This window comes from Pongo pygmaeus, chromosome 7 (genome assembly GCF_028885625.2).
Source record: "Pongo pygmaeus isolate AG05252 chromosome 7, NHGRI_mPonPyg2-v2.0_pri, whole genome shotgun sequence".
Lineage (NCBI taxonomy): Eukaryota > Metazoa > Chordata > Mammalia > Primates > Hominidae > Pongo > Pongo pygmaeus.
Window position 1 is genome coordinate 96,412,632 of NC_072380.2, and position 1,136,781 is coordinate 97,549,412.

General features: G+C 35.7%; 3 protein-coding genes, 1 non-coding gene and 4 pseudogenes across 23 annotated transcripts; 4 read left to right on the plus strand and 4 right to left on the minus strand.

The window, feature by feature from the left end:
• Positions 1-125,128: 125,128 nt before the first annotated feature.
• LOC129042785 (tropomyosin alpha-3 chain-like) lies at positions 125,129-126,550 on the minus strand (annotated as a pseudogene).
• Positions 126,551-144,730: 18,180 nt separating this feature from the next.
• RALYL (RALY RNA binding protein like) lies at positions 144,731-867,687 on the plus strand. Of its 9 annotated transcripts, none has more exons than XM_054498886.2 (9): positions 144,731-144,902; positions 485,346-485,624; positions 717,849-717,924; positions 748,064-748,096; positions 794,991-795,038; positions 807,057-807,214; positions 818,132-818,245; positions 832,455-832,627; positions 865,654-867,687. In XM_054498886.2, the coding sequence occupies exons 2-9, from the start codon at positions 485,369-485,371 to the stop codon at positions 865,669-865,671; spliced, it is 876 nt and encodes a 291-aa protein (XP_054354861.2). In that variant the 5' UTR covers positions 144,731-144,902; positions 485,346-485,368; the 3' UTR covers positions 865,672-867,687. The 9 variants fall into 9 exon arrangements, with proteins under 9 accessions (XP_054354861.2, XP_054354862.2, XP_054354860.2 ...); XM_054498887.2 differs by having other exon boundaries at positions 144,887-144,965; XM_054498885.2 differs by lacking the exon at positions 144,731-144,902 and adding an exon at positions 145,132-145,533.
• LOC129043241 (U6 spliceosomal RNA) lies at positions 612,090-612,196 on the minus strand. Its single transcript, XR_008504347.1, has one exon. It is a non-coding gene; the product is annotated as a U6 spliceosomal RNA (small nuclear RNA).
• Positions 624,925-630,212, plus strand: LOC129042869 (26S proteasome regulatory subunit 7-like; annotated as a pseudogene).
• On the minus strand, positions 771,885-772,790 carry LOC129042654 (glucosamine 6-phosphate N-acetyltransferase-like; annotated as a pseudogene).
• Positions 864,579-864,674, minus strand: LOC129043340 (small nucleolar RNA U13; annotated as a pseudogene).
• A 51,854-nt stretch (positions 867,688-919,541) lies between the features above and the next one.
• On the plus strand, positions 919,542-959,349 carry LOC129042104 (immunoglobulin J chain). Its single transcript, XM_054497679.2, is given in 4 exon segments — positions 919,542-919,592; positions 958,856-958,924; positions 958,926-959,179; positions 959,181-959,349. Coding segments are annotated over 4 exon segments (543 nt in total).
• Positions 959,350-1,058,903: 99,554 nt separating this feature from the next.
• Positions 1,058,904-1,106,226, plus strand: LRRCC1 (leucine rich repeat and coiled-coil centrosomal protein 1). Of its 12 annotated transcripts, none has more exons than XM_054498127.2 (20): positions 1,060,354-1,060,545; positions 1,062,763-1,062,968; positions 1,063,279-1,063,344; positions 1,066,109-1,066,276; positions 1,067,498-1,067,539; positions 1,068,284-1,068,459; positions 1,068,558-1,068,767; positions 1,082,637-1,082,830; positions 1,084,007-1,084,154; positions 1,085,596-1,085,744; positions 1,089,108-1,089,312; positions 1,089,852-1,089,991; positions 1,091,652-1,091,893; positions 1,094,830-1,094,912; positions 1,095,668-1,095,842; positions 1,097,369-1,097,532; positions 1,097,940-1,098,148; positions 1,098,243-1,098,380; positions 1,101,290-1,101,425; positions 1,105,294-1,106,226. In XM_054498127.2, exons 1-20 carry the CDS (start codon positions 1,060,448-1,060,450, stop codon positions 1,105,414-1,105,416), a joined length of 3,072 nt encoding a protein of 1,023 aa, XP_054354102.2. In that variant the 5' UTR covers positions 1,060,354-1,060,447; the 3' UTR covers positions 1,105,417-1,106,226. The 12 variants fall into 12 exon arrangements, with proteins under 12 accessions (XP_054354103.2, XP_054354104.2, XP_054354100.2 ...); XM_054498124.2 differs by having other exon boundaries at positions 1,060,356-1,060,545; positions 1,091,652-1,091,853; positions 1,094,727-1,094,912; XM_054498126.2 differs by having other exon boundaries at positions 1,060,363-1,060,545; positions 1,062,744-1,062,968; positions 1,091,652-1,091,853; positions 1,094,727-1,094,912.
• The last annotated feature ends 30,555 nt before the right edge of the window (positions 1,106,227-1,136,781 follow it).

The window sequence follows — 1,136,781 nt, forward strand, 5'->3', positions numbered from 1 at the left end:
TTTTGTCCCCATAGGTTTTTTTTTTTTTTATAAATGTCATACAAGTGGAATCGTAATTTATGTATGCTTTAGTATCTGGTTTCTTTCAACAGCATAATAGTTTTGAGATTAATCCATGCTGATGCATGTATTAGTAGTTTGTTCCTTTAATTGCTAAATAGTATCCCATTGTATAGAGATCACAGCTTAGTTTTCCATTGACCAATCAATAGAAATTTGAGTTGTTTACAGTTTTGTAGATATTACGAATAGTGTCTAATCTCCCATGAACATTTATGTATGTATGAGTGCCTCTATATATACGTGATATCTTAATAATAATGTTCTGATATATTAAATATATATATTTATTTATCTTGGATAGTACATAGTTGTAGAATTGTGGTGTCATATATAGTAAGTTTATTTAACTTTAAAAGAAACTGCCAAATTATTTTCCAAAGTGGTTGTATTATTTTGCCTACTTACTAACCATGTATGAGTATTCCAGTTGCTTCATATCCTTACCAAATATTGGCATTGACAGTCTTTTAATATTATCCATTTCACCTATATGTAAACTGTCAACTTATTGTGATTTCAATTGCATTAATTAATTTGATAACTTATGAAACAGAGCATATTCTCATGGGATCAGTTGCTACCAAAATATTTTACTTGTTAAAGAATCTGCTGGATGTTTTCTTCCTGGGTTTTTGTGTGTGTGTGTGTGTGTTGTTTCTTATTAGCGTCTTTCAAAGGGCAGAAATTTTTAATTTTGTTGTAACCCAATGTTTTAATTTTTTGCGTATGTGATTGGTATCTTCTTCATCCTAAAGAATACTGTGCTTGCCTAACTCAAGATGCAAACATATTTTTTGTTTTGTTTTGTTTTTTTCTAGAAATTTAGCTTTTATACTAATTCTCTGACCTGTTTCAAATTAATTTTTTGTGATGATGTCAAGGTGATGGTTACGGTTCTTTTGTCTGTTTTTTGTTGTTGTTTTGTTTTGGTTTGGTTTTTACCCTTTTTTTAACCCAGCTTTATTAAGGTATAACTGCCAAATTCTTTGGCTTTATATTTCATTCCATGGTTAAGCCAATACCACACTGCCTTGGTTATTGTAGTTACGTAAGTATCTAAATCAGGTAGCATAGTGTGAATTCTCAACTTTTTATATTGAAAATTGCTTGGATTTTCTAGGTCTTTTGAAATTCCATATAGATTTGTCATCTTATCAATTTTTATAGAAAAAAGGCTTCTAAAATTTTACTGAAATTGCATTAAATTTGTAGATTAACTTGCAGAGAATTGGTATCTTAATAATACTTAGTGTTCTGAGATGTGAAAACAGATCACCATTTACTTTACTCTTTTTAAATATACCTCAGTAACAGAGTGTAAATTTTAGTTTACTTGTCCTGCACATATTTTGTAAAATTTTCCTAATTATTTCGTATTCATATAATATTCTAAATGACATTATTTTCATATTTTAACGTTTAGGCACTTCTTGCCACCCTACATAATTTATTTCTGTATATTGATCTTGTGTCTCGTGAAATTGATAAACTTGCTTGTAGCCCTAGTATTCTTTTTTTTATATGCCTTAGGGTTCCTCTGTATAGATGACCATGTCATGTATGAAACAACATAGTTTCAGTTATTTTGTCCCAAATTTATTTTTCTTGCCACATTGAAAAAAATAAAGCTATGTAAATGCTTATGACCTCCATCACAAAGTTGAATAGAAGTGGTAAGTTTGGACATCCTTGTCTTATTCCCATCCTCAGTAGCAAAGTATTCAGTGTTTCATTATTACATAAGAAGTTAGCTATAGATTTTTCTTAGTTGCCTTTATCAATTTGAGGAACTACCAATCTTACTAACTGCTTAGAGTTCTAAATGTAAATTGATGTTAAATTTTATCAAGTTACCAAGTTTTTCTCCATCTATTAAGATTATTATAAAGTTATCACTTTGTCATGTTTCAAGATTTTTTGTTTTGTTTTGTTTTGAGATGGAGCCTTGCTCTGTCGTCTAGGCTGGAGTGCAGTGGCGCGATCTCAGCTCACTGCAACCTCTGCCTCCGGGGTTCAAGCGATTCTACTGCCTCAGTCTCCCAACTAGCTGGGCTAACAGGTGTGCACCACCATAGCCAGCTAATTTTTGGATTTTTGATAGAGATGGAGTTTCATCATGTTGGCCTGGCTGGTCTTGAACTCCTGGCCTCAAGTGATCCATCTGTCTCGGCCTCTCAAAGTGTTGGGATTACAGCTGTGAGCCACCGCTCCCAGCCTGTAGTGTTTTGATATCATAAAATACTTGGAATAACTTTCAAACTTGAATCAAACTTGCATTCTTAGGATAAATTTTACCTGGTCAAGATGTTGTGAATCACTTTATTGGTTATTAGTTGTTTAGTTTAGAATTTTCATGTCAATGTTCATGAGGAAAAAGTAGTTGATAGCTTTCTTTTAAGGTCTGTATATTTGGTATCAGTAATGCTGACCTAATAAAATAATTTGAAACATTTCTTTATTCTTCCAGTTCTAAGATGAGTTCGTGTAGAATTGGTATTATTTCTTCCTTAAATATTTGGTAGATTTGTCCAGTGAAGCCACTTGGGCCTGATGTTTTATTTTTAGACATTTTTGGGGATTATGGTTTGTTAAAAAAAAATTGTTAGTTTGTGTCTTCCAAGGAATCTGGTAATTTTACCAAGTTGTTGAATTGGCTGGCACTAAATTGTTTTATGTTTCCTTATTATTAATGGCCTTAGAATCTATAGTGGCATTCCTTAATTTTGGTGACTTGCATAGTCTTTATTTTTTTCTTAATCCATCTGGCTAGAGTGTTCTTTCACTGTGAAATTTCTTCTTTGACTTATAGATTCCTGAGAAATGTATTGTTTAATTTCTAAGCATTGCAGATTTTTCAGGTATTATCTATAAATTTATTATTATTTATTAAATTTATAGCTTCATGCTCTTTTGCTTTGAGAACATACTTTGAATGGTTTCAACATTTTGAATATATTGAGATTTACTTCATGACCCAACATAAGGCCTATTTTGTGAATATCACAGTTACACTTTAAAATAATGTTTATTCTTCTCTTTTGACTTTAGCATACTAAATGTCAATAAAGATAACTTGATTAATTGTGTAGTTAAATATTCTGTAATGTATTATTTGTTTACTTGTTTATATTGTCTATCAGTTCTTGAATACCCTATTTTGTTGATGTTTTAAAAATATTTTTTTCTTTTTGCTTCACTTTGTAGAATTTTCATTGACCTTTCTTTCAGTTCATTGATTCTTTTCTCAACCCTGTCAAGTGTCATGATAATTACATCAAAGGTATTTTTCATTTCTGACATCATGTTTTTCATCTTTAACATTTTCTTTGCACTCTTTAATGAGGTTTCTATTTATCTGTTAAAATTCACCATCTGTACATGAAGGTATTTTACTTTGTAGCTTTTCATCTTGCATTATTTAACATATTAAAGATAAATAATTATATTAAATTAATGATATTAGAGTCCCAATCTATAATTTTCAAGCTTTTGGTTTTTCTCTGAGTCCAGATTTTTTGTTATCTGTTTGTTTTGTTTGTTCTGTTTTGCCCTCTTAGCAATGAATTCTACTCCTATGCTTTGTTTCCTTGCGCAGGTAGTCCTCAACTTAAAATGATATGACTTACAATTTTTTGACTTAACAGTGGTGTGAAAGCAATGATGACTATGTAAAAAACATAATTCAAATTTTGTATTTTGGTTCAAAATAATTTATAATAACTTTACTATAAAATAAGCTTTGTGTTAGACGACTTTGACCAATTATAGGCTAATGTAAGTGTTCTACATTTTAGGTAGGCTAGGCTAAACTATAATATTCAGTAGGTTAAGTATGTTAAATGCATTTTCTACTTATAATATTTCCAATTTATGATTGCTTTATCAGGGTGTAACCCTATTGTGTTAGGGAGCATCTGTATATCTCATATTTTTTATTGAATGCCAGATGTTATAATTAAAAGAATAGTAGATGCTGAGGTAAATAATATTTATGCTCAGAAATATGCACATCTGTTCTGTTTCTTGCTAGTAGTAGAATCACTGTTGAGTTAATCAGTCTCAAGTTGAACTGTGGTTGGATTTTTACTGTTACTACGGTTATTGCACTGACTTCCAGTTTCTTCAATTGTAAGCTGCTACTTTTCTGTGCAGAATGTGACGTCTGAAATAGTGGGAGGTTTTTCTGAGTATTCACGTTGTACCCCAAAAAGGCACTATATAACTTTGCTACAGAAGTCTCTCTCTTCTCTTACCTATTCCATAGAAACAGGCTGCTTTTTCTTCTTAGTCATTACAAAAATAGTGGTATGACCCTGAGTTTCTCAGTTCCCTTGGTTCTCTTAGGAAAATCCTCAGTAATTGAGCTCAGAGGTAGAGTTTTCTTAGAATTCTCACTCTTCACACAGTGATAGTAGAATTCTGCTCTATATGAGTACAGGATCCTGAACCTAAGCAGATTGTTCTCTTACACCGCTCCTCTCCGATGCAGTAGCAGAACTCCACTGCATATTGCATATCGATTAGGGAAGAGCATGGGGGAAGGTCATCAGCATGGGAGAAAACACGTGAAAGCAAGTTTCCTGTCCTTCCCCTAGTAGGTCATTCAAATTACATTGTCGTAATCATAAACCAAAACGTAACCTTTACTCATGACAAACTTGGTAAAATAATGATAGGTGGATGACATGTTTAAAACAATTTGAGATAAATTTCTAGTGCCTGAGCTCCTACATCACTTAAATTATCCTCAATTTTTTTTAATGGTGTGCTCATTACAGTACTTGTTTCCTCAAAAAGCTTATGGAGTGTAATTTTTATAAACAATTAGTGCAATGAGGAGGAACAAAATCAGCCAACAATGCAATGTTTTCAAACACCAGCCTAATGAAAAATCTCAAATAATTTCATTGACAAAAATTCTGAAGGTATTAGAGCTTGCCTCATAAACTGAAGTTAAATTTACAGTGCCAATGAATAAATGAAATTCCCAGTTGATAGCAATTATCATAAGGGGAAAAGCCACTGTAATAGGTGCCAGTTGGCAAGTGGTATGTTAGTTGGCAGTCTCTGTCAATGCCGCAGACTGAATCGACATCCTCACTGAACTATCATCTCACCCATAGAGGTGTTCTGTATACAACATGGTTGACACATTTTTATAAGAGTACTGAAAAGCTCTTTTGCTATGCCTATTCGGTGTCTATTCTGTAAAAACACAAAAAATAAAGAGGATTTTGTTTCATTAAAATATATTTTATGTCTAGAAACACTGGCATATTTACTTTTTCAAATTTTATTGACATGTACAATGTTTTTTAAATGTGCATGTGTTACTACAAAAATAGGTTTGCCATTTAAAAAATATTTCTACTTTACTTACCCAGAAACCTAGGCTAAATTCACGCCAAAATCTCAGGAGCAATTGCTTATTTTATTGAAGTTAAAAAAACATTGGGTTGCTAAACTACAGAGAGTAGTCACACTGTAACACAGCAACAGAAAGGCTACCAGCAGGAGGAAGAATTTAAGAAACAAGTTGTCTGACCCAAATGAATAGGCTCTAAACAGAACAGCTGAGCTGCACCTTCCTAATATTGCCAGGCAGTTTCTGGAGAAGTGGGGAATACCCTAGAAGGAAGGACTTGCTGCCTAGTGGGTAAACTGAACTCCAAACTCACTTGCTGAGCTCAGAAGAGACACTTTCACTGTGATTAATTGACATGTTTGATATAAAGCCCATAAACAGGAGAAACCTTTTTACTTTACCAAGGAAGCATAAACATGCCATTCACAGACCATTCCATTCCAAAATGCACTTAATGCTGACCATACTGCCTCTGAATCCAAACTTTACCTATGGCTAATCCTCAAATCTGTCTTTTGCACCTGGAGATAAATGTAATAAACATTGGGCAAGTTATTCATAGAAGGAGCTTGAAACTTAGTGTCATTATTTGTGGTTGCTTCCTGGATCTATGCATCCAAAATAATTATTAATATCAATTATAACTTTTATTTGACTAACATTTTTTCTTTTATATTATTTTAACTTTTATATAGATCTATTAATATAGATATTAATAATTCAAATATATATGTATACCAGATAAATTAGATTAAAATGGCTACAATGTGTATAAAACATAATAAATAATTTTTCTTAAAGTGGTTATTCAGTTTTCTTAATTTTTTCTATGTATACAAAATAATCTATACTATACAGTATTCTATACAACAAAAAATGGTTGTATAAATTTTGTATATTCTTTACAACAAAATATTCTATATTCTATACAAAGAAAGGTTGTATGTTGTTTCATAAATTTTTTCACTCAACAGTTTTTTAAAAACATCTATCATGAAAATATTACACTTCCACAACATCTTTTTGTTGTTTACACAGTATTCCATTTCACAAGTGTTTCACATTTTGTTAAATAACTCCACATAATGAATTTTTGGTCTACAATGGACCATATTCTAAGACAGTGATCCCGTAAGATTATAATGGAGCTGAAAAATTTCTATCACCTGGAGATGTTGTAGCTGTCATAATGCTGCAGTGCAATGCTTTACACAGGTGTTTGTGATGATGCTAGTGCAAACAAACCTACTCCACTGCCAGTCTTGTAAAAGAATAAAACATATAATCATGTACGTAATGCTTGATAATTATAATGAACGTCTAAGTTACTGGTTTATGTATTTAGTATACTATACTTTTAAGTGTTTTTTACAATATACTCATTCTACTCACGAAAATAAAGTTAACTGTAGAACAGCCTCAGGCAGGTCCTTTAAAAAATATTCCAGAGGAAGATAAGGTTGTTATGGGAGATGATAGCTCCACGTGTATTTCCCCTGCAGACCTTCCAGTGGGACAAGATATGGAGGTGGAAGACAATGATATTCATGATCCTGGCCCTGGGTAGGCATTGTATAATGTGTGTGCTCGTGTCTTGGTTTTTAACAAAAAGTTTAGAAATTAAAAAATAAATTTAACAAATTTAAAAATAGAACAAAGCTTATTGAATAAGAATATAAAAAATCAAAACCTTTTCGTGTAACTATGCAATATGTGTGTGTTTTAAGCAAAGTGTTATTACAAAGAAGTCAAAAAGTTTAAGAAATAAACCTGTACAGTTAAAAGTTTCAAGTAAGCTCAGTTTAATTTATTAAGGAAATTTTTAAAATAAATTTAGGATAGCCAAAGCATGCAGTGTTTATAATATCTACAGTAGTGAACAGCAATGACCTAAGTATTTGCATTCACTCACCACTCACTCACTCAACCAGAGCAATTTCCAGTTCTGCAAGCTCCATTTGTGGTAAATACACTATACAGGTGTACTATTTTTCACCTTTTATATGGTAGTTTCACTGTACTTTGTGTTTAAATACAAAAATACCTACTATTGTGTTACAATTGCCTACAGTATTCAGTACAGGAACATGCTATACAGGTTTGTAGCCTAGGAACAATGTACACTATCTAGGTCTGTGTAAATACACTCTATGATGGTCTCATAATGACAAAATTACCTGATGATGCATTTCTCAGTATTTCCATTGCTAAGTAACTCTGTGTGTGTATGTGTATGTGTGTATATGAACCTGTCTTTCACTAAAATTTTGTATATATATTTTCACCATTTTCTTGAGCTAAATTAATGAATTTTAAAAGGGATGAAAATATAACTTGAAACTTTGGGTCTACATTCAAAATTCAAAAGTTACTAAAATGTTCTATTTATATGTGGATAATTATTTCTGTCTTTTAACTTTTATCTTTTTAATTATTTGTATTAAAGTTATTGTATATTTTTTCCTTCAAATGTAAATGTCTTACAAGCATGGACCATGTAAATTTCTCCATTTATACTTAACTTGGTAGCTGGTAAAAAGTAATTTACACCAAACACTAAATGGTGGCATTTATTCATTTCAGCGTCATTGACAATATTTGTGAAATTAGTGTGATCATAAGAAACTTAATAAGTTATTGTTTAAAAAATCAGGCTTAGGCCGGGTGCGGTGGCTCACGCCTGTAATCCCAGCACTTTGGGAGGCCGAGGCGGGCAGATCACCTGAGGTCAGGAGTTCAAGACTAGCCTGGCCAACATGATGAAACCCCATCTCTTCTAAAAATACAAAAAATTAGCCGGGCATGGTGTCGGGCGCCTGTAGTCCCAGCTACTCGGGAGGCTGAGGCAGGCGAATGGTGTGAACCCGGGAGGCGGAGCTTGCAGTGAGCCGAGATCGCACCACTGCACTCCAGCCTGGGGGACAGAACGAGACTCCATCTCAAAAAAAAAAAAAAAAAAAGAAAAGAAAAAATCAGACTTAACTTTCCCATCTAGATTTGAATCAGTTAATGTCTTAAGACGTTTAAGATCTTAAAAAGTAAGCCAGGTAAGAAATGACCTTAGCTATTTAGCAGCTTGAAGAATAAGTTGTCTTGAACAGGGAGATATCCCAAATATACAAAAATCTTTATGATATGACATTTCTGGCAATTTCCTTTTTAAAATATATCACATTTATTTTTTTCTTGATAGCAAGCATAGTTATAAAGATACATGCAGACTAAATTGAAATGGTGCATATAGTTTATCTTTAAATTTATTGAAATATTTTAAACATCTATTGTATGTTTGATGTTAGATGTTTGGAAACGTTACAAGAATGAATAAGCTGTAGCTGTCAAAATTGTTGCGATTTAGGAGACAGGTAGGGAAAATCACAAAACTATTGATACAAAGTAGAAATTAATAAAGAAAGTAAAAACATTATCTTGATGAGTCACAAAAAGGGATTCGTTTTATTTGAAAGATTAGAATAAATTTAAAAGAGAAAATAACATTTATGAGAGCCTTGAAGAATGCATAGGATTCTGAGAAAAACAAACAAACAAAAAAAAAACGGAGATAAGGTGACCAGATCAAATGTTGGTCTCCCAGTTAAAGGTGCTACATTTCAGAGAAACAACAAATATTACTGATGCATAAATATGCCCCGTGCAATAAATGGGGCATACTTAGTGTGCTTTTAAATTTTTTATCTGAAATTAAAATTTTATTGGTGTTCTGTATTTTTATTAGCTAAATATGGTGACCCTTGAATGGAATAGTTACAGATACAGCAAACTTATAAAATGTAGGAAGTTGGTGAAAAATGGGGATTGTTTTGAAAACTTCATGCCATTCAATGTGACCAACAAAGAAAAGCAATGCTGATAAAAGGATGGCACTAGAAGATCTAGGTTCAAGTCCAGATTTCCACATTGGCCTGTACTTGCATGATGTTAGACAAGTTGTCAAACATCCCAGTTTTGTTCTCCATTGATGAGATTATTTTTCATTATCCTCCTGATTTCGTATAATTATGAATATTATGAGATGGGGATTCATGACCCTACTTGGAGGGTTATGAAAGTTATATATATATATATTATCCTCCAAATATGAATGCCCATGGTATAGGAATAGGGTAACATGTCCAAGGCCATGGTATAGGAACAGAGTAACAGGGACTTAATGTAGAGTAGAATTTGATCACTAAATTTAAAACAAGAGATATCAAATAAAGTTTATATTTGGCATAAGCAGAAGAGATAGTCAGAATATTTGCCAAAGACTGTGATACTGACCAATCAGAATAGATACAATAAAGAATCGAATTCTTGTCTTCATAGTCACATGAGCCTGTCTTGTCATATACCTGGATTTCTCTATAATGTGAAACTGCCAGAGCTTAAGTGCAAAATCAGGAGCAAGAAAAAAAAAAAAGCTTACAATTTACCATCATAACTAACAGTGTTCTGATTTTATCACGTCCCCAAAAGCTCTTCATTGGATATCTTTTAAACAATACTTATAGTTTCATTTTCTGATTGCAAAAATATTACATATTTGTAGTGGAAAATTCAGAAATACAGAGAAGAAAAATGATACATTTGATTGATTGGATAAATAAAAATGCTATTTTATAAAATTAACAATAGTTAAAAAAATTTGGGAGGAGACTTGACACCCTAACAGTGATGACAACAATAATATATTCACAGACATATACACATACTATGCTAAAATCTACAAGTAAATGGAAGATAACATTTTAGACAGTCAGTTTAATATACACAAAGGATAAGAACAGGAAATTCAAGGTAGAAATATAAATGATCAATAAATATATTCAAGGATGTTAAATCACAGTCAAAGATGTTAAACACAAATGAAAATTTTAAAAAAACAATAGTTTATCTTAATATTATGAGATGGGGATTCATGACCCTACTTGGAGGGTTATGAAAGTTATATATATATAAATATAAAATGAAATAATCTTTGTTGTTAAATATATGGGGATATTGGCAGTACCTTCTCTTGGAGATAGGGCAAATTCAAATATCATTTATGGAGGATCACTTGAAGTGTTCTACAAAAGATTTTTTAAGTGCAAATTCAAATAGTTGATAATACAAAACTCCATTTCACAGGAAAATAAAAATCGTGTGTAGACATATATGTAAGGATATTCTCTGTTACATTAGTTGTAATTTTGAAAACATTAGATACAGTCTAAATTTCTATAATAACAAAATCACAAAATCAATTATGGCACATCCATATAGTATCATAACATGAAGGTAACAGAGACTGATACATAGCTATACATGCATTTTGTTTAAAAGGTGATTATGAACTATTTTACATAAAAATAAATTTGTATCTTAATACATATATATCAAGACATATTGCATTATTATATGATATGTACTAATGCTCATTATATATTGCATGAATATATATTGCATTATTATTTTAAAAATAAGAAGTATATAATTGTGTGTGATTGTGTGAGAATGTGTCTGTTTGCATATGTAAAGTGAAATTTCTTCTGGGGCTAGAACATGAGGAAATGAGGCCCTAAAGTAGGGTAAAGTCATGAGGATAAAAAGAGAAAGAAGCAGCTTCTGGACACAATGAAAACAGAGTCTTATAAATGTGACATCTTTTTGGATGGAAGTACACACAGGGACAGAATGTGAGAAAGAAGACATTATCACAGATTTTTAAAGAAATGAAGCTATCTGACGTTGTAAAAAGACGCTCTTCCATTGTGAAAAATGGATAAGTTTATATTAATATGTATGTGGCTCTACAGAATGGTTGACGCCAGGGCTTTAAATTGGAGAGTTGTCTTCATAGAAATTACAGGCCTTGGAATTGATGGGTTTGTACCAGAGGAAAAAAAGTATTGAGAATAAAAGACTCACGAATTTATGAGTCATGGACTCATGATAGTCAAAAGTTTGATGAAAACTAATCTGATTTATCATTACACACTGCTGCTTTCTCCCTGCAGGTAAAATTCAGATCTCACTGATAGGCTTTCCTCCCTTTAGAATGCAGATCTCTGAGGCATGGGACAATATGTGATCCATAATGCTGAAGGCTGCCAACCAGCCAAGATGGATGACAAAACTTGGAAAGCACTCGTTTAGGCCTGGATCTCATAGTCCTCTTTATTTTATTACAATTGGTATATTCTCTCATAGTTTATATATATATTTACTGGCTACTTCATAATGATTCTTTCAATAATGAAAATATAATCCATATATAATTCTTAGGTAGTTTAGTCAAGGTTTGAAATGTCAATAATTAACGGGAAAAAAATGAAGAAAACACCTCTTGTGGCAACTTCTTCAGATTACCATCAGACTTTAAAGAGATACTCTAACTATTGAAATGGCACAGCTGAGTAATGACATTTCACCATATATTTCAGTACTGTATATTGCATTTAGCCAAACAAGGATAATAATCATCTGAACTAAGAAACTATTTGGCATACTGAAGAGGGTAAACTGCAGACCTTTAAGTATTAGTAATTGAGCATATTAAAAAAATTCATGGCGAATTCCAAGTCTCCATTTTGGGTGTTTATTAGGGTCACTAGTTAAAATAAGAAACATGAAAAATGGGTTAATTTCTGAAACATAGTCAGCTGATGTTGCTTTCTTGAAAGTCAACTAGAGATTACCAGTAAACTGTTTTTATCCTGAGCATACAGAGTTGGAGTGGGTGAAGGAGTTGGAAATGGAATTTCAAATTTCAGGGTCATCAACTTCAGTCATCAGAGGAGTCGGTGGGATCAGAGTAAGAATATGTAAAAAGAGGAGAAAATAAAAGATAAGGTACAAGATGTTGGCAGTAGAAAAGTATAATCTAGTATTATAGACTGAGATGGAATATTCAACTTAAACTACACAAATATCATATGGAATAGCTAATGTTGTATTTTTTACTTTGCCTTGTCTTTGAGATTAAAAAACTTTTATCTGTTATTTCACTTTATGATAGTCAGTAGTGTTCTGAATCAAACCCTATTAGTTTCTAAACCTGTTGCTTTACAATTGTCTTTTCATACGTAGTAACAGTAATTGTAATTTGCTAGGACTCCCAACAGAAATTATTATTTCATACATATGTGTAATATATTTCTTATTTTAAAAGCAAACATTAGCACTAAATTCCTATAATGTCAAGTATTTTCACTGTGTATACATTAAAAATAAAGAGCAAAATTTGATATAATTTAACATAAAGGATACCTGCTTGCTGCATCTTACTTTATGTGATAACAACAAATTCACCCAGCAAGTAAGCTGCTCTATCATGCTGATTCAAAAAACTTTGCTGTTCAACAAAGATATTATCTATAGAACTACCTTATTTTGTAAAAAAAAATATATATATATAATATATATATATATATACATAATATATATATATATCAGCCGCACTAGCCCATCAAAGTGTGCATAAGTGCCTATCATAGACCTCCTGAAAAGGGGGATTAATTTATATCTATATCTGTCACATTACTGTAATTTCACAAAATTCCAAATCACAGACTTTTGTAAACACTTCACAGATATGCAAGAAAAATCTACTTTTTTCATGGTGCTCCCAGCTCAGTAATGATAACTGGTGCCAGGATTGTTCTGTTACTGTTCCATATAACTTGAGTGTTCCATATGAGCAGTAAGTTTATGACTACAGAATATGATTTAGTGTTTTCTACCTTCCACACGACATGTTATTTTTAATCAATTTGAGTATATAAAAAGTCATATATATTGAAACATTATATTGAAAACAACCAAAATTATCTTAGCCAAAACTCCAGGTTCCAAAGAACTTCTTCCATAGAGAATTTAGTTTTAAACATAATTATTTCCCATAGGGCAGATCTTAAGACCCTTCTCTACTCATTTTGAACATTTTGATCAAAGGTATCAATTTTCTACTAGTATTTAATCAGGACTGATTTTTTTTGTTAGAATCTCTGTGACTAGCCGTTACACAGCTTACCTGGGGCTTCATAAATTAGCAAGTTGAATTTGTTAGTGTTGTATGGATTTCCTTAACTTCCAAAGTCTAATAATAATCATGCTAATAGTCAACCTGGCACTGAGCTGGGACCTGTGTACACTTTGCCTGTAGCTCTTACAGTATCCTGAGAGGTAGATCATATCAAGCTCATATTATTTATAAAGAACTGAGACTCAGAGATGATAAGTAAATTACACTAAATCATATAATTAGTGAATGATAGAGAATAGATAGGAAACCAAGATTTTCTCTTCTAAAGCCCAATTCCAGGGTCAAGATAGTACAGAGATGAGTGTTCGTTTGTTTTTTCTTTGTTTTGTGTGCTTCTTAGAAGTTGGGGTTATTGAATAAGTCGGCCCGAGGAGCTACTTTAGTAAAAAACTCAAAAGTATTTCAAAATTCTGAAGAATGACCACATAAATCTCCCCTTGATGGCATGTAAATTATTGCTTTGCAAGTCATTGTCATAGAGCAAAAGTAAAATATGGTAATTGTATATTCCCAACTGTGCAGTCTCTAAATTTTAACTTCTCTAGTCATATATCAGGAGTTTTGGGGAAAGTGCCTGTTTTATGCAAGTTTTCCTCTTAGCATGACTGTCACTGTACTTTGAATAAATTCAAGTAAAAGAGTGGGATACTCAAAGACTATAAAATAATTGTGGTTTTTTTTTCAGCAGCTGCTTGTGGCTGACTAGGAAAATTACAATTAGGAAGCAGACACTCTAGCGAGCACCACAAGAATACAAGATGATAAAAAAAAAATCAAGACTACAATGAACCAAACATCTGCATAATTTTAGCTACTATGAAAACAATAGGGCTGCAGTGTTTTTGTGCATACAGAAAAGACACAGACTCCTGCCAAAAATGAGAAGAGATGGTGAATTTATCAAAAGTGAGAGGCCTGCTTCAAGGATTTGTTACATTGTGCTAATAGCACTGCAAAAAGTTTAACTTCCTTTTAAATTGTGCTTGCCTCCACCTCTAATAAAACATGAACCCTATGCACTCTTTTCACTCATTTTTTCCCAAAATGTGAGATATTGCAAAAGGATAAAATGATGTGTAGTACTATCCAAATTGTAATTAAAATGCTTCAAAATGAGAACTTTATTAATATTTTACATCCCTCTTCTAGTAAAGATTCCTAACATACTGAAAAACCTTCAACCAAGAATAAACTCATTATTCCAAATCCATAATTATTATAAATTGTGAAATATAGCTTTTTGCTATAGCTTATAGCAGATGATAGCTGCGATTGTAGCATTTAGACTAAAATCATGTGTATAAATATATTTGCAAAATAATTGGTTTTTTTTTTCCAAGCACTGGAGATAAAGTAGGCTACTGCAGACTTTAAGAAGGGATGCAGAAGTAGGCATAAGAGAGACTATTTCTACTATAGTACAGTAGTCCCCCCTTACCCGAGGTCTTGCTTTCCACAGTTTTATTTACTTGTAGTCAACCACTGTCCAAAAACATGTGAGTGTAGTACAATAAGGTATCTTGAGACAGAAAGAAAGTAACCATATTCACATAACTTTTATCACAATATATTAGTATAACCATTCAGTTTTATTATTTTTGTTAGTCTTACTGTACCTATTTTATAAATCAAACATTATTATATGTGTGTCTGTATAAGAAAAACAGTATATATAGAGCTCAGTACTATCCACGGTTTCAGGCATTCACGTTGGGTTTTGGAAAGTATTCCCTCAGATAAGGGGGGACAACGGTAGATGGATTATATAAATAGCCCCAATTCTTTGCCTCTCACTGTAGTGACACTCACCCATGCAACGTTCAAGGTCTCTCACAATTATCTTACCCAACATTCCACCCCTACCAACACCACCTCAAATATGGATTAGTCTTGTGACTTGCTTTGCTTAATGGGATGTTATCAGATATGACGCTAGTAGACACAATGTAAAAAGAGACTTGGAAACGTATTTGTGCATTTTCCCTTGCCTTTGGCTCCTCTTTCAGAGAACATTCCTGGGCTACTGTTTTGGGGGATGAAAGACATGTGAAACACAGCCAGCTGAGGACATTCTTTATAAACCATTAGTTGTGTAAATAAAACCAGGCAAGGTGAGGAGAGCTGCCTAGTTGACTCACTACTGACCATAAAAGCATGAATGAAAGTAGCCAAGATCAGTGGAGCTCATTCCAAATAATCCAAATGCTGTAAACTTGTGAACCAAATAAATGCTTATTGCTTTATGCTACTGATATATCTTAGTTCTGTTATACAGCATTATTGTGGCAATAGATAAATGATACACCAATCTAATGCATTAAGTAGCAAAATATAACCTATCTGCAGTTATCTCCAATGAAATAATATTCCATTATTAGTGGAGTGGAGGCAGCACTCATAGTAAATAACCGTGAGCTAATGTTCTGACTGAATTAATTGTCCTCTTTGTCTCTTCCTACTAAATCCACTTTTCTTTGGAATTATGATTTTTTTTTCTTCTGGATGGATGAATTAGTCTGTTTTCACACTGCTATAAAGAACTATCCAAGACTGGGTAATGTATAAAAGAAAGAGGTTTAATTGACTCACAGTTCTGCATGGCTGGGGAGGCCTCAGGAAACTTACAATCATGGTAGAAGTTGAAGGCAAAGCAAGGCACATTTTACATGGCAGCAGGAGAAAGAGAGAGAGAGCACAGGGGAAACTGCCACTTTCAAACCATCAGATCTCGTGAGAACTCATTATCATGAGAACAGTGGTGGGGGAAACAAAGAAATGAAGAATAGTTTCATCCACACTTGTGACGGTTAATTTTGGGTGTTAACTTGACTGGGTTAAGAGAAACCAAATAGCTGGTAAAGCATTAGTTCTGGGTATGTTGTGAAGATGTTTCCAGAAGACATTTGCATTTAAATTACTGGACTAAGTGAGGAAGATCTGCCCTCATTCAACATGGGTGGGCACTATCCAGTCGGTTGAATCCCCAGATCAAACAAAAAGGCAAAGGAAAGGTAATTCTACTCCCTCTTCTATAGCTGGCACACTCATCTTCTCCTGCCTTTAGATATGACAATACCACATTCTCTGACCTTCAGACTCAAGAACTTGTACTAGTGGTCCTCCAAGATCTTAGGGTGAGAGTTACACCATATGATTCCCTGGTTCTCGTTCTTTGGACTTGACTGAGCTATACTGCAAGCTTCCCTGGATCTCCAGCTTAGAGACAAATTGTGGGACTTCACAGACACTATCACTGAGAGTCAATTCCCATAATAAATCCCCTCTTATACACCAATGTCTATCTGTCTTTCTTTCTATCTATCCATCCATCTATTTATTCTATTGATTCTATTTCTGTGGAGAACCCTAAGACAATACAAGTATTCCTATCACAAAATAATATATTGCTGCCATTATTTCTTCTAGTGTGAGTGTCTGTGTACATGTATGTAGTCTGCCACCAGAAACACTCACACTTATTTCAGGTAAAATGGATGCAGGGGAATGCCAAAGAAAAATTGCACCACACAAGTAAAACAGGCAAAGAAGACTTTTTTTCAAGACTATTTAAATAAGGGAGCAAGATTAAACTCAAATCTTATTAAACAAAATGCAGGATAATTTTTAACTGCTGGAATGAGCTAGCAAAAACAAAAAAAATACTGTAGAACATTAGGGGAGAGATAGAGCAATGTGATTAGGCCCCTGTGTTTGTTAATTGGCCTTGACGAATTTAGGCTCCTACCCTCACACAGACCCTGGGAGATGGAGGTTCTGTACTTTTTTTATGATTCCCTTTGAGAGGGATGACTCCCAGTTCTTGATAAAGACATTCCTGGGTTGTAAAACTGGCAAGATGCTGGGCAAAGTTTTACATAACAAAAAGACAGAGAAAGATAAGTTTGCAAGTTTTCTTTAAAAATGCTCTGAGGAAAACAAGCTTGTGGTCCTGTAATTACAAAAAAACCTGTCTGAAGTTCAGGCAAGCTGAGGTAAATGTTAGGGTTTTCTTGGTCAGGAATCACGTGGAAACAATGATAGAAAGAGAATTGAAAAATTATATCCAGCCATATTCTTTTTACTCCTTCAATTTGGGTATATTTTGTTTCTTGGTTCTTCTTGTCTTTGCTAATTGACTGCATTCTTCTTTGCACAGAACAATTTTCTCTGGTCTTTCAACAAATATACCAGTAACGTCAGAACATAATTTTTATGTATCAAAGAATTAACATTGGCCCTGATGCTATCTATGCCATTGATTCTCGTTATGTTTTATAAGATCACTGTGAACACTGAATTAGAGAATACTGAACCATTGCTCTGAGGAAAAATGTAGGTTCTAGGTTCCTGTGAGCCTCTGATCACATTTTTGTCAACCAATAAATATATCACCTTGTTTTATATGCATTTATATTTTAAAATGTTTTACTTATTAACTATATATTATTGATCCAATAACATTGATATTATGGCCAACAGTACCTTTTTGACTATTTTTTGTTGCAAAAAGAAGCACCTCAAAAAACACAAGGAAAAGAGAATTCTGATGTAAGTTGAAATAAAGCAAGTTAATGAAAGAAATACTTTTCAACAACCTACATATTTAAGTAGAAGACAAGTTCATTTCAGATTGATCTACAAAATAAAATGAATACGTAATATTTTCCCATAATAACTCAATTATATTCTTTTTTTTTTTTTTGAGGTGGGATCTCGCTCTGTCTCCCAGGCTGGAGTGCAGTGGCGCGATCTCGGCTCACTGCAAGCTCCTCCCCCCGGGTTCTCAATTACATTCTTTTAAGAATAAAAGACTGTCAGCTGTGACATTCAGTTAAAAGTTACTTTACTATATATCTGGCAATAGGTGTCAATATAGCATATACTTCAGGCTAAATATTTGGGAAGCAAAAATTCTGTGTATTTGTTGTGAACCATTCTAAATTGCCTCTACTCTGGCTTCACATTATGATCAAAATGACCTATGAAAAGAATGAAATATTTCAAAGTCTGGAAGAGACCTTATTCCTCATTGTTTGATTATGTATAGCTATTATCCTAACTTTAGTCATAGATTTTTGCCATTGTCAAAGTGACTGTTGACTGATATGGTTTGGCTGTGTCCCCACACAAATCTCATCTTGAATTGTAACTCCCATAACTCCCACAATGGGGAGTTATAATTTCCACATTGGGGAGTTACAAGTCATAGGAGGAACCTGATGGGAGGTAATTGAATGATGGGGGTGGGTCTTTCCCATGCTGTTCTCGTGATAGTGAATAAGTCTCCTGAGATCTGATGGGTATAAAAAGGGGATTTCCCCTGCACTAGCTCTCTTCCCTTGTCAGCGGCCATGTGAGACATGACTTTCATCTTCCACCATGATTGTGAGGCCTCCCCAGCCACGTGGAACTGTAAGTCCAATAAACCTCTTTCTTTTGTAAATGGTCCAGTCTTGGGTATGCCTTTATCAGCACCACGAAAATGGACTAATACACTGACCTAAAAATATATGGCAAATCAGGACATACATTAAATGAAGCACATTTATTCCTGTTCTAAAATACAATGGTTATATAAAATAACTGACAAAGTTTCTCTGTAACTATGATAGATTACTTTGAATATTATTTTTAAGATACATTGTATATATGCCATGTTGGAAGTGGAGGAATTACTATAACTCTCATGTAGTCTTATCCACCAAATCAAATCGTGTTTCTGATAGCTAAGAGGGGGTGATTTAAAAAAAAAAAAAACGATAAAAGTTGCTACTTTTTTGAAATCTAATACATGTATTTTAAATAAGTGAAAAAATTCAAAGCCAGAAACAAGCAATGAGTATTCAAAAATATATCACTTTAAACCAAGTGGCATTTGGTAAGGAAATAAGTTAGTTTGTTTGCAAGGGTAAAACAAATTATTTAAAAGCAATTTTCCTCTGAGCTATAGGTTTGCTTTTAAAAGTATGACTGAGGGAGCATTTTAAATTGATCAAGTATCTAACAGTGAGATGTTTTGGTATAGGCATGCAAAATGTAATAATGACATCACTGTAATATAAGCTACTCAGCCCCTCAAGCACTTATCCTTGGTGTTACAAACAATCCACTTACATCCTTTTAGTTATTTTTAAATGTACAATACATTACTATAAACTATGATCACTCCATTGTGCTTTCTTAGGTTTATTTATACTTTCTACTTTTTGTACACACTAATCATCCCAATCGCCTTCCCCAACCCTCCCACTACCCTTCCCAAACTCCAGTAATCATTTTTCTACTCTCTATCTCCATGAATTTAATTGTTTTGATTTTCAGATCCCACAAATAAATTAGAACATGAGATGATTGCTTTTCTGTGCCTGGCTTATTTCACTTAGCATAATGACCTCTAGTTCTATCCATGTTATTGCAAATGACAGAATCTCATTCTTTTTATGGATAAATAGTACTCCATTTTGTATGTGTACTACATTTTCTTTATCCATTCATCTGTTGATGAACACTTAATTTGCTTCCAAATCTTGGCTATTGTGAAGAGTGCTGCAACAAGCATAGGAGTGCAGCTATCTCTTTGATATACTGATTTTTTTTTTTTTCTGAGGGGCGGGTATATACCCAGCAGTGGGACTGCTGGATCATATGTTAGCTCTATTTTTAGTTTTTTGGGAAATCTCCAAATTTTTCTCCATAGTGGTTATTTTGGCCAGGCGCAGTGGCTCATGCCTGTAATCCCAGCACTTTGGGAGGCCAAGGTGTGTTGGTCACCTGAGGTCAGGAGTTTGAGACCAGCCTGGCCAACACAGTGAAACCCTATCTCTACTAAAAATACAATAATTAGCTGGGCGTGCTGGGGCACACTTGTAGTCCCAGCTGCTAGGGAGGTCGAGGCAGGAGAATCACTTGAACCCAGGAGGTGGAGATTACAGTGAGCAGAGATTGCACCATTCCACTCTGGCCTGGTTGGCAGAACAAGACTCTGTTTCCAAAAAAAAAAAAAAAAAAATCAACTTTTTGTTGCATTGATCTTTCATATTATTTTCTTCATTTCAATTTCATTTATTTATGCTCTAATCTTTAATATTTATTTTCATCTACTAATATTGGGTTTGGTTTTCTTTTGCTATTATAGTTATTTAAGATGCGTCATTATGTTATTTATTAAAACTTTTTCCTTTTTTGATGTAGGCACTTATAGCTGTAAACTTCCCCCTTAGTATTGCTTTTGCTGTATCCCATAGCTTTTGGTATGTTGTGTTTCCATTATCATTTGTTTCAAGAAATTTTTCAATGTCTTCTTAATTTCTTCATTGACCCACTGGTTATTCTGAAGCATAATATTTAATTTCTATGTATTGTTATAATTTCTAAAAATTATCGTATTAATTTCTATTTTTCTTCCATTGTGGTCAGAGAAGATGTTTGATATTATTTCAATTTTTTAATCTTTTAAGACTTGTTTTGTGACATAATATATGTTCTATCCTTCAGAATGATCAATGTGCTAAGAAAAAACATGTGTATTCTGCAGCCATTGGATGAACTGCTCTGTAGTATGTATTAGGTCCCTTTTTACTACAGTGCAGATTAAGGCTGATGTATGTATATTGACTTTCTGTCTAGAAGATCTGTCCAGTGCTGATGGTGGGGTGTTGAAGTATCCAGGTGTTATTGTGTTAAAGTTTATCTCTCTCTTTAGCTCTAATAATATTTGCTTTATATATCTGGGTGCTACAGTGTTGGATGCATATATATTTAAATTTGTTATATCCTCTTGCTGAATTGACCCTTTTATCATTATATAATGACCTTCTTTGTTTCTTACAGGTTTTGTCTTGAAATCTATATTGTCTGATATAAGTATAGCAACCCTTGCTGCATTTTGGTTTCCATTGGCATGGAATATCTTTTTCATCCCTTCATTCTCAATCTATTTGTGTCTTTACAGATGTAGTGTGTGTTTTGTAGGCAATTAATCATTGAATTCTTGAGTTCTTTTTTTTTTAAACCTTTTAAGCCACTGTTTGTCTTTTGATTGCAGAGTTTAGTCCATTTACAATCAACGTTAATAATGACAAGAAAAGACATATTCCTGCCATTTTGTTTTTTGTTTTCTGGTTGTTTTGTGGTCTTCTCTTACTTCTTTCTTTCCTTCATGTCTTCCTTTTAGTAAAGGTGATTTTTCTCTCATGATATGATTTAGTTTCTTGCTTTTTATTTTTATTTTTTGTATCTGTTGTATGGTTTATGGTTTTGTGGTGTGTGTGTGTATGTTTATTTTGAGACAAGGCCTCTGTCTGTCACCCAGGCTGGAATAGAGTGGCACGATCATGACTCACTGCAGCCTCAACCTCACAGGCTCAATCAGTCTTCCCTACTTAGCCTCCCTAGTAGCTGGAACTACAGATGTGCAATGTTTGTATTTTTAGTGGAGATGGGGTTTCAGAACATTGGCCAGGCTAGTTTCAAACTCCTGAACTCCAGCAATCCATTTACCTTGGCCTTCCAAAGTACTGGGATTACAGATGTGAACCACAACTGCCCAGCCAGATTTTTTATTTCAGGTTACTTCAGGCTTGTGAACACTATTTTATAACCCATTATTTTAAACTGATAACAACACTTTGCATAAACAAACAAGGAAAAAAAAAACTCATGAAGACTCTATGTGTTAACTCCACACCTCGACTTTTTAACTTTTTTTTCTATTTATATCTTATTGTACTATGTCTTGAAAAGTTGTTGTAGAGATTATTTTCGATTGGTTCATTATTTAGCCTTCTATTTAAGATAAGAGTAGGTCACATACCACAGTTGCAGTGTTATAGTATTCTGTGTTTTTCTGTGTATTTACTATTATAATACCAATGAGGTTTTTACCTTCGGACAATTTGTTATTACTCACTAACATCCTTTTCTCTCTGACTGAAGTACTCCCTTTGGCATTTCTTGTAGAACAGGTCTGGTGTCGATGAAATCCCTCGGCTTTTATTTGTCTGGGAAAGTCTTTATTTCTCCTTCATGCTTGAAGGACATTTTTGCCCTATATATTATTCCAGAGTAAAAGTTTTTTCTTCCTTCAGCACTTTAAATATATCATTCCATTCTCTTCTGGCCTGTAAGGTTTCCACTGAAAAGGCAGCTGCCAGATGTGTTGGAGCTCCATTATATGTTTGTTTGTTTGTTCATTTTCTCTTACAGCTTTTAGGATCTTTTCTTTATCCTTGATCTTTGAGAGTTTAATTATTAAATGACTTAAAGTAGTTTTCTTTGGGTTAACTCTGCTTGATGTTCTATTCCCTTTGGATATTGATATCTTTCTGTAGGTTTGGGAAGTTCTGTGTTATTACCCCTTTGAATAAACTTACCCCATCTCTTTCCCTACCTCCTCTTTAAGGCCAATAACTCTTAAATTTGTCCTTTTGAGGCTATTTTCTAGATCCTGTAGGCATGCATTGTTGTTTTTCATTCTCTTTTTGTCTCCTGACCATGTATTTTCAAATAGCCTCTCTTCAAGTTCAATAGTCCTTTCTTCTGCTTGATCAATTATGCTATTAAAACACTCTGACACATTCTTATTTATGCCAATTGCATTTTTCAGCTTGAGAATTTTTACTTGATTCTTTTTAATTATTGCAGTCTCTTTGTTAAATTTATCTGCTACAATTCTGAATTCCTTCTCTGTGTTGTTTTGAATTTCTTTGCAGTGATTTTGAATTCTCTGTCTAAAGGGTCACATACTCTGTTTCTCCAGGATTGGTCCTTTGTCCCTGGTCCCTGGTGCCTTATTTAGTTCACTGGGTGAGGTAATGTTTCCAAGATGGTGTTGATGCTTTCAGATGTTCTTTGGTGTCTCAGCATTGGAGAGTTAGGTATTTATTGTAGTTTTTGCAATCTGAGCTTGTTTGTTCCCATCCTTCTTGGAAAGGTTTTCCAGATACTCAAAAGGGCTTGGGTATTGTTACCTAAGATGTATGTGCTTTAGAAGGCACCCCTAGCCCAGTAACACTGTGGTTCTTACAGACTCAGAGGTACCACCTTGATTTTCTTGGACAAGATTCAGAAGAATTATCTGAATTTCCAGGCAGATAATCTGGATTTTCCCCGCATTCACCCAAATGGATGGAGTCTCCTGTTCTGAGCTACATGGATCTGGGGGTAATATGACATAAGCACCTCCATATCCATCACCACTGTAACTGCACTGCATCAGACCTGAAACCAGCACAACTCTAGTTTCACACAAGGCCTTCTGTAACCACTCCCTGGCTATAGCTTATGTTCTCTCAAAGTCCTGGGGCTCTACAATCAGCAAGTGGCAAAGCCAACCAGGCCTGTGTCTTTCACTTCAGGGTGGTGAGATTCCCCAGACCCTGGGCATGTCCAGATGTGCTGTCCAGGAGCCAGGGACTACAGTTGAAAACTTAGAAGTCTACCTGCTGTTCTATAGTACTGTGGCTGAGTTGGCACTCAAACCACAAAATGAAGTTTTCCCCACTCTTTCCTCCCCTTTCCACAGGCAGAGGAGCCTCACTCCCTGACCACCACCACTTCAGGCCCATGGGGAGTACTGCCAGATTTTAGCGAATGTTTCCTTAAGGCCCAAGGGCTCTTCAATTTGCTTGTGGTGAATGATGCCTGGCCTGGGACTCACTCTTCAGGAAAGTAATGTCCCCTCTGGCCCAAAGCAAGTCTAAAATGCCATACGAAAACCAAGTCCTAGAATTAGGGACCACACGAACCCACTTGGTGTTCTACCTCCTGTGGTTGAGCTAATACGTAATATGCAAGACAAAGCCCCTTTTGCTTTTTTCTCCACTTTTCTCAAGTGAAAAGAGTCTCACCCCATAGCCACCACAGCTGGGAATGTGCTGAGTGGAATCTGAAGCCAGCAAATCTGAGTGTCACCCAAGGCACTTAATGTAATACCTGGGTATCGCTGTTGGTTATTCAGAGCCCAAGAGCTCTTCAGTTAGCAGGTGATGAATCCTGCCAGGATTCGGTCCTTCCTTTCAAGGCATTAGGTTCCTTTCCAGCCCAGGAAAATGCCTGGGAGCTAGGGCCGGGAAAAGGGGCCTCAGGACTCTGACCGAAGCCTTATCCTGCTGTAGTTGAACTGGTATCCAAGATGCAAGACAAAGTCCCCCCGACTGTTCCATCTCCTCTCCTCTAGTGAAGGGAAGCAGTTTCTTTTGCAGCCATGAGCTGTGAGCTGGGATTAGGAGAGGTGGTGCCAGCACTCCCTTGGCCACCCCAGATGGTATCTCTCAATAGGTCATGTGCCCCAGCACCCACCCAGTCCACTGACTCTGGGCTCAGTTCAGCACTAGGGTTCACCTAAGTGTTGCAGTTCTTGTGGCCTAGAGTGTCTTTCAAGATTATTTAGGGCCCCAGAGAACTTGAGCCTGAGGTGGCAAGGCTTGCAGGAACTCAAATTCTGAGTGCTGGGAGAGAAGATTCTGACTAGGGCTAGTTTAAATACTACCTCCTTGGGCAGGCAACAGCTGAGTTCGGTCTGGTTTAGTTTTCCGTTATAATAGGGCAGCACTGAGTTTAATTCCTCTCAAATACTGTGAGCACCTGTTCCCCAGTACACAGAAACACTCTCCACGGCACACCGCTGCTGCCGGGGATGGAGGAGGGATGGTATCGGCGATTCAAGACTGTTTTTCCTTCCCCTTCAGTGCCTTTTTCAGCAATATGAAGTTAAAACCAAGTACTGTGAGTGCTCTCCTGATATTGGGTTCTTATGAAGCTTTTTTTTACACGTGTGTAGATAGTTGTTAAATTGGTGTCCTTATGTGGGGGATGATCAGCAGAGAATTCTGTTCCACCATCTTGCCCGGCCCCCTCCCTGTAGATCAATTTTTGAAATGGAATTTAGGCAATATCCCTTTATGTGTACTCATTGTTCTTTGTCATAATCATGATATTAATAGAAGCTGTTACATATGTTATACACCAGGGCTTATATAACATGTGAGCCAGATATAGAACCTACTTTAACACACTCAGAGACCTAAAAATTATGTTTATATTTTCAAAAATTAAAAGATATTTTGATGTTAAAATTATATAGACTTCAAATATAAATGTCCATAAATAAGATTTTATTGGAATGCATTCACACCCAATTATCTGTGTATCATCTATGAGTGCTTTTGCATTAAATTTATAGAAATGGCTGGTTAGGATGAAAATTGTATAGCCCACTAAGCAGAAAATATTTACTAGCTATCTCTTTACAGAAAAAGTTTGCCAACTCTTGTTATTCCCTATAATGTATGCAAATAATATAAAAAACAAACTTTTATTTACCTCAAGTGATTATAAACAAACATTTATCCACTCCCACCTTGAGTCTTTCAGAATTTCAAAAAATATCAAGAGAAGGGGAGCAAGCAGATGGATGGAAAGTGGGAAGAAGTCAGCATTCATTTAAATCTCTTTCCATCTTTCAAAAAACATGGAATAATTTATCTAAAAGAAAGAAAGAGAAAGAGAGAAAGCAGAAAAAGAAAATGTCACTTGAGAATAAAATGTTCGACTTTTACTATCTTCAAGCAATACAATTTAAGGTTCTTATGATTACGTCACTTGATTGCAGAACATTTAAATGAATGAATTCTGAAAATAAGTAGTGCCAGACTCCCAAAAATGTGTAATGTATTTTATAATAAGGCTGATAGGTCAATTAACTTGGTAAGAGATCAAATTTCATACACACAGCCTTAAAAATTTTATGTGTAGCTGTGTAGTTACTTCAAAGATAGGTTTCACCTTCTGTGAAACTCCTAGTGGCAGCATACCTATTTAGTAAGGACAAACCACCAGGCCTGGAAAAGGAAAATAATGTGAATAATCAATTTGTCAAGAACATGTAAATAAATAAAAGTGTTATTTTACTTATCTCATACACCCAGAGCTTATTTATTAATAAATTTTCTGAGCTCAAAAAGGAAAATGCTCAGCTAGACCTGAATATTTTTCTACCTTCACTATAAAATCTCAACTTTTATGTTCAGTGTTAATGAAAGAGATATAAGTATATAGAAAAGAGAACAGGCACTGAATTATTTATAAAGGTGAACAATAAAAAAGCGTAGGGAAACTGGGTACCTTGGAAGATGGTGATGAAATATGAATCATTGTCTTGATGACTTCTGATCACTGGTTTGATTAATAGACCTCCGTAATCATCAGATTAAATCAGTTCCCTTACCAGAATGCATATATAAATTTGTAGTAAGAAAAACTAATTTGTTTTACTCCATATAAATAGCTTTTGTTATGTTCAAAATTTACTTTGGAAACCAGCATACATGGCAAATTAAAACAGATATATAGTGTGTATCATAAGGCAGGAAGGAAAATATGCATTGCTAAAATTGTCAGTCCTTATATTACCTACAATCTTATGAATACTTAAACAATATCCTCAACTCATCCTTACTTAACAATGTGATGTGCCAGAAAAAAAAAAAATGCCACAGGTTAGGGATCCTCTGGCAACTGTAGATCAGTACATATGGTACATCATTACCAGGCTGATTTTAACGGGGTTTTAGAGCTTTAAATTTCACATCACAGTTGGCGCTGATATGCATTTTACTGTTATTGCCTTCTCTTTGCCAAATAAGGATAATTGATGATTTTAGTGGATTTTGAGATTTCAAAGCAATGTCTATATTTAGCTTTGATTTTGATTTCTACACTATCTCCAGTTGTTCCCAAGTTCAATTTTCATGGGTAATTGTTGTTTAAACTGAACACCAGGAATTCAGTTTTAAAATCATTTTAATGTTTAATACATTTATTGGCAGGTTGGAGTATCCAACCTAATACCATCTTTTTGATATTAGCATATAATATCTGATTCTCTATTTTTATCATGTAACCAAATACATTATGAAAATTCTAAAATTTTATTGCAATTTTTATTCTTGATTTTCTATTAGTTCATATCAAATAATTTAAGGAGAAAAATATTAAAGTTGCATATACTGACTTCCAAGTCTTCCAATTTGTGAAAATCATCATAATTTCTAAATTTTCTGAACTCTTAGGAGGTATATATTTAATATCAGTAAGCTTAATACAAAAGTATATTATAAATCTTTTCTAAATCATTTACATGTATATCCATAATGCTTCCATAGTAATACTGTGATTGACCTAAGGACCAGGAGTGTATTTCACACTACCTGTATATTTCTCAAAGCAAATGGCATATTACCTGGCATATAAGACTTTCCCAGAGAATTTCTACTAGAAATACTACAGATTGAAAAGGATCAAAGGAAGACATCAAGCGCCACCCTGACCTTTCCATTCTGAAATAGTGAAATTTCTGGAATACAAGTGGAGCACATTCCACCCGAACTAAGGTGATGGCTTCTCACTAAAAAATGAAGGGAGGAGACCTGAGCATTGTTTGGGTAAGGATGTAAAATAGAAAAGTACTTACTCCCTTGGGAAATGTTCTCCACTAAACTTTGATTTCCTGTAAACTATTATTTAATGTAACCTCGTTTTTAGCAACACATTTCATGTATTATTTCATGTAACCTCGTTTTTAGCAATACATTTAAGGCAATAATAATCAACTTGTAATAAGCGCTCTATAAATATTTTTATTTGTAAGGAATTGAACACAACTAAGTTATAAAATGAATGTAGTTTCAGAATAATACTACACTTCACAAAATGAATAATTGGACATTCTGAAGTTTATTAAAATGTATAATATTTAAAACATTCCAATTTCTGTAACATCAATATTACCAACACTTCATGAATTCTTATGCAGATCATAATTATAGGCAATGTGATCTCAAATGCACTCTAGGACATGGTATATCAGTTGATTACACTGTGGTCATTTCCCTTTCTTCTTTCTCTGTAGAAGCCTGTCTTGTAAAGGTATTCCCCACCCCTTCTTCCAATCTCAACTCTAATTTTTACCAAATGGAAAATGTCTGAACCAGCCTTGGGGAAAGCTAACATCACCTTTGGAACCAGGGGTTCAACAATGAACGTGAACAAATTCAGGACAATCAGATGCAAGAAGTATGTTGTGAGACTTTAGACAAAATTCCCACTGTCTAAAGAGGAAGACTTAGAAAACAATGATGTTTCTTTTTCCTTTGATTTTGCCGAGTTATGATATATGAATATGGCCCTTGCAATCACAGCAATGTTCTTACTATAGGCACATGAATGAAGCCATGTAGTGAATGTTGGTGAATGACGGGATTCTCATTGAGCCATTGTATTAACCAATTTAAACCACCTTTCATTTATCATATACACATACCTTTGGACTTCCTGCTATGCACAAAAATGCATGTTATTAACATTACATGAGCCAAGTCTGATGGAAGTTTTTCAGTTATTTGCAGATCAAACACATCCTAACTCATGTCCCATGAACTTCAGTAACTCTTGTGCATTTGTTGAGAAATACACATAAAATTATAATAATTGACATTGAGAGTTTACCATTTGCCTGGTGCGGGACTCATTACTTTTAAGTGTGTTACCTCAATAATCCTCCCACCAACACACAAAAGCTAAGATATATATGTGTGTGTATATATATATATATATGTGTGTATATATATGTGTGTATATATATATGTGTATATATGTGTATATATATATGTGTATATATGTGTATATATATATATAGATATATCTATCTTATCTATAAGATATCTATATCTGTATCTATATGTATATACCCATATTTTACGAACAGAGAAACTAGGACTTATACTCTAAGTCACAGAACCAGGATTTGAACTCAGACAGTTTGACTTAAGAGCTTAAGTTATACCTCTTCTCTAAAAGGTTATGTATTCTCACAAGAAACTCAAAGATTTAGTGAGTTCCATATACTATTTCAGATATGGAATTTGCAAGTCAGAAAATAGGAAACAAATTGAGTATAAGGTTGGTGCAAAAGTAATTGCTGTTTTGCTGCTGTTTTTAATGGCAAAATTAAAAACTCAAATTCTATCTACCAACCTGATAGAATTTGAGTAGGAAGCATGAAGAGAAGGTGTATTAGTCTCATCATAGTGCTATGACAAAATACCTAATAATAGGTAATTTATTGTTTAACATTTCTTTCATTTATTGTTTGCAGATGATTATTTAATTGTCCCAATGTCTTTTTTTTTCAACTTTATTTCAGGTTTGGGGGTACATGTGCAGATTTGTTACATGAGTAAATTGCATAACGCTGGGGCTTAATATCCAAATGATTACATCAACAAGGTAGTGAGCATAGTATCCAACAGTTAACTTTTCAACACTCACCCCCTTCTTACCCTCCCCTCCCAGTAGTCCCCATTGTCTATTGTTTTCATCTTTGTATCCTTGTGTACTCAATATTTAGCTCCCACTTATAAGTAAAACCATGTAGTATTTGGTTTTCTGTTACTGAGTTAATTCACCTATGATGATGGCCTCCAGCTCCATCCATATTGCTGCAAAGGTCATAATTTCATTCTTTTTATAGCTACCTAGTATTCCATAGTGTACATGTACCACTTTTTTTTTTTTTTTAATCCAGCCCAACGTTGCTGGGAAACTAGGTTGATTCCATGTGTTTGCTATTGTGAATAGTGCCATGATAAACATGAGCTCAGGAGAATTTCTGGTAGAATTATTTTTTTTTCTTTTGGATATATACCTAGTAATGGGATTGCTGGGCTGATTGATAGTTCCAAGTTATTTGAGAAATCCCCAAACTGATTTCCACAGTGGCTGAACTAATTTACATTCCCACCAACAATACAAATATTCTGTTTTCTCCACAACCTCACCAACATCTTTTATTTTTTACTTTTAGTAATAGCCATTCTGACTTGTATAAGATAGTATCTCATTGTGATTTTGATTTGCATATCTCTGATGATTAGTGGTGATGAGCATTTTTTCAGTTATTTGTTGGCCACATGTGTCTTCTTTTGAGAAGTATCTGTTCACGGCCTTTGACCATTTTTTAATGGGGTTATTTGTTTTTTGCTACCTAAATTGTTTAAGTTCCTTATAGATCCTGAACATTAGATCTTTGTCACATGGTAGTTTGTGAGTATTTTCTCCCATTCTATAGCTTGCCAGTTTTCTCTGTTGAAAGTTTCTTTTGCTGTGCAGAAGCCAGTTAGTTTAATTAGATTAGGTCCCACTTATCAAATTTTGTTTTCGTTGCCATTACTTTTTGGGACTTACTCATAAATTATTTGTCAAGTCTCATGTCCAGAATGGTATTTCCCAGATTTTCTTCTAGGATTTTTATAGTTTTAGGTCTTACATTTAAGTCTTTAATCCATTTTAATTTAATGTTTATATATGGAAATGTAGGGGTTCATTTTCAATCTTTTGCATATGGCTAGCCAGTTACCCCAGTACCATTTATTGAATAGGGAATCCTGATCCTGGATAATTTATAAACAATATGCATTTGTACCTCACAGTTCTGGAGGCTGGGAAGTCCAAGATCAAGATGCCATCAGTTTTGGTGTCTAGTGAGGACCTAGTCTCTGCTTTTAAGAAAGCATCTTGAATGCTGTGTTCTCACATGGTAGAAAGGATGGAGGGTAAAAAGAGACTTACCTATCTCTCTCCAGTCCTTTTATAAGAAACTAATCCCATCCATGATGGCAGATCCCTCATAGCCTGAATACCTCCTAAAGGCCCCATCTCTTAAACCTGTTGCACTGGGGATTAAGTTTCAACATGAAAGTTGGAGGAGACACAAATATTCAACCTATAGCAGAAGGACAGGTAAAAATAGCCAGGATACAGTAAAAAAAAAATTCAGACAAGGGGCAGGGTGTGAACAGAAACAAAGGTGGAAATGAGGTTGTTCTTTTCTTTTCTTTTCCTTTCTTTGCTTTTGAAGGGTGGTGATAGTGCCACGATTCATGAGAAGATTGACATAAAGAACACTTAGAGGACTGGTAGGTGATATAGCCGAGAAAATAATGCCCCTTCCCCCACAAAGATGTTCACACTGTAATTCCAGATACCTGTGAATATGTTATCTTAATTGCAAAATAAATTTTGCAGGTGTGATTAAAAGTTATAGACCCTGAAATGGAGGGATTACCCCAGAATATATGGGTAAGACCAATCTATTCACATGAGCTGTGATTCCAGTCATCAGAGAACTTTCTTCTGCTGGAAGAGAAGAGGAATGAGGCAGAAAAGAGAGCCAGGGAGATCTGAAGTATGAGAAAGTTTCAACATACCATTAGTCTCTTTGAGGATGGAAAAAGTGGCCACAAGCCAAGGAATGCACATGGCCTCAATAAACTAAGAATGATCCACTGGCTGACAGCCAGCAAGAAAACAGGGAACTGAATTTATAGAGCTAAATTCTGCCAACAGTCTGAGTGTCTGAAAAGAGATTCTTCCCCAGAGCCTCCAGAAAGATTCTCAGACCTGCCTACACCTTGATTTTTGCCTTGTGTAATCCAGTGTGGCTGAGGCACACTATGCCAGGAGTTCTAACAATTAGGAGATAGTAAAAGAGTGTTGTGTTGTTTTTAGCCACTAAATATGGGTAGTTTTTATAGGCAGTAATAGAAAACTATTAGAACTGCTAAACAGGTACAGAACATCAGACAAAGTGAACATAAAATCGTATAAGCTAATGTCTTTCATATGTTCTACAGAAAACTAATTTTTGAAGTAAAAATTACTGCATTAAACAGAATTAACAAAGTACTTAATCACTTCTTACATTTAATTTGACAATAAAATGCTAATGTGAATGTCTAAGAAAAGGAATATGTGGTACTTTGTAAACTTTAGGTTCACATTGTCCAGGATTTATTGTAAATGGCTGATCTATTCATCCCAGTTAAAAATATATTCAATTAAACAGTAATTTTAAAATTATCTGAAACTATATTTACCTATTAATTTACTTATATGACTTCAAAATTTTTTTTCAGATTATCTGATTATTTTCTGAGATCTGAGTTTTTATCTTTTTTCATTTTTCTTTTTTAAAATTTTCTTCATTATTCCATATACTTCATTAGCTATCAGCATTTTTTAGAGAAAGTTAAAAGTTACTTACCATTTACAAACATGTAAAGTACTCCCATCATCATAGGGAAACATTGTGGAATTTCTATGTAGTTATATGTTAAGTATTTCAGTCTAACAAAATTATATGTTAAAAACAACGCATTAGGGTATGAGATTTTCTAACCCATGAGAATAGAATGTTTTCCCATTTATCTATGTTGTCTCTAATTTCTTTCAGCACTGTTTTGTAGGTCTTCTTGTAGAGATCTTTCACCTCCTTGGTTAGCTGTATTCCTAGATATTTCATTTTCTTCCTGACTATTTTAAATGAGATTATATTCTTGATTTGATGCTCAAGCTTGGACATTAGTAGTGAATAGAAATGCTAATAACTTTTGTACGTTGATTTTGTATCCTGAAATTTTGCTGAAGGCATTTATCTGTTCTAGGAGCCTTTTAACAGTCTTTGGGGGTTTTCTGGGTATAGAACCATATTGTCAGCAAAGACAAATAGTTTGATTTCTTCTTTTCCAATTTGGATGCCTTATATTTCTGTCTCTTGCATGATTGCTCTGGCTAGCACTTCCAGTACTATGCAGAGTAGGAGTGGTGAGAGTGGGCATTCATGGTCTATTTCCAGTTCTAAAATAGACTAGTTCCAGCTTTTTCCTGGTCAGTGTGATGTTGGCTGTGGGTTTGTCATAGATAGCTCTTATTATTTTGAAGTATGTTCCTTTGATGCTTAGTCTGTTAAAGGTTTTTAATGTGAAGGAGTATTGGATTTTGTCAAAAGCATTCTCTGTATCTATTGAAATGATTTTTTTTGTTTTTAATTCTGTTTATTTGGTGAATCACATTTATTGATTTGCATATGTTAAACCAACCTTGCATCCCAGGAATAAAGCCTAATTGATCATGGTGTATTAACTTTTTAATGTGTTGCTGGATATGGTTTGCTAGTATTTTGTTGAGGATTTTTACTATGTTCATCAGGGATATTGGCCTAAAATTTTCCTTTTTCATTGTGTATCTGCCAGATTTTGGTATCAGGCTGAAGCTGGCTTCATAGAATGACTTAGAGAGGAGAACTTCCCCTTTGATTTTTTTTTGGAATAGTTTCAGGAGGATTGGTAACAGTTCTTTGTATGTCTGGTAGAATTAGGCTGTGAATCCATCTGGTCCAGGAGTTTATTTGGTTGGTAGGTTTTTTATTACTGATTCAGTTTCAGAACTCAATGTTGGTCTGTTCTAGGTTGCAATCTCTTCCTGATTCAATATTGGGAGATTGTGATTTTCCAGGAATTTGTCCATTTCCTCTAGATTTCCTAATTCGTGTACATAAAGTTGTTTATGGCAGTCTCTGAGGATCTTTTATATTTCTGTGGGATTACTTGTAATATCTTGTCATTTCTGATTGTATTATGTGGATCTCATTTTTCTTTGCCAATCTTATTTATTCTTTCAAAAACACAGCTCTTGGTTTTATTGATCTTATGTATAGATTGTTGTATCTCATTTTTGTTCAGTTCTTCTCTTTGCACAAAAAGAAGATTTATTTTATTTATTTTATTTATTTATTTTATTTTATGTAAGATTTATGTTGTATCTCATTTTTGTTCAGTTCTTCTTTTTGTACAAAAGGAAGATTTATTTTATTCTGCTAGCTTTGGGTAAGTTGGCTCTTTTTTTCTAGTTCCTTTAGGTGAAAAGTTAGATTGTTAATTTGAGATTTTACTAACTTCTGGATGAAGGCATTTAGCACTATAGACACATTTCTTAATAATGCTTTACCTGCATCCCAGAGGTTTTGGTAAGTCGTGTCCCTATTTTCATCAATTTAAAATAATTTTCTATTTCTGCTTCAATTTTCTTCTTCATCCAGGAGTTACACAGGAGCAAGTTGTTTAGTTTACATGTATTTTTTGCAGTTTGAGAGATCTTCTTGATATTGATTTCTATTTTTATTACACTGTGGTCCAAAAGTGTGCTTGATATAATTTCGATATTTTTTGAATTGAAACTTGCTTTATGACCTAGCATGTGGTAGATATTAGAATATGTTCTCTGTGCAGATGAAAAATAAATGTATATTCTGTGGTGGTTGGGGGAGCGTTCTGTAGATGTCTATTAGGTCTAATTTGGTCAAGCATCAAGGTTAAGTCCAGAGTTTCTTTGTTAGTTTTCTTCCTTGATAATCTGTCTAATACTGTCAGTGAGGTTTTGAAGCCACTCACTATTATTGTATAGCTGTCTAAATCTTTTTGTAGGTCAAGACGAACTTGTTTTATGAATCTGGGTGCACCGATGTTGGGTGCATACAACTGTAGGATATTTAAGTGTTCTTGTTTAATTTTACCCTTTATCATTACAAAATGTCCTTCTTTGACCTTCTTAATTGTCATTGATTTAAATAATATTTTGCCTGATATAAGAATAGCAACCCCTGCTATTATTGGTTTTCTGTTTGCATGATAGATCTTTCTCCATCCCTTTACTTTGAGCCTGTGGGTGTCACTACATGTGAGATGGGCCTCTTAAAGACAGGAGATGATTGGTTATCATTTTGTTATCCAGCCAACCACTCTAAGTCTTGTAAGTGAGACGTTTAGCCCATTTACATTCAGTGTTAGTATTTCTATGTGAGATCATGATCCTATTATTGTGCTGTTAGCAAGTTGTTTTGTAGACTTGATTGTGTAGTTGCTTTATAGTGTCTATGAGCTATGTGCTTAAGTGTGTTTTTGTTGTAGCAAGTATTATTTTGATTTATGTTTAGCACTTCCTTAAAGGCCTTTTATAAGACTGGTCTATTTGAACCAAATTCACTCAGTGTTTGCTTGTCTCAGGTGGATTATATTTCTCCTTCACTTGTAAATCTTAGTTTGGTGGGATTGGAAATCCTTGGGTGGAATTTCTTTTCTTTAAAGATGTTTAAAATAAGCCCCCAATCTCTTATGGCTTGTAAGTTTTCTGCTAAGAGGTCTTCCACTAGCCTGCTGGGATTCCCTCTGTATGTGACCTGACCCTTTTCTCTAGCTGTCTTTCAGAATTTTTTTTTTTTTTTGCATTGATCTTAGTGAATCTGATGACTATGTTCCTTGGGGATGGCCAACTTGTATAGTATGTAGCTGGGGTTCTCTGTGTTTCTTGAATTTCCATGTCAATCTCTCTATTAAGACTAGGAAAATTTTTGTGGACTATGTCCTCTAATATATTTTCCAAGTTGTTTATTCTCTCTCCTTTTCTCTCAGCAATGTGAATGAAACAGATCTGGTAATCTTACAAAATCCCATATTTGTCAGAGGTTATATTCATTTTTAAAAATTTTTTTAAATTTATTTGTGTCAGACTGAATTGACTTGAAGAACTGGTCTTTGAGCATTGAGATTCTTTTAATACCTTGGTCTATTCTGCTGTTAATACTTCTGATTATATTGTGAAATTCTTGTAGTGAATTGTTCACCTCTGAAAATTCAGCTTTGTTCTTTCTTAAAATGTCTATTTTTTTATTTCAGCTCTTAGATCATTTTGCTGGATACCTTGAATTCCTTGGATTGGGCTTCAACTTCCTCCTTAATCTTAGTGAGCTTCTTTGCCATCCAGATTCTGAATTCTATGTCTGTCCTTTCAGACATTTCAGACTTGTTAAGAATCATTGCTGGGGAGCCAGCAGACCCTTTTGAAGATAAGGGGACACTCTGGCTTTTTGAATTGTCAGAGTTATTGCACTGATTCTTTCTCATCTGAGAGGGTTGGTATTCCTTTAACTGTGGTATAAATTGAGTATAGTTAGTTTGCTTTGTTTTTGGGTGTTTTCAGAGGGCCGAGGCTCTGTTTAAGGTCTTTCTTTGTGGCTGAATTATTGCCCTTGGTTTTACAGGAAGGTATATTCACAGAATAATTTTGTTGTTATAGTTTGAGCTGCAATCCATTGGATGCCACTTAAGTTTAATGGCCAGTAGATAGGGTCTTACTCAGCCACACTGTTTCTTTGTTTTTCTTCATGTTTAGAGCCACACTTTGCAGTGTGGTGGAGAGAAAGGTGACCCCCTTCATCAAGTCCAGTCCTTGGCATTGGTCAAGGCCCTTCCAATCACTGACACCATGCTCTCATTTCTTCTGTTAGGTGTTCCAGGCTGCAGGTCTTCCTCGGGCAGAGGAAGATAGGCCACAGCCTTTCCAGAGCCACTCTGTGGAGGAAGGCATGATTTGCTCCTGCACCAGCCTACAAAACCACACTTCTCACCCCTCTCAGTGCTCTGAGAGTGTAGGCTCCTCCTTTCTTTGAGTTTCAGGCACAGATTTGAGCTCAACACTCTCAAGCTGCACACCACAGCTCTAAGGCACTGGGACTGGCTTATGTCTCCATCCTCTGGATTCTCAGTGTTGAGTTCTGGGTGCACTGGGAGGTCTAAAGTTCTTTCAGGTCACTGGGAACATACTCAGATAAAGCAAAGCACACAGGCTGGCAGTGGAGGCTGTACTGTGCACATGCTCCTGTGGGGTGCCCAGGCAGGGCCCCTGGGAGGGGCTGGCGGTCAAATGGTCCAGCATAACAAACATGCCCCAGTCCTTCACAGAAGCCACCCTGACTTTCACCTAGCCCAGCATTCATCTGGTAATAGACTTTCTCAGAGGGAGAAAAGAATCTCTTGGGGATGGGCACCTATTACCACCACATGCACAAAGGACCCTGGCACCATGCTGACTGAATCCCTGTCTGCCTTACTCTCCTGGTAGATCCCCCTGCCAGCTCAAACATCCATGGGGGAAGTAGGGTCCCTTGTAGCTAGGATCCCGGAGGTTCATGGAAAGAGTGGGCAATCCCACAGTTCCTTTACTCCTTCTCCAGGAGCTATTTGGGGCTGGAAACTAACCCTAGAATTTGGGTACCTCACACAGGCTTCCCAGCTTTCTCCCTATTTGGCCTCAGTGTCTACGTGGTATGTTCATCCACCCTTGGCATTTTCTATCTAAAGATCTTTTCAAATTATGTTGGTTTATTCAAAATTTTGGTCTCTCTCAGTGGGAGCAATGCATCCTGGCTACATCTAATTGGCCGCCTTATCCCTCTCTCTCAAGATTCAGTATGACTGCTCAAGAATTCCTAGTGAAAATAACTAGAGTCACAGCCACACTAAAATAAGAGGGAGTATTCTTTCTGGCTGAGATTTTAGAACATGCATACACACAGAAAACTTTAAATGAATTATTGAATAAGATTAAAGAAGAGTCTCAATAGAGAACCATCCAAGTAATAAATAAAATGATGTCATGCATGAATGGACATAGGAAGCAATAAAAATTTATTAGGGCAGCATAGCAGAAAGCAATAGCAATATAGTTTTCATCTGTCAAAGTGGAAATTAATGTGTAGTATTAAAAGATTTAATACATCAGGTTAATATTACCAATCAATTACCAGTTATACATTTTTATGCATATAGGCTGAACAATCCTGAATTAAATATTTTAAAATGTCTAAACAATAGGAAACAATGAACTTTTTACACAATATCTGTGAAATTTATATGCTAAACATGCAATTTGTTCAAAATCAAGTATTTCTGGGGTTTTTTTTTGCAATTTTTTTAATTATACTTTTAAGTTCTAGGGTATATGTGCACAACATGCAGGTTTGTTACATATGTATATATGTGCATGTTGGTGTGCTGCACCCATTAACTTGTCATTTACATTAGGTATATCTCCTATGTTATCCCTACCCCACCCCACAACAGGCCCTGGTGTGTGATGTTCCCCTTCCTGTGTCCAAGTGTTCTCATTGTTCAGTTCCAACCTATGAGTGAGAACATGCAGTGTTTGGGTTTTTGTCCTTGCGATAGTTTGCTGAGAATGATGGTTTCCAGCTTCATCCATGTCCCTACAAAGGACATGAACTCATCTCTTTTTATGGCTGCATAGTATTCCATGGTGTATATGTGCCACATTTTCTTAATCCAGTCTATCATTGATGGACATTTGGGTTGGTTCCAAGTCTTTGCTTTTGTGAATAGTGCCGCAATGAACATACGTGTGCATGTGTCTTTATAGCAGCATGATTTATAATCCTTTAGGTATATACCCAGTATTGGGATGGATGGGTCAAATGGTATTTCTAGTTCTAGATCCTTGAGGAATTGCCAAACTGACTTCCACAATGGTTGAATTAGTTTACAGTCCCGCCAACAGTGTAAAAGTGTTCCTATTTCTCCACATCCTCTCTAGCACCTGTTGTTTCCTGACTTTTTAATGATCGCCATTCTAACTGGTGTGAGATGGTATCTCATTGTGGTTTTGATTTGCGTTTCTCTGATGGCCAGTGATGATGAACATTTTTTCATGTGTCTGTTGGCTGCATAAACGTCTTCTTTTGAGAAGTGTCTGTTCATCTCCTTTGTCCAATTTGTGATGGAGTGTTTTTTTTTTTTTTTTGTAAGTTTGTGTGAGTTCTTTGTAGATTCTGGATATTAGCCCTTTGTCAGATGAGTATATTGCAAAATTTTCTCCCATTCTGTAGGTTGCCTGTGCACTTGGATGGTGGTTTCTTTGGTTGTGCAGAAGCTCTTTAGTTTCATTAGATCCCAATTGTCAATTTTGGCTTTTGTTGCCATTGCTTTTTGTGTTTTAGACATGAAGTCCTTGCCCATGCCTATGTCCTCAATGGTATTGCCTAGGTTTTCTTCTAGGGTTTTTATGGTTTTAGGGCTAACATTTAAGTCTAATCCATCCTGAATTAATTTTTGTATAAGGTGTAAGGAAGGGATCAAGTTTCAGTTTTCTACGTATGGCTAGCCGGTTTTCCCAGCACCATTTATTAAATAGAAAATCCTTTCCCCATTTCTTGTTTTTGTCAGATTTATCAAAGATCTGATGGTTGTAGATGTGTGGTATTATTTCTGAGGGCTCTGTTCTGTTCCATTGGTCTATACCTCTGTTTTGGTACCAGTACCATACTGTTTTGGTTACTGTAGCCTTGTAGTATAGTTTGAAGTCAGGTAGCATGATACCTCCAGCTTTGTTCTTTTGGCTTAGGATTGTCTTGGCAATGTGGGCTCTTTTTTGGTTCCATATGAACTTTAAAGTAAATTTTTCCAATTCTGTGAAGAAAGTCATTGGTAGCTTGATGGGGAGGACATTGAATCTATAAATTACCTTGGGCAGTTTGGCCATTTTCACGATATTAATTCTTCTTATCCATGAGCATGGAATGTTCTTCCATTTGTTTGTGTCCTCTTTTATTTCCTTGAGCAGTGGTTTGTAGTTCTCCTTGAAGAGGTCCTTCACATCCCTTGTAAGTTGGATTCCTCGGTATTCTATTCTCTTTGAAGCAATTGTGAATGGGAGTTCATTCATGATTTGGCTCTCTGTTTATCTGTTATTGGTGTATAAGAATGCTTGTGATTTTTGCACATTGATTTTGTATCCTGAGACTTTGCTGAAGTTGATTATCAGCTTAAGGAGATTTTGGGCTGAGATTATGGGGTTTTCTGAATGTACAATCATGTCATCTTCAAACAGGAACAATTTGACATCCTCTTTTCCTAATTGAGTACCCTTTATTTCTTTCTCTTGCCTGATTGCCCTGGCCAAAACTTGCAACACTATGTTGAATAGGAGTGGTGAGAGAGGGCATCCCTGTCTTGTGCCAATTTTCAAAGGGAATGCTTCCAGGTTTTGCCCATTCAGTATGATATTGGCTGTGGGTTTGTCTTAAATAGCTCTTATTATTTTGAGATACGTCCCATCAATACCTAATTTATTGAGAGTTTTTAGCATGAAGGGTTGTTGAATTTTGTCAAAGGCCTTTTCTGCATCTATTGAGAAAATCATGTGGTTTTTCTCTTTGGTTATGTTTATATGATGGATTATGTTTACTGACTTTTGTATGTTGAACCATCCTTGCATCCCAGGGATGAAGCCCACTTGATCATGGTGGATAAGCTTTTTGATGTGCTGCTGGATTAGGTTTGCCATTATTGTGTTGAGGATTTTTGCATCGATGTTCATCAGGGATATTGGTCTAACATTCTTTTTTTTTGTTGTGTCTCTGCCAGGCTTTGGTATCAGGATGATGCTGCCCTCATAGAATGAGTTAGGGAGGATTCCCTCTTTTTCTATTGATAGGAATAGTTTCAGAAGGAATGGTACCAGCTCCTCTTTGCATCTTTGGTAGAATTCGGCTCTGAATCCGTCTGGTCCTGGACATTTTGATTGGTAGGCTCTTAATTATTGCCTCAATTTCAGAGCCTGTTATTGGTCTATTCAGGGATTCGACTTCATCCTGGTTTAGTCTTGGGAGGGTGTATGTGTCCAGGAATTTATCCATTTCCTCTAGATTTTCTAGTTTATTTGCATAGAGGTGTTTATAGTATTCTCTGATGGTAGTTTGTATTTTTGTGGGATTGGTGGTGATATCCCCTTTAAAATTTTTTTATTGCATCTATTTGATTCTTCTGTCTTTTCTTCTTTATTAGTCTTGCTATCGGTCTATCAATTTGGTTGATCTTTTCAGAAAGCCAGCTCCTGGATTCATTGATGTTTTGAAGGGTTTTTTGTGTCTCTATCTCCTTCAGTTCTGCTCTGATCTTAGTTATTTCTTGCCTTCTGCTAGCTTTTGAATGTGTTTGCTCTTGCTTCTCTAGTTCTTTTAGTTGAGATGTTAGGGTGTCCATTTTAGATATTTCCTGCTTTCTCTTGTGGGCATTTAGTGCTATCAGTTTCCCTCTACACACTGCTTTAAATGTGTCCCAGAGATTCTGGTATGTTGTGTCTTTGTTCTTATTGGTTTGAAAGAACATCTTTATTTCTGCCTTCATTTCATTATGTATCCAGTAGTCATTTAGGAGCAGGTTGTACAGTTTCCACGTAGTTGAGAGGATTTGAGTGGGTTTCTTAATCCTGAATTTAATTCATTTAATGAATTTAATTAATTTAATTCAAATTAAATTAATCTAATTTGATTGCACTGTGGTCTGAGAGACAGTTTGTTATAATTTCTGTTCTTTTACATTTGCTGAGGAGTGTTTTACTTCCAACTATATGGTCAGTTTTGGAATAAGTGTGATGTGGTGCTGAGAAGAATGTATATTCTGTTGATTTGGGGTGGAGAGTCCTGTAGATGTCTATTAGGTCTGCTTGGTGCACAGCTGGGTTCAATTCCTTGATATACTTGTTAACTTTCTGTCGCGTGGATCTGTCTAATGTTGACAGTGGCGTGTTAAAGTCTCCCATTATTATTGTGTGGGGGTCTAAGTATTTTTGTTGGTTTCTAAGGACTTGCTTTATGAATCTGGCTGCTCTAGTATTGGGTGCATATATATTTAGGATAGTTAGCTCTTCTTGTTGAATTGATCCCTTTACCATTATGTAATGACCTTCTTTTTGTCTTTTGATCTTTGTTGGCTTAAAGTCTGTTTTATTAGAGACTAGGATTGCAACCTTTGCCTTTTTTTTTTTCCCATTTGCTTGGTAGATCTTCCTCCATCCCTTATTTTGAGCCTATGTGTGTCTCTGCATATGAGGTGGGTCTCCTGAATACAGCACACTGATGGGTCTTGACTCTTTATCCAATTTGCCAGTCTGTGTCTTTTAATTGGAGTATTTAGCCCATTTACATTTAAGATTAATATTGTTATGTGTGAATTTGATCCCGTCATTATGATGTTAACTGGTTATTTTGCTCGTTAGTTGATGCAGTTTCTTTGTAGCATCGATGTTCTTTACAATTTGGCATGTTTTTGCAGCAGCTGGTACTGGTTGTTCCTTTCCATGTTTAGTGCTTCCTTCAGGAGCTCTTGTAGGGCAGGCCTGGTGGTGACAAAATATCTCAACATTTGCTTGTCTGTAAAAGATTTTATTTCTTCTTCACTTATGAAGCTTAGTTTGGCTGGATATGAAATTCTGGGTTCAAAATTCTTTTCCTTAAGAATGTTGAATATTGGCCCCTACTCTCTTCTGATTGTAGAGTTTCTGTGGAGAGATCCGCTATTAGTCTGATGGGCTTCCCTTTGTGGGTAACCTGACCTTTCTGTCTGGCTTCCCTTAACATTTTTTCTTTCTTTTCAACTTTGGTGAATCTGACAATTATGAGTCTTGGAGTTGCTCTTCTCGAGGAGTATCTTTGTGGTGTTCTCTGTGTTTCCTGAATTTGAACGTTGGCCTGCCTTGCTATGTTGGGGAAGTTCTCCTGGATAATATCCTGCAGAGTGTTTTCCAACTTGGTTCCATTCTCCCCATCACTTTCAGGTACACCGATCAGAGATAGATTTGGTCTTTTCACATAGTCCCATGTTTCTTGGAGGCTTTGTTCAATTCTTTTTACTCTTTTTTTCTCTAAACTTCTCTTCTGGTTTCATTTCATTCATTTGATCGTCAATCACTGATACCCTTTCTTCCACTTGATCAAATCGGCAACTGAAGCTTGTGCATTCGTCGCGTAGTTCTCATGCCATGGTTTTCAGCTCCATCAGGTCATTTAACGACTTCTCTACACTGGTTATTCTAGTTAGCCATTCGTCTTATCCTTTTTCAAGGTTTTTAGCTTCTTTGTGATGGCTTCGAACTTCCTCCTTTAGCTCAGAGAAGTTTGATCATCTGAAGCCTTCTCTCAACTTGTCAAAGTCATTCTCCATCCAGCTTTGTTCCGTTGCTGGTGAGAAGCTGCGTTCCTTTGGAGGGGGAGAAGCACTCTGATTTTTAGGATTTTCAGCTTTTCTGCTCTGTTTTTTCCCCATCTTTGTTGTTTTATCTACCTTTTGTCTTTGATGATGGTGACGTACAGATGGGGTTTTGATGTGGATGTCCTTTCTGTTTGTTAGTTTTCCTTCTAACAGTCAGGACCCTCAGCTGCAGGTCTGTTGGAGTTTGCTGGAGGTCCACTCCAGACCCTGTTTGTCTGGGTGTCAGCAGCAGAGGCTGCAGAACAGCGAATATTGCTGAACAGCAAATGTTGCTGCCTGATCCTTCCTCTGGAAGCTTTGTCTCAGAGGGGTACCCAGCCGTGTGGGGTGTCAGTCTGCCCCTGCTGGGGGGTGCCTCCCAGTTAGGCTACTCGGGGTTCATGGATCCACTTGAGGAGGCAGTCTGTCCATTCTCAGATCTCAAACTCTGTGCTGGGAGAACACCTACTCTCTTCAAAGCTGTCAGATAGGTACATTTAAGTCTGCAGAGGTTTCTGCTGCCTTTTGTTTGGCTATGCCTTGCCCCCAGAGGTGGAGCCTACAGAGGCAGGCAGGCCTCCTTGAGCTGCGGTGGGCTCCACCCAGTTCGAACTTCTAGGCGGTTTTGTTTACCTACTCAAGCCTCAGCAATGGTGGGTGCCCCTCCCCCAGCCTTGCTGCTACCTTGCAGTTAGATTTCAGACTGCTGTGCTAGCAATGAGAGAGGCTCCGTGGGCATGAGACCCTCTGAGCCAGGCGTGGGATATAATCTCCTGGTGTACCATTTGCTAAGACCATTGGAAAAGTGTAGTATTAGGGTGGGAGTGACCCAATTTTCCAGGTGCTGTCTGTCACAGCTTCCCTTGGCTAGGAAAGGGAATTCCCTAACCCTTCGCGCTTCCCAGGTGAGGTGATGCCTCACCCTGCTATAGCTCATGCTTGGTGGGCTGCACCCTCTGTCCTGCACCGACTGTCCGACAAGCCCCAGTGAGATAAACCTGGTACCTCAGTTGGAAATGCAGAAATCACCTGTCTTCTTGCATCGCTCATCCTGGGAGCTGTAGACTGGAGCTGTTCCTATTCAGCCATCTTGGTACCACCCCTATTTCTTTTATTTTATGCCCTATATGTTTTTTCACATTGACAGTGTCAACTAATTCAAAAGTTAGAAATCAGGTGTCATGTTTCTTTGTTTTTCTTCTATTTTTGGCTTTTGGTTTATTTTTTCATAAGCTCATTGATGTATGCTTAATATGATTTTTGTTATTGATATAAATTGGAAATATTATGTGCTGAAATAAAGTATCAACTCTAAATATAATCCAGATAATAAAATACATGTAGTGAGGCTTAATTTTATTCTTACATTTTCAAAATGATTAACTCTAAGTATTTTAAATAATTTTGTAAATATTTATTCACTATATATTATACATATTAAATATATACTATGTATATATTTCTATTGACAAAACCTTTATAAATATGCTAACTTTTAAACACAAAACACCAGTCGCATATTTAACAAAGTAGATCAAATGCTTTTTTTAAAAAATCCCAGGTATAAAATTTATCTGAGATTAATGTTGAAAATTTTATATTGTAAACTAACATCAAATAAATTTTTTTTTACACAACTTTCCACTAAAAATAATTTGAAGATGGCAAACTCCTTAGTCCACCAAATATAAGAATTGATAGGTACTGATGTTTTTTGTGGTTACTACAGAGGGCTTAACAGCATTAATATTCAGAAGAACTTTTCTCACAAGAGTTTTTATTGATGCACATTTATTTAAAATGATTTGGTTATCATAAGTTACAGAAACATATGGTAAAATTTAAGTCATACATATTTACAAATAGACATGATTTTATACTTTTATTTTGTTAGTCCACATTTAATTTTTTCCAATAAGTAAATGTGATTTCCTCCACTTATTTTTTTCATAAAATGTAGCATCATTTATCATTGTATCTGTTCTCCTTCTGTCTCTTATCATTTCTTTCCTTTTCCCCACCCTGATTCTCCCTTATATATACAGACACGTCCTCCGCAAGGGACTATTGAAGTTGCCTGAGATGCAAGTCGCAAGCTGAGGCTCTACAACTTGCTTGTATACAATGTACTAGGTAGCATGGGATACTTACAATATCTTATAAATTTGATAATACAGAGGCTTGATGAGACTCTTTTAGCCTTAAATAAAACCAAAATAATTTCACTCACTATTTCTCTTTTGGTTATTCCAAGGTATAAAGAAGGAAAATATACAAGTGTTCATGTGATGAGAGGTACTGAATCACTGAAAATAAACTGGCCTAGAAGCAATACCAGGATCGAGAGAGGTAAGTGACTGAGCTCCATTTAGACAATAACCACTCTGGGATGATCCTCTAAGACCAAAACCAGCCTTAAAAGTGGAAAATAATTCAAAGAGTGAATTATTATATAAAAGTAAAATGAGAATAAGTAAAAAAGTAATCTCAAAGTTTCTGCTTAACTTTCTAATTATCATATTTATTTTATCATTACTAAGCATTATATTTATAATATTCATAAATTTAAGAAACAGTTTTTGGAGTCTGGAAGTGCAGGCACAGAAAGACAAAGATTGTGTGATCTCACTTGTATGTGGAATTTTAAAAAGTCAAACTCATAGGAACAGGTGGTTTTCAGGGGCTACTGGGGAGAGGAACAATGAGAGGTTGGTCCAAGGGTAAAAAAAGTCAGTTAGATAGGATGTATAAGTTCTAGAGACCTATTGTATGGTATGGTGACTATAGCTAATGCACTGTATAATTGGAAATTGCTCAAAGAGTAGATCCTCAATGTTATCTCAAAGAAATAAGTGTATGTAAGGTGATAGATATGTTAATTAGCTTGACAATAATTTTTCTATATATATACATATATATCAAAACATTGCATTGTGTGCCACAAGTTTATACAATTTTTATGTCAATTATACATTACTAAAGCTAGAAAAAATTAAATTAAAAACAATCCAAACAGAACTTTTCTATTAAAAAAAGCAAAATGGTCTTTATTAAATCATACAATTGGTTTTCTCTGCCATCTCTAAAATAAGTACAATTATAATGTTTTGCAGTTTTTTTTTGTTTTTGTTTTTGTTTTTTTTGACAGAATCTCTCTCTGTCACGAGGCTGGAGTGCAGTGTCGTGATCTCGGCTCACTATAACCTCCACCTCCCAGGTTCAAGCGATTCTCCTGCCTCAGCCTCCTAAGTAGCTGGGACTACAGACACGTGCCACCACACTGGGCTAATTTTTGTGTTTTTAGTAGAGATGGGGTTGCACCATGTTGGCCAGGATGGTCTTGATCTCTTGACCTCATGATCTGCCCACCTCGGCCTCCCAAAGTGCTGCGATTACAGGCCTGAGCCACCACACCCAGCCTGTTTTACAGTTTTGAACTTAAAATTTATGAGCTGTGGAGACAAACTTGAGCTGCAGTCAGAATCCAGGATGGAAGGAGCTACTGGGATGCTTTTCTCCATGTTCTCTATAGATCCATTGACTGCCCTTCTCTGCAGTGATCAGTGCCTTGGGTATTTATCTCCTTGGACTGCAATAAGTGAATTTCTTTTATCCACTTTTTCTGGTAAGTTTCACCCAATAAGAGGCATAGCCAGGAGGTTATAAAACAAAAAGGGAGCTCAGTATTTCTTCTTCACTTCCTTCCTCAAGTTTCTGACAGTAGCTGAAACTTTCTATGATGAAAGCTTCAACTGGGAAAGCCCCTCCCACACGACCTTAACAATCCCTAGGCTCCAGCAATACTCTTTCCTCCTCCTTGCTCCTTCAGGCTGAGGAGTGGTAATGGCTTGCCACTCAATGTATTAGTACCCGGGAGTCTAAATATTTGTTGTTGCATCCTCTAACTTCGCTTTTACCTCTCTAGTCTGTTTAAATTTCCATCAGAATGCGCCTTTTCTTTCTGTCTGGAACTATGACTGATACAGATGAGAACACTGCTGGCTTATAGAAATGTATCAAGTGAGAAAAAAAAGTCACAAAATATTGCAGCACAAAAGTCATTGTCAAAGACCTTATGACTCATGTGGAATTACGTCTGTATTTTTAAGGTCTACTATCTAAGACAGGTAGGAAATTGGCTTCAAAGGAACCCACTAAAGAAAGAAAAGAAAAGGAAAAAAAGGAAGATAGGAAAACTAGAATAGCCAAAACAATTTTGAATAAGAATAAAAATGAAAGATTCACTCCACCTAATGTCAAAACATGCTATAAAAATTACTATAACTTACATTAAAAACAATAATCAAGACTATATGGTATTGGTGAAAAGATAGATACATTAATCAATGAAACAGAAAGTCCAAAAATAGACCCACATATAAATGGTCAATTGATTTTCAACAAAATCCAAAGACAATTTTATGTAGAAACAATAGTGTTTTCAACAAATGTTGTTAAAACAATTAGGCATGAATATGTAGAATAAAAAACCTCAATCCATATCTTGCATTATATAAAAAATTAACACAAAATTAATTATAAACCTAAATATAAATCTTAAAACTATAAAACTTCTAGAAAGAAAAAATTGTAACTTGTGTGCAGGAAAGATTACATAGGTATGATATTAAGAATATAATTTGTAGAAAAACTGTATGAAATTGATTTAATAAAAGTTAATATAGACTTTTAAAAAAAATGATAAAACACATCCAACAGACTGGGAGAAAATACATGCAAGCTTAATCCAAAAAGGAAGTTGCATGCAGAATATAAGAATATTTAAAGAATTCTCAAAATTAAACAATAAAAAAATCTTCAATTTATAACTGGCCAAAAGATTTGAACAGACAAATCACAAAGATATACACATGGCAAATAAGCAATGAAAATAGGCTGAGTGTCATTAGTTGTTAGGGAATTGCTAACTAATTACAATCAGATCCTGTATACCCCTAGTAGAATGGTTAAAATCAAAGAAACTAACAATTCCAAGTGCTGACAAGGATATGGAACAAATGGAACTTTCATAAATTGCTAGTGGGAATCGAAAATGGTATACCTACAACAGTTTGCCAATTATTTGTAAAATTAAATGTACACTTATCATGTGACCCAGCCACTCTTTGGTGATTATCTGACAGAAAATAAAATCTATGTCCCCATAAAAACCTGTATGTGAATGTTTATGGTGTTTTAATCATAATAACCCCAAATTCAAAATCACCCTGATGTTCTTCAGTTGTAAATGATTAAACAAACTGTAGTGAATCCACACAATGGAGTACTACTCAGTAATAGAAATTAATTAATTACTGATACATGTTAAAAAGAAAATAAAAGATTGAATGAAATATTGATTGTGCTAAGTTAATGTAGGCAGACTTAACAAGCTACATACTTTATGATTCCATTCATATAGGATTGCTGGAAATACAAACTATAGGAACAGGAAAAGGATTGTTGATTTCTAAGGAGTGGAATTAGGGAATTGGGAATTTATGGCCAAAATAATTTCGAGGAAAATTTTTGTGCTTAATGAAACAGTTTCATATGTCGATTGTGGTGGTGGTGGCGATTACACAATCAGGTGCATTTACCAAAATTCATACAACTTTATACACACACATACAAACACAAGTTTGTTGTAATAAGTTCTACATCAATAAACTTTACTTTAAAAAATGAACACAGACATTTTATCAGACAGTAAGGAAATCTATTTGGCCAGAGAAAATTATTTTTATTCAAAAAGATATTGCTAATGTGGTCTGACAAAAGTATAATGAAACAAACATTAAATGTGTCATTGGGAGAAGATATGTTTATTAATGGATGATTATATTAGCTTTCTGGGCAACAAACCTAAATACATCTGCTGATATTGATCTTCTGTTCAACTCAAACTGGATAACATAATTTGTTCTTAATATAACTTACTTGTTTTTTAAAGCATTATTTCATGCCCTTATTTTATTTAAACTGAGATCTTCTTGGTTTCAGACCTTTATCTCAACCTACAGTTAAATATGTTTACAACTATAAATCTTCATTAAACACATTATCTAACTTCTTCCACTTAGCAATCTTCATATTTGACAACTATAGCTTAAGTATCATCATACTAATTATATTCAAATTTTCCCTATTGCCTTAAAGGTTTCTTTCGGCAGTTTGTTTAAATGAAGACCCAAAATTCACATATTTCCTTTTTTATGTGTAACATTCTAATTCCAAAACAACATTTAACCATTAGCACTTTTTATTTTTGGTCCATTCAGTTTTGGGAAAAGGTTACTTAGGCTATGAAATATTCTATATGATATTTGATTGATTGTTCTTTGTAATATTATTTAAATTATTTATTTATCACAGCTGGTAGCTCCTATAAACATCAAGTGAACTTTAGAGTCTTGATTGATTCAGGTCTATATTTTTAGACAAAAACTATTGCTGTGCATTTCTTAGCATCATCATGAGCCACATCTCATTGCCCCATTTTTAAATGATGCTAGGATTGATCACTACTTAAGTGATATTAGCCTCAAACATTCATTATGAAGTTGCTCATCACTCTTTCACCCAATGACTTTGGCTTTCAATGATGGCCATTGCCTAGATCCATTCTTTCAGTAAGAATTACTAAATGGTGATTTTTCTATTATTTCTTCTGCATTTATTCTCTAAAATTCTTCTATAAAAAACTCTCCCTTATCAACCACTTTGCTACTCTGAAATTCAGTTTATACAGAAAAGGCAAGATATAATAAACAGTTGATTCTTTACCTTTATTTGTAGATGTGTTTTAGAATAATGAATTGGAGCCCAGTCTCCAATGGTGATTAAGCCACTTTATATAAGTTTGTAAGCATGTGAGTTTAAATGGAATTATGTAAACTCATGAAATATTATATATACAATGTGATCCAACCCTTTGCAGTTATTTTATTGTTTTTCTCCTTCAAATGTTGCCATATTATTCCAGCGTGAATTCAATTGAGATGGCACCTGTTTCTTTTTCATATGACTTCGTTATGCCTTGAGAGATTCCTTGCTTTTTGGCACAAAATTTTGTCACAATTTTATATTTTGTATTTATTTCCAAAATGAATGTTCTTGGCACCTTTGTTAAACAAAGAATATATTTTTTGAAGTAGCCTAAGATTGTTTCACTCAGAAATGGTAGTATAATATCACAATTTTTGGTACTAGAAATTCACATTGATTGTCTTTGCTTCTAGACATTTTCAATGTCATGTTGGGAGATCATATTTATAAGACAAGAAAAGCTATGACTTGATGCTGATGTTGCCAAATTTGATTAAGGACTGTGTAAGACTTTTAAATACTATTAATTACTGAATGCAGTTTGGAAGGTCTTTGTGGTGTATTTTTAATTTTTTTTTATTTTTAATTATGGATATATAATAGTTACACATATTTATGGGGTACATGGGATATTTTGATGCAAGCATACAATGTGTAATTATTAAATTAGAGTAAATGGGGTATCTATCACCTTAAGGACTTATATCTTTGTATTAGGAGCATTTCAATTTTATTCTGTTATTTTGAAATATAAAATAAACTATTGTTAACTATAGTTGCCCTGTTGTTCTACCTAACACTATATCCTGTTCCTGTTATCTAACTGTATTGAACCCATTGCCATCCCCCTTTTTTCCTTCCATCCCCCTCTACTCTTCCCAGCCTCTGGTAACCATCATTCTACTCTCTAACTCCATGAGTTCAGTTTTTTTAGCTCCCACATATGAGAAAGAACATGCAATATTTAACTTTCTGTGACTGGCTTATTTCATTAAACATAAAGTCCTCCAGTTCCAACCATGTTATTGCAAATAACAGGATATCATTCTTTTTTACGGTTGAATAATATTTCATTGTGTATATGTATATTTTCTTCATTCAGACACTGATGGATATTTATATTTACTCAATATCTTGGCTATTGTGAATAGTGCTTCAATAAATGTAGAAGTGCAGATATCTCTTCAATATATTGTTTTCCTTACTTTTGATATATACCCAGCTGTGAGATTGCTGGATCACATGGTAGTTAAAATTTGTAGTTTTTTTTTTTTTTTTTTTTTTTTTTTTTTGAGGAATCTCCATACTATTCTCCATACTGGCTGTACTAATTTACATTTCCACCAACAGTACAGGAGTTCCCTTTCTTCACATCCTCGCCTGCATCTGTTACTGCCTGTTTTTGTTTGTTTTTTGTTTTTGTATAAAAGCCATTTTAACTTGAATGAGATGATATCTCACTGTAGCTTTAATTTGCTTTTCTCTGATGACTAGTGATGTTGAGCATTTTTGCATATATTTTTGGGCATTTGTATGTCCTCTTTTGAGAAATATCTATTCAGATCTTCTGCCCATATTTTTATTGGATTATTTGATCTTTTCCTATTGAGGTGAGTTTCTTATATATTCTGTTTATTAATCCCTTGTCAGATGGGTAGTTCGCAAATATTTTCTCCCATTCTGTGGGTTGTCTCTTCACTTTGTTTTTTCCTTTGGTGTGAAGATTTTTAGCTTGATGTGATCCCATTTGTCCACTTTTGCTTCAGTTACCTGTGCTTCTGAGGTTTTACTCAAAAAATTTTTGCCCAGACCAATGTCCTGGAGAGTTTTGCTAATATTTTTTTCTAGTAGTTACATAGTTTCTGGTCTTAGATTTTAAGTTTTTAATCCATTTTGATTCGATTTTTGTATATGGTGAGAGATACGGGTCTAGTTTCATTCTTCTAAATGTGGATATCTAGTTTTCCCAGCACCACTTATTGAAAAGACCATCCTTCCCCCCAATGTATGTTCTTGGCACCTTTGTTGAAAATGAGTTGACTGTAAATGCATGAATTTATTTCTGGTTTCTATATACTGTTCCATTGGTCTATGTGTCTGTTTTTATGCCAGTATCATGGTGTTTGGGTTTCTATAACTCTGTCATATAATTATAAGTCAGGTAATATGATGTCTCCAGCCTTGTTATTTTTACTCAGGATGGTTTTAGCTATTCTGGCTTTTTTGTAAGTTGATATTAATTTTAGAATCTTTTTTTCTATTTTAGTGAATAATGTCATTGGTATTTTGATAGGGATTGTATTGAATCTGCAGATTGCTTTGGTTCATATGAACATTTTAACAATATTGACTTTTCCAGTCTATGGACATTGAGTACCTTTCCATTTTTAGCATATCGTTATTTAATTTATTTTATCAATATTTTATATTTTTATTGTAGAGGTCTTTCACTTCTTTGGTTAAATTTATTCCTAGGTATTTTATTTGATTTGTAGTTATTGTAGATGGTATTACTTTCTTGGTTTCATTTTCAGAATTTTTGCTTTTGACTTAGAGAAATGCTACTGATTTTTATGTTGATTTTGTATCCTGCAATTTGACTAAATTTGTTATCAGTTCTATTAATTTTCTGATGAAATCTTCAGGTTTTTAAAAATATAAGATAATGTCATCAGCAGATAAGGGTAATTTGACTTCTTTCCAGTTTGAATGTCCTTTATTTCTTTCTCCTAATTGCTCTGGGTAGGACTTCTAGCACTAAATTGAGTAAAAGTGATGAAAGTGGGCATCCTTGTCTTGTTGTAGCTATTACAGGAAAAGCTTTCAGGTTTTAATCATTCAGTTTGATACTAGCTGTGGATTTGATATACATGGCTTTTATTTTATTGAGATATGTTTCTCTATATCCAGATTGCTGACAGTTTTTATTTTAAAGGAATGTTGAATTTTATCTAATGCATTTTTGGCATCAGTTGAAATGATTTTATAGTTTTGTCTTTCCTTCTGTTGATATGATGTACTATATTTACAGATTTGTATATGTTGAGCTATCCTTGCATCCATAGGGTGAATCCCACTTGACCATTTTGTATTACTTTTTATGTGCTAGTGTTTGGTTGAGGATTTTCTTAATCTATGTTCATCAGAGATATTGGCCTGTAGTTTTCTTTTTGTTGAGTTGTTGTGTCTTTGTCTAGTTTTCATATCAGTATGACACTTTCCTCCTAGAAGGAGTTTGTGAGTATTCCTTCCTACTCAGTTTCTTGGAATATTTTGTGTAGGATTGGAATAGTTTTTCTTTAAACGTTTGGTAAAATTCAATATGGAAGCCATCAGATACTAAGCTTTTCTTTGATGAAAGCCATTTTATTACTATTTTTATCTTGTTATTTGTTATTGGTCTATTTGAATTTTTTTCTTCATGATTCAATCTTGATAGCCTGTGTGGGTCTAGGAATTTGTCCACTTCTTCTAGATTTTCCCATTTATTGGCATTTACCAGCTCACAAGGTTCTCTAATGATCCTTGAATTTCTGGAGTGTCAGTTGTAATGTCTCCCTATCATCTCTGATTTGATTTATTTGGATTTTCATTCTTTTTTTCTAATTTAGTATGAATGATGGTTTGTCAATTTTGTTTATTTTTTTAAAGCAACGTTTTGTTTATCTTTTGTATTTTTTAGTCTCAATTTCATTAATTTCTTCTCTGATCTTATTATTTCTTTTCTTCTACTAATTTTTGATTTGGTTTGCTGTTGCTTTTCTAATTCTTTAAGATGCATCATTTGGTTGTTTATTTGAAGTTTATTTTTTACATTTTTTATTTATTGCTATAACCTCCCTGCTTTTGCTATATCCCGTAGGTTTTGGTATGTTGAGTTTCCACTTTTGTTTGTTTCTTGAAATTTTTAAATTCTTTTCTTAATGTTTTCATTGACCCAGTGATTGTTCAGGAGCATATTGTTAAATATCTGTGTGTTCATATAGCTTCCGAAGTTTCTCTTGTTATTGATTTCTAGTTTTATTCCATCGTGGTCAGATAAGATGGTTGATATGATTTAAATATCTTTTGAATTTTCAAAAGACATTTTGTGGCCTAATATATGGCTTACTCTTAATAATGTCCAGGTGCTAAGGAGAAGAATGTGTATTCTGTAGCTGTTAGATGAAATGTTTTATAAATGACTATAGAATCATTTGATCTATAGTGAAATTTCAGTCAAATGTTTCTTTGTTAATTTTCTGCTTGGATATTCTGTATGTGTTAGAGCATTTGCGTTCCTATAAAGAAATATGTGAGTCTGAGTAATTTCTAAAGAAAAAGTTTTATTTTGGCTCACAGTTCTGCAGGCTGTACACAAAGTAGTGTTAGCATTTGCTTCTGGTAGGGCCTCAGGAAGCTATCAATCATGGAGGAAGGTGAGCCAGCTTGTCACATGGTGAGCGGGGAAGCAAGAGAGAGAGGGGCAGGTGCCAGGCTCTTTTTAAATGACTAGTTCTCAAGCATGAACTCACAGAGGAAAAACACTCATCACCATGGAAATGACACCAAGTCATTCATAAGGAATTCACCTTCATGACCCAACAACCCCCACCAGACCTTGCCTCCAACATTGAAATTACATTTCAACATAAGATTTGGGGAGGACAAATATCCAAACCATATCACTATCCAATGCTAAAAGTGTGGTGTTGAAGTCCTCACCTATTATTGTCTAACAATCTATCTCTCTTTAGCTCTAATAAGAGTCGCTTTGTATATCTGGGTCCCTAATATTGAGTGCATATATATTTACAATTGTAATAGAGATAATTTTAATGGATATAATATTTGAAGTTGAAAGGTTTTTTTCTTAAACATTTAAAGTATGTCATTCTACTCTCTTCCAGCCTGAAAAGTTTCTATTTAGAAGTCTGCTGCCAAATGTAATAGAGTCCCTTCATATAGTATTTCCTTCTTTTTTGTGTTTTTAAGATCCTTTCTTTATCATTGACTTTTGAGAATTTGAGTAATATATGCTTTTAACTAGTCTTATTTGGGTCGAATCTTCTAGGTATTCTACAAACTTCTTTTACATGTATATTCATATCTTTAGGTTTGGAAATTTCTCTGTTATTATTTCTTTGAACAAATTTTCTACCCTGAACTCTCTCTACATCCTCTTTAAGATCAATAACTTAGATTTTTTTTTTCCTTTTGAGGCTATTTTCTACCTCTTGGAGGTATGGTTTGTATGTACTTTGTTGTTTTTGTTCTCTTTTCTTCTCTAGCTGTGTATTTTCATATAGCCTGTTTTGAAGCTCGTTAGTTCTTTATTCTGCTTGATCCAATTCAGCTCTGGAATTTCTGCTTGATTTTTAAAAAGAATCATTTGACTCTCTTTGTGAAATTTCTCTGATAGAATTCAAAATTCCTTCTCTGTGTTATTTTGAAATTCATTGAATTCCCTCAAGACAGCTATTTTGAGTTCTCTCTGGAAGATCATGTATTTCCACCACTCCAGGATTTGTTACTGGTAATTTATTTAGTTTGTTGGTGAGGTTGTGTTTTTCTGGTTGCTTGTGAATGGTCCTCAATGTCTGGGCATTGAAGAGTTAGGAATTTATTCCAGTCTTCACAGTCTGGTCTTTATAGCTGTCTTTCTTGAGAAGGCTTTCCACATATTCAAATCGAATTGAGTGTTGTGATCTAAGCCTGTGGTCAGTGCAACCATATCAGTACTAAAAAGTTCCCTAGGCCTAGGAATGCCACAACACTCTGCTGAGTTCTAGAGGTACCATTTATTGGTTGGGTTGGGTAAAAAGGGAGAATTCCCTGGGTCACCCAGCAAAGTCTCTGGCTCTCTTCCTTCTCTTTCCTCCAGTCAGAAGGAGCCTCTCTCCAAGCTGGGCTGCCTGGAGTTGGGGGAGAGGTGATATAGGCACATCCTTGGCTACCACAGCTGGTGTTACACTAAGTCACATGCACCACAAGTCCACTGCCTCTAAGCCCAGGGTAGCTCCAGTGTTTGCACAAGTAATGCAGTCCTTGTGGTCTGACTGCCACTAAAATTGAACCCAGAACCCAGACCACTTTAGTCAGCAGGAGGTGGAGCCAGGCTTAGGTTCCTCCTGATGGGACTGAGAATTCCCCTCTGGCCCAGGGCTGGTCTAAATGCTCTCTCTGTGGGAACTGGCAGAATTCTGTTGTGTTCTGCTGTGAGAGGGCAGCACTGAGTTCCAATGCAAAATTTCACATTCACTTTTCTTTCCCTCTCCCAAGAATACAGATTTCCTCTCCCGGTGGCACCGATGGATGATAGGGCAAGTGTGGGGTAGGAAATGCACAACTGTCTTTTCTACCCTTTTCAATGCCTCATTTCTTGATATTATATTAATATTAGGTACTGTTTTCACTCATCTGATTTTTTTGGTTCTTATGAAAGTATTTTCTTGTGTGGATAGTTGTTCAATTTGGTGTTTCAATGGGGGTACAATTCCTGGAGGGTTCTATCCAGCCATCTTGCTCCCTATAAAGATATTTTATAGCAGACATACTTGGAAGACAAAAATAAGATCTCCCTCCAAGCCAGAGGGCAGATTTGTTTGCTGACTAGAAGAATAAAGAAATGCCTTCCTCTGGGCAATGTTTGGGCAGACTTTCTAGCATCCTTTTAAAGATTTGGGGATTCCAAAGCTAAAGGTTTCTCATCTGTGACACAAATCTATTGTATGTGCTACATTCACCAGGGCCCCCTTGTGTCACCCAAGGAACTTGGGAAGCAAGAACAATTTACACAAAGATGATACTCATGCTTCCTATTATGTCATGAGTTATAAAGTCCTTTGATTCTGTTCTAGGAATATCCTGTCTTCCTCTAGCATTTGTGAAACTGGAGTTGTCTAACTTGAGTAAAATCTCAGATCCTTCACAGTTCTTCACATAGCTCAGTAAAAAATGAAAACAACTTTTTCCAATAAGAAGCTCAGTGAAGTTTTTAAGTGCTAGGTAAAAATCAGAATTTAACATGTTAAGAACGGTATACTGCACAAATAAAACAAGGGATCAATATACATGGAAATGTTAATAGTGGTTTTCTCAGATTTACAGGATTGTGAGTAATTTTTTATACACTTCACATTTTCACTTTTCTCATAGTAAGAGTGTATTACTCTTATAATAAAAAATTCAATGATGTCCCCAAATTTACCCTTTTTAAAATAATATAATTATGTATTTTTAATTATTTAAATACAATTAAAGTAGTTGAAGGAGTCATTGGCATATTATTTTTTAAATGAAGAAAAAGGATTTCTTCTTTCAATCAATGAAAGGGCTGATTTAGCTGTTAAAAGCTATATGAATAAATATGAAAAATTTAGCAAAAGCTTTTTTATAAAACATGTTGAATTCAAGATAAACTATAAAAAGTCATTTTATAATTAGCAAATTTTGAAAGGAAAAAGAAAGGGTGGCTCAATGAAGTTTGTAGGCTGCCTTTCTAAAATAATGTTTTTCACAACCTATTTAGTCATGAACCTTTAAAGGAATCATACCTGGAAAACTAAAATATAAAACAGATGAAAGGCAAGTTGCCATTGTTGAAATAGGGCTGAGGTGACACTTGCCAGCAGTCCCCTCTATGATAACCCTGGTCACAGTCTAAATGTCACTTTTCTGGAATATAGAAGAGAGCAATAAAATTAGAACTGAAAACATTAATAACAAGCAAGCCATGGTATTTACAAGCATTATTTAATTCTGTGGATAATAAAATATCCCAAATCCTTGAGATGAGTCTGTGAACAATAACAGAAAAGAAAGGAGAAAAAAAAATCAAAAGAAAGTATCTAAAGCCTAGAAACTTATTCTGGCTAAAGGGCACAGATTTATGTTGGCAGCAGCTAATGAAAAGAATAACAATGCTGTGTGGCAAGAAAGCAAAAAAAGAATAAATTTTCATAATCACTACCTTACAGTAAAAAAGTCTTCAGATTTTGAAAGCAAAATTGTATAATATGACTGTGATATGCATAAGATACAGGAAGAGCAAAATAAGTTTTATAAGTCCTTAAAGATCAGATTATTCATTGGAAATGGCATTATGTACATAATATACACTATAACCATATGTACAGGCAATTGTGCCATAAGAACAAACTTAAGCATGACATATCTATAGAATACTAAACTGAAGAGAAACAAGACTAATTCCAAATGATATAAACCAGCTAGAATGTGATGCACACAGACGCAGTTAGTATATTGAATGAGCAAGACTGGATTTAGAAAACTTAGTTGTTCTCTCTTTGTTCATTTAAACCCATTTAGTGGAAAGATTATTCCCCTTCCCCTAGATGAGATCTAACACAAGCCCAGTAACTTTTCCACTCATTCTCATATAATAAACAGGCCTCCAGGTTAAATAATAGGTATACACAGTCCTGTGTAACAAAAATAAATAAACTTGTTGAAGTCAACTTCAACTTTCATCTCCAGTTTAGGTTCAAGATCCTGAATCTCCAATTGTTTATTTTAAGAAAAGAAAGAAAGGGGGAAAAAAGCCGAAGAAATGAAAGTTGAAAGAAGAGAAGGAAAGAGAAAGGAATAGAAAGCAAGTCAAGCGAAAGGAAGAGAAATATCTAAACTTCACTTAAAGGTAGAGCTCCCCACCCCACTTGGACCTGCTTCAAATTGGTGGGTTGAGAGTAGATATCCTTAGCTCACCTCTCTTTCCTGGTGACCATCTCATCCCCAGGAGGCCTCTGGATTCTGCAAGTCTCAAGAGAAAGGGATAGCGGGGGATGGGAAGTAGAGGTAAGGTAAAGAAAATGTCATACTTGAAAGTGTCAATCTAATCTGACTTCCATTTCTGATGACTTCTGCAAATGTTTAAAGCAAACTGTTTCTTTTATTATTTCAAGTTCCAGTATACATATGCAGGATGTGCATGTTTGTTAAACAGGTAAACGTGCGCCATGGTGGTTTGTTGCACCTATCAAGCCATCACCTAGGTATTAAGCCCCGCATGCATTTGCTATTTATTCTGATGCTCTCTCTTCCCCCATTGCACCCCTGACAGGCTCTAGAGTGTGTCATTTCTCTCCCTGTGTCCATGTGTTCTCATTGTTCAGCTCCCACTTATAAGTGAGAACATGTGATGTTTGGTTTTCTGTCCTTGTGTTAGTTTGCTGAGGATAATGGCTTCCAGCTCCATCCATGTTCCTGCAAAGGACATGATCTTGTTCCTTTTTATGGCTGTGTAGTATTCCATGGTGTATATATACCACACTTTCTTTATCCAGTCTATCATTGATGAGCATTTGGGTTAATTCCATGTCTTTGCTATTGTGGATAGTGCTGCAATGAAAATACACATGCATGTATCTTTATAATATAATGATCTATATTCCTTTGGTTATATACCCAGTAGTAGGATTGTGTGTCAAATGGTATTTCTGGTTCTAGACATTTGAGGAATTGCCACACTGTTTCCACAATGGTTGGACTAATTTACATTCCCACCAACAGTGTAAAAGCATTCCTAATTCTCCACAACCTCGCCAGCACCTGTTGTTTCTTGACTTTTTGATAATTGTCATTCTGACTGTTGTGAGATGGTATTTCATTGTGGTTTTGAGTTTCACTCCTGTAATGATCAGTAATGTTGAGCTTATATATATATGTTGGCTGCATGAATGTCTTTTTTTGAGAAATGTCTGTTCTTGTCCTTTGCCCACTTTTTGATGGGGTTGTTTGTTTTTTTCTTGTAAATTTGTTTAAGTTCCTTGTTGACTCTGGATATTAGACCTTTGTCAGATGGATTTCATAGATTGCAAATTTTTTCTCCCCTTCTGTAGGTTGTCTGTTCACTAAGATGATAGTTTATTTTGCTATGCAGAAGCTGTTTAGTTTAATTAGATCACTTTTGTCAATCTTTGCTCCTGTTGCAATTGCTTTTGACATTTTCATCATGAAATCTTTGCTCATGCCTATGTCCTGAATAGTATTTCCTAGATTTTCTTCTAGGGTTTTCATAGTTTTGGGTTTTACATTTAAGTCTTTAATACATCTTGACTTAATTTTTGTATTAAGTGTAAGGAAGGGATCCAGGTTCAATTTTCTGCATATGGCTAGTCAGTTTTCCTAGCACAATTTATTAAATAGGGAATACTTTCCCCATTGCTTGTTTTTGTCAGGCTTGTTGAAGATCAGATGCTTGTAGATGTGAAGTCTTATTTCTGAGTTCTCTATTCTGTTCCATTTGTCTAGGTATCTGTTTTTGTACCAGTACCATGCTGTTTTGGTTACTGTAGCCTTGTAGTATAGTTTGAAGTTGGGTACCATGATGCTTCCAGCTTTATTTTTTTGGCTTAGGATTATCTTGGCTATCTGGGGTCTTTTTTGGTTCCATATAAATTTTAAGATAGTTTTTTTCTAATTCTGTGAAGAATGTCAATGCTTCTTGAATGGGAATAGCATTGAATTTCTAAATTAGGCAGTATGGTCATTTTCACAATGTTGATTCTTCCTATCCATGAGCATGGAATGTTCTCCATTTGTTTGTGTACTCTCTGATTCCCTTGAGCAGTGGTTTGTAGTTCTTGAAGAAGTCCTTCACTTCCCTTGTTAGCTGTATTCCTAGGTATTTTATTGCCTTTGTAGCAATTGTGAATGGGAGTTCATTCATGATTTGGCTCTCTGCTTGTCTATTGTTGGTGTATAGGAATACTTGTGATTTTTGCACATGGATTTAGTATCCTGAGACTTGCTGAAGTTGCTTATCAACTTAAGAAGCTTTTGGGCTGAGATGGTGGGGTATTCTAGATACAGGATCATGTCATCTGCAAACAGAGACAGTTTGACTTCCTCTCTTCCTATCTGAATACCTTTTATTTCTTTCTCTTGCCTGATTACCCTGGCCTGAAATTCAAATACTATGTTGAATAAAAGTGGTGAGAGAGGGCTTCCTTGTCTTGTGCTGGTTTTCAAGGGGAATGCTTCCAGCTTTTGTTCATTCTATATGATATTGGCTGTGCTTCTTAGTGGCTTTTCTCTCTGGGGTGTGTACTGACTGCAGCTGCCATAGAAGTGGCAATCTTGTCTTTGGTTTACTGCTTAAATTCTCCCTTAGGGAGTGCATTTGTCACCTCTCCTGATTAGGATGCTCTTCCACATCTGGCTGCCAGGAATCACACACCTCATACCAATCATCAGTATGAGCAATTTAATAACCCCTCAAAGCCTGCTCTCTGCTGCCTGGGCTCCTTCAGCCACTGTCACCTCTAGTTCAGTTTGTTTATAGATGTAAGTCAGGCATTTGTCTACTCTCTTTCAAACACCCAGAGACACAAGTTAATTATCATAGCAGTGTTCCCTTGGAGGCCCTGTTCCCAAGGCTTAGGGTGGTTGGTAAGTAAACTTCACTCTTCCCCACAGAGAAGCAAGGATATGGATCATGTCAGAACACTCGAACAACTTATCTAAAGGAATCCTCTCCCTAATCCCCAGGGCAATGAAACTTCAAACCTTTAATACCTCAAGTGGGTGAGTGTCTACAAAACCAGTCTTCAGATGTCCCTTTTCCAAGTCCTACCACTTCTTTTAGATTGTACAGGGACAACTTATAATTATATAATTTTATGGGGTACAAAGTGGTATTATAATTTACTAATACAAGGTGGAATAATTAAATCAACAAGTATATTTGGAATGTGGAAACACTTAACCACCTGCAGGTTTGTATGTGTCCTTTAGGCTTCAACCAAACTAAGAGAAAAATAGTACAGTTTTACATTTTGTAATATTAATTAATGAGGCAAAGATGATTTTTGTGCACATGAAATATTTCTCTTTCAGTGGTGACAGAAAACTATCTGAAATGGAAATGTGCTTATGAACATAGAGAAGACTGTAAGTGGGAAGAGTCCCTTCATGATATTAAGAAATAACTTAAAAACATCAGACAAAACTATTGGTGTATAGGAATGCTTGTCTGTTGTGACTCCAGGTGTTTGAAAGACAGTAGACAAATGCCTGACTTACATCTATAAACAAACTGAACTAGAGGTGACAGTGGCTAAAGGAGACCAGGCAGCAGAGAGCAGGCTTTGTGGGGTTATTAAATTGCTCACACTGATGATTGGTATGAGGTGTGTGATTCCTAGAAGGCAGATATTCATATATATATAGATATAGATATAGATATAGATATAGATATAATCTGTTATATAGATAATACATATACACACACACCCCTCTGGGAGGCAGATATTCATAGATATATATATATATATATATATATATATATATCTATGAATACACACACACACACATATATATAATACTGGTAAAATAATAAATCACCTCTTATTAATACACTTACCTTTAATAAGCAAGATATTACAATACAGATTGAAGGTCAAATTTTAAACTCAAGCAATTGTCTCCCTGAAGTTGAACTATAATATCTCCTGAAGTTCAACTATAATATCTGCAATACTCACACCACACATCTGACATACGCATACACGCTGTGCTGATCAAATTGATGGTTATTTCCTGTGATTTGGAAATGGTTCAGAACACAAAGATTCTAAGTGTTTCTAAAGGTTTGGATAATGACTCTGGAACTTGGGATACCACAGTAAAACAAAACCAAACACAAAATATGTGCAGTAACAAAAAGCAAAGTGGATAATTGAAACAATTATCTTGAGTATTCGTAACTAATTTGTTGAAATAATCCACAAAATATTCAGATAATAACAATTACAGACTATGAATGTGAAGTGTCTGGAGAAAGGCATCATCTCAAACCAGCACTGCACTGTTTGGCAATAAAGTACTCCTGTTTTGAGGGGGAAACAAGGCTCTCTTTAACAATTTTTTTGTTTAACATATGGTTACTGAAGGCAAGCCTCTTCCTGCAGAAAGAAACACTTAGGACCATATGCAAAAAGAACTGAAATATAGTAGAAGGATTGAAGACACAGGGCATTCTTAACACACTGATTTACCACTTGATAATGGGAGCAAAATATTTAGAATTTTCTGAAGTTTGTCCATCCGGGAATTGATTTCTCTATTAATTATTTCTTCCCCTTTTCTTTTCCTTCCCTCTTTCCTTTGTGTCCTACTGAGTTGATAGAAGTACTCAAGTATGTTGGAATATATTTTTAATAGATTTTTTAATTTTAGATTAGTTTTTGATTTGCAGAAAATTTGGAAAAATAGTTGCCTTATACCCCTCACCCGGTTTCCCCTATTGTAACATCTTACACTACCAACGTACATTTGCAACAACTAGGAAACTAACATTGGCATATTACTATTAATTACACTTAGATTTTATTGAATTTTCAAGTTTTTGATTTTTTTCATTCCAGGATCCCATCCAGGATTCTATCTAGGATAACACATTACAATTAGCCATCTTGTCTCTTTAGTCTCCTCGGATCTGTGACTGTTCATCAGGCATCTTTGTTTTTTTATAACCTTGACTTTTTTTTAGTACCAGTGAAATATTTGGTACAATATTTCTCAATTTCAGTTTGTCTGATGTTTTTTATCATGGCTCAGCCAGAGTTTTAGGTTTCTAGGAAGAAAAAGGTAAAAGTGAAGTTTTCTTGTAGAATAATAAGATAACATGTTATTGACTTATCACTGATAATATTAACCTTGAACACCTCCCTGGCCAAGGTAGTGTTTTCCAGATTTCTCTACCATAAATGTATTTAGTTTTTCCTCTTTCCATCCTCTACTCTTTGGAAATAAGCCACTGAACACAGCCAACAGTTAGGGTGGAGGGAGAAGAGTAAAACACATTTTAAAGCACATCACTGTCCTTAGTAATAATCTTGAATGTGATTCTTCCGCTGGATAGAAAATGTATAAGTTTGGCTGCGTTATATTTTGAGAGGAAAGAAAAGCTATTCCATGCAGATTTTCATATTGTTCAAATTCAGACAATTTTGCCTTCTTCTTTGTTGATGCTCAGTGTATATGACACATTAAGGTAAATATTTCAAAAATAAATTTTAATATTTAAAGGTAATAGAGTAAATTTGTAAATGCACAATATCTAATATCTGACAGTAATCTAATATCTGACAGTAAATGTCAATGGTCTTAAAAGCTGAATATACTTACAACTAATATATACCATATTCAAAATAATTATTTTTATTACATTATCACTTAATACATGTTCTTTGTAAATGCACAATATCTAATATCTGACAGTAATCTAATATCTGACAGTAAATGTCAATGGTCTTAAAAGCTGAATACACTTACAACTAATATATACCAATATTCAAAATAATTATTTTTGTTACATTATCACTTGTTAATACATGTTCTTTGTAGGACAATATAAAATAAAAGAAATACAAAGGAAATTTAAATTCTGTCTGATGTAAATGTACAGAATTATAATTACCTGGACATCAATTATATGTATTTATAAGTCTTTCTACTCAATGCTTTTTAGAAAGATTGTTCCAATTTACATTTTATCTTACCATACAGTAAGCACCCTTTTCTTCCATAAGTAGTGTAAAAATCAGTATACCCTACAAACCATAGGTCAACTTGTCACAAATAATTGGAAGTATATTTTTAGCTTACATTTGTAGAAACTATGCTGCGCATATTTGGCACAGAATTTCCTCTTGCCAAGATAAAGTTTCTCACTATCCACGTTCCATCTATCAAATGATGTGATTCCTTGTACATAAAGAATAATCAAAATACTGCATCAAGAGTGAAGGTAACATTGCTAGTTGAAAAATAAATTTAAAATGTGACATAATAGAACACCTTAAAGACACATATTAACTTTCAATACAGAATAAGATTTTCTACAATTTAATTGAAGATAATAACATTCACTTATACAATCAACAATTATTTATTGATTCCTTACTACAAGACAATAACTCTTCTAGTTAGTTTTGAGAAGAACTGCCTGCCTTTTCAACATCGTATCAGAGAATTGTTTAACAGGCACACCCTGGATTATTGAACTATCTACGTGAATGTGCCTTTGTTTGACTTGCTAGTTCCTGTTAACTAGTGCTCACATGTTATGACATTAGTTGGTACTTGTAGATTTTTGTCTAGTAGAGATTTGAATTATTTTTTTCTGATAAAAAATTTAGCCCCAAATTTATGATTGTATTGCCCTGAATGACATTAACCACTTTTATACCTGAGTTATCCATATTATTCCATCTTTAGTGCCTAATACACTCAGTTTCTCAAATGTTTTTTACCAGTTTTACCAGCTTGTCAGTCCATTTATTAAAAAGTCAAATAAAATTTTAATGCAGGTTTATTCAATATCGTTTTTTACTTTGGCAGAAGGATGCTTTAGTGAAGAAAGCAGTCAAAAAACCATGTGCTCTTTTAAGCTATACCGTAGTGCGATAGAAACAATACAAAAATAAGTAGGATGTATTGTATACTGAACTTGATCATTCTTTTTGTGAAATAAAAGTAAGGAATTGGGGAAAGGAATGCAGGATTGGAAACGGTAATGTAAAACAGGATGGTAAGACAAGGTAAATAGGATATTGTGACACTATTTGAAAAAAAGTGAGAGAACAAGTCACAGAGATTTTGGGGGGAAGATCATTCCAGGCAGGAAACAGTATGTTCAAAAGTCCTGTGGTGGGAGCATTTCTAGCCTGATGGAGACAAGCTAGCAGAAATACATGGAGGCAGAAGAAAAGGGTGTTATAGACTTTGGAGTTTACTGTGATTGATATGGGAATTATTGGAGGTTTCTGAGCATTGGCTGACATAAGCTGATTTCCTTTTTGATAAGATTATTCTAGATTGTTAAGAATAAATTGTGGGAGTCAAAGGGCAGAAAAAGAAAAACCAGTTGGAAGGCTATTGCAATAGCATAGGTGAGAGATGGTGGGGGCCTGGACCAGTGTAGTAGTGATGGAGAAAGTGAAAAGTATTCTTTTCTGGAATATACTTTGTCATATGTAACAAAATAATGTGCCATCTACAAAAGAGATTCATTAGTCTGTCCATAGGGGGAAAAAGGCAGAGCTAGGGTATGAAGGAATCAGCATTATGTCAATATAGTAGGAAGTAGTAGAAAAACTGAACAAGAAAGAGGAGAAAGCTCTTATAAGATTTCCTTTATGTAGGAAATGAATTTTATGCTACCTTAATTGAGGGATTTTCTTAGATTTTATTTTTTGATGATAAATACAACATATGACCAGATGTGGTGGCTCATGCCTGTAATCTCAGCACTTTGGGAGCACAGGCAGGAGGATTGCTTGAGCCCAGGAGTTTGAGACCAGCCTGGGCACATAGGGAGAACCTGACTGTACATAAATTAGCCAGGCATGGGGTGCATGGCTGTAGTTTCAGCTGCTTAGGTGTCTAAGGCAGGAAGATCACTTGAGCCCAAGAGGGGGAGGTCGAGTCTGTAGTGAGCCATGATTGCACCACTACACTCCAATTTGGGGCACAGAGTGAGACCCTGTCTCCAAATAAATAAATAAATAAATAAATAAATATAATATAATATATGCCTGTTAAAGAGCAATGGAAAATACAAAACCTGTGTGTACTGTCAATTTTCATGCTGCTATAAAGATACTATACAAGACGGGGTAATTATAAACAACAGGAGTTTAATTGACTCACAACTGGGGAGGCCTCAGGAAACTTACAATTATGGCAGAGGCCAGAGAAGAAGCCAGTATCTTCTTCACAAGGTGGCAGGAAAGAGAAGATAAGAATGAAGGAGGAACTTCCAAACACTTTTAAAATCATCAGATCTCTTGAGAACTCACTCACTATTATGAGAACAGCATGGGGGAAACCTCCCCCATGATCCAATCACCTCCTTCCCTCGACATATGGGAATTATTACAATTCAGGGTGAGATTTGGGTGGGAAACAGAGCCAAACCCTGTCTATGTACAAAGTGTAAAAATAAAAGTGATTAATATCTGAAAGAGTACAAGAGAAATTCATGCAGTAAAAGCCTTCAACTCAAATACTGGAACAGTGTATTTGGGGTTTTGGTTTTGTTTTAAATTTTAAGTCAATCCACTGAGCAAATAATATCTTAATAGGGAGAGAAATACATAAAACTGTCAAAGGCAAAGCTTCTTTACTTAAAGCTGGGATTTGGGAACAAGAACACAAATTGGTTAGAAATTTTTCCTCTGCACCAATCCTTGATGCATCACTGGGGCCATTCAGGGTTCAGGAGAGCATAACAGCTTCTCAAACCTATTGTCTCTCCACTAAACCCAGATAAATACATACTTTCATTAAAAAAAACATATTCAGTTCCATAGTTTTTCAATAGATTATGGATTAAGAAAATAAAATCTAAAGCAAAAGAAAAAAAAAGTTGGAGACACTCTTGAACTAATCTTTTTTCTATTTAGCATGGTGAATAAATTAAATTATTCTAAGGGTTTTAGAAGAAGCTGTCCAGTAAAAGCAAGCCTGGGCTACAAAATGGGACATTAGTTCAGTAAGCCAGTCCAAAATGTGCTACATATTTATTTCTCTGATTCTCAATAATGTTATCTGTCAAATTTAGTGGCAAGATTACAGTAGACTACTTTCAAAATACTACAATGATTTCTTCACAAAGGAGTTAAAATTTTGGATCAGATTTGAATTTTTTTTTTTTTTTGAGGCAGGGTCTTGCTATGTAGCCCAGGCTAGAGTGCAGTGGTGCAATCTCAGCTCACTGCCACCTCCACCTCCTGGGTTCAAGCGATTCCCCTTCCTCAGCCTCCCCAGTAGCTGGGATTACAGGCGTGCACCATCACACCCAGCTATTTTTTGTATTTTTAGTAGAGATGGGGCTTCACCATGTTGGCCATGCTGGTCTCGAACTCCTGACCTTAGATGATCTGCCAGCCTCGGCCTCCCAAAGTGCTGGGATTACAGGCGAAAGCCACCGCACCCAGCCCAGATTTTTAAAATAAAAATAAAATGTCAGAAAAGGAAAAAAGCATGATTTACATAGTATGTGCCATTGGGCCTCTATTCTGTTATCCATCTCTCAAGTGTGAAAAGTACTATAAAAATAAAAAGCATATTGAATTCATAAATTAAAAATTAGGAAAGGGGGAAACTGGACTTTTTGGAATGTCCATTAATCATCTACTATTAATCTTATCAGATTGTGGTCAATCAACATCACTATCTTTAGCTTTATTTTAAAGATAAAAACAATTAAAAGTTTTAGGAAGACGTTAGGACAGATAGAAAATAAAATGTCACCCAGGAATTGATTAACATTCACTGTCTGTCTATCTGTCTATCTATCTATCTATCTATCTATTTATCTATCATCTATCTATCTATCTATTATCTATCTATCTATCTATCTATCTATCTATCTATACCTATCTATGTAATGGATTGTTTTAAATAAAACTGGTTATCACATGACCAGGTTCAGCATTTTGCTACAATACAAGAAAGAAAAGTCCAGAAAAGTCAAAATTGAATAACCTTGCTCAGGACCATAGACCTTTCCTGAAGGCCTCTTTAGTTATCTTTTCTTATTAATAAAGCTTCATCTTGCTGACTTTCCTTCTGCCTTTCTCCTCAAGCCACAAAACTGCCCTCAGCCCTATTGCTCTCTTCTTATCTTAATATACGGGATCCCAACCTCTTCCCATCAAACACACACACACACACACACACACACACACACACACACTCAGAGTACATGCTTGTACTTTCTAAAATAATTTGATCTCCCCATTCCTTTAGCGTCTCTCATGTGAGTTCCTCTGCATGACCTGCAAAATTTTTAAAAATACTTTTTTTAAAAAGAACCTTTCTAAGGATTCACATTTAATAATGGTGAGGGTGGGTGTCATTTTTAGTACTTAAGATTTAATGTTTTGTCCCTGTCACCTACACTCAACAGAAATAAATCATGCAGCATATATTATAAAACATTTTTATAACTTCTCTCCTTTTGGCCAAGAACAGGTGTATTATAACATATGTCTTCAGTTATAATTATGTTATTTTCCTTATATTTTAAATATTTATAACAATTTCATTTAAATGACATTTGGCATTTATGGTGTCTCTAATTTTCTTTGATATTCAAAGGTCCAAATAGGTTCAAATATTTAATAACATCTGTAATCTCTTAGGAAAAATTCTTAGAAATCAAATTTGAAGATCAAAGTACATAAATATTCTTAGGGCTGCTAATATATATTACCAACAGTCCCTCTGGAAAGCTGATGGATTTTGATTGTGTTGCCTACCAAAATGTTTTCACCTCTTATTTCTCAGATCTTGTTTAGTCAAGTTATTAGTTTTATTGTGAGCTGATTTAGTCCATTTTATAGTTTTTAGCCAATTTTAGTTAGCTCTCAACTTAGACTATAGGTAACTATTGCTCATTTTTATGTTATAGGTCCTTAATATAAAAATTTCTAAGACAGATTCAGCAGCTTAAGTAGTTTCAGCAGTTATGGAAAACATCCAGGCTCTTTAGTATTTAATCACTGCCTTCTTTGTATATATATACATTTTTTTTTCCTGGAATGGCTTTCAATTACTATTCAAGAATGCATAGATTCAGAGATTTAGTATTTCTTCTTTCAACAATTAGACAATAACAATGAAGGTCTAGGTCATAAAATTATTGATAATCTTGAGAAAGCAGATATTTGAATGGGGCAATGTTAGTTTAGGTTGGGAATGAGTCATTTAGTTAATGTGTCTGCCTCTCTCTGCACGTTTGATTCACTGGCAGACTCTTCTCTGCTGTCTCTAGGGAGGGATTAATTCTTCTTTTTACTGTGAGAAAGTGAGAAATAGGACCTAGAAAAAAAATTCACCTGATAGAATTGGAGCAGAAACAATAGAGAAAATGAGTTCCAAAAGGTTATGAATATTGTTCAAAAAATGGAAGTCTTGGTTAAATCAAGTGGCAGAAATTCTAATTTGGTGTGGATCTTGTCTGAGGTATTTTTACATTTACTCCATGCTGAGTATAGAAATCAAGGCAATTCTTGCGCTTTTCAGCAAGGGCCTTGACAACATGGTTCATCAATATAAAGGTGAAACTGTGGAGAGTTTAAAACTGACTAACCTGGTTTTTGAGGATATTGACAGCACGCACCTCTCTTTTAAAGAAAATGTAGTTCAAGTGAAAACTCAGGAATCTGTACATAATCATAAACCTTCTGAACAACATATTACCATAAATAAAAGTTGATGTCAGAATTTCAAAAAGAAATTAACAAGAGAAGCAGCTTTAGCCAAATATGTGCCTGCCAAAGCATAGCATCCATAAAAGAGAAGGACCATAGGCCAGAAACAAATAGTCAATGAAGACAAACCTGTTTGTATTGGAAGAAAGTAACTTCCTGACCAGGAAAGCATTTAATTCATGCAGTGCTCAGCAGTAATAATCATTCATCACCACTGATTCACTTTGCTGACTCAGAGAAGTTCATAGTTAGGTTACTACAGTAATAATGTAATGTACTTTGGAGTTTATTTTAATGGCATAATTAATTTTAACAGCTTTATAAATTACTTTAGTTCTGTATTTATAGAAACATTAAGGTTATGAAAGGGTCAGTCATATTTTCAGTTATACTTTACTGCATTTATAAAGCAAATTATATGTTATGTTGGTATGGGTGAAATAACAGATTCCAATAGCTGTAAGAATATAGCACTGGAAAATCTACTCTCTTCTGAAACAACTTATGAGTTTTCACAACCCCAGCTGTAACTACTAGTTTATTTTTACACATAACTGACTATTCTCCCCAACATCTGCTTTCTCCTGGGAATCAACAAATTCTGAGAAATCTAACCACCTTTAAAAAGTAAAATGCTGATTAACTAAAGGTACAACCAGGCTTCTTTGTAAATGCCTTCCTTATTTTTCTTTTTCATCCATCATGTCCTCTTGGTTTAAGCACAGGCTATGACCAGCCACAGAAGATATGAATTAGAGAAGCAAAATGATAAAGAGAAAAACATACTAAATGGTTACTCCCTCCAACATATGAAGTGTAAGAGTTATACTCAAATGCACACAAAGTACACTTGCTTGTCAAAAAGGATATAGGAAAAGGCGTGCTCTATGGTAACAAGGTATTAAAATACTAGAGATTTTATGTGTTGCCACTTTAAGCTCATGTTTAAAATTAATTGAGATATTGTCTTAAGAATAAATATCTCTCTGACTAAGGATCCTAGAAAAATAAAAAGATACTGTCAAACATATTTCAGTAAGCAGCAAATGAACCTCGCTTGCAGCCATAAATCATTAATCTTTAATCACCAGGCAATTTTTCAATAAGCTTATTGGCATGGAAACTCTAAGATACTCAGAGGATAGTTCTCACAGAACTGGCATGCATGGTTGGCTTGTGTGTTTAATTACTGTTTATGCATCGGCAGAATCCAGGCTTTTGTATGTAATAAATAGAATGCTGTCATAGTGTCCAGATGGTTTTAGATTCAAGGCCCAGGGAGCATGTTTGGAGATTATAATACTGATTTACTCCCTGTTTGCACCAGTTGAATTGTAAAAAATCATGCTAATATAATAGCAGGCATATCAAGAATTCTGAATTGTGGAAATAAATGTATTGCTATAGTGGTAATTTTGAAAGTCATTTAAATTTAACTGTATCTTATCAGAAAAGGTAAAGAAACCTTGAATCTAAATTTATTCCTTTGTCTAATATGATGTTCCTTTATTCTTTAAGGAGATTTGGGGAGAATACTGCCTAGAGTCCAATAACTATTCCATAAAATTCAGATTTTAAAATAAATGAATATGCCGGGTGCAATGGCTCATGCCTGTAATCCCAGCACTTTGGGAGGCCGAGGTGGGAGGATCACCTGAGGTCAGGAGTTTGAGACCAGCCTGACCAATATGAACAACCCCTGTCTCTACTAAAACTACACAATTAGCCAAGCATGGTGGCGCATACCTATAATTCCAGCTACTTGGGAGGCTGGGGCAGGAGAATCGCTTGAACCTGGGAGGTGGAGGTTGTGGTGAGTCGAGATTGCACCATTGCACTCCAGCCTGGGCAACAAGAGTGAAACTCTATCTCAAAAAAAAGAAAAGTAAATAAATAAATAAATATAGGAGCATAGTTGTTTTCTAATAACACCTTAAAACAATCTTTTCATAAAGTAAAAAAATTCTCATTATGACAGAGTTCTTACTGATAAATTGTAGGAGTAAGGAAAGTATATCCACTGAATCACATTTCTCTCACTTTTTTTGGCTTATTTTAATATCACAACTTGGCTTATTTTAATAACACAACTTGTAGTAAAAACTTGTGTTTTTACTAACACAAGTATGAAATTAAAAGTGAATTAGATAAAATATTTACCCATTGATAAAATATCTAATATTGTATTAGATACAATATTTACCTATTTACCAATTGATATTTGCCTATTTTCTCATATAAATTATCACTTTTTTGAAAATTTATATCCAAACCTTAAAAGTCCACTTTTGCTAAAATAATAGAGATTTTTCAATATTTGAATAATTTAAGATGTTTTAATATTATTCTAACTGGTTTGAATCCTGAGTTCAGCAGCAACTCTTTTTTTAAGTGAATTTTTTTCTACTTTTACTTTAGGTTCAGAGGGTATGTGTGCAGGCTTATTACCCGGGTAAATTGCATGTCACTGAGGCTTGGTGTACAAATGATCCTGTTACCCAGGAAGTGAACATAGTACCTATTAGGTAGTCTTCTAACCCACACCACCCTCCCAATCTTCCCTGTCAAGTAGTCTGCAGCATTTATAGTTCCCATCTCTGTGCACACCTGTATTTAGTGTTTAGCTCCCACTTAAAGAGAACATGAGGTATTTGGTTTTCTGTTCCTGCATTGGTTTGCTTAGAATAATGGCCTCCCGCTGCATCTATGTTGCTGCAAAGGACATGATTTCATTCCCTTTTATGACTGCACAGATTCCATGGTGCGTATGTACCACATTTTTTTAAACCCAGTACACCATTGATGGGCATCTTCATTGATTCCATGTCTTTGGTATCATGAATAGTGCTGTGATGAACATACAAGTACATGTGTCTTTTAGGTAGAACAATTTATTTTCTTTTAGCTACATATCCACTAGTGGGACTGCTGTGTCAAATGGTAGTTGTTTTTAAGTTATTTGAGAAATCTCCAAACTGATTTCCACAGTGGGTGACTAATTTACATTCCCAAAGCATTCCCTTTTCTCTGCAACATCATTATCATCTGTTGTGTTTTGACTTTTTAGTAATAGCCATTCTGACTGGTGTGAGATGGTATCAGTTTTGATTTGTATCTCTCTAATAATTAGTGATGATGAGCTTTTTTTCATGTATTTGTTGTCTGCATATATATCTTCTTTTCAGAAGTTTCTGTTAATGTTCTTTGCTCATTTTTTTTCATGGAGCTATTTGGTTTTTGCTTGTTTATTAGGCCTTTGTTGGATATATATAGTTTGCAAATATTTTCTCCCATTCTCTAGGTTGTCTGTTCACTCTGTCAATAGTTTATTTTCCTGTGCCAAAGCTCTTTCTTTTAATTGGGTTCAACTTGTCAATTTCTGTTTTTATTGCAATTGCATTTGGGGAGTTAGTCATAAATCCTTTGTGAAGGACAACATCCAGAATGGTATTTCCTAGGTTTTCTTCGGGGTTTTTATTGTTTTAGGTCTTATATTTAATTATTTCACCTGTCTTAGAGTTAATGTTTCTGCATGGTGAAAGAAAGGGTTCCAGTTTCAATCTCCTGCATATGGCTAGCCAGTTATCCCAGCACCATTGATTGAATAGGGAGTCCTTTCTGCATTGCTTGTTATTGTCAACTTTGTTGAAGATCAGGTGGCTGCAGGTGTGTGGCTTTATTTCAGGGTTCTCTAGCCTTTTTGATTGTTCTATGTGTCTGTTTTTGTACTAGTACCATGCTGTTTTGGTCACTGTAGCCTTGTAGTATAATTTGAAATCAGGCAGTGTAATGTCTTCAGCTTTGTTCTTTTTGCTTAGGACTGCTTTGGTAATTCTACCTCATTTTTGGTTCCTTATGAATTAAAATTTTTTTTCTAATTCTGTGAAAAATGGCATTGGTAATTTGATAGGGGTGGCATTATATCTATAAATTGCTTTGGGTAGTATGGTCACCTTAACAAAATTGATTCTTCTTGTCTCTGAGCATAAAATAATTTTCTATTTATTTGTGTCATCTCAGAATTTTTTCAGCACTGTTTTGCAATTCTCATTGCAGAGATTTTTCACCTTTTTGGGAAGATGCATTCCTAGGTATTTTATTTTATTATTTTATTTTATTTTATTTTATTTTATTTTATTTTATTTTATTTTTGTAGCTACAGTGAATGGAACCGAATTCCTGATTTGGCTCTGAGCTTACACATTATTGATGTATACAAATGCTACTGATTTTTGTACATTGATTTTGTGTCCTAAAACTATACTGAAGTCATCTGTCAGTTCTAGGAGCCTTTGGCTGGAGTCCTTAGGGTCTTCTGAATAAAGAATCATATCATTGGCAAACAGAGATAATTTGACTTCCCTTTGAATTTCAATAATATTAGAATTTTTATGAGAAGGTTCTAACTGTTATTAGTCAAGAGGACACAAGGACCCAACAGAGAACTCCTTATCATGGTACATCCATATTGGAAAAAACTGTTTAGTAGTATGTACTAAAGCTGGTTATGTACTTACTTATGATTTAGCAATTCTATTCCAAGTTTATGTTCAAATAGATATTAGTTCATATGTTGACAAAAAGACATGCTAAAATATTTATAGTAACATAATTCATAATATTCCTAAGTGGAAACTACCCAAATGTCTATAAACAGTGTATTTACAGCAATGATTATAAAATATGACATGCAAAATATGATTAAGTCTCACAAAAAACATAATATTGAGGAAATAAAGCTAAGCATGAAATACATTTTGTAATGAGACCTTGTATTTAAAGTTCAAAGAGAGTTATAACTATGCAGTCAGAAATCAGTATTTTTTTCCTACTTTTACTTTAGGTTCAGATGGTACATGTGCAGGTAACCCTTTGGTAGGATCAATGGCTAAAAGAAGACACGATGGGGATTTCTCATGTGCTAATAATGTTCCATTTATTGGTCTGGGTCCAATAAGCATAACAGTATGTATGTAACACACATGTATGTATGCATGTTACATGCCAGTAAAAAGTTTTAAAATATTCTATTTTGTGACCTTATTATAAGCTGACAAATGTATTATGCCAGTTTTACATATTACATATTTAGGCCCAAATTTGGTATAAATAATATAATTTGAAGAGCAAAGTGGTAGATTATCTTAATATAAAATATATATTTATATATACTTTTATACATGTTTGTAAGGTTTTATAAAATAAACATGTATAGTCATTTATAGCATACAGCTGCTAATTCTTTATGAACAGCGATAAGAACAATTTATTTGTAAGTAGACTTCTTACCATATCATAATACTGAAGTTGGTTTACTTGTTTTGCTTATTGGGGTTTTTTTGCTTGTTTGTTTTTGTTTTATTGAGATGGAGTCTCTCTGTGTTGCCCAGGCTGGAGTGCAGTGGCACAATCTCAGCTCACTGCAACTCCACTTCCAAGGCTCAAGTGATTCTCCTGCCTCAGCCTCCCGAGTAGCTGTGATTACTGGCATGAGCCACCACGCCCGGCTAATTTTTGTATTTTTAATAGAAACAGGTTTTCACCATGTTGGCCAGGCTGGGCTCAAACTCCTGACCTCAGGTGATCTACCTGCCTCGGCCTCCCAAGGTACCGGGATTACATGCGCGAGTCAATGCACCCAGGCACCTGCTTTTTATACGATTAAAGATGTACACTCAAAAATTTAAAAGATGTATGATCATAAAAACAGAAATATGTTTTAATTATAGGTTCATCATTTATATCTACATTATTCAAAGTGAAATATGCACAACTGTTTTGTTCTGCAGAAAAAATGGCTCACTGAGAGATTGACATTGCCCAAAATCTTTGGAATTGAGTAGCTGGAACACCATGTGTGGGATGAAGGGACCCCCGAAGAATTTTAGGAGAAAAAAAATGATAAGACATTATTACTAGTAGTAAATCTCTGCATCCTTGATTATATTTTCTACAATTGACTAATCCCTGAATTTAAAAATCACTGCTGAATAAAATATTACAGAGTCAACAGTAAAATACATTTTGGGCAATTTAGCTGAGGAAACATACTTTGACCCTAGTGTTTAATATTTACACATAGGAATAATATAAATAACACTGTGAAGTAGGTATTATTATCCCCATTTTATAACTAAGGAAACAAAGATATAGAATGGTTAAATGCCATGTATAAGGTGAATAGGATGTAGTAGATTCTGAATTCCAAACAAAGAATATCTGATTTCAGAGCCTATGCTCTTAGCCATCGTGCTGTACTTCCTGCAATAGAATCAAAACATTCCACAGAAAAGTGTTACAGACACTTTGGAGCCTAAAAATATAATTTCCTATCAGTTCAAAATGGTGGCTAAAACTCAGCATAACAGAGGTAAATATTTTGTATATCTTAATATGGCAAAGGAAAAAATACACATTCTTTTAAAAGCTCAGAAAAGAGAAATTGACATTTGGCAACTGCTTTTGAAAGTCCACATACTTTCAAAAGCACTAGGAAAAGGAAACCCTAGTGCTAGGGTTGAATGACTTAAAGGCTTACCACAAACTTCAGATTTAAAAGAAGAGTAAATTGATAAAATGAAAACAAATACAAAACTACAGTTGAGTAAAGCCTACAAGATAAACTGATTCCCAGATACCATACACATTTTATTTTATATCTTTACTGCAATGTTTTTACTTTGGCTATAATGGCTTCAACTTATAGTGCAACCTATATTCTCTCTAGTTCTCTAAGCTGATTCTTCAGTTAGGATGCGTTAAACATTTGCAGTATAGCATAATCTAGAATAAAACTTGTGAATTAAAAAACACATGATATTGGCCGGGCACAGTGGCTCATGCCTGTAATCCCAGCACTTTGGGAGGCCGAGGCAGGCGGATCACAAGATCAGGAGATCGAGACCATCCTGACCAACATGGTGAAACCTCATCTCTACTAAAATACAAAAAGTTAGCCAGGCGTGGTGGCACGCGCCTGTAGTCCCAGCTACTCGGGAGGCTGAGGCAGGGGAATTGCTTGAACCTGGGAGGCAGAGGTTGCAGTGAGGTGGGATCACGCCACTGCACTCCAGCCTAGCGACAGAGCAAGACTCTGTTTAAAAAAACAAACAAACAAACAACAAAAAAAACATAATATAGATATTTTCTATCCTCAAGATACTCTCAATCTGTAAGACCAATTTCACTTGTAATAATGATTTTAATACAGTATAATTGCTTTTATTTCATACAGTAAAGGAAAGATGACATTCCCCACTTCCCTTCTCAGAAATCACTTAAAGTGGTTAGAAGAGCATGAATAAAAAACCCAAATATCTTCTATGAAATAGATAGATAACTATATCTCTGGACTAAGTAGCAATCAAGGTCAAAAAGAAGTATCACACGACATTGAGAGAGGACACTCATCACTGCTGACATTAGGTAATGCTAGTAGAAAATCATACTTTGAGAAATGTGGCACATACCTGAAGACAAAACAAAACAAAAAAACATAAAACAATAACAACAAAAAACCTTGTCTAGAACAATGAAAATCGTCACAATTACTTGCTTGAAAAACTTTCCTAAATGAAATAGACAAGTCAAATTTACAGAAAGAGGTTTATAGACGAAGCATGGTGAAAAATAACACACTGTAAGCTGACCCATGATTTCAAACCTCTGTGGCATGAAGAGGAGTGAAGCCTAAATGATCTCTCTTCTCTCTCTCTCTGACACACACATATAGACACACACACACACACACACACACACACACACACACACACCTGCATCACAGAGAATTCTTGCTAGTTAGAAACTAGGCTCTATCTTTTTCTCCTCAATATAAGTTTCTTGGTCCAAGACAATCTCTTAGACAGGTAAGTCATAATCATAAAGAAACCTACAGGAACATAAGATGTTTCATGGCAAAAGGAGAAAGGAAATAAGAAAGGCAAATGGCAAGTAAAAATCTTAGCCAGATAAATGTTTTCATACCATAAATCAAACTTATACCCATACATATGGTCATGAATATACAAAACAATACAGAAATCATAATTATAAAATAAGGAACTAAGGCACAGATAGAAGAATTCAGGGAAAATATGGCAAGACAAAAATAAATAAACCAGGAACTGGTAGAGCTCAGAAGAAATGCAATAAAAATTCAAACTAATAGGGTATGACAAATATTATAAATTATCTGACATTGGCTGGGATGAGAGGGAGTCTTCAAAGAAGAGAAAGTTTGATAAAGATATTAAAGTGTGAATGGATATGAGAACAATCAGAAGACAGAAAGAAGTCTGGCCGAAGGTAATATGAAGAAAGTCTTAAGTGTATTTTCAGGAAACTAAAGAGGATTACTTATATCTGAAGTGCAGGCTATGAGAGAGAAAGATGATGGATGGGACTGGAATTGCAGAAAATTACTGGATTTTGGAGAGTATTTTATACACTAATGAATATAACTTCGTGTTATTAATAAAGATGATCCACTGTTGGTTTAAATCAGAAGATTAACATGATGATTCTTATTTTAGAACAATCACCCTGCCAATAGGTAGGTGAAAACATTGATAAAAAATAGGGGGCAGATAAAGCTGTGAGAATAATGGAAGTTTCTCTCAGTAATCCAGATAAGAGATAATGTTCATAATTGTTGACAATGGCTGTAGGGATAGAAAATCATGGGAAAAATCAAGAAATATTTAATGAAAAACATCCACAAAGCTGTGTGATAGATTGAATATAGCATGTAAGGAAAAAAACTGAAGAATAACTCCAAGTTTCCAAATTCCTTGACTGATTTGTTGACATTGTAACAATCAATATAGAAACACTGCTGGATATACATGTTTGGTAAAGGGAAGCAGGAAGAAGAGATAATAAGTTACCCTTAAGTGAGCATATTATAACAAACCAAAGTAATACATACAATAAACTGAACCAAAAGCTAAACATCAAAAATACATTTGACAATTTTCGGTTATTAATTAAGAAAACAATCATGTTTTCACATCATATTTTATAAAGAATTTTTATCTAGCATGGTTTTAATGTCTTGGAATATTAAAATTATCGTGAACTCTGCCTCTCAGAAGCAGTAAGATCTCAGAGGAGAATTCCCGTAGAAATTACAAAATTTTGAAAAGTCAACCTTTTGGGAGATCAGCCTAAAATATTGAAATCATGTTATAAACTTGGCTAGAAAACATTAGTACTTTCCAAAAAAAAAAAATATTTTTCTTCTTTTCTTTCTAAAGTTAATATGTTCTCTGTTAATTTATTGTAACAAAAGTCCATGTCATAGCAAACACTTTCTACTTATTTCAAACTTTCATTTAATTTTTAGTTTAACATTGACTTACGTGGTAGATATAAACCAGATTTTCTGTTGTGCTCTAGAAATTTAAGGATGCCTGGGACGTGATTCAATAAAATGCCATGAAATGTTAGCACCAAGCAAGGTGGTCAGTGACATGGGAAATGCAGAGAAATAAATGGGTTTCTCTGTTCACAGGCTACCAGCTCTGTATTAAATAGCACCACATTTATTTACTTACCTTTAGTGTTTCTTACTATGATGTAATGAAAGAAATACCTTGTCTATTTCTTAGCGTGAGTCTTTCTTTAAATGCTTTCCTTGGCTTTGCTTTTGTGATTTACAGTTCATCTTTATTTTTATTTCTATTTTTAATTTTGATGATGCTTCTTCCTACATAATTATGAAAGACATAACTTTTGAACAGATGTATAGTAATATATTTCCAATATATACAGGTCACAGCACAAAAAGACTTAGAACAGAAAGAGATATGTGATAGCTCTAACAGATGTAATTAGAATTAGGGTGAAAATGGTAGGTATCCATAAGAAAATAATGTTCCTGATCATGCAGAGCTGTGCTGGTGGCTGTGAGATAAGCAAAGTTACACGAGAAAATCTCTGCCCTTATGAAGTGTATAATATTCTTGCCATGAAAAGTAGTTGCTATGGACTGAACTGTGTGTTCCCTATCCCCAATTCATAGGTTGAAGCCCCAACTCCCTGGTATGACTGACTATATTTTGGACTTGGGCTTTTATGGAAGTAATTAAAGTCATGAGGGGGAGTCCTGATCTAATAAGATTAGTGTTATAAGACAAGACATCAGAGAACTAGCTCTTTCTCATCTCCATCCTGTGAATAGAGTGAGAAGGCAGTGCTATACCAGCCAGGAAAAGGGTTATCCCCAGAATCTGGCCATGCTGGTTCCCTGATTTTGGACTTCCGGGTTCCAGATCTGTGAGAAAATAAGCTTCTGGTTTTTGAACCATGCAGTCCACAGTACTTTGTTATGACAGCCCAAGCTAAGACAGCAGACTTACAGCTAAGCACACCAGGTAGGCTACATGTGTGTCCTAGGGAGCACTGGGTGCCTATGGCACATATTAATTCTGTCTTGGGAACAGAACCTAGGAGAAAAAGAAGATGCCTTTATAGTGAATCATAAAAGATGAGCAGTTTTTCTATGAAAATAATGTTGCAACTGGATTAACTTGAACAAAGGCACAAAATATGAGCTATGTATGGAGAATTATGGGTCACTTGTGGTGACTGCAGTGTAAGGTATGAGCACGTGGGGAGAATAGAGTAGGAGCAGAAAGAGGAGAGGAGTCTATAACACAAGATGAGCTGGAAGTGGTAGGTGTTGGGCTTTTGTGGGAGTAAATACATAATAGCCCTCGTTGACTGGACAAATTAGAATCAATTTAAAAATAATATTAAAAAGTAAGGCAGATTTAAAAAATAGCATTTTTATTACTGACAAAGCTGATCATTTTGCTATTTATGAGACTCATGCTAGTTATGCTACTCATATCGTTATGTAAGGGAGTTTTTCAATACTGACATACACAGTCATGAGCAGCACTAGGTAATGGAAAGTCTCTCCATGCCAGAGCCCGTGACCATGTGAAACCTAAAACAGTCTGCTCTGTCTGTGGAGTAGCCATTCTTTATTCCTTTGCTTTCTCAGTAAATTCACTGTCACTTTAAAAAAATAAAATTAAAACTAAAACAGAAAAGTGGAACAGAATGTATACTTCCCACAGATAGCTGGTTCAAAAAATAGGAGAAGAGAAAAGAGTAAAGTAGGAATGTTCAATTTCTCTCCTGAACATATCGTCTAAAGAAGTCTCTTGTCTCCGGTCGCAGCGGATCACACCTGTAATCCGAGCACTTTGGGAGGCTGAGGCAGGCAGATCACCTGAGGTCGGGAGTTTGTGACCAGTCTAACATGGAGAAACCCTGTCTCTACTAAAAATACAAAATTAGCCAAGCGTAGTGGCCTATGCCTGTAATCCCAGCTACTCGGGAGGCTAAGGCAGGAGAATCACTTGAACCTGGGAGGTGGAGGTCGCGGTGAACTGAGATCATGCCATTACACTCCAGCCTGGGCAACAAGAGCGAAACTCAGTCTCAAAAAAAATAAAATAAAATAAAAATAACAAGAAGAAGTAGTCTCTTGTCTTTACCAGGAAAGAACAGAGCAAAGAAGCAAATAGAGGCCAGGAATGTAGGCTAGTGAAGCCACCCTAAGCTAAGCCTGGATCAGGGGCCTTTGAGACAGCTCTTTTATATAGTACTTTTGAAATTTGCAGCTAATGAAATCCAACGGTTAGGTCTTGTTTGAGGTACCTGTCATGTAATAAAAGCTTATTAGTTTGCATTTGCCCTTTCAGCCTGGGTTTACTGAACCCCCACACTGCATGAAAGGTGGTTACAAAGGAGAGAGGCTTAACTATCTTTTGTGAGCATTTTTATTCGTGTGCCACAGTAGTTTGAATGAGTTCCTCTGCCTATGGAACTTCTTAGCCCTGTGCAACACTAAAGGTGATTTATCTCCTTTCTTCCCATTTTTGTTTTTTCACTGGACGATCATCCTCAGCAAAGTCCTGATCTAACGTTTCTTTGTTTCATCAGAATCAAATACATTTAGAATCTTCAGGGATGGATACTTAGCTACGTACTTAAAACTTTGCTCTTCCTTAACTTTTGCACATGCTAATCTCTCAGCATCTTTTCTTTCTGCCACAGTTTTTTCTAAAGCTGTGGGCGTGGAGTAATCATTTTATTTCCTACCATTTTCTCCATTCCTTTCATGCAGTCTCAGTGTACCACAATTTTGCTGAGGCCTGTATACTCTTGCTCACAGTCAATTTAGCAAATATTGAAACAACCTCTAGCCTGTGGTTAAAGCTGCCATAAGTTGAAGTGTACATTGACGTAAAAAAATCACGTGACCAAAGGATTAAAAGTGTTTGTCCAGACCATATAAGTTTTTTAAAAAAAGTTAATTAGACTACTATAAAGACCAGCGGTAATGCACAATATAGGCTATTGTGAACTTCAGGGTCCTAACCCCATATACCCAGCCCAACAAAAGCTAGACATTTGAGTCTTTTTTTTTTTTTTTTTTTTTTTTTTTTTACAAATTTCACTCTTGTTTATTCCTCAAGATTTCAGCCCAAGGCAGGAGACGTTATGGTTTTGAGGGAGTCAATATATAACACTATTGTTTTCCTCATTTGGATTCTAAACCAAATAAAAAAGAAAAATAAGACATATTGAGATTGCTACTGGACATGTAACATATATTTAAGCAAGTAGGCTTCTTATTACTAATGCCCAGAATTAGAAAAATTTACTCACTCAGCTGTCAAGAGCTGGAATGAGCTGAAAAGAACTGAATTGTCAGATACAGTAATTGTGTTAGGCTCTTCCTACATTGTGATAAAGAAATACCTGGGACTGGCTGATTTATAAAGAAAAGAGGTTTAATTGGCTCATCTTTCTGCAGGTTTTACAGGAAGCATGGCGTTAGCATATGATCAGCTTCTCAGGAGGCCTGAGGGAGCTTATAATCATGGTGGAGGGAGAGGGGGAGCAGGCACATCATATGGTAAAAGCAGGAGCAAGAGTGAGAGAGAAGTAACGGAGGTGCCACACACTTTTAAATGACTAGATCTCACGAGAGTTTGCTCACGATCACAAGGACAGCCCCAAGGGGATGGTGCTAAACCATTCATGAGAAACTGCCCCCATCATCCAATCACCTCTCCACAGGACCCACCTCCAACATTGAGCATTACATTTCAACATGAGATTTGGGCAGGAGCAAATATCCAAACTATATTAGAGGCTTGGTGAAGGGCTTCAATAAAGAAGCCAACAAATGAAGGTGCCTAGGCTAGGAATGCAGATATGTCTAAGATCATGGTTGGTGTGAAGAGCAGAAGGAGGTATGGAAAGAGCTGCTGGGTCCTTGACTGCAATTTCCTTCAGAAACTGTAATGTACTGGTTGTGTACCAGGTTGGTGTGGGGAGGGCAGCTTTCCTGAGGAGTCTGCAGGTGGAGACATTGCAGTTGTTCAGCAAATCATTTTGAGATGAGCAGCAGCAATCGGTAGGGTGATCATATGTAGGATTTAGGCCAGGAGTTAGACACCTTACCAGTCACAACAGAACTGACAACTGAAGAGTACTCCATCTCCTTCACTTGAGGTCTTGTCCCTGTAAAACTCAAAGTATGAAGGTTTGAGCAGAATGTATGTTTCTCATAAGTAGAAGGGATAACGTAAAGGCACGGCACATGCACTCTATTTTTTTTCTCAAGCTTAGCAGCAAATATGTCATTTCTCTGACCCAGGGACATTGCAAGTAAGGGAGCGGAAAGACTCTGATAGTTGAACATTGATGAAGATCCCTAGATTTTTTTTAACTTTATTTTCTATATAAGATGGCAACTTTATTCAAATATTTTGGCCGATAGCATACTATGATTAAACAATATCAATTGATAAAAAAGATGCCCACAGGTATCCATAATTTGTCAACATTTGAAAAAAGCATCTTACTTTTTCCAGATTTTATTTTTATTCTCCTCAGATTTCTGGTATCGAGTAAAGTCAATTTAACTTGTAAAAGTGAGAGGGGAATTCTGGAAAGAAAGCAGACCAACCATACAGAGCAATTAGCAAAACAAAGACTGGACAATATCTACAGAAAAAAAATTGATAACGTATTCTCATAATTACCAAAATGCAAGTGGGTGGAGGCAGACCTCTGACAGTCTCTTTGCATGAGAACAGAAGAAAGCAAAGGGGCATATAATAAGTCTCAAATCACACACACAAAAAAAGAGTACTTAATTGAAAGCTCAGCAAATTATTTTGAGACTAGTAGCTGTTGGGAAGGTGTACATGCCAATAGTGGTTGAGAACAATTAATCTCTATGAAGTCTAAAGTGTGGGGTATCCTGCATCCTAAGAGCTCTTGGAACTAGTTTCATTTCTTTTCCATGATAATACTACCTGATGAGCAGAAGTTTCTCTAACTAGAATTCACATAAATTAGAAAAAAATAGAGGCAAAGGAAAAAGGAGTTTGGATAAAGTTGATAGGGAGAAACAGCCAGCAGTTCTTAGAAAATAAGTTGCTATTTTTTAACTCTTTACAAAAATAACAGAAGAGAGAGATTTAGATCTATGAAATTAGAAATTCTATCTTAAAGTTTAATACAATTAAATTGACAAAATAACTCCCAAATAAAATATAAACCAAAAATTCTAAGCCTCCCCAACCAACAGAATAGACCCCTTCTTTTAGTCAAGGAGACTCCAAGAATACCTGATAAACTCATTCAGGCCATAATGGGAAGGAGAGGTCAGATATGTCTCATTAAACTCTCTCCCTTTGGATTTTGCATGTAACTGACCAGCATTAACATTAAAATAGAGACTCTAAGACTGACACTGATACTCTTCATAGCAATAAGATACCAGCTTATAACATCACATCACAGAAAACGGGCCTTAAGGATTCCAGCTCTTTAGATAATAAGTTAACTTTTTCAACAAGTTGCCAATCAGGAAATATTTGAATCCACATGTGACCTGTCAGTCCCTGCTTCAAGTTGTCCTGCCTTTCTGGACCAAACTAATGCACATCTCACATGTATTGATTGGGGTCTTATGTTTTTTCAAAATATCTAAAACAAAGCTACATCCCAACCACCTTGGGCATATGTTCTCAAGATCTTCCGAGGCTGCATCATGGGTCAAGCTCCTCACATTTGGCTCAGAATATACCTCTTCTAATATGTTACAGAGTTTGGCTTTTTCATCAACAACAATTATTGTGAAAGAGAGAGGGACAGAGTCTAAGAAAGAATGAATGATGTCCATAGAGGCAATGAAAATAGGACAGAAGAAATGTCTATAAAACATCAATACATTAAAATAGCTTAAAAGATAAAGGAAAAGTCATTCAAAATTTAAGAACAACGTGATTCAGAAATGAGGGGATAGAAATCAGGAAAGAATCAGAAATAAAAGAAGGAATTGTTTCTAAAATAAAGACCAAAAAGAGCAAATACACTGGCAATATTTTCAGGGAAATAGAAAATTTTTAAAAGGAAAAAAGATTAAATTTTAAAAATGAAGAAAATGATAATTTTATATCTAGCCAAACTTATTTTCAAGCATAAAAGTTGCAGAAAATTTGTCATCAAGACCATGCAAGTTCTCAAGGAATGTTGTTTTAAAAAGTATTTTCTTAAAATCTACTAAAGAATGAGCTTCAGACAACCAAAATGCCTGGAGATATTTTGACATAAAGACTTCTGGTGAGCATTACGGACACTGCAATTTATCTATAAAATGAAAACTGACAAAGGATAAAAAGGAGAGGGTATAATTTGTATTGACTGTAGTGTTCTGATCATGGGTACAATAGGAGAGAATGGATACAGCATTTACAGAACATACTTTTAAAATGTAAATCAGTGGCAATGTTGGTGTTACTATTCTGAAGAAGCTTTGTGTGTAATCTAGATTACAATAAACAATTCTACTTTTTTTATTTTATTTTATTTTTATTTTTTGAGATGGATTCTCACTCTGTCACCCAGGCTGGAATGCAGTGGCATGATCTCAGCTCACTGCAACCTCCGCCTCCTGGGTTCCAGCGATTCTCCTGCCTCAGCCTCCTGAGTAACTGGGATTACAGGCGCACACCACCGTGCCTGGCTAATTTTTTTATTCTTAGTAGAGACAGAGTTTCACCATGTTAATCAGTCTGGTGTCGAACTCCTGACCTAGTGATCCGCCCACCTTGGCTTCCCAAAGTGCTGGGATTACAGGCGTGAGCCACCACACCTGGCCACAATTCTACTTTTATCATTTCTGGTATCCTTGCAGTTCTTTATCTTCTTTGTGGGGAAAAGGAGTTACGCACATAACATTGAAGAGGATAAGTTTTACTGAATATGAATAGAAATTTCAAGGAACATCAAATGACATTTTATTTTTAAAATACCTACATGTGTATTTCTTCTTCTACATATATGTCTATATTAATGTAGACGTATGATAGATGGATAGATAGAAAATTATAAAGGTTAGAAAACACACGTGCACACGCACATGCATGCGCACTCACACACACATACACATATACACAGGAGTTCTAATATTGTTCACCGTTAGAAATGACACTCCTTTGCCCAAACTGTGTTTTTAAAATACTGTCTCCCATGAAAAGGAAACAGAGATACTAGGATAATTGGCTAATTCCAGGTCTGAGGCATAAAATCTACAATATATGATTGTTCTACAATATTTCTGGAGAAAGTTGTTCTGATAACAAGGTATTTGAAGAGAGATATAACTGACAAGGGGGAGAATAACCTGAGTTTCTGGGAAATAACCTTCTAGATAAAGGGAACAGCAAATGCAAAGTCCGCATGTGGAACTGTGCTTGTTGTACTGAGAGTAAGTAGGGAGATTTTCTTGGCCATAACTCTGAAAGTGAGGTCAAGAGTAGTAGCCAATGGTGCAATGGACTGGAAGTGTGCCAGGACATGAATTACTCTGCAGGCCATTTTAAGTACTTTATTTTTTCCTTGAGAGAAATACCTCATGGAATATTTTGATCATATAAGTAACATGATTTGACTTCTGTTTTAAAAGGGTCATTTTAGCTGCTATGTTGCATTAGACTATTGAGAGAGGATAGTGGATGTGATGAACCTACTGCAGTAATGTAGGAAAGATTTCACAGATGCTTAAAGTAGTATGAGAGTAGTGGTGAGTGAGAAGTGGCAGAATTCCAATATCCCTTGAAGTTACAATGAACGAGGTTTTGTGATGGCAAGATGCAAGGTGTGAAAGAAAGCAAAATTAAAGGCAATCTCAAGATTGTGGACCTGAGCAAATATAAAAATGCAGCTGGTAATTCCTCAAATATGAAGAATCTGAGAGGTACAAATATTGACAGGAAAAACGAAGTGTTAGATTTTGCACTAATTTCTCACCATGATTATTATTATTAAAATTGTGTAAAATACATTCATTTTGAAATAGTGCTTTCTTCCCACTACTACATTTTATTTAAAATTGTAGTCAATCTTTAAAAATACATCTTTAATATCAGAGGCTTTGTCAAAATAAGGAAGAGTTTTCAAGCCATCTCACATATTTTTAAAAGATCATCATGTTCACTTTCTTCTGAGTTGTAAAAAATATCACCTTTTCAATTTAGGTGTGATATTGTCCCTGGAGATTTTATCCCATATAAAAAGTATTAAGACAATCTTTTGAAAAATTTGTCTTATAAGTGTGAATATGTGATCTCAAAATATAAACCACTTATTATACTATAACAAATTTTATAGAGTTCTATAAAGTAGTCTTTAAAGGACTGAATTAAAACACCATGAACATTTGCAATGTAGATACAGACACTTTAGGAAAATATTATTCAAACATGTAAAGTCCTTTTGAATTTTTTTCTAATTGAAACTGATGATCTCATTCAAAATGAACAGTGGTTTTGATTAAGGTTATTTTAGAAGAGTATGTCTTACCCAAACAGTATTAGCTTGTTCAAATTAAAGTAATTGTGAAAGTACCTTTTAATATGAAAAGCATTGCAAGTACAAGCATAAGAAGCTACTCTGTTTTCAAAGTAATAATTTTTGGTTGTGAGGGAATAAAAACAAAAGCAAACTGAAATACATTCAAAAATAAACAGTTATTCACTGACCCAAATTTTAAAAAATCTTTATATTTTTCAATCCATGTAAAATATATCAATCTAGTATTTAAACATTTGTATTAATCTCTGGAATTTCAGGGACATAACTATATTTACACATACCTTTATAACCCACAAAGGAAGAAATTTAAAACTACCAAACCCCTTCTAGTTAACATTTTATAGACAAGATAGCAGCATCAAAAAACATTCAATACTATAATATTTAATACAAGATTAATACAAGCTTAAATATCACTTATGTTCAGCAAGTTAAGAAGGATTAATAGTCTGGTAGGTTTCAATTACTGCTCACTTACATTTTAAAGTAATTGCTTCATAAAGCTTGTTCCCAAATTTCACATCTTCTCAGTATACAGAGGATAAAATTAATGCCATTATTTTTAAGAAACCAGTAGCATTGTTGGAGAGTAAAATTTGAGACTAACTCATCATAACCCAGAGTTATGTGACGCCTCCCTAGGAAACAGCACTCCTGATTTCAAGACATTCTGTGACAAAACTGAATGTATTCACATATTTAAAGAAAATATGTATCAGTTGGAAAGAGGTTGAAAATCTATGGAATACTAGAGAAAAAAGCAGCATTGGAAACACTGGTATATCCATATTCCCAGGGATGACAGCATTTTACCTAAGGGTCTCCCAGTATGTCCCACTGAAAAACATTCCTATTATAAAATAAATACAAAGGGTCTATGTTAATTTTTCTAACCCCATTCATCCTTATGACGTGTTTGTCAACAGAATTTCTAATTATGGATTCTTTGTGCGGAGAGAATCAGCTGATTCTATCAAAATATATTGAAATAATTCACAGCATTTTTTAAAGTTTGATCTCACATAGCCCTCCTTATTATTCTCTAATTCTTTGTTTCCTTCTACATTATTCTTCTTAATAGTTTTCTGTAGTCTCTTGATAATTCTTCTTGAGTTATTTTCTTTTGAACATATCCAAAGCAGAATTTTATCCTAGTCTGACCACTGAAACAGTTCTTGTTAAGGTGACCACTATAATGCCACGACCAACAGTCAATTTGTCCTCTTATTACTTGATATTAGCAGCTTTAAGATTATTAATAGTTTTCAACATATGCCAAATAAAAAATAATACAAGACCCCATATAACCCTTACATATTCCTTTATTATTAGGTATTACAATTTGCTAAAAACACTTCACATGAGATCTACTCTTTAAAATTTTTAAGTGCACAATACAATATTGTTGACTACAGGCACACTATTATATAGAGGTGTATTAGTCTGTTCTCATGCTGCTAATAAATACATACTTAAGACTGGGTAATTTATAAAGGAAAGAGGTTTAATTGACTCACAGCTCCACATGGCTAGGCCTCACAATCATGGCAGAAGACAAAGGAGGAGCAAAGTCAGGTCTTACGTGGCGACAGGCAAGAGAGCGTGTGTAGGGGAACTCCCTTTATAATATCATCAGATCTCAGGAGACTTATTCACTATCATGAGAACAGCACAGGAAAGACCTACCCCTATGATTCAATTATATCTATCTGGCCCTGCCCTTGGCACATGGGGATTATTACAATTTAAGGTGAGATTTGGGAAGGAACACAGCCAAACACTATCCAAGTGTCTCTGTTATTTATTCATCTGTGTAACTGAAACTTACTACCCGTTGAAAAGCAACCTCCTATTTCCTCCTCTCTCTAACCTTTGGCAACTACCATTCTACTATCTGTTTATTTGATTTTGACCATTTTAGATACATTATATAAGTGGAATCATGTAGTATTTGTCCTTCTGTGATTTGTACACTGTTAGTGGGAATGTAAAATAGTACAGCCATTATGAAAAACAGTAAGGAAGTTCCTCAGAAAATTAAAAATAAAACTATGATGTGATCCAGTAATCTCCATTTCTGGGTGTGTACATACAGATATCCCAAAGAGATATCTGTGCTCCTATGTGTATTGCAGCATTATTCACAGTAGGCAAGGTATAGAAATAATCTAAATGTCCATTATAACTAGGTAAATAAATTGTGAGATATATATAACATAAAATATTATTCATTCTCATAAAAGAAGGAAATCTTGCTTTGTGCATCATCATGGATAAACCTAGAAGGCATGATTCTAAGCCTACACATACTCAAACCATGCTCTTCACCTATTTCTCAGATTCAAGCATTATGAAGTTTTTTTACATTTGCATTTTTTCCTTTGTTGACGTATTTAAAGAACATGGGGCTGAAACATTTTAAAGCAAATCCTTCATGTTACAGCATTTCATCGCTATCTACTTCAATATGCATTTCTATAAAATAGAAACATTTTTCTGCTGTAGACATTATCACATCTAATAGAACAATGACAAAGTTAACAATAAAATTAATATTTATTTGGTAGTCATACTTTGCCTATTGTTTCAAAAGTATGTCTGCATAGTTGATTTATTCTAAAGAGAATCCAGACAAGATTCACACATATTTGGTTTTTAGGTGTTTTACAGCCTTTTTAAATAAGCAGCGCCTTCTGAATGTTTTATTGTTGAAGGGGAGGGGTGGCTAACTTGTTTTGTTTTATGTCATTGAAAATTAGTTGTTAAGTACTTTTTTCTTGCATATTTTTGGATTGGTTCCTAAATGTGACTGGGTCAAGAATAAATGCATTCATTATTTTTTAATTATTGCTCAGTTTTTCTCTGTAGAGTTTATATTATTGTTTATTCCCACCAACAATAGGAGGGCTTTATTTCCCCACAGCTTTCCTAGCAGGGAATATTGTCAAATTTTTGCATGGTTTTCAAACTAATAGATAATAAATGGTATTCCAATATAGTTAGAATTTATATTTCTTTTATTAGGCATAATTAGTTCATTTTCAGATGCTGAAAGGACATTTTTATTTCCTCTTCTGTTAAGTAGTTTTGTTGTCAGCAGCTTTTGAAACACTTGATCACTACTTCTTTGATAAAATACTTTTTTCCTTTCACTTCCAAGACAGCCCACTCACCTTGCCTCTCCTCTCCTTCACGACCCATTCTTCTCTCCTCTCTCCACCAGGTGATTCTTCTCTTACCAATCTCTAAATATCAGGTAGTCTCAAAACTCAGTATTTGAACATCTTTTGTCCATCTATATTCACTCATTGGGGAATTTCATCCTGTCTTGTGGCCTTAAAATACCATCTGCACACTGATGGCAATTCCCAGATATATACTTTTAGACCCTAACATTCCCCTAAATAATATAAAAATATGTAATTGACCGCTTGACGTTTTCTTCAATATTAAACCATACACTTCTTCACTCTCACACCTTAGGGTGAACCGCTCCTGTTATCTCTCCTCTTCCTGCCTCTTTTGCTGTAATTGCTCAAGCCAAACTGCTTAGAGTCATCAAGGACTCCTCTTTCTCTCTCAGACTCCATTTCTAATCCAGAAACACATTTAGTTAGCCCTACCAAAATCTGGCCATTTTATCACCATCTACATCATTACAATTCCAGCCTGAGATACCACCATCACTCTCTTTGAATTTGTCAATAGCCCTCCAGCTGGTCTTCCTGTTTTTATGTTATTTTAGCTTTCACCTTGTCTTCTTGCCATGCAGCATCCAGAATGATCCTTTTAAAATATGTCAAATTAAATCCAACAATTTCATCTCTGGATATATGCTCAAAAGAATTGAAGACAGGGTTGTGAAGACCTGTTCATAGCAGCCATAGCCAATACGTAGAAGCTTATTGTCAAATGTCCACTTACAGATGAATGGATAAACAAAATGTAATATATACATGCAATGGAATAGTATTTAGCCTTAAAAAGGAGGAAATTCTGATATATGCTACAGTATGCATGAACCTTGAGGATATTATGCTAAGTGAAATAAACCCCTCACAAAAAGACAAATACTGTATGATTCCACTTATGTGAGGTATCTACAGTAGCCAAACTACTCTAGACATGAGATATCTAGGGGTATCTAAAAATGGAAAGTAGAATGGTGGTTGCCAGGAGTTCGATGCAGTGGAAAATTGAGAGTAATTGTTTAATGAATATAAAGTTTCGATTTTGCAAGATGAAAAAGTTCTGGAAACTGGTTGCACAACACTGTGAATGTACTTAACACTACTGAACTGTAGACTCAAAAATAGGATGGTAAATTTTATGTTTATGCATTTTAACCATAATTTAAAAAAATAATAAATTAAAAAATATGTCAGATCATGAGGTAGATCTTCTTCAAATCCACCCTTAACTGTCCTTTTCACTCAGAATAAAGTCCAGAATTCATATCAGAACCTTCAAAATGTTATATGATCTGCACATCTCTGCCCACCACCCACCCCTGACCTCATCTTCTACTAGTCAGTCTTTGTCTCAATTTGCCATTGTTTTCCTGCTGATCCTTGAGCTAGTCAAAAGTGTTTCTCACTTGGGTCCTTCACACGTGATGTTTTCTGAGATATTTATATGATTCCATTTCCCCTCTTCAGAGAACCATTTCCTGTCTACCCTATTTAAAAAGAACCCTCTTCTCATCAGTTGTCAGCTCCTTACTTGGTTTATTTTTCTTCATATCCCTTAACAACACTTAATATATAGAATTTCATTTTTGTGCTATTTTCCTCTCCCTATGAGAATATAAACCAAAAAAGTATTTAATGTCCTATAGTCAATCAAAAAGTCTTATAAAAATTTATGATTGGCCAGGTGCAGTGGCTCACGCCTGTAATCCCAGCACTTTGGGAGGCCAAGGCGGGCAGATCACGAGGTCAGGAGATCGAGACCATCCTGGCTAATACGGTGAAACCTCGTCTCTGCTAAAAATACAAAAGATTAGCCGGCCGTGGTGGCAGGTGCCTGTAGTCCCAGCTACTCAGGAGGCTGAGGCAGGAGAATGGCGTGAATCCAGGAGGTGGAGCTAGCAGTGAGCCGAGATCACACCACTGCACTCTAGCCTGGGCAACAGAGCAAGACTCCATCTCAAAAAAAAAAAAAAAAATTATGATTAACTGGTGAGGGAAGAAGAGGAGAGTAGAGGCAAGGTGAGTGGGCTGTCTTGGAAGTTAAATGAAAAAAAGTATTTTATCAAAGAGGTAGTGATCAGTTTCTGCAAAACGAAAAAAAAAAAACAGATATTTTACTTTTTATACAGTACTATTACATTTCCAGCAGCAGAATAGTGTCTGATACATAACTGAAGCTTAACAAATAATTGTTAAATAAATGAATAAGTAGATGAATCAATTGTATAAACTAAGTGTTCCAATTCCTGGTACAATTATATTTTTCAAAATATATATTTTTCAAAATTATATTCTGATATGGGAGGCTTTGTTTAAAGCTACAAATAGACATATTGGTTTCAAGTGCTGATAAATCACATTTTTGGTCATCAAGACCAAGGTAGATGATAAATAATGATAGATGTCATTAAAATAATACATTCTATCTCCTTATGTCTTCAGAAACCACCTAGGGTTTCTACTCCATGGGTTGCTTTTCCTTTACCTGATAATGTCTGAGTATCCAACTGATGTTTCTACTCTTCTTCCCTCTCCAGTTGATCATAAGACTTTTTTATTGATTGACTATAACCAGTAATGGTGCCAATTTACTAGAGTCCCATTAAAAATAGGATCCTCTAATGTCCTAAGAGTAAGAAATATATTTAGTTGAATATTTTTGTTTTGAAAGAATTGTATTATATATACTGTACATACAAAGTATATATATAGTTTAAAAAGTGATAATATTCACACATGTTCACAAACCCAGCTTGGTAAATAGAGCATTACTATACCTTTGAATTTCATGTTCTCCTTCCAGATCATGATCCCCCTGCCCCTCTGCAAGTAACCACTATCCTCACAAAAATTGTTATCACATGTGTATAACTTTTAAAACAGTATTGAATTTTAAATGTGTTTTAATATTAGCATTTGAGGGAAAAAAAAAACAGTTAAAATGTTGTTAAAATAGGGCCAGGCGCTGTGGCTCATACCTGTAATCCTGGCACTTCGGGAGGCTGAGGCGGGTGGATCACCTGAGGTCAGGAGTTTGAGACCAGCCTGGCCAACATGGTGAAACCCCATCTCTATTAAAAATACAAAAAAAAAAAAATGGGCCAGGCATGGTGGCAGGCACCCGTAATCCCAGCTACTTGGGAGGCCAAGGTAGGAGAATTGCTTGAACCAGCAGGCAGAGGTTATAGTGAAACGAGATCACGCCACTGCACTCCAGCCTGCGTGACACAGCAAGACTCTGTCTCAAAAAAAAAAAAAAAAAGAAAAAGAAAAAGAAAAGAAAAGTTGTTCAAATAATATAAGTAAGAACACCTGCAGAAATGAAGATGAGAAAAAGCTCAGAGGACTTAAACTGGGAAGAGGGGCATTGGAGAGAATTAGTAGTATTTATTTGTTCCTACAAGTATATTTTTTACACATATGTTTTTCTAGAGGCTGCAGATACAAAGATGAACAGCTGCCCCCCTCACAACGATTTCACAAAACAAAAAATGACAATATCCCTGCTCTCATGAAGCTTATAGTTACTAATCAAAGATTGACACAAATTTACATAAAATTACAACTTTGATTAGTGTTTGTAAATAAAATGCATGGAGTTCAGAGAGAAGTAAATATACTAGTCACTTCGTAGATCTGAGAGGCTTCTCAGATAAAATAATAACCAAGTATTATTCTGAAAGGAGAGTAAGAATTGACTGGAGAGAGAAGCTGAGGTGGAAGGGTGGTGATGAAGGCTGCAGACCTCAGGTTTGAGGCAGGAAGTAACATGGGGCTTTCTAGAAACTGAAAGAAGGAAGGCCTGTGAGCCAGGAGAACACATTAGGTAATAGACTTTGTCAAGACTTAGAGCATTTAGAAATTTAGGTCTTTTTTTTTTTTTTTGAAAAGCAATGGAAGTCTATGGTATAATACTTTGTGCTTGGGGGTAGTGGTAAGAGAGGGGTGAACAGACGAGCTTTACAAAAGCATCAGTTTCACTGCAGATTGAAAAGGAACCATAGTGAGTCCAAAGAAACTGTTAGTATGCTATTACAGTAGTCCAGGAAAACGATTATGATAGTTTTAAGGACTAGAATTACGAACAAATTTGACACATACTTAGAAAATAAAATTAAACATGAACGTAGTCAGTGAGTTAGTATGAGGGTTATAATGCTAAGTGCTGCATAAAGTATTTCTTCAAAATATTTAATGGAGCAGCAAGAGTGGGAATAATTGACCAACTAATGTGGAAGGAGACTAGATTATGGTTAGAGAGAATACATGGCTTATGAAGGGAGCAGCGATACAAAGATTGAGAGAGTGAGGTGAAAAGCAAAAGGAGAAGGAAGGAATTTGAAACTGACGCAGGGTAAGACAGTGGGGGTCAACCACTGGACTGGTCATGCATATCAACACTGAAGTCACCCAAGGTAATGCATATCAACACTGAAGTCACCCAAGGTAATGCAGTTGGAGACTGAGAGCTAGATACAATGTCTCGGATAAGTAAAAGAAATGAGCTTTTGGGAGGCAATATTTAATGAACCGAGAGAGAAGCTTGCCAATGAGCCTGAGAAGCAGCACACAATTTTGTTTGTATGGGTGGAGGACAGTCTATGTATAATTTAATTTTTCTGTGAGGAATAAAATCAGTCTGGCAATAGAAACAGACTAAGTGTATAGAGCTGAATGACACAGGGTCAGTGTCATCTTTAAGAATGACTAGTTGCAGTATAATTGAAAACAGGGGATGACTAACATTTGTCCCAATTCTTCCATTTACATTTACTTCTTTATGTCACATCCATTTCAATATCTCCCACAAATGCTGAGGTTTCCTTTTCTTTACTTTTGGTTGTCTTTACTTTTGGTTCCACTTGGAACACTGGGATCATTGTCCATTTGCTGCAATTCTTTTTTTTTTTTTTTTGAGATGGAGTCTCACTGTGTCGCCCAGGCTGGAGTGCAGTGGCGCGATCTTGGCTCACTGCAACCTCCACCTCCTGGACTCAAGTGATTCTCCTGCCTCATCCTCCCAAGTAGCAGGGATTACAGGGGCCTGCCACCACACCTAGCTAATTTTTGCATTTTTAGTAGGAACAGGGTTTCAACAAGTTCATCAGGCTGGTCTCAAACTCCTGACCTCAGGTGATCCACCCATCTCTGCCTCCCAAAGTGCTGGGATTATAGGCGTGAGCCCCTGCCTGACCCATTTGCTGTAATTCCATTACTACCTTTCTAGTTGTGTTGCAGGAGGAAATTAGGTCTCCATACTTTAATTCTCATAATATCATTCTAGAAAGCTGTATATATGCAATAGACCTAACTGAAGGCTTAGGGCATGCCTGTGTACATGTGTGTGTGTGTGTGTGTGTGTGTGTGTCCAGCTCCAGCTATCTAGGGCCTCTTGTATTAAGGTTCACCCTTAACTTTCCTCCACAGGAGATTTTTTTGGACCACTCTTTCAGGTAGTCTCCGTAAACAAAGTCATGTGTAGTCAATTCAACATAATTTTAGTGACAGGCCATTATTCATCATTGTGCTTTTCTTGTATATTTAATATTAACATTTGAAATCTGAATAAAACAGAAATTTCTAAAAGATTGAGTTACAATTAATTACCCAATTGATCAATTAGTCAATCAACAATAATATTTAGTAGTATCTTATGCAATGTATAACAATAGAAAACACTGTTGGATGCAGAAAAGAATCAGAGTCATTCCCCCCTTCAAGAAACTTTTATGGCTAGGTGTGGTGGCTCACACCTGTAATTCTAGTACTTTGGGAGACCAAGGCTGCAAGATTGCTTGAGCGGGAGTTTGAGATCAACTTGGGCAAGAGGAGAGAGACTCTGCATCTGCGATTTATTTTTTAATTAGCCAAGTGTGGTGGCTTGTGCCTATAGTCATAGCTACTGGGGAGCTGAGGCAGGGTATCCCTTGAGCCCAGCAGTTCAATTTACAGTAAGCTCTGATGACACCATTACACTCTAGCCTGGGCAACAGAGAAAGAGCCTGTCGAAAAGAAGAAAAAGGAAAAGAAAAAAAGAAAAGAAAAGAAACGAAAAAAGAAAAGAAAGGAGGGAAGAGGAGGGAGCAGAAACAAAAGAAAAGAAAAAGAAGAAAGGGAGGAAAGAAGGAAGAAAGGAAGGCAGGCAGGCAGGCAGGAAGGTTTAATCTAATCAAATAAAACACATACATATGTCATGTATCCCTGTAAAAGAGAGTCCATTTATTTAGCTTCCATTTATGAATATCCACTATTGGCAAGGAACTGTGATAGATATTTCATATATGTCATTTCTAATCTATCAAGGTAGATATTTTTATCCTCATTTAACATTTGCAGAAACTAAAGCTCAGATTTTTGATGATAAAAAGTTAACTTTTGGTATTAGGAAATTAATTCATTCATTTTAATAACAGTAAATGGCATTTTGATTAAACAGTAATATAGTTAAGCGCAGAAAATTTCAAAATTGAAAACATACAGAACTTACTTTCTGACAACAATAAAATTAAGTCAGAAATGTTTAAAGTACTAAAAAGATATATAAAATAATTCTAAATAATCAGTAGTCTATTTAGAATCAGTGTAAGCATTTAGAAAATACTTAGCACTGGTGATAATAAAAGTTATTCAGTGCAAAATGTGTGGTATGCAGTGAAAGAAAAACATAAATATTTTCATCAGAAAAGGAGAAAGTCTATAAATAATGGCTTATGCATCTAATTAATGAAGCTACAAAAAGAAAAATGCAAAGAGAATTAAAAAAATAATAAAAAGCAGAATTTAAAGTTTTAAACTATGATGCAGTAAGGAGGATCTGGAAAGCTAAATTTCTTTTAAACAGCATCTTGCAAGACTGATAAAATTAAAGAATATACATTAGAATGTATTAGAGGTAAAGCCCAGACATGTAAATGCAGCAGAGATTTTTCAAATTATGAGTGAGTATTACGAGAAACTTGATGGAAATAATTTTTAAAACATGAAACAAATGATTTTTAAAAATATATAACTTACCAAAATTGAGCCAAAAAAATAGAATATCAACCGGAAACCTATTTCTTAACAAAAACTCTTGGGAACTTTTTTTTGTTTTGAAATTAAGAGTTTTTCAGATTTTAGAGCATGATATGCTGCATATATTTTATATTGTATAACACTGTTCATATGTAAACACATATTTCTGATTGTAGGACTCCAATTACAGAAATTAGAACTACACAATCATTAAAGAAATGGAAGCAATATTTTAAAATGTGTCTACAAAGTAAACACTGAGATCAGTTTATAGACTAGTTTTGAACACAGATTTCAGAAATGGAAAATTACTATCTTGTACATGCCTATAAAATAATAAAAAAAGGAAAGCCTTTTTCCAACCTTTCCTTTTTTTCATGGCATTAGTTTAACTTTGATGGCAAAAACAGAAAATAACCCTGTAAAAATGAAACATTACAAGCTGATCTCTCCTATGTACAAAACGAGATGGGAACATCTTTTTTAGATATTAGCAGATCCAATCTAATAAAATAATAACCCAGCCAAGTTAGATTTATTCTAGAAATGCAAAGTTAATTCAGCACTAGAAAATACATTAATGTAATTTATTGCATTTACAAGTTGAAGACAAAAGTATGATAATCCCCACAGATTCATAAAATAACTATTCATGAATTAAAACAAAACATGTTTAGTAACATAGAAATAAAAGAGAACTGCTCTAATGTGATAAAAATCTGGAAAAAAATAACATTTAATAGGTTAAAATAATTCATCTCCTAAATAATATGACAATGATATCCACTGTCCTGATTGCTATTCAATATCATTCTAAAAGGATTAGCCAGAATAAGAAAAAAGGAAAAAACATAAGATTTTTGAGAAGGAAACAAAGCTATCAGCATATACAGGTGTGTTATTTTTAACACGGAGGCCCCAAAAGAATCTTCATACAGAATTAATAAGAGAGATTGGGATGGTTGCTACAGATATAAGATGAATTATATGACATTTGTCCACATTAGAAAATAAAATAAACTCATATGAAAATATTTGTTATCTCTGAGCACAACAAAAAATATAAGGTAGTAAAAATAAATCTCACAAGATATGTAAAAGACATTTTTTGGAAAATCATAACCTTTATTGAAACATGTTAAAGACCTAAATAACTTGAATCATGTATAGAAACAACCAGGAATGTAAAAGTGTACCTTTTCCAAGAAAATTATGTAAAAATTCAATTCCATTTCAATTAAAATTTCTACCAATTGTTTTCATGAAGCTTGAAAAGCTGGTTCTTAGATACATATGAACAATTAAAGAGCAGAGACAGTGGTAGCAAACTGGAACTCTGCTGGCTACACGGGTGTCCTCTTAAGTCCATGGAGGGAGACTGCTTTCTCTAGAGGAGAACTATCTTAGAAAAGTTATTTCAGTAACTAATGCCCCAAATAAAGTCCAGAACTCTCTAATTTATAATTAATTCAGAGATATATTATGGCTCTAGTATATTTTATTACAAAAGAAGTCAATATTCTGACAAAGTCTCCAACACCTCAATCAAATGTATGTAATTGCAAAATAGGGCAAATTAGTTTATAATTTTTTAGATCACTAAATAGTAACAAGGTAATTTCATATTCTCTCGGGCTCTGTGAGAGAATAAAATTATTTCATTTGTATACCAGTTGGCTTGAAAACAAAGAACATATCCAGACATAGACGATGAAACAGAAAAATGCCTCTCCCCTAAAATACATCCCACATACAAGGTTGTTTTTTTTAATTCTTCCTAACAGCCTATCTAGTTGTGTAATCAAAGAAAATGCATTCCTAATCAGTATAAATACAGTAGTATGAGAAAAATAAACATAAAAGATAAGTAAAGAGCAAGATTAGGCAGGACAATTTTGAAGAGCAGGCTGTGATTTTCACCTAACAGATATCAAGACTGGCTAGGAATCTCTAGAAATGAAGGCGGTGTGATATTATCACAGGGGACAAGATGATAAAGATGAAAACCCAAACATATGTGGCAACCTAATACATGAGTGAAATCGGAAATGAGAAAATAGTTTTCAATAATGAAAGTTAGAAAAATTAGTTAACCAAATGAATAACCACAAAAGAAAATGAGAGAGAAGGAGAGAGAACAAGATTAAGAGAGGCCAGGGAAAAGAAAGAATAAAAGGAAGGAAAGGAAAATAAAGGAAAGGTAGAAAAGAAAGGAAGGGAGGTGTTGACATTTTACTTTTCACTAGTCATGAAAATAAAACCCAAATAAGTACATAAGAGTGAAAGGGAAACTTTAAATTATTAGAAAAAAATCTAAGAAAAAAATTGATTTGGAAATAAGGATTTCCTGATCAAGACGTAAACTCAAGTCGCTGAAGTGATATTTGAGGAATTATATTTAAGAACATATGTTCATGAAGATACCATTAAAAAAGGATCAGAAAGCCACAGATTTAATAAAAATATTGTAACACATATATATAGTAATTGAGATTCCCGTGATAATGCTGTGTAAAAAATAATTCTAGTAATAAACTACTGAAATTATTTCAGTGGTTTTCAATAATAAGCATTTATTTTCCACTCATATGTCTACAGGGGAGTGAGGAGATGTAGGAAGTCTGAGTTGGGCTGCACTTGGTCAGGAATGCTTTAGGTCAGCTCCACGTGTTTCCTCCATCTGAGAAAAGTAGCTGCTCAGCACATACAGAGACTTATGGTGGAAGATGAGATAGCAAGACAGCTGTCAGCTACTTAGTATTCCTTCTATCATGTTAGCTTAGAACAGAGACATTGTGATTTCCATTCACACTCCAAAATAAGACAAAGGGCCAAGCTCAACATGTCCTGTTCCAAAAGAGAGAGAAGCATATTTGTTAAACAATGATTCAATCTACCATAGACATAGCCAACAAGTCCCATTTCTAGAATAAACAATCATAGTGAACTGATATGGGGAAAAAGAGAGTAACTGGCAGAAAACATGAATAGGCAATTTACAGAGAGGAAACATAAAGGGCCCAATCTCATTGGTGATCAAGAAAATTCAAACTAAAGCTACAGAAGAATACCATTTGTTAATATCGTATTTATAAAAATTTAAAAGTTTGACAAAAGCATGTGTAAGTGGGAATGAGAAACATGTCTATTGTGAGTTTGAAATGGTAACTCTCTTTGGAAGTTAATTTGGCACAGCTGAAAAGCTAAAGGCGTTCTTTGCCTCATGACCTTTTAATATACCCTAGAAATTTCTGCACATCTACAGCTGGAGACATGTGCAAGAATGTTGATGGCTGCGTATTTTATAATAACAAAACCTGGATATAGTCCAAATATTTTTGATAGAACAGACTGTAAATGGAAGTATACTAAATTGTTGTCTATACAGAAATGATAGATCAATGAAATAAAATATGGATAACTCTAAAAAATACAATTTAAGGCAAAAATATGAAAGTTCCAGAAGAACGTATGATTTATTTACTATAAATATTAATAAAGGTCTTATCCATTTAGAATTAAATGCTGTGTTTTTTTGTTTGTTTGTTTGTTTGTTTGTTTTAGATGGAGTCTTATTCTGTTGCCCAGGCTGGAGCGCAATGGCACGATCTCGGCTCACTGCAACTTCCGCCTCCCAAGTTCAAGAGATTCTCCTGCCTCAGCTTCCCAAGTAGCTGAGATTACAGGCACCCACCACCATGCCCAGCCAATTTTTGTATTTTTAGTAGAGATGGGGTTTCACCATGTTGTCCAGGCTGGTCTCGAATTCCTGACCTCGTGATCTGCCCACTTTTGCCTCCTAAAGTGCTGGGATTACAGGCGTGAGCCACCATGCCAGGCCTAAATGCTGTTTTTTTAAGTTTATGCACATGTGGTCACATTTTATGTGAGAATAGTGGTTACTTGTAGGGTGTTAGGGGAAACATGACCTGGAGGAGTGCATGGGATTCAAAGGTATAGTAATGCCTGATTTGTCAAGCTGAGTTTTTGAACATGTGTGAATATTATCACTTTTTAAACTATACATGTGGTTTATATGCACAGTATAAAATACAATTCTTTCAAAACAACAAAAAAAGTCCAACTTAATAAATTCCTTTACTCCTTACATCTGAGAGTCCTGTTTGAATGGTACTCTAGGAAATTAACACCATCATTGGTTGGTTGATATGGCTCTTTGTGGCTTGAAACAAGCCCTCCAAAATCAGAATGCCAGAGCATTAATTTAAAATGAAAAATATAATTTTACTAGGAATTAGGTTATTTAGTTCACACAATTTATTTATCTACTTCTTCATTTATTTAACAAATGTTTGAAAAGTTTCAGTTCTGTATCAGGCACTAGTCTGCTGCTGGGAATGTGTCAGTGCTGCATGGAAAATAAAGTCTCTGATTTTTGCTGTTTATATTCTTATAGGGAGAGGAAAATAGTACAAAAACTAAATATTATATATGAAGTGGTGATAAGAGATATGAAGAACACTAAATCCAAGCAAGGAGTCAGTTTTGAGAAGAGGGTGCTCTATAGATAGGGTAGACAGGAAATGCTTCTCAGAGCAGTGAATTGAAGAGAGAAAATTTAGTCACGTAAATATCTTGGGAAACATCACTTGTGAAGGACCCAAGTGAGAACCATTTTTGACCAGCTCAAGAAACAGCAGGGAAAAAAAAAACAACAAAATAAGACAGATACTAAGTAGAAGAAGATGAGATCAGGAGTGGGTCGTGGGTCAGGAGATGTGCAGATCATATAACGTCTTGAAAATTCTGATAAGAATGTTGGTCTTTACTCTGAGTGAGAAGAAAATATGTGGTTACTGCCAGTAGGTCAGTGTATTTGAAGAGGACGGTTGTGGGGCAGGGGGTGAAATGAAGGGTGGTGAGAAGAGATTAGAGAGAAAGACAGGACTCAGATCCTCGTGTGTCTTTTTAGAGAACGTGGAATTTATATTGATGATCCATTGGTGAACTACTGCATGCCCCGTAACATGCCATGTGCCAGATAACATTTCACGCAACATCAGACGGCATATACAGTGGTCCCATAAGATTATAATACTGTATTCTTCATGTACCTTTTGTATGTTCAGATATGTTTAGATACACAAATACTTATTATTGTGTTACAATTGCCTACAGTATTCAGTACATTAATATGCTGAACAGGTTTGTAGCCTGGGAACCATTGATTATACCATGTGGCCTAGATGTGTTGTAGGCTGTGACATTGAGATTTGTGTTAGTGCACTCCATCATTTTCACACAATGACAAAATTGCCTAACAATGAATTTCTCAGAACATATCCCCAGTGACACATGACTGTATTTTAAAAAGGAAAATCATATTACTGATTTGTATTTCCAAAAGATCATTTGAGAAACTGATGGAGTACAGTTTGTGGGAAAATGACTTGGCAGTAAAGTAGCTGTCATTATAATATTTCAATATTTGCTAACTGAATAAATGAGAGGAAGAATAAATTCACATCCATGTTTACTTCTTTTCTTCTTTCAGTAAAATGAGCCCTTCATCTTGTCTAATACTCATCACTTCACCTATGTGCTAAATTCCATTCTTTCCAGTCATCTGACAATTTTGATTCACAAATATTGCCCCCTCTCTCCTTTACTTTGAACCTGTCTATGCAGCAGCACCATATTTTTAACATGTGAATATTCTCAAACTAGTATTTCCAATCAGAAGCAGCAACAGCAGGTACTTCATCCTATATCCTAATCTAGAATTTCTACTTTTTTCTTCTCTCCTGAACCTTCCTCTTTGCAATAAGAGTTGGTATTCTTATCTTGTCTTTGTCACCAACATTTTTCATTTTTTTCCTCAACTCTTAGGAACCCGGTCTCTCACTCATTCTTCAGTTTTTTGTTGCTGTTGTTTGTTTTTTTGTTTGTTTCTTTTTTTGTTTTTTTCTCATCAAGAGTACTCATCACGTTCTATTTGCTAAATCCGAAATATTTGTCAGTCCTTATCCTATTTTGCCTCTTTACTTGACCTTTCTACTGACTTGACTTCTTCATGTCTAACGCTTAACATACCTGAGTCAGAGGTAAAACCCAATTTTCCCTTCATTAGTTAAGCCAATCAATACAGAAAATATCTGAATGTGCTTGATTATTGCACTTTCATCTGTTTTTATTATCTATTTACTTAAATTAACATTGTCAATTAAACTGTTTGCAACTTGAGCAAAGATGTATGGATGTTTTTCTATTGATACTGATTATTCAGTATTAATAACCTCCCCTGACAAATATACAAAATTAGTATTTTAAAGTGTTTACAAAAAATCCATAAAATTAATTGATGCTATCAGAAATTTACCATCCAGTTTTAATATAATGTATTTCCTGATAATTTTTATGCTTCCTAAGTGATGATTTTTGTTTATTTAGCCACATCTATTTAACCAAACATAACGATAAGGGCTATATAATATGTATATCAAAGCAATTTATTAAGCATATTACAGTCATTATGATAGATCTAGAGGACACTGCAGCACAGAAAGTCAAAATATTTTTTACCTTGGCCATGCATTAGAAAAGAGTAAAACATCTCCAAACTTTTAAAGAAAAAAACAGTAACAAACAATTATTTAATCCCAGTTTGACTCATATCCTTCTATTAGTCAAATATAAGAGAGGTTGATAGAATAGTCCTCCAAAAAACTTTGAAATGCCCTTTGTGTACAGCTCTTGTTTCCCACTTAACTTTTCTCCATGTCAGCTGCTTTTGTGTGTGAGTTTGTTGGTTTTAATACTTCCACCACAGTAGTTCTACAGGCTAAAGTGTTACATGAAGTTGATTGTAGCTTAACTGCATTCCATTAAAACAAAAAAGCATTAGCGCTTTATTCAGTTCCTCCAATAATAAGACATACAGCCATGAAAAAATAATATGAAAATTGTAAAAAGTCATACAATCAAAAAAAGCCTAAAAATGTTAAGCTTTATCATCATATCCTGGAATTTATTAAATGAAGGTAGCATATATTTATTAAGTATCATATTCATGGCATTTTTTATAGAGCAGAGTAGAAGAGGAAGAAAGAGATGCTACCAAGAATAATTACAATTCTTTCCCTCAGCACACTGATAATTTTGTTGGGAAAAACCAAGGAGAAGGTTAAGCCCTTATTATGTGCAATGTGCTGTGCTGGACTTACTGAATGTATCATCCAACCTAATCTTGTAACCTCCTGAAAGGAAGCATTGTTATTTTATTTTATTTTTTTTTTACAAACAAGAAGAATGAAGCTAAAGAAAAGAGCAAATAACTTGGCCAACTCACAAATCTAGTAATCGACTTACTTGGGATTCAAGCCTAGATCTACGTGAATTTAAAACTTACCCTTTATCTATTAGGGTACACATCTTTTTAAAAATGCATCAGATTGTAAATGATCCTTATGTCCTCATGAAAATCAAATATATAGAAAATTGAAACTAGGCTTATAGTTTCACGGTTTATAGTTTCGTTCTCCTGAAATGAGATTAGTTGATTCAAATAATTGTATTTGTTATTCTGATTGCTTGGACAAAATAACGTTTTGGATATCAAAAGGCCATTAATAAAGTCATTTGTATTAGGCACAAATCAAAATTGTAATAGATAAAAAAAGAAATTATTTTAAAGACGTGATCATAACATTTTAAACTTGTACACATGCCCAGATAGTTATGTATTGAGAATATTTTATAAAGTATGAAAAAGCAGAGTAGGCATAATATCTAGCTTCCACTGAAATAAGCAGAGTTTTCAATGCCAGTTTTGATGTTTGGCAATTTCTCTAATTTGGTGACAGAAAATATATAAGCCATTCTTTTGATATCTAATGTGTCATCGTGCTTGTCCTTCATTATGATGTTAATAGCATTGTTGCTGATGGTGCTTGATAAGAAGCATCTGGTACATTGGGACTGAGGCTTTGGAATTTGAAGCAGATCTCAGGCACTGCTATGTGGGCCCACTTATTGAATGAATTAAGGAATGGTAATTTGCATGACTTTTGTACTTATATATACTTAATATTAGAATTTCTCTTACTAGGTTAAGCTTTCTAAATATCCTTGCATATTGTTAGGTATTCATGGGGTGGGAACTTGGAAAATTGAGCGACAAACTGCTGATCATAGGAATAGGGGATCATAGGTAGGGAAATTATGCATTTTATTATCTCATTCAGGGCCTATTTTGGAGTAAAAATACTAAAATTTATTTAGACATCAGCACAAAAGATCTAAACTGGGACTTTCCAAGGAAAAGCAATGTGTAATTCCAGACTAGCTCTAAGGGACATGAATCACTAAAGGGACCCATGCACCCTAAAAACACCTTTGCCTTTTCTGCTTCTAATCTACTCACGTGGTGGTTTGTCCATGCTGAGTTGAATTGGTTATCAGAACTCATGAAAATAAAAGAGAAAATTTGAGAATATCTCAGGAAAAATCAAGAGTTTAAAATATTTAAAACTATTATGAGACTAAGTTTCTTCAGGATAATTTTTGATTAATGTTTTTAATACTGCAATTCCTTTCTAAATAGCGAACAGAGAAAATTTTGGTTGTGTGATTATTACTTAGTTAAAACTATTTACTGAACACCTATTGTGGACTTAGCATTGCCATACTCTGTGATAAGAGAATAAGTTAGATATAATTTCTGCCTTCACAGACAAGGGCAAAAGAATGCAATTCATTCTATAATAAAAGAATTTAATATATTTTTAGACAAAGTAATTTTATAGGCACCTCATAAAACTGATTAATTCACAAAATGAGAAACAAATTTTTCAGCTTGCACATTAACATGAAAGACTGAAAAGAATTAATATTGAAAATAATTTCTAAAACTCTTTCAACTCCTTAATGTTATAAACTCTTCATAAACATTTCTGGGCTTACCACTAATTTATTTAGCTAAGACCTTGATTTTACAACAATGAAAATAAATGCACAAATGATGCAGAATGTGGTCTCAATAACTGAAACAGATGCAATTACTTATAATTCAATAAGAATGTAATAATTCATACAGTTCATCAAATGTAAGGATGATTTGGCAATGCCACAGAGAACATAAATTACTGGATAATACGCAGAGTATAGCTAATAGCAATGAAACGGTCTCAGACCAATAACAGTATTTCATTTAATGCATCTAATATCTAGGATCTAATATCTAGGATGTAAACAAGGAAATAAAATTAAGTCAAGTAAAAAGCACAGTGTTACATTTTTATATCCTACACCATTTATTTGTTTAAAAGAGATCATTTTATGGGTCATACTTTTCCTTTAGACATAAATACTTCTGAAAGTGAGATGGGGTATGGCACAAATTGATAACTGTCTTTCATACTATAATACAGTATGGAAGGAACAACACTCAATAAATTTTTGTATACATTGGAGCACCACAAAAGGAAGAGAACCTCCATTGACTCAAAATAAACTCGTTTTATTTAAGAAATGCAAAGAGTACCCTTCCTGTGGATTTTTAAATGTAATATAATTTAATGTTAATTTAAGTTTATGTTAATAGACATGGTAGATAAAAACTATAGAGTCCTTAAGTCATGTGGCCTCTGCATAATTCAAAATTATAACTCATCTGTAACATATAAATGTATAGGGTTTCTCAGGTTATGCCTTGGTATTTGGCAACACTGTTTTTTATTATTATATTTACATACGATCAGACATTTCGGGTTGATAGAAAGCGTAAAGGATGGAATCATAAGCATAATATAGCAAACTAGCTAAGACCAATGATAATATCTGTTTCGCTGATTAAATACCTAGTTATTTGTTACCTAAAATAAGTGGTAAACAATTAAGATAATCAAATGTGATCTCATGGAATGCTATGCAGCCATAAAAAAGAATGAGTTAATGTGCTTTTCAGGGACATGGATGAAGTTGGAAGCCATCGTTCTCAGCAAACTATGACAGGAACAGAAAACAAAACACTGCGTGTTTTCACTCACAAATGGGAGTTGAACAATGAGAACACCTGGACAGAGGGAGGGGGGAAGGGGAGGGAGAGCATTAGGACAAATACTTAATGCATGTGGGGCTTAAAACCTAGATGATGGGTTGATAGGTGCAGCAAACCACCATGGCACATGTATACCTATGTAACAAACCTGCACATTCTGTGCAAGTACCCCAGAACTTAAAGCAAATTTTTTTTAAAAAAGGAAAAAAAAATCAAGGGTGATCTAAGATAACTTTATGATTCTTCCCAAGTGGTTTATTTCCCACTGGTTTGTCTTATACAAACCATACCATAGTATAACTCAAGTCTCCCTCATCACAATGCCTTTCTATATATTCTGATCCTCCATATCTTTTATTCACATTTTAATAATTTCTTTTTTTTTGACTTGGACAATTTATACTGTCATATGCTTAAGTGTCTTTTTTATACTAGACTCATTTTGGAAGTGGGCTCACAAAATTGAGCAAAATAGACACAATCTCCTGCTCTCATGCTGTTTATATTCTAGTGGTGGAGACAAACAATAAACAATATAAATAAATTATAGCCTAATACTAAATGGTGATAAATGTTATGGAGAAAACCAAAGCCAAGAGGAGTAGGAAGTGTTGGAAGGTGGACTACAATTTTTAACAGAATGGTTAGAGATGGCACTAAAGAGAAAATGACATATGAGTTAAGACCTGAAGGAGGTGAGGAGCAAACTTTGCAGTGCATAGGTCAAAAGGTGTTCCGAGAGAGACAACATCAACTGCGTAGGCTTTGGAGCGGGAGTGTACCTCTCCTGTTCCACGAGTAGCAAGAAAGTCCTGAGCTCGTGTGGCCTGAACAGAGAAACCAAAGAGAGGGGAAAGAAATAAAGTAAATGAGCAAATAATGCAGCCCATGTAAGGATTCACACGTCAAGATGGGGAGGTATTTGTTTTTATCTGACTTAATTCAACAAGATAATTATGACTGCTGTATTGAAATAAATGAAAAGAAAAAGATGTTATCTTAGGGAATTTCAAATGAATTTTATTGAACCCACGATTTATTGAAGTTATAAATTAATACTTATAGTTTAATAATTTCATTATATACATTATCTTGCTAGTACAACTAAATTTTGAAATACATAAAAATATCAACCTATTATCCAGATTCAGAAACAGATTTAAAGAGGTTGAGTAAATTGTCCAAAAATCACAGTTACTAAGAGGCAGAGCTAGAATTTGAAACCAAACTACCCAAATCCTGTCATACTTACCCAACAGCCCTCTCACACCTTCATTTACCACTGACGAATGTGGCAAAAATTGACCTTGAGGTGAGTTGCAAAATGAGAAACTTTCAAGGTGTGTTATTGCCGGGGTATAATTATCATTATGATTAATTATTCAAATTTTTAACATTTTTACTAAGTCTGACTTCTTGATTTTACCATTTTTAAGCTCAACATTTTGCTTTTGCAGATTTTGGGTTTCCTAAGGGGAAGTCAAATTTTTTATCAGAGAATCTTGAAGTATTAACTATAAGAATATTGAAGCTGGAGAGGTACTCTGAAGCAATTAGTTGAGACCAAAAAAAAAAATAATGAAAACCATTAATGAAAACCTTAGGTCATTTCAAATCTATCTTGCCTCAAGAAAATAGTAACATATCTCTGGATAAATCACTTAGAGAAAGATGACAGGGTCAGATTCAAAAGGTTTTGAGTCTTCTATGTAGTTCATGCCAATTGTGTTCTAAAATTAAGCTGTAATAATAGGTTTCAGCCTCTTTGGGCCTTGAACTTCTAATACTCATTAATTGTTTCAAATCTTTAAAGTATGAACTTCTGTAAAAGCACCTAGCATAGTGCCTAGTGTTTAGGAGGCTTTCCTTAGATAGCTGTTGACTGAATTGATAAATTAATTAATGAACAAATGAATAATTAGGGTTAGAAAATCCCCAACTATGCTCGGTCTCTATGTCTGGAAGAGACTTGACATATAATCCTTGCAAACTTTTTAAAGATAAATAAATTGCAATATCAAACAACACAGAATATCTCAACCCTAAGATTCCACATTTATGTGTTAATAATGCCAGTAGAGCAGATTGCATAAAAGTTGTTTTTTTTTTTTTAATTAGTGGAGAAAATGGGTGAAAACTGGCCTGAAGTCTGAAGAAGGCAGTTTTAGAATGACAACAGCAACAACCACAAAACAGCAACAATGGCTAGTATTCACTGAGTGCTAAATATATGCTGAACATGGCACAAAGTGGATTATCTAATATACCTTTTCATCACTTCAGCGTACAAAGTGGGTGTAGTGTAGTAGTTGTTAAAAAGTAGAGCTGAGATCAAATTTCTAGTGCTGCTGCTAGCTAAGTGAGCTTAGAAAAATGACAAACTCTCTGTGTCTGTTTTTTTTCTGTAAAAACAAAAAGAATGACAATAATAGTATATACCTTGTAGATTAAATGTGTTACTAGATGTAAAGTGCTTAGAATCGTGCCTAAGCAATTGCTATATTCATATTAACCATTTAAAATTTCATTTTTAAGATCGATATTGATCAGGGAAATCATTTTTTTAATATGGTCCCAAAGCATAGGCAATAAAAGCAAAAATAATAAATGTGAGTATGTCAAACTGAAAAGCTTCCACACAGCAAAGAAAACAATTAGCAAGCTGAAGAGACAATCTACAGAATGAAAGAAAATATTTGCAAACTATGCATCTGATAAGGGGTTAATATCCAAACCATATAAAGGACTCAACTCAAAAGCAAGAAAACAAATAATCCAATTTAAAAATGGGCAAAGGACCTGAATAGACATTTTTCAAAAGAAGACATCCAAATGGCCAATAGGTATATTAAAAAATGCTCAACATCACTAATCATTAGGGAAATGCAAATTAAAATTGCAATGAGATATTACCTATTAGAATGGCTAGGTGTAAAAAGACAAACAATAACATGTGAAGATGTGAGGATATGAAGGAAAGGGAATGCCTGCACAGTGCTGGTAGGAATATCAATTAGTATGGCTATTATGAAAACCAATATAGGGGTTCCTTAAAAGTAGAATTACCATATGATCCAGCAATCCCACTTCTGGGTATATATCCAACATAAATGAAATCAATATGGTGAAGAAATATCTGCACTCCTATTTATTTATTGCATTGCTATTCACGATAGCCAAGATATGGAATCAACCTAAGTGTCCATCAATGAATGAATAAAGAAAAATTGTCATATATATACACAGTGGAATACTATTCAGCCATAAAAAGAAGAAAATCTTATTGTAACAACACAGATGAATCTGGAGTTTTTTAATGTTAATTGAAATAAGCCTGGTACAGAAACACAAATACCATGTGACCTCATTCACGTGGGGAATCTAAGAAAGTTAATCTCATAGAAATAGAAGGTAGAAAACTATTTACCAGAGGCTCTGGCAGTTGGAGAGGAGGGTTTGAGGAGATGCTGGTCAAAGAATGCAAAATTTTAGTTAGGTAGGAGGAATAAGGTCAAGACATCTGCTATACAACATGGTGACTGTAGTTAGTAACAATACACTGTAGTGCTGACAAATACTAACAGAGTGGATGTTGTTTTCTCACCACTAAAGTGAGAAATATGTGAGGTAATGCATGTATTAATTAGCTAGATTTTGTCATTCCACAATGTATACATACTTCAAAACATGTGCGTTGTAAAAACACACAATGTGTCTGAAAATTTAGAAAGTAAGAATAATATTGTAATATAATTTAAATAAATTGAAAAAAGATTGAAGAAACTGGGATCTCACATTAAATATATGCATTCTAAGTTTAAAAGTATGGTTCAGAGAAAGTAATCAAATTGACCCCAGATCAACAGCTTATTATTACTATCAAAGCTACCAAGCATTCTAATTAAATACCAGTAGATATTAAATAGGAAATAAGCAAAGAAATGAGGAAATTCCGATAGAGAAATGATAGCATTCATTATTTTCCAAACTTAAAGCCATCTGCAAGGTAATTCTGAAAGAACACAACATATGACCAGTGTAAAGACAAATAAAATTGTAACAACAAATACATGAAAAAGAAGAAGCTTAACACAGACACAAACACACAGAAAGGTAGCTATGTGAGATAATAAATAGATAATTAGCTTGATTGTGGTGATTGCTTCACAATACCTACTTATATCAAAACATCAGGTTGTACGCTCTAAATATATTCAATTTTTATTTGTTAATTATATCTCAATACAGTTGGAGAAAAAAAAAAAGACCTAAAACAGGCAAAACTGCCAGGGAGGCTAAGTGGGGATGGCGGAAGTGAGGGGATTGCACAGGGGTCTACTTGGATTGATAGGATAGTCCACATCTTCATTGTAATGATGGTTACCTGAATATATACACTGTCAAAATTCATCGAACTGTACAATTAAAGATGAGTGAACTTTATTTCATGCAAATTATACCTCAATAAACCTAATTATTATTCCAGAACCTAAAGTTCTTGGGATACATGTGCAGAACGTGCAAGTTTGTTACATAGGTATACATGTGCCATGATGGTTTGCTGCACCCGTCAACCCGTCGTCTACCTTAGGTATTTCCCCTAATGCTATCCCTCCCCTAGTCCCCTATCCCCTGACAGGCCCCGGTGTATGATGTTCCCCTCCCTGTGTCCGTGTGTTCTCATTGTTCAACTCCCACTTATGAGTGAGAACATGCGGTTTTTGGTTTTCTGTTCCTGTGTTAGTTTGCTGAGAATGATGGTTTCCAGCTTCATACATGTCCCTGCAAAAAACAACCTAATTATTTAAAAAATAAATAAATAAGAATCCGGGGGCGGTGGCTCACGTCTGTAATCCCAGCACTTTGGGAGGCCAAGGTGGGCGGATCACGAGGTCAGGAGATCGAGACCGTCCTGGCTAACACGGTGAAGCCCCCGTCTCTACCAAAAATACAAAAAATTAGCCAGGCGTAGTGGCGGGTGCCTGTAGTCCCAGCTACTTGGGAGGCAGAGGCTGAAGAATGGCATTAACCCAGGAGGCAGAGCTTGCAGTGAGCCGAGATTACGCCACTGAACTCCAGCCTGGGCGACAGAGCGAGACGCCGTCTCTAAAATATAAAATAAAATAAAATAAAATAAAATAAAATAAAATAAAATAAAATAAAATAAAATAAAAAATAAAGTTTCATCTCCCTGTTGAAAATGAGGAAAGATATTTCCCTCCCCTCCTTTTTCTTAGAGAACATACTTTAGAAAAGATGTAAGTACTTTCCACTCTATTTGAAATGTATATAAATCCTTTTGAAACTAGACAGGCTTTTTGTCAGCTTTATGACACAGGAATGTCTTTCTCAAGAACCTGGGAGCATTCTCTTTGAAATGTATATATCAAGGGAGATAGCATCCCTATCAGCCAAGTTTAACTTTGGTGGGCACCTTGCTCTTGCAAAGCTACCTTTTTCATAAAGATTTGAGAAGTTTGTTTTTCCTCTGGATAAAGCTCATTAGGTAACATAGATGATTATCTCAATTATCAGGTGAATCTAGGATGAACTGTGTGTGACAAAATGGTGCTGTCAAGTCTTCTTACTTGAGGGCTTGCTTATGTAAAACGGTTAGGTTTCTTTCTGTCTTTGCAACCTCTTAGCAGATTGCCTATGATGCATATCACATTTTGGTTTAATGCTTATTTAATCGTAAAACTGTGTTCTTTATCTGTTATTTTTGTGGAGAAATTTTTGAGTCAGGAAAACATGTTTCTCTAATACATTTCTCCCAACCCCAGTTAACTGAGAAAGTACATATCTGCTATCAGGATGGCATTAAATCAGGTAAATAAATCATTCGGAACCAATATTTGGTATAGCAGGAATACTGTCTCTAGTCATTAGCCAGAAATTATTTTCAATTTCTTGAATATAAATTTGGCCTTCATAATATGTGAAGAAATATACAAAGTGAGATAGGAATTGTATCAAAATAATTTCAAGTAATTAAAACAAAATGATAGAACAGTTTTATCATTTTAATTAGGCATCTACCTAAGCATCATGGATAATTAATATTTAAAGGTTGCATAGTACAAAGAAATCAATAAAGTGACTGCTATGAAGCCAGTTGCAAAATGTTTCATCCATCATTTAATCAATTCATTCATTGAACATTTTTCTTTGAGTGACTAATGGGTGATAATCATAATTCTATTCCCTATACTGAATGCATTATAATAAGATATAATGTTTTTAAAGCACCTGAGAATATTAACTGTAGACCATGATAAGCTGTCTCACAAGTTCACCAGTGTGGATAAAAATAGCCTTGACCTAAAGAGATCCATACTAAGGAGAGCATGTGTTTTATTTGACCAACTTCTAAGTGTAAACCCCTGTGCAGAGCTTATTCATTCTACTCCACTCCCCCCCAATACTAGAAGAAATACAACCTTTAATAAGAGCAAAGACATTCTTTTTTTTAAATTATAAATTAGATAATCAATACTGGTAGAAACAATGTTCTCATTGCTGGAAGTTAATTGTGTTTTCTCATTTATCAGCCTGGCTCTGGATCAGCTAGGGTTTTAGCCTTGCTCCCAGACTTACCCACCAATACCTTTGAAAAGTAAAATGATTCATTAATAAATGAAAGCCAGAATGCATGACCCAGAATCTGGATTCTCTGAAATAAAACTATTTCAATTTTTTTAAAAATCTATTCCTTTTCTAGCAAAATTTATATTAAATTGCATGACTTTTTAATTTTGCTTTATTTTATCAATTTTTAAGCACTTATTAAGAATAAGGAAATGCATAATACTTTAAATATTTTTATAAATAAAACATAGTAGAGATCTATATAAATCTATCTAATCTATAAACCATAGTAGAGATCTGTATTATCTATACAGATCTCTACCATGTGTTAGAATATTGACCTAAAATTATTCAGATAGTTATGTAACTTGACTGATTTATTTATTCATTCATTCTTTTATTTATTCAACACATATTTATCCAATCATATATGGGCAGGTCCTGGCTATGTTAAAATTAAGATAATTTTAGATAAATTAGATAAATAGAAAAGACAATAGATGGCTATACTGTCAAGCTGCCTAAAAGAAAGGTCAATAGATGTCTATGTAGTCAGAGTTGCCTGAGGACTCAGAAATCTAACATAAGAGAAATGTGTCCAGACCTGAATCCTCAATATTTGCACAGAGAAACTTAATTTTGTCATTGCAAGATGATGGCAGGACTCTAGAGAATATGTGCGCCCAATCAAACCTACAGCAACAAATGCTCATTGATTCACAAGACAACTGCTGAAAATATCTGACCTAACAATCCTAGTGATTTTATTCTCTATTAGTGAATAACATGTAAGCAATCAAATTAATGTGAGATTGTTTTGGTATCATAGTAAAGCAAAAGCTCATTTCACCAAAACTGGGCAGCCTGAATTACTCATCAGAAGAAGAATAAGGTATGTTCAGTGTGGTGGAGACAACGACTTTCAGAATCAGATAAATCTTGACACAAACCTTAGCTTCATTCTTTAGTGCTGAGCAATCTCTAGAAAATATTTTATTCCTCTGAACTTTCTCATTTGTAAATTTGGTGCTGTTTGTACAGGATATATCAATCTGACATACAGAAAAATGATTTAAATCATGAGTAAAATTTATTGAAGGGGCACCAAAAGGAAAGTCCTTTTATGATATGCAACAAAAACTTCCTAAAGTTCTTTATCTCTCTCAATATTCCAGAGGGCAGTGCATCCTGAAGGGTAGTCAGGGTCCTGGAGAAATACTTCTGGTGGGTCTCTGCCAATGTAAACATTTTAATTAAAATAAGTAACACAAAACTCATGGGCCTACATGAGGTACTACTATATATAAATAACAATGTAGACTAGCAGATGGAAAAGCAAGGATTACATAATTGTTTACTGTTCAGTTAGGGCATGCAAAGATCCTCCAGGCTTTTTTTTATGTCCAGAAACGATCTCTTCCTGTTCTTTATTTTCAAATGTATTTTTACTAGAGAATTTTATATTTACCCCTACAAGAAAAAGTTAATAACACCATTATTACTTACAATGTCATGGCTCTTTGGAACCTATTCATACTGAAATAATATGGACGTTTTTATCTCTACAATTCCCTGATACCATTTACTTAACACTGGTTACATCTTTACCCATGATTCTGGATCATCCATCATGGTGTCTTGGTATATTGGCTTCCAATAACTCTCTCAAAAGTTATTACTGTGCTTCCTGTCTCCACAGAATGCAATCTTAACCATGGAATGAAGAATAAATGAGAAAAATAATTCATTTTCTGATCATGTTAAACTTTACCATTGTAATTTTATTGACTAAACATAGAACACCTCTTCCAGCCATATTTTCTTTTGAAATCTTTAGGCAATAGTAACTGCATTCCTAGAAATTGTTCTCCTTTTTATCATCTTCCTAAGGATTTCTATAATAGCCAGGACCATGAGCATTTTTTTTTTTTATAGCACTGGACAATGAAACAAATGTTGAAGAGGAGGGCTTTTCTACTTGTTTGCAGACTCACAACAGAAAATGTGTCAATTTTATCAGCAACAAGCTTATTGCAATATGTTACATTGAGACAAATGCAGATATGAAACATGTAAGAGGCAAAGGTGAAATTCAAATCAGAAAAAAGAGCATTTCTTTTACATAGGATAAGTGATAAATCTATGAGTACTTAAGTAATAGTAGAGGAAATGTCAAGCAAGCACCAGGTGAATGTGTAACATTTTCCAAGACTTTTTAACATATGGCAATCCTGAGCTATTAGAATCTAGAACTACCCTGTCTTATCCAAAATAATTAGCTGAAATATTATACATATAGTCAATATTATTCTGCATATTTCATTTTACCTTAATAATATTTTGTGCCTCTGATAAATGAAGTTTTTTTAAGCATGAGGCCTCCTTAGGTGCAAAGGCTGGGGGCCGCACTTTGGTCTAGAAGCCCTAAAAGAAAAGAGTATAGCACCCTGGCCCTCCATCTCTAAACTGTCTCCCAAATTCTCAACTGCCAACTCCTCTCCATTTCCTGTTGGCTTCTCATCCCACAGTCCCACTCCTCCTTTTTGCTTTCTGAATTTATTCTTCTTTTTCTGGAGTCTTTTGTCAAATTAATCAATTTTACCTTAACCTTATTTATTGCCTTTTGTTTCCACTTTCAGTATTAACCAAATCTATGAAATAAAAGACCTGGAAGCTAGGAGGGATGCCACAGGGAGTACTGAGAGCACCAACACCCATGAATCCTCAAATATTAACATTCGTGTGCCTGTCACAGGATAGTAACGTTCAACAAATAGTCAGCATTAGCACTACTACATTACACAGGTTGCATATAAGGGTGTTAGCCAGAGTAGATTCTTCCTTAAATTAAGCTAAAATTTAAACGAGAATGACTCAGTTGAAATCTTGACTTTGAATCCTGGGAGAAGTGACTTGACTTCTCTGTGCCTCAGCTCTCTCATCTCCAAAGTGGGGATATTTAGCATTTACCCTTCAGTACTTGTTTTAGGGACAGTGCTTGGGCATAGCAAGCATTACGCCAGTGTTAACCATTATATTATATGGGAAATCTTAGCATTTAATAACTTTTTCTGGTTCTCATTACTTGTCAGAAACATTAATTTCCCAGATTATCACTTACCTTACCTGGCTTTTCATTCTCTGGCAGTTTGAAGAGATTTATGGAATCCGCAAGATAATTATCAACACATTTTAGAACATCTCTGGATGGAAACCTCCTGCAGATGGGTATTTTAAAGCATTTTATGTTTAACCATGTTAATTTTTTGATTAATATTGTTTAACTTTTTGTAATTCACTTCCCTAAATTTAAACAAATACATATTTGTCTAAGACATAATAGGGAAAAATATAATTTTAAAAAAGAGTTGCATGTTTGAAAAGTTCCCTTCAGAGTCTATAAAGTACTTAGGGCTTAAAACCCGCATGTGCTGTCTAGAAAAAGAAGCATAAGCCACATCCCTGCTTGGCAACTAATTCATCACTTAGATGAGGAGACAAGACATAAGGATAAATATTACAGACTAAATTCACATAAATGATACAGAAAATGTCATGTGCTGAAATAGTTTGTTGACAAAAGAGAGAAAACACTGATCGTGTGATAGGAAATAAATTGCTGACACGAATTTATTTTTAGCATTTGGACTGGGTTTTGAATATGCCTTGCATACTGAATTATATTTAGGACATGATGCTAAAATGTGTAAGTATTGTAAATTCCTGTGGATATAGGTATAGATTTTGAATCATCATTCCCCTATGCCCTGGCGTAACAATTTAGCATACAGAAGCGGAATTAAATCCAGAAAATGAATACCTTTCATTGATTCAACAAATAATATTCTTGAAGATATTCACAGGTAGGTGAAATCCCTAAGAGAAAAGCACTGAGTACTTTGTATAAATCCTCAATTAGAATTGATGTTTGTCAAAATACAAAATAGTTACAGTCTAAGACTTTCCATAATAAATCAGTCTAATTATCCTACCTAAGAAGAGAGGTCTCCTCTTATGTTTTGTGTTTTTCTTGAATTTTCTGCAAATACATTTTCTCGGTACTAGTATCATGCTTTCTAGACCATATCACCTAGCAATAATCTGTCACATTCCATGATCTTTGAATACCAAATCAAATTCTTCTCCAATTTAGAGACTATAACCAGGTTCCACATAGGATGAAATAATTATTTTTTAGCAGAAATGTATTGCATTGTGCAGGGAAGCCCTTGCTTATCAATCCTGACTTACTTATAGGCATCGTTCTCTTTGTGCTCAAAGGGACTTTGAGTCTTTGTATCTCCAGAAAATATCACCCATCACTAATTTGCCAAACAAATCCTAGGTCACTTGGCTTGATGGAATCATCTGGAGAAGGAAAGAAGCCAAATATTTAGTGAATGATAACTACATGCCTTGCATAAGGAGAAATTATTTTATTTAATTTCTAAAAAAAAAAAAATGGGATAGGCACTACAATAATTCCTTAAGCCAAAGGCTTTGGATCAGCTTTTCACCTTATAAAACAAAGTTTAGAAAAAAGTTCAGCATTTACACCTCTACACTTTGGCTGTGTGATCAGGTTTTCTCTATCGGGATGTAAGCATAAAGAATGTGTATGAGTTCTGCCTCACATGCTTAAAAGGAAATTGCTTGCCCAGGACGTCTTCTTTTCTCTTTCTCTTCCTCTGAGCTGGAATACAGAAGTGTCAGGGATAAAGCTTAGAGCCAGACTAGGACAATGCTGATGAATGGGTGGACTAAATAGAGAAAGAGAAATCTACTGGGTCTCACAATGATGTAAAGCAGACATGCCCACCAACCTAGACATGCGTAACTCTTATATGAAAGGAAAGTAAACTTTCATCTTATTTAAGCCACTGCATTTTTTTATGTGTCTTTTTGCTACAGCCACTTACCCTTTATCTTTCTAATTAACTCAAGTGCCTTTTATCCTGGATGAGCTAGTTACCTAGAATTGGCTTTGAACTTGTGGGTTCTAACGGCATATAGTGTATACTTTATGCTTAGTGCTTGTGCTCCATTGACTAAATTACCTGCAATTTCAGTATTATGTGCATAGCATACTGCTGCATTGGTTTTGTTGATTTAGAATTATAATATATGAAATATGAGCAAATGTTGCAAATGGGGATAATTATCCATTAAATAACTTGATATCCACAAGTTATTTAATAACCACAAAATTATTTAAATGATTAACATTATCTACAGCAAATGTTACCAATAATTTCAATATATATCTGTGTGATACTAACAATATTAAGATGAGAATTCCATTGCTTTTGGTTTTTAATAATTGTCTTAAAGTCATTCAATAACTCTATTTAGTGAGCAGGAAGTTTGTTCATACATACAAAAATACACATCTATGAATAAAATTTTTATGATAGACATCTCATGTATGTGATTCACATAGGCACCCCAGCAATCTTCCTAGAAGCCACTTGTTTGCTCTAATGTAGAGTTGAAAAATTTTAGCACATACATGAAATTATCACCCTTATTTAATGACTAATAACCCCAAATTCCTACCTTTAGAATTATCCTTTTTGGTTATGATGTTATTTGTAGAATTTTCTTGCTAAATCAAAGGATATGTTTCCTAGCAAGAAGCTAGTAACACCATAGCAAAATTAAAAAGTATGAAGGGGGCATTCTGGCTCACACCTGTAATCCCAGCAATTTGGGAGGACAAGGAGGCGGATCATTTGTGGTCAGGAGTTTGAGACCAGTCTGGCCAACATGGTGAGACCCCACATCTACTAAAAATGCAAAAAAAATTAGGTGGGCATGGTGGTGCATGCCTGCCATCCCAGCTACTTAGGAGGCTGAGGCAGGAGAATCACTTGAACCGAGGAGATAGTGGTTGCAGTGAACTGAGATTGTACCACAGTCTGGGCAACAGAGTGAGACTCCATCTCAAAGAAAAAATTATGTAGGAATGGTACCAAAGAAACATATTTTGCTGTTGACAGAGAAAGATGGTATAATATATGAGGCCAGCTGAGGAAATGTAGATCTGAGTGCTAAGGTTCCATGAAAGGTTTTGATTACTCGCATGGGCAGGCATAAAAAGAAACTGATCTATAAAAGCACTAAGAGGGAAAGTAAAGGAGGTAAAATAATGCTTACATCACATTTTGCCTGTTTCTCAGGGTTTCCATACCACATGATATCAAGACCCTTGTTCTAGTTAAATATCTTAGAAGATATATAGCTGACCTCAGCTCCCTGTATTTATTCTCATAAAATAATCACTTCTTAAAAGATAAGTGTGATCTCAAGGGAAAGATTATAGCTAAAAAGGTGTTGTCCAAGATATTCAGGAAGAATTACTGTATATAAGGTTAGAAGTTAATCTCTGCTACATACCAAGTCTCAAGGGTGGGACAATTCTGAGGCTGTAAGCATTCTCAATCACTTTGATTTATCTCTATGCCTTAGAAGTTATAAGAAATTGTTCTGCTAGAGACCATCTCAGATTTGTTATTGCAGATGAGATCACATTTTCCAGTTGACCTGAATTAATCTATAGTTGAAATATGAAAAGAATAGATAAGTATGTGTTGGGAGAAGAATATACATATTTGTAGTGGGATTTACGTTCCCCATCCTTAAGGGTAAGGTATCTACATAAAAAATTATTTAAATTAATTATTTGAGAGATTTGTTCATTCTCCTATTTATTTATTCAATCCTTTAGTTATATTAGTATGGACTTATGTATATTTATCTTATACTTTGGGTTATATTCCAACATAATTTTATTTTCTTGCTCAATTTTATTTCACCTTTAGCCACTGGGAGCCTTTCAATTGACTTTTGTGTCACATTGACTTGATATCTGCAATGCTCTGTGTGTGTGTGTGTGTGTGTGTGTGTGTGTTTGTGATTAGGAAGGAAGATTATTTCTACCATTTAAGTCATCTGCAGCTACATTAATGTAGTTACATAATCATTCTTCTTGTTAATTACCATCAAAGCATGCCAACGTTGGGTTTATAGCATTACATTTTTATAATCTCTCTGTCTTCAGAGCTTCCTAGAAATCCTGATACAATTTATGTGGAGTTAGAAACTACCTGGTCTAACTGGGCCAGCAGTTAATCTAAATGAAAACCAAGGGAGGGACTCTACTAGTTCTCAAACTTGGTTGCACATGGAAATCTACTGGTGAACTATAAAAAGTACTAATGACTCAACTCCAGTATGCAGATCACATTCAAATTCTAATTGTCCCAATAATACCTTTTATAGATCAGTCTATTCTGGTTCAAAATCTAGTCCAGTATCACATATTTATTTAGTTGTTATATCTTCTCTTTAGTCTTAAACAGTTCCAGATTTGTCTTTGCTCTCAGGATCTTGACTGTGTTGAAGAGTATAATCCAATTATTTTCTAGAATGTCCTTCAATTTTATTTTTTTTCCTGATGTTTTCTCATGCTTGAATTTATATTACATATTTTGGTCATGAATAGAAGTGATGTTGTGTCCTTCTCCGTATACCAGAAAGCATAGAAAAATTTAAGGCACAGAAATATTTGTCCTATTTTTGGTGATGTTAACTTCGCTCACTTGCTTAAGGTGGTGACTGCCAGGTTTTACCATTTTAAAGATACTTTTATTCCCCCTTACCATACCCTGCTCTTTGGAAGTAAATCACTAAGCATTGTCACAATCTCTATTTTACTCCCTGTATCCTTGACCTCCTGGTTGATTTGTATGAAATTTTCATATATAAAGGTTTACTGTTTGTGCTGTAAGTTCTGTGGGTTTTGGTAAATGCAGAGTCATATATTCATGACTCCAGTACCATATGGGTTAGTTCCACCACTGTAAAGAATATCCTATGTTTTCCCTAGGAAATCGTCCTTTCTTAATTCCTAAAAACCACTGATCTGATTTTTCATCCCTATATTTTTGCTTTCTCCAGAATATCTTATGAGTACTATATATTCAATATATAGCATTTCTACTCTCTGTTTTTCTCACTTAGCAAGATGCATTTTAGATTAACCCATGTTATTGTGTGGATGAATAGTGTTTTCCATTTCTCTGGCTGAAGACTTCTCCCATGATATGTAACATGGTGTGTTTATCCATTCACTTATTGAAGGACATCTTGGTTTCTTCCAATTTTTAGTAATTATGAATAAAGCTGCCATAAACCTTCACATACAGGTTTTCGGGTTGACATAAGTTTTCAAATAAGTTGAGTTAATATCTAGGAGCTAGTCTATGATTAATATTATTAAAAACTAGGACATTGTCTTCCTAAGGAGCTGTATCATTTTTGCATTCCTATCAGCAGTAGAAGACAGTACCCTTGTTCCAAATCCTTAACAGAATTTTGTCTTATCAGTTTGCTTTTTTCTTTTAAATATTCTAATATGTATGTAGTGTCATCTCATCATTTTGTACTTTGCCTTTTCCTTAATGACCAATGATGTTGAACATATTTTCATGCGTATTTGCCATTTTGTATATTCTTTGGTGAAGTATTCTATATGTATTTTCCCCATTTTTAAAATTGAGCTGTTTGTTTTCTTATTGTTGAGTTTTAAGACTTCTTCATATATTCCAGATATAAGTCCTTCATCACACATGTGATTTGCAAATATTTTCTCCCAGTCTGTGACTTGTCATTTATTTTTGCTTTTATTATTATTTTTAGTTGACATATAATAATTGTACATATTTATGAGGTGAGTGTGATATTTTGATACATGTATACAATGTGTAAAGATCAAATCAGGGTAATTAGCATATCCATCACCTCACCTCAAATATTGATCATTTCTTTATGTTGGAAACATTCAAAATCTACTCTTCCAGCTATTTGAAAACATATAATAACTTGTTGTTATAGTCACCGTATAGTACTCTAAAACAGTAAAACTTATTTCTCCTACCTAGCTGTACCGTTCCATCCATTAACCAACCTTTGGCTATTCTCCCTTTTCCCCTATCCTTCCCTGACTCTACTAACCACTGTTCTAATCTCTACTTCACCTTAACATAAGGGGCACATGACCCATTGTGTGAGCTGTTGGAAAGCGGGTAGAGATAGGACAAAAATTTGTCTCAGAGGTCTCACCATCTTAATTTGCTCACTTCTAATGAAGAAAGTAAAAAATATAAATAAAGTTATCCAAAGACAACTTAAAGCTGAAAACCTGAACAGCACATTTAATGTTGTTGTTGTTTGGGTAACTCCTCCTGGAATCACCTTTCTGGTTTTTCTGGTACTTTGTGCAGAACAGTGAGGTTTTCTGTGGTGGAGTCTTTCCCGGAGCTCTGGTTCTCAGTAAGGTAGGCCCATATAGTCTTCCCTCCTTTATGGTGAGGGTAATATGCATTAAGCTGAAAAGCCACCTTCCAAAAGTGAGGAAGAAATTAGATTACTGTTTCAAAGCTGTAGAATTATCTGGAATAGTTTACAAATGGTTGCTGCAAAACAACAAAAAAATTAATTACGAACTGTAGGGCTGGGTGACATGGCTCACACTTGTAATCACAGCAGTTTGAGAGGCAAGGGAGGCAGATGGCTTGAGCTCAGGAGTTTGAGATCAGCCTGGGCAACATGGCGAGACTCTGTCTCTACAAAAAATACAAAAATTAGCCAGGTATGGTGGAGCACGCCTGTAGTCTCAGCTACCTGGAAGGCTGAGGTGGGAGGATCACCTGACCCTGGGAAGTTTAGGCTGCAGTGAGCAGCGATTGCCACCCTGCACTGCAGTCCTGCAGTCTAGGCATTTCAGTGAGACCCTGTCTCAAAAAACAAACAAACAAACAAACAAACACACAAAACCACCACCAACAACAAAAAACAGAAACAAAAAAAGAAAAACCAAAGTGTTTACATCACAACACGCTATTAAAGACATCTTGCCCTGTGCTTGCATTCCCTTCAATGTTGTTCCTATAGGTGTTTAGCCTCTAACCCCTCTGGAATCTCTGGAATGAGGCAGAGACAGTTTGGTGAAAAAGACACAGATAGGTGGAGGGGTGGTGAAAGGAGAAAGCAGCCTTCCAGTTAAAGATCAGCCCTCCGTTTCAATGTCAGCTTGGGGAAGGCTGGCCTCCAAAGGAGTCAGCGGCAGAGGGAAGAGCAGCAGCAGGGTTGGACCGGCGTGCTCCACATCTCCTTCAGGCACAGTCTAGTCCAGCATCCTTTGTATACAGAGGTGCTTCTCTTTGGTGCATTTCAGTTTATCTTCCAAATCATCAATTGTCTTTCCCAGCTTGGCTACTCATTTCTCAGCAAAACCTGCATGAACTGCTGGCTCCTTGAGTTTATTAGTAAGAATCTTGATTTCTTCCTCTTATTTGGCTTTTTTTTGAGAGTACTTTTCTTCAGCAACACACAGACATTTCAGGTTCTGGTCCATCATTCTAATTGGCTCATCCACCTTTAGGCAACAGGACTCTGCCAGCTCAGCTCCTTTCTCTGTGGATTCCATGTCTCCTTCAATAATCACCAATATATAAACCACTTCTTCACACTTCCTATCTGCCTTTTCTTCAATATGCTTAGCTTCTTTGAGTTGGATTTTCCGGAGTTCCATCTTTCCTTCATCTTCTTTTCTTCCTCTTTGTGTTTTTCTTTCTTCCCCCTCTCTCTCTCTCTGTCTCTCTCGCTCTCTCTCTTTTTTTTTTTTTTTTTTTTTTGAGATAGGGTCTCATTCCAATGCCTAGGTTGGAGAGCAGCAGCATGATCTCAGCCTACTGCAGCCTTGACTTCCTCCACTCAGGTATCCCACCAACCTCAGCCTCCCAAGTAGCTTGGACTACAAGCATGTGCCACAAGGACAACTATTTTTTTTTTTTTTTGGTATTTTTTTAATAGAGATGGGGGTTTCCCGTGTTGCCTGGGCTGGCCTCGAACTCCTGGGCTCAAGTGATCTGCTGGCCTTGGCCTTCCAAACTGCTGTGATTACAGGCATGAGCCACCATGCCCTGCCTTTCCTTCATCTTTTAAGGCCCAGTTTTCAATAACCTTTATACCTTTCTTACTTTTTTTTTTTGAGATGGAGTTTCACTCTTATTGCCCAGGCTGGAGTACAATGGCATGATCTCGGCTCACCACAACCTCCGCCTCCCGGATTCAAGTGATTCTCCTGGCTCAGCCTCCCAAGTAGCTGGGATTAGAGGCATGTGCCACCATACCTGTCTAACTTTGTATATTTAGTAGAGACGGAGTTACTCCAGGTTGGTCAGGCTGGTCTCGAACTCCTGACCTCAGGTGATCCGCCCCGCCTCGGCCTCCCAAAGTGTTGGGCTTACAGGCATGAGCCACTGTGCCTGGCCTATACCTTTCTTAATCTTATCAGCAGCTTTTCCCACTTCTTCCAGCTTTTGCAGGGCAGTGGCCGCACACTCCTGAGTGTGATCCTGCTCATCTTCAACCAGTTGGACCCTAAGGTTCAAGGAGGCTTCTCAGCCTCAGCCTATTCCTGGGACTGCCTTTCTCCCTACACTTCTCATTGGAAGCACTTGACTCTCTCCTCAGCATCATCAGCCTGTTGCTGCAGAGCCGGGGTCTCCAACTTTATTGCTTTGATGGTGGTGGTCCCAGCCATGGTGACCATCCAGCTGCTGCTCACACTTCCATTCCTGCCTCTTCCTTATCAGTGGTGTTGTGCATTTATATATTCTTTTGAGATACGTTTATTAAGCTCATTTTCCCATTTTTAAATCAGACTATTTGTTTTTCTGTTTGTTTTTGTTTTTTTGAGCAGTGTCTTATTTTCAGGCACTACAAGGTGCTCCAGGATCATCTTGTGTATTTCCTGCCCCAGATTTCTACAAGGATCTCTGGTTCCTTTTATTAGAGAATAGTGTTAGAAATCAAGATCTGGGTGCTGTGTAGTTGACTCACTTTTCTTTTTCTTAAGAGTTGGAGGTCTTGCTATGTTGCCTGGGATGGTATCAAAATCCTGGGCTCAAGCAATCCTCCTGCTTCAGCCTCTCAAGTGGCTGGGACGCAAGTGCCACCATGCTCAGCTTAACTGATCCCCTTGTGAAAATCTTAGCTCTATTCATTTCTCAGGCACTGAGAATTTCTGATCCTATGTATTGTTTCAGGTTATGCTGTGCCCACCCCTCAAATGTTGATTTTCTAAAAATCCACAATCCCTGTGCTGTTCATTCTACATGCTATTTGAAGGAGTTTATCTATTTTCTTGTCTTACATTACCACCTGAAGCTGCTGGCTCCCAAATCTGTTCCTCGATCCTGACTCTTACCCTGAAGTAAAGACTCCAACTGCCTGATGAGCATAAATAATTGAATTCCACAGGTGCCTTAACCCAGACATTCCAAAATTGAATCCACCATCTTTCCCTCACTAAATCAGCTACTCCTGTTTTCCCAATCTCCATTAATACCACTACTGTCCACACAGCCAACTCACCAGTCATCAAAGTCATTCTAGTCTCTTCTACATCTCTCATTCTCCCTCCTACGCAATAATCAAGTCCTGTTCATTCTACTTCCTGAGATGTTCAAAGCAACTTCTTCCTATTATTTCTACAACTTTTTAACTCCAGTCTAGCTCCATTCTTTATCAGCTGTCACTTGAGCTATTCAAATTTTCACTGTCTACAACTTTGCCTCCTCAAAACCATCCTCAAACCTGAGGTCATAATGATTTGTTGTAAGTACTCTTCAGACTCTATCATTCCTCTACATAGTACATATAATCTATATCATCAGACAGTTTTTTTAAAAAAGTAAAAGCCAAAGAGTCAGTGTTCTTTTCATTATTTTTGTTCAAGTGCTTGGCAAAAGCCTGACACACAATAGAAGTGCATATAAATAAAACATCTTGACCACACCAATATTCTCAATTTTTATTAGCACTCTGGCACATTCTGGAGCAAGAAAAGGCTTCAGAAGAGATCTCTCAAGGCCTATCAACACTACCAAAAAATGAATTTTAAAGGAATCATTAATGTGGAAAGCATCATGGTTACCATGACAGAAGAGTGATTATAGAATCAATATAATAGCACTTTAAGGAAAACCTAATGATCAGAATGAAATATTGTTTATTTATGCAGCTGTTCTTAATTGCTGTGTAGTAAGGCTTTGATATAATACACTTTTCGAGGTTACAGACAATTTGCTACTACTTACAAAGACTTGAAATATATATGTGATTTACAAGTTTAATAAATTATTTTTTAACATATCCATAAAACAGTGTCTGTTTGACTCATTTGTGTGGCAATATGATTTCTTGATAGGAAGAATAAAGCTGCACTTACAACTAGCAACATGGTAACCCTGGGGAGAGCTGCATGCATTTGAACAGCCCTCTCCAATGGAAAATAAAAATAATGAGGATTGCTACTCTACGTGCCAACAAAATAGAGCTGCCACTGATGTCTTTATGACTCTGAATTGTTTTCACCAACATCAGGCCAACTCAATATGATGGATCCCATACATCTTTTTCTGAAGCATCATTTGCTTATCCCAAATTATTTGTTCAACAAGCATTTGTTGCTCAATTAAGGAATTGAGCAGAAATCCAGTGGCCATCCTGTCTAGAGATGGAATTTATGTGTGTAATCCAAGTTTTTTTAATTAATAAGTATGAATTATGCCTTACATAACTAAATTTAACTAAAATGTGCATGTGTGTATGTGCCAGAAGTTTAAAGAATACAGAAATAATAATGCCATGGATTAACTCCAGTATCCCATATTTGATTCCAGATCCCACTACTCAGCTTATTGTTGAGCAGTATACTATGTTTATTTTTTTCCTCTATCAACTGTTATTATTGTGTAGGGTGCAAGTTATACAGTGCTCATCTGCTCTCAGTGACTAGAATCTACTTAGAAAGATGAGTCTCTCTCTCTCTCTCTCTCTCTCTGTCCCCCTCTCACACACACATACACAGCAAGAAAGAGATAAACACAAACACAGATGCATATTTTCAAATATTCTTAAATAAATATGTTACATTATCAAGCATAATAATACAGTAGATCACCCAAATGTGTGGTACACTAAAAGTATGTGATTTCTTCTTTTGGCATCAAATGAATAATGTGAATTGGCTGGGTGCAGTGGCTCACGCTTGTAATCCAAGCACTTTGAGAGGCCAAGGTGGGCAAATCACTTGAGGTCAGGAGTTTCAAATCAGCCTGGCCAACAAGGTAAAACCCGTCTTTACTAAAAATACAGAAATTAGCTGGGCGTCGTGGCGTATGCCTGTAATCCTAGCTACTTGGGAGGCTGAGGTAGGAGAATCACTTGAACCTGGGACGTGGAGGTTGCAGTGAGCTGAGATTGCACCACTGCCCTTCAACCTGGGCAACAGAGTGAGACCCTGTTTCAAAAAAAAAAAAAAAGCATGAATTGATTTTTAATTTCAAGAGTAAGTTTGAACATAAATACAGGCCATGTGGCACTCATGGAATTCACTTTCCATGCCCACGTGACAACGTTAGGCGATCAAACTAATGCTAAGAGTAGCTGAAACCTTGATACCAGAGGCCTATGTGGATACTAACTGTAACAGACAACAGACCCGCCATAATGTCTAGACAACATCAACAGAGATAATGCTGTTTTCAAACATGAGGTTCAAATAAAAAGTCATGAGGCCAGGGGCTTGAGTTTATAAGAATCGATTTATAATTAAGCTGCATCTTCCATAGGGAACTCCATGAGATATGCTTCAAAGTAAAGAGCAATAGGGATTTATTCATATAACTATGGTTTATGAATTTCCAAAGCAATATTGTGAAAAAAAGCTAGATTGTAAGTGTAATAGATTCAGTGTGAGAAGAAATTGTTTCCTAATGGTCGGTCACAGGAAAGTTTTACAATGTGATTTTAATTGAATTTGGCTCTTTAAAAAACGACTACATTTTGGGTTTTAAACAATAAATAAAGCTTCTTAAGACAATGAAAGAGAAAAAGGAAAATAACCTGTGTTGAGTGCAGACTCCCAGGCCAGACCATTTTGTTAAAATACTACACTGCTGCATTTGTGATGTCTTAGCCCAGGCTTCAGTTAATTTTATCTCCCAAATTGCCAAATGTCCATCAGGCAGTTCCTTAGAGTTCCCTTCTCTAAGAATTCTGCCACTTAAAAAGCGGATACATTCCCCTACACAATATAACTTCTAAATATAAAATTCACTAAACTACATCACTGAAAGATCATGTCAACCAATCCTTTTTCAAAACCACAATGGAACCATCCCTACAACACTTACTTTTTTTTTTTAATGAAACAAGAAAAAAATTTAAAAAAAATTAATCTTCTTTCAGTAACTTTTCTTCCCCTCCTGCAGGGATTTTCTTTCTGTACTTTAAACTCCCTTGTAACCCCACAGAAAAGAACTCCTTCCTGCTACACTCACTTTCTGGGAAACTACTTGATTCGTTGTATTTTTTAGTTCATGTCAGTTAGAGGATTATCCTTTACATGTAAAGAGAGCAATTTACATTCTTGTGCCGAGATGTTCTTCCTTATATGTGTATAGGATTTCCTCACCCTGTGTGTGTGTGTGTGTGTGTGTGTGTGTATGTGTGTATAAAATTAGTTTCAGCTGCTGTGTATTATAAATTTCCAAAGGCCAAAATATAGGTATTACTTTATAATAACTCTCATTTAGAGGAACGTAAAAATGTTTCTTTGTAATTATTTGTTTTGTAATTTTTCATTTTGTGATGTCCCTAAGGGGTCCAATGGTTCAATGTGAGTATAAGATATTTTAAAAAATTGTGTTTGTATAATAATACTCTAGGTTTTACCAACATTTTTATTTTATTTTAATTCATTTTATTTTCAGAGGTTCACGTGTAGGTTTGTTACGTGGATATATTATGGGATACTGGGGTTTGGGGCTTCTGATGAGCTCGTCACCCAAATAGTAAACATAGTACCCAATGCTTAGTTTTTCAACCCTTTATTCCTACCTCCTTTTATAATACCCAGTGTTAATTATCCCCATCTTTGTGTCTGTATGTACCCATTGTTTAGCTCCCACTTATAAGTGAAAAAAAGCAGTATTTGGTTTTCTGTTTCTGCATTAATTCACTTAGGCCAATGGCCTCCAGCTGCATCCATGTTGTTGCAAAGGACATGATTTCACTGTTTTTTATGGCTGTGTGGTATTCCATGGTATGTATGCACCACATTTTCTTTATCCAGTCCACCACTAATGGGCACCTGGGTTGATTTGCTGTCTTTGCTATTGTGAATAGTGCTGCAATAAGCATATGAATGCAATGTCTTTTTGGTAGAATAATTTATTTTCCTTTGGGTATATACCCAGTAGTAATTCAATTACTGGGTTGAATGGTAATTCTATTTTTGGTACATTGAGAAATCTCCAAACTGATTTCCACAGGGGCTGAACTAATTTGCATTCCCACCAGTAGTGAATGTGGCATTTCCCTTGCCAACATCTGTTATTTTTTGGCTTTTTACTTATAGCCATCCTGACTGATGTGAGATGGTATCTCATTGTGGTTTTTCCAAGGCTCTTGTATTGGTTCGAACCCCAAGAGCATGCCAACAGACAACACGAGGTGGTGTGGAGCAACATGCTATTTTAATGAGTGCCTGGGCTGAGGCCTAAAATGGTGTCAGCCCCGAGTGAGGACAGGCAGGGGTTTTATAGTCCCCTGTAAACAGGAAGTGTCCCAGTCTGACGTAACTGCTACATAGTACCTGGATGGCCTCCCTCTCGGTCTTCAGGGCGTATGTGTCTTCTGGCCAGCTCTCTTCCTGCTTCTGCTATCTTGCTGACACACGCTGCTGAAGCAAGTGGCCTTGCACCTTGGCACTGGGCCTGAGGAGGGAGGAGTTATTCATTCCCTTAAGCTTTCAGGCCCGGGGGAGAATCTTTCAGTTTTGATTTGCGTCTCTCTGATAGTTAGTGATGATGAGCATTTTTTCATATGTTTATTGGCCACTTGTATGTCTTCTTTTGAGAAATGTCTGTACATGTCTTTTATGAGGTTGTTTTTTTCTTGTTGATTTGTTTAAGTTCCTGATAGATTCTGGATATTAACCGTTTGCCAGATGTGTAGTTTCCAAATATTTTCTCCCATTCTATGGGTTGTCTGTTTACTCTGTTGATAGTTTCTTTTGCTGTGCAGAAGCTCTTTCATTTAGTTCACACCCGTTCTTTTTTTTTTTTTGCATTTGTTTTCAAGGACTTAGTCATAAATTCTTTGCCTACACCAATGTCCAGAAGAGTATTTCCTAGGTTTTGTTCTAGGATTTTAATAGTTTGAGATCTATTGAGATTTAAGCATTTAATTCATCTCGAGTTAATTTTTGTATATGGTGAAAGTAAAGGGTTCAGTTTCATTCTCCTGCATATGGTTAGCCATTTTTCTAAGCACCATTAATTGAAGAGGAAATCCTTTCCTCATTGTTTATTTTTGCTGACTTGTCAAAAATCAGTTGATTTGAAGCCTACAACTTTATTACAGAGTTCTCTATTCTGTTTCATTGATCTGTGAGTCTATTTTTATACTAGTACCGTGCTGTTTTGGTTACTGTAGCCTTGTAGTATAGTGGCAAGTTGGGTAATGTGATGCCTCTGGCTTAATTCTTTTCTGCTTAGTATTGCCTTGGCTAATCAGACCCTTTCTTAGTTCCATATGAATTTTAGAGTAGTTTTTTTTCTAATTCTGTGAAAAATGGTTACCAACATTGTAACATTACTAATATGCAGCACCACAATGCAAAGACTATAACAAACATTCTAAATAATAAATATTAGCCTATTAAAATAAATATAGACATTTTGTTTGAATATACTACATGGACATTATAATGTATAACAGTTGAGTGACAAAACATGTTTTTTTGATGATTGGCTTGAAATTTTGATTTTAATAAAAAATTGGCTTTTGAGAAGCCAGTTTTATTATTTTTTCATAATGCAGAAAAGTTTGTAATTGTGCTTTTGGATCCATGTGTTTTACCTTAAATATGCCGACAATTAGTTTCTGCTGACAAGGGTTGAAAATATTTCTCTCTTTTGATAAGTGAGCATCACACTTAAAAACAGATATACCTGTTTCAAAAAATTATGTGAGCAGTTTTATTATAATTATGTTAGCATCCATAGTTTTACACTCTACTACACCTTCTTATTATGTCAGTATAATTACTATTTGCAAATATTCTAAGTTCATTCTTTCCATACATGTACATTCTTTTAAAAATCTCCATTTTAAGAAATGATTCCTAAAACCTACTGATTTTAAATTGATTTTATATTGCTTCCTGAAGGTTGCACTTAAACTGGCTATCGACATCATTATAAACTCAAAAAAAATGCTGCCTTTCTGAAGAGATGAGGAGACAGTAGAAAAGAAAGGATCACATGAATAGCAATGCAGTTTAACATAACTTACATCCATCTTTAGGATTCAATGAGAACAAAGAAATGAGCATTTTAAAAAGGTTAAAAAAAAAAGAAAAGGGGCTGGGCATGGTGGCTTATGGCTGTAATCTTAGCACTTTGGGAAGCTGAAGCAGGAGGATCACTTGAGTTGAGGAGTTCAGGTCCAGCCTTAACAATATAGTAAGACCCTGTCTCTATAATTTTTTTTTTTTTAATTAGCCAGGTGTAGTGGTGCATGCCTATACTCCCAGCTACTTGGGAGTAGGGAGCATCACTTGAGGCAAGGAGTTTGAGACCGCAGTGAGTGAGCCATGATCACACCACTGCAATTAAAAACAAACCAAAACAAAAAGATTAAAAAAAAAAAAAAAACTTGCTCCTATCTCATCATTATTTAAAATTTACAGTAAAAAACCCCAAAACATATGTTTTTAACAATCATAACAGAAATTTTCAGTCATCTTTCATTTTTATAAACAATATAGCATACCGCATTGCTTCCATTTACAATTAACTTCTGATTTTTTTTTTTTTTTTTTTTTTGAGACACAGTCTTGCTCTGTCACCTAGGCTGGAGTGCAATGGCACAATCTCAGCTTACTGGAACCTCTGCCTCCTGGGCTCAAGCAATTCTCCTGCCTCAGCCTCCCGAGTAGCTGGGATTACAGGTGCCCACAACCATGCCCGGCTAATTTTTTGTATTTTTAGTAGAGACAGGTTTTCACTATGTTGGTCAGGCTGGTCTTGAACTCCTGACCTCAAGCAATCCACCTGCCTCGGCCTCCCAAAGTGCTGGGATTACAGGCCTGAGCCACAGCGCCCTGTCTCCTGATTATTCTTAGAATGGGAAATATAACACAGAGAAAATAAATTGATAAAAGTTCAGATATCCTCTTTTATTGACCGTTTATTCAACTTTTAAATTTCATCTTAAAAAAAAATGTTAGCAGTTTTGCTGAATGTTTTGTATTCTTTTCCCCAAATTCTCTGCAATATTCAGATGATTTCTTTATTGAATAAATAAATATTAAGGGCTACTCTTGGAGTCCCTGTGCTATACATCATGGATCTAATTAAATATTCTAAAAGACATGGAATCCCTGTTCTATTACTTCTCTGAGTATCAGATAAGTAATTTATCTGATAAAAGTAATATATATATCTGTCAAACACTGCTAGTTGCATTAATAATACCTATTCTCCCCTTCTTTGCTAACAAAATCCTTATTTTACCAGGGGCTGGGAAGAGTAGTGGAGTGTTGGGAGGAGGTGAGGATGGTTAATGGGTACAAAAAATAATTACAAAGAATGAATAAGACCTACTATTTGATAGCACAATAGGGTGATTATAGTCAATAATAATTTAATGGTACATTTTAAAATAACTAAAAGTGTATAATAATTAGGCTGTTTGTAACATAAAGGATAAATGCTTAAGGGGATGAATACGCCTTTCTCTATGACATGATTATTATGCAATGCATGCCTGTATCAAAACATCTCATGTACCCCATAAATATATTCACCTACAATGTACCCACTAAAATTAAAAATTAAACATTTTTTTTTAAAATGGTCACTTTCCTGGCTTCCCTTACCTTCTGACTTTTACACCTTCCTGTTGACCGGAAGCAGCAGTTTTAGCAGCAGGATAATGAAAGCCACAGTCTAAGCATAAAAGATGCATAGAAGAGATTTGGTCTTTGATGAGTTCTTTAGATGACACCCTGGCCCTGGGAAATTGGGATGTTGGGTATTGGGGCAGAATAGTGTGAGAGGGAAATGGCAGCAAACAAATTTGTATATCATTCTTTGTTGCTATTAGCTGAATTCAGGAAAAATAATAATTTTCTTTTTGTTAGAATATTTAAGTTCTGTTAATACTTCTTTTAATTTGAAACAAATTTCAGTGAGACCCTTAAATCTTAATTTTAATTGCTGAATATATAAAAGCAAAGACATACTAAAAAAAATCTTTCAAGTTTGTTTCATGTTCAAACTGCAAAATACAAAGATTAGGAACATATCAGATTATGCCATCTGCAAACTTCAGCAAACTAAGTTAATTTTTCTGGCTAGAAATCCTTAGTTTGGGTACATTTTATAATTCCTTTCTTATTCTAATTGAATAATGTCAAACAGTTGAAATAAAATTTAATTTTTCTAAGATGCATTTGGACTTATTTTCACTGTCAGCCCCCACCACCTTCCAGGAAAGACAGTACATGCCTTGTTATTCATGCCAGCTTTGGTACTGTTTCAATTATCTCATGGTTCAGGGAGTTGTTGGGTTTTAAATGGATACTCCCGCTATGGGAAATGGCTGCTGTTTTTCACCATATTTTCTCTTATCATCCACAGATAATTAGTTCTGCCTGACAAAGCACATCACAAGGGACAACTCCATAGCTTTCATAAGCATCTCAGCAGTATCTTCCTTATGGCTAATTGTTCCTGAACCTGTTTAAAACTGCTTCATTATAATTATTATTCTTCATCACTTGTTCACATTATACATGTAGGCTATATTAACAGTACATGTAGCAGATATCTGCATGTCATCATTTTTAATGCTCCTAGATATTTTCAGAGCAGGAAATTGGGGCTTTAAAAAAATAAGCTTTCTCCTCTGGTCCTCAGTATCCATGCTTATGCACCACTATTGGAGCTCTGAACAGGTTACTAATGGATCTTAAATTCCTAAATATATTACCTCCTCCCACTCTACATAAACTGAGTTAACATGAAGGATAACAAATAATCTCTCCTTTACAGTAATAAAATATGTATAAATCATAAATGAAAGTCTATGAGTGCTTGTAATATATATTTTTAAATTCTAAGAAACCATCAGACAAAAGAAACATCTATTTAGTAAAACCTTATCAAGAATGGGAAAGAAATCTCCATATTAAATATCTATATCTGCTATAAAATATCCAAATAAAACTTGTTAAGTACAATTTTAATTCTTATAATCAAGGAAATATGGTAATAACACGCTTAGATTGTATCTGATAATCACATTTTGAAGAAAAAAATTAGTGAAATATATATGCTCTCTACTTAAACTCCCTAACATCTCTTTTTCCTTTTACTCCGTTGTCTCATTTTCCTCTTTGAATCTGGATTCTTGAAACTTTAGCCCCTGTGATCTCTCCAGGTATTACCTTTGCAGATCTCATCCATTCAAAGAGCCTCAACTCTCAAAATCTATGCGAATTACTCTCAAGACTCTGAAGAGACAACTGGGAAATTTAAGCTACAAGAAGCACTTTTTCTTATTAGCAACCAGGTAATTCTATCTGTATCTCTTCCTGTCACTTCCAACATGTCCCCAAACTAAATTAACAACTTTTTCCAAGACAAGTCCCAACACCAATTCATCCCCCAACTCCCCCGCCTCTTTTTTTTTAAGTAAACAAGGATACCTTCATTCTCTCAGGAAAAAGGTGACATCAAATTACATTCTTTTTTCTTCTTAATCTTCCAAAACATTTTCCGAAAGTCATTTCAGTTCTCACCTTTACACCTCTCTAGTGGCATTGCCATAACACTGGTGATGTTTTTCCCTTAAGGACGGATAGCAGTAACAACCTTCTCTGCGGTATGGGGTGTTCTGATTGTAAAGTTCTCACCAAAGAGATATTTTCAGAATCTTTCTAATGCTTTTCTTCTGTATCATCTATTTCTGCACAAAATCACCTCTTTCTCTTGAACTCTTAGCAACATTTGGCTCTCTTGACCACTCTTGCCATCTCAAAACTCTTCTAGTTTCCATTGCATTTTGACAGTTCCTTTGCAGTCTTAAACATTGGTGTTTCTTGGGAGCTTGTTAAGAGCTTCAAATCACACTGCAGATGGTGTGTAATTGCGGACAAATTACATCATCTCTCTGCATATCACTTTCCTCATCTGTAAATGAGGATAATAATAGTATCTATGCCATATGGTGTTACAATATTAACTGATTTTATCCATATTTATTAGCCCTAATCTGGATCACTCTCTTGAGCTCCGATAAGTATTTTCCAATTGTGCAATAGAGATTTTCATTTGAATCTTTCACAGATACTTCTTTCCTTTGTTGTCTGTTCTTCTCACAACTTCCCTCACCTCATTTCTCTATACTTTCTCCTCTCTTTCAAAACTCCAAATTATCCTACAAGTTCTAGCTTGGCTATAGCCATAATGTAGGAGATAAGATCATGTGTAAGGAGAAAAGAGAGTAATAGAAGTATAAAGGACTTGACTTGAATAAGGGAAGCAGCTTCTTTATGCGAAAAACGGCGGGGAGAAAGCGTAGGCAGGGCTTGTAAAAGACCACACAGCTGCAATTGAGGATGCTTTATCTCGAGGCATGCGCTGGACATAGCAACTTGCGTCCTCTATTTTTGTCTCTCCTGCATTAAGTGAGTAGTGTAGGGGGTGTTGCATGTCTGGAAAAAAGCTCACTTTAATGAGTGAACAAAACACATGAATGAGCAGAGAAATATATGAATAAGTAACTAAATGATGGTAGCCATGGACCGTGAAAATTTTTGTTCCCTGGCATTTCAGAAGGGGCACAAACTGGTAACGACTATAAAAGCCATTTAGCCTTGGGATAAAAGTTTCATATTATTGTTGAATTGCTATTTGGGGCAGAATTCTTACATTGTTGCAAGGATAATGATAAGTAATCTCAAAGATAAGCATGTGGATTTGTATACTTCTGGGAATGCGTTTAACCTTGACATCCTGTCAGATCCTTAAGGATACAGTTCTATTCAATATCAGAGCTATTTTTCCTGATTTGATCATTCCACAATGTTTACACGTATCAAAACATCACATTGCATCCAATAAATATGTGTAACTGTTCTTTGTCAATTAAAAACAAAATAAAACTTTTTTAAAAGCTGCCCTTTTGTTTGGGCTGCTTATTGAAATACTTGTCCTTAAAACTGTTTAGAACCTTAATTCTTCCTCTTGACAGGATTCTGCGTCTTCATAGAACACATAGCCAAATTACCCAGTGCTTTTTCCAAAGTCAAAAACATACCCAGTTACTGATATTTACCCTACATCACACCACTTTGAGGGAGTGGCCTGGCTCTCCACCTGATTGACACATACAAATCAGGCCCTAAATTTTCACAAGTAATATCATTTCTACTACCTGAATGCTTGGTATCTTAAGCATATGAATTTCTATTCAGCACTGTATCAGCACTTCAAGCATTTGTCAAATAATTCAACTGTGATTTGACTGTGATCCAGTACTGGGGAAAGGCTTGCTTGAAAATCTGATATTTATCAATATGTAGGGGACACATTAACTGTCTGTTACTCCAGGTTCTCAAAAACCAAACCCTGTGTAGTTACAGAATAGATAGAAAACAGAATCCTGCAGACATGCTTTTACTAAGTTGAGGTTTAATACTAGCTTCTCAATCTTTATATAAAGATAATATATAAATATTTCTTTGAAAGTCTTTCTTTATTGCAAAAGTATCATTACAAGCATCTAATATTAAACTCTTGAGATTTTCATACTAAAATTAAGTTAATATTGCCTAGTAAATTTGTGCGTTTCCTTCATTAGTCAATGAGAACAAAGGTTCTCAGGTGAAATAATATTTTTTTGAGGAAACTAATTCATGCCAGATGCTGGCTATATTGATTTCTCTGAAAACTTTAGGAAATTTAGTTTTATTATTATAAAAAAACTTTAAGATCATTTTTTAAAAAAACTTAAAGATCATTTTTTAAAAAAACTTAAGGATAATTAAGTAGAATCAATTATGGATCCGTTTACATTTTAATCTGAATTTAAAATATTGAGAATCTTTACAACTGATATGAATGATTTGCTGCTTTTCTGTGATGTGAGGCTTAACTGGAATGTTTGTGTATTTGTAAGTTTGTTGTTTGAAATATCCATATTTTGTCCAGTGGCTTACTAGTAGTTCATTATATTTTTATTTGGAAAGCCTGTGTTTGATCTTTGCTCTTGTTTTCTCTGGAGCTTGAAATGAATAAAACGACAAATAATTTACTGCCCTGAAGCCAAACAGCTGAGGGCTGTGATCTTCTCAGGTCTTAACAAGTTTGACCCCCACTACACTGAGGAGGGAGAAAATATCCACAGGGGAAAAAGAAGGAATTTGGGGAATACAGACATATACATATCACATACATAATCACTATTTCCAATAATTATCTTTACCAAATGCCTATTTACACATTTGTTAGTATAAAAGGTTTCTGTCCTATCTCACCCCGCGTACATACCCAGAATATGTATAGGAAGATATAAGAGATCTGAGTTCTGAGAGAGAGTAAAAAGAGAACAGAGGGTGTCGGAGGAAATTAAGAATATAAAACAGAAAAGTTATATAAAAACAACCTATTTATGGTTTCAATGAGACCAAAAAGAATACAGATCTGTACATACCACAACTGAATCAACTGTTTCTTGTAATATTTTTTTACCAAATATCTATTCACACATATGTTAGTACAAAGGATGCAAATGAGTAAATATTATTTAAATGTTCAGCTGTCTCATAAGAGGCTGCAGAGAATATTGTCACATGATTGTCATAATAAAATTATTTTAATATACTTACCCAGCCTTTGAAAATCTGTTAATTTCATTCCTACAAAAGGAAATTTTATCTTCCACTTTTAAGATTATTATTGATAAAAATAAATAATTTACTAAATTTCACAGAAATTACAAGTATTATTGACAGGAGACCGAGACTTGATAATAATCAACTGATATGATATATTCATATCTTGATTGCTATAATCTTTAAACAAAGAACAAATGAATAACCCCTAACTCAAAAAAATAATTCCAGAGTTAAATTAATACCGATACTTAAAATCCACATAATCTCTAAACCTAAGGTTTTTAAAATGAAAACAAGTAAACAAATGAAGAAAAAAAACAGAATAATAACTTCATCTGTCTGTACCTGTAGGTTCTGAATCCTCACTGATTTAATCAACCATGAATTAAAAATATTTTGGAAAAATAAAAACCAATAAAACAATAAAGACTACAAATTTAAAAGCAATATAGTATGACAACTATTCACATAGCATTTACATTGCACTAAGTATTATAAGTAATCTGGAGATGATTTAAAGTATGGGGAAGTGCATAAGTTATATGCAAATAATATATCATCTTAAAACTTGAGCATACAAGATTTTGGTACTTGAGGAAGCAGTCTGCCATATCTAGGGATGACTTTATATTGAGATATACAAAGGGGCAACTTCATACATTAAAATCTTGTGGGTGGACAGTAAAATGTCAGTTTTCTCTGTACATCTCCAAGATTCTTCTACTTAAAATTACTTTTGCAGTGAGATCAGTGTGGTCATTCAGATCAACAAATCTCTTGATTTTTAGACATAAATAAAGATACCTCTTTCTGTTTTTTTCTCTCTCTTTTTAAAAAAATGTTACTTCCTCTGATTTAGAGTTTTGTTAACCTCAGCAACACTGTTTCCTGGAGTTTTTAGGCAAAAACATACTGTAAAGTCTGCAATATTTTTCTAATGTGCTTTTGCCACATGCATTTTAAGACTCATCAGTATGACCCAAATCTGTCCAGTGTTTGCACTTGTCGTACATTTCTCAAGTATTATTTTGGAGATTTTCCAGGCCCGCAGTCCTCTTGGTCATACAATTTTCCTTTCTCTCTCCTTCTCTCTTTTGTATCCTTACTTCCTGTATGTATTTTTAAATTAACAATATTTTTAACCTGTAGAACTTTTACGGCTCCAGAATAGCAGTATTTATATCTTTAGCTCCTAAAATCTGAAGAAGCATCTTAGATGAATTCACAGATGCTAAATTTATAAAGTGACATATTAAACTCTGTTTAGAATGGATTATTGTCAGATCAGTAATCAATGAATAATAGCAAATGATGCAGAACCTTAAACACGTCTTGTTCTTTTTTCTCTCTGTGCCTCAAGTATATTCATCAGGAAACACCTCAGTGATTTCTTGTGCACACATCCTGTCACTATTGCAGGCTACTGTATCATAGAACTATACTCCATGTATTTAATTCAAAATAAACATATTAATACAATAATACTAGTAGACATTAATTTGTTCTACATCAACTTTCTAGAGAATTGACATTTTATTAATTTAATATGGAAATAAATATGAGTGTACCTAAATCATAATAAACCTTAATGTATTGTGTATTTTAGTCTACATATCAGAATTTTTTGAATTCCATTAATATACAATGTGAAGAGTGAAATAAAACACTTGGGCCTCTTCGAGGGTAGAGGGTAGGAAGAGTGAGAGGATGAGGAAAAATAACTAATGGGTACTAGGCTTGATACGTGGGTGATGAAATAATCTATACAACAAATCCTCATGACACAAGTTTACCTATGCAACAGGCCTACACTTGTACCCCTGAACTTAAAGTAAAAGTTAAAAATATATTTTAAAAAGTTGAAATATATTAAAAATTAAATTACACAGAAATTGTGGTAGTGCTTCTTGCTTTATTTTACTCATGACATATTATAATGTTAATATTTGTTTTCATATATTTTCTTTGGTTATTTGTACACATTATTTCACATGTCTTTGTCTTGGTATTTGTAGTTTCTCCAAACAAAAGTATTGGAAAAAATGCAATCAGACATTGAAAGAGAAGTATCAGTGAAGTATAGTCATAAGCAGAGATAGGACAAATAAGGAAAAAAATTAATTAAAAATAAAAATCATAAAGTTATGAAAAAATTAGCAAGCAAAATGAAAGAAAATGATCTGTGGGTACTTTTTATGTTTTATATATATATACAGTTATGGTTCATATATCTTCAATATTTTCTTATGGAAACAAACATTGAGATTACATAGCATAAATTTTAAAATAGATTTTTTTCCTCATTTACCATCATTTGTTTATCTTACATTTAGTGTACTTTTCAATTATACCATGGTTTAGCTTGGAATGGACATGAACAGTTTACATGAAAACTTTGTTTTAAAAAGTCTCTATAGTCAACTCCTGAAGACATAACCACAATAACATGACCACATCTTTTGTACAGATTTTTCGTTAAGAAAAATTTAACCCCCTCCCTTCTGCATTTCGTTTATTTTCTTCAGGTGTTTCATAGAATCAAAAAGGTGAATATAAATATGTGTACTACAGTTGTTATTTGTGACAATAATAGGACTAAATTAATTCTCACAAGTCTATTTTAGATCTACTGAATTTGAGCAAGTCATGCCTTTGTTAATTGGCTTTGATGACGTTACTGAAGAGTATTCAGTATCTTTGATGTATTTTTTGAATTTTTTTATTCTAGCTGTAAAACCAGATATAATTTTGGTTCAATCCTGTTTTTCCTATGTACTAACAATAGAATCATGTGCAAATTACTCAAAATCTCTGACTTTATTTTTCTAATGGTTAAAATGAGTATAATGTCAATGTCATGGAGCTGTTACAAAAATTAAATGAGTGGCTATACTTTCTAAATACCAGTTGCCTCAACCTGACTTTGTTTACTCTTGTTTATAATGCAGTGATACAACCCAAAAAGATGAAAATGGCACATTGGAAATAAACGATAGTGGAATATTTTGAGTACTCTATTGTAATTATATAAGTAAATGGGAAAAGTGCAGGGAGGATATTGATGTCTTGCTTTTCTTCAGCAGAGCTGCATTTAACATAAAGGGGAGTCATTTTATTGAATAATAAAAGACTGACAATCACGGTGATTGGCTGACAGCCATTACTGCAGTGTAATTCTAAATAGCTTGTTTTTCAAAGTTCTTCTTGAATAACTCTTTAAAATCCAGACAATGCCCAGCCTGGTTGAAAGTTTTAAAACTCATTTTTAAAGTGAAGTTTTTCACATTTGAATACCACTGTGATATGAATGATGGAAAAAGATATGCATTAAAATATTTTCTTCTTAAATGTTTAGAATCAGATATATTTTCAAATGGAAGAGAAAATGTGGAAAATTTAACAAACTAAGTTTTAAATCCTAGATAAAATTAATTCAGGAGTTGTGGAAGAAAAAGATCACGTGTAAAGAGATCTTACTTAAAAAAATAAAATAAAATAAGTCCAACATGTTTTACAGCGAGAGCACAATATTTGATCTGTATTAGCCAGCTTAAAATTCTGTGATTTCCGAGTAGAACTCAAGGCTTCCAAAGTTATCAAATCCACTTTGATGTATTCATCTCTCTCAGTCAGTATTCCTAATCAACAATCCTCCCTGGAAAGTATGTATAATAAGTGGGTGTACAGTTGGCAACTCACCAAAATAAATATTTAGTGATATTTTAATGGCTATTTTAAATCTCTTATTTAAATTGCGGATTAAAACTTTATTTGGCCAATGAATTCTGAGCACAATGTTTGAGGACCATATTTGCTACTGAAGCTCTGTGTGAAGGATGTGTATTTAATTTTCAGAACGTCGAGGTTAGATCATCTCTGATGGAGGCATTTTATCTGAAACGTCAGCACTGGAAACATTGAGATAAAGATCGGGAGCAGGAATCTGTGAACTGCGGAATTGTGTTAATTGCTCATTCTCAAACATAGAGACGCCAATTAATTCCACACAACCTAGATTCAAAGCAGCACAGGGAAATGGTCCTGAGGTGAGTATTGTACAAAAATGAAGAAAAATAGATGTGTTCCAGCGTCCACAAAGCTGATTCTTCAACAGGCAGTAATAGAAGCCCAATGCACCCAGCGATTGGCTGATGGCATCTTTGTTTAGGCGATCGATGAGCGCCCTAACCCAGACGCTGGGTGGAGAAATCCCTCTCCCACCCTCACCTTCAGAATCCACTGCTCAGCCACCTGGGCTCCCGCGGGGTGCGCCACCGCCTCACTGCTGGTACACGTCTCCCCCTCTCGACCGCCAAGTGCTTGCTGCCTCCAGGCGAGCACTCACACAATGGACTCACTTGTTTCCCTTGCCCCTCTCCTTTGACTTCCACCCTCAGCGAACAACTTGAGCAAGAGTCAAACATGGTCTATGCCATGGAGCATAGACCCTTGGAGCTTTCCAGACCAGCTCAGAAGCACGGGCGCACACACAGACAAAACAAACAATGCTTTGTCCACGAATGAATAAATTAAGGACACCCATGCCCCCACCCACTGCTCCGCAACCCTCAGAAAGAAACCCGGGACGGGGTTTCCTAAATAAGAGATTTTGTTGTGTCTTTCAAACTGCAAGCCTTCCCCTTGAAGACGGCGAAAGAGAGGCTGTGCGTTCAGGTGGCAATAAAGATTGACAGTGGCTTTGCCCGTGACAACGCCCCCAGCATCGCGCTGAGCCAGGTTCCCTGAGAACCAGGAGGGGGAAACGCAGATCTAGGGAGGAGGGAACAGCAGAGGCAAAGGCAGCTTGGGAGGGATGGGAAATGGAAAATCAGGAAAAAAAAAAAAAAAATGAATGAGTGAATCTGGGCTTGAATAGTAAAACTTCCAGAGAGAAGACGATGGGATCTCTCCCCAGGTAACTACCTCGAGATGAAAAATAGATGAAATACACAAGGAAGTGGCAAGCAACAACTTTGAGGTGAGCAGCAAGTTGTGCACCTCCTCTCAAGGCGCTGGATCAGCACCCCTGAGCTGCCCCCACAGCACACACTCCCAATGCGAGGCGGCGGCGGCAGCAACAGAGGCAGCAGCAATCGCGGCAGCAGCGGCAGAGGCGGCGGCAGCTGCGCGCCTCGGGCCCAACCCCGCTCGGCTCCCCCTCTCGCCGGCGCCCTGCCTGTCTTGCGTGTGCGTGTGCGTGTGCTCAGCCTCAGCGTGAGGGGCACCTGCTCGTCTGGGCTCACAGCGAAGGCAGCCTCGCCGCGAGCTGCCGCTGCCGCCACTGGTGCTACCGCTCGCAGGCGCCAGGCTCCCCGTCGCCACCGCCGCCGCCGCCGCCGCCTCGCCAGCCAGAGTTGGGCTCCGTGGGCTTCCCCCCTCGCAGCCTCGGTCCTTCCCCGGTGCCTGCAAGTCAGCCTGGCTCCGAGTCACGTGTCAGTGCCTGAGGCAGAGACTGCGAGAAAAAAACGCGCTTCATTCCTTCTTCCACCGCCATACTGTATTTTATACTAAATCTCATTTTTATTCCAACATTTTACTCCCGCTCGGTGAGTACCTTCTCAGTGGCATTCTTGTCCTATTCTTTTTTTTTTTTGTCCTTTTTTTTTGGTTTTTTGTTTTTTTTGTTTTTGTTTTTTTTTCTTTTTTTCCACTTCTTTGATTATTGTTTATATTTGGGAAAGCTGGAGGAGCATGGTTTTGAGCCTTTTCCTGAATCCAAGTTTTTCTAGCATGCGATCGTTCTGTAGACAAGGCGCTGTGTCTCGGAGTCCGCGGCGACCGTGCCCGCTGGGAGCGTCTCCCAAGTCCAGCAAAATGTGCAACTGGTTTTATGGAAAAAGCGATGTGAAGTATGGTGCCTATTTTTTTCCTTTGTAAAAATAAAAAGCATGTTTCTAACTCTTTTTTTGTATACTCTTTTTCTGATAACATTTTTGTATAGGTGGGATTTTACGGCAGTGTTTACAAGTTTGTGGTCTTGCAATACTGGTGCAAACCACTGAGCAAAGACATTAATTTTATATTTTTTGTACCCTTTTTGGAAGCCGGTGAGAACAAATTCGTTTTTTTTCCCTCCTGTTTTTGATACCCATTGATAACATGAAACTTTTCTTACAGCTGGTGACTGGGATCATTTTTAAGCAAAATACTTTTTTCCTCCTTTAAATTAACTATGACTTTTGCACATTTGACTTTTTTAAAAAACCGAGATAATTTTATGATAGATATCCTGATATCTATATCTATATTGTCCCTTATTTCTCCCCCTTCCCTCCCCGTAAATCAATTTTCAAATGATGGCAGTGGAAGGTTTTTCTGGAAAAAAAAAAAATGAAGTGCGGTTTGGTTTCCTTGTCAACGGAGGATGAAGTGAACAGCTGAGCAGCTCGCAGAGAGCAGGTACTTGGTCCCCTTGGAGGCGTTTCCCGGGTGTGCAGTGGCAACACTGGTCCTAGCAAAGAAATGTGTGAGTGTGAGTGTGTGTGTGTGTCTGTGTTTGCGCGCGCGCATCTCCGGGCAGTGTCCGAGCCCGAGGTGGGGAGAGCGGCGCAGGGAGCCAGGGAAAACCAAAGTCCGTTCCCTGCTTCAGGATCGTTTTCTAGATGTGCGCAAAATACAGTCCCCTCCCCCCACCCCTCCCACGGTGAGCTGCGCCCAGGTCGTCTCCCGGCAGGGCGGGTGGCGTCTGCGCTGCGGGCCGCGCCGGCCGGGCACTAGGCGGCCGGCGGGCCCTGTAAGTTCTCCGAGGGCCACTTGCACAGCAGGAGTGGCGAGGGCCGTGTACGTGGCGCTGGCCGTCGGGCGGGCTAGAGGGGACCCTCAGAGCACCCGGGAGATGGGGGTAGAAGCGGCAGAGACCGCATCTTCCGGAGGGGCTGGCTCCAGGCCACGCGAGCCGGAGCTCGAGACATTTCCAGAGCCTTGAGGATGGCACCGGCCCCCGCACGCTCAACTCCTGCTCCTCCTCTTCGCAATGAGTAAACGACGCAGTAGGTCCTTCCCAGCCTATTTTGCTTTACCAAAGGGCTTTGCTTTCTTAGGGATGCTGTCTTTGGATCTTTTTTTTCCCTGTTGTGTTGCGTTGGTTTTAAGTGCCTGCTGGTGTCGTCTTCCAGGGGATGGGGAAATAGTTTCTTATAAGATGATCACTTGGGTTTAATGTTGAGGACGACGCTGTTAGTTTGCAGTAATGACCCTATACCTCTAAGGTATTAAAAAAAAATGCCTTTTATTTAAATTTTATTAAAGGGGCAGTTTTCCCTCTTTTTAACCACCTGATACTGGCTCTAAAGGTTTTCCCCTGAGAACTGTGTACAGGGCAGGAGTGAGGGGTTGGTGATAAAGGTGATGATTTCGTGTGTTGGTAGCACTGAAATATTCAGTGTTGAGTGTATTCTATGATATTTTATGATTATCCTGTTATATGTTTTCAGTATAATTTAGCATTACTTTTCAGAGATGTACCAGTTCGCAATAGAAAGCCTTTTCTGTATTTAACACTGTGACAGAATCTGCTGGAAAGTTTTCTGTCCAAATAAATTTCGTGAAGGCATACATCTTAAAATCTGGAGAGTCACCATTATTTAAATACTTTGATTTTGAAGCTTTGATTTTCTTACCTTTTCCCCCCTTAAATGAAAAACTTAGCTTTAAATTATCATGTGTATATACTTTGGATTCTGTAAAATAAACATAAAGCAAACGAAACAACTTTTTACCTCTCAGATGAAGTTTTCTTCTAGGTAACTACAGAAATAAAAACTGACTGCAACATACAGAGGGGCCCATGACAAAAGGGTTTATAACATACACTGGCTTTTTCAAGCAAATATTTCACTGTCTGTAACCTCAGTTTGTGGAATGAAAAGTTTTATGCCTTATTTTTTACTCTTTGTGGTCAAAAAGTAAGGAGTGCAAAGGGCCATTTATCTGTAGAAGATTAAAAGTTAGTATAATATCTGGAAAGCTGTATATATTTTTTATTCACAACTCGTGCAAGTATCTCAAAAGTCTCTGGACATTTCATTGTATTTCCCAGCCGGGAAATACAATGTATGTGAGTTATTTTGTTCTCAGAGTAGCTTTTCCCTGTGAAGGAAATCCTGTTGCGCTTATATAAAGAAGATAGTTTATGTCACTGTCTGTGGACACCATATTTGATATCTTGAGGTGTATAGTTCTAAGATTTGAAGCCAATATGATGGCACTAAGCCTGAAATTAGGATTTTCTTATTTTGTATAGTGAGCTAATTACCAAAATACAGTCTTTCATATGGTTCAAACTGCTAACATAAAACATTAAAAAAGCCACTTGCAACATTCTGTGATTTAAAAAATCATTTTAATTATAACAATGTATGTACATAGAAATGCTCATTTATTAAAAAGCAAGACAATTTATGTGTATAATATATTTTTGTATGTTTTATGTATTGTAAGTCGTTTAGTTCTTTTGAGAGAGAGAGAGAGAGACAGAGCAAGGAAGCAAGAAATAACTTGAGTGATCGAACCTGCATTTTCATTAAGAGAATCAGTTGCTGCCCTAAGATTGAGGTAGTATGTGGCTTAAGATTGGGCAAAGCACTAGCTTTACTGTGTGATATTTCCCAATGAGATTGAAACCATTAATGGGACCAAAGACGATTTTAATGTGAGGACAGAGAGGTAGTTGTGCTTTAATTTCTGTAACTTAAGATCATTCTAAGAACCTTTAGTTATCTATGTTTTCATTTATTTAAGATTCATTTTTAATTATATTGTATACTTGTATTACATTTCCATCTATTACATTCAAATTTTTCAGATTTCTTCCTGTGTGAATCATACTGGGAATTCTACAACTCAAACTGGCCACCTGTTTAGTTTTTGATTTAAAATTGTTGAAGGTAGTATCCTAGATTTAGCACCGCCTACTGGCTTCTCATGGAAAAAATATATTTTTTCATTCGCCAAGCGACCCACAGGGATTTAGATCAATTTAATTGTGCAGATCTTTTCAACTGCTTACTAAGAGAGAAGGAGGGAAAAAAAGTTTCTATTTTGTAAGGAGAGAGGGTTTCCAAGGTAAAGGTGGGGACTGAGGGAAATAAGACCCACAAATTTAATTGGCATTGGATCACTATCTGACCTCAAACATCGTACTATCTAAACTGTGACAAAGAAATAATCACAAAATGAAAACCTGTTAAATTTTCAAGAACTTTCTATGGGATAATAAAATGTGGGTATTGTTTAAAATCTTGGATTACTAAATTAATTTTTCAATGTCTGTCTCAGTCTTGATATAAAGAAAGAAAGTTCTAGTTGGAATTCTGTCTTGAGTGTGTGTTCTGTTGAAGAATATTTAAATGAATAACTTTTCATCATTGAAGATTAACAGTTAATTATTTTTCATATTTATTTTTCATGGTCATAAACAATCAAGTAGCACCCTGATTTTTTTCTGAACATGCATCAAATAGCCACACCGTGGTGGTGTATATACAAGGGGGAAAAGTTCCAAACATACAATTATAAAGACACATCCTTAGCCATAATAGATGTGTTACCTTTCTTAAAAATGATAATTGGTTTATTTTCTCTAATTTATATGAAAGTCTAGTGGTTAAAAGAGCTACTATAATAATACAAACAAATGATGCCTTAAGAATATACAAATTGTTAATTAGAAAAATAATTTGATATGCTAAAAATTTTCTTCCTAATTACAAGAAATGTGAAATATTTGGATAGCTGTTTCTTAAATGCAATATTTACTTAAGAGCCAGTAATAAGTATATAGAAATTCCAATGAGAAGTATATGTCTGTTGCATTTTTGCAACTCTACCCCCGTAAAAGTGTGGTCATGTTTTGTTTACTGTTTACTGATAGTGTAAGCAACTAATTAAGCAGGGCATTCATTGATATAACTCTACATTTCAAGTCTTCAAAAAGCTCCATTATGGAAGTAGAAGAGAAGTGAAGTGGGTATGTAAGATTGTTTGAATAGTAAGAACGAATTTGAGAAAAATATTTCAATTACAATTGATTTTTCTCTCTGACTTTTGAAACTTTTATTTTTATTTTAGTTGTTTATTTTTATTTTTTCTTTCCAACTTTTAGTTTCAAGGGGTACATGTACAGTTTTGTTACATGACTAAATTGCATGTCACAGGGGTTTGCTGTACAGATAGTTTTATCGGCCATGAAATCTTTATTTTTAAATGATGATTAGCTGAGACTTTAAGAATAGTTATTTATTTACTTCTTTTATCAGACTGTCATTATGAAAACTCTGTGTTGTGCTATGAAAACCTGAAGTACTGATTAATTTTATTCTTCAAATTTGTATGGACTTCCAGAAAGTAAATAATAACATGTTTAAAAAGGTCCTTATTGATCTGCAGTTATTATTATTATTCTCTTATTACTGTTACTATCTACTACTTCCAGTGACTTGTACAAATGCTTGTAAAGATGCCATTTCCATAATTCAGTATGATTCTTTGATTTAATAAATTTCTCTTCGGTAATTGGCAGGCAACATAAACTTTCATTTTATTGGCAATAAAAACAGTTAGTTTTGCTACATCATGATTTTGAAAACAATATTCAATAACATGTAAGTAATACCTGATTTCTCAATGTATTAATAGCAAGTTACACTGTTAACAAGTTTACATAATTATACTTGTCATCACCCTTCCTTTTATTATTAAATTTTGATGTGCAGACTGCGTAGATATAACACAGCTGTTGTCAACTTTAGTAGTTTTGCTTATCCTCATTGCTTTTAGATTTTCAATAATACATTGGGAATTTTGTTTTCTTTTGTTAGACTTATGTTAAATATCAACTTACCTTGTGGAAAATTAACTTTGTGTTTTTCTAAATTCTTCCTTATGTTTAAAAATATTTTTGTTTGTTAGTTTTGAATTATCCTGCTATTTTTCTGGGACTGAGTCCTGGAAAATAAAGAGGCATTGGTTTAATGTCTTTTTCTATCCATTTGTAGCCACAGAGATGGCAGTTGGAGGACTTCAGTTAGTATTTAGGATTTATATTTTCTGGACTGTCCTTGCAGACTCCTCAGCTGGGGTCAAGACTCTAAGAGTTATTTACTTGACCACGTAAAAATCTAAATGGAGAGGAAAATTATGGAGTAGAACGTGAAAGTCTTGCACTGGTCTTCTGAAAGATACAATAGCATGCATCACTAAGTGCTCTTATATCACAAAATACTAGAGATTTTCTGTGCATAAATATGTTTGGTAAAATTCCATTTAACTCACTAATATGCTTTTTGCTTGAATTCTTTCCCAAACTTCAGCGTGGGAATTAATTGCATTCATACATAATCCATGTGTTTAGAGAAAATGTTTATACACATTTTGATAGCCATATGCTAAATAATAAGAGGAGCAACACATTTCTGAGTCATTTCAGAAATTATTAACAGGTGGGAGTAAGGAACGGCTATTTTTTCATTAAATCAAGATGAGAAGGAAAGAAATTGATGTGTCAAATGAATGCAATTCTATTTGTACTTCCCCTCCGTGATTAGATAATAATATTATTTTATATGTTGGAGGAAACTGAGACTTGGAGCTCAGAGCTCCATAGGTGGTAAAGGGAAATTTGACATACAGGAAGTCTTAACTGACAATTCATGTTTTTTTTTCTACACAGAGATGCTTCAATTGTGGAGATGATTTTTTTGTTTCTTTTGTTTTTCCTAATATAAAACAACTGTTATGTATTTATTCTTGATACATTACTTAAAATGTCTGTAGTTTGGCAAGTTTTCCACGGGGAGTGCTTTCCACTAGTGAGTGTTTTGAGCAGAAACAAAAGAATATTGCCCACACAGATACTCTTAACTGGTCCTGAAAGGACCTTCCTGTGACCATGTCATCACACATCTCTCTAAGACAGGTTTTCTGAAGAGAGCCAGTGCCTGGCATCACATTTGTTAGTTACCACTGTCGCTCTGTGGCTGGGTCAAAAGAGATGGTTCTCTGTCCTTAGTTGCTTTGCAGAGAGCCTGGGAAACACATTCAACATTCACTTACTGAGTATAAAATGTAATCTCTACTCTTGAAGCTTTTGCAGCGTGATGTGGAAAATTAGTCTTTTGTGCAAGGAAAGCTGAACAGCTAATTCTTTCCTAACACAGAGCTCTATAAATATAGGTGTCTTGTCTGTCTACCAACATTTCACCGTCAACATCATAACACCTCACAATTTTACTGTTACACGTATTTGGATGTGACATTTATCAAGCTCATTTTATGTTAGTAACATAAAACACGTATAAGTGTAACATATTATTTGAGGATTCTGTGTTTAATTGCCTCTTCAGATGTGCAAGAATGTCTTCCATCATTAGTTTCCTTGGAACTTGAAAAAGTGAGTATTTTCAATGCAGAATGGGAAACATAAACTATAGTGGAAGCAGTGTGAATGAACATGATGAGATGGATTTTTAAAGACGTGGTCATAAGTCCACAAGTTCATAAAAATCAGTGCATTTAGAGGTCAAAGTATAGGGAGGGTTAAATGCTGCCTTTGAATTTTGGAATCTGGGTATCCTGAAAGCAGGTGTTATAAAACAAAACAAGAGAAAGTAGTATCTGTAGGAGAGCCTTATTTGGTTGGAGGTGGGAAAATGATTCAGTTTTGAACATAGTAATTTGAAGTTCTGACATTAACTTCTGGATTAAATGACCAATGTGCAATGGAAATTCAGGTCTAGAGCTGGGAAGCACACTTAAGGCTAGAAGGAGATATGACAGTGTCATCTACATTAAAACTCTTTAAGTGGGAATAAGTCCCGCACAGGCAGAAATTTGGAAACATCTGCTTTTTTTTGAGTGGATGTAAAAGGGGCTGATAAAAGGCAGAAAAATAGAGTTAGGATGATAGCCACTGAAGCTCAGAAAAAGTATGTGGGGTGTGCGTGTGTGTATGTAAGTATTGTTCAACAGAGCTAATGCTGCATAGGCTCAAAAGAAGGTAAGACCTGAGATAAAAGCTTTGTAATCTGTCATTAAAATCCATGAATTTTTGGAATAAACCAAATGAATGTGATTGATGATCCTCAATATGATGTGACAGCATCATAAAGAGGGCTGTTGTTCCCAGGATTGTATGTGTCATGTGTATGTTTGTGTATGATGTGTGTGTGTGTGTGTGTGTGTGTGTGTGTATGGTGATAACATGATCTAAATAGGAAGACCAGTAGGAAGTTTTTCCTGGAACTAGCTAAATTGATTTGAAATTTATATTTATATGCAAAAATAGCAGAGAATATTCTGAAAAAGAAAAGAGAGGGCTAACCTGTTAGATAATAAAATATACTATAAAGCTTTAAAAATAAATATATTTACTAGCTATGTCTACTGAAAAATCTTCAAAGCAATGTCTTTCAGGAAGCAATGAGCCCTTCCAGTGCACAAAGCATGGCTTCTTAATATCATTCCCCATTCAAGAGGACAAGAGCACTTTAGTCTTCCTTAACCTAGAATTGGCTGATTCTAAGTCTGGGCGGAAAAAACACAAGATGAGCCTGGGAGAACTCATCGTGCAGAAAGTAAGGAAATGGTCAAAGACAAATAAGGCTGTATCATTGTAAACAAGTGCTAGCTTGAAGGGCCTTCCAGTTGTGCAATTTAAATCAGTTTGAATTTCAAGAGTGAATATAACAAATTGTAAATGTTGAGAAAAGTAAAATCCATGAGTGCGTAATGATACTCTAAATAAAAAATTTAAAAAAGAAAAATGACAATTAATAATTAAATAGAAATAATTAAATGATTAGCCTGCCTTTCTTAGTTGCTGAGGGACAGCTTTTCACAAAATAATGTGAGTTAAGTGTAAGAAATGTGAGAATTAGAAAATTACTATTTGTAACTCACAGTGAAGTAAGTGATTCAGTCAAAGATGATCAAAAAGTAATAAAATCATCAATTAAAATTATTTTGATGAGTAACATATTCTCATAGTGCTCAAGTATTAATTGCATCTGCAAGTCATCATTTTAAGTGACTGAATGATTTAACCCAACATCACTAATAGACAACCTGACACCATGAGCCTCCTGACGAGATGCCATATGAAGGCTACAGTGCCATTTGTGAAATATTGTTCCTAGAATGTCTAACCTGAATCTAATAAAACCTGGTTATATTTAACTTCCAGTTTATAGAAAAATTCAGAAAAAGGACCAGTTAAACTAAACCATGAGGAAATAATGAGACAAGTGCATAAGATGAGGTATTCTACATTGAAGATACATACCAGCCCTGTGGCCTAGACTTGTAAAAAGTCAGTGCCACTGTGGGAGGACTTTTCCAGATTAAAAAGGACCAAAGACAAACAAATACAGTGCTTGAAGTTTTATTTTATTTCACTTTTTTAAAATGTGGTCTATAAAAAGTCAAATTTTGGTAGAATTGGGAAATTTTTCATATGGGCTAGAAAATAAATGATATTAGCAGATGAGTGCTGAATTATTTGGGATAAATGCAGTGATATATGCAACTGAATTTTCTTTCTTTTTTTTCTTTCTTTTTTTGAGACAGAGTCTCGCTCTGTTGCCCAGGCTAGAGTGCAGTGGCACGACTTCGACTCACTGCAACCTCCGTTTACCATGTTCAAGCAATTCCCCTTCCTCAGCCTCATGAATAGCTAGGATTACAGACATGTGCCAACATGCCCAGCTATTTTTTGTATATTTAGTAGAGACAGGGTTTCACCATGTTGACCAGGCTGGTCTTGAGCTCCTGACCTTGTGATCTGCCCGCCTTGGCTCCCCAAAGTGCTGGAATTACAGGCATGAACCACAGTGCCCGGCCTGCAACTGAATTTCTTATGAGTCATCAAAGGAGTGAGGGAGGGAGTGTGTGTTTGTGTGTGTGTGTGTGTGTGTGGTTGTGTACGTGTATATGTAAAACAAATAATCATTTGTTAACCAACTTTAATCAGGGAGTGCTTTTGCTGGTTTTATTGTATTATTCTTTCGAGTATTCCATCTATTTGAATTTTTTTTTCATAAGTAAAGTTGAATAGTCTATTAGTTGCCATTGAGAAACAAATATGTTATTGAGGCTAAATAGAAGCAGAAGTCTAATTGCCCATGTTTAAGGTCATCTGGGATCTTGAAGATATGGAGACAAAAAAAATGAAGTTTAATGTTAAATTGTGGGAATGAAATATTACTCATCGAAGTAATATTATTGAAGGAAGGATATTTTTAAAGCCACAGTAAGGAAAATATGAATGCATATTTATGTTTTTCAGGATGGAATCCCCTTGCAGGAAGAGGTGGAGGTATAATAGAAAGGAAAATAATTTTTCAGGGTCAATTTCAGAATGTTCTAAGAAGGTTGGTGTGATTAGTAGTAGCGCAAGGAGATGCTGGTTACATCTCAGAAGAGGAAGAGAATTGAATCAGTTCATTAGTTAAACTAAGTAACTCATTATTTATTTAACAGATATTTCTTGAGCATTTTCTTTGTAAGTACTGTGCGGGAGGATGAGGATTTTGTGGTAAATAAAACTGATAACAATGCTGACTGCATAGAGTTTGCCATTTAATGGTGACTTCGGTATTCTCAGATAATTGTAAATGAGGTCCTAGGTTGAGATTAACTGGTATGGAGATAGGAGCTAGGGGAGTGTAGTAGGGAATAAGCATGAAGTATAGAAAGATTCTAGAGCCATAATGAGGAACTTGGCAAAATTAACATTTGTTGTCACTTTAGTCAACACGGTTACATCACTTCTCTAGCAACACTTAGCCTGTAATCTGAATGGGTTAAGGAAAACAGCTGAGGATTACTTGGTTAGAGACTAGCAAGGCATCCACTTTGTATAAAACAAAGTGATGGGCTTTCCAGAGGTAGTGAATATGAAGACATAAATAAATCTGGGCTGAGAAAGAGAGCAAGGGCAGCTCCACAAGATGAACAGAATAAGAACTGGTAAGATTTGAGAGCCTGAAGAGCAGGATGAAAATGAATAGCAGGCTCACTAATTTTAATAGAATGAGAGTAGTGCAAGGATGGATGGATTTGGTCAGAAAAAAATATTGTATTTCCAGCGTTTGACAGTGGAACATCGTCAAATGGTGAATAAATTTTAGAGTATGGTAAAGCACGTGGCTTAGAAAGGAAGACACTGCTGATGTTGAGAAGTTAAGATATTGTGAGGTGAAGCTGAGTATTAAAAGTGTAATTTTGAAAACGTGATTTTAAAAACCTGTAACAGGATGACAAGTGAGGAGGTGGAAAGGAAAACTATAAATGTATCAAAGGTATCAATGACATTTTTAGAGCTTTACAATCAACTAAGACCAAAACAGATTTTTTTTTCATTTGTGATTTCTAGGACTTTAGTCCTTTCTTTAGAACATTTTGAAGGAAGCTATAGATATATAATGTGTGTGTGTATCTTGCTTGCATTTGAAAAGAATTTTCAGTTACTACAGAAATAAATTCTGCAGTGGATACAGCAATGCAACCCTTTGTAAGGAAGTCTCTTATCAAAACCAAGGAAATGAATATAGGATCCTATAATTAAGTATAACAGTGAATGATTCAGATTGAAAAGAAAGCTACAGAGTATTTGTTAATACATTTTTATTAACATCAGAAGTCCAGATAGCAGGTATATAGCTATATTTACTGCTAGTTCTGTTGCTGCTGCTCTGCTGAGATCTCATTCTATTTATGAATCAACATTCTGGACCAGACTGACTGAGAAGTGCTTAGTCAGATAGAGCCTCATCTTTGCAACACTAGGAGAGTATATTACCATAGATAATAATATTTAGGAGAAAAGAGAGGATCAGACAGTTGACTTGTTAAATGTCTTAGTGCTGTTAAATGGCTGAGTAAAGATCTGAACCCAGGAGTTTTTGGCTTCACAACTTGAATGTAGACTACTGTATCTTGTTCAAAAGATGGAAAAAAGGAGATACCTTGATTGGCACATCAATAGGTCAGCAACATTTGTCCAATAAAATAGACATGCTCACATAATTAGTGCCCTCAAAATAGCTCCCTATGCACAGCATGTTAAAAACACACAATGCTTACATTTAGAACTGTAGTGCAATTGATTCTGATTCTAGCCTCTCTTTTCAGAGTCTTCCATAATGTCTCTTCTGTGGGCATAATGGGTGAGAATTTCAACAATTGTTTGTATATTTAGACAATATTTGTCGGGGATCTATTATATGGAAGTCACTGTGTTTGGGCCAACATGGTGAAACCCCATCTCTACTAAAAATACAAAAATTAGCTGGGTGTGGTGGCATGTGCCTGTAGTCCCAGCTACTCAGGAGGCTGAGGAAGGAGAATCGCTTGAACCTGGGAGGCAGAGGTTGTAGTGAGCCAAGATCGCACCACTGCACTCCAGCCCAGCGACAGAGCGAGACTCCATCTCAAAAAAATAAAAACATAAGTTTTTAAAAAGCAGAAAACATTGATCTTACCCTCATGAATAGACAGTTTTCAGGAAAAGGAAATGCTGCATGTGAAAAGTGACAATGCATAAAGTTATGAGTGTTAAGAAAAGTAAAGATGATTGCTTGTAGTTCTTTAGGTTATTAAGGCACTTGAACAAACCAGCATGCAATTTCTTTCTCCCCGTTCTAGTGACTTGGTGAGTCCTCAGGTTGGGAGATTATGTATTACTCTCGTTCCATTGTATTCCAAAGCCAGGAATGTATGACAGTGTAGAGAAGAGGTGTGCAGAAGAAAAAGTAAAGGGGGCCAAGTGAGAGGAACAACAGCAACAAAAAGATTTAGAGCAAATTGTCTGAAAAAAAAACCTGGAAGATGAAAGTAAATGGTGAAATTTTGAGGAAAATAGGAGAGAGTCAGGGTAGAGGTACAATTAACATGAGTTTGCACCTTTGTATTTATCCTTATTTTATGTTTTAATATGAGGTCTATTGTTCAGGAGAGTGAAGTTTATCCTGGAATATATTGAGATTACTCAAAACTTCAAATAAACTTATTAGAAACTGTTAAGTACTATAAAAAATATAAAATGAATTTAGAAAATATCTATGCTTTTAGATTTTTTACAATGGCTCTAATGATAGAGCTTATTGATAATTTAAAGATTAGTGAACCAATAGTATGAAAATATTTTGTTTTATTCTGAACCCATTTCATCATGTATGCAATCTTTTTATTTCAGAATTGCTAGATCTTTTTCCCTATTCTAGTCTTCCCACTGGACATTGGTACAACTTAAGTGGGGGAAAAGAAAAAGGGAAGTGTGGAAGAGGGGAGAAAGGAAATGAAAGAGAAGGAAGGAGGTCAACAATAGCCATAATCAAGCTTTCTCTAGATCACTGTTCAAAAGAAACAATGCAAGTCATGCAAGCCTGCCACATATGTAACTGTAAATTTTCTAAAAGACATATTAAAAAAGTTAAAAAGTGAAACAGCTGAAATTAATTTTCATAACGATTTTATGTAGCTCAGTGTATCAAAAATTATTTTAATATGTAACCAATATAAAATTACTTTTAAAATATTCTGTTTTTTGTGCTAAGTCTTTGATATCTAGTTTGTATTGTATACTTAACAGCACAGAACTAGCCAGATTTCAGGAGCTCACAGGCCAGTGGTTATCACATAGAACAGTGCAAATATAGAGTGTTCATAGAGGCTTCAGGGCTATGTCATGTTTTCAAACTCCTTTTGGCATTTGTTCCTTATCGGAGATTATCCAAGATAGGTTTTTTAAAATACTCTCTGATCATTTCAATTTCAGCTTTCACTTTTTATTAAATCCTAAATAGAAATCCATTGAAGTTCATTTTTGCTAAAAAGTTATCCCAAAATATGGTCCCATTGACTAAGAAATATTAAATTTATCTTGATACTTATTGTTCTTCAGGAGCAAGATGGCCACTTTTACTAAATTTGCTTTTTCAATCTACTCATTTGTTATTTGGCCCTGGAGGTAAGGAAATAATGCAATTGTCTGAAATTGATAACATCTTCATAGGATAGGCTTCTATATTAGTGATATTTGCCTAACACCTAATTTAATGAGAACTATCCATGGCCTTGCAGAGAATCACTCACTATTTTAAAAACAGAATGATATACTTAACATGTAAATTTGCTAACAGATTTAACACCAGTTGAATACCAACTTAGTTTCAGAAGTTATTTGAAAATGTAATAGAAAATCCTGTATGTAGTTATCTGTTTCCTGCATTTTCAAAGTCCATAAATGTGGAAAATCAAGAGGCTTATGTACTGTGAAACCCCACAATCTCCTCAGCCTCATTTTCTTCCCCACATTCTTTTCTTCTTATCAGACCAGTTTCTTCTGAGTCTCACACGTTTTCTAATATGGTGTTAAAGACATGTTTACCCATTTTTAGGTCCTGACTTTTATACAAAGAAGATAGTCCTACAACTTCTAACCTTCCATTTTTACATCCTATTTACATTTTTGAGATGAATGGTGATAATAAAGATATTAACAACCACCAAAATAACCAACATTTATTTAGTATTTAGCATGTATCAGGTGTTGTCCTCCAAACCATTGTTTTGTTTTTCTACTTCCCGTTGATCTCCATCCATTGAGCTCCAGAAGATGAGACTATCTAAGTATGAAACTTATTTTGGATTATTTATCAATACCTGAAATTTTATTTCACTCTTTTTTGTTTGTTTGTTTGTTTTCTTGTTTGATGCCTTCTTCTCCCACTAGGTGATAGCTTTATGACAATACAGTTTATCTTAATGACGATTTCCAGTACCTAGACAGTACCTGGCACACAGGAAGCACTCAATAAACCTTTTTGAATTAATTAATTAGTGAAGTAGTTCCTCACTGGTGTTTTACTGCTCTTGAACTCTTTTCTAGATATTTTCAATATCTATGTACACACTCTTTAATAGGATGTAGGTAGAAACTGAAAAGAAAAGATTTTTGAGGAACTTTCACTACAATTCATGACAGTTATCTCTAAAAATGTGAAAAGGAAAACATAATTTCTCCAGCATGAAGGAGAAAGGATGTAAGTGCTAAGAGCATATGTGCACTAAAATGATAATTTGTCTTAACAGTTATTCTACATTTGTAGAGGGCTTTATCACTCAAACATATTCATATACATTTTAATTTTATTCTCACTGCTTCATTTCTGAATGTTGAAATTAATTTGTATTTATTTATTAATTTTTAATTTTGTGGGTACATGATAGGTGTGTATATTTATGAAGTCCATGAGATGTTTTGATACAGGCCGGCAATGCGTAACAATCACATCATGGAAAATGCGATATCCATCCCCTCAAGCATTTACCCTTTGTGTTACAAACAATCCAATGTTACCCTTTAGCATTATTTAAACATGTGCAATTAAATTATTATTGATTATAGTCACCTTGTTGTGCTATCAAATACTAGGTCTTATTCAGTCATTCCATTTTTTGTACCTATTAATCATCCCCACCTCCCTGCCACCCTTCCCAGCCTTTAGTAATCATGTTTCCACTGTCTGTCTCCATGAGTTCAATTGTTTGGATGTTTAGATCCCCAAAATAAGTAAGAATATGCAGCATTGATCTTTCTGTGCCTATCTTACTTCGTTTAACATAATGGCCTCCATTTCCATCCATGTTGTTGCAAATGATAGGAACTCATTCTTTTCTATGTGAATAGTACTCCATTGTGAAGTAGATAGTACGTTTTCTTTATCCATTTATCTGTTGATGGACGCTTTGGTTGCTTCCAAATCTTGGCTGTTGTGAACAGTGCTGCAACATAGGAGTGCAGCTATCTCTTTGATATACTAATTTTCTTTCTTTTGGGTATATACTCTGGAGTGAGATTTCTGGATTATATGGTAGCTTTATTTTTAGTTTTTTTGAGGAACCTCCAAACCGTTTTCCATAGTGGTTGTACTAATTTACATTCTCACCAACAGTGTACAAGGGTTCCCTTTTCTCCATATCCTCGCCAGCATTTGTTATTGCCTGGCTTTTGGATGTAAGTCATTTTAACTGGGATGAGATGATATCTCATTGTCATTTCGATGTGCATTTCTCTGATGATCGGTGATACTAAGCACCTTTTCATATGCCTGTTTTCTTCTTTTGAGAAATGTCTATTCAAATATTTTGTCCATTTTAAAAATCAGATTATTAGATTCCTTCCTATGGAGTTGTTTGAGCTCCTTATAAATTCTGGTTATTAATCGTTTGTCACATGGGCAGTTTGGAATTTTCTTCTAATCTGTGAGTTGTCTCCTCACTTTGTTGATTGTTTCCTTTGCTATGCAGAAGCTTTTTAACTTGATGTGATCCCATTTGTCCATTTTTGCTTTAATTTCTTATGCTCATAGGATAGTACTCAATAATTTTTTGCCCAGACCAATGTCCTGGAGAGTTTCCCCAGTATTTTGTTGTAGTAGTTTCATAGTTTAAGGTCTTAGATTTAAGCCTGTAATCCATATTCATATGATTTTTGTATATGGCATGAGATGGTGGTCTAGTTTCATTCTTCTGCGTATGGGTATCCAGTTTTCCCAGCACCATTTATTAAAGAAACTGTCTTTGCCCCAATGTATGTTCTTGGCACCTTTGTTGAAAATGCGTTCACTCTAGGTGTGTGAATTTATTTCTGAGTTCTCTGTTCTGTTCCAAATGTTGAAATTTAATCTCAGAGGTGAAGTGACTCAGTCTGCTTACCTAGTAAATGTCATGGAAAGAACTTATCCCTGCCAATTGCGTTGGAAGGTAATAGTGTAGCCTGGGAGTTCTGTAGATCCTCTAATTTAATTTTAGTCAGCTATTTGGAATAGTTTGAAAATCCCAGTACTTATTATGTAATTTTGGGTGCTTCTTATTACATTTATGATAAGCAGTTCAAAATATTATATATTCTTATGATTCAACCTGAAACCAGAGTGTTCTGCTTTTACTCATTTGAGCTTCTGTAACAATATTAGTGTAGCATGAGATTCTAATGGTTATCATGAACAGTTAAACTGTTACCATTTACAAATGCTTAATTATATTGATAAGAATTTTCGAAATACAGTACACTAAAGAAAATAAATACATTGGATGCTGAGACTTATACAGGATAGCAGTGATGATCAGTGGACTCCAGATACAAAGCTTTGTGTTCATCAAAGCAAACGTCATTTCAGGTATTGATTAACTTTAAAATAGAGTTTCACAAATGTAAATTAAAAAGTAATTTTAAGACAGAAGTTACTACTTATATCTAATTTAGGATATTTTATATAGATTTTCATTAAAAGAAAGTGTCCTAAGACTAAATAAATTTTAAAATCATTTCCTTCATGCAGTTTTTGCTAAGAATTTTAACTATTTGCAAATAAGAGTATCTTAAAATAATTTTAACTGCTAACTAAACCACAACAGTTTTGACATTTGTTGCTTGAAAAGTGTAGATACTTTTCTATCTACAGTAATTAAAACTTGAACAAATAGGATTAATATTTATTTAAAAGATGATCTTGGTGATGTATTTTAACAGTTTCTTGGGCTAGTTTGCAAATAGTTTGTGAGTGTAAAATTAAAAGGCTTGAAAATGCATTCCTACTTTTAATGGGGGGATGGGATGACAATTGTATTTTTAAGGTTGAATAATCACTGGTTTATGGCATTTACTCATTTACCAGTTCACAAACTATGAGTATCTTGTTTACATTAATTTAAGAAATGCATTATGTTCACATTATTTCATGAATCTTTTAGTGTATTTATCCAACAAATATTTCATAAAAATCCATTTTTTTATCCTTCTGTGTGTCACAAAGCATTATATAATGTATAAGAATGGAGCTTACAGTGCAGAAGGGGCTGATGGTTATAAATTTCGCAAGTAAAAATTAAGTTCAGGGTTAAGATAGTATCTTATTTTCTATTAGATCAGAGGATTAACCTTCCCATGCATTTCCAGCTGCAAAATGTGACCCATCATGAGGTGAGTGAAGTCAAATCAGCTTTTCATGACTATATGTAAAATAACATGAATAGAAAGAAATACTTCAAATTTACAGAATATTTAATCTGTACAGTCTTTGAAGTTAAATTGATTTAGTATATTTGACTAAAACTTATGAATCACTGAGAATTTGATGGGGAAATATGAGCATATAATTTCAGTCCATCATCTGTCTTTATTTGATGGTTTAGAGCTAAGCATATGTCAGTATTCCCAGTATAGGTCTTTCAAGGTATGTCTCTCTATGTAAGGGGAATATACCCTTGTGAGTATGAGTATGAGTGTGAGTGTGTGTGGAGAAATCAATTGCTTATTAATAGCTTTGGGAAATAGTATTAGTTATTTAGTTGCCTAATTAGGGGAGTCGTTTTCATTCATTTTGCTTTTTTTTTTTTTTGTCAAGACAGAGTCTCACTGTCATCCAATCTGGAGTGCAGTGTGGCATGATCATGGCTCATTGTAACCTTGAACTCCTGAGCTTAAGGGATCCTCTTGCTTTAAAAGCCTCTCGAGTAGCTGGGGCTGCAGGTGTGTGCCACCATGACCAGCTGATTTTTTTATTTTATTTTTTTGTAGAGACAGGGTCTCACTATGTTGCTCAGGCTAGTCTCGAACTCCTGGCCTCAAGCGATTCTCCCACTTCAGCCTCCCAAAGCACTGGTATAAAAAGTGTGAGCCACTGTTTGCAGCTAGCATATTTATTTGATACTATGTCTCTTTGTCCCTAAAAGATACATGATATATATTACATTTAAGTAAATTGTATTATGTCATAGATTTCCTTTTTTTATATCCAACCCTCACAACAGGTGTTGGGATTTTAATGGTTATACAGCATTCCATTGTAATAATGTACTTTGTCATGCCCCATTGTGAATATTTTAGTTGGTTCTTTTTTCACTTTCTTTTCATTGCTATTTTGAATAATGTGTATTTCCATACATCTTTTTGTGCTTGTTTTATTGTAATATTGTAGTATTGTATGCACTTTTAATTTATATGAATTCATAGACTTAATTTATATGAAAAAAAAACAAGCCTAGCACTTCAGCTAGTGTTCATCTAAAGGACTTTATCTTCTTATCTAACATTGGTAGAAAAACTGGCTGGGTTAGGTTTACTTAAAGATGATATAAAACATGTAAAATCATGTATAAGTATTATATGTTCTATTGAAGGGATTTTTAGAAGTAATTTTTGTGTATCTTTCATGGTGACTTTAGACTCTAACCACTAGTAATTATGCTATGAAATTGCATTTTGTACAATATTTTCCTGGAGTAGGCATGACATTTTGAACATTTACTTTAAAAACTTGCTAAATGTATTTTTTTCATTAAATTTAAAATATTATAATGATTTCTTAATATTTTCAGCACATATATGTATATTAGCTTTTGAGTGCAAATAGTAACACATTTTTAGTAATTTATTATTCATAGGTGAAAATTGCTTGAAACCTGTAACATAAAAACAGAATTACACAGGAATGGAGTAGAGAGATCAGTCCCTCATACAGTTGTAAATTATTTCCAGCCACACAACAAAAGAATGTTAGTTATTCGCCAAGGAAAAAAATGGAAATGAGAACTGTGTTCATGACATTATCACTCAAGTGGTTTGGATTTCTTACTTACCATAAGGAGAGTGTCTGATACTGTGGAGCCTTTCTAGAGAAAAGGAGATGTAAAGTACATTCTCCTTTTGAGTCCTGCAGAGTTGCCAGGATGACTAGTTTGTTGAAAAGAACCATTTGGTGGCCTTCCTTATTCTTCTTTTTTTTTTCTTCTCACTTGAGTGAATCACTATAGAATTCTGGAAAGTACAGGAGGCAAATGATAAATTTTCCCAGCAGATTTTTCTAAACTAATCTTAATGGAACTTTTCAAGTACTTTTTATTTAATTTACCCATGTGTTAAGTGGGGTGTTCTACCATCATGTTGTTCATAGTGATAGTAAAAAGTGGTGCTGCTTAAAATACGTTCTGTAGCCTGTTGGTTTCTGTTCTGAAACAAGAATTGAGATTTCCATAACAATTTTACAGAATAATTTCATGTTTCATTATATGCCTTTGTGTTTTCTCCCTCACTTTTCTAGTAATATATTTTCATTGTATTCTGTAAAATACTGGTTTGTGGTTGATTGGAAATGGAAAATGAGCTTCTCAAGTGCAATATAGATAGCTTGAGAAGTTCAGGTACAGAACACACACTGCATTTACACAGTTTTAGTTTTTCCTAGATTATATGCTTCCTAAAAATAGGTGTTGTGAAATTCAGTCATTTATTTATTCTCATATTCTGGCATTCATTCAATAATGCTATTGACATAGTGTTAGTCACTGATGCCCTGGTTGAAAAAAACATCATCCCATTCTCAATGGACTCAAAATATCCAGAGAGTATCTCACTATGATACTCTCTTATAGTGCTTATAGATTAAGTAAACATTCCTGGAATTGAATTGTACTTCTTTAAATGTATATATATGTGTGTGTATGTGTAATGTATATCATATATACTCAGTGTGTAACTTTTTTTGTTTTTTAAGCCTGTGGTATTCTGTGTAAATTGCCTAAATTTCAAAATTAATCATCATATATAAATAATATTGAATTATTCCTATAGTTTAAGAATTCTGAATAAGAACACAGAAATATCATGTAGAGATTGATAGTCTCAGTAGTTTACCCAAAAGATCTGAATAAATATTGGAATGATCTTTTAACATGTTGACTCTAGCTCAGAAAAAAAAATGAGAGGAAGAGCACCACAAAAATACATCTTTTTATCATTGGATTAAAATATCTAGAAAAACACTGATAAATAAAATCTATAAATAATATTCTGCCATTGTCTTAAAATTTTAAAAAAGGGGAATAAGTTATTTTTTCTTCCTTACAAAGACTACACATATTTTGACCCAATCTGTTTCATGTTGAATGGAAACAAACTTGCATCATGACTGTGCTTGTCATTACTGCCTGCTGGTTCTACCAGTATGCTTTTGCATATTCTTGATGAACAACAATATTACCTAAATGAAGTCACCCTGCTTTATGTTCATCTGTTTGGTTTTTGTTGTTGTTGTTTCTACAAAAATGTTGTCTCACCATACTATGTTCCCCAAAGTACCGCTGTGATACTTTGCTCCTTTCTAATATTTGGTGAATTCCTAAATGTATCTACTTTGTGCATGCCATATGTTCAACTGCTGTCTCCAATTTCATTATAAAGCTTATGTGAGTATTTATATAATCATTCCAAAAATAATTCACTCTGAAGACATAATTTCAGTAAGCAGAGAGTGTTCAGCATTACTAAGTTAAATAATTTATAACACTTATTTGAATTCTTACTGTGGGCTAGGCATACAAAGTATGTGTATTTTTTCTCACAATAGTCCTCAGAGCCTTATTGTTTTTATTCCTATTTTATAGATGATAGACTGGAGGCTCACTGAGCCAATGCTGCTTGCCCAGGATGACAGGGCTAGTAAGTAGCAGAGCTAAAACTTAAGCCCAGGTCTGATTCTGAAATCTTCTAACTCTGACCTGCTAGATTATTCTCATCTCATTTTATATGCTAGCTTAACTAGGAATTGATTATTTACAATTACGGCCCTTTCATTTTATATACATTGTTATATTTTCTGCCTAATAAAACATATGTTGTTACTTCCAAATATCTTCAAAGCCCATGGCCACAGGTACTGTTCTCAATATGCAATTATTGAATATTTACAAATGTGGCCCAAGTTAGCTAAAGAGAAAAAAGTAATGATTTCCAGGGTCCACCCCTCTAATAGCTGATGTCTTTAGCTTTTCAAGGTCAAATAAATGAATCACGATGAGGAGGGCCATGTGTCTAGAAACCAACTGCATGAATCCCTTTTCTGTTCAGGATTTAAGCAGTGATCTATTTAAGTTTGAATTAGACAGGTTTCCAAAAAGTATTACAACCTGAAAATATTACACAGTCCCCCACTAACACATATACCACGTATGCAAAGGGAAAGCCACTGTAGCTATTTTACTCGGGAAGTTTTATCTTTTCAATATTCTTTGACTTCTAATGCAAGTATGTTACTTGAAGGAATAAATTTAGTGTATGTTTGGGTCTGAATATTAGCACTTGTTATTAATAAAGAGCACAAGTGGGAAATCCATGATGTTAAGTAATCTATCTTTGTAAATCTACCTTAACAACCTAGTCTGAGAAGGTGATAAAAGTAGCATCATAAATTCCCATCAATTTAGCAAATAAATGCTAAACATTGTGTTAGTTTACTAGGGCTTCCATAACAAAGTAGCAGAGAGTGGGTGGTTTAAACAACAGAACCTTAACTTTCTCGTAGTTCTGGAGGCTGGATGGCCAAGATCGAGGTGTTGCCAGGTTTGATTCTTCTGAGGCCTGTCTCCTTGGCTTGCAGATGGCCACATTTTTGTTGTGTCCTCACTTGGCCTTTCCTGTGGGTGCATGCCTCCCTGTTTTCTCAATCTCCTCTTTTTAACATATGTGTACACCAGTCTTATTGGATTAAGGCCCACCCGTAAGACCTCATTTTACTTTTATTACCTCTTTAAAGGCCCTTTATCCAAATACAGACATATTCTGGAGTACTGAGGGTTAGGACTTCAACACATGACCTTTGTAGGGATTACAATTCAGTCCATAACATGTCTGAATTATTCTTCTAAGCACTGTGGGAAATACTAAGAGTATAGATCACAGTTGTGGTTCTCAGGTAGTTTACCATTCTGTGTGGGACCAAGTAAAATAGCCACAGCTTGAGTGCATGGGTGATCTGGAGGTAACTTCAGCCTTCCTCACGGTACCTTAAGTCAGGTGACCTCATTTGAGTAGCTGGGAAAGTGTTCTTTGCTCAGTCACTCAGAAGCTACTTATTTTAAGAGGGCACTTTTCTTATTAGAAAATGTAATTATTTCATCAAGGCTATATACATGAGACACTGAAAAAACAGTTTAATGAGAGCATATGATTAAGGACTGAATTAGTGCTAAAAGTAAATTCAATTAGAGGACAATATGAATTCCGTTTTTCCAGTGAGAGGTGTGAGTTGTCTCTAGATACAGTAATTGATATGCACTTTGAGGAATAGTTAGGAATGAAGAGAAAGATTTTACAACTATCTGAGTGGAGGTGATATGTGATAGTTGAAATGAAAATGGATTTCTCTGGGAATAAGGAATTGTGGGCAGCAAAGAGATGGTGGTGTGACATTTAATCATGAGGCATGCTGAACATGAGTGAGTCAAAGGAAGGCAAACCAGTGAGGAAGTTGAAAGTTGTGTAGCTCTATGAAAGCTGAGGCAGAGATTATCATGCACCAAAGCCCCATCCTTGAATAGACATTTCTCAAAAAAAGAAATGCAAATGGCCAAAGGTATATGAAAAATGCTCAATGTTACATGATCATCAGGAAATGCAGATCAAAACCACAATGAGATATCACCTCACCTGTTAAGATAACTATAGCAAAAAGACCAAAAAGATAATAAGTGCTGGCCAGAGTGTGGAGAAAAGGGAACTCTTGTGCACTTTTAGTAAGAATGTGGGTTAGTACAGCCATTATAGAAAACAGTATGGAGATTACCCAAAAAATTGTTGGATCATATGATCCAACAATCCCACTTTGGGAATTCAAAGGAAATTAAACCAGTATCTCAAAGAGATATCTGTACTTCCACATTCATTGCAGCATTATTTACAATAGCTAAAATATGGAAACAACCTAAGTGTCCATCAATGGCTGAATAAAGAAATGTTATATATATATAACATTATATATATGAAGTATGTTATATTTTATGCTGTATGTAATATACACTATGTTATATATCAATGAAATATTGTTCAGCCTTAGAAAAAGAAGGAAATCTTGGCATGTAAGACACCATGGATGAACCTGGAGGGCATTATGCTATGTGAAAGTAACCAGGCACAGAGACAGAAATACTGCATTATATTACTTATATGTATAATCTAAAAGTCAAAGCTGGAAGCAGAGAGTAGAATCATGGTTGCTTGGGAATGGGGATGGATTAAACGGGGAGATGTTGGTCAAAGGTACAGTGTTTCAGTTATGATGGGTGAATACGTTTGGAAGATCTAATATACTCAGCACAGAGATTATAGTTAATAATACTGTATCATATACTTGAAATTTGCTAAGACAGCAGGTCTTAAATATATTCACCAACCGCTACCCCCCAGGAAACTGTGTAAGGTAATGGGTATTTTAATTACCTTGACTGTGATAATCATTTCATAATGTATGTGTGTGTGTGTGTGTGTGTGTGTGTATATATATGTGTATATATATATGGAAACATTGCATTGTACACTATACATGTTTACAATTTTTATGTGTCATACCTCGATTAGGGAAAAAAGTTTCATCAAAGGAAAATTAGGGAAAAAATGTTTCATCAAAGTAGAATTTGCAGTTTGCTCTTTGAAGAAGTTAGAAATGCATTTAACTTGTTAGGGAGTTATTAGGAGGGAAGATCTTTAGCTGCAGAGTTCTATTAGCAATAGTAAAGAACGGATCAAAGCCACCATTTTTCTGTCAAAAATTTGAATTTTCTTCATGGGCTGTTGGTACACATATCAGATTATGATACTCTATAAGTAACACAAGATTGATCGGCTATATGAAGCTCTTTTCTGTAGAGTATTACATTGTGAAATCAGGTCTGTGTGTTAAAAATCATTAGCACAGAAACAAAAATTTTAGTGTTTGAAATTTTTTAATTTCATTGACAAAATACCATTTTTCTCTTTAAATCCGATTTTTCTTTGTGTTTAAGTATATCAGATGTACTGGCAGATTAAAAACATTATCATGAGTAATCCTTCTCCCCTCAAAATATGATTGGTACCTTTTTTAGACCTACTCTCAGCTTCACTGTGTCTGGTAATTTTTTTTTTAACTAATCAGTAAATAGCCCTACTGTTATGTCTGTGATGGTTCTTAATGCCCTCAGCTTTCTGGGAGGGTTTTAAGCTTCTCAAGAATAGAGAACCTTGGAAGGGCCTGGGAGCTGGCCGGCAGGGGACCTGCCTATAATTCCTGCCTTGACTTTTGAGCTCATCCCACACTTTTCTTGCATGAGCCTCAGTTTCCTCATCTATAGATCATCTATAGAAATGATGCCAAATTTTTTACCCTAATTAATAAAATAATTGACAGAACCACTTAGGCTAGTGTTAATCAAATGCATTATTATAATTACTTCCTATTTAAAATGTTTAAGTTTAAAAATTTGGGAAGTTTTAAAGCAGGGGTCACAAACAGGGCTGAAACTTCCCCTTTATGATGTAAGAGGGTTCTTTAATTCAGGTACCTGGGAGTAGCAGCTCTGTCTAGGAAGCCAGGGTAAAATAGATGAATAAGGAAGGAGACATTTTAACTGGAAGACTGTATTGGCTGCATGAGGCTCTCATCCCTTTGGGAGTTAGATGAAGGCTGTACTTTAGTTTTAAATTGGAGAGGCTTTGTATGTGTACACATGCATATACACATTTAATAATAATAAATAAAAACATTTAAAAAGATGTAACAAATATTGCATAAACATCCCACTCCTCCACCAAAAAAAAAAAGAAAAGGAAAAGAAAAACTATGCATGCGAGATATTACAAGAAGCATATTTTTAGGAGGTATTGTCTTGCTGATATTCCCTGATGTCCAACAGATGCATGTTCAGTTTTCAAAACATTGCTGCTGATTGAACAAAACATAAGTGCTGGTTTTTTGTAACCTTCCTTTCTGTGGCCACTTTGTGACCCTGGTTATGAAAGCTTTTTAGTTTTACTTTGATGTGCCGTACAAAACACAAATTTTCAATCAGACCTATCTAGACTCAGATACTAGCTTTGCATCCTAAGCTCTAAAAGCTTCCTTTTGTTGGAAAGAAAATGGGGATGGGAACATCTAACTCTAAGTGTTATTGTGAGTGTCACCTTTTATAAACTGAGCCACTACAGGGCAATATTTTCAATAAATGATGTCTTCTTTTTTGTAACTCACTGGCCCTTAAGCCAAATTTAGAATTACCTGGGAGTTTTAAAAAATTTTAGTACTCTAATTGAAGACCCTAGACTCAGGTTCACCGGAGCCTAGGATGGAGCTGAAAATCTATGTATTAGAAGTCCCTCAGTTTGTTTTACAGTGCTTTCAGGTGGGAACCAGTGCTGCAATACCATCAGATAAATGAAAAACGTGACAAAGTAGATTTGGCATTCAAGTGTAGTGTTCTAACACCTCTTCATCCCCAACTACATGTGTATGTGTACATGTGTGGGTGTGTTCCAATACAGTGACTATTTCTGAATAGGTAGCTATCATTATTTGCTCAGGATACTGCTTCTATGTATTTTTCATTTCATATTTACTCCTCTTTGGCTGACAACCTATGTAGTGTGATTATGAATTAATGTAGCTACTTTTCTCATATGGAAAACTCACACAAAGGCAAAAGCAGTTATTAAAGAGGACTAGTGACAGCATCACTGGAATTAAATGTGTACCTCTGAAGCTGATTACTTTGGATTGACAGTACACAGCTCAGGGTAGATATTCTGATGTTTTTGAAATGCACCCTACTTCTTTATATGCTGTCTAGTCTTGTGGCTTCAGAATTACACAAGCTTAATAATAAATATGCATCTATATGTATGTGTGTATGTGTATATATATGTATCTTCTTAATTACTTTTCAAATTATTTAATTTTACCGAGCCTCTGTATTGACAGCTGATAAATCTTTAAATCCTGTATTTAACATTTTAACAAATAATGTTTAATACATTATAGATTTCTCAAAATGGATTTTTTTTTTCAAAGCAACTCCTTATATCACCACAGGACCTGTAGTGCTAGTACCAGCACGAGTTGCTTCTCACTTAATTAGTGGGTCATTCATAAAAACAATACTTCATTGGCTTAAAAAAAAGCTATTGTGATGTAATAAATATGCACAGGTGCTTGTTCAAGAGTCAAAATAGAAATAAAGTATAAATCGTCTGCTCTTCTGGATCATTCCCTCTACCAGTGCAGAAAATTCAGGAATGTTCATAATATACAGTGTTTTATTTTATTCATTGGCAGAATCCATGTTGTAAGGTCACGAGCCACAGAAAGCTTATTGTATAGTTTGCTGAACATTTTTTATTATATTTTATTTTCATTAACTTAATTTTTCAGCAAAGCTCTATGTCATTCATGCTTGTATGGGAGGCAGATACACATGGATTATTCATTTCACTCTGTTTCCATAAATTGCATCATTTAGCATCAGCGTCATAACTAGCTCTGTGTACCTAGTGTGTGCTCGGCATTGATGTATGAATGACTAGCATAATCTCCCTATTGCTTATATAATTGTAGTGAATAATAATGCAGCTTTCTATAATGTTTAAATATTGGCTTGTTTCTTAATACTTTTTTATTGTTTTATGATCACCAATAAAAAACATCACCAATTCCTGAATACCAACTGTGTGCAGATATTCTGTGGTCATTGTCTTTATATAATCCCTGAAAGATCAGTGTGATCCCCATTTTGCAGATGGAACTGAAAAATTAGGTCACTTGCTCATATCAGTCATCAAGTGGCAGAGCAGAGATTTGAAAATATGTATCTCTGACTTTACCTGACCTCTTTCTCGCGTACCTTTCTCGTACATCATCATAACTCCTACCACAGGATTTCTGTTACTTAAAGATCATAAGAATTAGAGTTCCTGAAGCCCCTTAGTTAATACTTTAACAACTGGTCTTCATTTGAAATGCATAACTACTAGCTTTCCACTCGCAGCTTGGACTGGGGCCTAGAATGGTCTATTGAATGTTTGGTTGTTTAAATGACTGCAGCAACTTGCCCATCTTCTCCATCAAGCTACTGAATAGTAATGTAATTAGATGCAGCACTTAGATTTTGCTTCCTCCCATAATATTTTTTATCATTTGGTGATTAGATTACAATGTCAATGATTAGCATGTAGTTTCCCCAATCTAAGCAATAAGAAGCTCTCTGTTCTATGTTTGAAAATGGCTGTAAGGTTAATCCACTAACTGCATGTACCTTGATCCAAAATTACATACTGATGAATGGTGATGAATTCCATGAAATTCAGGAAACTGCCTTGTTGGCTGACACCAAGATGTGTTATGATTTTATATAGCTGTGTATAAATGTTTGCAGTCAATCAGAATCATGGGAAAACAGATTTAGAATTACAGAAAATACATGAACCTGGAAAATTAACCCTAGGGAAAAATCTGTGGAGACATAATAATAATAGTAATAATAATAAAACATTATCAAAAATTTATTTGATACTCGTATACTGCCAAGCAATATTATAAGCACATTGCATGAACTGTATCGCCTTTAATAGTTACAATAACCAAGGAAGAAATTGAGGCATAAGGAAGGTAACTCCAAGGTCACAGAACAGAAAATTCACTATTGCAACCCAGGCAGTTTTAGTTCAAATTCTGTGTTCTTAACAATTGTGAATTCTACCTCTTAGAAAGCTCTTCTGAGTATAAAATGGATGAAAATGCAGTTGAGTATAAAATGCAGATTTAATTTACATGAAGTTTCATAGCAGAGGTTAATAATTCTGAATATACATTTTGTGTAAAACATATTTTCTATGAATTACATCACTGTAGTGTTTTTTCACAAATAAATGGAAATTCAATTTATTTTACATTGTATATTTTTTAACATAAAAGTGGTTTTCTAGCTTTCTCCCTTACCATAAATTATATTATCATTTATTTGCCTACATTTGTATTTTCAAAATCATGCTCAATCGTTGATACCGTCCTCATGACGCCTTCATTTTTTTTCTGGGGAGATATGATTTTCTCAGTGTTTAATTTAAAAAATTAGTCATAGAGACATGTAATAAGTAACACAAAATCACCAGCAAGTGTATCCCAGGCTTAAAATGAGAACACACATTGATCTCTGAAGACACAAAGCACAAATATTGTTGCTTCATTTAAATTTTGATGAAATAGTTTCAGAATTCAGGAAACAAGACTTGATAGGAATATCTGGAGCTGTAGGTGAAATACAGGCAGTATAAGTGAGGTAAAGCAAATGTGAGCAATGTATAAATAGAAATCTTTCCACTGAAAAACAAGACTGATAATTTCAATATTTCCCTAAAAATATGCTCTATGAGTTTATGAATATATACTTGAAATAGGTCAGTATTCTCTTAGGCATGCTTTTCTTCAATTACCTTTGCATGTCTGAAACAAGCTGTTTTATTGGCAGTTTTTATCTTAAAAAATTTTTAAGAAGATTTAGATACATAACAGAAATGACAGTTCAGTCGTAAATAAGTAATACAATAAAAAGTTCTCTGCTTACATAAATGTACCAAACAAATGAGATTTTTTGAATGATTAGAAATTATTCTTCATAACATGCCTAATGAATTATCATTGTTCTCTTTTTTTACATTCTGGAAAATTCTCAGAGTATATAGATACAATAGATAACTGTCTTACTTACTGTATGAAAATAGAAATTTTCAGCTGGGTGTGGTGGCTCACGCCTGTAATCCCAGCACTTTGGGAGGCCGAGGCGGGCGGGTCACCTGAGGTCAGGAGTTCGAGACCAGCCTGACCAACATGGTGAAACCCCGTCTATACTAAAAGTACAAAAATTAGCTAGGCATGGTGGCAAGTGCCTGTAGTCTCAGCTACTCAGGAGGCTGAGGCAGGAGAATTGCTTGAACCCGGGAGACAGAGGTTGCAGTGAGCCCAGATCCCTCAGGCCATTGCACTCCAGCCTAGGCAACAGAGCAAGACTCCATCTCAACAACAACAAATAAATAAATAAATTTTTAAAAAAGCAAAAAAGAAAATAACGAATAGAAATTTTCTGCAAATAGTAAAAGTTTGTTTTATGTTTAATTATTTTGAAAACATGCATCACATTTTATTTTAAAAATTCTTATCTTTTTAAAATATATCGTATTTGGAATAGATTAGCTTTTCTTCTCAAAAGGAAATTGTGTGTGTGTATATATGTGTCTCTTTTTGGTTCAAGATGAAAGAAATCACAACACTAACACAAAATACATGCTACAGAATATGTGTTATATAAATCCCACTTTGGAAACAAATCCCTGGAATGAATTTCATGTATTTCCATTAATTACAGAGAAGTATTACAATTACATATTTATATTTCAGTTCTGTCCTAAGAATATATGTTCGAATGCTCAATTGACATACATACATATTGGAAGTTATGTATGCAATAATGATCAATCTATGTATTGTGAATTTCCTCAATGTGCCTTATTACTAGAAGAGTGACATTTCAATGATACATTTTATTGAACTTTTTCATTGATATTATTGGAATTTGAATGAAGAAAATGTTAACAGAGTTTAAGGATTATTAAAGTTCCTCTAATTTTATTTCTAAAGTATTAGCACATCAGCTGGTTTTATCTTTAGCTAATTTTCTCTGCTATGGCTGTGGTTCATTATTGTTATCAATTGCCACAACCTGTATCTAATACTTTAGGCCAATTATTTATAGAATATGCTTAATTAGGTCAAATTACCTTAGGTTGTTAGGTTGTTACCTTGGGTGGGAAAGATAAGAGAAGGTAATTAGGCAGCTTGTAAATGAACTCTGAGTAATGAAAATTGATAAGTTGCATATAAGGAATCGGTATCATTTCATATACATACAATAAGAAATAGAATTGTGGATTTTCTTATGGTCAAACTATTTCTGATAATTAGATGGATTTATACAGCCTGGGATGGAATGAGTCTGTGATTTATCAAATGAGTCTTTATGCTTTATCAAATTTAAATAAACTAAGTAGAGAAAATATAATATTTGCATATATATTCATATTTGGCATAAATAAAATTACATATTTACTAAAAATCCTATTTACCTAAATACTTCTAAAATGTGCAATAATGACTTATTTTGCCTTTTTAGTTATATGTTAAATTTTTCAAATACTGTGAGAGGCAATTTAATATCATTTACTGTAATATCCTTGATAACATTAATATACCTAACTGGCAAGAATTATTTGAGACATTTTTACTGAACTGTATATTAACCCTCTTCAATGCTACTCGAAGTGTAGTTTATTCACTATATCACTGTCATGTTACCAGTGTCTGTTACAGGTTTGTTGGGAGACAGAAAGTAGGAATTAGCATTTAAGACCATTTATGCCAAACAACAGAGTAATTTTTACCTATTGTGTTTAATAAATATTTTGGCTTTTTTTGTGTGTCACATTTTGTATCATTTTTCTAGTAATTAACTTTTATTTTTTTATTTTTTATTTTTTTATTTGTATATATTTATTTATTTTTTGAGACGGAGTCCCACTCTGTCACCCAGGCTGGAGTGCAGTGGCATGATCTCCACTCACTGCAAGCTCCACCTCCCAGGTTCATGCCATTCTCCTGCCTCAGCCTCCCAAATACCTGGGACTACAGGTGCCCACCACCACGCCTGGCTAATTTTTTGTATTTTTAGTAGAGATGGGGTTTTGGAGGGAAAGGAGAAGCCTGGTCTTTCCTCAGAGTTTTACAAGAAAAAACACTGATTTATCTGATTCATGATTCAAAAAGTTCAGTACTACAACCAAAATATAGTACACATTTTAATATCATCACTGTAACAGGAAAAAACTGTCATATTTGAGTAAATGTCATAGCCATAATTATTTTTGACATATAAAATGCAAAAGTTGGCATTATGATTCGAATATGAAAACTTTTATTGAATTGGTCATCAGCACTAAAATGTGTTCTGTTTATAAAGAAAATATTTTATACCTTACCATTTATTGATTCTGGATAATGTAAAAGTTCTTATATTTAAAAGTTTATTCATTTAAAAGCAATGTATTATGCATTATATTTATATATGGATATAAATGCATATCCATGCATAAATATACATTTATTTATGCATAAGGGTTTTTTTTTTAAATCTCAGGCCATATTTTTTAAATTGACCTCTTCCGCAATTTACATCTTCATTTTTCTATCTGTAGCTTCTTCTCTTTTTCCTGCCAATTTACTTCCTTGTCATATTAACAGTAGCTTGTTAATCTTAAATTCATAAGCCAACCGATACTTTATTTTCTAATTCGGAGGTTTGGTTGGCTTTAGTGATTTCTGGGTCACACTGCCTATACTAATTGATCTGTCTCTAAAGTGCACAAAGAAGAACACAGAAAGAGAATCTTTAAAGAACATTAAATAAATGATGCTTTTGGATAAGTAATGCATACGCATGGCAAACAACAACAAATGCTACAAAAAGGGATAAAATAAAATGTATGTCTCCCTTCTCATCACTGTACATATTCCCTGGAAGAAACTATGGCCAGCTACTTGTACAAGAAAATATAATATTCTCAGAATTTATAGTCCCAATGTAACATTTGACAATAAATGATAACTTCAGTAAAGCAGTGCCACATTTTGCACTTATCATATATTAAGGCACATGACCTCTTTTCAGTATGCTGTGACCTAGGGCTGTAATTATCTCTGTTGTACAGATAAGAAAACAGCTTTATAGATTGAAGATTTTGCAGGGATTTCAGATCCTAATTTTGAGACTTGACATATACAGGTATTTCTGCTATGGTGTATACATTTCTAATGTTTTGCAAAATTATACACTAAAATTTTGAAGGTTAATGGAAAAAATGGACATTCAGTTATACCAGCATAAGCCTATGTAGCAAGATCATGAAGAAATATAATATTATTTTAACAAAAGTCTCAGCAGAGTTAAAAAGAAACGTAAAATTTTTAATAAAGAAGTAATAGGGAAGTTATAAGAGACAACCTTTAAAAATTTTTAAAAAATACATTTTATTGTGTATACTTAAGATATGCAACAAGATGTTATGGGCTATGTATAGTTAGTAAAATAGTTACTATAGTGAGCAAATTAACATATTCATCATCTCACATAGTTTCTCTGTTTTGTGTGCGTGTGGCAAGAATAGCTAAAACTCAGTCATTTAGCAGAGGTCCCTGATGCAGACTCTTCACTTCTTGGGAAATATTAAGTGTCCACCAATGCTATCCAACAGAATTTTCTTCACTGAGGGAAATGTTCTGTATCTGCTATTTAGTACGGTAGTCACATGTGGCTAATGATCACTTGAAATGTGACTACCGTGACTAAAAAATGGAATTTTAAATTTTATTTCATTTTAATCTATTTACATTTAAATAGCTACATATGGCCAGTGGCTACCAAATTGGAAATAGCAGGTATAAACCAGTTGATTTCCACATTGTGCTGACATCATTTCCCTGTTTGCTGATCCATATGAGCTAATTCACATGCTAGATAGAGGTGGTGCAGCAGACCAGAATGGTCTTATAACCAGTATGCTCTGTTCCTGTCCTGAGATAAAATTGGAACTAGCTTACATCTATATGCTGCTAGCATAGATCAACTTTGTAATGATAACACAAAGGGTTATAATGGGTTATAACCCATTTAAATAGAAGCCTGCTCATCCCTGAACACAGCTTAGCCTCTGAGCTTGTGCAAACTTTCTGTATCATTAATATGTAAATCTTACCCTCAGTAGGTAAGCTCTTTCAAAACTGTGATCCACTTAGTATGTCCTTGTTGCCCTGTGAATAATCTTACCAGACAAGCACATTTTGCATTTTAATTTGCTGTGTGAGTTTAGTTTCTAGGAACTACTAAGCCATTTAATGTCAATATTTTTTATTAGTCAAAAAGAATGATTATGATTTCCAAAATAAAAATTGTCTAGCAAATACATATTAAAATGAATTTTGTAAACATATATTAAAATATTTTAAATACACTCAATATTAAATATATTTGAACTATATTATTTTTCATTTTGTGTGTGCACCTAGACTATCTTAAATAAAATAACTGTCAGAAGAGGATGACAAGTTGTGCAATGTTAAAAAGCTGGAGTGTATTTAACACTACAAGGTTAGACACTATAGTGTTACACAGAAAGGAAAATAATTATGAATTAAAGTTGGAAACATAAGGTTTTTATACCACTAATATATATGATCTTTTTAAGGCTTGTGGGACATGGTCCATATGTAGTGGGAATTCTCAAATTCACTTGAAAAACAGAATGCGTGAAGATTTACAGTAGATCATCCTTGGAATTACTTTGTCTCATTACCTGTTTTCTCATTAAAATGGCTGCCTTTAATATGATCTGCATAGCTAGGCTGTAAAATGATGATTGAGGATAAAACTAGGAGCCTAATATAATTTCCCATAAACTAGTTCTCCTCATTGACCCAATAGTTTTAAGTATTGTTTTAAGATGTTTTCTTTTTTAAAAACATACATGTGGAATGGCTATATCAAGCTCATTAACATATCCTCTACTTCACATACTTACATTTTTGTGGTGAGAACATTTAAGATTTTTTTTTCTTAGCATTTTCAAGTGATTTGAAACTATTTTTACAATATGTTTTAACATATTTTCTGAAAAAATTCGAGTCTTAAGAAGAGATATTCTAGAACATTTTACTTCACCGTTTGTGGAAACTATGGATGAGTGGCAGCCATTGTTGGCAAGTAGAGAGACTAGTCATAGACAATTTATTTAAGCCAATTTCCAAGTTAATATAGGTGAAATTATGATAGGATTTAAGTCTTTGTAGAGAGTAAGTGGGAGAAGTAACCTTATATAATTGCAGAGAAACTACCAGGGCCAGTTACACTATCCCAGCAGAAATATTGCCCAAGTGATGTCTTGCAGAATGATGGCTTCCTATATATCATCAAGCTGAAGATGCCATTAACAATAAGATACACCATTATTTTCTTAAAAGGAAAAATGCTGTCAGTTCAACTATGACGTGCCTTCAATTGCAAAATATGGCCTGTGTTCAGGGCTGTTAAAATGTGATAAACATGTCCTTATAATTACATGAAATGGGGTAATTTTTTTCACAAAGATTACTCTGGTACAATATTTTTTGTAAATAATGCAGACTGATATCAGGAAAACCCTTCATTCTGTACAGGTCAGAACTCCAGTGAGATTTCATTCCCTCTGGAGAGTGTTTCTAACTCCAACACTGATTGGAATTAATTAGATGCCTGTCCTGTGATTTCCTACAACACCTGTACACAGCTCCACTGAAGCTTACCTCAACAGTCAGTTTATTGATTTTCTGTACCTACCACAGGATTTCCAAAGCCCTGAGGGCATATGATAACCTTTTAAAAAATTGTACCATGGTGCCCAGCATGTGGTTGGTGCTGAATGACTCTCATGAAGGAACAAATGGATGGATAATACACAGAAGGGGTGCTGATGCAGTGATGTAGTAGCCACAATGCCAAATTAAGTTTTTCCTTTTAAACTCTTCCAAAGACTAACTTCCCACATCTGAATCATATTTCAGAGACATTTTCAAGTTATCCTGAAAGCTATAAAATTTAGTGCCCTCTTGGATAATGTGATGCAGAACTAAAACCTGAAGGTAGTTACAGTGAACTAAAATAAAAAAATATGTACAAGAAAAGTTGTGATTGTGTACTGATATGGTTATGCTTTGTGTCCCCACCCAAATTTCATCTGGAATTATAATCCCCATAATCCCCACGTGTCAAGGAAGAGACCTGGTGGAGGTAAATGGATTATGAGGCGGTTTTCTCCAGGCTGTTCTTGTGATAGTGAGTTCTCACAAGAACTGATGGTTTTATAAATGTTCGGTAGTTCCTCTTGCCTTCATTCTCCTTCCTCCCGCCTTGTGAAGAAGGTGCCTTGCTTCCCCTTCTTCTTCTGCCATGATTGTAAGTTTCCTGAGGCCTCCCCAGCCATGCTGAACTGTGAGTCAATTAAATCTTTTTCCGTTATGAATTACCCAGTCTTGAGCAGTTCATTGTAACAGTATGAAAATTGACTAATATATGTATTAATAATTTATGCATTTTGTTTTTGTGTGTGTGTGAAATGATCCACTTGCCTTTTTCACTCGCACTTCATATTAAGTGTAACTTAAAAATAAATAAGACATGTTTGTGTGTCTGTGTGTGAGTGTGTCTTTAACAAAATGAAAAGGAAAGCATATTTCTTTCCAGAGAAATGGATGAGAATGCAGGGTGCAACACAGCATAACTGAGTAAAAGGAAATTAAAAAAGAAATTATAATATTAAAAATTATTGGGTAATAATAATTTTGACTGAGTCTAACAGGATAGTAGGACCTATAAGGTAAGGAAATGAGGATATTGGAAGCAGAAAATTACTGCTTTTCCCCTCTTAAAAGATAATCATAACAGAAGACATATAGATAGATAGATAGAAATGAATCAATAATAAAAGATTGGACAAACATTCTTCTTATGCCTTGTGATGTAAAACTGAAGAAAATTGAGTCCTTTATATTTTGTCTATCACAACACTAACAGTTTGATTTTTTAGATGCCTGATGTCCCTAACTTAGTCATGTCAATGAATGTTCTACTAGGGTACTCAGCAAAGTTTTGCCATCCTTAGTTGCATAATTTGGATATGGTCAACCAGTGCTTCATACCAAGATAGCTAATTGTGTGTGGTAATATAGTGTTCATTCCTCTCTTTAATATTTTGTATTACTAAGTTATGAGATTAATGCTGCTACAGTTGTAAACAATTATGGGATCTTAAGTTCTTTAAGACTACATAAAGGTATTTGTACTATTTTTATATATTCAATCACTTGCTTTGTCATATATGTAAGTATATATTTTTGAATAACTTTGCTTGACATAACATGCATGAGTTTGCTGTGAATTAAAGGCCAGTCCTTATATACATGGTGAAATATGGTATATTTCTGTCCCTGGTAAACCTACAACTGGAAAGCAGATAATATTCTTGACCAGTAACACTAACTTTTGGGAACCATAGTTTGTCCTAGAAATGATTGACATAGGGCTCATGGTTTTAAATACTTTTATTGAAGATTACGGTAAATGATAATAAAAAATCAAGAAAAAACATAACCAATTTCCAAATGTCTTCCTGATTTTTACATCAGAGCATAATTTTTACATACATATAATAACCATTTGAAACAACTTTCGAATTAGTCAATATTTTATTTCCTCCAGGTGATGAAAGTAGACACTTATATGAGTTTCTTTTGCAGTGAGTTTCATGCAATTAAGTCAAACAAGAACAATTTTTGTAAACCACAGACTGGAAAAATTAAATGGAAGTTGTACATAAATGATTAAGAGTGCATTATTACCATAAGTAAAATTGTTCATTTCCTTTACTTCATTAAAATTTTTATCATATATATTTACTTTATTAATATAAACTATACTATCTTAGTAAACCTCACCAAACTATAAATCATTAAAAATTTTTACCGACATATTTATATCATGTAGTATTAGAATGTGTCTTGCTGAACACTTTATAGGAACACTATTTTCAACACATTCAGGCGAGGTAAGATATATTTTTCTTGTATTTCCTCCTAATGATATGGTTGATTGTAAAAGAACAATAATCACTATTGTCTCAAAGTAAATAGGCTTTGAGACTCATTAACCACCTTAGTTTTGCTTCAGCTATTAATCTGAGAAGGCATTTATTACTTTGCATATTACAGTGCGATAGAGAATATCAGTTAATTAATTCCAGTGGGAGATTTTGGTATCATCATAAACAACATTTTAAAAAATAAGCTAATCTTATAGGAAAATGGAAAGCGGGTGTGTGTGTGTGTGTGTGTGTGTGTGTAAAGAGAAAGAACTGCAAGTAATACTGTTTTCACATTCATGGAAGAGACAAGTAGTTATAGCTCAGAAATTCACAGAACTGGAGGTGACAGGATACACTTTGATAGGAAGTCAGCATATCAGCATAGTATGACAGTTAACTGTGTAAGCTCTGGGGAAATCTTGGGTTCAGATACTTGCTTTACTGATTATTAGCTGTTAGACCTTATGCAAATTACTTTTCTAAATCTGGGGTTTGTCAACATAAATTGGAATAAAAATAGTACCCCAAAAAGAGTGTTTAAAAAATTAAGGTACTGTATGTCAAATATTCACAGTAATGCTAAATAAATCTTGGCTGTTATTATTAGATACTAGGAGTCCACGTGATATAAATGTCTTCTTCCCAATCATATCATGACACATAGGGAAATCTAAAATTAAAGTGAGAAAAACTTAATATCTCTTATATTTCAGTATCTCTATACTTGGATGTAGGTTCACTAGAATAAAAATGGAATGGAAATATCTATTCTGTATTCTTGGAATTCTGGTGTGGTCCGTCTTTCTAGAGTCTGCTAGTCTAATTTTTTAACACAAAGCAGACAGTTGCTGTGTTTTATGCATAATCTTAAGTATTTATTTTTGTGTAATTATAATTTATTTTAAATATCTATCTTTGTGTTTAGGCTTACTTAGTATGACTGTTGTAAATATTTTGAGGTAGATGGATACTGTGCCTATGATATTGGGCAAGCAAAATTAGCATTGCTTAATCACCTATATCATGGCTGCATTAATATCAGCTCCTTCATGAGCTGATATTAATTTCCAAAATAGTGCATTGTGAAAGATGAGTGGTATGCAGAGGTAAATTACTATTATGCTTACAGTAATTAAAGAAAATAAATTAAAAATTGATTGCAAGTGTAAGTTGAAATTTATCCATATAGACTAATAATTTATCCATATAAACCAATTTATTGAACCAATTATTTATTGAACACTTGTCACGTCCAATTTTCTATGTTACATCTATGCTGTGTTAACACACTAATTTTATTTATGTAGAAATAATACATATTTAGCAACTGGAGATACAGACACAAACCAGATATAGTTTTGAGCCTGAATTAGATTTCAAAATGGTGGATGCCATAACAGAAGTACAACAGTGAGTCATGGAAGCCCAGAAATGGATCTACCTGATCACAGACTTCTAGGAGGGTTTTCTTAAGGCTCTGATGATTAAATTAGAGTGGAGAATATGCAGAATACTTTATCCCACCTTGGGAGATGAAGAAAAGACGGCACATGACTGCCTATACCATTGAAATTTATAAGTAACACTATTCTAGGGGATTAGAAAAACCTCACTGAAAGGATGTATTAAGTCACTTTGGCCAATAGTAATCTGGTTCTTGCTGCATGCAAAGACCTTAAGGATTTGTGTACCATTGAGAACGAACCTCAGCTTCTTATGTAACAAGCAGAGGTGAAGGAGTGGGGGAAAAATGCTATAAGAAGATCAAGTCTTTGGTTATGAGATGAGAGTGGTATGATTGGTCTTGACAAATATACTCTGTTCAAATAAATTCTGAAAAGGTAGCCTTGTAGGAATCCAAGTGCTAGAGGAGCTGTTGTTGTAGTGCTACTGCCTGCCACATCCATCTTGGATAATTTCTCCATTTAGAGAATATCGTGTCTTCAGAATTTAAGTGGGAATTTGGGGGGCCAGGTAGAGGAAATGAGTCTTCTTATCTTGCTTCCCTTTCTCTCTCCCTTTGCCCTGCCTTTCCTTTCCTTTCCTTTCTTTCCTTCCTCCCTTCCCTTCCCTTCCCTTCCCTTCCTTCTTTCCTTCATGTCTCTTTTTAAATGTCTAGAATTTAATATTGAATGCTATTTGGGTGAATGGGTTATATTGGGAGGGTCTTAATAGGCTCTTTTGTCTCCAACTCATCTGACTAGTTCAGACTGATCACCTGGAATGATATGTAAGTCAAATAAAAACATTTGCCTTTTTGGTGGCACTTAGGGATGACAGGGAAGGATGGGCAAGGACCATGGTAGAAGTTTGGAATATTCACTATAAGAAAAGGGAGATGGAGCTGAGCAATGATATGCAGAAAGAATGCCAAATAACAGGGTGTTGCACCATGAACCCTGATTGACCCATGAGTTGGTTATTGCCTTAATCTACACAATGCAGCATTTTCTCTAGTAGCTCTCAGAAAGAGTATTTGGTTGGAAGGAAGTTTGAGATTCCAGGGTGTAATCATGGGATTCTGCGGTTCTAAAGTTGAATGATTTTAAGCTGCACAGATACTGCAACATCTTGTCCTGTACAACTTTTTAAGTTTTGTGGGAAGTGGCACATAGTAAGTGATCAGTAAATATTTCTGAATGAGTAAATGAATGTGTGAAGATCATTAAAGTCAACATGATCAAGAAAATGTGAGACCAGAGTGTTATGAATTAAATTATTCCAATATGTCAATAGAAATTGAGATGAAAAGGAATCACGTACCCAACACTCAGCCATTACTTAGATATCCCAAATCCTTATGGCCAGTAGCTTACTGGATATCTTCACTTGAGTATGTATAGGTATCTTAAGTTTACCCTAACTTAGTTAGAAATTCTGATTCTCATCTTTTCCAATCCTTCTGTTTCTCTAATACCACCCTTATACGTAGATAAAAATGGTCCCTACCCTTGGCACTGTGCTTACGGTGACTTCTTTCAGCTCTGGCTCACTTTTGGGGGCAAAATGGTCATGCTCACTGCAAGGCAGTATTTTCCTCCACTTCAGAACCAAGCTCTAAGTATCCTGAGTCTAAGAGTTACTTTCCCAAATGGCCCATTTTCCACTTTTGGCTCTGTACAGCTCTCAACTCCAGGTTCATTCTCAAAAAGGTGGATGGTGTCACTAGTGTGCATACCTTGAGGCTCACTAAGTGAATATTTGCACCGGTGGGAGACTGGACAGAACTGGATATTTAAATTGGAGTGTCCAAATGAATGTGAGTGAGGGTGCTGGCTGAGAAGGATATAGCAAGGTATGAAAAATAAAGGGTTTAGGCTGGGGGCCAAGGGCCAGCGTTCTCTGTTCACAGAGAACACAGAGAATTTTTCCTGCACAAAATTCCAAGGAATTTGAAAATTATATATTTAAGCTAAGTATAAAGTTTATTACCAGGTGTTGTTATGAATGTAGAATGATACAACATATTATTTAATGGATTATTAACTTCATTATTACTTTTTTTTTTTTTGAGACAAAGTCACACTCTGTTGCCAAGGCTGGAATGCAGTGGCATGATCTCGGCTCACCACAGCCTCCACCACCTGGGTTCAAGCAATTCTCCTGCCTCAGCCTCCTGAGTAGCTGGGACTACAGGCATGTGCCACCAACCCCAGCTGATTTTTGTATTTTCAGTAGAGACAGGGTTTCACCATGTTGGCCAGGCTGGTCTCGAACTTCTGACCTCGTCATCCGCCTGCCTTGGCCTCCCAAAGTGCTGGGATTACAGGCATGAGCCACTGCACCCGGCCACTTCATTAATACTTTTAAAACACTTAAGCACATGTTGAACTTCATTTGGAACCAATCCTTGGGACCCACAGATGTTATGGATGAGTCTACCTTCCTCTAAACTTCACTGTCTCAGTTGATGACATCACCATCCATCCAGTTGCTCAAGATAGATAGTTAGAAGTTATCCTTAATTCTTCTCTTTGCCTTGCTCTTATTTTCTGATACAGAAGCCTTAAGATTCTTGTATAAAATGTATGTTGAAATTTTATGTATTTTTCCTATATCCATTGCCACCACCCTAGGCCAAGTCATGTCATTTCTAGCTTAGATTTGTTGAAATCGTCTCCTTAGCTGGACTTCCATGTTTACAAGCTCTAATCCATTCTCTACATAGCAGTTAGAAGTCATCCTTCCAAAATGCAAATCAGATCATGTCACAGCTGGCTTAGTCCTTCAGCAGATTTTCATTACCCTTAGAACAATATCCAGATTCTTTGCAGTGGCTTACAAGGCCCTGGCTGACTTGGCTCCTGCTTATCTCTCCAACCTTGTCTTGTTTCCTCTTGATGATTATATTTCAGTCACACAGTCTTTCTTGGTTTTCAAAAAAAGCTTTATTTGTGCCCAGAATATTGGCTATTTCTCTCTCTGCATGAAATTTCTTTCCTTAGCTCTTTTCACTACTGGTTTTGTCACCTTTTTGATGTCTGAGATTTTATTCCATCTACTAACAGAAGCTTTATTTGGCCTCAAACTTGTGTGACTGCCCCCACTCCTGATTTCTACCCTCACGGTGTCCTCTTTATTTCCTGTGTTACACTTAGCACAGTCTGGAATGTGTGTACTTGTTTATATGACTGATCATCTAGAATGAGTACTGCATGAAGACAGAAACCATGTATCTCTTTATTTCTATTGTATTATTATCACTCAGACCCATGCCTGACACATTTGCAGAACCAATATGCTTTGTGATGAATGAATGACTGAGAACAAATGAGAAGTAGGTTTTTTAGTGAGTTTAATAGAAGGAGTGGAGCAGCTGATCATTATGGGTAGAGCAGGAGTTCCCAATCCCTGGCTGTGGACCAGTACTGGTCTGTGGCCTGTTAGGAACCAGGCCACACAGGAGGGGGTGAGCTGCCAGCTAGGGAACTTTACCGCCTTAGCTCCATCTCCTGTCATATCAGCAGTGGCATTAGACTCTCATAGGAGTGCGAACCCTATTGTCAACTGTGCATGCAACGGATCTAGGTTGCATGCTCCTTGTGAGAATCTAATGCCTGATGATCTGAGGTGGAACAGTTTCATCATGAAACCATCCCCATCTATACCCCACTAACCCCCTCCCTGCCATCCATGGAAAAACTGTCTTTCACAAAATTGGTCCCTGGTGCCAAAAAGGTTGGAGATCACTGGTGTAGAGTATATCAAAACTATGGGGGTTTGTTTGTTTGTTTTTTGTTTTGTTTTGTTTTGTTTTTTGAAATGGAGTTTTACTCTTGTTGCCCAGGCTGGAGGGCAGTGGTGCAATCTCAGCTCATCGCAACTTCCGCCTCCTGGGTTCGAGTGATTCTCCTGCCTCTGAGTGATTCTCCTGCCTCAGCCTCCTGAGTAGCTGGGATTACAGTGTATATTTATATGAAATAAATGGTGGCTGGGAAGCAATGTCGCTTAAAAGGAGAGAATTTACATCTACATCTACTACCCTTTCAATTGTACTTAGCTGAAGACTTCTTTAGAAAAGTTCAGATTTTTTTTGAAAAGCAGTAGTAGAATGTGTTTGAAAAATAGAGTTTATCATTGAAGTTAAGTTCTAATTTCTCTATACAGTGTTTAAGACCAATTTTAAAAATTAAAAATCCAGTTGGATTGTGAGCAAGATTTAGTGACCTCCTTCCAGGACAGGATTTTTGGAGTGTGGATCACATTGCAATGTGTTGCTATCAATATCTGTTAGTTGATCTCAGCTGATGTGTTATTAGTGAATTAATGGAGTGGAGTAGAGTACCTTGCACGATAGGTTAGGTATAGTTTCATGGAATTTGATTCAGCTGTGTGTATGTACATGTTTATATTTTTGTCTGTGGTAGGCTTCCAGAAAAAAATGTATTTCTTTTTTTTTTTTTTTCTTCTTTTTTTGAGGCAGAGTCTCACTCTGTGGCCTAGACTGGAGTGCAATGGCATAGTTTCGTCTCACTGCAACCTCCACCTCCCAGGTTCAAACGATTTTCCTGCCTCAGCCTCCTGAGTAGCTGGAACGACAGGTGCATGCCATCACACCTGGGTAATTTTTGTATTTTTAGTAGAGACGGGGTTTCACCATGTTGGCCATGCTGGTCTCGAACTCCTGACCTCATGATCCACCCGCCTTGGTCTCCCAAAGTGCTGGGATTACAGGCGTGGGCCACCGCGCCTGGCATGAAAAAAATGTATTTCTTTAAAAGGCTCTAATAAAAAACATTTGAAAGCCGCTGTTCTAGGTGATAATGATTGTAAAATCTTTGTGTATAGTTCTTGCAAGCTCAGTCTTATTAATAGTTTCATTGAGAGAGAATCCAACAGGTATTTGTTTGTAGGTACTAATAAAAAATTGTACATTCAATACTTATCAAACAAAAGTTACAAGATCTTATTCTTCCACTATTAAATTTTTATTTTATTTTTAAATTTTGATTTTTTGGCATTTCATCTGCAAGTCTTTTTGTCTTATTAGAGTCACACTATGTGATGGTATTTTTTCTTTATCCACAATTTCCCCTGACTCCCCTGTTACTATTATGGAATAATGTAAAGTTAAGAATTAATTATGATTACAGTAGTTATGGGTAATTAGGTACTATGAATCAAATCTTAGAAATCACTTTCATTATTATAATAGTGCCTCAGAAAACAATTTTTCCTCTGACTTTTTAAATTGTTATTACTATCATAAATGGCATTTATGTATTCATTTATCAAATATTAATCAAAAACTACTTTGTGTCTACCACCAGAATTTAAAAGACACCTTCCTAGACCATAGAGAAGGCTTACTGACATGGCACATACAGAATGGTAAACAGATAGTTACATTACACAATGGGATAAGTGCTTCAATAACAATATAGAGCTGTAAGGGAGTGAATTGAAGAGATACTCCCCTGTTCTTAAATGTTCAGTGAAATTCCTTTGTCCCAAAGTGCCAGTTAAGCGAAGACATAAAGAATGAAAATAGTTAAGCAAAAAAAAAAAAAAAATGTGATTGTGGTAGTTAATGTTCCAGTCAGAGAAAATAGCATAGTATGGGAGATGAGGGTGGAGGAGGGCTATGAAATAGAGTCGCAAGAATAAGCCAAGTTAAATAATTTAAGCTCCATCCTGGGTATATAGATTTTCAAGTGTGTGAGAGAGCACATACAAAATTACTACCGTAGAAGAATTTTGATGGCACTTTTAATTCAAGTACACTTGACCATAGGTAGCTGAGGTAGTACTAGATTCTTGAAAAGAGAACTAATCCAAGACATAAAGGGTATCAACTGATAAAAATCCTGCAACTTTTGTATTCAGTTGGAAATGGTAAGAATACCAGCCTTTAGAAGAGAATCTCCAAAATTGGCAGATAGAGGAAAACACTTCTATATGTCTTAGGATAGTAGGGAAGAGTGCATCATTTGCTATATAAATGGAAATGCTCATCTAAGCTGCATTTTGTACGCACACTCTGTATTAGTCTGGTCTCATAATGCTATGAAGAAATACCTGAGTCTGGGTAATTCATAAAGAAAAGAGGTTTAATTAACTCACAGATCTTCATGGCTTGGGAGGCCTCAGGACACCTACAGTCATGGCAGAAGGCACCTATTCACAGGGTGGCAGGAGAGAGAATGAGTGCTGAGTGAAGGGCGAAGCCCCTTGTAAAACCATCAGATCTCCGGAAAGCTCACTCACTATCATGAGAACAGTATGGTGGAAACTGTCCCATGATACAATTATCTCCACTTGGTCCCACACTTGACACATGGGTATTATTACAATTCAAGGTGAGATTTGGGTGGGGACACAGAACCAAACCATATCATATCCCCACATTCAAGATGCATGTGAGCACTTCTGCATCACTGCCATACTCAGGCTCCAGCTCTTTATGGAATTTCATCTCTGGCTATTCATTCATCCATTCATTCATACATGCATGCATACCTAAATGCATTTAGTCAGTTAATCAATCAGCCATTTTGGGGGCTGAAATTTATAAGGCAAGTAATACTTTTAGTTTCTTTGATAGATACCATGATCAGAAGCATAGTCTCTTTCTTAGAGGGAAAATAGGAAATCTTCTGAGTCATAACAGATGCATGCATAAATTTTTCTGAGTCTTCATAAGAAACACACACAAGATTTCAGAGGCAGTGGAATTTGAACTGAGTCTTGAGAAATAAGCAATATCTGCACATGTAGAATGCAAAATAAAGGATGAGCAAGTACTAATGCCCAGAGGGTAATACATATTAAATAACCAATAACCAATTGCTACTTGTGTGTCTTACACTAGGAGACAACTTGGAACTATTTATCCCAAATATTAATTTCCAGTTTGGGGTCCTGAGACTCAGTAACTTCAAAACAGTCGACATTAACTTCCAGTCCTTTTTTTTTCATTCCAGCCTATAATAATAATTTGTGTAGCTGCCCACATCTCTCACTAAGTGTTAAGATAACTCTGGTTTAAAATATAAATAATTGGAGAATAATTAGATATTTTGAGGTTAAGAAAGAGAATGGAACTTACAGAGGAAAGATAAATTATAGTTAGAAGTAACCTTGAGGTACTTCTTGCCCAATTTCTCATTTTACATATGAAAATATAAATTATGTGACATCCCAAGGTTGGGCACAATTGTAGTGGCAGAGCTGAGACTGGAACTCACGGTTTCTGACTTGCAGTGGTTTCCTCCCCATGATAAATCTGATTTTGAAATATAGGATAAGAAGATTGCTTGTAGAATTAAAACCTGAGAACTTGAGTGTAATATAAGTGAAATAGAAAATTACTAAAATAATATTTACACGTAATTTTACTTGGATGTCACTCCTAATTAATTTGAGAAGTAGGTAAGACATAAATAACAAATAAATGAAGTAATGTATACTTGAATAAACAAAGCTTAATCTAATATAGTCCTCATATATAGGGTTAATTGTCGAAAATCCACTAGTGCCAATAGACTACACATAAATATAGAAATAGCTTCAAATTCCTGATTTCTAAAAATATATGTGTAATATTTCACAAAAATTATTTTATGGTAGCTAATATAATTAAGGAAATGTGTATTTCATTCCATAAGTTAATTAAATATTTTATGAAATTTTCAAAACAATATATACATGGAGAGTTGCAACCAACCCTAAAAATAAATATTAATAAATATTGCAGGAGAATTTTTGTAGATGATACAAATTTATTCAGTTAATATGGATGACAAAAACAAACAAAATAACACGATTAAACAGAACTTTCTGGAAATTTAATATACTAATGAATGTTATAAATATCCTGTGAATAATGTGAACAAAAGCAAATTTTGGTATTTAAAAACCTATTTATTTACATTAGTTAAAATATGAATTAGTTGTATAATGACTTATTCTCTAGTTATTCTCCTTAGAATTCTTACAAATCCTGAAGAAATGGAGCTTTAAGTTTTTCGACTTTCATACCAGTATAGTTACTACTATGGACACTACTTGTTACTACTATTTGCTACTAATGGCTGTCATTTTTGAGCACATTTTTATGCCAAGCACTGTGCTAAGTCCTTTCTCTACATTTTCTCACTTAATTCTAATAATATTCGTGCAAGTTTGTTATTATTGCCCACATTTTACAGATGAGGAAACAGTCTCATGGGGAAAAAGGAAATGATTCAAGTCAAGCAACCATTAAATAGCGCAGTTGGTACTTAGGCCTAGGCCTCTCTGATTCCAAAGCCCATGCTCTTGACTTCCATGCTACACCACCTCTGTTCAGTTGCCACATATGTACCGAGCCTCTAGCTACTAACACTCTTTTAGATATTAGGGATGCCAAGAACAAAAGAACAGCTTCAGCCTTTCCAGACTTTCTCCAGAAGAGAAGGCATTTAACTAAACAATTGCAATGGAATCTTATAGTTGCTGTGGCAGTAAGGCGTAAGAACATAGTCAGCTCATCAAAGAAGTCATATCCTTTCTACTTAGAAATTCCAAGGAAAGGCTTTTTGTAAGAAGTGATGCTTGAGCTGAGACTAGAAGATAAAGAAATGTTGGATGGATGAGAGAATGAATAGTTGTCCAGATTTGAGAAAAGACTAAGAACCATGACACGGCATGGGGAAAAGTATAGTTTTCAAATTGACTGAAGTGAGAAATACAGCTAGAGAAAAAGGCACATGTATTGTATGAATATTGTATAACTTTTATTCACATTAATCACATATAAGAAAGGTTACAATATATTCCATAGTTATTGAGATACTGTTGATGACCTTATAGTACTGAAAAAATGGCCATATTTGTTCTCTGTGTTCACTCTGAACGTAAAGCGCAATGCCATGAAAGGGGCCACACTGGGAAGAAGAAAACCAGTAAAGAGAATGTAACCATGACTCCCGGTGAGGGCTGGAGGGCCTTTTTAAAGATTTTACTTTTCCTGTTTTTAAAACATATTTCTTGGGTTAGATGAACCTAAGAAAATATATAGAGTTCTGTTTATTTCTTACATACTTTAAGTTACATGTTTATATCTGCAAATATCTCTGTAGTTGTTGGGTTATCATTGTCCATCAAACTCTTTCAAAGTAGTCATTACATCCTTTTCAAGTACACATCTATTGAATAATTACCATATACCAGGCCCTGTCCATGAGAAGGTAGTTAAATATCTAGGACTCTGGGTAAGACTGCTCTTCCTGTTCAGAAAAGTTGAGTACAGATCAGGAAACTGAGAAACAAATATAGCAATGTGGGATTTGTCAAAGATATCTGGTATATAGGTATTTAATAAATAATAAAGGTGACATTTACGATCATCATGGAAAAGGCAGATTATTCCAAAAAAAAAGGCTTTAATAAAGCCAGCTAATCATTTGGGGGAAAAAAGGTCTGGTCAGTACTCCACTCTTTACACCAATATAAATTTCGGATGAATGGGAGATTTAATCATGAAAACTGAAAATAACCCAAAATTTGGGTGACTTACTGACCCAAAATTTGGCTGACTTAGAATGTAGAGGGATTTTCAGTAAAGGATACCAAAGACAGAAATCCATAAGGAAAAGTCAAATTTGACTATATAAAAACTTTCAACTTCTCTGCTATGAAATAACATATACATGGTGAAAGAAAAATAACTGTGAAAGTTGTGTTCAACACAAGTGAGAGATGAATGGTTACTATACACAATAAAATATTAAAATGTATTCAGACTTGCTAATAATCTAAAAAGTACAAATAAAATGATAATGAGACATCATTTTAGCCTATCCAATTCAAAACTATTTTTTAAAAGTAAAGTATACAAAATTTCAGTTAGGAGGAAGAAGCTAAAGAGACCTATTGTATAACATGGTGATTATAGTTTATAGCAATATATTATATTCTTAAAAAATGCAAAGAGAATGGGCATTAAGTGTTCTCACCACAAAAATGGTAACTACGTGAGGTAATGCCTATGACTCTAATCTGACTAATTAACTAGATTTAGTCATTCCACATGTAAATATACTTAAAAACAAAACTTTGTGTTGTTTTGAAGAGAGACGGTAGGCATATATGTGTTGTATAACAATTTTATCTGTCAATTAAAAAAGCTATATAATATGAATGCATGATTATATTATATTAATATCCTATAAAGTGATCATATAACTGTAGAATTATAATTATTTTATATTTTAATAATATAATAAAACAGCCATTAAAAGTGGTATAGTAATATTCCTGAATATGGAAGAAGCCTTTTGCATATTCTAGATAAAATTTCTTTCTTTTCTACATTTGCATTTTAAAATTTGTATTTTCTTTTTTTCTTTTTTTAAAGACACGGTCTTGCTCTGCCACCCAGACTAGAATGTGGTGGTGCAAAATCATAGTTCACTGTAACCTCAAACTCCTGGGCTCAAATGTTCCACCTGCCTTAGCCTCCCAAACAGCTAAGACTGCAGATGTGTACCACCACACCCAAATAATTTTTATTTTGTTTTTTTGTAGAGGTGAGGTCTCACTGCATTGCCCAGGTTGGTGTCAAGCTCCTGGCCTTGAGACATCTTCCCAACTTGGCCTCCCAAAGCTCTGAGATTACAGAGTTGCATTCAGCCTATATTTACATTTTATATATGATGCATTTTTATATTCAGAGAAAACAAAAACTTCCATTTTGTAGGAAAAAAAATCTGATGCATTTGGTGGAGACATTTTATTACTATGGCAGATCTGGGTTCTAGGTATACCCATAACATTGTGTCACTAATGTGAGGGAGCTAGACTAACTCCCACCCCAAAGCACCTCACTCATTCCAGCTTTGGTCTGCTTTAGGTCTGGTGCTGAGTAGAGTTGGAATTAATACTTGCCTTTTTAATTTGAGACAGCAGAAAGCAAGGACTAGTACTGCTTCTTAGTCACCACTCTGCCACCTCCATTCTTCCAACCATTCAAACTCAAAACCCTGGAGTTTTGGGTGAACTTTCCTTTTCTTTGTCTTAGCCAACATCAGTACTCACCAAGTCCTACTCATTCTTCCCTCCATTCTTTTTCCTTCACTTGGACAAACATTATCATATTCTGGGGTCTCATAGGTATTGATAATGCAATAACTTTCTAGTTGGTCTTGTTTCCCTCTGTCTTTTTCCCTTTAATTTATCCTAACACTGCTACTAAAATTCTTGAGAATATCATGTTTCATCTTAGTCATTTTCTATTGCCTTTTGGATGGTGATTTCCTTTCTTTCTGTGCTTCAGATGAAAACTGTGAAACTTGTAGATGGCCAAATATTGTTCTATGGATGTGCAGTGAGCTTTTCAGTCTCATTTGTCTGTAGTATCCTGATGCACCTTTGATTGTCTTGCCTTCCTTTCTTACTTGTTGGCATCTCTTTTACGTATTTATTTATCTTTTTGTATCTCTCTGTGAAATGAAGTATAAACATAAATATCATAAAGAAAAGCCAGATAACTCCAGTAATTTTCAGTGCATTAGGCATTTTTGGAAAAAAATCCAGAGTTAAATTGTTCACACACTTTCAAGTGTCTAGTCACTGCTAATTTCTCTTCTTTGCTCAGTCATTTCTTAGCTTTGGCAGATTGGCCCATTTGTTCATTTGTCTTTTGACTCAAATAAAAATGGTATCTTTTCTAAAAAGCTCTGTAAAGGATACCTTTATATGTGTATTTTCTTATTCTCTGTTATAAAATGACATGCTTCTTTTTCACATCTTCAACAGAAATAACATAATCTTGCAAGACTTCTTCAACCTGAATCCTTGAGCTTAAACTGATGACCAGGATACAATGTGATATAAGGATTAAGTACTTTATCTTTAATGTTAAGATAGGGATTTATTTTAAAAAGCATGTTTCATAACTGATTCAGCTGGGTGACTTGGGGAAAGTTACTTAACCATTTTAAGCTCAAGTTTCCTTCTCTGGAAAGTGCTACCATTTTTGAGCTATTTTCCTTCATTGGAATGTCCTTTCCTTTCTGTCCACCTGCCCACCTTTTAAACATTTTAAACATCTTAAAATCAATTTTCTGAGAGGGCATGCAACTTTACTTCATTAAAGTATTTACTAAATTGCAAAATTTTATTTATTTATTTATTTATTTATTGAGACGGAGTCTTGCTCTGTCGCCCAGGCTGGAGTGCAATGGCACAATCTCAGCTCACCACAACCTCCGCCTCCCAGGTTCAAGTGACTCTCCTGCCTCAGCCTCCGAAACAGCTGGGACTACAGGCAGGCGCGACCATGCCCAGCTAATTTTTGTATTTTTAGTAGAGACGGAGGTTCACTATGTTGGCCAGGCTGGTCTGGAACTTCTGACCTTGTGATCTGCCCGCCTCAGCTTCCCAAAGTGCTGGGATTACAGACGTGAGCCACTGCGCCTGGCCTAATTGCAAAATTTTAGAAATAGAAATGTTTTGCTTTGTTCTAAGTGGCATTTTCCATTTTGTTTATTATGAATATTTTATGACAATTTTTATTCAAAGTTTGCAGTCTTCAGAGTTTCTTTTTATTTGGTTATAATGTGAAACTTAGTTGACAAGTGCAATTTTATTTTCATTTTAAGAATTTGTAGCAAAATACACAAATACTCAGATGAAGTTGAAATACAGGCTAAGAAGTCAGTTAGACAAACTGATTTGGGGCAACTGAACCACTTTAGACATAGATATTCATTATCAGCTTCCCCTCTTCCATAATAAGATTTGAAATATGCCTCTTTTACTTCATGTACCAATTATATTTCAGATTGCCAACTATGGCTCCTTGAAATATAGTAAGAATTTGTATTAAACCTTTTCTCGTTGCTGTAATTTGAAGTCAATTTGACGTTGGCATGGCCAGAAGATAACCTCAGAATGTCCTGCAAGATTTTGATGTGTGAGTTATATAAATCACAGAAGAAGAAATCCAGAATTGGAATCTTGAATATTAACAGTTTACCTTATCAGAGATGCTAAAACCTCAACACAGCATTGGATAGTTAGTAATACTTTTAGTACATACTATAAACTACATTGATATCATTGATATGAGTTGTTAAATATTATCCAATGCATTTCTTTTTCTTTTCTTTTCTTTTTTTTGTTTTTTTTGAGACAGAGTCTCATGCTGTTGCCAGGCTGGAGTGCAGTGGTGCGATCTCAGCTCACTGCAGTCTCCAACTCCCTGGTTCAAGCGATTCTCCTGCCTCAGCCTCCCAAGTAGCTGGGATTATAGGCGTGTGCTACCACACCCAACTAATTTTTGTATTTTTAGTAGAGACAGGGTTTCACCATGTTGGCCAGGATGGTCTTGATCTCCTGACCTCATAATCCACCTACCTTGGCCTCCCAAAGTGCTGGGATTACAGATATCACCAACATGATTCCAGTTCATTAAAGGTGTTCTCCTGCCTGTGTTTCATTATTGTTAGGACATTAGATAGTTTAATTATACCACATCCAGTATAATCAACTTGAGTAAGATAGTTTGCAACGTATATATTACATTTTAAAAAATGGACTAAAGGCATATTTGGAAAGATGAGAACACCATATTTATCAACAAGTTTTTGCATCTGCCCAGTGATATAAAGTAACTCAGGATCACAAAGCAACAATATACATAAATTACAGTAATCAAAATTTATGTTAAGCACAGGCAGTGAATTGTGTAAGAATAAAGTATTTTTCATCAGCTGAACAGTTACCAAGAATTTAGATTCACAGCCTTGGCTAAATGACCCTTCCCCACAGGAAGGGTTCTGTGGGGTTCCTTTATTGCCATTCAGTGGTGCTTGCTTGAGTAGAGTTTGAATCTGCCCATATGATAGGCACCTTTTTTATTGTGTAATGATCTTGGCCAAGTCATGTGATTGGGTTGCCACCTTATGTCTCTAGTAAAGCAAGACACTAGGATTTGTGCTGAAAGGAAAAGAGATGCAGAAAGGGCACACTGGAACTTAAAGATTGCTCTGTGTGTGCTAGACACAGACAATGCAAGCACTGTGGTTTTCCCATCATTCACTATACTTTTCCAATCAATATCTTCATGAGGTGACTGCAGTGATATTATTTCACTGTGTCAAAAAATGAAGTGACACCTAATAAAAATGCAAAGGAAAAAGCTGGAAACCAAAAGAAAATGGTTTCATGCTTCAAACACAGGTAGAATATAATAAAATGATGGGAGATGATGTGTACTTCAATAAAAGTTTATTAAGCTGAAATAAATGATATGGTGTACTATAATTTAATTAGCACCTAATTAGTAAATAAATGTATTTGGTTCTTAGACGGTGAACCATCTAGGTTCCTGTAGGATAATGATGGCTGTCAAAATTTGATCTCTTCAAATATCCTACAGAAAAATCAACAAGGAGAGTAAGTAAAAGTCTTCTCAAGCAAGCTTACAGAATAACTAGCAGACCAAGAATACTCCACATTTCAAGCCACTTCTAAATGGGAAATAAGTTACAGGAAACCTACACAGCCAGTTCCAAAGCCCATGCTGGAACCAGTGTAGGCAGAGAGAGAAGTGAACAGGGGAGTGCAGCAGGATTCTCTTGGTGGCTGGGCATAAATAAGATCACTCCCAAGAGGGAGAAGTACTGAGAACAGGTCTGGCAGCTGGTGGATGAGACCACTGTGTACTAGAGAATCCTAAGGAAGAATCTTAAAGGTATGCAGAGCAGAAGTGACAGTCTTGGGTATGCACTGCCTCAGCGGGAGATTCTCTTAGAGGCTGAGAGGTGAAGGGAATAAAATAAGCAGTTGGTAGAAATTTGAGGTATTAAAGAAAGGAATGAGTATCTGAAAATCATATGACTTACCACTCCCTTTCTGGAAATAATTTTTTAAAATACATTTTATTACACCAAAAAAACAAAGTTCTATTGACATCAACAACAATAAAATTCAAATTCTTCTTTCCTAGACAGACCAATTTTCTTGTTATTGAAGAAAACCCTCAGGTAATTTAAAATAAATAGAGGAACATCAAGCTGTATTCAAACACCATTATTATAAGAAGAAAACAAAATAAGTCTTTTTTAATCTGATGATTATAATTCCCAAATACAACCCACAACTCAGAAGAAATATTTTTAAGCATTTGCATATGTGAAAGAACATTTCAAATTGAAAATTTAAAAACTCAGGATGTGAATTAAAAAAAAGCTGAAGGATGCGACATAAGAGTTGATAAAATCAGGAAATTGAAGAGAAAGATACACCAAAAGAGGCCAAAGATTTTTTAAAAAATGAAAGTAATTGGAAATCAGCTATTTAAGTATGAATCTAAAAAAAGAAGAAAAAAAGTACAAAAACAAAACAAAACAAAAAACAAAAGAAAAAACACTAAAAAATTTAAAAACAAAAAATGTGAATCCATAAGAAGAAATTAATAACCATAATGTTAAGCTGAATTGCTTGTAAATCATTTAATAAGCATAAAATATTTTGAAGAATGACCCACACTTTCTCCTTCATAAAAATATAATGGTCTGTTATCAGAGGTGAGGTACACATTTTTTTTCAGACAGTATGACATTCATTAATGAACTAAAAACTGGGAAATATTTGTAAAATATTTCTTTGATGATGTCCAGAAATTGATCCTATACATATTATGAGGGAAATTATTTTGTTGTAAATATTTTCATTGCATGATATCTGTCCATACATATATATGTATGTAGACTTTTTTTCTCCAAAGACTCAAATCTTCTTGAGGGAAGACTTTGTTCTTTATTTATATTTATATTTCCAGAACATTTCTTGATGCCACACGCATCCTAGGTGCACAGTTAACATTTGCTGCCTGAACTGTAGCATATATCAACCAGCTACTACTTACCTTATAACTGCGATATTCAAATTTTTAGTAGAGGGAAACTTGTTCTTTTATTATGTTTTGAAATTCATGGTGAACCTGGTAAGACCAGACAGGAGTGTTGACTGAGCTTGGCAGAGAAGCGAGGGGGAAGATAGGAAAAGTGATGAAAAGTCAAGCCCTTTGAAGGCTGTAGTGGTAGGGTATGAGAGAGGAGAGGGAAATTTTAGAGCTTCTTCCATCAAGCTTAGTAGGAGTCAGCATATCCATGTGGGCATAGAGTGACAGCAATTCAGAAAACAGGCATGGTGGTGGCTGCTCACACTCAGTTTGTGACTTCCAGATCTGTAATTAATATAATGAATTGGACATAGTCTAGTTTTATGACAATCTATAGCATGCATCTTGTTTCTTGTTACGAGTTTACAAGTTGTGGTTCAGAATTAGTGGTTCTACTGTGAACCATGGGGCTTTACCTGGGCTGACAAGGAGGTAAAGACATCTTAGACCATGTTAGGCACCATAATGACCTGAGACATGAAGCAGCTTTCTGTTATAGCTGCCGATGAACTATGCTTCAAAATGGCATGAGGCTACATAACCACATTGCTAGTTTTTCTCCTCTTGATGTATGGTTTGACAATTCCATGGTTAGTAGGTATACAGAAAATGCCTTAAACATTATGATGTTTTTATTATAGGGAATAGGAGAAACTCTCACCAACTGAACACTTACATAGCTTATAATTCATCCATGGACAATTCAAATAAAACATAACTTGATAAATATAATTGAGTCCCCTCATGCATTGAATAAATTTGGGTCATTTTCTAATTCTATCAGAACCAGGAAATGTAACAAAATCAAATTGTAATATGCTTAAGTAGAAAAATATACCTCAGTTAATAATTTAAAATAGCTACATGTGTTTATACAACGCCTAGCCATTACATGTCTCGGACCATTAAATCTCTATGGCATTATCACAGAGTAGTTACCTCATTTCCATTGTACAGATGAGGAAACTGAGACATAGGTTAATAGCTTATTCAAAATGACTCAGATAGTAGCTGCCAGGGTTTACATTAAGATAGCGTGGCTCGGTGGGGCATGGTGGCTCATGCCTGTAATCCTAGCACTTTGGGAGACTGAGGCGGGCGGATCACCTGAGGTCAGGAGTTCCAGACCACCCTGGCCAACATGGTGAAACGCTGTCTCTACTAAAAATACAAAAATTAGCTGGACGTGGTGGTGCGTGCCTGTAATCTCAGCTACCCAGGAGGCTGAAGCAGGAGAATCGCTGGAATCTGGGAGGCAGAGGCTACTGTGAAGCCGAGATAGCGCCACTGCACTCCAGCCTGGGCACAGAGTGAGACTCCATCTCAAATAAATAAATAAATAAAAATAAAAATAAAAGACAGTCTGGCTCTAGTGTGTGTGCCGAAGTACTGCATCACATTTGGTACTTTCTCCTTAAAATTGATTTACACAGTAAAAGTGACAGACCAACAATAGAAAGCCAATATTTTAATTCATTGTGGAAGAATCAGTGACAGCAATGACTAAATTTTTGAATATTATTTGTCACTGTTTGCCAATATTATTGTAGACACACTAAATTTATATATTTTCTAAACCAGAGTTGAGACAAATGAGTAATAAAAACTTCCCACAGTCTGTACATTTAGATAAAACAGGTAAAAAATTAAAAAGCAATTATACTTTTGATGTTATTGTTTTTTAAAAATTAAATAATGTTTTCTAGAAAATTGTTCTATTTAAAATTCTCTTTAGCTTTGATCCTTCCAAAATTCCAATTAATGTCAATTGAGGTATTGCTGATTTTGAACTCTTCACTTCTTGAGATCTAGAATATCGAAAGTCTGGCCTCTTTCTTGCAATCAGTTCTAATCAGCAGATATTTATTGAATGCCTATTACGTGCAACACTGTTACTAAGAAATAAATATCTTCAAATAACATGCATTCTTGTAGGGAACTTTCATTCTTCAAGATGATAGAAGAAATGTCACAAGGTGAAATATGTGAATTCATTTCCACATGAATAAAACAGACAGGATGTACTATGGCATTTCTGAAGGAGAGAGGTCTTTATCCTTCAGCATTATGGATAAAAAAAGTTCTCATGGAAAGACCAACTTGAATTAGGCATTTCTAAGAACTTTTTAACCAGTAACTTTAAAACACTTTCCAGCTAAGCTGTAGACTTTTGATTTTAACAGGCAGGAATAGAAAAGATATCATAAAAAGGTCAAATTTGAGAATGAACTATATCCCAGTAACAGCATTGAGTGTTTACAAAAAGATGTGTTCTTTTAAAAATCAAAGCAATAGATACACATAGCTTCAGAATAAAATAATGGCAATAGGTTTATAAACAGAGTCAGCAGACACCTACCTCATTCCCTACCTCCCTTGGTATTAAAAGGGAAAAATTCTATTAAATATTAATTTTAATATTTACCTATGTGTATTAAAATAATACAGATATACTGTCACTTCTAAATATATATACTTTTATATATATATTTATTTTGGACATGATCTGTTGATTTTTTGTTATAGTAGTTACTTTGCTCAGTTAAAAAACATACATACACACGTGTACATGGGTGCCTGTGCACACACACAAGTACCTCCCCTCCATATATTTCTCCAATGAATTCATTCTGATAAGTTTATGGTGAGGTGTATTGTCAGTATTATTGCTGTTATTTCCATGTGTCTTTTTTTCTTTCTCTTTATTCTGTGCTTCCTCCTGGTTTGATTATCCTGCTTGTTTCTATTGGACTTTCTTTTTCATGTTGGAATACCTGATAATTCCTGGTTACGTTCTCCGTTAAGAGTAAAGCACTGAAAAGCTCTGTGTGCTTGGTGCGGGGGCTGGAGAATGAAGAGAGAAAGTGATAGGCTTTCCAGCTGCTGAGTGTGTTCAGTGAATTGGACTAAAATCTGTATGGAGGGCCTGGCGTGGTGGCTCATGCCTGTAATCCCAGCACTTTGGGAGGCTGAGGTGGGCAGATCACGAGGTCAGGAGTTTAAGACCAGCCTGGCTGATATGGTGAAACCCATCTCTATTAAAAATATGAAAAAACTAGCCGGGCATGGGGGTGTGTGCCTGTAGTCCCAGCTACTCAGGAGGCTGAGGCAGGAGAATCGCTTGAACCCAGGAGGTGGAGGTTGCCATGAACCAAGACTGTGCTACTGCACTCCAGCCTGGGCCATAGAGGGAGACTCTGTCTCAAAAAAAAAAAAAAAAATCTGTATGGAGGAGGTCTTACAAATATTAGTAACCACACTTTCTGTTTTTTTTCTTCAACTTTTAAGTTTTGGGGTACATGTGCAGGATATGCAAGTGTGTTACATAGGTAAACATGGGCCATGGTGGTTTGTTGCACAGATAAACCCATCACCTAGACATTAAGCTCAGCATCTACTAGTTATTCTTCCTGATGCCCTACCTCCTCCCTCCCACACCCCGAACAGGCCCTAGTGTGTGTTGTTCCCCCCATGTGTCCATGTGTTCTCATCGTTCAGCTCCCACTTATAAGTGAGAACATACAGTGTTTGGATTTCTGTTTTTGCATTAGTTTGCTGAAGATAATGGCTTCCAGTTCCATCCATGTCCCTGCAACAGACATGGTCTTATTCCTTTTAATGGCTGCATAGTATTCCATAGTGCATATGTACCACATTTTCTTTATCCGGTCTGTCATTGTTGGGCATTTGGGTTGATTCCGTATTTTTGCTATTGTAAATAGTGCTGCAGTGAACATGTGTCTTTATAATAGAATGATTTATATTCATTTGGGTATATACCCAATAATGGAATTGCTGTGTCAGATTGGTATTTCTGCCTCTAAATCTTTGAGGAATTGCCACAGTGTCTTCCAGCACCTGTTGTTTCTTGAGTTTTTAATAATTGTCATTCTGACTGCTGTGAGATATTTTGATTTTGATTTGCATTTCTCTCATGATCAGTGATGTTGAGTTTTTTTATATGTTTGTTGGTTGCATGAATGTCTTCTTTTGAAAAGTATCTGTTCATGCGCTTTGCCCACTTTTTGATGGGGTTGTTTTTTACTTGTAAATTTGTTTAAGTTCCTTGTTGACTCTGGACATTAGACTTTTTTCAGATGTATTTGATAGATTGCAAAGATTTTCTCCCATTCTGTAGGTTGTCTGTTCACTCTTATGATCATTTCTTTTGCTGTGCAGAAGCTCTTTAGTTCAATTAGATTCCATTTGTCAATTTTTGCTCTTGTTGCAATTGCTTTTGACATTTTCATGATGAAATTTTTGCCCGCGCTATGTCCTGAACACTGTTGTCTAGGTTTTCTTCTAGGGTTTTCATAGTCTTGGGTTTTACATTTATTTCTTTAATCCTTCTTGAGTTAACTTTTGTATAAGGTGTAAGGAAGTGGTCCAGTTTCAATTTTATGCATATGGCTATCCAGTTCTCCCAGCACCATGTATTAAACAGGGAATTCTTTCCCCATTGCTTGTTTTTGTCAGGCTTGTTGAAGATCAGATGGTTGTAGATGTGAAGTCTTATTTCTGAGTTATCTACCTGTTCTATTGGTCTATGTGCCTGTTTTTGTACCAATACCATGCTGTTTTGGTTACTGTAGCCTTGTAGTATAGTTTGAAGTTGGGTAGCAGGATGCCTCCAGCATGTTTTTGTTGTTGTTGTTGTTGTTTGTTATGATTGACTTGGCTATCCAGGCTCTTTTTTTGTTCTATATGAATTTGAAAGTAGTTTTTTCTAATTCTGTGAAGAATGTCAATGGTAGTTTAAAGTGAATAACATTGAATCTATAAATTACTTAGGGCAGTATGGCCATTTTAACAATATTGATTTTTCCTATCCATGAGCATGGAATATTTTTCCATTTGTTTCTGTCCTCTCTCACACTTTTTTTTTTTTTTTGAGGTCTATCAGTCAGCTTTTCAGAGTGGAACAATGTAGTTTTCAATCTGGGAGGTATGCATCTCTCTGCTCATGTTCTGGAAGCTAGATGAGAAGAAACAGCAGAGTTAAATATGTAGACATCAGTTAATTACTCACTTTCCCACCCTCCATATACATTTATTCATGTTTTAATTTGCCTTGTGCTTTGCTGTGCCGAGTTTCCTCCAATCCATGATCTCTCAGATTTTCTTTTTCAAGAGAATGCCCTTCTAGCTGGGCTGGGTAGTCACAGTGTAGTGGCATGAAAAGTCATTACCTGGCTTCACAGAGTTGGAATCTTGCATTATAAGTTTGGAGTCTGGGAGGATATAAGTCAGGAGGACATGCACCCTCTCTTTGGCATTTCCCTTTGAAGTCAGACTTAGTCAGTTGCTATTCTTCTAAGACCTTTCCATCAATGTAAATGAATATAGGTTTCTTACTTGTTCTTGTCTTTCTCCTCTTCATTTTTTCTATGTGGCTTAGTAAATTATTTTTTTTCTCTACTGCCATTTAGTGGCTTTGGGGCAGGGACAGGAGATTAATCATGCATATTCAATGAAATAGAAGCAACTATGTATCTTATTAATATGATTAATATGATTGCTATTCCCTATAAATTTTCCAGTACTCCTATGACATTATCCCATTTAGTGGATGAGTATATTAAGATTCAGCTAAGGTTAAGTGACTTACCAAACTGGGTTTGACTCAAAGGCTTGTAGTTTTTCACTGGTTCCCAGAAAAGATACAGAAACATAAGAATACAGAATTCTTAACATTTTAATTAAGGACAAAAGTTTAGTATTCTTTTCCCTTAGATAATATCTTCCAAATAATTTTGATATACCAAGCAAACTATGTACATGAAGTTATACACCATTCCATTATTTCCCTTTTTACATTTATCTGAATACATCACCAAAGTTTCTGAACAACCTGAGTAGTCAGAATTGTACCACAGGACAAGTCTTCTTCCTTCCAGTTTTCAATGTCACTTTATGTCACATTTCTTTAAGCTATTCTGAGGTACAAACCATTCCACTTTTTGCCCACTGTACTGTCTTACATCTGCTGCACTATTTCTTTTTGTCAGGACAGCACCTCATTTCCAGGTCTTAGTTGTCTTTGTTGTTAACCCAATTACCTCAAAACCTGCTTCAAACAAAAATGATCATTTATTATCTTTCACATTTTGTGGATTACAAATTCAGACACATCACAGTTTCTGTGGATCTGCTGGGAGAATGAAAGGTCAGGAGCTTGAATTATCAGAGGTTTCCTTCACTTATATCTGAAGGTGGATTCTTGCTGTTAGTTGGGACTTGTGAAGACGATGAAGGGTCTGAGATTTTGCCAGATATGTAAGCTATCATACATGCTGGCAGAAGATACAAGATTCCTGAGTCAGAGACAACAAATTTTATTAATTAAGGCGTAGGAGGGAGAGTGATTTTCAATTTCACGCAATTACCCTTGTTCTTAAGTCCTACAAGGGGAACATGGAGTGACTCGGGTGGATACTGCACATATAGTATATATGCTTCATAGATGAGCAACCTTGAGCTTGGAAAATATCAATCTTTGCAATGGGCTGGAAGTGAACTTCCTTGAACTTTGCACTGAAGGGCAACGTGATCCTCCGACAGGTCAGCAAACAAATCTACCCTTGCTCTAGAGAGGGACGCTGTTTCTGTCTTCCAGGGTTCTTAGGTATTCAAAAATTCTTGGAAAGATAATCTGGAACAATTGTCTCTGCTAGCAAGATGTGCAGAAACACAAAAGACTCATTGAGAAGTTTCTTCCCATAAAATGAAGAAGAGGAAAATGGACTTTAAACAATAATTAGCAGCTTCTGAAGTGTCTTTTAGGACAGATTCATATGAACAAATAATTTTACCAGATTGTAAAAAATATAGAGGAATTTGGACTCCTTAGATTGGTGGTCCAAACAAAAAGCTGATAAATTCTGCTTGGGGGCCTTGATTCAGAGAAGACTTCAAATAGAAAATGCTTGAAACGAACAAATTAGATAATAAGGAAATCTTTACACACTCTATTGCTGTTCTTATTGTTGTTATTAGCTGTTTCAGCATATGCATATGACTTATCACATCTAAGATGCTTGAATAGTTTTGGATAGTATATATTCATAAGAACGTTTGTTAACATTAAAGTAAATTTCTAGCCTGAAGAAGGGTAGACTCAGGGGTATGCATGACAGCATGTTTAAATAATCTGAAGGAATGCCGTAGGGTGGGTGGGGTGACAGGTTTAAACTGCTCCAGAATACAGAATCAGGATCAGTGAATAAAGGTTGTGAGAAGGCTGATTTACCCTCACTACAAAGAAGAACCTTTCAATAATTAAAGCACAGCCTGGGAGGAATCTTAATTGACAAAGAGAAAGTGTAGCTTTGAAAGCAAATGCAGAGAGAGAGCTTCACAGAAAAGAGAGCATGGAAAAATCAAGCCCTGAATAATGTAATATCATGTGTTGGTATTCAGAAGCCAAAGGAAGACAGTAAAATGGTAGCAGTGACAGTGGTCCTGGGAGAGAGATGTTCTTTGGGTAATTTCATAATTGGATAATTATGCCAAGAACACATGTGTACCCCCAAGAGGTAGACAACAGCACCGGTGAAGACAGATGGAGCTGACTTAGAGTGAGCTTTTCCCTTCCTTCCTCACCCTGCCTCATTCTCTCTCTTTCCTTCCCTTTATTACTTTTCCCCCACTTTCATGATATAAATATCTACTTTGTGTCAGACACTATGCTCAGACCTAAGGCTATAGTAGTGAATAGAAACTGTTTTTACCTTCAAGAAACTTACAAGTTAGTAAGAGAAGCAAAACAAATATATGACAACAAATCATAAAAATTTGCAAGGGAGATTTTCTAGGAAGAAACTTAGAAGGGACAACCAAATTAGATTGAAAGACTAGAAAAGCTTCCCTGAAGAAGTGATATTTAAGCTGAGATATAATTCCAAATAAGAATTTTCCAGGTATAGAAAGAAGGGATTGCTATCGAAAACGTGATAGGAAAGACCTTCTCACAATGAGAAACTGCCAGAAGGCCAATGTGGTTGGAAAAAAGCGCCTGTGGATAAATGATCTGAGAAGAGATTGGAGACTTAAGCAGGATCCTAAAGCAGAACTGGGCTTCTGCTAGAGGACTGATTGGTGGTGAGGAGGTGTATAGAGGGCTGACCCTCCAGGAGGCTGTTGCCACAGTCCAGGTGTGATATGTACCAAAGACCTGGATGTGGAGGAGGAGAGACATGGGTGGATGCTTTTCCATACCAATAAGTAAAACAACTGATCAATCTCCCAGCAAAAAAAAGTGATCATCCGTCAGTATTATTTTCTAATTGCCATCAAATGTCTATGACCCTCAGAAAGCATGATGGTTAACAACACAGACTTTGGAGTGAGATTGGCTGTGTCCAGATCTTAGCTTTTGTATTTACTAGTTGCATGAACTTGTGCAGTCTGGCCTTCAGTGCATATATCTGTAACATAAGCTGCATAGACATGTCTGTTTTATAGGGTTAGTGAAATTATCCAAATGGCGATTATCCAAATCACGATGGTGATTTATGGAAAGACATCACAGGCAGAGTATACAAGTTTCTTTAATTTAAAGAAGTTAACAAGAACTTAACTGGGTAGAAATGGTTGTACAAAGCCAGAAACTTTCCACATTATTCCTATTAGAGGAGCAAATATCCCACGCCATTCAAGTGTGTCAAATGTGCCCTAGCATTTATTGGACCATTAGGTTTTTCTTGGTGTTTCTTTACCAATCTTCTGTGATGTCTTGAACCCTTTTGGTTCATTTTAATATTTATGTATTTCTTAAGAGGTACATGTAACTGGTAGGAGCACTCCCAACACATTACTGAATTTTTCTCAAGGTTAGCATACCAAGTGTACTATCCTTTAGCAGGCCAAAGACTAGGTTTTCTTGAAGTTTATTCCTGCAAGTTTGTGCAACAATTTAATAACAAATTTTGAATTTAAAAAAAAAGAAAAAAAAACGGTGCAAACCTGGAAATTTGTAAATATAGAATAGGACGCAGGCTTTAATTACTAGTGAATTGTTAAATAAATTTGTTTGGTTCAGTTTTGGTTATTCTAAATTCTATTCTAAAAAGAATTTCTTGTATTATTTTCCAAGAGCTTATAATAAAGTACCCCTTCAAGTGTAATAATCCAGACATGTCTATTCGAAGTAAGCCAGCTCACCATCTGCTCACAGTTCTGCTACTTAAGCAGTGATAACACTAAAAACAGTCTGCCAGAGTTTCAGTTATGCAAATAAAATAAATGGTGGGACTCAGACTATCCTAGCTTTGCATTAATTTGTACGTCTTCAGAATGACACCAAAGTAGAAACAGTTCCTCTGTGTATTATGTCAAAGGAATATATTTTATAAAAGCTCTTTGTCAAGTAGAAAATTAGTTTCAAGATATAAACAGTTTTTGTGCTTAAGTTTACTAAACTAATAAATTTTAATCATGATAATTACAACAATAATATACATAAATAAGGTGCGTACAGCTTATTCCTCCTTTAATTTGCTTAGGGGAGGGCTTTATGTACCTGAGAGGAAAAAATAAGAGGATTATCAATTTATACGCTTGGTACCAAAATACGTGATTAAATTTAGTTGGCTACATCAGGCCATCATGAGATATCTCTTTAGGATGCTCATAAATAAATTGGCCAGGTGTAGGCTTACAGCCTGAATAACATTTCAGGGGACTTAAGGGAGTAAATAGAAGTAAAAATTAGTCAGTAGTAGTCCTATTCAGCAACTTTATCAAACCTGGACCAAATAATCTGCTGATAGGCAAACAATGCCATGTCTTTCCCAGGGGATAGCACTTGATGTGTCCCTCTTAATACACCTAAGAGCTCTTTGTGGTTGGAATTCATATATCATTAATGATTGTTCTAATATTGTTTCCACAAAATAGTAACAGCAGTAATTTGATGCTGTCTTTTGTTGCAAATATAGTCTGCTTTTGCATAATCCTTAGTCATCTTGTATTCTCCACCAAAACTTTCTCTCCTGCTTTTAGATTTACATTGTGAGGCTGTAGATGGAGAAAACATTCTTCCTCTCACTCTTCTTTCTTGTTATCTGTTCTGATGCTATTGGACATTTTGGGTTGAGAATCTATCATATTGAATGTTGGCATGAAATTTGTGCATTATTCAAACTTATATTTAACTCATATTTATATCCTTCCAAAATGAAAGCATATATAAGTAGCAGCAGTTTCATTTTGTGGAAGGATTTACATTTTCCTTTTGAGTTACAGAATATAAAGAAGAAAATCAACAAAGTCTTCAGAGACTTGATGTTTTAAAGGTAGCTTGAAATACCTCAAACATAAATTATCCAGCTTGATTATGTTAAGAAAAAAAGAAAGAAATATCACTTTGTAGTCATGGTTCTCTTTTTATATATTTGTTTATTTTGTAGTCATGGAAGGAGCATTTCTTGAACAAAAGTAGTTATTCATTATGATAAAAGGGGCAATATTATTTTAAAAAGAACTGTGTTGGCAATATTGAGGCAGCGTGAAACAATATTGGAATTATTTAAAATATTGAAAAATACAAAGGAGATGATATTCAAGAAACTCTAACGTCACAAAATTGGGTAAGGAATTAAAGGAAGATTGCCTGGAACTTGATAAATTAAACTAAAAAGTTGTTATTTAAGTTGTTCCTTTTTCCTACTATAATTTCGCCGTATTCAGCCAGGCACAGTCATCTGACCTGTTAGATTGCTGTAAAATTTGCAAGACAGAACTTGTACAAGAGTTTAGATAAATGTTTAGACCTGACCTATCTGAGTTCTACATCATTGAGAAGAAAATATAGTATAACCCTCATTTAAAATCTCTCCTTTAAGATACTCCAGCAACTTATGTTATATCAATAAGCTATTAAAATTTGTAACTTTATCAAAACATTTTTGAAATAAGTGATTCTTTTAACTTTATTTTTACAATTCTATTTTAAAAGCCAAAACACAATTACTTGAGGGAAGTGATAAAGATGAATGTGGAATCCTATAGTCTTGAAACTGAAAAATAGTTGAGTACATATTTTCTCTGCACTTTATAGAAGACTAAACTGAATTCTAGAAAATCAGAAGATGCCTCTAGATTGTTTTCAAGCCAAGACCACATGGGCCTCTTGATGTCTTAGAGAGTATATATTCTACTGCACTATACTACATGTAGAAGATTCTAAGTCCATTGAAAAAAATTACTAGGGAGAGAAAATATAAAATAAATGATAGTACCTGGAGTTAATGTATTGTTAATTTTGAGTTCAAAGGTTTTTTTTTTCCTATACGCACATAACCAAGCTATTAATAACAAAATAACAGATATAAAAAGGTGATTTTTTTAGTAAGTAAAATATTTTGAAAAATCTTCCAAAATTTATAAAAACATTGGTATGGGATTTCTAATTTTATTCATGTTTCAGATTAATTTATTACAATATCCAGTGTCCTGCTTTATTGAACAGCTGAGACAATACAGAAAGGAAAACTAGAAATTAAATTATCTATTTATGCCTTTTAATTTTAGGGAAACAGGCTTCATAGCACTCAAAAATTTTAATATGGCAGTCAAACAGCAGTTCACAATAATGTTCTAAAATTTAAAAAAATCTTTTTGAACTTCAGATTACAGTGAGCAACTGAGCAGATGGTACTAAGAAAAGCTTCAGGTGTGTCTTCCTCTTTTATACATATTTTGTTTAATTTATATTGAAATGCAGTCAGGAGATGTTATGTTTCGGTTTTATTTTATTTTATTTTTATTTTTTTTGAGACAGAGTTTTGCTGTCATTGCCCAGGCTGGAGTGCAGTGGCATGATCTCAGCTCACTGCAACCTCTGCCTCCCGAGTTCAAGCGATTCTTCTGCCTCAGTAGAATAGCTGAGTAGCTGGGATTACAAGTGTCCACCACCCAGAGACATAATGGCCATTTTTGATATTGTAGTGGACAAAACTTTGATTGGTATATTAATTATAGGCAATTTCAAGATAGAAATATAGAATTATATGAAATTTTGCTTAGAAGAAAATGAAAAGTAATACATACATGCTGCTGAATTTCTTCAAAAAGTTATATGCAAAAATTGACGCTGTATTCAATGCTGATTTTCCTAAGTGTGAAAAAGGTGACTTTTCAGTCTATCATGTACTTTCTTGGAGACTTTTACTAAAGATTTATCTGCAAATTAATGGAAAAATAGGGTGTAATGAATAAAAAAAGAGGACCAAACAGCCCCATTTTCACTCCCTCAACCTTTGGCTAGAAAGTAACTATTCTAAAAGTTATAATTTGGAACCATATCTCCCTGGGTTGATCTTCTACTCAGTTTTAGCATGTCAGTTGATTTTTATTCTTTCTTGCACAGTTGTTTGTTACCAATTCTTCAATATTAAATAGGTTCTTAAAATTCGAAAAGGAGTAATGTTGAAAGAGTGTTTCCAAAACACAACATGACAGGTAAGGAGTTCTAAGAAACATTTACAAGTTATTTTTAACCGAGAATGCCTTTTTTACTTCCCACACTCTTGTACAAATGTAGATGGGAAAGGCATTATTATTTTCTTTACAGAATTAAGAAAACTAAAGCAGATAACATATTAAATGATGGCTTTTGCAGCATCAAGGTTGTGAAATGTAGACCTCAGAAGAGGACTCAGAAATTCTGCTGTCCGGATCAAGTTGCCATTCTATTTCTGCAAAGATACTGTCTTGGGATACAGAAACAAAGTTGTTACCATATTTATTATACATTTTGATAGGAATTTACTTTCATTGTCAAATAGTAAATATGCTGACTCTTACGTAATAAAATTGTCTCCTTGACACCACTTTTGAATTACGGTCATTTTCTGGCAGTGCAAACTGTTCTTTTTTTTTTTTTTGAAAGAAGCAAGTTCTATCTAATTTTACAGTCTAGAGTCTATTTAGACTGATATTAAACAAACAAACACACCCATTAAAAAAAAATTCCACTTTGTCTGAAATTGATATATTTGTCCTTGAGTATACATTTTGCCTTACCTTTGTATGACATTTTCTTTTATGGTTTTTTTGAAAACTGCATATAGTTGATTTTTATTCACAATCTGAAAATATTTGTATTTTAATAAGGGCATTAGTCCGTTGACTTTTACTGTCACAGCTGATAGGCTGTTACATTTGCTGTTTCGATTCATGCCTTTTGTTTTTTGTGTGTATTATTACATTTGTTTTTTTCTTTTAATATGTGAAATTTATTTTCATTTAATTTTTTTTTTCTCTAATGATTGGGGGGAAGTTTTAGAAAGTTTTATTTTCCTTTTCAAATTCTCCTGGTAGTTCCATTTTAGTTTTTTTTGTTTGTTTGTTTGTTTTTTTACTTAATACTTGAACCTATATTTCTCTATTAATGTTAATGAGGAAATTATGTCAACTTAATATATGTAAAATGGGGGAATCAGTACTCTTTATTTCCCCTATGCCCTTAACTCACTGGTTTAACAGGTTTTGTTGATGTATCCTTATATAACATGAACTGTTTTGTTTTTATCTTTGAGTCCAAAATTTTTACAATTACATTTTGTGGTGCACCCTATTTGTGACAAACATTGAGAGAAACCTCCGCATTTTCACTGTTTTCAACATAGTCTACCAACACTGTGTTTGTGTGTAGTTCTGCAGTCTCTTTTTTTTTTTGAGACAGAATCTCACTCTGTTGCCCAGGCTGGAATGCAGTGGTGTGATCTCAGCTGACTTCAACCTCCACCTTCCGGGTTTAAACGATTCTCCTGCCTCAGCTTCCCTAGTAGCTGGGATTACAGGTGTGCGCCACCACGCCCGGCTAATTTTTGTATTTCTTTTTTAGTAGAGATGAGGTTTCTCCGTGTTGGCCAGGATGGTCTCCATCTCCTGATCTCATGATCCGCCTGCCTCGGCCTCCCAAAGTGCTAGGATTACAGGCGTGAGCCACTGCACCCAGCCCTGTAGTCTCATTTTCTTTATTTACTGTTGAATGAAGAGGACTTTCCATGTCTGTTATTTGAATAGTAGTTGATTGAGAAAGGTCTGATTGTCCTGCTCTTGCACCCCTGGGGTGGTGTTACAGTTCTTGTATCAGACCTTAAAATAGAAAAGAAGTTGACAGGTAAACATTCACATCATCCTTTTTGGATCTTGTTTTTACATAGGTATAGGTCTCTTGAATTAGGAAATCTCTCAGTTACCTCTGTCTGTCTAGGTAAAGTGGAATTTATTCTTGGATAATTTAAAACAGTATTTCTTCCTCTGACATTGTTGATACAGAAAAGCACTCTCACAGTTTTTCATTGCTTCATCCTTGCCTACTGCCAATCTCTTATTCCAACGTGTGACATACTATTGCCTCTCCACTTCAGCTCAATCCATATTGTCTTTCTGGAAACTGGTGTTCCTGAATAGCTGAAAATATTATTTCTCATATTTTTGTAAATAGGTTGACAAATGCATCATGATATGTTCAGCACTGTACTGGTTTTAGCACTGTAAATCTCAAGTCCTGGGGACCGCCACAGTTTTAGGCAAACCAAATAATTGTCCACTTTATAAGCAACCATAAAATATAAACTTCCCAGAGATTGTAACTTCTAGTAGACCATGTTCCTTTTACCTCATTACTAAAATTATTTGCCTTTTTAATATCAACACTAGCTAAGTTAATTTTATCTTCTGTTATATATATTTTAAAAAAGCAGTAAACTATTTTTTGCTTTAAAGATATAAGATTAAATTAAAATATTAAATGTACTTGTTCAAATCGTTGGTACCACTCTAACTGAAGCAATTCCGATACTTGGCTAGCCTGCCCTCAAATAATGTAGTCAGAGAAGTACAAATGGAAGGAAAGTAAAGATGAAATTTTGTCTCCTTGGCTAGCTGTTCTATAAAAGTCTGTGGGATCTGCAAGCCCTGTGATCAGTGAAACCCTTGTGCCTTTGACATTGGGACATGTCGTGGTAGGAGGGGTGAGTAAATTTTCCTTTACTTGGATTTAGCTTGAGTATCTTTCCTGAGGGCTCCAATTGCCTTTGGCTTGTGAAAATTTTCCTGAGTTCTACAAATTAATATGTGGGAATGCCAAAGTTTGTGTGTGTGGGAGTGAGGGTGGTGTCAAATGGAATGAAAAAGTGAAGGTGTAATAGTTCGTTTTCACACTGCTATGAAGAACTACTCAAGACTGGGTAATTTATTAAAAAAAAAAAAAAAGAGGTTTAATTGACTCACAGTTCACCATGGCTGGGGAAGCTTCAGGAAATTTAGAATCATGGCTGAAGACGAAGGGGGAACAAGGGACCTTCTTCACAAGGTGTCAGGAAGAATGATGAATGCAGGAGGAACTACCAAACAATCATAAAACCATCAGATCTCGTGAGTGAGTTCTTACGACAACACGAACAGCATGGGGGAAACTGCTTCCATGATCCAATTATCTCCACCTCCTCTCTCCCTTGACATGTGGGCATTATGGGGTTTATGGGGTTATAATCAAAATGAGATTTTGGGTGGGGACACAGCCAAACCATATCAGAAGGATAAGTCAGTTTCGTATCACAAAATGATGTGTGCTTAAACTGAAAGTCTTAATTATTTAAAAAAACTTATTTCAGTAAATATTTGCAGAATAATTTGTATGTGTAAGCTACTATGCTAGAATGTGTAGGACATAAAAATTTAGATACAGACTCTGCCTTTACAGGACTTTCTTATAGTAAGAGTTACCAAACCCACTGCAAAGTCTGAAATGTCATATAAAAGTAATTTGAAGGTGCTGAAAAAATATAGATTATTTTTGATTGGTGAAGATCATGGAACAATTAGTTAAGATAATATTAAAAGATATATTGAATTTAAATTGATGGAATTTGGGGAAACATCTCAAACCCTTAGAATAGTATGTGAACTGGGTAAGTTCAGGATGTATTCGGAAATTCAAAAGAACCTGTTTTAACGGGTGCTTCAGATCATTGATGGAAGTTAGTGCAAGTTTTTCTGGAAAGTTCGGTCAGGACCAGTGGGTGCAGAGATTTGAAATCCAGATTTAAGAGTCTGACATTTTTTTTAATCACTTGAACTTTTTCGTGGAGAAACTTTGTCTTGTTTATCTTTCTATTCATCAAACATTGCCGCAGAATAAACACTCAATAAATATTTGTGCAAAAATAAATTACTAATGACATAATTGTAGTTGCACATCTGAAATGACTGTGTCTGTGTTTACATGCACTTATGCAGAGTTTTCCCCAGAAAAAGTATTTAAATTTTTCAAAACCAATTATATGAAAATGGATGAATGAATGAGATATTGCATATAATTTCACTGTAGACTAAATTAGAAGATATTTTTCCCTTTTATAACCAGGAGCATAACTAAGGATGCCACTTAGCAAAATTATTATGATTATAAGTAAGGTTTCATTTAAAAATATTTTGAAAGGCATAGACTGAATATCATGAAATAATCTGGGTGATGGTAAAATAAACAATTTGGACAATTACAGGTCCACCGAAGGCCAGAGCTGCAAAGGGTAGGTCTGATTGCTGGTGAAGGGTATAATTATCCCTGAGGTTGGGAAGGGTTATATATGCTGGCTTGTTTGCCAACATCTGTCAGCTGTTTCTGTGTACCACATTTTCTGTTCTAGTTTTGAGTCTTAATATAAAGTCTTCAAATATTCCTGGCAAGAGTAGAGTTATGTATATGCAAAAATATATTCAGGTTTGTCTCTTAACATATGTTCTTACACAGAGAATAAAATTTCTACTTTCTGAACAACATTTTTAATTTTCTAGAAGAAACCTGTATTTTGCTACCTAACTATTTTCATTAATTCAAGTTGTGTTCTTATATCGAATAGCAGGTAAGGGGCTTCCTATGTACCAACTGAGAGTGATTTACATTAAAAGACATTCTAGACATAAAACCATTTCTGAAGGTTATGCTTCCTCTCCTGAGGACTTTTAGAGTAATTTTGGCACTACTTGATGTCCTTATCTTGGCCGTATCCTTAAAATAGTAGGCTCATCATGCAGCCGTGGTAGAGCAAGTGAACTGGACTTAGGTAACAGAAATTTGTCTGAATCAGGGCAATGTTATTTATTGACTTTGTAACTTTCAACAAATGAGTTAACCTCTTTGTGTCTCAATTCACTTTTCTTATTCTAAGGGCCTTAAATGAATTAACTTATTTAATTCTCAGACAACTTTAGGAAATGGTACCACAATGATCATGCTCACTTTCTAAATTAGGAAACTGAAGTAGAAAGCGGTTAAGTAATTTACCCAGACAGCTGAATGCAAGCATAAGAATTGAATCAGGCTTCTGTCCCCTGATCCATAACTTTACCCACATTCTTCTGTGTCTTGCTAATATTATCTATTTTATTATTTTGAGGATTAAATGAGATAATTTCTGGCCATGGCAGATATTTATTATATTGGTTTAATAAGTATATTAAATATAAATATAATATATATTTATATATTATAAATATAATATATTTAAATTATGTTATATATTATATAAATGTATATATAAATAAATATAATATATTTATTAAACCAATATAAAATGTTAAACCAAGATTTGATATTGGTTTAATAAATATACTGATAAGATATTTATTATATTGGATATTTATTAGTTTTTTTACTCTGAGTATAAACTTTGGGGAATTAGAGATTTTTTTAAAGTTAATTTTTTTTACAACAAAAATTATTCTTGATAAAGTAAAGAAACTTGCTGAGAAAAAGATTGCATGAATAATCTGGTCAGTAAATGCAATTAGAAAAAGTTCAGGTGGTTGGTAGAGCCCCACTTTCGGCATGAATTGCTTTATAGAGCATTAGGTCACAGATTATTGAATCTTATAATTACAGAAGAAAATTTATGCAGGATTTCATTGTTTTTGACTACTTAAATTCCATTTATCACCGGCTATGCCTGGAGTTGAAGGGTCATACTTAGAGCAATGACACTTTGACAAAATGAAGTCCCGCTTAATTACTTAATGGGAATGCAAAATACCAGGTGCAGCCATAAAATGCTAAAAGTTCATAGCAGGAAACCTTTTGGTGTTACAAATTTTCATCAGCATCGTCATGGAGATATTAACATATGCCTTCTAAAACCAGGTCAGAAATTACATCATGCCTGGTTTGTGGCCAGTTGTTGGCAGGCTAGGAGTAACTCTAGGGCATTAGGCAACAGACACTTGTCATACTCAAAGCATCTTTTCTCTGTGTGATTCCATAAGCTATCTAACTGGAAAGGTACAACTCCTGAAGCTGCATTGGCTTGGTTTTCCCAGTGAAAATTTAAAATAGGCAAAAATGTTTGCTACAAACATCAGTTTGTGGATATTTAAAACTTATTTACTATTTAAAGAACGAATTATTTTGTGAAAAAAAGAACTGTCATTTCTAGATGAGACTATTAGGATAAAACTGCCTTTAAGCAAGCTGGATAGTAACAGGAAAATATTTCAGGGACAAATAGAAATAAAAAAGGAGTTTTGGACTACTGAATTTAGAGTTCTTGTTGGGTATCTACAAGAAAATTCTAGAAGATATCTAGACATACAGTTCTTGAACTTGGAAACAGCTTATTTGGTGTCTGAAGCCTGGGGACCGAGGTAGCCACATGTACATAGTGTTGATTATCAGGTGTTCAATAAGGTGGAGGATTGTGGTGGTGGGATTTGCTTGTGGTCCTCTTCCTTTATCTGTTTGTCTCATCAGTAATTTAGACGAGCACAGATAACATGGGTGAGTTTCTCAGGATTTCAAATATTATAAAAATGAGTGGTATAATTAATATATGACAAAATCAGAATTCAGTAAATTTTGACTAGAATTAGTGTCAACAAAGTGAAAATTTAAAGGAATAGATATTAAATTCTACATTTACATTGAAACAATAAATACAGTCCTGCAGAAAGATTAGTGAAGCCACACTTTAAAGTGCTTAGTTGAAAAAGAACTAGGTGTTCTTTTGTTTACTTTTTTTTTTCTCCCAAGTGGCTTCTACAACTCCTCCTCCTTGCCCAAATAAACAAGTTGCAGTATTTGATTGTATCAAAAAAAGGCATTCTTTCTATAATTTATGTCTGGGACTTTGCATATTGTTTCTAATTCTCATTCTTAAGATTGTAATACAGTCAGAGAAATTACAGTAGTTTTAATGATTGGAAAGTAGATTATTTGCTGTAAAGATGATATAAAGACGTTTTAAGAATTTTTTACCAGGGTGATATTGGGTGCATATAATTCAAGGATTGTTACTGTATTGCCTTTCCCCACAAAGTCACTTTTTAACATTTTCCCGCAAACTCATTCCCATCATTGTCTTTCAAAGTTCAGGTCTAGAGATACCTCCTCTGTGAGGACTTCCTTGATATTCCCAGGTGTGAACCACTCCCTCTTTTGTGTTCTCTTTGTGTTTCTGTTCTATCTTTATTGTTTTAGGACTTACCATATTGAAAGACATTAATTTATTGATACTTGGGTCTGTCTCCTCTAGACTGCAAGGGTTGTGAGAACACAGACCTCATCTTACTACACGTTATTTATGTCTGTGGCCTAAGTCTTAGCTCATTTCTGACAATATGCTTTTGTACCAAATTGAACTGGAGGTATAACAGAAATGTTCCATCGTTCTCTGGAGGAAAGAAATAGGGCCAGAGGGCAGAAGTGACAAGGACACAGATTATTTAAGCTCATTACTAATAATTAGAGCTGTCTGAAAATGAAATGACCTGCCTTTACAATGTAGGTCAAGCACAAGGTGAATGATAATGCAGAAGAAATGTTGCATAGCCTGACCTCTAAATTCCCCTCCAACTTCTGTATTCCATGCCTTACATTTTTCTCTAGTTAACTACCCTCTCAGGTAGTCTTCAAAAGCACTTTCATATATGTTATCTCATTTATTTGAACAAATTTCCTGTGATGTATGTAGGGACAGGTATTATCATTCTAATTGTTCAGTAAAATGAGGCATAAAGAAGTTAAGCGACTTGAACAGGGATACTCAGCATTAAATGTGAGACCAGAATACAATCTTCCTCATGACAGTTTAGTAATTTTTTTAGATGGACTATCTGAAATTATTAAGTTTGCACATTTTGGGGGACATAGTGTTTCAAATATTCATTAAATAATATGTTTTTCCTGATTGTGCTTGTATACAGCCTTGTGTTTTTGTGATCAAACTACTGTTTATCTTTTTATCCCACCTTTAATTTTCATACTTATTGATGATTCTGAACAGCCAGAAAAACAACAGAAAAGTGTATAATATAAAACTTAGTGCCTAAAAAAAGCAGTGATAACATGCTGTGTGTTTCAGCAGTCTGGTTGTGTGATGGAAGCTCATATGAATATACACACTGCGTTCCCTTTCAGGATCCTCAAGAATGGAGACCAGGCTGTTGCAATTTACTCATCAGATTTAGCAGGGATATCTGAGTTCACTGTATTCCCTGGAAAGGCTAAAGATACAGAAGAGTCATTCTGGCTTGCATTAAAAACTGACTGTGTATTTTATTTTATTATGGTCTATCTGGGTCTGGTCTGGCAGCTATACAAGAAGGATTGCACTTACAAGTTAGATATTTCCTGAAGAAGAGTTAAGACCATGTGAGAAAAGTTAACCAATTATTTCTGATACTTTTTTCTGTAAAAGAAACCACATTAGCCCCAGAAACATGCAATTTACCCATGAAACAAAGCTGCACATATGCCTCCAGAACCTAAAATAAAAGTTGGAAAAAAAAAATAGAAACTGCCTTAAAATTTAGTGGCTTAACACACTGGCAATTATTTTTTCTCATGATGATGAGTATTTATTGTTCCTGCCCCAGGAAGACCACTTAGAGTGGTCTCAGGTGTGATCACTCATGCAGCTACAGTCAGCTGGTGGTCAGGCTGTGGTGTCAGCTGAAGCCCCTTAGTTCTCCTCTATGTGGCCTGCTCAGACAGCTAGTTTGTGCCAAGTTCTCAGAGAGGGAACATGGAAGCTGCCAGTCTGATTAAGGCCCAGATTCTGAAGTACAGGAATGTCACTTTAGTTACGTTCTCTTGATCACAGCAAGTCAAGTCACTAGCCCAGCTCAAATTAAAGAGGAGAAGTTGCCTTTTGAAGAGAGGAGCAATATGCATGAAAGGGATAAGGAGAATTGATGGTGGCCACTGTTGGTGACCATAGTTGCATGTAGCCTATTACCATGACCTACCAGGAAAACAGTAACATTCAGAGAGAAAGATGTGAGTTCTGGAATAGCATTGCTAATTTTCAAGATCATAGAACGAGTTACCTAAAAATCATATGAATGGTGTTTCTCCTCTATATGTTGATTAAAAGCCCTAAAATACCAAATTTCTTGGAGTAAACCAATTTGTGATTAATTCTGTTGTTACAGTTATGCTTTACCATTTAGGTAGCAATTTTTGTAATTTTGAGTGTGATAAACATTTTCTGAAAAGTAGCAGATGACAATTTTGGGATCTTGAATTTTTATGATCTATATATTTATTGTTCAACTGTTTTTGCTGCCTTTAGATACTTAATAACATTTAAATATGCTTTGTCCCACTAACTTTGTGTAACTACAATAGTTATTTACAGGTTTTTTTTTTGATAATTTACTCTTTGATTAATTCCTAAGTTTTATTCAGGTGGAATTAATTTTTAACATTCCTTTAAAAAATCTGATTTAGTTATAAATTATCTCAGCAAAATCATGAATTGCATTTGCTTTTACTACTTCTTATCAATATTGATAGAGTTTGGCTGTGTCGCCACAAAAATCTCATCTTTAATTGTAGTTCCCATAATCCCCACGTGTGGTGGAAGGGACCAGGTGGAGATAATAGAATCATGGGGGCGGTTTCTCCCATCCTCTCCTCCTTATAGTGAGTAAGTTCTCAGATCTGATGGTTTTACAAGGGGCTTCTCCCTTTTGCACTGCACTTCTCCTTGCATCCACCATATGAAGAAGGACATGTTTGCTTCCCCTTCTGCCATGATTGTGCGTTTCCTAAGGCCTCCCCAGCCCTGCAAAACCGTGAGTCAATTAAACCTCTTTCCTTACCCAGTCTCAGGCAGTTCTTTATAGCAGCATGAGAATGGACTGATATAAATATTTAACAAATGTTCAGTTTTTTTCTATAGAATACTATTTTGAAATCTGAATATATGGCTTTCAATATTAATCCAAATCATCTGAGGTTGCTTTTATTAATTTTAGCTTGATTTATTCATTTTCTAGGCAATCAATGCATGCAAATTTTATTTTTAATATGTTTTATTACTTTATTTGTGATATGGAATTAGAATAGCAATCTTAGTGTTTTTAAGATGTATATCTTAAAAGCTTTAAGCTGCAGTTTTGAAGTTCATCACATTAATTCAGATTTCAGAATTTAAAAAAATAAAATTCACTATTGCTCAATTGCCTTGCAATAGACTTCACATAATAAAGACACTTGACAGGAAATTTTGTGTCATCACTTATTAAACTCAAAGTTATATAAAAAATGTTCTTCTACATCACTACCATACCCAGAATATTCTCATGGCAATAAATTCAGCTCTGTTCTGTTGATAGAAATTTGTATGACACCAGTGAATGTGGAGTCATGGTTCCAGAACAGAGATTTTTGATACGTTTTCTGTTTGTAGATGTTATTAATTTTAGTGTTTAAAGCCTAGTTCTCTGATTTAACATGTCATTCTAGCAACTGTGTTGTTTCACGAGTGGAAAAATATAGTGCACTTTTTTAAAAATCATGGTTTTTATATGCATAAGAGTGTTTGTTCTGATTCACAGTGGAGACTCAAAATAACATTTCAAGTTTACTTATGTGCAAAGACTATTTACAAATCTAAACTGAAAACAGACAGTCTTTCAATGTGTTATCAAAATGTTTATAGTTTCTTTTTCTGGAGATGCCAAATGATAATTATTGAATAAAATTCTAATCTGTTGAGCATTTCTGTAAATAAAAAGTGAATAAAACTATAATTTATTTTTTATAAATGTTTTTATAATGAATGATAATACATTTACATATAATTTAACAAATTGTCCTATCCTGTTCTGTAAAATAACTGGCCTGAATTACTTTTATAGAGTTTTGATACATAGCAATAATATTTTACATTCTTAGGTGAATTACATAGAATATTCTGCAACTAGAGTTGTCCAACCTGTTGGTGATGTATTAATGGGTCATGAAATCAACTTCTTTGGTTAAACTTGGCATTAACAAAAAGGAATCAGATTGACTAAAATAGATCAGAGTGAAGAATAGTAGAATACATAGGTGTGCAGTAAAGAGTAGATTTTATTTCATGAGATTTTGTTTCACTTTTATACATCTATATGTGGTTGGTCACTGTAAAATATGCCTCTAGCTAAGGGTAATGGTCAAATCAATTGGAGAGGTACCTGTTGAGAAGTGACACTAGTTTTTTAATAACAAGATTAAATTTCATTATTGAACTAAATCTAGTGTTTCTAGCTGTAATTTGATCAGCCGCAGACTGTTTTAAAATATACTATCCCGACTTCTCCAAAATGCAATATATCAATGTAGCAAAATTCTACTTATACCTTATGAATATATGCGAATAAAATAAAGATTAGCTATTATTAATTGGGAAAAGTGTGAAATTTTGGTCTTCAAAGTTCTAAGTAAATATTCGCCTCCTGTATTAAATGCTTTCTTTAATACTAAAATGCCTGGGACTCACGTATTGATTTACCTCGAATTTCTCAGTTTATTATTCATAACCATAGGACAGTTGTCTGTCATACTTGAAGTATTTTGACAGAAAACTTTCCATGTGTAAGAGTTAATGTGTTGACTTACACAACAGGAAGTGTTACAACATTAAAAAATAGCAAGTTTCTATTACTTGTATGTTGTGACATGACAAGTTACTTTCAAAATGAGGTGAAGTATAATATATAAAAAATCTATATAATAAAAATGCAAATTCCCTCATTCTGAATGCAATTTAAATAATTATTGTGGTTAAAAATCTGTAGTTGTTAACCAAAGGTTAATCTATTAGGTTAGTATTGAAGATGGATTTTTTTTTTTTATTTTTCATTTTTATTTTTAGTGCTGGGGTACATGTGCAGGATGTGCAGGTTTGTTACATAGGTTAACGTGTGCCATAATGGTTTGCTGCACCTATGAACCCATCACCTCAGGTATTAAGCTCAGCATCTATTAGCTATTTCTCCTAATACTCTATCCTCCCCTGACCTCACCCCGACACAACAGGCCCAAGTGTGGGTTGTTACTCTCCCTGTGTCCATGTGATCTCATTGTTCGTCTCCCACTTATAACTGAGAACATGTGGTGTTTGGTTTTCTATTCTTGCATTAGTTTGTTGAGGATAATGGCTTCCAGCTTCATCCATGTCCCTGCAAAGGACATGATCTCATTCTTTTTATGGTTGCATAGTATTCCATGGTATATATGTACCACATTTTCTTTATCCATTCTATCATTGATGAGCATTTGGGTTGATTCCTTGTCCTTGCTATTGTGAATAGTGCTGCACTGAACATATGCGTGCATGTATCTTTATAATAGAATGATTTATATTCCTTTGGGTTTATATCCAATAATGGAATTGCTGGGTCAGATAGTATTTCTGGTGCTAGGTCCTTGAGGAATTGCCACATTATCTTCCAAAATGGTTGAACTAATTTACACTCCCACTAACAGTGTAAAAGCATTCCTATTTCTCCACCACCTCACCAGCATCTGTTGTTTCTTGGCTTTTTAATAATGGCCATTCTGACTGGTGTGAGATGGTGTCTCATTGTGGTTTTTATTTGTATTTCTCTAATGATCAGTGATGTTGAGCTTTTTTCATATGTTTCGTGGTTGCATGAATGTCACTTGAGATGTGTCTGTTTGTGTCCTTTGCCCACTTTTTAATGGTTTTTTTTTTTTTTTGAAATTTGTTTGAATTCCTTGTAGATTCTGGATATTAGGCCTTTTTTGCACAAATAGATTGCAAAGATTTTCTCCTACTCTGTTAGTTGTCTGTTCACTCTGATGATAATTTCTTTGGCTGTGCAGAAGCTCTTTAGTTTAATTAGATTTTTTAAATTCTTAGTAATTGATCAGTCATATAATTGTACCTTGGTTTAGTATACTGCTGAAACACCAAAGGTATGATTCTCTCCTCAAGAAACTAACATTTTAATTGAGGAGATAAAATTAAAACTCATGAAATATGTGAGCTCTTGAAATCAACAATGATTGATGTTTATATTTATAACTCTTATATCTTCAGTAGTTTCTTTAACAAAACCTCAGTATTGTTGAAAGAATGGATTATTGAATGAATTGATTTACATGATGTAGGAAAACTGTGGTAATGTCTAAAATTTAACATGTAGTTAGAGAAGGAAGGAGCTAATATGATCTCAAGTTGTTAGAAAAAGTATTAAAGGCAGTCGGACTAGATCTGAATGCTAATGACTAGTCTGATGTGTTCTAGATTAGGGGGAAGTGCATAAGCAAAAGTGCTGTCATGAGCTAGATGTGCTTGTAAAGCCTGCCCTAATCTGCCTCTTTTCTTTTTCTAGAGAAAGATAATCTTTTTCATAGTCCTTGTTGGTGTACACATATTAACAGCCCCCTAAAGTTGTCTGTACCCTAATCCTCAGAACCTGTGAATGCCACCTTACATACAAAAGGTAATTTGAAGATCTGATTAAGGATATGGACGTTGAGATGGGTAAATTATCCTGAACTACACAGGTGGGCTCAGATGAATCACATGAGTCCTTAAATGTAGATAATCTTTCCAGTTGTGGCCAGAAAGAGATACTATGACAGAGGGAAGAACAATTCCAACTGTGAGAGATACCCAACCTGCCGTTACTGGCTTTGGAGATGCAGGAAAGGGCCCTGAGGGAAGGAATGGTGGGTGGCATCTAAAAGCTGGGACAGGCCCTCAGCTGACAGCCAGGAAGGAGACAGGGACCTCAGTGCTACACCCAGATGGAAGTGAATCCTACCAGTAACTTGATGAGCAAGGAAATTGTCCTTCTCTAGAGCCACCTGAAAGGAACACAGCCATGTAAAACTGATTTTAGCCTGATGAAACCAATGTCAGACTGTGATATACAGAACTGTAAAATAAAAAACTTGGATTGTTTAAAACACTAAATTTGTGGTTAATTTGCAATAGCAGCATATACCCCATCACAGTGATGGTTCAGGCAGCTGATGATAACTCTGTGATTGGTTTGATAGTACCATCTTTTTTTACCTAATCATTCCTGAATCTGTCACTCACCACCTTCTATATACAAACATAATTTTTTATCAAGATGAGATATTGCAATCTTTGAGTAGTTCCAGTTCTCATATTCATCCCTTTCTTTCCTTTCCTGTACCCACAGTCCTACTGCTGGGCTCATCACATCTTGACTTGCCAAGTACATGAGCCTCCTTTTAAATAAATTTTTTAAAACTCCTTTTGAACTTGTTGCTTCCCAAGTCAAAAACTTTAAATGATTCCTTGACGTTAATAGCCTCCTCTGTAGTATAGCTTTCAAGGTACTCTGCAGCCTGATTTCAACTTACATTTATTATGTCTCATATCTCATTATATTTCTACAGAAATCATCTTACCTAGCCAACTTGGCTCCTTCAGAATTCCCCAAATATACCTCTTGGTTTTTTGCCAGTGTGATTTTTTTTGCCTGTCTCATTCCTCTCACCTTCAATGTGTTTACTCCCTGGCATACTTTGTGAATTCAAACCCTAGTTCTCTTTTGTTTAGTGTCTTTCAAATTAGCAAATGTTTTGCCCCTGGAATAGATTATGTTCCTATTATTTTAATAACAATGAAAAGGAAACTTCAGAGCTCCAAGAGAATGAGACCAATGAAATCATGTTTCCTTTCTTCCCTATCAAATGTAATGTCAGATAGTATTTTGATTTTTCCAAAATCATTTTCCTGTTTAGTCCTGAAGGCAGGAATCTGCAAATATCAAACTATCCTAGACTTCACGCTGGGTCACATAGATCAGGCTAGCCCTCTGGCAAGGGGTGTTTTGACCCTTTGTTTTTCATTACTTTTCCTAGACAGAGATTGAGAGTTCCTGGTGAAATCAAATTACAACCTCAGTAGGTAAATGACAATCCTTTAAATTGATGTGAGAAACAAAGGGATACCTATCTCCCTGATGAGTATTCAGGGACTTATACTGAGAGAGGGTATAAACATGAGGTCTTAAGCAACAGATGTGCTCATTATTCACTCCCAGAGCAGATCTGCAGGAATCTTAACAGGAAAGGGCAGAGTAATCTTGCTTGGCAGTCTTGCTAAAGGAAAATGACCATAATCTATTCTTTTCCTCTTTCAAATGAGAAAGAAAAATTATTTTATAGTGATCTATGAGTTTTAGGATGCCTTTATTTTCTTGAGAATCCCTCAAAATATCCAGTTCAAATATTAAACATTTTGATCCCTGTTGTAAACTCCAGAAGCCTCTAACACCTGAAGCATGCATTGATGAATTTAATCGTGAATTGGCTGATAAGACTTATGATCTTTCATTCTTATTTAAATTGTATATTGTGTTTTAATTATTACCTCCTTTTGTTACATTTCCTTAAGCGAATTATAAGTTCTTTGATGGTAGGAAATTATCCTTATTTTTTGCTGTATTCATAAAGGTGCACACAGAACTATCACTCAAATAATGTTTACTGAATATTTACCTCAAGTCAAGCACTCTTCTGCCTATGTTATGCCATGTCTTGCCTGTTAAGTTCTTTTTCTCCTGCCTAGAATACCATTTAAAACTATCTGCTACCAAGAAAGCCACACCCTTTCAGCAGACCCAGAGAACTACAGCCAAAAAAACAAACTGTTTATTAGTTGAATGTTTTACAGACGTCTTTTTGCTGGATCCAATACCTTATAAAATCCTTGATTGGTCTAAAATAGTTTAAAGTTTGGGCACAAGAATTGAGAGGTGTTTTTTTCTTGTTTTTAAAGCTGAGTTTACATAAATCCTATCACTGCAAGTGAAATCAAAGCAGAGAGAATTCCAAGAACTTTGACTATACTAGATTCAGTATCAGGCAGTCTAGGCTACCCTATCATTTGTTTTATTTTACTGAATGCTTGCTAAAATGACTATCAGTGTTAACCAACATTAAACTTGCTCCATTTGTTCAGGTCATTAAAAAATAGATAATAAACAATATGGTTGATATGAGGAATAGAGGAAAACTACTTTGAAGATCCCTGAGAATAACATAAACAATTTGTGATGGCTGGGAGCTGTACAGCTAATACTATATGACATGAAGCTATTAGAAATAGGTTACATCTTTTTTAGCAAATGGCTTCACAAGGTTGAGACTCAACGAGACAGTCAGACACAGTGAGAGGTTCTTGAAACAGTTGCAGTTATAAACCAGTGACAACATTCCGTGTATTTATGGGGGCCATTTAGAGGGCCATTAGCTGACTTCTGCCCTTTTCAGTCATACCTGCATACTGATACATGGTGATCTCCATGAGAGACTTCACTTTTAAAACTCATCGGCAATTTAATATGTAATATGTAGGTTCAATTCTAGTATTTTCAGGAAATAGAGTAAACTCAGTCTAAAGTCAAATCAAATCAAATCACATAATAAATAGTAATATTAATAAGAAAGAGTAATAATTGCATTGTTATGTACTTTATTGTATTACTTGGAATTTTTGTTTCACCAAAACACAGAAATACCTCTTTTATAAATTAGTTAAGATACGCTGAACTACATTATAGTATAGCTACCATTTTCAATATTAATTGGAGGTACAAATGGAGACAGAGGTCATTTTAGGGTTACTCCTTTCTACTGAGAGTGATTGTTTTATCCAGTCCATTCAAGCAATTTCTATAACAAAGTATTAATAGCTGCCATGTGCTGTAGCCTTCTGAAGTAAGGAAGAAAACTGCATGGGTCTTTTGGTATCTTATATTTAATAAATGTTCATTCTTTGGAATATAAGTTCCTGTAAGGCAAGGGAAGCATATCGTATATGAGAGAGAATTTTAAAAGCTTGAATGTTATGCGATAATCTAGTAGCATATGCAGTCAAATTAAGGGTATTTTTAAAAGTCACTATAACATGCCCACTACTAAATACAATAGATCTAGAAGATAGAAGAGTACTGAGTAGTAAGTACTGAGCATAAATGGTGAAATCACATTGCATTTACAAATGTAATAAACTTCTAGTGTTGCTTCTTTTCAGGTAATGAGCTTGTAATTCATTATTTTTCTAAATATTTTAGGTCTTTCAAGAGCAATACCTCTTATTTTACACTATTGAAATTATATAATTAATATGGGAAAGAATGACTCAACTGCATAATGATACTAGAATTATAGTGGTGAATATAGATTAAATTACCAACTAATTAATTTGAAATTGATGGACTGGTAGCCACTAGTGCCATGGCACACTGAATGCTTTAGTAAGCAATTGCATTATTCAACAGAAGTCTTAGTGGGAGTGATTGACAAATGTGGGATGCAGGTCTCCTATTATGAATACAGATTATGAATCAGAGGTAGCATTTTTACTTTATAATTAATGATTATATCTTGTGAAATATATTATTTGTTGTCTGATTTAAACCTACTTTCTTTTGGCTCTCTGTTCTTTCAGTTTCAGTCCCATTATCTATTTTAAGTTCTTTAGGAATTATAAACCACATGCTGTCAATGACAGGGAAACACTGCCCATTAAGTTTAATTAATGATTCAGACTGATTTTCAATGGCTGAGAAATATCAAAGTGGCTTCAGTAATGTATGTAATGTGTAGAAAATCTAATTATAATTCTTAAGAAAGATCATCAACTCTGAGTGTTTGTGATATAATACCGTATGTATGGTTAATATTTGTTCTGTTTTTATAAATATTTCCTAGGAGAAATAGGTTCTAATATTGTGGATCATAGGGAAAAAATCCAAATATATTATTAGAAAATGTATTTAAAACTAATAATATAGAAGTTTAGTTGAAACTCATTATATGATTATTAATATTTTAAAATTATAGTAGAAATGTTTATCTTTAACATTTCCAACATTTTAAAGAGTAAATTAGGGTAAAGAACTAGTTTCTGATTGTATAATTTTACTGTTGGAATGCCTCCATTATAGTAGACATCTCCTTATTGTTCATAATAATACTGCTATGGACAAAAGCCACAGGCAGGATGTTGGCATCACGTGAGCAGTACTGAAGGTAGGATTGAGTGCTCACCAGCAACGGATTAAATCATTAGAGCCCAGTTCTTAACAAATCCAAAGAGCAAATTGTCTTTTACACCTGCACATAACAGGACCACTTCTAAGATTTGCATTGTGATCAATGACAGGAAAGTAAAAACAAGTCACTCTGTGGGAAGGAAGAAGGAGCACAAATAATGGTCAATGGACGTGGTGATGGTGGAACGCATTATAAGATACAAGCTTCAAAGGTGCTCTTTGAAAGGTTTTTGATAACACACACAAGACAAAGGCAAATATAGATTAGAAGAGAGTTTAAGATGCATTTGTAAACAAAGATCTTCAAAGTAATTATTCAGAGAAAAAGGGGGAGAATACTGACAGAAGAGCTGTAAGGAGATTCTTATGTTCAAAGGAGTGCAACATGAGGAAACTTCTGGCTTGAGGTTTCGATTAACCAGTGACACGAAATTCATGTGTGTGTGTGTATGTGTATAATTTTCACACATCTTTCTATAAAACATTATTACACAATGTACTGTCCTAAGGATGACACTGTGACACTATAATATTTATACTGCATGTTTTATTCCACACTTTTTATTCCTACTTTCTAGTATTAAAAATGGGGATGTGAGATAAATTTCTTACACATTTCTTAAAATTTTGCCAATAGGTAAGTAAATGTTAAAAATTTAAAATTAATTTTTTCTGACTCTAACAAGTTATAGTGAATAGATGAACTTAGTGGTAGATTAAGGGATCTCATGGGATATTCCAGTGTCAGCATAAATCATTAGAAGTCAGAGGAGTCAAATGGAATCCTATGTGCAATAACATCTAAAATACATGAATTCAGGAAATAAAATTATGAAATTCTTAAAGAAAACATAGAGAATATTTGTAATCTGCAAATTATGGATTTTTTTTAGAACAAGGAAGTGTAAAATAGAACTTTATCAAATTAAAAATATTTGCTCTTTACAAGATACCACCAAGAAAATAAAAACAAGCTAAAGAGTGAAATGAAACATTTTCAAAATGTGTATCTGATAACAGACATTTAAAAAAAAACAGGTGAAGAGCTATTGCCACTAAAATACAAAAACACAACACAATTTAAAAATGGGAAAAATATTTGAATAGACCTAACAAAAATATACAAATGGCAAATAAGCGCATAAAGTATACTCAACATCATTAGGCGTTAGAAAATACACATATTAAATTCACAATGAGTTACAACTACAAACCCATGAAAATTGCTAAAATTGAATACCAAGTATAGGTGAGCATGTGGGAAAACTAGGACCCTCATGCAGTATTGGGGATAGTTTGAATCTAGTAGCCACTTTAGAAAATAATTGTGTGTGTGTGTGTGTGTGTGTGTGTGTGTGTGTGTTTTAACATTCTATCCAGCAATTACATTTTTAGTATCTAGGCAAGAGAAATGAAAACACATGTCCACACAAGCATCTTATAGGTAAATTGAATAAACCTAAATGGCCATCATCTTGTGAATGGATGAATAAATATGGCGTATCCATATGATGGACTACTACCCAGCAGTAAATGGAACGAATCACTGACACATGCAACAACATGAATGATCTCAAAAGTATTATGCCAAACAGAGGGTACTAGACGCAAAAGACTACATAGTATAAGTTTTAGAAAAGGCAAAGCTATAGGGACAGAAAGCAGATCTGTGCTGGGAGTAGGAGTGGGGGAAGGCTGCAAATGGGCCTAATGCAATTTGGGGAGTTATGAATAATTTTAAAATTGTCTTGTGATAATTATTGCACAACTATATAATGGTACTAAAATTGAATTGTGTGCTTAAAATAGATGAATTTTCTGGTAGTAAATTACCTTAGTAGAGCTTTAAACAATTATTAGGCTACCACCATAATGAGATTTTAAGATTATTTTCTGTTTTTAGTGGGAAAAGTGTGTACATGTTTTTTTGGTTCTTTGTTTTGTTTTGTGTTTGTTTTTTTGGAGATGGAGTTTTAGTATTGTTGCCCAGGCTGTAGTGCAATGGCTCGATCTCGGCTCACTGCAACCTCCACCTCCCAGGTTCAAGCGATTCTCCTGCCTCAGCCTCCTGAGTAGCTGGGAATACAGGTGCCCACCACCATGCCCAGCTAATTTTTTGTATCTTTAGTAGAGATGGGGTTTCATCATGTTAGCCGGGCTGGTCTTGAACTCCTGACCTCAGGTGATCCACCTACCTCAGTCTCCCAAAGTGCTGGGATTACAGGCATAAGCCACCGCACCTGGCCAAGTGTGTACATGTATAATTGAAAGAAAGACATTGAAAGGAAAAGCATCCATCTGGAGAGAAGACTAGCAGGCTGCTGCTACCTGCGAGATTTCAGAAAGTGGCATTTATTAACTTGGTAAACTTACTGTGATGGAATATCTGGCTGAGAAACTTGACTTTGTCAGCAGGATGAGAAATATCATTGTCACATGGGCCAGGATGCTAGTATACATCTAATAGTTTTAGTACTGATAACAGAACTATATAGCAAGTAAAAATGGCAATTTCATTTATCAATCATAATGAAATACCTTGGTATATTTTAGGTAATATCAATGGCAAAGTCAAGAATGTCAGCCCGTATGAATGGCTCATAAAATACATAAAAATTAGCACTTTGCTTGATGAGTTCAGACTCACAACTAGGGCAGTTAATTAGAAAAAGTTGACATTTTCTGGAACCAGGATACAATAGGATGGTTTCTTCATTCCACAGCAAGGATAGTGTTTTTCCATGGCTAACCATCCCCCTCAGAGAAATTATATAACTATAGACGTAGATACATATATAGAGATGTAGAGATGTAGAGATAGTGATATACATTTGCTAGATTGATTCCTTTTATTCTAGCAATTTTTCAGCCTACTTAGATGGATTTGCATTTTTCAGCACTGAAAATTTATGTTGATCATAACGTTTTATAGTCAGAGTACAAGTTTACTGCTTTTGCTATTAGTTGTCTATTAGTACATAATCAAAGCTCTGCACTTGAAAACACCAACCACTTATTATCTTACAGTTTCTATAGATCAGACATCCAGAGTCTAAGTGCTTCTAACTCAGGGCCTCTTACAAGGCTGCAATTAAATCATCTCAGGGCTCTAGTGGGAGAGCATCAACTGCCAAGCTCACCCATGTGTGGCTGTTGGCAGGCCTCAGGTCCTCTCTGGCTTTGGGCCAGGTACTTGCCACATGGTCCTCTCCGTAGGGAAGCTCACGATATGGCAGCTGATTTCCCTCAGAGCAAGTAACCAGAGAACAAGTGAAGGCACTTAGATGGAAGCCACAGTCTTTTTGTAAGTTAAACTCAGAAGTAAACTGTTACCCCTGCCACATAGTTTTCAACAGAGAAGGGTCATTAAATCCCCACTCAGGGATATAGGATTACACAAGGACATGATACAAGGAGGTGGGGTCATCATATCATCTCAGCCATCTTCAAGGATGCTTACATGTCTGTCTTTATATGTTTTGGGAGAGGCTTCACTTTAGCTCTTAGTATTACTTGACATGTCATCCCTGGTGAAAATACGTAGTTCCTACAAAGAAAGTCTGGATTAAATAAAGATGTAAGACTCCATTGTTAACAATTGAAAGGCAAGAGCCTTTTTATTAAAAATCAGACAATATAATGATAAAGGCAGGAGGAGATATATTTTGTCTCAAGGGGAGGAATGAGAAGTACAGGGTTGCTTGAATAGCATTAAGAATCATGCTCCCATGTAAATTGTTACTGTCTGTTTTTTCGCTTAGCATCAATCTAGATGGAGACAAAAGAAAACTAGAAACCATATAAAATATGTATTTTATGCCTCGCTTGTCCACTGCATTCTTCTTTTCTTTTTTCTCATTTTAAAACTCATACCCACTTTTAAATTAAATTGGCAAAAAACACATTTTTTTCATCAACCTTTTGTGATGCCCCCAAACTCTGGGGTCATGATTATATGCCTAGAATAACATTTTACTTGAATGTAAAAGTGAAATGTGAACTTTAAAAAACCATAGTACTTAAATGTGGTAGCGGTGGTGGTGGTGATGCATATGTGTGCCTTAGTTTAGGAAGCTATTGATAAATGTTACAAGTCTAGCAAAATGCCTTTACTTTCATCCCTTAATATGTTTTTAATGTAGTTTATTTACTATTATCTTTGTTCTTCTTTTCCATTTAATGAATTTTATTAAACACAATAATCAAGAGATAAAATACCCTAATACTCGCTCTGGTTAACTTCAGGAAGCTGAGCTGTGTATTCTGAGTATAGAGTACTCAGCATAATCAGTACACAGTGCCCTGAAACTAAGTTATTCATTCTTAGGTAATGTACCTAAGAAGAAAGAATAATGTTTTCATCTTTAAAGTAAAAGTAGAAGCACAAATTTTTGCACCTGAGTCTTTTTTGGGCAATAAAGCAAATCAAAAACATTTAAATAAATACCAGAGCTGACATTAATAAAACTATTGCTGACACCATAAGAGACTGCTCCGTTGGTGTTGGCATTTTTGTGTAATTCAGGAATTGTATCTCTATAAATCATGAAAATCTAATTCAAATAAGCACAGGCAAAATTGTTGTTTTATTGAAAGGCTCCTATATTACTGAAGAGAAGATTAAAAACTAAAGCTGTATAAATGTCTAGAACGCTGCCAAAACTCTGTCATCTCTTCTTATGGTAGTTTCTTTTGCCATATGGCATCTGAAAGAGACAGTCTTCAAAGATCTATAACTTAGAGCTCTACCATCAGAGTGAAAAAATCCCAGTTATATTCTGATTTGTCAGGTTTGGGTCACATTTCTACTCTGGAAACAATCAGCTGAGGCCAGAGAGTCAAGATCCTGTGATGACCATATTTGCGTCTGGTGTTCCTCTTGTACCAGTCAACTGCAGCCAGCATGTAGTGCAATACACAAACATGAAAGTTACAAATCATCATCTTTTGGTCTCTAAGCTTAATATATTTTCCTTATTTTTTAGACTTTTTGATAGAGAATTCTATTACAAGTATAACAAACACTGACTCAGTTCTCTGTGCTTGCATTAGAGCCATTGTCATCTCTAAACCTCTAACGTTTTTGAAATCTTAGCCTGCTATTTGTTGAGTATTTTGTGCAAGTATATTAAATATAATTTAACTTGTTGGTATATTTCATAACTGCACTGAGAAGTAGGAATTATACATGAATTTGATGCCAATATTAAATTTGGCATTCATATTACAAGCAACTTATATTTGTAAAATCAGTACTTTGTTATTGCATTTAAATTGACAGATAAAATTGTGTATTATGTACAGCATGATGTTTTGAAATATATATATATTATGAAATGGCTAAATCTAGCTAATGCACGTAGTTACCACTTTCGTGGTGAGAACCCAACATCCACTCATCATTTCTCAAGACAGTATATTGTTATTATCTGTAGTCTTAATTTTCTGCAATAGATCCATTGAATTTATTCTTTCTATCAAATTGAAATTCAATATTCTTTGACCATCATCTTCTCAATATGCCAGCCTGCCCAACCCCTGGTAACCAACATCCTACTTTCTACTCTGTGAGATCAACTCTATTAGACTCAGTTGAATATTCATTTCTTTTGCAAGGATAGCCTTTGGAAAGATGAAATAGCCAATCTAGTCAGTATTTAAAATTTTCTTAGCAAGATCTTTACAAATGTCATGCTTGAAATGAGTTAACCAGAAGTCAGTAGCCTTGAGACATTTTTTGTTTTTATATTCTATAACGCAAAAATTAAATTTACTTTGGCAAACTAATTAAAAAAAAAATCATTCATCTCACCAGCCTACACTCAGTGGCATATAAAACATCACATTGCTTTTTTATTATGCTTTTATTCTTAAAACATAACATGTTAACTGTACTTTTGCCATCTATACATATTATTGATGTATGTATTATAACCTTTGAAGTCAAACTCCATTGGTAATACATTGTTTTATTTTTTGTTTGTTTCTTAATAATCTATGGTGTTTTGAAAAGAAGAGCTTTGGAGACTGACTGAATCTGAGCTCTGACACTTATTAGCTAATACGAATGTGATCATGATTCTACTGTTTTTGAACCCTAAATTATCAAATACTGAAATGTGTTATTGGGAAGGAAAAGTGCTCTAGCATGTGTAAGGCACCTTTGTGGAACCTAATGTGGCTTAGCAAATGGGATTTCCCTCCCCTGTCTTTACTGAACCTCACTTACAGTAGTCTTTATTATTTTGCATTTTACAAAACATTTTCTTCTAATTTGTGCTTTTTGAACCATATAACATCTTCCGTGGTAAGAAAGAAAGCTGTTATCTCCATTTTGCAATTAAGCAAACTGAGAAAGTTGAAAATAGGAGACATAAAGTATACTTCTGAAAAGTTTATTGAAAGGCATCAGAACTAGGCCTGCTATAGTCATCCTATTGACTCAGTCCTTGTGTCCTTATAAGCAGATAACAGTGAGATGAAGAGGAATTTAAGAAGAATCCCTGAGAACAAGGAGGAGATGAGTGCTAAATGAGGTTTGATATTTGACATTTAAGTTGGACTAAATTTGGAATTGCTCTAGTCATTCTTCAGGGACAGGAAGGAGTTGTATTGTGATTGAAGAATAAACAAAACTAATATTTGTTAATCTAGAAAAGTTAAGACTTTTCAATGAAACATTTACAATGACTAGGTTACAATTTTATGTGAAAACATATTGTCATCATTCTGTCTTCATGTCAGGGATAATCAAAAAATAAACAGATAATTTTTGTCCCTAAGAAAAGCAATGCTGATGTAAGGTGAAGAAAGCACACAGCTGCCATTGCACAAGGTTTGATGCTCATCTCTGTGTATTTTTATATCTCTACTGTGTCTTTGCCTTGAACCTTTAATATTAATGTAGCATTTACTGTATTAGTCTGTTCTCATGCTGATAATAACGACATACCTGAAACTGGGTAATTTATAAAAGAAAGAGGTTTAATGGTCTCACAGTTCCACATGGCTTGGGAGGCCTCACAATCATGGTGGTAGGCAAAGGAGAAGCAAAGGCACATGGTGGCAGGCAAGAGGCCTTGTGCAGGGGAGCTCCCATTTATAAAACCATCAGATCTTGTGAGACTTATTCACTACCATGAGAACAGTATGAGGGAAACTGCCCCCATGATTGAATTATCTCCACCTGGTGCTTCACACATGGGGCTTATTATAATTAAAGGTGAGATTTGGGTGGGGACACACCCAAACCATATCATTCTGCCCCCAGCCCCTCCCAAATCTTATGTCCTCACATTTCAAAACCAATCATGCCTTCCCAACAGTCCCCTGAAGTCTTAACTCATTTCAGCATTAACTCAAAAGTCCACAGTCCAAAGTCTCGTCTGAGACAAGGCAAGTCCCTTCTGCCTATGAGCCTGTAAAATTAAAAACAAGTTAGTTACTTCCTAGATTCAGTAGGGGTACAGGCATTGGATAAATACACCCATTTTAAATGGGAGAAATTGGCCACAACACAGGGATTATGGGCCTCATGCAAGTCAGAAATCCAGCAGAGCAATCAAATCTTAAAGATCCAAAATGATCTCTTTTGACTGCATGTCTCACATCCAGGGCATGCTGATGCAAGAGGTGCATTCCCACAGCATTAGGCAGCTCCACCCCTGTGGCCTTGCAGGATACAGCCTCGCTCCTGGCTGCTTTTATGGCTGGCATTGAGTGTCTGTGGCTTTTCCAGGTGCACAGTGCAAGCTGCCAGTGGATTTACAATTCTGGGATCTGGAGGACAGTGGCCGTCTTCTCACAGCTCCACTAGGCAGTGCCCCAGAGGGCACCCTGTTGCAGGGCTCCAACCCCACATTTCCCTTTCACACTGCCCTAGCAGAGGTTCTCCATGAGGGCCCTGCCCCTGCAGCGAACTTCTGCCTAGACATACAGGAGTTTCCATACATCCTCTGAAATCTAGGCGGAGGATCCCAAACATCAATTATTGACTTCTGTGCACCTGCAGGCTCAACACCATGTGTAAAACACCAAGGCTTGGGGCTTGCACCTGCTGAAGCAATGGCCTGAGCTGTACATTGGCCCCTTTTAGCCACAGCTGGAGCTGAAGAGTCTGGGATGCAGGGCGCCATGTCCCAAGGCTGCATCGAGTGGGGTCCCTGGGTCTGGCCCAATAAACCATTTTTCCTCCTAGGCCTCCAGGCCTGTGATGGGAGGAGCTGCCATCAAGGTCTGTGGAGACATTTTCCCCATAATCTTGGTGCTTAACATTTGGTTCCTCGTTAATTATGCAAATTTCTGCAGCTGGCTTGAATTTCTCCCTAGAAAATGGGTTTTTCCTTTCTATTGCATTGTCAGGTGCACAGTTTCCAAAATTCCATGCCTTGCTTTCTCTTGAAGGCTTTGCCGTGTAGAAATTTCTTCTGCCAGATACCCTAAATCATCTTTCTCAAGTTCAAAGTTCCACAAACCTCTAGGGCAGGTGCAAAATGCTGCCAGTCCCTTTGCATAGCAAGAGTGGCCTTTACTTGTCAGTGTCAGTTCCTAACAAATTCTTCATCTCCACCTGAGACCACCTCAACCTGGACTTCATTGTCCATATCACTATCAGCATTTTGGTCAAAGCCATTCAACAAGTCTCTAGGAAGTTACAAACTTTCCTACATCTTCTTGTCCTCTTCTGAGCCCTCCAAATGGTTTCAACCTCTGCCTGTTACCCAGTTCCAAAGTTATTTCCATGTTTTCAGGTATCTTTATAGTAGCACCCTACTCCTGGTACCAATTTACTGTAGTAGTCTGTCCTCAGGCTGTTAATAAAGACACAAACAAGACTGGGTAATTTATAAAGGAAAGAGGTTTAATGGACTCACAGTCCCACATGGCTGGGGATGGTGGAAGGCAAGGGAGAAGCAAAAGCATGCCTTACATGGCAGCAGGCAAGAGAGCATGTGCAGGGGAGCTCCATTTATAAAACCATCAGATCTCATGAGAACTTACTACCACGAGAATAGTATGGGGGAAACTGTCCCCATGACTCAATTAACATCACGTGGCAACACCCTTGACATGTAGGGATTATTACAATTCAAGGTGAGATTTGGGTGGGGACACAGCTGAACCATATCACTTGCTATGTTTGGGATGTTCCTCCAAGTTCTGTGGTTTCTGCAACCAACAAGATAGGTAAGTTTGATGTCCATATTAAAGAGTTTTTATTCAAAATTGGACAGATATATTTATGAGATTCAGAAAGCAGGAAATTTCAGGTAGAGGTAAATGTTATGAAAGAAAATAAAAATGAAGTATATTAATCTTCTATTGCTATTACTGGCTCAAAGTTTCTAATAGAAAGTTTCTAACAAAAGTTCTTATATTAGAACAAATTCATTATCTTACATTTCTGGAAGCCAGAAGTCTAAAGTCAAGGTGTTAGTAGAGCTATGTTATTTGTGGAGGCTTTGGAGGAGCATCCACTTTCTTGCTTTTTTCAGATTCTAGAGGCCCTCCCCTCAATTTTTTGGTTTATAGCTTTTTCCTAGTATCACTACAACCTCTTATTTCTGTCACCATATCTTTTACCACTGATTTTTACCTTCTTGCCTCCCTCTTACAGGGACTCTTGTGCTTATACTTGTGGCCCATTCAGCTAATCCAGGATAATTTCCTACCTCAGAATCCCAAATCTCATTTGCAGTGTATCTTTCACTAAACAGGATAACATATTTACAGGTTCTTGGGGTAAGGATGTGGACATCTTAGTTGGGCAGAGTTTTTCAGCCTACTGAGTGAATATAGATAACAGAATAATCTTGAGTGGACAGGGCATTGTCAGATTGGATGTTCATGGTTGGTTTATTTGAAGTAGTAACAGTTCAGCTGAGGTAGAAATGCTGAAAGAACTGCTATAATGGCTTTCTCTGAAAAGAATTATCAGTACCTATGAGATGATACAGTCTACTGATTCCATGTGACTATACCATTAAAATCATGTCTCAATTATGAATATACAGTGGTACATTTCCATTTGCCCTTGAAAGCTTTTGACAGCAAAATACTTACATTAAATTTCAGCAACTTATGATATCTTTAAAGTATCTAGATGAGAACTCTAGAAGTTTCTCATAGGTTAGAAAACAATATACCAAAATTTCTACATGGAAAAATATTAATTTACAGATATTTTTAAAATTTCATTGAAAGGGAAGATATAATATATCCACCTACTTTCCTAAAACAACTAAATACACAGTATGTTACCAATTTTTATTTTATTTACAAAGTTTACACAAAACTACTTTATATTTCTAATTTGGGGAGTCGAAAAATTTCAGACAGAGGTATTATTAGAAACTTAGTAATATATTTTTATTTCTGGATTCAACACCACACACACAATACATCACCATACCATAATAAAGGTCAACAAAAAACTCAAAGACCCTGACTTTATCTTTGCAGCAATTATTTTGCCTTAAGTACATCATAGCTTAGCTTTGAATTCATAGTACCCAACAAAGTACATATATGTCTCTACATATACATATATAACACATATATAAATAGATATAATATACATATACATGCATATATATTTTAACTGGAAGATGGGTAAACTCTTCCCACCCATAAATGATTAGTCTGTGTGAAAATACATTTTTGGGTAGCAGATAATATTTTTTATTATTCCATGAAGTAAAAACATGAAGAGTATTCAAACTGACTCTTTCTTATTTATTTTCCACATTTAAAACTCTGTGATGTTGTGAGCCTGTGTTTTCACACTTCAGTTTGCATGGGGAGGAGGTGCATTATCACCAGGATAGATGCTTGTGTGAATGAGCAGTCCAAGCTGATAGCTATGCAGCACTTTCATTAGCACTGGAAAGCAGTGTTAGTATGACTATACAGAGATTTTTCTTTGGCTTGACTCCTAGCTTGCTTTTTGATTTTGATTCTGGATTGAAGACTCAATTTGTGGTGGGACATCTAAGTGGAGCAATTTCCTAAAGTCACTTGGGATACTGGAATATCTCTGGATGCCTAAATATCTCTGGGTAATTTTAGATACATGAACAAACATGAGGTTATTTTTAATGTTGATTTTATTATATCAGTTTTGCTAAGTATCATCTCTTGGAAGGAAAATTGAGATGGAGTATTTTATATCTCCTCACTTATCAACACTAAGATGCTTTGTTGGAATTTTTTTCTCAAAATGGATAAAAGATGTAAGGTTTTACAACATATGAATGAAAGAATTTAATGCTGGAAGCTAAATATAACTACACAGAGTGTCCTCTCTTGAGCATATAGCACTGTTCATTCACCTGACACTTTCCCTACCCTCCTTTCCAGAATTATCTTCTTCTAATTCCAGTATGTGAATTATTAAACATGTTTGGGAAAACTCAGCAGAAGCTAGTCTTCCCCAGATATCCATCCCCAAACTTTTCTTTTTCCTTCTTTAATCTACTCAGCTGAAAGTAATAAGAAAAATTATATGTGTGTGTGTGTGCGCATGTATATATGTAATCTCTAAGTGTATGTATGTGTGTGTATATATATATTTACACACACACACACATAGGTACACACACACATACTCTTTCCCTTCACGCCCAATGACTCCCCATTTCATTTTGAACTTATGCCTGAATTATACCATGATCTAATCCCTGCCTGCTTTTCACACTTCATGTTGATGCTACTCTTTGTACTCTATGATTTAGCCATTAATGTGCCCTTTCAGTTATCTGAGCATGTCACATTTTCTGCTGCCTAAAGAAATTGTACATGATAGTCTCTGTGGAAATCTCTTACCCCTCCTCTGTATTTTCCTGTCTTGTTGTCCGTGAGTCTTTGCCTTAAGATGTACAAGCTCAAAGAGACTTTTCTGTCCTGGAAATTTTCTCTAAGTGACTTCCTTCTTTTATTCTCTATCACTATAGGTATTATCTGACATATATTTACATACAGTATTGAAAAATTATAATTTTGTTTATATATTTGTTTAGTTAATTATAGTCCCTCTTTCTCACTAGATTGTAAGTTCCACCAGGTCAGGGGTCCTTATTACTTTTGTTCTCCAGTATTTGTCCAGTGCTTAGTGGTATGGCTGGCACATAGTAATTGCTAAAGGATATTTGAATGAATTTTTAAGTAAATAAAACAATATTTCTATTTTTATTTCTCTTTGTTCTACATTGTCATTCCTTTCAAAGTGTGAACCTTCTGAACTACTGGGAGTAAAAAGGCAGGAGGAGGTAGGGATGAGGGGTGGCTCATAATTTTAAGGCTCTTTATTTAGCTGCACAAAGACCCAGCCAAAATTTTGCAAGGTCCTGTTTATTCATTTGTTCTGCCCTTTTGTTGAGGTTTTGGGATTATTCAGAGGAGAATGCAATGTTGATAATTGAGGAGCAGATATCTAAGCAAGAATTAAAAATAAAACGTGTGTACATATATGTGTGTGTATATATATGTAGCTATATGTGTATGCATATGTGTGTGTGTGTGTGTGTGTGTGTATATATATATATATATATATATATATATATAAAATTTAGATCTATAAAATCAGGTGGGTATGTATGTATGGGTCACCCAGTCTTTTTGGGCTAGACCAAACCAAATGTTGGAACTTGACAAAATAGAAGAGCGTGTTCAACTAAGTGGATTGTCTGAATCTTTCCTGGTTGGAATACAAGTAGGACACTGCTCCTCCCTGTTTTAATGGCATTATGATAAGATAATCCACATGGAAATGTAGTAAACAATAATTAGAATAATTATAATAATTAGAAATGTAGTCATTCCAGCTAGCTCCTTTTCAATAAAAAAACAAGTTTAATGAAGGAATTTGAAAAGCATTTATATCATAAAGAATAACATAATGATATGTGAAATTTGAGTGATGTATAAGAGTTGTTATGTATAAATGTTGAGTTATGTATAATGTTGAGTTACATATAAAAGAATTATGTATAAAAGAGTTAACCTGAGTTTGCTGTTGCATAGGCTTCCTGGGCATTGCTGACCTGTTGCCTTTCTTTTGCTTTAGTCAAGTCATTGTGGGCAAAAATCATATGTTTGCACATCCATGGAGCCTTTCTGCTCTGTTTCTCAGCATCACTACCTAGAAAGAGCCATCAAAGGAAAAGGCAAAAGCTCTCTTTCATATTAAAAGATAGTCCCATGAGGAGAAAATGTTTTCCCTTGTTCCCTGTTTCTTCCTGTGATGCTGGTTTTAGGCTATAATCCTGGAGAGGTAGCATCCATCTGGGGACCATCATGTAGTTAACATGGGGAAGAAATCCCAACATGATGCTGTAATTAAGTAAAAGAGACTAGGTCCTTATTTAATCACTGAAGGAACCGCAGAACCAAACACCATTTTAGTGATCAAAAACATTCTTATGGTTCTGGCCACATTTAGTTGGGTTTTCTATTATTTGCACCCAAAATAATCTTTTACAGATTTTTTGCCTTTAATATCACCCAATAGATTGGCTTACCCAAGAGAAATTGCAGGAGGGGCAGTCAGGGTGGGGAGGTAGCATATCTAAGGGATTCAGAATTTTCTGGGAGGTGGCGACTTGGAAAATATTTATCACATAATTCTCACAGTCAGTGAAATGGCTGATTCTCAGAAGTGAATACATATCCTAGTGGAATCATAAAAGGTATTGGTTATATGTATTAAATGGAACCTTACATTAGACCAGTAAAAAAAAAAATGAAAGCTATTGTAGAACAGTAAGTTAAGGAAATAAATTAAAATAGGATACTGACTATAATACAAACTACAATTTTGTTGTAAAGACTAAAGAAAAGATAGAGCAACAAATCAAATAGGTGGACATAGTTGAAATAGTTGACAAAGTAGTCTTTAGAGAATTATTCCTGTATTATGATAAACTCTGGACAAAGAAAATATTGCAATGAGATGCGGTCTCATTCAATGACAGACATACTGTGTTTCCTTACCCCAGATTACCAGGTGTGAAAATATCTTATTTAGTAACACTGTTTTCTTTCAATTTTCCATTATATAGAAGGTTAGTTATTTTCAGAAAGTCAAGCAGTAATGCAGAAAATTGCTCGGTTTGAAAGATTGTTTTTTAGCTTCAAAAGTCATCTGTAGTTCAGCATTAGAGAAATGTATGATGTTAGGCTATATAAAATTCATTTTTATTCTCTTATAATAGTGACATTGGTGTTTTGTTAAACAAACTAGCACACTTCTAGCTAAATAATGAAATCTTTAGATTCTGAAATAAGTCACTTAGAAACACATAAGGACCAGTTATGTAGCTTTCAATTTTTTCTTGTTTACAAATGTTTTCACCACTTCATAACAGGGTTGTTCAAGGAAAGAGCAGTTTTCAATGGAAAGGATTCATAGACCATTGGCAGTGCTTTAACCTTATCACAGTCAGGCTGGGCATCTCCTAGAGATTCTTGGATTAAAGGAGCTCATGAAGTCACTAATTGGAAAGAGACACAGGTTAAAATTCATTTGGCCGTGATACTTCATATACTCAGTAATAGCAGAAGATGGTTAGGGCCAAGCTCTTTCTAACTAGTATTTTTTCCATTATCTTAAAATATGTACTTTGAATTATATTAATTACAGTGAAGGATATAATAACTAGGAAACCTAAAATTAATGTCATTTCTAATGCTGGAAGCATATTAAACATGAGGTCTGCTTGGATGTCTATTTAAACTACAATATTCAAGTGAATTTCTTTCTGTGGAAAAAATGTGAAATGCAAAGGAGGGGTGAGTTGAAGAGAGGACAAGAAGGGAGAAATGAGAGGAGAGAATTATGATTGTATATGATGTTGGAAGGCCAAGGCCTAATAAGTTCATTTTTTTATTCAAGCACTTTAATGCAGTCCTCATGAGATTATGGATGCTGCGCTAATGCCAAACACGGCTCTGTGTCATCACTCTTATAAGCTAGCAGCTCTAACAAAACCTGTAATACTTATAATAACTATAAAGATGCATTTCAGTGCTACAATCCAAAAATATTCTTACTAGAGTTCAAAGATCTAAAACGTCATTTAAGTACATATTCTAGAGTATAGAAAATATATTTTGAGATTTGAGAGTTATCACTCAAGTAAAAATAATAAGTAATATATAGAGGGCTAATTATTAGTGATAATTGTTAGTAAGATATGCACATCTTCCGATTTTTTTAAGATACTAAGCCTAAGGACAAGCATATTAATGGGAGAAGAATAATTTAAAAATTATATAGTGTGATGGATGGTTATAAATACTATGGAGCATGGAAGGGGGATCAGGAGTACAGGGATGGTGGAGCGGGGGCATTATCATTCTAAATAAGGTTGTGACTTAGACAATAACATTTGATAAAGGTTTGGAGGAGGTGAGAGAAGAGTTATAAGGATATCTTGGGAAAAGGATACTACACTCGAGGAATAGCAAGTGTAAAGGTTCTGGAGTGAAAGCGTGCCTAACGTGTTGGAGGAATAGAAAGGAGGTTGGTGTAACTAATGAGGAGTAAGCAAGGGAGAACGGCCAAAGGAAGTGAGGTCAGACTGAACAATAGAGAAAGTTGTAGTCAGTAGTGAGGACTTTGCCTCTTACTGAGTGAGAGTGGAAGTCATTGGAGGGTTTTGAGTAGAGGAATAACGTGATTTGATTTACAGTTTAGAAGGACCTCTGGGCGTTTTGTTGATGGACGCCTTAGGGAGATCACTGAGGGGGCTGTTATAGTAAGAAACGTGAGAAATTTTGCTGGTTTAGATCACCTAGATCACAGTGATAGCAGAGGGTGGTGACAAATCATCAGATTGTAGATATACATTGACAGTTTAACTGGTGGGGTTTGCTGATGATTGAGTTTATGGCATGAGAGAAAGAGTGAAGCCTAAAACCTAAAGTATAATAATAATAAAAAAAAAAAAGAGTGAAGCCAAGGATGACTTGAATGTTTTTTTTGAGACCTTGTGATCCGCCCGCCTTGGCCTCCCAAAGTGCTGGGATTACAGGCTTGAGCCACTGCGCCTGGCCGAATGTTTTTAATTTACACAACTGAAAGGATGGAGATGCATCAGTTGGCACAGCTATGTCTTTTTCTCTGGTCATGTTTGGTTTGTGCAAGCAGAAATAAGAATATGGTGAGAGTTAGATGTAACCAAGATTGATCTTTTTTTCATGTGGGTACAGTGAGGCAAGAGAATGTTAGGGAGTGGAGTATATATGCAAAGAGTTATCATTTTTGTTACCAAACTGAACTTGGGTCCATTTGTCTGGTGCAGCAAAGCTAAACATTAACATGAGGATTGCAGCAAGAGAAAGTGTGACATTTATTGCAGAGCACCTCACAAGGAGAATCTGGGAGCTCATACTTAAAACCCAAATTCTTAGATGGCTTATAGGTAAGGAGGTTTAAAGGCAGGAAGGCAGAGGTTATAGGTAAAGTCATAAATCAATACATGGAGACTATATATTGGTATAATCTAGAAAGGTAGGACATCTTGAAGCGAGAGCCCACATGTCATAAGTGGATTAAAAGATTTTCTGATTTGTGTTTTGTTAAGGAAGCAAAGCTTTTTCTAAAAGGTTGAGATTGACAGAAAAAAATGTTAGTTCTGTCCTCTGGGTGTGATTTCCTCAGGCCCTTCAGAAGGGGCCATTTAGAACAAAGAATGGCAGTCAGGGTTCAGTCATCAGATCCTCCTTATCTGGGGTCTACATGCCAACAAATCCATTTAGTGGGGGTCCTGGTTTCTGGAAAACAACTTAGGGATGCAAATTAAGATGTTATCTTTAGCTTTGATAGAAGACCAAACTTCTTGTGACTCTGACTTTCTTGGCTACTGTTTTAAGCTACTGTTACTTTCTTGCTTATCAGATTGCTCATTTACTTCTCAGGACCATCGAGGTGCCTGGAATTTCCTTTGGAGGAACTCAAGATTTTATTTTATTTCCATGCTTGGGAGTAGGGGTCAGGGAGTAGGCCTCTAAGAGGGATCTCCATTCCATCTCATTATGATAGGCTGAACAATTTAATTTGGATAATAAAAAGGTGAGGGTGTGTTGGGGATAGTAGTGGATGAGATATGGAAACTAAGTGCTCAGGAAACTACTGGGCCGGGTTATTAGGAAGATCATTTAAATCGTCAAAATCACTAAAAGTTACAGTTAGTTTGGGAAAGAGTAATAGTAAGTCATAACCTGAAATCCTCAAGTAAAGAGGGGAATTGAGTGGCAGTTGGTAGAAGAATAAAATGAAGAAGGGTCATGGGTGGCATCTTGTTTGTTACACGAGAATCAAAAGAGGAGAGTGTAGGGCGAATAGAAGGAAATGGTCTGGAAGTGGCAAACAGAAACAACCCATTGTTTCAAAGGCCATGGGGAAAAAAAAAGCCCCTTAATAGGGCTATAAGAAAACCATTATCCTCTGTGGACACATGGGAGTAAGAAGATGATAGAAATATTCAAAGAGAGTGTGTAACATAATTTTGCTGATAATTTGATGATTAATTCTGGAAGATCCAATCGTTTCAGGAATTGGAGAATGGTTAGAAATGGGGTCATTTGGGGGATGTAGAAAGATATAAAATATTTTCATTGGGGTTGAGATATAACTTTGGAGTCTAGGGCACTCATGATGGCTGAAGAACAAACAATCCTCATTTCTCCTGGTTCTGTGATTACTGAGATCAAAGCATGTTACTATCAAATCTCAGTCATCACAGAGCTGTGCAAAGAAAGAACTATAAGTATTCTGAAATAAATGGAATGAGATTGATCCAGCTGTAGTGAATAAATAAAGCCCACAGGCTGAGTGTCAGGCTGGAAGTCAGGCCAGTGTGGAAACAGAGCTGAGCATCGGGGGACTTATGCAGAGGACCCAGGAGTATTGGTTACAGAGGTGGTTCTCCTGTTTGTTTTGTTTTGTTTTGTTTTGTTTTTGTTTTTTTTGTTTTTTTTCTGTGCCTTAGAAATGTATGATTGCTTTAAAAAATCCCGACACCCAGGCCACATCCCCGGGAATCAGTATTTTAAAAAATTCCCTAAGTTGATTCCAATGGGCAGCCAATTTGAGTGCCACTGTGTTACAGTATCTCTTAATCCTATCATATGCAAATCACTGAAAACATCTGTCATGTCATCATTGCCGATTTTCTCTTCTTCAGTTGTATCTATTCAAACTGTGACAGGGCCTCATTTTTCAATGGCTTAGCTTGTTATTTAAGTAGTTGCAGAACATCACATTCATCAATTACATGAAATTCTGTGTGGAAAGTTTTTAATGTCATGTTGTATCTTTTTTTTTTTTTGCATTTTTAGTTGCATATTATTGTTCTATTGAATTTTATTGCCCAGTTTGAAATAATAATTCACTAACAGATGTTAACCCCATGAATGAGAAGAGATGCAAGATATTTTCATTTTACAGTTTCTTTGCTTTCCTACCTAAAAACCTGTAGGTAGAGATTTGTAAAAGGAAAGATATATTTTTTTCTCTGTACATTTTATTTGCTTTACAATATTTATACTTTAAGTAATTAGTATAATTAGATATTTAAAAATTCTTTTTTGCTATCGTAAATAATGCATTAATGAATACAATAATACGTACCTTTTTATGCTGTAGAAGTACATATTGCACTGAAGAAAGTTGAATGGCGAAGAAGATTTTATTTAAAGCTATCACAATAGGAGAGAGAAAGATCAAAATGTAGTCTGAACTTGACTGTGCCAAAACAAAGGCTGGGAAGACTTTTAAGTGCTGGGGTGAGCTGGAGACCAGAGGCCATCAGTGTTTGCTAATTGGCTTCACCCAAAGAAAAAATAAATGTTCTCTTATTGTTGCGACAGGAGGTAGTTTCATAATTAAAGCAAGGCTCCAGCAGAAGTTAGGCTTCTACCATCCCACAAAATTGGGAAACAGCAGCACTATCTCCCTTGATGTTTACATTTGAAAGAGATGGCTGCCAGGTCCTTGAGAAAGAGATTCCTGGGTTGTAAAACTGGCAAGAGGCTTTTAAAAATATTTACATAAGGGCATAGGAAAAATTTACTATTGCAAGTTCTTTTAAGTAAAGGAAAAAAATGCTGTAAGAAAAGGGAAATCAGGGCCTAGAGTCAGAAGGAAGCAGATATGAAGTTTTTCCAAGCTGAGGAGAACCCTAAGGTCTTTTTGATCAATGCTTATTTCTCATTATATAAGAAGAGTTGTAAATGGCTAGGTGAGTGCAAGAATGTTTTAAAACCAGTTGATTTGTATTGGGAAATTGCCTTCAGAATTTTTTTTTTGTTTTGGTTTTTTTTTTTTTAATTTACCTCCTACTAGTAGAGTATGAGGATTCCCATTTTGCTATGTGTGTGCCAACATGAGATTGTTAAAGAAACTCTTTCCAGATTTTATGCTTATTTGGACAAATGTTTAAATGAAGAATGGAATATCTCACTTCCAATTACGAGTGAAATTAAACTTTAAAAGATATATTTTTTGTTCTTTTGTAATTCTTTTTCTGGGAATTGCCATTTTGTAAAGTTTTCTACAGTTTTTCTTTTATACTGTTTATATTACTTTTAAAGAAAACTGTAGTATTATTCTGCTTACTGGTTCAGAAACAGGAGAAAATCTGTATTGTACCAAGAGCTAATGAAACCTGGGTATTTGTTTTTTCCCTGGAAATTTCACACTTTTGTTTCCACTAGATTCCTTAGTTTTGAATAAGAACAACTGGAGTAGGAGATTGTTTAGTTTGAGGATGTTTTCCCATTTTGGCTTCAGGCCAAAGGAATTGCTATATCTTAGTTTAATAAAATATTAGACGCTGATACCACTGTTGCATAGAGACAATCACTGCTTGTTGGAGAAAGGAAATATTTTACAGTATACATCAAATGATAAGCAAAACTATCATGAAGGAAAGACAAAACTTCTTTCATGTGGCATCCCAGCCTCTCTCCCAGCAACAACCACCCACCTACAACACAGCACACCAAGGTCCATATCTTCCATGTTTTAATTGTTATATTAAATATTCTTGGTTGTGGCACTTTGATAGTCACCTCTTGTTTACATACTTTGGCCTTTTTAAGTCCCTCTATCTTTATATGTTCATTAAATTCTGAAAGCTTCAGTGTTCCTCAGTAACAGCCATAAATCATTGGAGAAAAGTAGTATATTGAAATTACTGTAATACTTTTGATATGTATAATACTTTTGATATCTTTCAGATCTCTATAATACTTTTGATATCTTTCTATAATACTTTTGATATCTTTCAGATCTCTTTCTTTTCCATATCTATTACTTTTATCTCCTCTTTTCAAGTAATGAATTGATTGCCTATTCTAAAATAAACACTATTCTATACTGTTGAAATACTGAAATGAAACCCTACAAGCTCATTGTAAGGGAACAAGCTTAAAAGTATGTAATTTCAGTGAAGTATATTGGAACATAGGCTTCATAAAAGGTATAAAAAGAAGTAAGGGAAAAGAGGACGGTGAGACTAAAGTTTACTGAGTGATTTCTAACTGCCAAGCCCTGAGAGAAATCCAGTCTTATTTAAAAAAGAAGCACTATTGGCTGAAAGACTTGTGAGAAACACTGTTTTTAGTTTTGCCCACTTAGAATTTACCATAGGATATGGCACATAATGCTGAGTAAAAATGTACAGAAGTTGGGAAAGCTAGGGACATTTGATCTAGTTTTAAAAGATGTGTAGAATAAATGGGCATTTAGAAAATCTTAAAAGTTCTTTGTACAATATATGTAATAATTTTATGGTTATCAAAAATATCAGTTGAATTATATTTTCTCTAGGAAATGTTAATGGTCAGAAGTTTAATTTTTAAAACATTGCTTAAAAACTTAAGCCAACATATTAATGACTGGTGAGTACAATGACTTTATTGCTGATGAGAATAATTAAAGCTAATTAAATATTATGTATATTGATTATAAAAATGTGCTTACTATAGATATAATTGTCATCGAGTTTCAAGAGAACTTATTCTTCGAATGGGAGGTCTTGTATTTTTTAAAAAAAACCATTTTGATCTTGAATTATAACCAATAAAATGACATTACGTTCATGCAGAGCCTCAATGAAGATAATTAAGAATAAATTGTGGTTTCTGATAAACTGTTAGTTAAGAGAAGATATCTCACATTTCCCATTGTTCAAATTTAAGAAGGTAAATAAAAATAATATATTCATATATATAATCTAAATATACAAAGATTATATATATTATATAATACGTGTATTGGGAATATATATTAGCTATATATGGAATCTATATGTGGAACATACATATATATGTACTACTCAGAAAAATAATGTTGCAGGTTGTTTTGGTATAAAAAGGCTTGCTGAAACAAGAAAAATAGATAACTGAATTTTGGATATAATAAAATGTGGAGAAACAAATAATAATAAGAAGAAGGTGAAGCAGTGAGAAAAGTTTCAGTGCTTGGAGAGTAGTTTGTGAATCTTAACTCTTATCATAAAAGGTGAGGAGGTAGGTGTGTGGAATAGATATACATTTATATTCTTAACAGTTTGCAATCTGATTTACCCCAAACCTGCAAATTCCAGTTACAAGTGCATACTATTCTATTCTCCTCATATTTCTGTGTTGAAATTTTGTCTCACAGATTTTCTTTAACCTTCGTTAGATTATTAACAGAGTATACACACAGATCACTTATAAAAGGGAGGGGAGAAATGTCAGGGGCATGTGAACCAGAGCAACTCCCTCTTAAATAGGAGTGGGATAAAATGAGGCTGAAACCTACTGGGCTGCATTCCCAGATGATTAAGGTATTCTAAGTCACAAGATGAGATAGGAGGTCAACACAAAATACAGGTCATAAAGACCTTGCTGGATAAAACAAGTTGCAGTAAAGAGGCTGGCCAAAACCCACCAAAACCAAACTGGCGACGAGAGTGATCACTGGTCATCCTCACTGCTACACTCTCACCAGCGCCATGATAGTTTACAAATGCCATAGCAATGTCAGAAAGTTACTTTATATGGTCTAAAAAGGGGAGACATGAGTAATCCTCCCATTGTTTAACATATCATCAATAAGTAACCATAAAAATGGGCAGCCAGCAACCCTCAGAACTGCTCTGTCTATGGAGTAGCCATTCTTTTATTCCTTTACTTTCTTAATAAACTTGCTTTCACTTTGCACTCCTGACTCGCCCTGAATTCTTTCTCACATAACATTTCTTTTGGTCTCAATCTCCAGTGAAATAACTCCTCACACATTTCTTACTTTCCACATCATGCTTCCACCTTCTGAATATTGGTAGTGCTAATGAATTCCTTTTAAACATTACTTCAGTATTACATTTGAATATGTAACATTCAAATTACATAATATGGTAATGAAAAACGTGGATGGCAGAAATGAAAAGGAACTACTACTAAGTTTAACTACTTTTTTAAGTTTAAAACTCAAAGCAGAGAATAACTAAATACCAACAGACTGAACAATAGGGGAAATTTTTCAAAATAGGAAGAAAAAGAGAGCGAGAGGAAAAACAACTCCAATTGTTAGTCCTATTAATTAACGTTCATATGACAACAATGATAGAACCATCTATCCCTTAGATGTTGGTTGCCTAGATGTTCCCAAATCCTCTGGTCCTGAGGGATTATTCTTCTTTAATAAATAAGTAAAATTCATGTTGGTTCCCGTCCTAATGATTATAGAAAAGCCAGCATTTCCCTCACACCATCTATAGGAACACTTGGGATCTACATTTCTACAGATCACCTCTTGGCCTGATTTCACATGGTCATTGAATTCTCTCCTGTGGCCTGTTTTCTGTATTCTGTGTTGATATAAACACCTACATATTTTTTCTTTGATACTCCAAACCAATTGTGATCACAAAGCTCTTGAATTTAGCATAGTCTTTCTAAATCATTTTCAGTAGCACAGCATAGAAAACACTAACAAATTGAATACTAGACTATTCTTATTAGTAGAATATTATTCTTTTTTTTATTTTATTTTATTATTATTATACTTTCAGTTTTAGGGTACATGTGCGCAATGTGCAGGTTAGTTACATATGTATACATGTGCCATGCTGGTGTGCTGCACCCATTAACTCGTCATTTAGCATTAGGTATATCTCCTAATGCTATCCCTCCCTCCACCCCACAACAGTCCCCAGAGTGTGATGTTCCCCTTCCTGTGTCCATGTGTTCTCATTGTTCAGTTCCCACCAATGAGTGAGAATATGTGGTGTTTGGTTTTTTGTTCTTGCGATAGTTTACTGAGAATGATGATTTCCAATTTCATCCATGTCCCTACAAAGGACATGAATTCATCATTTTTTATGGCTGCATAGTATTCCATTGTGTATATGTGCCACATTTTCTTAATCCAGTCTATCATTGTTGGACATTTGGGTTGGTTCCAAGTCTTTGCTATTGTGAATAGTGCCGCAATAAACATACATGTGCATGTGTCTTTATAGCAGCATGATTTATAGTCCTTTGGGTATATACCCAGTAATGGGATGGCTGGGTCAAATGGTATTTCTAGTTCTAGATCCCTGAGGAATCACCACACTGACTTCCACAATGGTTGAACTAGTTTACAGTCCCACCAGCAGTGTAAAAGTGTTCCTATTTCTCCACATCCTCTCCAGCATCTGTTGTTTCCTGACTTTTTAACGATTGCCATTCTAACTGGTGTGAGATGGTATCTCATTGTGGTTTTGATTTGCATTTCTCTGATGGCCAGTGATGGTGAGCATTTTTTCAAGTGTTTTTTGGCTGCATAAATGTCTTCTTTTGAGAAGTGTCTGTTCATGTCCTTCGCCCACTTTTTGATGGGGTTGTTTGTTTTTTTCTTGTAAATTTGTTTGAGTTCATTGTAGATTCTGGATATTAGCCCTTTGTCAGATGAGTAGGTTGAGAAAATTTTCTCCCATTTTGTAGGTTGCCTGTTCACTCTGATGGTAGTCTCTTTTGCCATGCAGAAGCTCTTTAGTTTAATTAGATCCCATTTGTCAATTTTGGCTTTTGTTGCCATTGCTTTTGGTGTTTTAGATATGAAGTCCTTGCCCATGCCTATGTCCTTAATGGTAATGCCTAGGTTTTCTTCTAGGGTTTTTATGGTTTTAGGTCTAACATGTAAGTCTTTAATCCATCTTGAATTAATTTTTGTGTAAGGTGTAAGGAAGGGATCCATTTTCAGCTTTCTACTTATGGCTAGCCAGTTTTCCCAGCACCATTTATTAAATAGGGAATCCTTTCCCCATTGCTTATTTTTGTCAGATTTGTCAAAGATCAGATAGTTGTGGATATGCGGCGTTGTTTCTGAGGGCTCTGTTCTGTTCCATTGATCTATATCTCTGTTTTGGTACCAGTACCATGCTGTTTTGGTTCCTGTAGCCTTGTAGTATAGTTTGAGTTCAGGTAGCGTGATGCCTCCAGCTTTGTTCTTTTGGCTTAGGATTGACTTGGCAAAACTGGCACAAGACAGGGATGCCCTCTCTCACCGCTCCTATTTAACATAGTGTTGGAAGTTCTGGCCAGGGCAATTAGGCAGGAGAAGGAAATAAAGGGTATTCAATTAGGAAAAGAGGAACTCAAATTGTCCCTGTTTGCAGATGATGTGATTGTATATCTAGAAAACCCCATTGTCTCAGCCCAAAATCTCCTTAAGCTGATAAGCAACTTCAGCAAAGTCTCAGGATACAAAATCAATGTACAAAAATCACAAGCATTCTTATACACCAATAAGAGACAAACAGAGAGCCAAATCATGAGTGAACTCCCATTCACAATTGCTTCAAAGAGAATAAAATACCTAGGAATCCAACTTACAAGGGAAATGAAGGACCTCTTCAAGGAGAACTACAAACCACTGCTCAATGAAATAAAAGAGGATAGAAACAAATGGAAGAACACTCCATGCTCATGGGTAGGAAGAATCAATATCGTGAAAATGGCCATACTGCCCAAGGTAATTTATAGATTCAATGCCATCCCCATCAAGCTACCAATGACTTTCTTCACAGAATTGGAAAAAACTACTTTAAAGTTCATATGGAACCGAAAAAGAATATTATTCTTAACAGTCTTTCTTTCATTCACACTATTGGAATCCTTCACAGGCTGTCATTTGTCATCAAACATCCACGTCCTCATCTCCTAACCTTTTAGGATAAGTGTTGGGATTCACAAACAATACTCTCCAAGCCCTGAAACTTTCCTTACTACTTCTTGTTTCTCCACATTTTCTTATATATGAAATTCAGTTTTCTATTTTTCTTGTTTCAGCAGTCCTTTTACTTGTGATACCAAAACAACCTGTAACATTATTTTCTGAGTAGTCATCCACCCTGGAGAAAAATTCCATGCCTCTCTTAGAAGGCATATTATTTGTTTTGTCTTCATCCTGCATGAAGAACTGTAGGGTTTACCCTCTCCACTCTATGTAAGAAAAATGATAATTTTATAATCCTTTATATTCTACTTTTTAATTTATTTTGGTGCCTGGTAAAAAAAAGTACATACTTAGAAAATGTGGTTGGCATGTAAGAAGGGTTTAAAAGATAATAAAATCGACAATTTAGGGTTGTTGTAAGTGGTGCTGAAGTAGAAAAAAGTGAATTGTGCTTATCTAAGTACATGATAACTAGATGTGGAATTAGAGGATGCAAATTGAGAGATGTAGAAAAGTTATTTTTTTAAAAAGAGGCATGATTTGAGGATGATTTTTATACATGTATTGGATTAAGTTGTTCAGCAATGCTTGCTTATTGGTGTCTTCAGTTTCATATGAGGACAACAGTAGTATCCAAAACTCAGCTGTCCCTGAAATTCTTGGCTGGGCAGGGAGTTTACTAATTCCTATTAAAAGCTTGACTGGAAAATTAGTAATTCTGAAAAACATGCTATCAATCCATTATTCTAAAAGTTTCTCCTGTATTTTTCAAGTCCTGTCAAAAGCTGGCTCCCATAGAAAGCAAGGAAGGTCACCAAAATGAGAGCAAATAGAGACCACTCAATCAGACCTTGTTATAACAAAGGTCACCCACCTTCACTTGTGTGACTCACACAAGTCATACTTGTGGCAGAGACTCAAAGGTAGACAGAGAAGTGGGTTAACTTTGTACTAAAAAAAATAGAATCTGGGAAGACCTCAGTTTTGCTCTGATTGGAGGTTGTTGGCATGGGGAAGCTGTAGGTGGGCTGCCTAGAATGAGAGGCATCTTTTATGTTTGGCTAGGGAGCATAATTGACTTTCTCTGGGGTTGGCCCTGCATTCAAAGCAGGGGCAAAAGTTAGGGAAGCTGACAGTCCTTGATCAAGTCCTAATTCTCCTGCATTGATTGCTGCAGAGGTTGTGCATTAGAGTTCTATTGTCATATATGGTCTCTCACTCCCCAGATATTATCAACAGAACCTGTTGGATAGACAAACCTGAAATTGTTTCTTATCTGGGTAAGAGAGAATGCAATCTCACAAAGCTATGACAGTGGATTGGGGTGGGGAGAGTAAGTCAGTTTGTTGAGAATTGGAAGTTTGATTTAAGGCAAGTCTTTCAAACAGAGAAAATTTGATTAGAGTTGGCTAAAGATAAGGATACAACTAAGAGCGTTTGAAGCGGCAAGATAAGGATTTTGTGGTGAGTGAGTCAATGCCTGTTGATGTTTGTCATTGAGGAGATCTTTAAGAAAGTTCCTATAGTGAACAATCAAACCATTTTGCTTGGGCAGGAGACTCCTGCAAAAACAGTCATGCTATTGACAAAATAAGAGCAAACTCATGTTTATAGAGACAGTGAGGAATGGTTTTGTTTTATTTATTTATATTTTCATTTTTATAGAGATGGAGTCTTGCTATGTTGCCCAGGCTCTTCCCAAACTCCTGTGCTCTAGTGATCCTCCTGTCTTGGCCTCTCAAAGTGCTGAAATTATAAGCATGAGCCACCACACCCAGCCTGAAGCGTGGTGTTCATTTTCAGTTTATAGACCAACTGTGGGAGTAGACAGTTTTTGCTCTCTTTTTACTTGGACCATATCTTCTTTCTTCCCCTTAGATAACATTGTCCTGTATTGAAGCCTGCACAATATATGAAATAGTCATGTCAAGTTCATAATCACATTTATGTGAGGAAATCTTTCAGAATTATCCATTGCATTCTATTTCCTAGCAGTAGTCTCTACAAATACTGTTTATTCTTCCTAAAGGTGTTCTCTATGGGTCTAATAATCCTTGTATTATTTGGAACTTGAACTTGTTTGCTTTTGCTGACTGTGGAAGGGACACTACCAGGACACTTTGAGCTAATGGGGAAAAGCTACTGAGTTGGGGAAGCAGTGCTACTTCTGGTGAATAGTATAATGTAGTAGCTTGGTGCAAAAGTAATTGTGGTTTTTTCCATTTAAAAGTAATGGCAAAAACACAACTATTTTTGCACCATCCTAATAGGTATTGTCCCTGAGTAGGATTAAGGGTGGGTGGCACTAGGATATCTATGTAGTAGAAGATTTTTTAAAGAAGTGATATGTGCATGAGAAACATGCACTCTATATTGCTGTATTTGTCTTTCAAGTAACTTCAGGGTGTATAACCACTAAAGCCATAACTTGGCATCTGCTACTGGCTGAATGCAGATTTGCTCAAAGGTAGTAATTATTCAAGATGTGGAAATTTTCCTAATGAAAGACTTAGATCAGAGAATTCAAAACTAAAAGGTTCCCAAGAAACCAGAAAATTATCTTAGTGAGCAGTACTTTTAGATCACATACATATATCCCAGGACACATCTTTCCTAGGTCTGTGACATCTTACCCTGTTCACCATATTCATCTTTCCTTTCCTTTGAAAATGCCCCAGGCTCCTTATGTTAATTATTCCATCCAGTTTGCAGAGCTCTGCATGCAAAGATGTGACATGCCCAGTCACAAGAAAGGCCTGTTTTACCGATTCCCTAGAGCAGGAGACATCTTTCTCTCTCTTGCATTTTTTTTTTTTTTTTTTTTTGACTGAGAGGTGTGTCTCTCAAGGAACATGTAGGAAAAGTTAAATCTGCTCCAAGTTTACTTGGTTTTGCACAAATCTAGAGTAATTACTTGTTTCTTTTGCTTAAAAAAGATCAATCAATAAATGGAGTAGGAAGCATCTGATGGGGACATGCATACCCTACTTCACAAGTAAATGAATATGTAATGCCGATCAGCTGAATATTATACTTTGATTTGTTGCCTAAACAGTCTTAGAAATACTGGCATTTTTTAAATGAGGTAAATGTACATATGAGAGAGAGCTGAATAAGCACCTTTAAATTCTGTATGTGACAGATGAGTTGGTCCTGGAAGAAACTGAAAGACTTTGAAGAATAACGTGTTGTATGATTAGAATTAAGAGAGTACAGGCATTTCTTAATTTAAAAAAAAAAAAACTTTTAGGGTCAGGGTTTCATGTGCAGGTTATATAGGTAAACTGCATTCCACAGGAGTATGGTTTACAGACCGATTATTTCATCACCCAGATAATGAGCATAGTACCTGATAGGTAGTTTTTCCTTCCTCTCCCTCCTCCCACTGTCTACCCTCAAGTAGGCCCTGGTGTCTGTTGTTCCTTCTTTGTATCCATATGTACTCAATATTTGCTTCCCACTTATAAGTGAGAATATGTGGTATTTAGTTTTCTGTTCCTGTGTTAGTTCACTTAAGATAATGGCCTCCACCTCCATCCATGTTGCTGCAAAAGACATGATCTCATTCTTTTTTATGGCTGCATAGTATTCTATGGTGTATATGTACCACATTTTCTTTATTCAGTCTACTCTTGATGGGCATTAAGGTTGATTCTATAACTTTGCTTTCATGAATGGTGCTGTAATGAACATGCACATGCATGTGTCTTTATGGTAACATGATTTATATTTTTGGAGATATATACCCAATAATGGGATTGATAGGTCGAATGGTAGTTTAAGTTCTTTGAGAAATCTCAAAACTGCTTTCTACAGTGGTTGAATTAATTTACATTCTAATCAACAGTGGATAAGCATTTCTTTTTCTCTGCAGACTTGCCAGCGTCTTTTGTCTTCTGACTTTTTAATAATGGCCATTCTGACTGGTGTGAAATAGCTCATTGTGGTTTTGATTTGCATTTCTCTAGTGATTAGTGTTATTGAGCATTTTTTCATATCTTGTTTGTGTGTATGTCTTCTTTGAAGAAGTGACTGTTTATGCACTCTGCCCACTTTTCTAATGGTGGTGTTTGTTTAACTGTTTAAGTTCCTTATAGGCTCTTGATAGCCCTTTGTCAGATGCATAGTTTGCAAATATTTTCTCCCATTCTGCAGGTTGTCAGCTTACTCTGTTGATACTTTCTTATGCTCTGTGGGTGCTCTTTAGTTTTATTAGGTCCTGTTTGTTGATTTTTATTTTTGTTGCAATTGCTTTTGGCATCTTCATCATGAAATCTTTGCCAGAGCCTATGTTCAGAATGCTATTTCCTAGTTTTCTTCTGGGGTTTGTATAGTTTTAGGTTTTACATCTAAGCCTTTAATCCATCTTGAGTTGATTTTTGTGGATGGTGAAAGGAAAGGATACAATTTCAATCTCTTACACAAGGCTAGCCAGTTATCCCAGCACCATTTATTGAACATAGAGTCCTTTCCTCATTGCTTGTTTTTGCTAACTTTGTTGATGATCAGATGGTTTTAGGTGTGTGACCTTATTTCTGCACTTTCTATTCTGTTCCATTGTCTATTGTGTTTATATTTGTGCCAGTGCCATGCTGTTTTGGTTACTGTAGCCTTGGAGTATAGTTTGAAGTTGGGTAATGTGATGCCTCCAGCTTTGTTCTTTTTGCTTAGGATTGCTTTGGCCATTTGGGCTCTTTTTTGGTCTCACATGCATTTTAGAATAGTTTTTTCTAATTCAGTGAAAAATGTCATTGGTGGGTTTGTTAGAAATAGCATTGAATCTATAAGTTGCTTTGGGCAGTATGTCAATTTTAGCAGTGTTGATTCTTTCTATTCATAAGCATGGAATGTTTTTCCATTTGTTTGTATCATCTATGATTTATTTCAGCACAGTTTTGTAGTTCTCCTTGTAGAGATCTTTCGCCTCCCTAGTTAGCTGTTTTCCTAGCTTTTTTTGTGTGTGTGAATGGGACTGTTGTGAATGGGATTTCATTCTTGATTTGGATCTCATCTGAATGTTACTGGTGTATAGAAATACTACTGTATTTTGTACACTGATTTCGTATCCTGAAACTTTGCTGAAGTTGTGTAACAGATCTAGGAGCTTTTGCGAAGAGACTATGGAGTTTTCTAGGTATAAAACCATATAATCTGCAGACAGACAGTTTGACTTTGTTTCCATTTGGATGCGTTTTATTTCTCTTGTGTGATTGTTCTGGCTGGGACTTGCAGTACTATGTTGAATAGGAGTGGTGAGAGTGAGCATCCCTGTATTGTTCTGATTCTTAAGAGAAGTGTTTCTAGCTTTTCCTCATTTAGTATGATGTTATCTGTGGATTTTATTGAAAGCCTTTTCTGCATCTATTAAGATGACCATGAGGTTTTTGGTTTTAATTCTGTTTATGTGATGAATCACATTTATTCATTCCTATGTGTTGAACCAAACTTGCATCCTAGAAATGAAGCCTACTTGATCGTGGTGGACTAGCTTTTTGATGTGCTGCTGGATTCAGTTTGCCAGTATTTTGTTGAAAATTTTTGCATCTTTGTATATCAAGGATATTGGCCTGAAGTTTTATTTTTTTGTTGTGTCTCTGCTTGTTTTGGTATCAGGATGATACTGGCCTCATAGAATGAGTTAAGGAGGAGTCCCTTCTCTTCAATTTTTTGGAACAGTTTCAGTAGGAATGGTACCAGTTCTTCTGTGTAATTCTGGTAGAATTCAACTGTGAATCTGTGTGGTCCAGGGCTTTCCCTGGTTGGTAGGCTTTTAATTATTGATTCAACTTTGGAACTCATTATTGATCTGATTAGAATTTCAATTTCCTCCTGATTTAAACTTTGGAGGTTGTATATTGCCAGGAATTATCCATTTATTGTAGACATTCTAATTTGTTTGTATAGAAGAGTTTGAAATGGTTTCTGCAGGGTTTTTTGTGTTTCTGAGGCATCGGTGGTAATGTCCCCTTTGTCACTTATGATGGTGTTTATTTGGATCTTCTCTCTTTTTCTTCTTTATTAGTCTCACTAGCTGTCGATCATATTTATTCTTTCAAAGAACCAACTTCTGGTTTCATTCATCTTTGGAATGGATTTTTATGTCTCAATTACATTCAGTTCAGCTCTGATTTTGGTTTGGGGTTGATTTTGCTTTTATTTTTTGAGTTCCTCTAAGAGTGATGTTAGGTTGTTAATTTGAGATCTTTCTAAATTTTTGATGTGGACATTTAGTGCTATAAACTTTCCTCTTAGCACTGCTTTAGATGGTATTCCAGAGATTCTAGTATTTTGTATTATTCTTTTAATTAGTTTCACAGAATGTCTTGATTTCTGCCTTAATTGTATTATTTATCAAAAAGTCATTCAGGAGCAGGTTCTTTAATTTCCATGTAATTGTATGGTTTTAAGCGATCTTCATAGTACTGACTTCTATTTTTATTGCACTGTAGTCTGAGAGTGTGATTGGTATGATTTCAGTTGTTTTTATTTTAATTTGCTAAGAATTGTATTATGGCTGATTATGTGGGTTTTAGAGTATGTGCCATTTACAAATAATAGGAATGTATATTTTATTGTTTTTGATTGGAGAGTTTTATAGATTTTTGTTAGGTCCATTTGGTCAAGTGTCAAGTATAGGTCCTGAATATCTTTGTTAGATTTCTGCGTTGGGGATCTAATAATACTGACAGTAGGGTGTTGAACTCTTTTACTATTATTGTGGGGTTATCTGTGTCTCTTTGTAGGTCTCTAAGAACTTGCTTTGTTAATCTGGGTGCTCCTGTGTTTGGTACATATATTTAACATAGTTTAATTGAGCACTTTACCATTATGTAATGTCTTTCTTTGTCTTTTGTGATCATTGTTTTAAAGTCTGTTTTGTTTGAAATTAGAACAACAACCCCTGCTTTTTGGTTTTGCTTGGTTTGGTTTTATCTTTGCTTTGAGCCTATGAGTGTCTTGAAGACAGCATACAGTTGGGTCTTGTCCCTTTATTCAACTTGCCAGCATACCTTTTAAGTGGGGGCATTTGTACTATTTATATTCAAGGTTAATATTGATATATGTGGATTTGACCCTGTCATCCTGTTGTTAGCTGGTTATTATCCAGACTTGATTGTGTAATTACTTTATAGTGTAAATGATCTATGTATTTAAGTGTGTTTTTGGTGGCTGGTAATGGCCTGTTTCTATATTTAACCCCTGTGTAAGGTACCTCTTATGAGGCAGGTCTGGTGGTAACAAATTTCCTTAGCATTTGCTTTTCTGAAAAGGCTTTTATTTCTCCTTTTTAAATGAAGCTTAATTTGGCTGGATAAGAAATCATGGTTGGAATTTCTTTTCTTTAAGAATGCTGAATATAGGCCCATGATTTCTTCTCACTTGTAGGATTCCTGATGAAAGGTCCACTGTTGGCCCAATGGGGTTCCCTTTGTAGGTGACCTGACCCTTCTTTCTAGCTGCCTTAAAAAAATTTTTTTTACATGTTGACCTTGGAGAATATGATGACTATATTTCTTGGGAAAGTCATCTTTTATAGTATCACACAGGGGGTCTCTGCATTTCCTGAGTTTGAATGTTGGCCTATGTAGTGAGATTGGGGAAGTTTTCATGGACAATATCTTCAAATATCTTATCCAAGTTGCTTGCTTTCCCTCCCATTTCTTACTTTTAACGATAGTGCGAGACTGTAAAAATAACTGTATGTTGAAACTCACAAAGTGATCTTAATAATCAATGGGAGCATTATGATTGCTCTGTGACCTTTAAATTTTTGTCAAAGTATTTAAAACTCTTTTGCTCTAAATTGTACATCCATAGGGGAAAATAATGGTAAAACTTCCATTTGAAGGCTCTAGTTATCTTATAAAGTAACTAGATAATTTTACTAGTAAACTAATATTATTTAGTGCATTATAATTTAAACATTAGAAACATTGATAAAGCGTTTTATATATAATTTATTAATTAATCCTAATTATAATTATTAATTTTGTATAAAAATTAAGTACTTGTCTTTTTCTTCTCCTTATGTAACTTATATCTAATGAGCATCCTTTCTACTCATTGGAAGCAATTTGGAAAATGTGTCTCTTGGTAATAGAGGATTTTCATTTCTTGAATTTAAAAAGTCATAGTTTGGGTAATGGGAATTAAAAATTATCTGCACCTTAATTACAAATCAAGTCTTTATAGAATTATCATTTAGACTTTTGGAGTATTAACCTATGCAATAGTTGAAATGTGGAGAAATTGCTGGGCTGTATCAAAGATTATCATACAACTGAGACATAGAAGGGATGTGGAGTCACCCCATCTTTTCCTCAATGTAGGGATTATCTTTTTAAAATTTGTGAACATTCTGTTACTTTTGAAAGATTGTTCCTTAAGAGAGCTTCACATTATATCTAATACAATGATCATTGAAAAATTTAGTCTTGTTAAGTCAAAGACTTCTCATTACCTTTCCTTGGTCCCTTATTCTTTTCTCTAGATCTTAAGAACTAAGCCCACTTGTTGAACAGGATACTCGCTAAACATTCAGACAGCTTTCCTGCTCACGTCCCCCTTTTCTCTAGGCTGTAGTTTACTCTAGTGCCTTCTGATTTCTGAAAACCTCATAGGATACTTAGTTCCACCCTCTTTACTCTTTTTATTGTGCTTATCCCCAAGAGATTTTATTAATTTGGAAATTTTATCCTTTTGGTAATCCTGATTGCTGTAGTGCCAAAGAGCAAGGTAGTACATCTTGGGAGATGGAATCTTGATTTTATCCTCAAGTCAGTGGAAAGCCATTTACGAGTTATATGCAGTAGGCAGAGGAGTGAGATAAGCAGATTTGCATTTTTATGAAGATACCTGCGCAGCATTTTAGAAAAAGGAATGGAGTCGATGAGGGACAGTGGGATCTGCAGGGGAGTTTAATTATGAATTGAGCAGGGTGAGTCTTTCAAGTACCTTTCCATCAATGAGCATTTATAAGGTCTTTCCAACTATTTCTGGGAGTCTTTCTATTTCTGCTCTGGCAGAGTAAAAGTAGATGATTAGTTAAGATCTTATGTTAGACACCCAAAGGACTTGCAGAAATAGTTGGCGAGACTTTGAGATACAGAATCTTAAGTCTTGTAGTTATGTAGGTAGGAGTTTGTGTACTAGAGAATTTTAATATCGATGTTATTATGCTTTAATTTTTACCAATATGCTGTTGAGGTTAGGACACATTCAGTGTACATTTTCACTTATAATAAATTATTCTCCATATGTGTCTGTCTCTCACTAGACTATTTATTGTCTGACTGATGTTTGAGAGACTGACATGTTAATGTTTATGTCTTTGTAAATAGCAGAGCATCTGGAACATATTAGAAAAAATATAAATGAATGAATGATAGACATAATGTGTAGTTGTTATTCATATTATGTATTTCAGTGAGTTGGATAAAATTTGTCTGTTATTTACCTTGTTTAAAAATAAATTGATGTGAGTTAAAATTTAGTAATGAAGAGCAGCATTGTAAATACTACAAAAAACATTTCCAGATAACGTTTAATAGCTTTACAAGTGTGTCTTTAATGAACTTAAGATATAGCTTCTCCTGTAATTGCTGACAACTGTGTTGTTGTAGGTTGAAGATACATGTGCTTATCAGAGGTACTATTGACTTATACTTGATCTGTTTATTGATTACTTAATTAGTTTTCTAAGATAGCTAATCAGAGAGAGATGTAGGTATTTAGGAGTCTTTCATTAAAAACATGCTAAGAAATTTAAAACAGAAATGTGTGACCTGAAAGGAAAGCTCAGTAAAGGCAGAGTTCTTGAGGACCTTGGATATAATGTAATGTAATATCCTACTGTAGGTAAAACTGGTATAATTTAATTTCTATTTTCTTCTTCAGAATAATGATATATTCTTTCGTTCCATTGGTTAGGCAAATATATCACATGCATGCCTCTATGGTTTATGGGTATTTCCATTTCCATCTGAATTGTAGATTAGCAGAAGTAAGTGCACATTTCTACAACCTATATATTAAACACACTTAACTTTCTCTTTTTATTGGAATTCTATTGATAAAATATAAAACTAATGGGAACTTTCTCTTTTTATTGGAATTCTATTGATAAAATATAAAACTAATGGGAACTTTCCCTTTTTATTGGAATTCTATTGATAAAATATAAAAATAATGGAAACTTTCTCTTTTTGTTGGAATTCTATTGATAAAACATAAAACTCTTATTTCATTATTTTTTAAAGTTTTGTTTGTTTCTTTATTTATTTATTTATTTTGAGATGGAGTCTCGCTCTGTTGCCCAGGCTGGAGTGCAGTGGTGTGATCTCGGCTCACTGCAACCTCCACCTCCCGGATTCATGCCATTGTCCTGCCTCAGCCTCCCGAGTAGCTGGGACTACAGGCGCCCGCCACCAAGCCCAGCTAATTTTTTGTATTTTTAGTAGAGACAGGGTTTCACCGTGTTAGCCAGGGTGGTCTCGATCTCCCGACCTCATGATCTGCCCGCCTCAGCCTCCCTAAAGGTTTATTTTTTAATCCAAATCCATTTTGTGTTTCTGTTCAAATACTAACTAATATAATATGGGATATTAGTGAAGTCCTTCATCTAACAATTCTTTAGCTTCGATTATCTTCCTTAGGAAATGAGTTGTTCTCATCTTCTTATTTAAATTAATTAATAAACACTAGCACTTTTACATCATATCCTCTGTTTTGTGTAAAATAAACTCTCATAAACTTTACACTATTTTTTTAAAAAAGAAGTGACTTCTAATGCTATACTTTCCTCACAATCAGAGTTTTTAAAGAAAAGTCATAGGAATATTTTGTTCTTTCTACATATCTGTACATTTTATTAGTTGGTTTGCTGTCATGATTTTTCTTAATATTAAAGTTGACCAAAACAAATCAGAATAGGTAAAACTGTGCAGTAATGAAAGCTGATCGTTAATGACGTGTCCTTAAATTGAGCTTTGAGATATATACATTGAGATAAGAACATTTATTCTAGAGAATTCTAGATGCTGCACTTATGGTAAATTTGCTAAACAGTTCTGATCTTGGAATTTTTACATACTAGGGTGGAAGGCTTTTATTGTTCAGTTATATCATTATTTTATTAAAACTGTTGACCAAAACAAATCAGAATAGGTAAAACTGTGCAGTAATGAAAGCTGATCGTTAATGACGTGTCCTTAAATTGAGCTTTGAGATATATACATTGAGATAAGAACATTTATTCTAGAGAATTCTAGATGCTGCACTTATGGTAAATTTGCTAAACAGTTCTGATCTTGGAATTTTTACATACTAGGGTGGAAGGCTTTTATTGTTCAGTTATATCATTATTTTATTAAAACTGTTTATTCATATGAATTTTGGGAAACATTACAGAGCTGGTTTGTCAGAAGTTCTTTGCACCTAACAGAATGAGAAATGAGATGATAAAATAGAATACAGTTTTATTTTTCTGTTTTAAGCTTAATACCTAAAAGATGTATGAACTAAAAAAAACACTCATTTATTCATTCTTTCATCCAAGTATATAACCAATTTATTAAGCATATATGTGCTCATGTGAAAATTGAATCAGAGCTTTTTGTTTCAGAGCAATTTTTTATTTAAAAATTCTTAACATAAAGTAATAAAAGACTCATCTATACTTTTCGCTTTCACTGATTCCTTGCTTTAATCATTCATCTAGTAATTCAACTGATATTCATTCTGCAACAGCTGCTCATTTACATAAAATAAGAAACAATATGTTCAGGAATTGAGGATATTAAAAAGCAGTTATCTTAAGCTTAAGTTTGGAAAAATAACGTATATAGAGGATTACTTAAAAATTTGTATAGATTTAATTGTGTAAAATGTGAGAATAGGGAACAAATTGCAAATGAAACAAATGAAGAAAAAGTACATGTTTTCTATCTTTCTTCAATTGCTGTTTTTTGTTGTTTGTACATTATTTAGAGGCATAGATTGGATTAGTAGTGTATCATTTTTCATATAGTTTATTTGAAAACTTGTATTCCCTCTTCTGGTCTCATCCCCTATCTTCCCCCACTAATGGTAAGGAAAACAAGTTGGTTGGTAATTGAATATAATAGTGAGCATTCATCCCAGCAGGTTGCATAGTCTCCGCTACTGCAATAGTTCAATACCAGTAGGATGATTTGGATTAGAAAATTGAAGGTAAAATGAACTATTAATGTAAATGAAGGAAGGCACTGTGATTTGTTGAGGAAGAAAACAAAGAGTGTGTAATTCCGTGTCCTAAGAGGCAAAGAGACTTTTAGAAAACTCCACCCCTATCATGAGGTCAGGAGATCAAGACCATCCTGGCCAACATGGTGAAACCCCATCTCTACTAAAAATACAAAAAATTAGCCAGGCATGGTGGCGGGTGCCTGTAGTCCTAGCTACTCGGGAGGCTGAAGCAGGAGAATGGCGTGAACCCGCGAGGCGGAGCTTTCAGTGAGCTGAGATTGTGCCACTGCACCCCAGCCTGGGTGACAGAGCGAGACTCCGTCTCAAAAAAAAAAAAAAAAAAAAAAAGGAAAACCCCACCCCTTTCAGTGGCAAAGTTTATTCTAACAGTGTTCAAACTAAGTCTCAGGTACCTATGACTATACCAAATTGGGTTCTTAGGAAAATATTTTTGCTACAATTAGTTTTTTGGGGGATGCTTGTACATGATAAAAAGGAGGAGTATTATTTCTGAAGTGATATTTTGGGTGGGTCTGCTAACTATATAGATTCTGGAAACATCTCTATCAGGCGAAGTGTTTTTAAACCATCTTTTGATAAGTATAGGTCAAACTTTGGTGTTGTCATGGATTCATTGGCACACCTCCCTGATCCCTCTTCAGGGCCAATACACCCATCCATAATTACCCGCAGTGCCTGATGCGCCTCACTTCAACTTCAGGAAACTGCCTGGGCCAAGGTTATACCTCTCAGAGGGCAGCCTACAACCACTGACAAACTCATGCAGGGACACAAAGGTTGGGTCCCCTTGTCTCACTTCAGGACAGCTCTGCAGGAACTGACGCTGCTTGACAATGAGATCCTTTCAGAAGTGGCCACTCAGCCCAAAGATGTGAGGATAAAGGGATTTGAACAAAGATGAGGATTAAAAACTTCCCATAACTCTGGGTAACTTATTCTACAAAAGCAGAATCTTCATCCTGAAGAGGTCAAGTTGAATTGCTAGGGTTCTGTATCCTGGTGTTTAGGTCAGGATTAAGAAAATGGCACAAGCATTCTAAACTACCTGGAGGGAACTTTTCCCAGTCTTAGCATGTGCATTATATGGCATGGGCTTACACCAGCAAAAAGCTCTCTAATTCCTTCTACTTGGAGTGGATGTGGGGGGAATGACAAGTTCTACCACAGAGAGTATGTGAACAAGGCAGGCTTATATAACTCCTTTAGGATCAACAAGTGAGGCTTGAGGGTTCCAGTGGTTGATTCACACTGTCAGCTAAGGTGATGTTTTACATTAAGTACAGAGGGAGGAATATTGATCTTCCTATGAATTAGGAAGAGAATAGAAACCCCATTCAGATATTCCTCTGTGTATTTATATGGAGAGTAGACTTGCCTTTATTCCTTCTCTTTTTATTCAGCCATTTATGGGCACACTTCACCCTGGTTCATAGCATAATCAATCTCAAAACCTATCTTGGCAGGTATATTTGCTGTAACATCTCAGAAAACACAAACAATGGATCTTTTATGAATATCATGAATCAGGGCTTAAGTTAAAGGTTAGCCAAGATGAAACAGAAAATTAAAGAGAGATTAAATAGTTTGCCCTCTCTTGTAAATTCCAGCTTATATCTTGTCACTCTTTATAGCCAAATGAAGAAAAAAAAAAGCACAACCATGTGTATTTTAAATTATTTCATTGATTAAAGTAGTATCAATTCAAAATGGCATCCAAACCAAAAATTTCTTCTTTGCCATTCTGAAATTTACTCAAGGCCAGAAGGAGAATAGAACACAGGCCTTTAATATTTTTGGTGACAAGAAGTTTGAAGGGCTGTTAAACAAAAGAAGGAGCAGGGGTGAATGGGGAAGAAAGAGGAGCAAGGACTGCCCCAGTTACACATCTGAGAAAACTAATCCAGCTCACTTTTCAAAGATGCAGGGCACAAATTGAGACACAGGACTACATATTTTATTTGCAGAGATCAGAATGGGGTTATTAGCTTGAATCAGGAACTTTCTAGACTATAGTTTGTTTCTCACAAACAAAGGGCTCAGATAAATAAGGAATGTTCACCAAAGCTGTAATTTCAGGAAGTAGCTGGAAGTCCTTGAGTTGTGAAAAGCAAGTTAGTTTCCTATTTCCATTAGCTGTTAAGAAGTAAAGGCTAATTGAGCTGCCACTCAAAACCCTAGGTCAGAAAAAAAAAATCCCTCTCAGACCATAACTCTGATTCTTTCTAAACAAAAGCCACATATAAATCACCAAGAAAAAAATTAGGAACATAAAGGCTAAGTAATCAAAAGAGAACCAACAAAGATTCTACAAGGAAAAAAAAAGGAACAGAAAAGACAAAGAGCAGAGAAGAAAAATACTTACAAAAATAATAAAATGTAGCCATGTAGCAGATAAAAATAAACCATCTTGACAAAAATTTGAAGATCATATGCCTCTGTGAAGCACATACCAGAGTGAAACAAGTGCTCATAGAGAATATGGAGACATAAGAGACTTATTATATATCTTAATTTTAAAAAATTTTATTTAGAACAGTCTCCACTCCCAAGTTTTTTCATGCCATTGATTTGTTGGATGCTGGCACTTTCTAGGTCTCTTCCTCCAGCAGTTAATAGAATATTTCAGACAAATAACCAAATGACCCACAAACAGATTTTTGACCACAGATATCCAGTCATGCCACCTTGAATAACATTGAGGTCACTTCACTTTTTAGATAGTTTATGCATGCTAGGCAGTGAAGTTGTAATAACTTCCAGTAGTCAAAAGCAATTGTAAAACACTGAAAATTGTATTACTCCATGGATTTTAATAGTACATCCCAATTTCAGAGTTGTTAAAAGTGTGATAAAATGTGCATTTTTAAATTTAAAGAATAGATTAAAATGTACTGTCAGAACTAAGACAAACATCTGTAATACAAATAAATAAAAATGGGTTGAATTTAAATATTGAAAGAAAAATGTGTTATATTTAATCACATATCAAAGTCCAATTTTGTTCTTTCAACAACAAATATTTCTAAAATAAGGCATTCTTATAGATTGATAAAAACATGGGCAAAGATATAAAAAGAAAATGCTAATAAATATCAAGGGTCATGATAATTATATCACCATATGTTGAATTAAGGCAAGAATTACTAATTGACATAAAATTATAATGCTAAAGTATATACTATACAATTATGTATAGCAATTATACTAAATTTGCATGCAAGCAACATGTCAACATCTGTAGAAGCAAAAACCATAGGAAAAAATATTAAATAGAACAAAATCACATTCTTATTATATGTAAAAAACTTTAATTTGCCTGTCTTAGACCATGATAGATTTAAACAAACAAAAGTTAAAAATATAAATTATATAATTAATTAGGTGCATTAATGTTCTATAATGCTATAACCTGAAAAGAACAAATACATATTATTTTTCATATCAATGGAAAATTCACAGGAATTGATAACATCTTAGATTGTAAAAACAGTCTTAATTAAGCAAATCAGAAGTAGTATAGAAAACATGCTATACTGAATGTATACTAATAATGCACTGAAAAATATATTAATAACAGAATTAAAAAGTAAAAGATTCCTACCACTTTGATATTAAAAGATAAAAATCCTCTCTATAACACTTTTATTAAAAAGTAATTCTAAAATAAAACATTGTAGTAATTATAGAAAATTAACATAATGAAAATGCTGAATATCCAGATTAGTGAAATAGAGGTAGCAGTGCTCAGAAATATATTCATAGACCAAAACTATCTTCTATTAGTAAAAAAGAAGTTAAACGAAATAAGCATATAATTTGTGGAAACATGGACCTATGAAAACCAGAAAACATTAATAAAGGTAACACTGGAAAAAAGTGAATCAAAAAAATAAAAAGCAAAACAGTAAAAAACTTCATAAGAAAAGAAATCTCAGAGCTAAGTGGGTGTTTTTTTGTTTGTTTGTTTGTTTTTGTTTTTGAGATGGAGTCTCCCACTGTCGATCAGTCTGGAGTACAGTGGCACCATCTCAGCTCACTGCAACCCCCGCCACCATGACCGGCTAATTTTTGTATTTTTAGTAGAGACAGAGTTTCACTCTTCTGGCCAGGCTTGTCTAGAACTCCTGACCTCAGGTGATATCCACCTACCTTGGGCTCCCAAAGTGCTGAGATTACAGGCGTGAGCCACAGCACCCAGCCGCTAAGTGTTTTGTTTTTTTTTTTTCTTTTTCTTGAGACAGAGTCTTGCTCTGTCACACAGGCTGGAGTGCAATGGTGTGATCTCAGCTTACTGCAAGCTCTGCCTCCCTGGTTGAAATGATTCTTCTGCCTCAGCCTGCCAAGTACCTGGGGTTACAGGCACATACCACTACTCCTGGCTAATTTTTGTATTTTTGTGGAGATGGGTTTCACCATGTTGTCCAGGCTGGTCTTGAACTCCTGACCTCATGATCCACCTGCCTCAGCCTTCCAAAGTGCTGGGATTACAGGCATGAGCCACCGTGCCTGGCATATGTGTTTTTTTTAAAGAAAAAAATAAATTGGCTAACCCAACAGAGAAAAATTGAATATATGTTAATTTAATAGTGGTAAGCATCACACAATGTGTATGTATATCAAAAAGCAAAAAGAAAAATGGAAAACTGCAATAAATCTGAAAAGAAAGAAAATGAAAGGAAGGAAGGGAAGGGAAATGAACGAAAGGGATTAAAGGCAGGAAGGAAGGAAGGAAGGGACGAAGGGACAAGAGCAAAATAATATAGACAAGGATGAAAATGGCACAAATTTTGTTCAATCATATTCAAATAAATGTGAAATATTAATTTGAGGAGAAAACATAGTTATCTGTGGATTGTCATAACAGCATTTGATAGAATTCTTTGTAAGGCAGAAGTAAATGGCTAATTCTAATGTGTGATTAAAATGTTTGTATATTAATGTATAGTATAAATATGTAAAACATCTATAATATGGTTATTATGTATAATCAATTGTAAAAAGAATGTATCAACTCCTAAACTAAAATTATGCTTAATGTAAAAAACCTTTAAAAAGTCCCATTGAATTCAGAACTAAAGCAAGGCTATTCATTATCACTACTACTATTTAATAAAAATTCAGTTAAAGAAGACATTGAAACAAGTATAAAATTGAGAATGTTTTCCAGGCATACAATCATTATCTTATCCAATAATGATGAATTGTCTGAAAAATAAAGAAAATAAACAGAAAATCTACTATAAACAAAATAATTCAGCAAGTTAAATTAATAACATTTTCTATTCATAAATGACAATGTTTAAACATAGAATGGGAGAGAAGACTCATTTTTTACTATGGTAGCAAAAAATACTATAAATAAACTTGAAGTGATGAGCAAAAGCTATATAAAGCTCTATGGACATGGAAGACTGAACTCTTATCCTAAAGAGAATTGGTTACCTGTAAATTAATCTCTGGAATTCATAGGATCCCAGTAAAATACCATAGAGATTATTTTAGTACCTTATGTCATGATTTCTGGATAAGAAAAAAGAATAAATAACTAAAATCATCTGAAAATGAACAGTAATGAAGGGAAGCTAGCCATGCTGGATATTGAAATTTATTACAATTTTTCAATCATTTAAGAAGCATGGTAATGTACATTTACTTAGAAAAAGAGACAGAGCAACAATACCAAAAATAATAACAGAAATAGAACAAATACATCAAGGAATTTAGTATAAGGTGATAATCAAATCAGAGATTATACAATAAACGGTGTTGGAACAGTCTTGTGTTTATGAGTGTATTAGTCCATTCTCACACTGCTGTAAACATACTACCTGATAATGGATAATTTATAAGAAAGGTTTAATTGACTTACAATTTTGCATGGCTGGGGGAGGCCTCAGGAAACTTGCAATCGTGGTGGAAGGTGAAGGGGAAGCAAGGACCTTCTTCGTAAGGTGGCAGGAGAGAGATAGCAAGGGCAGGGGAAATGTCTGACATGTACCAAACAAGCAGATCCTGCGAGAACTCCCTCACTATCAAGAGAACAGCATACGGGAGACTGCCCCCATAATCCAGTCACCTCCCACCAGGTCCTTTCCTGAACACATGGGGATTACAATTCAAGATGAGATTTGGGTGGGGACACAGAGCAAAACCATATTATTCCACCTGGCTCCTCTCAAATCTCATGTTCTTTTCATATTTCAAAACCAGTCATGGCTTCCCAACAGTCCCCCAACATCTTAACTCATTCCAGCATTAATTCAAAAGTCCAAGTCCAAAATTTCATCTGAGACAAGGCAAGTCCCTTCCACCTATGAGCCTGTAAAATCAAAAGCAAGTTAGTTACTTCCTAGATACAGTGGGGGTACAGGCATTGGGTATCAAATAGGAGAAAATTGGCCAAAACAAAGAAGCCACAGGACCTATGCACATCCAAAACATGGTGGGGGCAGTCATTAAATCTTAAAGCTCTGAAATGATCTCTTTTGACTCTGTGTCTCACACCCAGGGCATGCTGATGCAAAGGGTGGCTCCCATGGCCTTGGGCAGGTCTGCCCCTGTGGCTTCAGAGTGTAAAGCCCTGGTGGTTGCCTGTCCTTTCCAGCTGGCATTGAGTGTCTGTGGCTTTTCCAAGCACATGGTGCAAGCTGTCAGTGGATCTACCATTCTGGGGTCTGGAGGACAGTGGCCCTTTTCTCACAGCTCCACTAGGCTCTACTAGTGCTCCAGTGGGGATCCTATGCAGGGACTCCAACCCCACATTCCCCTCTTTATTGCTCAAGTAGAGGTTCAACATGAGGGCTCTGTGCCTGCAACAGGCTTCTGCATGGACATCCAGGCATCTCCATACATCCTCTGAAATTTACGTGGAGGCTGCCAAGCCTCACCTCTTGTCTTCTGCACACCTGCAGGCCCAACATCACATGGAAACCACCAAGGCTTTGGGCTTGAGCTCCCCTGAAGCAACAGCCCGAGCTGTACCTTGGCCTCCTTTAGCCATGGCTGGAGGTGGAGCATCTGGACACAGGGCACTAAGTCCTCAGGCTACACAGAGGAATGGAGCCCTAGACCTGGCCCACGAAACCATTTTTCCCTCCTAGGCCTCTAGGCCTGTGATGGGAGGGGCTGTCTCAAAGATCTCTGACATGCCCTGAGACATTTTCTTCATTGTCTTGGCTATTAAATTTGACTCCTCATTACTTATGCAAATTTCTGCACCCAGCTCGAACTTCTCCCCAGAAAGTGGGTTTTTCTATCATGGTCAGACTGCAAATCTTCCAAACCATTATGCTCTGCTTCCTTTTTAAACATAAGTTCCAATTTCAAATCATCTCTTTATGAACACATATAACCATACGCTTTCAGGAAAAGCCAGATCACTTCTTGAATACTTTGCTGCTTGGAAATTTCTTCTGCCAGATACCCTAAGTCATCACTCTGAAGTTCAAATTTGCATAGATCTCTAGGTAAGGTGCAAAATGCTGCCAGTCTCTTTGCTAAAGCATAGCAAGAGTCACCTTTGCTTCACTTCCCAAGAAGTCCCTCATCTCCATCTGAGACCACCTCAGTCTGGGCTTCATTGTCCGTATCACTATCAGCATTTTGGTCAAAACCATTCAACAAGTCTCTAGAAAGTTCCAAATTTTTGCTCATTTTTCTATCTTCTACTGATCCTTCCAAACTGTTGCAAAGTCTTCCTGTTACCCAGTTCCACAGTTGCTTCCACATTTTCAAGTTATCTTTATAGCAGTATCCCACTATCCTGGTACCAATTCTCTGTATTAGTTCATTCTCACACTGCTATAAACATACTACCTGAAACTGGGTAATTTATAAGAAAGAGGGATTAATTGCCTCACAGTTCTGCATGGCTGGGGGAGGGCTCAGGAAACTTCCAATCATGGTGGAAGTTTAAGGGGAAGCAAGTACCTTCTTCACAAGGCAGCAGGAGAGAAAGCGCAAGTGCAGGGGAAACACTGGACACTTATCAACAACCAGATCCTGTCAGAACTCCCTCATTGTCAAGGGTACAACATGGGGAAAGCCACTCCCATGATCCAGTCACCTCCCACCAGATCCCTCCCTTGACACGTAGGGATTATAATTTGAGATGAGATTTGGGTGGAGATACAGAGCAACACCATATCAATAAGGAAAAATAAATAAATTTTGCATTATGTATAATACCTTAAGCCCTCAATAGTTTAAATTGAGCAAATAAAAAGAAAAGATAAGAAATGGAAAATATTAAAAGAAGATAATGACTATAAATATACAAGCATATATGTGTATTTATGTATAAAAATATGTGTATTATATATATACATATTATACATAAAAATGATCTTCTCAATAAACATATATGAAACCAAAACCGAATTGAAAAAGATAATATGTAAACACATAAAAAAGTAGTTGAGCATTGTGGCACATGCCTATAGTCCCAGCTATTCAGGAAGCTGAGGCAGGAGGATCACCTGAGCCCTAGAGTTTGAGGCTACAGTGAGCTATGAGGCTGGAGTTACTGCACTCCAGCCTGGGCAACAACAGAGTGAGACCCCATCTTTAATCAGTCAATCAGTTTTAAAGACAGCATCACCATAAGCGAAATATAACAAAATGACAGATTTTGATAAATATTTTCTTAAGATATTTATAAAGAGCTTTTCAAAAATATAAATTGATAAGAAAAAGAACAGTTCAATAGAAAAATAGGCTGGAGATCTGACCAAACTGTTCACAGAAAATAAATAGCTCTTAAACATATCAAATAACCTCAAAGTCACTCTTTGGTGCATAACTTTGGAGAGACAGGTGTTCCATGCATAGATGAAAAGTGGTTTGACAACTGTTATTGAAGTTACCACGCGCATCTGAAAATTTTTCTGTGGGTACATTCCTATATGTACAAGAGGATATAGATAAAACTTTACACAATATTATTTGTGATAACAAAACATTGGAAATAAACCAAATGTGTTTCAATAAGCCAGAGGTTAAATAAATTACATCCCACATACACAATCCATGTAAGATATATTATATATGCATATTCCCATATATATAAGAGAACACTGATTAAATAATTTGTATTCATCCACGCTATAGAATCAAAAGCAACTTTCAAAAGGATTGATGAAGTCTCTACGTACTGATGGGAGATAATCTCCCAATTATATTAAATGATTTGCCAGGAGTGTGTTTACTTTAATTTTTAAAACTATTTGTATATAAAAGAACAAAGAACATTTGTACATATTTGTTGAATATGCAACATTATATACCTACATACAAGAGACTGATAACAATTTGCAACTTTTAGGAAAAGGAATTGCAGGTCTAGGGGAGAATTGTAGGTTAAGAAGCTTTCACTGAGTAACTTTGATATGCTTCCTGAATTTTGAACCATTCACAAATTTTTACTTTCAGAAGCATCCACACATCTATCAAAATTGGTTGAATAAACTGCCAAATTTCTTGTTAATGTAAGCTCAGTTAAGTAGATTTTATATATTGAAGTACAGTGAGAACTCATGTAGCCTTTACAAGAATGTAGCCCAAGTGCATAGGAAAATCCATTAGCTGCATAATTTGTAGCCAATTTAAAATATTTAATTTGAGCAAGAAATTGACACCCTGCTATCCCACTGCCTGAAAAAAAAACTTTCTGAATCAAGGACACAAATATTAAAATTGTATTGAACATCTTATTGAATTTTTAGCCTAAAAGAAAATTACAGGTTGCTTTGGCAATAACAACCAAATAAAATTTGGGGTAAGATGAAGCTTTAAGCGCAACTGATGCTATTTAGTCCAATTACTTGACTGAAATACAAAGAATGTAACACTTTGTAAAATTATCTTTACTTTGGGGTAAAAGTGTCTTCTACTTTTTATTAACTTAGATTCAGATAATTTTATATTTGGAAAGTCCTTAAAGCTCATGTTTCCATCAGGATTTTACAAAGCCATCTTTACTCTGATTTCCCAGAAATAACAACTATAACTTTGTTTGCTAATGATTTACTCTTTAGCATCTCTACCCAAAGTCAGCCTAAATCCCTCATTTGCAATTTACATTTATTTCCAGACATTCTGGATGAGAAAGACATGGAAAATTTTGTACTGGTGGTATTTCTTTCTGTAACAATCTTTCATATATTCGAAATCATTTATTATACTTCTCTCAAAGTATTTCTATAATATCAGGTTTAAAAATGAGGAAGCTAAATTATATTTCCATAAGTGAAGTCATCATTAGTACTTACATTAGAATGTTTTATTAGTTGACATAAAAAATATACAGAAAATTGGAAAAGGTACTTTTCTTTGTTGTTACACGTACATTCTAGTAGGTATGATTAAATCTTAGTGATTTATTATTTTGGTTTATATGCTTTCTACTGTTTGCTTAAACATCGTTCATCTGTAGTTGTTTTCCTGGCAGATCTATTTCTTTTTTATTAAAGCATGTTCAAATGTTTGTTCTCATTCTGCATCCGCAAATTCAATGTTTAAACTTTGCAGCTTCTTAGAATTTGAATTTAGAAGGCTACCTTTCTTTACATCCATGATTTTTATCAGTCTCTATTCTGACCAAGTAAGAAATAGACACATATGGGAGGTTTTCTATTTTAGTAGAAAAATGGTATACTAAATCTTTTAAATAAAACACTATTTGAAGTCAGTAGAGAGCTACTGCTTCTTTTTGTGTGTCTGATCATTTGCTTAGCACTGTTTTAGTTATGTATCTGATTAATTTTGAATAGCACACATTAATTAAAATTTAATAACACTTCATTTAATTAGGTTAGGTATTCTCAAAAGCACTCCAGAGCTAGATTTCATGATTCATAGAAGCAAAAATACCCACTTCTTACTCAACATAATGATCCCATGTTTAAAAGGAATTTGGTCAGAGCAGCAGGGATGAAGCACATAAAAACTTGCACTACATATTATTTTGTGATATTTTAGTTATAATTCTTAGTTTCTAAATTAACTCATCTTTCATAGTATGAGATACAGCAAAGAGATTGAAAACATTATGTTAGATGCTGCAGGGCAAAACAAAGATTAATAAAACAGTGTCTGACCTTAAGAATATTAAATCTAAACCAAAGGAATTTTATGATTGTACTTTCAAATTTCTGAAGTAGATGATCAGAGGCTGGGTAATTCAGCAACTGAATACAGATTTTTACCATCTTGCTGCCTGTTATCCTGAGCTTGTTTCCTTCTGCATGATGTCAAGATAGCTGCCTCAATTCTAAGGTCATGTGGTAAGCTCAAGTGGAAACGGGTAGGAAAAGAGACTAGATATGTCTTTTTAGCAATGAGAGAATCTTTTCAGGAACCCTTAAACAGACTTTTCATCAGTCAGAATTGTGCCGCATACCACTGTTTCTAAAGCAATAACCAACAGAAGGAATGTGTTTGCCATGATTAGCTTAGTTAAGCACATGGCCCTGTAAAAACAAGTTTTGACAGAACAAAATTGGGCTTTTGCTAACCAGGAGGGAAGAGAGAAGGGATGTATATTCTGTAAGCAACTATCAGTGTCTGCTATATAACTGAAAATTTTTGAAGAGGGAAGTGTCATGATCAATCTGTGCTTTTTTTGTCTTGGCAATTAAAATGTACATTGACCTACTTGGAAAATCAGTCCTAGGTTTCACGGAAACTGGCTATTTTATGCTTCTTTTTATTCTTTCTTTCTACCTTTTTTTCTTTCTCTTCTTATTATCTTAATTATTATTTCAATTATTAAGTTTTTATGTCTATCACCAATATTTTCTGTTTTTCCTCTTAAATGCCATTACCTTCTATATTCACCTTAGTCCATTCACATTATTTCTTTTGTAGACAATGAAAATAGCCATAAAACATGTCTACCTTAATTTACTATTATCCCTCTATCGTAGGACTAGCTACATCATTTGTAGGGTCTAGTGTAAAAATAAGATGTGGGGCTTCTGTTCAAACACGTATTAAGAACTTCAGTGTGGCAACAGTAGAGTATCAACCCAAGCACGGGACCTTGTGGGACTGTACAAGCTGCATGCCTGTGAAGCTGGGCCCTGCTTTCCAACTTGTCCTCCACCCAGTGCCCCCAAATATCTTTTCTGTTGCTCTCAGAATGAGGATCTACATCTTTAATATGAGCTAAATGTTATCAGCTTAATTATCTTATCTGCATCTGCAACATACCAGCCCCTGTTCTTACCTCTGTGCTCTAGCCATAGTAATCTTTCACTGACTCTCTTTTATCATCATACCGCTAGACATTTGCAAATTCTCTTTCTCTCACAACATTTATCACATCCTCTTTCAACCTTCACTGACTTCATAGATTTGGCAAATTATCATGTGATGTTTTTTGTAGCCATTGTAATATAAATTACAATATTTTTGCGCACTAATTTTCTTTTTCCTTCTTGTTATTGGCCATTTACTCAGGAAGATCAAATTTATTTATTTATAGATTAAAACCTTAGTGCCTAGTACAGGACCAGGCCTGTACAAGAGTCTCAAAAATACTCATCAATTGAATGGCAGTATAGGAGTGATAAAAGAGTTGAGAGTAGGACAAATGTAGTTTTTGTCATCATAATGTTTACAATATAGGAAAACTAGCAGATGATTCTATGAAGCATGTCCATTAGTTTCAATATCTGTAAAATATTTGAAATTAAATCAATGAAAGATTATTTATTAATATTTTCCTCCTCATGAAAGTCTTATAGGCTTTATTTATGGAGAATAGAATGGCCTGCCAACATATGCTGCGTTTGACATGGATAACACTGATTTGCCTAGGAATGGACATTAACAGAGTTACGTGAATTTAAGTATTTAACATACTTTTTTCATTGATACTCAATGAAGAGCTATTTTCCTAAATAAATTTGAAATATACATGTGGCTTACCCATATGACTGATTATCAGCCAACTATACATTGGCATCAGGAACTGGAATGAACTTGGTGGGTATCTTGAAGAAGGTTCATCTCCCTTCAATAGTCATAGAATAAATAGCTTGGTTACATTTATACTTAAAACAACAGAATTGTTGTACTTGTTCATAATTCTAAGTGTTTTAAGTGGTCTAGAAAGCATTTATTAATGTTATGTTCTGTCTTCTTAGTGACTATAGATAGTAAAATTTTTCAAAGAAAAGTTTCACTTTTCTAAAGGGTCCTTGGATTTTGTCCTTGGTTTGAAAGTAGTTTTAATAGATCTATTTAAAACAATCTAAAATGCATTTATTTTGTGAATAGATGACCAATTTCATAACCTTCTCTCCTATCAAAAAGAAGAGTAGTTGTTCTTTTTCATTGATGTGATATTCAGACGGAGGAAGGCTTCTTTAAGTTCTTGTTAAAGTTATTGCAGATACCAGGTGATACGCTCAAAGAACTTTGCTGGTTGTCTTTTTAACTTTCCACTTCTTTAATCATAGCTAGGTGACAAGTCTCTAAGAAGTCTTAATATTTGCTAAGTGTAAGTAAAGCTTTCATTAATGATTCTTGAGTTATCGGTGCACAGAAGAGGCTTAGAAAAGATGAAGCAATTTGAGGTGAAGAAAGCAATACTTTTTCTCCCCATCGTTCCATCACTTAAATATATTAGAATATGTTTCTGTTAACCTTCCAAGGAAAATGTATCTTCTGAACTGTAGTCATAATTTTTTTTCAAAAAATATAAATTCTTTAATGTAATTTGTAAGACAGAATTCAAATATGTAACTAGTTCTGTTTTCTTCTATAGCTTATATTTATGTATAAAACTCTTGCATTACACTTAAAATACATAAATGGTGTCAGTGTATATAAATCCCTAAATAAAATAATTATTGTAAAATATAAGCTGCGTAAATGCTTTCTCCACATTTGAATTCCAGTCTTTATAGTTGGAATTCTAATTTTCTGCCGTAGTAGTAATTTTACAGTAAAGCACACATATCTATCAAAGTCGGAATAGTTGATATCAGATTCAGATTTACCATATTTTGCTTAGGCTTTTCATGAAGCATATAATAACAACTGTTGTTCTGTGTTGTCTACGCTAGAGTCATATGAAATATAAGTGAGTACATGACTAGGGTTCTAAGCCTGACATTTCCATTATGCATTCATCTTCCTATTCCCCTTCTACCCTCCCTCGCTCTCTTTCTCTCACCATATATATATGTATATCTTTCTCACTATGTATCTATACACATATATACACATGTGCATATATTTGTGTATGTATATATACATGCACATACACACACTCATACTTATGTCTCATTCTCTATTTTTATTAAAAAATTCATTGTAATAAAGCTGTAGTCTATAGTTGTAGATTTATATAAATGTATGTCTTATATTTTGGCTACATAACACAATTAAATGCAAATACCAAAGATACAGAATTTAAATGTTAGTTGTTGGCTTTTGAAGCTAAAATGAAATTAAATAATTTATTCATTCATGAAGCAAATGGTTACTTAATATCTGCTATGTATTAGAGTACAATAAATGACCTTCTTCCTATTTCTAGGCCTCTATTCCCCCAATGCCTTTTTGGGGTAGTTTATTAATTTTTCTGGTTCATGCAAATAAAGTAGAGTTAGAAAACTAAAAACTAAAATATAGTTTTAGATTCTTCATGAATCCAGCCAAGATAGATTATCAGATGTTTTTTTCTCTTTCTACAGTGCCTCTGAGGCTAACTTAGGACCATCTGGGTATAAAAGGAAAGCTGATTTCCTGTCATGAAAGTAATTCCTACTTGGACTTAATGACTTACCATAGCACCATTCTTCAACCTTTTCATTTTTTGGCATATTGTAAAATATCTAAATTTTCTAGGGAAATGTCAGGGGTTAGGGGAGACTTCTATTTGTATGGTAGTGAAAAGCTTTTTCTTAGCATCATAATAGGAAGAAGAAGAGACTAGATGGAAATGGAAGTGAAGAGAAGAAAAGCAGTTTAAAAGACAGAAATGGTAAATTAGATATGTGTATTTTACCACCATTATAAAAAAAATGCACGAGTGGGACTTACAATCTTTGCTTCAACATGTGAAGAAGTTGGAAGTCATAATTGCTGACTTTACAATAACAAAAAGCTGAATAAACTGAAAATCAATGACATTTTTTAGGCACATAAGAGAAATGATATCTTGGGGCAGACTGCCATGCTGAAATCTAGAGAGATGGGCTAATCCAGAGAGCCACATCAAAGATCTGCTTACTTGAAGCAGAAGCCACTGGAGCCATAAGCTGGTAGAGACACAAGGTAATTTTAATAAGTTGCTAGAGCCTATGGAATAACACGAAAGTGAGAAACTTATTGGGGCTACATTCTTGGTGGGGAGGTCATTGTATTTGTATAGGTTTTACATCCTGTGGAACTGAGAAATATTCTCTCATAGATATGGAAGGGGGATTTCTCCCACGACAGCCCACTCTATCTTTTCTTTGTCACCTAAGCTGGGAGAAGGGGGAAGCTAAGAAAAACTTGGGACATAACCAAGGACACAGAGCCACGAAAAGACAGAGATTTAACCATAAGGTAGTAGAATCTTTCCCATTCTCCACACCTTACCACACATCAACAAAGCTCTAATATAATAATAAATTACAGCTGAAAGAGCTTTAAGACAGACTTAAAGTAAAGAAATGGTGACAAATATACCATGGTCAAAAGAAAGCTGAAGTATCTATTATGATTTTAGAGAAAACAGACATAAGAACAAGGAAAATTATCAGAAATAGGAGAGACACTGCTTAATAATAAAGGGATCAATTCTCCAGGAAGACCCAAAAACCCTAAACATGCATGTACCTAACAACAGAGTATCAAAATATGTGACAAAAAACCTGACAGAACTGAAAGGAGAAACAGACAAAATCACTATTATAATTCGAGTCTTTAATACTCCTCCCTCAGTAACTGATACATAAAGCAGACAAAAACTCATTAGCAATATAATTGACCCAAATAGCAGTATAAATCAACTTCATCTAACTGATCTTTATAGAATATAAAACAGCAGAGTACACATTATTCTCAAGCTCACATGAAATATCCACCAAAGTAGATCATATTCTGTGCCCGTAACAGACCAGAACAGAATGTAGAAAGGGAAAGTGATAGAGGAGAAGATTTATCTCAAAATAATTTTGGCAGAAAAAAATTATAGGTAGGAGGAACAAAGAATAAAGCTAGGAAAACAGTAAAAGTAAATAATAGCTACCACCTCTTACTGAGCTTTTACTGTATATAGGTGGGTTCTGTTCCCAGCATATTACATACATGACTTGATTTAATCATCATCCACTCTCGTCTGGGCTTTTGTCATCATTTGCAGATGAGGAAACTGAGACTCAAAGAATATGAGCAATTTGTAAGTGACAGAGCCAAGATTTAAAGCCAGAGACCTAACATTAACCAAGACTTGACTTTGTTGACTCTTTAAATATGGAGTCAAGGTACCTTTTGTGAAGCTGGGTTGGATGGCTTAAATCTAGAACTGATTCATTCATGAGTAAGAGTTTTAGAGAGTGACCAGTGCCTGGTAGAGTATTTGCATTATTCTCAGGTCCTATTTCTCATCAGTCTCAAGCTTCCCTACTTCCGGCCAACTATTCGTGGCTCTCATATTCCTACCAATAAATCTTGTTTTCCTCTGCAGGTCAAGTTATTGCTGCTAGGATACTTTCATCAAATAGCCCACATTTATCACTTCATATTATTTAAAATATGTATGTGAAAAGACTATTATAAGATTGGTGACTTTGCAAATAGAAGTCACAAGTATATATTATTCTTGGGTAATGGGATGAAGATTGAGATACAAGTAACTTAGAGAAGATTGTTAAAATCAGACAGCATCTTTTTCTCTCCTAAATTGTGAAATAATGTTTTTCAAAGAAAATATATATTGTGGTACATTCATGCTTCATAAGGGCAAGGACTATAACTTATTCAGCTTCGTTTCCTCCAGCTTGGGTCTTCATAAATAGAAGTTGTTTTAATAAATGTTAGATGAATTGTAATCCTTAACAATTATTTTAAATAGTAAAACATGCCTCAAGTTTTAGGAAAAGCTCATAAATATATTGCATATAAAATTAAGTATATTTTATACAAAGGAATGAAGTATGCTGTACATACAGAACATAAATAATATAACTCTAATGTATCATAAATTTGGTCTAAAGCTAACAAGCTAGCTATAAAACGCATTTCCAATTTCTTGTTCCTTTAAATTTAAAAGAGCTTGTTAGAAGGGTTAAGATGAACTAAGTTTCTATAAAAGGCTGACCTTGGAACTTTGAATTATACTTTCCTTTGATCTCAGTATATATCCCTTAAAAAACAAACAATCATTTCATTTCTTGGTCTAGAGCTGAGCTCTTCAGAATAAACAGTCTAGTTTATTCTGTGCAGTTCAATGCACAGTGTTAAACTGGTAAACCAGCACATCAGTAGGTAAAGGCACTTGAAATGTTCTTCTAGATTAAATATCTTCAGATAAACCAAATGAAGAAAATTATGGATATCCTGTATGACCATACATATTGAATTCCAGGGTGTTACTATGAAAGCAACTTTTTCTTGGATTCTGATTTCCATCCTTCATGATCAAACAAGTATTTTGTCAGTTAAAAATTTAAATATGCCGTCTTACAATGGATGAGTGCTACAATATGACTCAGTGCAGAAATTGTTCTTTAATCACAGGGTTGAAATACTAGAATGTGTTAAAATATATTGGAACGTCACTACAGCAGTTATATAATTATCCTTTAAATGTTTTCTTTTTGAGTCTCTTGTATTATTATAGTTGGATCATGTAATATAGTTATTAGTGTATGTGAAACAATAGAACTGTGCTGTACTAAATTTTAAAGTATGCACGTGTGTGTTTGTGATAGTGTGTGGGCTGTGAATAATATTTTGTCTAAGATACAAGTATTCTAATATATCTTAAAAGGTCTCTTTATTTTCACTAATTGGTTTCAGAATGTGTGGTTTGAGCTATTCAACTAAGTAGACTGGTTATTTGACTTTGAGTATCTTCATTGTTTTCCTGTTGTATCAGCCAATTGTTTTGATTCCACATACAGTTAATTTCTTTTTTTTCCTTCCTTCCTTCCTTCCTCTTTATGACTGAGGATAACATTACTCACTGTCTTTACTTCAAACAAAATGAACTTTGAGTGGTTGTATAGCTTAGAGTCATTTACTAGTGACCTTTTTAAGTCATTCCATGCTTCAGTTTCCTCATTTAGAACCAACCTCGTGGAGTTTTTTGAAGAATGCATTAAACATATTAAAGTTCTCAATATATTGAGAACCCCTTCAAAGGAGTTTCATTACAGGGATTATATTCCTTTAGGAATTTTTCAGTTCCCTGTTTATATTTTTTCAGTAAATAGTTGTGGTTTTTTTGTAAACTTTTTCAGGTTTTATTTAAAAAAAATTAATTTTTGGTTGCTGGAGTGATGCTTTTGTTTTACATTATTTAATAGTGCTATTATGGAATTATTACTACTTCCCAAAATCCTGCTCCCTTCCCACTCCCACAGATCAGTGAAGGTAAACTTTTGGAAGATTTATCACTTGAGGAATCAGGTTTCTGCTACTGTACCTCCTAGCTGGATTATGAAGGTGTTAAATTCATAATTCTGTTACTAATGCTTCCCTCCTTCATAACCATAATAATGTGCTTTCATCAGGAAGCATCCTAAAATATATCATGTAAAGGCCCTTGTTACTCTATACCGCCCACACTGTCACTTCCTTGGTACCCTTAATTCTTCGAAGCTTGAATCATACTGTGTATACATATTTCATCCAAGTCCAGCCTTTTAATAATCTTTCTCATTGTGGCATAAAGATTGTTGTACTAGTAGGAAAGAAGTTCCATTTCCCTTAAAGTTTCCTATGTCCACAATTCTGTGAAACTTTTCAGTGGAGGTCACCAAGTCCACTTTTACAGATTTTCTGTTATGGGGAGAGGGCACCTCACAACTTGCTCTCAGATACCATATTTAAAATTTCATTATCATCAGGAAATATATCTCCTTTAGATCACCAAACTGTTCAGTTGTAGTTTTTCTCAATAGCCTAGTCAATTTCATTCACTGAATTATAGATTTCCCTTATTCTTAATAAATTTACTAATTATAATTTCCTCCTAACACCCTCTGTTATGACTGTAAAATCACTATTTATAACTGATAAAATTTGCTAAACTCAGTTTCCTGATGTACTCAACTCCTCTGGATTTTGACATTTCTTCATTTCAGCCACCCAGTGGCAATGCCAATTCTTCAAAAGTCTCATCTCTCAGAAATTCTCCACCTCTGATTTGACAGTCTCAAAGGTAGACAAGGACTGCCTCTCCACTTCTTGGACAAGTGACAAACACTGAACTGACAACTGATAAATTTGTACCTGAATCTGGTCCTCCTGTATATTCTTTATTTGTCCACTTCTGTTGCTAGGTTAGAGATGAAGATAATTTGTTTTCATGCTGCCCAGTTAGTATCTGAGATGGCCTGACTCTTAGCATTCAAAAGTATCACTTTGCTAACACCATTCTACGTAGCTAGCAGGTAACTTTTGGTCTGTGTCTCTTGTGGAAAATCCACAGAACAAGAATAGTTGTGTCACTTATTTATTAAAAAATAGGCCAGGTGCAGTGGCTCATGCCTGTAATTCTTACACTTTGGGAGGCTGAGGCGGTTGGATCTCTTGAACTCAAGAGTTTGAGACCAGCCCTGTCTCTACCAGAAATATAAAAACTTAGCCGGGTGTGGTGGCCCATGCCTGTGGTCTCAGCTACTTGGGAGGCTGAGGCAGGAGAATCCCTTGAACCTGGGAGGTGGAGGTTGCAGTGAGCTGAGATCATGCCACTGTACTCCAGCCTGGGCCACAGAGCAAGACTCTGTCTCAAAACAAAGCAAAACAATAAGTAGTAAGCACTTATTACAAACTACTAGATTTATTCACTATTAACAATAAAATATACATATATGAGTGTGCACATTATAGTGTCATATGTAATGTGTATGAATTACAATGCCAAAGTTTTAATGAAAATTCCACTTATTTATTACTCTAATCCTTATACTGTTTTAGATAATATGTCTCTTATGGTCCATTTTAAGCTGTTTCAGATTCCAGCCTTTTTTGATTGCTTCTTTGCTAATGACCAATTACTGTCCCAATTGGACTGTTCACTGCTTCTCTAGGAGATAAAATTAGAGTATTTTCTCTTTGCACTTAGCTAACAGCTTAACTTTCCTTAATTGAAGTAATCCCTACAATGGGTAGACAGTTGAAATATTATTTGCTTAGCTGATGCCTCAAACATGTTAGATATTTTTCTTTTAAAATAATATCATAATGAAAAGGAATATTTTTAAAATAACATTATACCAGCCCAATAAATACATATGTTTATATTTCTGCAGCAACATGTTTCAAGATCAAAACATAAACATTAAATATATTTATGAATTACTACATTAAGTATATTTTTATATAACTAAGGTAAAATGCAATTATATGTGACAGATATCAAAATTAAAATGGTTGAGGGACAAGCCAAGATGGCCGAATAGGAACAGCTCTGGTCTACAGCTCCCAGCGTGAGCGACGCAGAAGACAGGTGATTTCTGCATTTCCATCTGAGGTACTGAGTTCATCTCACTAGGGAGTGCCAGACAGTGGGCACAGGTCAGTGGGTGTGTGCACCGTGTGCAAGCCGAAGAAGGGCGAGGCATTGCCTCACTCGGGAAGCGCAAGGGGTCAGGGAGTTCCCTTTCCTAGTCAAAGAAAGGGGTGACAGACGGCACCTGGAAAATCCGGTCACTCCCACCCGAATACTGCGCTTTTCCGACGGGCTTAAAAAACGGCACACCAGGAGATTATATCCCGCACCTGGCTCAGAGGGTCCTACGCCCACAGAGTCTCACTGATTGCTAGCACAGCAGTCTGAGATCAAACTGCAAGTCGGCAGCGAGGCCGGGGAAGGGGCGCCCGCCATTTCCCAGGCTTGCTTAGGTAAACAAAGCAGCCCGGAAGCTCCAACTGGGTGGAGCCCACCACAGCTCAAGGAGGCCTGCCTGCCTCTGTAGGCTCCACCTCTGGGGGCAGGGCACGGACAAACCAAAAGACAGCAGTAACCTCTGCAGACTTAAATGTCCCTGTCTGACAGCTTTGAAGAGAGCAGTGGTTCTCCCAGCATGCAGCTGGAGATCTGAGAACGGCAGATTGCCTCCTCAAGTGGGTCCCTGACCCCTGACCCCCGAGCAGCCTAACTGGGAGGCACCCCCCAGCAGGGGCAGACTGACACCTCACAGGGCCGGGTACTCTAACAGACCTGCAGCTGAGGGTCCTGTCTGTTAGAAGGAAAACTAACAAACAGAAAGGACATCCACACCAAAAACCCATCTGTACATCACCATCATCAAAGACCAAAAGTAGATAAAACCACAAAGATGGGGAAAAAACAGAGCAGAAAAACTGGAAACTTTAAAAAGCAGAGCGCCTCTCCTCCTCCAAAGGAACGCAGTTCCTCACCAGCAACGGAACAAAGCTGGACGGAGAATGACTTTGATGAGCTGAGAGAAGAAGGCTTCAGACGATCAAATTACTCCAAGCTACGGGAGGATATTCAAACCAAAGGCCAAGAAGTTGAAAACTTTGAAAAAAATTTAGAAGAATGTATAACTAGAATAACCAGTGCAGATAAGTGCTTAAAGGAGCTGATGGAGCTGAAAACCAAGGCTCGAGAACTACGTGAAGAATGCAGAAGCCTCAGGAGCCGATGCAATCAACTGGAAGAAAGAGTATCAGCGATGCAAGATGAAACGAATGAAATGAAGTGAGAAGGGAAGTTTAGAGAAAAAAGAATAAAAAGAAATGAGCAAAGCCTCCAAGAAATATGGGACTATGTGAAAAGACCAAAACTACGTCTGATTGGTATACCTGAAAGTGACGGGGAGAATGGAACCAAGTTGGAAAACACTCTGCAGGATATTATCCAGGAGAACTTCCCCAATCTAGTAAGGCAGGCCAACATTCAGATTCAGGAAATACAGAGAACGCCACAAAGATACTCCTCGAGAAGAGCAACTCCAAGACACGTAATTGTCAGATTCACCAAAGTTGAAATGAAGGAAAAAATGTTAAGGGCAGCCAGAGAGAAAGGTCGGGTTACCCTCAAAGGGAAGCCCATCAGACTAACAGTGGATCTCTCGGCAGAAACTCTACAATCAGAAGAGGGTAGGGGCCAATATTCAACATTCTGAAAGAAAAGAATTTTCAGCCCAGAATTTCATATCCAGCCAAACTAAGCTTCATAAGTGAAGGAGAAATAAAATACTTTACAGACAAGCAAATGCTGAGAGATTTTGTCACCACCAGGCCTGCCCTAAAAGAGCTCCTTAAGGAAGCGCTAAACATGGAAAGGAAGAACTGGTACCAGCCGCTGCAAAATCATGCCAAAATGTAAAGACCATCGAGACTAGGAAGAGACTGCATCAACTAACGAGCAAAATAACCAGCTAACATCATAATGACAGGATCAAATTCACACATAACAATATTAACTTTAAATGTAAATGCACTAAATGCTCCAATTAAAAGGCACAGACTGGCAAATTGGATAAAGACTCAAGACCCATCAGTGTGCTGTATTCAGGAAACCCATCTCACATGCAGAGACACACATAGGCTCAAAATAAAAGGATGGAGGAAGATCTACCAAGCAAACGGAAAACAAAAAAAGGCAGGTGTTGCAATACTAGTCTCTGATAAAACAGACTTTAAACCAACAAAGATCAAAAGAGACAAAGAAGGCCATTACATAATGGTAAAGGGATCAATTCAACAAGAAGAGCTAACTATCCTAAATATATATGCACCCAATACAGGAGCACTCAGATTCATAAACCAAGTCCTGAGTGACCTACAAAGAGATTTAGACTCCCACACATTAATAATGGGAGACCTTAACACCCCACTGTCAACATTAGACAGATCAAAGAGACAGAAAGTCAACAAGGATACCCAGGAATTGAACTCAGCTCTGCACCAAGCGGACCTAATAGACATCTACAGAACTCTCCACCCCAAATCAACAGAATATACATTTTTTTCAGCACCACACCACACCTATTCCAAAATTCACCACATACTTGGAAGTAAAGCTCTCCTCAGCAAATGTAAAAGAACAGAAATTATAACAAACTATCTCTCAGATCACAGTGCAATCAAGCTAGAACTCAGGATTAAGAATCTCACTCAAAACCACTCAACTACATGGAAACTGAACAACCTGCTCCTGAATGACTACTGGGTACATAACGAAATGAAGGCAGAAATAAAGGTGTTCTTTCAAACCAATGAGAACCAAGACACAACATACCAGAATCCCTGGGATGCATTCAAAGCAGTGTGTAGAGGGAAATTTATAGCACTAAATGCCCACAAGAGAAAGCAGGAAAGATCCAAAATTGACACCCTAACATCACAATTAAAAGAACTAGAAAAGCAAGAGCAAACACATTCGAAAGCTAGCAGAAGGCAAGAAATAACTGAAATCAGAGCAGAACTGAAGGAAATAGAGACACAAAAAACCCTTCAAAAAATAAATGAATCCAGGAGCTGGTTTCTTGAAAGGATCAACAAAATTGGTAGACTGCTAACAAGACTAATAAAGAAAAAAAGAGAGAAGAATCAAATAGATGCAATAAAAAATGATAAAGGGGATATCACCACCGATCCCACAGAAATACAAACTACCATCAGAGAATACTACAAACGCCTCTACGCAAATAAACTAGAAAATCTAGAAGAAATGGATAAATTCCTCAACACATACACTCTCCCAAGACTAAACCAGGAAGAAGTTGAATCTCTGAATAGACCAATAACAGGATCTGAAATTGTGGCAATAATCAATAGCTTACCAACCAAAAAGAGTCCAAGACCAGATGGATTCACAGCCGAATTCTACCAGAGGTACAAGGAGGAACTGGTACCATTCCTTATGAAACTATTCCAATCAATAGAAAAAGAGGGAATCCTCCCTAACTCATTTTATGAGGCCAGCATCATCCTGATACCAAAGCTGGGCAGAGACACAACCAAAAAAGAAAATTTTAGACCAATATCCTTGATGAACATTGATGCAAAAATCCTCAATAAAATACTGGCAAACCAAATCCAGCAGCACATCAAAAAGCTTATCCACCATGATCAAATGGGCTTCATCCCTGGGATGCAAAGCTGGTTCAATATACGCAAATCAATAAATGTAATCCAGCATATAAACAGAACCAAAGACAAAAACCACATGATTACCTCAATAGATGCAGAAAAGGCCTTTGACAAAATTCAACAACCCTTCATGCTAAAAACTCTCAATAAATTAGGTACTGATGGGATGTATCTCAAAATAATAAGAGCTATCTATGACAAACCCACAGCCAATATCATACTGAATGGGCAAAAACTGGAAGCATTCCCTTTGAAAACTGCCACAAGACAGGGATGCCCTCTCTCACCACTCCTATTCAACATAGTGTTGGAAGTTCTGGCCAGGGCAATTAGGCAGGAGAAGGAAATAATGGGTATTCAATTAGGAAAAGAGGAAGTCAAATTGTCCCTGTTTGCAGACGACATGATTGTATATCTAGGAAACCCCATTGTCTCAGCCCAAAATCTCCTTAAGCTGATAAGCAACTTCAGCAAAGTCTCAGGATACAAAATCAATGTACAAAAATCACAAGCATTCTTATACACCAACAACAGACAAACAGAGAGCCAAATCATGAGTGAACTCCCATTCACAATTGCTTCAAAGAGAATAAAATACCTAGGAATCCAACTTACAAGGGAAATGAAGGACCTCTTCAAGGAGAACTACAAACCACTGCTCAAGGAAATAAAAGAGGATAGAAACAAATGGAAGAACATTCCATGCTCATGGGTAGGAAGAATCAATATCGTGAAAATGGCCATACTGCCCAAGGTAATTTACAGATTCAATGCCATCCCCATCAAGCTACCAATGACTTTATTCACAGAATTGGAAAAAACGACTTTAAAGTTTATATGGAACCAAAAAAGAGCCCGCCTTGCCAAGTCAATCCTAAGCCAAAAGAACAAAGCTGGAGGCGTCACACTACCTGACTTCAAACTATACTCCAAGGCTACAGTAACCAAAACAGCATGGTACTGGTACCAAAACAGAGATATAGATCAATGGAACAGAACAGAGCCCTCAGAAATAACGCCGCATATCTACAACTATCTGATCTTTGACAAACCTGAGAAAAACAAGCAATGGGGAAAGCATTCCCTATTTAATAAATGGTGCTGGGAAAACTGGCTAGCCATATGTAGAAAGCTGAAACTGGATCCCTTCCTTACACCTTATAGAAAAATCAATTCAAGATGGATTGAAGACTTACATGTTAGACCTAAAACCATGAATACCCTAGAAGAAAACCTAGGCATTACCATTCAGGACATAGGCATGGGCAAGGACTTCATGTCTAAAACACCAAAAGCAATGGCAACAAAAGCCAAAATTGACAAATGGGATCTAATTAAACTAAAGAGCTTCTGCACGGCAAAAGAAACTGCCATCAGAGTGAACAGGCAACCTACAAAATGGGAGAAAATTTTCTCAACCTACTCATCTGACAAAGGGCTAATATCCAGAATCTACAATGAACTCCAACAAATTTACAAGAAAAAAACAAACAACCCCATCAAAAAGTGGGCGAAGGACACGAACAGATACTTCTCAAAAGAAGACATTTATGCAGCCAAAAAACACATGAAAAAATGCTCACCATCACTGGCCATCAGAGAAATGCAAATCAAAACCACAATGAGATACCATCTCACACCAGTTAGAATGGCGATCATTAAAAAGTCAGGAAACAACAAGTGCTGGAGAGGATGTGGAGAAATAGGAACACTTTTACACTGTTGGTGGGACTGTAAACTAGTTCAACCCTTGTGGAAGTCAGTGTGGCGATTCCTCAGGGATCTAGAACTAGAAATACCATTTGACCCAGCCATCCCATTACTGGGTATATACCCAAAGGACTATAAATCATGCTGCTATAAAGACACATGCACACGTATGTTTATGGCGGCATTATTCACAATAGTAAAGACTTGGAACCAACCCAAATGTCCAACAATGATAGACTGGATTAAGAAAATGTGGCACATATACACCATGGAATACTATGCAGCTATAAAAAATGATGAATTCATGTCCTTTGTAGGGAGATGGAAGAAATTGGAAATAATCATTCTCAGTAAACTATGGCAAGAATAAAAAACCAAACACCACATATTCTCACTCATAGGTGGGAATTGAACAATGAGAACACATGGACACAAGAAGGGGAACATCACACTCTGGGGACTGTTGTGGGGTGGGGGGAGGGGGGAGGGATAGCCCTGGGAGATATACCTAATGCTAGATGACGAGTTAGTGGGTGCAGCACACCAGCATGGCAAATGTATACATATGTAACTAACCTGCACATTGCGCACATGTACCCTAAAACCTAAAGTATAATAATAAATAAATAAATTAATTAATAATAAAAGCAGTGAAAAAAGAAAGAAAAAAATTTAAAATGGTTTAAAAAGACAACTTATTTTCCCATATAAAAATCCATGTCTTTTTAAGGTTAATACTCAGAATTTTCATGTAGTATTTGTGTCTCAATCTCATGGGACAAAACTTATCAGCAAATCAGGCTTTAAATATAGACTTTATTCTAGGCATCCATATACTTGTCTTGAAATAGGAAGTTCTATGAGTAAGGACCAAAGTGTTAATGGAGATTGGGAGGCAACTAGGTGTCTCTGCCTCCGATATTCATGAGATTTCTGTGGTCGTATTCCAAAAACACTTGGTTGACATGCTACCACATGTTTCATCCAGAGGATATAAAAATGAATGAAATGTGGCCTTTACCTGGAAGATTATAAGCAATTTATTGTGAAAGGGGGTGGTAGAGCCTAGGAATGTAGTGCGGTGAAAACTCAGGAATGGCAATGATTAACTCAGTTTGGGGTGGGGAGGGGAAACAAAGCATTTCAGAGAATATCAGACACTTGTAAATGATTTTGAGTTTAATTAGGAATTTTTTAGGTGAAGTATAGGGTAAGATATTTTAGGTAGTGTGATACACAAGAAAACAAGCTCTATTATGGAATGGCACAATCTAGAGAACAGGCACAATTCCACAGTGGCGGCCTGTGGAGTCTGCAGAGGGAATGTGGGAGGAGATAGGTCTATAGAGGCAGCTTGTGGTGTGATGTAAAGGGCCATGTATGTTTGAATTTCAACTTATGGACCAGCGTCTTGCAACCTAGGGTCCATAGGCCATATCTGGCTTGCCACCTCTTTTTGGAAATAGTTTTGTTGGAACACAATCTCATCCAGTTGTTTACCTTATGTATTTATGGCTGCTTTCCTGATGCAATGGCAGAGTTGAGTGGTTGTGACGGAGGTGGTATGACCCACAAAGCCCAAAATCCCTTCTATCTGGCCCTTCACAGAAAACAAAAAAATTGCCATAATTGCCATTCCCCTCATCTCTCTCATCAATTGTTCTTGGAGGCTTTAAAGCAGTAGGAATTTATTAATGGGAGTTCTTTTAAAAAAGTGTGGAGTAACAGCTCATTTATTTTGAAGATCTTCATAGTTTTTTCTGTTTTGCTCTTTTTTAAATTTTTAATATAGACTAAGCTTAGAAATTAGAATGCAAAAAGAATCAGAAGAATATACACTATAAATAGTTTATTTACCACCAGTATAGAAAGCTAACTAAAAAATGATTAAAGAGTTTGCCAAAAAGGTATTAAAGAATTTGCTTAAGGAAGGAAAAGAGGACCACACTTTCACAGTGAAAGCATGGATGGGCTTTGGTTGCTATTTTAATTAGTTTTTGAGGCTGTCTTTCATAGTCTTTCACTTAGAACTTATTGCGGTAACATTAATTATTGGGAATTATATTGGCTGTGTTCATTGTCATGCCAACACCATAGGAAGTGCTACAGTACACAAGTCTGGGCCATGACAACTACTGAACAACTGCAGAGAACATCTGGGTTAGCTCACCATTTCTAGACCTAGAAATTTGTCAGTTTTAAGAATGACTTCTTTTCAAAGCCAAGTCTTCCTAGGTTTTCTTAAACTTGAAGCCTTTTAAGTGCTCTTCATGAAGTTGTCATACAGTATGAATACACAATAAGCGTCATTCATTAACTCTACATTAATCTGACAGACATTGTACTTCACATAATTACTGCCTGCTGCATTACCTTTGTCCTTTGTAAGCTTTAATTTCACATGTCAACAGCAATCACTTTAGAGTGTTATATTTGTAGATACAGAAAAAGGCTTGCCATGGCAAATATGTACTTGAAAGGTAATGCCTTAAGCCATAAACTCTTGCACTTTTGTTTGCCTCCCAGCTTATTATAGGGTTTTAATTTAATTTAATTTTTTATAATTTCAACTTTTAGACTCGGGGGTACATGTGCTGGTTTATTACGTGAGTATATTGCAGAATGCTAAGGTTTGGGATACAAATGATCCTGTCACCCAGTGAGCATAGTACCCAACAGTTAGTCAACCTTTGTCCCCCTCTCTCCCTCCGCACTCTGGGAGTCCCCAATGTCTATCGTTATCAACTTTATGTCCATGAATGCCCAGTGTTTAGGTCCTGCTTACAAGTGAGAACATGGAGTATTTGGTTTTCTGTTCCTGCATTGATTCGATTAGGATGATGGCCTCCAGCTGCGTCTATGTTGCTGCAAAGGACGTGATTTCATTCATTTTAAGGTTACATTGTATTCCACGGTGTATGTGTACCACATTTTGTTTATCCAGTCTACCGATGATGGACACCTAGGTTGATTCCATGCCTTTGCTACTGGAAATAGAGCTGTGATGAAGATAGGAGTGCATTTATCATTTTGGTGGAATGATTTATATTTTTGGGATATAAACTCAGTAATGGGATTGTTGGGTCAAATGGGAGTTCTGTTTTAAGTTCTTTGAGAAATCTCCAAACTGCTTTCCACAGTAGCTGACCTAATTTACATTCCCACCAACAGTATGTAAGCATTTCTTTTTCTCCACAGCCTCGCCAGCATCTGTTGTTTTTAACTTTTTAATAATAGCCATTCTGACTGTTGTGAGATGGTATCTCATTGTGGTTTTGATTAGCATTTCTCTGTTGATTAGTGATGTAGAATATTTTGTCATGTTTATTGGCCACTTGTATGTCTTCTTTAGAGAAATATCTGTTCATGCCCTTTGCCCACTTTTTATGGGATTATGTGTTTTTTGCTTTTTGAACTGTTTAAATTTTTTATACATTCTGGTTATTAGACCTTTGTTAGATGCATAGTTTGCAAATATTTTCTCCCGTTCTGTAGGTTGTCTGTTTGCTCTATTGATAGTTTCTTTTGCTATGCAAAAGCTCCTTAGTTTAATTAGGTATTATAGGGTCTTGCAAGCTTGAGTTTTACTTGTATAATTTTTCCTGTTATATTGTTGTAAATAAGACTATTTGCTATTTTATTAATGAAATATAAAGCACTGTGATCTGTTATTAAATAAGCAGATTCTGTTAGAACTTCTATATTTTTCACAATAATTTCCCATCAGTTCCTTAGGTTTTAAATGACAGCCATACTATAGAACTATTTATTTTGCATATTGAAGATGTAAGCTAATTTGATGCCTTCAGATGTAGGCCTGAGTCTGTTTAAGTGGAATTCGGTTTTATTAAAAATCATATTGAATAAATCCTTTCAAGACTTACTTTAAAAGCACCTACCTCATAGTTAAAACATGAAAGACAAACTGGAAAATCAGAAAAGGGGATATTATTATGAATATGTAAAGAATTCATAAATATATTAAATAAAAATGTGTATCTCAATTGAAATTAAAAACATGGACATTCAATCCACAATGTAGATATAAGTAGCTAATAAATACATGTAGGATGCATAACTTCTCTGGAATAAAAGAAATACAAATTAAAAGCACAGTGTCATATTTATATTTTTACTTATTTGATTGTAAAGGTGAGTGAAACATATTAGCCAGAGTAGTAGGTAGGGCACATAAAAACATAAACACTCTAATCTACTGTTTCTAAGAGCATAATTCTTAGTCTTTCTGAAGGAGTGTTTGACAATATGTACTACATCTTAAATGTTATACTATTTACAAACTTATTTTAGTAATTTTGCAGGAATTTATGCTAAGGAAATGGTAGATCAAGGGCATAAAGATTCATGCATAAATTTGCTCATCATAGCATTGTTGATACTGTGAATACTAGAAACAACCAAAGTTATTATCTGCTGGGACTTGGCAAAATGCTGTAGGATACACTCATAAAATGGATATTATTCAGCTACTACAAATGACAAGTAAAAATAAAACGTAGTTTCCTTTTCAAGTACTCTTCCCTTTGCTTCCATCACAGCATACTTTGGGTTTTCTTCTAATGCCCCTAGATTTTGCTTATCTTTGAAGGCCTGTTATCCCCTAACTGGCGTTGAAATTTGGCATTTCACAAAATTCTACCCGACTCACTTCCTTTGTCAAACTTTCTCCTTCAATCATACTTTTTCAAACTGTGGGTTTTGATCGAATCTTGAGACATTGAATCAATACAATGGGTAATAATCAAAATTTTAAAAATGTATTACAAAGAAAATAGCATGAGCAAGGGTACAGAAATGGTGGTGTATTTGAAGAATTTCATGAACTTCTAGAAAACTGCATTATGTTCATTTGCACACGTTCTAGGAATTGAGCCTGGCAGGAAAAGTAATGGAGAGCATTGTATGCTGTGAGAAATGGATAGCATTTGGTCTTGGAAATGATGAAGAAACACTGATTTTTTAAGGTGGATTTTATTGAAGAATGTAATGTACTCAATCTCTTTATAAGCAGGAAGAACAGTGAATATTCTGCTTATTGGAAATGTATATAAGACATTCTAACATATCCTTAGCCTAAGGTGATATCTCAGCTCATCAATCATCTCCACAAAGACTGAACTTATGTCAGTAGTCTATTAGGGCCTATTAGAGTAGTTAGCCACCATAATATTGATCTTTGCACTTTTAGAGTTGTTGCATTGATAACAATTATCTTTGTCTTTACTATCAAGGCAATATCCAAGAGCATGTGTGTCAAAGTCACAGAGAAGTATAAGGCTCATCTTATATTGTACAATTATAATGTGTAACACTGGAGCCACAGCATCAAATTACTATAATAATCCTCACGTCCTTGGGATACAATAAAATCTGATGTTACCTTTTAAAACAATTGCTATCTTAAGACTGGTTACAGACTCTGGACTTGGATGCCACATCTTTCTTGAAGCTGTCTTCAGAAATCCCATAAAAGTTAGTATTTCATTATGCATCCAGAAGTGTTGATCTGTACTCATAGCCAAGGTCCACTGCCGGGATGAGGAAAGCATTCTGAATTTAAAAAAAAAAACTTATCTGAAAGGTCTATATAAATTAGTTTTTTCCCAAGATGTTTTTCATAGAAGTAAATTTAGCTATGACTAAGCAGTGCATAAATAAAGTAGGTCAGTATATAATTGTCTTATTTTCTCATAAAAATGACAGTGTTTCCATAAATTCTAAAATGCATTAAACACATGCTGACTTATTAAGCATAATATTCTGTAATCAAACACATACCTTCTAACTATTCTTGATGGTTCAGAGTAAATATTGTCATGCAAATCATACTAATTCCTTAAATCTCTGTAATGTATTATAGTAAACAGGCATATGTTATATTATTTGAATATTGTGCAATTACATGTTTACGTTATGAGGTTCTTAAAATAGCTGAAATTATATGACCTGACATTTAACAACCCCATCCTGCCAACATTTTGGGGTCTCGAATCCTCTTTTTAATCTTTTCTCTGCCTTTCACATCTTATAGGATTTTAATTTTCTCTTACTGCTGCAGGCAACGTGGCTCCCTCAAATAATGCTCTTTTTCTTGTAAGAAAAAGATCATGACTTGTGTGTGTAGAATAGAAGGGCATTTTACTAACATGTCAGTCTGAAGTGTCATCTGACTCTTCTTTCAGCCTTATTGGTCTGATTGCCTCTCACATAACCTTTCTTTGTTTTGGAGGTATCCAGAGCTTGGTTCTTAAAAATCAGCAGAAAAAAGAAAGTACAGAGGACAGGAAAGAATCCATAGACTGGGAAAGGATGTAAAGATTATACACAGTTTGACCCAATTGGTTATTGTTTTATTATATATGCATATACAAGGTCTGACTGAAAAGACAGAGGACAAAGGGGCAGGGGAATTCTCAGAGCATGAGAAATGGAAATAGGATTATACAAGGTTGGATCCTTTAAAAAGTCAATCTTACAGAAAACGAGAAACCAATCAATGAAGGAACAAGGTAATAAAGAGAAATCTTATCTCCATTTATATTTTGTGAAGACCATTATTAATAATATTTTCCCCTTTTTTATGTGTACAAGTTTATAATTGTTAAACTCCTACCTATTTTCCTTTTATTGCCTGCTGCCAGTGCTTGTCTTCCCAGTGACCTTTAGAAGAGGATCCATGAGCAGAGAAAGGCTAATGGAAGTATGCCCAGATAGTGGCAGCAAAGATGAGCCTCTGGAGGCCTTTCTTTGGATTCAGAGAAAAAGAGCTAGAGGGGAGGTGACCTGGAAACTAAACTAAGATCCAGAAGTGAACCCAGACAATTAAATCTCACAGTGATCCCTGGGTGATTTCCCTAAAAATGTATCAGCAGCCGTGTTATTTCAAGCCACTTAAGCAGGAAAGCAGGCCTTAGTCTAGTACATTCCTACGCTAAGGAAGAGAATTTCCAGTATACAAGAATGCAGAAATACTCAAACATTTTACAGAAGAGTCATCATAGCTACTTTAGAATCCATTTACATTTGGTTATGTCCTACTTGTTATTTTGTTTTTGTTTTTTGTTTTCCCTACCAAGAGAATGGTCTCAAGTTTAATGTTGAATTAACACTTGGAATAACCATTGCATGTTCTTACCTTATTGTGCTAATGTTGGACACCTCACTATATCATTTTAGTTGTTTGTTCAGTCTCGCCATAAATATCATTGAGATAATGATGAAAGTGCCTATAAAACACCTGACATGCACTAGGTGTTCTTTAATATTAGTGGTCTGCTTGCAAATAAAACACACTGTGTTAGGCACAGTGAAAACTATTAAGATCAATTAAAACGTAGTCTATCTCTTAGAAACATCTCAGTCTAATAGGGAAAATAATATAGGCATGTAATCATAGTTAAAATGGAAAAATATTAGATAAGACTCTGATACAGTCTTTTTGCTTTGATTTTGAAATGACTACCCATTGCCCACTCCCAGTTCCCTAATAGCAGCCCAAAGGAATTTACCTTATCTTCTTTATCTGGCCGGGTCAACTTCTAATACAGGTGACTTAGCCTAGAAAGCCTGCTGACTCTCAATTTTCAGATATTCTGACATGTTCCCATTTGGATCAGATGAGCTTGGCTTTCTATAATTGAGTCAGACAGCTTAGATGAGAGTTGGAGACTGTAATCCCAGTTTTTGGAAAAGTCAATGGTTGCATATTTCCAGATGTAGATAATCCTCTTGAGTATATACCTCAATAGTAAATTAATTAATTAATTAATTAATTTTAGAATTTGAACAGCAGGGATGGGGGAAGCTTGAAAGAGTCTTATTTTAACTTTTTTTTTTTTCTTTTTCCCCCTTGGGACACGGTCTCACTGTGTTGCCCAGGTTGGAGGGCAGTGGGGCGATCTCTATTCACTGCAAACTCCATCTCCCGGGATCAAGGGATTCTCCCACCTCAGCCTCCTGGGTAGCTGGGACTACGGGTGCATGCTACCACACAGCTACATTTGTATTTTTTGTAGAGATGGGGTTTAGCCATGTTGCCCAGGCTGGTCTCAAACTCCTGGGCTCAAGTGATCCACCCACCTCAGCCTCCCCAAGTGCTGGGATTATAGGTGTAAGCCACCTCACTAGGCCATGTTTTAATACCAGGCCATCTTTTTAAAAATCAGTTTTAGCACTTTTATCTCACCATATTCGGTACTTTAAATCAGTCATGTATTTGATCATCAGGAAAAGTATTGACAGGTGAAAAGTTGATGATTAAATTTTATATCAAATTATACTACATAACAATTATATCAATTATATATATAATAATTTTATGTAAGCTATATAAATGAATTTATATAGAGAAATAAATTTAGAGCAAATTACAAACATGTTCTTTTATACATAAATGCTTCAGTATGTATTTCCTAAGAACAAGAACATCCTTTTACATAATTCTTAAATTATAAATATCATAAAATATATAATTAAATAATTACATATTAAAGTAAATTAAAATTGTAACTTAACATTTAATATTATTGTAATTAAACTATGTAATTATAAAAATCAAGAAGTTTAACCTACAGTGTTTATATAAATTTTATTGGTTTTCCCTGTAATGTGTTTTATAACTGTTTTCTTCCTAATCCACAATCCAATCCAGAATCATTTATTGCATTTACCTTTCAATTCTCTTTATTTTGCCTTAGTCTGGAACATAATCTCAGCTTTCTAGACCTTTACATTTTTTGCATTATGAAGAATAAATTCTAAAATATTTGATATTTTGTTCCATTAGCACAATCTCTAGTCCAGTCCCATTTAGAGTCAGAATTCCAAACATCTTCTAAATTAAACCCTGTCCTCTTATCCATCTCAAGCCTACTTTGGACTGGATGCCTATCATGGTAAAGGAAGAGGAAGACAACGTCAGATAGTTTTCTGTTCTTTCCCTCTTTTGTACTTTATCCCTCCCCTCACTGCTGCTTCTTTGTCGACTAACTCTTGTTTCTGACCTCCTTAGGGTTAGCGGAGGGGAGAGGCAGGAGGGAGGGAGAGCTACACATCACTGTTGTTGCAGTGGCTGGCATTGCTCATCTCTGGGTTTACTAAGTTCAAAGAATACCCTAGTGGAACGTCTCCACAGCCTTCAGAGATTCCTCACAAGAGCTTCTGGTTGCAGCAGTCTCTCTCCTCTTGCTGGCCTCTTAGGACATATTCTCAGCTTCTGAATGTGATGGGTGCATATCCATCTTCTCTCTGCTGATGTTTCCTTGCTCCCAGATGAAGCTGTCTCAGTCCATCAGCATACTGCATGGCCAGTATTCACTCGGTCCATGGGAAACAAGCATCTTTTGCTCTGTTGTCTTTGAAAGCACAGCTGCCTTCTAATATGGCTGTTTCTTTTCCCTCAACAGCTAAGCAGGCAGTTCCATTAAGGTTGTCTTAGAATCTTTGGGGACTATGAGTCAGGAACCTATTGTGCAAACTGTGGGGGACACACATCAAATTTTCTGAATTTTGTATTGAATCGTCTCTCTTACCTGATTTGAGGGAAAGGAAAGCAATCTTCTCCCCTCCACTCCCGCAAGGAGATCAGAAAAAAAAATACCATGCCATCATTTTGACTACTTCAAAGAGTGGTTTAATATTTCTAACATATGTCTTTTCTTACCTTTTTTTTTTTTTTTTCAAGACCTGATTTTGCCAAATCATTTGCTCATCTTACTTGGTGGGCAAACATTTCCGATGGGAATGTAAGAGCATGTGCCCTGCTATTTTGGTTTCTGCTTTTTGGGCCTGCTGCCAAAACTGAGACAGACGCCCTTAAAACATCCAGGATAATGATTAAATCTAGCAAGTGCAATTAAGTAAACATTTCCAGCTCCTGTCCTCCTTTAGAGGAAGAAAAAGTTTAATTTCTAGAGGGAGATTTTGTGCATGAGCAGGACTAAATCTAATAATCCCAGTAGTCTGGCATATGGCATACGTGGATATTCAGTGAGAATGTAAAATCATCCTGTAAGCTTTTCTGTATTTATTTTTGGGGATTGATTACAATCTCTATAGTACAGTGACTTCTCTACATGGATTACAGGAGACTGTTGTCTCAGTCCACGGTTCTTGGAATAGTCATATTTCTGAGCAACTGATTTTTTTTAACCTTATGGACACTGAAATTGATTGTTTTTCACTTGTGATGACTGCTAGATCTACTGGAGCTGAGACGGTTTTTCACTTCTAGAAAATGTGCAAAACTGCAAGACGCATGTTTGGTTTACAATTGCAACCCAGGCTTTTTTATTTTACTTTTTTTCATTTTTCTTTCTTCCAATGTCCTCAATTTTTTCTTCACATGTAGACTTGTATTTAAAAAACGATGTTTGGGAAAAAAGTAATGTATAAGTAAATAACTTTATTGGAAGGATAGCTATTAACACTTTCTTTTGTATCGGAGAAGGACCTCATTCCCGGTTTCTACATGCCTTAGGGATAGAATGGGATATTTTTAAAGTATGTAAAAGGCTAAGTATTCTTATATATCCCTTTATAGTGGTTGGGGAATCATTTAAAAATAAAGCAACACAAATTGGTAATTGTTAGGGGATTGTCATGTATTTTTTTTTAAGATGAGAAGTTCCAAAGAAACAAGCCTTATTTCCTTTGCATGGTATTAAACAGCTACTGCCAACAGTTTATATAGAGCCACAACCATCACTGCAGCTGACCCTGAAAACAGAAAGTGAGGGTCATCCATTAAGAGGTCCACGACTAAACTGAGTCTATGATGCGCAATGTAGTGGAGCAGAAATGATGCTTGCTGCACATTTAGTTGAGCCTAGGAGAGCAGGGCCCTCCATAGACACTAGTTTGAACATTGCTAGGTTTAAAATGGTTTAAATATAAGATGGAAATCTGCACACTACTAGTGTTTGTTTTCATATTTTTTATTTGGAATAATCTGTCTATGTATCTATGTATCTAGTTGCTTTAGTCTTCTCATAGAATTAGTATAACAGTTGGTTATGTATAATAATTATGGAAAAGGGCTAATCAAATTATTAGATTTTTACTTGAAGCCTACATCACAACATTACAATGGAAAGCTAGACTGTTACTATTTTGTTTTCACAAGTGTTTGGTGCATATTTGATTCATTTCAGTGTTGTTAGAAAATTAAACTGGCATTATTTTTCTGATGATGTCTCCCATTGTCACTATAGAAATGAGGCTAATAATGCCAGCTCATTCGAGGAATATAGCTTCAGGAATGAATTGTTTTTTTTCTTTATATTGAAATGGTAGTTTTTTAATAGAGATACTGAATGCTGTATTTCAGATATCTTTAAAGGAACACTTAATTCAGAATTGAGTGCAAAAAAGCTGCAGAAGATCATTCATCCATGTAGATACAATTATATTGTGGTGGATAATGGATTTGTGTTATTCTTAATATCTATACATGGCTACAGTAAGACTGAAGTTGTTTTTATAACTTTTCAGTACATTGAACGAAAGAAAGTATGACAGCAGAAAACATCTGATAAATTAAATGTGACATGTTTTTTATTCATATAAAATGGTTTCTGAGCAGCTGGTAATTGTGAATATTTCAGCAGTCATTTTTGATGTGGAATACTTCTTCTGTGTTCAACACTAATGAGTTGTGAGTTGTACTTCATCAAATTGACAGTTTCCTTACTTTTGTAAATAGGCATTTCATACACCTTGTAAAAGCTGGTAAAAGATACTCAACTCACCTTTTAAATGCATAGAATTTTCCCCTTATTCTCTTTCTGCATTGTGCCATCCACTTTTCCTATAAGGAAGATAATGCAAAGAAAGGCTACCATTCACTGGGTGCTTAAAAAATTCCCAGAATCATTCTGGGTGCCATAATATACACTATCCATTCACAATTCTTACAGCTCAAATTAGCTCAAAGGAAAAACTAAGACTGTGCATTGGCTAGGAGAGTAAACGAGTGCACCAAGAAATTACCCGTACTCAGGTTTTGTAAAGTGTCTTAATGTGAAATAGTTGTGTTTCTGGTTATTTTAAATACTAGGTATTTTTAGAGAATGAGATACTTTACATTCCTCCATCTTAAAAAAAACTTTATTTATAATAATCCTGTGAAATAGGAATTTGATGTACTATTCTCATTTTATAGGTAAGAGAAATTACATAGAGACGAATGTTAGTCACAGAGTGGGACCATAGTGCAGACTCCTGTATTTTAATATATTGTATTGTTTTTACTTAGAGAAATAAATTAATTGTACTAGGGACATGAAAGAACATAGAATAAGAATTGTCCAAAGAGAACTAAAGATGTTAAGATCAATTAATGAGGAAGTATATTTTAACAAACCTAAGAGGATGAAATTAGCTGTGGTACTGCAATTAAAAAAAAAAACCTCTTGAAACAGATTGAGTATTATTAACAAGATTAACGCAACTCTTTCTTTGGGGAGGGAACATTATGCATTAAGAGCTGTCTTAAAACATGAGTAATACTACGTATTTTGAGTGGAAGTATAACTTAGTGCTCAACTAGCACAGCTGAATTAGTACAGCTGCTGCTAGACTTTCAAATCAAACAGCCCTCTTTGGTCTTTTTTATACCTTGGTATTCTATATAATATTTCTATGAGTAAAGAGTTCTGATACTAACACATTGTCTGACATAGTCATCCATATTTTAATGTAAATTACACTGATAATAATTTAGAATACCACTAATAGACATGATAATGATAGCATCTTATGCTTTTACAGAATATTATTATTTTCCAAAAGAGTTTTATTTTGATGGTTCTGCCAATATGTCAAAATCAGTAACCTGCAATCCCTTCAAAAACAAATGTATAGAAATTCTAAAAATATAACAAACCTATTTTATAAAGGCATAAATAAACTCACAAAAAATAAGAGGTATCCTCAGAAACCAAATACAAACAGGTCACCAAAAGTCAGGGTGGTGCAGACATGATCTGACGATGGGGTTAACTAGAGCTAAGGAGATTAGGGTCAATGTTCTCCGTCCAGAGGCTTGTGATGTCCGATTTGTACACTTGAGCAAATTTACACCTTAGTTTTTTGCATAAATTGGAACCACCAAGAGACTGCATGTAACCTAGATGTACTAGAACAGGGGTCCACAATGCCCTGGCCATGATCCAGTACCAGTTTGTGGCCTGTTGGGAACCAGGCTGCACAGCGGGAGATGAGTGACAGGCAAACCAGCGAAGCTTCATCTGTATTTGCAGCCACTCCCAATTCCTCACATTACCACCTGAGCTGCGCCTCCTGTCAGATTAATGGCAGGATTAGATTCTCATGGGAGCATGAATCCTATTGTAGGTTGTGCACTCTTTATGAAAATCTAATGCCTGATGATCTATCAGTGTCTCCCAGATGGGACCATCCAGTTGCAGGAAAACAAGCTGTGGGCTCCCACTGTTTCTACATTATGGTGAATTGTATAACTATTTTATTATATATTACAATGTAATAATAATAGAAATAAAGTGTACAACACATGTAATGTTCTTGAATTATCCTGAAACCACCCCACCCCCCAGTTTGTGGAAAAATGGTCTTCTGCAAAACTAGTTCCTGGTGCAAAAAAGCTTAGGGACTGCTGGACTCGAAAACATTTCACCCGTCAGCATAGGGATGTGACAGAAAAATTTGCAGTAAGCTGAAATCGACCTATGCCTCTTTCTAGTTCTGCTCACAGGACAACTTAGTACGAAATCTAGTGCTTCCTCCATGAGTTGTTCTTTCGTTTTATGAGGACAGTTATGTGATATGGTTTGGCTGTGTTCCCACCCAAATCTCATCTTGAAGAGTAGCTTCTATAATCCCCACATGTCATGGGAGGGACCCAGTGGAAGGTAATTGAATCATGGGGGTGGGTTTTTCCCATGCTGTTCTCGTGATAGTGAATAATTCTCATGAGATCTGATGGTTTTATAAAGCACAGTTCTCCTGCACATGCTCTCTTGCCTGCCATCATGCAGGACATGGCTTTGCTCCTCCTTTGCCTTTCACCATGATTGTGAGGCCTCCCCAGCCATGTGAAACTGTGTATCCATTAAACCTCTTTTTCTTTATTAAATTACCTAGTCTCAGGTATTTCTTCATAGCAGTACGAAAATGGACTAATACATCAGGTCTTTGCTAGGTCTTGCCTTTTCTAAACTAAACTTAAAAAAATGTAGTAAGAATACAGTGTAAGATCTACTCACTTGATTTTTAAGTGTAAAATACAGTGTTATTAACTGTGGGCACAGTGTTGTACAGCAGATCTCTGGAACTTAATCATCTTACATAACTGAAACGCCATATCCATTGAACTGCAACTCCCCATTTCCCTTCCTGCTAACCCTTGGTAACCACTATTCTACTCTTTATTTAAAAGACTTTGACTATTTTAGATACTTCATGTAAGTGGAACCATACAGTATCTATCCTTCTGTTACTGACTTATTTTACTTGGCATAATGTCCTCCAGGTTCATCCGTGTCATCACATTTGGCAGGATTCCCGTCCTTTTTAAGGCTGAATAAATTCCATCACTATTCAATTCACTATTTAAGACGAAAAAATCAATTGGTTGTATATAATACATTTTTTAAATTCATTCATCAGTGGGTAGGTAGTTAAGGTGTTTCCATATCTTGGCTATTTTAAATGATGCTGCAATGTGCATGGGAGTGCAGATATCTCTTCTAGATCCTGATTTCAAATCTTTCGGATATATATCCAGAAGTAGAATTGCTGAATTATATTGTAATTCTATTTTTAAGTCTTTTGGAATTGCTATACTGTTTGTATACAGGCCACACCGTTTTATATTCCTACCAATAGTGTATAATGGTTCCAGTTTTTCCATAATTTTGCAAGTATTTGTTGTTATTTTTGATAATAATAACCATCCTAACAGGTGTGAGATGGTATCTCATTGTGGTTTTTTTTTGTTGTTTTTTTTTTTTTTATAGCTACCATTTATTGTAAGCTTGATGTCATAAGCGCTTTACCTAGATTGTAACTTTCTATCCACTCATCAATCTTATGAAGTAGACACTGTTATTATCTCCATTTTACAGACATGACAAAAAGGCACAGAGAAGTTAAATAGCTTGCCCAAGGTCACTCTGTGGTGGTTAAGCTGGGATTTGAGCTGAGGCAGGTTGACTCCTGAACCTGAGTTTTTAATCACTAAACTTTACTGCTATAAATTACATACTTATATTTATTTGTATACATGTGTTTATTTAATGGGAAAAAAAAGTTTCATGTCATGACGTATCTGAGATGGGAGCAGAGACAAGTAGTAAAATACAGATGATTTATAAAAGGCTTGTTATGCATAACTCATTGTGGTTTTGATTTACGTTTCCCTAATGATTAGTGGTATGGAGCATCTTTTCATATGCTTGTTGACCATTTGTATGTCATCTTTGGAGGAATGTCTATTCCAGTTCTTCCTGTTTTCTAACCAGGTGATTTTTTTTTTTTTTTTGCCATTGATTTGTAGGAGTTTTATAATTTTGGCTATTAACTATTTATCAGATCAGTGGTTTGCCAATGAGAGACTAAATATTACCATTTTATTTAAATATTATGTGCACAGTCTTTAGTATTACAATATTATATTCCCCTTGCTCTTAACTGGGTGAAGCGTGCAGGTTAACATGTGAAATTCTGTGCTCAAATTCTAGTTCTTTGAATCTAGTTTCCCTGATTTTAAAATTGAGAGGTTGCTACCTGAGGCATAAACAAGGTTAGGAAGCATGTAACCCCTTAGCCCCTGATACACAGTAAATACTTAACAATTTCCTTCTTAAAATGATTATTTTTCTATAATGTATTGGTATTGCATTTATATGTCTACAGTTCTGTTATAACATTCTATTTGTATCCAAACTAATTTAAATTGCCCTTGAAAAAGTTAACTGTATATATAAATAAGTTAATTCAGAAGAATGACTGCCTGTTTTCTTTAAAATTAAAAACATTCCTAATAATATAAACACAACATTCTTGAAAATATGCCCATAGAACCCATAGAAGCTTCTTATGTAAGGATTTTGTTTGAAAATATCAGTGTGAACCAGCTGTAAAGATAACCATTGTACAGATACATTTCACTCATCTAGAAGTCACTATTCAAGTCACTATTCCAAAGTAATCAATATCAATCATTTGAGAGTTATGGAGAATTTCCCATATGTAGAATGTAATAGACAAAAGTAGATCATACCTCATAAAATTGTGATGAGGAGGATTTAATTAGGTTACACATGATAACCTAATGTAACTAACACAGAGGATGGCCCATAGTAAAGATTAGATGCATTATTATCATTTGCATTATGATAATATAGGCAAGAAAAAATATTGTTAATAAGGCTGGACTGACAAGATAAATGAAATATGAACATGCACATACACTAAAGTTGATGAAATTCATTTATGGGAGAACCAAACCTTTACTTAGGGAACTGTAATTCAGAAAATAAAAAGGACAAAAAGAGGAGAATCTATTAATGTCAGTCAAGTTCACAGCAGCAAAAATTGTTAACAATGTCTTGACAGTGAGTGAGGGTACAGAGAGCGTCGTTCAATATATATATAAAACTCAAAAAAGTGTGGTCCTCCCAAATCATTTAATATGAGAACAGCCAGGCCTACACACATTAATCGTCTGTGAAGGCATCAGCACAGTCCACCATAGGGTCAAATTGATGTCTATGGTTTTATTTTCTGAGATAACAGAGGAATATATAATACACTGAACAGAAAATGAAAATTGAGCAAACCAAAAGCTTTGGTGCTTGAAGAAGCAAATTTCTATTATCTAGAAAAATCACTGAAGTAGGTGTTTATTTCCAAATGATGATGGATAAGCCAAGCATTTCTATAATTGCATACTGAACAGATAAATGTTTGACCTAGGCTTCATATGCCAATTACTCCTAGATGTGGTACAGTGTGATCCAGCTAGCCAAGGTAATGCAGATTCATATCATTTCACTTCTGCATGCCTGGGTAATATGTTGTCAGGTGGTGCTTTACCTTGGTTCCCTTTGGTGTATGAACATATTACAGCAGAAGGAAATGGTCTGGGTGGGAAAATCTGATGAAGCAGGTGATGTAAACTGTCTGTAATCACTAAATATAATGAGTGGAGAAGTAGAACTCCTGTTAGGCCTCTAGCTTTTCCTACTGTTTGGAACTTGAATCAAAAATCATAATAGAATTATGCCAATCTTTCCTATTTTTAAAACGCACAGAAATTCTGCAAAGTAATATGATACTTAGACAGTGACCATTTGGTAGGCATCACAGAAGTAGTCACTCTGCATTCAGAGTGGATCACAGCATTAACAGCTGTGATTCTTGCTATTAAAGAATAATTTTTATCAAAGAGGTATATTTTAAAGATTTAGTTCTATAGGTACTTCTCTATGAAAATTTAAAGAAAATCCTTCCACAGTGAGGTATGGAGGATATTTACTGTCAATAGGTTTATACTATTAACGAGTTATATTCATAGTGGTATGAAATATTAGTTATTTCAGCTTCTTACAATTCATGGGACTTTTGCAGACCTTCAGAAATGCAGATAAGCATTGATCTGCTCACTTTGAATATCGGATACAACCTCCTTGCACTTTGAAAAGCAAATAGAGTACATACATTTATCAGTGCTGACATTGATACCTTTCTGCATAGCTCAGCAAAGAATCATCCAAATAATACAAAATTGAAAAACTGGAAGGCTAAACAAAATAAGCAGTCTTATATTTTACAGTTGAAATACTTAGATGTAAGTGAATTAAGTAATTCTACCCCTATATAAAGTGATATTTTTCCTCCTCTTAATTCTTTCTTTCAAGAAGCACAGATAAACAGAAGGCTAACACAATATGATTTATTTTATTTCATTTTTTTAAGAAAAGGTCTCACTCTGCCACCCAGGCTGGAGTACAGTGGTGCAATCATGGCTCACTGCAACCTCAACCTCCAGGGCTCAACCACTCCTCCTGCCTCAGCCTCCCAAGTAGCTGGGACTATCAGCATGAGCCACCACACTGGGCTAATTTTTGTTGATTTTGTAAAGATGAGGTTTAATCATGTTTCCCAGGTTGGTCTTGAACTCCTGAGCTCAAGAGTTGTTTTTTTTTTTTTTTTTTTTTTTTTTAACAATTGAAAACAGAACAGAAATAACTTATATAAAAGTTTAAAGATAACTGGATATGACCTACAGTGATATATGGCAATTGGTTTACTGATTATGTTTAGAAAAATCCCCAACGTGTTCAATTGCATATTAAAATGCTTAGTACTTATGGTTTATAATTATCATTATTAGTGCAATCTTGTACAACAGGAATTTCATTTTTTATAAAGTTATTTGTCACAGTGGGAGGGGACTTTGAAATGGATTTGTTTTCTCTTTAGTTTATAATTTATAGCAATTGCAACCCATGATTTCACAGAGGAGACTATGATTAGGTATAATACAGATTAACCTATTAAGAAATACTTGTAAATCTTACAATTGATCAAGATTATTTTGTTGTGCAGAAAAATAGAAAACTATATTATTATTGAAAGTACTGTTATCATACCTTTAAACTTTATAATTGTATGTATTTTTCCTTTATTCAAGGAAGATTATTTAAAGTAGAGTAACATATCTCCATACTTTCAGGAGCTAGGCAGTGACATAAGTGAATAAATGAGTCTGTTGGGGAAGGTGTAAGACGATTGCATTAACCTGCTTTTAGTTTGACATAGTAACACCTCATTATATTTACTTTCTTATTCCTGGGGTGTGTTTGTTTCGATTTAATTTAATTTTTTATAATTTATTGTGACTAATTGTGGGGTACAGAGTTATGATATATGTATGCAGTGTGGAATAAGTAAATCACGCTAATATCCATCATCTTAAATATTAATTATTTAATCACTCAATTGCAACTTTCCACCCTTTGATAACATTATCCCATCCCAATTCCCATCCCCTTACCACCAATCTACCCTCTGCTACTATGAGTTCAACTTTTTTAGATTCCGCATATCAGTGAGATGAGTGGTATTTGTCTTTATGTCCTTGGCTTATTTCACTCAACATAATGTCTTCCAGGTTCATCCATGTTGTTGCAAATTATAGAATTTCCTTCTTTTTTCAAGGCTGAGTAATGTTACATTGAGCTTACAAACCACATTTTCTTTATCCATTCATCCACTGATGGACACAGGTTGATTTCAGATAGTGGCTTTTGTAAATAATGCTGGAGTGAACATGGGAGTAGATATCTTTTTAATTCCTCATGATATATACACCAAAGTGGGATTGCTGGATCATATGATAATTCTAGTTTCAGTTTTTTTTTCTTTTCTTTTCTTTTTTTTTTTTAGGAACTTCCATACAGTTTTCCATAATGGCCATACTATTTTACACTCTCACCAACAGTGTGCAAGGGTTCCCTTTCTTTACATTGTCACACATCTGGGAGACAAACAGAACATGTTTATGGGGTGTACTGGGCCTCAGAAAGTCACCAACTATAGCCTCCTCTATTATGTTACTCAGTAAGATAGATGCTCCCAGGGAGATATTAGGTCAATGGTATCTGCCAACTTTTCATTAGAAAGTATTACCCTCCCCTCACAAAGGCAGTTTAGAAATACTTCATCGTGGAAGTGAAATAAAATGCTGTAATAATTTCTCTACTATGACATGTCTACCTCAGTCTCTTCCTGTTCAATTCACATGCACATTACCCTTGCCCCAGGGTTATCTTTAGATAAGTGAGTCTTTTTATGTCTTCTGTAAGTAGTTAATGGATTTAATTCAATGAAATGATATCACCTTCAAAAGAAAATCTAAACTCTTAGACTATTACTAAAGCAGCCTTTGGAAAGACCCTCTAGCATCTCCCTCTCATTTTCACTTCTCCCTGTCTACCTTCTTTCGTGCTCTAATATATAGAAACACATTTCATTCACTTCCCCACTAATATAAATTGAGCACCACAAAGAAGTCAGGCACTATGCTAGAAGTGTTAAATATGAGTGAACGAGAAAGACTTCATCCTACCCTTGGGGAGCTTCACAGAGGCTAGTGGAGTTGACAGATATTAATCAAATAATTATACTTATGATACATGCTGTGGAAAAGTTTAGGTACCATGGACTGTGCAGCAGTTTTCCAAGTTGTTTTTTACTATTTTACTCATACCTGCCCTTTCCATCTGTGAAACCTTCACTCAACTCTCCAGTCCTTGTTAATTTACCTCCTTGGGACAAATATTATAACTTGTATGCATTTCTCTTATTCAAAATTATCCTAATGAAATGGGTTGCTTGGTTGCTTGTATGTTTTCTCATGAGCAATTGCTCTATTTTCTCTTCCTTTGCAGATATAGCCCTTGGTGAGGTGCCTGGCTCCATAGTAAGTGTTCAACAAATGTTTGAATAAAATATTGCATTGTTGAATTTTAAATGTATTTAAGCAAATTGATGACCAACATCTGACCAGATCTCCCAAATTTAGATGCAATGTCAGATGCTTCTTTTAATGGTGTCAGAGATTGGCTGACAGGCTTGTCTGTCTTTAAAGCAATTTATTACCCATGTTGGTTTTTTGGTATAAATGGTTACTGTTTGTCATTGGAGTATGTTTGTATTCATGGTAGAGATTAAATACATATGTATTGAATGAATTAACAAATGGTTATGCTAGTTGTAGGAAAGATTGATAAATGAAAGTTTCTAATGCTCTTTTTTTGAGATGGAGTCTCACTCTGTCACCCAGGCTGGAGTGCAGTGGTGCTATCTCGGCCCATTGCAACCTTTGCCTCCCGGGTTCAAGTGATTCTTGTGCCTCAGCCTCCCAAGTAGATAGAAGTACAGGTGTGTGCCACCACGTCCAGCTAATTTTTGTAGTTTTAGTAGAGACAGGGTTTTGCCACGTTGCCCAGGCTCGTCTCAAACTCCTAATTTCAGGTGATCTGCCCATCTCAGCCTCCCAAAGTCTAATGTTCTTTTCAGGCCTAAGAATATTTTATGCCAGAATATTGATTTTATTGGAGAACTAAAAATTGATACAATCCATAGCCTGAAAGTAAAAATGTCAGAATACTTAAGACCATACACAAATAAGTATTCTAAAATAAGGAATTGATATTTATAAAATATTTTTAAGAAATAAGCACATTTGGCCAGGCACGGTGGTTCACACCTGTAATCTCAGCACTTTGGGAGGCCAGGGCGGGTGGATCATAAGGTCAGGAGTTCAAGACCTGCCTGGCCAATGTGGTGAAACCTCTTTCCTACTAAAAATACAAAAAAACTTAGCCAGGCTTGGTAACAGGTGCCTGTAAACCCAGCTACTTGGGAGGCTGAGGCAGGAGAATCACTTGAACCTGGGAGGCGGAGGTGGCAGTGAGCTGAGATCGTGCCACTGCACTCCAGCCTGGGTGACAGAGCAATTAAAAAAAAAAAAAAGAAAGAAACACATTTACGATTACAGTAATTTTAGCCCCCCAATCTTGTTATTATTAATAACAATAATAAAATAATAAGCCCTTGACTTCTTTACTTTGCTGTCCTTTTCATTTATTTTGCATTTCTTCATTTTCCTTGTGCAGATTTTATACTCTGCTATCCTCAGCCACCCTGTCCATATCATTTCTATGGTATCTCTGACCTCAACTATGTTAAGATTTCTCCGTCTTCCCCTAACCACTGGCATCTTCCTTTTTTATCTGCTTCTACTTTCTCTGATTTTGGGCATTAGATCCTTCCTAATCTGCCCTCTCTAAGGTTAATATCCTGTTCTTCTTGATTAGTTAGGATCTCTTCCCATTTAGTTTTAATCTAATATATCCTTCTTCTCGTCTCCCAAACTAGTTTTTCTCATTGCTTCACCTTGGTTCTAATCCAGGGAAGGATATAAGTCCCTAACGTCTATTTTCTGAGCAGACAAAACAGAGTATGCATAAACTGTATCTGAACATTTTAGTCCTCTAATTATTTGTGCTGTTTCACTGCAACTGAAATGAAAAACTCCAGCCTCTGCAGAGGATTAGCATCAGCAGCTTTGCCTCTTAGGCTCTATTAAAAGAAAATCTGTAGACAAATTAAATTCAGCAAAGCTTGCTATTTGAATAAAGAACAATTCATGAGTTGGGCAGCACACTGAGCCTGTAGAGGTTCAGAGAGCTCTCCCCAGTAGTAGATAGTATTTATAGACAGAAAGGGAATTGATGAAAAAAAAACCAGCTTGATTGGTTAAAGTTTAGCATTTGCCTTTTTTGGGCATGGTGGGACAAGACATTTGCCTTATATGGACATAACCTGATCTGTTGGCAGCCTGTGATGGCTGGAGTTTGGCTGCTGTGATTGGCTGAGACTTAGCTATTTGTTGGAGGAATATACTATTAAGTTAGATTACAGTTTATTTGCATACTAAGTAAGGTTGCAGTTTGCTATATATATAGGCAGCTTTAAGACTAATTTAATTTAACAGCTCTATTGCCAAAATCACTTCTGAGGAAGTAACTCACTATTTGGTATCTTTGTACTAGGCTATACTGTCAAACGTTATGGATTTTCAGAGATAGAGTTTGCTGACTGAGTAATGACTGAGCTGAAAGTTGTCTTGCATGCGCTTTTTCTGTATTTTCTACTTACATTATTGCATTTCACTTACCTTGCAAGAGCTCGCTGCATGTCCCACTGACATTCATTCCTCTCAGGCTATTTTGCACCCCCATTCCCATCAGCATCACTTTACAAAGCAGGTTATTTTACCCAGCCAGTTGTCCATTTAATGTATAGAAGGGTCTATATAAAGAGTCTGATCAAATCACTGCACAATGCCCAGGCAGTTACACCACCAGGAACAATTACTGCTTTATCGACCGTAAACATTTTTCTGAAGTTCAAAATAACAGGAAAACCATATTCCAGCAGTTTCTCAAAAGGTATTCAATTTAAAAATTTAATCTGATCCTACAAATATTTATTTAGAACCAACTTTTACAAGTTCTGAGCCTATAATAGATAATTGTAAGGGAAAAGGATTATGGTGTATGTATGTTTGGGTGGTGTATGTGTGTAAACTATCATAAGATGCATGGAAAGTTTTGACGTTTCTGGGCCAGTTAGGGTTAGGTGAGTTAACCATAGGTTAACTATGGTTAACTAACCTGTGGTTAACTCACCTATGGTTAGAGTTACCCTCAGTTGCAGGCTAAGTTATTCAGGCAACCCTGAAACAGGCTGGGTAGGGAAGAGAAGCCTAACACCACTAGTTTAGATTTGCTAATTAAGGCTTGGGACAAGTGTGCCTGAGATTAACCTATGGATACTCCGATGTCCAGGGAACAACCATTCAGAGGCCATTTTTCTTGGCTTTCCCTGGATTTACCTTCCTATTTAAGTTTTATCATATTTCCAGACCACACCTAGAACTAGAACCAACATTTAAAACCCAGTTTATTTGGCTAGGATTCCAGGTACTCTATTTAATACTTACCACCCATCCCTCTCCAGGGCTAGGTCTATAAATTAGATGATTCATTCAGAAAAATGTTATTGTACCTTTATCATCTTTATAACAGCAACTCGTATAGTGAATTTTGGTGAGTACTTCACATAGATTATACCCAGTTCTCACAGGAACATTATGTATTACAGTTTAAGAAACTGAACAAGGGGAAGAGCTGAAATCCAAACACACATCAGTCTCTGACTAAATTTTGGTTATCATAAGTTCCTGAGAACTTCTGCTGCTGTCCCCTCCCTGCCACACTGGACATCTTTGGTTAGTAGGTCATCCTTATGCAGTTACTTGAGCTTCAAATTCTGGAGTCTGCCTTGATATTTTCTCTCCCCCCACCTACCGTTATATTCAGTCATTATCAGTCATTGTTCTTAATTGCAATCAACAGATGCAAACACTTAAGTATCAAATGTGTTCATTATAATATGCTTATTAGAACACAGAATTGGTGAGAGTTCTGGGAAGCCAAGTTGGAGGCTACATCTTCAAGAAATATGCTTAGAAGCATATCACAAGGCTGGCCTTATATGAACGTGAGCCTAGTAACTACCATGCAATGAGACGGAGGAATCACCCATCACCTTAATGAGGTTAGGTCTGAGCCAAGAACTTGACTTTGCATCATTTTGGTCATCATTGTCTCTGCCACTGTCACCAAGTATATCCAGACACCACTGCACGACTCCCAATCCCCCAGCAAAAATATAAACAACTTCTTCACGTTACTCCCATTTGAATACAAGTGTCTCTTGATTTTTGGATTTGATTTCTGGAGCCTAGGTCATATGTCTGTATCACAACTGCAAAGGAATCTGCTTATTTCAAGTTGAGCTTCTGAACTGGAAAGGTAGAATTCACAGTATGAAAATATATTCAAGTACCAAATGGCTTTTCATAAGACACTGGGCAGCCCCATATATGACCAATATCCACCACAGTTGGCTAGCCCTATAGCTTTATTCCCCCACATACACTGACACTCCCAGTATCTTCTGCAGTCAACCAGTTCACAGTGATCTAAAATGCACATCAGGCTTCAAATGTGAATGCTTATTACAGTTTTCTATACTGCAAAACTATGCAGAAATAGTTGTTGTTGAGTGCTGTTTTTCAAGTGTTTTTGTAAAATGAAGAATTTTTTTTAATATTTGCCTATGAATTTAGTTTGCTTTATTTTTCTTGTTTTATAATGTTCATTTGAAATCTGTATTGTCCCTGGTTGAGACAGTACTACACTGGTCTGCTTGTGGGTTCCAGAATGAAATAAATAAGTCTGTAAGAAAATAAGCAACTAAGTAAATTAGTAAGTAAAAACAAACCATGCATGTATTACCTTAGAACCAGAGCACTAGTAAACTTCACAAAGCCACATTAATCAGAGTGCTACACCATTTACAGTGACAAGAGGCCCCTTCTCATTATTATTGGGACAATACTGCCAAATAAGCAAAACACAAATAAAACTCTCCAGTGGAAAATGGCTAAGAGTAATTAGGGGCAAGTAGTTTTATGTAGACTAAAATACTATAATTAGAAGGGAGGATTTGGAGCACCATTTGAAGGAGAGAAATCAATAGAAGAGTTGCTTTCTATGCTCAGAAGAGCTTTCCCAGCTATCTTTGTTCAGTGGTAAAACAGAGTTATTTTACAGTAGGAAATAAACCTGGACACTAAGGACCTCTGCTGGGGAGATACCTGGGACTGCCTTGGATAAGGAGGGGGTGAGCGGATTGTGGCATGACATTGTTTTCATAACATGTTAATAGCAAAACAAACTACCAAAAATAATAATGATAAATAATTTATTCCCGTTTGTTCTGGGATACTCTTCTTTAGAGCTTTAAATATGGAACAGTGTTACATTAAATTAAAATGTTTATTTATAACAGACAAAAGCAGTTCAACTTAATCAAATAATAACTTAATGTCATCTTGAATCTGATTAAGTAGTTATTCTGTTAAGAATGTTCTAAATTGATCAATAAGAGGAAAACTTTAAGTATTCTCATATATTACTTTTCTGAAACTGTCATGATATTATTTATAGTCGTGGTTTGTTCCTCAAACTATTACTTAATGTGATTTATTTTAAATGTGAATTTTGCCTTTAGACATTCATTTAAAAACATAGCCTATTCTTTATTATTTTTACTTAGAATTTACAGAATCCTGTGGTACAGAGGGACTTTTCCAGCTCTCAGGGGTACATAAATTTCCTTTTTCTGTATTACTGGCCAGTTGATGATTGACTTGCCTCTGCAATATCCCTACAACGTGGTCAACTAGATACTCTTCAATATGGCCCATTTTATCTTTGGACAGTTCTGATAGTCTCCCATATTGTTAATTTGATTTTTTTCCTCTTGGCAGTTTTGTTTTATTTGTCCTTGTTAGGTCTCTTAAGACTACTTTGTTTTTATTTTTGTTTTGCAGAGATGGGATGCACAGTCAGTGGTACAGTATTGTTGTTCCATAACTTTATTAAAAGGTGTATAAAGTACTTGATGTTACAGAGTACCTGGAAATATGCATTGTGCTTATTCATTTGTGACAATAGGTATTTTGGCATTTTTAATACATTCATTACATTTGCAATTTAAGTTCATGATGACTGAATGGGATGGGAGTTAGAGTTTGTAACGTGACCTGGAGAGGTTAATTTCACAGCATGCAGTAATTGTGAATTTGTAGATGGAAATATATGTGTGTAAACCTGAATCTTACCCCACGTTGGAGACAAAGCTGCAGAGAAAGTTGTTCTTTTGACCTTAAAGCAAGTTAAATTTGGAGAGCTACCCAATTAAGAAATTTTTATCCACCAATATATTTTTAATTTAATTCTTACTTTGTGGGGATATTAAAGATTTTTTTTCCCCTCCAATTTGCTATTTCAGTGCTAGTAATATAAGTCCAGTGCTAAATCCAGAGGAAAAGATTTCCCATGTTTTGGATTTTACCCGGTTAGTTCTCTAGTTATACCCTTAAGTAATTTAGAACCTCTGAAAAAAACTGAGGTTAATAAGGAATAAGAAATTAATAATAGAAACTAATAAACAAGAGATATGGAAATTAAAAATACTCAGAAGAAACAAATCCTTGAAAATCCCAACATACAGGGTTCAAATAAAATTAGGATATTTGAAGGGCCATTTAGGATATTTGTTATGCTTTTGTAATATTCCTGAGAGTGGATACCACTTTTGTTCCTATTTTACAAATGAGGAAACTGAATGACAGACAACGTAAATAATTTTCCCAAAGCCACACAACTAACAGGAGGTCAAGACTGAATAGTCAGACTAAATCTGGAATTAGGCTTTTTTTAGAAACTATTAATGAAATGGAAGGGGAACTGAGATCCATCAAATGCAAAAATGAAAACTATATAATAAGTAATCTGCTGGCATTTGATGCTTATTTATTTCTCATTACAATCCTGTGGGTTAGCTATTGTTATCTTCCTTTTTCACATAATGAAACACACATTTGGAAAGGTTAAACTATTTCCCCGTGTTGGCCATGGGGAACAGATAGTCAGTAGACCTAGCATTTGAACATTGAGCTCTGGACTGCAAATTTTATGTCTTTTTTACTCTGCAAAAAATTGTAAACTCTTTTTAGTAAGAAAATACTGTATTTGAATAATCTATTTCATAGAAACCCAAGCTAGGTAAGGTGCCAATTGCCGCGACCCCTGTTGGACCACCCCTAGATGTTTCCAGGACACCTGGGGACTTGAAAGTACCCATGGTACCATGCTGCCTGAAGTCATTCTAGTTTTTGGAAACTATAATTACAAATAATTTCCCAGATACAGTCATATTAACATATACATACACAGTCCCTCCCATATTACTGTCATTGATTCAACATATGTTTATTGAGCACCCTCTGTGTCCCAGACTGTTACTAGGTGCTGGGGAATATGAAGATCAAATTCTGGCCCTTCATAGAACTTGCATGGTTTTTATTCCCATCACTTAGCCCACTCCAGTGAGTCATTTACTGTACTGTCTTGGTGATATCTGTAAACTTTCCATCTCCTACTAGCTTTTAAGCGCCCATGGCACGGAAAGTATGTTTTATTCATTTTTGTGTCTCCCACAGATCACCTGCCACAGCAATATTCCCAGTGCATCTCTTCTTTTATACTATTTTCAGTCACAGGACTATAACATGCAGCTTCATAAAATTCATCCTTTCACCTAAATAGATTCCAGCTGTGACAATGTTTATAATTTCCCTATAGCTTGAAATTGTCATCAAATTTCTACTTTTAGATATGCAAATTTACGATTAATCAATGAGTCACTGAGAAAATATGAATCATTTTTTGTTCACAGGGCACATCAAGATGTGTTACAAAGTGTAAGACTTAACATTAACTGCCTTTCTAACTTATGAGAAAAACACTTTAACCACCTAAAAAGGGTGTTTTGCTGAGCATTTGTTAGAGGACTGGGAGTTCTTCCTCTGAGCAGGGTTAATAGAGCTGAGTAATTTTTTACTTATAAAGTCCTCTAAAAATATAAATATTATTGTCTATATTTGATAGTGTCATAAATGTCTTTGTTCCTCTTTGAAAGCCATTGTATAACAAAAGGATCATTTGAGTAAGAGATTTTTTACTTTAAAGCACATACTTATTTGTTAGTGGATATCCCAGGATATCTTTTGAAAGTCTGGAGTTGTTGTCAATGACTCACAGTGACAAAGTGCTTTTGTGTGTCTTTATTTGCATGCCTGAGGGAATCACTATTTTTGAAAAATAGATTTTTTTTTCACACGGCCCTTTAAAAGAAAGTGTATTGTGGCTACTGAAGAAATTCCCAGAGCAATGTTAACAATTACAATTTGCATACTAACAATTTTTCCTTTGCCTCAACTCAGTGAAAGCCACCCTGATTAAAAACAGTTTGCTAGAAGTTTCTAGTTACTAGAAGGCACTTGCACTAAATGTATTTGGCAAATTTGTAACCCAATTCTGGGATGCAACTCTTTTTTTCCCTAAGGCCCATCTCAGCATAATTATCCCTTAAAGTAAAATATAAAACCAACTCTGGACAGCTCTTAGGAGTTTTTACTGCATGCTTTTGGTGCGTGATGGGATTGGGATTAGACACCATACGCCACAAAGTAAAACTTCTGAAGAAATTCTCTTCCAGCTTTCTCTGGAGTCAGATCCTTCAAGACAACTCTCCACAACCATATTTCCCTGATTTCTCCTCAGTCGCTTTTTGAAAATTCTAGCTGTAGCTTCAGGACTTTCTCATTCCAAGTTGGCCCCATTCTCCCACATTCTGAACTATTCTTTTTCTATGGCATGTGATTCATTCTTATATAACTTAAGTTAACCTGTTAAGACTTCTAATGTTTCTCTACATTAAATATCTAAGTCAGTACAATGGAATCCTGGGAGCCAAGCTGAGCAAAGGAAGAGTCCTCCTTAGAAGGTAGGGGTAGCTAAAAGCTATATGTCTATTTATACTTTGGGATTTTTATATTTATTACACTGAGAGCTAAAGGTTTAAGTTTTCTTTTGGTTAATGGTTCTTTAGAAAAGCCACACCATTAGGACCTCACAAAATAGTTCTACTTGGGTAAATTTACCACCTTCCTGGGAAAAGCCCTCAGCTTTGTAATGAATCCTGCATTTGTGTCAGCATACCAAGAGTGCTTCTATCTCATGCTTATCACAAATATACAACCAGGATGTAAAATCACAGTAATAATTTACTTTGGAAATTATGACTTTTGAGAGGACAAGACTCTGTTTGATATGTCTACTTCATTTCCTTCATGAAGAAGACATAAGGAGAGAGCCAAATTTTACTCTAGGAAAGTTATTTGATATATCTAGAGTCATACCAAGGGATCTTAAAAGTTCATTCTTCCATTGTTTCTATCACTGCAAATTGAGTACTTAATCTGAGACAAGGACTCTGCTGGGAACTAGGACTATAATGATAAATATGTCACATCAGCTGCCCCCATATCACATAGTTTAGTGGCAGAAACAGTATTAAATTAAGAACTCAAACTAATTCAGAAGGGAAAACAGTGTTCAGTAAGAATGGATAACTTGTGGCTTTCCAAATATATGGGTTAGGAAAAGCTTTTCCAAGGAAGTGAAAAGTGAGTTTGTATGTAGTTTGTATGTAGGAATGGAGACAACATGGCTCATGAATAGATCATGGGATTGATCTTATGTACCAGCATAAGAGTTTAAAATTTTGTTTTTGAGCAAAAGGAATTTATCTTTTTCTAAGAGGACTAATGTGATCAAATTTGTATTTTAAAATGGTAAGTATGTGATATAAAGAGAATGTGGTAGATGGTGAAGGAGATTCAGTACAACCAATTAGGAGATGATAGCAGGAAGTGCAGATAGCATGGGATAGTCACTAGGCTTATGAGGGTGGAAGTGGAAAGTGAGAAATGTAGATGGATTTCTTCATTTATATGCAGTCAAATAAAGAGTACTTAGTATCTGATTAGAAGTTGGGGGTGAAGGGGTAGTGATAAAGGTGACTCTGAGGTTTTTGGCATTAACAGCTAGGTGAATGGTGGTGTGAAATATAGAATGACATGGTTTGGATTTGTGTCCCCGCCCAAATTGCATGTCGAATTGGAGGAGGGGCCTAATGGAAGGTGATTGGATCATGGGAGTGGATTTTCCCACCTGCTGTTCTCATGATAGTGAGTGAGTTCTTGGGAGATCTGATGGTTTAAAAGTGTGTGGCACTTCACCCCTTCACTCTGTCTCTCTCGTGCCGCCTTGTGAAGAAAGTGCTTCCTTCCCTTTCATCTTCTGCCATGACTGTAAGTTTCCTGAGGCCTCCCAGTCATGCTTCCTGTTAAGTCTGTGTAAATGTGAGTCAATTAAACCTCTTTTCTTCATAAATTACCCAGTCTCGGGTGGTTGTTTATAGCAATGTGAGAACTGACTAATACATAGGATAATAACCAGGTTTGAAGGTAGGATATTAAATTCAGTTTTGTATCAGTTGCAATTGATTTAGGCTGCATAAACTCAAAACAGTAATAGTTGTTGAAACCATACAAACTCCCCTTCTTTCACATATCAAGAAGATCAAGAGGGTAGTTCCAAGACGATACATTGGTTCAGTGATATTTTGCCCTTTTGTTCCATGCCTATTGCCTCATTGCTACATTGCTACAAAATGGCTACAACAGACATCATGTTATCATTAAAGGCAGAAGGATGGAACAGGAAAGTATTAACATGCTCTCCTCTTGTTCTTGCCCCTTTTATAATAAGCAAATTTTTACCTCCAAGACTCCAGAAGATTCATTTATAGGTCTACCCAGCCATGGCCTCTCCAAACTGCAAAGGATGTGGACTGTTTAGAAAAGGAGAAAGAGATCATCACAATTAGCTTAGAACAGTTGTTCTCAACTGTATTAGACACCAACTCTTTTGATTAGTAGTCTGAAATGAAATTCACAGATGTAATTTGCCTACACACATAACCTAACAAGAAAAAATGTTATGCTCTCTTTGTCATAACACAGTAAAATAAAAGAATATGTAAACATTTGGGCCAGATTCAAATTGAGGTAATTAGATTCTTGCAAATACATATATAGAATAATAGGGTAAATAGAGTTTGCAGCAATATATGGAATCACAACAAACACAGCAGCAGTGATGTAGACTGATACATTTTTGCTGTAAGGGTGTCACAAACATAATGAGTCCAGTTACTGTTGCCTTCTCTAAAATACTGGACAACTCTTGGTAACATTCCGATTAAGACAATGTATAATGTTTCCTGATTAATATTTTACTTTCAATCCTGCTACACATTGGAAAGTGGTAGGAGATGCAGAACAGTTATTTGATAAGACACTTATGTCCCTTCACATTGTAGAATGACAGTTCTTAGACCTCGCTAACAAATGCCAGTAATGTCCCCAATCATTGTGACGAGCAAATTTCCAGGAAAAAAAGGTATAATTTACATACTATACATCAGAATAGAAATGTAAGATCAACCAAAAGCAAAGAAAGATGGATTTCCTTAATTTTGAGTGGCATCTCATGCATTCCCACTTACTGCCTATAGCTGTTACAGAAATTCATTACAAAGTTAAATTAAAGGTTACTCTGCAATAATTTCTCATTATATGCCAAGCCCTAAAAGAATCTAATGAATTCTGTCCAGGATAACACTAATTGTAAGGTTAAAGTTTCCTTGGGAAATCTTGCCCGGTACCTTAGGCACTGGGGAAATGCATACCAGTAATTTCAAAGTGAATTAAGAAACAAGTTTTTAATCCATCTTTTCAAGAATTTTAATGAAATACCTAGTTTATATCTTTAGAATTCTAGAAAAGTATCTCATCATTTTAGACTGTTTCCTTTTAAATCATTGGCATCTATAGGCTACCATCCTCTTGAACTAGATAGATTTTAATCTTTTTCCTTATTCATTCTAATTTAGCTTGTCATATATATATATAGATAGATATATAAGTATATCTATCTATATATATATTTTGATAGTGGCTATTTGCTCATTAAAAATCAAAAGTTAAAAATAATTAATCTTGAAAAATGGTTAACTTGCTTACCTGAGAAAAAATAAATTTAGTTGGTAAAGGCTGATTTAATTAAAGTTTATATGTTTTACATTTCCTCTGCTCCATGATGGAGATAAGTATTTTTCTTTATGATGTGGTTCGCCGTCTACATGAACATTTTAATAAGAGAAAGCAAAATAATTTTGAAGAATACATTAGTATTTGTAGGAGCCATTCATGTTGCTTTCTGCATTTAAGGTAAATTAGAATTATTTACTAAGTCAAACAATGTCGAGTAGAAAACAGAAATAGATGTTGATGAATGAATTAAATATGATTAGTCATATTTTATTCATTGTTTTTTTCATTTTGAACTTTTTAATGAAGTCATTGAAATACCAAGTCATGGTCATAAAATTTCTTAATTCCTCTTAAAAAATTAATAATAAACAGTCATTTAATTGGTTTATAAAGCAAAATTGAAACACTTTGAGTATAGGACTTAATAGTGGAATTTAGAGAGTTCCCCAGAACTCTTCTTAGCTTTTAGGCTCTTAGAAGATAAAATTGTGTGTCTGTGTTTGTGCACATGCAATAAAATAATAAAATGGCCTACTAGGAATACACGAAACGATGTTGCTTATTGTTGTGATGTTTCAGATAAGGGAATATAAAGTGGGATTGATTAGTAAAAGATGAAAGAAGAGATTAGTGAATGGTGGATTAGTAAATGATGAGCATGGTTTTGAGCAGGGGCTTGAAGAAATGATGGGTATGTGAAGCCTAGAATACAGACATGAAATTACATGCTGAGAAAAATTATGGAGAAAATAAGGCACTCCTGAAGTGCATATGTGAGAAGAATGGCTTAACTGCACTGGCAAAACTGTGTTAATGAGGAATTGAAAATTGCTTCGTTAGAAATAGAAATGTTGAGAGAATGAAGAGGTTGTTGATTTAATGTCTTATATGTGGATAACAAAAATGAAAGAACCTTGTAGAGATTCTTTAGGCCTTAGCATTATAAAAACTATATGTGAGGTAGTATTTGTGGTAGCTTATTGGAGAAGTGCAGAGTTGGAAGGATCCAGAATATATATAAAATTGCTGAGTACTTTACGCATTAGGTGATAAAGAACTAGATGATTAAACTGATGGCAAATACTTAAATATAAATATATATACATAAATATAGAAATATATTTATGAACCCGGTAATGACAAATTGAAAAGTATACACACATGCACCACAAAGTATTTAACCATGTTAATCCATTTTACTAAATTTGAATTAAAGAAAATATTATTTCTCCCCATTATTTCACAGTATGTAACCCTAATTTTATTTTCTTTGGGAACAGGGTGGGGGTTTGGAGGGACTTTGAACTATAGGTATTTAAATTATTTTGAGACTTTTTTTTTTTTTAAGAACAAACAAAAATTTTCATTATCAAATGCTATTATCATTTAGGTTTCTACTGAATTAGCATAAACCACTTTTGTTAACCATCTATCCTTGCGAAGTGACTAGAATGAAGGGTTAATGATTTACTTGCAGGGTCAAAGATAAATTTGTTGTAGGAAAGTAAGAAAATATTCTGTTTATAATATATTTGTATATATAGATTTAATATTTAAACCATTAATATCCTTAGCTGTCTTCAGTAATGCTTTCTTTCACTTTTAAAAAGAAGTATTTTAGTCATGTCTAATAATCATATCTGTACATTTTCTTTGTCTGATCACTTTGAAAATACCTATTTAACTAAAATCATTGCAGAATAAAACAAAGATCAGACTTTCCTCGTTTGTATATAATAAATTAATGCTTATAAAATCTGAATTAACTCCTGCAGTAACAAGGCATGCTCTGAGAGGAAAATGAAAAGTCCTTAATTCTAAATTTAATAATTTGCAAATATAATCTCTACTAAACAATTTTGCATGTATACCTACTAGACCTGCCCTGTGTTGTTCAATAGCCACTAGCCACACATGGCTTTTTAGATTTAAATGAATGAAAATGAAACACAATTAAAAATATCATGTTTTTTTTTCTTTTAACTTTTTTCTTTTAATTGAAATACAATTAAAAATATCATGGTTTTTTTCTTTTTTTCTTTTAACTTTTTTCTCTCAAAAGAGATTCTTTTGAGACAGAATCTCACTCTGTTGCCCAGGCTGGAGTGCAGTGGTGTAATCTTGGCTCACTACAGATCTCATGCCTCAGCCTCCCAAGTAGCTGGAACTACAGGCATGCACCAGCACACCTGGCTAATTTTTGTATTTTTAGTAAAGATGGGGTTTTGCCGTGTTGCCCAGGCTGGTCTTGAATTCATGGCCTTAAGTCATCCGCCCACATTGGCCTTCCAAACTGCTGGGATTACAGGCATGAGCCACCATACCTGGCCATGCGTTCATTTCTTGCTGTGGAGCACAAAGTGTTACTTGAGTATCCTTTGAACTTTTTAGAGATTACTTTTTGCAGCTAATGCTAGAATTTTGAAACCCCAGACCTTTGTCAACCATCAAGAAATATAGTTGATGCTAAGTAAGCAGTTGTGCTGGACAACAAATGTGAACATTTTGTATTAACCCAATAAATGTTTTCTTGAATCTTACAAGAGATGTATCCACTTACAAACTTCTTACTTATAAATGACATTGAAGTGTTTAAGAACTTTACTTCTAGTGAGAAAGACACTGAAAAGTTCAAGAAAGTTCTAATGTGTTATTCCAATGAGAATCGAAGATTAATGAATAAGGCAATTAAGTAAGCATTCCTTCTTAATCTTGACTACAGGTAAGCCAAGAGGAAGCAGAGGGCACAAGGATACTGTAGAAAAAGAAATTTTACTTAGATATGAAGAAATGTTTCCTGGTGTGGAAAGTAATTGCACATTGGAAGGATTTATTGAGTGAGGTTGTAGGATTTGGGGAAATCCTTAAAAATAGAATACATTTCAATCTCTCTAGGGAGGTTTGTGATATGCCTGCAGGCATTGAGTGTGGGGATGAATTAGATTCATTGTCATGGTTTTCTCACACCAACAATTCTATGAATATGTAGAGGACAATAAAATTGGATAATTCTCACTGTGTTCTTCAGGGAGTCAGGTTTCCAGACTGATTTTTCTAGCAGTGAATCAGGCCCAAAATATTATCTTACATTCAACAACTTTTCAAATGCAGTAAAGAAAAAAAAAAAGAAAAAAGAAAAATAAGAAATGCCAGCACTTTGCCATTTTAAGAATCAGTGTTTCTTGAGATGGATTAGTATTTCCTCTTCTTTAGTAAGAATGAAATGATTTGGGTCTGAGTGTAAGCACTACTATTGGAAAATCTTAAATTCCTATTATATAGCTGAGTTTAAGGGAAAATGAATTTAGTGTGATTCGAAAATACACATGAAATAATGATTTTTGCCTTTAATCTGAACAGTAAAATTAGTTTCACATGTGATAAGCTCTAGTCGCCATTTTGAGAATGTTCCATTAGAATTACACAAGTTTGGTGTTTCAGCCTCCTGGAATTTGTTCCAGCACTCCAATATTCAAGCCCTTGGCTGTGCTGGAAATGAGGCAGCAGGCACTCAGGTCAGAGCTGCAGACAACCAGGGATTTGGGAAGTGGCCCAAATGCACTCACTGGAGAGGCATTGGAAGAAATTGTACAGAGAAGAAACTGGGACAACAGACCTGAGCATGCTGCTGTGGAGGATGGGGTGGCTACATCAGAGTTGCAGTGAATCTAGTCACATATTATTTACATCAAAGAAGAAATACTAAGCCATAATTCATCTGAAAAGCCAATGGCTGAAGTTTTTCTTTTTAATCTAGTGATGTAATTCTTCGCCAGGTTTGAAATGGAAAGCAGAAGCAGGTCAAGCTGAGTCATACACACCAGGCCAAATTTGGGGAAAGCAGGAATCAAAGGCTGGAGGCAGGGGAAATTCTAAATCTGCAGAGCATCATCTTTGAGAAAAAGAAAAAGAATAAAAACCTATACTGGAAGGAGGACAATCAAGAAGAGAACTGGTGGGTGAAGAAGTTGAGATAAATTGTGCAAGCCTTCACTAGAGATCATGTCCTTTTGATAGGCAGGTTGGTGTAGTAGAAGAAGCCCCTGTTTTATGGTGAGAAGTTTATTTTCACACGCTGGCTGTGAGACTTTGAGCAAAATACTGAATCTCTGCTCCTTCATCTGTAAAAGTCCCATAATAATTCTTATTTTCCAGGTTGCTGTATTTCAAAATTGAGCAGCCACTGTACCTGATATGCAGTAGAAAATTAATAACTAGTAGCCACTGTTATTTTGTTGACTTTTCAGTGGGTAGTAGAGTGTTCTTAGCATTTATTCATTCTTCATTCATTCAGTAAACATTTATCAAATATACACAGAATACCAGAGAGTACTAGAAACTGACTACAATCAGGAGTAGTTCATTAGTTCTTAAATTGCCTTGCCATGGTTAAACTATCTTTAGAATATGGGTCACTAGCAGCAGAGTATCAGCATTATACTAGCAATAGAGAGGGAGGCACCAAGATTGAAGTGAATTGAAGAAAGGAATTGCATCTGAGTTGGGCAATTTTTTTTATTGGGATCATAGGGGTTTCAGACATCTCAGCATCGGATGTGTCCCTCTAGAGCAGGGGTCCTCAACCTCTGGGCTGCAGACCCATATCAGTTCCTGGCCTGTTAGGAACTGGGTGGCACAGCAGGAGGCAAGCGAGCACTACCCACTGAGCTCTGCCTCAGGTGAGATCAGTGGCATTAGATTCTCACAGAAACGTGAACCCTGCTGTGAACTGCACATGGGAGGGATCCAGGTTGCACACTCCTTATGAGAATCTAACTAATGCCTCATTAGTTAATGATCATCTGAGGTGAAACAGTTTTATCCCAAAAATCATCTCCCCAACCCCTAGTCCATAGAAAAATTGTCTTTCATGAAACCAGTCCCTGGTGTCAAAAATTTGGGGACGGCTGCTCTGGAGGGATTTCTTTATCTTTGGGAAGAGCACCTTGGCTAGTCCCACAGGATTTGAGAATATATTGAAGGATTTCTTATTTAAAAAAATTATAATTTGAGTAGAAAAATAGAAGAACCACAATGTGTGGTTTAGACTAAGGGATTTATGGTATACAATTGCAGGAAACAGTGGGGAAATAAGTGTCTGAAAGGGGGAGATTGAAGGATCAGAAACACACACACACACACATACACACGTGAATTAAGGATCATAAAGAGGAACTTATGAAGAATTATGGAAAGCTGTCACCACGCTTTTGGTGGTGGGCATGAAGGTATTGTAGGTACTCTGGGCAGCTGGATATAAGACAAGGCAAAGACAAACTTGGACCCATGAGGACAAACTGGGACTGATGAGCACAAACAAGAAACCTTGAGAAAATCCTCAAAGCCCCTACAACAAACTGGAAACCATGTCTGTGTCTCATTTCTTCTAATCTCAGTGATGTTGGCCACCTGCAGAAAAATCTGGTCTCTTTATCAGGGATCTGCATAGGCACATGACCCAGGACTCAGAAACAGAAGGGAGATGGGGAAAAGGGTGAATTTGCATTAACTACCAATTTGGCTGCTTTCTCACACCAATGAGGTAAACCTTCAGATCAGTGACAATGTGAGTGAAGTGCGATGGGTAATGCCTTATCTCTGCCTTCCATAAACAGTGTGTATTTCTTTATAATCAACAACCTAATACACAGGAAAGGAAATTCTGGAGAATTTGCCTAATTTACTTTTTTAGCTTAGCTATGTTGATACTGCAAAATCACTCCCAAGAAGAGAGAAGAGATTTGATATTATTCTTATAAGGGAGCATTGTCCTTTGATCTAACTCTTTCTGCTTTGGCAATTCTCACAAAGAGGTATGAGGAGGGTTTCGGAAGCGTAAAAACAGATGAATAAGGAAGGCATCCCAGGATCATGCTGGGGGCATTTTCCAACTGATCACCTCTATTCTGTTGCTTCATCTCCCTGAACTCTGCAATTTTGATTACAGTTTCTTTAGAGGATGAATACGCACCCTGCTGCTGCTGAAGAATCATAGCGTAGCAAGTCACCAATACTGGTGTAAAAGCATTCATTCCCTTAGGTGTATCTATGTGCAATAAAGCTGAGAACCGCTGATTTATATTCTGTAGTAGCTTTTGTATGTTTGTTTTTACCAATGTATTCTTGACTCCTTAAAGACAGGCATGCCTACCTATTGTTCTACAACTCAAGTTACCTATAGTCTTGTTATGCAGTATCTCTCAGTTCACAAACTTAGGTGTCCCCAAGGGCCAGACATAAACCACAAATGTTAGACCAAAGAAGATGGTGAGACTGAGGATTACAGCTGGAGCATGCATTGCCTAAACTAATGCCATTCAAATGAGAGAAGAGAGGCATCAACCATCACTTCTGAAAAAATGAGGGAGGCTGCCATTTTCACATAAATAGTTTGCTTTTCTTATTAGTAATATAAGATTCACTTGGTATCATTCTATTAAGGAATCAATTATAGATTATACTGTGACCGGCAAATGGTGTTCATAAACAATGCAGATATTTATCAGCTTTGACAATAACCCTCTGATAGAAACTAAAAAAATTTTAATATTTCAATGAAGTAGCAAATGGCCTACTAAAAACATTCTTTATTGAAATTTATTGGCATAAGTTGGAGGAAAGAAAAGAGGTATATTAGCTTATTCTTATTCTTAGCTTATTCTTTCACCTAAAATTATAAAATATAAAAAGTTTAATAACATGAAAAGTGTGACCATGATTTGATATAAAATGTCTACTGCTGTGATTAAGTTACTGAAAGAGAAAATACTGAATTATATGAGTAAAAGTTGTGTATATTATGATAAAAACTCATGTTTCATTAACACTAATTTACAAATCATCACATTGCATTTTTTAAAATTTTACAAACAGTACTGTTTAGGAAAGTATATTCTACATTAGTTTTTCAGTTCAAAATCTTTTCATAATTGTTCAGATTAAGCTTTTCAATTGTTGCTAATGTGTTACATCACAAAATTAGTTGAACACATTTTAAGAGAAAGGAATACATGATTTAGAAAAGTTTACCTTCAATGAGGTATAGAAGTTTAGAGATAGTTATTTTCAGCTTCAAATAAATAGTTTTGAAATGTTTTTTACTTGCTAAACATCCTTTCCATGCATTTTGTTGCATAAATATCCTATGGGAATGATAGACACTATTAAATAGTCAACAAAGCAAGAATGACAGCTGGTATATGGTTGGTTCTTTGAACTGTTTATTAAATGAACAAATCAATGAATGAATAAGTAAATAAATGAACAATTTTCACTCTTGGACTATTTATCTGGTTTTCTTAATAGTAAATTACTAGTCAGTTATGTAAAATAAATAGGTGTTTGGGCACTCTTGGACATACATGTATGATACATTTTATATTTTCTAGAAGGTTCCACCAGTCTTCTCTTACGTATTGAAGACACAAATATTTCACTCATATATTCACCCAGTATCTTTCTCCTTTCCAGCTAAACATGTTTTTCCTTTTCAAATTGTATTAATGACCTATAACTGGGTCCTCATCTATAGGATGAACCAAATTTACAGTGTTGCAAAACTAATGTTGGCCATAAAAATCAATACATTGCCTACAATCTATAAACTATTTATAAAAGAAATTGATATTAGTAATTATAACTCAATTTATATAATAAAAGGATAAAAATGAACAATTAAAAAGAAATTACTGGCAGCAAACCCTACCACTGTTAGTGTCTAGAAAATTGAAGCAAATGTATTTTATCAAAGTAGTGAGTTACTTACGATGGAAGAATAAAGTTTTAAGGTTTGGTGAATCTATGTGCTAACTCAGTACTGGTATTATATTAATCAAGGTTCTTGGGTACAGACAACAGAAGGCAGTTATGGGTTTTACTCAGAAAATGAATTTTTTAAAAGGAAATGGTTAGTACATAGAATTGAAGGAAATGCTGGAAGATTGGCAGAAACCACAGACTTAGAAATGGTTAAGAACCTAAAGCATCTACTTAGCCAAACTGTGCTCTTGGAATAGTGGCTAGGAGGTCCCTGTTGTTGGTACTAGACCACACACTGACCTCATGGACATGCTGGCATTGGCTGCCACTCATAGATGCCTCACTGTAGCTTCTGTTGTAATCAGTTCTGAACTGTTCTTAATTCTTTGTATCACTTGCTCTAGATTCATAGTCCCAGATGATATCATCCAGTTGTTTAACTGGGTCACATGTTTATGCTCTGTTGTCTGGTGCCAGAGAGAGAGAGCAATTAACTGTAATTTTCAGATTCTGCTGTGGAAGGGAGGACCCTACCTCTAATCAAAACATGTAAGAAGATGATCTCCCACAATTGGAAGGGAATATGTATGCATCAAAATGACCAATGAGCACTAACGCCATTAAAACGTTGTATGATGTAAGAGGGCAAATTATTCAACCTTTCTAGATATCAATTTTTAAATGTGCAAAACAAAGATTGAGAAATGGATAAGGTCTACCTCTAAAATAACTAATTTGCAGTTTAGTTTGAAAGATAATGTAAACACTCTGTAAACAACAGCTACAACTACCAAAGATCTGCAGTAGTGGGAGTGAAAATGATAGTGTACAAGGAAAATGTTTACATTATTTAATAATGAGAAATATCAGAGATGGAAAAGGATGTTTAAAAGGTGGCTGGTGGCCGAGTGCGGTGGCTCACGCCTATGATCCCAGCACTTTGGGAGGCTGAGGAGGGCAGATCACGAGGTCAGGGGATGGAGACCATCCTGGCCAACATGGTCAAACCTTGTCTCTGCTAAAAATACAAAATTTAGCTGGGCGTGGTGGCTTGTGCTGGTAATCCCAGCTACTTGGGAGGCTGAGGCAAGAGAATCGCTTGAACCAAGGAATTGGGCCAAGATCACACCACTGCACTCTAGCCTGGCAGCAGAGTGAGATTTTGTCTCAAAAAAAAAAAAAAAGGGTGGTTGGCTGGTGTATCCTGGGAGTTTGTCAGGTCTGCATCTGTACAACATGTGCTGTTCACACAATATACAAACACATACTAACAGCTGGATACTATTGCTGTCAAATCAGATTTTTCACAACAGTGGCAAAGGATTAGATAATTGGAGAATAGTAGGAAGTAGCCTTTATGTGACCTAACATACTAATATCTTAGGTTATTTAAGACAGATGAGAGGACAAACTGTACCGTGGTGTTTGGGGGAAAAAAACACTCCATAGAAATTCTCTTGAAAACAAAGCCACCTACATACTACATAGCAATTTTAGAGAAATATGTCTCATTTTCTTTTTTCTTTTGTTTTCTTTCTTTTTTTTTTTTTTTTTTTTTTTTTTGAGATGGAATCTCACTCTGTCACCCAGGCTGGAATGCAGTGGCACAATCTCTGCTTACTGCAACCTCTGCCTCCCAGGCTCAAGCAATTCTCCTGCCTCAGCCTCCCAAGTAATTGGGATTACAGGCGCCTGCCATCCTGCCCAACTAATTTTTGTATTTTTTTTTTTTTTTTTTTTTTTTTTTTTAGTAGAAGCAGGGTTTCACCATGTTGGCTAGGCTGGTTTCAAACTCTTGACCTCAAGTGATCTGCCTGCCTGAGCCTCCCAAAGTGCTAGAATTAACAGGCATGAGCCACTAGCCTAGCCTCATTTTCTTATAATACCATTATATGTTGTTTGATAATTTTTCATATCTTTCAATAAGGTTTATATCTGTCAGGAAAAATCACTATTTTTTCAGATGCCTCACAAAATTCAAAGGCTAGGAAAAGCATAGACCTTTTCTATAATTTTTGAGAATATATTGATTTCTGCAAATTGTGTCACAAGACATAGCAATCTCTCCCATATTTTTCTTCCGTTAAGAAATAACATTTTTATAGTATCTTTCATCCCAGACCACTTGAGTGTTATAAGAATTTCACCCTGTCCTTTTGCTTTATCTCATTATTGTAGGTAAGATATCCTAGCAAATAAGTAATATTAAAAGGCCTCAAATCACAGTGGACTGGAATTTTAAAAAGCTATATCCCATTGATTTAAAGTTTAGAAAAATGATTCCAGATCTATGCTGTCACTTATTCTCTGAGCTTAAAAAAAAGTCACCTTTTCCTTCCTTTTTAAATTTTCTAATGTGATAATGAGGGAATGTCTTAAATGGTTCTAAGATCACTCTGATTTCTAAAACTATGTGATTCTATCATACCACTGTACTTCAACAAGTCTCCAACTCGTGATATATGCAGAAGTTTCATTGAGTTGATGTTTCTTGATGTAGTTCACTCTTCTGCTGAGAATTTGTAACTGAAAAATGGAGCAAGTCAAATATATAAGAAACATAAAAAGTACATGTATCTATTTAGATAAGTGCAAGCGCTATTCTCTCCCTCTTTCTCAAAGGGAAAGAAGTCTAGATACAGAAAGATACGTGTATATTACAAACATAGTTTAAAATTGTGGTACGTATAATTTATTTGTAGGGATACTTAGTTATATGATAAGGTACTATTATAATTTTGATGCACAATCCTTCATCTAAAATGCTCAGACATATGTTTTGGAATTTATAATTAGAAAAATAATATAGTGCATATACCATGTTTTACGCAACACTCCCAGTAGCATTTGGTCAGTGTATTAGTCTGCTTTCAGGCTGCTGATAAAGATATACCTGAGACTGGACAATTTACAAAAGAAAGAGGTTTAATGGACACACAGTTCCACATAGCTGGGGAGGCCTCACAATCATGATGGAAGGTGAAAGGCATGTCTCCCATGGCAGCAGACAAGAGAACTTGTGCAGGGAAATTTACTCTCCCTTAGAAAGCCATCAGATCTTCTGAGACTTATTCATTATCATGAGAATAGCATGGGAAAGACTCACCACCATGATTTGGTTATCTCTCACCAGGTCCCTCCCACAACATGTGGGAATTATGGGAGCTACAATTCAAGATGGGATTTGGGTGGGGACACAACCAAACCATATCAGTCAGCAACCCATAATCAAAGAAATTAACAATTATACACTGAAATAAACTTAGTATTCATAAATAAACAAAACTACAATAACTCCGCATCAAGTTCATGGCAAGTTTGTCTGGCACGTTAGTTTAGATCAGGTCAAGTTTTTCCATCGCATGAATTAGGAAACAAAGCTTTTAACTTAAAAAAGGTTTTAGGCTTGAGCTATATGGATAAGGGATTTTGAACCTATAAATACATGATTTGTCTGACCAGAAACTAGTATTTTGGGAAAGAGTTTTTAAGCTTGCTTCTGTTCTAGACATGTATTTTGTACTGAGGTTTATTCGTGTCCGCAGGCCACACCCTCCCCTGGACACAGTGGAGAGCAGCCCTGATTATTTAGTGAGCAGTACTCACACTGTCCTCTTGAAATCCCATAAATTCTTGACAAGAAAACTGGCATCAAACTTAACAATTACAGTGGAAAAAAACTAGTATTTATTTATTTATTTATTTATTTATTTATTTAACTTGATAAAGGTCAAAAGAAGGAGATATAGACAAGCCTCTGCAGGAAACTGTGGTAATTTTCTGTCAATAAATACCTCAGATGGAAAGTCTTGGTTCTGCAGATTGTTTCTCCTCTCTGACTGTGAATTCTCTCTTCAACCCAGTTACGTTGTTTCCTACTTATCTTCTGAGCTGAATTTAAAGGAGACCTGAAGGACATTCAAGGAGGTTCAGCGGGGTAGGTTGTTGAAGACATTACTAGGAGGATTTCTTTCCCCTTTAATCATTGGCTTTACTTTTCAATGAAACATGTTACTGTTAAACTTTAAAAACCCCAGCATTTTAATGCTGCAAATGAACTAGCTGAATTACTTATTCTGAAAGAATAAGGAAAATAAATGATACTAGTGAATAAAGAATACCTAGCTCTCACAGAATGCTTTAGTTTAAGTAGTTATAGGAAAGTGCTCTCCAATTGCGGTATATTAGCCTATAGCAAACCATTAAAAATTCTTATGAATTTTTTTCTTCCCAAAGAAAACTATTTAGGCATCAAATCAGTTAATATAATGAATTAAAACAGAATATCACTTTGGTGGCACAGTTTCAAAACAGACGGGTTAGAGACATTCAGATACTGAACATTCAACACAAGCTATGATTTCAGCAGTGACTCTTATTTGGCCTTTGTTCATCTTAATTCCATCAATTTCAAATGTTGTTAACAACAATGGGACACAATTCCAACAGTGATGCTTTACACAACCACGTAAATTTTGAATAATTTTAGTCCTTGCACCATTTTGTTTCTAAGGGCAGGCATAAATTTTTTTTTCTAGGATGTATTAAAATAACCAATATTTCTTCCAGTGAGCATTGAAGAGTTAAGCTGTAAAAGACAATAAATATTTAGTTTTACTGTTTACAGGGGAACTACTACTACTTACCTGATTTAACTTAGTTATGAGTAAAAATTTGGATAGGAAGACTAAGATGAACATCCTAACCTACTGAACCCACTGCTAAAGTAACGGGATTGTCAAGAATAAGAAGTTATTAATTTTAACGTAAATGAAAAGTAGTTTTAGAGTAGTTAGAACTAACGTGGGAAATTTTACATACAACCACACACACACATATACACAACCATACACACATAAAGTGTTTTGTGCTTGGGTGTAAACTAATCACGAGTCTGTTAAACGGGGAACCATATGATTTGTTCAGTAAAATTAGTATGTTAGAATGGTAAGAGTCAGAAACAGGAACAAAGAAAAGGAAAATACGAGAGCAGCAGAAAAAGGCAGTGAAGTGAATGGCAATGTAAAATCTGCAGTAAAGCTAGGTGGAAGTGTTTAGAATCTGAGTAATTACACAAACTACAGATGTTTAGGTGGTCAGAAATATTTTCAAGTCATATAAATGTGCAAAGTTTGTAGAAGCCTGGAAACAGAATGAGGGTATTTCAATTTATTCACTTTGTGGAAGCAGGAAGTGAGGGTCACTATGTGGGCAGTATATATAGCTGCCTTAGATTGTCAGAGGTTGCAAAATTGCGTTGTTCCAGAAAAGTGAGACAAAGACAGTTTCGTTAATAAGATTATTATGATAATAATAATGTTACCCATAATAATTTTCACCCATCTCTGGGTAAAAATCCTCAAAGAGTGGTACTGCTGAAATTAAAGAACTGAGCAAACACAGCCTGGCCTATGATGTGAGCGAGAATAAGAATTAATTGTGCTACTTCCTTATCCTTATAACCCCATCCTCTTGCTCCTCCTCACGGAAGCCCCAATGACAACCCCTGTAGAAGCAGATTCATTACATCCACATTCACTCAGTATTTACTCTGTCAAGACCTGAGCTAAGCACATTCATATATTTAATATTATCTGAGGAAATTAATTTGTGATAACAGGCATTGCTATTATTTTATTTTTCACTATGAAACAGATATACAGCAATATCTGAGGAAGATTTTAAAAGATTTTCAGTATAACGTATTTCATGATACACAGTGACATTCTGCATCTCTCACTCTTTCTCCACCACAAAAAAAGCCACAACAAAAAACTACTTGGGACTTACTTCCTCCTTGTATTTCTGCATTGAATTCTTTATGATTGTGAGAGTAACATCATAGATAAAATGAAGTAATGTTTAACCTATGGAGCACAAGTTTATTAAAAATAGATAATAAATTTATGATTATCACACACACACACACACACACACAGAAAGAGAGAGAGAGAAAGAGAGAGAGAGAAGGGAGCAGGAAAATTTTATATATTACTTAACTGAGTAGACTGAATACAAAATTCAAAGTTCCTAAGGGGCTGCTTTGTGAAATACTGTGCCATGATATACACATCATTAGAGATGAGAAAACTTTAGATTCATCAACAATTTAGAGAACTATTTCTAAAGATAAATCCTTTGAAGATAATGTCTTTATGAACAGGTTTCTTGGGAAAAAAATAAAGTTGTCAAATGCCAGTGTAGCTTGTATTATACATATAGAGAGAGACAGCACTGATGATTTCAGGAAATAACACAAACACACATACAGTCAGTGAGAATTCTGTCTTGTGGAAGATGATATTGATGCTGTGTGCAGCCCGCCAATAAAACACTCAGCTGTGATTAGCAGTAGAAGAGCTGACCAGAGTATAAAGTTTCTTATATGATTTTTGTAAAAAACTAAAAACAAAACAAAACAAAAAATGCTTTAGAGTGCTTGGCAACAAATGAAGTCATTCATATAAAAACCATACTAGGGGCTTCAAAATGTAAAGAAAGAGGGATAAATGTTAGAGAGGTGGTACTTCTTGGCTGCTAATGGAGAAAGTCTAGTATGACTTTACAGGTCAATAACAGCAAATAAAAATTACTGGGCTAATTTTAGTGAACATCTGTGACTGGAGTCCACTATTTTGGCAGAAGAAAGGCCAGATATTTGCCTTCTGAGAACCCTGGCACTTGAGCGGCACACATTCACCTAGATTCAGCCAATAAAAAGCATTCTCCTAGCATTGATTTAGTCTGAATGTATCAAGAAGCAACAAGAATAGTTCAAAATCTATTCTGCATGTGGTAGCAGCAGCAGTAGCCTGCATACAGTAATAGAGGTGGGAACAATGGGGCCAGTAGCAATTTAAAAACTGTCTGCTCAGGAGGCCAAGGTTGAAGGATCACTTGAGGCTGGGAGTTTGACACCAGCCCACACAGCATAGGGATAACTTGTCTCTTAAAAGATAAAAATAAAATAAGCTAGCCAGGTGTGCTGGCATGAGATTGTAGTCCCAGGAGGTTGACTGGGAGAACCACTTGAGTTGATGAGTTCCAGCCAACAAAGTGAGACCTTGTCTCTAAAAAATAAATAAATAGTAGTAACATTCCTTTGGGTATATACCCAGTTATGGGATTGCTGAGTTAAATGGTAATTCTGATTTTAGGTCTTTGAGGAATCACCACACTGCTTTTCACAAGGATTGGACTAATTTACACTCCCACCAACAGTGTGTAAGTGTTCCCTTTTTCTCCACAACCATGCCAGCATCTGTTTTTTTTTTTATACTTTTTAATAATATCCATTCTGATTAGTGTGAGATGGTATCTCATTGTGGTTTTGATTTGTATTTCCCTACTGATCAGTTATATTGAGCTTTTTTTCATATGCTTGTTAGCCTCATGTATGTCTTCTTTTGAGAAGTGTCTGTTCATGTCCTTTGCCCACGTTTTAATAGGGTTATTTTTTTTCTTATGAATTTAAGTTTCTTATAGATGATGGATATTAGACCTTTGTCAGATGCATAGTTTGCAAAAATGTCCTCACATTCTGTAGGTTGTCTGTTTACTCTGTTGATAGTTTATTTCACTGTGCAGAGCTCTTTAGTCAATTTTTGCTTTTGTTATAATTGCTTTCGGCATCTTCATCATGAAATCTTTGCTTGTTCCTGTGTCCAGAATGGTGTTACCTAGGTTGTCATTGAGGGTTTTTATAGTTTCAGGTTTTACATTTAAATCTTCAATCCATCTTGAGGTGATTTTTGTTTATGATATATGGAAGGAGTCCAGTTTCAATTTTCTGCACATGGCTAGTGAGTTATCTCAGCATCATTTAGTGAATAGGGAATTCTTTCCCTATTGCTTGTTTTTGTCAGCTTTGTTGAAGAGCAGATAGTTCTAAGTGTGTGGCCTCATCTTCGGGTGTCTATTCTGTTCCATTGGTCGATGTGTCTGTTTTTGTACCAGTACCATGCTGCTTCGGTTACTGCGTCCCTGTAGTATAGTTTGACATCGGGTAGCGTGATGCCTCCAGGTTTGTCCTTTTTGCTTAGGATTGCCTGGGCAATTCAGGCTCTTTTATGGATTCATATGAATTTTAAAATACTGTTTCTCTAGTTCTGTGAAGAATGTCGTTGGTAGTTTGATAGGAATAATATTGAATCTTTGTGTGGTATGGCCATTTTAATGATACTGATTCTTCCTATCCATGACCATGGAATGCTTTTCCATTTGTTTGTTTCATTCTTCAATCTGTGTTTTGTATTTCGCCTTTTAGGGATCTTTCACCTTCCTAGTTAGCTGTATCCTAGCTGTTTTATTCTTTTTGTGGTAATTGTGAATGGGATTGTGTTCGTGATTTGGATATGAGCTTGGTTGTTGTTAGTCTATAGGAATGCTAGTAATTTTTGTACATTCATTTTGTATCCTGAAACTTTGTTGAAGTTGTTTATCAGCTGAAGGAGCTTTTGTGCTGAGACTATAGGGTTTTCTAGGTATAGGAACATGTCATCTGCAAAGAGTGATGGTTTGACTTCCTCTTTTCCTATTTGGATGCTCTTTATTTCTTCTTTTGCCTGATTACTCTGGCCAGGACTTCCAATACTATCATGAATAGGAGTGATGACAAAGGGCATCCTTGTTTTGTGCTGGTTTTCAAAGGGAATGCTTCCAGCTTTTCCCCATTTGGTATGATATTGTCTGTGAGTCATAGGTATCTCTTATTATTTTGAGATATGTTCCATCACTAACTATTTTACTGATCATTCTACCTTAAACACATATCAATGTTCATTGCGGCACTATTTACAATAGCAAAGACATGGAATCAGCCTAATTCTCACCAACGACAGATTGGATAAAGAAAATGTGGTACATATACACAATGGAATACTATGCAGCCATAAAAATAAATGAGATCATGTCTTTTGTGGGAACATGGATGGAGCTGGAGGCAAACTAATGCAGGAACAGAAAACCAAGTACTGCGTGTTCTCACTTATAAGTGGGACCTAATGATAAGAACTCATGCACACAAAAAGGGAAACAACACCCACTATGGCCTACTTGAGGGTGGAGGGTGCAAGGAGGGATAGGATCGGAAAAAGTAACTGTTCGGTACCAAGCTTAGTATCTGAGGGACAAAATAATCGGTACAACAAACCTTCGTGACATGAGTTTACCTGTATAAAAAACCTACACATGTACTCCTGAACCTAAAAGACAAAATTTAATTAATGAATGAAAATGAAAATGAAAATGAAAATAAATAGAAAACTAAAAACACAGTCAGTGGAATCATTTTGCTTGTGGTTCTAACCAACCAACTTCCTTTGATTTCTGAACATTATCAAGCCTGAATCACCTTTATTCTCATTGATTCCTTTTTTTGAAAATTTTTACATTTTTAACTTTTGCAGGTACATAGTAGGTGTATATATTTAGGGGATACATAAGATATTTTGATACAGACAGATAATGTGTAATAATCACAGCAGAGTAAATGAGGCAGCCATCACCTCAAGCATTTATGCTTTATGTTCTGTGAACCACACATCACTTATATATTTAGGTTATTTTCTGCTCAAGATATTCAGAGTCATTTTCTATTATTTGCCATTCAGTATCTTGACTGCAACCCACAAACAATACCCAATACTGTGGTGGATACAAACTGTCCTAGTTTCCAGTGTGAGCCAAGTCCCTGATGAACCATATGATTTTTTATTATTCTGAGCTTCTTAAAGTTTAGAGTTATCACTTACTATAATTTTTGCTTTTTACAGTCTGAGAGCACATTCTGATGTTTAATAAATACCTCTTGAATGAAAGAATAAAGTAGGTATTTTATACCTAATTCAATAGAAGCTTTATTCTCACAGAGTTAAAGAACAAAAGCTATTTTATGGAACACGCTAATCCCACTATCAGGAACCTGTAGGAAGAATTATTTGATCCCACTTGTAAGAATTGAACACAAGGATGTTAATGGTACAAAAATGGTATGCAAACTCATGCTTTTTTGAGGACTGTCCTTTCTAATGATTTTGGTTCGTTTTGCTAATACTATAATAAATAATAATGAGCATTCAACTTATTTGCCAAAGTAGATATAAATACTTTATTAGAATATGTCATCCAACAAAGATTTTGAAATATGTAAGAGTGAAATGAGAAGTCCTTGGCCAAAATAAATCGACTAGTCTTTATAAATTCTCAATCTACCGGAGCCTTGGCTGATTGAGCAACACAACTGCCATTGTAAAAGTCTCCAAAAAAGACTAGTGATTTCCATTTTCTTTCTTTGCAAACTGGTGGACTCAAATAAGCAGAATAGAATGAAGCAAGGTAACATTTTCAGAAAGGTAAAAGCTTCTAGAGTTATTTGAAGAATAAGTAAATATGTTTACAAGAAAAATGTACCATACATAATGTGTTTGCAGCTTTAAAAAACCCTTTGTAAAGGTGACACACCAAAGACCCTTTAAAATCTAAGTCATTGTAAGATAGCTTATGGTGTCATGAATAGAAAATTGACTTATACTCAAGGAACAAGGGCAGGCACTTCTTTGAAAGAAAAAATTTGAACTAAGGCTCAGTACTTGGAACAGTTTTATTTTACATTTTTACAAAACATCTGGTAGTGTGTGCCCAGTAAAATTTGTAATTTAGCAGATAATACTAAGGATTTCCAGGTATGCCAGAAATATTTCAAGTGGATCTGAGTGAAGAAATAAAATTGTGTAGAAGTTTTATTGTCAGCAAATACAAGATAATGCTTTAGAAGAAGGTTATATGTATGAGCCCAGAAAGGTCACCACTTACCTGCCTGTAGCAGAGGCAATTACTAGCACCAGAAAGAATGGGTAAGAGAAAGACAGAAATCTGTGTTATGGGAGGCTAGCATGTATAAGGTATGACATCTCCCATTGAGGAAGCAGGGTACTTGGCAAGTTGTCAAAACTGAGCCTCAAATTACTGGAATAAAAGAAATTTGATTACTGGATGGAACAGGGATTAGAAGAGTAGTCAAATCAGAGGAGAAACAGGCCAAGTTGAAGCAGGACTCCCTGCAGATTCTCTTGACCCTGATATTCATGAGTTTCTTAATTTCTTCTACATTGAGGATATTTTCCTGTCTTTCTGATTAAAGTTCATATTAGTTTCTGACCTTGGGGGTCAGCTGGATTCTGCAGTTCCACATCATTCACTCCGGCAAAGGAGAGAACTTGCAACAAAGATGAGTGCCCAGTTTAGTCAATTTACCCTACCTGGAATACTATATACAACTCTGGGTCTCATGTGTGTTAAAATACATACAGTGAATCTGAGGAAGAGCCACTGAAGTAAAAAGTATTGTTTACAAGTTGGAAAGGATGTAAACATAATCTAAAGTATACTAAGTCAGGAATAAAAGGCAGAGTTAATGAAATTGTGGCTGGTACTGATAGACTAAACAGATATATTTTCTAAATCCTGGAATCATTATTAAAAAATTTTACATGTATCAATGGATTCCAGACTCTGTATTTTAAGTATCACAACTGGTGTAATTTAAAAGTAGAGTTTATTGAGGGTCTGGAGTCTGAATAAAGTACCCCAAGTGAGTCTTGTGAGAAGGTAAGTTTGGAACACACTGACTTACAAATTTTGTGCTTAATTTATGGATTTTGTGGCCCTCAAAATATCATGTGGGCTAAACAATAGAATCTTGAAGAATTTAAAATAAATCATGTCCAAACAGCCTTAACATTTTGAGGAGATATCATCAAAGGTAACTGTTTTTTTTTTTTTCTTAAACTGATCCCATGAGATCAGTTTTCTTTTAGATGATACCACTTTCATAGCCTGAGGCAATTAAAAATTTATGCTTATTTGTTCTCTAGTAGGTAGAAAGTTTAGTCCTTAGGAATAGGTTGTGCTTTAGTGTTCTTGAACATGTGAGAGTGTCCTTTTCTATACTAATATTTCCCAAAGAAGACTCACTGTTTTATCAACCCACTCTGCTCAAATACATCCCATGCATCTTAGGAACTAGGGAAATAGAGTGATTTTCATGTAAACCATCGAAAATTCAGAACGAATACCTCCAAACAAATGTCAGAATTACACATCCATAAAACCAGTGTTCACTGACCTTAGGCTTAGCTTAGAGTTCTGCAAAGTTTTCAAGATACAAATAAATTATCAATGTTAATAGAGTTGTCAACGTTCACCATCATGAAGAAGTAAATAATAGGTTGTGAGAATGTTATGTGAAATTTTCCTATGATTTATTTAAAGAATTTAACAAAGCAATGAGATTACTGGCTAGTGCTCTTGAAGTCATGTTTAGTATAGTTGCCTCTTTCTAGAACACATGTTCTTCAATGTTTCCTTGGATAGATAAACTACGTTTTATTCTTTGATTTTTCTTAAACAACTACAATCAAAAACAGATATCCACTTAATTGTTTTACCTTCAAGGTAATATTTATGCTTATATCCGTTTATGCCTTCTTAATTCTCTGCAAACTATAACACATTTTAATGTGTGCCAATAAAGTTATAAGGTCAGACATTTGGAGCTATCTCTGGCACTTTGAACTCACAGTATCGAAGTAAGATTGGGCATGGCTTGCTATATTTAATCTTTTCAATATATACAGCTTTTGAATTAGACAAACTCTTATTTCCAAAGATAAATGTGCATTTGAGAGTTTAATTATATATTTCTTTAGCATTTCATGTATTTTAGGCATATATGAATAATACATTTCATGTATTTTAGGCATATATGAATAAATAATGTATGTACATTTAAAATTCAATTTCATAGAAACTAGTATACCCCTGAAAACAATAGATGTGTCTAGAAGACAGAAGAATTGTCCTTTGTAAAATTTCGCTATAGTTGCAGCAAAGTTATTTGTTGACAAATGAGAGAAACAGACTACTCATAAACTATGGCCTTTGTAATACTGAACAGAATCTAGAATTATGATAATCATATGGTTTCCATGAGATCTAGCTGATGTGCCTTTTTGAGATGATAACTTCTGCCCTTGAGACACTTCACTTTTTTTTCACTTATCTCCAGCATTGAATAAAGCCCCTCTTTCCCTGTTTTGAGTTTGTTGTCATATGTGTCACATGATTACTTTACTATCATAGTTTACTGCTTCACAAGAATTCATACAGTTTTCCTATATTTTGGGTGCTTACCACATCCCAGACCAGGTGTTCTAGTTCCGTATTTCTATATTTTCTCCTTTACAGTGAACCGTACTTGGCTTTCAAGTTCCATTTTGCTCTTGGAACCTGCCTGTTCTCAGTCCCTGCTTTGCTTTTGGTTGCTGCCACCTGTTTCTCAGATGCAGCTCCATGTTCAACAGTCTGTGGATATATCCCAACTACTTCCTTATTTAGATCAGGCTTCAGTCTAGGAGAAGGAAATTTAGATTTGAGCAGAACATTTAAATAAAGTTCAAATTGTCTCCAAGGGTTATAATTATTAAGAAATCTTACTGTAGGAGGCATTGGGAAGATACAATTTTAGTAATCTAATGGATTGGTTAATCTTAATTATTTAATTGTATTTCTATCAATAATAGCAGTGGCAAGAAAAGTAATAAAATTATGCCTAGATTGTTTTTCACAGGTTTAAATGCAGTGGTTTATGTTCCCTTGACGGATTGTACAACTTCAGTCATATATGGTGAGGTCAATATTTATTAAACTATGCATCCAAGTGTTTGTGAGTAAAAATGTAGTACTTTCTAGCATTCATATTACTATGATAGTGTGCTTGGAGATATTTTTGATATCAGCTTTGATAATAAATTTTATCTGGAATAAACCTAGCAAAATTTTTTAAATCCCTAAAGATGATAGCGTATAAAACAACAAATAATATTTAAACTGTACTCTCATTTCCACTAATAGGGTGGACCAAGTTTCATGACTGCTTCTTCCACTTAAAAAAAAAAAAACAAAAACAAAAGGAGAGATAAAATGTAAAAGCATCCAAACATATAGAAGTACAAACAAGAGAATAATCATCTAGGCCAAAATATAAATGTGGGCAGGAATTGAGTGAGAAAAAATTGTTTATATTTGCCAAATCTGGAAACAGCTTTGGTTTTTCTCAAGCTCAAAAAAAAAAAAAAAAAAAACTATACTCCTTTAAGATCTATAAAAGTATGCTGTTTTAATACTGTTTTATTAAACATCATAATACTTAGACTATTATGATGACTAACCTGATTTCACAGATGTTTGGCTATTGTGTTGTATCACCCATCAGGTGATAAGAAACTTTAATGGTGGTAGACTATATGCTTCTCAAAATTGTGTGTGTGTGTGTGTGTGTGTGTGTGTGTGTGTGTGGTGGTGTATACATTTTTTTTTAACTGTAGAAAGAGCATGCATTTTGGTTTCAGACCTGTGTTGGAATTCTGACTTTTCTTCATTTGATGTGGTGCAGGTTATTTAATTCCTCCAAAGACTTGGTTTATTCATCTGCAAAATGAGGAGAAAGATACCTATGTCCCAGGTTCCCTCACTCCTCACATCCAATCCATTATGGAGGCCTGTCATTTCTTCCTTGAAAAAATATATAATAGGCATAATATTTCTGAGATGTAAGCCAACCAATGTATTTTCTTTCTTGGAAATTTCTAGTCTCTAGTTGTCTCATCAGTCTATATCAAGAGCCACCCCTGGTAGACCTTCATTGGAGAGTTAGTTTTATATTATGGAGAGGATACTCTTTCCACCTGAGTTTACTAGGTCATGAGGCTCCTGGCCTATAAGAATAATGGCCAAATGATGTAAGATAAATTCAGATTCGATGGAAAGAGAAACGGGAAAGCTTACTCTTTCTGGTCCTTTAGAATGCAGGAAAAAAAGAAGCAAGTAGTTAACCACATGTCTGTTCCTGTTTGAAATCTTAGAAGTGGAGAATGAAAAGGAGCAGATGATTGTGTCCCTTCTTATTGAGAGGCTACTTAAAATAGGCCAGCATCAGTGGTGGGGGTCCAGTAAGAGTTAAAAAGTGTTTCAGAAAATGTTTAAGCACAGAAAGGATTTAAATTAGTCATCACAGATGTCCTTAACAGATGCAGAAGTTTCTACCTGCCTTGTGGTGGGCAGCATGATCTATGCATTGAGAAGTAGGTTACCTGCAGCAAGGGCTCCATAACTGAGCATGAGTGTCTTCCCCACAGAATCTGAGGTCTGGCAGCTCAGACAGAAGCTGGGTGGAGGGTGTGATTGTGTTCAGAAGGTCCACCAGTGCACCAAGAGTCAAGATGAGACCAAGTCAGCAAAAAGAGGACCCCAAACATTTATCATACAAGAGAACAAAATTTCATCAAGTACAATCCCAGTAAGAGAAGCCAGGGAAACTCTCAGTGACCAGGTGGTAAAGGGAAATTCTCCAAAGGAAAGAGATGACCCCAACGACAGCCACGACCCTGTTTTCCAACCTCACTAAGGGCATTTAAGCCTGCTTGTTCTCCACAGAAGTCACATACTCCTATATTATCTTCTATGATTTTAAAGTTTTAATATTTATATTTAGATCTTTAAGACTCTGTGAACTGTGTATGTGTGTATATCTGTATGAAATGTAGTCAGGATCTGATTTTACCATTTCCCATGTGGATAACTTGTTCCACCATTCCTTCTTATCTCAGAGAAAAAGGAGTCCTTCTTAACACTAACTCTTCCACCTGTTCTTTCAGTTTCTCCATCTTTCTACCTTTCAAAATCCTACTCCATTACTTAACCTATTTCATTTCTCATCTTAATTTCTTTTTTTTCTACCATTTTCATATTCTCTGTTTACAAACGGGCTTATGTTCCCTCTATTTCCTTCAACCCACACTTATACGTCAGTTAAGGCCACTATTTTTAATTTCTATCAAGTTCTTTGAAATGATAACAAATGTTTGGTGTGCGTGCTCTTAACCTTCTCCCAATCATACTCAGACTGCAGTATTTACCTATAACCTAGTTACTAAGTCAGTTAACCTGTTTTTGTCCCTCATCAAATGTATTATTTTTGCTGCATCTAATATGGCCTGTTTACTTCTTGATAGTGTTCTCACTTTTAGTTCTGTGACATTATTTTTCTTTGGTTTTCCGTCCATCTACCTGGTCACTATTTCTGTGGCATTTTTCCTTGCTGTTCCTTTCTCTCAGTATAATGAATCTGTCCATAGGGAAAAATAGAAATAATCTTTGAAACATTAAAGTTCTGTTGATAATATAAATTTTATTGATGATTGGAAATATAGACCATCTCTAATATAGTTATTTGATCCCTCCAAATTATAAATAAATTATATAATCAAATTAATATCAAAAAAATTTATTTGGTTTTATATTGCAGATGTTTTCTTTCTCTTTTTATTTCCTCTATGATTGAGAATATCATACTTAACATTGTCAAAAAATGAACACATGCTAGTTAAAATACATTTGGGATGGAAGTTACGTATGTGTTATTTATCAGCATTAAGCCAGCACTAGAATTAAAAAAAAAAAAAACTGCAGTGAGGTTCTTTTTATTGAAATGTAACCAAAATAACTCCTTTGAAATAGTTATCTTTAAGATTGTCGTTGGTTATTTTTTATGGTTTAACACTTCAAATAAATGTTCATCTTGCAAAAATCTGCACGTAATACATACTGATGCATAAAGAAAATGCATCAACTAAGCAGATTGTTCTATGATGGCTTGGATTATCAAACATTTGCAAGTTAAATTCAATATTGCTGTATAAATTTGAAGAATTAACTAAAATTAACATAATTTATTTATTCTGTTAGTGAATAACCAAAATTTTAAAGTTCCTCAAGCTATTTTAAATGCTTATTAGGATAATTGTAATTATTCATTTCTATTTAAAAATTAAATGATGTTAGCCCTACAGTGTTTGGTGAATATAAAAATATATATCATTGAATTATAAATCATTTTGCCTCCAGCTGCCAACTTGAAATGCCAGGCATTTCACTTATCTTCATATTTCATTTAATGTTGAACTATTTATGGTCCCTGTGCTGCCATATGTAAAAGAGCAATATTCATTAACCCTTCATGCTTCATGAAGCAAAAAGGGTTATTTCATTTGTGAGCTTCTTTTGTAATAAAGACTGGTCAAATTTTCTACGTTATTTATCTTTGCCACCTTACGTGATTGTAGGCATCCAGAATTTTCCCACTGAGAGTGTTTATTAATTTGTTTTCTTCATAGTAATAAACCATAAGCCCAGTGAGGGTAGGCAACAGGTTAATCTTTTAGTCATTATATTCTCAGTGTTTAACAAATTGCCTGATTGAGATGAATAAGTGAATTTATTTTCAAGCATTTTGTTTTTATTTTTGATATAGTTATTCACTAAAACGATCCACTCACATCATTTCTTGATGCCTGATGTTGTCAAAACAATATTAAAATATATTGCTTCATGTCAGAGGCCTTCAGTATTATAACTGAAGACACAGGTTAATACATGTGGATCACTTTCAGTATAAAACATTGTCCTATTAATACTACTTGAATATCAAAGAGTACAAATCAAATAGGTATTCAGAAAAGAGGGTCTTTTGTGGAGAGTCAGACTCCTGGAAGTGACAGTTGAGTAAAGTTTACAAAAAGAAATATTTGCAACAAATAAGAGGAAACTTTCCTTTCCACATAAATGGAGTAAGACATTGAGGGCTTGAGAAAGGAAAGATCATAAGCTTTTGGAGGGCATAGGAGACTCCAGAACTTATTTAAAAAGAAAAGAGTATGTTTGGAAATTTTGTGGTATTTTATCTAGATATAAAGGATTCTGAAAGGCAGTAAAAGTACTTTTTACTTCAGAGAGTTAAAAAAAAAATGGGTCTAATGAATGACTGTGAAGAAAAGATTGCACCCAGTGGTGTGTTGAGGGAGGTTGAAGGTAGATTGAAAAGTAGATAAACTGAAGTGGAGTGTGGAATTGAGTCAATGAAGACCTGGGTTAAGGTTGGGACAACAGCTGTGAAAGGAAGAAAAAAGAGGATGGGGTGATTGATCTGAGACAGTTACATTAAAAAAAAAAAAAAAAGGTGGCCAAACTGAAACAAAGGTGTCAAGTCTGGATAAATAAATGAGCAAAGGTGTTATACCAAGATTGAAGAATTGAGAGATGTGGGTGAGTTTCTGATGTATGAAATTTGAGATGATAGCCAGCCAGATACTTATATGAAAATATCTAAAAGGATAAAGAAACAACTTAAACTATGTTATGCAAAATAATTTCCATGTCCCACTTACCATATCAAATGCATATACATGTTCACACACTTTTCGCCTCTTTAATTGCCTATTTTTTCCAGGAAATTTTCTTTACTTACTCTCATTTTTACAAAATATTTTATAATGCCTTTGTATCAAGAAGAGTAAGATGTTACACAATCACTTTAAACATAAAATTACCTATTTGAAAAAGATATAAAGTTTCCTTTCCTTTAAAATGGGGATAACACTTGCCCTACTCAGCTCACAGGGTTGTTTAAAGGATCAGAAGAAATGATGGGTATGAAAGCACTTTGAAAACGAAAATCCTTTACAAATGCAAGCTATCATCATTATGATTACACTGTGCCCTCTATATGAACCTGAAGCAATTTCAATTTCCATTTATCACGTTACTCCTCTAATTCCTGTAGAGCATGTCCCACAAGATTTTTATCATGTGACTCTATTTTAATCAACGACAAATGCATTTTCATGAAAGCATAATATTGTTTCTATTATAGATATTCTTTGAACTCTGGATAAAGAGTAATACACATTTCAAGGACCATTATACTTCTGAGAGTTTTTTCCCATCTCTTTCATTTCATAGCTTCCTTTCTCCCATATTACATGGGTGCAATGAAATTTTCATTGAGTGAAGTACCTTATAAAAACTTGACTGTGTGTCCCATCCTCCTTTCCCCTGATTTTATCTTTTTCTTACTCTGTGAGTTCAAATTCTCTGGTAAGCACCATCCTTCGCTCTGTGGATTGACACCAGTCTGTCCTAGGTACCAAATTAAACATTGAAGATGTTTTAAGGAGATGATAGCAATATCATGCGCATTATGTAGTGGAGCTTAAAATTAGGGCATGGTACCAACTACATGCAAAAGCTGGTGTGTTAAAGAGAGTTCTAGTTATTTTAAAGGCTACCTATGCCTCTATTCCATTCCTTCTCCAATTAATACTACCCCAATTCTTGCAACATTTGTTTTGTGCCCTGGGCATAATAATGGCAATAAGATAAAGAGAACCTATTGGTAAATATAGGTTGTATGAGGACCTAAATATTCTTCCACCCCACAAAGTCCAGGAAAGTAAAGCAAAAGTTAATCCTTTAGTCAGCTTCTCTAGATGTGCAGTATATTTTCAGGCATTTTGCTTGTATATGAGTAATCAGATGTTCCATTTACATATCTTAAAATTGTTATTTTGGAAAAAATAGCAAATCTGTTACAAACTAAACTACTTTTACATTCCAACCTTATTAAAGAAAAAAATGCTGATTATAATATTAAATGGAGGAAGTTAAATTCAATCAACTTCTAAGAGCTATATAAATTAGTTTTAGAACAACCCAAATTTCAGTTATATAACATTATTTTCCAAAAGAAGTTCTTAAAAAACATCTAATTATATGAGACAAAAGATTAGAATAGAAATGAACCTTAAATATGATACTTACTTCATCTAACGTGTGAGGGATAGTTTTAGAACAAAAGGGACAAGGATGAGTACGCCTTATCCATCTACTCTCAGTGGTTAGTTCTGAAGGGCTTCTTCCTAGCTTCCTGTCTTGGGTGTAAAAGCCACATTTCTGTAGACCATTGAACAATGTCTGTCTTCATTCTATTACTCCTTTCCTGGAATCTTCCACATGCTTCTCCTCAAGATTGACTCTCTTTGTCTCAGAACTTGACTGAACAGTTCATAGGTTTACGAATTACCTTTGCCACTGTATGGCTTTCCTAGCTGCACCTGACGGGGCTAGCTAGGCTTTGATGTTATGCACAATTCAGGCATCTCACAGACCACACTTAGTAAACTGATCTATGGCTGGCCCTTAGCTTGGCCATTCACCTTCATCATCTAAGATAGTTGGCAAGGTTCACCATGCTTCATCTCCAGGATGGCATGGTAAGGAACTGATTCTAGGACCAAGTAGCCATTCCCTCCTTTCTGTATCATTCTACTGCCTGTCAAGGTGGCTTTATTATATTTCACCCTGACAACTTTCACTCTGTCTCTCTCGTCTCTTGGCATTTATGCAAAGCAGTGTAAGCATTCACTTGGGAAAGAGAGGCATCTTGTCAAAGCTGGGTCTTTTCTGATACTTGAATTAGATCACTAGGTCACTGCAGATTTATAGAGGAAATAAACTACATTTGAGAATTTTCTATAATTGCCAGAAGTCCAAACCTGTAATTACTATTGCCACTCTGGGAGCTTCAAGTGAAGCCTCTGTAGTTAGCCTTTGCCCTTATCCATCCTGACTTTCCTACCATATTTTGCTACTTTCCCCTTTGTTAGAATTTATATTAGAAATAGATATTTTAAAATTCAGCTCAAAGTTTTTAGACTAGTACAAAGAATATTGTTTAATTTACTTGTTACATAACATGTATCAACAAGCAGAGGGGAAATTTAATTGGCGGTAATATAATTGTTAATTTTAACAAAAATTGGGAACGTTTGACTTTGAAATTTTCAGTTTTTGAGCTCATAATAGAAGACCCATGACCACTTTGTAACTTACCATTTCAATATGGTTCCATTGAGTAGGTAGTACCTTTATTCTGTTTTGAAGATAAGGACACTGAAGGGCATTACAGATGAGGATACTGGAGGTTCAAGAGTTCACAGATTTTCCTGGTTCAGCAACTGAGAGCTTTCAGACCCCAGTGCCATATATTGGGTACCACACTGGCCTGCCTCTTCCTCACTTAAATTCATCCATTGACTCCACATCATCTTCAGGATAAACTACCAAGGAATGTTGCAAGGCCTTTCATAATATCACTCTACCCTACCTCCTCTATCCTGTTCTTGCTAGTTCCCTTCCTATACTTTGGCATTCTAAACCTCACGGAGAGCCCTTCCTCTGAAAATGTTGCCTGTCCTTTTCACCTCAATAACTGACACCTATTTGTTGGGCCCAATCCTCCAGGGAAGCCAGTGTCATCGGAGTTGGCTTCAGATGGTGTTTTGTGAAATCTCTTTTAGCCGTTAGTGCTGTTAAATTATTGGTTCCCTTAGATAAGGCTTGTGAGGGTAGAGAGTGTCTCCTTCACTTTTGTTTCCTCTTTTTCATTGTCTATAAAATAAATATAATAATAGCTACCTTGTAGATTTATTGGAAGGATTAGAGGTAACGTATGTAAGTAAAGTAACTAGGAGTGCCAGGGACATGGTAATAAAACTAACAATAACTCATATTTATTAAAATCATTTTCTGTGTGCCAGGTACTAAATGGTAGGCACTTAACATGTGTTATCTGTAATCCTTATGTAATGATTTTACTGAATGACCTGAACTCACCGCCAAAAAGCACTTTTACTTTTTTTCTTCAAGCATGTTATCAAATCTTCTCATCTTGTTGTTTGATTCATCTTAGGCAGAGACCATGGTTCTTCTGATTTTGTCATAAACACAATGTAGTTTCAATAATTAAAACTTATTTTTATATATTAAAATTTCCAGGCTGTACTTAATTCAAGTAAACTTGAAAATCACTCCTCTCCCCTTAATTCAGGCCTGACTCCTGCCTCCAGCTCTGCTTTGCAGAGTTTGTTGACTGTATTTTTTAAGTATCTCTCAGTAATCAGTGCCTCTGTCAGTGGCAGGGATTGACTGCCATGTAGAATATATGTGTAAACTACTCTCTCTCTCCCCTACACCACACTCTCCCCTACACCACACTATTTGGGATCCCATCTTTCTGACAAGGGACATATTCACTTTAGCTACCACTCAGCTCCAGCTCTCAGCAGCAATCCCAGAATCTCCTTCTGCAGTTCCCTTATTTCTTTGGGAAGGTGGTTCTTTTCACTGGGATCTCATAAAGCTAGCAAATTACTTTCTGTGGGATGACTGAGCCCATGGAAATGCAGGCATTCTTGTCATGTCTAATAATAGGAGGTAGTTCCTCCCAGTCCACTGTCTCCTCTCCTTGTTCTCTGCTGTTATAGACTGCGTCAGCCAACATTATGCATTCTGAATTCTCCAGGAGGGACTGAAGCAGTCATCTCAATGTTCACACGTTCCTCCAAACTTTAGGGGCCACATGTCAGTTTGTTTCAGAATCTTCTCGTCCCAGGGTTATGTGGAGATTTGGCTGCACATCTCTGCAGCTCAGCAAGCCTGAGGTGAGAATTGAGACACTGCTTTCTTTGCCTTGCAAAATGCACCACTCACAACATATTGGAGCACTTGTGAAAAGAAGACAAGTCAGAAGCCCTTCTCTTCCCTTGGATAACATCTCATTGCTTGGACGACTCTTTCTCTCTCAAAATACTCCATAATTCTGCATTTGAGAGGCCAGAGGTGGTAGGTTGGTAGCCGGTTTGGCTGCTTTTTAGGAAGCCCTGGGAAAGGTGCCTAGTGAGTGCTCTTTAGAATCCTTTCTGTTAACTGTTCTCAATATTTAGGCTTTAGCTGAAATGTTCGAAACAAGGAAAAGTCCTATTTCACATCTTGTACTTTTAAAGCATTCATTTACATCTAAAGAAATGTGACTCTAGAAGTTAGGTTATATTCCCTAAGGCCACAAAATTTACTTATTAAAAGTCAAAATCTGATTTGTCTGTAGGTTATTCTGACCCCAAACCTTCTTTTTGGTTCGTTTTACTATTTACCTCCAAATATGATTGTTCAATTGTAAGTGGTTACTGCAGGGCATGTATAAGTTGAGATAAACAGCAACAGAACTCTTCAGTATTTATTTAGATACAGCATAAAATTGAGTTTTGATATTGCAGGCATATTAAGGCTAGCCAGCTTTATTGGCTCCTGCATTTGTGCTAACAACTATTAGTCTTTTCCCCCCAGTAAGTGAAGAAAATACTTGATATAGCTAAAGTAGTGCCTAGCTCATTCTGAGACTTCAGTAAATATTGGTTAAATGAGAGACTGCAGGAATTCAAAGTGAGCTGACGCTGCCACTCCCAACAAATAGTGACTTCTGCTGAGTTTTTTCTGATACTTTTACTGTGAAGGTCTCACTTTTGTTCATGCATCTGTCATCAACCCTTATATTCAAGGAAATGTCTCCAGAATTTTTATTGGATGACTGCATTTTCCTTACATTCAAGTAAAAGAAATACCAGGCTTTGAAAGCGGGCTGATTGAGTGAGAGTTGAACATTTAATCAGCAAGAACACATTTAAAAGTGCCAAGTTGTAGCAAAATCTAGGGAATTTTAACTTTAAATATGAAATCCTTTTCTGCTCCACTATACCCTCAACTTTCTTTCAGTTTTTAAATTTAGAACATGCTGATAAATGGCCACTGTAGAAGAGTTTAATATGGTACAATAATAATTTTTATTTTTCTCTTACTGCTCAAAGGAAAAAAATCTGGATAAATCCCAGAGATCTTTAAGGAGTTTTAGAAACTGTCCTCTTTGTTAGGTTAATCCACTAAAGATCAATTAGTTAAAATGCCATTTGAAATATTTAGTTCTTTTCTTAGAGATAAAATATTCATTTGTAAATTGAATCTATTGAAGAGATTTCCATATAAAATAAAGAGTGAAAAACAAAAAAAAATTCAATCACAGCTGCTTTATGTGGACTGATATCTTTATACCTTAGTGCATTTGCAGCACAAATCCAACATTTAAAATATTTAAAAATACATCTCTGCATGTGGAATTTTAGAAAGTATTAAGCTGTAGTGAGAGAAAGCTGATCAGCCTGAAGGAGTTGGGGAGGGGCTTGACTGTAAAGAGACATCAGGAAACATTTTCAGGAGTTAGAAATGCTGTCTATCTTGACTGTGATAGTGGTTACACGAATATTTCCTAGTGCCAAAATTTACCAAACGGTATCCTTACACAATGGGTGAATCTTTTGTATGTACATTAAAGCTGGTGGGTGGGGAGAAGAGGAAAAAAAATCTTATTGAATTTGGGCTATTTTACTTGTAATATCTTTTATTCTGATAAAGCAGATAGGACCGTGATAGACAAAGTGTTTTATCATCTACATAGAATAATAAAATCTCAAATTTCACATATTATTCATTCACTGTTAGTCAATTGGCATTAAAGAGTTGCTTTCTGTGTTTCAGGAACACTGCAATTTGTGAGGTACATAAAGCCAGATAAAACAGTCTTTGCCTAAAGGAAGTGTAATTCATTATCCATTGCTATGTAACAAATTACCCCAAAGTTTAATGGCTTAAAACACCACACATTTCTCGTCTCAGTTATCATCTGTGAGTCAGGTGTCCCGGTGTTGCTTAGTTGGTATCTCTACTTTGGGGTATCTCACAAGACTGCAATCAAGAAGTCACTCAGGCCTGGGATCTCATCTGAAAGCTAGACTGATAAAGGATCCGCTCCCACGCTCACTTACATAGTCATTGGCAGAATTCAGTACTTCAAGTGCTGTTGGACTGAGGGCCTCAGTTTCTTGCTGGCTGTTGACCAGAAGCTACCCTCAGTTCCTTGACAGGTGACCCTCTCCATGTGACTCCTTCATCAAAGAGTGCAGGCTGGAAAGGCAATAGCTGGTCAGTTAGGAAAGGGAAGTCACAATTTTTTATAACCCAATCACAGAAGTACATCCCTTCAATGACACTGTGTACTGTTGCTCAGAAGCAAGCTACCCAGGAAAAGGGAATTAACAAGGACATCAATATCAGGAGGAGGAGACCAGTGGCGGTCATTCTAAAGGCTACTAGAAGCCTAGGTGATTGCCTAGTTGATTCAACTTACTATCCAGGATTAATACATGAAGAAGTCCTCCAGCAAGTGCTTTAATCTTTTCTGCTACACAGAATAGTGTATAAGAGTGGTGGCTTTATAATCAGACTTCTCTTGCTTAAGTTGTTTCTAACCCTTATTAGACATATATCTGGGAATTTATTAAGCCTTCTAAGCATCAGTTTCTCACCATAAAATGGCGTATACCTGATAAAGTGTGAAAATTAAACACAATAATGAATATATAGTTCTGAGTATGGCACCTGGCAAATAGTAAGCATGCAAATAATGATAATTATTTTTTATTATATATATACTTATTTTATTCCTGACTTGAAATCCAGCTCTCTGAATTTTCCTGTTGTTGAAATTAGTTTACAAACTTGGAGCTTATTAATCACCATATCCACTTGAAAATCCTCACCCTGCCTTTAATTTACATCTGAAGACAGTGTATTTGTTGCCTTCATTTTCTCCCTACTTATGCACACTCCAGTCTTCCACTCTTTCTACAGATGTTCCTTATGTAACATGATTTCAAGTGTAGTTCACTTCCTTCTGACCACATTTGTTGCATTATAACATAATGGATCTGTAAGTCATCACATACAACTAAATAAATTCCAGGTGTAGCTTGTTCCATGCAAAAGGAATCAGGATTATTACTAGTGATGTAAATAACTTATGTATTGAACAATTTTAAGTAGTTTTTAACTAGTACAATGATATTCATGAATCTTTTTCTTGAAAATGATAGTAGTTTACAAATGATCTAAGGAGCAGCAAATATTATTAAACACTTTGCATACTTCCATCCAGATTCATCAAAATTGTTATGAAGCTGAAAGCATAGTGCAAGAATACAGTTTGGTGCCTCATGGTTCTTTTTATGTATTTTGTTTAATATAAGGTGATTTAGCAATAATATGATTAGGATGCTTACTGTAAAAACTCCTTATCTCTGTTATTGCTTAGGCAGATAGTTTTTTTTGTAGTTGTAAGATATGAAATATTTATCTATATGCTATAATGAACTATTTACTGGATATATCCACATATATGATGCCTATTCACTGGTGATAAACCCATGAATGTTTTTAAATATAGATTTTCACGATTTGATTAATAATGGAATACACACTCTTTGATAGTTCACCATTATATGCAAAGGTTTTTTACAAAAATGATAGAAGGTCCAAATATTTTTTCCCAAGTTCACAATTCTTACAAATTCACATAAAAATAGGAAGTGTGGTTTTTCTCAGGGGTGGCATTTTCTCATTATTCTCCGTAGAAAACATAATAAAGTGAAGTTCATTTACTCGTTTATTTTTGGCTTTAATATTAAACACAAAATATATTTTTATTGGAAAGGTCAACATTGTTTATTTCTGCTTGTTAGAGTATACATGTTCCTGGTAAAACATTTAGAAACAACAAAAACACAAAGAAGAAAATAAATATTACCGTGACTCATAGACAATTGCTGACTCATTTAATGCATATTTTAGACAATTATCATAAGATCACTTTTTTCTGTTGGAATATTAGTATTTTATTAAATGATTTTTTGAAAGTCCTTATATACATATATACATACATGTAATGAAGATTTAGGCTTAAAGCATTTTTTATTTCTGTCTTTGTTATCACTGTTAGGATGCTTTATTTCTGTTGCAACCACATTGTGTCCTCTTATTATTCCATTTCCAATAAAAAATATAGAATAACAATATTAAAACGTAAATTTTTCCTTGTATGTTGTTTGTGAATTTTGGAGTGAAGCTGTTTTCAATAACTCAGAATTTTGAGTTGAAAATACGTGAGGATTTCTGTGATCAAATATTTGTTATCTTTTTGTAAAAAGTGCTGATTTGATTAGTTCTAAAAATCGTCAGTGTAATCTGTAAATGACATAATCCACCAACAGCACTTGCACTTTTCTTCAGATTATTATAGAAATTCAAATCAATAACGTTTTGTTGTTTTCTATTAAATAACATTTAGCACATTACGTATGTTCATATGGTTACCAATATTCCTTAAAAATAGCAGCAAGGTTTTAACATGTTCATGATATCCTTAGGTAGAATCTAAGAACAGAGAACATTTGTGTGAGGATAACTATTTTAAAATATACTCTTTCTTTTTTGAAATAGATTGTGAAATAATCTTTGGTAAAATCTCTATCTTTGTTAAAAATTCCCAGAATGAGAAATATGAATGTAAAATACTTAGAGAACTTCCTATCCTAGGGATGTAAATTTCACTATTCTAATCTTTATTTATAAGTCACTCGTTAAAATGCTCTTGCTTCTAGGATAAGAGTGCAATTCTTCATAGAATAATATCTAATTTGAAGTTTTGTTAATAGTTTTGGAAGTGAATATATTTTTTTAAAGTTTTAAATACATTCATTTTAGCATATTGCTTTGACTATATGGACTAATTTATCAATTAAAATATTTCTATTTTCATTTGATAGTATTTTTTTTCAAAAACTTATATTGTTTATAAACTCAGCAAGTCTTTGGAAACATGTTTGAGTTTGTTGTATGCATCTAGATTAGGTCCTAGATCAGGATGCTTTAGAATTAACTTGAAATAAGAATAATATCTATGGTCTGTTTTTATTTGAAAGTTTTCCCTTCCCATGATGTGCTCATTTGGTTAAGGATTTCTTTAAAAATTTGTGGCATATATTTGAAATGAAGCTGCCTAAAAGATCATTTATATAGTTCTTAAAAGATCATCAAATCTCAGGTCTGCATTTAGTATTTCAACCAGTAATGTCATTGTGCTTTAAAAAGTCTGGTAAGATAAAAGTAGACTTTTACAAAAATGAAATTGTTTCATTTATCCACTCATTCATTCATTCAATAAACATTAAAGAACCCTTATTCATGTTCTAGACACTGGGTATATAATCACCTGTGGACTAGAAGGAAAAAAGACACAGAAACCCTTTTAAAGAAGATAATACATTATTAAGTGTTAATTACAGTTAATTAAAGAGAATTAATGAAAATTTCTTTGATATAAATACTTAGGTCTTACCTATATTAGTAATGTCCACCTATTTTTAATTAATAGAGATTAGCAACTCAGAAATTTATAAATTGTTAAAGTTTTTCAGTAAGCTTTTAAGGTTGTGTGAGATATAGTTTTAGAAAATATTTGAAAAAAAAGTCACATTAAAATGATCAGGATTGTCTTTTGTTTCTGTTTAATAATCAAGGGCCTAACATCTAATGTGTAAATATACTTCTAGTAAGCAATTAATTTGATTATTATAATCTTATTATTCATAGAATAACCCCCCCCCCGTAAATATCAACTTCCTAATCCCAAGAACTTGTCTAAGTTACATGGCAATAGGGACTTAGCTAACGTGGTCAATGATCTTGAGAAGGGAAGACAATCTTGGATTACCCAGTTGGGCCCAATGTAATTATAGGGTCCTAGTAAGAGGCAAGCCAGAGGATCAAAGACAGAAGGAAATGGACAACAGTGGCAGAGGCTGGGGTGATGTGCCTTGAAAATGGAGGGAGGACTCCAGCCAAGGGCACCTTCTGGGACCTGGAAAAGGCAAGGAAAAAAATTTGTCCCAGAAGGAGCATACCACTACCTATACCTTAATTTTAGTCCTGTAAGACTCCTTTCAGACTTCTGACCTCCAGAACTGTAGAAAATAATTTTGTTATTTTAAATAACTTAAATGTATGATAATTAGTTACAGAAACAATAGGAAATTAATACATACCTACACAGTTATAACATTGTAAAATGGCCTCTGTTGTGATAATTTAACAAAATGCCAGATTTATTCCCCAGAAAAATCACTGCAGAGATGATTATCTATTAGAGCAGAGTGTGAAACCTTTAACGAAGGTAGGCTAGCTGGTAACTGCCCATTATTACCAGCTAAGTCTTTGAAGGTAGCAAAGCAATACAAAAGCAGGTACTCGTGTAACCTAGGCCAGAACCACCACATTTATTGATTTTTCATAGCTTCCTTTTAACTGAATCCCCAGATACCACTAGAATTTTATGAAATGACTTAAGAATAAGACATTTGAACATGAAAATTTAGGTGTTTCTTCAACTGTCACACATTCAAAGAGCCCCTCCTGGTAATCTGTGTGATCCTGTTCTTGCATCAGTCGCAGACAAGCAAAAAGCTGAACTCTGTACTACACCTCCTGTTTTCTGGGAGTGTTTAATTTTAAGAGAGACCCATACCTCCTTTTATAAGGTGAAGGGAAAAGCTGTAATAGCTTCTATGCCATTAGTTTTGAAACTCTAGAGTTCATTAAAACTCCCTTTGGCTTTCTTCACTGCCATCTTTCTTTCTTATGAATTATTCAAGACAAATTTCAGTTGAGGTAAATAGTTTGATTTGAAGGTTTTTGTATCTGGATTTAGATGCAACAAGAAGTGTTAAATGCTCAGAATTTTAAGTGTAGAGAATGGCACAGACTCAGCTATTAAGATGGAAGACATTTGCTGTTAACGCTCCAGGGCTGCTGTTGCGACTTCAGCTTGGTACTATTATTCATTCTGAAGTAGGCAGGCGTTATGATGCCTGCAGTATAAATCAGATTTTACAGAGAGCTTGATCCGCAAGCACTTTGAACATTCCATCCACTTCTCAGTTAACAGAACATTTTTTGGTTTTACAAGGTAAAGTTTTCTTTTTTTTTTTTTTAGCCTTGCCAATGCATTATTAATCTCTTTTTTTTTCATATATTGTATACCAAACCACAAAACACTTTTAGCCTATACATGTCTCTTGAGTAAAGTGAAATTGTAAGTTTTGAAAGTTTCTTCTTTCAATAAATATTGTGAAAGATAAGAGGACCTAGAAAATATTTCATTTTTATAAAACTCAATGTAAGACCCTTTCTTCTTTCACAGTAGTAATATCTTTTATAGATATTGTGTCATAATTTTAATCTTTTAAACACTTAGCTCATGGAGTCACACACCTGGAAAAATGATACATGGAACTTATGTCTGAAAACTACCTTATTTTGGAACTTAAGAATTGGTTCAATGAATGTACCACATTTAAAAACCAATCCAGGCCAGTGCAGTGGCTCCCACCTGTAATTCCATCACTTTGGAAGGCCAAAGCGGGTCGATCACCTGAGGTCAGGAGTTTGAGACCAGCTTGAACAATATGGTGAAACCCCATCTCTACTAAAAATACAAAAATTAGCCAGGTGTGTTGGCATGTGCCTGTAGTCCCAGCTACTCAGGAGGCTGAGACAGGAGAATTACTTGAACCCAGGAGGTGGCAGTGAGCCGAGATCTCACCACTGCACTTCAGCCTGAGCGATAGAGTAAGACTCTGTCTCAAAAACAAAAAAAAACAAAAAAAAACAAAAACAAACAAACAAAAAAAAAAACAAAAAGCTATCCAAAGAAATCTTATTATAGTTTTGTCTGCTGCTAAAATTCACTTTCCTAATGTCAGTTTCTGTTAAAGTTGCCTAGATAAAATTATGCTTATGAAATTACGCCCAGGTAGTACTGCTTTCAGGCAAAGCATTTCATTCCCATTTCCTGCTCTAACACAATATCACAAGCAGCAGGAGTTTCATTACTAAAGAATAATAAAAAACATTTATTAATTGCTATATGATAGAACGTGTGCTAAGTACTTTACATGCATCACCTAAGTTAATGCTCACAATGAGTCTTAGAAATAGTTTCTGTTAGTGCCCCCATTTTATAGCTAGACAGTTGCATGGAGAGCACAGTCTTGTAATCCCTCTGTAGGACATCAGAATCCATGTCCTTAAAGACTACCAATAAGTGCCATCTCAAAATGTACAGGAACATAGATTTATGAAGTTGCCTAGTATAATGCAATATGAAATGGTGGATACTGTAACAAATTGTCCACAATTTACATGCATTTATATTTAAACTACAAATCCAGCAACCAATACTTTATTTGTGGGCTGTATTCAGGTTTCAGCCCTCTGGTTTTTAACTCACCACAAAGCCACACTGCTTTCAAAACCATTTATTTACATGCATAATTATTCCTTTATTTATTTCAATCTTATTCAGATTTTATCAGGGAATGAAAACATGCAGAGAACAGAATTACATTGTAATTACATTGTAATCACAATGTCTTATAACCCTTTCCATGTTAAAGGATTACCCGTTAGCCCAGTCATGTAGTTTACCTGTTGTTAGGAGGGAAGAAGGAATTCTTTTCTAAGTCTGAAGGAGACACAGGTTGAGAATCTTTTATCCAAAATGCTTGGGGGCCGGGTGTGGTGGCTCACGCCGTGGGTGGATCACTTGAGGCCAGGAGTTCCAGACCAGCCTGGCCAACATGGCGAAACCCCGTCTCTACTAAAAATAGAAAAATTTGCCAGGCATGGTGGCACATGCCTGTAACCCCAGCTACTTAGGAGGCTGAGGCAGGAGAGTCACTCGAACCCAGAGGCAGGGGTTGCAGTGAGTCAAGATCATGCCACTGCACTTCAGCATGGGCGACAGAGTGAGACTCTGTCTCAAAAAAAAAAAAAAAATGCTTGGGACCAGAAGTGTGTAATTTTTTGGATTTTGGAATATTTGTATATACACAATGAGATATGTTAGGGATGGAACCCAATTCTAAATATAAAATTTATTTATGTTTCATATACACATTATACACAGAGTCTGAGGGTAATCTTATACAGTGTTATTAATAATTATGTGTGACCTGTCACTTGAGGTCAGGTGTGGAATTTTCCAAGTGTGGTGTAATGTCAACACTCAAAAATTTTTGGATTTTGAAGCATTTGGATTGCAGATTTTCATATTTGGGATGCTCAGCCTGTGCTGGAATTGCAAGAATGTTCAGACTCAAAAGTCAAAGAGAAAGTTGAGTTCTGAGGAGGACACATAAATTGAAGGGGCCAACAAAATGCATTAAAATTTAGCCTGTAGTGCTCTGTGTCTTATGGCCATGAATATGAGAGTGATGGTGGCTAAGGAAGGGAACTAGAGCCATATTTCTAAATCAGGCTTTATATTTTGTAGGTGATTGTGCCAGCCATAGTGTAAGGCAGACATGAGTCATTTTTTAAGGGACTTGGGATGAAGTGCATGTAAATTTTGGACATGAAAATTTAAGGGCAAAAGAGATGTTTAAATCCTCTGAGGAAAGCTATGGGAAAGCTGTGTAGGCACCATTAGTTTATTTGGATCATGAAGTCCAGGTAAGAGATTTTCATGTTCATGTGTCAAGTAACAAAGACAAGTAGGAAAAGTGTTGTCATTTGTTTTATTATTTAATAAGGAAATACATTTTGTTATGAATTAACACATTTTTTTCTTGGTGTATTTAATTGGTATTCCTTCTCAAAATGTCCAATGACTCATCAACTTAGTTATGGCAAGCATCTTAATTCGTTAAGTTGCTTAAGTTTTCTGGTTGTTCATTTCCATGAAGCTGAGTGTGGGATTTATAAGCTTTTTCCCCCAATGGGTATGCTAATAAAATACGAAGTTTGAAAATCACCAAGACTGCTTGATCATATTCCTGTCAGCTCTAAAATTCAGCAGCTCAGCAGTCAGTTATGTCAAGGGTGTCCGTTATCTGATCATTCTTTCTACTGAAGTGTACTTTCTTTTCTTCTTCTTTTTTTTAATCTTTTCTTCTATTCTGTTACTTTCTATTAAAAAATGAACTTCATTGAATCTTAACTCAATGTTTCAGTGTGGGGAAGGTTTACTCACCATTATGGAACATTTGAAAATATGTAAGAGGCCGGGCGCGATGGCTCACACCTGTAATCCCAGCACTTTGGGAGGCTGAGGCGGGCGGATCACGAGGTCAGGAGATCGAGACCATCTTGGCTAACACGGTGAAACCCCGTCTCTACTAAAAATACAAAAAATTAGCTGGGCGTGGTGGCGGATGCCTGTAATCCCAGCTACTTGGGAGGCTGAGGCAGGAGAATGGCCTGAACCCGGGAGGCGGAGCTTGCAGTGAGCCGAGATAGCACCACTGCAGTCCGGCCTGGGCAAAAGAGCTAGACTCTGTCTCTGGAAAAAAAAAAAAAAAAAGACCTTACTATTAGCATTTAGTAACCAGAGTCAGGGATATTGTTAAACATCGTGCAGTACATCAGAGAATATTCTTATGTAAAAGATCAATAGCACTGTTTTTGAGACATATTGAAATGGGTTTTGACTCCATAGCCTGACAGACATTGCAGTAAAACTTTTTTTTTTCTGATAAGGACTTTAATTTCTGGATTTATTTGCTCATGCTCTCTGCCTCGAGCACCTTTCTAGTTACCCTGTCAAAATCTTGCTTGCTCTTCAAGGCTTAGTTCAGATCTCATCTCCTTTGTGAAATCACTTGTAACCCTCTCACTTTATTATAAACTCAGAGATCTTCCTACTTTTTGATGGCCCTTATATAATCTCTTGAACACAAGCTTGAATAATCTCCAAATGCAATGGCAAATTGAGAAAAATGTTACTGGCTTTTCCATTCTGCTTTCCATGTGAGGTGTGTAAAAGGGTCAAGACATATCACTTTTGTTTTGTTTTATTTAAATTAAATTATTGTTCCTACAGAGAAATAGATGATAAATACTGAAATAATAGTGAGTCATCCTTATACACAAAAACATCACCATAGCAAATATGCTACCTAAGATAAACATGCTGCAGAGCTCAACCTAACTTTACTCATTTGTAGTTAATTCACTATAAGAACTCATGCATGCAACTTGTTTTTTAATATCCTTTCTTGTTGATTGTGTCTCAAATCCATAACTTAGATTTTAATATATAGACTACCTGATGATAATAATGATGTTCTAGAAATAAAGGCAGCTTTCGGAGCTTCTCTTAAAAAAATTAAAGACCGTCTACATGATCAACTACCTACCAGTTGACTGAAACAAGACTGGGTATCACTGGCCCACTGTCCTGGTTCAAACTCAATGAAGGAATCAACACTATTCTAGAGCCTGATGATCTTAATGTTAAGAAATAGAAAATCCTTGACTCCTGCCACATGTCAGTAGTGAAAATAGACCCTTCCAAGACCATTTCCAATCCTTACCTCTAGAAATTACATGCTGTTTCAGATTTTCAGCACATCTCAAACAGATTCATATTTCCCTTGAGTTACAGTTGTTGTAGTTTGTAAAAGTGTTCTTATTTCTCCATATCCTCTGCAGCACCTGTTGTTTCCTGACTTTTTAATGATCGCCATTCTAACTGGTGTGAGATGGTATCTCATTGTGGTTTTGATTTGCATTTCTCTGATGGCCGGTGATGATGAGCATTTTTTCATGTGTCTTTTGGCTGCATAAATGTCTTCTCTTGAGAAGTGTCTGTTCATATCCTTCGCCCACTTTTTGATGTGATTGTTTGTTTTTTTCTTGTATATTTGTTTAAGTTCCTGGTAGATTCTGGATATTAGCCCTTTATCAGATGGATAGATTGCAAAAATTTTCTCCCATTCTGTGGGTTGCCTATTCATTCTGATAGTTTCTTTTTGCTGTGCAGAAGCTCTTTAGTTTAATTAGATCCCCTTTGTCAATTTTGGCTTTTGTTGCAATTGCTTTTGATGTTTTAGTCATGAAGTCTTTGCCCATTCCTATGTCCTGAATGGTATTGCCTAGGTTTTCTTCTAGGGTTTTTATGGTTTTATATATTACATTTAAATCTTTAATCCATCTCAAGTTAATTTTTGGATAAGGTGTAAGGAAAGGGTCCAGTTTCAGCTTTCTACATAAGGCTAGCCAGTTTTTCCAACATAATTTATTAAATAGGAAATACTTACCCCATTGCTTGTTTTTGTCAGTTTTGCCAAAGATTAGATGGTTGTAGATGTGTGGTGTTATTTCTGAGGGCTCTGTTCTGTTCCATTGGTCTATATCTCTGTTTTTTGTTTTTTTGTTTTTAACCAGTACCATGCTGTTTTGGTTACTGTAGCCTTGTAGTATGGTTCGAAGTCAGGTAACGTGATGCCTCCAGCTTTGTTCTTTTTGCTTAGGATCGTCTTGGCTATATGGGCTCTTTTTTGGTTCCATATGAAATTTAAAGTAGTTTTTTTATAATTCTGTGAAGAAAGTCAGTGGTAGCTTGATGGGAATATCATTGAATCTATGAATTACTTTCGGCAGTATGGCCATTTTCACAATATTGATTCTTCCTATCCATGAGCATGGAATGTTTTTTCATTTGTGTCATCTGTCATTTCCTTGAGCAGTGGTTTGTAGTTCTCCTTGAAGAGGTCCTTCATATCCATTGTAAGTTGTATTCCTAGGTATTTTATTCTCTTTGTAGCAACTGTGAATGGGAGTTCACTCATTATTTTGGCTCTCTGTCTATTATTGGTGTATAGGAATGCTTGTGATTTTTGCACATTGAGTTTGTATCCTGAGACTTTGCTTGTATCCTGAGACTTTGCTGAAGTTGCTTATCAGCTTAAGGAGTTTTGGGTCTGAGACAATAGGGTTTTCTAAATATACAAACATGTCATCTCCAAACAGATAATTTGACTTCCTCTCTTCCTATTTGAATACGTTTATTTGTTTCTCTGGCCTGATTGCCCTGGCCAGAACTATGTTAAATAGGAGTCATGAGAGAGGGCATCCTTGTCTTCTGCTGGTTTTCAAAGGGAATGCTTCCAGCTTTTGCCCATTGAGTATGATATTGGCTGTGGATTTGTCATAAATAGCTCTTATTATTTTGAGATATGTTCCATCAATACCTAGTTTATTGAGTGTTTTTAGCATGAAGGAGTGTTGAATTTTGTTGAAGGCCTTTTCTGCATCTATTGAGATAATCATGTGGTTTTTGTCGTTGGTTCTGTTTATGTGATGGATTATGTTTATTGATTTGCATATGTTGAACCAGCCTTGCATCCCAGGGATGAAGCCGACTTGATCGTGGTGGATAAGCTTTTTGATGTGCTGCTGGATTTGGTTTGCCAGTATTTTATTGAGGAATTTTTCCATCAATGTTCATCAGGGATGTTGGCCTGAAATTTTCGTTTTTTGTTGTGTTCCTGCCAGGCTTTGGTATCAGGATGATGCTGGCCTCATAAAAAGAGTTAGGGAGGAGTCTCTCTTTTTCTATTGCTTGGAAATTTTTAAAAGTCATGGTACCGGCTCCTCTTGGTACCTCTGGTAGAATTCAGCTGTGAATCCGTCTGGTCCAGGGTTTTTTTGGCTGGTCAGCTATTAATTACTGCTTCAATTTCAGAACTTGTTATTGGACCTAATAGACATTTATAGAACTCTCCACCCCAAATCAACAGACTATACATTCTTCTCAGCACAACATAACACTTATTCTATAATTGACCACATAATTGGAAATAAAACACTCTTCATCAAATGCAAAAGAGTGGCGATCATAACAAACAGACTCTTAGACCACAGGGCGGGCAAATTAGAACTCAAGATTAAGAAACTCACTCAAAACCACACAACTACATGGAAACTGAACAACCTGCTCCTGAATGACTACTGGGTAAGTAATGAAATTAAGGCAGAAATAAAGATGTTTTTTGAAACCAATGATAACTAAGACACAACGTACAAGTATCTCTGGAACACAGCTAAAGCAGTGTTTAGAGGGAAATTTATAGCACTAAATGCCCACAGTAGAAAGCAGGAGAGATCTAAAATCCATACCATAACATCACAATTGAAAGAACTAGAGAAGCAAGAGTAAACAAAGTCAAAAGCTAGCAGAAGACAAGAAATAATTAAGATCAGAGCATTACTGAAAGAGCTAGAGACATGAAAAACCCTTCAAAAATCAATGAATCCAGGAGCTGTTTTTTTGAAAAGATTAACAAAATAGATAGACCACTAGCCAGACTAATAAAGAAGAAAAGAGAGAAGAATCATATAGACACAATAAAAAAATGATAAAGGGGATATCACCACTGATCCCACAGAAATAAAAACTACTATCAGAGAATACTGTAAACACCTCTATGCAAATAAACTAGAAAATCTAGAAGAAATTGATAAATTCCTGGACACATATACCCTCTCAGGAGTTACAGTTTTAAAGATGACTTTGATTTTCAAGTTTTAACAAGAGAATAGAATTGTTTCTTCAAATACACTAATATATTTTTGTAGGATATTACATAAAACTATAGATAAGGATGTGTCTAAATAAATTCATGCTAGATTTTAAATCAGTTTAATAATCTAGATATTTTCATTCTTTTTTATTTATTTTTTTTTTTTGAAACAGTGTCTTGCTCTGTCACCCAGGCTCAGTGGCACGATCTCGGCTCACTGCAAGCTCCGCCTCCCGGGTTCACGCCATTCGCCTGCCTCAGCCTCCCAATATTTTCATTCTTAATGGATAATTACCATAATCTAGAAAAACAATGCAAGACAATTGCAGACTTTTGTTAAATATGAAAAAGCAAGGTAATTCTGTACCATTTCATACCTAAAGTAAAAAAAAAAAAAAGAATAATAAAAAGTTAACTGTACCACCTATTTTATTCTAAATATGGAGCATAGTATTTTATTTAAGGAACTGTTATATGTATGCTTACATTTCTTAAGACATCTTCAGAGCATTACTTTTTTCATGTTCTTAAATGGCTATACAAGTAGTGTAAACGTTCAATAGCCAGAATTCTGTATGTAATATATCTAAGTGTTATATATGTATGCATATCTAAGTGCTTATTCTCTTTCCAGAGAGATTATGAACTTTCAGGATTTAGGAAGTCCAGTTATATTACCTCTTGTGACCTTGGGTTGTACACCCACTTTGAAAATCAGTTTGGCAATATGAAGCCATATGGGAATAGTGATGAAAAATAACTGGAGAAAAAACCCTATCTTCTGCTTCGTTTACTACATAACATTTGGGAATATAATATTAGGTAAATATATTCAAATGTATTCTGGATCAGAAAGTGCTGAGTAAGTGGAAAATAAGAGGTGGCACTTCTGGGCGTGTTCTTTTGATATAACCATTTTGAATAAACCATTTACACAAACATGTGCATACAACCTCTTACCTAGGAACATCAAAACTGAATACTTAAGTTTATGTAATCAGGAAACATTTCGACTACCATGGGCCCTAGGAGTCTAAGGCATGTTGAAATGAATGAAATACCAATACTTTCTGGAAGCATTAAGGAACCTCATGCATTCAGTATTTGCTGGAATTTGTCCTTTTGGCATTGAAAAGAGATAATGGGTGATTACACTGTCAAAACTTCTAATTCTCAAATATAATCTTCAAAGGAGTGCCTGTGCAGACATAGGCAGAATAATTTTAATGGACCTTGAAGCATCTGGAAACATAGAAACCTTGCATAGCAACACAGGAACATTGCTGATATTTTTTGTTTGTTCTCTCTCTCTCTCCCTCTCTGTCTCTCTCTCTCTCTATATATATATATATATACACACACACATATATATACACACACACACACACGTACACACACACACACACACACACACACACACACACACAAGAATATATTCTGTGTGGTCTTGAATGAGCTATTCAAAGTCTCCATCTGTCATTTCCATATCTATGGAATGGAAGTAATTATGATGATACAGCATGGGTTTAGTTTGAGTGTGAAATCAGGCACTGCATAAATGGCATGCGAAAGAGTGCCTGGCAAATGATAAGTACTCAATACTTCTGTTGGGAAGACCACACCACTACATAGCTTGCTGCCTTTCCTCATCATGGGGAATAGTTCCATATTTAAGAGAATATGAAAGCAGTGAACAGTATCTTATTTTGAAAAAAAACCTTTTCATTATGACAAATTTCAGACATGCAAAAGTAGAGACAATCAGTGAATGAAGGAATCCCCATGTGTCTATCATTCTTATTCAATTATCAACAATTATCAGTATCTACAGTATTAAGATAAATAATTTGCAAAGGTAGTGAAAATACCTTGGCTCAAAACTGAGCATGTTCAGAACCCCATATACTTTTACATGTCTCTTGAGGTAATACATTTCCCTATATCTCTGTAACAAATAAATATATTTACCTATATTCTGTTGTTAGATAGATGGGTTTGAGGAAAACAAATTCACTAAATGCAGAATCAACTTTTACAAGAAAAAGAAATTATAAATGATAAGCTTTTAAAATTGGTTCAGTTTGCAAAACTGATACTAAGACAATATGTCAATACATTTTTCATCAGAATAATAACAATATTAGCTAAAATCATTGATTGCTTCTATGAAACAGGCTTAGCATCATCTCAATTTTCATAGCAACCCTATTAATTAAGGAATACTCTAATTATCATTATATAGATGAAGAAATTGAGGTTTGGTAATTGTAAACAAATTTTCCAAGGCAGGCGGCAAGACTAGAATATAAATCCAGGGCTGTCTCTAGAGACTATTCGTAACCACTATAACATATCTCAAAACATTTTAGTCATTAGCCTAATAAACCAAGAATAAGAACACCTTGAAACCTTATTTTACTTAAAAAAAAGTTTTTTAAACATATTTATTATTTTAATTATACCTGTAATGATACATTTTATAAAATTTATACATGTTTAAAATGTCATCGACATGGGATTAAAAGAAAATCATAAATCTCATCAGGGACAAAATGGAAGGAATTTTTTCAGACCATTTTTCTGTTGAACACAATAGAAGTTTAGCTTAAATATGCACTTTACCCCATATTTTAATTCCTTCATTTCAACAAAAAGGTTCTGAGGTTACTTAGAAAAAAACCTAGCATACTCTAATGAGATTTTCAGTAAATAGAAAAACTCTGTCATATATGCCATACAAAGACAAATAAGGTTCAAAGTAATAAAATATGTCATCCAGCAAAATCTATGCTACAGATTTAATGATGACAACAATAATTTAGCCGAGGCCAGCTGCTGTACTAATAGACCCCAAATCCTTGTAATGGCACAAAACAACAAAAGCTTCTTTCTTATTTCATATAGCAGCGTGGGGCAGATGAACAAGGGTCCATAGAAGCTCTCTATGCAGTCATTCAGGAACCCAGGTGGATTGGGGCTCTTCCATCTTCAACAGCTGGGTTCCTGAATGATTGCATGGAAGAGACAGCCATGGAGGCTTGTTCATCAGTTCATCACTAGTAGTCATCAGTCAAGAAATCTAAGAATAAGAATGCCATGGAGGTAGTGTTATCAGATAAAATGTAGAACACCAATGCTATATGTAGAACATACTAGCACTAAAATATTATTCTGTATTTATCTGAAATTTAAATGTAACTAGATTTTCCATATTCTGTTTGCTAAATATGGCAGCACTACATGTAACTATGTAAGAAAAAAAAAGAAACTGTGCATTAACCTTTTAAATAAATATTTTTAATAGTATCACCCTTAAATGCTTAGCACAATGCTATAATTAACTTTAGTCATCCTGATATGGAAAAAGTAGTGGGATAATTATCTCTTAATTATGTGACGAGGAAAGAAAATGTAATTTCGACTTCCCCAAGTGGGTAAATGATTAAGATTAGAAGCCATGTCCACCCATTAGTAGATCCTGCATAATCTTGCATAAACTAATATCAAATATTTTAACATTTGAAATATGCTAAATGTTTATCAGAGCAGGTGATTTTATTTCACTGAGTTCTCATTTACTCATGTATATGTTAATTTATCTATTATGTATTCAAAATTACTGAAATATTGTATTGAGTGCTCTAGGATAAATATTAATAAGTGAAAATTAACTCTAATATATCTCTGATTCTTTACAATGTGTATAATTAATTACCTGAACTGGACACTATTGAGAGAAAAGGGATGCTCTTAATAATCACTCCAGAACAACATGGGACAGCTTCTGGAAAACAGGGACATATAATTGTTCTGTTGGTCCACCTGATTTTAAGTTTTCCAATAATAGAATTTCAGAGGAGAGCTATCATAGAGCTCTTTTAATATAATTGCACTTTATAGATGAAGAAATCTGAGGCCCAGTGAAAAGAAATAATAATTTCTGTATATTAATGATTCTCACTTAAGTTTATGACATTTTTTAATGAAGTATGATTGATATGAGACTTTTTCCATCGTATACTCCTCTTGTACTGGACCAAAGATTGTTGTCTTCTAAAACAATATGTACTTCAACTCAGATCCTAAAGATCATAATTAAATCTTAACACATTACCAGGTATCTCTATTCATTCTTTTAGAGCACAAATCCACTTTTTCTAAACCTATTAAGAACTAAGTATGTGTTGCATGAAGTTTTAAAGTAATATTTCATCTTATAATCCAGAAAACTCTTTTATATTCTAACGGCTCTATGATGTTGTAGAACAAATGACATGTCGTTATTTGACCGAGAATGGAACTAAACCCAAAAACAGCCCAGCCACAGAATCTTAAAATCTTCTATTAATATGGTCTCTGGTAAATAACAACTTCTGTGGTATTTTTAGAGATAAACATTATTTTCACTTGAAATTCCCACAGTATTCTTTTAGTGCTTACATGTCAGATGTAGGTTTTTAATTGTTAAACATGAAAAAAACTGTGATAATTTAACTACTCCTAAATTTAAGTGTATATATGCTTTCTTTTTTGTTCACAGTAATATAGGAGAAGCAGTGTTAAATGATGCTAAGAATCTGTACTCTAGAAACAGATTGCCTAGGTTCAAATTCTGATACCAAAACTCAATGGCTTTTGAAACAAGGCTTACATTTCTTACCAGCCTATTCATCACTGTTCTCATCTGTAAAATGGGATTCATTATGGTAATAACTGCATAATCCAGAACAGATAAGTAAATGATTTAATTAATATAAAACAATTAGCAGAGTGTATCTGTCAGATATTAGACATAATAAGTGTAAGCTTTCATCAGTATATTATTTCTTTAAAAATATCCCTCTTTTCTCTGCCTTATAATTTTTGGATAATTTTTTCCAAATATAAACTGGTCAATTATAAACCAGTTAAAATATCAGGACATTATTGTTTACAATATGTAGTTTTTAAAAACTAATTAAGATGACATTCCAGTGAAGAATGACCCCATTTAATATACTATATTGGCATTATATTTTTGAGCATTTTGTAGATTAAATAAAACAAAAAAAGATTTAATACGAAACATTTTCTATGTTTCATAAAGTTGCATCTATATTATCACTGTCATTTTCTTACCTGTTAAGGAAAATATTCCTCCAAATTTAAGCTGGAATTTTAAAAATGCATATTATTAAGAGTGAATAAGAGTTTATATTCTGCTTGAATTCCTGGTTTATGACATACATACAAAATAAGAAAGGAAATAAACTCTAGGTTGAATCTTATTTTAGTAAGTTATGGCCTTTTCACTGGAAGTAGGAACTATTTCTTCTTTCAAAAGCACCCAAGATCAATAAATAATCTTGATTTAGAAAATATGACAATGCAAACTTTTTTCAAAATCTGCTTAAAAATGTAATAAACACCATATCAGTAGGAATTTGGTAATAATCAGAACAAATTTTCTCAAAAATATATCTTTTTTTAAGAATGAGCAAATTTCATGCCTAAACTACAGAACATCACTGGACAAAACAATAACATCTTGCTGATGGGGTCCACTACCAATGACACTTCAGATTAGCTCTCAGTTGATGTTTTACAGTATTTTATTTCCTTGTTTTCATTTTCTAGTGACTTCATTTTACAGTTATTTCAGTGACTTTTCTAAAATTTAACAGTTCTGAGTGTCATCATACTGCTTCTATTCCCTCTGCCTTTAACCAGGTGACCTCAAATCCATCAATATGGGGAACATTGAACTCTTTTTACTTTTTTTTTTCCTGGTTTTGTTCTTTAGAAGAACAAGCAGTTCACTTCAACAGTTTTCAACCAAACATCTATCTTCAAGTTACTTTATCAAGCACATCTTCATCATCTCACCATCCTGAGGATTAAATGTGGTAATCTATGTAAAGCACTTAACAAAATATCAGGCACTTAATAATAACTATTATCTATCTTTTCCCCTAGTGAATAGTGGGCAAAGGTTCAACCATTGCTTATTTGTTTAAATACTTTTATTTCAGTAAAATTCCTTGCCTTAGAATATATTTTGCCAATGCTGAAAATCATCATATGTCTTCTAATATCCAAAAATTACTGAATAAAACAGTGGTTAGGAGCAAAGGGGCAGGGGCCAGACTTCGTAGGCTTAAATGTCACCTTTGCCACTTACAAGCTGTATGACAGTTGTCAAAGACTTAAACTTGCATCTGTATCCTCATTGGTAAGTTATTTTAAAAAATTATCTTTAGTACAGTAAAGAAGAAGAAGTATGTTAATATACACAAAATGCTTAGAACTGCCTGCCACATGCTAAGTACTAACAATACTAGCTGTTATTAATTTTCACTGTATCTAAAATTCATTATTTCAGCAAATATCTATTGAAACCCTATTAAAAACTAATTGTGATGTGTGATTTTAAAGGACAACGATAATTATATTACTTATTGCCTAGACAGCAAAAAAAAAATACAAAGATACAAATCAAAGTACAAATTATATTAAAAGCTATGAGGAAGTGTCAGATTATCAGAGGGGATGTTATCAATTTGGAAAATAAGGCAAGCTGAGATTCTTAGAGTTTGTAGGTGCTCATTAAAATTTTATTTTATTTTTTCTGATAGTAGTAATAACATATTTTCTGACTATGATAAAAGCCAAAGTGTTATCTATGTTCTTTACCTGAAAGTTCACTTAGATTCTCTTTCTCATATGGATTATAGATTGTCCCTTATTCAGGAAAGCAGGACATTTTTTGGTCTGAAGAGATTTCCCTCTGGGTTTCATTTGTATCAAAAGTGAATGGTGAATCCCAAAAGGCAGTCACACTGTAAGATGATACTACTAGTTGGGATACTGAGGTTCCATTTTTACCCCTTTAATAGCTTCCTAATTATAGATTCCTTTTCCTTTAATTTCAGCCTCTATATTAATGATAAAACTAATCTGCAATCTCTCTCAAATAACTTTTATGCTAAAAGCAATTAGGTAGATATTTTCTTGGCTCCTTAGAGAGAAAGTAGATTTAGATATGCAGAAAGAGCTTTGTCATTAAGGACCCAGGTAACTACGATCCTCTAACAGTTAATGACACAAGGAACTGGGCTCAAGTAGAGACATATAGTTTAAAGTGAAAACATTTTGACCTGAAATTCCAAGGTGCACCTGCTAATTGGTGACCTTAACAAGTGGTTATGAGAGCAAAGTCCTGCAGTCTGTGGAAGATAGAAAGCAAATTCACTAAAAGGAAAGGTAAGAGGAGGAAGCAAAGAGAAAGAATGCAACAGAGAAGAAGCAAAAAGAATAAAAGTTTTCCCTAATTAAATGCTTACTATCATCCCTTTCTCACTGCTATTTTATAATATTAATTTTATATATTACTAATTAAATACTAAATATATAATTATATACGTAATTAATTTTTTTCTGGTTCTTCAAAATATTTGACTAAATAATTTAGAGGTCTCAAATAAAAATGGTAATTTTAAGACCACTGTGATCAAGTTCTGGAAATTTTTAAAGACCTAGGAACTTTTTAAACTTTAATATTTTTTGATTAGTTTTATGTTTTATACAACATTTTTACTAATTCCAAAGAATTATAAATGACTATTATCTATTTTTATTTAGAAACATTTTGGTTATTTGGGAAAAAGTAGGTGTTAGTCCAGCTGTACACTGTATGTTTACTGATGGAGAAAAAAAAAATCCCTCTTGTTATTAGACACTGTTATTACACTGATACCCAAATTCTGTATATTTAGATATGGTTTGGGATGAGCTGTGTAACTTATTTGGACATTTGAACATCTTTCACTATATGTTTTGCATATGAAAAAAATTATCTCACTTTGCCTTTTATTTAATGATTCTTTGAAATATATTCTTTGTATAAACCTTTTATTTAAAGTTGTCAAAATTAATCTTCAGTTAGAACATCCATAAAAGTGCCAAGTTATTATAACTACTGCCTTATGATTCACTCAAAGTAAAGGATAAATGCATAAGATTTTCTATTAATTGAATAGATAATCTTCATTTTACAAATGATTTCCTTATAGAATTAGTGTTACGACAGGCAGTTTTTAGTGAAATCAATATCAGCTTATTTCCTATTTTGAGTTATGAACCAAATTATTGTTGTCATCATTAAATCTGTAGCATAGATTTTGCTGGATGACATATTTTATTACTTTGAACCTTATTTGTCTTTGTATGGCATATATGACAGAGTTTTTCTATTTACTGAAAATCTCATTAGAGTATGCTAGGTTTTTTTCTAAGTAACCTCAGAACCTTTTTGTTGAAATCAAGGAATCAAAATATGGGGTAATTAAAGTGCATATTTAAGCTAAACTTCTATTGTGTTCAACAGAAAAATGGTCTGAAAAAATTCCTTCCATTTGGTCCCTGATGAGATTTATGATTTTCTTTTAATCCCACGTTGATGACATTTTAAACATTTACAAATTTTCATGAAAACCATTTTCATATCTGTTAATATAAATTACTCTATCAATAATTACTTTTTGTAGCAAAGAAAATTAACAATATTTTTGCCATTTTTGTTCACTTTGGCCTCCTCCTGATGTCATTCTTCATTTTCTCCATATTTCATTAATGTGAATTTCATAAACTATGCTAAAAACAGCCTCTTTTGACCACATGTGACTGTGACTCAGAAAGTTTACTTGCATCTGTGCTTCAAATGACTAAACATTTTTGGTTTCTATAATGGCAGGTGAAAGGAATTAAAGAAGAGGTAAAGTAAATATTTTAACTGGTGTATAATATGGTTAGATCATCTATTATTCCTGTTTTTATGCCGTCCACTATGATTTGATTACTTCTAAGATAAATGATTTTGAGCATATTTGACGTGCAAATGTATTTAAGATTCAACTATCAACATTTGCTTAGTAATTAAAAGTTTAGTTTTTCAAAAAATACTGAGTGCCATTTTGTAACTGCAGATGAAATTTCCTAATATCAGGAAATGAATTGTTTTTATTTGTTTGTGTGTCTGTTTGCATTTTCCCATGGCTTGCTTGTACTTATACTTTATTTTTCCTCAATCATAAAAATATTGTTCTAAAGGAGACCTTAGAGTTCTATACAGCTTATACAGCTCAGGAAACATGGGCCAAGGGAGGTGGATGTTCTGCTTCTTCAGTGGTTCTTACCCCTGAATGTTTGTGGTTATTATCGGAAGCCCTTGAGACACAAGGTCAGACTTCTACCACTGGCAGCTCTAAAATCCAAGTTCAGGGTGGGTCCTGAATTGTAATTTTTAAAGTCATAGGTCACTGGAATGGTCTGTCAAGGCTGAAAATACCTACTCATACATTTAGTCTTATAGAAAGGGTATAAGGGTTATTGTGATTTCTTACTAATAGAATTGGAATTAGCATTAAGGCACTTAATACTTCCTTCACTCTAATATTCTGCCTCTGGATTTTTTTTTTTTTTAAATGGAAGTTATTCTACTTGCAGACGCTCTTTTTTTTTTTTTTTTTTTTTTTTTTTTTTTTTTTTTTTTTTATGGAGGCTCGTTCTGTCACCCAGCATGGAGTGCAATGGTGCAATCTCGGCTCGGCTCACTGCAACCTCCACCTCCCGGGTTCAAGCGATTCTCCTGCCTCAGCCTCCCTAGTAGCTGGGATTACAGGCGCCTGCTACCACACCTGGCTAATTTTTGTATCTTTAGTAGAGATGGGGTTTCGCCATGTTGGCCATGCTGGTCCGGACTTCCTGACCTTATGATCGACCCGCCTTGGCCTCCCAAAGTGCTGGGATTACAGACGTGAGCCACCACACCCGGCCGACACTCTTGTAGTTAATCCAGAAATCTGGTCACCAGTTTCCTTGCCAGTATCTACCAGCCCATTCTGCAATTCTGACGGAATTATTAAACTCCTCTGTGCCCTAGGGGCGCTATTGCCTTATGCACAGACAACATCTAGGAGACACGATTTTTTTTTTTTTTGGTATACGTAACAAAAAAGTAACAAAAACAAATTGCTGAATTGCCATTACAATAGTACTTAATTACTTAATCTTAATATGTATGTATAACTGTATATGTGTATATTTATGTACTTAGTGTTTTTGTATTTGTATTGTTTTATAGGAAATGAACTGATTCTCTAATATTAACACAAATCCTCTTCATTCAATAAGTGTTAAAAATCTCTAACACACTTGTCAGTGCTCTCAGATATGAGTATCTTTTCATGGTCAAGTCGCAGATTCATGTCTGGATTTCAGAACTTTGTAATGCCAGTGAAAGTGAGTGACGAAGGATCATTTGAAGGCAAGGTAAAAATAGCTTGTAGATATGTTTGTATCATATAAATTTACTGTTTATGTGGCATTTTGAGATCTCTTACCTAATTAACACCCTTTGACAATGAAAGTGAATCCTTCATTTATCCACTGGTTTTATTTATTCACTATTTTTCATTCATTCAACATTTATTGAGCATTCACTCTGTACCAGATGCAATTCTAAAAGCTGGGAATACAAAAGTAGACAAAAGTATACCTCATTCTGGTCCTCATCACACCTAAGAGCTACTGGTCAAGACAGACATTAAATATCATGCAAATAATCATAAAATTTACTGTGGTGAGTGCAATAATCCAGGGATGTAAACTAGTCTGTGCAGGAGTGGAGGTGGATAAAGGCCCAAAGGCAGGTAAGGCTCTCCTGAGAAGGTGGCATTTAGGAAGTAGTAAGTAGGCAAAGAGGCTGAATAATAGCTCCCATATGAAGAGAGAATAAATGAAAAGGTGTTGGCGCTTTCAAGGAACTGAAGAAAAAAAAGAGGGAAAGTGGAAAGTGACATTTTTACATGTATTTGAAACCTTTTTTTCATGTGTAAGTGTGGGATTACTTTTACCTTTGCAGAAATAATATATTGGATTGTAAGAGTTCAGTTTTCCTGAAGGTCGTCAAAAATTAGAATGACCATTTTTCTTATTTGACCATTTGTCAAATTATTTGACCATTTGACAAATGACCATTTGTCTTATTATGGTAGTCTCAGTATTACAACAGTTCCAGCCCTCTTTCAGAAAACAAAATATTAATAGTGACCTTTATACTCCTAAATACATTCTAGTTTGGATAGTAAATCTTATGGTTAGCCTGTGTAGAATAAAAGACAATACATTTTACCCAATTCTTAAGGTTGCAAAGGAAGGAATTCTGGTAAATGCATACATAGGAAAGTATAGCCTTCTTACTTTTTGTTTTGCATAATGTCTTGGTATAGGGAAAATAAGCTACCAAATAACCAACCAACATTTTAACTTCTCTTATTTTCTTCCCTTTCTTGTTACTTTTCAAAGTGCAAGTAACCATAGGCATTATGGAATGTCTACCTTATGCATGGTGTAGTGCCAGGCAATGGGTATACAGTAGTTAAATAGGCAGGAATTAGAACCAAAAAAAAAAAGAGGAAACAAGATGAATTTGAAGGGGTGCTTTGAGAGGCCATGAGAGCAGCTATAATATGTGCTCTGGTTAGGAGAAGAAAAAAATAGTATTTTTAAGATACTGTTGGAGACTAGTGACCTTTTCTTAATGTTTAAAAAAATAACAAGAGAGTCTGTTTTTTTCTGATTCTCCATGTCCTAAGACACAAGAATCTCTTGGGCAAGGTAGGATCCTCCTTGGAGGACAGAAATTAGAAGGTCTGAATCAGAATCCTCAGTATTTGGCAGAGGGAAAGAAGATACTGGGGAAAAGAGCATGGCTTATTTTCTTTTCATGGTGCCACTACTTTTCTATTGGGTTGCAACTAAATTTGGGAGGTTGACACAGTATCATAGAAGCAAAGAAAGATATCCAGTCCTATCGTCTTTTTTTTTTCTTTTATGGTGTACCTTCCCAGGTCAACTGAGTTTTGTGTATTCCTCATTGCTGTGACTGTAATCACCTCTCTTTTTATTCTCACTACAATGGGAAATCTCTGTCTTCAGATATCAAGAGTGTTAGGCTAGATTTCCCACACTTAAATATCCTAATGTTATATCAGGGACGAGGAGACAAGACAAAGGATGTATATCAGAGACATGCCATTTTCATATTTATATTTTTCCCCTCTCCAATTCTTTATTTTCCCTCCAATTCCAGAAAACTCCTAGCACTTCTCAAATAGGAACATATTAAAATCCTAGTAAGTATTTTAAAAATTCTATTGATAGTCTCAAGGTTTCAGCTTTCGGAAATTAAAATAATTTTGCTTTTCTATTCGGTTCTTTTTTTTTTCTTTTTCAGTAAAAGCACCTACTTGAAGACATAGAGATCTTTTCCCCCACTAAGTTGCCCAACAGGGGGTGATCAGTTTAAAGAAAATGTGGAAATATAAATTCAATCTGTAATGCATCACCTGGTTTTTCCCAACACACAAGTAATTGACCTCTTTATATTCTGATTAAAGTCCCCAAGTATTTGTGTTTGACGAGATCTGTAGTGTCTGACATACGGCTTCCTCAAACAGCACGGTGCCAAAAAATATGGGGTCAGAATGGTTGGGTTTTAATTGTAACTCTGATAGTTACTGATTACGGAACCTTGAGCACAGTATTTAACCAGTCTATATATCTGCTTCCTCATCTGTAAATTGGAAGTTATTATAAAGCCTTCCACATAGACTTCTTATGGAAATAAAATGAAACAATTCATATGAAATACCCTGGCACATATTAGGCACTCAGTGAATGTGAGCTAGTATTACAAATGTCTATGACAATTTAATTTGCATGATGTCTAGGACTGCCATTATTTGATTAGAATTAGTTTAGCAGGAGATGAAAAAACTGAGAAGGACCCTAAAATGAGTAGCCATGCTATTTTATTTACTCCTTTCTTTATTTAAGACATCAACAACACTCTAGGTACAGTTTTATTTTTTAATGACTATATTGTCTTCTCTTCATCCTTACATGAATCACCCTCACCCTCTCCCCCAGAAAAAAAGAAATGAATCATTCCATTGGTAGAATGCAGTTTAGGGATTATAAACTCCAAACTCAGTACATCATTAAAATTTATATTCACTGGGACCTTGAACTTAGTCTTCAACTTTTACATGCAATACCATTAGTTTATTTAAGTTCAGTTGATTCACTGTTTGTCTCCCTCCACAAACCAACCTCTTGCATCAGATGTTCTCCTTAACTTGCTTAGAGGGCTGCCATTTTTTTGGATTTTTTTTTCCATTTTATCAGCTGAAATCTCATTTCCATCTTAAGTAGGCTTCCCATGCATTGTCTAAGTATCTCCCTAATAATTCCCAACATTTTCTTGTCCCAACTGCAACCTAGTTCTCTCTTTAATAGAATTGTTTTACATCCCTCTCTTGTTGCAGATATGATTTCTCTCCAACTCCTTGTGTAAAAAAGATAAGGTGAAAAGAGGATATTGTGAGCAACTCAGTGTCCCTTGCCACTTCCCAGATTGGTAGTCCAACCCCATCTCCGTGTCTATTCCCTCCAGCCATGCTACTATTAATTTATTCTTGTGGCCTCCTTGTATATTCACAGAGGACTTTGCTTTGTGGCTCATAGTCTTCTTGTTAACATAATTTATGACGTCATGAGGGCTCCTTAAGTTTTCTTGAGCCTTTTGGTATTAACGTCTGTCAATCCCATTCTACTTTAGCAAACTCACTCTCTGCCATCACTTCTGGGTTTTCTTCCTTTGCTTCCTTTGTTCTGCCTGGAACTCACTGCCTTTCCAATACTTTCATTGTCTTTATCCCGTTCTGCATCTGTACTATTATCCCTAAAACCTGCCTTCATCTAATAATTTACTTGGCTAGTACTATCCTGAGACGTCTATTAGAACTGCTACTACAAATTTATGGTCTTAACTTTTATGAACTCTTATACAGCCAGTTGTCCAATTTTCCAAAACAGCAATTCTAAACTTTTCTCTCCAGCTGATTATTAAACTTAATATCCTATCCTGATGCTATTGGAAGATTGTCACTCCAGAGACCCTCCAGAAACATGATCAATCCAACAATGGGATGCAATTGCAGCATCAATTTTTAGAAAGCCAGTTTTTTTCTCTGTGTGTATGTGTGCGTGTGTACGTGTGTGTGTGTGTGTAAGTTGCTTGAAAGGTAGTCATCTATTGACAGAACTTGAGGTGAGAATTTAACTGGGGTTTGGTTGCTACCAGTACAGAATCTTTGCAGCATCCCTTGGGGTCATTGGAACTAGGAAATGAAGAGTATATATATTATCCAAAATAGAGAAGAATCCAGGATAACAGTTTATCCATTTATCTAATGTGTAGCTGAAATCTCTCCCATATCTCCTTGAACTGAGAACCAAAATGTTTTTACTAATTTATTTACTTAATGAAATGTATTATTTAAATAAATTTTGATGTGTGTATTTAAGGTATACAACATGATATTATGGGACACATATAGATAGTATAAAGGTTACTGCAGTGAAGCAAGTTAATATATCCATCATCTCACATAGTTACCCATTAGTTTTAGTTTGTTTTTGTGGCAAGAGCAGCTGAAATCTACTTATTTAGCATAAAACTCATATACTGCACAATTTTACTATCTACAGCCTTCATTTGTACATTAGATCTCTACACTCTTGCATCCTACATATTTGCTACTTTGTATCCACTGATCTACATCTCCCCATTGCTCCTGCCTCCTGCCCCTTGTAACTACTCTTTTGCGTTCTCTCTCTCTCTCTCTGTGTGTGTGTGTGGGTGTGTGTGTATGTGTGTGTTTAGATTTCACATATAAGTGAGATCATGCAATACTTTACTTTCTATGTCTGACTTAGTTCAATAAGCATAAAGTACTCCAGGCCTATCCATGTTGTAGCAAATGACAAGATCTTGTCCTTTTTTAGTGACAACTCAATCGTGGAAAAACAAATAAACTGATTTAAAAATGGGCAAAAGATCTGACTAGACATTTTTTCAAAAGAAGACATTGAAAATGGCCAACAGATTAATGAGCACCATTAATCATCAGAGAAATGCAAATCAAAACCATTGTGAGATACCACCTCATACCTGTCAGGATGGCTATTATCTAAAAGTCAAAAGATAAGGAATGTTCAAGAGGATGTAGGAAAAGGGAACTCTTGCATGCCGTTGGTGGGAATGAAGATTGGTACAGCCATTATGGAGAACAGTATAGAGGTTTCTAAATAAATTAAAAATGGAACTACCATATGATCTTATGGGCACATACCCAAAGGAAATGAAATCACCACCTCATAAAGATATCTGCACTCCCATGTCATGTTCATTGTAGTGTTATTTACAAAAGCTAGGATATGGAAACAACTCATGGATGAACGGATAAATAAATTGGTACATATATATAATTTTACTAATTTCAAAGGCTTATTTTCTAAGACAAAATTTAAAGGGGCAGTTTCACCCCAGATGTGCCCAATGGAAACTAGCAAGTGTGTGCATGAGAGAAGACTGTTTGGTGCCTTACCACAATGGCATGTACCATCATTGTTTGCCTCAGCTATGGCAATAGCCTCCCTACTAGACTTCCAGCTTCTCCCCTCGGGCCCTCCAGTCCATTCTCCACACTGCTTCCATATCCTCCTTTTTAGATAACAAAACTGATAATAGCAGGCCTTTCTCATTAGTGACTGGGAATTTTGTAAAATGAAGGTTTCTGGACTACATCCTACAGAGTTAGATTGTAAGCTTGTTCTATTAATCTGTGTTTTAATTAAGCATTCTGTGTTTTTCTATTGCTATTGCTCCACAAGTTATATTTTGAGAAAACACTGACCCACAGTATGCTATCAAACGTATGTATGCATTTAAAAAAAAAAAAAAACTTTCAAGATCCGTTCTTTAGTATCATTTTAAACTACTGGCCCTTAGGCATCCTGTGCCTTAGCCATATGTATTACTCATCTTCCCATGTCCTGTCTCTCCTCTGTGCCTTTAATTATGCTCTCCTGTTTCTTTTGCTCAGAATATCTCCTGTTCTCCTACTGCTATATGAGAAGCTTTCATCAAGTAACCTAGCCAGGTTAGACACTTGTCCTCTACCACTCTAGCTTTGTCTTCATAATCCTTGCAAACTAGTTTTCACATTGTCTTGTAATTATCTCTCTCTCCTCTCCTCACTTGTGTTGACTGTGGTCTTCTGAAGCAAATATATACAGGTCACTGCTTTCATCTTCTGCATCTGCCACACTGCCTGGATAGAGGAGACATTAAATTCATTATTGCTAAGGCAATGAATCTATCTTCAAATCTGTATGTCTCAGATTCCTTACCTGTAAAATAAAGATTGCCAGAGAGACTTTTTCACCAAACAAGGTCTTATTGATCTGGCTCGCTTGCGCTTGCTCGCTCTGTCTCTCTCTCTCTCTCTCTCACACATACACACACACACACGGTTCAATATATTTTAAGTTTATACCGAAACTATTTAAAATAAATAACTCTATAGAATATATAAACTCTTTATTAGTTATAGTTTTCTTTTGCTTTTTAAACATAGTTTGTTTCCCACAGCTAATGTTAGATAAAAAGATAATCAAAGTAGCCATGTGTCCGGAATTGGTGGGTTCTTGGTCTCACTGACTTCAAGAATGAAGCCGCGGACCCTCACAGTAAGTGTTACAGTTCTAAAAGGCTGCGTGTCCAGAGTTTGTTCCTTCTGATGTTTGGATGTGTTTGGAGTGTCTTCCTTCTGGTGGGGTTCATGGTCTCGCTGGCTCAGGAGTGAAGCTGCAGACCTTTGCAGTGAGTGTTACAGCTCATAAAGGCAGTGTGGACTCAAAGAGTGAGCAGCAGCAAGATTTATTGCAAAGAGCGAAAGAACAAAGCTTCCACAGTGTGGAAAGGGACCCGAGCGGGTTGCCACTGCTGGCTCTGGCAGGCTGCTTTTATTATCTTATCTGGCCCCACCCACATCCTGCTGATTGGTCCATTTTACAGAGAGCCTAGTGGTCTGTTTTGACAGGGTGCTGATTGGTGCGTTTACAATCCCTGAGCTAGACACAAAGGTTCTCCATGTCCCCACTAGATTAGCTAGATACAGAGTGTTGACACAAAGGTTCTCCAAGTCCCCAACAGAGTAGCTAGATACGGAGTGTCGATTGGTGCATTCACAAACCCTGAGCTACACACTGGGTGCTGATTGGTGTGTTTACAAACCTTGAACTAGATACAGAGTGCCAATTGGTGTATTTACAATCCCTTAGCTAGACATAAAGGTTCTCTAAGTTCCCACTAGACTCAGGAGCCCAGCTGGCTTCACCCGGTGCATCTCCCACTGGGGCTGCAGGTGGAGGTGCCTGCCAGTCCCACGCCCTGCGTCCACACTCCTCAGCCCTTGGGTGGTGGATGGGACTGGGCGCCCTAGAGCAGGGGGCTGCACTCGTCCGGGAGGCTCCGGCTGCACAGGAGCCCACAGAGGCGGGTGGGGGAGGCTCAGGCATGGCGGTCTGCAGGTCCCGAGCCCTGCCCTGAGGGGAGGCAGCTAAGGCCCTGCGAGAAATTGAGCACAGCAGCTGCTGGCCCAGGTGCTAAGCCCCTCACTCCCCAGCCCCCGGGGCGGCTGGCCGCTCTGAGTGCGGGGCCTGCTGAGCCCACGCCCACCTGGAACTCGCACTGGCCCGCAAGGGTCACACGCAGCCCTGGTTCCCACCTGCGCCTCTCTCTCTCCACACATGCCTGCAAGCTGAGGGAGCCGGCTCTGGCCTTGGCCAGCCCAGAAAGGGGCTCCCACAGTGCAGCAGCAGGCTGAAGGGCTCCTCAAGTGCTGCCAAAGTGGGAGCCCAGGCAGAGGAGGCCCCCAGAGCGAGTGAGGGCTGTGAGGGCTGCCAGCAGGCTGTCACCTCTCAGCCAGATGGTCATTAATCATGAGGGCTTTTGATTCTGTAAACATAAAAATTCCATCACCTCCGAGGAGTTTCACATGTATCTTGGATTCATCCTAATGTGGGGTATGAAAAATTGGTTTCAATTCAGATATACGATTTAGATCACTTACCTTTTTTTTTTCCTTATTTTTCTTGAGTAGGGCTGTGAGAAATGGCTCAATGTAAAAGTCTTAAACATAGAATTCTTGATGTAAATGGATGTGGTCAGCCTCAATCTAATTAAAGATTTCTCTCTTTCCTTTACCCTTTGTCAATATCTTTGTCTGTTGCTTCTAGAAATTAAATTAGAAATTTTACTATGTTTCTGTCCTTTTCTAACCTTTACTTTTATTTGCTCACATACATATGCTAAGATGCACACAGGTACACAGAGACACATACAGTGTAATTTGCAGATGAAGGAATTCACACAGAAAACATATATAGGGTGAAGTTACTTTGTATAGTATAATTACCATGGTACCCTCTGCTCTACATTTCCTAATTTATCTGACCAACTTGCCATTCAATGTGAAATATATTGTGTGAGTTATGTCTATTAATACATTATGACATAATTTATAAACCACCTTTAATGCAAAGCAAATACTATTTCAAGGGGAAAAATCGCATATTCAATTTTTCTTTATTTATACATACCCTAGGATTTACTTACACATGAAAGATTTATAGAGATTTCCCCATTGTTTTAAAGTAATTTATGACAACATTCCTTTATCTAATGAAAGCCTAGCAAAGGGAAACAAAACCAAAACCCCTTTTGAAAGAGAAATGCTGAGTGAGAGGTGCTAGGAAGGGGCACGAAAAAGCATATTCTATGGCTTAATGCTCTAGGCTTACAAAAGCATGGTGTTGGGATGGTAATTGGATTTCTGAGCATTGCTTTTGAGAATAGACTGCTTAAATCATTGAAAAGGAAATCATTGCAGAAAAGAAGCAGGGAAGAATTGCACAGGCTGTTTGAGTACTTACAAACTAAGAATAACATACAAACAATGAAGAACTGGTTTAGTGCTGTTGAGATTTGACATCTTTAAAAACCTGATATTGTAGCTGTAGTTTTGATCTTCATTCCTTTGTTGACTGAAGTCCCAATGCATTTTGGACCAATACTTCAATGAGAGCTGAAACAAATGAGATTTTTAAAATGCTTTTTACAGAAAAATAAAAATTTTCCCCCAAAGTCCACATTATATTTTTGTGTGAAAAACACAGATACAGATACATATACATCTCTATTTCTAGTTTGTTTCACATGTTTATTTCTGAGGTGGTTGACTTGCCATTCTTGAAATGTTGAGAGTCCTCTATCCTCCCAAACTTTCATGTAAATAGAGTGACTGTCACACTGTAAGCATTCAAAAGTTATTTTGATGTGCTGGAAGAGGCTTGGGAATTGGAGGTGGTGTCTGGGTGTTAGCCTCTTAAATCTGCAGGTAAATTTCCCATCAGCAATTATAAAAGCAAAACATGTCATTTACTAGACAAAGAGAGTTAAAGGATGTCCACTACCTGCTTTTTCAACAATACCTATCCACTATCACTGGGGAATCATGAACATGGACAAAATTTTTACCTTCAGATAACTTATATGTATTGCCCCTTTGCCAAGTTTTTGCATTTTACTCTGAAAGGTGCAGAAAGAAACAAGAAAAGATAGGAAATAGACTTCTAGGAGAGTTTGCTTAAAAAAAAAAAAGAGTTCCATTTTTCTTGGAGATGTACAACACAGTTCTTTACTTGTCCTTGTTAAATTTGCCACAGAAGATAAAACATTTGTTGAGTGTGTAATTCCATGCTAAACAACTTGCTAGTTATATTAATCATATATTAAATATATTGGTCAGAATAACCCTCCCTTTATTTTATGGTAAGCAAATGGAAAACATAGTGATAAAAATTTTTCAGGGTCACCATAACTAGAATTTCAATCCAGTTCTTTTGGACTCAAAAGCATATATTTTCCTCTACCGTGCAGTAATTTATTTTAAACAGTAGTTATTTTTGAAGACAATTCAAGTACTGTATAATTTTCTTTGGGGAATATTCATTGCTTTATGGAGTTTCTTTTTGTTTTTGTACTCTTGTTAAGTTCAAATATAGTTGTACTTTTCTCTTTGTTCAAAGAGAGGAAAGAAAGTCACTCACAAAGTGGCAATGTGCAAAGGACTAGAAAAACATCTATTCTTCACCTGAGACCTAGCTTTATAGAGACAATAAGAACCACTGGGAGGAAACCAGTGAGTGTCAGTGGTTTACTGTAGTGTGAAACATTTGGCTCTGGAAAAAATCACGTTATTTATGAAATTGCACAGTACAAGGCACAGATGCACTTTTTATAAAATTATGAATAATTTTGAATTTTTAATGTTTTAACTATTTATTTTTAAAACATGCCTTACTAGATAGCTTCAGAATATATGAGTAAAAATATGTAAATTATTTACTAACATTCAAAGCAGATTATGGTGGTAAGGAAAATGTTCCTGTAATATAACCTTCAATAGCAGGTGTTAATTTCATTGATTTCTCACTGCTTATTTAGATGGAACAGTGCCTTCCATACCGTCAGTGACAGAGTGTGAGTCCCACAGTCACTCAGCTGGGCTTCATAATGTCCTACTTATTTCCTGTGTTATGTGAGGTTTGTCACTTAACATTCCTGAGTAAGAAATCTTCTTCTCTAAAGTAGGGCACTAATACCGATCTCATAAAATCTCTGGGAGAATTAGCTGACTGATGTAGGAATGTAATAATGGTAGCCAGCTTGTCCTGAGTACTTACAGTGTGTCTGGGATCTTCTCAGATTTACAGGCATTAGCATCTTTAGCCCTCACAACAGCCTATAAGGTTTTACTGTTAAGCCTCCTTCCACTGGGGAGACAACTGCAAGGCAGGAAGGGGCATCATAAAAAGATAGCAGTGTCAGAACCAGTGCTGGAAGCCAGGCATTTTGACTCCACAAATTGTGCACTTGGCCAATATACTATACTATCGTGACTCCCACCGCTCACCACAAAGTTAGGATTTTTTTCGTTCATGGCCAAAAGGTCTATGAAAAATTGCTCAATATCACTATGAGGGAAATGCAAATGAAACTACAGTGAGTTATCGTTATCACCCCACACTTGTTAGGACGGCTATTATCAAAAAACGAAACAAAAGATAGTCCTCCTATCTAATTGAAATTCTGCATCCTTTGACCAGCATTTTCCCAACTCCTACCAACACAACCACCCAAGGCCTTGGTAACCACTATTCTGTTGTCTAGTTGTATAGTATCAACCTTTTTTGAGTCCATATTTGAGTGAGATCATGTAGAATTTGTCTTTCTGTCCTGGATGAACTCACCTACAATAATGTCCTCCAGGTTCATTCATGGAGATGCAAATGGCAGGATTCCTTTTTCTGTGGCTGAATAGCACTCCATTGTGTGTCTTTACCACATTATCCATTCATCCATTTATGGACATTTAAGTTGATTTCATATCTTGGCTAATGTGAATAGTGCTGCAATAAACATGGTAGTGCAGAGATCTCTACAACATACTGATTTCATTTCCTTTGGTTATATACCCAGTGGGGGGATTGCTGGATAATAAGAAAACAAGCATTGGTAAGAATGTGGAGAAATTAGAATCCTGTACACTGTTGGGAATGTAAAATTCTGTAGCAGCTATGGAAAATAGCATAGAGGTTCTTCAAAATGTAAATATGAAACTACCATATGGTTTAACAATTCTACTTCTGGATATGTGTCCAAAAGATTTGAAAACAGGATCTCAAAGATTGTTTGCACTCCCCTGTTTGTGGTAGCATGATTCATAATAGCTAAAACATGAGGTATAAATATAGAATGGAATATTATTCAGCCTTTAAGGAAAATCCTGTCATATGCAAACACATGGATGAACCTGGAAGCCATTATGCTAAGTGAAATAATCCATGCAAAGAAGAACAAGTACTGCAGTATTTCACTTATATGAGGAATCTAAAATAGTCAGCCTTATAGAGGCAGAGAATAGAATGGTGGCTGCCAGGAGGTGAGGGGAGGGGAGAAACAGGGAGTTGCTATTCAATGCCTATACAAATTATACGTGGTTCTAGAAATCTACTGTATTAAGTCATGCCTATGGTCAATAATACTGTGTTTTATACTTAAAAATGTGTTAAGAGGGTAGATCCCATGTTAAATGTTCTCACCACAATAATCTGTATGGGTTGAATTGTGTCCCCCAGAATGATTTGTTGCAGCACTAACCCTGGTACCTCAGAATGTGACCTTATTTAGAAATGGTGTCCTTGCTGATATAATTAGTTAAGATGAAGTCATACTACAGTATGCTGAGTTCTAAATCCAATATTCCTGGAGTTTTATAAGACAACGTGAAATTACAAAGGAAGATGCCACATGATGATAGAGGCATGGATTGGAATTATAAAGTTGCAATCCAAGGAATAACAAAGATGGCCAGCCTCCGCCAGAACCTAAAAAAAGGCAAGGAAGGTTCCTACCCAGAGTCTCACAGGGAGCATGGCCCTACTGACATCACAGTTTCAGACTTCTATCCTCCAGAACTGTGAAACAATACATTTCCATTGTTTTACGCCACCCAGTTAGTGGTCCTTTGTTATGGAAGCTCTTACACACATACATATACATGTATATTTAATAGATATTATAAGAAATATTAAGCAAAGTATTAGGTACAATAATTGCTCAAAAGCGATTGTTCCTATTTTATATAGTCTAATAGTGGGGAAGTCTGTGCTTATGGGAAAAGTTTTAAAAAATCAAACACTTCCTGTATGTAATTTGCTAAAGTTAAAAATCTGTAAAACCACAGTGTTCTTGTGTAGTCCTTCAGGAGACCAATATATGCCTTTCTTGACATGGAAGTTTCTTTCCACTTCAGCCAGTAGCACATTCACTCCAAACTTAGCATTCATCATTTATGGCAATCAGATCAGTATTTAGGTCTATATTACCTTGTAGTATTTATTTTTATTTTAACTATCGTATTTTCTTTATATATGTAGATTATAAATTCTTAGAGGGAGGGGATTATATTTTATAGTTTTGTAATATAGCACCTAAAACAGGACGATGTTTGATATGGTTTGGCTGTGTCCCCACCCAAATCTCAACATGAATTATATATCCAAGAATTCCCACATGTTGTGGGAGGGACCCTGGGGGAGGTAATTGAATCATGGGGGCTGGCCTTTCCTGTGCTATTCTTCTGATGGTGAATAAGTCTCACAAGATCTGATGGGTTTATCAGGGGGTTCCGCTTTTGCTCCTTCCTCATTTTCCCTTGCTGCCACCATGTAAGAAGTGCCTTTCACCTCCCACCATGATTCTGAGGCCTCCCCAGCCATGTGGAACTGTAAGCCCAATTAAACCTTTTTCTTCCCAGTCTGGGGTATGTCTTTATCAGCAGCATGATAATGGACTAATATATGTGTGCATGTATGTGTGTGTGTGTGTGTGTATATGTGTGTATATATATATGTGTATGTGTATATGTATATATAAAATACCATGTATAACATTTGAAAACATATATATTCAAATTTCAGTCTCTGGCATTCATACTGAAATTTGTTTGTGGGTACCTCAATTGGTCAGCTTAATGATGTCTTCCCTTCTCAAGGGAAGGTATGTATATTAGTTTTCTAGAGCTTCCATAACAAAGTACTACAGACTGGGTAGCTGAAAACAACAAAAATGCATTGCCTCACTGTTTGGGAGGCTACAAGTCCAAGATCAAGGGTTGGCAGGGTTGGTTTCTTCTGTGGATGTCTCCTTGGTTTGTTGTTGGCTGTCTTCTCACTGTGTTGTCACATGGTCGTCCCTTTGTGCCTGTGTCCTCATCTCTACTTTTTAAAAGAACACTAGTCATATTAGATTAGGGCCCACCCTAATGACCTCATTTTAACTTACCCCTTTTATAATCCATCTCCAAACAGAGTCATATTTTGAGATATTGGGGGTTAGGACTTTAACATATGAATTTGAGGGAGACGCAATTCAGCACAAAGCACAAGGCATGAATAACTTGTTTTTGTACAGATTCTTAGCTAAGGAACTACCTTTCTAGAAAGCCCTGTGAAATATTCAAAAGTATATGAGGTGACAGATACATGAATTAGCTTGATTTAACCATTTCACAATGTATACAGATACCAGAACATGCTGCACACTGAGAATATATTTAATTTGTATGTGCCAGTTATACCTCAGCCATAAATTCATGTGGATAGATAACATTTTTCTTTAAAAGCAAACTTAAAGAATATTAATCAAAGAGTATTCATATCAAATAATTACTGACAGTGTTGTTTTCCAACCTGATAATTTTCTTGAGGTAAGAAAAAAATAGATCATGGCTGACTTCAGCCTCAACCACCTGAGCTCAAGTAATTCTCCCAACTCAGCCTCCTGAGTAGCTGAGACCACAGGTGCACACCACTAGGTCTGGCAAATTAAAAAATATATATATTTGTAGAGACAAAGTCTTGCTATATTGCCCAGACTGAATAATATGCTTGATCAAACTGATAATATTGATTTGGATTTGAATATAGTAATCCCTATTATTTCAAGTAATAATATCTTAAAAGTAATTAATGCAAAGGAGATAAACTGATATTTGAACACACTAACATGACCATTTCAAGAATATGACATGACCTCTTCAATTGCTCCATTCGGCTTTTAGATGGAAGGAGAATGCATTAGTCTCTTACAGGATGTACTGTCTTTATCTGAGGAACTTTGAAGAGTATGAAAAACAGCTACTAGGGAAAAAAGAAAGCTTTTATATTCTTTGATGTGGAGGATTCTGTGATTCTAACACTGTGATTATTTCTCTCTGTACCAGAGCCTACTAGCCTACACAGATATTAGAATTCATAGCTATATGTAATTCAAATTTATTTCTGTATGTGAAAAGGAATGTGATTCCCTTCTCTAAAAATCATTTACTGTATAGACATAACATAACATTATCCCTCTATTATTGGTAGAAATATTACAAATCTTGGATGAAATTTTTTCTCAAAGCACAAATTTATGCTGCTAAATATATTGATTCAGATCAGTCTCCAAAAACAACACTAAATAATTAGTAGTTTTCAGAAATTTTAGAGAAGAAAGGGAAAAAATATTCAGAGGGGACTTTTTAATGAACTCTAGAGACATACATTAGTGTAAGTAACTGTAAGTTGGTGATGTTCCGCAATTACTTTTTACTACCCACCATATAACAAGATTGGATCATGTGAAGTGCTGTGCTTAAAACTTGTCATCTTAATCTCAACATATCACAGAACTACATTTGCCTTGTTTCCCAGGAATTGAATATTCAGGGTAATGACTACCATACTCACCAAAGAAAATAAGGCCAGCCTCTCTTTCCTGAATCTTACTAGCTTGTAGTTCTAGAATTGGCCTTTTCTTTCACTCCTGAAAATAAGGCATTGAACTGTGTTTCAGTGCAGGACCCAGTCTTTCCTACTTACCCCACTGTCTCTAGATTTACTCAGAGCTGTCCCCTGATGGAGATGCAGGATTGGATAGAAAGGATGCTTTCTTCTCTAGAAATATGATTGTTGTGGATTAAAAGTGTCCGGAGGTGAGGGATAAAAGACTTCACACAGGGTACAGTGTATACTGCTCAGGTGATGGGTGCACCAAAATCTCAGAAGTCACCTCTAAAGAACATATTCATGTAACCAAACATCACCTGTTTCCCAAAACCTATTCACATAAAAAAATTAGAGATTCCCAAATCCATTTCCAGTAAGTCTGAAGTAGTTGATCTAGGAAATTTGAAGAAGATTAAAAATTATTAAATACTCTAGATGATTCTGGTATGGATGACTAAGAGCCCTACTCCAAGACAGGCTCAGAACTCCAGAATGCTGACAGCTGAATGAAAAGGGAACATTTGCTTCTCAGTAGAAACCACGCAGTATTGAAGAGGTAGAGGGCTAGAGAGGAAGCCAAGAATAAAATTCCTTAAAAATGAATGGGTGCTTCTGATCCAAAATGATTTTTCAGAATTTACTGCATATATAAGGCAGCCTATCCCCTTTTTTATGAGATCAGGTTTATATTGGGAACTTCTCATATTATCATGTCTTTAAAAAACAAAAAAAATAAAACCTTCACAGAGGCACTAAAAAGAGAGTGTCAACAATCATGGGAGTTGTTTTTTTTTTTTTTTTGCAAGTTTTAAGCTACTTATTTATTGTTTGGGAAGACAGTGGTGGATGTGCTTCTTGGAACATTTTAATTTTAACTTAGTTTCTAAAACAGCTTTATTGAGATATAATTGATATAAAAACAGCATACATGTTTGATCTATATAATTTGATGAGTTTGAACATACACATACATCTGTGAAACTTTACTGCAAGATTATAATAAACATATCCATGACTCTCAAAAGTTTCTATGTGCCCTATCTCCTATTTTGTTGTAAGAACATTTAGCATAAGATCTACCCTCTGAACAATTTATTTATTTATTTTAATAATTTCAAGTTTTGTTTTAGATTTAAGAGGTATATGTGCAGATTTCTTACATGGGTATAATGAGTGATGCTGGGGTTGCTGCGATTGAACCTGTCACCCAAGAAGATAGCATAGTACCCAACAGTTTTTCTCCTCCTTACCCCCTTGTAGTAGTCCCAGTGTTTATTGCTGCCATTTTTATGTCCATGTGTGTCCAATGTTTAGCTCTTACTTGTAAATGAGAACATGTGGTATTTGGTTTTCTGTTTCTGAATTAACTTAGAATGATGGCCTCCAGCTGCATCCATGTTGCTGCAAAGGACGTGATTTCATTCCTTTTTATAGCTGTGTAGCATTTCATGGTGTATATGTACAACATTTTCTTCATGCAATCTACCATCGATGGGCACGTAGGTTGATTTCGTGTCTTTGCTATTGTGTTGTTATGAACACACAAGTGCATGTGTCTTTCTAGTAGAACAATTTACTTTCTTTCAGATATCTACCCAGTAAAGGGATTGCTAGGTTGAATGGTAGTCCTAAGATCTTTGAGAAATCTCCAAATTACTTTCCACAGTGACTGAGCTAGCTTACATTCCCATTAACAGCACATAAGCATTCCTATTTCTCTGCAGCCTCACCAGCATCTGTTGTTTTTTGACTTTTTAATAATAGCCATTCTGACTGGGATGAGATGGTATCTCATTGTGGTTTTGATGTGCATTTCTCTGATGATTAGTGATATAGATTGGATATTTGTCCCTGCCCAAATCTCATGTTGAATTGTAATTCCTAGTGCGGAAGGTGGGGCCAGGTGGGCGGTGTTTAGATCATGAAGGTAGATCCCTGATGATTTGGTGCTGTCTTCATGATAGTGAGCTCTTGAGAGATCTGATTAAAAGTGTGTGGCACTTCTCCTTCCGCCTTTCTTTCTCTCGCTTGCACCTGCTTTCATCATGTGATGTGCTCCCTCTTTGCCTTTCACCATGATTGTAAGTTTCCAGAGGCCTCCCTAGAAACCAAGCAGATGCCAGCATCATGCATCTGCAGAACTGCAAGCCAATTAAACCTCTTTTCATTATCAATTACCTTGTCTCATGTATTTCTTTATAGCAATGCAAGAACAGCCTAATGCAATTAGTGATGTTGAACAATTTTTCCTGCATTTGTTGGCCACTGCTATGTCTTCTCTTGACAAGTATCTGTTCATGTCTTTTGCTTCACTTTTTAATGGGGTGATTGGATTTTGCTTGTTGAATTAAGTTTCTTATATATTCTGGGTGTTAGACCTTTGTCAGATTAGTTGCAAATATTTTCTCCCATTCTATAGGTTGTCTGTTTACTCTGTTGATAATTTCTTTTCCTGTGCAGAGGCTCTTTAGTTCAATTAGGTCCTACTTATCAATTTTTGTTTCTGTTGCAATTGCTTTTGAGGATGTATCCATAAATTACTTCCCAAGGCTGATGTCCAGGATTGTGTTTCCTAGGTTTTCTTCTAGGATTATTTTATTTATGTATGTATGTATTTATTTATTTATTTATTTAGAGACAGGGTCTCACTCTGTTGCTCAGGCTGGAGGGCAGTGGCACAATCTCTGCTCACTGCAACCTCCACCTCCTGGGCTCAAGCCATCCTCCTGCCTCAGCCTCACAATTAGATGGGACTACAGGCATAGGCCATCTCAATAAGCTAATTTTTTTTTAAATTTTTTGTAGAGCCGGGTTTTGCCATGTTGCCCAGGCTGGTCTCAGATTCCTGAGCTCAAGTGATCTGCCCACCTTGACCTCCCAAAGTACTGGGATTAAAGGCATGAGACACCATACCCAGCCCTTCTAGGATTCTTATAGTTTGCGGTCTTATATTTAAATATTTAATCCATCTTAAGTTAATTTTTGTATATGCTAAAAGGTAATGGTTCAGTCTCATTCTTCTGCATATAGCTAGCCTACTATTCCAGCACCATTGATTGAAAATGAAGTCCTTTCCCCATTGCTTGCTTTTGTCAGTTTCGTCAAAGACCAGATGGCTGTAGGTGTGCAGCTTTATTTCTGGGTTCCCTATTATGTTTCATTGGTCTATGTATCTTTTTTTTTTTTTATCAGTACCATGTAGGCCTTGTTTACTAGAGCCTTATAGTATAGTTTGAATTCCATTAATGCAATGCCTTCAGCTTTGTTTTGTTTTGCTTAGGATTGATTTCGTCATTTGGGCTCTTTTATGTTTCCACATTAATTTTAGATTTTTGTTTTAATTCTGTGAAAAATGATGTTGGTAGTTTGACAGGAATAGTGTTGAATCCATAGATTGCTTTGGGCAGTATGGTTGTTTTAGTGATATTGATTCTCCAAATCCATGAACATGGAATGTTTGTCCATTTGTTTGTGCCATCTATGATTTCTTGCCATTGTGTGTTGTAGTTCTCCTTATAGAGATCTTTCAACTCACAGGAGTCATTTTTATTCCAGCTTGCTCCCTTTTTTTCTGATGTGTTCTCCTTTCTGCCTGGTAGGAATGTTCCTGCTGTGTACAATACAGGAGATGTGTTTAGAGGTGGCAAACTTGATTAAATATATACTAGAAATAAATAATACGAACAAGTGCACTTAGATAGAAGACTTTTCCAATCTGTATTTTGTCTAATATAAGCATTCTTTTAATTTGTCTTTTGGATCATTCTTTTTGAGGGACTCTTATTCCAATAAGCTACATGCATCATCTGTCATTTTGTTTTCAGGATTTATTTTCTGCATTATAGAGATTACCTTAATTGTGATAGATATTTTGTTGTTTTTTCATATATATGATTTTCTTTTTTTTTTTTTTTTTACATCAACTTTTTAATTTTTTTTTCTTTTATTATTATTAGTATTATTATTATTATAATACTTTAGGTTTTATGGTACATGTGCGCAATGTGCAGGTAAGTTACATATGTATACATGTGCCATGCTGGTGCGCTGCACCCACCAACTCGTCATCTAGCATTAGGTATATCTCCCAATGCTATCCCTCCCCCCTCCCCCCACCCCACAACAGTCCCCAGAGTGTGATGTTCCCCTTCCTGTGTCCATGTGTTCTCATTGTTCAATTCCCACCTATGAGTGAGAATATGCGGTGTTTGGTTTTTTGTTCTTGCGATAGTTTACTGAGAATGATGATTTCCAATTTCATCCATGTCCCTACAAAGGACGTGAACTCATCATTTTTTATGGCTGCATAGTATTCCATGGTGTATATGTGCCACATTTTCTTAATCCAGTCTATCATTGTTGGACATTTGGGTTTCTTTTGCTCATCATTTCTATTGATCTATGCTTCTGTTTTTAGTAATTAAAACACAGTTCAGTGTGCTAGCATTTTCTTCAGCCAAATTTAATAACTTGTCAGATTCTTATGGTCACACTTAAGAGAAATGTGTTTGTAAGTGTGTTAATACTTAGATTTCTTTATAATTAAAAAATTATTTGATTGGCTATGCTGGATTTATACTTAATAATCCTTCGCTTATGCATATCAGTAATCTTCACTGGTTACCCAAGGTTCACACTTTTAACTAGTGTAAGCATAATGACATGTGCAGTTATAATTGGTTTCAGTAACAAAATTTAAGTCATAATTGTAGTATAATAAAATCACAGTTAATTCTTAATATCTCCATATTATTTTACATTTGTAAGTCATTTTGATTAAGGCAGAATGTTGGAGCTTACTGCAAAATTTCTTTAGAAACAAAATACTTTTCCTAAGTTCATACAGACAAGTTTAGATATTAGAATTTGAGGCAGGTAATAGTTGGAAGTCTTCAGCTGGCTGACAATATTGATATTTATTTTCATAACTTTATGCATATATTTTCTTTAAGTACTAAAAAGATGTATTTGATAATGTTCACACTGGTCATTTTCATGACATCTGAAATTTTGGCATGTCCCTAACTCTGTGAGAGACAAAATGGTGAAGTGGTTAACAGCAAGGGGCTAAGTTCAAATTGTGGCTTTTTAAAACTTCAGTGGCTTCTGCAAAATGGAGAAAAAAAATAGTTCGTGCTTTGTATAGGATTGATTTGGAGGGATTGAATAAGATGCAGGTACATAGAAACCACTCAGAAAATGCAGCAACTCTTATAATTAATCCGCTATGTGTCCCAGCCCATAGTAATGACTGATTAGTTTTCTGTACCTGTAATTTTACCTTGGCAAGAATGTTATAAACATAAACACTCTCTTAGGTCTTGCTTCTTCTTTCACTAAGCATAATGCATTTGAGATTCATCTACTTTGTTCCTTGTTCCACATATTAATATTATTTTCCTTTTTATGCCAAGCAGTATTCTGTTATATGGATATGACACAGTTTGTTTATTCATTCCTGTTTGAGGGATATTTGAGTTGTTTCCAGGTTTGGAGGATTATGAACAAAGCTACATTAAGCTACATAATAGCTACATAAAAGTTTTTAGGTGAACATAAGTTTTCATTTAACTTGATTGAATCTCTACAAGTGGGATTTCTGGTTTGTATGGTTAAGTGTATGTTTAATAATATAAAAGAAAAAAAATCCTTATTCCCAAAGTAGTTTTACTATTTTTCATTCCCACCAGAAATGAATGGAATTTTCCATTGTTCCACATTCTCTTTGTTACTTACTAGTGTCAGGATTTTGTTTGTTTGTATGTTTTGCCAATCTAATACGTATGTAGTAGTGGTGTATTTTTTAACAATAAATGATACTTTAAAGCATATTAATGTATAAAACAGTCTTTACACTAACTTGGAATTATAAATTTGTACATTTTCTTTTAAGAAGGCGTCACATTTTCTTCTTTAGATATTTCCAGGGGAGAAACTTTTTATGTTTAATTTTATTTTCTGTGCTAATGTGAGATCTCTACAAATTCAAAAGTAAATAAGAAATGGTTTCTGATTTCAAGTTGTTCATAATTTGTCAAAGGCACTAAGGTGGAGCCCAAAATTTAGTCCTCGGAATATATTGGAGAGAAAAGAGTCCAGTCTAGCAACTGAATGGATAAATGTTGCTGCTTGGTGAATAAGGATGAGAAAAGTAGTTGTGATGTTCATAACAATAAGGTGGAAGAAAGCTTTGAAAGGTCAGATTTAGAGATTGAAAAATGATTTTATTTTTGAGCTAGCTACAAAAATATTTATTCTTTTGAGTTTGCTTTAAAGCCCTCAGGCATGAACAAGCAAGTATTTACATCTGTGGGAAAGGTGGCATAGTGAACTGTCGGAGCTAGAAGAACCAAAAAGAGGAAAAGAACAGTGCACTAAATAAATCCTTAGACCTATGCCAAATCAGATCGGCAAATTTTGTTCACATTATGATTGATTTAAGTATCAATAATGTTAATAAAAATTTTAGTAGCTTATCTAAATTCAAAATAGGGGTTTTCATTGTTTTCTTTAAACATATACGTCAATTCCTCGTCTCACTGCCCATAGCAATTCATATCTCAGGACTAGCATTGGGGCATTTGTAAGATTGGCTTTGGAAATTCCTCTCTGGGTTATAATTTATACAATGTTTTGCCCACAGCCACATATAGGTATATTTATTCCCTTGTTCACATCTTAAAAATGAGCTGAAATTAAACATTAAGTAGAAAATATGAGAACAATGAAATGCTATTTAAACAAAAGGGAATATCACTGAACATTTGGATAACAGGGAGCAACAACAAAGGCAAAAAGAAAGAAATGGAGGAAGAACCATGGAAATGCATTTGGGATGTTTGTTACTCTCCTATGTGGTTTTCCTTTTCTGTCTCCTCTAAAATTTAAATTTTCTTGTTATACTCATTTTTGTGTAAGTATGAAAAAAGTTTATAAATATACATCATTGTAATAACATAGCTAAATTTAAATGGTAACAAACTATTTTATGGCTGTTCAGGTTTTAAATTAGGATCAGTTTATTTTAGCACTTGCAATTTGATTCTAATTAAATGCTTCAAATTTAAATGCTGTACATAGAATCTATTTTCTCTAGCATTAAATTCTTTATACAATGTTTATTGTCTGTTCTTTTTCTTACTCCTCCAACCACCACCATTTTTGCTTGCCTTCTACATGGGAGGAACTATGAAAGGCTGTGAAGACACAAAACCAAATAAGACCTAGTTCCTAACTTCAAGGTGCTTACGGTCATACATGGGATAAAGTTTCCATGAGAGCTCCTCTGGAAGGAGAGACAGATGTTGAGTCAATAATTCTCGTGCTGCATTGAAGGGTGGGTAGGAATGTTTCTTCCCTCACAGGAAACAGCAAAAGGAAGCTGTGAACTACATTTTTGGTTGCAAGCTTGGAGGCAGAGGATACTCTATGTATTGTTTTTGTATTGGAAAGATCAAAGCAGGGAATAACAAAAAACAGGCCACAAAAGAACTCATGTGTCATGCCACAGACATACCAATCTACCTGCCACTTACCAAGTGACAGCCAGCGTCTTCTATTGGTCAGGTGTAAAATATAATGGTTTGTGGAACCAAAATGCCGGGGCTTTCAGAATTCGTTCTCACACTTATATGTGACCTCCTGTTCTACTCCTCAATTTTCTATCTGTAAAGGAAAGTGGTGTGAAAGAGCCTACCTCGTGAAGCTGTTGTGAAGGCTAAATATGTCAATGTTTGCAAAGCTAAAAAGGCTATGGCTACATTGTAAGTACTTAGTACAAGTCAGCTATCATTTTTATATTACTACATTGGTCAGTTAATTCTTCCTACAATTTTATAAGGTGAGTGTTATTTTCTGCTTTACAGAAGAGGAAATCATATGCAGAGACTTTAACCGATAAAGCTAACATTACATGGGAAGTAAATGGTACCACCTAACGAAGAGCTAGTAGAGGCTGTCTTTTTCTGCAATAAGGAAATAACGTCACGAAGAGTATTGCCTCTGTAACTGTCTGGATTAGGGAATCATTGACCCTAGATACGTAAAAAGCGCCAAATGAAGACAAGGAGAGTAACTAGCACATTGCAGAGATTTTTATTTTCAGTTAATGTTTGGAAACTCACATCTCACAGCCCAAAATGTCCATCTAATTTATCAGTGAGCATTAGAGCTGGTTGGATGCCTTGTCATGCAAATATGAACAAGGAATCTCATCACAGTTGAAGAGCTTGGAATGTATGAGCTTAATGCATGTCTACTCAGTCTGCACATGTAAAACATTTAGTCCCTTGCGTGGTATAGAGCATGCTCTCACATGCAGCCTTGTGATCACAATCTTGATGCCTATAGTAGCCAAGCATGAGGGCTCTAAGTGAAGCAGCTGGCCTAATTCTATGTAGGTTTCTTAAGTTTATTTTTGGGGTACAGTATCTTCTTCTTTGAGTTTATCTTGATGCATGTACCCCCGTGTTTAGCTTTAAATTTTCCACTTCTGACATAGGCATGGATATAAAAAATGCTTCACCTACCTCTTAATTACATCCTAATAAATAAAGTAACACAAACTTGATGATAGCAACCTCCAGTGGCAGCAAAATGGTAGAGAACAGGGGGAGTGATGATGAAACAGATACTATGTGTCCAATATTGTCAGTTTTCCTAACTTTTACCCAAAGCCAGAAGAGTGAATTTTTTGTTTTATCTCATTTTCCTTTGTGTGAATAAGTATTCAAATAAAAAACACAAAACAGGCTGGGTTCAGTGGCCCATGCCTGTTATGTCAGCACTTTGGGAGGTCAAGGCAGGAGAATCACTTGAGGCCAAGATTTTGAGACCAGCCTGGGCAACATAGTGAGACTCCATCTCTACAAAAGATAAAAATGTTAGCCGGGCATTGTGGTGCATGCCAATAGTCCTAGATACTTGTGAAGCTGAGGCAGGAGGATCCCTTGGGTCCAGGAGTTTGAGGCTGCAGTGAGTCATGATCATGTCTCTGCACACTAGCCTGAGCAACAGAGCAAGATCCTGTCAAAGAAAAGCAAACAAACAAACAAAAAACAACAACGAAAAAAACACCACACACACCCAAAATAAGAACATCAAGACAAGACATTATATAGATCAAGGGTATCTGAACGAGAAAAAACAAGTTGTTTGATCTCCTAGTTAGCCTTCTTCTGTGTAGGTAAGGAGAATACCAGGAGAGTTTTCAGCAGGAAAGAGAAATGGTTAGGTATGCACGCTAGATAGATGATTCTAGCAGATCCATTTGTCTACCTGTTTTATCACTCTAGAGGTGGTACTGAAATTATGGAAGAAGATATTTCAAGAGACCACAGATATAGTGGAGCAAACAAGGAGGCTATGGCTTAACTCTGGGTAAAGCCAGTAATAGGAGACAAGCGTCCATGCAAAAAACAACAGGAATGATCAGAGAGGAAAATTAAATTTAAGTAATTTAATTGCTTAACACACTTCAGAAGGACCCAGTAAGATAAACTTTGAAAAATGCCATTTTGTTTTGGCAGCTTGAATTTACTCAGAAATGGATATTAGAACTTTTGGAAGAGTGAAAGAATTATAATGGCTGATGTATGCTATTCTTTTGAGAACTTAGATTAGAAAGAAACCAGTGATGAAAATCAATGCTTAGACAGTGAATTAAGTACCAGGAAAGGGTTTATTTTTACAAAAGGGACTTAAAAGTGTTTATTATTAGAGCTATGTCTCTAATGTTTACTCAAAAGGTGGAAATAAATTGCCATTTATTAGCAATGACCAAAATCCAGGCACTGATTCTCCAAGTGTTACTAGATTATCACATTAATTCTCACAACCATGTTGAAAGATAGCTTAACATTCTGTTTTAGATATAGAAAACTTAATTTCAAAGATTTTAAATATCTTTCAGGAAGTTCCATGAAGCTTTTTAATTTTAATTTTTAAAGTGACATAAAATGTATGTATTTATCATCTACAACATATTTGAAGTCTATATAAATTGCAGGAAGTTACATGACTTTATAATCAGTATTTTTTTCTTTTGTTTGCCATCCACTCAATAGTGGTTCTAGAAAAAATTGAAGTGAATTTAGAAGGATATCTAATATATAATTATGAACAGAAGATAACTCGTCTCTTTTTTCATTGCACACTGCCAGAACAATATATTTTACTTTTAAACTTTAGTATTAAAACTGTATTACGTGTTTTATTTCCTTCCTGCATATCATAGTTCTATGTTTGTTTGGAAAATAAATCATTAAAAAGTTTTCCTCACTTTCCATCCGGATAAACAAAAAAAAAGAGAGAGTGGTTAATACTGATATTTAATAATAATTTATATTTTGTTATCAATAATGAATTATACTGTAAAATATATAGCTTCACATTTTGTCAGGATTAAATTACTTTCATTTCATTTACTTGCAATGTGTTTGCATTAATTGAAAAACATGGGCTCCCTCTTGTGACAACATCAATGGTTCTATATTTCTTTTGGAGCCACACTAAGTCACCTGTCTATGTTCTTTAATTTTTCACAAGTAAAGTTATATATAATTTTATATAATAATGTAATAGTATTTTTTTGATAATTCATTCTACTTTTTTAAAAGGAGGCCAATGTTTGATAATATTCGATTCTAATTATTTAAAGATTTATATAATATTTAAAAATATTGACTTTCAAATTTATATTGAAAATATCAAGGAAAACAGGAAATGACAAATTTAGATTTCCTTGTTTTATATTTTATATGTGACATTAGCTGTTTTTGTTGGCATTCCAAGATATGCACATAATTTACTTTATAGTCTACGTGTTCCCTGTGTTTGATATATGTGCTCATATTTCTCAAAATGCATGGTGCTCCTCTCTGTTTTTCTCTGCAAACTATTCATATGTATTGTTTCCACATGCCTCAAGGAAGTAGCATACATATTGAACTACCCATAATGGGAATACCCATAATGAGAAGATCTAAGAAAGAAAAAAAAAATCATAGTTCTTTTTTTAAAATGAAAGCATTATGTGCTGTGTACAAGAGTGATTGTGTTTGTGTGCTTGAAAGAGTATAGTGGGTGCAAAAAAAAGAAAAAATACAAAATCATTATATTCATGGATCTAGCTCTGGAAGGGCTTTTTAGGGTTATTTCAATAGTAGGCTGTTAATTAAGAGACCTGGATTTAATCTTTGCTGTCTCATGGACCATCTGTATGGGATTGGGCAAGTCATGTTTCTTCCTGGTATGTCCATTTTATCATCTGTTTAATAAGATAATTCCATTAAATCAACTTATTTTCTGCATGAACACATCTGTAGGAAATAACATATTTTCCTGGCTCACTTGAGTATTGATTATTAAGAATATGTCTGTGGGGTGATGGAATAGGGACTTTGGTAGTGGCAGGCTGTGAATATAAAGTTGTCAAGACAGAGGGCTATCCAAGGTGAATATGAAATTTCAGGAGCTGAGGGGGCATTCCCATTCCCCACTTATTAATTATAAATAAGCTTGATTCTCAGTTCTGTTATCCAAGATTCTGTAAGGCCAAAAGCATTTTGGCAATGCCATACTGATAGGTAATATGAGAACCAAAACTGCAATAAAAATTGTTAATATTTTTTATTTCTATAATTCACATGCTACCCAGCATTTTGCCAGAGTCAAAAAATATAGGCTACAAATTGTGCACTAATTTCAAAAGCTTAAAATGCAGGGCAGGAGTTCCCCTTTCCACCCCAGGTCCCCTCAGTCCACACTTTTTGTCACAGGTCTGCTTCAGTTCATTATATTACTTGTCTGATTCCAGGAGACATCTGAGTTTGTGGCCCTAATTAACGTATCCAGGACTGTTTTTTATGACCTATGTAACTGCTGTTGGATTTGGTTCTGAGGACTTCTGTGCCACCTGCTCCAGTAAGACTGAGACACAGACTCTTCCAGGGAGCAGCTGTCACTTTCTTCACCTACTCAGGAACACATTCCAGTTCTGAATCTTCGTGTCTGGATCCCTGCTTTCCTTTCTTTCATATTCCTGGGTTCCTCTCTGTTTTGGGTGATACCTAAATGCGTGGCCTGCTGGGTCTTGGAGCTCACTTTTGTTTCAGCATGCCATGTCTCAGGTCACACACAGGCCTGCAGTGTGTGGCCCACAGCCCAGTCTCTCCCTTTAACCTCTACCTTATCCTGGGCCTGATTTGTTTGAGAGAGTAAATCAGTCTCAGGCTAGGAATGAACAACAGCAATGGGTGGCTGCCCTCTCATGGTTAACACCCTTCCATCCATTCATTCCTTCATTAACATCAAAAATATTTATCGAATGACTACGGTGTATTCATTACATTCTTGTTGCTTCAAGAAATTTGGGATTGAATGAGGACACTTTGTGGGAAGCTCAGGACAGAGAACTGGTTCTGATGGCTCACGCAGATGTGACAAAGTAACGTGGTACTTTATTTGGGTATGTTAGTGTGAATAGCCAGAGCTGAACTTCCAGTTATGTGTTTCTTCATTAAAGAAAATCTATGATTCACCTTCTACATGTTGAAAACTGCTTTAAGATTCTAGTGAGAAAGACTGACATGGAGGAAGTAAACACATTATAATGTATAATATTACAAGGGCTAGGGGAAGAAAATGTAAGGTTTTGTGTATGAGCAACAGAGAGAGCGAGAGTGAGGATAGAGGGAGAGAGCACTGCCTGGTAATCTTTGAGAGAAAGGTTTTGTTTACTAGATCATTTGTCATAACATATAGTTAAATTTATACATGAGTGACCAGGGGATAATGTCAGTTTTCTGTTAAATTACTGGTAAGGGACTCCAAAAGGGAAGGAGTGGCCTCTCATATTATCTTTATTAGCAACCACCCTCCAGCCCACCCTTCCACACATACCTAGTGTCATATCCTAAGTGTTATGTATGTATGTATGGCTTGTATTTGTGTGGAGGTGTACAAGCATGAATGAGTCTGTATGCACAAATACAAGCCATATAACATTGTGCCTGTGGTGGGCAGAGAATTTAAGCATGCTCCAATTTTAGTTGTTGAGACGTTTGAAATCATGTGCAACTCATGGACAATTTCAGTTTGATGACTCGTTAAAAATAATGTTAGTTTTTAAAAAGATACCTATTCTCTTACCTCAATTGCATTTCTGCCCCTGCCCCCATATAGTGCACCACTTATGAAAAGAGATGATGAAAAACCTTCATACAGGATTATTCACTTGATAGAATTGTTGTCATTTAACAAAGCACTACTACACACTTTTTCTTCAGCAATAACTTCAAGGAGTATTGCCTCTATTAACTCTCTGAATTGTGGGATCCTTCACTCTAGTTAGGTAAAAACTGCAAAATGAAGACAAGGAGAACAAGTAACTGTCTTTTTTGACTCATAGAGATTCGTATATTTTGTTTTTGGGAACTCACCTCTTATAGCCTAAAAATCTTGGGATATATGAGCTTGAGTATGTCCATTCCCTCTATGGATTTAAAACCCTGAGCGCCCTGTTTGGTATAGAGTGGGTGTTCTGGTCATGCTAGGTTCTTCTCCTTTCTCTTTACTTTGCATTCTTCAAAAACAAAACAAAGCAAAAAACCCTCAGAATCTGCAGCCTGATTATAGGTAACTTTTATCCTCAGGTGTCATATTAATATGCGAATAGCCAGCAAGCATGTGGTCCAATCCCATTCAGATAATGGAATGTGAGTATTAAGCTTGTAGCACAGGGCTTTGTTAGCTGTTAGGTTTTTTTTTTTTTGCTGGTGTGCTAATTGCAAAGTGATCTCCTCTCAGGACATTAAAAAATAAGTCCTTAAAAAACGTAAGTTTGCATCTCCTAAAATCTGTGTGTATTTACATTTCTTTTATTTTTTTCTTTTAGTTAATTGCTATTTTAATACAGGGCAGAGCAGGACTGCAGGAGGTGAGGTCCCCTTAGCAAATGGCAACAGTGGGGAGCTTTGAGGCACTTAGCACCGTCTACAGCAGGAAGAGCAGGGATGTCATGTTCCTTGATTATTCCTGGAAAAGAAAAAGCATGGGATCCTCCCTGAGTGCTGCTTGCAAAGCTCTCTCTTAAAACCCCTTTCATTTATGGTTGTATTCTGCCTTCCACCTTAAATGTCCCTGTATGTTGTTTGACTAAATCTAGGGGCTGAAAAAGGGATTTTCTCCTTTTAACTGTTTAGTGCCTTCACATAGTGGTTCCCAATCCTGGCTCCCTGGTTTAGCGTTTGGAAGCTTTGCTCCCCCTGAGACTTTCTAAATCAGAATTTCTAAACTTCGGCCTCTTGAAGCTAAGGTTCAGAGCCAGTGCATTTTCATAGAATGGATGTTTAGTAAATCTCAACTGAAAAACATGGACTGAATTAAATTTTTATATTTTATCTGAAATATACTCTCTACCTTGATTGATTTGTTTTATAAATTGTATTCCTCTCATCTAATCTTTTGAATTTGTTCATAATATGAGAAGGCACTAAGAGGAGGTGACATATGGTAGTATATTGTATACACAGAGTTTCTCTCACTTGCATCATTATTGCATTTACCATATTTTTTGCAAATATTTAAATCTTCAGTAGACTAAGAAATCCATAATTCAGGGACCATGTTGTCCTCATTTTCATGTCCCAGGACACAGGCTCATGTCTGAACGCATAGAAGGCGTTCAGAAAAAAAAAAAAAAATGCGCAAATGAGTTATAACATTGTTGTAGATTTGTGTCTAAAATATATATGAAAAGTTCTATAATTATTTTAATTTGTACATATAATTAAAATTTATAGATATTGCTCCAGAAACTACTGTTAAAATGATACAGCTCATGTTATTGGATCAGAATTCTATAAAACTAATAAAGGAAATATAATTTGGTTTTGATGCAGTTTACATCTATATTAAGGAATGATTACTAAAAAGATGCTTTAAAGGGCCTGGGAGAACTGGGAAACTTTTGACGGGGAAATCAAAAATGTGCAGTCCAGTGAAGAATTAAACTACTGGGAGTAATAATATGGGCTGATGCACTCAATATAGCAGTAATGCCCTCTGAGAAGGATAGGAAATAATTCAGTTCCTCCAGGCTGCATGGAAGCTAAATACAGTATGACAAGAAATAGTGGCAGGACTCATTATGTCTGATTGCTAATTACCCCTTTGAATGATTCAGTTATGCCTGCTACTAGATAATTAGTTTAGTAATTTATGGCTGCGGCACAAACTAGTATTTTAATTTTTGCAGCACCATTTTCACAATACCTACAGTTCAGATAATACCTTTTTAATTCAATATTAAATTGCTTTTTTGAAGACCTATGAAAGAGCAAATAGTCTTGCATTTTTTTCTACTTGTATTTCATGAAAAAGTTAGGCACTTTATGGAATTTTATTTAACTTTAAACTCCAGAAAAATAACATCTTCTGAAGTCATGTTTTATTATGCTTCATTTTGCCAATTTTGTGGGCAAAGGGGGTGAAATTTTCAAAAAGATTCCATCAAATTACGCAATATAACAGTTGCCAAATTTCATGTTTCAAAAAGACATTAAAAATTGATAATAAACCTTTTCTTTTTACACATTTCTACTTCATACATGGGGTTCTGCTTATGTCTGGTTGTCTGTTCCCAATGCTCAAGAGCTGCAAACTGAGTACAGCTTTTCTGCTTTCCCAACCAATTTGGTGTGGTCCACAAGCAAGTCAAAAGCTATCAGATTAAGTAAGAATATTTCTAGTAAGCGTTTCCAATTTCTATTTGGGTAAATAAGATTAACTCTAGCCAAAGAGAATATAATTGAGTCTCTATGGCTTAAAGTTTGGCCTTGGGTCAGTATCCTCTTGAATTCACTTTTTTGTTCTCTAATATTCCAACTATATTTCTGGGTTTTATTGGTGAAATAAATATGTAATTATCTAAAATTATTTTGTCATCTTTCATAAACATTGATTTTTAGTTCAGTATCCCAACTACTCTAGTTCAGTTAGTGATATAAAAATAAATCAGAGCAAGAGAGAGAAAGAGGGAAATTGATGTAGTATGCTCCCCAATTCTGATGACTGTAATATATTTTCAGGTCACAGCCCAAAGACAACATTGATCAATGAAATTCACATGACAATTTCAACTTACTCATATATTTATTTTCATTTATATACAGAATGTACATATTTGCCAAATTGTTGAGTGATATTATAAGTTAGGAATTGATTTTAAAATATCCCTTGCCTAGGTGTTGGATTATCAGGCTTGAATTCTTAGTAGCTGATGGAAAAGTTGCCACTTTAAGATCAATATAATTAAGATTAGATAATTTTCACAATGAAAGAGAGCATTGAAATGCTTAGAATAACAAATAAAATTTTGCATTAAATATTGGGTTTTGCCATCCCTAACAGATCAAAATGAATGCTTTAAAATTAATAAGGGACACTGCTAAACACATTGTCTTATGGCTGAGAGTTTATACCTAGCATCTTAAAATTAAGAATATTTGGCATTACTTATTCCCCTTTGCTTTCTACTTGGTACTTTGTTTTTCTCTATAATTCAATTACAAAATGCTCATGGTTTTATTTGCTATATTTTCCTCATACTCGATATTTACCAGTACTGGATCAATATTCTAAAGGGCAGCCCTGACAGCATTATTTCAGTGAACATCAGGCTGATGTTTATTACAGACCAAATCTGTGCCCTTTATTGCCAACAGTCTTACTGGAAATATGTGTTCCTTGACCCATTTAATAAATGTTTACCCACAGATATGGCAGTACGACTCTTTTTCTTCCATACATGCTTTTTAAAAAAAGTTTCTTGCCCGTAAGGCAGTCTATCTAACCATCAAAACATCATATTGACCTTTCCAACTTTGCTCAGGGTGACAGCTTGGTTTGTTTTTGATGCTACTTTTTTTTTTTCCTAAGTTGCTAACTAGAGCTCTCACAAAGTTCTGTGCTGCCAGAGTTTGGGGCAAGTCAATTGTCTTTAGATTTATAATTCATTCTTTTTTTGCTTGTTTTAATACTATTTATATCCTAAAATAAAATGCAGCCCTTATAAAGTGTATAAAAGTATCAGTAATCATTTAAAGTCAAAACTTATAGGTGATTACATTATTGCCAATTATGAAAATCCAATAATATATTTGTTTTTGTCTATATTAGGAAACTTTTTTGGTTCTCGTCTCACTAGTAAAAAATAAAGTAAGCATTGGTTATCAATAAATATGACACATTTACAACTGAATTAGCAACCAACAGGTAGTACTCTTTAGAAGGAAGATGCTATAATGCCTGTATTTCCCTTACAAGTCTCAGGGAGCTGAAATTTTTTTAAGAGTTAAAGAAATGTTGCCAAAGCTTTTAGAATTGCATTGTTCAGTGAATATTGTTGTATTTAGTGTAGAACTGTTTGTGTATTTTTGTACATTTCTATCATTACCTTCTTTTCTAAATATAAAACAGGATAGATCACTGGATAAAAATATCCAAAAGAAAGTCAAAGCCTTTATTTTTGAATTCGTGTATATATGTATATTTATAATTAAGATGTTTGTGGGCATTTCTCCTTAAAGGGAAATTCAGCCAATTTCCTGATTTTATATTCTTGATATAAAGGGGCTGTGTTTACCTTGTTTGAATACACTGCTTAAAATAGATGCAGTACAGTATTTCCTACTGCGTCTCATCAGAGCTTTTAAAGAATTAATTAGACTATCATAGAGTTTGATACTTTGGAGTGCTAAGAATTCTCTTCATAATTTCTTGATATGTGATATTATGTTATTTCGTATGAGCAAGTAGCAATTTTAAACACATATGTGTATGTCCATACAAATATAATAGCTCTATAGAGTTTAAGCAAGTACATATATATATAAACATATGCATATATACGCACATATATAATTAGAGCTCTTGGCTATTTAGAAGCTTAATAGCACATATAATTCTATATCAAGAGGTGCTTAACAATTTCCTAAACTGGAGAGCCTTCAATATGTCTACTTCAGACATGATATCTATGAAGGAAATAGGATGCAGAGAGAGAGAATTATGTATATGATGATAGGAGAGAAAGCAATATTTTATCATACAATTGATTTATTTGTCCAGTTAAGTTTGTTGAGCTACAAATCAAGAACACATTTTAGTATAAACAAGACCAAACCAGAGTTCAGGTCCACAGAGTTTAATATCTAACAAGAGAGAGAGAAATAAACACATATAATTTACAAACAACTCAAAACACGAGATTGCAATCACAGAAATATATTCAAAGTGTCAAGACAACTCAGAGAAAGGAAAGGACAATTAATTTAATCTTGAACAATTGTCTTAGACTGATGCTGATATTGTCTGCATTCAGGGACACAGTGTCAATGACATTGAACATCTCTTATTCAGAAATGAATTAAATAAGCTGACTAGTTTCATTAATACCGTCTCAAACAACAGGTTTTGTTGGCTTAAAAAATAAAATCTTGTATGCTCTGAGAGCATGTAGGTAGAAGCAGAGAAAGAATATTTTAAAGCCTTAAGTGGAAGCAAAATGTTGCCTACCATTTCGCAAAATTGGGTACTATTATTTTTATTTGTTTATTTATATCAAGTCCAGATGTAGGCTAATTCAATCTCAAACATGAAAGGTGGGCAGATGTTATCATTAAGGTGTAAAGTCATGCTTAAGATTACATATAATAAATGGACTTCATGTACTTCCAGAATTCCAGTGTCAGAAGTAATGCATCTTTGGTATCAAGTCAGTCTGGACACTTCTAAAAACAAAATGACTATACTGTGCTGTGGGATGTGTGCCACATGGGTATCAGCAAGGAAGAGATAGATTATCTTCCAGGTAGGGCAGAGAGCATGGATGGAATGCTAGCTAGACCAGAGTCAGAGTCATATTCTAGAGATGCAAGATGGGGGAAGTGGTGACTAGCATCAGGTAGAAAAATAATTAGATTTCTAGAAGCTCTGTGTTTGTTGTAAGAGGTAGGGCAAAGCTTTTTTAAAAATCTGATATCAGGTTGTCAACTCTTCCCAGAAAATTGCACATACGTGCACACTGCTATACATAACTTCATAGGCTTCATAGACTACTTGCAATCTTTAAGGATCAATGAGTTCAAGTGGAGGAAGGGATAATGGAAGTAGAGTATTTACCTTCAATTTATAAAGAGCCTCACATTTTAAATCAACTCGATTTGTGTTCGAGATGGGGTCCTTGTTCCAAATGGATACTACAGTTAAAACTACGAGCTAGGGGCCACATGCACTGGCTGAGGCTTTGTGGCCACCTCTTTGATGCTCTCCTTCACTTGGCATTCGCCTTTGCATCTAGTTAAAAAACATTTCATATATCTACTCTTTCAGGAAGCTCTCTTTTAACATTCAATGTTAGTTACTTTCTCATCCCAAAAGTCTCTCCCACAATAGAGTCACAACTTCTATGGAAACAAACAATGTCTCACTCATTTCTGAATCCCTGTTCCCAACACAGTGCAAGGCATGTGGGAGGAGGTACTCAGGAAATCTTTATTTTATGAATGAATAAAAGCTAACAATTATGTATAGCGGGTTTTGCTATGTACTAGAAATTAGAAGTAGAGAATATTCTTCACACTGCAGAAAGACTATATCAATGCATAAAAGATTCACATAATCTGAAGCAAGTTATTTTATCTAAAATGAATTGGGGTAACTATACATAGTATAATATAAAATGCATTGCCATGCAAAGGGGAATAAAAATGAGCCAGGCGCTGCACAGAATTTGGGAACATTGATTGGGGAATAGTTCTGAAGTAGAGGCCTATTGTGTAAGTAAATCTCTGGCTGAGTTCATTGGTCTCCTTTGACTGTTCAGCTGATGTCACTTCAAAACAGACTATGCTTTCTTCATGTTAACCCTTTTTTTAAAAAATTGAAACTGTTCAGGGCTTCAAGACTAGATAAGGTATACCTTATGTCTGGTATGAAAGAAAAGGCATTCACTGTGGAATACAAAACCAGAAAAGTAGCATTATTTTCTTCCAAAAGGAAAAATGAGTTCATTATGAGAGAAGAAGAAACCTTTAATCAGAGCAAAGAAAAATAGGTTCAAATAGAATAAATCTGTGATTTAGCCATTTTCCAAAAGTACTGAGTTTTTGCTGAAAGAATTATCCCAAATTGCTCAGATTTTGGTGTTTGTAGAGGAAAAATAGTTTTTATAGGATTCTGTTGTCTTCATATCAAAGAATTGAGCCATTCAGGGTTTAAATGTTGAAAAATGGATTTAACCTAGACCTAATAGAAGACAAAGTCAATCACAAACATTCATAATAATCAAACAGCCAAAGCTCTCTTACATGTATTTATTTTCTTAAACATTAACAAATCAATTCAATTATTCAGTCTCTTGCTTTCAGGATCTCTAGATTAACTGGGCTGAAATAATCCTTAAGTCCATTTCTATATACATTTCTGTATCTGTTTTATCAGAATTCTTGGTATCTTGGGAATTTATTTTTCCTGAAAACAATTTACATCAGAACTTAAACATGGGCGGTTCATCTGGTCTGATTGCCTACAATCTTCCTAGTTTCATCTCAGTTCCACTCTATCTTCAGCCATGCTATTTCCTCTGCCTAGTACCCCAACCTCAACCTCAAATCTATCTGATAAGTAGCCCATATTGTTTCTTTAGAACTCAACTCAGGCATACCCTCTCTCTTCTTTCAGTCCATTTTAGATGTATTTTTCTCTCTGTTCCAAGGGTAAAATGTACACAATTATAAAATGTAGTGAGGAAGAGAGACCAATGGGGCAGAGAGACGAGCATGTAGCTCTCTGAAACAGAGACTGGGTGAGGTGTTGCTCCCTAGTGCCTAGACAGATGTTGGACCATTGCAGGATCCCCCAAAAGTTTTTGAATACATTAAAAAATGACCTTTTAAGCTGCAATCATATGCCTCCTCTAAGCACTGCACATTAATTAACTCGTTTAACACAACACTCATCCAAATTTGGTATCACTGTTATACCAACAGGAAGCCAAGAGGATACTAAGGTTCACTAATGGTGTATGACTTTTCTGTAGTCACACAACTAGTAAGTGGCACAAATGCAATACTACCCCTGGGCATCCAGCCCAAACCAAATGTTCTTCTTTATTGTGCTGCATATTCTGACCTGATTATATTATTGAAGGTACTGGATAATTGAGCTTGCTCCTAAAGAAAATTTAAAAAGTGAATGAATGATTCATTGTCTGTCATGCATTCCCTAAGTATTTATCAACCTCTCTCTAGTCATTAATTCAACAGATAATCATTGCGTTTCTACTATGGCACAGGCATTGGGCATCTACAAATGAATAAGATACATTCTGAATACAAGTGACAGATTCAGAAGGGGAAAGCATATTATATATTGTGTTTTGTTCACATTGCATCATAGGAAGTTTCAGCCTACATTACATCATCTTAGAATAAGTACAATTACATCAGCCAGAAAATTTTTAAATTGATATTCTTTATCATTTAGGCATTTAACTCTGACAAAGATACTATAGTACATTTTGCAGTGAATTGATGTAATTGCCCTCCTTGGATACTCAATTTTAGGAGTCTCTTTGAGCATCCACACATTTCTGCAGTATACACAGTTTATGAAACTTACCAGAAAATAAAAGGACTAATCTAAAATTAAGAATCTCTATTTTATTTTTCTACTGACAATGCAAGTGCTTATCTTAAAACATCTAATTTTTCCCCCTTTTCACAGGCAAGCACAACTGTAACACTTCTAGAATCTTAGTTCCTTGCCAGTTGTCATTCTGAAGCACAAATGGAATGCAGGGTTTGGAAGTTGTATTTGCTCTGCATTAATAAAAGAAGTAAAAGCTGTTTTTCCCTCATCCCTAAATGATGTACCATAACTCATAGAATAGATAAGTAGTATTACAAGATATCATTTTCACAGCCACTCTTCTAATCCTAGCTCTGGATAATATAAATAATAGAGTTCACTTTCAAATTTTTAAATGCTTTTTGATGGCAGGAGTGTCTTTCATTTTTGTTTTTATTGATAACGTTCTCTATCCTTAAATTAACTTAAATCATGCAGGCCATGTTGCCTTTTACCAAATGTCTTTAGCAGTTCTAATGATATACAAAGTGTTGTTTTTGCAGTATTTTGAAAAAGGGACATATTAATGTTCCACCTTTAGAAACTTTTTTTCACAAGAATTGAATCACTTTCTGATTGTTCTGTATGACATCATTGTAGATGTATAACACTTTGTGGCTTATTTAAGTTTATTTTAAGCATTCTCTAATATCTTACACCTTGTCTTAACCTCAGTATTAATCCTGTTGGTTACATAATTTGTATTCTTTTAGGCCTATTTCATTATTTGCACGACTTTCTCCTTTCTACTCATCTTGAGCTGATGAACTTGAATTATCCTTTTGCTGTAAACCTTAAGTCAGACCAAATTAGAATAACTCCTCTCGTTTTTTCTATAACTATTTTTCCTTTCTTGTATTATTACTCCTTACCACATTGTATTGGACTTGTTTAGGTAATTATCTGTCTTCTAAATTATGCTATGTCATCTACAAGATATCAAACTGTATCTTATTTATAGAGGATATTTTATGCTTTTAGACCCAGTGCCAAGCACAGCTTCTGACATAGAGCACATCCTCAAAAAGCGTTTTTTAAATTGTTGAATATAAATAGCCTAAAAGACCATTGGCATCTGCTCACAATTAATTTTTACAGCCAAATAAATTAACATCCTGTTGACCTCAACTTAATTCTTTCATTTGTCAGGAAATAAAATTTGAATTGTTTGAAATAATCAACTTCATCTGTACTTTGCTCTAATAGTTCCTTGCATGTGACAATTGATGGTTTGCTATTTAAATAATATTACAAATGTCAAAGATGATAAATGTGTAGTCCTCCATCTTCATAACCTGGCTGAGTGTAGATATTGTAAAAATGTCCATTTAAGTAAAACAATGAGGGCATAAAAGTACAATTCTGTGTTTCAAACCATGACTCAAAATTAAATCTTTTCAACACATGTTTTAAAGAACACATAGGGTTCTATACTGTATCTAGAATTTTTCTTATATTAATTGTTGATTATATCAAGTCTTGAGTCTTGGAACAGAAATTCATTTTATTTCAAATTTGGACTCACATGATACTGTGATATGCTTTCCCCTAATTACAGAGCTGCTCCATTATCTTTCCTTTCTTTCTTCTTGAGGAAAAAATTCATTGAAACATGTTTTAAGGACAAAAGATTTCAAACTTATAAAAATATTTCATAGTCTTATAAAAAGAAAAGGTAAATCAAAGTTGGAACCTAGTGGTCTTTGTAATGCCACTAAAAGTTCATAGCTGATAGGAAGAATGATTTATCACATAAAGAGTAGTTTAGTTAACCTAACAAAACAAAAATAGGTTATATTTTGCTTGTATGGTATTAAAATATAAAATTATAAACATTAGTATTGATAAAGGTTATTTCTAAAGCCACCTTATATTTTAAGTAGATGATTTTCAGCAGATCACCTTCTGTCTTAGATGAAGTATGTATGTACTTTTTTATTTAAATCAAATGAGATACCATGAGAATGAAGAATGCTCAAGGGAATAAAAATCATTTTGAATTATTAATTTTGATTGTATTTTAAAATGAAAGCATTTGCTACTAAAAATTCTTGAAACATAATGACAGTAAGAAGTAAAAATAATAAGTCAAACAAATGCAAGCTAATTTATAAATATTTTATAACATTTATTGAGCTTCTAGATTGTATATGAAACTAATGGAATAGATGTCAACATAACAGAGAATTGTATGTAGTGTGATAAGGCAATGATTAAAGTCTACAAAAGGGATTATTAAATCATCTAAAAGGGACAGTTAACCGAGACTGAGAGGTCTAGGAAAACTTTTTAGAAAATGTTGCAACTGAGTTGAAATTTGAAGAAGTAGGAGGCATAACAAGGCGAATAGGAAAGAAAAGGAAATATATTTCAAAGCCATGATTAGAAGATTAGGACAAACATGGTCAACCAGGGAATTGTGTAGGAGTGTAAACTGTAAATAAAAGTAAACAAACATAAAATGGGGAGGCAACTGGTTTTAAATCATTAAAGGTGTTGTAGGTCATGTTGAGGAGTTTATCATGAAAGCAATGGGGAGTCATTGAAAGAGGTTAAGCAGAAGTACCAACATCAGTATAAGTCCTTTGCAATGGAGGAATGGAGGCATGGGTGGTAAAGATGGTTCTAACTGTGGGGAATGGGAGCCGGGGAGAGGACAGTGGATTGAGAGATTTTCTGTTTTTATGGCTTCTATTTTCTCTATAAATAAAATTGCTGAAATCATCTCCAGTAAGTGAGAGAGAAGATAGTGGAGTAGAATGTTTATGGAATGTGGTGAACACATAAAATATCATCTGTGGGGAAATGGGACTGAGAACTCATCTGCCAAGCTATAAGGAATGATTGCTGTGTGTGTTGAACTTCCTCTTCAGTTTTTTAGGATACTGCTTCACGTATTTCTTCTGCTTCTTTGGAAGTCCATAGGAAAGGACAGAAAACACAAATTCTTAAACTATAGAAATGTAGATGGGTTGATATGAAATTTAGATTTTACTTTATATAAAAAACAGGAACAAGGTTTAAAGATGTTGAAGTGTAGTCGAAGTGATGAGATGTGGGATTTTGGCTAAATACAGAAGGGAGTGAAATGTATTTGCAAGTATACAAATATACCTGGAGGTTATACACATGGGTATGAAAATCTTGAAAGGACAGAATGGTATTTTGAAGAGGTAGAATGCAGGATTTTAAAATGTGCAATAACTGAGGAGGGCTTAAATAAATTATGGAAGATCTATATTTGTGGAAGTCTAAATGGGTAGAATGCTTATGGAAGCAATTTAACCTTGTCCATCAACTTTAAGTGCAAATATCATTCAACCCAAAAATTCCACTCCTACAAATTTCACCTCCAGGTATATTTGTATACTTGCAAAGTGAAGGCTGTACAGGGTATTTTGTTGCTGCATTGTTTGTAAGAGTAAAATGCCCATCATAGAGAACTGCTTAGGCTTATTATGGTGCATCCATAAAAATGGCATTATGAAGCTGTAAAAAGAAATGCAAAAACTCTTTATGGATGTAAAATGTTCTTCAAGATACAAGGTTAATTTAAAAAGAAAAACATCAAGGTTCAGAACAGTGTGGTATAATGCAATCTAAAAAAAGGGGGAAAAGCCTATATATGTATTTGCATACCTGTGTATAAGATACTTTCAAATAAATGTATACGAAAATAATATAACTAGTTACTGATGAGAAGTTGGAGGGTCGGGGAACAATAGTGGAAAAAGAACTTTTGTGGTCATTTCATTGTATATTTTTTCATACAGTATAAATTTTGAATTATAAGAATGCATTACTATGGGGACATTTTAAAAAATCAAACTATAGATATAACAAATATAAGCATATAAGTTTTTGTAAATCTTGGTAGCTTGGAAATATATTCAAAATAATGAGCTTAGGGCAGGGAAGAAAAAAATTACACAAGAATATACCTATAACACCGACATAATGCAGGCATAGTAAAATGATAAGAGAGTACACCTAAAATATCAACAGTGTTTGCTAAAGGTGGTAGGATTGGATTGCAAGCAATTTTTATTCTTTGCATTTTGAATATATCTTAGTGCATATGCAGTATTTACATTTGAGCAAGTTGGCCCAATGTGCTATGAATGTTATTACTAAAGGAGAAAAATTTCTAAAAGATTACTCTGAGATAATTCCTGAGGCTCCATTCTTTTAAATGTGGAAACCCTGTTTTTGATAGTTTGCAATGAAATATAATACAGAGAAATATAGAATCTTCTATGATACCTTCCATTTTAATCAAAGATCAAAATGTTGTGACAGATGTACCTACTAAGAACTTTTATCTGTTATCATAAATAAAATGCATTCACTCATCTAAATTAAGAGAATATTGCAAGAATGAGGCTACAAGACAAATCTAATGAAGAGTAATATGGAATGTTAGAAGGCCCACGGAATTCACAAGTAAAATGAATAACCATTCAATTTTACATCTTCAGTATAATTGACAATAAAGGAATAACTTCCATTAAACATTCAGATAAACAACCATATTCTATAAGTACGGTGTCTGCAAAATCTTGTTTTCTGGAACAAGCTAAAAATTTTAGTACAGTTGTAAAATTAAATCTTCTGAAACATGTCTGTTTTTTTCAGTTAATAATTCACAAGTCTATTAAATGTATGGTCATGAGAGAGGTCAAAAAAGAATGTTATACTTCTTCATGGCACAAACTAATTATTTAAAAGTTGATGTTAATGCATTTACTGTAATTGGGATTAGATTTTTTGAAATAGCCTTCAATTGAATGGTTTTAGAAATGTGGAAACATCTAAGCAGTAAGATTACATATGTCTTCATCCCCCTTCCTCATTTCTCCCCCTATCATTAACATCTTGCATTTAGAGTGGTACATTTGTTATAATTGATGAGCCAGTCTTGATATGCTATTATTAACAAAAGTCCATAGTTTACATTAGGATTCACTCTTTATGTTATATTTTCTGTGAGTTTTGACAAATGCATAATGACATGTATCTACCATTACAGTATCATACAAAATAGTTGCCCAGATTGCAGCAGTGCCATTTTATGTTTCTACCAGCCATGAATGAGAGCTCCTGTTGTCATACTTCCTTGCCACCTTTTGGTGTAATCCCAGTTTATTTTTTATTTTTTATTTTTTATTTTTTATTTTAGCCATTCTAAAGTGTGTGGTGATATCTTGCTGTTGTTTTAATTTCCAGTCGCCTAATGATGTATGTTCATTGCTTATTTGTCATCTGTTTATCTTCTTTGATGAGATGTTCTGCAGATATTTTGTCCATGTTTTAATTAGATTGTTATCTTATTGTTGCATTTTAAAGGTTCTCAATATGTTTTGGACACCAGTTTCTTCTGGGATATGTCTTTTGCAAATGTTTTTGTTTCTTCCTAATCTGACTTGTTCCATTCTCTGAACTGTATTTCAAAGAGCAGTTTTTATTTTAGCGAAGTTCAGCTTATCATTTTTCTTTTACGTATCATGCTGTTGGTTTCGCATCTGAAAAGCCATTGTCAAACCTAAGGTCACCTAGATTTTCTACTAGGTTATCTTCTAAGAGTTTTATACTTTTGCAACTTATATGCAAGTCTATAATCACTTTTGAGTTACTTTTTGTGAAATGAATAAAGTATGTGTCTAGATTCATTTTTTTTTTTTTTTTGCATATGGATATCCAGTTGTTCTGGCGTCATTTGTTGCAAAAGGCTTCATTTTGTAAAACTTATTTTTCTTAATTTATTTACTGACTTTCTAGTCCCTTCATAAAATACATGGCTTCAAGCTCATTTTTCTCTCTACTCTGTTTCCTCCAAACTATCCCACACGTTTAAAAGGAATCTTCCATATTTTTCTAGCCACTTTTATAATGGGGAATGTCTTCCATAACATCCTGAAGTTCATCATCAAATTCACACTAAGGGATAGGTGATGATTTTATAAAGCAACCCACCTTTGTTTTGTATAACCTGAGTTATTCATTCATTCATTAATTCAACATATATTATGCACCCATTTTTTAACAGATATTAGTCCAAGAAATTATTATACTGAAGCTAAAAGTACTATATCCTGGTTCATCCTTTTGAGGAATGTACAAATATTTGTACTCTTAAATGTCGTTGACTTTCGTATTTGTTAGAGTATCTTTCACTCTTTCTCATAGTTTAGCAGTTTTCTGTTCTTCCAAACATTCCTAATGTGACATTGATATACTTGTATCTGGGTGTAATTTCACTTGTGTATTCTCCTCTCATGACATTGTTTACTCAGTTATAGACAATCGCTCTAGAAGTCTTCCATTAAGTGGAGTGTAAAATGGGTCTATTGCTTTCTGTGACATGGACAACATCCTGTATTAAGCTTTAAATCACTGGTATTTTTGCTGCCAAAATAGCATACTGAACTATCATATTAAATTCATTATAAAATTAACATTTGCCTGATGGTCATATTCAATATTTTTCCAGTGTGGAAAATCTCAATATGAGGTGCCTTGAGGGAATGTAGTAGTGGGGGACTAATTTTAATTAATTTTAATTTAATTGTGTATTATACCAAGGTATCCAAAGAGGCAATGTACTATAATAGAAAAATGCTGCATTTGACATCGTGAAATTCAGATTTAGCGTGTGTCTGATACATATTAGCGGGTTGTGCTCAGTAAGTTATTTAACTTCTTTAAGCTTAGGTTTATTCCTCTGTAAAATAACGATGATACCAATGCTTGCCTTTTCTACTTTCTAATGTGTTTTGAGAAATTAACATTGAAATATATATGAAAATAATTCTAAGGTTTACTGAGAAATAATTTACATACCTTAAAAAATCACCCTTTTTAGTGTACCATCCTATTGATTTTAATAGATGCACATAGTCATGTACCCACAATCTGGTATAGAACAATTCCATCACCCCATATATTTCCACTTGTCTCTTTGTTTTTTATGCCTGGCAACTACTGGTCTGCTTTGTATCCCTATAGTTTTGCCTTTTCTAGAATGCCATATAAATGGAATCATTCTGCGTGTGGCTTCCTTCACTTGTCATAATTCTTTGACATTCTTCCATGCTGCTGCATTTATCAGTATTGAGTTCCTTTTTTATTAATATATTTTTAAAGTTTTTAATTTTATTGAAATCCAGTTCATTATTTAAAAGAATTAAAACAAACCTTTTTTATAAGTTATTTTTAAATTACTTGATTAAAGATGTACACATCCACTTGCGTAGAATATAGAGGCAATAACATTAAGAGAACAATTATTCAAGGCCTAGACTATCATTTTTGGAAATATTTATCTATTTATTTCAGATAAAAACTGAATTCCCAAGGGCATGTTTTTCAAAAAATATAACTTTGTAATATTTGTGGTCATATAGTTTGAGATGAAATTAAAAACAGGAGGTGGTTTACTTGAAAAGTGTGGATTGAAAGGCCAAGGTGTGACTGATTGTATGGGTTTTTTTTTTCTGTTGCCAAAAAAAGCCTTTTTGAGCTGAACAAAAAAGGTATAAAATTAAAGTAATTGCACTCTTCAAATTTTAGTAGCAATTTGAAATCTTGCTGGCAATTTGATGTTTTACTGACATTGTGGCCTGCCAGCATATTGTGAGGTACATCAGATGTGAATGCTGCTTATTTTCCCCAGTGACTTCTAAATGGTCTTGTGGAGTAGCTCTTATGATATGCCAGCAGTGTGTCAGCAGAATACCAGTTTGTGTTCCAGAGCCTGCCTCTTTAAATCTGAAAGTTATCCCATGTCCTTTTCTTGTTTCTTCCAAATTCTCTACTCATTGTATATAATTATATGTTAGAGGGATGATTACACACCAATGAATTACAATCAAACTTGGCTTGTTAGTATATAAAGCTTTGGTTGTTAATCACAATCATTTAAATAGAAGCTCACCCTCCCTGAAATGCAGATGTTATGTTACTATGGGTTAGCGTTCCCCAAATTGGAACCTGTTATATATTAGAAAGAACATTTTGGAGTCATATGTTCATCATTGCCTCTTTTCTGTAACATTGAGCACTGCCTCTTGGCTCTGAGTTACTTTGTGAAACTGGGATCAATATAAGAGTTTATCGAAAGAATGATTTCTCCTATAAAGTAAGTGTTGATTTTCTAATTTCTTGGACATAGAAAGTCAAATCACACCATGTCTGGTAGAAAATATATTGAACTAATATATTGCAAAGTTATTGCTATTAAGAGAAATGCAGAGTTTTAAAATTAGCTCTTTGTTTAGGCTTTTTCAAGAAAGATAGAAAACAACAACAACAACCAGCCAGGGACAGTGGCTCACACCTGTAATCCCAGTGCTTTGAGAGGCCAAAGTGGGAGAATCACTTGAGGCCAGGAGTTCTAGACCAGCCTGGACAACATAGCAAGACCACATCTGTACACAAATTTAAAAAAAAAAAAAAAAACTTAGCTGAGTGTGGTGTTGTGCACACGTAGTCCTAGCTACTCTGGGGGCTGAGGTAAGAAGATGGCTTGAGCCCAGGAGTTTGAGATTACGGTGAGCTATGATTGTGCCACTGCACTCCAGCCTGGGTGACAGAGAAAGACTGTCTCCAAAATAACAGTAACAGGAACAACAAGAAGATTAGTTTCTCAGTCTCACACAGGACACACAGAATTGTATAACAGTCAACATTGTATGAAAATAAACAAATAAGCATTATCTAATGCAAATTTCATTAGATAGATGCAGCATAGGCCTCATTTATCATAACACTCTGACCTTGACAAATTTCTTAAACATTGGGTACCTCATGTTCTGCATCTGTAAAATGGGAATACTAATAAGACATTTCCCAATGGATTTTGTGAGCAGGAAATAAGTTAATATTGCTAAGGTTCTTAGGACACTTACTTGGTACATAAAAAAATACCATGAAGTGTTTGTTATGTAAATAAACTTGGTAATCCTAACATTATATTGAATTACAATACTTTGGACAATACTTACACATAGAAATTAGAAGCTCAGTGTTTGTCTAGTAAACGGAACTGCAAAATTCTCAGTAGGAACACTTTTATTACTTTATTCATAAAATAGTATGAATAGTACTTTTTTTTATCATTTAATCTAAACATTCTAATTGTTTGTCCAGGATGGGCTAATTTCTCATCTGCTGCTTTTATACTAACCATTCAAATACCATTTGTAAAAGAATGCTTTTCATTCCTTTATTTGACCATTCATTCATTTGTGCATTATTCAGAACGTCCTGTATCCCTGGCTAAGCAAATTTGTATGTATAAGCTATGCTTCCTCTTATTTCCTCTTTTAAGGGAGATAGGTATATGAATTTTTATAATACAGGACCAAAAGAGGATGTTGAAAAACAGATGGAGAGCAAAATCCCTAGTAAGTTCAAAAGGGTGGCACTGCTAATTCTCTCTGAGAGATGGAGGAAGACTCTAAATAGAGCCTGAAGAAATGATAGGATTTGGACACGCAAAGAGAAAATTCTAGACAGAGAGAACTATGAAATCTCAGAGGTCAAGAAATGTACCTTAGTATCTTTGTGTTTAGAGAACCTAGTCCATTTCACTGGAGTACATAAAGTACAGCTGGGGGATATGAGATTGGGAATAAAATTTAGACCAGATTATAGAGAACTTTGAATGCAAGTGAAGGTTTTTACTTTCTTCATTGCACAGAAAGGGACCTTCCTTGAATGTACACTTACACGCAAGCCTGAAAAAAAAAGTAGACAAGTTCAGATCCTTGAGTGAAATAAATCTGGCTGCTAGTCAGAGTTTGAATGATGAAGAAAAATGTTTTTGACTTAACAGTTTTTACTTTTTCAAAATCTTCCCTTCATTCTAACAGCTCTGAAAGTATTATTTTCTTCAGGAAATGGCTCTATGCGGATTGCCTGCTAGCTTACTCCCGTTCAGGGATTTATTTTCATGGAATAGTCTGAGACTGGATTGCAAAACTCTTCTTTTAGAAGTCATCAGACCAAAATTCTTAACCTTGCTGAGCCTCAGCTTTAGTACTCTGTCACTCAAAAGTGGTGAAAAAATTAGGAAGCTTTAAATAAATTCCTTGTAGTTCTTTACATTTTTGTGCATATCTGTTAGGGGAAATGGGCAGGGCTACCCAGGTTTATTTAGAATAATCCAAATAGTAATAGTGTGGTTTACTTTTGAAGCTGACTAAAATTTTTAAGAATTAAACTCTTAATATATAATATATGTGCTAAACATTCTTAACGACTCTGATTTAAATTACATACGTAAAAGTAGAAGAATATTAGAGAAAAAGTTTTACATTCATGAGATAATTTAGTTAGGCAATAATATTAGATTTAAAAACATTAGTTTTAAAATCTAATATTGATTTAATATTAGATTTAATATTTCATTTAATATTAGATTTAAAAACATCATCATGATCATCTTTAAAGTGCTTTTACCAAGAGCTAAACAAAAAAATTGAAAGTGAATTTATGTAATTAGCAATATTTGATATAGAATAATCAAATGCCAATTAAATTTATTACTTTTAAGAAGTTATATCCTTTAATGGTTTTTTGAATGTGAATGTTATAAAGAATAACATCTTTCACTTTATTTAAGCTTTTTCTTTAAAAAAAAATAGTCGTTATGTGGCAAATTATTTTTAGAACAATATACAGCATTGTATGTATTGAACATTTTTGGATATGTTCATTCTGTGTACATTTTTTCTTTTATCAGTGTCCTTTGGGTTTTCATTGGTAATTAGTAGAAATATTTTAAGTTGAGAAAATGTGATCACTATGTCACTTAATACTGTTATTTTTAATAAATAAATTATTAATATGTTCTACACTATATTTATCTGATCTATCATGTGAAAACATATTAGGCCAATAAGCTCCTCTTATATATTTTGGTTATTAGTATTAATATTACTATACATGTAATTATCACTTTTCATTAGAATAAAATTTTAAAATTCTTTGTCTCAAAAATAAAATGGAATTTGGTTCATTATATGAAATTCTTGTTCATTTTACTTAAGGTGACTTGTAATTCAGGGAGTTATTGATTCTGATGCATTAAGTAGCAAACCCATGACATTCTCTTTATTATGAGCTCTGATACCAAATAAAAGATGGGTTTACTTGCTCTTTCAAAAATTGATTTGTTGCCAGTTTCACCACTGTAGATACTATCTTTAAAACAAAATTAAAAATGGGAAAGAAATGGAGGCTTAGTAATGAAATAAAGTGTTGACTAATTATTACTTCAAAGCGGAAAGGTTAAATATGAGTAAAATTTTAACAGTACATGCTTTCCACTTGAGTAGCTTCATACTTGTTCATGTAAAAGGTCATATTGTCATTTACCAAAATTGTGGAGATCTTTGGAGTTGTTTGAGTAAGAAAGGTTTAAAAAAGATATTTTAAATAAAAAGTAGTAAGAATACTTCAGGGAAAAGTAAATTTCTAATTATTTTTCCTACTACAATTTTATGTTAATTGGTTATAAACTATTTTTATAACAAGGAAATGGGGCAAGTGCAAGTTTCTGAGAAAATTTCGTAGTACTAGAGTATATTTTCTAGCTCTTTAGAGCATTGTATATGTGGAATAAATTCCTCAATGGAACTTCAAGCTCTGATTATTACCTAAGAGATTTCTTTGTAATTATAGTGTGTAATAATCTCTCAAGTTTTATCTTGGTGGGATTCTGATGGTGAAAGTTCAGTCTCATGACATTGTAAAGAGATGTCCCTGTAAATGTACCTGAATCAAGTTTTTCTGCTAAGAAACTTGGATATTTCAAACTATCTGCATTTATTTAGACTAAATTTTGTGTGGTGAATGTGAAACACACTGTACTCTGATGTCTATTTCTTTGAAAAAAGGAAATAGAAAAATCACAAGTGTAACTTCAATTCCCCACCCCCACCCCCAACCCCACCCCACCCTTTTTGGTTTGTTTGTTGTTTTATTATACTTTAAGTTCTAGGGTACATGGGCACAACGTGCAGGTTTGTTACATAGGTATGCATGTGCCATGTTGGTTTGCTGCACCCATTACTTGTCATTTGCATTAGGTATTTCTCCTAATGCTATCCCTCCCCCAGCCCCCCACCCAGTGACAGGCCTTGGTGTGTGATGTTCCCCACCCTGTGTCCAAGTGTTCGCATTGTTCAATTCCCACCTATGAGTGATAACGTGGTGTTTGGTTTTCTGTCCTTGTGACAGCTTGCTCAGAATGATGGTTTCCAGCTTCATCCATGTCCCTGCCAAGGAACAGGGTCTCACTTTCATTGCCCAGGCTGGAATGCAGTGGCACCATCTTGGCTGACTGCACCTTTGACTTGTGGAGCTCAAATAATTCTTCCACCTCCCACCTCAGCCTCCTGAGTAGCTGGGACTATAGGTGCACACCACCATGCCCAGTTAATTTTTTGTAATTTATTGGAGACAGGTTTTTACCACATTGCCCAGGCTGTTTAAACAATTTATTTTTAGAGACATTTAAAAATATATAAAACAAGTGTTTTAGACAGATTAGAAAACTCTAATATAAAATTTTTGAGGGAAAATACCTTTAGCTTAATCAAGGGCTAGAAAGATAGAAATATGTGTTTAGACATACACCAAAGAAAAGGGTTGATAATTTATTTTCTTTTATGAGAATTGTAAATTATCAGAAATTGTTAGCTGGTAGATTAAACAATTAGCGCTTACGAAAAAAGTGTTTGGTAAAAGAAAAAAAAGGCTTTTGAATCTTGTAGCTAAGAAGTTATTGAAGGTATGGTCTCCAGAATTTGTTTAAACCTACTATAGTTGCTATTGTCCCTTTACTTTGGAGTGGATCAAATCTGTTGCATTAAGATTGTCGTAGTCTAGGCTGGCATAGTCTAGGTTGAATATATGATATATAAAAATACTATTTCGTCAAAGGAATTACAATCCAGAAGTTTTTAAGTTTGGCATTAATGTTGCTAAATGATATGTGGAGAAATACAAATCCAGTTTAGGAGGTCAGAAGGATTATAGTAATAACAGGCATTCATTCAATAAATATTTGTTATTACTACATTTCAGGGATAAAATGGTGAATGAAATGGATACAGTCCTTGAAGTCCTACAACTTACAGTCTGAGATAGACGTGGTACAGAGGGGAACATTTCATAAGGAAGATTGCCAGTAAAGAAACAAGGTAGTAGAGAAACCTTCTAGTGGAAGTTGTTAACCTTAAACAGGGAAGACAGATACTATGCTAATTTCAATGTGAGATGAATCTAATTCTATTTCATATATCCAATTCATTATATCTATATCAAGGGAAAGCTAGCCTTGAATGATTTCTTGCCAGTACTTTTATATTCCACAGATGGTGTATCTAGTCAAAACTCTTTTCAAGCTTCCACTCCCATACACAATGCTTTGACTCTTATGGAAAACCTCTTTTGCTTTCTATAAAAAGCAAAGCCATGCAAGGTAAAGTATTTTATTCTTAATCTTCTTTTTATCTTATCAAATTGCTGCTACTTCAGCTCTTACTATTCTTGCCTTAAGGTTAACAGAAAAGTTTACTTTTTAATAATCTCTTAAGATTTTGAGCCATTGTCTTATTCTTACTGATACCTGAAAGTTCCTGTCTCATATTTACTGTCTCTTCTAACCATATATATATATTAGTATCTTTATTCCCTCATTGCCAAATTTCTCAAATACTCTGTTTATACAGACATCCACGGAATCAGGGCAAACATGTTTTTGTTATGCCCTCCCAGGCTTCTGATGTGTTAATGATTTAGGGGAAATGTTGGTCCTATGCAGTGATGCAGCAGATGTGGAAAGGAGCACAACATTAGGGAGTTTTAATTCAATTGTGAATATTCTCACTTTGAAGAAGTCCAGGAGCTGACTGCAATAACTACACTTGGGGCTCATCTGAATATACGTTCATAGCAAAACAGATTCTGTTACATCAGATTTTTATGTGGTAATGAAGACATGGTTTTGGAAGATGTGGCAGAGAAATAATATGGAATAAAAAGAACACAAAGTAGAGCTCCTTGATCCTCACACAGGGCAAAAAACATGGTGATAAATTTGAAATCATGCTATGCGGCTTTCTTTTCTTCGGTGTCATTCACTTATTGCTATGTAAAGTACCAATCTGGCTCATACTTTATTTTCTAGGTAAAATTTCAACTCTTTATTCTTATTGCCACATGTTAGCTGTATTCATCATTTTGACTTAACTAGCAGATAGCCCTAATTCTTTACAACTTCATGTATCCATGTCCTATTTTTAACCAGATTGGATCGGGAGTTAGGGTATCTCCTTTAGCATCTAACCCTGTTGCTTTTTCATCATAAGCACTCTGTGTGTGTATCCATCTATCTATTGATTTACATATATTTTTAATATAATGTATATATATAAATATATATTTATATATTGATCATTTATATAATGCTCATTATTTCTGCCATTGCAGAAAGTGAATATGATAGAGAACTGGAGGTTATCATTATTGAATTTATATATACATTTGATATATATATCAAATGTATATATATCAAATAAAAATGACACATGTATATTAAATAAAAATACGATATATATTTTTGCTTATAGATTTATTATAAATAAATAAATATATACATAAACTCAATAATGATGACCTCCAGTTCCCTCTCATATTCACTTTCCACAATGGCAGAAATAATGAGTATTATTTGAAAGTTGAATTTTAGTGAAAAGAATTAAAGCTCACAGAAGGTAATTTTTACCACTTTATCCTGATCCTTAGAGCAAAGGCAATAACATTTCTAGCTTTATTTCTCGTAAAATGAGTGGAAGTGCTATCTTTAACACCTTTATGAAGTCAGAGGAAGATATGACACCAGTCAAATAGGCTTACATGACAATTGTATCAAACCATGCAAGCGTAAGAATATCAGAAAAAGAAACTCCTTTTTTAATAGATAAGAAGTAGTTTTCATTAATTTTTAATGTCCCTAACCAAAATACTTGTTGAATAAATGAACAGTTTTTAAAATTTCAGAAGTAAAACAGTATTTTTATTTATATTTTTAATATTTTAAAACTCCTGTGTCATTTCTTCAAGTGTGAAGTCTCAGTAAAAGATTGTCAATAAAAGGCTTTGTGATACAGAATTTGTATTAATATTGTAGATTTTCTAAATGAGTTAAAAACCCAACAATTTATGTTGATACATGCTTATTTGTAATGTTTATGTCTTAATGAAATCCACCTGTATATCTGTTCAAAATATACTGATTGAGCACTACTAAGACCATAAATACAACCTAATAAAAAGATTGTCCCAGAGAGTGAGAATTCGTTGCGAAATGGAGGAAAGACAAAGATGAATAAATTAAAAATTACAAATGAGTATAACGTGCTCTGACAGAAGGCAGCAATTGAGTTGAATAAAAGAATAGAAAAGTTAATGTAATGAAATGTCTAAATGAAAATACTGTAACATCCACTTTTCTATGCTAATCACTTTGTGCACAAGAAAAATACTTAGCAGTCCATGGATATTCTCTACATATCAGATCACATATTTTAGCTTTTAAAAGTTACGTCTGGCCTTACCCTAAATAAAATGAACCAGAATTCCTGGGTATCGATACTGTTCCTCTAATCTTAATAAAACCCTAGCTATTTTAGTGAGTATTCCATATAGGGTAACCACACATCTTGTCATCTTGTTTGCCTCAGGTGGTCTCAAAGCTCATGTTCTCTCTCCCTTGCATAGTTTTTGCACAGAGGCTCTCTTCAGATGTTCTCTTTAGTTTATGTTGCCTTAAGAATCTACACACAGGCTGGGCGCGGCGGCTCATGCCTGTAATCCCAGCACTTTGGAATGTGGAGGCGGGAGGATCACGAGGTCAGGAGATCGAGACCATCCTGGCTAACACGGTGAAACCCCGTCTCTACTAAAAATACAAAATATTAGCTGGGCGTGGTGGCGGGTGCCTGTAATCCCAGCTACTCGGGAGGCTGAGGCAGGAGAATGGTGTGAAACTGGGAGGTGGAGCTTGCAGTGAGCCCAGATCGCACCACTGCACTCCAGCCTGGGCGACAGAGCAAAACTCCGTCTCAAAAAAACAACAAAAAAAAATCTAATCTACACACAGGGTTCTGTATATCCTTTATGGATTCTCCTTTAATCTCATATACTTTTGTAGATAATCCTTTTATTAAACTTTCCTAAATTACTTGCTTTTCTTGAAGATTCTGTTCATCATCATTACACGCATATGTTACATGAGAATTTCATGCTTAAAATAAGTTTTCTGTTTTGAATGCAAAAATCAATATTTTTCTCTTCCTTTCATAGACATTGTAATCAAAGATAGGCAGCATAGCATAAACATTTATATATTAAAGTGAAAGTTTGGGCGAACCATTTTATTAACCATGAAAATGGCACAAATTTGTTTTCCTAAAATGACCAAAGCGTGTTTTAGGATTAAAATAGTGCCTGAAATTCCCAAAGACCAATTTTACCTTAAGAAACAAGTTCAGTTATTTTCAAATCATTTTATTTCCTAACTTTAAAATGATCAATTGATTGATCGTTTCTGTGTCTTTGTTCTGGAAACTATTATATCGTTGGTATATCTAATAATTATTCTTACAAAAAAGGAAAAATGTACTGCAGTGAGAACACATACTCTTTTTAAGATTACTGGGCTACTACTTATACTCTTGCCTCCTCCCCTTGAATCCAGTTTTCAGACATTAGAAAAGTGTATCCAAATATTCCTTAAGTATTCTCTTAATAAAAATCCTGCTGTTTTCTATTTGAGCTACTTTTCCCAGGGTAGATTACAGAATCTTCTGAGAATTTAGAAACATTAATGACTTCAGATCACCAGGGTGTCATTTAATGTCCAGCAGTAAGTTGTTAGAGACTGAAATATGACTGAAATTAAAAATTGCTTCCTGAGATTTGGCGTTTAAAGCTGATTTGAGCAAATGGATTTGATCCATAGTAGCATCATAGGCTAATTTAATCTTGCTGGAAAAAAGTGTAATATCTGATATGTGTCAAATACATATGGATCAGTAGACCAGTGAGTTCCAACCTGACTCGTTGTTCTTATTGTGTCAGATAAATAGTATTTGATTATTAATTAATTATATTTTAAGCTGAGTATAAATAATATTCTGAACTGATCAAGAAATATCTATCCAATGTATCTGCTAAATTTAGAATATCATTACTATCTGGAAAAGATGAAATACAAAGAGTGCACTTTGTTTTGAGTAACTCATTACTGGCTCATTATCATCATCAAAAAGAAACTAAAGTGGGTTAATGAATAATCTTGCCTTTGACTGTACTTTGTGCTTCTAATGATCTTACCTCAATGAGAAAATAAAAATGCTTACTTTAAAATCTATTTGTAGGATTCCCTTAGGAAGACAACCTTCTTTGCTTAGGAATACACCTTAATGAGTGTTTCTGGTTTTGTAATTAAGGACTTCTGTGCATATTCTAAATTGGATAGAGCAGGAAAAACAGCTGAAATTCTTCTTGGGAGAAAATACAGAAAAGTAAAGAGGGATTTTTAGAGGATGTAAGCAAATTAATCAAGAGGAGATGGGAAAAAGAAAGCCAAGAAATGTGGTGATAAGATAGCATTCAAGATAGGGGACTTTTGGAGTTCCTATTGTGTTGAAAAAAGAAGCCATTTTCTGGAGATCCTAGTAGAAAGTGGAAGGACTAGTGATAGCAGAGATGACTTTTATATTGGTACAGATTTCTCATTCTGAGTAATAAAGCACAGCTATGAAAATATGCCCAAGGTAGACTTAATAATCTTTGTTGTAGTTAATTTTATCTGCAACTGATGGATGACCTTATAAAGTAAGAAGCTCATAAAATAGAGATATTCAGAGAAAAAAATTCTAAAATAAATAGAAAATTTCCATATTCCTGCATTGTTTTTATACTATTATAATGTTTAGTATTATCTGGGCTTACAGATCTCTGAACATATTTGCTACAAAATACATTCTTTGTTATCATAGCCGAGTATTATAAATAGCAGAAACGAAGTTCAGTGTGCTAGCAGGAGATGTAGAAGCCTTGGCCAAAGCAAGATAAAAAGAAGAATTAGGATTTGAGAACAGGTCAATTTTTAACAGATTATTAGTGACTTTTATAAATTATGTTCTTCTAAATTTCATTGTTCCATTTTCACTAGATTACATAGAATACAATTTTTTTGTATATTGACTTTCCATCCTGTAACATTATAAAATTGAAGTATTAGTTTTTTAGGTTTGTTGTAGAATTCATGAGTATTTTGTTGTTGTTGTTTGTTTTTGAGACAGGATCTTGGATCTGTTACCCAGGCTGGAGTGCAATGGCACTATCATAGCTCACTGCAGCCTCAAATTCTTGGGCTCAGGTGATCCTAATAATTCAGCTTCCCAAGTAACTAGGACTGCTTCTATTCCTATTTTGAAATTTATCAAAAAGACTTTATTATGAATGTTCATAGAAATTCTATTTACAATACAATTTAAATATAATTTCAACTTAGAATCTGAGTATCTATGAGACAATGGACAAAAAATGATTGGATAGTGATGATATATTCATACAACAGCATACTCAGCAATAAAAAAGAAAGAATACATGTACAAACATTGATAAATATTACAGACATTATGCAAATCATATGAAGGTAGGCACAAAAGAGTTCACATTATATTACATTTGTATGAGTATCTAAAACAGTAAAACTAATCTATGGAAATATAAGTTAAAGAGATGATTGTCTGAAGGCCGAGGATGAGATTTCACTGGGAATTGACAAGAAAATATTCTCAGTGGTAGAAATGTTCTATATTGTGATGGGATGCTGTGGTATAGATATATACAATTATCAACTCTCATAAAATTGAATATTTGAGTGTTATATATTTTAATGTATGTAAATGATACCTAATTTGTAAAAGAGAAAAAGCAAACTAAAAATTAAGAAAGGAACTTTTCAAGAACATGTTATTCTAATATTGTTCTCATACTTATATCCAAAGCTGTGAAAGGAAAATTGGTAAGTTTATTCAGTAGTGGATTTTCTTTAAATAATATGCTTACACTTTTAGTACTTAACAAAACCAGAAATTTTTAAAAATAATAAATTGATGAGTAGAACCACATTGTTGAGAACAGAGGAATACAGCTCTCCTTTGTTTAATTTTTTCAAGTGAGGATAAAGACAATATCCCATAATAGATAGCATTAGTGAAAAAGTATCCTGTGTAATCAAGTTATTTCTATGTTTAATCCTGATCTTTAGTAAAAATGCTTTGCTGATCTGGTTATAGTGAATATTTAGCACGGTAAATTTTATTTTATGATATTTTTGTGTGTTCATTTATGCTTAAATAATAGCTTTCTGGTTTCCTTTTTAAACTGTTAAATAATTGTCCTGTTTATTTGTCCTTGTTTGCAAACAAGTAGCCTCTCCAATTTCACTCAACATTTAACAACTTAAAAAATCTCCATTAGTCTGTAACTGGCCACACTTAAGCCACTCAAAATGCTCATGAGAAGAGACCATAATGGTCATGAAAACAGAACACAGATATCCACAACAAAGAGCTGTATATGCCAAAATATATGTTTTTCAATAGTCTTTACAACACTTGTTTTTACTTTTTAAATTGCTCTAGGGAGCTGTGTGTCTGTTTCACCTCCTGTTCTTGTAGAATAGATGATCTCCACTAATGCACTCATCATTAAAAGAATTGCAAGATAACCAAATTATTTGGTTTGCCATGGCATAAGTTTAATAGCTTGTGCAATATTATCAAAAATAATGACACTCTTGTAGGTCACTGATTCACTGTTGAGACATTAAAGTCCTATATAGCCATGAAGTGAAAATGGCTTATTTGATTTTGTGCCTAGATTGTTAGATACAGAATATAAAAATTATGCTTAGTACTATTTTTCTGCATTGGGTTCAAATTAACCTCTTTATGTAAAAGTTAATTTTGTGATTTTTTTATTGTACAGTATACTTTGAAAAGATTTTGAAGATATATAAACTGGAGAATTAGAATGTAATCAACATGAAATTCACTATTCAATGAGAGCTAGCATTTAAAATAGAGATAGCATTGTTTCAATTTCTAATTGCAAATTGCAGTGTTACCTATAATGTGATTTTGTTTTTCTCTAACTTGCATGGCTACATAACATGCTATGATACTTTTCTAATACTCTAAAAAGGTATAACTTAATTTTTTCCCTCTGAAGATTAGATATAAACTTTGAAATACTGGACTTGGTGTGTAACTTTTTACTCTTCATCTTCTTCTGGAGGTGTAGAGTATTCACTGCTATTGCAATATAGACCTTGGGAAGTTACTGAAAGCCTCTGAGTACTTGTGGTCAATTAGGCCATGTTGCTGTGACTGATCAATGACTTTCATAGGATGGTGATATTCTGGAAAGTTCAACTTTGCCTTAATAGTCCTCTGTTCTTTATTTAATAATAACACAAATAATTGCAAGTCACTTAAATAATGTACCTTTGTCCTTAAGCTTAATTTTGCCTATATGCAACCAAGCAAAGACATCTTCAACTCAAAAGGTGGAAAATGTAATAATTGATGAAAAGATGAGATGATTAATTGGGAGGGCAGGTATTATCAAAATACAACAGAGAGAAGCTATTGTGTTTTTGCAAAGCTGTTAAGAGACAAAGCATGCTGAGTGGCAATTGAAAGCCATCTCTGATCAAAAGCCAGCCATTTTTATATGCAGTGACATTTTCTAAAACAGAATATACAGTTTTACTTTGGAATATTTCACATCTTGCTTTATTCATTTGTTTTATACATTCTCTGTTCTGTTTTAATATGTTTAGCTCTCCTTTTGGGTAGATATTTGTGAATTACATCAATTGAGATATGTAAATAATTTTTTTCTATTTTAATGTTTCTTAAATTAAGATGTATTTTAAAATCAGCACATGTTTAATGCAGCTTTTCTTTGTTGAAACACTTTCATTGAGTTGACAGGTTTTCTTGCAATAGATAGCACCTTAGAAATCAGGAAAAAAGGGTTCAATAAACTTTAACAAATTCAATAACTTTAACATTCAGTAACTTTTACATCCAGTAACTTTAACATTGAGTAACAAATTCAAAAACTTTAACATTCAATAAACTTTAACAAATATTTATTAAGTGTGTCTGCTCTGCAAGGGATAAGGCTAGGTACTAAGAAAACCACAGCAAGAAGGACAAACCAGGTCTTAATCTTCTCAGAGTTCTTGAAAGTAGAGTAAATTAAATAGGCTATAGTCTAGTAAATTACCACTGTGGTATGACAGAGATATATTTTAAATGCTATAGGATAACCAAAGAGGCAATGAATAATTCTGTCTGTGCTTTTCAGAGGAGAAGGAACTCTCAAGTGGAAGGATAACAAGCAGAAGAACGTAAGCAAAAGCAGGAAGGTGTGAAATGTCAGGGTGTGTGCTGGGAATGATGAGTAGTCTAGCGGAACTCTAGTTAGGGCACTTTCTCTCAAACATGAGTAATGAACAGAACACGTTAAAAGAAAAAAAGATCTTGCAAATCTACAATATTCATTCAAATTATTTTTGTTATTTTTACATATGTAATATTTGTTTTTACAACAATAAAACTCCAAAATACATCTATTCATTAAAAATAAACCTCACAAAAAACAATTAAAATTTAATTATCAACATTAACTAAAGTCATATGTGAGTTTTTATTTTGGGGCATGGTGAGCTTAAACTAAACAAGAAACTAGCTTTTTAACTAGTTTATTCACTGATCTGTGAATTGAATAGGCCAATCAATTTAAGTACATGTCAAAATATCACACCATAATAATGATTAGCAGCTAGTGTTATTGAGTTATTATATGTCAAGCTCTGTAACAACTGTTTTAATCCAGTATCTTATTATTCTTCTAAAGACTTTTTCAAGTGGCTTCCCCTACTGTACTTATACTTTAATGGATGTCCTCTTACCTCTCTGCTGCCCGCTTCTTGGGCATCGTTGTAGCTTTATCCTCTTCTAACTTTCTAATATTGGAATATTTAAGGGTTCCATTCTTAGTTCTATATACTCTGTCTTTTGGTGATCTCATTTAGTTTCATGAGTTTTATTTTTCTGTATATCCTAACAACCAAACTCATATATTAAACTAGCTCCTTGATTTCAGCACCTGGGGGCCTAGCAGACATCTCATACTCAATATGCCCAGTTTTAAACTACTGATATGACTGGGCACGGTGGCTCACGCCTTTAATCCCAGCACTTTGGGAGGCGGAGGCGGGTGGATCACTTGAGGTCAAGAGTTTGAGACCAGCATGGCAAAACCCCATTTCTACTAAAAATATGAAAATTAACCAGGCATGGTGGTGCACGCCTGCAATCCCAAATACTCAGGAGGCTGAGACAGGAGCATCTCTTGAACCAGGGAGGCAGAGGTTGCAGTGAACCGAGATCATGCCACTATACTCCAGCCTAGACATCAGAATGAGACTGTCTCAAAACAAACAAAAACAAAACAAAACAAAAACTACTAGTATCTCCCGACCTATTTATGTTTCAGTCTTCACCATCTCTCAGTTGATGGCAATTCCATTTCAGTTATTCAGGACAAAACCTTGGAATTTTTCTTGACTTATTTTTTCTCTCATCCAAGATCCAAAATCTTTGGAAATTAATGAGTTTATATTCAAAATATATCCAGAATATGAAGCCTGTTCTCACAACACCCTCTGTTGCCATGCATATCCAAGCAGCCATTATCATTATGTCTTGTCTGTATTTTTACAACGGCATCTTCCTCATCAGTGTCCACATTCTACTGTTGTCCTCCCACAATTCATTGCAATGGATTCTCAAGAAAGTTACCAGTGTCTTCATTCTATTATGTAAGTTATATCAGGATGTGACTCCTGTAATTTGAAAATCAAAAGCTTTGTTTTTTTTTTTTTTTTTTTTTGAGGAAGAGTTAGAATTCTGACCATAGCCTACAAGGCTCCACATGGTATGATTCCCCAACTTTCTTTTTATAGAATACAGCAGCAGTGTACCTAGTGTGCATTTGACACATACATTTGATTATTGTTTAGAACTTCTCTCACCTATACAACAAGAATATAATTAATAATGAAATAAGTAATCAGAATAGCCAGGAAATAAACCAAAACAATAAAAAATTATTCAACTTTTGTCATGATTATATATACATATATATAAGTAATTTAAAAAATATTCTTAGAAAAGCAAATAGTTAAAAGTACTTAAAAGCTTAATATTTTAAAATTATACTTTTTTGAAAAAAAGAAAGCTTGTATCTGCATTTATTTGGTTATAATCATAAATAGTAACATTCTGTTTTCCAGCTTTAACTTCTGCATACTGTCAGTGACTTTGTCTAGATTACTGTGCTTTGTATATTCATAATTAATAGAGGATTTAAACAGATATGTTGATCTGTCTAGCTCATATTTGGTCAGAGGACACTTTTTATTGGTTTTAATTTTTATAGTTTCTCTCATATCAAATAAGAGATATACAAAATTAGAAAAACATTTAATATGCAGCTAAATTTGAAAGAGATGTATAAAAATCCCACTTCACAATAAATTCCAGAAAATTCATAAAAAACAATAAGTGGTTACATTGAAAGTGAAATAAATTTTGTTTTCTTTTTACAATTACAATATAATTTATGTTTATATAGAATTAACTGAGTTTTTAAATGTATTTTGTTGTGGTTAAAAACACTTAACATAAGGTCTACCCTCTTAAAAAATTTGTAAGTGTACTCTACAGAATTGTTAATTATAGGAATAATGTTGTACAGTAGATCTCTAGAATCGATTCATCTTGTATCATTGAGACTTTATGCCCAAGGGGGAGTTGCTGACCTGATCTACTGTTTAAATTCAGGCATAGTTAGGACCACCACAGGCACTGGATTTATAGACTGTGCCAAGTGGGTTTAAAGAATCTCAGAACTTCATGAATTTACTCTTGATTGATTATATAATGAAGTTGTCTGAATTAGCATTCATATAGAATACAGTGCTTTTTTTCATTTTAGTGATACATAATAAAACATGACAGTTTGAAACTAATAAGCAAAGTATTAAAATTCAAAAAATAACCAAATCAGTTTTTTAGAGCTTAGATCAATAAATAATTTTTTCAGAAAAATAATTTTTCACTGACCTTGGTTGGAGTCGCCTGCACCCTGTTGAACTGTTCCTACTGTTCCACGTTTGGTAGGCCACTGGATTTTGAGATAAGAAATTCAAGATAAATGTTCTGTATTTAAAAGAATTTTTTAATACATTTGCAGAATTCAAGTTCTGCTTCACTGCACTTCTACTTTAGCTGAACTTTTGGCCTATAATAAATATATTCTGGAAATGGTGGTTTGTTAATAGAAAAAGTCCTTTAAAGTATTAGATTTGTTGCCAGTTTTTAAATATATGATAGGGGTCAAGAAGCCAAGAATCACAGAACAAATATGGCCTGCCACCAGTTTCTGTAAGTTTTATTGGAAAATGGCCATGCTCATTCATTTACATATTGTCTATGCAGCTTTCGAGTTGGAAAGAAGAATTGAGTAATTGAAACAAATATCAAAAAAGGTACTGCAAAGCCTAGAATTTAAACTATCTGTCCTCTTATAGAAAATACTTGCAAACCCCGTCTTATTGTGCAGAAAGAATTTGGTGTTAAAGTTTACTTTATAATGAATTTATTTATTGAACTGTGTTAATGAGAAACAGAAAAGCAAATAAAAGTGATCTAGTTTAGCCAGAATGTATGCAGTGAATGATTTACTATCTGAGAAAAGTGTTACTGAGGCAACAGTGTTTTTAACATGACTGTGAAGTCAACAGAGGAAAGATGTTTATATCCATGGAGTGAGATTATGAAACATTAACTTTGCATTTGCATTAATATTGGAACCAAAATAGCTTTTATAGAGGAAGAATGATTGAAGTGTTAGCATCCATACAAGGTAGAGTAACAGGAAATAATTTATCATGAGATGATTTATAACTCCACTTTATAGAGACGGATATTTTCATGGTACAAATATTTCATATCTGGAAATGATTGTAACAAATGTGATTTTCCCCCCTTCAGCATAAGTTGTATGAGCAGCTTCACCAGTTCAGTGATACAAATACGGTTGAATATTGCACTTGTCCAATTAATTGCATGAGTTATCCCCTATCCATTTTAGCAAGAAGGTTAATATCAACTTTTTGAGGTCTCAACATCCAGAATTGCTGTTTGTAGGCTTTCTTAGTCTAAAGAACACACAGATAGATAGTTAGAGAGCCCAGGAAGTACACAAAAGTTCCCATTTTCAAAATGTCTCTGCCTCCTGTTGTTGCTCCATGCTCTGCTGTAAATTGCTCCTGAATTTTCGGTATTCTGTGGGCTCTGATGTGGACCTCTGAACCTTGCTCCCTTTCTTCCCAATAGGCTGCTTGAACTCTAAATTTATCTAGTTCCTCCTGTACAATCATTTCCATATACAAAGGAACAACTGTATAGAGCAGATGTTAGTCAAACCACTGAAGTTCAAGTTATCCCATCTCCCATTCATAGAAAGGTGATTACTTGCATACATTTGTGTAAGTGAGAGGGCCACTGAGTTGGTGCCTAAAAAGAACATTTTCAAAGTAATACTGGGCCCACCTTGTCAAAGTGGTGGGCAAGAGCTTCTTGTTTCCAAAATAATATTTAATATCTACCTCATAAGATATATTTTAAAGTGGTATTACTAGGAATTATAATTTTATATTTACAAATAGCATGTGTGTTTTAGTTATAAGAGCTACCGAAATATTTTAAAAGAACTACTTCTTTAATTGAGAGGAAACACTGAAATTAAGACAAATTATCATAATAAAGGAAGCCACGTAAAGGTTGAATAAGGTTTATTTGCTTAATGATATAGTCATAGATATCCATGTGCATTCACTATTTTCACATACTGTGCCTTGCTATTATTTGTGTGCTCAAGGTCTCTATCTTCAAGTGTTATATACTGTAGAGTTTCCTATCAAATATGAGCATAAAGGAATGTTGCATCTCTATCTTTACAGTGTAATCTTGAAACTGCTAGCTACTATTGACTTTTCTTTCTTTTTCCTTTTCTTCCCTTTGGCTTTTGTGTTATTGTTGAAATGATGTATCTATTCCTTTTAGCATGGCTTATACTAGGAGCTCTGAAACCCAGTTCAGAAAACTGTGAGTTAATTATTGATTTTAACAAAAGTTAAAATCAATAAGCCAGACATAAAAAAGAAACTTCTAGATCTAACAGGAATGTTTAGTTAACTTTAAATACCATATATGAAATTCTCAATATTTTCCTGCCAGATGTTCATGTCATATCATTAGCAAACAGTTATTGAAAACTTACTGTGGCAAAGTTCTTGGGATTCAAACCTAAGACACAAAAGACCTTCAGGCAATTTGCAGTCCAATTGCAGAAACTGGCAAGCTGAAAAGAAATTACTGTGTATTATATGTTTTATTATTGGATAGAAGTAACAGAGAGTGCTATAGGATCACCTAGAAAGAGCACTGAGGAAATTGTAGATAGCAATAAGAAGAGCCAATTATCAGAACACAGTTGTCAGGCTGACTCTTGAAAGATGAGTAGGAATCAGATAGACAATGCCATGGCATGAGAAAGCAATTAAAAGAAGTTGGAAATTCCATGTTAAGGACACAGAAAGACCCAAAGTGCATGGATATAAACAAGGGTTGGCCATTTAGAGAGCACAGGTGGTTTGGAATAACTAGAATTTGTATTTTTGTTTTAAAGTGTCAAGAAACAGGCCAAATTAGGAAGAAAGAACCAAATCATGAAAGACCATATCCAGAAATAAAAGTTTTTCTAAAGATAAAGAATGAAGTTGAATTTTAATGACAGTAACACAATCAGTTTTACTTTTTTAAGAATTACATTCAGAGAATCGTGGAAGTCAGACTGCGTGCGTGCATGTGTGTGTGTGTGTGTGTGTGTGTTGAGTGGGGAGGGAATAATTTTCATACTCTAATAAGAAATGTTGAAGACTTGAGCTTCGGCAAAATTTATTAATTTATGAGAATTCTGAGCCTTTCATCTCACCCTGCCCATTAAAAAATTTTCTAAATTTGCCTTTATACCGTCTCCTCTGCTTACTGGGGAGATTTTAGAGCTGCCACCTGGGTGGAAACTTACTCACAAACAGCAAGCAAATCCCTCAAGGGGCCATAGCAAAGGAGATAATCTGCTCATGGGTCAATGGGAGGTGAAATAAAAAGGAATATGCAGAAGAAAAGGTTGAAGGTTGTTGCCTGGAATGATTCCTGAAGCCAAGCATTTTCGGTTGTTATTTTAATACTTCCTTTGGACACTGAAGGTTGGAACTGTTAAAAACTGTTAAATAAGAACATAGAGTCAATGAGAATAGACAAAACTGTTAATTCATTTGTCTGTGGAAGGAAAGAAGGAAGGCAGGGGCTAGAGGAGTGTTTGGAAAAGGTGAATCAATATTTATTAAAGGAAGGAAGTAGACATTTCCAAGAATATATTTTAGGATAAAAAAGATGTGGGTATTTTTTTATAAATATATATATATTTATTATTATTATACTTTGAGTTTTTGATTGAGGGTGAATCAGAGAGGGACAAATTTAAGTTCTAGGATGGTAACTGACCGTGGAAGATTTATCTGGGGAAAGCAAGGACATCTAGACGATTGGTAGAAGAATCCTGGAGGGATCATTCAATGTGATTTAAATGTATATTCAAATATACTTTTAATAGCAATTCATATTTTTAGAAACCACTCATGTTGGAGGAAGGATTCCATTTATTTTTGTGGTATTTTTTAAGCAGAGTTGAAGGCCCCTATGAAGAAAGTATGAGGAAGCATTTATGATCAAAACGGGGAAGAATTTTTTTTGCCCAAAGTGACAATAGCTTTATTGTTTCCTCTGTCTATATAAGTAATATATGCTAATTATTAAAAATGAAAAAATGACATAGAAAATATGAATACGTTTGAAATCTCAATGCAAAAATCTTTTTGTTGACTATCTTTAATACTACTTGCTCACTCTGTCTCTCTCTCTCTATCCCCTACACATACAGCTTAGGTAAATGGCATCACATCATATGTGGTGTTTTCACCAGAAATAATTTTATAGAAACAACATTAAAAATATGGCTTATTTTATTTTTCCCCTCTTTCTTATTCTCTCTAATCTTACCTGTTTTTGACACAGATAACCAGAATTAATTACAAAGAGAAATGTATTTAAATTCAATGCCTGAGGTGGGGGTGTATTCTCTAGGTAGTCAATGTTTGTTTATTTCCATGAACTTTGGGTCTTTCTATGTCCTTAACATGGAATTTCCAACTCCTTTTAATTCCTTTTTCATGCCATGTAATTGCCTAGCTGATTCCTACTAATGTTTCAAGAGTCAGCCTGATAACATTCTCAAAAGTGATTTCAAGCAGATTTTCTCAGAATTTCCCCTTGCTTTAACAAAAACAAAAGAAGGAAGCTCAGGAAAAAAAAAAAAACAAAAAACAAAACAAAAAAAAAAAAACTTTTTACTATCTAAGAATTTTCCTTTAAAATGAATTTGGATTTCTTGGATGTCTTATAAGATAGTTTCCTACTATCAGAATTAGTCTTAGATATATTTGATGATAATCTCCCATAGATTCCATAGACTCAATTTCTAAATTGAGAAGGAAGTTGTCCTAGAGCACTTATAGGTTTCTTTCCAATTTTTGTTTTTATTGGAGCATTATATCCAACCCTATATCCTTAGAATCTTCATTATTTGTAAAATTATGAAATACAGCAAGTGATGCGCAATTTGTATTATCCCAGTTTTAAAAGAAAAAAAATTCATACAAATAAAGCATTTTTAGAAGTCATAAAACAGTTCTATTATGGAAGCAGAATGTAACTTAAAACTATAAAAACCATAAACCTTTTTTCAGTCTTCTGTTTCCACTTGCCAAATAATTGAGAGAATGCAAAATTTGAATATAGTGTATAATACAGTTTTTCTCAGTCTTTTCCACTTTACTTTTTAAATTGCAAAAGTAATACAAGTCATGGTTAATTTTAAAAAGTATATAACTAAAAGTAACTTTCCATTCCCAAACCAGAACACCATCCCTACACTTAGAAGAAACCACTCTTAAGAAACCTAATTTATGCATATAATTCAATTGTATAACTATAGCAAAGCTTTTAAAAGAGATTTGATTACAAAACATTTTTTGCAAAATTTACTGTACCATATCCATGTTCCAAAAGCAAACTAAAAAGATGTCAATAAATCTTCCCTGTTTACTGAATTACATTGAGACTCCTTTGCTTAGGCTTCAAAGTCTGCAGTCTGACTTTACTTTATCTTTTTAGTGGATCTCCTGCTGCTTTTTTATATGTATGTAGTGCACTCATCAAACTGAATATTTTATGAAACTGCTCATGCTTTTTTAATCTGTTGAAATCCCTTCTTTTTCACTAAGCTTTCAAATGCAACTATCTCCATAAAATGTACTGGATACCAGAAAAAGATTGTGTTTTCCCCTCTTGTGATTAACCATAATGCAAATGGGTACACATTATGTATATAAATGAATAAATATATCTTTCAAAAGGTATTACATAATGTAGTTTCTTGAATTATATTTGTCATTATGGTTGTATTTGTCCTTTAATAAATTTTACATTCTCAGAAGAGTCCCATTATTTTACATTTTGCACACCAGAGCACCTAGTTAGAGTAGACACGATATATATCCATCTTTTTTTTTTAACTCTAAGTTCCGGGATACATGTGCAGAATGTGCAGGTTTGTTACATACGTATACATGTACCATGGTGGTTTGCTGCACCTGTCAACCCATCACCTAGGTTTTAAGCCCCGCATGCATTAACTATTTGTCCTGATGCTCTCCCTTCCCTCCCCTGCCCTACTGACAGGCCTGGTATGTGTTGTTCCCCTCCCTGTGTCCATGTGTTCTCATTGTTTAATTCCCATTTATGAGTGAGAAAATGTGGTGTTTGGTTTTCTGTACCCGTGTTAGTTTGCTGAGGATGATGGCTTCCAGCTTAATCAATGTCCCTGCAAAGGACATGATCTCATTCTTTTTATGGCTGTATAGTATTCAGTGGCATATATGTATCACATTTTCTTTATCCAGTCTATTATTGATGGTCATTTTGGTTGGTTCCATGTCTTTGCTATTGTGAATAGTGCTGCAATAAACATATGTGTGCATGTATTTTTATAATAGAATGATTTATATTCTTTTGGGTATATACCAAGTAATGGGATTGCTGGGTCAAATGGTATTTCTGGTTCTAAATCCTTCAGGAATTGCCACACTGTCTTCCACAATGGTTGAACTGATTTACATTCCCACCAACAGTAAAAGCGTTCCTATTTCTCCACAGCCTCACCAGCATCTGTTGTTTCTTGACTTTTTAATAATCACCATCCTGACTGGTGTGAGATGGTATCTCATTGTGGTTTTTATTTGCATTTCTCTAATGATAAGTGCTGTTGAGCTTTTTTTCATATGTTTGACCACATAAATGTCTTCTTTTGAGAAGTGTCTGTTCATGCCCTTTGCCCACTTTTTTTTTTCATGTAAATTTAAGTTCCTTGTAAATTCTGGATATTAGATCTTTGTCAGATGGGTAGATTGCAAAAATTGTCTCCCATTCTGTAGGTCGCCTGTTCACTCTGATGATACTTTCTTTTGCTGTGCAGAAGCTCTTTAGTCTAATTAGATCCCATTTGTCTATTTTAGCTTTTGTTGCCATTGATTTTGGTGATTTTATCATAAAATCTTTGCCCATGCCTATGTCCTGAATGCTATTGCCTAGGTTTTCTTCTAGGGTTTTTATGGTTTCAGGTTTTACCTTTAAGTCTCTTTTTTTATTATTATTATTATACTTTAAGTTTTAGGGTACATGTGCACAATGTGCAGGTTAGTTACATATGTATACATGTGCCATGCTGGTGTGCTGCACCCCCTTAACTCGTCATTTAGCATTAAGTATATCTCCCAATGCTATCCCTCCCACCTCCCCCACCCCACAACAGTCCCCAGAGTGTGATGTTCCCCTTCCTGTGTCCATGAGTTCTCATTGTTCAATTCCCATCTATGAGTGAGAACATGCAGTGTTTGGTTTTTTGTCCTTGCGATAGTTTACTGAGAGTGATGATTTCCAATTTCATCCATGTCCCTACAAAGGACATGAACTCATCATTTTTTATGGCTTCATAGTATTCCATGGTGTATATATGCCACATTTTCTTAATCCAGTCCATCACCGTTGGACATTTGGGTCGGTTCCAAGTCTTTGCTATTGTGAATAGTGCCACAATAAACATACGTGTGCATGTGTCTTTATAGCAGCATGATTTATAGTCCTTTGGGTATATACCCAGTAATGGGATGGCTGGGTCAAATGGTATTTCTAGTTCTAGATCCCTGAGGAATCGCCACACTGACTTCCACAATGGTTGAACTAGTTTACAGTCCCACCAACAGTGTAAAAGTGTTCCTATTTCTCCACATCCTCTCCAGCACCTGTTGTTTCCTGACTTTTTAATGATTGCCATTCTAACTGGTGTGAGATGGTATCTCATTGTGGTTTTGATTTGCGTTTCTCTGATGGCCAGTGATGATGAGCATTTTTTCATGTGTCTTTTGGCTGCATAAATGTCTTCTTTTGAGAAGTGTCTGTTCATATCCTTTGCCCACTTTTCGATGGGGTTGTTTGTTTTTTTCTTGTAAATGTGTTTGAGTTCATTGTAGATTCTGGATATTAGCCCTTTGTCAGATGAGCAGGTTGCGAAAATTTTCTCCCATTTTGTAGGTTGCCTGTTCACTCTGATGGTAGTTTCTTTTGCTGTGCAGAAGCTCTTTAGTTTAATTGGATCCCATTTGTCAATTCATATGGAACCAAAAAAGAGCCCGCATCGCCAAGTCAATCCTAAGCCAAAGGAACAAAGCTGGAGGCATCATGCTACCTGACTTCAAACTATACTACAAGGCTACAGGAACCAAAACAGCATGGTACTGGTACCAAAACAGAGATATAGATCAATGGAACAGAACAGAGACCTCGGAAATAACGCCGCATATCTACAACTACCTGATCTTTGACAAACCTGAGAAAAACAAGCAATGGGGAAAGGATTCCCTATTTAATCAATGGTGCTGGGAAAACTGGCCAGCCATATGTAGAAAGCTGAAACTGGATCCCTTCCTTATACCTTATACAAAAATTAATTCAAGATGGATTAAAGACTTAAACGTTAGACCTAAAACCATAAAAACCCTAGAAGAAAACCTAGGCATTACCATTCAGGACATAGGCATGGGCAAGGACTTCATGTCTAAAACACCAAAAGCAATGGCAACAAAAGCCAAAATTGACAAATGGGACCTTTAAGTCTTTAATCCATCTTGAGTTAATATTTGTATAAAGTGTAAGGAATGGGTCCAGTTTCAGTTTTCTGCATATGGCTAACCAGTTTTCCCAGCACCATTTATTAAATAGGGAATCCTTTCCCCATTGCTTGTTTTTGTCAGGTTTGTCAAAGATCAGATGGTTGTACATCTGTGGTCTTATTTCTGAGGTCTCTATTCTGTTCCGTTGGTGTATATGTCTGTTTTTGTACCAGTACTATGCTGTTTTGGTTACTGATGCCTTGTAGTATAGTTTGAAGTCAGGTAACGTGATGCCTCCAGATGTGTTTTTTGCTTAGGGTTGTCTTTGCTATGTGAGCTTGTTGGGTTCCATATTAATTTTAAAATAGTTTTTTTTCTAATTCTGTGAAGAATGTTCATGGTAGTTTGATGGGAATCTTATTGAATCTGTAAATTACTTTGGGCAGTATGGCCATTTTCATCATATTGATTCTTCTTGTCCATGAGGATGGAATGGTTTTCCATTTGTTTGTGTCCTCTTATTTCCCTGAGCAGTGGCTTGTAGTTCTTGAAGAGCTCCTTCATGTCCCTTGTAGCTGTATTCCTAGATATTTTATTCTCTTTGTAGCAATCGTGAATAGTAATTCGTTCATGATTTGGCTCTCTGTTTGTCTACTGTTGGTGTATAGGAGTGCTTGTAATTTTTGCACATTGATTTTGTATCCTGAGATTTTGCTGAAGTTGCTTATCAGCTTAAGGAGTTTTGGGGCTAAGATGATGGAGTTTTCTAAATATAGGATCGCGTGGTCTGCAAACAGAGACAATTTGACTTCCTCTCTCCCTATTTGAATACGCTTTATTTCTTTCTCTTGACTGATTGCCCTGGCCAGAACTTTCAATACTATGTTGAATAGGAGTGGTGAGAGAGGGCATCCTTGTCTTGTACCGGTTTTCAAAGGGAATGCTTTCAGCTTTTGCCCATTCAGTATGCTATTGGCTTGGATTTGTCACAAATTGCTTTTATAATTTTGAGATATGTTCCATCCATACCTAGTTTATTGAGAGTTTTTAACGTGAAGAGATGTTGAATTTTATCAAAGCTCTTTTCTGCATCTATTGAGATAATCATGTGGTTTTTGTCATTGGTTGATATACAGAAGAAACACTAAGATCTCCATTTCAGCATCATCTTTGAAGAATAAATTTATTTTGAAAAATAATCACCTGGAGATTAGCATATGGTGCATAGTTTCATGTCTTTGTTAGATGACACAGGTTCTACCTCTTTTCAGGATAACTAAAACAATGTCAGAGGGCGTAAAATATTTTAAGACATCAACTTGAAAAATGTCATTTTCATTTTGTGATGATTTATTAAAAGCCCAATTGATTTAAATTTTTTTATTTTCTGTTTTAGTAGTATTTCTCAGTTTATATTTTAAAAATATATAACAAAAATGGATATTTAAAGAAATATACCTTGAAATTAAAAAATGTGCAGATTTCATAATTTTTCACATTTTCCTGGCATATGGAAGCTTTTAGAAACAGGGAACTAATTCATTCATACAAGGTATGTGATATTTGAAAATAATTTTAACTATCTCATTGACCTTTCATTTTTGTTTACCTTTACTCTGAAAACTTTGGGTACTCACCTTTCTTTTTTGTCTTACATTTTTACAGTCTTAAGCAGTTTAATATTTTCTCTTCTGCTTATTTGTAAACTTTGACACTTTTTCAGCATTACAGCCAGAAGCAAATGCATAAAGTGTCTCTTCAGACGTAACAAGGATAGCAAAACCACTGGGCTACCGGTTGCAAGTTGTTATTAGTATTTTGTAATGGAAAGATAGTAGACTTTGAAGATAGCCAAATAGACCACTTAACTACTCACTGACCATGTTTTTTTAATAAGTTGTACTTCTCTGAATTTTGTCTTTTATTTATAAAATATTTTATGTCATTTGGTGATATTTAATAAGTGAAAGCACTATGCATTATACAGGTAGATATATATTTATTGAATACTGTTTGCCTGTTCTACTAGAAAAATTGATCTTTATTCATGGTATCCTAGAGGTTTTTAGTTAATGAGACTATTAATAGCAAAAAAAGAACTCCACAACTCTACTAAATACTTATTCGGTGTATTGTTTTTCTTTTAGGTTTAGTCATGGTGTTAGTGTATATTGGTCCATTTGGACCCCAGTCTCATCTACATGTGAATAAGCAAGGTAGTTAAATAACAAATAAATATGAAATATCAACAATAGTTGTGGTCTCAAGTTTGCAAACATGTTGGTACCATCACTGGGTGTTTAGTTTCAGGTAGGATGGCAGCATTAGAATGCTGCAGATTCCTTTTGAAGGAAGATTTACACAACTGACAGGATATTCCCCCTTGTAATGCCGGTTTGGTACCTCTGTAGTGGGATCATCTCACAACCATGGCATTATTGGCTTAGTTCTCTGACCAAGCAAATGAAACTGCTATATATACACTTAAATCATTTGGAAACATGACTGTCATTTACATTACTAAGAATCCCCTTAGTAATGCAAACATAAGTTTACCTATGTGCACAAAATACATTATTATTGTCTTATGTGTATCTATGAATATATTTCTAAAATATATCTATATCATCTATCATCAACTATCTACCTATTACATATACGTTATGTAATCCAACCCTCACACTTTCCAAAAACCCTTCAAACCACAGTCAGTGATACACTAAATAATGTAATTGCAGTTTTGTCTTCAACCTTATCCCATTTTTAAGCATTTATTATAATCAACATGTGTTAGGATAATTTTGGAATGTTTTCCATGGCATTATGACCCAGAAATGCAAGAAAACAGAAATATCTTCCTCTTGTTTGATTGGAATTTCTAAAGAAGCTAAACATAGGAAGAATAACCTGTAAGAGCTCAAGTATGTTTTTTATTAATAACTGCTTAGAGTATTCAATATTCTAATGCAAAACTCTAAAACCATGAGTCCTGGAACCACTTAGGCTTATAGTCTAAGATGAGGCTGCTTACCATCCATGAAAACCTCCATCCATATCTTAGAATTTTCCTACCTTGTTTTAGAAAGTACAGAACTGATAGGCACTACAGAATCATACAGAAACATGTCTCTGATGGCTACTCTCAAGCGTGTAGAGGGAGGCAAAACCAGAGAGAGGAAATCTACAAGGTCTTTTATGAGGGTGAAATCAATTTATTTACTCAGGTCCATAAAACTGGAGCAAAGTGTGACTTGTACCTTTCACAACATGGTGACTATACGTACTAGTAACTATGAGTAACTATGGTTTATTTGATGAACCAAAATTAGCTAATTGGTTCACAAATTTAACTACTCCTTCACAATATACATGTGCATGTGGAATGCAAAGAATACAGCTTGGGTAGAGAAATTAACTTTCCACTTTTCATAATACGCCAAACTTCTAAGATTTATAAGTGAGGATAGTATTATATAAGTTATTAACAATATGTTTTTTTCATACACACAATTTCAGAAATGGAAATGAATGATTTTTAAAGTTTTTTTTTTTTTTTTTTTTTTTTTTTTGAGAGACAGTCTCACTCTGTCACCCAGGCTGGAGTGCAGTGGCATGATCTCAGCTCACTGCAACCTCCACCTCCCGGGTTCAAGCGATTCTACTGCCTCAGCCTCCCGAGTAGCTGGGACCACAGGCTTGTGCCACCATGGCCAGCTAATTTTTTGTATTTTTAATAGAGATGGGGTTTCACCATGTTTGACAGGATGGTCTCGATCTCCTAACCTCGTGATCTGCCCACCTCAGCCTCCCAAAGTGCTGGGATTACAGGCGTGAGGAACCACGCCCAGCCTAAGGTTGCTTTCTAAGTTTTTTTTGGTTTGTTTTCAACTTTATTTTAGAATTGAGGGTACACATGCAGCTTTGTTACAGAGGTATATTGTGTGATGCTGAGGTTGGGGTTTGATTGAACCCATCACTAAGGTTGTGAATATAATACCTAATAGGTAGTTTTTAAAATTTCATTCCTTTTTGCTGGAAGCCAACATAACTCCATTGTAACCAAAAGCCACATGCTTACCATGTATCAACCAGTAGCTAGAATAATACACAGATGTATAAATTTGAAATTTATAAAAGAGTTTCCCGGTCCAAATGAATATGCTCTCTTCAGTTTGTGAGTTGTAGACTATCATCATCCTAAGATATTATTCCCATTATATGATTAGCTCTTCAAAATTCTAACCACTTTATTGAGCAATATCAAGTCCTTTTTATATTCAATGCCATTTCCTATTATTAAATTGAATAATAACCATTTTTCATAATTCCATTAATTACTTACTTTGACTAAAAAGCCTCATCGAAGCTACTAATGGATCTCCTTTTAAGGCTTGTTAACATGGCACCTCAAATTAAATACTCAATGCCTGATAGCTAGATGCACTTTTAACCTTTCTAGTATTGAATATACCTCATCAATAATATTTTTAACTGCTGCTGAGGAAAGTAGGAGATGCTTGAATTGCTGTATATTTAGTTTAATCATCAAAGTTTCCATAAAGCTGTATACATTTTATCTTATTCACATCCAAATGAAACTGCCCTTTCCTAATACATTCTTTTAAGAGGAATAAAGTAATGATAACACACTTTTCAACAGATGACTCTTAGATATTATCAAATATGTAAAAGAAAATCATAAACACAATGCTATGAAAGTCATATGATTAAATTTCCTGAGGAGTTAGAAAAAATTTTCATAACTTTAAAAGAACTAGAATTTAAAAAAGTCCAGCATAATAATATTCATAGTTTTTCTAACCTAGTTACAATTAGTTAACTCCTATTTATCCAAGGAAATAAAGGAAAAGCTGATTTGGAAGTTATTCCCTTGGATAAATAGGAGTTTTCTTTAGGGAAAACTATAAAATATCCACTACGGGAGCAGTCTTATAAGTAAAAGGTGAATGTAACATATAAAGACTATGCCATCAGCTTTCTTTTTTTTTCTTTAATTATTGATTCAGAGAGTAAATGCGCAGGTTTGTTACATGGATACATTGTATAATGTTAAGACTTGAGCTTCTAGGGCACCCATCATTCAGTGCACATTGTACCCAGTAGATAATTTTTCAACCCTTACCTCCCTCGCACCTTTATCATTTTGCTTTCTTAAGTAGTTTACAATTATGTATTTTTTAAACATCATCCCCTCAAACTAGATGTTTGTCTTTGTTATCAATAGAATACTTGTTTTGGGAAATGGGAGTGCCTTGTGAAGTTTATCACCAAATCTTAGAGAAACAAAATTGGAAACGTCGAAAATAACTGATAAGATCTGAAGATTATTTTTAATTTTAAATTGTATTTGCCAATATTATTGTCATTTAATAAGTTAAGCAGTTGCATGTGGTAAACACTGAGCAGAGACAACAGAGACCTGTTATATAATGTACTTCTGCAGTGTGATTCGGGAGCTCTCAGGCAAGGCAAAGCCACCGCAGAAGTCATGGTGTTTCCTCTTGTTTCTAGGGAAAAGGTCTAACCTTGGACTCCTGTGAATGGAGAGAACTTAAAACACATTGGCATTTCTTGGTGGGAATGGGGAGACCTATTTTCTTGATTTAGGAGTTATAAATGATGTGATTATTTGTTTATTTATTTATTTATTTATCTGAAATAGGGTCTCACTCTGTTACCAAGTCTGCAGTGCAGTGGCACCATCATGGCTTACTGCAGCCTCAACCTCGCAGGCATAAGTCATCCTACCAGCTCAGCCTCCAGAGTAGCTGAGACTGCAGGTGCATGCCACCATGCCCAACCAATTTTCTCTATTCTTTGTAGAGATGGGATCTGGCTATGTTGTCTAGGCTAGTCTTTTTTTTTTTTTTTTTAGAAATTAGCATTTTATTATAAAAGATGATATATGTTCATAGTAAAAAATTTAAATTGTATGCATATGAATTGCAAAGTAGACAATACCCCCAATTCCAGTCCTCAGTAGATAATAATTGTTAATGATTTCTTTTGTATCTTTATATGTATTTCCTATGCACAAAAGTCTATATGTTTACACAAACAAAAAATGGAATAATTTATAGAATATTATATACCTTAGTTCTTTCAATATTTCTTCGTCTTCTTTACTTAATGGTCTATAGAACACTTTATAATGGCTACTTGAGGGGTCATACTTATTGTGGAATATTTAATTTCATATCTCTACTTACTACACATGAGATCCAGAGCAAAAATAAAAGGAAACAAAACAAAATATATGTGCCATGCCCTATAAAAAAAATCTTAGCTGGGTGATACTTAATGAGACAAGCTGTATAAAGTGCTAAAATAAAAAACAAGATTCAAGTAAAAAATAATAATGGCTACTAGTGTTCGGTAGTATCTAGGCTAGTTTTAAACTCCTGGGCTCAAGTGATCCTCCAGCCTCAGCCTGCCAAAGTGCTGGCATTATAAGCATGAGCTACTGTGCCTGGACTGATTTTTAAATAATTTATTTTCTACCACATTTAGGCCTATATGACACAGTATAAATTTATCACCATGTATGTAATACTTAAGACAAATTTCTATAAAATTGAAATATGATGATTTAAAAACTGAAATTTTAAAATGTTGCAAATGGCTGCATTTCAGTGTCTTTGAGAGTGGCGGTGTTTATTTTGCAACCTTTTTCTGGCCTTTTACTTCGTGACATCTGGTAAACTTTACTGATAATCAAGGCTGAATAACTTATAACATCTACAATCAGTATGTAATCAAATCTGATAAAAAAACATTTACACACACTTATCACATATCTATATATATTTTTAAATGAACTGTTTTTAAGTGCTGCTATTTAAGACCTTATGCGGTAACTCTTGAACTGAAAAATTTATTTTTTGTTATCAATGTCCTAGTATGAATGAGAATATTCAAAATTAATCTGGTATTAGTGATGACATTTAGAATCTAGGTTTTCCTGTTTATTTTGCTTGTCTTTGTCTCCAGCCTGATACTAATTTGGAAGTTAATATGAATATTTGTAGGAAAAACTGCATTCTGAGGAGTCACTTCTAAATACTTGCATCCAAAATGTTACTAAATGAAATTAATTGCTTTTCATGAAAAAGGGACATTTTACAAGACTGTGTAATCATATTAGAATAATGACTGGCCTCACTAATGGAAATTAAATGTGATGCTGGGTGTTCTGGCAGGGTGGCCTGGGAGCTAGGTTTGCATGTAAAAGTGTAATTTCTATCCCGGCTGAGTGGATTTTGAATCTCAAAATAATTAGTTCTGTCAAATAATTAATTTTGTTGACAGGATTAAGTAGAGAATATATAGCCTCACACACATATATTATAATTATTTGGAATGACAAGATGATATAAAACAATAATCTTCAATTCTGGCTGTCAAACTTGATCAGATCATTTCTGTGAGTACTTTTGAGATTCATGTTAATAACCTTGAATGTAACATATAAGTCATCATCTATAGTGCCATTTACATATGGAATACTTATCATAGTCATTAAATGTGCTTTATATGTGGGTGTACGTGTTTGTAGGAAAGTTACTGTTTTTATAAAACACTGCAGTTCACCAGGAGGTAGTTCTAAGCAAATGTTAATTTTCTGAAACTCTTTAAGAAACTGCAGCTATGTAAATTGTGTTTCTTTTGCTCTCCAAAGTTAGATAACATTTAAAAAGACATATTGTTTAAAAATGCATATTGTTTGCCCTTCGAATGTAATTACATATCTAATTTAACTTTCCACATAGATTTTCTAGAACACTAGAAGAAATAACATTTCTTAACATACACTTCCATAGGCACACAATTAATTTTAATAAATAGCCAGTGTAATTCTCTATAAAACTGAAATTTTGGCAATATTCCAATAAAAATCGCCCACATGTATCCTATTTGACGTATTCTGTAATGTAATGGTCATTTCCATAAGATGTAAACATAATATATATTTCAGAACGATTATTTGTTGCAGACAGCCTGTAAACCAACATATACCAATTGGAAAATCACTAGGATAAATATGAGTGTTCAAGAAAGTTAGATTATATCGACCCATGTCTATATTTAAATCTGTATTTATTTATAAATCTACATTTATCTGTCTGTCTCGTTCTCTTAGAAAATATCTCTGGGGATGGCTCACAAATGGCAATTTTTAAAAACTCCTCAGATGGTTCCTTTGTATAGCCAGGATTAGGACCTATATTAATAAATAATATGTTAATAAATAATATAGGTCCTAAGCCTATATATATAGTATCATATTATTCATAAATAATAAATTGGGATCTATATTAAAAATCATAGAATTTTACTCAAGAATTAAATATGAAGCCTTAGACCATTGAAAATATAGTAGCCACTTTTCCAGAAGACAAGATTGACTATTGTAAAGGTGTAGATTTTTTTCACAAACTATTTTGTAGTTTATATAGCAATCCAATCAAAATACCATTTTTTGACAATTTGGCAAATGACAAATGATTCTAAAGTTTTTAAGAGTAAATAGTTATATTTCTATATACTATTTTGAAAGAAATTCAGTAAGAAGAGTAAATGTTTACACAGATACATATATGTGTATATGACAATTAGCATAATCTTTACATATATGTGTGTGTGTGTGTATATCTATGACTATATAATATCTTGGGGGATACATTGCAGTCCATTAACTGATCAAATAATTATTCAATACATAGTGCTAGAACAACTGGCTACTTTTAGAAGAAGCATCAGATGTAGTCTCACTCTGCATGAAGAGGAAAGTGTATAAATCCCAAGCATCCCTTGACCAAGTTCTTTTTATTCTGAGAACCAATTCTGAGACTAAAAAACCAAGATTTATACTTAATTGCTATTTGCAACAGGAGACAAATAAGCAACTCTAAATGTCCAATAATAATTAAATGCTTGTGATAGGAGATAAACCTATAAAAAATAGAATACAAAAGGTTTCTTTGTAAAAAGATGACTAAGAAATAAATTGGAAAGAAAATATGACAGAGTTAATTATATTTTTCTTGAGGTTATTTTTCTTCCTGTGTGTTTTCAGTTTTCCCAATCTCCATGAATAAGCAAATATGAATTTATAATGAGACAAAACAAAACAGAAAACAAATTATACCAACTACTATTTATTGGAGTTAATTTATTCATAAAAACTTGGAATTTCATCGAGTATTGTAAAATTACCTAAATAATGGCTTGATAAATTTTGCTGTATGGACGTACTTAATAGCACTGAAATGCCCTTTTACTTTAATTAATATATTTATTTCCACTTCAAAGACCCACTTTTTTTAAAAAAAATGGAAAAATAATTTAGAGTATAATTTGAAGAATAAACCTGAAAGAAAGTTTTGTAAAGGAAAAATACTGGAGAATCATTTGAATAATCAGTTTTAGTAATAGAATAAGAAGAAATGTTGGCATGGGAATAGAGAAAAATTATATTGATAAGTATTAAAAATTCCAGAGCAATATCCATGTGAGTTTTTAATATGTAAAAAGGCAAAAAGGGACTCACTCATTACTTTTCTTTCTCTTTTTTAGAGACAGGATCTAGCTATGTTACCCACGGTAGAGTGCAGTGATGGGATCGTAGCTCGCTGCAGCCTCAAACTCCTGAGCTCAAGGAATTCTTCGCCTCAGCCTCAGACTCCCAAGTAGCTGGAACTACAGGCACATACCACTATGCCAGGCTAATTTTTTTTTTTTTAACAGACAGGGTATCACTATGTTGCCCAGGCTAGTATCAAAGTCTTGGCTTCAAGGGATCTTCCCACCTTGGCTTCCCAAAGCACTGGGATTACAGGCATGAGCCACCATTCATGCCCACTTCACTTCTTTTCAATAGAATCAATAATATTGTTAATAGATAACATTGAAATATTGGGCCATCTGTCAGAAATCAATTTTATTTCTAAGCCTATAGAAAATGAAAGCAAGGCCGGGCATGGTGGCTCACACCTGTAATCCCAGCACTTTGTGAGGCCAGGGAGAGTGGATCACAAGGTCAGGAGTTCAAGACCAGCCTGGCCAAGATGGTGAAACCACATCTCTACTAAAAATACAAAAATTAGCCAGGCGTGGTGGCAGGTGCCTGTAATCCCACCTACTCTGGAGGCTGAGGCAGGAGAATTGGCTTGATTCCTGGGAGACAGAGGTTGCAGTGAGCCAAGATCGCGCCACTGCACTCAAGCCTGGGCGGCAGAGCAGGACTCTGTCTCAAAGAAAAAAAATGAAAACAAACCAAAAATATACAGAAGATTATAAAGATCCAAAAGTAAAGACAAAATAATCAAATATTAGAAAAAATGTAGGGATATTAATTCAGACAGACATGAAACCCAGGTGATTTAAAGAAAAAGATGACCATACCCGATTGCTTGGGAATATAAATTCCTTGCAGATGAAAGTCACCATAAGGAAAGAGAGAGAATCTTGGAAGATACTTAAATAAAATAAAATAGTTACTATAAAGAACAACATTAAAATTGATAGGAAAAATAAAATTAACGTTTTAAAATAGGTAAATGTTGTTTTAACAGGCATTCAAAAAAGAAGGAAAAGCAAATGGATCCTAAAGAGATGAGGTTAAATATTCTTAATAGAAGAATATAAAAGGAAATAACAATGACCTATTCCTTTCACCAATCAGACTGATAGAAACTAAATTTTTGTTCATATTGAATACTTTTGTGGGAATGGGGAAATTGGTACCCTCATGTAATTTTCGTGGAACTGTGAAATGCTATGAATAATAATAATTTTGGAATTTAAGAGAGCAGCATCTAATAACATTTTGACTGTGCATATAACTTTACCCTATAATGACTTTTGATAATTTTTCTACACAAATAAAAGGCCACCATATTAATATACATCTGTCAAATATTCTAAAAATATTAATTCTTATGGCAAAAATCAAGAACAGTTTCCATGGTGGTTACATAGGGAATGGCTAATCAAATTATATTTTATCTCTTATAGGAAAAAGGCAAGATTTAAAAAGAATGAGTAACTGTGCAGTAGCCTGAAAAGATGTTCATATTACATTGTTAAGTAATGTAAGCAAGTTGTACATAATGTATGTGATATGATGCTCCAGGGTTTTAGACACTTTATGGAGTATTGAGACACACAGATGGACACATACCAAGTAAAGCTATATTAAATTTCAGATTTAGTTAGTTAAGGATAACAAATCAGTGCAGAGGAGTAAAGGCGGAATACGTCAGTACATACACTCTTGGCCCCAGGGTCACAAGCTGGGAGACTGAAAAAGTCAATTATTGCTACCCCCACACCCCTATTTTTCTCAACATGTAAGTCACCAATGGGGAAGAATTTAAACCATCAATCTAAGTGATGCTGTGTATGGGAATGTTACAGATACTGGACTGTCTTGCTTGTGTCCCAAATTCAAGTATCAGCAATACTTCATTCTCATCTTAGGGAAGAAAGGGGAGTCAGATGCCATGAGTGCAAGAACAATACACCTGCCTCCATCTTTTCAGCATCCTGAGATTCCCATTTACCATCAATCTCCACCTTACCTCGATTTAGTATCCTGTTCATTTTCTTTCTCATATCACAGTTTGATCTGGGCTCTGAGATTCCAGAAACATTTTCCTTATGTGACAAATTTTTGCCTTAAAATTTGATACCTTCTTATATATGCTCCTTTATGTTTATATGTGCTTCAAACAAGATAAACAAATACTCAGTTCATATTTTAATCTGGGGAGGAGAGAGGCATGTTAGTATTGGAAGGAGTCATTTTTATTTATACATTTTCTGTGTTGCCACACATATTATTTACCAACAATAAATTGTATTATTTTTGTCAGTTAAAAATATTTAGAGGAAAGGAAATAACTAAAGTAAAAACACATACAGAATAATGTGAACATTTTATATATTTTTTAAACTTCAACTTTGATTTTAGGTTCGGGGATACATGTGCAAGTTTGTCACATGGGTATATTGCACGACACTGAGGGTTAGGGTATGAATGATTCCATCACCCAGGTAGGGAGCATAGAACCCAATAGGTAGTTTTAGATGATTTAATATTAAATGGAAACAATCTAAAACTGCATGTGATTAGACATATTTTTAAATGGCAAAGTTAGAATAGTACACTAGAAGTTAAAATAGAATAGCAAGCTAGACGAGCAAGCATTAAAATTTTAATAATATTATTAGATGGTAAGGTTAAAGATATAAGTTTCATAAAAATTTTGGCATATTACCTGGTATAGGGTGACTATTTTGATTTATTTTGTCATTTTTACTCATATTAAGTATCATGTGTGCTAAGTTTTTCTGATTTTTGTACTTTCTTTATACATGCTAGTGTATCGTGAAACAGAACTCCATAATTAGTATTGTAATGGTAGTAATGACAAACCTAACACTGATCAAATTCATCATGACATTAGAATACCATTCTCTGGAATTTCTGGTTTATTTCTAAGCATCATAATTACTTTTCCCTCTGTTTTCTAACTAGGTCACCATGCTGTCAATAATATTTTCAGTGTTAACAGCTACCCAGGTTTTATAATAATTGCCTTCATCTCCACTGCAGCTTTATAAAGAAAGTGATACCATTATCCCAGTTATATTTTACAAATAGGGTAAATGAAGACCAGGAAAGTTAAATAACTTTCATAAAGACACACAGCTTATAGAGTACATTGTTGTCATTTGAACCAAGGCCACCTGATTCCAGGTTCTATGATATCAGTATTCTGTGATTGCATCCATATTTATAAGTTAATTCATAGAAAAATGAAGTTCTTCTAAATTTGCTTTCTGTCACATAATTACTATAAAGTTTATAATTCAAATTATTGTTTTCTAAAATGCTAATAATCAAAATATTTTATAAAGTATTCAGTTATTGGATGTTTCAGGCTTGGAAATGTATTTAGTTTTTCTAAATGAAATAATGGAAACGAACTTAAGTATTTAGTTTTTCTGAATATCATTAAAATTTTAAAAATAATTTTAAAATATCACAATAGACTAATTTTGAGTTACTTTTCATTTTATCTAAAATATGATAAATTATAAATTATTTAGCATATTAAGAAATTTTCATAATATCCCTGTACTGAGTTTATTTTAAATAGTTTAGTTGAACTAGAATACAAGAAAAATTTTACCTGGTTGAAATATTATTTTTTTTGATTGACCCCTTTAAGCCTAAGCAATTGTGCACTTTAAATTTTCAGGATAACAGATATTTTGCTCTCTTCTGAAGGTAACAAAGGTAATGAAAGTTTTTACATCTGAAACCTGTTACGGCAGAGCCCAATTTAACCATAAATTGTATGTATTTATGTAATCAGAGTAAGACTGTCATCTAGCTGGTACTTGCCTAGAAAGTACCATATGTACTTTCACAAAGTGCCTAGAACTTACTATAATTTTTTTTATTGACCTGGTAAATTGACAATAGTAGAGTTTTTATTGTTCACCACTGTTTCTACTCCGCATTTTCCTACCCCATCTCCTTTTCTTAAACAACAACAAATTCTGCAGTTACTAGGATACTATCCCCAAAGCCTATTTGTCCATCAGATATAAAACTACAATTATTTGAGCATAAGTTTCTCTTTTGATTTTTTCTTATTGACTGCAGGTACGCAGAATTAAATTCATAATAATTCTGGGTTTGTGAAACATGAACATCATTGGTCCATGCATGACCCATTTTACTATAACTAATTATTTAATTACTAGATACCAAAGTATAATTATGAATTCAGTAGGTATGCAGTTCTAAAGTAAGACAACGCCCAGAAATTGTGGTTGGGTGAGATAAACAATCAGGCTTTTAGTCTGAAAGTCAGGCTGTAGCATCTGGTTAGTATGTTGCAATTAGGAGGAAATAAAAAGGTCTACCTAAGTACAAAGTATATTAATTTGCCATCAAGTATATTTTTCAAGTTTCATTAAGCACGTAGAGTTTTTGTTTGCTCCTTGTTGCTCTGTGACACAGGAGATAAGCTCAAATGACTTTATAGCTAACAGAGGTTTATTTTTCCCTCCAAAGGCAGAGCACATGTTTGGCACTGAGAAGATCTCACCTTGTATCCACAGAGGTGAGCACTAGCCAATGGCTGTGGACACTGTTGTCAATAATTACAAGCAGTTTATTTGAGTTTACTTTTCATACAGTGATTATTAGGTCCTGAGGACAGTACATTTCACAATTAGCTAAAAGACAGTTGTAGCCTTTTGTTCTGGCAGGCCCTAAATACATTGCTAATCCTTTCTGAAGGAGGAAAATTAAGTAGGTATTTAATGAGTTGATAGCTGGAAGTAGACAAATGACTGATGTATCTAAGCGTCTATGTCAAAGAATTGAAATAAACACTTGTTAACTTGATGCATTAGAGTCAATATGTTCTTTTCACTATCATTGTAAAGGGAAATAATTAGAAAAGAATAAAAGAAGTTATATTAGACACATGTAAAGGTCTTATAGTATTTCAAAGAGACCGTTTTTTAGAGATTATTATCCCTCACATTTGAATTATAATAGCATGTGATGTTCAAGTTCACATGCCTTGAAAAAAAATAAGATCCTTTAATTTATAAACAGGATAAACACTCATCCCCCTCAAGTGCTTGAGACTATCCTTAGCAAACAGTGATTGAGTTAACCCAATGGCTTATACTAAGCTGCATCACACATAGGAATGCTGTGTAAGTGCTAAGTTAGATCTTAGTTGGTCTTGGACTTAGCCCTTTAGCTGGATGATCAATATCTCCAAACATTTTAGCCTTCGTTCCTTTCTGTAAAAAACAGCACCAACAATACAAGTTCCGTCTACTTCATGAGGTTATTATAAGAATCAAGAAGATAATAATGGTGAAGTATTTTGTAAGATTTGAGTGCTATATAAATATAAAACATAATTTAAATTAAAAATCTTGAAAGGATCTGTAGTGTGGCATATATGCTGATTATTAAAACTTCTTAAGCTAGTACTGCATGCCAAGTATTGCACAAATTATATATATGTATATATATATATATATTTTTAAAAAAGATGAGTTTTTCCAAGTGTTTGTGATTGGGTTTTATCAAAAAAAAAGTGTTACCCATTTCTACTTGGAGGAAATTGAGAATGCAACGTTGTTAAACATTTTGCCTTAGATTATGATTCTCAGACTTCTGCTATTCCCCTTATACCAGGCTGATGATGCATTACAAAAATTCTAATAAAAACCCAACAATCTTTTCAAAAAGGTCCTATATATTTTTGTAGAATTGAAGGATTAATTGTAACTAGGTTTTTAGAATGGAATGAATAATCATTAATATGTAAATGAACATAATGACTGTTTCTTGAATAAATAACTAAATTTGCGATTCCAAAAATATTTTTCTGCTTATACTTTTGCTTGTTTGTATACTTTAGAAAAAATATACAAAGCATGTTGACTACATACATATCATAAAAGATATTTTATTGGAGAAAGAGAAATTCCTAAAACTACCTTGTATTGTGTACTACGTTTATTGAAGTAAGGGAATATCTGCCTGGATGAACACATTCTTTGAAGTATAGACCACTTGGGTTCATGCATTTGAGTTAATTTGCTGGGTAACAATTTTTTTTCCCTTATTTTCAATGTGTCTTTGTAGAAAAATGGGGTGCCTCAAAGAGAAGAATCTTCTGAGAATGAGAAAAATATCTCTTGATTAAATGCATTTATGATGCTCTGAACCCTTGTCAAACCCTCCAATATTGAAATTTTGAAATAAATTGTGCTGCTATATGAGGCCATAATTGCATGATGGAATTGCAGACTTTTGCGAACACTTTATCCTAGTCTTTGGTTTGTCTTCTCATTCTCTTGACAATGTCTTCTGCAGAGTAGGGGTTTTTAAATTTAATAAAATTCAGCTTATCAGTTGTTTGTTTCCTGGATCGTGCCATTGGTGCTGCATCTAAAATGTGATCACCAAATCCAAGGCCATCTGTATTTCATCTTATGTTGTTTTCTAGGTGTTCTATAGTTTTCCATTTCACATTTAGGTCAAGGATCCATTCTGAGTTAATTTTTATAAAGGGTGTAAAGTCTTTGTCTAGATTCATTTTTTGTACGTAGGTGTCCAATTATTCCAGAACCATTTATTAAAAAGACTATTTTTTGGTCTATAGTTTTGCTTTTGCTACTTTTTCAAAGATCAGTTGACTGTGTTCATATGGGTGTATTTCTGAGCTCTGTATTCTGTACCATTAATCTATTTCTCCATTCTTTTGCCAATACCAGTCTTTATTACTGTGGCTTTATATTGAGTCTCAAAATTGGGTTGTGTCCCTTCCAACTTTGTTCTTCAATATTAGGTTGCCCATTCTGGGAACTTAGCCTCTCCATGTAAAGTTAGAAATCATTGTGTTGATATCCACAAAGTAATTTCCTGGAATTTTTATTGGGATTGCATTGAATCTATGGATAAATTTGGGAAAAGTTGGTATCTTGGCAATATCTATGAACATGGAATATTTCTCCATTTATTTAGATCATCTTTGATTTCTTTCATCAGAATTTTGTAGCTTTTCTCATATAAGTTGTATACATATTTTGTTCGATTTATACCTATGGTAAATTTACACTTGATCTTAGCCAAAAGGCTGAGAAGCAATCCCTATGGTAAATTTAAATACTGTATTTTTAATTTCAAATTCCATTTGTTTATTGCTGTCATATAAGCAAGGGACTTTTGAATATTAATCTTGTATTTGCAACCTTACTATAATTGCGTATTAGTTCCAGGAGATTTTTTTTTGGTCAGTTCTTTCAGACTGAAGTTTTCTATTCTTGTAATGTCTTTGTCTAGTTTTGGTATTAGGAATTCTTCTCAATTGGTGATTTACATGTTGAGAAAAAGTAGGGGTGTGGTGGTAGCAATAATTGAACTTTTCCGATCTCCCAGCTTGTGACTCTGGGGCCAAGAGTGTATGTACTGAAGTATTCTGCCTTCACTCCTCTGCACTGATTTGTTATCCTTAGCTAACTAAATCTGAAATTTAATATAGCTTTACTTGGTATGTGTCCATCTGTGAGTCTCAATACTCCACAAAGTGTCTAAAATCCTGGAGTATCATATCACATACATTATGTACAACTTGCTTATGGCTTCCAAGCAGTCCTCAGTAGCAATTTTTCACCATGCTCTGATCAAAAACCTACCAGCTTCAGCCAGGCACGGTGGCTCACGCATGTAATCCCAGCACTTTGGGAGGCTGAGGTGGGCGGATCACCTGAGGTCAGGAGTTCAAGACCAGCCTGACCAACATGGAGAAACCCCATCTCTACTAAAAATACAAAATTAGCTGTGTGTGGTGGCACATGCCTGTAGTCCCAGGTACTCTGGAAGCTGAGGCAGGAGAATTGCTTGAACCTGGGAGGTGGAGGTTGCTGTGAGCCGAGATCACGCCATTGCACTTCAGCCTGGGCAACAAGAGTGAAACTCTATCTCAAAAAAACAAACCATAACTGTATAAATTTATGGGGAAGCTTGTGATGTTTTGATATATGTATACAATGTGGAATGATTAACTGAAGCTAATTAATAGATCAATCACCTCACTCACCTATCATTTTTATGCTGAAACATTTGAATTTTACTTATTGTGGAATATACAATCATTTATTATAGTCATCCTGCTGTACAATAGATCTCAAAACCTGTTTCTCCTGTCTATCTGAAACTTTTCACCCTTTGATAAACAACTCTCCATTTCTATCTTTTCCCTACCCCATAAGCCTCTTGTAACCATCCTTCTACTCTACTTCCATGAATTCAACAACTTATTCTGCTTTCAAGCATCAATTTTCTTCTTTTAACATGGGAAATAGCAAGCACTGTGCTTATCAAAGATGTGCTTAAAGTTTAGGCTTCTAGTGAGACAGAATATCAGACTCTCAAGCTGAATTGCTGGAGTTAAACTTAGGCATTTGCTTGAAATATCTTCAATTTGCATTCATGCATATTAGTTATAGAATTAAGTGAATTAATAATGTCAAGTTATTACAACAATGTCTGGCACATAGTACATTTTCAGTAAGTGTTAGAATTTTATTTTTTATTTATACATGGTAGTTGTACATATTTATGGGGTACATGTGATATTTTGATACATGTGTACAATGTTTAATGATCAATTCAAGGTATTTAGAATATCCATCACCTGGAGCATATATAATTTGTGTTTGGAACATTTGAAATCGTTTCTACTAGCTGTTTTGAAATTTACAATATGTTATTGTTTATAATATTCTACTGTGCTATCAATAATTAGAATTTCCTTCTATCTAACTGTATGCTTGTATCCAGTGAACTACCTCTCTTCATCTCACCTCTCCCCATACTCACATATGCCCTTCCTAGTCCCTGGTAACTATCATTCTACTTTCTACCTCCCTTAGCTCTCATGTATGAGTGAGAACATCCAATATTTGTCTTTCTAGGCCTGGTTTATTTCACTTAACATAATGACCTCTAGCTCCATCCATGCTGTGCAAATGCAAGATGTCATCCTTTTTTGGCTGGATAGTATTCCATTGCATATGTACACCACATTTTCTTTATCCATTCATCTCTTGCTAGACACTTAGGTTGATTCCATTACTTTGATATTGTGAATAGTGCTGCAGTAAACATGGGGATGCAGGTTCCCCTTTGATATACTGAATTCCTTTTCCTTCTGTAAATATCTACTAGTGAGATCGCTGGATCATATGGTCATTCTATTTTTAGTTTCTTGAGAAATCTCTGTACTATTTTCCATAATGGATATAATGATTTGTATTCCCCCCAATAGTGTATAAGAGTTCCCTTTTCTACACAACTTCGTCAGTGTCTATTTTTTTGTTGTTGTTATTGTTGTTATCTTTTTGATAATGGCCATTCTAACTAGGGTAAGATTATATCTCATTATGATTATGATTTGCATTTTCTTGTTAATGATATTGAGTATTTTTCATATACCTACTGGCCATTTTTTGGTCTTCTTTTGATAAATGTCTGTTCAGATCCTTTCCCTTTTAATGTGATTGCTTTTTGCTACTAAGTTGTTTAAATTCCTTGTATATTCTGGATACTGGTCCCTTGTCAGATTTTATCCCATTCAACAGATTGTCTCCCCACTCTGTTAATTGTTTCCTTTACTGTGCAGAAGCGTTTTAGTTTAATATAGTCCCATTTGTCTAGTTTTGTTTTTGTTGCCTGTACTTTTGAGGATTTAGCCATAAAATATTTGCCTTGACCAATGTCCAGGAGTGATTCCTTTATGTTTTCTTTAAGTGGTTTCATAGTTTCAGTTTTACATTTATTTATTTCATCCACTTTGATTTATTTTTGCATATGATAATAGACAGGGGTCTAGTTTCATACTTCTGCATATGGATATCCAATTTTCCCAGCACCATTTGTTGAAGAGGGTGTACTTTCTCCAATGTATGTTCTGGCACCTTTGTTGAAAATCAATTGGCTATAAATATGTTGATTTATTTCTGGGTTATCAGTATTGTTCCATTGGTCTATATGAGTGTTTTTATACCAATACCATGCTGTTTTGCTTATCATAGCCTTGGAATATATTTTGAAGTCAGGTCTGTGATGTTTCCAACTTTGTTCCTTTTTCTTGGGATTGCTTTGGCTATCCAGGGTCTTCTTTTGGTTCCATATAAATTTTAGGATTCCATTTCTGTGAAAAATGTCATTGGTATTTTGATAGAAATTACATTGTATCTGTAGATTGCTTTGGGTGGTATAATCATTTAAAAATTAACTTTTCATTCAATGAGCATTAAATGTCTTCCATTTTTTGTGTGTGTTCTCTTCAATTTCTTTCATTAGTAGATGTTTTTCCTTGTAGAACTCTTTTACCTGCTTGGTTAAATTTATTCCTAAATTTTTTTGTAGCTATTATAAATAAATGCTATTGCTTTCTTTGATTTATTTTTTAGCTAGTTGGTTATCATTGATTTTTTGTGGGTTGATTTTATATCCAGCAAAGTGTTAGCAATTTTTGCAGCTATTTGTCAGATTTGGTTAAGATTCTTGTTCTTATTTTTTTAATTTTTAAAAATATTAGAGATAAAAATTATTTAAGAAAAAGCCATAACACAATTGAAGTATTAACCTGTGGTAAGCACATTCAATTATGAGAGATAAACATGTAATCTCAAGTAAAAATTTACACCTTGATTAAGGACTCCAAGGTTTAAATCCATTGGAATGGACTTTGTTGCTGACATTTAATTAACATTTGTAAATTTTATTATCTTGTTATATTTAAATAAATGTTTAGTTTTTTAATTATATGCATATTCTATAATTGTTTCCTATTGTTAATCACTATAATAGGTAACATAGTCATTGACTCTTAAGATACAAAATATAGAAGAAACAACATGAATGAAATTGGTACCTATAACTAAACTGCTTTGAAGATAAGTAATGCCAATGGGACCAGGTGCAGTGTCTCATGCCTGTAATCCCAGCACTTTGGGAGGCCGAGGCAGGTGGATCACTTGAGGTCAGGAGTTTGAGACCAGCCTGGCCAACATGGTGAAACCTTGTCTCTACTAAAAATATAAAAATTAGCCAGGCATGGTGGTGTGTGCCTGTAACTGCAGCTCCTTGGGAGGCTGAGGCAGGAGAATCACTTGAACCTGGAGGCGGAGGTTGCAGTGAGCCGAAATCACACCACTGCACACCAGCCTGGGTGACAGAGTGAGATTCCATCTCAAAAAAAAAAAAAAAAGAAAAAAGAAAAAAGGAAAAGAAAGAAATACCAATGTTGTGACACCTAGATCTTCTGACTCACTTCAGCTTTACAAAGTAAGAAAGTGTACCGCTACTTCTAAAAGTAATAACACAGTAATCTGTTGTCGTTGAAGAGTCATGAAAACCATGAATGTGTTAAGATGTTTTGAATGTTACATTTTGTTTGGTCTCCAATGTGTTTAAAATTTAACAATAGGTAACTGACCGTCTATCTATGCTGGTATAACAAAGTATTTGAGATAGAGTAATATATAAATGATAGAAGTTTGTTTCTCACAGTTTTAGAGTCTGGAAAGTCCATGATTAAGGAACCAGCAAGTTCAGTGTCTGGTGAGGGCCCAATCTTTGCTTCCAAGATGGCACCTTGAAAGCTGTGTACTCACACAGTGAAAAAGAGAGAGAAGCAAAAGGGTCTAGTTTGTTCCTTCCAACTATATTAAAAGGTCACTAATTCCATTCATGAGAGCTCTGCCTCATGAATCACCTCCTAAAGGACCCACCTGTTAATACTACCACATGTGGGCCTAAATTCCAACATACAAATTTTGAAGAGACACATATAGCAGCATCAGTTTAGTCTCAATCTAAGAATAGTCATTATGTGCCCTTAACCCGAATTGTGAGTAGACTTTGTGTTGTATGTGGATTGTTGCCTATAGGTGTGGGCCACCCCAGTAATAGGTTTTTGCAGGTGCTAGCATTATTAAAGATGAGAAAGTCCTCTGGGGAGCCCTTATAGTTCTAGCAGTTGGGTCCCTAGAAGTGGCTGTTATAGGTAAAGTGTTTTATAGAACCTTAGAGATAATCAGATAACACTACAAATAATGCCTGCTGAGTATGCAGTAGATTAGAGAGTATCAGCACTCTTTTAAAAATCAGTTTGGCTTCTGGTCTCTCAAGCCTATAAAATCTACTTACGTAGTTGCAATAATTGTGTTTTTCTGTATAAATCTCTGCAAAGTTAAAGTCATTACTGTTTATGTTTACAACCCTAAGCAATATTCCACTTTATTTTACCAAATAAACTTCACAGTGTTCAACTAAAAAATAGCTACATAGTGATAGTGATTATTTCTAAATATACTTTAGTAAAATACAGGCTTTTTCTTTATGCATGAAGGGAATCACTGTCCGTCTAATTTTTTGAAAAGCTCTATTTTCCTGTGTAATTAATTATATTGTATATAGTGGGCACTAGCATGTTTTTATATGGAGGAATGTTATATATACTGTCTTAAAATGAGATTCATTCAAAATAGGAATTGCATATCCCTTAATTCAGTACCACAACATATATTCCGTTCAACATGGTTCCTAAAATTTGTTAAAAGGTTTAAAATAACACCATTAACAACAGTAGTCAACACTATTTTTTACATATCTCTGAATCTCTGATTCTCAAAATTGTGCTCCTGCTCTTTCCAGAAATGTGATAATATCTTCTAGATGGTGTCTTTCAATCCATTTAATTTACATAGGCTCTTGTATTTGATTTAGATTGTTGGTCATGCCAGAAAGGACAGTGATTACCATCTTTGCATGTATAGGACAAAAAAAATTATTAATATACTCTGTCTAAAAATGGAATAAATTTTCAGTTGACACAACAGGGAAAAGAAAAAAATATTTTTCCAGCCCAAGAGGTATGACAGATCCTTTTACAAATGTTAACCTACCAGAAAGATTTCTTCTCTGGTAGAATCTGTGATTGCTCCTGTTTGGAATTTTGACTCTCAACAAAATTCGTCGTATGATTATTAAAGGCAATGGATTTACCAGTGAATGCTGTTGTTACAAGATTATCTCAGATGATAAAAAGAATATATTCCAGATGCTATTTGCCTGGTTTGTGGTGGTTGGGGGCAGGGTGGGGAGCGGTGTGGGGCGGGGATGAGAGTGGGAGGGGTGGGTGGGGATATAGTTAATTCAAATTGGCAATATCAATAAGAACTAAAAATAATAGTAGACATCTGGGTTTCCAGTCATACATTTTAGATGGTTGTAAACACATTTAATGAACTCAGCAATAATTAATATCTAATATGTTCAAAACCATGAGCTAAATTATATCACAGGGTTAAAATGTGTATGACATATACACATAGAGTTTATAATAGATTTCATCCATGCACTTAATAAGAAAAATAATATACCTAATATGCATAAGTGGAGAGATATACACCAGAAGTATTTTACTTTTTTCTATTTAATATTTCCTTAACTAAAAGCCAAATCCATATATTTAAATTTCATAAATGAAACCCTAGTCTGAAGAAGCTACTTTGTGGCTCGTTTTTAGAGCTGTGTAATATATTTAAGCACTACAGTTTGAAGCATTTTTTTTTATTTATTTATTTATTTTTTTTTTTTCTTTTATTGTAATTATTATTATTATTATTATTATTGTACTTTAGGTTTTATGGTACATGTGCCCAATGTGCAGGTAAGTTACATATGTATACATGTGCCATGCTGGTGCACTGCACCCACCAACTCGTCATCTGGCATTTTAAATAATAATATAGTACTCTAAGAATAATTTATATATTAAGTTCATTTTGAAACTCTTTGGTGACAACTCTATTGGACCAAAATTGATATCAACAAACCAAGCAAAGTTGTCTTTTTAATATGAAGAAAGGATAAATGAACTTAAATGTAAGCAGGAGACTTAACACCTTTATCCACTTTGCTGGGGTGAACATCCCTGGTTATCAAGTCTGCATTAAGATATCCCAATGCAAGAGGGTATCTCTGTCTGTTCAGGGTGGATCTCTCTTCACCTGGGGATTCCGGTTTCATATTCTGCTGAGAGGTCTAGAGCTGATATGGGTATTCTATCTTCTCAGTTTAATACCGATATTTGTAAATTAAAAGCCAGCCATATCAGTGTGTGAGTGTAGTTTACCCTTTGAATACTACTTTCTATCTCATCAGCGTTGAAGTTAGTAAGACATACATAGAATATTTCTGCAAAAATAAAACAGCCTGCATAGAATTGGCCAATCTCTGGAATCTGACCTCTCCTGAGTGTTAACCCTACAGACTATCTCATTATTTGTATTGTAATGGTATCAAATTTGTAGAAGAAATTTCTGACGTAAATTGTCAAAAAGATCACTGGCCAAACACTGTTACCTGAGTGTGTAAAGTATACACTCCAGTTGAATCATAGATCCATGCAGTAATTCTGGCCCCATTGCAAGCTATCACAGGATTTGCTTGTGAAATCAAGGAGTCAAAGAGAAGATGCATAAAATATGGAAGTCATTCCTGAGAGTATACATATGGGCCAAAACAAAACACCAAAGCTTATATAACATCATAACTTGATTATGTATATGCTGGTGATACCCAAAGGCTAGGTCATAATACTGAAGGAAAGATACCTGTAGAATCACAACTGCTCCTGAGTACAAGGTAAATATCAACCAAGGCTGTTATATGTCATTTGTGAATTAAAACACTCTCCAGCAATGTTGATCCACAAGAAACTGTTGAGACCAACATGCTTACTTCAACATTAAAATTATATCAGATAAAATACTAGAGGCTGTTTCATATATCCAAAGGACCCAGCAAATGCATTTGGGAAGGAACTTATGTAAAGCACTAGTAATCAAAGTCCAAATTCAGCTTCAGAGAAGTTATCAGATTGCTGGAAAATTGCCTGAGAATGTGGAAGTATTCAAAAGGGAGATGTAAAACATCCTTGGATAAACTCAATGTACCTGAAAACATTTCCACTGAAGAAAAATAGTCTAGGGCATGAATTTCTAACTTATCCACGTATTCTGAATAATAACTAAGCTAATATTTTAAAATTACCTCTTATATGCCAAATACTGTGCTTAGTACCTTAGTGCATCTCATTTAAATTTCTTAAAAATCATATCCATAGTTCCTATCACCATTTTTAAATTAAAAATGGAAATCTCAAGATCAGAGAGCCTAAATAACTGCCAAAAGTTACTCAGCTAAAAAGAAGTAGTGCTGAGCCTGGAATCCTTGTTGGCATAACTCTAATGGTTAAGCATTCTAAAAAACTAAGGTAGATTTATTCTCCAAAGTTTGAAAATCTTCTATGTTATACTATTTATGCTAACATTAAAATCTAGTGCAAAGTCTAAGGCCTAAGTGGAGACAACAAATGTCTAGTGAACTAAGACATAGTGGTATAGTTATACCTATAGTCAACCATCTCCTTACTATTATTTCTGGAGTAAGATCTTAACAAACTTTAACCTTGACTAAGCTTAAACACTAGCTTTTATTAGAGAAAAAGCATCCATAATTTTTAATTTCTACATTTCTTAGAATTTTCCAAAGTTTTAGGGAAATTCTGCTTTCTATAGCTAAGGGGAAGGGAGAAGTGGAAACTCATATCATCATAGACTGTTGCATCAATGGGAATAAGATTTATTTTACCAATGAGAAATTACATTCTAAGTCAGTATTTGCAATAATGCATTGCTAGATGCTATCATTTATCACATTGCGTCTACAGTCATAGCAGTTGAATTTAAGGGATGTGTAAATAGGAACTTTATCTTATCTAGACATACAGTAGGCATTTTCACTATATCATTTTTGTGTGCTGCCTAGTGCAACTCCAAACATTCAAGTTTGTAGGAAGAAATTCACCATTGCATCTATTGTAGCATGTTTATTTTTATCTTAGAAGAGTTCAAGAAATTTCAGGGGATTGATTATGGGATTTAAGACCTTTCACTTTAGGGCCAGTCTTCCAAAGCTGCATCAATAATGATTGAAAGTTGTGCATCTCTGTGGGCAGTATAGTAGCCTACATGAAATCACTTAGTGATCTTAACTCCTGAGGGAACTGTCATGATTGACAGTTTGAACAAAGAGGACAAGAATAGAATGGACCTGTTAACTAGGAATGAGTGAATTTCTCCTGTGGGCATGACAATGTTTACCTCCTGCAATTTAGCTCTTTGTGATGGAGAGTTTTAAAATGGAGAAAGATGTTTTATTCAGTGGAGGAATAAGAGGGATACAGCAGAGTTTGATTCCAGTGAATACATAAGAACAGTCTTCTTCTTTCTACACTGCTGTCTTCATATACTACATCAATTATAAATGAATATAATGATGCTTTTGCCTGACTCTCCAGATTTGCTTTGTTCAAGTTCATTAATGTGAACTGTCATACCATTTATTATTAAGTAACAGAAGAAGGTGAATATACAGTTATATGTCATATACTCTATTTTACATATTTCAGGGAAATTTAGCTGGAGTTTGTAGATTTGTGGATCTTATAATTTAAGAAAAATTATAACAGTTTTGGGCATTCTCAAGATACTTTTTAAACGGCCATCCTCTCTCTTAATATGAATCATATAAATCACAAAGTCTTAGCAGTTTGTAGCTATTCTCAACATGACATAAATAGGTTTGGCAGTAAATAAGTCTCTCAGTGTAGACTCCTTGGGTTCTGTAGTGATTGGTATCTCCTCTAAGTAACTTAGAACACTATTTGAAAATACTCCAGATCCCAGAGGAAACAAAGAAAAGAAGTGAAACCTTTCCCTCACTGCTGTAAGTGAATGAGTATTTCATAATCACTTAGACCAATGGCAGATATACCTTAAGTGTTTTGTGCTTATTAAATATAAACTAAGCATTTCAGAATTATTTTTGAGATAGTTTTAATGGCTTCTAGACCATCTTTTAAAATGAGAAATCTCCTAAATGGAACCCCTTTTAGCAATGTCTACAACAGGCACTAAAACAAGGGGATGATATGAATAAAGAATTAAAGTGTCACTGATTTCTTCTTCTCCACTTTAGTCTGACTTCCCAGTCTCAGCCCAGTAAGGTATCTTTCCAAGTGGGTTTTGATTTTTACAGGATGTTGCTGACCAGTCACAAAACAATGTAATGGAGTCCCACGGTCCTCGGCCCTCTGCCAAATATGATTCAAATAGCGATCAGTGACACAGGGTTGCATCTGTGCTTGGTGCACAATCCCTGATAGTGTAGACATAGCACCAATCACAACATCGCCAATCACTGAAGGAAGCTTGTTTCTTAATTGCTCCATTTCTCAAGATCCTTACATCACAAGTGGGTACTGACCTTGACTGATCTATTTCCCCCAGTAAAATAAAATGTCTAATTATTGTTCATTTGACTTTTCTATATAACTCAAAACTATCTTCTTACTAGGTCGTCTTGATGAGTGGAAAGTTATGGAAGCATAATTGCGGTCAGTGTATTTAGACAATATGTGTGATTTAAGCTTTGTTTTGCAGAGGAAAATGCTTTTCAGATTATCACATGTGCTAAATTTGCTAGAATTATACCAGTTTGGTCACATTCCAGAGAATATGGAGAATATGAATGTACTTTAGGAGAACCTCTTGGAATGAATACTTCTTAGTGATACCACCATATGATCTTATTTCTTTAAGTCTTTTTTGTTTTTAAAATTGATATTTAACTTTTCTTCTTTGTAAAAATTTCATCGGAATATTTTATGTGATCTTAGTAATTAGATACATAGACATTCTTTAGATAGGCATCCCCAGTCCCTGGGCTGCAGACAGGTATCGGTCTGTCACCTGTTAAGAACAGGGCCGCACAGCAGGAGGTGAGTGGCCAGTGAGCCACCATTACTGCCTGAACTCTGCCTCCTGTCGGATCAACAGTAGCATTAGATCCTCATAGGGTGTGAACCCTATTGTGAACTATGCATGTGAGGGATCTATGTTGCGTGCTCCTTACGAGAATCTAACTAATGCTTGATGATCTGAGGCGGAATGGTTTCATCCTGAAACTACCTCACCATGTCTCACCCCTGTCCCACCACCTGCATCCTATGGAAAAATTGTCTTCCATGAAATCAGTCCCTGGTGCCAAACAGGTTGGGGACCACTGGTTTACATGAGCCCTCACAGAATAAATATAGCAGCAATCACACTGCCTCTTATGGCTCAGAGGGAGCTTATTCCATTTCCCCAAAGCTTCAAAATGAAAAGTGGGTTCTTACTGTTGGATAATATGAACTGCTGTGGACTGAAATATGTCTCCTCAAAATTCATATATTGAAGCCCTAACCCCTAATGTGATGATATTTGAAGGTGGGGCCTTTGGTAGATAATTTGGTTTAGATGAGGTCATGAGCGTGAAGATCCCATAATAGGAATTGTGCCCTTATAAGAAGTGGAAGAGGGGCCAGAGCTCTTTCTCTCTTGCATGTCAGACACAGTGATAAGGCAGTTATCTGCAAGTCAGAAAGAGAGCTGTCACCAGAACCCAAATTGGCCATCAGCTTGATCTGGGACTTCCCAGCCTCAGGAACTGTGAGAAATAAATTTCTGTTATTTAAGCTACTCAGTATGGCATTTTTTTAAATGGCAAGCCAAACAGACTAATACATCAACATAGAAAGGCGTTCCACTGGTTATTTGTTCCATTAGTTATTTATTCTCTATTTTTGGCCTGACCCAGCCAGTTGTGTTGTTTCATCTGCATGAATGTGTTTAACCCCCTTATGAACCAAGGTGATGGTTCCTTATAGGCTATAACCCTGTGCCAAATTACATGTGGATCTTCAGCACTTCATTAAATGTTCCCCAAGAGATAGTTTACCGCTTATTATTACTCTTTGTTTACAAAATGTCAGTCATTTAATTTATATTTAACAAATAATTGTTTAACATGGAAGTTTATTAACATTCCAAATTCTCACTAAGTTTTAAATATTGACTTACCAATATCCATTGATTTCCAATTTTGTAGTTAAAATAACCAATAAGAAATTATTAACTTTTTATAACTATAGTTGTAACATTATCTACAAATATATGTTTATTTTTGTTTTCCAATTACTTAATCTTAATCTCCAGATGAAAACACTTATTTCTTAGTACCTGATTGTTCTATTCAAACCTAGTCTGTGCTATTAAGATATTTTAGCTAACATTATTTGCTCTAACAAAAATTAATACATTCCCATTATTCTACAGTAATTTTGTTTTTATGTTGCTTACGATAATTTATGTTGCTTACAACATAATTTTATGTTGCTTACAATAATTTTATTAAATTTTGATGAGCTGTTGAATGAAATACTATCATTTGCCTAATTTTTAAAATATTTCTAGATTCCATTTAGTGGCATTTTAAGCTATTTTTCTTTATAAAATCTCTTACATTAATCAATTTACCGTGAAATTTATCATGTGACCTCTATTTTCAGCAGGTTCTTAATAAAATATTTTATATCTTTAATGCTTTATACACAAATGATAGGAAAATTTTTATAATATTGTTTAATTCAAATATCACTCACTTTAAGAGATTTTCTCTGATATTTTCAACTGGATATGATCACTTTCTCTTTCAAAAGTGACAATTTTAGTTTGTATTTATTGCAGCATTTTCCATGGTTTATCTTATAGTACTCACTTGAGTAGTAGCTCTAGACTTCAGCAGATTATAACTTTTAGTGTATGATCCATTCTTTCTTAGTCATTTTTGCCTCTCTTTCATCCTTTCCTGGGTTTTTGAATATTGTATATATTAATATTGCTGGTGGACTCTCATGAATACCTGATGTATTATTCCATTCTCATGCTGCTAATAAAGACATACCTGAGACTGGTTAATTTATAAAGCAAAGAAGTTCAATGGATGCACAGTTCCACATGAACGGGGGGCCTCACAATCATCACAGAAGGCTAATGAGGAGCAAAGGCACATCTTACGTGGTGGCAGGCAAGAAACCAAAGTTGCTTCCACATTTTGGGTGTCTTTACAGCAGCACCCCACTCCCAGTACCAATTTACTGTATTAGTCCATTCTCGTGCTGCTAATAAAGACACACCTGAGACTGGAAATGATAAAGGAAAGGGGTTTAACGGACTCGCAGTTCCTCATGGCTGGAGAGGCCTCACAATCATGGCAGAAGGCGAATGATGAGCAAAGGCATGACTTATATGGCAGCAGGCAAGAGGGCGTGTGCAGCGGAACTTCCCTTTATAAAACCATCAGCTCTCATGAGACTTATTCACACTCATGAGACTTATTCATGAGAACAGCATAGGGAAAAAAAAAACCCACTCCCATGATTCAATTACCTCCCACTGGGTCCCTCCCATAATACATACAGATTGTTACAAGTCAAGGTGAGATTTGGGTGGGGACACAAGGACAATCCATATCACCTGGGTGTTTTTTGTTATTTCTGTTGTTTTTGTTTTTTTTTTGTTATTTCTGTTGTTTTTGTTTTTTTTTATACAATATAAGTGTCTTAGTGACTCTATCATTTAGATGGAAATTCAAGACCACTAAATCAGCAGAATGGTAGAGTTTACTAGCTGGTGATTTTGGCTGCTCCAAAAAAATATTTTATCTAAAGTACATTTTTGAGCTGCCTTTAATTTATAATAAATGTATCATATATGGATCCAAAGGTAAAAATCTCTCTCAAATACAAATTAAAAGGCTTTATTTATTCTGATCACATTTCTTTATAATTTTACAGAGCATTTACCACCTCAGTCTGATATTTCCGGAATGAACCCTTAATCTTTTAAATTAGTTATCATATGACAGATACTTGAACTTTTTATTCTTCTGAAATACAGCTACGCTATCATATCTTTCCTAAGTTTTCAGGACCAAAAACATAGCCGTTCTCTAGGTTTGAATGAGACATAAATAGCTAGATGTATTTCTGATTTACTTTTATCCTATATGTCTAGAAGACAAGATCCCTGTTAGCCTTTTGGGGTAGAGCAATTCATTAAAATGTGGCCTCAATTTTAACTAAGTAAAATTAAAAATACAGTGTCTTAATCATACTAGCCAGATTTCAAGGGTTCAAAAGTCACATGTGGTTATTGACTAACTTTTTGGATAGTATAGATATCAAATGTTTCCACCATCATAGAAAATTCTTTGGAACAACAGCAACAGTAGTTTACAGTTTACCTTTTATTTTACAGGAGTTTTCATAGATAGGCACTTTACAGGAGCTCCATCCAAACTTCTAAATTAAAAACAAAGAGACAGTTTGTTTGCACTGAAAAATTCATTTTCCCTTGTCATTTGTTTTTTAGTTGTAACATTTCTTTGACTCTTATAAACCATTTTTGTGTCAAAATATAGATATTTTTCCAATGTCTGACAGCTCTCTTTTTTTTCTTTTTATCACTTGTTTTCAGTAATTTTATTATGATGTGTCTGGTGTGGTTATATATATATTTATTCTGCTTGAGGTTCATTGAGATTCTTAGATCTGTGGGATTATCATTTTTATCAAATTTGGAATATTTTGGCCATTAATTTTCTTGAATATTTTTCTACTAGCTCCTTGGGGACTCCAGATTTATATACGTTTAATGGCTTGACAGAGTTAAATATTAACTCACTGAGGCTCTGTATATTTTTTCAATGTTTTATCCCTATACTACATTTTACATATTCTCTATTTCTACAACTTCAAATTCACAAATTCGTTTTTCTGCAGTTTCATCACCATTCAGTGATTTAAAACAATTTTTTAGATATTACAGTTTTTATCTTTAAAAGTCCCATTTGATTCATTTTTTAACATCTTTAATGTCTCTTCTGGTCATGGGTCATATTTTAATTCTTAAGATCTGTAGGAGTTTTTGCATGATGGTGAAAATAGTGTATTTTATGTGATTGAATGAGTTCTATTGTTCTATTTTCCCTTTTCTTTTTTCTTTTTTTTTTTTTTTTTTTTGAGACGGAGCCTCACTTTGTCACTAGAATGCAGTGGGGCACTTTCTGCTCACTGCAACCTCTGACTCCCAACTTCAAGCAATTCTTCTGCCTCAGCCTTCCGAGTAGCTGGGATTTACAGGTGTGCTCCACCACACTTGGCTAATTTTTTTTGTATTTTTAGTGGAGATGGGGTTTCACCATATTGGCCAGGCTAGTCTCAAACTCCTGACCTCAAGCCATCTGCCCACCTCAGCCTCCCAAAGTGCAGGGATTACAGGCATGAACTACCACACCTGGCCCAATTATTGTTTTTAAAGAAGTGTTATACTTTCCTTGATAGACATTTGGGTTGTTTCTGGTTTAGTTGGACCATCTTAAGTCTTGTTTTCAACTTTTGCTAGGGTGGTCACAGAATACCTTTACCTATTGGAATCTTTAATCCCCATTACTAAGGCCCACCCTTCTAATGCCTAAATTTAATTCTCCAGGTAGTCAATTTGGACTCTCTACTGCTGCTGGTAGGAACTTAAATGATTCTTGGCCTTCTGCAGTTCTTGGAATCATCCAGTTCACAAGTTTGCAATAACTTCTTGCCCAGCCTCATGAAATTATACCCTTTGCATACATGACTTAGAAATCAGCATTGGTTCAAAGGACTTTAAAGCAGATTTCTAGAGTTCTTTGTCTGCATAGCTCTCTTGTCTCAAGAAACCTGTCACACAAATTCCAACCGCCCCAGATGCTCTGAACTCTGATCTGTATCTCCTCAACTCAGTAGGGTCACTGTCTCAGTTTGCAATATCTTCCCCACTCTATGGACACTGCTCTAGACCTGAAATATGTTTTCCAGGCAGAAAGCTTGGCTCTCCTATGTTTTACTTTCCTTGTCTCTTCTTTCTCAGATGTAATGGCTCTGTACTGCCTGTAGTTCAATGTCTGAAAAACAGTTGCTTCATCTATATTTCCCTGGTTTTCTATTTCTTTGAGTCAGGAGGGTTAATTTAGTCACTGTTACTCCATCATTGCTGAAAGTGGAAGTCTTTCTTCAACTGATGTGAAAGTTTATGTAATGGAAAAGATATTAAACTATGAATTGAGGCCTAACTTTTAGAGAATGTTGAAATGACAGAATACAATACTACAACAAAACTTACTCTTATAAACACTGATAGAAACTGACAAGTTGGTGGTTGTGAAAAAAATTAGATACATAGATATGTATAGATTTTAAGGTAAGTAAGAGTTATTAATTAGAATTACACAGTTGTCAGTTTGGAGGTACAGGTATGAGTGTCATCCACACAGAATAAAAGAACAGAGCACAGTCAAAGATAGCATGTTGACATTCACAGTGAGGATTCGGAGTACAGCTGTACCCTCAAATTAAATTTGACCAAGGGTTATCAATGGCAGACCACCGGGCTCTGTAAACTACAGGTCTGATCTAATCTAGCAATTCTTGTGTTTGCATTTTAACCAATGTATATCTGTCTAGGAAATAAAATGTCAACTATAAGAATTGTTTATCCTTGAAAATAACTCTATGGTATGTCTAAAAATATGTGTCACATGAGATCACAAACAAAACAGTATGCTTTCTGTGGATTGTATTACTGGTGTTGGCTTGGAATGGTAAGAAAGGAAACTGACTCTAAATTACCTATCTTGATTTTTCTTGTTTCAATTAATTCTCAGAGCATTTGTCTTGAGATATGCAATAGCTCAAATTGCAAGATAAAAAATATATATCAACTTTTCTTTCTTCAACTCTGCTTTGAATAATTCATAAAGGAACCACTTAAATGTAGCTAATCTGAATCAATACAAGCCAGTGTTATAATCTTTGTTTCTAATGGTGTTTTACTCTTAATTTTTATGTAAGTAACTGAATGTTTTGTTTATGAAACTGATCTTCATTATAAGGAGATATTTATAATGTTGGCTGTCCAATATGAAGTAAAGCTTTAAAAATCCCAGATGTAATATTGAACAATTTAATTTGAAACATTTTATGCTACTTCGTTGCTCTTGATTTCGGGAGTACCTGGTTTAAATGCATAATAAGTACATTTTCAAGCATATCCAATTTACATGCCTTAAAGACTTCCATCGCCTTAATGCTTAATTTAGAAATATCATTTTAAATGATTCTTAAAAATCAGATGCACTTATTTTTGTAGCTGTAATATTTTAAGAGAGCCTTCATATAAAAATATAGTTGTCACTGACAAACAGTATCAATTAGCTAATGTTCAACAGTGATCATCAATGTCAGAGACTGTTACCTTGTTGAAATTTTAGTTTAGCCTTAATGGTGTCTATAAGTTAATAGGTACTGTAAATGATGCATGACAAAAAATAGGTTGTTAGCAAATGTTGTGGAAGGAAGGAAGGAAGAAAGGAAGGAAAGAAGGAAAGGAAGGAAGGAAGGAATTTTCAAGGCCTTAAGAATAAATCTGTATGTGCTGGAATACTTAGAAATAAAAGTTTTGTTTAATTTAATTAAACACAAATATTCTGCCAAGCTCACAAAATGATTTTTAAAAATACTAGCAATCATTAAGCAACATAGGAGCCTTTAGTTAAGTGAATTAGAAAGTGAAGTTAAGAATAAAATTTCAACAGTTACCTAATCTACTAATTTGCTGATCATTGATGAACACTGGCTCATATGTTTTGTTTTGTTTTGTGTTTTTATGAAGCTGACATGTACTATTGGTTCAAATAAATAGCATATATAGTATTCTGGCTAAGTCGCTTATTTTTAAAATTGTGGTTTTCCTATGTTAAATTTTCGAATTGAATTTTTAATACCATGTTTTCTTTTCCACAGCCTTTAATGAAACAAATTGTTAGTTTCTGACAGAAGGGTTCTGATATTGAAATAGACAGTATGTCTACCTATTACAGAAATATAGAAATAAAAATGCATGTTCTCAAACAGAAGATGGAGGTTACATTTCTGTATTACATCTATCATCAGACCTTAGCCATGTTGGATTTTTGGTTGCTGTTGATAGAATAAGGCAGATTTTCCTCAAACTTTCTTTTGCAAAATATACTTAAATATAAAAACAACTGCAAAATGTTCAGTCATTAATAAATCAAGAATCTTTATAACTGTATGTTAAGTGATTATAAGTTTTTTCTACTGTATTTAGCAATGCAATGCTTACCTTTTATATTACTAAATATATTAATTTTATTCTCAAGAAAATCATTAATACTTAGGGATTGAAGGTTTCCTGAGTGTAATATTGAAAAACTGTTAAAAGCCAGTGATACCCATTCAATCTAATAATTTACCTTTTGATTATTTGTTTTGTTTGTTTGTTTGTTTGTTTAAGGATTAAAGCAAGGAGAGCCAATCATGACTGGCAAAACACAGACCAGCAACGTCACCAATAAGAATGACCCCAAGTCCATCAACTCCCGTGTTTTCATCGGCAATCTAAATACGGCAATTGTCAAGAAAGTTGACATTGAAGCCATTTTTTCAAAGTATGGAAAAATAGTTGGATGTTCCGTTCACAAAGGTTATGCATTTGTACAGTACATGAGTGAGCGACATGCAAGAGCTGCAGTGGCTGGAGAAAATGCCAGAGTCATCGCTGGCCAACCACTTGGTAAGTCATGCTCAGACATGGATCTCACGTTATTGTTCATGTATCTGGAAATTGTTTTATTTCGCAAAATCCAGCACCACTGTTGTTTCTACCTCTTCTTCAACCAATTAGAGTGATTTTATATTTATTATTTATTTTTTTTATCCTCATATTGTTTTATATATAGGTATCTTATTTTCTCTACAAATTTATAAATTTGAGATCAAGGCTACTTTGCAATACTTATTACCTCCACCCATCCTAACACAGCCAGGCAAATAATAAATATGCATCAGGTTTAACTTTATTTGACTTGAGATAGCGTCTATCTTCCAGGAGACAGTATCCTATGCAAAAAATAACTTCGCTTGTCATACTTACAGCATTTGATCTGAGCCTAATGCATTTTCCTCATTTCCTACGTTTTGGAGGAGAAGGGGTAAAAAATAGCAAAAGAAAGTAAATTTTTAGAATGAGGAAAGGAATATAATTCACATTTTAAAAATCTAGTTAAAGATTTTGTATATTATACTTATATAATCATGCATAATAATCAGATTTCTATCTAATGTTCAAAAAATAATATAGTTTTTTTCAAAGAAAGGAAAACAATGCAGTCCGAAATAAAAAGACTTGGAAAAATATTTTATAATTAATGTGTAGATAAAAATAAAAATTAGATAATTATTTAGATGTTTTTCTACCTTAGGAAAAAAATATGGTTAATATATTTATGATTCCTCAATTTATGTTTCTTGTTCTGTCTAGATTAATATGTCAAACTCATTGTACAGCATCTTCTCATGGATACTCAAAAGGCATTTCAGCTTCGTATGCCCAGAACAAAACCCATGATTTTCCACACCGTCAACCTTCTCCACTCCCAAACTTCCTCATCACAATAAAGGGAACCCCCATTGTATCCAGTTTTTTTTTTTTAAAAAAAAAAAACAAAAAACAAACAAAAAAAAACTTTGATTCTTAACTTCCCCCATCATCAAGTTCGCTTGTCAATATATTGCAAATATAGTCCAAACCCAATCTCCTTTTAAATGTGTGCTGAAGGCCATCTCATACAGCCCACGGTTGTATCTCAGGGGCACTGAAATAACTCCCTAGTTGGTCTGCTTCTTTTTACTCTTGACAGAGTGCCTTTTAAAAACATTGATCAGATTATGTTCTTAACCTGCTTTTAAACCTCTAATGCCTTTCTCATACAGAATAAGATTCACACTCTATACCATACCTACAATGCCCTACACTGCCACATCTTCAATTCTATCTCCTTATTCTCTCTCCCTTCTTGAACCACTCTAGTAATGCTGGCTGCCTTGATAATGCCTCACACATTCCAAGATTGTTCCTACTTCAGAGGCTTTGTATTTGCTATTCCCTCTGCTCAGAGGACAGGTCTTTGCTAATTATTTGCTCCCTTCTTTATTGAGTGTGCTGTGCTAAAAATTTACCTCCAATGAGAGGCTTTTACTGACCAGCCTATCTAAAATAGAATAGTCATCTTCCTCCTTCTTTCACTTTCTATTCCATTACTCTGTGTTAATTTTTTTCATAGCACCTGTCAGCATCTGGATTACATAGTTCAATTTATACTCTTACCTGTGTCGTGACCACAAATATAAAGCTGAAGAAGCATACAAAAGAAGCAAGTTAAAAGTATAGAGAAATCAAGCTAGGAGAGTGTTAAGAATATTGTGAATATTATCAAATGATATAACACAATTAAAACAATTTGAGAAGGTATGAATTCATTAAAATGTAGGAGAAGTCAGAGGTAATAGTCTTGAGGGAAAAAAGCAAAAGATGTTTTGTGTAAGTGCCTGATATTTAACTAGAAACAAATCACTATCAGATAGGAATATAGTTTTTATTTACATTGGTCCCGTACAACTTTCTATATTTTAAAGAAAGGAAAGAAAGGAAGTGCTTTCCAACAGACATTGGTATATTTTCCACTTGTCTTTTTGTTTTCCTTAATGTCTCCATTCTGCTTGCTTACTTTGATATGGGAATTTTCTGACATTTTTGTTTTCCTTTTTAAGTTGAAAGTCTTAATTCAGGGCCGTATCCCAGCAGATTTCAGAGCAAGCTCAATTTACTGTCTGTATCCTGATTGTTATGAAACTAACAAATACTTGAGGAAATGCATTTAATTATTTTTGTTGTTTGAAAAAGTTAATTATCAGTTTAAGATCAATTAAAAGCCTGATTCACTTTTTAATGAGCTACAGCTAATTTTCTAGAGTTCTGTTTCCTATCACTACTCTCAGTTGATTGCTGTCTTTTTGAGAAGAATGCAATGGACAAAGAAAGATAAATACGACACTAAAAATATAGTGCCTTACCTGCACAAACCCAAGGAAAAAAATGATGATACCAAATTGCTTTGCTTTGAGAGGGATGAAGTTAAATTGTACCTCTTCTAAGATACCGTTTCTCATTCTCAGTCATTCCTCTTAGATCCTCTCTTAGTTTTGTCCTCAGGTAAATCTTTAGAGTATATATCCTAATCATCTATAAATCACACTTTGTGCCTGAAACCAAGCCTTAGACTTTATTTCTTTAGTTCAAATCTCGTCTTTCACTACTTCCGTCCAAGCTGAATGACTTCAAACAAAGCAAGTACGTTAAAATTTATCTAACAACTTTGCTTTTTAGGTCAAGTGCTTGAATATACCCACCGTTTTTTGGTTTTGTTTTTTTTTTTTTAACCTATGTTGCTAGAAACTCAGGCAAAGGCATGTCTTCCAATTGTTCCCTATAGAAGTTAGTTCCTCCATCAGGTCCTGAAGAAGACCCTTAGTTTCTAGGATGTATATACATTTCTAGCTTTAAGTATTATACCTTTGTTTTTGATGATTTGAGCAAAACTTAGGTTCAAGTATATTAATCACTTGCTCCTTGAGTTTTTTGATTCCCAAGTAAACTCTTTCTAATCTGCCCCCCAACAAACCCCAGCCAGTTCTTAATATGAAGCGCATTTTTATGGATGAAATAATAGGCCATTATTATATGAAGTTATTATTAGTGTCAGGTACCACGACCTATCTAAGCATTCTCCTTTCTCTTAAGAGTGAGAAGGAAATTCATATTGATTAGATCATGCACGGGATTAGTACTTTACCTATATTATCTTATTTGATCTCAAATAATGCATATTTGTATATCATTTTCTGAAAAGGAACAATCTTTTATTTACTACATGTTTAAAATGCTTATATATAATTTAGAGATTAAAAATTAAACATCAGTAGTACCAGGAAAAATTAAACACCCTAATGTGAGTTCTTAAAGTTTTATGAAGACTGTAGATAACTTGGCCATAATTTAATTTACTTTCTTATACATTTCCAGTTGTTTGGCATGTCTTTTGCACCATGATAGAGGGTATCCATGTTTATTCTTAGCTTCTGTCTTTGATATATAATAGAAGACTGCTAAACCTTCTGTGGAAAAACAAAAAAGATTGCATTTTGACTCATATTACTTAGGGATTCCTAAAAAGTCAGAATCTATCTATTAAATTATTCAGAATATTTTTAATCACAATTCCTATAATGTAAAAATCCTCATAAAACTGTATATCTATATGTGGTTATTTAATTGATTTTAATACAATTTAAATATAAGCAGGTGAAATTTAACATATCCTCTTAATATTTAATTGAGTTTGAATTCTAAGTTTGTTAATATTGGAAATATTTATTGCATTTTTCAATCTAAGTGTAGTCATTAGAACTTTTTTCCTCAAACACATTATATGCTAGGTAAAAACTTTTTAAATGCTTAATAGAGGCAATTTTTACGAGTAGTCACATACGAAGTGTCCTTTTACACAAAATGTTATGCAGAGGTTAGAGACTAAGACTAGACAGTGCCAATTTTATGTATCTACTGATTACATTGGCTTGATTAAAAAGATGCTATAAACATTTGCAATGTCTTTCTTTATATTCAGATTATTTTACTGTTACAATGCTTGTAAAAGATACAGTTTATGAACTTGAGAAGCCAGTTGTTGATAGTAGGAGGAACCAAACACTGAAAAATAATTTATCTAGAGCAATCTTTTGTTCTGAAACCCATATGCAGGCCCCTGTCCTTAAGAAGCAAAGTGTGCTTTGGGAAAAGCATATATAAAGCAGAGATTAAATTAATTTTATCACATTGTAAGTGTCTTGCAAATGCAGAAAGAATTCAAAGTGGGAACATGATGAATAGGGATGGTAAATTTTAAAGTAAATATGGTGAATATACTTAACTAGATCCTGGAGGAAGTAATGGAATTGTCTTAGTAGAGCGGAAGATGTTTGAGAGAGATATGAGTAAGAACAAAGAAGAGAACATTCAAATGCTTGTAACAATTCCTGTCAAGCGTGTGCTGAGAGCAATGGATTTCAAACGTCTTTTTATCCCCAACTGTTTTGCATCCAGAGTGATCTTTTCAAAATGCAAATCTAATCATGTCACTGTCTTTTAAAACTTTCAGGGATTTCTCATTGTTCTCAGAAAAAAGGCTGAAACCTTTGCTGTGGGCTACAAGTTTCTACCTCATTTGTTTCTTTGTCACCTGCAGACTCACATCATAGCCCCCTCAGCCTTGCTTAGAGCTCCAACTAAATTCACTTCTCTCAGTTCTTTGAACAACTTGTGTTCTATCGCCCAACAGGACCTGTGCACATGCTATCGTGATTGCTCAGAAAGTTCTTCCCTATGAAGCTCTGCACCACCTCACCCTACTTCCCCACTTAATCCCTTTTGCCTGGCTAATCATTCTTCAGATCTCAAATGAAATTTCAGTACTTTAGTGAAACCTACTTGTGTCCCTCAGAGCTAGCTGGAGTGTTTTACTACACTTTCTAGCAAGTATCTTCTTTTCAATTGTATTTTTATATTTATTATTTTGTAATTGATATCTGTCCCTTCTCCCTCTAAGCTATAAGTTTCTTAGGGCATGGAATATACATGTTTTTACTCATCTTCTTAGCACCTAACAAAATGCTAACACTTCCATGGCAAATGCTCAGTGAGGATGTACTGGATGAATGATTGGATAGATGGTTAGTTGGAGGAATGGATGGACTTGGCTAAAGGGGTCCCTTACGTGGAAAAGAGCACCACAGGAAGAAGACAAAGAAGCAGGAGGAGGAGAAATAAGAAGAGAACAGGGAGAAGAAGGAAGGAGAAGTGGCAATTGCAAGTTCCCCAGAAAGCAAGACGATATAGTTGGGGTTGCTGCTAAGCGAAGGCAAAGTGATTATGATCAGCTTGTTAAGGAGACTAGGTATTTAATCTTGAAATTCTTCAACAGACATTCCAAAGGTAACTGTTCCATAGGCCTGATTTCAGTTTTTTATAAATATAATCGAATCTTTAATAAGCATGAAATATTAACACATATATACTTTATTCAAAGGTTAGAGTGAATGATATATTGTTTTGAAGAAAGATTTCTATTCATGAAAAACTTCCTACACATTCCTTAAAATGTCATCCTTTTGTAGTTTTCTCTTATTAATAGCTGGATGTTTGCATGGCACTTCATCATTGTCAAAGTTCTTTCATGCACATATTATCTTCTTTGATTTTCACAACAATGCCAAGAAATAATATTAGTATTTATGCCCATTCTGCTGGCTAGGAGCCAAAGCACAGAGAAATGAACTTAGTCTATATCACACAAATGGTGGTGCAAGATTGTTGGCTCACATTTTCTGACCCTAATTATTTTTACTATTTCTCTTTCCAGAAATTTATTCCATTTCAGCAGAGTGATCATAAACTCTGTCATCCAAACAATAATACTTTTGAGAGTAAAAAGTTACTCTCATTGATTTTGCTTTGTTTGCGGGGCCTGTCCTGTGCATGGTAGGATGTTAGTAGCATCCTTGCCTTTTTTTTTTTTTTTTTTTTTGAGACGGAGTCTGGCTGTGTCGCCTAGGCTGGAGTGCAGTGGCGCCATCTGGGCTCACTGCAAACTCCGCCTCCCGGGTTCACGCCATTCTTCTGCCTCAGCCTCCTAAGCAGCTGGGACTACAGGCGCCTGCTGCCACGCCTGGCTAATTTTTTTTTTTTTTTTTTTTTTGTATTTTTAGTAGAGACGGGTTTTTTACCGTGTTAGCCAGGACGGTCTCAATCTCCTGGCCTCGTGATCCGCCCACCTCGGCCTCCCAAAGTGCTGGGATTACAGGCGTGAACCACCGCGCCCGGCCGCATCCCTGACTTCTACCTGCAAGATACCTATAATACCCCTTCCAAATAGTGACAGCCAAAAATTGTCTCCATGTTACCAAATGTCTCCTGGGAGGCAAAATCACTCCAGTTAAGAATTACTTATTTTTTTCTTTTTTAATTTTATTATTATTATACTTTAAGTTCTAGGGTACATGTGCACATATCCTAATCACTTGAAGACCTGTAACTAATAAAATAGACTGTTTTAAAAGCCTAAAAAAAAAAAAGAATTACTATTGTAGGGTAATCATACCAAAATAAACTCCATTAATTTTCAGAATTGTTCTAATGGTCTTAGGATAAACTATATTAAAACAATGCTTTGAGTTATTTTGACAGTAACTCATAATTTATGATAAGAATGTATCTTTTCCAATTGTTCAGGAAATAAAACTCAGTGCATTTCAGGGCAATTTTAATTTATTCATGACCATAGCTTACCCACTTATGTCACCAGTTTGTTACAAAGCCTTCTGTCTCTTCACATCTTTAATACACTGCCTTTCAGAGGTGTGATTTTTCTCCATTAGATCCCTCCATTCAAACATGTCTAATCGCCACTAGAAATGATGAAGAAAAAAGAAAGCATCATGGAAGTGTTAAGTGAAAAATACGGAGTACCAAGATTACTCAGAGGCTCAGGACGATCTTCAAATATATATTATTTAACAACAACACTAAAAACTTGTTAAGACAAAGACAGAACTGCAGTATCCCTAGTTGATGTTGTCTCTAACAGATACATTAGTTTTACCAGGCATCCATCCTATTTCACTTTGGTAAGTATTATTCTTCTGCATATGCCTCCAGCTTCAAATTAGATGGAGTATCTGAGCATCTAGCAAGGACAGATTGACAGAGAGCCTGGGGTGAAATGAGTATGGATAATCATTTTTGACAAAATAGTCTATCGCAGAACCTCTAAAGAAGCACATGAACCTTACGGAGATTTCTAAGTCATGAAAAATCTTGTAGAAAACATCTAAAGAATGCTGCAAGTAATAAATAGCACTTTCAGCAATGCACCATTATGTAATTCTATTACCATTTGGACTGAGAAGAAGATAACTTTTAGCTTTTGCCTCAGTGTCTAAAGAAGATATTGTTATCGTAATTTCTTAACTTGATAGGTTAACAAAACTTCCACTCTCAAAGATACAAATCAAAAGTTAGTGCTTCAGTTACTTTAAAGATTAGCTGCAATAAGCATACAAAAATATTTGAATATGTAAATCTTGGAATTTTTCTTAACAACCTTTGAAACTATTCACCATTCTAGCTTTTTCCACTAACAAAACGTTCAACTTATTGCTATGTTTTAAACATCCAATTTTCTTACCAGATTTTATGTTATACAGATTATGCAAAGTAGTTCATCAATTGCAGAATGCTATGTAGAGATGACTACTGTATTTGTTTTAAAAACTCTATTCACGGTGTATATGTGCACATGTACCCTAGAACTTAAAGTATAATAAATAAATATATATATATACATATATATATTTTTTTTTTTAAAAACCCTATTCACGGGCCAGGCGTAGTGGCTCACACCTATAATCTCAGCACTTTGGGAGGCCAAGACAAGCAGATCGCTTGAGCCCAGCAGTTTCAGACCTGCTTGGGCAACATGGCAAAACTCCATCTCTGCAAAAAATACAAAAATTAGCTGGGCTTGGTGGCATGCACCTGTGATCTTAGCTATTCAGGAAGCTGAGGTGGGAGAATCACCTCAGCCCGGGAAATTGAGGCAGCGGGCTACAGTGAGCTGTGATCATGCCACTGCACTCCAGCCTCAGTGAAAGTGAAATCCTGTCTCAAAAAAAAAAAAAGTCTATTCAGAAGGCTGTGGAGGGACTTAAATGGTATACAAATGAGTGGGAGTGTGAAAAATTACTTATGAGATGGTATTCAGTACAAATCACTTTTGTTTCATCTTTTCTGAGATTCATAGAAATATATTGCCATCCCGTATCAGTGGCTTGTAGTAATAATGTTTTTTATTTCTATGTCATTTTTTCCTCATCAACCTTCTCAAAGAAGATCAAGGTACACTTCATTACATTTTTTAAAAATTATCTTTCCAGCATCCTTCAAGGAAGCTAGATAGTAGATTTAATTAAACTCATTTTATAAATAAGGGAATTCTATAATGTACTTAAAGAGAGCAGGTTTTATGAAAACAAAAATCTCAGAAATTTCTTCCAACATTGTGTATAATTACTGTAAGTTTCCTTAATTCTACTTCCAAGGTGTGTATGTATGTATGTATAAATCTGGTAATTGTTTAAGAAGTCTTCATCCTCATCCTTCACTGTCATCAATTAATAAGTAATAAAAACAATGCTATGTGGGTTATAAGGCACAACGGACATTTAAAGTTTTCAGTAATTAAACAGAGCTACTTAAAATGCTGTAAACAAATGCTAATTAGCAAGCTTCCACGATAGAGTGAATTATAGAACTAACGGTCTGTCAGCCAGGGAGATACATGGCCCCACATATGATAGAAAGCCCGGGGGATTTCCTTTCTATTTCTAAAATTGGTTATTTGACTCAATCACTGAACTTAAATTAGTGAAAGCAGTGGTAGAGACTGTAAATAATTTTTTTCATTAAAACTATCACTGGAAACGTCCCAGCAACATTTAAAGATCTTATTAGTTCTAACTTGCTTGTTGTTACTTAATCCCTACTACAAAGCTAAATAATATATAAAATAAGTAGAAAAAATCAGTGTCTCAAGTTGTCCTTTAATATGAGGAATAAAATGTCTGAAAGTCATTTATGAACTAATTTTAGAATGCTCTACTACTAGAAATATTTATTCTTTCAACACTACATGTGTTGTTTTAGATGCTTGCCAACATATATTAAATTCTAAAAGAGAATAAAAACGTAGTACCTCCACCAAAACGAAATAACATAAAATATAAAGTAAAATAATAAAACAAAATAGATTACAGCTCTTGGAAAATATTCTAATTGTGGAGTAAAATATTTATACATAAGATAACATGCAGATGAAGATGATAAATACAAGATAAAGCATGATGTAATACAGATCAAATACCATAAAAGGATGAAGTATTGTAAATTTATTTAAGAAAGGCTTATGGGCAAGTTGTGGAGTAAAATGTTCACCTATGAAACAACACACAATAGGAAGTGGGAAACTCAAGTCATTCTGTAACACACATCAAGGGCTACTGGAATTTTAAATAAAAAGTATTATAAGGTTGTTTGGAGGCCTGTTAGGAAATGTAGATTTGAATTTAACTGTTAATCTAAAATAGGTGGCAAACAAATTGAGTATAATCATGAAGAAAATCTTTATAGGCTGCAATTCTTAAGTAATTTTAATTGGAACCAAAACACAGAATTGACATATAGCTTGCAATGTTTGTGAAAGTTGGTGGTTTCGAGTTAGGCTCAGGACTCATGATTCCTATGTTAGAATCCTAGGAATTCTAACATAGGAGAGTTAGAGTCCTAGCTCTCCACTTAGGACATGTGGAACTTTGGACAAGTTACTAAAGGAGCAGCTGCTGTTGTCTTGTCTGTAAAATGTAGGTATCAGAATACGGCCCACCTCATAGAGTTGTGAGGATTAAATGCATCAATATGTGTAAAATGGTTAAAAACATTGGCTGGGACATACAAAGTGATGTAAAAACCTAAAACAAGGCAAAAGGGCTAGACGTCCAATTAAGTCCTACTGTTTAATGCCTTCTAAAAATGAATTTAGAAAACTGGAGAAACAGGTCCTAGATCTTTAGCTTTCTGTAGGTGTTGGTCCTGTTACAAGAATTTATGTTCTCTGGCTCTAATTTTCTCATTTGTGAGGAAGCCATGGGACTAGGTGATCAGTAAGATCCTAAAACAGACCAAATAGTCATGATGGTTTCTGCTTTTTCTGTCTTGTTGAAAAAAATCTTTGCCTCTTCTTTGGCCATAAAGACATGCTTCTGTGTTTCCTTGTAAGGGACTTTTGTATTGGTTTTACTGTTCACATTTAGACTTTACTACCTCTGGAATTGAATTTTTTGGTACAGTATTTGATAGTGAAAAAGATTCACTCATTTCCATATGAATATCAAGTAATCCCACAGGATTAGTTGAGGAAACTCTTGTTTTTTAACTGCCCTGAAATGTCCCTCTGAATATATATTAAGTGATCAAGTATATATATATATATCATATATATATATATCAAGTATATATATATACACATATATATATGTACGTGCACGGACACACACACACACATTTTAATTTACATGTAATTAAATGTATGCTGCAAATATGATATTGTAAATAATACTGATAAATAGTGTAAATGACACCATTTTGGACATATTTCCTAATTGTTTATTCCTGGTCTATTTATTGATGTATTTATGACCTTCTAAAATCATGTATTAATTTTAAGCTTACTCTAGATGTTTAAACCAGTGTATGTGTACAGTGTCTCTTGCAAAAAAATGAGATTTATTTATTATCTTCCAATACGTACACATTTCTTTCCTTGCTTATTCCAGAATAATATTGAAGAGCAATCATGATGGTAGGTATCTTTATCTCATTACGTGAGAAACCTGTTAATATTTTGATATTATTGTTTATCATAGGATTTGTGTGTGTGTGTGTGTGTGTGTATGTGTGTATGTGTAAACTCTCTATTAAATTAAGGAAGTTGTCTTCTATTTCTAGTTGGCTAATAATTTTTACCAGGAAATCATGATGAATTTTATCAAGTATGTTTCATGCACCCATTCAAATGAATTTTTATTTTCCCTTTTATTCTGTTAGTGTGATGAACTACAACAATTGATCTTTGATTGTGAAATCAGTCTCATACTTCTGGAATCAACCCAACATGATAAAAAAAAAAAGTGTTATCTTGTGTGGTTTTTTTTAACCTCTATGTTCATGATAAAAGATTGACTTATAATATTTTTTTCCGGTTATGTCCAAGTCATTTTTACTGTCGAGGAGATGTTGGCATCATAGAACAAACTAGGAAGTATTCCTACATTTCCTGTTATCTGGAAGAATCTGCATGTGATTGGTAATATTTCATAACATTTGGATAATCCATCAATGATGCCAATTGGGTCTGGAATATTTTGTGGAAATAGCTTTAATACAGATTTAATTGCCTTCATTGAAAAGTACTATTGAGATTTTTTAAATATTTTCTTGTGTCAGTTATGGAAAAATGAGTTTTCAAAAAAAAGTGTACATTTGATACACATTATCAAATATATTAGCATAAGATTAAGAACTTTAAGCTATGTCTTTTTGTTTTTTTAATCAGGATAGTGATAATTTTTCCCTTACCTCTTTCATTTTAAGTCAGATTAGTCATCTATTCAAGTACCCAAATTATGGCTTTGTGTATTTCCTCTATGGCATGTTCGTTTTTGCTTCATTACTCTGGAATAATATCCTTTTTTTTTTTTTACTTCTACACTTTTTGGGTTTAATTTGCCACTCTTTTCCTGACTTCATGAATGAAGACACAGATCATTGATTTTTAGCTTCTCATGTTTTCTAAAACAGCATATAAGTCTGTAATTCTCTCTGAGCACAGTCTCAGCCTCATCCCACATGTTCTAGTATGTCATATTTTCAGAATCATTTAGTTGATAAATATTTTCTAGTTCATGTCTATATTTCTTCTTTGACCATGGGTTATTGAGAGGTTTGCTACTGACATTATAATTTTAAAAATTGATTTTAGCTGAATTTCACTGTAACCAGAGAATAATAAATAATAAAATTAATTAAAATTCAATGAGAACTTTTAAATAGCCCTAGATATGGTCAATTTTAGTTAGTGTTCTATATACAGTTGACACACAGTACATATATTCTATTGTTCTGGGCATCCTTCTTTATGTGTCAAACAGGCAAAAATCGCTAACTGAATTACTCTGACCTTCCGCATCGTTACTGATTTTTGTCCTCTTTTCCATCAGTTATTAATAGATGTGAATTATGATTATGGATTTTTCTGTTTTTCTTCTTGGTTCTTTATTTTGCTTTATATATTTGAAGCAATATTTAGTAAATACAAACTTGGAATTGGTGTATCTTCCTAATATAGTCATCCTTTCTTATAGTATGATATATCTATATCTTTAGTAATTATTTCTCTCTTAGAGAAATGCTTGGTTTAATCTTAATATTCCTTAACTCACTTCCTCTTGATTTGTGTTTGTATGGTACATCGTTTTTCATCCGTTTTAATTTCAGTGATTCTGTGTCTTAATACTTAAAGTGTTCTTGCAAGGAACATAGACTCTTCCAAATACAGTATGACAACCTTTGTTTTTTTAATTCTAATAACCTATTCACATTTAATTGTGGTTATATTTGAATTTGTGTCTACAAGTTTGCTGTTTTTTAAATTTGTTCCATGTACTGCATGTTAATTTGTGGCCATTTTTAGATTAATGTTTCTTTTATTGTTTTGCCGTTTCCATTCTGTTAGCTCCTAAGTTCTATATACTTTACTATTCTTGTAGTATTAACTTAGAGATTGCAACAGGTATCTTTGATTTATTAGTTTAATGTAAATTATACTTCATACTACTTCCCAGATAATCTTAAATCCACAGAACACTTCGAGTTCATTTTTCCACCTCCCAGCTTTTATGTTATAGTAGTCATGAATTTTAATTTTACATATATTTTGCTTTCTTTCTTAACTTTATTTTGGAGATTTTCAAACATACATAAAATTGAAGAGACCGTATAATGAACTCGGTGTACACATGACTCCATCTTATCAGCATATACCATTTTACTTTTTTAATACATCATCCATTTCCTCCTCAGTACCTGGTTTGTTTTGAAGTAAATTCCAAATCTCAGATTACATCATTTAATCTGCAAATATTTCAGCATGCATGTGTGTATATGTATAATATATATTTCAGCATATATGTATATATGTAAATATGTAAATTATAATTTCTTAAATAACCACAATATTATTATCTGATGTGGTTTGGCTGTGTCCCCACCCAAATCTCATCTTGAATTGTAGTTCTCATAATACCCACGTATTGTGGGAGGGACCGTTTGGGAGGTAATTGAATCATGGGGGCAGTTACCCTCATTATGTTCTCACAAGATCTGATGGTTTTGTAAGGGGCTTTTCCCCCTTTTGCTTGGCACTTCTTGCTGCCACCATGTGAGAAAGGCTGTGTTTGCTTTTCCTTCTGCCATGATTGTAAGTTTCCTCAGGCTTCCCCAGCCCTGAGGAACTGTGAATCAATTAAACATCTTTCCTTTATTAATTACCCAGTCTTGGATATTTCTTCATAGCAGCATAAGAATGGACTAATACATTATCTCACTGAATATAATTGCTGTAATTCCTTAGTGTAAATCTAGTAACAATCCTGTTTTCACAGTTCCCTCTCATAATCATTTAATTAATTTGTTTGAATTGAAATTCATAAAAGATATAGAGATTGAGATTCATTGACACGTCCCTTAAGTCTCTTAATTTAAAAGCTCTCCTAATATATCCCCACATCCTCTTGCATTTTATGTTGAAATACATTTTGACTCCATTGAAAGAACAAAATCATTTGTCCTATATAATTGTAGAGGTCTACAGTTTGATTATTTCATCCTTCTGGTATCATTTAACTTGCTTCTCTGTTTCTTGTACTTCCTGGAAATTATTAGTTGTATCTAGAGGCTTGATTAGATTCAGGTGGAATTTTTTAAAGATTTATTCCTAGTGACTGTGAACTTCCATCAGAAGGTACATGTCTGATTTTCTCTCCTTTTTTGGTGCTAACAGCCAGTGAATATAAAATTCACTCCTATCTTTTTTATTGTTTTTTTTTGCTGGAATTATTCTAAAAAGAGAAACCTTTTTCATTACATATTTGATTACCATGAATTATGATTGTATAGAAAAATAAAGTAACTTACTATTTCCCCTTTATAGTAGTATTCAAAATAGTAAAGTGGTGGTGTATCACTTTACAAAATCTCACAAATCACAACTAAAGAGCTTATTTATGTAACCAAATACCATCTGTTCCCCAAAAATCTACGGAAATAAAAAAATAAAAAAATAAAACTTAATAAAGTGGTTTCCTAGTATTTTATAAAGACTAAAAATGAGTTTTAAAATATTCTTAATAATTTTATGAGCTCAGGGATTAAACATAGTAGATATATTTCAGTACCTTGCCATTATCTCAATTAATGGTCAAATTATTATGACTTTGGCTTTGACACCATATTCATGTTGGTTTCTGGGTCATTTTGACATAACTGTAAGAGTCTTTGATAGTTTCCTTTATTTCTGATATGACAAAATGTTTCTGAATCATAATTTCCTGCCCCATGTTGGGAATCAATCAGTTCTCTAAAATACTCTGGTATCATTTATTGGGGAATACTATTTAGATCCAATATTCTGGGTTCTAAGAAAGCTCATTAACCTCAACAATCTTACAGTGACATCTGTCAGCATTGTCATAAATATCACTTCTCAATGACACTATTATGACTACTCATTTGATTTATCCCATAATACACCTATAAGTCTCAGAAAAACAGTACCACCAGCACCAACATCATTATGATATCTGAAAAGAGTTTAATAATTTTTTATTTGAGGGCTGCATTTATTCCATAGAGAATATTCTGTTAGGTAAGAACAACAAAGTTATTATGTTTTAAAGTCACTTGGAGTGGTTCTCCTCTGTGAGGTTATGTCACCAAGTAAATACACAGTTTTAATGTTTGATTATTATACTTGATTTTCTTTAATTTTTTACAACCATATATAATACTTATACGATTCCAAAATCAAATTAAAAATATATATTCAAAGAAATTTAGCTTTTATTTTTTCCATCTGCTATCCTTTCTCTCTTCCCACTTGTAAACTTTTATTTTTAAAAAAATCTAATCTATTTTTCTATCTACATACTCTCCATTTTAGATAAATCATGATGTGTTAAACATATTTTTATCCATGTCAGATTTTTTATTTGTCTTTTCTTGTAAAAATTTCGTATCTTTTGGAGATACTCTCTTTTTATCATTGCATAGTATTCTATTGTGTAGATGCTCCATGTGCCATAGTTTATTAAACCAGACTACTGAGGTGATTACTGACCTTCAAATGTTTCCAGTCTTTTCTTATCATTAGTTATACTGCAGAAAATAACCTGATGAATATGCTATTTCATATTTTACGTAGAGTACACTGAGATAGATTCCTGGAAATGAGTGTGAGATCAAATAGTAAGAACGTATTACATTTTGCCAGATATTTTCAAGTATCTATCGTATTATTCAACTTCACATTTTATCATGCAATGTTTGACAGCATCTGTTTTCCATATATTCCATATATCCATATATTTGGAATATATTTTACAACATAAAATATATGTTGTAAGACTTGAATTTTTCCCCATCTGATGGATGATGATAAGTAGTATCTCATATAGTTTTAATTTGTATTTCTCTTATAAGTGAAATCAGTTGTATTTTTCTTATACATTAAGAAAATAATTAAATTCATTAACCTTTTCACTGTTGCTTCTTGAATCATATTTCTGTAAATAATTCCCACTTCTAACATCTATAAAAACCTGCCTTTTTTTCTTCTCATGCAGTTTATGTCTCTTATCCCTGTGGAATTTACACTGATATGCAATATAAGAAATTGGTCAATTTTTTTTTTACCATATCCATACAGTTATCCAGCTACACCATCATCACTTATTTTATAATCCATCTTTTCCTCTATAGTTTAAAATCCTGCCTGTGTGGTATTTAAAATATCTGTAAGCAATCGGTTCTATTTTTGGATTTGCTTTTCTGTTCCATTGGTCTGTCTGACCTAAAACCTGTCAATACTAAATGATTTTCATTGGAGAAGAGTAGTTTTATCATCTGGCTGGACAGTCTTACTCCATGCTGTTCTCTTTCAAAACTGTCCTCTCTGTACCTACTAGATTTCTCTTTCAAATAAAATTTTTATTCAAAATTTTTAGATACAGAACAATATTATATTCTAATTGGGCTTGCTTTAAATTTATAAATAAACATAGAGGGTTGACAACTTTGTGATATTGGAACTCTGCAACTAAGCACATAATATGTATTTCTGTTTGTCCAGATCTACTTTTGTGTCTTTTGGAAGTGTTTTATGGTTTACTTCCTGTATGATCCTCATGTATATTTATTATGTTTTTGTTTTAATACATTCTTTTAAATTTGTTAGCATAAATGGAGTATTTTATCACGTTATATCTTTTTTTCTTTATATCTTATAACTGATTTTGTTTTCATATATGAATGCTACTGAGCCTTGGGGGATCAATATTATAATGACATACTTTATAAGTTGTCTCTTTATTAAGTGGTCCTGTTGATATTTTCTGCTTGTCAAACTATATAGTCATATCTACAAATAAAGATATCTTATGTTTTATTATCAAATTATTATGTTTTTCCTTGTCAAACTGTATTAACTAATAGCTCCAAAAGAACTCTGGTATTAGTAACAGTGATGAACATTCTTGTGTTGCTCCTGATTTTGCAGTAAATTTTCTAACATTTCCACATTAAAATTCTGACTTTGGGACTGAGTTTATGTGTGTGTACTGTGTGTGAGAAGGAGGAAGTGGCAGGGCGGTATGAGACAGTGGAGAGAGACAGAAAGAGAGAAGAGAAAAAGATATATATATATATTTTTTTTTTTGACAAGGTCTCTGTTGCCCAGGCTGGAGTGCAGTGGTGCAATCTCGGCTCACTGCACCCTCAACCTCCTGGGCTCAAGCGGTCCTACTACCTCAGCCTCTGGTGTGACTACAGGCACATGCCACCATGCCCAGCTAATTTTTGTATTTTTAGTAGAGGTAGGGTTTTGCTATGTTGCCCATGCTGGTCTCAAACTCCTGAGCTCAACTGATCTGCCTAACCTCAGCCTCTCAAGATGTTGGGATTGCAGGCGTGAGCCACCACGCCCAGCCAAGAGAGAAATCTTAATGTAAATACGTACTTATGTACTGAATTTTGTCAAACATCTTTTTAGCATCATGGAGATGACCATCTGACTTTTCTCCACAACTCTACCAATGTGATAGATGACTGTGAATTAATGAATTTCTTAATAAATGCCACTTGGCTGTGATGTATTTGTTATTATGTTGCTGAATTCTGTTAGATAAATTTTAGAATTTAGAATTTTTGTTTATAAGTGAGTTGATTAGTTGTTTACTTTTTTGGAGAAATCTTATACTCTGGCACAATATGAATTCCTAACATTTCTTATTTTACTGTGCTTGGGTTATCTGATCTTTAAAGATTTGATAGGATTCCCCTGGATAACCAAGTGTATCTAGGGATTTTAGGGGTGGGTAGGGCTCTTGAATGACTTTATTTCTTCAATAATAATTGTGCTTTCTTACTCTCCTTTCCCCCTTATTTTGGTTAGGATAGATAGTGCTTTGTCTATTTTGTTGGAGTTTTCAAATAATAAGCTATTAGATTTACGTCTTAGTTCTAGTTTTAATTTTTTTTAATCTTACCTTAAGTTCTGGGATACATGTGCAGAATGTGCAGGTTTGTTCCAAAGGTATACATGTGCCATGGTGGTTTGCTGCACCCATTAACCTGTCATTTAGGTTTTAAGCCCCGCATGCATTAGGTATTTGTCCTAATGCTCTCCCTCCTCTTGCCCTCCCAACAGGCCCCGGTGTGTGATACTCCCCTCCCTGTGTTCTCATTGTTCAACTCCCACTTATTTTTAAACATTTTTTTCCATCTTTTTAAGTGGGTGTTACTTATTATTCTTAATTTTTATTTTCAAATTAACATAGGTATTTAGCGTTATTTCTGGCATTTGATATGCTATATTTTTTTCTAAAATTCTGTAGTTTTAGTAATTCTTTGATCCAAGGACTGTTGTTATTTTTTTTCTTTCTTTTTTTTTATATTTATTTTTTTAATTTTTTTTTTTTTTGAGACGGAGTCTCACTCTGTCGCCAGGCTGGAGTGCAGTGACGCGATCTCAGCTCACTGCAACCTCCACCTCCTGGGTTCAAGTGATGATTCTCCTGCCTCAGCCTCCTGAGTAGCTGGGACTACAGGTGCCTGCCACCACGCCTGGCTAATTTTTTGTATTTTTAGTAGAGACAGGGTTTCATCATGTTGGCCAGGATGGTCTCGAACTCCTGACCTTGTGATCCGCCCACCTCGGTCTCCCAAAGTGCTGGGATTACAGGTGTGAGCCATTGTTCTCAGCCAAGTTTTTTCCTTTTATGTCTAGGAAGACCTTTTTATTGTCATTAATTTATTGTATTATTGAAATTTTCTTTGTGGGATAATATGCCACAATTTGGTGAACAATCATGTGATAAAAGTTGATATCATTTTTGAGAGTTGAGTTCTCTGGTAAATGTTTACCATGGGTCCTTACCCAGGTTTCCAGTGGTTTTCATTGTCTGAAGCTTGACTTTTAGTATATTCCCCAGAAAGGCTAATGGGAATAATATTCCCTGAGTTATTGCTTTTATCCTCAAAGTTGTAGCCTTTATCCTTGAAGATCACTTTTACTTGTTAGCTGTTCTGGGTCAATTTCTCCAGGTTAAAAATGTGTTCCCTTAGTATATATTTTCAAATTAGATTTTTTTTTCAGGAATGTGTTCTCAACTTATAATTTATGGTAGCTAATTTATATCGTTTAACATTTCTTTGCTAACTTCTACGTTTATCACTTTTTCTCAAATCCTTTTTATCTTTTTTTATAGATTATTTTTGATCTTTAAAATTTACCTCCTTTCCGTCTCGTATTTTTCTTAAGCATGATTTTCTGTGTTTATTTGTTCACATGTCTCTTCTAGCATAGGCTTTCTTTATGAAATTATTTTCTGTCATTTTCAAATATTTCCTGAGTTCTGTCGCATGTTTACAGATACCCTTTTCTCCACTCATGTCATTGTAGGGACTTTCTTATTCTAATTGCTATACTTATTTAATAGTTACTACCATTTCCTTAAAAGTTGTAGCACATGTTGAAATTATGTGTTATAATTTTGTCTTTTTGTGGCCGTGTATTTCCACTGTGCTTTTGTCATCTGTATGTATGTATTTCCAGTTCTTGTTTACTTTCATTTTCTCTTAAAACCTATTTGGAGACTTGAATGTGATCTATTCCTGTTGTACATCTTAAAAGGAAATTCACTTTTCAGTGTTTTCAGAAGGGATAAACTAAGGCAGAATAGATTTTCTAGCTTTGAATCATTAGAATTCTCACTTTTGTTGTTTTCAAAAGTGATTTTAAAACATGTCCTTTTAGAACTTGAGTTCTCTTTACTGCTCTTTCTTCCTCAATTTTATTTGAGCTATTTTTTTTCTTTTTCTTTTTTCTTTTTGGACCTAATTTGCTTTCTGTTCAACTTGGAATTTATTCTATGCAATTTCTTTTCACTGCGACGTTTGGCTTTGCTTGGAAGGAAATTCGTGGTTGTTAATTGAGAGTTTAAAAGGTCAAAACCTCTCTAGAATGAAGAACTTTCCTCAAAATACAGACCCTTTTTATGTACTCACAAATTGAATCATGAGATCCCTCTGCAAGTTTTGGATGCTGTTTCCGTATGGATCTACTACATCCGAAGGGAGTAGCTGTTTGAACTGTCCTGTTCTCAGAGAGGCCCAGTTATTTTTATTCCTCTCTCCCACACAGATATAACTATGCTATGGAGATCTTGCAGCGGGTAATAATTTCTCTCCATGTACTTACTCATCTTTGAGGGTTCATGGCATATTTTTGTCAGGAGCTCAGCTAAGCTGGAGAAAGTAGCCAAGTAAAACAGCAAGCCAAAATGAAGATAACAGTCAACCCTTTAATCACTTACTGTGATAGTGTGAGCTAGAAACAAAACAGAGGAAAACAATGCCACCCTCTTCCAATCCATTTTCCCATTGGATTGGTGTGATGGTTGAGGTTCAGGTGGATCAAAACAGACTTGAGGGTCATCCTATTGACGACAGAGCTCTGAACAAAATGAGTTTGCCATTTTATGGACCCAGGAGGTGGGAGAAGACAAGGGGCTAGGGCTAGAAGTGGAAAAAATGCTGAGTACTGAGTCTGAACGGAGAAAAGTCCTTGAAAATGTTTTGCCTCCCCCTGATAAGGAGGTCTTTGCAAAAGCTCTGAGGAAGGCCTCTGGGAAAGAGCTCAAATAAATAAACTACTGAATGGAAATACCTGATCTAGAAATGCAGATATGCATGAGAGTATGGCAGGCCAGGGAGCCTGAGTCCTTAACTGCAACTCCCTTCAGACTGCAGTGCCCTTGCTGTGTAAGGCAGCTTTCCCCCAGGAGGCCTGTCCGGTAAAACCTTTGTAATTGCCTATGTTTGAGCCTAAAAAATTCACACATAGATTTTTTTGATCAGAAGCTAAACTCCTCAACCTTGTCACCAATGTTTGTTGTATATATTGGATTTGGATTTTTTTGATTTCACCGTTGTAACTGTGGTGTCTGTTTTTATGAGGAATATTTGTGGAGTACTGCCACCACCACCTATCCAGAACACTCTCTACATACACTTTAGCAACAGGAGACCATATTGTCATTGTTTGATGGAGCCAATACTCATTAACATTTACCCAGATAGCTACCCTTTTTGCTACTCATTGTTCTTTCTTTCATTTCCATGTTTCTTTCCAAAGAACTTTTTAGTATTTCTTTAATATTAATTGAGAGCAAACATTTCTCTCAATTTTGTGTTAGTCTGGGTCTCTCCCTCTCTCTCTTCTTCTCCCTCTCTCTCTCCCATTCTCCCTCTCTCTTTCCCCCACTTTCTCCTTTTCCTTTAGCTTCACTTTCAACATTATCTTCACAAGCTATAAAAACTAGATTGGCAGTTATTTTCTTTCAGAATTTTAAAGATATCAAATAAGTTGCTACAATTAATAGTGAAGATATTTTCTAAGAATTGAACAGCCTTGCTAACATAGTAGTTGAAATTTAATAAACACATGAGCAAAATTATTTTCCTTATTTTCCTCTCATGATATTGAAAATATTTATAAGTTCTAGACTTCAAATAGTACCATGTTTTTCTTTAACCATTAATAACGAAAAATGAAGCTGAAAAATTACCCACATAGACTTAGTTAAAATAATGTTTCTTTAATAAAATTTTATATATTTGATTTATTATACACCTTTTTATCTTATTTTATAAGAGCAAAAGTAGGCTTATATTATAATAGAAATATGTTTGTCCTTTAGAAACTTATGACAGTCTATTTCAGAGTATAGCAATTATGAATGCGGTTCCTATAAATACTATTATTCTGACAATTTTCTGCAATGTTGAAAGTAAATTAAGTCTCATTATTAAAAAATAAAAGTTTTCCAAATTTCTTAGTGAATTTTTACTTTTGATTACTATCTATAAAATAATCATAAAATCACCATGGAAACAGAAATTGTTGTTTCAACATTAAGAAAACAACTATTTCGTTGCGACAAAATCTAGGTCTATAACCATTACCCAAGGTATAAATATAAACTTACATTAAATAGAGAAATTAAGAAAATACAACATAAACAAGATTTTTTAAGGGTAGTGACATTTACACACAAACTAAGGAGGCACCAGAAAATAATATGGCAGGTTTTTTCTGTTTTTCCACTGAATAACTCTAGTTTTTAAAAATAGAATTTTTATTGGTATTAAATTTATTACATTGTAATTTTCTGTTTTATGTTGAAATTTAAATTTCTACTAGATAAAGGCTAGAGAAGAATATAAATGGTATCTGAAATCAGTCTTTTAAAGTAATTATAATAATTATGTCAAGTTTTTTTAACAACATAACTTTTCACTGTTTCCATTAACATGCATTTCTTTTAAAAAATGATTTATTGACCAACATAATTGTTTCTGGCTTGAAGATGGGAATTGTGTGACATGAATTCTAACTCAATCATTTAAATTCAAATCTGGCTACAGTCCTGGAGTGCACAAATTATTCCATATAGATGTGCTAGATGAAGATGGTATAAATAAGAGAGGAAGTTGAAATGGAGTTAATTAGGTCAGGCTTTTCCTTTTTAAAAGATGACTTTTGAGTTGAAATATTAAGTAATTAGAGACTTGATAGAGTTGATAGGTAAGCACATTCTAGCTAAGAGGAATAGCTTGATTAAAAAAAAATGAGGAAAGAGTCAGAAGTGGATAGTAATAGAAAAGTATTTAATGGCAGTGAGGGATTACGTTGGAGAACAGCAAAAGATAATTCTAGAAAGATAGTGGGAATACATTGGGGGCAGAGAGCCAGGTATAATTTATTCTTGGCTGTATTCGTATCTCCTAGGCTGGTGCATGGTGCTGAATAAATATTCATTGAAATAAAGCTATGCCATTTTTACCCTGGCTTGGACCAAGATGGTAACTGTATAAATGAAAAGGAATCATTTAATCATTCATTTATCCTAGACTTTGCTCTGAATGCCTATTGCAAAGGGAATAAAACATTGCCTCAGTACTATAGATACTCCCATTTTTCCAAAGGCTACAGAATAACAGGAAAAAAAAATACATGCATGTGCACACATACACACATACAGAGAGAGAGAGTTCAGCACATTTTGATAAGTTCAAAAGTAGAGTGATGAATAAAATGGATGGAGTAACTCTGTCAGAAGCTTTTAGGAGAGGAAGTTTTATTTTTTTGACTATCAGATTCCGAAAATGAAAAAACAGTGAGAGGAAAGTTTTAAAATCTCTCCAAAGTTGTGCAGAACTGGGAGAACTGTGGTTTCAGAAAAGTGCTGAGAAAATACAAATAAGATGTTTATATTTCCAATATTTTCAATGAAATTTAAAGCCTTTTCTGTTGTTTTACCTATTGTGTAAACTATAGTAGGATGTATATATATATATATATATTTTTTTTGAGAAAGCGGAGACAGCAAAGGTAGCTCTGTCAAACTGGTGCCATTGTTTGTGATTAACCGGATGACTCTGTCTCCAATATGAACTCACTCATATACACACTTATTGCTTAGAAGATAAGGCAAGCAAACCTGCCCAATTTTACAGAGGAGAACAGTTTCACTTATAAGCTAAAGTTAACGCTCCTGATACTCCTGGTTCATGGTGCTGTGATATTTGTTCCACTTTTCATGATTTGACCCTACTTAGACTCTTTGCTGTTGATCTAACCTGGTACGCTGATTTTGGCTCTTTGTTTTGACTTTGGCTTCCTAATTAGACCCCCTTTTTTCTTCACATTCCAAAAGTTGACTTCTTGTTGCAACTTCATATAATGAAGTTCATGTTCATGTCAATTAAATTCACCAGCCTCATATTTAAAATATTTCCATCAAGTTTTTATAGTAAGTATCATTGAAAATGAGCAAATTATTATATTGAGTCCTTAAAGTAAGACAAGGTGATAAATAAAGAAGTGACTAGTCAATAACGTGATTAAAGATCCTGGGGTAGGGGTTGAATGGGCGTAAGGAGGGAAAAAATTCACACGCATACATACATAAATGAACTAGATTAGGGATAAAAGGAAATCTATGCAATTATATGGAAAAATACTTAAATATTATAAGTTTACAAATTTTAAACTACTTTGAATTTATATAAAGTAAAAACAAATCTTAATTTGTTTAGGGAAAGACTCCACTTCTTTCACTTCTTTTTCTTTTTTTGGGGGAGGGGGACAGCATCTTGCTCTGTTGCCCAGTCCCTGGAGTGCAGTGGCACAATCATAGCTCACTGTAACCTCTAATACCTGGGCTCAAAGGATCTTCCTGCCTCAGCCTCCCAAGTAACTGGGACTACAGGCACACACTGCCATGCCCAGCTAATTTTTAAATTCTTGGTAGAGACTGGGATCTCACGATGTTGCCCAGGCAGGTCTCTTGGCCTCAGGTGATCCTCCCATCTCAGCCTCCCAAAGTGATGGGATTACAGGTGTGAACCACTGTCCCCAGCCAAGACTCCTCTTCTTATTGACAAGAGTTGAGGAAAGGTCAATGGCATGTACTGGTGCTGAGGAAATTGTTTCTTGCAGGTTCCATCTGCCAGCCTCACAACATCCCTCAAATGAGACATGTTTTGGGGACTGAGATCTGTACCTCAAATTGTTTCTAGGTAAAAATAGAACAGTTAAGAATTGGGAAGTATTTCTAAAAGAATATCTAATAAATTATTTTGTAACCTCTAAAGTAACATTTTCTTATTGTGCCTGGAAAAAAAAAGGAGTGAAAATTTATTAAATATCCAAAGTAAAATCAAGCTACAGGTGGCAGTGGACCTTTAAGAAAATTAATGTATTTTGCCTATGCTGTCTATTTTATTTCTTATGTGTATATCTATGTTACTATTTAAATATTATTAGCCAAGTGACTTTAAGTAGTAGAAGCAGAAAATTTAAGTGTTACACAAACATTTGCTGTTAAGATGAATCATCTTTCCATACACATAACTATTTTCAAATACTTTAGAATACGAAATGCTTTTTAAAATGCCCTGAAAACAAAGAATTAATCTGACATAATCACATCCCTAATAGAGTTTTATTTTCTTATAATTTCTTTAATTCTCTTACTGAATTGAAACTTAATAGGTTTCTTTTAGAAACTTGATTATCATGATACAATAGTAGTTTTGTAATAACAAAATTCCTAGCAAAATTAAGTAATCATGGCTGAAAGATATTTACTTGTGCGTAGGCAACAATGTTTTATCATTAGCTCGAATCATCTCGGTATTTTTCACTTTAAGTTAATTAGACTATTACACATTTAAACACTGGAGATGTAACAATTTACGACAGTTCATTGTGTTTTGTTTTCCAACCAGAACATGTTCTCTTAAACATGAGAGTGCATCTTTTGAAGAGAAAAGATATCAAAATAATGGTGTTAATTGTTGTCTAATGTTTCTATTATATGAAAATATAAATATTACAAATCTAGGAGCCACATGTCTATGTAAGGAGTATTTTCAAATGAATAATCCAAAGAATCAAAAATATTAAAACATTCCAAGTTATATTCCAATCACTGTATGTTAATCACCAAATGTCAAAGAGATGGAGACACATAGTACCAGTAATACTTATAGCCCCTCAGAGCACTCCGTTTCTCCAGCACCTGGTAATTTCTGGGATTCTTGCTCTCCTAGCTCAGAAGAATCGTTTTAGCCACAACACATCCTATTTCCATATCACAAACCAAATACCAATCATTCGAATTCCCATTTCAGCAGGTCCTCACATTCAATAGTGCCTCATCCCTTAGGATGAATAATACTATATAAATGCAAGTAAATAAAATAAAATGTCTAAAATATTCTTTGGACCCAGTATAGAAATTTTGATAAATTATTTCTTCAAAACAAAAGAGTATGACAAAGTGTCAGTTTTCATGTGAGTCACCCATTTTTTTATTTATTTAAAGAATTTTCAAGGATAATTTTGAGTTATAACTCTTTTTTTACCTTTATATGCTGACTTTAGATCCTAACTATAAAATATGTTGGCCTGGCACAGTGGCTCACGCATGTAATCCCAGCACTTTGGGAGGCCAAGGTGGGCAGATCATGAGGTCAGGAGTTCAAGACCAGCCTGACCAACATGGTGAAACCCCACCTCTACTAAAAATACAAAAATTAGCTGGGCATGGTGGCACACGCCTGTAATCCCAGCTACTCAGGAGGCTGAGGCAGGAGAATCGCTTGAACTCGGGAGGCGGAGGTTGCAGTGAGCCGAGAACGTGCCACTGCACTCCAGCATGGCGACAGAGTGAGACTCCATCTCAACATATACATATATATATATACACCCACACACACACACATATATATATACAGATACATATATACATACACACACACACATATATATATATATATATGTTGGCTCCCCCATGATTACTTGTTTAACACTTCTCTCCTCATCTAGACAGTAATTTCCATGACAATATGGGAAACCTCTGCTTTATACACCAGGGTGGTTCTGATGACTGGCAGGTAGTGGCATGCTACATAAATGTTCGTTCTTGGGCTCTTCATTCATCCTGTGGAACCTCTTTAGGCTGTTTCATGCCACACTCACAGGAAGAAATTCCTCTCTTCTCTTTCACTAACTGGTACAACTTCATTCAAGGAAACATTTTCTGAATCAGTGAACATTTGGATAAATAAAAGCAATGTGAATGTTCTGTTTTGACAATTTAATAATATGTTCTAAAGTTTCCTTTAGGTTTTTGGAATTATATTTAGCTTCTAAAATTTTGCCACTTAACATCTGCTAGAAACAGCCCCATTCTCACCACATAGATAATCTCTCAAGTATATGATAATCATTGTAGCTTATATAACATTTTCTAAATGTAGCTATCACATCAGTATATAATGATCAAGCTATTTGCTAACAATTTAGAGTGGAATAAAAATAATAATGTGGAAATTTGCACTACAAAGAGCAGGTGAAGTGTAGTGTACATAATTTTCACTGTTTTAGATAATTTGCTTTTGCAATAGAGTCATAACATTAGAAAGAACACCAGAACTTAAAATAACCTGCTCACGTGGGCTTGCCTCTACAGCATGTCTGTATGGTCTGCACTCTCTCCCCAGACTAATTGCTTTCATATCATGTACATTTGCAGGAACAATGTGACAAATGATAAAACAAAATAAGGTCACTTAATGTGATTAAGGACAAGACTGATTTGTGCAAAATATTATTGAAACTTACTATTTAAGTTGCACATTGCGTGTACTTCTCAGAATTTTAAAAAGAGTGTTATGATGTGTGGAGATGATGGATGAGGGTGAGATGGAAAGCATATTAATGTATGAAGTCACAGAAACTTCTAAAAAGATACTCAAGAGTTTTACATTAAGCATCTCAATACCTAAAATAAAGCTGTGAGATAAGCATTATTAATTTATTTTCAGATCAGAAATCTAAGGCACAGAGGGTTTACTCAAAACCAAACAGCTAGTACGTGTCAGAGTTGGAGTCTTATTAAGACTATTTGACTCCAAAGACTAAGCTCCTATCGACCATGAAGGACTTGTAAAAGACAAAAAAAAAAAAAAAAGCAAAATAAAACAAAAACACATCTTCATTATATATTTACATTCCTAACACATTACTCTGGTAATTTTTATAACATTGGTCTCGATTTTTGACATCCTTGTAATGACTTTTTGTAGACAGAGTTATTTCTCTTTCCTGATGTCAGTATTGGCCACGAAACTTGCTTTGGCTAATAGAACACAAGTGAACATGATATACACCACCTCTGAGAGGTGCTTTGAATGTGCTCACGTGGTTTGATTTTACCACTCTGTTTCTACTCTTTTTTTATGACAACAGCATGTTATGGGGTGAGCTGCTCCTTCAGCCTGAGTCTCTAAGACACCTAGCACAGATCTGAACACCGACCACACCGACCAAAGCCTGAAACAGACTCAGCAGCAGAACTGTCACCAAGGGCATATAATTTGAATGGGAAATAAATATTAAAGCCACTGATATTTTGGGGTTACTTGACGCATAGCATAATTTAGAGAAAGCTAAATAATACGCTTTTCAAGTCTTTAGGAGATGCAGCCGCAGATCTAAAAAGCTAATTGGTAACATTTTTACAATAGGAAACCTAACTTGTCACAGTTTTCTTCTACTGCATGTGAAAAGCAGAAAGTTGTTGTAGAAATATATTTTCACCTCATGTAGCCCGGATAGTTTTGTTGCCCTGGTGCCAGGAAAAGGCTTCTTTGTAAATATATACCCCCACTGTGGTACGAGATCATAGAAATTAATTCATCTTGCTTAAGCATTGTTTTCTCGAAGGAGAGAGTTTTTATAAATAATCCTGGGAGCAGTTACTCAGTATGTAAGCAATGCCTTACTGTGCATATGTTCATCAAAGTAATTTTCCCCATGACTGGACAGGCCTGGGATGGACCCAGAGCAATCAGCAGTTACTGGGTGGAAAGGAAATAAGAGTCTCAAAGCAAGGGAAACAGTGACACAGGCTGAGGAATTAAATGACTATTGTGACTTCTTTTATATCATTGATCAGTTTATATCACAATCTGAAATCAGCAAAAATGTTTCTAGAGCTTATGCATTCTCTATGAACATTTAAACATTTATTACAGTATGTTAATTAAAATGATGCATGCATAATCTGACTCATACTTTAATTTAAACATAGCCACCTTTTAATTGTGTCTATCACGCAAAGTGTGTATTTACAATAGAGTTGGCACTATTTACTATATTTACTATTTATTCTAGAGTATTTAGAAGATCTATTTACTATAGAAAATTGTTGCTATGATTTCCTGGCCTAATGAGAAAAAAAACAAATGCTGATTAATAGGCCAGTGAAAAATTTGAGTGAAAAGACTTCAAGTCACACTGGCCAAAAGAAGATTTTGCAATAATTTTACCAGAAAAGCCATGTAATGCAGTCATTAGGAGCATTACTTTGGGAAGTAAGACAACGTAGAAGTCTAAAGAACCTGAACCATACAAGTAAGTATGTTCATCTTGTAAGCTGTTACTTAGTTTCGTGATCCATCCCATTAATTTAATGTTGCTGATTTGAATTTATTGATATTATGGTTTTATTTCTGTTTAATTTATAAATGAGTTTTATAGTTGCTTAAATTACAAGTGTAAAGAAGCTATACTTAGTTTCACATTTATATGTATTTTAGTAGTGTAATTAGATATAATTTAAGTCAACACTGGGGTTAGCAAGAATTGTACTTTTCCTTAATAAGGCTTATTCCTTTATAAGAATTGTGCTTTTCCTTTATATTCATTGGTGAAAACACTATTTTGAAAGCATAAACTTGCCCGGTATTAGTTGTACAAATTTAAAAATAAAGTGGGTCTGACAAGTTTCCAAATTAGGTGTTCATTTACTATATTTGGCATGTTTCTTGTGTTTTGTAGTATCTGCAATCATCTGCAAAACTGACAGTTAAAAGATGAGAAGTTACTGTTTGTGAATCAGCCTAGTTGTTTCACTCATAGTCTTTTTTAGTTATAAGAGATTAGAGCATTTCTTTGTATTTCCATTTAAGAATGATTTTTAAAAAAATTGTTGTGGAATGATAGTTTCTATTTCTGTGAGCTGATTCACTTCTGTGCTATTTCTGTTAGTTTAAATCACTTCTGTGGATTTAATTTATTTCCCAGTTTTGCAATTATGAGGGTTTTTTCTGGGTTTATGTTGACCTATATATACTAAAATTTGAATTAAAAATTTCTGGTCGCTGGAGAGGAAAAGTTCTCCTACAGAGATAATTAGGCAATATGGATGTAGTTTTTCAACATGTGCTGTAAATTTCAGTGAGGATTGTCCTCTGTAATTGCTTTTAGCACTTTCTGATTTTGTCCTTGGCACCATGCTTTGAGTTCAGGGCACCTGAAACACATCATTCTCTTTCTTCTAAAGAAGGTCACTAGCCTTTGCCTTCTGCACTGCACCGAGTCTGTGAAGGAACACAATAGTAATCAACAATACTACAAATAATATAGTAAAATCTCATTAAGCCTTCATCACATTTTCATGTCATTACCGTCATGTTTTTTCTGAAAAATGATTCCATATTCTTTAACAGAGACCCAAAACAGCACTTTCTGTTTGTGTGGTTCTTCCTCTGACATTTTTTTTAAATTACTGAGTGATATTTTTTATTTATTTGGGAAAAAAAGATGATAAAATAATGTTTTTCTGTTCATATTAATGTAATTATTGAAGTGTTTTGAATAGTGGGTTTATAAGTATTTAATGTAAGAATTATTTTGAAATCATAAAAAGATACAGTAAGTGTGAAAACATTAAAATAATTATACTTAGGGAAGTCAGAGTGCAATTGTCTTAGAAGCAATTAACAACTATATTTATTCTCTTATTCAACCACAAGTATCTCTTAGGATAATCTCAAAAAACAGAAAACAGATCCTTTTCCTTTGTTTATATATTTTTTAATTTTGAAGTCATTGACATAGCTTTTTATGTAACCCATTCAGCATCTGGAAAATACTTATTTCTCATGAAATTAAATTTGCATTTCATGGTGATTCATTTTTCATGTAGATGATTGTGAATTTAGTTTGGTAGGTTGGACTATTTTGATTCATATTAGAAATCAGGAATGGCATAATAGAATGGAAAACTAGTAATATGATTACTAATTAAAGAGTAAGCAAAGATCTGGCTTGTGAAAATAAAATTATGTTAATGAAAGTGATAACTTATTTCAGGATTTAAGGGGCTCAGGTGGGAAAAAATGAGACATCTCAGGATATGACCAAGCTGTGGTTGAGCATTTCATATAGATAAAATCAGGTCAGAGTAGCGGCTAACACAGGTCAGCAATAAAAGAGCAAGAAACAGGGGGGAAAGGAGGCTGCTAGGAGACACTGGGCTGGGTTATGAGCTCCAAGGGTACTGTAGAGGCATAGTACAAGAGAGCTCTGAACTCCTACAATCAAGCATAGGCAATATATTAGGAGTTTTTTTTTAATTGCCTCAAATGGATGCTAACTCTGCCTAACCTAAGCAAAAATGAATGTATTGGAAGACTATGTGAGAGTTCATAATTTCCATGAGAAGACTGGAGAATCAGACATGGGAAATGATAAATCTAAAGTAACTATAAGGTCTGAAAAGTCTAACTGCTAGATAGACTCACATGAACACATTTTCAAATTTCATTCTTATGCCATTATTTAGATTATAAGGAGAGAGTGTCCAAATATCTGTGCCAGGTTACCAATCTATCTCTTGGCTAGGGAAGGGTAATATACCTTAAATAAAATGTTCACTAGCCTATAAACAATAGGAAAAGAGACAATTTCTCAAAAAAGGGGAAATTATCAAAAGAAGGTGAAGTGGAAGTTAAACAACTAAATATACTGATTTAAAGTCAGCAACAAAAGGTAGAAACTATCCAGAGCCATGGGTATTTCTATAGATACCAAAAGCTTGTGAAGGGACAATACCATAATAGAGACAATGTAGCCTGGGATATAATTATGTTTTTATTCCATTCATTGCTATTTCAGTGTCTTTTTTTTTTTTTTTTTTTTTCTTTTTTTTTTCTTTTATTATTATTATTATTATCATTATTATACTTTAGGTTTTATGGTACATGTGCGCAATGTGCAGGTAAGTTACATATGTATACATGTGCCATGCTGGTGCGCTGCACCCACCAACTTGTCATCTAGCATTAGGTATATCTCCCAATGCTATCCCTCCCCCCTCCCCCCACCCCACAACAGTCCCCGAAGTGTGATGTTCCCCTTCCTGTGTCCATGTGTTCTCATTGTTCAATTCCCACCTATGAGTGAGAATATGCGGTGTTTGGTTTTTTGTTCTTGCGATAGTTTACTGAGAATGATGATTTCCAATTTCATCCATGTCCCTACAAAGGACGTGAACTCATCATTTTTTATGGCTGCATAGTATTCCATGGTGTATATGTGCCACATTTTCTTAATCCAGTCTATCATTGTTGGACATTTGGGTTGGTTCCAATATTTCAGTGTCTTAATTGTGATTACTATTTCTAGCAATGCTCCCCCACCACCAAAACTTTGTTGTTCTCTTTGCCAGTGAATTCTCTTCTTCTGAGAGACTCACCTCTTATTTTGCATTCAAAAATATTTTGGTTTAGGATAATACAGATTAGGGTAAATTATTGTATCAGTGGCAAATGATACTGGAGACCAAATTTCAAGTGAAGAAGAGAGGATAAGGTAGACACGGATGCTTGGGTTGACCACCACAGAGAGGCAGCCCATCACCCTGCTTATCTGTTTGGGGAAGACATTGTAAGAGGAGGTTTCAAGTCAGAGAACTTGTCAATTAAATGCCCTTGGCTAACTCTCTTCATAGAGAGTTACCTATTCTCTATTTCTCTCTAATTATTAAATGGTTCTCTCTAATTATTAAATGGATGTTTTCTCCTCACTGCTAGATTTTGTGATTGTGCAGCAAAGGAATCATCTTTTGTGTTGAATTTAGGGAACCACTGAAATCCTAGAAGTTTGAGTATATTTTTCAGAAGCTCCTTCCTGTCTTCACTCATTAAGTTTTATTGAATACGCTATGCCAGGCATTATGCCAATTAACAATAATTAATACCAATATCTGAAAATCTAATTTTTCTTAACCTAGGGACCTGACAGTAGTGTTATTTAGGATTACATATGCTGCCTACTACATTTTCTTCTATAACTGGCAATTTTATGAGTGAAATAAGCCAGACACAGAAAGAAAAATACTGCATGATTTCACATATAAATGGAATCTTAAAAAAGTATAATATATAGGAACAGAGAGTAGCAATGGTAGTTACCAGGAGTGAGACTGGACTGTAGGGGGGAATAGCAAGATTTAGTTAAAGGGCACAAAGTTACTATTATGTAGGATGAGTATGTTTAAAAATGAGGTCCGGTGGTCCCCCCTATCTGTGGCCAATATATTCTAAGATCCCTAGTGAATGCCTGAAATCACAGACAGTCCTGAGCCCTATGTATGCTATGTTTTTTCCTATACATACATAACAATAATAATCTTCAATTTATAAATTAGGCACAGTAAGAGATTAACAACAATTATAATAAAATAGAACAATTATAACAATATGCCAGCATCACTACGCTTGCACTTTGGGGCCATTATTCAGCAAAATAAGGGTTACTTGAATACAGCCACTGCAATAGTGAGACAGCCAATCTTATCAGGTCTGAGATGGCCACTAAGAGACTAACGGGCATGTAGTGAAGACAGCATGGATACACTAGACATAGGGACGATTTGGGTTCTGGAACGGAGTGGGGACCCTGTGAGATCTCATCATGCTACTAAGAATGACACACAATTAAAAACTTATGAATTATTTATTTCTTGAATTTTCCAATTAAAATTTTTGAACAACAGTTGACCTCCAGGTACTTTGAAGTATTACTAAAGCCAGTATATCTAAGAACTCTTTTCAACCTGGCCTTTTAGATTTCCACCGAACAGTTCTTTGATTTCAGTATATAAGACTTTTTTCCCACTGTCATTTCACAGCTGAACAAGCCATGTGAACCTTTGAAAGCTATAGTACAATTTTACTTCCAAATGCTTATGTTAGGGATTAAAAATGCAAACTCAGTAGTCTCTTGGATTCAAATCCTGACCAAAATACTTGCTGTAAAATCCCTTATGTGAATCCCATCGTGTGCCAGCTATCATGTACCCTCATCCCTGACTGATAGTTACTTTAATTGCATGTGATCTTACTCATTATAGTTCATTTGCATAAAGAGAGTGAACTATAGTTGGCCAGCAAGTTTAAAACCTGCAGTCTTTTTTTATTCCCTGTGATAAACTTTGGTCATACCAGTGATGCCCTCTACATTTAATGGTATCAAAAACTCATAAGCAAATATTGACTCATTAACATCTTCACATATTGTTTTGACCAACACATATGCTCCTAAATTTGCTAATTTAATGTTTCTACCAATATATTAATAAAATTTGTTTTTTCCTTATAGTTATAATTAGGAGTTCCATCAAGTAGGTGAAAGATGGTCGTATAAAATTTATGAGAAAAGATTCCTAAAAAATGGAACAGATGGGCATCCAGCTTTAGCAGTGACCACTATTCACTAATATAGCTACTTGCCACTTTTGCCTTTACAAATCACTACTAACTAGACTAACAACCTTCTTGCTATACAAAATGTGGTCTGCAGACCAGAAACATCTGTCTCACTTGACAGACACTGCGGCCCAACTAGAGGCCTACTGAATCAGATTCTGCATTTTAATAAGGTCTCCAGGCAATAACTGTGCTAATTAAAGTTAGGGAGGCATTACGCTAATCTACCAAGGTGATCAGAGACTGGGAATACCATGCAGAGAGACCTTGGGCACAAGACTCAATCACCATATGTGCAATATAGAAGCCTGTGGCTTTATGGCATACAGTCCTCTGGATGAGGGTCTGAATACCTAGACAAAGCTTTCCTTGCAGAGAAATGTGGATTCTGGAAAGGAATGGCAGTCACTCCTACATGGGCAGTCCTAGGAGTACCTGATGGGCCCTTTGTAACAGATGAACTGCACAGGAGACCTGGATCTCTTCTGACTCCAAGAATATGACAGTAGTGGCTTTGGCAGCAAAGAAACTCAGGAGTAGAGCAGTTTCCTAAGACCTTCAGTGAAGGACTGGTGGCTTTCCAACTGGTGTATCACAGAACCACAGGGACAGATACAGGTGATTTCTACATAAGATTCCATAGCATCTTGGCTTGATTCTCGTGAAACATAAGCTCATGAGGAAACACAAAAACAAACAAACAAGAAAACAATGCCATTAAGAGCATTGAGAAATTATACAGAGGAAAAAGAAGAAAACTGAACAGCACAAGCATCTTCTAGGAAAGAAGAACTGGCGGAGGCAGACTATTACATTGGCACTCACACTTTATTTCCTGAGAACCTTTATATGAGTTAAGTACAGTCTCTTCTTAGAGTCTTATCTTAGAAGAACCAGTAGTTTGGGGCAGATTTAGAGCCTTTAGTGTAAGCAAAGCTGACTGATTAAATTGGTAACTTTTTTTTTTTTAATTCCCAGCGGTCGATATGGCACAGCGAACCTAGATCTTTTCTTTGTTGTTTTTATGTGCAGGAAATTGCTGCACTAGAAATAAACCTTATTTTCCTTACACTGTGGTTAAAGATAATGTTTTAAAAAGATGTCTCCCTGTTACTCACTTTTACGTTTTATGTTATTATGATTCTGTAGCTTATTTTGGTTACATGATTCTATATGTATTTGGGGTTTATGCTTTATTATAGATTTTGAAAAATGTAATGCTTATTTGCTTTGTTTTTAATTTTTACATTTAAGGAACATTATTTTCGCAATATAAAAATATTTCAATGTGATTTCAGGACTTTCTAGAATGTTGCATTTATGTAAAATTTTTACAGGTATGTAAAAATGTATTTGAGAATTTCCCTGGGGGAATTGAAGACATATATACACAAAAGAATACAAAAAGAAACAATTTCTTCATATAAACTACTTTCTAATGACTAAGTATTATCTTATAATGGTTTTACCTCTCTTAGATTTAATTCTTATAGTCGTGTTTCTTCTGTCAATTCTAACTTCAACATCATTATACTTAATTTTAAAAGTGGTACAAAATATAAGTTAGCTCTGCCTTTGTTTATCATCTCTTGACATAAGTTTCCTCCTATAGGTGCTCTTATGTACACTATGAAATAGAAGTCTTAGAAAGCAAAAAGTTATTATGTATCCTTAGCCCAATCTCATACTCTGTAGAAACACCCATATTAATATAGGTCACACATAATAATCTGGCTTCTCTTGAACACTTTCAAAAATGACTATTATTATTGGGAAATATTTCCTGGACCAAGCTTCACCCTGCATTTTCATAATGTTAACTTCTTCCCAAGCTTATAACCTGCATCTTTAGAGAAGCTTAAGTCTTAATCCACATGATAGCCATTCAGATATTTTTAAATTGTCAACATTTTATTGCTAAAGTCTTTTATGTTTTGCTCTCTGCCACAATCCCTTCAATGTGTTTCCCATTCGTAGTTTCTAGATCTTTTATTATCTTCCCGCTAATCGTTGCATGGCTTCTCCCTGAATTGTCAGTTACTTTTGTAAAGAGCAGTGATTTTACAGACATAAAGGCTTTTAAAATTATTTTCTGAACACCAGAAATAAAAGCTTTCCTAGGTCCTGAATGTCCCAAACTACATTTCATCATATTTATATTAGTGTGAACCAAGTTTAATTACCTTACTTAGCAATAATTTTATTTTGTATTGTATTGTATATTGTATATTGTATTGTAATGTATTGTATGTATTGTTCAATCAACAAATATATTAAAATATTCATATAAAGATTCATATAAAATAAGTTCATAAAAAGCTCATATAAAATTCTATTTAGGCAAGTATCTGTTCATGCCGCATTCATGCAATTTACTTATCTGAATGTAAATCAAGTCTTTATATTTATCAAAGCTGATATTCATTTTTTTAATGTGCTTTCATAATTTTCATTTACAAAAATTATTTTAAATGTCTTATTCTATTTTCTAATATATTAGCAGCTTCCCTGAGATTTGTGTTATCTACCTTCTGGTGACCAATGAATGGAACAGTATTAAATTATATCCCAAAGAATCTCTCTCCTGGACTATATAAATTACATATGTAGTTAATGACAAAATAGATTAATTAGCTAATACCATTTGAGTGCAGAAGCTCAACCACTTATAAATTTACCAAACTATATGTTTTCATAGCCATTTTCTCTTATGTTGCCCATTTGGCTGGCACAGGATATTTTTATTAAATATCTTGGCAAATCAAGATAATCAATTTCTATAACATTTAACTTACGTAGCATCTAGCATCTAAACAGGAAATATTTATTTTAGTATCACTTGGTGTTATGAAATTAAAGCTAGTTTCTGAAGAGAATTCCTATAATTAAATAAGATTATGCTGTATATGTAAAAGGTTTTATAAATTTTGACAGTATTATGCATTGTAAGGGATTACTGAGGGTTGAGAAAACGATCTGCTTAATAACAGTCTATCCTAGAATTTTTTTTTTCTTTTTATTATTATTATTATTATTATTATTATACTTTAGGCTCTATGGTACATGTGCGCAACGAGCAGGTAAGTTACATATGTATACATGTGCCATGCTGGTGCGCTGCACCCACCAACTCGTCATCTAGCATTAGGTATATCTTCCAATGCTATCCCTCCCCCCTCCCCCCACCCCACAACAGTCCCCAAAGTGTGATGTTCCCCTTCCTGTGTCCATGTGTTCTCATTGTTCAATTCCCACCTATGAGTGAGAATATGCGGTGTTTGGTTTTTTGTTCTTGCGATAGTTTACTGAGAATGATGATTTCCAATTTCATCCATGTCCCTACAAAGGACATGAACTCATCATTTTTTATGGCTGCATAGTATTCCATGGTGTATATATGCCACATTTTCTTAATCCAGTCTATCATTGTTGGACATTTGGGTTGGTTCCAAGTCTTTGCTATTGTGAATAATGCTGCAATAAACATACGTGTGCATGTGTCTTTATAGCAGCATGATTTATAGTCCTTTGGGTATATACCCAGTAATGGGATGGCTGGGTCAAATGGAATTTCTAGTTCTAGATCCCTGAGGAATCGCCACACTGACTTCCACAATGGTTGAACTAGTTTACAGTCCCACCAACAGTGTAAAAGTGTTCCTATTTCTCCACATCCTCTCCAGCACCTGTTGTTTCCTGACTTTTTAATGATTGCCATTCTAACTGGTGTGAGATGGTATCTCATTGTGGTTTTGATTTGCATTTCTCTGATGGCCAGTGATGGTGAGCATTTTTTCATGTGTTTTTTGGCTGCATAAATGTCTTCTTTTGAGAAGTGTCTGTTCATGTCCTTTGCCCACTTTTTGATGGGGTTGGTTGTTTTCCCAAAATCTCCTTAAGCTGATAAGCAACTTCAGCAAAGTCTCAGGATACAAAATCAATGTACAAAAATCACAAGCATTCTTATACATCAATAACAGACAAACAGAGAGCCAAATCATGAGTGAACTCCCATTCACAATTGCTTCAAAGAGAATAAAATACCTAGGAATCCAACTTACAAGGGATGTGAAGGACCTCTTCAAGGAGAACTACAAACCACTGCTCAAGGAAATAAAAGAGGATACAAACAAATGGAAGAACATTCCATGCTCATGGGTAGGAAGAATCAATATCATGAAAATGGCCATCCTTCCCAAGGTAATTTACAGATTCAATGCCATCCCCATCAAGTTACCAATGACTTTCTTCACAGAATTGGAAAAAACTACTTTAAAGTTCATATGGAACCAAAAAAGAGCCCGCATCGCCAAGTCAATCCTAAGCCAAAAGAACAAAGCTGGAGGCATCACACTACCTGACTTCAAACTATACTACAAGGCTACAGTAACCAAAACAGCATGGTACTGGTACCAAAACAGAGATATAGATCAATGGAACAGAACAGAGCCGTCAGAAATAATGCCACATATCTACAACTATCTGATCTTTGACAAAACTGACAAAAACAAGAAATGGGGAAAGGATTCCCTATTTAATAAATGGTGCTGGGAAAACTGGCTAGCCATATGGAGAAAGCTGAAACTGGATCCCTTCCTTACACCTTATACAAAAATCAATTCAAGATGAATTAAAGACTTAAATGTTAGACCTAAAACCATAAAAACCCTAGAAGAAAACCTAGGCATTACCATTCAGGACATAGGCATGGGCAAGGACTTCATGTCTAAAACACCAAAAGCAATGGCAACAAAAGCCAAAATTGACAAATGGGATCTAATTAAACTAAACAGCTTCTGCACAGCAAAGGAAACTACCATCAGAGTGAACAGGCAACCTACAAAATGGGAGAAAATTTTTGCAACCTACTCATCTGACAAAGGGCTAATATCCAGAATCTACAATGAACTCCAACAAATTTACAAGAATTTTTTTGAAAAATTAAACAATAGGATTATTAGTTTGATGGATCTTCAAAAACTCTTAGGAAAAGAACTGGTAATAATAAATGTCAATAAATAGTTATGGAATTAATGTCTGAATGCCTGTTGATTGTGATGAAGTGCCAACTAAAGAAGGATTTAAGGTTACATTAATTTAGGTGCAAATTTTAACTTTGCTATTTACTTATACTGTGAATCCTGAATAATTTACATAACTTTTCTGAGCATCCTCAACTTCCTCATTTGTAAAATGTGTTAATACCACCTACCTTGGGGGATTAAGTAAAATAATGTATATGAAATAAATAAAATAGCGCAAAATTATTTATTTCCTTCTTTCACCCCATCTCTTCCTCCAACTAAAGATGAAATGAATTAATTGCTTTGTGCCTTAGTACATTGAACATAAAACCAATTCCTTTGAATTAGGTCAGGCAAAAGTTCGGTCATTTGGCTACTAGTATCCTTTGATAATGGAAGTATTATGGTGTGTATTTTTTCACAGGGGCCATTAGACTGTGGGTCATTTGGATGTCATTAGGAGAAAGAATGATGATCTTGAATTGCATAGAACATTTCGTGCCTTTTCATGCTGTGCCCTTTACTCTTTCCCTTTTTAAGAGAAAGTCTACAAAAAAAGAAATTTTAAACTACATTATAATAATATTATTCTATACTGGAACAAAAAATGACAAATATACAAACAAATTCAAACTATGGAAAAAGTTGGTGGGGCAGAGGTGGAGACTATGAAAAATAAACAATCAAAACAGCAGATATGTTCCTAAATTAAAAGAAAATTAAATATTAGAATGACTAAAGACTTCAGCAAGCTACGACAAAGCCAAGAGTTTTTTCTGCTCTGTGCATACTAGAGCAACTTATTTTCCTTTAATTCACATTATACTTTATTATATAGCAATAGACATTTTTGCTTTCTTTGAACATTTTATTCATTTACTACAAATGTATATTGACTCTGGATGTCTTTTCAGAAATCATTCAACTAAACAAGAACTCATACCCGTGATTTTTTTAAGATGGTTGAAGACCTTTATGGTGCAATTATCCAAGTTAATGAAGGAATAGAATCAGACACTAACCTTGAGAGTACATAATCAAAAATTTACTGGATAATATACTATTTTTAAGAAACTGAAATAAGAGCAAAACAATGGACCTCTAGTTTTTCTAAAACCAGTAATTACTTGTGGGTAAGTTATCTAAATTATTGAAACTTGGCCCCAATTTTCCCAGCTTTTTAAAATTACAGAATTATACTGTCTATGATTATATTAGATTTTTCAAAGTGACTGTGTTAATACATTTGAATATAATTTTCTCATTTACAGTTTCTTTTAAAATTTCTCTACCAGCTTATCCCATCTCCTTGAACAATTTCCTCCCATTCCTCATTTATATTGAATATGGAAAGAATCACTTCTTATAGTAATTCAAGTTATCAGCCTAAGAATAGCCCACTTTTGAATAGGGTTGTTTATTTTGTTGTTGAGTTATATGAGTTCTCTATATATTCTGATCATTAATCACTTATCAGATTAAATATGTGCAAATGTTTTCTCCCATTCTGTGGGTTTTCTAGAATTCAGTTCATATTAACTTTTAAAATTTTGTTTTAATTTTAGACAGGATGTCTAAATGCATGTTCATTACATGGGTATATTGCATAATGGTGGGGATTGGCCTTCCAGTGTACCCAAAACACAAATAGTGTTGTACCCAGTAGGTAATTTTTCAAACCTCACCCTCTACCACCCTCCCTTTTCAGAGTCCCCAGTGCCTATTATTTTTATCTGTATGTCCATGTGTAGCCATTGTTTAGCTCCCATTTATAAGTGAAAACATGTAGTATTTGATTTTTTGTTCTGAGATATTTTACTTAGGTCTCCATCACCATCTATGTTGCCACAAAGGAAACAATTTCATTTTTTATGGCTACATAGTATTCCTTGGTGTGTATATATACCACATGTTCTTTATCTAATCAACCATTGATGAGCACTTAGGTTGGTTCCATGACTTTGCTATTGTGAATAGTGCTGTGACAAATATATGAGTGAAGGTTGTTTTTTTTTTTTTCTATAATGATTTACTTTCCCTTAAGTAGGTACCAAGTAGTGGGATTGCTGGATTGGATGGTAATTCTATTTTTAGTTCTTTGAGGTGTCTTCATACTGTTTTTCATAGAGGTTTAACTAACTGAGATTCCCACCAACTGGTCATAAGCATTCCCTTTTCTCCACAACCATGCCAACGTCTGTTATTTGTTGACTTTTTAATGGTAGCCATTCTGACTGTGGCAAGATGATACTTTAGTATGGTTTTAATTTGTCTCTCTCTGGTTAAGTGATGTTGAGCATTCTTTTCATGTGTTTGTTGGCTGCTTGTGTGTTTTCTTTTGAGAAATGTCTGTTTGTGTCTTTTTCCCAGTTTTTTTTATTTTTTTTAATTTTATTATTATTATACTTTAAGTTTTAGGGTACATGTGCACAATGTGCAGGTTTGTTACATATGGATACATGTGTCATGTTGGTGTGCTGCACCCATTAACTCGTCATTTTACATTAGCTATATCTCCTAATGCTATCCCGCCCCCCTACCCCCACCCCACAACAGTCCCCAGAGTGTGATGTTCCCCTTCCTGTATCCATGTGTTCTCACTGTTCAATTCCCACCTATGAGTGAGAACATGCGGTGTTTGGTTTCTTGTCCTTGCGATAGTTTGCTGAGAATGATGGTTTCCAGTTTCATCCATGTCCCTACAAAGGACATGAACTCATCATTTTTTATGGCTGCATAGTATTCCATGGTGTATATGTGCCACATTTTCTTAATCCAGTCTATCGTTGTTGGACATTTGGATTGGTTCCAAGTCTTTTCTATTGTGAATAGTGCCTCAATAAACATACGTGTGTATGTGTCTTTATAGCAGCATGATTTATAATCCTTTGGGTATGTACCCAGTAATGGGATGGCTGGGTCAAATGGTATTTCTAGTTCTAGATTCCTGAGGAATCGCCACACTGACTTCCACAATGGTTGAACTAGTTTACAGTCCCACCAACAGTGTAAAAGTGTTCCCATTTTCCACATCCTCTCCAGCACCTGTTGTTTCCTGACTTTTTAATGATTGCCATTCTAACTGGTGTGAGATGGTATCTCATTGTGGTTTTGATTTGCATTTATCTGATGGCCAGTGATGATGAGCATTTTTTCATGTGTTTTTTGGCCGCATAAATGTCTTCTTTTGAGAAGTGTCTGTTCATATCCTTCGCCCACTTTTTGATGGGGTTGTTTGTTTTTTTCTTGTAAATTTGTTTGAGTTCATTGTAGATTCTGGATATTAGCCCTTTGTCAGATGAGTAGGTTGCGAAAATTTTCTCCCATTTTGTAGGTTGCCTGTTCACTCTGATGGTAGTTTCTTTTGCTGTGCAGAAGCTGTTTAGTTTAATTAGATCCCATTTGTCAATTTTGGCTTCTGTTGCCATTGCTTTTGCTGTTTTACACATGAAGTCCTTGCCCATTCCTATGTCCTGAATGGTATTGCCTAGGTTTTCTTCTCAGGTTTTTATGGTTTTAGGTGTAATATGTAAGTCTTTAATCCATCTTGAATTAATTTTTGTATAAGGTGTAAGGAAGGGATCCAGTTTCAGCTTTCTACATATGGCTAGCCAGTTTTCCCAGCACCATTTATTAAATAGGGAATCCTTTCCCCATTACTTGTTTTTGTCAGGTTTGTCAAAGATCAGATAGTTGTAGATATGTGGCATTATTTCTGAGGACTCTATTCTGTTCCATTGATCTGTATTTTCCCAGTTTTTAATGGGGTTCTTTATTTTTTTCTTGTTGATGTGTTGAGTTTTTTGTAGATTCTAGTATTATTAGTCCTTTGTTGGAGGCATAATTTGCAAATATTTTCTCTCATTCTCTCATTCACTTAGGTTGTGTGCTTACTCTGGTGATTATCCCTTTTTCTGTGCAGACGCTTTTCAGTTTAATTAAGTATCATTTGTCTATTTTTGTTTTTGTTTTGTTGCATTTACTTTTAGGGTCTTCATTACAAATTCTGGAGAATGTTCCAGATATATATGTATATTCTGCCTTTGTTGGGCAGAATATTCTGTAAATGTCCATTGGGTCCACTTGGTTTGTAGTCCAGTTTAAGTCCAAAGTTGAGTCTGTTTGTGTCATTAGCAATTAGGTGGGTCTCTTGTATGCAGCAGATGTTTGGGTCTTGTTTTTTTTGTTTTTGTTGTTTGTTTTGTTTTTGTTTTTTATCCTTTTGCCACTCTATCTTCCAAATACTGCATTTAGGCCATTTATGTTCAAGGTTAATATTGATATGTGAGAATTTTTCCTGTCATAGTGTTGTTAGCTAGTTGCCTTGAAGTTTCATTTGTGTATACTTTTTGGGATCTGTGATATTTGTGCTTGCCTGTCCTTTTATGATGGTGAGTATCATCCATCCATTTCCACTTTTAGAACTCCTTTGAGTATTTCTTGTAGGGTTGATCTCATAGTGATAAATTCCCTTAGTGTTTGCTTGTCTGGGAAAGACTTAACTTATACAGTGGTATTGGCAAAATTAGGCAAATCATCTTTCCTGTCATTTTAACTCATTTCAGTTCTCACCACTCTCCTCTTCTATTTACAATAACAAATAGAATCCTCTGTTCTGATTGATTTATGTATAGATTTTGAAGAGAATTCTGATTTTGATGCACTTTAGAATATGTGAAAGAGCAAAAGAAGCAAGTGAAAAATTTTGCAATGACATACAAGAAAATGATTCAGTCTTAAGATATCTGCATTTTAATAATAATGTACTTATTATGGTTACATTTAAATGTACTATTTTAACTGCCTTCATTTGTCCACTCACTGTTCTATTTCCTTTTTTTCCAATCTTCTCAATAATTATTTCCTAGAATATAATTTTATCTCTACTACTGGATTTTTTTGCTTAATTTTTTTATGGTCGGGTTACAGTTTAAAATTTGCAACTTTATATAATCCCAGTGTATCTTCAAATCCTGTTATTTGACTTCATATATAATGTAAGAATCTTACAAGAATCTTTCTGTCTCCTCGACCCAGAAAACCTAGTGTCACTAATTATCCCTCTCTCTACCCTTCATACCTTTTTTTCACTATGATCTGAAAAAATCCTCCTGGCAGAAAGCTTGGATGATATCATAGGACATACCTCACATGTTTCTCGTCTCTGTGTTCTCAGTCTTGTGCTGCCTACTTTTCAATTTCAGAACACGTTTGTTTCCTATATATGTAGTCAATGTATGTAGTTATTTACTGCAGTAGGCTCGAGGTGATTTTAGTAACTCTGTCATGACTGAAAGTAGAATTAAGTAATGTTTTATTTGGCATATTTCTAACCATTAATAAAGTTAAATATTTGGTTATATCTCCATTCTTATGACATCAGACTAACACTTATTAAGAATCATATATTTTTATCTATAACTTTTAAAAATAGTTGTTTACATGACTTATAAGGTAAAAGTTTCTGGAATCCACAAAATTCTGGCTGTTTTCACTCAGTGTCAGAATAATCTAAGATTTTACTTTCATTTCTTCCCCCTTGATGATGCAGAAAACTTCAACCTCAGATTTTTGAATTATAAAAGCAAAAAAAGATTATGGTTTATAATTACAGCATTACATTTTTATTCTGCAATAGAAATTAAAAATATGTCTTTTCTATTTATTTCAGTGTTACTGAACCTCCCATTAAAACCCCCACATGTGCCTGTCACTTGTTTATAAGCCAGACTTAAACATGTGTGCCAATTATTTGTTTATAGTCAAACATAAACATAAAATCTTCTATTCGAGACATGTGTGTTTTATATGAAATAGTGAAGATTATTCAAAAAATTTTGAACATAACCTAAGATAATTTGAAAGACTTACTTTCTTCTATAGAATTATAAAAGCAGTATAATTCTTTTGCTTTAGTTTGAGGATAAAATTTTTAATGAAACAATTTACTTTACATTTTTATGCATTACTGCTGGTCAATAATTGCCTAGTGCAGCATGGAAAGTGTTCTTCCTCACAAGATTGAGGTTGACAGTTTAGTCAATAAAAGATCATTCTTCTGGGGCTTATCTTGCTGACACAGCAAAGGCTTATTCTTAATGCACAGGGGCATCAATGGGAACTCTGTGCCATGATAGATTCAGACATGGACATCCTCTGCTTTTTTATTAAGCATGTCGAACTAATGGGAGGGGATTTTATCTCATTGGCATATCCAAGAGTCTCTACTTGAAAATTAAGGTAAGTGATTTCAGCAACCTAAATCTGATGACTGCTGTGGAGACAGAAAGTGATTGAAGGCAGTTCTAGCTTTGCTTACCCTATAGTTTTAGAAAAGAGAATATTTGCTGGGCATAGTGGTGTGCACCTGTAATCTCGGGTAATTAGGAAGCTGCGGTGGGAGGATCACTTGAGCCCAGGGGTTAGAGACCAGGCCTGGGCAACATAGCAAGATTTTGTCTCAAAAAAAAAAAAAAAAAGGAATGACAATATTGGATATGAAACAGGTTATTATTCTATCATATCCTTCCCAATTATAAAGTAAAAAGAATATTTTACAATGGCATATCTAATGGTTAATATTAAAAAGGAGAGTGTCACATATTTGACCACAAAATAAGGAATAATCAGTGATCTTTTTTCTTCAAGCGTTTACTTGCTGGTTTAAAAACAAAACATTAAAACTGTATTTTAGACTGTGAAAGTAAACAACATTCATTACATATACTGTGAAAATTTTATGTTCGTTTCTTTATCCTATAAATATAAACAAAAATAGCACTGAACTTAAGCATTACTGTAAAGAAATTGTAAATAAAACCTGTTTTGATTACTACAAAAATTGAGTTTTACAGTTAAATATTTATATTTAATTTCAGGCTGCATGAGAACACATGGCTGGAATTTAGAAAAAAAAATTGTGCCAACTTTGATTTTGTAGACAAATCACTAGCTGAATTGGGATGGCAGATGCATTTGTTTTATGTGGCCAAAATTGAATGCCTTAAGGTAATACATTTGCTCTAAAGGTTGACACAGGTGCCACCACTCCCTCTAGCACACAGTCTCCAGAAGTAGACAGTTTAAATTTGAATGCCGCACTTCTTGCTTACATGGATTACACCTCACTATACTTATCCATAAAGTAATGAAAATCACAGTACCTAACTCATAGCATTTTTTAAAGATTAAATAAAGACCAGATCTAGATCTAGACCTATCTATCTATTGCTTGAGACAAAACCTGGCATATAGTAAGTTCTCAATAATTGTAATAGTTGTAGTAAGAGTTGTAGTAAGAGTAAGAGTAATATCTGGTCTCTCCACAAATACATCTTACCTCCCTGGCTTCTGAAGACATTTGAATTTGTGACTGCAACTCTAAATCTTAATTAGACCTTTGCACTGGTCCACAGCAAAATGACTGTTGGTTATTGACAGAACTCCTGACCAACCATCATGTTAGTTTACAGTGCCTCTCTCTCTCATTGTAATTCCACCACCTTGACTGTCTTCTTGTTCACTGAACTTTTGACTGTACCTAGAAGCTGACAGGTGTTTTCCCAGAGGTGACACCAACCACTTCACACAGCTTTTATCTGACAGTTTTTAGGTCTTTCTGAGGAGAGTTTATGACAGAAACACCATCAGACAAGCAGGCCAACAGTTGCATTTGGCATAATTACACACTTCCTTGAGGGAAGGAAACAGTCAGTCTCACAATTTTTAGTCAGGCTGACACTATCCACATATTTTGCAAGGTACATTCACAAAGTTCAAGTAGTTGATTGACTGAAGCTGAGCAGGAAAGGCTAAATGTCAGGCTTTTAAGATGAAACTGGTGGCAGCTCTGTAGCAGCGTGGCAGGTAGAGTGAAGTCTGGAATTAAGAGTGACAGACGAATGGCGGGTGGTAAAGAAAAGACTGTGTTTGCTGGCAGAAAAGGAAGTTGGGCTGTGCTCAGAGCATTCATGAGGTTTGATTAGCGATAGAAAGGCTAAAATATATACAGATTTAAGTGTTCAAAATTATCTTAACATTCCAAAGAAAAACTGTCAGAATTTTACTAAAATAATAACTTTTAATCCCTTTAGTTTTGAAATGTTAATATGAATTCCCCTTTTTTAAAACAGTTTTCAAGATGTTGAGATTTTACCTAAAGATTATTGTACTTATTGCATTTTGTCACTCTAGTCTCTGCTTTAAGAGCTAGGGAAATGTGAGAAAATATAAATTATATCTTAAAGGGGCAGAGATTAGAGTAATACATTTAAAGGTAATGAGAAAATTAAGAAAAATTTGTGAAAAGTTTTGATTCATTATATTTTTGTGTGAAAATGAAAAAGAGATTCTAAGCCAATCAAGATTTTGAATAGTCTAACAAAACATAGTAAATAGAGCACCCTTAATTTAATAAAATAAAGCATCTAATATGACATTGCCATGGGAACCTTAGGGTATTGCTTTTACAGCTGGAAACCTCTGTGGCCTGTGGTGCCTTTGCCTGAGTTTTTGCTTGGGCCTGCTGGGCTTGTTCCACCCACTCAGCCTGACAAGTGCACTCATCTCATGCTACCAGTCCAGATCCCATGCCTGCCAAGGGTGAGCCAGGCACAGAGTGGCAAGGGGTGCATAAGCGAGTGAGCAAAGGTCTGGCCACTGCACACAGCCACGCACACTGGCTGCTGCAGTGGGGTGGGCAGCTCCGGGTGCTAGCACAGGCACCGAGTGCAAGCCTGCAGCTGGATTAGATGCACCATAAGTGGCTTCTGTGTGGGCGTATACATCTGTACAAGGGGAATGCAGTGGTGCCTGAAAGCTTTGAGCTGCAACCACAGAGCCCCAAAGAGGGTGTCACAGCCCTGGCTCAGGGAGCACCTAGGTCTGGGCTCCCAAAGGGCTGCAGCTCTTCTTTCCTTCTGGTTGCCTGCAATGTGGCAAGTCAGGGGTGATGTTTCAGTCCTGTTTATGTTACAGCTTTTTCAGTTGTCCCACTTCCAGGAAGAATGAAGTACATGGAAAACTGGTAGGTGAGCAAGGTGGAGAGGAGCTTTATTGCATGACGGAACAGCTCTCAGGAGACCTGAAGTGGGTAGCTCATTTCCACAAGCAAGTCATCCCAATGCGTGTCCAGATCTCAGCAGAAAGGAGACCCAAAGTGGGTAGCTCCTATCCACAGGCAGGTTGTCCTGACAAGTCTCCAGCTCTCAGTGGAGAGATGAACAGCAGTGGGTAGCTCCTTTCACAGGCAAGCTGTCCCAACAAGTCAAGGAGACCTGAAGTGGTTAGCTCCTTTGGGCAGCTGTTAGTCTTAATGTCTGTGTGAGTGTGGCTGGGTCTGAGGGTTTTATGAGCTCAAAAGGGAGGAAGTGCATGATGATTGGTCCATAGGTGGCCATGGGCAGGCCCAGAAAAAGCACCATACCTTCTCACTCTGGGCCACAGACTCCATGTGGAACTGACAGCTTGGCCCACAGGCTTCAGGCTGTCCCTGGCTTGAAGGTGGGGCTTCACTGGGGACCGCCCCTTTCTGCCCAGGAGCCTGTCTGCCTCCTCCCGCCATCAACATGTCATCCATGGCGCCCAGGCTGTTCATGTGGAAGGATGCCTGCAGGCCCATGCCAAGCAGCCCTCAGCCCCCCTAGGCCTCCCTCCCATGATCATCGGTGCCCAAAGTTTGGAGGGGGCCAAGGCAGCAGGAGGCTGTCTTGTTGGCACCACCCCAAGCATGCACACACATGGCCAGGTTGCAACAGCACCCAGGCTTGGCCACAACTTTGCTCTGCCCACTCCCGTGTGCCAGGAGTGGGCAGAGGACAGGCAGTGGGAGCAAGCCCTTTCAAGCCTGCGGGGGCAAGGGGCTTCCTGGGTTCCCAAGAGTGCAGGGATCGCTGGTCCAGAGCCATGGCTGGTCAGCTGCAGCTGTGCCCAGGAGCATGGGGCTCCAGCCCTAATGACTTGGTAGGAGGCAGGGTTCCTGCCTCTTCATGGCACCTGCTGACTCTGTGGAGTGCGCAACCCTGGCTGTGCCTCCTCTGTGCACCCTGCATCTCAATAATGGCAGTTACAGACAGGGCTGGCATCAGCAGTACTATCAACTTTACTGTGCATGTGTTTTTGACACCAAGTCTTTTTTACTTTCTTATTTTGGAATGACAAGCATCTCAACATCATTATTTTAGTTACTTGGGTTATATAAATCATTGGATAAACTAATATCTATCTTCTCACTTTTTGGAATTTGAGAAAATTGTGGCAAAATTAAAATTATTAATCAGATTCTATACTATTTTCTTTCACTACTTTTAGTATTTTCCAAGATAAAATAATGGTCAGTCTAGTGCTGTCACATAGATAAACAATATGAATCACAGATATGAGCTGCCATTAAATTTAACATTTTCTAGTAATCAAAATTAATGAAAATTTAAGAAAGTGATGAAATTAATCTTCATAGTGTATTTTATCATGTAATCAATATAAAAATTCAGATATCCAAAATATCACTTCAATAGTTATAATTAATGTAAAATTATTGAGATAATTTAACATAATTTTTAGAACTGTCTTCAAACACTTGTATTTTATACTTATAGCACATCTCTATTTGATTGATAGCCACATGTGGCTTGTGTTATCATATAAGATGGCACAAATTGGGATAGTTTTTATCTTCATTCCATTCATTTATTCATTATGTGCATGGAAGTCAACAAATGAAATATTAATTAATGGCAAATATATTTTTATTGTCTATGTCTTAATCCATTTTGAGTTGCTATAAAGGAATACCTGAGGCAGAGTAACTTATAAACAAAACTTATACATAAAGGAGGTTTATTTGGCTTACAGTTCAGCAGGCTTTATAAGAAGGAAGGTGCTGACATCTGCTCAGTTTCTGATGAGCACCTCCGGCAGCTTTCACTTAAAGTGGAAGATAAAGTGGACCAGCATGTTCAGAGAAAGGAATGGGGTGGGGGAGTGCCAGGCTATTTTAAACAACCAGCTCTTATGGTTACTAATACAGCAAGAAGTCATTCACCTGGTGGAGGATCCATCACCATGACCCAAACATTGTCTATTAGGTCCCGCCTGCAACATTGAGAATCAAATTTCAATATGAAATTTGAAGGGGACAAATATTCAAACTATAGATATTTTCAAGTTATTTTCAGTAATATTCTCCTTTCAGGCTAAACAATGTCCAATAATAGTAATGTATCTTATTATGAATATTGTTTAAATTACTAAAAACATTGCTGCAATTACTATTGCTGCATAATAAGTCACCCCAAATTGTATTAGTGTAAAATCACCATTTTAATATGCTCATAGATTCTGTGGTCAGGATATGAAAAGGCAGAGCAGAGGTGACATGTTTCTGCTTCACAGGTTCTACAGCCTTGAAGGTAAGTCTTGTTGGCTGGGAATGGTTCAATGTCTGGGATCTAGAATCTTCTGTAATCTTGTTCACTCACATATCTGTTGCCTAATCTGGGTTAACTTAAAGACAAGGATGGCCAACTTTAGCTACATGTGGCCTCTCCATGTAGTTTGACCTCCTCACTGCTTGGCATCTGAGATTGAACTTTCCATGTTGGGACTCAGGACTCCAAGTGCAAGTGTTGTGGTGGCAAATATAACCAAAGTTGCATTGCCTTATCAGACTGTGTCTTTGAAGTCACACAGCATCATTTCCATTTCTTTCCATGGGTTTCAGATAAGTCATTAAGTTTAGTTGTTATTCAAAGGGAGGTGACATAGATCTTCCCTCTTTACTTAAGGGTCAGAATTTTAGAACATGTTTTACAATGATAACAATTTTTCTTTCTGAACACTTTGCTTCACAGCTTCCCACATCCACAGTTATGAATTCTCCTGGGTATATCTGTTGTAACCCCAAATATTGACTGTACTCAGAGATTTATCAGAGATTTCATGTCTATATGCTCAGAGCCTGATATAATGCCACACACATAATATAGAATTTTGAGGATTACGTTAACTGATACATGTTAAGTATCCTGCAGAGAGCTGGCACATTGGATGTGCTCAATAATTGCTAGCTTTAAGTGTCTTAAACAGCTATTATTATAATGATAAATCTTTGTTCATGTTTCATCTCCATGACTTGTCACGTGTTTTGCCTTGATTACATTACTTGAATTCTTGAAGCCTCTGTTTCTCTTTTGCAATGAAGGTAATAATAGTATATTTTATAGGATATTAATAGTATTAAATGAGATAATCCATATAAAGAGCACTTACTATAGTGTCTGGTAAGTAGTAAGCCAAGTATCTTATGAAAATTTGTCTAGAAGTTTTAACTGAGACAAATTTCTCAATGAATTATTATTTTTAATCAACCAAGAGGAGGAAGTAGTAATTTATTCCAAACAATAGATAAAGAAAATTCTGGCCAGTTTAATTCTGATGTATTTTATTACATAAGATCATTTGTGTTCTGGAAATAGTCTGAGACTAATTAAAATCAAGTAAGTGTCCAGATTGACAATAATAATCATTGGGTATCTATTGGAAACATTTATAATTAATTAAAATTAGGATTGTTAGCTATTTTCTTACATGTCTGATTCTTACCTTAGTATAGAACATTAAGAAAAAAGTTGACACAAAGTTATATTGTCATTCTCCTTTCTATATATTTCAGTATATTGAAGTCCTTCCTAAGTGGTTAAGAAATTGCTATTCAAATGTATTTATAATTTTATACTCCAGTAATGACTATCACAGTTAAAAATTGGTTATTTTACCTATAACCACGTGGAGAGTATTTGAACGGTAATGATAACTACTGTTATATCAAACGTAACTCATTTTTATTATAATTATACCTTTATTTTCACAACAGTCCAAAGGCATGATCCGTAATGAATCACACCATATTGGAAATGCTCTATCAGGCTGGTGTGTTAGCTGCAGTCTTTCCCCACTCTACAATGTAACTGAAAAAAAAGGGCCAGATATTCCACTTAACTAAATCTAACCCTTTTTGAAGGATCTCTCATTCATGATTTTTTTTCATACCACCCACTTGATTTGTATTGCAAATATGCAGTATTTTCTGGGACATTGTTATTATCTTCTTACATATGGTTCACAGATGATATTAAAACTCTTCGAAAGTCTAGATGAAGCAAAGCTGTTAGAAAGCATCACTGAGCTAAGTTAGGAGAGCTGGGATCTAGTATCTCTCAATTGCTAACAAAAAACTGATTTTAGGCATGCTACAGACCCTTTCAGGGTGATTTGCTCTATAATTGTTGGTGTGGTATAGAATCTATAAGGTCAATTACCTACAAATGTATTTGATTTCATAAAATATGCTATAGATTTATGTCTCATCATAATGACCAATGTTAATTATACAATATTTTTATAAACTAAAAGTTAGATATAGTTTGGGATGCTGTGAGACACTGATTTAAATTCCTTTATTCTTAAGTAATCAATAACATTCTTGACTTATTTCCTGACTCCATCTATCTGTACACTAAGATAGAGCTGCGTTAGTAACAGAGATCGATGATAGTGATTTAGATCTTTGAATTCTTTGTCTCTTCATTTTCCTGGTTCAAAACTGACCCAACATTTTCTTTAACTTCTGATAAATAACAGTGCCTTTTAAATAAAATACAGTAATGTTAATCCTCTTGTCCTTCAGTGAACATATGAACTTACTGAGATCAGTATCATGGATGATTAGGTTATGAATGATTTGAGATTGGTGAGTTGGAAGGTTTCCAAAATTAGTTGTTGAATTCCTGAATATGACTAATAAAATTAATGAGTGGGATCTGTGCCTATATATAATATTATTTCACTTTGATAAAAAATGGATCAGATAATAAAATCTAACATGTTCAGGCACAATGCAGTGCCATACTTAGTCTATTTGTAAACTTTTCAGTACAGCCAAGTGTATTCAATAGTTTTCAGAGATCATGTTCCTAATACCTTAAACTTAATTTAATAAATAATCAAATGTTAGAATGTATTTCAGTAATTTTTGGAATGACTAAGATTTCTAGAAGTCCAGTAAAATTTAGGTTATTTTTTATTAATGAAAAATTAAACAGCAAAATTGCTCAGTAAACTCTGTATTTACTGGCAGACCTTACAAGGAACTTAAATTATTTTATATTTCTGGAAGAGTGAAGGAGACATCCCTGCACGATTATAAAATATATTCTTAAAAAACACATTTTTATGATATAGTATATGCCAGGCACTGCTAGGAGGCTAAGATATCTTGCATTATTAAATCCTTGCAACAATGTTGAGATGTAAGTTATTATAGGACTGTCATAAAAACAGAGGCTTAGGAATAGTGAAATTATTAACCAAGTTTAGAACCTGAATATAGCCAATGATTTTATGGTTTAGGATGACCACATATTTGATGGTAGTGGATATATTTTTAATTTTTTTATTTTAATTTCTGTGGGTACATAGTAGGTGTGTATATTTATGGGGTACATGAAATGTTTTGATACAGGCATGCAGTGCATAATAATCACATTATAGAAAATGGAGTATCCATCCCCTCAAATATTTATTTTTTGTGTTACAATCCAATTATACCCTTTTAGTTATTTTTGAATGTACAATTAAGTTATTGAAGTCTATAGTCACCCTGTTGTGCTATCAAATACTAGTGGACATATTTTAATTGGAAAAAATCTGGATGATATAAGAATAGATCATATGGCAGAACATATACAGAGGAACTTACAGAAACAAAGTATCACATTCCCACACCTTTTACCTTTTTAAAATTATTGATATTTAAGGCCAGGCATGGTGGCTTACACCTGTAATCGCAGCACTTTGGGAGGCCGAGGTGGGTGGATCATGCGGTCAAGAGATCGAGACCACCCTGGCCAACATGGTGAAACCCCATCTCTACTAAAAATACAAAAATTAGCCAGGCATGGTGGCGTGCGCCTGTAGTCCCAGCTACTCAGGAGGCTGAGGAAGGAGAATCACTTGAACCCAGGAGGCAGAGGTTGCAGTAAGCCAAGATTGTGCCACTGCACTCCAGCCTGGCAACAGAGCAAGACTCTCTCTTAAAAAAAAAAAAAAAATTGATGATTTAATAGCTATAACATTTTATTTGTTCTTAGTCCTTTAAAAAGTTATGAATATTTAGGTGTGTCTTTTTTATGTTTCTTTTTCACGTTTCTTTTTCCATGAACTAATATTATTTTATAATAAGAAGACATGCAGAAAGAATAGAAACTTTGCTAATGCTTGTATTAAAGATGTGAGATCCCTAAGTTGAGAAAAAAAGAAAATGAAAATAATCACATAGAGATAATAGATCTGCTAAAACATAACTTCTTTCCATCTCTTCATATCTTCTTAGGATCATAAAGAAACTGCTAGTCAGATGATTTTTCTCTTCCACCAAAAGCTTTTTATGAGTGGTTTGCCCTAGAGCAGCCCTGTTCTATGCCATGTTATTCAATATCTAGGGTAATGCAACCCTTGTTTCTGCCTCACTAGCTGTTCAATTATTAATATATTCAGGGTCCTCACTTGACTTGAGACTTTTAGGTCAACCTTCTCCCAGAATATGTGCTTGAGTCCTTATGGTTCTTATGGGTATTTTTTAATAATGGTGATAAATTGCATTAAGTAATTTAGATCTCTCATTTTCTTTTTAAGTGTTAGGTATTGATCTATATGCCATGATGTCAGTCATTCTTTCCCTGAATGCATTAACCTTCTTTCTCTATGTTTGTATCTGATCTGCCTGTCTAGTTTGGAATAAAAGCCCTCTAGGAAAAGTCTAATTCAGTGCTGTGTATATTCTTAAGTCATTGTGTGAGCCCATTAAATGTTTATTAATAAATATAAATTGTCAACATTATTAATATTTATTACTGATTCATAGTAATGATAATAGTATACATGAATTATTATGGGAATCAGATAACTAGATCTAAGTTTTATTTTTGTTAATAAAGGAAGTACAGTTAACGTGTATATACAAATATATAACCATATAATATGTATACATATTCAATAATTATTGTTTTTCATGTTCATATTATAGTAGAAAATGCTTCCTCAGTGACTGTTTTACATTTCATTTAAATATACTTTACTCTTAAACAACATATACAAAATACAACTAAATGTTGTTTGCATTGACATTGTAGTTAATCCCAAAATGCCCTTTTTTTATACATTAACAAATACTCCAAACGTGCTGAGCACTCTGCTACATGTTGGAGACAAAAGGAGAAACAAAAAATGGCCCCTCTCCTCAAGTTGCCCAACATGAAACATACACACAAGTAAATGGGTGCTTGCAGTCCGGGGTGCTGAATGCTGAGACTGGGATCAGGCGTGGAAAGTTCATCCAAGAATTCCTTAAAAAATGTGATGTTTGGCCAGGTGCAGTGGGTCATGCTTGTAATCCCAGTACTTTGGGAGGCCGAGGTAGGCAGATCATGAGGTCAGGAGTGCAAGACCAACCTGACCAACATAGTGAAACCCCATCTCTACTAAAAATACAAAAATTAGCTGGGCGTGGTGGCACACACCTGTAATCCCAGCTACTCAGGAAGCTGATGCAGGAGAATCACTTGAACCCAGGAGGCAGAGGTTGCAGTGAGCCAAGATCATGCCACTGCACTCCAGCCTGGGCAACAGAGTGAGACTCCGTCTCAAAAAAAAAAAAGAAAGAAAAATGTGATTTTCGTGATACTCTCCTGATTTCAGAAAGGCACTGTCCTTGTTAAACACTATCATGTACTAACTAAATGCAAGCTTCGAAAGAGCCTTAGCAGATATTTGGTTTCAATTTTCATGGAAGAAAATGAGAACTTAGAGAAACTTGTGATTAATTTATCCAAAGACATAGAGCAGAAATTTCATTCCAAGTCTGCCAGGCACATCAAGGCTTAAACTCTGGCTGTTTACTAATGACTCTCTATTTAAAGCCTTAAGAATCCAATAAATCAGAAAATGTACTTGGATCTATGTAATAGAAAGTCTTCCGTAATTTCATCTATTAAGGATGTATAATAAACCTACAATTTGAGTGACTGATACTTAATATCCACAGAAGAATAACAACTAATATTCAAATGCTTAGTCTCACAGCTACTACAGTTGAGCTAGTACAGTTGAGTTTGAAAATCATACTAAGCAATGTTTTCCCTTCTCAAAAAACTGCATATTGCAGGTTTCTATATATTCCTAGGGTTAAAGGTGAATCCCATATACTTATTAAATTTTTAAAAAGTCTCATGACCCTAATAATAGTCTAAACTTATTGGAGAAGCATGTTCTTTTCTTCTACTTGAACTAACCATTGCTAAAGCACCATATAATTTTGTGTGTGTGTGATCTCTACATCACTGTTAGAAAATGACTCATTTGGTTCATTTTTTCTGGGTTAAAGAGAAACATGGGTGTCTCAACTGTCCAGGCCTAAAATATTGACTGCTACTGAACGTATCATTAAACACAACATTCAGTAACTTCAGCCCCGGATTTCAGTGGCAGTACTCACACTTAAGAAGCAGAAAAGAACAGACATAGCCCAGTTAAATACAACTAGAACACAGGGTTATCAAACAAACATACATTAAAAGTGGACCTTTTCTTGACACATTCTCGTGGCAAAACTGAGATACAAACTTTTCAGCTAAATGTTGCTGTAGTAGAGTTTATATTAATTTCTAGAATGTCTTGAGGTTGAGAGCTTTTTTGAGGCATAATGGCAAGAGAGTAAGTCCTAGAGAATTATTCAGTTCTTGAGGAATTGATAATTGACTTTAACCTACAGTTCATTATCCCTTTACAATGATCATATTGAGTTTCACATTGCTTTATCTTATGTATTAAATGTTATTTCAAAATATGTTTTCCAAATTGTGTTCCAGTGATATTTGTTCTATAAGATAGCAGTTTACGTAGAAAAATGGAGCAATGTCAAAGAATTCTGGGGAAATCTAAGTTAAACAAAATTAAAAAGTATGTTGTTTTAATAATATTTTATAGAACTTTTCATTCCCCAGAGAAGAGTTATTTTACAGCAGCATTTCTAAACTAATTTGATCAGAAAACCTCTTTTGATTGAAAGCCAAAAATTAACAAATTTTTGGACAAAATACTACAATATGCATAGCATACTGTAGTTACTAACTAAAATTTTAAATTAAATACTTATATGAATTAAAAACATGTAAAATACAAAGAGCTGTTGAATGAGACTTTCCATGTGTCTCAGTTTATTGCTGAAACTCCAAAACTGAGAACATCAGATTATGAGTAGCCCACATTCTACTAAGGATGGCCAGACACATTCACAATAACTGAGTACATGACGACATGACAATAGGTATGCTCAGCAATTTTTAGCCTTCCTCGAGCCCCTATAATAGAAGGCCAAAAATTCAAAAGAACGGTAGCAGAGTGCTGTGGAAGTAAAGTTGTCAGCCTCCTAAAGAGTATGATGGCATTTCATATTTCCTACCCACACACTCCACACATAGGAGGTAACCTCTGCTCCCTCCCCTAACCCAAGAGAAACATGGACAGAACTTTGGGGTCTGCTTGAAGGTCCAGAGTGGCATCATTCTCCTCAGCTGGTGAAGTACTGGGCTGTAGAAATGTGTAGGACCAGTATGTGCATTTCAGAGGAGTTAAGCAAGATAATTTTTGAGATAGCCTCACCTAGGTTGTTAAATTAAGGAATGTACATGGACATTTGATTGCCTTGTCTCCTTTTTGCCAAGCTGTGAGCTGTTATGGTAAAACAGCTTTCCTTATGCCATGATAAGGAAAGAAATCTGTGTTTCTGCATTTTCAGATTATGTGATGGCTCACTCAGGGGGCCTACCTAATAAGGCAGAAAGAAGCCATAAGGTATGCCACTGGAAATAGTTGCCAGGGTGGGAGGTGTGTTCGGGTATATATGATGCACTTAGGAAACGGCAGTACTATTTATGTGAGGTGTGTAACAGAGCAATGTTCTCTGAAGAAATCACAAATGTGACTCACAAAAAAGCCAGTGTTTCCAGATGTGCCATGGTGGAGGGTGTAATGCTCAGCCGGTATTAATGCCAAGTGAGAATTATAGCAGAATTAGTACATAAGACTTTTGATGTCTACCTGAAATTCCTCTTCCACTGCATTGACCCTGGAAAAACCAAAAGAAACAAAGAGGTGGAAGGAGAGCTAAAGACTGAGCCAAATTCCCTCCCACTGGGAGTACCAGAACCACAGCTCAGACCTCAAATGGAGGGAAAGGAACAGCAGTTAACTGAATGTAAATGTGAATATTAAATGTCCCCAAGACTGGAGTTATTCATAACGAAGAGAGGTGTTTTTTGTTTTGTTTTTTATTCTTTCCCCTCTCTCCCAGCATAGGACTTGTTTTAAACACCAATAGTGATTATGAAACTACAGGATCTCAATGTGATGTCTTCCAAGGATCTGAAAGGGATTCCCAAAAGAAAATCTTAAACATATGGATAGGAGAAAAATGTAGCTTTTTTCTTACTGTATCCTATTAGATTCAGCCTGTCCAGTAAGCCAGTTACAGAGATCATGTTTAATTTCCAGGTAATTAACTTTATGTTGAATTACCAAATTATTGTATTAATAGATTAAAACAATACAAATTTACTAACTTACTGTGAGATTAATTACATGAAAACCATTGAAGTATCATATATTTCATACATATAATTTATAGCTTATGAAATATTAAAGAACATAATTCACTGTGAAAAATATATTTTAGAACTTCAGGTTATGTATCAGGAAAATACTTTTAAATAGCTAATATTATATTTTATTATCTTAATTCATAGCTAAAGTCCAATTATATTAATTATTTTCAGCTGATCCTATCTGGTAACATCAGAACCAGAAGGCAAATGCCAACCTAAATTAACTCTCTGTGTCACATTTTAAGAGAAGAGCAGTAAGAATGCTAAAAGCAGAAAAGAAACATATGAATGTGAAATAAACTCAGACACTCTGTTGTTTAAAATTATTAAAAAGTCACATATAATATTTCTATATCATGTAGCTTGTGGCAAAGACATCAGTCATCACATTATCTGTACATTGAACATGATAAATTGATTGTGTTCTAATGAGAGGATCTAATTACTCAGAGAAATGAAGAGGGCATATGAAAGCTTTTTAGCTCCAATAGCCATATATTATCATTGATAACACTGAATCTGGTATGGTTTAATTCCTTTGTTCTGTACATTTTGGAAGACATAATCTTCCTAATTCATTTCTTTAAAGAGGCATCAGATCATCAATTTATCAGACTCCTAAAAATAGCAAAAGGAAATATCACAGGAATATGAAATCTATGCAATGGTCATCAGAGGTTTTGTACTTGGGTTCCACCCCGCCCATGCCAGGCTTTGCTAAACTTCCGCAGGTAGCAAACTAAAGCTTCCACATAATTATTGTTTCAAAATATAATTGTAAAACTTATTCAGTAATTTCTACAGGATATCTCACGATCATAAAATTATGTTGGAACTCTTCTATAGTCACAAAGTAGAATCAAGATTCAGAATTATCTCAACAGTGTGTCACTCAAGGTCAAAATAAGCAAGAAGAAATATAATAGCAGAACTGAAAACTTGCGTATTTGAGTTTCAATGATCATTTGTTCAAATGTAGCATAAGGAGACATAAGGTGTGAAATGAGTGGCTGAATGAGCTCATTCTCAGTTGAGAATGAAAATATTGCACACTTGAAGGACGCTCATGTGGAAGGAGGATTAGATCTACAGGCAGGTGAACCTATGGAATTTACCACTGGACAGTTTTTAATTCAGGAAATAGCATGTTAACAACCAAAGCTATCAAATAATGGAATTGACTGCTTTGTAAGGGGGTGCGTTTTCTTCCTGGTGTCCTTGGATACTACCAAGCAATAACTGTATAACTATGTCGGGAAAGTTGATTATATAAAAAACATTTCTGCAGTCAAACCTGGAAGTAATGATTATATGACTTCTAAGCTGTCTCCTCTGACTTTAAGACTTCCAGCTTGTGTTTTTTTTTTCACTTCTGTAACCTTTCAACTCTCTCACTGGTATTTATATTCTGTCTTATTAATTATAGGCGTATTTGCACATGTCTTTAGTTCCTTTATAGATGTTTTTCTATATAACAAATTTTATAAGATAAGTAACTGCATTGTTTTTATATTCTCTTTTGTGGAGAGTGTAGAAGCCTTCGACTTAGAAGCATTCCAAAAGTATTTGAGTGTATGGTGAAATTAATACAGGATAGTATTTTTTAAAATAGCATATAAGAGAAATATTTATTATAGTATTAAAATAACATTTTCATGAGTTATCTTTCAAAAACTGTGAAGAGTCTGAGTTTTTACCCAACTGGCATGTTAACAAGGTAACGTAAGTCAGTTTTATGGATGCTGATTGAATACCTGAGACTTCAGGGTCAGAAGCTACCATCAGAAGTTTCATGGATGTTAACAGAAGACTCAAGACTCCTGAGATAAAGAAAAATGACTTTATTATTTATAATACAGCAAAAAGCATAGACATCAGCATGTTTGGGTCGCTTCCCCTTGCCACCAGATCTCAGGGGTAAGATGCAGATGGGCCCGGATAGTGCTAACACACCCAGTAGGTTGCATTACAGAAGATAAACCTAAGTTTGCATAAGGAACCCAATTTTTAAATAACGGATAGTAAGCACACTTTCCCTCTTCTCCAAGGGAGAAAATATCTATTATCCTAGGCTGTTTGTTATACCAATATCCTTGGAAAGATGGTCCAAAACAAAATTAGGTCATTGCCTTTCTCACAAGACATGCAGAAACATGAGAGAGCCATGGCTAATCGTCTCCCAATATCACTCATAAAATACTTCTACATCGTGAACTGAAGAGGGCAGGACTTGAGCCAGACCTGGTGTATGACTGTGTGATGATGATGGGGAAAAAGAAAGAACATGGAAAAGCAAATGAAATTCACAGATTCAGTGTGTCAAAGTGACTTTGAAACTATAATCTACCTTTAGTTAAATAATCTGTGTCTGGAATTGGCATTGGCTATATAATGATATCTATGATATTTGTGGCTTTTATTTGTTGATAGGACACCTCTGATTCCATCTTTACCATAGCTCTTTTCTTTTTGTTGTTCATTGTTAATTTTGTACTATAGCTCTTTAATATTTTATTGTTTCTATGTGCCCCACACATGAGCAGCTAACCAGTGCATTTTGGGTTTTTTTTGGCCAGGCGATTCTAACCAGGATGGGTGACTTAACAGAAAAAGAAAGGCAAGGAAAATCTACATAACCCATAAAACCCAATTTCCAAAAGGCCAGGTCCTCTATTTAACATTCTCATAACTTGCTCGGTTTCCATACCGCAGAGAATAGCAATTCTATTTGAAAACCATAAGGAAATGATAGCAGATATTATCAGGAATATATACAGGGACAGGACCCTTTTTTACTTTAAATGTTTTAAAGATAATAAGTTTCCTTTCAAAAATAACTGTGCTCACTCTCTTCAGGAATAACCAAAGCTTTCATTTTCTTTGCTTGCTTTCTTTTTTATTTTTGCCGTCTGTTGAAAGGCAAGACTTGTAGATTGATACAGATCTGTCTATATAAGATATCCAAAATATGTAGATTAAATTTCCTTAAACTCTGTGGAAGTTTCTGCTATAATTACTAATTTTAATCTCACCAAATCCGTTGTTATCATTAACACCAAACACTATTTATAAAGCGCTTAATTGAATGTGGGCCTGTGAATACTATTGAGCAAAGCTAATTAATGCATGCCAAAATTAAGTAGGCTATTATAATGGGACACATATCCCACAATAGTACATGGAACAGAGGAAATATCCACCAATTTATGGTTAAACCAAGAAGACTGGGTTTATAAGCACAAAGCATAAAAATGAAAAGTTTCAGAAAATGTTTCAGTAACTATGAAAATAAATGAATATCATATTTTCTTTATTAAATTTATTAGTTCTGCCTTCATTACTCTCAAATTTGCACACAAGGATAAGGATATTGCCCAGTAATAGATAAAGAAATCTCATCTAATATACGCATATTTAGCTTGAAGGTTGTTTGAGAATCAAATCACTAAGACAGGCTTCTTTGGGTGAATGTACTGACTGCCCTGGTGAACTCCAAAAGTATATTAGAGCACCAGCATTAGACTCTGTATTACATTATGACATATGACTGCTTTTTTCACATCACCTACTTATAGTGCATTTCTGAGTACATTAGTTTGGATCTTATCTTTTTAATCTTTGTATATGGTGAGAGGTAGGGGTCCAAATTCATTCTTTCTGCTTGTATAGTCCCTTCTTCACCAACAACCTACTTTAAGCTCTCCCCTGTATGTCTGATCTTCCCTATCTTGTGAGTTCTATTCACTCATAATTTGTGATTTCTTATAGTTTCTGCAGTTCAGGCTTTCAGCTCTTCCATATTGTCTGTGTTCTTCTTAAGCCTTCTTAGCTTCTGTTCTGTCAACTAATAAACTTTCCTCATGCATCGCCAATCTTCAATTTAGAGTCCTGAATAAAAAAATCTGGCTGACACTAAACACTGCGATCTCTATTTGGGAAGAATTTTCAAAAAGATCTCTAGTGGCTTATCAATTGGCTTTTGTCCAGTAGGACACAGGCTTTTTGCATTTAACCTCCAACAGGGTATCATATGAAATAGAATGGGATACTTATAATATGTAGCCATGTGCCTTCTTACAAAGTAGAAGACTTTATGAAGGTAAGCCTTAGCTATGTCAGGCATTTGTGGTTTTAAGAGTCCAGTGTAAATCTCTGTACATAGGCCATTTATAATTTCACAGATTGTATCTTTTATCTCCAAGTTGATTCATTTAAAGCAGAGGTCTGAATAGTTTCTTCATTCTTCACCTTAGACCTAAAGGAACACTGCGTATATTCCTTTGGTACGAGATAAAACTCCTTTGCAAAGTGAACAATTACCTCCATAACTGCCTAAACTCAGGTCTAGTCTCTCTTTTGTCCAGATTTAACACACCCTTACATGCACTGCCTTTCCTGAGAACCTTTCCATCCACTTGTTTACAATCATCTTCTTTGTAGCTTTGCCTCATGGACATCTATTTCTTCACTGCCTCACTCATAGTAGCATTTGTGTCCACTTTAATGCTTCTTGTAGCTTTTTCCACATCAGCTTCCACCATGTTTTCTGTCCTACTGGTCTCAACATTTTCTATTTAGCCTCCTTTACCTGCATTTCTCTACCTAAATCCTCATTCAGTTCGTATTTCTGGCTTCTAATTTCCCAACCCACTTTAAGTATTACTGTCCATCAACCCCAATGCCTAAAAAGCATTAACATCTCTGAAATATTTATTTTCACTTAATAGTGTAGTTCGCTTTGAGGAAATAAAAGTCACAGTGCAGTCTACAATAAATTAGACAAAATAGGATAATATAAGCAATATAATCATGTTGCCTAGCACACAAGGTATTAAAAACAACTTATAATTTATTAAATTATTGTTCATAAGACAGAAATGTTCTTCCTTTTTTGATCCAAAGTGAGAACTTTTTAAGGGCTTATTTTATAAACAAGATTGTGCTGAAATTCATATATAGATAAAAATGAACATTGTTACTAACAATTTCAGTATTCAGCATATTTATATTGTTATTAATAAGATTGGGAGCAGAGAGCTAAAACATTTTACTTTGCCTTAAAAAATGCAAGCAATTATCAGCCTGACCATTTTAATATAAAAAAAGTTTATATTATAGTATAATAAATTATTACTCAATCTGCCACAATCATTACTTTAGTTAAAACCGAATGTACTTGCGGCTAGCGTAGGAAAGGAGACACTTTCATGTTAACATGAATTTTTTTAACCTAAATTATTCCAGCCTATGATCCTAGATCTGAATCTTCAAAGAAAACTGATTTATTTCATTAAATGGAATATTTTAACCAGAGAAGTCTATCAAGTTGGGGTTTCAACCTGAATGAACCTTTTCCATTTAGAAAATTGATCTTCCAGTCACACTTTTATTAACCTTGAGCTTTTAGAGCATGGTTGCTTTTAAAGACAGAGAGATCATCTCCAGTAACATCTTACATCATTGACAGGTTGGAGTATGGATATTAGAGCAAACTAAGTTTGTGATATATAACCACCCACACACAGGCAAAATGAACAAGGCATATATTTAAATACGCAAGCTAGACAACATGCAGAGCAGTGAGTAAGGAGTAAATACTGAGTCACCCTTAGAACATAATATATATTGGTAACTAAAAAGGTGGGCATGGGGCAGGAACTCCATAAAAATGATAATTCTGCCATGATGTCTTTTATTTACCAAATTACATCTCCAAATACATTGCTGTACCATCTATATAAAGAATTAAAAATGTCATTGAACACAATTACTTGTGTTGCCTATTGACTCATTAAGAGAAGAGCATTGTTGGAATGTGATTTACTTGGATTAACAGTGGTCCCTAGAATTAATTGGGCACAGAGTGAATATCTCAAAATGAACAGCTCACAAAGTACTGGAATATTTATCAGAGAACTAAATGACTGATGTACAATGAGGCTACTTGGTAGAGTATCTACAGGGTAGGTTTGGAGCCCCAAAAAACAAGATTTGAATTCTGGCAGCAGCACTTAAAGCCATGTGCCATTGGGTAACTTTAAAGCGCCTTTAGTTTTTAAAAGTGTGAATAACAGGCACTTTTAAGAATCTTAATGTTAAACAAAATGTTTGAAACTGTGCTTTCAAAAAAGGAGGCCCTCTACAAATAGATAGCAATAAAATATGAAACATAACTGACAAGGGTCATAGAAAATCCATTTTCTAGCAACATTATTTTTTCCTCTCTAGAAAATCACGGAGAGTGAAGTTAAAACCATAAGTTTTTTTTTTTTTTTTTTTTGGCATCTAAGAAATCAGAGCAAATGGGATTTGTAGTATGAGCCTGATCATTAAGGCGTGCATCTCCATAATGGAGGAAGACCACATGCTCATGGGAACAACAGGCAGGATCCTGAGCAAGCATAAGTCCTTCCAGAGGGCAAGGTGAGAGAAACTCGCATATCTTCTCAAACCACTCATTCTTTCCTTTCTAAGCACCAAATTTCAGGTGACACACACATTCTTTAGGCATGATATGAGATTTGCTCAGCTAAGAATTTCTTAGATATTCTATGAGTTTACTATCAAATGGACAAGAAATCAACTACATAAATTGTGACACCTAAGTCACAATTCTGTTTACTTGAGCTCAGTGTAAATTTTAAGAAGATGTCACGTTTTTGGTTCTACATAAATATACTGACACTTTCAATCAAGTCATTATTGGTGTGTCCCCTTGCCCATTTGTCCAAAATACTGCTGTTGGCAGTTTTGTGTTGCTTTGTATTCCCATCACTTTCTGTACTTCAATTGGTCCATATTTTAGCTCTTCAATTGTGTGGGTTTTTTCTCAGCAACTGCCATATTTGAAAACCATATCTCTCTTCTGTCTCTCAAAGACTTATTATGTATGCTTCTCTGACACCTGGCTTTAAATTTTCAGGAAATACTGGACAGGAACCATCAGTTTTTCAGGGTTAAGAGAAACTATCTTGTCCAGCAAAGAATCCCTTCTTTTTCTTTTGTTAAGCTAAGCCTCTTGCTGAGAAATTCTAATTTAAGAAGCCTAATTTGCTGCTCTTAGCTGTTTGATTGCTTCTGGTTCCCCTGTGATGAGTCTGTGGAAACAAGGGCCACAGTGAAGCCAACCCAACCCAAACTACAGAAGTGAGTTACTTTTCTCAGTGTCTGTGGTTTGGCTTCAAGCTCCTGTTAGACACCTGCGGAAAATTTTTCCCGGTCTCAACTCTCCTGGATAATTCTGAATCAGCTAATTAGGTGACTAGAGAGGTAGCAAATTCCCGGGTTTACAAGCACTTTTTTCTTTCATTGATTTTCTTTGATTTGTTCTTGCTCTAACTTCTTTCCTTCTATCCTGGGACTTGATTTGTATATAGCAAATATGAGAACTCTTACTGATATCAATAGAGCAGAAAGGGGGAGGCTGGTAGAGTCTCCCTGTTACTTAAAGAAGCAGGATGAGGGTTTAGTGACCAAAAAAATATGACAGTTGATAGAAAACAAGAGGCTACAGATTCAACAGAATTTATGCTTTAATAAGAAAACGAACCTTTTAAAAGCTAGCTTTTTCTGAGGTAGGAAAATCTAAAATAATGCAAGTCATCTGACTAAGACAGTGAAGTTTCTTCACTTCTCACAAAAGCAAGAACAGGCAGAAGTTTTTCTAAAGTAATGAAACATAGTCCAGTGGAATAAGTCCTTTATCACCGTGGTGCTTAGTTTCCTCAAAATTCTCTGAATCTATCATTGTATGATTTAAGGTCCTAAACCAGACCTTCTTCCCCAATTCTCTATGATATTTTGTGGCATCACCATCTACATAGTCATTTACTCCGGAAAACTTACATAGATTTTGTGATTCCTCCCTTGTGCTCACCTCTTAATTATCAAATTCTGTTTTATTGTCCAAACTTGCTTGATTTTTCTCCCTCCTTTCAAGCTTTACTCCCAATATCCTTGTTCAGCCTCACATGAGTCCTATACTGAGTGACTGAAATAGCACTTTAATAGGTTTCTATCACTCCAGTCTTGTCTCCTTCAAATCCATGCTCCATGGATTTCACCCTAATGTTGTATCTAAAGTAGGGGTCAGCAAACTATAGCTTACAGGACATATCTGGGCTTCTGTCCACTTTTGTATGGTCCATAAACCAAAAAAAAAAAAAGTTTTCTTCATTTTTAATGGTTTCAAAAATCAAAGAAGAGTAATATTTTGTGACACATCAAAATGGCAAGAAATTTAAATTTCAGTGTCCATAAATAAAGGTTTATTGAAACACAGCCATACTCATTTGTTTATGTCCTGTTCATGGGTGTTTTGTGCTATAACAGCAGAATTCAATAGTTGCAACAGATATCATAGAATCCATGAAGTTTAAAATATTTAATATCTGTCTCTTTACAGAGAAAGTTTGTTGATCCCTGCTCTTAAGCACAAAGACTATTGCATCATTTCTCGAATCAAAATATTTTAGTGATATTCTGTCACCTGCAGGAGAAACTCAGCCTCCTGAGCATGACATACAAACCTCTGCTATCTGAGCCCTATTCTCTCCAGCCTCACCCTTGTTTATACTGTTACCTTGCACTAGACTGTTCTGCCCTGCCTTGGTTCCTATGCTTATCTTCCTGGAAAGCCTTACTCCTCCCTCTTTATCATGTTAACTTTCGCATTACTTATTTATTTTTAGGGGCAGTGTCTTGCTCTCTCACCCAAGCTGCGTTACAGTGGTGCAGTCATAACTCTCACTGCAGCCTTGAACTCCTGAGCTCAAGCAATCCTCCTGCCTTAGCCTCCCACTACAGATGTGCACAATCATGCCCAGCTTGTACTACAGGTGTGCACCACCACGCCCAGCTCTGTCTCTCATTTCTGTAGAAGGAGTATTGAGATCATCTCCTCCAGGGAAACTCTGTAGACCTCCATGTAGAATAATAAGTCCTCCCTGACTTCTCTTGTCCTACATACCACATTATTTTATGAATATCGATTTGTGCTTGTGTCTAAACTGCGAGCTCTGGATTTTGAGCCCATCAATACTTGGAAAAGGATCTCATTTTTTTTTTAATCCTCAGCGAATATCATTGTCTCACACTTAATAGTGGCTCAATCAGTGTTTGTTGAATAAATTAAAATGTCTGATATATATGTCAACTAACAATAGTCTTTTAGGTTTAAAGAGGACTTTACATAATGTTATAAACAGTATCATCTGATAACAAAAATGTAGCATTAAAATTATTTGTAAACATTTCTAATCTTTTCTACTATGAATAATGCTACAGTAAATACGGGACTGCAGGTATCTCTTCAACATTTTGATTTTCTTTTCTTTGGAAAAATATCCAGCTGGATCATATGGTATTTCTGTTTCTAGTTTTTGGAGAAACCTCCATACTGTTTTCAATAGTGGTTCTCTCTCCACGTTCTAGCTAGCATTTGTTACTTTTTGTCTTTTTTATCACAGCCATTCTAATTGTGATGAGATGACATTTCATTGTGGTTTTGATTTGTATTTCGCTGATGATTAGTGATGCGGAACATTCAATTTTGGTATGTCATTACAAAATATCTGATTTTCAGTTTAGGGACACTGTAGCAAAAACATATAACCTTAAGATTATTTAGATGTAAAAATAAATTGCTCTCATAGGGCTGGATAACACATTTCATAAACATTTAAACAACTCAGCTTTCCATTTTCTTTATTATCATGTATCACTGACCACTAAAAATTTCCTATATGTGCTATGATTATAGAATGAATAAAAACCTCATACATGTGAAATATTTTATCTATTTAATATTAGCTAGAAGAAAATATTTAGCATAGTTTAATTTAGCATTAATGTATCATAGCATCACTTTGTACTTCTTAAGTATATATATACAATTATAATTTGTCAATATGCAATAAAATAAAAATTCAAGATAATACTTCGTATTTATTTTGTAAGTCAAAAAACAATATAACAAAATAGGCTTCTTCCTCCCATAGAAGTTAGTAGAATAACTATAGCAAACATATCACTAATTAAACATTAGTGAAATGTCATTTTTAAAGAATCTAAGGCAATATATATCTATTGAGCTTCCTACCATGGTTAAAACCTACTGTTAATTATTGGGATATTCGAAGGATTTACTCCCTTTGATCTTGTTAACGAGAAAAAAAATATTTAATGCTTTAAGTGTTTTATCATTCATTCTTTTCACCCTCTCCCTCAACAACAACAACAAATATTTGGACTGATTCAATTGCATTTGTAAATGTATGTGTATGTGTTTCTTAAACAAAGGAAATTTTATTTTAGCTATACACTTTTTAGATCTCTTTTTCTTCAAACTAATTGTTCCAAAAAGAACATTTTGCTTTTGTTATTTGCGGAGGGATGTGAGAAACTTGTTCAGGGGTTAGCAGGAGGTGTGTTTTTTTTCTCTTCTGCCATTATCTGTAAAACTATGAACTCTCATGACCTAGCCTAATCTGATGATGGGTCACTTTCTGTTTTGAATCTAATTTTTATGTTGCCAATCTTTGCCAAACTGATGGGTAATATCCTAAGCACATACACCTATAGATTTTCACAGTGCTGTCTGTCAATCTTTGACTTATTTCATCCCAAAACTTTTAACATGGGAACTTGCTGTTATTATTTTTGCTTTAATATTGGTTTTACTATTTTGCTTTTTCCCTTCTAATACAGAATAGTGTAATGTTTAATTACATTCCGTCCCCTAAGCAGGACTCATCCTCAGTTCATCAAATATAGTCCTTTTCTTTTTTTAATCATGTGAAATTAGAACACCTCTCCAAGGGCTAAGGTGAAGCATTTGGTTCTTTATATATAAATACAGACAAATCACTGATTGTGAGCTATTTTCTGACATTTTTGGTTTATGCTAGACTCTTTCTCTTGGCTGGACTTATTTAGTTTATCTTGTGACTGTCCACTTTCTGTTATTTGCCTGCTGAGTGCACATTTTTGCTTTTGCAGCCTGTGTAGAAAGGTCTGCACTTTAAAAAGTTAATAGGTAAAGGGAGGTTGGTATTTGAGGCAAAATGTTTTCCTAGGAGGATCCTCATAGCTGACATTTGCTTTCCTTCTAGATCTCACAGACTGAAATTGCAGGCCTTTGGGACTCTGTGCACAGCCCATCTGTTAGAGCAAAGCTATGCCAAGCTGATCTGGATATGACTGAGAGGAATGAGGAGGGGATTTAAAAAAATTACTTTTATAGTCATTTTCTTTTTCTTTAAATACAAGGCCACATTGTTAGGATGAACTTGATTCTGCCATCCAAGGCAAACTGACAGCGTGGTATTAGAAATAAACAACAAACAGAACCTGCTGAAATGTCGGGTTATATTGGAAAGGTGTCAGGTTTCATGTCATATGTGTTTCTGTTCAACGATTTGCATCATGATGCTATTGGTTATCAACAATAACTGAATTAAGTTAAACAATATGTTCAGGAAACATTTAGTAAGTGCCTATAATGTATAAACTATGTGGAAAATCATAGATAGGCAAAGATATCTGAGATGTGGTTCCTTCTTTCAAGAAGTTTGCAAATGGGATAGCAGAGCACAGATGTATCCAGAGAATAAAATAAATGCCATTTAATATGCACAAATAGCATTGTTTTAATATTGATGCCACTTATATCTTAGTACTGTGGATAAGCAATTCACTAAAGTGTGTTATGTATGACCTACATTTAATCTTATAACAAGTTATGTCCATTTTAAAAGGGAGGAGATGAGATGCAGACAAGTTATGGCCCCAGATATGAGAGGTCATCAGGAGGATAATGCTTTATCTCAAAACCTATGTTTACCAAAAAGCTACAATGCCTAGGGAAAGCAAAGACAGAGAAAGGGAAAATCAAAAATGTACTTAATAGTGGGGCAGATGCCTGCCTCTATGAGAAATTACCTAGAAACTAAACATCCACTTTCCCGGCTTTCCTGGGACAGTGGCCTTGGAAGAGTTTCTGCCGGGAAGCCTACTAATGGGATTTAAATGAGGTCAGATGAAGCTGGTTTTGCTCTGCTTCACCTAATTCCATCTTCCTGCCTTTGAACACAGATGCAATGGCCACAGCTGCTGCCACCATCTTGCAACATGAGAAAAAAAAAAGAGAATTCCATGCATAGACCTTGGCTCAGTTGAGTTGTGAACATAGCATAGCCACCAGCTGTCTTCCTTCATGTTTATTGTTAAGAGAAAAAAAAACTACACCCCTGTTGGTTTAAGACATTGGAAAATCAGATTTTCTGTTATTTGAAGCTTAATGGAAACTTAAATAACAAAATCTATCTTTAAACTAAACTATTGAGGCTATGATGCTATTGTATTCTTCCTCCTTTTCAACATTTTAGCTTCCTTGATTTCTATAACTCCACTTACTTTCGGTTTTGGAATAACCGTCTAGTTAGTCACACTTTATTTTCTCTGTAGACTGTTCATTCACTTCCTACCTCTTAACGCTATTTCCCAAAGTTCCCTTCTTGTCTCGTAATTTTCTCACTGCCTTCAGCATTTGCACTGCATACTCTTTCTTTGTGACCTCATCCTTCTCCTAGTTGTTAAAGAGGCATGTAGTGTTGCCATAAAAGTGCCTTAACCATGACATCGTATGCAGTGACTTCCCAACCTGTATTTCTAGATCTTTCCCTTGAGCTCCAGACTGAAACATATCCAGTAATCACATCAAATTCAAAATATCCAATAACTGTTTTTCATCTTTCCCTGCAAATCTTGTTTTCTAATCTACTCAGTTGCCCAGGTCAGAAATCTATAAGTCATTTTGGACTTCTCTAGATTGTCTTTTTATTTCTAGTCAGACACCACATTCTGTCCAATTGTAATAACCCTTGACTCTATTTATTCCATCTTTATAGCCACTAACTTAGCCTAAGCTTTTGCAGTATTTCTCATCTGAATTACTGCAGTCAGACCCTTAATGGATCTCCCTCCCTCAGTTCTCTCATTCCAGTCAATTCCCCTACATTCTTATGAGAGTGATTTTCCTTAATAGAAACGTATTGGAGGCATTTGTCCACTGAGATCCTTCAAGGATTTTTCCAGAGTTTTAAAGATTTAGTGCAAACGTTTAGCATGGCATTTCCTGACCTTGGTTTAGTTATCTAATCTCTTCTGTATCTATCCTATCACTTGCATTCATTTCCATTTATCCAGTTAATAAATAGCTATTGAGCAAATGATATGTATGAAAACCAGGCTAACTGACTGCTGGGGCTACAGACTTTGTCCTGGCCCTCGCTGAACTTACTGTCAAGTAGGAGAGACAGATAATAAAGTCAGCAAAATAAGATCAGCCTGTGATTAGTAAAATAAAGAAAATAGATTTCTGTCATTGAGAATAATGGTGGGAGAGAGTGCTTTATATTACATCATCTGTGAAGGTCTCTCTGAAAACGTAATATTTAAGCTGAGGCTTGAAGGATGAGGACTTAGCAATGTGAAGTGTTGAGGATTGAAATGTCCTAGGCATAAAGAACAGAAAAATAAAGAATATAAATTTAGATATATTACCACTGAACTGTACACCTAAAAATGATAAAGATGGTAAATTTTATATGTGTATTGTACCTCCAAAAAAAGAACAGCAATTATAAATGTCATGAAGAGGTAAAGAATCTGGAAGTTTCTAGAAATGATCAGGCCAGTGGGGTAGGAGAATAAGGAATGAGAAAGGTGGTGTTAAAATGAACTGTTTGTAATTCTTAATTCCCCCAAAACATGACACACTGACTATTGCTTCTTGCTTATATGAGCTTGCTATTATTATTGTTGTTGTTATTGTTACTTCATTATAATTAATATTACCTAAAAAGCTTCCTCCTTTTGTCTTTGTCAGGTTAAATGTTACTCTACTTTTAAATTCCTTTGGGATTTAAATGGATGAATGAATGAACAATTGACATTGTACTATTATTATTACTGTAAATAATTGAGAAAATATTAAAAGAGTCAGAAAAAGGGAGTGGGAAAAAAGGCCTCTGATGTAGGTGTGAGATTTCACTTGGCTTCACAGTCACACCGTGAGGCTTACCTCCTGCCCACTGTAGACAAGAGGCAGGAGAAGTGAAGTAACACATTCACATTGGCACATGAGTAAGTGAAAGAGCTAGATAATGGCTCCCTGCCTAGCTGGCTGCAAAGCAAGTGCAAACTTTAATTTAAAAAACAGACCTAAATAATAAGTAACATTTAATCTGACATACACGGACATTTGCACTATGGGCTGCAGATATGTTGGTGTTGTTATGGTTTGATTAATTGTCTGGGTGGCTTACTGTCCCTTCATTAAGGTGTCTGCTAAAATGTCACTTCCTGAAAAATGTTTTTCCTGAACCTGTCTTAAGGAAAGTTCACCACCACTGCTCTGGACCCTTTTATCAGGGTTTTTTTTTTTTTTAAATATCTGACAATTTCTATTCACTTTCCTACTATTTATAAGAGCAGAGCCTGGAGCTCAAAACTTTACGGAACCAATGACTTGAATACTTGAATAAGAAAGCCAATCATAGCTCCTTCCACCCTCACAGTTTTATCTTACCCATTAAAAATGAATGGATATTTTTCTCCTTTTATAAAATTGAGTGCCCTTCTGACAGCACAGCTTTAGATTAATCTATTTGAATCTCTTACAATAAATAATCAGCTTCCATGCGCTATCTGCCCAAATATTGTATTTTAGGTTGCTTGTAAGCCGTGAAATTCAGGAAAGTATACTATGTAACATGTGGCTTATTGTTAGTCTATACAAGAAAGACCTCGATTTTGGCTCCCTTTTGTTTATCTCAACCACTTTTATCTTAAACCTTTGCTATCTACACAAAGGGCACATGTCAACACATGCAATAAGGTAGATCCAGAAGTTCCCTCTGTGCAACTGTGAGGCTGATGTGAAATGTACTGACAGCCGTCCCTAACCCTGGTGCCAAAAATATAGTCCCACCTCGCTGCTGCTGCTGCTGCTGCTGCTGGCAGAGTGTGCTGTACTTGACTGCAAGTATTCCTACATACTTCTAATTTGAATTTTTGCAAAGCATTTAAAGTATTTCTCTAAACATATCAAAAATACAGGAAAGCTTGCCGCACCCTGTTTAAGAGGTTATTGTCTCTGATATTGTAGCACATTTTAATAGGGTTGTTTTCCATCTATTCTTATTCCCTCCCTTAACCTCATATCAATTTGAGATCCATCGATGTGTCACATTCGGGATTTGTTACCAAGAGAAACTTAACTGTCAGGTTTCCTGTTCCTTCTTAGAGGATGAAGAATGCTCTGTAGCTTTTACTTATTATATGTGATAGATGAAGGAAAACAGTTGAGTGCAACAAATGTATAAAAGCAGAATGGTAAATCTTTGAAAAGCTCTTTGGTGCCACCATGTGGATACCATTTGGTAGTTTTGAAGCTATCCTGGGACGTTCTGTTCTTCAAACATTCTACTTGCATACACAATTTTTCTTCCATTACCTTCCTAAAATCTAGTTCTCCCATTACCCTTGAAAAGGTGAATTTTTATTATAAAGTAAATCAAGGGAAGTCTCAGAAATTGATCTGAATAACATTTAACTTTTCAGCCAGAGCTCACTTGCTCTTTTTTTCTCCCTTTGAATGTGAAATAGGGGGTAAGACCTCATTTATAAGCTTCATTTAAGGATTTTCAATAAAAGAACATTATGTCTGAACTAAATCAATAACTTTTACTTGGGTTTTCATCCTCATACATAGCCTCAGGCCTGAGTACCTCTGCATTCTAATCAAAGAACATTATCTCTCTTTTTATTTACAAACATTAATATGGCTTACTAGAAATTATTCTAAGCAATCCACAAAAACCAACATTTGCTCTTTTTGACAACCCTTTGTGGTAGGTACTGTTATCGTCATAATCATTACCACCACCACCAGCAGCAGATTCTGTGCTCTTAACCTCTGTGCTCCATTCACCTGGTGCTCATTTCAATCAGCCGATGATTTGAGCAGCCTCTCACTTAACACTCATGTTCTCAATCTATAGGCTCAACCCTGTTCAGTTTTCTAGGTGATCCTGACGCAGGCAGATAGGTTCTATGCCCACAGCCATGGCATCATTGTGTACATTGGGTCCATTATTAGTCCATTTGCTCCAAACCTAGATTCTGTAGTGCCATGGGCATGTCCTGTGAATCCCCAAATTTACTGGCAATCTTATTCTCCCTCTCTATTTTGTTGGCCCAACCAGTATGAACTCCTGCCTCAATAACCTAGCACACCATTTACATACTGGGGGAGAACACAACCCTGGATTCTGACCTCCTCTGAAAGGCTGAACTATGATGCTTGTGGCTAATTGGCATAAATATTTCCATTGAAATGCCCCTGCTTCCGGGTTAAACCCAGGAGAGCCAAGTTTAAGTAGCCAGAGTTATTTGCGAGATTCATTAATCTGCACACATTCCCTGTACAAACAGCCATACACTTGGGTCCATTCTGCGAGCCCCCAGGCCCCATCCTAACTCCTTCTCAGTGCATGTTATTAAGATCACAGTAGGTTTTCAACCCAAATCAGTCCAGCTCTTTTCCATTACTCTGCTATATAATAACTGCACTTCTTTTGGTACTCCCCTATTCCCATGGTGCTCTTGCACTCTCATGCACACATCAAATATCTCCCCTCAGTGTCTCTAAAAAGGTGCCAATCTGTTCCACATTTGACAAAGCTTTCTCTGATAATTGGTCTGCAGCAGAGAGTTTACTAATTTCTTCAGTCATAGGAAATTGAATGAATCGTTTCCAGCAAAAATCCCCCAGTTATTTGAGCAGGAACATGCCATGGTCACTACTGACCTTGAGCTTATAAATAATCCTTAATGTTAGTCTTTGGTTTCATGTGTGTCTGCAGAATTGGGAGACACTGTCGGTACTTTTTTACATTGTTTTAATTTAAAAAACACAAGGACATTGCTTTAGAGCCTGGAACCATTCTGTGAAAACAGAAGACAACTTAATATGGAGTCTTTAATAATTTACTTGAATATATTTAATTTAATTTTCCCCTGAAGACATGAATATATTTTAAGTTTTTCTATAAAGAAGTGGAGGGTCTTTCCATTGCATGCACATAATTCAAATATGGCTGGTGTGTGCTTCTAAGTGTCTATCCAACCTGATGTTGACTGGCTGGGAATTCACACATGGACCTTTGTTTTTTACAATTAGTAGGTGTAGTCTTGTGATAAATGAATGTTTTTTGAAAACTGAGTATTAAAAAGGCATTAAAGGGTAATATACCATACATATATTTGTTTAAGGTCATTATATAAGGGAAAATCTCAGTGTAGTATAGAGGAAAGATTTGGAGTCATAGAATTGAGTTCCAATTCTGCTCTCAACTGTATTAACTACTTACTAATATTTTTATTTCAGTGAAAACTTTTTATGTAAATGGAGAAAATAATGCTGTCCTTCTAGAAGTGGGGTGTGTGTGTGTGTGTGTGTGTTTGTTTAAAGATGGTAAATCTAAAGTGCCACATTCGGGACTCATACATTTTAATTGTTCTATAATGATTATCTGTGTTATTTTTAACTCAATAAAACCCAAACAGTATTTCTATCTATTCTTTTCCTGTGTCTTTCCCAGATTTTCTTCTTCCTTCTCTTTTTTCCCCCCTTTTCTTCCTGCTTCTTTCTCCCAAAAAGCAGTAAAGTATGGAGAAGAAGCAATACATATCACATTCTTACAGACCAACTGCTTCATTTCCTTTTGACCCTCTCTGGCCAAAGTGCATTTATAATTTACAATAATGCAATACTAAATTTAGGATAATTTACAAAGGCAATTTTGGTCAGAGTAATTAAATATGAACTCAGAGTAATTATAAATTCAAAATGATTTTTAAACTGTGAGTTAGAGAAAAATCAGCAAAATATTTAGCAAAATTGTAATTCAAAATGAAGGAAACTTTGCATATTTTAAAATCAGTTTAGATATCTGACAGTTTTCTCCAGTGTGTCCCAACATTGCCCATAGGTAGACCACAGAATCCCCAATCAGTGTCTTGCTCCACTCTCAACCATTAGGAAACTGTAGAAAGCAGAGTAATTCGGTCCACTTGGGCATCTGGATCGCCTGCCCTGGACCCTGAGCATTAGAGAGCTCTGCTCTGCTCTCTTCCCAGCAATATTTTCCTCAATCTGTATGTCCACTACCAATGAGGAACCTATTGTGTATATACTTAGATCCTCCACCCTTCTTTTCAACCTGTGTTTCTCAAACCCTCTGGGGTCAAGGTTCATTTTTCTCTTTACTGTTTTGAGGATCAATATGTTGATAAAAATACAATAAAAATAAATTTCTAAAAAGACAAAATGTAATTTAAAAGAAATATAAGCATCTAGGTTTTTTGTTGTTGTTGTTAGCTTCAACAGACATGTAAGTACTCAATCGAGTTGCTGTGAAGTTTCTAAGTACTCAGGCAATTGCTGTGAAGTTTCTAAGCTCTTATTCTCAATTTTGTATATATCTTGTTGAGGTCCAGAAACAGTTTCCAGACAACACCTGTTTATGGACATGCTTTGAGTAGCAGTGTTCTAAATCACATTTTCAATACTCAGGCCCCCCGAATTTCCTGCACAAAAGTCCCAAGCCAGCCACAATTGCCTAGAGCATCTCCTCCAGGATCATTCTCCCAAGAGTGGTGAAGGAATCCCTTGGCCCTTGGGATAACCTAGGGTAAACTGCTTTGGTGGATGTTATGGGCTTGTGGACAGAACTTGGACGTATGGGCCAATCTGTCCCTGCAGGGAGACATGGGCACCTCATGCAGGACTGGGTTGGGAATGGGAAGAAAGGGGCCCAGGATCCTAGCAATTCCTCCTCTTACCCTCTTGCTCCATTCCCAGGAAACATTTGAGTGGAGATGCGATTGCTGTTTTGTCAGCTTTTTCTATATTTCTGAGGGCCCTGCTGTTCCTTGAGCCTGGACTCCCTGGATCTGCTAGACTAATCCTGAGCTTTGCTCCTGCCTCCCACTTTGCCTTTCCCCAGGGCTGCGGGTTTTCATGTTCAGTGTATTTGCTCCCTATTACTCCTGTTTCCTTTTCTGAAAATGAATCTTTTAAACTATTAGGATAAAGTGTGCCTATCCTAAATTCATGGATTTCCAAGATTTTTATAGGAATGACACAGAGTTTCTGAATTCTAGCCACTGTAACACCTCATTGCCATGCCACCTCTGAAATGTCTGTGTTGATGACCCTGATTTAGGACCCAGATCTGCCATGAATCCTCGGTTCAGTTTAGCTCAGCACAAATGTGTTGCATATCTGCAATTGAGCAGGCACCACGTTGGGTTCTGGGATTACAATGCTGCATAAGACCAAACCCATCCACTCAAAGAGTATAATGTCTAATAGGCTTTTTTTTTTTTCTTTTTTGTAAATGTGGAATCTGAAGTCCAGAAAGTTGAAGTAATTTACCCCCAATCCCACAGCTAGTGCAAGGAAGAAGTTGCTTCAAACCAGATTTTTTGGCTCAGTGTCCGGGGACCTTTCCAGTATATCATTCTTCCTCATATGTCTCAGAACGAAGCTAGTAGACATTTCTGAAAAATGTTCACCTTTGCTGCATTGCTGCTCCATACACCAAAGAGATTTACACAATCTTGAGGTTCTATAAGATCTATTGAATCTCTTCCAATGTGTAGGAGGCACAGAGAATTGGAAACAGTTAAGGGGTCTGAGTTTAATTCTGAGGAACTTAAATTTATAGTTTCTCTTTGGTCAACTTAACCTGTTGCCTTCAGTTTCCTTGTCTGTGAAGTAGGAATCATCTATGTCATAGATATGGTATGAAAATTAATTATATACATGAAAGTATTGGTACCATTGGTGCTACCTCATATTAGGAACTCAATGCATGAGAATTCCTTCCCCTTTCTTGTCTGTTTTGTGAAACTCAAATCCTTTAGTCACTAGATGTAAATGTACACATTAAAAGTATTCATTAGAAGGTGCAAATTCACTATAACCACTGCCTAGTTAAAATTCACTATAACCAGTGCCTAGTTCAAAACTTGATTTTTTAAAACAATTTTTTGAAACAATTTCAATTTTACAGAAAAATTGAGCAGACACTGCAGAGTTCCTATATAATCCTGAATGCTCTGCATACAGTTTCTTCTATTATTAACATCTTATATTAGCACAATATATTTCCCATAATTATTGAACCAATGTTGATGTGTTAGTCTGTTCTCATGTTGCTAATAAAAACAAACCTGAGAGTTGGTAATCTATAAAGGAAAGAGGTTTAATGGACTCACGGTTCCACGTGGCTGGGGAAGCCTCACAATCATTGTGGAAGACAAAGGAAAAGCAAAGGGATGCCTCATGTATTGGCAGGCAAGAGAGAGCGTGTGCAGGGGAACTCCTCTTTATAAAACCATCAGATCTCATGAGACTTATTCACTATCATGAGAACAACATACGAAAAACCCACCCCCATGATTCAGTTACCTCCCACTGGATCCCTCCCATGTCACATGGGAATTATGGGAGCTATAATTCAAGATGAGATTTGGGTGGGGACACAGCCAAACCATATTAGTTGATAAACCATTAACTAAAGTCCAAAGTTTATTAAGATTTTTTTCTTTTAGTTTTTACTGAATGTCTTTTTTATGTTCCAGGATCCCATTTAGAATACCGTGTTATACTTAGCTGTCATGTCTTCTTAGGTTCTGCTTGACTGCTTGACTCCCAGACTTTCTTTGTTTTTGATGATAGTTTTGAGGAATACTGGTCAGGTATTTTGTAAGATTCTTTTCTGTTGTATTTTGTCTGATATTTTTCTCGTGATTAGACTGCAGATAGAGTTTTTTGGAAGGAACATCACGGAGGCAAGGCAATTTTTAGCACATCACAACAAAGGATACATATACCCTTTATGTATAGCTGTTGATTTATAACTGTTGGTGCTGATCTGGATCAACCAGCTGAAGTAGTGTTTGTCAGATTTTTCCACTGTAATGTTATTCTTCACTGCTCTTCTTTGTGTATTGTGCTCTTTGAAAGGAAATCATTGTATACAGCCCACATTCAAAGAGTGAGTAGTTATGTTCTCTCCTTTAGAGAGGAGTATCTACATAATTTATCTGGAATCCTCCTCCTGCATTTATAAGTTTATTAAACCACTTGTTTATATCAGTATGGAATGGTGGGTATTTGTTTTATTTGGGGGTTATTAGCCATGATATATTTTACTTATTTTGTTGCTCAAATACTTCCAGCTTTGGCCACTCGGAGCTCCTTCAGTGGGTTCCTGTGCACTTCGACGTCTCTCCATCAATGTACATGTGTGTATGTGTGTATATTTTGTTTGTTTAGCATTTTCTTTCTTTGTGGCAGTACAAGATGCTCCAGGTTCAGTTTGGATGTTTCCTACTCCAGTATACAATCAGCTATTTCTGCAAGCATCCCTAGTTGTTACTAAAGGAGAATGGCATTTGAAACTAAGATCTGGGCAGTAGGCAGGCTTGTTTCTACTGCAGTACCATTTCCTTTAGGCATTTGGATTTTAATGTCCACATTCATGATGTTGTTATTATCACAGTTTATCCTACTTTACAGAAAACTTAAAGTGGTATAATAAGATGCCACTGAGTGCATTTTGGAAATTTTTTATTCACATAAGCTTTTCCAGTTTTTTGTGGTTTGATTGATGAAAGTGGCATTAACTTCCTAAAAATTGTGATGTACATCAAAGAGGTGAAGTGATTATTTTTATAGAAAATAAATGCTTATATACATATTTTTCCCATTTACCTAACCATTTTCTTCCTACCGTTATAACCATCCCATTTTCTCTAGGACTGAGGCAGTTCCCAGTTTTAAAATCAAGAAAATCCTGGGCAAGAATTAATCAGCCACTCTATTCACAGCTCTGATAACAATTATAATTAGGTATCAAATAGAGACACTTAGATAGAGATATGCGGGTATGTGTTCATACATGTATATGAATGAACACACACACACACGAAAGTTGACATTATGTCTGAATATTTGCATCATTATATCCCTAGCTTATTGGCTGGTTCACTCTATTAATATTTGTAAATTAAATGAGTGACTGATTAGGTTAATTGAATGAATTCATAACCTGTTTGATTAATGCAATAAATATATGGTCATACATCATATAAGTATTTACATATTACATGTCTGTTTTTAGAATACTTTTCACCTACTTTCTCTTTATCATTGTATCTCCATTTTCCCTAAACTGTAGTAATGTTGTAATATTTGGGATAGTTTAAAAGCTTTGTTTTTATAGCCATGTCTATAGTGGGTTCACTCCCCCAGTTACACAAAGCACTCTCATACTAGTAAACAAAATGTTGGAATTTGCATTTGTGGATGTGAACATTTTTTTCTGTTTTTGGTTATTTGTCTCTATTTTTTAAAATAAATTTACTGTTCCTGTTTTTTTGTTAATTTTTGTATTTGTATTTGTCTTACTAGTCAGAGCTCTTTTCATAGTAATGGTATTAGCCTATTTTCTAACATATACTAACCTTTTTCTCTTAGGTTGTGGTTTGAACTGTTTGCTATGTAGAAGATTTATATTTTGGGATTTTGGGGGTTTGTGCGTTTCCAGTAGTGAGACTTATTTATTATTTCTTCATAACTTCTGGCTCTGGTGACATTTGTAAAACTTAAAAAATGCTATTTGTTAAAAAAATCAGCATTAAAAGTGGCCCATGTGGTTGTCTGTGTATTACCCAAGTCATGAATACCTAGCAATATCAGTTACCAGAAATGACAAATGTCATAAAGTCACATCAGGAGAACACAGTAAAGGCAGGAGAGCATACTTAAGTTGTAACACTTTCCCTGTGACAAAGTCCCCCTTTTGTAGGCTTTGTTGCTGGTATGTACCGTATTTATCTATGAGCCAGGACAAGACCACTAATGAATCTTATAAAGCTTGAGGAAATGACTATGCAAAAGAAAATAGATCCAGCCGGTTACTCTACTCCAGAAGGGAGATGTGCAAGGACTCTAAAAATAAACAGTCTTCAACATTCCTGTCCAGAGATAATATGATTCTTTTATGTGAGATATGTAACTTTCTTTTCCTTTAATTACCACAAAAATAATTTGAATTTTGGACAACTCTGTGCTATTTGGGAGTATTACTTTGTGTGGGTTGGTGCAAAATGGAAAATTACAAACATCATTTAAATGTCCTCTGAATAAACTAGGTATAAAAAGAGTAAGAAAACCAAGTTCAATATACTTGGAACAACATTGCTAATGTTATTTTTAAATGCATGTTTATGAATCCATAGTGACACTGCACAAAGAAAAAAATCACCACTGCATGTAAATTGCTTGTATTTTCCAGTAAATACCACTTTAGTTTTGGTAGTAAAATTTACTGTGCAAAATGGATTATATTCACTCTTCCCTTTGAAGGTGGTTGCAAAGTGTGTTTTGTGATCCAAGTTCATGGATTGCAGAAGCTCTTGAAAAAATTACGGGTTTATGAGTTGCTTTAGGTAAAGAAGTTAATCGAATACCAGAAAAAATAAAATATCTAGGTAAACATACAATTTCAATATAAAAGAGTTAAGGTAGGCAGAGTTATGCTTGTCTTACAGAATTACTGTCTGAAACCTGAAAGCCTCAATTTTCACAAGAACTAAAAATGAATCATTTCAGAATCAAGTTTAACACAGTAAACTTAGTTGGAAATAAAGGAAAAACATAAAATGTATACTTAAAGAAATAAACACCCTTGAACTTTTTACTGTGTTCTTTCACAAAATAATCGATACTAAACAGAATCACACAGTTTGGGCAGAAAGCTCATGTGACACTATCCTGACTCTTAATGATAATAATAATGATAACCATAGAATCCACCGGATGTTGAAAATGTGCAAGACACTGACACAGGTACCTCGCATGTGGTAAGTAACTGCATCCTCTTAGCAACCTTAGGAAGGAACTGCTATTACTATCCTCATTTTAGATGAGAAAATTTAGACACAATGGTGAAATAAGTTATCCAAAGTCACACACTAACTGAAGTAGGCAGAAATTCAATGTAGATATAATAGATAATATCCATTTTTATCACTTACAGAATCCTGTTGATCCCATACAATAATGTACAGGGAAAAAAGACTTTTGAAAAATTATAATGCCCAACAACATAGCTAAAGCATTCACATCATTATAGGTTTCTTAGTCTCTCAAATATTTTCCTAATTCATGCAAAATTATTTCTTAAGGTCAGAAATCTGCAGTTTTTACTTTAAACAATTTTCTTCAGATTTATATATATATATATAATACACAAATCTTGCCATTTATATTTCAATGGCTACAGAACTTGTAGCCTACCAGCCACCTTCTCTCGTTGGTCTAAAAAGTATAGAATCTTGAGTCAAGGAGTCTTCTCTTCCAAATTCATCTCCACAATTTATAAGCTTTTACAGATTAACTAAATTGTTATGCCTCAGCGTCCTCATCTGTAAAATGGGATCCACTAATAGTACCTATGACACTGAATTGCTATAAAGATTAGTGTTTGTTAGGATCAATTTTCAAAGATAATTAGTTGAAGCATATTGTGCCTGGCACACAGTAAGAACTCAGTAAGCCTTAGCTGTTGCTGTTGTTATTAATATAAGTACTAGTATCAGTATTACTCTCAGAGTAGGTATTATTGTTGGTGTTGGAAGTAGTCTTATAAGAACAGACTAAAAGTTCTCCCTACACTCAGATTCTGAGCTAATGTTATAGGAATGAAATCACAAAGGCCAGCTGACAACACAAATCTTTCCCGACTTGAGATTGCTTTTCAGAATCTGGAAGGACACATAAGAGATGGATCTCCTGCATGGAAGAGTGGTCACTAAACTTTAGATTACATCTTCCCTGTTTCTCCAGAATGACTGTGCCTCCAGCCCTTCAATCTCACTCAATAACAGGCTGTTTAACTTAGCTGTGGAATATTGTATAGATTCTCAGGTATTTAAGGCTGGAAAGAACCTTAGAAGTGAATTATTAGGTTGGTACAAATGTACTTGTAGTTTTTGCCCTATTTTTAATGGCAAAAACCACAATTACCTTTGCACCAACCTACTAGTTTAACTGGTGGGCTCTACAGAGGGCTGTAAAGTCAGGATTTGCTGCTATGGAAAGAGCTAAGACTACAGTCAGATTGTTCCTCCCTTCTTCCCTTTTTTTTTTTTTCATTTTCTTTGTTTGGAAACATTTACATATTTTCTAAAATCTTATAAAATATGCTGGTAGATTTGAACCCACAGAACAGTTTCCCCAGAATTATCCAGGAGGATATGGTACAAGCACTGTACATGGCATTTTATGACCTCAATAAAACATCTTCCAGATACCTGCCCTTGAGGAATGATGGCATAAATTACTGTAAAATGAGGCTTTAGAGGCAGAAATCACTTATTTCCTTATGTGCTAGTATATGTTCAGTCTTTGTCACAGTGCCTGACAGCTAATAGGTATTTCAAAACCATATAATCAATATGTGTGCTTTTTTAAGCAGCACTTTTTCACAAAGTTGCACTTTAAGATTTTTGTAGTTTTTTATGGAAATATTTCTAAAATGAATTGTTACTTTTTTGCTCTACTCTTTTATTAAACTGAGTTTACCTAATTTAGCTAGTCCCAGAGGACTGTTAGAGATTCTTTCTCTCCTGTTAGCTCTTATTTCCCAGTTATATCAGCTTTAAAGAGAGCCCCCTTTCCTGTTATCATGTTAAATACACTGAAAAAAAAAAAAAAACAGAATGTCCTTATGCTTAGCGTGGGCACATCTGCATACAATAGACTATCAATGTCAGTATGTATTTATATACCATCTTATTCCAGAAAAGAATGACACCTGCTTAAACTCTCAATAAAGGTATTGCAGAGTTAAATTAAATGTGATTAATCAGTTTAAACAGTGTACTACAAATATAAGTCAATAGGTTCTAGGAGAGCCTGACTATAGAACTTTCATACAGTACATGAACTCCGTAAAAAAAATTTCTCTGCTTAAAAGCCTTTTTCTAATTTACTTCAAGGTTTGCTATCCTAATGTAGACTTAGGTTAGCTGTAGGCTTGTAGGATTTAAAGAGAGAATAGATTAGAAGAGATGAGTTCTAAATTCAGACAGATTCTCAAAGGCATGATTCTTATGAATATGTATAATGTCAACTCTAGCCTATGTGGATTTCTAGTCCTTTGCAGTGCTAATTTAGCCATTATTTTCAAGCTCTTTTTCTATGAAACCAATTTACTGCAACTCTTTTGTAAGGCTTTTTTAGCATTTGCTAATTACAAGGTTACATCTGCATAATTATTAATTATGAGGTTACATCTGCATAATGGATATTACCAATAATTTAACTGAAATGTTTCAGTTAAAACTTTAAATGCATGTAATTAACCAGAAGTCACAATGAGTTGCTACTGTATCAATTATAGAATTGAGGAGGAAACAATTCAAGACAAACATGGTAGTGAGTGAAAATTTGAGCTTTAACACTGCATGAATGAGAGGAAAGATGAGTTTGATGCCACAAAGAAAAAGGGGTTATACATGGTAATAACCTGGTAGAGAGTTAAGGGAATGTCTCATCCCAAAGTATATTTCAGCATGAAGGGCTTGTTGAAATTTATTCTAGGAAGAATATAAAAGCGTTTGCTTTATTGGTAATGTTAAAGAAATCTACACTGTGATTTTCTTTGAGCTCAGAATTCAGCCTCAGATATGAGCATTGTTTAGTAGGCCAGGCTATGTTCTAAGCATTTAAAAATTTTGGAAGCTTATCTGAGCCACTAAATTTTGAGCAGATTTTACAAAGAGTGGCATCATTTCCTAGAAAAACAGCAGCAACAAATGTGGGGAAAAGAGGGTTAGTGGGGAAAAGAGGGAAAAGGGTTAGTGCGTCCAGGGATCAGGACAATGCTCCACCGAGTGGAGGGGCATTAGTACGTATAGTACATATAATTATTCCAGAGAAGTCTCTCTCAGAGGCCATAAGACTAATTTCTATTTAATTTCCTTACTGTCATATGGAAGAGATTGAAGTCTGCTGGCATCAATGTGGTAAGGACTCTGCCATCATAAAGTCCTGTGGATTATGGAAAGCTCATGTAGAAAATAATGGGAAATAAAGGAAACAACAATACTGTTTAATTTGAAAAATAGACATATCTATGTCTCAAGATATAAGAATTGATGAGTACACACCAAGTCGTTGTTATCTACGTGGAAAAAAATAGTAAACGTATTTATTATTATAGGATGTGAAGTTTGGTTGTGACAAATGAAAGACTGCACCTTTTTGAGATAGTCATGTAACATTTTCAGTGACTATCTCTTAAGGCATTGTGCACACCATACATGCTTAAAATTCAAGATCCTTGTGACTGAAAGCCAGTTCTGATTATAATAGACACAATTGTCAATGCTAAGTTCTAACAAATTAAATGTGTTCCTGAATGTGACAATAAAACTTCTTCTAAGTTTTATTCCATTTTCAAAGATTAGCTCAGTTCCACTCGTCAGCTATGACATGCTGTTAAATTTGTTGTTTTATTGTATTGTTTAAATGTTCAGTGGGCACAAGTTTTTCATTAGGTAAAGAATTAATGTGTCATGTTATCATGACACGTTAATTTTAGATACGTCAATCTAAAAGCATGAAAGTTTATTTTGATCCAGTTCACCACATAAAATAATCACTACCCATTTTCACTTCAAAGGGCATATCTTGATATGTATAGAAGGATAGTGTTGAAAATAATTGTGTTTATGAAATTAATAAATCTCCAAAGTAGTGGTCCAAAAAATATTTTACCCCTTAGGTCATCCTACTGTCCTGTAAGTTACCAACAGTAAGCAGAATTAAATTTACATGCTCTTATATTGAGATGATTGCTGACCTTGAGAATAATTATTTTAGAGAGGTAGGGAGAAGTTGTCAATTGGGGTGCATTAAGGGGAGAGTATGAGATGAGAACATGAAATGAAAGATTACAAACAGCAATTCGAAGAAGTTTTTCTCTAAATAGGAGCACGAAAATCATGTGGGAGTTGATGGTGAGGAGGGATGTTGGTACAAATAGTTACCCTTTTACATGATGGGGACTATCACAAATATGCTGTGGGGAAAAAAGAGTGAGAGGAAAAAAAGTTTAAAAAATCCTTGAGCAAATCAAAGAGCATGGAATCCAAGCCTAAGCAGAAGGATTTGTTTCAACAGGAAGGGACCAATGGCCTCATCATGAATGTGGAAAATCTGACCATCCTGGATACATGAGGTTGGTAGGTCTGATAGTGGGAGATGAGATACTTCTCTTTCGACTGGTACTATTGTCTGTGTGAAATAATCACTTGAATAAACAAGTCTTGACAGAAAAGAGTTGAAGTTTTCACTTTGGGTTATTGTTAGTCTTTAGAGATCATCATATTCAACATCCCTCTCTGTCCAGGAATCAGATGAATAGTGCTCATATATTTTGAATATGGCCATCCAGCAATGAGCAGCTTAGTTTTTCAAGGACAGCCCTTTCCGTGTTTAGACATCACTAATTTTTAGAAAACCTTTTCTTACTGTACTGGTTCTCTACTGCAGCTCTAACAAATTACCACAACTGAGCTGCTAGAAACAACCCAAGTGCATTATCATACAATTCTGTAAGTCAGAAGCCTAACGTGGGTTTTACTGGGCTAAAGTCAAAGTTTCAGTAAGACTGTTCCTTTTTGGAGGCTATAGGAAAGAATCCTTTTCCTTGTCTTTTCTGATTTTTAAAGGCCATGCATATTCCTTGGCTCATGGCCCCCTTTTTCATCTTCAATGCCAGCACCATTGCATCTCTCTGTGTGTTTCTACTATGGTCATATCTTCCTCTGACTGACTACACTTGGAAAAGGTTCTCTGCTTTTAAGGATGTATGTAATTAGATTGAGCACTTCTGGATAATCAGGATATCTCCCCATCTCAAGGTCCACAACCTTAACCCCATCTGCAAAGGCCTCTTTTTGTCTTGTAAGATTACATATTCACAGTCTACAAGGATTAGGACATGGATGTCTTTGGGGAACATTATTCTGCCTACCACGCGTGTATTAGGTTTAAATCTTTTGCACACTGCCTCTTGACTTACCCTATGGAACTGTGACACAAAATAGAGTCATTCTTTCCTTTTCCATAGAATAATCCTATCAGATGTTTCAATGTAAACTTCAGGGGCTCTTGTCTATTACTTCCCAAAATTTCTCCTAAACTGCTGTGCCCATAAGTAAACATAAGTCATACTGACATCATTGACATCCTATAGTCTTTTTATACATATAGAGAAATGCATTCATATATAATTTGAAAGTCACAGAGTACAGAGAAACTGGAGTTTATTTGAATAGCATTACAGTATATTCTTAGAATCATGTCATAGTGTCCTTTTCAAAATATGAAAAACAAGTTTAGATGTAAAATTATGTTTGTTGAAAAGAAAGTGATGAAACTGTCTTTCAAGCAAGTTGATTTTAATTTGGTTCAATTTCACAGTCCTTAGTTGAACATTACTGGTACCTTATGAAACAATCTCTACCCTAATGGCCTAGGGCTAATTGGGAAGATGGGCATAAATGGTTTTATTGTATTATAGTAAATGAAATGATATAGTAATTATAGGATGCAATAGGAAAATAGCTTCGGGCAGAAGTAAAGAACTCTTCCTGGAATTGTCTCCTGTGCTAAATTTTAGTGGATGAGAAGTTAGGAAAGTGTACTGTATGGCAAACACTTTCCAGACAACAGAAATAGAAGAAGTAAAAACACTGTAAAGCACCAAACATTACAGAGAGAGTATATTTGGAAAATATCAAGAAGCTCATATGAATAGTACTAGTAGTAGCTTTAAATTCTGATTAGCATTTACTATTTATCAGCTAACTTTTCTAAGTGCTTTATTATTTTAACCTTCATAGATATTCCATAAGGTAGATACCATAATTACCTAAATTCATTAGTTTAGGGAACTGGGGCACAAAGAGGTTAAGCAACTTGCCAACAACGTATAGCAAATTGAAGGTTTAAAACTCTGGAAGTCTGAAATCAAAGATTCTGGCTCTCAGGGTGACCATACTGGCTCTCGGGATGACCAGAATATAAAGAATAAGGCAAAGAGTGGTGAATGATAAGGAATGTCAGCGGGAATTTTTGTTAGAGCTGGAAACTTAACCAATGGTGGAGGGGTTCCCTTGATGGGGTTAAACAGAAGAGTGTCATGGTCAAGTCACATGTCACTGTGGTTGTCATTGTGGTTGTAGTTATGTGGAGGGAATGGGAAGTGATAAAAAGAGAAACATGCTAAAAGGTAATCCAGAGACAGGAGCACTTATCCAAGTAAAATATGACAAAAATATAGCAGAGTTAGCAAAGAAAAAAAAGGCTGAAAATGATTAAGTATTTAGGAAGTAAAATAACAGGATGTGATATTTGTATACATGAGTATGTGATATAATAAAAAGAAGATAAGAGATAACACTCAGTGTTATAGTTTGACTTTTGAACTTTTGTAATTTACTAAGTTAGAGAACACTTAAGAGCAGAAAATACGTTTAAGTTGAACATACTGAGATAAAGCTGCATGTGAGAATTCCAGGCTGTGCCACTAGGCGGCGGCATTTGTGCGCCTGCCTTGTGCGAGTTCCGCCCAAGCTTTACTCTCTGCATGATTTGTCAGTGAAATTCTGAATGTCTGAAGACCTCCCATTCTCCACTTCTGTTGTATTATTAGTTTCTGACCACACGATGGAGTCATTTCTTCACATTTCCTCACACTGATTTTGTTTTTTAAGAAAATCAATCCAGTCAAACACTAGCTGGAATAAAAGACATTCAAAATTTCAGAATATTCCTCGAAAAATTTAGGTTCTCTTTGACAAGGAACATAAAAATTAATTCAGTGAGTATTCAGAACCAGCTTCAGATTATTTAAAATGAAAATTGAGATTGCTGAAAAACATTAATTAATCCAGGAATATTGATTTTAAAAATTGTTTAGAGACACTGAAAAAGCATAAGTATATAACTACTTGAGAAACTTTGTTAAGTCTGAATCAAATTTGGAATTCATTTAAAGCAGGTGATTGACTGTACACAAGTATATTGTCAAGCTACATTCTATTTTGTGTATGATCCTGCCAAGTTTTAATAAATATTAGTCTTCAACCTTTAATCAATAACGTTTTAGAAGAGAGTAACAATAAATGGTATTGGTAGAGCACCTTACAGTTTGCTGCACTTTCACAAGCCTTATTTCGTGTGACACTGAAAGACCAATCAATTAAACCCCTATTCCAAGGAAAATGTAAAGAACTGATTCTAGACAAAGAAAAAATTAGTACCATTACCTCCCACCACTTTACACATTTATACTGCCTCTGGTACACTCTTTCTCTTTAACAATGTATCTTCAATTTAATGTCCAAAATATGTTACAACGCTTTTAAATTACTGCGACAATAGAAGCATATGGTTCTTAACCTTTCAGGGTTGGATTGAATGACCTAAAAAGGGCTTCTGAAGTCTTCAACTTAGCATTCGTCTTCCCAGGTCAAATAATCCCTCCTATTTTTTCTCGCAGGGTGATCAGTCTTTTTCGAATGATCTCTCTCTTAGACCATGACATTTTTCCCGTTCTTTGTTCAGAATCTGGGTACCTGAGATCCCTATCCCAAATGACGTTTTTATGCTAAGGCGTAGCTAGGAGGAAGCCTCAGTGGAAATACTGTCCTTCTTAATTTTACAGTCATCTAGTGTGCCTTTCACTGCTCTCCAGAGAGAGGTCTTATCGAGTGGCTAGATTCCAAATTCATGGACAATTTTCAGTTTTTATCTCCTAGGGTCTCTCTAATACATACAGCATTTCTTTCTTCCTGCAGAACTGTGTTCTCCCAGATTTCTTTGTGCATTTCTGGCCACTCTTTCTCAGCTTCTTTTTCCCTGTCTCTTTCACTTCTGTCTCTGTATTCTATTAAATACCAGATTTATTTCTCTAGCTCAGACCTATTCTATGAGCTGAGGTCTTATAGATAAAATTGAATTATTGATGTTTTTCACTTTCCTACCATAATGAATGATATGACCATCCATTCTCTCACTGTTCAAATGAGAAATCTCACACCCATCTGTTTCCTCTCTCTTCTTTAATGCCCATATTTAAATTTAATCCTTCAATGTACCCTATCAAATCTATTTCAAATTGTACCCCGCTAAATTCATGTCTATTTCCATTGTCAAAAGTTGATCCACTCTAAAATTCTCCATTTGGACTGTTATATTAGACTCCTAATTGCTGTTTCGTCTTTGTCTTTTGCCCTCTTTCAATCTATTCTCTGGAATCCTAAAGTAATCTTTTAAAAATATAAATACAACTAATGCCATTCATCGTGTAATACCTTTCAATGACTTACTGTTAGATGCAGAGTAGAATCCTAACTACTAAACTTGATACAGTTTGGCTGGTATTTTTTGCTCCTCTTTTCTTAAGTAACTCTTTCCTCTTTTCATTATTCCATAGTCACCAATATTTATGCAACTTCTCAGCCCATGAGTAGTTTCTTCCTGCATTCACACATCTTAATTTTAATTAGTTCTTAGTTTCCCTGGCTCTTCCTTATCTTTCAAGTTTCAGATTTAGTAACACCTCCTCAAAAAGGCCTCCCTCACTCCCTATCCCATTATGATCCCCAACAGACATTATTGTGTATTTTCTTCACAGTGCTTCCTAATTTGTGAACATTTATTTGCTTGTCTATTTCTCTTGTTAGAATATAAATTCCTTTGAGGGTAGACAAACTTACTTTTACCTACTACATTATTTAAGTCCTACAGAGTAGGTGATTATTAATATCAACCAAAAGAGTAAATGAATATATTTTTACATCAACTCGTGTTGCAGTTAAATTCTGAAGAAATCATCACGGAAAATGGTAAGTAAAATCATAACATTTTGTTGAGAAATATGGGGGGATAGAGTGCTGATGGGGAGGATCATCAAGGTAGGGTGCTGCTGAAGGAAACACCAAGTAAGAAGGGTGGATAGAGGGGCCTAGCAGGAATGACAGTAGCCATCTCCATGAGCATCTACAATCTCAGATTGAAATACTGATGGAAGTTATTTTGGAAAATAATTTTTGTTTATTAAAACCAAAAATTGTTAATTGTAAAAAAACAAAATATTAACGGTGAAAGATCTTATTTCAGATGGTCTGTCCAGTAAAAAAAAAATGTGGAGGATAATCTTTTGAAACAGATAATCTAATAGGCATAGATACAAAATATAACTGCCGTTATAGACATCTCAACTATCTGGATGCCTGATTGACTCAGCAAAAAGCACAGCATTTAATTACACCTAGAACCTTGACTCAGGATTATAATACACTGGAAGTGGCTACAGAAAATTTAGGCTGTTACAGAAATTGAATCCTCTCAGTGACTTCTCTAGTTTTTCTCTGTTGCACATATCACCTTCTAATATACTAGGTATTTTATTTATCTGACTATTGACTGTCCTGCCTTATTGAATGTATGCTCCAAGAAGGCAGAAACCTTTGTCTATTTAGTTAACCTCAGTATCTCCTTCACGTAGATAGCAGGGGCTCAATAAACTTTTCTTTAATGGACAGAAATAAAAGTGAACTACAATCTTGTGCTGGAAATAATGTGAAAGTGTGGGAAAAATACTTCCAAAATGCATATATTCTGAGACTTAGAAACTACTTCTGGGCATTCATCCTAGGAAAATAAGTGAGCAAATACAAATATATAAGGATATTCATTGTGATACTTCTATAATAATAATGAATAAGACTTAACAATCCTCAATAATGGCAGATTCATTAAATAAATTCCGGAAATTGCATGCAATGCAAACCTAAGCAAACAATGAAAATGGTACTGTGGAGATGTAAAGATATTTACATATATTGCTCAGGGTAAACTCAGCTCATATGACAGAGCAGTGTGTGTAATATGTATAATAATATACAATAGAGCATATATTTGTGTGTGTGTATATACATACAGTATTTCATAGACTAAATCTTGAAAGGTTATGCACTACAATACTGAAAGTGGTTCTCAAGTGGAATTATGTGTGATTATTTTCCCCTTTTGTGTGTTTTCTAATTGTTCTACAATGAGTATGCATTTTTGGATGAAAAACCAAAAGGATATATGTTTTTTAAAAGAATGTTTACTCCAGAAATTTTATAAATGACTATGCTGACATCCAAAAATGTTAAATGACATGCTAAAGGTCATGCAGCATTTTAATTTTCCTTTCAAATAGCATTAACTCTGAGTAACTGAGAAAAGAAATAAGGGCTTGAAACTCCAAGATTAATTCTGATTACCAAGAGAAAACATCATTTAAGCAAAGGGAAGATTAGGACAATCAGGCTATATGATTTAGAATTTTTTCCAGCTAAGATTAGCACAGCAAATGACAAAAATAATATTAAAAACAAAGGTAGACTCTTAATTGGAAATGGAATTCAGAATGAGTAGAAGGCTCTGAAAATGCAATATTTGACATTACAAATGTTTTACTAATTAGTAACAGGAAAGCCACCCTAAATACAGTTTGGCTACCTAGTGTGCTCTCCAAAGAACTCTTAGTGTAACCAGGACCTACTAGTGTGGAGGGATGAGTCATAATTCAGGACAGATACATGAAGATAGCCAGGGAGGCCATCTTCATGTGGGAAGGATGATGCAGTTTCTCCGCTGCTTCCCTGTGTCTCCTCAATAATGCTCATCTTTAAATTAGGACGTTGAGGAAACTGAAGGCCCAAATGTTTTGTTGGCCTCACTAAACTAGAAACTGTTAAATGAAGTTGACGTTGAGAAAACTAAACACCAAAATATTTTTGCTGACATTACCAAACTAAAAACTGTTAAATGACAGTGGTAATGGCTGTATTCCCTGTGCCCAGCTCAATGGCTGTTGGAGAGTAGGTACTCCATAAACATGTGTGAAGGAGAGTAGAAATGTGAAGATTATCAGAAAAACCAAAATAATTTAACCAATTCATCCGTATTTTCCAAAAAAATTTAAACTTGGAATGCAAGAAGAAAAACTTGCAAATTAGATTAGATTTTATAAAAATTAAGGAGCTTTGGAGAGCATCAGAAGATTGAAACAAACATTTTTGTTATCAGGATGCATTGCATGAACAACAGACAGGTGAACCTGACACTAAAACCAGGTAAAAATTCTAGAAGGCATATAGTTGTTTTAGGAATGTTCTGGAAGAAAAGTGATCATGAGGAGATTACCAACAAGTCCCAAACTCTATTTCGTGTTTTGATAGTGTCACTAGGTTGATAAATTTTATAAGTGCCTTCATAATGTTTTTGCATTTCAGCAAGCGCTTTGCCTATTTTAGCAAAGGCTGTCTTTGAGAAATCCCTCTTATTGTCCAAGAAAAAAATATGGGCTGTATGAAAATGGTATTAGGTCAGTTCATGTTGTTCTCTTAAGGTGACCCCCACCCAAAAAATCATTCAGTTTATATTTTGTGTTCATATTTGAGTTCTGACTTGATCTTTTAAAAGCCTTTTAGTGTTTGGAAATTGAAGAAGTATTAATCTCTGAATGTCACTTTCTCATTTGAAAAAAATACTAACAAAACTGCTTAAGGTTGTCATGGGATGAAAGATAAATTATATGAAAATCATCTTTTGAAACCTATGTAACACTGCCCAAATATATTAGTATAACTGTCAAAATTTTCAAGATAGCACTGTTTTCAAGATGGTAGCTTCAGAAGGTAAACAGGGTCAAAAAGACAGTTTTTTTGTTTTTTTTTGAATGGGAAAATCTGTACGTAAGTGTAGACTGAGGTATAGAATTCAGGATAGAGGGAGACTGAAAGTACTGGAAAGAAAGAGGGTCAGGAACAGAGTCTTGGGAGAAAGTCAGTAGTAAAAACCATTAATTTCTCCAACATCCTTTTTGATATATTTGATGGCATTAGGACTTATATTCTGCAGACTCATATGGTCCTGGAAAAATTATACACAAAATTATTTGTATGATTTGAACAACTGTTACTTAAAGGTGAAGACATTTTATTAATCTAAATTGGCATTACTCATTTATATTATTAAACAAATTTCATATTAAATTCCATATTGCTATGTTCTAAAAACTTGTTTCCACCGCACCCCCCTGCCAAATTCATATGTTGAAATTGTAACTCCTAAAAGGATGATATTAGGAAGTGCGTCCTTTGGGAGGTGGTTAGGTTATGAGGCCGGAGGCCTATTGAAAGGGGTTAGTGTCCTTATAAAATAGCTCATTTTTCCCTCCCACCATGCGAAAGGACAGCTGGAAGATGCCCTCTATGAACAAGAAGGCAGGCCCTCATAAGACACAGAATCTGCCAGTGGCTTGACTTGGACCTCCCAGGCTCCAGAACTGTAAGAAATAGAAATAAAATAAAATTTCTATTGTTTACAAGCTACCCAGTTGATAGTATTTTGCTGTAGCAGCCCAAATGAACTAAGGCACATATCTTAGACTTCTATTTCCATCTTTAAAATGGGAAGAAATTTTTTTCCAGCTACATATTTGCTATGTTTAAGGCAGATGATATTATTAGAAGTCCATTCTAGAAATTCTGAGTATTTGGATATAAAAGCAGTGTTGCACCATGTCCCATTTTATATGTATCTTTGATAGTGGTGGTTAACAGTAACCTGCTTTGTCATATCCTAAGAAAAAAATAACAGTTGTCAATTGAGATATTTGGTTGTGACTTTATATAGACGTGTGTGTGTGTGTGTGTGTGTATACTTTTCTTTATTTTTCTGTCTGAACTTTACATTAAGTATATTCCAGTACAGCGGTGACCTTGACTTACTCTAGATGAGATCAGGGCTAAATTCTGCTATTTTGTAAAGTACCCCACCAAGTTTTGTAGAAAGCCTTATGAATATCTCCAAACAACATTATTTTGAATAGGAAATGAAGGAGAGCTTTTCCCAGAGGAATATACAGTGTTTTCATTTCAGCAACATTGAATTCCCACTGCAGATAGCCCCATGGCCTTGAGTAAGTAAGTAACTGACTCAATGTGATGCTATTTTGAGAACTTGACTTTATAATGACTTCATGCTATGTGTATCATGTTTCCATTCAGAATGGAATAGATTCAATTTAAATATCTATCCCACAAATGTTTATGATAGCAACTAACTGCAATTGGCTGCATTTTTTCTGGCCATAAAATTGGAGGGTTTAGCCATAGATACAGACTTATCAAAAACTGATTTCTTTACTACAATTCATAGAATTGGGCTTTTTTTTCCAATATTGCCTGAAGTTTATTAAAATGTTAGAGGCTGAGTCTTTAGTAAATCTCCATTTAATGTACTTTTCCAGTGGTATACTACGTTTGTATTATTCAGAATGTCCTGGTTCGGCAATAGAGTTTATAGCTACATGAGATTATAGGCTGAAAACACCCAGATAGAGTTTGGACAGTAGGAGATAACTATTTATCACATCAGGCAAATAAAATGGAAACTGGCTCTCTGCTACTTCCTTTCCCCCGACTTTTAAAAAAAATTTTTAGCTGCACAATTTAAAATAGAAAAAGGCTGTCCCAATAAAAACACATTTTTGTATTTATTTGATAGTGAATTGAAATACAGCAACTTTTAAGAAAAAAGAAGTCCTGAGTAGTTTCACAAATAAACATTCCTTTTGGTAAAATGTTATTTATTTTTAATTTGAGAGATAATAGTAACAAATCAGACATGTTTAAAGCAACAAAATAGTAACAGTAACAATAAAACATTGTAAAAGAGGCTATGAGTCAATACTAACTAAAGATTAAATTGCATATGACATTTGGGAAATGAAGACCAAACAGCTTACTTTTTGTATATATGCAAACTGTATGGGTCATATCACTTCTAAATTAGGAAAAATGTGTATGCCTATCTCTCATGTGTTTTTACTATTAAGACGGAGGCATTCTGCCACCATAGAAAGATCCATCAAAGTCTATGCAATCAACCAAACTTAGACTTGAATCCAGTCCTACTTATAATTGTTTGGCTTGGGATAAGATACTTAATTTTTCTTAAGTCTTGACTTCACAAAATTACAGGTTTGTACCATAGGGAATGTTGACTGATGATAAAATGATATAATGAATATAAATAACTTAGTACAGTTCCTGCCAAACAAAATACCTCATTACTTAGTAAATGTCATAACTGTACTTGTAAAGATCGCAGATTAAACTAAGCATCAACCTGACAGTGTTAACTTTTATATTGTTAGATTAGATTAGAAATTGTATTATTAAATGTTGTATTCATGATCTCCACATCTAAATAAGAGTATGCATTATAACATGCTCTAGTCACACGGATTTATGTGTTGCCCCTAAACATATCTCTTCACTTATGCTTTTCTTTCTTTCCTCCCTACTTTTGACCATTATCTTTTGTCTGCCAATAATCCTCTTCCCCTGTCTTTGTGTCTGCCTTTCAAAGGCCTGTGCTCTGCATTTATGAAAACCCAGATGAACCACTATATTTTCCATGAGGCTTTTTAGAAAACACTTCTAAAATAAACTGTCCCTCTCTGCCATTCCTACAGTATTTGTCATTTTATTTAACTTCTGAAGCTATTTATGAAATGTTTGTCCTATTGGACTGTGAGTTTCTGGCACCAAAATACATTTACTGTACTCTATTTTACATTCTCACTTATAACACAGTCTCATGTGTTCAGTACATTTATTAATAAGGGCTTAGTAGCCCTTAATATATTTATATATTCAATACATTTATTAATAAGGGCTAAGAAGTCAGGAAATTTTCTAGGATTAAAGTTTAAGCAATGGGAAAAAATCGATAAAAGACTGAGGAAGGGCTGGTCAGAAAGACAGAAGAGAAGCCTTAGTATAGTGTGTCACAGAGAGAAAGAGAACTTCAAGGAGTTGGAGGAGGTCAACACGCTAAATTGACAACCACTCCAATTTTTCTTGAACTCATTCTATTGATATCCAAATGATGGAAAAATGATAAACTACTATGTTCCTTTAGGTTGGTTCCATGGCATTTATTGAGTCGAAGCCTTTAGTACTGTAAACTACACTCAGGATTCTAGTTCGGACCTTGAAAAGCCCACACCTAGTCATGTAGTTAGGGAGAACCTGCTGTTTGCCAGATAATGGTGGTAAAAAAGGTGTGCAACATAGTAACCATTCTTTATTCCTGCCATTATAAAGCGAACGTCCTGATTGCTGAGGGTGATGAGGATAACTGATTGAACATTTACAGTGCGTTAAGTAGCAGGCTAAGTACTTTACATATTTTTTTATTTTATTCTCACATTTCTATGAGAAGGTGTTCTATAAAAACAAAATGGAGGCATCAAAAAGCGAAACAATATTGAATTGCTACAATATGCTGGAAAAAGGTAAAATAAGTCCAATTATCTTCTGCTTGACATCCCTTCCAGTTGTTTATAACACCTGTCATATCTTTTAAGTACTGTCTTCTATAGAAGAGCCATTTCCAGGTTCTTCAGCCATTTTTGTAAATGACAAAGTTTCCAGGCTTTTTGTTTTCTGGATAAATTTATCGGAATATGGTAATGTGGACAAAAACCTCTTTTAAAACATTTTTGGAGGTAGTTTTCCAAGCACAATAGAATAATCGGCTTTCTTACTGTAGCAACTTCAGTTCTACTGGCATTACATTCAGCTTTTTGATAGGTACACATACTGAGAGATTTACAAAAAAAAATCATAAAAACCTCTAGATATTTTCATATGAAGTGAAATTATGTCATCTTGCCCTTGGATATAAAGTATTTTCAGGTAATTCTTTCTTTAGGTCCAGGAGATATAATAAAATGACACTGAAAGTATAGATTTAGAAGAGAACTTGTTTAACATACGGCTCTTAGCATGGTGCCTGGAATGGAAATATTCAATCAATGTCAGCTCCTCTTCCTATTAGCTTTGTGTTCTAGAGATCAGGAAACTGAGCTCAGCTTTCTCATTTTCAACCATTAACTTCATGCTTTATAACACAATATGTGAACTTACAGTATCTTTGGTTTTCTCAATCTGAACATAATTAAAACCCCTTGGCTTTTTGAACTTGTGGTTAATCCTAATGTGAGACTATCAGACACCAGTATTTTGGTTCTTCCATTCTGTCCCAATCTTGTTTATTTGACCTCTTTCTATAATGTAAAGTGTCATTTTCCAACAAGAGCTCATTTGAAAATCCTCTATTACCACACACTTTCTTTAGCGGCTCTGCTCCTTTCTTACTTATCAGAATTTTCTGATTACCAGGATTTAATTTTGTGCATATCTACAAAAAGCCGCCTTCCTTTTTAACAGCACTGTCTAGAGCCATTATTCTTATATTTGTTCTGAAATGTCTTATATCTACTCTCCTAAAATGTGGAATTTATCACCCTTATCAGTGATTCCTTTCTGGATGATATAAATTCAAAAGAGAAACATACTTTTCCCCTGTTGTTTGGTAAATACAAGCAAGTTGATTTAGTATCATAGAATAGAATAATTCTTCCTGTGAGAGATGGAATGTACGCAGGACAAGTCAGGAAATACACACATTTTTATAACAATAAAAGTATCCAAAAGCACCTCCAATAATAGCTCTCCCCTTGTTACATCTTGATACTGTCAGCTGAGTGATCCGTATTAGGACAATATCACCGTGTCCTCCATCTAGCTGAACAGCCTATAATGTACTACCACAAGAATAACACCACACTTTCTCCTTTCATCATCACCCAGATGTTACTCTGCTTTTTTCCACCTACAGATTCTTGGATCTTTTACAAGCATTTATCTTATTGACAAACAGGGCTATTCCACACTTACTTTTAGACTTGTTTCTTTTTGATGAAGAAAATCTTTCTATTGTCATAAAAATTTATTACTGGGACTGATACATATTTTTCAAATGTGAGGAGGGAAACCATATACCAGCATTAAAGCACATCTTTAAATCTGTTTATGGGTAAAATAACAGTATCGTATGTTTCTTGCAGAAAAACTCCCACATGGCTTATTTCTCACCCCTTCACCTAAACGGAATAGCTGTTTATGCTGATGTTCTAACTATTCTGCTGTGGCTGGTCTTCACCTATGGAAGCTTGGACTCAGTGTCATATCTGAAAACTAATAACAGAAAACTAGTCAAACTACCTTCCTATCAGAAAATATACATACAGTTATGTAGAGGCTTGGTAAAATGTTATTATACTATTTAGGTTCTTAGCCTTAATGTTCCAAAATTCTGTGAGTCCATGATTCTAGCATGTGAGAGAGACAAGATATGTTTCATTTGATGTTGCAGACATTTTATCTAAACAAAAACTATTGACTTCATCAATTCAAGTTTTGTTTATTCTAGGACAGTTTTGCCCTTTCAAACCTGTGTTTTTAGATATTTAAGGAAATGAGGAGTTAGATTTGAAACTATTGCAGTTGTTCGTAGTAGAGGAAGTAGTAGTAGTAGTAGTAGTTATAGTAGTGAATGCATCCAAGGTCAGGCGACGTTTCCTAGAAGATTTTTATGCATTTTCTCCTGTGCTCCCATCAGGCTTGCAAGGATAACCAAACACAAGTCCAACCACTGGCTGCTTGCAGAATCCAATTAACAAGAGTGAGTTATGGTAGAAAGAAAGTGACTTTATTTACCAAAACTAGTAATGGGGAAGTGGCCAGATTTACATCTAGAGTAATCACCTCAAAGTTTAGGCTGGAGAGAGGGGCTGTAAAGGGGGAATTTGGAATGGAAGGCATGAGGGAAAGATACTCAGTACAAGGTCTGCATATCTTGTTCTGGTAGCTATTTCTAGCTGTGGTCCTCTGGGAGTGTGGACTGGGATTATCTCAACAATAGCTGGGTTGCTGACTAACTGCCTTGAGGTAATCTCTGGAATTTTGCAGCTGGGTCTCCATGCATGGTCTGTTTCAAGGTTACCCCCTGGAAACTTCTAAGTAAGCTCATAATTAGTACAGGCATACAGTTAAATAAATGTGCATGGTTTAAGGGAGCGTATGTAAGAAAGAGAGGGATGTGGTGCTTCAAAGAAAGTACATTTAAAAGCTAGAACAAATAGACTTAACAGATATTTACAGAACATTCTACCCAAAAACTGCAGAATATACACTCTATTTATCAGCACATGAAACTTTCTGCAAGATAGACCATATGACAGGCCACAAAACAATTCTCAATAAATTGAGGAAAATTGAAATCATATCAAGTACTCTTTCAGACCATAGTGGAATTAATTTGGAAATGAACTACCAGAAGAACCTTCAAAACTATGCAAATACATGGAAATTAAATAACCTGCTCCTGAATGTCAATTGGGTCAACAATGAAATCTAGATGGAAATTAAAAAATTCTTTGAACTGAATGATAATAGTGACACAACCTATCAAAACTTCTGGGACACAGCAAATGTGGTGCTAAGAGCAAAGTTCATAGCCTTAAATACCTACATCAAAAAGTCTGAAAGAGCACAAATGGACAATCTAAGCTCACACCTCAAGGAACTAGACAAAGAAGAACAAACCAAACCCAAACCCACCGGAAGAAAAGAAATAACCAAGATCCGAGCAGAACTAAATGAAATTGAAACAATAAAAAATGCAAAAGATAAATGAAACAAAAAGCTGGTTCTTTGAAATAAATAAATAAAATTGATAGACCATTAACAAGATTAACCAAGAAAAAAGAGAAATCCAAATAAGCTCAATTAGGAACAAAGTAGGAGATTAATAGCAGAAATTTGCTGGAGCATTATGGTGCAGGGAACTAAAAGCTTCTGAGAAAGTCTGTCCTCAACCCTATGCAGAGAGTACAGTGGCAATAAAATCCTTAGCAACCAAGGTAAACAATGAGCAGAATACCGATTATATTGTATATGAGAGTCTTGTCTGTATTAAGAAGTTAACTAAACTATGTTGTTATGGAGTCCTGAGAAAAGACATCTATAACAGAAATATGAGTATCTAATGCATGCATAGATATATATATATATGTACATATATATATTCTCTCACAATATAACCCATATATATGTATACACACACACACACACACGCACATACGCACACACACACAGAGATGGGATGGAGACTCAATATTTAATGTATTACATTAGGCCTCATGAGTCAAAAGGTCTTTTTAGGATATAAAGGCATGCAAATGTGCACTTTCTGTAAACTTGGCAGAACTAGCCCGTGGTTGGTGGTCTTTTCTCAGGAGAAACTTACTGGAATTAATATTTTATTTAATTAAAGCTACAGTTGCTTGTGCAATAAGAGGCTATGGGGCAGTTAGCTTATTGGCTGCTAGAGAAAAAGAAAAACCATATGGCAGTTAGAACATAGTTTATTCTTTAAGTGTAGGAGCGTGTGACTTAACCTCTGCCTGGCATGGTCTTAGGTCCTGTTTATAATTTTGTGTTTTGTTACAACAAGCCTTTTCTGTCAGCCTTATGATCTCCATTTTAATGTTAATGCTGATCAGTTGTGTCTAAATCAAAAAAAGTGAGGAAAGGTATAGTGAAGCTTGTCTGACTCTTTACTTGCTGTCATGGCCTGAACTGGTTTTTTAGGTTTCTTTGGGATTTCCTTTAGCCAAGATAAGGGGTCCATTCAGTCTGCTGGGGGACTTAGAATTATTTTATCTTTTGTTTATATTCTCCCTTTTTTGTCAAAGTATACCAGAGGCAGTACTGATGGCCAACCTTGTATTTTGTCCCATGTCAATGCTGAGGTGGTGCGCTACCTGCCCCTGGTCAATCATACACCTTGGTGGGATCCTTATGGTCAAGGACCTTAGAGTCAAAAGAATTAAAGCCAATTAAATGCTCTAAGCAAGACAGGCATGATGGTGGGAAGGCACTCATTAATCCTTAAAACCCTTTTAATCAATATAATAGGCAAAATCCAGAAGCCAAAAAATAAGGTCATAAAGTGGACTTATCTGTAAATTCTGTGCATTTAACTACTGTGATCTTGGCTTGTAGAAATTAGCTATACAAAACACAAATATTTTGTTCAGCTGTTTAGGCATCTGTGTGCCCATCCCTGACTTGGAGGGTCTGAATAAATTTGTATAGCTTTGATAAGCCCCAGCTATAAATGAGAGACTTAATTTAGGATTTGATCTTCAAGATGTTTGTCAAAGATGTTAAAAGGCTCAAAATATTTTATTGCAACAGAACCATAGGTCATTGTAAAACAATAGTTACTCATTTAACCCAAGTAATAATCAAAAGACTTTAAAGGCAATACAGGAAGTTACATGGATGTAAAACATTAATTCTTTTAAATATCAGTTTTTTAAGGAATTAAAAACCTAATAAAGAGCATAGGAATTATTTTGATAAAACCTAAAACGTTGTCTCTCAAGTGAGTTACCAGAAAGGCAAAGAAAAACCTTCAATGTGACTGCTTCTTATGGGAAGCCCATTTACATAACCTGGAAATTAAATCTGATGAAAAAGTACTTGAATTTAATCAGACATGGGAAGATTGTGTTAAGATTATGAGTATAGCAGGGTAATATATAATTCTTAGTAACTGCATAAGAAGTTTTCTGATTACATTGAAAAATTTAGACATATCAAGAAAAGCCAAGATGACAAAATCAAGTTATACTGGAGGAAAACATTGCTTTTCTAGACCCTCAAGATAAAATGTTTTCATATCAGGCCACATCAATAGTTACAACTGGAGGAAAAAGCTTACAGAAGCTGATGAAAAAGCTGAAGGAAAGAGTCATCTCAAGCTTTCTCAAGGAGAGAAAAAGCTAAAAACAGTGTGACACCACAGAAGCTGAACTTCTGAGGTATGATTCTGAGAAGTTTTCAAAACAGGATATAAAATTAAAAATCAAAATCTGAATTTTATTAAGGGGCAATTAATATCTTAAGAAAATCTCATTATAACACAGGGGACCAATCTTATAAAGACCATTATAACTAGTTCCCTTCTAATTATAGTCAACTGAATTATATACAAAACTTCTTTTATAATTTGTCTTTCACAAACCTTGTCACAGCTTACATAGACCATTTATGACATGCTTGGACTTTCTGACTTGTATTAAATTTTCCTCTTTTCTACATAACCAGAAATTTTATTTTAGGACAAGAATTTATCATTCAGATAAACTCTTTTTTTCATATAAAATTATTCTCTTTTCTTTATAACCTTTTTATTTAAAATATATTTTATATTGATAACTTTCTTTATATCTCTGTCCCCTGCTTACTGGTTTATTTTTACCTTTTTTAAATAAGTAACTTTAAAATAATCTCCAAATTATATTAAAGTATTCTTTTTTAACATAAGAATACAACTGACATAATTATATATTAACTAGAATTATTAATTTTAGTAGCTTTCAATTTTAGTAAAAATTTAGGGGGTAAGAAATCCTGAACTATTTGTCAGATGTTAACATTTTATAATTAAGCCATTCCACTATTTTAGAAACAATTTTGCTACATCATAATATTTTCTCAATTGGGAATGACTGAGACATCCAAGGAGCACTTATTATTTCATTCAAAATAATTTTAAGATTTAAAATTATACAAAAAGTACACTTACAAGTATTTGTCATTAACATGTACTCAATTTTTCCATTTTTACCAGTTTATCTAGATTACTTTTGAAAACTGTCATATTACACAAAGCTAGTCATTATTTAAAGTTATTTCCCTGTTAACTATTTTTAAAATCTGAACATTAGGTGAACACCTAAGTAAGAAACTTAAGCACATGTGTATTTTGCTGATAACTCAGAAGATTCAGCTGTTTTTATTGAACCAAGAATCATAAATTAGTCTTTTTTGTAAAAAAAAAAAAAATCGTATACACAAACATTACTCTGTTTTTGGCTGGGTCTCACAACCTTTATGCCAAAACATTGATACCTTAAACATTTAGCAAAGGCCAATATAAAACTTATTTTATCCAGACACAAATGTATGCCCGTCCTTCCAAAGGCATTTTTTTAAATTTTACTAATAATTTTATTTACTAACTAGTTTTATTTATCAAAGATTCATGTGAATGAAAAGCATTTGGACTTAATTTATGAGTATTCATTTACTTATAAGCCAATTTGGTAGCATACTAAATATGAAACAGAATACATGTATATTACATAAATACATCTAATCGCATGTATACATATGTGCACAAAGATCCAATAGCTTTTTACCTTGGAACTCTAGCCATGAGATAGCATCACAGACTCATTGACTTATAAAAGATAGCTGGCTCCAAGTTATTTTTCTTACAAAATTGGAACCTATTCACATAGCTAAACTTTGTTTGCCTTGATAGGTAATCCAAGGAAAGTTGTGAACCAAAATTTTGAGTAAAGCAGCCTCTATGGCAATTTGTGGGGTTTTTTTAAACTTGAGAAAAAAACTCTTCTACCTTTTTTTTTCCTTTTCAGTTTCAAACAAGTTTCCAATGTTTACATTCTAGATAGACCATAAATAATGAGTCTTAGCACCAGCAGCTTAGTAACAGCAGATTTAAAGCAGGTAGAAAGAAAACAAGATAGAGAGCTTTAGAAGATTCCACTTAACTCTCTAGTCACAGATTCACCATTTGAGCTCTGAATTTTTCTTGCTGTAATTTGTTTATCAGTTCAAAATGGGCATAAAATAGGCCATAATATGTAACCAGCTGGAGTCTTAAAGAGGATGACAAACTCAGGGGCTAAGATGTTGGAAGCTGTTTTTCCCCTTCAGGGCTGGTGTCCCTGGATTGAATAAGAAAAGAGAAAAAGAAAGGAATGGAGAGAAGAAAGGAGGTCAGGTTTTACAGAAGAGAGGATGAAAGAGGAAGGAAGGAGAAGAAGCTTTTGAGCCTTCCAGCCACCTCAAGGTTCAGGGTCAGTACCCCCCACCATCCTACTTTATCTCCTGTCAGAGAGAGCCTCAGCACCCCACACCTACATGGTATGGGGTGAATCCCTCTCATCTCTGCAAGTCACCAGTTAAGGTGAACCATTTCCAGGTGGAGGGAGCTAAGGATACTTTTGGCCCAAAGGAGTAAGGCTGTAGATGACTCCTGAGATAATCTGGAGAATGAAGTTGGAAGAAGGGGAAAGAGAGAGATTAGGGCCCACACACAAAGGTCACATACTCACACATACAAACAAGTGGGATACTTCCAAAAAATCCCCAGGTAAGGGGCTGGGTAGATTCCCAAATGTATCACCTCAGTTTCAAACAGTCCCCCCCACCCCCAAAAGCCAGCTGAGTCTGAACCAACCAAAACCTCAAGGGTACCACAAATACAAACAAATACAAATGCATAAAACACTCAAATGGTATCCCTAGCAGATGAGTCTAAATAGAGAAGAGCCCCAGTGATAACCTAAAAGAGGCAGAGGATAGTTGGGTGCATTCCAACTAACTCACTCAGTTCCAAAGTTTGTTGACTTCTCCAGTGGTCACTTTCTTTGCACCAGAGAAGCATTGAAGGCAGCAGGCACTGCAGCAGGAAGAGAAAGAGGATCCACAAGACAAAAGCCTCTTGGTAGCTGCAGGGAAATTCTCTAACATTACAGCCATGGGGTCGGCCATGAGCAGCCGGCATTCACAGGCATCCCTATGCCCCATCATACAGAAATTAGACTGGCAGGCTGGAGACTCCGGAGCACACAGCAATCCCCATATGGGACACCAAAATTGTAACTAAATGCAGGTCTGGCCACTTGCTGCTTGCAGAGCCCAGTAACAAGAATGAGATATAATAAAAACTAAGTGAATTTATTTACTAAAACTAATAATGGAGAAGTAGCCAAATTGACATCCAAAGTAGCCACTTCATACTTTAGGGATAGGGGTTTAAAAAGAGGAACTTGGAATGGGGGGCATGTGGGAAGGGTACTGAGTACAAGGTCTGTATATCTTGTTCCAGTGGCTGTTTCCAGCCATGATCCTCCTGAAGTGCAGGCTGGCATCATCTCAGCAATAGCCAGATTGCTGATAACAACCTTCAGGTAATCTCTGGAAACTTGCAGATGGGTCTGTAGGCATGGTCTGTTTTAAGGCTAGCACCTGAGACTTCTAAATAAGCTGATAATGAGTAAAAGTATACAGTTAGATAAATGTACATGGTGTAAGGGAGTGTATGGTGAGAAAGACAGGGATGTGGTGTTTCAAAGAAAGTATATTTCAAGGCTATAGCTTAAGACTAAGTAGGAGAAGAAAAGATTTCTGCAATATGCTTAAGGGTTACATTTTGAGACTAGGGAAAAAAGGGAAAAGGGGGAAAAGTTTTAAAATGCACTTTTAGGCTAGACTCTTTAGCCTAAAACAATGACATTATTATTCCCATTTCACAGGTAACAAAACAGGTTAAATTTATTATTCATACACTTAACAAATATTGAACATCTTGTATGAGCTAGGCTTTATTCTAGAAATTTGGTATTACTAATTTTAAAATGGATAAAATTCCTATCCTTGTGGACTGACATTCTAATAAGAAACTTCTCATTTATTACTAGACATAAGAAATGAGTAATTAAAATTATATATTAGAACTTGATACATTCTTTAGGAAAAAGAAAAGGTAGAACAGTGTAAGGAAGATCTGACTGCTAGAGTGATAGCAGGGAAAGTGTAGCAATATTACTCATGTCATGTTTCTGGCTTAAATTCTACTTTATCTGCGACAGGATTCCATCCCTGCTTTCTTGTGTATTATCTTGTCTATTAAACCTTTGCTCATTCCTTTATGTTTAGCTTTTTGAATCATTGTGTTTCAAGTTTGTCTTTTTTTTCTTTTTCTTTTCTTCTTCTTTTTTTTTTTTTTTTGAGACAGAGTCTTGCTCTCTTGCCCAGGCTGGAGTGCAGTGGTTCAATCTCGGCTCACTGCAACCTCCACCTCACAGGTTCAAGCGATTCTTGTGCCTCAGTCTCCTGAGTAGCTGGGATTACAGGTATGCACCACCACACCCAGCTAATTTTTGTATTTTTAATAGAGACAGAGTTTCCCCATGATGGCCAGACTGGTCTTGAGCTCCTGGCCTCAAGTGATCTACCTCCCTCAGCCTCCCAAAATGCTAGGATTACAGGCATAAGCCACCATGCCTGGCCAAGTTTTTCCTTTGTGTATAGCATAGAATTCAGTTTTGCTTTATAAGCCAAATTGAAATTTTTTTATTATTATTAAATGAATACATCCTAATCACATTTAGGATGTGACTAATATGTTGGGTCTCAATTGTCATGTTATCTTATGTTGTAATTACTGAGTATATTATGTTATCTTATTTTTACTGTGTTTTCCCCCCACTATGTTGTGTTTTTGTTGTTGTTTATATTGTTTAACTTGTTTATACTACATTTTAACTTGTTTATACTATATATTTATACTATATGAAGATTTCCATTCTAGCTCTAGTGGTTATTTTTGGTTTAATATTTTACATAGTAATCTTAATTTTTCTGTTTTTGTTTCCTCCATTTTAAAACTTTTACAATCTCTTCTGTCAATTTTAATTGGTATCTTTCAAATCCTATCTAAGACATGGACAATAGTTAATGAAATGATTCTACTTTCCTTTCTCCTTTTCCATGTTTTCTTTTTTAAGTTTTATTTTTGTGAGACTATATTATGTTTACATATTATTCTTTACCCAAGATTAAGACTTTGTAGTCTCAGTTCTTTGTCTTAGGTCTGCTAGTAAAAATATGAAATACACTCAGTCCTTTGTTAGACTTGGTTGGATGAAGCTCATCCTCTAGCAGATTCCTTTGAAAGGGCACATAAGTGTGTGTTTTGCACGTTCAAAACTTTTTTCTATTCCTTTCACACTTCAAGGACTTAGCTGATGTCAGAATTTCTAAATTTCTTGAAAATTCTGCTTCATGTTGGTTTTCTTTTTATTTTTGAGAGGTCTGATTGCCTGTCTATTCTCATGCTTTTGTACCTTGTCATTTCATTTCCTGGAGACCCTGAGGATACTTTATGTTTTTTTAAGTCTAATAGTTTTACTTGAGTATGGTTTGGAATTGCTCACACCAGTTCAATTTTCCTTAATACATCCTTTCAAGATGCAGATTCAAGTCTTCTTTTGTTTTCTGGAAAGTTTCCTTGACCTATAGTTTTAAATATTGGTTCTCTTTCATGGTTTTGGTTTTCTTAGTGAAAGGCTCCAGATATGCAAATCTTGGACATCCTTTACTTAGCTTCCATTTCAAGCATCTTCTCTCTGACCCTTTTTCTTTCATTTTTTTTAAATAAAAATGTCATTTACATTACCCTGGTTGTTTTTCTCTTTATTCAATACCCTTTATAAAATTGTCATTTGAATTCATATTTTTGGTCATTTTGTAACTTACTTTTCAATTCTGATATTTAATTTTTTTATTTCTTTCTTGGGTTCAATTGATTCTCATTTTATTTCTTCCTGTTTTTGTCCTTTGCTGCTTTCAGTGTTTATCTTTCTAATTCAGCATACTTTCAAAAAATTTCCAAATGCTCATTTGACGATATTTACTTTAGTTTGGGGGATTGTATTATAGGTCTCTTCAGTTCTTTGGTTGGTTTTATGGGAAGAATTTTCATCAGCTGAAATGCGTCAATTCAATTTTAGTGATTTTTCAAAATAGTTGTGTGTGGATGTGGTCTGATTTTTTTCTATGGCTATACTCTTCATAAATTGAGAGTGCCCACTTCTTTCAGTTCAGCCCAAATCTGTGTAATTTCTTTTATGAATGGTGTTTTGATTGCAGTGTTGTGAGTGGAGGGATTGGAGTGTTTTATTCCCTTTCGTTTGTTTTCTTTGTTTCTTTCCTGTCCAACTTTATACATCTGACTTCCCCCTTCCATCTACTGTCAATAACTCTCTGCTGTTGCCACTTCTGGCACCACTCACTTTCACTAAACCCAGTATTAGGAACCACCAAGTTCTGACCTGTGTTCAGCATTTTGGTATTTGTATTAAACTTTCTCACTTTGATGATGATTTTGTTTGTGTTTTATCTAATTCATCTAGAATCCTACTCTTTTTTAGTTCTTAAGGTTCCTCTCCTTCATTCTCCACACACACAGGCAATGGAAATACTTCCTAGTGCTCCTGGATGTGTGAATCATCTGTGGTTTTGTTTGTTCCCGTTGTTGGTTTTATAGTTTTTTTGGAGAAGGATCAATGGGGAGATTCAAGCTCAGACCACCAACCTTGTTTTCCAAGCCTATAGGTCTTTAAGATCTGGAGGTGAACAGAGAAGATGTTAATGAAAAAGTTATATTAAACAAAGCCTTGAAAAGGATTAGAAAGTTGTTCAGTGGGATATTGGATGGGGATGCATTTCAGGCAGAGGAAACAGCATGGTGGTCTTGAGGTATAAACATGTCTGGAATGTTTGCGGAACAGAAATGAGGGGAGCTGGGGTGGACTATGGATGTGCAGGTGAATATGGAAAAGAAGAGTAAGATGAAAGGTCAGAGAAGTAAGAGGGTGATGTGTATTTGTAAGGAATGAATAAACATGCCTGAGGATAGAAATTGGAGAAGGTGGTATTCAAATCTATCTACATGACTTCACACCTTGTGTTCTTTGTACAATGTAATGTTGCAATTCATAAATAGATTTTATTAAGTTAACCTACAATGAAATAGAACCCAGAATATGCAGTTTTGGAACTCACAAAAGAATCTTCTAACGTGAGAGAATGATAGGTCTTTGTGGACTCAATTTATTATCTCTAGTACCTTTCCCTTGAAGAGAACTGACAAAACTCCTGGTGTCATGAAGCTTACATTCCATGGAGGGAGATACACAAGAAACATGATATGTAAGTAAAAGACACAGTATATTATGGTGATCATTATTAAACAGGAAAGAAGGATAAGGAGTGCTGGAGAGATGTTCAGAATTTTAGGCAAGACAGCTATGAAAGAGCTTACTGAAAAAGTGACATTTGAATGAAAATCCTGGAAGATGTGAGTTAGTGCAAGGTGCTTAATCGTTTTGTACCTAATTTGCTCATCTGTAATTTGGGGAAGGATTACATTAAATGGTCCGTATCAAAGTATTTCCCTATACAGTGGTAGCTAATGGGTGCTCTTTGCATAGCTGTCTTTTCGATGTCCAGGTTTAAAGTTAGTACCACAGAATATTGTGTTAGGGACTCTCCAGCCGAGTTTAAATGCTTAAACATGTGCGCACATGCACACACACACGCCCACACACACACACACACACACACACACACACGACATTGCCTCTTAATTCTGGCAAATATCATTTTGGTCTCTGATTAAACATTCCAGTATATCACCTGTGGAGGTAGACTCCTGCAGACACATTAAAGCAAGTTTTCATTAGCAATTAGAAAACATCAGATTCCACGGGTGCCACATAAATTTGCCAGTTTATCTTAATTCATTAACTGCTGTCAGCATCCATGGCTCAAGCTCCCCATCATAAACAAAAAATGAGGAAGAAAAGTTTATGTTTTATTCATTCAGTACTAATTTGCATGTGCTTTGATTAGAAAGTAAAGCAATGCAGTCAATAGGTGGTGCCAGAGGGTTGCTTTTCACTGCAAGGCTAGAATTAGTTTGCTGAAGATAATCTTTTGTCCAGTGATTCTGATTAATTTTCTCTGGCCATGCTAAACATTTTTCACACATGGTGAACTATTAACATAAGAAAAATCTAAAACTTTAGAGTATATTCACATTACTACGCATGGAATAAATCATTATACATCTTATTAAAATATTTAAATGTATAAATTTCAAAAGAGGAAAATATTTAATTCTCATGTTTTATAATCATAAAAAGGATGTCTTAAGCATTTTGATAAAATTATTAATACATTATTTGAATTTATATTCATTAAGTTGAATTATGAATATGTATGTGTACTGTGTATATATACGTATATATAACATTTTTAATAATACTATAATATCTTAACAAAAGTAATACAGGGAACACATGGTGGTTCCATCTACCTATCTGAGAAGATTTTCTCACCAAATCCTTTGGAGTTGGTTCTTCTGGAGGGAAAATTATAGTCTTATTTATCTATCATCCCTTTAAGCATAACACCACATGATGCTCATTCATCGAGTAAATATTTGTTGAATTAATCTCTCACAGTGATATCTTATTCTCAAGAACTCCCTCTCTTTGTGTTATTTTTATAAAAAGCTTATTAATTAATCATATTCACTCATTTCTGAGGTTCATATAAGGATTGCGTATGTTGTCACCAAAACTCTTCTATAAATCCCTTCAGGTTATAGACTATGTTAATCTTTAAAATTCTAAAATTTATTTAGACCAATGCCTGGCAATAAGGATAGCATGATATAAATGCCATAACTATTAATAATACAGTTAATATTAATATAGTTAATATTTATACTATAATTAATAACTCGTATGGAACCACAATATTAGATTACTTATTTCTAGGCACAAGCAGTGAAGATAAAATACTTATGACTAAATTCAATCCTAATTATGAGACAAATAGGGAAATTTGCTGAAACACAGAAATTTACTTCAACATCCAGGTTTCGGCAGCAATTAAATTTAGAGATAGAGGCAAATGTTTTCCATAGAATAAACACAGCATTTGAATTTATTTCATCTTGAAAAGTTTGAAGTGTCAAAAATAAGTAACAGAATACATAAATATGTCATTTGGTATACTTTACAGACTATGGAAATTGACAAAAGTTAAGGTGCCTATCAAAAATTATGACAATTTCATAAAAAGTGTTATATGAAAAAAACTTAAGAGAAATAGACTTTTGAGAGAAAGTTGAGGAAATAAAGATAATTATTGAATTAGATTTGGAGCAAAGTAGGTAATGTATTGAGCCAATTGTTGGAAAGGAACAGGATGTCAGATTCTGCAGGTAAAGCCTGGGAAAGAAAAGAGCAGATCAGTTGGATTAGGATAATTTAAAAGAGTAGAAAAAAAGTCCAAATATCTTGAATCTGAGAAAATGAGAATATTTCTACAAGTCTTTGCATAGTAAAGATCTTAGAATCTTTTGCCAGAATCCTCATATTTTTATTTGACATGAAAATTGAACATATTATTAAATCCAAAGGCCTAAAATGTCTCATAAGGATTCCAGTCCCCTGTGATTACACATAGGAATCTCAAGTGTAAGACAATTTGCTGTCAAATGTGTTTCTACAAGTAGGCACAGCACTGGACTATAATTGTAAGAGGAGGGTAAGAATGTAAATCTCTTCTTCCAAAGAAACTTTTGTTATCAAACAGCATTTTAAATCAATCAGTCTGATACCTAAAAACTTAGAAATTATCTCTATTATAAGGTTTGCTGTTCTAATAGTAAGCGTAATAGATACTATATTTGATGATTCCATCGCTTCAATTGGTATGATTTTAGTTAAATGATTGCACTATTATTTATGCCACAGGATGTTCAGAACACCTGATAGTCTCTTTGATACTCACTGAGTAATGATAGTTCTATGCTGCTATGGCATTAGAGTAACTTCACCCAGGAAAGTATTATAGCAATTCCCTTTCAATAACTTTTACAACAATTGAACATATTTATTCCTATGTCCCTATCTTTGCTTAGATCCCATTTTTAAAATGGCTCTGTATTAGACATGTGTGTTTTTTCATCTGAATAAATCCTTGTAAACAACAGTGAGTTAGGTTTTATAACCCCACATTATGAATCTAAAACAGGCTGTATAATATGTTTAAGTCCATAAAGGGAGTAAGAGGTAAGGCTATGATTCAATTCTTGGTCTGCTTACCACCAAAACTCTTGTCCAATCTATCTCTGGGGCCCATGTATTCTGGTTGTCTGGGACAGTTCTGATTGTTGCCTATCTGGCTCAGCATTTGTCCTCTTCCGAAATGTCTCATTTGGATGATAAATTTTATGGTCACTCTAGACCACACTAAGAAACCAGGATTATTTAATCAAGATTCAGACATTGCATCAATTTACTGGAAAACTAGAAATGTGGTTTCTACTTTAAATGCTTAAAGAAAAATAGAGAACTTGGACATCTATTCAAGTTAATGTCTCTAGGATACTTGCATAAATCTCACTGTGTATACCAGTTAGTCCAATGCTAAAAACAACAAACAAATGAATGGGATATGAAACTTGAGAGTGGGTACCAGAGTATAATATTAGAAATTTTTGCATGCTGTACACATGCTTTCTTTAGAAAGAATTTTCCCTGGGTAAGATTGATTAATAAAACTACTCTTCTTCAGCTGCTTTAAATTATATGCCACTTTTTAAAAAACCAATATTCAACAAAATAGGTTATTTCTAGTCAAAAGAGTTCTAAGAAAATATCAACATATTTATCTCTACATAAATGTAGACAAGCTGAGGATGAGGGCAAAAAGCACCTGCATGGCGCATAGAGCTATGCATGCAATGCACGCGCACACACACACATTCTGGACCTCACCTCCTACCTTTCTTTTACTCATTCTGTTTCAGCCACAGTCAGTAGCTTCCTTGCTTTCCTGAAGCATATTAAGCGCCTTTCTCTCATAGGGCCTTTGCAATTTCCAGTCCCTCTATTTGGTATACTTTTCCCTCTCATTTCCCAATGGCTTCCTTCCTTCCTTCAGGTCTTTGCCAAAATGTCATCTTCTAGTAGAGATCTCTGATTAATCAAATTTAAACAGCAAAAGCCCCTTTACCACACATCTTACTTTTCCCCATTCCTCCATAAAACATACCTCCTAACATACCTCCATAAAACAGACCTTCTAACATACCTCCATAAAATAAGGTGTGTTAGAATGTGTAAGTTCTATGGAGAATATTAAAGTAAAAATATTTTAACTTTTTTAATCTTAATATTCTCTGATATAAAGTATTTTTACTTTAATATTCTCCATAGAACCTATACCTTCTAACATACCTTATTTTATACTTATTTATTTCACTTATTCTCTGTCTGCCTCTCTAAAAGGTAAGCCCATTGAGAACAGGGTTTATATTTTGTTTTTTTGGTGGTGGTGGTGGTTTGTTTTGTTTTAATTTTTGTGGATACATAGTGTATGTATATATAAACACACACACACATATATATATACACACATAGTAGATATCCACAAAAATATATACATATGTTACATATATATAGTGTATATGTGTATCCACAAAAATTAAAACAAAACAAGCCACCATCACCAACATGTACATATATAAAATTAAAACAAAACAAACCACCACCACCAACGTATACGTATATCTCATGTCATATATATATATATATATATATATATATATATATATATATAATGTACCACATATAGATATGGTACATGAGATATTTTTATACAGACATATGATGTGTAATAATCACATCAGGGTAAATGGGATATCCATCCACTCAAGCATTTATCATTTTATTGTATTACAAACAATCCAATTATTCTGTTACTTATTTTTAAATGTACAATAAATTATTGTTGACTGTAGTCATCCTGTTGTGTTACCAAATACTAGCTCTTATTCATTCTAACTATTTTCTGTACTCATTAATCATCCCCACTTCCTACCACCACTGCTCTTTCCCTGCCTCTGGTAACTATCCTTCTACTTTATATCTCCAGGAGTTCAATTGTTTTCATATTTAGCTCCACAAATAAGTGAGGACATGCAACGTTTATCTTTCTGTGCCTGGCTTATGTCACTTAACATAATGACCTCAAGTTCCATCTATGTTGTTGCAAAAACAGGATCTCATTTTTATTTGTGGCTAAATTGTACTTCATTGTGTGTATGTACCACATTTTCTTTATTCATTCATCTGTTTATGGGCACTTCAGCTGCTTCCAAATCTTGGCTATTGTGAATAGTGCTGCAGTAAACAAGAGAATACAGATATCTCTTCAATATACCAATTTCCTTTCTTTTTGGGTGTATATACCTAGCAGTGGGATTGCTGGATCATATGGTAGGTCTATTTTCAGTTTTTTGAGGAACCTCCAAACTGTTCTTCATAGTGGGTTGTTCTAATTTATATTCTCACCAACAGTGTACGAAGTTTTCCTTTCTGCTACAACCTCACCGGGATTCGTTATTGCCTAGCTTTTGGGTAAAAGTCATTTTGACTGGAGTGAGACAATATCTCATTGTAGTTTTGATTTGCATTTCTCTGAAGATCAATGATGTGGAGCACCTTTTCATATGCTGTTTCCCATTTGTATGTCTTCTTTTGAGAAACGTCTATTCAGATCTTTTGCCCCTTTTTAAATCAGATTATTAGGGATTTCTTTTTTGGTTTTGTCTTGTTTTGTTTTGTTTTTTTGTTTTTTTGAGGCAGAGTCTCCCTCTGTTGCCCAAGCTGGAGTGCAGTGGTGCAATCTCGGCTCACTGTAACTGCTGCCTTCCAGGTTCAAGTGATTCTCCTGCCTCAGCCTCCCAAGTAGTTGGGACTACAGGTGCATATCACCATGCCCAGCTAATTGTTGTATTTTTAGTAGAGATGGGGTTTCGCCATGTTGGCCAGGCTGGTCTCGAACTCCTGACCTCAAGTGATCCACCAGCCTTGGCCTCCCAAAGTGCCAGAATTACAGACATGCACCATGGCCAAGGATTATTAGATTTTTTTTTCCTATGGAGTCCTTTGAGCTCCTTATATTCTGATGATTAATCCCTTGTCAAATGGATTTTTTGTTTCGATGTAGTGGGGAAGTGTTTGGGGTCTTTTTACTGCAATATATACCACAGTGTCTGCCATACTGTACATCCTCAATAAATATAACTTGATAAATAGAATGAAGAAATAGATTGTGAATAAGCTGAATTTCAGCTTAGAGATGACAATTTGTCTCAATTGCTGGAAGTATGTTTCAGAAATTAACAGTAGGATCCCCTGAATCAGCAATCTTGTTTAGTTACTTTTAAGATCTTATGCATTATGGAGAACCAGCAATGGTTAATACCTTATGGCATATATCTCACCACAGCTGAGAATGATGCTACCTACTCGAAATGAATTTCATAATTTGCATCTTTCTCGCAGTTACAGAAGGATATAGAGGGTAAGTTCATAACCAAAGTCAGTTATTTTTTGTTTGTTTTGTTTTGTTTTTATAAGCAAGAGGACATACTTGCAGTGTAACCGATTATAAAAGTACAAGACTGGTTTTCACCCCGATTGAGGGCACAGCTCAATTTCCTTTTAGTTATACCATGTGTCTTTGTAGAGCTGATTCTGCAAGCCCCAGGACAAGTCCCTTTCTCATATTATTGAGGTTCTCCTTTGATTAACAACTATTGATCAGCAACTCTTTTGGCAACCTTGAAAAATAGTTGTCTTCTTGAAATAGGGTTTTCTACTTATAGGAATATGACCAGACTCACTTAAATTAATCCATAAAGATGGAAATATAAAGAGAAATGATATCCCTGACTGATTACTGACTATGAGTTAGGCACACTCAGTCCTCATTCACACCTTAAGAGATGAGATATTTGTATTCTGATTTTATAACAAGAAAACCAGAGTTTCAGAATCCAGGTTCATGATGTTTGGTAAACAGTGAGCATTCACAAAGTGTTAAGTGCCTTTATTTGTTTCACCACCTCTTCCAGGTCCAACATTTTATTATCATACTTGAAAAGTTAATACAAACATACCAAGTTACCCAAAATTGAGTGTAGATTTCTTGATAATTAGTGTAATTGTTAAAGTTAAAGCATTATCTATCTGAGATAAATATACTTGAAATGTATATAAAATGAGAAAAAAATATATTTTAAAATGCATTGGGTTTAAGAAGCCATATGAGATAAATCAACTGGCTATTTTCCCATTAAATATCCAAAGCAGCCTGGAAATTTTCTATTTTGTTAGATTATGATTATTATAATTTTATAGCTGGAATCATGCTAAAACACATGGGACAATGGAAAAAATGTTTTATGAGGCAAAATGAGCTCACTTTAAGCAGATGGTTCAGATTTTATATAATGATAAAAAATTATTTCAAAGCCCACATTACATGAGTATAAGAAATTTGAGCTGCTGACACTGTAAAGATTGTTTTTATTTCACTTTTTAAAGCAGACCAAAAATCTGTAGGCTTCCACAGATCTAGTGTATAGTAACAAATCCAGAAATTGCTGTTCTGTTGCAATGGCAATTTCCTTTTCAAATTGCATAATAATAGGTATTGGATTTTTCTCCATCTCTTGTACCCTTTAAAAACCATCCGGAACTGTGTCTGGTATGTAGTAGTTGCTTGTTTTGTATTTGTCCATTTATCAAATTAGTTTTCTTTTACTAAAAACAAAGGAATATGCTTTCAAAGTAAAAATTTCCACAACTCAATAGAATTGCAGTTAAAAGAAAGCTTCTCTTCCTTCTCAGAATCCAAGTCTTACTCTCAACTGAAACTGGTTACGGTTTTTTAGAATATTTCTTGTTGGGGCTGACAGAAAGCACTCATGTGCATACCTTTCTCTTCAAACAGTGCATTAGTAAAGGGGCTTTCTAGATATATATTAGCAAGTTCAAAGAGAATAGGAAAGCATCCATCTGCAGATGAATACCTTCAATAGATTTCTACAAGATAAAACTTTGGTGGAAGAAAGTCGAGTGAAAAAACAGATCAGAGAAAGAACATTCTAATAGAAGGGCAAAGAGGCCACTTGAGAAGTCTTCTCTAAAACTGGGGGGATAAATCAGAAAGAAGATGGGAGATCCAGGAAATTGTGGACCTAGCTCTAGATGAGATGTTGCAACAGGGCTACAGAGCTGTCAGCCCTGATTGGGGTAGATTCCACCAAGTCAATCAGTGGGCTGGAGGAGGGAGGATTTCAGGAGAGAGTTCACCATTTGATATAGATTGCTGTTCTTTTACTTTATTAAGTAGACCTATGAGAAATAAAAATGAAATCCTAAGCCTGCCAACTGACTGAATGGATTCTGTCTTGGTCAAGGGGATCTCAGGGAAAGCTAGGAAGTTGAGTTCCCAGCAGTGACAGGATGGGAGGTTGGACACCATCTCCCATGTGCAATGAAAGTTTTCACGTCCCTTGCTTCACCTTTTGACACCACAAGGCTGAAAACTGTATCCTCGAATTATGCTAACCCATTTTTGGAACATGGGTCCCATAGAGAGACATGAAACTCAACTGCACATGCCCACATTTCTCTATTTATAAATATTCATGACTCTTCCTATAGTTTATTGAATATGTATATTTGGCCAGTCTATTCAACATAAATCCCTGTCATATTCTTCTGACCCTCAAAAAGTATGTTTCTGGCTTCTGAATGGAGGTTACACTTCCCAGCCTCTCAGAATGGCTACGCTGCAGGCTGCAACCTTTATGAAAAGTAAAGCCCTCCTTTCCAAATTTATGAACTTCATCATTCTTCAGTTGATACATCTTTTTAAATTTATGAATTATATCTCCCTCTTAAAATTAGAAAGGTGTATGCATAGGAAATTGTGGATAAACTATGTAGTTTTAGAAACAGCAGTAAGTGTGCTGAGGAACAACTGAGTCATCAGTACTAGTGATCCCATAGAACGCGGTTCCAACAGTTTGTGTAAGATGATGGATAGACAGATAGCCTGAGTGGAAAACTGACAATCCAGAGCTGATGGTCTCTCTGCTTGGAGATGACGCCTCTTCTTATATGACCCTTACACTTATAAAAAGATATTAATAAGGAAAAGTGAAGTAAAGGAAAAACCCAGGTTGATAGTCTGTGGCTAGAATTTATCAGATATGGTGTTGAGAGAAGAGGGGACGTATTGAAAGAGGAATTGGGGTAGGGAAAAAGGAGGGAACTACATCTCAGTCTCATATTAAGCCAAATTCTTCTTTTGCCTTTTGTGTCAGTTTGCAGCTGGATATGGCTGCCGTGAAAACACAAGGGCTCTCTAATAGAAAAAAAAAAAAAAAAAAAAAACTGAAAGGAGCATTGCTAAGTTGACTCTGACTTGTTTCCAGGGAAGACAGCTTACTTCAAGTGGGATAGATTTTTCTTCAGTGCTAGTGGTTTCAGGCTATATAGGCATAATGTTTAATGGCATATTTCCAGGTTACTGACCAAGGAGCTAGTTAGACTAAAACAGCATTGTTGCAGAGTGGGTTCTCCAGGAAACAGACACTGAGATGGAAATAAGATTGTAGAATGTTTATTAGAAACTGTGTGGAGATCAACACCTTTTAAAAAGGGGTGTGGGGAAGCAGCATCAGGCAGAGAGAGAAGTGGAACTGTGATGTGGCATCAACACCTTAAGCTGTTGATCTACAGCTTAAGCTGACCCAGAGGAAGTTCTGGAGTTGATAGGGTCTGTCTGCGGTGTTCCCCATTAGGCCAAATGTAAGAGAGCCATTGTACCCCTCCCTGGATCAGACATCAGATGAGGGCCACCCCTGAAGAGTGTGCCTTTGGTCAATGGGAGGCAATCAGAAAAGGCTGTTTGATAAAGAAAGGTAGATTGTTGCAGCACTAAAAGCTGCTGAGGCAGGCTCTTCCTTAAAGGGGACCTAAGCAGTTTAATAATAAGCTTAAGACATCAGAAGAACTTGACAGAGAGGCAGCAAATACAAGAAAATAAAAGAAAGGCTATAAAATATGTGATAGGGGACTAGGAGTGGGTGGAGGCTCAAGGCAAACTGCTAGAAAGGAAATATGATCATGTGGCTTTACCTAGTCACAATGATATGAATATCATGTATTGCTTTTGCCTTTTATATTCAACCTGTTGAAATTTGGAAGATTTGTGACTACAAGGCTATAAATGAATGCATATGACCTCCATATTAATCAAAATTTAAAATTATAGATAACCAATATTTTGAAGTTGAAGGTGAAAAGGAGTGAAAGAGAGTAGGATTACTAATATCATTAAAAGATAAAGTTAGAAATCAGTAAATACCGTCTATATGAATAGGACAAGAAATAGAGGTTTAAGTATATTATTCTGATTTACAATGGTTACCAATAGGGAGAGAATAATAGAATAACACTTTGAAGAATAGTAGAAGTATCTATTCCACGAATGTTTGGTAGGTGGTTACATTTGAAGTGATATAGGCATGGCACTTTACAGTTTTCTCAATTTATTCTACTACAGTTGGCCTGTTTGGATATAATAACCCTTTTGAAGAAAAGATATTTGTTCTAAATTTTCAAATTTATGTACATAAAGTTGAGAATTGAGAGTTATTTGAATTTTCTCAATAATGATATATCTCATTTATATTACTTTTTTATTTCTCTTTTTGTGTCCTAATTAGTTTATTAAGTAGTTTATGTTATCAGTTCTTTCACATAACCATATCCTTGAATTGTATTAGCTTTACTCTATTTGTACCTTCTAAATGTCATTAATTTCTGCTTTTATCTTGGTTAACTTTTCCCCCTCTGTCTCATTAGAGGTATTTATTTTGCTTTTTAAATTTAATAATTCATTTAATTTATATTTTCCTATTTCAGCATGTAGCATTTAAGACAATAAACTTTCTTACAGTGAATCATTTCATAGAGTTTATATTTTATTTCCATATTTCATAGATTGTGGTTTTTCATGTTTTTTAACTATTATATTTAGATATTCTTCAATTTTTTTGCTTTTCCCCAGTTTTAAGCTTTTCAACTTAAAGATATCTTTTGAGGAGGATTCTAATTTTAAAATTTAACTTCCACTTTGATATTGTTATCAAAAAGCAAGTTATATATTATGTGTAAATGTGGAATTCACTGAAGTTATATTGAGACTATTGAGACTTCATATAGAACAAATTTTGAATATATTCCCAAGAGAATTTGGAAAGAAAGTTTGTATTCTATTTTCAGGATGTAGAATTTAGTATATTAATATACATATAAAATGTCTTACATTATTATTATTTTTTTATTTTATTTATTTATTTAATTTTTTGAGACAGAGTCTTCCTCTGTCGCCTAGGCTGAAGTGCAGTGGTGCGATCTGGGCTCACTGCAAGCTCCGCCTCCTGGGTTCATGCCATTCTCCTGCCTCAGCCTCCTGAGTAGCTGGGACTACAGGCGCCCGCCACCATGCCCAGCTAATTTTTTGTATTTTTAGTAGAGACGGGGTTTCACCGTGTTAGCCAGGATGGTCTTGATCTCCTGACCTCGTGATCCGCCCACCTCGGCCTCCCAAAGTGCTGAGATTACAGACAAGAGCCACCGCGCCCGGCCCACATTATTATTAATATATAGAGGGACCATAAATTATTACTATTTTTGCCCTGTTTGATATACCATAGAATAGAGTAAGATATATGAGTCAAAGTCACCCACTCCTCTGATAAATCAATTCCATTCTGCTATTTCATTCTCTTCCAATTTTGCTGTATAAATTTTGGATAACAAATCTTTATTGTTGATTATACAGTATGTATAGTACTATCTTAGTGACTAGGCTTTCAAATCAAATGTGCTTTTTATTATTGTAACAATATCTCCATTCTTTTTGATTGAATTTAATCCATGTTTACTTTCTAGATTCTCTGAATTATTTTGATATAGGCATGTCTTTAATTTATGGCAATAGTTTTTTGACATAGTTTTCTTTCATTACATATATTTTTTGATAAGGAAGCTCCACCTAAGGGTATGGTCATTTATTTCTTCTTCTTGCCTTTTTTCTTCCCAGATAAACTGGCCTGGCAGTGTAGAAGGAATTATGCAAAACCCCTTTTCACATTTCTTTGAGCTGGAGCCAGCTCTACTTAGTCATGGTCACATTTTTGTTACTGTTTTTTTTTTCCTTGTGGTCCCATACTTCTTACAGTTGTCCAGATTTAAGGTAGCTTTTCTCATAATCTTTAAAGACCTCCAAATTTAGTTCTCACAGAAAAATAAAGTCAATACACAAAAATGTTTGAAAGCTATTCAACATGTGACCTCTTTTCTAGCTCCCTTAATATTCATTCAATTTATTTGTCTCTTAAATATGCTCATGTCTCAATCTTTAAAGTATTTCAATGGATTCTCACGGCTCTCAGGATAATGCTCAAACTCTTCCACCTAGCTTATCATGGGCTTCATGGAAGGAATGTGCTTTCGTTTCCTACCTTGCTTCTGAAAACTTCCCTTCTTGCACTCTACCACACATTCACACTAATATATGCTTTAGGTCCTTGATCAGTTTATAGATCTTATTTGGATCTGTATTTGAACAACATATAAAGAAAAATATTTTGAGAACAATCAAGGTAATTTAACTAATAACGATTTTATGAAATTAAGACATCATTTTAATGTTTTTAGATGTGATATAGTATTTTAATTTTGTTTAAACAAAGAAATCTTATTCTTTACATACACATGATGAGAGGCTTATGATAATGTCTGAGATTTGGTTCAAAATAATCCGAGGTTGGAAAGTAGGTGAAACAAGGCTGTCTGAGCTTGTAATTGTTTAAACTGGATGTTGAACACGTGGTAATCATTATACCAATCTCTTGACTTTTGTATATATTTGAAACTTTTCAAAATAAAAAAAGAAATCTTTTTGGATCCAATTATGGAGATGTATTTTAATATAGTTTTTGATCATATATAGGCATCCACAATTAATCTATTACTACATATTTATTTAAAATAGTATATAAAATGCATATATAATTTTTATTTACTTTTTGGATTTTGAACTTTTAAGTTCAGGGATGCATGTGCAGGATATGCAGGTTTATTACATAGTTAAACGTGTGCCATGGTGATTAGCTGCACAGATCATCCCATCACCTACAGATTAAGCACAGCATCCACTAGCTATTCTTACTGATGCTCTCCCTCCTCCCACCCCCCAACAGGCTCAAGTGTGGGTTGCTCTCCTCCCTGTATCCATGTGTTTTCATTGTACAGCTCCCACTAATAAGTGAGAATATGTGGTGTTTGGTTTTCTGTTCCTGTGTTAGTTTGCCAAGGATAATGGATTCCAGCTCCATCCATGTCACTGCAAAGGACATGATCTTGTTCTTTTTTCTGGCTGCATACTATTCTATGGTATATATGTACTATATTTTCTTTATCCAGTCTATAATCAGTGGGCATTTGGGTTGATTCCATGACTTTGCTATTGTGAAAAGTGCTGCAGTGAACATACGTGTGCATGTATCTTTATAATAGAATGATTTATATTCCTTTATGTATTATACCCAGTAATGAGATTGCTGGAGAGAATGCTGCCTCTAGGTCTTTGAGGAATTGCCACACTGTCTTCCACAATGGTTGAACTAATTTACACTCCCACCAACAAAAGTGTTCCTTTTTCTCCACAACCTCACCAGCATCTGTTGTTTTTTGACTTTTTAATAATAGCCATTCTGACTGGTGCGTGATGGTATCTCACTGTGGCTTTATTTACATTTCTGTAATGATCAGTGACGTTGAGCTTTTTTTCATGTTTGTTGGCTGCATGCATGTCTTCTTTTGAGAAGTGTCTGTTCATGTCCTTTGCCCACTTTTTAATGGGGTTGTTTTTTTAATTGTAAAATTGTTTATGTTCCTTGTAGAAGCTGGATATTAGACCTGTGTCCGATGGGTAGATTGCAAAAATGTTCTGCCATTCTCTAGGCTGTCCATTCACTCTGATGATAGTTTCCTTCGCTGTGCAGAAGCTCTTTAGTTTAATTAGCTCCCATTTTTCAATTTTTGCTTTTGTTGCAATTGCTTTTGGCATCTTCATCATGAAATCTTTGCTGTGCCTGTGTCCTGAATGCTATTGCCTAGGTTTTCTTCTGGGGATTTTATAGTTTGGGGTTTTACATTTAGGTCTTTCATCCATCCTGAATTGATTTTTGTATATGGTGTACGGAAGGGGTCCAGTTTCAGTCTTCTGCATATGGCTAGTCAGTTATCTTAGCACCGTTTATTAAATAGGGAATCCTTTCCCCATTGCTTGTTTTGGTCAGGTTTGTCAAAAATCAGATTGTCGTAGGTGTGTGGACTTATTTCTGGGTTCTCTATTATGTTCCATTGGTCTTTGTGTCTTTGTACCAGCACCATGCTGCTTTGGTTACTCTAGCCCCATAGCGTAGTTTGAAGTCAGGTAGCGTGAGTGTGATGCCTCTAGCTTTTTTTTTTTTTTTTTTCCGCTTTGGATTGCCTTGACTGTTCAGGTTCTTTTTTGGTTCTATATGAATTTTAAAATAGGTTTTTTCCAGTTCTGTGAAGAATATCAGTGTTAGTTTAATGAGAATAGCATTGAATCTATAAATTCCCTTGGACAGTATGGCTATTTTCATGATATTGATTCTTCCTATCCATGAGCATGGAATGTGTTTCCATTTGTTTGTGTGATCTCTGATGTCTTTTAGGTTTGTGATTCTCCTTATAGAGATCTTTCACTTCCCTGCTTAGCTGTATTCCTAGGTATTTTATTATTTTTGTGGCAATTGTGAATGGGAATTCATTCCTGATTAGGCTCTTGGCTTGATGGTTGTTGGTGTATCTGAATGCTAGTGATTTTTGAATATTGATTTTGTATATGAGACTTTGCTGAAGTTGCTTATCAGCTTAAGAAGCTTTTAGGGTGAGATGATGGGGTTTTCTAGATATAGGATTGTGTCATCTACAAACAGGGATGGTTTGACTTCCTCTCTTTCTACTTGAATGCCTTTATTTCTTTCTCTTGCCTGATTCCCCTGTCCAGAACTTCGAATACTATGTTGAATAAAAGTGGTGAAAGAGGACATCCTTGTCTTGTGCCAGTTTTCAAGGGGAATGCTTCCAGCTTTTGTCTGTTGAGTATGATATCAGCTGCGGGTTTGTCATATATGACTCTTATTATTTTGAGGTATGTTCCTTCAATACCTAGTTTACTGAGAGTTTTTAACATGAAGGGATGTTGAATCTTATTGAAGGCTTTTTCTGCATCTGTTGAGATAATCATGTTGTTTTTGTCTTTAGTCCTGTTTATGTGATGAATCACATTTATTTATTTGTGTATGTTGAACCAACCTTGCATGAAGTCTCTTTGATTGTGGTGATTAAGCTTTTTGATGTGTGGCTGGATTTGGTTTGCCAGTATTTTGTGGGGGATTTTTGCATTGATCTTCATCAACAATATTGGCCTGAAGTTTTCTTTTTTTGTTGTATCTCTACCAGGCTTTTTTTATCAGGATGATTCTGGCCTTATAGAATGAGTTAGGGAGGAGTCCCTCCTTTTCAATTTTTTGGAATAATTTCAGTACGAATGGTACCAGCTCTTCTTTGTAACTCTAGTAGTATTTGTCTGGTCCTGTGCTGTTTTTCTGTTTATAGCTACTTATTACTGCACAATTTCAGAACTCATTATTGGTCTAGTCAGGGATTCAATTTCTTTCTGCTTCAGTCTTGGGAGGGTGTATGTGTCCAGGAATTTATCCATTTCTTCTAGATTTTCTAGTTAATGTGCATAGAGTTGTTTATTGTATTCTCTAATGGTTGTTTGTATTTCTGTGGCATTAGTCGTGATATCCCCTTATCATTTCTGATTGTGTTTATTTGAATCTTCTCGTTTTTCTTCTTTATTAGCTAGCTAGAAGTCTATTTTATTAATTGTTTTCAAAATCCAACTCCTGGAGAAATACGGAACACTTCACAAATTTGCATGTAATCCTTGCGCAGGGGCCATGCTACTCTTCTCTGTATCACTTCAGTTTTAGTATATGTGCTGCCAAAGCAAGCACAAACACAAGTCTTGACTAAGCCATCTAAACTATTTTTCATCTCTCTTATATCATCATATAAAAGATCATAGTAAAAAAATCTGTCAACAAAAAATAAAAGACAATACTAGACCACTTGTCTGTTTTATCTAGTATTTTCTGGATATAGATTGGTCTTATCACATAGAGAACTAACAGTCCCCCTAATGGTTTGGGTATTGATATGCTTTTAGATCTGTATATGTTTTGTCAGTAAAACAAAGATAACAGCTCTTTGATTCTGCCAACCAAGGTTGGCTCTATTCTTGCATGAAGAGTCAGCTTTAATGTTTATTTCTAACCACCATAACATATTTTTACATTGCTCTGAAATACTAGCCTATTTTGCTCGTTATTGGCTTCATGACCTGAGTCTCTTACTTCTGAGACCATAGTGAAGATGCTCTATTGAAAAAGGGCCTTCATATTTATTCATGTGAACAAAATATACATATAAAAATGAGCACGCATGTGCACACACATGTATACAGGCACACACACAAAGATAAATATTTAACAGTGAACCAGGCTCTGCACTAGAATCTGCAGGTATAACAAAGAACTCTATATTTACGGGAGGTTAGAGTTTGAGAGACATGTGGAATGGAAAGGCATTGAAAATGATACAGAGCAATTTATCCTGGCCCCACATTTGTGCCAGCTGAGGAGTGACAAAAAATACTGTTTCTGGGTTCCACTCAAAATCAAATAAATCAAAATGTCTGGTTATGGGACCAACCATATGTATTTTTAAAATTTTCTCAGGAGGCACTAATGTGTAACAAATACTGAAAACACTCATAAAGAGCAAGCTTTGCAAACCTTTATCTGAGATCAAATGAAAACATTTCTGTGCCACCTTTCTTCCACTGCAGTCCTCTTGCTTCATACTCCCAGATTTAGCAAGAAGAAGATGAATTATAACATTGGGATAAAGGGCCAGTTGATGGCTCTTGGAGTTTATTCATTTATTTATTCTGCAAACATTCAATGAGCACCTATTATGAGCTGTGTGCTGGGCACTCTGGTGGTGGTTGCTAATACAAAATTAACAAGACATTGTTTCTGCTATATCAATTAGGAAAGACAACTAAGTAATCTGTGATTACATTCCTGAGTGATAAGTGCAACATTGTGAGGGTAAATTTAAGTTAAGTAAAAGTGTGAAAACTGGGCATGGATTTTTAAAACAAAAGGAAGAAGTTCCTTTTTCTCTTTTCTGTTTTGCCATTTAATTCATTTGCAGAAGAAAACAGGTAATTTGACCATGGATTTTTTGCTTATTTTGACCTTCTGTTTATTTTTACTTTTGTTTTTCTCCTTGCCTCTTGTATTTCCTGTAAACTGTGAGCTAAATCTAGAGACTTGTTCATATTCAGGTTCGAGTATGGGCTGGAATACTTCATCGGTAATGTTGAGTACTTCCATCAAGAGACCCACGCTACCTGTTTTAAGTGTCTTTTTGGATTTTATGGACGATTATTTTCATTCCCTAAATCCAGTATTTTGTCAAGAACTTTAAGTGGTTATTTTCTTTTACTCCTTCTTAATATATTTGCCATAATTTTCTATGAAGAGAGACTTTCTCTGATTGACTATTTAGTTATGCTGCAGTACAGTGGGTATAGGAAAATCAAGATAAAGGCTTGCTTCTCTATCAGTTTTCAAAATGATGAGGTGGTACTTGAATATCAGTTAAAGTAGACTGCTGAAGGATTTTTCCAGCTATCATTATGAACTCATGTTTTTAAAAATTAATCTCCTCAGTCCATTACATTTTTTTTTCCCTGAATAATCCCAACTTTGGTCAATGACAGCCACTTCAGATTGGCTCCAGAGAACTTTAGACTTGACCCCGGTCATCACTGATGACTTCCTTGTTTCTGGTATGATAGAATGTAACCAACATATCTTATACCATTCCTGATCTACACTGAGAACCAGTCAGTCCAACAAGTAACTTAGTGGGAGTTGGTGTTTAGGGACTCAATCTGAAAACTTGCCTGGAGTTATATAACCTAGGGAGGATGGCAGTGCTTTTCTGAGAATGAGCAAGAAAATGGGCATCCCACATAGGCTGAGGAGTGCATGGTGGTGTGCAGGAAAATCATGCCATATAGACAACAGCCTTTTAAAATTCTTTTTCATTACTCTTTTTAATCCTCCAAGGCATATGTTTGCGGGCTCTTTCTCCATGGCTTACCTCCTTTGATGATGAAAAGGTGTGTGATAATAGCAGGCAATCGTTTTATAAATTACCACTTCATTTCATAGGGTTCTGTGTCTGTCAAGGTATATGATAATCAGGAAATGCTTACTGAATAGTCATTATGCTAGCTTTAAGGGATTCAAACAGGATTAAAAGCTTATTTCACATTGTCCTTCAGCTTATTTCAATAGAGTGATGAATGCTGTTGTTGGAGCCCAAAACAAGAAAGTAATAAATTCTGCCTGAGTGAAAAAGAGAAGCAGTCATGGAGTGAGTTTTGGTAAAGGTCTTAAAGGAATAAAACTTTGGTGTGTGTGTACGTATGTATCAGGGGATGGGGAGTTGGGGCATTATTTAAAACAGAACAGCTGTAATAAAGACAAAGACACAGTGATTTAAAAGTGGAAAGGTAGTAGATCCAGGTGGTTAGAGTATAGAGTGCCTGGGTGGAAGTTCCAACATTATGCTGAGAAGATACTTTGAGTCAGTTTGTTGGTGTAGCAAGGTCACTTATAAAGTTATTATCTAAACTTGGGTAATTACAGTTGGCATTAAATAGAGAGGCATATATTACTGAGACACTGTACAAATAGAACAGTCATTCTGGTGAGTGGATGTGAGGAAAGATTTAAAGATGACAACATAATTCTGCTTATGATGACTGTTATTAGAGCTTGGATGATAATGGAGTGAGACCAAAGTAGGGTAGTTGGAGCTCAGAAATAACCAGATAAGACAGAGAAGGATATTAAAGGATTTTTTTAAAAATCACAAAACATAAAGAAATCAAAAAGTAGACAATCAAGAATCTGAGAAATTTACTAGTAAATGTCAGATAATTGGCAGGAAAGCTATTGAGGTTAAATGTTCAACAACACGTCCATCCATCCATCCATCTATCTATCCATCCATCCATCCATTTATTCATTCATTCGTAATCATTTACTCAATGATTATCAAGGCCTGTTATGTTCATGGGTCTTGCAAGAAACACATAGAAAAATAAAACTTAGTCCCACCCTTTGAAATGATGTAATACAGTAATAGATAACTGAGATTCACAGTCACAACTTTCAGTCTAGTGTTGGTTTTGTCAGATCACCCCTGGACAGTCCATCTCACTGGGTACACTTTGACTCTATAAGTTAAACCAAAGTAATTCGGCAGTCATCCCTTTTCACTAAATGTTGACACTAGATGATCATGAATAGTCTCTGGGCTTGGGCAGGGCCATTTGGGCATTACCATTTTGGAACACCCATGTGCTTCTGGGCATTTTTTTTAATTTCCACTTTTATTTTAGATAGAGGGGGTACCCATGCAGGTTTGTTACATGGGTATATTGCATCCAGGTAGTGAGCATAGTCCCCAGTAGTTAGTTTTTCAGCCCACATCTTCTCCCTCCCCACTCCCTCCCCACTCTATTAGTTCACAGTGTCTGTTGTTCCCATCTTTATGTCCCTGTGTGCTCAGTGTTTAACTCCCACTTATAAGTGAGAGCATGTGATATTTGGTTTTCTGTTCTTGCATTAATTTGCTTAAGATTATGGAGCTGAGCATGCTGTTGATCAAGTCTGTCCACATCAAATGTCAAGGATTCAAAACACCCTGTCATATAAGATGGCCATTCACTTTTTACAGTCCAGACCTCAAGTCAATGGTGTACTTCCATTACTAATGGAGGTGTGTCCCAACTCCTGCCCTAGATTCATACCATAGCTAAGTAAATGAAAAATTCTCAAAAAATTATCTACTTATTAAAATAAGCTTAACTTAATTTATTTTCTGTCAAACACCAAATATTTTGCATCTCTTTGTAAATAGAGCAGTTTGCAAACTACAAATGCGCATTTCAACCAATTCCTAGTCTTTTCACTCTCTCTTTATATTCATCTTTCTTAATTTCATCTCAAAACCCCCCCAAGGGGATTGGTGCTGATTCTTGCTTATTTTACATCAAAATTCTTGAGAGCTTGTTCCTCTGAAGCAGGGCTCTTTTTTTTTCTTCATTTTAAGGCATCTTCTCTGACTATTTCCTGCTGAAAAAAATAAAAAAACTAATAATAACCTCCCACTTCTTGCACTAATTTCCCACTGATAATTGGATCCTGGTCGTGGACTTTCTGCCTAGGATCACTTTTAATATTTTTTCCCCTAAAAATACAGATGAAGGACTTCAAAGCTCTTTTGTTGTTTTTTATACTTTTCCCACTTGAGGAGTTACACAACTCTTTCTGCTGGACATTCAACTCATATTGAACACAATGCTTGTACACAAATTAGCAATTTATGTTGAATATCCCTTGAGAAAGAGAAATGTCAGACATCTGATCTCCCTCAAACAAAGTGATGATTATAAAAATTATGTAAAAAATTTCACAATGTCTTATACCAATGTATTATGTACTTCTTCACATGGCTATGAAGAAATACCCAAGGCTGTGTAATTTATAAAGAAAAAGAGGTTTAATGGACTCATATTTCCACATGGCTGGGAAGGCCTCACAATCATGGTAGAAGGTGAAGGAGGAGCAAAGGTATGTTTTAAATGGCAGCAGGCAAGAGTGTGTGTGCAGGGGAACTGCCCTTTATAAAACCACCAGATCTTGTGAGGGTTAATCACTATCATGAGAACAGCAAGGGAAAGCCCACCCCCATGATTCAATTACCTCCCACCAGGTCCTTCTGAAGACACATTGGGGATTATGGGAGCTATAATTCAAGATGAGATTTTGGTGAGGACAGAGCCAAATCATATCATTCTGCCCCTGGTCCCTATCAAATCTCATATCCTCACATTTCAAAACCAATCATGCCTTCCCAACAGTCCCCCAAAGTCTTAACTCATTTCATCATTAACTCAAAGTCCCACCGTTCAAAATCTAATCTGAGACAAGGCCAGTCCCTTCTGTTTAGAGCCTGTAAAATCAAAAGCAAGTTAGTTACTTCCTATATACAATGGGGGTACAGGCATTGGGTAAATACACCTGTTCCAAATGGGAGAAATTGGCCAAAACGAAGGGGCTATAGGCCCTATGCAAGTCCAAAATCCAGCAGGGCAGTCAAATCTTAGAGCTCCAAAATGATATCCTTTGACACCATGTCTCACATCCAGATCATGCTGATGCAAGAGGTGGGCTCCCACAGTCTTGACCAGCTCTGTCCACGTGGCTTTGTGGGATACAGCCCTCCCTCCTGGCTGCTGTAATAGGCTGACATTGAGTGTCTGTGTCTTTTCCAGGTGCACAGTGTAAGCTGTTGGTGGATCTACCATTCTGGGTTCTGGAGGATGGTAGCCCTCTTCTTGCAGCTCCACTAGGCAGTGCCCCAGTGGGGACTGTCGGCGTAGGGAGCTCTACCCCCACATTTCCCTTCCACACTGCCCTGTCAGAGCTTCTCAATGAGGGCCCCATCCCTGCGGCAAACTTCTGCCTGAACATCCACGCGTTTCCATACATCCTCTGAAATCTAGGCAGAGGCTCCCAAACTTCAATTCCTGACTTCTGTGCACTCACAGGCTCAACACCACATGGAAGCTGCCACAGCTTGGGGCTTCCACCCTCTGAAGCCCTGACCTGAACTGTACCTTGGCACAGTTTAGTCAAGGCTGGAGCAGTTGGGACACAGGGCACCAAGTACCTAGGCTACACACAGCAGTGGGGGCCTGGGCCCAGCCCATAAAACCATTTTTTCCTTCCAAGCCTCTGGGCCTGTGATGGGAGGGGCTGCTGGGAAGGTCTTTGACATGCCCTGGAGACATTTTCCCCATTGTCTTGGCAGTTAACGTTTACTCCTCATTACTTATGCAAATTTCTGCAGCCAGCTTGATTTTCTCCTCAGAAGATGGGTTTTTCTTTTCTATTGCATTGTCAGGCTGCAAATTTTCCAAACTGTTATGCTCTGCTTCCCTTTTAAACATTCCAAACATTTTAAACGTTCCAAACCATATCTTTGTGAATGAATAAAACTGAATGCTTTAAAGAGCACCCAAGTCAAATCTCTAACACTTTTCTGTTTAGAAATTACTTCCACCAAATACCCTAAATCATCTCTCTCAAGTTCAAAGTTTCACAGATCTCTAGGGCAGGGTCAAATGCTGCCAGTCTCATTGCTAAAGTGTAACAGGAGTCACTTTTACTCCATTTCCCAACAAGTTCCTCATCTCCATCAGAGGCCACCTCAGCCTGGACTTTATTGTCCATATCATTATCAGCATTTTGGTCAAAGACATTCAACAATTCTCTAGGAAGTTCCAAACTTTTCCACATTTTCCTGTCTTCTTCTGAGTCCTCCAACTGTTCCAACCTCTTCCTGTTACCCAGTTCCAAAGTAATTTCAACATTTTTGGGTATCTTTACAGCAGCACCCCCACTACTTAGTACTAATTGACTGTATTAGTCCATTTTCGTATTGCTATGAAGAAATACCCAAGACTGGGTAATTTATAAAGAAAAAGAGATTTAATGGACTCACAGTTCCACATGACTAGGGAGGTCTTACAATCATGGCAGAAGGCAAAGGAGGAGCAAGGGCACATCTTACATGGTGGCAGGCAAGAGAACTTGTACAGGGGAAGTGCCCTTTATAAAACCTTCAAATCTCATGAGACTTACTATCATGAGAACAGCACAGGAAAACATGCCCCCATGATGCAGTTACCTCCCACCAGGTCGCTCCCATGACATGTGGGGATTGTGGGAGCTACAGTTCAAGAGGAGATTTGGGTGAGGACACAACCAAACCATATCAACCAAAAAGTTCCAGTTTCTGTAAATGTGTTCATGTAATTGCACTAGTAAAATCTGCAGAGAATCTACACTGTCTTCCACAAAGGCTGAACTAATTTACACTCTTACCAACAGTGTATAAGTGTTCCTTTTTCTCCACAACCTTGCCAGCATTTGTTATTTTTTGACTTTTTAATAGTAGTTATTCTGACTTGTGTTAGATGGTATCTCATTGGGATTTAAGTTCCTCGTAAATGCTGAATATTAGACCTTTGTCAGATGGGTAAACTGCAGAAATTTTCTCCCATTCTTTAAGTTGTCTGTTTACTCTGTTGGTAGTTTCTTTTGCTGTGCTGAAGCTCTTCAGTTTAATTAAATCTCATTTTTTCAATTTTTGCTTTTGTTGCAATTGCTTTGAGTGTCTTTGTCATGAAATTTTTGCTCGTACCTATATCTTAAATGCTATTGCCTAGGTTGTCTTCCAGGATTTTTAGAGGTTTGGGTTTTACATTTACATTTTACATTTAAAAATCCATCTTGAGTTGATTTTTGTATATGATGTAAGGAAGGGGTCCAGTTTCAATCTTCTGCATATGGCTAGCCTGTTATCCCAGCACAATTTATTTATTAAATAGGGAATCCTTTCCCCATTGCTGGCTTTTGTAAGGTTTGTCAAAGATCAGATAATTGTAGGTGTACAGTCTTATTTCTGGGTTCTCTATTCTGTTCCATTGGTCTATGTGTCTGTTCTTCCAGTACCATGCTGCCTTGATTAGTCTAGCCCTGTAGTATAGTTTGAAGTTGGGTAGTGCAACGCCTCCAGTTTTGTTTCTTTTGTTTAGGGTTGACTTGACAATTTGGGTTCCCTTTTAGTTTCATATGGATTTTAAAATAGTTTTTTCTAATTCTGTGAAGAATGGCAATGGTAGTTTAATGTGAACAGCATTGAATCTACAAATTGCTTTGGGCAGTATGGCTATTTTCATGATATTGATACTTCCTATCCATGAATATGGATTTTTTTTAAATTTGTGTGATCTCTGATTTTTTTGAGCAGTGGTTTGTAGTCCACCTTGTAGAGATCTTTCACTTTCCTAATCAGCTGTATTCCTAAGTATTTTATCCTTTTTGTGACAATTGTGAATGGGAGTTCGTTCCTTATTTGGCTCTTGGCTTGACTGTTATTGGTGTATAAGAATGCTAGTAATCTTTTCACATTGATTTTGTATCCTGAGACTTTGCTGAAGTTGCTTATTAGCTTAAGAAGCTTTTGGGCTGAGATGATGGGGTTTTCTAGATATAGGACCATGTCTTCTGCAAACAGGGATAGTTTAACTTCCTCTCTTTGATTTGAATGCCTTTATTTCTTTCTCTTGACTGATTGCCCTGGCCAGAACTTCCAATACTATATTGAATAGAAGTGGTGAGAGAGGGCATCCTTGTCTGGTGCTAGTTTTCAAGGGGAATGCTTCCAGCTTTTGTCCATTTAGTATGACATTGGCTGTGACTGCCCCATCTTTCAACATTACTCTAAACACAGCATTCTTTTGTAGTTATCTCTGGCTCTTCCTACTCCTTCCAAAGGCCAAGTTGTACACTCTGGATGATTACACAGTACTTTAAAAGTACTTCAAAGGTGATTCTTTTTATCATTATCTCATCAAGGCTGTATAATCCAGGTGGACAGGACCATTTGTCTTTTATTCTTAGCATATTTTTAGCATATGGAGAATACTCAATAAAATTTCATAAAATTTCCTGTTTAGCTCTTAGTGTAGTCATTACTTGCTTACTAGGTTATTACGCATGAAATCCAAGATTACAGAACATTTAGAAGAAGGTACATTTCTTCTTAAATTTTTGAAACCAAATTGTATACAAAGTAAGCACAGTTTGAGTTAAAGTTGTTTCTTGGATTTATTCTTACTTATGTTTATTTAAAATTCGATTATAAGAAGATATATGCCAATAGTGCAGATGTAAAAAAAAAAAAAAGGAAGACCTAAAATTTACTGCTATCTACTGTTAAGTAGCTCTGAGTTCTTAAAAATGTAATTATGTTTGTAACTTGTTAAACTGAAGGTTTTTAAACCATAAAACCCATCACAAATAAGATTTATCGTATTTCCAATTCTATGCTGTTTGAGAAATACATTTTTGTTCTGAAGGCTTAGCAAATAAATATTTAAGTTGAATATAAACTTGAATTTTTCATTAAACTTTTAAAATATGCTTATTAAATGTTTTTATTCCTTAAATTACAATGTAACTTTGGATGACTTGGGTGGTTTTGAGATTATTTGAAGAATCTCTTTTTTCAAAAGTATGTATTAAGGTATAACCAGTCCACCAATTCTGTTACTTTTCTATGGATGTTTTTAAGAAATTTGACTTAATAGAGGCTTACAAACGGCTCCTTAAATAGGAGATAGGAGAACTGAATGGAATAGACCTAATTCCCCAAATATTAGTTTAAAATTTACTTCAAAAAGATAAAAATTAGTTTATACTTGAGGAATATTTTCAAAACTGAATTATAAAATGAAATTTTAGGAGTTGATTTTTGACTTAGGTAACCAGTATTTGATGATTTTCATGCTCATACAAATATTATCAAATTCAAACATCTCTTTTTCTCTGAAAGGCCAACTTTGTTTCTCTGTGGAATTCCTCACTGTTTTATGTGTTTGGTCACATACAAAAAGTTTGTCTTTTTGAGTTCCCCCTTTTCTGTAGATATTCTCCTTGGCTTTTCACCATAGTTCATAGACGTTAGATCGTCTTCTCCACCATGTGTATTATTCAGGTGATGGGTGCTCTAAAAGCCCTGACTTTACCCCTATACAATCTATGCATGTAACAAAATTGCACGTGTACTCTATAGATTTGTACAAATAAAAAGGAGGAAAAATATTATTGGTCACCAACAAAAAGAGCACATGAGTTGGTGAATCTTAACTAAAAAGAGAACTGTGAGGCAATTGATGTGTTAATTAGTGTAATGTGGCAATCATTTCACAACGCATGTGTATAGCAAAGCATTACACTGTATATCTTGAATATATCCAATTGTTATTTGTCAAGTATACCTCAATAAGGCTGGAAAAAATGGGAAAATAAATAAATAAATGAAATGATAAGCAATAATATTTTATAAATGTCCTTACTTGAAAGAATATTTTCTCTTTGGATTTTTTCTGATCCAAGTAATTGCAATTGCAAAAACCAGGAATCACCAATGTAGAGATATGGATAGCAAATTTGGGTTGCTTGTACTATGACTATATCAGACATGCAGCTTATTCCTTTCTCCAAATAGTCCCTGAGATTTTGCAGATGTCCATACAGCAGAAACAGGTCTTAGTTTGCGGCTTGCATGCAAATATACAAAGCTTGATTGTAGGCATAACCCCTTTTTTCCTATAGATAATTTATGAGAACGTTGCAGTCAAAACCATGTCCTAACATTCCCACTGTGCTCCCAAATCCCATGTCCAAGTTAGCATTTAGTTATGTGAGCAAACTGATTTCACAATGAGTCCATGAGATAACTGAATCTGTCTCCAGAATTTTAGTGTGATCGTGCTTAATAGCAAATGACCATTTAAGATCCCCACTCAATCCTAAAACAGCCTTCTGGATTTCAAGAAGCTATATGATAGCTGGTTATGCCATCATTAAGCCTCAACTAAATGATTATTAAGGCCCTTCTGTGCTTGGAGTTATGGGGAAACATAGAAATGAATGCAAAAGTTATAATGCTTTCAAAATATTTTTTATTGCTTGGGCTTGATTACATATTAAAAGATTTTTTTTTTTGAGACAGAGTCTCGCTCTGTCACCCAGGCTGGAATGCAGTGTCCTGATCTCAGCTCACTGCAACCTCTGCCTCCTGGGTTCAAGCGATTCTTCTGCTCAGCCTCCCAAGTAGCTGGGACTACAGGCGCATGCCACCACACCTGGCTAATTTTTGTATTTTTAGTACGGACAGGGTTTCACCATATTGGCCAGGCTGGTCTCGAACTCCTGACCTCATGATCCACCCTCTTGGGCCTCCCAAAGTGCTGGGATTACAGGTGTGAGCCACCCTGCCCGTAATGCACTCTTGTACTTTAAAGGAAGAAATGAAGAATTAAAGGAATGAAGAAGCCAAAAGATTTTATCAAGGCAGAGCTATATCTATTAAGCCTTCAAAGCTAAACTTGTTTTTCTCTACTTGTCAATGTCCCAGATAAAATAAAATTTGATCTTGATTAGTCTTTTATTAAATAGACTAATAAAAAGTTAAAATTATTATGTTTGTAAAATGTATTTTGAATAACATGGTTCAGGTATTTTCATATAGCAGTAAGTATAGATTGGAGATTATATAAACAGTTAAACCTGGTCATTGTACTACTTATAACCTTAAAAGGAAATAAAAGAAAGTATAAATGGGAATAGGAATAGATTACCTACTAAGAAATGATATGTTATAATATCAAGAATAAATAATTTGCCTATTTCTTAATGATCTCAACAAAATGTGTTTTTTAGAGATTTTTTGAATCAGAAAAGTGTACCTATAACATATTCTATCTAACAATTTAAACTTGTGATAAAACTGGAAATAGAAAAGAATAAAGATTGCTTCTGAATAGAAAATGCTTAAAACCAGCAGTATTTATTGATATTTTGTGCAATAAAAGAAAATGAAAGATGCAATTATTTCAGCTGCTTTCTCAGGTAAAGCTGTTTTTAAAGAAAACTTCTTAAAGCTATGGCTAACCCAGCTCCCACGTGAAATGACTTTTTAATGACATTTTCAATGTACCTTCAATGCATGTACTTCTAGTCTGAATTATTAGCCTAGGCTACTTTCCCTTTACTCACCTCAGATAGCGTTTTTCAAGAAATAAACTTATGTACAGCGTAAGTGGAAAATAAAACCACTTTCTATTTCTTCATTTATAGGAGGTTGAACTTCTCTGGTGTGCTAGAGCTATAGATTTTTCTGGATGTGTGCTTCAGAGTGAAGTCAAGTGATATTACTTTTCTCTTAAATTACCAACCAAATAAAAAAAAATCATTAGTTCTAAATTTCAAATTCCACTGATATCATAAGTTATATAAAAGCACTTTGCTTTTCACCCTTTTTTTCCCTAACATTGTCTATATGGGAATGGACAACTCTTGATTACTACAGCTAAATTGTCAGTTTTATGAATTACTTCCTATAAAAATGACCTCCACTGCCCTGCAAGTATAGTTTTTTTTTGTTTGTTTGTTTGTTTGTTTGTTTGTTTTTTTTTTTGTGATGGAGTCTCACTTTGTCACCCAAGCTGGAGTGCAGTGGCGAGATCTCAGCTCACTGCAACCTCCACACCCCGGGTTCAAGTGATTCTCCTGCCTCAGCCTCCCGAGTAGCTGAGATTTTAGGTATGCACCACCACACCCGGATAATTTTTTCGTATTTTTAGTAGACACAAGATTTCACCATGTTGGCTAGGCTGGTTTCAAACTCCTGACCTAAAATGATCCACCTGCCTTGGCCTCCCAAAGTGCTAGGATTACAGGCGTGAGTCACTATGCCCAGACAAGTGTAGCATTTTTAATGCAAACAAGCATATGACAAAGAATTTAAAAGGAGGCTGCAAAAGGTCAGAAAAATTGTACAAACCTATTTCAACATGGAGTTCTTTCTTGAGTCTCTTTATTACTTTCACATTTCCTGCAGAAAGCTAAAAGTTCACTAGCAACAGTGCATAAAAGAAATAATAGTAAGGTGGTGTAATCACTAAGGAGCTGAAGCACTGGCATCTCTTAAAATGCTGGATTACCTCAGTGCTGATCAGTGGAAAATCAAAAAGGATGAGAAGGATGACAAACACTTTTGAGCTCTGAATAAAGAAGATACTGCCTTGCTGAAAAATCGTGGTCAGAGCACTTATTCTAGGCAGATTAAGCAGGTTGAGAATGACATTCAACAACTTCTTAAGAAAATTAATTATCTAAGTAGTATTAAAGAGTCTGACACTAGCCTGGCCACCACCAGCACTCTGGGATTTGGCTACAAATAAGCAAATGCTCCAGGGTGAACAACGTTTACAGGTTGCAAGGTGTAGAAAGATAGTAAATGCTGATTCTGAGAACGCAAAATACATTGTCAGTGTGAAGCAGATTGCTAAGTTTATGGCGGAACTCAGTGATCTACTGACATTGAGGCAGGGATGAAATTTGATGTAGAAGAATGTAAGTATTAAATTCATATTCCCATGCTTTCTAAGATTAATCCAACAATTACCATGATGCTGGTGGAGTAAAAACCTGATGTCATATACAGTGATGTTGTTGGCTGTAGGGAACAGATTGAGACATTGTTAAGTAGCTGAAACCCCACTACTTCATCCAGAGAGATTTGTTAACCTTGGCATGGAGCCTCCCAAGAGTGTGCTCTTTGGTCCACTAGGTGCAGGCAAGACACTCCCTGCTTAGGTGGTTGCTAAATAGGGCTGATGCTTGCTTCATCGAGTTATTGGATATGAACTTTTACAGAAATATATCTGCAAAGGGGCTGGAATGGTTCATGAGCTCTTCCCAGTGGCCAGAACAAGAAACGCCTGCCTTATCTTTTTGATGAAACTGATGCTATTGGAAGAGCTCAGTTTGGTGTTGGTGCTGGAGGTGACAATGAAGTACAGAGAAAAATGTGGGAACTAATTCATCAGTTGGATGGCTTTGGCCCTCAAGGCAATATTAAGTGCTGATGGCCACTAACAGACCTGATACTTTGGATTCAGCACTGATGAAGCAAGGGAAATTGGATAGAAAGACTGAATTTAGTTTACCTGATCTAGAGGGTCAGACTCACATCTTTATTTTTTTTCTTTTTTTTTAATTATACTTTAAGTTTTAGGGTACAACGTGCAGATTTGTTACGTGTATATACATGTGCCATGTTGGTGTGCTGCACCCATTAACTCATCATTTAACATTAGGTATATCTCCTAATGCTATCCCTCCCCACTCCCCCCACCCCACAACAGGCCCCGGTGTGTGATGTTCCCCTTCCTGTGTCCATGTGTTCTCATTGTTCAATTCCCACCTATGAGTGAGAACATGCGGTGTTTGGTTTTTTGTCCTTGTGATAGTTTGCTGAGAATGAAGGTTTCCAGCTTCATCCATGTCCCTACAAAGGACATGAACTCATCATTTTTTATGGCTGCATAGTATTCCATGGTGTATATGTGCCGTATTTTCTTAATCCAGTCTATCGTTGTTGGACATTTGGGTTGGTTCCAAGTCTTTGCTATTGTGAATAGTGCCACAATAAACATACGGGTGCATGTGTCTTTATATCAGCATGATTTATAATCCTTTGGGTATATACCCAGTAATGGGATGGCTGGGTCAAATGGTATTTCTAGTACTAGATCCCTGAGGAATCGCCACACTGACTTCCACAATGGTTGATCTAGTTTACAGTCCCACCAACAGTGTAAAAGTGTTCCTATTTCTCCACATCCTCTCCAGCACCTGTTGTTTCCTGATTTTTTAATGATTGCCATTCTAACTGGTGTGAGATGGTATCTCATTGTGGTTTTGATTTGCATTTCTCTGATGGCCAGTGATAATGAACATTTTTTCATGTGTCTTTTGGCTTCATAAATGTCTTCTTTTGAGAAGTATCTGTTCATATCCTTCGCCCACTTTTTGATGGGTTTTTTTGTTTTTTTCTTGTAAATTTGTTTGAGTTCATTGTAGATTCTGGATATTAGCCCTTTGTCAGATGAGTAGATTGTAAAAATTTTCTCCCATTCTGTAGGTTGCCTGTTCACTCTGATGGTAGTTTCTTTTACTGTGCAGAAGCTCTTTAGTTTAATTAGATCCCATTTGTCTATTTTGGCTTCTGTTGCCATTGCTTTTGGTGTTTTAGACATGAAATCCTTGCCCATTCCTATGTCCTGAATGGTATTGCCTGGGTTTTCTTCTAGGGTTTTTATGGTTTTAGGTCTAACATTTATGTCTTTAATCCATCCTGAATTAATTTTTGTATAAGGTGTAAGGAAGGGATCCAGTTTCAGCTTTCTACATATGGCTAGTCAGTTTTCTCAGCACCATTTATTAAATAGGGAATCCTTTCCCCATTACTTGTTTTTGTCAGGTTTGTCAAAGATCAGATAGTTGTACATATGCGGCGTTATTTCTGAGGGCTCTGTTCTGTTCCATTGACCTATATCTCTGTTTTGGTACCAGTACCATGCTGTTTTGGTTACTGTAGCCTTGTAGTATAGTTTGAAGTCAGGTAGCGTGATGCCTCCAGCTTTGTTCTTTTGGCTTAGGATTGACTTGGCAATGTGGGCACTTTTTTGGTTCCATATGAACTTTAAAGTAGTTTTTCCAATTCTGTGAACAAAGTCATTGGTAGCTCGATGGGGATGACATTGAATCTATAAATTACCTTGGGCCATATGGCCATTTTCATGATATTGATTCTTCCTATCCATAAGCATGGAATGTTCTTCCCTTTGTTTATATCCTCTTTTATTTCATTGAGCAGTGATTTGTAGTTCTCCTTGAAGAGGTCCTTCACATCCCTTCTAAGTTGGATTCCTAGGTATTTTATTCCTTTGAAGCAATTGTGAATGGGAGTTCACTCATGATTTGGCTCTCTGTTTGTCTGTTGTTGGTGTATAAGAATGCTTGTGATTTTTGTACATTGATTTTGTATCCTGAGACTTTGCTGAAGTTGCTTATCAGCTTAAGGAGATTTTGGGCTGAGACGATGGGATTTTCTGGATATACAATCATGTCATCTGCAAACAGGGACAATTTGACTTCCTCTTTTCCTAATTGAATACACTTTAGTTCCTTCTCCTGCCTGATTGCCCTGGCCAGAACTTCCAACACTACGTTGAATAGGAGTGGTGAGAAAGGGCATCCCTGTCTTGTGCCAGTTTTCAAAGGGAATGCTTCCAGTTTTTGCCCATTCAGTATGATATTGGCTGTGGGTTTGTCATAGATAGCTCTTATTATTTTGAGATACATCCCATCAATACCTCATTTATTGAGAGTTTTTAGCATGAAGCATTGTTGAATTTTGTCAAAGGCCTTTTCTGCATCTATTGAGATGATCATGTGGCTTTTGTCGTTGGTTCTGTTTATATGCTGGATTACGTTTATTGATTTGTGTATGTTGAACCAGCCTTGCATTCCAGGGATGAAGCCCACTTGATCATGGTGGATAAGCTTTTTGATGTGCTGCTGGATTTGGTTTGCCATTATTGTATTGAGGATTTTTGCATCAATGTTCATCAGGGATATTGGTCTAAAATTCTCTTTTTTTGTTTTGTCTCTGCCAGGCTTTGGTAGCAGGATGATGCTGGCCTCATAAAATGAGTTAGAGAGGATTCCTTCTTTTTCTATTGATTGGAATACTTTCAGAAGGAATGGTACCAGTTCCTCCTTGTACCTCTGGTAGAATTCGGGTGTGAATCTATCTGGTCCTGGACTTTTTTTGGTTGGTAAGCTATTAATTACTGCTTCAATTTCAGAGCCTGTTATTGATCTATTCAGAGATTCAACTTCTTCCTGGTTTAGTCTTCGGAGAGTGTATGTGTTGAGGAATTTATCCATTTCTTCTAGATTTTCTAGTTTGTTTGCGTAGAGGTGATTATAGTATTCTCTGATGGTAATTTGTATTTCTATGGGATCAGTGGTGATATCCCCTTTATCATTTTTTATTGCATCTATTTGATTCTTCTCTCTTTTCTTCTTTATTAGTCTTGCTAGTGGTCTATCAATTTTGTTGATCTTTTCAAAAAACCAGCTCCTGGATTCATTGATTTTTTTGATGGGTTTTGTTGTCTCTATTTCCTTCAGTTCTGCTCTGATCTTAGTTATTTCTTGCCTTCTGCTAGCTTTTGAATGTGTTTGCTCTTGCTTCTCTAGTTCTTTTAATTGTGATGTTAGGGTGTCAATTTTAGATCTTTCCTGCTTTCTCTTGTGGGCTTTTAGTGCTATAAATTTCCCTCTACATACTGCTTTGAATGTATCCCAGAGATTCCGGTATGTTGTGTCTCTGTTCTCATTGGTTTCAAAGAACATCTTTATTTCTGCCTTCATTTTGTTATGTACCCAGTAGTCATTCAGGAGCAGGTTGTTCAGTTTCCATGTAGTTGAGTGGTTTTGAGTGAGTTTCTTAATCCTGAGTTCTAGTTTGATTGCACTGTGGTCTGAGAGACAGTTTGTTATAATTTCTGTTCTTTTACATTTGCTGAGGCGTTCTTTACTTCCAACTAGGTGGTCAGTTTTAGAATAGGTGTGGTGTGGTGCTGAAAAGAATGTATATTCTGTTGATTTGGGGTGGAGGGTTCTGTAGATGTCTATTTGGTCCTCTTGGTGCAGAGCTGAGTTCAATTCCTGGATATCCTTGTTAACCTTCTGTCTCACTGATCTGTCTAATGTTGACAGTGGGGTGTTAAAGTCTCTCATTATTATTGTGTGGGAGTCTAAGTCTCTTTGTAGGTCTCTAAGGACTTGCTTTATGAATCTGGGTGCTCCTGTATTGGGTGCATATAAGATTCATACTTGTTCAATGGATGTTAAAAGATACCAGATTTGCATGGTTAGCACAACTACATCTAAACAGCACTGGGGCTGAGATTAGAAGCTTTTGTGTAGAAGCTGGGTTTTTTTGTTTTGTTGTTTTGGCTTTGGTTTTGGTTTTGGTTTTGGGAACCCCCTCCTGGGTTCAAGTGATTCTCCTGCCACAGCCTCCTGAGTTGCTGGGAATACAGGCATGTGCCACCACGCCTAGCTAATTCCGTATATTAAGTAGAGATGGAGTTTCACTATATTAGCCAGACTGATCTCGAACTCCCAATCAGGAACTCTCGATCCCTCAGGTGATCTGCCCACCTCAGCCTCCCAAAGTGGTGGGATTACAGGTGTTGAGCCATGCCCGGCTGAAGCTGGTATGTTTTTTATCAGAGCATGGTAAAAAAATGCTACTGAGGATTGCTTGGAAGATGTAAATAAGATCATTAACTATTACGCCAAATTCAGCACTACTCACTGCTAACGTGACACAACTGAGCCCTGAAGGCTTTCAAATGAAAACACGTCTTTTCATTGGAATCCTAACCTTTTATGGAGTTGTTAATAACTACTTCACAACAAAGGCTTCAACATTATAAGATAATAATAATAGCAATTGTCATTTACTGAATACGTGATACTTCTGCCAAGTTACTGTGCTGGCCATTTATGTTTATTTGATAAATATTTATTGAGTACCCACTATGAATTAGGATAAGGAAGATGATCACTGCCTTCAAGGAGCATATAATCAAATATAAACAGATATGCCCAAGGCAATGATAAGGAGACTCAATGGGAATTATGAAAGCACAGAGTAGCCTGAGGTAAAAATTTCTGGAAAAGTTTATGATTGAGCTCCATATTAAAGAAATTAGAAGATTGCATTTGAAGATGAAGAGAAATGACATCCTAAGCAATGAATTTGTGTGGACAAAAGCATTGATGAGAAAACTACAAAGAAGTTAGTATTTGAAAGGTCAGAACTGAGAAGACCTGAGTCTGGAAAGGTATGCAGAGTTAAAATCATGCAAGAATTGGCATGACATTTTAAGATACCCAAACTTTTTTCTATAGGTGAGAGAAGTCAATCAAGACTTTGAAAGGCTATACATGGCATATATGCATACCTTACATACATGCCAGGGTACAGTTTATATTTATGAGGATGTATTAGTTCAGGCTGTCCTGTCAAATTGTCATAGATTGGGAAGTTTAAGCAACAGCAATTTATTTTTTGCACAGTTTAGGAGGTAGAGAAGTCAATCATCAAGGGGCTGGCAAAGCAAGTTTTACCTGAGGCCTCCTGTCAGCTGGTAGACAGTCGCCATCTTGCTGTGTGCTCACATGACTTCTTTGTGGGAGCAAAGAGACAGCAAGCTCTCTGGTGTCTTTCCTTATGAGGGCACTAATCCTATTATGAGGATTCTACCCTCATGACCTCATCTAACTCTCATTACCTCCCAAAGGCCCCATTTCCAAATACAATCACATTGGAGGCTAGGGTTTTGACATGGGAATGTCTTGAGACACAAATATCGAATCCATAACAGGGGAGAAGGAAAGAAACAGAAGAGCAGTTGTGAGGTGAAATCAGTGGGTTTGAGTGATCAGTTGATTGACTGATTGATCGTAGCTCAGAGAGAAGATACAGTCTACTTTTTTCTCTACCCATTGTAACCCATCAACTCTGTGCCACCAGGTGAGGCTACTGCACTAGTCTTCATCCTAGTTCCCTTCCTGCTCTTTACCCAACCCCCACCATCGTCTCCACTACCAGCCCTCATTCCACCACCCTCCTCAGCACTATTCAGCTCTTTTCTATTACCTGATTCTCTCCCAATTTAGGACATTTGCACATTCTAGTGGAGAAAATAGGTAAGTATACAAATAAATGCAACTCAATATGCAATATGCAACTACTGAATCACAGAAGTTACTAATGGTAGTATAGTCAGTTCTGTTATAAATATGACATACGTGTTCCTGAAAAATTATCACACCATGTAGAATTATACAATTTAAAAAACACAGGGCTAATGATAAAATGAGCTTGGAGTTCAACATTCAAAAATTTTGTCACTGCCATATTTTTTAAAATAAGAATCTAATGAAAATGACAATGTTTGTGTGTGTGTGAATAGTTAAGAAACACGTAAATGATACAATAATGTGGGTATTTTTACCATAAAATCTGGTTTGCTTTTGGAAGTGAGTATTAAAAGGGCTGCAGCTTGTGAATTATTAGGAAGTAGGAGGACGGTGAGCTGAAATCAGAGGAAAGGTTGTGTTAGGTGCAGATAGGTGTGGCTTATAAAAGACCAAGTAAATGGAGAGAGCTGGTGCATGTTTGTGGTATGTGTGGATTAGGGTACATTTTGTGTATCTCCAGTTAGCTTGGACACAGCTGGTGCAGTTTTATGCATTCCCCTCATGTTTCTCATGGAGGAAATCATGCATAAGCAACCTTAATTTTTTTCTTTATATCAATTCCTTTAGAACAAATTTACTTTTTCAAAACAAGCATTATAGCAAAACTGACAATAATTGTGCCTTGAACAGTTGGAAAAAGTATCACAAAAGTGGTGAAGTAAACTGAGCCTTCTAACATGAAAAGCTATATATCAGCAGAAAAGAGGAAAAGGAAGCAGGCCAAGGAAACAACATGCATAGAGGGGACCAAGCGTGAAAGAGAACATCATGTTTGGCAAACTGCCAGCATGTTATTTTGCTATACTAATACATCATATTGTTTGTTTGTTTGGAGACTGGGTCCAGCTCTGTTGCCCAGCCTGGAGTGCAATGGTGCAATCTCAGTTCACTGCAACCTCTACCTCCCGGGTTCAAGCAATTCTCCTGCCTCAGCCTCCTGAGTGGTTGGGATTACAGGTGCACGCCACCATGCCCGGCTAATTTTTGTATTTTTAGTAGAGACTGGGTTTCACCATGTTGGCCAGGCTGGTCTCAAACTCCTGACCTCAAATGATCCTCCCATCTCGGCCTCCCAAAGTGCTGGGATTATAGGCATGAACCACCACACCCAACCATTACATCATAATGTTTTTAAAAGTTTTTTCAAACACATTTTCATCATCATAAATGTTGTAATCACTTCCTTTTCCAACATTTGATTCTTTATTTCTTATTCCCCCCAATGATGGGAAAAATAATTTGACTTCATCTGATGTCTAAAACCTTCATTTTATATATGTGCCTTTATTTTTGTGTAACCCACCTAATAACATGGCAACAGGGTAAAAATTTCAAATACTTTCACTCTAACTGAATTAACTTTGCCTTCATGTTAAATATTACAAATAGTCTTTCCATGTTAGAAAATGTCTTTCACATACTTTGAAATGACAAAAATGGCAACTTCATGAATTCTAATCCAGGGGTAATCATGTTTTCATTTTTTGTGTTCTGATATATGACAAACTTGATGGTTTAAATTAATGTTAATTAGAATTTTTAATTCAGCCAAAGAAATATTGTTCCTTGAGGTTTAATTTAACCTATTCTATTTCAAATCAACAAAATACAAAATGTATTCTTATATTACATGGATTCATTAAATCAATTAACAATCACTTATTAAATGCCTACCATATGCATAAAATGATCTTAGGGTCTATGAGTCTATTTCATTTCATTTCATGTCTTATAATTTCCAATGTTTCCTCTTGTTGAGTATTGTATATCTGTACTCAGAACACTCTTGATAGAAGCACATCGAATGGGAAAAAATACCTGAGTGAAAACAACATTATTATTTCACTCAACTGATTAGGTTAATTGATTTCCTGATAGATGAAGGCCTTATTCCACATGGATGATCAAATTTATTATAGTTTCTGATCCTTTGAGGACACTGAAATCTAAGTTTTACAGTAACTTACTGCTCTATATAGACAAGTATCTTGATTAGCTCAGTTACTTGAAACACGAAAAATTGTAATAATTAAAAAATGTGTTGCATAATTGGCGAAATCACTGAACCTATTCAAACTACTTGTAGTACAGTGAAATTTTTAGGGTTCTATGAAGTACTCTACAGAAGTTTTCCAGAAACTTCTTTTATTTTCTGCAAAAATTCTGTAATTTTTTTTGTTTGGGGTATTCATTCACTCTCTCACTACATCTTGAAGACAGTTGTGTCATTGAAATTACTAAGATAGTTAATGTAATGACTTGTAATGCAAGCTCTGTTAGGTAAATCCTTTGATTCTTATTTTTATTTCTCATGATCCCATACACCTTTTTGCTCAGTTCATTTTTTGGGCACTTTACAGACAGAAATAATATGAGAAAGATAATATATTCATAATCAGTTAATTCTACTCTTTTTGGGGATAAATAAAAGAAAAATAATTTAAATGGACAAATGGACACTCAAAGTATTTCATTTATTTAATTCCTCCCCCAACGGCCATTGATGAACTAAGCTACTTCTCACTCCTCATAGTTTTTTTTTTCTTTAACTTCAGAACGCATATTTGTAATACGAAACAATTCTGGATAAGACTTGCCTTTCTGCGTTAAATAATATGTAATATTCATCAGTATAGAATTTATCTGGAAGAGGCCTTGGAATTCCATAATCTGGAATGTTAGGTGACAAAATAACAAGATACGAATAAAGGCAAATATGCATCCAATAAGACGATTTCAAAATATACCACAATGTTATAGTAATCGAAACAGCCTGATGCTGGCATAAAAACAGATATATAGATTGAAGGAACAAAAGAGAGAACCCAGACATACAACCACACATATGTGGTCAATTAAAGAGTCCCAAGAACACACAATGGGGAAAGGATAATCACTTCAATAAGTGTTGCTGGGAAAACTGGACATCTTAATGCAGCAGAAGGAAAAAACTTGGTTCTTGTTTTACCCTATATACAAAAATCAACTCAAAATTGATTAAAGATTTAAACATAAGACCTGAAACTGTAAAACTAGTAGAAAAAACATAGGGAAAAAGCTTTTTTTACATTAATCTGGGCAATGTTTTTTTACTATAACCCCAAAAGCACAGGCAACAAGAGTAAAAGTAGAAAAATAGGATTGCATCAAACTAAGAAGCTTCTTCACAGCAAGGGAAACAATCATGGAGTGAAGAGGCAACCTATGAAATGGGAGAAAACATTTGCAAACAATACATCTCAAAATGGGTTAATATCTAAAATATGTAAGAAACTCAGTAGTGAACAACAAATAATGTGATTAAGAAATGGTTAAAGGGATGTCAAAAAAATTTCTCAAGAGAAGACATACAAAGGGCCGACAGGTATATGAAAAAAATTTTCAGCATCACTAACTATCAGGAAAATGCAAATCCAAACCACAATAAGATATTAACTCATACACTATTAGACTGACTCATACACATTGGAATGACTATTTTCAAAAAGACAAAAGATAGCAAGTGTCATCAAGTGTGGAAAAAAAAGCCCTTTTACAGTTGATATGAATATAAATTGGTACAGCCCTGATGGAACAGTATTGAGGTTCCTCGAAAAATTAAATCTGGAACTGCTACATCATCCAGCAGTTACACTACTTGTTGTATATTGAAAGGAAATGAAATCAATATGTGGAAATATCACCACTCCTATGTTCATTGTAGCATTATTCACAATATCCAAGATATGAAATCAACCTAAGTTTCCATCAGCGCATGAATGGATAAAGAAAATGTGGCACATATAAATACAGTGGAATATTATTGAGCCTTAAAAAATGGAGGAAATCTTGTCTTTTATAACCACATAGATGTATTTAGAGGACATGATGCTAAATTAAATAAGCGAGGCACAGAAAGACAAATACTACATGATCTCATTTACATGTGAAATCTAAAAAAATCAAACCCATAAAAGCAGATAATAGGATGGTAGTTGGCAGGGGCTGAGGAATGGGAGAAATGAGAAGATATTGGTCAAAGAGTATAAAGTTGCGGTTTTGCAGGATGAATAAGTTTGGGAGACCTAACCTACAGAATGGTGGCTATACCTAGTGCTGAGAGAGTAGACCTTAAATGGTCTCATCACACAAAAATGGTGATGGACGTGTTAAGTGGCTTCATTATAGTAATCATTTCTTAATTTGTATGTATATCAAAACATATACAATTATAAATTGTAAATATATACAATTTTTATCTGTTATACTTCAATAAAGCTAGAAAATTTAAAAACAAAAAATATTTAAAAATAAATTTCTAATGTAAAAAAACTATTGTTTTTAATAAAATTAACTGTCTCTCACATTCATATAACATAGAAATAGAAAGCCATCTTTAAGTCTTAGAGCCAAATATTAAATATTTTAAATCAGAAAATTAAAGAGAAGAAAGTGGATGATAAATTCTAAAGCTGGATTATGAGGACCCAGATTTTGGAGATATTGGTGATATCATCCATTAATTCACATTTTAAAATAAATTTATGAGTGAAGCAAAGTTATAGAAATGTAACTGTATAGGTAGAAAATGACATAACTATTTTCAAATGATGGAATTGCTAATTTTTTTTATCTTTGTAAGACTGATTTTTGAGGTTAAAAGAAAAAGAAATCTAGCATCTCTAAGCATTTTATAGTAATAACATTTTCCAGGCAAGTCAAAGCACTGTTTGGAGAATTTCTACATGTCTGGCATTTATTAAACCTAAAAGTTAAAATTACTTTCTTTAGTTTTATTAGACTACAAACATTTTGTATTGTTTGTCAGGATAACTTTATATGGGATCTGGAAATGATAAATGGGCTTGTGATGAACTCTCCTGAAGGAAAGCCAAAGGGACTTTGGTTTCTGTCATATATAAAATATGGCGTTCTGGTTTACAAGGAGGTTGTCTTTGTCCACAGATCACTCTTGAGATAGAATCTGGGGCATTCTGGCCATCTCTGGCTATTTGCAAGTACAGATTATATTTCAGTTCTCTAAATGTTTTTGCTGGAAGAAAATCTGTGCACTTTAATCATAGTTTATTTTCATCATTAAGTAGTTGAAATGACAGTGAATTGAGAAAGATTCAAAAACAAAGAGTAAGACTTCCAAATCGTTATCTGATTATATTCCTAAGGAGCTAAGCACAGCCCCATTTAATTCAAGAAAGAGCAAATGAGCACCTTCTAAACCACACATGCTGGGCTTTCTTCCTCCCCCCTCCCCTCATATCTTGTATAGAAGTGGTGAGGCCTATATCAGATGGATTCCTGGGGTGCTAGGAAAGCAATAGAAGAGAGTGAGTCCCCTGGAGGAAAGGCAGGAAAGGGATATTCCAGGTAGATAGAAAGCACATGCAAAAGAAGTGATACTAAAATAACTGGAGTGAGAAAATATAGTCCAACTTTCTCATGTGCGTAGATACAAAAATCCTAAACAAGAGCAAAATATTAGTAAATCAAATGCAGTGATTCATAGAAAGTATAAAATATCATGATCACATTGGGTTTATTCTAGAAATGCAGATATGGTAAAACATTTAAAAATATACCAAAATATTTCACAATAAATGAGAAAAAATTATACGTCAGTAGATATATTTGACCAAATTCAATATCCAATCATGATTTTTAAAAAAACTTTGGGAAATTAGAATAGAAGGGATGTCTTTAATGTAACAAGTTTCTGAAAATAGAAAAACATGCACATGAGTAAAATCATGCTTAGCAATGAATTATTGAAACTTTATGCCTTGAAATGAAGAGTGAGAAAAAGATGCACATTCTCACCACTTATATTTAGTATTACACTGGATGTCATAGCCACTGAAGACAGAAATAAAAACCATCCCTATTTATAGATAACTTGATTGAATATATAGAAAAATCAAAAACAATATGGACTGCTCAGTTAGAATTAGTTAAGCAGTTCTAGAAGGTCAATATACAAAGTCATTTTTCATTCTATGTACCAGCAATAGCAATCAAACATAGAATATGAAGTTTTAAAGGGATATCACTTAGAATAGCTTTTACAATTCTAATGTTTCAGCATAAATCTAATGGAAGGTGTGTAAGACCACTACCCTGAAACCTGCAAAACCTGTTCATGGATTTGAAACCTAAAATATCATTTCTCACAAATTAATCTATAGATTTAGTGAAATATCTATTTCAACTAATTCTGGTATTCATCATTCTGCTGCAGAAACTGAAAAGCTAAAAATGCAAAGTAGGTAGCATTATTTTGCATGTGTATGTTGTAACAGGTACAGCATAGTTCAGGATCTGGCTGTTTCTCCAAATACTTGAGTCTTGTTGGTTGTGGCAGTGACAGTGATGGCAGATTATCTGGATGTGTCAATGTAATCACAAGAATCCTTCTACTAGAGGGGAAGGAGAATCAAAGTAAGAAAAGGGAGATATGGTAATGGATCCATGAAGTGGGATGATGCACTAAGTTGAAGGAAGAGGCCATGAGCCAAGGATGGTAGGTAGCCTCTAGAAGTTAGAAAAGGCAAGCAAACAAATTATCTCCTGAAATCTTCATAAATAACATAGCCCAACCAACACCTTATTTTAAATGTCTAACTTCCAAGATCATCAGAGTAAATTTGTGTGGTTTTAAATTATCAAATTTGTGGTAATTTGTTAAAGCAACAATAGAAAACTAATACACTCATTCGATTCATAAATATTTGTAGAGCAACTAATATATCTCGGACACTGGCTGGCTGTTGGGGATAAATGTATTAGCCCATTCTCACACTGCTAAAAAGAAGTGCCTGAGACTGGGCAATTTATAAAGCAAAGAGGTTTAATTGATTTACAGTTTCGCATAGCTGGGGAGGCCTCACAAAACTTACAATCATGGCAGAAGGGGAAGCAAACACATCCTTCTTCACATGATGGCAGGAAGAAGAAGTGTCAAGCAAAAGGGGAAAAGCCCATTATAAAACCAACAGATCTCATGAGAACTCACTATTACAAGAACAGCATGGAAGTAACTGCCCCCATGATTCAATTACCTTCAACTGGGTCCCTCCCACAACACGTGGGGATTATGGGAAAAACAATTGAAGATGAGATTTCGGTGGGGACACAGCCAAACCATATTAATATAATAGCAAATGAAAACTTGAAGAGGAGAGAATATTTTTAGTTGCATTTTATGAGGCCAGCATTAATCTGATACGAAAGCCTGACAAGGGCACTACAAGAAAAAAAATTACAAGCCAATATTTCTGATGAACATAGATGTAAAAATTCTGAACAAAATAGAAGCAAATAAAATTCAACAGCATTTTAAAAGAGTCAGTGATCATTATCAAGTGGAATTTATCCCTGGGATATAAGAATCATTCAAATATGTAAATCAATAAATGTGATTCACCATATTAACATAATGAAGGAGAAAAACCGTATGATCACCTCAAAGATGAAGAAAAATACATTTTACAAAATTTAACATTCTTTCATGATTACAAAAAAAGCTCTCAACAAATTAGGTATAAAAATAATGTAACTCGTCATTTAGCATTAAGTATATCTCCTAAAGCAGCACACCAGCATGGCACATGTATACGTATGTAACTAACCTGCACATTGTGCACATGTACCCTAAAACTTAAGGTATAATAATAATAAAAGAAAAGAAAAGAAAAAGAAAAAAAAGAGTATGAGAAAAAAAATAATAATGTAACTCTGTACAATAAAGGCCATATATGAGGAACCCACAGCTAACATTTAACCAATGGTGGAAAGTTGAAAGTTCTTCTATGATTAGGAACAAGATCCCCACTCTCTCCACTTCTATGCAATATAGCACTGGAAGTCCTAGCCAAAGCAATTGGGTAAGACAAAGAAATAAAAGGCATGAAAATTGGAAAGGAAGGAGTTGAATTTTCTCTGTTTGCAGATTACATGATCCTATATAGAGAAATCCTAAAGACTCCACCAAAAATCTGATTCATATCAGTCCATTAGAACTGATAAACAAATTCAATAAAGTTGCAGGATACAAAATCAACATGCCAAGATCAGTAGTGTTTCTATTCACTAACAAACTATTGGGAAAAAAAGATTAAGAAAACAATCTCATTTACATAGCATCATAAAAAATATATTCATGAGTAAATTTAAGCAAGGAGGTGAAACACCTTTATACTGAGAACTATAAAACAGGGATGAAAGAAATTGTAGAAGACACAAATAAATAGAAAAATGCCTGTGTTTATAGATTAAAAGAATTAATATTTTTTAAATGACTACTCAAAGCAATCTGTAGATTCAATAAAATACCATAATTCCAATGACATTCTCCACAGAAATAGAAAAAGCAATCCTAAAATATATATGGAACCACAAAAGACCTTGAATAGCCAAGGTAATCTTGAACAAAAAGAACACAGCTGGAAGCATCATACAACCTAACTTTAAAATATATTACAAAGCTATAGTAATCAAAGTGGCGTGGTTCTGTCATAAAAACAGACACATTTGCCAATAAATTATTGTCTTATGATATGTTCTAATCTAACCAGAAACACTGGCATAGGCTGGTTTTTTTTTGTATATGTTGTATTTGATATGTGTTTTGAACATCTACATGGGTATATCCAGTAATAATAGCTAACACTATACTTGTCATTATTCTAAGCACTTTTTATTTTTATTTATTTATTTATTTATTTATTTTTAGGGTTTTGTTTCTTTTTTTTTTAAGCACTTTTTATGTATTAACTCATTTAATTCTTGTAACAGTCCTGTAAATATATAATAGTTGAGGAAACATTTATAGATGAGGAAACTCTGGTATAAAAATATGAAGTAACTCGACCAAGATCACACAGCTGACAAATGGCAAAACTAGGATTTAAATAAAGCAAGACAATGTGGTTCAAGAACCAAAGGTGTTAAACCATCACATTTGTAACACCTATAGAATTTAAACAGAGTTTTACACAGGTATTTGGTCTATAAATATAAATTTGGTAAGGAAACTAAAAAAAAAATGGCATAGAAGCCAAGAAATTTATTTTTCAGAAAAAAGATAATTAACGTTGTCAGATATTAACTAATATCAAGAAGAATTAGGATTAACCAGAAATGCCTTGATTTGGTATTTTTATTATAAAAGTTTTCTTTTTTCCATTTTCGGAACACATATTGATTAATCACTATTTCTTGATAATGTGTCAGGTCTTTACACATATGTTTCTGCAGTTTATTTTTATTTTGAGTAATTTTTTCAGCTGTCACTAACCTGTTCATGTCACGGGCACCAACTCATAAACATACATCTCAGCTTACATTTTTATAATATCCTCTAAGACATAAATAATTTATTCTGCTTCTGCTGAAAATTTCCAAAATGTCATGCCCAGTGATCTTCATGGAATTAATTCTTGTCATATATTTATTGACATATTACAGGGCCTTCTATCACCACTGACTGCCACTTTTCAAAACTAGAACCATTATTTCAAGTGTCAGGGTACTGGTTACATTCATTCTCTTTGATATAAACAGATATTTTAACTGGTAGTTTTATCGAAATGTTATTTTTGAAAACCTTATGAATCACATATCTATTATAAGCAAAATTTTAAGATTAAGATGACGGCTATTTTATCTTTGTCCCCTTGTATCTTGAACAAGTATATACTTAGTATTTGTTGCATGAAGTAATGAGGTATAGAATTCTATTTACTAATTATTGTTTTCTTAATCTGAGTAATGAGAAATTGTTTGCACCATGATTACAAATTGGTAGCAAACTTAGCAAAAAAAAATGTATCAACATTATTTGTTGAACACCAATTATATATCATCATCCTGTTCTTAAATCAACATAGTCCACTGAACTTTCTACCCCTCTCAGTAATTCTCTCACTAATGCTTAATTATTGTTACCCATGGCTCCATTCTTTAAACACTCCTAATACAGCACTCATTCACTCAGCCTCAGAGAAGAGTGGACCACTCATTGTCAAGGGCCATTTTTTTAATACACTGTCATAGGACCACAAATCTGCTATGAACAGGATGAAGAATCATATGAATTAATATATTCTGTAAGTTTGTGATCACTTGATTAGTGTCTGTATTCCCCAATAAAAGAAAAGCTATGTGAACAATCATGTCTGTTTTTACTTAGCATTACATCAACCAGATGACACAATTTAAGTGCACAAGGTATATTATTTAAAAAAACTGAAGTTAAATTCATTTAATTTAAATGAGGGATCATATGTTAAATCCTAAATGTTATAATTTAAAAAATAAAGGTTAATCTTATCCAGATGGGAACATAGCTATTTATGCTACTGAAAACACATGTGATCATCAACCCAAGAAAAAGGCAACCATAAAACAGGATTTTTTTTCCTCATTGAGTCAAGATTAGGTAGTCACAAGCTGAAATCTTGGTTCCTTCTTTGTTATACTATTTTCCTACAAACGTTTCTTTAAATGGTCTTAGAAGCTGGGAGCCAAATGTTTTTAAAATTGAATAATCACTTTTTCACATGCCGTATTTGTGTTCATATTTTGTGAATCCTCTAATGACTCATTTAAGTATTTACTGCGCCCTCCAGGTGGGCTTTCTATAGCTTTCCAAGGCATGATTTAAAAATATTAAAAATAATATAAGATTTTGTGTTTGCCAAACTAAAGAAGTTTTGAAAATAAAATGTGAGACTCTTTTTTTCCCATCATAATTTCTGTTTCTGTATCTAAGGCCGTTTAAGTAAACATCTAAAAATGGTTTTTATAATGGTAAGAGAATCATGAATTTCATTTACATATTTACTGTTCACATACTGCTGTGCTGGTAATGGCAAACGCAGAGTTTATTCAAATAGTTGTCTTTGAAACACATATAAGAGGTCAAAGAATATCCAGGTGGTTCTGAGCCCTTTAGCAGACACAAATACACACAAAATGAGGATTGGAGATGGATTTCTGAAATGCCCTTGGGATATGTAATGCCAAATTATACCTGAAAATTCATTCTATTCAACTCAGCAGGCTGAAGTAGCTCATCAATGTGGTGTAATTATAACTAAATAGGAACAGGAAAGGAATTAGGAGGACAGGATTGCTGTGTATAATACTTTTATAGACAGGCTGAAATGAATTCCATTAATATATAATGTTTTATGCACATTTTAAATTGGAAATAATTAGAAATTTTGGAGTAAAACTGTTGATATTATTCTTAGAAACAAAAATATGCTGAATATGATCCATAAATTGAAATTGATATTTTTTAAAGTCCATAAAGAATTACATATCAATAGTATTGGTCTTTGTCTATTTTAAGCGTTATATTTTTAAACTATGAACAAATCTTCTTAATGTCTAGACCAACATTTTCAAAATTGTTTGGTTATGTGTGTGTATGGGCACCTAATTTTCTGACATAATGTTATCTCTTTTTAATTGGAAATTTGCTCTGGGTCATTCTAACCTACTTGATTATTTTCCCTGAAGAACATTCTCCAAGTCCATAATGGACCTTAGATTAGTGCAAATATATCATTTCAGTGGACTTCATGCACTGATTAGGCTTTACTTGAATATCTTTAGAATCACAATATATGTACCTCTAGATTTTTTTTTAACTTTTAAGTTCAGGAGTGAAAGTGCAGGTTTGTTATACAGGTAAACTTGTGTTATGGGGGTTTGCTGTACAGATTATTTCATCACCCAGGTATTAAGCCTAGTACCTATTAGTTATTTTTTCTGATCTTCTCTCTTCTCCCACCCTCCACCCTCCAAAGGCCCTAGTGTCTGTTTTTCCCCTCTATGTGTCCATATGTTCTCATCATTTAGCTCCCACTTACAAGGGAGAACACACTGTATTCTTTATCTGGAGTATGAGGATAGGTAAGTATCAGAATGTATTCTCTATTGAAATCTCACATATCAAATATATTCTCCCATTGTCTGACACTTTAAAAGCATGTATATTTGCCAAAATGACAATAACTCCAATAATTCCAACTAAAGTAAAATCCTAGATCGTGTTCTCTATTCTCAACTGTTTTCTGAATTTGGTTTCTTTGACAATTAGTTTTTCAACACATGAGATAGTGGTATCATGAACTGGGTACAGCTTTTGCAGCTCACAAACTTACACACTCCATCTCTGCTTCTTTCTTGCAAGCTCTTTGAACTTGGCCCTTGAACCTCAGTTCCCTTATCTGTAGGATGAGGACTCCTACTTCGCATCACTGCTTTAAAATTAAAGCAACATAAACAGAATCCCTCACACAAAGCAAGCACTTAATAATTGTTCATTTTTATGATTCCATTTAGCTTCTGCAATTAATTAGGGAGCTATTTTAATTAAAATACCACATCTATATTTAATTCATTGCTTACATTATAAAGCTAACATTAGTGAACTCTAGGGGTGATGATGTAAAATTATAATATAGAGTCCCAATGATAATAACATATATTCTTTGAAGCAGAATATGCAAGATATCATACAGTGGAATGCGGAATCCCAATTCATCTTTTTTTTTAGCATCATGTATTTATTACCTGCCTCACACCAAGAAGAATTTGTGCCCCACTACCACATATATAAAATAAAGTAGAAATACAATGAATTTTATATAGACAAAACACAGCAGAGGAAAGAAACCCCACAGAATAGAAAGATGAAACCGGATGCTCTAGTTCAGAGTCCAGAAAGAAGAAAGTAAGGGCAAGTTTCAGGAAAGACAGATGTTGACTAAGAATCAGCCAGTAAAAGAGAAAGGCAGAACTCTGAGAAGTCAGCAGTGTGTACAATAGGATACTTGATAATTTATGTCTCTGCCTTCCTCTACTTCACGTGCCACTTGCTGGTCCCCACCATTGTCCTGAGTCTTCTGTGCTTGGTTAAGAATTTTCTCCAGCTACAATCTGGCCACTGAAGAAAGACGCATCCTGCAAACACCTCAGAACCCTGTTGTGCTAGGAAGATTTACCACTCACAACCCTGTGGCTTTTAAGATAGGTAGGTAGGTAGGTAGGTAGGTAGGTAGATAGATAGATAGATAGATAGATAGATAGATAGATAGATAGATAGATAGATAGATAGGAAAAATAGATAACAGATAGATGAATAGATAGATAGTAGATAGATAAGTGTGTATATCCTATTCTGTAAACTCTTTCATAGTAAAATTCTATGCATAATTTTCATGATCACAGAAACTAATATGACTTCAAGGATGTTTTAATTTCTTATCATGATTCCCTATAAACTCAGTACTATCCCTTCATCTTAGGACACAGTGGAGATTCTCTGAGACAAAAGTTGTGAGCTACTGAGGAAGTATTTTTTACAAGTAAAAGATCTCTAGGGAGCATGGTACAGCAATTCTCCCACATCATGCTTGTCTAGTCTACTCCGGCTGTTATAACAAAATGCCATACACTGGGTGGCTTATAAACAACAGAAATTTATTTCTCAGAGTTCTGAAGGCTGGGAAGTCTAAGATCAAAGTGCTGGCAGATTCAGTGTCTTGTGAGGGCCTTCTTTCTGGTCAATAGAAGGCAACTTCTCTTTGTGTCCTCAGGTGGAAGAGGCAAGGGATCTCTCTGGGGTCTTTTTAATAAAGGCACTAATCAGATTTGTGAGGGTTCTGCTCCCATGACCTAATCACCTCCCAAAGGCCCCACCTTTAAATACATCACAGGAGGGATTAGGTTTCAATGTACTAATTGGAGAGGAACAAAAACATTTAGACCATAGCAATGCACACCTCCAATAAACTGTATAATCACTTCCATATGTCTGTGAGGTAGTTTGTTGCAGATGATAGTACCTTTTATGTGGCTATCATCCAAAAAGAGACCTTGTACCTTTTTAGGTTCAGGATTATTTACATTATACCTTTAAGGTAAAATATAGCCAACATTTATTAAAAATATATTGAAGGGAGGTAAATTATTTACATAGGCATAAATAATTTGCTTCATACTTTTATGTATAATCGCTAGGAAATTAAAGACATTTTTAAACTCTTTTGTAACCTTTAAATACTTGAACCCATCCAAAGGATATGATAAAGAAGATCGAATTTCATTACCCTTAAAACACTGCAAATTTATCCAAGTATAAATGAGAAAATCAGGCAACCAAGAAGATAAAACTAAGTCTGGATAATCAAATTTAGGCTACAAAAAGATAAAACTCAGATAAAATTTAATGGAAAGCATACAAAGAAAGAGAAGCAACAAAAGCAAGAATGCTAAAAAAACAATTACCACTAAGGAGATGCAGTAAAAAAATCAATTGTAGTAATTTGAGTTATAAAGGATAAATATTTTAGCTGTATTTAATACCTGTAAGTATTAAATATTTCAGAATCATAATAATTGTGAAGATTTCTTTGACATTAATGCATAGGAAACTGGACAAAGTCCAAAGAAATGAATAAAGACTTAATAATAAAACCCAATTATAGTTTTAAAAAAAATGAAAGTCTCTTCCAGGTACATAAAAAAACTGAACAAAACTAAGGAGTACAGAATTGATTTGTTTGCTTATTTCACTTTTAGCAAGTCAAGAATAAAGAAGTATCCTTCTGGAAATCATTATTTTTCCCTAATTTGAACCAATATCACAAATGAAAAGTTGGACCAAACTTAAGGAAGTCTTTTATTTCCTTCAATTCAAAAAAGAACAATGATAAATAAAGTAAAATGAGGTGTTGAATGAAATGACAAGATGTTTTTAATATGATAGCCATTAAATATTTTAGTAACTATTTTTAGATTATCTACTTACAGGACAGCACTTGACTTGGGGCGGATGGATGTGGGTCCAGATCTCCAGGCAGTTGTCAAGACAGCAAGTAATTTAATATAGATGAGTGTCAAAGACACAGATATATATTTGTTTAATTGCTGAAAAGATGGATTGGTGATTGTGCTGAGGTTGAAAATTATTTGGTTGTTATCCTTGAAAAAACCTGAGGAAAGTATTCATATAAAGAATTCATAGGAATTGTCTGAATAAGGAGGTGTTTCAAAAGAAGGAAGCATTTATCTCTAAGAGGAGAAAAGCCAGTGTTACCACAGGGGCAGCTGATAAGATAAGGAGAAAAGGGTAAAAGAAGGGTCCCACCCATACATCAAGGTGCTGGGTGATATTAATGACCTAGGAGAAAGGTTAACTGTGAGTAACTTTACATCTAAATCTGATAAACATTTTCTGTTCCTACCTGAGAAAGGAGAGTTGAGATATCACTTCCTATCACTCTTGGAAGCCCTGATTGAAGCCCTTGCTGGGAGTACATGGTCCAAATTGCATAAGTTCATATACCTCATCTTCCTTCAGTTATCTGTTCAGCAAACTTATAGGAGCTGTCTGGTCTGTATCGGAGATCTGTAAATGAAGAATTTGGGCAACAGAACTTTGTTGCGTCTTTTCAGTTTTAATATTTAATTATTCTAGCAATTCTCTGAAATGGAAGCATCATAAAATTCAAGTTAATGATTTCTATACACTCTATATACAGTGTCTTGACAAAATTCTTAGAAGGTTTATGAAATTCAACACATGTTTTAACTTGAAAACCAGGTAAAGATGTCAGTACTCTGGATGAGCTAATAATTCGATGCATTTGATATTCTGGAAATATCCAGTCAGGGTTTTATTTGGAGGAAAGGATGAGGGCTGGAGGATCAGGAAGAGAGGGGTTGAGGTGACTCCAGTAAGACAGGGTACTCATCCCTGCTGCAGAGCTGAGAAGGCCTGTTCTGTTATCCCAAGTCAGCTCTGGCTCCAAACTTGAATGTCCCTGCCAGGAAGCCAGAAGCCCTGCAGTCAACTGGATTCACCCCTCCTAGAAGGTAGTTTAGCACAACTAGTTGTTGTAGAAACGTGTCTCTTGTGGGGTCTCATCTCCTGTTTCCTGCACAACTACTCAGAGTATCCCTTCACTTCACATGGCATGTTATGTTGAACTGTCTCTGGAGAAATATTAGCCAGATTTTAATCAGGACACTATGTCTTGCCCTCTGTGACACTTTATTCAGACATAACCTCTTAGCTTCACTTTACTGAAGCATCAAATAAGAATGATGATAATAATAATAAAAATGAAACCAATAATAACAATACATACATCATAGGACTGTTTTCAATGTTCAGTGAAATAATGCATATAACACTTAGAAAAGACCTCAGCACCTAATGAACATTCTCTAAATTTTAGCTCTTTTTAAATCACACAGCATTCACTTCCTGTGTCGAGTTCTGGGAAACATTATTTCCTTGGTTTCAATACATTACTAGTGACACCATAGAGCCCTTTTAGGTAAGTTTCCCCTAGAAGCTACCTAGTACATTGCCACTTAATTCAGCCCTAAATCATATTGGCCTAGTTCCTGGTAAAATGCTCTCAACACAACTATGTAAGTTATGCTGTGTCCCTGACCATTACCTCTATGTGTCCTCATTTGGCTAAAGTTTCCCCATTTTCAAAATTGGGATAGAGATACTCAAGTAACAGAAGATTATGTGACATGATGTATATTTAGCACAGGGCTAGATGCATAGTCTCTCTTTCTCTCTCTCTCTCTCACACACACACACATACACAAACACACACTCATTCTTTCCCTTTCTCTCTTCCTCTTTCCCTCTCCCTCCTATCTCACTCTCCCCTCTCTTTCTTCCTTTTCTTCCTCTCTCTCCTTCCTTTCTTCTATTTGTTATTCTATTACTGTTAAAAGGACAGTTTATATTATACACTTATATTAAAAGTATATATGTTATAGGCTTTTATTTCTACTGATTCCTTCCATCAAGAAAAGAAAGGTATAGATACAATTATTTGATTTTTAATGAGAATTCATTTATCCCAATGTATCAACACTCACTAGATTTGCATTTTAAGTGTGGAGTATGAAGATCAATTTAAGTAAAAGAAAAGCAGATTGTAGGGAGTAGATGAGGAGAAAGTTTGTTAATTAAGGCATCTTTTGGCCTCTGTTGTTATGGGCATAAAACTGATTTTGCAAACAAAACAACTCTAGCCCATTTGGGATTCTTGAAGAGGGCAGGAAGAAGAGTGGGGTGCCTGGATGTGCCCCTCTCTTCAACTTCTCTCTCTGTCCCTTATGTCTATATTTTTTCTTCCTACTTTCGGAATGAAGGTTCCCCAGGTTCCACTTTCACCAAGGACTCTGCTCCCCCTAAGCCACTGCCCCTGCCTTTCTCTCACCTGCCTACCCTACAGCGGCATGGTGCCCATGAAGTTGGCTTGTATTCACCGGGTATATGTGAGGTCTCCAATTTTGCTGGCCTCAGCCCTCCAGGATTCGAGCCACTAGGCCCAGATGTGAGGTTCAGGAGTAGATGCTCTCAATGCACTGAGGTGAGAAAAGTAACATAAGAAAGGATTGAGGAAATGGAAATCCTCTATATGGAGCCTAAGAAAGTCAGCCCTGATATAAGGCCTGGAGGAGAAAGGTGAGCCAAATATTGACAAGTACAAGTCAGGCTGTTTGTTTTAGTGTGTATCTGTTTATATATACATGTGGATTTTAATGTGTATAGGTGTGATGATCGATGAGGCTGGAGGGTGGGGGCTTCTTGTACATATGAATGAAGTGAATTGTCACATGGTCTTTCTAAAAACTGTTCAGATTGATATTAATTATAGATAATGGAGAATTAAAAATGTGAAAAGTGAAAAACTACAAATTTGTCTGTATATAACCAAATAATAATGCTAATATCAATGACATTTGAGTCATTAGTCCATTACTGCCTAATCATCACCAATGTTATTCATATCATAAATATATACCACCTAAAACAGAAAAACTGTTTTAATTTTACTGAATAGCCACAGTTTTCATGCCTTGTTGGTCTTATGGCATTGGTGTCTAAGCAATCAGCAAATAGCATTTATAAAGGAGACATTGCTTATTAAATATGGCTTTGTTCCTGTGAATTTAAAATACATCACTAGATCTTCATACCTGTGAATATATATAATTTAATCAAAATCTATATATTGAGAACTCATATAATGAGAGAATGCATTCAAATTAACACTGGGACTAAAATATGTGAAATGACAAGTATTTTAATTCTATAAAAAAGTTACTGTAGTCAATAAACATGAATTGGCTCTTGTCTAAATTTATTGAAAAAGAATTTGTGATTGTATGGACTTTATCACTGAAACTTGTTTATTAAAATTCATTCATGGCCAGGCATGGTGGCTCACACCTGTAATCCCAGCACTTTGGGAGGCAGAGGTGGGCAGATCACCTGAGGTCAGGAGTTCGAGACCAGCCTGGCCAACATGGCAAAACCCTGTCTCTACCAAAAATACAAAACTTAGCTGGGCATGGTGGCAGGCACCTGTAATCCCAGCTACTCAGGAGGCTGAGGCAGGAGAATCGCTTGAACCTGGGAGGTGGAGTTTGCAGTGAGCCTAGATGGCACAACTGTACTCCAGCCTAGGTAACAGAGCGAGACTCCGTACCACCACCCCCCAACACACACACACACACACACAAAACAACTCATTTATTCCACAAATGTTTATTAAGAGCCTACTTTGTGCCAGGCATTGATCTAACCTCCGGACATACATCTCTGAAAAAAAATGAAGTTTTATCCGCAGAAATGTATGTTCTAATAGGAAGAGAAAGACAGCAGTGGAATGTATAGTAATACAGACACTGACTATGCCCTAAAGCAAGATATAACCATAGGGGTCTTTGACAAACAGTCTTACCAAAGAGTTTAGTTAGTCAAAAGTCAAGGACGCTGAACAGAATATTGCTGAAAACTTATAGAATATTATTCTTGGTATCTGTGGTTATGAAATGTAATTATTTAAGTAAAAAAATCCTTTACACTGAAATAATGCTTCTATGAAGAGTTATGGAGATGATATTTCCCGCTACTAGTAGGTAGCCTGGATTTGTTCACACTTAAAAAAGAATAACTTTGAACAGCTGAGTATCTCCATTTCTGCTTCTTGGCAAGAAGGTGAAACTTAATACATAACAAGGAAGTCTTATGACATAGAAATTTTTCACTAGCATGTGGGTCCTTCTGTATTTTAAATAACAACTAATTTCAGACACCCTAGTCAGCACCCAAAGGTGTTTTTGAAACTATGTTCTCATTTGGAGTGTTTGGGAGAGGCAGTGTTCCTGGGCTTCTGCTGAATGCCAGGCATTGCTCTCAGAAAAGGACAGTACAAGCCATAATGAAGGCAGAGCTTCCACCTTGTCCACTTGAGTGACAGTGTGAAACATATTCAGATGGGGATATGTCCCAACTACTGTCAAAGTAGAGAACTGAGGACTAAACTGAGGCCCCAGGGGTTGGGGGTGGGGGAAGCTTCCGGAGAGTTTTCTTGCAAGCAGCAGCAGAGTGCCTGCTACATAGTAGGCACTCAGTGAGCCTGAGAACATATTGTGTGCACCTTCTATGTAAAGTTCTGGGGATATAAACGTGAAAATGTGCAGTTTCTGTTTTCCCTGAGAAGTACAGACTGGGGAAATAGACAAAACTAAAATTGATAATTGCTTTAATAATTGAACATACAAAGTGTATCAGAGATTCTCAGAAGAAAAGAATTTAGCAGAGTTTCAGAATAATATACAAATTTCAATATTCTATAGCGGTTAAAAGATATATGAACCCAATTTTTAATTTATATAAATACTAAATAAGGTTTTTATATTTAGATTTTCAGTTTTACGGTTCTTGCTAAATATATGACTCTATTCTTAATCCAACATTGCTTACGGACAGCAGTTTAGTAGTACAGATTTCATTAGAGAACTTAACTGCTATAGGCTGGGGGGAGGTGAAGGAAATACAATTTTCCCTAGAAGATTTACATTAGATAGAGTAGTTACAGGCTGTAGCATCTCCCCTGTAATTTTATGAGAATGGTATTACCCTGGCTTTCACTGTGTGATTGCTGGTTACCTTCTGTCAGTGAGCAACAGTCTTACTGCAAAGCAGGAGCACAACCCGTCTCTTTGTCTCCGTGGTCAAATCAATTACTTCTTAGAAAGTCGAATTTTTTTTCAAAATGACCATGTACAGGAGCAAACGCAGACATCAGAGATGTAAGTAAAATCTGACCCAACTTTTTCATATCACTGGGGTAGGGAAAACATACTTGATTTCTTAAAAGACTCATTATGACTTCTTCAGATACATCCTGGTAGTAGAAAAGATACTGTAGCTTTTCTCACCCTAACCTTTATCTTTATTCCTGTAACATGCATGAAAGATGTTGAGGGCAGAGGGGATAATTCGCTTGTTACTATGGAAACCTTTGGAAAGGTTTACAAAATCAACAGAGAAACAGATCAAATGCAATTTCAGTCTAGCTCAGCATCCTTCATTCAGGCATGATCACTGGACAGTTCTCTTTTTTGCTTTTCTAGGAGTGATGATTTTCTTTCCTGGAAGTCTATTGAAAGGTTTGGGAAGCTAGCCTAAAACTTCTCTTTATTCATCCAATTTCAATTACAACTCTTAGGGGGTAGAAAGCAGTTCAGAATGGAAGGGAGAGAGTTAATTGTGAATGACAAGCTGAATATTTAACAGGATATTCATTGCCAAACTTCTTGGTCCAGAGCATGCTAGTGCCATAATTCACTACAGGCACCATTTCAAAGGGTTAAAAGGAGTCATCTGCAGTCACCCCTAAAGGAACTGATTCTGGCTGAAAAGGAGCAGCACAATTACCCTGGCGTAAAGTCCAGAACAAAGATTATTATGGAACTGAAAGCTATCAGGATCTTGCTAAAAATCAAAAGATTGTTATAATAACACTATTTTACGGTAAAGCAATATGCCTCTCAAGAAAAGCTTTACAATCACCTCTCTCTAGTAAGTTTAACTCTTTATCACTTTATCTTTTCTATTGTCTAAAGTAAGTAATACCATATTTAGCCCAAAATGGTCTGTCAGTGTCTCTATTTATCGTCATAGACAGGTAACGGCAACTTACTCTGTACTCAAAGTCTGTACTTTTTCATTATTTCTTTTGATGTCTTTAAATGTTATCAAATATTTTGAAAATCAAAGTCTATCAGTCACAGTTATTCTATCAAAAAGCCAATAAATCATAGAAAGATAATTTTTAGTGTGATAATTTATTCTTTGGTCTGTTTTCACCTAAGATCTGAAAACTAACGTTTCTCCTGTTCAAAGAAGTTCCATGCACCACAGAAAGCTCTGAGGGCTAGGCTGTCAGTTTGATTCTGCAAGCTTGATTGCCTTTTGATGCCAGTTCTTTCTTGTGATAAAGAAACAATATATGATAACTGCTACTTTTTTCATATAAAAATGATTGGTATGAAGTCTACACATATATTGCTGATTAATTTTCTTGTGATTTCCTCTTACAAGAATGGATCTAAATTATGCATAGATTTGAAAACCGTCTTGTGCCTTTACTCCTGTATCTTTTATATATCCCTCATTTTTTTTCCTTGTGGATTATCAATGCCTTAATGCACATGGAAAATAAGAGATTCACAGAAAAATTATACTGAGTGTTTCCTGTTAAAATGTGCTCACTGAAGTCTGCGATTAAGCAGCAGGAAGAAATTGTGAATTACATGAGACAAGTCAGAAGATGTATAATTATACAGGCATAAACACAGTAGGGTGTACTGGAATGGTTCAGTTAAAAAAAACTAATGTGTTACTTAAGTTTAATTGTATCAACTATTTTATGTTGTATTAAGTGTTTCTATATTCTAATAATATAAAATATCAGAGAGCAGGAACATAATAAAATTAAAATATATAGAAAGCTTAGCAATAAAAGCAAATAGAATCCTTAAATGAATTTCTTTAACAACATTTGCAAAAGTAGAATGTAATACAATGGTTTGCCATCCAATGGGTAAACAGAAAAACTGGAATTTTCCCATCACCAAAATCCAGGGCATTTCCATTTTCAGTTATATCTTTTATGCCTGTGTTTTTGATCATATAAAAGGCATAAACTCACCCAGAGGCAATTGTAATCCAATTAAGGCAATAATTGTACATTCATCAAAACCTCACTGTAGGAAAGAAGGAAAGTATTCTTACAATTTTCTTTAAAAATGAGATAGTACATAAATCAACTTTCTAATTTTTCTCATTATCCAAAGATTTAATATGGTATCTTTTAGTAAAAATAAGTGTTTCCTTTCAGAGGATCTGACAAAAGGAATAGTAAAGGTGCATGTGGCTATGTCAGGAGTTTGAGGAAAAAGGGGAGAACAAAAATACTTATGAGTGATTTTAAAGTATAAATTGTACTAAACATTTGAAGATTCATGTGGGGCTTTGAAGTTCATTCTCCACTCATATTGAGATTAGTTATTTATAATTCACTATACAAGAGGAGGAGAGGGAGGGAAGAGTGCCCATTGCCTTGCTTCTGATAGAGCAATTGCTAGGTAAAAGGAACAGCTTAGTGTTCACTCAGATAGCAGATCTTACTTGTGCAAAACTGCATTAAAGACTTTCAATTGGATACAGAATATTTTGAGTGGTATTAAAAAATGTTTGCGTCTATCAGATGCTGATATTGCCAGAGCCAAACAGGTACAGACCAATTTAAGGAATTCTAATACATGTAAACCTGTTTTTTTACAAATGAGATTGATTTGGGAATTAATGTTTAACTTTTGAGTCCATTTAAATACTAAGTTTTTATACATATATAATAACAATATTTATTTAACTGTGAAGTTTATGTTTAAATTTTCAAAAATTTCTGTATAAAACAAGGAAAACCTGTAACCTCCCTTGCTGAAACTCCACATGACCTTGAGAAAACATTTTTGGACTTTTATGAAAGACACATGAAGGTACATTTTTAAAAAATGAATATGTTTTTAAAACACCAACGTAGAGGGAAAAGTAGGGTAGAAGCCATAGGATTTTGAAAATAGCACAATACCTGTGCCATGGCAAAGAAAACAGTGTGAATCGAGTTTCAGATGTGTAACATTTCATCTTATTTTACTGAATTGGAACAGATCATGTATTTTTTGTTACTAATAATATCTTTGGGTGAGCTTATCGACCTTATCCATATTATCATGGAAATACTTGATAAGATCACTTCAGAAATCTAAATACTAGTCATCATAGCCCTCTGCTTATAGTCTTGGCCAATTATCTATTATTTCTGTGGGTTGCAATCTGTTCTGTAAGTTTAGTAGATTGCACTGAGAAAGTGTTCTGTAGGCTACCTTCCATCTCTAACCCTCATTGCCTCCATAACACAGCCCTCATCAGATCATTCCCCTACTCATAGACATTAATGGCTTCTCATTGACTAGATAATGGTGGCTCTGGGCTGGTGTGCTTCAGGTCCTTGGGTGCCCATGGAGTTACTACAAGGTTACTACATATTAATATTTACATAAATATGAATCACTGTATAATGAAGAAAAATATATGTGTATATGGACATACACGTGTATATATACATAAACATATACACACATATATGCTTTTAAAGTTCTAAAATATGTTTAATAAAAACAAATGTATTTAAAAGGTGGTGTACTGCATTTGTAATAGCTTTTTATACCATATATTTTATTTTAAAAAAACTATAGTACATGCAGCCCTCATTATGTTTCAGTATTCTTTTAAAAAAAAAAAAAAACTTCATACTCCCGAAGGTTGAGAATCACTGAACTAGAAAGTGAGTACAAGCAAGACCTTATAATATAGAAATTTACATGACTGTCATCTGCCCACTACTTTCTTCTCTTCCTGGTACCACCTATATTCTAGCCTTTATCAAGCTACCAATTGTCAGCCAGGCGCAGTGTCTTATGCCTGTAATCCCAGCACTTTGGGAGGCCAAGGCGGGAGGATTACTTGAGTTCAGAAGTTCAAGACCAGCCTGGGCATCATGGTGAAACCCCATCTCTACTAAAAATACCAAAATTAGCTGGGTGTGGTGGCAGACACCTATAATCCCAGCTACATGGGAGGCTGAGGCATAATAATCGCTTGAACCCAAGAGGTAAATGTTGCAGTGAGCCAAGATTGCACCACTGCACTCCAGCATGAGTGACAGAGCTAGACTCCATCTCAAAAAAACAAACAAATAAACAAAAAGCTACCAATTGTCCCTGAAATTCACTATATTCTCTTATCTCTATGCCTTTGCCCTATCTTCTTGTTGATAGATGGCCTTCACCTGCACCTTCACACCTCTCTGTTGAAGGTTTCACTCGCATGCCACATCCTTCCTTAATGCCTCCCCAGTTTCTAAGTCAAATTGCTCTTTCCCTTCTCTCTTTTCAGTTCATATATTGTTTTTTTGTTTGTTTGTTTGTTTGTTTGAGACAGAGCCTCACTTTGTCACCAAGCTGGAGTGCAGCGGTACAATCTCAGCTCACTGCACTACAAACTCTGCCTCCAGGTTCAAGCGATTCTCCTTCCGCAGCCTCCTGAGTAGCTGGGATTACAGGTGCCTACCACCATGCCCGGCTCATTTTTGTATTTTTAGTAGAGATGCGGTTTCACCATGTTGCCCAGGCTGGTCTTGAACTCCTGACCTCAGGTGATCTGCCTGCCTTGGCCTCCCAAAGTGCTGGGATTACAGTTGTGAGCCACTGCACTCGGCCTCTGTTCATATATTGTAATTTTTCTTAAAATTTCTATATTCTGTCTTATATATAGAAAATTATATATTTACACCACTAATCTCTAAGTTTCTTTCATATAAGGTATTCTTTATTCTTGTTTGATACATTCTCAGTGCATAATATGATGCTTTGCCCATCAAAATCCATGGCTGTCTAATGAAGTTTGTCGATTTAAATATATATTTTTGACCACCTACTACTTTCCAGAGCCTGCTCTAATGGTAGGGCTATACCAATGAGCAAAACAACATTTTATTGAAGATAAGATGACACACAAATAAATATGTAATATGCTATGTAATGCTAAGTGCTATGGAGAAAAATAAAGCAAGTAAGGGAGAAATGGAGTTTTGGAATGTGGAGTGAGGAATTTCTATTTTCTATGGGGAAGTCAGGAAAAGCCACTTACTAAGGGGACATTTGATCAGACACCCTAAAGAAGTGAGGAAATTGGTTCAGTTTCTCTCTGGATAGTTACAAGTAGAAATAGTATATGCAAAATCCCTGAGGAACATTGGGATAATCGAAGGACCAAGAAGGAGTCCAATAAGTAGAGTGACTAAAGATGAGGTCAAAAAAGCATGAGGAACATTGGATAGACAGAGTAGGACAGACAACAGATTTTAACTGAAAAGTACACTTCATTTGTAACTGAATTAAGACATAATATGTATATACTAACTTTTAGGAATCACTATCCATATTTCTAAGTGACTTGTGCAATAATTTTAAATGACAATTTTTAAAAGTATTTTTAAAATAATTACTCTCCATACATGGCAAGGCATGCAGTCATTGACTGGAAGACAATCAAATTTTGGTCATCCAGAGGTCCAAAAGATATTGTTTGACTGGGAATATTTTCTGACTTATCTTCTTATAAATATCCTTGTATTCTTTATTACAAGAATTAAAATTAAGTCTACCTCTCTTTAAAAATCTTCCTATGAGAAAAAGTAAATTTACATTTTGATAGAATTGTTCTAAGGCTTTTTAAGGCATTGACAGGGAAAAACAAGGCTGTTGCCCGTCTCAATTGATGTGTAAAATTGGTCTTTCAGTGATCAACAGTGATAATAGGTTTGATGTTTTGTAATTTTTAGAATATGACTTGTCTTAGCAGTCACATATTTATTAATGTGTTGTGTTTTATAGAAGTCTTGTTTAAAGGTACTTACTGAAATTGATTACAAATTAAATAGCAATATAAAAATGGATTATTTAAAACAAATACTTATATTGGTACCATGATTTCTTTGTAACTGTGAAGACAAAAGAAATAATTTGTTATTAATTCCCAAATTATTTCATATCTTGTGTTGATCTTTTTTGTTACCTAACGAGTTGAAAATGTGATCTAGGTTTTAAAACATTTTTTTAAGTTTATACCAAAAAAACACTATTTTTAGGCTTGATTGGTAAAGGCTCTCTAGAGGACACTATTAAATTCAATCTTTGATTTCTCTATTATTGATGCTTGTAGGGAATTCTGGTATGATATCTGCAATGTCTTCAGCCCTTTTTATTCTCAAGTTCTAATATGAATTCTATAATTGGTAGAAATTGAGAAATTGTAATTTTGTAGATTCCTCCATGGAATCACATGTGCATGGATAGAATCAGTGCAGTCTGATTGAGCTTGCACAGTGGGACTATAGATGCCAGTTTGGGAGCAGAGACGTACAAAGGCTGACTGATAACACCTCTGATACAGATTGACCTTAAATGGAAATGCATATTGGTCTGCCTTATATCCTTAATCAGAGGCTTTTACAGGCTCCAGCCTGTGACTGGTTCTGCCTGCAGAAATATATTCTCTTTCTCTCTTTCTCTCTCTCTGTCTCTCTCAAAAAAAAATCTGATGATATTCGTGTATTTTTCTGTTTAACAATGCCCCACACACTCAAAGGTCACTTTTGTACCGGGTGAGCATTTGTCCATTTCTCTTCTGTACTTTCAGAAAACAACTTGACTATCATATGTCACCTGCTCTTTTAATTTCTCTTCTAAGAATCTGTGCTGCATTTATGTGTACACTTGCATAAAAACCGTAGCATTGACTCTGTCCCCAGGTGTTCAGATGATTGTTCTCTGCAGAATATATTTTATCACTTCAAAAAATGTTACAGTTAAAAAATAATATTAATTTGTATTTGTTGATAAAAGAATTATAAATGTGAAACAACAAGACACTTAGGAAAATAAGATTGGTGTTAAACGAAGATATTAGTCTATCATTTTAACATACTGTCATGTGGTTTGCAAACATTTTCTTCCATTCCATGGTTGTCTCTTCACTCTGTTGATTATTTTTCTTTGCTGTGCAAAAGCTTTTTAGTTTGATGCAATTCTGTCTGTTTTTGCTTGTATTACCTGTACTTTTGGGGACATATCCAAAAAGTTTTGGCTCAAACTAATGTCAAGAAGCTTTCCTTCTATGTTTTCTTCTAGTAAAGTAGTTTCATAGTTGTAGGTCTTATATTTAATTCTTTAATTCATTTTATTTTTGTATATGGGGTGAAATAGGGGTCAAATTTCTTTCTTGTTTGTATGGATATCCAGTTTTCCAACACCATTTATTGAAGAGACTATACTTTCCCCATTGTATGTTCTTGGCACTTTGGTAGATCAGTTGACTAAAAATGCTTAGATTTATGGCTGGGCTTTCTATTCTGATTAACATATTTTCAATATTAAACTCTTCATATATTTTTAATATTAACCATAACTCAAACAGCTCAATAGCAATAAAATTAATAACTTGATTGAAAAATGGACAAAGAATGTGAAAAAGTCATATCTCAAAAGAAGACATACAAATGATCAACATACATATGAAAAAAGTTCAAAATCACTAATCATCAGGGAACTATAAATTTAAAACCACAATGATATATCACATCACACCTGTTAGAAGAATTGTTATAAAAGTGACACGACAACAAGTGTCAGTGAGTACATAAAGGAAAGGGAATTATTTTACACTGTTGGTAGGAATGTATATTAGTATAACCATTATGGAAAACAGTGTGAAGTTTCCTCAAAAAATAAAAATAGAACTACCAAATGATCCAGCAATTTCATTTCTGGAAATATATTGAAAGAAAATAAAATTAATTATCTCAAAGAGATATCTCTACTTCCATTTTTATAGCAGAATTACTCACAAAAGTCAAGATTGGAATCAACATAAATGTTCATCCACAGATAGGATAAAATATATGATATATATATCTCATATATAAATATCATTATCTCAGACATATACATGTTTCATATATCATATATATCATATGTAAATGTCCATCCACAGATGAATGGATTAAAAATATGATTATATGAGATATATATATCTCATATAGTTAGATAGATACAACACACACACACATACACACACCCCAATGGAATACTATTCAATCTTTAAAAAGAAGGAAATCCTGTCACTTATGGCAACATGGATAAACCTAGAGGACATTATGCGAAATGAATAAGCCAGGTACAGAAAGATAAATACTGTGTCATCTCACTAATATTTGGAATCTAAAATAGTGGAAGTCATTAATAGAAGCAGAGAGTAGAATGGGGGTTACCAGAGGTTAGGTGGGCAGGAAGGGCAGTGGAAACATGTTTGTCAACAGATACAAAATTTTAGTTATAAAGGCAATAAGTTCAGGAGATCTATTGTGCAACATGGTGACTACAGTCATAACAATATATCATACGCTTGAACATTGCTAAGGGAGTAGATTTTAAATGTTTTCACAAAAGACATGATAATGGATATGTTTCATTCATTAAGTTGACTTAGCCACTCCACAATACATACATATATGAAAACATTATATATATATAATTTTTATTAATCAAAAAACTAAAATAAAATAAAATACTGTCATGAATGCAAGCAGTTTGACATGACTAAAGAAAAGATAACCATTCATAAGCATCAATGCAGAGTAGGAAGTAGTGTTTTTTATGCTCTAACATATGCCATCTTTGAAACATCAGAAAGCAACTTTCTTAAAAACCATGATCTGGCATAATTATGTGTTTTGGGAAATCTCTTTGAGCAATATGAAATCACCAGTTTTGTAAGTCAATGGTTAAATCTAATAAATACCAGCTATTGCGTAAGTGGGCAAGAAAAGGGGAGAGGTGGGTATGATAAGCCGTTATGCCAGCACAAGTTGGCATTAAAAGCATAGGACTGTTACAGTTAACCAAGTGTGATTATGTAATACACTAAAAATATCTAATTACAGTAGGGAATATATGCATTGTTGTCTTCAGGATATATAAGGTTAAACTTTCTACAAAAAAAATGAAAGTATGTTCAGTGTCATCAACATAGATTAACTAGATGACTTTATTTTTGCAGGTGACATATCAGAGCTTTTCTAGAAAGTATCTATCTTCAACTAAACTTACAATGTTTATTATAAGCATCTGAATTCTAATTTTACATATTTTATCATTAAAACTTTGTTTTCATCCAAATGGAAAATTGGGTAGTTCTAAATGAATTGGGTAATGATAATAAAATTGACAAATATATTGAATGTTTACCATATGTCAGGCACTGTTTTAAGCATTTTGTTATAGATGACTAATGTAGTTTACATAAGAGAGCAATAATCAAACATGTAATAGAATAATGAAGTAATCTGTGATACTTCATTTTTATTATAATTTCAAAATGTCATTTATGATTTTATTTCTAATCTCTAGGAAATTGGACACCCAAAATTAAATTAAAATATGAACATTGGAGTTAAAAAGCAACTTTATATATCTCCTAAGGAATCTAATAAATTAACTTTAAAAAGCAAAATATAAGTTTTACCAGTATCCCTACCCTTTAAATCATATAGAAACAGAAAAAATATCTTGAGGAAAGTTTTACATAAATATAGGCAAACAAAATATCTGCAAATGAATGTATTTGCCTCATATGCTATCTTTTCTGCAAAGGAATGAAAGGTTTCCAGAACTTAGAATAAGTGAACTTCTCTGCAGTTATTTTAGTAATTCATTGTGAGTCATTACACACTTCTTGATCTAGAACAGCTAAGTTGTTTGGCATAACCTTTTGATTCATTTTCCTTTTTCTAGTTATTGATTTTCTTAGCACTATTTACTGAATTACACTCTTATTCTAACAATGGAATTTCTGACACCTTTAGTTATATAGGAAAACATTATATATGTGTAAATATTGACTCAAAGTATTAATGGTCTCTTATTATTGACATATTATCTCTAGAACTTCATTTGTATTTAAAATAAAAATAAAGTCCACATTTATTTCCTTAGACTCCTCATAGAGTATGTGGCATATATTTTTGTAATGTTCCATGCCTTGGGCTACCTATCATTGGAAAATGTTATATTTCATATTATACGATTCTTTTGACCCCTAGTAAACCTGAAACTGCCTTAGAGGAACAGCTGAATGTATTTCCTTAAATAAACACACATTGTTCTTCAAATTGCTAGTGTTTGTCTTCTTAATAGGCTCCACAGGCAATGGGAATGTTGACTTTGAAGTCACCTCTGCTGGGTTCATGTAGATAAGTCTATTTCATACCTTTTTTCTTCCCACACTTAACAGTGTCTTCCAACTCACGTTTGTTTTAAGACACCTATAAATGCATACATACTACATGGAATATTTAATTTTTATTTAATTTATAGTCTCAATAATTAGAGGTTGGCTCACAATTAGATAAAAATAAACTTAGACAAAAATCAGAAAAGGCTTACTTTTAATTGAGGTATGAGGAAAAATTCACTTACTTGGTCACATCCTTGGCTTTCATAAGGTAGCAAGAGAAAAATGGTCACTTGAATTTTATAAGTGGTCATAAAAATTTTCTCAGCACTGAACTGTCCTCCAGAGCTATTTATATGAAGCTAGTCATTTTTTAATGATCACTTGTAACATAGATGATACACTCAATTTTGATAAATGGGTCCAAACTCTCCTAAAGAGGCTTTACCAGTAATACTCCATGAAGCTTTCTACAATTTGTTTGCTTATTCACTATCCAGACAGAAATGTTTTGCATATTTTTCACCATCCCAGTTTTCAAGAACCCAAGCTAGAGTTTGAGAAAATTCTATTTGAATGGACATAAAAATTTATTTAATTTTGAAATAAAAACAAATCATTAAAAATTCTACTTTAAAAATATGCTTTGAAACTTGAGTATCTAGGAAAAAAGTTAATAACCAAGCACAGGAACAAAATACAAGAAATTGTAGCATAAAGATCATACATATGCTTTGGGAGGCCAAGGCGGGCAGATCACGAGATCAGAAGTTTGAGACCAGCTTGACCAACATGGTGAAACCCTGTCTCTACTAAAAATACAAAAATTAGCCACGCATGATGGCACACACCTGTAATCCCAGCTACTCAGGAGGCTGAGACAGGAGAATTGCTTGAACCCAGGAGGCGGAGGTTGCAGTGAGCCAAGATCACGCCATTGCACTCCAACCTGGGCGACAGAGTGGGACTCCGTCTCAAAAACAGATCATAGATGTGTTTGTTACTACGATTCTCTTTTTGGTCTCTGAAAATGGGTCCCTGGAAATTAGAACCATATTAAGTTAACCATTTCTTATATATTAGAAACAGTTGTTTATCAGGTTAAAGATGCTATATTTTTTATACTATATAAACAGCCATCTAACATAGTTATTTGTTTGGGGAAGATACTAGCCTTTGATAATACTATTTCTCTTAGATTACTACTGGCAGCAATTAATCAACAGTTGTAGTAATTTACCCTATACTTCAAGCCAAATTAACAGTCTTGCCTTGCTTATATGAATATGAAAGGATAATGTGGCATTGGGCCTGGAATTCTCAGTAAGTTGCCCACATTGTTAATATTTACCAATATTAACTTAGGAATAGGCTGCAAGGTGTAAGGAATGTCTGTTTTAATATTCATTTTAAAAATACATGTTTTAAATATTGTAATTCAGTGTAATCACATCAGTTATGAAAATTTCATTTTGGGTCCAGGATAATTAAATCTGGAATTGCATAAGATGTACTACAATGATAATATTATTTTATTATTCTTTATAACTAACATTCCAATCACTGGTATAGATTGACATTTGGAATATGACTATCATCACACAATTGCCCTAGGAGACTTCCTAATGGGCATTTTTTATACCTTGCTGTAGCCTTTTATGTACTTAATAACAGTACAGTTTCATGTCGCTTCATAACAAATACTTACCATTGCCATATTTATGTGGTAATAAAACTAGTTTAAGGTATTTTTATGAAGCTATTTATGGCTTTTAGTCATTATTGAGTTTTTTTATGACTATTATAAAGTGGTATGACTTAAGAAAAATTATAAACTCCCCTATGGGTATTTGTCATGATTGAAAATAATAGAATTCTTTTGGTTGTTATGTCTTGGGAAATTTTATTATCTTCTGTCTAGAAAAGCAAAATACTAGGGATCTTCAATCAGATTATTACCAAATTGTTAAGATTTTGTTCTATGTATTGAATGGAAGCATATATTCCATTACTTGTCCCAATTGGAATAAACATAAACTGCCAAATTTCCTGGAAAACAGTATATCTAGAGGTCATTTCAGTTGATAAGTATGTGTTATCAACTAAAGGTTTCATTAGTTGCTCCTTGTAGGTATTCTGGGTCAGTTTCATTATTGTTTACTGAAAGCCTTAATATTATTTACTCATACAAACTATATTTCTTAGTTGTTATAGTAAACAGATTTTATAATTATTGCATAAAATTGTATGTTAAGAAACATTGTCTGGCTGGGCGCGGTGGCTCAAACCTGTAATCCCAGCACTTTGGGAGACCTAGGTGGGCAGATCACCTGAGGTCAGCAGTCCGAAACCAGACTGGCCAACATGATGAAACCTCATCTCTACTAAAAATACAGAAAATTAGCTGGGTGTGATGGTGCATGCCTGTAATCCCAGCTGTGCAGGAGGCTGAGGCAGGAGAATCACTTGATCTCAAGAGGCAGAGGTTGCAGTGAGCCGAGATCGCACCACTGCACTCTAGCCTGGGTGACAGAGTGAGACTCACTCTAAAAAAAAAAAGAAAAAGAAAGAAAAGAGAAGAAACGTTGTCTAATTTTATGACTTTTAAAAAGCAAGGCATTTCTTGACCTGGTATTATCTTACTTTGAAGGTTCATTTGTTGACATCTCACCTTGCATATTTCAGATCAGTATATGATACTGAAAATTCTTTCTGTTCTCTGAAGCATTCTTTCCATCATTCATACATTATGTTGTTTCCATTTAGAACGCTCTCCTTTCCTCTTTTCTGAGCTAATTCCTACTCATCCTTCAGGTGCCAGCTTCCTTCTGATACATTTCTCTAAGCTGCTGGTGGCTAGTAGAGTTTATCTTTGTTACGGATTCCTCTGTAACCTGTATGTATTCTGTATGTAATTGATAATTTATCTAGTCATTTGGCTATAACCCTCAAAGACAGAGATCAGGTCACTATTTTCATTCTATATCCCCAGCATGGTCTGGCCTAGGAAGCCCTCAATTAATAGACATTGAAGGATAAACAGAACGGATTGCCTTATTTATGTACCTGTTGTAGCAACTAGAAATTTTAGTCAGTTGCCCCAAATATGTTACTCTGATATAGGCTGTTGGTGAACTATCTCTTGCCTTTTTATATTCACAGATGTGTATGCATGATATCACCTGCTAAGTCCTTTTTGTTCTCAGGTTTTGGAGTTACTTTTTCTACTGACAACCCTAATTTCCTTATTTGATGAGAAGTATTAAAAGGAATCTAAAAATACGTATATGCTGGGCAATTTAACAAAGTTTAAGGCATATTTTGAAAGTGCCATGAAATCCATATTGTAACTTTCTCATAAGCCCTATTGTTGTACTAATTATTAAGCAATGATGCTAGTTTCTAGTTAATTCATGGCTTATTTTATTTATTATACTTTTTAAAAATTGACATAAAAATTGTACATATTTATGGGTTACAGTGAGATGTTTTGATACATATATATTGGATAATTATCACATCTGGGTATTTAGCATTTTCATCTCTTTGTGGGGAGAACATTCAAAATTCTCTCTTCCACCTGTTTTGAAATATATCATGCAATATTGTTAACTATAATCAACACACCAGAACTTATTCCTCCTGTCTAACTGTGACCATATATACAGTTAATCAATCTCTCATTATACCCCAGCCCCTTTCCACTCTCCAATCTTTGGTAGCCACAATTCTACTCTCTACTTCAATGAGACCAGCATTTTTAGATTCTTTATATAAACGATATCATATTTGTCTTTCTGTCCTAGCTCACTTCACTTAATGTAGTGTCCTCCAGGTTCATCCATTTGCCACAAATGATAGGATTCCAATCTTTTTTATGGCTAAATAATATTCCAGTGACATACTGTATTGAAATAGAAAAAAAAAACCATCTTAAAAAATGTGTATGGAACCACAAAAAACCCAAATAGCCAAAGCAATCTTAGGCAAAAAGAACAAACTAGAGTCACTACACTACCTGACTTCAAAATATACTACAAAACTACAGTAATCCAAACAGCATGGTACTGTCATAAAAATAGACACATAGACAAATAGAAAAGATAACCCAGTAATAAACCTGTATACTTACAGCCAACTGGTTTTTGAGAAAAATGTCAAGAACATATAGTGGGGAAAAGACAACCTCTTCAACAAAAGGTACTGGAAAAGCTGAATATGTACATTTAGAAGAATGCAACTAGACCTCTATCCCTCACTGTATAAAAAATTAACTCAAAATGTATTAAAGACTTATGTACTATAAAAAGACTAGAAAAAAAATAAGGGAAATGCCTTATGGCATTGGTCTGGGCAAAGATTTTTTGAACAAGAACTCAAAAGCATAGGCATCGAAAGCAAAAGTAGAAAAAGAGAATTTCATCAAACCAAGAAGCTTCTGCACAGCAAAGGAAAGAATCAACAGAGTGAAGAGAAAATCTACAGAATGATGGAGAATATTTGCAAACTACACATTTAATAAGGGTTTCATATCCAAATTATATGTAGAACTCAAACAACTCAATAGCAAAAAGAAACAATGGGATTAATAATGAACAAAAGATCTGAATAGACATCTCTCAAAAAGAGACATACAAATGGATAACAGATATATGAAAAAATTGTCAGCATCACTTATCATCAGGGAAATGCAAATGAAAACCACAATGAGATATTATCTCACCCAGTTAAAATGGATATTATTAAAAAGACAAAAGGTAACAAATGCTGGGGAGTACTTAGAGAAAGGGAAGTGGGAATGCAAACTAGTACAGCCACAATGGAAAACAGTATGAAGATTCCTTTAGAAACTAAAAATAAGGTGGGGCAAGATGGCTCACACCTGTAATCCCAGCATTTCAGGAGGCTGAGGCAGGAGGATAGCTTGAGGCCAGGAGTTCAAGGGAAGCCTGGGCAACATAGTGAGACCCCTATCTCTATAAAAAAAAGAAAGAAAGAAAACAAAATCTAAAAATAAAACTACCATGTTATCCAGCAGTTTCATTACTGAGTACTGGGTATATACCCAAAAGAAATGAAATCGTATGTCCACAGATATCTGTATTCCTATGTTTACTGCAGCACTGTTCACAATGGCCCAAGATATGGAATCAACTCAGTGTTCATCAGCAGATGAATAAACAAAATGTGCTGCATATACACAATGTAATAGTTTCTATTTAATTTAAAGCTTCCAGATTATTTTATCATTTTAAGAAATGAAGACTCATAGCTTCAGACACATTCAGAATTAAAACTTGTTTCTCTATATTCTGTTCCCCCCCACATCAAAGGTTGTCTCTGCTGCTAAGTGTCTTTATTCCTTAAATCAATTTCGCATCAGTTAGAGGAACACATTGTTTTTCCACAGATTTGTAGCCATTAATCTCAGCAGTAACTCAGTGAATGATTTTTTTTTTTAACATCAACATCAGAAAGACATGGATGGGAAGGAATAATTTGAACCAAGTCCAGGACATACTGGCTGAATCTATGAAAGTTAAGACTTCATATCATATAATAAATCTTTGTCACTAATTTATGCTACTTTAAAATTTGGGGATATGATTAGAATGGTCATATAACATAATGCCCACTTTCTTACTCTGTTCTTTAATTGTCTTCTCCATTATTACTGCTACTTAGTAATGGTATCAACTGGAAATTCTTGAATTGTAAGTAAAAATGACCTCATTTCCAAAGCATTTAAAGTTATTGCAGGTGAAAGGTCTCTCAAGGGCTTTCAGTGTTTCAATACATGGATGTACAATGTCTGTCAATAATGAATGCCACACATTAAATTAACTTGAATAGTTATAGCCCAAACTTTATTCTCAGCTTTGGCAAATTTCTAACATAAAAGCTTAGAATGTAAGAATTGATAAAAAGCTATTAGAATAATACAGATACTCTGAAAGGACCTCTAGATTGCTACACATATTTCTTTCTTTTCTGAGTATAACCGAGATTTCCAAAAATTTTTACTGAGTGTTCATTTTATATTCTGGACTTGGTAATTTAAAAAAAAGATAAAATTGTTAAAAGAGCAATAAGTAATTTAAAGAACTGAAGACAAAATATTGTATGGTTGATAAATTCATATCAACCTTCTTAGCTGAGATGATTAGAACACCAGGGTAAAGTGGCCAAGGTCATAGGGTTGAGCTCTCTGTGGCCCAGGTAGTTTATCCTGTCTTTCTGGGTCACAGGCCATTTTGGGTACAGTGCCCAGACATTCTTTAAAGAAGGACCTAGTCCCAACACAACAGTGGATGAAAGAGGGAAACAGGTCAGGGCCAATACACAGCCATCAGAACTACAATGTCTCAAGGTCAGTATATTCCTAGAGTGATTATATATATATACACAATATAAAATATTGTGTATATATGTATATACAATGTATATTGTATGGTATGTTTTGTGTATGTGTATATATATAATATTATATATATCACTCTAGCAATATACTGACTTTACATATGGATACACTTAACACTAGATCTATACATATATATATAGTGTGACAATTTTGTATAAAAAAGGGAGAATAACTGTTTGAATAACAATTATTTGTTTTTGTTTTAATTTGTAAAGGCAATAAAAACCAGGTTCACTTCACTTACTTTTTGATCAGGTGTCAAGTTCACACACTTGAAATTTCACAGGACACAAAATATCTACAATTTCAAAAAAAGCTTGCTTCACTGAAGTATATGAAGGTAGTCCCAATATTTTTCATTATATCCTTGCATGCATAAGTAAAATTTTAGATAATTTAAAGGACACTGAAATAATTAAGTATGCTGTTGTCTTTTCTCTTGAGGCATCAGAATAGGTGTAACTAAATTTATATAGGAAACTTGACTTTGTTCACCATGAAAGAACCGAAGAATCTGAGATTTGTTTTACTGAGGAAGGCTTAGGCTTGGTTCGGTCCCTGCTGTGAGAAGAATTAGTAGGAAAAGTTCCAGCTTTATCTAGTTAGATTGACATTGTGTCATGGCATCTTTCTTAATAAGTGTAAATCTTACACCTCCACTACCAGTGCAGTACTGACTTACTGTCGATTTGAACCTAAAGTTATCACATGCATCACACTTAATCATAGTGGTTTTCATAGACTTAGATTCAGTTGGGTCTGCCCAACTGAATACAAATATTCTCTGGATATTTATATTAATTCTACGCTCCAGTTTTTATAAACATAACCCAGCAATGACATAGAATAAAGCAAAAAGACTTCAGAGTTATCGAAGCTAAACTTTTGATTTCATAGAGGAAATAGGTTTGTTCTATTGCCCACCAGAAATGGTGACTAATAAATGTGTCTTTCCATCTTCCTTCTTTGAGTAACTAGGAATTTCTTCAGCATTAGTTACTTCACTTTTTTTAGAAAAGGAATGTTGTCACTGAAAAGTTAAGATTTAATAAAGATTCACATGAGAATATTCTTCTCCTCTGTTTAACATCAATCTTTAAGTAGTTATTTTTATTATTGCAATAGTCTCTCTTCCTAATAAGTCATTTTTTTCTATACTCACCATTCCCCCACCCAACCCTCTAATGCTCCCTCATTACCCTTTATTCTATTAAAATGCTTATCATGCTGTAAATTATATTTATTTCTTTGGATCACTCTTTCCAGTAAACTATAATCATTAAGAGTAGTTCTGTTACCTTTGCATCACCTTATCTGGCTCTGTACCTGGTTCATAGTAGGATCTCAGTGAGTATTTGATGAACAAATAAATGAATGAATAAATTAATGAATTCAGTAATATTGTTGAGTCTGTTTTTATTGTACTGTTAAAACTTCTGCTTATATTCAGTAATGAAACATGGAGAAATTAAATCAGATATTTACCTTTACTAATAAAATTGTACCAGAGGGAGCCATAATATTATTGTCAGTTTCTAAAATGTGCAAGGCTACAAAGGGTGAAACCTCTTTGAATTAATGCCTCTTAATGGTTGGCAATTTAATCAGTAGTCTACATTCACAATTTAAGAACTTTACATTGTCTCTCTTTCAGTAACAGTATAAATGACAACTTTCATATCTGAATCATAAATAATTCATCATCATGTATTCACCCCTTTAGAGTGCTAAGCATACCATAGAGGAATCTTTGTTAAAGATATTTGGCTAGCCATCTACTTAGTTATGTTAGAGGAAAAATATTCAAAGCTCTTGACCTAGTATTCCAATTTCTGGCAAACTTTAAAAGTACCATCTTTGACATTCATTTAGAATTCATCTCCTTGATCACTTTTGGCCCACAGTCACAGGCTTTGATTCAGAACTTCTAAAGCAACTTTGTTTTGACCTCTGCTCTGTTATTTTCCAAGTCATTTTAAAACCAAGACCAGAAAAATATCCTTCATATTTATCAAAGTTTTCAATTATCCCATTGGATTTTATTTCATCATCTTCCCCTCACTATGTACAGTAAGTTGTTTAAGATTTTGTGGGCAAATTTCTCATTTCCATAGAATTTGTGCTTAGAAATTCACCAGATAATCATCAAATCAATAGTCCTTAATTAAACACTAAGTATATACACTCTTTATTTTTCACAATCCTTCATTAATCTCCCCAAATAGAATACTTCAATGCGATGTTCATCATGGAAGTAATAAGCTCTAAGAATATTTTATGTTGCAATCACTTATTAATTATGAAGCATAGCTTCATTTTTTCCTTGATGTGCAATCAACCTGCAGTTTATCATAGTCTGAATTTTATGGCAGGTAAGGTGGTTATATATATTTCAATTACATATAATTAATGAATATTGTATAATTTTCCTACTGCCTAAGATCTGCCTAAATCAATACTATTTTTTAATTATCTTAGTACCAATGCTATTCAAGTGTTTTATGTCAAAAAAGTCATTTTCATAGTTTAGGCAGAGTCTTAGGTTTTTTCTTTCTTGATATAATGTGACTGCTAAGGCCATTAAATAATATATGAAAGTACATTGCTATGCCAAAATATCAACCAAGAATGGACATAGGTCACACTTCTTTCTTTTTCCATTACTATAGAAATTTGATTAGTGATAATGGCAGTTAATTATTTTGAACAATGAATCCAATCAGTCTAGTCAGTTTACCAACAAAAAAGGAATGTATTAAACAGTAACTTTGATAATATTGGGATGGACTACTGAAACAGATTAAGTAGACTGACTCATGCTTTAATCAAAGCAATGTTGTGTCCTTTAGTAGCTGATACATCTGTTCACACATAGAAGAATGATGTTTTGTGAGCAAACTTAATTTTCAGGTTCTTTAATAACAATAATTTTTATATTCAGCATGTTCTAGTTGAGTTCTCACATTAGGTAATATACGTCTGTGAGTCCTTCAATTTAGAAATACGAGTTACTGTAAGAGATTATTAAACTACCAGAACGCAGATAAATGAAACCCATAATGAATAATACAGATTCCTATATACTCTTTTCATAAACATTAGAAAAGATGAAAAGCTTAATTTAGTTGACCAATGACCCACATAAATATATTTTATGGATATTTTTCTGGATGCATATAGGAGTCACAAACATATTTAATAGTATTAAGCAATCTTAGTTTGAAATCATCAGTTTCCTTTAAATTTGAAAGGAAGACTATGAAAACAATTATGCTTTATAAGCAACTATGTTTATATTTTCATGAGATTTAAACAAAACAATTTAAATTTACAAAAATTTAAGGCAACTAAGTATTTCTTTGTTATAAAAGTAAATCCAGATGTATAAAATTGCCTTAAAGCAACTTGAATATATAAAATCAAGAAATCCATAAACAATCATCATTTTGAATAATTGCATATATAGCCAAACCTACTCAGTGGTAATGTAACTAATCTAGATCACACTTATATAAAATATAAAAATTTTATATTTATATAAAATTATATACAATTATATATATAATTGTATATAATTGTATATAATTTTATATAAATATAAATTTCTATATAATTTTATTTTTATATATTTTTATTATTTATATATTTTAAATAAAATTATATATATTTATATATACACAATTATATATAATTTTATTTTTGTAGGTATAGTCCTGTGCAATGTCTTCCTTACAGATAATGGTTGAAAATTAGAGTATAAAAGAGGTATTTTTGTTACTACTTAGCAGTTCACATGATGTTGGTAGACTATAATTAAAGGATAATCTGTAACCTAATATGATTTCAACTCTATTTTGACTTTCAAAAGAGAGAAATAAAATAGCAGTATATCATTTCTAACAAGTGTTTATAAGGTAGAAATTGCCTTAAATTCACATTTAAAAGAAACCATGCAAACCCTTATAAAATAGCAATATATATATATGTACATATATATGATGTAGAGAGAATCTATTACTCTTACATGGAGGCACTTTCCGATAATTTGCTATATTTGTCCTGCTCTTCTCAGTTTTATGAAGTTTTTTATGGCTCCAGCCCAAGTTATTCTCAGATTTTAAATGTAAAGAGCATTAAATTCACCAATTTACTTAGCAAACATTTATTCAATGGGAAATGTACTGTGCTAGGCCTTGTGAGGGTTGTAAATATAAATAAAGGTGATCCCCATCCTCAGGAAGTTTACACAAACACAACACAAGGTAGTTAACAAAATGCCTTTGCAGCCCTCAGGAAAATAAGATTAGTTCTGCTACATTGTTTAAAACTTGAAGGATGGGTAGACTATCAATAAATGGAAGTGGAGAATAAAGTATAGAATGAAACAGCAGATGAAGCTTGGAAGACACTAGGTGTGTTTAGAGAATGAAGAGGGGTTAAGTTAAGCACCAAATTCCCCTTGGAAGGCTCTACTGAAAAGCGGGTTATGAGACATTATAATAAAAATTCACATTGGATTTGGAAGATATTGAACAGTATACTTAGAAGAGTGACATTCATGCCAAGATAATGTTATCAAATGTTGGGCATCTCTTAAGATGTATGAGACATGATTCTGGGCTTCTGAATTCATCATCTCAGCTGATATTAACAACAAGCCTGTAAGGAGTTATTACCTTCATTTTATAAAAGGGAACATTAAGCCCTGGAGGTATGCAACAACTTCCCCCAAAATTGATGAGTGTCTGAATCAGAAAACAAAACAACAAAAATCTTTCTTATTCCAGAGGCCTAACTCTTCACTATATTTTCATTCCACTTACCATGAATGAGGATCTGTACAACGTTCTGAGCAGCACCGTGGGACATAACAAAACTAGTAATTTGGGGACATTAATCTAACAGCAGGATGTCACATGAATTGAAAGCCACAAGACTAGAAGCAATGACACAGTTCATCCTGGTAGAGGAATTAAAAAGCAAAGGCTTATACTTGATGATGGAATGAGAATGGAAAGAAAACTAAAATAAAAGAGATAATGAAAAAATATGCTGTGATGGAATTTAGGTTAGTGAATAAGAAGAAAGAGGAGGAGGAGAAAGAAGGAAAAGGTGGTGCAGAAGGAAGAAAAGGTGCAGAAGAAATAGGGGATAGAGGAGAAGAGAATGTGAGAAAGAGGGGCAGAAACATTTTTTGGTGAAAATCCCATTTGGCAAAAAGCAAACTAAACAACTAAGCCACTTGGATTATTTTATTTACTTTTTATGATAACTCTATGCATTAGATGCTATTACTACCTCTAATCTATTGAATGGATAGATTGGAAAGCCTCCCTTGCCCGTGGCCACAGAGTCTGTAGAATAGGAGGCTGAGATCTGTATGCAGAGAATTGAATTCAGCAAAACTCATGTTCATTTGGCCCTCCCTGTCTGTAACTGTGAGATCAGCAGGGATGGTTAACCCTCTTTTGAGGATAAGGATCAGAGTCGTATTTTATTTAAGGGCATAGAGTAAAGTTTTCTGCTGCAAAAATCTTCCTCTATTTTGGGGTGCAGAGAGGCAGCATACACATTGATTATGCAAGCAGTAAATCTGGTAATTATCTTTGAAACCTCTTTCTCTTTACCCTCCATTTTTAATAGATCACCAAACATCAGTGATTTTATCTCTTAAATTGTTCCGTAATCCATCCAATTCTCTCCACTTTCACTGCTCCCTTGCTATTGCAAACATTAACATCTTGTATCTGGGCTACTGCAGTTGCCTTCTAAATGGTGCCTCCTACATCTGTTATTTTCCTGCTACAGTTCGTTTTGTATACTATAGCCAGGATGATGTTTTTAAAATCCAAACCTAGTCTTCACGTTCTGCCCCCTAAAATAAAAGTAAAATCGTAATGTAAAAAAACTATAGCTTTCTATTGCCCTTTAAAAAAACCAAAGTCCTTCAGCGACCAAAAGATATTCCATAGGCAGCAGTGCCAACCTCTGTATCTTCCCTCATTTTTACATGTAGCACTCACACTGATGTTGTTTCATGTGCTTGGATAAGCTGGGACTTTGTTCATGCTGTTCCCTTTCCTAAAACATTCTCTATTCCTCATCCCTACCCTTTCCCCTTTATTTGTTTAATAAACATTTGTCCTTCAGACCTCAGGTGAAATGTGACTTCCTCAGGAGTCTTCCTTGATCCTGCAAACGGAGAAAATTCCCCTTCTATAGGTTCTTATGGCTCTGTGCTTTTCCTGTGGAATCCTTATCCCTTTCATACATATATATTAACAAGTGTGCTTTTTGTTCAGTATCTGTCCCTCTTGTTAGTCTAAAAGCACCATGAGGAAGATATCACGATTTTTTTTGCTCTTTTATGCTGAGAATTTACATCCAACATAAAATAGGTATTCAGTAAATATTTGTTGAATGAAGCATGAATGATTAATAGCCTCATCTGTGCTTAAATTCTAGCTTCTCCATTTACTAAATGCGTGGCCTTGGGTAATTTTCGTAAGCGCCACAAGCTTCTCTTTTTCCATTGGTTGAAGAAGGATAGTCACAATCTAATGAGTAAGATTATTCATCTAAAGTTTTTGACATATAGAAAGTACTGAAATCATTAGCTATTATGCAACTACAAAAACTTCAGGGCCACAGAGAACAAAACTAATGCTTTTTGAGGGAGAAATGTCATTTCAGTACAAATTTAATAAATATAAAATACATTTTAATGTTCAGGTAGTACCTGAAAAGGATAAAACATGTAATTTATCTGACAAGTCTAATTTTATTATCATAATTATTAAATAATTATATATATATACACACACATATATAATTTTTTTTAGATGGAGTCTCGCTCTGTCACCCAGGCTGTAGTGCAGTGGCGCTATCTTGGCTCACTGCAGCCTCTGCCTCCCAGATTCAAGCGATTCTCCTGTCTCAGCCTCCCGAGCAGCTGGCATTACAGGGCTCACCACCACGCCCTGTGGTGGTGTTTTTGTGTTTTTAGTAGAGACGGGGTTTCACCATGTTGGCCATGCTGGTCTCGAACTCCTGACCTCCAGTGATCTACCCACCTCAGCCTCCCAAAGTGCTGGGATTACAGGCATGAGCCACCATGCCTGGCTTAAATAATTATTTTTGAAAATTAGTATGCATTTTACCTTGGTCCTCTTGTGTCCCAGAGTCAGATATTAGTTTTTTGGGAAAGTCACAGTGACCAATAAAAATGGAAATTGTAGCCCAGCATACTATTAAATTCCCTTTTTCCTGTGCTGATGCTTACTGCTGTCAGGTAAATGGAGATTATGAAGAGGGCACAAATGAATCACTAGCTTCTGGCTCAGGAAGCAGATATAGAGCAATAGGCCCAGTGTTATACTCAGCTTTAGTTCTGTCACCTGTCATCAGCATCTGTCATTTGTTTCAGACCACTAGGATATACTTTCTCGTCTACCTATACCATCTCCAAAATTTCCTTATGCTACCAAATTAAAAAATAAAACTAGATGAACTGTAAGGTTCCTTTCCATTCTGACAGTCTATTATTTTATCCCTCATCCATCTACCTCATCAAGGAGAGTTGGTCACCACAATGCTTTGAGGGCATACAATGGAAAAGTAAATAATAATATTAATAGTATTGATACTAGGAACACAAAGTTAAAGTCCTAAATATGGAGAATGAGGGAAAATAATAACATGTCATTTATAAGAAAAGAGTTAAAATTTAGCCTGAGCTTTAAAGTGCTGGTCTTGAAATCAAGTGAACCAGAAAATTTGAATCCCTCCCTGTTCCTGCCAGTCTGTTTTCTCATCTGTATATTAGTAATAATAACAGAATTTACATTATATGGTTGTTTTTGTAAATGGGAAAATATCTGTAAAATCTTTTGCACTGTGACTGGGACGCAGTGATCACTGGTGAATTGTGGTTAGCATTGCTACTGCATGAAATACCTGACCCATCACTATCAGCCGAGTCCAGAGATGCTACTGATTTGCATGTGCATAAAATGCCACCAATTTCTGAATTGAATGTTCAAAGAAGACTAACAAGAAAATAGTAAAAAGGCAGAAAGAATACTTCCTATTGCTACAAAAGGAATGTTAGTTCTGTATACAAAGTATTATTTTGTTGCAATATACACAACCTTTTCACGTGGGGCTATGGCTGCTAATAAGGCTTTTACTCTTTGTGTAAAAACTGCATGATTTATGCAGACAGACTGTAATATGAAAATCCTGCATGGTCTATTTGAATCAGCAAGTGGGCAGCCACATTTATCTCTGTTTACTGCTGAATAGCTTTCATTGTTAATTCCATTTTGTATTCCTGTTGTGCATATCACCCCTTAATTTAAATCTTTGACAAGCTAATTTAATAAAGGGGATGGTTTTTAGAGTGGAAAAAATAAATTACTCATCTTTTTAAAAATTATAATTAGCTTAAACAAAGACCTTAGGTATAGTTTCTGTGTTTATTAGATTTACCATAAGATAATATTTATGCTAAAAGTTTATTTTTTCTTTAATTTTTAAGGTACAACTTTATAAAATAATTCCTTCACTATTTCTTCATTGTTAACATTTTGTTCATATAAAGGAGTTGTATTTTGGGTCTTGGAATGAAAATATCCAGCTGCCAGAGCAAAAAAATTTCAGTCAATCAGTATAGAGAAACAGAATTTTAGAAACAATAAAGTCCTAGAATGCCAAAATACATTGTACTATCTGGTGATATTCTGTTCTTGACAGTCACTAAAGACATGTTGACTATTCTTTTAAGACAGTTCTGTTCTGAGTCCCTGCATCTTGGTTGTTCTAACTGAAAATGGCATTATCTATGAAATAGGGAAAAAAAATCTGTGAGGTAGACATTAGCATGAATTCTGAAGCTACAGATAAATGTAAAAAACATGGATGGTGTGGAAAAATATTACAGTAAAGGAGTTATGATAAAGTGCACCAAAGTACCTAGGAATAAAAGTGGAAAGAACCAACAAATAAATTAGTTTCAAATTTAAAACATGGGTTTGGAGGAGACTAATATGAATAATACTGCTATAAATCACGATTTACAACATGAATATATATATATGTCACTGAATAAAATGAAATATATAGACACGTGTGTGTGTGTGTGTATGTGTGTGTATTCCATTTACCTGAAAGTTTAGTCACATTTTATTGGCCACAAATGGTCAGAAGCACAGTTTCATTTGTCATATTAATGGACTGTTCATTAACAACTTAGACACTTCTCAGTACCAAGCCGAATACCCCAAGGAGTAGCCTAGGTATCAGCAGACTAGATAACGAATTCTTGACACTTATTCCTGCAGTACTGTTCCAAGTTCTTCATGCTGTATCCACAGAACCTAGAACAGTGTCTGCCACACTGGGCTCATGAAATAAAAATTAATAAAGGATAAAAGGAAAAACTCCCATCCAACTAACAATTTAGTATCTTAAGTTAAAAAACAAAGCAACTTAAAGTCAATTTTTAAAATTTTTTCTCATATTACATTCTACAAATTCTATTATGCATGGCTTCAGAAACCATAGAGAGCCAAATTTAGCTGTGTCAGTCACCTCCACCCCAGCAGTAGAGTTTCCCATGTGCTAACTGCCAAGTGAGCCTCGACTGAAGTTCATGTATTGAGTCTCAATTACTGAGTACTAACCTAGTTTTAGACAAATGTTCCATTTCCTTTCTTAGGCTGGTCTGCTAGCCTGAAACTCAGCCCACTTAACTGGAACACTGACAATCTATCTACCCTTTTTACTAGTACCCTTACACAATGAGGTTCTCTTCAGCCAATTATTGAGCATGTGGTTGAACTTGAATTAACCTTCTTACAAGGACGATTTTACTATCAACTATGGGTAAAAAACATGCCCCATTCCTTAAGATCCAAACCGAGAGAGAGAGAGAGAGAGAGAGAATGAGAACACACAGGTCCAGAGATGTCATTTAGGATGTCGTCTCAGACACAGAAATTTTTATTTCTGACCATGCTCCTTGGAGACCAGCCTTACAGTCATCTCAAAATACTGCAAAGTCAAACACATGTGATTATGACACATTAGGTTCTAAGATATTCTCCCAGAACTGCAACACTCCAACACAGACTCTAGTCATACTTTTCTAGCAATGTGAGAAACACAGGAGGCAGATGTAAGACCGGTTAATTTTAAGTTCATAATGAACAAAGAATTAGAATAATAAGAAAAATATTATATCTAAGTTTCTTCCCAGTGCAGTAAATACATTCATATACTGAAAGAGTTAATGCTGTTTTCAAAGATGCCCAAATTCCACATCAGCACAAAAAGTATGGATTAAGCTTCTCTGTAACCAGCCTTGGGCTAGGAATTTGATACAATAATCAAACAATTCTATCTATTATGTTAAGAAGATAAGGAAAAAAATAATCTTCTCTTTCTAGGAAGTATAATTTGGGGGATGACTGGAAACAAGTAAAGGACAATATAAGACAGAATATAATCCAGTGGAAACTTTAGTGGTACCTGTGTGTTATAGGAACTTAGAGGTTGAAAATTTTCATGAGAGAGGTGCAATATGAGCTACACACGCAAAATATGTAAAAATAGCTCAGGCACCTGAAACATCAGATTTGTGAAAGATGTCATCATATTTCATACTGTCTATCATGTGTGAGTATAATAGGTAATAGGTAAACAGTTCGATGTCCATTGAACTATAATTACTCCACTTGAAATGCTTAGAGGTCTATTATCAGGTGATTCACAATTACATTTGATTGATTATTCTGAATTTAATGTTTTCCAAAACAATATTCAACCACTTCCTATTGTATTCCAGTGTCCAGAGCTTCTTTCTATGCCTACCTAGAGGTCTTTACCTGAAGTTTAGAACAATCATTGTTCTTATTGTTATCTACTTCATGATAGATATTACATTACCCCTTCACCTATTCCTAGTATGAAAACATCTTTAAAAGGAATATTTCATTGTGTTTTCTTTTCCTAAATCCTACTTGCTATTCAACACATTTTGAAGGATGAAACTGTAATATTACTACTAAAATAATGCTGTTTTCAAAGATGCCTGAATTCCACATCAGCACAAAAACTATGTATTAAACATTTCTGTAACCAGCCCTGGGTTGGGAATTTGATACAGTAGTCAAACAACTCTATTAAGAGCTCAAAGAAGTAATAGTGAGAAAGCCAAGACAGAAATGTTCTGTCTGATTCCACATTCCGTGGTCTAAATCACCACACTTTTATGCTGAAAGATTTTTAGAACTCAATCACTGAAAAGCTATTAGCTGTTATTATTAGCAGTTACACTTAAATTTTGTTGCAGTAAAACTAAAGGTAAATAAATCCTTAATTTCATTGTAACTCATAAGGTATGTTACCAAATATAAATATTATATTGACCTTTATGCAACATTGCTTGATATTACCCTATGTACTACTAATAGTCAAACTTTTAATGGAGATATTTTAGATTACCTCTTTTCTTTCTTTCCCAACCTAATAATCTATATCTTTCAGGTTATTTTGCACATTTATATAATATACACAGACTAGTGCTACTGGGGGAACTATATATCAAGTAAAGGACATTCCCATATGAAATGTGTATAATTTCAAGTTAATTAGCCTAACTTTCGATTTAGTTTATCAAAATCAATCATGTTATCATTTAAAAATATATTGATTGTATGTCTGTCACAGACTAAATGTTTGTGGCCCCAAATTTTATATGGCGAAACCTCATCAGCAATGTAATGGTGTTTGGAGCAGGGGTATTTGGGAGGTGATTAGTGTATAAGGACAAATCCCTTATGATGGGATTTATGCTTTTAAAAAGAGACGCTCCACAGAGATTCCTTCCTCCTTCTGCCAAATGAGCACACAGCGAAAACATGGCCCTCTATGAACCAGGAAGCATGCTCTTACCAGACACAGAATCATCTGCTGGCACCTTAATCTTGGACTTGCCTCTAGAACTGTAAGAAATAAATGTGTGTTGTTTATGAGCCACCCAGTCTATGGTGTTTTTCTATAGAAGCCCAAACAGACCAAGACAATGTCAGACATTGTACTAGGTGTTGGTGTGTGATCGAATTAGGTGTGATTTCTTCCCTTCAGGAACTTACAACCAAATAAAAGATTCAGATAAGTAAGTCAATGATTGTCTAAGTTCTGTGATTAAATGAAGCACACAGTGCTATAGGAGCCAAAGGAGCCCCATCTAAATCACATAGTATAATTAGGAAAGGCTGGAGGAGGAGTGACTGGTCCAGATGAGTTTTAAAGAGTAGGAATTGGAAGGAAAGAAAGATGAAGGACATTCCTAGTGGGAAAGCAGCAATAGCAAGAAGTACAAAAAAAGTCCTCAAGAGACATAGTTAAGACCATGCTATGATCTTCGCCGTAATCTTAAACTCAGTCAAGACCATAGAACCACGCTATGATCAAAGATTTAAAATGTTATCCTGAAATCCATGAGTCATTGCAGGAATGCTAGTGGAGAATGGGTATAGATCTTACAGACACACCTCAAACTTAGATTTGCATCATTGCCAGAAATACTCTTTCAGATATTTTTCTTACCCTTTCTTATTTTTTATTTTTACCTTCTTTCTAAATGGGAAAATAAGTTGGAAAAGCATAATTGATATTGCCTCTGCAGCTACATCTTCAGCATAGCATTGTTATATATTACTATAAACATAAGCATCATATATAACAATACAATGTTATTTTATACTAATTGGGCATACTTTAGCACATTGTAAACCATAACTCTAGATATCTTGACATTAGTATGTATAAGGTCTTGGAAACAGCTGTAATACTGTGATAAATGCAGTGAACATCAATGGGGAAGTACTAACGGTAACTGCCCAAACCTATTGAGTGTTTATTTAATGAATGTTTGCAATTTTTGAGAGATTTAATATCAATTATTTTCTCAACCAATGGAACTTAATTCAAAAATTAAATATGTATTCCTAAACCACTCATTCCATGTGAAACTGAATAAGATATGGAAGGCCCATGAAATATGAACCATTTAACATGTGAATACATGTCATGAAGATGACATTGGAAATTCCAACAAAAATCTAAAGTAAGATAATGGAAATTCAAAATTAATTAATGTGTCCATGATTAAGATATAATTTTAACTCAGTCAATTTACATTTGTATGTTGTATCTTCCTTAGTTCCTATTAAGAATTAAACTCATTTAGATGATTGTATTTGGCTGAAAAGATTCTGGTAATGCCATGGTGTTCTTTTGTAAGTTCATGAACAATTGTCAAATGCTTTTGTTGGTTCATAAACAATTATCAAATACTTCATATAATCACTGGAAAGAGAAAAAAGCTATCACAGATCTTAGCCAATTAAAGAGCTTATAGTTTAGTATCAAAAAAACTAGGAAAAATTAATGTCAAATAGAAACAAGTAAAATATAATATAAATAAATGACTAAGTGTCAAGGAAATAAAGATATAGGAAAGATATGAATTAGAATTTTTCAAGGATAAATGGTTCCACCTACACCTTGAAGAAAATAGTACCAATTGTTGAGCAGGAAAGAGTGAAAATATTTTAGGTGAAATACATATGTATATATGTATTTCATATATATCCACACATATACAATATATGTATGTATTTCATATGTATATTCACACACAAACATGACAGCAAAGTCATGAACACAATAATTATCAATGTAGTTAGATGTAGTTAGGGGATGAATTTAAGTGGTTCACTTGAAAGAAACAGATGAATCATTAACAATAATGAAAGATGAATTTTGAGAAATGAATCTGAGACTCTGAGTATGGCTTAATGAAAATCTTTCAAGTTAAACTTTTATATAAACTTGATGTTAAAACTAATTAGGACACCTTAAAAAGAGTGAAATAATATACATAAGAATTGGAGTCACTATATATAAGAAGAAAGCAGTAAATCCAAACATTAGCCCAGGTTTGCTTTGTGGGGTTTGCTTGAGGGTGGTGGCTTTAGCAATAAGAAAGAATTATATCATTAGAGAGTGGTTCCAAGGTAAAGCAGGAAGAAAAAATAGAATAGAAGAACAAAGCCTAAGAATAAAAGTCTGACGAGATAAAGAAATGTGAGGAAGGAAGGCACGCTAATACTTATGAAAGAGCAGATGGAAAAAGTGTCTTTAAGGAAGGAAGGCAACTAGCTTAGTTTTCTGCGTTATACTTCGGGTGTGCATAATGTCCAAGAGCTCAAAAACAGTGTGAAAGACTAAAATATCTAGATTCATCCACTGGGAGATGATTTCAAAACTTGGAGCAAGTCAGTTACTCTCTGCAGGATCAAATGCTGAGAAATGAGGAAAAAAGATTAAGTATTGAAGGTTATTGTTAAAGGTCAGGAGAAGAAAAGGGAAACAAAGAGGGCAGAATACAAGCAACCAGTGATAGAGAAGAGATTATACAATAAAGCATAATTTATTCTAAAAAGAAAGTAATTTATTTTTCCCTTTTTCCTAATCTTTAGAAGCTGTGAAAAGTCAGTCATTTAAAGGAAACTTTTTATTGTGGTAAGAATACTTAACATGGATCTACCTTCTGAAAGTTTTAAGTGTGCAATACAGTATTGTTAGCTACACACACAAAGTTGTTCAGCAGATTACTAGAACTTAATTATTTTGCATAACTGAAACTTTATACCCATTTATGTCTATAGCACATTAATATATTCCTGAATTTGCGTTATAACTCCAGAGGTTAAAAATGAACCACAATTGAATTGTGTAGTGTAGATAAAATCGATGGCTCTGCATAAGTGGCTGAGAAATTTCTGTTATTCTGGCACAAACTTTTGGTAATTGTAAGCTATCAAAGTCTTTGCCAGACTGTTCAGTGATGAAAAGTCCCTGGGAATAGGTAATAAGAAGGTTGTGTTCTTAATGTAACTAAAGTACCAGGTGACATCTATTTGAGTTACTATTATAATTATGCACTTTTTTATATTAGGTACTCTGAGACCTGAAGAGTCTTGCAAGAAAAAAATAAAGGCAAGAAGAAGGGAGGAAGGACAGGATGGAGGGCTTTTTAAAATTGGAGGGCCAGAAGAAAAGGAGTTATGGTTTATCAGGCCCCAGTCCCCAAAATGGACTTGGGAGCCAACGGTCATTTTAGAATGATTTGACTCCTCTCCTTTGTATGGCTTATCCTGGATGGGACTCAGTAAAGACATGGAAGAGAAAGAACATCGTGTCTCTTGGAGTAGATGAAAAGGAAGATGATGACCACAGTGTTGGCCTCTCTGAGGTACTGCTTGATGCAGCCTCCTCCAGGGTCACTGCTCATCACTTCATTCCTCCGTGCCTATTCCTCAGGAGTGATATCACACAGCTAGCTGTCTTAGTTTGCATGTGCTGCTATAACAAATACCTCAGACTGGTTACTTTATAAATAATGCAAATATATTTCTCATGGCCCTGGAGGTTGGGAAGTCCATGATCAAGGTGAAAACAAATTCAGTTCCAAAGGCTGCTCTCCGCTTCCAAGATGGTGCCTTGAATGCTGTGGACTCACATGGCAGAAGAGAAACTAAAGGGTAAAAGGGATTAGCTAGTTCTCTCCAGCCCTTTTACAAAGTCATTAATCCTGTTTGTAATGACTGACCCTTATGACTTAATCACTTTCTAAAGACCCACCACCTCTTAATATTGTCACATTGGGTCTTAGGTTCATCATATGAATTCTGGGGAACACATACATCCAAACCATGGATATCTTTATAATTTACAGAAGAAAATATCACTTGTAAAAGAAAAAGAATTTGCTCCAGAGTGTATAAACCTTTTACTGTCATAGAAGGAAATATTTACTTTAACAAAATTTAAGTTTTACAATATTCCATACCGCATACTGTTTTCATTGTTAGTAGACTAAAAATTTGGGCCATTAACATTCAAGGTTTGGACATTAGACAGGTCTGTTATTTCCAGGGCCATTTTTTTTTATTTTGGTTATCTTTCATTTGAAGCCTGTGGTGGGGGATATGGGAGGAACTGAGAATGAGAGAAGAAAAAGAAGAGGTGAAAAGATACAAAAGAAAAGTTTGTGGTCATACAAATGATATATTTTTAAGGAGTTCAAATGTTCTTGATAACATTTTCTATTACAAGTTTAGGTAGGGAAACACTGGCAAGGCTCTAAACAAGCCTCAGACTACAGCCTTATGAATCTAAGTGGTTAAAAATCCAGTCTTATCATCAAATATATTCATGGACATTTGGTTATCATTTTTATATGTAATAGCAAAATTTTCTGCAAACAAGTATCAGTGTTCAGATAAAATAGTAAAATAGTGTTTTTAAAAATATGTGAGACCTTTAAAACTATGGTTAAATTTGTTTTTACCTATAAAAAAGCTATTAGCGAATACTAGACAGTTGCAAGTGTTACAAATAAACACTACATGAAAATACTGTAAATATCTGTATAATCATGGAAATTAGTTGGACCAAAAAAACTGTTTGAAAAAAAGTTAACCTGAAAAAGTTAATTATATGCCAAAAAGGAAGATGAATATATCCACATAATCGATTACCTCATTTTTCAAATTTATTCCATTCTCTGCCTCAGTCCCATGTTCCATGGCTTTGACTCCAGAAAGAGTAAGCAAGAATCAGAGGAAACTGGGAGGGGTGGAGACCAACCCTCACAGGTCAATGATTTTAACGTGTACCAAGCATTAAAAGCAAAGAAACGCAGGTATAATGGAACATCCCCCAAGGGGAGAATAAAATTAGTCGTAAAATGATACATTACATATTGGTTTTGGTGAAGTGTTGCAGAGAAACAGGCTTTCCTTCAAGCAGTCCGGTTATATTACCCATCAGTCTGACTTGTGTACATATGGTTTAAATCAAGAAAGGATAGTTGTCCTAATTTATTTGTGCTCCTAAGGGGAACAATAGTTGAAAGCAGAAGTCAATACTACTTATTGACCATGTGAGATCCTTGAATAATATTAAGCACGGTATCATTCAATTTATCCATCCCTTTTCTGCTGCCTGACAGAGTCATTTCTCTTCTGTTATTTCCTGGCAATCTCAGGAAAATATATTATGGTCACAATATCTACTAGTTTTAAAAATGTATTCAATTATTTTTGCAGCGCTTCTGATAGCTGTAACACTTTGCTAACCTCAGACAAATTGACTACAGGATTAATGTAATCATTTCTACAGAAAGTACTTCACAGCTTTAAAATGACAGCATTCTAAAATAAGATAGTGATTCCCTGACACAGGATAAAGCTAAATGGAGAAGTTTTTCATTTTGTGTCCTTTCCTCTGCTTCAGAGGTCACTTTGCATTTGAGTTCTCCTTAGGCTTTCATTTGAAACTGCATGGGATCACAGTGATTAACAGAAAATGAAAGATCCAACCAATGATGAAATGTCATTTAGCATTCTTGCTGATTGTCTTCCCCTCGCCAACAACAACAACAAAAAAGTGTCTCTTATGGAGACGCTGTCAATTTATGCTCAATATTTGAAAACATATTGGCCTAAGAAAAGGATTCTCACATTTCAGTCACAAATTTTATTCACAGCTAGGGAGTTACTGAATAGAGCTACTTAGTCTGCAGAAGAAGAGGCTGAAAAGTAACTGAGTAGTTTTAAGCTTTTTGAGACATCCAAGACATCAGGTCACATTTTATCTTACATGCTACAACAAAAAAGTACAAGACAATGTCAAGAAATTAATATGTACTTTTTGGTCAACATAAAAAGGAAATTAGAGAAATATTATGCAGCCTTAAAAAGGAAAGCAATCCTGATACATGCTGCTAATGGATAAACTTTGAAGACATTATGCTAACTGAAATAAACCGGTCAAAGAAGGACACACATTTTATGATTTCACTTATATAAGGTACCTAGAATAGTTAAATTCATACAGAAAGAAAGCAGAATGCTGGTAGGCAGGAGTTTAGAGAGAGGGAGGAATGAGGATTTTTTGTTTAATGGTATGGAGTTTCAGTTTCGGAAAATGAAAAAAATTGGAGACGGATAGTAGCAATGATTATGCAGCAATGTGTATCCACTTAATACCACTGAACTGTACACTTAAAATGGTTAAAGTAGTAACTTTTATGTTATTTATTTGGCACCGATTTTTAAAAAATAAAAATAAGAGGAAATGGGCAGGAGATAGATATTGGAGAATTGTGAGAGGAATGGAATCAGAACAGGAAGCAAACATTTGCTTAGCCACTGCTTACTCTGTAATGTCCATAATTGTAAGCTCAAAGCTCCTCCTGTCATCCCTAGCCCCACAGATTCTGGTCTCCACTTTGACTGAGATAGGTACAGGGAAGCAGTCTGAGCTCCACTGTGGATTGCCCAGACACAAACCAAGTGTTGCTTGTTTTGCCTTAAAATGCTGCAGGATTGAGCTTGACATTCTCCTGTCATTGCCTTTTTCTCTTTAGGTCCCATTGAAGCAAAGCAGGAAGCCACTCTTAAAGAGACAAAGAAATTTGGACTTAGCCCAGTACGCTCAGAGTCTAATTTCTTGACCTTTGTGGGAAACAAACTAGATTCCATTTAATTTTACAGTAGTCTCATTGAAAACAGACCTCAGAATGTGTATTACTCAAGTATTGTTTGTGGACCACATCTTGAAAATTGCCTATCTAAACTACTCACAAAAAGACCAAGGCCATTCAAGGCTTTTCAAAGGAAGGTCATTAACTGTGTTCCAGAATTATCTTCCATTTTGCTGATACTCAAATCAGAGCAAATCATCTAATTTGGTGAAGAATAGATCTAGTACTGGTATCAGGATGATGGTCTCGATACAGAACTTCTCATCTCCAAAAATGATGATAAAAGACTATATGATGGAGTTAAAGTACAGGGAGTTTTGCTGTAATATTTGTTTTGAAACCATGAATTCTGTTGCAAAGTAATTGATATACTATTGAATAATTTCTAAATAGCACAAATTTTCAGTATTCTTACACATAAATTCATCTGGAAAAACATTAGTTGAGCACAAAACACTCACCTCCATGAACCCAGCTGAACAGACACATGCAACACCCCACTCCCAAAACACACACACACACATACACACACACACACACACAGACACACACACACATCTGAGTATTACCTTGGTTCACCAGTCATCGTGGTCCATCCATATCTAGTGTTAACAATGTTTTGTATGATTTCAGATCACCCTCCCTCTACTCCTTCACATTAATGCACATGCTGTAATCCTTCCAAAGCCCACTTCCAGAAGCAAGTATCAAGTCTTCTTCAAGAAAAACTGCCACATTTATTATAGTATTTATATAGTTTTTAATGGTTTAATTTGTGTAAAATTATGCTACTGTTTTATTAAGATCCTATTTTTTAAATGCATCTATGATGAAAAAATTTTAGTGCTATGCACCAACCCCAGTTTTTTCACAAGCCCTAGGGTTTCTATTGTGTATTTAAGTGTACTACAGTGATTTTTAGGCATACATAGGTATTAGAGAAGAAGTGATTTTATCGTGTAAGTTTGTGTCACAGCATTACTCTCTACTGATTCACAGTGCAAAGAAAATGTGCCTTCTTTATCTATAATGGCCCATAGTATATTTTTCTTCATGAGGTCTCCACTTGCAAGGTAGCATATAAGATTTTACTCTCATGAAGCATCTCTTATTTTATAAAGAAATGGCATTCTAGGCCCTCTCTTCAAGAATCTCAAACAGAAACTGTGAAAAGTCTGTAATTTTGTCTTTGGCTTCATTCTAGTCATTGGACCTAATGTGTATAGATCTCACTATCTATCCAGTGCTTCCATCCCTGTCTCCTTTCCATATCCCTTGGGACTAAAAGTATATGACTTTCATTACTGTGTTTTTTTTAGCCTGGACTTCTCTTATATATTATTCCCTTTACAGATACCACTAGCATCATGGTTCAGCCAGATTGATGCAAGCAATAGGTACTCCAGGCTATGGAAGAAGCTATGATTGAGCTGCAGGGTATCTCTTGATATTAACTAGGATAAAGAATTGGAGGAAATCCTTTCATCTCTCAACAAAGCCTGGCTTTAAAAATTATATTTTACCTTCAGTCTCAAAAATCCTACACTGGATATCAAAATTTAAAAGTTGATTGTTTCTTTTTACATTCCTGCAATAACGATTTGAATTCTCTCCAAAGACAGAAGATGCCTGTCACAGGATGGGGAAAGTCACTCAAGAGGAAATGTAAAAAAATAGCAAAAACAATTAATGTTTTCCAACAGATATTAACTCTATCGCATATACTATATGACCCTCTTCTCTTTGAGTTGGCATAGGCACTACATTTTATATGATACTTAAAAATATAAACATTGAAAAACATAAAACTGAAATTTTAGTAATGTTTAGAGCACATTGAGAAAAATCTCACCTTCCTGAAATTCTCAGATTCATGTCAGAAAATTTTGCTATGTGTAATTTTCTACCCTAGAAAGAGCATAGCCATTTCTTCATCACATCAAACCGAAGTACAGTATTTGGTAAAGAGGAAATAAGAGGACCAGTCATGGTCCATGAAGAGAAGTCCTGTGGCTTTTCTAGTGTATTGGACTATACCACCAAACTTTACTCTTGAAATACATATTTTCTCATAACTTGTGAGTAGAAAAATATTTATTTCATAATAAGAAATTACATACAAATGTTCCACTACTCCCCTAAGATAGTTCAACAAGAAACTAGCCCCATGCATAAAGTTGAAGAAATATGGAAGAAATTTGTTGGAGTAGACTTAAATTTCAAATACTTAATAATAAAGTCACTTAAAATAATTAATAAAATTTACTTAATAACCAAATATTATGCTACTATTTAAGATGCTTACTGTCTAATGTAAGTTTTTTATGTAGATAATGTAAGGAAAGTTACTTCATGTAAATTAATATTCAATTTATTAAAGTTATACATTCAAGTCTTTTCTTAGTTAGGTTCAATTAATTGCAAATTAATGATCATATATTTATTTGGAAGAGTAGGAATAATAAGCATTGTACTCTGTAACAAAATTAATACAAAAGATTATTTTATCTGAGCATAAAAACAAGTCTGCAAGAGATAAATTTTCAGTGACAAGTATACCATATGTCCAGTTAAAATTAGACTGTGAAGAATAAGTTGAAGAATCTAATATTGTTTAAAATTGTTAGGAGTATGTTTAAATAGAAGGCAAAAGCATGATTGTTTTCTCTTTTAGTGCTTTTCTGAATTTTGATACCCTTACTCTGCAGCATCCAGCAGAATGTTTTATGTAAAAAAAAATGGTGCTAATAAGTGTGTGTGTGGAAAAAATGAATAAAAATTTTTTATTGGAAAAAATATTTAGATTCATCTTACATGCTTTTTTAAAACCAATTTATACATTAGGTAGTTGTTTTGAAATAAGAGCAATACCATGTCTCCTTTGACTAATGTTCAAATTAATTTTAAGAGATTGAATTTCTCTATATAGTTAATCTCATTTACAGAGAGTTAATTATATTGTCTTAAACACTTATGACATTAAATATGTAACTTTAGTACATCTGATTCTCTCACCATTTTAAATGTCGGAAAGTGCAGACAAGCCTAGTATACAGTCTTCCTAAGAACATAAGCAGTTCTTGTAAAGATTTCTAAATTTTATTTATTACTTCAGATAACTCAAATAAACTAAAGCGATTACACTATATATTTTTAAATTGAACAGAAAAATAATAATAGTGACTTGATTTAATTTATTATCTCTCTAATTATTTGTTAATTTTTTCAAGGTTTTACACATACTTAGGAACAGAGTTACCATTTCAGACAGAATCTAAATCATGTGATAGACATTTGTCACTTAATCACATATTTGAGCCACACTCCCCAAAAAAATAACCTGGGACCTTACATTCTTTTGGATTCAAACCAAGTTACAAGTAAATACCGTGAAACTTTTTTGTAGTTGGTTTCTATCTGCTTGTTCAAAAACAGAAGCCAAATCCATATATTTCTGTTGAGAATTAGTTTTGTAAGTTGGTGAATCACTTGTCTCCTTTGTCAAGTGTCATCTTAATACTTTTTAAACTGCTTTTAGTTGTTTGGGTAGGAAGGTAGAATTCTTAGGTTGCAAGTATATTCCAGCACCACTTGAATTAATTTATTTAATCTTACTAACTGAAAGGATTCTTCATTCTTTTCATATTATTTTCTCTTTTGACTCTTGGCCATAATTCAACAGAGAGTATATGAATACAAGCATATATTTGAAGGTAGGAATGGTAGGTCTGTAGTGGAATGTTAAGCACAGTTGACCTAATTGTCAAATAAAATGTGCAGCTTTCGGTTGACATGGTATGAGCTTGAATGATATTTGGATAATATGGATGAAAGATGGATAAGATAGGAGAGTAGCAGCTCAGATGAAAAATGGGAAGATCTAATTCAAGCCTGGCTCTTGTATTTAATCTTTGGAAGATCTCTCAAGGATGAGATGATCTATTGTAATCCTGTCCCATTTTCCTAACTCTGAAATTCTTTGAGTTACTTAAAAAACAAAGGAAGCTATATATTGTCTTGAAAGTTTTTGAAGCCAGTAACTACTATTGAAAAAGATGAAGCTAACAGTAAAACATCTCTTTCTTATGTTATCATGCTACCTGAATGATTCACTTTAAATAGATTTACTTTGTATCTTAACTTCAAACTATGCTAATATTTAATCCTTGACCAGAACCTTGGAATCTTATATTGGTTGAATGCAAATATTTACTAATTAGATTTATGTACCCATAATCAACATTTTCCAAATACTGTTACCAACACATGATGTTACTATTTAACCTAATGATTATATTTTGATGTAGGTTTTGATCCAATGAAAAATATCAATGAGCCGGCATTTCCCCATCTTCTCTTGTTTTGTTTATGTCCTTTGTCTCTTTTCTACTTTCCTTGGCAAACTAAAGTTCCCCTAACACCTTCTTATCTGCAATTAACTTGATCATATTTGTTTTTGCTACTTTCTGAAAAGAGAATTTTCTGTAATGGCAGCAGCACTACTCTGAGAATTGAATTCCACAGTAAGTTAACCTCTCTGTTGTCAAAAAATTAAAGTACTAAAGTTTAAAAAAAAACCTCATATCACAAATGTTCAAAAAATGCAGATTGAAATCCAGACACAGAAATCCTTTGATAATTGGAATTACTGTAAAAAAAAAAAAAAAGTATTATTACCTTTTTCCAATGGTTCTCAGCCTAAACACTGTTATTGTTGAAAGCTTTTCACTTTTTATCCACATTATTCTAATAGTGTCTGAACTGATCTCTGCCTGATATATTTGCTTGTACCAATTTTTTTTATAGACTTCTGGCCATATGGCTTTGCCTTAAATGCAATTCTGCACCTATTACCCTCCTTTTGAGTCTAGTATTCATTGGTTTCACAAGTCACTTGGGAGCACCTACTATGTGCTGAGAATCTGGCATTTTCTCTTAGGAGACGTCACCAATAAATACAATATTCCACATACTATGAAAGAGGTAAACCTAAACATCATAGACAAGGGTTCCTCGCCAAGAAGTCAGGAACAAGTGTCCCCTAGAAGTGATAGCAAAACTCAGTTGAATGAGTCAGACAAAAATCCACAGGACATAAACTAGTAAGAGAAAGAATGTGGCATTGGGAGAGGGGAGGATCTATGTGAAGCAGGTTCACTGTGCACTGGTTACCAATTTGTCTGTGTCTAGGGAGACAGAACACATTTATAAGCAACAGGCAGATGTATCACTTACAGATAGGCAGCAAGGAACAACAGAAGCCCAAGATTTATTGTGAGCTGAATTCAATTCTGTGAACAGAAGTCCAGCATTCATTGTAAGTCAGAAAGCTGCCCAGGGAAGATGGGCTGCTCATGGCCCCACTTGCACCACAGATGTGGAACCCTGAGAGGCAGCTCATCCGGGCTTATATACCTTGGGGTCACATAAATCACTGAGCTAAATTATTGAAGGACATTCTGCTCTGGGAGAAGCCTGGAACAGAACTTAGCTGCTCCAGCCAGTTAGCTTTATCTCAGGATGCTGCACTCTCAGCACACGCTGTGTTTATTCTTAAGAATTACACATAAGAAAGGGGAAAGAACTGGGTCACTCCAGAGCCAGCCAGAAAACTGTCCTGCAATCTGTAGTATAGTAAAAGCTTTGTTACCTTACATAATCAGGACCAGTTTCTGATTAAAGAGTTAAAGAGAAGAGTTATTTATTTTACAAAAAGATACATCAATCTTGTATTGGATACAGATTAGGCAACAAAATAAAATACAGCGGTTTTTAACAAGATAGAAATTACCTTTACACATTAGTCTGAACACAACCTATCTAAGAATGATGTGGTAACTTTTGTAAGGACCCAGGTGCTTTCTATAAAGCTGTTGTTTTTACCCCTTGTGTGATGGCCTCTGGCTCCTGGTTGAAGATGATCAATCAGCCATTCCAGCCAGTGAGAGGGAGTGTGGTCCACCTGCTCTCATGCCCCCTACCATGGTTTGAATATTTACCCCCTTTTGAACTCATGTTGAAATGTAATCCTCAATTTGCCAGTACTGAGAGATGGCCATTTAAGAGGAAATAAGATTATGAGGGTTGTGCTCTTATGAATGGGCTAATTTATTCATAGATTAATGAATTAATAGGTTAGTGGATTAATGGGTTATTATGGAAGTGGGACTGATGGCTGTATGAGAAGAGGAAGGGAGACCTGACCTAGCATGCTCAGCCACCTTACCATGTGATGGCTTGTACCACCTCAACACTGTGCATAGGGTCCCCACTAGCAAGAAGGCCCCCCCCAGATGTGGCCCCTCGACCTTGGACTTCTCAGCCTCCATAACTGTAAGAAATAAATTCTTTTTCTTCATACTTTAGCTAGTTTCAGGTATTCTGTTATAAGCAACAGAAAATGAACTAAGACTCCCTCTTTTTCTTCCCTGCATTTATCTTGCTGATGTGGGGAGGATAGGAAAGAGACTACAGTCACTGTCTTCGTACATACCTGCTCTTGAGAAACTGTTAGTCCTTTATTGGCCATATCACTGTGCTTTTCACCTATTTCCTGTGACCATGATAAGCGTGAGTGATGGCTTTAGCAGGCTCTCTTGACAAGTTGGTCAGCCTCTGGAGACACTGGGGCTTTGGTCTGACACTCAGTTGGTAAACATCCCTCAAAAATGCTCTGGTTTATGCTTTTTTTTTTTTTTTTTTTTTTTTTTTTTTAGACTGAGTCTCATTCTATCACCCAGGCTAGAGTGCAGTGGCATGATCTTGGCTCACTGCAACCTCTGCCTCCCAGGTTCAAGCGGTTCCCCTGCCTCAGCCTCCCAAGTAGCTAGGATTATATGCATGTGCCACCATGCCTGGCTAATTTTTGCATTTGTAGTAGAGACGGGGTTTCACCATGTTAGCCAGGCTGGTCTTGAACTCCTGACTGTAGGTGATCCACCTGCCTTGACCTCCCGAAGTGCTGGGATTACAGGCGTGAGCCACCCAGCCCGGCCTGGTTTATGCATTTTTTTGTCCCCCAAGATGATATGGTTTGGATTTGTGTGCCTGCCCAAATCTCATGTCAAATTGTAATACCCATTATTGGAGGTGGGGACTGGTGGGAGGTGACTGGATCATGGGGGTGGATTTCTCCCTTTGGTGCTGTTCTCATGACAGAGTTCTTACAAGATATGATGAAGTATGTAGCACCTCCCCACAACCTTCCTCCTGCCCTGGCCATATGAAATCCTGACTGCCCCCTTTGCCCTGTGCCAAGATTGAAAGTTTCCTGAGGCCTCCCAAGAAGCACATGCCAGTATCATGCTTCCTGTACAGCCTGTGGAACCATGAGCCAATTAAATCTCTTTTCTTCATAAATTACCCAGTCTCAGGTAGTTGTTTATAGCAATGTGAGAACAGACTAATATAGAAAATTGGTACTGAGAAGTGGGGCATTGCTATAAAGATATCTGAACATGTGGAAGCAGCTTCAGAACAGGCAGAGGTTGGAACAGATTGGAGGGCTCAACAGAAGATAGGAAGATGAGGGAAGGTTTGGAACTTCCTAGAGACTTATCATATCACTATCAGAAATGCTGATAGTGATATGGACGATGAAGTCCAGGCTGAGAAGGTCTCAGATGGAGATGAGGAGCTTATTGGGAAGTGGAGCAAAGGTCAGTTTTGTTATGTATTAGCAAAGAATGTGGCAGCATTGTGCTCCTGCTCTAGGGATCTGCGGAACTTTGAACTTGAGAGTGATGACTTAGGTTAGCTGGCAGAAGAAATTTTTAAGCCACAAAGCATTCACAGTGACCTGGCTGCTTGTAACTACCTATGCTTGTATGTGTGAGCAAAGAAATTACCTGAAACTGGAACTTATATTTAAAAGGGAAGCAGAGCATAAAATTTGAAAAATTTGCAACCTGGATATATGATAGAAAAGAAAAGCCCATTTTCAGTGGAGGAATTCCAGCAGGCTGTGGAAATTTGCATAACTAAAAGGAAGGCAAGTGCTGATAGCCAAGACAATGGGAAAAACGCCTCAAAGCTATTTCAGAGAAATTTGCAGCAGCTCCTCCCACTACAGAGGAGGTAAACATGGTTTCAAAGTACAGGCCCAGAGCCCAGTTCCCCTGTGCAGCCTGGGAACACTGCTTCCTGCTTCCCAGCTGCTCCATCTCCAGCAGTAGCTCAAAGGGTCCCAGGTACAGCTTGGGCCACTGCTTCAGAGGGTGAAAACCATAAGCTTTGGCAGTTTACATGTGATAATAAGCCTGCAGGTACATGGAATATAAAAGTTGAGACTTGGGAGCCTCTGCCTAGATTTCAGCAGATGTATGGAAAAGCCTGGATGTCCAGGCAGAATACTGCTGCAGGGCTGGAGCCCTCATGGAGAACCTCTACTAGGACAGTGCAAAGGGGCAATGTGGGGTTAGAGTTCCCACACTGAGTCTCCACTAAAGCACTGCTTAGTGGAGCTGTGAGATGAAGGCCACCGTCCTCCAGCCCCCAGAATGGTATATCCACTATCAGCTTGCATTGTATGCCTGGAAAACCCATAGGCACTCAGTGCCAGCCCCTGAGAGCAGCCATGACCACAGGGGCAAAACTGTCCAAAGCCTTGGAAATCCACCCCTTGCATCAGTGTACCCTGAATGTGGGACATGGAGTCAAAGGAGATTACTTTGGAGTTTTAAGATTAATGAATTCCCTGCTGGCTTTCAGAATTGCAGGGGGCCTGGGGCTTCTTTCTTTTGGCCAATTTCTCCCTTTTGGAATGGCAGTGTTTACCCAACTCTTGTAACTCCATTGTACCTTGAAAGTATCTAACTTGATCTTTATTTTACAGGCTCATAGGCAGAAGGGACTTGCCTTGTCTCAGATAAGACTTTGGACCTTGGACTTTTGAGTTAATGCTAGAATGAGTCAAGACTTTGGAGGACTGTTGGGGAGGTGTGATTATATTTTGCAACGTCAGGATGTGAGATTTGGGAGGGCCTGGGCAGAATGATAAGATTTGAATTTGTGTCCCTGCCCAAATCTCATGTTGAAATGTAATTCCCAGTGTTAGAGATGGGGCCTGGTGGGCAGTGCCTGGATCATGGGGATGGCAGATTTCCCCCTTTGGTGTTATTCTCTTAATAAAAGTTCTCATGAGATCTGATTGTTTAAAAGTGTATGGCACCTCTTCCCCAGCCTTTCTCCTATTCCAGCCAGGTGAAGTGCTGGCTCCCCCTTTGCCTTCTTCTATGATTGAAAGTTTCTTGAGGCCTCCCCAGAAGTATGCTAGCATCATGCTCCCTGTACAGCCTGTGGAACTGTGAGCCAATTAAACCTCTTTTCCTTATAAATTACCCAGTCTGAGGTAATTTCTTTATAACAATGTGATAATAGACTAATATACCAGGTTGGACAATTTTTGGCAAGTCTATTGCTACCAATTACAATTTTCCTTCATAGACAACTCACACTAGTTGTAGGTGGACCAAGGAAGAATCTGTCCTCTGTACCTCTCTGGAATTATAAATTCATACTGGTGATTCTTTTCCCTCTCTACTTAGACATTCCACTTTGCCCTCTCCTCAGTTTCCTTTCTCTTCTCCAGGTAGCATCAGATAAGCTGCAAGATTAAGTATAAATGCAATGGTGGAACTGACTATCAGTCTTTCTTTCACGTTGAAATCCTCATACTTGAAGAGTGTTTTTCTAAGGATCCTGCCCTTGGCAGGATGTTCACCAGTTGGGTACCATTCTCTCCTTTTTCAATGTAGAGATGAAAGGAGAGGACAGTTCACAACTATTGAATGCTCTCAAAAGGCAACTTTTCACATCCCAATACCTCCTCTTTTACCGAATGGGGACAGAGAGATGAGGAGGAAAGATTACTGATAGATGCCACCATCCGGTAGGTCTTGTGGGGAGGTAGATGGCAATAATAAGAAGAACAGTAACCATTGAGTACTTATATGCCAGGTCCTCTTCTAAGTGTTTTACACATATTAATTTATTTAATTCCTCCCCAAATCACTATGAGGTGGTACAAATTTCTTTTTGGTGGATGTACTTAGGTAACTTGCCCAAGTTTGCAGTCTTACAAGAAGTGGAGCTAGAATTTGATCCAAGGCACTCCAGTTTTAATGCCTGGTTCCATGAGCAGCTATAGTTATACTGATTCTTAGGTGCTATGGAGCATTGAGGGTCAACTGTCAAGATGACTCAGGAAGAGGTCAGATATGCAATTTGAAGTAGCTGTTGAAACACGGCAAACACAACATAGTATGATGCTAGAGAGTGGATAGATAAGAAAATAATGCTGGTATGGCACATCAGATAAAGAAGCAGTCACATCTCCTAAAAACAGATGCTATATCTCACAAACCAGATAGCAATCTTTTTGTATATACATGGTAGGAAAATTGTTGTTAACCCCATATCAGTGTTGTCTGCCACAAATACACACATGAATAACAAGCTGTCAACAGAAGCACCTTCTCAAGGTATCAAATAAAATGATGTGTAGCAGTTACTTTAAATCTCCGTAGTCCCCTTTGTTTATATTTGCTGTATCACTGTACCCACATATTCAACAAACTCTATAACCATAAATAAACTGGACTTCAGTTCAGTCCTTTGACATCACACAAAATGTTTGAATATTTTCTAGACAGAATTGGCAAATTGTTGTTTTTACAGAGTGAATAGAATTTGCAACATAATCATATTAGTATGTGTGTGAGTGCTGTGTCTGTATAAAAGTGCCTTAAGTGATAAGAAATCATCTGCCAATGTTGTTTCTTAATATTTAATCATATATATATTAAATATTTATACAAAGGTGATAATAGACTTATGTGGCCACAGTAGAAATACGAGAGAATTCTAATTCGATAATATTGTGCCTAAAATTGTAATCCACTTAGTTTAATCATTCTTCATTGCAAACGTTTTGTAACTTGACAGCTATTATTTAAAAAGGCAAAATATGGCACATTGTAAAAAAAAAATCCTCTTACCAAGTGTTCTTGACATTTGACAACACCATTAAGCTAAAAGTATTGAAGACAGAGTTTTAAATCATGTGAAGCTGTGGTTAAGCTGATCTTTTCCAAAAAGGTTTACAGAAAATGTGTTTTAATTTATTGCCATGAACAAATGGAGGCAACCTACATTTTTTTGAATTTTTGAGATTAGTAATATATCCATAAAGTAGCGGGGTCATACGTTATCTGTACCAATATACCATGGATTATATTACTCCTATGGCACCTATTTCTCATCCCCCCAAAAAAACCAATAAGATTATTTGAAATATAGAGTGATAAAATGCTTCAGACAATTTTCCAGATGCCTAATTTCTAAGCAAAGAAGACAAGACACAAAGTAAAGCAAATAACAGAGGTTTGAGGTAAGCAGATATACATTTCTTCATAGATGGCCATCAAAATGAACAGAAAGAGACTGCAGGATCAGTGCACCAAACTACCAAGACAACTTCAGTAAATAGTTTAGGACACATAGCAGCCCCCACTCCGTGGCTAACGATAATTAAATCCTAGTCACAAGCTGCTCCTACAATTGAAAAATGTTGATTTTGCTAGCTTTGAATTGTCATCTCTTTAAGAATAAATATTGATGACTTAGTGCCATTTTAGGTAGATATTTTAAGAACCCACTAGAAACACACACACCTATCTTCCCAACAGCCGGGCTGTTAACATAATAATTTACACAACGTCACCTGCTGATCCTGGAGCCCCACTCTGAGGAGAGAAGTTATGCATAATTAATTATATTCATATTTTAATATTCATATTGCTGATTATGATTGTTTGTCATGATTTATTATCCAAACTTCAAATGTGAGGCAAAAGCATTATAAAAGATATGTTTTAAAAGGTTGTTTTATTTTTTCATTAGCAGAACTAATTGATTTGTAGATGAACAGTTTTCTTTACATAATGGAAGCATATTATGATTACTCTGTGAATAAAACCACAACTACTCTTCTCATTTTAAAAAGGTACAAAATTATTTGTCTTTTTTGCCAATTTCTTACTTGATTTAGAGACCATGAATGTGAACACACGATTTTTATTTAAAATTCCCTGTCATGCTATAGCTTGCCTCTCTCTTAAACAGTGGTAACATATGTATTGACATACTAACAAGAAGAATTTGAATTAAGGAGGAAAAGAGCATCTGAAAAGAATTCCATATTTCTCCATGTAGAAATAAGGAACTAATCTGTTATTTCTTAATATGAATAAAATTTAGAGATATTTTTGATAACCTATGAATATTAGATTATCTGCTGTTAATTAAACTCGGGCCTGATATGATGCCTGAAACATCATTTGCAACAGAAGATGCCATTACAAAATGAAAGTACATCATCTCTATCTACTGGAGTTTCCTTGAGATTTAGCTTCAAAAGGTAAAAACTAGTTCGGATTTCACAGAGAAAATAATAATGGAGACCAATTTTTATACAAGTACAGTTTTTCCTGTTGCAACATTTAGGTACAGACATTCATTCAAATTCTTGGGAAAAAACTGCCAATGTGCAGTTTGTGTATCTCTTATATTCATACATGGAGGAGATGATTTATATACTAGTCAATATTTAAGCTGAATTCGGGGAATTCTATTTTAGCTATGCAGGGGCAGTGAATATGATGTACTAACACTTCCATTTAAAAGAACTTGTGAGTACTGAATTTGTAATCTAAATGTTAGTAGAATTAAAAAGAGGGATGGAGGTGGAACTGGGCTACCTGCCATGTAATATAGTGTGGCTAGTACATATATTTGGTTAGCCAAAACAAATTAAACTCAGAAAGGAGGTAAAAGATGCTTTGTTGCAATAGTCATATTCAATCTGAAAGTCAACATAAAAGTATCTTAGAGTGAATGATTATTTTCTTTCTTTAATGAATATATATGTTAGGCTGGAAGTCATTAAGCTTTAAAAATTTAGAGAATATTTCTATATGGCAAAGTAAAAAACCTATTAATTAATCTGAGTTTCTGGCATGCTTTGTTCCATTAAGTATAGACTTATAGGAAAAAGCAAAATATAGGAGAAGAAACAGCAGAGAGAAAAACTAGAGGTTAATTGCCTTTGTTGATTTCCAAGTAGTTTTGACAGCTCTGATCCATTAAAATATGTATAAAAATTGATGAATGTATTCTTAGTAAGACTGTGTTTTGAGAAGATTTTTCTCAACACTGAGGTTTTATTCCATTTGTAATCCAAATAAAAGCTGACTAAATTAAATTTATAGAAATGTCAGCTTCTGTAAGTGTGCATTCTTATGCTAAAAATATTGGGTAATTTTCTCATAGCTTTCCAATGGAGTTTGCACATTCACATCAGAGTTTATTTGGTGGAAAGGAGCAATACCTGATTAGTACTTTTTCTTTTTCTTGCTATTTTCCTTCTTTGGGTAGGTAAATGAAAACCTTAGAGTAACCACATGAGTTATCTATTGCTACATAACAAGTTGTCCCAAAATAGCATAGCCCAAAACAACAAATATTTATTATTTCACTATTTCTGTGGGTCAGGAACCTGAGAGTAGTTTACCTGAAAGGTTTTGGTTTAGAGTCTCTCCTAAGGCTGCCATCAAGTTGTTGGTTGGGGCTACAGTCATGTAAAGGTTTAGGTGGAGGAGGATTATTCTAAGTTCACCTATGTGGTTGCTGGCAGGCCCTGGTTCTTTGCTGCATAGCCTTCCCACAGGGTGCATTATGACATGACAGCCAGCTCCCTCAGATAGGGGGAGAAAATGAAGGGTAAACACAAGTGCACCCAAGATGAAAGACACCATCTTTTTATGACCTGATCTAGGAAGTGACATCCCATTTTCTGTCATGTTCAATTCATTAGAAGAGAATCACTAAGTCCAACCCACACTTAAGTGGAGGTAGTTAAGTTCTACTTCTTGAAGGAAGGCTAGTGTATTAATTTTCTATTGCTGTTGCAATAAATTACCACAAATTTAGTAACTTTAAAGACTCAAATTTAGTATCTTAAAGTTCTGTAGATCGGAAGTCCAACATAAAGGTATTAGTAGGGCTATATTCCTTTCTGGAGGCTCCAGGGAATAATTCATTTTCTTGTCTTTTCCAACTTCTGGCAGCCTCCTGTATTCCTTTGCTTGTGGCCCCTTGTTCCATATTCAAAGCCAACAATGGTAGGTTGAGTCTCATATCATGGCACTATGACCTCCTCTTCTTCCCTCCTCTTCCAAATGTAAAGACACTTCTGAATACATTTGAATGTACCCAGATTATCCAGGGAAATCTCCCTACTTTAAAGTCAATTTAATTTCCCTTTACTTTGTAGTGTAACATATTTACAGGTTCCAGGAATTGGAATGTTCACATCTTTGGGGGACTGTTATTCTTTTTACTACAGTTGTCAAATAATTTGTGGATATATTTTTTAAACCTCCACAGTAATAATGTACCTAGAATCATCCTCCTGCCCAAATGCACACAGTCAAGGTCCAGTCCTTTCAGAATATTTATTACAGTCTAGTGGATCACTAACCCAGGTAACAAACTGCCTGCACTAGTTATTCAGTATCCAATAGAGATCAACATCCATACCTTTCTCTTTCTCAGGTATCTGTGGTTGCCCAGATTAAGTAAGATAAAATTTCTACCCTAAAGTAGGAGAAAGTAATTGTGTTTAGTTTAAGAAATATATACATCTGGTGTCAGAAAGAATTTGTTATAATCTGAGCTTTGCTAGAATACTGCCATGTGGTCTTATGCAGGTTACTCACCTCTCTTGCCTAAGGTTTTCTTACTTATAAAATGAGGGAAATAATATTGATGTTGCACAGATATTGTACAGATTCATTTATAATTCAGAAATTGATTATTTCATCTTCTCTGTTGTCCAAAATCTACTGTTTTATAAAATGACTGCTATTGATACTGTTACATATCTGTGATGTGATCTTTTTCTTCTAATTCTTGAGGTTACTGATAAACAATATCTTTTTAAAAACATAGTCTAGACCCTCCACCAGTGATTTATATGTCTCAGCCCTTTGAGGCAGGTACCCAGCCTAAACATCAAGACTCCTTTTGGAGGAATCGCACATTGCCCCACTTGCCTATCTTATAGGCCATTCCTAGACATAATAATTATGCCAAAAGCCTTTCATATTTATTCATAAACAAGCCCCAAGCTAATTTATCCATGTACCTTTAGATATTCTTTTTCAAACTGAAACTTCTCATTGTTACTAACTATAAAATTAAAAATTATAAAATTGGTTGTTATTTGTGAATGATACTGTAAATTTAGTTTAAAATTCAACATTGAAGATAAAATTAGATTTTTTTTCCATGTTGATGTGAATACAAATTTGGGTGGAACAGAGCATGGTGGTAAAAATAATGTTCTTAGTAAATTAGGAGACCTATAGAACAAAAATGTACTTGAAGTTGGTTATGTTATACAAATAATTTATTGTTACATCCAAAGAGCTGTGATATTCTACCAATTTATACAAGCTGAGATATAAGTATCACATTTTATAAATATTTTATGTATACACAGTCATGAAACAGAAATACAAAAATTTTTGTGATAATCTGATATTGAGATAAAAAGAAAATATCAGCATATTTCCACAGAATCTATCTCTTTACTACCTATCACAGTTGGATTTTAAAAATGTTTGCATTTAGCACAAAAATTATTTACATTTTGTTTACATTTTATTAGTAGTTGGAAATTTCTAATCAAAATGTTAAGCAAAATTCAGATTTTTAAGTCTGTAAAGAATTTCACTTATTAAAAGTAAATCTCATGAATGAAAAGAGAAATTTATTCTCATAAAAGCAAAGAAGGGAGTAAATAAACATTGAGAGATCTAAAGGAATACAGGATTTAATTTGAATACCAATTATTAGGCTCTGAAATATCTCAATTTGAAGGAAAAGGTTTTAATGGAGCTTCTATTTATAATTAGATAGTTATATTCTGTACCAGAATAGAATGAAATTGAAAATGCCTGTAACTGCATGATATCTATATTTGCTGAGACATTCAGAAGAAAATTAAAACATTTTTGACAGTTTTAATCATAGAAAGTATGTTAAAAAAAGTACTCTGTGAATGGAGGTAAAAAGACCACACTTATAAAAATATTGGGGCTAAAATATGTACACATTTCACTACAAAAATAGAATAGGGAATCTCTTCCATTTATCATCATTGGCTCTCAGCTTATTTTCCTCAGCACCTGTAAGAGGAAGTATTTTCTCAATTAAAAATGTAATACTTACAAAGCAAAGTCATTGGAAAATAGTCAACAATGTCAAAACTATTAATGAGAAAATGCAACTTTGAAGACCTTTAAAATTTTATGAAAAATTAGAAATAATACAGAAAAATTAATTTTACAGAAAAATATAAGTGACCAGGATATGATATATAAGTCAAAAAAACTAAGCAAAGTGTCTGGAAAATTATTCAGTTCATTTATATTCAATATTCAGATAGTCAAACTAAATTTGTTTTAATTACACTTTAAATATGTTTATTAAAAGAATTTATGGAACCTATAGAACCAGTGATAATTACATTTTCCAATGAATTAATTAAAATTTTGAAATTATATAATTTTAATAATGTTAATGCCCCCTTTAACTCTAAAGTGACCACATAGATACTAAATTGCAAGATCATCCTAACTAGAACCTTGTTCATGACTCCACTTTTTACCTTCCACAGCAATGTTCAGTCACAGAAGCTCAGATAATACACTCATTAATTCATTGATTAACTTATTCCCATATTTAACAAACAATAAGCTCCATCTATGAGTCAAATATTGTTCTAGTTTCATTGAATGTATTTTTGAGCAAAACAGGCAAACATTGGAGGGGGTCCAGTAATATACAACATACATAATAAATTTTAACATAGCATTGTGTATTAGGAATTATAAATCCTTTGGAAAACAAGCATTCAAGAAGGGTAAGGGGGCTTATGAGTGTGAGGATTGGTAGGGAGATGACAATTTGCAATATTAAATAGGTGAGAAGGTGACACTTGAGCAAAGATTTGGAGGAATTTAGGGAGTTAGCCACGCATTATCTATGGAGAGAGCAGGCCAGGGGAGATGAAACTGCTACAGGGAAGGGCAACAACGCACCAGGCATGTTTGAGATGCAGCAAGGAGACCAGAATAGCTAGAGAGGAATAAAGGGGCAGTAGCAGGATATGAGACATGAAGGGCAAGAGAGGGAATGCAGTGGGATAGAAAGAGGAGAGATACAGATGGCGCACTTCAAAAATCCTCTAAACACTCTTGTTTACACAACAGCTAGAAGAATTTTTATCTCATTGGATGTTTTGTGTTCTTACTTTTATATTAGCTTGGCTTTGTTATTAAATATCAGATATCCCATTTCTCTCCTGTCTTTGGTGAAGGATCTTAGATCTTTTGTATTTCCTTGATGCCTTGCTCTTTCAGGTTTGCATTCTCAGTCAAAAGAGCTCTTTGAAGTTTTGCTTCCTTATAGAATTCTTAAGAATCACATTTAATTTAATGGCTTTTTACTTTATATATGCTCATAGAGACTTTATGAAAAGAATCTTTTTGAAAATAAAATCACTGAATATTTGGTAATTTCCCAACAAATTATATAGGCCTTGCCATAAGCAATGGATTTTTTAAGTTAAAAAGTCAGCTTTATCTGCAGAATATGATGTTTGGAGTTAGAGCTGAACTCAGGGTCCTGGCATCACTAATTATTAGCTGCATTACCTTGTGCAAATAAGACTTTCTGAACTTCAATATCTATAAATGGGAATCAATAATAAGACCCACACCACAAGATCATTGTCAGATTTTTCTAAATGTGTGTGAAAATTTGATCAATTATGAAATGACGTACAAATGTTACCAACCATTATTATCATCAGTGCATTAATATAGCATTCCATTCTGAGCTTTAGAATGGAATAATTAGAAAAGCATTTTTCAAATGTCTTTCCTGAAAGCTTTATTATTCTGCTAAGAATTCCTAGTATTCTATTTTCAAAACATCTTAAAACAATAAAATATTTAAAGATATAATTGAAGGAAAAGATTTAAGCTAAATGTGTTATATTCTAGGGTTGTATACTTTTCTCCACATGAAACACATTTAATTTCCTAACATTAGCTCTGGCATTTCATTATATTTATGAATTATAAAATACCTCACATAGCAGCCTTGGTTTTTTAAATGTGGAATACAAAGTCATCACAAAAAGGACCTAAGAAAATTAAGTCCATATATACGCATATGAAAAGAGAGAAATGAGAAAAGTGAAGGAACAAAGAAAAGAAATACCAAAATCTTGGGGTCTCCTTTGCTTCACTGAGGTAAAACCTGAGAGTTCTCAAGGAAACTGATGATCCCGACTTTCTGTTGGTTGAATTTTACCAACAGGATATTCTTTAAGGAATGTTTTGTCCTCAGGTATGAAACTAAATAAACTCTTGGAATGCAATGAAATTAATAGTGCTAAGTCTGTTCACTAATGATGAATATATAGCTGAGATTTTTCACCATGTGATTTTTAGTCTTGATTATCTTAACAGTTGCATTCACTGTTGATGTCAATAATCACTGAGTATATTTGTCAAATTGTTAAGCAAAGTTCTAAACATATTCAGGAGGCTACTGGTGAACACTTGTCTGGATTTTCTTCCATTCATTGGGTTTCTATAGGCTTTATCTCTTGATAAAATATGCCTCCTTCATTTTTAACTTTTGTAGAGAGAAAGATGTTCATGGAATATAGAAAATATTTTTTCAGAAAACTTATTCAAGATAACCGAGGACACAAAATAACTTTTTTTAAAATCCAACTTATAAGCTTTAGGAATTAAGTAAATACAAACTTGTTAATTAACGGCATTATCATTTCGTGTTTGCCTTGTATCCTGTATGAAACGTGCTTCTGTTCTCAGCTAAAATTTTTAGACTAGACATAAATGAAGCATGCACCAAAGCCACAAGGGTTCGTCAACTTTCATGGGCACTTATGCTTCAAGGCAAATCAAAGGTGTTTTGACAATTAGCTAATAGAACAAACAAACAAAAGAACAGAGACAGATCTCTATGACTCAACTGATAGAGCTGGGGCATTTGCCGAGTTTCCTGGTAGATGTGGTTCCATAAAACGTCTAACATTAGAATCTGTGTCTTGGGAAGAAACCACCTCATATACCAAGAATGAACCCTGAGGGTGGTCTCACTGATAGTTCTCAGTGTACTGCCATGTTCCTAAAGTGTGAAGGCTACATGTTTATTATGATGCCTGTTACATTTTCTATAGTTAGCGGCAGGTTTGCCTTTCTCTGTGATATCCTTGAGCATACAAAAATGTTCATTTTGTTTACCCAAACTTTAGCATGGCACCGGGCATATGTTGTATGTTCAAATAATTATTTGATCAATGAAAATGAATGCTCCCTGACATTTTAATTTTCTTCCTAATATAACCTTTGAATGAAATATACAATAAATATAGAAGGGCATCCAAATATATATGTGCTTTTTTTTCACTTCAGTTTCTATTAGGGAAAAAACAGTCTGAATCTAAATAAGTCACATACAATGATCAAGCTTACCAAATAACTAGTAAGAAGTTCAAGTTTCCACTTTGATTTGCCCTTGCAGACACAGCCTGGGAGCATGGAGAATTTTCTGGTAACAAATGGGAATCTGGCCAACCAGTGATCTCTACATTAGCATTCTAATAACCAGAGGCCAACGTGCTATAGTGCTGTGTCAGAACTAATTTATGAGACTAGGTCCAAAGGCTCATTAAAGTGGTCACAATTCAGTGACTGCCCAGTAAAATTAGACTACAGTTTCATTCTTATAACACTGAATATTTTAACATACTATTAAGGACATACTTCAAGTGTTAAAACTAGCTTTGATGCTGTGACGGGAAAAACAACATTAGAAAGCTATTTACTTTTGTAGAAGATTGGCTCCAATCTCAGATTTTGGCTCAAAATGCTACAAATGTTCATATTTTAGAGCCCAGGGTGGGCTGTACTTGCATTTGCAAGTCTGGTACATTTGTGGGTATTTTTTGTTTTGTTTTGTTTCCTCAGAGTAAAAGCACTGCTGTGTAGCTCTTGTAAACCACAGGTCTGTGAACCCACCTGGCCAGGAAATTGCAGGCAGCACAGTTGGGAGCTGAATTTTCTTCTCTTCTGCTGCCAGACAGATCTCTCTACAGCACTCCTTTAATCATGCATCCTCCCCTGTGATGCCAGAGCTCCTGGGACGCAGAGTGCATTGCTTTACAGTCTGCTTTCCACAGCCAAACTGGGTTTGAGTGGCATAGAAGGTGTGACATTCAAAATCTTATGAAGAACAAGGAGAAGTAGTAGGGAAAGTTCTAGATTAGGTGTCTGGTGCAGCTGCAGTTCAATCTGCTGCTAACTCTCAGACAGTCCTGTCTGCTGCTGGGGCAGGGTATCACCTCTTTTGCTGGTTCAATGCTTGGCACATGGGCTTTGCTCAATAGGAAAGGTGGTTATAGTGAACTGAACTAACAGTACAAATAAGAAAGCCATTTAATTTCTCGGTATCTCAAACATCTATATATACGAAGTGGGAAGAATGGCTCCTGCTGTGCTTATTTCACAGGGTTGTTCTGAGGATCTCAACTAATAATAACTACCAAAACACTTTTTGGTGGTATGGTGCTTATACTTGGGTAATGTATGGTTATGTCCGTTCACTTGTCAAACATAACAGACTGTTTTCTTTATCTCCTAAATTTTTATTCAATGGAACAGTAATGAATCCCTAAATCTTCTAAATGTGAACAGTAAAAGATGCAGAATGACTTTTCCTGGCAGTCTGCATGCCATGGCTGAATTATTTAGACTTCTATTTAAACCTGGGTGAGGAAAAAAAAAAAAACCCCTAAGAATAAAGATTTGTCTTTTAACTAATCATTTCAGAAAAATGTTTCTTTTAGACTTATTCGCATTTAGAAGATACTATTGATAGTGTGGATGTCCTATTATAAATTAGATATCATTTCCATATCAAAGTTAAATATCTCTGAAAAATGACAGAGCCAGCAGGGATTGCTAGTGGTAGATTAAGTTGCAAGTGTCAGTTTATTGTAGCAGTGTAAATTATATTTAATTTAAAAGACTACGTTTAACTTTTAAAATGAGGGTACTCCAAGTTGAATCCATGGCAAATAAATAAATATAAAATATTTTCCTAAATATGTCAGGGTATCTCATAAAGCAGTATCTTGGAGGAGCTCTGATTTGCTGGATGCTAATAGATATATCGTCCAAAATATCCTAAATTCATGTATATGTAAGAACATTTGAGTTAAATACAAGTGAATCTTTTTTTGCAGTTTTATCTGTTAAGTGTGAATAGCCAAGAAAAGGATATAATGCAGCATTTTTACTAACAGTTTTACTGTGATAAATTTGTTTCCCGATACCTAATAACATCTCCCAGCCAGGCGCGGTGGCTCACACCTGTAATCCTAGCACTTTGGGAGGCCAAGGTGGGTGGATCATGAGGTCAGGAGATCAAGACCATCCTGGCTAACACGGTGAAACCCCACCCCTACTAAAATAAATAAATAAATAAATAAAATTAGCCAGGCGTGGTGGCACACGCCTGTAGTCCCAGCTACTTGGGAGGCTGTGGCAGGAGAATAGCTTGAACCCGAGAGGCGGAGGTTGCAGTGAGCTGAGATCACGCCACTGCACTCCAGCCTGGCGACAGAGTGAGACTGTCTCAAAAAACAAACAAACAAACAAACAAAAAACCTCCCAAAACATTGTTCTGATAAACACCACTTTAGAAAATATGTTGGCAACATGTGTTTGGTTAGACTCACTGGAGCCCAAAGTTATGCCTTTTGGTCTGTATAAATTTAATTAACAATAGACTTATTGAGCATCTATTGCATAAACAACAGTGCGTGGGGTGCTGAAGGGCATAAAAAGCTGAGTGAAATTATGACTGCCCTTTAGAAGTCCAAAGTCAAAGGGCACCCATACTCAGTGTCATGGAAATGGTGTAATAAAGTAGGTGCGAGGAGGGAGAGTCACATCTATTTGGGTGCAGAATTGAAAGTATCTTCCCAAGAGTCAAAAGCATGAAATAATAGAAAGCCATTGCGATCACCTTTAATAGTATGCTTACAAAGATTGGTCAAATAAATGTATTTACATGGCTGGTTAGTATTCTGGTGGATGACACTTTGGAATAGCACCCGTCTCCATTTGCTTCATCTCATTTGCCTCAAGTTAGAATAGGTTCAGCTCATTGACTTTTTTCAGTTCCATAACTTTATAGTTATTTCTGTCATGGCATCATGGTATTGCTTATTCAGTTTTAAAATAAAGAAGAAACAAAAATTGGCTAAATTTTTGAGAGCAGTTAATACATTTTTAATTAACTTACTGTGAAAAGATACAGTTAGTAGCCCAACAGGATATTTTTCAATTGTTTGAACCTGAGGTTTAATATCAGAGGGATAATTTTGGAGCAAATTTTACTTTTTTTATACTTTTTTCATGCTAACTTGAAATATTGAAACTTCAGAATGAGATGGGTCTATTCTCTGCTTAGAGAGAATCATGACAAAATGCAGATGGCCCTTCTCCCTTCAAGTGGGAGTGTGCCAGGCATCAGTTAGCCACAGGTAGAGTTCTCTTAACCTGTGGCTTGTTCTCTTCTGCTTTATCCCTATGGCTGAAATGGAGTGAGTGAGGGTCGCTAGCTCCTCCACACAGATGTGATGTGTAGTGCACCCAAACATAAATAAGCCTTATCAAAAGAATTCATTTAAATGGTGCCTGTTTGGTTTTATCAGTCCTCACTCAGAAGAATATAATTCTAATAGCCAGATAACAACGTGGACCAGCCTGGTATATAGGCGTCTGTAAAGGTACTTCTGCACAATTACTACAAATTTAACTAGGCTTTTTGAAATATGCCAATAGCATTTATTGGGAGTGATTAAACCCACATCATTTCTTGAGAACAACTTAAGAGCTCTGAACATTGATATTTTGTATAAATCTGTTTGTAAATCCAGAAAACAAAGAAATAACACCTTACTTTTTGTGTCTCAATGTTTTACTACAAAGCCCCTAGCTTATGAGAGTGTAGAAAATTGAACCTTGGTCATTCTTCCATTTACTCTACTTTGTGAGTAACTTACACAGTTCCAGGATAATCAGGGAACAAAACCTCAGGAGACCTCTCTGTTGTTGGTGACCACAGAGTTACTGCTAGGATGCCATACTGTGTGTCTGATCCCTTCAAGGCCAACAGCTCTTGAGGCATGAGAACCTAAGCCTTGGCTTCCAACATAGCTGGATTGTCCTGAATACCCAATTAATCTTGTATTTATAAAGTTCAGTACAAAGGGACTGTTCATTCATTAGAATCTTGGCAAAGCTTATGTTCACTATGATTACCTGAGCTCTTTGCCCACTGTACCCTCCTCCATGGAATACTTTCTGCCCCTTTCACCCTTCTCCCTGTCTACTAAAACCAGGTTTTAGATGATAAACAACATAGCACTGCAAAATATGTAAATATGCATACAGATATCCTTCACTTAGGATGTAGCTGCATCCCAATAAGCCCATGGTAAGTTCAAAACACTATGAATTGAAAGTGTGTGGCTGACTAGGAGCTATGGCTCACTTCCACTGCCCAGCAAAGCGAGAGAAGTGTAGTTTCTACAGAATGCAAATTGCTTTCCTACCATTAAAAGCTCAAAAATCGTTAAGTCGAACTGTCATAACTCGGCGACCATCTGTATTTAAGCATAAATTTCCATACATCCAAAAGAAAATTCTGCATTTGAACATGCTTCATTGTATATAAGTGGCAAAGTATTTTCTTTGGCATTTTTTAATACCTTTGAAAGGAGGTTAATGTGTGGAAATACTGAGTTTAACATTTCATGAAAGGTTTTTCATCGTATGAATATACTGTCAATCTCCTAAGTGTCTTTTCAGAATCACTGACAGTATATTATTTTTAAAAACAAGATAAATGCTACAATATTTTGTCAATAAACTTAAGTCTCAAGCTTTTTATTTATTGATGGGAATAATTTTACATGTTCATTTATTGGCATTAAGTCTAAGCTAGAAATATATAAAAGATGTCTGATGATATTTTCATGGGCATGTGCCCTCTACCATCATTACGGAGCTTAAAAAACTTGTAGAAATCTGTTTTTATTTTACATGCTTTTTTGATACAACTGTGTCACATCTAAAAGATTCAGACAGCCTCGATCTTGGCTGTGCCTTATTCTAAGTCATACAAGAGTCACTATCTTCATGATTGATTCTTGGGTCTTTCCTCTACACAGAACCCTAAATTATATCCCACTCAAATCAGGTTTGAAGCTCTAATTGGGGTTTCTAATGATCTTCTCACACCCAATAATCCACCCACAACATGTTCTCTTTTCTTAAATATACCAGCTCACGATCTGCTAAAACCACTTGCTCACTAAAACCTAATGTCTCTGGCCCAGCATGGTGGCTCACGCCTCTGTATTCCCAGCACGTTGGGAGGCCGAGGCGGGTGGATCACTTGAGGTCAGGAGTTGGAGACCAGTCTGGCCAACATGGTAAAACCCTGTCTCTGCTAAAAATACAAAAATTAGTAGGGCAGAGTGGCAGGTAACTGCAATTCCATCTACTTGGGAGGCTGAGGCAGGAGAATCACTTGAACCCAGGAGGCAGAAGTTGCAGCGAGCCATGGGCAACAGAGTGAGACTCTGTCTCAGAGAAAAAAAAAAAAAAAAAAAAACCCTGTTTTCTCTGACGTGAATATTTATCAACACATAATTTACAATTTTCATTCCTATTTTCTTTTTAAATTCTTTATTAGTTATAAATTATATACAGAATAAAATAAGTAAGTTATGAGGAATAATGCTATAATTTAAAGCCATGCTCTTACCACGCAATTTAAGAAATACTAGCTTACTATTAATTTTAATGTCTTCTGGGTGTCGTTTCCAAGTCCCACACTTTTTCTACTCCTTTAGAGGTAATCTTCATCCTGAATTCCTTGTTTATCTCTGCCTTCTTTTTTTAGAGAAATTTTTATTTCCATAGGTTTTGGCAAACAGGTGGTATTTGGTTACATAAGTTCTTTGGTGGTGACTTGCAAGAATTTGATGCACCCATCACCCTAGCAGTATACACTAAACCCAATTTGTAGTCTTTTACCCTTCACCCCCTCCCACCTTTTCCCCTGAGTCCCCAAAGTCCATTGTATCATTCTTATGCCTTCGCATCCCCGTAGCTTAGCTCCCACTTATGAGTGAGAACATACGATGTTTGGTTTTCTATTCCTGTGTTGCTTTACTTAGAATAACAGCCTCCAGTTCCATCCAGATTGCTACAAATGGCAGTAATTTGTTCCTTTTTATGGCTGAATAGTATTCCATCATATATATATATATATATATATATATATATACACACACACACACATATATATACATATATACACATATATATACATATATATACACACATATATACATATATACACATATATATACATATATACACATATATACATATATACACATATATACACATATATATACATATATACACATATATATACATATATACACATATATACACATATATACATATATACACATATATATACACATATATACATATATACATATATACACATATATATACACATATATACATATATACACATATATATGCATATATACATATATACACACATATATATACATATATACATATATACACATATATATACATATATATACATATATACACATATATACACATATACATATATATACACATATATATATATACATATATATACACATATATATACATATATATATACATATATATACACATATATATATACATATATATATACACACCACAATTTCTTTTTATTTTATTTTATTTTATTATTATTATACTTTAAGTTTTAGGGTACATGTGCACAATGTGCAGGTTAGTTACATATGTATACATGTGCCATGCTGGTGTGCTGCACCCATTAACTCGTCATTTAGCATTAGGTATATCTCCTAATGCTATCCCTCCCCACTCCCCCCACCTCACAACAGTCCCCAGTGTGATGTTCCCCTTCCTGTGTCCATGTATTCTCATTGTTCAATTCCCACCTATGAGTGAGAACATGCGGTGTTTGGTTTTTTGTCCTTGCGATAGTTTACTGACAATGATGATTTCCAATTTCATCCATGTCCCTACAAAGGACATGAACTCATCATTTTTTATGGCTGCATAGTATTCCATGGTGTATATGTGCCACATTTGCTTAATCCAGTCTATCATTGTTGGACATTTTTGGGTTGGTTCCAAGTATTTGCTATTGTGAATAGTGCCGCAGTAAACATACATGTGCATGTGTCTTTATAGCAGCATGATTTATAGTCCTTTGGGTATATACCCAGTAATGGGATGGCTGGGTCAAATGATATTTCTAGTTCTAGATCCCTGAGGAATCGCCACACTGACTTCCACAATGGTTGAACTAGTTTACAGTCCCACCAACGGTGTAAAAGTGTTCCTATTTCTCCACATCCTCTCCAGCACCTGTTGTTTCCTGACTTTTTAATGATTGCCATTCTAACTGGACACACCACAATTTCTTTATCCACTTGTTGATTGATGGGCCTTTGGGCTCGTTCCATATTTTTGCAATTGCGAATTGTGCTGCTATAAATATGCACATGAAAGTATCTTTTTCGTATAATGACTTCTTTTCCTCTGGGTAGATACCCAGTAGTGGGGCTGCTGGATCAAATGGTAGTTCTACTTTTAGTTTCTTAAGGAATCTCCACACTGTTTTCCATAGGGTTGTACTAGTTTACATTCCCCCACCAGTGTAGAAGTTTTCCCTTTTTACCACATTCATGCCAACATTCATTATTTTTTTATTTTTTTATTATGGCCGTTCTCGTGGGGGTAAGGTGGTATCGCACTGTGGTTTTGATTTGCATTTCCCTGATCATTAGTGATGTTGAGCATTTTTTCAAATGTTTGTTGGCCATTTGTATATCTTCTTTTAAGAATTGTTTATTCATATGCTTAGCCCACTTTTTGATGTGATTATTTGTTTTTTTTCTTGCTAATTTGTTTGAGTTCTTTGTAGATTCTGGATTTTAGTCCTTTGACAGATGAATAAATTGTGAAGATTTTCTCCCACTCTGGGTTGTCTGTTTACCCTGCTGTTTCTTTTGCTGCACAGAAGCTTTTTTTTCTAGTTTTATCCCATGTATTTTTATTTTTATACAATATATCATTCAATTTTGCAATTAAATTTGCATGAAAGAATTCATACTGTCAGTATTTTTCCAGGGCATTATTTTTGTTCAGTGTTAGGTTTCTGAGGTTATCAATATTTCAATATTTCCTATGGCCCTAATTCATTTTCTCTCTCTCTCTCTCTCTCTCTCTCTCTCTCTCTCTATCATTTCTCTACTGCTGTATAGTATTCCTTTTGGTAAATATGCTATCATTTGTTTATCCTATTAAAAATACAATGGATATTTCTGTTTTTTCCAGGAATCTTTTCAATTCCACTGTACTACAATGAACACACTTGTATATATCATATGGTACACATGTGTAAAAGGTTTTTTAAGTGTGTACTTCCTGGATCACAGAGTTTGAACATTTTAAGTTTATTAGAAACTGCTGAATTATTTTTCAAAATAGTTTTTACCATGTACATTTATATCTGCATTCTAAACAAATTCTATTTGCTCAGAAATGCCAACATTTGATATTACTAGGCTTTGTAAACTGTAAATTCAATGGGTTTTATTTGTATCTCATGATGTTTTAACTTGCATTTCCCACTACTAATGAGGTTGAGCATTTTTTCATGTGTTTATTCACCATTCATGTTTTCCCTTGTGTAAAGTGCCTTTACTAGGCTTTTTATTAATTTTCTATTTGCTATTTTGACTCTCTTTACTATGATATGCATGAGTTTCCTATATATTCAAGAAACAAATCCTTTGTCAAATTTATGGTTCTTTTCACTATCTTTATATGGCTTTTTATGACCAGAAATTCTTAATTTTAATGAAGCAGAATTTATCAATTTTGTATTTTAAGGTTAGCGATTTTTTATGTCTGGTTTAAGATTATCCTCCCATATTCTTAGCTCAAAAAGATATTCTATTTTATTGCTTTCTAAACATTTTATATTTTTTCCTTTCATATTCAGGCAATAGTAATTGATTTTTTTGGTATGGTGTAGGTAGATGTTCAATTTCATATTTGTTCTTGTGGATAACCAATCATTCCAGCATTGTTTATTTAAGAATCAGTCTTTCCCTCACTGATCTGCTATGTTGGCTCCATGTGTTTATATATGTCAATTGTAGGCATGTACAGTTTTGTCATATATATGTGTGTGTATTTCATGTTCATTGGTCCCTTTCCTATCCCTGTACCATTACTACAGCCTTAATTACCACAGCTTTAAAATAAATATTGATAAGGCATCTTTACCAAATTCATACCTTTTTTTCCAAGTGTATCATGGCTATGTTTGGCCTTTGTTCTATTGTACAAATTCAGAATCAGCTTGTCAAGCTTCAGGCATATACATAAAAAATATTGGGGATTTTATTGGAATTACATGGAATCCATAATTATCTTGAAGAGAACTGACATATTTATTATATTGAGTCTTCTAATTTTTCTGTTTATATAAGGTAACTGTAAAATTTTTCAATACAGTTTTATAATTTTTTTCATTAAGTCTTTCAAGGGTTGTAATAGATTACCCCTTAATACTTTGTTTTTTATAGTATGTAAATAATATACTTTAGACTATATTTTATACATATGATTGTTGTATAGAGCTATACAATTGAATTTTGTATACTGGCTTTGTCTTCAATCAACTTATTAAACTATCTTATTAATTGTAATAATCTGTGGATGCTTTACAATTTTTTACATGAACCCACATATCATCAGCAATTAGTGACAGTTTTATTTCTTCTCTCTCATTTCTAAAATTGCTTTCCTGTCTTACTGCACTGACTAGGACATCTAGTACAATATTATATAAAGTTTAATATAGTGGGTGTCCTTTAAAATTATATGATCTTAAAGCAAATGTGCCCGATGTCTCACTAGACATAATTTCTTGAAGCATTAGGTATAATGTTTAATATAGATTTTTGTAAATCTTTTTTATTAAGTAAGGAATTTTTCTTCTCTTCCTAGTTGCTAAGGATTTTGTCACATATTTGTCACCTATGTTGAATCAGATGATTATATGTCTCATATTCTTTAACCTGGGCATCGTGACCTGTCCCCGCTGAACCACAAGGATGTAAAAACTAAAACTCATGTTCTGGCTGCAACAAATATCTTTAAGGAACAAGCCAGTTGCAGTGTTCTTTTTCCATTTGAATTCCTGTTTCCACTCAGGTGGAATGTTCTTCAAATCCCTTATTTTCTTGCTAGTTTTATGTTGCATTCTTTAAAAGGATACATTTATATTTTATCCAGAATTCTTGGATGTTTTCAGTGGTGGATAGCTCAGTGTATTTAGTCCACTGTGCAAGAAATAGAAGTTTTTCCTTTCCTTTCTGTCAAAATAATATCCCTCCTTTCTTGAAGCACATCTCCTTTAGATTTCCCTTTCTATCATCATTTGGAAATTGTAACTTTGTTCAATCTAGTTATTTATATTACTTTCCAAACCTTCTCCTCCCAACTTTCCAATTTCTTAACAGTTTTACATATTTCTTTAAGATTGAGGTTGGTCAATTGTACGCATAGACTGTTTTGTCACATACTTAAACCTCTTTTTGTCTAGCCCAGAGACAATAATATTTTCAGTTTATGAAGGCAAAGTATGTGCTCTCTTCTCCTTTTGACAACTTTGGAATTAAATAACTACATATTCCAGTTGCTGAGTGCATTTTGCTGTTCCTTTAGTAAACCTGGTATGATTTATGATCAAATCCTTCTAGCTTCCTTTTCTACATAAATGGAAAATACATCATAGGAAATTTAATAAGTCCTCCTATGAACAGAACTCTATTTCATACAAATGTTTATGCATACTGAAAAATTCTTAGCGAAAAATGAAAATCAGAAGAACATTTCATTCTCTTTTTGTTTCATGAAGCATTTCTGGCCAGTCACAGCGGCTCACGCCTGTAATCCCAACACTTCGGGAGGCTGAGGCAGGAGAACTGCTTGAGGCCAGAAGTTTGAGACAGCCTGGGCCTCCTAGCCAGACCTCAATTCTACAGAAAATTTTAAAAATTAGCCAGGCATAGTGTCACATGCCTGTAGTCCTAGCTACTTCAGAGGCAGAGGAAGGAGGAATGTTTGAGACCAGGAGTTCAAGGTTACAGTGAGCAACAATTTCCCCACTGCACTCCAGCCTGGGCGACAGAGCAAAACCCTGTCTTTTAGGGAAAAAAGAAAAGCATTTTTGATTTTCCTCATTTTGCTCAACATTTTGATTGTTTATAGTACTCATTGTTTTCTAATATGGTATATAGTTTTTATTTATTATGTTTGTTTCTCACTATCTTCCCCCAGTAAAATGTAAGTTCTACAAGGGCAGAGATATAATCTGTTTTGTGCATGACATATCCCAAACAGTGCCTGACATAGAGTAAATGCTCAATAAATTTATGTTGAATGAATCAATGGTGTACAATATTTGCATACACAAATAGTAAAAAGAAAAATAAAAGTTCATGATTTACTTTTCTCAAATGGTTTCATATTTTCTGAATCAGTACTGTTTTATTTTATGCTTTCAGATATCAACATGGCAGGAGAGCCCAAACCATACAGACCAAAACCTGGAAACAAGAGGCCCCTTTCTGCACTTTACAGGTAAGTAGATAAGCGCTGTTTTACTCTATATATTAGTGAAATTTTCTTGCAGCTTTATAAGGCAATATAATTTGTAAGGCATCCACTATTTAAAATAATAATCCTTATTTGAATAAGGTACAACAAATGTTGTTGGTCAACATATAAATATATCTTGCTGCATTGGCAAGGATCTCAGATGCCTAACCTTCTCATATCTGCTTATACAACCATTCTACAAGATACTTATCTAATAAAAATCACTAATGACTCTACCTGACAAGTGGGTGGAAAGGCCAATGTCAGTTGACTTTTTTTATTTTATTTTATTTTTTGAGATGGAGTCTCTTTCTGTTGCCCAGGCTGGAGTGCAGTGGCACAATCTCAGCTCATTGCAACTTCTGCCTCCCAGGTTCAAGCGATTCTCCTGCCTCAGCCTCCCGAGAAGCTGGGATTGCAGGTGCCCACCACCACACCCAGCTATCATTATTATTATTATTTTTAGTAGAGACACGGTTTCACCATGTTGGCCAGGTTGATCTCAAACTTCTGACCTCAGGTGATCTTTCTGCCTCAGCCTCCCAAAGTGCTGGGATTACAGGCGTGAGCCACCATGCCCAGACCTTGGTTGACTATTAACTGCATGCCATGTTCTATAGCTATTTTACATATGTTGTTTAATTTAATTTTCACAAGACTCTTGCAATGTAGATATTCCTGTTCTCATAATGCAGCTCAGGAACCTGAGATGCAGTTTCTTCGTGATTTTTTTCAAGGTCACACCACTGGTTAACAATGGCATCAATACTCAAACTCATGCCCTCTGTACCTTAAATTCTTTCCACTCAATCAGTCAGCCTTCTTTATTACAAAGTACATGTTTCTCTCATGCCTATTTTTCCCAGCCAACAAATATAGTCCTTCTCTTCTCCAGAGAGACAGATCCAATTCCTTTAACCTTTCCTGAAGTGGTTGGGTCTGACTCACTTAACACTCTGGTCTTTCCCCTCTACATGCCCCAATTTGTCAGTGTCTATATCTATACGGAGAATCCAGGTGAAGAGAGTAGACTAGATTTAGCACCTTTGTTGTTCTGTATATACTTCTATTATGTTAAGTAGAATTGAGTTGATTTGGGGTAGAGTACAAGAATAAACTTATATAACTTTCAGTTCTTTAAGAACAGCCACTTCTGAAAAAAATTATGTTCTGCTGTTAAACCATATGTCCCACTTCATGTACTTTTGCCATTAGTTTTTGTACTGTAAGTGCTGACTTTGTGTCTATCGCTGTTAAATTCTCTTTTGTTAGATATAGCCAATTGTTCCAGGCTATTGAGATCTCCTGTCATCCAATTTATTTAGTTTTCTCCCAGATACATATCATCAGTCCATCAGTATCCGCATCTGAAGAGTTAACATAAAAGTGTTGAGCAAGGCTTCCTTTTTCTCTGATATCATTTGGATAAAGGAGAATTAAGTTATATGTGTTAAAATTGATTATTTTCTGATTTAGTGTAGTAAGAAGAGTGCTCAAAAATAGCCTGGAGCACTTTCCTTGTTTTTGTTCTCTGAAAACTAGCATATCTTCTTTTCAGCCACTTATAACCTCATTTTTTGAACTCTAAGATGAGGGTCAGAACTAGATCACTTCTGAGGTCCTAGTCATGCCTAGTACCCCAGGGCTCTCTACTGTATGGTATTCAGAGATTTTTAAAGCTGTACTGAAAAATACATCATAATTTATCTTATTTTGGTTGTTTTTGTTTTAATAAAACATTTTCTTAAAAATGGAAAGCAATAGAATATAACAAATGTTGATAGTGGGTCATGGGTAATATTGACATTAAAGAGCAGAGGTGATTTATCAACAAGAAGCAAATGACACATTCTGTACCTTGTTTGAGATAAAGCAGATGATTTATAAAACCGAGAAATTTTTATCAGGTTTATTTGTAAATGTATACATTAGTGCTGCAGCTAATGCAGAATATTTGAAAAGTCATATTTTCAATTACTGCTAAAACAAGCTGCCAATGGCTTTTTTTCTCATCAAAGAGTTGCTACTGTCTGTGCAATGATGTTAATTTTCATATTTTCTCTTTTCTTGGATTGTTTTGATTTTCTTATGAGAATGGAAGCTCATGACATGAATGTCATTTTAGCTATTATTTCTCTATTACTGTTATGATCAATTATGTTCAAAAGAACTAGAAGCAGAATTCCATTTAAATATGCTATATTGCATACAAGCCACATTAGTGAGGAAGTACTTATTTATCCTCCTTTTATCTGTTTACACAAATTAAGGCTGTACACTGGAATTGCAAAACAGTAACAAAGGGGATACAAGAACATGAATGTATAGCTGAGGAAGCCCTTTAATATACATTTTCTCATTCTCACGTAAGCTTAAGAAAAAAATTACCTTAATTTTATGTGGACAAACTATGTTTTCATAGTCATTATTCATCTGTTCATCAGATAACTCTACAAAATTGGTAGTATATACTATGCTGTATAAATGAGAAACCTGAGTTTCCAAGACAATCAAGGGTTTGTTCAAGACAAGATCACAGGATTAGGAAATGCGCTCTGGTTTTCAGCCTTCATGTCTAGTATTCTTACCACTAGATTATAGCTTATAGCTCCCTGTATTTAGTCACTTGCTACCATCTAAACAACACAGATAGGGAAAATAGAGATTTTCTGAGCATCAAACCAATCATCAATACTATTACTGTCCATGAATACCATGCCAGCAAGTGGCAGAGGAAATACTATGCAATAAACACTACATAAGAAAAACAGAGATACCACCTATTTGTGTGATCGTAGGGCACAGGTTTTAAGCTTTAAGTAAGTAAGTTCTTTTTGTAACATAGTAGTTGTATAATTTTCCTGAGAGGATAGAGTTGCATAAATGAGGTAAAAGCACTTAGTTCAATGTAGAGAATATGGTGGCGGCTTGGAAAAGGGATGGTTTCTGCTTTCCTGTTCTTTGCATCTCTGAGTCTGTTTTCTGCTTTTTGTTTTTTTTTTTGTTTTGTTTTTTTGTTTTTTTGTTTTTTGAGACAGAGTCTCAATCCGTCGCCCAGGCTGGAGTGCAGTGTCGTGATCTTGGCTCAGTGCAAGCTCCTCCTTCCAGGTTCATGCCATTCCCCTGCCTCAGCCACCTGAGTAGCTGGGACTACAGGTGCCAGCCACCACACATGGCTAATTTTTTGTATTTTTAGTAGAGGCAGCGTGTCACCGTGTTAGCCAGGATGATCTCGATCTTCTGACCTCATGATCCACCCACCTCGGCCTCCCAAGGCGCTGGGATTACAGGCGTGAGCCACCGCGCCCGGCTTCTGAGTCTGTTTTCTTATCTGTAAAATGCAAGAGGGGGGATCGTTTCACTTGTTCATTCATTCATTCATTTATACAAGATATATTTAGTGTGTATCTACTATGGTCTAGGGACTGTAATAGTGCTTTTCTAGGAAACTAGCATAGAAAATGGCAAGAGCAGGGTGAAGAGAGAGCATAACATAATGAAAGGAAGTTATTTGTATGAAGGTAGCCTCTGATTTACCTTCCTGCTCTAAACTGCTGTCTCTACAACTATTCTATTTGGACCACTAAGTGAACTGCCGCCAGACTTTCTTCTTCATGTACATCCACTTTATCTCCAATACCAATCACAAAGTGGTATTCACATGAAATATCCACTGAGGCATAACTTTGATTTGTTTCTTCTTTTAATAGGATTTTCAACTCAGCCAAGCAACCTTCAATAAGGCCTTATGATGTGCTAAGTAAACATGGTGTACATAGAAAATAAAACAGTGAGACTTCAAAAAGCTTACAGTCTTATGCATAAGTTAGATGCACAGATGAATAAAGACAACTGAGAAGTATGCATACACGTCTAGAAGAGAATAAATGAGAAAGTTACTGATTCTGCCTAGGGGGAAGGGAGTAAAACATCTGGAAAGTTAAAGGAAGAAGACAACACTTGAGCTGGCTTTTGAAGGGAAAGAGAGAGGGAAGGGCATCTCACAGTAGGAGCTAGGATAGTCTACTTGGTGGGGAATGGAAAACTGGGACATTATGGTGCCCAGGCTGTGAATATATCTATATATCAGGTTAAGGAAAGCTGACTTTTATTCTGTAGGCAACAAGGAACCACTTAAACATGGTGACTGATTGGAAATGGGGTGTGAGGAGAGTGAGAGTCACAAATATGTCCAAGGTTTTCTAGTTCAGGCTACTGAGGGAATGATCACATGAGCTGAATAGAAGAAATAGGAAACATATGTTAAGCAATGGCAGGCTCAGGTGTAAGGTCGAGGAAAGGGAGCAAAAAGGAATTGTTTCAGTCTTGGACATGAATTCATAAAGACAGAGAATTCATTAAAATAGCACTTGCAATAAAAATGTCTCCCATTAGAGTCTATTTGTAAATGAAACATAATTAATCATTTGTGAACATTTCATAAATATTGGACCTGGTCCTAATGGTGAAGAGCTAATCCATTCTCTAGGGAAAACATTGTAACTTTTAATAAATTGCTGCTTCAAATATGTTATGTACATTACACAATATCTGTGACACTCTAAAATAATAATTCTCCCCCAGGAAGTGAGTTTTCCAGCATGCCAACTTTCAATTAATGCTCAATAATTGGTAAATGAGAATAATTGTATGATGGTTTTACTTCTGTTTGTAAAGTAGACAGACCTTTCCTCTTTGATGGAAAGCTAACAAAAAATATCAGAGAACAAAGACACTATTTATCAGAGCTGAACAAGAATGGATTTTTATTCACCTAGAGGTGACTCCCTCCTACTGGCAGGGAACTCATCTCAGTAAGACATGTAGTATACATAGTTTCATCCTATTGATTCTGTAAAAATCAATCATCCGGTACTATTGCCAAATATTGCTTTTGGCTATCATACGAATGCCTCTTGTAGCAACCTTCCCATCCCACCCAGATGACCATGAGAATCAAGATTGTCACAAGTCATTTCAAGAGTCTTTAAGATTGTCACAAGATAACCTGCAGTTACAGCCACCATTTTAAGATCATCACAATTGGTAGTGGTCACCATGAATGTGGGTTATATTACAGTAACTCCAATGATAAAAAATAACTTTCAGAGCACAGACCAAGTAAGGTGACTGCAGCAAAATATCTCTGGTGATTCATTCACCACTGGACCTACATGAGTTTTGTTTTCATCCTTCATGGTGGCTGTAGCACAACATGGGAAAAGGGACCCTTGAATCACCTAAAATGTCCCCTAGAACCTTGAAAGTAGAAATGAAAGTAATGGAAGCTAATTTCAGCTAATGCTAAATGGCAAAAATCAATATGAAGGAAAAACATCCTGGTCATCTTCACTTCATTGACTTGTACTGTTTGCTGAGAAATGTTTACCAATTAGCTACTGATCATTTTATTCATTTTCTGTCTCCTTTTATAACATCAAAGATAACACACATTCCCTTTCAGAAGCTTAATATTTCCATTATCATTATCTCCCTTTGCACTGGCAAAGGCTTCCTTCCATTTCACCTACCCAGCCAGATGGGTCCATTCAAACTACAGTGTGAGGAGGAGAGGGAAATATTTTCTCCTACCCGCCATGTTAATACATCCTGTCCTTCTGAAACTGACACAAGACCAAACACTGGCCTGCCTCCCTGGTTTACTTTGAATGTATGTTATTGCTTAGGTCTACATAGCAATTGCAGTCTCTTTCTGCTCAAGACCCTATCTTTCCTATGCAACCAAATTACTGATGTATGGTTATCAAGATCTACAAGAGAAAATACCAAAAAGAGTATATATTTCTAAAACTCAAACCTGAATATCCATACATCTGGGTAATTGAGGGAGAGTTCTCTAATTCAGAAATCTCCACAAATGAATGTTGAAATGCTTTTGTTCTAGAAAAGGTGTCAAACGTTCACTTTATTGATGGTTTAAAATTGCGCAAGTGTTTTACGTGTGCTTGTTCAGTTTGCTTGGTGGGAAAAATGTTAGACCTACCTCCTAAAATAACCTGAGCATTATCAGTGCTTTGAATTTGATCTTTTGTTCCTCAGCTTTTTGGGCTGCATAAAGGAAGATATAAAATTTCCTAAAAGGTAATGTATTTAAGGAGCCTGCAACTATTAGAGATACTCTACAAATTTTAGTTATCCTCATCATTATGATTATTCAAAGAAAACATCTATAATAAAGTATTTTAGGAGGTTTTTCTTGTTTTTTGTTTGTTTGTTTGCTTTTTAATACAGGGTCTCGCTTCATCACCCAGGCTCGGGGGCAGTGGGCATGATCTCAGCTCACTGCAACCTCCGCCTCCCAGGTTCGAGTGATCTTCCCACCTCAGTCTCCTGAGTAGCTGGGACTACAGGTGTGTGCCACCATACCTGTCTAATTCTTTTTTGTATTTTTAGTAGAGACAGGATTTCGCCATGTTGCCCAGGCTGGTCTCAAACTCCCAGGCTTAAGCAATCCACCCGCCTCAGCCTCCCAAAGTGCTGGGATTACAGGTGCGAGCCACTGCGTCCAGCTTTGAAAGATTATTTTATATGTTTTTAGCTATGATGATGTTGCTAAATCTCACACAGTCAACTAAACAGGTTAATGTTTTCTATAACTTCTTTAAAAATAAAATTTTTTAAAAGATTATTTTACTTATAGTATGTTCCTCACATTTTAACACTAAGCAAATATAACTTATAGACCTTTTATTTAAAATGTTCAAAAAAGTGCTGACACAATACCCATTAAATAGTTCTGCTGCAGGCAATTCTCTCTGCTAGGCTAAAGAATGACCTATTTGCAGTTTTCTGTTATGTTTTTAATGCATGAATATCCATTAATATCTTCTGGCATATAGAAAGAATAGGGTAGAGGTAGAGGGAGAACTTAATGCAGAGAATCCATCTCTAAGACCTTTGTGGTTTATGTTGCTAGTCTTCAGGTTATTTGAAAGACTACATTTCTGTTTGTTTGGTTTGACATAGTTTATGATAAAAATCAAAGGAAGTAAAACCATGCAACCAATTTTAAAAAGAGAAAAGTAGGAAGAGTCAATAATTCAGTGGAAATTGAGGGAGGTGGGCAGGTAGGATCAAGCAAATCAAGCAAAAGTTTAATTATACTAATAAAACTTATGCAATCACAAAGTATTACATGAGCGCAACAGACTTAGTCATGAGATTCCTGGTAGTCAAGGCAAAAACAGGAGCAAAATAATCTATGTAACCGTGTAGTAAAAGAAAATACTTGAATATGTGTGAGAAGAAACTATGTTTCCCTAACTCTGTTTTCTGATGTAAACTTATTATGTAGGCCTTCATAGGAAGTCATCTAAACAGCATAGCAAGTACCCCCTTGAGTAGCATTTAGACAATACATGCACGCATGTGCGTGCGCACACACACACACACACACACACACACACACAGGTTTTGAAGCTGATGCCATTTTTCTTATGAACTCAATAAAAGCCAAGGATAAACTGTAGTAGAACAAATCACACGATATTCCTTTCTTTCCTGTTTCTCCCAAGGCAGTTTAGTATACTGTGACAAATTTATCATCCTATAAAATTCTAGTAGTGTTCCATATAGCTAGATCTATAGGCCAGGCCTTCAAATTACCACATAGCTGCATACTTGGAGGAGATAGAAAGCAAAAGTGGGCTGACCCCTTGGTTGGCTTATCCACTCAGCTTCTAAGTCTAGAAGAAAAAGACAATGCTCGGATGTCTAGAACCTGTAACAGTGACCACTTGACCTGCTACTTAAGACTCCTCTTTCTTTGAGGTAGGGAGAAGTGGAAAAGGAATAGTAAACCAAGCATGGGATAGAAAGGGCTGAAATTTCACATCATTCTTACAGTTGGCAGGTGCCAATGAAGACAGGCAACTGATTCTTTCTAACTGTTGATTTTACTACACCTTGGAAACTGTAGCCTGTCATGAAATTGTTGCTTTCTTTTATATGTAAAAGCATGGTTCTGTGCTGAAGCTAAGATCTCTTCATTAGCAGGACTCACGTTATTGTCTCTTATGCTATATTCTCCTGGCATCTCACTGTGGGGTATTGCGGTTAGAGCACCAACAACAGTGCTAGTCCCTACTGGAGCTTAGCAGGAACGTGTGCATCCCATATTGCTGGGTCATTGCGAAAGTGCTCCCTGCCTGGGATGAAGATGCTTTGTGGGTTTTATCTTGCAAAGGGCAATGCCCTTGCTTGCTTATAAGTTGAAGTGTCTTCATTGTCAGTGTTGATTTCATTTGTTTTCATTATTTTGTTGGTATTGTTCATTGTCTTTCTATTCAGTGACCTGTTTCTTGTTTTAGGACAGTCCTTAGTAGAGAATGTAGGGTCTTGAGTGTCCAACCTATGATAAATTCGTAAGTCCGTTGTTTGTTTTAATTTTGAAGTGTTATCTCATTCTCTTTGTGCTCACCATATCACCTTCTCCCCTTCTCCTTCTCAATCTATCCCTGTATTCAAGATTCCAGATTCCAGGATGTGTTTTTCCTTCCATATTACTGTATGGAGGGTAGCATGAAAGAAATTGAAATGTCTCTAAAGATTTATCTCTAAATGAATCAAATTAAAGACTAAAAATTTTTAATGTTACAGTGTTACTCTCTCATCATACTGTTGGGGAAATGTAATTAAAACAAATATTTTCCCAAGTCAGAAATCCTCTCCACAAAGCTAATAGAGAAAGAAAAAGCTTGTATTATCGAATAAACATTAAGCCAAACTGTGGTGCACATCACAGGCAACCTAAGAGACTGAAGACAGAAAGAGTTCTTACCTTTTTATGTAGCTAAACACATGCAACCTATTACATACATATTTTCAATATAATCATAACTAGTCCTCAAGTAAGAGGATTGACAGCACCATTTGTCATAGATCCTTCATTCTAACTTTTCCTGGTAATTGGGGTGACCATTTATTTATGTTAGGTACTTGACTTTATGCAAAAGAAAAACAAAGTTTTCATATTCTCATGAAAGGAGGTAGTTCTGCAATTTGGAATAAGCCTCCTGCCCCCACTCTGCCTCCCCAGGTCCTTGAGAAAGACATTCCTGGATCATAAAGCTGACAAAATGCCAATCTAGTCTTCAAGTGGATTTATATGTATTTAAAAAAGAAGATGAAGTAATTGCAATTAACAGTTTTCTAAAGTAAATCCCCAAAGCAAAAGAAAGGGAGGGAAATTTCTTTCTTTATTTTCAATAAGGAGAATTAAGCCACCTGTTTTTAATTTGTATTTGTCCTTGGAAGCATAAGGAAGAAAAATCAAGGTTCAGAAAAAGTGAGCAACCAGCCAGGAAGTCTAAAAGCTAGGGCTCGGGTTCAGGTTTCCTGCCTCCAACTCTAAAATCATTCTGTATTTTTCTTCTAATTTTAGGTTTTTAGGGTTTTGTCTCATTTTTTTTAAACAATAGTACAATTGAGAGTGCCATTTAAGGACTGACTACTGAAGATTGATGGAAAGTTCCTCTTTTTTCACCCGTTCTCTAGCAGTTAGAAGCCTGTGCTCCACCTCCTGGTTGCTCCTCTAAAGCCCCTGCAGCCACATCAGGGCTGCTTCTATAACACAATCTTCACACATGCAGAGATGCTTTAGCAGCAGACTGACTGTGTATCTTCTAACAATGAAATAAATGGTAATAAACACTTTGACAATGTGTAGAAGAATGTTTGAGCCCATATAAAATGAGGAGAGGAGAGAAGAAGAAATGAATATTAATAGTGTAGATGGACATGATTAATGAGAAACCAAACAGCCCTTTTTCCTCGGTCATCTAGTCTCACTCTTACAATGTGAATGATTTTTTTAAGACATATAAAATCATTTTACAAAATTGGCAAATTCTATTATCTTTGTAAAAATGTATTTTTCCCTAGTCCATTAAAGTTTGAAAATATTTATTACAAATTATAAGCTAGAAGACTTTAGGTTATAGAAATATTTTTAATGTCAATTATGAACAAGTTCTGCACAGTAGAAAAGTGGCTTATAGGTTTTTTTAGTGTTGGTTTTAATTATATTAATTAGAAAATAATCTACAATTTCCTTATAAAACTTACATAAACTATTTGGTGTCTTTGTGAGAGTAATTCTTCTGATGGAATTATAAGTACTAGAAGTAAAGCTAGATAGGCCTCCTTTTTCCATGTTTAGACAGAAGGAAAAAGGGAACACCACATAGTCTCACTAGATTATCAGTTGGCTGTACATGATGAATGTTTCACACAAAAATTCATTATTTTAGAAATTAATTAACTGTTAAACTTTCTAAATTTCTTTCCAGTGGAATTATAACATGATTGATAATTTATTTTTATTGGTATTTCCAAATATCACAATACTTAGGGATCTTCTTCCAACTCTGAGAGTTGACATCTATTTTGCTTATGTTTATTATATGAAAGAATCAAAAGACAAGGGTCTTGTTTGAATTAAGCATATTACATTGGAGCTGAAACTGAGATGCCACATAGTTTATGTAGAGTTTGGGAGTGCTTTTTGTTTTTTTATAATTTCAACTTTTGTTTTAGATGTAGGGGGTACCTGAGCAGATCCATTACCTGGGTATATTGCATGATGATGAGAGTTTATGTTTTAATATTTGTTTGACATTATCTCCTCTTCCCACTCAGTCCTGAAGATTTCAGTGTTCATTAGAAGCACTGGACTGGAAGTCAGGAAACCTGCAACTAAGTTGTGTATCTGCTACTACCTGCCCAAACTAATTAAGTGATTATAAAAAAAAATTCAACCTCTTTTAAGCCCCATTTTCTCATAGTAAAATGAAGGAGTTGAATTAAAACACCTCTTACTTTATTTCCATTTCTAACATTCTGGGATTCTGCTGTTTACTTCCCAATCTAGAGACTAAAGTCAGACATATATGCTTTATTGTTAAGTTAATACCTTTTTTCCTTCAAACTTGATGCAGTGTCTTAAAGTATTCATGTCTTTTGACTAATTCCATCCTTTGGAGTATATCTAGGGAGGTAATTTTAAATATTTTTAAAAACATTTTTTAAAAATTAAATTATTCCAAGATGTTCTTTGCAGTTTTATTTATAATGGTGAGTAATTTGTTTATAATAGTGAGTAATCTGATCCAACCAAAATATTAAGCAGTAATGGGTATGGTGCACCTATTAGATGAAATGTTCACAAAGTGTTAATAATGACATGAAAAAAATTAGCATTTGATTAGAGAAAAAAACATTTTAAGTTCTGGGATACATGTGCAGGACGTGCAGGTTTGTTACATAGGTAAATGTGTGCCATGGTAGTTTGCTGCACCTATCAACCCATCACCTAGGTATTAAGCTCAGCATGCATTACCTATTTATTCTGATGCTCTCCCTCTCCCCGCCTCACCACCCACAGGCCCGAGTGTGTTTTGTTCCCCACCTGTATCTGTGTGTTCCCATTGTTCAGCTCCCACTTGTAAGTGAGAACATGTGGTGTTTGGTTTTCTGTTCTTGTGTTAGTTTGCTGAGGATAATGACTTCTAGCTCCATCCATGTCCCTGCAAAGGATATGATCTCATTTTTTATGGCAGCACAGTATCCCACGGCATACGTATATCACATTTCCTGTATCTAGTCTATCATTAATGGGCATTTGGTTTGATTCCATGTATTTGCTATTGTGAATGGTGCTGCAATGAACGTATGTGTGCATGTATCCTTGTAACAGAATGATTTCTGCTCCTTTGGGTATATACCTAGTAATCGGATTGCTGGGTCAAATAGTATTTCTGGTTCCAGGTCTTTGAGGAATTGCCACACTGTCTTCCACGATGTTTGAACTAATTTACATTCCCACCAACAGTGTAAAAGAGTTCTTATTTCTCCACAGCCTCACCAGCATCTGTTGTTTCTTGTTTTTTTAATAACTGCCATTCTGACTGGTGTGAGATGATATCTCATTGTGGTTTTGATTTGCATTTCTCTAATGACCAGTGATGATGAGCTTTATTCCATGTGTTCGCTGGCCGCATAAATGTCTTCTTTTGAGAAATGTCTGTTCATGTCCTTTACCTACTTTTTAATAGGGTTGTTTTTTTTTTCTTGTAAATTTGTTTAAGTTCCTTGTAGATTCTAGATATTAGACCTTTGTCAGATGGGTAGATTGCAAAAATTTTCTCCCATTCTGTAAGTTGTCTGTTCACTCTGATAATAGTTTCTTTTGCTGTGCAGAAAATCTTTAGTTTTATGAGAACCCATTTGTTAATTTTGGCTTTTGCTGTGGTTGCTTTTGGTTAAAAAAAGTATATAAACATCATGACCAAAACTACTCACCAAATAAAATATATGCAGAGAAAAAAATAGAGCAAAATATTAACTGTAATTTTCTTTGTATGGTGGGAATATAGATAATTTTTTTAACCTTTTTTTAAAATTATACTTCAAGTTCTGTGATATATGTGCAGAACATGCAGGTTTGTTACATAGGTAAACACATGCTATGGTGGTTTGCTGCACCCATCAACCTGTCATCTACATTAGGTATTTCTCCTAATGCAAGCCCTCCCCTAGCCCCCCACCCCCAAACAGGCCCTGGCGTGTGATGTTCCCCTCCCTGTGTCCATGTGTTCTCATTGTCCAACTCCCACTTATGAGTGAGAACATGCGGTGTTTGGTTTTCTGTTCCTGGGTTAGTTTGCTGAAAATGATGGTTTCCAGCTTCATCCATGTCCCCGCAAAGGACATGAACTCATCTTTTTTATGGCTGCATAGTATTCCATTGTGCATATGTGCCACATTATCTTTGTCCAGTATCATTGATGGGCATTTGGGTTGGTTCCAAGTCTTTGCTATTGTGAACAGTGCTGCAGTAAACATACATGTGCGTGTGTCTTTATAGTAGAATGATTTATAATCCTTTGGGTATATACCCAGTAATGGGATTGCTGAGTCAAATGGTATTTCTGGTTCTAGATCCTTGAGGAATCACCACACTGTCTTCCACAATGGTTGAACTAATTTACACTCCCACCAACAGTGTAAAAGTGTTTCTATTTCTCCACATCCTCTCCAGTATCTATTGTTTCCTGACATTTTAATGATCGCCATTCTAACTGGTGTGAGATTGTATCTCATTGTGGTTTTGATTTGCATTTCTCTAATGACCAGTGATGGTGAGCTTTGTTTCATATGTCTGTTGGCCACATAAATGTCTTCTTTTGAGAAGTGTCTGTTCATATCCTTTGCCCACTTTTTGATGGGGTTGTTTTTTTCTTGTAAATTTGTTTGAGTTCTTTATAGATTCTGGATATTAGCCCTTTGTCAGATGAGTAGATTGCAAAAATTTTCCCCCATTCTGTAGGCTGCCTGTTCCCTCTGATGATAGTTTCTTTTGCTGTGCAGAAGCTCTTTAGTTTAGTTATATCCCATTTGTTAATTTTGGCTTTTGTTGCCATTGCTTTTGGTGTTTTAGTCATGAAGTCTTTGCCCATGCCTGTGTCCTGAATGGTATTGCCTAGTTTTTCTCCTAGGGTTTTTATGGTTTTTAGGTCTTATGTTTAAGTCTTTAATCCATCTTGAGTCAATTTTTGTATAAGGTGTAAGGAAGGGGTCCAAAACAGCATGGTACTGGTACCAAAACAGATATATAGGACAATGGAACAGAACAGACATCTACAACCATCTGATCTTTGACAAACCTGACAAAAAACAAGCCATGGGGAAAGGATTCCCTATTTAATAAATGATGTTGAGAAAACTGGCTAGCCATATGCAGATAATATTTTTCTTATAACTTAAATACATAATGCAATTTTTCTTTAAAGAGAATTTTATAACCAAAAAAAGATGTATTTTAAAATTAGATATTTTCAGTGAAAAATGACAAACGCCATACAAATGATTCATGCAGGCAACAGTGAAGGTTTTGGTGCGGGGGGCCTGGTGTTAAGCAAAGCCAGTGAAACACATACAGCACTTAATCTTTAGTACTAGACTGCTTTAGTCTCCATGGTTATTAGAAAAGTTAATTTTCTAAAAGGGCAACTTCATTAACATCAGTCTCACAGTTCAGCGCAGTCCAGTGACCCTGTGTGGAGGCATAGTTCCTACTAGAGCTAACTGCAGGAAGTGGCCTGTCAGTCAGTCCAGGCCAGGACAGAATGCGGAGTTCAGTGTGCAGAGCGAAGGGCAAGGAGCAGCATATGGGGGCCAGGAGAGCAGCTGAAGTAATCTAATCTTCAAAAACAAAAAAGTCAAAATATCTGAGCCTTTAAGTGGTGCAATGGAATGAGCAATCAGGAATGTGTGCTAAAGGCAGTTCTTCTGACTGCAGATTAGTGAGCAGGTAGGAAGACAATGGTGCCTGCCTAATAATAACTGCCCCCTGGTATTTAAGGCTGTAATTCAGCTGCTTTGCTGCTGCTTTGAAAGGACATAGTGTGTGTGAGCTAAAAGAGTAATGGAATAAAGTCCAGGTTTGTAGCCTTAGTATGCAGAGTGTGGGACATGACAGAAAAACAGGAGATACATGATGTATTCCTAACTCAGAGAATCTATCAATGTAGAGCAACAAATGGTAATGAGTCTGAGTTCAGTAAATGTATCAGAATGTACTTTTTAAGAATGTGATACACCAACCAATAGCTGAGTTTGAAAAGGAAACAGAAAATGACCCACAAATTACAGATAATCAAGAGTGAAAAAGCATTTTGAGTTGAATTACTTAGCAATTGTTAAAGGTAGTTTAAATCCTATCTTACTGAAACTACAGCATCAGTGGCAAAGACACTTATGATACTGTGAGAATTCAGGAAGAATTTAAATGGAATTGTAATATAATTTTATGATTTGTTGAAGATTATCTTTTTCTCATTTTTTTCCTTACTCTTTATTACTCCAACTCAATATAGCAAATCTCATGTTTAGAGGATTGAAAAAAAAACATTATATGATCTCATTGAAAATATGGGCTGGGTGTGGTGGTTCACACCTATAATCCCAGTTCTTCAAGAGGCTAAAGCAGGGAGATCACTTGAGCCCAGGAGTTCGAGACCAGCTTGGGCAACATGCTGAAACCCCATCTTTACAAAAAATACAAAAATTAGCCAGGTGTGGTCATGTACACTTGTAGTCCCAGCTACTCAGACGGCTGAGGTGGGAAGATCACTTGAGCCTACTTGCAGTTTGAAGCTCCATGAGCTGTAATCACTCCCGCCAGAGCCACAGAGTGAGACCCTGTCTCAAAAAAGAAAAAGAATAAAAGAAATATGAACTAAATTGAGTATAGAAAGGTTGCAATATTTGGCATAAGAAAATAAAGATATTATGAAAGAAATAAGTAATATCAGGTATCCATTTTAACTGAAAAAGCAAACGTATTGTTTTTAAATGTAATGCTAATGAAATAAAAGCAAGAAAGACTAGTCTTACGGATAGGTGAAGCACATATAGACAGGCAGTTAGTAGTCTCACTGGAGAGAGTTGCCATCTGGGGAGCCAGTCAGTGTGTTTCAAGTTTCTTGGTCATACAACAAAGTCCAGAACAAAGCTCCAGTCCTGGAATGTTAATTGAAAAAAGCAGGGCAAGCTAGTCAGCTGGTCTCCATGAGGGATTGTGGGGTGCCAGCCATTAGAACTTAAGAGCTAAGACAGCCAAATTTTAGGGACAAACCAAATTGGTGGCAAGAGAGATGAAACGCAAAATAAATACTTCACATACGGTCAGCCCTGAGGGTCTATGTAGGAACAATGGAGACTTGCAAAAGAATTTCTGATCCCAGCATTTGGAGAGGATCATGGGATCTGAAGCCTGGAGGGATGACTTATCTCTTAGCTTCTATGAACAGAGTTTGCCCAAAGACTGACCAAATTCAGCCTATATTAAATATTCTTAATGGATCTAGTGGAGAAGGAAACATAAATTTGTGGATGTAGTCATTTATTCATCAATTAACTATTAAGCACCCACTGGACATTTTTCTGGGTACTACGGATATCCCAGTTAATGCTACAAAAAAATCTTTAGCTGAATTAAATGTAAAAGAATTTAATTGAGCAAAAAACGATTTGCAAATTGGGCAGCGTCTCAAGCCAGAGTACGTTCAGAGATTCCAGTGTAGTTACATTGTGGAAGAAGATTCATAGACGGAAAAGGGAAAGTGATGTACAGAAAATAGAATTGAGATCCAAAAGTAGCGGATTGGTTACAGCTCCATGTCTGCCTTATTTGAACACGGTTTGAACAGTTGACCACCTTTGATTGGCCAGAACTTAGTGATTGCCACAAGAGTAAGCTACAGTCTGTTTACAATTTCATTTAGGTTATAATTCACTGTGTACTGAGAAACCTTTAGGCTGAACTTAAAATATGTAAAGAGGCAGCTTTAGGCTAAATTTGATTTATCACAAAGTAGACAAAAATCTCTGAGCTTGCCTTCAAGCTTGAGGTAACTAAAGACAAACAAAAGCAAACTAATTATAAATTAGAAGGTAGTAGATGTTATAGAAAAAAATTAAGCTAGAAGATTTTGGAAGTTAGGAAGATGACAAGTACTGCAGTTTTTTATAGGGTGCTCAATGTAGGCTCAGCTGAGAACATGATATTTGAGCAGCCGTGAAGGAGGTGATGAGCAGGCAAAGTGATGCCTGGGGAAAAGCATTCTAGGTAGAGGGACTTTGCTTGCAAAGGCCCTAAAGCAGAAGCATTCTCATGTGTTTTAGAAAGCAAGGATGCCAATGTTTCTAGAGAAAACTCAAACAAAACTTGGGGCAAGGAGGAAATGAGAGGATAATGGCAGAGATGTAAATGGAGGCACCAAATGATGTAAAGCCTCACAGGCCTTTGAAGCACTTTGGGTTTCACTCTGAGTAAAATAAAGAGCTTTTGGAAGGTTTTAAGCAGAAGAGTACCATGACAGAACTTAAATTCTGAAAAGTCCCATTAGCCACATGTTGACAATGGATTGTGGAGTGTTAGGGTAGAATGTGGGAGACCAGGCAGGAGATGGTGATGTAGTTAAGCAGTAGCAACTGAGATGTCAAATAAAAATGGTTATGTTACTGATTGATTTTGAAAGTAGTGCCAACAAGTTTATTAACAAATTGGAAGTGGACTGTGAGAGAAAGAATGGAGTTAAGGATAAACACATTATCTGCTGCTACGTAGCAAGATTTATTAACTTAAAAAAAAAACATTTTTGTCATATTCAGCGATGTGGGCTGAGTTCAATCAAATAGTTCTGCTCTGTGTGTCCCAGATTGCTTTGGCACTAACAGAGCGAAACAGGAGAGTTCCCTGTTTCCCCCCCTGGCAGGATGTGTGACAGGGTATGTCTCCTTCTGTCTGTTCAACCACCGTATGTGTGCACTCAAACCCCTTAAGGGAGGGGGAGCATGCAAACAGGCAGGTGCAGAAGCCAAAGCAAGCACCCCTGGTCTTCGGCCCCAGGCCAGCATCCAGGGAAGGGAGCTGAGACTCCCAAAGCCCAAGTGGGCATGTGTTACAGTGCACTCCTTTAGCCTTGCCATCTGCAGACAGCTTAAGTGTTAACTAGCTCAGTACCCTCTTGGTACCCGGGTCCTTGTCCAGCATCCAGGAAGAATCAGGTCACACACAGACTTGAAGGACGAATGCGGGGTTTTGTTGAGTCCTGGAGGTGGCTCTCAGTGGGATGGATGGGGAGATGGAAGGGAGATGGAGTGGGAAGATGATCTTCCCCTGGAGTTTGGCCATCCAGCGGCCAATCTCCTCTCCAACTGTCTCCAGCCAAACTCCTCTTGGTGTACAGACACTTCTTCTCTTCTCTCTGCTGCACCATTCTGCCTTTCTTCTGCTCTTCTGTTTGTCCTCTCATCTCCCCCTGGAGCTGGTGGTTTGGAGTTTATATGGGTACAGGATAGGGGGCGTTGCAGGCCAAAAGGCAAATTTGGGCATGAAAACAGGAATGCCTTTTCTCATTTAGGGCCACGGGTTTCCAGGCTTAAGGGTGGGGCCTTCACTGGGGAACCACCCTCTTCTACCCAGTACTCCCCTGCCTTCTGTCCATATCAACAGCAGGTAAGGTTGGAAGCTGAGGTTGGCAGGAATGGCTGTGGTGGCTGAGCCTTTTTCTCCACATAGTCTCTCCCTGGGGCCAGCTTAGGTTTTATCACATTATGGTAGTCTCAAAGCAGTTAGAGTTTGTATATGGTGACTGACTTCCAGAGAGAGGAAGAAGCTGTTTGTACTCTTCAAACCTGGATTGCAAGTTCCAGAATGTCCCATCTGCCACATCACATTCTTTGTATAAGAGCAAGTCACAAGGAAATAGACTCCACCTCTTGATGGGTGAGGGGAAGAAACTGATGATAGCCAGACTGTCTACCAGAGATGTCTCCAAGGTTTTTGGACCAAGCAACTGGACATATGAAGTTGCAGTTAAGTGCGATGGGGAAGACTGACAGAAGTTAGAGTAGGCCAAGGGGGGTGGTGAGTAAAGATATCATATAGGCAATTGAATATCTAATCTGGAGTTCAGGGGAGAGATCTGGACTGAATGTGCCTATTTGTGAGTCATCAGTATATAGATGGTATTCAAAGCCACAAGACTGGGTGAGAACAGAAAGGGGATAAGAAAAGATAGAAAAGAGAAGAATTCCAAGGACTGAGCTCTACAACACTCTCAAATTTGAAGTCAAGAACCAGCAAAGGTGACTGGGAGGAAGCAACTAGTGAGGTAGTTAGGCTGGGTGGTATGAAACTCAGGGAAGAAGATGTTTCAATAGGAATTAATCAATTGGGTCAGCTCTTCAAAGTTCATGTTAACTAATAATTCACCATTGAACTTAGCATTGTGGAGACTATTCGAGACATTGACAAAAACAAACAAGACTTTGAATCCATCGGGTTTGGGGTTATGGCTTGATCCTGCACAATTATCTCAGACAGCATCCCAGGAGGGGATGTAGAATTATAAACCTACATCAGTATAAGATAGATACAGCTCTGCAGAGTGGGAGGGATTCTAATGTGAAGCTAAAATGCAGCCTTGCCAGTCACTTGGAGCTTCCAACACAATCCAGGAGTAGATAATATTCAATAATCCAGGTAGGTGACTGGTATCACACAATTTTGTCAACCTGTGGCAGTTAAAATAATTACATTCTAAAATTAAGTGCCAAGATTTAATGCCTTCAGAGAATAAGGGTCCAGGGGAGGGTGGGAAAGCTCGGTTAGAGAGGGGCTGAAGTTACTAAAACAAAAACTCAGACAAGAAATTAACCAGCCAGACCAGTATGTCACTGGGAAGAGGGAAGAAACACAGCTAAGCAAAACACACGTAAAAATGAGTTGTAGTTCACCAAGCCTGTATCAGACATTAGCTATGACTTGGTCTGAATGAGTTTCAAATGTTTTATTAAGAGAAAGGATCAGAGATGGTGAGGTTGAAGCTGGGATCTGACGGGTATGAGAGTGTGGGGCACAGGTGAAGGGTATGGAATGGATGGGGGGCAGCAGGGAGAGACATGGAAGGACACACAAGTCAGCTGCTCCTCCCAACCTACTAGGCCAGGGCCTTGAAAATACATAGATCATGTCATTTAGCACCATTTACACTCTGCACAACTTATTAGGACGGGCAATCAAAAGACTACAGAGTATTGACTCATATCTTCATCTTAAAGTGGAGAAAAAGATAAATGGCATTGGCATTCTGCAAAGAGCAGGACTGAGGATGAAGATCTGAAACTGGATAACTCTGACTGATTACCTCCTTCCCCAGGTTGCACTCTTTACAGAAGGCACAGTTTCTCTGTAGGATTTAACAGCCATTAGCAAGCAACTAAGACAATTGAAAGAGACAGCTGAGCAGCCACATGCTAGTTTTTCTTAAATTTACTTCTCTTTACAAGTCTGGAACTGAGATGAGCAAATCTTGCTACATGAAAATAATTAAGTTTGAAAGTATTTCTTTTCAGAAAATCATTTTTCTTAATAGAAACATCTGCAGAATTGTGTGGACTCCCTTCCAGTGTGAAGAGCAGTAAAGTTAATCCTGGAATCATATTGGAGAAAGGATGAGACCCCACTCTTTACCCTGGCCAAATATCTACCAGCACCATCCTCACTGCTGCCCCCAAAGCTGTTGGAGCATTTCAGTTATCCTAGGAGAATCTGCCAGTGGTTAATGATCTTTCTTGCCAGGAGGTTCTTTATCCTTCACCTCCATTCCTCTTGCTACAGTTCATTCCTCCCTGTAGAATTATGAAAGAACATTACAGTGCATCCGAGGGAGATGAGCCCTGCAGCCTCAATTTCCAATGTGGCAAAAGTCATGAGTCTGAGTGTCAGAACTGCCACAGAGATTCTTGGTTGATACCACAGCCATCCATTAACCTGTCCCTGGAGTTAGCAGCCCAGATGGTGGTAACTGCAAATGAAACTTACCAAGGGGTTTGATGATAGCCCTAAGCAGAGATTTCTGTTGAGCATGAAAGCCTTTGAAAAAGATATTGCAGGAAATAGAGGGGAAAGCTGCATTTTACTCCAGAGAAATTAATTCTATATAGGAAAATCCCATAGGAATGAAGGAGCCTGGCTGTCATCTCAACCTTGTAGGTAAATATGATGTTCTTCTAATGATCAACAAATAACGTATTAGAAAATAATACAAATACTCTAAAATATTAAGACTCAATGTCTTAATCAGACTGCCTGAGTTATCACCCTGCTCTATGACTTTCTAGCTCTAAGAGCCTGGGAAAGTTTATTGATTCCTTTCTATCTCTGTTTTTGTCATTTATAAAATAGAAATGATAATGATGGCAACTTCACAAGAAAGTTATGAGGATTAAATGTGCAAAAATACTTAGAGTGTCAAATTCTAAATATTGGCTGTCATACATGGGGCATCAGATATACATTATTATTTGTACACATTGGTTTATGGACTGTATGTCTGGAAATCTAAGTTGTACTGTGGATTTTATACCTTTTCATTACTTTTGTAGCCTTGAGCAAATTTCTGTACCTTCCATTAGCACAAGTTGGTAAATACAAATTTGGACATAATGCTTTTCCTTTTTCTTCTTATTCCTGTGGCAGACATAGGTTAATTACAGGCCCTTACACCCTGAGGCCTAAGTAGGCTTTAGAATTCATGTCAACATGATGTTCCCAGCAGCCACCATCAGTCAGTTGACATGAAAATCAAAACTGATTTGACCTCTCAGCTTTAGAGCTCACAGGCTTTTAAAGGAACGTTTATTCCCACTTTCAGCCACCTCAGACTATCCCATCACAGTATCACCCCCACTTTGCCACCAATTTTTCAATGTTGATAGGACACCACAAATGTCTGCATTTGGGATAATCTTTGTGTATTCATCACAAAACTACACCCTTGTAAGTAGCAACAGCTGGAGAAGGGATATGGCTGGCATGAGAGTCCACTGTGAGTACATGCTTGAGGTCAGTATCCAACAATATCTTGACCAAAGAAGCTGACTGACGGGGCATGCTCAGACCTCTTTGCGCAGATGGAGGTGAGGAGGTCAGTGCCTGTACAGACCAACCAGTGCTTCTTCCCATGCTATGCTCCAAGGAAGCTTCCTCCTAATAAATCTTTTGCTCCCCACAACAAGAACCTAATAATGTGTCTCCTAGGCATCTTGGCCCAGGCCAGCCAGCACAGAAGCCTGGGATTGTTTTGTTTTGTTTTCAGGTTAGCGGACAAGAGTAACTAAGAGAATAAGTACCACCGACAGATTCTGATCTTCGGTAGATCTCAGAATTCACCTACAGTTATCCATGAATATCCTTTCCCTATTACATAAAGAAGACTCTTTATTAAATTTTTAGGAAATAAATGAATTTTTAAGAATACTGATAGGATTATGTTATGTTTTAATATGCAAAATATTCTGTAAGAAGACGCCTAAGAATCACTTACAAGTGCTTATCTTTGATCAGTCATCATCTGTTGCTCCCATTTAACCATTTACCTTGAAAAAAAGCTTTTTAAAATCAGAATGCCTTGGAATGATTAAAATGTCATATGGATGTGTTTAGATTACAAATAGTTAAGGATGAGACATAAACTAAATTCTAAATATCAAAACAAGATTTCTATAATTCTTAAGTATATTAAGTTATTTATCAAATATCATGCTAAATTATTCCATAAATAACAAGCAATCAGTTAGCTAAGGAATAACTTACAATAGCCTGGGCCACCATCGTACCCAGTGTGGGGCCAGATAGACTAAATATCTGGCCAGTGTAGCATTTATTATGGTCTTTGTCTTTTCTTAAGAGTACAGAACAGTGGCTGTATAGACTTTGGAGTTAGACCTGTGAATGAATTCAGACTCCGTCACTTTGCTGTGTGTCTTAGTTCGTTTCCTGCTACTATCACAGAATAACACTGACTGGATGATTTATAAAAAAAATGTAAGTTATTTGGCTCACAGGTCTGGAGACTGAGAAGTCCAAAATCAAGAGGCAGTGTCTAGTGAGGGATTTCTTATTGTGTCATAATATGGTGGAAAGCATCACATGGTGAAGAAACGCATGCACAAAACAGAGAGAAAAAGCGGATCAAATCCACATCTGCAATAATGACGTAAATCCATTCATGAGGGTAAAGTCCTCATGGCCTAATCATTTCTTAAAGGTCTCACTTTTTACTACCATCACAATAGCAATTAAACTTCAACGTGAGTTTTAGAGAGGACACTCAGATAACAGCACTGTGCGGCTTTAAACAAATTACTAGGTTTTTCTGAACTTTAGTTTTCTCATATGCTATTGTCAAAATTCCATGTGTGAGACAGCTTGGCAGAGTCCCTGGCACATCGCAAGCTCTGACTCTTGTGATAATTGTTAGACTCCCTCGTTGTTTGTGGAAGTGTGGTGGGGACAGATAGGAGTCAGCCACACTGTTTTTTTCTACATAAAGTATTTGCACCCACCTTGGTCTTTAAAACTCTTTGAAATGCATATGAAAATTCCTTTGGAGAAAAAAAGTATGCAGTTAAAAAAAAAAGAAGTCCTCTATTCCCTATTAAGAGATTAATTCCTAAAGGGTAGACAAACAAGATTTCAAACATCACTAGATTTGGACACTAGCTTTGGCCTGTAAATCGACTTTAGTGGAGAATGTTAACACTTCTCAATTCCAACTCCTTGTTGGCTTGAGTAAGGCACACAGGAGCCACTTTCAGAGATAATCTTCTCTTCTTTATTTACTTTTATCCTACAGAACAGATTGAAAGCCAGTGGCATAGATCTAGGCACAGGTTTTCTCAGTCAGTCAACATTTGGGGAGCATCTGCTATGTGTTGGGTGCCATGCCAGGTACAGGTAAATGCAACTGCCAGAACAGATCTCCTGTCCCCTTCTGAACTTTGCTTCTACACATCTAAGGTCCTGTTAGTGATCCCAAATAAATATTCTTCACACCACTCTTTTCTTCTTATTCTTCACTATCTCTGGGTGCACTTATTCTCTCTTATGATTTAATATACTAATTCTGCACTGATAACATGACTCCTGAATCTATTTCCAGCCCAAATGTCTCACCTGAGTTTTGAGCCCACATTTCCATCTGCTGGCTACTGTGTATCTTCTCCAATAGATCCCAACCTATTCCCCAACCTGAACTCTCTATTTCTATTAACTGGCCATGAATGCAGGAACAAGGATTCGAGGACTCAGAGATTAAAAAAAAAAAAAAAGTAATAACAATGATGGTTAATATTTATTAAGCATTTATCCACTATTTATTTATTTAAGTTATTTAGTTATCTAATGTGTGTAGTTATATATTTATTTCTCACAGTAGCTCTTTGAGATAGGTCTACTATTATTTCCATTTTGCAAATGAAATAATTGAGGCACAAAGAGAAGTCCCTTACTTCTCCAAGGCCGCACAGCCAGAGGTGGTAGAGTCATGATTGGAATTAGGCAATCTGATTCTAGAACCTGTACACTTAAGCCCTTTGGCACATCCATCTTAAATGTAGGTCAGGACTTGGGTTGTCATAGCTAAAAAGAATAGATCAGATAATGGTAAGTAGTATCACTGCCTGGAAGTTTTAACTACAAAATTCTGTAAATATAATAGGTGGGTATTTTTATAACGTCCTTTGGATTCATGACAAAGCTCTAGTCTTTCAAAAACTTTTGAAATTATTTCTGCAAAAACACGCATATGCCATAGCATAAAAGAAAAAAGCAGGATGTGGGAAAGCAAAATGCCAATGCACAGGGGAAAAAGCAAGATGCTACCCAGACAGTGAGCAATTTGCTCAGCTTGGCTGGAGCACGGAGTCTGTAGACTGAAGTGATAGAAGACAAAGGCTGGGAGGGTACACTGGAACCAGATTGTGAATGAACTTTTAGTTATATTAATACTATAAATATAGTAATAAAGTTATATTGGATCATACTCTGTAGGCAAAACATGGGACTAGAAGTAGGGGAGCAAGGCAGGGAAGGTTCATCTAACAAAATAATTACTGAGAGCCTCCAATGAAGTAAGCATGATTCTCGGTACTTGAAATACAGTTAGTTTGTACCTCCAAGGAGTAGGCAGTCTTTGGGGGAGCTTGGCAATTACACTGGAAATTTTTAATTCACCATGGTTAAGTGTTACAGAGTGCTATGAAAATAGTTATGAAGTACCACTAACAAACCCATTGTGCCTTATAAGAAAATACTTCCTGGAAACATGCAGAGATTTGTAATGAGGAGAATTACATGATTATATTTGTATTTTAGAAATTTAATTCTGTTAGTAGATATGGAAATATCAAAGAAATACTGAAGAAGGAAGGTCATTGAAGAGATTAATGGATCATATAAAAGTTGATGATAACTTGACCTGTGAAAATAAGAATTGAGAGGCAAGTACAGAATCAAGACTTTTGGCAACAGAAACAACAGAACTAGAAAGGTTGTTGGAAAGGAGTTCATGAGAGGGACTCCAGTCTTTCTAGTTTGGTCACCTAAGTGGCTGAGTTTTCCAAGTTAGGGAAAAACAAGGAAGAGCAAAATAAGGGAGGAAGGGCCGGGCGCGGTGGCTCACGCCTGTAATCCCAGGACTTTGGGAGGCCGAGGCGGGCGGATCACGAGGTCAGGAGATCGACACCATCCTGGCTAACACGGTGAAACCCCATCTCTACTAAAAATACAAAAAATTAGCCGGGCGCGGTGGCAGGTGCCTGTAGTCCCAGCTACTTGGGAGGCTGAGGCAGGAGAATGGCGTGAACCTGGGAGGGGGAGTTTGCAGTGAGCCCAGATCACGCCGCTGCACCCCAGCCAAGGCGACAGAGCGAGACTCCGTCTCAAAAAAAAAAAAAGTAAATAAATAAGAGAGGAAGACAGTAAATTCAGTTTGAGATATGTTAGCTTAGAGGCATCTATAATTAGAGATATTTTGTGGGCAGCTATAGCCACCTATCATAAATAGAATGATGCCAGAGATGTAAGTTTTGGAATTTCCAACATCTGAATCCAGGTGAGCTTTCTCAATAAAGCATAGAAGTATAAAGAGAGACAATGTGACAGTACCTTGAGGCACATGTAAACAAAGCAAAACAAATAAAATAGATGACATAAGAACTTTGGAATCAGAATGTCTGAATTCAAATCCTAGCTCAACCACTTATGAGCTGTGTGACTTATGAGCTGTGTGAAAGTTACTTAATATCTTTTGGTCTCATTTTCCTCATCTATAAAATGAGAACTACCTCAGATTGTATCATGATGTTTAAATAAATTAGTGTTTATAAAGAATGTTGAATAATACCTGGCCTTCAGTAAATACAATTTAGTTTTTATTAAATAAAAAGTATTATAATTCATTTAGCTCCAAATATTGACCTTCATTCTGTGTTCTATTTTATTTCTCCACTATGTCTTATTTTTCTGAAGGCTGTCATTCGTTTATCTTATTCTACTCCTAATTCTAGTGGGTCCTGAATGAAGTATTATTAAATTCACTACCTATTTCACATGAAAAGTAAATCTTAGGAAAGCTAAAAATCAATCCCTTTCCTCATGAAACAATTACCTTGTAAAAAAAAAATCTTAGAAAAGTTATCTCTAGGCATATCACAATGTGATCATCCATTTCTACAGATTAAATTGATAAATAATTTTCTACAAAGGAATATTCCTCCTAGCAGTTTCCTTCTTTTACTTTTTTTTTCATTTTTCAGGACCAACACTACTAAAATGATCTATTCATACATTCCAAGCAGTTTCAGACTTTAGAGTTAACAACCTGTTTTTGGTAGGTCGTGACCATCAGGATCCACTCTGCCAGGAACTGTGCTAGATGCTCTAAATAGAAAATCTCATATTCTTCCCCAAACTCCTTGAGTTGGCTATGATGTTTGCTATATAATTGAGAAAAATGAGGTTAGTTAGAGTTCCTGAATCATCCCAAGCCTAGGAAAGCTGCCTCAATGTAGTGAACAACAATTGAGCAGTTGGTTTCAAAGCAGAGCATCATTCAACACGGGCCAGTTGTCTCTCCACTCTGCAGTGTGTCATCATTTTGAGGATGAGACAAAAGGTAGAGTGGCCTGATGGTGGCACCTACCAAGATTTCCTGCCGTATTTCACCACAGAAGATACTTGGGAGTCCTGGTACCTTGGACTTATCATCTATGGCTTGGAGGAACCAATGACCAATAATCTTTTCTTTCAGCTCAGTTCACGAACCATCAGCAACATTCTCTCCTCTAGACCCATCAGGAGACTTAACACAAAACTGTTGGAAGTCTCTTGTCTAAACAGAATACAGGTTTAATATTCTTACCAGTCTTAATGAGACTCTAAGTTCAGTTTTTAATTGAATAACATTGTTCAGAGGATATGTCATAGTGATGATGATAATAAGTATTACCTCAGAGATGGGCTTGTCTCTGTAAAATGAAGGTTTCAAGATCAGCTTTAAGAAGGAGTTAGATTGAGATAAATGTAAATGATAAATAGATCATGCATGGGGAAAAAAAACAGTATTCTGTTATAGAAATATAATGCTAAAGTGTACCAAAGCAAAGCCAAATCAGATGTGTCTGGACAATACTTAGTTTTTCTGGAATGAAGTGTTTAGTGTTTAGTAAGAGAAGCAGTAAAGAACAACATGGAAAACTGGTGAGGTCATGTTTGTGAAGATCTTAAAAATTTGGGTACCATCTTATGATTAATGAAATCAAGAAAGGTGGTGACATAAAAACAATATTTCAGGTGAATGTGTTGGTAGGATCAGAGGTTGAAATGGTGATATAGAGAAGGAATTCAAATTATTCTGAATTTCTAAATCTGGGAAAATATCTTGATATGTATTAAAAGTAAAGAAAGCCAATTTTAGGAGGTTGTTTCCAATTCCTTCCAACAAAATAATATCTCACACACTGGCATACTTTTTCTATAAAGGCCAGATAGTAAATATTTTAGGATTTTGGACATGCAGTCTCTGCCACAAGTACTCAACTTGTTGCCATAGCACAAAGCAGCCTTAAACAATATGTAAATGAAGTCACGTGGCTCTGTTTCAGTAAGCTTTATTTACAGATGCTGAAGTTTGAATTTCATGTAATTTTCATGTGTCACAAAATATTACTCTTCTTTTGTTATTTTCCAGCTACTTTAAAATGTAGAAACCATTCTTAGCTTGGGGCTATACACAATCAGAGGGTTAGCAGGATTTGGCCGCAGTTTGCAAACTCTTGGTTTATAGAACATCATCAGAACTTTCAATCCAACATCATTTTGAAAACTTTGAATTTTCTTCTGAAGTCTTCTCTTGAGCATTTGGAAGGAGCTGGTTGAAGTGGGCTTGAAGTGGTAGAAAGGGACAACTATCAATAACTAGCTAGTCAGACTAATCATACTAACCACGGGGGGCAGTAGGACAACATATGTGCCTGTATGCTCTAGTCCAACCGTTGCTTGTCTGAAATCTTCAAAAAAAAAAAAAGAGAGAAATCAATCAATAAATACTACTGCAAACATATTCTGAACTCAGTATTTTGATAATTGCAGAGGGAAAATCAAAAGTGGTGGGCTTCGCTTTTATTCAAGCTGATTATGCCACCCTAAAGTGGTGCAATGCAGTACTTGCCCAAGGGGAGTGAGTGGCAGCATTGATGGAAGCCTAGTGTGAAAGCAGTGTGTAAAGTTGAAGTGACTTTGAACAAAGAATTTTGGAGAGACTAAATAAGCTGGGGTAACTAATGAAAACCAGTCTGGGAATGGAATGCAGAGGGGGACATGAGAGTCCCAAAGGAAAAATTGATGGGACTTGCTAACTAATGAGACATGGAGGCTTAAAAAAGAGAGAGGAGAAAGATATAAAATGTTTTAAAATATTCTCATTATATTATTCAGTGCCACTAAGAATCACATAGCAGTGAGAGGGAAGGCGGACGATGTAGTGTATAGAAAATGGGGAACACAGGAGGCTGGAGAGTAGCACTTCACATAAGCAAATCACACACATACACTAATGTCTGATAAATGTTTGTTAGGCTGAAATTATTAGCAAATACAGAGAGAAGGGATCCCATTAATGCCCACATGCTATCTTTATTTCAAGTATTATCAGGTGGAAAATAAAGTAGTATCATTATGGTGTTGATGGTCTAAATAGGTGAACAATCTCCTACATCATATTATATAGAATCCCCCTCATTTCTTCAAGGTAATTTCCTTTTGATCACTTGGCACTGGTCATGTCTTATAAAGCAAATATATCCAAACATTTTTTGCTACTTCAGCTTTTCCCTCCCTAGTTCTGTTTGCTTATGTAGATCACAAATGTATGAGAAAAACAAACACAATAAGGCAATTAATGTACCTACAGTTAGAGATGTGAATAATATTGGAATTCAGAAAAGGAAAGGTTACATAAATAAACCTCTCCAAACTCTTAGGACCAATTATTGGTTTTATCTGCTTCTACCCTACCTAGAGCTGTCCAAAGGGATTGCTAAGGCACTTGCTTCCTAAAAATCCCTTTCCTGCTATTATGATTCACCCAAAGCAGCATGGTATATGGTAGAGATGCATGTCAGCTCTGCCTATAAATGCACCAAGGCATATTTCTCATAAGCAAATTTTTACATACACAGAATGAAATAGAGACAAAAAAGTAATTATTGCCTTCATTGTTTGGACTCACATTTATAAAAATAAATTTTTAGCCTAATTCTAAGATAGTCATTTCAACTGTGCTTCTTAAAAATCTTAAACACCAGGATTTAGTTAAAAATATCTTCAGTTCGCCTACATTTAACCTTTAATTGTATCTTAAGAAACCTGTAATGAAATTAGCATGGCCAAAATACACTTACTAACAGTTTTCCTTAATTATTATCTAGGAACTATTTAGAAGTGGATTCTTTCCCGATTTACTTACATTTTGTAAAAAAAAAAAAATGGAAAGTTAATTTATGAAATTAGAAATGTAGCTGGAAGTAAGCCTAGCCCATTTTATAATGAGAAAAATAAGACACAGAATATGTTTTAAAGTGGCTTTCTCAAATGAACCACAACCTTCAGGATTAGACTTTCCCTTTGAGATATTGAGGTACAGAAAATACCCAGTTTTTAGAAGACACAAAGGAGGCTGAAGGACCAAAATTTGTGACCTGACACTACCCCACCCTAAGGGGTGTTAAGACCAATAAATAACTATATATGGTATGCTGCTTCTGTCTTCTGAGTAAATCAGTTATTCAGCTAACATGTAACAATAACATTATAAATTATTTCGCTATTACAACAACCACAAATAGATATATAGAAACTTCTACAAACAAACTACCATGTATAAAGAAAATGAGTAGATACAGGGAGTGCAATCAGAATTAGACTAATACTATGATCATCTTAATATATCAGTTAAATGTTATGTCCTCATTCCAAGACTCTCATTTTATTTAGCTTCTGCATTAATCCAGCTGCAAATTGACTTAATCCAGATTAGTTCTTAATATATTACTTATAGCTTTTTACCAGTGCTACATTATGCATTTTCATCCAAACAAGTATAATAATTTTGTCAGGTTCATGTAAAAGCAATTTTTGAATATACAGCAAATTGTTATATTAAAAGAAAATTTTCATATTTTTTCATAGACTTGAATCAAAGGAACCTTTCCTGTCTGTTGGGTAAGTATATATTTAAATACTTTAAGTATTAATTATTTAATTCAAATTACCAAGAACTTCTGAGATGGTATTTTCAGTCATTTAACATCATATTTAAAATCATAACATATCATTGCATGCAACATTGCTATCTATGTTTTATAAAGACTTAACTAAAATGCTCCCTCGGTTGTACTGTGACCTCAGAAATGCAGCTAATGAATATATATGAAATCCTATATCTTCCATAAAGGCTAAACAAAGTACACAGTGATCATCCATATTCTCTTCATGTAAAAATATACTCAGGTTGGTTTTAAAAATTCCTCTGAGCCATAGCTTCACCATTCCAAGCCTGTCTACCCATTGCCACTCTCCATTTCTTTCAATCTACTCTATTCAGTTTCTTCACCCACTTCCATAAGTCTGTCTTCACAATCAATATCTATCTTTTCTCCTTAGCTCTCATTTCACTTTAATTTCTCCAGTTCACTCACATTGACTGCTTCTTTGCACCCAAAGCTGAGGAACCCTGAGGCAAATTTAGATAAGACGAATGCTTGCCTGCTCTGATGGTATCCTCCTTAGTCACAATACGTATCTTTAAGAATAATATATTGTTGGCCGGGCGCGGTGGTTCATGCCTGTAATCCTAGCATTTTGGGAGGTGGGTGGATTACCTGAGGTCAGGAGCTCAAGACCAGCCTGGGCAACATAGTGAAACTCCGTCTCTATTAAAAATACAAAAATTAGCTGGGCATGGTGGCACATGCCTGTAATCCCAGCTACTTGGGAGGCTGAGGCAGGAGAATTGCCTGAACCTGGGAGGTGGAAGTTGCAGTGAGCCAAGATCACACCACTGCACTCCAGCCTGGGTGACAGAGCAAGACTCTCTCCCAAAAAGTAATAGTAATAAAATAATAACAACAATATGTTTTTGACACGAGTGCACATGTTCTATTTTTAGGCATTTCAAACTAAGAATAAGCAATGTTGTTTGTATCTCATCAAATACTCCTTTGACTAACATATTAAAGTGTATTATGAAAGGACTTTTGCACTTTCAATATTATAGATGATATTGTATGAAAAAGTGGTGAAAAATCCAATGTCTTGCCTAGAGAAATCATGCTATATTTGATAAGGGAAAAAAAGCTGTCATATATAGGCAGCCACAGTACTGATGCTTAATGACCAGAAACATGGAATGGGGTTAGATTTTTAAGGGACCAGATCAATTTTCTTTTATTACTTTGTACATGGTCATTGAATATTTCTACCAATCATTCAACAACATGGTTCCCAATTCCTTTCCACTCTTCATAAAAGCTTTTCAGAAAGCCACTCAAATCATGGAAATCAAAATAATTGTTAGGGGATGTGGAAGACAAAAAATGGAATATATGCATTTATTTGAAGACTACGTGGAAAATGAAAGGTCGAGTTGGTCTGGCCCAAAAGAAGTGATAAAGCATGCTTTTTTCCCTATGTTGATCATCAGCTCCTATTGTTAAAAATCTCTACACCTGAAGAAATCTTTTAGTTTGAATGCATATGTATCTGCCCTCAAGTCAAAAGGCTTGAAATAGCTTCTCTTCACGCCTCACTTCATGCAGTTTCTGTGCAGCCTTTACTGTTCTCCTGGCTATTATGAGATGGAATTCCTTTTTTATTGCATACTTCTGTTTTAAAAGGCAGACCCTAAGTAATCTTTGTTTTAAATTTATCAAGAGTTTAGCACTGAGTATTAGAACCCTGAGAAAAACTTTCCAAAAAAAAAAAATAATAATGTATCACTCAGCAAATGCTCAAAGTGGGAAAATTAGCATGGCACACATAAGATATTGCTTATGTCTTAAAAGTAAAGTGGTGTGAAAGGCAACCCAAATGATTCTGCTGAATGGATATTTTAATTTATAGCTAAATGTTTCTGTTCCCTCAAGAAAATTATTTTAAATAAGATTGTCCAAAAGTATGTATGCTAAAGTGGGCGACTCACTTGAGTTCAGGAGTTCAAGACCAAGCTGGACAACATGGTGAAACATCATCTCTACAAAAAATTACAAAAATTAGCTGGCCGTGGTGCCGTGCCTGTAGTCCTAGCCACCTGGGGGGCTGAGGCGGGAGGATCATTTGAGCCCAGGAGGTCCAGGCTACAATGAACCGAGATCACACCACTTCACTCCAGCGTAGGCAACAAAGTGAGACCCTGTCTCAAAAAAATAAAAGCATGTATGTATCTCTCTGCTACCTTTTTCAGTGAGAAGATGTAAGTTCTTTAGTGGTGATTGGTGAGATTTTGGTGCGCCCATCACCCAAGCAGTATACACTGCATCATATTTGTAGTCTTTTAGCCCTCATTCCCCTCCCAACCTTCCCCCGCAACCAAGTCCCCAAAGTCCATTGTATCATTCCTATGCTTTTCCATCCTCATAGCTTAGCTCCCACTTATCAGTGAACACATACAATGTTTGGTTTTCCATTCCTGAGTTACTTCACTTAGAATAATAGTCTCCAGTCTCATCCAGGTTACTGCAAACACCGTTAATTTGTTTCTTTTTATGGCTGATTGGTATTCCATCATATAAATATACACCACAATTTCTTTATCCACTCTTTGATTGTTGGGCATATGAGTTGGTTCCATGATTTTGCAATTGCGAATTCTGCTGCTATAAACATGCATGTGCAAGTATCTTTTTCATAGAATGACTTCTTTTCCTCTGGGTGGATACCCAGTAGTGGGATTGCTGGATCAAATGGTAGTTCTACTATTAGTTCTTTAAGGAATCTTTACACTGTTTTCCATAGTGGTTTTACTAGTTTACATTCCCACCAGCAGCGTAGAAGTGTTCCCTGTTCACTGCATCCACTCCACCATCTACTGTTTTTTGATTTTTTGATTATGGCCATTCTTGCAGAAGTAAGCTAGTATTGCATTGTGGTTTTGATTTGCATTTGCCTGATCATTAGTGATGTTAAGCATTTTTTCATATGTTTCTTGGCCATTTGTATATCTTCATTTGAGTACTGTCTATTCATGTAATTAACCCACTTTTTGATGGGATGTTTGTATTTTTCTTACTGATTTGATTGAGTTCATTGTAGATTCTGGATATTAGTCCTTTGTCAGACGTATAGATTGTGAAGATTTTCTCCCACTCTGTGGGTTGTCTGTTCACTCTCTTCCTTTTGCCATGCAAAAGCTCTTTAGTTTAATTAAGTCTCAACTATTTATCTTTGTTTTTGTGGAATTTGCTTTCGGGTTCTTGGTCATGAAATCTAGGGCAATGTCCAGAAGCGTTTTTCCAATGTTATCTTCTAGAATGTTTATAGTTTCAGGTTTGAGATTTAAGTCTTTAATCCATCTTGAGTTGATTTGTGTATAAGGTGAGAGATGAGGATCCAGTTTCATTCTCCTACATGTGGCTTGCCAATTATCCCAGTACTATTTGTTGAATAGGGTGTCCTTTTCCCACTTTATGTTTTTGTTTGCTTTGTCGAAGATCATTTGGCTGTAAGTATTTAGGTTTATTTCTGGGTTCTCTTCTCTGTTCCATTGGTCTATGTGCCTATTTTTATACCAGTACCACACTGTTTTGGTGACTATGTCCTTATAATATAGTGTGAAATCAGGTAGTGTGATGCCTCCAGATTTGTTCTTTTTGCTTAGTCTTGTTTTGGCTATACGGGCTCTTTTTTGGTTCCATATGAATTTTAGAATTGTTTTTTTCTAATTCTGTAAAGAATGATGATGGTATTTTGATTGGGATTGCATTGAATTTGTAGATTGCTTTTGGCAGTGTGGTCATTTTCACAATATTGATTCTACCCATCCATGAACATGGGAAGTGTTTCCATTTGTTTGTGTCATCTGTGATTTCTTTCAGCAGTGTTTTGTAGTCTTCCTTGTACAGGTCTTTTGACTCCTTGGTTAGGTATATTCCTAAGTATTTTAAATTTTTTTGCAGCCATCGTAAAGTGGATTGCATTTTTTATTTGATTCTTAGCTTGGTCGCTGTTGATGTGTAGCAGAACTACTGATTTGTGTACATTAATCTTGTACCCAGAAACTTTGCTGAATTCTTTTATCCATTCTAGGAGCTTTCTGGAGGAGTCTCTAGGGTTTTCAAGGAAAACAATCATATTGTTAGCAAACAGTGACAGTTTTACTTCCTCTTTATCAATTTAGGTGCCCTTTATTTCTTTTTCTTGTCTAGTTGCTCTGGCTAGGACTTCCAGTGCTATGTGAATAGGAGTGGTGAGAGTGGGCATCCTTATTTTGTTCCAGTTCTCAGAGGGAATGCTTTCAGCTTTTCCTCATTCAGTATTATGTTGGCTGTGGGTTTTTCATAGATGGCTTTTATTACATTGAGGGATGAGAGTTTTAACCATAAAAGGATGCTGGATTTTGTCAGATGCTTTTTCTGCATCTATTGAGGTTATCATGTGATTTTTATTTTTAATTCTATTTATGTGGTATATCACATTTATTGACTTGCATATGTTAAACCATCCCTGCATCCCTGGTATGAAGCTTACTTGATCATGGTGGGTTATCTTTTTGGTATGTTGTTGGATTTAGTTAGCTAGTATTTTGTTAAGGATTTTAGCATCTATGTTTATCAAGAATATTGGTCTGTAGTTTTCTTGTTTGGTTATGTCCTTTCCTGGTTTTGGTATTAGGGTGATGCTGGCTGCATAGAATAAATTAGGGAGGGTTTCTTCTTTCTCTATCTTGTGGAATAGCGTCAAAAGATAGGTACCAATTCTTCTTTGAATGTCTGGTAGAATTCTGCTGTGAATCCGTCTGGTCCTGGACATTTTTTTGTTGGTAATTTTTAAATTACCATTTCAATCTCCCTGCTTGTTGTTGGTCTGTGCAGGGTATCTAATTCTTCCTGATTTAAGCCAAGAGGATTGTATTTTTTCAGGAATTTATCCATCTCTTCTAGGTTTTCTAGTTTATGTGCATAAAGGTGTTCACAGTAGCCTTGAATGATCTTTTGTTTTTCAGTGGTGTCAGTTATAATACCTCCTGTTTCGTTTCTTAATGAGGTTATTTGGATTTTCTCTCTTTCCTTGGTTAATTTTGCTAATGGTCTATCAGTTGTATTTATCTTTTCAAAGAACTAGCTTTTTGTTTCATTTATCTTTTGTATTATTTCTTTTTGTTTCAATTTCATTTAGTTCTGCTCTGATCTTGGTTATTTCCTTTCTTTTACTGGGTTTGGTTTTGGTTTGTTCTTGTTTCTCTAGTTCCTTGAGATGTGACCTCAGAATGTCAGTTTGCGCTTTTTCAGTCTTTCTGATGTAGGCATTTAGGGCTATGAACTTTCCTCTTAGCACCACCTTTGCTGTATCCCAGAGGTTTTGATAGGTTGTGTCATTATTATCATTCAGTTCAAAGAATTTTTAAATTTCCATCTTAATTTTGTTTTTGACTCAATGCCCATTCCAGAGCAGCCTATTTAATTTCAATGTATTTGCAATGTTTTGAAGATTCCTTTTGGAGTTGATTTCCACTTTTATTCCACTGTGGTCTGAGAGGTGCTTGATATAATTTCAATTTTCTTAAAATTATTGAGGCTCATTTTATGGCCTGTCGTATGGCCTATGTTTTAGAAAGTCCCATGCACTGTTGAATAGAATGTGTGTATTCTGCAGTTGTTGGATGAAATGTTCTGTATATATCTGTTAAGACCATTTGTTCCAAGGTAAAGTTTAAATCCATTGTTTCTTTGTTGACTTTCTGTCTGATGACCTGTCTAGTGCTGTCAGTGGAGTACTGAAGTTCCCCACTATTATTGTGTTCCTGTCTATCACATTTCTTAGGTCTATTAGTAATTGTTTTATAAATTTGGAAGCTCCAGTGTTAGGTGCATATATGTTTAGGATTGTGATATTTTCCTGTTGGACAAGGTATTTTACCATTATATAATGTCCCTCTTTGTCTCTTTTAACTGCTGTTGCTTTAAAGTTTGTTTCGTCTGATATAAGAATAGTTAACCCTGTTCACTTTTGGTGTCCATTTGCATGAAATGCCTTTTTCCACCCCTTTACTTTAAGTTTATGTGAGTCCTTAAGTATCAGGTGAGTCTCCTGAAGGCAGCAGTGAGTTGGTTGGTGAGTTCTTATTCATTCTGCAGTTCTGTATCTTTTAAGCAAAGCATTTAGGCCATTTACATTCAATGTTTAGTATTGAGATGTGAGGTACTGTGGCATTCATCATGCTATTTGTTGCCTGCGTACCTTGGTTTTGTTTTTTGTTTTTTCCTTTTTTACTTATATTTTTGTTTTCTAGTTCTTGTGTGATTTATGCTTTTTAAAGAGGTTCTGTTTTGATGCGTTTCCGGGATTTGTTTCAAGATTTAGAGCTCCTTTTAGCAATTCTTGTAGTGGTGGTTTGGTACTGCCAAATCTCTCAGCATTTGTTTGTCTGAGAAAGATGGTATCTTTCCTTTATATATAATGCTTACTTTCGCTGGATACAAAATTCTTGGCTGATAATTGTTTTGTTTAAGGAGGCTGAAGATAGGACCCCAATCCCTTCTAGTTTGTAGTGTTTCTGCTGAGAAATCTGCTGTTAATCTGATAGGTTTTCCTTTGTAGGTTACCTGGTGCTTCTGTTTCACATCTCTTAAGATTCTTTCCTTCATCTTAACTTTAGATAACTTGATGACAGTGTGCCTAGGTGATGATATTTTTGTGATGAACTTCCCAGGTGTTCTTTGTGCTTCTTGTATTTAGATGTCTAGTTCTCTAGCAAGTCCAGGGAAGTTTTCCTCGATTATTCCCCCAAATATGTTTTCCATACTTTTAGATTTCTCTTCTTCCTCAGGTATACCGATTATTCTTAGGTTTGGTCATTTAACATAATCCCAGACTTCTTAGAGGCTTTGTTCATATTTTCTTATCCTTTCTTATTTGTCATGGTTGGACTGGTTTAATTTGAAGGCCTTGTCTTTGAACTCCGAATTTCTTTCTTCTACTTGTTCATTTCTATTGCTGAGACTTTCCAGAGCATTTTGCATTTCTGTGTGTCCAGTGTTTCCTGAATTTTTTATTGTTTCTTTATGTTATGTATTTCCTTGAATATTTCTCCCTTCACTTTTTGGACTTCCTTGCATTGGGCTTTGCCTTTCTCTGGTGCCTCCCTGATTAGCTTAATAACTAACCTCCTGAACCCTTTTTCAGGTAAATCGGGGATTTCTTCTTGGTTTGGATCCATTGCTGGTGAACTAGTGTGATTTTGGGGGGTGTTAAAGAGCCTTTTTTGTCATATTACCAGAGTTGGTTTTCTGGTTCCTTCTCATTTGGGTAGGCTCTGTCAGAGGGAAGGTCTAGGGCTGAAGGCTTTTGTCCAGATTCTTTTGTCCCACAGGGAGTTCCCTTGATGTAGTACTCTCCACCTTTCCCTGTGGATGTGGCTTCCTGTGAGCCGAACTACAGTGATTGTTGTCCCTCTTCTGGGTCTAGCCACCCAGCAAGTCCACCCAGCTCCAGGCTGGTACTGGGGGTCGTCTGCAGAGTCCTGTGATGAAATGGACTCTGTCAGCGTTCTCAGCTTTGGTGGTTTAATGCTCTATTTTTGTGGTGGTTGGCCTTCTGCTGGGAGGTGGCACTTTCCAGGGAGCATCAGCTGTGGTAGTATGGAGAGGAACCAATGGTGGGTGGGGCCCTAGAACTCCCAAGATTATATGCCCTTTGTCTTCAGCTACCAGGGTGAGTAGGGGAGGACCATCAGGTGGGGGCAGGGCTAGGCATGTCCGAGCTCAGGCTCTCCTTCGATGGGTCTTGCTGTGGCTGCTCTGGGGGATGGGGATGAGGTTCCCAGGTCAAGAAGGATTATGGCTGCCTCTTCTGAGTCATGAAGGTTGTCAGAGAAGTGGGAGAAAACTGGTAGTCACAGGGCTTAACCAGCTCCCATGTAAACCAAAGGGCAGGTCTCACTCCCACCATGTCCCTGCTAACAGCCCCAAGTTGGTTTGCAGGCAGTGGGTGAGCCAGGCTTGAGAACTTGCCCCAGGCTACCTGCCTCCCAGCTGCAAAAGAAAAGGGTTTGGTTCTTCCCCAGCCTGTGGAGTCTGCACACTGGATTCCCACTCTCCCTTGAGTTTTGGCCAGGAGGCTTCTTGCGCCTTTTAAGTTGTTACAAAGTTCAGCTGGAGATTTCCTTCTGCCTGTGGTGTTTTTCCCCTGCTCCTCTGGCCACCCTCCTGATGGATCCCTGTGGTGCCAGGCAGGAATGGCCTGCTTGAAGACCCAGCGAGCTCCCAGGGCCTTTCCCACTGCTTCCTCTACCCCTGTATTTCGCTCAGCTCTTGAAATGGACTCAGCTCCAGATAAGGTCAGAAACTTTTCTGCCGCAAACAGACCTTCAGTTTCTCCAGTGGCGGGTGTGTTTTTGGGAGAGGAGGATCTCCCTTTCCCACTTCCGCAGTTGGGGCACTCACAGTATTTGGGATGTCTCCTGGGTCCTGCAGGAGCACTCTGCCTCCTTCAGAGGGTCTGTGGGTCCTCCTGGGATTGCTGGTTCATTCTTGCAGTTGATCTGGAGCTAAAATTCACCATGCGAGCCTCTGCACGCTGCTCTGTCTGTCCGAGTGGGAACTGCAGTCTAGTCCTGCCTCCCATTCCTCTGTGATGATCAAATTTATGACTTTTAACCCATAGTCACATGTCAGAATAAGTGCATGGTATATGGTTTATTATGTCAGTTGACATGTGAGTATGTAACATTGAATTTGTCCACAGCACACCTCACTCACATTAATTTTAATTCTATGTTCAATAAAAATGTGTGAATTATATTAATGAATAAATCACTGCTAAATATTGCATGCTTCAGTCCACTGCCTGTCAGTGTCTTAAAGTATTTGTTAATATGCACTGGTGAAAGTTGCTTTCACACCCTCATAGTCTTGGACACTTACAAGCTAGATGCCTTAGTTTAGGCAATTACTTTTTTTTTTTTTTAATACTTTAAGTTCTAGGGTACATGTGCACAACGTGCAGGTTTGTTACATATGTATACATGTGCCAGGTTGGTGTGCTGCACCTATTAACTCATCATTTACATGAGTTGTATCTCCTAATGCTATCCCTCCCCCCACCCCACGATAGGCCCCAGTGTGTGATGTTCCCCTTCCTGTGTCCAAGTGTTCTCATTGTTCAATTCCCACCTATGAGTGAGAACATGCAGTGCTTGGTTTTTTATCCTTGCGATAGTTTGCTGAGAACGATGGTTTCCAGCTTCATCCATGTCTCCACTTAAACTCCCAAGCTTCAGGTTCTTGTTTGCGAAACAGAGATTAAAAGATTTAGATAATTTATGTCAAACATTTAGCACAGTTTTCGACACATGAGAATTGCTCATAAATGTTAGCTATTATTACAATTCTGGAAGGTATATTTATGTACCATGTTCTAAAGAGTCAATCAGAAAGCTTTAAAATAGTTCATAGAATAAATCTCCATTTTTATAGGCAGTGCTTTGAGTTACATTATAAAAAACAAAAGAAGTTTCATTATAAAAACCAACAGAAGTTATTATAATGGGGAAAGATAAAAATTGTCATGAAATGAGTTATCAAGCAATATGAGTACAGAGGTTTCAGATTTTAATGATGAATACTAGTAATTGTCATTTAAATTTTTTAAGTAGAAATATTGATACATTTTTAATATGTATCTCATCTTAATATAAATTGGGGAGCCAAATTCTTCCCTGGATAAATGTGCTGTACTAATTTTGAAATAAATAAAATTGTTTGGTCACAACATAGACCCAAGCTGAATACTGCAGTGGAAAAAAAACTGTCAAAGAAAGTTACAAGAAATTATTTCCTTACCGAGAAAGATCATGGAGTTGTGAAAAGAAGTTGAGTGAAATCTCAGGTCTCTGATCTGCAACTATATATATGATATGCAACTATATATATGATATAAAAAGAACTTTCTTCATATACACCAGGAAATGATTTCTAAAATAATGTCATTGAGGGGGGGAAAAAACCTGTTACTTCTTTGTTCATTTAATGTAGTTTCCCTCTAATACACCTAGAATGAGGCATGAAAGCTCATCCCAAAGTGTGATTCTGTTTGTGCAGGTAGATCAACAGATGCAGTGTTTTCCAATGCTACCTAGGTGATTCTGATACCAGTGGGGCCTGGGAGCCATCATCTACAAGGTGCTTTCATCCCCCTCCATTGTTTTCCATACACACATGCACAGGTTGTCACTGTAAACACTTATCATCTCTGGAGTCCCTTCAGAAAATCTTTGAAATGTAATGTCCCATAATCCCTCCCTGTTTTAAATGCATGTGGTGGAGGCCGCCACATTGAACTAGAACTATCCTGGAGTTTACTCAACAGAGTCCAGGATAGATGCAAAGAGCCCAGAATATATGCCATGGAAGCCTGCACACTGCCTATGCCAAAGTACATATAAATTCATTCTGATGTCATCTTAGACCTAAGGCTGGGATCATAATGAATTTTAAACTTCAAAATATTAAATAATATAAATTCAATGTTTAATAAATATCTGTTTATTAAATATTAATATTTTCTATTTAAAACTATTATAAGTATATTATATATTTACTATTTATATATTTATTAAATATATTTAAATTTATTATAAATACACAATATTGAATATTTTATATTATAAATAAAATATATTTATAAAATAAATTGGAATATTAAAATTCTTGCCCATCTTAACATTTTTTAAGATGTTAAGCAACCTTGTTTTTTAATGGAGGGCTTAAGTTTGGGGGCTCATATTCCAATCATCCTTGAAACATTATATCTTAGAGCAATTAACATAATAAAATTCTTCTAGGAGAATGCTTCCTTTCAATGCTGCATCAGATAGATAGAATCTGATCGTGGAAATAAGCTGAGAGAAAACAGGCATCAAGTTTGCATTTAGAAAGGTGAATAAGGCCAGGCGTGGTGGCTCATGCCTGGAATCCCAGCACTTTGAGAGGTCAAGCAGGCAGATCATGAGGTCAGGAGATCCAGATCATCCTGGCCAACATGGTGAAACCCCAGCTCTACTAAAAATATAAAAATTAGCTGGACGTGGTGGCGTACACCTGTAATCCTAGCTACTCGGGAGGCTGAGGCAGGAGAATCATTTGAACCGGGGAGTCAGAGGTTGCAGTGAGCTGGGATCGTGCCACTGCACTCCAGCCTGGCGACAGAGAGAGACTCCGTCTCAAAAAAAAAAAAGAAAAAAAGAAAAGAAAAGAAAGGTGAATAAGCACAGAGTGATCATCCCAATTAAGATTCTAATATATAAATCTTAGTTTAAAACCAGTCTTGCCTTGAAAAAGTTATTTACAACTTTTTAATGGAATATACAAATGAGAAGGACTCAAAGATCCTTCATTTGAAGACTGAGATTTTCATTTTAAAGTAACATGTCAAAAAATGCATGAAGTTTCTTCAAGCACTGACTGTTGATACCTTGCAGACACTGAGCCACTGTGAGTGTATGCTGTGAGCATACACTCACAGCACCAAAGGAAACTGTCCACATGAAGTATTTCTTCTTCTTCTTCAGCATGAAGTTGAACTTTTTAAGAAGACTTTAATATGAATTAGTTGTATTTTGAAATTAAATATCAATTTATACCAATTTTTCATTTGATGAATTTTTTCATAAGTAGCTTTATATGAGGATGCTTATTACATGGGTAAAAAAAACTTTAGATTTTGTTCACTGTATCAGAATAATTTAAATAACTCAGAACAATTTAAAAGTTATATTGACTTATCTCACAATATATTATTTCCCAGGTTTGGTTGGAAGATCTTCAAGAATACGTCACTGGGTCAGGGGCCGGGGGTATGGTTAATGGATACAAAAAAAAATTAGAAAGAATGAGTAAGACCTATTTGATTGTACAACAGGGTGACTATAGTCAATAATAACATAATTGTACATCTTAAGTAACTATAAGAGTGTAATTGGATTGTTTGTAACACAAAGCATAAATGCTTGGGAGAATGGATACCACGTTCTCCCTGATGTGATTATTACACATTGCATACCTGTGTGAAAATATCTCATGTACCCCACAAATGTATATGCCTACTATACACCCACTAAAGTTAACATTAGAAAATTTAAAATTATAAAAAGAAATAAGAAAAAAGAATACATCAATGATAAAAATATCAGAATTATTATATTTATCTCTATTGAAGCACTGACTATGCGTGAGCTAAGCATGGACCAACCAAGCCTGGATCTCCTAAGTCCTTTGAGATGCACAGAATCTATTCTACTAAATCTAAACAAGAGAGAGTAAATACTGTCAGGGCAACAAAGCTTGCCCTGAATCCAAAAATGACCTTATAATTGCTAACAGCTGTAGTTTGCGACCCCATTTTCCTTGAGGGTTATTTTCTCCCTTTTCTTTCCAGTCTTGAAGTAGAATTTAGATCTTCAATATACTTCTGCTGTTATGAAAACTTTATTAAACCTTGACATTCTTATTAGGTTAAAGATTCACACTATTTTACATTTATCCAGGTTTTGTAGGAAACCTCATATTTAGTAACAGATGCTATATATTATTATAGTATTAGCCACTTGCTTTAAGAGCCCAAGTTCTGTGATTTGATTTCCTTCCTCTGAATCCTATTCTGTCACTTCCTAGATAGATGGCTTTAGCAATTTGTTTAACTTTCCTGAGTCTCCATTTGCTCACTTAAGGTAGTAACTAATCTTTTATTATTATTATTATTATTATTATTACTATTATTATTATTATTTAGTAATTTCTTTTGAGACAGGGTCTTACTCTGTCTCCCAGGTTGGAGTGCAGTGGTGCAATCACAGTCACTGCAGCCTCAACCTCCCAGGCTCAAGTGATCCTCCCTCTTCAGCTTCCCAAGTAGCTGGAACTGTAGGCATGAGCCACCACACCTGGCTTATTCTTATCTTTTCAAGAAACTGTGTTGGACAGGCTGGTCTTAAACTCCTGATTTCTAGCAGTCTTCCCACCTCATCCTCCAAAAGTGCTGGGATTACAGGCATGAACCATCATGCTGGGTCATAACTAACTCTTAACAGCTGTTATGAATGAGATAATACTTAGTGTCTGACACATAATAAACAGGAAATAAATACCAATTATTAAAAACATTCTGTGCAGCAATTAAGTTATATTATAGATCTTTTGTAAAGTTTCACTGAATCACAGAAATGTTAACCAATTGAATCCAAAGGCCTGAATATTTTGGAAGTGTTAAGAGAATCCAATTCTCAGTTCAGAAGAGAGTGAAATCAGCACAGGAGTGACAGACTGCCTTACTAGGGGAGATCATTGAGGAAGAGAGACAAGAAAAAGCAAAACAGCAGCCTGAAGACAGGAAGACAATTCCAGGCTGTACTTAGAGTGATATAAAATATGGAGTACAATATTAAAAACTTTAATAATAGGAACATGAAAGAGGGAAAGCAATACTGATTTAGGGATGGTTGGTAGTAGAGCACATAAAAGCAAAAACAGATTTATATTAATGCCATCAAATGATAGCTGTCTATCAAGCATTTAGGAATTGAGAAGTTAAAGAAACTGGTCAGATTACTAGGAAAATTTCCAAGACAAAAGTAGGACCTGAGTTTTTCTTCAAGGTGAGGTAAGAATTCAATAAGGAGCTATTAAAATGGAATTCCTGGGAGACAGAGTTGGATGAGTGGCAGCAGAGAAGGCACCGTACCCAGCGTATCAGACATTCCAGTCTAGTGAGCTAGGAAGATTCAGGAAAAGACAAAAGATAAGATTGGCAAATTCAGGGAGAATCTGTATTGAGAAATTATCCTAATACAAGGAGCTTTCTGCTTATTCTATGGGTGAAGTGGAGCCATTCAATGATGTATACCTGCTTGGCTGTTTTGCTTTTAACTGAAGAGTGATATTATCCAAAGTGAGCCACTTATAAAGCAGTTGCAGAAATTCAGGCATGACTTGAAAAGATGCAGGACTTGAATAGAATGAAATAAGAATGTAAAGAAAATGCCTGATGAAATAGCATTTTCTTTAAGAATGTCAAAATCAGTGAGTGAGTGATGTCTTAAAGTTTTCTCAGTTAGACTTGATGGGATCATGGTGACAGTATGACAAGCTAAAATCCATGCGTAGTGTTGAAACTAAGGGAAGGTTAACGAGAAATTGTCCCCAAGCTTTAAATATGCCCATCTAACATCATGGAATTACTAATGGCCAATTCAATGCCTGTCTTTTGATGATGCGGTTTCAATTTTCTCTATGTCTGCAGGGAAAAAGGGATAAGGAGATAAAGCGAATTTTCTTCTAAAAATCTACTTTTTCGCATTTTTTTTTAGACTCAGACAGTGCTACCACAAAATTAATGATTTCTTTACCAACTGCATTTGCTTCATTTTTTTCCCCAAAGCCCTCCAGGCTACTTCTCTGGAGAGTACACAAAGTTTCCACAGCGCTATTTTTGTAATCTAAAGCAGTTGTGCTTTCAGGCCTGATGCTACAACTGTAATTTTAATTTATCAACCTGCCAGTCAGTGAAATGCTGTAAAAACATTTGAAAGCTTAAACCCATCATTTATTTCTGCACCTGTCAATGACACTTTTCTGTACTTGTCAAAATCATTTAAACTGCACTATGATGGCATATACAATATCACCAATAAATTGGGTAATCAATCATGTATGTGCGTATTTTGACAGTGGTGTGTTGAATTCATGGGCTCCTGGATGCATTTTTAAGAAGTAGGAGCTCATTACTGTTCAATAGTAAAATATAGTAGAGTCATCAAAAAGAGTCTCCCTCAGTCTTTTACAATTAAAAAAATGGCTTAAGAAACAGAGCGGCTGATTGTGCCTGAAATGGCTTTTATTTCTTCAGCAAAATGTTCTCCTTGGGGAAAAGGAAGCAATTGCAGGTTATAGCAGGCAGCAATATAGTGTTACATGGAGGGAGGAAAATGTATAGGATCATTAAATAGATTTATTTAAGTTCTGCTTATAAAGAAAGCAGTGGTGCAGTACTTTATAGCTGATGATATTTCAAAAGAGTGTTATCAGCACTTCCACCACTATCTAATTTGTTCATATAATAAAGCGTCACATTAAACCCAATATCACAATTCATATCAGTTTTACTTCAAAAATTGGTATCGTTATATATCATAGGCAACCCCACCCCAAAAAAATTTTGATGAGATCTTTCATCACAATAAATTACAGAATTTAAAAAGTGGAATTTAAAAATTAGAGAGCGAGAAAACCTGTTCAATCATTAAATCCACTCAACCTAATAACAAACTTGATGTCATTTAGGCTGTTTCTAAGATAAAATGTTGTCAAAATTGTAATTTGAATAATATTCTCTAAATAATCTAACTGTACCCTCTGAACTCTTGGTTGTAGCAATCCTCACCATTTATTTATTTTTAAAAAGCAAGTCTTATGAGAAACCCTTTAAAATCTATGAAGGATTTATGACCACTTCATAGCATGCAACTCTAAATTAGACAAACTAATTTGTAGACATCAAATATTTCTACATAAGAAAATGAATCAGTAAACTTGACATGCATAAGCTCTCACTCATGGGAAAGAACTAACCTTAAGTGATGTTTCAGAATCACATTTAAAACCAACAAAGCTTTGGGAGGTGTATTAATGTACACAGCCAGCACTGTTTCCTTATTGTTACCAGTACTGTTTTCAAGGAACATGAATTTTGTTTTGTTTTGTTTTGTTTTTTTTAATTTTACTCTAAGTTCTGGGATACATGTGCTGAACATGCAGCTTTGTCACATAGGTATACATGTGCGATGATAGTTTGTTTCACCTATCAACCTGTCATGTAGGTTTTAAGTCCCGCATGCAGCAGGTATGTCCTAATGGTCCTAATGGTCTCCCTCCCCTTTCCCGTTACTCCCTGACAGGCCCCGGGGTGAGATGTTCCCCTCCCTGTGTCCATGTGTTCTCATTGGAATATGAGTTTTTTAAGGTGTCAAGCCACATTGGAAAGGGTAATCATATAGTCAGACTGTTGAAAGATATATTTACTGAATGTGTATATGAATAAAATAGAAATGGTGGCTAAGGTTAGATGTCATATGTAAAATCAACACTGCACGAGGAGAGTTGTTATTGCTTCAATTTAAAATAAGATCTTAGTTTCATATACTTTTAATATCAGTCCTGAAAATAATCACTAAAAATAATGCAAAATAAGTGCTTTGATTTCACTCGGCTACCTTCAACTCATCTCAAAGGAAGCTAATTAAGCTTACTTGAAGAGAACTCATTTCTCTTTGTTTTAGCTCCATTAAATATACTGAAGACTGAATTTTCAATTAAATAATACTTGATTATCTAAATATTTTTTGGCAGTTTAAACAGCATTTATTTCAGACAGTTCAAAGTATTGACTATCCTTTATTTTGTGTTCTTCAATGAATCTTTACTGATTCTCATAAAGACAAAATAGATATCATCACTCATTTAATACTGAATAAGTGAGATACAGAGACATGATGATATCTCCATAAATAAACACAGAATATTGGTAGCCATTTTGGAATGGAGTCCAGTCTGGGACTTTTGCTTACAAAGCTGGCAATTTCATGTATCTTAACACCTCATGTTTTCTTCTGAGTTTCACCTGCACTTGAATGTCTAAATAATAGCTTTAATTATTCAGGAAAATAATCTTATATGTAAAAAGTTATTTATTGCTTTTAGAGCCATTGTGAATCCCAGATTTGCACTATAAAAGTGCTAGCAAAAGTTTTAAAGCCTCATTTCCCAATCACATTCTGTTCATCCAGCCAGGAATGACTGATCTTTATTTCATCAATCTCAAAATGTGACCTTTTCAACGCTTTTAATGACATTTTCAAAGTACAGACATGCTTTTTGATTCAAAAGGATTTTCTACTTTATTCTGCAGAACAAGTCAGCTATCACAGTATAATCAATAGCTGCCAACTATTAGCAAAAGCCACACATCACTTATACTTTAAGAGCTTATCAGGAAGAAAAAATGCATTGAGTGGCTATATTTTGGCATGCTAACTAAGGTAGATATTAAAATGAAAAGTCGATCCTCAAATGTTTCATGTTTTTAGAAACCTTATTTCCTTAGTAAAAATTTCACTAGATCACATTCAAAATATACCATTAGAAGCTGCTGGCCACATTCAACTTCAAAATGAAATAATGTGCCTGTAGTTTTATTCAGTGTTAGGCAACCAACTACTGTTTCCCCTTAGCTTCAATGAAAAGCATATAAAAGATGAAACACTTGTTGAGACATTTCTTCCAGATATTGGCTAAATTATCATATCATGCAAGTGGTATTTCAGTTAAGTGTATATTATAGCCCAACTGGATACTAAGAGTCTTGAAAGCCTTTTTAAAAGTGAGGTTCTCTAGAGAAGTTATTTGAAAGATGTGTTCTGTAAATCATGGGCCTTTGATTATCCAGCCCATGGCAGGCTAAGCACTCCAAATTCCCATATAAAGCCACCAAGTCACAAATTAAGGGATTGCCCAATAAATCAAAGCGTTCATTCCTAATTTTCTTAAGTTGCCAGGTTTTCGTTTGAAGCTCTTGAGAAAGGATTTGATAGCATTGCTGCCCTTTCTGTGAAGAATAGCTGTCTAATTTCATTAAGTGCATCAATTCAACATTTGAAGGGCACTGTGTATGTGCAAAATATTATATGATAATAATGTCAGTTGCTGTTCTAAACTAGCCTGCTAGACAGGGATAGTTTCCTACTGTTGTGATTAAAAATTGAGCTTTCCTTCCATATTACAAGGATAACAACACCAAATCATCATTGACAGGGAATTTAGTGAAATATTTAGACATTTATTTTGGCAATGTAAGATGAAGAGTAGTATCAAAATCATTTAGACTTGACTAACAATGTGTCTTCAAAAAATTATGCAATGCACATTGTTTTTAAAAGCATTGTTAATTGCCTAACAGTACCCACCAAACTACAAATCAGGGGTTAAAAACAGGAAGTAGATCTTATGATGCCATTTCATTCTAATCAAGACTTTATTTCCAGTATCTTTATTGTTATTTTTGAATATCAATTCAGTTATATTTAGATAAAATTTATTCAGTGCAAAATTCCATTTACGTTATATTGGTAGGTGCAAAGCAAGATGCGAGGTGCACTGAACTGCTGCTTCATCTCATAGTGGATTCAGTAAAGCAGTGCCAATCAATGAATTGTTTTTACCATTTCATTTCAGAAAGCAGGAGTAAGCATTTTAAAATGTATAGCATGTTTATATGGCTATGATATCGAAATGTATGATTTTGTACAAAAGTATCAGACTGTGATAGATTGGAAATATTTCAAATAAAAAATAAAAATTTGGTTCTTTACCCCAATAAGCCAGGAAGCCCTAGACAAGACTATACCTTTGCCTTTGGGGAGGTTGTAATCTAATGAACAGGACAAAACAAGTAAGTTGGTGTCTATAATATAAGGCATTGCTTGGGAATTCTAATCTGCTGAAGAAGATAAAATAAAAATGAACAGATATCTGTAACATAAGTCATTCCTTGAAGACTCTTGAAAGAGAGGAAATAAAAGGTTGTGGGACTAAGTGGTAAATAATGGCACACAAAGCCAGGTGGGTTTAGTTTCTTTTTGGAAATAGGTAGTAGCACCATTCGTCTTTAAAGAGACACTGGATGACGTGCCTGGAAAATTAAACAATGACTATATCAAGGGAGACTAGAAAGCCCTGAATATGTTTTAACTTTTCTTCAACTCCCCTCTCCCTTTCTCACCCCTCCCACCTCTGCCTTCTTCTCTTACTTTCTCTCTCTCCTCCTTGACCCCTCTTTATTTTCCTCTCACTCTCATTCTTTTCTTCTCTCTTCCTCTCTCCTCACATTCGCTCCTTGTCCTACTTCTTCCCTCTACTTCTTTATCTCTCCCTATTCCTTCTTTCAGCTTCTCTATATTTTTTCTTCATTTTAAAAAATGCATGCCTTCCATCAGAAGAGAATACCTCAAAATATTGAGGCATCTGTGACAAACCCACCGCCAACATCATATTGAACAGACAAAAACTGGAAACATTCCCCGTAACACCTGGAACAAGACAAGTATGCCCACTCTGAGCACTGCCATTCAACAAGGTACTAGAAGTGCTAGCCACAGCAATCAGTCAAGAGAAAAAAATACAAGTCATACATATAGGAAAATAAACTATCTCTCTTCACAGATGACATGATTTTACACGTAGAATGCCCTAAAGATTCCACCTAAAGTCTCCTGCAACTGATATACCACTTCAGTAAAGTTTCAGCCTACAAAATCAGTGTACAAAAATCAGTAGCATTTCTATATACCAAAAATGTTCAATTTGAGAACCAAATCAAGAATGCAATCCCATTTACAATAGCTGCAAAAAAAAAAAATAAGTAAGTAAACCAAGGAATGCATCTAACCAAGGAGGTGAGAGATCTGTACAAGGAGAACTACAAAACACTGTTCAAAGAAATCATACATGACGCAAACAAATGGAAAAACATTCTATGGCTCATGAATTGGAAAAAATCAATATCTTTAAAATGGCCAGACTGCCCAAAGCAACCTATAGATCCAACACTATTCCTGTCAAACTACCAACATTATTTTTCTCAGAACTAGAAAAAGCTGTTTTAAAATTCAAAGGAAACCAAAAAAAGAGCCTGAATATCCAAAACAATCCTAAGTAAAAAGAACAAAACCAGAGGCATTACATTACCCAACTTCAAACTACACTATAAGGCTACAATAACCAAAACAGCATGGTACTGGTACAAAAACAGACAATAGACCCATGGAACAGAATGGAGAACCTGGAAATAAAGCCGCACACCTACAGCTATCTGATCTTTGACAAAGTCAACAAAAATAAGTGATGGGGAATGGACTGCCTATTCAATAAATGGTGTTGGGATAGGTGGCTAACCATATGCAGAAGAATGAATCTGGACCCCTACTTTTCACCATATACAAAAATTAACTCAAATTGGATTAAATATTTAAATATAAGACCTCAAACTATAAGAATCTTAGAAAATGCCATTCTGGACAACAGCCTTGGGAAAGAATTCATGGCTAAGTTCCCAAAAGCAATCACAATGAAAACAAAAATTGAGAAGTGGGGCCTAATGAAACGCAAGAGCTTCTGCATGCAAGAGAAACTATCAAGGAAGTAGACAGACAACCTACAGAATGGGAGCAAAATATTCACAAACTATATATCTGACACAATTCTAATATCCAGAATCTATAAGGCACTTAAATCATCAAGCAGAAAAACAAATAACCCCATTAAAAAGAAGGCAAAGGACATGAACAGACATTTCTCAAAAGAAGACATACAGGCAGCCAACAAACATATGAGTAAATGGTCATCATCACTAATCTTCAGAGAAATGCAGATCAAAACCACAATGAAATACCATCTCACTGCAGTCAGAATGGCTATTATTAAAAAAATCAAAAAACAAAACAAAAAAAATCAAAAAACACAGAGGTTGGCAAGGCTGTGGAGAAAAGGGAACACTCATACACTGTTGGTGGGAATGTAAATTAGTTCAACCACTGTGGAAAGCAGTCCGGAGATTTTTCAAAGAACTTAAAATAGAACTACCATTCAACCCAGCAATCCCATTACGGGGTACATATCCAAAAGTAAACAAAGTGTTCTACCAAAAAGACACACGCACTTGCATGTTTATCACAGCACTATTTACAATAGCAAAGACATGACCAGGTGCGGTGGCTCACACCTGTAATCCCAGCAATTTGGAAGGCCGAGGCAGGCAGATCACCTGAGGTCAGGAGTTCAAGCCCAGCCTGGCCAACATGGTGAAACCCCATCTCTACTAAAAATACAAAAATTAGCTGGGCGTGGTGGTGCGTGACTGTAATTCCCAGCTTCTTGGGAGGCCAAGGCAGGAGAACTGCTTGAACCCAGGAAGCAGAGGTTGCAGTGAGTCAAGATTGTGTCACTGCACTCCAGCCTGGGAGATAAAGCAAGATCCATCTCAAAAAACAAAAATATAGCAAAGACATGGCATCAACCTAAGTGTCCATCAATAGTGGGCTGGAAAAAGAAAACGTGGTACACATACACCATGGAATACTACATAGACATTAAAAATAATAAAATTATGTCCTTTGCAGCAACATGGATGTAGCTGGAGGTCATTATCCAAAGTCAATTAATGCAGGAACAAAAAACAAATATATTGAATGTTCTTACTTATAACAAGGGGCTAAACATTGGCTACTCATGAACATAAAGATGGCACCAGCAGAACCTAGGAACTACTAGAGGGGGAAAGGGAGGGAGGGTGGAAGTTTGAAAAACTGTTGGGTACCATGCTCACTATCTAGGTGATGGGATCAATCATACTCCAAATCTCAGCATCTACAATACACCCAAGTAACAAAACTACACATGTATCCCCTGAATCTGAAAAAAAAAATGCATGCCTTCAACAAGGAGCTTTCTTTGCTTTGCAATAGAGCTCACTATTGGAAGGAAAATTAATGTATGTGAAATGTTTGCTGGGTATCAGAAATAACATAAGTTCCTAATACTCCAGCCTGTTCTCTTGCTCTTGCTTTGCAGTTGAAAATAAAATTTTACCAGTAGCTTAATGAAAAATTTAAAATACTAGGGTATACCAAAAATGTCATCATTTTTTAATATTAGGCCAGTGTGAGACTGCTCTCTATTTGGGAATTAGCAGTTTATCATCTCTGAGGAAATTAGTCATCCCAAAAGACAATCAAATGTTGACATTTGACATGCACAATAAACTATTGGACCCTTCATCATCATGCTCCAATGAGGCTCACCAGTCAATAAGCCCTGCCCACATGTACATCTACAGACTCATCCACACACCCACCCACACACATACGCCCAAACACACCCCCACCCCCTCCACACACACACACACACACACTCACAAAGCTGACAGCCAGGTTTTTGATGCCTTGCCCTGAAATATAACCTAATCAACAAGGAAAGAATCACCAGACATTTGAGGAAATACTCTAACATGGAAGAAAATCCCAGAGAAAATCAGATTTCCACAGAAATAGGGGAAATATAGAGAGTACAAAACTAAACAAAAATACTAAAAAACTCATAATTAATGCCCCTAGAAATAGGAAAATGTATCTACATTTAAAAGTATTACTTAAAAGAATATATGAAGAACAAGAAAAATCTTCTTAGAAATTAAAAACCTTATAGCAGAAACGAAAAATTTAATAACAGTTTGAAATATGAACTTAAAAGATCAAAAAGATAAACAGATAGAAAATAGTGAAGAAAAGGTTTTTAAACAATCAGACCCTTGCTCCAGGGGTTCAATATCAAGCTAATAGTGTTTTCACAAAGAGAAAACTTAGAGGACAACATTATTCAATCAGAATACAAGAAAATATCCTAAAACTGAAAGATACGAGTTTTCCAATAAAATATGCTTAGCACAATAAATGAAAGATGACCCAAACTAAAACAGTTTACTGTATATAAAACCTTAAATGTCTAAATAGAGGAATAAAAGCCACATACAAAGACAGAGTGAGAATAACATCAAATTTTTCAAGATTAGAACGTGCAGACAATAGAAGAATGCCTTTAAATGTCTTTTGATCACATGAATAGGCTTATTGTAATATGGAATGCTCAAGATTAGTGCCAGTAAAGTATCTAATTCTGACTTCAACTTTTAAAATAATTAAAATCAATAAAATCAAAACAGGATAGTTACCAGAATAATAGTGCCATTATAACCACATTAAAAAGAAAAGCTTCCATCAAAATTTTACGGTATGACAAATCCAGTACAATATATTTTATTAAATATCGCATTCCAGTCAATTTTGTAATATTCCATTTTTTGATGAAAATGTTATTCAGAAGAGAGGCTTCAGATAAAAAGAAAAATTGAAGTAGAAATACATACTTTGAGATTTCCCAATTTTACCATTAAAAAGTACCTTAGATGTCCTGCAATAATTGTTCATAGGTATCTTTAACAAATGAAAAATTATTAATATATTTCACAGATAAGCCACTTGGTACTTTTTATTGACATAGAACTATATAAACTTTTAGTAAAACATTTAAATTGTTTTACTTTGAATCTCCTCACATTTTGTAAGTTAGTTTTCATTTCTTCTGCTTCTTTAAAAGGCGTGGCCAGGTTGTTTGTCCATAATAGGATCAACAAATGTTGGACTGCACTATATTTGTATAATAACTAATTTATCCAACTTAATATGTGGGAAATTATACCTCTCTGTGTATTTAGATATGTTTATTTGAAACAAAAATAATTAATTTTATGCATGTGATAAGAAACAGCCTATTAAATGTATACCTTTTTAAAAATAAGCAGCACAGATAGCAGATACAGAACTCTTTACTGTCAGTACTCTTGACTCCCAAGAAATGAAGCCACACTCTAGAAAAATGCAATGCAAGAAAAGATTCAAGTTATCCCTTTGGGTAAAAATCATCCCCTTAATAATATTCATTTGTAATCTAAATTCACAGCATATCCCATCAGCCCAAGGTAATCTTCTAAAATGTCATTATACTTGCAGTATTATAATTTTTTTTCAGGCCAGTATTTATGGAGGTCACTGGGCTACGGCAACAAAACATTTGAACTCCAGGGAGAGTATAGCTTTGTAGCATTAGCTCCTTTGATAATTGTCTTTCTAAAAAGATTTTTACTTTAGAAAATTCTGACATATGTAGTTTTCTTCAGATCCAATGTATCCAAATGTTTTGTAAAAACCAACATTTTGTGGTAGACATTCAAGGGTAATCTTATAACAGTTCAGTTTCTTGCTTAGCAAAGTACAAGTTGATAACAATTTGCCAAGCTGTCTTCCTCTGCATTCATTACTAACAACATCTACTCTTTCTCTCTTAGCACAGGAAAGGATGAATTTATGTTCTACTATCAGAGTTGCCATGGCAACACTGTCACTGAGTCACATCTTCCACAACTGTAACATGATGAACCCCAGATTTCTTTGTATGCTCAAAACACTTTATACATTATCAAGGTTGACAACTCCAGTGGCAGTTCGCTGACCTACTACCTTAAAAAAAAAACCCTAGGTTAGTTGTATTAGTCCATTTTCATACTGCTATGAAGAAACACCCGAGACTGGGTAATTTATAAAGAGAAAGAGTTTTAATGGACTCACAGTTCCATGTGGCTGGGGAGGCCTCACAATCATGGCAGAAGGTGAAGGAGGAACATGGCACATCTTATGTGGTGGCAGGCGAGAGAGCATGTGCAGGGGAACTGTCCTTTATAAAGCCATCAGATCTCATGGGACTTATTCACTATCATGGGAATAGTACAGGACAAAACCCACTCCCATGATTCAGTTACCTCCCACTGGCTCCCTACCATGACATGCAGGGATTATGGGAGCTACAACTCAAGATGAGATTTAGGTGGAGACACAGCCAAACCATATCATCAGTAGACAAAGAGGCCTTAAACCAAGCCTTCTGCGAGATGTGTTGGTGAAATAACTGGAGCATATATAGCTGTATTCTGATTCCAGTCCACTTCTTTAAGTAGACTTGGGTCAAACAGGAGTTTCATGAGGTTTCATCTTTCCAGTAAGTCTGTCTGATAAACCTGAGGCAGGCCCACCATGGCCCTCAGAACACCAGGTCCCACTCTCACTTCCCAACCCCCAGCCCCTCCTCAGTGCCTTTAAAATTTTGAAGGAAGATTATTTCCAGCCGGAAGACCTAGACAATCAATCAAACCAAACACACTGTCAATCAAGTACGAAGACTTTTAAAAGATACAGGTGACTCTTGTTATTTGTGGAAGTTATATTCTGTAAAGTCACAGCAAACACTGAGTTAGCAAATACTGAACCATTGCTCCTAGCAGAAATATCGGACTAGATTCCTATGAGCCTCTGGTCACAACATTTTTGCCAAGCAATCAGTACATAAACTTGCTGTTTGTGTGTTTCTGTTTAAAGACTCCATGTCTTTAATGTATGTTATATCAATATGTGATGTTGATTCATTAACATCAAACTCACAGCCAGCAGCACAACTCATGCCTGAAGGAAGCTCATCTAAAGAAGCTCACATATTTTCTCTATAAGACACATCACAGCTTTTCAGCACTATACTGGGGGGGGGGGGGTGCATTTTAAGCTGCAAAATCACCAAGAAAAAGCACAAAAACGTGAAAAATGAGGCACTAAATAAATCATAACATAGATGCTTATTTACAGTATGAACTGAAACAAAGAGGCAGTGTCACCTCATTGGACCTCATCTAGGAACATGTAACTCAAAATGTTTACCCTCTATGCATGTTTCTGAATGATCATAAAAACCCTGCGAGTATTAATTAGGAGGTCACAAACAAATTTTGCAAAGTTGCAAATATAGAATCCATGAATAATGAGAATCAACTGTATTTTCAGAAATATAATTATTCACAAGCTATTTCTAAGAAATCTAAAGGTTGTTTCACCAAAATTATCGAACTAACAAAAAAAATGGTGGGGTTGTCTAACACAAAAGGGAAGGAAGTCCCCAAGGTGGCTGGTGAAGAGAAGTACCAAGATGACAGCTTTGTAGCAGACCCAAAGAGAACCAGTCTGGGTTGCAGCAGGACAATGGAATGCTCCAGGAAGAATGAAAAAAGTAGACCATTATAAGTGCCAAGTAAACAATGATTGTACAAGAAGGAAATATAATCATTGCACAGTATGTTCCTCAGCTGTAAATAATATTTATGTGGTTATATCAATATAAACATTGAATATTGACCTAACCAAACAAAAAAGAATTAATGAGGAAAAAAAAATGGAAGTTGGCAAACAAATTCTTCAGAACAAGTAAACAGAGCAATATTTTGAGGGCTCTTCAAAGAGGACTCACTTTTGAGTATAAGGTTTTTTTCTAGAAACTAAAGAATATTAGATAAAATGTTTTCTTAATAATATTCAGAAGGAAAGTACCTCTAAGAAACATTTATAGATTATAATAAGAAGAGATTAATTTGGAAAATATCAGTTAACTAAGACACCAGATTCAACACAATGCCCCATTTGAAGCAGTAAATTAAAGATTTGATATTACAGAGGAAAAGAAGGTCAATAAATGATATTAAGGAAAATTAACAAATATTCCATGAGAAAAATAGAGGAAAAGTGGCAAAAATGAGAACAAAAGAAAAAATGCGATGAAACACCATTGAGTTTAATCTGTAAATAATAGCCATTGCCAAAGATGACAATTTTATAGAACATGAGTCAATAATAAAAAGTAAAATATATAATTCATTTATTTTTCTAAATGAAGCATTTAGAATTTGAAATGTAAAGAAATCTATAGGAATCCATAAATTTAAAAAGAGACTAACTTTAAGACAAAAGATAAAATCGAACTCATTTTTCTCTGTGATGTGCTGCTGTGAAGATAATCGTGGAGAATTTTTGCAGGAAAGGATTGTTAACACAAGAACTCTGTGTTCAGCTACGTCATTTTTTATGTGTGAAGATGCCAGAAAGACATCAACAGAAAATTTATGGTGTATCATGTACCAATCCCAGATAAAATTCTAGAAGGGTAGTCACTCACCTGGTTTTGTCTATCCTGAACAGCAGCATGTTAAGGATCAACCTGTTTTACAAACATATGTTTAACAAATATTTAGTCATGTTCTTTAACTGGGAACTTTATGGAAGGGATAAAGTGATTCACTGAAAATGACTATGTAGAAAAATAATCAGGGAGGGGGAAAATTTGACATTTAAAAAATACAGCTGGTAAAATAGTGATGAGATTTTTAAAAAATTTTGAATAATAGTAAGAGGAGGGAGACTATCTCTTCTACAAATTCATGATTTAGGGATAAAAATTGACATTAATCAGTGGGGAAAAAAATAGAAACCATAACAATAAGTCATGTTCACACAAAAAGATCATAATTGACAAAGAGTGCAAATCAGTTCTTTTTTGCTTCTATAATATTTGTATGAAATACTGATTTTGGATAGTATGTGTCCAGTGCAGTGTGAGCTTGTAACAAAAAGACAATAGAGGACATGTATAAATAGCTAGATATTTTGGGAAAATGGGCAGTGCAGAAAATCAAGTGCATGTGCCTAGCGGAGTGACAATGTTTAGTATAAAAAGATTTGCTAAAATCTTCAATATTTTAAAATAATAATGGTGATAGCCAGTGATGGTGAACATTTTTTCATGTGTTTTTTGGCTGCATAAATGTCTTCTTTTGAGAAGTGTCTGTTCATGTCCTTCGCCCACTTTTCAATGGGGTTGTTTGTTTTTTTCTTGTAAATTTGTTGGAGTTCATTGTAGATTGTGGATATTAGCCCTTTGTCAGATGAGTAGGTTGCGAAAATTTTCTCCCATTTTGTAGGTTGCCTGTTCACTCTGATGGTAGTTTCTTTTACTGTGCAGAAGGTCTTTAGTTTAATGAGATCCCATTTGTCAATTTTGGCTTCTGTTGCCATTGCTTTTGGTGTTTTAGACATGAAGTCCTTGCCCATGCCTATGTCCTGAATGGTAATGCCTAGGTTTTCTTCCAGGGTTTTTATGGTTTTAGGTCTAACGTTTAAGTCTCTAATCCATCTCGAATTAATTTTTGTATAAGGTGTAAGGAAGGGATCCAGTTTCAGCTTTCTACATATGGCTAGCCAGTTTTCCCAGCACCATTTATTAAATAGGGAATCATTTCCCCACTGCTTGTTTTTCTCAGGTTTGTCAAAGATCAGATAGTTGTAGATATGTGGCGTTATTTCTGAGGGCTCTGTTCTGTTCTATTGATCTATATCTCTGTTTTGGTACCAGTACCATGATGTTTTGGTTACTGTAGCCTTGTAGTATGGATTGAAGTCGGGTAGCGTGATGCCTCCAGCTTTGTTCTTTTGGCTTAGGATTGACTTGGTGATGCAGGCTCTTTTTTGGTTCCATATGAACTTTAAAGTAGTTTTTTCCAATTCTGTGAAGAAAGTCATTGGTAGCTTGATGGGGATGGCATTGAATCTATAAATTACCTTGGGCAGTATGGCCATTTTCACGATATTGATTCTTTGCAAATCAAAACCACAATGAGATACCATCTCACACCAGTTAGAATGGCAATCATTAAAAAGTCAGGAAACAACAGGTGCTGGAGAGGATGTGGAGAAATAGGAACACTTTTACACTGTTGCTGGGACTGTAAACTAGTTCAACCATTGTGGAAGTCAGTGTGGCGATTCCTCAGGGATCTAGAACTAGAAATACCACTTGACCCAGCCATCCCATTACTGGGTATATACCCAAAGAACTATAAATCATGCTGCTATAAAGACACATGCACACGTATGTTTATTGCGGCGCTATTCACAATAGCAAAGACTTGGAACCAACCCAAATGTCCAACAACGATAGACTGGATTAAGAAAATGTGGCACATATACACCATGGAATACTATGCAACCATAAAAAATGATGAGTTCATGTCCTTTGTAGGGACATAGATGAAATTGGAAATCATCATTCTCAGTAAACTATTGCAAGAACAAAAAACCAAACACCGCATGTTCTCACTCATAGGTGGGAATTGAACAGTGAGAACACATGGACACAGGAAAGGGGACATCACACTCTGGGGACTGTTGTGAGGTGTGGGGAGGGGGAAGGGATAGCATTAGGAGATATACCTAATGCTAAATGACGAGTTAATGGGTGCAGCACACCATCATGGCACATGTATACATATGTAACTAACCTGCACATTGTGCACTTGTACCCTAAAAGTTAAAGTAGAATAATAATAAAATAAAATAAAATAAATAATAATGGTGATAAAAAGCTGTGCTCTCATTTTAATTTGAATACTTTTACTGTTTTAGGCTGAATTAATATTCCCCACTTGTTTTTGCTACAGTCTATTGTGTTTAAGTAGTTTTCTTATTACTATTTTACTTCAAATATATTGTAAGAAATGCCTCTTAAATTTTATCAAATGTCTCTTTAGTATTTACAGATAAAATCTGTAATCTCTTTTAATTTGTTTTTGTTCCAGATTATGTTGATAGATTTCCAGACCTGAAACTGATATTAATGACCTCTTTCTGGTTTACTTTGGCTTATAGGTTGCTCTTTTTCTAATGAGATTAGGTCTGAGTTCTTTTCTTTTTCATCTTTTTTCTTTAAGGATGAAGGCATCTAAAGCTGTAGATTTTTCTGAGTCAAGTATTCACTGTGTCTCACAGGTTTTGGAAAAAGCATTCTTTTTATTTACTTCTTTCTAGAGAATATGAAGTGCAATTTTTCTTTTTTGACTTCGCATCAGTTTGGTTGGGGAGAGTCAAAGAAACTGAACTAGTACTAAGGGAAAGTGAGCCATATTTAGGGTACCAGCTTTTGAAAATCTGTAGGTGGATATCTAAATGTTACATTTTAACAATGGAACTTAATTTTAATGAAATTATGAAACTTTAACTTGAAAAATATCGCAGAACTATATAATGCTATAATGCATTAATCCTCTTCTCTAAAAAGAATCCCCAACAAATAGTTTTCAGGCTCTTGTGGCGTATGTATCTGTGTGTTATATTACAACATACAATGTTGTGTCATGGTATTTTCCATTTTACAATTCTATTCTTTTTTAAAACATACTAGAAGCTCGAGGTATTTGGTATTCATTATCTTATTTCTTTGTTAAATTTAGCAGTAACATTCTTCCTTATAATTACTACCCTTTAATACTTATTCTGCCTTCTGGGGACACAATGAAGAAATTCAATTTCTTCCACTCGACAGGCTTTCAAATATTTAAAGTTAGGCACCTTTCTTCCCAAAGGCTGTCTTCTCTAGCCCAAACATCCTTATTTAATTCAATTATTTTTTATATAGGGTCACTGTCTTGAGACTTTTTGCCATCCTAATTTCCTTCATCTATATGGATCCTAGTTGGTCAAAATTATTCTAAAAGTGCACTGACACATACTAAACTAAATATTTCCAGTGATGGCTCAAAATGAAAGTCCAATGGAATTATTACCCTTTTTTTATAGACACTAAAAATCATTTAATGCCAATTAAGATTTCATTATCTGGCCGGGTGCGGTGGCTCATGCCTGTAATCCCAGCACTTTGGGAGGCCAAGGCGGGTAGATCATTTGAGGTCAGGAGTTTGAAACCAAGCCTGGCCAACATGATGAAACCCTGTCTCTACTAAAAATACAAAAATTAGCCAGGCGTAGTGGCACACACCTGTAGTCCCAGCTACTCAGGAGGCTGAGGCAGGAGAATCGCTTGAACCCAGGAGGCGGAGGTTGCAGTGAACTGAGATTGCGCCATTACACTCACTCCAGCCTGGGTCACAGAGCACGACTTCATCTCAAAAAAAAAAAAAAAAAAAAAAAAAAAAAAAGAAAGATTTCATTATCTTTGTGGCTTAATATTGAGATTGCAATTGACAAAAACACTCAAGTATTTCTTATAGCAATATTTGGGAAGCCATAGACAAGGCAGTCTATGCTATGAACTTTGATTATATTGATGCCTTGGTTCTCTCATATATAAAGTCAAGATAATATTAATACTAACTCATAGAATTTTGAAGACAATGAAATTATTTGATATATGTAAAGCATTTAGAATAGTGGCTGATAAATGTTAAGCCTTCAGTAAATGTTAACTGTTAACATGATTATAATTATTATCGTCTGTTTTGACATCATTCTCCAACATTTTTAAAAGCTAGTCTCCACCCTAAAGAGCTTGTGTAGTTGATACATTTGCCCTTGAAGGAAAACTTTGAAAAAATCATTTTAATTCAATATGTTAAATCATAAAAATATCAACTGCATGAACTATGAAAAACATTTACTTGTAAATGAACAAGTGTACTCTTCGACTACGTGTCACATGTGGTTATTCTCAACAAACATGGAATACAAAAACACAAAACATGTAAAATACAACCCAGCCTAAACTGGGTTGTGTCAGTCAGGATCTGCAAAAGAATATTGGAATAGAAAGTGCTTGGAACAGCTACTACCTCTGTGGCTGAAGGAGAGTACTCAAGGGAAAAATGAAGTTGAAGAGAGCCTCTCTCCCCAGGGTTGAGATGCAAATCTCACTGGAGAAGATGTGTTTGCAGCTGACTGGAGGTCAGAGAAGTCTATGAGGATGTTAGTGGACTGGAGGTGATGAGTAGGAAACCTCTGCTGAGATGCCCATGGTTATCACTGGGCCTCTGACAAGCTGCTGGTAGCTGTGCCAGAGAATAAGAAGAAAAGCACCTGGAAAAAGAAGCTCCTTCTTCTTCTTCCATGCCTTGCCGTTTTCCTCCAGCACCCTGTACTGCCAAACTTTAACACTGTGTCAGCAGGCAAAGGAGGAAGTCCAGCTCCATTATTACAAAGCAAGCGCAAAAAAAGGGTAGATTTAGAGCTGACCAGCAATAAATTGATAGAAGGAAGAAAGATCTAACCCAATATAGCAATTGTAATGCTCTAAACATTCTAATATCAATATTCAGGTATTTGAAAATTCTAATGAAAACACTTTACTTTTCTACAGAAAGTAAATACTATAGCAGAAAGTTCCACAAATGTGTAACATTCAATTTAAAAAAATATCTTTGGGTGACTAAAACACCTTGCCTTTTCAGAGCTTATGATCTAGTGAGATAGACTCATAAACAGTCAAATACAATATAATACGTTTAGATAGAAGTGTGCTTAAGAAGCTGTAAGAATGAGACCTGAACATTAATGACTACATTGAACAGTTAAAACAAAGAGATGGATCATACTCTACAGGATTTTGACATGAGTCGTCCTGGAATATTTTACCCTGAAAACTTCAGTGTCAAGAAATTCAGTTAAATTAGATTAAGTTCAAAGAAGAGAGACGGTGATGATTAATGGAAGGGAAAGACTGGCTTGTGAGGGGAAAGGCTAACAAAAATAAATCTATACAGATTAGCTAAGTGACAAGAGAAGCAGAGAGCTGACAAGCATGAGTTGGATGTAAATTCAAAAAAGCTATAATCAAAGAATAGCACAGAAAGTGGAATTTAGTCTAATTCAACAAACTTTATAATGGAGGAAGATGTGGAGCTTGATTTAGGCCTTTAAGAATGAACATATTGGCCAGGCATGGTGGCTCACGCCTGTAATCCCAGCACTTTGGCAGGCCGAGGTGAGCGGATCACCTGAGGTCAAGAGTTCGAGACCAGCCTCACCATGGAGAAACCCTGTCTCTACTAAAAAAAAAAATACAAAATTAGCTGGGCGTGGTGGTGCATGCCTGTAATCCCAGCTACTCGGGAGGCTGAGGCAGGAGAATTGCTTGAACCTGGGAGGCGGAGGTTGCGATGAGCCAAGATCATGCCATTGCACTCCAGCCTGGGCAACAAGAGCAAAACTCCATCTGAAAAAAAAGAAAAAGGAATGGACATACTTCCAGCAGAAATAATATACCACATATGTTGATGGATGGAGAGTGTAACAGGGAACCTTTTGTTGAGCCATCAGTTGAGCTAATGCAAAAGATTGTGTCAAGATACAAGAATGTCTCTGCCTGAGAGCAAGGAGATTTTTTTTTTTTTTTTTTTTTTTTTTTGCACCAGAGTAGAGCCAGACAGAGCGTAGGTGCTGAGAAATGCTGATGGATTAAAAGAGTAATTGAATGAATAGTGAAAGAATGTCAGAGAAAGGAGCTACATTTTGGAGAGTCCTGAATGTTGAAGAGATCTGTATGTTACCTTGTAAGCCATGGGGACTAATTGAAGGGTTTTATGCTGTTGCTGTTATTTTTATTTAAGTATGCTTCCTAAAAGACACAGTAGAGAGAAAAGTAACAACATACCCCATTCAAAGTGATAATTCCAAAATCAGAAACCCTGTGTTACTAGCCAAAAGAAAGAAAAATAATAGGTTTTTTTCTTCCTCCTTTTCTCATTTCCAAAATTTACTCTTCCTACATTCTGTCACTGGTCTATCAATTAAAGTAATCATCCTTTAAATGTGTGAGACAGTAAACTTGACTCACAGCAAGCAAAGAATGAGAACTTTCTTAAGTTAGGTGGATTATTTTAATCTTTAGACGTTCTTAGCCATTTTCTCTTCCTCAGGTGACAGGTTCTGATTCACCAGTAGCAAGGAACTCTATGAAGATATCATAATTATTTAGGTCCCGTTAGGTTTCTCCTCACTTTCTCCCCCATTACAAAGGTCCTTGAAAATAAATTGAATATTTCATCAATGAAACTTAGACTAAGTAGCTTATTTCACTGTTTTCAAATTTCATATATATGTGTGCATATGTATTGGTGACATACACCAAAGTAAATGTACAAATTTATATATATTCCCTAAAGTGAAATGAACAGATTTTTGTTCACAATATTATATTGGCAAAGTTTATAAATTTGTTTAACTTTAGATACTCTGACAGCTAGAAACCTACACCAACATTTTATGATGAATTAGAAGCAGGATCCTGTAGATACATCTAAGGATACTTCTGATGTCACCTTATCCACGGGGAAGTATGCTCTGGAAATTCAGCCAGTTAGTTGAATTATATCCTGCATTATTTTTACATTATATCTTCTGCATTCAAACTTCTAGAACTAACCATGGGTATTCTGAAGAATAGCCGCGCCAAAGAGAGAGAATAATCTCCATAAAACATATTGTTCATACTTCTTCCACATTTTTCTACCACCAGATTTCTTGATCATCTAGAAAGACCTACCCTTTGAATATTCACTTTTCAAGTCCCTACTCTTTGCAAGGTCCAGTTCAAATGCCAGCTCTTTCATGAAGCCATGTTTGATCCTTGTGTCTCACTCACCACATCCTATTTCCCCTGATTATAAGCTCTCATAGAAGTTCTTATTTCAGATTGACAGTTATCAAATTCTGCCTCAACTTACGGTCATCTGTGTATTTGTCTAATCTCTTATACTTAGATTGAAATTCCTTGAGGTTAGAAGTCATGTTTTACTGAGAATGTTATTCACAACTCCTAGTATTGCACCTGACTTACAAATAAGAACTCAATAATTGATTATTCAATTTAATATAGGAAGCCAGTTATAGCAATTGAGAAGGCTCTAGTAGTAGTTATTTTTGGCAAGATGTTTGCTAAGAACACATTAAAATGTTTCCTACTTGTGCTAGGGAATTTATTAATATTCTTAAGATTATATTTTAATGAAATTCGGTGAGGGAAAATAAAAAGAAATACTTTGGGTATTAGCCTACTCATATGAAACTGGCTTTATGAATTCAAAGGGATTAGATAAAATTGATTACATATATTGTAAAACCCAATGAGCTGTGATTCTTCTATAAATGAAAAAGTTTAAATGAAATTTCAGGAAAGTTACTTGGTCCTCATTTAATCTTCAGTAATAAAAGAAACAGTGTGGATGTATGGCTCTAAGCAATTACTTTAGCAATTCTGATTCCCCATTACATCTTGAGAGAATGTGAATGTGAATGATTAAGGAAACACTGAGAAGTAGGATAAAATTAGTAAAGGTGTACTGGATTTTTAAATAAACAATATGAAATATTTGTTTGCACTAAACATTCAAAACCATCGTTTCATTTTTCTAGAAGGTCAAATACCTGCCATAAGCCAATGGTTATGCTTCCAAGTAATAGAAACCTCAGCATTTCCTTGGTTGAGTTTCATCCTAGACAGTCCCTAAACTTCTAATTTATTATCATTTTTGTTTTCAGTTACCTAAGAACAAAATTGTCATACTAAACTATTAAAGTGAGAGTGGCAAAAGTTCTTCTCTTAAAAGCCAAAATAGATCATCCCATAAGGATCACAGTACCACTCTCAGTTTATGAGGGAGAAAAGGGATGTGGGGCAGGGATTTTTCTGAACTGAAAAACCAACTCTTCTTAGCAATACAGTTCTAGGATACATAAAATTTTTTAAAAAACTGAATATGACTCCTCACAATGCTATCTTTTGGTGGGTGATTTCAAATAGAGGTTCACTCAGAAAGAAAAAGGGGATTTTTATGAAAGAGATAGAAACAGGAAAGAGAGAAAAGGATCCCCTCCCCCACAAAAAAGGACTGAGGAGGGTGGCAGGAACACTGGGGAAACAATAGCTAGCATGAATCCGACTTGCCCTGGTGTGATCTTTGAATCTCTTTGAATCTCTTTCTCTTTCTTGGAAATCCAGCTTGATTTTATAGCTTATGACCTGAGCCAACTACTGCCATGACATTTCTGCTAAAAGCCCAAACCATTAAGACAAAAGCAGTCTTGACATGATTACCAAGACAGGTCTGTTTGTGCATTTCATTTTATTTTTAACTTTGACAGATAAAATTGAGTTTATGATGGCAGGCAGTGGAACTTGAGAATCAAACAATTCAGAATACTTAGCTATAACTGGTTCTTGTAAATACATCTTAGCAGTCAAGATTAAACAAAAAATAAGCAGGCTGGACAAGATAATTTAAGCAGCAACTGAAAAAAATAAAAATGAATTTTCTTTTCTTGTGTGCTTTTAAATTTCCAGAAGGCTTTTAAATTATCGAAGTATTTACTGAAGGTATGAGACACGTAAGTGGAAATCATTACTGTCTTCTATATTAATAACGCCTTTATAATTGATGAGTGTGTCATATTTTCTTCTTGCAATTAAACTCTGCTGTCTGAGATTACAGCATAAAAAAGAGTCTCCGAAAAAGATTATAAAAACAATTTGGGGGTGGGGGGTGGAGCCAAGATGGCCAAATAGGAACAGCTCTAGTCTACAGCTCCCAGCATGAGCAACACAGAAGACGGGTGATTTCTGCATTTCCACCTGAGGTACCGGGTTCTTCTCACTGGGGAGTGTCGGAAAGTGGGTGCAGGACAGTGGGTGCAGTGCACTGAGTGTGAGCCGAAGCAGGGTGAGGCATCACCTCCCCCGGGAAGTGCAAGGGTCAGGGAATTCCCTTTCCTAGTCAAAGAAAGGGGTGACAGATGGCACTTGGAAAATCGGGTCACTCCCACCCTAATACTGCACTTTGCCAATGGTCTTAGCAAACGGCACACCAGGAGATTATATCCTGCACCTGGCTCGGAGGGTCCTAAGCCCACGGAGCCTCGCTCATTGCTAGCACAGCAGTCTGAGATCAAACTGCAAGGGGGCAGCGAAGCTGGGCGAGGGGAGCCCGCCATTGCCCAGGCTTCAGTAGGTAAACAAAGCAGCCAGGAAGCTCGAACTGGGTGGAGCCCACCACAGCTCAAGGAGGCCTGCCTGCCTCTGTAGACTCCACATCTGGGGGCAGGGCACAGACAAACAAGAGGCAGCAGAATCATCTGCAGACTTAAATGTCCCTGTCTGACAGCTTTGAAGAGAGCAGTGGTTCTCCCAGCATGCAGCTGGACATCTGAGAACGGAAAGACTGCCTCCTCAAGTGGATCCCTGACCCCTGAGTAGCCTAACTGGGAGGCACTGCCCAGTAGGGGCAGACTGACACCTCACACGGCCGGGTACTCCTCTGAGACAAAACTTCCAGAGGAACGATCAGGCAGCAATGCTTGCTGCTCACCAATATCTGCTGTTCTGCAGCCACCACTGCTGATACCCAGGCAAACAGGGTCTGGAGTGGACCTCCAGCAAACTCCAACAGACCTGCAGCTGAGGGTCCTGACTGTTAGAAGGAAAACAAACAAACAGAAAGGACATCCACACCAAAACCCCATCTGTACGTCACCATCATCAAAGACCAAAGATAGATAAAACCACAAAGATGGGGAAAAAACAGAGCAGAAAAACTGGAAACTCTAAAAATCAGAGCACCTCTCCTCCTCCAAAGGAATGCAGCTCCTCACAGCAACGGAACAAAGCTGGACAGAGAATGACTTTGACGAGTTGAAAGAATAAGGCTTCAGACGATCAAACTACTCTGAGCTAAAGGAGGAAGTTTGAACCCATGGCAAAGAAGTTAAAAACCTTGAAAAAAAATGAGAAAAATGGCTAACTAGAATAACCAATGCAGAGAAGTCCTTAAAGGACCTGATGGAGCTGAAAACCAAGGCACGAGAATTACGTGACGAATGTACAAGCCTCAGTAGCCGATTCGATCAACCGGAAGAAAGGGTATCAGTGATGGAAGATCAAATGAATGAAATGAAGCGAGAAGAGAAGTTCAGAGAAAAAAGAAAAAAAGAAACGAACAAAGCCTCCAAGTAATATGGGACAATGTGAAAAGACCAAATCTATGCCTCATTGGTGTACCTGAAAGTGACGGGGAGAATGGAACCAAATTGGAAAACACTCTGCAGGATATTATCCAGGAGAACTTCCCCAATCTAGCAAGGCAGGCCAACATTCAGATTCAGGAAATACAGAGAACGCCACAAAGATACTCCTCAAGAAGAGCAACTCCAAGAAACATAATTGTCAGTCACCAAAGTTGAAATGAAGGAAAATATTTTGAGGGCAGCCAGAGAAAAAGGTCGGGTTACCCACAAAGGGAAGCCCGTCTGACTAACAGCTGATCTCTCGGCAGAAACTCTACAAGCCAGAAGAGAGTGGGGGCCAATATTCAACATTCTCAAAGAAAAGAATTTTGAACCCAGAATTTCATATCCAGCCAAACTAAGCTTCATAAGTGAAGGAGAAATAAAATACTTTACAGACAAGCAAATGCTGGGAGATTTTGTCACCACCAGGCCTGCCCTAAAAGAGCTCCTGAAGGAAGTACTAAACATGGAAAGGAACAACCAGTACCAGCCACTGCAAAAACATGCCAAATTGTAAAGACCATCGAGGCTAGAAAGGAACTGCATCAACTAACGAGCAAAATAACCAGCTAACATCATAATGACAGGATCAAATTCACACATAACAATATTAACCTTAAATGTAAATGAGCTATATGCTCCAATTAAAAGACACAGACTGGCATATTGGATAAAGAGTCAAGACCCATCAGTGTGCTGTATTCAGGAAACCCATCTCACATGCAGAAACATACATAGGCTCAAAATAAAGGGATTGAGGAAGATCTACCAAGCAAATGGAAAACAAAAAAAAAGGCAGGGGTTGCAATCCAGGTCTTTGATAAAACAGACTTTAAACCAACAAAGATCAAAAGAGACAAAGAAGGCCATTACGTAATGGTAAAGGGATCAATTCAACAAGAAGAGCTAACTATACTAAATGTATATGCACCTAATACAGGAGCACCAAGATTCATAAAGCAAGTCCTTAGAGACCTACAAAGAGACTTAGACTCCCACACAATAATAATGGGAGACTTTAACACCCCACTGTCAACATTAGACAGATCAACGAGACAGAAAGTTATCAAGGATATCTAGGAAGTGAACTCAGCTCTGCACCAAACGGACCTAATAGACATCTACAGAACTGCTCACCGCAAATCAACAGAATATACATTCTTCTGATCACCACACCACCCTTATTCCAAAATTGACCACACAGTCGGAAGTAAAGCACTCCTCAACAAATGTAAAAGAATAGAAATTATAACAAACTGTCTCTCAGATGACAGTGCAATCAAACTAGAACTCAGGATTAAGAAACTCACTCAAAACCAGTCAACTACATGGAAACTGAACAACCTGCTCCTGAATGACTACTGGGTACATAATGAAATGAAGGCAGAAATAAAGACATTCTTTGAAACCAATGAGAACAAAGACACAACATACCAGAATCTCTGGGACACATTCAAAGCAGTGTGTAGAGGGAAATTTATGGCCCTAAATGCCCACAAGAGAAAGCAGGAAAGATCTAAAATTGACACCCTAACATCACAATTAAAAGAACTAGAGAAGCAAGAGCAAACACATTCAAAAGCTAGCAGAAGGCAAGAAATAACTAAGATCAGAGCAGAACTGAAGGAAATAGAGACACAAAAAACCCTTCAAAAAATCAATAAATCCAGGAGCTGGTTTTTTGAAAAGATCAACAAAATTGATAGACCGCTAGCAAGACTAATAAAGAAGAAAAGAGAGAAGAATCAAATAGATGCAATAAAAAATGATAAAGGGGATATCACCACTGATCCCACAGAAATACAAAATGATAAAGGGGATATCATCACTTATCCCACAGAAATACAAACTACCATCAGAGAATACTATAAACACCTCTATGCAAATAAACTAGAAAATCTAGAAGAAATGGATAAATTCCTTGACACATACACCCTCCCAAGACTAAACCAAGAAGAAGTTGAATCTCTGAATAGACCAATAACAGGCTCTGAAATTGAGGCAATAATTAATAGCTTAACAACCAAAAAAAGTCCAGGACCAGACAGATTCACAGCCGAATTCTACCAGAGGTACAAGGAGGAGCTAGTACCATTCCTTCTGAAATTATTCCAATCAATAGAAAAAGAAGGAATCCTCCCTAACTCATTTTATGAGGCCAGCATCAAACTGATACCAAAGCCTGGCAGAGACACAACAAAAAAAGAGAATTTTAGACCAATATCCCTGACGAACATCGATGCAAAAATCCTCAATAAAATACTGGCAAACCGAATCCAGCGCACATCAAAATGCTTATCCACCATGATCAAGTGGGCTTCACCTCTGGGATGCAAGGCTGGTTCAACATACGCAAATCAATAAACGTAATCCAGCATATAAACAGAACCAATGACAAAAACCACATGATTATCTCAATAGACGCAGAAAGGCCTTTGACAAAATTCAACAACCCTTCATGCTAAAAATTCTCAATAAATTAGGTATTGATAGGACGTATCTCAAAATAATAAGAGCTATCTATGACAAACCCACAGCCAATATCATACTGAATGGGCAAAAACTGGAAGCATTCCCTTTGAAAACTGGCACAAGACAGGGATGCCCTCTCTCACCACTCCTATTCAACATACTGTTGGAAGTTCTGGCCAGGGCAATCAGGCAGGAGAAGGAAATAAACGGTATTCAATTAGGAAAAGAGGAAGTCAAATTGTCCCTGTTTGCAGATGACATGATTGTATATCTAGAAAACCCCATCGTCTTAGCCCAAAATCTCCTTAAGCTGATAAGCAACTTCAGCAAAGTCTCAGGATACAAAATCAGTGTGCAAAAATCACAAGCACTCTTATACACCAATAACAGACAAACAGAGGGCCAAATCATGAGTGAACTCCTATTCACAAAGGCTTCAAAAAGAATAAAATACCTAGGAATCCAACTTACAAGGGACGTGAAGGACCTCTTCAAGGAGAACTACAAACCACTGCTCAATGAAATAAAAGAGGATACAAACAAATGGAAGAACATCCCATGCTCATGGGTAGGAAGAATCAATATCGTGAAAATGGCCATACTGCCCAAGGTAATTTATAGATTCAATGACATCCCCATCAAGCTACCAATGACTTTCTTCACAGAATTGGAAAAAACTACTTTAAAGTTCATATGGAACCAAAAAAGAGCCCACATCGCCAAGTCAATCCTAAGCCAAAAGAACAAAGCTGGAGGCATCACGCTACCTGACTTCAAACTATACTACAAGGCTACAGTAACCAAAACAGCATGGTACTGATACCAAAACAGTGACATAGACCAATGGAACAGAACAGAGCCCTCAGAAATAATGTGGCGTATCTACAACCATCTGATCTTTGACAAACCTGACAAAAATAAGAAATGGGTAAAGGATTCCCTATTTAATAAATGGTACTGGGAAAACTGGCTAGCCATATGTAGAAAGCTGAAACTGGATCCCTTCCTTACACCTTACACAAAAATTAATTCAAGGTGGATTAAAGACTTAAATGTTAGACCTCAAGCCATAAAAACCCTAGGAGAAAACCTAGGCAATACCATTCAGGACATAGGCATGGGCAAGGACTTCATGTCTAAAACACCAAAAGCAATGGCAACAAAAGCCAAAATTGACAAATGGGATCTAATTAAACTAAACAGCTTCTGCAGAACAAAAGAAACTACCATCAGAGTGAACAGGCAACCTACAGAATGGGAGAAAATTTGTGCAACCTACTCATCTGACAAAGGGCTAATATCCAGAATCTACAATGAACTCCAACAAATTTACAAGAAAAAACAAACAACCCCATCAAAAAGTGGGCAAAGGATATGAACAGACACTTCTCAAAAGAAGACATTTATGCAGCCAACAGATACATGAAAAAATGCTCATCATCACTGGCCATCAGAGAAATGCAAATCAAAACCACAATGAGATACCATCTCACACCCGTTAGAATGGCGATCATTAAAAAGTCAGGAAACAACAGGTGCTGGAAAGGATGTGGAGAAATAAGAACATTTTTACACTGTTGGTGGGACTGTAAACTAGTTCAACCATTGTGGAAGTCAGTGTGGTGATTCCTCAGGGATCTAGAACTAGAAATACCGTTTGACCCAGCCATCCCATTACTGGGTATATACCCAAAGGATTATAAATCATGCTGCTATAAAGACACATGCACACGTATGTTTATTGCAGCACTATTCACAATAGCAAAGACTTGAAACCAACCCAAATGTCCAACAATGATAGACTGGATTAAGAAAATGTGGCACATATACACCATGGAATACTATGCAGCCATCAAAAATGATGAGTTCATGTCCTTTGTAGGGACATGGATGAAGCTGGAAACCTTCATTCTCAGCAAACTATCGCAAGGACAAAAAACCAAACACCGCATGTTCTCACTCATAGGTGGGAATTGAACAATGAGAACACATGGATACAGGAAGGGGAACATCACACACCAGGGCCTGTTGTGGGGTAGGGGGAGGGGAGAGGGATAGCATTAGGAGATATACCTAATGTAAAATGACGAGTTAATGGGTGCAGCACACCAACATGGCACATGTATACGTATGTAACTAACCTGCACGTTGTGCACAAGTACCCTAAAACTTAAAGTATAATAAAAAAATTAAAAAAATAAAAAATTTAGTCACATATTTCCTTCGTGAGCTTATTTGGTTACATCTGAAAATACTGAGAACTTTTATTCCATGAAAATGATTGTCCCCTCAATCAATAGCTATTGAATGCATCAAATATGTCTAGCACCGTTTCTGCTACACAGTGAATACTCAAATATATTTATTGGAATTAGCAACCATTCCCTTTTCTTTGCATCCTCTCCATCTGTTTTTTTGATTTTTTAACAAAAGCCATTCTGAGGGGTGTGAGATTGTGGTTTTGATTTGCATTTATCTAATGATTAGTGACGATGACCATTTATTCATATGTTTGTTGTCAGCTTGTCTTCTTTTAAGAAGTGTCTGTTCATGTCTTTTGCCTTCTTTTTAATAGGGTGGATTTTTTGCTTGAAGATTTATTTAAGTTTCTTACAGATTCTGGATATTAGACCTTTGTCAGATGCACAGTTTGTGAATATTTTCCCCCATTCTGCAGGCTGTTTACTTCCTTCATAGTTTTGCTGTGCAGAAGTTCTTGAGTTTAATTAGGTCCGACTCGTCAATTTTTGATTTTGTTGCAATAGCTTTTGAAAACGTAGCCAATATCAAAAAGGGGATTTCCTAGGTTTTCTTTTAAGATTTTCATATTTTGAAGTGTTACATTTAAATATTCAATGCATCTTGAGTCAGTTTTTGTATATGGTGAAAGGTTGGGGTCTGGCTTTATTCTTCTGCATATCAGCCAGCTATGATGGCACTATTGACTAGGGAGTCCTTTCCTTGTTGCTTAGTTTTGTTGAATTTTTCAGAGATTAGATGGCTGTAGGTGTATGGCTTTATTTCTGGGTTCTCTATCCTGTTCCTTTAGTCTATTGTCTATTTTTGTACCAGGACCATGCTCTTTGGTTACTGTAGCCTCGTAGTATAGTTTGAAGTAGGATAATGTGATGCCTCTTGCTTTGTTCTTTTTGCTTAGGATTGCTTTGGCTATTCAGGCTCTTTTGTTGTTGTTGTTGTTCCTTATGAATTTTCAATAGTTTCTTCCAGTCCTTTAAAAAATGATGTTGGTAGTTTTATAGGGATAGCATTACATCTGTAAATTGCATGGGATAGTATGGCCATTTTAATGATGCTGATTCTTCCAATCCATGAACAAGGAGTGTTTTTCTATATTTTATGTTGTGATTTCTTTGAGCAGTGTTTTGTAGTTCTCCTTGTAGAGATCTTTCACCTCCTTGGTTAAATCAATTCCTGGGTATTTTATTTTTGTTTGTGGCTACTGTGAATGGGATTGCATTCTTGATTTGGCTCTCACTTTAAATGTTATTGGTATATAGAAATGCTACCGATTTTTGTGTATTATTTTTCTTTGCTAGATTTTGGTGTTAGGATGATGCTGACTTCATAGAGTGAGTTAGAGAGAAGTCTCTCCTCCTTAATTTTTTTGGAATAGTTTCAGTTGGATTGGTAACAACTCTTCTTCATTTGTCTGGTAGAATTCAGCTGTGAATACATCTGATCATGAGCTTTTATTGGTTGGTAGATTTTGTATTACAGATCCCATTTCAGAACTTGTTACTGGTCTGTTCAGGTTTTCAGTTGCTTCCTGGTTCAATTATGAGAGGAGGTGTTTCAAGGAATTTATCCATTTTCTCTAGATTTCCTATTTTGTGTACATAGCGGTGTTCATAATAGTTTCTGAGGATCTTTTGCATTTCTGTGGGATTGATTGTAATGTTATCTGTGTCACTGATCTTGTTTATTTATTTAGAGAGCCAACTTTTGGTTTTATTGATCTTTTGTGTAGATTTTCGCATCTTGGTTTCATTCAGTTCTGCTCCACTTTTGGCTATTTTTTTCTTCTGCTAACTTTGGGGTTAATTTGCTCTTGTTTTTCTAATTCCCCCATATACTGTATTGGACTGTTAATTTGGGAGTTTTCTAATTTCTTCGTCTACCAGTTTAGTGGAAAGTCTTGGGAGATGGGCACCTGTGGCCATGTCTTGCTGCCACTGCCCCCCACACAAAATCCCTTGGGCTCTGCCCAGACTGGAGCTCCACCTCTGCCTATTTTCTGAGCAGATTCCCCTGCCAGTTCAAATGTCTGTGGGGATCATGGCATCTCTTATAGCTAGGATCCCAGAGGTCTGTGGCAAAAGTGGGTTGCCCCACAGTCACTTCACTCAGCCTTCCTTAATAGCCATTCAGGGCTGGGAATTAGTCCTGGCACTTGGCATCCCCATGCAGGGTCCCCAGCTTCCTCCATCTTCAGCCTCAGTTACTGTGTCACCTCTCTGTTGACTCTCAGTGTTTTCTCTCAAAAGATCTGCTTTAAGTATGTAGGTTTAGTCCACATTTTGGTGTCTCTTGGTGAGACAGGCGCTTTCTGGCTGCATCTAGTTAGCCCTCTTGTTCTGATCTCCTGAGGTGACATTTACACCTTAGGGTTTGATGGTAGCCAATAGGTTGGCTTTAGCATCCCTCAACTCAATGTCACAGTTGTTATCTATACTATTAGAATAAACTAAAGCAAAAACCATTATTATTTTAATAATCCATGACTGCCAGACAAAAGTGGCTATTTCCTTCTTACACTTTAGGCAGTGGTCTCATTGTCCCCTTGGTTTGCATAGATGGATACAGCATTGCTCTAGCCATACAATGCTCAGTCTTCCATCCAGACGCTCAAATGGAGTAAGTTCTTACTTTATATTTCAGCACCTGAACCCAAACACCATGTGTTCCATTTGACAGACCTGGAGGCAGACTTTACCTTCATGGATTAGGTCTGCTCTTAGATCAGGATTTTTCACCCTCTATGTAAGAGCGTGAGGAGCTATAAATAAATTTATCCTCAAAGCCAAAATAACAAGCCCCTCTTAATAAGGTTATTTCAGTTAACATAAGAATAGTTACAAAGTAAAGGTCTGCTAAATTTATTTGGAAATATAAAATTATTCCTCTGTTGTATAGTAGTTTCTCAAAACTTTAAACATAGAATTACCATATGACTGAGCAATTCCACTTCTAGGTGTATACCTAAAAGAGATGAAATCAGGGAATCAGACACTTTTGCACCAGTGCTCATAGAAACACTATTCATAATGGCCAAGATGTGGAAACAGCCAAGTGTCTATCAATAGATGAATGGGTAAAGAAAAAGTGATATGTATGTCAGTATACATATATATCTGTAGGGGTGATATAGATAATATTTACATATATTTTAATAATATTCTATTGGGGTAATACTTTTAAATATTTTGTGTTTGTGTGTGTGTGTGTATATATGTGTGTGTATATATATATGTGTGTGTATATATGTGTGTGTGTATATATATATGTTATATATATATATGTATATATCTCATCCCAATGGAATATTGTTCATCCTTAAAAAGAAATGAAATTCTGATACATACTACATGGATAAATTTTGAAAATATTATGCTAAGTAAAATAAGCCAAACACAAAAGAACAAATATTGTATGACTATATGATTGTATGATTTGTATTTGTATTAATGACAGAGGCTGGAGAGGCAGGAATGGGAAGTTATTGTTTAATGAGTACAAAGTTTCTGTTTAGGTTGATGATAAGGTTATTGAAATGGGTAGTGGCAATGTTTGTACAATTTTGTGAATGTACTTAATGCCATTGAATCATAAACTTTAAAATGATTAGAATAGTAAATATGGAGTTATGTATGTTTTGCCACAATGAAAAGAAAATGAGTAAGTAAACTTTTTTTTTTAAATTACTCCCCTGTGGTACAGTTACTCCATTCATCATCACATTAAGACTTCTTCCAGGTTGGGGAGTGTTGCGGGTGTTGTGAAAATGACCCCACTTGTGAAATCAGAAAACTTTCCCTTAAATCTCAGCTCTGTCACCTAGTAGGAATGCAAATTTGAGCAAGTCACTTAGGTCTATTGCACCTTAGTTTCTTCAGGTTATGCTGTCCAACAGAGTTGTTTTGATGCCTGTAATTGAAATGCATATAAAGTGCTTTGGAAATTCAAACAAGGCAAGTGGATGGAGGTGACTTTTTAAAATATATTCCTTTAGGGAGCTTAGTCGTAATACTGTTATCACTGAAATGCATTTACTAATTCATATTTAAATATACTAAAATATTAAGGTATTGTTGGTAAGACAGCCACAGTTATATTTCTAGTCTTTCTCTATTTAAAGTATTGAATCCATAGTTTTAGAATTAAAAAATGCTGAATTTCCAAGGAACCATATTTCTATTCAGCATTTCTATTCACCATTTCTATAATGAATGGGTTATTAAACCTTTCCATTTATCTTATTTCAATACCTTTTGTTCATTATGTAGCCTCATTGTACATACCTTAGGAAGAAGGGATAATTATATTACCTCAGAAAGAAGGGACAACTATATGATATCTTGTCTGAGATGAAAAACTATGGTCTTCATTCATACCTAAGTTTTTTTTTTTTTTTTTGGGGGGACGGAGTCTCGCTCTGTGTCGCCCAGGCTGGAGTGCAGTGGCGCGATCTCGGCGCACTGCAAGCTCCGCCTCCCAGGTTCACGCCATTCTCCTGCCTCAGCCTCGCGTGTAGCTGGGACTACAGGCGCCCGAAAAGTTTTAACGTATTTATTTTGCTACCTGTTCTGATCTTCATTCCAAACCACACCATTATCAGTCTCTACATTGTCAAACATGTAATAATAATTTGGCATGACATTATATCAAATTGGACATTATCTTGGAAGGTCCTTTGGATGCATAATTATATTGAAAGATAAATATTTTAAAAGTAACACATTTTATGCTATAACATCATAAGTTAATAGTAAAATTAATGTCATTGAAACAAATGCCAACTAATTTTTTTGTTTCCCTCTTTAGCGGTTATGTCTTTGACTATGATTACTACAGAGATGATTTCTACAATCGGTATGTGAATTTTTCATCCTTGTTTTCCTATGACTTAAATTATCTTTTAACCATTTTGTACATTTTATTCATGGGTGCTCTTAATTATGGTATTTAAAACAATATTATTATAGTTAAAAATAAAATACTAAATCCCAACAAAATATACATATTTTTATATTTTCATTATACTTACTTGAATACAGTGGATCTTGGAATTTTAGGACTTTGGAGGTGCTCAAACCTAAGATTTGGTGTCTAAGATTTAGATAAAATCCTAAAGATTTAATTAACTAATATTATCTGCCAAGTCATTTGTTGATTTAGAATCCTTCAAGATCAAGAGTTTGAAAACTCAGAAAAATAACTCCAACCTTCTAAAGTACATAATAAAACATGGAAAATGCTATATTGGGTAGAGTCTGTAAAATTTACAGATCGTTCCTGCTTTGCAGGACAGGAGGAGGCTATAAAGGTGATGATGCAAGACGAAACCATCCAATGAGGAAAAAACAGGATTGTCTCATGATCTTAAACATGTTTGTCAAAACATTAACAACTTTTATTCTCTTCTCTATAAACTAATAGGAAACGATAGTAAAGCTAATTGTTATTTAGTATACTATAATTTAAAACAATAAAAATATTAAGAATTAAGGTGTTTTAGTTCTTTGTAAAGAACACTTATCAAAAGCAGTTGAAACAGTGCATGCCTTCTCATTTCCTAACTCAGGACAGCATATGGAGTAGGCATCTGTTTTATCCCTTGTTGGATATTCCTTTCTAAGGTTGAATGAGCTTTGACAGTCTATCAATGTTGTGAACTATCTCTGAGAGTTCTTTCAATGTGTGATTCTCTTGTCAGGGTCACTTCTCCTCCATAGCTTTATATGTTTCATCACATCACATCCACTTTCCTCACTTATGTCGATAAGTTTGCCTTTACTAAATTCCTCTGACTGACTCCATACCTAGAGTCTCTTGAGTGGAGGAGTATCAATATCCCTATAGTGAGCTATTTCTTCTATAATTTCATTTACATTTAATTTGAGTTTCACATCTAGTGTTATCACTCTTCGATTCTTTGCTGCATTTTCATCTTTGTTGATCAATTCTTTCTTTTGATTATTCAATTTTGCAAAATGCCACGTTTTATCATTGAGAGATAAGGAAGCATTACAATTAATGATCTGAAACAAGTGAGTGAAGTGAACAATCAATGAACAGCAAAAAAAATCATTGACAGACTTTGAAAGATGGAATGTGATTAGTGATCATTGTTATTATCATGCACATTTATTATTTATGCATTTATTCGTGGAAAAGCTAGAAGCAAAGTTTGGACTTTATTACTTACCATTTATATGTTGTAGTAACTAAAATTTGTGTTGTCGGAGAACTGCTATTATTTAACTAATATCAGTAACTGAAATTTATGCATATCAGAGACGAGGACCAACTATACATAGATAGATTATTGGATTAAAAAACTGAGGTAAATATATTTTAAGCCTTTAATTATGAGTGAGTATTATGCAAACAACAAAAAACTGTTAGGTACTGTATAAAAATGCAAACTTAGAAAAAAGTTTTCAATAGATGTTTTAAAGAGGAAGAAACTGTGATCCTTGAAAGGGTCTTATTCTCTCTGCTCCAGCCTCTAGGGCCTTTTGTAAGTTCCACAAGAATTCCATGTTTCTTCCTGCCTCAAGTCCTTTCTCTATGTTGTTCCATCTCCTCATACCTCCCTCCACTACCTGCTTCACTTGACTCCTCATCTTTCAGATCTCAGCACGAACATCCCTCACAGATTAAATTAGGTTCCTCTGTTCTTCTCGCTCAGCACCCAGCACTGTTACTTCACAGCACCTCTCCTAATTTCTATTGCTATATTTCTTTCTGCAGTGTTTGATTCATGTCTGTCTTCCTTCCCCCACCTGAACAATGTTCAGTTTTGCTTATCTTTGTATCCTTGGGGACTATCAGTAAACCTCACACATAGTGGATACTCTGTATTATTAATTCATCTCTGTAGATTTAGAGACACAGTCATTTTCCCAAGGTCACCTAGCTAATTAGTGACAGAACTATGATCATAATCTAGGCATCCAATTTAGATTCAATAAGCAACTATGTGAATATGCACAATGGGGAGGGCAATATCAGCCTATGGAGCTATGCCGATTCCTACTTGGGAATCAGACCCACAACTGTAACTTCATTGCTGCTATGCTCAAACTACTGAATTAAGCAACTTATTTCACTAGTTATCCTTTCTGACAAAAAATAAATTTTAAGAATGATTTTCTCAAAGCATTTTATAATTTCTGTAAAATATATTTTAAATATTAAGAAGCTTATCATAACTTATTCTAAAAGTGATGCAAACATCTGGCAGCATTAAAATAATCCCATTTACTATTAAGGAAGGATATCTAGACTGTTTTTATACTATTTGAAAATGTTAGTTTTTGACAAGTTTAAAGACATTTTCTACTATAGCTTCTTTTTCACTTGCTACGACTAAAGTTTTCAATTAATATACATTGTCTTATACTCTGTCTATATAAAACCATTTTAGCATCTTTTATTTCCCATCATGTGACTTCCTTATACATTTAAAGAATTTCCACCTAACATGGAGTTTTACTCTACACGGTAGGAGACCCAAGTTCTGGTTGTTACCGGAAAGGGGTCCCAATTCAGACCCCAAGAGAGGGTTCTTGGGTCTTGCAAGAAATAATTCAGGGCGAGTCCACAGCACAAAACAAAAGCAAGTTTATTAAGAAAGAAAGGTGGTGAAACTATAGCTACTCCGTAGACAGAGTAGAGTATTCCCAGTATTCCCAAAAGTAAGAGGAAGAACACGCCTGCCCTAGGTACAATGCTTGTTTATACATAGGACGACAACAACAACAACAAAAACCATGGGGAGGTGTGCTCTACTACAAGGGTTTGTGATAAAGGATTAATTTTTCTTATTACTGTATTTTGCAAGAATCGATATGACTATCTTTAAAGCAAAATTAGGAATGCTTTTGTTCTCAAGATATGGAGATATCAAGACATTCCTGGGCCTGGGTCTGTTTAGTAAACATTATTAATCTGTTCTCTTAACCATAAACATCTAGAAGCTAGGAATAAATACCTAACCTCCTGGGAATGCAGCCCAGCAAGTCCCAGCCTCATTCTTCCTAGCCCTCACTCAAGATGGAGTCGCTCTGGTTTGAATGCCTCTGACATGGTAACTAGCCTTGTAACTTTAGGCAAGTCAGGTTTTCAGTTTTCTCATCTTTAAAAGGAAGCCAGGATTTGCATTTTACTGTTTAGAAATGTTAGCTCAATAAAATCATTAGATTAGATAGGTGATGGATGGATGGAGATAGATCGATAGATAGATAGATAATCAATAGATCCACCTTACTTGCCAAAGAACAAGAACCTTAAATAGTCAAATAATTAGAGAGGCTGTAGCTTTCAGGTGACTCTCTACTATACAAGAACTTAGCTACAGTACGAACAATTTTCAAAATCATTTATTTGTTTTGTGTACAATCTGTTTGGCATATAAGTGTGAAATAGATCAGTATGGTTGTATTGTTAACAGACTGTCTGAGCAGTCTGTGCTCTCATTAGTTTATTTTCCATTTTTGGCACTTGGCTAAGAAAGACATAAGCATCTGCCACTAGTGGATATACTCAAGAGTTCCCTATAAACATAGAATACCATGAAATAAAAACAGAATGGAGAGGCTGGACAAGATACACAGCTTACAGAGTCACTACTAATTCACAGTCATTTCTCATCAGTTACAGTCTTCTTGCATTTGTGTGTTTTTTTCTCTCTCTTTTAGTAGAGGTGCAAACTTGGGCAAGTTAGTTAATATCACAAAATCTGTTATGTCCTCTGGTAGGTGAGCATGAAATTAATTCCTAACTCATGAAATCATTCTAAGAATTAAATGAGGTAACATAATGATCAGCATTATGCCTGGTATTTTTTAGTGCTTAATCAATATTAGCTAGTATTAACAGTTAACAGTAACCATTAACAATAATGGGGCCAGACGCGGTGGCTCACGCCTGATCCTAGCACTTTGGGGGGCCGAGGCACACGGATCACCTGCAGTGGGGAGTTTGAGACCAGCCTGGCCAACATGGTGAAACCCCGTCTCTACTAAAAATACAAAAATTAGCCAGGTGTGGTGGTGGGCGCCTGTAATCCCAGTTACTCGGGAGGCTGAGGCAGGAGAATTGCTTGAACTCAGGAGGCGGAGTTTGCAGTGAGCCGAGATCGTGCCACTGCCCTCCAGCCTGGGGACAGAGCGAAACTCCATCTAAAAAAAAAAAAAAAAAGAAAAAAAAAAAAATAATGGTAGATGTATTTCTCATATTGACACTCATACAGCAGTGTCCATATAACTGAGAAACAAACTGGTTGGTCAGTTTTTCTTCCATAATAGCTTATTTGGGACATCTCTGGATTATTCTGTTTTCCCAGTTTTCCCTCTCCTACGCCCCCAAAGCATTCCAGCTGCAGCTGATCACACTTGCCTGCAGAGAGCGCTCAGCTGTTTCTGTTAACCCCATGCTGCTTGTTTAGGTCATGAAAACAGAAATTACACTACTTATATATAACAGGGCTAATTGCATATAGAAACTCGTTAACTCGGTATTAAAGAACTGAAAACGCAAAAAGACAACACTGTGATATACTGGAGTTAGCGACTGCAGGAAGCTGCTACCACCTCTAGGGCTGGAGAAACAAAGGAAGATTTGGGATCTCAGAAATTGCTGTAGAAAAAGAGCCTACAGGAATAGGGCTTAAAAAAAAAAAAAAAAAGAAAAGAAAAAGAGCCTACCAGAGCTGAACTATGCATAGGAGATTCTGTTCAGATGGTGCTGCTGTGTCTGAGTCCACAAGGAGAACCTGTGGTGCTGACACCCAAATCTCTGAGACGGGGATATGGGCTGACAGGTGCTGGGGTCTTTGAGGGAGCGTGGAGTGGCTGTTCTCCAAGTGTTGCAAAATTACTCAGACTGGATTCTGCTGCTGCTACTGGAATGAATTGTTGTTGCCAAGATGAAGAAACTAGATTGGGGTAATGCTGAAAAGAGCAGGAAGCCAAAACACAAATAAAAAGCAAAACAAGAAGGAGCAGGTCGCTTTTTCTTGCTCCAGCCTTGCAGTCTCTTTCTTAGGTCCTTTATTGGCTGAGCCCAGCAGGGAGCTAGCTGCCCAACCCCAACCCCAACCCTAACCCTCACCTCCGGAAGTGTGGTTTTCAGAGTTCCAGACCCATCTGTGGCTAGGGGTAGGTCTGAAACCAAGAAACAATAGCTTAATAACTGACGTATGTCCACATTATATTGTCATACTATTTCTGCCAGGTTTGGAGACTCTAATGTGATTGAGGGTTTCCAACCCTTAGAGAGTTTTGGCTTAGAAAACTTCTTTACACAACGTTCCACCTTACTGTGATTCATTGACCTGTCTATTCATGGTTTCAGGGATCATGAAGAGTATCATTAAAGAGTAGATGGGTGGTTATTCTAAATTCTTATCTTTTCTCTTTTACACAAAGCATTGTCCAATAATTTACAGCATTGAATGGCATTTTCTTTTAAAGGTCCATGTATGATGACTCTAAATGTAGGACACTGTATGTTAATACATTAAACATAAGTATTTATACTCTAACAAATAAAGTAAAAGGGGATGTATACCTAAAATTATATTTAATCTCCCTAGGGAAAGTTTTTAACTTCTGCAATGTTCGCTGTCTAAATCCAACCTCTTTTTTCAATAATATTAGGAAGAGTACTGATCAGTTTATAATTTCCAGTGATAAGGAGACTTTTATTAACAGAGAAAAACAAATGCCACAGGTGTTTTACCTCTATGTAAAACACGTATACATTTTAAATGATCCAAAATAGGCATTGTTCAATTCTGGAACCATTTTGACTTTGTGTTAATTGATCCAAGAAACTACTAGATTTGCAGTTAATGCAAGAACACTAAGTCAAGTTACAGTTGTTTCAGATAGTTGATTAGAGAGCACAATATATATTCATGAATATTGGAAAACATATTAACAAGAAACAATGTTTTGTTATGCAAATTTGAACTATCCTCTGGTAGTATGGTATTCCATTTGAAATGTTTGTTTGAAAATAACAGCATGGTACACTTGACAAATGGTATTATTTGGAGTCAGAAGACATGAATTTCAGGCCTAGATGCACATGTGTTGACTGGTTAAGCTTGGAGAAGTCATCTCTTTTTTGTGCCAGTTTCCTTCATGGGCAAAATGGCTTAACACTACTGACCTTACAGAATTATAAAAATTAAATGAGAAAATCATTTTAGTGGCTTATAACCCCACAACAACCATTTGAATGTATTAACTTTTTAATTACACAAAGCTGTATACAAAATATAGAGTTAGCAATGTTAGACAAAATACAGAGATTATATTAGAATCAAAATATTGCAAAAGAGATCATTCATCAACTTGCCTTTAAAAGCATGTTCAAGACGTATTTCCATGTGATCCAAGGAGAAAACTTCACAGAAAACCTTGGAAAATTTAATAACAAATAAGAGCAATGGAATTTACTCATTTACTGGTCCCAGGTGGAGTGTGCCTTTTAAAATTATTTTCTGATTCAACTGTAACCAAAGATTTATTTGAAGTCAGAGTAGAAATTATAGGCAGAGTTTATGAATTTTGAGTAGTTTAAACAGTACAAGGAACAGATACACTACCAGCCTATAAGAATTATTTGTGTAGATTTCAAATCTATCCCTTCTTAGAAATGAATAGGCACCTTACTTTGGTTTTATATACTATACATCTGTCAAAGTTAAGCATAATGAAAAGGAAGGCTGGAGGTTGAATCAAGACGTGGAGCAAGATCTTCTCTGGTCCTCTGGTTATTGATCTTTGTAGAGCTACTGAAAGGTCCTGGTGAGAATATGGCCCTGAATTTGTTCTCAGGTTTTGCCTCTGGGTAGCCCAGAAATTTTAGCCCCCTAGGGAAGACCAAGTATTTTTGTTAGCATCAACTACTTAGTAACTATAAGTTTTTATTCATGAACAGGGAAAAGCAAGAATTGTTTTCATGAGGGCAATTTAGAAAGAAACAGGTAAATACCAGAAAATGTTTAAAGTTACTACTAATCTAAAATGAAAATTTAATATTCAGTAATAAAATGCAACACACATATTACATTTTCAGTTTCTTTTCTTGTGTTTTAAACCACGTTTGTTGACAGTAAAATATAAGCATCAAGTCAGAAGTTTAGCCATCAGGTAATGATTTATTAGAATGTGGTGTATCTACCTGAGAAAGTGCCCCACAGCCATTAAAATAAACATTACAAAGACCATTTAACAGGCCTGAGAAATGTTTTTAATATAAACCAAAGAGAATGAGTTAGAATACATGACTGTACATATATTACGCTTTCAATTATGTGAAAAATATGGATGCTTATAGAAAAAAGATTAAAGGATTATAGTAGTTGTTCTGGGGTCTGAGACTTAGAGTTGTAGTTTTTTTATGTACTTTTTTTTTCCCAAAATGTTACTTTATTATTGCTAAGGCTTAATAATAACAAGCTCTTTTTTAAAAAAGACACTTAAAATAATGTTTGCTGTGTTAATATGCCTTTGTCCAAAAGGCACTTAGTTTTAAAATTAAATTACCTTTGTCCAAAACAATTATTGTTTAAGAACGGTAGATGAAATCAAATGTCCTTATCCTTCCTAGAGAAAAGTTTTCTATTTTATCAAATAAACTACTATTAAAATTAATATTACCAGTTTTTAGCTTTTGCTAGCTAAGAAAGTTACATATGTCAGATATTATTTAAAGCATTAAAAGGCAAAATAAGAAAAGGGTACATAGAAAATAGAAACGTTTATTAAATAAAGAAATTAAATTCTCAAATTTTCTCCATGAATTGGTTTTATTAAAATTGGACTGAATTTTTTAAATTTATTACTTGACAGCAGGTGTTTTAGCGTTTTCACTGTAAAATGGACCTTGAGGAAAGAATTATTATTATATGTTTGGCTTCCTTATAAACCATTATCTATTTGATGAGTAAGTATTTGGGAGAAAATTATCCTGACCAAGAAATATTAGGGAAAATTAAGGGCTATTAAAGGAAAGGAGTGGAAATATAACTCCAAAGGGTAAGGAACAAGAAAAACAGGAAGAATGAAAAAAATTAAAGCTTTTAACTAGCCTGGAGGTTTAGATTCCATTTAATTCTGCTGGATTGCCATTTCTGCTGTCAGTCTATAATCTTAAATGAACTAGTTCCTTAGTCTCAATACTATTTGCCAATCTAATATTTGATAAAGGCAAAATTTCTTTGATTTACTGTAGGCCGAATTCTGATGAGAAGGCCAATACCTGTCTTTCTTGGGCTGCCTTCCACCTACTCCCCTCTGTATTTTGAAGAACCCCTATATCCCATATCTTGCAATCCCAGAAAGCCTTCCCCGCTTTCTATCCTTGTCTTGTTATGTTTTTGTACATTAGGACAACATCCAGTCTTCCCTCCTTTTATTTCTAATTGACTCAAGAGTGCCCAATGAAAATTAAGAAAGTCTTCAGCTCCATTAAAAGTTGTAAAATTAAAAATTATGCCCTCGTGTTAGCCCATGTTACTGGTGGAGGATGTCCAGGTTCTTGAACAAATAATTGGGCAAAATGCACAAACAAAGGAAGGAAAGAATGAAGTAACAAAAGCGGAGGTTTGTGGAAAATGAAAGTACACTCCACAGGGTGGGAGCCAACAGAGCATAAGGTCTCAAGAGCCTGGTGACAGAATTTTCTGGGGTTTAAATACTCTCTACAGGTTTCCCATTGGTTGCTTGGCGTACACCCTATGTATATTAAGTAGTGGCCCACAATCAGTCCGATTGGTTGCAGGAGGGGACCAATCAGAGGTACTTTCAATTTTTCATCGGCCATGCAGAAAAAGGTGGCGGGATGAGGAGGGGCGCAAAGGGAGTAGCCTCTGGTCCTTTCATTACTTGGGCGTGGAAAGGTGGGGTTTTCCTTTTTATTTAGTTCTAGGAAGTCAGCATGAAACAGCCTTAGGTTCCCTGCCTCCAGACCCTATTCTCCTGCCTCACCCATTCCCAATTTTGTTTTGTGAATGACCTATCACATTAAAATATTTAAGTCCTGATGCTGCCCAACGTCCCATCAAAGTGGAAGAAAGAATTGGTAAAACGTTACCCGATTCCTTGGTGAAAGTCATCCAGACAAGCTTGGTGGCTCATGCCTATAATCCCAGTATTTTAGGAGCCCAAGATAATCCCAGTATTTTAGGAGCCCAAGTTGGGCAGATCACTTCAGTCCAAGAGTTCGAGACCAGCCTGGGCAATATGGCAAAATGCTATCTCTACAAAAAATACAAAAAAATTTAGCCGGGTGTGGTGGCATGCAGTAGTCCCAACTACTTGGGAGGCTGAGGTGGGAGAATTGCTTGAGCCCAGGAGGCAGAGGTTGCAGTGAGGTCACACCACTGGTCTCCAGCCTGGGTGACAGAGTGACACTCTGTCTCAAAAAAACAAGAGAGAGAGAAAGAAAAATAGTCATTTTCCTTTGAAGTAGCTCACCAAAATATTCAGAGAACAGGCCACTCACCATAGGAATTTATACCAAAGGAAAGTTGTTTAGTAATGTACCAGGTATATTACTAAAATGTATGCCCCACACTAAAAGCATATCATAAATACAGTGAGCAAGTATGGCTCTTTCTCAGCATAAGATCGGGCCATGCCACCGTTGGAGGTTTGGTAATCCTTGGCTGGGGGAAGCAATAGAAATATTGATAAACATTTTTGTTTCCTATAAAAATAGTATTAAATTACATTGCAATTAAAGTAGCAGTGAATATAGTGAACTTTACTTGCCCTGTATTTTTACTATAGCACTCTTACATCATTGTATATTTTGATTGTGTTTTAGAGATTTTCTTAACCCAATTTATAGATTGGCTTGTTTAATGAACCTGTAAAACTACACATTGGTGTCCTAGGGAAACGGTCCTGCTGAAAGAGCTTGCCTTTCATTTCAAGCAGCAACTTCTACTCTAGAAGAGATCAGTCAATTGCCATATTTCCTTTTCGCTCAATAGTTTTGGGTGTTATAGCTCATGCAAAGTGGCTTTGTATTTTGGTTCACTGACTTAAGGTACTCTGTGAATTCAACTTATAAATAACTAATGTAGACCTTGTTTTGTGATTGAAATGAGGGGCAGGTCTAGCTGACCCTTTTGATTCTCAAGCCCCTAGTGGTATGGATGATATTCATAACCCTTTTCAGCCTCATCCTGCCTGTGCTCTTTGAAGTAAACTATTATGTGTTGACATCCATGACCTGTTCTTTGCTAGCTGTTCTTCAGCTCTAATGGACTTTGCTTATTCACAGAAGATGGCACCTCTCTTGAACCCTGTCTCATTTCATTTCTTTTCCTTTCCAGATATCTCTTCGTTTTTCCCCAGCATGTTCTAAATCACTTTTGAATACCCTAAGTCTCTAATGTAGGAGATATTCTTAGTACTAAGGAATTTTGCTTTAAATTTGGTTTAATAGTGCTTTTTGCGCTTCCCTCACCCCACAGTATAATAGTTTTAAATGTCTCTAAATGAATATTTGGAAACCAGTCTATCTTAACTTTTATTATATTTCATATATTATTTCCTAAAAAGAGACGATCACATTTTCATCTGTATGTATAAACAAGATGTAATTTTATGAATTAACCTATTATAGAACTTGGGTTTTTTTATTTTCTTCCCATTCTAGTTTCTCATTTCTGACTTTCATATTAGATTGTTTTTATTGACTGTTTTAAAGCAATTATAAGAATGTAATCCAATATTTTATTCTGTCACAATAAAATATGTAACAATCATAATTCTAAGTCAATAATGCTATTTTCTTTATAGTGAATAATGTAATTACATGTCTAGTTCACTGGAAAATAGTCATGGAAATGAGGAAATGTATCCCAGTATTTTTTCATTGACCTTTTAGGTTACTCAAATGTGCTGTCATATAAAAATTTGTTGTATATGTGGATGCAGTACAAATAATATGAAGCTTCTGAATCTATGAATTATATATTTTTATAAATGAGTTAATCCTTATACCTTGATTCCTTTCATTGTTTAATAGAAATTAATTGATTGTGGTGAATATCATTTTTCACTTTTCAGCAAAGGTTTTAAGTTTTATTGATTTTTTGTTAAATATGCTTGTAATATCTAACTATAAAATATCTCTAGTCTCAATTTGCGCATCTAGCAAATGGTCAGAATAATTAAAAGATATCTTGATAAATATTTCCCACCGTGAGTAGTCAACAGTTTTATCCTCATGCTAGCTTCATGTCATTCAAACTGTCTCCTTTTGTCTGCAATCAGAGGAGTCTTTGTTACTGAAAAGATTCTTAAAGTGAGCTGAAGCACCATATTGATTTGTCTCTCATAGCTGTTTTCTTTAAGCTGGTTTTACTTTTTATCTTGCTGGGCTGTTTACTGTTTGAACAGTAATTTTATTTCTTTGTTCCTGTTCTGCAAGATCTTTTCCTCTTTTAAACTAATGTGCTAATAAGTGTTTGATGTGTAAGAGGAATATTTCTGTTCATAAGAAGTGTAAATCTATTTTACCAAGCAAAGAAATATATTTAGGAATGAAGGTCAGCATAATTTCAACAAATTGCATGGTACTGTTGGAGCAAAGCTCCTAGTCCTTTCATACTTTACAAATGAGTTCCTCTTGGAGGTCACACTCTAAAGTCCAGAAAGCATAGACTTAGCATCCTATTTTCTTAGTGAAAATTAAATCTGCCAATAAATACCTGCATCTGAATATTAGAGAACAGCAGCAGAAAGAAAACATTTATTGAAATTTTCTACCAGGCCATTCTGTTAATCATTTCACATATTTGATAGAACTCTCGGGCATCAAACCAACTCTTAGTCCCATTTGTGTTTTGTAAAGGTTATTTGATTACCACAGGCGTGTGCCTCCACCTCCCCGTGCAGTAATTCCACTGAAGCGTCCCAGAGTGGCAGTCACAACGACTCGCAGGGGGAAAGGAGTCTTTTCCATGAAAGGTGGATCGAGATCTACTGCCAGTGGGTCAACAGGCTCTAAATGTAAGTAATGTCCTTCATTTTATTTCTCTTTAAAGAAGGGAGTGATTAACTATCATTGCACAAATGCCTATATTCAATAAATTAACCAGATAGTTATGAAGGGCCTGCTATGTATAAAGTATTAGAAAATCATAAGATCAATAAAAAATGGTCCCTGCTTTCCACCATACTGTGTTGCAGTAGGGGAGACAAACACAAACATGTCTAACAAAAATCCAGGACCAATTTGAAAAGTATTTTATCAGAGCAAATAACATTGTGCTCTTGGCTTAGCTTGTGATATATTAAACTACTGAAATATAATATGTTGCTTTTAATGAAGAAATAATTTTACTTCCAAAGGGAGTGCATAAACTGTCTTTTCAGAGAAACATACAAAATTAGTTTATGGTTTGAATATTTGAGCAATTAAGAGAGGCAAACTATAGAGATGTTAAAAGCATAATTTACCATACCATGATAAATTATGATAAGATATATGTACCTGAAGATATATTTAATGTCATAAAAAGTAAAATAATATTTGCATAGTTTCACATTAATTAGTAAAAAGCAGTGATACAAACTTTCCAACTAAACACATTGCTAAATTTTTATGTGGAGTGATACAGAAAAAAATTTTATTTGTTGTTAGAATATTATTCCTAAAGAGAAGATAACAAAATTTCCCATATTCCTTGAGATTGCCTTTTATCAGAAAACAAACAGATAATAAGCTGATCAATAGGTAAAAGAATAAACACATAGAGAAAGTTGGGAACACTATATTTCATTGATTGAGGTGACATTTGAGTGGAAACCTAAAGGATGTGAGGAAAAGAGAAAGTGACCTTGAAGCTGTCAGAGACAGAGCATTCTGTGGAGAGAAAGCGGTCAGTGCAGAGACCTTAAGTTGAATAGTCAAGGAACAATAAGGAAGCCAGTGTGGCTGCAACAGAGCCGAGCCAGAGAGAGAAAGTCTGGCTGGGGATCAGGTCAGAGAGTTAGACACAAGGCAAGTTCCAATGCAGCTTGGTAAGCCGCTGTTGAGACTTGGATTTACTCTGCATCCCAACCATTTAAGACAAGTAAGGCAAATAGTATTATCCCAGTTTTATTGATGAGTAAACACAGAAAGTCATATAGCTAATAGACATAGTAAAGTCTCTTAGTTCTTATGCCTATGTGCTATCTGCTGTAGAACACTACCTTTTATTTCAGCACTATACTGAGAAGGAATCACTATTGAAATACTTTGTTTTTACAAAATGCAGTTCAAAATGCAGGAAGGTACTGATGCTTCTGAAAAGGCTAAAGTTTGTTGTACTCAACAAACTTTGTGGACCTAACTAAGATAACTTCAATAGCACAGTAAATAGATTTATGGATTTCTATGTAATTATGTATTCATGTATCTATTCTGTAGATAGATAAATATGAATTCCGTTTTGAGTCTTAGTAATAAAAGGAGTTTCTGCAGCAACTCGTTGGAGGTTAGGTCACCCCAATGTGGAGTATACACAAGTTTCTATCTCTCAAAAAGTCTCCAAGTGTTGAAAATTTCAATGACTTGTTTCTTACATTGGAAAAAATAAACAACGAAGGGATTTTTATAGAAAGACAAATTGCCAAAGTCAGCTACTTGGAGAAATAATGTGAAGAGACTTTACAGTTTGTAACCATTACAACATGTAACATAAGAATCTATCCTTAAGTCCAATGGTAAATCACACATGAGGTTTAATTTCATCTTTTCTTTCTGTGTGTGTTTGTGTGTGTGTGTGTTTGTGTGTGTGTGTGTGTGTAAGATGCGACAGTCTTGAAAAAAGGCTAAATCTGAAAATTGGACTACTAAATACAAATTAGAGATGCTTTGAAAGAAATGTGGTGTGTTTTATTTTTTAGCAGCAATCATTCTTTGGAACTATGCATCCTAGAGTTTCTCTGTTATGCTGGAAAGATATAGATAAGCAATAGGTAGAAAGATAAATTATGGGATAAAAAGATTTTGTAAGGACAATCAAGACAAATGATCATTTAAAATCTATTCAGCATATTATAATTGTGTTAATTTTACTTACTTTTGTAAAGTGATGTATCTTTATTATATTGAGGTTAAATCAAAAGGAAATGTTTCATATAAAACACTGGGGAAAATCACTTTAAAAGATTTATCCTAAGGATTAAATCTAAGCTTGGAGGTAGAATAGTCACGTGGCTTCCAGCATCAGTAAGATAGCTCCAAGGGATTACCGCAGAGAGACAGGCAAGCCATAGGCTATAGGTGCAACCCCAGTAAGATACTTGAGTTGGGGAGCTTGGCGGGCCTGGTTTACGTAGTAGAAGAGGGGCCCCTGGGCCTGCTCCAAGCCAGCCCTGCAGCAGAGCTTCTGTGTAGTAGTCAATGTCATGGTCAGTCACATCCCAGAGATTACCCAGAAACAAGGGGCAGCCAGCCATGATGTACTTGAGCATGATGCCAGCCCCCTGTTATTATAGAAAGACAACAGACTGCTCTATTCTATTCATTTCATACAGTTCTATAAATTTAGAGCTCAAGTCACAAAAGCTAACTGTTGATTAGTGTTACTTTAGTGAAACATTATAAAAATGTATAATTCATTGGCAAGCATAACTAGAATCATGATTTTATATTCTTTTTAGGAGCATATTGGCAGATTACATTATGTATACATATATGTAAATAAAATATATATGTGCATGTATAAATATTCATTAATTTATAGTACTTTTTATAATTAGGTTGGTTTCTGGGAATAACAAAAGTTTCTAACTCAAATCACAAATGAAAAGTATCAGTGAAGTTTAAAATATATTATGTTAATATTGAAATAATTTGAATAAAGATTTACTAAGGTATATATCTTACTCTTCAATTAATAGCTGTTTCCAGCATTTAATGGTTTGGCAAGTTCAGAGGAGGAAATTAATGTTATAGCTTGGATAATTTGTCATTTCTTATTTCAGAATTTGTAATATGACTGAATTCTGCTAAGGAGAAAACTATATAAAGAAAAATATATTAATGTGATAATTTACCAAAAATGAATACTGATAAGTATTTAAAATGAATTGCTTTAAATAGATTGCCACTAGGTATTTCTGTCCCTTTTAAAATCAAATTGAACTAAAACTATAATCAACTTGTCCTGTTCTGACATCATAGAGTCATAAAATAAAGAAAATGTGATATTGCAGATTAGCATTTTACAAAAGAGAAAACATGAATATCAGTGAGCTTTAGCTGTAGCTTCTTAGTGGAAAAACTGATGCCCTCTGGAAAAAAAATATTCGATCAAATCAATTTCTTTAAAGAATTAATTTAAATTCTAATGTCTAACAAGAAAGACTCTAGTAAGTTTGAATGCCTTTGGGGACCTGTCAATGCACTTTCAGTGACAGAATAGGTGACAAACTAATATAAATGCCCTGAAGCATCTAACAGGAAATTAAAGACAGTTCAATTAAAGTTAAAATTGAGAATTTATCCCCAATGCTAAGAAGGCTTTCTTATGTTGGGTTCCTCCCCTCAAAAGTATGTGATTGAAATACAGAGATAAAGCATCAACCAGAGAAATAATATTAATACTCAGCAACGTATCATTAAACATTCCCATCCATCCATTATCCTAGGCAAAGTATATTCTGCTTTAGAGATTTTTAAAGAGAGAACGTACTATCAGCCGGAAAGGTTAGAGAAGGCTTAACAGAGGATTTTGAATTGAGTTTAGATGAGCCAGTGGATTCGGAAAGATAGAAAGAGATACTTGCTTTCTGGGAGACAGGATCTGGGTGGAGAAGAACAGAGGCTTTCCTGTCAGATTGCCTGGAGTGGAGTCTGTTCCATAGTATACCACCATGGTGGCCTTGGGGAAATCCTTTAACCCCTATATACCTCTAATTTCTACCTGGAAATTGAAAATAATATACTGTGTATCCAATAGTTATTGTAAGAATTAAATTACTTATGTATATAAAATGCTTAGGCACATAGTAATGTTCAATGAGGTTAATTATTGCTACTACTACTATTATTATAGCAGTTAAGAGTATGAAATATGAAATTGCTGAACCTAGAATCCAATAGTGCCTCAGCCATTTATTATGTGTGTTTTGCAGCAAGGTACTTGCTTGCTGTGCCTTAGTTTCTTCATCTATAAAATGGGAATGATAATCTTACTGCCTTCTCTGTAGAGTTGTGAGGATTGAATGAGCTAGCACATGTAGAGCTATTAGAACAGTGTCAGCTAATATAAAAGCCTTAATAGATAATACTGTGACAGTAAAAATAATAACTATTATTATCTGAAGTAAAGATTTACTGCTAGGAATGTCAGTTAATAAACTGAGGACATTATTATTAAACAAGATATAAAAATGGGTAAAAGGATAATGAAAAACTGTGCAGAGTACTGAAGGGTTTGGATTTCATGCAGGGCCAAGATAAAAAATTCTCAGGAAAGTGCTACCTGCTCAAAATGATATTTTAGGACATCTGTATGATAGGTGGCATTAGTTGGCGAGAGCTGCCATAACAAAGTACCACAGTTCGGGTGGCTTAAACAACAGAAATTTATTTTATCACAATGATGGCAGCTGACAGTTGGAGATCAAAGTGTCAGAAGGCTTGGTTCCTTCTGATGGCTGTGAGGTAAGGATCTGTGTCAGTCCTCTCTCCTTGACTGGCAGATGACCATCTTCTCCCCATGTCTTCACACTGTTTTCTCTCTTTGTGTGTCTTGTCTAATAAATTTCCTCTTGTTATAAGGACAAGTTTAGACCCCTCTATGTTGCAAGGGCGTCACCTGTCCTCTAACTTCAGGCCAGTTGTTCATTTTTTTATTATAGGACTTACACTTTTCTGCTTCATGTTATAGTTATTTGTATGCGCATCTAATCTTTCTATTTTCAATTACAAATTCATTCAAGTTAATTATGCTTTGCACAGATTATACTCTTAAACATTTGTGAAATGTGACATCACTACTATTTTTGCTTTTTGCATTTTACTTTTCGTCATACATTTTATAGTTGACTTTGAACCACATCTTTAGAAATGCTACAGCTCAGAGAAAATTAGTTACAGAATATGTTGCATCAGTCGGTGAAACAAGGGGGCAAATTCTGGCCTACACTCCAGGGTCTAAAAGAAATCAGTATGACGTGTATTTTCAAGCTATGTGATCTGAGATCTGCTACTTCTGTTACTTAGAAGGCTGTTTTTGCTTGCTGAAATCTAAAGTATCTTTTCAGTCGTAACTCAAAAATTCATTCTTTTGTGACTATTTTCACAATCAGTTATCATCAAAACTAATTTAGCTTTTCTCTTTGCCCACATAGCTGATACAAGTTCAATTAATCAGCACCTAACACAGACAGGTACTAATTTTCCATTGATGAAATAGACATGAGCCCTGAGGAACTATTTCATAGACAAAATAGACATGATCTTTCATTTTCAGGCACTTATATCTGGTCAGGGGCAGGGAGGACCAGAAAATTTAAAAATGGGAGATAATTTCAATATCAAGTGACAGAACATTTTTACTATTTCTCATTTTTTGTATTTTATATGTATAATAATAAATTACTTACATGTTTCTTGTCTGTCACTAGTTATAGAGTCCATGAGACCAGGGAGGCAGTTCACCATGATGGGCAGTGGGGGGTTGGAAGGTAGGACCTAAATACCCATGGCTTTGGAGTCACGTAGCCCACTCTAAACTTGAAGTGTTGCCTATTGGCTAAAGCAATCTTTTTAAAGAACATTTTAAAAATTTTTTTAGAAATAGAGTAGAGTATCACTCTGTCACCCAGGCTGGAATGCAGTGGCATGATTGAATAGCTCACTGTAACCTCAAACTCCTGCACTCAAGCTATCCTCCCACCTCAGCCTCCTGAAGAGCCAGGAATACAGGCGCATACCACCATGCCTGGCTAATTTCCTTATTTTTTGTGGGATAGGGATCTCAGCACGTTGCCCAGGCTGATCGTAAACTCCTGGCTCAAGCAATTCTCCTGCTTCAGCCTCCTAAAGCACTGGGATTAGAGGCTGAGCCACTATGCCCAGCCTGCTAAGCAATCTTAAACACATTACTTAACTTCTCTAATCCTCACTGTTCAAATCCAAAAGTAAGTTTAACAATTCTGATTTGCATATTTGGAATAAATTAAATGATACACTTGCAGCTTCTAATGAAATGCAAGATGAACAGATGCAGATAGTAGGCATTTAATGAATACTTATTGAATAAAATCCACTCATTCTCCATTTCATTTTCTAAAAAATATAGAAAGAATGGGTATAGATGTATGTAGGCATAAGTATTATGAATACATACATATGCATATATATGTAATTCCCTGTTCTAGGAAATTTCATCTATGGGGTGGGTGATAACCAGTTGGTGCAATTTATTTTAGCAAAATGCTTTAAAGTTTGGCTTTTGAAAACTATTTTCTAGACCAGCAAATTAGCCTGTTCATATTAAATTAGCTTAAAAAATTGTATTATGTATTATGTTACAAGGGTATCACCTGTCCTATAACTTCAGGCCAGTTGTTCATTTTCTTATTATAGGAGATGATATATATATATATATATATATATATATATATATATATATAGAAAGGGACAGATGGAAGCAGAGCAGAGGCGTTGAAGTGATCATGATAAAGAGTTCCGGGAACCTTCCTTTTCTTTTTCTGAATATTATTGAATTAAACTCAGTGATTCCTTGATCGTATTTTTCACATCAATTGAAGCTGCATGGCACAATAAAAAGTGTAGAATTGAAAGTAAGAAAATCTAGGTTTGAGCCTAAACTCTTACCTGTGCATATCACATGACTTTGGGAAAATCATGTACATCATCAGATTCTCAGATTCTTTATTGTTGAAATGCTGTATTTAAAACTGATTTATAAATTAAATGATATGCGCATTTTATTTATTTCTTTGTTTTGGACATTCAAATAATGTATTAATGGCTGGGGAAAATAAATAACAAATTAATGTGATTTACTGTCAAAGTCCACATGATTATAAACATTTTTCAGTTTTCTAAATAGTTGATAGGAAGCATGGTATTGGTAAGGGAGGTTATATAATTATCTAGAGCAGGGTTTCAATAGTTTGGCATGATCAGCATTTGGGGTCAGATAATTCTGTGATGTGGTGTGGGCTATCTTGTGCAGTGTAGGATGTTGAACAGACTAAATCCTCACTAGAAGCCAGTAGCACCACCCCCTCCAAGTCGTAACAAGGAAAAATGTCTCCAGACACAGCAGAATCTCTCCTGCAGAGCAAAATCACCATGTTAAGAACCATGGATCTTGACAGTTAGCTGAAACTTCTTTATTTACCCTGAATAGACTTGACCCAAAGATGATTAAAATAAATTGAAATATTTTTGACCACATAAGTCAGAAATGCACAGATTTTTATATAGACAGATGGTATCATCCCGTGTGCCTAATACTCTTTTTGGATTATATCTCATGTCACAGCAGAAGGCACAATCATTTTGTCAACTGTATCAGAATGTAATAACATTTATCACCAAATCAATGAACTCTACAGAGAGAGCAGATCTGAAATGACTTAATGTGACTTATTTTTTAAAACAAAGATACTACAGTGATAGTGATGCAACCTGACTTCTATTTCTCTAGTGTTCTTCTTGCCTAAAAATAAGCTAAAGTAATTTGTCCTAAGAACTTTGTAATTTTTTTAATTTATCACTTTGCTGATTTTGTTTGGTAATTCTAAATTCAAGCCCTATAATCACTCATAGAAAAACAAGTTGTCCTCAACAAAACAACCAGAGATTTTTATTATGACAGTATGTTTGCTTTTGTATATAATTTTTTTTTTTTTGAGTCAGCGTCTCACTCTGTCATCCAGGCTGGTGTGCAGTGGCGCGATCTCGGCTCACTGCAATCTCTGTCTCCTGGGTTCAAGCAATTCTCTGCCTCAGCCTCCCAAGTAGCTGGGATTACAGGTGTGTGCCACCAGGCCCAGCTAATTTTTGTATTTTTAGTAGAGACGGGGTTTTACCATGTTTGTGTATAATTTTTGACAAGATTTTTTTTGTGGTAAAATTTATCTAGAGAAAAAGAGCAAAAGATATTTTTCCTGTGAAGATAGTATTACCAATGTCTTCTAAAATATCTGTAATGTATGTATATACGTTCAACTACTAGAGAATAGTAAGCAAAAATAGGGATTTAATATAATTCACTGTGCAGGAGAGAAGTTGTTAACAGGAGGGGAAAAAGTAGAAAACAAAAGCAGAAGAGAGCTAGAAAGAGCAGTACATGAGAGATAGAGGAGGTTCATCCCAGGCATTCCATCTAGAAACCACATGTAATAGCACAAAACCATACCCCATATATAGACAGTGACTCTGCATGAAGAAAAGTAGAAAGTGGACTAAGGCCAATTGGACTAGGTAAGGGGCAAGCCTTCTCCCAAGGACAGCACTGAGATATTGAAGTGTGATGAGGAAACGACTCCTACGATTGCTCAAGAGGCAGCCAAGACTATTTGTAGAGCCTGCTTTGCAGGACCTAGATGAGCATTTGCTGCCCCCCATTCTAAGAGGGAACTGAGCAGCCTGCATAGGGTTAGAGGCTCACTTTAACATTTCCTGGTAGGGTCCAGGAAAGACTGACAGGATCTCTCCAGATTTCCGTGTTACATTTGAACATTGTTTCTTGAGTAACATTAACTTATTAGACCCAAATTCCATAATAATCCAGCTGAGATCTGAAAGATGTTCTTTCAGTGCTAGACCTGAGTCTAGGCTTAAACGAAACCTTGGCTGCCTGGAGACTTCTAAGTTCCAGCCAGATGAGTCTATATTGTTTTCTAATGTAGTTTCAATAAAGTGGAGTAGTAGTGGTTTATTGGCTTATGTTTTTTAAGGCAATACATAAATTAAAATTAGTCAACTGCATTCCTGGGCTAAGGAGTAGCTCTAGTTGCCAAGAAATATATTCTGTTAGTTTTCAGCTCTAGTCCTATGTATTTCTCCTGCATTGAAATCTAGTGTTATGAGATAAAATATTTTCTATTAAATTTGATATGTTTAAGTAAAACTACATATGCCTTCATCAAAGGAATGAGTACCACTCTTCAAAGCAAAATCAATTTGCAATTGTGACAGATGATGTTTTTCAAATTTAGCTGCAATTCCACAATGGTACTTTGATGCCTTTGAAGTAATTGACATGAGGAGTGATTCTCTATTTTACCCTGTTCTACTTTCAGTTTAGTCGTTCTTCAGAGGGATACTCTAGAGGGCCCATGCTTCTTGCAGTTTTTATTTTGCAAACTACTTTGCATTGTAAATAGAAGTCTGCTTTAAAAAAATCTGATTTGACAATGGGAAAAGTTTTCTCATTTTTATACAAAAATCTGTTCTTCCCTTAAGACTTAGTGTTTATGATCCATAATATATCACGTATATTATATCATTTATCTTAATCGACAAATAATAGTTCTATTTTAAGCAAACATAAATTGCATTTTTTTTTTCAAAAAAGCCTGAAGACTAAAGAATCAAGCTAAACACTCTAATTTCCTCAGAAATTTCTGGGAAATATCTAGTCTGAGATTATTAGAAACCAGAAGGAAAAGAGACAGAAGATAAATAGACTCAGAAGGAAAAGAGACAGAAGATAAATAGACTGGAAACAAATAAGTGTCCAAGATCTTGAAACTTGGCTCTTGAATGAGGTGTGAATACTGCCAGTCCACCTAATAAAAGCTTGGAGGAAGGTATAGCTGCTCCATAGTAATAGCTTTAAAATCTTTCATCTCTGATTGTTGTGGATTCAAAATATTTCTAAATTCCATTATCCATTTGCATACCCTTCAGTCAAAAGATTTAGGATTAAATGCTGGTGTCACTGAGAATCCCTATTTGTAAGTGGCAAAATCATCCAGTATTCCAGGATCACTAGAAGTAATGAGAAGTTGATAAAATTGAAATGGTTTTCGGAAAAATAAGGACAGTGCAGTAAATTTTTTACAAATATAAACATATTTCATTTAAAGAATTGTCTTCGAAATATGAGATTGTTCTTTCCTTAAGCCATTTTCCCTTATAAAATAAATAATTACTGTAGTCAATAGTAGGCTATTTATTGTTGTTTTTAACATCCATACTTGGTAAAATTAAAAGTTGTCAGTCTTATGTTAGTCGCCACTTGTTTTCTTTGAAACTGTACTAAACTCTAAAAATCTAGAATGGAAACTACTACTATTTAAAATATCAATGGGAACTTCTGTGATTTTCCTTTCCATCTAGCCCAGGGCTTAGAGGCAGGCATGTACAACTCACTGCCTTAGTTTTATCTAGAAAAACTGAAGCTTCATAGCAACTTCGAGGGAGCTGGAAAGAGTTTTCTCGCATCTAAGACATTTTTTTTAAAGGATAAATTGTATATCCTGGTTTCCATCAATCTCCAAGGAGCTGGATTAATATATCATTGACTGCTGAAATATATATTACAACATAGTTCCTCAAAGTAGTATCTATCTGTCATGATTTAATTATCGCTTCATCTGAATCCCTCTCACACTGAAGATTTACTCTATTTGCTAAAATTTAATTTAGCATCATTTGGTTATTTTATAAAATATTTCTAAATTCCATTATCCATTTCCATAACCTTCAGTCAAAAGATTTAGGATTAAATGCTCATGTCACTGAGAATCCGTATTTGTAATTTGCAAAATCATCCAGTATTCCAGGATCACTAGAAGTAATGAGAAGGTGATAAAATTGAAAAATGTCCTGTGTGATTTGACACAGACTTGAGAAAATACGGGGTCCCTGTGAGTTGGGTCTTAGGTGAGTTATGGTGCATTTGATTCTCTGTTGTTTTCTTCCTTCTTTCTCCTTTCTAGTGAAATCAGATGAGTTACAGACCATCAAGAAAGAATTAACCCAGATCAAAACCAAAATTGACTCCTTGCTGGGGCGCCTGGAGAAGATTGAGAAACAGCAGAAGGCGGAGGCAGGTAAGTGATCTGTGCTCACAGACAGGTCAGAATTGAACCAGTGAAACGTTGTCAATCACAGAAGCAGTACAGGGCCAGGAAGACACTGACTGAGTTTAACAGCGTTTAATACAGATATGCCAACAATGTCTTTAAGCCAAGAGTTGCAATAATAAAATGTGATTTTTTTTTTTTTTTACTTTTAGAGAACATGAACCAATTTTTCTAAGATTCATACTAAAAATAAAAGGCAAGGAAAAGTGTTTTGATGGAATAATCAGTAGTAGTTGAGTCACAGTTGAAAGTTTACCTCAATATCAAGTAACCTTTCAGAAAATAAAATCAATTAACAGAATAATGCTATCAGGCTAACATAATATTCATATATAATTAAATTAACTGCAGCAAAATTTGACAGGTTTCAACAATTATTATAATGCCCAACTCCTGCCTTTGGTGCCACACTGAAAGACTTCAGTACCCAAGTTCAGGAACATCAAGACTAAGAGCATGCACCTGGCTACCCACAGGCCAAGTTATTTGATTATATATTTTACAATTTAATAGCCTCTGTCTTTTGAATTACCAGCCCTGACCCATCTCCTTTCTAGTACCAGTCTAATGCTCTTTTCATATGGCTACAGATATTTTTTGAGTCACAAGTATATGAGAACTGGTATAAACTTAGAAGTAGGCCACAGTTTGAAAAGTGTGTTCTACGAGGCTTTAGATGCCTCAGAAGCCTCCGGGGATTAGGAAGAGACCTGGTAGGTAGACAGACTTATGCCTCTTCGAATCCCAGCTCTTGCTCTGACCGGTGTAATTTCCCTGTATCTGTTCTAGATACTGGCATTCAACATAAGACTTAATTTGCTGGAAGAGTTCCATTTCTTGTAAAATAAATAAATAAATAAAATGTGAAAGCCCTTGATAAATCCAACCTCTTCATTTTGCAGATGAGAAAACAAAGGCTCAGGAAAGTAAATCGATTTTCCTAGACCTGTATATCTAATTAGTGATAGACCTCAGTCTCAAACTCAGGGCTTGTAACTGAATTTAGTGCCCTTTCCCATTTACAGCCCCAATCTCAGGTTCTCCTCAGAGCTTTGTCCCAGGATTTCACTAAAGTAAGGCTATCTGGGTGACACCTAAATGATGAGAACTCATGGGGACCTACGGCCCCTGAGCTACCACACACAGGAGCCTATCAGTTTGTTGACTCATATCACTGGGGTGAGGGTTGGAGCGTACCCTTGGCAGTGAGCCATATAGGGCTCAAGAATGAAAAGAAGCAGATTTGAGGTGGTAGTGTGGCATAATGGATGAGAGAAATAAACTCTGGTTCAAATCATTATATACCACATACACAGTTTTCTCATTTATAAAATGATACTGATGGCTGCCTCACATGGTGAGTCATGAACAAAGTAGCATATATAAACTATATAGCACAGAGTTAAAAATATAATAATTGGAGTTATCAAGGACTAGTAGCAACACACCCATGTACAGGCAAATGGACATTTCCTCCTACTTTCATACGGCCCGTTTTTAAAAAACACAAGCCATGTACCGAGCACATGGTCGACTCACGCTAACACTTGTTAAGGTAGATGAGGAATGATAGACTAAATGGAATCTTTCTTAATTAAAGATTTCTGTTACAAATGTATTTCCAATTCAGAAAGGCATACTTGCCTAAACTTTTTAATAAAAAAAAAATTAGATTTTAGAAAGTTTTTACATGCTGTCTATGGCACTGAAGTGTTACTGTAACTGAAATATTCTGTCATGTTGCCTAAATCAATATTTCCCTTTGAGGAACTCTGTAAAATTCATTATTATGTAAAACAACCCTTACAGCAAAGGACTTTGATAACCAATTTGCACTTCAGTTTAAAGGATTATGGAGAACTCATTTAAATATAAATCACCTCAAAGAGAAAAATGTGATCCTTATTCCATCATAATATACCTTTCAGTTTGCTGCAATGACTAATACCTTCCATATATCTTTTTGGAAGATCATTTAGAAAAGTAACACTAAAATTCAAAGCTTGCATCTTTTTTTCATGAGATGGCACTTACTTTTGAACATGTTTAAACTTTTCCAGTCATGAGACAGTTGCTTTTAAAATAATAAGACTTAGTCCTTTGATATTTTTGTTTTTCTCTTTAACTTTTTATGAAGAAAATGAATTTGTAACTCCATTCTTTTAGTAATTGTTTCCTGAATAATGTCTGTATTTATAGAAATAAAAGATAAATGTTTTATATATATTTTCTTTATGAAAAGAAATCATGGTTGCTTGGAAAGAATTAACACTACCTTATGGAAAGTGGAGTGAAATGCACTAAAACTCATTTTAAAATGCTCAATGGCTCCTTATTCAAGGGGACAGTCATTATAATGCTTAATTAGTTGAAAGCTAATTACTTGATGCTAGCATTTACTCTTCATTATTACTCTTTCATAAATTTTTCACTCCTAATTTACTATTAGTTATTTGAGAGTGAAATTTTCCAGCAGAGAAGTAATGGCAGGAAGGAGATGGAGAATGGGAAAGTGTGGGGAAGGACACACAACATGGGCTGTGCCTGAGGTCAAGTTCCATAGCATCTTTTTTTTGGAAGTGAACTCCTAAGCTCTCAGTACATTACTTTGGATTTTCTGTACCTTAAATTGCTCAAATAGATGTGTGTGTGGTGTCCTGTCATTTGAGATTGTTAAGTTCCTCAGAACAATATCATGTCTTCTCTTCCCTAACTCTACCCAACACCAGGTATTATGTACTGGGCACAACTTAGCAAGTCATTTAACTCTCTTAGGGCTCAAGACTTTCAAATGTAAACTAGAGGAATGGGTTATGGCCTCCAATGTATATTCTGGCTTCTAAAACTATGATTACTGTGAATCCACCATGCATATATTATCTTTTCCACTGTATCACACAACTTCTCTGGGGATATAGTGACTATGTAGAATATAGAAAACCATAAGTAACACTTAAAATCAGTTCGGCCAGCAATTTTGCCTCTTCTTAGATGATTCTTTTAAAAGAGCCGCATATAAGTTGCCACATATGCATAGCACAAATTACATGCTTTATGCAAAGATGTTAAGAAGTGACCAAAAACAGTGAAAAGCACAAGAAGGAAAAGTAAAGACTGGATATCATGCAATGGGCACAGTTACTCCATGGGTAACTACATTTTTTTAAAAATTACATTTCAAGTGAAGACTTTCTGAAGCGAAAAGGCAATTAGACATTATTTAGTTCAATTTTTTTCTCACTGTTATTCCTGATACATGAGCAGCCAAGTCTGACTGGGACAATTCCAGTGATAACATTGGGATGTTAGACTTACGTCTTAGAGAAGTTACAAGCAGGAGTCCCACAAGATAAATTCATCCTACCCATATGTTTGGTATAAGAGATGAAGTTTTCAAAAATAATGTCCAAAAATTGGAGTATTGTAAACAAATCTCAAAATATGAGTTCTTTTGAAACTACTGAACTTTTCAATACTGCTACTCAATCACTCTACACATGGCATGCACTTTTCATACACATGGCATGCACTTTTCAGTTTGCTAATATCTTTATCCAGCCAGTTCACGTATTTATATTATCTACTTGGTCCCTGTTCACATTTATCTCTGAGACTCCTGTTGCAGGTTTTCCTTACACTGAGCTAAAATGTATTTTGCTTTCGCTTGGTTCAGTTATCACTTTTATGTTCTCTGAAAAGAAACTTAATGTCTAATTCTTTGTGATACAACAGTCAATTAAGTATTTAAAGGGAGTGGCCGGCCGCGGTGGCTCCCAGCTGTAATCCTAGCACTTTGGGAGGCTGAGGCGAGTGGATCACTTGAGGTCAGGAGTTCAAGACCAGCCTGGCCAACATGGTGAAACCCTGTCTCTAGGAAAAATACAAAAATTAGACGGATGTGGTGGCACATGCCTGTAATCCCAGCTACTCAGGAGTCTGAGGCAGGAGAATTGCTTGAACCCAGGAGGTGGAAGTTGCAGTGAACTGAGATCACGCCACTGCACTTCAACCTGGGCAACAGCGAGATTCCATCTCAAAACAAATAAATAAATAAATATATATATATACATACACACACACACATATATATTTAAAGGGAGCTATAGTATTCCCACCCCTCCAAAACCTTTGAACAGAGAGTTGATATCATTGGCCTACGGGTATTCATCTTAACTGCATTCGAATTTTGATCACAGTATCTTAGAGGCCTTTTTGGTCTAGAGAAATATCAACAGTTCCTTTAGTTGCTTCTCATTTAACTTGGTTTTGCACCTTAAACTATTGCCATCTCTCTTCTCTAGTCATTATGTAGTTTGTCAACACAGATTTTGTTGCTCAGAATGGAAAGTGTTGCTCCAGATATGATCTGACTGCTGCAGCCTGGCCTGTAACATGACTACTATTTCTGTTCTGAATACCTTACTGCTCTCATTGACACTTCAGATTGAATTGGTGATGCTTCTGGTTGAAGATGATGAATTAAACACATGAATTGAGCAGTGTTCTCTCTTGAAGCTGCATTAAAAACAAGGAAAGGGTTTAGCAGCTGGACAGGAAGTGTACCTAATTTAGCACATCCTAGAAATCCAAGTCCAATTTTAATCACAAACTCCCAAAAAGCTCAGAATTCAAGGCATCATATTCCCCTGGAAAATAAATGGTTGAAAGTCTGTTTAGGAAACAGATTCCTGTGTCCCAGCTATTCCTGCTGCACTTTGAAAGAAGGCTGGAGAAGTTTCCCCTAGTGAAGTTAAAACAGTGGGTCTCAGGGCTGGTAGACGATAAGGAAACTTGAGAGCACTTAAAAGCAGAGAGGGGGAAAGTTTCCGTAATTGCTGTAGAAATGCCCACCTTCTCCCTGACTCAGCTACCAGAGCACTGGCAGGACACTAGAAGAGTCTTCAGTTGAGAGCATGAGCAGCCCAAGAGGAAAGACTTAAAGATGCTGATAGAGGATCAACTAAGGAAGCACTCAGCCAGACCACCTACAGTGACAGTATCTCTCTATACTTACAAAGTTGCCAGTCAATATTTTAATGCCCTACTGTTAATGTGAACAAACAAGAATCACCAGATCAAAGAACATATTTAATAAGCAAATGCCAAAAAAAAGAAGTCAGAGGAAACAAACATATACAGGAAGAATAAAACTTCAAAAAGAAAAAAAAAAAAACCACTGACTAATACCCTCAGAGAAATGAGAAGATACTGTAATAAAAACATAAAATTATAAAACTGAGTATTCAAAGCACTGATAAAAGAGCTTTTAGAAATTAACATATGATAGCACAAATAAATAACTCAATACAATGATTGGAAGACAAAATTGGAGAAACTCTCCCAGAAAATATGGAAAAAAAAAACCAGAAATGGAAAATAGGGGAAGGATATGAGAAATACGTGATGAATATCTGAATAAGCTTTAGTTTCAGTTTTCCTAGGTCATCTCCATTCATTCTGAGTTGGGTTTCAGTTTACCTATGTGGGAACCCAAGGCGCGGGAACCATCTCAGCCTAATGGCCTTCCAATTAACTGTTTTAATATGCCCTTTCTCTGAAAAGTACTAAAAAGAGTACTTCACCAAAATACAGTGATAAACCAAGAAAGAGGAAAAACAGAGCCTTCCTAAAGCATGGACTCTAAAAGCAACAAACAAAAGGAATTCTCAAGATAGAGGTAACAGAGATCCTAGGAGATGAGCTGTGCAAGAGATCTGGAAAGAAATGAGTCCAGATCAGAACTGCTCAAAAGCTCTGGGATAGACTTTTTAAGACATCAAAATTGATGAAAGACCTACTGGGTGGGAAAGAGGATTGGTTGCGAAGGAGGGGTAAGTTTGCATAAGTACATAAAGAGAAGCACATAGAGAACTAATTTTTAAAACCTGAGGCAATTTTCAATTCTAGAGAAAATAGAATATTCTTCAGGAAAGAAAAAGTATTCATCCTGTACTAACAGCTTAGCTGCACAAAGTACTTTCACAGTAAAAATTATGTAAAAACTGAAAATTTATTAAATCCAATTATACAATATGATTCTCTAGAGAGATGGGAAGTGAATGGGGATTGCAGGACCAAGAACTGAATCCTCAGCTTCCTAGGGATAATGTCAACAGATAGTGCATAAAACTGATCGAGAGGTAGCAATATAAACAATATTTAGAGATAGGAGTACATGTATTTAAAAGATTCAGCCAAGTGAGTGGAAAGCCTTTAAGGAGCTGGAAATGGTGAACAGGTAGAAACAAAACGCTGCGGTTTTTCATAGCAAGCTGGTAGAAATATTTGAGTACAAAAATTAAATATTTTAAAGAAGTTAAATATAAGGGGGAGAAAAGACATTGAGTTGTCCTTAGCAACTAGCTCAAACCTTTCAACTGCTTACTGGAGTGTTTCCTGTAGCTATCCCTCAGTTAACCGTAAAAGCAAGAGTGCCCTGGACACTTATTAAAAGCAGCAAGGAAGGCTTTGTTCAAGACTATTGCAATAGGAGATAAAATTGAACTCAACTCTGCAAAAATAAAAGGCAGGATAATTTTTTGAATGCTAGAATGAGCTAAAGGCAGGCAGATTCTTGAATGCTGGAGCAAGCTAATGGAAAAGTATTGGAGGATGTTGGAGGAGGATATTTGGCCACCATCTGTGTTTGCTAATTAGCTCTTATTAAAGTTAGGCTGCTACTCTCCCAAGGAGACTGGAAGACAATGGCCCTGTCTTATTCAATGATAACATGTCAAAGAGATAGCTCCTGAATCTTAAGAAAAATATTCCTGCGGTACAGAAAATTTGCCTCTCAAATGGGCAGAGAAAGAATGTACAATTGCAAGTTTGCTAAAGCAAACACTCTAAGGAAACGATGATCGAGGGCCTATGGTCAGGAAGAAACCTACCTGTAGTTTAGTCAAGTCAAGAGGAATATAGAAGCCATCTTGGGAATAACTCAATCAATCACAGTCTTTCAAAATTGAATTCTTTCTCCTCACTTTCCTACCTAGATATACTCCTCTGTACCCTATCTCTGTCATCACTATTACATAAATCCTGTCTATGAAATTGCCAGTCTCAACATTATCCTCTATTCCTACCATAGCAGTTTGCCAAATCTTACCTTTGGTATATTTTTCACCACTTCTCTCTACTTTCCTAAAGATACGCCAATACCCAAACCCTCATCGTCTCTCACATGTTCTGTTGCATTCATCTTATTTTTTACACCAATTTATTGAGGTATATTTTACATAGAATAAAATTTACTCATTTCAAGAGTATAATTCAATGACTTAGTAATTTTACCAAGTGATACAACCATCACCACAAATCAGTTAGGACGTTTTCATCCCCCTAAAAATCACCTTTTAGTTGGTCTCCACTTCTGGTTTGCTTCCTCCCCAATTCATCTTCCTTTACATTATCTAAGGTCCCAGACAGGAATAAAACAAAACTAGGTTCACATCCCACTAGAGACCTAGTTTAACTTACTAGCTGAATGAAATTTGGAAAAGTCCTTATAAAACCTATTAAATGGGGAAAATAATATCTCTACTGAAACCATTATTAGATTTAAATAAACACAATTATATGCCAGTAATTTTTAAATGATTTATGTTGCATTTGTGTCATCTCAACAATCTAGGGTATTTCATGTGAACAACTCTGAAGCCATTTCCTCCAAAAATGTACTTACATGACTAATATATTCATCTAAAAACATTCTATGTAATTTTCCTGATGTTCATTTATGTGGTTGATAGTAATACCATCCATAATTAGTTGCATTTTTCTAAATGGCATTTATTGGAACCATTGAGTTAAATTCATACTATATACAGGTGTTGTAATATAAAATTTTTCTTAAAATACAGTTTATACTAGTATGCAAATACAATGATTCAAGGATACTGGCTTGGCTCTAGTGAATAATGTGACTGTTTTTGTATCAACGTTCTTTCCAACCATCTGCTAAGTACAATTCAGCTAGCAATTATCTAGCAATTAAGCCAGCATGTCAAAAAACTTAATTGCCAACTCAACCAATTTTCATAGTTATATTAATGATAATAGCTATGCAGCAAACTCAATTTAATAAAAATGCTTTGAACATAAATCCCAACAATTCTAACTTGTTTTCTGAATCATAGATAGCTTTTTGAAGTAGAGATGAGATGTGCAGAAAAAATATTTGAATATGAGGTTTGGAATTTAATATTAAATTCTTTTCTTTCACGGCTTTTTAAAGCCTTAGGCATTTTCCCTTAAACAGAAATACTTACGTGTAATTTGTACTTCTTTTCCTTTGATAGTCATTGTTTAGCTAACTAGAACATGTGCCCCTAACTAAACACACTTCTTCATTCTTGAACTTAAAATTGGTTATTGAAGAGATTCGAAGTATTCCCTTGGTATGTCAAATTAGGCCTTTTTTTAGAGATATATTAGAAAACAGCCAAGGTTATAAGATCAGAAATTTTCACTTGGAATTCCAGCTCTTGCACTTATTACTGTGTGACCATGAACACTTATTTGTGCCTCAGTTTCCCCATGTGTAAAATGATAAATAAGCCTACATTGCAGTATATTTCAAGGACTAAAGTTAATGAATCTTACATGGTCAGCACTTCATAAACACACACTAACTTGTAGCCATTATAAACCTTTTTTTTTTGTAATCCATAATGTAGGTGTCTTAGAGGTGTCTTTTCACATAAGCTATTGGCTTTTTGGCTTCTAATTGACTCTAAAAAAAAATCTAATACTCATTTCTCTTTTCACAAAAGAAATGCTATGGTCATCCATCACTCTGACTTAAAGAAGCCAACAGAGACTCCAAAAGATGCCAGTGTTCAAAGGCAGCCCTCTTCCAATAAGCACTGGAAGACTTCACATTTCATTTTACTCTTGAAGACTTGTCAATATAAACACAAACAATTTTCTTCCCGGAAAATTTCAGATCTCACATTTTACTTTGACTTTGTGGTATGCGATTGTCATGTTGAATGTGGCAAGGAGGTTTTTCAGTGTTGTTTCTTTTTAAGTTACCTTGGATTTATATTTTTGTTACCATGGTGTGCAAAATTCAACTGTCACTTTAACTGAAAAGAATTTGACATATTTGATATTTATTTTCATCAGTTGATTCCACAATTCATTAATATATTCAGCAAACACTTAATTTGTGATTAAGGGTCTGAGTTAGCCACCACGTAAACAAAGATGAATAATAAAAATGTTTCTGCCCCAAAGAAGCTTTAGTGGCAGAGAGAGAAATGCACATACACACAAACACACATACACACTCACACACTCACATTGACAATAAAAAGAGTGATGACTAGAAAAATAACTATGCAAATAAAGAAAATTGTATAAACAATAAACTAAACAACATTACTCATCTCTAAGAAAAGTAACATTAGATAATTATTCATAAAAAATAAGTTGCTTTATCTCTACTTCAGCAACATAATTACTGAATCAACACTGCCTATTAAACTGTGAACCAACAGTTTAATAAAAAAGATGTGCTTTCATGTGTGATTTTATTCATGGAACCTATCATTGTTTAGTGATTATAATATTTCCCATTGAGATGAGGACAAAAGCTATGTTGACTACCTATTACTAACGCACCGGCTGATTGTATTTGTGAAACTCCTATGAATCAATATCATTATAATTAAAGCTTTTTTTCCTCTCAACTCAGATAATGACTTCCAAGCATTTAGCTTTCAAGTTAATGATTGGATGATGAGAACAATATATAGGATTTTTTGCAATGAACTGTATTAATATACCACTGCCTTTGAAATACATCATCAGAATCACATGTATATTGTATGTTAATACAAAAAATAGAGTAACTATGTCTATGTACTATGTACTGTATTAGTTTGTTCTCATGCTGCTTATAAAGACATACCCAAGACTGGGTAACTTAAAAAGAGGTTTAATGAACTCACTCACAGTTCCATGTGGCTGGGGAGGCCTCACAATCACAGCAGAAAATGAAAGGCACATCTTACATGGCAGCAGGCAAGAGAGAGTGAGAGCGAGGAGAAACAGGAAATCCCTTATAAAACCACAGATCTTGTGAGACTTATTTACTATAATGGGGGAAACCACCCCCATCATTCAATTATCTCCCACTGGCTCCCTCCCACAACACACGGGTATTATGGGAGCTATAATTCAAGATGCGATTTGGGTGGGCACACAGACAAACGATATCAGTACTGGACTATGCCTGTCTAAACATAGAACTAAAAAGGCTGTATTGAAACCAAAATCCAAAATAATCTTTGTAATGCCTGATTCTTAATGATCAGTAGGGGTGAATAATTTTGACATGGGAAATTTGTCTATAGCACTCAAGAAATAAATGTAGATTCAACTCAAGAACTGTTTTGAGCCTGTTATAACATGTTTGTGCGGTCTTTGCAGTTTAAAAAACACATTCACATCTTTTTCTTCATTAGAGCACACAGCAACTCTCTGAAATAGATGTTATTTTCATGCTTACCTTTTAGAGAAGAAAACTACAATTAATAGGACTAGTAATTAGCAGAAGTATGGATCTCAAACCCTATATCCTTCCTGATACCTTATCTCTTCATGTGCAAGGCATTCAGTGAGGGGTACAGAGCACATCAAAATATTTTGATAACTGACTTGTATTGTGCTTTTCAGTTTACAAAAGATCGACCTCTATATCATCCTCTTTGAGTGTGACAACAATCTTCTGAGGCAATAGCTCAAATTTCCAGGAAGCTTAAACACTAATGAGAAGAAGATAAGAAAACAGTAGAACTAACTATAAGACAGCATTTGATCAGGGCCTTGGCTGATCAAAGAGGGAAAGATTATATTCAACTGGGAAGATCAGGAATGTCAGCTTTCCTGATACAAGCTGAAACAAATTGATACATGAAGCCAGACGAGGACATGTTTAAAGTGTGGTCCTACAGGGGTGCTTTGAAAATCTGCTATGCTTCCTTGACCAGAGATCTTCCAGAGAAAAAATTACATATACATATATATATATATATATATATATATACACATACACACACACACATACACACACACCTATATATACATATATATACACATATATATATTACACACACACACATATATGTACATGTTACTTTCAATATCAAAAAGTAAGAGTTCTCATGGAACAAATATTTCTGGAATCATTACAGAAGAAATGGATATACCAGGCCAATTGAATTCCTAATATATGTCAATCTTAAGCAAAAGTCCATTTATCTGTTGTAACAAAAAGATAAACACAATGACCTAACATTGAGAACGTTTGGTTTTAAAAAATTTATAAGATTCAAACCACTTTTCACTGTATAGAATTATAAGAATCCCAAATTTCTATTTCTCCCTCTTTCTTCTGGTACCAACACCAGGTCTTGAAAGCTAGGGCATTTCGAACAAGTGGCAGGGTGACATAGAGTGGCAAGAAGTGAGCAGTTTAGATGATGTGTACAAAAACCTCTGTTAGGAGGAAGAGTGGGGGGCCAAAACCAGAGTAGCCACCTCCATTGTGCAGTCAAAGGATCAGTGATAGGAGAGGCAACAGAATAGAACAAGAGATGTGATTAATGGTAAAGGATTCAAAACTGTCCAATGCTTGAGCTAGTCGACCTATCACATCATTTTCTCAGTGGAGCCTACTAATAGATGTGTATGTGGGTTAACCTAGGTTGCAGATCTAGAATTGTAGAGCACAATGAATGATATGTGGAAGGAAAATGAGAATAAAACCTAGAAATCTTCAGTAAGAGTAAAATTGATAGTGTTTTTGGTCTTTCTTGCCTTATTTACATTCCGTTTAATTCAGACAACTGAGTCTTCTCTGGATTAAACAGATTTTTTTTTCTCTAACTCACTTTTACCTTCTTAAATTGGATAATTTTCTATATTTAGAAAAAATCTTGGTTATATTTTACAATAACCACTTTATAGCCTTCATAGGACTTTCTGTGCTAAATGTTATATAGACATTAGGAAAAATGGGAAGAATTTATGTACTATACTTCCTTCCACCAGTACATCTGTATATGCACATAAAGGTAAAAAGTACAGTATTAAAAGCAGAATTCACATCCTTACTGCACAAGTAATGTTGTTAAATGGAGAAATTTGAACCTAATAAGTTGATTTTAAAAACATCAAGGTGTGTATAGCTTGTGTCTATTTATATGAAGTAAATGTCTTTCTCTTAATGAAAAAGATCCTGTGTTTTGGTCATTTATGATACCCATAGTAATTATTTCCAGCCTTGGTTTGATCTACCAGCTCTTTTCCTCCTCTGAAACAGAGCCTCAGCCTCATGAGTGTTATTCTGTCATCTCAACAGGCCTCTTGATCTAAGCTTACTGTTGTTGTTATTCCTTCAACATATTCACAGTGAAGAGCATACCGTCTCCCTTTTGTGTATAATAGAACACATTTATGTAGTCCTTTATAAGTTGCAAAACATTTCCCAAATATAAGCTCTGCTAATTCTCACAGTAAAACCCAGAGGTGGGTAAAGATGAGGAAAAAGTGACTTAATGTGCTTAAAGGACCTGCCCTGAACAAATGGCCAAAACTTAGACTCAAACTCAGTGTCTGTAATTCTGTGGGTAAGTAACAAAGCTAGAGCTAGAATCTTGTCAACTAGAGCTCAGAGTAACTAAACTCTGACAACAGAGACAAGGCACAGCAACCCTCTACTACTGTCTTATTTTCAATAAACTTGATCATTTGGAGAATTAAAATGCAAGAAAGTATAGATACACATTTGTTTATAAAAGTATTATTTTACTTATAAACAATTTCTTGGAAAGAATATCTGCTTATTTGCTTATTTATACATTATATTTATATCAGTTTGTTGATTTACATATTAGTTATGTTTGAAAAGTTTGGTGCTGAGACAAAATGTTTATATCAATGCTCGTTTTCCTTTTATCTCACATTATGAAAAAGACCAGAAATGAATACCCTAAAGTTATTTAGCTCTATAAACTGCCTTTATTGTCATAAATTATCAATAAATAAGATCAAAAATTAGGCTATTTAAAAACTCAGATCAAAGAATAGATTAATCATCTGATTTAAAAAAACAGCAAAATTAGTGAAAACAACCAACTTTTGAATAGTCATGAACACATGGGAATAAGTTAGAGAAGGAGGAACATAAGATGATCTAATTTATTGGCTACCCAACATTTCTTTATATTATCATAGCAGATGAATACCACCCACTAGAGGAAATAATTATGATGCTGTCAGCACAATTTCCATTTGAGCAGGTTTCTATATGGAATGCACACATCCTGACAACTAGAGGAAATTTTACTAATGTAGAGTGTAGCTTCATTTGTTGAGCACTTATTATTTGTAAGTCACTATATTAACACTTTGATTCACTACACCAAACCCTGAAAGTTTAGGAAATAGTTGTCCTTATTGCATAGATGAGAAAACTGAGACACATGGAGGGTTAATCATTTCCACTTGGCACAGCATCACAAAGCTATTAGGTGATGAAGCTCAACTTTGAACCCAGGTTGTCTGACCCCAGAATTTATGTTCTTAACCATTGAAGTTAACCACATCTGTCAACAGAATTTAGACTTTAAAATTTCAGGCGATTATTCACATAGACATGTTGTCTGAAAAACAACATATTTTCTTTTGTACTTTTTTCCTCAGTGAGTTTTTGTCTTTTTCACTTAGGTTTGAACTTGTCAATGAATTTTGTCCATCCTGCTTCCTTGAGTGAACAATTTCTATGTTGTATCTGATTTTTGCCATTTGTTTTTGCTCTGTTTTCCTCTCAGAAAGACCATCCTTATTAGAAAGCACTATATATAAAATAAAGTAGCCAGAAAGATCAATCTGTTTATGTAAATCTTACTAATGTACTACTACCATCTGGATTCCCTAATTTTTGCTAATTCTGTTAAAATAAATATGCTTACATGTAAGTGCACATAGAAATCTGTACATGATTTACATGATTGAAAAAATTCAACTTAAAGCATAATATTACCTTACTTTCTGTACACCTTTAATAGCATATAGAGTTTACCCTTTCATGGACTGTTTTTTCATGGTTTATCCAAATGGCTCATGAGCAACCCAAGGTAGTAGTCATTTGCTTTTTCCCCCCCAGAAGCTCAGAAGAAGCAATTGGAAGAGAGTCTAGTGCTGATCCAAGAGGAATGTGTGTCAGAGATTGCAGATCACTCTACAGAGGAGCCTGCTGAAGGAGGGCCAGATGCCGATGGAGAAGAGATGACAGATGGGATAGAGGAGGACTTCGATGAAGATGGGGGTCATGAGCTGGTAGGAAAGAAACATTTGGTATTCACACCCTTTGGGTAACAACACTAGCATGTTAGCAACTCATTCATTCTAAAATAAGGATTAAGTCATTTGGGACTTATTTCTCTTATATGCATATATTTAAGGGAACACGAGTATAGTGCTTTGCACATAATAAGTGCTCAATACTTTATTGCTAACTTAAAATAGGAAGGTCTACATGAAGGAGCAAAATAAATATCATATAAGAGATTAGGTATATTTAAAGTCCAAAATGAAAGATTCTCTCCAAAATGCTCCATTGCAAAAGGAACCTTGCATTTATGCAATTACAAGTGAACTATATGTGGATATAATATCCTGGTAACAAACTACAATATACTGGAAGATACCTGGGTTACTAACTGATGATAATTATTTATACTATTTGTATGGCCAACAGTCTTGTCTACAGTGTGCTCCCTAAGATGACACTTTGGTAGATGGCCAGTTCACCATTTTCAATGCCTGTACTGCCTGACAATCAGTTATTATGAGTTGGGAATTTGGCTAAGACCTGCTTCTTTACAAGTTGTATTTTCCTAATATCGTAATCATTATACTGCTCATTTCCAGATGTCCTTTCCTGCATAACCACATCACGGACTTGGTAAATGTATGCTGATGAGGATGTTATTTCTCATATTTTATCAAGCGTGAAATTAAATATACTATCTCAAAGGACTTAACTAATAAAAATGATATGCGGGCAAGTGTGTGTGTATATGTTGCCAACTTCCAAATATCTATGGACTGATCATGTTAAATTTGGCTTATCCCAGATAAAAATCAGATTCCAGTTTAATACCGTACCTTTAGTTACTTAACTCATTTTTTCATGGTGTTTGTTTTATCAATAGTTTCCAAGACAGCTGAATTGTATAGATTCTATATTGACTTTTAACATGCCAGCTCTATTAAAATTTATGGCACCTTTATTATTTTTTGTTTATTTATTTAATTAATTATTTTTGAGACAGAGTCTCACTCTGTCACCCAGGCTGGAGTGCAGTAGCACGATCTCAGCTCACTGCAACCTCTGCCCCCCCTGGTTCAAGCGATTCTCCTGCCTCAGCCTCCTGAGTAGCTGGGATTACAGGCACCTGCCACCACATCCAGCTAATTTTTGTAATTTTAATAGAGATGCGGTTTCGCCATGTTGGCCAGGCTGGTCTCAAATCCCTGACCTCAAGTGCTCCACCCACCTCGGCCTCCCAAAGAGCTGGGATTGCATGTGTGAACCACTGCGCCCAGCCAGCACCTTCATTTAAACTTTTCAAATATGAACTTTTAGCAACCACCCCTATTTCTTTGAAAGTCTGTATCAGTTTGCAGAACTTAAGCACCTGTTCTTAGACTGACATTGATTTCAGGAATCTATTGATTAAGGATTAGAGTGAAGAACAAACAAATGTCCCAGATTCTCCTTAGGCAGGACTACATGATTCAGCAGGACTAATTTGACAACATGATTTCCTCAACTCATTCTAATCAGACCTCTGCTGTCAGGAGTCCATTGTGACTACACTCCTTGAGCTCTCTGGAGGCCTCCATGCTGCCATTTACAATGGTTACTTCTCTGTTCTTATTTTAATTTACTTCTCAGCAGAATTGTTCATAAGCTGACCACTTCTTTCTTCTGAGAAATTCTCCTAATTTACCAGTTGCTCATTCTCAGGTTCTCATACTAGAAATTTTCCCTCCATGCTCCCACTTTAAATATTGGGTAGCTCAGGGCTTTGTCTTAGGCCATCTTCTCTTTCTACACCCTGTCCCAAGATGTCTTCATCAAATACTAGAGAGTTAAATATTACCTATAGGCAAAGATTCCTAAATTCACATTTCTATCCATGATCTCTTCATGGGACTCTAGAGTCAAATGTTTAGCTGCCTATCACCACATAGATCTCCAATAAACAATTGAAACTTAACATGGCCAGAAACAGTCTTGATTTTTTTGAAAGTCTTGAAAGTACAAAGTCATTTTGTACTTTCCCAGGCTTCCTCATTCTGGTAAACAGCATCGCCATTCACATAGTTATTAAAACCAAAGACTAATATCATCCTTGGCCCCACCTTTATCCTTGTTAATTCTACTTCCAACTCACACCCCCAAAGTTAGTTACAACTCCACGACAAGTACCATGACCCAAGCCACCATCCCTGCTCTTCAGATTTTCCATAATATCTAAACTAGTTTTCTTGCTTCAACTCTTGCCTCATGCAACCCATTCTCCACAGAAGAAGGGTACAAATCTTTATAAACTATCTGTCAGACAATGCCATTTCTTTGCTTAAAACCCTACAATGTTTTTCATCACACATAGAATCAAAATCCCAAAGAGTGTGAATGTAAGTTGTGATGAGATTAGATGAAGGATGCCAGGAGAGAGAGAGAACTTGGTGAAGAGAAAGAGAAAAGATCCCCGATGCTGAAAGGAAAGGAATCTAGACCACAAGTATACATACCTGAAGACTCCTCCACTGGAAGTGACTGTGGTTAGTCTGAGGATGTTGTGGCAGGAATTTGAGGGAGTTCAAGCACAAACTAAGATAAGTCAGAGAGTGATAACCTCTGGGGAATGAGGAGAGATGGGCACTATCACAGATTTCAGGGGAATGAAAAAGATTTGAAAAGGCTCCTATGGAAAACACTAAAGATTACTAATTTAGAAAACATATAAAGATTGGCAGTGTTAGTAGCCAGTTAAGGTTAAAGATCAAGAATTAATAGAGTAGTATTTTGCAAACTTTAAGATGTATCAGAACTACTTGGAGAACTTTGTAAAAACACAGATTCTTGTGTCCCATTCTGAGAGATTCTGATTCAGTATGCTGAAGGGGGCTCTAGGAATTTGTATTTGTAACATGTTCCTAAATTATACTGATGCTGCTGGTCTGGGATCACACTTTGAGAACAACTGTTATGAAGTCATCAATCTGCCTTTTCTCCATTGGGTTTTATCAGCCCTTATGGAAGCATGAAGAAAGCAAACGTGTTCAAAGTTGCATTTTTGTCAGATAGTGCAAAAAACAACAATAAATAAAAGGAGTTGAGGATATTAGTCAAAAAAAAAAAAAGGAGTGGCTGACTAGATGGGTCATGGAATCTAACCAACAGGGAAGGAAGGGAACACGGTTGTGGGGGAGTTTAAAACTGAGAAAATAAAGGCACAAAGGGAACAAAAAGCCCCTACATATACCATTAAGGACCAGAGAAAGAGGAACTAAATGAATAAAAGAAAAACAAAGTCTGTACTTAGGGACCGAGATATTTCAGAGGTGGACAGTTAGAGATGATGAGATGCTCCATGGGAGGGATTGATAGAAGCGGGATCAGTGCAGAAGTCACAGCAGATGAAGAATTTAAGGAATGAGGGGCTCAGATGCAAGATGAATCATCTACATGGGCATGAAGTCACTCCAAATATTGGATGAGGGGGTGAAAGAGTAAGACAGTTATCAAAAGGCTGACAAGAAAGAGAGGGCATGGCCAATTTCAGTCCCAGATCTGTCATTATCAGTCTAATTGAACTACCTAACCAAATAACTTCTCCAAGTCTCTCTTGACTTTCTTTTTTACAAAATAGTAAGGCAAGATCAGAAATTTCAAAAACCATTCTGTTTCATTTTTACTCTGGATGCATATGTTTCCTAGGAGCAATATGTCTGAAAGAGCAAGGCTTGACCATACAGTCATGGCAATAAATCCAAACCATGGTATCTGGACTATACTCTAAATACACAGAAAATAGCTGATTAGAACTGAGCACCTGCCTGGAGGTACCCATCAGGTTTTCTCCCTCAACCCTGGTATTATCACTGGAGGCTTAGGGAACTAGAGATAAATCCTACATCTATTACATCATTTTGTTTCTAAGACTTGGAAAATAATAAATGAGGAAGGGTTTAACACTCAGTCCTTGCAATCCAGATTGAAACTAAGGAGTCTCTCCTAGTGATTGCCCAAGAGAAAATTCCCTAGTCTGGTGTTCACTGTTATCTCCTTTCCAGGCTACTGAACCAAAGCATCCTTGGTTCCCAAAAAGCGAAATAAAAGCACAAATATTTTCTTTTTAGATAATAAAGGGCATCATAGATTTGAACAGCAAAGATACAATATAATTAGAGTTTTTCTCACAAAGAAGAGCTGGTATCCACATGCCCATTTAGCTGCTCAAGGCAAATCTAGAATGCCCTTGCAAAAGAATGAACAGGAAATAAGAATTGGATCTGAAGTGAAGGAAACGCAACAAAATGAGCTAGTAGGGTAGCTGTAGGTGGTGGTGCCCCTTGTGAGGTGGTGAGAAGCCAAAGATATGAGCACAGACTATCCACATAATGTCTAGTTCTAAATATACACTTAGTGAAATTGATTTCCATGAAGCAATTCTTTCAATTCACATTTGGGAATCTATCATGCGTGCACCAGGTGCTACCAAAAATGCAGGGAAAACTAAAGTCATTGCTTTATGTATGAAAGGAAATGTTTAAGAGTATGGCTCCTTGTCTCAAGTAGCTTAGTGTCTTGTAGAGAGAGGACTGATTTCCTGGCTGGGCGTGGTGGCTCACGCCTGTAATCCTAGCACTTTGGGAGGCTGAGGTAGGTGGATCACCTGAGATCAAGAGTTCGAAACCAGCCTGGCCAACATGGTGAAACTTCATCTCTACTAAAAATATAAAAATTAGCCGGGCATGGTAGCAGGTACCTGTAATTACAGCTACTCAGAAGGCTGAGGCAGGAGAATCGCTTGAACCCAAGAAACGGGGGTTGCAGTGAGTCGAGATTGAGCCATTGCACTCCAGCCTGGGCAACAGAGCAAAAACTCTGTCTTAAAAAAAAAAAAAAAAAACCCAACATGGCACATGTATACATATGTAACAAACCTACACGTTGTGCACATGTACCCTAAAACTTAAAGTATAATAAATAAATAAAAAAACCAGACAGATGACTGATTTCCTCATGCACAAAAACAGAAAAACTAAACAAAAAACAAGCTCGGACTTTATAATTTATAAGCAGCCAGCCAAGACTCAAAATCTGTGATTCTACAATAATCCATACCTATATATTTCAGTAGTGCATAGAAGTCAAAATTTGGATTTATCTACAGTTAAACTCTCTGTACTGATGCACTATACATACACTATGAAACCACTACTATAGTCGTGTTTCTGAATAAATCCACTAGCAAGTATTCATTGATTGACCGCTGGGGATAAAAAAAGAAAATAAGAAAGATATGAACTAACTGAGGATAAAGGCCACAGATAAAAAATACAGTGCAACATGTCATGGTAAGAACCATATGAAAAACTTAGTTTACAGTTGGGGAACCAGACATAGCCACTATGGTCAATAAAGACTCCTGGCAGAAATGGGGTTGGAACTTTACCTTGAAGGATGACAAATTAGAGAACCGACATGTGCTAAAATTGAATAAACGATATTCAAATCATCCTTCATTGTCCCCAGATCATTTTATGGAAAATATATTTAAAATCCAAAAAGCATTAGATAATTCACATTATACATAGGTAGGTAAAGGTGAATTTTAAAAAATAAAAACTACTGGAAACTTCACAAATACAACATTTCAAGCTCTTTTATTCTCTATATTTATATCCACCAAATCTGTATTCCCCTTTATATAAAATAACGTCATCCAAAATTAAAGTGGCCTTTGCCATAACGGAAATACTATAGGAAAGCTAGTGCTTAACACAGTGCTAATTCAAAAAAGCAAATGAGCTCTTCTCAGGTGTATGAGAAAAGGCTTCTGTGAACACTCTAGGACATTATAAAGCTGTCAGATGTGTTATGGAGCCTTAGGCTAATCCAGTGTTTTCCAAAGGAGAGTTTTTGGTCAACTTACACTCAATACCTGGGGTGCTAAAATGCCAACATATATTATCTCAAGAAGCAGCCCTGGAATCTGTGCTTTATCAAACCAAGGTTTGCAACTATAGAGCTAAACCATCAATTCCCAAAGGAAACTATAGACAAGCAAAACATTTAAATGGATTAAGGAGAATTTGAGTTCTTTTGAATTCTACTTATAATTACTTTTCCTTTTGCCAACTACACGCAATCAAATCAGGCAAATCTAGCAAGAATCCACAGTAGATTTACCTAGCTGAATTGTGTAATACTTAGACATGCAAGCTGAGTACTACGTTGTAATACATCTTTCAGGATTTAACAAAACATTCAACTAAGCAGTAAGTCACCTGGGCTTACCAGGTATTGAATTTCTGTGCACACTGGGGAAGGTCTGGACCTCAAATCCAATCCTGCACTTGAAGACAACTCAAAGTAAACATTCTGGTACGCCATTGAAAAACGGGAATGCATAAAGCATTCTGATCAGTATTCTTGGTCTTTCTTTATGAGAAAGACTGAAAATGTCTCCTTCTTTTTGAGACTTTTTGATTCTTTCCTAATGAAGTCCTTCACCTGGATGATCCCCTTTATCAACTGTGCTTCTCTTTCTTTTTCTTATCATTTTGAATGAATGCTGGCTAGAGGACAAACAAGAACTTGTGAGACATGTTCCACAAAGGTAGTGCCGACTGAATTAGTTAGAATTATAAATTATAAGGAAGAAAGTAGTACTCAATCTGTTGGATTTTGGCATGTATTTTAGCACAGCATTCAAAGACCTTCATCTTGAACTCCGTCAATCCATCATATGCCATCTTCCCTGTCCTACTGAGAATAGATATTGAGGGCATAAAGACAGCAGTACCATTATTTGGATGGAGTTAGGGATAGGATGAACAGCCATGGTGCATGTGTCCTGCAACTGACCTGGCCTAGGTGACCTGCATGGGTCATGCATGTCCACTGGCCATCTGTTCTCAACAGAAATGGGATGTGACTCAGCCTTTGATGTGAGGGGAAGTGTAATAAGCAGATATCTCTGCTTCCAGCTTTCCACCTGGAATCCCGCCTCTTCAAGAGCTCTGATCCCTTTGTAATAAGTGTCTCCTCTTATTTCAGACTTGCTACTCTTGCCATCTCACTTGATTTCAATCATTTTTATTTTAGTTAAAGAACTCTGCCATTAAGACAAAATCTTTCCTGGAGGTTGGATGGCTTAACTGTTAGAAACAAGAGCTCTGCCTGCAGTCTGACAGAAGCATGTTCAAAGTCCCATGACTTTGAGCAAGCCACTTACCTGTGCCTTCACTGGCTTTAGTTTTTCCATCTATAAAAGAGGGTTGACAATAATATATGTCTGGCTCACAATTGCCATGAGGAGTAAATGAATTAATGTCTAAAAGGCACATACTTAGCACAGAGTAGGCATTTTGTGCTACTCTGTAGTTACTTAATCTGTTTGATTTTGAATTTTGTTTGATTTTTGTATTTTAGCACAGCATTCAAAGACCTTCGTCTTGAACTCTATCAATCCATCATAAGCTATCTTCCCTGTCCTACTGAGAACAGATATTGAAGGCATAAAGAAATCAGTACCATTATTTGGATGGAGTTAGGGATAAGATAAACAACCATGGTGCATGTGTCCTGCAATTGACCTAGTCTAGGTGACCTACTGCACTATGACAAAAAAAAAAAAAAAGACTTAGAAAGTCAGAAAGACTTTGCTAAGTCTTTTTTATGTTGTAGAGCATTTGTATCCTCTTATATATTTTTTTCCAAAGTTAGAAAAACCTTGCCAAGTCTTTCTGTTTTTATTGTAGGGCATTTTTATCCTTTTGTATATTTTCTGGTTTGTGTGTTTGTTTGTTTCTTTGTTTTGAGACAGAATCTCTCTCTGTTGCCCAAGCTGGAGTGCAGTGGTGTGATCTTGGCTCACCACAACCTCCACCTCCCAAGTTCAAGTGATTCTCCTGCCTCAGCCTCCCGAGTAGCTGGGATTACAGGCACCCACCACCATGCCTGGCTAATTTTCATATTTTTAGTAGAGATGAGGTTTCACCATGTTGGCCAGGGTGGTCTCTAACTCCTGACCTCAGATGATACGCCCACCTTGGCCTCCCAAAGTGCTGGGATTACAGGTGTGAGCCAGGCCTGTATTTTCTGTTTTATTGTCCTACTTAACTTGATGTATTTAATTTTGGTGACCCAAATGTTTCCATGCATTTCCAGACATGGGATAAATTAAGTCATAGTTATATTAATAATAAAAGTCTACTGGCTTTATATCAGCCTCTGCATAGCTGCAATACCTTGCCACTCCCTCACAATCTCTCCCAGCTGCTTCTGGGAGTCCCAGAAAGTATCTCACCTGTGCTCAGGAGCATATCTGATGATGTGCTGCTTCTGCCTGCCCACTACCTGCCCTCCCCCTTGAGGATGCAGCCTTGCCACAGACTTTGCTGCTGCCTTTTGTGAGAACCAGTATGACTCTTTCTTACTCAGAGGTGCAGGACCCACAAGGTGCAGTTGGTGCAAGATCCCTTCAGGTCTCATTGTGCCAGAGAAGCCACATCAGGTTCCACATTAAAGTTGCAAGGACAATGCTCTGTCCCCAGCTCTAAACTGGAAGTTGTCACCAAGACCCCAAGTAACACAGCTTAAAGCCTGAACCATGAGTTCTACTATAGAGCAAAGCAGCTACATGAGCTACTGACTGAATATTTTGCAATAACTCCCTGTTTCTGGCCTTATTCTTCTGCAGATTGTTCTCCAAAGAGCTGCCAATTTGGTTGTGTTAAAGCTTTAGCCAGGCTATTTCATTGTACTTAAAACTCTCTAAAACTGCCTACCTCGCTTGGAATAGATACCTAAGTCCTTACAGTGATCTACAAAGTCTTGCGTGATCTGGACCCTGCTACCTCTCTGATCTGGCTCCTAGTTCTCTCCCATTCACCCCACATCAGCTCTGTAGCTTCCAGGCACACACTGCTCAGCTCCTGTTTCAAGGCCTTGGCATTTGCTGCACCTCTGAATGTGGTGACCAGGAGAACAGAGGGCAAATTATAAAAGGCCTTGATGCTTCGCTAAATGTTTGAAGTTTATTCCACAAATTTCATATAAGTAAACCTGTACTTACCTGTACATAAGAGAGAATTGGAATGCAATACAACCTAGTGGTCTGATGCAAATTTTTTGGAGTCAGATAGAAGTAGGGTCTCCAGATTTAGCAAATAAAATACAGGACACTCAGTTAAAGTTTCATTTCAGATAAATAGTAAATGATTTTCTAATATAATCATGTCTCAAATACTCCATGAAATGTTCCAAAAAGTGTTATTTAATTTGAAATTCAAATTCAACTGGGTTTCCTGTACTTTATCTGGCACCCCTACATAGAAATGGAATTGAATACTGGCCTTGAACAAACTATTTAACTTCTTTCAGCCTTGGTATGAAAATAGAATAATAATACCCACCTCATGGGGCTTTTGTAACGATTAAAAAATATAATGCATGGACTGCACTTAACAAAGTCACTGGCACAAAGTAAACAAGTAAATTGCAGCTGTTGTTATCATTATTGCTATTGTTATGATCATCTCATTTTGCCAGTGAAGCTTTCAATAAAACATTACATTTCTAGCAACATAATCTTCATATGAAACTTTGTATTTTTAAAAATCCTGGATTATTCAAATTTGTTAAAAAAAAAAGCACTTCTTATTTGATAAGAAAGACTTCAGGAAACAAATGTAATATTCTGAGAAGAATTATGATTTGATTTCAGCTTGTTAAATTTTTATTTGATTGTATAGCTCTCGGCACATTCAATTCAAAACAATTTATTTTTAAATTCTATTCTTATGGCTTTTTTTTTAAATAAAGATAACACTAACAGTATCCTGTGATGATATAGGGCTTTTGTTTCAGTTTTTGCTATAGATTTGTTCTCTGGCTCATGTGATCTGGCCATGAATTTAGTAACAGATGGTAACTTGTGGTTTTATGAAAACCGAGTATGTGAGAAGCCTTACATATCACATTTTCTTTAGTTACCTAGACACTTATTCATTAAAACAACAACCGAAAGAACTTTTAATTAAATAGTGGAAACTCAGTAATGTGCCAGATATTGTTGGTTGCTTAAGATTCAAAGAATAAGACCTACTGGTTTCTGGCTTCACAGAGCTCTCACTGGGTAGAAGAGAAGATGTTGCAACCAGAACAAATAAATAAAACAGTATGATAGGTAAAAATGTCACATAAGTCATGCAATCGGGTGTGGGAAGTGAGATGATAGAGCAGACTTCACAAAGTCTGTGTAACATTCTAGTTGGTTCTTGAAGAATGAAAAAATGTATGCAAAGTAAAAAAAAAAAGAATTAGATGGCATTACACACAGAGAGAACAGAGTATATACAAGGAAGAAAGGTATGAAAGAATTGGGGAAGTTGCCAGTTTAGTTTGGCTAAAGCAGTGGAACTCAGAGGATGGCCCAGAACCAGCAGCATTGTATCATGTGGCATATTTGTTAGAAATGCAGATTCTCAGGCTCTAACCCAGGCTCACTGGATCAGAAACTCTGGGGTGGACCCCACTCCTCTATGTTTTAACACGCATTCTAGGTGATTGTGGTGCCTACTGAAGTTCAAGAACCCTGAAGTACAACAGTAGAGTTTTCAAAACTGAGTGCACATGACATCACTGAGGGTGCATCTTTCATAAACACCAGTGACAGGGGCCACAAGCCATAACAATTAAATCAGAGTTTCAGAAGGTGGAGCCCAGACCAAAAGTTTAAAGATGTTTTATTGTGCAGCCAAGGCTGAGAACCACTGGGATAGAGCACATGGTACATGAAGAAGAAAGGGCAAATAGACACTTCACCAAAGTGGTAAACACATGAAAACTCACTCAAAATCATCAGACTTCAAGAAAGTACAAATTAAAACCACAGTAAGGTAACACTGCACACCCTCAGACTGACCAAAATTAGCTGCTATAACTACATGCTGGCAAGGAAGTGGAGCACTAGTGTATCATTGCAATTAAACAGACAGAGGTTGCCTGAAGGGTAAGGGTGAGGAGCAGGGATTGACTTTCCTGAAATGTCATTCCGTACCTGATCCTGGTGAACATCCACTTTTATTTCACTACTCGTTTTTATCTGGAAACCTTCCTGAACTTTCAAGTTACTCAGGCACATCCTCCACAACTCCTGCAAACCTCTGTTAGGATACTTCCTTCAGTGCTGCTACCACTTTTTAAAATGTCTTTCTCTTCAACTAGATTTAAAACCGTTTGAGCCAGGGTGTTCTTTTTTCATTGTGGATCCCTCATGCATAGCACAGTATCTAGCATTTGTATGGGGATGGATGAATGAGTAGACTAAGGGATGTTGGGTTACCTGATGATTTTGACACACTGTGTCATGCCTCCATGCATTTACATATGCTGTTCCCTCTGCCTGGAATAACCCATTCTACCTTTTATTTTGTTTGTCTGGCAAAAACATCTCCTCTCTTAAAGGTCATCATTCTTTGTCACCCATTCCATAAATCTGTCCCCCAACAAGGACACATCCATTTGGATTTGCTTCTTTCTTTAGGCCATGCTTTGTACATAGCTCCTCATACTTAACTTACTAGATTGTAATTAATGATTTTCCTTCTTTCTGGATCACTGATTTGTAAATTTCTCAGGGGTTATTTTACTTCGTGTTTTTCCTCCGTGTAGTGCTTAGCATATGTTAATGTTCATAAATATTTGTTAAAGAGAGAGGAAAATGTCCTCAGACTACCTCAAACATATTATGAGCATTTTAAGCGCATTTTTATTGTCTGTCATAATCAGATTGTGTTCTAAGTATTACTTTTGTGTGTATCCCCCCTGTGATTTTGAGGATTATTATACGAAGCATGGAAGCAAACAGTTTTCATTATAGCTTAATCACTAGGTCATTCAGGCAGCAGCCTGAGTCTTGAAGGCACTGAGGAGGAACAACAGAAGGAGGCTTAAAACCAACACATCAAAGTCAACACAGCAGTATTGACTCTATAGTGTTGGTTTTCAGTGGTTCTGAAATATTGTCTCCTACGAGTGATAGAAATGCAAATTTCAAGTAACCTGAATTTAGTTAGCAAAGCTAGAATGCTGACTTGTAAAACAAACCAGAAAATAAGCCTTCCTCTCACTCCTGATCTACAATTTTTAAAGCCAAAAGAAAAGAGTCACAAGTTCATAAGAAAGTAAATTTCAGAGGATTCAAAACTAAAGTATGCCCAGATAAGTAAGATAGATGCTCTGATTTCAACTGCAGCTATCAGTGCAGCTATCAAACAATGTGATCATTAAAAAATAGGCTTTAGTTCTAAGGATTTTTGAGATGTTAAGAGTATTGTGGTAGATACACAATTTTCAAACAGCCTCTCATGATGTTAAAAGCCAAATAACAAATCTAGAGTATAGATCCAAACAAAATAAAATATTTTCACTATTTCTGAGTTTCTATATAGAGGATAACACAGGAGGAAGAGAACAGAAAGATTCTGGAGTCCTTTGGAAATGAGAAGCAGCTTAAAAATAAGCTTTAAATATACAAAAATAGGAAAAAATAGTTACTTTTCTAAAAATGCTATAATGTGTTAGAGGAAAATGGAGCAATCTAAAGTCTTAATTCTGTGAGATATCAAAAAGCTAATTATGAAAGTAGTTAGAAAAATAATACAATTCTGCCAACAAAAAGACCTCTGCCGGCTGGGCGCGGTGGCTCACGTCTGTAATTCCAACACTTTGGAAGGTTGAGGCAGGCAGATCACCTGAGGTTGGGAGTTCAAGACCAGCCTGACCAACATGGAGAAACCCTGTCTCTACGAAAAATAGAAAAAAAATAGCCAGTCATGGGGACACATGCCTGTAATTCCAGCTACTTGGGAGGTTGAGGCAGGAGAATGGCTTGAACCCGGGAGGCAGAGGTTGTGGTGAGCCAAGATTGTACCACTGTACTCCAGCCTGGGCAACAAGAGCGAAACTTGGTCTAAAAAAAAAAAAAAAAAAAAAAAAAAAAAAAAAAAAAAAAAAACTCTCCCTATCAATATAGTAGGGAAACAAAATTTTTTAATTGCATAAGCAGTAACAAATTTACAAGCATGTAAGCACCAAAGTGACCACAATGTTAGTGTCAAAGCAAAAATAGCAATGGATGAAGTTAAACAGGCAAGGAAGATTTAAGACTGTTTCAACAGAAATCAAGACTATTGTAATAAGAGAGAGATTGAACTCAGCTCTGCTGAAACAGGCAGGATAGCTTTTAAGCACCGGGGTAACTAGTGGAAAAGTACTGGAGGATGGTAGAGGAAGGTTGGTCAGTGTAATTAGGCCATCTGTGTTTGCTAATTGCTGCTTATCTAAGTTAGGTTCACACCTCCCACAGAGACTGAGAGATAGAGGTTGCTTCTTACTTAATGATTACAGTTCAAAGGAATGATTCCGGGTCCTTAAGAAATATATTCCTGGGTTTATACAACTGGCAAGAAGCTGGGGGAAGATTTATGTCTCCAAGGGGCAGAGGGAAAATTTACAAATACAATTTTTCTAAAGTAAATGCTCTAAGAAAAGCCTATAGTCAGGAAAAACTCGGTCTAAAGTTTTGTCAAGCCCTCTTGGTCATCAGGACAAAATCTCACACATTTTATTTGGCCAAACAGAAGAAAGGACAATTATTTCCCCAAGAGACAAAAAATCGTACCTCATGACAGTTTTCTGAACAACTCTTAAGAGATCTCAGAAGTAATTCCAGCGCTACATTTTTACATTTGTCAAGTAAAAAACAAATCTAGACTTAGTAATGAGAGACTAGCAATGAGGGCTGTTGCAATGGTGGAGAGGGACTATTGCAATAGGGAGAATGCTTTGGCCATGAGATCTGCAAGCATCTCAAGTACTAGGCAAGAAGGGTTTTTCTTTTATGAGAGGAGTAAACAAGATTAGAAAGAACCCAGGGTGGAGAAGTGGGATGAAAGATTGGCATACTGAGTAAATATATCAGAGGATGTTTTACCCTGAAGCCAGCATATTTTCCAGGAGGGCCCTTAAAGAGGGGATGGATCCTGGCTCAGGCTGAGGATGGACTGAAGTTTGGGGTCCTGGGAGAAGGAGAGACTCTTGTTTGATTAATAAGCATTTTGTTCTCATTGACCAATGGAGACAAAATAGTTCAGTTAGTCATGAATGAGGGCAAGAGTGGGAATTTGGAGGATCTATGTCTGGCCTTAGCATAGGTAAATAAGCAGGTGTGAGTCTTATCTAAATCAACTGGAGAAGGGTGGTTCTTTGCAGTAAGCCATTTCCCAGAACAAAGGGTTTCTTAATTATCTTAATGAGGATCACATAAAATTCAACATGATCACATATCCAGAGGTTATTTGACTCACCATCTTGGAGATGTGTTAGGCCATCCTCACATTGCTATGAAATCATCATTCTCAGTAAACTATCGCAAGAACAAAAAACCAAACACCGCATATTCTCACTTATAGGTGGGAATTGAACAATGAGAACACATGGACACAGGAAGGGGAACATCACACTCTGGGGACTGTTGTGGGGTGGGGGGAGGGGGGAGGGATAGCATTGGGAGATATACCTAATGCTAGATGATGAGTTAGTGGGTGCAGCGCACCAGCATGGCACATGTATACATACATAACTAACCTGCACATTGTGCACATGTACCCTAAAACCTAAAGTATAATAATAATAATTAATAAATAAATAATAAATAAATAAAATTAAAAAAATAAAATAAATAAAAAATTAAAAAAAAAAAAAGAAATACCTAAGACTGGGTGACTTACAAACAAAAGAGGTGTAACTGGCTCACAGTTCTGCAGGCTGTACTCGGAGCATGATGCTGGCATCTCCTCAGCTTCCGAGGAGGCCCCAGAAATATAATCATGGCAGAAGATGCAGCAGGAGTAGGCAGGTCACATGACCAGAGCAGGAGCAAGAGAGAGAGAGCTAGGTGCCACACACTTTTAAACAGACAGATCTCACAAGAAGTCACTCACCATTGTGAGAACAGCACCAAGAAGATGGTGCTAAACCATTCATGAGAAATCCTCCCCCATGATCCAATCATCTCCCACCAGATCCCACCTCCATTACTGGGGATTACAATTCAACAGGAGATTTGGATGGGGAACACATATTCAAGCTATATCATGTGTCTACATTGTAATCATTGGAGAATGGGCTTAATCCCTAATAAAATTTATTTTGATGTCAAAGGTAGGAGGAAGGACACAGATTCACCAGGCCTCCAAATAGACACTCTAAAAATGGGGAAATGGGAAGTCAGTGTCTTTGCCTTTTATAGTGGAGAAAATCATTTCCATTTGCCCTTACAAAGTACAGGTATACATTTATCAATTCAGTTATTTGGGTTTCAGGTTCAGATGGACAAGCCAAATCACTGAGTCTCTGAGGCTCACTTCCATATGTGTTAAAGGAAGTTTTTTTGAGTTATTGAAAAGATTAAATAGGATCATGTTTATGAAAATCCCTGCTATGGGATTTTGTATGTGAAACTTAATATTTTCCTCAAGTAACAAAATTTAGTGGACATGCTAATTATAGGAAGTTTTAGTAACATTGAAAGAAAAAAATTAAAATGATTTGGTGGCCAGGCATGGTGGCTCATGCCTGTAATCCAATACTTTGGGAGTCCAAAGTGGGAGGATCATTTGGGCCTAGGAGTTTGAGACCAGCCTGGGCAACACAGTGAGACTCTATTTTTTTAATGATTTGGTTATGGTGTTTTTGCATACCCCTTGTAACTTTTATTGTCTTAAAAGTCTAGAATATTCTATTAGTAATCTTGTATCTCACATCAAGACACTCTTTTAAGGTATTCTCTCTTGAGCTGGGGTACAGTGTAACACCAAATCATTTCAAATTGCTGAGAAAAGTTGCAGTGATTTCAAATTTGGAGGAAGTTATTTTCATTTATATGGGAATACTAAGAAGAAAGGAACTAATCAAGATAAAACAAATGATACATAATTATCTTATTTAAAGAGAAGGGTTTGTCATTACTTAGCCATACATAATCTGACCACAAATTCTAGATCTTTGTATTTTGGCTTTTTGAATCCCACCCCATCCTCAACCTTCACACTTTGGTACCTTAGTCTCCTCACATTGCCCTAAACACAGAGAGACAGACTAGACCACTTACAGGCAGGTGACTGAACACACACATTTATGAGGGAATTCTATGGGGGAGAAGTGGCATCTTCTGCCTGCCCAGGAGGTAACTCCCATTGTTCTATAAGGATGAGTAAGATGCTACATACCAATATCAGTAACATAGAGTTCTTAAATAGCCTTGCACATAGTTTGCCCAGAATGCCTATTTTTGTGTAGGATGGGCCAAAACCGTATTATAGTTCTATGATGCCAAGCCAAATTTATTAAATCAATAAACTCTTCTAAGATTCTGAGAGGCAAACAAATCTTTCCCTTCTTGTAAATTATTCCCAGATTCCAAACGGCAAAAGCTATTGGAAAAATGATCTTAGTGACATTAAGAGTTTTATGCAACAGAATAATAATTAGTCTAGATATGTGTTTTGCCCTTAATGCCATTTTTATTCACTCAGCCAGCAAATACTTATTAAATGATTGATTACTGTACTCAGGCACCATTGTAAGGGCTGAGTAAAAGGAAGTGAATAAGAAAGAAAAAATCTCTTTTGGGGAGAAAGGATTGCAGGCAGGCCGCTTCATTCTCAAATTGCAGATTATATTCTAAAACATATCCAAGATTCACATTCTAAAATATATTATTCAACCTGAACATATTCTATAAAACTAATACAGTGGAGTATGACTGGAGTATTAAATTCATTTTTACTTCAGTGTCCATTGTTAAGCCTCATTGTTATTTAAATTTATACTTGTCCATTTAAAGGTCTATTTGTAATTCACTGAAAAAAATAGATGATATGATAGATATTGTAAATAGAGGACTTATTAAGATAAGATAGAACTATGAGCACAAGGTAAATTTTGTTAGCCATCGCTAATTGACCTGTGCTTTCTAAATTTCTAGGTTTAAGGAAACTAGTATTAAAACATTATTTTTAATGCTAATATTTACACAATTTTTGTAAGAGGTAAAATGTAATTTGAACAAATAATGTAAACATAAGAGAACCAAAAGAATTTTATTTCTACAAGAAAACGATTTCAAAATATGTGAACACATGCTTATGAGTATGCTTAACCAAACCTATTATATATGTTCAAAAATATTTCCATTTTCTGTTAGCCACTCATGAGAAAGAAATAATTCACTGGTTGTCTAGTGGTTGCAGAGTTGCTTCATTTGGCTTTCAAAGTATCATTTTAACTAGAATTACCTCCAGTTTATGGGAAAATGTAAAGACGCTGCAAATTGCATTGGTTAAAAGTAATCCTAAAAAATGGTACTATAACCATGGAAATACCATTTAGACTCATAAAATTTTAAACACACTCTTTTTTTATTCCTTTCTGGTTTCTAATGTTGCCTCTGTTCATTGTGGCATGTTACGTGCATACTCCACCCAATTTTCTTATGACTTAACTGTTTAGTTTTTAAATGGGAGAATTGTGTGTCAATGAAGAGAGACTGAATGGAAGAACACTTAATATGAGATCTACCACCTTTAAAACATTTAAGGGTACAATACAGTATTGTTGACTATGCAATGTTGTACAGCCTATCTCTAGAATTTATTCATCTTGCTTAACTGAAACTTTATGCCCATTGATAAGCAACACCTTCATTTCTCTCTGCCCTCAGTAACTACCATTTCACTCTTTGATTCTACAAATTTGACTATTTTAGATACCTCATATAAGTGGAATCACGCAGTATTTGTCTTACTGTCACTCAGCGTAATCTCCTCAAGGTTCATCCATGTTGTTACACATTACAGATTTTCCTTCTTTTTTAAGGCTGAATAATATTTCCTTGAATGTATATACCACATTTTACAAAATCCATCCGTCAGTGGACATTTAGGTTATTTCCACATCTTGGTGATTTTGAATAGTGCTGTAATGAGTGTAAGAGTGCACATAACTCTTTGAGATCCTAATTTCAACTTCTTTGGATAAACACACAGTAGAGGGATTGCTGGGTCATCTGATAGTTCTCTTTTTATTTGGGGAGAGGGGGACCTCCATACTGTTTTCCAGAGTGGCTGCATTATATTGCATTCCCACCAACAGTGTACAAGCATTCCAATTTCTCCACTTATCTTTGTATTCTAAGAATACACATAAAAGTAATTCTCTTTATCCTATTAAACAATGAATTTTTGGATACCTGACACAACAATGTTATATTCCTTGAATCTTCTGGCACTACCATTATATGAATACAATTTTTTTTTTTTTTTTGAGACAGAGTCTTGCTCTGTCGCCCAAGATGGAGTGCAGTGGTGCAATCTCGGCTCACTGCAACCTCCACCTCCCGGGTTCAAGCAATTATGAATACTTTTTTTTTTAATTATCCTCATTTCTTTCTTCCAGATCTACATGATAGTAATACTCCTGTTTCCTACAATCTATAAAAACACTGGAACCTTTAGTTATGTGTTTTTTACATTCTAAACCTAAAATGTTTTGAATACATAAAATATTCTATACAGAAATACCAGAAGCTATTTATTTCTTAGAAACATCCAGCAATTCATTCAAATAAAGTGTTAGATAAGGTGAATACATATTACATAAGCCAATTCCCCTACATTGTATTTATTGAATAGATTAATAGACTTTTCTGGGAAAAAGTAATTAACTGTAAATGCTGACCTCTCACTGCCTTTTCCAGAGGTTGTTGAACTTTTGTGACCTAAGCACTTTATCTGCCAAATAGCTAGAAATTCTTTTCAAGTTTATTTTTTTAATGCACCAAATACAAATATAATTGATTCATTTCCCAGTGTTTCACAGACACAGGACTTTAATGATTTTTTTCTAGCTATTTTTTAAAAATATTGAGTATGATAAGCTGTAAAAACTCTAAAAACAGAGTAAAAATAAATGAATAGATAAAAGACAATGTTCATTTGATAAATACCAGGGCAAGAAATTTGTACTTGAACAAGCTAAGAAAGTCATTAACATCAGTATTTCTGGAAACTAATGGTATACCTGCTTGAGCTACACTGAATCTAATAATCTGTGACAAAAGAAATGGCACATTTCTTTTGAACACATTTCATTTAATCTGAAATTGAAAGAAAAGAAAGTGGGGCACTTTTCTTCTCCAATTTTTTTCATAGTTCAACAGATAAAATTACAGTGGAAAAGAGATTTATTGCCAAAATGTTGCTGATATTTTACAATTCTTGCCCCATATTCTGGAAGTTAATTCATTAAAAAAAATGTACATTTTCACAGACTGGCACAAAGTTTTTATCCAGGTAGCATTCAAGTTGCAAAGAGGCATCCTCTAGCTCAGTCCCTTGCATGGTGCACCTTTGTCACCTACCAGCCAGGACTGTGCCCAGCTGGTTCTCCACTCATTAAATCTCTCACCAGCACAACCATGCTGCACTATCAGCCTTGCCCTGCCTAAGGATCTTTCCTTCTAAACCTTCACTGTCTTTAGAATGTCTCTGAATATGGAAAATCCCAAGCTCCGGGGTAGCCTGCTCCAGGATAGCCTGAGATGAAATAAAAGTTCAGGCCTTTGGAAACCTGATAAGAATTCTTTTCACCTGGAATCGGATAAGTATCCCAGAAACCTTATGCATATTTGATATTTTCTGTCTTGCCACAGTTTTAGGAATACATTTTAATAATATTAAGTAACATTTCCTAAAAGTAGCCTGTAGTCTACTGGAAATAATACCTACCCCTGCTATTTAAAGCTGTGTGAATTGAACAAGTTCTGGAATCACTTTGGGCCTTAGTTGTTTCAAAAATGTGGAAAATAGCTTATCTTTAAAAAGGCAGAAATCTGAGAAAATAAGATATAGTGTTCACACACACACACACACACACACACACAAACAGTGAAAAACTGAGAGGATTTTTATTTTTTTCCAAGTCAGGAAGAAACGGAAAGGAAACAATACTGTTTCCATTTTCACTACCTTCCAGGAACAATGCTGAGTTTTTTATATATGTCATGTCATTATTGCCTAAAATAACTTCGAGGAGTAGCTATTTCACAAATAACTGATTTTAGAAAGATTAAGTAACTTCCCCAAGCTCACACTGCTCATAAGAGGCAGAATCAACCTTCAGTCAGGGTCCGTAAGATTCTAACACCCTTAGATATTTTCATTGTATTAGGGTTTCACAAATTTTATTAATTTTGATTTGTATAGTACCCTTTTGGTTTGTGCCAAATCTATGCATCATTGGTACTATTTTTACTTATTAAATTACCTCATTATTTATTTAAAATAAATGTATCCTTTACACTATTTATTATTTAAATAAAATAATTTATTTAAAATAAATGTATCCTTAACACTAAACTTTAGTTCACTCTAATAAATGAAAAACCAAGTATCTCTTTTCATAAGTAGGAGACATTTAAAATAAATATAATGAAAGGACAAAATTTTTTTAAAAAGCTTGATATTGTGACCAAAAAACCCTGTGTTCCTGCTCTCCTCTCCTGTTTCTCTCTCGTTCTTTCTCCCACTAAAAAGAATAGACAGTACTAGAGAAAGGTTAAGACTGACACAAACATAAACTTTCTCATTAATGCAATCCAAATAACTGGAAGAGCAATATTCTCACTACATGAGTCAATGTTTATATTTTATTGTATATTGATAAATTATAATTGCATATATTTAAGGGGTACAAAGTGATGTTATAGTGTATGTATACATATGTAGAATGATTAAATCGAGCTAATTAACATATTCATCACCCCAAATACTTTTCAATTTTTGTGATGAGAACATTTGAAATTTACTATCTTAGCAATTTTGAAATATACATTGCACTGTTATTAACTATAGTCACCATACTGTGCAACAGATCTCAAAAAACTTACTCCTCCTCTCTAACTGAAACCTTGTACTCTTTGACAAACATCTCCACATTTCCCTCACCTCCCAGCTTCTCGTAACCACCATTCTACTCTCTGCTTCCTACCGTTTTAGATTCCACATAGAAGTGAGAACATGCAGTATTTGTCTTTCTGTGCCTGGTTTATTTCATTTAACATAATGTCCTCCAGGCTTATCCATGGTGTTATAAAAGCCAGTCCTTCCTTCTTCTTAAGGCTGAATAGTATTCCATTGCGTATATATGCCTCATTTTCTTTATCCATTCACCCATTGTTTGACACTCAGGTGGATGCTACAGCTTGACTATTGTGAATAATGCCACAATAAATATGAGAGTGCAGATATCCTTTCACTATGAGTGAATATTTTTAATGAATCTTCCCATATAACAATATATTGGGCAGGCCTAGCAGTTTGTGAACCTCCCCAAAACCCCCAGGAAATGCAGAGCTCAATCCTGCTGATGTGCATTTCGTGCTTGACAAGATGATGCCACTGAATGATATTCTGACTGGATGTCACCCTCCAGCACCTTTTTTTTTTTTTTTTTTGCACAACTTTCTACTTGAAGTTGGAAGAAACTCCACATGCAGATTGACTTGTTAGATCACGCTGGAAAAGTACCCCATATTTTACAGAGTTTGATATCTCAGAATTGTTAAAAGTGAGATAGCATTTCCATACCATGTATTCCAAATCCCTGAGGATCTCAGCAGGCAGATGGCCCTCTAAGTCACTAGCCACTGCTGACAACGGGGATGCCCTCACCTGGGCGCTATCTGTGACATGTCAAATGATTTCCATCAAAATAAGATATTGCCTTCTCAGATGTCATTTTTAACAAGGAAAGCTTATGACACACACAATGAAAAGAACACTTAAACTCATAAATATTGTATACACATGTTTCTATAGAGCAAGTTGATTGTAGAGAAGCTGCCAGGCTAGTGCCCAAATGTTCCTGAGATAGTTCAATAAATATCTCTTTACAAGCCTGTTGTTGCCTTTCAAAGGACGTAAGGTCTCAACATTCCTAATTAATACCATAGATTTTGTCCAAAGGGAATAGGAAGAAATTACCACAAAAATACTGAAGTAGATAGAAATAATTTTGAATAAACCTTCTATTTATATAACACAGAAGTAGTTGAGCATTAGCTGCTAAATATAATAGTATTAGTATTTGGGTAACAATGATGTTGAGAGCTTAGGCATGATCTAAATTGCTGTAAACAGGAGAGAGTGTATGACACACAATGGTAAGAAATAAAGGCTGTATGAACAAAGCACTGGGTTAGTTAACGGCCAAATATGAAGACTTATGTGACTTACCTCTCCGTGCCTCAGTTTTTTAATCTATGAGTATAATGATGGCACTTCCCTCGTGGTGCTGGTGTGAATATTAAATGGAAAAAAATATTTAAAGTACTTAAAAAGGGGTTTGACATATGGCAAGCCCTCAGTACATGTAAGTTTTTAACTAAATAAGTTAAGCCTCAAAGTCTTACTGCCAAGGAAAAAGCAGTGACAAAACTATTTAAAGAACCCAGGTATATTAAGGAGAAAATTTCAGTTTGGTGTTCTCTAACAATTAACTAACAAGTCCTCATCTCCCACTTTAACCTAGAGAATCAGACACTCACACTTTGTTTCAAATAATAGCTAATTAGATTTTAATAACAAATGAGGTTCAGAAAAGGATGGACAGAGGAAGAGGCTGTGTCAGAGTAGAGAGGCACCCAGGGTATGCAAGTTATAACATGCCCCCTTAGCACACCTACACAATGCTTTGGATCAAGAGAAAAACATTTTTCATGACACTTGCAATTACAATCAAACATGAAGCAGGATGGTATATGAAGTTCCATATGTACATTCTAAACATGGCATGGTTCTATTTGTACTGCCACCGTGGAAAAATGGAAATTTTTTTCAAATAAAAACTGGAAATGAAAAAGATGTTAGAGAAAGATCTACTTCTTCTATTCTGTTAGTCATGCTGTCAAAGTCTCGGGCTGTAAGATGTTAAATGCGTAAAATAAGTGATCTAATATCAACAGGGGTACCTAAAATACAGATAGTCACATAAACATTTCATAATTAATTACACTGATAGGTGTCATATGTTATTATGTCTAAATGAGACAGCTTTCAAATCTCAAAACAAAAAATCTGTTACCATCAATGATGATGTTAAGGACTAAAAAGTTTATAAAGTAAAAATATATATAAGAGATAAGTATGAATTCTACATAAAAATTAATTACATCTAAAAATCACTTGCAAATGCTCTTTATATAATCATGTGCATAGCTTCTCACCTCAGTACTCTGATTGTACTTCAGTCCTCTGAAACTTACCTGTGTGCCAGGGAATCAATCTTTGTTCCTGTAAAATATAAAATATCTTGTTTTTTGAAATCATTCTTAACTTTTGCTATAGGAAAAATAATATTAATAATATAAATTTAAATTGCTTGAAATTTTATGATATTTATATGAAAACTAATAACTTTGAGATGAGGCCCAATTATTCTAGAACTTTACCCAGAATTTTAAATGATTTCAAAATTTAAGATATATTTCATTTTCTGATATTCATGGGCATGTTTGATCTCCATTATTTACTGATACTAAGCAACAAATAGATTTTTCTTTGAGTTGTTTCTATCAACTTAAAGAGAGTAACTATATCTGGAAGTATTGATATATTAGATTGAAAAAGTTTAGCCAAAAAGAATGGCATCAGCAAGATGACAGAATAGGAAATCTGAGCCTTAATTTCCTTCTTTCCCCACCAGAAAGTTCAACTAGCAACTATCCATTGACTAGAATATGCTTTTGAAAGGTTCAGCCATATCACTAATTTTTTATTCCTATGCAAGATATGGTATTTTCTATATAAAGTAATAAAAATGGTTATATCTTTTCATAACCCAAACAGATCCAACCCATGAGTCAATTACATTGAAATATTCAATGACTATTAGCTATTATTAATACTTTATAGGTATGCAGCTATTGATAGAACTATAAGAAGGTTTGATGAAAAATACACTGATATCTTCTATTATATTCTCACAACACGGAACACTTCTATGACCAAATGTGGTGGTAGAGGGGTTTCCCCACACAGCAAGCTGTTCTCCAGTGGACACCAACTGGGTGTCCTATAGTTAATTCAGTTAACAGTATCTATCTGGAGATAGCATCCGAACCCACAGGTTAAGGACTCAGTCCCACAAGACTACCCTTCCCACTCCCCCATTTCATGTACCAATGCAAGTCCCAGCTTTTTACCCGTGCTCTGCCCTACTGGCTATAAATCAAGCCTCCCATGTACCCCCTCCTCGTGTTCAATACTTTGCTAGGATGGCTCACAGAACTCAGGGAAACACTTCACTTATATTTACTGGTTTATTATGTAAAGAAATTATAAACAATACAGATGAACAGCCAGATAAAGAGATACATAAGAAAAGGTCTGGAAGGGTTTTGAGCACAGGAGCTTCTGTCCCAGTGGAGTTGTTATGCACCCTCCTCCTGGCATATGGCTATTTTCACCAAGTGAGAAGCTCATTAAATTTCATGTTCAAGAGTTTTACAGCACTTAAGCTTCAGCACCTCTCACTTTCCTCGAGGTCAGTGGGTGGGGCTGAAAATTCAAACCCTCTAATCACTCAGTCTTTCCAGAGACCAACACTATCTTGAGACTATCTAGGGGCCTTACCCTAAGTCACCTCATCATCATAAACTCAAGTGAGAGCAAAGGGCTTGATATGAATAACAAAAGACACTGCTATCACTTAAGAAATTACAATAATTCCAGAAGCTCTGTACAAAAACCAAATATTATAAAGAAAGATGCCCCTATCACCCTTATCATTTAGGAAATTATAAGGGTTTTAGGAGCTCTGTGCTAGGAACCAGAGACTAAGACCAAAAATATATATTCCTTATTACGTAGAAGAAAAAAACACAGAAATCCAGTTTCAAAAAAGCATTGTTCATCACCCCCTTAAAAAGGTCAATAATGTTTATTTAAAGTTTATTAAAGTTATGTGCACATACGCAAGTAAATAGTCACAATTCTTCTTTGTGACCCAGAAGCTAATTCCCTGTGCTCTTTCACTTCCTGATATTGTTAGCAGAAGAGGATCTCCAAAATAGTGCAAAAGATGCTTGCCCCCATTGGCTTCCTAACACTCATTTGCCAAAACTCTGCTAATCAAAATAGTTCCCAGTGCCCAAAGTAAATCTAAAAGTAACTCCCACCAAGTACTCATGTTTTTAGAGGCAGGTTTGTTGGGAACATGTCATTGCCAACCTTCACACAGGGGTCATCCATATTCTGTCATGTTTATTTCAAATCAAGTACTTATTTAATGTGACCCTCCGGTAAGTGCAGAGATATGTGATTGTGTGCTGGATTTATCTGATCACCTTCAGTAAGACCCTGATCCAGTGACTTTCTTTCTGTGTCTCAGGATTCTCTTCATTAAAATGAGTATTTGTGAAATACAGTATAAATAATTTAGTTTTGGATGTACAGTGCAGACCCAGGATGGATGGACGGACGGATGGATGGATACACATATACACTAAGTAACACCATACCTTGTTTGCTCAGCAAGTAATGCCAGGTGTAGAAGATACAACAGAAAGAAAGCCAGGCAAACACAGCGCCCTTCCTCTTTATCAAAGTACAGTCTAGTGATCATGAGTCTTGTGGATTACCCCAGTCAAATCCCAATGAACAGATGATGTTAGAGCATTGTGTTCAGGTCTATAACGTGTGGCTTATTAGAGGAATCTGATTATAAAGGAAAAAGACCTTCCAATTAAGTTTGTTTTCTTATTTGGGAACAGATTTGTTCACAAAAATCTAGGAGAGAACTCAACTTTTACTGAATTATTTCAATAATTTATTGAATAAAAATGCTCTAATGTTTTATTTATCTTGATCTATACCAGGATAATCATATAACTGACAATTTTTCTAAATTCTATATTCTCATATAATGAATAAAGGAAAACATAGGTAAGTGAGTTGGTATCCAAAATCTATTTCAAAAAGTAACCTGCAGAGGATATGGCATGATCATTCATAAGACAGATTAAACCCAATTTCCAATTCCTCCTACATCTGTTATAATTCTGGAAATTATTTTATAAACATGAAATAGAAGGTACTACAGGACTCTGAAATTCTGAGTTATCCAGTATTCTATTATATCCAGCATAATTTGAGTGTTAAAAGTGTTTTGGTAATATTACAAAGCTTTAAGACTTAAGTGGTTTTTTTTTAATTAACTATGTTTCCCAAATATACTGATTTAAAAAAAAGGAGGGTTATGTATAGGATAATAGTGTATTTTTTTCACCATACTATTTCCCTTACTGTCAGATTAATTTTATGCAATTTTAAAAATGAAGTCATTTTATTATATTCTGATCTTTGAATGTGTATACAGTAAATTTAATTAAATGAAAATTGTTAAACCACCACGACAACCCAGCTATTCAGAATAATTATGAGTTAACTATATATTTTCAAAGGGCTTTTAAAATTATTCCTGTAAAGCAATTAATTCCAAATCACATTTTTCTGTTGGCTATAAAATGATTTTTAAAATATTTCTACTTGTAGTACTTGTAGTGCTAAAATTAATCCCATAAGGAACTGTGGAAAGCAGTTAAATGTGTGAAATTTCAAAGTTCATAATCTTAGCATTAATCAGCACTTGGCTTTTTGCACTAGCATTAACTTAGGCAATTTAGAGTACTATCCTAAAATTATCATTATGATTTCCGGCATTGGGAGTAAATAATGATTTTTAGACACTATATATTTAGTATGAAAAATCAAAAATTGATGCACGATCAAATGTAAATTATGTGCCAAATAAAACTACTATAATCTATCAATGCAACTAGTTAAATATGATTGTCAGTGATCCCAAAACACTCAAAATACAATCATCATTTTCTTCAGAAAGTATCAGAGTACAATTGGAATAAAATAAGAGAAATGTTAATGTATGTGTAAGAGAACATCCAAGCAATGTGACTAAATTTTTTGAATATTTAAATTTTTACACATTTTAAATAAAATTATGTAACTCACAATAATTTTACTATAAATTGTTCTTTTTACCTAATCAAAGTAGTTTTACAACATAAAAGGTCTTTTTCAGACAAATGCCTAAAGCACGTTCTCAATTAAAATGATTTTTAATTAGTTCAAAACAGAACTTAAAAAAATTTAGGCAGAACTACTACAAATCAGGGAAAAGCAGGTAGAAGTTTATGGGAAAATCCTAGTATGTTTCCACTAATTGCATCCCTTATCTCCTACTCATTATGAGGGTATGTATTTTCACATAAAGATCATCTGTGCTATAATTAGTGGTGTGCCCAGGCTGCCTCACTACAACGCTTCTTCCCACAATTGGTCAGAACAGAATATTAGAGAAAGCTCTAGTCTGGGCAGACAGGCAAATCATTCATTCTCTGATATAAGAACTAATAATCAATCTGAGGATGATTCTTGCCCAAGAACCTACCTCACTGATTTGTAATAGAAACCAAATGAAAATATACATATAAACTGTTTTTATAAACTTCCACCCACTATACGAATAAGTGTCATTATGATGATTGTCACCCATGACCACAAGCTTAGCCCAGTTCCAGATCCTAAACACCCATTTCCATACTCTAATGACAGAGACTGCATAGTCTATCTGGAGGGAATTAAGGGAGCCTTAGCTAGGTAACTCAGCTGTCTTTAATGTTCTTTCTAAAACCAACCCACCACCCACTGGAGTTGTTTTCTGCCTTACTCTCTCTTGCCATCTTAGAAGATCTCACCTGAATTTATAGCTGATAGCTCAAAACCCCCTGACACTTCAATACCTCTCACATTCTGCCTGGCTATCTTACTGATCGTCATACTCTCTAGATTTTTGGCTTAATATTAATAAATAGTTCAGTCATTTAGCTGATTTAGACTCAATGCAACAAATTCTTTTCTAACCACGATTATCTACAAATAGAGCAAGCTGCCTTAAGAATTCTGTATCATTTGAGATAGACAAGACAAAGCTACATATTCATTGGCCATGATTACTGTAAAAGGCACTGCTGCTCTGTTTGCAAGATTAGACAAGATCACTGTATGATACTAATCACCAGCTTCACCATTGAACCACTCTGATTCTCTGATGCTTCTGGAGTTACAGTTCTGAAGACATCATTATGGTTCCTGACATCATTACATCTTATCAAACTAAAAAAATTATTCCTGTAGAATCCAAAATAAATAGAATCTTATTAGAAAATTATTTGTGATTTCAGTTAAATGAAATGTATTCCAGAAACACAAATGATCTGTGTGTCTAGATGTTAAAACTATTACTGCACTAATATCTTCATTAAAGACAGCAGTAATTAGACATAGAAAATGATGTAATTAACTCTGAAAAAGAGGGTTCTTTTTTTAAAATCACATATGGTAAGTGATATGGTTTGGCTGTGTCCCCATCCAAATCTCATCTTGAATGCCCAAGTATTGTAGAAGGGTTCTGGTGGGAGGTAATTGAGTAATGGGGGCACATCTTTTCCGTGCTGTTCTTGTGATGCTAAATAAGTCTCATAAGATCTGATGGTGCTAGGGGGAGTTTCCCTGCACAGGCTCTCTCTTTTTGCCTGCTGTCATCCATGTAAGATGTGACTTCCTCCTCCTTGCCTTCTGCCATGATTGTGAGGTTTCTCCAGCCACGTGGAACTGTAAATCCATCAAACCCTTTTTCCTTATAAATTACCCAGTCTCAGGTATGTCTTTATTAGTAGCATGAAAACAGACTAATACAGTAAGCCATGTCCCAAACCAAATATCCATAAAGAATATGGTAGTTCTAATTATAATTTATGTTAGTATACTGTTTTCAATTTGAAATCAAAAGCTCTTTATACTGTGTCTATAAATCAATCTTATAAACTAAAGTAAAACATGATGCAAAAGTTTGACAGTCACTTTATAATACTTATAGGAAAAGTTTCTGTGGATTTGGTAAATAAAGTTAAATTTATTTTAAGTTCCTCCTTTTTCCTTTTCCTTTCATGATTGTTTCATAGTATTGTTTTATGTTTAGCTTCAGTTTTAGGAAAGAAAATAAAACATCTTAGCATACCATATACAGTAACTTAAATTCTATGATACTATAGAAAATGGCTGATTTTCCTAGCCTTTTTATCTTTCCATTTCTGTATGAAATCACAAAACCCACTGATTTGGGTATTTGTGATCCACTATGCTAAAAAGCCCTGTTGTTTCTTGGTCTTATTTATTTCGTGACTATTGTGAGTCAGATGGAAAATAGGATAAAGACATGAGAATTATTGAGCAGAATAATGGGTCTGAGTTATAAAACTGAACAGTTAGGAGGGGCAGGGAAATAAGGACAGAGAAGGTGGAATGGAGACAGGGGAAAAAGCAGTGAGCATGTTCAGAAGACGGTTTGCCAGTGTAGTCACAACTTACCAAGAATCACTATAGACAATGTCAAGGGTTAGCCCAATTTAAATTCAAGCATTTATCCTTTGTGTTACAAACAATTTAATTGTACTCTTTTAGCTATATTAAAATGTGCAGGTAAATTATTATTGGCTGTAGTCACCCTGTTGGGAAATTACATACTAGATGTCACTCATCTAAGCCTTGTTTTTAAAGTTAAAATCTCAGATGATTCTCCCCTGTGTTTTCTGATTCACTGTCCTACACTCTAAATGGCCATCAACTCAGGAATAGAGATTATTCAGCCTCCAAGAAACACCTAATGGAGCAGTTTCCTCCATTGGTAGTTATTCCAATAAGTTACTACTCATTTTGGTTTTCATTCCATTACAGTTTTTTGATATGATTATTTGAGCCTAAAAGTGTAATGTAATTTGGTTCCTAAGAGTTTATTAACAGAAGACAAGTTTTAACTTATGATGAACAGTAGGTGCTGAGAATTAGTTTGTGTTACTTAAAAAGTTGAATTGAATTGTATCTCATTTAGAATGAGGGATTTGTGAAAGCCAAATATATTCACATTGTCTACAAAAAGTGTGAATGGCTGAACAATTACTCAAGAAACATGATCCATAGTGGTAACAAGTATAATTGCTGTTCATAAGACTTTGCTTTTCTATAAAGTGTTATGTGACCTGTCTTACCTACAGTTTCTTTCACCTTATTTGCATTTATATATGCTCCCTAAAAATATAGATTATGTAAATTTCTCTAAGTTCTTATTAGTTACAAATCTGAATTAGAACAAAAATAACAAGCATTCCTGCTACTGAAGAAGTCATAAGACTTATTTAAAAGTATGATTTTCTGGGCAGAGTTGTAAATAAGGTGGATTTATTCTATATATTGCTGTACTATTTTATTTCAAATATAGTAATGCATAAAGTTTAAAATTAAATGTGCCTTCCATGTAGATTAATACTATCCATTTCATCTTTGTCAAGTAGAAGTAATTGCTGGTTCAATACAATCCAGTCCCATCCGAGTAGCTCTCTTTGTTGTTTTTCAGAAATGGGAGAGATTGAGAGTTTAAAAAGCATTCATCATCAGGAGAATTTATTTTAAAAGCTTCCAAGCTCCCAAACAGCCAGTAGATAAATTACCCACTATTCAGAGAAGGAGAGCACAATTAGTTTTACATTATACTAAACCAATCAGCTCCATAAGTGACTATGTTTCTTGAGAAAAAAGCAATATGAATGTCATAGTTTGTCCTCTTTCTCCCAGGCTTTACAGCCAACAGCAAGCCTTTTCTCATACTAGAAGTTTTACGGAAAGCTTTGTGAATATGTTTTCCCATTGTTTTTAGATAAGAAGAAATATATTCATGACTTGTAACCATATGGTTAATAATACCTACTTCACAATGCAAAGTTAATGAGGCTTTTGTTTTATTCAAATGCTTTGAAGCTTTATGGTAAGAAGGAAGACTTCAATAAATTATTTTCAAATCTACCTTTCTTTCCCCAATAATTATTTTTATGTAATTATTTACAATTAAGAAGCAAAGGAATGTGTAAGAAAAAATTATACTGGGGGTAATGAATTATGCACAAAAAATCTGCAGGTTGTTTTTTTCATCTTAACAAAATACATAGTTGCTAAACAGTCATTACCTCTTTTGACACATGCAGGATGGTGTAAGAATGTACTAAATTCATGTCAACTGCCATGACTTAACCTGGAGAAACACCATGACTAGTAAGCTTTACATACACAGCTGCTGCAGTATTTTTAGCATTTTCCATTTATAATAAGAAAGTGATCAATGGAGGCCTTAGAGGAAAGAGTGCAATTGCAATCATATAAATAGCCATATTTCCTTTTTGCACACAAGTGATACCTATCAAAATTCAAACATTGTAATACCTTATTTTCATATATCAGTGTTCATCTATGGGTTACTTTTATATTTTAAGTTATTCATTCTCATATTGATAATTGATCATTGTTGATACGTGCATGCAGGTCATATACAAAACTTCCTTTACACCACACAAAAAGTAGTCTACTTATGTTGTATAATAAGTTCGAAACTTTGTGCCTTAAGTACCAAATTGACTCTTCTCATGCACATAAACACAACCTGGAACTGCATGACAAACACATTTGAATAAAGCTTTCATTTTTCAAAATTCATATATATGTGATCAGTGTAGAGTATAAATTGGGTAAGGAGAAAGAGGGAAGAGAAAAGGAAAAAGGTAGTGAGGGAGAGAAATAGAGAGATAGAGAATATATCAAAATACAGTGTCAAAATGTCTTATTCATGAAAGTTTCTTTCCTAGGCATATAAGTTTTTAAATGTATTTGACTATAGAAAAGACTATTAAGTGGGCATGTTTTGTTTTAGATCAGTTTATTAAATTTTTTTTCATGTTAGCCAGGTAATGTGCCAACATCATAACAAGATTTGAGGGAGGCACATCTCACACATGAGTGTGAAAACTCAATCATCACATTCACTGAGTGTCTTTCAACCAGTAGTCTTAGCCAGGCATGAAATCTGGGGGGCTGCAAACCTCCAAAGAAATTCTCACCACCCATTTGCCATACTCAGTCTTTTTCATAATCTTTGTATCATGGACTTCAAAGCTTTAATAAATAAAGTCAAGTTACCTAATTCTCTGGCTACTTATAAAAGGTCAACATGTCCCATCCCAACTGATACCCTGATTTGCATGTCTTTGACTCTTAAGACATACACAGATTTTCTATCTAACTCCTAAGACCTTTGAAGTTGATGGGATAACAGTAGGTCTAATATTTTTTATCTAAATATAAAGACCTGGAACTTGATAGTATTCTAAGATAAATACATGATTTTCCCCATTGATTGAGTCTTGCATTATTTTGTCTTCATATTCAATTTCAATCAATTCTTCAACCAGTTGAATTTGGGCTCTTACATAATGCTTCAGACTCATGGTTGCACCATGAAGTCTTTCAATGTTTCTGATTTTCTTCTTTTGCAACCAAGATTGTGAAATGCAGATCAAGGACCTGTATTGGCTTTTCTCCTATCCCAGATGCATAAGGCTTAGGACAGCACTGTTCAAAGCCTCGTAGTAGGGGTATCCTATGGTCACTCTTGTTAGGGGCACAACAAAGATTCATGAGTAATTGAATTCTCTTTCCCTAGCCTAGAACTTTAAGTGGTTCCTCCTTTGACTTGGACAAGAGCTCAGGTTGAAAAGTAATTGCTGACCTCAGGCAGTAAATTAGCTGGATTAAAAAAAAACATAACATTCCATAAATGAAAATAATTATAGATTTGCCTAGAACAAAGGATGTAAAAACCTACCATCAAAATTGTTTGTCCTAAATATCTAATTCTTCCTTTATTCTTCCCCTGATTTAACTTTAAAATCCAACTTACATATCAGTATATGGATGCTATCAACAATGAAACACAAATCTCTGTATTTTAAAATATTTTTTTATTTTCTCAGTTTCTACAGATAAAGTGATCTGAAATAATGCATGATGCCGCAAAGCAGAAAAGAGAAACTGTGACAACCCCCAGAAATGTGAAAGGAGGTTTCTTACTGGACAGCAGCATCTTTGGTTCAATTTATATAAAAACCCAAATAAATAAAATGGACAGTATTGCTCAGTTTTAGAAATTCCATTTCTTCTATGTTTTAAGCTGTACAATTGTCAGGTTTTTATGGTTTAAATTGTAAATGTGTTTTCCCCTTTGCTAATTATGTTTTTTTTTTTTAGTCTTAAAATGTGAAAGGCATTTATGAATGGTAAGGGAGACACTATATACAAATGTATATTTGTAAAAGCTATTTTTATGATTAGCATGTTTCACTGTTGATCATATATAAAGTCAGGTGATATTGCAATTCTGTATTTAAAGCTTATTTCCAACAATGTCATGTAAGAAAAGATGCATCTTATGCTAGTTTTTATAATTTATTTATAATTTATAGTTTAAAGTACTTCAGATCATAATGATAAAATACTTGAAAAAGTTATATTTCTGCCCTGTATAAGCACCCTTTTTATTAATAAAGAATGCAGATATTTCAGATGTGATATAATAGTTAAAGAACTGTTGGTTTGATCTGTGATTAAGTTGAGCATGCTCCGCTCTACTGAACTAAATGATCCAATTATTACTTCAGTCTGGGTATGAGATTCCATGGACAAGTAAGGACTAGATTGCCAAGGAAAAGACTGTCTTGCCCTTGGATCCAAAAGTTTAAATTAGTGCATACATCATGTCATTTCACCTCCTGTTCCTAGGAACTCTCCATTCCCAAGCATTGCCAGTGTTTTCCAGATAATCTTAGATGTTGTCTTGTGCTGTGGAAATGGAAGAAACCATCTTCACAGACTGTAGGAGAATTCAACATATAATTTCTTAATAAATACTGTTTCTTTTAAAACAAAGTTGGTGTGTATCTTTCCTTTGGGGTACATTTAGTTTTAATATTCAGTTTGAAGTTTTTCAGTCACTGTGGTACCACAAAATCAGCTCCATAATGAAAGTAGCGTATCTTTACCAAAGCGTGCATTATAGGTTCTACATGCCCACACTCTCTTGGGAGTGACCTGTATTCTGGCACTGATAATTTGCCATGTAAAAGAAAGCCAGATGGCCTTCAAACCTTGACAGAAGTCATACTCCAGTTTATATTTTAGGAAACTATATTTTTCCTCTAAATACAGAATTTTAAGAAAATATTTCAGAATACTACTGAAGGTGAAACTACTTCATCGGGAGGTATTTATGTTCTGCCAGACTTAAAGTCTATACCTAAATGACTGCAAGTTCCTCATTAAAGAGCACAGAGACAACATCTATAAATGTCACCAAGGACACTTAGTAAGATTAAGCCCTCCTTTTTTCAAAGAAACTGAGGAGAGTCTAAAACCGCCTTGGTACGTGTTCCCTTAATTTTCTATTTAATTTCTTTAAGGTGATTTATCTTATTTCTCTGTCTTTTGAAGACAAGCTAATGAAAAGCAATGCCATTTTATCCAACAAGAGGTATTAAAAACCAAAATTCTGGACAAAGAAAAAGAATTACAACTCTAATATTAAAGAACATGAATATACTACATTTTCCTATTTAAAGTCTTTAGAAAGTTGCACATAGAACCTAGGATCTGGATCAAGAATGTACTTCCTTTTTAAGGGACTGCAAAAACCATACCATGGTGCACTGTTAGTTATTTTTGATGACCGTAATAGGCATGGGAGAATTTGTGACTGCCAGATTAGACTCTGAAACTGAAAATAACCTGTGTATGGTTCTACATAAAATCAGCAAGGTGGCTTCTTGGTTTTCACCAAACAGATGAATTTGCTAGGAATAATCTGATACTCCAGAGAGGAAGTGTTGCAGGCACTGTGTATTAGAAAATTATGTATGTGAATATTTTTCCCAATTTGTCATTTGTCCTCATAGTATTCAATAAATGGTGTGGCATTTATAATCAAGCATGATCATAAATTATTGAGAGTATCATATTTTCCCCAATGGACATTATTCTCAAAATAAGATAAATAATTAAAGTGTATAAAAATAATTCTTTCTTATTGGGCTGGATTTTCTCCACATAGACCTTGAAATATAAAACCATGGGTCTTTCTCTCTGTTACCACTTCCTGGTTTAAGAATTTCTTTTAATGACAAAAATGGAATAAAATATATACCAAATCAAAGTACAGGTGATTTAGGATTGTAATCCCTAAATGTTTGATTTAACAATTTAAAAGAAAGCTTTCAAGGGCTGAGGAGGTGAACGTGAGTGAGCTTCTTCTAACTCCAAATAATGTCAGTCTCATAAAACAATGCTAAGGGAAAAAAAAAGAAGGACATTACTCACTACATTAAATTAAAGAAAAAATATGAAAAATTAGGCCCATTGCTTAAAGGTAGGTAAACTGGTGACTCATGGAAATGTGAAAAGGGAAAGTACCAATTTTGCTTTCATCTTCTTCAACAAAAGAATAGTTATCAAAGCAGAAATGCACAACCAAGTGAATTAAAATAAAAATGAAGCAGAAGATAAGCCACAAAGAAACAATTTATTTAAAATTGTTAAGGGGTTAAAGGTTTAGAGAACAGGCCTGGTGCTGTCGCTCATGCCTGTAATCCCAGCACTTTGGGAGGCCGAGGCGGGCAGATCACGAGGTCAGGAGATCGAGACCATCCTGGCTAACACGGTGAAACCCCGTCTCTACTAACAATACAAAATAGCCAGGCGCGGTGGCGGGCACCTGCAGTCCCAGCTACTTGGGAGGCTGAGGCAGGAGAATGGCATGAACCCGGGAGGCGGAGCTTGCAGTGAGCCGAGATCTAGCCACTGCACTCCAGCCTGGGGGACAGAGCAAGACTCTGTCTCAAAAGAAAAAAAGGTTTAGAGAACAATGGCCGGGCACAGTGGCTCATGCCTGTAATCCCAGCACTTTGGGAGGCCGAGGCAGGACTGTCACTTGAGATCAGGAGTTCAAGACCAGCCTGGCCAACATGATGAAACCCCATCTCTACTAAAAATACAAAAATCAGCCAGGGGTGGCAGCGCATGCCTGTAATCCCAGCTACTCAGGAGGCTGAGGCAGGAGAATCGCTTGAACCCAAAGGGGAAGAGGTTGCAGTGAGCTGAGATGGCGCCATCGCACTCCAGCCTGGATGATAGAACGAGACTCTGTCTCAAAAAAAAAAAAAAAAAAAAAAAAGGTTTAGAAAAGGTTTAGAGAACAAAAGTTACAAATGCAAATACTTACAAAGACCTGATAAGAAATATAAATAAAAGAAATAGCCCAGAAGTAAGTTAGCAGACCTTAAATGCAACTCTGCTGATGAGTAGATAACCATCTCTCAGTTTCATCTGGGCACCTGAAGAAATGAAGAAATTCTAAAGAAATGAAGACCTGGATTGACCAGGTTTCCTGATTTTTCTAGAGAAAGTAGACCTCCAGAATTTAAAATGAGATATTTTATTTTGTTTCTTTTGCTCTATTCTAATGTGAATCCTGGTGTAATTTACATCCAGGATTTACTAGTTATAAGACTTAAAAAGAATGAATTATTTGTAATTAGAAACAACAAATTCAGGATTATCTCTGGTGAGAAAGAGAGGAAAATAGAATCTGGGAAATAAAATAGGGATATTCAACAACATCTGTAATAATCGATTTACTAGGAAAAATGTTTGACTCGAACATGGCAAAATGTTAAGATTTGATAAAACTATAGACTATGCTAATATTCATTATATTTCCACTATGTTGCTTTTTAGGGTTAAAATACTTCCTTATAATAAAAGTATGTGATTTATATCTCAAAGTTTCTATACATAGATAAGTTTCTATATATAGATCTATACATAGAAACACAAAGTTTTTCTATAAAAAGTTTCTACACATAGATCTACCTATACATAGATATAGATGTACATATTCATGATACAGAGACGTGGGTGATATAAAAAGCATAGATAAAGGTGGTAATTTGAAACAGCAGACTGTGACTTTGTGTTCTACCTTTTCTAGAGATGTTCAAATTCCTAGGCAAGAATATAACCTAGAGAAAGAGAGATGCACTAATGTTCAAAGGCATTCTTACAGAGAAGGAATGTGCACATGAATTTATTTTTTTGTTGTTGTTGAAAAGGCTTCCTATCAGCACTTGAGATATCTGGAAACTCTAGAAATTTAAATATGAATCATGCAAGAATTTGGGGTACCTAAATACAAAAAAATAGCTTCCATGTTTATGTGCTACTCCTATAAGGCTAAGGGCTTTGCCTTTTCTGTCTTTACACTCTGTAAAAATGGTGCCTTGGACATAACAGAATTTATCCATATATGTTCATGGAATTAAATGAAACAGGGTTTTAGGTTTTTACCATATTATAAAAATAACAAAAGCCATAATTTGTTCAGCAAGTACTATGTGCTGAGCACTGTGCTAATTACCTTATATGCATTATCACTAATGCACAAAGGAAAATTGCATGGTGGGTATTGTTACCTCCAGTTTACAGGTAAAGAAAGCAGATAATTTGTTCACTCATCAATTCTTTATTGAGTACCAATTCTGTGCCAAGCACTGTTCCCAGCAATAGGGGTCCAGTTACAAATAATGAAGACTGAAATTCCTGACTTTAAAAAGCCTGTACTCCTCTGGGGATGACATGTTAACAGGCCAATAAACAAGCACATGTATAGTATTGCAGATGAAAATGATGATAAACACAAAGGGAAAAACAAAGCAGGGAAGGAAAATGAGCTGATGAGGTTTTAAATGAGCGTTTCAAATAGGCTGGTCAGGGAAGTTTCCTTGGTAAGTGGCATTTGGACAAAGGCGTGAAGCAGGAGACAGGGTGAGTTATGTGGCCATTTATGGGAAAAGTGTCCTGAACAGAGGGGACAGCAAGTAAATGCCCTGAAGCAGGAATATACTTGCTGTGTTCAGGAACAGCAAGAATGACAACATGTTTGGATTGGAAGAAAATGACAGAAAGAAAAGTAAGAGATGAGACCAGAGAAAAGCTAGAATTCCAGATCACAGAGCCTTAGAGATGAATCTGAGTGCGTTGGCTTTTATTTTGCATTGGATGGGAAAAAGTGGAAGGTTTTGAGCAGAAGAATGAAATGATCTCACATAAGGGTTAAAAGAACTATGTGGGCTGCTACATTGAGAAAAGACTAAAGAAATAGAAGGAACCCAGAAATTCCTATTTTCTAGATTGAGAAACCACTACATGAGCATGGCCTGTGACTAGACTGGTCTGATCAGAGCAGAGAAGCACGTTCCTTTACTCATCAAATATTGGTTAAGCCTTAGCTCTATTCTGTGTGTGTATGTAATAATGGGCACGCAGTGGTGAATACAAACACATTTCTGTTCCTCAAAGTACCTGGTCTGGTCTAGTGAACAATTCTGGGAAATAGCAGAATAAAGACGGAAAGAATAAAAACATCTAAAATGATATTACAAGTTAAAAAGAACACTGGCTGCCAAAGTCTTGCTTCTTACAGCTCTGATGGAAATGGATAGAGAATCATTTTTTAAATTACCTTTGCTCAGTTGACTGTAACAGAGCAGCATAGGTGCCCTAAAGTACAGCAGGCAAAGCTCAGATTTACCACAACTTTTTACAGACTCCACAAACTAGCTGTACATTGAAGATAATATAGCTATTCCCCCAAACACAAGGGAATGCTCTTCCACGTTAGCCACAGTGATGGCACACATCTGCACACTCATCAGCTCCTCCCTTTAGATAGCCAAGACAATACTTCAGTTCTCAGAACACAAAATGGTAGCTAACTGCACAGAACAAAGATGACAACCCATCAGCCAGCCCTTCTTCAACTAAAAGATCCTGGTTTTGTTCGGATATCAAATGGCCAGTGTATTAGTTCATTTTCACACTACTATAAAGAACTACCTGCAACTGACTAATTTATTTTAAAAAGGGGGTTTCATTGACTCACAGTTCCACATGGCTGGGGAGGCCTAAGGAAACTTCGAATCCTGGAGGAAGGCAAAGGGGAAGCAAGGCACATTTTACATGGTGGCAGGAGAGAGAGTGCTAGAGCAAGGGAGGAAGTGCCACACTTTAAAACCATCAGCTCTCATGAGAACTCACTATCACAAAAACCGCCAAGGGAGAAATCCGCCCCCTGATCCAAGCATTTCCCACCAGGCCCCTCCTCCAACACATGGGCATTACAATTTGAAATGAGATTCAGGTGGGGACACAGAGCCAAACGATATCAGCCAGGTGCGTCTGAGAAGGCTGGGTCCCTCCTTAACCCTAAGGCCTGGATTTCGAACTTAGATAAACCTAAGCCAATGATTCTCCACATCTGTGTATTGCTACACAATAATTAAGAACTTTTAAAAACACAGATAACCGTAGGCCACTTTCAGATATTCTGATTTAATTGGTGTGTTGTTATAGGGGTTTTTCGTTGTTTTTTTTCGTTTTTTTTTTTTTTAAGTTGCCCAGGTAGTTTACATGCAGACTGTGTTGAGAACCGCTGACCTAAGCTAATTATGGAAATCCATTCCTCTTACAAGTGGTTAATTGAGGAATGAGTATGTAACACAATTCTTTACAACAAGATATGAGGACTTACCTTCCTGGGAGCTCCTCAGAAAGGTGTTCTCGCTGGTGAAGGAAACACGGTTAAGAGTTGGGTTCTTTTCTGCTTGTAGAAAAAGCCGTGTTGTGAGGATTTGAGGCCTGGAGCTCCAACACCTATCTTCTAATGATGAGGAGAGGAGCCAGAATATTGAAGGTGGCAGACGGAAAAGATGAAAATATCTGGGTCTTCATAATGCCTTCCATCCACTAAATAAGCCCTGAAGCCACTCTACCTCTAGCTTATATGAGTTAATAAACATGCTTATTATTCAAATAACTTTTTTTTTTTTTTGAGACGGAGTCTCGCTCTGTCGCCCAGGTTGGAGTGCAGTGGCGCGATCTCCGCTCACTGCAAGCTCCACCTCCCGGGTTCACGCCGTTCTCCTGCCTCAGCCTCCCGAGTAGCTGGGACTACAGGCACCTGCCACCATGCCCGGCTAACTTTTTAAAATATTTTTAGTAGCTACGGGGTTTCACTGTGTTAGCCTAGATGGTCTTGATCTCATGACCTCATGATTCGCCCACCTTGGCATCCCAAAGTGCTGGGATTACAAGCGTAAGCCACCACGCACGGCCTCAAATAACTTTTCTATTGGAGTTGTATGTTCTGTTATTGCAGCTGAAAAAAATTCTAAATAATTCTTATAGTTACCTAAGGGAAAAGAAGTTAATTAGAAGTACCGCATGCTTGATAAGATAGTTAAGGGGTTTTGTTTTGTTTTGTTTGGGGGAGTTTTTTTCAAATTAATATACCTCAGTAAAGAACTGCAGTCTTTTTTTCAGGTATTCTATTCTGGGCAGAGAACAAAATAGTTAAAGCAACAGAAATATTTCAGTTAATTCCAGAAAAAAAAAAACTAGATTTTTTTTTTTCTGTATACTTCAAATTGTACCAAAAGCTGTGGCAATTAACCTGCCATGGAGGCCTGAATCTTAGAGGTAGAAGCCACCAGCATGCAAGCAATCAAAGACAATCATGAAATTCCAACCACCTTTCAGTTTGCAAACAGAAAGAGGTAGTAACTCTTTGGTAGATAAATGCATATGCAAGGGGAGAAAAACAAAATGGAACACATCAAAAATAAACTATGTTATAAAAAAGAGGAAATATTTCACTCAAAATTAAGAGAATGATCAGATCCCTGTTTTTTATAAAACAGGATAATATTTTAGAAAACAGTTGCTCTGTGTTAAGGGGGGAAAAAAAGTACCAGACAATAAGACCTTGAAAATGCCAAAAAAAATTGAACAATTTTTTAAAATAAAAAGACAATAAGACCTTAATAAAATTGGAGCACAGAGCCATTATAAAAGCAATGGATATGAAGGTAGACATTTTTTAAATAAACAAATAGACTTAACGAACTTATAAACAAAATAGTCAAATGCCAACTGTATAATTTAGAAAAACAAATATTTAGTGAAAGATAACTTTAAGAGACTTCTATGTGATGTAGAGCAAAAATAAAGAAGTGAACATATAAAAAAGATGATATTAAATATTGAGGGCAGAGAAAGAAGACTCAATACAAGCATTTTAAATCCTCAATACCATAAATTTGTTTAATGTGGTTTCTGCCTGGGCATCCATATCTAGACCTGACATAAGTTGTTTGAAACCCAGTTGTACCCTGTCACCTCTGGCATAGTAAAAACTTCCCTTTCCTATATGGTTGCTGGTGGTATAGCTCATTTGTTTTCTCTTCCCACTGACCTGCAGCCCAACACACCCACTGCTGCTATAATGAAACTTATTCATCATCATCAGTCATGTAAGTTCCTTCCCTCTCATTCATGTTTTGTTTTGTTTTTTGTTTTTTTAACTAGCCAATTCACAACCCCTATGGAAAAGCCTAAGGAATAGTGACATGGACCTTAATAAACATATAGTCCCACAGATCCTCTCCTCTCTCCACCTTCCAGCCCCCATCTTGAGCTTCCTGTCACAACAGGACTTTCCCTAAGCCTTTCATCATTACTCCTTACCTCTCTGAGACCTACGAGTAATAAATTTATTCTGTCTCATGCATTTTGGTTTCACCTCCTCATTGTGTCTTGCCTGACACACACACCCAAATCCCCTGGTCAGGGCTCTCCTAGACAGTGACTGTCTTGGCTTATGGCCACTCTTCACAGAGATATCTCAAGACTAAACTAGAAAGAAACCATAAAAATAAAAATCACAACATTCAGAAAGAAAACTGAACAAATGGAAAAGTAAAAGATATAATTGAAGAAAATGTTTTACTTGAGTGAAAGACCATCTACAACTCAAAAAATGCACCATACTCTGGGAAAAATCTATTTTAAAAGAAAATCCAAAATTACAGGAAGAAAAGTGAAATATAAAAATAAAAAAGTAACAAACTCCAGGAGGCTTTCAAGCAGCTGCTCCAAAATAGCTAAGGCTGAATCTAAGATAGAAAAATTTTTATGATCAAAAGTGCTAAGCCAGAATAAGAGCGAGCAGGGCCATGAATACTTTAATTTGTGAAAGTGTATAATGTGTATAATTAATGTGTATAACATGTGAAAACACGTATGAAATATCTCATACATCTATAGACTCAGAATGTATGCCATTCATGCTGAATTCCTGAAAACATTTTGGAACAATTAACCTAAAGATAATGTACCATGTGATATCGAAAAATAAAAATGCAAAAGATGTTTATAGAACAAATATCTAATGATGACTAGTGAATTCAATATGTCACAGAGTTATATGTAAATGTTGCGAAGATATTTCTAAAATAGAATTTAAAAAATTATTAAAAACATGATCTATATATAAATATAATTGCTGCTAAATAACAACCTGCTTCTATAATTCCAGATTGAGTTAATAAACTTGATTAGGAGAGGACAACAGAAAACAAATGTGTGTTCAATGCCTTATCCTGCACAGGCCCGTTCATTTAACAAACATTCACAAAGCATCTATGATATGTCAGACACTCCTAGATTCTTAGAATATATCAGTGAACAAAAGACATGAAACCCTTCACCTTGATGAAGCTTATAGCATATCAAGTATATATTTCATATAAAGGTAATCACTAATAGAACAAAACCAACAATGACAACATTAAACCAGACATTGCCTGTACCCCAAAAGAGGAAGAAAGGAAGGAAGGAGAGAAGGGAGGAAGGGAGGAAAGAGGGATGGAGGGAGGGAGAGAGAGAGAATAGGGAAGGGTGAGGAGAAAAGGAGGAGGAAGGAAAGGCAGGCAATGGAATGTGAAGCAAAGTATTTTTTTTTTAATTTTCTTTTTTTTATTTATTTTTATTTTATTATTATTATTATTATTATTATTATTATACTTTAGGCTCTATGGTACATGTGCGCAACGTGCAGGAAAGTTACATATGTATACATGTGCCATGCTGGTGCGCTGCACCCACCAACTCGTCATCTAGCATTAGGTATATCTCCCAATGCTATCCCTCCCCCCTCCCCCCACCCCACAACAGTCCCCAAAGTGTGATGTTCCCCTTCCTGTGTCCATGTGTTCTCATTGTTCAATTCCCACCTATGAGTGAGAATATGCGGTGTTTGGTTTTTTGTTCTTGCGATAGTTTACTGAGAATGATGATTTCCAATTTCATCCATGTCCCTACAAAGGACATGAACTCATCATTTTTTATGGCTGCATAGTATTCCATGGTGTATATGTGCCACATTTTCTTAATCCAGTCTATCATTGTTGGACATTTGGGTTGGTTCCAAGTCTTTGCTATTGTGAATAATGCTGCAATAAACATACGTGTGCATGTGTCTTTATAGCAGCATGATTTATAGTCCTTTGGGTATATACCCAGTAATGGGATGGCTGGGTCAAATGGAATTTCTAGTTCTAGATCCCTGAGGAATCGCCACACTGACTTCCACAAGGGTTGAACTAGTTTACAGTCCCACCAACAGTGTCAAAGTGTTCCTATTTCTCCACATCCTCTCCAGCACCTGTTGTTTCCTGACTTTTTAATGATTGCCATTCTAACTGGTGTGAGATGGTATCTCATTGTGGTTTTGATTTGCATTTCTCTGATGGCCAGTGATGGTGAGCATTTTTTCATGTGTTTTTTGGCTGCATAAATGTCTTCTTTTGAGAAGTGTCTGTTCATGTCCTTTGCCCACTTTTCGATGGGGTTGTTTGTTTTTTTCTTGTAAATTTGTTGGAGTTCATTGTAGATTCTGGATATTAGCCCTTTGTCAGATGAGTAGGTTGCGAAAATTTTCTCCCATTTTGTAGGTTGCCTGTTCACTCTGATGGTAGTTTCCTTTGCTGTGCAGAAGCTCTTTAGTTTAATTAGATCCCATTTGTCAATTTTGGCTTTTATTGCCATTGCTTTTGGTGTTTTAGACATGAAGTCCTTGCCCATGCCTATGTCCTGAATGGTAATGCCTAGGTTTTCTTCCAGGGTTTTTATGGTTTTAGGTCTAACATTTAAGTCTTTAATCCATCTTGAATTGATTTTTGTATAAGGTGTAAGGAAGGGATCCAGTTTCAGCTTTCTACATATGGCTAGCCAGTTTTCCCAGCACCATTTATTAAATAGGGAATCCTTTCCCCATTTCTTGTTTTTCTCAGGTTTGTCAAAGATCAGATAGTTGTAGATATGTGGCATTATTTCTGATGGCTCTGTTCTGTTCCATTGATCTATATCTCTGTTTTGGTACCAGTACCATGCTGTTTTGGTTACTGTAGCCTTGTAGTATAGTTTGAAGTCAGGTAGTGTGATGCCTCCAGCTTTGTTCTTTTGGCTTAGGATTGACTTGGCGATGCGGGCTCTTTTTTGGTTCCATATGAACTTTAAAGTAGTTTTTTCCAATTCTGTGAAGAAAGTCATTGGTAACTTGATGGGGATGGCATTGAATCTGTAAATTACCTTGGGAAGGATGGCCATTTTCATGATATTGATTCTTCCTACCCATGAGCATGGAATGTTCTTCCATTTGTTTGTATCCTCTTTTATTTCCTTGAGCAGTGGTTTGTAGTTCTCCTTGAAGAGGTCCTTCACATCTCTTGTCAGTTGGATTCCTAGGTATTTTATTCTCTTTGAAGCAATTGTGAATGGGAGTTCACTCATGATTTGGCTCTCTGTCTGTTATTGATGTATAAGAATGCTTGTGATTTTTGTACATTGATTTTGTATCCTGAGACTTTGCTGAAGTTGCTTATCAGCTTAAGGAGATTTTGGGCTGAGACAATGGGGTTTTCTAGATATACTATCATGTCATCTGCAAACAGGGACAATTTGACTTCCTCTTTTCCTAATTGAATACCCTTGATTTCCTTCTCTTGCCTAATTGCCCTGGCCAGAACTTCCAACACTATGTTGAATAGAAGTGGTGAGAGAGGGCATCCCTGTCTTGTGCCAGTTTTCAAAGGGAATGCTTCCAGTTTTTGCCCATTCAGTATGATATTGGCTGTGGGTTTGTCATAAATAGCTCTGATTATTTTGAGATACGTCCCATCAATACCTAATTTATTGAGAGTTTTTAGCATGAAGCATTGTTGAATTTTGTCAAAGGCCTTTTCTGCATCTATTGAGATAATCATGTGGTTTTTGTCTTTGGTTCTGTTTATATGCTGGATTACATTTATTGATTTGCGTATATTGAACCAGCCTTGCATCCCAGGGATGAAGCCCACTTGATCATGGTGGATAAGCTTTTTGATGTGCTGCTGGATTCTGTTTGCCAGTATTTTATTGAGGATTTTTGCATCAATGTTCATCAAGGATATTGGTCTAAAATTCTCTTTTTTTGTTGTGTCTCTGCCAGGCTTTGGTATCAGGATGATGCTGGCCTCATAAAATGAGTTAGGGAGGATTCCCTCTTTTTCTATTTATTGGAATAGTTTCAGAAGGAATGGTACCAGCTCCTCCTTGTACCTCTGGTAGAATTCGGCTGTGAACCCATCTGGTCCTGGACTTTTTTTGGTTGGTAAGCTATTGATTATTGCCACAATTTCAGCTCCTGTTATTGGTCTATTCAGAGATTCAACTTCTTCCTGGTTTAGTCTTGGGAGGGTGTATGTGTTGAGGAATTTATCCATTTCTTCTAGATTTTCTAGTTTATTTGCATAGAGGTGTTTGTAATATTCTCTGATGGTAGTTTGTATTTCTGTGGGATCAGTGGTGATATCCCCTTTATCATTTTTTATTGCATCTATTTGATTCTTCTCTCTTTTTTTCTTTATTAATCTTGCTGGCGGTCTATCAATTTTGTTGATCCTTTCAAAAAACCAGCTCCTGGATTCATTTATTTTTTGAAGGGTTTTTTGTATCTCTATTTCCTTCAGTTCTGCTCTGATTTTAGTTATTTCTTGCCTTCTGCTAGCTTTTGAATGTGTTTGCTCTTGCTTTTCTAGTTCTTTTAATTGTGATGTTAGGGTGTCAATTTTGGATCTTTCCTGCTTTCTCTTGTGGGCATTTAGTGCTATAAATTTCCCTCTACACACTGCTTTGAATGCATCCCAGAGATTCTGGTATGTTGTGTCTTGGTTCTCGTTGGTTTCAAAGAACATCTTTATTTCTGCCTTCATTTCGTTATGTACCCAGTAGTCATTCAGGAGCAGGTTGTTCAGTTTCCACGTAGTTGAGCGGTTTTGAGTGAGATTCTTAATCCTGAGTTCTAGCTTGATTGCACTGTGATCTGAGAGATAGTTTGTTATAATTTCTGTTCTTTTACATTTATTGAGGAGAGCTTTACTTCCAAGTATATGGTCAATTTTGGAATAGGTGTGGTGTGGTGCTGAAAAAAATGTATATTCTGTTGATTTGGGGTGGAGAGTTCTGTAGATGTCTATTAGGTCCACTTGGTGCAGAGCTGAGTTCAATTCCTGGGTATCCTTGTTGACTTTCTGTCTCGTTGATCTGTCTAATGTTGACAGTGGGGTGTTAAAGTCTCCCATTATTAATGTGTGGGAGTCTAAGTCTCTTTGTAGGTGACTCAGGACTTCCTTTATGAATCTGGGTGCTCCTGTATTGGGTGCATATATATTTAGGATAGTTAGCTCTTCTTGTTGAATTAATCCCTTTACCATTATGTAATGGCCTTCTTTGTCTCTTTTGATCTTTGTTGGTTTAAAGTCTGTTTTATCAGAGACTAGGATTGCAACCCCTGCCTTTTTTTGTTTTCCATTTGCTTGGTAGATCTTCCTCCATCCTTTTATTCTGAGCCTATGTGTGTCTCTGCACGTGAGATGGGTTTCCTGAATACAGCACACTGATGGGTCTTGAGTCTTTATCCAATTTGCCAGTCTGTGTCTTTTAATTGGAGCATTTAGTCCATTTACATTTAAAGTTAATATTGTTATGTGTGAATTTGATCCTGTCATTATGATGTTAGCTGGTTATTTTGCTCGTTAGTTGATGCAGTCTCTTCCTAGTCTCGATGGTCTTTACATTTCGGTATGATTTTGCAGTGGCTGGTACCGGTTGTGCCTTTCCATGTTTAGCGCTTCCTTCAGGAGCTCTTTTAGGGCAGGCCTGGTGGTGACAAAATCTCTCAGCATTTGCTTGTCTGTAAAGTATTTTATTTCTCCTTCACTTATGAAACTTAGTTTGGCAGGATATGAAATTCTGGGTTGAAAATTCTTTTCTTTAAGAATGTTGAATATTGGCCCCCACTCTCTTCTGGCTTGTAGGGTTTCTGCCGAGAGATCCGCTGTTAGTCTGATGGGCTTCCCTTTGATGGTAACCCGACCTTTCTCTCTGGCTGCCCTTAACATTTTTTCCTTCATTTCAACTTTGGTGAATCTGACAATTATGTGTCTTGGAGTTGCTCTTCTCGAGGAGTATCTTTGTGGCGTTCTCTGTATTTCCTGAATCTGAATGTTGGCCTGCCTTGCTAGATTGGGGAAGTTCTCCTGGATAATATCCTGCAGAGTGTTTTCCAACTTGTTTCCATTCTCCCCGTCACTTTCAGGTATGCCAATCAGATGTAGATTTGGTCTTTTCACATAGTCCCACATTTCTTGGAGGCTTTGCTTGTTTCTTTTTATTCTTTTTTCTCTAAACTTCCCTTCTTGCTTCATTTCATTCATTTCATCTTCCAGGGCTGATACCCTTTCATCCATTTGATCGCATCGGCTCCTGAGGCTTCTGCATTCTTCACGTAGTTCTCGAGCCTTGGTTTTCAGCTCCATCAGCTCCTTTAAGCACTTCTCTGTATTGGTTATTCTAGTTATACATTCTTCTAAATTTTTTTCAAAGTTTTCAACTTCTTTGCCTTTGGTTTGAATATCCTCCCGTAGCTCGGAGTAATTTGATCGTCTGAAGCCTTCTTCTCTCAGCTCGTCAAAGTCATTCTCCGTCCAGCTTTGTTCCGTTGCTGGTGAGGAACTGCGTTCCTTTGGAGGAGGAGAGGTACTCTGCTTTTTAGAGTTTCCAGTTTTTCTGCTCTGTTTTTTCCCCATCTTTGTGGTTTTATCTACTTTTGGTCTTTGATGATGGTGATGTACAGATGGGTTTTTGGTGTGGATGTCCTTTCTGTTAGTTTTCCTTCTAACAGACAGGACCCTCAGCTGCAGGTCTGTTGGAGTACCCAGCCGGCCGTGTGAGGTGTCAGTCTGCCCCTGCTGGGGTGTGCCTCCCAGTTAGGCTGCTCGGGGGTCAGGGGTCAGGGACCCACTTGAGGAGGCAGTCAGCCCATTCTCAGATCTCCAGCTGCGTGCTGGGAAGAACCACTGCTCTCCTCAAAGCTGTCAGACAGGGACATTTAAGTCTGCAGAGGTTACTGCTGTCTTTTTGTTTGTCTGTGCCCTGCCCCCAGAGGTGGAGCCTACAGAGGCAGGCAGGCCTCCTTGAGCTGTGGTGGGCTCCACCCAGTTCAAGCTTCCAGGCTGCTTTGTTTACCTAAGCGAGCCTGGGCAATGGCGGGCGCCCCTCCCCCAGCCTCGCTGCCGACTTGCTGTTTGATCTCAGACTGCTGTGCTAGCAATCAGCAAGACTCCGTGGGCTTAGGACCCTCTGAGCCAGGTGCGGGCTATACTCTCCTGGGGCACCGTTTCCTAAGCCCGTCGGAAAAGCACAGTATTCGGGTGGGAGTGGCCCGATTTTCCAGGTGCCGTCTGTCACCCCTGGAAAGGGAACTCCCTGACCCCTTGCGCTTCCCGAGTGAGGCAATGCCTCGCCCCTGCTTCGGCTGGTGCACGGTGCACTCACCCACTGACCTGCGCCCACTGTCTGGCACTACCTAGTGAGATGAACACGGTACCTCAGATGGAAATGCAGAAATCACCCGTCTTCTGCATCGCTCCCGCTGGGAGCTGTAGACTGGAACTGTTCCTATTCGGCCATCTTGGCTCCTCCGAAGCAAAGTATTTTTTAAATGCCTAAATCGATTTTTAAATGCCTAAAACATTGTCATTTTTTTAAATGACAGGACGTTCAATCACTTTATTGAAAGACAAAGAACAACTAAAATTAAGCTACCAAAATCTATGATATGCTGCTTAGAAAAGTCACAAAAATATTAAAACATTGCAAATGATTGAATGAACTTCCCAAAAGTTTCATGCTCAGAGATTTTACATGTGATACCCATTAAATATTTACATATTGTTCATTTCCTTGCCATGTAATCCATTTTAGAGCAATAAAAAGGCCTAAATCTCTGAATCTATCTGATTCATTTTAGGGAACTACTGACTCTGATATAAAAACTTGACAAAAAAGTAGCACCCAAAAGCTAAATATAGCTAAATTAGCTAATTCACTAATATTGGTGTAAAAATCAGAAATAAAGCAAAATACTAGCAAAACAATTCAACACAATATAAAGGATCCCCCATGACAAAGTGGGGCTTTATGACAAAAATTCACACACATCCTCACACACATACACACACATAGATATATGTATATGCATCTTAAAATAACATTCTTCTTTATACTGAAAAAGATGTTGTAATTTAATTTGCATTTACAAGAAGAACAATTCTTCGTTTAAATTAATATTTTTTCTTTTTCCAGAAGAGGAAGGTAGTTCAGTAAAGCAAGAAACAGAAATCAATAGTATCACTAGTAGAAAGGATGAGAAACATTTTTACTTAAATATTATGTGGATTATCAACCTCCAAACTCCAAGTAAGTAGGAAGAAACACTATTAGGCTTAATTATAAATTTTTAAAATTTTTCCAAGAAAAGTAAAAACTTTTATAGCTTTGTAATATACAAATAACAGGTGTAAAATACTGTGAAAAAATATTCCATTCAATAATGACAATATACCTAGTTAAAATACCTAAGAATAAGCTCAGTAAGAAATGCACAAACCTATTGTAGGACACAGTACAAATTTTTATTCATAGAAATAAAAGATATGAATATATGAATAGATATAAGATGTTCCTAGATAAGTTTGAAGAACATGCCAATTCTTTACACATTATTAATTAAATATAATTTTTTCCCTAAGCCTCAAAGATCTCTTTTACTCTTTTGGTTTTTGGGGGTTTGTTTGTTTGTTTGTTTTGAGACAAAGTCTTGCTCTGTTGCCCAGGCTGGAGTGCAGTAGGGCGATCTCGGCTCACTGCCACCTCTGCCTCCTGGGTTCAAGCAATTCTCTGCCTCAGCCTCCTGAGTAGCTAGGATTACAGGCACCCGCCACCATGCTCGGCTAATTTTTTTGTATTTTTAGTAAAGACAGGGTTTCACCGTCTTGGCCAGGCTGGCCTTGAACTCCTGACCTCATGATCCACCCGCCTTGGCCTCCCAAAGTCCTGGCATTACAGGCGTGAGCCACCACACCCAGCCTCTTTTGGTTTTTAATGCTATTTTATATGCTTATGAGCCCAAAAATACACTCATAGCCTTGCCCTCTCTTATTCTATAGCCAACTTCTCACTAGACATTTTTATTTGGATGTGTCACAAGTATCTCAAACATAACTCTTGGTTTTCCACATAAAATTAATCCTGTCTCTAGAAATGGGACATTACTATCTCCCAATTTACTAAACCAAGAAATCCAGGAGTCATCATAAATTTCTTCTCTCTCCTTCCACCTCCAGTCTGCCACCACATTTTGTTGGTCTATCTCCAAATATATCTTGCGTTAATCTACTTTTCCTAATTTCATATGAAATATTCTAGAAATCACCTGTTTATCTCCTTGCTTCCTCTCTACATATAGCTCCTTGGTTCCTCTCTACCTATAGCTCCAATGTAAGAATTGTCTTTTCAAAACATCAATGTAAAGTGTAAATTGCTACACTTTCATTTTAAAACTTCATAGCATCCCAATGCCCTTAGAGTAAATCCAAAGCTTTTGTCATTACCCATGAGGCTCTGCTGACTTCTCCTACCTCTTCTTTCTTTCACTGAAATGGTTCAATAAAATGAGAAAAACAATCAATGAGCAGAATAAGAAATTTAACAGACAGATTGAAATTATTTCTTAGAAACAGAAATTTTGGAGCTCAAAGTGCAATGAATTAAATAAAAAATGCAAGAGACAGCATCAACAATGGATCAAAATTAGGTTACCTAAAAAGATATAATCAGAAGAAAGAAGAAAAAAGAGAATAAAATTATGTAGGCTTTAAAATTATAATTAGAAAGGATTTCTAATGACAAAGTGAAAATTTTAGGATTAAAGAAGGACAAAAATTATGTATACAGGATTACTTTAGTTTTATTTTAAAAAATAATGCATTGGGAGAAAATGTTGGATTGTATATAACTTTTTCCTCCATCTTTATACTTTTCTGAACTTTGAATATATTGTTGATAACTGGAAGACAGAGTTATTGTTTACAGAAATACATGAATCAAGATGAGATTGGGAGAAAGATAATACATTTAGTTTTAGACATGTTGGATTTTAGGCAACATATATATCCAATGTGAAATTTCTCAGCATAAAGTGTACTAAATATCATGAAAATGATGAAGACTGAAAGCATTTATTCTGGAACTCTCCACAGAGACATTATAGAAAGCTGAAGGAATGAATAAAAGTGTCAATGAATTGGGAACAGACAGGACCAAGGGGCTAACCTCTAGGAATTCTTAATGACAAAAATAAAGAAGACAGAGAAATTGGTGATCAAAATGAGGAAGAGAGGGAGATGATCCTCTGATATTTTCTACTACATATATTTGTGGTACCTGTTGTTTATTTGAACTAAAAGCCTTTGTATTATACTCACAGATAAGTCATTTTATACATCAGAGTAACTGAGGTATGCAATCTATCAAAGAGAATATCAGAAGGATCTACCAGCAGCAGATTTCAACAGCTTGCTTTAAGTTGTTACAAATTTTTGTAAGTTTTGGGGATGATGCCCTCCCCATTAGGGATATAGCAAACAGTATCTCCCAGTTAGATAGTGTCATGGTTTTAATGTGTGTGTTCCTCCAAAATGCATATGTTGGACTCTAAACGTTGAGGGAGTGGTATTAAGAAGTACAGCCTTTTGAGAAGTTATTAAGTAATTAGGGCTCTGTCTTCATTAATGGGATTAACACTTTTGTAAAATAGACTTCAAAGACTGTCTGGCATTTTCATGACACATTTATTCCTTTTGCCCTTCCGCCTTACACAGTATGAGGATGCAGAAACAAGGCACCATTTTGGAAGCAGAGAGTCAGCCTTCCCAAGGTACCACATCTGCCAGCATCTTGATCTTGGACTTCCAAAACTGTAAAAATAAATTTATGTTGTTTATAAACTACTATATTTTTTACAGCAGCATCAATGGACTAAAACAGAAATCCATCAGCTCACACCCCCTTGGATGATCCATTTTTGACTCTCAAATCTCAGCCTTCAATTCTGACTTCCTAATTTCCTTTTGGAAACCACACAACACCCAGGATTGATGTAGAGTGAAAAAGGAAGACCTTAGTCACTGGTGATTAGGACTGAATTAAGGGGTGGAAGTAGAAGTCAAGAGAATAAGGTGAAAACCTGTAAAGTGTGCAAAATTGCTTTATTGGAAATGGAAGGAGACAAATAAAAATGTATTTGCCATGGTTTCTCTTTAAGATAAGACTGTATGCAGTAAGAAGAATAACTTTTGTATGTCTCTTGGCCCAAGTAATACCAGTAATAAAGGGGAGAGAGAGTGTAATCCTGCTAATTCAAATTTTCTGTTCTGTTCTTTCCATGGAGTATTTAAATAAGGGTTCAACCTCCAAATATCCTTCTCCACTTCATTCACCTTCACATTAAAACACACATACATACACACATACACAATTGTGTCAAGGAAATACTTAATGATCATCTATTAGAAAATGTCCAAAATTATTAGCCTGCATCAGGCTGTAACTGCATACATCCTAGAGTATGTGGTCCATAGATAAAACTAATCTTATGAAATTTTACCTTTCCTGACTACTTTGTTCATTAATGATGTGCCAAATAACCTGAAATCTGCCTAAAATGTCTTCTAAATATGATTATGCTCACTACTCTCTCCCATGCCCTAATGATCTAACGCATAGCACTCTTTTAAGTTGAGGCTGAAAGCCTCTGGAAGAAAATCATTATAGATTTCACAGTCTTCTAACTTCTTCAGGTATAACATTGCTACTATTTGAGCCAGACTAATTTTTAAAGTTTACACAGAATAATCCCATTCAAAGCTACTCATTTCTCTCAACTTTTCTTCTCTCTGATAGACTCCAAACAAAAAGAGCATCTTTCTGAAGATTAGCTTTGCTGTCAATTTTCTTTTCCAGTAAAAGAAACTTTGATGTAAAAATCTTCTCTGGAATCGTAATTTCCTTGTATGCGTTGTGTTCTATTTATGTTATTTTTAAATGTCTTAAAAATTCTAGTTTTTGGCCCTATGTTTGGGAGAAAGCATTATTAACCTTTTAATGATTTCTGTTTGTTAGGATTTAAGATAGAAAACACTTACTCTTTATAAACAAATGGAAAAAAATGTGTAGCTGTTGTCATTGTCTTTTGATGATTTATCTTAAGTCTATGTAGAAGACTGGTTTTCTCTTTAGCTTTCCTCCATTATTTTTGCTAAATGTGTTAAATTCCTTCTTGACAACTGGAGGATTCAAAGCAATTCAAATGAGATTAGTTCACTGTGGTTAATACAAAAAACCTTATCTCCTAAAGAGTTCCAAAACTATTATCAAAAATTTCCAGAAACCAAACGCATTTTTACTGACCTTTATCCATGTTGATACTTTCCTTTTTGCCTTGTTTTATTCACTGGCAATGCAGTGAAAGTACCTCAGCCTGACATATAAAAAGCCTTTTATAATTTCAGTACAGTATCTTCAATTTATTTACCCTGTAGCCTTTTCCATTAAATATAATATAGATTCTTGCCATGTAAATCTTTCTAATGCACAAATATAATCACATCACTGTTAAATGGAGTTTAGCCTAAAGCTGCCTCCTTACATATTTTAAGTTCAGCCTAAAGATTTTTCTGTGCATCGTGAACTATAACAAATGGAAGAGTAAGCAGACCCCTCCACTTATTAAATCTGTGGTAAACAGATTGCCACACCTGTGCCAATCACTGAGTTTTTGCCAAATGTAGCTACCTGTTCGAACCATGTTCAAATAAGGCAGATGCTCACCTGTAACCAGTCCAGTTGTTTCTGCACCTTACTTTCATTGTCTATACATCACTTTCCTTTTTCTGTCCATAAATCTTCTTCCACCACATGACTACACTGGAGTCTCTGGACCTACCCTGGCCCACAAGCCTGCCTGATTCACGAATCATTCATTGCTCAATTAAACTCCTTTAAATTTAATTCATCTGAAGTTTTTCTTTTATCAGATGGTATCAGAAGCAGGGTTTGAGTAGAGTTTCTAACAACCCCCAGGAAGACTGCGTGACTAAAGCAAGGTACCCACAGGTTCCATTTGTGTCCATTGATCTGTCAGAGCAGCTGGGCAGCATTCTGAAATTTTCTCTCGAATTTCAGAGCTCCACAGATTTGTGTTTTGAGCTCTCCAAGTTTCTTTTAACAAATTTCTGATCCAATCTGGGCTTAAAGGTCATGACAGAAACTGGACTGGGTCCAGGATTGGATTTGATCTGGTAATCTGGCTTGAATCTAGTTAAAGGCCTCTTATATCTGACTGGATCAAAAAAAAAGTAAATGGTAATATTGCAGGGGTTGCCAAATTTCGCTTTTGAAAATTCACAGGGATTTTCGTGTTCTAACCCTGTTTCCTTTTTCTTGTGTGCTTCGGTAGGAAAAAAATATATCATTGGCTAAGTTAATCAAGAGAACCTGAGAGCAAAGTCAATATCTTAGGTAAAAATGGGATCCTTAATTTGCAAAGTACTGAGTTCCTTCTGGCTTATACTTGCATTAAGTGTTAGGTCCCAGAAGCAGTGAGGTCTTACAGAAATGGCAAAATCTTACTTAATATAATGTAGAGTGGAACATTCCAAATGAACAAAACTACACTGAAGTGCATTTGAAAATGAGGGCTCCCAAATTAGTCTCATCTAAGGGTGCCTATTGATATGAAGAAGCTTCTAAAAAGATTTGAATATTTTTATTTAAAGACTGTAAGAAGGACAAATAAAAAGCTTGAGTAACTAATTGGTTTTAAAAAATTAAATCTGCTAACTTTTTAGCTTAGGTACTATCCCAATTCAAAGGAAATAGACTGGAGCACCAATTGACTGACTTTGGGTAAGTAATGGGGTACATTTTACCTGAGTAAAGGACGGAATTGGACTAGAGACCCTCCCCTCAGTAAAGTCCCTCTTGGTTAAAAGTGGATTTGGCACCGTGGGATGTTAACCACTATTCTCTTTGGATTAATCTGCCATGCACTCTTTGCTGACAGCTGTGGGTGACAGGGATAGGCATATACAGGACCAACAAGCAGCCACCTGAACTTTTGATTCAGCATCGCTGCAATGTGTGGGTCTTTCTCTGGCCACCCTGAGCTCCTCACCTTCTCCATACCCTGCCACAGGGAATGCTTGTTTTTCTTTCTCTTCTTTCCCTTTCCTATCTCTTCTGTTACTCAGGGCAACCATCTTACCCAGAGACCACATGTTGAAACTCCTGGTCAGATGTTGGATTAAAGACGACAGGCTCAACTGGGGGCAAGTTTGAGTCTTTCCAGTTCAATATTGGGTGCTAAGCAGAGTGGCTAATGTCTATGTTTTGTCACATGTGTTTTGCTCCGGACAGAGTGGAAAATGTTAATTTGGTTACCCCATGCAGGCCCTTGGACAGCATCTTACAAAATTGAGAGGCTTTTTCCTGTGGTTCCCTGAAACAGAAAAATAATAATAATATTCTTTTGTATTACAGCTTGGCTTCTAGGGCTACAGTGTGGTGAGCAGGGTTGCTAGGGCCTCTCAGGGAAAGGAAACCCAGCAGTCTGTCATGCCAGCAAAAGAGTAAAGATTATTTACCAGTCAGACATCTAGCCTCTCTCTCTGTGCAAACTGGTTGAATGAATGGTAAAAATCATGATTCATCTCCTCTGTAAAGTTTTGATTACTGCAAAAAGGATTCTGAGGCTAGTCTTAGGCTGTAGCAAATCTCGTGTGCTTTGTGTCTTCCTTTATGGTTCTATCATAAAGAGGGGTACCTTAGGCCAGAACACGGGCTTAGGTCCTGATATAGTTTGCCTGTGATACCACCCAAATCTCATCTTGAATTGTAGTTCCCATAATCTCCATGTGTCATGGGACAGACGTGGTGGGAGGTAATTGAATCATGGAGGCAGTCCCCCCATGCTATTCTCATGATAGTGGGTAAGCTCTCATGAGATCTGATGGTTTTATAAGAAACTTCCTCTTTTTACTTGACTCTCATCCTTCTCTTTCCTGCCACCATGTGAAAAAGGACATGTTTGCTTCCCTTTTCACCATGATTGTAAGTTTCCTGAGGTCTCCACAGCCATGCTGAACTGTGAGTCAATTAAACCTCTTTCTTTTATAAATTACCTAGTCTCAAGTATGCCTTTATTAGCATCATGAGAACAGACTAATACAGGACCCCTTGAGCTCACTATTCACGATGATGCAGCAAGCCAGTCAGTAACAAACTTTGCTGCAGATCCCTGAAATAAACAAAAAAACTGGATGAGGTCTCCACCTTATTTTATGTCCTTGAAAGCTTGACCTTATGATCATGTGGTGGTACTTTCTCTTGGTCTCTGCCTTCCAGGGAATAGGATTTTGGGGATTTATGTCATAGCACTAAAAATTATCACAAGCAGTTAAAAGTCTTTGCAAGCTCAAAACTGATTGCTCCAGATTCCTTCTGGGAAGAGAAATGGAAACTTCCCAGTGCTGTAGCTCAGCAGCTAAGGCTGTGCCATTTTACACTGGTGGCCTGGATTCAATCTAGCATAGGAAATTTCTTGATATCTGTGTGACCTTTACCATTTGTTGATTCCCTTCTCCTCCATGAACAATTTCTAGCTTCTCTCCTTAGGCCCTAGAAACTGTCTGCTTTCCTGACCCTGATCTTGGAAGGGCTCCACCTTGAAGCCAGTAACCCAATTAAGAAACTTAAAAACTGGCAAATAAAAAGTCTTACAACTACTGGATCTTCTTCTGTTCATCTGTGTAGTTATATATGTGTTGTGAGTGTGATGGTAATGTAAAACAGCTCAAATTAATTGGCTTAAAGAAAAGCATTTAAATCGAATATTTTGAAAGAAAAAATACTGTAATGCCTTTTAGTTCAAGTGACTTTAGTAATCTTTGAGAAATAAAAATAGTTTTAAATATTACTAGTAAAATAAAGAAACTTGGTCTACATTAGGCAGATCAGATATTAGGTTTGCTAATGCTTTAAGATCATAAACTGCTTCCTTGGTTTTTGAAAGTTGTTCAACTTGCCTGTTTTATAACTAGGTAAGGCCTGGGGACATGTGGTCCCCTAGCTATGCTGGAAAGAGTCAGACCTTATCCATACATAATTACAATCACTTACTTACCAGATTTTTCACACAAAAAAATTGCTAAAAGTCAACATTGCAACATATACTTGAGACTACTGAGAAAACAGTTTTACATGCAAAGTGGATAAGAAAAGTAAAATGTGCTTTTAGTAAAAGATTATAAGAAGGCATGGGAATGTAAGTTTTTGCCTAGTTTAAAGGATTATTTTAAATTAGACAGAATAAAGCTAAAGGTTTGAACAAATTGTGAAAGATTTGTGAAAAAGTATTTGTAAAAGAGATCCTGTATATGAACACATTGGCTAAATTTAAAGGGATATTATCCATTTTTTTTCTGTAAATTGAAGGTTGGAATAAAAGCACAACAGAGTGTTCTTAGAGCACTGATCCACTCTTTAACAAAGATTTGTAAAGGATTATAAAAGGTTTATGAAAATCTTACCTTATGGTCAAACTGATTAAAATTGGTAGATTTGTCTATAAGGTTATATTAAAGATTGGGGTTGGCCAGGTGTGGTGGCTCATGCCTGTAATCCCATCACTTTGGGAGGCCAAGATGGGTGGATCACCTGACGTCAGGAGTTTGAGACCAGGCTGGCCAACATGATGAAACCCCATCTATACTAAAAGTACAAAAAAGTAGCCAGGCATGGTGGAGGATGCCTGTAATCCCAGTTATTCAGGAGGCTGAGGCAGGAGAATCACTTGAACTTCTGGGAGGTGGAGGTTGCAGTGAGCTGAGATCGCACCATTACACTCCAGCCTGGGCAACAAGAGGGAAACTCCACCTCAAAAAATAAAAATAGAAAAAAAGATTGGAGTTGACATTAATGATACACTAATGCAAGGGTGAAATTTGGCTTTCTCTCTTGAACAAGATTTTCATGTAATATTAAAGGATAATGAAAGATTTTTTAATGCTTTTTGAATAAACTACCAAAAAAAAAGAAGGGAAAGACAGGAGACTGGAAAGCTAAGACTTTCCCCTATCAATGAGTAATGGTTTTTGACTTTTTAAAATTTATGAGTCATCATTTTGCCTGAATGAATGACTTACATTGACCTGGAATTCTATTTTATAATATCAAGTGTTTAAAACCTTTAATATATTTGATAGACTTCCCCAAATCAAATTTCAGCTTCAAAATTGTCTTTTCTGACCTCTAACTTTGAGATTCTACAGAGGGCCCCTGAAGCATCCAAAAGAGAGGTAAACAGGATTGTTTGACATGTTAAGTTATGTGGGAAGCATTGTCAAAATAAAAAATAATGTTTAAACTTCTGCTGGTTATATTTTTAGTGAATTATATTAATATATGTTCCAAAATTGTATGGGATTTCTAAAATTCTAATGTCTGAGAATATGCTGTCAATCATAATTTTGGTTATTAAGTTATTATAAAGTATAGAAATAACTAAATTTCCTTGACAATTGTGTCTTTAACTATGACCATTTAAAGTCATTTCCACAGTTAATTGCTTAATGCTGGTGCAGTTTCTGAAAACCTCACAAGCATGCAAAATCCTATAATATGGTGTCTTTTAGGATGTTCATGAAAAAATAAAAAGGACCTGTAAAGCACTCTTGAATGCAGGTTTCTCATAATTTTAAAATCATATCATTTGGGCTAGGTAAGCATTCCTGGAATTCTAATGAAAAGACTGACTGGTTTATAAAATGCTAACCCAAGTAGAACAACAATTAATTGAATATCAAGAAAATACTTTGCCAGATTTTCATGCTAAATCAGCCAATAGTGCAATTGTTTAGATACGCAATTTGAATGAACTCCATGGTCTAAGTCAAATTACCTATGATAACCTACCAGCTATTAGTGCTATGCCCCTAAATTGGAGAAACAACTGGTATTCAAGAGGACATAAGTCCAATGTTAAAGATGAACTCATGGAGAACCAGGACAGCTGCCTTGTCCTTCCTGAGTTCTTAAAAAAAATGTTTTGCATTCCAGGACTCATCCTGGAAAACCTAATTGATCTAAATTAAATATATATTGGTGTGGTGATTTCTAAATTGCTAAAATAATTTATGAGTAATGTTTACTTTGTCAAACCCATATTCCTGGGAAGACAATCAAAGCTTCAAATAAATTTGGCTACCTAATGGGCCATTTAAACATATGTAGAGGGATTTTATTCAATTGTCATTTTCAGTGCATGTTTTCTGGTTGCATTAAAAAACTTTCCCATTCAAGAGGGCTGATGTTATAACAGTAAATTGTTATACCACAGTGGTATTTTCACCAGGTAAAGAAAGATTTTTATGGTTCACTGACTGACCACAATCAACCTCTTCACAATCTAGAACCCAAAGATTGGATCTTCTGAGAACATCAGAGAAAGACTGCCCTTGCCATCCACACTGCAACAAAACTTTAGGACCTTGAACCTTCGTTTCATAATATCACAACTGGGAAGGGTCCCTCCACACTCTTGGAACTGCACTCCTATTGGAACCCTTAAGGTAAAGCTAACCAGGGAAGTTTCTCCCCAAAAGAAGACGGCATCCTTGATGTGAACAGCTTTTCCCAAGATCATGGATCAAGACTTCTCTACTATTATGAGACGCTTATCTTTCAATATTTTTCCCTTGCTTATGCCTCTATGAACAATAGAAGTGAAAAAGGTGGTATGTTTTGTGCACTTGTGGGGTACACTTTTATTTGTGAAGGATTTTGCAGCCAGCCTTATACCTTGATGAGGCCCCAATGTAGGTAAAAAACTTAAATAGTACATATGATGCTTCATAATCAGTCAGAAACAGAATATTGGTTCACTCCTCTTAACTCACATCACAAGTTAAAGAGAAAATTCCCAGGAGGGCTCCTTCACTCCTCTAGAAGGACATCATTTGTTAGGTCCTTTTTCCATGGTTCAGAGTAAAAGAAGCAATGATTGGGAATGTATCCCTCATGATAGGCTCTATAGCAGATTCTACTGTAAAGGCTATAGTTACACAACATACTTAAAATTCTCTTGTGAAATTTATGCTAAATAATATAATTAGCTAAACAGAAAAATATCTGTGCAGCTGCTGGCACTTGTAGACAATGGAAAATACATCAAATGTAGATTACAGACATTTCATTCTAGAGGATTAATGAAGAGGCTTCTTAGTTAAGTGAGTAGAATTTATCTAGCTTATTCTTGGATCTATTTAATTTTAGGTGCTTTGGTTTATGGGGACATCGGGTAAGGAGCATATGCCAAACTCATGGTATTATCCTCCAGATAGTCGTAATAATAGTCTCCCTTGCAGTCTGTATTCTCTCAAAGGTTTTAAATATTTACATGCAGCCATATCTAGAATATCAAATGGTCTCTCTTCAACTGGAATGACAAGAGCTGAAAGAAATGTGAGACCATGAAGACACTGTAACCTATGAATGATGTGCTGAGGCCAGAAACCCAAAATGATGGTAACTGAGAGTGATGCTAAGGCCCTAAGTTTTAGTTACACTCTCACCTAAGTGAAAACCTGACCAAAATGGGGGAATTTTTTTAAACAAAATTATGGGAGGCCATTGTTTTGGACTGAGCTCATTCTCTAGGCCCTAACAGACTAAACCAAACCAAAATGGAATCACTCATGCTAAACGTGACATAATCAAACTAAGACCTTAAGAAAACACAAAAGTCCTAGAACAGACCAGGTTTTGTATTTCTCTCATAAACAGGATGTTCCATAAGGAAGTACTCTCTACTCAGTCCTTGTTCCCACCTTGCAAAACCCACTGTTCTGCTGTTTCTCAGTGAGTTTCAAGACCAAAAAAGTGCATTTATGATGGTGATAGTGACATCAATGACTAAAGTTTTGGTCAATGTCTCAAAATTGAGAAAATGACCAAAAGTAGGGAATTGTTAAATCAAGTTTCACCTAAATCTGCCTCCTTACAGGTTTTAAGTCCAGTCTAAAGGTTATCTTTACATCATGAACTTTAACAAGTGGTGGTACAAACAGACTGTAACCCAAACCTGTGCCAACCACTGAGTTTTGGTCAATCAAATGTAGCCAACTGTTTGAACCATGTTCAAATAAGACAAACACTGAGCAGTAACAAATTTGGTTGTTTCTGTGCCTCACTTTCTTTTTTCCTTTTTTTTTTTTTTCTGAAATGGAGTCTTGCTCTGTCCCCCAGGCTGCTGGAGTGCAAGGGCACGATCTCAGCTCACTGCAACCTCCGCCTCCTGGGTTCAAGTGATTCTCCTGCCTCAGCCTCCAGAGTAGCTGGGATTACAGGTGGCCACCACCATGCCTGGCTAATTTTTGTATTTTTAGTAGGGATGGAGTTTCACCATTTGGTCAGGCTGGTCTCAAACTCCTGACCTCAGATGATCCACCTGCCTTGGCCTCCTAAAGTGCTGGGATTGCAGGTGTGAGTGTCACTTTCCTTTTTCCATTCACAAATCTTCTTCCACTACGAGGCTGCACTGGGGTCTCTGAGCCTACCCTGGCTCAAAAGGCTGCCCAATTTGTGAATCATTCGTTGCTCAATTAAACTCCTTTAAATTTAATTCCACTGAAGTATTTTATCATCATTTTCCTTGTTTTAAAAAGTCACATTTCAAAACCTGGATGGCCTGCCATTACCTAAATACTCAACCCAGCATTTCAGCTCCAGAATAATCTGGAATCAACGTACACATTTGGGCTTCTCCTTTCCTACTTCTCTTCATGTAGGCAAAATGTTAGCAAAAGCAAACACACTGCAGTCTTTCTTTCTTTTCAGTACAAGTAAACAAATGTTTAAAATATTTATACAGATTATTCTGTATAGAGTGTTCTGGTTAGACAATCTCCCCCTCCTCTCATCTGTATTTAGTAAAACTATGTACATATCTATGCATCTACATACAATCCATTTCATTTGGACTTAAGGTAGACACTTTATCATTGTTTATCCACTCAATCATGCATTCAATAGGTGTTTATCAAGCACATTCTCTGAACATACAGGTAACACAAAATCAAAGATTTTAAAGAATTAATCATCCAAGGAGGCTGACAGAAACATAAACTACAGAGTAAAATACTATGTAATACTTTTATGCTTATCCTGATGGCTGCTCCTGAAGAGTGCAACCTCACGCTAATGAATAATCTGCACAAGCCAGACACGAATCAAGAAGGAAGACTGCACACAGCCTGGCTCTTCATGATCAGTAGCCACCTCCTGGTTAAGCTTTTGTGTGTAGTCACTGACCTGTAGCTAGTCCAGCAATGCTATTAGGACTCTCCTATTAGCACTACATTCTCATTCTCTTCCTTTATATCTACTTTAAGCACAACCTCTCTATGTGACTTCTCCTTTGATGCAGATGAAGGTCGCCTTTCGTGTCTGATTCAAACCACTCATAGAGATGCAGATCCAATGAATAATACTTGCATTATCAAAAATCTATCAATAATCTCAATACTGTGATTATACAAAGTTTTCTGATACTACAATATATGAAACTATATATTTGATCAGCTTATTAATGTCATTAGTGAAGCTCATTGACCATATACAATGAACTAGATTTAGACACGTTTCATTACGTAACCATTAAAACTGACTTCTTAGAAAAGTTTGGATAGCTGTGAGAAATTTCATCTTTCACATATACTAGTTCAATTGTCATTTTGTTTTTTATATGTAATTTAAATAGAGCAACTGGGCTTGAGTCAGTGAGCATTTATTGACCATCTGCTGCATGCATATCCCTAGTTCATGGAAGAAAACTAAAAAACAATTCAAAGCAGAATTCAAGTTATAGCTTCAAAAATAAAATAAATAAGAAGGACTTTTTTCTTATTTGGTATCTAGCAAAAGAGTTTCCCTTTCTATGCCTGAGAAGTAAAGAAGCCTAGGATATAAATGTTTGATAATAATCTGAAATAAATATGTCAACAAAGAAATTCAACTGCTACCTTAAAGCAAAAGAGCAGCTAAAAAGGAAATGAACCCACCTGAATCTCTATTCTGGAAAAACCCATATTTATTACAAATGACCTCATGATTTGTACGGCCTTGAGATGGCTCAGTTAAATAATCTTTAAGATACTATGGTTAACTCTCCCATCCCAGGATTCTTGAATGATAGTTTCAGGAAATGTCAGGGAACATTGAGGCAAAATGCCTTGTAATTTCTTGGTAAGTTCCAGTTTGAAGCAGGTGGTCTGTGAGGCCCTAACTGAGAAATTATTTTATCTATAAAGTGAAATGAAATGATATGTGAAATGCTTGTTTTTGCTAGATTAATAACAGGAACGATGATACAAAGTGCTGTGTTTTCCTTCTTTGCAACTGCCTCAGTACAAGCTGTGTCAGCATATGCTAGGGAGCAGTGACCAGGCTCCAACTACTTTTTTTTGCTTATTAACTCAAAGAAGCAACTTCTCTACTTCATACATACTAACACAACTGTGATAGGCAGTGAGAACAGAAAACTGAAAGATGTGAAAAGGAATGTGTTCTCATAAAACTTGCACAGTTAGATATATGGGTCGGGCATGGTGGCTCACGCCTGCAATCCCAGCACTTTGGGAGGCCAAGGTGGGTGGATCACCTGAGGTCAAGAGTTCAAGACCAGCCTGGCCAACATGTTGAAACCCTGTCTCTACTAAAAATACAAAAATTAGCCAGGTATGGTGGCACATGCCTGTAGTCCCAGCTACACAGCAGGCTGAGGCAGGAGAATCACTCCAACCCAAAAGATGGAGGTTGCAGTGAGCTGAGATCCTGCCACTGCACTCGAGCCTGGGTGACAGAGTGAGACTCAAAAAAAAAAAAAAAAAAAAAAACAACCTGTACAGGTAGACATATGAGGGCTAAAGCAGAAAACAAATGAAATAATGAAGTTTATGGGGATTCTGAGAAAGCGTGAAAGGAGAACAGATTCTTTTTCCTTTCCTTCCCAACTCCCACCCTTTCCTGGAAGAGTCCCCGTTGAAATTTAGGAATATCTGTGACATCTGTGATCAGATAAAAAGTATGAGATTGGTGCCAATATACCATTCCTCAGATTCAGAGAAAGCTGTGGATGCTAGGAGCACGAGTCAAATTAATAGCCAAGAAACAAGCTCACTCAGCAAAGGGAGGGCTCCTATAGTGTCTGGACTAAATAGGGCCTGAAGTTCACAGAACCTTTCATGTCAGAAAGCTGCATAGACAATCAGTAGATTATCCAGAAGCTATCAAACATAGCCAGCATAACATATTGCTTGTGTCAGTAATATAGATAGTATACACATTTGAAGCCACACAGAGATAGCTGTGAGTCCAAGGCATAGGCATCCCTCCTCCCTTCCCCATCCCACTCTAGCTTACTATAGATATGCATGGATACATATAAATATATATGTAGAGATATTGATACACACACACACACACACACACACACACACACACACACAGAGCTTATAAGCAACTTAGGGGAAGAGAATAGAAGAGAAATCCCAGCTGACTTTTGTAAAACCAACTGACTTAGACAATCATAACTAAATTATGGAATAACTTTTGTATTAGACTGAATATCTGAAAGTTAAAAATTAATTTTCTGTTGCTAAGAAGAAGTAGGGAATCAAGGACAACAAAATCTGTGTTCAGTTATAAAATAAAATTCTACTTTTTCACCTCTGAGGGTTACAGTCTGTCAAAATCACAAACTACCATGACAGTAGTATCTAATTTCTCTACTTCATGTACAGGAATCTTGGAGAAGATTCGACTGATCCAATTGCTGAAATAGAAAGTGCCAGGAAGAGTTATTTTAGGTCAGGTTTCCTGAAAGTATAAAATAACTTGGTGAGAAAGTAAAAAATTAAATGGAATAAAAATGATATGCCTCCTTCAATAATATAATTATATGTAACAAAGTAAAAACCCTATGTAACATTTCCTATACTAGTTTCCAAATTTCTCTACATTAACTTACCAGTTAAAATAATTCATACTCAAATATTCATTACTCTATTCATTAATTCATTTGATGTATTATTATGAAGCACCCAGAGTGTCAGGCATTAAGGCTATATAGACATAGTCTGTATGCAAAGATCCTGTGGTCTGATAGGGGGATTGATATAATACAGTGTAATAAAGGTAACGATAAAAAATGAACTAGATATAGTAGTAGCACAAGCTCAGTTCAGCTTGGTTCAGTAAGAGAAGGCTAGCCAGGGAGAAAAGGGAACAATGGCAAGCAGCAGAAAAATGCATGAACGTCTGCAACAATGGCACCTCCAGAGAACTGTTTAAGAAAAGTAATATGCAGCTGGTCTCTGTGCTACCTCTGTTCTTGCCTCCATAGAACCCTGGAGCCATGGTACTGACCCTCGGCCAAGAAAGGAATAAATTGTGCTACATAGTGATTAAAGTATGCTGTTTAAAATCTGAAACTCCTCGAGGCACTTTGTATTAACCTGTCTACATTGTTTATTGAAAATGTATAAATTAGCTTCGGCTTCCAGCCAAGATGGAATAATGGGGACTGCAACTGAGAATCTGATCAAATACATGAAACAATAGCTTTCAAGACATTGGATCTAAAATAATGAAAGGCAGTGATCCTTAAGGACAGGAAACAAATGACGTTGGCCCTACAGTCATCCCAGCTTAGTGTTTGAAGAGTTTCCAGGTGATGGTGCAGTGAGGGGGAACCCAAGCAAAACCCTGAGTTGAAGACCTGGAGCTAGGAGTTCAGGAAAGCCAAGATGGCTAGAGTTTACAGAGCAGTGGCAGAAGAGACAAGCGCTGCACACAGAGAGAACTACAAAGATCTTTGGAGGGTACTCCTGGAGTACTGAATTGAGTACTGACCAACACTTGTTTGTGAGGAAACTACCTGAGTTTGAAGAAGAACCATCCAAAAGAGAAACCACTGCCTGGAAATCTTATAGTGCCAGGAATGGTGCCAATTTCCAACAGCCACTGTGGGAAACCTTATGATTCACCAGATATTAGTTATAGCATTAAAAAGGGTCTTGCCTTAGTGGGTACAAACTATAAATAAGCTAAATGCTGTTCTGGTGTCACCTAACAAAGCTTAAAACAAGACTAAAAAATTCAAACTGTTGTCTGGCATTAAATCACAAATCAATAGCAGACCACCAAAACCTCATCCACCCAGGAAGCACAGACCCTCGCCCTCACTGCTTTGCCACTGGTTCACACCTGCCCTGAGCTCACCATGAATGATGATACCTCTGTGCTTGTTGACAACTGCTCTGGTATGTGCAAGGCCAGAATCCTGGTCAAAGATGCCCCCGGGCCTTCTTCCCTTCCATAGTGGGATGCCCATGGAACCAGAGTTTGATGATGGGCATAGGGCAGAAGGACTGCTATGTGAGGAATGAGGTCCAGAGCAAGTGAGGCATCCTGACCCTGAAGTACCCCACTGAGCACTGCATCATCACCAACTGGGAAGACATGGAGAAGATCTGGCACCACACCTTCTACAATGAGCTGTGGCTCCCAAGGAGCACCCTGTGCTATTGACCAAGATCCCCCTGAACCCCAAGGCCAACCATGAGAAGATGGCCCAGATCACGTTTGAGATCTTCAACATCCCAGCTATGTACATGGCCATCTGGGTCATGCTGTCCCTCTAGCCTCTGGCCACACCACTGGCATTGTGTTGGATTCCAGTGGCAGGGTCACCTACAGTGTGCTCCTCTCTGAGGAGTTTGCCCTTCTCTATGCCATCCTGCATCCAGACCTGGCTTGCTGGGACCTATCTCATGAAGATCCTCCCCTAGTGAAGCTATAGCTTCACTATCATGGCAGAGTGGGAAATTATGCACGACATCAAGGAGAAGCTGTGCTGGATCATCTTGAACTTCAATCAGGTGCTGACAGCCCCTGCATCCTTCTTTTCCCTGCCAACAGCCAGGTAATCACCATCTGCAACAATCTCTTCTTGACAGGCCCCGGCTCTCTTCCAGCCTTCTTTCCTGCATATGGAATCTTGTGGCATCCATGAAACTACTTCCAAATCCATCATGAAGTGTGATGTGAACATGCACAAGAACCTGTACTCCAACACAGTGCTGTCTGGTGGCACCACCATGTACCTGAGCATCCAGGACAGGATGCAAAAGGAGATCACTGCCCTGGCCCCCAGCACAATAAGATCAAAATTATTGCGCCCCGTGAGCACACATTCTCTGTGTGAATCAGCGGCTTCATCCTGGCCTCCCTGTTCACCTTCCAGTGGATTTGGATCAACAAACAAGAATACTAAAAATCCATCCCCTCCATCATCCACCACAAATGCTTCTAGGCAGACTGTTACTTAGTTGTGTTACACCGTTTCTTGATAAAACCTAACTTGCACAGGAAACAAGATGAAATTGGCATGAACATATTTGTTTTTTGTCTGTTCACTTTGGGGTTTTTGGCCTGGTGATTTAAAAATGAACAGTGATGGTGAGAGCAGTCAGTTGGAGTGAGCATCCCCCAAAATTCTACAATGTGGCAGAGGACTTTGATCATACATTGTTCTTTTTAAAAAAATAGTCATTCTACATATCATGAGATGCATTGTTGTAGAAAGTCCCTTGCCCTCCCAAAAGCCATCCCACTTCTCTCTAAGAAGAATGGCCTAGTCATCTCCCCTGTCCACACAGTGGAGGTGACAGCATTACTTTCTTGTAAATTATGTAATGCAACATTTTTAAAATCTTCATCTTCATATGTTTTTATTTTGTTTTATTTTGAATGATCAGCCATCATGGCCCCATTTTTTGTCCCCCAGCTTGAAATGTATGAAGGTTTTTCGTCTTCCTGGGAGTGGGTGGAGGTGTGGCGGCAGTCAATACTGGTACTGACTTGCGACCACTTCAATAAAAGTGCACACCTTAAAAAAAATCATCAGTAAGTAAAATTTGGAAAATATAATCCATAATGAGGAGAAAAATAAATCAACTGAAACTGAACTAAAAATTATACAAATAATAGAATTAGTAAACAAAGATATTATGTTCAAGAAGCTTAAGAAATTTAATTGTGAATAGAAACATGGGAGATAGTTTTTAAAACTCAAATCAAATCAAACTTCCAGAAATAAAAAAATACAATGTCTGAAACAAAAAAATACAATGCATGGGATTAAAAGCAGAATAGATATGACAAAAGAAAAGATTAGTGAAATTGAATACATGTTAATAGAAATTATTCAACATTTTCATACATTATAGAAAAGACAGATCAGTAGTTTGCACCTGATTTAAGCAATTATGCACTTTGCTTTTAGCTACATAACCAGTGGCTTATCAAAGACCTCTTGGTAAATTTGACTCCTTGAGACCAAAGTAACTTGCTCTATCTTGGTGATTCACAATCTGAAGATTAAACACATCTTGTCCAAAAAAAGATCTGTGATGTTTCCTCAAAAAATTAAATATAGAATTACCAAGTAAACCAGCAATTCAACTTATAAGCATATACCAAAAACAAAAATTGAAAGCGGGGCCTTGAAAAGATATTTTTATGCTTATGTTCATAGCAGCATTATTCACAATAACTAAAGAAGAAACACATGTTCATCAACAGATGAATGAATAAGCAAAATATAGTATAGACATATGCAGTATTACCCAGCCTTAAAAAGCAATGAAATTCTGATATATGCTAAAATAAGGATGAATCTTGAGGACATTACGTTAAATGAAATAGGCCAGTCACAAAAAGACAAATACTGTGTAACTACTTATAGTCAAAATCATAGAGACAGAAGATAGAATGGTAGTTGCCAGGTGATGGAGGGTGTCAGGAATGAGGAGTTATTGTTTAATGAATATATAGTCTCAGTTTTGCAAGATGAAATGAGTTATGAAGATGGATGACCATAATAATTGTAAAACTTTATGAATGTATTTAATACGACTAATCTGTACACTTCAGTGATTAAAATAATAACATTTAATATCATGTGTATTTTAACACAACTTTTAAAAATAGAAACAAAACTTAGGCAATCACCACCTCTTGCACATCTTTTATGTATATATATATATATACTTTAAGTTCTAGGGTACATGTGCACAACGTGCAGGTTTGTTACATAGGTATACATGTGCCATGTTGGTTTGCTGCACCCATCAACTTGTCATTTACATTAGGTATTTCTCCTAATGCTGTCCCTCCCACTGCCCTCCACCCCATGACAAGCCCCCATATATGATGTTCCCCACCCTGTGTCCAACTGTTCTTGTTGTTCAGTTCCCAACTATGAGTAAGAACATGTGGTGTTTGGTTTTCTGTCCTTCTGATAGTTTGCTGAGAATGATGGTTTCCAGCTTCATCCATGTCCCTGCAAAGGATGTGAACTCATCCTTTTATATGGCTGCATAGTCTTCCATGGTGTATATGTGCCACATTTTCTTAATCCAGTCTATAATTGATGGACATTTGGGTTGGTTCCAAGTCTTTTCTATTGTGAATAGTGCTGCAATAAACATACATGTGCATGTGTCTTTATAGTAGAATCATTTATAATTCTTTGGGTATATACCCAGTAATGGGATGGCTGGGTCAAATGGTATTTCTAGTTCTAGATCCTTGAGGAATTGCCACACTGATTTCCACAATGGTTAAACTAATTTACACCCCCACCAACAGTGTAAAAGCATTGCTATTTCTCCACATCCTCTCCAGCATCTGTTGTTTCCTGACTTTTTAATGATCAACATTCTAACTGGTGTGAGATGGTATCTCATTGTGGTTTTGATTTGCATTTCTCTGATGACCAGTGATGATGAGAATTTTTTCATGTGTCTGTTGGCTGCATAAATGTCTTCTTTTGAGAAGTATCTGTTCATATCCTTTGCCTACTTTTTCATGGGGTTGTTTTTTTCTTGTAAATTTGTTTTTTTTTTTTTTTTTTTTTTGCCTCCAGACTTCTTTTTTTTTTTCTTTTATTATTATTATTATTATTATTATACTTTAGGTTTTATGGTACATGTGCGCAATGTGCAGGTAAGTTACATATGTATACATGTGTCATGCTGGTGCGCTGCACCCACCAACTCGTCATCTAGCATTAGGTATATCTCCCAATGCTATCCCTCCCCCCTCCCCCCACCCCACAACAGTCCCCAGAGTGTGATGTTCCCCTTCCTGTGTCCATGTGTTCTCATTGTTCAATTCCCACCTATGAATGAGAATATGCGGTGTTTGGTTTTTTGTTCTTGCGATAGTTTACTGAGAATGATGATTTCCAGTTTCATCCATGTCCCTACAAAGGACGTGAACTCATCATTTTTTATGGCTGCATAGCATTCCATGGTGTATATGTGCCACATTTTCTTAATCCAGTCTATCATTGTTGGACATTTGGGTTGGTTCCAAGTCTTTGCTATTGTGAATAATGCCGCAATAAACATACGTGTGCATGTGTCTTTATAGCAGCATGATTTATAGTCCTTTGGGTATATACCCAGTAATGGGATGGCTGGGTCGAATGGAATTTCTAGTTCTAGATCCCTGAGGAATCGCCACACTGACTTCCACAAGGGTTGAACTAGTTTACAGTCCCACCAACAGTGTCAAAGTGTTCCTATTTCTCCACATCCTCTCCAGCACCTGTTGTTTCCTGACTTTTTAATGATTGCCATTCTAACTGGTGTGAGATGGTATCTCATTGTGGTTTTGATTTGCATTTCTCTGATGGCCAGTGATGGTGAGCATTTTTTCATGTGTTTTTTGGCTGCATAAATGTCTTCTTTTGAGAAGTGTCTGTTCATGTCCTTCGCCCACTTTTTGATGGGGTTGTTTGTTTTTTTCTTGTAAATTTGTTGGAGTTCATTGTAGATTCTGGATATTAGCCCTTTGTCAGATGAGTAGGTTGCGAAAATTTTCTCCCATTTTGTAGGTTGCCTGTTCACTCTGATGGTAGTTTATTTTGCTGTGCAGAAGCTCTTGAGTTTAATTAGATCCCATTTGTCAATTTTGGCTTTTGTTGCCATTGCTTTTGGTGTTTTAGACATGAAGTCCTTGCCCATGCCTATGTCCTGAATGGTAATGCCTAGGTTTTCTTCTAGGGTTTTTATGGTTTTAGGTCTAACATTTAAGTCTTTAATCCATCTTGAATTGATTTTTGTGTAAGGTGTAAGGAAGGGATCCAGTTTCAGCTTTCTACATATGGCTAGCCAGTTTTCCCAGCACCATTTATTAAATAGGGAATCCTTTCCCCATTTCTTGTTTTTCTCAGGTTTGTCAAAGATCAGATACTTGTAGATATGTGGCATTATTTCTGACGGCTCTGTTCTGTTCCATTGATCTATATCTCTGTTTTGGTACCAGTACCATGCTGTTTTGGTTACTGTAGCCTTGTAGTATAGTTTGAAGTCAGGTAGTGTGATGCCTCCAGCTTTGTTCTTTTGGCTTAGGATTGACTTGGCGATGCGGGCTCTTTTTTGGTTCCATATGAACTTTAAAGTAGTTTTTTCCAATTCTGTGAAGAAAGTCATTGGTAGCTTGATGGGGATGGCATTGAATCTGTAAATTACCTTGGGAAGGATGGCCATTTTCATGATATTGATTCTTCCTACCCATGAGCATGGAATGTTCTTCCATTTGTTTGTATCCTCTTTTATTTCCTTGAGCAGTGGTTTGTAGTTCTCCTTGAAGAGGTCTTTCACATCCCTTGTAAGTTGGATTCCTAGGTATTTTATTCTCTTTGAAGCAATTGTGATTGGGAGTTCACTCATGATTTGGCTCTCTGTTTGTCTGTTATTGATGTATAAGAATGCTTGTGATTTTTGCACATTGATTTTGTATCCTGAGACTTTGCTGAAGTTGCTTATCAGCTTAAGGAGATTTTGGGCTGAGACAATGGGGGAATCTGCCTGTTCCTGAACTTTTTTTGGTTGGTAGGCTCTTAATTATTGCCTCAATTTCAGAACCTGTATTGGTCTATTCAGATATTCAACTTCTTCCTGGTTTAGTCTTGGGAGGATGTATGTGTCCAGAGATTCATCCATTTCTTCTAGATTTTCTAGTTTATTTGCATAGAGGTGTCTATGGTATTCTCTGATGGTAGTTTGTATTTTTGTGGGATCGGTGGTGATATCCCCTTTATCTTTTTTTACTGCATCTATTTGATTCTTCTCTCTTTTCTTCTTTATTAGTCTTGCTAGTGGTCTATCAATTTGTTGATCTTTTCAAAAAATAAGCTCCTGGATTCATTGATTTTTTGAAGGATTTTTTGTGTCTGTATCTCCTTCATTTCTGCTCTGATCTTAGTTATTTCTTGCCTTCTGCTAGCTTTTGAATATGTTTGCTCTTGCTTCTCTAGTTCTTTTAATTGTGATGTTAGGGTGTCAATTTTTGATCTTTTGTGCTTTCTCTTGTGGGCATTTAGTGCTATAAATTTCCCTCTACACACTGCTTTAAATGTGTCCCAGAGATTCTGGTATGTTTTGTCTTTGTTCTCATTGGTTTCAAAGAACATCTTTATGTCTGCTTTCATTTCGTTATGTACCCAGTAGTCATTCAGGAGCAGGTTGTTCAGTTTCCATGTAGTTGTGTGATTTTGAATGAGTTTATTAATGCTGATTTCTAATTTGATTGCAGTGTGGTCTGAGAGACAGTTTGCTGTGATTTCTTTTCTTTTGCATTTGCAGAGGAGTACTTACTTCCAACTATGTGGTCAATTTTGGAATAAGTGCAATGTAGTGCTGAGAAGAATGTATATTCTGTTGATTTGGGGTGGAGAGTTCTGTAGATGTCTATTAGGTCCGCTTGGTGCAGAGCTGAGTTCAAGTCCTGGATATCCTTGTTAACCTTCTGTTTCATTGATCTGTCTAATATTGCCAAATTATAAAGACCATCAATGCTAGGAAGAAACTGCATCAACTAATGGGCAAAATAACCAGCTAATATCATAATGATAGGATAAAATTCACACATGACAATATTAACCTTAAATGTAAATGGGCTAAATGCCCCAATTAAAAGACACAGACTGGCAAATTGGATAAAGAGTCAAGATCCATCAGTTTACTGTATTCAGGAGACCCATCTCACATGCAGAGACACACATAGGCTCAAAATAAAGGGATGGAGGAAGATCTACCAAGCAAATGGAAAGCAAAAAAAAAAAAAAAAAAAAAAAGCAGGGGTTGCAGTCCTAGTCTCTTATAAAACAGACTTGAAACCAACAAAGATCAAAAGAGACAAAGAAGGCTATTACATAATGGTAAAGGGATCAATTCAATGAGAAGAGCTAACTGTCCTAAATATATATGCACCCAATGCAGGAGGACGCAGATTCATGAAGCAAGTCTTTAGAGAACTACAAAGAGACTTAGACTCCCACACAATAATAATGGGAGACTTTAACACCTCTTGTACATCTTATAGTTTAGTTGTGGCACAAATAAGTGATAGGAAGATTGCTTCATTAGTAAGCAGACTCAAGAAAAAAAGGAGAAAGTTTCAGACCTCTCTGATGTTTGTCTGTACTATCTTTCTGCTGCTATGCCATATTTTTAATCTTTATTAAAGCCTTACATGAATATACTCTGTATAGTTTTGTCCTCAATTATATGACAATGTAATTGCAGAAAAATGCACTGGTATTTTAGGAAGACGTAGAGTGTGGTCCATAAGTGAGGTGAAGGAACAATAGAAAGGAATTAGATTTCTGTGGGTTTTTTTTTTTTTTGGTTTTTGTTGTTGTTGTTGTTGTTTGGTGTGGGCATAGAATGAAATTTAAGAGGCAATATAGTGAGGGGGATAGGAATATGGAGCCTAAGGTCATACTTCCTCTGGTCATTTTCTAGCTGTGTGACCTTGAGCAAGTTGATTGACCTTTGTGTACCATAATTTCTTTATCAGCATCTTGGAAACCTAGCAAATAGTAAACATCATGTGAATGTGTAATGTGTAATTTGATTTTATTTCTATTCACAGTTTCATGGAAGTCTGAGGAAATATCCCTATTTCATTAATTTAATGCATTTATAATGTTATTCCTAAGTTTTGAATAAGATACTTATTTCAAAAACAAAAAAGTAAATGAAAACAAGAACCCCATAACAAAAAAAACTATATGTTACAGTGAAAAAAGTATTTTTTATCTACAATTTCTTGACCCCCATATAGGTATTTTTTAGAAATAAACATCAATTTCTAAAAAGTAATTTTGTCAACAGATCCTACATTAAATCCCTCAATAAATTGAATATGTATTTTTTATCTTAAATAATGTAAAAGCAAATGTATTTAGAATAGAGTTATAAAAGATATTCCGGTAACAAAGAAAGAAAGAAAATTGAACAATTCACTGGGGAGAACAATGCTATACAGGGTGAAAAAAAAATCTCTCCTTTTAAATCACTAAATGGACTTATTATCTGTTATATCTTAGATGACTGCAGAAGGAGAGAAGAGACATTAATTTATATCACTGTATTAGCCTGGGATTTTTTAAATATGAATATGTTATTTCTACCTGCTTCACTAGCCCAAGTGCTTATCTACACACATCAAGTTGTTAATAAACTTGCAGTAAATATAATACCATCTTTTAATGTCAACTGTAAAGAGGTGAACAGATTTTGCATTTTAAAATATTCTGTCTTCAAATCGTACCTTGAAAGTGAAAAATGTTAATTATCTCTAATAAAAACATAATTTATTACAGAACTTATTTGGAATGAATGGTGGAATGAGGCATTTTTGTCAAGAACTGTGAAGGGTTTGAAATTTTACTTTAATAAGTTAGTCTGTTACTATTTTATTGATATTGACAGAAAACACAAAACTCCTGGGTCAGAGACAAGAAACTTTACTTATGTTACAGCAAGCAATGTGAATCCCCACGTGTCAAATAGTCAATAGGTTGTGTTTTTTTTTTTTTTTCAATAGTTCCAATGACAGAGAAAGCACTATTACAATTCTGTAACACAGGAACAGAAAACCAAACACCACATGTTCTCACTCATAAGTGGGAGTTGAACAATGAGAACACGTGGACGTAGGGAGAGGAACATCACACACATGAGCCTGTCAAGGGGTAGGGAGATAAGGGAGAGATAGCTTTAGGAGAAATACCTAAATGACAGGTTGATGAGTGCAGCAAACCACCAGGGCTCGTGTATACCTATGTAACAAACCTGCACATTCTGGACATGTATCCCAGAACTTAAAGTATAATTAAACATTTTTTTCAAAAAAGACAAAAGACAAAAAGTGTTGGCCAGGCTGTGGAGAAAAAGGAACACTTGCACACTGTTAGTGGGGATTTAAATTAGTACAGCTATTATGAAAAAATGTATGGAGTTTCTTCAAAACATTAAAATTAGAACTATCATATGATCCAGCAATTCCACTACTGGACATACATCCAAATGAAATGAAATCAGTATGTCAAAGAAATATGCACAGTCTCATGTTTATTGCACCAATATTCACAATAGCCAAATATAGAATCAACCTAAGTGTTCATCAACAAATGAATATATAAAGAAAATGTGTGTATATACATACAATGGAATACTATTCAGCCATAAAGAAGAAAAAATCTTGACATCTGTGGCAATAGGAATGAAGCCGGAGGACGTTAAATGAAAAACAAACAAACAAACAAAAACCCAGGCATAGAAAGACAGAGACAACATGTACAAGGCTGGTTCAGTGTTTAAAAATCAACTAATGTAATCCATCATATCAATGGGTTAAAAAAAATCAATTATAGTTGTGCACACCTGCAGTTCCAGCCACCTGAGTGGGTGAAGCAGGAGGATCTCTTGAGCCCAAGAATTGGAGGCTGCAGTGAGCTATGATCACACCACTGCACTCTAGACTGGGCAACAGAGTGAGATCCCAATTTTCTTTTAAATTATATAGTCATATCAATAAATCCAGAAAAAGCATTTGACAAAAGTCTAACACCATTCACAATAAAAACTCTCAGTAAACCAAAAATAGAGGGGAATTTCCTCAAGTTGATAAAGCATATCTACAAGAAAACCTACAGTTACTATTAAACTTAATGGTGAAAAAGTAGAAGCTTTCCCGCTAATATCAGGAACAAGTCAAGGATGTTTCCTCTCATCATGCCTTTTCAATATTATACTGGAAGTCCTAGCTAATACAATAAAACACTAAAAGGAAGGGTAAAGTATACAGATTGGGGCAAAATAAATAAAACCATCATTGTTTGCAGATAACAGAATGATCTATGTGGAAAATTCAAATGAATAAACAACAGCAAAGAATGCCATTGAAACTAATAAGTTATTACAGCAAATTTGCAGGATACAAGGTTGAAATAAAAAATCAATCACTTTTCTATATACCAGCAATTAACAAATGGAATTTGAAATAAAAAACACAATACTACTGTTATTAGCACCCAAGAATATGAAATACTTTGATATAAATCTAATAAAATGTGTCCAAGATCTATATGAATAAAATTCTGATAAAAGAAGTCTAAGAAGGACAAAATAAATTGAGAGATATTCCATGTCGCTGGATAGGAGGACTCAATATTGTCAAGATGTCAGTTCTTCCCAACTTGATATATGGATTTGATGCAATCTCAACCAAAATCTTTGCAGATTATTTTGTGGATATCAACAAACTGATTTGAGAGTTTATATGAAAAAGCAAAAGATCCGATATAACTAATATAGTATTGAAGGAGAATAATAAAATCAGAGGACTCACAGTATTCTATTTCAAGATTTACTTTAAAGCTACAGTAATCAACACAGTGTGATATTGTTGAAATAATAGATCAATGGAACAGAATAGAGAGCCCAAAAATAAACCTATAGAAATAAAGTCCACTGTAAATTAGTAAAGCCATTATGCAAAAATGTATGGAGGTTTCTCAAAAAATTAAAAATAAAACTACCTTATGATCCAGCAATTCTGCTTTTGGATATATATTCAAAAAATGAAATCAATATGTCAAAGACATGTCTGCACTCTCATGTTCATTGCAGCATTATTCACAATAGCCATGATATAGGATCAACCTGTGTTCATCAATGGATGAATGAATAAAGAAAATATGTTAGATATATACATGGAACCCTATATTCAATCTTATAAAAGAAGGAAATGCTATCATTTCCAACAATGTGAATAAACCTGGAGGACAGTGTGCTAAGTGAAATAAGTCAGGGACAGAAAGGCAAATCCTGCATGACCTTACTTTATATTTGAAATCTGAAACACTGAAATTCATAGAATTAGAGAAGTAGAGAGTAGAATGGTGGTTACCAGGAGCTGGGGTTGAGGGGTAGAAGGGAAACTGAAAATACATTGGTCAAAGGATAGAAAATTTTAGTTAGAAGGAATAAGTTCAGGAGAATTATTATACAACATGACTACAGTTATAGTTAATAACAATATATTGTATAATTTAAAATTGCTAAGAGAATAAATTTTAAATTTTCTCACCAAAAGATAATAAGTATGTGAGGTAATTCATATGTTAGTTGATTCAGTCATTCAACAATGTATACATATGTAAAAATGTTACGTTGTATATCATAAATGTGTACAATTTTTGGTCAATTAAAAACATAAAAATTAGAAAAAAGAAAAAAAGGAAGACAATGTCAAGAGAATGAGAAAACCAGCCATAGACTATGGGGAAATATTTGCAAAAGACACCTCTGTTAAAGAATTATTATCCAAAACATACAAAGAGCTCTAAAAACTCACCAATAAGAAAACAAACAACACAATTTAAAAATGGGCCAGGCCGGTCACGGTGGCTCATGCCTATAATCCCAGCACTTGGGGAGGCCAAGGCAGGTGGATCACCTGAGGTCAGGGCTCGAGACCAGCCTGGCCAATATGATGAAACTCCATCTCTACTAAAAATACAAAAATTAGCCAGATGTGGTGGCGCATGCCTGTAGTACCATCCACTCAGGAGGCTGAGGCAGAAGAATTGCTTGAACCTGGGAAGCAGAGGTTGTAGTGAGCCAAGATTGCACCATTGCACTCCAGCCTGGACAACAAAGCAAGACTCCATCTCAAAAAAAAAAAAAAAAAAAAAAGCCAAAGACCTTAACTGATACCTCATCAAAGAAAATATATAGATTATAAGTAAGTGTATGAAAAGATGCTCCACATCATATATCATCAGGGAAATTTAAATTAAAACAATGAGATACCACTACACACCTATTAGAATGGCCAAAATCCAGAACACTGAAAACACCAAATGCTGATAAAGTTGTGAAGCAGAAGGAACTCTTTTTCACTGCTGGTGGAGATGCAAAATGGTACAGCCACTTGGAAAAACAATTTGGCACTTTTTCATAAAACTAAACATACTCCTACCAGGTGATCTATCAGTCATACTACTTGGTATTTACCAAAAGGAGTTGAAAACATATCAACACAAAAACCTGAAAATTGATGTTTATAGCAGCTTTATTCATAATTGCCAAAATTTGGAAGCAACCAAATTGTTCTTCAGTAGGTGAATGGATAAATTGTGTAACATCCAGATAATGGACTGTTATTCAGCACTAAAAAGAAATTAGCTATCAAGCCATGAAAAGACATGGAGGAATATTAAACATATATTACTCATGAAAGAAGCTATCTTCACAACAAAATTGACAGCACACTAGCAAAACTAATAAAGAAGAAAAGAAGAATCAAATAGATGCAATAAAAAAGATAAAGCGGATAGCACCACCAATCTCACAGAAATGCAAACTACCATCAGAGAATACTATAAACACCTCTACACAAATAAACTAGAATATCTAGAAGAAATGAATAAATTCCTGGACACATACACCCTCCCAAGACTAAACCAGGAAGAAGTTGAATGGCTGAACAGACCAATAACAGGCTCTGAAATTGAGGCAATAATTAATAGCCTACCAGCCAGAAAAAGTCCAGGACCAAACAGATTCACAGCCGAAATCTATCAGAGGTATAAAGACGAGCTGCTTCCATTCCTTCTGAAACTATTCCAATCAATAGAAAAAGAAGGAATCCTCCCTAACTCATTTTATGAGGCCAGCATCATCCTGATACAAAAGCCTGGCAGAGACACAACAAAAAAAGAGAATTTTAGACCAACATCCCTGATGAACATCAATGTGAAAACCCTCAATAAAATACTGGCAAACTGAATCCAGCAGCACATCAAAAAGCTTAACCACCACAATCAAGTCGGCTTCATCCCTGGGATGCAAGGCTGGTTCAACATATGCAAATCAATAAATGTAATCCATCGCACAAACAGAACCAATGACAAAAACCATGTGATTATCTCAATAGACGCAGAAAAGGCCTTTGACAAAATTCAACAGTCATTCATGCTAAAAACTCTCAATAAACTAGGTATTGATAGAACGTATCTCAAAATAATAAGAGCTATTTATGACAAACCCACAGCCAATATCATACTGAATGGGCAAAAACTGGAAGCATTCCCTTTGAAAAGTGGCACATGACAGGGATGTCCTCTCTCACACCACTCCTATTCAACATAGTGTTGGAAGTTCTGGCCAGGGCAATCAGGCAAGAGAAAGAAATGACGTGTATTCAATTAGGAAAAGAGGAAGTCAAGTTGTCCCTGTTTGCAGGTGACATGATTGTACATTTAGAAAACCCCATTTTCTCAGCCCAAAATCTCCTTAAGCTGATAAGCAACTTCAGCAAAATCTCAGGATACAAAATGAATGTGCAAGAATCACGAGCATTCCTATACACCAATAACAGACAGAGAGTCAAATCATGAGTGAACTCCCATTCACAATTGCTACAAAGAGAATAAAATACCTAGGAGTCCAACTTATAAGGGATGTGAAGGACCTCTTCAAGGAGAACTACAAACCACTGCTTAACAGAATAAAAGAAGACACAAGCAAACGGAAGGGCATTCCATGCTCATGGATAGGAAGAATCAATATAGTGAAAATGGCCATACTGCCCAAGGTAATTTATAGATTCAATGCCATCCCCATCAAGCTACCAATGACTTTCTTCACAGAATTGGAAAAAACTACTTTAAAGTTCATATGGAACCAAAAGAGAGCCCACATTGCCAAGTCAATCCTAAGCCAAAAGAACAAAGCTGGAGGCATCACGCTACCTGACTTCAAACTATACTACAAGGCTACAGAAATCAAAACAGCATGGTACTGGTACCAAAACAGATACATAGACAAATGGAACAGAACAGAGGCCTCAGAAATAACACTACACATCTACAACCATCTGATCTTTGACAAACCTGACATAAACCAGAAATGGGGAAAGGATTCCCTATTTAATAAATGGTGCTGGGAAAACTGGCTAGCCATATGTAGAAAGCTGAAACTGGATCCCTTCCTTACACGTTACACAAAAATTAATTCAAGATGGATTAAAGATTTAAATGTTAGACCTAAAACCATAAAAATCCTAGAAGAAAACCTAGGCAATAACATTCAGGACATAGGCATGGGCAAGGACTTCATGTCTAAAACACCAAAAGCAATGGCAACAAAAGCCAAAATTGACAAATGGGATCTAATTAAACTCAAGAGCTTCTGCACAGCAAAAGAAACTACCATCAGAGTGAACAGGCAACCTACAGAATGGGAGAAAATTTTTGCAATCTACCCATCTGACAGAGGGCTAATATCCAGAATCTACAAAGAACTTAAACAAATTTACAAGAAAAAGCAAACAACCCCATGAAAAATTAGGCAAAATATATGAACAGATACTTCTCAAAAGAAGGCATTTATGCAGCCAAAGACACATGAAAAAATGCTCATCATCACTGGTCATCAGAGAAATGCAAATCAAAATGACAATGAGATGCCATCTCACACCAGTTAGAATGTTGATCATTAAAGTCAGGAAACAACACATGCTGGAGAGGATGTGGAGAAATAGGCATGGTTTTACACTGTTGGTGGGGGTGTAAATTAGTTCAACCATTGTGGAGGACAGCTTGGCGGTTCCTCAAGGATCTAGAACTAGAAATACCATTTGACCCAGCCATCCCATTACTGGGTATATACCCAAAGGATTATAAGTCATTCTACTATAAAGACACATGAACACGTATGTTTATTGTGGCACTATTCACAATAGAAAAGAATTGGAACAAACCAAAATGTCCATCAATGATAGACTGGATTAAGAAAATGTGGCACATATACACCATGGAAGACTATGCAGCCATAAAAAATGATGAGTTCTTGTCCTTTGCAGGGACATGGATGAAGCTGGAAACCATCATTCTCAGCAAACTATCACAAGGACAGAAAACCAAACACCCCATGTTCTTACTCATAGGTGAGAATTGAACAATGAGAACAGTTGGACACAGGATGGGGAACATCACACACTGGGGCCTGTCGGGGACTGGGGGGCTGGGGGAGGGATAGCATTAAGAGAAATACCTAATGTAAATGATGAGTTGATGGGTACAGCAAACCAACATGGCACATGTATACCTATGTAACAAAACTGCACGTTGTGCACATGTACCCTAGAACTTTAATTAAAAAAAAAAAGAAAGAAGCTATCTGAAAAGGCAACAGACTGTATGATTCCAACTATACAACATTCCAAAAAAGGAAAAACTATGAAGTAAAAAGATCAGTAGTTTTCAGGTGTTGGTGAGAAGCAGTCGAAGGAGGAGAAGGATGAATAGGTTGAGCAGAGGATTTTTAGGGCAATGATGAATACAGGTTATTATACGTTTTTCCAAACCCATAGAAAGTACAACCCCTAGAAAGAACCTCAAAGTAAGCTATACACCTTGCATGATTATTATGTGTCAATATAGGTTTATCAGTGACAATAAATGTACCATTCCGGTGAAGGATGTTGATAATGGGACAGGCTACGTATGTGTAGGAGTAAGGGGAGAAATTCCTATTCTTACCTCTCAATTTTTCTGTGTACCTAAAACTGCTTTTAAAATGTCTTATAAAAATCAATTATTCTTGCTTATGCCAACAATGCGCAACTGAAATTTGAAATTAAAAGCAAAATCTCATTTACATGAGCATCAAAAAATAAAATCAGTGGGATCTAACAAAATGTACGTAAAGTCTATATGTGAAAAATTACAAAACTCTGATGAAAGAAATCAAATAAGATTTAAATAAATTGAGAGATATTCCATGTTCATGAATTGAAAGACTCCACTTTAGGATGTTAATTTTTCCTAATTTGATCTATAAATTCAACACAATTCCAATCAATATTCCAGGAAAGTAGTTAGTAAAGATTGGCAAACTGATTCTAAAATTTATATGGAAAAACAAACAAAAAGCAGAATAGCCAACATAATACCAAGAAAGAAGTACAAAGTTGGAAGCCTGACATTATCCAAATTCAAAACTTACTATAAAACTACGCTGATCGAGATTTTATGGAACTGGTGAATGGTGAATGGAATAGAATGGAATCCCAGAAACAGAACCACACATATATTGCAATGGTGTAAAGGTAATTTAATGGATCAACAATAGTCTTTGCAACAAACAGTCGTGGAAAAATTGTACATTCATATGAAAAAAAAAGAATCTAGACATGGACCCTACAACTTTCGTTAAAACGAACTCAAAATGGATCATAGACCTAAAAGTAAGATGTAAAATTAAGTGTAAGATTAGAGCAGCTGACATCTAAGATTTCTCTGGAAATCAATCCCATGGTACATGCTGGAGGAACCCTGGGAACTTTAGTGTGGGAAGTCCCCCACTGGCAACTCAATTGGCCCTGAGCCCTTCCAAATCCAATGGTGGGCCAATCATATCCCAGATGCTTTTCACAGTCTGTGGCTAAGTAGAAGAGCAGAACGATTCTAGGCAGAGGTAGGACTGGGCAGGCCATGATCATTATTCAGGGACAGTTGAGCACTTCCCATCATTTCTCCTCTTTCACTGACCTAGATAAAGTTTCTCTCAAACAGTGGTGTATGTGTATTTTATGCGTATTCTCTATGGTACAACCATCATTGCATTGTCCCACGGAGGAATACGGTCACTGCATGCCCTCACTAGGGCATATAATTCAGCAATGTAACCTCACTGTTCATAACTCTTTTATCAAAAGAAATTAGTTTCTTATTTGATATTCCTCTTATCTTATCAGAGAAGGGGCCACCAATGGCATTCAAGGCAAGAAGGAGAAAAACGCAACTGCGTATCTCACTCAAGTGCCACTAACACTGCTCTGGGACTTACCCTGTATTGCCCTTTTGGATTTGTCACAATAATAAGCCCATTTTTTTTTTGCCCCTATTGGTGCCAGTCCCTCAAAATATGGTCACTGCAACCTCTAGAGGACAGGGAAATCAGGGTCTGTTCTCAGGTAGGGATATGCATAATCCAGTCTCCCACTCAGCCTCTTCTGCTCTTTGCCCCTTAAATCTAATGAGTATCTAAATCCTATTATTGCCTTCTGAACAAAGGTTTTTCAAATCCAGTAGTTAATTTTTTCAGAAATTCTCCTTATAAGTCAGGCCGTTATACCTCTGTAAGAAGAGTCTCTTAAAATATCATTTTTATCATTTTCTACTCTGCACATTTTCTACCCTGTGCAAATATTTTCATTTACTCTAGAGGGCTAGAATCAGTGTTCAAACTGTTTAACCTTGTATTCATGGTTTGCTGCTGTAACTTTATTAGCTTATTGCCTACAGATCTTTATATGAATTCTCTAATCTGGACAAATATCAATCATCAAAAGCACCATAGACTTCAGAAATCACCCAGCCTTCCTTGAGCTCACAAGTCCCAAGTTGGCCTCTCTCCCCAGCTACTACCATTGAATTATTATCTACATAAATCACAAAGCCGAGAAACATATGAGCTTTGTGATTTATCTAATTTGAAAATAAATAGAGGCAAGACCTCAAGCAGCAGTAGAATCTGCACACACTATCTCCAAGAAGAAATGGACTATAAACAAAGGTTAGGACTCAGAATGACTTTTTGAAAACCTCAATTTCTTGTCAATTTTCTAGTACATTGCCTTATATTAGTAAACTTTTTCCAAGCAATGATGAGTGGAAAGACTCCAAATCATATTTAGGGTCTTTATAAACACTATTATAAAGCTTAGACCAAATGTCACTAAGTCTCTGTGCCTTTCCCTGACGCTTTCCCATCAGCAAAAATCATGGGCTCTCTCATCCATGTCCCGTCAGAGCACCTTCCCACACTCCTATTTAAGTTTACATCCCCCAGTTTCCTTTCCATGTGTTCATAATAATCTGTGTATTTCTCATGGCAGTAACATCCATTTTTAGCCTCTTTTTTGTTCTTTGGAAAGGTGATTATCTTATAAAAAATTATCGCTTCTTCCAGTATTCTCCAACCTCCAATAAAGGAAGAGAGTCTCGCTCTGCCATATGTTGCTTGTATTATGTGGCTGTAATAATGTGTGGCACATAGAAAGGAAATTAAGGAATTCATAGGTATAATATGCCTAGTTTCAAAGTAAAAGACGTGAATGTATTTTAAATGGAAGGAGAAACTAATGATGAAACACAATCCATTATTAACAAAAAGGTTTAGGAAGGGAGGCATTCCACCAAAGTTTGTGTAAAAGTTCCTCTGACTTCTGTAGCAGACAGTTGAGGCTCCCTTTCTCCCAGACAATATTACAGAAGAGCCGAAAAGTAGGGCAGAGAGATAGATCTGGCACAACTGCATAGAAGCTCCCGAGACCAGTCAGAGAACTACCCAAGGTCATTTATTCACATGAAATTACATGAGGGTTTATTTTCTCTGTTGTATTTTTTCCAAAAATTGAGAAAAACAACACTTTAGGCAATCTTTCTTAGCATTAGGAATTACATTTGAGAATTAACTTTACATGAACCCAAACATATATGGTATCCCATCTTAAATACAACAAAACTTTATTGATGGTCATCTGAGACTCTTCCTTTCTATCCTGTCCCCTTCCTCCACTTACCTAACCCTGGGTACCTATTAGCCCACTGGGTTCTCACCACTGCTTTTGTATATATTTCTTTCATAGCTCATATCACATTTTGTCTTAATTATTTGTATATACTTGTGTTTTCTATACTGCATTATGAAAAAAATTAATTAAATGTCAAAACTTCAGAATAAATCTGATTTAACACATAGAAGACATACAAGGCTATTTGTTCTCTCATTTATGTATATTTCATTGATTCATTCACCTAATTTGTCAGATGTCATTAGTATCAAAAATTCCCAGATTAAAGGCCAGGTACCCATCATTTTTTAGTCCCACAAGTCATTTTCTTATGTGTGTTTCTCCCTGATAGAGATAATATGCATTTTGTAGTTCTAATTGAGCTGGTAAGATTTTCATTTCTCTCCCCTCTCTCACCTCATTCTAGACTCAGGAGAGATTTACAGATCTTATAGGTAAAATACATATTGCCTTTTTCTTTTTTGTATTAGCTTCATTGGAATCTGTCAAATAATTTAAGAAGAAGATTTAAAAACTCCTAGATCTTTTGATTAGGCAATTGTAGAACATATTTAACATATTATTAATCACTTTATCAAATAGCATGTTATAAACAGTCATAAACTAGAATGAGCAGGATGTTATATTCTGCTGAGAATACTATTTTTTGATAACAGGTAAACACGCACTACATTATTAGGGCTACAATCTAAACACAATTATCTGCTACATTCAGATCCTTGATTTAATGGTAGAAAATATCATCCCACAAACAGCATTACTCTCTAAGCTGCAATATTTAATTTTCCATATTCAGATCCCACAACAGATTAGTTGTGTTTACACTATAAAGTAATGAAATGGATGTTTTAGCAATCATATCAGAATATATGCATTCAAATATGTGTCACCACTGAAAATAAGTCATCTTGAGATATTTGTATTTCAAGAATGTTTGTTTTCTCACAAACACTTATTATGGAAATAATAGAGGTAAGTTTAAGTTAGGGTGATAAAAAAAGGAAGAAGTAATTAATTTTATTTAGATTTTTGAGAAAAATTTCAGAGAAAGGCTGGCATTCATGTATGGCCTTAAAAGATAAATAAATGTTTTTCCCTGAGGCCCATGCAAAAGAGAATTATGAAAAGAAGAAGGAATCAGCTAAGATAATTATCAGTGGTTTAGTGTGACTCTGTGAGAAGAAGGGTGAAAAGCTGAAGGAGATAAAAGAGATAGGTTTCAATAGGTAAGCAAAAAAAAGGGGGTTCCATGGTATAATGGTTAGCATTCTGGACTCTGAATCCAATAGGTAAGCAAAGGCAAACTCACTGAAGGCATCATATGTAATGCAAAGAACACATAAGAGACTGGCACAATCGGATTTGCATTTAAAACAATTATTCTGGTTATAATATGGAGGAAAGATTACGGAAGTCTGAGGCTGGAGGAAAGACCAGTTCAGAGGTAAGTAAGAGCTGAATTATTACAGTCAAAGCAAGGATTGATTTGATAATTATTTAGAAGACAGAATTAATGAGAGTTAGTGACATGGCACATAAAGACTCCTACAGAGTTGGAGGGGTGTAGGATGACTTGAGTTTCTGGCTTGTGTGATTGGATGGGTAGTGATGCTATTAGCTAGATAAAGGAATATAGAAATGGGTCATATGTGGGGAAAGAGTACACAGATTTGAAGATGTTCAGCTCTACATGCATGTGAAATTTTTCAACTGAATCTGATTGCAAGAGACTTATCAAGCCTAGTTATATAAATATATGAATAATGAGGATATGAGTGGTAAAGGAAACCATGAAATAGACAAATCCACCCAGAACACATATAAAGATAAGAAGGGAAAGCCAAGAAGGGATTGGAAAAGAAGAACAGTATTGCAAAGCAGACAAAGAAGTCGGGGGTAGGAGGAGATTCAGCAGCATTGCATCTTAAAAGCCAAGGGGAAAAACTTCAAGAAAAAAAGAAGTGGCAGGGAAAAGTAAAAATTACTAAGCAATATGTTATGTGTTTTCTTCTATGCTATTTTATCTGATTTTCAAAACAAGCCTGTAAAGTAAGCATTTCCCATGCAACATGTGGATAAAGTAGGACAACTTGCTCAAGATCAACAGTTAGCAATTTGTGGAATCAGGTTTGGACTGAGGTCCACCTGTCTCCAGGACACATAAATGCTATATAAAAGGAAAGAGAGGCAGAAGTACACTGTATGTGATAATTAGGGTATCATCAGTAGAGTGACCAGATAATAGTGGAAGTGAGGAAGTAGGTTTGGTGAACACTGACTTCATCTTCAAAAAGCTTGGTTTATGGGTTTTAGTGAAAGAAGATCCTAGAGCTAAGGGACTTTATTTTTCCAAAACAAGAGGAACTTGGTCATATTGATGAGAAAGAACCAATAGAAAGAAAGAAGTTACAGTTGCAGAATAAAGATAAGTACGCATGGTCTTTAAGGAGATGGGATGAATTGGGGTTTAGGACACAAAGTCAAAGATTAGCCTTGAAACTATACCTTCCTATGATCGTTAGCTTCAAGGGAAGTTACCAGAGTTATAATTCCAAATTGAGTTCTTCTCTAAGTGGGTTAGAGACATTCCACTAAAAAGGTGGAAGGGCTCATGGCCAAATGTTTTTTGGGAAATGCTGGCTAAAGATCCTTAGATCCTTTACTAAAGAACTTTACAGAGCCATTAACATATTAATGTGCATCACGAATATCCACAATAAGAAAACATAGTATTTCCCGAATATATTTAATCTCAGGAGCTATTTATTTCCTTATGGCATTCACTGGTCTATAGGAAACAGTTTGAGAAATGTTACACCACAGTATTTGCATTCTAATTCTTCAGTGAAGAACTTTGCTATGGCAAAGTGACCCCCACCTCCCCCCTAAAAAAAACACATTTTTCTTGCACCAATTTTCAAATAAAAACTTTCCTCTGAGGGCTGAAGGAATCCAATATAGTATATTAAATTAATATTTGGATTAGTTCCTTCTTCTTCTTCCTCTGAGAAGCAGACACCCAAGACAGGTTTAGACATACCAGGGATATATCAAGGGAAATGCCTGCAAGGAAAAAAAAAAAAAAGGTGGGGGATGGGAAGAGGGTGAACTCATGAGACTGTGATACAGCTCTGACCCTTATGATGCAGAGAGAGGAAGAGAAGGCTGGTATGAAGAGTCTCAAACTACAGATCTAACAACGTTTTGACCAGACCAATGAGGACTCCTGGAGCTACAGTCACCCACTAGAGGGGTCCCACAGGAAGGATCTGCCTTAATATCCCTGCCAACTCGGTCACAGGTAGAGAATGTCCTGTGGGAAGTGTGGCCTCCATACAAATGCAGTGGAGGAGTCATAGATTTGTGGTATGTTTTCATGAATGTCACAGTCTACCCTAAACTGCACCTCTTCCGTGATTCCCATGACTCTCTTCTGGGAAGGAATATTTTGAAAGGGAATTTAGTGGGACAAACTACAGCCACCATTGCTGTAGCTGATCTCAGGGTCACAACTAGTATTCACCCCTTCCCTCCTCCAACATTCATTCTAAATTCCCTTCATTCATAGTTACCACTCTGGCAGGTTGTAGTGGCTTTCTTGATGGTATAACGTAAACCCATATCCCAAAAGAGTCTGAATCCTTGGTAATCACATCTTTTCTGGTCCAGAGTTGTTGCATGTGTTTGTTTACACTTATGAAGGAGTGAAGATGTACCAGGAGGAATCAATGTCAATCATCTGACATCCACATGTATTCCTCCCTATGCAAAAGCATGCTATGTCTTCCTGCTGATCAGCATCAATTACCTCTTCCAAAATGGTTACTTTTCCTCTTGTCTTCTGGTTCCTGGACACCAGGTAACTAAAGTCCCCTGGCAGCAGCCATAGCTTAATGTTCAATTGAGCCTTTCATGTGTCTGCTGGCAAGAGTGAGCCTCTTTGGGGAAACAGGCCTTCCAACCCTGCAGTGTGAAAACGTGTGGACAGCAAGCACATATTCCCCAGTTATCACCAAGAGTGATTGTAAGTGGGTCACTCCTCCTCGTATCCCTTTTCTCCTGGACACGTACACCCTTTCTATTGTGAACAGAGCAACATGTGGAGGTCTCTGATGGCTTCCCATCTTTCCAAACTGTTCCTCTGAGCAGGCACTACAGCTTTGCCTTTTGAAGGCCATGCCAGCATTCTAAGAGGCCATCAGCTTTTGAATGTTGTATCCACAGTACAATCTAAGGTTTTGGTGAGAGAAAAAAAGCCACAATAACAACAAAAATTCAATATATGTATATGCCTACAGATATATTTTATTTTATGATCATGGAGAAAAATACAAAAGGATACGTATTGTTAATGTCAGTTGTATTGGAAGGGGATGAATTGTGGATAGGCAGGGCATGAAGGAAAGGGTAAAAAAGAAACCACCAAAGGGTAGGGGAAATACTGCCCTAAAAAAACAAACAGTATATACAATGTAATCAACTTTTAAAATGTTAAAGCATCATGAGAAAATCAAATAAAATAAAATGACTGCAATACAGTCATACCTAGTAAACTAGAATCATATCTAGTAAGCTAGAAATTGCCAAAGAATCATTTCTCATCATTTGAATATTTGCTTTTTCACACTTATCAAAGACAGCTATAGCAAAGAGAAGAAAAGGGAGGAGGGATATACTAGGAGGATGCAGAGTAGTTGGAAGTCTCCTCTGGCAACAGCTATTAAGACTCCCTGAAGAAAAAAGGGTCTCCTTAAACAAAATTAGCCACAGCTCTGTTTCATCTTCAATACAGATAGGGAGTCCATATGATTTATATTTCTAACCAGAACACTTTTTAAAGTTAAAGGAAACACTATTTATAATTACTCTGAGACAACAGACATATTGGATTGCTCCAATTAAATCAGGATATGTGATTGCCCTGATTATTGGATGGTAGAGACAGAGAGAATGGAGAGACAGAGAGAATGGAGGCATTGGGAACTACAAGAAACAGAAACTACAAATTGCCCTCCAGGAATTACAATATGAATAATGAAAAAAATAAGTGATTCTAAAACACAGATCCAGATATGATATAGCTCAGGTTTAAGAGAGAAGCACAAATGTCGCAGTGACGATAGTCTGGCGGAGCTAATTAGGAAAGCCTAGGAGAAATTAATAAATTTCTGTGAACCACTTTGTAAATGTTTTTTTCTCAAAAAAAAAAAGCAGGACAAGACGTTCATTTTTAGTTTTTTCTTTGCTAGATGCCTCTATTACAAATTTCACCTGTCAATCGGAGAAGGATAAATTACAAATCAAACTTAGACCTCCAGTTTCTGACTACAAAGCTTAATAAGCAACATAGCAATAATGAATGGTAGTGGACGAACTCATTTCTAGTTTCAGACTAACGAATGGAATAGATTTTTTATATTTGTAAGTACAATAACAATTTTGTATTATATATAAAGCAACCACTGTACTCTTGGGAGTTTCTACATGAACCCATCAATATTTCCCCCTTTGATTTTACATCTTCACTCTTTATTTGGCCCATGAAATTTTTATGTTCAATTTTTGATAAGGTCAAAATGTGTTCTATAATAGGTCTATGTTGATGCAGTTTAAACCCTGATATGCATACGAAGGACAGGAATCACATTAAAATTCATGTTTTATACAGCATGTCTGAGGAAAGGCATCAGTTCAGCATGAGCTCCCGGGCGAAGCTGATGCTGCTGACCCATGGACTCACACTTTGAAAAGCAAGGATCTATGTTGTTCTTCTTCACCCCCAACCTCATAATCTACTTGTTTGGCCTCATAACCCAAATCCCGGGAAATATAGAGTAAGCTGAAACATCTCTAATTATGATTCTACCAACCACCTGAGGAAACTTATAACAGATAGATGATATTTCGGCAGGTTTGGGGGCACTCAGAAGCAAATTTGTCTGAAAAGTTTAGCAGATAGTTCTAATGGCCAGGCAGGTTTGTAAAATAGTACCTTAAATTATAGTTGAAACAAATATAACACCAGAATACTCACATAATTCAGATGGCTACTCAACTTGTCTCTGTTTACAGCAGAAGGAAAATGTTCAGTTTCTACACCATCGCTGCTATCTATGAGCATTGAATTCCCAAGGATATAATATTATTTTCCAAGTGAAACTTGAACAATGTGCCTGGGTATATAGTCTCTTTAAATGCACTTGTGTCCACAGCAGGACCTATTGTAATATTCCCTGAAGCGAATGATGCAGTTTCTAATTCAATTATTTTCATTTTATTCCAAGTCTTTATAAGAATCAAGACTGTCAAGTATAAAATGTATCAGCATGTGCCACTCTGAGCTGAATGAGAGAATGAATTTACAACTTATCTTTTTCTAACCAATGCTTTTTTAATCACCTTCTCAGTTTCCTTTGACAGGCTGATGTGCTCCAGAGCTTCAGAAGGGCTTTATGATTTAAATCAATTTCATATATTAAAATGACTAACAGGCCAAATTAGCTCGTATTTAATTGGTTCACTGAGTATATTAATATTAATGTTATATTATTTTTAATAATAACATCTATCAATTTTTGAATGCCCATGACATACTATGCTCTATGCTAAAAATATTATGCTTACATTAATTATCAATTGTGGAACTAAGAAGAATAATGCAAGATTACTAATACTAGAACCATTTTATAAATAAGAAAAATGGGGGTTGGAGAAATTGAGCATCTTGGTGTCTGTTGAATATGAACCCTTATTTTAATCCATACCTACCTCCATCTTCTGCAGGTAATATAAGTTCCACTATGACATCCAAAACCTGTGAGTTGATAAAACTGAAGCAAAGATTCTATTTACTTTACAAAATGTTCAAGCAACCACAGCAGTCATTTTGTATGCTCCAAACAAGTGAGTGTACACATCCTTTAAGTTAGGTGATCTAGTGTTTTAGCTTCACCCTAACTTTCTGTATAATATAGATCCCACACTATAGCTTTCACAAGTAATAGCATTCATAACCACTACTCACAGTGTTACTAGGAGGAAAGTCCAACAAGCTTTAATTTTTATGTAAAAAGGGGGATAATACCCTGACACCAGACCAGAGCAGTTTGGAGAGTTCAGCAGGAGATGCACAAGAGGGTATAGGGAGTCTTTGCAGTGGTGGAAGGCAGGACCAATGAGGGTGAGTTACCCAAAAAACAGAGCTCCACCTGGAAAGAAACTTCTGAGAGTAGATATTATGCCTGATGGGTCATGACACCAACAAAGGGAAATTACAATGAAGGGGCCCAGAAAGTGAATCTGTGGGCGAAAGAGAGTCACCTTAGAAGGTTGAGGTTGTATTGTTTAGAGATAGCAACTACTAGTACAGGATAGAGAAGAAAGAAGGTAGTTTACAGTATGATTCAGCTGAAACAAGGTAGATTCTGAAAATCAAAGGTAGCATGACCATAAAAAAGCATCATATATTAAATAAACTATTCTTCACAGAGCAACTGAAAAAAAATCCTTGAGAAGAGGAAATGAAACAGACATAAACAGGGTCGCCCAAAATGATATAAAAAAGTCAATCCAAAAAGATAATCGTATTCATTTCTTAGAGCTACCATAACAACGTACTACAAACTGAATGGCTTTAAACAATAGAAACTTAATTGTCTCAGAGTTCAGGAGGCTAAAGTCCAAAATTAAGGTGTCAGCAAGGCCATGCTCCCTCTGAAACCTGCAGGGAAATCAATCCTTCCTTGCCTCTTCCCAGCGTCTGGTGGTTTGCTGGCAATCTTTGGTATCTTTGGCTTGCAGCTTCAGGACTCCAATCGCTACCTTTGTTGTCACATGGCATTCTCTCTGTGTGTTTGTTTCTTCACATGGCTGACTTCTTATAAGGATGCCGTTCATACTCAATGAGGGGCCCAACCTACTACAATATAACTTCATTTTAATTAGTTACATCTGTAATGACCCTATTTCCAAATAAAGTCATATTCTGAGGTACTTGGGGGTTATGATTTCAACCTATCTCTTTTAGGGCAGGGCAATTCAATCAATAACAATTACATATGTAATTATATGATAATATATGTATATATACATATATTTTTCCCCGAAATATATATATTTTTCCGTATAAATATATATGTTTCCCCTGAAGAAGAAAACTAAAATAATTAAGCATAAAACATGTGTAAAATTCTAATTCAAAATTCAAGAAACTTTCAAGAAATGAAAACTTAAGAAATAAAAAAGGCCTGCATATATATTGCAAGCAGATACTACATATCTGGTAAAATGACAAAAATGTTAACTCAAGCATATCCTGATAAAATTATTAAACTTAAAAAAAATGCTTTGGGTGTCTAGGCAGAAAAAAAGTTACTTAAAAAGAAAAGAAAATTAGATTGCCATACTTTTCTGTGCCTAAACATTAAAGTCTAGAAGAAACTCAAGCAACAGCTACAAGGTACCAATGGCAATGAATGTGAGATTCTAATCTAGATTAGATTAGAATTAGAATTAGATTATAAATTCTAATCTAGTCCAGCTGACCTTCAGTACAAAAAGAAATGGCGAAATGCAGAACTCAGGAAATACTATGTCCCTAAGCTCTTGAAGAATTTACTAGAGAAAAATCTTGATTTAACTAGTAAATGGTTGGGGAAACTTCATAAATAGGACTAATGATGAGGAATGAATTTATTTAACTATAGAGTTAAGACTAAAACAAAATTCCAGATTGGTGGTGTTAAACTATGTCCACAAATTATTTGATATGTTCCTCCAAGAGGCCTCCAGTTTGTGTGGGCTGGACTTAGTGACTCCTTCCAAATGGAAAAAACAAAAAGCAGAAGTGATGGTGTGTGACTTGAAGACTAGGTCATTAAAAAAAAAAAAAAAGCCTGGCATTCCCCTTTTTCAGTTCACTGACTGTTTTAGTCACTTTGAGCTACTTGCCCTGAGAAACATCATCACCATAGGCTGTGTTATTCATAACAACAGAAATTTGTTTCTCACAGTTCTGGAGTGATTAATATACCAGCAAGGTCTGGTTCTGGTGACAGCCCTCTTCCAGATTGCAGACTGCAAACTCCCCATTGCATCTTCACATAGGCGGAAAGGGAAAGCTCTCTGGGATTCCTTTTGTAAGAGCACTAATTCCATTCATGAGGGCCTCAGCCTCATGACTTAATTACCTCCCAAAGGCCCCATTTACTAATACCATTACACTGTGGGCAAGGAATACAATGTACGAATTTTGGAGGGACACAAATGTTAAGTCCATAACACTTGTTCTTTCTTTCTTCCTGACAAATGAGATTTTTTTTTTAATTTTTTATTTCTATAGGTTTTTGGGGAACAGGTTGTATTTGGTTACATGAGTAAGTTCTTTCGTGATTTGTGAGATTTTGGTGCACCCATCACCCGAGCAGTATACACTGAACCCTATTTATAGTCTTTTATACCTCACCCCCTTCCCACTCTTTCCTCCTGAGTCCCCAAAGTCCATTGTGTCATTCTTATGCCTTTGTATCCCCATAGCTTAGCTCCCACTTATGAGTGAGAACATAGGCTGTTTGGTTTTCCATTCGTAAGTTACTTCACTTAGAGTAACAGTCTCCAGTCTCATCCAGGTTGCTGCGAATGCCATTAATTCATTCCGTTTTATGGATTAGTATTATGCCATCATATATATACTGCAGTTTCTTTATCTGCTCGTTGATTGATGGGCATTTGGCTTGGTTCCACATTTTTGCAATTGTGAATTGTGCTGCTATAAACAAGCATGTGCAGGTATCTTTTTTGTATAATGATGTCTGTTCCCCTGGGGAGATACCCAGTAGTGGGATTGCTGGATCAAATGGTAGTTCTACTTTTAGTTCTTTAAGGAATCTCTGTGCTGTTTTCCACAGTGGTTGTACTAGCTTACATTCCCACCAGCAGTGTAGAAGTGTTCCCTTTTCACCACATCCATGACAACATCTATTATTTTTTTATTTTTTGATTATGACCATTCTTGTGGGAGTAAGGTGGTATTGCATTGTGGTTTTGATTTGCATTTTCCTGATCATTAGCAATAGTGAGCATTTTTTCATATGTTTGTTGGCCATTTGTATATCTTATTTTGATAATTGTCTATTCATATCCTTAGCCCAAGTTTTGATGGCATTGTTTGTTTTTTTCTTGCTAATTTGTTTGAGTTCATTGTAGATTCTGGATATTAGTCCTTTGTCATATGTGCAGATTGTGAAGATTTTCTCCCACTCTATGGGTTGTCTGTTTACTCTGCTGACTATTCCTTTTGCCGTGCAAAAGCTCTTTAGTTTAATTACATCCCCACTGTTTATCTTTGTTTTTATTTCATTTGCTTTTGGGTTCTTGATCATGAAATCCTTGCCAAGCCAATGTCTAGAAGGGTGTTTCCAAAGTTGTCTTCTAGAATTTTTATAGTTTCAGATCTTAGATTCAAGTCTTTGATCCATCATGAGTTGATTTTTGTATAAGGTGAGAGATGAGGATCCAGTTTCATTCTCCTACATGTGGCTAGCCAACTGTTCCAACTCAGTTGTTGAATAGGGTGTCCTTTCCCCACTTCATGCTTTGTTTTGCTTTGTCAAAGATTAATTGGCTGTAAGTACTTGGGTTTATTTCTGATTTCTCTATTCTGTTCCATTGGTCTATGTGCCTATTTTCACACCAGTACCATGCTGTTTTGGTGACTATGGCCTTATAGTTTATTTCGAAATGAAGTAATGAGATGCCTCCAGATTTGTTCTTCTTGCTTAGTCTTGCTTTGACTATGTGGGCTCTTTTTGGGTTCCATATGAATTTTAGGATTGTTTTTTCTAGTTCTCTGAAGAATTATGGTGGTATTTTGGTAGGGATTGCATTGAATTTGTAGATTGCTTTTGGCAGTATGGTCATTTTCACAATATTGATTCTATCCATCCATGAGCACGGGGTGTGTTTCCATTTGTTTTTATGATGTCTTTCAGCAGTGTTTTGTAGTTTTCCTTGTAGAGGTCTTTTACCTCCTTGGTTAGGTATATGTTCAAGTTTTGTTTTTTTGGTTTTTTTTTTTTTTTTGCAGCTATTGTAAAAGGGGTTGAGTTCTTGATTTAATTCTCAGCTTAGTAGCTGTTGGTATATAGCAGAGCTACTGATTTGTGTATGTTAATTTTACATCCAGAAACTTTGCTGAATTCATTGATCAGTTGAAGGAGTTTTTGGAGGAGTCATTAGGGTTTTCTAGGTATACAGTTTTATCATCAGCAAACAGCAATAGTTTAAATTCCTCTTTACCAGTTTGAATGTTCTTTATTTCTTTCTCTTGTCTTGTTATTCTGGTTAGAACTTCCAGTACTATGTTAAGTAGAAGTGGTGAGGGTGGGCATTCTGGTCTTGTTCCAGTTCTCAGAGGGAATGCTTTCAACTTTTCCCTATTCAGCATTATGTTGGCTGTGGGTTTGTCATAGATGGCTTTTATTACATTGAGTTATGACCCTCGTATGCTGATTTTGCTGAGAGTTTTAATCATCAAAGGATGCTACATTTTGTCAAATGCTTTTTCTGCATCTATTGAGATGATCATGTGATTTTTGTTTTTAATTCTGTTTATGTGGTGTATCACATTTATTGAGTTGCATATGTTAAACCATCCCTGCATCCATGCATGGTATGTAACCCACTTGATCCTGGTGGATTATGTTTTTGATATGTTGTTGGATTTGTTTACCTAGTATTTTGTTAAGAATTTTTACATCTATGTTCATCAGGGATATTGGTATGTAGTTTTCTTTTTGGTTATATGCTTTCCTGGTGTTGGTATTAGGGTGATACTTCATAGAATGATTTAGGGAGGATTCCCTCTTTCTCTATCTTGTGGAATAGTGTCAGCAAGATTGGCACCAATTATTCTTTAAATGTCTGGTAGAATTCAGCTATGAATCCATGTGGCCTTGGACATTTTTTGTTGGTAATTTTAAAAATTATTACTTCAATCTCATTGCTTGTTATTGGTCTGTTCAGAGTATCTAATTCTTCCTGATGTACGTTGGGAGGGTTGTATATTTGCAGGAATTTTCCATCTCCTCTAGGTTTTCTAGTTTATGTGCATAAAGGTGTTCATAGTAGACTTGAATGATCTTTTGTATTTCCATAATGTCAGTTGTAATGTCTCCCATTTTGTTTTTAATTGAGCTTATTTGGATTTTCTTCTTTTCTTGGTTAATCTTGCTAATGGTCTATCAGTTTTATTTATCTTTGCAGAGAACCAGCTTTTTGTTTCATTTATCATTTGTATTTTTTTTTTCAATTTCATTTAGTTCTGCTCTGATCTTAATTATTTCCTTTCTTTTGCTGGGTTTGGGTCTGTTCTGTTCTTGTTTCTCTAGTTCCTTGAGGTGTGACCTTAGATTGTCTACTTGTGCTCTTTCAGGCTTTTTGATGTAGGACTTTAGGGCTATGAACTTTCCTCCTGTCACCACCTTTGCTGTATCCCAGAGATTTTGTTAGCTTGTGTCATTGTTATCATTCAGTTCAAGAATGTCTTAATTTCCATCTTGATTTCATTGTTAAGCTAACGATCATTCAGGAGCAGGTTATTTAATTTCCATGTATTTGCTTGGTTTTAAAAGTTCTTTTTGGAGTTAATTTCTGGTTTTATTTCACTGTCATTTGAGAGAGTACTTGATATAATTTCAATTTTCTTAAATTTATTGAGACTTGTTTTGTGGTCTATCATATGGTCTATCTTGAAGAAAGGTCCATGCACTAATGAATAGAATGTACATTCTGCACTTGTTGGGTAGAATGTTCTGTAAATATCTGTTAAGTCCATTTGTTCTAGGGTATAGTTAAAATCCATTGTTTCTTTGTTGACTTTCTGTCTTGATGACTTGTCTAGTGCTATCAGTGGACTATTGAAATCCCCACTATTATTGTGTTGCTGCCTATCCCATTTCTTAGGTCTAGCAGTAACTGTTTTACAAATATGGGAGTTTCAGTGTTAAATGCATATATATTTAGAATTGTGATATTTTCCTGCTGGACAAGGTGTTTTATCATTATATAATGTCCCTCTTTGTCTATTTTAACTGTTGTTGCTTTAAAGTTTGTTTTTTCTGATATAAAAATAGCTACTTCTACTCACTTTGGTGTCCATTTGCAGGAAATGTCTTTTTCTACTCCCTTACCTTAAGTTTATGTGAGTCCTTATGTGTTAGATGAGTCCCTTGAAGGCAGCAGATAGTTGGATGGTGAATTCTAATCCATCCTGCAGTTCTGTATCTTTTAAGTGGAGCATTTAGGCCATTTACATTCAACGTTAGTATTGAAGTATGAGGTACCATTTTATTCATCATGCTATTTGTTGCCTGTATACCCTGTGTTTTTTGAGATGGAGTCTCACTCTGTTGCCAGGCTGGAGTGCAGTGGAACGACCTCAGCTCACTGCAACCTCTGCCTCCTGGGTTCAAGCAATTCTCCTGCCTCAGCCTCCCGAGTAGCTGGGATTACAGGCATGCGCCACCACACCCAGCTAATTTTTGTATTTTTAGTAGAGACAGGGTTTCATCATGTTGATCAGGATGGTCTGGATCTCTTGACCTCATGATCCGCACATCTCAGCCTCCCAAAGTGCTGGGATTACAGGCGTGAGCCTCCATAGCCAGCCTACCTTGTTTTTTCTAACTGTATTTTTTGTTTTATAGGTCCTGTGAGATTTATGCTTTAAAGAGATTCTGTTTTGATGTATTTCCAGGATTTGTTTCAAGATTGAGCAGTTCTTGTAGTGCTGGCTTGGAAACAGTGAACTCTCAGTATTTGTCTGAAAAATATTGTATTTTTCCTTCATTCATGATGCTTAGTTTCACTGGATACAAAATTCTTGGCTAATAATTATTTTGTTTAAGAAGGCTGAAGATGGGGCCCCAATCCCTTCTAGCTTGTAGGGTTCCTGCTGAGAAATCTGCTGTTAATGTGATGGGCTTTCCTTTATAGATTACCTGGTGCTTTTGCCTCACAGCTCTTAAGATTTTTTTCCTTTGTCTTGACTTTAGATAACGTGATGACAATGTGCTTAGGTGGTGATCTTTTTGCAATGAATTTTCCAGGTATTCTTTGAGCTTCTTGTATTCGGATATCTAGTTCTCTAGCAAGACCAGGGAATTTTCCTTGATTACTCCTCCATATATGTTTTCCAAATTTTAGATTTCTCTTCTTCTTCAGGAATGTCGATTATTCTTAGGTTTGGTTGTTTAACGTAATCCCAAACTTCTTGGAGGCTTTGTTCATTTTTTTAATTATTTTTTCTTTGTCTTTGTTACATTGGGTAAATTCAAAAACCTTGTCTTTGAGCTCTGAAGTTCTGTCTTCTGCTTGTTTAATTCTATGCTGAGACTTTTTAAAGCATTTTGCGTTTCTCTAAGTGCATTCTTTATTTCTTGAAGTTTTGATTGCTTTTTATTTATACTGTCTATTTCACTGAAGATTTATCCCCTGATTTCTAGTATCTTTTTTTATTATTATTATACTTTAAGTTTTAGGGTACATGTGCACAACGTGCAGGTTTGTTACATATGTATACATGTGCCATGTTGGTGGGCTGCACCCATTAACTAGTCATTTAACATGAGGTATATCTCCTAATGATATCCTTCTCCCCTCCCCCTACCCCACAACAGGCCCTGGGGTGTGATGTTCCCCTTCTTGTGTCCATGTGTTCTCATTGTTCAATTCCCACCTATGAGTGAGAACATGTGGTGTTTGGTTTTTTGTCCTTGCGATAGTTTGCTGAGAATGATGGTTTCCAGCTTCATCCATGTCCATACAAAGAACATGAACTCATCATTTTATATGGCTGCATAGTATTCCATGGTGTATACGTGCCACATTTTCTTAATCCAGTCTATCATTGTTGGACATTTGGGTTGGTTCCAAGTCTTTGCTATTGTGAATAGTGCCCCAATAAACATACGTGTGCATATGTCTTTATAGCAGCATGATTTATAATCCTTTGGGTATATACCCAGTAATGGGATGGCTGGGTCAAATGGTATTTCTATTTCTAGATCCCTGAGGAATTGCCACACTGACTTTCACAATGGTTGAACTAGTCTACAGTCCCAGCAACAGTGTAAAAGTGTTCCTATTTCTCCACATCCTCTCCAGCACCTGTTGTTTCCTGACTTTTTAATGATCACCATTCTAACTGGTGTGAGATGGTATCTCATTGTAATTTTGATTTTCATTTCTCTGACGGCCAGTGATGATGAGCATTTTTTCATGTGTCTTTTGGCTGCATAAATGTCTTCTTTTGAGAAGTGTCTGTTCATATCTTTTGCCCACTTTTTGATGGGGTTGTTTTTTTCTTGTAAATTTGTTTGAATTCTTTGTAGATTCTGGATATTAGCCCTTTGTCAGATGAGTAGATTGCAAAAATTTTCTCCCATTCTGTAGGTTGCCTGTTCACTCTGATGGTAGTTTATTTTGCTGTGCAGAAGCTGTTTAGTTTAATTAGATCTCATTTGTCAATTTTGGCTTTTGTTGCCATTGCTTTTGGTGTTTTAGACATGAAGTCCTTGCACTTGCCTATGTCCTGAATGGTATTGCCTAGGTTTTCTTCTAGGGTTTTTATGGTTTTAGGTCTAACATTTAAGTCTAATCCATCTTGAATTAATTTTTGTATAAGGTGTAAGGAAGGGATCCAGTTTCAGCTTTCTACATATGGCTAGCCAGTTTTCCCAGCACCATTTATTAAATAGGGAATCCTTTCCCCATTTCTTGTTTTTGTCAGGTTTATCAAAGATCAGATAGTTGTAGATGTGTGGCATTATTTCTGAGGGCCCTGTTCTGTTCCATTTGTCTATATATCTGTTTTGGTACCAGTACCATACTGTTTTGGTACCAGTACCATACTGTTTTGGTTCCTATAGCCTTGTAGTATAGTTTGAAGTCAGGTAGCGTGATGCCTCTAGCTTTGTTCTTTTGGCTTATGATTGACTTGGCAATGTGGGCTCTTTTTTGGTTCCATATGAACTTTAAAGTAGTTTTTTCCAATTCTGTGAAGAAAGTCATTGGTAACTTGATGGGGAAGAACATTCCATGCTCATGGATAGGAAGAATCAATATTGTGAAAATGGCCATACTGCCCAAGGTAATTTATAGATTCAATGTCACACCCATCAAGCTACCAATGACTTTCCTCACAGAATTGGATTTCTAGTATCATTTTTTTTAATATCCTTAAATTGGACCTCACTTTCTCTGGTGCCTCCTTGATTAGCTTAATAACTGAACTCCTGAATTCTTTTTGAAGTAAATTAGAAATTTCTTCTTGGTTTGAATCCATTGCTGGTGAGCTAGTGTGATTTTGGCAGAGAGTTAAAGAACCTTGTTTTGTCATATTACCAGAACTGTTTTTCTGGTTCCTTCTCATTTGGGTAGGCTATGTCAGAGGGAAGATCTAGGGCTCAAGGCTGCTGTTGAGATTCCTTTATCCCAGAGGGTGTTCCCTTGATGTAGTACTCTCCCCCTTTTCCTAGGGCTGTGGCCTCCTAAGAGCCAAGCTGTAGTGATTGTTATCTCTCTTCTGGATCTAGCCACTCAGCAGGTCTACGAGGCTTCAGGATGGTACTGAGGGGTTGTCTGCACAGAGTTCTGTGATGTGAACCATCTGCAGCTCTCTCAGCCATGGATACCAGCTCCAGCACCTGCTCCAGTGGAGGTGGCAGGTGGGTGAAATGGACTCTGAGGAACCTTAATTTTGGTTGTTTTATGTACTATTTTTTGTGCTGGTTGGCCTCCTGCCAGGAGGTGGTGCTTTCAAGAGAGCCTCAGCTGTGGTAATATGGGGAAGGCCAGGCAGTGGGCAGGGCCTTAGAACTCCTAAGAGTATATGCCCTTTGTCTTCAGCTACCAGAGTGGGTAGGGAAGGACCATGAGGTGGGGACAGGGCTAGGCACGTCTGACCTCAGACTCTCCTTGAGCAGGTCTTGCTGCAGCTGCTGTGGGGGCTTGGGTGGGACAGGGGTGGTTCCAGGTCAATGGAGTTATGTTCCCAGGAGGATTATGGCTGCCTCCACTGTGTCATGCAGGTTGTCAGGGAAGTTGGGGAAAGCCAGCAGTCACAGGCCTTACCCAGCTCCCATACAACCCAAAAGGCCAGTCTCACTCCCACCATGCCCCACCCAATAGCACCAAGTCTGTTTCCAGGCAGTGGGCAAACAGGTCTGAGAACTTGCCCCAGGTTACCAGCCTCCCAGCTGCAAAAGCAAGCAGGGCTTTCCTGCCTCCCCACCTGTGAAGTCTGCACACCAATTCGTGCCCTCCCCTGAGTTCTGGCCAGGAGATTCGGCATTCGGTTGGAATTGTTACAAAGTTCAGTTGGTGCTTTCCCATTCCCTGTGGTCTTTTGTCGGTACCTCTAGCAGCCCTTCCCAAGGACCCCTGTGAGACAAGTCCAAAATAGCTTCCCAGGGGACAGAGAGAGCCCACAGGGCTTTTCCTGCTGCTTCCTCTACCCCTGTATTTTGCCCAGCCCTATAAATTGACTCAACTCCAGGTAAGGTCAGATCGTTCTCCTGTGATCTAGACCTTCAGGTTCCCCAGTGAGGGTGTGTGTTGGGGGCAGATGATCCCCCTTTCCCACTTCCGCAGCTTGGGCACTCACAGTATTTGGGCTGTCTCCCCAGTCCTACAGGAGCAATCCACTTCCTTCAGAGGACCTGTGTGTTATCTTGGCTTTCCTGGTTTATTCCTGCAGTAGTTCTGGAGCAAAAGTTCACAATGTGAGTCTACACACTGTTCTGTCTGTCTGAGTGGGAGCTGCAATCTAGCCCTGCCTCCCATCCACCACTTTTCAGCTTCTCCCTGGCACAACACTTGTTCTGGGGAATACCAAATGCCATGTCATGAGGACACTCAAGCGGCCCTGTGAAGACGTCAATGTGATAAGGAACTGAGCCTTCTGACAACAGCCAGCAAGAAACTTAGTCACCCTGCCAACAGCCAAAGAAGTAAGCCATCTTTAAAGCAGAACCTCTAGCTCCAGTCTGGCCTTCAGATGACTGCAGCCCTGGCCAACATGTTGACTGTAACCTTGTGAGACTCCATATGCCAGAATCATCAAGTTAAGCCACTCTTGGGCTTCAAAAACAGCATGAGATAATAAATGTTTGTTGATTTTAGTTACTAACTTTTGGGATACTTTTTTATATAGAATAGATAATGAAAACAGATTTTGGTGGCTGTAAGTTGGGCGCTCTCACAGTACATGAATAAGAATGTAACTAACCTGCACATTGTGCACATGTACCCTAAAACTTAAAGTATAATAATAATAAAGGATGTGGGTATGGCTTTGAAAACTGGTGGTGGGAAAATTTTAAAGGACTTTGAGGAGATGGTTAGTGAAAGCCTAAAGTGCCTTAAATGGACTGTTAGTAGATTTTGAGGAGTCTTCTATCGAGGGCTTAAAGGAAAATTAGCAGTATTTTATTGAAAACTGAAGGAAAGGGAATTCTTGTTATGTAGTTGCAGAAGGTTTATCATCACTGTGACCTGTAGTTATGTAGAAATGTACCTAATGAGCTGAGTGAACTAGCAAGCTGCCATCTGGTTTCTTCTTGCTGCTTACAATACGGTGGAAATAATGAGGGGGAAAAAAACTTGTCAAATCAAAGAGCTAGGACTTGCTATTTTGAAGTTTACCAGTCTCACCAGATCACAAATGATGCTAGAATTAAGAAGTGGTTTCCAAGCAAAGATGAAACAAAGGACGGTGCAAGAAAAACTTGGTCCAAATTTGAAGCACCAGGTGCGGCTTCCACCTTTTTTCGAATTCTTTCTGAAGACCTCAGAGAGGTCTATGGTGGTGCATAAGAGGACCATTCAATGAAAAGGCCTTATAAAGAGCTTAATGACATGCTTCACTGAGGCATATCTCCCAGTGGTAGTATTTCTAAGTTTAAGGGCTTTATCTCTCAGCCACCTGAGCAGAAGCTTAAGAGAGAAAAGGAAGGCCTATCCCGAGGAGATTCATGAGAATATCTTTTATCTAATGGAGTAAACCCTCATGAGATTCACAGACAACTCAAGAGTTTTTAATAAAACTATGTTGTCAGAAATCTTCCAGCTTAGACTGAAAAGGACAGAGATAATATATAATAAAAGAGATGTTGAATTCCCCAAAATTCTGGCATGAAACTGGATGAGAAACTATGCAGCTGCAAACATGGCTTACTATTTTTTTTTTTTTTTTTTAAAGATGGAGTTTCACTCTTTTGCCCAGGCTGGAGTGCAGTGGCATGATCTCGGGTCACTGCAACCTCTGCCTTCTGGTTTCAAGTGATTCTCCTGCCTCAGCCTCCTGAATAGCTGGGATTACAGGCACCCGCCACCACGCCTGGCTAATTTTTTTGTATTTTTAGTAGAGATGGAGTTTCACCATGTTGGCCAGGTCTCGAACTCCTGACCTCATGATCTGCCCTCCTTGGCCTCCCAAAGTGCTGGATTACAGGCATGAGCCACCATGCCTGGGCCTATTCTTGAAAAAGGAGGATGACTCAGAGGGTGAAACCATGAGCCGAGAGGGTGTAGCCAAGAGCCATGGAGAATGATTCCTAGGCGGGAGTAGAACTGAGCTCTGATCAAGGAATTTCCAATGTTTGCCCGGCTGAATTTGCAGAATTGCCATAGATGAGTGACTCCTTGCCTCTCCAATCCCCTCTCTCCTTTAACAGGGATTGCTTAGAGGTTTTCTTATACCTGTCCTGCTATAGTATGATTGGCATATTAGTTGGAAGATAACTTATCTCTTTAGTTCACAGGTTTTCAGGTCTAGGGAACCTATGCTTGAGAAGCTGTACTAATAAAACCATGCCCAAGGAACCTCAAATGCACCTGAATTTAGATGACAAGATGCTGAACTTCAGGTTGATGTTATAATGGTATAAAACATGTAAGATCCCTGAGAAGGGAGGATGTATTCTGCATATGGAATAAATGCTTTGTGACAAAGGGATTACCAGTGATTTTTTAAAAATATGTCCAAAAATTTTTGATACTGCTCTCTTCAAGAGGTATAGCCTAATTCCTTTCCCCTCAGCCTGAGCTGGACATAGCAATTTGCTTCTAATGAACACAAAAAAAGCAAAAGCAATGGTATGCAACTCCAGAGACAAGGTCATAAAAGGGACTGTAGCTTTTTTTCTTTGTCTTGGGTCACTGACTCTGGGGGAACCCAGCTGCCACGCCATGAGGATGTTCAAGCAGCCTTATAGAAATACCCATATGATGAAGAACTGAGACCTACTGCCAATCACCATCAAGGAAATGAGGCATCCATAGAAAGATCTTAGAAATGGCTCTACCAGCTCCAACTTAGCTGTCAGATGACTGCTACCCCAGTCAACAGCTTGATTGCTACCTCATGAGAGACCCTAAGCTTGAATCATCCAGCTAAACTATTCATGGACTCTCCATCTTGCAAACTGTGTGAGATAATAAATACTTGTAGTATTAAACTATTAACTTTTGAGGGTAATTTGTTACACAACAAAAGACAAATACTGGATTAGGGATAAATAAATGCTGTATGATCTGATAATGTAGAAATAAAAAAATCAAAAAGTGGAAAAATGGAATGGGGAGAGGAAAAGAAGAAACACTTCATTGATTATCTCGAAGATGGGCATCAGAGAATATAATAAGCTGAAAAATCAAGTACTAAATGCTGAATCATAAGTAAAAGATAAACACTTAGAAAGCTAATACCATTGGTTCAAACTGAATGAGAGGAGGGTGAAGGGAGATGAGAAAAGATTCTAATAAAATGAAACAATTAATTACTAAAATTGAAAATTAATTCATTGGAACTAAATTGGAGTACAAAATAAGCAGAAGAACCAAATTTCTCACTGATATGGTCAGAAAAATGTTATGAAGCTCAATTTTTTTGCCTAGATACAAGCCATGGATTCATGACCAAAAAATACATTATTTTTTTTTCCTCCTATAAAGGTGACCAATTCGCTCCAGTTAATGATCTAATTATAACACAACATCTCCTTTTAAAGAGAAGATATTTCAGTTATTTATGTGCTTTTCTGCTTGGCTAACACCATAATATAAAGAGTATATTAAATTTATCAGGATATTATACAGTCACTTTCATAGAAAGTGACTATATAGAAAGGCTATAGTTCCCTAGACAGTAGAAATAAAATAACCTAGAATGAAATAACCCATATGTATATTAAAATAAAATTTGTAAAAATGAAGCCTGCCAGATATGAGTAGAAATGATCTCATTATAAAATCTTCAGGTTCTCATTTCTTGGAAAAGCCATAATTATAACCTTATCTTTTTAGAGACCAATTACTATATTCATGGTACTTTCTGAAAAAAATGCTTTGCTATTTTTATGACTTGCCAATCTGTATTTCCAACTCTAAGAATAGAAATCTACAACATAGCGATTTCCATAAATAAGTCTGAAATAAATGACACTAGTCCATCAAAACACAAGTATAAAACCTTTAAATTTTGGGTGAAATGTAAAGTAGAAAGCCTTTATTAGCATAAATAAGTTACTTAGATGATATCCTTCATATCTTTCCAAATTATCAAATTAGATAATTAGAGCCTCCAAATTGGCAAGAAAAAAGATGTCTGTACCACACAAAGTAAATTGGCCAACTTTTCTAATGAGCTAATTCGTAGTACTACAAGGAAAAAGTATCTGATTTGCATTCTCAAAATATAAAGGTTTAAAAAATCTTGCCATTCTAAAAAGGACAACTATAAAAACTAATGTTCTTACTTTCAGTTTTTCTTACTAGACATTCACAATGTAAGCACTATTCTTGGGGTGTGTGTATGTGTGTGAAAGTGGAATGTGCAAGGAAGGTGTGTGGATGGGGAACATGGCAGCATCCCCATAACACACAGTTTTCTCATGCTTCTCATTCTGGAGAAACACCACCAGAATCCCATTCAGTCCTCTGATGAGACCATTGTTCTAATATATCACCCCTGCAATCATTTGAAGAATACAAGCAAAAGTCTTACACAACCTCCCTAGAACACACCTGATATTTGACTATCACTTCAAAGGCAACAGACCATCTAATCACCCTTGAAAAGTTACACATATGTGCTTCAGTTACACATATGTGATAATTGCTTGAATTGATTCTTTTCTTCTAAAACGTTGACTTAGGAGAAAAGCACCTCTTTTTTTTATTATTATTATGATACTTTAAGTTTTAGGGTACATGTGCACAACGTGCAGGTTTGTTACATATGTATACATGTGCCATGTTGGTGTGCTACACCTTTAACTCGTAATTTACATTAGGTATATATCCTAATGCTGTCCTGCCCCCCCTCCCTTCACCTCACAACAGTCCCCGGTGTGTGATGTTCCCCTTCCTGTGTCCATGTGTTCTCATTGTTCAATTCCCACCTATGAGTGAGAACATGCGGTGTTTGGTTTTTTGTCCTTGTGATAGTTTGCTGAGAATGATGGTTTCCAGCTTCATCCATGTCCATACAAAGAACAGGAACTCATCATTTTATATGGCTGCATAGTATTCCATGGTGTATATGTGCCACATTTTCTTAATCCAGTCTATCATTGTTGGACATTTGGGTTGGTTCCAAGTCTTTGCTATTGTGAATAGTGCCCCAATAAACATACGTGTGCATATGTCTTTATAGCAGCATGATTTATAATCCTTTGGGTATATACCCAGTAATGGGATGGCTGGGTCAAATGATATTTCTAGTTCTAGGTCCCTGAGGAATTGCCACACTGACTTCCACAATGGTTGAACTAGTTTACAGTCCCACCAACAGTATAAAATGTTCCTATTTCTCCACATCCTCTCCAGCACCTGCTGTTTCCAGACTTTTTAATGATCGCCATTCTAACTGGTGTGAGATGGTATCTCACTGTGGTTTTGATTTGCATTTCTCTGATGGCCAGTGATGATGAGCATTTTTTCATGTGTGTTTTGGCTGCATAATTGTCTTTTTTTGAGAAGCGTTTGTTCATATCCTTCATCCACTTTTTGATGGGGTTGTTTTTTTTTTTCTTGTAAATTTGTTTGAGTTCATTGTAGATTCTGGATATTAGCCCTTTGTCAGATGAGTAGGTTGTGAAAATTTTCCCCCATTCTGTAGGTTGCCTGTTCACTCTGATGGTAGTTTATTTTGCTGTGCAGAAGCTCTTGAGTTTAATTAGATCCCATTTGTCAATTTTGGCTTTTGTTGCCATTGCTTTTGGTGTTTTAGACATGAAGTCCGTGCACTTGCCTATGTCCTGAATGGTATTGCCTAGGTTTTCTTCTAGGGTTTTTATGGTTTCAGGTCTGACATGTAAGTCTTTAATCCATCTTGAATTAATTTTTGTATAAGGTGTAAGGAAGGGATCCAGTTTCAGCTTTCTACATATGGCTAGCCAGTTTTCTCAGCAACATTTATTAAATAGGGAATCCTTTCCCCATTTCTTGTTTTTCTCAGGTTTGTCAAAGATCAGATAGTTATAGATATGTGGCATTATTTCTGAGGGCTCTGTTCTGTTCCATTTGTCTATGTATCTGTTTTGGTGCCAGTACCATGCTGTTTTGGTTCCTGTAGCCTTGTAGTATAGTTTGAAGTCAGGTAGCATGATGCCTCCAGCTTTGTTCTTTTGGCTTAAGATTGACTTGGCGATGCGGGCTCTTTTTTGGTTCCATATGTACTTTAAAGTAGTTTTTTCCAATTCTGTGAAGAAAGTCATTGGTAACTTGATGGGGATGGCATTGAATCTATAAATTACCTTGGGCAGTATGGCCATTTTCATGATATTGATTCTTCCTACCCATGAGCATGGAATGTTCTTCCATTTGTTTGTATCCTGTTTTATTTCATTGAGCAGTGGTTTGTAGTTCTTGAAGAGGTCCTTCACATCACTTGTAAGTTAGATTCCTAGGAATTTTAGTCTCTTTGAAGTAATTGTGAATGGGAGTTCACTCATGATTTGGCTCTGTTTGTCTGTTATTGGTGTATAAGAATGCTTGTGATTTTTGCACATTGATTTTGTATCCTGAGACTTTGCTGAAGTTGCTTATCAGCTTAAGGTGATTTAGGGCTGAGACGATGGGGTTTTCTAGATATACAATCATGTCATCTGCAAACAGAGACAATTTGATTTCCTCTTTTCCTAATTGAATGTCCTTTATTCCCTTCTCCTGCCTGATTGCCCTGGCCAGAACTTCCAACTCTATCTTGAATAGGAGTGGTGAGAGAGGGCATGTCATGCCAGTTTGCAAAGGGAATGCTTCTAGTTTTTGTCCATTCAGTATGATATTGGCTGTGGGTTTGTCATAGATAGCTCTTGCTATTTTGAGATACGTCCCATCAATACCTAATTTATTGAGAGTTTTTAGCATGAAGGGTTGTTGAATTTTGTCAAAGGCCTTTTCTGCATCTATTGAGAAAATCATGTGGTTTTTGTCTTTGATTCTGTTTATATGCTGGATTATGTTTATTGATTTTCGTATGTTGAACCAGCCTTGCATCCCAGGGATGAAGCTCTCTTGATCATGGTGGGTAAGCTTTTTGATGTGTTGCTGGATTCGGTTTGCCAGTATTTTATTGAGGATTTTTGCATCAATGTTCATCAAGGATATTGGTCTAAAATTCTCTTTTTTTGTTGTGTCTCTGCCAGGCTTTGGTATCAGGATGATGCTGGCCTCATAAAATGAGTTAGGGAGGATTCCCTCTTTTTCTGTTGATTGGAATAGTTTCAGAAGGAATGGTACCAGCTCCTCCTTGTATCTCTGGTAGAATTCAGCTGTGAAAATTAGACAAATGGACACTAGAATAATCAATGCAGAGAAGTCCTTAAAAGGACCTGATGGAGCTGAAAACCATGGCACGAAAACTACGTGACAAATGCACAAGCCTCAGTAACCAATGCGATCAACTGGAAGAAAGGGGATCAGTGATGGAAGATTCAATGAATGAAATGAAGCATGAAGAGAAGTTTAGAGAAAAAAGAATAAAAAGAAATGAACAAAGCCTCCAAGAAATATGGGACTATGTGAAAAGACCAAATCTATGCCTCATTGGTGTACTTGAAAGTGACGGGGAGAATGGAACCAAGTTGGAAAACACTCTGCAAGAGATTATCCAGGAGAACTTCCCAAATCTAGCAAGGCAGGGCAACATTCAGATTCAGGAAATACAGAGAACTCCACAGAGATACTCCTTGAGCAGAGCAACTCCAAGATACATAATTGTCAGATTCACCAAAGTTCAAATGAAGGAAAAAATATTAAGGGCAGCCAGAGAGAAAGGTCGGGTTACCCACAAAGGGAAGCCCGTCAGACTAACAGCTGATCTCTTGGCAGAAACTCTACAAGCCAGAAGAGAGCGGGGGCCAATATTCAACATTCTTAAAGAAAAGAATTTTCAACCCAGAATTTCATATCTAGCCAAACTAAGCTTCATAAGTGAATGAGAAATAAAATACTTCACAGACAAGCAAATGCTGACAGATCTTGTCACCACCAGGCCTGCCTTACAAGAGCTCCTGAAGGAAGCACTAAACATGGAAAGGAACAACCAGTACCAGCCACTGCAAATACATGCCAAATTGTAAAGACCATCAAGGCTATGAAAAAACTGCATCAACTAACGAGCAAAATAGCAAGCTAACATTATAATCACAGGATCAAATTCACACATAACAATACTAACCTTAAATGTAAATGGGCTAAATGCTCCAATTAAAAGGCACAGACTGGCAAATTGGATAAAGTCAAGACCCATCAGTGTACTGTATTCAGGAAACCCATCTCACACGCAGAGACACACATAGGCTCAAAATAAAGGGATGGAGGAATATCTACCAAGCAAATGCAAAACAAAAAAGGCAGGGGTTGCAATCCTAGTCTCTGATAAAACAGACTTGAAACCAACAAAGATCAAAAGAGACAAAGAAGGCCATTACATAATGGTAAAGGGATCAATTCAACAGAAGAACTAACTATCCTAAATATATATGCACCCAATACAGAGGCACTCAGATTCATAAAGCAAGTCCTTAGTGACCTACAAAGTGACTTAGACCCCCACCCAATAATAATGGGAGACTTTAACACCCCACTGTTAACATTAGACAGATCAACGAGACAGAAAGTTAACAAGGATGTCCAGGAATTGAACTCAGCTCTGCACCAAGAGGACCTAATAGACATCTACAGAACTCTCCACCCCAAATCAACAGAACATACATTCTTTTCAGCACCACACCACACCTATTCCAAAATTGACCACATATTTGGAAGTAAAGCACTCCTCAGCAAATGTAGAAGAACAGAAATTATAACAAACTGTCTCTCAGACCACAGTGCAATCAAACTAGAACTCAGGATTAAGAAACTCACTCAAAACTGCTCAACTACATGGAAACTGAACAACCTACTCCTGAATGACTAATGGGTACATAATGAAATGAAGGCAGAAATACAGATGTTCTTTGAAACCGACAAGAACAAAGACACAACATACCAGAATCTCTGGGACATATTCAAAGCAGTGTATAGAGGGAAATTTATAGCACTAAATGCCCACAAGATAAAGCAGGAAAGATCTAAAATTGACACCCTAACATCACAATTAAAGGAACTAGATAAGCAAGAACAAACACATTCAATAGCTAGCAGAAGGCAAGAAATAACTAAAATCAGAGCAGAACTGAAGGAAATAGAGACACAAAAAACCCTTCAAAAAATCAATAAATCCAGGAGCTGCTTTTTGAAAAGATCAACAAAATTGATAGACCACTAGCAAGACTAATAAAGAAGAAAAGAGAGAAGAATCAAATAGACAAAATAAAAAATGACAAAGGGGATATCACCACCAACCCCACAGAAATACAAACTACCATCAGAGAATACTATAAACACCTCTATGCAAATAAACTAGAAAATCTAGAAGAAACAGATGAATTCCTCCACACATACACTCTCCCAAGACTAAACCAGGAAGAATTTGAATCTCTGAATAGACCAATAACAGGCTCTGAAATTGAGGCAATAATTAATAGCTTACCAACAAAAAGAAAAGCACCTCTTATTCAAGGTTGACATAATCTGTCAGTCTTCCTACTGAGCAAATGAATAAAGACCTGGTGAACCAGCTTGGAAATGGAGTCAGTCAAGCATTGAAGGAAAAATGATCTCTCAAAACTGACAGTGCCTCTGGTCATCTTTATCAAGATCCTTCCTTGCCAAAAATTGCCCTGCCAACTTCACTTTTTAAAAATGTTTAGCTCCTGAAATTCTTTATCCTCTCAACTTTTATATTTATTCAGAGAACAAATAGGACATCTTCAAGTAGACTGAAACTGAAACTGATTATCAAATTTCTTTTGGATTATCAATCAGGGTTTCTCTGCAATAGCAATGCTGACATTTTGGGCCAGACAATGCTTTGTTAAATGGGGCAGGCCTGTGCATGGTTGAATGTTTAACAGCATCCCTGAATTCGACTCACTAGATGCTGACCTTGACAACCAAAAGCATCTTGAAATATTACCAAATGTCCCTGGACAAATAAACCCTCTCCCATTGAGAATCTTTAGATTTACATGTTTTGTTTTGTTTTTCTTTTATGTTTGTAATAGTTGTACAGAAGAAATAAGACTACATAAACACTCAAACTGAAAAAGAAAATTAAATATCTTAAGGTAATAATAAAAGTACTTAGAAGCTCTTCCCAGGTCAAAAATAAGCCTCAGTCCAGAAAGTTGCTGAGAATAATGTTATGCTGGTTAATTTTATATGTCACCTTAGCTGAACCATGAGGTACCCAGCTATTTGACCAGACTTTATTTTGGGTGTTTCTGTGAGGACATTTTTGGATGAGATTAGGATTTAAATTGGTTAAGTGAGTAAAGCAGATTGCTCTCCCTAATATGGCTAGGCCCCTTCTGATTAGTTGAGGTCCTGAATAGAACAAGACTAACCCTCTCCCAAGAAAGAATTCTGCCTGCCTACTTACCTTTCAACTAGGACATTGGCTTTTTCCTGACTTTGGACTAGCACTGAAACATTGGTTCTTCCTGGGTCCTGAGCCTGCCAGCCTTCAAGCCTTCATACTGGAACTATACCATAAGCTCTCCTGGGTCTCCAGCTTGCCAACTCTCCCTGCAGCTCTTGTAACTTTTCAGCCTTCATAATTGTAGAAGCCAATGTCATATATATACATACATACAGTATATTTTATATATATACACATTCTCCTTGACCTATAATGCAGATACATCCCAATAAAACCATTGTAAATTGAAACTATTGTAAGTTAAAAATGCATTTAATAGATCTAACCTACCAAATATAATCTCATAGCTTAGCTTAGCATAGCCTGCCTTAATGTGCTCAGAACACTTACATTATCCTACAGCTGGGGAAAATCATCTGGCAACACAGTACTTTGTAGAGTATTGGTTATTTACTCTGGTGATCATGTGGCTGACTGGGAGCTATTGCTCACTGCCACTGCTCAATATTGTAAGAGAGCGCCATATCACATATCACTAGCTTAGGAAAATATCAAAATTAAAAAGTCAAAGTACAGTTTCTACTGAATACACATCATTTTGCACCATGGTAAAGTCAAAAAATCATAAGTAAAATCATAGTTAAGTAAAGAAAATGTAGTACATATACACCATGAAATACTATGAAACCACAAAAAAGAATGAGATCATGTCCTTTGCAGGAGCATGGGTGGAGCTAGAGGCATTATCCTTAGCAAACTAATGCAGGAACAGAAAACCAAATGTCACATGTTCTCACCTAATAAGTGAGAGCTAAATGATTAGAACACATGAACACAAAGAGGGGAACAACAGACACTGGGGCCTACCAGAGAGTAGAGGTGTGAGGAGGGAGAGGAACAGAAAAAACAGTAATTGGGTACTCAGCTCAGTACCTGGGTGACAAAATAATCTGTACATCACACCCATGTGACACAAGTTAACTTATATAACAAACCTGCACATGGACTCCTTAACCTAAAATAAAAAGTTGGGGACCATCTGTATATGATTTTTTAATAATAGTAAAGTTACTCTAAATAGTTATAAATGTATAGTATATCTTATATCTACATAGTTATAAAAGTATAGTGTATGTGTGTATATATATATATATACACACACACACACACACACACTCACAAAGACATAAATATATTTCATATTGATTCTGTTTCTCTGGAGAATCCTGACCAATACAATTGACCAGGTGTTTTGCAGGGAGAAAGCAGGGAGGAGGAGAAAGGAAGACCTGGTTAGGCATCTTTGCTCAAACATAAAGTCTGGTACACAAATATATATTGAATTACACTGAGCTAGTCAGTGGCTCAACATATGAAAACCATAATTTGGCTCTCCCAAGTTTTACATTAAAAATCCAAAAGGGAAAGTTAGTCTTTATACTCCAGCTATAAGCAGGGCTTATTTTCTTTTTCATAAGCCTTATGTGGCTATAGATTACTTTATTAACTTTCCTTGTCTATGAAATAAAACAATCTAACCCCTTTAGTATAAGTTCTCTTTATCTCCTTTTTATAATTCCATTAATTTGTAATAAAATTTCACTTCTGTTTCATGTCCAATTTGTGAATTCCAGCAGAACTTTGTCCTTCCCTTGTGGCACATTGTTAAAGATGAGAGTTATGTTTCCAGGATCCCATTCCTATATGTTTCAAGGTTAGAATTGGCCAAAAGAGCAGTGTGGCAGCTCTTGGAAGGTGGAAGTGAAATTCTTTATAGTCAGATAGGTTGGCACGCATTTGCAGATAGCCCCAGCAGGTCCCAGTTTATCCTTTATTTTACATCCAGTTCTTTTTTCTACCACTGACCTCATTGCCTGACAGTGGTCCTAGCCCAACACAGATGTTTGGCTGCAGACCACACAGGGGGCAGCTGAAGTGAAGCAATGGCTTCCCATTCCTTCATCCCTCCATGAATGTCTCCCTTCCAGTCCTCTTTGGTGGCTGTGACTGCTTTCCCAAATGCACTGTTAACAACTCTTTTTCTGACCCTCCAACCCCTCTTCTGAACCTTTTTTTAACCAAATCCTTCCACAATTGTATAGGTCTAAATCCTATTTTTAAAATTCCTCATTTTAAAACACACAGTGACTCTGTTCTCCTGACTGAAACCTGACAGATACATGCCCCACTTTGCCTATGTTGTATTTTGGAATATAGTACAACCCACAAAAATGGTGCCTTAAAGCCCAGTCAACAATAGGAGCTTCCTTGGACACAGCTTCGCATGTGTTCAGTCAGTTCCCTCAGGTATTTTTTCCTTGGATTCCTCATTATGATGGACTGAATTGTTTCCATCTCTGAAGTGGTTTGGCTCTGTGTCTCCACTTAAATCTCATCTTGAATTGTAATCCCCATGATTCAAGGGAGGGAGGTGATTGGATCATGGGGATGGTGTCCCCCATGCTGTTCTCGTGATAATGAGTGAGTTCTCAAGAGATCTGATGGTTTTATAAGTGTTTGACATTTCCTCCTTCACACTCATGCTCCTTGCTCTCCCGCCACCTTGTGAAGAAGGTGCCTGCTTCCCCTTCCGCCATGATTGTAAGTTTCCTGAGGCCTCCCCAGCCATGTGGAACTGTGAGTCAATTAAACCTCTTTTATTTATAAATTACCCAGTCTTAGGGAAATTCTTTATAGCAGTGGGAAAACGGACTAATACACCTTCCAAAAAGATATATTGAAATATTAATCCCCAGTATCTCAAAATGTGATCTTGACAATTTCCAAGTAAGATCTTTGCAGATTTAACCAAGTTATTGATGAGGCCATTAGAGTAAGCCCTAATACAATATGATTGGTGTCCTTATAAAAAGTGGAAATTTGGACATAGACCCACACAGAGGGAAGAAAATATGAAGATACAGAAAGAAGAAATTCAAGTGACTGGAGTGATGCACTTATAAACTAAAGAATACCCGGAATTGCTAGAAAACACCTTAAAACTCGAAGAGGCAAGGGAAGATTCTCCCCCACAGCCATGAGAGAAAGCATGGCCCTGATGACAACTTGATTGAGGATTTCTAACCTCCAGAACTGGAAAACAACACATTTCTGTTGTTTTACGCCACCTGGTTTTTGGTACTTCGTCAAAGCAGCCCTGGGAAACAGATGTCCATCATACTGCCTCCATCCATGTGAGGCCATTGTGATGTTGCAGCTATGTTGAGCATAGCTGTCTTTTAGTCTGATCTCAGAAGAAGAAAACTATTTTCCTTTCTATTAACAATGGAATGGTTGCATCCATAATTCCCCATGGCACAATTGATTCTAGCTTATTAAATCTGATGATATGTTCCTGGGGGTACAATAAAAGGCAAGTCAACACAAGGAGTAATTCACAACCATTGTCCAGGCCAAGACCTATTCTAGATTCTTTACCAGAATCTTCATGACCCAGAGAAGCTTACTATTTTTTCCAGCAGCATCCCCTGACACACTCCATCTGTGAGAAAAAGACCTTCACCTCACTTCAGTCTAAAACCCATCTCCTGAGCCTTGCCCTGACCTCTTACCAGAATGACTGAAAATTAAAATGTTTCTACTCTGCAGAAGAAACCACACCCCTATCAATTCCAAGCATGTGATCTATCCCTGTGACCTTAACAAAACAAACTTGTAAAATTGTAATAGTACATTTTTCAGTTTCGATTAGAACAAAATCTTGCAGTCCAGTCTTACAATTTGTCTTCTGGTGATGACGTGAAAATGATCAGGATATAATAAAATGTAAAACCATGTTATTAGTCCATAATCATTGAGTTGAGATCCAGGAAAGACAGAAATTGAGAAGTCTGGTAGTTTTTATCATTAGGCCAGTGACCAATTCCAGAAAAAGTGACTCAATGACTGAGCAGTGTTCTTGACAGCTTCAGAGTCAGGGGGAAAAATTTGAACCCTGGGGGCCCTTCTTTTTTTGTGATTGGGACCCTGAAAGACTGCACTGCTGGAATAAAGGTGCACCAGAAGTATCAGCCCTCACAAAAAACTGCATCCCAGCTTTACACCATCTATGTGATTCGAAAAATTTTAATTCATTAAACTGGCTTTAGGAAATCTCAGATACAGTCAATCCTCATTATCCAAGGATTTTATATTTGCAAATTTGCCTACTCACTAAAATTTTTTTTTAACCATAAAATCAATGCTCACAGCACCTTTATAGTCATTCACAGATGTACACAGAATCACCCAACATGTGCTTTCCCAACTGAGGTTAAACAACGAAATGCTCAGCCTTCTCATTCAATGCCATACAGTAAACAAGTGTCATTTTTGCAGTGTCTTTAGTGCTGTGTTTTCACATTTCGTGCTTTTTGATGGTGTTTGTGTTACTTTAAATGGCTCCCAAGGGTAGTGCTGAAATACTACTTAGCGTTCCTAAGCACACAAAGGCTATGTTGTGCCTTATAGAGAAAATGTGTGTGTTAGATGAGCTTCCTTTAGGCATGAGTTCGAGTGCTGTTGGCTGTGAATTCAATGTTAATGAGTCAACAATATGGTACGTTCAGAAAAAGAAAGAAAAATCACCAGTCTGTACGTGAGGCCACTTAAGAAAGTGCTGATGTAATATCTATATTGTGTAATGAAGCTATGGAAAAGATGGAAAATGGCTACTTGTGGGTTCATGAGATAATGACTTAAAAAGAAACATAGTGGACAACGTTTTTGTAGGCTGAAAGCTAAAGAAATTTACAGTCATATTTCTCACGGTTTATGAAAATATTAAACCCTTCTAGCTAGTGCTGGTTGGCTTGAAGCTTTTAAAAGGCAATACACCTAAAAAATGTTAAAATTTCAGTCAAGGCACGTTTTGCAAATCAGGAAGTTACAGAAGAATTTTTAAAATACCTGTTTAGTGTTATAGGAAAATGGATATGTGGAAGATCTGGTTTTCAATACTGATGAGACTGGCTTGTTTTATAAGGATGTTGGCAAATGAACCTATAATAACACAGATAGCCTCCAAAGCTCCTGGTTTTTTTTTCAAATATAATGTCTGGCACATAATCAAAGATAATACACAGGGGAGTTAGGAGTTAATGAAGAAAAGCCAGCAGGAAAAAATAGATAATACAAAGAGAACAGAGGTCTTCAAATACTGGAATTATCAAACACAGACTTTTAAATAATTATGCTTATGTTCAAGGAGATAAAATAATGTCTTCAAAGAGATTTTAAAAATGGTTGCAAATATAGTAAAGATGAGGGAACTATAGACAATTTGTATAGCATATTTAAAAAAGTACCATGTGGAAAATCTAAAACAAAGAAAATATGTGAAATCAAGAACTCGGTGGATGGGTTTAACATCTACGTTTCCATCTAGTCCAACGTAGCAAAATTAGTAAAAAAGAAAGAAAAGGTAAAAACATTAAAAGCAAAAAAAGAGAAAGACATTACCTTCAAAGAAGCAAAAGCCAAAATGACTTCTAATTTCTCAACAAGAACAGTGAAAGTCAAAAAATAATGGAGTAAATTTTTAATGTGATGAAAAAATACTGTTAATCTAGAAATCTATAATAAATATCTTTCTAGAGATCTAATATACATCATGAGGACTATAGTTAGTATTGCATTTTATGCTGGAAATTTGCTAAAAGGATATATTTTAGGTGCTCTTACCACAAAAAAACTGTACCTGTGCCTGAAGGATATGTTAACTGGCTTGGCTGCCATAATCATTTCAGTATTGAAATGTATGTGTATATAAAAACATCATGTTGTACATGAGGACTACAGTTAATAACAGTGTATTATAAATGAAAGAAGTCAATCTGCAAAAGCTACATACTGTTTGATTCCAACTATACAACATTCTAGAAAATGCAAAACTATGGAGACGGTAAAAACATTAGTGGTTGCCAGGGTTTGTAGAAGGGAAGGATGAATAGATGAGGCATAGAGAATTTTTATAGCAGTGAAACTACTTTATATGATACTACAATGGTGGATACATGTCATTTTACATTTTTCCAGTTAATCTGGTCACAGTTTGGACACAACTTCACATGTGTTCAGTCAGTTCCCTCAGGCATGTACAACACCAAAGGTGACCCGTAACGTGAACTATGGGCTTTGGATGATGATGATGTGTCAATGTAGGCTCATCAATTGTAACAAATGTCCCACTCTGGTGGAGGATGTTAATAATGGGGGAGGTTATACATGTGTCGGGGAAGAGGCATATGGAAAATCTCTATACCTTCTGCCCAATTTTACTGTGAACCTAAACTGCTCTAAAAATAGTCTATTGAAAAATCATGTTGTTTACCTTAAATATATATAATAAATTTTTAAAAATTAAGCCATGCATACAAGAACAATAATTAAATTTTATTTTCAAGAATTAAGATAAAAATGAAGACATTTTCAGATAAATGGAAACTAAGATGATTTGTTGCTAGCAGATTCACGGTAAATGAAAGAAAGAGTATTCTTTAGGCAAAATGATAACAATCTAGTAAAAAAAGAGCTACAACAAAGAATAAATGAAATTAAAATAGTAAATATGTGGGTATACCCAAATGAATAATGACTGTCTAAAATTTTTTAATGTCTTGAGAGGTTTAAAATATAAAGAGAATTAAAATAACATGGCAATAGCATTGAAGACAGAAAGAGATTATATGGGGTTAAAGCAGTCTAAACTTGACTGGCTGGGAGAGAGTATAAACATCAATTTAGAAGAGAAGCGTAGCTGCATTGCTTTTTTAAGAAATCAAAAAATGAAAACAATCCACATTTGCATCAGTACTAAAGTAGATTAAATTATGGTATTAGCAATGAAAGTAAGTTAACTGCAGCCTCTTGCAACAAACTCCATGTTAAGAGAAAGAAACCAGACTCAAAGAATACAAGCCTATGTAGAGAAATAGGAACACTTTTACACTGTTGGTGGGAGTGTAAATAAATTCAACCATTGTGGAAAACAGAACAGTGTGGTGATTCCTCAAGGATCTAGAACCAGAAATAACATTTGACACAGCAGTTTCATTACTGGGCATATACTCAAAGGATTACAAATCATTCTATAAAGAAACATGCACACATATGTTTATTGCAGCACTATTTACTATAGCAAATGCCCATCAATGATAGACTGGATGAAGAAAATCTGGCACATATATCCCATAGAATACTATGCAGCCATGAAAAAGAATGAGTTCATGTTTTTTGCAGGGACATGGATGAACCTGGAAGCTATCATTCTCAGCAAACTAACACAGGAACAGAAAACCAAATACCACATGTTCTCACTCATAAGTGGTAGTTGAACAATGAGAACACATGTAAACAGAGAGGGAAACATCACACACTGGGGCCTGTCAGGGAGTAAGCATCAAGGGGAGGGGGAGGATTAGGGCAAATACCTAACGCATGGGGTGCTTAAAACCTAGATGATGGGTTTATAGGTGCAGCAAATCACCATGGCACATGTATACCTATGTAACAAACCTGCACGTTCTGCACATGTATCCCAGAACTTAAAATAAAATTTTAAAAAAAGAATACAAGCCTAATGAGGAGAGTATTCTCTCCTCATTACATTTGTGATTACATTCCCAAATGTAATCACAAGTGTCTTTATTGGAGAGAGCTTTGATACATAAATAGGCAGTGTGATGATGAACCAAGAGATCGGAGTAGTTAAGAGGAAGGAGTCACCAGCCAAGGAAAGTAGGCGGCCTCCAGAAGCTAGAAAAGGCTAGAAACTAATTCCTCTCTCTAATTCTCATCTTAGAGCCTCTGAAAGCAACCAGCCCTGCTAATACCTTGACTTTAGTCTAGTGAAACTGATTTCAGATTTCTGACCTCCAGAATTGTAAGAGAATAAATGTGTTGCCTTAAGCCTCCTAGTTTGTGATAATTTGTTTCAACAGTCATAGGAAATTAATACTGATTCTATTACTTTTTAACTTTTGCTAATTTAATAAAATTAAATTATCTCCTTTAATTATTATTGCTAGTATCAGAAAGTTTGGACATCTTTTCCTATGTGTTTTTGTTTGTTTGTTTGTTTTCTCATTAGTGCTTTTACTATGAATTGTCTGTTTATATCTCTAGCCCAATTTTGCTATTGGATATTATGACTTAAATATGTCTCTTGATTTTCTCTTCCCATTTTTCTCAAAGAAATATTTGACTCTGAATCTTTTGAGTGTTTGGGCTCCCTTTACTCATGATAGATATCCCTGAAGCTAATGTCTTGTCTGAATTTTTGAGAGACACTGGTTATAAATTGCCCATTGCTGACAACTGCATTTTTGCAAAACCCACAGACTAATAATTTACCTCCCTAGTATTAACATGCCTCAACCAGCCCTATGCCTACAGTTTGGTAGACCTATTGTTCTGACACATGGCCAGCACACACACATACACAGACACACACACATACATACACAATGGAATTCATCACTGTGTCCTTTAAAAAAGAAAAAAGTATGACCATAATTGCTCTGAAACATTCACCCTGAGATATTTTACAGGGCACTGCAATCTATCCCTCAACTCTTAGACTTTATAGAGCCCTGCCTTTTCTGCCCAAGTCTACCATTGGCTCCTAGCTATGTCATGAATGCTGCTACCCCATACTGAACTCTTATTTAAGTCACAGTTCTCACCACAGACCAAGTGTATAATTTCTGTGGCTTTTAAAACAAACATGCCACAGCCCCATCCTGGACCTACCCAATCACACAGTGCACATTTACCCAGCTCTGTAGGTGATCTTTATGTGTACTCCTAGTAATGATATGATCACACTCCTCCTTCTGACCACTCGTCTAGTTCTCCCTGTTCCCAGTAACCTTTTGTGGCACAGGTGCTTGTGGCTTTCCTGTCAGGTAAACTCCCTGCCCACATATGGGAACTGAACATATTAGACAATCATCTATGGACACACACTTTGTGTACCATAACCTATACATCTGACTTGAGTTTCTTCTGGAATCTGAAACCGTTCTGCGCTGCTACCTCTACCCTTTCAAGTTCCCAAACACTTCTATCCCTACTGTTCAGTCCCACTCCAAGATGGAGGTTCTGGCCTCTCTCCAGATGCTCCAAACCACTGCAGATAACCTTGTCATGTCAAGTTTTATGCTAGTATGATTTTTACCTGCTTTGGGGGTTGTTAGTAGGAAAAAATATGGTAATGAATATGAAACTGTGTAAACTTAGGGTATGATTATCTATCAAGTTAGTTGAAATGGAAGTGAATTGACACTTGAATGTGGTTTAGAATAATATATATGGCTCCGATTGTAATTCATTTCAGAATCTGGCATCTATTCCTATATTCGTTATTAATGAAATGAGATATTATATCAAAAGGAATTATATCAAACCCTCAATAAAATCTGACTGATGTCAGATGAAAGCCTTTCTATTGAATTTTACTTAAAGATCTATGTTTTACTGACTTTGTTCAAAATCAATCAAGTTATCAAGACATAAAATATTCCAAGCACAAATTAATACCTCATAAGAGAGGCAGTTAAAAAGGTAATCTGCATATATAATCAATAGAGAACACCCTAGGCAGTATTTTTATAGTTTCAGAAGCATATAAAGTAATTTATACCTTCATCCAGCATTTCCAAGGGTCTGAAGTGAAGCTTTTATTTCAAGGTACATTAAAGAAAATAACCTAAAAGTGAATAATTTTCTCAAATAATATGAAATACTGTATTCTTAATTCTCAATTCACCATGAGTTAATATACAAAACTGCTGGAATATCCAATATATAAGATTAATGGTACTCTACTCTGTCTTGATGATTACAAAATCATTCCAAATTTGGGTTTCGTATCACTGTGTCTCACAAACTAAAATAAGATGTACTTCATAGGAGACCTGGTACGCTACATGCTCATGTATGTTTGTGTGCATGTGTGTGTGAGACAGAAAGATAAAGAGAGAGGGAGAGACAGAGACAGAGACAGAGAGACAAAGACAGAAAGGGAGATAAGAGGAAGAAAGAGAGAGTTGCTCAATATCCCTTTTGAGAAACTATCCTTCATTCATTCTGGATCTCCATTTCTAAAGTCTCCCATGCCACATAAAACTTTGTTAAACAAATTTGTTATGCTTTCCTCTTATTAATCTACCTTTCATTACAGGAGTGTCAGCTGCAAACCTTGTGATAGGTAAGGAAGAGATATTACTTTTTCCCTCCTACAAATGCAAACATCCCACTCAGACACACACTTCAGGAGAACATTGAGCCACACCTATCCACACATGGTGTTACCATATTCCATTCAATTTCACATCACTTTCCCGCCAGCACTTTACAAAAACTCACAAGGTGCAATCCTTCTAACTACCAAGGACACTAAAGAGGCCCCCAACCTCCCTGTCTTTAATTTCCTCATTTTCTCTCAGCCTATTTTGCATTTTCCCTCTGTGTTCACCTTCCTTTTTCTCTCTTCATCTCTCTTTTGTTCTCTTCCTCTTGCCTATATACTGGTGGACTTGGAAGCCAGGTAGACCAGCCTGGTGGGAGTGAAGACACCTTGTTCCACAAATAAATTTCCGATAAGGTAATGCTGTATTTATCATTGAATTCATTCATGTCTTGCCTATTTAATGTCTAAAACTGTGCTACCATTTTTATAAGAGCCCTGCTTTTTAATTAGATTAGTATCTGGCTTTCGTGTGTGTCAGAAAAGTTTCTGAGCACTATATTCCTAAACTCATTTTCTTATAAACCCTGTATTTTTAAAAGCACTGTTTTGCATAGCTCAGTGCTTTTTAGGAACTCATCTGTGCCTTCACAGCAGAAGTGACTGTACTCCTCCCAGAGTATTTTCTTCATATGCTTCTTCGGATACTTCCTATACTTTAGAAACTTCTCCAGATTTTTTAATAAACCTCAACCAAAACAACATATTGCAATAGTGTAAATGTAGAAGCAGAAATGAGACTCTACTATCATCTATGAATAAGCCAGATAAGAAAAAGATCTGTGAAAATGTACAATGCCACCATTCTCACTACAATTTTTTGTTTTGTAATACACAATTATTTTTCCTAAAAATATGTTATGCATATTAAACTGCAATAAATTTATTATTGTTAATTTTTATTGCTATAAGAACACATGATATCTACCTTCTTAACAGATTTTTAGGTGCACAGTGCAATATTGTTACTTGCAGACATAATGTACAGCAGTTCTCTAGAATTTATCTTGCATAACTGAAATTGTATTTTTTTCTGAATAATTATATATTGAATTAATATAATGTATTATTTTAATACTTAAATACTTTAGTCTATTCAGGCTATTATAACAAAAGTACCATAATCTGTGTGGCTTATTAACAACAGAAGTTTATTTCTCACATTTCTAGAGTAAGGGAAGTCCACCATAAAGCTCCAGCAGATTCTACATCTGGTGATAGCTCGCTCTGATTCATAGATGGTACCTTCTCTCTGTGTCCTTAAAGACGGAAGGGGCAAACCATCTCCTTTATGCCTTTTTTATAAGATAACTAATCCCATTACTGAAGGCTCTGCCCTCATGACCTAATGACCTCCTAAAGACCCCACCTGTTAATAGTATAACATTGTGGATTAGGTTTCTTCAAATAAATTTTTATGGTGTTACAAATATTCAGATCACAGAAATGTTTTTAATATTTCTCATTTAATTACTAGTAGGATAAATAGCGGTAGATATAACCACATAAAGAAAAGCTCTCTAGGGCCCTGGGTAATTTAAGAGTAAAAGGAGGTCCTGACATCCAACAGTTTAAGATCAGTAGGTTTAGAAAAGAACATATGTATGAGCCTTTTGATTATGAAAGACAATTTCCAGGTTGAAAGAAAGTATCTAAATAGTTCTATATGCAAAAACAATATGAAGATTTGTTTTTCCAACTTATGAGGGAAAAGAAAAGTGAGTTCCTAAACTTGCGGCATTATGGAGAGTTTTTCTTGGCATTTTGGGTGGAAATAAACAAGGAGCAGGAGCAGCATGGACAAATGATGAAATGTTGGGAAGAGGGCTAGGAGAGGCTTGCAGAAAGAAATGAGAGTTTAAGCTCACAGGTAACGATGAGCAATTGCAGCGCCTCTAGATCCACTCCCCACATTCCACCAAGACAGAAGAATTGTATCGTTTCTGCCACAAAATGCAAAAGAGGGACACAAACTATTTAATTAAATATTACAATCATGTTGAGCTCAGAAAGCTAAGGAGTTTGGGACCACTCTGGTAACATTAAAAAATTAGTATGCATCAGATATTTATCTTAGGTCACTGACAACTCCTTCATTCCTTCCTTCTATTTCAGATGTGAAACCAACCCACTTCCCACATGACACCAAGGATTCAAAACTGAGAGGAAAAGACAAAAGCCTTCATGTTTGCTTATGTATTTAAATGTTGATTCTACTTTGCTTATGGGCCCTTACCTTTCCTGGGTCAAAAAAATAAAATAAAACAAGGCAGCAGGCCCTCTTTCTGCAAATGGAATTATTCTTGACTTACTTCCTTGTCCTTTATTCTTTCTGAAATGTATTTAGTTATAATTCTATATTAAACCTTGGAGGAAGTATCTGACTCATTTTAGAATTTGGGTTTTCAAGAGAACTGAAGTCAAGATAAAGAACCATCTTCTTTTCTGGACAGTCCAGGCCATTTTTGTTAAGGCTGTTCTTGCTACACCAAGATGAAGATGAGAGGATCATTCTTGTTGATGACAAATGTAAGTGGGCCCAGGTTATTTGCACCATCATCTCTTCTACCAAAGATCCTAATGAGGACATTGCGGAGAGAAACATCCAAATTGCTGTTCTCCTGGACAACAAGAAGAATATCTCTGATCCCATCTCAAGGTTGAGAACCAAATTTGTGTACCATTTGTCGTAACTCTGTAAAAAATGCGATCCTACGGAAGTGGAACTGGATAATTAGAGTTCCTGCTACCCAGAGCAATATCCATGACGAAGACAGTGCCACAGAGATATGCCACACTGATGTCAGAAACAAGTGCTACACAACTATGGTCCTGCTTATATATGGTGGTGAGACCAAAATGGTGAAAATAGGCTTGACCCCAGGTTCCTGCTATCCTGACTAATTTGTCATTGCTGACTGCACAACTCTTTATCTTGAGAGGCTCTCCATTTTGATCCAGAAAGTTACTATATTTACTACCGGTGAATTTGAAACCTAGATTTTGTTTTAGATGATGTAAAACTAACGCCCCCCACATAATAATCAAAATAGTAACATTATTGTCTTTATTAGGTAATTACTTCTCAACTATATGGTCACACTGTATTAAAATCTGTCATTTATCATGCTTGCCTGAAGAGGTATGCTCCCTTAAGAATACAGTTTCTAGCATTAAAAAAATAGACAAGGGGAGAAAATAAAACTCAAGGAGTAAAATCAGGAGGCATAACAAAATGTTGCCCTTTCTCTGCCTTTGCCTTGGAGAGCCAGAGCTTTTTAATTTCCCATACTATTCTCTCTTTGAAAAGTTTCACTGTATAGAGAACATACACGTGTAAACATAGGTCAATTATATGTCTTCATTAGAAAAATAATAATTGAAAAACATGTTTTTGGGCCGGGCACGATGGTTCAATCCTATAATCCCAGCACTCTGGGAGGCCGAGGCAGGCAGATCACTGAAGGCCAGGAGCTTCAGACCAGTCTGGCCAACATGGCAAAACCTCATCTCTACTAAAAATACAAAAATAAGCCAGGCATGGTGGCACACACTTATGATCCCAGCTACTCAGAAGGCTGAGGCACAAGAATCACTTGAACCCAGGGGGCAGAGTTTGCAGTGAGCCCAGATTCCGCCACTGCACTCCAGCCTGGGCAACAGAGATCCTGTCTCAAAAACAAAACAAACAAATAAAAAACAACAACAAAAAAACGTGTTTTGGAACTATTTATAAAAATAATTTAAAATGAAATCTCTACTATTTATGAAACCCATTAGCTGAATAATTAAATGCATAATTGAAAAATATATTTTGACATAACACTAGACTTGAAAGCAGATGATACAGATTTTCACCTTTTTTTGATAATCAGGTTAGCGTAAGAAATTCCCATTGGAAACCATCTATGCTGTAAATAAATCTAATGAAATATGTATTCCAAAATACTTATTCTCTAGCACAGTTTGAACAATTAACTAGATTCATAAGCATAAAAAAGAATAACACTTCTATGCAGATGCTCATAGTAAATAGAAATCAAGGAAATTATTTTCACATAGAACATTGGTCAAGTTATATAATTTCCATTTTTGAAGAGAGGACTAAATATTGTTACAGAAAATTAAATTATCAATTTCAAACCCATTAATTAATATTAAATCATATTATATTTAAAGATGTTTTGAACCTGTTAGATTTTTAAAATACTTATTAAGTATTTTTAAAATATATTTAATTACGTTTACATTAAGAGGCAACATTTTTTCTGAAGGCACCGTGAGGGCAAAGGAGCCACCTTCCACCCTTTCTCCTTGTAGAAGACCATGGGAATAGAATAATAAACATGCTCCACATCTGGGTACACCTATTGTCTTTCCAGAACAGTCTATCAACTCAGGTTTACTCTTCTAAGAAGGCATCGTCAAAATTATGTAGCACTCTGGCCGGGCGCGGTGGCTCACGCCTATAATCCCAACACTTTGGGAGGCCGAGGCGGACGGATCACAAGGTCAGGAGATGGAGAACATCCTGGCTAACACGGTGAAACCACATCTCTACCAAAAATACAAAAAAAAAAAAAAAAAAAAAACTAGCCGGGCGTGTTTGCAGGCGCTGTAGTCCCAGATACTCCAGAGGCTGAGGCAGGAGAATGGCGTGAACCCGGGAGGCGAAGCTTGCAGTGAGCCGAGATCGCGCCACTGCACTCCAGCCTGGGCGACAGAGCAAGACTCCGTCTCAAAAAAAAAAAAAAGAAAAAAAAAAAATGTAGCACTCCAGAGTCATAGGAGAACTACAATCTCAGGAATACAGAATTCACCTCCCATGTGGAATAACAGTAATTCTAAGGCGTCTCTCTTCTTCCTTCCACATTCTTCTAACGCTGTAAATTCCATTTTCAAGCAGAGCAGACGTAGCTCTCACATCATCAATACGTAATTTCTTAGATTTGAAAAAAATACTGTTATCCTTTTTGTAATCTGTCAACTCTATGTCTTACTTTGTATTTTATAACGCATTTTGTTTTTTAAAACATCAGACAGTAGTAGTTATTCCTTATTCTATTTTTGCAGTAAATTTACAATAATTATGATTAACTTATTTGCTCAACGTTTCCTATTGTTATAACATTACATAATATTCACCTTCCTCTTTTTTTACGCTATTTCAAAAATTAAGTCGGTAATCTTTCTTGTGTGTAGATAAGACAGCTTTGGAATAGTGCACTATAACAGCAGCTGGTCACTTTTTTTCTACGTGGATATCAGTTGTTGAATATAATAATTTTTTAAAAGTCAAATCATTAGTTTCATGACATTTACAAACGGAAAAAAACTATAATTGACACATATGTAAAATGACCCACTGTAATACTAGGTGAACACAGATATATTTAATGAGACAGGATCTTTTCTTAATCCTTTATCAAAAGTCAGTACCCATCATTTCAGAGTCATTGGTAGCCCTCTACTCCCACTTATCTCCCATTTTGACTCCAAAGGGATTGGGGAATTCTAGCCCCATGGTCTTCTACATGAATTATATAATCAATCATTCTACTAGCATATCACTTTCATCTTGAAAAACTAGGTAAGTTATTGAGATATCTACCAAATTGGTATTGTTTCTGAGGGGAAAATATATAAACAGATCTTTTCCCCCTAGGTTCAGAAAGCAACAAATTATAAAAATAAGCAATGCTAGGCATGATAAGAAAAAAGAAAATACCCAGATTCATAGCAGTGGCATCTCTCTAAGTTGTTAAAATTAAGTAACTCCCAGAACATAAAAGCAACCATAATCCCTGTCACTCTGATGTTTTATAAAAAGATAATTCTGGTGTGACTGCAGCTCCATTGGTAAAGAACATTGCTCTCCTTTTTGTTGTCATTATCATGGAAATGAAGATTAGAACATTTCAACAGTAAACAAGACATACCCATTAGGTGAACCATGAAGTTCTGAACTATACTGTCATTTTGGTATTCAAACTAGAGGCAGATTCCAAACAGCAGCTATTTATCATTTTAAAAACCTCAAATGGCAAGTAGTGCATAAATAGGGGTTGCTATTACTGTACCCAGGAAATCATGAGCATTGATGTGCAAGACTCCAGGATAATGAGCTTTTGAAAAAGTTGTTTCCACTCTGGATAGCATTCCTCTTATTAACTAGTACATTTTCAAATATGTTGTATAAAAATTAATCACTTTCCAGCATCTTTCTGAAGTTAGCTAGTAAACCTTCTTTGAATTTTAAGAACAGGTTTTCTTCGTATTTTCTTCTTCCTGAAGGGGCGTAATATGAGAAAAGCCATTATATTACAATCCAAAAGATTAAAATCCTCTGACTCACCTCTCTGAACCTAAGCCCCAGACAGTTTCACCAGCTCTACAGTTATTAGTAACACTAAAGTTGAGTATGAGAGGGCCTGTCAATATTTCCCAAAATCTAGGAATTGAAAACAGTCAGTAATTGCAATTTCTCTAACTAGCACTACAGATAACCTGTGTCACAAAGCATTTTTGCTTTCTTGGGTAACAAAATAAATCCTTTTGAATCAAGGGCAATAATCACATTTCTTATAAAAAAAGAGATAGTAATATTACATGAGAACACCAAGCAAGTTGAAAAAAGTCTCAATTTGGATTTAAAATTTATTTTATTTTTAATTTTTGTAGGTACATGGTAGGCATATATATTTATGGAGTATATAGAATATTTTGATACAGGTATACAATGTTTAACAATTACATCAGGGTAAATGCGGTATTCGTCACTTCAAGCATTTATTATTTGTGTTACAAACAATCCAAATATACTCTTTTAGTTATGTTTAAATGGAAAATTAAATTATTATTGAATATAGTCACCCTGCTGTGCTATCAAATACTAGATCTTAGTTATTCTTTCTATTTTTTTCTGCCCATCAGCAATCACTCCTTCCCCCTCATCCCCCACCCCTTCTACCCTTTCCAGCCTCTAGTAACTGTCATTCTACTCTCTATCTCCATGAATACAATTGTTTTAAGTTTTAGCTCCCAAAAATAAGTGAGAACATACAAAGTTTGCCTTTCTGTGTCTGGCTTATTTCACTTAACACCATGACCTCTAGTTCCATCCATGTTTTTGCAAATGACAGGATCTCCTTTTTATTTCTGAATAGTACTCCATTGTGTATATGTGCAACATTTTCTTTATCCATTCATCTGTTGACAGACATTTGTGTTGCCACCAAATCCTGGCTATTGTGAATAGTGCTGCAATAAACATGGGAGTTCAGATTTCTCTTTGATATACTGATTTCCTTTCTTTTGGATATATACCTAGCAGTGTGATTGCTGAATCATATGATAGCTCTATTTTTAGTTTTTTGAGAAATCTTCAAACTGTTCTCCATAGTGGTTGTACTAATTTACATTCCCACCAAGAGTGTATGAGGCTTCCCTTTTCTCCATATTGTTGACAGCATTTGTTATTACCTGTCTTTTGGATAAAAGCCATTTTAAGTGGTGTGAGATAATACTTCTTTGTAGTTTTGATTCACATTTCTCTGATGATCAATGATGTTGAACATTTTTTATATACCTGTTTGCCATTTGTATGTCTTCTTTTGAGAAAAGTCTATTCAGATCTTTTACTCATTTTTTAATCAGATTATTAGATATTATCCTATAGAGTTGTTCAAGCTCCTTATATAGTCTGATTATTAATCCCTCGTCACATGAGTAGTTTGCCAATATTTTCTCCCTTTCTGTGGGTCATCTCTTCACTTTGTTGATTGTTTCCTTTGCTGTGCAGAAACTTTTTAACTTGATGTGATCCCATTCATCCATTTTTGCTTTGCTTGCCTGTGCTTGTGGGATATTACTCAAGAAACCCTTGCCCAAGTCAATGTCCTGGAGAGTTTCTCCAATGTTTCCTGCTAGTAGTTTCATAGTTTGGGAACTTAGATGTCTTTAATTCATTTTGATTTGATTTTTCTATAGGGTGAGAGATAGAGATCCAGTTTCATTCTTCTGCATATGAATATCCAGTTTTCCCAGGATTATTTATTGAAGAGACTGTCCTTTCCCCATTATATGTTTTTGTCACTCACTTTTGTCAAAAATGAATTCACTATAGAAGTATGGATTTGTTTCTAGGTTCTCTATTCTGTTCCATTGGTCTATGTATCTGTATTTATGCAAGTACCATGCTGTTTCAGTTACTATATCTTTGTGGTATCATTTGAAGTTAGGTAATGTTATTCCTCCAATCTTGTTCATTTTGCCCAGGATAGCTTTTGCTATTCTGGTTTTTTTTTTTGTGGTTCCATATACATTTTAGAATTTTTTTTCTATTTCTGTGAAGAATGTCATTGGTATTTTGATAGAGATTGCATTAAATCTGTAGATTGCAAGCCATGCATGGGCACTCATGCCTGTAATCCCAGCACTTTGGGAGGCCAAGGCAGAAGGATTGCTTGAGTCCAGGAGTTTGAGACCAGCCTGGGCAACATGGCAAAACCCTGCCTCTACAAAATATACAAAAAAAAATTAACCAGGTGTGGGGGCACACACCTGTAGTCCCAGCTATTTGGGTGACTAAGGTGGGAGGATCACTTGAGCCCAGTAGGCAGGGGTTGCAGTGAGTCATGATCACACCACTGCACTCTAGCCTGGGTGACAGAGTGAGACCCTGTCTTAAAAAAAAAATCTGTAGATTGCTTTGGGTAGTATGGACATTTTAACAACACTGATTCTTCCAATCCATGAACATGAAATATATTTTGATTTTTTGTTGTCCTCTTCAATTTCTTTCATCAACATTTTACAGTTTTCATTGGAGAGATCTTTCACTTCTTTGGTTAAGTTAATTCCTAGGTATTTAATTTTATTTGTAGCTATTGTAAATTAGATTACTTTCTTGATTTCTTTTTCAAATTGTTCACTGTTGGCATAGAGAAATGCTACTCATTTCTGTATGTTGATTTTATATTCTGCTGAAACTTTACTGAATTTGTTTATCAGTTCTAATAGTTTTTGGTGAAGTCTAGGTTTTTCCAAATATAAGATTATATCATCTACAAACACGGATAATTTTACTTCTTCCTTTCCAATTTGGATGCATTTTATTTCATTCTCTTGTCTGATTGCTCTGGCTAGGGCTTTCAGTGCTATGTTTAATAACAGTGATGAAAGTGGGCATGCTTGTCATGTTCCAGATTAAGAGGAAAGCCTTTCAGTTTTTCTCCATTCAGTATGATACTAGCCTGTGGGTCTGTCATTTATGGCTTTCATTATGTTGAGGTATGTTCCTTCTATACCCAGTTTTTTGAGGGTTTTTAAATCATGAAGTGATGTTGAATTTTATGAAATAATTTTTCAGCATCAATTGAAATGATCATATGGATTTTATCCTTTATTCTGTTGATATGATGTATCACACTGATTGATTTGCATATGTTGAACCATCCTGGCAGTCCCGGGATAAATCCCTCTATTTGGACTTTAAGGATAAATTTCTATTCTATATAGGACCAACAGACTCCCCTAATATTTGGGAAGCTTGGAGCGAAAGAAAAATAGAGACTTACATGGCATACATCTAAATATTTAAAGTTATAAGTTAAGCCAATAAACTCAAATAAAATGTGTCATACGCTTCTACCTTTACAGTTGTTGGAATCCTCAGAATGCCACCCAAAAATGTGGCAGTGTAGGAAAAGCCAGCCCCACATCAAAGTGCACTCAGCTCCTGTCCCTGGCTTTTCCTCCCTTCTTTGCACCTGGCTTTGTTCCACACCACGAGGATTCTCATGCCACAGATATGTCTATTCAAACCTACACATCTAAGCTCTGGCTACATCTCTCATTCTGCAACCAGCCACTCCAAAGCCACCTCTTGTGCCAAGAGATGTACTCATCATTCATGCAGTTCTCATTTTGGACCATAAATCTTGCCTGAGACCAGACTCAAGGAAAAGACTCATGCAGATTCTGCAAGTAAGTTGAACATTGTTTGAGAAAGGCATCCCTTCCCCATTTTCTGGGGCCCCAAATACCCAAAACATGGTCTAGATAAAAAGATGGTGCAAATGTTGCATAGGCATGTTCCATTGGACCCACAGACTCTCCATATAATGGAGAACATGACGGCAAATGGAGAACCAAAGCAGAATAAGAACTCTTTTGTGTGAGTGTAAGGGTAATATTATAGATTAAAATAATTTACTGATTTTCCAGAGAAACACTCTCATGGGTAACATCCTTAGATTTTTTGTGTGTCCTTTTTATGTATCTTCCCCCAATCAAAGGACCAATGGCAAGTCCAAGACAAGAAAATTTAAAATTTAAAAGTCGGGGATGTTGGACTCAGAGAAAGAGATGGAAAATTGTTAGCAACATCCGTATAATAAGACACAGACACCACTCTTTTCTAACAGTGTAATTTATTACATTAGAACTTGGAGGTCCCATCACTGTGCAGCTGCCCTTAAGGAGGTCTGCATGTCGATCCAAAGCATGCACTATGCTTGTTCAAATCTTCTTCACTTTGGATGCAATCTGTCCTACTAGAAAAAGTAACCATTTACATGAGTTCCTAGCCAGTACTCAGCACTAGGATTCCAGATTACTTCAGAGGAATAAGCATTTGTTGATCTGGATAGTGGTACTACATAGGAAATTTTAAAAGTTGGAAAGAACAACCTATATAGGAAAGACTGGTCTGAACTGGGCAAGTGCACTCTAACCCCTCATACTGCAGGAAGAGGCAGAAAGGGAGTTTCTCAGGATTTCCCTGATTTAACAGCCTGCTCAGTGGCTGTTATGTCCACAATTTGTTGGTGTTCTACACAGAAGTGGCACCAGACCTCATTGAAAAATGAAGTATGCCTATAATGCTTAGTTGAAAAATGAAGTATGCCTATAATGCTTAGTTGAAAAATGAAGTATGCCTATAATGCTTAGTGCTCCTCTCTGTCATGACCGTCTGGCTTCCTTCATTGCTTGCCCTCAGATGGCTGGGACCCCCATTATAAGTTAATCTGTCCACTTCCATAGCAGATTTAATCATCACCAGCACCTCAACGACAGATCTGGGGCAGTCTTGCTGCAGCAAAAGATTGCTAATTTCTGAAATCATTAAATGTAAGAAATGCAAAGAACTTTAGCTGGTATCTAACCCAAATCCTTCATTTTACAGGTGGACAAGATGAAGCCTAAAAATATAAGTGACATATGCTTGATTACATAGCTTGGGACTTGAATCTAGGGAAAAGGAAAGGAAAAGAAACAGAACTAGGTAATTGTAAACTATTAATATTCAATGGGTACTCTGATGGTTAATTTTAGGTGTCTGCTTGACTGGACTAAGAGGGACACAGATAGCTAGTACAACATTATTTCTAGGTATACCTGTGAGGATGTTTCCAGAAGAGATTGACATTTGAATCCGTGGACTGAGTAAGGAAGATCCACCCTCAATGCAGGCAGGCACTATCCAATCTGAGGGCCCAGATAGAACAACAGGGCAGAGGAAATGGGAATTCACTTTCTCCAGGAGGTGGGACACAATTCTTCTCCTGCCCTTGGACATGAGAACCCCAGATTCTTCAGCCTTTGGAGCCTCGGACTTGCAACAGTGCCCCCCTAGGTTCTCAGGTCTTCAATCTTGGACTGAGAGTTACACCAGTGGCTTCCCTAGTTCTGACGCCTTAAGACTTGGACTGAGCCACCCTATCAGCCTCCCTGGTTCTCCAGCTTGCAGACAACCTACTGCAAGACCTCTTAGCCTCTATAATCATGTGAGCCAATTTCCCTAATAAATCTCTTCTCATCTATCTATCTAATCTACCTATCTACCTATTATCTATCTATCTATCTATCTATTTATCTATCTAACATATTGGTTCTGAAGACTGATGTGAGAATTAAAAACTGAAACTGAGTCAAGGCCTGGCACATTGTATATATCTGAAAATTTGTTTTTAAGTTCCTGCTATGCTACTATCTACCTTAATGACTTTGGGGGATGTTTCTCAAAATCTTTTGTTGTATCTCAGTTTCATTATTTTGATGATGGAAATTATAATAATGGCAAGGACCTCAAAGCAAGCTCTATGCTGGACCTAGTTATCATTAAAGGGCTAAGTTGCAGTGTCAGCCATGGACAAATCATAAAACACAAGGAGACTCAGGTCATCTGTGACCTGTCAGGACTCCTGTCTCACATGCTAAACCCCCATGTCAAGCTATGTCTTTATGAGGAATAAGGAGGGCATTGGGGTGCAGATTCCTTAAGCATCAGACATTTTCAGTTTCCTTTTATCAGGTACCGTAATAAGAACATATCTGATACATATAATGTACCAGGCACTTGACTCAGTTTCAGTTTCTAATTCTCACATCAGTCTTCTAAAATGAGTGTTTCTTAACCCCTTTTATAGAAGAGTGAATAGAGGCTCAGATAAGCTAAGTGACTCCTAGATCACAGAGCAAGTGAGGGACAGAGACAGGATTCAAGTCCAAGTTCTTTCCACCATACCAAGCTGCTTCTCATATTTTATATACCTTTATGTACCCTACAATATAAGTGGTACAAAAGGTGGGCATCTATTAACAACCTGTTCATTTTAAAATAGCCTGCAGCAAGGCAGAATGATAATGAAATGGAGAATTTGCTACTCTCTTTCCATTGTTAGTGCCGTGATAAAGCTGGTGGTCATCAGAGTAGTTCTGTTCAGTTCACAATAATATGAATAACAACTCACTGTTCTAGTCACAAAGCACTTTTATAATCCCAAACTCAAATGCCTGTGAGGTCATTGCCATTATTATCATTTCCATCATCAAAATAATGAAACTGAGATACAACAAAAGATTTTGAGAAACATCTCCCAAAGTCGTTAAGGTAGGTAGTAGCATAGTGGTAAAAACAAGTTTTCTGACTATACGCCTCAAGCTTTTGATGAATCTAAAGTTCTTTAAAAATTTGAACGGCCTGTGAATACAGAGTAGTTTCTTACTAATGCAGTCAGTCAATATACATTTATTATTTGGAAAATGGCAGAGAATCACAACTCTTATCTAACTCAACTGTTTCTAAACATTCATAGAAATTTAATCTGTTAATAATTGAGTTCGGGATGGCTGGGGCATTTAGAAAAATAGACTATTTTAGTGTCACAGGTGAGACAAAGAACAGGCTGAGAAGCTCATGAATCACTGCATTTCTCTTACTGATTACAGAAAAACAAGAAATTCAGTGCTGCTAAAATTGGGCTTCAGAATCATTTTCACAACAACCCATACATCATCCCTGAATTTCCTGAAAGAACATCTTTAGGTAATGATTAAAGTCAAGTATGATTCTTTCAATGGTTTTTCCTTTAAGTAATTTTATTAGTAAAATTATGTTTAAAATATATATATAGTATGTATATACACTATATGTATAGTACATAGTATAGTATATATATACATATACTATATATTTTGTTACTATATATATACACACACACACCATATATATAGTGTGTGTATATTCTGATTCTCACCCATAATGTTTCTATAGATGTATCATTTTGGCTTAGATGAAAGCAAGCAAGCAAAAAGATGAATCACTTCATCTAATTATCTCCTCCTTAAAATATAACTCTTTAAAGTGCTAATAAGTGCTTCTTAAATAAATAAATATATATATATATATATATATATATATATAATGGGGGAATAATATTGAAGGAATTTGTTGTATTTATCTTATTAATGTGGAATGGTAAAAATTATTTTAGTATACAATAATAGTATAATAAACTTACAAGACTGGGTCTTTTTTAATACCGGAACTTGTATTTCCAAATGAGTGTTTGAAAATAGGGTAGAATATACATATATAAATGAAAAGTGAATGATGTTGTCAGCCCCCCGTACACATTTTTATAATGCTGCCATTGTTGAAGCTTTTTAACATCTTCTTCTAGAATTACTTTCAAAGTCAGTGGCATGTTCTTTTAAATGAATGTGATGGTGGCAAATGCCCATTCTTTTGGCAGCCTTTTATTTTTGGAACAATAAAATACTCATTTGTTTCCAAGTCTAGTAATTATTGGGAGTCTATGGAGTTATATTTAGAAGTCAGTACTTCACAGTCAAAGGAATCTTAACTTGAGAGTTAAGAAAATGATAAGTCTTAAGATAAAAGCAATTCTAGGCCTGACAGGTATGAGTTTTCCCGATTCAAGGGTGTTTTCGGGTTTGTTTGTTTGGTGGGGTGAGAGTGGTGAAGTGTGGAGGAGTGTGTGTATTAGCAGCACATTCTTTCCACAGCCTTCTATTCCAACAGCAAAAACTATTTCAACTACATAGATATTTCCTATCTTGATTTCTGTTGTCAGGATTATAGGTTAAAGCATACATATACTTCCCATTCACAATAATAAACTCAGAGAGGCACCAAATGAATTTTCTGAACCAAAGAGTTTTTCAGTTTACATTTCCTGAGTTCATGCACCTAAAAATGACAGAAGTCTCTGGTAAATCTTTCTTAAGACAAGACCTGTAATATTTTTATGTAATTATGAAGACCATGGTAGCCTAAGCTGAGGGAAAAAGTAGCATCTCTAGTTATAATTTAATTTCATTTGGAATTAAATCACCTATTCATGATAATTAGTATTAGTTAGATGAGGCTGCATGTTAGAACCTTTATACATAAACAGAAACTTTTGGTGTGAAATGATCCTAATGAATATAGAGCTTTCTTTTCATCTAAAAAAAAAATAGTGATGTTATCCTGGCTTTTGGTTCTGTAAGAAAAGTTTCTGGGCTCCAAAATAAGGTTCTTTGTTAATGTGAGGATCTTCATTCATTAAGAATAAATTACTATATTATTGACGCTCAGTCCAGGGTAGAACTACTTAGCCTCTCTGTTATTGGTTCATGTAACAATAGCTCTAGAATATGTTCTTTTCATTCAACAGCATCAACCAATGGACCAACCGTGAAGTTGAATAATCTGAGACATAATTCACAAGGATTTGAAACAAATAATAATTTTAATGATAATAAAAATGAATGTAAATATATTAAAAAGCCAAATTTTAAAATAATACTTTCCCTGATTTTAATATACTTCCACCTGCTGAACAAATTTTTCTGCTTGATATTTCTTTAATTCAAATTCTACTGTATAAACCTAAGTTGAATTTATAGTTCATCCAGGAGTCTTAAAGGAGCAAAGAGGCAAAAAAAAATCACCAAACTGTTGTTATTCTATGTCAGCAAAATGACTACCATTGCTACAGATTTGGGTTGCGGAGGGGAAATCTGGTTTATTGATTATTTAGCATTACTTCAACTAGTGTTGTGCTGTGGTAGTGTTACAGTAGGCAGACAGCTAGAGCTAGACATGACCAAGAGCAAAAGCCCCTGAGAAAAAGGAGGTCTGGATAATCTCACACCCCAGAAACCACCTGAAACATGCATGCAGATATGAGCAAAGAGGAGGGAAAAAAACTATACAGGAAGCAGTGCTCCTTAAGATGCCCAGTAATCACTCATTCTACAGTTAAGGTGTCAGAATGTCACTAGGTACATGCTGATAAAGGGGAAGAGCTCAAAGGAGAAAATTTGTCAGAGATTCACAGGCAAAGTTAAGTATAGATTTGACCCACTAAACACCTTCCTCGGGGTGGCGGTAATGAGCAACACAGCCATTAGACAAACTTGAGATCCAACAATGAGCGCACGTATGTGCACGAACTAATAGTAAGGGAGGGTCCTACAAGCCTGGGGTAGGAACTAGGTGGGGAAAAGTCAGGGATTTAAGGCAGGAGCAGGAAAACTAGACAGAGAAAAAAGGCAGAGACTAAAGAAATAGGAGATAAATTCAAGAAAAAATCCAACAGCATCAAAACCCAACTCTCAGGCTGCTGCTGGCTCACCCTCTTCCGGTAGCCCATTCGGCCTTATCTTTCAGTGCACCGTCTCTCTATCTATAAACTCTCTGCTTTTGATTTCCCTTCAATAAAGCTCTGTTATCTGAATTGTCACTTGGCCGAAATCTTTCTCCCTAGATGACTAAGAACCGTGGATTCCCTCACTACCTGGTAACAGAGGCACTTTCACAAGCTACTACTACTAACAGCACATTATTCACTATCTGCTATTAACAGCATATTATTCACTTTCACAAGCTACTACTACTAACAGCACGCTATTCACTATGTTCAAAATACTTCATACGTATTAATACATTTAACACACACAACACCCTGTAAGAAAGAACCATTCTTGAGGGCAGCCAAGATGGCCTAATAGGAACAGCTCTGGTCTACAGCTCCCAGCATCAGTGATGCAAAAGATGGGTGATTTCTGCATTTCCATCTGAGGTACCAGGTTCATCTCACTAGGGAGTGCCAGACAGTGGGCGCAGGACAGTGGTTGCAGTGCACCATGTGCGAGCCGAAGCAGGGTGAGGCATTGCCTCACTTGGGAAGTGCAAGGGATCAGGGAGTTCCCTTTCCTAGTCAAAGAAAGGGGTGACAGATGGCACCTGGAAAATCGGGTCACTCCCACCTGAATACTATGCTTTTCCGACGGGCTTAAAAAACGGTGCACCAGGAGATTATATCCTGCACCTGGCTCAGAGGGTCCTACGCCTATGGAGTCTCGCTGATTGCTAGCACAGCAGTCTGAGATCAAACTGCAAGGTGGCAGCGAGGCTGGGGGAGGGGCGCCCGCCATTGCCCAGGCTTGCTTAAGTAAACAAAGCAGCCAGGAAGCTCAAACTGGATGGAGCCCACCACAGCTCAAGGAGGCCTGCCTGCCTCTGTAGGCTCCACCTCTGGGGGCAGGGCACAGACAAACAAAAAGACAGCAGTAACCTCTGCAGACTTAAACATCCCTGTCTGACAGCTTTGAAGAGAGCAGTGGTTCTCCCAGGATGCAGCTGGAGATCTGAGAATGGGCAGACTGCCTCCTCAAGTGGGTCCCTGACCCCTGACCCCAGAGCAGCCTAACTAGGAGGCACCCCCCAGTAGGGGCAGACTGACACTTCACATGGCTGGGTACTCCTCTGAGACAAAACTTCCAGAGGAATGATCAGACAGCAGCATTCGTGGTTCATGAAAATCCGCTGTTCTGCAGCCACCGCTGCTGATACCCAGGCAAACAGTGTCTGGAGTGGACGTCTAGCAAACTCCAACACACCTGCAGCTGAGAGGGTCATATCTGGTAGAAGGAAAACTAACAAACAGAAAGGATGTCCACACCAAAAACCCATCTGTACATCACCATCATCAAAGACCAAAAGTAGATAAAACCACAAAGATGGGGAAAAAACAGAACAGAAAAAATGGAAACTCTAAAAAGCAGAGCACCTCTCCTCCTCCAAAGGAACGCAGTTCCTCACCAGCAATGGAACAAAGCTGGATGGAGAATGACTTTCATGAGTTGAGAGAAGAAGGCTTCAGATGATCAAACTACTCTGAGCTACAGGAGGAAATTCAAACCAAAGGCAAAGAAGTTAAAAACTTTGAAAAAAATTTAGACGAATGTAAAACTAGAATAACCAATACAGAGAAGTGCTTAAAGGAGCTGATGGAGCTGAAAGCCAAGGCTCGAGAACTATGTGAAGAATGCAGAAGCCTCAGGAGCTGATGTGATCAACTGGAAGAAAGGGTATCAGTGGTGGAAGATGAAATGAATGAAATGAAGCAAGAAGGGAAGTTTAGAGAAAAAAGAATAAAAAGAAACAAACAAAGGCTCCAAGAAATATGGGACTATGTGAAAAGACCAAATCTACATCTGATTGGTGTACCTGAAAGTGACAGGGAGAATGGAACCAAGTTGGAAAACACTCTGCAGGATATTATCCAGGAGAACTTCCCCAATCTAGCAAGGCAGGCCAACATTCAGATTCAGGAAATACAGAGAACGCCACAAAGATACTCCTCAAGTAGAGCAACACCAAGACACATAATTGTCAGATTCACCAAAGTTGAAATGAAGGAAAAAATGTTAAGGGCAGCCAGAGAGAAAGGTCGGGTTACCCACAAAGGGAAGCCCATCAGACTAACAGTGGATCTCTTGGCAGGAACTCTACAAGCCAGAAGAGAGTAGGGGCCAATATGAAACATTTTAAAGAAAAGAATTTTCAACCCAGAATTTCATATCTAGCCAAACTAAGCTTCAGAAGTGAAGGAGAAATAAAATCCTTTACAGACAAGCAAATGCTAAGATATTTTGTCACCACCAGGCCTGCCCTAAAAGAGGTCCTGAAGGAAGTACTAAACATGGAAAGGAACAACCGGTACCAGCCACTGCAAAATCATGCCAAAATGTAAAGATCATCAAGACTAGGAAGAAACTGCATCAACTAATGAGCAAAATAACCAGCTAACATCATAATGACAGGATCAAATTCACACATAACAATAATAACATTAAATGTAAGTGGACTAAATGCTCCAATTAAAAGACACAGACTGGCAAATTGGATAAAGAGTCAAGACCCATCAGTGTGCTGTATTTAGGAAACCCACCTCATGTGCAGAGACACACATAGGCTCAAAATAAAAGGATGGAGGAAGCTCTACCAAGCAAATGGAAAACAAAAAAAGGCAGGGGTTGCAATCCTAGTCTCTGATAAAACAGACTTTAAACCGACAAAGATCAAAAGAGACAAAGAACACCATTACATGATGGTAAAGGGATCAATTCCACAAGAAGAGCTATCTATCCTAAGTATATATGCACCCAATACAGGAGCACCCAAATGCATAAAGCAAGTCCTGAGTGACCCACAAAGAGACTTAGACTCCCACCCAATAATAATGGGAGACTTTAACACCCCACTGTCAACATTAGACAGATCAATGAGACAGAAAGTTAACAAGGATACCCAGGAATCGAACTCAGTTCTTCATCAAGCAGACCAAATAGACATCTACAGAACTCTCCACCCTAAGTCAACAGAATATACATTTTTTTCAGCACCACACCACACCTATTCCAAAATTGACCACATAGTTGGAAGTAAAGCTCTCCTCAGCAAATGTAAAAGAACAGAAATTATAACAAACTGTCTCTCAGACCACAACGCAATCAAACTAGAACTCAGGATTAAGAAACTCACTCAAAAATGCTCAATTATACAGAAACTGAACAACCTGCTCCTGAATGACTACTGGGTACATAACGAAATGAAGGCAGAAATAAAGATGTTCTCTGAAACCAATGAGAACAAAGATACAACATACCAGAATCTCTAGGACACATTCAACACAGTGTGTAGAGGGAAATTTATAGCACTAAATGCCCACAAGAGAAAGCAGGAAAGATCCAAAATTGACACCCTAACATCACAATTAAAAGAACTAGAAAAGCAAGAGCAAACACATTCAAAAGCTAGCAGAAGGCAAGAAATAACTAAAATCAGAGCAGAACTGAAGGAAATAGAGACACAAAAAACCCTTCAAAAAATTAATGAATCCAGGAGCTGGTTTTTTGAAAGGATCAACAAAATCGATAGACTGCTAGCAAGACTAATAAAGAATAAAAGAGAGAAGAATCAAATAGACGTGATAAAAAATGATAAAGGAGATATCACCACTGATCCGACACAAATACAAACTACCATCAGAGAATAATACAAACACCTCTATGCAAATAAACTAGAAAATCTAGAAGAAATGGATAAATTCCTCGACACATACACCCTCCCAAGACTAAACCAGGAAGAAGTTGAATCTCTGAATAGACCAATAACAGGCTCTGAAACTGTGGCAATAACAAATAGCTTACCAACCAAAAGGAGTCCAGGACCAGATGGATTCACAGCTGAATTCTACCAGAGGTACAAGGAGGAACTGGTACCATTCCTTCTGAAACTATTCCAATCAATAGAAAAAGAGGGAATCCTCCCTAATTCATTTTATGAGGCCAGCATCATCCTGATACCAAAGCCTGGCAGAGACACAACAAAAAAAGAGAATTTTAGACCAATATCCTTGATGAACATTGATGCAAAAATCCTCAATAAAATACTGGCAAACCGAATCCAGCAGCACATCAAAAAGCTTATCCACCATGATCAAGTGGGCTTCATCCTTGGGATGCAAGGCTGGTTCTATATACACAAATCAATAAATGTAATCCAGCATATAAACAGAATCAAAGACAAAAATCACATGATTATCTCAATAGATGCAGAAAAGGCCTTTAATAAAATTCAACAACCCTTCATGCTAAAAACTCTCAATAAATTAGGTATTGATAGGATGTATCTCAAAATAATAAGAGCTATCTATGACATACCCACAGCCAATATCATACTGAATGGGCAAAAACTGGAAGCATTCCCTTTGAAAACTAGCACAAGACAGGGATGCCCTCTCTCACCACTCCTATTCAACATAGTGTTGGAAGTTCTGGCCAGGGCAATTAGGCAGGAGACGGAAATAAATGGTATTCAACTAGGAAAAGAGGAAGTCAAATTGTCCCTGTTTGCAGATGACATCATTGTATATTTAGAAAACCCCGTCATCTCAGCCCAAAATCTCCTTAAGCTGATAAGCAACTTCAGCAAAGTCTCAGGATACAAAATCAATGTGCAAAAATCACAAGCATTCTTACATGCCACTAACAGACAAACAGAGAGCCAAATCATGAGTGAACTCTCATTCACAATTGCTTCAAAGAGAATAAAATACCTAGGAATCCAACTTAAGAGTGATGTGAAGGACCTCTTCAAGGAGGACTACGAATCACTGCTCCACGAAATAAAAGAGGACAAAAACAAACGGAAGAACGTTCCATGCTCACGGATACGAAGAATCAATAACGTGAAAATGGCCATACTGCCCAAGGTAATTTATAGATTCAATGCCATCCCCATCAAGCTACCAATGACTTTGTTCACAGAATTGGAAAAACAACTTTAAAGTTCATATGGAACCAAAAAAGTGCCCACATTGCCAAGTCAATCCTAAGCCAAAAGAACAAAGCTGGAGGCATCATGCTACCTGACTTCAAACTATACTACAAGGCTACAGGAACCAAAACAGCATGGTACTGGTACCAAAACAGAGATATAGATCAATGGAACAGAACAGAGCCCTCAGAAATAATGCCATGTATCTACAACTATATGATCTTTGATAAACCTGACAAAAACAAGAAATGGGGAAAGGATTCCCTATTTAATAAATGGTGCTGGGAAAACTGGCTAGCCATATGTAGAAAGCTGAAACTGGATCCCTTCCTTACACCTTCTACAAAAATTAATTCAAGATGGATTAAAGACTTAAACGTTAGAGCTAAAACCATAAAAACCCTAGAAGAAAACCTAGGCAATACCATTCAGGACATAGGCATGTGCAAGGACTTCACGTCTAAAACACCAAAAGCAATGGCAACAAAAGCCAAAATTGACAAATGGGATCTAATTAAACTAAAGAGCTTCTGCACAGCAAAATAAACTACCATCAGAGTGAACAGGCAACCTACAAAATGGGAGAAAATTTTCACAACCTACTCATCTGACAAAGGGCTAATATCCAGAATCTACAATGAACTCCAACAAATTTACAAGAAAAAAACAAACAACCCCATCAAAAAGTGGGTGAAGGACATGAACAGACACTTATGCAGCCAAAAAACACATGAAAAAATGCTCACCATCACTGGCCATCAGAGAAATGCAAATCAAAACCACAATGAGATACCATCTCACACTAGTTAGAATGGCAATCATTAAAAAATCAGGAAACAACAGGTGCTGGAGAGGATGTGGAGAAATAGGAACACTTTGACACTGTTGGTGGGACTGTAAACTAGATCAACCATTGTGGAAGTCAGTGTGGCGATTCCTCAGGGATCTAGAACTAGAAATACCATTTGACCCAGCCATCCCATTACTGGGTATATACCCAAAGGACTATGAATCATGCTGCTATAAAGACACATGCACACGTATGTTTATTGCGGCACTATTCACAGTAGCAAAGACTTGGAACAAACCCAAATGCCCAACAATGATAGACTGGATTAAGAAAATGTGGCACATATACACCATGGAATACTATGCAGCCATAAAAAATGATGAGTTCATGTCCTTTGTAGGGACATGGATGAAATTGGAAATCATCATTGTCAGTAAACTATCGCAAGGACAAAAAACCAAACACCGCATGTTCTCACTCATAGGTGGGAATTGAACATTGAGAACACATAGACACAGGAAGGGGAAGAACACACGGACACAGGAAGGGGAACAACACACTCTGGGGACTGTTGTGGGGTGGGGGGAGGGGAGTGGGATAGCATGAGGAGATATACCTAATGCTAAATCACGAGTTAATGGGTGCAGCACACCAGCATGGCACATGTATACATATGTAACTAACCTGCACATTGTGCACATGTACCCTAGAACTTAAAGTATAATAATAATAAAATTAAAAAAAGAAAGAACCATTCTTACTCTTCTTTTACAGATGAAGAAATAGAGGTACAGAGTGGTTAAGTAATAGACAAAAATTACATTTATGAAAAGACCAAAATGTCTCATTGAAAAGAAAATCTGTCAGACAAGGACAAAAATGAGCTATGTTTGCAATGAACAAGACAGAGATACTGGAGATAAACATTCCTTCAGCTGGATCGGGCTGCAGACCCTATGCTCCCTCTAAAATCTTGCAGTGAGTGAAAACAATATGTTTTTTCCAAGCAAGCAAACTTCAGTTTATACTGGGAGACTATACAAATGCGCATTACATGGAATAAGAACTTGAATGCACAAATGCATGTTAAGGAAGTATATTGTTTAGAGGTCAAAAGAATTAAGTATTTAACTGGAATTTTAATTAGAATTCTGGGGAAATAACCACTTTTACTGAAAAGAATTGAATAAATGTATTTACTGAAAACAAAGAAGGGAACTGTTCACCTTTTGATTAATTTACAACCCAGAACCAAAGTCTTGTGGGCTTTGAATATGCTCATTTATTAAAAGAATTGTTAAGTGGTTCTAATAGATTGCATGTCATTCATTACACTACAACTTTCAACAATTTACTCAATTTCCAATATTAAGAATAGTTCACTTATTGTGGATAAAACTGGGTTATGAGATTAGAATGTATTTATCAAGTCTTAAAATTAATCCAAGGTATTCAGTATTAAATGATAACTTGTATTACAAAACTACTTGGAGCAGTACTATGTGGAGCTTTATAGTTCTCTTTAATTAATGTTTAGATTTTTTCTTTAGAAATGGTAATATTAGATTTTGTATAAATAATAGATGTCATAAACATCAACATTATTCATTTTTATTGGTAGATTATTAACTGAAGATATTTTTAACAAAATTTTAACTTTCAATAAGAAATCAAGACAGAAGCAGATCAACTAAAGCTGAAATATTTAAGGGCAGTTTCTTAGAGGACAGAGATGGTGAGGTGACAGAATAATGGGCAGTCATCAAGCAAGCATGGGTGAGAAGAGGGAGAAATTCAAGTAACAAAATCATAATTGAAAAACATCAAGGTAGTTGACATACATAGATGCAGCCTAAAAAGACTGACCATATATTTCTTGGTCATATTTTCTATGACCAAGTATCTATATGTTTCTAAACATATATTTCTATGACCAAATATTTTCTGTAGTCTATCATTTGTCTAAAATTTTGAATTCAAACTGTGCTGGTAGCAAGAGCAATTGTATTGTCATATTAGTTTTTCAAATAAATTTTATTGCATATATTTGAGGTTTACAACACGATGTTATGTGATACGTACATGATTATATGTCTATGTATATGGTTACTATAGTGAAGCATCTCACACACTTTTTTGTGTGACAAGAGCAGCTAAAAATCTATTTATTGAACAAAACACTCTAATACAGTTCTATTAACTATAATCCTCATGTTGTATTGTTGCATTATTGATTAAGTTTTTCATTACATTTAGTCTGAGTAAACATCAGGCTGATAATTTTTGTTGTATGTTTTGTGGTTAGTATTTTCATGTGTTATTCACATAAAACATGGTGAATCAAGGAAAACGATAGTGCTATTTTATTCTGCAATTTACTAACAGTTCTTTGTGCATTGTCTTTTGTTTGGAATCACACACTTAAGAATGAACTTAAACAAAAGGAACATATATACTATGAAAATCAATCAGAATGACAAAAGGACCCAGAACCATGTTACATATGGAGTACTTGAGAAAAATAGGGAATTGGGGCAAGAGAAAGAAAAGATTTGGGCTGTTATTTGGAAAAGGAAAGAAAAGGAAGCAATTGGGTGGAAATTACAGATATAGATTTTGACTCAATTGAAAGAAAGAACTAACAAGAGCTGTTAGGATGAAATGTGATGCCCCAGAAGGCAGAGTATATTCCATCACTAGAGGTGTTTAAGGAAAAATGAGAAAAGCCTCTGTCTAGAAAACTCAGAGTGATTTATCTGGATGACTTCTAAAGTCTCTTCAGCTGCAAAAATCTGATTCTTTCATCCACTCTGAGGTCAGACTCTCCTATGAACAAGACTGGTCATGAGCGTCTTTTGCAAAAACAGTAGAGAAACATCATTCTTCTCTAAACTTAATTATTTAAAATGTTGATGTAACTCCCTAAATTTATGTTTTATTTAATTCTTGTTTGTTAAAATCTCAAAAACATTTCAATTCAAAGTTGTTGAATGCTTATTATTTTCCCATATTCATGAGTTCTTCAATAAAATGTTTCCAAACCTTAAAAGTTTTCCATCCTCTGATAAACAGCCCTAACATATTTCATATATGTGAGGTCCAGAGTGTATATTTAATCCCAAAAAAAGAAATGAGCTACTGTTGGGAAGTGCCAGCATTCTTTTAGGCTGCCAGCACAGCATTGATGAAGAGCATGAGGGTTAAGAACACCATCTTTGGCTTTGAACAGATGTGGATTCCCGTCAGGCTGTGCTGCTGACACAGCTCTGTGAACTTCTGCCAGCCAGCCTGCCTGACCGAGCTTTGTTTCTTCATCTGTAAGACATAGATAACATCACTGCCTATTTTGTAATGTTACTGTATATTAAATACTATAATACACACAAAGCACCTATCATCCTTTCTAATTTACACTAATCATTCAATACGTGTTAGCTGCTATTATTACTGTTGCTATTACTATTAAAGGTTAACCCAAGAATATAAAATTTTTTTTTACATTTTACAAAGTCCGCAAAAATGTTATCTAGAAGTTCCTTGATATTCCAGTACTCACCTGGGTAGCAGTTCTTACAATTTGGAAAAAAAACCTCATCTTTTGCTTCATCTTTATTTTCAATTTTATAACAACTTTTTGGTCTATGTAATAAAGAGGCAAATTTGCAACATGAAAAACTTTCAAAATTGATACCATGAATAGAGTTACACCTGACATTATCATAATAAATTTGGAGAAACACATTGTGCTTAGCACCTATGTGTAACCTAAAAGTTGTGCTTACTCTCAGCATGTTACGTAGCGTTTTGTAGTATTTGTCAAAGTATAATTGCCATATACCATGAATATTAATTAAATTAACAAACATTAACAAGGTTATATTTTACTCAATTACTTTCTTAAGCTAAAAGCATTTGTCCAAATTTTCCCTCAGTTTCTAAAAATAGTATGCATAGCCGCATGCTTACATTAATGAATTCATGTTCAAAAGTAGAACAGAAAAAGTTCAAAACTTACCTGTTTTCTCTGATTTTAGCAGAAATATTTTCCAAAGAACTATGAAAATTTTTAGAAATTAATTTGTCACAAATTGAATATATTAAAATTCTATATTGATATAAGAGCCATCACATATATATATCATATATTACATAATGTATGTATTATATATGTGTGTATACATATATATGTCTTCCATCAGCATACCAGTTTGGTATCTACGCTTTCAGCCCTCCCTTTCTTCCTCCCCAATCTTAGCATACCATATAAAGAATTTGCCCCAGTTTGATTCAACCACTTTCTAGAAAGGCTCATTTTATAAACACACATGTAGCCATTCTTCCCTCAAATTCAGTGTATTTTATGAACAAAAGCTTCCTTCTAAAAAGGTGGGAACAGAGAAAGAGGAGATGTTTTACTCCACTGGGTAATAACATCCCTTTCCGACAAATTAATTAATTAGCCAATCCCTAAAATATTATTGTAAATAGGTACATCAAACAATGTCATGGCTAATTTTTAGACACTAAAATGGAAGAAATAAAAAGGAAGAAGAAAAGAAAGAGAAGGAGAAAATGTAAAGGAGCAGAAGATGTATTCTATTCCATAAAATAAATCAAAAGGAAAATTCAGATGATAACCCAAGGCTAATGTCTTCTGACTTTGCATTTTATTTAATAGTTCATTCACTCTTAATGTAATATGAATATTTTGTACAGAAGTGGCTAGAATTTTCTAAGTCTTTGATTGAAACCAAAAGGTCTAAATTGGCTCCTCAAACTTTATGTCATTAGTGTTATTTCTCAACTCAGTAACTGTATTTTCTAATTCAGTGAGTCACAGACCAATATATAAGAAATATTCATGAAAGACAAACTACTCAGGCCAAAAAAAAGTGAGTAAAAACTCTAATGAAATAGTTGTAAAAATCCTAAACCAATTCTGCATACCAAAAACATTTCAGATTGTCAAAGGAAGGAGGGAGGGAAGGAAGGAAGGAAGGAAGGAAGAAAGGAAGGCAGGCAAAGAAGAAAGAAAGAAAGGCTGGCTGACTAAGTGAATAGCATCATTACTTCCAAGCAAAAATGTAACAAGTATTACAAGAAAATTAAAAACTATTCTTGTAAGTCTCAACAAGGTTGATTGGGGTTCAACCAATTGTGGAGAAACAAGGAACTCCAAAGCCTTGAAAGTGACAGTAGAACACAGAGGTTGAGAGCCTGGACCTTTGACGTACAAAGGCCTGAGTGATATTGAGGGTCCACCACTTTCTAGCCACAAAAAAAATCATGTAAGTCCTCAGTATCTGTGATCCTTAGTTTCCTCTTCTGTAAAATAAGAATGATAGTACTTGCCCCATAGGATTGTGACAATGAATGAAAAATACTTAGTAGAGTGTCAGGCTAAGTATCAATTATCAATAAATAAGGTCATTAAAACTAAGATCTCTTAAGCAAGATAGATGGCCATTTTACCTGCTTATTCAAGGATAACCAAAAGTAGTTCCTGCTTCCACAGAGCTTAACTCTGAGGATTCCAAAGGAGACTCCGTGTTCTGACAGTCCATAAAGCAAAGCAGAGGAAAAGGCAACAGGTAGACAAAAAATTGCCTGTAGCACAAAAATGCCTAGTTCCAGCTCCGCATTTTATTAGCATACTGAGAGAAATTTAAAGTAACCTGGTAATGTAGTTCTTAAAATGGGACTTTTCACACATAATTTCAACAATACCTTTCAACAGTCAAGTGAACATATACATTTGGAACCTAGTCTACCACAAAGAGCAGATCAGGAGGGAAAATAGTTTTTCTGTGTTGTCAATCCAAGAAGTCATTAAATTAGGCGATATCAGTAGTTCTTGAGAAGTGTCATGAATATAAAAATTATCATTTTAGATACACTTACTTGAATAGTTTCATGCTGTATTGTCAGAATCAGAAATTAAGAAATTTTTCCAGAAAACTGCAGAATAAAATAAATAAGCTCCCGTCAAAGTTGATGATGTTGACTGAGGAAAGAGAGGTGCAGTTGTTGATTAGGCATATTGAAATTTGAGAACTTTGCAAAATATTTTATAAATAAATAAATGTCTCAGATGTATAAGATTGTTTTTTTCAAAAAGTCAATCTTTAGGCCAATCACTTCATCTTTCAGTTTTACTTTTTGGATTCTATCAAAACTTTAGCCTTACAAATATAGTCTGTCTAGTAAATATATTTTATTAAATAAACAATAATCTTATAAGCTAAGTATTACAAATATTAAATTAGTCATGGTAAAATGACAAAGAACTAAGTAACTCACTCAGAGCCATGCGGGCCCTATGTTGTTAAGGGAAAGAATTAACCATCCTGGGTTTGAATGCTGAGGACACCTTTCATTACCTCTAATATCTAACACGTTAAGTTCTCTGAACTTATTTTTATTTGTTGAATGGGGATAAAAACAACTACTCGCAAAGTTGCTGTGAGAATATGCAAAATGCATTCAAAGAGCTGGCACTTGTAGGCCCTCATTCGTCATCAGACCTACAAAAGCACCTTGTATTTCCAAAGACATTTTGCTGCTTAAAACAAGTTTTGGAATTTATGGTTTATTTATTGCCACAGGTGTTTTCCCACTGTCCAGGCTAAAGGAATCTCCTTCTTTGAAACAGATGCAGATTTGAAATAACCGAAAATTTTAACAGCATGGATTGTCCCTGTCAGGATACTAGACTGCCCATCCGGACTCCAGATCAGTTAGGATCCTGCAGATGTCTACTGAGTAGGTAGTCCTGCAAATAAGAGCTGAAAACCAAAAGGCAAGACTTGGTGTAGGCAATGGGCCAGGAACTCAGAAAGGGCTCAGGTCCACTGGTTCAGAAATGAAGGTAGAAAAAAAGTTAGGCTAGTGGGGAAGAGAGGTTGTTCCATTTTTATCTGAAACAGTCCTGAGACTTTTATTCCAGAGATTCTAGGCAGATTGACATGGATCCACACTGTCTGTAGAGTTTCCTTCCTTTATTCAATGGACATAATGCCGCACACCTTTTAGCTTCTTCATTGGATGAAATAATTTAATGCAGTTCTATTGAGGCTCCAACTATTTAGTTACTTAAAAGTCTCCAAGTTGGAACTTTCCTCCTTTTTTTCCAGCAACAGCTCATGATTTTTTTATAATCTCTCTCCCAGCTCAGGGGCAATTGCCCAGTTCATCCCTCAAACTGGAAGATATATATTATCCTTTTTTTACTATCTAAAAATTCAGTTCTCTATCCCACCATCTGCTAGTTGCTTTCCTTTCCCTGCAGCTGGTCATAATTAATAAATTATAAATTTTAAATTAGGCCCATCTCAGCTACTTCTCCTTAGCAACATCTTAGCAATGACTCCGTAGGAGCTTGGTAAAAAGATTTCTTCAGAAATGATCCCAAGTTAAAATATAACAGTTACTAAGTAGTAAAAGGCAAATTTTCAAACTGCTCATGTTTTAAATAAAAATCGAACCTGCAAGATATATGTCTAGAAACTCCTATTAATCACAAAGCTGCATGTACCTTGATGTACTCTACCAAGACAACACTTTGTGAGTCACCTAATATTATCTCCAACCATCAGATCGCAAATCTCTGTGTAAACAGGGGAAATTATTATCCCACTCCTACTTGGAAATACTAATTGCACAATAATGACATTTATATAATGAGTCAATGAGACAGTGGAACAAAAAAAATCAGTTAAAAATGTGATTAAAAATGTGAGGCACACAGTACTCACAATAATAGTTTTGTATGATTAACAGCAAACTGGTTCACACACTGCCAGAGAATAACCTATAGAGGTTTATTGAGCTGAGTTCTAAACAATGGGAGGTATGGGAGATATAAGATTAGCATTATAAGATGTGGAGCTTGCATTCTTATCAGGGTTGCAAAGTTAAACAAATGTAGAATAATTTAAGAACTTCATAAGCACTCTAATTCTGAAGTGTGGGTGCAGGTATGAAGTACTCAAAATCACCTAGCAGTTGAAATTAAATTATCTCTTAAGATTTCTGTCTTTGTTATTATTGTTTACTGTATTAATTAATATTCCCCCAGAGAAACAGAACCAATATGATTTGATATATAACAGATTTTATATACAAGAGAGATTTGTTTTAAGAAACTGGGACTTGGCTCATGCAATAGTGGGGTCTGATAAGTCTGAAATTGACAGAGCAGGTTAGCAGACTAGAAATTCAGGTGACAGCGATGTTGTAGTCTTGAGACCAAATTCAGCTCAGGGAGGATTTTTCTGTTGCTGTCTTCAGAATTCCTTCTTCGGAAAACTTCCATCTTTGCTCTTAAGGCCTTCAACTGATTAGATAAGGCCCACCCACATTATGGAGAATAACCTGCTTTACTCAAAGTAAACTGATTTAATGTTAATCACATCTAAAAAATATCTTCAGAGGAACATCTATACTGGTGCTTGACCAAACAGCTAGACACTATAACCTCGCCAAGTTGATACAGATTTAAACATCACAATTATAGACACTCAATAATGAAGGAAATAAGTACTCGTAAGGAAAATCACACTCATCATAGTACTTTCCACAACATGCATTTTAAAAACACGGCCCCAGAATTCTTTGACATTCCTCCCCCGAAAGGTTACAGGGAGCTCTGTCTCTCCATGTGGCTTGAGCTCTCACAGCATGGTGGCTGGGTTCAAAGTGTGAGTATCCCAAGAGGAAATTTCTGAGATGCATTTGAAGCTGCATTTTAGGAGGAAACTGAGTAATATTTTATGACCTAGCCTCAGAAGTCACATGATGTCAATTCTCCATGCTATGTTGGTTGAAGCAGTTACAAGTATTCCCTAACTCAAAAGAAGGGGAAACAGATCTACCTTTCTCTGGGAGGAGTATCAAAGAATTTGGGGCCCATGTTTTTAAATTGCCACAATTAATTAACATTAATTGAGCTGCTACTGTGTCCCAGGCTGTGTGATCAACTTTTATGTATGTCTTTTAATCCTCCAACCTCTCTGAAATGTGATTATTACATATAAGTAAACTGAATGAGAAATATTAAAACTTCCCAAACTCACACAGCCAGCAAGTGGCAGAGCCCATATTTTAACCTAGGCATTCCGACTCTAAATCCCACACATTTGGTATGACACAACCCTGTCTCCTATTTTTAAAAGAAAGAAATAAAGAAAAATAAAATCAAAGTTGATAAGAATATTTTTTGATTGCCACCTGAAGTAGACATTTTTGTTTAGGTCTACCCAGCATTCATTCATTCTTCTGATAATGCAGACCACAGGCAAATCAGAAAATGTCTCCTGTCTAAGCAGATGCAGGCCCTGTGGATCATGCCATGGCAAGGGGAGCTCAGGCTGGACTTCAGACCCTAATCACCATGTAGCTGGGCAGCTTCCCGCAGTGAGCAGCCTGTAAAACTGTACATGTTGGCCTTGCCCCAAACCACCCTCATTCCTGGTAGAGGTAAACAGGGCCCACCTACACTCCAGCTGGAACATGTGACCCAGTTTGCCTAATGGGATCCATTTCAGGGCTCTTGTTGAAGCCATTAGAGAAGAAAGTTATTTTCTTTTTGCAGAAACTTTAGCAGTAGTGTAATAGAAGGCAAGAGCAGCTGGGGGCCACCCTACACAGCTTGAAATAAAACCTCCATAGAGGAAAGCAGGATGGGGGGTGGGGGCTGGATCCTTGGACCCACCCTTACTTGAAGCCAGGACTATCCCTAGACCCTGCAGATACTTGAGTGAATAACCATCCTACTTTTATTTTCATTTAAAAACAAGTTTATGTTGAATTTATGACACTCATAATCAATTGTCCTAACTGATATATCCCCATGGTCATAACTTCACTTTCTTTATCTATTAAAAAAAAAGTAAAAGAAAAGACAGAGAAATCTTGAAAATCCTTTCTAGCAGTGGTTCAACCAATGGTCTCTAAGTATATGTGCAGATACGTGTCTGCACATATACAGAGAGAGAGAGAAGGAGAGAGGTAGTGGGGGGATAGAGAGACGGATATATTTCTATATACTTGGGCCTTAATTTTCTCATCTTTACAACTAGAATATAGAACTGCAGTGTCTTCAATTTCCTTCCAAAGCTGATTCTGTGATTTTCTACAGATAAGGGCAGAAAATATCCTAATTTATTTCTGTTCAGACTACTGAACAGCTCTGTAGGACTGCCACCTGGTGACCATTTGCTTCAGCTGTTTTATTAGTCCATTTTCACGTTGCTGATGAAGACATACCCAAAATGGGGAAGAAAAAAAGATTTAATTGGATTTTCTGTTCCATATGCCTGGGGAGGCCTCAGAATCATGGCAGAAGGTGAAAGGCACTTCTTACATGGTGACAGCAAGAGAAAATGAGGAAGAAGAAAAAGCAGAAACCTTTAATAAGCCCATCAGATCTTGTGAGACATATTCACTATAGTGAGAGTAGCACAGGAAAGACCAGCCCCCGTGACTTAATTGCCTCCCCCTGCGTCCCTCCTGCCACATGCAGGAATTCTGGGAGATACAATTCAACTTGAGATTTGTGTGGGGACAGAGCCAAACCATATCATTCCTTCCCTGGCCCCTCCAAATCTCATGTCCTCACATTTCAAAACCAATCATGCCTTCCCAACAGTCCCCCAAAGTCCTAACTCATTTCAGGGTTAACCCAAAAGTCCACAGTCCAAAGTCTCATCTGAGAAAAGGCAAGTCCCTTCAGCCTATGAGCCTGTAAAAACAAAAGCAAGCTAGTTACTTCCTAGATATAATGGAGGTATAGGGATTGGGTAAATACAACCATTCCAAATGGGAGAAATTGGCAAAAACAAATGGGTTACAGGCACCATGCAAGTTCGAAATCCAGCGGGGCAGTCAAATTTTAAAGCTCCAAAATGATCTCCTTTGACTCCAGGTCTCACATCCAAGTCACGCTGATGCAAGAGGTGGGTTCCATGGTCTTGGGCAGCTCCACGCCTGTGGCTCCCTCCTGGCTGCTTTAATGGGCTGGCATTGAGTGTCTGCAGCTTTTCCAGGCAAAAGGGGGAAGCTGTCAGTGGATCTACTATTCTGGGGTCTGGAGGACGGTGGTCCTCTTTTCACACCTCCACTAAGCAGTGCCCCAGTAGGGACTCTGTATGGGGGCTCCGACGTCATATTTCCCTTCTCCACTGCCGGAGTAGATGTTCTCCATGAAGGCCCCACCCCTGCAGCAAACTTTTGCCTGGGCATCCAGGCATTTCCATACATCTCCTGAAATCTAGATGGAGATTCCCAAACCTCAATTCTTGACTTCTGTGCACCTGCAGGCTCAACACCATGTGGAAGCTGCCAAGGCTTGGGGCTCCCACCCTCTGAAGCCACAGCCCAAGCTCTATGTTGGCCCCTTTCAGCCACAGCTGGAGCTGATGGGACACAGGGCACCAAGTTCCTAGGCTGCACACAGCATGGGGACGCTGGGCCCGGCCAGGAAACCACTTTTTCCTGCTGGACCTCTTGGCCGTGAAGGCCTCTGACATGGCCTGGAGACATTTTCCCCATGGTCTTGGAGATTAACATTAGGCTTCTTGCTACTTATGCAAGTTTCTGCAGCTGGCTGGAATTCCTCCTCAGAAATAGATTTTTCTTTTCTATTGCATCATCAGGGTGCAAATTTTCTAAACTTTTATGTTGTTTACCTTTTCAAACGGAATGCTTTTAACAGCACCCAAGTCACTTTTGAATATACTATGCAGCCATAAAAAGGGGTGAGTTCATGTCCTTTGCAGGGACATAGATGAAACTGGAAACCATCATTCTCAGCAAACTATCACAAGAACAGAAAACCAGACACTGCATGTTCTCACTCATAAGTGGGAGTTGAACAATGAGAACACATGGACATAGGGAGGGAAACATCACACACCAGGGCCTGTCGGAGGGTTGGGGGGTAGGGGAGGATAACATTAGGAGAAATACCTAATATAGGTGATGGGTTGATGGGTGCAGCAAACCACTATGGCGCGTGTATACCTATGTAACAAAACTGCACGTTCTGCATTTGTATCCCAGAACTTAAAGTATAATAATTTAAAAAAGGAAATTTATTCTGCCAGATACCCTAAATCATCTCTCTCAAGTTCAAAGTTCCACAAATCTCTAGGGCAGGGGCAAATGCCTCCAGTCTCTTTGCTAAAACATAATAAGAGTCACCCTTGCTCCAGTTCCCAACAAGTTCTTCATCTCCATCTGAGACCACCTCAGCCTAGACCTTGTTGTTCATATCACTATCAACATCTATCTCAAAGCCATTCAACAAGTCTCTAGGAGGTTCCAAACTTTTCCGTATTTTCCTGTCTTCTTCTGAGCCCTCCAAACTGTTCCAACCTCTGGCTGTTACCCAGTTCCAAAGTCACTTCCACATTTTCAGGTATCTTTTCAGCAACGCCCCACTCTACTGGTACCAATTTACTGTATTAGTTCATTTTCACACACTGCTGATAAAGACATACCCAAGACTGGGAAGAAAAAGAGGTCTAATTGGACTTACAGTTCTACATGGGTGGGGAGGCCTCAGAATCATGGCAGGAGATAAAAGTCACTTTTTACATGGTGGTGGCAAGAGAAAATGAGGAAGAAGCAAAAGCGGAAACCCCTGGACAAATTCATCGGATTTCATGAGACTTATTCACTATTAGAAGAATAGCATGGGAAAGATTGGCCCCCATGATTCAGTTACCTCCTCCTGGGTCCTTCCCACAACACATGCGAATTCTGGGAGATACAATTCAACTTGAGATTTGGGTGGAGACACAGCCAAACCATGTCAGCTGTTTTTGCGCTTCTGATCAACAAAGGAATTAATGCAATTCCAAAAGCTTTTGAAATAATATTTCAGGCCTTAAACATATGAAACTAAAATAAATAAATACATTTCAATAAACATTTTATTGAGTATCAACCGAACACAAGTCACTATAAAGAGCATATGAAAATATCTAAGCAGTCTTGGAATTTTGAGGGTTTTTTTTTCCTTTTTTGTGGAAAAAGGAAACTATCTGTCTAACTAACTAAGGAAACTAACTATCTTGCCCAGGCTAGTCTCAAACTGCTGGGCTCAAGTGATCCTCCTGCTTCTGCCTCCCTAAGTGCTTGGATTACAGGCATGAGCTGCCATATCCATATAGTCTAGGAATTTTGATCTCATGGGGACATCCCATGATCCGTACTGTAAGAGGATAACAAAAGAAAGTTATAGATAATAATTAACTAGAAGGCCACAAATGCCTGAGAAATTTTGAAGATATTAGAGGAAGTGCATTGACATGAGTTTGTTGTCTACAATGGGACAGTATCATTCTACATGGAGAGAAAAGCATGGGCAAAGAACAATGCAATGATTCATCATAGAATATATTTTAGGAATAGCTACAGACCACTTACAGTGGAGCATAGATGTGCTCAGGGGACTACTAGGAGGAAGGGCTTTTTAAAAAGTAGTTGTAGGTCATATTTGAGAGAAATCTGAAGGTCAGTATAAGAAAGGAGAGCACAGAATGGAAAGGTGGTGCGAGATCAGAAATAAGCATACTGGCTGGGGTGTAAGAAAAATACAATGCCATAAGAGCCTAACCTAGGGTAGTGGTAGCAAGAAGACCAGATAAAAGAAACATATGCAAGAGATATGTCTGAGTTAGACTCCATAAAGTTTACTAATTGATTAAATATGAATTAGAACAAAGGAACTCCTTATAATAGAGAAATGTTATCTTGGACTTTTGAGCACAGATGACCACAAAAACAGGTGAGCTATTTTAAAAAATGATTCAGGAAGAGGAACTTTTGGTGGTGGGAAGAGGGAGTGGAAGAATATCTTAAATTCAGACTTAGGCTAAAGTGGAGTTCAGAAGGATTTCTGGTTTAAGATATACAAAGTGTAGCTGAAAATAAAGGCTTCAGTCTCAAGGGAGTATCTGGAAACAAAGATGCAGGGTTTAGAAACATCTTTGAAATAATTGTTAAGCTAACAAAAATAGATATAGTGGCCATCTAGTAGAATAGAAAGAAGAGTAAGTGCAAAACACTGAAGAATGCCAAATTTTAGAGGATAGAAAGAGAAAAATAAGTCAGTAGAGGAAACAAAAGTATTAGAGAGCAAGGGAGTATCAGGATGGGGCTGTGTCATAGAAGCCAAGAGAGAAAAGCATTTCAAGAAGAAAATCAATACAGGAAAATTCAGAGAATCTGAAGGAGCAAAAGAATAAGAAATAACAAACCATTGGTTGAACCACTTGCTGATGTTAAGAGAACTGTTTTAGTGAAATTCTGGGGACAAAAGCAGGAGAAGAAGAACTAACCCATGAATTCAGGCAGAGTTCACACCCTACTCTCACACCCTACTCACACCCTACTCTACTCACACCCTACTCTCAAATTTAATATATTTGGCTGAGTGTGGTGGCTTATGCCTATAACTCCAGTGCTTTGGGAGGACAAGGCAGGAAGATCACTTGAGCCCAGCAGTTTGAGACCAGCCTGGGCAACATAGGAAGACCCCATCTCTACAGAAAATTTAAAAATTAGTCAGATGTGGTGGTGGGTACCTATAGTCCCAGCTACTCAGGAGACTGAGGTTGGAGGACAGCTTGAGCCCAGAGAGTCGAGACTGCAGTGAGCCATGTTCACACCACTGAACTCCAGCCTGGTCAACAGAGTGATACTCTGCCTAAAAAGTGAGAAAGAAGGAAGAAAGGAAAAGAAAGGAAAGGAAAGGAAAGGAAAGGAAGGAGAGAGGGAGGGAGGGAGGAGGGGGGAGGGAGGAGGGAGGAGGAGGGAGGGAGGGAAATTTCACATGCTAGAGGAGGAGAGACATAAGATAACATAAGAGGAAAAAGGTCAAGCGAAGTTGTTTTTCCTTAACTGGGAAAAGACAAGTGTGTTTATAGGTGGAAGGAAGAAGTTTAAAGAAAGGGAAACATTTAAAATAACAAAAAAGGAGATGTCACTTGAAGAGGCAAAATTCCAAAGACAAAGGTCAATGGCTAGGACACAACTGTAGGATTTATATTTGGAAAGGAGAAAGAATAATAATTCTTCTCATATAGAATAGTATCAGAAGATAGGAAAACCAAAGAATAATTTTATGGCAGAGAAAACATAAGGTCCCATAAGCTGTCACTTAGATTCTTATTCTCAACAAATAAGATGGGACTATAGAAAGTGACTGTCTTGTCCCAACTTCCCCAGGACTTTCCCAATTTTAGCCCTGAAAGTCCACTTCCCAGGAAATCCCTTGGTCCAGGGCAAACAGGGATGATTGGTAACCATAATTGTGTATCAATGGAGTGTTGCTGCCATCACGTAAGTTTGTATCTTATTGAGATTGAGGACAAAAATTTATAATACTTTTTATGAGGAAACTTAACAGGAGTTAATCAGAAATGGATAAATAGATTGCTGATCAAAAGTGATGGACCATTTTATTAGACAACAGGAATCTGCAATATCAGTCTTCAGGGTTTCCTCTGCACAGGTTTATGCTCAGCAGCCCAGGAGCATAAACTGAGAAAGCAAAGGAATGGTTTTTGTAGTGCAGGTGATCTTTCACTCCTGAACCCCATCTGTCTGGCTTCCCTGCAGGCCACTTCATAGGACCTCCTCTCACAAGAACACTTGTGACATCCCTATTATTAAGTCCTAATTATCACTTCTGACATCTTGCTGCTTTGTAAGCTTCCCATTTCATGATATCTCTATGCCATTTGTCACAGTTGTCTACTCCCTCCTGTGAAAATTTTGCTTTCCTAATTCTTTGCGTATTTGGCCTATAATTATGCCTACATTTGCCTTCCCTAAGGGTCAACCAACTTCACTTTTCACTTTATTGTCTACTTTGTCTATTCCAGAGTTAAGTCCTCTCCAACTATTACTTCTTTATCCAGGACAAATAAAATTCAACAAGTCTGAAACCAAATTTATTATTTATCTTAAAACCCATTCTACTGTATTACCTGTTCAGCACCATGATTCACTCAAAGCCCAAGCCAGAAACCTAGGAATTGTCAATTCATCCTACCTTCTCTTCCTATAATATTAACTTGATCACTGGATTCTTTTCAATTAACTTGCCTTACATCTCTCGTGTCTTTCCCTTTCTTACTGGTACTGCCACAGTTCATTCTTTGTAACTTCTCAGTTGGATTGCCACGGGCAAGAGCCTGGGAAAGGATTGAAGTGCTGACACTTAAGTTAGAAGGTACAAGTTAGGAAAGGTGAAGATGAACCAAAAAAAAGCAGCGGGGCAAGGAAAGACTTGAAACGACATGCTACATGGCCCTGCTGGCCAGCAGTTTAAACAAACTGCAAAGAAACACATCACATCTCTCAGCAGTGCGCTAGTTCAGCAAGGAGGACTTTCTGAACGGTTGCAAGAAAAAGCCATACCTTATAGGAAAGAAAAAAGGAGAGGCAATTTATAGGCTTGGTTTCCTTCTTCCTCCCGCTTCTCATTGACCAAATTCCATCCTGCTGGGCTGCAAGTCTCCACAGACCAGGTTGTATCATCGAGCTACCTAATTTATCAGGTGATCCATGTCTGGAGGTTTGGGGTGACTCAGCACGGATAGAGATAAACATGGTGGGGCAAGGGAAAATATAAGAGCCACAGAGGCCCAAGGCTGAATTTGGATTTCAGCCACTTGTTGAGATTTTAATTTGGGCAAGCTAGGGAGTTCGTTTAGTGTTCTAGTAGGTGATACATATAGATTGCTAAGATTGTTTTCAAATTGAGAAAAGAAATGTCTTTCTTGTTTCTATGAACTAGATTTCTTTTATCTATGAACTAGAATATGTTGAAGAATGTTCTGCAGGCAAATTTCTGGCCCTGAACATTTCTCACTTGTTCCTCCTCACTCTCTTCCTTCTGGTATTGAACACCATGGACACATTCTTTTCACAGTATGATTCCAGACCTTACATCTTCATTTTTTGATGTCAGTGAGTTGATGCAATGGGTGATAGCTTTTGTGGAAGTTATTCAGCGATACCAGCGAAAATTTAACTATACACGGAAGTGACTATGAACCACGTAATATTCCACTAAAGTCAAATTAAAAGAATCCCAGGTCACGTTCCCAAAATTGCCTGTGACCATTCCAACACTACCTCACGTGAGAAGTGCAACAGAGGTGAGTCAGAGTGGAAAGAGACAGCTCTTTCAGCCAATTGTGATTAAAATATCTTACTGTGGCAAATTTTTCAAAAACGTAACCTTTTAAACACATCAATAGAGCCTCTCATCAGATTATGCAATTGAGAGGCCCTGAAGCTTCATTAGCTTATCCACAAATCTGCACCAGTCAACCAGGTTTGTGGCCAATACTTGGAGCAAGGCTGCCCTTTGTACACACAGAGAACTTACAGTTTGGCAATATTAAAAGTCTTTTGATTCCTAAAAGCACCTCATTCTTTCATGCCTTTATGCATCATGCTTCCTCTGTCTCATGAAAGCTCTCCTTATCCTGGCTTCTTGTTCACCTAGTTTATTTTTCCTTCTCTATGAAGTTTTCCCCGATCCCTCCAAACACAACTCACCTCTTTGCACCCCTCAAGCACCTAATGTCTACCATTATTTCTGCATGTATTGATTCAATCATCAAAAGTGTATTGAGCAACTCCTATGTGCCTGATATATTGCCGAGATATGGCAGTAAACAGAAGAAACAAAGTCTCTGGCCTCATGGAGCTTACCTTCTAGTGGATGGATGTAGACAATTATCAAATATGTAAGTAAATGTGTAATATGGAAAGCTGTGATTTCTCAAAGAAGGAGAGATTTTCAAATTCTGGCTATTTTATAAATGGCCATCAGAATATAACTCAAAGGCAGTGAAGTTTGAAATCATTTCATATCTGAGTGAAGAGCTTTCCATGGGGAAGGAATAACAAGTACGAAGGCCCTGAGGTAGAAAGATGTTTGGTGAATATGTGGCTGATGGGCTTTGGGTCCAAGGCATAACAAAGAAGCCGGTGCTGTTGGAGGAAAATGAGAGAGGAGGAGAGTATGAAAATATAAAGTCAGAGAGATGACCAAGCAGGTCCTTGAAGTCCTGCAGACGTTGCAAAGACCTTGGCTGTTGCTCTGAGTGAGTTTGGAAGCCATGGCAGGGGGCTGAAGTAACTGACTCACAATTTAAAATGATCACTCTGTTGAGAATCAACTGTGGCTACAAAATCAAAATTTATAGCTTATTTATCTTTGAGTTAAGGATAGAGAGAGAATATTATTTTAAAGCTGGAAGCAGTTGCTTAGAAAGAAAATGTTTGTTCAAAATGAAAGCCCTCAGGACATGGACAAATGGGCTAAAACAGACATAGAGAAAACAGAATTGTTTTGCATAATAGAGTTAGAGAAAGGTTGAGCTCTGGGCCCTGTGTGAGGAGGACATTAATGAATAGGGAGTCTTTGGAGGGAGTGGGACATCCCCAAAGCAGGAAATCAGGAGATTCAGGAATAAAGTAAGCTGTTGAGAAATTCCCTGTAGTGAGAAGAGAAACTCTGATGAAGAAAAATGTGAAATATCCAATTTTAGATAATCTAACACATTTTTCCATAATACAGCAGAGGATTTTCCAAATCCTCAGAAAATAAAAAGTCTAAAACATACAAATGTCTTATGTGAGTAGTGTTTGCAGGAAATGAAGGGAAAAGGACTGTACCACTTGGGGCTCACTTGAATGGAGAGAAGAGATCAGGAACAGAGGATAAGATATGAGTACAACCAACTCAGGGGACAAGAAGAAACAAGAGAGGACCACAGAGGCATTTTCATGAAAGAGATGCTGTGTATCTCATCGTGGTAGGGAGGGAAGAGTTCAAGATGTTATTATTTAAATGGTAATGGTAATGGTCTCAATGGAAGAGTAACGGCCCAACGCTGGAGTGGATGGAAGCTGACAATAATTCAATGTAACCGCCAGGGTTATGTTGGTATGCACAATGTGCTGTGCACAATGATAAAGGGTGGGAATGAATGGTAAATCAATTGATGTCAAGGAATAAAATTCATTAAGAAATGAATTTTGAAATAGCTAACCACGATTTTTTTGCTCAGTACTAATAATATTAGATCTAATATGTGCATTTACAGTCTTGCACCACATAACAAATTTCAGTCAATGGCGGACAACATATAAGATGGTGGTTCCATAAGATTAAATACAGTATTTTTATTGTATCTTTTCTATATTTAGATACACAAATTCCATCCTGTTACAATTGCCTACAGTATTCAGTAATATACTGTACAAGTTTGTAGCCTAGAAGCAATAGGCTCTACCATATAGCCTAGGCCTGTAGTAAGCTATACCATCTAGGTTTGTGTAAGCACACTCTATGATGTTTGAACAATGATGAAATCACCTAACTGCATTTCTCAGAATGTATTCTCATCATTAAGTGATGCGTGATTGTATGTATCAGCTTTACAGTTCCATTATGCTTTTACTTTTTAAGCTAACATTTATTTTGAGCTTACTATGTTCCAAATCCTATATTAAGTACTTGATAACTCTATGATATAGGTATCATAACTACCCGACTTTAAATATCAGAACACAAAGTCTCAGGTAAAGTAACTTGCTCAGTGAGGTACAACTGGGTGGGACAGAGGCAGGATTTGAATTCAGGCTGCAGATTCTAAGAGTCCTTGCTGTTAACAATGACTCTGTATACCTCTTTCACACGTCATGCATACATCATTACATCTCAGCTCACAAACATGCCATTAATTCAAAACAGGAAAGAACTGAATCTGTTTGGGGAAAAGTTCCTGTTAGATACTAAAATGTACAATTGGAGAATATGCCAATTCTGTCAAAAAATGAACAAATGTTTACATTGGAGGAACCGTTAATATTGTAAAACAGAATAGAAATAGAGAAAGTGGCCCTGAACCATAGAATTAAAAATAGGAAAAAAGAAAACTAGAGTCATCAGAGTTTTGATGATATACATTTTCTAAACAAGAAGCTGCATGATTTCAATATAGTTGCTTGACTACACATCAGCCTAAATTAGACACTAACACTCTTAAATATAGTTATAGTTAAAGTAGTCTGGACACAAAGGAACTGAAGACTGTACAGTTCATGCAACAAATAAGAAGAGTTTTAATCAATATATCTTGACTGAAGGAGTGTATGTGTGTCTCTCTGTGTGTGTGTGTGTCCTTATGGCTGCTTTGAACATAAATTCAAAATGGTAACTCAGCCATCTTGGCCTTGTGGAAGACTTACAATCACTACAATCGCAGTGTACATGATTAGGTAATCAGGAAAAGGACAAACTGCCAAGAAGAGATTTTAAAAGGAGATCCCTGAGATGCTGATAAAACTTAAACCTATGTGGCTTTTTTTTAACTTTCATTGGAAAATGCCATAGCTTATAAAGTGAATTTAAATAAATAAATTGTTGCCATTTAAATCCTTTTATTTAAAAAAATAAAATTTAAGAAGTCCAACTTGTATGATACAATTGACTCTCTAAAGAAGGAATAAAAGATCTTTAGAAATTAATGAATGCCCAGTGTCTTAGGCATTGCTGTGACTGCTTACTCCCAGGGTTGGCAGCTTTCCATTGAAGGCAGAGCTATTCAGGCATCCTTTTCTCTCACTACAAGCTCAAGCAACACAGCTATGTGCATTGTCAGGCACTAAGGAAATGCTGAAAATTATTTATTTGTTCATCTAGCAAATTGACTGCGCATATACTGTTGAAATTCTAAGCCAAGTACTGGCTTAAAATTTTATCCAAAATTAGAAAGACACAGGTCCTGCCCTTGAGTCACTTACAGTCTAGAGAAGACTCAAACAAGCAAGCCATGAGAACTGATACTCAGCTCTCATACACCAGATGACCATTCCACTTGTTTACAACTGGGTTCCCCTGTTAGGTCAGTGCCTATGCTGAACTGCTTGTTAAATGTTTTTTTTTAATATTCCCCCATAAGCAATTACAATGTACTGTGGTATTTTGTACATTAAAGGCAAATATATGATGCCAAAGAAACAGAAAAGACATTGATTACATCTGAAATGGAAATGGAAATGATGAATAGCCTCACCTGTCCCGTGACACTGTCTCTAAACACATCAGCCCATAGTGATGTTTATGAAGAAACAGAGACTTTTAAGTTTGCAAGGGACTCTAGAAATTAGCTAGACCAACCTCCCTGCTCTACAGAGAATGAGATGGAATCACAAAATGTTTCAATGACTTTCCATAATCACCAACCCAGTTGAGTGAGATAAGAACCACTCAACTTATCTCACCAGAGATTATGTCTTATCCCACCAGAGAGGTGGGATAAGAACCCAGGTCTTGTAATTTTCAGTCTCAATATTCTTTAGAAGTCTATCTCACAATAGTCAGTAAGTCAGTAACACCGATGTTTCTAACAGATTCCTGGTTGTTTTATGCCCATTGCATGCCCTCAGTGCCGTCTGTATTTCTCACCTGACTATAATAACATCACTGGAATGGCAGCAAAGACTAAAGCAGAATGCCCGGGCTTGGGTCAGGAGGCATGAGGTTAGACACCTATTATATATTACCTACTAGCTCATGACCCTGGAAAATAATTGCCCAATTCCTCTACATTTTGATTTCTTCATTAAGAAAATGGAAATAACAATGCCTGTACTTGTGTGAGATTTCAAATAAACTATACAGATAAAACTCTGTGTTTCTCTCTCTCTGATTTCAGACCCTTCCCACCTTAGTTCATTCCCAATATGATCTTTCTAATCCAGATCCAATCAAGTTATGTCTGTGCCTAAAACTCTTTAATGGTTCCCCACTGCCAAAGGGGAAAATCTAAACATCTAAACATAGTCCTTTAAAACCTTGACCCAGGCTTCTCTGCAATTTCATGTCAATCACTCCCCATAATATCCTATGTCATAGTTACAATGAATAACTTATTCACATCCCCCAAAGATGCCAGGCTGTCCTACACGTGTTTCACTTGTGCTTTTCCACTCACTGGCATGTACTCCTCTCTCTAGACCCACCACCCTAATTCATCCTTAAGAACCTTGCTTTAATGTTTTGACATTTTTATGGCTAAAACATATTTGTGTACTACTTTAATAATTAAAAGACTAAATAAACATTTTATTCTAGGAAAAAACTTATGATCATGTTTAAATGTCACATTTTCTGTTAAAAATTCCTGATACTCCTTGATCATTTAACTGTGTTTCCATGGTTACTGTGTAGCTTGTACCTTCCTCTATTATTAACATCATAATAGGTTTATGTGTCTGCCTCAGTTCTGAGTCACTGAAGCAGGCAATGGGATCTCCCTAATTACTAAACTCAAGACCTATATTCATAAATAATGTGGAGAAAGTAGCTATGAAAGACTAAACCATATGGAATCAGGATTGCATCAGTTACTCTTGGGCAACCCAGACTGAGGCACTCGTTAGAGCTTTTCTCTTCCAGGGAAGAAACAGAGACTAGTGTCAGAGCACAAATATAGATTCCCAAGCAGTAACTTAACAGTAATCCTCCTGCGCTGAAAATTATCATGGTTCATGTTGTCCAATATAGTGTATATAATCACCAGAGTGTCATTGCCCCTAGAAACTGTTTTCTCAATTCCTCTAAAAATGTAATTCTCAATGCGCTTTTTAAAAGGCAGACTCTAGGGTGATTGATTAATTTCAACTAGGCACTATGTATACTCTTTGAGTGAAATGGCAGTATAATAACTGGTGGCTTGGTTCTTTCTTGGGTGGATACAAAAGATGTGGATAACATACTGTTTGTTGATAATTTTTAAAGAGGGTATAATTATAAATGTGATATAAATATTAAATGAGCACTTCTCATAGGTGTTATTTGATTCATTAATTCCTTTATCCCTCTCATCCTTTTTATTTTTTGTGTATGTTTGTTTATGTTTTGTGTATTCTTGTGTATGTTTTATGTTAATGCTTAACATAAGACCTATCCTGTTAACAAATTTTTAGGTATACAATAAAGTATTGTTATATTTCATCATGACATACAGTAGAGATCTAGGACTTACTTTTCATCTTGTAAAAATGCACCTTTGTACCCTTTGACCAGCACCTCGCTATTTGCCTCTCCTCTTCTCTGTCAACCACCATTCTACTCTCTGCTTCATTGAGTGTCTTGGTTCTTTTCTTTTTAATTTCAACTTTTATTTCATTTATAGGGAGTACATGTGTAGGTTTGTTAGATGGCTATATTGCACCCAGGTCATGAGCATAGTACCCAGTAGATTTTCAACCCATGCCCCCCTTCCCGCCCCTCCCCTCTCTGGTAGTCCATGGTGTCTATTGTTCCCATGTTTAATGTTCATGTGTGCTCAATGTTTAGCTCCCACTTATAAGCGAGAACATGCGGTATTTGGTTTTTTGTTCCTGCATTGGTTCACTTAGGATTATAGCCTTGAGCTCCATCCATGTTGCTGCAAAGGACATGATTTCATTCTTTTTTATGGTTGTGTGGTATTTCATGGTATATATGTACCACATTTCTTTATCCAGTCAATCAATGATGGTCACCTAGATTGATTCAATGTCTTTGCTATGGTGAATAGTGCTGCGATGAACATATGAATGCATGTGTCTTTTTGGTATAATAATCTATATTCCTTTAGGTATATACCCAGTAATGAGATTGCTGAGTCAAATGGTAGCTCTGTTTTAAGTTCTTGGAGAATGTCCAAACTGCTCTCCACAGTGGCGGAACTAATTTACATTTCCACCAACGGCATATAAGCATTCCCCTTTCTCCACAGCCTCACCAACATCTGTTATTTTTTGACTTTTTAAGTTCTTGGAGAAATTGCCACGCTGCTTTCCATGATGGCTGAACTGAATTACATTCCCACCAGTAGCATCTAAGCATCTCCTTTTTTCTGCAACCTTGCCAGCATCTGTTATTTTTTGACTTTTTAAAAACAGCCATTCTGATTGATGTGAGATGGTATCTCGTTGTGGTTTTGATTTGCATTTCTCCAATGATTAATGATGTTGAACATTTTTCATATGTTTCTTGGCCACTTGTATGTTCTCTTTTAAGAAGTCTAATCTTGTCCTTTGCCCATTTTTTTAATAGGGTTGTTTTTTGCTTGTCAATTTAAGTTTCTTACAGATTCTGAATGTTAGACTTTTGTCAGATGCATAGCTTGTGAATATTTTCCCCATTCTGTAGGTTGTCTAAGTACTCTATTGATAATTTCTTTTGCTGTGCAGGAGCTTTTTAGTTTAATTAGGTCACACTTGTCAATTTTTGTTTTTGTTGCAATTGCTTTTGAGGACTGAAGTCAAAAATTCTTTGCCAAGCCAGTGTCAAGAAAGGCATTTTCTAGGTTTTCTTCTAGGATTTTTAGTTTCAGGTCTTACATTTAAATCATTAATCCATCTTGAGTTAATTTTTGCATACGGTGAAAGATCTAAGGGTCTGGTTTCATTCTTCTACATATGGCTAGCCAGTTATCCCAGCACTATTTACTGAATAAGGAATCCTTTCCCCATTGCTTGTTTCTGTCAAACATCAGATGGTGATAAGTGTGCAGTTTTATTTATATGTTTTCTATTCTGTTCCATCAGTCTATATGCCTGTTTTTGTACTGGTACCATGCCATTTTGGTTACTATAACCTGATAGTATAGTTTGAAGTCAGGTAATGTGATGCCTCTTTTTTCTTTTTGCTTAGAATTGCCTTGGCTATTCAAGCTCTTCTTTGGTTCCACATGAATTTTAGACTAGTTTCTTCTAACTGTGAAGAATGACGTTGTTAGTTTGATACAAATAGCATTGAATCTGTAAGTTGATTTGGGCGGTATGGCCATTTTAATGATGTTGATTCTTTCAATCCATGAGCATGGAATATTTTTCCATTTATTTGTGTCATCTCTGACTTCCTTCAGCAGTGTTTCATAGTTCTATTTGTCGAGATCTTTCACCTCTTTGGTTAGCTATATTCCTAAGTATTTCATTTTCTTTGTGGCAGCTGTGAATGGAATTATGTTCTTGATTTGACTCTCAGCCTAACATTACTGGTGTATAGAAATACATCAGTAATTTTTGCACATTAATTTCATATTCTGAAATCTTGCTAAAATCATGTATCAGTTCTAGCAGCCTTTTGGTGGAGCCTTTATGATTTTCTAGGTATAGAATCATATCATCAGTGAAGAGAGATAGTTTGACTTCTTTTCCTATTTGAGTGCCTTTTCTTTCTTTCCCTCTTTTCATTGCTCTGGCTAGGAATTCCTGACTCATTCATTCTTGAGAGAACCAGTAAGACGTTAGAATGACCCAAAGAATATGCGTGTGTGTTTGCGTGTGTGTGTCTATGTGTGTGTGTGTGCAATAATAAATTTGCTTAAAACATGCAGAATAGATCAATATCAATTGCGTTTACATGAGACACAATTTACCTTTCTATGGAAAAGAATAATTTTATCATTACCAGTATCCTACTACTTATAAAGTTGTAAAATAACTTTATATCTACAATAGATAAACTGAAAATTGTGTTAGATAACGTCCAATTTTCCATTGAGGACACTCAATAATGTTTTCTATCCATGTTTAAGTCTTTCACAATTTTTTCTGTAATATTATGCTATTAAAGCACTAACGCATTTTGTACAAAAAAATTACTTATATAGATTTAGAAGCAAATATTTTTATGAGTATTCAACTAAACACTCTGATTGTTCTTGAACATTGCCTTATAACAGCATGATCTATAAAACCGAACAATGTCTCTCAAATTGGTTGTTTATAAGATTTAACTGGAGTGCTTCTTAACATCTAGATTTCCAGGTCCTCTTATAGTAAATTCTCATTTCAGTAACAAAAATTTCTCTTCAGAAAGGGAGCTAGAAATAAATATTTTTAAAGAAGCACCATACACGATTTTATGATTAAGCAAGTTGGGGAATGTTGACTGAAAGCAAGGCTGAAAATAATACCATAACTATAATTTTAAGAATACTTAAATTAATTAAGCAATAGTTAATTGAACTTTAACCCAGGAGGTTTATCAAGCCTTTCTTTGTTTTCCCAGGGAAAATGTCTAAATTTATAACCACTTATTGTTTCTCCAATTTGTTTAACTATTTTACCAGAGAATACATATTAATTGCATCTGAAGCACTACCCTTTTAACTTTGAAAGGCATTTACTCTATATATTTCCCTCACCTCATGTATAGAGTGATAGCATTCTTTGAGCTCCCAAAATTATTTTTGAAAAATTTACAAATGTAGCAAGGTAATCAAGAAACAATAAACTGAGGTCAGCCACCAAGAATAGCAGAGATAAGTGAGTCACCAAACCCTAAAATATTAGTGCATGTGGGAGAGAAATAAAGATGAAATAATGAGTCAGAGTGATATCTGAATCTAAAGAGCAAATCCACGATCAAATTTTGCATGAGTGCACAGATGGGCAAGACAAGAGATTTAAGAAATAAATACAGTAGATCCAGATAAATTTCCGGGCAACAGTCTTCAAAGAGAAAGACTCTTTATTCCCATAACAGGAACTGAATTTCAGCCAGTAACATTAGTACATTGACATTATTTCTATAGTACTTGGTAAATGGTCGCTATCCTAAGCCCCTATCCCTTCCCCCTAGCAAACCCAGGATCCAGCAACTGAAGGGATAATATCTGACTCAGTAGAGGACCCCAAAACTTTGATCCAGCCTTACTAACCTCAACTATTCTAATTGCTTTAAGTCCTCATCCTATTGATGGTTAAATACTGTGGTTATTACTCTTGTTCACAATGATGCCTCCACTGTTCTTTCATGATTCTCTAAACCAGATTCCTGAAACTACCAAAAAAAATTAATTTTCTCCTAGAAAAATGGGCATTTGAATTCTTGGGACTTATTAACCTGAAAGGATCTCCAAGAGCACCCATGTTCTTACATTGCTATTGTCACTTAACACTTCACTATGCAATAGTGCACCACGTGGAGGTTGCAGTTAATTTTTTGGTCACTTCTTAACTGATAAATTTTGTTGTCACTTCTTCCTGCTAATTCCTGTGTAGCCTCCTTCCAGATACTCCTAAAAAGAGTCAGAAAAAAGTTTTTCGAGAGGCTGAAGCGGGCGGATCACGAGGTCAGGAGATCGAGACCATCCTGGCTAACACAGTGAAACCCTGCCTCTACTAAAAATACAAAAAAAAAAAAATTAGCCGGGCTTGGTGGTGGGTGCCTGTAGTCCCAGCTGCTAGGGAGGCTGAGGCAGGAGAACGGCGTGAACACGGGAGGCAGAGCTTGCAGTGAGCCGAGATCAAGCCACTGCACTCCAGCCTGGGCCACAGAGCGAGACTTATCTCAAAAAAAATAAATAAATAAATAGAAGAATATGATTTCTTCATACAACAGAACAATTTTTTTCTTTATATGTACGTTGTATAACTTTTAATTTCTATTTACTCTGGGAATTCTATATTTCTTATTGAAATGGTTGGGCTTTCTCATTTTAAAAAGTCATGCAAATTTATTTACACACCAGTTTATCTTTGTATGTAATGGAATTTGTGAGTTGCTTACACCAGATGTCTAAGGGAAAGTCATGTTTCTTTAATTTGGAACTTAGGAAAATCCTTGTACAACCCTGGCCATCAGTACGCTCCCATGAAAATGAGTATACTGAACAAAATCAGAGCATTTCCAACTTTATATCAACATAAAGTTCTCATCAAAAGAAATTTTGCACAAAAGCTTACCAATAAGCAGGGTTTTTCCAGTTTAAGCAGGGGAAGGCAGAGTATTGCCAGCTTGAAACTCATCCACTTCCCAGGCAACTTATAGACACCCTAAAGGAACTGCCTAAGATTCCACAAAAACACAGTGTAAAATTACAAAAAAAAAAAAAAGATGATCAGTAACACCCTTTCCAACTTTAAAATTTCTAGAAAAATTTATAGTATGTTCCTATGGCTTGGGTTGTTCAATTACAGATCAAATGAAGACTGAACTGATTAAGGCTAAACTAGTACAAATACATAGTGAAGAATAATATCATATGTTATACATAATATATGAGAAATAACAAAAAGTAGGCAAAGTTATGCCATTGTAACTCATTCTCAATCCCTTCATATCTTATGATACAATCCAAACCAAATATCAATTAAAGATAAAGTAATGCCTATTTAATTAAAAATAAACAATAAATTGTATTTAACTAAAAATTCAATCAAAAAATTAAAATAATAACTTTAATAGGAATCATAGACCACATTTTACTGTAAGCACTTAGCTATAGTGCTTTGTGTGTGTGTGTTAGTCCTTTTTCACACTGCTATAAAGACACTACCCAAGACTCAATAATTTATAAAGCATATTTAAATAAGCCACGTTTCTGCATGGCTTGGAAGGCCTTAGGAAACTTACAATCTGGGCAGAAGGAGAAGCAGTTACCTTCTTCACAAGGTGGCAGGAGAGAGAGAGAGTCAGCACAGGAAAAACTGCTACTTTTAAAACCATCAGATCTTGTGAGACTCATTCACTATCATGAGAACAGCATGGGGGAACCACCCCCCATAATCCAATCACTTCCCTCCCTCAACACATGAGGATTACAACTGAAGATGAGATTTGGGTGGGGACACAGAGCCAAACCATATCAATATGGATACATGTATACATTTTAAAAATATAAGATATTTGAGGAATATATATATATATATATATGTATTCTGCAAAAGTTTCCTTTGATTGTTTTATCTGAGAGACTACCATGTCCCTAACTAGACTCTAAGCCAGACCCTCAAAGCCACTACTCCTACACACTGATTTCAATTATTCTTTGGTGACCATCATTAATCCAGTGATTTGGACAACTTTAGAAAAGTTGAAATTTTACCAAATCCAATCCATACTTCACATGGTGACAAGAGTTATCTATAAAAACATGAATTCATAAATTCATGACTAGCATGCTTAAAACACTCATAGCTTCCCACCGCCCAGAGATTCAGTGTGAAATCTCAGACCTTCATGATTTGGCCCCTGTAAACCTCACAAGCCTCACCTAGTCCCACTCTCTCTCTGCCCACTCCACTCCAGGAAGCTTGGCCTTCTCTCAGTCTCATGTTCTCTCCCATGTCATGGGAACCTTAACTATGCTGTTCCTCAGCCCAGAACACACACCTTTTCAGGCAGTTGCTTCATCAGTCTATTCATTTGTCAGACATCAGATGGGACCTCACATCCTCAAAGGAGCCTTCTTTGACCCAGTCTAAGGCAGACATCCTGCTACATGTTCCAACAGCACCTTATATCTTTTCATAAAACTTTGCATTCTTAGGCTGGTTCAACATACACAAATCAATAAACATAATCCATCACATAAACAGAACCAATGACAAAAACTGCATGATTATCTTGATAGATGCAGAAAAGGTCTTCAATAAAATTCAACACCCCTTCGTGCTAAAAACTCTCAATAAACTAAGCATCAATGAAACGTGTCTCAAAATAATAAGAGCTACTTATGACAAACCCTCAGCCAATATCATACTGAACAGGCAAAAACTGGAAGCATCCCCTTTGAAAACTGGCACAAGAAAAGGATGCCCTTTCTCACCACTCTTATTCAACATAATATTGGAAGTTCTGGCCAGGGCAATCAGGCAAGAGAAAGCAATAAAGTGTATTCAAATAGGAAGAAAGGAAGTCAAATTGTCTCTGTTTGCAGATGACATGATTTAGAAAACCCCATCATCTCAGCCCCAAATCTCCTTAAGCTGATAAGCAACTTCAGCAAAGTCTCAGGATACAAAATCAATGTGCAAGAATCACAAGCATTCCTATACACCAATAACAGACAAACAGAGAGCCAAATCATGAGTGAACTCCCATTCACAATTGCTACTAAAAGAATAAAATACCTAGGAATCCAACTTACAAGGGATGTGAAGGACCTCTTCAAGGAGATCTACAAACCACTGCTGAAGGAAATAAAAGAGGACACAAACAAATGGAAATACATTCCATGCTCATGGATAGGAAGAATCAATATCATGAAAATGGCCATACTGCCCAAAGTAATTTATAGATTCAATGCTATCCCCATCAAACTACCAATGACTTTCTTCACAGAATTGGAAAAACTACTTTAAACTTCATATGGAACCAAAAAAGAGCCCGCATAGCCAAGACAATCCAGGGCAAGAAGAACAAAGCTGGAGGCATCATGTTACCTGACTTCAAACTATACTACAAGGCTACAGTAACCAAAACAGCATGGTACTGGTACCAAAACAGATATATAGGCCAATGGAACAAAACAGAGACCTCAGAAATAACACCAGACATCTACAACTATCTGATCTTTGACAATCCTGATACAAACAAGCAATGGGGAAAAGATTCCCTATTTAATAAATTGTGTTGGGAAAACTGACTAGCCATATGCAGAAAACTGAAATTAGACCCCTTCCTTACACGTTATACAAAAATCAAGTCAAGATGAATCAAAGACTTAAACGTAAGACCTAGGATCATAAAAATCCTAGAAGAAAACTTGGGCAATACCATTCAGGACATAGGCATGGGCAAAGACTCATGTCTAAATCAGCAAAAGCAATGGCAACAAAAGCCAAAATTAACAAATGGGATCTAATTAAACTAAAGAGCTTCTGCACAGCCAAAGAAACTATCACCAGAGGAAACAGGCAACCTACAGAATGGGAGAAAATTTTTGCAATCTATCCATCTGACAAAGGGCTAATATCCAGAATCCACAAAGGACTTAAACAAATTTACAAGAAAATAACAAAAAACCCCATCAAAAAGTGGGCAACATATATGAACAGACACTTCTCAAAAGAAGACACTTATGCAGCCAACAGACATATGAAAAATGCTCATGATCACTAGTCGTTAGAGAAATGCAAATCAAAACCACAATGAGATACCATCTCATGCCAGTTACAATGGTGATCATTAAAAAGTCAGGAAAAAACAGATGCTGGAGAGGTTGTGGAAAAATAGGAACGCTTTTACACTCTTGGTGGGAGTGTAAATTAGTTCAACCATTGTGGAAGACAATGTGGAAATTCCTCAAGGATCTAGACCTAGAAATACCATTTGACCCAGCAATCCCATTATTGGGCGTATACTCAAAGCAATATAAATCATTCTACGATAAAGACACATGCACATGTATGTTTATTGCAGCACTATTCACAATAGCAAAGACTTGGAACCAACCCAAATGCCCATCAATGGTAGCCTGGATTAAGAAAATGTGGCACATATACACTATGGAAGACTATGCAGCCATAAAAAAGGATAAGTTCATGTCCTTTTCAGGGACATGGATGAAGCTGGAAACCATCATTCTCAGCAAACTATCACAAGATCAGAAAACAAAACACCGCATGTTCTAACAATGAGAACATATGGACACAGAGAGGGGAACATCACACACTGGGGCCTGTCAGGGGGTGGGGGGCTAGGGGAGGGATAACGTTAGGAAAAATACCTAATGTAGGTGACAGGTTGAGGGGTGCAGCAAACCACCATGGCACATGTATACCTATGTAACAAAACTGCATGTTCTTCGCACATAACCCAGAACTTAAAAGTATAATAAAAAAAGAAAGAAAATTAGGATATAAAGGTGGAAAATAAAAAAAAAATTTGCATTCTTGGAACTATTTAATCCATCATTTGTAATTATTTGTTTATCTTCTTAATTTTTTTTCTCTGCCAGTAAATTCCATGACGACAGTGCCGTTTTTGTTTCTCTTATCACTACAGTTCCAGCACTGCTTCTAGTACCTGGCATTTGGTACATATTCGATAAATATTTACTGACAATAAAGAACACTTCAAAAATTTTCAAGTGTGTAATTTATTCCTTAATGGCTAGTAATAGTTTTCAACTCACTTTCTCATAACTAAAAAATATGCTTAAATTTTCTTTTGTTCTAAAAGATTTTATGCTTTTTAATTCTTGAGCTGAATGGAATGTTCTGAATATATATGCTTTTATAGAGCCATCTAGTGCCCATTTTGTTTAGTGAAAATAAAAATGAAAACAGGAGGAAAAGTCCACAATATCCTCAACAGTGAAGAATGCGTAACTTCCATCTGGCAGCAGCAATTTAATACATCAACTGGTCTGTTGAATGACTTTTTTCCTGAGCTACTTCTGGCCTTCACTGTATACACACCAGATTAGTCATTCTTGATTATGGTAAAATCTGTTGAGAGTTTTATAGTTAACATGGTATATTGAACAAAGGTGCTGCTACTTGCTCCCTCCTGAAATCCCACTACAATGACAATAAAGGAACAAAATATGCACAATGTGTAAAGATAAAGAGAACAGAGTAGGAAACAGCAGCAAATAAGAGACATAACAAAATTTTAGAACTTAGAAGAATGGATAGTAACTGACATTGCCTTTAGAGAAAGCTGATAACTAAGGAAGACTGGAGGAAGCCAGTAAGAAGATGAATCCCCAAACATCTCAAAAGCTGAAGGCAAAATAGTTACAGCCCTTCTCAAGACTCTACTGTAGGATTTGTACTCCAGCAGAGCATAAACCAAGAAATAATGAAAACATGGTATTCAGGACACAGGATGAAGGAAAGAGGTAAAGGGAAATTCCCAGATTGATCATAATGGAGAATCTCAAGATTCCATCTGTGAAACAAAGAAAGTAACCAGTAAAAATTGGAGGAGAAGGATTGAGAACTCTAAGAAATATCTAAAAACAACAACAAACAAAACAGCTGCTTGGATATATGGACAAGAGATTGCAGTTCCATCAAAATATTTGGGAATTAATTAGTAGGAGGTACATGAAAGAAAAATAGAAAATAAAAAATAGAAGAAAAAATAAATTTAATAAGTTGCTTACCTGAAAATGATACTTAAAAGGTGATAATGGTGTAAAAACCAAATATCAATTTAATCAATTCAGATACAACTACTTTGGGAAGATGGGAAGAGAGAAAATAATGGAAGTGGTGGGTTCATGTAAAAGAGCTAAATCTCTTTAGTTAAGTTTTAATATCTAAACTGAAAATGTTTTGAAATGATAAAATTATATTTAGAAGTATGGAGACAAGCTCTGAAAATAACAGAAAATGGTTTCTTCTGGGAGGAAGAATCAGGAGTATGACTGCAGATAGATATTTCTTATTCTAAGTTTCAACTTTTAAAGGTATATGATTTTTAATAGGTACCATATATTTTTCTTTCTTCCCAGTTGTGCACTTCCACACTGAGCCATGGTGCAAAGCAGCATGTTTTCAGATCCTATCTAAATGGTACTATTATTGATAGCCTTATTTGGTCTCAACTGGAACTTCGATCACATAATATTGAAAATAAGAATTTTTCAATGTTTTGTTAGATGAGACATGCACAAAGGCACCTCATCCCTTCCCAAAAAAGTCCCCTCCCCTCCACTAGTTGCTTGAGTACAATGGCTGATTTGTCCTCTCTGGCTTGGGGGATATTTTGTAATGTCTGGCATCACAAAGCACTCCTTGTGAAAGCACCAGACATCAATCGCCCAATTTTCTACCAGATTTTTCCCCAGTAACTGTTTCACACTTGGAACCAAAGTGTGATGCCACATTTCTGGCATTTTATAGTAGCCTGTGGGAACCATTCTAGTCAGCATTATATGGGCCAGTACTTTTGTGAGGGATGCCTGTCAGGTGTAATCAATCAGCAGCTTGAGCATTTCTTTTAGCCTCAATGCTCTGCCTTGTATGGATTCACACTTTTATCATAGTCAGCTTCTTAGAAAGCATTAAAACACCTACAAATTCTTAAATGAGCTGATTATTTTTCACTTTTTTCACTGGGATTTCTACAGAGGTTAAAGAAAAAAAAAACTCATTTTTTCAGTATTCCAAAATCATGGACTACTCCAAAGCCATACTACTCTCAGTATATGTCTTAACTCTATTATTACTCACTAGTTGGCAAGGCTCTGGTGAGCATGATAAGTTCTGCCATCCAGGCAGATTTTACCTCTAGTAAGATGTCATATTCTAGGCAACAATCAGTTGAACGCATTGCTTATGCTCTTCATGTTTTGAGACTCCACAACTTAATTGGTGGGCTGCCTATAGTCTGAAAAATATGCATTTCCTAGTAGATAAAAGGTTTGAAGAGGAGATCTTTTCCACAGTCAGACTCTCACTAGACAAAACAAGGTAAGTGTGGGTAAAGTTTTCATAAGGTTTTTAACAAGTGACTGAAGGCAAAATGTATCCAAAGAATGCCATTCTGAGGAGAAAGCTTCTGAATTTCTTAGGTCTCAGGACTGTCTTAAAGAATGGATTTAACAGGGCCTATACTGGACCTCTTCCCTATGAATTTACTATAGCAGAATCACAACAAATAAGGAGAAGGATAGACAGAGAAAATAATGTTATTACTAGCAAGGCAGTTTTCCAATACGCAAAAAACTTTTAAATCTGATTACATAATAAAAGGATTCTTAGAAGAGATCTAATTTCTGAGGAAACAAAATAACCTTAGCATTTAGGGGCTCAACAAAGAGCAAATCATAGGTCAGACCCAAGGTGAAACATCTCATACTGCAGTGTGAGATAGCATAGCCCAAACAGGAGGCTCAAAGAACCTTGGTGAAGCACACTGTTTTTGAGTTGAGGGTCTTGAGTTGCCGCAATGAAGATTTCTTGAATGGATCTTGGTAGAACTTTCACATTGTTGAATTTCCAAAAATATCACCAAAGTTTAATTAAGCAAAGCTGCATTTATTAGAATTTACAATGGTAAAGTAAAATTTCACTTCTACATTTTTAGAAATCAAGTATACAGAAAAGAAAGTGGTATGCTTCAAAGATCGTCAATTTGCTAACCTCTACCTTTAGTGTATCTCTCTCTCTCTCTCTCTCTGTCTCTGTCTCTCAACATACCTGGAGGTAAAGTCCTCTGGACATGTATGCCTCTCTTTTAAATATGTTCTTGATTAGGAAAATGAGATCTTTTGGGAATTCAGACCTGTGCATATCTGGTCACACAAAATTGCACCAGACAAGGCAGCTACATCACACACTTGCAATGCTAAATGAAATACCAAGTGAGGCTCAGTTGCCCATGCTAAACACATATTCTTGTCATCTCTTGCTAGCCAGTAAATGGCAAAATAACAAATATGTGCATAACATGCCACCCAAGATACCTTACCTCTTTAGCTCTAATATTTGCTTTATATATCTGGGTGCTCAGGTATTGGGTGTGTGTGTGTGTGTGTGTGTGTGTATAATACTGAAGCATAGTTATAACCTCTTGGTGAACTGATTCCTTTATCATTATCGTTATGTAATGCCTTTCTAGCTTCTTTTATGTTTTTTGACTTAAAGCCTTTTTTGTTTGATATAAGCATGGCTACTCTTACTCACTTTTGATTTCTTTTTGTGTGGAATATCTTTTTCCTTCTATTCACTTTCAGTTTTTGTGTGTCTTTACAGGTGAAGTGAATTTCTTGTAGGCAGTATATAGTTAGGTCTTGTTTTTTATCCATTTAGACAGTCTATATATTTTAATTCAGGAACTTAAACCACTTACATTCAAGGTTGTTATTGATAAGCGAGGACTTACTCTTATCATTTTGTTAAATTTTTTTCTGGTTGTTTGTGTATCCTTTGTTTCTTCTTCTCCTTTTATTTATCTTTGTGGTTTAGTGATTTTCTGTAGTAGTAAAGTTTGATTCCTTTCTTTTTCTCATTTGTGTACCTGTTTTACCAGTGAGTTTTACACTTTCATGTGTTTTCATTATGGTAGATATCATCTTTTCTCTTTCAAGTGTGTGACTCCCTTAACATTTCTTGTATAGACAGACTAGTGGTAATGACAAGCTTGTGCTTTTCTGGGAAAGAATTTATTTCTTCTTCATTTATGAAAGATAGCCTTATCAACTATAGTATTATTGCCTATGAATTTCTTTCTTTTAGCATTTTGTATATATCACCTCATTCTCTTCTAGCCTATAAGGTTTCTACTGAGAAATCTATTTGTCTGAAGAGGATTCCCTTATATATGACTTGATGCTTTTCTCTTGCTGATTTTAGAATTCTCTCTCTGTCTTTAAATTTTGACAGTTTGCCTATAACGTGCCTTGTAGAAAACTTTTTTGGGTTGAATCTATTTGGGAAGCTTTGAACTTTGTGTATCTGGAAGTCCATATCTCTCCCAAGACTAGGGAAAGTTTCAGCTATTATTCTGTTAAATAGGTTTTCTATGCCTTTCTCACCTCTTCTGCTTCTGAAACTCCCACAACACAAAACTTTGTGTGCTTAATGGTGTCCTACATGTCACATAGGCTTTCTTCTTTTTTGTCCTTTTTCTTTTTCTTTTTTTGTGTTTGATGGTTATTTTTAAAAGACATGTTTTCACATTTAGAAATGCTTTCTTCTACTTGATCTAGTCTATTGTTGAAGCTCTCAATTGGATTTTTTGTTTAATTCCTTGCATTATTCACTTCCAACATTTCTGTTTGGTTCTTTTTTATGATATCTATCTCTTTGTTGAGTCTCTTTTTTAATTTTTAGATTTTTGTTATGTGTACATAGTAGTTGTATATATTTATGGGGTACACGAGATATATTGATATAGGCATACAATGTATAATAATCATATCAGGGTAAATAGGGTATTCACCACCTCAAGCATTTATCATTTCTTTGTGTTATGAACATTCCAATTATACTGTTATTTTTAAATGTACAATAAATTATCGTCACCCTGTTGTGCTATCAAATACTAGATCTTATTCATTCTAACTTTATTTTTGTACCCATTAACCACCCTCACTTTTCCTGCTGAATCTTATTAGATCATAAATTGTTTTCTTGATTTTGTTGATATTAAGATTATTATTTTGAATTCCATATCAGGCATTTCATACATTTCCTTTTCTTTGGGGCATATTACTAGATAATTATTGTGTTCTTTTGGAGATGTTACGTTTCCTTCTTTTTTTTTGTTTGTTTTTTTGGTTTCTTGTGGCCCTATGTTTATATCTGAATTTCTGGTGAAATAGTTACTTCTCCCAACTTTATGAAGTAGCTTTCATAATGAGAGACCTTTTCCTATAAATGTGTCCTATAGTGTTGGTTAGGTAGGGTGCTTGGTTTTGTTTCTGGGTGGATGCAGTAGTGTAGTCTCTTTATGATTTCTTTGGCCATAACCAATAACAGCAGTGTCTGCAAATGCCTCAGTGGTGTAGGCTGTGGTTGCTTGTGGAGGCTATGATGTGGCTTTGTTGAGGATGAGGACACTGGGAAGGTAGATCCCTCAGGTCCCTGAGAAGCATGCACAGGTGTGCAATAGCTATGCTGCTGGAAGGGATAGGGTTGTCAATGGTGGTAGTAGCAAGAACCAGGCAGACCAGTCCTTGGACCTCTGGGTGCCATGCAGGTGGATAGCAGCCCCACTGTTGAGGAAGGTAGTGTTGCTTGTGGTGGCAGTAGTAAGCCCCATGTAGGCTGATCTTCAGGCTCCCATGTGGTTCTGCTGCTAAAGGGACAAAGTTACCTGGCAGTGGGGCAGCAGGCTTTGCGTTAGCTTATTGTTGGGCCCTGGTGATCCCATCCCATCACTGAAGGGGGCAGGTTGCTGACAATGGTGAGCTGGCTGTGGGCAAGCCAGTTTTCACCCCTGGGTGGTTCCACTACTGAAATGGACAGAGTTGCTGGCAGTAAGGGCAGCAGGCCCCAGGTGGGCAGCTCTCAGGCTCTGAGGAGATCACATACTGGTTCCCACTGTCTTGAGGGCAGCTTTCCTGCTGTGCTGGACCTCTTGTTCCCCAGAGTACAGGGCACTGTGTGGGCCTGCATCACTGGTGTCAAAACACTGCAGCCCTCTGGGTAGATGTGGTGTCATGTCAGTGGTGCCCCAGGGATATGGAGATGCAAGTGCTATTAGGCCCCTGGGCAGGATGCAGTCTTGTGTTTGCTTCCCTCTCAAAATGGCACCAGGCTGCAGTAACATGTGTGTCAGTGAGATGGGAGGACACAGAGTAAATTTCCTCTGTGGAATAATATAGTTTTGTGGACTCCAGGCAGCTCCCTACATTGTGTTCGGGGCCTACAGGGCCATTGGGCTTTCTTATAACTAGGACTGCAGGAATCTGTAGTAAGAGTCTGGACTGCTGAGGATCTCTTCCCTGCCTTCTCCCTGAGTGAGTTCTTCCAGTTAATCATGTCCATTTGTTTGCTTTGCTCTCTGTGGTCCTATCCCAAGCCTCCATGCCTCAGAGAGTCTCTGTCACTTCCTTGCTAAATTCCAGTGTTCTCTAGACACTCTATTCAACGTGTGGTTATCTATTTGTTGTTTTGGTCCTTCTTTTTTAGGGAGGTTAGTGCTGAGCACCTTTAGTCAGCCATCTTGATCTAAGTATCAAAAACATCTGTATTGAATGCCTACTACATGCCAGGTATCAAAAACATCTGTATTGAATGCCTACTACATGCCAGGAACTGTTCTAGGAGCCAGAGACATAGCAGTAACAATCAGAAAAATGTCCTTGTCTTGACATGGCTGAAGCTGGAAGCCATCATCTTAAGCAAACTAACACAAGAATAGAAAACCAAATACCACATGTTCTCACTCATAAGTGGAATTTGAACAATCAGAACAGATGGACACAGGGAGGGGGACAACACACACTGGAGCCAGGAGGGGTGGGGAGTGAGTGGCAAGGGGAGGGAGAACATCAGGACAAATAGCTAACGCATGTGGGGCTTAACGGGTTGATAGGTGCGGCCAACCACCATGGCATGTAGATACCTTTGTAACAAACCTGCACATTCTGTACATGTAACCCAAAACTTAAAGTAAAAAAATAATATTAATTTAAAAAAGAAAATGTCCCTGTCTTCACAGAGCTTACATTGTAATAGAATCATAGAGCTAGACAACAAATAATTAAATAAATAAATAATATGTCCAAGGATGATACTTACTATAAGTATATATTGAGCAAGTTAAGGAAATAGAGTGGCTGTAATAAGGCTACTTTATGTAGGTACTCAAGAAGAGTTTTCTGATTAGTGGCATTTGAGAAGCAATGTGAAGTAAGGGGGAAATCAGGTATTGGGGGAAATGCCCTTCAGGAAGAAGTACATCATGGCTGTAAATTAGGATCATGCCTTGTGGCTCCACAGATCAACAAGGAGGCCTCTGTGATTTGAGCAAAGTAAGTCAGGCAAAGAGAGAAAGGAGATGAGGTCAGTGAGAAAGCAAGAAAAGACTGAAGGCCAAATCATGCAAAGCTAACAGGGCGTTGAAGATTTCTGCTATCACATTGAGTGTGATAGGATGACTTTTGAAGTTAATGTGATTTGACTTAAGTTTTTAAAACATCTCTTTAGCTGTTGTTTTGAAAACAGACTATAGAAAATCAAGATTGGAAGACAAAAGACCAATTACAAACCAATTAGAATAATAATCAGTGGTGGCTTGAACCAGGGCAGTAGCAGTGGGGGTATTAAGACAGAACTCAAAACTAAATGTATTTTGAAGCTAGAATAAACATGGTATCTTGACAGGGTAGCTGTCAGGGATGATAGAAGAGAGTCATGCAGGATGATTTCAAGGCTTTAGGCCAACATAATAGAAAGGGTTGAGTTGCCGTTAATTGAGATGAGAAGACTGCCAATGTACCATGTTGGGGACAAGATGAAGAGTCCAATTTTAAACATCTTAAGAGGATGGAATTGTCACAGAGCAAACCCCAAATTTGAGACTCAGCCCGGGAGGCCAAGTGAGTTGTTGGCTTTGCACAGGAAAGAATTCAAGAGTGAGACAACAAGAGTAAAATGAAAGCATGTTTATTAAGAAAATAAAAGAGTAAAAGGGTGGCTATTCCATAGGCAGAGTAGCCCTCATGGGTTGTTGGCTGGTCATATTTATGGTTATTTCTTGATTATATGCAAAACATGGGGTAGATTATTCATCAGCTTTCTGGGAAAGAAGCAGGGAGTAGAACTGAGGGTTCCTGCCCTTTTGGACCATGTAACTTCCAAATGTTGCCATGGCATTTGCAAACTGCGGTGGCAATGGTAGGAGTTTCTTTTAGCAGGCTTATGCATTATAATTAGTGCATAATGAGCAGTGAGAACAACCAGAGATAGCTTTTGTTACCATCTTGATTGTGACTGGTTTCTGCTGGCTTCTTTACCTCATTTTGTTTTATCAGCAGGGTTTTTGTAAACTATGTCTTGAGAAACAAATTTTGCTGAACTTGTCAGGCCTCTGAGCTCAAGCTAAGCCATCATATCCCCTGTGACCTGCACGTGCACATCCAGATGGCCAGTTCCTGCCTTAACTGATGACATTCCACCACAAAAGAAATGAAAATGGCCTGTTCCTGCCTTAACTGATGACATTATCTTGTGAAATTCCTTCTCCTGGCTCATCCTGGCTCAAAAGCTTCCCTACTGAGCACCTTTTTACCCCCACTCCTGCCCGTCGGAGAACAACACCCCTTTGACTGTAATTTTCCTTTACCTACCCAAATCTTATAAAATGGCCCCACCCCATCTCCCTTCACTGACTCTCTTTTCAGACTCAGCCTGCCTGCACCCAGGTGAAATAAACAGCCTTATTGCTCACACAAAGCCTGTTTGGTGGTCTCTTCACACGATGCACATGAAATTTGGTGCCGTGACTCAGATTGGGGGACCTCCCTTGGGAGATCAATCCCCTGTCCTCCTGCTCTTTGCTCCATGAGAAGGATCCACCTACGACCTCAGGTCCTCAGACCGACCAGCCCAAGAAACATCTCACCAATTTCAAATCCGGTAAGCGTCCTCTTTTTACTCTCTTCTCCAACCTCCCTCACTATCCCGCAACCTCTTTCTCCTTTCAATCTTGGTGCCACACTTCAATCTCTCCCTTCTCTTAATTTCAATTCCTTTCATTTTCTAGTAGAGACAAAAGAGACACGTTTTATCTGTGGACCCAAAACTCCAGCACCGGTCACAGACTAGGGAAGGCAGCCTTCCCTTGGTGTTTAATCATTGCAGGGATGCCTCTCTGATTATTCACCCATGTTTCAGAGGTGTCAGACCACACAGGGACGCCTGCCTTGGTCCTTTTCCCTTAGCGGCAAGTCCCACTTTTCCAGGGGAGGGGCAAGAACCCCAACCCCTTCTCTCTGTGTCTCTACCCCTTCTCTGCTTTTCTAGAGGAGGGGCAAGAACCCCTCAACCACTTCTCCTTCACCCTTAGCAGCAAGTCCCGCTTTTCTGGGGGAAGGGCAAGAAACCCCCAACCCCTTCTCCTTCACCCTTAGCAGCAAGTACCACTTTTCTAGGAGGCAAGAACCCCCAATCCCTTATTTCCACATCCCAACCTCTTATCTCTGTGCCCTGACCCGTTATTTCCATCCCCCGACCTTTTATCTCTGTGCCCCAATCCCTTATTTCCACACCCCAACCTCTTATCTCTGCACCCCAATCCCTTATTTCTGTACCCTGACTTATCTCTGTGCCCCAATCCCTTATTTCTGTGCCCCAACCCCTTCTCTGCTTTTCTGGAGGGCAAGAACCTGCCACCCCTTCTCCATGTCTCTACTCTCTTTTCTCTGGGCTTGCCTCCTTCACTATGGGCAAGCTTCCACCTTCCATTCCTCCTTCTTCTCCCTTAGCTTATGTTCTCAAGAACTTAAAACCTCTTCAACTCACACCTGACCTAAAACCTAAATGCCTTATTTTCTTCTGCAATGCCTCTTGACCCCAATACAAACTCAACAATGGTTCCAAATAGCCAGAAAATGGCACTTTCAATTTTTCTTGTCATAAGAAAATAAGAATTGACATAAATAATTCTTGTCATAAAATAGGCAAATGGTCTGAGGTGCCTGATGTCCAGGCATTCTTTTACACATCGGCCCCTCTCTAGTCTCTGTTCCCAATGCAACTCGTCCCAAATCTTCTGTCTTTCCCTCCAGCCTGTCACCTCAGTCCCAAATCCAAGCATCGCTGATTCTTTCTAATCTTCCTTTTCTACAGACCCATCTGACCTCTCCCCTCCTCTCCCGGCCGAGCCAGGTCCCAATTCTTCCTCAGCCTCTGCTCCCCCACCCTATAATCCTTTTATCACCTCACCTCCTTACACCCTGTCCAGCTTACAGTTTCATTCCTCAACTAGCCTTCCCCCACCTGCCCAGCAATTTCCTCTTAAAAAGGTGGCTGGAGCTAAAGGCATAGTCAAGGTTAATGCTCCTTTTCCTTTATCCCACCTCTCCCAAAATCAGTTAGTGTTTAGGCTCTTTTTCATCAAATATGGAAAACCCAGCCCAGTTCATGGCTTGTTTGGCAGCAACCCTAAGACGCTTTACAGCCCTAGACCCTGAAAGGTCAGAAGGCAGTCTTATTCTCAATATGCATTTTATTTTTTTTACCCAATCTGCTCCCGACATGAAATAAAGCTCCAAAAATTAAATTCTGGCCCTCATACCCCACAACAGGACTTAATTAACCTCACCTTCAAGGTGTACAAGAATAGAGTAGAGGCAGCCAAGAAGCAATGTATTTCTGAGTTGCAATTCCTTGCCTCCACTGTGAGACAAACCCCAGCCACATCTCCAGCACACAAGAACTCCAAACGCCTGAACCTCAGTTGCCAGGGGTTCCTCCAGAACCTCCTCCCCCAGGAGCTTGCTATAAGTGCTGGAAATCTGGCCCCTGGGCCAAGGAATGCCCACAGCCCAGGATTTCTCCTAAGCCATGTCCCATCTGTGCAGGACCCCACTGAAAATCAGACTGTTCAACTCACCTGGCAGCCACTTCCAGAGCCCCCGGGATGCTGGCCCAAGGCTCTCTGACTGACTCCTTCCCAGATCTTCTTGGCTTAGCAGCTGAAGACTGACACTGCCCAATCACCTCATGAAGCCTACAGGACCATCAGAGACACTCTAGGTAACTCTCACAGTAGAGGGTAAGTCCGTCCCCTTCTTAATCAATACGGAGGCTACTCACTCCACATTACCTTATTTTCAAGGGCCTGTTTCTCTTGCCTCCATAACTGTTGTAGGTATTGACAGCCAGGCTTCTAAACCTCTTAAAACTCCCCAACTCTGGTGCCAACTTAGACAATACTCTTTTAGGCACTCTTTTTTACTTATCCCCACCTGTCCAGTTCCCTTATTAGGCCGAGCTATTTTAACCAAATTATCTGCTTCCCTGACTATTCCTGGACTACAGCTGCATCTCATTGCTGCCCTTCTCCCCAACCCAAAGCCTCATTTGCATCTTCCTCTCGTATCCCCCAACCTTAACCCACAAGTATAGGACATCTCTACTCCTTCTCTGGCAACTGATCACATGCCCATTACCATCCTATTAAAACCTAATCACCCTTACCCCACTCAAAGCCAATATCCCATCCCACAGCATGCTTTAAAAGGATTAAAGCCTGTTATCACTCACCTGCTACAGCATGGCCTTTTAAAGCCTATAAACTCCCCTTAAAATTCCCCCATTTTACCTGTCCTAAAACCAGACAAGCCTTACAGGTTAGTTCAGGATCTGCGCCTTATCAACTAAATTGTTTTGCCTATCCCCCCCACATGGTGCCAAACCCATGTACTCTCCTATCCTCAATACCTCCCTCAACAACCCATTACTCTCTCTGGATCTCAAACATGCTTTCTTTACTATCCCTTTGCACCCATCATCCCAGCCTCTCTTCACTTTCACTTAGACTGACCCTGACACCCATCAGGCTCAGCAAATTACCTGGGCTGTACTGCTGCAAGACTTCACAGACAGCCCCCATTACTTCAGTCAAGCCCAAATTTCATCCTCATCTGTTACCTATCTCGGCATAATTCTCATAAAAACACACGTGCTCTCCCTGCTGATCACGTCTGACTAATCTCCCAAATCTCAATCCCTTACAAAACAACTCCTTTCCTTCCTAGGCATGGTTAGTGTGGTCAAAATTCTTACACAAGGACCAGGACCACACCATGTAGTCTTTTTATCCCAACAACTTGACCTTACTGTTTGGCCTAGCCCTCAAGTCTGCGTGTGGCAGCTGCCACTGCCCTAATACTTTTAGAGGCCCTTAAAATCACAAACTATGCTCAACTCACTCTCTACAGTTCTCATAACTTCCAAAATCCATTTTCTTCCTCACACCTGACACATATACTTTCTGCTTCCTGGCTCCTTCAGCTGTACTCACTCTTTGTTGAGTCTCCCACATTATTCCAGATACCACACCTGACCCTCATGACTGCATCTCTCTGATCCACCTGACGTTCACCCCATTTCCCCACATTTCCTTCTTTCATGTTCCTCACCCTGAACACACTTGGTTTATTGATGGCAGTTCCACCAGGCCTAATCGCCACTCACCAGCAAAGGCAGGCTATGCTATAGTATCTTCCACATCTATCATTGAGGCTACTGTTCTGCCCCCCTCTGTTACCTCTCAGCAAGCCAAACTCATTGCCTTAAGTCAAGCCCTCACTCTTGTGAAAGGACTAAATGTCAATATTTATACTGACTCTAAATATGCCTTCCATATCCTGCACCACCATGCAAGAGGTAACTCACTACACAAGGGTCCTCTATCATTAATGCCTCTTTAATAAAAATGCTTCTCAAAGCTGCTTTACTTCCAAAGGAAGCTAGAGTCATTCACTGCAAAGGCCATCAGAGGGCATCAGATCCCATCACTCAGGACAATGCTTATGCTGATAAGGTAGCTAAAAAAGCAGCTAGCATTCCAACTTATATCCCTCACTTTCAGTTTTTTCTCCTTCACATCAGTCACTCCCACCTATTCCCCCGCTGAAACTTCCACCTATCAATCTCTTCCCACACAAGGCAAATAGTTCTTAGACCAAGGAAAATATCTCCTTCCAGCCTCACAGGCCCATTCTATTCTGTCATCATTTCATAACCCCTTCCATGTAGGTTACAAGCCGCTAGCCCGTCTCTTAGAACCTCTCATTTCCTTTCCATCATGGAAGTCTATCCTCAAGGAGATCGCTTCTCAGTGTTCCATCTGCTATTCTACTACCCCTCAGGGATTGTTCCACCCCCCTCCCTTTCCTACACATCAAGCTCAAGGATTTGTCCCTGACTAGGACTGGCAAATTGACTTTACTCTCATGCCCCGAGTCAGAAAACTAAAATATCTCTTCATCTGGGTAGACACTTTCACTGGATAGGTAGAGGTTTTTCCTACAGGGTCTGAGAAGGCCACCACGGTCATTTCTTCCCTTCTGTTAGGCATAATTCCTCAGTTTGGCCTTCCCACCTCTATACAGTCCAATAGCAGACCGGCCTTTATTTAGTCAAATCAGCCAAGCATTTTTTCAGGCTCTTAGTATTCAGTGAAACCTTTATATCTCTTACAGTCCTCAGTCTTCAAGAAAGGTAAAATGGGCTAATGGTCTTTTAAAACCACACTTCACCAAGCTCAGCCACCAACTTAAAAAGGACTGGACAATACTTTTACCTCTTTCTCTTCTCAGAATTCAGGCCTGTCCTCAGAATGCTACAAGGTACAGCCCATTTGAGCTCCTGTATGGACACTCCTAATTATTAGACCCCAGTCTCATTCCAGACACCAGACCAACTTGGACTGTGCCCCAAAAAACTTGTCATCCCTACTATCTTCTCTCTAGTCATACTCTTATTCACCGTTCTCAACTACTCAAACATGCTCTGCTCTCGTTTACACTGCCGGTTTACACTGTTTCTCCAAGCCATCACAGCTGATATCTCCTAGTGCTATCCCCAAGCTGCCACTCTTAACTCTTAAAGTAAATAAATAATCTTGATGGCAGAACTATGCTGAATCTCCTTAGGCACTAATTAAATGTCCTAGGTCCTCCCAATTCTTAGACCTTTCATACCTGTTTTTCTCCTTCTCTTATTCCGTTTTTCAATTCATACAAAGCCATATACAGGCCATCACAAATAATTCTAAATGACAAATGTTTCTTCTAACAACCCCACGATATCACCCCTTCCTACAAAATCTTCCTTCAGCTTAATCTCTCCCACTCTAGGTTCCCACGCCTCCCCTGATCCCGCTCGAAGCAGCCCTGAGAAACATTGCCCATTATCTCTCCATACCACCCCCAAAAATTTTCACCATCCCAACACTTTACCACTATTTCATTTTATTTTTCTTATTAATATAAGAAGACAGGAATGTCAGGCCTCTGAGCTCAAGCTAAGCCATCATATACCCTGTGACCTGCACGTACACATCCAGATGGCCGGTTCCTGCCTTAACTGATGACATTCCACCACAAAAGAAATGAAAATGGCCTGTTCCTGCCTTAACTGATGACATTATCTTGTGAAATTCCTTCTCCTGGCTCATCCTGGCTCAAAAGCTCCCCTACTGAGTACCTTGTTACCTCCACTCCTGCCCACCAGAGAACAACCCCCCTTTGACTGTAATTTTCCTTTACCTACCCAAATCTTATAAAATGGCCCCACCCCATCTCCCTTCGCTGACTCTCTTTTCAGACTCAGCCCACCTGCACCCAGGTGAAATAAACAGACTTGTTGCTCACACAAAGCATGTTTGGTGATCTCTCCTCACGGACGTGCATGAAAGAACTCCTGTCTCAGAATCAAAGGCAAAAGTGGTGGAGATGGCATGAGACAGGAGCATGAATAGATAATTCAGCCACAGAAATAGGAAGGAAGGCAGAATACTTTGACCCAGGTGCTGGTTGGTAGGTAGATTTGATAAAGGAGCTTGAGAAATTCTCTATATTTAAGTAAATAAAGTTAAGAATGAGGATGGAGACAGAGATGTTTTAGGACAGAGAAAAAGCAAGAAATAATCATTCTAGAGAGAGTAAGATAGAAGGACTAGACCAGCAGTTCTCAAAGGGTGTTCTGTGAACACCTGAGATGGAGACCCTTTCAGCGGGGGTCTGTCAAAAACTTTTCCTAATAGTACTATGATGTTATTTACCTTTTTCACTAAGTAAGTTAATATTTTCACAATGGTGAAATAAAGGGTAAAAAAAAACTGCTTCTTAGCACAAATCAAGGAAATAGAACCAAACTCTATTAGTGCTCATTGTATTTTTTCCCACCACGCACGTGCAGGAAAAAAAAAATGCTGGTTTCATTTAAGAATGTTCTTTTTTTTTGCCAGGCACTGTGGCTCACACCTGTAATCCCAGCACTTTGGGAAGCCGAGGCAGGTGGATCACCTGAGGTCAGGAGTTTGACACCAGTCAGGACAACATGGTAAAAGCCCGTCTTTACTAAAAATACAAAAATTAGCTGGGCCTGGTGGTAGGTGCCTATAACCCCAGCTACTCAGGAGGCTGAAGCAGGAGAATCACTTGGACCCAGGAGGTGGAGGTTGCAGTGAGCCGAGATTGCACCACTGCACTCCAGCCTGGGTGATAGAGCAGCAAGACTCCATCTCAAACAAAAAAAAAAAGAAAAAAAAATTTTTAATTTAAAAAAAGATTTTATTTCGGCTGAATTTGAAGACTGCAACCTGGGAGACATAGATTCAAGTTGCCCTAAATATATGCTCCTTAAAAATATTTTTGATGAAAGAATACAAAACATAAATTACATTAAAATGTGACTCTTTAAGTACCTACTTTTTAATGTTCTGTTTACAAAAGGGGAAGTATGTGTAAATCACCACTGATGCCATCCAGAAATACAATTATTTCTTAGAAAAAACCTTTGGTACAGTTGTTGAGTTGCAGGCTGAACTGGACATTTTTTCCCTTGGACGGTCATCTTAAATTAAAACAATGACAAAAACACTATGGTTATTCACACTTGAGTATTAGGCATGTCTGTTTCCAGTGATACAATCTATGCTTTTAAGTGAAAAGTAGAATGCTAGAGATTTTTATCTGCTGTAATGAGACTGATAGATTCACAGTACTTAATGATTTTTTCAAGAGATCAGTGGTCATACTGATGTACGTGATTTTTTAATACTGGGTCAATGATGAAAAGATCATCAGAAATCATTGAACCCACATTTTCTAAACTAAGGATATATAATGTACAAAATCATGTATAGGTAGATTCATTCACTATGCAAGACAGGCCACTGAATTTTGATATTACAGTATGTGAAAAGTTCATTAAAATGATTTGCAATGCTGTTTTGCAACTAACCTTTAAGAAACAATTACATGTTGAGTTTTGACATATGTACCTATATTTCAAGAAAGAAATCCAGAGTTATCTTAAAAGGCTATTAAAATGTTCTCTGTTTTTTTTCCAAATATACATCTGTGTAAGAATGGATTTTCTCCATATACTTAGCCACAATATAGAACAACAAATTAAATACAAAAGCAAACATGAGAATCCAGCTATTATACCAGACATTAGAGATATGTGAAAAAAATGCAGAACAATGCCATTCTTCTCACTATATCTTTTGTTTTAGAAAATGCAGTTCTTTCATTAAATATAATTTATTTATAATATTATGTAATGTGTTTCTTTTGTCACTTTAAATGAATTATTACATTATATTTTAATGTCTTAGTTTTAATTTCCATTATGGAAAATATTAATAGATGTAACCCACTTAAGCAAAAGCTCTTTGGAGGCCCTAACAATTTTTAAGACTATAAAAGATTCTTGGAAAACTTAAGAAAATTGAGAATTGCTAGAATTGAGAAATACAATATGATGGTAAAAATTTATAAGTACTATTTAACATTTTTGCTTTGGTAAAAAAAGATATTTAGATTCACTTTTAACATACTTAACATTAATAATATACCTGATTAAACATAATTGTAGAAATTCAGTAGTGAAGAATCTGAATAACCTAAAGATTCACATTGCAATTAAAGATTATCTAGACCATTTCCCGCATGACACTGAAACCTCTGGTTTTTATTCAAAGTTTTACTTCAACTTAGAGCTATTAAATTATTTTTTATACTCAAAGTTTGCATGTCCAGACTAGTAACCTTGACTATTGTAATCTATATTTTCAGTTTTAAAACTGCCACATAAGTCTTGACCATTTGCAAGGCAACATAGTTGAACAAAGATACCCAGCGTAGTCAGTTCATGTGCTCAGGCTTTCTGCTCTGTCCTAGTTAGTGCTAACAAAGTTCTTACACAAGGTGGCTGTTGGGCTCTCTGTGGGACTTCCCAGGCACACCTTATGTAGATATGAGACATTATGTTTGTAGTTTCAAACCGGCCAGACCCAGTGCCTCTTTTATAATGAATATTGTGTAATATTTATTTATTATCTTGACATAAAATATATTGGTAAGTTAGCCTACCTACAGAACTAAATTTAAAACAAACAAGCATATAATTTATAATAGTAAAATAAAACAGAGAATATAAGTAATTTATAATAAAAATAACACATAATTCAATATGTGAACATGAATGATCAGTATGACTCAATAGAAGATAAACAAGCTTACCAGATGCTTGAACCTGCAATAATTAAGTACCTTACAATAAGTCTGGATTGAAGACAAGTAAGAAGATTAAAAGTCATACTGTATGAGAAGTAAGGCTAATGAAAAGGGAGAGGTAGAGACAGACATTAGAATAAAAGTTAGCATTTGAAAAGTAATAACAGACTATGCTCATTTGTATATAATCATATAAAATAAGAGAAAGAAGTAAATGATCTTAGTCAAATGGAAATAACATGCCAAAATAAGTTACATTACATCGAAGTGGAGAAAATAAGGAAGTATGATATCTTATGTATGAGCTGGGCCTTATTTATAAGTGAGGTATCAAAATACTTTCCTTGATGGGATATCAGATAGGTGATGAGTAGGTATCACAGAACACCTCTTTCCTACCTGGAAAATTTGCTACGCATCAAAGCAAATATTGAGTCTAGTCCTTATAACAATGTTGCAGACAATATTTTATGGGGCTGAGAGAATGAAAAAAATAAAGATTACAAGAGTCTTTAGGGAAGCCTTCCGAGAGAAGAGAGGAGATGAGATCAGTACTAAAGTTTGAGTAACGAGTAGGTATTTGTGAGGATGACAATGTAGAAAGTAAATGGTCTGTCAGACAGACCAACATGGACAGCAGCAGTGAAGAGTGAGAAGCGCATCTCTTCAGCAAGGCCAGCAAGAAAGTTGTGTGTTGGAAAGTCATGGGATGTACCTCAAGAAAATTAGACTGAGAACAGATTGTAAAGGGTGGTGTGCTAAGAACCTGGATGTTATTCTATAGGCCAGGAGTTGGCAAACCAAAACATAGTGCACGAGTGTTAAGAAAATCTCAGTTTCAACATATCTGTAGCATTGGTTAGTGTAACTTAAAAACATCCACAGTGTATTATAATTTTTAAAATTGAATAAAATATGCATCTATTTTGCTATTACTGACATTGGACACATTTCTCAGTTTATTTCATAGTTCTAGTTCCTGTTTTCAAAGTATCACTCAATTTTTATTCCCATTAGCCTATGATAATTTTAATATTCTTATCAATTTTATGTGCTATTCATTTAATCAAGGAATTAATTATCTGTACATACTTAAAACATTTTTCTTAAAGGTTGTCTTTTAATTTGCATATTTTTCCTTTTAGTCTACTTCAACTACCTCAATATCCTTAATTAAACAAGGCAGGAATTAAACAAACCAATAAAAGACTTTTTATTAAATATGATTTATGTTTTTTAATGTAGTCAAATCTATTCATCTGTTTCTTTATGATTTCCTTTATCTATTTGACATGGCAGACACTAAGAAAAATCCTCCATGTTAACTTGGAACCCCTTGATACCACTGTGTAATGACTTTCCTTCCCATAGAGAACAGACTAAATTTTATTCAGGATGTAATAAACCCCAAGTAAATTACTGAGTGATATTTAATATCCTGATCTAAAGTTGGGATTTAGATTTTATTTTCATATCCAAATATTTTTACACTACTTGCCAAAAGTAGGTCATGCCAAATGAGAAAGATCCCTATCTCTTTTGAAATTAGATACTAATTCAAAACATCTTCCAACTGCTCTCATAAGTTAGAAATTTTAGGTCACATATAAAAAAAAAGAACTAAACAGTGTTCTGAAGGTATTCATTGTTCTACCATGGTAATCAGAAACTTGAGCAACGGAAATCCTTTTTAATTAAGCCTTGCTATGAACACATGTGTGTGTATATTTATATACAGAAAATACATCAACATTTATTTTTATCTTTTGATTAGTGTTAAATAAATAAAATTCTTCCTTAATGATTCATTCTAAACCTTAGTTGTCATTGCACAATTCTACTGATGTAAATGTTAAATGTACCTGGGCAACAAGAGCAAAACTCCGTCTCAAAAAAAGAAAAAAAGAATAGATTTTGGGCTGATTCTCAAAATTCACCTTAAAGTTGTTAGTTTTTTAAAGCATATTCCTTATATAAGTTGCTTACTTGTCACAATACCTTTTTCTGTAAGTAAAAATTGAGGGGAAAAAAGTTGCTTGAGAGTTCTAGTCAGCTGAATTCTAGTTTAAAGTTGAATTTTTATTATTAGTTTTTTAAAATATCTGCAAAATAAATTGTATTATATAAAGTAGAATTAGATCAATATTGCCATTTGATGTATCTTCAAAGCTCCCTACCAAAAATCATTAAGAAAACTTAACAATAAGAACAGTGAAGAAAGCGACCTCACAGCTGCAATTCACATGCATGAAGTTGAAGTTGACTTCAAGCTCAGCATGTGTTGAGGATTGCATAAGGAAAACAATCAAAATGTCAACAGATATAAAAAGTCATAAAGTATGAAGCAACAGAGTGGGTTCTGAAGAATAGAAGTTGTATAATATGACATAAGGAGGGTGGAGGAGCACAGCTGGTAGCTAGGTGAAGAGGTAAGAAGTTACTCAGGAAGGGCCCAAAGAACCACAGCAGCCTTGAAACATGTCCAGCACAATTGTATATAGCTGTGGCCAATATTGTGCTGCAACCATCTGCTTTTCTGTCTCTGGGTTTCTCCTCTTCATGCTTTCTCTTCCCCAGCATCCCCTATTTGTCTCAAAACTTCTTTGCTTTTTCACAAAGTTAGAGTCAGCTTTAGAGGATAACAAGGGTTGAAGGGAGGAGGCAGGTGTATACTCCCAAGTTTTCTTATCGTGTCCCTTTTCTCAGAGAAAGTGTAGCACAAAGAAGCAAACACGTGGATCTCAGTGACTTTCCCTTCAGCAAGACCAGGGGACCTATCATATTGAAGATTTGCACTTCTGTGTTTAAAATCCAGTTAGGTTCTTCAAGCAAACAAAAAATAAATGAGGTTGATGCTTTGTAACAATATCTGCAGCAGTTTTTTCCATAGTGGGAGGGGCATGTGATTTGAAGTATACAATACTATTACAAAATTTCAAGCAAAAATATAAGGCCTTGGAGTGGGACAATGACAAATAAGAACAAATAAGACAAAGAAGGGGAACCCATACAAGTTTCAAAGTGTCAAGACAACTTCCCATGTAGGAAGAGTAATGACTGGCATTAAACCAGCTGTCTCAAAGATAAAGAGTATGGCCATTTTCCATAAAAGCATAGATACCACCTTTCTGTTTACATATAGCTTATACCACATAATAATATAACTCTTAGTTCAAATTAGGAGCTCCTTGTATCCAGAAAACAACTTTTATTCAACTTTTTGTTTTCAACTCCTAGTTTATTACCAGGAACATGATAAATGCACAGAAAAATATTTACTGAATAAATAAATCTCTAGTCTCTCTTATTACCAAGCATATACTTTCACAAAATGTCTAACTTAGATCAGAAGTACAGTCTGCTCCTGAATAGAATTTTCAAATCTGTTTCAAGTCAACTGACCTATTCAGTAATCCAACTGTTAAAGTTGTACCTACAGTAATATGCTCTAACATTATGAGAGCCAAGACAGTAGATACACCTTAAACAGACTGTGTTAACTGGACAACGATAGCATAAAAAAGCAATGAGAACTAAGTTCCTTTAAGATATATCACATATTGTAAATATATATAAAATATTATTTGTTAAACACTGAAAACAAAAGTAGACAGTACCTAAAAGCAATAGTGGATTGATATTAACAAGAGTGATCAAATGTTCATCTTGACATGACTTAGGCTTGCTTGACTAGGACAGGGAGGCTCTAAACTCTTTGTGAACTTCCTTCACCGTCAGCTCCATCTCAAGTTCAGACCTCACCCCTCACCCATGCTCCCATGCACTCACATGCCTGACTACAGACGTTTCCTACCTCAACTTTCTTGTTATTGCAATGTTTGACTCAGTTCCTTAAATTTCAAGATCACCCCCAGCAGTTTTCCACACTCTCCTCTTTCCATACCCACCTATCCCTCAGTTTCTGCATATAAAGGCTTTCCCTGCCCACTCTTTCCTTGAAATGTTTCTGGCTTAGGTTTTGAGCCCTATTACAATAGTCTTCATTGCAATTACCCCTTAATGAAAGTCTTTCTTTTCTAATGCCTAGACTTCCTCTCTTTCACTGACCATACAAAATTCTATAACTAATCTAATCCTGGCTTAGGAAGATACTGTGTAACTCTGAGCATAAAAAACTCCACCTCTTGAGACTTCTCAATTTCCCATCTAAAAATCATATTTGCATGGGGATTAATGGTCCCTGACTCCCTCTCTTGCACCATGGCTCTATGAGTCGAGGATACCAGTTGTTCCTGGAAGAAGAAATGACTAATCACACATCAGTCAGGTTTTACTGCTTTGCTTATTTCTGGCTGTGTAAACCCTGACACTTTATTCCCTTACACTCTCTACTAAGCTCATTATCCATCTCCTGGGGAGCCTGAGCTTCTAGCTCATGGAACACAGCGTCATTGTACACAAACAAAATGTTGGCATGCCACACGGGAGTAAACAGATGAGGTGACTCAAGGATGGAGGCAAGCAGCCTGGAAGCTATGGCAGCCCCCGGCTCCCCCTAGGTCCTCACATAGAGACCGATATTTTTCCCACTTCTGAATCCCATTCACAGGACACACCAGTGTGTTCTGGAACAAACATCAGGAAGCTCAGCCCTAAGGAGTTTTGGAATGTTGGATTCTATTCTAGACATTTGAGTATACCAGAGCAGGTCTGGACAATCACAATTGCCTTGACTGGACTCTGGGATTATTCCCCCAAAGTTTAGAACCTCCATGACATCATCAACCTTCTTCAGATCTTCTAGTAAGGTTAAATATCCTGGGAGATGTAAATTCAGTGAGGACCCTATTTCCTCTTTCCCTCAGCTTCTTTCTCAAGCAAAACTGAAAAAAAATAAAAATAGAATAACTCTCTATTCAGAATATAACTGTGGTTCTGAGGATAGAGATTCCCATTTTGTAAACAGAGAAATTTGGGTCCTGTGGTTAGACAGTTGATTGATCTGTAAGCTACAGTTTCTTCACCTATAAATAAGAGGGGAGCAATAATGCCTACTTCATGGTGTCATTTAATGGATTCAATGACATAATACATGCAAAGTGTTTAGTAGAGTATGTTCCATAAGAATAGGAAGACTTCAATAAATTTACTTCCAGCTTCCATAGCTAATTCTTACACTGCTTCCTAGATTTCTGTTGTCTTTCTTAACAATGACGAAACTTGTGCAGACATTTGATAGCACAGCCACTTAGAAAAACATTACTCAAAGGTAAAGATTCTATGTTGCATCATGCTGACTGAGATTCACATGTCAAGATTTATTCACTGCTTCATATAAACCAGGCTCTTTACCAAACACCTTCTTATAGTCATTCCATTTATTCCTCACCACAAATCTGTATGGGTTATTTTTATCTCATTTATAGAAAGAGAAACTCAAAGCCAGGCATGTTAAGAGACATATACAAGATCACAAAGCTAACAAGGAGAAATGACATGTCTCAGTGCCTTTTACCAGAGATTGTAAAGCTAGCAAGGGTCAAGAAAGAATTTTCTCCATTTTTCTCTTTGCCAAGGGCAGAAGGGTCTCCTGCCTGAGCACTGAAGTCTACCACCTGCAGAAACATTTGAACAGTAATATAATTAAGCCTTCCCTTTGAACTCATAGTTTGGTGCAATTTTTTAATTAATAAACTTTATTTTTAGAGCAGCTTTAGGTTCACAGCAAAATTGATTTGGAAAGTACAGAGTTCACATATATCTCCTGTTCCCACACGAGCACAATCTCTTCCGCTATCAGCATCACACACAAGAATAGTACATTAGTTACATCTGATGAACCTACATTGACACATCGTTATCACCCAAAGCCCGTAGTTTATATTAGATTCCACTTTTGAAGTTGTACATTATATTGGTTTGGAAAAATGTACAATGACATCTATTTGCTACTGTAGTATGATACAGGATAGTTTTACTGCCCTAAAAAAAAATCCTCTGTTCTCTGTCTATTCATCCCTCTCTCCCACCTATCCACTGGCAGCTACTAATCATTTTATTGTCTTCATAGTTTTGCCATACCAGAATGTCATGTATTTGGAATCATACAGTGTGTAGCCTTTTTAGATAGTTTCTTTCAGAAATGTTCATTTAAGCTTCTTCCATGTCTTTTTATGGTTTGATAGGCTCACTTCTTTATAGCACTGAATAATATTCCATTGTATAGCTGTACCACAGTTTATAGATCCATTCCTACTGAAAGTCATCTTGATTGTCTCCAAGTTTGGGCCATAATGAACAAACTGCAATAAATACCCATGTGCAGGTTTTTATGTGGACATGTTTTCAAATCCTTTGAGTATATACCAAAAAGTGTGATTGTTGGATCATATGGTAAGAATATGGCTCATTTTGTAAGAAACTACCAACTGTCTTCCAAGGTGGCTGTATCATTTTAAATTTCCAACACCAATAAATGATGAGTGTTCCTGTTGCTACATATTCTAGCCTGCAAATGGTGTTTTCAGTGTTCTTGATTCTGACCATTCTAAGTGTATAACGATATCTCTCTGTTTTAATTTGCAATTCCCTAATAATATAATGTTGAATATTTTTATATGCTTACTTGTGATCTATCTTCTGTTTTTTTTTTTTTTTTTTTTTTTGAGACAGAGTTTTACTCTTGTTCCCCAGGCTCGAGTGCAATGGCATGATCTCGGCTCACCGCAACCTCTGCCTCCGGGTTCAAGCAATTCTCCTGCCTCAGCCTCCTTTACAGGCATGTGCCACCATGCCCGGCTAATTTTGTATTTTCAGTAGAGACGGAGTTTCTCCATGTTGGTCAGGCTGGTCTCAAATTCCCAACCTCAGGTGATCCACCCACCTTGGCCTCCCAAAGTGCTGGGATTACAGGCATGAGCCACCATGCCCAGCCTGTCTATCTTCTTTTCTTAGTTCAAGTCTTTTGCTCATTTTAACAGGTTGCTCATTTTCCTATTGCTGAGTTTTAAGAGTTCTTTGTTTATTTTGGCTAACAGTCCTGTATGTCCTTTGCAAATATTTTCTTACAGTCTATAATTTGTCTACTCATTTTCTACAATGAGTTAGAAAAAATTCCCTCTGCTTCTATCTTCCAAGAGATTATAGATAGTTAGTAAAATCTCTTTTTTACATATTTGGCAGAATTCACCAATGAACCTATCTGGGCCTGGGGCATTCTATTTTGCAAAGTTATGATTGATTCAATTTCTTTAATAAACATAGACCTATCCAGACTGCCTATTTCTTCTTGTGTGAGCTTTGACAGATTGTCTTTCAAGAAATTCCTCCATTCATTTGATCTAGGTTATCAAATATGTGGCCAGAGAGTTGTTCATGGTATTCCTATGTTATCCTTTTTCTGTCTATGGGATCAATATGATGTCTTCTCTTTCATTTCTAATATTAGTAATCCCTCTCTCTTTTCCTCTTAGTTAACCTGACTGGAGTTTTATTGACTTTAATGATCTTTCCAAAGAATCAACTTTTGGTTTTGTTAATTTTCTCTATTAATTTCCTGTTTTCAATTTCATTATTTCCTGCTCTAATATATATGCATATATATATGTGTGTGTATATATATGTGTGTGTGTATACATAAAATATATATTAGATAAATCAATATATATATATATATATATATTTTTTTTTTTTTTGAGATGGAGTCTCCCTCTGTCAACCCAGGTTGGAGTGCAGTGGTACAATCTCGGCTCACTGCAAACTCTGCCTCCCGGGTTCAAGCAATTCTTCTGCCTCAGCCTCCTGAGGAGCCGGGATTACAGGCACCTACCACCAAGCCCAGCTAATTTTTGTATTTTTAGTAGAGATGGGGTTTCACCATGTTGGCTAGGCTGGTCTCAAACTCCTGACCTCAGGTAATCCACCCTCCTTGGACTCCCAGAGTGCGGGGATTATAGATGTGAGCCACCACACCCGGACTGTTTCCTGCTCTAATTTTTATTATTTTTTTTCTGCTTACTTTGGACTTAATTTATTCTAGTTTTCTAGCTTTCTACAGTGGAAGCTTAGATTGATTTTAGATCTTTCTTTTTTCTAACATATGCATACAATGCTATAAATTTTCCTCTAAGTATTGCTTTCTCTGTATCCCATATTTTAATAACTTGTATTTTCATTTTCATTTAGTTCAAAATATTTTTAATTCATCTTGAGATTTCTTCTTTCACCCATGTGTTATTTATAAGAATGTTGCTTAATCTCCAAATATGTGGAGATTTTTCCAGCTATCTTTCTGTTATTATTAATTTCATTATTGTCTGAGACTAGACATTGTATGAATTCTGTTCTTCAAAAATTTTTAAGATGTGTTTTATGGTCCAGAATGTGGTCTACCTTGGTGAATGTCCCATGTGAAAAATAATGTATATTCTGCTGTTCTTGGATGAAGGACTCTACAGATGGCAATTATATCCAATGGGTTTGTAGTGCTTTTGAGTTTAATTATGTCCTTACTGATTTTCTACTGGGTGCATCATTCTTTCTAATAGACTGATGCTAAAGTCTCCAGTTATATTAGCGAAGTTATCTATTTCTCCTTGCAGTTCTAGGAGTTTTTGCCTCAAAAATTTTGATCCCCTATTGTTAGGTACATATACATTAAGGATTCTTATGTCATCTTTGACTACTGAAATCTTTATTATTATGTAATGCTCTCTTTATCCCTGTTAACTTTTCTTGCAGTGATGTCTACTCTGTCTAAAATTAAAGTAACTACTCCTACCTTCTTATGATTAGTGTTAGCATGGTATTATTTTCTCCATGAATTTACTCTTAATCTATATGTATCTCTATATTTAAAGCGGATTTCTTGTAAACAACATATAATTAGGTCTTGTTTTTTGATCTACTCTGATAATCTCTGTCCTTTAATTGGTGCATTTAGACCACTGAAGTGCAAAGGGACTATTGATATAGTTAGATTAATAGCTATCGTATTTGTTATTGCTTTCTATTTGTTGCCTTTGTTTTTTCCTCCTGTTTTTGTTTTGCACAGTTTTTCTGCCTTTTGTGGTTTTAATTTAGCATTTTATGATTCCATTTTTCTCCCTTGTTAGTACGTTGATTATATTTCTTTTTCTACTTTTTTAGTGGTTGCCCTAGAGTTTGCAATGTCCGTTTACAACTAATCCAAGTCCACTTTCAAATACTACTGTACCACTTCACAGATAGTGCAAATGCCTAACAATAACAAAATATTCCTAATTCTTCCCTCCCACCCATAGTGTCATTGCTATCATTCATTTCACTCATGCATAAGCATATACAGAATGTGTATATTTTTTTCAAATACATTGTTTCTATTATTATTTTGAATAATGTTCTCTGTTAGGCCAATTAAGGATAAGAAAAGTAAGCTTTCATTTTACCTTTACTTGTTCCTTCTCTGACACTTTTTCTTTCCATATGTAGATTTGAGTTTCTGAACTATATTATTTTCCTTCTCTCTGAAGAACTTTTGTTTAAACATGTCTTGCAAGGCAGGTTTACTGGCAACAAATTCCCTCAATTTTTCTATGTCTCAGAAAACCTTTATTTCTGCTTCAATTTTAAAGAGTAATTTCATAAGGCATAGCAGTATAGATTGGTGGTTTCTTTCACTCAATGCTTTAAATATGTTACTCCACTTTCTTCTTGCTTGCATGGTCTCTGAGGAGAAGTCAAATGTGCTTCTTATCCTTGCTCCTATATAGGTAGAGGTAAGGTATTTTTTTCCTCTGGATTCTTTCTATATTTTCTTTATCTTTGATTTTCTGTAGTTTGAAAATGATGTGCTCAGACATAGTTTTTTGGCATTTATACTGCCTGATGTTCTCTGAGCTTCCTGCACCTGTGTTTTGGAGTCTAAAAATAATTTGAGAAGATTCTCAGCCATTACTTCTTGAAATAGTTCTTCTGTTCCTTCCTCTCTGTCTTCTTTTTCTAGTATTCCCATCATGCATATGTTATACCTTTTGTAGTTAGCCCACAGTTCTTGGATATTCTGGGTTTTTTCTTTTTTCAGTTGTTTTTCTTTGCTCTTCAGTTTTGGAAGTTTGTAATGTTATAGCCTCAAATTTAGAGATTTTTTTTCACTACGGTCAGTCTACTAATAAGCCCATCATCAAAGACATTCTTCATTTCTACCATAATGTTTTTGATCTCTAATATTTCTTTTTGATTCTTTCTTAGAATTTCCATCTTTCTGCTTACATTACCTGTCTGTTATTGGATGTTGTCTACTATTTCCATTAAAGCCTTTAGCATATTAATCATAGTTATTTTCAAATTTATGGTCTGATCATTCCAACGTTCCTGCCATATCTGGGTCTGGTTCTGGTTCTGATGCTTGTTCAGTCTTTTCAAACTGTGTTATTTGCCTTTAAATATGCCTTATTTTTTGTTGCTAGGCTGATATAATGTACTGGGCTAAAGAAACTGCAGTAAATAGGTCTTTAGTAATGTAGTGGTAAGGTACAGGTAGAGAAGAAGTATTCTACAATCCTATGATAAGATCTCAGTCTTTTGTTGAGTCTATACTCTGGACTGTGAATGTAGCAAGTGCTTCTCAGTTTTTTCCCCATTAAGTAGAGCAAGATGGGTGGAGGGGGCTGGAGTTGAGTATTTCCCTTCCTATAGAAAGATGAGGCTCTGACATAAGCCCAGTAGGTCAAGCTCTGGTAAAATAGTTTCTCCTGCAGGAAAGCCCTGTTAAGAAGAATAAAATGCTTTAGCATATTTCAGAATGGTTCGTTTCTCCCTCCTCGTGACAGACTCATGTGTGGATTTTTCTCTGATATTCACTGTGAGGACTTGGTAGAGCTCCCAGTGGTACAGCTCACCAAAATGTGAGGGCCTGCCTTATGATTAGAGTTTCTACGTCCCCCCAGAGTTTTTATCTCTCAGTCTTGTCCACACCGAACCTCCATACTTGATCAATTATAGTTTAGGTTTTCCTACCCTGGTACTTGTTCCAGTGGAAGTTTCTACTGAACAACCACTGACTGTCATCACCCTTCTTATTGATCTGTGTAAACAAGGAAAATATTTCAAAACAATTATGTAACAATCCTGATTTTTTCCTTTAAAAAACTTTGTCTTTCTTTGCCTCCCTGAATGTGTACATAGTTTATTATGGCACGAGTATTCCCACTGCAATGCTTTATTCCAAAATAAATACATTTTCTTTTAGAGAGCCTGTTTGTTATTTAGGTTGACAAAAATCAAAAGAATATATTTGAATATATGTGAACATCTTATAAATATAATATTAACAAAACTGTTTTTCATGCTAATGCAGTTTGATTTTCAAATTTTATTGCAATAACCTTTTATTTATTTTACATTTATCTTAATAATTGTGTCTTATGATAGCTATCATATAAAGTGGAAGAAGAGATAGTAAAGGAAAAAATTATAGAACTTTTTTTTTTTTGAAATGGAGTTTCATTCTTGTTGCCCAGGCTGGAGTGCAATGGCGTGATCTCGGCTCACCACAATCTTTGCCTCCCAAGTTCAAGCAATTCTCGTGCCTCAGCCTCCCAAGTAGCTGGAATTACAGGCGCCTGCCACCACACCCAGCTGATTTTTGTATTTTTAGTAGAGACGGGGTTTCTCCAAGTTGATCAGGCTGGTCTCAAACTCCTGACCTCAGGTGATCCACCCACCTCAGCCTCCCAAAGTGCTGGGATTACAGGCATGAGCCACCAAGCCCAGCCAAAATTATAGAATTTTAGAAACAAAATACCACATACTATTTATAGTTCCAGTCTTTCATCAGGACACTAGTTCCAGGATTTATCATAGATTGAGGAGGAAAAGAAAGCTTTTTGAGAAAAAAGAAAATAGAGGAAAAGACTGTAGACTATTTCCAAGGAGCTTTGCTTTTTACTTTAACAGGTATCGAGATTTTCAGAACACTATTCTCACAGTCAAGACTGAAGTCTATTTTTCCAGTTGCAATAACTTGTACCGACAGATCATGCTAACTTTAGCACTCGTGAGAGAAGGGAGAATGAGGCTACCAATGCACTTATTCTTGCAGTTGGACTTGGGTGCTCCATCAGCCCTAATCAGTGCCTGCACAGGAGAGGCACTGCTGAGGCTGGATAAATAAAGGACCCATGAAAAATTTGCCATTAAGAAAACAAACCAGTTTTCAATCACTGAATTGTGTCTTGACTTTTTGTGCCTTTTCATATTTCTTTATAAGTAAAATAATAAATATGTAAAAAAGATACATTTATAAGCATTAAATTTTTAATTTCAATTCATTTAAGTGAATAGCTGAGTGACTAACCAAAAAAAATTTTTGGTACTCACAAGACTTCTGACACCAAATGTGTGGGTTTTCTGCCAAAGACTCCAGTTCTCCACAGAGACCAACTGGGTATCTGACAATTTAATTCAATTCTCACACTAACTACCTGGAGTTAGCACAGAGCCCACACACTAAGGGCTCAGTCCCACAAAACTGCCCACCACCATCAGATGCCAAGCATATGTATTGTAATAGATTCCCAGGTTAACCACACTTTTGTCCAGCTTGGCTACAAATCAAGAGTTTTCACAAACCCTTCATCAATAATTTGCTATAATTGCTCAAAGAACTCAGGAAAACACTTTACTTGCAATTACCAGTTTATTGTAAAGGCTATTATAAAGGATACATATGAACAACCAGATAAAGGGGTACATAGGGTGAGGTCTGGAAGAGTCTTGAGCATCAGAGCTTCTGTCCCTGTAGAGTTTGAGGTGTACCGTGCTCCCAACATGTGAATGTATTCACCCACCCAGAAGCTCTCCGAATCTCATAGTGTAGGATTTTTATAAAGGCCCCATTAAATAGGTATGATGGATCAAATCATTGATCATTGGTGATTAATTCAATCTCCTGCCCTTCTTTCCTCCCTGGAATTGGTGTTAAAAGTTCTAATCCTCTAATCATGTGGTTGGTTATCCTGGCAACCAGCCCCCATCCTCCAAGAGTCACCTCACTAGCATAAATTCAGGGGTGGTTGAAAGGCACTTATTATAAATAACAAAATATATGCTCCTCTTATGTCTATCATTCAGGAAATTCCAAGAGTTTTAGGAGCTCAATGCCAGGAACCAGGGGCAAAGACTGAATATATATTTTTCGTTATGTCACAGTAACCTTGGAAAATTACTTAATTTCTTATGCCTTGATTTCCTTATTTATCTGTATTATCCCACAAGGTAGCTGATTTGATTTAATAAGTTACTATAAGTGTTAAACACAGCTCCTGGCACATAGTAGGTGCCATAGAAATGTTGGCTATTATGATTATAACTCTTTTAAAGTTTACAACTGGTGTATTACAAACTGTTGGTTTATATATGTCTTCTTTAGACAGGAGCTTCCAGAGGATAAAGATTAATTCAACATATTGTTGACAAGATAAATTATGCTTATATAAGAGTCTTTTTGCTTGTAAATCTGTTTGATAGAGGAAGTGTAAAACCCAAAATATGTGTACTAACTGATGTGCTTGTGGAAAATTAAGCCTAATTTGCAACTAACTACAAAATATTTTTAAAGCATCTTAAAGTAGCTGAAGCACCCTCTATATATTGTAGATAGTAATAATTAGAATAACCTAATTACAAAACTAACATTTATGGAGTCTTAATGTATATTATGTACACTATCAGGAGACTTTTATTAGTATTTCTTTATAGATAAACTACTTCAACTACTTTATATAATTCTATTTTAAAAAACAAGATAGGGATTATCAGATCTATTTTTTAATGATGAAATTGAAATCAATAAGTAACAGAATTACTAGGAAGTGGCAGATGTGTGTGTGATTCAAGATATGCTATCATGTGATTCAAACCTAATATTTTTCATCATTCTATATTAATTTTCTCATTGTACAAATTTAAAGAATTACTGTTTAAGGGTCAACATTAATGACGTTGCCTTTTTTTCATCTCTTATTCTCAGTTAGCTGGGTCTAACTTGCTTAATTGTGCATAGATTTTTAAATGCTTAACATGTAAAACATTTTAACTTTAATATTAAGATTTCAAAAATTAGTTCAATTAACTCACAAGTGAGTTTTAAAAATTATGTTAGGTGCTATAACAAAATATATTTGAGTAAGGGAGAAAGAGGAAAGCAAAACACTTAACTACAAGAGGATTACACGAAGGCTTTCAGAAGCACAGCAAACAGAATAAAAACTGGGAATTTATGTTAACTTTCTAAATTAAGTTTCCAGTTTAAAAAATGAAGAAGGAGGAAAAGTACCTGGCTTCAATGAGTAATAGGACATTTCCATGGAACAAATTTTTTATTCAGTATCAAAATAGGTACAGGCATATTTGTTTCTCCTGAAGGGGCGTTAAAATACACCTCACTCAATGTGGGGTCTCCCTGAGTATTTGGGCTGCTTGTGCCATAGTGTCTGTGATGGCTGCTCTTAGTCATGCAGAGCTAGGGGCCACCTTCCCTAGAAGCGGTGCACGATATTATTTCCTCAGAAGTTCTCTCAGACATTTTATTGTTTTCTTCCATCCCTGTATCAACCTATTTAACACTTCAGCAGGACCTGGTGCATGTGGATTGATACTAGCAGGGTAGTATTGCAGCCTTTCTATCCTGAATGTTTTGTTCCTTAGATGCCAGAGAAATGTTTAGCATTGGAATTCTGAAGGCTTGAGGAGCGAAAGCGGTGACATGCTGACTCTCAGAACAGTTTTGAGAATGACGGTTCTCTGCTTTCTATCTCCAACTGGAATAATGCTGTTGGTGAGAGAAAGAAAAGAGCACTTAGTCAAGTTTAAGAAAGCTTTTCATGCCACAATTCCAGATGCCCCACAGTTTGCAGAAGGCTTTCTTCAAGGATTTTATGTGTATTCAGGCTGGGGAGTCCTTGTTTGAATAGCAGGTAAAATTAATTTATTTAATTATAAAAACCACCACTAAGCTATAAACATGTAACAACTAAGAACTTTAATTCTTAGAAAAAAAAAACAGTATGTTGCTTTGATATGATGTGTTAAGCTTTTACTTTATTAGAGGGCTGAAATGCAATAAGCTCTCTACACGTGTGGCCTACCAACTTTGGAGGGTAAAATATCTTTCAGGTATTTACAATTAAAACAAGTGCACATAAATCTGGAGCAGCTTAAAGACTCCAAGGCAATCACATTTTTTTTCACTGAACAAAATAGTTTATCAGTCTCTGGGTTTTTTTTAATTATAATAGAACATCACCAAAGAAAAAATTTAAAATGCAGAAAATATGAATTAAAATAAAGATTACTTTTAACCAATTATCTCACATGTACACACCTATGGCAGGGGAATCACACTGCACATATAACCTTATAACTTTATTTAAAGTACCTTGATATGATTTGCCTGTGTCCCCACCCAAATCTCATCTTGAATCTCCACATGTTGTGGGGGGTACCCAGTGGGAGGTAATTGAATCATGGGGGCAGGTCTTTCCTGTTCTTTTCTCACAATAGTGAATAAGTCTCACAAGATCTGATGGTTTTATAAGGGGAGTTTCCCTGCACAAGCTCTCTCTTTGCCTGCTGCCATCCATGTAAGATGTGACTTGCTCCTCCTTGCCTTCCACCATGATTGTGAGACTTCCCCAACCAAATGGAACTGTGAGTTCTCCATTAAACCTCTTTCCTTTGTAAATTTCCCAGCCTTGGGTATGTCTTTATCAGCAGCATGAAAACGAACTAATAGACACCTAGTGAGAATTTACAAATATTATTAAATATAACTGGGTCTTAAGAAAACACCATATTCTATCATATGAATATTTACCATTATTTAACCATTTTCTCCATTGTTGGATCCTTCTATATAAATCTTGGTTGGATCACTCATTGCTTTATTAGAAAAAAACTTGAAGTAAAATTACCTAAAAAAGGATAAAAACATTAAGAAATGTCCTGAGAAATATTGTCCAAGTTGCCTTCCAGAAAGTTTCTACAAACATACCTTAGTGTGACTACCCTTGGCATTATCATACCCTTCTTATTCTTTTGCCACTTAGATTTATGAAGATTAAATCTCAGTGTTATATCCCACTTTTTCTATTACTAAAGAGAGGGAAGAGTTTTGCAAATGATCACAATCATTTATACTTCTTTCTTGTAGGATGGGAGGCAAATTTTTTTTCCCAGCTGGTTCTTCAATTTTTAATTTCATTCATGAGATTTTTAAGACTTAATATCTACAGTATCAAACTGTTGATCTTTTAATTTTTCACTGTTTTTACACTTAAAAAGTCTTTTCCCATCTCAAGATTTAGATAAATATATATACTTTTTTATATAAATACTTTTTTCTCTATATTATTATGATCTTACTTTTTGTATTTTACTCTTTAATGCATGTGAATTATTTTGAAGGGGTTGTATATAATTTTTTATTTTCCAAATAGTTAAATACCCATGTCGGTTTTGGTGTTGGCAATATACGCTCAAGTTTAATCCAAGGCTTAACTAGTCTAGACACAATCCAATGAGTTAAAAGAACAGGAGAGTCTACCTGAATGCCCTAGAATATTGTGACCAGATTAACAGATAAGCTATTTTAACTCTTCATTAACACAGTTACTATTCTACCATGTCAGCCACAGGGTAGGGCAGGGTTAGCGCCCGTTATGATCTAGAGTTCAAGGTTTATGACCTACACTCTTCTCAACCCAAAGGCCCATGTTGAGGACCTCAGGGATATAATATTGAGACCCCAGAATTTAACACAATTGTGATACAACTGTCAGAGGTGGGTGAACCAGAGCAACTCCATCTTGAATAGAAGCTGGGTAAAACAAGACTAAAACCTACTGGGCTGCATTCCCAGATGGTTAAGGCATTCTAAGTCACAGGATGAGATAGGAGGTCTGCACAAGATACAGGTCATAAAGACCTTACTGATAAAGCAGGTTGCAGTAAAGAAGTCAGCTAAAACCCACCAAAACCAAGATAGCCATGAGAGTGACCTCTGGTCGTCCTCACTGCTACACTCCCACCAGTGCCATGACAGTTTACAAACGCCATGGCAACATCAGGAAGTTACCCTAAGTGGTCTAAAAAGGGGAGGCATGAATAACCCACTAGTTGTTTAGCATGTAATCAAGAAATAATCATAGAAATGGGCAATCAGCAGCCCTCGGGGCTGCTCTATGGTGTAACAATTCTTTTATTCTACTTTCTTAATGAACTTGTTTTCATTTCATGGACTTGCCCTGAATTCTTTCTTGTACAAGATCCAAGAACCCTCTCTTGAGGTCTGGATTGGACCCCTTTCCTGTAACACATCTAGAGTCAATAATGTGCCAGAGACATGGTAAACATTCAGCAAAAATGAACAAATGAGCTCTTGTTGTTTGCAGACTCATTTATTTTTCTTATTATATATTGTAGTGATGACACTTTCAAAGGTTATATAGAAAGCCTTTTTTTCTCAGGAGATCTGAAAAAGCCTAGTGAAAATATCCCCAAATGTGTAATTACTGCACTTACCCTTGTGGCACTGATTTACTTGTTGGTTAAAACGTCCTATCTAATAGTCCTGACTCCAGAGGGAATCGGGTTCTCAGGTATGGCTACACAGAACCAGAGAGAAGATTCTTTCTTATTCCCCAAATAAAGGGGGTCTCTAATACAGTGGATCTTTTTGCCTACCTTAAGAGAATTATGCTAAATTGGTTCATGTCTGGGTTATTTACTTATTTAAAGATAAAAGTTTAAAAGGACTAAGCAATCTTTAATTTTGAGCATATGCTAAAATTATAGGTAATAATAAAGTCCAGCTGCAGAAATATAGAAAGCACCAAAAATTGGAAAAGGAAAAAATAAACAGAATTCAATAGATTAAATAGGACATAATAGAATTAAAATTCTAAGAATATTTACCAAAATCCCTTGGGACATACTTTTCAAGGACATCATGGGTGCTTTAGGTTAACATCTACCCCCCAGAAAATGTCATTCATATGCTTTGTCTCCTGGCACCTGCCCAAAATCTATAGGGAATAGCCACTTTAAGTACTCAATTTCCCTATTACTGAATGTATGGATCTGATATGGTTTGGCTGTGTCCCTACCCAAATCTCATCTTGAATTATAGCTCCCATAATTCCCACATGTTGTGAGAGGGACATGGTGGGAGATCACTGAATCATGATCCCCATACTGTTCTCATGGTAGTGAATAATTCCTACGAGATCTGATGATTTTATAAGGGGTTTTCCCTTTCACTTGGCTCTCATTCTCTCTCGTCTGCCGCAACATAAGATGTGCCTTTTGCCTTCCACTACGATTGTGAGGCCTCCCCAGCCAGGTGGAACTGTGAGTCCATTAAACTTGTTTTTCTTTATAAATTACCCAGTGTTAGGTATGTCTTTATCAGCAGCATGAAAATGAATTAATACAGAACCTTTCTGCAATATTTATCCATATGTGTATAATTTCAGTTCACAATAAATTTTTCAGGTTTTCAGAATTGTTTTAATTACTGTCATACAGGTAAAGAAACTAAACTTTTTGCCCTAAAAATAGGCAAATTTTAAAAGCTTCAGTTCTGCATTGAACTTAACTTATCTGGGCAAATATATTAAGAATACTTTTTTTTTACATTTTACATTTCCAGTTATAAAAAGTTCCTAAATATAAAAGAGAATCCGTAATAAGCTCTCATTAAAAAATAAAACAGTAAAAAAGAAAATAAGATTTTATACTATATATCCAAGATTACTGATTCTCAGTTATCTCAACTCTAAAATAAAATGATGTCTTATTAGCTCACCTCACACATTATTAGTAATGATAATAAAATGAAAAAAATCTGTGAAGGTACTCTGGAAATCCTAAAACACACAAATTCTGTTCTGGGAAGAGCATGGCTTAATAAAAACAGCCATAACACCATTTCAAAAATTGTCTTTGAACTAATATACAAAAGCTACAAGGAACTCAAACAAAAACAAGAAAAAAAACCCATTTTTTTTTAAATGAGCAAAGGACATGAACAGGCATTTCTCAAAAGAAAACATGCAAGTAGCCAACAAACATGAAAAAATGCTCATTAAAAAGTAGGCAAAGGACATTAACAGACACTTTTCAAAAGAAGACATTTATATAGCCAACAAACATGATAAAAAGCTCAAAATTACTAATTATTAGAGAAATGCAAATTAAAACCACAACGAAATACCATCTCACACCAGTCAGAATGGCAATTATTAAAAAGTCAAGAAACAATAGATGCCGATGAGACTGTAGAGAAATAGGAATGCTTTTACATTGTTGGTGAGAATGTAAATTAGTTCAACCATTGTGGAAGACAGTGTAGCAATTCCTGAAAGACCTAGAGGCAGAAATGCCATTGGACTCAGTAATCCCATTATTGGATATATACCCAAAGGAATATAAATCATTCTATTTTAAAGATACAGGCATGCATATGTTCACTGCAGCACTATTCACAATAGCAAAGACATGGAATCAACCCAAATGCCCATTGATGATAGACTGGATAAAGAAAATGTGGTACATACATATACACCATGGAATACTACGCAAAAGGAATGAGATCATGTCCCTTCCAGGGACATGGATTGAGCTAGAAGCCATCATCCTCAGCAAACTAACACAGGAACAGAAACCAAATACCACATGTTCTCACTTATAAGTGGGAGCTGAACAATGAGAACACATGGACACAGGACGGGAACAACACACACTGGGGCCTGTTGGTGGGTCTTGAAGGGAGGGAGAGCATCAGGATAAATAGCTAATGCATGTGGAGCTTAATACCTGGGTGATGGGTTGACAGGTGCAGCAAACCACCATGGCACACATTTACCTATGTAACAAACCTGCATGTCCTGCACGTGTATCCCAGAATTTAAAATTAAATTAAATTAAATTTAAAGAAAAGGAAATTCATCAGCTGGACAAACCATAAGTTCAGAAATCTATATTTTCAGAAGCAGAGAAGAAAGATGTTGCATTCTGAATTATTTGTGCCCTGATAACTATGTCCTTAATATGAGAGAAACAAAATCTAAAAAAAAAAAGTCCTAGAGCATAGGGAAATACTAGCCAATCTGGATGATCCCTCCTCACCAGAAACTCTATTAAATGGCTGGTCCAGGAAAAATTTGCTTGTTTCAAAAATGAGTAATTAATCAAAAAAGAACAATCCCCAAATCTGTGTAAGACATTCTACAGAAACAGGAGAAATGAAATAAGAAGAAATGGCTGACCAATAAAATGCATTAGAAAATGTGACCTTGGATTCACCACGAATGTTAAAAATCTTATGCTGCAATCAAGTCTATGACATGTGAGCACAAAGCAGAGTTGCAGGAGTTCAGAGGAAATATGTCAACACCACAGAAATAAATAAAATGTAAGCTGGCAAAATTCAGGGAAAAGTGAAATAAATAGAAATATAAAAATGTATCGAATTAAGGTAAAATCAGGAGACACATTGGAACGTTGCTAAACAACGTAGGGAATAGGGAATATTTAAAAACAATCAAATGGTAACAAGAATTTGAGAAAAAAATTCTAATTTCCATTAATAGCAGGCTCAGTTATTCCAATCAACTCTCCCATTGAAAATATCTAAGCATGATATCTAAAATAAAGAATAAAACAAAAAAATAAAATATTGACAATCTGTGGCTGGGTGCAGTGGCTCACACCTGTAATCCCAGCACTTTGGGAGGCCAGGGTAGGTGGATCACTTTAGGTCAGGAGTTCAAGACCAGCCTGGCCAACATGGTGAAAGCCCACTTCTACTAAAAATACAAAAATTAGCCGGGCATGGTGGCATGCACCTGTAGGCCCAGCTATTCAGGAGGCTGAGGCAGGATAATTGCTTGAACCTGGGAGACAGAGGTTGCAGTGAGCCAAGTTCACACCACTGCACTTCAGTCTGGGCAACAGAGCAAGACTCTGTCTCAAAAAATCAAAAATAAAGGCCGGGTGCGGAGGCTCATGCCTGTAATCCCAGCACTTTGGGAGGCCGTGGCGGGTAGATCACAAGATCAGGAGTTTAAGACCAGCCTGGCCAACATAGTGAAACCTCGTCTCTACTAAAAATACGAAAATTAGCCAGGCACAGTGGCAGAAGCCTGTAATCCCAGCTACTCAGGAGGCTGAGGCAGGAGAATTGCTTAAATCTGGGAGGCAGAGGTTGCAGTGAGCTGAGATGGTGCCACTGCACTCCAGCCTGGGTGACAGAGTGAGATTCCATCTCAAAAAAAAAAAAATATATATATATATGTAAATAAAATATTGACAATCTTAAAGGATTATGGAAAGTCCCAAGCCTTTTTTTTTTTTTTTTTGAGACGGGGTCTGGGTCTGTTGCCCAGGCTGGAGTGCGGTGGCACGATCCTGGCTCACTGCAACCTCCACCACCCAGGTTCAAGCAATTCTCCTGACTCAGCCTCCTGAGTAACTGGGATTACAGGCCCGCACCACCATGCCCGATTAATTTTGTATTTTTCGTAGAGATGGGGTTTCACCATGTTGGCCAGGCTGCTCTCAAATTCTAATTTCCATTAATAGCAGGCTCAGTTATTCAAATCAACTCTCTCATTGAAAATATCTAGGCATGATATCTAAAATAAAGATTAAAACAAAAAAATTAAAATATTGACAATCTTTGGCAGGGCGCAGTGGCTCATGCCTGTAATCCCAACACATTGGGAGGCTGAGGCAGGCAGATTGCTTGAGGTCAGGAGTTTGAGAGCAGCCTGGCCAACATGGCGAAACGGTGTCTCTACTAAAAATACAAAAATTAGCTGGGTGGGGTGGCACACGCCTATAATCCCAGCTACTTGGGAGGCTGAGACAGGAAAATCGCTTGAACCTGGGAGACAGAGGTTGCAGTGAGCCAAGATTCTGCCACTGAACTCCAGCCTGGGTGACAGAGCAAGATTCCATCTCAAAACAACAACAGCAAAAAAGAATGTTGAATATAGGCCCCCAGTATCTTCTGGTTTGTAGGGTTTTAGCCTGATGAAGTTCCCTTTGTAAGTCACCTGCCCTTTCTCTCTAGCTGCCTTTACCATTTTCTTTCATTTCAACCTTGGAAAATCTGAAGGTTATGTGTCTTGGGGATGATCTTTTTGTGTAGAATCTTGCAGAGGTTCTCTGTGTTTCCTAAATTTGACTGCTGTCCTCTCTAGAAAGGTTGGGGATATTTTCATGGATGATATCCTGAAATATGTTTTCCAAGTTGCTTACTTTCCCCTCCTTCCTTTCAGGGATGCCATTGATTCATGAATTTGGCCCCTTTACATAATCCCTTATTTCTTGGAGGTTTTGTTCATTCCTTTTCATTCTTTCTTTTTGTCTGACTGTCTTATTTTAGAGAGCCAGTCTTCAAGTTCTGAGATTCTTTCTTCAATTTGGTCTATTCTGCTGTTAATACTTGTGATTGCATTGTGAAATTCTCGTAGTGTGTTTTTCAGCTCTGTCACATCTGTTAGGTTCTTTTTTACACGGGCTATTTCATCTTTCAGCTACTGTATCATTTTATTGTGATTCTTAGTTTCCTTGGATTGGGTTTTGCCATTTTCCTGAATCTCAATGATCTTCATTCCTATCCATATTCTAATTCTATTTATGTCACTTCAGTAATTAAGGCTACTTTAACAAGGCTCTAAGCAGCAGAATGAGGCCATATTGACCTCAAACATGTTCCCTCTTCTCCCTCATCACCACTAACACACACACCAGAGTCCCAGACCCAATTAGATGAAAAAAAAAATTCCATAAACTATTAGGACTAGTTTTTAAAACTAGGTAGCTTTCCTCTTAAGTGTTTAAGTTGACATTTCTAATTGATCTGAGACTTTACCTTAAGTACAACAGAATATATGTATTAGTAATTACACTGACTTTGTATAATTAATAATCTCTTGTCAGATGGATAGTTTGAAAATAAATAGAATATATAATGAAGTCTAACAATTCAATAGCAAACACACAAACACACAAATAATTCAATCTAAAAATGGGCAAAAGATCTGAATAGACATTTCTCAAAAGAAGGCATACAAATGAAAACAGATATATGAAAAAAATGCCCAACATCACTATTCATTATAGAAATGCAAATCATACCACAACAAGATACCATTTCACACCAGTTAGAATGGCTTTTATTAAAAAAAAAAAAGGAGAGATTATAATAGATGCTGACAAGAATGTGGAGAAATGGAAACCCCCACACACTTTTGATGGAAAGGTAAATTAGTACTGCCACTATGGAAAACAGTATGAAGGTTCCTCAAAAACCTAAAAATAGAACTACGGTATGATCCAGCAATTCCACTACTGGGTATATGTCTGAAAGGAAATCAATATATTGAAGAGATATCTGCACTCCCATGTTTATTGCAACAATATTCACAATAGCTGAAATATGGAAGCAGCCTGCATTTCTATGAATAGATGAATGGATAAAGAAAAATGTAACATATATGCACAATGGAATATATTATTTAGCCTTAAAAAAGAATGAAATCATGTCATTTGTAGCAACATGGATGGAACTGGAGATCATTATGTTAAGTGAAATAAGCCAAGCACAGAAAGGCAAACATTGCATGTCCTCACTCATAATAAAGTGGATCTCATAATGATGGAGTATACTGGTGGTTACCAGAGGCCAAGAAGGGGCTGGAGTAGGGGATAATAAGGAGAGGTTGATGAATGGGTACACACTATATATACACACACACACTATATATATATATACTGTATATATATATATACACACACACTATATATATATATAAAACCTGGTGTTTGATATATCAAAAGGGTTACTATAGCTCACATTAATTGATTGTACATTTCAAAATACCTAGAAGAGAATAATTTGTATCTTCTTAGCATAAAAAATATAAATAGTTAAGAAAATTGATATCCCAATTACCTTGACTTGATTATATGAATGTATCAACTTATCAAATGTACTGAAAAATATGTACAACTATTATGTATCAATAAAAAATTTTTAAAAGAAAAACAACAGAGAAAATGAACGAAACCAAAAGTTGATTCTTTGAAAAGATCAACAAAATTGATAAACATGTAGCTAGATAGAGTAAGAAAAAAGAAGACTCAAATTACCAAAATCAGAAATGAAAGTAGAGACATTATTACTGATTCTATAGAAATAAATAGGAGTATAAGAAAGTATTACAAACAAATCTATGCCGATAAATCAGACAACCTAAACGAAATGGGCAAATTCTTAGACGTATAAAACCTACCAGGACTAAATCTTGAAGAGCTAGAAAATCTGAGTAGACCTATAACTAATAAGGAGATTGCATCAGCAATCAAATATCTGACAAAGAAAAGCACTGGGCCTGATGGCTCCACTGATGAATTCTACTAAACATTTTAAAAAGAGCTAATCCAATCCCTCTAAAACTTTTCAAAAAAAATTGAAAAGGAAGGAACACTTCCTAACATTATCATTCTATGAAGTCAGCATTACCCTGATACCAAGCCAAAGTCATTACAAAAAAAGAAAACCTATAGGCCAATATTCCTTATGAAGATAGGTGCAAAAATCCTTAACAAAATACTAGCAAACTGAATTTAGCATGATATTAAAAGAATTATATGCCATGACCAAGTGTGATTTATTCCTGAAATTCAAGGAGGATTCAATATACGAAAATTCATTAATATAATGTACTACATTAACAGTATGAAGGAAAAAATCAAATGATAATCTCAATTGATGCCCAAAAAATTGACAAAATTCAATAATCTTTCATGATAAGAATTCTTAACAAATTAGGTATCGATTGAATGAACTTCAACACTGTTAAGGCCATATAGTACAACTTCACAGATAAAATTGCACTTGATGGTGAATAGTTGAAAGCCTTTCCTCTAAGATCAGAAACAAGTTAAGGATACCCACTCTCATCATTTGTATTCAATATAGTATTTGAAGCTCTGGCCAGAATAATTAGGCAAGAAAAAGAAATAAAAGGAATTTGAACTTAAAAGAAAGAAGTAAAATTATCCTTTTCACAGAGGATATAATCTTAGATACAGAAAATCCTAAAGACACACACACACAAAAATGGCTAGAACTAATAAATGAATTCAGCAAAGTAACAAGATACAAAGTCAATGCTCAAACATCTGTTGCATTTTTATATGCTAATAAAGAACAATCTGAAAAGGAAATTATTAAAATAATTTCATCTGTACCACCAGCAAAAAGAATACATTATTTAGGAATTAATTTAACCAAGAAGGTGAAAGACTTGCATGATGAAAACTACAAAACATTGAAAGAAGTTAAAGAAAACATAAGTAAATGGAACTGTACCCCTTGCTCATTAATTGGAAGACTTAATATTGTTAAGATGTCAAATACTACCCAAAGAGATCCACAGATTCGGTACAATCTCTATCAAAAGCCCAATGACATTTTTTATGGAAATTTAAAAAATCTGAAATATATATGGAATCACATGGAACCCCAAATAGCTAAATCAATCTTGAAAAAGAAGAACAAAGCTGGAGGGCTCACACTTCCTGATTTCAAAACGTACTGCAAAGCAGTGTTTTACTGGCATAAGGACAAACATATAGACCAATGGAATAGAATAGAGAACCTCAAAATAAGCCCTTGCATATACCGTTGACCCTTGAGCAACACAGGGGTTATGGGTGCTGACTCCCAAACAGTTGAAAATCCACATATAACTTTTTAATCCCCCAAAACTTAACTGCTAATAGCCTTGCCAATAACACAAATAGTGTATTAATATATATTTTGTATATTACATGTATTATATACTGTATTCTTACAGTACAGTAAGTTAGATGAAAAATGTTATTGCGAAAATCTAATACAAGAGAAAATATGTTTACTATTCATTAAGCAGAAGTAAAAGGGGTAGATTATGAGAGATTACTTAATGGATGCAATGTATATTATTCAAGTGTTAGATACCCTAAAAACCCCAACTTCACCACTGCAAAATCAATCTATGTATGTAACAAAATTACATTTGCAGCCCGTAAATTTATACAAACAAGACAAATAAAAATAAATAATTAAAATTGAGCTGGATTCCTTTTCTGTTCCAGAAAAAATGATTAGCTAATCATGTATTTTAAAACTCTTAAGAATAAAACTAGGGACAAAGAAATCATGTTAAAGTGCAGTGAAGTGCCAATAAGTTTTAAAAATTTGTTTCCACTTTTGTTTTTAAAAAAGAGATTTTTTTTTTAACTTTTAGGTTTAGAGGTACATGTGCAGGTTTGTTTTATAGGTAAACTGCATGTCATGGGTATTTGGTGTACAGACTATTTTGTCACCTGGGTAACAAGCATAGTGCCCGATAGGTAGGTTTTCAATCCTCACCTTCCCCGAACCCTCCATCCTTAAGTAGGCCCCAGTATCTGTTGTTCCTCTCTTTGTGTCCATGTGTACTCATTGCTTAGCTCCCACTTATAAGTGAGAACATGCAGTATTTGGTATTCTGTTCCTGTGTTAGTTTGCTTATGATAATGGCCTCCAGCTCCCTCCACTTTGCTGCAAAGGACATGATCAGGCCAGGTGTGGTGGCCCATGCCTGTAATCCCAGCACTTTGGGAGGCCAAGGTGGGTGGATCACCTGAGGTCAAGAGTTTGAGACCAGTCTGACTAACATGGCGAAACCTTGTCTCTACTAAAAATACAAAAATTAGCCAGGCATGGTGGTGTGCACCTGTAATACCAGCTACATGGGAGGCTGAGGCAGGAGAATCGCTTGAACCCAGGAGGCAGAGGTTGCAGTGAGCTGAGATCTTGCCACTGCACTCCAGCCTGGGAGACAGAGGAAGACTCAGTCTCAAAAAAAAAAAAAAGACACAATCTGATTCTTTGAAAAAGAAATATTTTTGAAAGGAAATTTTGTGAGTAAATAAATTTGCTGTAATAGAAAATTTTTTCATATTTATAAAAATTTATTCCTATAGTGTTAATTTTTCCATTTATTTGTCTATAATATTATAATTATAATAATTATAGTTTTTAAATATTTTATGTATTTGATATGGTTAATTGCCTTCTTTATTTTTCATCAAAATACCATTTTTGAAATGACATATGTTTTGAAATAATATTTTCAAGTTCCAGGAAAGCTTCTGTTGGGACTTTTATTGTGATTGAATGAAATGTGAGGTAAGTTTTAGGACAATTGATACAGTTACAATCATGATAGTCTGAGTATCATTTCTAGACAATAGCAGGAATACTTTTAATGTTTTATTGGGTAACACTGCTGTGGATTTTCAAAGGTACCCTTTATTAAGTTACAATTGCTCCACCTGTTTCTAGCTTAACTACTTTTTTAATCATGAAAAATTACTTTTAGTTCTTCATTGAAATGACCATATTATTTATTTTAATTAATCAATTAATTTATGATTTATTTATTCTTCCCCTTTTTTATTTCCTTGAAAGTTTGTTGATTTTCAGTATTTAGTGCTGTTGTTATTCTTGTTATGTAATACATTTATTTAAAGTTCCAAATTTTCCCTTATGAATTTTTTTTTGCCAACTTCCACAAATTTTGGAGTGGGTTAACAGATTTTTTAAGTGTCTTGTTAATGTTTAATATTTGTATATGTTTATGGAGTACATATGCTATTTTCTTACATGCATAAAATGAGTAATGATCAAGATATTAGGGGTATCTACCACCTGAAGTATTTCTTATTTCTATGTGTTGAGAAAGTTTAAGTCATCTCTTCTAGCTATTTTGAAAGATACACTACAGGCCGAGCATGGCGGCTCACGCCTGTAATCCCAGAACTTCAGGAAGCTGAGGTGGGTGGATCACTTGAGGCCAGGAATTCGAGACCAGCCTGGCCAACACGGCGAAACCCTGTCTCCACTCAAAATACAAAAATTAGTTGGACGTGGTGGCACGCACCTATAATCCCAGCTACTCAGGAGGCTGAGGTAGGAGAAAAGCTTGAACTCAGGAGGTGGAGGTTGCCATGAGCCAAGATCTCGCCACTGCACTCCAGCCTGGGAAACAGAGCAAAACTCTGTCTCAAAAAGAAAGAAAGAAAAAGAAACATACACTACATTGTTGTTAACTCTAGGCATCCTATTCTGCTATCGAACATTAGAACTTATTTCTCCTAACTGTATGTTTGTGCTCATTAACCAATCTCTCTTCATCCATCCTCCCCAACCCACACACCCTTCCCATCCTGTTATCTATCATTCTACTTTCTACCTCCATCTCCATGGGATCAACTGTTATAGCTCCCACATATGAGTGAGAACATGTGATATTTCTCAATCTGTGCATAGCTTATTTCACTTAACATAATAACTTCCAGATCCATCCGTGTTTCTGCAAATGACAAGATCTCATTTTTTATGGCCAACTAGTACTCCATTGTGTTTATATACCACATTTTCTTTATGCATTCATTTGTTGATGGACATTTAGGTTGACTCAATAGCTTTGCTTTTGTGAATAGTGCCGCAACGAACATGAGAGTGCAGGTATCCCTTTGATATAATGATTTCTTTTCCTATGGATAATTACCCAGTAGTGGAATTGCTGGATCATACGGTAGTTTTATTTTTAGTTTTATGAGAATTCTCCATACTGTTTTACATAGTGGCCCTATTAATTTACATTCCCACCTACAGTGTATAAGAGTTCCCTTTTCTCCATATTCTTGCCAGAATCTGTTACATTTTCTCTTTTTTAATAAAAGCAATTCTAACTGGGTAAGATGATATCTCATTCTGATTTTGATTTGCATTTCCCTGACGATTAATGACAAGCATTTTTTTCATACACCTGTTGATCATTAGTATGTCTTCTTTCTAAAAATGTCCATTTGTGTTCTTTGCCCACTTTTCAATGGAATTTTTTTTTTTTACTGTTGTGTTGTTCGAGTTCCTTGCATATTTTAGATATTCATCCCTTGTTGGATATAATAGTTTACCAATATTTTCTTCCATTCAGCAGATATCCTAAGTCTTCATGGTTTTCTTTGCTGTACATTTTTTAACTTTAATGTAGTCTCATTTCTCTATTTCTGTTTTTGTTATCTATGCTTTTCCTGTCTTAGCCATAAAATCTTTGCCTAGATGAATGTTCTGAAATATTTTCCCCATTTTCTTCTAGTAGCTTTATAATTCGGGGTCTTACATTTAAGTTTATAATCCATCTTGAGCTGCTTTTTATATATGGTGAGAGATAGTAGTCCAATTTTATTCTTCTGCATGGATATCCAATTTTTCCAGCACCATTTATTAAAGAGGATATCTTCTCTACAATGTATGTTCCTGGCACCTTTGTCAAAAATCAGTTGGTTTTAAGTATGCAGGTTTACCTCTGGGCTCTCTATTCTGCTGTATCAGTCAATGTGTCTGTTTTAATACCAATGCCATGCTGTTTTGGTTACCATAGCTGTGTAATATGGTTTGAAGTCAGGTAGTGTGATGCCTTCAGCTTTATTCTTTTTGCTCAGGATTACTTTGGTTATTCAAGCCCTTTGTTGATTCTATACATCAATTTTATGATTCTTTTTTCTGTTTCTGTGAAAATTGATGTTGGCATTTTGATAGAGATTGCATTGAATTTGTAGATTGCTTTGGGCAGTATGGTCATTTTGCCAAGGTTGATTCTTCTGATACATGAGCTTGAGATGGCTTTCTATTTGACTGTGTCCTCTTCAATTTCCCTCATCAGTCTTTTGTAGCTTTTCTTGCAGAGAAAAGCTGTCTTTCACCTCCTTGGCTAAATTTATTTCTAAGTATTTTATTTTTATAGCTGTTGTAAATGGGATTGCCTTCTTGGTTTCTTTATCAGCTTGTTCATTATTAGTGTATAGAAATGCTACATTTGTGTATGTTAAAATTCTATGCTGCAACTTTCCTGAATTTATTTATCAGATCTAAGAGTTTTTTGGTAGAGTCCTTAAGTTTCTCTAGATGTAAGATTACGCCATTTGCAAACAGGGATGATTTGACTTTCTCTTTTCCAATTTCAATGTCTTTTTATTTCTTTATATTGCCGATTGGTCTAGCTATAATTTCCAGTAGTATGTCAAATAAGAGTGCTGAAAGTGGGCACACTTGTCTTGTTCCAGTTCTTAGAGGAAAGGATTTCAACTTTTTTCCATTCAGGATGATATTAGCTGTGAGTTTTTCATATATGGCCTTTATTATATTGAAGCATGTTCTTTCTGTGCCTAGTTTGTTGAGAGTTTGTATCATGAAAAGACTGAGTTTCATCTAATGTGTTTTCTGCATCTACTGAGATGATCATATGGATTTTGTCTTTCATTCTGTTGATATGATGTATCACATGTGTTCATTTACATATATTGAACCATTCCTGCATCCCTCGAATAAATCCCACTTGATTATGTAGTATCTGTTTGATGTGCTGTTGGATTCAGTTTGCTAGTATTTCATTGAGGATTTTTGCATCTGTTCATCAGGGATATTGGCCTGTAGTTTTCTTTATTTTTTGCATCCCTGTCTAGTTTTGGTATCAATGTAATGCTGGCCTTGTAGAATGAGTTAGGGAGAATTCCCTCATGTTCAATTTTTTTAATAGCTTGAAGAGAATTGGCTTTGGTTCTTCTTTGAAAAATTGGTGGGAGTCAGCATTAAGCCATCCAGTCCTGGAGTTTTTTTGTTGGAAGACTTTTTATTACTGATTCTAGCTACTAATTATTGGTCTGTTTAGGTTTTCTATTTCTTCCTGGTTTAATCTTGGTAGGTTGTAATGTATCAAGGAATTCACCCATTTCCTTTATGGTTTCCAGTTCATTACTATACAGTTGTTCATAATTGTCTCTGACACTCTTTTGTATTTCTGTGGCATCAGTTTTAATGCCTTCTTCTTCATTTCTGATTTTGTTTACTTGGATCTTCTTTTTTTCTTGGTTAGTATAGCTAGTGAATTTTGTTTGTATGTTATCAATTTTGCTCATCCTTTTTTAAAAAAACATTTTGTTTTGTTGATCCTTTGTACTTTTTTAAGCTTCTATTTCATTTAGCTCTACTCTGATCTTCATGATTTCTTTTCTTCTGCTAATTTTGGGTTGGGATTCTTCTTGCTTTTCTAATTCCTTGAGGTGCATCATTAAATTGTTTATTTGAAATCTTTCTACTTTTTTGAAATAGGCATTAATTACTATAAACTTCCCAGTTAGCATTGCTTTTGCTGTATCCCAGAGGTGTTGGTATGTTGTGTTTTGGTTCTTACTGGTCTAAAAATTTTTTTGATTTCCTCTTTAATTTCTTTCTTGCTCAATAATTTGGGAGCATGTTCTTTAATTTCCGTGTATTTGTGCAGTTTCTAAAGTTCCTCTTGTAATTGATTTCTAGTTTTGTTTCAATGGAGTCTGAGAAGACACTTAGCATTATTTATTTTTAAAAATTTTGTTGAGCCATTTTTGGTGCCCTAACATGTAGTCTGTCCTGGAGAATGTTCCCTATGCTGATAAGAAAAATGTGCATTCTCTAGCTCTTGGATGAAATTTTCTGTAAATTTCTGTTAGATCCATTGGGTATAAAGTGCAGTTTAAATTAAATGTTTTTTGTTCGTTCGTTTGTTTGTTTGTTTGTTTTCTGTCTAGATGATCTATGTAATACTGAGAATGAGGTGCTTAAGTCCCCGACTATTATTGTGTTGGAATCTCTCTCTCCCTTTAGATCTAATAATATTCGCTTTATACATCTGGGTGCCTAGGTGTAGAGTGTATATATGTTTAGAATTGTTATATCCTCTTGCTGAATTGATTCTTTTTTTTTTTTTTGGAGACAGTCTCACTCTGTCACCCAGGCTGGAGTGCAGTGGTGCGATCTCAGCTCACTGCAACCTCCACCTCCCGGGTTCAAGTGATTCTCCTGTCTCAGCCTCTTGAGTAGCTGGGATTACAGGCACATGCAGCCAGCCCCTGCTAATTTTTTGTATTTTAGTAGAGATGGGGTTTCACCGTGTTGCTGAGGCTGGTCTCAAACTCCTGAGCTCAGGCAATTCACCCGCCTCGGCCTCCCAAAGTGCTAGGATTACAGGCATGAGCCACCGTGCCCGATCCCTTTATCATTTCATAGTGACCTTTCTTGTCTCTTTTTTACTATTTTTAACTTACAGTCTATTGTATGTAATATTCATATAGCTATTCCTGCTGGCTTTTGGTTGCCATTTGCATAAAATATCTTTTTTCTTCCCTTTACTTTCAGTCCATATGTGTCTTTACAAGTGTGATGAGTTTCTTCTAAGCAGAATATTGTTGAGTCATTTTTTAATCCATTAATTCAAGCTATATCTTCTAGGTGGAAAATTTAATCCATTTGCATTCAAGGTTATGCTTGATATGTGAGGGCTTATTGCTGTCATTTTATTAATCCATTTCTGGTTATTTTTGTATATTCCTTGTTCATTTCCTTCTCTATCATTGTTTATACAGAGGCACACAGGACAAATCCATTCATGCTCCAACTCCTACACGCCCGGGAAGCAGTTTTATTTTACAGCAAGTTCAAGAGTCACACCGCAGATGCCGTAAAAGGGAAAGAAGCCCGCCGTTGGGGCGAGGATTCCAGTTTTGCGGCACTGTCAAGGCGGGAAAGTTCCCGGCCGTCGGTTGGAAGGTGGGTCCTCGCCCCGCCCCCTCGGGCTACACTTCCGCGCTTCCGGGAGGCGTGCCCCAAGCTCAGGGACCCCTCGCTGGGTGCCGGTTAAGACCCCGCTCCCCGTCGCCGGTGCTATGGAGGCGGCGGCGGCGGCGGCGGCGGCGGAAGTGGAAAACGAAGACGGCGACAGCAGCTGCGGGGATGTGTGCTTCATGGACAAAGGCTTGCAGAGGTAAAGGGCTCTCCGCAGCCGAGAGCGACCCGCGCACTCCCCAGGGCCGGGACCATGGGTAGCTGGCGGCGACAGCGGAGCGGAGGCGCGGCACTGCTTTACCAAGACCATAGGTGAACGCAGTCTGGCTTTCGGCCTCCCCACTCCTCCAAAACTGCACTGCCGAAGTGCCAGGTTGAATGAGCCGTGGATGCCTTCCCGCCCGTGTCTCCTGCCCAGCGTTTCACACGACTCTGCTTAGCCTAGAAACTGCCCCAGCACCTTGGCCTCCACCAGCTCTGACCACTCTTTCCTTCTGCTGGTTTTCTTTACTTACTGGTGGTTATTCATTTGCTTGCCATTTAATTGTTGGTTTTCTCGTGTTCTCTCGTCTTTCCTGTTCTTCCCTCTGCAAAAAACCCGCAGGATAGTATCTCTGGCAGCTATGAGCGGGCAATCGCTGCTGCCTGTTAGTTTTGCCTCAATTCTGCTTGTCTCCATTCGAAATCATTTGTCCGTTACAGAACATTGCAATACATATATTCATATACTTTTTGAAAGTACTAAACTTATTATATTTAGTTCACTGTTTCCTTCTCTCTTGAAGCCCCGACTTGTGCAAAGCATATGAGGCACTTGGTTCAGCAATACTGTAAAGCAGGTCTCCGCCTGCATTTCAGGCTCTTTAGTCTCGACTCTTAACATTTCTCCACTTACACTTTATTTAGCTGTACTGAGCTACAGGTAGTTCCATAGCAGACTTCTCTGTGCCTTTGCACATGCTGTTCCTTTGTAGCGTGTCCTCTACGCGAACTTTGCTACTGATAATGAAGCATCTTGTTCTGGATTCTGATTTAAACTTTGCCAGATGATCCCAAGAAGATGCTGTTCAAGGGACATTTTACATTTCTATTTAATACTAGCTGCCATTTACTGAATGCCATCTGTGTGTGCATGTTATATACATTATCAGTAATCCTCACAGCAATTCTACAAGGTAGTAATTTTTCTCATTTACAAGTGATGAATGAGACTCGGAATCTATTGACAATTTGTTCATCTTTATACACTGTAAAGAATTAAGTTCGGATTCAAACGCATTTTCCGTCTAATTTCACTATGCTTTTTCTATCTCACATTATCTGCACATTATTAATGTCGAGAAACTGAAATGTGTCAGAAAATAAATGACTGTCATTAAGAGCATGTGTTAACAGCACAAGGTCTGGCACTAAATAAGAACTCAAGTAAATGACACAGCAGGGTAAATGGGAAATGCTCCAGATAGTCACATTTAAAGGTTGCTAGTTTGAAATTTGCAAATGCTTCCCTGCTGTCAGAGTTAGGTTTCCTACAGCTGTAAGATAGCTGCTACTGAACCTACAGCAGATGCCCATGACATTGTGTGTCCCTGTTCCTGGGTGTATCTCCCATCCAGCAACTCCACACTGTGTGCACTGTAGTTTGTGTTCCTGGAACTACTATCTTCAGGAGAAGCTTCAGTTATAAATAGTAATTGGAGTGAAGATATGAGTTCTGTTTAGGGGAGATCCATTAACTAGGGGAGATCCATTAACTTTCAACAAGGGAGGACAGGGACTTTTTCAATAGAAATTGCAATAACATGGTTTCTTTTTGAAAATGTGATAGACTGTGGATTAAATAGCTGTTGCACACAAAGAAGAAAATAAAGTTATAATCTCTAGCATGAGATCTGGATTTACATATGCTCTGTTAACTGCAAGAATCTGGGCAAGCTATTTAATTTCCATAAATTTAGGTATCCTTAAAATACCCACTGCTTAGAGTTATTGTGAGAATTAGTTGAGGTAAGAAAACTGAGGCTCAGGTTGTCATTTGCTCAGATCACACAGCAAAACCATGATAGAATGCAGATTCGAACTGGGATATTAACATTCCAAAGCCCTTACAGTTATTGACTACTATTCAGCACTGCCTTCAATATATGCTGATGACTGCACATAGGAGTTAGAAATGCCCACTGTCACTTGCCTCCCTTGAGCAGTTTCTTGTTTGTATAAATAATCCAAAATACTTGGTTGTGTTGTAAGAAGCACTGTGTTTTGTGAGACATTTCAAAGGTACCACAAATAGGATAGATTTCATTCTAGAATGAATAGAGCACATACTTAGTATCTACATGCTGTTTGGTTAATTTTAGTTATTTGGTCATGCTTTTAAAATCTATTTTTTTATAGTATATATTTTCTTTTGTAGCATTTCAGAATTATCTTTAGATTCAACTCTTCATGCCGTCAATCTTCATTGCAATAACATCTCCAAGATCGAAGCCATTGATCATATTTGGAATTTACGACATCTAGATCTGTCATCTAATCAAATAAGTCGAATTGAAGGGCTAAACACACTGACAAAACTGTGCACATTAAATTTGTCCTGCAATTTGATTACAAAAGTAGAAGGTTTGTAAGCGATTTTCATTTAACACTTAGCGTAAGGAAAATGATTTAGGTCCATTTTTTTCCCCAAAAGAATGGAATAAATATTATCAGAAACTCTTAAAAATTGAGTCTGAAACTTATTATATAAAATATTTTCTCCAAAAAAGTGTCAATTTTTTAAAAATTCTGTTTTTTGTAAATGCCAATAAAATTGATTTCGCTGTTACCAGACTGGATTTACTTCAGAACAGTCTGAAATAACATTGTAATGCTATCTCTCTCTAATTATTTAAATTTTATAAAGGCTTTATTTTATTTTACTTTTTTTTAGGACTTGAAGAACTAATTAATCTGACTAGACTAAATGTATCTTATAACCACATAGATGATCTTAGTGGTAAGTAGAAATGCTTATGTTTTCTGTATGCTAAATGTTGTGCCACATGTGATAAGTTAACAGCTCAGCTAAACATGTCGGAAACCTCTGAATATTAATCTAATTTTTAGCCAAAGAGCTCATCTACAGAGTGTATTCCAGTCATAATTCTATTTTGTTGGTACCAAAACCACAGCTGAATACAAAATAGAAGTTAAAACCAAGGTAATCAGTAGCAGGAAAAACTTAATTGGAAAGGATCCAGTTTAAGGGAATATGTTTTACTTTTAGCCAATTAATCAATGTACTGTTATATAGAGAATAGTTCCAATAGAACTTTCCACAGTGGTGAAAATGTTCTAATCTGTGCTGTTCAATATGGCAGCCAGTAGCCAAATGTGGTTATTGAGCACTTGAAATGTAGCTAGTGCAACTTAAGGACTGAGTTTGTAATTTTATTTAATTTTAATTTGAAAATAAAAAGCCGCATGTAGCTAATGGCTACTACCATGTTGAACAGTGACATTATGCCGCATTCCAAAGGTTGTTGCAAGTTAAGGAACAAATAAAATGAGATTTTCTTTTTATCTGTAATATAGCTAAGGAGATTTTAAAAGTGTTGCCTTTTTTAATTGATTAAAGTGATGTGGCTGATAAGTTGAACAAAGTTTCATGACTATTCTTAGAATTATGTGTTAAAACTAGCAGAATTCCTCTAATATCTTCATAATCCTTATCAATATTTGAAACAATCTGATTCATTTGTCGACTCTTCTCCCCTAGTAAAAGAATACTACCCTATGCCAGTTGCTTAGTATACAAAAAATAAAAAGACCTAGTCTGTACCCTTAAGCTGAAGTAACAACTGTACTTTAATTTTTTAAAACCTTTTTTCCTCTTAAAGACATGAAGTATTAGAACTGAGGTTTTTTTTGCTGGGTGTGGTGTCTCACGCCTGTAATCCCAGCACTTTGGAAGGCCAAGGCAGGTGGATCACCTGAGATAGGGAGTTTGAAACCAGCCTGACCAACATGGAGAAACCCCGTCTCTACTAAAAATACAGGATTAGCCGGACATGGTGGCGCATGCCTGTAATCCCAGCTACCCAGGTGGCTGAGAGGGGAGAATCGCCTGAACCCAGGAGGCGGAGGTTGCGGTGAGCCGAGATCGCAGCGTTGCACTCCAGCCTGGGCAACAAGAATGAAACTCCATCTCAAAACAACAACAAAAAAAAGAACTGAGTTTCAACCCTGGCCTTGTCATTACTATGTAATGTTTAGCAAAGTGTTTACTGTTTAGATGCAATTTCCTTATCTAAAAAATGTGAATGGATAAGATAGTTCATTCTCTCAGTATGTATTTATGAAGATCAGTATATCAAACAGTGTCTTATAGTGATGAAAAAACTAACAATAAGTAAGATAAGTCACAGGGCTTACATTATAGTGGGGAAGAAAAACAACCCCCAAAAAATCAGCAAAAGATTTGAACAGACACTTCACTAAGAATATATATAAATGGCAAGTAAGCCATGAAAAAAAATGGTTGGAATCCTTAGTGATTAATGAAATGCAAATTAAAACCACAGTGGGATACCATTTCACACCTAGAATAGCTAAAATAGTGACAGTGCTGGTGAGATTGTGAAGCAGTTGAAACTTGCATATGTTGCTGGTAGGTTTAAAATGGTACAACCACTTTGAAAAGGAGTTTTTTTGTTTTTTTTTTTTTTTTTAATTTGAGATAGAGTCTCGCTCTGGGGTGCAGTGGTATGATCCTGGCTCACTGCAGCCTCTGCCTCCTGGGTTCCAGCAATTCTCCTGTCTCAGCCTCCTGAGTAGCTGGGACTACAGGCGTGCTCCACCATGCCCGCCTAATTTTTTGTATTTTTGGTAGAGACGGGGTTTTGCCATGGTGGCCAGGCTAGTCTTGAACTCCTGGGCACAAGTGATCTGCCCACCTCATCCTCCCAAAGTGCTGAGATTACAGTCTTGAGCCTGTACTGGCTGTCACTGTGCCTGGTTGAGTTTGACAGTTTGTTATAATGGTAAACATAACACTTAAATATAATTGTGCAGTCTGACTCTTAGGTATTTACCAAAAAGAAATTAAAATGTGTCCACTCAAAGACCTGTACATGAACGTTCATATGATTACATAGCTTTTTATATGACTTTTCCATTTTGGAGAAAGTTCTGAGGCAGGAAGAGAAACTGTAAGTGCTTGAAGGGTACACTGGCTTTGTACAATTAGTACTTGTCCATGACAGCTGCAGCTGAAGTCCAAGGTGGGCCAGGCAGAAATAGCTACTGCTACAAAATGTTCTAGATAAGCTTGTGCGAGAAATATTACCAGGGAATTAAATGAATGCTAATGTATTTATTTTATATTCAAACCAGCAAAATTGAAGTGTACTACAGGGTTTGCTTATGTCTGCTAATCAACACTGATGTGTTGAGAGAGCCTAAAGCCATTGCTTTATCCTTTTTCTCAGATGAGTGTGTGCGTCCACCTGGGGAAGTTCTTTTGATTTATTTTCTTTTGAAGAGAACCAGAGCCCAGGAACCTCAGGGACTAAAGTCTCAAAGAAATGTTAAACTTGTGTTTCTTCAAAGCAACAGTTAACTTTACTGATAGCCTATTCATTAGATATAGCTGTTCACAGCAAGATCTTATTAATGCTGCCCATTTGCCTCTAAAAGTATAACCTATCTAGCAATTATTTCTAATTAGCTATTGGAAAGACTATTGCTGTGGCATTTAAAGAATTATTTTCCTATTGCAGGATTGATTCCCCTTCATGGAATTAAGCATAAACTTAGATATATTGATCTACATAGTAATTGTATAGATAGTATCCATCACTTACTTCAGTGTATGGTAGGATTGCACTTCCTGACCAATCTTATTTTGGAGAAAAATGGAGACGATAATCCTGTCTGTCAACTGCCAGGTATGAATAATTAATTTAATATTTTTTCCAACAGTTAATATTCAGAGCTTCTTTATTTTCTTGAAATTGGCATTCGTGACCTCATTTTAGTCTTCAGCTTTGCAACATTTTCTATATTGGGGAAAACATGGTTACAAATAAAATTAGTGTATTAAGACTAATGACTGTTACAGAACACAAGATGAACAGTTCAGTGATGCTCCTATTTAGGCAGTTTCATATTTGATAAGTGAATGCCTCAAAATTATATCATTATGGTATATTCTATTAATAATAGTATAATACTATGCAGCCACAAGAAAGAATATAGAATCTCTTTTTCTACTAATGGACAATTATGTCCAAGATACATTAAGAGGAAGAAAAGCAGGTTGCAAAGTACTGCACACAGTAGGCCACCATTTGTGTGAAAAGGGTAACACACATACACAGACACAAACATTTACGTACATATATATGTATGCACGCATGTGTGTGTGTGCTCAGTATATACATAAAACATCTAGAAGAATACACACTTTTAAAAAAATGTATAATATTAGCTAACTCAAGGAAAGGGAACTAGGTAACTGGAGATTAAGAAATGAGAAAATTTTTTACTGTGTTCCTTTTGAATTTCATATTATGTGAATTTATTACATTATTAATAAATGATTTTGTTTTAAGAAAGTTTAATATATAGAGATGCTGGTGCTGCTGAAATGCTATTTGAGCTAATTGGGAATCAATCAAGTTGACAAAGATAAAGCAGACCAGACTACCATTTCTAAAACTCACTTATCTCATATTGCTTAACCAAACAATAAGAGAAATGTGTAGAATGTGAATATACGTTCTAAAGATCAGCTTGAGTACAAGTTAGCTACAGAGGCTTCATTTTATTATTCATATGCAACTATAAGAAGGCTGTTTGCAGCATGGAAACCTGTGTTGGTAATTTTATTTCACAGAAGAAAATCTGATACATTTGATAATTGTTTTCCTGAGGTGGAAAATATTTCCTATTCTTTTCCATAAAGTCTCCCTGAAAATCAGGACAGATTTGAGAGTTTTCTGAGGAAACACTTTCCTTGAAAGAAAACCATATTTCTAAAGCCTTGCATTTTTCTTTTCTCTGCTAAACCCTAAGGTTGGATTTTTTTTTTTTTTAATAATCTTATCTCAAGAACCTCTGGTTTCTACAATTCGAATCTTTGTTTTTCACTTTTTTTCCTGAATTAGGTACTTCTCTCAATACAGTCACCCTGCCTTCAGAATTGAGAGGTAACTTATTGCTGAAATAACTTTTCTTCCCTCAAGATTTCTAATACTAATTTTCCAGACTTCTTTCTTACTTTTGGAATTCTTCCAACCACTTTGTTGGTCTTTATTAGAAATACTTAGTTTTAAAATTACGTTTACGCAGGATTAAGGTGCTCCTGTTAGCCTTATTACCAAATGAATGTTAATTTGTCAGATATAATTGTTCTTAGGGAAAATAAACATATTATTCTTGATTACTTGATAGTTCACCTGCTTTAATATTAGTTATGTGTAATTTAAAAGAGAAGAAAGGGGATATTCTGCTGATGCTGAGACCTCACTAGGGAAATTCTGGCATTTTGGTCATTATCCACATCATTCTGCTTTATGTTCATTTATGTTGTTTATATTAACCATATTAAAAAATAAAAGACATGTTTAGCTTCTTTCCTTGAATAAATTTCTACTGGTTTTATGCATTATATATTTAAAGTAATTTTTTAGAGATAGTTATTTTAACTTTTTGAACTTCATCAGGAGGGTTATTTGAGAGGGATGGAGAGTGGAGGAGAAGTGTTTTGTTTCTTTTGTATGTAAGGATTTAATGATTACATGCTGGAGAAGTTGAATAAGTAACAAGTTTATTATTTGCTTTCTGGAGCTATTCTGGGCGATGTATCTGGTAGCTGATAAATTTAGTTTATTCTAGAAATAATTGACTTTTTTTAATATTTCAGTTTTCATTTTGAATGATTTGTTTCCAAGGGTACAGAGCAGTTATTCTCCAGACTTTGCCACAGCTTAGAATCCTAGATTGCAAGAACATATTTGGTGAACCAGTAAATTTGGCAGAAATAAATTCATCACAGCTGCAGTGCCTAGAAGGTCTTTTGGATAATTTAGTTTCTTCTGATTCTCCCCTAAATATAAGTGAAGATGAGGTATAGTATTTACTTTTTTTTCCTAATATTAAAAATACCTTCAAATTTCAATAAGTGAATATAAATTAAAAGGATTTTGGTTTGTTTCTATGTCACAGATCATTGATAGAATGCCAGTGATAACAGCACCCATCGATGAGTTAGTTCCCTTGGAACAGTTTGCAAGTACACCAAGTGATGCTGTGTTGACGTCTTTTATGTCTGTGTGTCAATCTTCTGAGCCAGTGAAAAGTAATCATGAAAGCGATTTGCAGAATGAGATAAAACTTCAGAAATTAGATGATCAAATTCTACAACTTCTAAATGAAGTAACTATTTTTCCTACTTCTCTTTAGACATGTTTATTGAAGAAAACATAGTTAAGAAAATGTAAAATAAAAATTATGTACTAGCTGACCAACCTATTTTAGTGCATCAGTGTTCGTGTATTTTTGTTTTGCTCTACAGAAATAGGGTTCTATTATTGCATAATGGTAGTAAAAGGTAACGTAAATTTTTCACTCATTTTACTTGTCTTCCTTTACATCTTCATTATGTAATTTCTTTGTCTTGTTCTGCAGTACTTTACATTACTTCTATTACACCCACCTTTTATTTCCATCGTAAGCAAGGGAGAAACTCTTTGGACTCAGTGTTACTTAATGCAAAGGAATACTTTGGCCTCTACTGTCTCTTCAGTGGTTTAATGGTCAAAATCACTTCTACAACGTATAGCTGAATGGCAGGTTAATTTACATAGTTCCTGTATCAATTTCATTTTCTAGTAGACCATCACCTAATCAATCTATACTTTCCTGAGCTGTTAATCCTTTTTTTACCCCTGCTACTGAATCTCTAGTTTTTAGAATCTGTGAACTATGTGTATGAACTACAATTCCTAGAATTTACTGCTATTCAGGTCTCCAACCTCGCTCCAGCATTCTCACTATCATCCACAGAGGCAGTGGTTCTCTTGGGTACCACTACTATCTCACTGCAATAGATTATTACTTTATTTGCCTTCTAGCTGGGTGTAGGATAGAAAGATAGTGGTATAGGTCAAAAAGGCTATTAGTCATATGTTAGTTCAACTTAAAAATTTGTAACTAAGTTATTGTTACTGATTTTTTTTTTTTAGAGTCAGGGTCTTACTCTGTCACCCAGGCTAGAGTATGGTGGCATGAACATAGCTCACTGCAGCCTCGAATTCCTGAGGCCAAGTATCTTCCCACCTCAGCCTCCTGCGTAGCTGGCACTACAGGCACATGCCACTGTGCCTAGCTAATTTTTAAATTTTTTGTGTGGAGACTGTGTCTCACCTTGTTACCCAGGCTTTCTCAAACTCCTGGCTTCAAGTGATCCTCCCACCTCAGCCTCCTAAAATAGTGGGATTACAGGCAAAAGCCACCACGCCCAACCTCTATAACTAAATTTTCTTAGTCAAAATTTTTTCGCAAATTAGGAAGGGGGAAGGAGTGGAAAATGCTTATGAAATAGTTATGGTTCAGGAGGTTTTTAATCCTGAACTATTATTTATATAATATTAACAATGCTGGATAAACAAGAGGTCTGCCTTAGGTGAGTGAAAGTGAATAAGGCTGTGAGGATTCTGTGTTTCAGAAATCCATAGAGATTTCAGTTTGAGCCAATAAGGAGATAGTAATAGAAGTGAGACAAGAATGCTGGCCTACATATTATTTGACATCATTGATAACTGTATGGCTGGACTTTTGGACTCCTCCATTTCCTCAGGTTTCATCTTTTCATCTTTTCTAATGGCTGACTCTTCTACCAATGAAAGAACTTAGATTGAAGTTTAATGTCTTTAATTTGAAGTGAACATTTCAGTTTCTCATAGGCTGATCTCATTTTATTCTCATGACAACCCAATCAAGTAGATAGAGATTAATGTATTATTGTCCTTGTTATAGAAAAGAAGATCCAGAGTTTAAATCACTAATTTAAAAGTACTTTATTTGCAAGATAGTTGAGCTCCAAATTCATAGCTCCTTATGTCCAGTCAAATTCTTCAACTGTGTCATGCTTCTGACTTACGGTGCTAGTTCTTTCTACTTTGTTAACCAAAAACAGGAGTCTAGCTATCTGGAAAGAAAGGTGATTCACTGCTATGTATATTTAAAATGTTTAAGAAAATGACTTCTTGTTCACTGTCTTACTTGGGGTAAAGGGTAAACATGCAGTTTGAATTTCATTGAGCTGTTCGTACACTCAAATGATTTCATCTCGAGTATCAATTTATAAAGTCATAATATTACTGCAATGTGCTGTACTATAATAAAGACATTTATTTTTCTTAATCATGAGACTTAAAATCATAATTAACCCTGCCGAACTGGGAAATTTTATGTCTGTGAAAAGCTGTTTTGCCTTTATTTTCGTTTTTCTCCAACATTCTACTATGAGCATTTTTATTCTTCAGCAAACGAAAGAATTTCTTAGTGAGTGTCAGTATATCCACCAACCAGATTCTACCCTTAACATTTTACTACATTTATTTTGTCATGTAGCTATCTATTCGTATATCAAACTATCTTATGACACATTTCAAAGTAAATTACACACATCAATGCATTTCTCCCTAAATACTAAGCATGCATATCATTAATTACAGTTAAATATTTTTTAGGTGTTTTCTTTAATGTGAAATACAGGTCTGCATATTTCCTGAATTGAGAATACATATATCTGTTATCCAAACTTCTGTGAAGGTTAACATTATCATGTTCCCTTATGGCCTCTCCCACAAGCAGTCCTCCACTGCCTCCAGAGGCAATCACTTTTCTGATTTTTTGTCTACCATATATTATTTAATATTTGTTTTAGAACCTAATATAAATAGAATCATACCGTGTATACTCTTCTGTGTAGGGCATCTTTCATTGAGCATAACCTTTTAAAAATTAATCCATGCTATTATGTTTATCAGTAGTTCTTATTTCTATGTAGTATGGCATTCTATGAATATATTACACTTTATTTTTCCATTGTCTTGTTGAAGGTTATAACCTAGCTTATAACCTGGGTTATTAGAGGTTTATGAGTAGAGCTGCAATGAATATTACTGTATAATCTTTTTGTAAACATGTATCTTTGTTTCTTTTCAGTAAACAGCTAGAAGTGCAGTTTCTGGGTTATAGGGTAGATGTATGTTCAGTTTTATAAGAAATTGATAACTTTTTTCAAAGTGGTTATTCTATTTTATTCCCACTAACAATGTATGGCTGTTCCAGTTTTTCTGCCACCTCACCAGTATTTGGTGAGGTTAGCATTGCTTTTTAGTCATTCTAGTGGGAGTATGCTGATGTTTGTTGTGATTTTAATCTGCATTTCACTAATGATTAGTTATGTTGGACAGTTTTTCATGTGCTTATTGAATATTTATTTATCTTCTATGAATGCCTGTTCAAAATTTTTGCCCATTTTTAAATTGGGTTGTTTTTCCAGGTTGTAGGAATTTGTTATATGTGCTAGACACCAGTATTTTGTCAAATATGTCTAGTGTGAATATTTTCTCCCTGTTTGTGGATCTCATATTCATTTCCTTACTGGTCTTTTGATAAGCAATAGTGTTTAATTTTGATGAAGTCCAATTTATCATTTTTTTCCCTTTCATGGTCATTGTTTTCTGCAACTTTAAAAACTTTTGTGCATACCAAAATAACATTCTCCTGTGTTGGCCTCTAAAAGTTTTAATGGTTTTACCTTTTGCATTTAGATCTGTGTACATATATGGTTCACTCTTTTCCATATGGATTTTCAGTTATCTCAGTATCATTTGTAGAAAAGGCTCTTCTTTTCGCTAAATTTCTTTTTTTTTTTTTTTTTTTTTTTTTTTCAACCTTAACATTTTTTTTTAATTATTATTATTATTATTATTATACTTTAGGTTTTATGGTACATGTGCCCAATGTGCAGGTAAGTTACATATGTATACATGTGCCATGCTGGTGCACTGCACCCACCAACTCGTCATCTAGCATTAGGTATATCTCCCAATGTTATCCCTCCCCCCTCCCCCCAACCCACAACAGTCCCTGAAGTGTGATGTTCCCCTTCCTGTGTCCATGTGTTCTCATTGTTCAATTCCCACCTATGAGTGAGAATATGCGGTGTTTGGTTTTTTGTTCTTGTGATAGTTTACTGAGAATGATGATTTCCAATTTCATCCATGTCCCTACAAAGGACATGAACTCATCATTTCTTATGGCTGCATAGTATTCCATGGTGTATATGTGCCACATTTTCTTAATCCAGTCTATCATTGTTGGACATTTGGGTTGGTTCCAAGTCTTTGCTATTGTGAATAATGCGGCAATAAACATACGTGTGCATGTGTCTTTATAGCAGCATGATTTATAGTCCTTTGGGTATATACCCAGTAATGGGATGGCTGGGTCAAATGGAATTTCTAGTTCTAGATCCCTGAGGAATCGCCACACTGACTTCCACAAGGGTTGAACTAGTTTACAGTCCCACCAACAGTGTAAAAGTGTTCCTATTTCTCCACATCCTCTCCAGCACCTGTTGTTTCCTGACTTTTTAATGATCGCCATTCTAACTGGTGTGAGATGGTATCTCATTGTGGTTTTGATTTGCATTTCTCTGATGGCCAGTGATGGTGAGCATTTTTTCATGTGTCTTTTGGCTGCATAAATGTCTTCTTTTGAGAAGTGTCTGTTCATGTCCTTCGCCCACTTTTTGATGGGGTTGTTTGTTTTTTTCTTGTAAATTTGTTGGAGTTCATTGTAGATTCTGGATATTAGCCCTTTGTCAGATGAGTAGGTTGCGAAAATTTTCTCCCATTTTGTAGGTTGCCTGTTCACTCTGATGGTAGTTTCCTTTGCTGTGCAGAAGCTCTTTAGTTTAATTAGATCCCATTTGTCAATTTTGGCTTTTGTTGCCATTGCTTTTGGTGTTTTAGACATGAAGTCCTTGCCCATGCCTATGTCCTGAATGGTATTGCCTAGGTTTTCTTCTAGGGTTTTTATGGTTTTAGGTCTAACATTTAAGTCTTTAATCCATCTTGAATTGATTTTTGTATAAGGTGTAAGGAAGGGATCCAGTTTCAGCTTTCTACATATGGCTAGCCAGTTTTCCCAGCACCATTTATTAAATAGGGAATCCTTTCCCCATTGCTTGTTTTTCTCAGGTTTGTCAAAGATCAGATGGTTGTAGATATGTGGCATTATTTCTGACGGCTCTGTTCTGTTCCATTGATCTATATCTCTGTTTTGGTACCAGTACCATGCTGTTTTGGTTACTGTAGCCTTGTAGTATAGTTTGAAGTCAGGTAGTGTGATGCCTCCAGCTTTGTTCTTTTGGCTTAGGATTGACTTGGCGATGCGGGCTCTTTTTTGGTTCCATATGAACTTTAAAGTAGTTTTTTCCAATTCTGTGAAGAAAGTCATTGGTAGCTTGATGGGGATGGCATTGAATCTGTAAATTACCTTGGGAAGGATGGCCATTTTCATGATATTGATTCTTCCTACCCATGAGCATGGAATGTTCTTCCATTTGTTTGTATCCTCTTTTATTTCCTTGAGCAGTGGTTTGTAGTTCTCCTTGAAGAGGTCTTTCACATCCCTTGTAAGTTGGATTCCTAGGTATTTTATTCTCTTTGAAGCAATTGTGAATGGGAGTTCACTCATGATTTGGCTCTCTGTTTGTCTCTTATTGCTGTATAAGAATGCTTGTGATTTTTGCACATTGATTTTGTATCCTGAGACTTTGCTGAAGTTGCTTATCAGCTTAAGGAGATTTTGGGCTGAGACAATGGGGTTTTCTAGATATACTATCATGTCATCTGCAAACAGGGACAATTTGACTTCCTCTTTTCCTAATTGAATACCCTTGATTTCCTTCTCCTGCCTAATTGCCCTGGCCAGAACTTCCAACACTATGTTGAATAGAAGTGGCGAGAGAGGGCATCCCTGTCTTGTGCCAGTTTTCAAAGGGAATGCTTCCAGTTTTTGCCCATTCAGTATGATATTGGCTGTGGGTTTGTCATAAATAGCTCTTATTATTTTGAGATATGTCCCATCAATTCCTAATTTATTGAGAGTTTTTAGCATGAAGGGTTGTTGAATTTTGTCAAAGGCCTTTTCTGCATCTATTGAGATAATCATGTGGTTTTTGTCTTTGGTTCTGTTTATATGCTGGATTACATTTATTGATTTGCGTATATTGAACCAGCCTTGCATCCCAGGGATGAAGCCCACTTGATCATGGTGGATAAGCTTTTTGATGTGCTGCTGGATTCTGTTTGCCAGTATTTTATTGAGGATTTTTGCATCAATGTTCATCAAGGATATTGGTCTAAAATTCTCTTTTTTTGTTGTGTCTCTGCCAGGCTTTGGTATCAGGATGATGCTGGCCTCATAAAATGAGTTAGGGAGGATTCCCTCTTTTTCTATTGATTGGAATAGTTTCAGAAGGAATGGTACCAGCTCCTCCTTGTACCTCTGGTAGAATTCGGCTGTGAACCCATCTGGTCCTGGACTTTTTTTGGTTGGTAAGCTATTGATTATTGCCATAATTTCAGCTCCTGTTATTGGTCTATTCAGAGATTGAACTTCTTCTTGGTTTAGTCTTGGGAGGGTGTATGTGTTGAGGAATTTATCCATTTCTTCTAGATTTTCTAGTTTATTTGCATAGAGGTGTTTGTAATATTCTCTAATGGTAGTTTGTATTTCTGTGGGATCGGTGGTGATATCCCCTTTATCATTTTTTATTGCATCTATTTGATTCTTCTCTCTTTTTTTCTTTATTAATCTTGCTAGCGGTCTATCAATTTTGTTGATCCTTTCAAAAAACCAGCTCCTGGATTCATTTATTTTTTGAAGGGTTTTTTGTGTCTCTATTTCCTTCAGTTCTGCTCTGATTTTAGTTATTTCTTGCCTTCTGCTAGCTTTTGAATGTGTTTGCTCTTGCTTTTCTAGTTCTTTTAATTGTGATGTTAGGGTGTCAATTTTGGATCTTTCCTGCTTTCTCTTGTGGGCATTTAGTGCTATAAATTTCCCTCTACACACTGCTTTGAATGCATCCCAGAGATTCTGGTATGTTGTGTCTTGGTTCTCGTTGGTTTCAAAGAACATCTTTATTTCTGCCTTCATTTCGTTATGTACCCAGTAGTCATTCAGGAGCAGGTTGTTCAGTTTCCACGTAGTTGAGCGGTTTTCAGTGAGATTCTTAATCCTGAGTTCTAGCTTGATTGCACTGTGATCTGAGAGACAGTTTGTTACAATTTCTGTTCTTTTACATTTATTGAGGAGAACTTTACTTCCAAGGATATGGTCAATTTTGGAATAGGTGTGGTGTGGTGCTGAAAAAAATGTATATTCTGTTGATTTGGGGTGGAGAGTTCTGTAGATGTCTATTAGGTCTGCTTGGTGCAGAGCTGAGTTCAATTCCTGGGTATCCTTGTTGACTTTCTGTCTCGTTGATCTGTCTAATGTTGACAGTGGGGTGTTAAAGTCTCCCATTATTAATGTGTGGGAGTCTAAGTCTCTTTGTAGGTCACTCAGGACTTGCTTTATGAATCTGGGTGCTCCTGTATTGGGTGCATATATATTTAGGATAGTTAGCTCTTCTTGTTGAATTAATCCCTTTACCATTATGTAATGGCCTTCTTTGTCTCTTTTGATCTTTGTTGGTTTAAAGTCTGTTTTATCAGAGACTAGGATTGCAACCCCTGCCTTTTTTTGTTTTCCATTTGCTTGGTAGATCTTCCTCCATCCTTTTATTTTGAGCCTATGTGTGTCTCTGCACGTGAGATGGGTTTCCTGAATACAGCACACTGATGGGTCTTGAGTCTTTATCCAATTTGCCAGTCTGTGTCTTTTAATTGGAGCATTTAGTCCATTTACATTTAAAGTTAATATTGTTATGTGTGAATTTGATCCTGTCATTATGATGTTAGCTCGATGTTTTGCTCGTTAGTTGATGCAGTCTCTTCCTAGTCTCAATGGTCTTTACATTTCGGTATGATTTTGCAGTGGCTGGTACCGGTTGTGCCTTTCCATGTTTAGCGCTTCCTTCAAGAGCTCTTTTAGGGCAGGCCTGGTGGTGACAAAATCTCTCAGCATTTGCTTGTCTGTAAAGTATTTTATTTCTCCTTCACTTATGAAGCTTAGTTTGGCAGGATATGAAATTCTGGGTTGAAAATTCTTTTCTTTAAGAATGTTGAGTATTGGCCCCCACTCTCTTCTGGCTTGTAGGGTTTCTGCCGAGAGATCCGCTGTTAGTCTGATGGGCTTCCCTTTGATGGTAACCCGTCCTTTCTCTCTGGCTGCCCTTAACATTTTTTCCTTCATTTCAACTTTGGTGAATCTGACAATTATGTGTCTTGGAGTTGCTCTTCTCGAAGAGTATCTTTGTGGCGTTCTCTGTATTTCCTGAATCTGAATGTTGGCCTGCCTTGCTAGATTGGGGAAGTTCTCCTGGATAATATCCTGCAGAGTGTTTTCCAACTTGTTTCCATTCTCCCCATCACTTTCAGGTACACCAATCAGACGTAGATTTGGTCTTTTCACATAGTCCCACATTTCTTGGAGGCTTTGCTCGTTTCTTTTTATTCTTTTTTCTCTAAACTTCCCTTCTCGCTTCATTTCATTCATTTCATCTTCCAGGGCTGATACCCTTTCTTCCATTTGATCGCATCGGCTCCTGAGGCTTCTGCATTCTTCACGTAGTTCTCGAGCCTTGGTTTTCAGCTCCATCAGCTCCTTTAAGCACTTCTCTGTATTGGTTATTCTAGTTATACATTCTTCTAAATTTTTTTCAAAGTTTTCAACTTCTTTGCCTTTGGATTGAATATCCTCCCGTAGCTCGGAGTAATTTGATCGTCTGAAGCCTTCTTCTCTCAGCTCGTCAAAGTCATTCTCCGTCCAGCTTTGCTCCGTTGCTGGTGAGGAACTGCGTTCCTTTGGAGGAGGAGAGGTACTCTGGTTTTTAGAGTTTCCAGTTTTTCTGCTCTGTTTTTTCCCCATCTTTGTGGTTTTATCTACTTTTGGTCTTTGATGATGGTGATGTACAGATGGGTTTTTGGTGTGGATGTCCTTTCTGTTAGTTTTCCTTCTAACAGACAGAACCCTCAGCTGCAGGTCTGTTGGAGTACCTGGCCGGCCGTGTGAGGTGTCAGTCTGCCCCTGCTGGGGGGTGCCTCCCAGTTAGGCTGCTCGGGGGTCAGGGGTCAGGGACCCACTTGAGGAGGCAGTCAGCCCGTTCTCAGATCTCCAGCTGCGTGCTAGGAGAACCACTGCTCTCCTCACAGCTGTCAGACAGGGACATTTAAGTCTGCAGAGGTTACTGCTGTCTTTTTGTTTGTCTGTGCCCTGCCCCCAGAGGTGGAGCCTACAGAGGCAGGCAGGCCTCCTTGAGCTGTGGTGGGCTCCACCCAGTTCAAGCTTCCAGGCTGCTTTGTTTACCTAAGCGAGCCTGGGCAATGGCGGGCGCCCCTCCCCCAGCCTCGCTGCCGACTTGCTGTTTGATCTCAGACTGCTGTGCTAGCAATCAGCGAGACTCCGTGGGCGTAGGACCCTCTGAGCCAGGTGCGGGCTATACTCTCCTGGGGCACCGTTTCCTAAGCCCGTCGGAAAAGCACAGTATTCGGGTGGGAGTGGCCCGATTTTCCAGGTGCCGTCTGTCACCCCTGGAAGGGGAACTCCCTGACCCCTTGCGCTTCCCGAGTGAGGCAATGCCTCGCCCCTGCTTCGGCTGGCGCACGGTGCGCTCACCCACTGACCTGCGCCCACTGTCTGGCACTCCCTAGTGAGATGAACACGGTACCTCAGATGGAAATGCAGAAATCACCCGTCTTCTGCGCCGCTCGCGCTGGGAGCTGTAGACCGGAGCTGTTCCTATTCGGCCATCTTGGCTCCTTCGCTAAATTTCTTTAATGAATTTCTTGAAAAAAAAAATGAAATCACCTTACAAACTAAAATCTAGCTCTGTGTTCTTTTTTTCTTTGTCAGTTTGGGTAAGTTGTATTTTTCAGTTAATTTGTCCATTTCATCTCATTATCAGCATAAAATTGTTAATATTCCCTTATATACTTTTAATTTCTGTAGGATCTATAATGAAAATCTCTTTCATTACTGATATTGGTAATCTGTGTTTTCTCTATTTTTTATTTGTTGGCCTTGATCAGTTTAGCAAGGGGTTTTGATGATGTTTTCAGAGAATAGACTTTTGGCTTTGTTAATTTGATTAATATTTGTTTTCTGTGTTCTTGATTTCTGGATTTTATTTTTCCCCTCTACTGTGAATTTACTTTGCTGTTTGTTTTCTAGCGCTTTTTTTTTTTTTTTTTGAATACAGTCTTGCTCTGTCACCCAAGCTGGAGTGCAGTGGCCTAATATCAGCTCACTACAACCTCCATGGCTCCTGGGTTCAAGTGATTCTCCTGCCTCAGCCTCCCGAATAGCTGGGATTACAGGCGTGTGCTACCACACCTGGCTAATTTTTATAATTTTAGTAGAGACAGGGTTTCTTTCACCATGTTGCCCAGGCTGGTCTCGAACTCCTGGCCTCAAGCGATCCTCCCACCTCTGCCTTCCAAAGTGCTGGGATTACAGGCATGCGGCATGGCCCCCAGCTGTAACTTCTTAATATAAGTACTTAGGTCATTGATTTTAGACTTATCTCCTAATGTAATCATTTAAAGCCATAAACATTCCTCTGAGCACTGCTTTAGCTGCATTCCACAAATTTTGGTATGTTTTGCTTTTGCTATTGTATAGTTAGAGATACTTTTCTAATTTCCTTTATGATTTCTTCCTTGATCCAAGAAATATTTAGAAATGTCTTTTATTAATTTTTAAACCATTTGTCATTCTATAGATATGTTATTGGTCCTTGATTTCTGATTTACTTCCATTTTGTTCAGAGAACATATTCTGAATAATTTCCATCTTTTTAAATTTATTGAGTTTTTTTTTATAGCCTGGCATATGGTTTTTCTAGGTGGATATTCATTGGGCTCTTAAAAAGAATGTGTATTCTACAATTAAGTCTGGATGATTGATAGTATTTTCAGGTCAACCATGTCTTTACTCATTTTTTTGTCTGTTCTATCAGTTGCTGATGCTTGGTTTTTTGTTTGTAGAGGTGGGGGGTTGATCTAGTTCTATCAATTGTGGCATGAAGAAGTGTTGAAATCTCTGTGGTTGTGGATTTGTGTTTCTCACTTTAGTTCTTTATTTGCTTCTTATGTTTGAAGCTCTGTTATTAAGCACATACACATTTATGACTGCTTGGTCTTTTTGATGAAGTTACTCTTTTATCATTATGAAATGTTCCTCTTTATCTAATAGCCTTATTGAAATACATTATTCACTTACCATGTGGTTCACCCATTTGAAGTGTGCAATTCAGTGGTACCTATTAGCAGTCATTACTCATTTCCTTCTACCTCCACTCTCAACCCTAAGCAACCACAAATCTATTTTCTTTCTCTATGGATTTGCCTATTTTGAACATTTCATATAAATGAAATCATAATATTTTAGCCTTTTGTGACTAGCTTCTTTCACTTAGCATATTTTCAATGTTCATCCATATTGTAGCACATATCAATACTTCATTTCTTTTTATTACCAAATAATTATTCCATTGTATGGATATACCACATTTTATTTATCCTTTTGTCAGTTGATAGACATCTGAGTAGCCTCTACTTTTGGTTATTGTGATATTTCTATGAATATTTATGTATAAGTTTTTGTGTGGACATAGATTTTCATTTCTCTTGGCTATATACCTAGAAGTAGAATTGCTGGGTCATATGTTTAACCTTTGGAGCAACTGCCAGACTTTCCAAAGTAACTGCGCCATTTTACATCTTCAGCAGCAGTATATGAAGGTTCAGTTTTCCCACATCCTTGCTATCTTGTTCTTATATGTCATTTTCATTGTAGCCATCCTAGTGGGTGTAAAGGCATATCTCATCCTGGCATGTATTTACTTTTAACCTGTTTGTGTCTTTATATTTAAATGGATCTTGTGGACAGAAGAAAAGTGAGTCTTGTTTTTAAATCCCATCTGGCCATCACTTCTTTTGAAGAGTCTGTTAAAATTTACTGTAATCATTAATGAAGTTGGATTAGGGTCTACCATTTTATTGTTATTCGTTTTCTGTTTGTCTCTGTTTTATATTCATTTTTCTTCCTTTCCTACTTTCTGTTGGATAATTTTTAGAATTCAGTTTCTTTTGTTTTGTTTTGTTTTGCTTTTTGAGACGGAGTTTCACTCTTGTTGCCCAGGCTGGAATGCAATGGCGTGATCTCAGCTCACCGCAACCTCCACCTCCTGGGTTCAAGCAATTCTCCTGCCTCAGCATCCTGAGTAGCAGGGATTATAAGCATGTGCCACCACACCTGGCTAATTTTGTATTTTTAGTAGAGACGGGGTTTCTCCATGTTGGTCAGGCTGGTCTTGAACTCCCAAGCTCAGCTGCCTTGGCTTCCCAAAGTGGTGGGATAGAATTCAGTTTTAATTCATATGTTGGTTTTTTAGTCACAATTCTCTAGGTTTTGTTTTGGTCTGGATGCTCTAAAAAAAGACTTGAAACAGCCAACTTAGAGTTAATACTGTATCACTTCAAGTAAAATGTTTTAACATTATTTGTATTTATCTGTATATAAATCAACTGTGATGCTCTTTATTTCTTCTTGAGGATTCAAATTTCCATCTGGTGTTATATTCCTTCAGCCAAGACTTCAGTCTGAACTTCCTTTAGCAAATGTTGTAGCGTTACATCTGTGGATACCAGTCTGTTTCACCTTTATTCTTAATGGACTTTTTCACTGAATGTAGAATTCTCAATTGACAATTTCTTTTTCTTTCAGTACTGTCCCTGGCCTCCATAGTTTTGATTGCAAAGTTAACATGAATTCAAAATCCTTGATTTCTTGTATGTAATATGCCATTTTTCTTTGGCTACTGTCAAGAATTTGTCTCTCTTTGTTTACAGCAGTTTGACTGCATTGTGCCTAAGGATGGTTTTCTTTGTATTTATCCTGCTTGGGGTTTCTCTATGCTTCCTGAATCTGTAATTTTATGTTTTCACCTAATTCGGAAAATTTCTTCCAATATTTCTTCTGTTCCATTCTCTCTTCTCTTTTTCAGATTCCATGTAGACTTTTTGATATTGTCTCAAAATTCCCTGAGGCTCTGTACATTTTGTCAACGTTTGTTTTTCTGTATTCTTCGTATCGAATAACTTCCATTGAACTAGGTTCAGGTTCATGTACTCTTTCTTTATTGCCTCACTCTACTATTAATCTCAGTCAGTTTCTACTTCAGACATTGTATTTTTCAGTTATAGAATTTCTATTTTTAGTTCTATTTCTGAGCTGAGTTTTCTTGTTTTTTCATTTATGACAGGCATATTTCTTATTATCTCATTGAACATCACTATTTGATCGCTATTTTAAAGTTCTTGTTTGCTTATTCAAACATTTGAGTCATCTCAGGTTTGGTCTCCATTTTCTCTTGAGAATAGGTCATTTTCCTGGTTCTTCCTATGGCGAGCAATTTTGAAGTGCGTCCTGGACATCATGAATGTTTTGTTGTGGATACTCTAGATTTGGTTATAGTCTTTCAAAGAATGTTGACATTTTTGTTTTAGTAAGCATTTAACTTGGTTTGACTCAGGTTGTATGTTTTTCCCTTAGGTAGCAGTTCAAAGTTCATTTCATTTATTTTGTTCTTTGCTGGGCCACTTGCAGTCCACTTCGTACTGTCCTCTGGTTCTTCAGGCCCAGAAGTCTGGTTTTTCCTACCTGAGGTTTAGACTCTCTGCATGATGCTGATTGTGATACATTCTCAGGCTAAAAACATAAAAAACCAGAAACACCCTCATTCTGGTCCATTTTCCAAGTGTCAGCTCCCGTCTAGGATAATCCTACTTTTGTTCACTTTCTAAGGCCTTCAAGTGGTTTTTATTTTTGTTTTGTTTGTATTTTTTCCAGAGTTTATAATTGTTATCTGCAGGAAAGTCAACATGGTAGAAGCTTGCTTGTCCATACCAGAAGCTGAATTCCCTGTCTTTAATGTCAAACATTTCTAGTTTATAAACCCTTAATCATATAAAAAGTCATAACATTTCAGAAAATTTCCAATTTCAATCTTTTTTATACTGAACTTTTAACAAATTTTGTTGGCTTTTTAAATTTTAGACTTCTAATTCAATAGATAACGTTCCTGAGGAAGACCCCAGACCAAAAAGAGACACGGATATAACTTCTGAAAGTGACTATGGAAACAGAAAAGAATGCAATAGAAAAGTTCATCGAAGATCAAAAATCCCTTATTATGCCAAAACCATTCAAACTATTAAGCACCACAATAAAAACTACAGCTCTTTTGTAAGGTACTTGTTTTAGTTTTAGAAATTTAAGGCACACAGAAGTTAATAATGCTGGCTTCTCTCTTGAAGCTATCTCCTGGTATATTTGTTACTTTACTAATGTGGAAGATTTGATTTTTCAGCCTTGTAGGTTCTGATCTGGTCAGTACATTCATGTAAATGTATATAAAAGGATCCTTTTCTCTGTGTCTGTACCTAAGTTGCAAAATTAATGTATAAACCTGAAGATATCTCATACCATAAAGAATACTGACCTTAGAACTGGAATACCCTAGTTTAATCTAGGTTTAGTTCAATCAAAAACAATGTATGTGGTTTTAGTTTAATTTGAACTAATGTTATTAGTTCAAATTCCACTGCATTCATTTACAGTGGGAAATAAGACTGGTACACTTGAGTCTACATGACTAACCTTTTCTCTCTTTGTAGGCAAATCTAGATGGAAAGTCAAATCCTAGTCAGATGATACTGAGTTTAGGATTAAATGTGAATAAGATGATTGTGTTTAATGCCATAAGGACAAGGGAGACCAATGTCTGTACTTTCATAATTGGGATCACCATGACAAGTGGTTCAGAAATGACTACTCTGGGATGGTTACAGTAAACTTTTGCCTCTGTAATTTGCAAAGCATATTTTGTTGTTTTGTTGTTATTTAATTCTTCCATACCTACCCAATTACATTTTACATGTATATACACACACACACAGAGGCATTCAGTTCACTTCAAACACTGTACTTTTTTTCAGGACATACCCTGGAATTTATTTGGTCGTACCAAGTGGTAGAATCTATTAACTTTGATCCATTATATGTTGATTTTAAACTTTTAACTCTCAAAGAGTAGTTCTATTTACTGTCTTTTCAAGTTCTTGGGTATCATCTCACCATAGTACTTTTTAAATTATTCTGATATATCCAAGAACTCCACCCTACCTGAAAATGTTGAACCCTGAACATTTATGAAATCATGATCTTTTTTAAAATCTTAAGGCACTCATTAATCAACAGAGCACACCCATTATAAAATTTATGAAGCAGTTTGTCCAAGTTACTATAATTTTATTAATATTCTTTTTAAAAAGCTGTTTGCATATACAACTAGAAATGTTAATGTTAGAGAAAAGTAATGTGAACACTACTTTTTTGAGTTATTTTCTATGTTTCATTCTTTACAGTTGTAATCGTAAAATGAAACCACCTTACCTTAAAGAATTATATGTAAGCTCGTCTTTAGCAAACTATCCTATGTTACAAGAATCAGAAAAGCCAAAGACTGAAATAATTAAAGTAGACCAAAGTCACTCAGAAGACAACACTTACCAGGTATGATTTAAGAGATTAAGAAAAAGTGAGTATGAATAATTTTAAATACAGAGTCCCAGAAAAATTATGCATGCTTTTATTAGCAAAAAATGTTTGAATTTTATTGGAGTGATGAAAATGGGTTATTTTTTCCTTCCTGATTTCCAGATTTTATGTAATGTTATTTTTGAACGAATGAAAATTACATTTTCTTATGATCAGATTTAGGTGAAATCATTTGTTATATGCTTCTGGAGGAAGAAACAGTTATGAATTTTTTAATTCTTATTCCTTAAGGTAGTGCTTCCTACTTTTTTTGGGTGTCACACCCTTTTTAGTATCTAAAAAAATCTACAGGTCTTCTCAAAGAAGCCTATTTTTACACTCGAAAAAATGTATATAATTTCAAGGTTTTCATGGACTTCTCTGAAACTCAATTTTGGACCACTGGATCCCAGATTAAGAGGTGTTCAAAAATGTTTTAATTCTTTAAAATTTGCTTAACATTTCTCATGTTGAGAAACTTCAGTACTTGTGGTTTCATTATTTTATATTTTTCATTAACTTCCCCTTATATTACTTGTGTATTGTTCTTTCAAAAACAGAATTGGTACATTTTAGGCTACTGGTTTCCTCCCCTTATTCTCAACTATAGAGGCTTTAATATTGAAAAATAATAGTTATCATTATGACTTTGGACACACTTCATCTTTCTTCTTACTTAACCTATTGTGCCTGTGTTTCCCAAGTTACATATTCATTTTTCTCATGAAAAATCAATCTTGTCTGATTCAACCCCCCACCCCAAGTTTGTTCGAGATTAGATCCTTACCAATCTTCATATTCCCTTGCGTGCCTTGGTAAGGACTCTGTTTCCTGAATACAGAGTCTAGCATGTGGGTGCCATGCTATGAGTATATACTATTTCAAAAAAGGAATCTTATCTACTATGGCATAATAATAGCAGCTAACATTTATTGATTGGTTATTATGTAGCAGGCACTATTCTGCACTTACCTATATGCTTTGCTACCATTAACTTAATTTTTGGCCTGGGGCAGTGGCTCACACCTGTAATCCCAACACACTGGGAGGCCGAGGTGGGTGGATCACTTGAGGTCAGGAGTTCAAGACCAGCCTGACCAACGTGGTGAAACCCCATCTCTACTAAAAATACAAAAAAACAGCCAAGCGTGGTGCACATGCCTGTAGTCCCAGCTACTCGGGAAGCTGAGGCAGAAGAATTGCTGGAATCCAGGAGGTGGAGTTTGCAGTGAGCTGAGATTGTGCCACTCCACTCCAGCCTGGGTGACAGAGTGAGACTCAAAAAAATAAAATAAAAAGTTTCACTGTAGCTCTTTGAAGTAGGTACTATTATTCCCCTGTTATAAATGGGAAAATTGAAGCTGTGAGAAGTTAGGTAACTTTTCTAAGTTCACATAACTTTGTTGTTTTCTTTCAGTCCCTTGTTGAACAGCTAGACCAAGAGAGAGAGAAGAGATGGAGAGCTGAGCAAGCTGAAAATAAACTCATGGATTATATTGATGAGCTGCATAAACATGCAAATGAAAAAGAGGATATTCATAGTCTGGCTCTACTTACCACAGATAGGTAAAAAGAAATTAATAAACCTGAAGATACCTCATAGCATAAAGAATACTGACTTTAGAACTGGAATATCTTAGTTTCAGTGTGGTTCAATCAACAACAATATATGTGGTTTTAGTATGATTTGAACTAATTTTATTGGATAATTTAGCACTTTATTAGCTTGTTATATCAGCAAGAAATTCGGGTACATGTATTTGAGCCCTCAAGCAGGAAGGTGTCAGATAAATATTATAAGTAAAGAACAGCAAGAGACTAGAGCAGTGATTAACAAACTTTTTATGTAAAGTGCCAGATTCTGTAAAGGGCGGGCATTGGCAGCCTTTTTCTTTAAGCTTCATGGGTCATATTTGATCTCATCACATATTCATCTTCTGCAATGGGCTTTTGTATCATATAGCCCAGTTTCTTAATTCTGATGTTTTTATTCTGTCCTCACCATTACGTCTCCCATTTTATCTGGGTTTTTTGTTTTGTTTTGTTGTATTGCATTCTTTAATACAGGTCTGTCATTTCATTCTGTGAAAATACCAGTTTTTTAAATTACAATAACTCTTTTTCTTCTGTTTCCTGTAATTATTTCTAACGTTATGCTTTTCATCAAATGATTATAAGATGTTTAGAGTTTCTTATGGTTTCTTACCCTTGAATGAGCACTAGGTTTCTAGACTTGACATTTGCTAACAGACTTTGGGAAGTTGCTCTTGGTTCCATTTCCTGTCTGATTGTGCAGTGGATAATTCCCCTTCTAAAATCTCATTTGGATAAGTTGATGTACACAGTTCACAGCCCAGTTCCCAGTTTCTTTTAAGCACTTTTGTGATGCTGACATGGTGTTTTCTACCCCACTGCATGTTTCTCTGATAGGTTGTACCTGTGGAGTGTAAGGACAATTCTAATACGCAACATGCGTGCTATGAGAACCTCTATAATTATAAAGCTATGATGCATTATGTTATCACTAGCCCTTCTACCACTGCCCACCAACTTCCTGCCTTATTTGTGCTTTACAAATGTCTGTCTGAATTGACACAAGAAGCTACTGGGTATGGATGAGGGAACAGGATGGTTCAATTAAGAGTGCTCTGACTACCTCAGAAAAACAGCAGTCCTGCTTTCAGTAAGTGCATGAGTAACCAACATTATGTAGTGACAGATTTATAGAGATCCTGTGACTGAGTCATGGACAGACAGTAGAAGAGAAAAGATATGTCTTCCTTTTTTCAGAATGGAGCAGTTTCATGAGGCAAAGCCTGAGTGTTGTAGGAGTTGTTTTTAATTTCAGTTTAGTTCCATTTGCCTTATAATTGAAATTATTCCCAAATTTTGGCATTCTGTTATCTTTTGTTTTCAGTTATATGTGTATGAATTTTTACTTTATTCTGTATTCTAGGTATTTAGTGGGATATTAGAGGAAGCTGTGTCTAGGGCTGCTAGCCAAAGTCCATTTAAACTGGAAGACTTTGGGCACACTTTATCTTTCTTCTTACTTAACCTATTGTTGTGCCTGTGTTTCCCAAGTTATGTATTCATTTTTCTCGTGAAAAATCAATCTTTTCTGATTCTTCTTTTATCTACGCCACACCCCACCCCCCCACCACATGTTTGTTTGAGATTAGATCCTTACCAATCTTCCTATTCTCTTATGTGCCTTGGTAGGGACTCTGTATCCCTAATGCGGGGTCTGGCATGTGGGTGCTGTGCTGTGAGTATATACAATTTCAAAAAATGAATCTTACCTACTATGGTATCTTTATTATCCAAACCTCCTTGATGACCAGATCTGTTCATCTAATTATCTACTAAAAATGCCTTGCCTGTATTCCTCATAAGTTTCTTAAGATCAGCATGGCCTCAGGTGGATTCATTCTTCTTCCTTATTTTATATTTCTTGCCCTAATAAATGGTGCCCCATCTAGCATCCAGTCAGTCACCAAAACTGTAGAAATCTAGGAATCTTTTTTTTTTTTGCTTCCTTTCTGTTTCTCCTATCCCACAACCAGTTGATATTATCATCTTTATTGATACCTTTATTCATCAATTGATATTGATATCATCTTAAAAGATGTTGAACTATCTCCTCTGTATCCCAAAACTGTTACCTTTCTTTAGGCCCTTAACTGTTGCTTAGATGATTGCTCCATTTCTGTTTTCTCTATGGCTTTCCCTGCCCCCAGCCTATATACAGTCTAGTACTCTTTCATATAGCATATCAAACAGGAGTTGAGAGCATGAACAAAGGAAGACCAGTTCAGAGAGTACTCTCATTGAAGTCAAGAAGAAAGATGATAAGGACAAGAATTAGAGAAATGACCATAGTGTAGAAGTTGATGGATATATTTTTTTAAATATGCCTTGGATATTACATTGGCTTGGCTGCCTGACTCAGTAATTTCTTCATGAGGCTGTGTCTTTGTCAGCGTCCCTTTGCCAAACAATAGACTTATGTTCTGTCATCTCAACCACCTGTCTGTAGTAAGGGGTGAGCATTTGTCCCAAGCTGGGTAAACATCCTGTATCCTGTGGCCACAGTGATTGGTTCAGGGGGTGGACAAATGAATCCAACTGGACTAATCAGAGCCTTGCCTAGGACTCATTTTAAGTTGAGCTAGAGAAAGATACTCTTTCCTGTTTGGTTCAGGGCTATTAGAATATGATCCCAGAGATGTTTGTAGTCTCCCTCTGTACCCCTACCCCAAACATAAAGATTCTTGCATGACACCATCCAGACCACCTATATCTGATTTCCTAGAGTCTGCTTTTGAAGCCAGATTCTAGGATTGTGTTACGTTCTTGGTTTCAGTGGTCCCTCAGCATAGTGCCACCCCATCCTTCTCTATGTTTGCTTATGCAGGTCAGTAAATTCTCTCTTTCATTTAAACTGATTAAGAGTTTTCAGTTCTAGCGAAAGGGTTCTAACCAGCACAAAGCTGGGAGCAATACTGGGTGTCTGGGTTAGGTACAAGGAGTCGAAGTTGACTTACAGGTTGCTATTTATGTAGCACATCTGTCACATCGCTTTATAAATATATCATGTCTGTTCCTTCTGTGAGATGCTGGGTTCCTTGAAGGCAGAGAAGACTCCATCTCATTCATCTTGCTTGCCTTTAAATCCATATCTAGTATAATGCCTGAAACAAATTGTTTGGTAAAGTTCTGCTGTTGAATAGTAATTTATATAAAATATTTTCCTTTTGATCATAATGTTAGGTTCAGGAGTAAGGGAAAGACACACTATTTTTCTGCCAGTTTTTACTGTAGAGTTTGAAACATACTTCAGATCTTCTCTAAGTTTCAACACTTATTACAATTTTACCATTTTTATATGTGTAATATACTTAACACCACATATAACTTCTGCTTTAGGCTAAAGGAAATTATTTTTAGAGAGAGAAATTCCAAAGGACAACTCGAAGTTATGGTTCACAAACTTCAAAATGAAATTAAAAAACTGACTGTTGAACTAATGAAAGCAAAAGATCAACAAGAGGATCACCTTAAACACTTAAGAACCCTTGAAAAAACATTAGAAAAAATGGAGAGACAAAAAAGGCAACAGCAGGCAGCACAGGTATTTCTCTATTTTAATGTATGAGTAGCACACATTAACACAAATTCATAGCTTCTATCATGAAACAAATTATACCACCTAGAAAACCTAAAAGATGTAAGGCTATGCGCAAAAATTAAATTGCTGTTAATTTAACAGTCACATAGCCTGTTGAATTATGTCCAAATTAAGACTACTAGCTCTTAACACAAAGCAATTAAAAAGAAAAGTTGATGGAAATGTTGCAGGTAGTTAGGCTTTTATTCTGAGAGAGCTGGCTTTTAAAAAGGCTTTCAGGTGATTGAAGGAATTTCATTTTCATGCTTTCTGAATGGAAATTATCATTAAAATCTGTGATGCAGATAAGCAATAGTTAATGCTAGTGTATTTGTTCCTTCCAAGGCTGCACTTTGTGCGACTGTAACATCATTAATTTATTAAAGTTTGAAAATCAACTTAGTCACCGGACACTGTCATTTAAAAGGTACTTATGGAAACTGACATTAAAATAGCAGGGGAGATTATTATCTAAATAATGTAATTGTGGGTATTTTACTCAGATAAGACTGATCCAAGAGGTGGAGCTCAAAGCTTCAGCTGCTGATAGAGAAATATACTTACTTAGAACTTCCCTTCATCGAGAAAGGGAACAAGTGCAACAACTTCATGAACTTCTTGCATTGAAAGAACAGGAACACAGGTAAATGAAAAATTTATCAGAAATGTATTGGCATTTAACAATAGAAAAAGAAAGCTACTGGTTCCCCACCACCAGTATTTTTTTTTTTTCTTTTGAGATGGAGTCTTGCTCTGTCATCCAGGCTGGAGTGCAGTGGTGCAATCTCGGCTCACTGCAAGCTCCGCCTCCCGGGTTCACGCCATTCTCCTGCCTCAGCCTCCCGAGTTAGCTGGGACTACAGGTGCCTGCCACCACACCGGCTAATTTTTTTTTTTGTATTTTTAGTAGAGACAGGGTTTCACCATGTTAACCAGGATGGTTTCAATCTCCTGACCTCATGATCCGCCCGCCTTGGCCTCCCAAAGTGCTGGGATTACAGGCGTGAGCCACCGCGCCCAGCCCCCACCAGTATTTAAAAATAGTGATTGAGCATTGGTGAAGTCTGACAGAATTAGTTAGTGGAAAATGCCATGTTCATGTATGTATACATTAGAATCAGCCCTATAGCAAGAACTAGTAGCTAAAAAATGAATAGATGCCTTTGTTATCAGTATTTGAGGTATAGGTTTATAACAGTATAGCTTATTTCTCATTTCTCCAAACCCAGCCAAAAGTTGGTCTTTATATAGAGAGAAAATTTTTAATTGACCTCCAAGTTAGTTAGTAAATTAATCAGTATTCTTTATTCTTCTGAAGGAGGGGTCAGTGAACTTTTTCTGTAAAGGGTCACATAGAAAATATTTCAGGCTCTGCAGGCCATACCTAACTTTGCCTTTGTAGCACAAAAGTAGCCATAGATAATACATAAATGAATGGCATGGCTGTGTTCCAATAAAAGTTTATTTACAAAGAGAAAGGCAGTAGGTCACATTTGGCTGATGGGTTGTAGTTTGTCAACTCTTGCTCTATAGAATCTGTAATAATTTCAACATTTTCAGTTTATCTATTTCAGTTATCTATTTACTATCCTACCAGTGAAATTGTATGATTATCGTATGTTAATTGTATTTATTCCCAAACCTGTTTTGTTTTGTATCTAAATGTTGGTGCTCTGGGGAAAATTGTTATCTTGTGTAGACGAGACAATTATAAAAGATTGGGGGAAAATAATCACAAAAATCTAGAATTTTGTACTTTGTTTCCTTTACTTAGTTTCATTCCAGTTTAAAGAAACTAAAAACTGGAAATAATGGGTTTCACATTATGGGTTTGAGTAATGCAAGAAAAGTAGTGGAGAACCATAAAGAATAGACTAACTGGCCCGATATCAAAAGATTAGTAAATAATTTTACACTTTAACTGACTTTTTCTGTTAACAAACCACCAGTGCTAATCAGACTGTATTTATTGCAAGTCAAAGACTCGGCCAAAGTAGTAGATACAGTGAAACATCTTATGCAAATGCACCTGAAGAATTTCTGAAGCCATAGAATGATTCTGAACTATCTCATGAAGTTAAGATTTGACATACTTCCCTTATCTCCATCACTATTAAATACACAATCAAATAAAACTCATATTATTTGTACCTATCTATGCCCAATTACTGCGTTTGAAAGTGAGAGGCTGATACTGAATTAACAAGAGTGAATATAGAATATTAAGAACTATGTAAAGACCTTTAAAATGTTTCTTTTCAGGTGAGTATCATCCTTTTATCTTTATATGTTTTTCATTCCAGGAAGGAACTTGAAACAAGGGAGTTTTTTACTGATGCTGAGTTCCAGGATGCCTTAGCTAAAGAAATAGCCAAAGAAGAGAAAAAGCATGAGCAAGTGATAAAAGAATACCAAGAGAAAATTGACGTGTTAAGCAAGCAGTATATGGATTTAGAAAATGAATTCCGTATTGCTTTAACTGTTGAAGCCAGAAGATTTCAAGATGTAAGAATTGGCACCCAGCTCTTTATTGAAAACAGAATCAGTAAGATATGGTTTGATGAGAGGACTTGTTTTAGAAACATAGCTATATTAAATGTTGGCTTCATAATCTTAAGTAAAATATATAAATTCTTAGAGGCCTTAGTTTCCTCAGATAAATAATAGCTACTATTTATTGCTCTTGCAAAAACTAAGTAAGATTATAGATGTTATAGAGTATTGGAATAGGAATCTGAGAAACTGAATTCCCTCCTATCACTATAGAGCAAGGATTGGTAAAACTAAAGCCCCCAGGCCAAATATGGCCCACTGCCTATTTCTCTTTAAAGTAAAGCTTTATTGGAACAGAGCCATGCTCATTTTTTACATATTATCTATGGCTGCTTTTCCATTACAAAAGCACAGTTGAGTACTTTCTTTTTTTTTTTTTTTTTTTTTGAGATGGAGTCTCGCTCTGTCGCCCAGGCTGGAATGGTGCAGTGGCATGATCTCAGCTCACTCCAGTTTCTGCCTCCCAGATTCAAGCAGTTCTCCTGTCTCAGCCTCCCAAGTAGCTGGGACTACAGTCACAGGCCACCACGCCCACCTAATTTTTGTATTTTTAGTAGAGACAGGATTTCATCATATTGGTCAGGCTGGTCTCAAACTCCTGTTCTCAGATGATCCGCCTGCCTCGGCCTCCCAAAGTCCTGGGATTACAGGCGTGAGCCACTGTGCCCAGCCGTAGTTGAGTACTTTCAACAGAGTTCATATGGCCTGGCCTGTATAGCCTAACAGTTTACTGTCTGGCACTTTCTAGAAAAAGTTTGGTAACCCCTGCTATAGAGGAATAATTGTGCTCCTCCGACCAGTCCCACCAAATGTATACTAGATCCCATTTCCTCTTGCCTACTTAAAGATATGGCTTCAGTAAGTCTTCTTTCTTACTCTCTTACATCTGCAGTTTTTCCACTATATTGGATCATTCCCTTCAGCATACAAACATGCTGTGATTTCTCTTATCTTAAGAAAACTCTCTTGATTCCATTTCTTCCTTTGACTACTATGTTGTTTCTCTGCTTCCATTTACAACAGAACATCTCAAAATTGTGCATTTGCTGTCTTTGATTTCTCTACTTCTCTCTTCTCCAACCTGCTCTCATCTGGCTTTTATCTCTATTGCTCTACTAGCATTGCACTATCAAAGCCACCAGCAATATCCACACTATGAAAGTTGTGAGTCAAATTTGTCCTCATCTGATTTGACCTAAGTGCAGGATTAGACAGGGTTGATAGCTTTCTCCTCTTCCTTACTCTTTCTTTGCTTAGTTTCCAGCACACTGCATTTCTTGGTTTTCTTGGCTTTCCATTACGTCACTTCTTTTCAGTCTCTTTGTTTCTCTTATTTTTTCCATAGTTTCATTATTGCAGTGCCCAAGTTTTCAGCCCTTAAATTCCTTTTCTTTTCTATACACACTCATTCTCTTGGTAAACTCCTCCAGCATCATTATATCTCCAGCCTGGACGTTTTGCAAGAATTTTAAACTTCTATGTCTAACCACCTATTTAACATATTCTACTTCACTGCTAATTTTACCCCCAAACCTTCTACTTTGACATTTCTCCTGTCCCAGTTAAAGACAACTCCATCCTTCTAGGTGCTTAAGCCAAAAACAAAGTCATTGTTGATTATTCTTTCTCTGACACTACACATTCAGTACCTCAGGAGATTCTGTCACCATTATTTAAAAAATATACACGTGGCCATTTCTTGCCACCTCTAACACAGCCACTCTGGTATGTCACGTTATCTTGTATTATATGAAGAGCTTTCAAGTTAATCTTCCTGCCTCTATCCTTCCCTTACCCCCCTCTGTTTATGCCAAACACAGCAGCTAGAATGTTCTTTTAAAATACATGTTTGGTAATATGACTCCTCTCCTCAAAGACCTCCACTGTCCCTTCATTTTATTCAGAGTAGTGGTCAAAACACTTCACAATCTAGCCCTCTGAGTTCATCTCCTACTACCTTCCCCTTCATTTACGCCACTCCAGTGACAACAGCCTTCTTCCTATTCCTCCAATGTATCAGGCACATTCCTGCCTAGAACACTCCTTTCCCACACATTTGCATGGCTCCATTCCCTGCCTCCTTCCAGTCATTGCTCCATTGTTGCATTCGCAGTGATTATGCCAGTTAAAATTGAACCCACATCTCCCAACACTTCACACACTTCACATCCTTCTAACCTTTTACCCAAGCATATAGTATCATCTAACATGATGTATAATTTATTATGCTTGTTGTTATATTGTCAGTGCCTGCCACCTAGAATTTAAGCTTTACAAAAGCAAAGATTTTAATCTGTGGTATTCATTGGTGTATTTCAGTGCTAAAGCAATATCTGGCCACCCAGGCTGGAGGGCAGTGGCGGTATCTCGGCTCACTGCAACCTCCTCCTCCCAAGTTCAAGCGATTCTCCTGCCTCAGCCTCCCAAGTAGCTGGGATTTTACAGGTGTGCACCACCACACCAGCTAATTTTTGTATTTTTAGTAGAGATGGGGTTTCACCATTTTGGCCAGGCTGGTCTCAAACTCCTGACCTCAAGTGATCTGCCCTCCTTGGCCTCCCAAAGTGCTGGGATTACAGGCATCAGCCACCACGCCCAGCCCAAATAAATGATTTCTGGCTTTAGATTTGATACTAATTCCCTGAGTCACTTCAGGCAAATATATAATAATCATCCTGGGTCTCTGTTTCATCATCTGGAAATTAGTAGATTGAAACAGATTATCTTTAAATCTTCTTTTGCTAAAACTGTGATACTATTTCCAAAAGCAAATATTTTCTAATTATTTGGAGAACTGCTATTTATAATACAATTTTGGAATATAGGTTAAAGATGGTTTTGAAAATGTTGCAACTGAGTTAGCAAAGAGCAAACATGCTCTTATTTGGGCTCAACGAAAAGAAAATGAGTCTTCCTCTTTAATTAAAGATCTGACCTGTATGGTAAAGGAACAAAAAACAAAACTGGCAGAAGTTTCTAAATTGAAACAAGAAACAGCAGCAAATTTACAGGTAAGACTTTGCAACATTATATTTTTTAAAATTTTTTTATATTATTTTCTCAAGTGGGTTCTGATAATTTTAGGAAGTACATGAAAGGAACTTTTAAATGATACTAATTATATATTGCATATAAGAAAAATAGTATAAAGAAATTAAGCTCATGATTTCACAAATTGTATTGCTCATGAGATAGCAATTAGGTAAAATAAGTCAATTAGTTTTAAGAAACATGTTCAATTAAATAGGTGCCAGTAGTATAGTGATACAGCAAAAATTGTGGAAGTGATACTCAAATGGTTAAAGTTTGGGAAGCACCACTTGGATTGCTGGTATTAATTTTGTGGTGGTGATGCTGGTGGTTTTAGATATACTTAGATGTAATAATCATTAAATTAATGTCTTTATTGTTGTTGTCTCAATTTTAAACATTAATGCTATTTTACCCAAAATTTATTTCTGGAAAATGACCTTTAACACTATTGATAAAAGTGCTTGGTGAAAAATTTTGAGTATTACAGGTATAGTTTCTCTTTGACAATTTTAGAATAAAATTCAGATTGTTTAAAGGAGTGGTCTCTTAAATTCAACTGTTTATTTCATGACCTACATTTGTCTTTAGTAAAACTAAAACTTCTGATGTAAAATTTGGTAATGTTTATTTGTATTTGCTTAAATAACATTTTTTCTCATTATAAGATGGAAAAAAATAGAAAATAAAGCACTTAATATAATAATTCTTATTTATTTTTTCGGGGAATATACAGAATCAAATCAACACCCTTGAAATTTTAATTGAAGATGACAAGCAGAAGAGTATTCAAATAGAACTTCTGAAGCACGAAAAAGTCCAGCTTATTTCTGAGCTAGCAGCCAAGGAATCACTAATATTTGGTTTAAGGACAGAAAGAAAAGTATGGGGACATGAGCTGGCACAACAAGGTAAAATTCTCAGATTTTCAAAGGGAAAATAGCTTATTCTTATAAACGGGCAAATCTGGGTGTTGGAGAGAAAAAGACTCAACTCTGCCTCACGATGCCAAGAAAAAAGGTGACCCTTTATCTGGAAGGATAAGTAGGCATTTGCCAGCTACAGGGGAATGAAGACCTCTTAGGAAATGAGAAATAGTTTATTACACCAATGAAGAAGTTATGGCTCTGATTTTTTAAATTTTTTTTCCCATGATAATTTGACTACTATTTTGAACCATGTGTGCTTTTACAAAGCAACATCTAAATATATTGTTAAAAATAATTCTTTTTTTTTTTTTTTTTTTTTTTTTTTGAGACAGAGTTTTGCTCTTGTTCCAGGCTGGAGTGCAATAGCGCAATCTTGGCTTACTACAACCTCTGCCTTCTGGGTTCAAGTGATTCTCCTGCCTCAGCCTCTCGAGTAGCTGGGATTATAGCCATGTGCCGCCACACCTGGCTAAGGGTTTTTGTATTTTTAGTAGAGACCGGGTTTAACCATGTTGGTGAGGCTGGTCTCAAACTGCTGACCTCAGATGATCCACCCACCTTGGCCTCCCAAAGTGCTGGGATTACAGGTGTGAGCCACCGCACCTGGCCAAAAATAATTCTTATATAGTGATTTTAAGTTATTTGTACAGTATACACATTTAATTTTCTTTTCTGATATATGCAACATTTATTGTGCATGCACAAATTAAAATATTATATAAATGAAAACTATTTTTTAGTAAATCCTCAGTCTCATTCCCTTTCCAATCATTGTAAAGCAAGAGATATATACTGTTTTTTGTTTGTTTGTTTGTTTTGTTTTGTTTTGTTTTGCATTCACAGATACCTTTAAAATTATGAATAGCTAGATATTTGGTCTTTTTCTTTTGAGACGAGTCTCACTCTGTTGCCCAGGCTGAAGTACAGTGGTGTGATCTCGGCTCACTACAACTCTACCTCCCGGGTTCAAGCAATTCTCCTGCCTCATCCTCCCCAGTAGCTGGGATTACAGGCATGAGCCACCATGCCCAGCTAATTTTTTTGTATTTTTAGTAGAGACAGGGTTTCACCATGTTGGCCAGGCTGGTTTCAAACTCCTGACCTCAAGTGATCTGCCCACCTCAGCTTCCTAAAGTGCTAGGATTACAGGAGTGAGCAGCTGCACCCAGCCAAGATATTTGGTCTTAATGGAGCATTGCTTATTTGTTCGTTCTCTGTAGGAATTTTTAATATGCTCTTGTTTGTTTGAATGTGATAACATGAATTAATATTACATATCTGAGTTACTTGTTCTCAGCTTTATTTGTGGTTTCAGGTTTTCAAATAACCACAAGTGTTTAAGAGGCCTTTTTGTTTGCTTCCCCTTTCCTCTTCATATTGTACTATTATAAGCTATATTTCTTTATTTAGTTTTTTTATTATTATTATATTACAGTTTGTTAGAGTTTAATAAGATACAAACCCCCAAGGTGTTTCAAAGTTTGTAATTGATGATTTTTGTTTCTTAGGATCTTCTCTAGCCCAAAATCGTGGAAAATTGGAGGCTCAAATTGAGAGTTTATCTAGAGAGAATGAATGTCTGCGAAAGACAAATGAAAGTGATAGTGATGCATTAAGAATAAAGTGCAAAATCATAGACGACCAAACTGAAACTATTAGAAAATTAAAAGATGTAAGTTTGACATTTTATTTTGGTTAAAGAGCAAATGGCAGGTTTGAAAATCTTTGGATCAAAGTATCCAAAAGCTGTTTTTCAGTGTTTTCCAACTGTTGTAAAATTTAGGGTAGATATCATGCATTTCTTTTTATAATATTTGCCCCTTTGCTCTTAAAAAGTTCTACATGATATTTATTAGTTTGGAATGAACTTTATACTTCAGAATTTAATGGAGAATCTTATTATGGCCTTTGAAATAACTGGAAATACCCAGTGTCAATTAAGGGTTAGGAGTCACAAGAAAATGAACATTTTATATGTTTAAAATGTTATTTTAAAGGATAAATTAAACCATATCTAATTAACCAGAATATGAAGCATTTAAAGTTAATAAAAACAAAGTACCAATTTTTTTCTTGAAGAGTTTACAAGAAAAAGAGGAACACATCAAAAGATTACAAGAAAAGATCACAGAAATAAAAAAATGCACTCAAGAACAACTTGATGAAAAATCTTCACAACTGGATGAGGTACTTGAGAAGTTGGAAAGGCACAATGAAAGAAAAGAAAATCTAAAACAACAGTTGAAAGGGAAGGAAGTAGAACTTGAAGAAATCAGAAAAGCTTACAGGTATTATATAGTACAGTATTTCCCACTGAGAAATAAAATGTGGCTTAATAATTTAATAAACCCAATTTATTTTTCAAATTACTTCTCATATTAGTACACTGAATCGGAAGTGGCATGATAAAGGAGAACTTCTATGTCATCTTGAAACACAAGTAAAAGAAGTGAAAGAAAAATTTGAAAACAAGGAAAAGAAACTTAAAGCGGAAAGAGACAAAAGTATTGAACTACAAAAGTAAGCATTAGGTTCTAAAGGATTTGAGATCTCCTTAATCGTAAACACTGTGGAATGGGTGAAATATGTATGAAGAGAGGAGGGCTAAAAATCATATAGGACATAGTTATTTGCCAAGAAGTTTCTTTCCATTTCATCTGTAAAATGAAGATAGCAGTAGCACCTACCTTAAATGTTAGATAAGAGGTTGACATTTGATATATGTGTGTGTATTTATGAATAGATATGGCTTACATGAATTATCTAGTTCTTAGAACAGTGCCTGACACATAAGAATTGCTATATGAGGCCGCATGTGGTGGCTCACGCCTGTAATCCCAGCACTTTGGGAGGCCGAGGTGGGTGGATCACCTGAGATCAGGAGTTCGAGACTAGCCTGGCCAACACAATGAAACCCCATCTCTACTAAAAATAGAAAAAATTAGCTGGGTGTGGTGGCAGGCGCCTGTAATCCCAGCTACTCAGGAGGCTGAGGCCGGAGAATCACTTGAACCCAGGAGGCAGAGGTTGCAGTGAGCTGAGATCACACCATTGCACTCCAGCCTGGGCAACCGGAGCGAAACTTTGTCTCAAAAAGAAAAAAAAAAAGAATTGCTGTATGAACATTTTGTTTTTATTACTATGAACATTTTAAACTGTGTTTGAATGAAAGCAGCTAATGATATTTTAGTTGTTGAAAGTGGAATCTAGAGGAGACTGCCAGTTGACTACCAGGGGCAATGAGCTCCTGAGGAGGCTAGAGGACATTTAAATAGCAGTTGCCAGCACAAGCTGAGGATGAGAGCCAATTTGTTTGTTTGTTTTTCCGAGACGGAGTTTCGCTCTTATTGCCCAGGCTGGAGTGCAATGGCATGATCTGGGCTCACTGCAACTTCCACCTCCTGGGTTCAAGCAATTCTCCTGTCTCAGCCTCCCAAGTAGCTGGGATTACAGGCATGCACCACCACACCCAAATAATTTTTTGTATTTTTAGTAGAGACTGAGTTTCACCATGTTGGCCAGTCTGGTCTCGAACTCCTGCCCTCAGGTGATCCACCCGCCTCGGCCTGCCAAAGTGCTGGCATTACAGGGGTAAGCCACCACGCCTGGCCGAGAGCCGATTTTAAAGAAAGGAAATAAAATGTGTACCTGGCTGCCACTGTTATGTGGGTTCCATAAAATAAGAGGAAATAAGGTTTTACTGTGTTAAAAAATATAACTAGACTTTTTAAAAATAAGTTATAAAGTTGGAACCTTCAGAATTAAGTAGCACAGCTCAATGATTAATTCTCGTGTGAAGATAGACTGATACAGATAACATGGCTATGGATAGCCCAAAAATCTCACTTAAAGATAGGTTCTAATTATGTCAAATCTAATGTAACCTGGAATTTGATTTCTTGTTTTGACTCAGTCTAATGGGAAAGTATTGTTACACTGCAGAAAGTTTTGGTTGATAGCACAGTTGTTTTCTGTTGCTAGACCCTGTTCCACTTTGCTTTCAACCAAGTACTAATACAAGAACCTTGGCTTGGAATCTGTTGCAATTTTTTATCCTGCCAGTAACAAATTTACAATTAGACATCTTTGAGATTCTAAAAGAAAGTCATATTCTATAATTAGCCAAAAAAACCTAATAAAAATTATAAAACCTAACAATCTTCAGACTTTTCCATTGCATTATTCATCATACCATTAATATAAAAATGCAGACCTGATTTTATACATGAATTGTTTTTATGACTAAGACTGGTATACTTTTTAATTTAATGGAATTGTAATAAAATAAGCCAATTATTATTAATAATAACAGGTTTTACTTGTATAGCTTTTTACAATTTATAGGTTGATTTCTTCTATCTTATTTTGAACCCAACAGTAATCCTGTAAGGTTGGCAGAACAGGCAGGATTGTCCTGTTTTATAGTTTAAAAACTCAGCTTGTGACTTGCCCCTAGTCACTTGGCTACTAAGTCATACAATTTTAAAAAGGCTTTTGATGTATGTTCCTTATGTTTAATCTGTTATTACTGATTGCTGTACCAAAACCAGAAAATGTGCCCTTTTTATGAATGTTACTTTTTAAATAGCATTATTTATATTTATATAAAGGAATTGTTTTACCTCCAGGATACTTTGAGCATGAAAATTTTGTGAATACCATTTAATGTGTTTCGTCCACTAAGCATTACCATAAGGAAGTCACAAATACATATTCATAAACTTAAACCATCTGTAGTATGCACTTCTCAAATTATCACATTGAAAACATGGAGAAAAAAGATTAGTAGTAGTCATCATCTGTGAAGGTGCTTATAAACTATACCCTTAAGCCAAATGGTGGCTCACCTCTGTAATCCCAGCACTTTGGGAGGCCGAGGCGGGCAGATCACTTTAGGCCAGGAGTTCAAGACCAGCCTATTCAACATAGTGAAACCCTGTCTCTACTAAAAATACAGAAAATTAGCTGGGCCATGGTGGTGCACATCCTGTAATCTTAGTTACTTGGGAGGCTGAGGCATGAGAATCACTTGAACCTGGGAGCCAGAGGTTGCTTTGAGCCATGATCATGCCACTGCACTCCAACCTGGGTGACACAGCCAGACCCTGTCTCAAAAATAAAATAAAATAAAAAACTATACTCCTAGACTCAAAATAAATGGGGAAACAGAGTACTCTAACTTTCAGAAAATGAAAGTGTAAAAAACATTAGTGATATATTATCCTAACATAATTGTTATCCTAATAGATTCTGCTGGATGATGAACTACTTATATCTTTAGTTACCCTGTAATAGCCTTTGATATTTTCATAATACTGAGTTATGTTTCCATTAGTATGAATGTGAGCCACCCGAGAAGAAATAACATCCTAATCTATACATTCACACCACATATACACATATATATGTGGGTGTTTCGTTTTTTTAAGGAATGCAATGGAAAAACTTCATAGTATGGATGATGCCTTCAAAAAACAAGTTGATGCAATTGTTGAAGCTCATCAAGCTGAAATAGCACAACTGGCAAATGAAAAGCAGAAGTGTATTGATTCTGCAAATTTAAAGGTATTGTAAGTAAAATTCACTTCAATAATCAGTATATTACATGATTATAGCTAAATAAATTAGATCTTCAAGAATTATAAAGAGAAAAGGCAACATGATCTCATGACCAAATAGATATGAAGAATGTTACCAAAACTATCCTAAAACCAGGGTAAAACGTTGATAATACTTAGATTAATTGTAGAACATAATTCTAATTTCTAAACAAAACTTGTACATTTGATTCTAGTGTGTACTTTCTCTGCTCTCTGGATAAAAATTTCATATCTAACTAATCTTGGATAGAAGTCTCTTTGGTTACACATAGGCAGGGTGAGAATCTGAAGGTATTAAACATAATCCATCACCACCTTGGAAAAAGTTATCAAAGAGTATTAGGGTTCAAGACTATCAACTTTATTATCTCAATATTATTAATAAAGTAATGAGTTTAGAGTAATGCTAAATCAGAGGGAAACATCAGAAGCACCTACGAAGCTTTTTAATAATACATATTCAGGCCAGGCGCAGTGGCTTACGCATGTAATCCCAGCACTTTGGGAGGCCAAGGCGGGCGGATCATGAGGTTAGGAGATCGAGACCATCCTGGCCAACATGGTGAAACCCCTTCTCTACTAAAAATACAAAAATTAGCTGGGCGTGGTGGTGGGCACCTGTAATTCCAGCTAGTCGGGAGGCTGAGGCAGGAGGATGGCTTGAACCCGGAGGTGGAGGTTGCAGTGAGCCAAGATTGCTCCATTGCACTCCAGCCTGGTGACAAAGCAAGATTCTGTCTCAAAAAAAAAAAAAAAAAAAAAACACCATATTACCATATTCATGAACTTCCCCTCAGAGACTCATTCACTAAGTCTGGAATCAGACTCGGGTGTTTTTTTAATTCCACAGATGATTCTTACGTGACCTCTCTGGTGAGATAATATGAATTTCCATTTTTTCCTGCTTCTGAAGTGGTAATAAGAAACTAAGGTATCTGTAAAACTGGAGATGCAGAAATCAGCAACTATAAAAGCGTTCACCAACAGAAAGGCAAAGTAATGCTCCATATAGAAATTATATGGCTGGGCGCAGTGGCTCAAGCCTGTAATCCCAGCGGAGGCCGAGGCTGGTGGATCAGTTGAGCTAAGGAATTCAAGACCAGCCTGGCCAACATGGTGAAACCCCATCTCCACTAAAAATACAAAAATTAGCTGGGTGTGGTGGTGCATGCCTGTAGTCTCAGCTATTTGGGAGGCTGAGGTCACAGGATCACTTTAGCCCGGGAGGCAGAGGTTTCAGTGCACCAAGATTGTGTCACGCTGTACTCCAACCTGGACTACAGAGCGAGACCCTGTCTCAAAAAAAAAAAAAAAGAAAGAAATTATAATCAACGTTGTGTGTTTAAATGACATTATCCTCAGGACTCTGTGCAAAGAAAAAGAGGGAGTGAGGTCTTTGGAAATAATCACAATGAGTAAGAATATAACTTGTCCAAAATTCAGTTTTTTGTTTCATGTGAACAGATGTTCCAAATATTTTACTTAAAAACTACCAAATGCAGACCGGGCGCAGTGGCTCACGCCTGTAAGCCCAGCACTTTGGGAGGCTGAGGCGGGTGGATCACCTGAGGTTGGGAGTTCGAGACCAGCCTGACCAACATGGAGAAACCCCGTCTCTACTAAAAATACAAAATTAGCCGGGCATGGTGGCACATGCCTGTAATCCAGCTACTTGGGAGGCTAAGGCAGGAGAGTTGCTTGAACCCAGGAGGCAGAGGTTGTGGTGAGCCGAGATCACACCATTGCACTCCAGCCTGGGCAACAAGAGTGAAACTGTGTCTCAAAAAAACAAAGCTACCAAATGTAGGCTGGGCATGGAGGCTTACACCTGGAATCCCAATACTTATTAGGAGGTTGAGGTTGAGGTGGAAGGATCACTCAAGACCAGGAGTTCAAGACCAGCCTGGGCAACATAGCAAGACATCGTCGCTACAAAAAAATGTGTTAATTAGCCTGGCGTGGTGGTACACGCCTGTAGACCTGTCTCCTCAGGAGGCTGAGATGGGAGGATTGCTTGAGCCCAGGAGTTTGGGACTACGGTGAGCTGTGATCATACCACTGCACTCCAGCCTGGGTGACAGCAATATCCTATCTCAAAATTTTAAAAACCTACCAAGTGTTTAACAAGGGTACATCAGGTAATACTAAATAAAGTTTAAACCTTAAATAAGATTACAGGTATTACTAAATAAGTTAATACTAAGTAAGGTTTAAGTATTAACCTTAATACTAAATAAGTTTAAGGTTTAAACACTTAAGGGAAGTGTTTGAAGTAATATCAAAGGAAAGAGTTTTAGAAATAGCACTAGAGCTGAAATATGATAATTAGGTTTGCAGACAGGGGATTATGAGGTATCACATAATGGTAATTATTTAAATTAGGAGAAATATTAGTTTTCTAAGGGAAAAGAGATTGAGAGATCTATATTAGGGGTTAGGAAGCATGAAGTAAACAGAAAAATGGTCATATTGGTAACATTATCAGAATTGTTACGATATCGTAGGAAAGACAATTTCAATTAGAAGTTAACAATATCAACTACAGCAACTCCTAGGAGAATGTAGGTTAGGAATAAATGATAAAATGATCTCTCAAAAAGATGGTAATATATAACCACCAACAGCATTTTTAGAAAAGCTGTAGGCACTACATTAAAGATAGGGTTTCTTTGGGGAGGGAGGTGATTTCAGTTTTAAAAATCTATAAGGAACTGGTGTTTAAGCTGAACTTGTGACTCAGCATTGATAAGCAGTATAGGACTGTAGAAAGATTAACCAAAAGCGTGGGATTCTGTCCTAGCTATGATATATAGAAACTGTACAACCATAAACAGATTTTCTAAGCTCTAAAATAGAGTTAAAATGTGTGTGTGTGTGTGTGTATATTTTTTTTTTTTTTTTTTTGAGATGGAGTTTCACTCTTGTCCTGGCTGGAGTGCAATGGCACTATCTCGCCTTACTGCAACCTCCACCTCCTGGGTTCAAGTGACTCCTCCCTCAGCTTCCCAAGTAGCTGGGTTTACAGGTGTGTACCACCACACCTGGCTAATTTTGTATTTTTAGCAAAGACAGGGTTTCTCCATGTTGGCCAGGCTGGTCTCGAACTCCTGACCTCAAGTGATCTGCCCACTTCGGCCTCCCAAAGTGCTGGGATTACAGGTGTGAGCCACCACACCTGGCCAAGTGAAAATATATTGCCATGTCTTGGCCAGGCGTGGTGGCTCACACCTGTAATCCCAGCACTTTGGGAGACCAAGGTGGGCGGATCATGAGGTCAGGAGATCGAGACCATCCTGGCTAACACAGTGAAACCCCATCTCTACTAAAAATACAAAAAAAAAAAAAAAGTTAGCCAGGCGTGGTAGCGGGCGCCTGTAGTCCCAGCTACTCAGGAGGCTGAGGCAGGAGAATAGTGTGAACCTGGGTGGCGGAACTTGCAGTGAGCCGAGATCGCGCCACTGCACTCCAGCCTGGGCAACAGTGCAAGACTCCATCTCAAAAAATAAATAAATAAATGTATATATATATATATATATATATATATATATATATATATACACACACACACACATATATAGCCATGTCTTTTTTACAAGAAGTTTATGAAAACTAAGTAGATAATATATTAATGCATGAAAGTACTTTGTATACTGTATAAATACTGTATTTTTCCTATTAGCATTTGAGCAAGTTACATTTTACTGACATTTCTTTAAATACATCACAAATTTCAAAATGTGTAAGAATAAATTGTGGACCTTTTCTTTCAAAATACATTTTAAAAATACATTTTCTTTAAGAAATTAAAATGTAAAATTTACATGTCGATTTAGGTCCATCAAATTGAAAAAGAAATGCGTGAACTTTTGGAAGAAACATGCAAGAACAAAAAAACAATGGAAGCAAAAATTAAGCAACTTGCTTTTGCTTTAAATGAAATTCAGCAAGATATGTGATGGTTCTGAGAATGAATTTAATTGAAATGGACCAGCAGACCTATTGTAAAAATGATTAAATATTGTAATAGTGGTAACTGCTATGACTTTGAAATGTCTCTTTCTACACATTTCATTATGAATATATTTTTAAAGACTTTTGATCAAGTATTTATTAATTGTATAGGTTTTTTATAATAAATTGTTGACAAGTTTGTCTATTCGAAAAAAACTCATAACTAGACTTACAACATTTTTCTTGTTTCTGTACTATACGTTGTTTGGTAATTACACATTTGCCTACAGATTTGTGAATGAAAAGATTAGTATTTTCACTATATGAGGTAAAATATTTTAATCATTGTTATTGTGATGATGAAGAACTAATTATATTTGTTGTCATTTAATTGATGTAGCTCAATTCTTTTAAAGTGCTTATGTAGCCAAAAAGCATTTGAAATCTGTATGATAAAAGATGTGGCATTCTTAAGAAAGTATATATAGCCATCTCCACATCACTCATTATGACCCCTTCTTTTATAATGCATATATCTTTTCGTTAAAGATTACATTTAAGGTTTTATAAATATTGTCTGTTCCTGAAGAGGAACACCACTGTTCCACCTTCATTCTCCCTTCTAATCACTGTATATGAAGAAATTCTGATAATGTAACTGGAAGCAGTAATTCATTTCATTCCATACCAGGTCATTACTGTATTACTGTTTCATTTTTGTCACAATATATGCTATGTATGCAGAACAAAAGTCTTAAGTACTATGCCCCTCTTCTATTTCTAAAAGGAAGAAAATATATATTTTCTTGATACCAGTACTGAACTAAGATTTTAAAAGTAAATAGAACAAAAATCATTTAAGTGCTTCATAAAGAGAAGGCCCCATTTCATTATAGATAATCTTTGTGTTGAAATTTGTGAGACAACATCAAACATAACAACATGTATAATGGGAGTCTTAGAAGGGGAGAAATATTTGGAGAAGTAATGGCTGAAAACTCCCTCAATTTGATTTAAAATACCCTGCATGACTGGGTGCGGTGGCTTATGCCTGTAATTCCAGCACTTTGGAAGACCGAGGCAGGAGGACTGTTTGAGCCCAGGAGTTAAAACACTAGCCTGGGCAACATAGTGAGCCCTGTCTCTTAAAGCACAAACAAATTTAAAAAACTACAAATACAAGGTTTCAGTAAAGCCTAGGGTAAACATAGAACGACATCTAGACATGTTTTATAGTGAAACTGTTAGGGAAGCTCTTGAAAGGAGCAAGAAAATATTCTCGTATAGAGGAACAACAGGTTAACAGCTGACTTATCAGAAACAATGGAGGCCAGAAGGCAGTGGCAATATATTTGACATGCTGAAAGAAAAGGAACTGTCAATCTAGAATTCTACATCTAGCAAAACTGTTCTTCAAAGTAAATGCAAAATAAAGACATTTTCAGATTAATAAAGACCAAGAAAGTGTATTGATAGCCAGCCTGCCTTAAAAGCTGAAGAAAACCTAAAGGCTTCAAAGAAATGATACCAGAAAGTGACTCAAATCCATTGAAAGAAATTAGTATTATAAAAAGTAAAATTTGTGGATAAATTTTTACATGAAAGACTAAATGCATTTTTCTTTTAGCTAGAAGACGCAAAGCAATGCTAACTATTGTTGAATTTATAAAATATGTAACATGACAAAAATGGCATAAAGTTGGGGGAAGAAAATAGAGCTATATTTTAGAAAAGTTTACCAGATGAAATTAGTATTAAAGATGGCTGCATTAAATTAAAATGCATATTGTCATCACTAGAACAGCCACTAAGAAAATCATACAGCTTAAAAATGAACACTGGAGATTCCACTTCTGAAATAACTAAATAAGGACCTCTGCAGACCTGTTTCCCACCAGAACAACCATAACTGGTGAAAAGTACTTTAAAACAGCCATTTAAAATCACTGAAAATTGTCCTTAGGGTATACAGCAAAAGAAGAAACATTTATTCAAGAAAAATTTAAATTCACTAAGAACAGCAAAAACCTGTGGCACTGAACCAAGATTATCTCTCACCCTTAGCTCAGCCTGACGGCAGCTCCACACTAGGTGGAGCTCCTGGCCAAGAAGGTAAGATTTCCTCTCCACTAACAGTCAAATTCGATATTTCACCAGTTGGGCAGGCCGTGAGCATTCCTTGTGTCTTTCAAAAGGGTTACAACAAAGTCTAAATTCCTGGTATATGTAACAAAACTGTAGCGGGCTCTCTTCCTTCCTTCCATGCATAGAGCAGGCCAAGAGTACCAGGAGCCCAATTACCCTTTTCCCAACTCATAAGGTAAAGACATTTTATAATGGTAAAATGTTAATCGATCAGGAAGTTATAATCAGTGATACCTAACAACAGAGCCCCAATATATATGAAGCAAAAACAGACTTTAATGGGGAATTTGGTTATTAAACAATAGAGACAAGTACTCCACTTTCAATCATGGATAGAACAACTAAGCAGAAGATCAACGAGAAAATAAAAGACGTCAACACTATAAACCAACTAAGCCTAGCAGACATCTATACAACATTCTACTCAACAGCAGAATACTGTTACATCTGTCTCAAAAGCACATAGAACATTCTGCAGGATAGATAACATGCTAGGCCATGAAGTGAACCTCTGTAAATTTTAAAGCACTGCAGTCATACAAAGCACGGTCTCTGACCACAAAGGACTGAAACTAGAATAACAACAACAAAAACTGGGAAATTTACAAATATGTGAAAATTTTAAAACACTTCTAAATAAGCAATGGGTCAAGTAAGAAGTCAAAAAAGAAATTTAAAAATTGTTTAAGGCTGGCTGGGGGCAGAGGCTCATGCCTGTAATTCTAACACTTTGGGAGGCTCAAGCAGGCGGATCACGAGGTCAGGAGTTTGAGACCAGCCTGACCAACATGGTGAAACCCCGTTTCTACTAAAAATACAAAAAGTAGCCGGGTGTGGTGGTGCATGCCTGTAATCCCAGCTACTCAAGAGGCTGAGGCAGGAGAATAGCTTGAACTGGGGAGGCGGAGGTTGCAGTGAGCTGAGATCCCACCACTGCACTCCAGCCTGGGTGACAGAGCGAGACTCCGTCTCAAAAAAAAAAAAAAAAATTAAGGCTGCCACCACTTCCAACACCCACATGGAGGCCAGCAGCCCCAGCTGGTCAGCACCCCACCACAGCCAACAACTATACACTCTGCTGTGCTGCCACTGCCACTGGCATGAACTAACAAGCATGGATCCCACTGCCACCACTTGATAAAGTGCTTTGGCTGAAACCACCCTAAAGAGTGTTGTGGCCAGCGGTCTGGGAACACCTTGGTACTTCCAGCACAGTGAGTTCACAAACTCAAAGGGCCAGAGAACAAAGTCAGGGGCCCAATACCAGCCCCTCAGACTTAGAAGAGCATGCAGCCCAGGAATACTCAGCTGAGTCCTGACCTCCCAAAAAATCTACCAGAAACAAAGCTAGTTGGCTGAACCCACCTTATACCACAATCAGACCCCCACCCCCAAGGATATCAAAGAAGATAAAAGCAAAACAAACAAAAAAGCCCCATCCAAAGGACAAGAATTTCAAAGATTGAAGGAACACCAGCCCACACAGATGAGAAAGAACCAAGAACTATGGCAACTCAAAAACCCAAAATGTCTTCCCTCCAAACAACGGCACTAGTTCCCCAACAATGGTTCTTAACAGAGCTGAAATGGCTGAAATGACAGAAATAGAGATTAGAGCATGGATTGGACCGAAGATCATCAACATTCAAGAGAGAGTTGAAATCCAATCAAGCATTCTAAGGACTACAATAAAACGATATAGGAAATAAAAGCCAAAATCACCATTCTGAGACAGAACCTAACTGAGCTGATAGAACCAAAAAACTTACTTCAAGAATTTCAGAATGCAACTGCATATATTAATAGCAGAATCAACCAAGCTGAGGAAAGAATTCAAAGCTCAAAGGCCTGCTCTCTAAAATAGCTCAGTCAGACAAAAGGAAGAAAACCAATGAAGAATGAACAAAACCTCTAAGAAATATGGGATTATGTAACAAAACCGAATCTGTGACTCACTGGCATCCCTGAAAGACAGAGAAAGCAAGCAACTTGGAAAACATATTTCAGCATATCCATGAAAATTTCACCAGCCTTGCTAGAGAAGCCAGCATTCAAATTCAGGAAATGCAGAGATCCCCTGCAAAATACTAAACAAGACCATCCCTAATACACATAAGTCATCAGATTCTCCAAGGACAAAATGAAAGAAAAAAGAGGCAGCTCAGGGGAAACCCCATCAGGCTAACAGCAGACCTTTCAACAAAAATTCTGCAAGCCAGAAGAGAATGGGGGCCTATATTCAGCATTCATAAAGAAAACAATTTCCAGCAAGACTTTCATTTCCAACAAAACTAAGTTTCATAAGCAAAGGAGAAATAAGATTCTTTTCAGACAAGCAAGTGCTAAGTGACTGTGTTACCACCAGATCTGCATTACAAGCAGTCCTGAAGGGAGTACTAAACAATGTTAGGAAAGACCATTAACTAGCCACCACAAAAACACACTGAAGTGCATAGACCAGTGACACTCTAAAGCAACCACACAAACAAGTCTGTATAATAGTCAGGTAACAAGATGATGACAGGAACAAATCCATGCATGTAAATACAAACTGAATGTAAATAGCTAAATGCCCCCAATTAAAAGGCACAGAGTAGGGGCCAGGGCATAGTAGAACAAAAGGCAGCAGACAGCTTCCACAGACTTAAACGTCCCTGTCTGACAGCTCTGATGAGAGCAGTGGTTCTCTCAGCACGGCGTTCGAGCTCCAAGAATGGACAGTCTGCCTCCTCAAGTGGGTCCCTGACCCCCGTGTAGCCTGACTGGGAATCACCTCCCAGTAGGGACTGACAGACACGTCAAACAGGCGGGTGCCCCTCTGGGATGAAGCTTCCAGAGGAAGGATCAGGCAGCAATATTTGCTGTTCTGCAGCCTCTGCTGGTGATACCCAGGCAAACAGGGTTGGAGTGGACCTCCAGCAAACTCCAACAGACCTGCAGCTAAGGGGTCTGACTGGTAGAAGGAAAACTAACAAACAGAAAGGAATAGCATCAACATCCAACAAGAAGGACATCCACACCAAAACCCCATCTATAGGTCACCAACATCAAAGACCAAAGGTAGATAAAACCACAAAGATGGGGAGAAACCAGAGCAGAGAAGCTGAAAATTCCAAAAAACAGAGTACCTCTTCTCCTCCAAAGGATCGCAGCTCCTCGCCAGCAAGGGAACAAAACTGGACACAGAATGAGTTTGACAAGTTGACAGAAGTAGGCTTCAGAAGGTTGGTAATAACAAACTTCTCAGAGCTAAAAGAGCATGTTCTAACCCATCACAAGGAAGCTAAAAACCTTGAAAAAAGGTTAGATGAATGGCTAACTAGAATAAACAGTGTAGAGAAGACCTTAAATGAACTGATGGAGCTGAAAACCACGACACGAGAACTCTGTGATGCATGCACAAGCTTCAATAGCCAATTCGATCAAGTGGAAGAAAGGATATCAGTGATTGAAGATCAAATTAATGAAATAAAGTGAGAAGAGAAGTTCAGAGAAAAAAGAATGAAAAGAAATGAACAAACCCTCCAAGAAATATGGGACTATGTGAAAAGACCAAACCTACGTTTGAATGGTGTACCTGAAAGTGACGGGGAGAATGGAACCAAGCTGGAAAACACTCTTCAGGATACTATCCAGGAGAATTTCCCTAATCTAGCAAGGCAGGCCAACATTCAAATTTGGGAAATACAGAGAACACCACAAAGATACTCCTTGAGAAGAGCAACCCCAAGACACATAATTTTCAGATTCACCAAGGTTGAAATGAAGGAAAAAATGTTAAGGGCAGCCAGAGAGAAAGGTCAGGTTACCCACAAAGGGAAGCCCATCAGACTAATAGCAGATCTCTCAGCAGAAACCCTACAAGCCAGAAGAGAGTGGGGGCCAATATTCAACATTCTTAAAGAAAAGAATTTTCAACTCAGAATCTTATATCCAGCCAAACTAAGATTCATAAGTGAAGGAGAAATAAAATGCTTTACAGACAAGCAAATGCTGAAAGATTTTGTCACCACCAGACCTGCCTTACGAGAGCTCCTGAGGGAAGCACTAAACATGGAAAGGAACAACTGGTACCAGCCACTGCAAAAACATGCCAAATGGTAAAGACCATTGATGCCATGAAGAAAGTGCATCAATTAATGGGCAAAATAACCAGCTAACATCATAATAACAGGATCAAATTCAAACATAATAATATTAACCTTAAATGTAAATGGGCTAAATGCCCCAATTAAAAGACACAGACTGGCAAATTGGATAAAGAGTCCAGACCCATGGGTGTGCTGTATTCAGGAGACCCATCTCACGTGCAAAGATGCACATAGGCTCAAAATAAAGGGATGGAGGAAGATCTACCAAGCAAATGGAAAGCAAAAAAAAAGCAGGGGTTGCAATCCTAGTCTCTGATAAAACAGACTTAAAACCAACAAAGATCAAAAGATACAAAGAAGGCCACTACATAATGGTAAAGGATCAATTCACCAAGAAGAGCTATCATAAATATATATGCATCCAATACAGGAGCACCCAGATCAAGTCCTTAGAGACATACAGAGAGACTTAGACTTCCACACGATAATAATGGCAGACTTTAACACCCCACGGTCAATATTAGACATATCAATGAGATAGAAGATTAACAAGGATATCCAGGACTTGAACTCAGCTCTGCATCAACCGGACCTAATAGACATCAACAGAACTCTACAACCCAAATCAACAGAATATACATTCTTCTCAGCACCACACTGCACTTATTCCAAAATTGACCACATAATTGGTAGTAAAACATTCCTCAGCAAATGTAAAAGAACAGAAATCACAACAAACTGTCTCTCAGACAACACTGCAATTGAGAGGTGACAACATGCTAGCAGCCCTCACTTGCTCTCAGCACCTCCTTGGCCTTGGCATCCACTCTGGCTATGCTGGAGGAACCCTTCAGCCCACCACTGCACTGTGGGGACCCCTCTCTGGGCTGGCCGAGGCCAGAGCTGGCTCCCTCTGCTTATGGGCAGGTGTGGAGGGAGAGGTGCGGGTGGGAACCGGGGCTGCACGTGGCACTTGCGGGCCAGTGCAAGTTCTGGGTGGGCGTGGGCTCAGCGGGCCCCTCACTCAGAGTGGCTGGCCGGCACCGCCAGCAGCTGTGGAGGGTGCACCAGCTCCCCAGCACTGCCAGCCCGCCCGCACTGCTCTTGAATTCTCGCTGGGTCTCAGTCGCCTCCCCATGGGGCAGGGCTCAGGACCTGCAGCCCGCCATGCCCGACCCTCCCCCACCCGCCATGGGCTCCCATGCTGCCCAAGCCTCCCCAGCGGGCTCCGGCAGCCCCTGCTCCGTGGCCCCCGGTCCCATCGACCACCCAAGGGCTGAGGGGTGCGGGTGCATGGTGCGGGACTGGCGGGCAGCTCCGCCCATGGCCCCTGTGTGGGATCCACGAGGTGAAGCCAGCTGGGCTCCTGAGTCAGGTGGGGACTTGGAGAACTTTTATGTTTAGCTGGAGGATTGTATATGCCCTAATAAGCACTCTGTGTCTAGCTTGGGGTTTGTGGATGCACCAATCAGCACTCTGTATCTAGCTAATCTGGTGGGGACTTGGAGAATCTTTAGGTATAGCTAAAGGATTGTAAATGCACCAATCAGCACCCTGTGTCTAGCTCATGGTTTGTAAATGCACCAATCAGCACCCTGTGTCTAGCTCAAGGTTTGTAAATGCACCAATCAGTGCTCTGTGTCTAGTTAATCTAGTGGGGACTTGGAGAACTTTTACGTCTAGCTAGAGGATTGTAAATACACCAATCAGCACTCTGCGTCTAGCTCAGGGATTGTAAATGCACCAATCAGCACCCTGTCAAAACGGACTAATCAGCTCTCTTTAAAATGGACCAATCAGCTGTCTGTAAAATAGACCAATCAGCTCTCTGTAAAATGGGCCAATCATCAGGATGTGGGTGGGGTCAGATAAGGGAATAAAAAGGCTGCCCAAGCCAGCAGCAGCAACCCGCTCGGGTCCCCTTCCACACTGTGGAAGCTTTGTTCTTTCACTGTTTGCAATAAATCTTGCAGCTGCTCACTCTTTGAGTCTGCACTGTCTTTATGAGTTATAACACTCACTGCGAAGGTCTGCAGCTTCACTCCTGAGGCCAGCGAGACCATGAACCCACTGGGAGGAATGAACAACTCCGGACGGGAGGAACAAACAACTCCAGATGCGCCACCTTAAGAGCTGTAACACTCACCGCGAAGGTCTGCAGCTTCACTCCTGAAGCCAGCAAAACCATGAACCCACCAGAAGGAAGAAACTCTGAACACGTCCAAACATCAGAAGGAACAAACTCCGGACAGACCACCTTTAAGAACTATAACACTCACCGTGAGGGTCCTCGGCTTCATTCTTGAAGTCAATGAGACCAAAAACCCACCAATTTCGGACACACAATCAAATTAGAACTCAGGATTAATAAACTCCTCAAAACTGCACAACTATATGGAAACTGAACAACCTGCTCCTGAATGTCTACTGGGTAAACAATGAAATGAAGGCAGAAGTAAAGATGTTCTTTGAAACCAACGAGAACAAAGACACAACGTACCAGAATCTCTGAGACACATTTAAAGCAGTTTGTAGAGGGAAATTTATAGCACTAAATGCCCACAAGAGAAAGCAAGAAAGATCTAAAATCAACACCCTAATATCACAATTAAAAGAACTAGAGAAGCGAGAGCAAACACATTCAAAAGCTAGCAGAAGGCAAGAAATAACTAAGATCAGAGCAGAACTGACGGAGTTAGAGACACAAAAAAACCTTCAAAAAATCAATGAATCCAGGAGCTGATTTTTTTAAAAGATCAACAAAATAGACTGCTAGCAAGACTAATAAAGAAGAAAAGAGAGAAGAATCAAATAGACACAATAAAAAATAAAGGGGATATCACCACTGATCCCACAGAAATACAAACTACCATCAGAGAATATAGTATAAACACCTCTACACAAATAAACTAGAAAATCTAGAAGAAATGGATAAATTCCTGGACACATACTCCCTCCCAAGCCTAATCAGGAAGAAATTGAATCTCTGAATAGACCAATAACAAGTTCTGAAAGTAAGGCAATAATTACTAGCCTACCAACCAAAAAAAAGTCCAGGACCAGATGGATTTACAGCCAAATTCTACCAAAGGTACAAAGAGGAGCTGGTACCATTCCTTCTGAAACAATTTCAATCTCTATTAAAAGAGGGAATCGTCCCTAACACATTTTATGAGGCTAGAATCATCCTGATACCAAAGCCTGGTAGAGACACAACAAAAAAAGAGAATTTTAGGCCAATATCCCTGATGAACATCCATGTGAAAATCCCCAATAAAATACTGGCAAACTGAATCCAGCAGCACATCAAAAAGCTTATCCACCACAATCAAGTTGGCTTCATCCATGGGATATGCAAGACTGCTTCAACATACGCAAATCAATAAACATAATCCATCACATAAACAGAACCAACAACAAAAACCACATGATTATCTCAATAGATGCAGAAAAGGCCTTTGACAAAATTCAACAGCCCTTCATGCTGAAAACTCTCAGTAAATTAGGTATCGATGGAACATGTCTCAAAATAAGCTATTTATGACAAACCCACAGCCAATATCATACTGAATGGGGAAAAACTGGAAGCATTCCCTTTGAAAACCAGCACAAGACAAGGATGCCCTCTCTCACCACTCGCATTCCACATAGTGTTGGAACTTCTGGCCAGGGCAATCAGGCAAGAGAAAGAAATAAAGGGTATTCAATTAGGAAAAGAGGAAGTCAAATGGTCTCTGTTTGCAGATGACATGATTATGTATTTATAAAACCCCATTGTCTCAGCCCAAAATCTCCTTAAGCTGATAAGCAACTTCAGCAAAGTCTCAGGATGCAAAGTCTCAGGATACAAAGTCAATGTGCAAAAATCACAAGCATTCCTATACACCAGTAACAGACAAACAGAGCACCAAATCATGAGTGAATTCCCACTCAAAATTGCCACTAAGAGAATAAAATACCTAGGAATACAACTTACAAGGGATGTGAAGGACCTCTTCAAGGAGAACTATAAGCCACTGCTCAACAAAATAAAAGAGGACACAAACAAATGGAAGAACATTCCATGCTCATGGAAAGGAAGAATCAATATTGTGAAAATGGCCATACTGCACAAGGTAATTTATAGATTGAATGCTATCGCCATCAAGCTACCAATGACTTTCTTCACAGAATTGGGAAAAGCTAAAGTTCATATGGAACCAAAAAAGAGCCCACATTGCCAAGACAATCCTAAGCAAAAAGAACAAAGCTGGAGGCATCAAGCTACCTGACTTCAAACTATACTACAAGGCTACAGGAACCAAAACAGCATGGTACTGGTACCAAAACAGATATATGGACCAATGGAACAGAACAGAGGCCTCAGAAATAACACCACACATCTACAACTATTTGATCTTTGACAAACCTGACAAAAACCAGAAATGGGGAAAGGATTCCCTATTTAATAAATGGTGCTGGGAAAACTGGCTAGCCATATGTAGAAAGCTGAAACTGCATCTCTTCCTTACACCATGTACAAAAATTAACTCAAGATGGAGTGAAGACTTAAATGTAAGACCTAACACCATAAAAACCCTAGAAGAAAACCTAGACAATACCATTCAGGACATACGCATGGGCAAAGACTTCATGACTAAAACACCAATAGCAATGGCAACAAAAGCCAAAATTGACAAATGGGATCTAATTAAACTAAAGAGCTTCTGCACAGCAAAAGAAATTATCATCAGAATGAACAAGCAGCCTACAGAATTGGAGAAAATCTTTGGAATCTACCCATCTGACAAAGGGCTCATATCCAGGATCTACAAAGAACTTAGACAAATTTACAAGAAAAAAACAACCCCATCAAAAAGTGGGCAAAGGATATGAACAGACACTTCTCAAAAGAGGACATTTATGCAGCCAATAAACATGAAAAAATACTCATCTTCACTGGTCATTAAAGAAATGCAAATCAAAACCACAATGAGATACCATCTCATGGCAGTTACAATGGTGATCATTAAAAAGTCAGGAAACAACAGATGCTGGAGAGGATGTGGAGAAATAGGCATGCTTTTACACTGTTGGTGGGAGTGTAAATGAGTTCAACCATTGTGGAAGACAGTGTGGTGAGTCCTCAAGGATCTAGAACTAGAAATACCATTTGACCCAGCAATCCCATTACTGGCTATATACCCAAAGGAGTATAAATCCTTCTATGATAAAGACACATGCACACGTATGTTTATTACAGCACTATTCACAATAGCAAAGACTTGGAACCAACCCAAATGCCCATCAATGATAGACTGCATTAAGAAAATGTAGCACATATACACCATGGAATACTATGCAGCCATAACAAAGGATGAGTTCATGTCGTTTGCAGGGACATGGATGAAGCTGGAAACCATCATTCTCAGCAAACTATCACAATAACAGAAAACCAGACACCACATGTTCTCACTCACAGGTGGGAGTTGAGCAATGAGAACACATGGACACAGGCCAGGGAACATCACACACCAGGGCCTGTTGGGGAGTGGGGGGCTGGGAGAGGGATAGCATTAGGAGAAATACCTAATGTAAGTGACAAGTTGATGGTTGCAGCAAACTAACATGGCACATGTATACCTATGTAACAAACCTGCACATTGTGCACATGTACCCTAGAACTTAAAGTATAATAATAATTTTTTAAAAAAGGCACAGAGTGGCAAGTTGGATAAAGAAGAAAGACCCATCGGTATGCTATCTTCAAGACCCCCATCTTACATGCAATGACACCCATAGGCTCACAAAAGGACAGAAAAAAATCTACCAAGCAAATGGAAAACAGAAAAGAAGCAAGTGTTGCTATCATAATTTCAGACAAAACAGACTTCAAACCAGCAAAGATCAAAAAGGACAGTGATGATACATGATGGTGTACGGTTCAGTTCAATAAAACCTAACAATCCTAAATATATTTGCCCACAACACAGGAGCACCCAGATTCGATAAAATTCAACTTCCCATCAGTAAAAGCCCTCAACAAACTAGACATTGAAGGAACGTACTTCAAAATAATGAGAGCCATCTACAACAAAGCCACAGCCAACATCATATTGAGTGGGCAAAACCTGGAAACATTCCACTTGAAAATTGGAACAAAACAAGATCACCCTCTCTCACCACTTCTATTCAACATAGTACTGGAAGTGCTAGCCACAGCAATCAAACAAGAGAAAGAAATAAAGGGCATCCAAATAGGAATGGAGGAAGTCAAACTATCCCTGTTTGAAGATGATATGATTCTTTACCTAGAAAACCCTATAGGCTCTGCCCAAAAGCTTCTTAATCTGATACTTCACCAAAGTTTCAGGATACAAAATCAATGTACAAAAATCAGTAGCACTGCTATATACCAACAACATCCAAGCTGAGAGCCAAATTAAGAATGCAATCCCATTCACAATGGCCACAAAAAGAATGAACTGCCTAGGAATACAGCTAATCAGGGAGGTGAAACATCTCTATAATGAGAATTACAAAACACTCTTCTCAGAAATCAGAGATGACACAAACAAATGAAAAAACATTCCATGTACATGGATGGGAAGAATCAATATTGTCAAAACGGTTATACTGCCCAAAGCAATTTATAGATTCAATGTTATTCCTATTAAACTACCAATGTATTCTTCACAGAATTTAAAAAGGCTATTTTAAAATTCATATGGAACCAAGAGCCCAAATATCCAAGGCAATCCGAAGCAAAAATAACAAAACTGGAGGCATCACATTACCTGACTTCAAACTATACTACAAAGCTACAGTAACCAAAACAGCATAATACTTGTATAAAAACAGACATATAGGCCAATGGAACAGAATATAGAGCCCAGAAATAATTCTGCACACCTACAACCATCTGATCTTTGACAAAGTTAACAGAAACAAGCAATGGGGAAAGGACTCCCTATTCAATAAATGGTGCTGGGATAACTAGTTAGCCATATGCAGAAGAGTGAAACTGTACCCCTTCCTGACACCATATAAAAAAATCTGGGTGTGGTGGCTCACACCTGTAATCTTAGCACTTTGGGAGGTTGAGGCAGGCAGATCACTTGAGGTCAGGAGTTCCAGATCAGCCTGGCCAACATGATGAAACCCCCTCTCTACTAAAAACACAAAAATTAGCTGGGCGTGGTGATGCACACCTATAGTTCCAGCTACTCGGGAGGCTGAGGCACGATAATTGCTTGAACCTGGGAGGTGGAGGTTGCAGTGAGCCAAGATTGTGCTACTGCACTCCAGCCTGGACGACAGAGTGAGACTCTGTCTCAAAAAAATTATATAAAACAAAATGAAAATAAATAAAGAAATAAAAGGCAATAGTAAGTGTTAACAATGATGTAGTAATAGGAATCCTCATACACTGCTAGTGGGAATGTACAATGGTGCAGCCACTTTGGAAAACATTCTGGCAGTTCGGCAGAAGGTTAAACATAGAGTTATTATATAAGCCAGTAATTCCATCCCTAGGTACATCCTCAGGAGAAATGAAAATTTTGTCCACCCAAAAACCTGTATGCAAATGTTAACAAGAGCATTATTCAAAAGAGCCAAAAGGTAGAAACAATCCAAATATCCATCATGTGATGAATGGATAAATAAAATGTGGTATATCCATACAATGGAATATTATTTGGCAATAAAAAGAAATGAATACTGATACAAGCTGCAACATGCAAATGTCCAGAATAGGCAAATTTATAGAGACAGAAAGTAGATTGATTAGTGGTTGCTGGTGGCTGGGAGTTTGAGGGGAAAGGAACATTTAGTTTTTTGGGGGGCACTGAATATATTAAAAATCAATAAATTATACACTTAAATGAGTGAATTACATAGTATGTAAATTATATCTCAATAATGAAAAAACTTCACAAGAATTCAGTATTGAATAATACACTAAAACTGCTGATTTCAGACAAAAGAAGGGAATAAAGTAAGAACACAGGAATAAAACCATTGGAGATATATAGAAAACAAATCATGAAGTACCAGCTGTATATCCAATAATATCAATATTTACATTAAATATGAATGGTCTAAACCAGGACTTGGAAAATGCAAACTGCGAGCCAAATCCTGCTGCTTGTTTTGAAAAGTAAAGTTCCTTTGGAACACACCCATGCGCATCCATTTATATATTATATTGCTGCTTTTGTGCTACAATAGCAAAGTTAAATGAGAGCAACAGAGACCTCCCTGAAAAGTCTAAAATATGTATTATCTAGTCTCTTATGGAAAAAGTTTGCTGATCCCTGATCTAAATATGCCAGTCAATGAACAGAGATTGTCAGACTAGATTTTTTTAAAAAGTCAAGATCCAACTATATTTTGCCAGTAAGAGACACATTTTAGACTCAAAGACACAAATCGGTTGATAGCCAAAAGATGAGAAAAGATAGATTAAGCATTCAATCATTTTAATAATTCAAAATGAATTAATAAGAGAGCTGAGACCATAAAACTTCTAGAAGTTTATGGCCCACTTCTTGGTATATATCCAAAGGAAATAAAACTAGTATCTCAAAGAGTTATCTGCATCCACATGTTCATTGCAGCATTATTTACAATGGCAAAACATGGAAACAACATAAGTGTTCACTGATGGATGAATGGATTTTAGAAAATGGTAGATTCAAATGAAATATTATTCAGCCATAAGAAACAAGAAAATTATTTCATTTGCGACAATATGGATGAATCTAGAGGACATTATACTGAGTAAAATAAGGTCAGACACAGAAGGATAAAAACTGTATGATCTCACTTATGTGTGGAGTCTAAAAAAGTTGAACTCACAGAAGCAGAGAACATAATGGTGGCTGCTGGGAGCTGGGGGTTGGGGTAAATTGGGAGATGTTGGTTAAAATGTATACACTCTCGGAAAATGAATAGGTTCTGGGGATCTGATGTACAGCATGGTGACTTTAGTTAATAATACTGTATTGTTTGATAAGACAGTAGATTTTAAGCCTCCTCACCTCTCCTCAAACACACACTCAAAAAAACGTAACTATGGGTGATGAGGATGTGTTCATTTGACTGTGGTAAACAATATACAATGTATAATGTATATCAAATCATCACATTGTACACTTTCAATAATACAATTTTATTTGTCAATTAAATATTTGTATATTTTAAAAGATGACAACATGAAACAAAATCCTTGCGCCCTTGGGTTAGGCAAAGATTCTTTAGACATGAAAAAGTATGCTCCATAATGTTATGGGCTGATCATGTAACCCCAAATTCACAAAGTGCTAACCCCCAACACCCCTCATAATGTGACTGTATTTAAAGACTGAGCCTCTAAACAGGTAATTAAAGTTCAATGAAGTCATATTGATGGACCCTAATCCAATTTGACTGGTGTCCTTATAAGAAGGAAGAGAGACACCAAGGATGTGCATGTACTTTGGAAAGGCCATGTGAGGGACAGGGAAGGTGACCATCTGTAAGCCAAGAAAAGAGGCCTCAGAAAAATCAAACCCAATGATACCTTGATCTTGGACTTCTACCCTCCTGAACTGTGAAACAACTAATTTATGTTATTTAAGCCACTCAGTCTATAGACTTATATTATGGTAGCCCCAGCGAACTAATACACATACAGTTGATAAATTAGACTTCACCATAATTAAAAACTTTTGTGCCTCAAAGCACACCATTAAAAATGAAAAGATAAACACAGACTGAGAAAAAATATTTGTAAATTATACATATGATAAAACATTTATATCCAAAATATACAAAAATGTGTACAATTCCAAAAAAAGACTGCACAATATAAAAAGGGCCAAAATATCTGAATAAACATTTCACCCAAAAAGATACACATACAGCCAATAAGCACAAAAATGGTGATCAACATCATTAGGCTGAGATAAATGAAAATTAAAATAAAAGTCAGATGCCATTTCACACCCACCCAAATGGTTTTAATAAAAATGACCAACAATAACAAATGTTAGCAGGGATGTGGAGAAACTGGAACGCACAGGGTGGGAATGTAAGATGGTATAGCCACTTTGGAAAACACTTTGGCAGTTTCTTAACATGTTAACAGAAATAGTAATTCCACTCCTAGCAGTCTACTCAAGATAAAAACATGCCCACACAAAGATTTGTATGCATGTTCATAGTAGCATCATTCATAATTGCCAAAATGGGAAAACAATTCAAATGTCCATATACTGGTAAATAGATATATAAAATGTGGTATGCTCACACAGTGGAAATCTACTTGGAAATAAAAAGAAACAAAGAACAGGTACTACAACATGGATAACCTTGTATTAGTCTGTTTTCACACTGCTATAAAGAATACCTGAGACTGGGTAATTTATAAAGGAAAGAGGTTTAATTGACTCACAGTTCTGCATGGCTGGAGAGGCCTCAGGAAACTTATAACCATGGCAGAAAGCTAAGGGGAAGCAAGGCACGTCTTACATGGTGGCAGGAGCGAGAGTGAAGAAAGTCACACACTTTAAAACCATCAAATCTTGTGAGAACTTACTCACTATCATAAGAACAGCATAAGGGAAACCGCCCCCATGATCCAATCACCTCCCACCGGGTCCCTCCCTCGACATGTGGGGATCACAATTCGAGATGAGATTTGAGTGGAGACACAGAGCCAAACCATATCAAACCTCAAAACCAATACGCACAGTGAAAGAAGCCAGATGCAAAAGGTCACATATTGTATGATCCCATTTATATTAATATTTATATATTAATATAATATTTATATTATATTAAATGCCTGCAAAAGGCAAGTGTATAGAGACAGAAAGCAGATTAGTGGATGACGGGGGCCAGGGATACAAATGGGGAGTGAATGCCTCCAAATCAGCTAGAGGAATCTTTTTGGAGTGATGGTAATGTTCTAAAATTGCTTTGTCATGGTGTTTGCACAACTCTGTACATTTCAGGTCTATAAAAATTATTGAATTTTACACAAACTGTGGGTGAACTTTATGGTACAAAAATTATACTGCAATTCACTGCTTAAAAAGCAGCTGTAAGAGTACTGGTTTGGCTATATTAATATTAGACAAAATAAACTTTAAGGCAGGAAATATTACTAGAAATAAAGATGGATATTTCATAATGACAAAAGGCAAATACGTCGTGAAGATATAACCATTATGTGCATCTAACAACAAAGCCACAAAATACATGAGCAAAAATTAAAGGGAAAATAGGCCCTTCAATAACCGTATTTGCCAATGTCAATATTTCACTCTTAATATCTCACAGAGCAACCTGCAGAAAATCAGCAAGAGTGATGAAGACTTGAACAACACCATAAACTAATCTGACCTGATGTTTTATAGAGATCTCCACTCAAAGACAACAAAATATGCATTCTTTTTAAGTAGATAACTACCATTATCTAGCATATATCATATGCTAGATTACAAAACAAATCTCAACAGATTTAAAAAGTTTTAAATCATGAAAAGTATTATCTGAAACCACAACGTGGTTAAATTAGAAATCAACCACAGAGAGAAATTTGAAACATACAAAAATATTTGCAAATTAAACAGTAAATGGCTAAATAACCTATGAGTCAAGAAATAAAGCACAAAGAAAAGTAGAAAATATTTTGAATTAAATGAAAATAAAAATAAAACATAGCAAAATGTATAGGATACAGCAGAGCAATGTTTAGAAGGCAATGTATAGCTTTAAATGCCCATGTTAAAAAGAATGGTTTCAAATCAATAAGTTAATCTTCCCTCTTAAGAAATCAGAAAAATAAGAGCCACTTAAACCTAAGAATGGAAATATTAAAGATGAGTACTAAAATTACCAAAATAGAAAACAAAAATGCAGTAGAGAAAAGCAATGAAACCAACAATTTGTTCTTTGAAAATATAAACAAAATTGATGCACTTTTAGCAACTCTGGGCAACAGAAAAGAGAGAATAAAAACTACCAAAATCAGACGGCTGGGCATGGTGGCTCATGCCTGTAATCCCAGCTACTAGGAAGGCTGAGGCAGGAGAATCGCTTGAAACTGGGAGGCAGAGGTTGCAGTGAGTCGAGATCGTGCCACTGCACTCCAGCGTGGGCAACAGAGTGAGATTCTGTCTTAAAAAACAAACAAACAAAAAACCCTACCAAAATCAGGAATAAAAAGGAAACAGCATTACCAACTCTAGACTCTACAGAACATATTAGATGGCTTAGTTAGAATGAACAAATTCCTAAAAAGATGCAAATTACTGAGACTGACTCAAGAAAGAATAGAAGATCTGAATCAACCTATAACAACTAAAGAAATTGAATTCCCACAAAGAAAAGCTCAAGTCGAGATAGCTTTACTGGTCAATTCTATAAACCAGCGGTCACCAACCTTTTTTGGCACCAGGAACTGGTTTTGTGGAAGACAGTTTTTCCACAGACGGCACGGTGGTTGGGGATGGTTTTGGGATGAAACTGTTCCATCTCAGGTCATCAGGCACTAGTTAGATTCTCACAGGAAGCGTGCAACCGAGATCCCTTGCATGCACAGTTCACAGTAGGGTCCATGCTCCTATGAGATTCTAATGCCTCCGCTGATTATGGAGTTCAGCTTTGCTGGCTGGTCCACAGCTCACTTCCTGCTTGTGCGGCCCATGTCCTAACACATCACAGACCAGCAGTGGTCCATGGCCTGGGGGTGGGGACCCCTGCTATAAAAGATATCAAAAAGAAATAAATGATATCAAAAAGAAATATAAATATAATATCATGATATCAAAAACAAATATAAATGATATCAAAAAGAAATAAAACCATTCCTAGCTAAATTCTTCCTTTAAAAATTTATTTATATATTTTTAGACAGTGTCTCACTCTGTCACTCAGGCTGGAGTGCAGTGGCTCAATCACAGCTCATTGCAGTCTTGAACTCCTGGCCTCAAGCAATCCTCCTGCCTTGGCCTCCCAAGGCAGGGAGTATGTATGCTGGGACTACAGGCATAAACCATCACACCAGTCCCTACCTAAAGTCTTTCAGAAAGTGGAGATGGAAGAAACACCTCCAAATTCATCCTATGTGGTTAGTAGTATGCTGATAATTTCTGGAAGCCATAACTTAAAAATAACACCTGGCAATAAGTATCTCCCCAATCTGTACTACCTGAGACACCTGTATCAATGGAATGGGCTGACTTGGATGGCCAGGACCACCTGGATTTCCTCTTTGAACCACTAAGATAAATGAGATATCAAATATCATCTCTGGCCATATTGCTAGTGGTAGATGGTTATGGTGCATTTCCTCCTCTTTAATAGTTTCTTGTCCACAATAGGCACTGTCAAGCTAACTAACAATGAGAACTTGTACCTTTGTGTGCCTTTCTGGATTAAATGTGTCAGCATTGTTATCTTTTAATGCTTTATCCTTTGGTGGCCAACTATATTTGGTCAAGCCATATGATTTTTCATCAGCCTCTAGATGATGATCCAGTAATCCAGGGCAATACTTAGAGTTCACCCATTCTTTGTCCACTTTGACTGCCAACAATCTGCAGTGATGTTTTAAAGACAATACCAACTTAGAATCTTTATTTCTACATATTTTACACATAACATTTCTGCTTTACTTAAGCCATCACTACAGAATGTATAGGCAACTTACTGTACTCCACCTGGAATCTGTTTCAAGGTTATGGCAATTTATACCTAGCTGCATTTAAACCATTGAAATTTTTGTTGACTGGGAACAAGTACACTACCCAAGAGCAAACCTTTGGAGTGAAAGTGGGAAGTACTTTCATGTTAGAAGACCACTACTTTAGCCCTCCAGAATGATAGCAACACTCAACTTGGTGATTTTATCACTTCAGTTGCTCTCTCGTATGTTATTCCAATATATGTTGCACTGCTACTTGTACCATCTAAGTCTTTAGACCCTTTCTTGCTTTCTTAGTATAAATGGTACTGTTTCCTGATGGTGAATTCCTTCACCCAAGAATATCACTTTGCAAATATTTTAGAGTTTTATGAATATTTCTTTCCTTCCTTCCTTCCTTCCTTCCTTCCTTCCTCTCTCTCTCTCTTTTCTTTTCTTAAGACAGGGTCTTATTCTGTCACCAAGGCTGGAGTGCAGTGGCATGATCTTGGCTCACTACAGCCTCAGCCGCCCCCAGCTCACGTGATCCTCTCATCTCAGCCTCTTGAGTAGCTGGGACGACAGGCACATGCCACCATGCCTGACTAATTTTTTAAAATTATTTTTAGTGATGAGGTCTCACCATGTTGCCCAGGCTGGTCTTGAACTCTGAGGCTCAAGCAATTCTCCCGCCTCAGCCTCCCAAGGTGCTGCGATTATAGGTGTGAGCCACTGTGCCCGGCCTCATGAAATATTTTCTTGGAGTGGTTGTTCTCCTGCTATGACAACCACCCTCCAAATGCCTTCAGATGTTGCAGAGGGCAGTAGGCATATTGCTCACAAATTTCTTCTGCATTCCACTTTAAAATAGTATTTATAGAATTAGTCAATTCTATTCCATTCTGTCCTCCCTGGTCCTCCACAACATTTATTGTATCACCAGGTTTTGAGTCCCATTTTGATACACTGTTAGCATTTCAACATTTCAATATAGTCCCATACCCACATAAATGCCCAAGGGAGAAAGAAAATAGTGGTATCCAGGGAGATTTTTACCCTTTGAAGGAACACTAGTGTCCTAATTGAAATTAGGATCTGAAAGTATATTTGATTTAATTCATGTTCTACTTCTTACAATATGGGTAGTAATCTTTCCAGTGTTAATTTCTTTGGCTTTTGAAACTTCATGTCTCTATAGTATACCATCCCATGATCCCATTGGCAGTAAGTACAAATAATACTGTGATCTGATTCCCCATTGATAAGCCTGCTCTTTTAATAGAGTCTATAACCAGAAGCAGTATTCTGGAAAAACAATGTAATGGTGTGTTGTAACAGCTTAGACTTTGGCTACTCAAAGTGTGATCAGAGATTAGAGAAATGCAAATCAAAACCACAATGAGATACCATCTCATGCCAGTCAGAATGACTATTATTAAAAAGTCAAAAAAAACCAACTGATGCTGGCGAGGTAGTGGAGAAAAAGGAACGCTTTTACACTATTGGTGGGAATGTAAATTAGTTCAACCATTGTGGAAGACAGTGTGGTGATTCCTCAAAGATCTAGAGGCAGAAATACCATTTGACCCAGAGATCCCATTACTGGGTATACACCCAAAGGAATATAAATCATTCTATTATAAAGACACATGCATGTGTTATGTTCATTTCAGCACTATTCACTAAAGCAAAGATATGGAATCAACCTAAATGTCCATCGCTGATAGACAGGATAAAGAAAATGTGGTACATATACACCATGGAATACTATGCAGCCATAAAAGTGAACGAGATCATGTTCTTTGCAGGGACATGGATGAAGTTGGAAGCCATTATCTTCAGCAAACTAATGCAGGTACAGAAGACCAAACATTGTATGTTCTCACTTATAAGTGGGAGCTGAATGATAAGAAAACATAGACACATGGTGGGGAAAAACACACAACACACACCGGGGCCTGTGGGGAAAGAGGGCCATCAGGTGGAAAGAGAGCATCAGGAAGAATAGCTAATGGATACTGGGCTTAATACCTGGATGATGAGATGATCTGTGCAGCAAACTATCATGGCACATGTTTACCTATGTAATAAACCTGCACCTCCTGTACATGTACTCCCGAACTAAAAATAAAAGCTGAAGGAAAACAAAACAAAACGAAGTGTGATCAGAGAATCAGGAGCATTTACATAACTTGAGAGCTTCTTAATTATGCAGACTCTCAGGCCCCACCCCAGACTTGCTGAATAAAAATCTACACTTTTATTTATTTTTGAGACAGATCCTCGCTCTGTCACCCAGGCTGGAGTGCAGTGGTGCCACCTTGGCTCACTGCAGCCTCCGCCTCCCGGGTTCAAGCGATTCTCCCACCTCAGCTTCCCAAGTAGCTTGGATTATAGGCCTGCACCACCATGTCCAGCTAATTTTTTGTATTTTTAGTAGAGACGGGGTTTCACCGTATTGACCAGGCTGGTCTCGAACTCCTAAGCTCAAGTGATCTGCCCGCCTCGGCCTCCCAAAGTGCTGGGAGTATAGGCATGAGCCACCGCACGCGACCAGAATCTACATTCCTAACAAGTGCACTAGGTGACGGATTTACACTCAAGTTTGAGTAGCAATGGCCTAGAGCTCTCTGCAGTTTACTTCAGCTATGGACCTTATCATTGAGTATGAAAACTAAAATTCTTATTAAATATCTACCCTAGATAAGACCTTTATAGGCCTCTCTGCTGGCGAGCTCCTATGTAGTTTTCTTACCAAATTCTGCCTGTTTACATCTCTGATATATTCCTTAAGTCTGACTTCTTTTGCTGGTAGTTGAAGTGATTTGCCACAACAGTGTCTATGCCCTCTCATTTCACAAACATGCCATCATTAGTGCTGTTTGTAAGTATTTGAGTTTCGTTCCATTTGAGGCAAATTTCATGGCACCATTGTGATTGGATGGGTCCATGCAACTAGTTCTGGTCAATACGTTTTCACTGCAGATGATGATATTTTAAGCTTCTGAGATGTGAGATCTTATTTGTTATTGTAACATAATCTAGGCCATCCTTATTAACACATCATCCATCCTTGGTACTATTTCCAAACTACAATAGATAAAATAATGTTACAGGGTCTACTTCGGGTTAAGTTGTACTCATCTGCATTGGGCCATGCCAAATTGGCAACATTATTTTATATGCTTTGTATCCTTTATTTTTCAGGTATCCATCTATATGTGACATATGAATTTGAGTAAGATCTGACAATGAGTCCAATTTTTGCCTGAACCAATTCCTAAAACTCCCAATTTTTCAGTTCTGACCACTTAGCTATAATATTAGCTATATTCCATAAATAGATAAGGATCCAGGATGCCTTATGGCACTCTCAATGGCACTCTCTATTGCTGTTTAATCTATGTCTACTTCAGCTTACTGGAGGGAATGAGTAGTTCTCTAATATCATGTGGATATGTCAAATGAGGATACCTGTGGAATCCTTACTGTGCACTAAGGTAGCAAACACTCTGCGAAACTTAGTTACCATTTATATAATCTTGAATATTCAATTTCTATTTCCTGACAAAGTATTAGGCTCACTTATCTGTGAGAAAGAGGTGCTGATAGCCCTCAGTTCATAATAGGCAGCTCAGGTCATTGTGTGATAGGTAAGTTGGCATTATATTGACCCATGCTGTATGCGCGTGCGTGCAGTTTGCCTAGAGACGATTCAAAAGATGGCAGAGGTTTTACAAATCATTTGGCTGTCTGGGTCATGGGTTCCAAGAAGGGCTGCTTACTCTGCATCCTATCCTTTAATCCAAAATCTTGATTTAAAACTATCTCAGACCAGGCGTGGTGGCTCACACCTATAATCCCAGCACTTTAGGAGGCAGAGGCGGGTGGATCACCTGGGGTCAGGAGTTTGAAACCAGTCTGGCCAATCTGGTGAAACCCTGTCTCTACTAAAAATACAAAAATTAGCCAGGCATGATGGCAGGCACCTGTAGTCCCAGCTACTCGGGAGGCTAAGACAGGAGAATTGCTTGAACCCGGGAGGCGGAGGTTGCAGTGAGCTGAGATCCCGCCACTGCACTTCAGCCTGGGAAACAGCGAGACTCTGTCTAAATAAATAAATGAAAGTATCTCAACTCAAAGTCCCTAGTCTTTCAGTTTATGTACTGTTATGTACCTATGTTTATGCATTTATTTTCCAGCTTGTGCACTAGTGTCATACAACTCACCAAATTCCCAAAGTTAAGATATGCTCTCTCCAGGACTGCTGAGCTCCTTCAAGATTGAGATGTTAGGGAAACAGTTTCCAGTTTAACATTCTGGAAGATAATTAGAAAAAAGTCTGTTGCTGTCATCCCTTGGGGTCCCAGTATGGTCACTCACATGGCCAGACCCTGAGTTTTTTGGGGGATAACAGCTTAACCCCTTTCTTTTTTTGTTGAGGTATTAGGGGATAAAGAAAAGTTGCTAGCTTACTTTATTAAACTCTATTAACATTAAATATTGTCAGTGGAATGGATAAAAGCAAATACCCAGCCAGTCGTGCTGGCTCATTTCTGTAATCCTAGCACTTTGGGAGGCTGAGGCGGGTGAGTCACTTGAGGTCAGGAGTTCAAGACCAGCCTGGCCAATATGGTGAAACCCCATCTCTACAAAAAATACAAAAATTATCTGGGCGTGGTGGCATGCGCCTGTAATCCCAGCTACTTGGGAGGCTGAGGCAGGAGAATCACTTGAACCCAGGAGGCGGAGGTTGCAGTGAGCCAAGATTCTGCCACTGCACCTCAGCCTGGGCAACAGAGTGAGATTCTGTCTCAAAAAAAAAAAAGAGTAAATATCCTTAGGTTGATATCACCATTGCAAGTCCCAGTAAATAAATCTCTGACAAACAGTAGATGAATCCATACGTTCCAGGTGTAGGAGAGTAAAGATGCCAATATTGTGACTTAACTCAGTTGGTAGATTTTCATCAAGAAGTCTTGATATCCCATCTAATTTATGATTTATGGGATAATCATAAATAACTGGAGAATTCAAAAGAGATAGAATGGAACGCTAATGGTGATCCCTAATTATGTTCTTTATTTTTTAACTTCTTTTGGAGATATAGTATTGCTACTCCTTGATAATATTGGTGGAGAGAGGGAGAACAAGGGGTCTCACTCACTATGCCTAATCCTAAGGCTTGACTCACAATTATACATTCCATGCAGTGTGGTGGATGTAACCACCATTTTTGTCAATGTGCCTCCTCTGGAGTTCATAAATCTAACACAGCTGTTAGAAGGTCCCTAGAATCTGACTGTGTTCTTTAATTATGTCCCAGTCATGCTGGTATTCCCAACATTTATTGTCATAGCTTGGGATACAAGTCCAAGTCTGATCTAATTTCTTCCCATCAGATAGCTCATACCTTATCTTTCCTAGAGCGCTTTACCAAATCTCTCACCCAGTTCTTACTTCCTGAAAGACCTGCTGGTTCAGGCATACAGGGATACCACCTACAAAGCAAAACTAGAACTCATGAAACCAAGGCTAGAATCAAATATAAACACCCTGATCCTTGCCCCAGAGTCTTGTTGAGCATATGTTCAGGCTTTAAAGAGATGAAAAGAATCCTTTCTGTAGCAGGCACCCTCTCTCTGGTTTATACATATACTGAGAATGAATTACAGGGGCATCAGTCTGTGGTGTCTTATCTGAGACTCACCCAAGCGAAACATTATTTTCCCATAGGAATACACTGTATCAGTTTCTTTCCACCAAGGGGTTGCTATGCAGTTTTCCACAAAGGCTCCTACCAGGTTTTGTAAAAGTGAAATTTAGAAGAAAAGTCGTTACATCTGCAATTAGACTAAATTTTGCCTTGTCTTCCTTCAAGGAACGTACCAACTGTAGTCATTATATACATAGATTAAATAAGCATGTGATTTATAGATGCAATTTGATTTTTCTCCATTTCTTTAAACTATTGGAATATCTTTTTATTTAAACCTAATGAAATAGTTGTTTCTACAACCTTGAGAAGTTGGGGGTCTAGGTCCAACATTATAAGAATCTTTGAATTCTTTCTAGGATTTCAATCACAGCCTGGCAATATTACCTCTAGTAGACAATTCTTTCAAGATGCTTCATGGTTATGACTCCTTCTCTCCTACCCAGTCACACCCTGCCATAGTCTGCTCTTGTAGTGCCATAGTTTTTGTGTTAGCCCATTTTTGTTGCTGTAAAGGAATACCTGAGGCTGGAAAATTTATAAGGAAAAGAGGGCTATTTGGCTCATGATTTTACATGCTATACAATCATAGCTCCATCATTTGCTTCTAGTGAGGGTCTCAGGAGGCTGCTGGTCATGATGGAAGGCAAGAGGAACCACTGTGTCACACAGCGATTGACGGAGCAAGAGTGAGAGGAGGAAATTCCAGGCTGATTTAAATAACAGCTTTTGAACTCAGAGAGAGAACTCACTCATTGCCACTAGGATGGCACCAAGACACTCATGAGGGACCTGCCTCCATGAGCCTAACACCTCCCACCAGGCCCCACCTCCAACACTGGGGATCACATTTCAACATGAGATTTGAGCAGGACGAAACATCCAAACCCATATCAGCTTTCAATGGATTATTTTATTTTTGTTAAATCATTTTTTGTTTTCATCTACATACTACTGTATTTGTTGGTAATGTATCTGTCTTGCTTTTAGATTCCGTTTTCTTAGGCTATGTTTCATTGAGAATAGGACATGGTGAGAGGCTTTGAGGATCTGTCTACACCACTTTTTTCCGTTGTCTTTAAACTTTTGGTGGTGTGGGGAGGGGCTTCTTTGATCGTCAGATTTTTTTTTTTTTTTTCCTCAATAGTGGTGAAGAGAACATTGATTTGTAACTTAAGTTCTGGAAAGCCCCTCCTAATCTCAGTATTAACAATGTTGGCATGCATCACCTATTATTTTGTAAACATTACTGAACTTACCAAATCTGTGTGCTTGCTTTCTTTAGTGATGCAATCTTCATAAAGTTTTGCAAAAAGGTAGAGTACAAGTCGCTAAATAAAACTTGAAATCTCTCTAGTGTATGAATTATATTTCTATGTATGCTTGAGAGTAATCTGCATTTCCTGTTTCTACTTATAGAGTACAAACTTCTGAAGACAAAGTCTATGCATTTTCTATCATATTTTCATACCAAGCATATCATGAGTGGGCAAAGAATGTTGTTGTTTATCATAATAAAATGATTCATAATCTTTGAAACATATCTTTTTATTTTTTTAACATAGAAAGTGCAGAAGATAGATGTTTGTATGTTGCAAGGTTTTTTGTTTGTTTGTTCGTTTTTTTGATGGAGTTTCACTCTTGTTGTCCAGGCTGGAGCGCAATGGTGCGATCTCGGCTCACTGCAACCTCTGCCTCCCAGGTTCAAGTGATTCTCCTGCCTCAGCCTCCTGAGTAGCTAGGATTACAAGTGCATGGCAACACGCTCGGCTAATTTTTTGTATTTTCAGTAGAGACAGGGTTTCACCATGTTGGCCAGGCTGGTCTCGAACTCCTGACCTCAGGTGATCCACCCACCTTGGCCTCCCAAAGTGCTGGGATTACAGGTGTGAGCCACCGTGCCTGGCCTGTATGTTGCAAGGTTTTGAAAGGAAAAATGGAAAACTGTATTTTATTTTCACTAACTTAGATTACAAGAAGGAGGTATTAGGGTTGATGTAGCAGCCTTTCGATGGAGATTTGTTAGCTCAAAGGGCATCTGAGAGTCTAAAGTTCCAACCATTCATGATCACCGAATGGGTTAATGCACTTAAAAAATCAGTCTGCATGGCTGGGTATGGTGGCTCATACCTGTAATCCCAACACTTTGGCAGACCAGGGTGGGTGGATCACCTGAGGTCAGGAGTTTGAAACCAGCCTGACCAACATGGCGAAACCCCGCCTCTACTAAAAAAACAAAATTAGCTGGGCGTGGTGGCGCATGCCTGTAATCCCAGCTACTAGGGAGGCTGAGGCAGGAGAATCTCTTGAACCTGGGAAGCAGAGGTTGCAGTGAGCTGAGATCACGCCATTGCACTCCAGCCTGGGCAACAAGAGCAAAACTCCATCTCAAAAAAAAAAAAAAAAAAATCAGTCTGCCATCATCAATAAACAAATAAAACTGTGTTGGATTTTCTTAAATATTTAACTACCAGATTATGACAAAACTGTACATATTTTAAATTGATCCTGAATCTCTATAAAAATGGCGTTTGTGAAATTCCACAAATGTTAGATACTATAAGTTCAATGAGCTGTGGACTAAGAAATCGTTCTATTTTGAAATATTTAAGCCTTCCCTCTTAGTCCTGAACTAGCTAAGGAGCTGCACTTCCAAAATGCATTTAAAAAAAGAAAATTTAATCAGGGGCATATAAACAATATTATAATTGAAAATAGTATCTACCCAACTAATCAGCGTAATTTGAATTTAATGGATTACTGTCATGCATTTATTACCCTTATAGGTCAATGAAATATAGTTTAGTTCAATTGGATTTTTTTTTTTTTTTTTAGGATAGATTCTCACTCTGTCACTCAAGATGGATTGCAGTGGCAGGATGACAGGTCACTACATCCTTGACCTCTTGGGCTCAAGTGATCCTCTCACCTCAGCCTCTCTAGTGGCTGGGACTACAAGTGTGCACTACCACACCCGGCTAATTTTTGTAGTTTTTGTAGAAACGGGGTTTTGCCATGTTGTCCAGGCTGGTCCTGAGCTCCTGGGCTCAGGCAATCCTCTTCTCTCAGCCCTCCAAAGTGCTAGGATTACAGACAGACGTGAGTGCCCGGCCAGGCGTGAGCACTCAGCCAGCTTTGACTTTTGTTGGAAATAATTTTTAAGCCTTTGTCAGAAATGGCACAAAGAACTGATATAGGAATTTACAGCCTTTTGAGAGTTATCTCCTTTATAGTCAAAAGGATACAGAAATAAAAGTCAGATTATAAAACTGATCAATATCATGTTCTTGAACATTATTTGTATCATAACTTTTAAAAAATCGTGTTTCTTAGTTTTTTTAAAAATAGAATTTTTAAAAACATTTAGCAATATTTTAAAAACTTTTGCATTATCAATTTCTGTTCTTTGTCGATTTTTAGGAAAAATACATATTGCATTATTTTTCATCGTGCTATTTGGCGTTTCTCAAAGAGTGACGATGTTGTGCATGAGAATTATCTGAACTGTGAAAAATGTGGACTCACAGGTCATATTCTCATATCAAATGCTAATTTTGATCCCTGGGGTTTGGATCCAAGCATCTAGATTTTTAACAAACATTGTAGATGATTTTTCTCCCTAAGGTCTGGGAACCACTGGTATAAGCCATTTTTAGCTCTTCAGACAGACATAAGATTTTGAATGCTAATTAAAATGGCTGCTAATTTGTCAATAATTTCTAATTGAACCCCAGGCAATCTAAAGAGATGAAAAATTCATTGTGAAAAACACAAATAACAGTGCAAAATAAATTTTTAATTGACCTTTTAGAATCACTAATAATATAATTGCTTTGTAGAAAACCTTTTAAAGCTGAAATTTAAAAAATATTCTTTTTAAAAATTACCAAGATAGCTACTATAAAATATGATTACATGCCATGGGCTGAACTATATCTCCCCAAAATTTGTATGTTGAAACCCTAACCCTCAATGTGATGGTATTTGCAGGTGGGGCCTTTGGGAGGTGATTAGGTTTAGATGAAGTCGTGAAGATTGAGCCCTCAGATGGAATTAGTGCCCTTATAAGAAATCTGAGAGCTTATGCTGTCTCTGTTCTGTCTGTCTTTCTCTCTCTCTCTCTGCCATATGAGGACACAATGAGAAAGCCACAATCTGACAGCCAAGAAGGGGGCCCTCACCACTACCTGGCCATGGCAGCCTCCTGATCTTGGACTTGCAGCCTCCAGAACTGTGAGAAAATTAATTTCTGTTGTTTAAGTCACCCAGTTTATGGTACTTTCTCAAACTAAGACACCACAGAAGTGTAAGTTTTAAAAATATCAGTACATTTAGTTTTATTAATTCCTGTCCCTGCACATATAACAGAATGTTCTGTTATAAAGTTAAAAACAAATTAGAATCTTCCTAATTCAGTATGTTCTAAGAAATACTATTTGACAATAATCAATAAAATAAATTTGCAAAACTTGTCAATGATGTGTCCCATGTCAAATCAAATAGAGATAGCCTTTCTCAGATAGGTTGTTGGAAAATGGTTGTATCAACTGAATTTTTCATGTTTTACTTCAGATTTTCAATTTTAAGTTTTGTTTATAGATTTCTTTGATTAAAAAAAGGTTATTATGAATAGGTTATTAACAAAGTTTATAAATAAAGTTCTGTGCCTATGATGTGTTATAAATGGTGTGTTCAGCTTTACTAGTTAATGCTGCTGTTGTATTTGATGTCACTTCAGTGACCTTTTTTTGTTAGTTTATTGTTATTTAAAATTAAGCAAAATCTTTCTTGCATGAAATCTTCTTGATTAATTACTGCCATATAGAGTTTTCATTTACCTAATCTGTTTTTTTTTTTTTTTTTTTTGAGACAGAGTCTTGCTTTGTTGCCCAGGCTGAAGTGCAGTGGTGCCATCTTGGCTCACTGCAACACTGCAACGTCTGCCTCCTGGTTTAAGAGACTCTCCTGCCTCAGGCTCTGGAGTAGCTGGGACTATAGGTGGGCACCACCACACCCGGCTAATTTTTGTATTTTTGGTAGAGACGGGGTTTTACCATGTTGGCCAGGTTGGTCTCGAACTCCTGATCTCAAATGATCTGCCTGCCTCGGCCTCCCAAAGTGCTGGGATTACAGGCGTAAGCCACTGCGCCTGGTCTCACTCGCCTAATCTTTATTGTCTACTATATTCAAAGTGTTGAGTGTGACACCAAGTCATTTAAAATTTAGTCTGGATTCTCAAGAGTTTGTAATACAATGAGGAAAAAAATCCCAACGACTTTCTTTTACTCAGATCTCCATAATGTCATTTGCCATCAATAGTTTGGAATATCACTGAAGTCCAAGGGCCTGTGGCTACCCAATATTCCAAATACAATATAATTTGGTTCAAATAAGATATTAAGAACTTTGGTCAAGAACTTTGGTCAAACACAGGAGATCTGGAATCTAACGGCATGTCTTTGGCAATTCACAACCTCTCCCTCTACACGTTTCTCCATGCAGAGAGTAAAGGCCTTGGAAAGGACTGATGAAAACCAACCCTAAAACTCCACGATGCCTTTTTCTGTACTCCGAATCTAAAAGGATGAGCTATGAAGTAAAACTTTGCACTTGGTGCAAGTCATTGAAATATTTGCAAACGATGCTAGAGCTCGAAAAGAGCAAGACAGCAGAAACCGTCCAGAGAAAGTAACCTACTGTTGAAGGTCTGCAAACTTGAGCAACCAACTTCACCGCTCACAAATGTTTGGCGCTAGGCATTGTG

What these genes read in the sequence shown, in the direction of transcription:
- RALYL (XM_054498883.2), top strand. An exon ending in CCCCTTTCTGCACTTTACAG is followed by an intron (nt 717,925 to 748,063) that starts GTAAGTAGATAA and finishes ATTTTTTCATAG; the next exon opens with ACTTGAATCAAAGGAACCTT. An exon ending in TGGGTCAACAGGCTCTAAAT is followed by an intron (nt 807,215 to 818,131) that starts GTAAGTAATGTC and finishes TCTCCTTTCTAG; the next exon opens with TGAAATCAGATGAGTTACAG.
- LRRCC1 (XM_054498124.2), top strand. Translation starts at nt 1,060,448, where the DNA reads ATGGAGGCGGCGGCGGCGGCGGCGGCGGCGGAAGTGGAAAACGAAGAC. An exon ending in TTGAAAGAACAGGAACACAG is followed by an intron (nt 1,089,992 to 1,091,651) that starts GTAAATGAAAAA and finishes TTTTCATTCCAG; the next exon opens with GAAGGAACTTGAAACAAGGG. An exon ending in AAACAGCAGCAAATTTACAG is followed by an intron (nt 1,094,913 to 1,095,667) that starts GTAAGACTTTGC and finishes GGGAATATACAG; the next exon opens with AATCAAATCAACACCCTTGA.